Raw genomic sequence first — 1,011,743 nt, forward strand, 5'->3', positions numbered from 1 at the left:
TGATCTTAGAGGAATAAAAAGGTTAATAAAATGTGTCTCCTTTCCTAAATGGGCTTGCAAGACAGTGGAAAGGACTCATTTTTAAAAAATGAATCAGCATGGGAGTGGCCATAGTAGACATAAGCACAAAGAATTATGGGAGCATGAAGAGTACCAAGGAGCCACCCAGATTCTTTGTCTCCAAGCCCTGTGACAGTTCTGTCATTCCCCAGCTGCCTTTATTTGTACCATTAGTGGTGAGGGTATAAAATGGCAATTGAGAACATAAGCTGTAGAGTCCCACGGACCTGGATTCAAATCTTGGCTCCAACTCTTACTAGTTGTGTGACTTTGATCAAGTACTTAGCTTCTTTAGGCCTCAGTTTCAACAATGGTAAGAAGGAGGTAAAAATAATACCCATTTTAAAGGAATGTTTATATTGATGTGTATATGAATTCTGTAATGGTATAAAAATCTTAGCCCAGAGCCTCACACAATGTAAATACTCACTGTTATTATTTTATGGCCTTGAATAACAAAGCACTTTATAATTGATACAGTATTCTACCAACATTTTTCTGTATTCCTTATGACACTGGAAGATACTAGAACAGAGTATCTTACATAAATTAAGAGCTGAAAGCTTTATTGATTGACTAGGAACCAAAGGGAAGTTGAAATTATAGCTTTCATTTCCTTGTCTCTGGCATTATTTTCGTTGATTGGATAAATGAACTTCAATTAGCAAAATAAAATTTTACATTTATGACATTATATAAGATATTCAAACAACAGCAAAAAAAAAAAAAAAAAGCTTGTTTACAACCACTGTATAAAATTTTAAATAGTTTAGGTAAGTAGTGTTTTTGTGGTTCATTTAAGTCACTGACATAAATGCTTCCATTATTTGTGCCCAGACTGTGGTTTTATTTTCAAAATTTGACGATGGAGCACATATGCTTGGATTTATGAGGCAATTGCTTGACTAACCAGGGACAACTTCTAGGTTTTATATTGAGTAAAATAAAACGGTGTTAGTGACAAAGCAAAACCTGTAAAAGTTTGGACTTTTCATATATAAAAAAGGGAACATTTCAGACTCTACATTTTTGAGATAAACTTTTCAAAAAATTTTGGAATAGTTTTAAATTTACAGAAAAGTTACGTGGCTAATACAAACAGTTCCCGTGTACCCTCCCTCAGTTTTCATTTCCCCTAGTGTTACCATCTCACGTTACAATGATACACTTGTCTAAGTTAAGATACCAACATTGGCACATGACCATTAACTTAAATTCTGGACTTTATTTGGATTTCTCCAGCTTTTCCACTAATGTACCTTTTCTGCTCCAAGATTCCAGCCAAGATACCATATTTCATTTAGTTGTCATGTTTCTTTTGTTTTTTTCTGCTCTGTGACTATTTCTCAGTCTTTTCTCTTTTCATGACAGTTTGGAGGAGTATTGGTGTGACCCTAAGACTCCCCAGCATGTTTTCTCCTTTTTCAAAATGGACAACTGAGAGATTGACATGACTGACTCCATAATGAACCTGTAAGCTGGTCTCCTTCCTCTGCCTGCCTCCTCCTTCACATACCTCTGTTAAAGACTTTGTTTTGACAAAATGTTAATGACTTTGTTCTGTATTTTAATCTGATGCAAATAACTTTGCTTTGTTCCATCTGACCACCTGTGACTTACAGCCCCCCTACAGGGAAATCAGAGCCCAGATGTCTGACCTGTATATCTTTAGCCTGATAAAGAGATTTCCGGCATGTATTTCTTTAGTCTGATAGTCTCTTGTCACTATCTTGTAATGAATAACTCCTCTGGCCATGCCATCTGTGGGCTACAAAGACACTTGTAACCCTTGTAAGATTCTATATAAGCTCTAATGTAAAACTGATCTTTGGGACTCCATAGAGACAACCTGTGTTGCTGCCGGTCCCCCGTGATGTATACATCTCCTGAAAGAACAACTTTCGCTCTTTCTGACTTGGTGATGTATACATTTCCTGAATAAACTTTCACTCTTTCTGACGTGGAGTACGTTTCATTGGCTCCACCACTCCAGGGCACGGACCCTAACTGGGTAAGACTGGTCACATATTTTGTAGAATATCCCTCAATTTGACTGTGTTGGATGTCTTCTCATGATTAGGTTGGGGTTATGGGCTTTTGAAAAGAATGTCCCAGATGTGGAATCAACTTCTTATCACATCGTATCAGGGAGTACATGGTATCAACATGACTTGTCACCCATGATGTTAACTTGATCGCTTGGTTAAGGTAGTGTTTGCCAGGTTTCTTTACTGTGAAGTTACTGTTTGCCCCTTTTCATACTCTATTATTTGGAAGCAAGCCACCAAGTCCAGTCCACACTCAGAAGCTGGGGTCCGAGGATTAAGTTCCACTTTCTGTAATGAAGATTTGTCTCTTCTTCCCCATTTATTTTTTATTCAGTCATTTATTTATATCGCTACAGACTCATGTATATTTATTTTACACTTTGGGTATAATACAATACTGTTATTTATTTTGTGGCTCGAATTGGTTCAGCTTTGGCCATTGGGAGCTCTTTCAGGTCGGCTCTTGCGTCCCTTTGACTTGCCCACACCCGTTTGTTTTTTTTTTGAGCACTTCCTTCCTTTCTGGTGCTACAAGATGCTACAGGCTCATCTCGTGTATTTCCTGTCCGAGCCCTAGAGTCAGTCGGTGCTCCAAGGACTTCTTTTTATTGGAGAATGATACTATAGTAAAACTATACATTTTAAAGCAAGTGACAGGGAATCTGTGGTCTCGATAAAGCTTCATGAGTAAAAAAATACTAGGCAAATAAATTTCTTGGTCTTGTTATTACTAGCCGTTGCTCCAAAACCAGCAGCTGTGGTTTCTGTAGCTATTATCTGGAGCCTGATTTGCTAGGGATAGAGGAATGATCCCTTGGAATTATGGACCTTGAACTTCAAAGAGAAGGCAGTGAGTCAGCCCAATTAGATTTCTTTAGAGGCTAATGCTATCTGGAGGCATCCTTTGATTTTCTCTGCCTACAGATTAAGAATAACTCTAACCCCCCACCACAAAAGATCTTCGCTTTTAGGGGCTTTTCAGAGACAGTGTCTTGTTCTAAATAGAGGATCCCCCATCTTCATGGACACAAAATTTTTGCTCAAAAAGTTGGGCCAAAATGAGAAGAGATCAAATTAATGCCCTTTATTTTTTATTGCAGGTTCACGGATCCATACTGAGGTGGCAGAGGGTGTGGAGAGGACACTAGGTTTGAAGGCTAAAGGCTGGCTATGGGTTTGATTCCGCCACTCACAAGCTATGTGAGTCAAGTCATGTTGCCATTTTGAGACTTGGTTTTTAAAATCTACCAAACCTTTATGTTTTACTAAAATTTTATTTTGAAAAACGTTTAAACCTTTGGTAAAATAGCAAGAATAATATGATGAACACCTATATGCCCTTCTCCTGGACTCATCCATTGCTAAGATTTTTGCCACATTGGATTATTTTTATCTGGGCAGTGACTGAGGCATTGCTGTTAACGGGGTAGGTAAGAAGAGTGGGTGTGCAGGCTGCCTAGGCCACGTGTGTTGTTCTGTGGGATGCAGCTGCGGGTGGGAAGAGAAGACAGAAGGTACAGGCTTAGGCTGGGGACCGGGGCTTGCTTTTCTCATGGTGCCATGTTCCAGTGTAGTATTCCAAGGATCCAAGAATTGTATATTCAAACCTGGACATCCAGGCCATCATGGAGGTATATGTTCAAGTAAGAGGATTAAAAAAAATCTTATTAATTCACTGCACTGGTTTATAACTTTTACATTTCAAAACATGTATTATGAAGGCTTCCATTTGTACTCTTGTCCTGGGCCCTGAAAAGTTAGGAAGGAGAAGGTAGACATTGCTTTTCCATTAATTTCATTTGTATGCAGACATCGCTTTTCTTACTACCTCACTTCCATTGGCCAAAACTGAGTTAACAATTTTGAAAAGAAATCAGCAAAATAAAATTAAAAAAAAATATATATATATATATAACTTTTAGTTAGATTTTGTGTTTTCCCAAGCCAGGCAATTTATTGCAAAGCCATATATGAAAGAATTTAAAATTTAGATACTAAAGTAGAAGTACCCAACACTGGTAAACAACATTAAACTATGAGTTATCTGGGTGCTAAATTTCAGCTGTGATTACCCATTTTTATCTGGAACTGCACATCCCGAAAGCCCTGAACAGACTGCTTTAGACAGGCATACTTTTAAACAATGACACTAGAGGGTGATCTTTACTTTATAGGAGTAGGGCGAGTTTGCATTTTACTCATGTATTCCGGTTTAATTGCTTTCAATAGATTGGTACCCTTGGCGTCTGTTTTCATTTAATTCAGCCCATTTCAAGGGGTGCGAATTCAAAGCCTCTGGGAGCCGAGCAGGCAATGTAGAGTGAAGGGAGGAAGGTGTAAGAAAAATCAACTGTCAGAATGCAATAAAAATTTAACGCATTTTACTGAACTCTTGGCTATATGTGCACCATAACACAAGCCTGTGTGATATTGGAGATTATGTTTTGAATCTGATTTTGAAAAATACAAATTGGAATGAAGGTACAATTAATTATTAATTTTTCATCCATTATTCATTATTTCTTAATTGGCAACCGGAAGCCTGATACCTTTTCCTCTGCACCAAGAAATCAGCGTGACAGCTTACATCTCAAGGTATAATATTCAATGCAGATTCTCCTTTGTATCCTTTAAATAGGTGCGGTATTTAGTTTTTACTGTTTTACAAGGGAAAGCAGCTGTTTGCTAATGTAGACTCTGCTGACCAGGGGTGGAAACTTCACACAACGGCTTTTATATTTAGAATAACTATTTCTGAGATATTTGTGGAAGTCTGACATTCTTAGACTGACGTATTTGTTTTTCAGTGTTATATTGCCTTACTGCTCAGTTTTTTCTATTTGTAATTCTTCAGCCTCACTGTCAACATTAATTTTAAAAGGCCAATTCAACCACGGTAGTTTATTTTCAGATTTTTATTTTCTGAATTCAGTTTTCAATTCCGCGATTTGGAACATGTAGTTGTATCTATCCCTTTTAATTTGGAAACTGATTTCAGTGAATAGGATCATGATTTGGGGTGACTACTCCCTGGTAGCATAGTGGTTAAGTGCTAGGGCTGCTAACCAAAAGGTCGTCAGTTCGAATCCACCAGGAAACTCTATGGGGTTGTTCTACTCTGTCCCATAGGGTTGCTATGAGTTGGAATTGACCTGACGACAATGGGTAACAGGTACTCATAAATACTTCTCTGAGAACTAGTCAAAATGATCATACGGGTTGTGTTGTCAACAAAAAAAGGCAAGTTTTTTTTTTTTTTAAATCTAATACAGGTTTCCCCTGCTGTCTGAAAGTAAAGCGTTCCTATGAAAATTTTCGTAAGCAAATACGGCATAAAGCGAAGAAACAATTATCATTAATTTATATGGGAAAATTTTTTGAATATTCCCAGACTCAAAGAAAGATAAAACGCAGACAGATGCTCAGAGACACAGTTAAAAGCTATGGTGGCTTGATGCCGAGATGCTGAGTGTAGTTCCCAGGGAAGGAGCTGGGTGACGCCACTCTTGCTCTGGGTGCACACTCTCTCTTCAATGGCTCAGTGCAAAACAAATGCTGAACACTCTTTCCGCTTTTAGCTTTTTTTTGGTAAAAGCAAAAATCCTCTTCGGATTTCTTTTGAGTAGCAAAAACAGACGCTAATGTAGGACTTTTATAAAAGTGAGGTGGCCTAAAGTGAACTTTCAAAAAGCAGGGGATACCTGTGTTTGGTGGGAAGCTGAGGGTGAGATTGTTCATTGAATGACATGAATGAGTTATCGTCTTTTAGTTCTCTTGGGCATCATGCCACAGGTAAAAAAAAAAAAAAAAAATTTTTTTTTTTTTTTTTAATTCACGTAGAGCTGTCCACCATAGTCTGCATCTTATCAAGTAAAGCAATGACCTCTTGGTACTTCGAACCACAGGTGTTTACCTAGCTCATGGCTGTAATTACTGAGTCTGAGATGTGTTCCATTTCTAATTTTTTAGCAGAATAATTCCTGAGAAGTCATGTAATGATGTATTTAAGTTCCCAATCATTGCAAAACACTGCCATCTTGAATTTAAATTTCATAAACAAGTTCAGTGTTAGCACTAGCCATTGTAGGATCACTGTTTATCATCTGTGGACTGGTTTTGTCCAGGCTGTATTCAACTTTTCAAAATTTGTGTTAGATTACAAAAATGGTCGCAAATCCTCTTCCTTCCTGTGTCCATGTTCTTACAATGTGACTTGGCAGTTTGTTTCATTAAGAAGGGGAATCTATTTCTTTATCTCTTGAGTATGGTCTGGCCTTGTGTCTTGATTTGGCCAACGGAAGTGGCAGAAGTGGTGCCATGAAAGTTCTCAGCATGGGTCTCAGGAAGCCTTACAGGCTTCTGCTCTCACTGCTTGGAAGACTACAGTTGCCACGTGAATAAGCCTGGGCTAGCTTGCTGAGTGGGGCAGTGCTGGTTCAGTGGTAGAATTCTCCCCTTCCATGCTGGAGATCTGGGTTTGACTCCCAGCCAACGAACCTCAAGCACAGACACCACCCATCTGTCACTGGTGGAAGCTTGTGTGTTGCTATGATGCTGACCAGATTTAAGCAGAGCTTTTTCCAGACTAGGTTGGTCTGGGATCAAAGGCCTGGCCGTCTACTTCCAAAAATTTGTCAGCGAACAGCCAGTGGATGCCAACGGTCTGATCCACAACCTATCATGGGAATGGCGCAGGACCAGGCCGCGTTTCATTCTGTTGTGAGTGAGGTTGCCATGAGCCGGGGGCTGGCTCGATAGCAGCTAAAGACAACAACAGCTAACAACAACAATAGCTAACGACAATAACAGCTAACAGCAACAACAGCTAACAACAACATTAGCTTGCTAAAGGTTGTTATTAGCTGCTGTCAAGTCAGCCCCCTTCTCATGGCAAGTTGCCAAGCTGCAGAATCACAAGATAAATAAACGGTTGTTTTAAGCCACTAAGTTTTGCGGTGGTTCGTTACACAGATTTAGTAACTAAAACGACTTTTCTCAATACACTATTGGCACCAGCATTCAAGTTTTTATTCTAATCTTAATTCTTTTTTTTTTTTTAATAATTTTTATTGAGCTTTAAGTGAACGTTTACAAATCAAGTCAGTCTGTCACATATAAGCTTATATACACCTTACTCCATACTCCCACTTATTCTCCCCCTAATGAGTCAGCCCTTCCAGTCTCTCCTTTCGTGACCATTTTGCCAGTTTCTAACCCTCTCTACCCTCCCATCTCCCCTCCAGACAGGAGATGCCAACACAGTCTCAAGTGTCCACCTGATACAAGTAGCTCACTCTTCATCAGCATCTCTCTCCTACCCATTGTCCAGACCCTTCCATGACTGATGAGTTGTCTTCGGGAATGGTTCCTGTCCTGGGCCAACAGAAGGTTTGGGGACCATGACCACTGGGATTCCTCTAGTCTCAGTCAGACCATTAAGTCTGGTCTTTTTATGAGAATTTGGGGTCTGCATCCCACTGATCTCCTGCTCCCTCAGGGGTTCTCTGTTATGCTCCCTGTCAGGGCAGTCATCGGTTGTGGCCGGGCACCATCTAGTTCTTCTGGTCTCAGGATGATGTAAGACTCTGGTTCATGTGGCCCTTTCTGTCTCTTGGGCTCATAGTTGTCGTGTGACCTTGGTGTTCTTGTTCTTCGTTCTCCTTTGATCCAGGTGGGTTGAGACCCATTGATGCATCTAGATGGCCGCTTGTTAGCATTTAAGACCCCAGACGCCACATCTAATCTTAATTCTTAATGATATTGAAATAAATATAGTTAACCCAGGTAGCATTATTTATGTTTACATGCTTATCAATTGCAATAGAAAAATGCACACTTATCCTTTCAGTTTTAAGTCATAGTTTCAGCTTCTGGAACACAAGCCGATACTTGATTCTCCACAGGAAATGTAATTTTGCTGCCCTCAATAGACATTCCTTTTATAGATTTGTCCTCTGTGAAAGTTTTTTTTGTGCTTGGGAGATTTTTTGTTTTTACTTCACACACAACTGCATTTTACACTGGCAATAATTTATGAACATTAAAATGAAACCCTGTTTAAAGTTCAGTTCTTTCTTTTTCAGTTCGTTAAGTTCTCCATCATGTATCTTTCTCTACCCTGCCGTAATTCTTACTGTAATTTGTTTCATAACGGTACCTTTATTTTATTCAGTCACAAGCACACACTTTGTATATACATACGTCTACTTTTTACTTTCGCAAAGAAATGATCTCATCCTCTGCTTTTGAAATCACAAGTTCTTCTTATTCTGTCTTTTGTATTCCTGTTTTTGGTAGAGAATTGAGTAAAAGTCATATGCCCCTCTCTTCTTAAATCTACTGTAAGTAAAACAACTGGACATTTGAGGTGATAAATGGCATCTGTCACTTAGCTTCGGTGTTGGGGAGACAACAGGAAGTGGTAGAGACCCTGGTCAGTTGGAGAACACAAGCTGCATCCAAAGGCAGCAGCTACTATTTAACTCAGAGTGTTCTTCCCAGCTCTGAGGGTCTGCTGTTACCTGACGGTCCAACTTTTTTAAAAGAAATCCAAAATTTAAATTTTTATGTGAAATCTCCTGATTTCTCGATTGCAACTAACTTAAACAATTGTTTTAAATACTATGTGAGCCAACAGTGTTCATCAAATGAAGATGTGTGTAGCAGGACTTTTATATTTCCTCTAGGGCCAATACAGAGTATTCTGCAAAGTTGCATCCTTGTTCTCCAGTCTTTAGGTCCAGTTCTTGGCAATTGGATGGCGTGCTCACCTTGAAGAACTCCAGAATAAAAACAAAACTTCTAGGAGCCCAGCATAAGTGTTGGTTGCCAGAGCTGGGTTAGGGTTATGTTAGTTGATGGGAGCTAAGGATGGCAAAAATTAAGAAAGAAGCAAGAAGAAATTGAAACTGATTTTCCTATATCGTACTAAGTCATTCCAGCAAGTGTACGGTTTCATAAGGATCACAGGACACATCTAATTTTTTTTTTTTCAAATCCCATTTCAGAGTAGAAAGTAGAGAGTTATGAAAATGTATAGGCTGCTGAATCACATAAGTCTGTGATTGGATCTACAGAATCCAGGACTCCTGAGATTCATGCTTTTTTCTATATTCTAGGGTTTTTCCAGGCAGGGAAAGAACTGAGGGTGCATAGGTGTGTGTGGCTGTAGGGATGACGTATGAGAGCTAGGGCATACCATACGTAAATAATTTTAGTTATCTCTGGACCTGGGACTGGCTAGAGCTTGGCACACTCATGAAGATGGCCATGGATAGAGACTGGAATATAAATGGTACCACTGGCTTGGAAAATCTTGATGCCCCGAAACTAGTGTCAGAGTTGTGGTCATTGAGGTTCCCATGAGGCTAGGATGAAGATATGTATAGGAAGCAGAGGTCTCAAAGATCCGATCACCACAGCTGTACTCTGAAATTGAAGAAGGGAAATAGGGGTATAGGCCTGATTAGTCAGACCCTGAGATGCCCGGATCTTGTCTTTAGTGGGTTTGTGTGTGTGTTTTGTTTCATTTTTTTTTTTGATGTCTTGTGTACAACATACCCTACCTACTAGCACTTTAATTTCTTTCTAGGTAAACTGACCTGATACATGGTCTCGGTGGAGAGCAGTGCGGCCTCTCATTTTTAAAGTCCAAGCAGCAAGTTTCTTCCATTCCCCAGTCAGGGGATAGACATGTGACTTAGGCTCAGCCAGACAGGTCTCTCTCCCAGGATTTGGCAACTTGAGCGGGTGGCACGAGGGTGTGGGACGTTGCAATGGATGGGTCAGTGTGTTGACGACTCCATTTCTGACCCATACCATGGCATGTGCTGTGGTTCCTGCTGCTGGGGCCCTAATACATTCCTGCTTTAAGTCTGGTCCTCCAGTTTTCCGAGTCCCTGATATCCTTCCAGTAAAGCACCCTCATTCAAAGAAGAGAGCCAGAATTGGTTTCCATTGCTAGAACCAAGAACCCTGACTAAAGTATTCTCTAAAGACTAGAAGAAGAGACTGAGACTTTCTGCAGGAGTCTACTCCCATGGTAGGAGCTCTGTATATGTGCCTGTGCTTGAAACCCGGCGTGGAAAAAGATGATGGCAGCAACATGAGTAAAAGTTACTAGAGATTCACTGGTAAGTTATTTTTGGAATGTCTATAAAGGACGATACCTCCCATAATGATGGCGATAACAATGATCCTAATACTAAAATGACCATTTATTATATGCCTTCTTGTCAATGGGTATTTATTAGAAACATCTCACTCAGACTTCCAACATCCAATGATAAAAAAAAAAAAAAAATGATATAGGAGCAGTTAATCCCGTTTTGTACATAACTGAGGTTCAGAGAAGATAGTAAGCTCCCAAAGCCAGACAACTGATAAATGGCAGTCAGGATTCTCATCCAGTACAATTTTTTTTTTTTGGCTCTGCCATGTTGCCTCTCTTCCAAAAACAGAGAGAGGAAGAGAATATCCCAAAATATATCTTGTGGACCTCATGTTGTTATTCTTAAGTCTCTGCAGTTATCTTTTCAACCAGATATTTTCAGACCCACATCCTGTTTAAAGGTCTTACTGGTTTGTCCACTTTTGGTCACATGTCAGGACTGTTAGGTCCAAAGCATAGAGACAAACTGCTGGTTTGAGTGTAGACTCTAAACATGTCCGTGTGTGTGTGTGTGTGTGTGTGTGTGTGTGTGTGAAACTAGATTGCTCTTTGTGCTTCTACTTCACCAGAGACACTTTGTTAGGTTTTCCTTTCTCCTCCCTCCCCCCTCCACTCCTTCTTCTCCTTACTTCTCCCCCTCACAGCCTCCTCCTTCCCTTCTTCCTCCTCCTGTTCCATCTCCTGCTTCTTCCCATTTGTCTTCTTCCTGTTATTTTCCCACCTTGCCTTTGTTGACGGTGTTTTCATTATTTCTGCAGCAACCAGGGGCTATTTTAACCTATCATTCCTCTTTTTCAAGATTTGTTTTTTCCCCTTTATTTTCAGAACTACACCCACTGTCTACTCCACCTAAACATGGTTCTGGTAACTTTACAAGAATCTAAAATCTCTCCTGCAATCCAGAGCAAAGGGGCTGATGGTGGTGTATGATGGAATGTAGGCGTGAGGACGAGGAGAATAAAAGGGACCATCTGTGGTATTTGGGAGACCAGGAACTCTGCAAAATTCGACATAAAAAAAAGAAGAGAGGCCAGTCTCTGCCAAAAAAAAAAAAAAAAAAACCCAGTGCCATTGAGTCGATTCTGACTCATAGCGACCCTATAGGACAGAATAGAACTGCCCCATATAGTTTCCAAGGAGCTCCTGGCGGATTTGAACTGCTGACCCTTTGGTTAGCAGCCGTAGCACTTAACCACTATGCAACTAGGGTTTTCCTTTTACAGGCAGTTGCAGTAAATTGTCCTACAAAGGCAGATTCATATTTGTCTCAATTATTTTATATGTCTTATATAAAAGCCCTATTTTACAACTATTTGAAATTTCTAGGAGTAGGGATTGAGTGGTTAGGAAGTTAGAGCTGATAGCTTTGCAAAATATTCTAGAAGGGAGTTCAACTTGCCTTAGAAAGCCAAATTTTCTTTTCTTTTTTTTTTTCCTTTTAAATTGATGTCAAGTTGAAAGTTAATCTAGAAACTTTATCAAGAATTTTTTCTTTTCTTTTTTTTTTTTGAGAGGGAAAGGGAGATCTTTTGCTAGAAACTTAATGATGTCAGGGTAGTTTTTCATGTAATTAACTCCATCAATGTAGTATAATTACATTAATTTGGCATGAGTAAATGGATATAAAAACTTACCATTAATGCAAAGGCTGATCTCAACGTTTTATTTTCGCAACTAGTTTTCTTATTCCAATTAGAAATTACTTATTCTATATTAGTATGTTCAATTTATTTCCATTGGCCTTATGAGGCAGATCATGAAGATACATATGACAATATAGATTAAAATGTATGTAGAGAGATGATTAAATATGAAGGGAATAGGGTGAACAAAACCAAGAGCAGAATTAGAACATGGACATGTATACTGGAAAGTTCTGCTCAATTTTTAAAGTGGATTTTCAGGTCTTGGGCTTTTTTTAATCAAAGCAAAGAGGGACAGGCAAACAGTGACAGGATCTGCTCCTCACAGACGGCATTAAGGAGAGTTTAATGTTGTTCTGGTGTGAGGATTAACAATTATTGACAGGGACCCCAATTTTGTGGTGCGTGTGGTTGGGTCCACATCTCCTCATATTGCTTGCCAAGATAAGAGCCCTTTGGCACAATTTGTGGCCAAGGGATCATGGCCAAGTCTCCCCGGAAGGGGCTCTAAGGAAGTGGTAATTGTGGCCTAGCCCAAGGCCCCTGCTCATGTGTGCACAGTATGCTCCAACTTACATGGGCCCCCTTGCCCTTGGTCCCATCCACAGCCTTGGTGCTCCTGGCTGAGGCCCAGGGCTGTGCTGGTATTACCTCAGAGTGGAATAGTGGCTGTCTTTGGGATGAGGAAAGCACATCAACAAGGAGAACTATAAAGATGGCTCCAAAGGGCAATTCCTGGTCCCTGAAGAAAATGAAAGGCCTGGAAGTGGGGCCAAGATGACGGAATAGTCTAATGCTTCCTGTTGTCTTTCTTATGACAAAGACCTCCCCCCCCCCAAAAAAAGTGACTTGATTATGTATTACAATCTAAGAGCCCTAACCATCAAAGACAAAGCTGAAGAGTCAGACTGAGTGGCGGGGGAAGGAGAGACAATTCAAAAGCAGTGGAGAAGTGCCAGTTGAAAGGTAGCTGGGACCCTCCTGGCTGGGTCAGCTAGTGCCTGGCTGAGGTGAGCAGTAACGTTCAGGATGCATCTCACTACATTGGGTGAGGCTGGTAGTGAGTCTGCATATGCCTCTGGAGCCAGGTGGAAGCAGTGCTGGACCTGTGAAAGTTAAGTGCAAGTGTCTAACCTACTATGTGGGGGCAAAATACCGCCCCCCCCCCCCGAGTTTCACAGCAGAGAAGCGCTTCCTTCCACTCATTCCCCCTCCACCCTGCTCCACTCTGACTCCAGTCTGGCAGTATTCAACAACTGCCATGCGCCCTAAGCCCAAACTCAGGGCTATCCAGCCCCAAACCAGTCTTGTGGCTTTAAAAAATGCCACACACCCTACGCTGTGAACTCAGGGTGGGTCAGGAGGCCCTGTCCCTTTGCCTAGGCACTGGCATAAGGGGTCCACAGACTTGCAGCATCTTTTACCCCTGGCTAGACCTATGTGGACCAATTCAATGCTGCATGCTCTTATTAACATAAAACAGCAGGGCATACACCAGAAGCCCATTTTCAACTGCAGCAGCCAAGGGGGAGCTGCAGATTTGTGATACTTGACACCATTCTGCCCCATAAGCCGAGGCCTCAACCAACCGCGGCAGGGGCCAGAGGGCTGGTGATACCACACACTCCATCTAGCCACTCACTACAGGGGCCTGAGAATAAGTGGTGCTTCCCAGTTCCTCCAGCCAACAGCACCAGATTCCCAAGGACCGGCTGCAATATCCCCCCAATATATGTTTGGGGGACTAGGACATGTCCTTCACCCAGGCAGCTGGGGGCAGCTGCCAGCCCCCTACCTTGCTCCTCACATAGTGCCCTACTGCAGTCAAATGCCTGTGCCAGTTCCAAACACCCCTACGTAGCCCTGCTCATCTAGGACTGTAGGTGGAAGTCTGTACCACACGCTTGATGACTGACAACCTGGCCACACTTGTGTGGCCACGCCCACACAAGAAAAGTGAACAGACTCCTGGACTCATACACCTAGTAGCTGCTCTAGCCACCTGGAGACAGGATGTTACAGCTTCAAAGACTCCAATAACCAATGTAGCTTCATACACCCAGCCTACTTGGGAATATTAAGACAAAACAAAACAAAACAAAAGGTTAGGACACAGTAAACAAACATAAAGTAAATAAATATAATAACTTATTGATGCCTTGGAGACAACAGTCAATATCAAATCACATAAAGAAAAAGGTCAAGATGACTCTGGCAAATGACCAAAATAAAGAACCAGGAAATCTTCTGAAGAAAGATAAGGTAATGGGACTACCTGAGATGAAATTCAAAAAGCTAATATACAGAGCTCTCCAGATCAGGAAGGAGATCAGGCAAAACTCAGACTACGCAAAGGAATACACAGGCAAAGCAATAGAAGAGTTCAGGAAAATAATACAAGAACGAAATGACAAATTTAATAGGCTACTAGAAACCATAGAAAGACAGCAACTAGAAATCCAAAAGATTAACAATAAGATTTCAGAATTAGACAACTCAATAGACAGTCATAGGAGCAGAATTGCAGAACTGGAAGTCAGAATTAGTGAGGCTGAAGATAAATTCCTTGACACATATTTTTTGAGGAAAAAATCAGAAAAAAGAACTTTAAAAAATGAAGAAAGCCTAAGAATTACATGGGATACCATTAAGAGGAAAAACCTACCAGTGATCAGAGTACCAGAATGGGGGGGAAGGGGGTAATAAAAAAATCTTCTATCCAAGAGGATTTCTATCCAGGAAGCTCAACGAACGCCATACAAGGTAGATCCCAAAAGAAAATCATCAAGACATATTATAATCAAACTTGCTGAAACCAAAGACAGAGATAGAATCTTCAGGATGGCTAGGGATAAATGAAAAGTCACCCACAAAGAACCAATAATACTAGGCTCTGACTACTCAGCAGAAGTCATGCAGGCTAGAAGGCAATGGAGTGGCATAGATAAAGGCTTCAAGGAAAAAAAAAAATTGCCAGCCAAGAATTATATACTTAGCAAAACTGTCTCTCAAACAGGATGGCAATATTAGGGCATTTCCAGATAAACAGAAGTTAAGAGAATTTGTAAGAACCAACCCAAAATTACAAGAAATATTATAGGGAGTCCTCCAGTTAGAGAACCAACAACAGCAGACAGCAATCCAAGACTAGAAAACAGGACAGATCAACCACTTATCAAGCCAGATAAAGAAGTCACGAAAACAAGTCAAAGCTAAAAGACTGAAAACAGGGAACCAGAGACATCAATATGTAAAGAGTGACAGTGTCAAAACAGAAAAAGAGGAAATAAACAGTGTAGCCATAGAACTTCGATATGGAGAGGAAGTTAAAGTGATATCAAGAAATAAAAGATTGGTTTAATCTTAGAAAAATAAAGGTAAATTTGAAGGTAACCACAAAGGAAGCTAAGAAATCTACCCATCAAAATAAAACAGGAGAAAAACATAAAGATTCTGCAAACACAAAATCAACATAGTAAAAAAGATAAAAAGAAAATATGTAAAGAAAAATGACTCAGCACAGAAAATCAAGTGGAACAAAGTCAACAACACACACAAAAAAATCAAAATGACACAGTAAACTCATACCTATCAATAATTACACTGAATGCAAATGTACTAAATGTACCAAGAGACAGAGAGTGGCAGAATGGATAAAAAAAAACAAGCTCCAACTATACACTGCCTACAAGAGACACACCTTAGACTCTAAGACACAAACTGAAACCCAAAGGATAGAAAAAAGTATATCAAGAAAACAACAATCAAAAAGAGTGGGAGTGGCAAAATTAATCTCTGACAAAGCAGACTTTAAAGCAAAATCTACCACAAAGGATAAGGAAGGACACTATATAATGATAAAAGGGTCAATATGCTAGGAGGGCATATCCATAATAAATATATGTGCACCCAAGGACAGGGCTCCAAAATACATAAAACAAGCTCTAACAGCATTGAAAAGAGAAACAGACAGCTCCGCAATAATAGTAGGAGACTTCAACACATCACTTTTGGTGAAGGACACAGCACATCTAGAAAAAAACTCAATAAAGACATGGAAGATCTAGATACTGCAATCAATCAATCAATCAACTTGACTTCATTGACATACAGAGAACACGCCACCCAACAGCAGCCAAGGATACGTTCTTTTCCCATTGCACACGGAACATTCTCCATAATAGACCACATTTTGGGCCACAAAGCAATCCTTACTAGAATCCAAAACATCGAATTATTACAGTGTCTTTTTTGACCATAATGCCGTAGAGTAGGAATCAATAACAAAAACAGCAAGGAAAAAGAAATCAAATACATGGAAACTAAACAACACCTTGCTTAAAAACTACTGGATTATAGAAGAAATAAAGGATGGAGTAAAGAAATTCATAGAATCAAATAAGAATGAAAACACACCTTACCAAAATCTTTGCAAAAGCAAAAGCAGTGCTCAGAAGTCAATTTATAGCAATAAATGCACACATTAAAAAAGAAGAAAGGGCCAAAATCACAACATTAACTTTACAACTCAAACAAATAGAAAGCAAGCAGCAAAGGAAGCCCCAAGGCTCCAGGAGAAAGGAAATAATAAAGATCAGAGCAGAAATAAATTACACAGAGAATAGAAAAACAATTGAAAGAGTCAGCCAGACCAAAAATTCGTTCTTTGAAAAGATCAACAAAACTGGCAAACCACTGGCCAAACTGACAAAAGAAAAACAGGAGAGGAAGCGAATAACCTGAATAAGAAATGAGATGGGTGATATCACAACAGACCCAACTGAAATAAAAAGGATTATAACAGAATACTACGAAAAATTGTATTCCAAAAAATTTGAAAACCTAGAAGAAATGAACAAATTTCTAGAAACACACTACCTACCCAAACTAACACAAACCGAGGTAGAACAATTAATAAACCCATAACAAAAGAAGAGATTTAAGAAGTAATTAAAAAAACTCCTAACCCTGGCCCGGAAGACTTCGCTGGAGACTTTTATCAAGCTTTCAGAGGAGGGGTAACACCAGTTTTACTAAAGGTATTTCAGAGCATAGAAAAGGAATGAATTCTCCCGAACTCATTCCATGAAGCCAGCATAACCCTGATACCAAAGCCAGGTAAAGACACCACAAAAAAAATTAAAAAAATAACAGACCAGTATCCCTCATGAATATAGATGCAAAAAATTCTCAACAAAGTTCCAGCCAATAGAATTCAACACCATATCAAAAAATAATTCATCATGACCAAGTGGAACTCATATCAGGTACGCAGGGATGGTTCAAATTTAGAATATTAATCAACATAATCCATCACATAAAAAAAAAAGATATGCTAAGCAAATAATACGAGAAGCAGGACTACATGAAGAAGGATAGGACATCAAGGAAGACTCATTAACAACCTGTGTTATGCAGATGACACACCCTCGCTTGCTGAAAGTGAAGAGGACTTGAAGCACTTACTCATGAAGATCAAAGACCACAGCCTTCAGTATGGATTGCACCTCAACATAAAGAAAACAAAAATCCTCACAACTGGACTAATGAGCAACATCATGATAAATGGAGAAAACATTGAAGTTGTCAAGGATTTCATTTTACTTGGATCCACAATCAACAGCCATGGAAGCAGCAGTCAAGAAATCAAAAGACGCATTGCATCGGGTAAATCTGCTGCAAAGGACCTCTTCAAAGTGTTGAAGAGCAAAGATGTCACCTTGAAGACTAAGTTGCGCCTGACCCAAGCCATGGTGTTTTCAATAGCATCATATGCATGTGAAAGCTGGACAACGAATAAGGAAGACCGAAGAAGAATTGATGCCTTTGAATTGTGGTGTTGGCAAAGAATATTGAATATAGCACGGACTGCCAAAAGAACGAACAAATGTCTTAGAACAAGTACAACCAGGATGCCCCTTAAAAGCAAGGACGGCGAGACTGCACCTTATTTACTTTGGACATGTTGTCAGGAGGGATCAGTCCCTGGAGAAGGACATCATGCTTGGCAGAGTACAGGGTCAGGGGAAAAGAGGAAGACCCTCAACGAGGTGGATTGACACAGTGGCTGCAACAATGAGGTCAAGCATAACAACGATTGTAAGGATGGCTCAGGACTGGGCAGTGTTTCGTTCTGTTGTGCATAGGGTTGCTATGAGTCAGAACCGATTTGATGGCACCTAACAACAACAACAACATAAGAACCACACGATCTTATTAATTGATGTAGAAAAAGCGTTTGACAAAGTCCAACTCCCATAAAAAAAATACCTGATTAAAAACTCTCAGTAAAATAGGGATAGAAGGGAAATTCCTCAACATAATAAAGGGCATTTATACAAAGCCAACAGCCAACACCATTCTAAACGGAGAGAGTCCGAAAGCATTCCCCTTGAGGAAGGGAACCAGATAAGGATGCCCTTTTTCACCACTCTTATTCAACATTGTGTTGGAGGTCCCAGCCAGAGCAATAAGGCAAGAAAAAGAAATAAAATCATCCAAGTTGGTAAGGAAGAAGTAAAAGTATCCCCATTAGAGATGATATGATCTTATACACAGAAAACCCCAAAGAATCCACAAGAAAACTACTAGAACTAATAGGAGATTTCAGGTTACAAGATAAACATACAAAAGTCAGTTGGATTCCTCTACACCAACAAAGAGAAATTCAAAAAAGATAATCACCAAATCAATGCCATTTACAGTAACCCCCAAGAAGATAAAGCACTTAGGAACAAATGTAACCAGAGACGTAAAAGACCTATACAAAGAAAATGATAAAACACTACTGCAAGAAACCAGAAGAGATCTACGTAAGTGGAAAAACTTACCATGCTCATGGTAGGAAGACTCAACATTGTGATAATGTCAATTCTACCCAAAGTGATCTACAGATACGGTGCAATCCCGATTCAAATTCCAACGGCATTTTTTAACGATGTGGAGAAACAAATCACCAACTTCATAGGAAAGGAAAGAGACCCCTGACAAGTAAAGCATTACTGAAGAAAAAGAACAAAGTGGGAAGCCTCGTTCCACTTGATTTTAGAAGCCATTATACTGCCGTGGTAGTCAAAACAGCCTGGTATTGGTACAAGAGCAGACCCATAGACCAGTGGAACAGAATTGAGAACCCAGGCATGAATCCATCCACCTATGGGCAGCTGATACTTGACAAAGGCCCAAAGTCCATTAAATGGGGAAAAGACAGTCTCCAACAAATAATGCTGGCACAATTGGACATCCATCTATAGAAAAACGAAACAGGACCCATACCTCACACCAGACACAAAAACTAACTCAAAATGGATCAAAGACCTAAATATAAAATCTAAAACGAAGAAGATCATGAAAGAAAAAACAGGGACGATGCCGGGAGCCGTAACACATGGCATAAATAGTATACAAACCATAACTAACAATGCACAAACACCAGAAAAGAAACTAGATAACTTGAACTCACAAAAATCAAACACTTACGTTCATCAAAAGACTTCACCAAAAGAGTAAAAAGAGAACTTACAGACTAGGATTAAATTTTGGCTATGACATATCCAATAAGGGTCTAATCTCTAAAATCTATAAGATACTGCAACACCTCAAAAACAAAAAGACAAATAACTCAATTAAAAAATGGGCAAAGGATATGAACAGATACTTCACCAGAGAAGACATTCAGGCAGCTAACAGACATCTGGGAAATGCTCACCATCAGTAGCCATTAGAGAAATGCAAATCAAAACTGCAATGAAATACCATCTCACGCCAACAAGACTGGCTCTAATCCAAAAAACACAATATAGCAAATGCTGGAGAGGTTGTGGAGAGATTGGAGAACTTATGCACTGGTGGTTTGAATGTAAAATGGTACAACCATTTTGGAAAATGATTTGGTGCTTCCTGAAAAAGCTAGAAATAGAAATATCACGAGATCCAGCAATCCCACTCCTAGGAATGTACCTGAGAGAAATAAGAGCTGTCACACGAATAGACATATGCACACCCATGTTCATTGCAACACTATTCACAATAACAAAAAGGCAGAAACAACCTAAACGCCCATCAATAGAGGAATGGATAAACAAATTATGGTACATACACACAATGGAATAATATGCAAGAACAATAAAGAACAAGGATGAATCTGCAAAACATCTCACATGAATGAATCTAGAGGGCATTAGGTTGAGTGAAATAAGTCAGTCGTGGAAGGACAAATATTCTATGAGACCACTATTATAAGAACTCAAGAAAAGGTTTAAACACAAAAAAGAGCATGCTTTGATGGTTACAAGGGTGGGGAGGGAGAGGGAGGGAAAATCACTAACTAGATAGTAGACAAGGATCAACTTTGGTGAAGGGAAGGACAATGCACAATATAGAGGAAGTCAGCACAACTGGACCAAAGCTAAAGCAGTTTCCTGGACATATCCAAACACTGTGAGGGACACAGTAGCTGGGACTGGGGCCTGGGGACCATAGTTTCGGGGAACATCTAGGTCAATTGGCTTAATAAAGTTTATAAAGAATGTTCTACATCCCACTTTGGTGAGTGGCATCTGGGGTCTTAAAAGCTTTCTAGCAGACATCTAAGATACTTCAGTTGGTCCCATCCCACTTAAAGCAAAGGAGAGTGAAGAAAACCAAAGACACAAGGAAAACATTAGCCCAGAGGACTAAGGGAGCACATGAACCAGAGAACTCACCAGCTGAAGACCAAAAGAACTAGATGGTGCCCGGCTACCACCAATGACCTCCCTGACAGGGAACACAACAGTGTCCCAGACAGAGCAGGAGAAAAATGTAGAACAGAACTCAAATTCACGTAAAAAGACCAGCCTTAATAGTCTGACAAAGACTGGAGGAACCCCTGAAACTATGACCCCCGGATGCACTGTTAACCCAGAACTAAAACCGTTCCTGAAGCCCACTCTTAAAACAAAGATTAGACAGGAGTATGAAACAAAAATAACACATGTGCGGAATGTGCTTCTTAGTTTAATCAGATATAAGAGACCAAGTGGGCAGCTCCTGTCCAAAAGCAGGATAAGAAGGCAGGAAAGGGATAGAAACTGGTCAAATGGATACAGGGAACCCGGGGTGGAAAGGAGGAGTGTGCTGTTACATTGTGGGGATTGCAGCTAATGTCACAAAGCAATATATGTATAATTTTTTGCGTAAGAAATTAATTTGAGCTTTAAACTTTCACTGAAAATCAGTTAAAATGGAAGAAGAAAAAAAAAAAAAACAGAGAATGCAAGGTCTGGGTCATAAGCAGGTCATAAGTGATCTGGATATTCTCCTAATCTTCTATAGCATCCTCAGGGGCCACTTAGCCACTGGCCTACCCTGAGGAGTGCCTGGCAGATAATCCTTCTTTCCCTTGAAATAGGTGCTCTTGTAGGAGAAGCACACAGGTAGCCTGATCCAGGTCCTGGAGAACCAAGGGCCCACAACATTTTCTTACTTACTGTAGCTCCTTCTCTGTCCTTTTCATCTCTGCTTAGCTGAGGGCTTCTATGGCCTCCCTCACCACCTCAGCATAGACGACGGAGGAATCCTGGGAAGGAAAAAGCTTGTGAAGAGAAAGGAAGCTAGCATTTCCACGAGGGCCCACTGTGTCCAGTGCACTGATCTAGCTACTTCACTTAAGGAAGAGGGAGGCCCGGGGACAGAAACGCAGGGAAATTGGACTCACCATGCTCTCTGGACGTGTTTGTGGATGTTCTGCTGGGGAAGAAATAGAAATGATGAACAGCGAACAACACTGGGCTGTTACAGCCCAGTCGTTAACTTCCGTCCGCCAGGGTTCAGCCTTTCTCCCAGGACAGGACATAGACACCAGTAGCAGACGCCACTTTCTCTCCAGATATGCAGAATGGTGGTCACTGTCAGGGCTGCGGGGCAGCAGCCACAGCTCTAAGGGGCTCTGCCAGCAGCAGATCTCCCCCCACCCCCAACCCCTTCAACTCTAGCAAAGACTTCATCAGAGCCAGAAGCACTTCCCCAAAGGTCACCTGCATCCTCCGGTCCCTGATCGATGATCCAGACCTGGGAGTAAGCCACATCCAGACACACTGGATTCACTGAAAGGGAGGGCAGGGTTAGACAGGGGGCGGTGGCCAAGGGCACACCCAGGCACTCTTCCAAATACCTGCTCCATGCCTACCTTGTAGCTGTTGTTAGTTGTCAAGTTGGTTCTGACTCATGGTGACCCCATGAGTGTCAGAGTAGAACTGCTTCACAGGGTTTTCAAGGCTGTGACCTTTTGGAAGCAGATCGCCAGGACTAACTTCCAAGTCACCACTGGGTGGGCTCGAACCACCAATCTTCTGGCTAGTAAATTGAGCGCTTAACCATTTGCACCACCCTGGTTCACACCTACCTTAACACCTCCCAAATGAGCCTCTGCAGTACCTGGGATGTCAAGGACACCTCTAAAAACCATATCTTTGGGTCTTTTCTCTACACTTTCTCTCTTTCTCCCTGGCCCAGACCTGGAGCCCATACCTAACAGTAGTGCTCACCTTTGCTGCACATGGGCTGCATTTCCTTTGTAGGGGCAAATGAGTTGGAGTAGGTATGCCCTCGGGAGCCTGCAAGACACAGAAACCTATGTCAGTTTCTGGGATGGTGAATCAAAAGGAGGAGAATAAAGGCTGGTGAGAGGGCTAAGGGGTAGGTAGGCAGAGTTTCAGGGAACCTGGTACCCAGAAAGGCACAGGGGCTTGCAAGGTTGGTAGCCTGATGCCTGACATAGCTATGCATGGTCAGTTTGAGTGAGGCCTATCAGGGGCAATGCCTGAGGCCTGGCATGACCAAGAGAAATCTAAGTTGGGGACATCTGAGTCAAATTCAGAGACAATTACCTGGTTGAACATTTTCATGAATAGCATCTCTCATCATTTCCTTCAGAGGTATTGATTATGAAAGTATCTTTCTATCACCTTGGGCTAATGCCCTAGAAAAGATGCTTAACTTTCAGTAATACATAGTTTAACCAAGGAAAAAAAGGAAACTGGGAATATAAGCAATCAGGAAAGCTTAGTACTCTCTGATATGCCTCAAAATTAAATTGTCAAATTTAAGGGGCTAAAGAAGCCCTCCTGGTGCAGTGGTTAAGAACTCAGCTGCTAACCAAAAGGTTGGCAGTTTGAATCCATCAGCCTGTCCTTGGAAACACTCTGGGGCAGTTCTATGTCTTATAGGGTGGCTATGAGTCACAATTGACTCAATGGCAACTTTTTTTTTTTTTTTTTTTAAAGAGGTCAAGTTCACCAGCATGGGCTCTGGAGTCCACTGCTCATGCATACTGCAGTTGGCCAAAGTGGTTCAGAAAAAGATTCAGACTTTGATTAAGGAGTAGCTTGAGGTGCAAAGGTTGAAAGTGATCTCAAAAAAGAAAATTGAATGTATTTATGTGAGTCTATTTTATTATCAATACAAGGTTTTATATATACTTAATGCAATGCTTCTTTTTTGTACCCCCAAATATGTCATAAAATATTCTCTTAAATGTACATCTTTGTACAGAGTCTCGAGAAAGACTGTCGGGTTCAAAACTAGACTTTTTCATGTACTAGCTGTGTGATCTTGGCTAACTTACTCACCCTCTCTGTGCCTAATTTCCGCATATGTAAACAATATTCTATACAATCAATTAGTAGATGTAAAGCACTTAGAACAGTGCCTGGCACATAGTAGGTGCTATGCTAAGGAATAGCTGCTGCTGTTTGGAAACATTGCATTATGTTATTTCTGAAAGTGGCATTTGGGAGGGCAGTCAGTGAAGATATCTCAGAGATAGTGACATTTGCACTAAAATTTAAACGAGAAGTAGAGGTTAGGAAAGGGGAAGCAGGAGGGAATGTCAGATGCCCAGTCCCAGCGAAGGGGGGCTCACAGAACATAGCACATTCAATATTTTTTTTATTTTTGAGCCAAACTCTCTATTTTGAATGCTAACTTTCTATTTTCCCATATTCTCCATTTTGAATGCTAAATAAATCAGAAGGAGAATACCAGCATTCTTCACATAGTACATGCACAATAAATGAACCAATAAATAAATGAACCACATGTTGGAGGTGGTGGCACCAGCACCTGCAAAACAAAGAATTAGTGTCAGCCAGGGGGACAATTTCTCCTTAGGCTGGAGTTGACATAAAAAGAATCCACGCATTTTGAGTATCAGTGAATGACTTGTCCTGGTCTGGGACACCCCTTGCTGAGAGGTTTCCGGATAGGATAAAAAAAAAACAAAAAACATTGCTGTCAAGTCAATTCCGACTCATAGTGACCCTATAGGACAGAGTAGAATTGCCCTTCAGGGTTTCTAAGGAATGGTTGGTGGATTCGAACTGCTTACCCTTTGGATAGCAGCTGAGAGCTGAGATAAGTAGCCCACATTTTACATGACTGCCTGCATATGGGCCCTCTGGTGGGAACTTCCTGGTCTGTCCTAAGGGGTCTTTGTCTCCTAGCACAGTGTCTGGCCCAGAACTGGTACTCGATGTATGTGGAATGAATTAAAAAAATGTGAAAACATATGACTGTCTTCCCCGGGCAGACAGCAGGTGCTTTACACTTGACTACGTAGGTAAGTTACTCAACTTCTCTGTGCCTCTGTTTCTGTATCTGTGAATTAAAGATAACAGTAATAATAACAATAATAATACCTTTCAAATGAGGATTAACTCAGTTAATGTATGCTAAGTGGTAATACCCCCATGTGTCTGTCAGTTTGTCGTACTGTGGGGGCTTGTGTGTTGCTGTGATGCTGGAAGCTATGCCACCGGTATTCAGGTACCAGCAGGGTCACCCATGGAGGACAGGTTTCAGCTGAGCTTCCAGACTAAGACAGACTAGGAAGAAGGACCCGGAAGTATACTTCTGAAAAGCATTAGCCAGAGAAAACCTTATGAATAGCAGCGGAACATTGTCTGATACGGTGTTGGAAGATGAGCCCCCCAGGTTGGAAGGCACTCAAAAGATGACTGGGGAAGAGCTGCCTCCTCAAAGTAGAGTCGACCTTAATGACATGGATGGAGTAAAGCTTTTGGGACCTTCATTTGCTGGTGTGGCACGACTCAAAATGAGAAGAAACAGTTGCAAACATCCATTAATAATGGGAACCTGGAATGTATGAAGTATTAATCTAGGGAAATTGGAAATCATCAAAAATGAAACGGAATGCATAAATATCGATATCCTAGGCATTAGTGAGCTGAAATGGACTGGTATTGGCCATTTTGAATTGGACAATCATATAGTCTACTCTGCTGGGAATGACAACTCGAAGAGGAATGGTGCTGCATTCATGGTCAAAAAGAACGTTTCAAGATCTATCCTGAAGTACAACGCTGTCAGTGATAGGATAATATCCATACACCTACAAGGAAGACCAGTTAATATGACTGTTATTCAAATTTACGCACCAACCACTAGGGCCAAAGATGAAGAAATAGAAGATTTTTATCAGCTGCTAAAGTCTGAAATTGATCGAACATGCAATCAAGATGCATTGATAATTACTGGCGATTGGAATGCAAAAGTTGGAAACAAAAAGAAGGACCAGTAGTTGGAAAATATGGCCTTGGTGATAGAAACAATGCCGGAGATTGAATGATATAATTTTGCAAGATCAACGACTTCTTCATTGCAAATACCTTCTTTCACCAACATAAACGGCGATTATACACATGGACCTTGCCAGATGGAACACACAGAAATCAAATTGACTACATCTGTGGAAAGAGACAATGGAAAAGCTCAATATCATCAGTCAGAACAAGGCCAGGGGCAGACTGTGGAACAGACCATCAACTGCTCATCTGCAAGTTCAAGCTGAAACTGAAGAAAATCAGAGCAAGTCCACGAGAGCCAAAATATGACCTTGAGTATATTCCACCTGAATTTAGAGACCATCTTAAGAATAAATTTGATGCATTGAACACTAGTGACCGCAGACCAGACGAGTTGTGGAATGACATGAAGAACATCATCCATGAAGAAAGCAAGAGGTCAGTGAAAAGACAAGAAAGAAAGAAAAGACCAAGATGGATGTCAGAGGAGACTCTGAAACTTGCTCTTGAGCGTCAAGCAACTAAATCGAAAGGAAGAATTGATGAAGTAAAAGAACTGAACAGAAGATTTCAAAGGGCCTCTTGAGAAGACAATGTAAAGTATTATAATGACATGTGCAAAGATCTGGAGATGAAAAACCAAAAGGGATGAACACGCTCAGCGTTTCTCAAGCTGAAAGAACTGAAGAAAAAATTCAAGCGTCGAGTTGCAATAATGAAGGATTCCATGGGGAAAATATTAAACAACGCAGGAAGCATCAAAAGAAGGTGGAAGGAATACACAGAGTCATTATACCAAAAAGAATTAGTCAATGTTCAACCATTTCAAGAGGTGGCATATGATCAGGAACCAGTGGTATTGAAGGAAGAAGTCCAAGCTGCTCTGAAGGCATTGGCAAAAAACAAGGCTCCAGGAATTGATGGAATATGAATTCAGATGTTTCAACAAACAGATGCAGCACTGGAGGTGCTCACTCATCTATGCCAAGAAATATGGAAGACAGCTTCCTGGCCAACTGACTGGAAGAGATCCATATTTATGCCTATTCCCAAGAAAGGTGATCCAACCGAATGTGGAAATTATAGAACAATATCATTAATATCACACGCAAGCAAAATTTTGCTGAAGATCATTCAAAAACGGCTGCAGCCGTATATCGACAGGGAACTGCCAGAAATTCAGGCTGGTTTCAGAAGAGGACGTGGAACCAGGGATATCACTGCTGATGTCAGATGGATCCTGGCTGAAAGTAGAGAATACCAGAAGGATGTTTACCTGTGTTTTATTGACTATGCAAAGGCATTCAACTATGTAGATCCTAACAAACTATGGATAACACTGTGAACAATGGGAATTCCAGAACACTTAATTGTGCTCATGATGAACCTTTACAGAGATCAAGAGGCAGTTGTTCGGACAGAACAAGCAGATACTGATTGGTTTAAAGTCAGGAAAGGTGTGCATCAGGGTTGTATTCTTTCACCATACGTATTTAATCTGTATGCTGAACAAATAATCTGAGAAGCTGGACTATATGAAGAAGAACGGGGCATCAGGATTGGAGGAAGACTTATTAACAACCTGTGTTATGCAGATGACACAACCTTCCTTGCTGAAAGTGAAGAGAATTTGAAGCACTTACTAATGAAGATCAAAGACCACAGCCTTCAGTATGGATTGCACCTCAACATAAAGAAAACAAAAATCCTCACAACTGGACTAATGAGCAACATCATGATAAATGGAGAAAAGATGAAGTTGTCAAAGATTTCATTTTACTTGGATCCACAATCAACAGCCATGGAAGCAGCAGTCAAGAAATCAAAAGATGCATTGCATCGGGTAAATCTGCTGCAAAGGACCTCTTCAAAGTGTTCAAGAGCAAATATGTCACCCTGAAGACTAAGGTGCGCCTGACCCAAGCCATGGTGTTTTCAATCACATCATATGCATGTGAAAGCTGGACAATGAATAAAGAAGACCAAAGAAGAGTTGATGCCTTTGAATTGTGGTGTTGGCGAAGAATATTGAATATACCATGGACTGCCAAAAGAACAAACAAATCTGTCTTGGAAGAAGCGTGACCAGAATGCTCCTTACAGGCAAGGATGACGAGACTCCGTCTTACATACTTTGGACATGTTGTCAGGAGGGATCAGTCCCTTGAGAAGGACACCATGCTTGGCAGAGTACAGGGTCAGCGGAAAAGAGGAAGACCCTCAACGAGGTGGATTGACACAGTGGCTGCAACAATGAGGTCAAGCATAACAAGGATTGTAAGGATGGCGCAGGACCGGGCAGTGTTTCGTTCTGTTGTGCATAGGGTCGCTATCGGAACCGACTCGACAGCACCTAACAACAACAAGTGGTAATAACGTTATTTGGCACATACTAAGCACTCACAACTGAACCAATAAGCAACATCACGATAAATGGAGAAAAGATTGAGGTTGTTAAGAATGTCATTTAACTTGGATCCACAGTGAACACCCATGGAAGCAGCAGTCAAGAAATCAAAAGACACTGCACTGGACAAATCGGCTACAAAAGACTTCTTTAAAGTGTTAAAAAGCAAAGATGTCACCTTGAGGAGTAAGGTGCCCTGACCCAAGCCACGGTATTTTTAATTGCATCATATGCATGTGAAAGCTGGAAGACCAAAGAAGAACTGACAACTTTGAACTGTGGTGTTGGCAAAGAATATTGAATATACCGTGGACTGCCAAAAGAACGAACAAATCTGTCCTGGAAGAAGTACAACCAGAATGCTCCTTAGAAGCAAGAATGGCGAAACTACATACTTTGGACATATCAGGAGGGATCAGTCACTAGAGAAGGACATCATGCTTGGTAAAGTAGACGGTAAGCGAAAAAGAGCAAGACCTTCAATGAGATGGATTGGCAGAGTGGCTGCAACAATGGGCACACCATAGCAACAATTGTGAGGATGGCACAGGACCGGGCAGCGTTTTGTTCTGCTTGATAAGATTGCTATGAGTCGGAACGGACTCGACGGCACCTAACAGTAACAACAAGCACTCACTATTTGCTAGCTATTGTTACTATTGTTGTTATTATTATTGCTAGTTTTAGTATATGAGTGTTCCCAAACCTGGTAACGTGTTTGAATTACTCAGGAAACTTAAATAAATACAGACTCTTGGGCCTCATTTCCAAAAATTCAGATTCAGTAAGTCTGGGGTGGACAGTTATTTTTTGTTTATGGTTCTGGTGTGCAGCCAGATTTTTGATGGTTACGTGATCCAGGGCCATATTTCACTACTCCATGGGGTGCCATCCATATAGACTACAGTGTGAACATCACACAATATGGGGTTTTGTTCAGTGTGGTGGCCCTGATGTGATTCCTATGGTTTCTTCCAGTTTAAGAATCTGTGACTCTGTCCTATATCCCAAACAGACACAGCCCATTGCAATTCCTTAGTATAAACTCAGGACATATTTGCTGTATTGAAATTAAGGGACCCACAATTTTGAATTCTTGAAGATTTTAACTATTTGATCATCACGGATTTGCTTTGCATGGGTATAGTTCCATCTGGAAGGTGTGAAAGGTAAATATTTAAATGGAATTGGCAGAATAATAATGAGTACCCTCAGCGGGGATTAGTTCCACCCTGCTGGTGGTAGTCTGTTTCCTTAAAGAAACCCCATGGGGAAGTTCTATTCTGTCCTATAGGGTCTCTATGAGTCAGAATTGACTAGAGGGCAATGCGTTTGGTTTTGGGGTTGGCTGGAGTCTATATTCTTCCTTCCTCTGTCCTCCAGGTCAGTTATTTTGAAACTCTCTAAAAGCCCTCATTTCTTCAGGGTTGTGGAGTCTGGAACCTGCCTCACATGTTTGGTGTGCAGTGGGCTCCTTTTTTGTCTCTCTGGTTAGTGCCTTCATGGGGGATCTTTGCTCTGGAGGCCTTCTACAATCTCTTTTGTGCATAGGGCCTTTTAATAAACCCCCTTTGTGACGAGGAGATAATTAGTGAAAGCTGGGATCCTTCTCCTTTCCCCTACTTGTAGGACTAACCTAATTTCAGCACTTATCTAGATGTGTGGTTACAGGGCATTGGGGAGGACACATAAGGATGTAGGTGGTATCCTTGGCACCAGTATGCCAGGGACTCTCTCTAGTAAGTAAATACAATCTCATGTGATATTACTGGAGGCTTCAGGAAGAAGGTAAGAGAACTAGAACAACTCACCAAAGAGAAGCATCAGAAGTCTCTCTTAAGATTAACAGTTCTATTGAAGAAGGTGAGGAGAGGAGGCTGAATTGGCAGAGGAATAGCTACTATTTTATTATGGAAAAAGTCCTGGCCTGTGTAAATTTTGGGACAAGTGAACTTCTTGGAGTTGAGGTTGTGATGTGGGTTTATGTGCCCAATAAAGTCTTCTTTCTTTTGAGAAGCACCCCTCACCTATTAGATGATGAATGTGCTCAGTTCAGAGTCCTGGGTGGATTAGATGGTTAAGTGCTCGATTGCTAACCAAAAGATTGTGGTTTGAACCTACCCAGAGGCACACAGAAGAAAAGCCTGGCGATCTGTTTCTGAAAGGTCACAGCCTTGAAAAGCCTATGGAGCAGTTCTATTCTGTAACACATAAGGTCATCATGAGTTGCAATCCACTTGTGGGCAACTGGTGTGGCTTTTTGTGTGTGTGTGTGTGCTTGGTTCATGAAGTTTGGGTGGAGTTGATTCCTCCTTCCACACCCACCGAGAAGGCAGAGCACATGCTATGCATGCCCCAGGCTGGATCCCCCAAAGTCCTCCATGAGACTTCTGAGGAGCCATGTGGATTCTGAGCATTGAGGACTAGGCAGCCTTGGGGCCGCCAGCACCATCTAGCCACCAACAGAAGCAAGCATGTCTGAGTATGAGGACAAGCTGAGGCAAGAAAACTTGTGACTTCGTCTGCTTATGTTTTCCATGGGCCTGATTCTCTGTTTGCACTTCATTGTTCTCTAATTGTGTTTTTGCCCAAAGCTTTCTCAAGTTCTTGATGGAATGGGTTTGGAATACAAATTGAAAAGTAAAGTAGCAAATTTTATGTAAAATAATTCTACATCTCATATCCTCATAGTTTCTCTATGATGCAAGAAGAGCATGCATTAATATATTATATAGTATGCATAATATAGTTTGTTTATTACTAAAACACCAAACCTATTGCTGCCATGTCAATTCCGACTTGTAACGATCCTATAGGACAGAGTAGAAGAGCCCTGTAGGGTTTCCAAGGAGCTGCTGGTAGATTTGAACTGCCAACTTTTGGTTAGCAGCTAAGCTGTCTGTATGTTATATACTTATTATATGATTAAAAAAAAACCGAATCGGTTGCCATCAACTCGATTCTGACTCATGGCCGCCCCATGTGTTTCAGAGTAGAACTGTGGTTCATATTATATGATACTTCATATTTTTTGTATTTTACTTATACAGTGTATTTGTATTATATCATATCATATTATATTATATTTCATTATACTATATTGTACTTAATATTGGAGCCCTGGTGGCACAGTAGTTAAGAGCTTGGCTTATATTTGCATTATATCATGCTATATTATATTACATTATATTGTATTGCACTTAATATATACGTTAAGGCCCCTGGGTGACCTTAAGAGTGGTCCCTTGAGGAGCCTTACGGTATATATTAAGTACAATATAATACTGTAATGTAATATAATATAATGAAATGTAATGCGATATACCATAACATATGTTATAATAGAATTCTTAGAATGCTCAGAATATGTCTTCTAAAGTCTAGCACCCCGTTATGTTTCTAGGTCCCTGGGTGGCGCAGATGTTTGTGCTTGGAATACCAATCTAATGGTTGGCAGTTCAAACCTACCCAGACAAAAGGCCTGATCATCTGCTTTCGTAAAGACTGCAGGCAAGAATTCTACTCTGTGACACCTGCGGTCACCGTGAGTCAGAATTGACTTGGTGGCACCAGGTTTGGGCATTGGGTGTATATCTCTTGCATATACATCTTTCATGGAGATTAGGTTTCTAACCAATAACTATTTTGGTTAAGAGTTCTAGTGAAGAAAAACATCTAAATGTGTAATTGTAGGTTAAATGCTCTCAGTTTCACCTGAGCCCACATATGTAAAGTGCTTTCTTAGAGGAGCAAAACAACTGACAGCTCCACCCACTGGGTGACAGCTTCCAGAGAGCTATGTGCTATTTGACTCACAAAACCAACATGTTTGGTCGTAATCAATGACACAATAACGAAGTATAAAAGCAGCAGTTACAAACCTGACTTCCTGTGGAACCATACGTAACAGAGTAAAGCAGCCGCCGCCAGGACACCAAGCAGCCCCCCAGTCACTCTTGGAGCCAGAAGTTGGCTGTTGTCCTCTGGAGGCCCTAGGAGAGAGAAAGGCCTATGTGTGAGCTTCAGAGGGAAGGGACTTAGGCTAGAACCCTGCCTGGGGATGGGGGAGTGAGGTATGTGCGCGTGGAGCATGGCCCTAGAGAGTTTCGCCCCAGTTTGAAATGGTTAAGCGGATGTTCAGTAATTTGCCTAATGACCTGTAGTGTAATCCATTTCTTTTAGCCTAGTGTGAGAAGGAGCGAATCAGCCACCTGCTAGCTTCCACAATCTCCAATCTCCATTTCCAGTACAAGTCACTGAGAAAACCACAATCTTAAGCCAACCATAACCAAATGCCCTCTCTCAGCACCCTCTGAGTCTGTCCTTTGGAAGGAAAAAAAAAGCCTAACCATGGTTCATAGCCCAGGTACTGCCAACCCACCTGTGACATTGAGTGACACTGTGTGACTGCGCTGGGCCCCCAGGCCATTGTGGGCCTCGCAGGAGTAATTCCCAGAATGCTGTGCAGTCAGGTTGAAGGATGCTCCTCCGCCTGAGGGGCTGAACTGTTCCCCAGGACGACATTCTCGTGATAGAACTGGTACAGGATTGGGGGAGAGCCTCTTTGGGCCTCACAGTGAAGCCCCACCATGTCCCCGCCACAGCCTGGGACCCAGGAACACTGAGGGTGAGGTCAGGATGAGACACTGGAACTGACAGAGACAAAGTCATCTCTTCTGCATGACCTCCCCCTGCATGCGCTCAGCGTAACACATCCTCTATACCTCTCAAATCTCATTGTCTCCACAGTCCAGACCTAAACCTCAGAACAGTGCTATCCAGTAGAGCCTTCTGTAATGGTGGAAATGTTCTGTATCTGTGGCACTGTCCAATATGGTAGTTGTTAGCCTCAGTATTTCAAATACTAGGAGGGCTACCCAGGTTTCAGTGGAGCCTCCAGACTAAGATAGGCTGGGAAGAAAGGCCTGTCAATCTACTTCTGAAAAGTAGTCAGTGAAAACCCTATGGATCACAATAGAATATTTTTCAATACAGTGCTGGAAGAACAGCCCCATTGGATGGAAGGTGCTCAAAATACACAGTGGCTGTAATAAAGGATTCAAGCATACCAACCACTGCAAAGATGGCACAGAACCAGGCAATGTTTTATCCTGTTGTACATGGTGCCACCATGAGTCAGAGCCAACTTAACGGCAGCTAACGACAACAGCAGGTACATGTGACTATTGAGCATTCAAAATGGGGCTAGTATGAATGAAGAAGTGAATTCTTAAGTAATTTAAGTAGTAGTGACTGTATTGGATAGCATGAATGTGGAAGTATTTACCCACAGCTGTGACGATGAATTCTAGGAAGCCTTTCTGTGGCTCATTATTTTCTTATTTTTTCTACCATAACCAAACTTACAGCTCCCCTAAAGCAGCTATTTATTTTGTAAGCTCTGCCTTTGTTAGGAAGGAATTAACTTTCCATAGCTCCGGAGTCTGTAACCACCTTAAAATGTTCTCTTGGCTCCACAAGGTCCCTGAGCCCAGTCTGAAAAATTTTGGCTGAGTTGAGGGAGGTTAGGATTCACCTCCCTCAGTAATGTTTCCTCTAGTACTGAAAATGGGGCTGTAACCATTGTTAGCTATACAGTAATATCCCCCACTATGCTTTCTGACAAGAATTTACAGCTCTGCTCTCTGGGACCTCCAATCTGTTCTCCCCACTCTCTCCTTCATGCTCTCTCTGTACCAGGAGAATGTGGTGTCTCCTGGATCTCTAGCCACAGAGCAGACAAGGACCAGCTTCCTCCTTTCAGCTGCCTACCCACGTCCATGAGCACTTCAGATACAGAGATTCCTGTGTGAACACAAGACAGCACGAGGGACTTTACTGGGGGGCATCAGAGATGACGGAGCTGGAGAAATTTAGAACAAGACCAGAAAATAAAAATCTTAGTAGAGTGAGAATTGAGCATGGTGGTGGTCAATTCTCAATCTATTTCTATAGGGACAAGATCCCTATTTCCCAGCCTTTAGTCACAAGAGCTTCCTCATGTTGTCATTGTGCTCACTTCAGGATCCCTGATTCCCCCAGGGGTGCTAGGGTGGGTGACTCCAGGGGAAGATATTCAGGCACATGCCTGTCGACTCAGTGAATAGAAGTCTTGTGTTGATGGATGTGAAGGATACTGGGAAATTGTAGCCCTCCCCTGAAGTGATCACACAAGATGATAAATTACCTTCCCTCTCATCTTTTCAGATCTAGTTCAAGTCCTCCTACTTTAGTACCATCATCTCTGATTGCTCCAATCCACATGGGTCTCTCTGTTCTCTCAATCCCTATTATGTTAGATTTGGTACTAGGTGCTTATCCAGCTATCAGCTTCCTGCCTACAGGGATCATGCCTCACGCCATTTGTACCCTCCATAGCATCTATAGCATAACTATGGGCACCCAGGCAATATCTGCTTATTTTACAGTAATAAGGGCAAGTTTAGAGTGATGTGGCAGACATCTTGAAGTCCTGATATTCTCGGAGTGTCTTGATAACCATTCCAGTCTTACTGCATTAGTAGGAAGGAGAGGAGTTCAGGATAGTATTATTCCCCATTCCCACCTTGACAGAGGAAGCTTACGGGAAAAGGAGAAACTAAGATCCAAATGATGCCCCTGCTCTACCCTCCTCTCTACAGCCTCAATGTTCCTTTTCACCAAAACTCACTCTGCACGTGAGTTTGAACTCTCTGGCTCTGTTTCCAGACACAGGGAATCACTGTCTGTGCCTCACATCTGTGAGGCCCCAAGTGTTTGTCCTACACGGTGGGGATCTGGAGGTTTGAGGACCTGCTTCAGCCTGCTCCCAGGACCCAGCCTCCTCTGAAGATGCAGAATTGAAGCTGGATGTGTTACTTCTGTGGAGGGAGCCGGGTCTCACATTTCAGGGCCACTGGGCTGCCCTCTGGAGTCCTGGTGGCACAGTTGTTAAGTGTTTGGCTGCTAACCAAAAGTCAGCAGTTCGAATCCACCAGCCCCTCCTTGGGAACCCTATGGGGCAGTTCCAGTCTGTCCTATTAGGTCACTATGCGTCAGAATTGACTCGAAGGCAATGGTTTCTTTTAATGGGTAGGTTGCCCTCTATGGGCTTGGAGGATCTGGCTGTCAGCTTGGGAGGTGGAAACAGCTCTAGGGAGAATACAAACACAATCCCCAGGACAGTAAGGCTCAGAGCTCCTGGAGAGAAGCAACCAGATCTTACAGAACCAAGACAATGGAATTACCACCCGTCACCCTGGCACAAATAATTTACCAGTTTCTAACCATGGCTTTCCAAGATATCTATCTTATGAGTACACTCTCTATCTTCCCCACCTCCTGACAGGTTTTGTTTGCTTCCAACCGTGTTACACCTGGAGTGTAGCCATTACCTTGAACTATGATCCTTACATCACTTGAATTTCTTTTCCATGAAGATACTGAATCTTCTCTAGAAGCAGTGCAGCTATACATGCCATTATTGCTAGAGTCTGCTTTTGGTATGATGAAGCTTACATTTCTTGTATAAGTAACAAGTTCTTTCCCAGTCTTGCAGTAAATCATTTTATTCAATTCTTCTCCCTCATTTCCCCAGCATCTTAGAATTACTATCCCTTCTTCAAAGATAGAGTGTGGAGCCTGAACAACTAGCTGTTCTGCAACAGACAGAGGACACTCAACTCGCTCATTTGTCCCTCCACATGCCTGTTAATATTTTGCACCCACTTTTCCCACAACATTCACCTGTTCATAGCTTCCCCAAGTGACATGTTTTTCCCTCCCTTGGTTCACCCTTCCCTCAGCAGTGGGCGATCTCTGAAGCCTGACCGCCCTGTCTCTAATCTGAAGAGACTACCAAGCATACAGAATCGCTGGCCCTTGAGTACGGGACAGGGTCTTGCACTGGTGCTCTCTAGCGCGTTTAACTTGAATAATGTTTGATGCTATTGGACTCATAGCTCCATGACGCTGCCTCTGTTTCAGGGTAGCAGGGTCTTTTACACGTCATTGTCTCAGCCTCACCTTGGAAGATGGCGGTCCGTGAGGGATGGAAGGACACCATGACTTTTGGCTGGGAAGCTGATGGAAGGAAGTGGACACGAATCAAGCCTCTGCTGGGCACTAGGCACTGGGGTACACATGAGGTCGTTTAATCCTCACAACTATCCATTGTGTCATTACCATCGTTCCTAATTTTTTGATCAATCTGCTAAGGCTCAGACCATTTTGTCCATGGTCACAGACGTAGAATGTAGCAAGGATAGGATTTAAACCTTAGCAGAGAATTTTAGAACCATATTCATTCTACTAAATGATGTCCCCTGCTTGACCAAGAAAGGGAAAGAGACCCTGAGACTGGACAGGCTGCCAAAAACATCATCCCGGGCTTGCGGGTGTCTAAGAAACCGGGGAACACTCATTGCTCTGGGCTGGTTATGGCATTTCCCTGATACGATTCCTTGTGAGTGTCAGTGCCTGAAATGAATCGGAACAAACCAGTAAATATCCAAGGACAGACTGTTCCTCGTTTCACATTCAAAACAGTTTCTGGCTCATGTTCAGGCTAGAGGCTAAGGAGTTAAAACAGGGTCAGTATCAAGTACTGAGTTTGTAGTTAAAAAAAAAAGAGAAAATGACAAGCGTTTGTTCTGAGCCTAGACCAAAGATTTGGGAGTAAGATAGTTTCAGAGAATATCTTTTTTTAGCACTGTCTCCCTGTTCCCATATGGACTTCTAGTTGGAAAGCCCCAAGGGACCTTAGTGTACCTGTGATCAGGTGAACAGACTGTCTCAGTTCCTGCCCTTCCCTTGTAAGGTACGCCCTCTTTCTCTTTCCAGAAGAGGTCAAAAATCAAATTCTAGAGCAGGAAGGTGTCAGCAACAGAGGGAGGTAGGCAGCGCTTAGAGCATCTGGGACTAGGGTAATAGAGTACACTTCCCTGCAACTGTTGGGGGAAAGGACTGGTACAGGCTTCCCTAGGCTCCAGTGCTGAGCACTATTACTCCATGACCATGAAGAAGAAACAGAGGGGAATTTACAGGACTGTCCTCTGACAAGAACTGCAAGAGAAAGAGAGGCATCAGAGATTAGCACACCGTAGGTTTTTTTTCCAGCTGTGGGACTCACACTTTCTCTTTCCTTCTGTGCCTTCTCTATGCTGCTCTGCCTCCCTGCCCAAACAGCTGATGACCTCTTCTTCATTATCAAAATTTATTAGGCTACTCAGCAGTTCTCTCTGTTGGTCCCAGATGCTGACGTGAAATAACACAGAGACAGGGAAGGATAGTGGAAAAGGAAATCCAGCCTTTCCCTTTCCTTGGCTCCTGATCCCTTGTAACTGCTCTCTGGTTTATCTTTAGCATCCAGAGGACGGTTGTAGCAGAACCCTGATCTCACCAGGGCTTAACTTGGGGGGCTGTCCCTTTGCAAGAGCACTTGGTAGAAGCAAATTATTCATTCATTCAACAGACATTTGGTGAATACTTACTGTGCTAAGTGTGGGGCTAGATAATGGAAATGTAAAAAAGAATAAAACACTGATCCTGATCTCAAGAAGCTTATGGTCCAGCAGAGAAGATAGTAAGTTAATAAGCAATTACTATGCAGTGTGGTAAGGCTATGACAGTGGGAAGAGTTGTAAGGGCACCAAAGAGGACAGAGAACATCTTATTTTTTCTGAATAAGAAAAGACCATTTATGTAGTTTGTGATATAACAGGGATGAATCAGAGTTAAAATTGTTAACCCTAATGATAATTTAAGTCTGAGACCTTTTTTTCCTTTGATTCATTTATCAAATATTTTAAATATTAGCAATATCTTTAACTGTACAACAGCGTCTTCATGCTGACCAGTTTATGTTAGATTTCTGGAGCTGGGGTTTACTAAATCAAAACATATGTCATTTTTTTATTAATTGGTTTTCAAAATGAGCTTTACCATATCTGCTGCCCACAGCAGTGTACGACAGCCAGAATCATCGAATCTATCCACACTGTTTAGCATTTAGCCTTCTGGAGTTGTTGCAAATTTAATGACTCTAAACTGTACCTTCATGTTTTAATCTGCATTTCTTGAATGGAATTGCTCATTCATGTAAGAAATATTTATTGAGTGCCAGCTATGTGTCAGGCACTCTGCTAGATTTTAGGATAAGCAAAGTTTTTTTTTTTAAACCTTCTGGTTGAGTAAGCAGCTGTTAGAGGAAGTTTTTTTATGTTATATTACCATAATCATTATCCATTTATCTAATATTTTGAAGCCTTTCTTTCCAATTTATATGGATTTTTTAAATCATATCTCAACTTATTTTCTGCAAATGTTTACCCAACACAACATTCATTTTTATTTTGATTGTGTAAGTTTTTATATATAGAAATTTACAATTTTTATATTATAAAATCTTCTCTGATTTTTCTACTACTTCAAAGTTTATGAAGCCATAATCTATATAAAAATCCAATATAGGCTTAGTTTACACTTAACTTTTTTAATTATCTGAGGTTTATTTTTACAATTTGTAGATCTCTATTGTTTGATGAAGGATTCCCTGGGTGGTGTAAATGGTTAAGTATTTGACTACTAGTCGAAAGATTGGTGGTTCAAACCTACCCAGAGGTGCCTCAGAAGACATGCCTGGTGATTTGCTTCTGAAAGGCTACAGTCAATGTTGGGGGAATGGTCTGCCTCTATGCCACCCATCCAGGCTGCCCAAGTAAAGGCCTTGGGCTCAGAACGTTTTCTGAAAAAGAGGCTGGGAATTCCATTGCCTTCTCTCTCCCATTTCCTTCTCCTTATCAGAGAAGCCTTCTTCCTGTTCTTGGTGCACAGCAACTTTCTCTGTGTCTTGCACATGCATGAATACCACACGGCACCTGGCCAATTCCACTTCTATATCTATTCCCAGCAGGGGGGGAACGAAGTCTGTCATGCTACAGCACAAGAGAGAAAATGTGCCAGATTGTAAGAGCTGGCCTCAGGTGGTGGACTGAAGGTGAAACAAGCTTCTCAAGGCCAAACATGAGCACCCTCATGCAGTCTGCCAGTTCACTACATTTTGCATTCTTATGTAAGCCCCTGACATGGAGCCATTATTGTCCACCACCACTATAAAACCTCTGCTCTTCCATACAGGGCATGGAGATCTGCTTTGGTCCTGCGGCTGCCCAGGACTTGCCTCGATATGTAGGTCTCCCTATTAAACACCTTCGCTGCCACACTGGTGTTGCCTGCTCTTTCTTCCATTTCTTGGTGCCGTCCATTTTCAAAGGCAAATTTCAAGTTACTGGTCCATGCCTGGACAATTGGTGGGTTGGCCAACAACCTCTATGTGGGGAGGTCTGACCTGTATGGTTTTCTATGGGGGAAATTCCAGGTTGGCCAGGAATCTCCATGTGGGGAGTGCTGGCCTGTATGCTTGATGCTTGTGGATCACTGTGTGAGTACAGGGACACCCTGAAAAAGCCAAGCGGCATAGCTTAGTTACAGGAAGATGTGTGCCTTCAAAAACGTGGAAAAGGAGCTAGGACAGCAGTAGCAGCCATGCTCTGGGCTGTTCAGCTGGCCACCGAAGCCCAGCTAGCTGCTAAAGCCTGCATAAAAGCTTTGCGAGAAGAGTTACAGTTGGAAAGGGAAGTAAGGCAGTCACATGTGGCCACAACTGACGTACTGAACAGCTGTGTGCTTGAACAGGATGGGCAGTTAGAAATACTTGCCCACAAGTTTGTAATGATGGAGGATTCAGGGCCTAGGGGAACAATCCCCTAGCCATTGCTCAAAGTGTTCCAACAATGGGACTGGAGATAGTTGGAGGGGCTAAGTAGGTCCCTGGTGCTGAGAACACCCTGTAACACCGAGCACAACGTAAGAGTAAAAACAGCAGAGAGGAAAAAAAAAAAAGAGTAAAACGCCCTTCAAGATAGCTTTTTTTGAGTGGCGTTGAAGAGATCTTAGAGGCCCTATCTGGAATTCTCTGATAACTTCCCCCTCTGAGATAATCAAGCAACATCACCGTCACAACTGCAGTAGTAAGGGGAAAACTAAAATAGGAGGAACCGCCCTTCATGTTACCAGGCAACTGGGTTGAACCCCTGCGTGCACTTGGTACGGTGAAGGCGTGGCTCCAAAATGACTGAGGGCTCTGCCAACTTTGCCCAGATCTTCTGACTTTCAGAAATAATTAAGATTTAGAATTAAGCCTAGCTCCCTTTGTCACTAGGGAGGACCAAAGGCCTTATGTGACAACTAAAGTTTGGCGAAGAAGTGAAAAGAATTGTATGTCTTGGGTTTTTAGCTACCATTGCACAGGTGACTGTGATCTCTATAACACCTGACACCAAAATGAGGAAAACCTTTCGGTCTGAGGTCACCATCACTGAGACCCTTACCCAAGCCTGACTGTGAATAAGCCCCTTTGGGGCCCCTACAAACCTCTATTAGATGTATTGATGATGTTGATGTATATCTTTGTAAACCTTTGCCTCTAAGCCCTGACAGGAATTACTGCAATTAGGGTCATTTTAGTGGGGCACATAGACGTGGCTATGGGTAATAGCCTGGCCACTCAATCTGGCCACTGACATATAAAACAAGTCCCTATGGGGATGAGACATCCGGACAAAAAAAAATCAGTTCTCCTCCTGATAAGCTTTTGTTACTTGTGCGAATGGTCACCAGAAAGGGTCCTATGCTGAGAGGGGAAAACAGACTGCCCTTGCCAATTGACTGCAGAGGCTGAAGCAGCGTCTACTCCAGAGCAAAGAGGTGTACAACCAACCACCTCCTGAATTTAAGAGAGGTTGGCCCATGGAGATTCACACACCATCCTAAACCGGGCCTACACACATGGACTGCCGCTGTCATCAGAAAATGCCAAACAGCATAGAAAAGCTGACCTGCCTACGAGACCTGGTCAGGGGTAAAATCTGCTGAGGGACAGGTTTCCAAGCCAGCAGGCCAGGGTATTCTCAGCAGGTAAATCATATCAGGGCCTTGTTTCCTATACAGAGGCTCCCACCGGATGTCGAATGAACCCTTCACACTCCATGTCGCCTCCAAGGCATAGGGGCGATTGAGCACTTCAGTGGACAGGCTTAAATGGCTGATGGCAGGTGACAAGACAACTCCAGCCTGAACTCTACATCTCAGGCAAGGAGTCTGGGGTCTCAAGGCAGCAGTTTCCTGCAAGGGCATTTCTCCTTTTTGCTGTATGCTTCATCAAACTGTCTATTCTAAAAAATGTGTTTTTTTTTGTGTACTGTTCCTGACAAAAGATCGGGGTTCTCACAGAAGTCGCTGTCTCAAGACTAGGACAAACAGCCTGAGTAGCTATACACCAGCAACCTTCACCTCAAATCCCATGGAAGATAGAGGAGGGGAGGAAGAAATTGTTAATATTGTCTCTTTTTCTTCTCAGATTATCTCACAATGATGGACAGGATCCTCATCCATGAGCCCCAATGATACAGGCTTTTGCTAGAGCTACTGGACCAACTGTTGGCTCTGTCAATATCTGAACCGAGATGCTGAGCTCTCTCTCCACATTGTTCCAGCTGATCTGTCAACAAGGAGGACACCTCGTGGACCAACGGAATGTAGAGCCTGGTATACTGAGGAGATCATGTGGTGAGTGAACCCAGCTGACTCCACTACTTATGGAAAACATCTTTTGAAAGCTGCCTGTGAGAAGTACTCCAACTTTAAAAGGAAATTTCACTTCATGTGTTAAAAATGTAAATGTCACAGGACTGGCTATTTGATTCTGAAAACCATACTTTTAAGAATGAGTTCGACTTTACTCTGGACATGAAGAACTTGCAGAATATGACCAGGTGGTCAGATGTACATTTACTGAGTACACTAAATCTGAATTAGCCTGGTCTGGTCATGGTAATAGTTTGCTCAATTGTGCTGAGAAAGGGAGCTTTCATATCACTTGTACTGAAATGTGTACTGACCATATAATGTACCATGTGGGGAGAAACACACTGTTTTTACATAAATGAATCAGGACATGTTATACCTACATAAGATTGAAAAAATGCAGTAATTTTATCTATTCAGTTCACTTGAATTAAGCCATAACTAGGGTGGCTGGTTGGGATCTCTCCTTCAAGCAGGCCTGATCAATCTACTGGGACAGGTCTCTTGGAGCCCTGGTAGTGCAGTGGTTAAGAACTTGGCCACAACCCAAAAGGTCAGTGGTTCGAATCCACCAACCGCTCCTTGGAAACCCTATAAGGCAGTTCGACTCTGGCCTATTGGGTTTCTATGAGTCAGAATTGACTCTATGGCAACAGGTTTGGTTTTTTTTTTTTTTTTTTTTAGTTATGCCCTAAACCACAAACATGCAGGTCAACATTCAAAATGGGTGGTGGGTATACCGGGACTTGGTGCTGCTTTGCTTCTCTCTCTGGGAGCCTCATGGCAGTTGGGGTGTGGACTGTTGGAATGGTCTGCCTCTACACCTCCCATCTAGGCTGTCCAAGTAAAGGCCTTGGGCCCAGAACATTCTCTGATAAGGAGGCTCAGAATTCCATCGCCTTCTTTCTCCCAATTCCTTCTCCTTATCCTTCCTCCGGTTCTGGGCACAGAGGAACTTTCTCTGTCTCTTGTACAGGCCCGAGCACCACGCGGCACCTGGCCAACCCCACTTCTGTTCCTGGTGGTGAGGAATGGAATTGAATCTACAGCACAAGAGAGAAAACATGCCAGATTTTAACAGCCAATCTCGGGGGATGGACTGAAGGGGAAACAAACTTTTAGAGGCTGAACAGGAGCACCCGCGCATGGCCTGCAAGTTCACCACAGTTTGCATTGTAAGCCCCTGGCTGGACCACTATAAAACCTCTGCCCTTCCACGCAGGGCACCGAGATCTGGTTTGCTCCTGCAGCCCCCCAGGACTTGTCTTGGTATGTAAATCTCCCTAATAAACTCCTTCGTCACTACACTGGAGTTTCCCGCCTCTTTCTTTGGTCTCTAAGTGCCCTCCATTTTCAGAGGCAAATTTCAAGTTACTGGTCCATGACGGACAGCCAAGAAAACCCTATGATGCAGTTCTACTCTGCACATATGGGGTCTTCATGAGTCAGAATTGATTTGAGGGCAACTAACAACAAATGTTTGATAATGTCTATCACACATTGAGCTAGTATGTAATTACATCTGTTTCTAGATTTTTATTATTTTCCATTGATCTATATTTATACTTTATACCCATAACACCATGATTTCTTTTATATTGATCTAGAATCTATTTTTAAAATATATGAACTAAATTTCCAACGTTCCTTTTTTTGTCAACCTAGCCTTGCTGTTGAGTCCATGCCGGCTCATAGTAACACTTACAGACAGAGTAGAACTGCCCCATAGGGTTTCTGAGGCTGAAAATATTTACAGAAGCAGACTGCCTCATCTTCCTCCTGGGCTCAAACTGCCAACACTTTGGTTAGCGGCCAAGCACTGCATCACTAGGGCTCCTCAGCCTTTGACACACTCACCAAAATATTTTTCCAGATACATTTTGAACATTTTATTGACTTCCAAAAAAATTTTTGGAAGTAGTTTGATTAAAATAGTATAGAATCTATAAATTAACATGGAAATAACACATCTTTGTAACATTTAATACTCTAGCGCTCCCATCCAGACTGATGACATGTCTTCATTCATTGAGGCTTTTTTTTTTGTCCAGCTTTGTAGACTTATTGTTATTATAAACCCATTGCCATCGAGTCGATTCCAACTCATAGCAACCCTATAGGACAGAGTAAAACTGCCCCATAGGATTTTCAAGGAACAGCTGGTGGATTCGAACTGTTGACCTTTTGATTAGCAGCTGTAGCTCTTACCTACTGTGCCACCAGGGCTCCAATATTATTATGGGATACAAAAATCTCTTAATTACCCCTGTTTTTCCACTTTACTGCTATTTTGAATGGACTGTCCTCATTATAATCTCAAACAGGTAATTGATAATATTCAAGGATTTTGCCAAGTTTTGAATATTTATCTTGAATTTGCCTTATGAATTCATATTGATCATATGACAGATGATATGATCAAGAGTGGGGGCTGGCTGGTACTGGTACAACAACAGATACATGGACCAATGGAACGCAATTGAGAATCCAGACACAAATCCATCCACATATGAGCAGTTGATATTTGACAAAGGCCCAAAACAGTTAAATGGGGAAAAGACAGTCTTTTTAACAAATGGTGCTGGCACAACTGGACATCCATCTGCAAAAAAATGGAACAAGACCCATACCTCACTCCATGAACAAAAATGAGCTCAAAATGAATCAAAGACTTAAATATAAGATATAAAACAATAAAGATCATGGAAGAAAAAATAGGGACAAAGTTAGGAGCCCTAATACATGGCATAAACAGTATACAAAACATTATTAAGAATGCAGAAGAAAAACTAGACAACTGGGAGCTCCTAAAAATCAAACACCTATGCTCATCCAAAGACTTCACCAAAAGAGTAAAAAGATGACCTACAGACTGGGAAAAAGTTTTAGCTATGACGTTTCCGATCAGCGCTTGATCTCTAAAATCTACATGATACTGCAAAAAACTCAACAGCAAAAAGACAAATTACCCAATTAAAAAATGGGCAAATGATATGAATAGACACTTCACTAAAGAAGACATTCAGGTAGCTAACAGATACATGAGGAAATGTTTACCATCATTAGCCATTAGAGAAATGCAGATCAAAACTACAATGAGATTTCGTCTCACTCCAACAAGGCCGGCATTAATCCAAAAAACACAAAATAATAAATGTTGGAGAGGCTGTGGAGAGATTGGAACACTTACAAATTGCCGGTGGGAATGTAAAATGGTACAACCACTTTGGAAATAGATTTGGCGCTTCCTTAAAAAGCTAGAAATAGAATAACCATACGACCCAGCAACCCCACTCCTCGGAATATATCCTAGAGAAATAAGAGCCTTTACACAGATACATGCAAACCCATGTTTATTGCAGCACTGTTTACAATAGCAAAAAGATGGAAGCAACCAAGATGCCCATCAATGGATAAATAAATTATGGCAAATTCACACAATGGAATACTATGCATTGATAAAGAACAGTGAGGAATCTCTGAAACATTTTATAATATGGAGGAACCTGGAAGGCATTATGCTGAGTGAAATTAGTCAGTTGCAAAAGGACAAATATTGTATAAGACCACAATTATAAGAACTTGAGAAATAGTTTAAACTGAGAAGAAAACATTCTTTTGTGGTTACGAGAGGAAGGAGGGAGGGAGAGAGGGTGGGAGAGAGGTATTCACTAATTAGGTAGTGGATAAGAACTATTTTAGGTGAAGGGAAAGACAACACAGAATACAGGGGAGGTCAGCACAACTGGTCTAAACCAAAAGCAAAGAAGTTTTCTGAATAAACTGAATGCTTTGAAGGCCAGTGTAGCAGGGGCAGGTGTTTGGCGACCATGGTTTCAGGGGACATCTAAGTCAGTTGGCATAATAAAATCTATTAAGAAAACATTCTGCATCCCACTTTGAAGAGTGGCATCTGGGGTCTTAAACGATAGAAAGCGGCCATCTAAGATGCATCAATTGGTCTCAACCCACCTGGTCCAAAAGAGAATGAAGAACACCAAGGACACAAGGTAATTACAAGCCCAAGAGACAGAAAGGGCCACATAAACCAGAGACTACATCAGCCTGAGACCAGAAGAGCTAGACGGTGCCCGGCTACAACCGATGACTGCCCTGACGGGGAACACAACAGAGAACTCCCGAGGGAGCAGGAGAGCAGTGGGATGCAGACCCCAAATTCCCGTAAAAAGACAAGACTTTATGGTCTGACTGAGACTGGTAGGACCCCTGTGGTCGTGGCCACCAGACCTTCAGTTGGCCCAGAACAGGAACCATTCCCAAAGCCAACTCTTTAGACATGGGATGGACTGGACAATGGGCTGGAGAGGGATGCTGGTGAGGAGTGAGCTTCTTGGATCAGGTGGACACTTGAGACTATGTTTGGCATCTCCTATCTGGAGGGGAGATGAGAGGGTGGAGGGGGTTAGAAGCTGGTGAAATGGACACGAAAAGAGAGAGTGGAGGGAGAGAGCAGACTGTCTCATTAGGGGGAGAGTAATTGGGAGCATGTAGCAAGGTGTATATGGGTTTTTGTGTGAGAGACTGACTTGATTTGTAAACTTTCACTTAAAGCACAATAAAAATTATATATATAAAAAAAGTGGGGGCTGGATAATTCGTAGCAACAATAACAAGAAAATGCTAAATACATTTGGTGGGAATGAATATACAACGAATAATGTTTTTTTAACCTTCCCTTCAAATACGTACTCTTTATTTTTGTTAATAATGTTAGTGAATTGGCCAGGAATTCAAAAATGCTTACAAAATAATAATGGTAGCAGGCATCTTTATTCTAACTCCAATTGAAAAGACAATCTTAGTCCTGCTCTGTTATGTATAATATTGGTTGTCAATATTCTCTATCCTGTTAAATAAATATTCTTCTCTTCTGATTTTAAACAATATTTGTTTTAGGGCAAGATATTGATTGTTAGTACTTATTCTAATATCTTTTAAGCACCTGTTTTCACCATATGATTTATCTAGAGTTTTGGTGTGGTTAGATATATTATACCAGTAGATTTCCATATGTTCTTCAGTTCTGACACAAACCCTACTTGATCGTAGTTGGTGTAAGGGTTAAAATAATACACCCAAAGTAAAAGGAAGCAGTCAATAAATATTAACATTTTTATTGGAGCCCTCCTGGTGCAGTGGTTAAGAACTGTGGCTGCTAACCAAAAGGTCAGTAGTTTGAATCCAATAGCTGCTCCTTGGAAACTTTATGGGGCAGTTCTACCCTGTCCTACAGGGTCACTATGAGTTGGAATTGACTCGACGGCAATGGGTTTTGGTTTTATTGCACCATTTTTATTTTGATACGCTGTTAAGTTTTTATGTAAGAGCCTGGGGGTCTGTATTGCCAGGAAAGCTTGGCCAGTCCTGTCTAACCCTAGAGTCTGCCTAAGGACAGAGCCTGAGGAAATCTATGGGGTCTGGATCTAGTGCTCTGGGGAAGGCTGAAGCTCTATCCTTCCAGAGCTTGCTCTGCAGTGTCCACTCACCTAAAACCAGCAGGAAAGGCCACAGCAGCATGGGGCCCTGTTCCAGGAGACTCAGCGGAAAGTTTTCTTGGAAACCTACAGTATAACTCAGGTCTGGAGGCAGAAGGTGTCCACAGTGGCACCAGAGGGCATGACCTAGAAAATTTAGAAAAGGGAAAGCCAAGGATTCTGCTGTTTGTTAATTGCTATTTCCTCTGCTGTTGGTTCTCAAAAAAGTAATTGTTCTTTTTTTCGTAGATCTGCTTAAATATGGTGCAACATTATGGCTAGGCTAGAGGAGCCATCCATGATATCCTATAGGAGTCTCGGGGTGGTGCAAATGATTAACGTGCTTGGCTGCTAACAGAAAGGTCGGAGGTTCAAGTCCACCCAGCGGTGCTTTGAAAGAAAGTCCTGGCAATCTACTTCTGAAAAATCAGCCTTTGAAAACGCTATAGAACAAAGTTCTACTCTGTTATATATAGGGCCTGCCTGAACCAGAATCGATTCAATGACAACCGGTTTTATCCTATTATAACAGTTCCAGTCTCCCTAGCTCCCATCTCTTGCGACTTCATTCACTTACTCATTCAACAATTATCCATTGAGTGTCTACTTTGTCCCATGCTCTGTGCTAGGCACTGGCTGTACAGTGGTGAACAAAGCTGAAGCTGATATGATACCTGCCTTCGTGTCATTTCTAGTCTAATGAGGGGAGAAAGGCTTTATAGAAAATGACACGTTCTTTAAAGTCCTGTTGTTGTGTGCTGTTGAGTTGATTCCAACTCATAGCGACCCTGTATGACAGAGGAGAACTTGCCACCTAGGGTTTCCTAGGCTGAAATCTTTACTGGAGCAGATCGCTCTGTCTTTTCTCCCATGGAGCCCCTGGTGGGTTCAAACTGCCAGTGCTTTGCACCACCAGGCTTACTTGATGTCTTTCAACAAAGCACTTCTTATCTACCACTGATCTTCACTCCATATGCTTCCCAACGCTTTCTACTCTGCCCACACGCTGCAAGCACATTCATGTGCTCTAAGGCCTATCAGAGTCTCAACTTCTTCATCGTCAATTGAGTTAATATGTGAAAGCAGGATCTAAGAAATAAACAAAAAAAGGATGTCCGTTTCTTCTCTGTCCTAAACTAGGTGGGCACTCAATTGCTCCAGTCCACTTCTAGAGTATGTGCACTCCAGCTCCTTCCTAACCCAGCTTGTCCTAGCGACCACCTAGCTCTTACAAGGGTCCCAGGGTATGTCCTATTCAGGTGTTTTACAACTCAGTTGTTTCATTATTATCTTTTAACAAGTAACTACTTGCCCTTGAGTTGACTCTGACATGCATGTCAGAGTAAAACTGTGCTCCATAGGATCTTCAAGGCTGTGACCTTTTGGAAACAGGCCTTTCTTCCATGGTGCCTCTGGGCAGGATCCAAATGCCAGCCTTTCGGTTAGTAGGCTGGCCTCTAACCGTTTGTGCCACCCAAGGACTCCTTCAGGATGTGCCCTACTGCAGTACCAAGGTAAGTGGGCAGTCAGTGCTCTGATGCACCTGCATGACAATGACACTACTCATGTGGCAGGGAGGCATCCTTAGGAAGTGGCCCCTCTGAGATGGGCCCTCTGGTTTAGCCACCACTCCTGGGCATTGTCAAGGTGCCCCTCCCAGCAGTATAATCCCTGGGACTTCCTAGGGTACAGAGGGGTCCTAGAAACAGTGTCAGGGAGACACTCAGGAGTGCCATCTGTGCAGGAGAGGGCTTCAACCTCCCTCCTTGACCCAACCTTTTCTTTTCTTTCCCCTTGTTCTCCTCCCAGGTCCATCCACTGCTGCCTTTGCCTTCTGAACCCAAAGCATTCATTCCCTTCTCTGAAGTATAGAGGGATAATTTGATAGAAGGTCTTAGCTCATGCCAAACCAATCCAAACCCATTGTTGTCGAGTTGATTCTGACTCATGGCAACCTTATGGGACAGAGCAGACTGCCACATTTTCTACCCAGGAGTGGTCGGTGGGTTCGAATCACTGAATTTTTGGTTAGCAGCCGAGTGCTTGACCACTGTGCCACCAGGACTCCTCGTAGAAGCGCCAAAGGCCTGCCTACTGTCTGTAGGACTAGGGAGAGTTCAGTCCTTAGGAACTCAAAGAACTGTTTACTCTCTTGGGGGTGGAAATCACTCTCTCTTTTTCTTCTCCCTGCTCCCTTGGCATCCCACCACCACGTGAACGCACATATACAATAAGTGTAGGCTGAGGACACTTCCTATCATACCCAGAATATCACATTCTTGCTAAAACCGTAAAACAAACAGACTAGGGCTTCCCTGGAACATATTGCTACATTAAAATGATTCAGCTGTTTGCACAAGCATAAACCGGCTTGTGAGCTTGATAGCCGCTTTTTATGAAGAGATATGAATACAGTTATCTCTACCTCAGACGTTCCCTCTATTCCTTTTTGACTCTGCTAATTGTGACTTGCCGTAGTTGAGAGGGAGAGGGAGGAAGTTTGTGTTTCAGGAGAGGGACAGAGTTTATTGTGGGCATTCAGGTTGGTGGCCTACAAATAAATCATTAAAAAAAAAAAGACTCCTTGTTTTGTGGATGACCACCACGACAAAAGTTTATTTCACATTTCTTAGTTTACAAAGAGACTTTATATACATTAAGGCAATCCTGTGAGGCACACAGGGGACAGGCAACTATTATCTCTACTTGATGGATGTGAAGACCTGAGCCTCAGGACATTGCGTAATTGAGTGGCTGAAGGTTACAGGGCTGGTGTCAGTCTGTTCTTCGGTCCTGTAGCCAAAGAAACTTAACTTTTTGTTTTTCTTAAAGATGGTCAAAATCTGGGAAATGAACTTAATAGACAGACACAGAGGAGGAAAAAAACAAACCTGTTGCCATTGAGTCGGTTCTGACTCACAGTGACCCTGCATGTAACAGGGTAGAAGTGCTGCATAGGGTTTTCTTGGCTGCAATCTTTACAAGCAGATTGTCAGACCTTCCTTCCTCAGTGCTGCTGGGTGAGTATGAGCCACCAGACTTTTGGATTAGCAGTGAGGGCAAACTATTTGTGTCACCCAGGGACCTCAGACAGCGAGGAGAGTGATTTTAAAACTAAAAAGGCCATTTTAAAAATAATTTTCTTCTAATAACCATATCAAGTGCATTCCCTATTTGCAATACCCATATCTTGAAGTCAAGCTACCTGAAATTGAAAAGAAATAAAAGAAAACTTAATCACCATAATGTTATTCAATGAACATGGAATTGGAGCAAAGGTGGTAGAATAGTTCTGTGGGATATTTCACTCAGTTTGTTAATGAAATAGAGAAAATACATTTTCTGCAGTGTCTTAGTATTAAAATAAGAGAGAATATATTTTCTAGTTTAGCTGCATAAGCTGTGATTAAATCTTAGTCTTTGAAAACGTCGATTACTTGTTCTGGAATCTGTCTCACGATTGTTCCTTTGTCGAAAAACAAATTCCATTGTAGAAAAACAAGATTTTTGTTGTTGTTGATTAAAGCATGTTTCTCTCCCAGGGGGCAAAACAATGAGCGATATCATCAGTACCTGAGATAACTGAGCAAAACTCGGACCCATCTTGTGACCAAAACCAGGATGGCGTCAAGAGGCCTACAAGACATCAACAATAGGTCACTTTGTCATTATGTCCCACCTTAAAGAAGAATCAACATTCCTGGAAATCTCTAAACCTTGAAAAACCTATAAAACCCTCCAGTTAGCCCTTTTGGGGCAGACAGAATTTGGGGGAAATTGAGCCCCCTCTGTCTCTTGAACACGGTGTTCAGTGAAGCCCTCTTGCTGCTTACCTCCTCCTGTCTCAGTATTGGCTTTGCAACAGGTGACTCGAATCCGCGATTTGCGGTGATATTATAGTAAACTATCTCTGCTTCCCTAATGTTCAGCTTTCCATCCAGCTGTCATCCTGCCTTTCACAGTCCCCTCAAAATTGACTTTCTAGACATCGATGAAAAACCCTGGTGGCATAGTGGTTAAGAGCTACGGCTGCTAACCAAAAGATTGTCAGTTCAAATCTAACAGTCACTGTTTGGAAACCATATGGGGCAGTTCTACTCTATCCAATAGGGTCGCTATGAGTCAGAATCAACTGTACGGCAACAGGTTTGTTTTTTTTTTATTTTGGTTTAGACATCAATGAGTTGTCTAAATTCACTGACACCAGTTCTTCATGTTCCATGCACTATGGAAACTTCTTCAATATGACTTCTTTCTCTACCACTTCATTTATATTTTTTCTTTAAGGTCTAGAATGACTTCCATGTTTCTCACTTTAGTGGACATAGTTTGCATTTCATTTTACTTAGAACACCAGTTAGGACTCTTGGGGTTGCAAGTAAAAGAAAACCCAATTCAAAATATTAATGGGGATTTATTGGCTTATTTAAATTAAAAAATGCAGTTATAAATGAGCTCCAGGAATGATTTGATCCAGAACTTTCTGATGTCATTAGGACTCTGAATCTATTTTTCCACGGTCCTTTTGGATATGCCTTTCTCCATATATTGCTTCCCCTGCCAGTCAGCTTCCATACACCACACAGATGTTCAGATGAAGAGAGTGCTTTTGTCCCTGAATTCCCAGAAAAATCTTGAGATTCACTTAACCCAGCCCACCCAATGCACTTAGATTGGAAAAAATTATATCACAGGCCTTCCCCTGATCTAATCTTTGTGGCCAGATCAATGGAAGGTGCTGCTTGGGCCACCTATGCTCCACTTCTACAGGTGGGTTGGAGTCATCTTCTCCTGAATCAGATCCCCAGACAGAAATTAGGGGGGCTTTTAGGAATGTAAAGGGGAATGTGGACAATGAAAAGGCAGACAAGTGTCAACTTTACCATACCATACCCATTGCTGTCGAGTTGATTCTGACTCATAGCATCAACTTTACTTGTCTTTTAATAGTATGTGTCACAGTGGTTTCATTTTGGATATTTTTGTGGGTAGAGCCAAGAGAATTTGTCAATGGATCAGATGTGAAGAGGGAAAAAAGATAATAGGGATCACCCCAAGATTTTTGCCACGAGCAACTGGAGTAGCCATTAACTGAATGGAGTAGCCATTAACTGAAATGGTGGATATTGCTATGAAAGCCAGTGTAGTAGGAAGTAATAGTAGGGGCTCAGTTTTGGGCATGTTAAGTTTCAGAAGCCTCATGGCTACCTAAGTGGAGATTTTTGAGTGGGCAGGGGCCTCAGAGTCTTTCTTGACACAGTGCTTTCAGTGGCAATTGCCAGTCAATTAGAGGTGATCCTATTACCGCAGTTTTCTCGAGTTAGAGCTGCCTGCTGCAAACAGCCAATTCTTGAAACAAGGGTGAGGTGGACAGCAAAAGCTTTGTTATATATACCGATACATGGAGGAAGAGGGGAAGGATCACCTCCTAAAGCTGTCTGTCTCGAGACTGCAGTCCAGCTGGGGTTTTTACAGGGAAAATAGGGCATAGGTTTTAGGAACCTGTGGAACATCCATTCTCTTTCTGTGTGATTTAGGTGATCACGTCTCAAACATGTAGATGTTTCCCTGCCATTATCCCATCAGCCCAGGAAATGACTGGCGCCATCCTGATGAGCATCATCCTATTTGACAGGTTTAGATCGGTATCACTTTTTTTCCCACGGTCCTAGGGGAAACATTGGTTAACATTTAACTTTTAGAGGAGCTAACAGCAAAATCATACTTGGAGTCAGAGGCAGGCTAGGGAATGGAAAGATGGCGCAGGTTCTGGTCAAGATATGGCTGAGCAGCCTGTTCCAATTTTAAAAAAAGGAACCTATTGAACTTAACTAGTAGTTGAGATCATGGTTATGTCTCTATAACTAAGGAAAGTATGTAATATGTAAAATCTAAAGTCCTGTAACAGGTAACATGTAGCATCTGAAGGTGGAACCTTCAGATCCATCAACACTTACGAGAAGATTAGAGGAAAGGGAATCAGTTGAGGAGACAGAAGAAACAGACGGAGCAGTTGGAGGAGAAGCAAGAGAGGAGTGTGTGTGTAAATCACTCAGCACAGTGTCTGCAACATGCGACATTTTTATTTATTATCTATTCTCAGGATCCAGAAGAGGAAAAACATTTGGGAAAGAAAGATGTTAACGGGGTCAAATGCCAGAGAGAATTCAAGTAGGATGAAGATTTAAAAGAGAGTGTGCTGGATTTGGGAATTAGGGGATTGCTGGTAACTGTTGTCAGGTTAGCTTTCATGGTGTTGGAGGATGGATGCCTGTTCGCTGCAAAGTGAAAGGTGAATGGGGCAGTCATATCAAGAAACTGAGCAAAAAGGAACCAGACAGTTAAGGGGAAGTAAGAGACAGGGTTAAAGTGTCATGGGGGGAAGATGAATTTGATTAACTTTCCAGATGGGAGAAATCTGAACATGTTTGAAGCTATCTTAAAGGAAGTATCAAGAGAAAGGTGGGGAAATGGATAGTTGGAAAAACAAGATACCCAAGAAAAGGGGAGGGAATGGGATCAAGAATATGTGGGGATTTATCCACTTAGCAGCAGAGAGGCCTCTTACTTTAAGACTGGAAGGGGGATGAGGATGGTTGCAGATATAAGGCAGTTTCATTATTTCATTCATTAATCAAATCAATATTCATTTACTACCTGCACAATGCTGGACACTGTGTTGGTATTAGGAATACCCACCCAACCAAACCCACTGCCGTTGAGTCAGTCCAGACTCATAGTGACCCTGTAGGACAGAACAGAACTGCCACGTAGAGTCCAAGGAGTTACTGGTGGATTCAAACTGCCACCTTTTGATTTGCAGCCATAGCTCTTAACCACTACTCCACCAGAGTTTCCATTGAGAATACAGTGGTAAACAATCCAGACAAATTCATGGGGCTTGTGTTCTAATACACCTGTTGCAGTAGAGTCGATTCAAACTCATGGAAACCCCATGGCACAGAGTAGAACTGCCCCATAGAGTTTCCAAGGAGCACCTGGTGGATTCGAACTGCCGACCTTTTGGTTAGCAGCTATAGCACTTAACCACTATGCCGCCAGGGTTTCCTGTAGTCTAATAGGGGGCATAAACAAACACACACTTGAATTAACAATGTTAAGAAGTAAATAATGCAATGTGGAAAATAAACCAGGGGAGAGAGAATAGTAGACCCTGGTGGTGTAGTGGTTAAGTGCTACTGCTGCTAACCAAAGGGTCGGCAGTTCGAATCTGCCAGGTGCTTCTCAGAAACTCTATGGGGCAGTTCTACTCTGTCCTACAGGGTCACTATGAGTTGGAATCGACTCAATGGCACTGGGTTTGTTTTTTTTGGTTATGTGATGAGAGGGCAGGGACAGCTCCTCTGAGGGGTGACCTGTAAGCAGAGACCTGAATGAAGGAGACAGGGAAGCTACAAAAAGACCAGGCAGAGGGCACAGCAAGCCTGAATGACCTGAGGTGGGAAGGAATTTGGCTTGTCTGAAGGACACCAAGGCCAGTGAACTAGAAAAGATTTAGCAGAAGGAAGAGTGAAAGGAGATGTGGTCAGAGAGAGACTGAGAAGTCAGACCACAGAGGCCTTATAGGCCATTGGGAGGTTTTTTTTTTTTTTTTCCCCCTGAGTATCATGTGTGGCCCCAACACTTCCCAACATATTTTCTCCTTTTCAAAATTGGCAACTGAGGGCTTGACGTACTAATGCCATGAAGAACCTGTGAGTTTTTCTCCTTCCTCTGCCTGTCTCCTCCTTCCCATGCCTTGGTTAATGGCTTTGTTTTCACCTAATATTAATGACTTTGTTCTTTATTTTAATCTGATGCAAATAACTTTGTTTTGTTCCCTCCAACCACTTGTGACTTAACAACAACCCACAGGTGAATCAGAGCCCAGGTGTCTGATATGTATGTCTTTAGCCTCATAAAGAGATGTTCTGGTATGTATCTTTTTAGTCTGATAATAGAGTCTTTTGTCACTGTCTTGTAATGAATAACTCCTCTGGACAGGCCATATGCGGACTACAAAGACACTTGTAACCCTTGTAGGATTCTATATAAGCTCTAATAAAAAATTGCTCTTTGGGACTCCATAGAGACAGCTTGTACTGCTGTCAGGTCCCCAGTGATGTATACATCTTCTTAAACTTTCTCACTCATTCTGACTTGGAGTACATTTCATTGGCTCAACTGCTCCAAGGCCCACGGACCCTAATTGGGTAACATCATGGAAAGTCACTGAAGAATTTTAAGTATGGGAGTGATATAACTTAATCTCTCTGACACATTGGGGGGCCACTGAGTAAATCCATGTGAGAAATGAGGTAGCTTGGACTAGGATGTTAACATGGGCAGTGATATGAAGTGGTTAGATCCAGAATGTGTTTTGTAAGATGGAACTTACGTGACTTGATGATAGATTAGGTAATGTGTGAGATGTTTAGATCATTTCCGACTTTTTTAATTGTTGCATGCAGGAGGCTGGGTTATCAGCAGAGATTGAAGTTTGGGACTGTAAAGGGGTAATTGAAGAACATAGTAGGAATTTGGAATTTGGGGGAAATTGAAAAGGAAACTGGATAAAAAAAAATAGGAAGAAGCAAAATGTTTGCCAAGCAGTGCTGAAGACCAACTGACATTGGCACTCCATGATATTTCTTGGAAACCTCAGGCACTTTCTTGTTCAGAATGGTTGAAGTGATACCCCATGTGGTCTAGATCAATACAAGAAGTGATGAACTTGGAGGGAGGGATGTGACATACGTGGAAAAAGTCTAAGGTCAAGGAATTGTAAATCTTTTGAATAGTAAAGGTATAGTAGACATAAAGGGTAAAGAGGGACGTGATAGTTGAGATAGATGAGAGGATGAGACTGCATATATTATAGGAAGGTGGTCTAACTGGATTATACTAGCTTCAAAGAAGCAGAGTTTTTCACTTGAGTTTAGAATGGGAAATTAAAAGAATGCCAAGGATACCTCCTTGTGCTATGGAACATGGGATTGCTGAATCTCCATTTGAGAATTGCAAAGGAAATCAAGGTCTCACAGGAGAATAAGATTTGACCTAAGGAAAGGAAGAGAAGCTTGAGGGTGTAGAAAAGTTTATTTGCAAAAGAATTTAGGTTCCAGAGAGCAAAGCGTAAATGTTTGGGAGGGAAGCCAGTGATGAGAGATGGCTGGGTGTTGATAAAGACGTATAAAGAAGAGCGATCAGAACATTTGAATGAATAGTTGATTGGAAGGACTTACATTTTGTGGGTAGCCAGCATTTACAGGAATAAGATTCCTATTGGGGGTAAATGGCTTTCCCTTTGGTGAACCATGACCGAAGACAGGCACTGATGTAAGGAGTTATTACAAGGGTAAGTGCGGGAAAGACTGAAAGCTGGAGCTTTCTTCAGGTGTTTTTTTGTTTGTTTTTTAAAAAGCCCCATTATACTATTTGTAATTTCTGGACTATAGATTTTGCAGGTGGCAATACAAAACTAATAGCCAGGTGGTGCAACAAATGAGTGTAATTCATATTCCGGGGTGGGAGGAGGTCAGAATTTGCACTACCGTTATATCAGAAATGTAAAGTTGAGACTCACCTTTGCCTCTATTTATATGCACTGACTTACATGGGGCTTGGGGTTGTTACAGATAAAATGAAAATCTTGAACTTACTTTGTCTATACCTGAATTCAGACTAGAGGAAGTGGAAGCACAATAGGAAGAGATTAACTGGTCCCTGAGAGAAAATTCACTAAAAGACACAAAGGAACCTGGCAAGAAGATTCCAAATTAGGAGCAAGGTTAGAAGGGACAAGAGCTTCCAAGTACAGTCTGGTGGCTGATACCCACAACCTGTCTGCAAGCAGCTGCTCTGGAGGCATGTATTTGCCATGGGGAGAAAAATGGTGGCGTGTGAGCATTACATAGAGAACGGGGGCATTCTCCTCCTTCCTTTGTGGGGGATCTTAAAACTGCAAGGTGTGAAGGTGAGCTGGCAGAGATCAGCATCTCAGCAAAGGCAGGACACCATGCCAAGATGTCAAAGGCCAGGAGTAGGGACAGAGGCCCGGAGGAGCAGCATGGATCCACTATTGCAGTTGTTGAGGCCAGCATCTATTATTTAGCTGGCAGTGATGGAGGTGACATCAAAATTGAGCTTCCACAGTGGTGGAATCTAAGATCTGTGGAGGCCAGAATGGCCCTGAGAGTACATTTCCAGAAATGGTACGCGAGTGGGTACCAGTCAAGGTTGATTTTTTTGGATGCATGTAAGATACCTCCTAGGAATTCCTAGAATTATAGGCCAGAGAGGGAGGCGATACTTTGCAAATAACTGGAATTCCTACATGACCCAGTTGAGGGCCTAGTGTCAGCAAGATTCCGAGATTAATGTTTAATGTGACCACATGTGTTCCTAGGGCTTGTCAAGTTGAGAGACATTTGGGAACATTAGGATTTCAAAATGGGCCAAACATCTGAAAATTGTTGACGTGTTTTTCACTTTTGTCATACTCAAGTTTCCAAACACTGTGGAAAAGGTTTTTTCAAAAGTGAGAGCTAGGAGAACATTAAGCCAGATATTTACACAAAGAAATAATAAGTAGGAATCAAAATTGAATGGACTATAGCAACATTCAACAATATAGATGAATCTTAGAAATAAAACATTAAGTGAAAAGCAAGTCCTAAAATGTTACATACAGCATACAACCTTTTAATGTATAAAATGGAAACAATTAACATGAAAAATATACATCTAAGGAAAACACTGGCACCCTGGTGGTGCAGTGGTTAAGAACTGGGGCTTCTAACCAACGTGAATTAATATGATATAAATAGGAGAGCAAGGAAATAATGAACTTGGGGCTCAGGATGATGTTTACATCAGGTGGGGTGAGGCAGAAGAATGGGTTGGTGTCTTAGTTCCTTAGTGCATCTATAATAGAAATACTACATGTGGGTGGCCTTGAACAGTTAGTCTCACAATTTAGGAGGCTAGAAGTCTGGATTAAGGCCAGTAGCTCTAGGGGAAGTCTCATTGTTCATTCTAGAGGAAAGTTTTCTCTCTTTCAGCTTTTCTTCCTCAGTTCCATGGTGATTTCCAGGTGGCATCAATCTTTCCCCATTTGTGCTTGCTTTCTTCTGTGTCTAATGTGCTCCTTCTGCTCTTTTTCTATCTCAAAAGTGATTGACTTAAGATACAACCTACACCAATATGGCCCCACTAATAAAGAAAACCCTGTTCCCAAATGAGATGACATCCACATGTATAAGGGCTAGGAATCCAAGACATTGTTTTGTTTTTTTGGAATTGGGGGCACAATTCGATCCATAACAAATGGGAAAGGCCAAATGTTTAGATGTAGTAGGTTATAGTTTGGGGGTCAGTGAGTCCTTCTAACATAATTAAAACTAGTAACTAACTATAAGTTGGTCATTCATAACAATGGTGAGACTGTCATGAAGCAAAGATTACGATTAATATAATTCTGTGCACCTTAGGTCCCTGAAGTAAGGATAGAGGGGTCACATATTAAACCAGATTATTTAATGACACATTGAGGTAATTTTTCATCATAACTGAGATTGATTTAGTTGGGAATGTCATCCTATATGCACAAAAATGCACCTCAGATAGGGTTACCTGAAAACCTTTTTTTATAACTTGCTTTGGTTGTTTCCAATTCGGTAACAGGGACACAGCATATATATCAAAGCATTAACAATGACACCATCAACCACACAAAAAAGGAAACAAAATGTTTAGAGAAAATTGCTTATGCAGAGAGAGCACATCAAGAGAGTCCAATCATAGTTAGATCAAAGGCCATCACTGCACCCTTGTCATCCTTGTTAGACTGATTCTCTCTCTTCTATTCCACAACCCCAGAAGCTGAGGGCCCACCTGCCCTGCCATGTGTCTCTACTGTGGAAAGAAAGAAGCACTTGCTCAAATGCTGCCCACTCTATCCCAGAGAACATGTAGACTCAGGCACAGAGGAGATGGGCAGGCTTTTTGCACAACCTTGCACCTCCTGCATTCCAGCCTCCTGGGGGCAGAGTCTGGAAGGGAAAGAGGTACATGCTTGGAAAGAACAGGAAGAATGGCACGGGCTACTTCCCCAGGATCTCTACAGCACTCTCTAGGTAAGGGGTTAGTGGTCCAAGGCTGATGATGTGCATGGGACATTCTCATAGTTTTCTGTAGCATCTTCATGGATCCTGTCACTACTGTCGGCCTGTCTTGGGGAGTCCTCTGGGTGTGCCTTCTTTAACTCTGAATAGATGACTGCGGGTTCCTGGGTAAAAACACAAACAATCAGTACCAAAATACAGAAGAGGACCAGCAGAGGAGGAAGAAAGCCAAGAAACCATACCCACATTATCCTGCTGATGCAGCCTTGATGAATTTGCTGTTGGATGGGAGGAAGGAAGAAAAGTATTAAACCACGGACAACATATTCCTACTTATAACCTACTCTCAGCACATCCTAAGCCAATCTTTCTTCTGTTTACTCATCTCTTGACTTTTCCTTTGTGGGTTTCTTTCAAGCCCTCACAGATAAGGCCCCCTCCATTACACATATGCACACACTAACAAAGTCTTTCCTCCCCCCACCAAATATGCCCAGAACAATGTTCCTGACAATTTCATTCTTGTTCCTCTGCTCATTACAACTCCAGCAGAGGCTCCCCCTCCCTCTCAGAGCCTCTACAACTCTACTGATCATCTAGAAGAAGGGGGAAAACATGACTCATTTCACTTTGCACAGGGAAATCGCAGGATGCCAAAGAGAGAATTGGTACTCTAAAGCCACGTAGCAAATTCTCAGGAATACAAGATTTTGCAGTGGAGCCATTAAGAAAATTCAATGTGTGTCTCCTATCCTTCCAAGGGATGCTTGAATCTCATTTATTTATTTAGCCAATTAACATTCATGAACAATGACAATCTATTAAAAATTAGATAATTTTGAAGAGGAGAAATGGGCACAGAAACAATGCAACAATTATTATTATTCTATCTGACACCACGATAGAAATACATACTGAACTATGCTGATATCATAAAGGGTCATCAGTTCCTCTCAGGCTGGGCATGGGGAGGGGTGGTGAAGTCACTGTACATTTCACAGTGGTACTTGAGATGAGCCTTGAAATGTGAGCAGGGATCACCGAGTAGACTAGGGGGAAGGATATTCCAGGATCATAAAACAGCCTGGTATGATCAGGAAAATGTCAAGAATTCAGTATGTGTAGAGTAAAGACATAAGGCAGAGCTTGGGAGGTCAGAGTGCAAAGGAAGGCTGGGCTTATGCTTTGACATGGAGAGTCAGTGAGGGTGTTCAGTCTAGGAAATAATGAAATCAGTTGTGCATCTCTGAAGGGTCATGCTGGAAACAGATGGTTGGAAAGTTGAAGGAGAACAAGACTAAAATAAAGAGACCAGTTAAAAGAATTACAATCGTCTATTTATTAGATTATGTGATGCTTAATTTAGTAAATAGTGTGTTAATTTATAAATAGTGAATTTATTCATTCAAAAAATATTTCAGGGGGCCTGTAGTTTTCCAGGAGCTCTGGTGGCACAGTGGTTAAGTGTTTGGTTGCTAACTAAAATTTTGGCAGTTTGAATCCACCTGCTGCTTTTTGGAAACTCTATGGGGCAGTTCTATTCTGTCCTATTGGGTCATTATGAGTTGGAATCAACTCAACAGCAACAGGTTTGGTTTTTTGGTAGTTTTCCAAGCATTGCACTCGATGCTATGGATACATTAGTAAAAAAGTCACAGTGTCTGTCCTCAAGGAGCTTATGAGGTAATGGTGGTGATATGGACCAGTAAGAGGGAATGGATATGATTAAAAAATGTTATTGGAAATACAGGAGAAGCTTCCATTTTCGACTTGTATTTGAGATGAATTTTTAATCAAAGACCCCTTGCTGGATGTACCTCACACTGCCACCTTACTTCTACTTGTCTGGGAGATGTCTCACCTGAATTTCCTATTGCATGCTGGAATCTCAAGATCTCGGAATACAACAGATTGCTATCTTCAGGATTTACTGTGTGAGAAGAATAAAGACGTTATAGTTGAACCATGAAGGCAAGAACGCTATGAGATGACATATATAAAGTTTGAAGGAAAAAAAAATTCCAGCCAATGAATTATATATCCAGCAAAATTGTCACTCAAATATGACGGTGAAATTAGGACATTTCCAGATAAACAGAAATTAAGGGAATTTGTAAAAACCAGACCAAACTTACAAGAAATATTAAAGGGTGTCCTCTGGTTAGAGAATCAACAACATCAGACAATAATCCAAGATTTTGATACAGGACAGATTAACCAGATACCAACCCAAATAGGAAATTCTCAAAAATAAAACAAAGCCAAAAGACAGAAAACAGGAACCAGACACATACATATGTAAATGATGATAACATCAAAACAAAAAAGAGGGAATAATTGGCTTAGTTACCGAACTTCCTTATAGAGAGGAAGTCAAGGCAATATCAAGAAAAAAAAAGACTGGTTTAAACTTAGGAAAATAAAGGTAAATTTCAAGGTAACCACAAAGGAAGCTAACAAACCTACCCATCAAAATTTAAAAAAAAAAAGTAAAATGTAAAGATGCAGGAAACAAAAAAAATCAATAATAGCAAAATAAATGAAAATCCATAAACGAAAAGAACTCAGCACAGAAAATTAAGTGGAACAAAGAAACTGTCAACATCACAAAAAAAAGTACAACAAAGTAACAGCAGTAAACTCATACCTATCAATAATCATGCTGAATGAAAATGGCTTAAATGAGCCAGTAAAGAGACAGAGAGTGATGGAATACATAAAAAAACATGATCCAGCTATATGCTTCTACAAAAGACATACCTTAGACATGAAGATATAAACAAAATCAAAGGATGGAAAAATATATATCAAGCAAACAATAACCAAAAAAAGAGCAAGAGTGGCAATATTAATCTCTGATAAAATAGACTTTAAAGCAAAATGTGCCATACAGGATAAGGAAGGATACTATATAATGATTAAGGGCCAATACACCAGGAGGACATAACCATAATAAATATATACACAGCCAATGACCAAAACAAAACAACAACAACAAAAAAAACCCATTGCCACTGAGTTGATTTCAACTCATAGTAGCCCTAATAGGACAGAGTAGAACTGCCCCATAGGGTTTGCAAGGATCAGCTTGTGGATTTGGACTGCTGACCTTTGGTTAGCAGCTGAGCTCTTAACCACTGCTCCACTAGGGCTCCCACTCAATGACAGGGCTTGAAAATACATAAAACAAATTCTAACAGCATAGAAAAGATAAATAGATGGTTCCACAATAATAGCAGGAGACTTCAACACACCATTTTTGGTGAAGGACAGAACATCTAGAAAGAAACTCAATAAAGATACAGAAGCTCTAAAGGTCACAATCAACCAATTCAATCTCATACACATATACAGAATATTGCACCCAACCGGAGCAAAGCATACATTTTTTCCAGTGCACCTGGAACATTCTCCAGAATAGACCAATTTTAGGCCAAAAAGTAAGCCTTGACAAAATCCAAAACATTGAAAAACACAAAGTATTTTCTCTGATCACAATGCCATAAAAGTAGAAAACAATAACAGGAATATCACGGAAAAAAAAAAAGATCAAATACATGGAAACTGAACAAGCTCTTGCTTAAAAACCACTGAATAACAGAAGAAATCAAGGATGAAATAAAAAAATTCATTTAACCAAATGAAAAGGAAAACACATCTTACCAAAATCTTTGGGACACAGCAAAAGCAGTGCTTAAAGGCCAATTTATAGCAACAAATACACACATCACAGAAGAAGAATGGGCTAAAATCAAAACATTAATCCTACAACTTGAACAAATAGAGAGCAGCAAAAGAAGCCCACAGTCACCAGAAGAAAGGGAATAATAAAGATTAAAGCAGAAATAAATGAAATAGAGAACAGGAAAACAATAGAAAGAATCAACAAGGCCAGAAGTTGGTTCTTTGAAAGGATGGACAAAATCGACAAACCATTGGCCAAATTAACAAAAGAAAAGCAGGAGAAAAAGCAAATAACTCTAGTAAAAAACGAGATGAGTGATATCACAACAGAGTCAACTCAAATAAAAAGGATCATAACAGAATACTATGAACAACTGTGCTCCAATAAATTTAAAAACCTAGAGGAAATGGACAAATTTCTGGAAACATGATATCTACTTAAACTAATACAAACTGGAGTAGAGAAACTAAACAGACCATAACAAAAGAAGAGATTGAAGAGGTAATTAAAAAAAAAAAAACTCCTGGCAAAAAAAAGCCCTTGACCAGACATCTTCACTGGAGAATTCTACCACATATTCAGAGAAGAGTTTGTACCAATACTACTCAAACTGTTCCAGAGCATAGAAAAGGAAAGAATATTCCCAAATTCATTCTATGAAGCCAGCATAACCCTGACAACAAACTCAGGCAAAGATGCCACAAAAAAAAGAACTACAGACCAATATCCCTCATGAATATAGATGCAAAAATTCTCAACAAAATTCTAGCCAATAGAATTCAACAGTGTATCAAAGAAATAATACATCATGACCAAGTGGGATTTCTATGAGGTATGCAAAGACGATTCAACATTAGAAAATCAATCAACGTAATCCACGACATCAATAAAAGAACCACATGATCATCTCAACTGACATAGAAAAGGCATTTGAAAAAGCCCAGTACCCATTCCTGATAAACACTCTCAACAAAATAGAAATAAAAGGGAAATTCAAGGAAGAAGTAAAACTAACCCTATGATTCTATACATAGAAAAATCCAAAGAATCCACAAGAATGCTACAGGAAATAATAGAAGATTTCAGCAAAGTACAGGATAGAAGATTAACATACAAAAATCAGTTTGATTCCCATATGCCAACAAAGAGAACTTCAAAAAGGAAATCAATACCATTTATAATAGCACCTCCCCCCGAAGAATAAATCTAACCAGGGACAAGAGACACATACAAAGAAAACTACAAAACGCTACTGCAGGAAACCAAAAGAGACCTACATAAATGGAAAAATATACCATGCTTATGGATTAGAAGACACAATATTGTGAAAATGTCGGTAACACCCAAAGTCATCTACAGATATAATGTAATCGCAATTCAAATTCCAACAGCATTCTTTAATGAAATGGAGAAACTAATCATCTACTTTATATGGAAAGGGAAGAGGCCCAAATAAGTAAAACACTATTGAAGAACAACAACAACAAAGTAGGAGGCTTCACAGTACCTGATCTGAGAACCTACCATACATCCACAGTGGTCAAAACAGTCTCATACACAAGAATTATTTTAGGTGAAGGGAAGAACAACACACAATACAGGGGAAGTCTGCCCAAGTGGACTAAACCAAAAGCTAAGAAGTTTCCTGAATACAACCAAACAAACAATTTGAGGGACAGGATAGCAGGGGTGGGGATCTGGGGATCATGCTTTCAGGGGACATTTAGATCAATTGGCATAACAAAGTTTATTAAGAAAACATTCTGCTTCCCACTTTAATGAGTGGCATCTGGGGTCTTAAAAGCTAGCAAGCAGCCATCTAAAATGCATCAATTGGTCCCAATCCACCTGGAGCAAAGGAGAATGAAGAACACCAAAGGAAAAAAAAAAAAGACACGGGGAAAATATTAGCCCAAGAGACAGAAAGGGCCACATAAACCAGAGATGCCATCAGTCAGAGAGCTAGGTGGTGCCGGACTACCATGAATGACTGCCCTCACAGGGAACACAACAGAAAGTCCCTGATGGAGCAGGAGAAAAGTGGAGTGCAGAACTCACATCCTAGGAAAAAGACTAAACTTAATGGTCTGAGACTGGAGGAACCCCAGAGGACATGGCTCCTGGATTCTGTTAGCCCAAAACTAAAAGTATTCCAGAAGCCAACTCTTCAGACAAAGATTAGACTGGACTATAAGACATAAAATGATACTGGTGAGGAGTGTGCTTCCGAGCTCAAGTAGACACATGAGACTAAGTGGGCAGCTCCTGTCCGGGGGCAAGATGAGAAGGCAGAGGGGGACAGGAGCTGGTTGAATGAACACAGGAAATATAATGTGGACAGGAGGAATATTATTACTTTATAGGTAGAGCAACTAGGGTCATATAATAATGTATGTATAAATTTTTTTTGAGAAACTGATGTGAATTGTAAACTTTTACTTAAAGCACAAGCACACAAAAAAAACCTCAAAAAAAAAAAAAAAAGTCTGGTACAGGTACAACAACACATACATAGACCAGTGGAACAGAATTGAGAACTCAGACTTAAATCCCATGCTTACAGGCAGCTGATATTTGGCAAATGGCCAAAGTCCATTAAGTGAGGAAGAGACAGTCTCTTTAACAAATGCTGCTGGCATAAGTGGAGGTCTGCCTATAAAAATATGAAACAGGACCCATACCTCACACCACACACAAAAAGTAACTCAAAATGGATCAAAGGCCTAAATATAAAACCTAAAACAATAAAGATCATGGAAGAAAAAATAGGGACAACGCTAGGGGATCCAATACATGGCATAAACAGAATACCTAAATAACATGGGCAAACATCAGAAGATAAACTTGATAACTAGGAGCTCCTAAAATTTAAACACTTATTCTCATCAAAAGACTTCACCAAAAGAGTAAAAAGAGAATCTACAGACTGGGGAAATTGTTTTGGTTATGACATATCTGCCAAAGATGTAATCTCTGAAATCCTCAAAATACTTTAACACCTCAACAGCAAAGGACAAATAATCCAATTAAAAAATGGGCAAAGGATATGAACAGATACTTCACCAAAGAAGACATCCAGGCAGCTAACAGACACATGAAGAAATGCTCTCAATCATTAGCCATCAAAGCAATGCAAATCAAAACTACGATGAGATACCATTTTACCCTGAGTATACTGGCACAAATTAAAAAACAGAAAATAATTAATATTCGAGAGGTTGCGGGGAAATTGGAACTTTTATACACTGCTGGTGGGAATGGAAATGGTACAACCAATATGGAAAATGATATGGTGCCTCCTTAAAAAGCCGAAAGTAGAAATACCATACAATCCAACCATCCAACTCCTCAGAATATATCCTAAGAAACAAGAGCAAACACACATACAGATATACACACACCCATTTTCACTGCAGCATTATTCACAATAGCAAAAAGACAGAAACAACCTATCTGCCCGTCAACAAATAAACTGATAAATAAATTATAGTTTATACACACAATGGAATACTATGCATGAAAAAGAACAATGATGAATCCACAAAACCTCTTGCAACGTGGATGAATCTGGAGGGCATTGTGCTGAGTGAAATAAGTCAATCAAAAAAAGGCAAATATTGTTTGAGACCACTACTATAAAAACTCAAGAAAAGATTTACACACAGAAAAAAAAATCTTTGATGGTTATGAGAGAGGGTAGGGAAGAAGATGGCAAATTGCTAATTAGATAGTAGACAAGTGTCAATTTTGGTAAAATGAAAGACAACACACAGCATACGGGAAATAAGCACAACCTAACCAAGGCAAAGCCACAGGAGCTTCATAAACACAACTGAACATGGTCTCAGGAGACATCTAGGTCGATTGGCATAGCATAGTTCATAAAATGTTCTACATCCTACTTTGGTGAGTAGCATCTGGGGTCTTAAAAGCTTGTGAGTGGCCACCTAAGATACATCTATTGGTCCCTTCCCCTCTGGAGCAAAGGAAAATGAAGAAAACAAAGGACACAAGGAAATTATTAGCCCACAGGAGTAAGTTTTTGTTGTTGTTGTTAGGTGCCGTCGAGTGGGTTCCGACTCATAGCAACCCTATGCACAACAGAACGAAACACTGCCCGGTCCTGCACCATCCTTACAATCCTTGTTATGCTTGAGCTCATTGTTGCAGCCACTGTGTCAATCCACCTCGTTGATGATCTTCCTCTTTTCCGCTGACCCTGTACTCTGCCAAGCATCATGTCCTTCTTCAGGGACTGATCCCTCCTGACAACATAGCCAAAGTATGTAAGACACAATCTCACCATCCTTGCCTCTAAGGAGCATTCTGGCTGCACTTCTTCCAAGACAGATTTGTTCGTTCTTTTGGCAGTCCATGGTATATTCAACATTCTTCGCCAACACCACAATTCAAAGGAGTCAACTCTTCTTCGGTCTTCCTTTTTCATTGTCCAGTTTTCACATGCATATGATGTGATTGAAAATACCATGGCTTGGGTCAGGCACATCTTAGTCTTCAGGGTGACATCTTTGCTCTTCAACACTTTGAAGAGGTCCTTTGCAGCAGATTTATCCAATGCAATGCGTCTTTTGATTTCTTGACTGCTGCTTCCGTGGCTATTGATCGTGGATCCAAGTAAAACGAAATCCTTGACAACTTCAATCTTTTCTCCATTTATCATGATGTTGCTCATTGGTTCAGTTGTGAGGATTTTTGTTTTCTTTAGGCTGAGGTGTAATCCACACTGAAGGCTGAGGCCTTTGATCTTCATTGGTAAGTGCTTCAAGTCCTCTTCACTTTCAGCAAGCAAGGTTGTGTCATCTGCATAACACAGGTTGTTAATGAGTCTTCCTCCGATCCTGATGTCCTGTTCTTCATATAGTCCAGCTTCTCGGATTATTTGTTCAGCATACAGATTGAATAGGTATGGCGAAAGAATACAACCCTGACGCACACCTTTCCTGACTTTAAACCAATCAGTATCCGCTTGTTCTGTCCGAACAACTGCCTCTTGATCTATGTGAAGGTTCCTCATGAGCACAATTAAGTGTTCTGGAATTCCCATTTTTCACAGTGTTATCCATAGTTTGTTATGACCCACACAGTTGAATGCCTTTGCATAGTCAATCAAACACAGGTAAACATCCCTCTGGTATTCTCTGCTTTCAGCCAGGATCTGTCTGACATCAGCAATGATATCCCTGGTTCCACGTTCTCTTCTGAAACCGGCCTGAATTTCTGGCAGTTCCCTGTCTATATATTGCTGCAGCTGTTTTTGAACGATCTTCAGCAAAAATTTGCTTGTATGTGATATTAACGATATTGTTCTATAATTTCCACATTCGGTTGGATCACCTTTCTTGGGAATAGGCATAAGTATGGATCTTTTCCAGCCATTTGGCCAGGAAGCTGTCTTCCATATTTCTTGGCATAGACAAGTGAGCACTTACAGCTCTGTATCTGTTTGTTGAAACATCTCAATTGATACTCCATCAATTCCTGGAGCCTTGTTTTTTGCCAATGCCTTCAGAGCAGCTTGGACTTCTTCCTTCAGTACCATCGGGTCCTGATCATATGCCACCTCTTGAAATGGTTGAATATCGACTAATTCTTCTTGGTATAATGACTCTGTGTATTCCTTCCATCTTCTTTTGATGCTTCCTGCGTTGTTTAATATTTTCCGCCACGGGATCCTTCACTATTGCAACTTGAGGCTTGAATTTTTTCTTCAGTTCTTTCAGCTTGAGAAATGCCAAGCGTGTTCTTCCCTTTTGGTTTTCCATCTCCAGCTCTTTGCACATGTCACTATAATACTTTACTTTGTGTTCTCGAGCTGCCTTTTGAAATCTTCTGTTCAGTTCTTTTATTTCATCAATTCTTCCTTTCGCTTTAGCTGCTCGACATTCGAGAGCAAGTTTCAGAGTCTCCTCTGACGCCCATCTTGGTCTTTTCTTTCTTTCCTGTCTTTTCACTGACCTCTTGCTTTCTTCAGGGATGATGTCCTCCATGTCATTCCACAACTTGTCTGGTCTTCGGTCACTAGTGTTCAAATCTATTCTTGAGATGGTCTCTAAATTCAGGTGGGATATACTCAAGGTCATATTTTGGCTCTCATGGACTTGCTCTGATTTTCTTCAGTTTCAGCTTGAACTTGCGTATGAGCCATTGATGGTCTGTTCCACAGTCGGCCCCTGGCCTTGTTCTAACTGATGATATTGAGCTTTTCCATCGTCTCTTTCCACGGATGTAGTCAATTTGATTTCTGTGTGTTCCATCTGGCAAGGTCCATGTGTATAGTCGCCATTTATGTTGGTGAAAGAGGGTATTTGCAATGAAGAAGTCATCGGTCTTGCAAAATTGTGTCATTCAATCTCCAGCATTGTTTCTATCACCAGGGCCATATTTTCCAACTACTGATCCTTCTTCTTTGTTTCCACCTTTTGCATTCCAATCACCAGCAATTATCAGTGCATCTTGATTGTATGTTCGATCAATTTCAGACTGTAGCAACTGATAAAAATCTTCTATTTCTTCATCTTTGGCCCTAGTGGTTGGTGTGTAAATTTGAATAATAGTCATATTAACTGGTCTTCCTTGTAGGCGTATGGATATTATCCTATCACTGACAGCATTGTACCTCAGGATAGATCTTGAAATGTTCTTTTTGACCCTGAATGCAGCACCATTCTTCTTCGAGTTGTCATTCCCAGCATAGTAGACTATATGATTGTCCAATTCAAAATGGCCAATACCAGTCCATTTCAGCTCACTAATGCCTAGGATATTGCTGTTTATGCATTCCATTTCATTTTTGACGATTTCCAATTTTCCTAGATTCCTACTTCATACATTCCAGGTTCTGATTTTTAATGGATGTTTGCAGCTGTTTCTTCTCATTTTGAGTCATGCCACATCAGCAAATGAAGGTCCCGAAAGCTTTACTCTGTCTACATCATTAAGGTTGACTCTACTTTGAGGAGGCAGCTCTTTCCCAGTCATCTTTTGAGTGCGTTCCAACCTGGGGGGCTCATCTTCCAGCATGATATCAGACAGTGTTCTGCTGCTATTCATAAGGTTTTCAGTGGCTAATGCTTTCCAGAAGTAGACTGCTGGGTCCTTCTTCTTAGCCTGTCTTCTCATTTTGAGTCATGCCACATCACCAGATGAAGGTCCCAACAGCTTTACTCCATCAACGTCATTAAGGTCGACTCTACTTCAACTTCGACTGCACTGGGTTTTTTTTTTTTTTTTTGCTGGGGTTTTCTACTTTGAGGAGGCAGCTCTTCCCCAGTCATCTTTTGAGCACCTTCCCACCTGGGGGGGCTCGTCTTCCAGCACTATATCAGACAATGTTCCGCTGCTATTCATAAGGTTTTCACTGGCTAATGCTTTTCAGAAGTAGACTGCCGGGTCCTTCTTCCTAGTCTGTCTTAGTCTGGAAGCTCAGCTGAAACCTGTCCTCCATGGGTGACCCTGCTGGTACCTGAATACCGGTGGCATAGCTTCCAGCATCACAGCAACACACAAGCCCACACAGTGTGACAAACTGACAGACACGTGGGGGAAAGGAGTAAGGGATCGTATGAATCACAGCCTCTACCAGCCCAAGCCCAGAAGAACTAGATGGTGCCAGGGTACCTCCAACAACTGCTCTGAAAGAGATCACAATAGAGGATTCCAGAACAAAATTCAAATTCACACACACAAAAAAGACCAGACTTACTGGTCTGACAGAGACTGCAGGAACCCCCAAGACTATAACCCCTGGACATCCTGCTAATTCAGAAATGGAGCCAGTCCCATACCCCACTTTTCAGCCAAAGATTAGACAGGCCTATAAAACAAACAATAACACACATGAGGAACATGCTTCTTAGTTCAATCATGTATACAAGACCAAATGGGCCACTTGTGCCGTAAAGCAAAGACAAGAAGGCAGGAAGGGAAAGGAAAACTGGATGAATGGACACGGGGAACCAGGGTGGGAAAAGAGGAGAGTTCTGAGAAATTGCAGGGATTGCAACCAATACCACAAAACAATTTGTATATACATTTTTGAATGAGAAACTAATTTGCTCTGTAAACTTTCACCTAAAGCACAATAAAATTAAAAAAAAAAAAAGATGTTACATTTCGCTGTAGTCAAAAACCTACATCCTAGATTCTTTTTCCCAGCCACCAAGTTTATGACCAGCTTCTATCCTCCAACATAATACCAGGAATGTCATTTTTAAATTGAACGTGACTGGGCCATGGGCCTTTGCTCAATCCCTCCTCCCTCCCTGACTCATGTGTTGGGCACTCTGCCTTTTAAGGCGTCCTCACCGTTTCTGTACACTGGCTCCAGCTCCACTAGGGCTAGTGACTCTGGGTAGGAGGGCTCCTGGCAGCCTGTTCCAGAGGGCCTGGACAAGGAAGGCTCCAGAGACTCATTGGGTCTGCAACTGTGACAGAGGGAAGAGAGGCAAGGGAGAAAAGTATTTGTGGATGACATAGTCTCAGAGAAACCAGTATCCAGGAAGGCACAGAGCCCAACATGGATCATGTAAAAATATTGTGGCTGTTTACACTGAGAGTCTGCATGGCTTTTTCAAGAAAATGTCAGAAGGGATGTAGCACAACACGGAGCTTAGACAACATTACAGGGCAGACAGATTGAGGCACACTTGGCGGCAAAAACCACACAATCTCAAGGTCTTTTTGATAGGGTAAAAACTCTTATTTGACTAATTTTTAAATTATTTTAAAAAATGTAATCGCTTTAACATTGATACACAAAGATTTTTCCTTTCCCATAGAACTTAATCTTTGTCTTTTTTACAAGGTACCCTTCAATTCTCTACAGCATATTACAATAATTCACCATCCATGTAAGGCACCATGAAGGCTCTTCAGGAAAAGTGTTGGTTTTTCTCTTTTCCATTCCCTTCTGAAGCTAATATTGTGACTCAAACATTAGTTCTAAAAATATACATAATTCCATGTTCCTTTATTGTGGATATAAATAAATTATGAAAACATTGGCAGCACAAGAGGCAGAGACCTCACCTTGACGTTGCAGCGGCAGCAATTCCTCCTGCAACACAAAGAAACATTCATGTTAAGTGAACTCTGTCTCTGACTGGTCTCTCCCTCTCTCTCTCCGTTCTTATGTGGATAATGTGCTCCATGTTAGAATGTTCTTCTAGAGAATATTCTTCCCTCAAAGCAAATCCATTCTGTATCTCAGTCTTAGTGAACATCCAACTCCATTTTGAAAGACATTTGCCCAGCATCAGGCTTACTCTGATTGCTATTCAGTCAGTAATAGCAACGTGAAGTCTAAGTAGTTGTGACTGAGTAGCAGAAGTGAGACAACTTAAAAAATAACTCTAGTTGCGCAACATGATGGGCAAAATTGTACATGTAAAAGATGTTGAAATGGCAAATGTTTTGCTATATATGCTTTTAACACACACACACAATCTAACTCCAGGTCAAGTGCTCCCTTCACATCCACTCCTCTGTTCTGCCTGCAGCCCTATGAGGTAGATGCTATCCCAGTGGTACGGACAAGGAGGCTGAGGTTTAGAAAGGCCAAGAGAGGCTTGAAATCAATACAGAATTCTTGCACAAGTATGGAACAATGGGAAAGCCATAATAAGCTCGGACCTATCCTCTCTTTCTCTACTGTGATCCCTGACAATGCATTCTAGAAACATTGAACTGCACATTATGTGGGTACATATTGTACTGTTTCTCTACTTCTTCCTTTCCTTTTTTTTACTGGACTAATTTCCACTTATCATTCCTCCTTGAGAATTTTCCGTGATACCAACAGGCCAGATTAAGTGACCTACCTCCATGCACCAAAGACCTTGTAATATTAAAATTATTGTATTGTATTGTAACTATGTATTTCCATATTCACCTCTAACTCTCTCCTTCATAAGAGAGTGTGCTACTTGAGGATGCAAACCTTGTCTTAAATATTTTTGTATCCCCATGCCTAGCATGTTGAAAATATCCAATAAAGATTTGTTAAAGAACAGAATAAAGTATGTACTTTGAGCACTAAAAAATGACAAGTTGACAATTTTTTAATAGGTGATTGCATGGAAGCCTACTTCATCAACCCTGGAAACACAGCAGTTTTCCATTATTGCCAAAATACAGAAATCTTTCAGGTCCACCCCATTACAAGCCTCTTTCCAGTTTCCCATACCTGACTTCTGATATTTTCCCTGTGGCTTCACATCTGTCTCACTAGGTTTAGAGAAAACAAGTTACTGCCCAAAGTAAACACACTCAGTCATGCCTCCCATGAAAAATGACTAAATGATGACTGCAAATGCTATCCTCAGCGACCAGGCCTTCTAAGGTAAAGCTCTCTCCTCAGAGATATTGATATCCACATCAATCAACAACCAATGTTCTCATTTGTGAGTGGGTTAGATAATTCCCAGGATGCATCTGGTGCTGGTCTGTCTCTTCATGTGTAAAAGACAAAACTGAGACCCAGGGAGTGGCTATGTATACTAATAGCAATATTCAGTGAAGGCTTGTGTGCCAGGCACTGTGCTCAGATTGTCTCATAGTACCTAAAGGTAGATACTATTATTATGACCAATATATATATGTAGAAACTGGGGCATGGAGAGTTTAATTTGCTCACCTAATGTCAAGTGGTTGGCAAGTTATTGATTTTTTTTACCTGTGTACTTAATATGTGTATAATAAATTAAAACATCTATAGAAAGAAAAAGTTACATTACTGAAATTTTAACCCAGGCAATTCAACTACAGAGTCAATAAATTTACTGCTCATTTTGTTAAATTGTAGGATACACTCAAGCTAAGGTGCAAAGCTCTTTATGTGTAGAATAATTTGGAAGAGTTGTGCTCCTTTCAGAGAAGATTCATCAATAATGAGAAGGGAGACTTTGCTGTAAGGGGAGAAAATGGACAAGATTTTGAGAAGAGAAAGGTAGAGATTCTCTTCTTGGTGGGCTGTCAGAATTCCTCAGTTGACCTTACTTTGTTTTTAATAAAATGATTCCCTTAGAAGGACATATTTGGAGGAGTGAACCACCTGGGGTCATATTCACATGAATCATGTAAAATGATCATCAGTGATCTTCCTTCCCTGGTGTTGTTTGGTGTTGCATTGTCTAATCAGTCTGTTTTTAAAACATTATCAACTTCATCACTAAAGTTCTAATATCTCCACTTCTACTATGAGTTATGGATTAGTAAATGACATCCCAGATGAACCACGATACAGAGAAGTAATTTTTAATGTACAAGGTGTAACCAAACCTCTACAAGTCACCAAGGTATACTGGAGAGAGTATGCACTTGAAAGTTAGAGAGACCCCAGTTAAGATCTAACCCTGACTCTTCATAGCTATGTAGACTTGGAGAAGTTACTAAACTTCCCCAAGCCTCTGTTTCCTTATCTCTAATATGGTGATAATAATATTGGTTTGACTGAACTGAACTGAGCTTAAGGAATAATTAAGAGAATTAGGCAAACTATAAAATTGCATACAATAGACTCTAAATGAATGACGGATTTTATAAGTTCTACTGGGGTTGGTGCTCTTATTCTCTTTATGTTCTTTAAAAAATCACACACAGAGACACAATTTTATATGTAATATTATTTAAGAAAACACTAAGTACTATTAAAAAAAAAAAAAAACCCTTTGCAGTGGAGTCAATTCCGACTTATAGCAACCTTATAGGACACAGTAGAACTGTCCCCACAGGGTTTCCAAGAAGCAGCTGGTAGATTTGAACTGCCGACCTGTTGGTTAGCAGCTGAGCTCTTAACCACACTTTTCTTGCCAAGAAAGGGAAGGTTGGTGGCTTGAAAAGAGGGGTAAGAGAACAATGCTTGTTCAGCATAATTAAAGCAAATATGTAAGGTTTTTCATCAAACTGAAGTCCAAATGTTAATTTGTTTATTTGCTTGATTTTCACCATGAGCCCTGAGAAAGGGAAGAAAAAAGCATTTGGTATGCTAGAAAAGGGGATGCCATGTTACACTACAGGAAGGAGCAGACAGAAAGTAAAGGATTAATAATTCCAAAATATAAATTCTTGACATTTCTCGATCACACAAAATACTGAATTAAAAAGTCCATACATTGAAACGTTCCTGACCGTGCAAAAATAGAGAGAAACAAAAGCAGTTACAAAAGAACAAACAGAGATGATGGCAGATTTCTTGTTGGCAACAAGGCACACGAGAAGACATTGGAGCAACATCTTTAAAGTACCCAAGTGGGCAGGGTGGGGGCAGTAGGAAGGGGGGCGGGCTGTCAACACAGAGTACCAGTAAAAGTGTCTTTCACAAATGAATGCAAAATAAAGACTTTAACAAACATACAAAAACTGAAAGGATTCCTTACCAACAGACTTGTGCTACAAGAAATGTTAAAAAAAAGTTCGCTGGGCAGAAAGAAAATGATACTAGCTAAAAATATGGATATACAAAAAGGAATAAAGAACACTGGAAATGGTAACTACATGGGTAAATATATAAGAATTTTTTATATTTAAATCACTTTAAAAGATAATCGATTGTTAACAAAATAATTTCAAGGTAGTTGGAAGGGGAAAAAAGTACACTATGGTAAAATTCATATACTATATGTAGAGTGATGTAATATCACTTGAATGTAGACTGTGATAAGTTAAAGGTGTAAACGATATAAACCTTAAAGCAACCACTAAAATAACAGAACCAAGAGTTATAGCTAATAATCCAACAATGGAAATTAAAGGGAATCATTAAAAAAAAAAAATACTCAACTGATCCAAAAGAAAATAGAAAAAGAGGAGAAAGAGAACAAAGAACAATGGGACAAATATAAAACAGATGGCAAAATAATAGACTTAAACCTAATCATATCAATAACCATATCAATGTAAATGGTCTAAACACTTTATTTAAAAGAAGAAACTGTCATATTGGATAAAAAAGCAAGAATTAGCCATTTGCTATTTATAAGAAATACTTTAAATTTAAGGTACACATTGGTTCAAAGTACAAGGATGGAAAAAATCATGCTAACAGTAATTACGTTAATACATTAATATCAGACAAATAATATTCCAGAGTAGAGAATATTACCAGGATAAAGAAGGTCATTTCATAGTGATAAAGTGGTCAATTTATCAAAAAGACATTGCAATTATAAACATTCATGCACCTAGTAACAGAGATTCAAAATATATGAAGCAAAACCTGACAGATTTGCAAGAAGAAATGCACAAATTCATAATTATAGTTGATGATTTCAATACACCTCTCTCAATAACTGATAGATCAAGTAGGCAAAAAGTCAGTAAGGATAGAGAAGACTTGACCAGCAGACTCATACTACAAAAAATGTCAAAAGAAGTATTTCAGGCAGAAAGGAAACAATACCAGATAGAAATATGGGTATATATAAAGGAATGAAGAACACTGGAAGTGGTAACTACATGGGCATTACCTTGAAACCAAGACAGAAGGAGGCATGACAAGAAAAGGAAGCTACTAACCAATATCCCTCATGAACATAGGTGCAAAAATTCTTAAAATTATTTTAGCAAATTGAGAAGTAGGGCCAAGATGACAGAGTAGTCAGACGCTTCCTGTGGTCCCTCTTACAAAACAGACCCCAAAAAACAAGCAAATCAGTTATACATGACAATCTAGGAGCCCTGAATATCAAAGGCAAAGTTGAGGAATTGCACTGAGCGGCAAGAGGAGGCAGAGACAGTTCAGAAGCAGCAAGGAGTTGCCAGACCTGACCTGGCAGGAACCTGCACTGTGCAGGATGGATGAGCTGGCATTTGCAGCAAGGCAAGCAGAGGCACTCGGGATGTGTTTTCCACACCAGGAGGGACTGAGCAAAGGAGAGTTTACTCAAGCCTCCAGAAACAATGAAAAGTGACCCTCAGTCAGCAAAAGATAAGTACATGTGTCTAACCTACCACACAGACCGAAAAATACTCCTTTGGTAAAAACTTCTCTCCCATTTTTGTGTCTCCTCCTCACTCTGTACTGGGTCTTGAGCCAGCTTCAGAAATTGCCACGTGCCCTGGGCCAGAAGTAGGATCCGTTGATCCATTGTGTGCTCTGAGCCATTCTCCCAGCCTTGGAGATGGAACAAAATAACAAACAGGAAAAAACAATCTGCCAGCTCCCCTAAGCTGGGAACTCAGGGCAGGCACAGCTCCTTTGCTTAGGCACAGGCATAAGGGTTCCATGAATTTTGAATGCCTTTCACTCCTGCATAGACTTGTGAGGGCCTATTTCCACAGCTGTGGCAGGTTTGTGATGTTTGACACTGCTCTGCCTATTAACCACGGAACTCACCTACCCACATCAAGGGCCTGAGGACTGATGGCTCCACCCATACCACCAAGTCACCCACCACACAAGAATAAGTGGTACCTCCTAGACCTTACAGCCAACAGCACTGGGTGCCCACCATCCAGCAAAAAAACCCACCCACCTATACACTCTAGGGGACAGGGACACTGAGGGACAGCTGTCAGCCCCCTGCCTTGCTCAGTATGTGACCACCTAGTACAGTCAGATACCTGTGCCTACACCAATCACCCCTGCCTGTCTAGTACTGTAGGTGAGAACCTACATCACACACTTCATGACTGACTACCTGGACACCTGAGCTGAATCTATACATGAAAAGTAAATGAACTCCTGGGCTCACATACCTAGTAACAGCTCTAATCACCTGGTGACAGGATATTAGAGCCTCAAAGTCACCAATAATCAGACTAGCTCACATGAGCAGCCTATGTGGGCATATCAAAACAAAACAAAGCAAGGATCTAGGACACAGGAAGCAAACATAAAATAAATATAATAACTTATCAATGGTTCAGAGAAAACAGTCAATATCAAATGACACAAAGAGGCAGACAGTGATGGCTTCAGCAAGATCCCAAAACAAAGATTCAAGAAATCTTCTGGAAGAAGATAAATTCCTGAAATTTTCAGAAATGGAATACAAAATATTAATGTAAAGAACTCTTCAAGAGATGAGGAAGGAGATCAGGAAAACCACTGAACAAGCCAAGGAACACACAGACAAAGCAACAGAGGAACTTAAGGTTATACAAGAGCGTAATGACAAATTTAAAAGGCTGCAAGAATCCATAGAGAAAGAGCAAACATAAATCCAAAAGATTAACACTAAAATTTCAGAATTAGACATAGAAAGAAATAGAAAGCAGGGAACTGACAGCTGTCCTTGAGTGTCCCTGTTCCCTAGAGTGTGTAGGAAGACATAAGAACAGAATTGAGACAATGGAAGTCAGAATTAGTGAGACTGAAGATAAAGCACTTGACACAAACTTATTTGAGGAAAAATCAGATAAAAGAATTAAAAAAAAATGAAGAAATCCTAAGAATTATTTGGGACTCTACCAAGAGGAATAACCTATGAGTGAGTGGAGTACCAGAACTGGGGAGGATAAGAAAAAATACAGAAAGAATTGTTGGCAGAAAACTTCCCTGATATCATGAAAGAGAAGATATCTATCCAAGAAGCTCATTGAACCCCACACAAGGTAGACCCCAACAGAAAGTCATCAAGGCATTTTATAATCGAACTTGCCAAAACCAAAGATAAAGAGAGAATTTTAAAAGCCAAAAAGCCAAACCCAAACCAGTTGCCGTTCAGTCGATTCCGACTCATAGCAACCCTATAGCACACAGTAGAACTGCCCCATAGTATTTCCAAAGACTGCCTACTGGATTCAAACCGCTAACCTTTTGATTAGCAGCCATACCACTTAACCACTATGCCACCAGGGTTTCCAATTTTAAGAGCAGCTAGGTATAAACAAAAAGTTACCTAAAAAGGAGAGTCAACAAGACTAAACTGTGACTACTCAGCAGAAACTGTGCAGGCAAGAAGGCAATGGGATGACACATATAAAGTCTTGAAGAAAAAAAAAAAGAGTGAAGAATTATATATCCAGCAAAACTCTCTGTCAAATATGATGGCGAAATTAGGGCATTTCCAGATAAACAAAAGTTCAGGGAATTTGTAAAAACGAAACTAAAATTACAAGAAGTACTAAAGGGAGTACCTCAGTTAGAAAATCAATAACAAGAGGTAACAACCCAAGACTAGAACACACGACAGACCAACCAGATATCAAACCAGATAGGGAAATCACAAAGATAAACCAAAGCTAAAACACAGAAAATGAGGAAACAGAGACATCAATACGTAAAAGGTGACAACTTAAAAAAAAAAGAGGGACTAAAAATGTAGTCATAGACCTTTCATATGGAGAGGAAGTCAAGGCATTACAAAGAAATAAAAAATTAGTTTAAACATAGAAAAATAGGGGTAAATATACAGGTAACCACAAAGGAAATTAACAATACTGCATGTTAAAAGAAAAACATAAACACTCAGCAAATACAAAATCAACAACAATGAAAAAGAAGAAAAAAATACATAAAGAAAAATGACTCAGCACATAAAATTAAGTGGAACAAAGAAACTGTCAACAACACACACACACACACACACAAAATGAGAGAACTAAACTTATACCTATCAATAACTATGCTGGATGTAAATGGACTAAATGCACTAATAAAGAGACAGAGAGTGGCAAAATGGATTTAAAAGAAGTCTGTCTACATGCTGCCTACAAGAGACATATCTTAGACTGAAAGACACAAACAAACTAAAACTCAAAGGATGGAAGAAAAATAAATCAAGCAAAGAACAATTCAAAAAAATGCAGAAGTGGCAATATTAATCTCTGACAAAATAGACTTTAAAGTAAAATCCACCACAAAAGATAAGGAAGGACACTATATTATAGATTAAAGGGTCAATGCACCAGGAGGACATGACTGTAATAAATATCTATGTCATAAAAGTAAAAATTATTAACAGAAAAAGCAAGAAAATAAAAATCAAGCACATGGAAATTGAACAACACCTTGGTCAAAAACTACTGGATTATAGAAGAAATAAAGGACAGAATAAAAAAAAAAATTTACAAAATCAAATGAGAATGAAAACACATCCTACCAGAACCTTTAGAACACAGCAAAAGCAGTGCTCAGAGGTCAATTTATAGCAATAAATGCACACATCCAAAAAGAAGAAAGGGCCAAAATAAAACAATAATCCTACAACTCAAACAAAAAGAAAGAGAGCAGCAAAAGAAGCTCTTGGGCACTAGGAGAAAGCAAATAATAAAAATTAGAGCAGAACTAAATGAAATACAGAAGAGAAAAATAACTGAAAGAGTTAACAAGACCAAAAGCTGGTTCTTTGAAAAGATCAACAAAACCAATAAACGCTTGGCAAATTGACAAAAGAAAACCCAAATAAGAAATAAGACAGGTGATATCACAACAGACCCAACTGAAATTAAAACAATCATAACAGAATACTATGAAAAATTGTACTCCAACAAATTTGAAAACCTAGAGGACATGGACAAATTTCTAGAAACACACTACCTACCTAAACTAACACAAATGGAGGTAGAACAACTAAATAAACTTAAAACAAAAGAAGAGATTGGAAAGATAATTAAAAAACTCCCCCCCACCCCCCAAAAAAAGCCCTGGCCCTTACAGCTTTACTGAAGAATTCTACCAAACTTTCAGATAAGAGTTAACACCACTACTACTAAAGGTATTTCAGAGCATAGAAAATAAAGGAATACTCCCAACCTCATTCTGTAAAGCCAGTATAACCCTGATAAATAAACCAGGAAAAGATACCACAAAAAACAGAAAATTACAGACCTGTAGCCCTCATGGAAACCCTGGTGGTGTAGTGGTTAAGTGCTACGGCTGCTACCCAAGAGGTCGGCAATTTGAATCCACCAGGCGCTCCTTGGAAACTCTATGAGGCAGTTCTACTCTGTCCTGTAGGGTCACTATGAGTCAGAATTGACTCGATGGCAGTGGGTTTGGTTTTTTTGGTTTGGGTATCCCTCAAGAACATAGATGCAAAAATTCTCAACAAAATTCTAGCCAAGAGAATTCAACAACATATCAAAAAAATAATTCACCATGACCAAGTAGCGTTCATACCAGGTATGCAGAAATGGTTCAACATTAGAAAAACAATCAACGTAATCCATCACATAAATAAAACAAAAGACAAGAACCACATGATCTGATCAATTGATGCAGAAAAGGCATTTGACAAAGTCCAACACCCATTCATGATTAAAAAAAGTTCTCAGCAAAACAGGAGTAGAAGGGAAATTCCTCAGCGTAATAAAGGGCATTTCTAGAAAAAAAAAAAATTTTTTTTTTTTTTTCTACAAAGCCAACAGCCACCATCATCCTAAATGGAGAGAGTCTGAATGCATTGCCCTTAAGAATGGGAAACAGACAAGGATGCCCTTTATCACCACTCATATTCAACGTTGTGCTGGAGGTCCTAGCCAACACAATTCAGCTATAAAAAGAAATAAAGGGCATCCAAATTGGTAAGGAAGAAGTAAAAGCTTCTCTGTTTGCAGATGATATGATCATATACACAGAAAACACAAAAGAATCCACAAGAAAACGACTGGAACCAATAGAAGACTTCAGCAAAGTATCAGGATACAAGACAAACATACAAAAATCAGTTGGTTGCCTCTACACCAACAAAGAGAACTTCAAAGAGGAAATCACCAAACCAATACCATTTGCAATAGCCCCCAAGGAGATAAAATACTTAAGAATAAACCTAACGAAGATGTAAAAGACCTATACAAAGAACACTACAAAACACTACTGCAAGAAACCAGGAGACCTACATGAGCGGAAAAACACCTTGCTCATGTATAGGAAAGCTCAACATTGTGAAAATGTCAGTTCTACTCAAAGCAATCCACAGATACAATGCAATCTCTATCCAAATTTCAATGACATTTTTTAAGGAGATGGAGAAACAAATTACCAACTTCATATGGAAAGGGAAGAGTCCCCCGATAAGTAAAGCATTACTAAAGAAGAAGAACAAAGTGGGAGGCCTCACTCTACCTGATTTTAGAACCTATTATACTGCCACGGTAGTCAAAACAGCCTGGTACTGGTACAACAGCAGACATAGACCAGTGAAATGGAACTGAGAATCGAGACATAAATTCATCCGTCTATGAGCAGCCGATATTTGACAAAAGTCCATTAATTGAGGAAAAGACAGTGTATTTAACAAATGGTGCTGGCATAACTGGATATCCATCTGCAAAAAAATGACACAAGACCCATACCTCCTCACACCATGCAAAAAACAAACTTGAAATGGATCAAAGACCTAAATAGAAAATCTAAAATGATAAAGATGATGAAAGAAAAAATAGGGACAATGTTAGGAGCCCTAATACATGGCATAAACAGTATACAAAACATTACTAATGATGCACGAACACCAGAAGAGAAACTAGATAACTGGGAGCTCCTAAAAATCAAACACCTATGCTCATCCAAAGACTTCACCAAAAGAGTAAAAAGGTTACCTACAACTGGGAAAAAGTTTTTAGCTGTGACATTTCCGGTCAGCATCCGATCTCTCAAATCTACATGTTACTGCAAAAACTCAACAACAAAAAGACAAATAACCCAATTAAAAAATGGGCAAAGGATATGAACAGACACTTCACCAAAGAAGACATTCAGGCAGTTGACAGATACATGAGGAAATGCTCACAATCATTAGCCATTAGAGAAATGCAAATCAAACCTACAATGAGATACCATCTCACCCCAACAAGGTTAGCATTAATCCAAAAAACACAAAATAATATATGTTGAAGAGGTTGTGGAGAGACTGGAACACTTACACACTGCTGGTGGCAATGTAAAGTGGTACAACCACTTTGGAAATCGATTTGGTGCTTCCCTGAAAACCTAGAAATGGAAGTAGTGTATGATTCAGCAATCCCATTCCTTGGAGTATATCCTAGAGAAATAAGAGCTGTCACACAAATAGATGTATGCACACCCATGTTCACTGCAGCACAGTTCACAATAGCAAAAAGATGGAAATAATTAAGGTGTCCATCAACAGAAGAATGGATGAATAAATTATGGTATATTCACACAATGGAATACTATGCAATGATAAAGAACAAGGATGAATCCACGAAACATCTCATAACGTGGATGAAGCCGGAAAGCATTATGCTGAGTGAAATTAGTCAAAAAGTTAGCAAAGGGACAAATATTGTATGAGACCACTATTATAAGAACACAAGAAAAGGTTTAAACACAGCAGAAACCATTCTCTGATGGTTGCAAGGGTGGAGAGGGAGGGAGAGGGGTATTCACTAACTAGATAGTAGACAAGAATTATCTTAGGTGAGAGGAAGGACAACACACAACACAGGGGAAGTCAGCACAACTGAACTAAACCAAAAGCTAAGAAGTTTCCTGAATACAACCAAACGCTTCGAGGGACAGAGTAGCAGGGGCGGGAGTCTGAGGACCATGGTTTCAGGGGACTCCTAGGTCAACTGGCATAACAAAGTTTATTAAGAAAATGTTCTGCATCCCACTTCGGTGAGTGGTTTCTGGGGTCTTTAAAGCTAGCAAGGAGCCATCTAAGATGCATCAATTGGTCCCAATCCACCTGGAGCAAAGGAGAATGAAGAACACCAAAGACACAAGGAAAACATGAGCCCAAGAGATAGAAAGGGCCACGTAAACCAGAGAGTCCATCAGCCTGAGACCAGAAGTACTAGATGGTGCTCAGCTATCACCAATAACTGCTCTGACAGGGAGCACAAAAGAGAGTCCCTGACGGAGAGGGAGAAAAATGGGGTGCGAACTCAAATTCTAGTAAAAAGACCAAACTTAATGTTCTGACTGAGACTGGAGGGAGCCAAGAAGACATGGCTCCTGAACTCTCCATTAGCCCAAAATTAAAACCATTCCCAAAGCCAACATTTCAGGCAAAGATTAGACTGGAGTATGAGACATAAAATGATACTTGTGAAGAGTGCGCTTCTTTGCTCAAGTAGATACGTCAGACTAAAAGGGCAGCTCCTGTGTGGAGGTAAGATGAGAACGCAGAAAGGAACAGGAGCTGGCTGAATGGACACAGGAATTCCCGAATGGAAACGAGGAATGCGCTGTCACATTACAGGGAGAGCAACTAGGGTCACATAACTATGTGTGTATAAATTTTTGTATGAGAAACTAATGTGAACTGTAAACTTTCACTTGAAGCACAGTAAAAAAAAAAAAAAAACTTTTTGAATAATAGTGATAAAAAAAAACTTAGCAAATTAAACTCAACAATCATGACCAATGAGGATTTACCTCAGAAATGCATGGCTGGCTCAATATTCAAAATTCACCATGTCAATAGTCAAAAAGACCATATATATGATCATGTCAATCAATGTAGAAGAAAGCATTTGACAAACAGTCCTTCCTAGAAAAAGTCTCATCAAATTAGGAATACACCTTCTCCTCATTTATTGACTATGTCTTTATCCACTATTTTGCACTTCTGACAACAATGAAAAAATTTTCCAACTATTTTGCACGTTAACCGATGCAGGTCTGGCAGTAATGAATGCCAGGGTGTGAGGCAAGAGTAACAATGGCTGTGATGGTTAAGGTTATGTGTCAGCTTGGCAGGGCAATGATTCTCAATGGTTTGGCAATTATGAAATGATGTAATTTGGCAGTTATATAATGATGTAATGTGGCAGTTATGAAATGATGTAGTCATCCTCCATTTGTGAATTGATATTGTCATCCTTCTTTTTTGCATAATGCCAATTTCACATAACGACCTGGTCTTTGGAAACTAACCATGTCAATAAGTGAGGAGAAGGTGTAGTAGGGACTTCCTCAGCCTGATAAAGAGCATCTGTGAAAAACTCGCAGCTAACATCTTTCTTAGGTGGGTGTTCGTGGTTCAGTGGTAGACATCTTGCCTTCCATGCAGGAGACCCAGGTTTGATCCCTGGCCAGTGCACCTCATCCGCAGCTACCACCCGTCTGTCAGTGGAGGCTTGCATGCTGCTATAATGCTGAACAGGTTTCGGTAGAGCTTCCAGACTAAAATGGACTAGAAAGAAAGGCTTGGTGATCTACTTCTGAAAATTAGCCAATAAAAACCCTATGAATCACAGCAATTTCATCTGCAACTGATCATGGGAATGGCACAGGACCAGACAGCATTTTGTTGCGTTGTGCATGGGGTCACCATGAGTCAAGGTGTCTGTTAACAACAACAGCATCATACTCAATGATGAAAGACTGATTACTTTCCCCCAAAGATCAGGAACAAGACAAGGATGTCTGCTCTCGCCATTTCTATTCATCATTGTATAGGAGGTTCTAGCCAATACAACAAGGTAAAAAAAAAAAAAAAGAGAGAGAGAGAAAGAAATAAAAGGACTACAGATTGGAAAAAAGGAGTAAAACTGTCTTGATTCACAGATTACACGATTATCTATGTAGAAAAACTGATGGAATGTACAAAATAACTGCCCAAACTAATAAATGAAGTTTAGCAAGGTTGCAGGATACAAGATCAATATACAAAAGATCAGTTGTATTCTATATACCAGCAACGAACAATCGGACATTGAAATTTAAATTTCATTCTCAGTGTTCTTGATTCTATCCAAATTTCACTACATTTGACTGGCATTCTTCAGAGTTATGGTTTGCATCTAAGGCTATTATCTATTTTTGTTTAAAATGGAGGGCTTTTCTCTATTTTTCATCCTTTTTGTTGTTTTCAGTAGACTGAGATGGAGGTAGAACAATAAACATTTAACTTTCTAACTTTTACATGGAAACAAAACTCTACTGCTTGATTTCTCTCGCATTAAACACATGAGATTATATCTTCATTGAGAAGTTTGTTTTACTTTTTTTGTCACTATTGCCTGCAGAGTGGCAGTGAGTAGAACTGAGAGCCTAGTACTTAAAAAGGGAATAATTGAGCTTTATAGGGTGTATACACAACTCCAAATTATTATAGCAATGGCAAAAGTCACAACATCAGAGAGTAAGATGTAGACACCCACCTGATTTCATTCGGGTCCTGAAGTGGTACAGCAGAGCAGCAGTAGCAGCAAGGCCAAGGAAGCTGAGCAGTCCCCCGATGACTCCTGCAGTGTTAAGGCCCTTTCTGTTCCTGGAAGACCCTGAGAGGGGAGACCTGTACTTGAGTTCCAGAGGCAGTGGTTTTAGATCTAAACAAAACTGTAGAAATGGGGACGTGAGATCTATCAGGGCAAATTTTTGCCAAGTCCTGATTTCTCCATTTGAATGATCCACAGTATAATTTGGAAACCCTGGTGGCGTAGTGGTTAAGTGCTATGGCTGCTAACCAAAAGGTCAGCAGTTCGAATCCACCAGGTGCTCCTTGGAAACCCTGTGGGGCAGTTCTACTTTGTCCTGTAGGGCCGCTATGAGTCAGAATCAACTCCATGGCAATGGGTACAGTATAATTTGTAATTTTGAAAATAATGGTACATCAAGGTCGATTGCCAGAATCTAAAATTAATGTTTACTCCCTTTTCTTTCCCTCATAAAACTAATACCGGTTTCCAGAGAGCTTAAGCTTTGGTGTGCATGTTCAAAAATTCTAGGAATGGTAGAATGTATACAGGCTATTGGAGAAATATTTTACTGACCAGAACTATGACCTCTAGCCAAGGTACCACTAACCCACCTATGATATTGACTGCCACAGCCTCACTGCGCTGAGCCTCCAGGCCATTGCTGGCCTCACAAGAGTAATTCCCAGAATGCTCTGTGGTCACAGAGAACTTGAAGGATGCTCCTCCTCCAGAGAGGGCTGAGCTGTTCCCCAGAGTGACATCCTCGTGATGGAACCGGTATAGGATCGGGGGAGAGCCTCTCTGGACCTCACAGTGAAGCTCTACCACGTCCCCCACCACAGCCCTTGGTTCCCTGAAGGTGAGGACAGGGTGAAACACTGGAACTGAAGGGGAAAAAATAGTTCATCAGCATACTTACTTAAATTTGTACACAAAAGAACTTAATAAAAGAAAATATCCAGCATAATTTGGTAGTAGGAACATGGATCTGGAATTCAGAAAAACCTGAGCTTGAATCTTGTCTCTACCTTCATTAGCTCTGTGATCGTGTTTTAAAAGGGAGCTTTTTTAATCTCTCTGAGTCTCAGTTTAATCCTTTATAAAAGGTAAACAAACCAAACCAAACCCATTGCCATCAAGTTGATTCCAACTCATAGCAACCCTATAGGACAGAGTAGAACTGCCCCATAGAGTTTCCAAGGAGTGCCTGGTGGATTCAAACTGCTGACCTTTTGGTTAGCAGCTGTAGCGCTTAACCACTATGCCAGCAGGGTTTCCTTACAAAATATAATTAATAATAAATTATATCTCAAAGTATTATGATAAATAATAAGAATCATATATGTAAAGTGCTTGATAAATATTAGCTATTATTATTGATGGAAATTATAGCTAAAATCAAAGTTCATTTCTAAACATTCCTGACTCCTGAGTCCTAGCTCTAAGACTCAGACTGCCACATTGACCTAAGCAGGACCTCATCAATCTCTACTCAATTACACTGCTATATTTTTCTACGTAGTGTTTAGCACTACCTAACATCTATCCCTGGGTGGGGCAAATGGTTAACATGCTCAACTGAAAGGTTAGAGGTTTGAGTCAACCAGAGATGCCTCAGAAGAAAGGCCTGAGAATCTACTTCTGAGATAAAAACTGTTAGCCATTGAGAACCCTATGGAGCATAGTTCTACTCTGACCACCTGGGGTTGCCATGAATCAGAGTCAACTCAATGGCAACTAGTTTTTGGTTCTCTCTCTCTCTCTCTCTTTCTCTATCTATCATCTATCTATCTATCTATCTATCTATCTATCTATCTATCTATCTATCTATCTATCTATCTATCTATCTATCTATCATCTATCTATCTATCTATCTATCTATCTATCTATCTATCTATCATCTATCTATCATCTATCTATCTATCTATCTATCTATCTATCTATCTATCTATCTATCTATCTATCTATCTATCTATCTATCTATCATCTATCTATCTATCATCTATCTATCTATCATCATCTGTCTGTCTGTCTACTTACCTATCTACCGACATTGTTTGTATCTGATTCCCCCACTAGAATTTAAGGCCCATGTCATGGATTGAATTGTGTCCTCCAAAAATGTGTGTATCAGTTTGGCCAAGCCATGATTACCAGTACGGTGTGATTGTCCAGAATTTTGCCATCTGATATGATTTTCCTATGTGTTGTAAATCCTGTCTCTATGATGTTAACGAGGTGGGATAGGCAGCAGTTATGTAATTGAGGCAGGACTCACTCTACAAGATTGGATTGTGTTTTGAGTCAATTTCTTTTGAAATATAAAAGAGAGAAGCGAGCAGAGAGACAGGGGAACCTCACACCACCAAGAAAGTAGTGTCAGGAACAGAGCGTGTCCTTTGGTCCAAGGGTTCCTGCACAGAGAAGCTCCTAGTCCAGGGGAAGGTTGATGATAACAACCTCCCTCCAGAGCTGACAGAGAAAGTCTTCCCCTGGAGCTGACACCCTGAATTTGGACTTCTAGGCTACTAGACGGTGAGAAAATAAATTCTCTTTGTTAAAGCCATCCACTTGTGATATTTCTGCTGGAGCAGCACTAGAAGACTAAGACAATCCACAACAACAGAGACTTGTCTGTTTGTTCATTGCTGTATTTCCAGAAGCTGAAAACTTGCCTGGAACATAGTAGATGCTCAGTAATTGATGATTAAATAGATGACTGAATTGATCCAGATTGGTATGAAAAATCCAGATACAGCACTAGTAATAATGACTTCCATTTTAATGCATAATTGTAGAAATAGGACGGCTGAGAAGAAAAGAAGACCATTAATGTGGAATATGAACTGTAGTATTTCTGGTTCTAATTTGTGAGGAAACCTGGATGAGCCAATATGCATATTTATGTGCAGTGCTTTAGATATAAACTGTGTACTTCACTGGCAAGAGAAGGTTGGTAAGTATCTTAAGCTGTGTTTTGCATCAGAGGCTGACTAAGTGGGAGTGAGTGTGAGTGTGGGGATGTTTTACTGAATGAGAATGGTTAAGATTGAAAATTAGCCATCTGCTCGTTAAAGGAAAGATGGCTCCAGCTGCCTCATCAGGCTAGAGATGCCAGGCCCTGGTACTGGAAGTATAGGGTTCCCAATAAATCTAAACAGATGGTTTACATTTGGCCCTGCTGTGCTCCCTCAGAACATGAAGTGACTCGGGCCAGATACTGAGAGCCTCAGGGGTAAGCCTTTATATGGTACTTTGTACATCTTAGAGTGTCTTTCCATCCATTGCATGACTTCCTATTTCTCTGGGCTTCTGTGTGCTGGGAGCAATGATTCTCAGCTTCTTCCCTCCAGGCATCACAGAACCTCTGGTTTCACATGTACATTTCCCTAAAATCAGATAATTCTAGGGCTAAAAGAGACCACTGTTGTCAAGTCTGTGGTTTCTAAGGTGGGGCAGGAGAGAATCCACTGGGGTATGAGAAGAAAATATAAGATTCTTTAAAAAGATTTCATTTCTACCTTGAAAAGTAAAAAAGAAATTCAGCTTTACTAATATTCATGTTGGTGCTCTTGCTCAGGCCATACGTCACACCTTGCACTGGGAACGGAAAGGGAGTTGCTGGGAGGGCAGCAGCATCTCCATTATGTGGAGGGGTTGACAGCAGTGTTTACGCTTATTTGTTCACTCAGAAAATTACAGCACGTTGCCCTTTTTGTTGGTTGTTGTTAGTTGCCATTGAGTTGGCTCGAATTCATGGCAACCTTCTGTATAACAGAATGAAACGTTGTCCAGTCCTGTGCCACCTTCATGATTGTAGGTATGTTTGAGTCCATTCAGAGAATATTTTGTTCTGATCCACAGGGTTTCCACCGGTTAATTTTTGGAAGTAGATTCCTCATAGTTTGTCTTAGTCTGGAAGCTCTGCTGAAATCTGCCCATCATAGGTGATCCTGCTGGTATTTGAAATGCTAATGGCATAGCTTCCAGTATCATAGTAACAAGCAAGCCACCACAGTAAGACAAACCCATATAGTTTGACAAAGGGACAAACAGATGGGTGGTGGTTTAGTTGGTTACTTGAATGTTTTTACAAATGATTTTAACCTAAGTAATATAATTTTTACCATGTTTTCTAACAAGATTTTTTTTTTTTCCTAATGAGATTGGAGGATGATTATAAAATCTTTATGTACTTCACGGTTTTTCAATTATTTTGTGGCAAGCTTCTAAAAGAGCAGTTAAGCCATGTGTTTTCCTATGAATAAAAACTAGTATTTCATTTCTGGTAATTTTTTGTCACAAGTGACTATCAGTAATACATACTTAGCAGACATTTTGAAAAAGTGATCTTTTACCAGAACTTCTACTGTTATTGCTTTTCTCAATAAACTCATGCTCACTAATGACAGAAGACCAGACGAGTTGTGGAATGACATCAAGGACATCATACATGAGGAAAGCAAGAGGTCATTGAAAAGACAGGAAAGAAAGAAAAGACCAAAATGGATGTCAGAAGAGACTCTGAAACTTGCCCTTGAACACTGAGTAGATAAAGCAAAGGAAGAAATGAGGAAGTAAAAGAGCTAAATAGAAAATTTCAAAGTGCAGCTTGAGAAAGCAAAATAATGTGCAGACCTGGAGTTACACAACCAAAAGGGAAGAATACGTTCGGCATTTCTCAAGCGGAAAGAACTGAAGAAAAAATTCAAGTTGCAATAGTGAAGAATTTTGTGGAAAAAACATTAAATGAAGCAGCAAGCACCAAGAAGATAGAAGGAATACACAGAGTCACCATACCAAAAAGGATTGGTAGATTCTCAATCATTGCAGGAGGTAGCATATGAACATGAACCGATGGTACGGAAGGAAGAAGTCCAAGCAGCACTGAAGGAATTGGCAAAAAACAAGGCTCCAGGAATTGACGGAATAACAACTGAGATGTTTCAACAAATAGATGCAGCCCTGGAAGTGCTCACTCATCTATGCCAAGAAATCTGGAAGATAGCTACTTGGCCAACTGACTGGAAGGGATCCATATTTATGCCTATTCCAAAGAAAGGTGATCCAACAGAATGCAGAAATTACCGAACAATATCGTTAATATCACACACAAGTAAAATTTTGCTGAAGATCATTCAAAACTGGCTGCAGCAGTACATTGACAGGGAACTGTCAGAAATTCCACCCAGATGCAGAAGAGAACGTGGAGCCAGGAATATTATTGCTGATATCAAATGGGTCCTGGCTGAAAATAGAGAATATCAGAAAGATGTTTACCTGTGTTTTGTTGACTATGGAAAGGCATTCAACTGTGTGAATCATAACAAATTATGGATAACATTGTGAAGAATGGGAATCCCAGAACACTTAATTGTGCTCACAAGAAACCTGTGCACAGACCAAGAGGCAGTCCTTTGAACAGAACAAGGGGGTACTACGTGGTTTAAAGTTAGGAAAGGTGTGCGTCAGGGTTGTATCTTTTCACCATACATATTCAGGCTGTATGCTGAGCAGATAATTCGAGAAACTGGACTATATGCAGATGAATGAGGCATCAGGATTAGAGGAAGACTCATTAACTACCTGCGTTATACAGATGACACAACTTTGCTTGCTGAAAGTGAAGAGGACTTGAAGCACCTACTGATGAAGGTCAGAGACCACAACCTTCAGTATGAATTATACCTCAACGTAAAGAAAACAAAAATCCTCACATCTGGACCAATAAGCAACATCATGACAAAGGGGGAAAAGACTGGAGGTGTCAAGGATTTCATTGTATTTGGATCCACAATCAACACCCATGGAAGCAGACATCAAGAAATCAAAAGACACATTGCATTGGGCAACTCTGCTGCAAAAGGCCTCTTTAAAGTGTTGAAAAGCGAAGAGGTCACTTGAAGACTAAGGTGTACCTGACTCAAACCATGGTGTTTTCAATCCCCTCATATGCATGTGAAAGCTGGACAATGAATAAGGAAGACCGAAGGATTGATGCCTTTGAATTGTGGTGTTGGCGAAAAATACTGAATATACCATGGACTGCCAAAAGAATGAGCAAATCTGTCTTGGAAGAAATACAGCCAGCTCCTTAGAAGCAAGGATGGCAAAACTGTGTCTCACATACTTTGGACACATTATTAGGAAGGATCAGTCCCTGAAGAAGGGCATCATGCTTGGTAAAGTAGAGGGTCATCAAAAAAGAGGAAGACCCTCGATGAGATGGACTGACACAGTGGCTGCAACAATGGGCCCAAGCCTAACAACAATTGTGAGGATGGCACAGGACTGGCAGGTAGTGTTTCTTTCTGTTGTACATAGGGTGGCTATGAGTCGGAACTGACTTGATAGCACGTAACAACAACAATGGAAATAATATTTTGGAAAATAGTTGTTTAAAAATATTTACATTTCTATGTGGTTTTATTACCAGAAAATGACAATATATCAACTTTAAAAATCTGTATCTGCACACTTAAGAATATACAGAAATAGAAAGTTGTAACCAGTTTATAACTCTTCCAAAACTTGAGCCCATTTGTTATAAATTCAAACATGTTGCACCTGCCAATTATTTTACCAGGACAATTGATTGATATCAATGAGAATGGAAATTTGCTAGGAAATACCAAAGCAAACCTTTGCATGGGATTGAAAAATGAGTTGCATGGGTTTGAAAGAGCAGCCAGTGATGCTGTTTCCACTTGGTCTGGAAATCTTGTGAAGATACCTTTTTAAACAATGACAGCATGATAAAACTAATGGGAATAAGCCAAACTCAGAAGTAGACCTCAAATAACTGCCACAAAGAGTTAACTAAGATTTTCTAAATATATGCAGCATATTCACTTACTATTTTAGTCAGATTCTAAGAATATTTTAAAATATAGTTTATTTCATACTTAATATATTTGCATTTGTTTTATAATGTATATATTAATTTGTTCAGTAATACTTGTATGTAATTCACAAATAAATACGTATCAAGGACGCATGTTCAACACCTCTGACTCAAAGTGGTGTTGGACCAAAATATTTGGACCTCATTGATCTACTTTGTTCAATTAACTTTGTAAGTGAGGAAATCAAGGACAAGATTAGTAAAGATATTTGTTCAAGCTCATACAACTAGACATTTTCATGGTTAAGGCTGGGATCCTGGTTTCAAGATACTGTCTGAAACTTCCAGTTTACAATGCCTTCATAAGTCATGGCCAAAATTTGGCCATAGGAAGGGCTGGCATTAAGCAAGAAGTTATAAGTATCCTCATAGTTTGGAATACTTGGAAAGCAAGAGGTCAAGGCAAAATCCAGATATGTAAGGATTTGAGTCACTGGGAGCCATCTCTGTTTCTCTTTTATGCTTCTACCCCTTTCCCTGTCTGAGCTCTTTGTAATAATCATTGTTTGAACTGAGGGTCTCTCCTACATGGCTGGGAATATTGTTAATTGTCAACATGGGCTGGAAGTAGGAAATACGAGATGCCTTAGTGCCCCTGCTGAAGAAAAATTTTGTTTGGGGATATTGAGAATATCATATTATGAGACCCCAGCACTCCAGAAGTCCTTCTAGAATGCATTTGGAGAAAGTGAGAAGGCCAGGTAGGTCGTTAGAATCTAGAGACCATGAGGGAGCCCTGCTGCTCTGATGGCTGTGAGTGTCTGCAAGGAGGGACATTTTGCTTAGCAATCCAGGAAGTGAAGTAGGAATTTAGATTGGCTGGAGATAGGGGCAGAAAACTTTGTCAAGGACTGGCCTGGTTTTTTGTTCGTGGACAAAGGAATTCAGATATAAGGCTCTCTATTTTTTTTTTTTTATAGGACTCAGTTCCTTTGTCAGTAATTGCTGAACAACTATATATCTGGCATTTTGGAAGGTCTTTGTGCCTTATCTAGAAAGATTGTGTGGAGTATGTGACTATTGATGACAATGGTAAAGGAAATAATGGCAGAGTCTAAATTATTGAACATGTAGCCATAAGGAAGAATCCCAGAACTCCCCGGTGAAGACAGAAAAAGTAGGGAGTCTGCTGGAATGTCACACAAATAGCCCAGTGAAGCTCTGAGCTCTGTTTGTGAGAAGACATAGTCTGTTCTTGGCTGTAACTGCTGTGAGTGTATCCTGCTTACCTATGACATTTAGTGTCACTCTGTGACTGTGCTGGGCCCTCAGGCCATTGTCGGCCTCACAGGAGTAGTTCCCAGAATGCTCTGCCATCAGAGAGAAGTTGAAGGATGCTCCTCCTCCAGAGGGGGCTGAGTTGTTCCCCAACATGACATCCTCATGATAGAACCGGTACAGGATCGGGGGAGAGCCTCTCTGGGCCTCGCAGTGAAGCTCTACCACGTCCCCCACCACAGCCTGGGCCCTGGGAGTCCGGAGGGTGATGACAGGGTGAGACACTGGAACTGACAGAGACAAAGAGACTGTCATAAAGTATCTCTGACGCTGTAACAGATTTATAACCCTAGTCAAGGACCCTAGAAATGACACATTTCTGGTATTTTCTGCTTCCCGCTGACCACACTTTCCTCATCTAATAATCAGAAGCATTTTTCTAAAAGCCTGAGGAGTAATTCTGGGTAATTCTGTTTTCATCACTACTCAGTCTCCTCCACAAGAAGTAACTTATTTTGTCATTTTTGCCATCTTTAGATAGCTTTTAAATCTTCATACCTCTGTTCTACTTCCTTCTGAAGATCCTCATGATTATCAGAGTGCTACACCCTGCTTTGAGAACCACAGACTGAGTGAGAAGCATGGTAATTTACCTCTCACAGTGACTACAATCCACTTGCTGAGGATGGGGCCGTGAACATTGTCAGCTGTACAGTAGTATCTGCCGGCATCACGTTCCTTTACAGCGAAGACCGGCAGCTCTGCCCACGAAGAACGCTCAGTTTTTCTTCCCAGACTTACTCTGCCTTCTCTGTGCCAGGAGAATGTAATGGTGCCTGTACCCTTGGCTACAGAGCAGACAAGGACCAGATCTTCTCCTTCGATCACCTGTCCCCCAGGGGCCCGGATCTCTAGATTCACATCAGACACAGGGATTCCTGGAGGACACAAGGTGACATGTGAGGGTCCCAGGGGCAGGGACTTTGCAGTCAAGGGGGAGGCTAGTACTGCCATGAGTAGACAAATAGCAGCAAGTGCAACGGGAAGGGGTGAAAATAGGAAATAAGGAATTAATCCTGCATATTAGGGAGCAGCACCCCACCCCCTTCCAACACACACACAATTCCCTTCCTGGGAGAATGTGGGCACCAGATCCATGATCTTCCTAAACCTAATGTTGGCTGCAGTAACATTTTGTGGACATTTATCTCTTAGGAATCTGTGGTGCACCAATGGACTGTGGGATAAGGGAGAACACTGAGGATGTTATCCCTAAACTGAAGTGAGTCTACTCAGAATCCACATTCCCCTCCTATCCTTCAAGAGTCTTCTCTAGTCACACCTCCATTTCCCCATGTTCTTCTCCAGTTCCACTTTCAGTTCATGCTCATCTCCCTCTTTTCTGGTTATTTTAGTTTACATTTAGGTCCACAAATTGAAGCACCATCGTTACCTCTAAAGACGACATGTGGTCAGCTATGCTTCTAGTTGTCTGTTAACTCACCAGAGAATATATCCTATATGTCTGTGTCATCCACAGTGTTGGACACCCAGTAAGTGATCAGTAACTGCTATTATCTGACTTAGGTGGAAGAGAATTGTGATAGTTAAGATTGTGTGTCAGTTTGGCTGGGCCATGATTTTTAGTGGTTTGCAGTTTTGTAATGAAGTAGTTTGGCAATTATGTAATGATGCAATTTGGCAGGGATGTATTGATGTAGTTATCCTCCATTTTGTGATATAATGTAATCATCTCCATGATGAGATGTGGTATGATCAGCCAATCAGCTGCAAGGAGAGTTTCCTTGGGCAGGGGGCCAGGGCTGCATCTAATATATATGGATGTTCTGGCGAAGTTCTCTTTTGCTTGACCTAGATCCTGCACCTGGCTTGTCATCATCTGACCTCTAGTTCTTGGAATATGAGCCAGCAGCTGCCATACTAACTGATGATCTTGGAATTCATTGGCCTCCACAGTCTGTAAGCCAGCAGCCTGCTGTCTTACCTGCTGATCTTGGATTTGTCAGCCTTTGCAACTTGTGAGCCAGCAGCCTGATGTCTGACTTGCCAATCTTGGGTTCATCAACCCCTGCAGCTACGTGAGTCAGGAGAAGCCTCCAGCCTGACACCTGACACACAGGCTTGGGGCTTGCTAGCCTCTACAGCCATGTGAGCCATTTCCTTCAGATAAACCACTGGTTTTGCTTCTCTAGAGAATGCAGTCTAAGACAAGAATTTTGTAAGGAAGTAAGTTAGGCCTATGTTGAACGTAAAGAGGGAGAGATACTAGGAGAGCTGGAAGCTCCTCTTTGTTATGCCATCATTCCAGGGGACAGAAGATGCCTCTGCTCTACTCCCCTCTTTCCAGCTCTGACTCTGGATGAGCAGCCCCATGGACACTCACTCTGCACATGAATCTGAGATTGGCTGCTCTGCTTTCTGATGCTGGATGTTTCTGTCTGTGCCTCACACCAGTAAGATCCTGAGTCTTCGCTCCACATGGTGGGGATCTGGAGCTCTGGAGACTTGCTCCAACCTGCTCCCAGGGCCTGGCCTTCTTTGAAGAAGCAGAATTTAAGCTGGATGTGTGACCTCTGTGGAGCGAGCGATGTCTCACATTTCAGGGCCACTGGTCTCCCTTCTATTGGCTCAGAGGGTCTGGCTGTCAGCTTAGGAGGTGGAAACAGCTCTAGAGAGAAGAGAAAACACAACCCCCAGGACAATGAGGCTCAGAGCTCCGGGAGAGAAATACCTGTGTTCTCAGCATTGGCCATCAGGAGATAGAGGACCAGAGGATGGAACCACTTCCCATCTCCTTCCTATGGCTGGGCCATAAAGCTCTTCATGAGATCCCCACTAAGAAGCACTCTCCGTCAATCCTCACACAGTGTTTTCCTGCCAAGCCTTCTTACCCACAGTAGAGTAGCCATTACCTTGAACTTGAATTCTTAGACGATTTGAATGTTCTGGCTTATGTATCTTCCACAGATATTGTCGAGAAGCAGTACAATGATATTCGCCATTGTCCCTAGAGACTGAAGATAGTGTGAAACAATTTTTGTTCTCATATTCATCAAGTTTTTTTTCATCCTTGTAGTAAATCCTGTCAATAATTTTATTATCTTCTTTCCCCCAGCACCTCAGATCTACATTGTCTCCTTCAAAGACAGGGTATGAAGCCTGAAGTATTAACCAGCCTGCAAAGAGATGGAGGAACACTCTGAATTTATCCCCTATTGCTTCTTTCTTCCATTTCTCATTTCTGCCCATGAAGAGAGAGCAACAATCCTTTACATGCCTCAAAAGGTTATCCCTCACATTTGCACGTGGCCCCAGTAGTCAATTCTTCCTTGCCCTAGAAAGTGGACTGATTCCCAGAAGATGCCCTTGAGAGATCCCCATGTCGTTGTCGGTTTCTGTCAGAGTAAAAATGAAAACCATAGGGTTTTCATAGCTCTGACATTTAGGAAGCAATTTGCTAGGTCTTTCTTCCAAGGCAACTCTGGGTGGGTTCGAACCATCACCCTTTTGGTTAATGGCTGAGCGTTCAACCATTTGTGGTACCCAGATTTCCTCATAAATGCCCTTAAACAAAGGTGGAATTTTATCCCATGCTTTGCTTCAGACCCGGGTCTCTTTTTGGCCTAGTGGCCACTGGGTTGCCATCAATTCTCTGGATAGGTAAGATAGGCAATGCTTGTTGCTGTCCTATCTCCTTATTTTCCCCCTGGGTCAGCACATCAAATATCCCCATACCTGTTTACAACTCTGCCTGGGCTCCCTGCATTAACCCAGCTCCCAGACACTGCCCACTCTGACTTCAAAGACTTCTCCTTTCTTTCCTTACCAGGTGAAAAGTCTACATGCACGGGGTCACTGAGAGAAGATCTTTTGGTCTCGCACTGGTACTTTCCAGGTTTTTTTACTCGAATCTCTTCCGATTTTTCTTTCAACAAATTCCCCTCAAGATACCAAGATGTGTCTCCCAAAGCTGGGGAGTGGAATTCCTTGCATGTGAGAGTCACTGTCTCGCCTTTGAAGACTGGGAACAAGGTAGGTTGAAGAAGAACCACAGCTTTAGGAGCTGCTCCTGAAGAGGAAATCGAAAGACGAAAGCAGATAAAAGTGAGTGGGGTGTGTATACAGAACAGAGGAGGGCCCAGCCTTGGAGATAGGAATCTGTCTGGGCTAATTCCAAGTCAGCACCAAGTCGGAAATTGAACAGAATCAATCTGGGGAAATGCCTGGGACAAAATCTGTCCCTCCTCCTCCTATGCCTTGCCTGGAGGTGGGCAGGTAGGTGTCATAGGGAATAGGCTTCAGGTCCCCACTGAGGGTTCAGAAAAGCCCAAGAGATGTGACTTGTAATTGGGCAATCACTGCGAGGGCCTCAAAAATAGACTGATTATGAAATGCTCTCGTCCTGTAGATGCCTGTCCAGATAAGGATGGACCTGAAATGTAAATACTCCAGAAGTATTTCTAGACTCTAGAAAACCACTTTCTACTTGGCTGTTAACATTTAGTGAACAAGTTTTTTTTTTTTTCCATGTTCAATACTTTTAAACCTTGCTTAGTTGAAGATTATATGGGGAAGGCAACTTCTCTCCACTTTCCATCTAAGCTGGATGTGATCGATAATTGAGGGATACAATGAATTTGAATTAAGGTGCCTGGGCTGCTTGAGAAATCAGACTAGTATATGGAATTGCAACTGACTGATAGGCCTGGACATTGAGACATGACAATAACATGAGCTCCTTTTGGATGTGTGTAAGGATTTGGCTGTAGCATTTATCTTTGCAAATGGTGCAATTTCCATGTCCTTTGAGGGTAGCAACTAGCTTGGACTTACAGAGGGAGGTGCCTCAGGGTATAGGGGAGATCAGATCTGAAGCTCTCTCAATATTAGCCATCTGCTGCCACCCTACCAGCTGCAAACATTCCCTTCCTCTCTATGCTGAGACTTCTAGTTAATGGAGAAAGAACTGGAGATTGGAGAAGTCAAGAGAGGATCTGGTAGTCCAGTATGGTAACAGATGTGACCTCAGACTAGAAGATCATTGCTGTTGGTACATCCCTGCAGCTGTCATCTACAGGGGTGGGACAAGTGATGCTGGCTGAGGTGATGAATGCCCAGAGAACATGAGGAACAGACAGGAGGGAAAACTTACCAGATTGTTCACCTCTGGGAGCTGCAAGGAAGCCAAGAGTCCAAGATTAGCACAATGTCATGTTTCTCAAACTTTTACAACTAGAAACTCTCAGAAATTTCCAATTAACACAGCAACAACTGTTTCTTCACTTTTTCCTCCCTATTTCTTCACTCCCATTCCACACCACCCATAGCCCCCAAACAAAATTAATTAATTAAAATCTTTGTTTTACAAATATTCAGTGGCTTGTGTACACAATCCCGGCTCATCCCTTTGCTATTCCGTTCTCAGCAGCTTTATTCTTTATCCACTCCTCTCCTCTCCAGTCTGAAATCAGCAATGCAGAGGCAGAGAAGGGCTTGAAGAAATGGTTTATCCATCCTTCATTTCTTGGGCATTGTTGTTCCTACTTTTTCAGTCTCTGGTTAAATCTTGGCTTTAAATCAAGGGAAGGGAGCCATGTTTCTTAGTAGATCTTCCCCCCTCATGTAAGTTTAGGAATTAACTGTTTATGTGAAAATTTTATTTTAAACCTGGGACAGAGAAAGGGATGTGGAGTTGTGGTCAAGTTTGCTGTCAAAGAAGTGGGGCCAAGATGGCGTAGTAGTCAGACGCTCCCAGTGGTCCCTCTTACAACAAAGGCTCAAAAAAAACAAGTGAATAAATTATATATGACAATCAAGGAGCTCTGAACATCAAAGACAAAGTTGAGAAATCTGACTGAGTGGCATGGGGAGAGAGAGATGGTTCAGAAGCAGCAGGGAGTTGCCAGACTGGGCACCAGCACCCTGCAGGCTGGATAGGCTGGCACACACGGAGACGCAAGCAGTGGTGCTTGGAATGTACTTTCCACATTGGAAGAGACCAAGCAGTGGAGGGTCTGCTCAAGCCCCAAGAACCAGCGAGAAAAGTGTTCAATCAGCAAAAGATATCCTACTGCGCTGATCAAAAAAAACCTCCTTTTGGAAAATACCTCTCTCCCTTTTATCTGCCCCCTCCTCACTCTGCTCTGGGTCTCAGTCTGGCATCAGCAATTGCTGTGCACCCTGGGCCAGAAATAGGACTTGTCTCTCACCGAGCCATTCTGTTGGCTTTGGAGAGGTAACAAACTAACAATCAGGAAAAAACAATCTGCCAACTCCCCTAAGCTGGGAACTCAGGGCAGGCACAGCCCCTTTGCCTAGACACAGGCATAAGGGGTCCACAAACTTTGATGCCTTTCACCCCTCCATAGACTTGTGTGAGCCCATTTCAACAGTGTAGCCTATTTTTATCAGTACCTGCTATAAGTGTGAATGGCAGATTTGTGACATTTGACACCACCTGCCCTTTAAACAGGGTTCTCACCTACCCATTTCAGGGGCCTGAGGACTGGTGGCTCCACCCACCCCACTGAACCACTTGCAACAGGGGTCCAAGAATAAGTGGTGACTTCCAGTCCTTACAACCAATAGCTTTGAGTGCCCATAGTCCAGCTGCAAAATCCAAGTACCTATGCACTGTAGGGAACAAGGACACTTCTTTCACCCACACACTCAGGGGTAGCAGTCAGCACACTGCCTTGATAAGCACATGACCACCTACTGCAGCCAGATACTTGTGCCTACTCCAATCATCCCTGTCCATCTAGGACTCTAAGTGAGAGCCTACACCATACACTCAGTGACTGATGACCTGGACGTCTGAGCTGAATCCACACAAGAAAAGTAAATGGACTCCTGGGCTTATGTACCTAGTAACAGATCTAGCCATCTGAAGACAGGATGTGAGAGCTTCAAAAATGCCAATAATTAGCTCACACTACAGGCCTATTTGGGTATATCAAAACAAAACAAAGCAAGAAGATCGGACACAGTAAGCAAACAAAATTAATAAATATAATAACTTATTGATGACTTGGAGACAATAGTCAATATCAAATCACATAAAAAGGTAGACCATGATGGCTTCAGCAAGCCACCAAAACAAAGAATCAAGGAACCATCCAGAGGAAGAAAATATCTTGGAATTATTAAAGGTAGACTCAAAAGATTAATATACAGAACTCTTCAAGAAATCAGGAAAGAGATCAGGCAAAACACAGAACAAGCCAAGGAACACACGGAAAATGTAATGGAGGAACCTAAAAAGGTTATATAAGAGCATAATCACAAATTTAATAGGCTGCAAGAATCTACAGAGAAACAGCAAACAGAAATTCAAAAGATTAGCAATAAAACTTCAGAATTAGACAACTCAATAGAAAGTCATAGGAGCAGATTTGAAGCAATGGAAGTCAGAATTAGTGAGATTGAAGATAAAGCACTGGACACCAACTTATTTGGGGGAAAATTAGATAAATGAATTTTGAAAAATGAAGAAGCTTTAAGAATTATGTGGGACTGTATCAGAGGAATAACCCTCAAGGGATTGGAAAATGGGAATGGGTGGGCAGGGGGAGGATAAGAGAAAATAAAGAGAATTGTTGAAGATTTGTTGGCAGAAAACTTTCCTGATATCATGAAAGATGACAAGATATCTACCCAAGAAGCTCATCAAACCCCACACAAGGTAGATCCCAAAACAAATTCACCAAGACATATTATAATCAGACTTGCCAAAACCAAAGATAAAGAGAGAATTTTAAGAGAGGCTAGGGATAAACAAAAAGTCACCTTCAAAGGAGAGTCAATAAGACTAAGCTCTGACTACTCAGCAGAAACCATGCAGGCAAGAAGGCAATGGGATGACATATATAAAGCCATGAAGGAAAAAAAATGCCAGCCAAGAATTATATGCCCAGCAAAACTGTCTCTGAAATATGATGGTGAAATTAGGTCATTTCTAGATAAACAGAAGTTTAGAGAATTTGCAAAAACCAAACCAAAATTATAAGAAATACTAAAGTGGGCCCTCTGGTTAGAAAATCCATAACATCAGTAACAACCCAAGACTAGAACACAGGACAGAGAAACCAGATAGCAACATAAATAGGGAAGTCACAAAAATAAATCAAAGCTAAAACACTGAAAATATTGGGAAATAGAGATGTCAATATGTAAAAGATGACAACATTAAGACAGAAAAGAGGAACTAAAAATGAGGCCATAGATCTTCTATATGGAGAGGAAGTCAAGCAGATATAAAGTAATAAACGATTGGTTTAAACTCAGAAAAGTAGAGGTAAATATAAAGTTAACTGCAAAGGAAACTAACAATCCTACACATCAAAATAAAAAACAAGAAAAACATAAAGACTCATCAAATACAAAATCAACAAAAATGAAAAAAAAATACATAAAGAAAAATGACTCAGCACAGGAAATTAAAAGGAACAAAGAAACTGTCAAAAGCACACACAAAAAAATCAAAATGACAGCACTAAGACTCATACCTAGCAATAATTACGCTGAATATAAGTGGACTAAATGTACCAATAAAGAGACAGAGAGTGGCAGAATGGATTAAAAAACACAATCCATTTATATGCCACCTACAAGAAACTCACCTTAGGCTTACAGACACAAACAAACTAAAACTGAAAAGATGGAAAAAAAGTGTATCGAGCGAACAATAATTAAAAAAAGAGCAGAAGTAGCAATATTAGTCCCTGACAAAATAGACTTTAAAGCAAAATCCACCACAAAGAATAAGGAAAGACAGTATATGATAATTAAAGGGTCACTACCAGGAGGATTTTTTTTTATACCAGGAGGATATAACCATAATAAATATTTATGCACCCAACAACAGGGCTCCAAAATACATAAAACAAACTCTAACAGCATTGAAAAGTGAGATAGACAGCTCCACAATAACAGTAGGAGACTTCAACATACCACTTTTGGTGAAGGACGAAACATCCAGAAAGAAGCTCAAAAAAGACACAGAAGATCTAAATGCCACGATCGATCAACTTGATCTCATAGACATATACAGAACACTCCACCCAAGAACAGCAAGTGTACTTTCTTTCCCAACACGCATGGAACATTTTCCAGAATAGACCACATATTAAGCCACAAAGCAAGCCTTAACAGAATACAAAGCATTGAAATATTACAAAGCATCTTTTCTAACCATAAAGCCATAAAAGTAGAAATTAGTAACAGAAAAAGCAAGAAAAAAAAATCAAATACATAGAAACCAAACAATACTTTGCTTAAAAACTACTTGATTATAGAAGATATTAAGGATGGAATAAAGGAATTCATAGAATCAAACACATCCTACTAGAACCTTTGGGACACAGCCAAAACAGCAGTTAGAGGTCAATTTATAGCAATAAAAGCATATATCAAAAAGAAGAAATGGCCAAAATAAAAATATTAACACTACAACTGGAACAAACAGAGAGTGGCGAAAGAAGGCATCAGGCACCAGGAGAAAGCAAATAATAAAAATTAGAGTAGAATAAATGAAACAGAGAATACAAAAAACAACCAAAAGAGTTAATAAGATCAAAATCTGGCTCTTTGAAAAGATCAATAAAATCAATAAACCATTGGCCAAACTGATAAAAGAAAAACAGAAGAGGAAGCAAATAACCAAAGTAAGAAATGAGATGGGTGATATCACAACAGACCAAACGGAAATTAAAAGAATCATAACAGAATACTATGAAAAATTGTACTCTAACAAATTTGAAAACCTGGAGGACATGGACAAATTTGTAGAAACGCACTACCTACCTAAACTAACACAAACAGAGGTAGAACAACTAACTAAACAAACCTGTAACAAAACAAGAGATTGAAAAGGTAATTAAAAAACTCCCAACAAAAAACAGCCTTGACCCTGACGACTTCCCTGAAGAATTCTACCAAACTTTCAGAGAAGAGTTCACACCACTACTATTAAAGTTATTTCAGAGCATAGAAAAAGATGGAATACTCCCAAACTCATTCTATAAAGCCAGCATAACCCTGACATGAAAACCAGGTAAAGATACCACAAAAAAAGAAAATTACAGACTAATATCCCTCTTGAGCATAGATGCAAAGATCCTCAACAAAATTCTAGACAATAGAATTCAACAACGTATCAAAAAAACAATTCACCATGACCAAGTGGGATTCAATATTTATGCAAGGACGGTTCAACTTAGAAAAGCAATCAATGTAATCCATCACATAAATAAAACAAAAGATAAGAACCACATGATCCATCAATTGATACAGAAAAGCCATTTGACAAAGTCCAACAACCATTAATGATAAAAACTCTCAGCAAAATAGGAATGGAAGGAAGATTCCTCAACATAATGAAGGGCATTTATACAAAGCCAACAGCCAACATCAGCTTAAATGGAGAGAGCCTGAGAGCATTCCCACTGAGATCGGGAACCAGACAAGGATGCCCTTTATCACCACTCTTATTGAACATTGTGCTGGAAGTCCTAGGCAGAGCAATTAGGCTAGAAAAATAAATAAAAAATAAATAAATAAATCAAGAACATCCAAATTCATAAGGAAGAAGCAAAAGTATCCCTATTTGCAGGTGATATGATCTTATATACCAGAAAGCCCCAAAGAATCCACAACAAAACTACTGGAACTAACAGAAGAGTTCAGCAAAGTATCAGGATAGAAGATAAACATACAAAAATCAGTTGGATGCCTCTACAACAACAAAGAGAACTTTGAAGAGGAAATCACCAATTCAATACCATTTACGATAGCTGCAAGAAGACAAAATACTTAGGAATAAATCTAACCAGAGATGTAAAAGACCTATACAAAGAAAACTACAAGACACTACTGCAAGGAACCAAAAGAGACCTAAGCAGGTGGAAAAACATGCCTGCTCATGGATAGAAGACACAACATTGTGAAACTGTCGGTTCTACCCAAAGTGATCTACAGATACAATGCAATCCTGATCCAAATTCCAATGACATTTTTTAATGGGACAGAGCACCAACTTCATATGGACTGCGAAAAGGCTTGGATAAGTAAACCCTTACTGAAGAAGAAGAACAAAGTAGGAGGCCTCACGCTACTTGATTTTAGAACATATTATACCACCATGGTAGTCAAAACAGCCTTGTACTGGTACAGCAACAGCTACTTAGACCAGTGGAACAGAATTGAGAATCCAAACGTAAATTCATCCACCTATGAGCAGCTGATATTTGATAAAGGCCCAAAGTCTGTTAAATGGGGAAAAGACAATCTCTTTAACAAATGATGCTGGCATAACTGGATATACATCTGCAAAAAATGAAAAAAGACCCATACCTCACACAATGCATGAAAACGAACTCAAAATGGATCAAAGATCTAAATATAAAATCTAAAATGAAAAATATCACAGAAGAAAAAAATAGGGACAATGCTAAGAGCCCAAATACATGGCATAAATAGAATACAAATCATAACTAACAATGCACAAACACCAGAAGAGAAGCTAGATAACTGGGAGCTCTTAAAAATCGAACACTTATACTCATGAAAAGACTTCACCAAAAAAGGAAAAGGATTACCTACAGACTCAGAAAAAATTTTTAGCTATGACAAATCTGATCAGGGTCTAATCTCTAAAATCAACAAGGTACTGTACAACCTCAACAACAAAAAGACAAATAACCTAATTAAAAAATGGGCAAAGAATATGAACAGGCACTTCACCAAAGAAGACATTCAGGCAGCTAACAGATACATGAGGAAAAGTTTATGATCATTAGCCATTAGAGAAATGCAAAACAAAACTACAATGAGAAACCATCTCACCCCAACAAGGCTGGCATTAATTAAAAAAAAAAAACACAAAATAATAAATGTTGGAGATGTTGTGGAGAGACTGGAACACTTGTACACTGCTTGGGGGAATGTAAAATGGAAATCAATTTGGCACGTCCTTAAAAAGCTAGAAATAGAAGTACCTTAAGACCCAGCAGGAAACCCTGGCAGCGTAGTGGTTAAGTGCTATGGCTGCTAACCAGAAGTTTAGCAGTTCGAATCCAACAGGTGCTTCTTGGAAACCCTATGGGGCAGTTCTACTCTGTCCTATAGTGTCGCTATGAGTCGGAGCGGACTTGACGGCAACGTTTTTTTTTTTAAGATCCAGCAATCCCACTCCTTGGAATATGTCCTAGAGAAATAAGAGCCGTCACACAAATAGATACATGCACACCCATGTTCATTGCAGCACTGTTTACAATTGCAAAAAAATGGAAACAACCTATATGCCCATCAATAGATGAATGGATAAACAAATTATGGTATAGTCACACAATGGAATAGTATGTAACAATAAAGAACAACAATGAACCAGTGAAGCATCTCATAGCATGGAGGAATCTGGAAGGCACTATGCTGAGTGAAATCAGTCAGTTGTAAAAGGACAAATATTGTATGAGACCACTAATATAAGAACTCAAGAAAAGGTTTAAACAGAAGAAAACATTCTTTGATGGTTACTAGGGTGGGGAGGGAGGGAGAGGGGAATTCACTAACTAGATATAGACAAGAATTGTCTTATGTGAAGGGAAGGACAATACATAACACATGGGAAGTCAGTACCACTGGACTAAACCAAAAGCTAAGAAGTTTCCTGAATACAACCAAACATTTTGAGGGACAGTGTAGCAGAGGTGGGCGTCTAGGGACCATGGTTTCTGGGGACATCTAGGTCAATTGGCATAATAAAATTTATTAAGAAAATGTTCTGCATCCCACTTTGGTGAGTGGCCTCTGGGGTCTTAAAAGCTATTAAGCGGCCATCTAAGACGATCAATTTGCCCCAACACACCTGGACCAAAGAGAATAAAGAACACCAAAGACACGAGGAAAATATTAACCCAAGAGACAAAAATGACCACATAAACCAAGGACCCCATCAGCCTGAGACCAGAAGAAATAGATGGTGCCTGGCTACCACAAATGACTGCCCTGACAGGGAACACAACAGAGAGTCCCTGACGGAACAGGAGAAAAAAGAGGTTCAGAACTCAAATTCCAGTAAAAAGACCAGACTTAATGGTTTGACTGAGACTGGAGGAATCCCAAAAGACATGGCCCCTGGACTCTCTGTTAACCCAGAACTAAAACCATTCCCGAAGCCAACTCTTCAGACAAAGAATAGAGTGGACTGTAAGACATAAAATGATAATTCGTGAAGAGCGTGCTTTTGTGAAGCCCTTGTCCAGAGGCAGGGTGAAGAGGCAGAAATGGTTAGGAGCTGGTTGAATGGACTTGGGAAATCTAGGGTGGAAAGGAGAAATGGGCGGTCACATTATAGGAATAGCAACTAGGGTCACATAACAGTGTGTGTATAAATTTTTGTATGAGAAACTAATGAGCTGTAAACTTTCAGCTAAAACACAATTAAGAAAAAAGTTTACTACCAGACTAGAAAAGAAACGGGTGAGCAACAAAGGTTAACACACTTGGTTTGTCCTGATGGTTGTATTTGAAACCTGTTGGTTTTCCTGCCCTGCTCTTTCCTGTTTCTTGCTACCTGTCTCTGAAATTCTGAGTGAAGGCAGAGACAGAAAATCCCCAACATTTCCCTGACAGATCTAAGGAGCTGAGGCAGCTGACCCTTCCCGCCTGTCTACTCACCCAGCACCAGCAACAGCAGCAGCCACAGATGCATGGAGACCTGGAGACCTGGCTACCTGGCTAAGGACTGAGCCTGTCTCATCAAATGCCACGTTTATCTTCCATCCAGGGAGGAGGGCTGGAGGCAGCTGCTCAGACAAGGACAGCAAGAATTAGAAAAGGGGAAGTAGCAGAACCTAGTAACATATCTTGCCTTTTGGTTCTGAAAATGTGGCTGCCTTCTGAAAAGCTGCTCATATTTCAATCCTGGCAGTGGTGAATCTCATACAAATGATTTTATAAAGGAGTCACCTTCCCACAGGACAGGGTTCTCAGGAGAAATAGCTCCAACATTTTCCCTGAGTTCTCTGAAAGTGCCAAACTGTGGATTTTCTAGGACTCAAAAAACTTTTTCTTCATTTTCCAAATGGACTACCCTTTCATGAACCAAATTCACACAGCCTTAAGTTCCTAAGTCTCCTAATATAAACACATTTTAAAATGTGGTGACAAAAAGTCAAGGTGTCAAAGCAGATACAAAAGCCTTCTTGACCTTAAACCTAAGTTGGCATGAAGCTGCTGAACAGGGAAGTAGTAGAAATTTGCGATAAGCAAAAGGGGCTGTCCCAAAGCCGCAACCGGATCTGTACAAGCATACAGATAAGAACCCCTATTTTCAAACCAGAGCCTTTCAGACTGACCTTGCTTGCTCTGGTGTTCAGAGGTCCCCATCTCATTATTTCCTGTTTCCAGCCCCCATGTGCTTTTTTTCATAACAAAATTTGTAATTATTTTCTCTAATTTCTTGCTTGTTTTTGTGTCTTTCTCCCCTACTGTCACAGAAAGGCCCATGCTTGTCTTATTCACTGTTACATTCCCTGTGCCTCTCACAATTCTTTCCTCAAGGTAGACATTCGATAAATATTTTGAGGGAGCATTGGGTGGACTGTGAGAAACTCTGGACCAGTGTTTCTCAATATTTTTTTCATTACCACCCCCTAAGGAGCTTTTTTTTTTTTTTTTTTTTAGGAGCCCTGTTATGGCACAGTGGTTAAGCACCTGGCCGCTAACCAAGAGATCTTCAGTCGGAACCTATTAGCCGCTCTATGGGAGAAAGACGTGGCAATCTGCCTCCGTAAAGACTTACAGCCTTGGAAGCGTTTTCATTCTCACTGGACTCTATGAATTTCTATATTCCATCCTTAATGTCTTTTATAATCTAGTCTTTTTTCAGCAGGATTGTGTTCAATTTCCAAGTGTTTGATTTCTTTTCCCTGCTTTTCCCGTTATTGATTTCCACTTTTATGGCCTTATGGACAGAGAAGATGCTTTGTAATATTTCAGTGTTTTGGATTCTGCTAAGGCTTGCTTTATGACCTAATATGTGGTCTAGTCTAGAGAATGTTCCATGTGCACTAGAAAAGAAAGTGTACTTGGTTGCTGTTGGGTGGAGTGTTCTGTATATGTCTACAAGGTCAAGTTGGTTGATTGTGGCATTTAGATCTTCCATGTCTTTATTGAACTTCTTTCTGGATGTCCTGTCCTTCACTGAAAGTGGTGTGTTGAAGTCTGCTGTTATTGTGGAGCTATCACACTTTTCAATGCTGATAGAGTTTGTTTTATGTCTCTTGCAGCCCTGCCATTGGGTGCATAAATATTTAATATGCTTATATCTACTTGGTATATTGTCCCTTTAATCATTATATGGTGTCCTTCCTTATCCTTTCTGATGGATTTAATTTTAAAGTCTATTTTGTCAGAAATTAATATTGCCACTCCTGCTCTTTTTTGATTGTTGTTGGCTTGATATATTTGTTCCATCCTCTTAGTATTACTTTGTTTGTGTCTCTAAGTCTAAGGTGTGTCTCTTGTAGGCAGCATATAGATGGATTGTGTTTTTTAATCCATTCTGTCACTCTTTGTCTCTTTATTGGTGCGTTTAGTCCATTTACATTCAGGGTAATTATGGATAGGTATGAATTTAGTGCTATTATTTTGATGTCTTTTTTTGTGTGTTGTTAACAGTTTCTTTTTCCCACTTAATTTTATGTGCTGAGCAGATTATCTTTAAATATTGTCCTTTCCTCATATTTGTTGTTGTCTTTGTTTCCACTGAGTCTCTATTTTTTTCTTGTATTTTATTTTGATGAGTAGGATAGTTTGTCTCCTTTGTGATTACCTTATTATTTACCCCTATTTTTCTAAATTTAAACCTAACTTTTATTTCTTTGTATCACTGTTTCCTCCTGTCCATATGGAAGACCTGTGATTACATTTCTTAGTCCCTCTTTATTGTTTTAATGTTGTCTTCTTTTATATAACATCACAGTTACCCTGTTTTGAGCTTTTTTTTTTGTTTGTTTGATAATCTTGCTTTGTTTTTTTGGATTTCTCTGTCTGGGTTGACTTCTGGTTGCTCTGCCCAGTGTTCTAGTCTTGGATTGATACCTGATATTATTGATTTTCTAACCAAAGAACTCTGTTTAGTATCTCTTGTAGTTTTGGTTTGGCTTTTATGAATTCCCTAAACTTTTGTTTATCTGGAAATGTCTTAATTTCACCTTCATATTTAAGAGGCAGTTTTGCTGGATATATGATTCTTGGCTGGCAATTTTTTTCCTTCAATTTTTTAAATATGCTATCCCATTCATTGCCTTCTTGCCTGCATGGTTTCTGTCAAGCAGTCTGAGCTTATTCTTATTGGCCCTTCTTTGTAGGTGACTTTTTGTTTATCTCTCACTGCTCTTATAATTCTCTCTTTATCTTTGGTTTTGGCAAGTTTGATTATAATATGTCTTGGTGACTTTCTTTTAAAATCTACCTTATGTGGAGCTCGATGAGCATCTTGGATAGATAGCTTCTCATCTTTCCCAATATCAGGGAAGTTTTCTGCCAACAAATCTTCAACAATTCTCTCTGTGTTTTCTGTTATCCCTCTCTGTTCTCGTACTCCAATCACTCTAGGTTATTTCTCTTGATAGAGTGCTACATGATTCTTAAGGTTTCTTCATCTTTTTTAATTCTTTTATCTGATTTTTCTTCAAATACATTAGTGCTAAGTGATTTATCTTCAAGTTCAGAAATTCTAGCTTCTACTTGCTCAATTCTGCTACTCTGACTTTCTACTGAGTTGTCTAATTCTGTAATTTTATTGTTAATCTTCTGAACTTCTGATTGCTGCCTGCCTATGGATTTTTCCAGCTTATTCATTATTTCATTATGTTCCTGACTAATCTTTCTAATTTCTTCAATTGCTTTATCTGTGTGTTCCTTGACTTGTTCTGCGTATTGTCTCATTTCCTTCCTGATGTCTTGAAGGGTTCTGTATATTAAACTCTTGTATTCTGGCTCTGGTAATTCCAGGAATGCACTTTCGTGTAGAAGACCCCTTAATTCTTTGCTTTGAGAGCCTATTGAGGTGATCATGATCTGTTTCTTTATGTGACTTGATATTGACTGTTGTCTCCAAGCCATCTATAAGTTATTGTATTAGTTTATGTCCACTTACTATGTCGTAGCTTCTTGCTTTGTTTTGTTTTGGTATACCCCTATGGGTTGCTTGAGTGAGCTAGCTTGATTGTTTTTGCCTTTGAAGCTCTGATGTCCTGTACCCAGACGGCTAGAGCTATTATCAGGTATATCAGTCTAGGAGCCCATTCAGTTTTCTTGTATGAATTCAGCTCAAGTTTCCAGGTAGCTGATCATCAAGTGTGTGGTACAGGCTCTGTCCTACAGTCTTAGAGGCTAAGGGGTGATTGACGTATATACTGATATCTGATTGCAGCAGGGGGTCATGCTCTGAACAAGGCAGGGGGCTGAGAACCAATCTCCGAGTGTCTCTGAGGAAAGCACGTCCCTGTTCCCTAAAGTGTGCAGGTGGGTGGGTTCTGCAGACAGACCAAGTGCACCCAGATTTTTTGGTTGTAAGGACTGGGAGGTGCCAGTTATCTTTGGACCCCTGTGGCAGGTGGCTGGGTGACCTGAGTGGAGCTACCAGTCCTTAGGTCGCTGATGTGGGTAGGTTACTGCCTTGTTTAATAGGCAAAGCAATGTCAAACATCAAACACCCACCTCTCCACTGCACAGCTGAAATGGTTGGAGTTTACCAACAAGGGCCTATTCTCCTGAAATAGACCCACACTGCAGAAGGGAAAGGTGCTCAAAGTCCATGGATGGTTTATGCCTGGACAGGAGCCGCTTCTGTCTGAGCTCCCCTGGTCAGTGGAGTTAGCAAATTATCTTTTCCCCCAGTTGCAAATTTTTTCCTTCCCCTAGGCTGGGTGGATGGTTCTAGGTGCTCAACAGGGCCTATCTCAGGCCCAGGGAATTCAGCCACTGACTCTGGCTTGGGGGTGGAGGAGCACAGTAAAATATGCGCAGGTACTTAGCTTTTGCCAAGAGCACCATTTCTCTCAGGTTCTGGAGGTGTGAGTAGGCTGTGGGGCTGGCTGCTTCTCCCTGAGGAAACTGCAGTGGAATGCTAGTACCAGCCCACTGCTACTGCCACCACTCCAGGAATGATGCCTAAGGGCTCCCCATGACTCAGGTCTGGTAACTCCTCTCTACTTCTAAACGGTATCTTCCTCCCCCTGCCCCTCAGTTCATTTTCTTAGCTTGCCTTTGAAGCTCAGGGCTCCCAGCTTGTCACAAATATACTCATTTCACTTGTTTTTTGGGGTCTTTGTTGCAAAGAGGGCTTGCCAGAAGCGTCTGTCTATTCTGCCATCTTGGCTCCACCTCTCTGGCTCACTATTGATTTCTCCGTGCCCAACATAGCCATCGACAAAATGAAGGCTCAATTGAACAAGGATAGTTTTGATATATGGCATGTGACAGTCAAACTTATTCTACACATGAACAAATGCAACTGGTTTTATGGTCCAACGTAAAGGTGCTGATGATTATTGCTACCATTTGTTTCCTGTGGTGCAAAGAGATGCTCAAAAAGCAGCCTTTTGGACTTTATTGGCTTTTCTAGTTTCCCCTCTGTAGGGCAGGAGCTAGTTCATGTTCATTTTATATTCCCAGAACCTAGCGCCTGACTGATACTTACCTTATGGTTACCAGGGTGCATAGTTAAACTCAAATTTCCGGAAAACAAATAACTTTGGTATAAGTATGTCCCATGCAATATTTGGGATATACTTACACTAAAAATTACTCATTTTATATATGAAATTCAAATTTAATTGGGCATTTGCCAACTCTGCTTCTTAACTCACTCCACCCTAGGAGAGGTGAAGTGAATTGTCTGATTTGTAAGTTTGCGAAGAATAAATTAAACATGCTTAACCCAGCTCCATACTTTTCCCCTTGGATGCCAGCCTACTGCTTGAGGTCAGTGAAGAAGCACAGACCTGCCCCTACACTTGGCAGGGAGGAGGGAGGGAGAGGTGCCTAGAGTTTTGAAAGCAAGCTTGAGAGATACAAACAATTGGTGCACGGGCTTAAAATGAAGAGAAACACAACAAAGGAACCAACATGAAGGGAGCCACTTGTTCACAAGGAGAAACTTTTTGTGGGACCAGGACCTGTGGCTTTTGATCTTGGGCTGTAGTAAGAGATCAGAGCATTTTGGCTATGGACCTTAAAGAGGCTCATAGTGGACTTTTAAACTTCACTACTAATTACTAAGCCCAGGTAAGGCCTGCAGTCTTAGGGCCATGGTTTTGTCACCGTGGTGGGTGACATCAGCTTATGGAGGCTTCGTTCATAGGCTAGTGGTTGTTTCTATAGAGGCAGGACTATACCCATCTGTGGTGATAAGCAAAAGGTACGATAACTCCATTAGGGGCCTCAAGAGAGCTGTGACGTCCTCTGTAAGCAGTGACAGAGGAGGCAAGGGTTTAATTGTCGGCAGCAAGCTCATGGGTGGCCACAAGGGCTGCTTAGCAACAAAGTTTTGGGGGCTGTGAGGGGGACTCATGATCATTAAGGTTGTGTGTTAATTTGGCCAGGCCATGATTCTCAGTGGTTTGGCAGTTATGATGTAGTTTGGCAGTTGTATAATGATATGATCGCCTCCATAATGAGATCTGATATAATGTAATCACCTCCGTGATGGGATCTGCTATGAGTAACCAATCAGTTGAAAGGTAGTTTCCTTGGAGGTATGGCCTGCATCCAATATAGGTGGACTTTCTGGTAAGGCTGGTGGGCTTTTGCTCTCTCTGGATCCTGCAGCTGGCTCCTGTTTATCTGATCTCCAGTTCTTGGGACTTGAGTTAGCAGCTTACCTGCACCCTTGCCTGCTGATCTTGGGATTTGTCCATCATCACAACCTGTGAGCCAGAGCCTTGCTGGCTGATCTGCCAACATTGGGCTCACCAGCCCCTGCAACTACATGAATCAGGAAAATCCTCCAGCCTGACCCATGGACTTGAGATGTTTCAGCCTGTACAACTTCATGAGCCATTTCCTTAATGTAAATCTCTCTACATATACATTTATACTCTTTACTGGTTTTGCTTCTCTAGAGAACCCAGCCTAAGACAAGGCTCAGAAAGTTTTGGGGTGATCTGAGTAGGCTTTCTTAGGTAGCCATGTCCAAGGCAAACAGTCTTTTTTAGGGAAAAATGAAATCTTTACTTCTTTTTTAGGTGCCTGGAATAATATCTTTTAGTTTTTTGACTGTAAGGTTCCTTGTGTGCTGCAGAGCACCGATACGGATGTAGCTTCAAATCTTTAATGCCATACCCAGGTAACAGAGTAGAACTGCTCCGTGGGATTTCCAAGGTTGTGAGTCTTTACAGAAGCCTATGGAGCATCTAGTGGGTTTAAACTGCCAACCTTTTGGTTAAAAACTGAGCGCTTTAACCAGTGTTCCACCAGGGCTCCTGTGCATACCTGGGTAGGCTCCCTCTATTAAAAAAAATTAGTCACCTCAAATTCTACCCTGCATTCAGGCCCAAGAAGGAAACTGGAAGGACCAGTCTTGAATTCATGTGGTCTCCCCTAGGCTCAAGACTGGATAATATTTAAGAAATTACTGGGTAAGTTTCAAGACTCTACAGTTATTATAGCGGGGCATACAGATGCGGCCTGTATCCTATTACAAATAGCCAATAATTTATGAAATTCAAAATAGGAGGAAGTCCGGTTCTTGAGGTGCACATTTGGGAAGGATTGGCTCTCACTGGGCCCTTTGGGACACAGGCTTTGGAAATATCCAAAGCAGTATCATCATTTCAGGAATCTGTTGAGATTTATTTCCCAACTGAAGCAGACGTGAGGACAAGGTGAAAATATTTCAGAAGAGGCAGGCTTCTCAGGCCAATACAATTCCACAAAAACCAACAGCCCATCTGCTTGCTTCAGAGTGCAGACGCTGTGTCCCTTAAGAGATTCCTCACTCAATTCATGACCGAGCTATCGTAAGCACGGAAATCAAAGGGGAAGTGAAATGATGGAGATTTGCATATATGCAATGGAAAAGAAAGGTACAGAGGTGGTTTCCACTCACTCCCAAAATAGTAAATGCTTAGTGTCAAAATTTACCTTGTGCTGGAGGGCTTCTCACAATTGAGTTTAAGTTCAAATGTTCTGGGTGAACTGGCATCAAGTGACTGTCAGCTGAGCTAAACAAAGAATTTATTTCCTCTGCTTTCCTCACTTGTGACTGGGCCTTATCTATGGTCTGTGGAGACTTTGTTTGTGGGCTCTAGGAGTAGAAGTTTGCTTGGGATTAACTAAGACTAGAGTGAGGCTGGGGATTGGCCCTTTTTTTTTTTTTAATTGGTGGGTATGGAGACTGTGCTGTGATAATCTTGTATGTCCTATTAATTCTTTGAACTCTCTAAGAGGGTGGCTCATGACAGTCTTGGCATTAAGCAAATATAACCTCCGAGATCCTGGAAAAAAATTATTTAGTTCCACTATGAGACAGTCCAGACAGCATTGCTGAAACCACTCCAACTCCATCCAGACATTGAAAACCTTCTCTCAGCTGATATTAAGCAGAATAAGAAGTCGGAGGAAGGGAGTCACTCACAAAAGAGAATTTAATTTCAGACTTTAATTTTTTTTTTTTGTATTTTAATGTGTCTGGAATTTTTCTTCCAAGAGGTTTTAATCTTTGGACTTCAATTTCTTCCTTAGAAATATTAAAAAGAGAAAAATATTAAAAATGTTAAAAAGGCTCATATTAAAATTTGGATCATCTCAATATTGTTGTATTTTATTATTGCAAGATCTGATGTTTAATCTCATTGTAGACCTCTGATCTGCTTATTAGATTTCATTTGGGGCAGGAAATGTAATTAGTAGGAAATATTCAGCTTTGGATGCCAAATGACATTGGTGCTATTTAATTAGCATATTTTTCTCATGTATTTCTGAGTCTTCTGGGAAAATTCTACCTGCTCACTGGTGGTCCCATGAGGATACCCACAGGAGCAGGGTTGTCCTGGGAGAGCGGAGTCAGAAACCTGGATGATAACTTCTGGGAACTCTGATGGATACTAATGTCAATACAAGAATAAATGATATAGGATCTCAAAAAGTCTGCAAGGAAGTACACAAATTCTTTAGCAGAAAAAAATAAACATGATAAAAAGTGTGCACAAATTGCAACGTGAAAACAAAATAGGGAATAAGTACCTTATATAAAAATGTATTTACATGACATAAATAAATGTCAAAGGAGAGGTGGAGAGACAGAATAAATCCAGAGATATTTTATGGCCAAATAGGGCAGGGGTCTAAACTCACTACACTTTATTCTAGAATGGGACAGGGTATTTGAACCCCATCTTTCTGATCCCAATGGCATTTGAAAGTTTAAGAAACAACACAAAAGAATTCCTCTTTCTCTCTCTCTCCTTTCTCTATGTCTTCCTTCTTGACTCATACAAAGTTGCTAGCAATGTTCAATTGAAGGAACTAAAATACACTAGGCGAAACATACACAGATGGGACAAGGAAGCTCTATGCATTTAAAGGAATGCTAACGATGGCAGAGGAGCAAAGCAAGCTGAGGTGCAGACAGAAAAAAAAAAAGGAGGAGGAAATCTAGGTGAAATGTCAGAGAACCCTTTGTAAACCTCCAACCCTGTTTCCTTTCCCGAAATGCACCCCTCTCAGCAATCAGATTAAACTCTGGCTTAATCTACTGTTTTACAGAGAAAATAGAAGACATCTGATGGGAACTCAATTTCAAACCATCAAACCTACCAATTCTTGCCTCAGGATCTATTCATCCCTCCTATCTGGCAGGGTGAGTGGCAGAGGTGTCCCCGTGTAAGACAAGTCTTGCCTCCTGTGATGTAGATTCCCACCAAACTTCCTTCTCACCGACTTGACTGTTGATTATCCCTTCCTGTCTTGTATCTTCAACTGCGCCCTTTCTACTTCTTCTTCGTTTTAGTATTCACATATGACAAATTCTTTTGCATTAAAACAAAACAAAACAAAAAACCTCTTCCCCTAACACAAACATTCCTTTAAGCTACTTCTGGAGAGTCCGGGACCAGGTTTAAATCTAGACTCTGCTACTTGTTTACTGTGTGACCTTGGGTAGGTTATTTAACCTATGTCCCTGAATCCCTTCATCTCTAAAATGAGAACAACAGTAGTATTAGTGTCTAGTACAGAGTAACTGTTATATATGTGTTAGCCTTTATTATTATCACTCTATTTTCCCTCTCCTTTACATCCAAACTTTTTGAAGCCCTGCATTCATATCCTCCACATCTTCCCTGCCTACTCAATGTCCCAATCTATGGCATTTGCAAATTTGCCACCATAGTTCCCCTGATTCTACTCTGGCCAAGATCATAGGTGATCTTGACCCTCATCAAATAGGACATTTTTCATTCCTTATCATCCTCCATTTGTGGGCAGTAATTTTCACTGTGGCCTTCTTCGTTTTTGAAGCATTCTTTACTTTTGGTTTCCATGACACAATGCTCTCTTCATTTTCTTCCTACATCTCTTGTCCTTCTCAGAATTGCTTACAGCTCTTCATCGTTACCCATCCCTTATATACTGGTATTTCTCTGGCTTCAGTCCTAGGCACTTTCTGTTCCTATTTCTACATGCCCTCCTTTGAATATCTCTTCCTCACTTGTTGTTGTTGTTAGGTACCGCCAAGTCGGTTCCAACTCATAGCGACCCTATACAAAACAGAACTAAACACTGCCCGGTCCTGCGCCATCCTTACAGCCGTTGTTATGCTTGAGCTCATTATTGCAACCACTGTCTCAATCCACCTCGTTGAGGGTCTTCCTTTTTTCCGCTGACTCTGTACTTTGCCAAGCATGATGTCCTTCTCCAGGGACTGATCCCTCCTGACAACACGTCCAAAGTATGTAAGACGTAGTCTCGCCATCCTCGCTTAGAGCATTCAATTTTCATGTTATTAAATAGACATCTCTCCTTACTCTAGAGTCTAGTCCAAAATATCCAACAAATGCTGGCTGTTAATATCTTTTATATGTTTTATTGGCACCTCCAAGTTAACATAAGCAAAGCAGAAACAGTTATTTTTCCTTCCGCATCTACTTTTCTTCGTATGTCTGGCACATTGGTGGATGTCACCACCCTCCACCCAGGTGTTCAAGCCAGAAACCTGAAAATCATCTTTGATTCTCTTCCCTCACCCCCACATCCAGCTCTCTTATTGCCACCTGATAAAATTGCTCTTGGCTCTTCCTCTTTTCTTTTCAATTACACGGCCCTACTCCAGTCTTTTTACTACCAATCTTTTCTTTTTTAAGCCTGTTTTGAAATGCAATATACATGCAACATAGTCCATAAAACAAAAACGTTTAGCTTAACAAATTGGTGTAAGACAATCACCTAACCAATTATTGTGAGGCAATCAATCACCTGTGTAATCACCGCCCAGATCAAGAAATAGGATACTGCCACGGCCCTAAAGGCCTCTCGTATGCCCCTTTCCCATCACGACTCCCCTACATCTTGTATTTTTATTTTTATGGTAGTCATGTCTTCGCTTTGCTTTATAATTTTACTTCCCTTTGTTGCTATTGGAAGCCCTATTGGTGTAGTGATTAAGAGCTATGGCTGCTAATCAAAAAGGTCAGCAGTTCGAATCCACCAGGCACTCCTTGGAAACTCTATGGGGCAGTTCTACTCTGTCCTGTAGGGTCAGAATCGACTCAACGGCAATGGGTTTGGTTTTTGGTTTGGTTTTGTTGTTGTTGTTAGCTGCCACAGAGTCGGCCCCAAATCAGGGTGACCCAATGGAGAATAGACCACAGCACTGCCTGGTCCTGGGCCATCCCCATGACAGGTTGCAGACTGGACTGTCATGATCTATAGAGTTTTCAGGGGTTGATTTTTGGAAGTATATGGCCAGGCCTTTCTTCCTAGTCCATCTTAGTCTGGAAGCTCCACTGAAATCTGTTCAGCATCATAGCAATATGTAGGCTTCCAGTGACAGACGGGTGGTGGCTGCACACGAGCTGCACTGGTCATGAATCTACCCGAGTCTCCCACGTGGAAGGTGAGAATCCTACCACTGAACCACCAATGCACCCTATTTACTTCCCTTTACCCCTTTCTAAACAATATTATTTAGTTTTGCCTGTGCTGTGGATTTATATTGTGTTAGTCAAACTCGGAGTTTTTTGTGTGTTTTTCTTCTTTCACTCAACATTATGTTTATGAGATTCATTCATGCATTTGTTCCAGGTTGTTCTTTTTTATTGTTAGATAATATTCTGTTGTATGAATATGTTACAATTTTATCCATTCTATTGCTCATGGACATTTTAATAGTTTCAAGTTTTTAGCAATTACATTTATATTATGGGTACATGCAGGGTATATACCCAGCTGGGTATATTGAATCGCTGGGTCACAGGATATACATGTATGCCCAAAGTTTTCCAAAGTGGTTGTACCAATTTGTATTCAGCCTTATTCTTGTTGCTCCCCTTAAATTTAGCTGTTCTGGTTGATGTATAGTGGTATTTCATTATGATTTGAATTTGTATTACTTTTATAATTAATGAGATTGACCACACATTTCAGGTTTATTGCCTTTCTGGTTTCCTCTTTTGGAAAGTGCCTGTTTAAGTCTTTTGCTCAGTGTTCTATTGTGTCCCCTGTCTTTTCTTTACGAATCTGTTGTTTTTTATGACCTGTAGGTCTGGATGCAAATTCTGTTGGATTTAAGTAATGCAAACATCTTCTCCTTCTCTGCGGCTTGCTTTTACTCTCTCTTACCTGTGTCTTTGGATGAGCAGAAGTTCTTAATTTTAATATAGTCAAACGAATCAACCTTTTCTTTTATCATTGGTGTCTTGATTAAGAAAATTTCCCCTACTCTGAATATTTTTTATATTCTCCTAAATTAACTTCTGAAAAGCTGTTGTTTTGCTCTTCACATTTAGTTTTACAGTTCACATGGAATTGATTTTTTTTAGGTAAGTATGGAGGGAAGAAGATATTAAAATTTATTTTTTCTCCATATGGATATCTACTTATCACAGAATCTATTATGGAAAGCACTGCTGTTCCCTGCTACTGTGGTATGTTGTTTATAAACTAAGGGTCCATATATGAATGGATCTGTTTCTAGATTCTCTGGTTTCATTGGTTTGTCTATTCTTGTGCCAATACACACTTTTCTAATTATTACAACTTCAGATACCTTTTAGTCTGGTAGAGAGAATCTTACCACTTTGTTCTGTTTTTGTTGAGATGATCTTGTTATGCTTGGCCCTTTGGATATATGTGAATATCAATTTAAAATCAACTTGTTAAATTCCATGAAAAAAACAAACAAAAAAAATTATTAGGATTAAAATTGAGATTATGTTAAATCATTAGATCAATCTGGGGGAAAATTGAGATCATTGCTATACTGAACCCTCTAACTAATAATACAGTATATTTCTCCATTTTTACGTCTTCTTTAATTTTACTCTTTAGTTTTATAGTTACCACTGTTGAGGTCTTAAATCTCTCTTGTTAGCTTTATTCTTAGGTACCTTTCTTATGCTATTGAAAAATGATATGTATTTTCTTACACTTCATTTTCTTTTTGTGGATGGTATGCAGAATTTTTTTTTTTTTTAATACAGACATCCACTGGCTTTTGCATGATTTTTTTTTAATCCTGTAATCTTCTGTAGCCCTGGTGGCACAGTGGTTGAATTGCTTGGCTGCTAACCAAAAGGTCGGCAGTTTGAACCCCACCAGCTGCTCCAAAGGAGAAAGATGTGACAGTCTGCTTCCATAAAGATTAACAGTCTTGGAAACCCTATGGGGTAGTTCTACTCTGTCCTACAAAAAAAAAAAAAACAACCTATAGGGTTCTTTAAATTGAAATCAACTCGATGGCAGTGGGTTATTTTTTATGGTAATCTTCCTAAATTCTTGTATTAATTCCAATAATTTATCTACATATTCTTTTGAGTTTTCTGTGTATTCAATCACATCATTTGTGAATAATACCAGTTCTTTTCCTCCTGTGTAGCCCGTATGTTTTTTATTCCTTTTTCTTGCTCTTCTGCAATGAAAAGGACCTCCAGTACAATCTTGGTAAGAATGTTGATAGCACCTTTTCAACATTTTGCCATTAGCTATGATGCTTGCTGTAGATTTTTTTTTTTCCCTGTAAATATCCTTTTGTGGAGAAAGGAAGTTTCCTTCTATTCCTAGTTTGCAAATAGGTAGTTTTCTTTATATCATGAAAAGATGTCGACTTTAATATTTTAATACCACTGTTGAGATAACGTAGCACCTCTTGTGCTCTGTTATTGTTGTAAATTGCATTGATTTTCTAATGTTAATATCACCTTGAATGTTTGGGATAAAACCAAGTTGGACATGATGTATTATTTTTATATAAGGCACTATTTGTTCTACCAATATGTTTAGACTTTTTTGCATCTATTTCCATTAGTGAGATTTTCCTTTTTCTTTTCCAGGCTGTTCTAATTGGGCTTTGATATAAAGATTATACTTGACTCATAAAATGACCTGTGATGTGTTGTCTTTTTCAAATATTTCAAAATTTATGTAGAAATGGCATTATTTCTTTCAAAATATTTGGTAGAACTAACCAGCAAGTTTTATCTCAACTAGAGTTTTCTTTATGGAAAGTTTTAAATTATTGTTTCAATTTCTTTAATAGTTTTAGAAATATTTAGGTGTTTTATTGCCTTTTCTTGTGTCAGTTTCAGTCAAATTTTTCTAGGAAGTTGGTCATTTCATCTAATTTTCATTTTTTGAATACAGTTATTTATTATTACCTTATTTGATTTTTAATAAATTGAGTCTATATAATTATGGCCCTTTTCAGTTCAGATATTGGTTCTTTGTGCCTTCTCTCTCTTTTTGTCCTGATCAGCCTCACAAAAGGTTCTTTTGTCAGTTATCATTTCTTCTGATTGTCACTAATAGTGTCTTGTTTCCTTCTGTGCTTGTTTATCTTCGAGTGCTGGATATTACATTTGAAAATTGATTTATAGAAATAATTTGAGACTTAAGGTCATTTTACCTTTTTCACAGTCATACTGCTTTGTCCAGGATCTTGGAGGTGCTGGTATTCTGGGACCAAGCACTATGGTTTTCTAGGCCACCCAAATGACCGGAATTCAGGAATCAATTTGTATGTGCCTATCTCATTTCAAGTTCTCTCTTTCTTCTTGGGTGGAGCCCTTTGAGGTTCCAACCTGAAAAAGGGGGTGGTTTTCCAGGTTTCCAGATCTTTACAGATGCTGGAGTTTGATTTTTGTCTCCCACCTCCAAAGGCTACCTTAAGCTCAGCTCATGACCTTATTAGCTGTTTTCAGATTGACTTTTTTCATATTTTCTCAGGCAAAAGTAACCCCACATGTTGGATTTTTCTCTTTGCTTTCCTGATCTCTGCCCAGTAATTACTTATTGTTTTGTTAGCATGTTTATACTTTTAATATTTTATACTGTTGCTTTTTCAGTGGCCTTCCACAGGATGACTGGCTCAAGTTACCTAGTCTAGCATCATGAGATGCAGAATACTCTATCCTTTACACTATAATCAAAGAGAGGGTTCTTAAACATAATATTCTACTTTTCCTCTAAACTTATTTTGTATTTTAATGTCCAAATTTCAATAACTCAAACCATGTCCTTTTTTACTACATTATGAAATCATTTATTTAATCTTATTTGTTCATAGGAAATGCTTGGTCCACAAATCCATCTTTATTGTCAACCCACCTCAGTCAGGCATCCGGCTCTGAATACTGTCCATTCTTTTCACAGATCCTCGCTTACTCTGCTCTAGATCACTTCCTGCCCCCTTGAGCTGCTGCGATCTTTTCCTTAGCTCAGACATTTAATTCCCACAAGGATGGCCTAGACCAGAACTTGGTTGGGGGGATAACAGTATGGAAATACCTACAGATAATCTAAAATTGGATACTAGATGTGGCTTTTTCCAGCGCTTTTCAAGGGGGTCTTTCCACAGTCAAGAAAGAAATATTTCTTCTGAGGCAACATAATATGCTGTGTTGCGACTCTTCCCACTGAAGACATCAGTTTATATTGTCACAAAGAGCAGTTTAGCTTCTTCTTGTTTATTTCATTGGGCTTTAGGTAAAAGTTTACAGAGGAAATTAGTTTGTCACACAATAATTTATACACAAATTGTTTTGTGACGTTGGTTGTAATCCCCACAATGTGTCAGCACTCTCCTCTTCTCCACCCCAGATTCCCTGTTTCCATTCTTCCAGTTTTCCTGTCCCTGCCTTCTCGTCTTTGCTTTTGGGTAGATGTTGCCCATTTGGCATCATGTACTTGAATGAACTAAGAAGCACATTCCTCAAGTGTGTATTATTGCTTGTTTTACAGCCCTGTCTAATCTTTTGGCTGAAGGGCGAACTTCAGAAGTGACTTCTGTTCTGAGTTAAAAGGCATTCCAGAAGCCATAGTTTTGGGGTTTCCTCCAGCCTCTGTCAGACCACTTCGCCTGGCATTTTTTTTTTTTTTTGTGAATTTGATTTTTGTTCTAGAATTTTCTCTCACTCGGTCCAGGACCCTCTATTGTGATTCCCGTCAGAGCAGTCAGTGGTGGTAGCTGGGCACCATCTAGTTGTTCTGGGCTCAGGCTGGTGGAGGCTGTGGTTCACGTGGTCCGTTAATCCTTTGGATTAGTCCCTTGCATCTTTGGTTTCCTTCATTCTCCTTTGCTCCAGATGGGGTGAGACCAATAGATGTCTCTTAGATCACTGCTCACAACCTTTTAAGACCCCAGATGCTACTCACCAACGTCAAATGAGGAACATTTTCTTTATGAACTATGTTATGACAACTGACCCAAGACCATGGTCTCCAGCCCTCAGTGCCAGTAACTCAGTTCCTCAAGGTGTTTGGATGTGTCTGTAAGGCGTCTATGACTTTGCCTCAGTCAGGTAGTGCTGACTTCCCCAATATTGTGTACTGTCTCCCCATTCACCAAAGTTAAAACTTACCTACTATCTCCTTAGTGATTTCCCCTCCCCATCTCTCCCTTCCCTCTTAACTATCAATGATTGTTTCTTTCTGTGTGTAAATTTTTTCTTGAGTTTTTATAATAGTGGTCTCATATAGTATTTGTCCTTTTGTGATTGACTTATTTCACTCAGCATAATGCCCTCCAGATTCATCCATGTTGTAAGGTGTTTTGCAGATTCACCATTATTCTCCATTGTTGTATAATATTCCATTGCAAGTAAATCTCATAATTTGTTTATCCATCCATCTGTTAATGTGCACTTAGGTTGTTTCCATCTTTTTGCTATTGTGAATAATGCTGTAATGAACATGGGTATGCATATGCCTATTCGTGTGATGGCTCTTATTTCTCTAGGGTATATTCCTAGAAGTGGGATTGTTGGATCGTGTGGTATTTCTGTTTCTAGCTATTGAAAGAAGCATCATATCTTTTTCCATAGTGGCTGTACCATTTTACATTCCACCAGAAGTGCATAAGAGTTCCAATCTCCCTGTAACTTCTCCAACATTTGTTATTTTCTTCCTCTTTTTTTTTTTTTTAATTGATTTGTACCGGTAATATAGAGGTGAGATGGTATCTCCTTGTAGTTTTGATTCGGATTTCTCATGATCATGAACATTTGTTCATGTGTCTGTTAGCTGCCTGAATGTCTTTTTTGGTGAAGTGTCTGTTCATATTCTTTGCCCATTTTTTAACTGAATTATTTGTCTTTTTGTTCTTGAGGTGTTGAAGTATCTTATAGGTTTTAGAGACAGGATCCTTGTGGAACACGTCATAGTCAAAAATTTTTCCCCAGGAGGTGGGGCCAAGACGGCGGAATAGACAGATGCTTCCGGCTAGCCCTCTTATAACAAAGACCCCAAAAAAAAACAAGTGAAATGAGTATATTTATGACAAGCTAGGAGCCCTGAACATCAAAGGCAAGGTTAGAAAATGAACTGAGGGGCAGGGGGAGGAAGAGATGGTTCAGAAGCAGAGCGGAGTTACCAGACCTGAATCGCTGGGAGCCCTCAGGCACCATTCCATGGAGTGGCTGCAGCAGGCTGCTACTAGCATTCAGCTGCAGTTTCCTCAGGGAGAAGCAGCCAGCCACACAGCCTACTCACACCTCCAGAACCAAAGAAGAATTGTGCTATTGGCAAAAGTGAAGTACTTGCATATATTTTACCGTGCCCTCCTGCTCCCAAGTCAGCTTCAGCAGCTGATTTCTCTGGGCCTGAGATAGGCCCTGTTGAGCACATACAGCCACCCTCCCAGCCTTGGAGAAGGATTAAATCTGCAACGGGGGGAGAAGATAATTTGCCAGCTCCACTAATTGGGGGAGCTCAGGATAGAAGCAGCTCCTGTCTAGGCATAAATGGTCTGTAGACTTTGAGTACCTTTCCCCTCTGCATGGACCTGTGTGGGCCTATTTCAGGAGAATAGGCCCTTGTTGGCAGACTTCAACCATTTCAGCTGTGCAGTGGAGAGGTGGGTGTTTGATGTTTGACATTATTTTGCCTATTAAACAGGGTCCTCACCTACCAACATCAGGGACCTAAGGACTGGTGGTTCCACTCAGGTCAACCAGCCACCCATGACAGGGATCCAAGGATAACTGGTACCTCCCAGAGTTTACAACCAAAAACGTTGGGTGCCCATGGTCCATCTGCAGAACCCACCCAGCTGCACACTCTAGAGAACAGGGATGTGCTTTCCTTAGAGACACTCAGGAGTTGGTTCTCAGCACCCTGCCTTGTTTAGAGCGTGATCCCTGTTGCAGTCAGATACTGGTATATACGCCAGTCACCTGTGCCCCTCTAAGACTGTAGGACAGAGCCTGTACCACACACTTGATGATCAGCTACCTGGACACCTGAGCTGAATTCATACAAGAAAAGTGAATGGACTCCTAAAGACTGATACATCAGATAACAGCTCTAGCCATCTGGGGACAGAATGTTAGAGCTCCAAAGGTGAAAATAATCAAGCTAGCTCACTCAATCAACCCATGTGGGCATATCAAAATAAAACAAAGTAAGAAGCTATGACACAGTAAGCAAATATAAAATAAAATAATACAATAACTTATGCATGGCTCAGAGACAATGGTAAATATCAAGTCACATAACAAAACAGAGCATGATTGCCTCAACAAGCTCTCAAAACAAAGAATCAAGGGATCTTCTAGATGAAAGTGCCTTCCGGGAATTACCAGAGGCAGAATACAAAAGATTAATATACAGAACCCTTCAAGACATCAGGAAGGAAATCAGGAAATACGCAGAAAAAGCCAAGGAACATATAGATGAAGCAGATGAACAAATTAAAAAGATTATTCAGAAACATAAAGAGAAATTTAATAAACTGGAAAAATCCATAGGCAGACAGCAATCACAAATTCAGAAGATTAACAATAAAATGACAGAAATAGACTACTCAGCAGAAAGTTAGAGGAGCAGAATTGAACAAGTGGAAGACACAATTTCTGAACTTGAAGATAAAGCACTTGGCACCAATGTATTAGAAGAAAAATCAGATAAAAGAATTTTAAAAAATAAAGAAACATTAAGGATCGTGTGGGACTCTATGAAGAGAAATAACCTGAGTGATTGGAGTACCAGAACAGGGAGGGATAACAGAAAATACAGAGAGAATTGTTGAAGATTTGTTTGCAGAACTTCCCTGATATCGTGAAAGACGAGAAGTTACCTCTCCAAGATGCTCATCGAACTCCACATAAGGTAGATTTTAAAAGAAAGTCACCAAGACATATTAAACACATCAAAATTGCCAAAACCAAAGATAAAGAGAGAATTTTAAGAACAGATAGGGATAAATGAAAAGTCACCTACAAAGGAGAGCCAGTAAGGATAAGCTCAGGCCACTCGGCAGAAACCATGTAGGCAAGATGGCAATGGGATGAGTTACAAAAAATTGAAGGAAAAAAAATTGCCAGCCAAGAATCATGTATCCAGCAAAACCATCTCTCAAACATGAAGGTGAAATGAGGCCATTGCCAGATAAACAGAAGCCTAGGGAACTTGTAAAAACCAAACCAAAACTACAAGAAATACTAAAAGGAGTTCTTTGGTTAGAAAATCAATAATGTCAGGTAACAACCCAAGACTAGAACACCGGGCAGAGCAAGCAGAAGTCAACCCAGACAGGGAAATCACAAAATAAAACAAGATAAAAAAACACTCAAGATAAAATAAAAAAAAAACTATTATGTAAAAGAAGACTACACTAAAACAAGAAAGAGGGATTAAGAAATGTAGTCAGGGGGGCAAGAGAGCTGACTAGGCAGACGCTACCTCGGATCCCTCTTGCAACAAACACTCGGAAAAACAAGTGAATCGATCACATACATGACAATCTACGAACCCTGACCATCAAACACAGATCTAAAGAGTTGACCTGAGTGACAGGTGAGTGAAAAGCTGCACCCTGAACCAGTGACAGCTTCTGGAACCTGCGACCCACCCCACAGCCTTGAGTCCCCACATTTCCCTGGTGCCGAGTGGCAGGGCTGATTGCGGCTTGCTGAGGCGGGGCAGGCACGGGACACAGCCCTAACCCCTAGCCCCCTGGGGTAACCTCCACAGAGACTCAGCCAGCTCAAGTAGGCTGCACACTGACGGGGCTAAGGAGAGGATGAAAAACCACTGGGAAGCAGCGACTGCTTTCGGAGCCTGGAGCCAGCATCCCAGGCAGAAAACCTTGGCGCTGGGCTTTGGACTGGGTGCAGGGGAGCTGAGCATGGCATCCTGAGACAGCGCAAACAGGGGGTGCAGCCCTAGCCCCCTGAAGTGACCCCGGGGGAAGCCCAGCCAGTGCACGCAGGCAGCGCAGCGATGTGGATGACAGGAGGAGAAGTCACTGGGAGGCAGCGACTGATTTTGGAGCCGGGAGTGCAGCATCCGAGCTGGGAAACCTTGGCTATGGGCTTTGGACTGGGAACAGAGGAACTGACCACAGCTTCTGAGACAGCACAAGCACAGGACGTGGGCCTGACCCTCGGGGGCAATCGCTACCCAGCCAGCGCACACAGTCAACACGCCCCTCAGGAATCTCAGATAAAACAGTCATCCCAAGCAAGATAAGTAACTTTGTCTATATTCCTGGGTGTACTCTCTCCTATCTATCTGATCCCTCCCCTCCCCTTCCCAGGCGGCTTCATTAACATTGGATTTTCCTGGGCCAGAAAGTCAAGTGCTCGGTGGGTTTTTTTTTTTTTTTTCTTTCTTTCTTTGTTTTGTCTTTTCCTAACCCATTCTCCTGGCCTGAGAGAAGTAGCTACAAAAAAACCAGGGACCAAGAATCCTTCCCTGACTTCCCAAAATTGGACTAAAAATACAGAACCAGCTCCAGCCAAGCATTTGCGGTCCACAGTCTTGGGCTTTCATCCCTACAGGGAACAAGGTGGCTATTATAATGCAAAGGAAATTCTGATAGTGATCCGACTGTAATTGTTTTAGCGGATTACTGGAAAGACAAGTTTCCCAGGTCTCATATCTCTGCATATTCAACAGAGCCCTCACTGAACCATAATGGGGAACTGAGGGCTGAAGCTCCACCCAAACCACCTAACCTCCTGCCATAGGGGTCTGAGGATAGTGATATCTACCAATCTGTAGAGGTACATGCATTGGGTGCCTAAGGTACAGCTGCAGAGCCCACCCACCAAACTGTGTTAGGAATAGAGACACACCTACCTCACTGGCACTTGGGGGAAGCCTGTCAGCATCCTGCCCCCCCCGGAAGGTGACCCCCTGTGGCTACTAGAATCTGGTGCATACAACTATCACCACTACTCCTCTAAGCGAATAGGTGACAGTCTACCCCACATACTTGGAGACCCAAAATCAGATTCTACTCAAGAATAGTGAATGGACTCTTAGGCTTATATTTCTGGTAATGGCCCAAACCAGCTGGTAAGAGGACATAAGTGATTCAAAGCCTACGACAATCAAGACAGTGCAATCTAGTAGCCCATCTAGTTATATCGAAAGAAAACAAAACAAGATAAGACTCAGTGAGCAAATATAAAATAAATCATTACAATATCTTGTAGATGGCTGGGAGAAAACAGTCGATATCAAACCACATAAAGAAGCAGACCGTGATTGCTTCTACAACTCCCCAAATTAATGAATAAAAATCTTTCCCAAATGAAGATACAATCCTGGAATTACCAGATGCAGAATATAAAAAACTAATTCACAGAATGCTTCAAGACATCAGGGATGACCTCAAAAATGAAATAAGGCAATCTACAGAAAAAGCCAAGGAACACACTGATAAAGAAGTTGAAGAAATCAAAAAGATTATTCAAGAACATAGTGGAAAAATTAATAAGCTACAAGAATCCATAGAGAGAAAGCATTCAGAAATCCAAAAGATTAACAGTAAAATTACAGAATTAGACAACTCAATAGGAAGTCAGAGGAGCAGAATCGAGGAATTCGAATGCACAGTGCGGGAATTAGAGGATAAAGCAATTGACACCAATATAGCTGAAGAAAAATCAAATAAAAGAATTAAAAAAAATGAAGAAACCCTTAGAATCATGTGGGACTCTATCAAGAAGAATAACTTGCATGTGATTGGAGTTCCATAAAAAGGAGGGATGACAGAAAATACAGAGAGAATAGTTGAAGATCTGTTGGCAGAAAACTTCCCTGACATCATGAAAGACGAAAGGATATCTATCCAAGATGCTCATCGAACCCCATATAAGATTGATCCAAAAAGAAAATCACCAAGACATATTATCATCAAACTTGCCAAAACCAAAGATAAAGAGAAAATTTTAAAAGCAGCCAGGGAGAAAAGAAAGGTCTCTACAAAGGAGAATCAACAAGAATAAGTTCAGACTACTCAGCAGAAACCACGCAGGCAAGAAGGCAATGGGATGACATATATAGAGCACTGAAGGAGAAAAACTGCCAGCCAAGGATCATTTATCCAGCAAAACTCTCTCTCAAATATGAAGGCAACATTAAAACATTTACAGATAAACACAAGCTTAGAGAATTTGCAAAAACCAAACCAAAGCTACAAGAAATACTAAAGGAAATTGGTCAGAAAAAAACAAATTAAGATTAATTTTAAACAGGAAAAAATGCTCAAAACAGGGAATCATTGAAGTCATTATGTAAAAGATCACAATTATCAAAAAGAGGGACTAAATACAGGAGGCATAGAACTGCCCTATGGAGAGGAAAACGAGGCAATATAGGACGATACAAGTTAGGTTTTCACTTGGAAAAATAGGGGCAAATATTAAGGTAACCACAAAGAGGTATAACAATTCCATAACTCAAAATAAAAACCAAGAAAAACATAACGACTCAGCAAACATAAATTCGACTACTATGAAAATGAGGAACACACAATTTACAAAGAAAAACGTCTCAGCACAAAAAAGTAAGTGGAAAAATGAAATTGTCAACAACACACACAAAAAGGCATCAAAATGACGGCACTAAACACATTCTTATCTATAATTACACTGAATGTAAATGGACTTGATGCACCAAAAAAGACAAAGAGAGTCTCAGACTTGATAAAGAAACATGATCTGTCTATATGCTGCCTACAAGAGACACACCTTAGACTTAGAGACACAAACAAACTAAAACCCAAAGGATGGAAAAAAATATATCAAGCAAACCACAATCAAAAAAGAGCAGGAGTACCAACATTAATTTCTGACAAAATAGACTTCAAAGTTAAATCCACCACAAAGAATGAAGAAGGACACTACATAATGATTAAAGGGACAATTGACCAGGAAGATATAACCATATTAAATATTTATGCACCCAATGACAGGGCTGCAAGATACATAAAACAAACTTTAACAGAACTGAAAAGTGAGATACACACCTCCACAATTATAGTAGGAGACTTCAACACACCACTTTCGGAGAAGGATAGGACTTCCAGTAAGGAGCTCAATAGAGACACGGAAGACCTAATTTCTACAATCAACCAGCTTGACCTTATAGACCTATACAGAACACGCCACCCAACGGCTGCAAAATATACTTTTTTTCCTAGTGCACATGGAACATCCTCTAGAATAGATCACATATTAGGTCATAAAACAAACCTTTGCAGAATCCAAAACATTGAAATATTACAAAGCATCTTCTCAGACCAAAAGGCCATAAAAGTGGAAATCAATAACAGAAAAATCAGGGAAAAGAAACCAAATTCTTGGAAACTGAACAATACCCTGCTCAAAAAAGACTGGGTTACAGAAGACATTAAGGAGGGAATAAAGAAATGCATAGAATGCAAGGAGAATGAAAATACTTCCTATCAAAACCTCTGGGACACAGCAAAAGCAGTGCTCAGAGGTCAATTTATATCGATAAATGCACACATACAAAAAGAAGAAAGAGCCAAAATCAGAGACCTATCCCTAAACCTTAAAAAAAAAGAAAGTAAGCAACAAAAGAATCCATGAGGCACCAGGAGAAAACAAACAATAAAAATTAGAGCTGAACTAAATGAAATAGAGAACAGAAAAACAATTGAAAGAATTAACAAAGTGAAAAGCTGGTTCTTTGAAAAATTAACAAAATTGATAAACCATTGGCCAGACTGACTAAAGAAATACAGGAAAGGAAACAAATAACCCGAATAAGAGACGAAATGGGCCACGTCACAACAGACCCAACTGAAATTAAAAGAATCATATCAGATCATTACGAAAAATTGTACTCTAACAAATTTGCAAACCTTGAAGAAATGGATGAATTCCTAGAAAAACACTACCTACCTAAACTAACACAATCAGAAGTAGAACAACTAAATAGACCCATAACAAAAAACGGTAATCAAAAAACTCCCAACAAAAAAAACCCCTGGCCCGGATGGCTTCACTGCAGAGTTCTACCAAACTTTCAGAGAAGAGTTAACACCACTACTACTAAAGCTATTTCAAAGCATAGAAAATGATGGAATACTACCTAACTCATTCTATGAAGCTACCATATCCCTGATACCAAAACTAGGAAAGACACCACAAAAAAAGAAAATTACAAACCTATAGCCCTCATGAATATAGATGCAAAAATCCTCAACAAAATTCTAACCAATAGAATTCAACAACATGTCAAAAAGATAATCCACCATGACCAAGTGGGATTTATACCAGATATGCAAGGTTGTTTTAATATTAGAAATACCATTAATGTAATCCACCATATAAATAAAACAACAGACAAAAACCACATGATCTTATCTATTGATGCAGAAAAGGCATTTGACAAAGTCCAACACCCATTCATGATAAAAACTCTCAGCAAAATAGGAATTGAAGGAAAATTCCTCAACATAATAAAGGGCATCTATACAAAGCCAGCAGCCAACATCACTCTAAATGGAGAGAGCCTGAAAGTATTTCCCTTGAAAACAGGAACCAGAGAAGGATGCCCTTTATCACTGCTCTTATTCAACATTGTGCTAGAGGTCCTAGCCAGAGCAATTAGGCTGGACAAAGGGCATCCGGATTGGCAAGGAAGAAGTATAATTATCTCTATTTGCAGATGACATGATCTTATACACAGAAAACCCTAAGGAATCCTCCAGAAAACTACTGAGACTAATAGAAGATTTCGGCAGAGTCTCAGGTTACAGGATAAATAAACAAAAATCACTTGGATTCCTCTACATCAACAAAAGAACATCAAAGAGGAAATCACCAAATCAATACCATTCACAGTAGCCCCCAAGAAGATAAAATACTTCGGAATAAATCTTACCAAAGATGTAAAAGACCTATACAAAGAAAACTACAAAGTATTAGTGCAAGAAACTAAAAGGGACCTACATAAGTGGAAAAACATACCTTGCTCATGGATAGGAAGACTTAACATAGTAAAAATGTCTATTCTACCAAAAGCCATCTATACATACAATGCACTTCCGATCCAAATTCCAATGACATTTTTTAATCTGATGGAGAAACAAATCACCAACTTCATATGGAAGGGAAAGCAGCCCTGGTTAAGTAAAGCACTACTGAAAAAGAAGAAGAAAGTGGGAGGCCTCACTCTACCTGATATTAGAAGACATTATACAGCCACAGTAGTCAAAACAGCCTGGTACTGGTACAACAACAGGCACATAGACCAATGGAACAGAATTGAGAACCCAGATATAAATCCATCCACATATGAACAGCTGATATTTGACAAAGGCCCAGTGTCAGTTAATTGGGGAAAAGATAGTCTTTTTAAGAAACGGTGCTGGCATAACTGGATATCCATCTGCAAAAAAGTGAAACTAGACCCACACCTCACACCATGCACAAAAATGGACTCAAAATGGATCAAAGACCTAAATATAAAATCTAAAATGATAAAGATCATGGAAGAAAAAATAGGGGCAATGTTAGGAGCTCCAATACATGGCATAAACAGTATACAAAACATTTACTAACAATGCAGAAGAAAAAGTAGATAACTGGGAGCTCCCAAAAATCAAACACTTATGCTCAGTCACTATGAGTCGGAATCGACTAGATGGCACTGGGTTTTTTGCTTTTTTATGCTCATCCAAAGACTTCACCAAAAGAGTAAAAAGATTACCTTCACACTGGAAAAAGTTTTTAGCTATGACGTTTCTGATCAGTGCCTGATCTCCAAAATCCACATGACACTGGAAAAACTCAACTACAAAAAGACAACCCAATTAAAAAATGGGCAAATGATATGAACAGACACGTCACCAAAGAAGACATTCAGGTAGCTAACAGATACATGAGGAAATGCTCATGATCATTAGCCATTAGAGAAATGCAGATCAAAACTACAATGAGATTCCATCTCACTCCAACAAGGCTGGCATTAATCCAAAAAACACAAAATAATAAATGCTGGACAGGTTGTGGAGAGAGTGGAACACTTCTACACTGCTGGTGGGAATGTAAAATGGTACAACCACTTTGGAAATCGATTTGGTGCTTCCTTAAAAAGCTAGAAATAGAACTACCATACTGTTTGTTAAATAGACTGTCTTTTCATGGGTTGTTTTTTTTTTTTTTTTCCTTATTTAATGGACTTTGGCCCTTTGTGAAGTATCAGCTGCCTGTAGGTGGATGGATTTACATCTGGGTTCTCAATTCTATTCCATTGATCCATGTGTCTGTGTTGTACCAGTACCAGGCTGTTTTGACTACTGTGGCTGTATAGTAGATTCTAAGATCTTCTTCAATAAAAAATAGTGCTTTACTTATTCGGGGCATCTTCCCTTTTCACATAAAGTAGATGATTAATTTCTCCCTCTCATTAAAGAATGCTGTTGGAATTCAGATCAGGATTGCGTTATATTTGTAGATAATTTTGGATAGAATTGGCATTTTCACAATGTTGAGTCTTCGTATTCATAAGCATGGTATGTTTTCCCATAGGCTTCTTTTGATTTCTTGCAGTAGTGTTTTGTAGTTTTCTTTGTATAAGTCTTTTATGTCCCTAGTCAGATTTATTCCAAAGTATTTTATTTTTTTAAGGGCTATTATAAATAGCCAAAAGAATGAGGGAAACTGTCTTGGAAGAAGTACAACCAGAATGCTCCTTAGAAGCAAGGATGGCGAGACTATGTCTCACATACTTTGGACATGTTAACAGGAGGGATCAGTCCCTGGAGAAGGACATCATGCTTTTCAGAGAGTCAGTGAAAAAGAGGAAGACCCTCAATGAGATGGATTGACACAGTGACTGCAACAGTGGGCTCAAGCATAACGATTGTGAGGATGGCACAGGACTAGGCAGTGTTTCATTTTGTTGTATATAGGGTCACTATGAGTCAGAACTGACTCGATGGCACCTAACAACAACAACAAATTATAAATAGTATTGTTTTCTTGATTTCCTTTTCTGTGTTCTCTTTGCTGGTGTATAGGAATCTAACTGATTTTTGTATGTTGATCTTATACCCTGCTACTCAGCTGAAACTTCCTGTTGCTTCCAGTAGTTATCTTGTTCAGCCCTGGTGGCATAGTGGTTAAGAGCTCCAGGGCTAAGCAAAAGGTTGGCAGTTGAAATCCACCAGCCGCTCCTTGGAAACCCTACGGGGAAGTTCTACTCCGTCCTGTAGGGTCACTATGTGTTGGAACCAACTCAAAGACACCTAACAACAACAAGAGTCATCTCGTGTAATCTCTGGGCTTCTCTGTGTATACTATCGTCTCATCAATGAATAGAGATAGTAGTAAAATGTAAAAAAGTAGTAAAAAGTAAATCTTCCTTTCCAATTTGGATCCTCTTTATTTCTTTTTCTTGCCTTATTGCTCCAGCTAGGACTTCCAGCACAATGTTGAATAGGAGCATCTTTGTCTTGTTCCAGTTCTCAAGGGGGAATACTTTCAGCCTCTCTCCACTGACAGTGATGTTGCCTATTTGTTTTGTAAAGATGCCCTTTATTATGTTGAGGAATTTCTCTTCCATACCTATTTTATTGAAAATTTTTTATCAGGAATGAGTGTTGGACTTTACCAAATGCCTTTTCTGCATCAATTGAGATGATCATGTGAGTCTTTTCTTTTTTTTCTGTATGTGGTACATTACATTGACTGATTTTCTAACATTGAACCATCCTTGCATACCTGGTATGAATACCACATGATTGTGGTGTATTATATTTTGATATGATGCTGAAGTCTATTGGCTAGAATTATGAGAATTTTTGCATTTATATTCATGAAGGATATGTGTCTGTAATTTTCTTTTTTTGTGTTTTTTTTTTTTTTGCCTGGCATTAGTATCAGGGTTATTGTCTTAGTTATCCAGTACTTCTATAATAGAAATACCACAAGTGGATGTCTTTAACAAACAGAAGTTCATTATCTCACCACAGGCTAGTAGGCTAGAAGTCCAAATTTGGGGCGCCAGCTCCAGGGGGAGTTTTGCTCTGTGGCTCCAGGGGAAGATCCCCACCATCAGTCTTCTCCTGGTCTGGGAGCATCTCAGTGCAAGAACCTCAGGTCCAAAGGATGTGCTCTGCTCCCGGTGCTGTTTTCTTTGTGATATGAGGTCCCCAACTCTCTGTTCACTTCCCTTTCCTTTTATCTCTTATATGATAAAAAGTGGTGCAGGCCACAGCCCAGGGAAACTCCCTTTCAATTGGATCAGGGATGTGACATGAACAAGGGTGTTACATCCCACCCTAGTCCTCTTTAACGTAATCTAATCTTGCCTCATTAACCGCAGAGATTAGGATTTACAACAACAGGAAATTATATCAATCACAAAATGGAGGACAACAACTCAATACTGGGAATCATGGCCTAATGAAGTTAACACATATTGGGGGGGCACAGTTCAATACATGAGAGTTATGCTGGCTTTGTAGAATGCATTTGAAAGTATTCTTTCATTTTCTATGCTCTAAAATAGAGTAGTACTGGTGTGAGCTCCTCTCTGAATGTTTGGTAGGATTCTCTAGTGAAACTGAGACTGGCAGTATGCCAGCCATGTTGAATAAACAAGGGGCCACGCAAAGAGGCCACACCTGACATCTTCAGTAACATAGAGAGTTAACCCCCAGTGTTTGAGCTTATTAGGCAACATAGAAACCAATCTCTGCTTTTAGAGTATCTCCTTATTTAGGCATACTTCCAGTTCTGACTCAGTTAAAGAAAACAAGAGACTGGGGTCTTCAGTCCAGCTAAAACCGGTCTTGGACCAGTTCATGCCCGCCTCAACTTCGCAGTACCAATGATATTGCCCCTCGGATGACTTATTGACATCAGAGGCTAAAAACCACACCCCATTTATGCCCCAGATGTGGGCAAAATGCCATCTTTGTGGCCCCCCTTTCAGACTAAACAGGCGCAGAAGATGGGACCACTCTGAGAATGCCCTCTCCGGTCAAACCAATCAGCAAGCTGGCCACATCCTGGGGTGTACCTGGAGACCCCAAATTCAATTTACTTTACCCATATAAAGCCCTTGGGCTATTTTTCTGAGAGACACCTTGGCGACTCAAGTTCAGTGTGCTCCTTTACTTGTCCAACTAAACAAAACTACTTTCGTTTCATCTGCTCTGTGTGTCTTCCTAGCCACGCTGAGCAGACTTGAAAGTGTCAGGTTACAAAGTCATCCAGACCAGGGTGTTTTGGGGGTTTTTTTTCAGGGAGGGGGGCAGGGAGAAGGAAGGAGTTTTTGTATTATCTTTTCAATATCTTCCCTTGTTACGAGTCTGTTCAGATTTTCTACCTCAGTTTGTGTCAGGTTAGGTAAGTAGTGCAGTTCTAGAAATTTGTCCATTTCTTCTAGGTTTTCAAATTCTTGGAATACGATTTTTCATAGTATTCTGTTATGATCTTTTTATTTCAGTTGATTCTGTTATGATATCATCTCATTTCTTATTCAAGTTATTTGCTTCCTTTTCTGCTTTCCTTTTGTCAGTTTGGCCAATGGTTTGTCAATTTTGTTGATCTTTTCAAAGAACCAGCTTTGGTTTTATTGATTCTTTCAATTGTTTTTCTATTCTCTATTTTGCTGCTGTCTTTCTATTTGTTCAAGTTGTAGGGCTAACATTTTGATTTTGGCCATTTCTTCTTTTTTGATGTGTTTGCTGCTATAAATTGACCTCTGAGCACCGCCTTTGCTGTGACCCAAAGTTTTTGGTAAGATGAGTTTTCATTCTCATTCGATACTAGGATTTTTTTTTATTATTATTCCATCTTGATTTCCAGTGTTACCCAGGGGTTTTTAAGCAAGGTGTTATTCATTTTCCATATATTTGTCAGTTTTCATATATTTGATTTTTATCCCTTAATCTTCTTTTATTGATTTCTGCTTTTATGGCATCGTGATCAGAGAAGATGCTTTGTATTATTTTGATGTTTTGGATTTTACTAGGATTGCTAAAATGTGGCCTATTCTGCAGAATGTTCCATGTGCATTGGAAAAGAAAGTACACTTGGCTGCTGTTGGGTGGAGTGTTCTATATATGTCTTTGAAATCATGTTGGTTGATTGTGGCCTTTAGATCTTCTGTATCTTTGCTGAATTTCTTTCTAGATGTTCTGTTCTCTACCAAGAGTGGTGTGCTGAAGTCTCCTGCTATTATTGTGGAACTGTGTATTTCTCTTTTGAGTGCTGTTAGAGAGTTTGTTTTATGTATTTTGGAGCCCTGTCATTGGGTGCATAGATATTTATTAAGGTATGTCTTCTTGGTGGATTGTCCCTTTAATCCTTGTATAATGTCATTCCTTGTCTTGTATGGTGGATTTTGCCTTAAAATCTATTTTATCTGAGATTCATATTGCCATCCCCACTCTTTCTCAGTTGCTGTTTGCTTGATATATTTTTCCATCCTTTCATTTTTAATATTTTTATGTCTTTGTGTCTAAGTAGTATCTCTTGTAGACAACATATTGATGGTCTTTTTTTTTTTTAATCCATTCTGTCACTCTTTGTCTCTTTACAGGTGTATTTAAGCCATTTACATTCAGCGTGATTATCAATAAGTGTGAGCTTCTTGCTGTCATTTTGTTGTGCTGACCTTTTCTTAGTTCCTGTTATTTTCCTGTGCTAAGTTCCTTTTGTTTGTGTGATTTCTTTCATTATTATAGCTTTTGTGTTTAGTGAGTCTTTATGTTTTTCTTTTTTTGTATATTTTGGTGAGTAGGTTTGTTAATTATCTTTGTGGTTAGCTTGAAATTTTGCCTTTATCTTTATAAATTTAAACCAGATTTTTATTACTTGATATTGCCTTGACTTCCTCTCCATTTGAAAGTGCTATAGGGTTGCTATGAGTCAGAATTGACTCAATGGCAACAGGTTTTGGTAGCATAGTAGTTAAGAGCTACAGCTGCTAACCAAAAAGCTGGCTGTTCAAATCCACCACGTGCTCCTTGGAAACTCTATGGGGGCAGTTCTATTCTGTCCTATAGGTTGCTATGAGCTGGAATAGACTCGACGGCAGCAGGTTTGGGTTATTTTAGTTTTTACACTGTTTCTTCACCTCTTGACATTGTCGTCATTTACAGATTGATGCCTCTGGTTCCCTGTTTTAAATCTTTCAGCTTTATTTTATTCTTGAGAGTTCTTTACCTAGGTTGGTATCTGGCTGATGTCCTGTGACCTAGACTCCAGTTGTTGTCTGATTGTTTTTGATTCTCTCACCAAAGGACTCCCTTTACTATTTCTTGTAAGTTTGGCTTGGTTTCTACAAATTCCCTCAATTTCTGTTTATCTGAAAATGTCCTAATTTCACCATTGTATTTGAGACAGAGTTTCGCAGGATATATTATTCTTGGTTGGCAGGGTTTTTGTTTGTTTTTCTTTTGAGTTTTATATATGCCGTCCCATTGCTTTCTTGCCTGCATACTTTCTGTGGAGTAATAAGAGCTTAGTCTTATTGTTTTCCCTTTTTCAGTTTTCTTGAGCTGCTCTCAGGATTCTTTCTTTGTATTTGGGTTTGGCAAGTATAATTATGGTATGTCTTGTTGACTTTCTTTTGGGGTCTATCCTCTATGGGGTTAGTTGAGCTCCTTGGATCATCAGCTTTTTGTCTTTCATGATATTAGGGAAGTTTTCTGCCATCAAATCTTCAACAATCCTCTTTGTGCTTTCCATTTTCTCCCCCTGTTCTAGAACTCTGATCACATGCAAATTTTTGCCCTTGATTTTTTTTTACATAATTCTTAGGTTTTCTTCGTTCTTTTTTCTGGTTTTTCCTCAAACAAAATGGTGTTAATGGGTTTGCCTACAATTTCCCTGAGTCTGTCGTAAATTTGTCCCTAAAACCTTCTATTGAGTTGTTCATTTCCGTTCATTTTTGTTTATCTTTTAGATTTCTAGTTGTTTCTGTATGATTTCTAATTATTTATTTTGATGTTTTGTTCTTGTATTATTTTCCTAAATTCTTCTATTGCTTTGTGTTTTCCTTGATTTTGGCTATGTTTTTGTTGATTTTGTCAATGTCTTCTATGATTTTGTCTATTTTTTCCTTAGTTTTGTCTGTGATTTCCTCAATCTCTTCCCTAATCTCTTGGGTAGCCCTGAATATGAGACTTTTGAATTCCATATCAAGTTGTTCCAAGGCCTTTTCTTCTTCTGGAAAGTTATCTGATCATTTTGGTCACTTTCTGGAGTCATCTTGTCCTGCTTTTTTATGTTTTGATATTGTCTGCTATCTTTGAGACATTCAGATATTATTTTCTTTATTTATTGATTGTATGTTTCATTCAGCTTTTTTGTTTTGTTTTGATATGTCAGGGCAGCAGGCCAGGCATGCTTTGTTGCTTGCTCATCATGATGGCTCTCACCACCTTGTCTTGATATATTGCCTAGACGGACAAAACAGCAGCAAACAGTACAGTGGTTTGCCAAGGTGGCTGAGGGTGGACTGGGTGGGCAATGTCTGCCTCCTGGTGTTCGTCCAGCAGTATGGGAGTCTTCACAGCCCCTTGCCAGATGGGCAGGGGTGTTGAACAGGGAGTGGTACAGGCTCACTTCCCTCCATTCGGTAGCTGGCTTGGGTGACAGGAAGGGAGGGGCAGTGCAGGCCTGGTGCAGCAGTGATCCAGTGGGAAGGTTGGGAAAGCATGTTTCTCTGGTTGCCGGGTGCTCTGTCTCTCGGTGGGAGCTCTATGATGTTGCCTTCCTGTACTCCCTGTCTGGGATTGGTGCTGTCTCTGTTTCAGGATGGCCGTGGAAGGGCAAGGCTGGCAGGAAGCGAGAGGCTCAGCATCCGGTTGCTTAGCTGCGGCACAGTTGGGCAAGGCCAGTAGGAAGGGAAAGGCACAGGTTTGGTTGTGCAGCTGCAGCACAGCTTGACAGGGCCAGCAGGAAGAGAGGGGCATGGGGACAGGTCACTAGGCAGTAGCACAACACTACAGGGCTGGTAAGGAGGGCAAGATGTGAGGCTGGGTCACTCAGCTGCAGCTCAGTGGAGTGGAAGTGGTGTGGGTCATTCAGCTGTGACACAGTTTGACTGACAAGTGGGGTGAGAGGGTGGTGTGGCCAGGTTGCTCAGCTGCAGCACTGTGTGGTGGAGCCAGTGGGGAAGGAAGGGACAGGGCTGGGTTGCTCAGCTGTGGTGCAACTGTGCAGAGCCAGTAAGAAGGGAGGGGACATGGGGCCAGTTCACTCAACTGTGGCACAGCTGGACAAGGCTGGCAGGGAGAGAGGGTCACGGGACTGGGTCACTCCGCTGTGATGCAGTGGAACAGGGCCAGTGGGAATGGAGAGGCATGGGGTGATTCTCTCAGCTGCAGTGCAATGGGCCATGGCTGGCAGGAAGAGAGAGGAGTCGGGTGGGGGTGGGGGACGGCAGGCTTAGATAGGGGAGAAAATGGGGGGGGGGGTGTGTGATCCCTAGCAGTCAGGACTGATGGTATGGGGTTGTTCATGCCACTACTTGCCAGAAGAGTGGGGGTTGGAGGAGAATGCTCCTCTGGTTATTTGGTAATATTGTCTGGGCACTTCCTTGAGCTTCAGCCAGCAAAGGGACCTCACTTTGCTCTGGATGTGTCCACACTGTTCTTCTATCTCCTGTTGAGAGTTCTGTGAAGGTGTCTTTCTGTACAATTCGTGTAAGATTGTTGGCTTTATCTCAAGATGGCCGAGTTGTGCCATACCAGTTGACAGAGAACCTCTGCTCCATATTTCTACTCATTGGCTGTTTTTGGTCAGTTTCTTCTTTTCAGTGGCTTCTGATCTAATATTTTATCACATCATTTAAAGTTCAGGTTTCCAGGACTGACCTCCGTATCTGTTCTACTTGGTTTTTCAGGCGTTTGTTGCAGAGAGACGGCTTGGTACAAGTGACTAGTCTGCTATCTTGGCTCTGCCTTCCCACTGTTCAGCTTCTTGTGGCCACACTACCATGTTGCAAAGGCTACCTTATCTCTGTCCAATGCTGGGACCTTGAAAATATTTTCTTTATTAAGATTTAAGGCTTAAAGGGAAGTAGCTTTTCTTATTCTCAGGATAAGGTCAGTCTCTGAGTTCTTTTATCCTGCCCCAAGTCTGACCTTTTTACAGGATGATTACAATGCTGACATTAATTTCTTCATAGGAAACTGAATACCGACTAACATGGGTGTGATCTTGCCTTTGGTTTTAAAAGTATGTCTGAATCCAGTAGCCCACATTTAGCAAAATTCTGAGACAATTTGGTCTTACATTTATAGTATGTGAGACATTAATAGTCTTATGTAAACTTCCAAGTTATGTTCCTTTTTATCTTTTTCTTCCACGAAAATTGATTAGGCTTGCAATCCATCCAGGACTCCAGGCTCCTGATTCCTAGTATTTTATAGGCAACTGATTAAAAAATGTCACAAACTAATGTCCCAACAACAAGCAGGCATAGTGTAGATCTACAGTTGTTGTTACCACCACTGAGTCAGCTCCAACTCATGGCTACCTTATGTATAACGGAATAAAACATTGCCCGATCCACAATTAAGAAAAGTATTTCTTCAAAAAAGGCAACATAATATTCTGAGTTGCAACTCTTCCCATCAAAGTAAACCTGTTTATACTGCTGTGAAGAGTAATTTAGCTTCTTATGGCCACAACCTCTAAAATCTCTCCATTCCAAATGATGGTTATGTTTTCAAAAGTCCAATGAGATGTTCTTAGAACAAACTGATGGTTTGAGCAAAAAATAAGGTCAACATAACATGGGGGCTATAGGCACAAAGTCTAAATCTATTTCCAGGGCCACTTCATTCCTCATGGTAGGAAATGCTTCAGGTGTCTCAAATCTCAGAGACTGTGACAAACTTCCAGAAAGGGAAAAGAAAATGAGTCCTCGTTTTCTGTCTCAGGACTGTTCTCTTTCCAGATTGATTTATAGTAGGCATATCTATATCTTTCAGTATTTTTATCATATCCTATTTAGCCTTACTAAATCATCCAAAATCAATGCATTTCCTTAAAAAGGCTCAGTTAAACATCACACACAAGCATCAATAGCCCAATCAAAACTGGACTGCACCGAGCTTCATCCAATTCTTCTTGTCTCTTCATGACAAAGGTTGGGGTTTAGTCCAGCCAACAGCTTTATTTATATTTGCTGTGAAAGCTTGAAAGGCATAACTACTCTTCTTCAGTCGGCTTGATTGTCCCCATCTGAAACCTATGGAGATAGTGCTCGGCTTCACTCAGCCTGCTAAGCGTAGCTGAGCACCATGTCCATGCCCTTCATGTCTTGATACTTGCAGCTTCTCTTAGGTTTAACTGCCTATTTGACAGGAATGCCATCCTGCCAATGGTCTCCGAAACCCTCTAAATTTTCCAAGCTCAGAGCTTAGTGGTGGAGATTTTATATATATATATATATATTCAGGTTTTTCCTGGGCAGTATTGACCTTCCTTTACTTGCTAGTGGAGTGTCTCTCTATATGACCCCATTTGCATTGTGTTATGCAGAAATTCCTCCTTGTCTGCAGCTTCTTTATTTTTTTTACTTCCTTAGTTTTACCGTGATGAGGTGGATTTTTCCTATTTCTGTGCTTCTTTGGTCATACTCTCCAGGAAACACATATTAGAACATTCATTGAAACATCATTCATTGTAACAAAGAACTGGAAACAACACGTTGTTGTTGTTGTGTGCCTTCGAGTTGATCCCGACTCATAGTGACCCTATAGGACAGAGTGGGACTGCCCCATAGGGTTTCCAAGGAGTGGCTGGTAGATTTGAATCGCTGGCCTTTTGGTTAGCAGCCTGAGCTCTTAACCACTTTGCCATCAGGGCCCCAGAAACAAAACTACCATCTACAAAAAGTAAAGAGGACAAAAGTGGTGACCTATCCATACATGGAACACTAGATAGAAGTGGAAAAAATGAACCGTGGTTTCATAAAAAGCGTACGAATATCTCAAAAAATAAGTCTGGACAGTAAAAGCAGTTTCAGATGCATATATACTGTATGATTTCATTTATATAAGATAAACAATAGCAAAATAAGGTTTTATTTAAGGATATAGAAGTGATACAGCTATAAAGAATATCAAGGCAAGAATTAAAAACTCAGAATAAGAAACTACCTTTAGCGGGAGAGAGATGGGTGTAATTAGAGAGGAGCATATGAGGGATTTCAGGTTACTCATAATGTTCTATTTTTAAGCTTCTATTCATTTTTATCAGTATTCTTTAAACTGTTTTATACTTTTACATATATTCATAGTAGCATTTTAAAAAGAAGCATTTCTTTCCTGTTTCTTCTGTCCATCAGAATTATTCTCTACGGTTCACGAAAACTTCATTTCTGGATAAACTGTTGCTGTTGTGTGCTGTAGAGTCGATTCCGGCTCGTAGTGACCCTATAGGACAGAGTAGAACTACCCCATGGGGTTCCTGGGCTGTAATCTTTACAGTAGCAGATTGCTAGGTCTTTTCTCCCATGGAGCAGCTGGTGGGTTTGAACTACCAGCCTTTTGGTTAGCAGCTGAGCGCTTAACCATTACACCACTGGGACACCTTCTGTGTAAATTAGTGACAGGGTACAAGGCTATCATCATCTGTGACTGCTGCCCAGTGAGTCATCGTTGGAGGAAAGGAGCTCACACAAACTGCCACCCAGGAGTAATCTGTGGATTGTCAGTGACACTTGTTGATATTGGTTGTTCACAGCTATTTGAAATGTCTGAGGCATAAGTTTTAAAGAGAGAAATTTTAGATTGATAGTTACATATAAATTAACTTCCCACAGTAGTGCAAATTCCTCGATCATTTAATTAAAGTCATGGAAGGTTCTAGAGGCTGCAGTAAAAAATGTTTGAGGTGTTCCAACCAGGGAGATTTTGAGGTTTGAACTTAAAGTTCTTAATTTAATAAAATTGGGGAAGAGCTTTTCTATTAGAACTGAGAACTGTAAGGCTGTGAGCATAAAATGTATTGCAAGGATTGTCTCAGGATATTTTTATAATTTTTTCTCAATGTTACAAGTTGGTACTCTTGACATTAAAATACACAGGAACAAAACCTGGTCGGTAACACAATGTACAGGGTAAGTTGAAAGTAGAGGTTTCTGTGTTGTTTGAGAAGTGAAAGCACATCAGAAGCTTTCACTTTAAAGGTCAGCATTAGATAAAATAATCAAGTCAGCCCTCTCTCCAGAACGTTCCTCATATTTGGTGACATTAGGTTGGTATAGCCTCAAGATCTTCCATTCCTCCATTCCTGGGACCCCGAAGCCACTGATTCCTTTGAGTACCCCTTGGTCAAAAGAAAGGGGAGAAGGTCTGCCTCTGTGCACGGACTCCCAAGGGGACATGCAGAATGAGGCTGAGGCCCAGCCCTCTCATCCAAGTTCAATCTCTGGCTCTCCTGGCGAAGGTCTCCAAGAACTTTGCTTGCTTCACTTCAAAAGAAGATGGAAGGACTTTGTATTGTTTACTGTTCTATGCTTCCCCTCTCCCCCATCACCCAGTGCCCAGCACTGTTCCTGGGACATGATAATCAAGCAACCAACCAAGCAACCTTACCAATGAACCAGTTGCCATTGAGTTGATTACTCATGGCGACCCTGTGTGTGGCAGAGTAGAACTGTGCTCTGTAGGGTTTTCAATGGCTGAGTTTTTGGAAGTAGATCACCTTTCTTCTGAGGTGCCTCTCGATGGACTGGAACCTCCAGCCTTTTGATTAGAAGTCAAGTACATTAACTATTTGCGTCACTCAGCAAAATGGTAAGTCGAAAACACTGAATGAGGAGCCTAAGGAGGGAAAGCATATGGATAAGTATGGCAGAAAATGAGTGACCAGTTGGGTCCCCCAGGGTTCATTCAGGAGCTCTGGGTCTTGCCATTCTATGACGATGGGACATTCTCATAATTTTCTGTTTCTGCATGTTCAGGATGAGTTGGCTTTCTCACTGTGTCATACAGCAGGTTACTTTTCTTCACCTTTGAATAGATGACCAGGGAGTCCTAGAGAGACACATAAGGGCAAAGATCTACGAAATGAATTGCAAAAGCATGGAGTATTGGTATTGTAGGAAGTCATCTCATAAAGTATAACTTACCTTATCTTTCTTCAGTGTTCCTTGAGAGTTTGTTGTGGGAGAAAGGAAATCGTTGAGTTATGGGCAATAATGGGTCAACACCCTAGATATCATTCCTCAGGGCCCAGAACAATTGAGCCATCTGTATAGATTTTCATCTTCCTTTTACATTGTTCTGTATTACCTAGCCTTTCAAAATTCCATTTCAGAAATCTCTCAAGGTCTCCATGAAACCATAAATCTTTCCCACGAGTACTCACCAACAAAAATCCTTTTCCTTCCCGATGTTCTGACTATTACAACTCTCTGAAAAGACCAGCTACTCTGATGCTATGCTACTCTCTGGTGTTCACCTCACATTACACAGGGAAATTGGGAAAATGGAGAGAGAGTAGATAGTCTTACAGAGTCTTACAGAGCAATTTTCCACAGAGAAGCTCCTCAGAAGTGTCCTCCGATTTCTTTCTTCCTCAGATGGGCCTAGTAGGGCAGAACCCAGCCTTTCTTGGGAGGTACCTCTGGGTGGAACAGAACTACCAACCTTTTGATTAGCAGCCAAGTGCTTAACCACTGCACCCCCAGGGCTCCAAAGTACAGGTAGTTCCTGATTTACTAAGTATTTGAGTTACAACATCTGTTTTTTTTTTTTTTTTTTTATATAACTTATCATTAATAGTGTGTGTTACATACAGTGTTGCAATGTGGAATTTGCTGATGTTATCATTCACTCACAGATGTTTAATTTTATGATTTATTATTTCAAGCACTGCCTTATAGGTTTAGTTTTCTAAACTAATTCGGGGGCTTCAGATGCTTGCAAACATGGACCCAAACACTGATTGCTTTGCTAAAGTTGATAGGCAGATTTGTGAAGCAGAGAGGTGGTGCCAGGAAATATATGAAGAAAAAAAGAAAAGAGATCACACAGGCAACTCTCACTGACTTTCTGACTAGAAATGCCATCCCCATTCCCAGGGATAATCCAGACGATCCAGAGCCTTCCACAAGTGGAGTTATTACCACAACTGACAAAATGCCAACATTATCCAACTCTTCATCATTGGAGTAAATTTTTTATGGTTTATGTATTTTTTTATTTATGTATGTAGTAAAATATATCTGTAAGTTTATATGTAATGTTTCCAACCTCAACGACAACTAGAGATTGGATTTATAAAGATATTGATAATAAAAGGCAGTAATAGTGAAAACTTAAAAAAAAATGAAGTATTCAACCTACATCAGAACCGACTTTCAGAGGGGTTGTCAGAATGGAATCCTGTCATAAATCGGAAATTACCTGTAGAAAGAAGGAACAATAAAGACAAAAGTAGAAATAATAATTTTTAAAAAGCTATGGTAAGCAGAATAATGATCCCCCCAAAGATGTCCATGTCCTAATCCTCAGAATTTCTGAATACATTATGCTACATGGCAAACAGGCATTGAAATGCAACTAAGGCTGCTAATCTGTAGACCCTGAATTGGGAAAACTATTCTGGATTGTTTGAATGGGCCCAGTGTAATCACAAAGGTTCTTAAAAGTTGAGAACCTCTCCTGACTGTGGAAGAGGAAGATATGACCACTAAAGTAAGGTCACAAAACTGCAGCACTACACGCTTTGAAAATGGAGGGAGAAGTCCTCTAGAAGCTGGAAAAGGCAAGGAAACAGATTATCTCTGAGAGCTTCCAGGAAGGAATGAAGCTCTGCTGACACCTTGATTTTAGCCCAGTGAGACCCATGTCAGATGCCTGATGTACAGAGTTTAAGTTAATACACTTGTGCTGTTTTAAGTCACTAAATTTGTGTTAACCTGTTACGGCAGCAGTAGATAACTAATGCAAAAGATAGACCAGTAAAAACGAAAGTTGGTTCTTTAAAAAAAAACAAAAAAAACTAATAACATAGACTAGCTTCTGATAAGGCTGACTGAGTTAAAGAAAGAGTTGAAAGCATCAATAAACAATATTAAAAATGAAAACTGAGATATAGCTACGGATGGAGTAGAAATATAAAAATAAAAAGGTAATGCTAATGTTTGTTAATAAACTGGAAAACTTAGGTAAAATATACAGTAGAAGCATATAACTTACCAAATTGACACCAAAATAGTTGTAAATCCTGAACAGACATACAATTGTTAAAAGTTATGTTGAAGAACACAAAATTCTTACACTATATCAGAAACATTTTTTTTTTCCTTGCCTGCTCAGAACTTCTCTGTGGTGAAACTTTGAGGCTATGTTGTTATGTGAGTATATGATTGCATGTTATATGCTCTTGATTTCTTGGTTTTTTAACCAATATTTATTTCAAATATGAGTTTTTTCTTTATCTTCAACTTCTCTGATCAGTTTTAAATGTTAAAATAACAGTTTTGACTAGACATCATGATTCAATTGCTATGAAATTCCAAAATGAGATGACAAATAACCATATGTAACAAAGAAAATTCTAAGAATTTATTCCATGAGTCTTGAACTCTCTCATTCACTTGAGGAATGTAAAAGGGTTAGGAGAGAGTAAAGAAGAATATATTGGTGAATATATTGCTTTGAAAAGAGTTGTTGTGCTGGATTCCTCTCCCTACTTCCGCTGTGGAAGAACTGTGGGGTTTGGGTGGATATCTCCTTTGCCTTGGGCTTGATGAGCGAGGGCTTTTTGAGATGACTCAAATAACTTTTGAATTATGTTCACTGTATTCAGAGGGGCACACTAGACTGATTTGACTCCTGCCTGAGAAATACAGAGGGGAGGGCAGAGAAGTGCTTTGGTGGTGGCCTTGGGAAAGAGCTTTCTCAGTCAGCATTTGCTGGCATCGGATGGGTGAGTTTTTCAGAAGGTAGCCTCACAGGAGAGGGAAAGAGACAGAGAAACCCTGTGTGTAATCATCTTAGATTCCGTCCAGTAGGGCCGCTTAGAGGTGTGGAGACACCCTAGCAGTAAGAAGGTGCAGAAGGGCTGGAGAAGAAGTCACAAGTAACCACTGAGACTAGAGATGCATTTGCGTGCATTTAAGCATTTCAGGAAACCCCTGAAAACCTGAGAATCACCACCACCTCCCCACAAAGGGAACAAAAATAGCTTTAAACACCTGAATGCCTCGACAGTTGGAAGCCTGCCCTTTTCTAATCTTCCCGTCCATGCCCAAAGTTGTTGATGTCACTTGGAGAGACAAAATGGAGAAAATGAGATGAAACTAACTATATTCCATCCTCCATCTCACTGTAAAGTCTCAGCATGAAATACGTGCACACTGAGAGAAGGCAGATGATTTGATCCTAACTCCAGTTTTAAATTTTGATTAGTACCTGGGACTGAAACATTCTAATTAAAAAAATTGAGAACTAAATATGCAATATCTCTATTACTTAAGAGTGAGAAGAAAAACCATGGCACCTACGTGAATTTTCTCCTAGGACAAGGAGAATTTATCACCACAAAATATATATTAATGATAAAATGGGAAACAATAATTGTTTTATTTTGAATTAAGTATTATTTGTGTTTGTTTTTACTTACTGAGCTATAAATACATTTCTGAAGTATTATTCGGTCTTAAAAGAAAAAACCCGATCTGAGAATTCATGCTTTTTGATGTCAAATTACCTCATTTACAATTATTTTAACACTGTCCCGATGGAACCTAATTTCTGATGCTTTGCTTTTTTTGCCTTTTATGCTCGCCCACACATTTTTTTTTCCCTTGCCTATCACTTTTTATTATAGAGGTTCAATTTTCTTATGCTGTTCTGAAAGTTATACATTCTGTTTTTATTTTCTGGTGGCAATTTCTAGTTTTACTAAGATGAGAAATAGCATGCATTTCCATTCCTTTGCAACAACTCTTTCCTCACTCCTTAATGTTATCAGACTCTTGAGCTTATATTAGTAATAGAATTTTACTGGTAACAGAATTTTACAAACTTATTTTATTTTCCATTTTCTATCTTTTGTCCCTTCTTATTTAAACAGCAAAATCTTACTATTTTATTTATTCGGTCTCACTTTCTATATCTCTGGCATATTTCTGCATATATTTTTCTTCTCAGTAGGGCAATTTCTCTCAGAGTTTTTTAGACAGTTCTCTGTGTGTGTGTGTATTAAAGTTTTGAGGACTGTTATAGCAGAGGATATCTTTATTCACCATTCCTGGTATATGAAAGTTTGTATAGATATAAAATTATAGATTTGTTTTTTTTCCTTGAACACTTTGAAAATATTATTTTCCATTAAATTCTTGCATTTAGCATTATTGTTAAGAAGTCTGAGTTTAATCTAATTCCTGTGTCTCATAGACAATACCTTTATTTCAGAATTTTTCCTTGGTGAATATTCTTAATTTTTACTCTAGTGTTTCCATGTATGGGATTTGCCCTATTTTTTTATCCAGCTTAGCAAAATATGACACTTTCAATCTTTCATCTTTCTCAGATTCTGTGAAGTTTTTTCCACAAGTGTTTTCCTCTACTTTTATCTCTAAGACATCCATTATGCAAATGTTGTCATTTCCTCTTCCATCCTCCATCTCCCTTAATTCTTATGTTTTCCATCCTTTATTCTTTCATGAAATTTTTAGGAGAGTTTCTCCTGATCTTTCATGTCACTCTTTTCCATTTTGCTCTTTTGGTTATCAATCCAGATGTGAGCTATTTATTTTTGATGATTATAATTTTCACATGTATTATCTCTAGTTCGCTGTTCTTTAACTTACACAATTGGATGTGTTTAGGGAATGGTGAGGAGTGTGTCTTAGGCAGAGAACCTCTAGTACTCTAACTGGACACGATTCCCTATTTGCCTACCCCGGAGGATTTCTCTCTGCTTCTACCCTGGCTACTGATCTTTTCCAAGAGTTTCTTTCTTTTTTTTTTTTGCCTCTTTCAATGATAATCGCCTAGTCCTTGGGGTATGAACAGCAGTGGAGACACAAGAATTCTCAAGAGCCAAACAGTACATCTGTACCTATTATTTGCTTCCCATGTGGCTGAGTTCCAGTGCTGCCAGGATAATTACTCCACTGCTACTATCCGGTGGAAGTATCGCCCTGCTGGGGTGGGCAAAGGTCAGTTCAGAGCCATATGGGGCAGAGAAAGCCTTCATCCAGAAAGCAGTCCCTCACTTCCAGTCTGCCTCTTCCTCACCATAGCTTTTGCTTCCCTATATTTCTGTCTCCCTTAATTATAGTTTTCACATTAGTTTTGACAGGCACCAATCTTCCTCTCATCTATGTGGCATCTCCAAGGTAAAGCTTAGGAGGAAGAGCCTAAAGCCATTTTTTCCATAAATGTAAGGTTATTAATTAGAAAAAGAAGAAAAGGCAAAACAAAACAGATCTGTTGGATAGACAGGTCACAGACCACCAGTTCTGAGCATCTGATATAAAGAAAAAGAATCAAAAAGATTGAAAGGCTCAGGGAGCATCTGCCCTCCCAGCAAAACATGGATATTTTCAGAGCGGAGGTCAAGTGAAGAGAGTACAGGGCGAGGCTGAGGAAACCACTGAGCCTTTGCATATCTAACAACACTCATGGGTCTGAGACAGCTTTCACAGGCTTCATGAGCTGATCAGAAGGGTGGTGTTATGGACTGAATTGTGTGTATGGATGGAAATGTGCAAGTCCTAATACCCTGCACCTGTAAATAGGACCCTGTTTGGAAACAGGGGGTTTCTTTTGTTAGGTTAACGGGCCATGCTAGAGTAGCATGGGTCTGAGACCTAATCACTTCTGAGTGGTGTCCTATAAAAACAGCAAAATAGACTCAGAGACACACATAGGGAAAGATACCATAGGGAGATGGGGCAGGTAAAAGCCTGAGCACACTGGGACTACTGACAAGGACGCACTCTTCCCTAGAGCTGATGTCCTGATTAGAACTTCTAGCATCCTGAATGGTGTGACAGTGAATTGCTGTTCTTTAAAGGAACCCACATGTGGTTTTTTTGTTTTGTTTTTGTTATGGCAGCACTAGCAACCTAAAACAGACAGAATTACTCAAAATCTCTGAGGTTGGAAAAACAGAAAAACTTACCAAAGTGTTCACTGACTGAAGCTGCAAGAAGAATGAGAAATGAGCAAAAAGAAATAGTCTCATCTTTTTCAATCCATAATTCTGAGGATTTTATGAACATCAGCCTACCCTACTTCTCTTTTTCCCTTATTTCTTCTCCCATATTCTGTATCTTCTCAAAAGCCATACCATCCCAACAACACTTCATTCCATACTTCATTTTACACACACAAAGGAAATGCCCACACGTGCATTGCCGGTTGCCAAAAAGTGTTCCTTTTTTCAAGATGTGTGGTATCTATAGTTTCCATTCTTTTCACTATTTCCCCTTTTTCAGAACCCATCTATAACCTGAGACATAGAGCTAAGGAATGAACATCAAGAAGAAGAGAGTTTCTCCCATTTTTTTGTGTCATGTGCAACTCCCCTTTTCCCAACTTCAGGTCAAGTTTTGGCTTAAGAGCCCACCCATTCATTCTAAAATTATATACAGAGTGCCTATTAAGTACAGAGAAAGGAATATTGTTTCCTAGCAGTTCTTACCTTCCCCTTGTCCAGAACTAAGTGGGTTGGGAAAGGGCCTGACCCAGTGGAGGTTGCCCCTCTCATTGATAACTAACCCCAGAGATGGAGGAGGAGTTTTGTCTCCTGTGAGTCCTCCTTGTTGACTTTCATAAATTTTAATCCGTTATCTACGTTTTGTTTTTTTTTTCCAAGTATGGAAGAAAGGAGTGGATCATTAGGGTTTAGTGTTGAAAAAAAATCTCAATTACATCATTTATAAAATATCCTATGAGGTTAGGGCATAAATTCATGACAAAGAATAAGCTCTTTTTTTTTTTTTTTCTCCCTACTATAATTGGAAACTGAAATTCACCACCTTTTAGGTTTTCTTGGAAATTTAGGCCTGTTTATTTCCTCAATTCCCAGGTATTTCTGGGAAGTGGAATGGAAGGGGAGACTCAGCCTCCTTCTAGGTGCTGGCCAGAGACAGGGACTCTGAGAAAGCCCCAAGGATCTCTAGATAACTGTCTCCATCTTCTAGGTGCCCTAGATCTTGCTTCAACTCACCGAAGGCCCGCGGTAATGACCACAGTAGCATAGGGAACTCCTCGCTCAGCTTTTTGAGAGGAGACTATCTCAGCAACTGGCCTGCATAAGAAGCTGGAACAAGAGTAGACGCTTCAGAATATTTTATATGAACAGAAAGCAAGGAGATAAGAGACTCCTCCAGTGTTTCAACGCTATTTCCTCATACAGAATGTGAGAAAATGAACGTTGCACTTTTCCATAAGGTTGTTTCAATTCTTTATCTTGATACTAGTGTATCGTAAGCTGGTAAGCCCTTCACACGATCTCCCATGATGCCTCAGGGAAAATGCTGCCAAGTATTGCCTGTCTCTGTATAGAATAACAGGCTTTTGTTTCTCTAAAATAGTAATACTTTCAAAATTTTGACTTAGATAAAAGGATGCTCATTATAGCATTGTTTAGAATATTGAGTATTTGTCAATACTATAAAACCAGTTGCCATCAAGTCCATTCCAGCTGATGGTAACCCAATGTGTGCAGACTAGAACTGTGCTCCACGGGGTTTTCAAGGCTGTGACCTTTTGGAAGCAGACCACAAGGCCTTTCTTCTGAGGCACCTGTAGGTATGCTTAAACTGCCAACTTTTTGGTTAGTATTCACTTAAAAATTTGTGTCACCCAAGGACTCCATATGCCCTAAAATAAGTAATTTATAAGACAAGTTACTATATATTTAAACATACCAGGTGACACTACAAATGATATCTTAGAAAAACATTCAATGACATGAGCATATAACTGTGAATATGTGACCCTAATATCTCTCAGCATGTTTTCTCCTTTTCAAAATGGGCGATTGAGAGCTTGACATAACTAATAACATGACGATACTGTAAAGAACCTCTAAGTGTTTTTTGCTTGGTGTTCGGTACACTCACTTTCAATGTCTTCTTTATTACACCAGCCGCACTGGTCTCTTACCAAAGGTGTGTGGGGCCTTCTCAGCTCTTGCAGCCTTGGTCTCCCTCCTTTTTATTGTTTTCTTGGGGGATGGCCTTCAGCCTGCAAGACAGCGGCTAGGAAGGCTGCCGAGTGCTTTTGGTCTGTAACTTTCTTCTTACTTCTTATCTCAGTTAGAGTGCACTTGGTAGACTATTTCCACTAGCCGAGTCCAGATGCATGCTTTTAGTCTGATGAAGAGTTTCTTGTAAGTGTCTTGTGATGTATACGCATCCAACCATCTGCAGGCTCCGTGCCTGAAGACACTATATAATCCTTGCAAAAATTATATATAAGCTCTGACATAAAAATTGCTTTTCAGGACCCCATGAAGGCAGCCACTGTTGCTGTCAGGTGTCCCATTGCTGTTACTTCCTTATAAACTTTCTCTGTCTTTCTGACTTGGAGTATGTTTCATTGGCTTGACTGCTCCGGGGCACGGACCCTAATCAGGAAACAAATAGGAGAGAAATTTCTTGGACACCAACTGAAAGGACAACCCTAACCGTAAGAATCAGCACCAAACTGGTTTCTTTGAAGCGGAGGTGAAATATACACCCATTCTCCAACTTCTCCACCATTTCTGACCTCAGCTGTTCTCCCCACAACATTCTTTTTCTATTGGGTTTGATAATTCATTGGAACAGTCACAGAGAACTCATGGAAACAACATAACTGCAACAACAACCTTAATAACAGAAAAGGATACAAACAGAAATGAAGATATACGGAAGTCAGGGTTTGGGAGGGTCCCACCATGGGTCCTCAGTGTCTAAAAGGAGACCTGCTTACTTCTCAAAATGATTACTGTTGGTGAGAACCACTGTTCATTCTCACCCATCGGGAAACTTTCACCCAGGAAGCTCAATGACATCACTTCTCGGGGTCTGCTATTGGTTGCTCCTCTCAGCTCTTGGGTGGGGTTCAGTCTTTACACTGCTGCCATCATCTGGATTTGTTCATTGTCTCCGCTTCTTCTGGTACTGTTGCAGCTACTTCCTCCGTCCCCATCGCAGGTTTACTTGGTCTGGGAGGGCCATAGCTTAGAACTCCTGTGTCCCGCACTCCTGACTCAGGTCCATCAGGAAGCCCCACCTGTGCTTTCATGTTCTAGGATTTTTATCAGTTACCGGGCAGGCCCCCCTGCCCCACACTCCCAGCTAATCCATGCAAAGGCCAACTACTGCATGGGGCTTTGGAACTGGGACTAAAGGGTCAAATTGCATTTTTTTTTTTTTAGTAAAGTGAATTCTATGCCATGCAATAACAAAAATATTGAAAAAGAAAAAGCAAGGTATAGGTGTCATTTCATTTAGAATCATGAATTTACGTATATATGAGCACATACATAAGAAATAGTTTGACCAGTGGATACTGAGATATTATAACAATTGTCACAGAGTGATGGAAGTATGAGTGATTTTTAATAGTTATCCTTTTTATTGACAAGTATGCAATCCATGCCCTGGGCCTTCCCAGCTGCTGCTTTACCTGAAGTCTTTCTTGGCTTCAGCCTCTTTTTTCCCTGCCCTGTTTTCTGGGCATTTTCTTTCATTATCAAGATTGTCACTGTTTAAATATCTCTAGAGCCAGGTGTTCTGTGGCTGACAGAGAACATCTCTCCACAGGCTGAAAGAATCAACCCTCTGCAACCTACCCACCCATACTGGAGCAAAAGTTTGACTGGATATAGCATTCTAGGTTAAAAGTCTGTTTCTCTCAGATATGGGTAGGTATTGCTTCCTTACCCCAATAGCAAATTAAACCAAAATGGAATCAAATCAATGACCTGGAAGATTAAATAAGGAAATCTTCCTGGGATATAAAGAAAGAAGACAAAGGATGTAAAATTTTAAAGAAAAGAACTAACAATTGAGGAGATACGTTGTCTAAAAGAAGGAGGAAGAAGAGAAAGAGAAAGGGGAAAGGAAAGAGAAATGAATTCCAGAACTTAAAAAAAGAGTAGAGAAGGAAAACAGGGGAAAAGTAATTAAAAAATAATAACAATAACAAGAAAATTCCTCCAGGCTGAAGAAATATTTATATCTTCAGAATTAAAGTGCTTTTTTTTTTTTTTTTACCCCAACTTAGTAGTCATATTCTAGTAAGTCATAATTTTTATTATGATAGGACAAGATTAAAATATGTCTGGAAACAAAAAGATGCAGAAAGCATGCCATCCGAACATTTTTATTGCAAATAAAAAAAGACAAACCTCACAGATATGCTTCAGCAACTCCAGAAAATAAAATTCAAAAAAAAGAAAGACAAAGGACACAGAAATCAATATAACTTTTTAGAAAGTTCAAATAATTAGTGATAATGCAGGTAAGAAGTTTTTTTTTTTTCAATTGTGCTTTAAGTGAAAGCTTACAAATCAAGTCAGTCTCTCATAAAAAAACTTATATACACGTTGCTATGTACTCCTTTTATGTACTCCTGGTTGCTTTCCCCTAATGGGACCGTGCATTCCTCTTCACCCTGCACTCCCCATGTCTATTCAGTCAGCTCCTGTTCCCCTCTGCCTTCTCATCTTGCCTCCAGATAGGAGCTGCCCACATAGTATCATGTGTGTACTTAAGCCAAGAAACTCACTCCTCACCAGTATCATTTTCTGTCTTATACTCCAGTCCAATCCCTGTCTGAAGAGTTGGCTTTGGGAATCGGTCCAATCTTGGGCTAACAGAAGGTCCAGGGACCAGAACCTCTGGGGTCCTTCTAGTCTCAGCTAGACAATTAAGTCTGGTCTTTTTATGAGAATTCGAAGTCTGCATCCCTCTGTTCCCCTGCTCCATCAGGGATTCTCTCTTTTATTCCCTGTCAGGGCAGTCATCGGTTGTAGCTGGGCAGCATCTAGTTCTTCTGGCCTCAGGCTGATGCAGTCTCTGGTTTATGTGGCCCTTTTTGTTTCTTGGGCTCATAATTACCTTGTGTCTTTGGTGTTCTTCAGTCTCCTTTGGTCCAGGTGGGTTGAGACCAATTGATGCATCTTAGGTGGTCACTTGCTAGCACGTAAGACCCCAGTTGCCACTCAACGGGCAAGAAGTTTAACGCAAATGATAAGGAAAATATTTTAGAAATAGAAGACAGATAATGTTTAAGAGAAATTTAAAAAATAGTATGGAACTAAACTTTATACCCCTTGTGAGATACAGAGGTGAGGGGAATAAGCTACAAAGGCATTCCTTTCTGAAGGAAGATTACAGGTATTGATTAATTCTCGATATTGACAGAATTGTATGTATTTTTTAAAAAATAGAAAGAAGACATAGAATTTTCAATTGCTAGGGAAAACCAAAGTAGAATAAAACATTAAATCGATCAGGTAAAATTCAGAAATTTTTAAAACAGAAGAAAGCACGGTGAATAGAAATAACAAAATAGTATGACAGAAATAAGAACAAACACATCATTACTGACAATGCGTCCCAGATAAATGCATCTATAAATTGAAATTCTTGGTTTAAAACACACATCCAAACCCATTGCCATCAAGTCCATTCCTACTCATAGTGACTGTATAGGACAGAGTACAACTGCCGCATAGGGTTTCCAAGGAGCGGCTGGTGGATTCGAACTGCCAACCTTTTGGTAGCAGCTAAGCTCTTAACCACTGCACCACCAGGACTCCAAAACACACACAGACACACGAAATACTTCATCAAAATTTAAAATTTGGGGCATCAAAAGACTTTATCAACAAACGGAGAGATAGCCTACAGAATGGGAGAAAACATTTGGAAACTGCATATCTGAAAAGTGTTTAATAACCAGAATACATAAAAAACTCCTACAACTCAACATAAAAAGACAACCTAATTAAAAAATGGGCCAAAGACTAAAATAGACTAAAGAAAATATACAAATGGCCAATAAGCAGATGAAAAGATGATCAATGTCATTAGGCATTAGGCAACTGCAAATCCAAACCACAATGACATACCACTTCGTCTCCCCACTAACCCACTGCTGTTGAGTCATGGCCCCACTAAGATGGCTATTATCAGAAAAACAGAAAATAGCAAATTGGAACCCTTATCCATTAAAAAAAAAAATTTTTTTTTTTTCCTTATCCATTGCTGGTGGGTTATAAAATGGTGGAGCCGCTGTGGACAAGAGAATGGTGGTTCTTCAAAAAGTTAAAAATAGACTACTATAATACAAAGCCAGTTGCTGTTGAGTTGGTTTAGTCTCATGATGACCCCATGTGTGTCAGAGTACAACTGTGCTTTGTAGGGCTCTCAGTGCTGATTTACAAAAGTAGATCTTCAGACCTTTCTTCCAAGGCACTTCTGGGTGGACTCAAACCACCGAACTCTCGGTTAGCAGCAATCATGTCAACCATTTGTATGACCCACGGACTCCAGAACTACCATACGATTCAGCAATTTCACTCTTAGGTGTATACCCAAAAGAACTGAGAACAGAGACTCAAACAGGTACTTGTACACCAATGTTTACTGCAACGTTATTTACAATCGCCAAAAGGTAAAAACAACCCAGGGGTCCATCAACAGGTGAATGGATAAGCAGAATGCAGTGTGTCCATACAATGGGATATTATTCAGCCATAAATAAAGAGAAATGAAGTTCTGATACATGCTATGCTATAGATGACCCTTGAAAACATGATGCAGAGTGAAATCAGCCAGACGCAAAAGGACAAATATGGTATCATCCCATTTATATGAAATTTCCAGAATGGACAAATGCACAGAGACAGGAACTGGATTAGTGTTTACCATGGGCTGGGGAAAGGGACTGTGAAATAAAATGATAAGTTTTGTTTTATGAAAACAGAATTCTCTTGCCCATGACACTGAAAGCATCTCATTAAGTGTTAGAAACCTATTTGCTGTATAATCATATATATATATGCTATTTAACCATATATATATATATAATTTTTAAATCTTATAGTCATGCCTTAAACTGTAACTATCCTTTAGAAGCAGCTTTTCTAGTTTCACGTAATTCCATTTAGATGATCAGCTCACTGAAACTCCCTTGAAACTTGTCCTTTCAGAAACAATTGAAGATTAATGAGCATGTCCTGCTTCTAAGACTCCAGAGGTCTTACAGTCATGGCTCACTGATTTTGCAATTGTCTTAGCAAGATTGCTGTTTTTCTATTATTTATAATGTTTGAGCACATCTGCTCTTTTATTAAGATTTATATATTCTGATATAATTGTCAGCCAATCAAACATTTTTTGCTCAAAGTTTCTGATGAAATCATGTATGTTGTTGTTGTTAGGTGCTGTTGAGTCAGTTCATACTCCCAGTGACTGTACGCACATCAGAATGCAACACTGCCCGGTCCTGTGCCATCTTCACAATCATTATTGTACTTGAGCCCATTGTGGCACCCACTGTGTCAATCCATCTCATCGAGGGCCTTCCTTTTTTTCCCTGAGAAACATATAAGTACCCTGAAAATCGTAATTACTTGGGGGCACTGATTTACTGGGTAATGACATGCCATTCAACATTAAAGTTGTCTATTAAACCTGCATGTTGTTGTTCTTATGTGCCATCGAGTCGGTTCCAATCCATAGCGACCCTATAGAACGAAGTAGAACTGCCCCAGAGGGTTTCCCGGGAGCAGCTGGTAGGTTTGAAGTGTTGACCTTTTGGTTAGCACCAAGCTTCTAAGCACTACGCCATCAGTGCTGTTAGTAGTGTTCTGAGTTGTTCGTTTTTGATAGGATGAATTGAGAGTTATTGCTTAATGGGTACAGAGTTTCTGTTGGTGGTGATGAAAAAGTCTTGAAAACACGTGTAGAAAGTGAACTAGTGTTTTTTCTGCTGTTTATGTTTTCATCAGCATCAACGAAAGATAGATAAATAATTTTAAAAAATTAAAAAGAAACAGGATTAGGAAAAAGTACTGGGGAAAAAAATCAAATTAAAGTGTTGGAAACTTATTTAAAAAACAAAAGTTTTGCACAGCATTGTGAATGTTCTCAGTGCCACTAGGGTCGCTATGAGTCAGAATCGACTCGACGGCAATGCCTTTTCTTTTTTTGAGATTGTATTCAAAATGGTTAAAATGGCAAGTTTTATGTTATATACATATTTGCCACAATAAAAAACAAGGATTGATAAAGTCTAGTGACTCTTGATGTCTTTTTGAACTTTATATTTTGTATAACATATATATACAAATAATATATGCACAAATCATAATATCCAGCTCAATGAATTCCACAAAGTGGATATATTCATGATCACCCACATAAAGAGCTGGAATTAGTGGCCCCCAGAAGACCCCTCCCATCCCCGTGTCCAGAACTAACCCCCCGAGAGTAACCAGTATCTTCATTTCTAATGCAATAGGCTTGTTTTCCTTGGTTTTGAATTTTATAAAATTGGAATCACAGAGTATGAACTCATTGTGTGGAACATCTTTTGCACAGTATTAATTATATGTTGTTGCTTGTGGTTCTGGTTCCTTCATTCTTATTGCTATATAGTATTTTATTGTATAATTTTCTCCCAATTTATTTATCTGTTCTACTGTCGATTGGCACTTGGGGAATTTCCAGTTTGGGGTTGCTAGGAACTTTGTTGTATTTTTCTTCTGGTGAATTGAGTTATGTGATTGGCTGTTAATAAAAAGGCTGGAGCTTCGAGTCCACCCAGAGATGGCTCAGAAGAAATGCCTGGCAAACTACTTTCTGAAAAATCAGCCATTAAAAACCTTATGGAACACAGTTCTACTCCGACACACGTTGGGTCACCATGAGTTGGAGTTGATAGTGGCTGGTTATACACCTAGGGGTGGAATTGGTGGGCCATATGGTATACATGGAAACCCTGGTGGCATAGTGGTTAAGAGCTATGGCTGCTAACCAAAAGGTTGGCAGTTCGAATCCACAAGGTGTTCCTTGGAAACCCCATAGGGCAGTTCTACTCCGTCTTGCAGTGTTGCTCTGAGTTGGAATCGACTTGATGGCAATGGATTTTTTAATGTGGTATGGTAAACATAAGAAGCCCTGGTGTCACAGTGGTTAAACACTCAGCTGCTAACTGAAAAGTTGGTGGTTCAAACTAGCCAGCTGCTTCTCCAGAGAAAGATGTGGCAGTCTGCTTCCATAAAGATTACAGCCTTGAAAACCTTATGGAGCAATTCTGCTCTGTGCTATGGGATCACTGTGAGTAGGAATTGACTCGTCAGCAATGGGTTTGGTATGGTGTTTTAGTCATCTAAAACATCTAGTGCTGCTGTCATAGAAATACCACAAGTGGATGGCTTTAACAAACAAAAATTTATTCTCTCACAGCCTTGGAGGCTAGAAGTATGAATTCAGGGTGCCAGCTCCAGGGCAAGGCTTTCTCTCTCTGTTGACTCTGGGGGAAGGTCCTTGTCATCATTCTTCCCCTGGTAAAGGAGCTTCTCAGCGCAGGGACCCTGTTCTCCTGGCTCTTGTTTCTTGGTGGTATGAGGTTCTGCAGTCTCCCTGCTTGCTTCTCTCTTTTGTATCTCAAAAGAGACTGACTTAAGACACAACCTGGTCTTGTAGATTGAGTCCTGCCTCATTAACATAACTGCCCCTAATTGTGCCTCATTAACTTTATAGAGGAAGGATTTACAACGCATAGGAAAATCACATCAGATGACAAAATGGTGGACAATCACACAATACTGGGAATCATGGCCTAGCCAATGTGACAGATATTTTGGGGGGACACAATTCAATCCATAACATATGGTATACATATTTGCATTTAAATAAGATCCAGCTAAAATTTTCCAGTTTATACTCCCACCAGCAACATATGAGATTTCTGGTGTTTCCACATCTTAAAAGCGAGACCTCAGGACTAGGAAGAAAATTTCCTTCTTCAACATCCTGAAGCCTTTCTTCCTGTTCTCGGATTGACCTCTTTTTAGCGTGATTGATCACAGAAATGCCTGTATCCTTCAGTGGAAACCCTATCTTCACTCAGAGGTGCTGGTCTTGGCACATGACTCTACCAAATCACATAATTGATTGGTATCTCTGCCTATCTCAAAGTTGGGGTTATATCACCTCAAGTGGTCATCACTACTTCAGCTAAAGCAGGTCCACACAAGTTCAGTGGAATTTCTTTTTGATCTCTGCGTATCATAAGTTCCAAAATACTCAGAGCTAATTCCTCTCAAGAGCTCACTTACATATGTAGCTATAGATGTTTGCATAGGGCATTGCCTCCACACTCCAATCTTCTTGAAGTTCAGGTAGACAGTGGTCTGCTCTATCTGACCATTGGGACTGCCTAGTAATGACAATGGGTAGGCACACTGACCATGCCGTTCATATTCTGACACCTGCTGTGTCTCCCAGGGTTAATTAATTTTGTAGTTGAGATTACCCTCATCTTGTGGTTAACTCCGTGGGGCACCCTAATTGTCAGTCCCTGATGCTCAGAGCTGGAGCCCTGGTGATGCAGTGGTAAACAGCATGGCTACTGATCAAAAAAGATCAGCAGTTTGAATCCACCAGCCACTCCTTGGAAACCCTATGGGGGAGTTCTACTCTGTTCTATAGGGTCACTAGGAGTTAGAATTGACTCAGCTGCAAAGGGTTTGATTTTTTTGGATGCTCAGAGCTTAGAAGTTAGGAGGTCATGACAAGGATGCTGTTCACTTAGTTACACTTGGTCTTAGCCAAAAGGCTGAGAAGCAATGTGTCTGCTTACTTCCTAGGCAGGTCTTTCCAATGCACACTCAAAGGTATTTCCATTTATTTGGTTCCATCCACGTAGTATCTCATAGAACTCCTGTTTTGTGTGTGTATGTGCTGATGCAGATTTTCTCCCCAATTTTTGTGTTTTTTTTTTTTTTTTGGTCATTTTAATGGTGATATGAGCAGAAATGAAATTTAGCATGAGGGTAAAAAAATCACAGTCTTGGTTTGCGATACTTTATCACTGGTGAAAGGTGCACAAATGTCACTGCTGTTTTTCTTCTCAACTGCAATTCTGTTCTACTATTTTGGTCTGGAGTTCCTGGGTGGTACAAACAACCAACGCACTTGATTGCTAACAAAAAGTTTAGAAGTTCCATTCCTCCCAGAGGTGCCTGGGAAGACATGGATGGTGATCTACTTTCAAAAAATCAGCCATTGAAAACCCTATGGAGCATAATTCTACTGTGACACATGTGGGGCCACCATGAGTTGGAGTCAACTTGAAGGCAATTGGTGTGGTGTATATTTTGGTCTATCTAGTCTTGGAAACCCTGGTGGCTTATGGTTATGTGCTATGGCTGCTAAGAGGTTGGCAGTTTAAATCCACCAGGTGCTCCTTGGAAACTCTATGGGGTAGTTCTACTCTGTCCTATAGGGTCGCTATGAGTTGGAATCGACGCGAGGGCAGTGGGTTTATTCTTGGCCACTGGAGTCACTGGGTAGTGCAAATGGCTACCCCACTCAGCTGCTAACCAAAAGCTTAGAAGTTCAAGTCCATTCAGAGATGTCTCAGAAGAAAGGCCTGGCAATCTACTTCTGAGAGATCACAGCCTTGAAAACTCTATGGAGTACAGTTCTACTGTGCCACACATGGGGTTACCATGAATCAGAAGCAACTCAACAGCAACTGGTTACTTGTTTATTGGCCATTTTCATGCAAATTTCATTTTTAGATTTCAAAAAATGTTATTATATTATTACTATTTGATAGTTAAAACAATTGTGAGAAAAAAGAATAAAGTGGGAGGTTTTATTCTTCCTGATGGCAAGGATTGCTATGTAGCTACAGTAATTAAGACAGTGCATGACTGGTGGAGAAATAGACACAAAACGAACGGAGTAGAGATGGGACGCCAGCCCAGGCAGCTGTCTCTAAAGGCTGGGTTCTTGATCTCTCAACTAAACTGTCAATCCACAGGAGAACACTTTCCATTAAAAAAAAAAACAAAAACCATAAAATCCCTTGTTAATTTGTTTAAGTTGATGTAAAGTTGAACATTCTAGTGCCTGGACAATATGACAAGCTAACTCAGGCTGCTGTTGCCTCTTTCAAACCCAACTCAAAAAATCTTTCAAAAGTAAGAGGGGATTCAATTCATTTCAGAAGATAATTTTATAACTTTGAGGTCCCTGGGAAGACAAAAGATGACTGGGTCCTCCTGTGGGAGGGAAATAGCCCAGAAATAGATTCTGTGTCATCTCTTCAAAGTAGGCCAAGATGAGAACTTGTCTCTCTGGTTCATTCTTCTTTCCTTGGCTCTTTGCGCGTTGATAGCTTAAGAGAGGATAGCAGAAATAATTTCTTACACAGTGTCTGGGAAACAGTAGCAGTTCAAATAAATATTTGATGAATAAAAGAAGATATTGGGGAAGGAACTTGGTGAGAAAAGAAATGATGACACAAGGTGGCTTGCCTAGAGTCCCTGAAGCACATCTGGCTATAATGGTTATGAACATCCTGAATGTTTTCATAAAGTTTTATGGCAATCTTTATTGCTACTCTATCCTTGTTGCTGGTGTTCCTGTCTGATTCCTCCAAGTGTTATGTCTTTCTCACATTACCGTAGGTGACTGAAGAGTCCTGGGGGAGACACACAAGTGAGCAAGAAAAGAATATGGGGAAGGGAAGCGAGATGACGAGCTTCCAAGAAGTCTAGCTGACCTTGGTCTCTGGAAATGTCCCTCTGGTGTTTGCTGTGGAGAGAAAAAAAGTACTGTGCTATTAGCTCCTACTTAGACACTACTCCCAGACTTTATTCCATAGGGCACAGAACTATTATGTTTAATATATAGATTTCCATCTTCTCCTGTTGCTCTTCTGTGAAATCCGTCCTTTAATGCTGCTCACCATGAAGTTCCTCTAAGATTCTGTCTACCCTCTTAGCCCTCCATGAACACTTATTAATAAAGCCCTTCCTCTCTCTGATGCTGTTTCCATGGATTATTTTCCTTCTGCCTTCTCTAACCAACACAATATTTTTTAGTGTTGGTCCTCTAACCAATATAGTATTCCTCCAGGGATCACTTTCCTGTCATTCCTTTACGTTCCTTAAACTACCATCCATGGGTGGCTCACCTTACTATATAGAAGGAAACTGGAGGCACAGGCAAGGGTGGACAAACCCTGAGTCACACACAGGATTCTCACAGAATGAGTCTGGCAGTAGGTGCTGCTCAGTGATGTCTGCTTCTTTCTCCCTTCTTTCTAGATGGGCATTTACCCACTGCCATTAAGTCAATTTCTACTCACAGCAATCCTATAGGGCAGAATAGAACTGGCCCTCAGGTTTTTCAGGGCTGTAAATCTTTTCAGAAGTAGACTACCTCATCTTTCTCCCTCCGAGTGGCTGGTGGGCTCTAACCACCGACCTTTCGATTGGAAGATGAGCACTTTAACCACTGCTCCAGCAGGGCTCCCTTAGGTGGGCTTAGTAGGACTAAATCTCCTACACTCTTCCTAACTACAGATCACTACCTAGAGGGCCTGGAAGATGTGCATCTGCTGGCACAGTGGGGCTGATTGTGTCTTTCAATTCTGCTGGGCTAGCTGCAGACAGAGGAGAGCAACAGGGTAACCAACTCATACATAAAGCTGCAGCAGCACAACTCTGAGCAGAGCTGGCAGAGGACCCAACTACAGAGACTGAGAGGAGAGTAGGTGGCTGACTATTGACCAGGAAATTGACTGAATTGCAAGCAGCTAGCTATTGGCTGTATTGGAGGCAGCTGGGAGCACAGATTAAAAGGCTGGTATTCGTGTTGCAGCTTCAAGGTTACTGGGCAGCAACTTCAAGGACATGGCTCTTCACTGCTACAGAACCTTTGTCTCAGTTCTTGCAAAGTTACATGTCAAAGTGAAAATCCTCTGGATGCCTCTAGATGCATTCAGTGACTCCTCCCATCACACTCCAAGAAGTCAGGTTCCTCTTCAACTCAGGGAATTTCTCCTGGCTGAACACTCCTCCCTCAACTGGAGATATTCTCTCTCTTGCCTGATTTTGTTCATTTTGTCTTGTATCCCAGGTTCTCCCTGATTGCCTAGTCCCATCAAAATAAAGACTCAACACCTGCCCAAAAGCAAGACGAGAGGGTGAGAAAGGACAGGAAAACTGGATGAATGGACACAGAGAACCTGGGGTGGAAAGGGAAAGAGGGAGAGTGATGACACGATGCGGGGATTGCAACCAATGTCAAAAACAATTTGTGTATAAGTTTTTTGAATGAAAAACTAACCTGCACTGTAAACTTTCACCTAAAGCACAATAAAATTTTTTTTTTTAAAAATGGAGACTCAATGGACCATCTGCCTTTTTTTCTTTTTCTTTTCTAATTCAGCTTCTCTACAAGAACCTTCCTCTAGAAATCTCCTGTTTCCATTTAGACCCACAGATTTCACATCAAGGGCAAGTGATGTGATGAAGTCTTTATTGCACACACAGCACCACAAAACAGCCCCACTTCTGTGGGAAGAGGCATCTGACAAGAACGACTTTGCAGTTTCTCACCTGCGCCTTCTGTCTGTTGGATGCTCCACATCTGGGAATAAACTCCATCACTATCTGCAGCACCATCTAGAAGGAGAAGACAAGAGTTCACAGATGTCATGGCCAATGGCTCAAACTCTAAACATGTCTATCCAGTCCCCTGTTCCTTAATTAACTTCCCAATCCCAACATGATCCTGAGGAATTAACTAGTACTCCTGAGGGTTGGGTACCTAGGAAAACAGTCTAGGCCATATTAACTTTATGGTCTTTTCCCTCACTCCCTCTTTCCTCCCTGGTTCAGCCCCAGAGCCCCTTCCAAGGAAGAAACTCACCATTTGCATAGTCTGGCTGCCCTTTCTCTGTCACTGTGAGTGTGTTGGAGTAGATGGTCTCACAATTGGCATACAGGGGCTGCAGCTCCCCCACTGCTGGGAGTGGGCTGGAATGGGTGGACTCTTGAGAGCCTGAGCTGGAAGGACCTCTGTGAGAAAATGAACTGACTACATGATAATCCCAAGAACAGTGAGTGAGAAAAGAAATGAGAGAATCTTGGGAGAGAGGGTGTAAGAAGCCAGGCAGGTGTCACCGTCCTTGGGTGATATTATGGGCCTTTGTATAGACTACCTGTGTGTGGTCTCTCAAGGTGTCCCAAGATGAAACCAGATTGTCACTGCAGGTGAGCTTCCAGAGACAGGGCCAGAGATACATTACTTAATCACAATTTTTTTTTTCTAGTATAGCTGTTTTTTAAGTTCATATTCATTGCCTTTGTTTTATTGTTGTTGAAGAAAGTATTTTTGTAATAGGTTAGCTACACTGGTTTGGCAGAAATTTTCTATTTCTTCTCTTTGGCCTTTTCAAATGTTATGAAGAAAACCAAACCTACTGCCGTCAAGTCGATTCTGACTCATAGTGACCCTATAGGACAGAGTAGAACTGCCCGGTAGAGTTTCCAAGGAGTGCCTAGTGGATTTGAACTGCCAGCTTCTGGATTAGCAGCCGTAGTGCTTAACCACTACCCCACCAGGGTTTCCAGAGTTATAAATAAGACAATGATATTACCCCAGAGTTAATTTTTTTCTTCTAATAAACACTCATAGGACTTTACCTGCATATTACTCACTACTTTTTCTTTCTTTCTCATACTCTGTACATGTCTTACATCTCCTTTAATAAAGTATGTCCCTTGAGGAAGGAAATAAACTCCATAGTATGCATATTTCATCCTTTTGACATCTAACAAGAACTCATACATTACAGGTACCCAAGAAATAATCTTGAATATACAAATTAGGAAATTAATTTTAATTTATCTAATTCTATCCAAGAACACACCCAGGATCATGTGGGCCATCCTCAGACAATGCCCTGAAGCATGAATATAATGAAGTAGAGAATTGAGGAATTATTATGGCCTTGAAATCTATGTACAAACAGAGTAATAACAAGTGTTTAAAACTGCAAGTAAGGAGATCACTAGAGTTGCAATTTTGAATAGGAAGCGTTCTCACCTGGGTACATTAGAGGCAGAACTTCCTCCTGAAAAGCAGATAAAGAAACATTTATTTCAGCAGAGGGAGCTTTATCTCTCAAAGCTTTTGCATGACTTAACTGTGTATAATCAGCCTGGAAAATACATGATATAGAATAGGAATTCAATTGTATTTCTTCCAAATGGCTATTTATTCCAATACTATCAGTTGAATAATCCATCCTTTTTCCCCAGTGCTTTGAAATGTCACTTCAAATGGCAAACCTCACAGACATTTGCCTGGGTTTCTGGATATTCTATTTTGTTCTATTTTTTCCTTGTCTAATCACATACCTAAAACAATGTTTTAATTATCGTAAAATATGATATATTTTATGGTTTAATATGCTATCATCTCAGCATGTGTTTCCACAATCAACTGGCACATGGAATTAGGGCATGGAAGGTCAATCTTTGACTCCTAAAAGCTCCCATCGGGAATGACACACACCACTTCTGTCATTTCACTGGTCATACATAACTTCAAGGAGTCAGGGAAATGCAAAATTCCCATTTCCCCAGAAGTAAAGGAAAACTGGATGTTGTTGAATATTAACATCTTTTGCAAGATTAATTACAAGAATATAAATAAAGACATTTGTCCAAGGTCTAACCCTCCAAAAGCACAACAGGCACAGACCATTTAACGGGAATGCTCCATAAAACCTTGAAAGAATAGGCAATTTTTTTGCTATATGAACTGTTTCAAAACATATAAAAGAAAAGAAAACTTTGAACTTCCTTTTGTGAAGGTAAAATAACATTGAGTACTGTTAAAGGGAAAAAAAAAATCTCTGAACCTGCTAAGGTTAAAAGCAAAGAGTTTTATTAAGAGATGTACAATTCACAAATTAGACAGCATTCAGTGACAAAATGCTCTGAAGTCTGAAAGGGGGTTTTTGTATATGAGGGCGGGGGGTTACGTATATATCACAAGTAAACTTTTCACAATGTCAGTCAATCTAATTTCCATCACAGACTTTCTGGGGACAACCTGTGTAAGTGTTCTCCCTATAACATGCTGCATAAACATTTTCTCCTGAGAACAGAGCATTTTTGTCATGCTGTTCCTGGAACACTTTTTTCATAAATTTAAGCAAGCATAACCACATAATTATTCACCCGGAAGGAAGAGGAGTGCATGTATTCTGAAAGCAGGAGCAAGGATCTGGGGAAAAGGGGAATTTGATTTTAGACCTGTGTCAGCAACCTTAGTCAAGCCAAACACCTCAGTTTTAAAATGCTCTTATACACTCCTCCGTTCTGATCATGAATTTCTGTAGACATTCCTTGATCACTACTATAAGAGTGCTTTCTTCTGCATGGATTTTTTAGGTTGTTTTATTAAATTTCAGACCTAGTTTTCATTTTCCAGTATTCAGCTATTAATTTCTTCACCATGCCACAGCTTAGACACTCTGCTTCTGTGATTCTCTGGTTGGGACATGTGTACAGCAAGGCCACATTTGGAGGGACAACTTCGCATTTCTAAAAGACTAACTTAAGGTGTAAACTGGGGTTCTTTAAAAATACATAATTCTATGCATTGTCAGGGCAATAGTGTCCTGATTACAAATGTTAGAGAAACAATTCATATAATATTTGATTAACCCCAAAATAATTATTACAATAACTAAGATAATCAATCTAGTCTGGAATAAAAATGTAGCTAAGAGCCAATACTATTAGGTAACCAGTTAAAAATATCAAGAAAAGGAGTATTAGGTATAGGAGGTATTGAATGAGGCTAAGAAGCTTTTTTGTGTGTGTGTGAGTTTTTATGATATTTTGTCCTATTTCTCTTGTAGTACTTACTCAGGCATAAAGAGAAGCATTAGCAATTAAGCAGAAAAAAAGTTTATTTGGACTTTCATATTAGAGAGAATTTCTAAGAAATAAGACCACAGGAGTATAGTAAGGTTATTAATACAAGAAAAGTTACAATCACTAAGCAAAGTCCACAAATCTTAGTAACTTGCATGATATCTTGTTCCATGATCTTGGGATTAGCTGTCTCCTTCTGCTGTCATTTGCTTCTGGCCATGAAGGGGTGTAAAGAGAATTTTTAGGTCACCGAAGGGCTGACAAGTCTAAGGAGATGCCTTAGACAAATGGATCTAAGGTTTAACTTCTAATTTTGTGACACAGGGATTGTTGAGAAGAACTAGGTATGGTCCTTTTTATAAGTCCAATATAGCCTATTTTTGCTGAAATATTTTGGTCAAATGTTTTCCATGAATTTGCAAATTAAAACTTACCTGCAGATGACAAGCAAAAATGGCTGTGGTTGACTTACAGTAATAATAATTCTTAAAAGTAAAAAACCTGATGGGAATTAATTACATAACTAATGTAAAGCTAAATGAAGTCAATTCAAAATTTTTAAAAGGGTTTCAGATATAACATGTAATAATCTTAAGACATACTACTGAATAGTCAGGATATACAAAGAATATTTAATGTTAGGCAAAGTAGCATTAGAACATACCAGGGACAGAGAGAATAGTGACAAATCTCTAGGAACTTATACAATTTCTGAAATGTATTAATAATATTCAACCTAAATGTAAGTATATCTTCTGACCTGATAACATTTCTTATGCGATTTACAACATATTAAATATCCCAACTTTTTTAAATAAAACTTTCATCTTCCTCGGATCAACTTTGTTCCTATCCTCCCAGTCTAACATTAGTCCTGCTAAGATTTCAGCAACCATTTCAGGCATCCCATTATGTCCATTTATATGTAAATGGAACCCCATCAATGTCTACTTTATTCGTCTTATTTTTTAATATCCTTCTCAAGATTTCTATTCTGCTGGGAGGGGTCCTTTGACTCTTTCCTTTGTCTTCTTTGTATTCTCTTGGCAATAAGTTTAGCCTTCTTCTGTCATTTTACATCTTTTCATTAAGAACAACCCAGTAACAGAAAAATTTAACAGACAGAAAACTAAATTTTAACAATCCTGTAAATAAACCCATCAAATCTTAAACTTCTACTTAACCTTCTTCTTCCTTCTACAACTTTCCATATTCATTCAAATTCTTTTTCTGTGCTCTCCTCTTTCTCATCTTGGTATCAACATCATTTTAGGACAAACATTACTATCTTTTAAACTTTAGAATATATTCCATATACTCAGTCTAGCCCAAAAACCAAAACCAAACCCACTGTTGTTGAGTCGATTCTGACTCATAGCAACCCTATAGGACAGAGTAGAACCCTCTCTTAGAGCTTCCAAGGAGCACCTGGTGGATTCGAACTGCCGGCATTATGGTTAGCAGCTGTAGCACTTAACCACTACGCCACCAGGGTTTCCCAAGTTACTTATAAAGATCTTGGAAACTGTTTTGAAGTTGACATATCACAAAACAAAAAGTTTTCTCAGAACAACTTCATTTTCATTGTTTTCTGGGACTGTTACCCATTGCCGTTGAGTTGATTCTGACTCCTAGAGACCCTGTAGGACAGAGTGGCTACCCCATAGAGTTTCCAAGGAGCTCCTAGTGGATTTGAACTGCCAATGTTTTGGTTAGCAGCCAAAGCACTTAATCACTATGCCACCAGGGTTTTCTCTGGGACTATTAGGACTATTCAATTTATATAAGTGATTATTTATTATTAAACTAGTCAGAGTAGGTCCTTTAAAGAAATATAAGCTAATTTAATAATACCACCTGGAGGTAGGAAATTATTATATTTTCATAATCCTTTCTTTTGAATGCATTATAGGATCTTTTAGAGAACAGGTTTAGAATAATTTGTCTCTTTTAACAGCCTTAACATACTAATCAAAATAAATGTCTTCTTCCAATGTACTTTTCAAACAGACTGAATTTTATCAAAATTTCTCAGAATAGTTATTAAAAGCCTAGGTGAAAGAAGGAATTTTTCTCGGAAGAGAAAAGAACTGAGATTTTAGATAGCCCTGTGAAAAACTCTACCTATGGCCTTCAATATGATACAGGAACTTAGAAATAACATTCTGAAACAGAAAAACAATTTAAATGTATCTGTCTATGAGGTCAGCTCAGAAACTATGCTTATATAACACCATATAATACAAACAACCTAGTTTATTCTGGGGATATAAGATCAACTCAATATTTGATAATCAATGTAATTCACCACGTTAGGAGAAAAAAGGTGAAAAATCATATGACCATCTTAATAGATTCAGAAAAGGATTTGATAAAACTTAGCACCCACTCATGTAAAACTGCTTAGCAAACCAGGGATAGAATAGCAAAAACATCTGATAAAAAGTATCTATCAAAATCTTACGGTTTGTTTTTGTTGCTGTTAGTTGACTTGAAGTCAAATTTCAACTCATCCACACCGAAACCCAAACCTGTTGCCATTGAGCCGATTCGGACTCACAGTGACCCAAGCCCTGCTGGTGCAGTGGTTAAGTGCTCAGCTGCTAACCGAAGGTCAGCTGTTCAAACCCACCAGCCGCTCTGTGGGAAAATGTGTGGCAGTCTGCTTGCATACAGATTACAGCCTTAGAAACCCTGTGGGGGGCAGTTCTACCCTGTCCTATAGTGTTGCTAGGAAGTGCTATGAGTTTTGACTTATAGAGACGCCATATGACAGAGCAGAACTCTCCCATAGGGTTTTCTTGACTATAATCTTTACGATAGCAGATTACGAGGTCTTTCTCCTGCAGAGCGGCTGGTGCGTTGAAACTGCCAACCTTTCAGTTAGCAGGTGAGCACTTAACTGTTTGTGACGCCAGAAAAAAAAAAAAATGCCAGAGTTCCCAAAATTATGAAATATTTAATGTTTTTTGCCTGAAGCTCTCTTGAATAGAGGTAGTGATAAAACACTGAGCTGTGCATTTTTGTTTTGTGCTTTTCTGCATGTGTGAGGTATTTGACAATAAAATGTGTTAAAAAGCACAGAAGTATTTTTAATGGCATGTCAAGTGCAGGCACATAAGAAAAAGAGAGTTGAAATGAAGAGTAAGAAGCATACATTTAACTTATAATAGCAATAGAAATATTTCATATGGGTTGGCTCTAGGAAGATTTTCTTCAATGTAGTCCTCATACTTTAAATTGTGGCTCCATTGTTTTGCTTTTCCCTTCTTTCTTTCTTGAATGATGATAAAAAATGAAGATTAAAATTTTCTTTGAATGGAGGTCAGTTAGGTTTTTCCTAACCAAAAAGATTTATATTCATTAAGCAGCAATAAAGCTCTCATGAAAGGATACAAAAACTATTAAAAGTTTTTTTAAAAAATTCAGAAATAGCAACTTTAAAAGCTTTGTGTGACACATTGAATTTTTGCCCCTCATTCTTCTCCACTCCTTGTATCCTTGGCATTAGCCGTGTGGCTTTGTGGTTTCTCCAGCTATAGATGAATGCAGCGCAGGGAATTACTTAATAGGGCCCTTCTAGCCACGTGTGGTCTACTGCCTCCCGCAAAACGATTGGGTGGGACTACGCAAATAAGGTGCTGTGGCCCACCAAGGGAACTGGACAGCCTTCTAAAATGGCAAATAAGGTGCCTGGAATACTTGAAAGCGTGAAAGTATTCAAATAAGGTACACCAAACCCAGTGCCGTCGAGTTGATTCCGACTCATGGTGACCCTATAGGACAGAGTAGAACTGCCCCATAGAGTTTCAAAGGAGCACCTGGCAGATTTGAACTGCCGACCCTTTGGTTAGCAGCCGTAGCACTTAACCACTACACCACCAGGGTTTCACCTTAACCAGGGGCAAGGAGGATGCTGATGCTACTGTACAGTTCTTCCCTACATCACCTAAAATTGCTTTTTTCCTGCCAGACACTGCAGTCCCAGGGCCAGTAGTGCAGCTGTGGGTGCTGAAAGCAGGAGTGATCCCTAAGCAAGAGACTCGAACTATACCCCTGGACCTCTATGTCAGAATTCCTAAGGGCCTGATGTACCTTTCCCCCATCTGGCAAAATTGGAGGTGACAGTGAATACGGCCATATTGCCTAGTGGTGGAGATAGCCTACCAGTGTTATACCCGTGTAACCCAAAGATGGGAGGGAGTGTACTGAGGGGACAGGGAGTAGTTGATGTTAGAGACGATGGAGTGGTACAATAGTTTGGAGAAGTTGGAGATTTGGAAAACTTTTAACCTCTGTCTCATAAGAACCTGCTTTGTGCTGATCCTTATAAAAGAAATTACGAATTTAGTGGAGTATGCTTCTTCATGTATTCATTTTGGTCTCAGGCAATGGAATTTGGGCAGAGGTGACAATGTGACAACATACCAGTTCTGTGCCTAGGCTTTAAGAGATATCAGACAATTTTTCTCACTCCTGTCTTCCATGGCTATAAGGAAATGATGACCCAGCCAGCCCAGCAGTTCAAGAAGGATGAAAGACCTGAGACCAATCTGCAATAGGAAGTAAGCCCAGCCAGACTGCAATTTGGAGCCAAACTCCCCAGCCGAGTCCGGGCTAGATCAGCCAACCCTCAACCAATTGCATACATGTGAACAAGAAAAAATGGTTTAAGTGACTTTGGCCACTGAGCTTTGGGGTGGCTCATTAAACAGCAATTTTGACTAAAATGTAGACTAAAAGGAAGGAGCTAATAATACTCAGAATCTTTTGGATTAATTAAAATTACATATGTAAGTTATACATTTATAATCCGTGTATACATATGTTGGATCTAGTAATTGAAAGAGGACTCATGAGAAAAGTAACTAATAAGAAATAGGTAAATAAAAGAAAAATGTTTATGGCAAAATTATTTTAATTCTTTTAAATCTAGCTTCTTGTTACTTGTGGGAACCCTGGTGATGCAGTGGTTAAGAATTTGGATGCTAACTGAGAAGGTCAACAGTTCAAATCTACCAGCTACTCCTTGGAAACCCTATGAGGCAGTTTTACTCTGTTATAGGGTCACTCTGAGTCAGAACGGACTTGATGGCAACAGGTTTGGTTTTTTGGTTTGTTACATTTTATTCCATTGCATATAAGCTAGTTATACTTATTGAAAGTTATTAACTCATGTTTAATAGTTAGACTTTTTATTTAAAAGTCAAGCATGGAGGAATATGTTAATGGCTTTTAATCTCAAGCCACTAGACGCAGGAGAAAATACATATTGTAAAATTAGTAGTATTGTAACATCGCTCAGGAGGTGGAAAGTCGTAGAATTGTGAAACATAGGAAGAAATTATCAGATTTTGGAAGGTTTTCTTTGCAAATTCAATCTATACCAGTAATGGATAAGGTCATAGCAACAAAGAGGAAATAAAACAAATAGTAGATACAAACCTGATGTCTTGTGGTACCAGTAATAAAATGGTAGGGCAACAGCAACAAAACCAAGAACACCAAAGAGTCCCCCAAGAGTTCCGGCTATGACAAGGTCTTTTCTGTAGCCCTCAGGTCCTGAGGAAAGAAACCAGTGCTTCAGCCTCAGAGGGTAAAGAGTAAACTTTTAAAGGTAAATGTTGTACCCTGGAATCCTTATAGGGGATGTGGGAATAGTAAATAGAAATCCGTGTAAGAAGCCACTAAGTATAGTCCATATTTTCAGGTTAGTGTGAGGAGAAGATAACCAGACACTGAGGTCGCCTTCTCTACCTCTCCACACGCAGTAGACATCACACAGGACACCACTCATCTTCTGAAACCATAAAAGTTATCAATAAAGAATTTGGATGTGTTGTGTAAGAATGTAGAGGTCAATCACATAAGAGATGCGATGCCTCATAAAATAGCACTGCAGAGCCAGAGGGTAGAGGCTTGTGGAATTTGGAACTATAATTTGTGGGAAAATGATAGTTTGCTAATTATAATATTGATCATAATTCCCCTACATCCAGTACCACCAACCTACCTGTGACATTGAGTGTCACCACCTGACTACGCTGGGCCCTGAGGCCATTGTCAGCCTCACAGGAGTAGTTCTCAGAGTGCTCTGAGGTCAGAGAGAGGTTGAAGGATGCTCCTCCTCCAAAGGATGCCGAGCTGTTCCCCAGGATGACATCCTTTTGATAGAACTGGTACAGGATAGGGTGAGTGCCTCTCTGGACCTCACAGTGAAGCTCCACCATGTCCCCGACCATAGCCTGGGCCCCAGAAACCCTGATGGTAAGGGTAGGGCGAGACACTGGAACTAATAGAGAAAAGGGGGCTGTCAGAGAGGATTTTTGATGCTGCAGTAAACTTACGAACCCCCATGATGGAGTCTTAGTAAAGGGCCTGGCCCTTTGTCATGCTGTATTACTTCCATTCTCACATGCCCCCTAGAATAATCAGAGGTAATTTTCTCAAAGCTGTATTCAGGAACTTAGGGGAATACCAAATCTGAGCTACTGCTTGGGCATGGTCATTTCTTGTTACTTTTTTCTTATGCCAGCCCAGACTTCTTTACGTTACACAAAAAGAAAGACGTCAGCAATTTAACTTGTAAGGGTTCTCCTCCCCTCGCCCCCCAAAAAAACCAAACCCAGCTCCATCGAGTCTATTCCGACTCATAGCGACCCTATAGGACAGAGTAGAAACTGCCCCACAGAGTTTCCAAGGAGCACCTGGCGGATTTGAACTGTGGACCCTTTGGTGTTACCCATCCTCAAATTGCTATTTGTTCTCCACAGCACTGATCCCTGGGGCCTCCTGGAATTTTCTCATGACTCCTATGTACCGTGACTTCAGTTTTGGAATTCCTACCTGAGACGAATGAAAGTGGGACTCACTTCTCACAGTGATGTTCACCTCACTCAGGACGGGCTGGTAACCATTGTCAGCTCTGCAGTAATACTTGCCAGCATCACTGTCCTTCACAGCCAGGATCTCCAGCTCTGCTGACAGGGAACGCTGGGTCTTGTTTCCCAGACTGGTTTCTGTGGTCTCTCTGTGCCAGGAGAATGTGATGTTTCCTGTGCCCTCAGACACCGAGCAGAGGAGGACCAACGTCTCTCCTTCAATCACCTGCCCGCCAGGGGGCTGGGTTTCTAAGCTCACGTTAGCGACGGGTACTCCTGAGTGGGTATAAGATAACATGTGAGAACCCTGACTATAGAAAACCCTGAGACCGGGACAAAGACAGATTCCATCCCCTTGGGAATATAGGGATCTACATGTAATCCATTATAAGCATGCCTTCAGATGTATGGACTCCATTACACTTAGCCTTGAAGAATGTGGATACAATTATTTCCATATCCCAACCCTGATTCTGGCTAATTTCATGGCAGCAATCACTACAGAATTTGTGATGAACCATCTGCTCCATGAGGCAGGGAACGCTTTTTGGTTGAGCCACCGTGCAGGTAGATGTCCTTTACACAGAATGAAGACGGACACTGGCAGCATCAGCCCTACCTTAGAAAAGGCGTTGTCACTAATAACGATCTAAATGACAATTCTTCCTTTGTTTCTAATTTCAAGGCCTGAACCAAATCACAACCCTTCTGTCCCAAAGCATCCTCTGACCACTCAGATTCACTCTAGCTTCTGCTTTTTCTGAGGCTTTCTTTAGTCCCATACAATGTAGCACTACATTGCCTTCTAATAAGTCAAGATGTGTTGCAATCCCAGCAGATCAGCCATTTGGAGGCAGCAACCTTGGCTTTTAAAGTTGCTGGCCCACTGCTAAGTGCCGCACACACAGTCAGTGGTCGATGAATGTCTGATTATTTGACTGATAAAGAAGAGACAGATTATAGAGAGCTTAATCCATTCCTGATTCTTACAAACAGAGATGTCAAGAGCAAATTGGAAAGTTTCTCTAGCCTAGTTCCCACTTTACACAAGGACAGGATTTGCACAAAGAACTAGCAGTCCCCCTGAAGCCAGAGCACACCTTTCTTTTCCTTGCAGGCTCAGCCCTACCAATACTTACTCTGCACATCAATCTGAGATTTGAGGCTCTGCTTTTTGACCCTGGGAGTCACTGTTTGTGCCTCGCACCAGTAAGACCCTGAGTCTTGGCTCCATATAGTAGGGATATGGAGCTCTGGGGACTTGCTCCAGCCTGGCCCCAGGCCCTGGCCTTCTCTGAAGAAGCAGAATTGAAGCTCAGTGCCTGATTTCTGAGGAGGAAGCCAGGTCTCACAGGTCAGGGTCACTGGGGTCCCCTCCGTGGGCTGAGAGGAGCTGGCCGTCAGCACAGGAGGTGGAAACAGCTCTAGAGAGAAGGATCACAACAGTACCCAGAGCAGTGAGATTCAGAGTTCCTGCTGAAAAGCGCCTGGTGAGAAGCAACCCCAGCAAACAGGACACTCAGAGCCAGGCACATCTTCCTTGCACTGTCAAACCACAAGCATTCCAGCTCATGCTTGGCGCACGACAAGCTTTCCCCGCCAGGTATTCATGCTGCTCTGCTGCCACAGCCTCCTGCCCAGCCCCAGCTCACACAAGAGTGAGGATTTTACCTTGGACTTTGAGCTTTACTGCTTTTGAAGTTGTTTCCCAATTCCAAAGAAGTTTTCCAGAAATGGCACAGTGGTACTGGCCACTGTCATTAAAAGCTGCACTTTGGATAGAGAAGGTTGAGACTTTATTCGACAAAAATAACTGTCTTCCATCCTTGTGGTAAGACATAGTTTTTATCCTTCCAGTCCATTTTGCCTGGCATTTCAGAACCACACTGTCTCCTTCCAAGACAGAAGAGGGGGCTAGAAGGGTCGCCCCGTCTGCAAGAGAGAGGTAGAGAAATTGGATTTACCTTTTCTGCAGAGAACTCAAGTGCCTAACCTACTCCCTTGCTGTTGGGCAGTGAGATGGTGTTAGGAATTGTCTCTATAACTTTAGACAGGATAGAGGTTCTAACTCATGCCTTATTTACTCAAGGCTGCACCCCATTTTTCCCAAGGGGAAGGAGGATGCCAAGGGAGCTGCAACTTTTTACATAGATGGAAGAATGTTCTGCTAGATCTCCTTTTCTTAGCTCTCTCCACTAGTGATATTACACAGGAGACCACTACCCCCAGGGGGAACACTACTTTTCCACCACCCATGCATTCATCCCAGAGTTGGAATCACATTAGACAGCAACTAACAACCACCACAATAACATGCATTCATCAATCGAAATAATGGGTTTCAAGTCTGTGAGATGGGGACTTGGGGAACAAGAAGACATGATAGTGAAGTCAAAACCCCTGAGCGGAATGTCCTAGTAAGTGAGCATAAGCTGGTTCACAGCTTCTTCCAGGAAGCTACAAAGAGTCAGGCTATGTGTCATTGTGATAAAGGTCAGACACCTCCAGGGTTGTAATCTGTGTACCAGAAACCAGTTGCTGTCAAGTGTGTCAGAGTAGAACTGTGCTCCATAGAATTTTTCAAAGGCTGATTTTTCAGACATAGATCGCCAGGTCTTTCTTCCAAGATGGCTCTGGGTGGACTCAAACTTCCAACTTTTCAGTTAGTAGTTGAGCATATTAACTGCACCATCCAGAGGCTCCATTCTGTGTTCATTACCTCTTAATCTTGTGAAAAGAGTCAGGGGTCCTAGCAGGGCAAGAGGAAGAAGCTCTAATGCTGGCTCATTTATCCTTAAACCCAAAAAACCAAACCCATCGCCATCGAGTTGACTCAGGCTATCCTCAGGGAGTTCCAAATCCTCTAGCAACCAGCCTTGATCGATAGGAGCCAAACAGGCACAGTCAGGCTGAGGCAGGCACCTACAAAGGTGCCCAAGAGGGGTGCCTCTGATCTAGGAGAATAAAGAAGAGAATTGTATTGAGGCGACAATGGTAAGAAACAGGGAGAATGTTAGTTGTGAATGGAGGACTTTGATTTAGGAAATAATATTGGAGTCATTATTCCCTGTCCTTGAGCATAGAGAATGTGACCCAGATGCAGTTGAACTCACAAGGACTCACAAGGACACATCAACTGGGCTCTGAGGTATAAAGACAATAGCTAAAACAATCTTGGAAAGTATCTTTCAGGGAATCTTTAACATAAGCCAATCAAACAGAACCCAAAAGATTTACCACTCTTATCTTTTTCTGTTAGCATTTAGTGAGTAGAAAATTTGTTGGACCCATGAAGACCCTCCTGACTGTTGTTATCAATGAGATGGTTAACAAAGACAATTCAAATTGTAGGATTACAGTGATTTAGTACTTTCTAGACAATCTATGAAAAAATGAAGCTTTCAATGGTTTTGCTCATTTGTAATGTTAATATATACTGATGACTCTATTACATCCCTTAGACTTGAGCAGACATGGCTCTAGCACCATGCTTGTCTGTTTTCCCATTATTGCCTGTTCTGTAATATTCCTTGAACTTGGACAGATATGGCTGTGGCAGCATGCTGATCTGTTTTCCCATTCTTGCCTATTCTGTAATGTTTCCTTGGGCTCAGGCAGACACGGCCCTGGCAGCATGCTTGTCTGCTTCCCACTTTTGCCTTTTTGAACGTATACCAAGTAAAACTTTCTGCTTTAGTAAACTTTGTGATGTTTTTACCCAATAACAGTTAATGGCACAGTGGTCAAAGATTTCTGAAGCTATAAATCCAGTCAAACTCAAGGAGACCTGGACTGTGGAGAAAAAGCTGGCAAAAGGAGTTCTATCTTCTGGACCCACGTGTTCCCATTCCATGTCGCTTTGACAAGGACAGAATAAGTGCTCTTGGAAAGCGAGCCTTTGCTTATTCTTTTTTGTTCTCTTTATCATGTGTCCTTAAGTTTTGTTTGGCATATTTGTTTGAAGAACTGGTTGTTTGACTAAGGAGAATCTTTCTTAGATTTTTGCTTGACCATTTGGTTAAGGGTGATATCTAGTTAACTCTTTCGATGAGCTGCAATTTAGGTCTGGATTTGGGCATTTGAAATTTTAAAGAGATAATTCTATTTTCGAAGAGCTCTGAGGCACCATAAGCCACAAAAATTTGGGAACGAGTCAACCAGTAAAAGCCATCAGGGCAGTCATCAGCGCTCATCACAAGCTTTAAAGTCTCCTGTGACAAGACAACGTAATCGAGAGACAGGCTAGAGCACTAGCATGCCGGCCACCCCCAAGAAAACTCTCACGCAATGAAGGTACACGTTGGTCTAAGCAAAACACTGTCTAAACTCTGTGGTGTTCCTCGTCAGGTTTCTTTTTGTGGCTCAGAGAAATCCTTGAAAATAGTGCTGTCTTTTACCAAATTTGCAGGGGGAGGTGACAGCTCCTGACCTGTGTTATGAAATTTGAAGGGAGAGGTGATAGTTCCATCCCTGTTTTATGGTCTAGTTTCCCAATGAAGAATCACAATGTTAAAATTAAAATCATCGGTAGCTTTAAAGTACTTTCCAATTGAAGGGACCAGTATATTTAAGGTCTAAAATAAGAGACTAGGTCTATGGCCAACAGAATGAGTTAAATTCAAAAAGAAGGAAACCAAAAGCTTGAACCTTAGAGCTTAACATATTTGATAAATAAGCCTGGATTTCCCTCCTACTGCTGAGACACCGGTTTGTGGTTCACATCTAAAAAACACTGTAAACTGAAAATACTAGAAGTAATTTGGAATTTCAGTGACCACTTTGGGAAGCTTTCATTTCTGTTGTCTTTTCTTTTTGGGGAACGCTTGCTTGATGCTCAGGTTTTGTCAAAAGTTCTAATATTGCTCCATTTGAGGCTCTGGCAAATTAACAAGTTTTATCTAGAACTTGTTTTTTTCCTTTGAATTCAGTCTATTAAATTCCAAAAATTGCTATATACATTTTAAGAAACTGGAATTCCCATACTCTTGTTTTGTGTGGTATTTTTCAGTGAGTTTATGTGGTTTTTCTGTCTCCTTTGGTTCTAAGAGCTTGCTTCTGGTTTAGAGTGTTATGTCTAAGTTTCTGTACTGTGTTAGGCTGGAGGTTATGGTTGAGAATTGCTGTTTTTTTTTATAAGGCTGTCTTAGAACCTCAGTTGTTTCTTCATCCAGAAAAACTGTCTTGTGTCTGTCTTATAATTTAGAATTTTAATAGCTACTTCGAGAGACTTTGATGTAAATTGGTCTATTTCAAAAGTACATCAAGATCTTTATGTTCTATACTATGTCAATCTTAAAAGCAAAACCTTTCTAAGTAACTTAAGCTTGGGAAAAATATGGGAAATTGTAAAAGTTGAATGAAAACTTGGAACACTTTTTAAAAAACACTTTATTTCAACACCTATGTTTTATGGTATAAAGGCTTAAAATAATTTCTAAGACCTTTTAGGTAACCTATTGATGTTAAATTGAGTTAATAGATATGTATCTTAATTTAAGTTTATATAATTTTACTTTTTATGCAACAAGAGAAAGAATACATAAATATACGTATATTTAGGTCTGCTAATGAATGTGTTCATTTTTGCTCCTTTAAAGTTATATACTAGAAGAGATATGCAACAAAGACAACATTTACGAGGTTTATTGAAAAAGAAATTTATTTGATATGGTCCAAAGTTTTATCTGTCTGACTGAAGTTTAATGGTTTAATTCATGAGATTTTTAGGAGCTTTAATGCTAAATAGCATATAAAACAAAGAATTAGGTTTCTCGCTGCTAAAATAACTAAATTTTCTTTGGTTTCTGAGTTAAAAGGTTAATTTATTTGTGTAGTTTAAGATGAAGGTTTGGCCTGTCATTAAAATAAGATTTCTGAGTCAAAAACCAAGCCACATGGCTTCAGGAAAAAAAGCTAAGATTTTTACTTTAAAATCTTTGGTTAAATAACTTAAGTATTGTTTCTCAATGGCATATAATCAACTCCTGGTAACTCTGAAACTTCATGGAAAGCCATAAAAAAGTTTATAAAGGAAAAGTGTTAAAAACATTTATTTAATATGTTATCAATTACATGGAACGTGTTGTCAAAATTGAGAAATGCCTGATTCTTTTTGGGTTAAAATTTGTCTGTTAGTATTTCCTCTTATGTTTTTGCCTAATATTAGACAACAAATACATAATATTATGTCATAATTTTATTTTTCTTAATTGCTAACTTGGTTGCAACTTTATTTCTTTTGAGTCTAGTATCATAAAAGCCAATAGTTTGATTGGGAAATTCACATCATAAAAAAAAAAAAATTTTTTTGTTTTGTTTGGTTACCTATGAATTTATTACTACTTGGGTAGAGACTTGTATATTTGTGGTATATCCTGACTATATGGTATTATGCCTCAAGATTATTATTAATAATAATATCTTATATCTTAAGTTCTTTAAAAATATGATTAATGATTATATTTTAAAATATTTTCTATCTTAAGTTTTTTTTAACTGATTTTATTGACCTTGGTGGTGTAGTGGTTAAGTGTTATGGCTGCCCACCAAAAGGCCGGCAGTTCGAATCTAACGGGAACTTCTTGGAAACTCTGTGGGGCAGTTCTACTCTGTCCTGTAGGGTTACGATGAGTCAGAATTGATTCAACGGCAACAGGTTTTACATTGTGCTTGTAATTAATTTCTATCTGGTCTTTCACTATTAACAGTATTATTTTTATAAATTAATCATGGCCATATTAAGTTTTGTCATCTGCAGATAAGTTTTTACTTTGCTGACTTGCTGATAATATTTGATCTAAATATCTTAACAAAAAGATGGACTATATTGGACTTATGAAAAAGACTAGCTTGACTGAATCAAGATTTCCAGAACTCTTACACAGAAGCTGATGGGATCACAGACTGTGGCTGATCTAGAATCAGGTGGGAGAGAAATTAACTACATAAGACTGAGTAAACTAAAGGAAACTAGGGTTTTTATGTGGGAATATTGCTGAGGTTTTAAGGTCCTACTTTCTGGATATAAGAAATCATTTTCCTTTCTCCTAAATTATCTAGCTAATGGGTTTAGATATTGTAACACTTGAATTAGAAGCTCCTGTTGGTAAACTTAGAAAAGTTGTAAATATCATCACCAGAGAAGCATCTGAAATTTGAGCTATGATTTTACAAAATAGAACAGCATTAGATTTTCTATTAGTTCTTTCGAGGAACAGTTTGTGCCTTAATAGATAAATATTGCTGAGTTTATATTAAACCTCAATCTGAGGTTTTGTAGAATATAGTTGCTGTTGAGCCATGTAAAAAGCAGTTACCGAAGCTGCTTATCTATTAAAAAACACCTCATGAGATTTGTTTCCTTGGTTCAAAGACTTTAGGGTCATAGTTTCATCACTATTTTAGACAATTGGCTTAATATTATTGTTAGTGTTTCTTTTCTACTTCCTAGTTTGCTGTATGATTCCTGGGATCTTAAAAACCAGATGGTGCCCAATTACCATTTATTGAGCATTTTTGATCAAAGATTCCATAGCAAGATCATGATTGAAAGGAGGGAAACATGAAAGAGTTGTAATTCTCCTGGAATCCAGATTTCTGGCTTTCATGAAGGCTAAGGCAACCCACACAGGCCTTTGGATGTCCTTTTGAACCTCGAGTTTTGAGGAAAAAAAAAAACAAAACTGGTTCCTGAAGCCACTCAGAGTCAAAAAATGGTCCAGATAAACTAGTAAGACCATTTTGCTCTGGACTTTTTTTTTTTTATTTAAGGATTCTGTGTATTTTGGGAAACTGACTCCAAAGATTGGACTGAGAGCTATGTTCAGAGTAAATCAGTAATCAGTTTATTTAGTCTTCAAGACAGTGTCATGAAATACTTGTCTAATGTTTGTAATCAAACTCTCACCCTCTTATTATGCAGAAATTTATGTATCTTAAAGGAACCAAGTTCTCAGAGAAGATCAACCTCATGGCTCAGACTCCCCTTTGTCTTTCATTCTACTTCTGCTTCTTAGAAAGTGACCCATGACTTAACGGGTAAGCCAAGGAGGGGCAACTTGCCCTTGGGAAGAATACTTAGTATGTTTTAAACAGATTAACTGGATACTTCCAACAGAAGTCCATCCTATATCATCTTGCTAATCAAGAATTTTCTAGTGGAAACTTATTTGTCACATGTAAATTTTTCTATACCTTCTGTTTCCCCTAGCCAAACTTTCTGTACTCCTTATGGATGTATGTTTTTGTGTGATAGATCCAACTATACTAGTTTAGAGGATCCCTTTCCAACTGATAGTGAATTTATGTGGGCAAACTCTTGTTTAGATTCCTGACAAATGCATGGGCAATGCCCTTTAGGAACTTTAAGATTACCTTTAGATAGTCATAGTAATGCTGCTAGTAAATATTGGAAAGTTAATGTTAAATTATAACACATTGTAAAATGAAAGTCAGAAGAAAACTCATTGGTCTGACTCTCAGAGTATGGTTGGTAGATTAATTCCTACTTATGGCATAGTTGAATTAGGGAAATCTTTAAGAAATTTATCAATCGCTATGGGACAAATAGCAGGCAAAATTGCTGATGGGATGGAAACACAACAGTGACGTCTGATCTCATAAGCCAAGGTGACACAAGATAACAGAATAGACTTAGATTTTTTTATTAGTCCAAGAAAGTAGTCTGTGCTGTAGAATTAGACAGCAAGTTACTTGATTACACATTGTAACACTCTTACAAACACCAGATTTGTTTGGTTGGTTACCATCAAGAATAAGTACATGGGCTAGATCACTACTGCAAGGGATAGTAATATTCTTAGTATACATCCTGATAGTATTAAAAAAAAAAAAATTATCTCTTGTCTTCTGGTCTTACACACTTAAAAGGCAAAAGAAAAACCTTGGGCTGAAATGTTGGCATACATTGTCTCTGCTCACTTAGAGATGAGAACATCAGTCTTACTGAAGACCCTGGTGAAGAACCAGATGGTATCTGGTAGAAAACCAGCACCATGAGTTTAAACAGCCTGCAATGGCCACTGTCTAGAAGCTCAACTAAGTCCAGGCATTGATCACCAATGTGTTATCTCCAATTTCCATTCAACAAGAGGGAATGATTTTAGGAAACAATACTGCAGTCATTATTCCCTGTCCTTAAGCATAGAGAATGTGACCCAGCTGGAGCAGGACTCACAAGGACACATCAAGCAGGCCCTTAAATATAAAGATAATAGCTAAAACAATCTTAGAAAGCGTCTTTTTGGGAACCTTTGGGAATCTTTCATGCAAGCCAATCAAACAGAACAAAAGATTTTCCACTCTTATCTTTTTCTATTAGCATTTAGTGAATAGAAAATTTGTTGGACCAATGAAGAATTGTTGAAGATTTGTTGGCAGAAAACTTGCCCTGACATTGAGAAAGATGAAAGGATAACTATCTAAGATGCTCATCGAACTCCACAGAAGGTAGATACTAAAAGAAAGTCACCAAGACATATTATAATCAAACTTGACAAAACCAAAGATAAAGAGAAAATTTTAAGAGCAGCCAGGGATAAGTGAAAATCACCTACAAAGGGGAATCAATGAGCATAATTTCAGACTACTCGGCAGAAACTACGCAGGCAAGAAGGCAATGGGATGACATATGTAAAGCATTGAAGGAGAAAAATTGCCAGCTAAGAATCATAAAAAATATATCTAGCAAAATTGTCTCTCAAACATGAAGGCAAAATTAGAACATTTCCAGAGAAACAGAAGCTTAGGGGATTTGCAAAAACCAAACCAAAATTACAAGAAATACTAAAGGGAATTGTCTAGTTAGAAAATCAGTGATATCACATACCAATCCAACACTAGAACACAGGACAAAGCAACCAGGTATCAACCAAGGTAGGGAAATCACAAAAATAAATCAAGATTTAAAAATGCTCAAAACAGGGAATCAGCAATGTCATTATATCAAAGATGACAACATTAAGTCAATGAAGAGGGACTAAAAAAGTAGCCATACATCTTCCATATGGAGAGGAAAATAAGACAATACAGGGAGACACAAGTTAGGTTTAAACTTAGAAAAATAGGGGTAAATATTAAGGTAACCACAAAGAAGACTAACATCAAAATAAAAAACAAGAAAAACATAAAGACTCAGCAAAAACAAAATCAACAACAATGAAAAAGAAGAACACACAATTTACAAAAACTACTCAGTGCAAGAAAATAAGTGGAAAAATGAAATTGTCAACAACACACAAAAAAAGACATCAAAATGATAACACTAAACTCCTACCTATCTGTAATTACACTGAATGTAAATGGACTAAATGCACCAATAAAGAGACAGAGAGTTGCCAAATAGATTAAAAAAAACACGATCCGTCTATATGCTGCCTACAAGAGACACACCTTAGACTTAAAGACACAAACAAAGTAAAGCTCAAAGGAGGGAAAAAAAATATATCAAGCAAACAACACTCAAAAAAGAGCAGGGGTGGCTACACTAATTTCTGAGAAAACAAATTTAAACCTACCACAAAGGACAAGGAAGGACACTATACAATGATTAAAAGGAAAATACAGCAGGAGGATATTGCCATATTAAATATTTATGCACCCAATGACAGGGCTTCAAGATACATAAAACAAACTCTAACAGCATTGAAAAGTGAGATAGACAGCTCCAAAATAATAGTAGGAGACTTCAACACATCATTGTTAGTGAAAGACAGAACACCCAGAAAGAAGCTCAATAAAGACACGGAAGAGTTAAACGCCACAATTAACCAACTTGACCTCATAGACATATACAGAACACTCCATTCAACAACATCCAAGTGTACTTTCTTTTCCAACTAATATGGAACATTCTCTAGAATAGACCACATATTAGGCCATAAAGTGAAACTTAACAGAATCCAAAACAATGAAATATTACAAAGCATCTTCTCTGACCATTAAGCCATAAAACTAGAAGGCAATAACAGAAAATCAGGGAAAAGAAATCAAACACATGGAAACTGAACAACACTTTGCTCAAAAATGATTGGATTATAGAAGAAATAAAGGACAGAATAAAGAGATGCATAGAATCCAACAGGAATGAAAACACTTCCTATCAGAACCTTTCGGACACAGCTAAAGTAGTGTTCAGAGGTCAATTTATAGCAATAAATGCACATGCCCAAAAAGAAGAAAGGTCCAAAATCAAAGAATTATCCCTACAACTTGAACAAATAGAAAGAAAGCAACAAAAGAAACCCTCAGGCACCAGAAGACAACAAATAATAAAAACTAGAGCAGAATTAAATGAAACAGAGAACAGAAAAACAACTGAAAGAGTTGATAAATGAAAAGCTGGTTCTTTGAAAAGGTTAACAAAATTGATAAGCCATTGGCCAGACAACAAAAGGAAAACAAGAGACAAAGCAAATAACCCCAATAAGAAATGAGATGGGCGATATCACAAGTGGTCCAACTGAAATTAAAAGAATCGTAACAGAGTACTAAGAAAAATTGTGCTCTAACAAATTCGAAAACCTAGAGGAAATGGACAAATTTCTAGAAACACACTGCCTATCTAAACTAACACAGAGGTAAAACCCACCCAATGCCGTCGACCCAGAGGTAGAACAACTAAATAAACCCCTAACAAAAGAAGAGATTGAAAAAGTAATTCAAAATCTCCCAACAAAGAAAACCCCTGGCCCTGAGAGCTTCACTGGAGAATTCTTCCAAGCTTTCAGAGAAGATTTAGCACCACTACTGCTAAAGGTATTTCAGAGCATAGAAAAGGAGGGAATACTCCCAAACTCATTCTATGAAGCCAGCACAACCCTGATACCAAAACCAGGTAAAGACTCCACAAGAAAAGAAAATTACAGACCAACATCCCTCATGAACTTAGATACAAAAATCCTCAACACAAATCTAGCCAACAGAATTCAACAACATATCAAACAAATAATTCACCACAAACAAGTGGGATTCAGAGATAGTTATGCAGAGATAGTTCAACATTAGAAAAACAATCAAAGTAATCCATCACATAAATAAAAGACAAGAACCACATGATCGTATCAATTGATGCAGAAAAGGCATCTGACAAAGTTCAACAGCCATTCATTATAAAAACTCTTAGCAAAATAGGAATAGAAGGAAAATGTCTGAACATTATAAAGGGCATTTATACAAAGCCAACAGCCAACATCATCCTAAATGGAGAGAGACTAAAAGCATTCCCCTTGAGAACAGGAACCAGACAAGGATGCCCTTTGTCACCACTCTTATTCAACATTGTGCTCGAGGTCCTAGCCAGAGTTATTAGGCTAGATAAAGAAATAAAAGGCATCCAAACTGGCAAAGAAAAAGTAAAAATGTCTCTGTTTGCAGATGACATGATCTTATACACAGAAAACCCTAAGGAATCCTCAAGAAAACTACTGAAACTTATAGAAGAGTTTAGCAGAGTATCAGGCTACAAGGTAAATATATATAAATCAGTTGAATTCCTCCACACCAACAAAGAGAACGTTGAAGAGGAAATCACCAAGTCAATACCATTTACAATAGCCCCTAAGAAGATAAAATACTTAGGAATAAATCTAACTAGAGACGTAAAAGACCTATACAAAGAAAACTATAAGACACTACTGCAAGAAACCAAAGGAGACCTACATAAGTGGAAAAACATACCTTGCTCGTGGACAGGAAGACTCAACATTGTAAAAATGTTTATTCTGCCCAAAGTGATCTACAGATACAATGCAATCCCGATCCAAATACCAGTGACATTTTTTAATGAGATGGAGAAACAAATCACCAACTTCATACAGAAGGGAAAAAGGCCCCAGATAAGTAAAGCATTACTGAAAAAGAAGAACAAAGCCAGAGGTTTCCCACTACCCGATTTTAGAACCTATCAAACCACCACAGTAGTCAAAAGCGCCTGGTACTGGTACAACAACAGACACATAGACCAATGGAACAGAATTGAGAATCCAGACATTAGTCCATCCACATATGAGCAGCTGATATTTGACAAAGGCCCAAAGTCAGTTAAATGTGGAAAAGACAGTCTCAACAAATGGTGCTGGCATAACTGGATATCTAGCTGCAAAAAAATGAAACAAGACCCATACCTCACACCACGCACAAAAACTAACTCAAAATGGATCAAAGACCTAAATATAAAATCCAAAATGATAAAGATCATGGAAGAAAAAATAGGGGCAATGCTACGAGCCCTAATATATGGTATAAACTGTAGAAAAAACATTGTTAAAAATATACAAACACCAGAAGAGAAATTAGATAACTGGGAGCTCCTAAAATTCAAACACCTATGCTCATCCAAAGACTTCACCAAAAGAGCAAAAAGATTACCTACAGATTGGGAAAAAGTTTTTAGCTATGACATTTCCGTCAGCGTCTGATCTCGAAAATCTATATGATACGGCAAAAATTCAACAACAAAAAGACAAATAACCCAGTTAAAAGACGGGCAAAGGATTTGAACAGGCACTTCAGTAAAGAAGACATTCAGGGAGCTAAGAGATAGATACACGAGGAAATGCTCACAATCATCAGCCATTAGAGAAATGCAAATCAAAACTACAATGAGATTCCATCTCACCCCAACAAGGTTAGCATTAATCCAAAAAACACAAAATAATAAATGTTGGAGAGGTTGTGGAGAGACTGGAACACTTACACACTGCTGGTGGGGATGTAAAATGGTACAACACTTTGGAAATCGATTTGGCGCTTCCTTAAAAAGCTAGAAACAGAAGTACCGTAAGATCCAGCAATTCCACTCTTTCAAATATATCCTAGAGAAATGAGAACCCTCACAGGAATAGATATATGCACACCGATGTTCATTGCAGCACTGTTTATAACAACAAAAAGATTAAAACAACCTAGGTGCCCATCAGTAGATGAATGGATAAAAAAATTATGGTATATTCACACAATGTAATACTATGCAACAATTGAGAGCAACGATGAATCAGTAATTCTAGTAAAAAAAAACCAGGCTTAGTGGTCTGACTGAGACCAGAGGGACCCTGATGGTTATGGTCCCCAGACCCTTGATGGCCCAAGATTGGAACAATTCCCAAAACCAACTCTACAGACAGGGATTGGGGATTGGCCAGGACTATAAAATAGACAATGATGCTGGTCAGGAGTGAACTTTGTGACTCAAGTAGCCACATGAGGCTTTGTGGGCGACTCCTGTCTGGTGGCGAGATGAGAAGGAAGAGGGGGACAGGAGATGGTTGAATGGACATGGGGAATACAGGGTGGAGAGGAGGAATGTGCTGTCTCATTAAGGGGAGAGCAGCTGGGAGTGCAGGGTGGGGTGTGTATGGCTTTTTGTATGAGAGACTGACTTGATTTGTAAACTTTCACCTAAAGTGCAATAAATAAATTTTTTTAAAAAAAGTAGGATTACAGAGATTTAGCAATTTCTAGACAATCTGTAAAAAGTTGAAGCTTTCAATAGTTTTACCCATTTGTAATATTAACATATACTGATGACTCTGTCACATTCCTCGAACTTAGGCAGCATGCTTGTCCATTTTCCCACTTTTGTCTGTTCTGTAATATTTCCTCAGACTCAGGCAGACACGGCTCTGGCAGCATGCTTGTCTGCTTCCCACTCTTGCCTTTTTGAATATATGCCGAATAAAATTTCCTTTCTGCTTTACTAAATTTTGTGATTTTTTTACCCTACAACAACCTCTGAGGCGGGGCGTATAAGCAGGACCACAAAGATTAAATTCAGGGCAAGATACACAGGTATGAAATTTTTTTTTCCCGCGAAGAATGTTTTTAACGGAACAGCAACAAGAGTAGAAGGCAAACCATGTTTCTCAGGCGTTTGCGTGCAATGGAAGGTCAGCCAGGGTGAGGGCAACGCGTGGGTGGGGCTAGGAGGAGACACAGGAGAGAAGACTGGCCTGAGGGAAAGGGTGGGGAGAGAAAGATATTACCAGCTGTTACACTGGAGTGGAATCCTCTGCATATGAGCCTTTCCACTGGAGATGAGACTGAGGTTCAGAGAGGCCACCTGACTGCTCAGGCTACACAGCTGGTCTATAGCAAAGGCATGATTTAAATCTCGTCTTTCAGCCTGTATAGCTACTCCTGAGTCCCTGGGTGGTTCTTACTTACCAACCGAAAGTCGGAGGTTGAAGTCCACCCAGAGGTGTCTCAGAAAAATAGGCCTAATGATCTACTTTCAAAAAATCAGCCTCAGAAAACTCTATGGAATCCAGTTCTACTCAGATACACAGAGTCCCCGGGAGTTGGAGCCAACTCAACGGCAACTGTTCTTTTTTTTTTTTTTACTACATCATGCTGAGTAAAAAAGTAAAGCTCCCTTTTATTCTTTTCTGGAAACCCTGGTGGCACAGTGGTTAAGAGCTACAACTGCTAACTAAAAGGTTGGCAGTTTGAGTCTACCACCGCTCCTTGGAAATCCTCTGGGGCAGTTTTACCCTGTCCTACAGGGTGGCTAGAAGTCAGAATTGACTCGAAGGCAAAGGTTTTATTCTTTTTTGAAGGGAAAGATCTCAAAGTCCTGAGGAGCCTTTCAGCTTTCTTAGAAGCTCTTGCGCACGGAAAGAAAAGAGAATAAAGTGCCTGTTGCCTGTTCTCTGATTAGTCACGGGTGAGCCACTGCAGAGACTGTGTGTGCCTGCTATTGATACAGATAAGGTTAACTGTGCTGGCAGAACAAAGGAGCTGCTAAAAGATTACCATCTAGAAGTTGGGTAAACAAGAACCACAACCTGTCAATGTGAGATAGGGCTGAAACAACCCGTGAATTACTATATCCTTCTTAGTGTTTTTTTCTAGTCCCTTCCCCCTTTACAGGCTCCTGCATGCATAGAAGAACAAAGTGTGACTGCTGTTTAACCTTCCTTAGCCCTCTGAAGATGGTGATGGAGTGCCAAAGATCAGTGCGGTTGCGTTCTATCCCATAATACGTGATGCCAAGGGCTGCTGAGAGGACTCCATCTTGAATATCTGTGGGTTCCATCTTGGATTCCAGATGTCGTGCAACCTATTTAACATGCACAGCTGTTCTGAGAAGTACCCACCCCTTGAAAGAAGCCCACTAAATATTCGTTACTCTATTGTCTCCACCGAACCCATATAAGCCCCAGCCTTGCTTCCCTTTTCCAGTCAGTCTTTTGGAGAGGTTTAGATCCCCACTGACTCCTTTTGCTTGACTCAAGCAAAATAAAGCTTGCTGAAGATAAAGTTCGTCTTTCGTGTGTATTCTTACTCAGGAAAAGAGAAGGACCCTTTGTGTCAGATTGGCAATTGGTAACAATATCACACTGAGACTGAGCAATAGCATGGATTCTATTTGTGGTCAGAAACCACCTGAGCTTTGACTGAAACCAAAAAACCAAAACCACTGCCATGGAGTCAATTCCTACTCATCCTACAGGACAGAGTAGAACTGCCCCATAGAGTTTCCAAGGAGTGCCTGGTGGATTTGAACTGCTGTAGCGCTTAACCACTACACCACCAGGGTTTCCAAGCATTGACTGAGGTTTCCTCTAATTTCCACCCTGACAGAAGGTGCACTGATGAGTATCACAGGGTAGACTCAGGGGCCTCACATGAACCAGAATAAACACAAGAGATGAGACTTGCTCTAGAACAAGCTCCAGGCTAGGACCTCCGTAGGTGTCCCTGGACATTCTTGGTCCATTAAGGGTGAGACAGGCATCTTCTTATTTCGGTACAGTTCCTTATAGGCCAAAGAGCTCCTTCCCACTTAGCAGTTAGCACTGGATAGACAACAAAACAAGTCTCCCTTTCTTTAGATTTAGTCTTATGTGGAAATTCTATACATAGAGTGAAATATTTCCCTCTTTATTTTCTTGGTTGAGTACAGCTTTAAGTCAGGAAGAATGAGATAAATTAGTTTTAACCACACAACTTTAGAAAAGTAGCATAGGAATAAAAATTTTGGAACTAAATAATGGGTCTAGAGCTGGGATTGTCAAACTCTGGCCCACCAGTTGGTCAGTTGTCTGTTTTTGTAAGTAAAGTGCCCTTGGAACACAGCCGTTCATTTACATATGCTCTATAGCAGCTTTCCTGTCTCAACAACAAAGTTGAGTAATTGAGTGGTTACAACAGAAACTAGCAAACCCTAACATATTTACTATTTCGTCTTTTATAGAAAATGTTTGCTGACGATCTAGAGAAACGACAATGCCACACGTTTGTTCTGACTGTGCACCAAGTTTTCATAACTGTGAGGACATATGACCAGACAATATTGAAAGGTTATAGTCCTACTGGCCGGGAAAACAATTCTCCCCAAATTAGCTTTCTGTCCAGTCTGCATGTCCTTTTTCAGATGTTACTTCCCTCCCTGCAGTTAAGGCTTTTAACAAGGAGGGGCACAGAGGATCTGCTTACCCAGGCAAGCATGACCAGAGTGGAGATTTCGTGACCTCAGAACGAGTCAGCCCATGGAAACAGTGACATTTGCACATCTCTGTGAGTCCTTCTAGAACCTACTGTACAGGACCCTATGGTGGCCAGGTGACTGATATACCAGAGACCAAGAACAAAGACAAGTGGGACTCACCTGACTGTTCACTGACTGGAGCTGTGAAGAGGTCAAAAGTCACAGGTTAGCACAGAGCTCAAAATTTTGAAATTTTGTATTATTCTGATAAATTTCTCAAAAATTCTTTCCATCTTTCTCTTCTTTTCTATTCCCCTACACAGTGGTTAAGAGCTACGGCAAGCTACAGGAAGCTATGGTTGTTAACCAAAAAGAGGTTAGCAGTTCAAATCCACCAGCTACTCCTTGGAAACTCTATGGGGCAGTTCTACTCTGTCCTATAGGGTCGCTGTGTGTTGGAATTGACTCAACGGCAACAGGTTTTTTGTTGTTGTTGTTGTTACTCCATTATTTGAGCCCTGGTGGTTCAGTGGTTAAGAGCTTGACTGATAACCAAAATGTTCAAATCCACTAGATGCTCCTTGGAAACCCTATGGGGGTATTTCTACTCTGTCCTATAGGGTTGCTATGATCAGAATCAACTCAAGGGCAATGGGATTTTTTACTCCATTATCACCAACAATTCAACCTTCCTCAAACTTACAACTAACCCTCATTTCATTTTATAATTACAAGGCAAGTTACAAGCCCAGTCTTTGACCAAAGAGATTGCCAGGAACAAGTCCCATGATGTTGGATATTTCGTGATTCTCTCCTTCATTTCATTCTCTTCTTCTGTCCTCACACCCATGCTTTTCAAAGGAGTAAACACTTGATAACGTGGTCGCAGAAGGTTCATCAGAAAATGAGCATTGGGATAGTTGGAGAGTTGAACCCACTTTAAATTGATTCCTTTCCTTGCATTATATTTTATGTTAGAGTTCTTTGACTCAGTTAACAAATATTTATTTCTTCCTGCCAAGTATACAGAAAGGAATCTTTTTTTCTCCCAGCAGCAGCTCTCTTCTCCTTCATAAAACCAAAAAACCCACTGCCATCGAGCCAATTCCAACACACAGCAACCGTATAAGACAGAGTAGAACTGCCCATAGAATTTCCAAGGAGCACCTGGTGGATTCAAACTGCCAACCTTTTGGTTAGCAGCCATAGCTCTTAACCACTACACCACCAGGTTTTCCATCTCCTTCATAGCCCGCAAATAAATAGAGGAACATTAGTAAAGCTTTGCAATGAATCTCCTGAACTCAGATCTTGTAGGTTACTGTTGGACTCATTGTTTTTTTCATGGTGGGGAAGGGGAGTATTAAGTGTAAAAACTATGAAAATTTTATAATGAGAACATCATCTTACTCTATCAGATCTTAGAGTTCAAAAAGAAATGTATGACTAAAAAGTAGTAAAGTGGCCCACCTTGAAAATTAAGGATTGGGATGTGTTTCGATTTGATTTTCCTCAGACCCCTGATCTGGCCATCCCCCACTGCTTTGCATCTGCCTCTGAAATTTGGGCTGGAAGCAAAGACCTGAGCATTCCTACTTGTCCCTGGGCTCTGGTTAAACCCCAGACCACTCAGGAGGTGGACACCTCATCCTGTTGGCCACCTCAGTTCCAAATCAAATAATCAAACTCACCAAAGATGACCAGCAATGACCACAGCAACATGAGGACCTGGTGCAGCTACTTGAGAAGAGATATTCTTACAGCCACCAACTGGAGCCTTTGAGCAGGGAATGGAGCCTGCTTTTCAGAATAGGTTTTACGTAATTAGCAAAAAAAGGAAGTAGAAGAGACCAGCAAAGTGTTATCTCTATTGTCTGTTCTATAGGCACCAAGAGAGTTAAAGATGATCCTCTCTTACTGGCAGAGAAATTTCACATCTTGCCACCAAGGGTGCTGGTTATGACTATATAGGGCTCTTAATGAGTCAGACACAGTTCTAAGTGCCTTCTCTTCACAAAGTTATTTAAAGTCCCTGTCAGCTTCTGAATTTGGTACTGTTGTGATCTCCTTTACACAACTGAGGTGAGTAAGCTGACCAAGATCAATGCGGTAGCAGTAGCAGAGCTAGGATTCCAGGAAGCCCAGTCCCACAGCCTGGCTCTTTAGCGCTATGGTATATTAATATGATGTATTGCTTTTCAATGTTCCTTAAGATACCAGAATCATTATCCCAATGGCTCAAATTTCTTACCTGAAATTTTCTTAGTCAATTTCCCTCTAGAACAGGATCTTACTAAAATTCAAAATACTTGCTCTATATCACTGAAAACATGTCCCCTTCCATGTTTCTAATTCACTTTGTTTTTTGTACCCCAGGCTGGTCCTAAAATAGCCACACTCGTCAGTTTTTTTGGTGGGTAGAAATCATGCATCATGCTAGTCCCTGCTGGGACTCTCGTCCTGATTAGATGTGATCCCTATTAATGTTATATGGTGAAACCTGTGAGAACCAGAAATTGATGGACTGCCTTGTTTTTCCAGGTCTCACAAGTTTTCCACCTTTGACGGGGTGCAATTTCACCCCTTGTCTATAGCTTGTTTTAGTGGAAAATATTTGTTTTCGTTCACTAACGGGTTTCCACCTTACACAGCTTGTACCTTTCACACTTTTTACTGTGTCTAAAAATGTACTCAGAATCAGGCTGTCCAGGTCTTATGCAGCATGACACTTTAAACCACAAAAGCATAAGCGCTTATAGCTTGGTGACTGACTGATAGGGAAATAATCATAGAGTCAATGCCATCTGTTCAGGTGAATACTTAACATTATCACTCACTATAAATGTCACTCTACTTTGGGATATTCATCAAAGCATTTCTTATAATAGTGAAAAAACAAAATACTAAAATGCCAAAGGAAGATTAAAACATAAATCCACTGTCAAACCGTGGAATAACAAGCAGCTATTAAAATGCTTCTACAGAAGAATATTTCATGGCGAGAAAAGATGTTTATGATATATTGTCAAGGGGAAAGTGAACACAGAATGCAGTTTGTCTCAAATTAGTAGCCCGCTATCCCCAATAAAAAGTGTTTGGGATGATAAGATGTTGCTGTTAGGTGCCGTCAAGTCGGTCCCAACTCATAGCGACCCTGTAGAACAGAGTAGAACTGCCCCATTGTGTTTCCAAGGAGCAGCTCGTGAATTTGAACTGCCGACCTTTCGGTTAGCAACTGAGCTGTTTAACCACTCCGCCACCAGGGCTCCAATAAAGTGTTAGTGTAATTATATACGAAACATGGAATTAAAGTGGTTTTCATTTCTCTCATTCTGCTTTTCGGTGTTTTCTAATATTCTTATAATAAACATATGTTATTTGTGTATTTTTAAATTAAAGATTCATTAAAAAAAAAAGTTCTGGGCTGTATGGCCTCTTTCACCTCAAAGAGAAGCAAGCAATGCTACTCTCACTTTTGTATGCATTTAGAAGAACGACCTATTCTCTCCCTGGAACGAGAAATAGTCACCGAGCTTCTTGTCGAATCCTTGCCTACTGGGAGGGTTTCTAACCAGTCTCCACGGAGTTGATCCTGACTCATGGTGACACCATGTGTGTCAGAGTAGAACGTATTCCGTAGGGTTTTCAATGGCTGGACTTTCAGAAGCAAATTGCTAGGCCTTTCTTCCAAGATGTATTTGAATGGATGGACTTGTACCTCCAACTTTTTGGCTAGCAGCTGAGTGTGTTAAGCATTTGCACCACCCAGGAACTCAAGAAGGGCTTCTAGATGACCTGTAATTCTTCCTCATCCTAGCCACCCAAGAAGGCATAGGATTCTGGTAGAAGGAAGGGAATTAAGGAAAAAGATAGAGAGGAGGGCATGGAAAAGGTGGTAGAGGAGTTGGTGGTGGGTGCAAGTTTTTCACAGTCATCTAAGAAGATTTTTCAAAATACCCATGACTTTTCATTGATTCTGATCAACGGAAATATAACCACTTCAGTTTAAATTTAGTATTCCCTAAGGCGTTACCAAATGGTGTGGAGCGGAACTCATGGTTGAGGTGAAAGTGGGTGCTGCAGATAGAAAATAATAGAAAGTTGTTGAAGACCAAATCTGTTGTACTGAGGGGCCTGGGCTACAATGATGGCTATAAGTCCTCTAAGATGGTTGATATGATCCACCTAGGTGCTGCTCTGTATCTGACAGATGGTGGACAATTAATTACGTGTAGATAAACATAGCCTTGAAGCCTACCTAAACTTGTATGCAAACTAGGGACCACAGCCAGAGATTAGGAATTTTGATCAAGTTTAGGGTTCCAAGGCCACCAAGTCTAAGAATTCTTTTTTAGTGTATATAAATTGCTTATCATTGTAATTGCTGCATAAATGTCTGTAGAAGTAGTCACAGTCATATTATCCCTGTTGTAGTAGCATAGTTGTTATCTTAACAGTTACCACAATTATCTTGAATGACATATGTCTTTGTTGAATGGGGCTTGACCTCAGAATTTCATGTTCAAGGCTATAAATATATACTTTTGCCATTAATGTACAGGTGATACTGTTTGTTCTAGACCTCGTGAAGCAGAATTAGCCCATAGAAATCTGTATGTTGTCTTCATAGACACTTTCCAGGTGTTGTTTAGGTAGATAAGACCCCTCTGCCCAAAAGATCCTCTACAATGCAACTCATTATTTGCTAGAAATCCACTGGGTCTCTCCATAGTCAAATAGCATGACAGGGAACTCAGAATATGTAAGAATGCCTGAAGGCTCTCATCCATTATCTCTCTGGGAGATCCAAAGATGGAGATGTCCCAGAGATCCAGGATCTAAAAGACATATCTATGTATTTGCTCCAGGGAGTCAGAGAATGGCATAAGTGGGTAGCAGTCTCAGATAAGGTCTGCTCTAGGGGACTGGAGTTTACAGAGCCAAATTTTTCTTCTTCATGAAGAGTACTCATTCCTTCAGTAGCAGTATAAAGTCTGATAAACTCCTGCTATTCCTGTGATACCAAGCGAAGGAAGAACCAGCCTTGAAGTCTGAGGAGAGGCAGAGGCACGGAAATCCATAGTGAGATTCTAGAAAGACATTGGAGAAGCACCTGCAGCAGGTAGAAAGCCTCTCTCTTGTGAAAAGGCCTGGTAGGTGGCCTGGGCTCCCCAATGATGGCAGGTGGGGAGGGCACACCAAAGTCCAAAGACAATTCAATCTGAAATTTAATTGTGAGTGTGTGAGTTTTCCAGCAGGTAGATGAGTTATTACTTCCCAGGCAGGAAGTATGACCAAGGAGAACTGTGGATGGTGGGGTTATTGACTGCTGATCCTTAATATAGTCACTTACAGGAGCTTTCTGTAGATGGCCTCATAGCAAATGATCATCAGTTGTGTTGTGGCAGAAGAAAGCCAGGAACCATAGACAGGGATTATACTTTCGGCTTTCAGTTTTGATTTTCTCTGAGGTTGTTTGCTTATTCTTCTGACATCCTCTGCTAACAACACCTTCCCTATTCGCCTAGGTCTGATTCTAGGCAGGAGAAACATTCATTTAAGGATTCATGCATTCAATACAGTTTTATTCAATGTCCTTCATTTTGGGGGCACAGTACATGGCACTCAATACGCATGCATGAAAAAATATGGCTCCTACCCTTTTGGGAATTACTGTCTAGCATCAGGAGACTAACATGAAAAAACAAACACACTCATGTGGTGTGTGCTGTGGTGGGACTCTGTACAGCATATAAAATTGGTACAGCGCTGAGTGAGGAAGGGGAGGAAAGACTTCCAGAAGAATGGAATCCTGAGAGATGGGTAGGTTTTCATCAAACAAATAAGAGGAGAAGGGAGGAACTCCAGGACTAGTGAGCAGCAAGAGCAAAGTAAGGAACCAGGGGCCAACTACAGCTTCTCAGGGATCCACAGACTTTAGAATGGCAGACACAAGACTTCAAAGAGGAGCATCACAAGATATAATGTCCAAAGATTGGCCAGATAAGATCAGGGATGATGAGTTGTAGAATGACATCAAGGACACCATAAATGAAGAAAGCAAAGCGTCCTTAAAAAGACAGGAAAGAAAGTAAAAACAAAACGAGTGTCAGAAGACACTCTGAAACTTGTTCTTGAACATAGAGTGCCTAAAGCGAAAGGAAACAATGATGAAGTAAAAGGCTGAACAGAAGATTTCAAAGGGCTGCTTGAGAAGACAAAGTAAAGTGTTTTAATAAAATGTGTAAAGACCTGGAGATAGAAAATCAAATGGGAGTAACATGCTCAGCATTTCTCAAGCTGAAAGAACTGAAGAAAAAATTCAAGCCTTGGGTTGCTGTATTGAAGGATTCTACAGGGAAAATACTGAACAATGCAGGAAGCATCAGAAGGAGATAGAAGGAATACACAAAGCCACTGTAACAAAAAGAGTTGATCAGCATTCAACCATTTAGGAGGTAGCATGTGATCAAGAACTGATGGTATTAAAGGATGAAATCCAAGCTGCACTGAAGGGAATAGTGAAAAACAAGGCTCCAAATTGAGAGAATATAAATTGAGATGTTTCACCAAACAGATGCAGTGCTGGAGGTGCTCATTCATCTATGTTAAGAAATTTGGAAGACAACTTCCTGGCCAACCAAATGGAAGAGATTCATATTTGTGTACATTCCACAGAAAGGTCATCTAACAGAATGTGGGAATTGTCAAACAATGTCATTAATATCACACACACAGGTAAAATTTGCTGAAGATCATTCAAAAGTGGTTGCAACAGTACCTTTACAGGGAACTGCTACAATTTCAAGCCAGATTCAGGAGAGGACATGGAAGGAGGGATATCATTGTTGATGTTAGATGGACAGTGGCTGAAAGTAGCGAGTACAAGAAAGATGTTTACCTGTATATTATTGATTATGCTAAGGCATTCAACTGTGTGGATCATAACAAAGTATGAATAATATTATGAAGAATTAGAATTCCAGAACACTTAATTGTGCTCTTGAGGAACTTGTACATAGACTAAGAGGCAGCCTTTCAAACAGAACAATGGGATATTGCGTAGTTTAAAGACAGGAAGTATGTGCATCAGGGTTGTATCTTTTCATCATATTTATTCAATCTGTATACTGAGGAAATAATCAGACAATATGAACTATATGAAGAAGAACATGGCATCAGGATTGGTGGAAGACTCATTAACAACTTCCAATGTGCACCTGACACAACTTTCTTGCTGAAAGTGAAGAGAACTTGAAGCACTTACTGATGAAGATCAAAGACTACAGCCTTCAGTATTGCACCTCAACTTAAACAAAACAACAGCCCTCACAACTGGACCAATAAGCAACATCATGATAAATGGAGGAAAGATTAAATTTGCCAAGGATTTCATTTTACTTGAATCCACAACCAACACCCATGGAAGAAGCAGTCAAGAAATCAAGAGACATTGCATTGAAAAAATCTGCTGCAAAAGACCTCTTTAAAGTGTTCAAAAAGCAAGGACGTCACTTTGAGGACTACGGTGCAACTGACCCAAGCCATGGTATTTTCAACCACTTTGTATGCATGCGAAAGTTGGACAATGAATAAGGAAGACCAAAGAAGAATTGTGTTGGCAAAGAATGTTGAATATACCGTGGGCCATATTTATGCCAGTTCCCGAGAAAGGTGATCCAACTGAATGTGGAAATCATAGAACAATATCATTAATAACACATACAAACAAAATTTTGCTGAAGATCATTCAAAAGAGGCTGCAGCAGTACATCAACAGGGAACTGCCAGAAATTCAGGCGGGATTCAGAAGAAGGCATGGAACCAGGGATATTATTGCTGATGTCAGATGGATCCTGGCTGAAAACAGAAGGGTGTTTATCTGTGTTTTATTGACAATGCAAAGGCATTCAACTGTGGGGAACATAAAAATTATGGATAATATTCTGAAGAATGGGAATTCTGGAACACTTAATTGTGCTCATGAGGAACCTGTTCATAGATCAAGAAGTAGTTGTCCAGACAGAACAAGGGGATACTGAATGTTTTAAAGTCAGGAAAGGTGTGCATCGAGGTTGTATCCTTTTACCATACCTATTCAATCTGTGTGCTGAGCAAATAATACAAGAAGCTGGACTATATGAAGAAGAACAGGGCATCAGGATTGGAGCAAGACTCATTAACAACCTGCATTATGCAGATGACATAACCTTGCTTGCTGAAAGTGAAGAGGACTTGAAGCACTTACTAATGAGGATCAAAGACCACAGCCTTCAGTATGGATTGCACCTCAACATAAAGAAAACAAAGATCCTTACAACTGGACCAATAAACAACATCATGATAAATGGAGAAAAGATAGAAGTTGTCAAGGATTTCATTTTACCTGGATCCACAGTCAACACCCATGGAAGCAGCAGTCAAGAAATCAAAAGACACATTGCTTTGGGCAAATCTGCTGCAAAGGACCTCTTAAAGTGTTGAAAAGCAAAGATGTCACCCTGAAGACTAAGGTGCACCTGACCCAAGCCATGGTGTTTTCAATCATATCCTATGCATGTGAAAGGTGAACATGGAATAAAGAAGACCAAAGAAGAGTTGAAACCTTTGAATTGTGGTGTTGGTGAAGACCCTCAATGAGATGCATTGACACAGTGGCTGCAACAATGGGTTCAAGCATAGCAAAGATTGTGAGGATGGCGCAGGACCAAGCAGTATTTAGTTCTGCTGTACATAGGGTCAATAACAAGAACAACTTATACTAGTTGTAATAGCTACTGCAATTTTACACCTAAGGAAACACAAAGACATTAGTTAATCTGACCAAAATTGCAGAGCTAGTAAATGGTGGTGCCAAGATGTAAATCCAGACAATCCTTTTTGGAGATCACACTTTTAACTATTTTGCTAGTAATTTAACTCTCAAAAGAAAACATGTGGTCACTGAAATAAGGTAGAAATATGTTAAACAACAAAGTAAATATAACAGAAGAGAGAATTCGTAAACTGGAAGACAGAAATTAGGAAATTACTCAGAATATAACAACGGCAATGAAGAAATGAAAAATTTGAAAGATTATTTCAGAATAGATTGAAAAGGTCCAGTAAATTTGCAATATGAATTTTTGAAGGAGGGATTTAAAATAACGATGAGGCGGTATAATAAAAAAAGAAGCAATAACCAAGTATTTTCCAAACTTGAAGAAAGACATGAATTCTCAGTTTTAAAAAGGATTAATTTCTAGCAAAATAAATAAATTTTAGATACACTATCATGAAGCCGTTTAATACCAAAAGTAGAGAATCTTAAAAGCAACCAGAAGGAAAAGGCAGATTAACTATAAAACTACAACAATTAAACTGAAAGAAGCCTTGTCAAAGGCAATAATAAAACAAAAAGACCATGGAATAAAATATTAAAACTGTTGAAGAATATAATGGATCAAAACAAACAAACCCATTGCTGTTGAGTTAATTTTGACTCATAGCGACCCTACGGAACTATCAGTCTTAAATCCTACTTTTGCCCCCTTTGGACAATTTAATACAGACCTCAGCATGAAGAACTAGAAAATTGTAGTTTATGAAGGAAAAAACTGATCAAGAAGTAAGCAGCGAGATGTAAGATGCCACGGAGAGGTTTAATGAAAGTGTTAAGGCAAAGTTTCTTAACAGAAGAGAAATGATCTTACAAAGAAATTCAATTTCTGGATAACATGGTGTTCCAATTTCATCCTTTGAGGCCCTCCCTGAGTTCCTAATATAGCAATGGCAGACGAAATATAAAACATAGTGTTTGTCCTAAAAAAAAAAAAAAAGAAAATTTTTCCATGGTCCAGGAACAGAAACTCAGTTTAAAACATTTAAATTGAAAATGTGGCTGAAGCAAATAAGGGAGCAAGGCTATCAGGAAGAAGAACATTCAAGTATAGGGAACAGCAAGTACAGATGCCCCGGGATGGTACTGTATTTGAAGTATCTGAGGAACGCCGAGGCTAACGCGGTTGAAGTGGACTATGCAAGGGGAAGAGTGGTAGGAAAATCTGCGGTATTAAACAGAGAGTCCAAAAACAGACTCATGTTTAATTCGAGCGAGATAAAGGTAGCATTGAAATAAAAAGGGAAAGAATAGACTATTTAATAAATTTTGTTGTTGTTGTTAGGTGCCATCAGATCAATTTTTCCTTATAGTGACCAAATGTGACAGAGTAGAACTTCCCTATAGGGCTTTCTTGGCTGTAATCTTTATGGAAGCACATTGCCAGGTCTTTTTTCCTTGGAGCCCCTGGGTGAGTTTAAACTGTCAACCTTTCAGTGGATAGCTGAGTTGATTAACCCTATGTGCCACCTGGGCTTCTATAGTTACTAAATAATAGTGGGCAATTTATGTCTGTTTTTAAAAATAAATTTACATCCCTACTTCCCATAACTGAAAAATTCCAAAAAATAAAGACATAAATACAGAAATCAGTAAAAGTCAGATTCCTACCTCTCACCAAAAAAAATACATATATAATACATTGAGTGAATATTAAAAAAAAAAAAAAACTGAGAAAGCATTATCAGAAAACATAGGAGGATATTTTTATAACACGCTCTGATAGAAGATGACAGAAAGACAAGAAACTCAGAAACTCAGAAGAAAAACATTGAGAGATTTAGCTACACAAAGACTAAAGTTCCATATTTTAAGATTCACTGTAAACAAAAAGTGAAGTGAAAGATTAGACAAAACCATGTGTATCACATACAATGGAAAAATGGTTAAAATACCTAAGATCTTAAACTAATTTTAACATCATGGTTAAAATTTACATAACTGAGCAGACATACGAGACTATGTGGGCAGCTCCTGCCTGGAGGAGAGATGAGAAGGCGGAGGGGGACAGAGGCTGGCTGAATGGACACGGGGAATACAGGGTGGAGAGGAGGAGCGTGCTATCTCATTAGGGGGAGAGTAACTAGGAGTACATAGCAAGGTGTACGTAAGTTTTTGTATGAGAGACTGACTTGATTTGTAAACTTTCACTTAAAGCACAATTAAAAAAAAAAAAAGACGTGTTAGGGAAATGCCTAGGAATCTTGTAGACACAGGCCTCTGTTAAGATTCATAGTGGATTTCCAAGAATTACAGGGGTGGAAAAAGGAGTGGAGCAATTCAAAGGGCAAAATATTTGATTCCTATAGGTCAAAATAGACATAATAAAGAAATTTAAATGCTCATTTAAAATATAACCTTGTAATACTAACATTTAAGAATGATCATGAATGTAATTCTTCTCTCTTCTGGTTGTCAGGAGGCGTAGTAATTAAGTCCTATGGCTGCTAACCAAAGGGTTGGCAGTTCAAATCTGCCAGGTGCTCCTTGGAAACTCTATGGGGTAGTTCTACTCTGTCCTATAGGATCCCTATGAGTTGGAATTGGCTTGACGGCACTGGGTTTTTTTGTTTTCTGTTTGTCAGAGTACCTTACAACAGAATTTAACTTTCAAGATAGCATAGTATTCTAGTATTCTAGTGTATGGATATGACTTATATAACCATTTGCATTGGACGTATAGTTGAAATTACTTTTGTTGCAATAAATAATATGACTGTCAAAAAATTTACATAATTGTTTCTAGGAGGGGCAGAAATTGACTGAAAGAGGGTATGAGGGAACTTTCTAGGAAGACGGGACCATTCTATATTAGGACAGGCATTTGATTTATTCAGGGGCATGCATGCATTTGTCAAATGAATGGGACTGTGTACGTAAAGCCTGTGCTTTCAACGGTGTTAAATTACACCTCAATAAACAGTTCATATAAAAGCATAAGAAAAAGAAATGAACACAAAGAAAAATGGGCAAAAGCTAAACACAGAAAACTTCTAGAAGAATTATAAACCAGCCGTCAATTTATGGAGAGATGCTCAACTTCCTTAGTAATTTAAAACTTTTAAATGGAAATAACAGTGATACTTTTCCCTACACCTTCATTCTCTTCTTTACTGTTGATGAATATGTTAATTGATACAATTTACAGGAGGGCAATTTAAGAGTATTTAACAAAATCCTCTAACGTACGTAACCTAAAACGTAGTGATCCCAGATATATGTTAATTTATCTTTCAGATAAACCAACAAGAATGCATAAAAAGATGTTTTTTTATAGGACATTTACTTTAGCAATGTTTTTACAATATGAAAACTTTGGAAGCCACCTTAAAGTCCATCAGTGCTGGGAAGGATTAAAACATATTATGGCTTGCCTATACAATGGAATACTGTACAGCCTTTTAATATAGTACAGTAGATCTATACAGACTTGAAAGTATTTCACGATATTTTGTTAAGTAGGCATATTTTTAAATAACTATACTTACATACATGTGTATGTGTTTGTACAAAACTATCTGGAGAGTCATAAGGTACATTTTTAACAATGGCTACCCTTTGTGGTGTCCTATTACAGGGACAGCTTCAACTTTTTTATTTTTTATGCAAATTGCTTTCATTTGTAAGAGTGTGCGATTGCTTTCAAATTAAAACACAGACTCCAAACCATATTATACATGTTTTCAAGAAATTTATGAATGAAAGAAGTAAAAAATATATTCACAAACCTTCTAGAGGTTGCAGCAGACACAGAATTTTGGATAGAGATTATTTCTCATAAATATTGAGACATTTAGATCAGCCTGGATAACACATTATTAAAATTGAGTGTGGCCACCATAATTCTTTATGTAATTTTGTTTTAGTTCTAATTTGCTAACTTGACCCAAAATATACTGAATAGTGTATTTTAGGCAGAAACATGATGATTAACCTAAGTGGGGTTCTCTACTGCCTGTGCTGAGAAAATACTTAGACAAAACCATGGACACAGCTGCCTTGTTGGAGCAGTTCTACAAAACCACTCTCCCTGGGTCCACGCACTCTTAGCTTCACTATTTCTCCACCAGGAGAGCCCAACCCCTTTTATCCCACCATTTCCTCTTGCGAAAAGAATTAAGAGCACGTTTTGACCCATCCCAGAGGAACCAGCAGGAAACCAGCTCTTCCATAACACAGTTCTTCCCACTCCTGTATCCACGTTAGTTCTCCTGGATGGTCTCTTCAGGGCTTACAGTGACTTCACGGTAGATGAAGGATTAGGCTCATGGAGCAAAGCACCTGGGTGAGGTGTACCAGAAAGCCGGCTCCCCTGTGCTCTCTGAAGAACATGTTGGATCTGAGGCTTGGGCTCATGGATGGTTTTAAAAAGGTGGAATATTCCATAGTTTTACATTGCATCTTCATAGTCCACATCCATATTGCTTGCCTGCTTCACCTTAGAATAGATGGCTAAGGAGACCTGGAAGCAAAGGGTCATAGATAGGACTAAAGCAGAGAAGACAGCAGAACATGCCTCCCAGCAGCCCACTTCCCCTGTAGCCTAGATGCATACTACCATGGTATACCACACAGCATATAAATTAGAGCCTCTTTGAAGACTGTGGTCCAAGGGCAGCATTTTCAAAGGGTCTTCATCCCACTGGTGGGCCACAGAGGTGCTCCTGATGAGCTACAAACTGACCCAAAGATGCAAGGGCTTCTCTCATTCTTATGGGCTGTTATAAGGCAGTTCCATGGGCTGTCATCTATTAAGGGATGTCAGAATTTTGTATTTGTAAACTAAATTTAGTGTGTCACTGGAGCTCACCAAGGACTTGAATTCTGTCTTGTTATGGATTGAATGAAAACCCTGGTGGCGTAGTGGTTGAGTGCTACAGCTGCTGGCCAAAAGGTTGGCAGTTCAAGTCCACCAGGCGCTCCTTGGAAACTCTATGGGGCAGTTCTACTCTGCCCTGTAGGGTCGCTATGAGTCAGAATCGACTCAACAGCAGTGGGTTTGGTTTTGGTTTTTTATGGATTGAATTGTGTCCCACCAAAAATACGTGTTGGTTCCTAACTCCTACAGCAGTGGATACAATCCTAGTTGGAAATAGGGTTTAATTTGTTATGTTAATGAGGTCATATCAGTGTAGGGTGTGTCGTAAGCCTAATTAGTCCTAAATTATAAAAAAGAGCAGATTAGAGACAGGTAAAATAAAAGTCATGTGAAGCTCATCAAGGAACTGAGGAATATTGGGGCTACAGAAGCTAAGTATCTTCCTCCAGAGCCGAAAGAGAGAGAGCCTTCCCCTATAACTGGTAGCCTGAATTCAGACTTCTAGCCTCCTGAGCTAGAATTTCTGTTCTTTAAAGCCACTTACTTTCAGTACTTCTATTATAGCATCACTGGGAAACTAAGTCATGTCCTGAGACATCTGGTTGCCCACACTACGCTAGACAAAATTATAAAGCACCTGTCACCTTTGCACACACAAAAGGGTTGAAATTCTGCAATTACCAGAAACGATTTTTATAACATCGGTGATGTCTTAAGTTGTTCAAGGTTCACAAATCACTATTACAATCACTATTAGTATAGGTTTGTTTAATAATAATTTAGTGGATTGTTTGGCTAACCTTATATCACAGTTATATATGGATGGCTCAACAATATTTGGGACACAGAATTTCAAGTAAATAGGCTTTTTAGACTAGGTAGTACTATGTTTCAACTACAAATCATTCATATGCCTATTGCTAAATGTCCATTTAAAACCAAAACCAAACTTGCTGCCATCAAATCGATTCCGATTCATAGACACCCTATAGGACAGAGTAGAATTGCCCCATAGCATTTCCAAGGAGAGGCTGGTGGATTTGAATTGCTGACCTTTTGGTTACCAGCTAAGCTCTTAACCACTACGCCACCAGGGCTCCAAATGTCCATTTAGGCCTCCAAAATATTCCTTATACAGTGATACTTTATTGTTACAACGCATTTTTGACCCCCACTGTGTGCAGAGATAGGGAAGGAGGTGGACTATGAAATCATTTGCTTTTCCTAAATGACCATAATTTTAAAAGTTTGAGAACCAGTGCCCAGAGGAAAGGCAGCAAGGGCATGGAGGAAAGAACAACAGGGACTTTAACTCACCTCATCCTCAGTAAGTGTCCTTGGCGGCTCTAAAGTGGAGAAAAAGATAAATACGCTAAGTCCCCACTTCTATTGAAAGTCCTTGCCTAAACTGGCATTAATATAGGCTTCTTCCTCTCCCATCTGCCGCCCGTGTATTGAATTCCATTAATATTTTCACTCTTGCTTTTCTACCTATTACAAATAAGATTTCCTTACTCTACAGGGGAATATTGGCAGCCCGGGGGTCGGGAGTAAATACACCCCTCCTGACACAGGAGGGGTCTTTACACCACTCAGATTTGCTGAGCCCAACACGCGTGCGAAGCGCAGCAGCAAAATAATTAGGTGGCTGTGATGGGGCTGCTTTGGGAGGCCGTGGGACCACTCCGAGAGAGCAGACAGAAGCCATCGTCTCTGCTGCTGCTGCGGTAACACTGGGCGGTGAGACGTTAAACAGGCCAAGTTAACGTTAGCATTGTGATCTACTCCAGGCTGCTTCCGGACCAAAGACCAGTTTTCAGAGAGGGACGGTAGTGCTCAGGGCCGGCTCCAGGCAGCTGCTCTGCTGGGCGCCGCCATTGATTCTCCTCTTGGTTCCAGGAAGGAAAAGAGGCAGACACAAAGTCAGTCCTCATCTCTCACCTGCTGCTGGTTTCCGTTCCTGCTGGCTACAGTACACCAGTGAATAGACGTCATCCCCACTTACAACGTTCACTGAAAAAGAGGAAAGGAGGCATCAGGACACAGCCTCCTCTTCTTGCCGTTCGACTCACTCCATACCTGTCCACCCATCACAGCCCTGAAGACCCAGGAGTCATTTATTTGCAGAGGTGGCTGGGGCCCAGCACGGCCAGGTTGTGGTAGCAGACATCACCCCATGACCCCTTCCTCAGCTAACTCTGCACATTTTGGCACAGGTCATTTGGGACACCTCACCATTTTCATACACGGGCTGCGGCGGCGCTGGGGTAGGTGAGTTGACATAGGTAAAGTCTTGGGGTACAGGGCTGGGAGGGCTCCTGCAAACACAGAAACATATGCTTTCATTTGGGGTAGTGAGTGAGACGTCGAAGGAGAGAAACCTGTTAGAAACTGTCTTGAGTGGAACAATAATTCCTGGGCAAATCAGCATCTGGATGGCACGGCTCTATGGGACAAGCCGCCATCCTCCACACGGGCTGAGTGGGGCATTGCAGAGTGGGCTTGGTGGTGTTGGTAGTTGCCGTGAAGTCGGTTCTGACTCATGGTGACCTCATGTAGAGCAGAACTAAACCTTGCCCCGTCCTTCACCACTTCACAATCTTTGGTGTGTTTGAGCCTATTTATTGTTGCAGCTACTGTGTCAATCCACCTCCCTGAGGGTTTCCCTCATTTTCACCGACGCTCCTTTACTAAACACTATGTCCTTTTCTAGTGACTGGTCTTTCCTTATGATGTGTTCACAGTAAGCTAGCCAAAGCCTCACTATCCTCGATTCTAAGGGACATTCTTAGGGCAGAGCATGCAGTAGGGTGTATTTTTCATGAGTGTAAGGTCCTTCCTTATCTGACTGTCTCCCTGTGGGATCGCTCACACCCAGAATCGTGTCAGTCACATAATAGGTATTCAGTAAATATTGAATGAAGAATATGGATTCACCCTAGATGGAAAACAGGTGGCTAGGTAGAACAAGCAGCTTGAGAATGGGCCAGAAGAAAGTGGTCCCACATATGCATGCACCACTGAAAGAGTGTTACTCTGATTTGGGGAAAAAAATCTGTTTATCGTTGGCATAAATAATACACTATAAAAATATGTCGACTAAATATTGGTATCCCCAGATGGAAGTATTTTAAATCTTTTCCTCCTTTAAACTTCCAAAGAACTTCAACAACTTTTCAGGAAGTTTATTACTCTCTGTCTTGCATTACAGAAATGGGTCTATACCTTGTTGTTGTTTTTACTGTTGTTGTTAGGTGCCATCAAGTTGGTTCCAACTCAGAGCAACCCTACGTACAACAGAACAAAATGTTGTCCAGTCCTATGCTATCCTCACAATTGTTGCTGTGTTTGAGACCATTGTCACACCCACTGTGTCAGTACATCTCATTGAGGGTCTTCCTCTTTTTCACTGACCCTCTATTTTACCAAGCACGATGTTCTTCTCCAGGGCCTGGTCCAACCTCCTGGTCTACCTTAAAATACTTTAAGACTCTCAAGATCTTTTCATATTTTCAGGCCCGTCATCACTTAACAGAATGATTTACAGGCCTTCAGATATGGTGGACTAATTGCAAGAATGGATAACTCTAGTCAAAGCCATACAACTTTCTTATTTTTACTAATGAAGTAAAAGAGATGAATTAAGGAGAAAGATGAAAGGATTTAAATGAATTAGTTAATATATGAAATCGAACAGAAGAGGAAGAGAAATTGAAGGTTCAGGCAGCAGTGGAAGGACTCTGGAGTGACAGTGTTTGATATAATGAAGATATGAGAAGCTCATGAGAGAGGACAGCTCAAATTTTTTAAAATTATTTTGCTGCATTATTGGCACACACAGAGAAAGCAGAGGCCTCACCTGAGTGGATCCCTGGCTGACCGGTTTCCTGCAAGTCAAACAAAGAAGCACACATGTGAATGGAGGGAGCCCTCTCTCTCAGTGTTTTCCTACAGCACCTGTGCAAGGAACGTCCCTTGTGCCCGATACCCATCCACGGCCAGACCCCAGGGTGAGCTCAGGGGACAGCCTAGTGATCGTTAGGCAGAGATTTCATCCCCAGATGAAGAGACTTGGGTCCAAAATAGTTCAATAGGGTCAAAGCCACAAAGCTCACTTGTACCAGAACTAGAATTTGAACCTAAGCCTCCAAAACATCAAGTCTATTGTAATTTTTGTTTCTGGTTTTGCAACCACACCATCTAATCTTTTCATGACAAGAGTACTTGCAGGTAGGTATTGCCACAGTCCTATTATAAATGGAGTGAACAAAACCATTGCTGTCCAGTCAGTTCCAACTCATAGCAACCCTAAAGGACAGATCGGAACTGCCCCATAGGGTTTCCAAGGAGGGCCTGGTGGACTCAAACTGCTGACCTTTTGGTTAGCAGCCATAGCTCTGAACCACTACGCCACCAGGGTTTCCATAGATGGAGTGAGGTGCCCAAATATGCCAGAAAGGCTTGAAATTTAAATACAGATCTCACATTGTCCTCTCTTGCCCAGTTTCCAACTTGCTCAATGGAGGACAGGAGAACAAATTTAAACATACAAATGAAGACAGGATTACCAGTTGTGACAGAGCATGGACCTAAAAACTTGGTACTCTGGTGAAGAATAATAAAAGAGAACAGTTGTAGGCTCAGTGGCCAAATGAAATCTCTTTGAGGAAATGGCATTTAAGCTGAAAAGTGAGAAAGATCCAGCACTGAGTAGAAAGTATAGATGTGTAGGTGAGTAAGTCAGGGAGAAGGAAAAGGTAACAATTTATGCATTGACTAGAACAAGGGTATGGTCAGTATAGCTGGAGCTCTTAACTGTACTTCTCTTCTGTTGCTATTAGTTGCCATCGAGTCAATTATAACCCGTGGTGACCCCATGTGTGCAGAGTAAAAGTGCACTCCATAGGGTTTTCAACGGCTATGACCTTTCAGAAGCAGATCTGTCTTTTGAGGCACCACTGGTGGGTCTGTACCACCAACCTTTCAGTTAGTAGTCCAGCACTTAGCAATTTGCCCCACCCAGGGAACCAACTTCTCTGTTGTTGTTTTAGGTGCTGTCAAGTCGGGTTCCAGCTTATAGTGACCGTATGCGTAACAGAACGAAACACTACCCGGCCCTGCTCCATTCTCACAATTGTTGCTATGTTTGTGCCCATTGTTGCAGCCACTGTGTCAACCCATCTCACTGACATTTCTCTTATTTAGTTAATTTCTGTATAAAAAATTAAATCACAGAAGCACAAGTTTTCAGTTAAACCTTAACTGATAACACATGGGAGATAGAGGACTATTTGAAAACTTTAATAGGTGCCATTCCTACTCATTGGCGGTTGTGAGCAGACCTGTAGCCAGGGTGGTTAGCAGGATATATTCATATTTTACAATATACACATCACAGATCCAGTCTATTTCAGTGAAAACAAATGTTGCACTAACAGATTCCCAATCTCTATAAATACTAACCTATTTTTTTCTTGAGCCAGTAACAAAAGAGTAGGATGACAGCGGTGGGACCAAGGGTGCCGAGTAGCCCCTCGATGACTCCTATAGTAAGAAGTTCCCTTCTGTCCTTGGTAGGCACTGAAAGGAGAGACCTGTGCATGAGCTTGGGGTACGGAGAGCAGAGATCTTGGGTGTGGGTTGCAGCCCGGATCTGCTCTTCTTAGGGGGGCTTGCAGCATATCATGTTGATGAAAGAAGAAGCGCCCAGCATTTTGGCCCTCCACACTCCCCAGATGCATCGCTTAGAACAGCACCAACCGCAGAAGCTCCATCTTTGGTAGCACCCCACCAGCAGCACTGTGGCAGCATCAACAAAACTTTCTCAGGAAGCTGGGAAAGAGACATGGACCAACACAGTTCTGTAGCCTGAGCTATACCTGTGATGTTGAGTAGCACGGCCTCACTGTGCTGGGCCCCCAGGCCATTGTCGGCCTCACAGAAGTAGTTCCCAGAATGCTCTGCAGTCAGGTTGAAGGATGCTCCTCCTCCAGAGGGGGCTGAGCTGTTCCCCAAGATGATATCTTCGTGATAGAACCGGTATAGGATTGGGGGAGAGCCTCTTTGGGCCTCACAGTGAAGCTCCACCATGTCCCCCACCACAGCCTGGGCCCCAGTAGCCCTGAGGGTGAGGACTGGATGAGACACTGGAACTGACAGAAATAGTCAGCTGTCAGAGGGGTCTCTTATGCTGGCACAGACTCATAATCACTGGCCACAGAGGCTCCGCCCCATTTGAACTTCCTCAGGGTGTCCCTGGGGAACATGGAGCCCAGCTTGAGACCTGCTGGTTGAGATGAATAGTGAAACTTACTTCTGACAGTGATGCTCACCAGCCCACTGAGGCTGGGGCCATAGCCATTGTCAGCTGCACAGTAATATTGCTCAGCATCACTCTCCCTCGCCGTGAGGATCTCAAAGTCTGCAGTTAAGGAACGCAGGGTCTTTGTGCCCAGTTTGAAACCCATGGCCCCTTTGTACCAGAGGAAGGTGATGTTTCCTGTGCCCTTAGCGACCGAGCAGACCAGGACCAGCTTTTTTCCCTCCATCACCTGGCCCCCTGGGGGCTGTGTCTCCAAGCTCACATCAGAGACGCGGACTCCTGTGTGAATAGAAGATGACATAAGAGGAGTCTGAGTAGGGAGGATTTCAGGGGCAGGGAGCAGATATGACAGCGATGAAAGCAAAAACCCCAGGTAAAGTCAGTGATATATATACTTTAAAGGAAAAAAAGGAGTCTCTGCTGACTTGGAATTGCAGATGATAGTGTAAGAAAGCAAAGAATATTGAATACACCATGGATATACCACGGACTGTAAGAAGAATGAACAAATCTGTCCTGGAAGAAGCACAGCCAGAATGCGCCTTAGAAGCACGGATGGTGAGACTTCATCACAGGTATTTTGGGCATGTTATCAGGAGGGACGAGTCCCTGGAGAAGGACATTATGCTTAGTAGACAGCGAAAAAGAGGAAGGCCCACAAGAAGATGGATTGACACAGTGGCTGCAACAATGGGCTCAAGCATAACAACAATTGTGAGGATGGCACAGGACCAGGCAGTGTTTGGTTCTGTTGTACATGGGGTCCCTGTGAGTCAGAACTGACTCGACAGCACTTAACTAAGTGTAAGAAAGACACCATAATATTACCATGGAGGATGTAGGTCAATGTGACTCTCAGATATAGAGAGAGATTCAGGTACATCTCTAGACCAGCTCCTATTCCCATGGGAACAGAATACAGCAGACAGGGAGGACCAGTTCAGGGAGGACCATCCCTGAGTTTCCAAACCCTCAATTTTCTAGATACAGTAGTATGGTGGGTTACAAGTTCAGGTTGCAAATCGAACTGCCTGTGTTTGAATGTTGGTTCCAACTCTTACTTGCTGTGTGTCCTCTATCAAATTACTTAACTTCTCTGAGACTCACTTTCTTATCTGCAAAATGGAGATGATAACGATAGTTATCTTCCGTAGTTGTGAAGATTCAATTCGACAGTGTGCAGCATTAGGACAGGACTTGCTGTACACTAACTGTGCGTGAAGACAGCTATGATTTTTTTGTTCCGGTCCAGTTTCACCAGTGTTGAGTTTTAAGCATGTTAGGAAAACCCAGCCTTTTGGAAGTAGTAGACATTTGCTTTATGGCACAGTGGATATGCCTTTGCCTGAGAATAGGAAAGGATGTTGGAAGTGTCCATCCTGAAATGGAATAACATGGTTCAAAATCACTAACACCCTCTTTTCTATTTATCTTTCAAAATCAAGCTCCAACTTCCTTCCATAAGCCGTTTTCCAATAGCCTATTCCATATTCTTCTTCTATAAAACCTCTTACCACCTCAGTCAGATTTCTCCTTCTCTGCAGCCTCTACTAGTAGCCAACCCTAGACCATACAGCACCACATAGTTTATCTCAGGTATTCAGGGTGCTGGTTGAACAAACACTTCTTGTAGTCAGAGATCATGTATCATGCAACAATAATTTTCCCCTACACCTTCCAGCACAGTGAAGATACACAGTGTCTCCAAAATATTCTTCTGTTTGCCTGAATGGGAACAGCAAGGATAAGGGAACATCTCTTAAGGATTCTGTTATGGTTTGAATTGTGTCCTCTAAAAACTACGTGTTGGAGTCCTGACCCCTACGCCTGTGGGTGAAATCCCGTTTGTAAATAGGGTTCTTCTTTATGATAATGAAGCCATGTCAGTGTAGGGTGTGTCCTAAACCAAATCATTTCGGAGTGATAGAAGGAACAGCCTAGACACACAGACAAGCAAGTGTGAAGGAGAGAAGGTAGACGCCACATGTAAATCGCCAAGGGACTGAGGAGCCTGGAAGAGACAAGGATCTCCACCCAAGAGTCACATCCTGAATTTGGACTTCTAGCCTCCTGAACTGTGAGGAAAAAAATTTCTGTTTGCTAAAGCCACCCATTTATGGTATTTGTGTTATAGCAGCACTAGGAAACTAGACAGATCTGATAGAGAGGTTCAGGTCCATCTCTAGACTAGCTCCTATTCCCTTGGGAGCAGAACACAGCAGAGAAGGATGACCAGCCTCATGCCACTGCCCCTTTTGGCCCACCCTGGTCGACATGCCCCACTGGCACTCACTCTGCACGTCTATCCAGAACCTCTGGCTCCGTATAACTCGAGTTTTCTCTGGCTTTGCCTCACACCAGTAAGACCCTGAGTTTTCACGCCACATTTTGGGAATCTGAAGCTTTGGGGAGGTGTTGCAGGGCAATCTCTGGTTCCAGACATCACTGAAGAAGCAGAATTGAAGCTGGACACCTGCTGTCTGCGGAGCTGGGTAGATCTTACAGATCAGAGTCATCGAGCTCCCCTCTATAGGCCGGGTGGGACTAGCTATCAGAAGCAGCTCTAGAGAAAAAAGAAACACATATTCCAGGGTGAAGGGGTTCAGAGTTCCTGGTGAGAGGCACTTTTGGTTCTCAGCACTGGTAAACAGGGCTCAAAGAACCAGCCAGCTGGACACACAGTCTATCCCTCATATGACCCTCTCACAGTGGCCTGTGGGCTTCCCTTTGCCATGAGTCCACTCTGCTCACACCTCCCACCACACACACACACACACACACACACACATCCTGCCCCTGTGCAGCAGCGTCCTTTACCTGGAATTGATCTTTTCTCTTTGTGAAGTTTCTGTCACTGGGTGGTGGAAATGGTTAAGTGCTCGGCTACTAACTGAAAAGTTGGCAGTTCAAATCCACCCAGAGGCATCTTGGAAGAAAGGCCTGGCAATCTACTTCTGAAAGATTAAAGCCTTGAAAACTCTATGGACCAATTCTACTCTGACACACAAAAGGTTGCCATGAGTTGGAGTCAACTCCACAGCATTTTTGTTTTGTTTTGCTTTGTTTTTTTTTTTTGTTTTTAACTTCCTCCTCTGAATGGGGCTTGGGTGCTAACCAAAAGGTCAGCAGTTCAAATCCACCAGCAGCTCCTTGGAAACCCTACGGGGCAGCTCTGCTCTGTGCCATATGGTTGCTATGAGTCAAAATTGACTCGATGGCAGCGGGTTTGGGTTTTGGCTCTGAATGGGGTTTAGGGGAAGAGGAGGTGAGAAAGAGGTGGGGCTGGCTGCAAGGTCCTGGGCGTAGTCTCGCAGCTCAGAGCTTGCTTCAGATCGTCACAAGCTACGGAGACTACCTGGCAAATACTTGATGACGGAAACTTGGTTTCTTCATCCTCATTCTCAATGCAGCCTTTGATTCCTGCTTTAAGCGAGGATTAGTTAGGTATGTGGTTTTATGGCATAACAGCAGGGCCAGAAGAACACAAGGCATGAGTTAGACTTGAGCAAATATCATGTGAGGAACTCAGAAGACTGGGTTGCTTCTGAAACTCTCTTTTGACAGGAATTCATAATCCATTAGAGCCTGCATTCCTGAGTTCTTGAGGCTGCAGAACAACCTCTTTTAACACTGTGGTATTTTACGCACAAAAAAAAACCAAAACCCCTTGCTGGTGAGTCGATGCCAACTCACAGTGACTCTATAGGACACAGTAGAACTGCCCCATTGAGTTTCCAAGCAACGCTTGGTAGATTCAAACTGTTAACTTTTGGTTAGCAACCATAGTACTTAACCATTACACCACCAGGGTTTCCATTTTAGGCACAAAAGAGTAATTCTCACATTCATTAGGTGTAAACATGCCCTGGTGAAAGATCCCCTGTGAGGGGATCTTGTCCTCCTCTCCTCATCTGGGTAAGGGAGGACTTTAAATCAGGACCAAAGCTAAATTAGTTTACATAAACCGGGGTCTGAGAGAAACTGTAGCACTTGGTGCTGCAGGGCAGGGCTAGAGATGGAAGGAGGCAGTGCTACTACTCCATTTATTGTGTGGACCGAGGATTGACTGTAAGGTTCGTCTCCAAGGATGTCCAGCATTTCCTCCATCACCTCTGGTGGAGCACCCAGCTGGGAAGTACACAGGGACCTTAGAGCCTCCCAGGCTGGAGGACAGAGATTCTCTAGCTTCAGTCTTCGGCACCCTCTGCCTTTCTTGCCAAAATACTATCTTCCTCCCCACACTGTGCTTCCCAGAAATAAGATGGTGTTCTTGAGGTCAGAGCAAGACCTGTACATGCGTTGAGCAGGCACACGTCAGGTGCAGAGACTGGCGTAAACAGCGCAGCCCAGGCCCAAGGGAGCCACTGATGTGTTTATACACCTCAGCAGTGTCAGCAGGGTGTGTCTTGGACGAGCAGGGGCTGCTCAGACAGCCATTCACCGGCCTCCTCCAGTGACAAGGCACCCACAGACCGCGAAGAAGAAAGGGAAGTTGCAACTCACCGGTTGGTTCACAGAGTGGAGCTGGGAGAGAAGGCAGCAGAGATCAGTAGAGAGCAGCAAAGTTTAACTCTACAATCCACCCTCCTTCCCTCTTACCCTCCCCCATCTCTGCCTTTCTTCCTCCTTAACCTTCTCTTTCCTCCCTCTTTCTCTTCTGCCCTCTCTCCTTTCATATTCTCCTCCCCTTTCCTGCCTCCCTTTCTTCCCTCTTTTCCTTTCCCCTCATTCCACATCACTTATAAAACACCTTCCTACAAAAAACACATGGCTTTTTTTGCACCATCATAAAGTAATTTATGATCACTTTTCTCATCTGTAATTAGGAAATGGTGCCTTTGCTTTTAACTACTTGGCAGCTCCCTTCTTCACGCCCCTCACTTCTAGCCCTTCAATTCAAAAGTGTTCCTGATCCAGCTCAAGACTCTCTGCTCGTAGTAACAACAGAGTCAGACAAGGAGAGTGGAGGGGATCATCCTCAAGGTCGTGGTGCCCCTTTATTTACCAAGTTCGGATCAGAGTAAGCTTAGAGACAAGAGAAGGAATTCGGATTTCTCCAAAGACATTCTCAAGGATTGGACCCAGATATTTTGGCATAATGGTCAAGAAGAGAGCATTCTGAGGAAAATGTGAGCTCTGTAGCCAGATGGGATAGACTTAAATGCTGGCTCTTTGTCTACAAGCTGTGTGACCTTTGGAAAAATGCTTTATCTCTTTGTGCTTTAGCTTCCTTCTCTGTAAAATGGAAATAATAAGAGTACCTACCCCTAGAGTTTTTGCCAGGATTAAAAAAGCTAGTACCTATAAAGTGCTTAGAATAATGCCTGAAAATGTGTTGGCACCCAATTAATATTGTCTAGTATTATTATTATCTCTTTCAGTTCATGTTTAGTTTGAGATGCCTGATGTTTTAAATTAAATATTTATGTGAATAATTAGTTCCTCAGGTAGAGAGGAGGGAACAATGATAGGTAAGATAAAAATCACATTTTGCTTATTCATGCATTCAGCAATTTTTTTTTTAATTTTACTTTAGATGAAGGTTCACAGAACAGACTAGTTTCTCATTAAACGGTTAGCACACATACTGTTGTATGACATTGGTTAACACCCCATGACATGTCAACACCCTCCCTTCTCAACCTTGGGTTCCCTATTACCAGCTTTCCTGTCCCCTGCCTTCTAGTCTTTGCCCCTGGGCTGTTGTATCCCTTTAATCTTGTTTTGTTTTATGGGCCTATCCAGTCTTTGGATGAAGAATGACCCTCAGGAGTGACTTCACTACTGAGCTAAAAGGGTGTCCAGGGGCCATACTCTTGGGGTTTCTCCAGTCTCTGGTAGGCCAGTAGGACTGTCTATTTGTGAGTTAGGATTTTGTTCTACATTTTTCTCCAGCTGTGTCCAGGGACCCTCTATTATGATCTCTGTCAGGGCAGTCAGTGGTGGTAACCGGGCACCATCTAGCTAGCTGTACTGGACTCGGTCTGGTGGAGGCCATGGTAGATGTGGTCCGTTAGTCCTTTGGACTAATCTTTACCTTGTATGTTTAGTTTTCTTTATTCTTCCTTGCTCTCAAAAGTGTGAGACTAGTGGAGTATCTTAGATGGCCACTTACAGGCTTTTAAGACCTCAGACACTACTCATCAAAGTAGAATGTAAAGAATCTTCTTTATAAATGATGCTATGCCGATTGAGCTAGATGTTCTCCCAGACCATGGTCCCCACAGCCCTCAGCCCAGCAATTTGTTCCCTCAGGGAGTTTGGATGTGTCTATGGAGTTTCCATGACCTTGCCTTGTATAAGTCGTGCTGGCTTCCAAAGTTTTGTGTACTGTCTCACCCTTCACCAAAGTTACCACTTACCTATTGTCTATTTAGTGTTTTGCCGTCCCCATGCTTCCCCTCCCTCATAACCATCAAAGATTGTCTCTTTTCGTGTGTAAACCTTTTCAAGAGTTTTTACAGTAGTGGTCTCATACAATATTTGTCTTTTTGTGATTGACTTATTTCACTCAGCATAGTGCCCTCCAGATTCACCCGTGTTGTGAGATGCTTTGAAGATTCATCCTTGTTCTTTATCTTGCATAGTACTCCATTGTGTGAATGTACCATAGTTTGTTTATCCGTTCATCTGTTGATGGGCATTTTTTGCTATTGCGAACAATGCTGCAATAAACATGGGTATGCATATGTCTATTTGTGTGACGACTCTCATTTCTCCAGGATATATTCCTAGGAGTAGGATTGCTGGATCATATGGTATTTCTGTTTCTAGCTTTCGAAGTAAGTGCCATATCATTTTCCAAAATGGTCATATCATTTTGTATTCCCATCAGCAGTGCATAAGAGTTCTAATCTCCCTACAGCCTCTCCAATATTTATTACTTCCTTTTTTTTTTTTTTTTTGTTTCGTGCCAGTGTTGCCGGGGTGAGATGGTATCTCATTGTGGCTTTGATTTGCATTTCTCTAATGGCTAGTAATCTCGAGCATTTCCTCATGTGTCTGTTGGCCACTTGAATGTCTTTGGTGAAGTGTCTGTTCATTTCCTTTTCCTGTTTTTTAATTGGATTATTTGTCTTTTTGTTGTAGAGGTGTTGGATCTTCTTGTAGATTTTAGAGATTAGGTCTTTGTCTGATTTCAACAAGCATATTTGAGTGTTTACTATATGCCAGGCATTGTGTGGGGCACTGGGTTTACAGGAGTGAATATGAATGACAGTCTGCCACCAGGGGATTTACATTATAATGAGGAGAGAGCCAATCAGCAAATAAATATATAATGTGATTTCAGAGAGTGGTCAGTGCTACAAGAAAGCAGAGAAATAAGTTACAGAATACCTGAGAATGGTCATAACTTTTTAGATAGATGTCAGTTGAGTAGAAACCTGAATGAAACCAGGGAGTGAGTATCTCTGGCAGAGTTCGCAGCAAATGCAAAGGCCTTGAGAAGGGAATGGACTTATTCAAGGAGAAATAAGAGGAAGTGTCCCTGGGACTGACTGGGAAGGGGACGGTGGTAGATACTGATGTGTGAGAAGTAGGCTGGGGCCAGTCATGGGAGGCTTTGTGGACTTAGTAACAATCGGATTTTGTTCTAGATGTGATGGGGAACCATGGACAGTTCTGAATTAATTTTTTAAATTTGTGTAGGATCACTCTTATCCTGTGAGAAAAGATTATAGAAGTGCAAGAGAAGCAGGGAGAACATTAGTAGGAGAGTTTAGTCTAAAAGAGGGAGAAGGATGGTTCAGATTAGGCAGCACTGGTGCTGTTGAATGGTCAGATTCAGTATAAATTTGGAAGGTAAAATCACTAAGGATTGCTTATGGGTCAGACCTAAAATAAAAGAAAGAGAAGAGTTACATATCACTGCTAAGTTTTTGGCCAAGCAACTGAAATAGAGAAGTTGTGGGGTGGTGGTGGCGAAGGTGTAGGGTCAAGAGATCTATTTGGATATGTTGAGTTTAAGATGCTTCTTAGAGACTGGAGCACTTATACACTGCTGGTGGGCATGTAAAATGGTACAACCACTTTGAAATCAATTTGGCACCTCCTTAAAAAGCTAGAAATGGAAGTACCATATGATCTAGCAATCCCAAGCCTTGGAATAGATAGTAGAGAAATAAGAGCCATCACACAAATAGACATATGAATACCGATGATCACTGCAGCACTGTTCACGAAAGTAAATAGATGGAAACAACCAAGGTTCCTGTCTTAGTCACCTAATGCTGCTGTAACAGAAATACCACAAGTGGATGGTTGTAACAAGAAAATTTATTTCTTCAAGGTAAAATAGGCTAAAACTCCTAATTCACGGTGTCAGCTCCAGGGGAAGGCTTTCTCTCTGTGTCAGCCTTCTTATCAGTCTTCCCTGGACTAGGAGCTTCTCTGCACAGGGACCCCTGGTCCAAAGGGCATGCTGTCCTCCCTGTGCTTCTTTCTAGGTGATATGAGGTCCCCTCACTCTGCTAGCTTCCGTTTCTTTTTAACTCTTGAGAGATAAAAGGTGGTGCAGGCCTCACCCCGGGAAACTCCCTTTACATTGTATCAGGGGTGTGACCTGGTAAGGGCGTTACAATTCTACCCTAATCCTCTTTAACATAAAATTACAATCACAAAATGGAGACAACCACAGATTACTGGGAATCATGGCCTAATCAAGTTAATACACACATTTTGGGGACGGACATAATTCAATCCATGATAGTGCCAACAACAGATGAATGGATAAACAAATTATGGTATATTCACACAATGGAATACTACACAACGATAAAGAACAACGATGAATCCAGGAAACATCTCATAACGTGCCTGAATCCGGAAGGCATTATGCTGAGTGAAATTAGTCAGTCGCAAAGGGACAAATATTGTATGAGACCACTATTATGAGGACTCAAGAAAAGGTTTAAACACAGAAGAAAACATTTTTCTATGGTTACAAGGGTGGGGAGGGAGAGGGAGGGGTATTCACTAACTAAACTTTAGAAAAGAATTATTTTAGATGAAGGGAAGGACAACACACAATACAGGGGAAGTCAGCACAACTGAACTAAACCAAAAGCTAAGAAGTTTTCTGAATACAACCAAATACTTTGAGGGACAAAGTAGCAGGTGCGGGGTTCTGGGAACCATAGTTTCAGGGAACATCTAGGTCAACGGGCATAACAAAGTATATTAAGAAAATGTTCTGCATCCCACTTTGGTGAGTGGTGTCTGGGGTCTTAAAAGCTAGCAAGCAGCCATCTAGGATGCATCAACTTGTCCCAACCCACCTGGAGCAAGGAGAATGAAGAACACCAAAGACACAAGGAAAATGTTAACCCAAGAGACAGAAAGGGCCACATAAACCAGAGACCCCATCAGCCTGAGACCAGAAGAATTAGATGGTCCCTGGCTACCACCAGTAACCGCCCTGACAAGGAACACAACAGAGTTCCTGATGGAGCAGGAGAAAAGGGGAGTGCAGAACTCAAATTCCAGTAAAAAAAAAAAAAAAAAAACAGACTTAAAAATGGTCTGACTGAGACTGGAGGGACCCCAGAAGACTTGGCCCCCAGACTTTGTTAGCCCCAAACTAAAAACATTCCGGAAGCCAATTCCTCAGACAAAGATTAAACCGGACTGTGGGACATAAAATGATACTTGTGAAGAGCGTGCTTCTTAGCTCAAGTAGATATATGAGACTAAACGGGCAGCTCCTGTCTGGAGGCGAGATGAGAAGGCAGAAAGGGATAGGAGCTGGTTGAACGGATGTGGGAAATGCAGGGTGGGAAGGAGGAATGTGTAGTCACATTAAAGGGAGAGCAATAGGGTCACATAACAATGTGTGTATAAATTTTTGTATGAGAAATTAACTTGAACTGTAAACTCTCACTTAAAGCACAATTTAAAAAAAAAGATACTTCTTAGATACCTGAATGACAGTTGAATATATGAGTGGTGTTCAAAGGAGAGGTCAAAGCTGGAGAAATAAATATAAGTTTAAGCTTAATGTGGCACTTAAAGTGACCAGATGATATTACTTGGGGAAGTGTATATGGATAGAGAAGAGAAGTCTAGGTACCAGTCTTGGAGAGGTCTGACATTTTGAGATGAGTATAAGGAGAATTCAGTAATGATGCCTGAGAACCAGCAAATATTGAGTTAAAAAGAAAACCAGCAGAGTATGGTACTCCGGAAGCCAGATGAAAATGTGTTTCAGGAAGAGGGAGTGCTCAACTATGTCAAATGCCCTGAGAGGCTTAATAAAATGAGAAATGAAAACTGATCACTGCATGGGGTGACATGGAAGTGGTTGATAATGTTAACAAGAGCAGTTTCATTGGTGTGGCGTGGAAGAAATACTGATGGAATGGGTTCAAGGAAGGACGGGGAAAAAAAAAAAACTATAGGGACCTAACACAGCTTAACAGTTGCAAGGGGTTAGGGATGCAGAGAAATCTCAATGAGGGTATGAGGGGATTATTTGAAGTGATGGAAATGTTCTGTATTTTGGTGATCGTGGTGGTTACATGTCTCTGGACATTTGTCAAAATTCACAGGAAGTAGATTAAAAAGAGAATTTTCTGGTAAGGTAAATTTAATATGAACTTTACATAGAAAGGATGGGAAGAGATGAAGTCAACAACTCACTGGAAACTTTGTAAAGAGAAACAGAGAAATGATGCAGTAGATGCAAGAGACCATTAGATCATATTTCTATTTTTTCAGATAAAAGACATTGTAGCATGTTTGTATATTCCTAGGAATAATCTAGAATGGAGAAACATTTTAATGATGGATCATGTTTTTAAGAAATCAAGAGAATCTCGGACTCAGTGCCCAGCAGAGAATCCTGTCTTAGATAGGAGGAACCAAAAACCAAACCCACTGCCGTCGAGTCGATTCCGACTCATAGCGACCCTATAGGACAGAGTAGAACTGCCCCCATAGAGTTTCCAAGGAGCGCCTGGCGGATTTGAACTGCCAACCTCTATGGTTAGCAGCCATAGCACTGAACCACTATGCCACCAGGGTTTCCTAGATAGGAGGAGGGACGATATATTCACGGTAAAAGGAGGGAAGGCAGAGTCTGTGAGTACAGAGATGGCTGGGTTGGTAGATACAGCACTAGGAAGATGAGGAAAATTTCTTCTGATTGCTTCTATTTTCCCAGTGACATATGAAGCAAGGTCATAAATTGAGGGTAAGAGGAGGGTTTGAGGAGAAAGAGAAGGGATGGAAGAGTGGTCATCAAGAGTGGGAGACCATGGGCTATGAAAATATAGCAGGCTTGCAGCACTAATGATGTCCCATTTGAAATTTGGGGTCCTACATTTAAAGTGAGATAAGTCAGCAGGATTATGCCTTTTGTCTAAAATCACATTCAGCTGCTTAGGCACAAGTGGGAAGCGCTCAGAAAAGTGTGTTAATTGGGCAAGTGCTGTAGAGGAAGAGAGATTCGGGTGTATCCAAAGGAGCATTGTGGTGATGGAATCTCGGCTGGGCACTGTGAGATGTGAGAACATGGAGAGGAAGAATTGGCAATGAAAAAGTGACCCAGGGGAGCTGAAGACATGGTAAATATGGAGTGCTAGAGAGAGCGAGTATTGACAATAGGGTGTGGTGAAAGGAGGAGTAAAGGGAAATATCGCTGATAGTAAGAAGGGCAAGGAACTGAGCAGCCAGTTTTTCCCATGAATTGTATTTGTGGCTGTTGAAACAGGCACAAGGACAGAATTAGTGGTGGAAGGGAAGACAGAGACAGTAAACACTTTCTATGTGATAAAAACTGAAATGATAGCTTTCTTCAAAAATGTGGCTTCACCGCACCTTCCTGCCTGACTTTGAGCCCCTAGTTGGAAGTAGAGCCCTGAGCACCCCTGAGCACCCCCAGGCAGAAGGTTAGCCCTGGGAAGTTCCCACAGCTCTTCAGGAAGTGGAGCCCCAGTGTGATGGGATCCCATACTCTGCTTCGAGTTGTCCTACTCACCATAGATGAACAGCAGGAGCCTCAGAAGCATGAGGGTCAGGTCGGGAACTGTAACCGAAGATGTCCTTTCATCAGAGAGAATTCACCTCGGAGTTAAGAGGCAGCAGCTTGTCTGAGGTTTGAGGAAGTCAGGATCGGAAGTTACTCTTCAGCACGAGTTTACAAAAATAGATGAAGGAAGAAGAGAGGTGTGGAAGAGCACGGTGTGTGCAAAGGTATAGTCTTCACTCAGGGTGTAGAAGACTATGCATTTCTCCTGTTTCCTGTGGAGGGTGAGGAAATCAAAAGTGCTCCTTTGTGTAGTTTGGTGCTGTCCAGTTGGTTCCGCCTCATAGCCACCTTATGTACGACAGAAGGAAACACTACTCGGTCCTTCGCCATTCTCACAATTATTGCTATGTTTAAGCCCATTGTTGTAGCCACTATGTCAATCCATTTCATTCAGGGTCTTCCTTTTTTTCATCAACTTTATGCTTTATCAAGCATGATGTTCTTCTCCAGGGACTGGTTCCTCCTGGTAACATGTCCAGTTTATGCAAGATGAATTCTCACCATCCTCCCTTTTAAGGAGTGTTCTGGCTGTGCTTCTTCCAAGGCACATTTGTTCATTCTTCTGGCAGTCTGGTAGATTCAGTATTCTTTGCCAATGCTGTAATTCAAAGGCAAAAATTCTTCCTTATTCACTGTCTAGCTTTCACAGGCATATGAGGCGAACGAAAATACCATGGCCTGGGTCACGCATACCTTAGTCCTCAAAGTGACTTCTCTGCCTTTGAACACTTTAAAGAAGTCTGTTGCAGCAGATTTCGCCAATGCAATACGTCATTTGGTTTCTTGACCACTGCACTTTTATGGGCATCGATAGTGGATCCAAATAAAATGAAATCCTTGACAACTTCAGTCTTTTCTCTGTTTATCATGATATTGCTTCTTGGTCAATTTAGGATTTTTGTTTTCTTTATGTTGAAGTGTAATCCCAACTGAAGTCTGTAGTCTTTGATTTTCATCAATAAATGCTTCAATTTCTCTTGACTCTCAGTAGCACAGTTCTGTCATCTGCGTATTGCAGGCTGTTAATGAGTCTTCCAATCTTGACACCTCCTTCTTCTTCCTGTAGTCCAGCTTCTCTGATTATTCGCTCAGCATACAGATTGAATAAGTATGGTGAAAGGATACAACCCTGATGGGCATCTTTGCTGATTGTATCCCCTTGTTCAGACTGAACCACGGCTTTTTGGTCAATGTACAGGTTCCACATGAGCACAATGAAATGTCTGGGAATTTCCATCCTTCGCAATGTTATCCATAATTTGTTATAATCTACACAGTCGAATGGCTTTGCATAGACAATAAAGCACAGGTCAACATCTTTCTTATATTCTCTACTTTCAGCCAAGATCCATCTGACATTACTAATGATATTCCTCATTCCCTGTCTTCCTCTGAATCTGGCTTTAATTTCTGGAAGTTCCCTGTTGATGGTACTGCTGCAGCTGTTTTTGAATTATCTTCAGCATAATTTTACTTGCATGTGATATTAATGATATTGTTCGATAATTTCTACATTCCATTGGATCCCTTTTCTTTGGAATGGGCATGTACATGTATTTCTTCCAGTTGGTTGGCCAGGTAGCCGTCTTCCAAATTTCTTGGCATAGATTAGTGAGCGCTTCCAGAATTGCACTCATTTATTGAAACATCTCAATTGGTTTCTGTTAATTCCTGGAGCCTTGTTTTTCGCCAATGCCTTCAGTGCAGCTTGGATTTCTTACTTCAGTGTCATTGGTTCTTGATCATGTACTACCTGCTGAAATGGTTAAACATTGACCAATTCTTTTTGGTACAGTGACTCTGTGTATTCCTTCCATCTTCTTTAGGTGTTTCTTGTATTGCTCAATATTTTGTCCATAGAACCTTTCAATATTGCTACTCGAGGCTTGAATTTTTTCTTCAGTTCTTTCAGCCTGAAAAACACTGAGCGTGTTCTTCGCTTTTGGTTTTCTCACTCCAAGTCTTTTCACATTTCCTTAGAAAACTTTGCTTTGTCTTCTCAAGCTGCCCTTTGAAATCTTCAGTTCAGCTCTTTTACTTTATGATGTCTTCCATTCACTTTAACTACTCTATATTCAAGAACAAGTTTCAGAGTCTCTTCTGACATCCATTTTGGTCTTTTCTTTTTTTCCTGTCTTTTTAATGAGCTCTTGCTTTCTTCATGTATAATGCCCTTGATGTCATTCCATGGCTTGTATGGTCTTTGTTCATTACTGTTCAATGCATCAAATCTATTTTTGAGATGGTCTCTAAATTCAGATGTGATATACTTAAGGTTTTACTTTGGGTCTCGTGGACTTTGTTTTAATTTTTTTCAGCTTTTATTTGAACTTGCATATGAGCAATTGATGGTCTGTTCTGCAGTCAGCCCCTGGCCCTGTTCTAACTGATACTACTGAATTCTCCATCATCTCTTTTCACAGATGTAGTTGATTTCATTCCTGTGTATTCTACCCATTGAACTGCATGTGTATAGTTGCCATATATATTGTTGAAAAAATGTTATTTCCAATGAATAAGTCATTAAAAAAAAAATTAGCCTTGCAAAATTCTATCATGCAATGTCCCACATCATTTTTATCACCAAGGCCATATTTTCCAATTACAGATCCTTCTTTGTTTCCAACTTTTGCATCCCAATTGCCAGTAATTACCAATGCATTTTGATTGCATGTTTGATCAGTTTCAGACTGCAGAAGTTGGTAAAAATCTTCAATTTCTTCATCTTTGGCATTAACACCTGGTGCACAAATTTGGATAATAGTTGTACTAACTTGTCTTCCTCGTAGGTGTATGGATATGATCCTATCACTGACAGTATTGTATTTCAGGATAGCTCTTGGAATGTTCTTTTTAACTCTGAATGTGACACTATTGCTTTTCAATTTTTCTTTCCCGGCATAGTAGACCATATGATATTCCAATTCAAAATAGCCAACACTGGTCCATTTCAGCTCACTAACGCCTGGAATATTGATCTTCAATCGTTCTGTCTCATTTTTGACAACTTAATTTTCCTTGATTCATACTTTGAACATTCCACATTCTGATTATTAATGGATGTTTGCAGCTGTTTTTTCATTTTGAGTTGTGCCACATCAGCAAATGAAAGTCCCTATCTTGCTTATCTAGTGCTGCTATAGCAGAAATACCACACATGGGTGGCTTTAACAAACAGAAGTTTATTTTCTTACAGTTTAGGAAGCTAGAAGTTCAAATTCAGGGTGCTGGCTCTAGGGGAAGGTTTTCTCTCTTGGCTCTGGAGGAAGGTCCTTGTTCCTTTGAGCTCTGAAATTCTGCTCTTGGCTGATCTTCATGTGGCTTGGCATCTCTCTTCTCCCATCTCTGCTTCCTGGCTTGCTTGTCTAATCTCTCTTATATCTCAAAAGAGATTGGCTGAAGACACACACTACGATGATCTTGCCTTGTTAACATAACAAAGACAACCACAGGTATAAATGTAAAGATTTACAACACATATTTTTGGGGAATACAGTTCGGTCCATAAAATTCCAATCTTTGGCCCCCAAAATTTATGTCCTTGCCACTTGCAGAATAAATTCAGCCCATCACATCATCCCAGAAGTCTTAAATCAACTCCAAGTTCAAAATCTCATCTTCTGAAGCATGTAAATCAAATATGAGTGACACTTTAGGCCTATTCCATCCTGGGGTAAAATTCTTCATACGTGAACTTGTGAAATCTAGACTCCACGTTGTCTGTTTCCAAAGTACAGTGGTGGAATAGGCACAAGATAGACATTTCCATTACAAATGGGATAAATTAAAGAAAAGGAAGGGATAAAGGGCACCAAGCAAGCCAAAAACCCACCAGAACAATTTAGCTCTCACGGTTTGAAAATACTCCTCTGTTCTCTGAGACCATCCGGGCAACGGCCCCACCCTCCAGCCTCTGGGTGTTGGCCATGCCCTCTGGATTCTGGGTGCAGTCCTCTCGACCCTGGGTTTCAGCTCTGCCTTTTTGGCCCAATGGAACAACAACTCTGCTCCCTCAGCATTGGGCAGCCACCTTCTCCTAGTCCATTTGATGGGTGACTCTACCCCCTTGGCCGAAGCAGACCCCCGTTATTCTGCGCTTTGGGCATCACAGCCGCACTCCCTCAGCTTTTAGTGACTGCTCCATCCCCCGGCACCTTAACAACAGCCCCACATTCCAGAAAAGAGTTGGCAAAGATCCAATTCTTTGAAACTTTGGAGGCCGTGGTCCCACCCTTTGAGAACATGGTCCCAGCCTTTAAAATCAAGAAGACCCTGCTTCTCTGTTCCTTCCAACAATTCTGCTGATCTCTGTGCTGCTTCAGGGATGATCCTTTTCTTTTTTTGGAGGACAACAGATGTAGCTCCTTTAACCTGTTTCCTGCATGTAGAATTCCAAGAGGCAGACAGTGTTCTTCCTTTCATTCCTTTTCTGTCCCCTTCAGTCTAAGCTGATTGAATTTTCTTCTGTGGTAGTTAGTTAGACCCCTCGGTCACAGGCATAATCTTTTTAGGATTTTTAACACACGCTTTTGGGGGATACAATTCAATCCATAACAGTCCTGAAAACTTTACTCCATCCACATCATTAAAGGTGACTCTACTTTGAAGAGACTGCTCTTCCCCAATTGTATTTTAAGTGTTTTCCATCCTGAGGAGATCATCTTTCAGCGCTATATAAATGTTCAGCTGCTCTTCATAAGGTTTTCACCGGCCAAATTTTTTCAGAAATAGGTCACCAGGTCCTTATTTCCAGCCTGTCTTAGCCTAGACGCTCTGCTGCAACCTGTCCACCATGGGTTACCCTGCTGGTAATTTGAAATACCTGTGGCATAGCTTCCAGTATCACTGCAGCACACAAGCCACCGCAGTATGACAAACTGACAGATGAATGGTGGAAACTGGGAGCAGTACACTTTACTATATCAGGGCCTTCTCCAAGGATTCAGGTATTTCAAAAGAAGTTTCCCAAATGCAATTTCTGACTTTGACATGAATCCCATCAGGGTCTGGTCCTGATGAAATTTAAATGCATTCTTTTCTCCTTTGATAAGAGTGTCCTCTCTTGATGTCTCATCAGCACATCCTTTTTTTTCTCAGAAGCCTCTAGTGTAGTCATACTCTGCAAACATATCGTTAAGCCAGGGACAGATGGGGCTGTCACCTGGATTATGGGTTAAACCAAAAACCAAACCCATTGCTGTTGAGTCAATTCTAACTCATAGTGACCCTATGGATTATGGATTAAAAAAAAAACAAACAAACCCAGTGCCATCGAGTTGATTCCGACTCATAGCAACCCTACAGGACAGAGTAGAACTGCCCCATAGAGTTTCCAAGGAGCGCCTGGCGGATATGAACTGCCGACCCTTTGGTTAGCAGCCGTAGCACTTAACCACTACACCACCAGGGTTTCCATGGATTAGAGGGGAATAAACTAACTTAATTTTCAACCTTTTTTTTAATCTTTAAGTATCTAGGATTAAGAAGAGCCAGAGAATATGTGGAATCCAAGCTAAGCTTTGCTTATTGCCTAGGGAAAGCTTCGGGGGAGTGGAAGGGTGAGTTTGTCTAATGTAAAATTGTTAGGTCAACTCAGAGAATTCTCAGTGAAAATTGTGGAGTCTCCTAAACCCTGGATGTAAGGCTATAGTGTAGGGCTATGCCTTTGCATACAGCATGCTGTTCCACACCTCTCTGCTTGAGCTTATGTTATGTTCTGCTTCTTTTTTTTTTTTTTAGTTTTCCACACGAGCAAAGCTTTATTGAAAGCAAGACGAGGAGGGCCTAGAGCAACACATACCCTTGTCTCCCAGAACAAAAGACGGGCCTGGGTTTTTAAAAGTTCTTGGGGTGGGAGGGGGGAGATTCACGTTTATTCACAGGCATAGGCAGGATATGTTAACAACGGTGCACGCACAGCGGCTTCCCAAGATGGCTCCTGTCTCAGAGGCCTCTGGGATTCGTAGCAGGACTTATCATCGGGTGTCGTGCCTGCGCAGTCTCCCAGCTGGAGCTGCAGCCCCTCACTGCCCCTGGTGGAAGGTCACACAGCGGTCACAGGTGGATGTTCTGCACATGCCCCTGGGCCTGGTTTTCTCCGGCTGCTTCTGAAAGACAACTTCAAAGAAGTTTGGGGGCTATTTTCTGATCCCTGCCCCATTGTTCTGGGGAATGGCTTTGTTTCTGCACCCTGGCCTATTTCTTGTTACTTTGCAGATTTGGGAGTGCTCTCTGTTCCCTGTCTTACTCCCCCCTGAGAGACTTCAAACCCATAAATCTTTATGGGAATGTGGATGGAGGTCTCTGCTTCTGTAACTTCTTCATGCTGGACTGAGGCGTTGTTCTTGCCTAACCAAGTAGATGTAGCTACCTGATCTAAGTTAGTGTGCACCACTGGGACCTCTTTTTTGGGGAACTAGTTGGTAGCCTTGCATGACCAAGAGCTTGGCCTAAAATGATTGTAATTTGGCAGATATGAACTTTACCAAAAGTTTAGCAAACACCTTGTCTGCACACATAAGATCTGTCTTTCCCTATGAACGTCTTTTATTCCCTGCCCATCAGCAACCGGTACAGCCAGAGGCCTTTTCCTTTTCATTTCTAGGCTCACCCTCAGGCACTTGTAGACAATAGTCTTAGGAGGGTGTCCCTGCCATAGTGTGTGGCATCATGAAAGGCTTTTACTATTTTCTGTAATAAATACTCAGGCACATATCATACTCCCTCATCATTCTTCATCCATCCTGTCTCATTATAAGAAAATCCCCTTCTTTTCCCTTAGGGCACACACCAGGGCAGTTAGCTCAGCTTTTTGGGCTGATGTTCCTGGTTGTAAAGCTCTTGTCTCAATAACACCAGTCTGGCTGACAATTGCATAAAAGGGTGGCAGGGTTCAAAGTTTGGCACACTTTTAAGTTTAACTCTGGGGTATCTACAAGGAGGGCCCAAAAAGGGTAGAAACTAAGTAATAGAAGGGAGTGCTTTCCACACTGCCCACCAAATATCTTGGCCTCCCCTTCTTTTATTTCTCAATCTCATACTGTTTTTTTCTTTACATTTTCTGGCCCACTTCACAAGAAAGGAGAAAAGTGAAGTTCTTTACCTTAGGCTTTCCGTCAACCCCAATGACTATACAGTCGCGAATGGAGAATGGGCCTGGATTTTGGGTTAAAACAGAGAAGGCAGCTTTCGTGTCTGGAAGAAATTTAGTCTCCTTTCCTCACACGTCAAGAGTAACCCAAGGCTCCGCCGTGGAAATAGTGATGGTCTTCTAGAGGGGAGCTGAGTGGACCTCTGGGCCTCATCAGTAGGGCTGCTCTTCCTCTTCCTCCGAGAAGGACATCAGGTGCTGTGGGCCTGCCTGGACTGGCCCCTGGAGGAAGTCAACAGGGCACCCTGTTTTAGGACACTCCAGCTTCCAATAGCCTCTCTTTTTTTACAATACCCACATTGGTCCGGCTTGATACTCACTGGCCGATGAGGAAATTTTTGTGGAGGTCTTGGTCTTCTGGGTCCTGTAGGGTTACCTCGAGGTGGGCCCTGAAGTGCTATTGCCAATAATCAGGGCTTTTTCTTCATTTTATCCTCTGCTTCAAGGTTCTTGTTGTTAAAGGCCTTAAAGGCTTCCTCAACCAGTCGTGAGAGTGGAGTCTGGGGTCTTGCCTCTATATTTTGCAGCCTTTTTCTAATATTTGCTGTCATAGCTAGCAAAGTCTTTCCTTCTGTGCTCTCAGAGTCAGTGTTAGTACATTTCCTAAAAGCCTCTGTTCCCCTCTGTTGTCTGGGTAATTTCTTTTGCCCTATTACAATTAAAAGACTTGGCTACACACTTCTGAATTCCGCCTATAACACATGTAACTAAATGTCTGGCTCTCCCTTTACCATCCCCATTGTAATCCCAATTTGGCTCTGCAACAGGGACTGCATCTCTTCCAGGTCTGAAAATAACGTGTTGGTTGTAGGCAGTTAGCATCATCTGCCTGTTCTCTAGCCTTAGCCGGGATCTTAGTCTTTTCATCTGTACTACAACAGTGAGTTAAAATGACCACCACATCTCTCGAGGTCAAATTAAAATTGGAGTTTCATGAACTCATCTTTAAATCTCTCAGGGTCTTCTGACACACTTCTTAACTTTTCTTTGTACTGGCTTAAGGCTAAGACTGAGAACGGCACAGGCACCTGCGTTGTGCCCCTAGTTTCATAAAAATAGTGACTGACAAATTCCTGAAAGATTTCTCTAATTTAACTACAGCGTAAACAGGAATTTAAGTTACCAGTCACACCCCGAGTGTTGGACCAATGGGCTTTCTTCCGACTCTTGTTTTACAAAGGATGACAAATTTAACATTACCTTTTTAATATTTTTTTTTACTATGAATATCTAAAGATAATCTTAAAGTTCTCAAAGTGTACTGTGCACGCATTTATCAGTAATCTAAAGAAATCGTCTACGTAAATTTCCTATCAGTTGGAAAGGGTTCATTTAAACCAGTATATGTGCGTATGTTACATAAAAATATACATCCGTGAAGCACACAAAGTTTGTCTAGAGGAAACAGACATAATTTTCTGTATAGCAAGAGGGTAAGAGTTTGATTACAAGCATTAGACAAGTATTTTATACAACACTGTCTTGAAGACTAATTAAACCAATTAATGATTGACCCTAAACATAACTCCATTTACTGATCTTGGGAGTCAGTTTCTCAAAACAGACTTAATTCTTTATTTAAAAAAAAGCACAACACCCAGAGAAAAATGGTTTTCTAGTTTATCTGGACAATTGTTTTCAAAAGGACACCCAAAGGAGATGGCCTGAGTGGGCCAAGCTCTATGAAAACCAGAACTCTGGATTCCAGGAGAATTACATACAACTCTCTCATGGTGTCCTCCTTTGGATCAGGATTTTGTTACAGAATCTTTGATCACTACCTGTTTTTTTAGAATCTCAGGCACCATACAGCAAATTAGGAGGTAGGATAGAAACACTAACATTAGGCCAATTGTCTGAAATCCCCAATGAAACCATGACCCTAAGGTCTTTGAACCAAGGAAACAAATCTCATGCAATGTTTGTTTACGCATAAGCAGCATCAGTAACTGTCTTTCATGTGTCTCAGCAGCACCTACGTTCTGCCAAACCTAAGACTGCAACATTTGTCTATTAAGGCACAAAACTGTTCAGAGAGAACTAATAGGAATCTGATGTTATTCTAATTTGTAAAATCATAGCTCAAATTTCAGGCATTTTTCTGGTTATGATATTTATAACTTTAAGTTTGTCAACAGAAACTTCTAATTCAAGAGTTCCAATATCTAAGCCCACTAGTTAGATAATTTAGAAGAAAAGAGGAATATGGTTTCTTATCTCAGAAAGTAGGATCTTAAAGTGTTTCCAGAAAGAAAAAACCTTAAAACATCAGCAATATTCTCAGATAAAACCCATAGTCTCATTTCATTTCCTCAGCCTTATGTAGTCAGCTTCTGTTCCATGTGATGGATCAACTGCAGTCTGTGAACCCATCAGCATTTGCATAAAAATTCTGGAAATTTTGATTGAGTCTAGTCACAGTCCGTTTCATAAGTCTAATATAGCCCTTCTTTTTTTTGTTGAGATACTCTGGTCAAATGTTTTCAGAAAATTAGCAGAGTCAAAACTTACCTGTAATTGACAAAACTTAATACGGTCATGATTAACTTATAAACAATTCTTAATGGTGACAGACCTGACAGAAGTTAATTACAAGCACAACATAAAGGCCAAATAAAATCAGTTAAAAAAAAAAAAAAAACTTTAGATAAAAATATTTCTAATAATAACCATTAACCATATTTTTAAAGAACTTCAGACGTAACACATAATAATCCCGAGACACAGCACTATACAGTCAGGATGTACCGAGAACATATCAACATTATCAAGTCTCTAAATACCTAAAGAGTAATCACCATGGTAGACATGGCGACTACCATGGAGCCATTCAATGTTTCGCTGTACCGGCCATGAGTACTTAGACATGGATGGCTTAATCTCTGAGACAAGCGTATGAACCCAAAGAGAATCAGGCACTTCTCATGATTTTAACAACACATCCTAAGTAATTTATAACATGTTAAAGAAACCTTTTTAGTGCTTTTTCTTTACAAAAATTTTTGTGGCTTTCAAACATATCAGGAGTTTATCGTATGTTACCAAGAAACAATAGTTACATAGCCCAAAGATCTTAAAACCTTAGCTTTTTTTCTGAAAGCCATGTGGCTTGGTTTCCACCTCAGGAATCTTATTGTAATGACAAACTGAACCTTTGTCTTTGAAGCAGATTCAATGTAACATCAATAAGTTACCTAAAAGATCTTAGAAATTAGTTTAAGCCTATATACCATAAAACATGACTAATTGAAATAGAGTTTCTTTAAATATTCCAAATTTTCGTTTGACTTTTACTATTTCTCATATTTTTCCAATCTAATTTTACCAACTGGCTTTGGGAATCACAAAGTTCCTGTTCAACTGACTAATTAAACGTTTCTCCAGGACCCTTCAGGTGTGTCCCATTGTGATTTCTATTTGACCTTGAGGGCTGAGGCCTGGCGACTAAGGAAGCCGGATCTTGCCCCACCCTGTCTACCTTTTAACTCAAGGTAGAAGACAAGATTAGCCCATTCTGATTCATTCATATACAGAGGAACTTTGAAAGGCTATCTACCCAGTAAATACCAAAGCCCTTTAGCAATTTTGTAAATTAATCCAATTCTTAGCTTGGGAGACTGGAGGCTAGAGGGAGTCATCCCCATTCGTTTACATATGTTTAAGTTTACCTAGGCATTTTGAAAGGCAAAAGGTAACAATTTCTTTCTCTTTTGTTGTTCTGGAGCTGCTACTTTTCCTTTAAGACAAAATTATCTTTTTTCTTTAAACCATCTAGAGCAAAGGATGACCAGTTGTGCAGGAAACAGCCCAATCAATAAATTCTCAGGAGTCTCCACAAGCATGCTCCAATTCAACCTGAATTTCTCTTCACCAATTAGTTTCTATGCAACACGCACACAAAGTACACGAAGACACAGACAGAGGCGACCGAGACAATCCTGCAGTCTCAACCTCCCAGACAATCCTGGTCACACATAAACAAACAGAGAGCGCTTGGACCAGACAAGTCAGAAAGAGCTTAGCAAGGTCTCACACGTTACTAGAAGTATCTCAATCTCCGCTTTGATCTTCCAGATACCTCTTATCCCCAATACCAAACGGAGGGGCTTCAATCTCTCTATCCAAACGGAGACCTCTACATGCATTCCTCAGAAACAGGGTGCACCATCTAGAGACAGACAATATCTAGACACACAAAAATGACGGCTGACACAAGTGGCTGGGCAAAATGCCACCTTGAGAGGAGAGAAAAACGAGCAGGCTGCAGTCCCCACCAAAGAGTGCACTACCAGCAGATCAGAAATTCCCTACTCGCGGGGTCAAAAAGAAGGCTTCCTTTGTCCATAGGGTCAAAAGACCCGTTGCTCTGGGGACCTCCGTAGACCTTTCAGTAGTAATTTCTGATGTGGAGCCCCCTAATCAATGAGTTGAAGGTGTCCCTTGGTCCCTAGGGTCAGTTAAGACCTGTCACACTGGAGACCCTTCAGAAGGCATCCCTTGGTCTCTAGGGTCTGAAAGACCTGTCACTATGGGGACCCTTCACCCTTCACTAGAGACTCCGGCCTCCACAGTACGAGACACCCATCCATGGGGGACTCCCAGGTGGCCTTCCCCAGGCAAGAGACTCTTATCCACCACTTGGATTTTTGAGTCCTCGTCATTGTGCTTCACGTTTCCAAGGAAAAACAGAAAAACAGAAAGTTTGCTCAGGAGGAAAATGAAACTAAGGTCAGCCAGCGAGGAGTAATGGGGGAGCAGAGAAACGCAAGAAGAAATCAGCCTCGGCAGCTGCTTCGTTTGTCCACCAGGGTCAGACAAGTCTCCTCTCCACACTGCCTCAGGTCCAAGGACGGTACGCAAAGGATCCCTTTGTGCCTCCTGGCTGACTCACCAAAATCGTTCCAGGAATAATGTTCTTGCCTCTCACTAGTCAAGAATGCACAGGTAAGGCGAGTAGAGTTTTCCACGCGAGTAGAGTTTTCCACACGAGCTAAGCTTTATTGAAGAGGCTTGTGAGTGGAGACGAGGAGGGCCTAGAGCAACGCATACCCCTGTCTCCTGTCCTGCTTCTTTGCTCTCGCAATTTTGTCAGATTAAAATTGCTTTTATGTTATTTTTTAATTTTTTATAATGCAATATTTGATGTATACAAAAGAATATATGTAACATAAATTATGAAATACTGTAATGAAATGACAAGCCGTGGATCTACCCACCATTCAGCTGAAGAACTAGAACGTAACTAATAGCACTACATATACTTGTGTGCCTTCTTTAGCCCATTTCCTGTATATTCCCCAGAAATCACCACTGTCCTGAATGCTTAGTTTTATATTTCTCTTGTTTCTTTAAAAATTCAGCTGATTGAGGTATAATTAATATACTATGAAGTGAACCCATTATAAGCATAAAATGTATACATCTGTGTAAATACAACCACAGTCAAAATATAGAACCGTTCCATCACCTCAAAAGCTTCCCTTGTATTCTTTCCCAGTCACCCCAAGACCACCACACCTAGGTAACTATTGATCTGCTTTCTGTTGTTGTGGGTGACAGAATGTCAAACAAACTTTGCATTCCTGGAATAAATGCCATTTAGACATGACATATGCTGGATTTGATTTGCTAATACTGTGTTAATGATTTTTGAACATCTTTCAAAAGGAAAGGATTTTAGTCCGTAATTTTTTTTTTCTTGTAATGCCTTTGTCTGGCATCGGTATCAAAATGGAGCTCAAAGGAAATGGCCTAGAGGTCTGGAGTTTGTCTTTGCAAGGCTGGAGCAAGTAAGTAAAAGGCAGTTAAACAAGAAAGTGCCAAGGAGGGACTATATTTTTCCTGATAACCCAATCCTATGCAAAGAACGTAAAACCACCAATCCTATAATGAGCTTGTTAGAGACAAGAGCCAGCCAAGTGTGGTGTGATATGTTACAATGTGACTGTCATGCTGGAGAAGAAGGGGATGGTATGTTCACTGTGGCTTTCAGAGAGGATGGAAGTTTTCTAGAGAAAATGGAATAAATTATACAAAAAGGAAACTAGGAAATTCAGGATTCTGTGGGGTAAATAGGAATAAAATATGGTTCAGGAGGTGCTGAGTGAAAGGATGCACCACAGGGGAGGAGAGAAAGGTGGAAAGAGATTAATCACTGGCACTCCACAGTGAGAAAAAGAGTTTTCAAAAGTGGATGGGTCTGGATCTCGTGCAGGGAGAGCAGCACCTTTTGCGCTGTGGAGCAGTGATGAGGACACAGAAGTGACTAGAATTCGCTGTGAGTGTCTGAAGAGTGATGTACCATGACAGAGAGGCAAGAGAGAAGAGATCAGCAATGCTCACCACCCACATCTAGTGGGCTGAGGGGGTTGCCTTCTGCAGGGAAAGCTAATGGAAGAACTTTCGGGAAGGAGATCTTCATTCGAGTATTTTACGGATAAGGAACATATGGTCCAGGGAGGAAAAGAAACTTATTTCAAGTCACTGTGGTAGATTCAATTACTGCTTCCAACTATTGGATCCCTTCCTGTAAGAAAATTATACATGTCTGCCCATTGTCAGGAGACTTGCCCAAGTATCCTTTGAGAAAAACGTATATTCCTGGTTCGTTGACTTTTGGCTTGGCTATGTGGCATGCTTTGGTCAAAGGGATGTAAGTTCACAAAGCATTTGCTGTATCCAAGCAGTCATATACATGTAGTCGTGTGGTTTGTTTTAGCTGCTCCTTTGACCCAGGGCACAGAGTGAGAAGACAGTTGGAGGAAACTTAAACCCAGCCCACAGCCTGGAGCCAAGCCCAGCTGAGGCCAGCTGAGCCCAGCAAACCTCAGCTGGCCTGTTGTTGTCCTCAGTTACCCTGGGCAAGAAATAAAAGCTTGCGATGCAAACCATGAGATATCGTGGTTTGTTACTAAGACAAAAGCTGACTAGCCTAGTTATGTAACAGCTTAGTAGCTGCATGCTCTAGGTACGTCTTTTTGATTTCATCTTCAAATTAATCTTGTTCATTTATTTATTGGACCTTTGCTGTATTCTGTTAGGAAGTACACGTTGTCTACTATTCACGTTTGCGTAAAAGGGAGAGAATTTCCTCTCCACGCCTCAGGAAGAAAATTATGGAGGGGATGTGTCCTATTTGATTGGGTCATGTCTTGAAGCTGCCAGGCAGGGCTTGATGCTCTCTCGTCTGTCATTGTCTGCACAGAAGGGGCCTGTCCCTGCTGCAGAGGCCCATGGCTATATAAACTTCCTATAACCAGGATGGCAACTCTGCCTAGCTCAGCAGTGAGGTATCAGAGAACCACTGAGGTCACACCCCAGAGATACTTCCTCTGAAGCAATTTTTATTGGCGAGAAAGCTGAGGTTTTGTACAATTCCTGTGACTTTCAATTTGTTGAACTTGAGTGAGTGAGAAAAATGTGTTATTTGTTGTCTGAGAAGGTCTGTGTTCCATGCACTATGGAGCCCCTGGCTGGTACAGATGATCAATGCACTTGGCTGCTAACTGAAAAGTTAGAGGTTCTAGTCCACCCAAAGGCACCTCAGAAGAAAGGCCTGGCTACATCCCAAAACATTAGCCATTTAAAGTCCTGTGGAGCACAGTTCTACTGTGACACACATGGAGTCGCCATGAGTCACGGCTGACGCAATGGCAACTGGTAAATATATTACATGCTGAGTGTACAGAGATGGAAACGTTTGTTCTTTAAGTGCCAAGAATTCATGGTTCCGTAGAGAGCGAAGATTTGTAAGTAAATAAAACACAGTGAAGCGTGATAACTGAACCAATCCCAGGGTTTAGAGAGGTAACATACAGGAGAATCTAGTTGAAATTTTATCAGGAAGTGGGAGGGGTAAGAAAATTAAGCAAGGCTTTCCAGATGAAGTGATGTTTGAGTTGAGTTTCCAAGGATGACTAGGAGTTCAGCCAGCTGACTGGGTAGAAAGAACAATCTAAATAGAGAGAAGAGAGTGTGCAAAGGAATAGAACCATGAAATAGTGAGGCATGTTTGCTGATATTCATAGTTTGATTTTTTTGGAAAAAAATATAAGGAAGTACTGACAGGAAATGAGGTTGAAGAGACAAAGATACAGAGTAAATCATGAATTTATACACTATATTTTTACCAAGGGTTTTGGAATGTATTTTCCAGATGGAGAGTTGGGTCAGGTGAGGCTGTGGGGGCCTGGAGAAAATGTCCCCCATCCAAGGGGGAAGCTGACACTCTGCTTCAGCTGATCATTGCCATAAGGTTAAACAGCAGCATTTCCAGGTCTTCTGATTATTCAAGGCAGCCAGAATTTTAGAATTTCACGTGAAACCTACTAATGGTTCAATGTGGGTGATTAAATTGTTTAAAAACAAAGAACTCTGCAGCATGCCACAGCTTTGCGATCTCTGAAGTCGTGGGGTTGGTGAACATTGCTGTGTTCGTCAGGAAAAAGTCATAGCTGGACTTATAGAAGACGAATTGGCGAGGGGCTAGCTTGGGATCCCCTGAGGGGATCTTCATCTCCTCCAGGCTATCCCCTCACCCATTCATCCAAACAAGGAGTGGGCTCATTTGGGACAATGTTTGAAAGGGCTTGGCGACTGGTTGGAGGTGTAGGGGGAGAAAGGCAAATTTGATTTATTTGGCTCAAAAGATGGATGAGATGATAAAGCCACCAACTGACATAGTAATGGAGAAGGAAGAGCAGGTTCAGGAAATGTATTATGAGTTATAAATATGTTGAGTTTGAAGATTTTAAGGTATATAATTTTTTAATTTACTCATTTTACAGATGAGGACACTGAAACTCCAAGATGTTAAGTAATTTTCAAAGTTCTACCTCTCATAAGAACCAGTCCATATGGCCCAATGACCTTATCTTTCTCCTAGACATGCGCTGTACAATATGATAGCTACTAGCCACTTGTGCTACAGCTGTTAACCAAAAGGTTGGCAGTTCAAGCCCACCAGGCGCTCCTTGGAAACTCTATGGGGCAGTTCCACTCAGTCCTTATAGGATCGCTATGAGTTGGAATTGGCACAATGGCAACGGGTTCGGTTTGGCTTTTTTTTAGCCATATGTAACTATTAATTACTTGAGATGTGGCTAATCCAAGCTGAGATGTGCCATAAGTATAAATTACACACCAGGTTTCAAAAACTCAGCAAGAAAGAAAGTAAAGTAAAATACTTCATGAAAAACTTTACATTGATTACATGTTAAATGTATATATTTTGGATAGATTCGGTTTAATGAAATATGTTGCTAACGTTAATTTCACTTGTTTCTTTTTATTTTTTATATTATGGCTACTAGAAAATTTGAAAGTATAAATGTGGCTCATATTGTATGTCTAGTCAAGAGAGTTGCCCTAGACCACGGCTGTAAGAGATAAGATGCATTCTAACTTTGCAGACAGCTAATCTATTGAGACATCTGAATCTGGGAGATTGGGTAGATGTTCCCCATAACTGTATGTCAAGCCACATAAGATGTGATGCCTACACCTCAGAGTAGAATAAAATAAATGCCAAGAGGGGAAATATGGGTGATGGGGACAGAAAAAATGACATTTTCTAGTTTTTCAAGAATCTCTGAGGAGCATTCTGGCGCTGGGGCCCCGCTTCAAGAACAAGTCATGAGATCAGGATATTCTCACAACTTTCAGAATCATCCTTATAAATTTGGGTTACTGTGTGGACCATTCCCATTGAGTACTCAAGGTCTAGGTCATCTTCCCCTCAGAATAGATTACTCGGTGGTTCTAATGAAGAAATATAGAGGTAAAGACCTAAGGGAGAGAAAAGAGGAGCATGGAGGAAAAGAAGCCAAGGAATCAGACTCAGTTTATCTACCTTCTGAGTCCCTTGGGTATTTTCTCTTGGTGGGTGGGGGGGGCGCAGAAGTGTTAAGCTGTGAGAGTTAATATATTAACCATCATTTAATGCTAAATGAACACAAAAGGTACCATCCAAGCCAGGACACTTTTGAGAGTGAAAGTGCTTAATAAAAATTATTAACAGAGATTCATTGACTCTCAACAGGTATGAACCAGCACTGTCCCAGGCAAATGGAACCAAGTCTCTTTAAGACTTTATCAGTTCATAAAGTTCTCTCCTACACTTATGTTTTCAAGAACTTTCCCCTGTCTCATCAGATACCCAGGGATTACCTTTGAGTTTTTCCTTCTTGTTTTTCTGACCTTGTCAGAACTCACCTCCTGTGTCTCTGGGACAACTTCCTCTCAATAAGGCTTTTCATTAGGAGAGACAGGATACATTAGGTCCCAATTCATGCAGCAGTTTTTCACAAAGACGGCATTCAGCAAAAAAGCCATGGCACTTTTCCTCTCTCCCTTTCTGGAGGTTTAGTAAGACTGAATCTTCTTTCAGGCTACAATGAGAGCGTGGACTATCACCAGCACAGGAAGGATGATGGTACCACTTGGGCCTGCCAGTCCAGTCAAGGATGGGTGCAACTTCAGATATTGCCTGGAGAGAGGCTGAGAGAGCAGCCCAGACAGAAAATATCTGGAGTGACATCAGCTTTAGACTGTTCTAGAAGTAGCTGTAAGCATGGACTAAAGGCTGATCTGGGGTTCAGGGTTAGCACCACCTCTGAAGGACTTTGAAATGCACAGCAAATACAAGTCAGGATAAGAACTATTTTTCTAGTATTCACTTGCTTCTACCAGTGTCTGCCCCAGACTTGAGAATAACCCACATCTTTAAGCTAATGAATTCATGAAGAGAAAGATAATTTTTCACAGGGACTTATATGAAAAGGAGCCCTGATAGCACAGTGGTTAGGAGCTCAGGCTGCTAACCAGGAGATCGACAGTTTGAATCCATCAACTGCTCCTTGGAAATTCTATCGGATGATTCTACTCTGTCTTATAGGGTCGCTATGAGTTGGAATCAACTCGATGGCAACAGATTTTTTTTTTTTTTAATGAAAGATCTTTCTTCCAATCTACCTGTTGGTATTTTACCTTCCCAGACCCACTGTTGAGTCATTTATATACTGGAAGTGTTTTGACTTCAGAATAACCTGGGACAGAATGAAAATCCTTCTAGTCCACAGTCCATGGTCCATTCCTAAGTGCCCCCTGCTCCCCACCTTCCTTTGCTCAGCCTCAGTACCTTTCCAATAAAGACTCCTCACCATTGATTTCATAACATCGGCTGCAGCTCTGCTGGGGTTGTTAGTTGTAGACAGTGGGCTTTTGACAACTTGAACTGTGAAGGTTCCTCTAGGACAGACAACCCTCTGATACTTCCTGGGAAAGTGAATGAGACTGGCTGGGAGACAGGGTATAAAACCCATGGTCTGCAGGTGATGGTCTCATAAGCTTATGCAAGGGTAGTTTCAGAGGAAACCTTAAGGGGGAGGAAAGTGATCAAAATGAGCCCCAACCTGAAGTATTTGAGTAGACAGCATAAGAAAGGGCCAGGGGACAATACTAATTTAGTTGCAAAATCCCATGAGTAGAGAGTAGTTAAAAGGACCATCATTACAGCCAGTTCATCATCACAACTTTATTACCTCTTCCTCATGTTCCAGTTTCTTCTTGAATCATCCCCTTTTGGCTTCTGCCTCAACCACTGTACCGAATAACTCAAATTAACTTGCCCTAGAAGTTTTTCTCTTTTTTTAGAAGTTAGGAGGAAGGGTAAATAAGTGGAAGAGAGAGAGTGATGAGTTCCACAAGACTAAGGAAGTGGGTGGTTCTGGGTTCTATGTGAAGAGCAACCTGTGTCCCATGCCCTTGCAATACCCTAAGGAGACAGCAGGACCTCAGAGGGGACTATTTCTATGACGTACCTAGAGAGGGTGGACCCTAGGAACTATTCCAATTAGGTTCTTTCTTCCATCATGTCTCCAAAATGTCTTTTAGTAAAACCAAAGAGTTCCATGGTGTCAAATCAAGAGATCAATGTTGAGTCTTCTTCTTACCTAAACTGTCAGCACCTTTAATGCATAATGTCCTTCCTGAAACACTGTCTTCACTTGACTTTCACCACATTGTGATCTCATGTTTACTTCTACTTCATTGTCTCCAACAGCTGTTGTGGACAAGTCCCATGCACACCCGTGATTTCCAATCTCGGTTGCTTACATCTCTGAGATTTTCTACCTGAAGTTTTCACTGGTATTCAGGAGCTTTCTCTGTCCATATACAGAGCATAACACCAACAGGAGAAATCCATAATTCAAGGGGGATGGGAGTAAGTGGATAAACATCCCAGATATCCCATTCCTTGGTAAGATACTTTAGAGGTTCATTCTACACAGTTCCTCAGAAGATTCCCAGTGGAATGGTGATCCAGTTCCCGTTGCAGTACCCAATGGATTTTCTCCCTTTATTGGATTTTCTCACTTTCTTGTTTCACATTCCACAGTCTTTCACTAGTGTTTCCTGGGACTGCCACCTGTCTTAGTTATCTAGGGCTGCTCTAATAGAAATATCACAAGTGGATGGCTTTAACAAGAAGAAATTTATTCTCTCAGTTTAGGTGGCTAGAAGTCCAAATTCAGGGCATCAGCTCCAGGGAATGGCTTTCCTTCTTTCTCTCTGTCAGCTTCCTGGGAAGGTCCTTGTCATCGGTCTTCCTCTTGGCCTAGGAGCTTCTCAGTGCAGGGATCCTGAATCCAAAGGTTGCACTCCACTCCTTGCTCTTCTTGCTTGGTGATAATGAGGTCCCTCTCCTCTGTGCTCTCTTCTCTCTTTTGTGTCTCAAAAGAGATCCACTCAAGATACAACCTAATCCTGTAGATTGTGTCCTGCCTCCTTAATATGACTGCTCCTAATCCTGCTTCATTAACACCATAGAGGTTAGGATTTACAATACATAGGACAATCACATCAGATTACAAAATGGAGGACAACCACACATTACTGGGAATCATAGCCTAGCCAAGTTGGCACACATTTCTGGGCACACAATTCAATCCATAACATTCCACTCTTTGATCCCTAAAAATTCATGTCCTTGCCACATGTAAAACACATTCACCCTGTCCTATCATCCCAGGAGTCTTAAACTAACTCCAAGTCCAAAATCTCCTTTTCTGCAAAATTCCTCTTCATCTGTGAAACCTAGAATATAAGTTATCTGTTTCCAAAGTACAATGGTAGAACAGGCACAAGGTCAACATTTCCTTTACAAATGGGAGAAATTAGAGGGAAAGAAAAGTTAACGGCATGAAGCAAGTCCAAAGTGAAGTGGAAAGATTTACGTTTGATCTCAAGCTTTGAAAATAATCCTCTCTTCTCTGAGACCATCTGGGCAATGGCCCTGCCCTCCAGACTCTGGATGTTGGCCATGCTTTCTGGATTCTGGGTGGAGGTCCCTCAGCTCCGCACTTCAACTCTGCTTTCCAGGCCCACTGGCACAGCAACCCTGCTCCCTTGAATCTGGGCAGCCCCATTCTCCTGTCCAAATGAGTAGTGACACCACCCCCTTGGCCCCAGCAAGCCCCATTCTTCTCCCCCTTGGGCATGGCAGCCTAGCCCCTTCAGCTTTGGGTAGTGGCTCTGACCTCACTTCTCTGGCATTCCTGAACAGCAGCCCAACACTCCAGTACTGAGATGGTGAAGATGTGATTCTTTGAAACCCAGGAGCCAGTGGCCCCACCCTTTGAGACCCCAGAGGTAATGACCCTGTCCTTTGAGGCTGAGGCAGCTCTACTTTCTGAGCTCCTTGCCTCCTCAGCTTCTGCTTCCTGGTTCCTTGGCCATTCAGCCCCTTGGCCCCTCAAGCATCCTGGGCCAGCCTGGCCTCTGCTCTGCTCAGACAAGTGTTACAAACTCTTTAGCTCTACCAGTAAGTGCCCAGAAGCATCCCATTCCTCTAGGAAGTCTTCTGCCTAAAAGCACTCAACTCTCTTGCTCCATGGGTTACTTCCTACACCATCTCATGTCAGTCTCCTGGTTCCATTGTTGCCGTTTCTCTGCTGCTGCTTTTTGCCATCTGCACAGTCTCTGGTATTGCAACTCTCCTCACTTTCTTCTGAGCCCTCACCAGAATTGCCTTTGACTTCCATAATTCCACCAACAGTTTCTTGAAGACAATCTAGGTTTTTTCTATTAAGTACCTTGAAACTCTTTCAGCCTCTACCCATTCACAGTTTTAAAACCAATTCCACCTTTTAGGTATTTATTAGAGCAGCACCCCACTCCCAGTACCAAATATCTGTCTTAGTTACCTAATGCTGCCATAACAGAAATACCACAAGTGGATAGCTTTGACATAAAGAAATTTATTCTGTCACAGTTTAAGAGGCTAGAAGTCCAAATTGAGGGCGCCGGCTCCAGGGGAAGGCTTTCTCTCTGTGTCAATTCTGGGGGAAAGTCTTTGTCATCAATCTTGCCCTGGTCTAGGATCTCCTCAGCACTGGGATCCAGGGTCCAAAGGACATGCTCCACTCCTGGCTCTTCTTGCTTGGTGGTAATGAGGTCCCTCTCCTCTATGCTCTCTTCTCTTTTTTGTGCCTCAAAAGAGATTGACTCGAGATATAACCAAGTCCTGTAGATTGTGTCCTGCCTCATTAATATAACTGCCTCTGATCCTGCCTCATTAACATCATAGAGATTAAGATTTACAATACATAGCATAATTACCTCAGATCACAAAACAGGAGACAATCACACAATACTGGGAATCATGGCCTAGCCAAGGTGACACATATTTTGGCTACACAATTCAATCCACCACACCACCCAGGAGGGTACCTGCACCAAGCACCTATTTCAGGTGAATTGAACATTTGTCGTAAATTCAAAGTTTATTGTGGTTTCCCAAGACTCAGTCCTGGGATTTCTTCTTTTTTTCAGTCCTCACTTATTTTCTTGTGACTGATGTCCTCCAGTCTTATGGCTTTAAATACCATGTATATGCTGATGATTCCCCAGATTGGATCTCCAAGCTCAGACCTCTCTCCTAAACTCCTACTCAACAAACATCTCCACATGGAGGTCTGATAGACATCACGTTTAAAACACTTTGTGATAGTTCCTGTCTCCAGAACCTGATCTTCTGGCAGATGTCTCCAAGTTCAAAAAAACTGTGTGTTTAAGAAAGGAATAGAAGACCTTATAGTTGAAACGTGCTGTTAGAGGAAGAAAGTAGCGCGAGATCAGATTGGAGATGTGGGTGGGTGCCAGATCACGCCTTTTAGGAAAAGAATTTCACATTTACCTTGTGTGCAACGGGAAACTATCAAAGGGCTTTAAACAGGGTTGTAGCCTGATTCAAATAAAATTTGAAGAGAGAAACGTGCTTTAAAGAATGATTAGAACTTCACCAGGTGGAAAAGCTGAAGAAGATCATTTCCAAAAAAAAGTATGAATAGCTGTCACTTCTGAGTTCCTGACCCTCTATAATCCACCTTCACTGGATTTTTAACTGATTTGTGTTTTAATTTGAAGGGCATGAGACATAAATGTCACCTGGGTAAAACAGGTTGGTTGGACAGCCATCCAACCAGGGCCACTGAAGTAATATCTTTGGATTGTACTTCTGTTATAGGTGCTATTCCTTATCTTTTCAAACCAATAAACTTAGTTTTATAAATACAGTGAAAGTCAATTTATTATTAATAAATTGGGTTATCTAACCAATCTTGCCATCAAAAAAAAAAAGAATCTTGCCATAGACGGATGAATTATCACAATTTAAAAAGAGTGAATTGGTTAGGATTTTTTTGGTTGGAAGTTCATAGGCCAACTCAAGAGAAAAGAAAAAATAATTTATCATAAGAATATAACAGTCTCTCACACAACCCAAGACCAGGAATGCAGTTGGACCCCAAGAAGAGACAAGAATCAGAAACTGAAAATACTTCCTGGGTTCTCTCTGTCTTTTATCTCTGTTCCTCCCTGCACATCTGTTTCATTCTTATCCATTTATCTCTGTGGAAGGACTTCCACTTGTTCTTCCTTTATTTTATTTTATTTTATTTTTGTAGGGTTAGGAGAGGATGGTATCCCTGACTTGTTCTGTGACCCTGGTCAAGCCTGGGCCTCGGTTTTCCCATCTGAGAAATGGGGGCAGCCCATGTTTTGGAGCTTTCCCACATGGCTTACAAGGCAGGCCTGGGGTCCCCAGCAGGGCTGTCATGGTGGGGGCACCCTGGCTGTATCTTCTGGCTCCTCCACTCCTCAAAACCCACACATGAACTCCAGGCTCAAATTCTGCTTGTTTTTATTTTAAAAGTCCTGATTAAGTAGTGGCCACCTCTATCAGGGTCCCTTAGCTAGGTGAGGCGGAGATGGTAGTACCAGTCTCCCACACCCCTCCCCCCACCCCTGAAGTGCTAGAATGGGAGCTTGACACGTAGAGGCCCTGGTCTCCTGAGCATGCCCTCTTATGAGTGGTCCCGCCCCACATTGTGTTCTTGTGGCAAGCTGCATGTTGGACAAGGTGTGAGGTTTGCTTTTGGCTGCCCTGTGTCCTGGGAGCCAGAGTGGCCAGGTGTAAGTGTTGCTGTGAGGCTCCCTCCACCCATGTCCCTGGTCACATGGCCACATCTGTGGAGGTCCGCACCCTGGTACACAGGAGCATGTCATGTGAGGTGTGTGAACCTCTCTGGGTCCCTGTGGCTGTGGGCCGGCTGGTTGCTTTTCCTGGGCTGGGTATGCTACGGAGGTTAAAAGCTGGGGGTGGGGAGGGTGCTGCTGTAGATATTTAATTTGGGGGGGGGTGGGACTGGAGCTCCAAGGTGCAGGATCAGGCTGACCCTAAAGGTTGTATTCCCTCCTCCAAAGGGCAGGGTGGGGAGCTTGGTCTTTTCAGGATCCATGGGGGGCTGACACCCTCACAGGAGTTCTCTGGCAACCTGGGCCAAGATCTCTTTGATGTGGCCAATGACCTTCTCGTGTCTGGCTGGGTTGTGCTCCACGGCAACATGTGGCCAAGCCATATAGAAGTCCAGGGTACTAGCATGGGCGTCTCAGAATATCTACGAATTCTATACACTACACCCAACGTGTCCATGGACAAAGGAAGAGAACATGAATGTAGGTGAGCCCTTGGCAGTCTCAGTTTCTTCAGGCTAATCTCTTCAGGATCTGATATCCTATTATACCCACTCCATGTGCTGTGTAAAAAAAAAAAAAAAAGGCCAACCACAGATTCTGGGATAACATTAGCTCAGCTACTTGGAGGAACTAACCCTATTTTGGTTACAATTTCCAACTCCTGGGAAGGGCTGATTGATCTAGCTTGAGAAGGATGTCCACTCTTAATGCCAGTCATCTGTGGCCGGGAGGGCAAGATTATTTTGTTTAAAATCCAAGAGACTGTTTAAAATGCATGGACACAGTGGGTCCAGTATATAGAAAAAGAGAGCTTTGAAGACTAAAAAAATAAATATCAAAAATAAAATATAATTAATCTACAATAAAGGTAAAACTATGAGTGAGCCAGGTTTTTTTTTTTTTTTTAATCTTAATGTCTGTATTAGTAATGGTGAGCTAACTGCTGTAAATAAACAACTCTGACATTTCAGTGGCTTCATATAAATAACATTTATTTCTTATTCATGTCACAGTCAGCAGAGTATGGGTGGGAGAGTCTGGCTCCGTCTAATCATTCGGAGACCCAAGCTCCTTCCATTTTCTGGATCTGCCCTTCTATATATTCTTGGTGTCTTTCTCCAGTCAACCAGCAGATGGAGAGAGAAAGAGCATGGAGAAGGCGAGCTACTGTTCACTGTCTTGATGTGAAGATATTATAAACAGCACATTCTTACTCCAGTGAGAACTGGCCACATGGCTTTATCTATATATAAGAGAGCTAGGAAGTGTTTTTTTTTTTAGGAAGTGTAGACTAGTGGTGTGTCCAGGAAGAAGAATACCTGTGAGCCCTGGAAGTCTCTGTCTCTATGCTGATCTCTTCAAGCTATGATACCCTATTATACCCACCTTCATTTTGGACAGGAAGACAAGGCAGCCATATTCTTGGATCAGGGGATCCTTTTCTCTGGACAGTGCTAAGAGGCCAGCTTCATGTCCTTCAGGCTTTCAGTTTTCTGACAGCCTCTCCTTTGGTGGCACACTCTTATTGCATCTGCTAATACTATCATTTGAAGGCCCTGGCTGGTGTAAATAGTTAATGCAGTCAGCTGCTAATGGAAAGGTTGGAGGCTCAAGGCCACCCAGAGGGAAGTCCTGGCGATCCACTTCTGAAAACTGAGGCACTGAAAACCCTAACGAGCACAGTTCTACTCTGACACACATGGAGTCACCATGAGTTGGAGTTGACTCGGCGGCAACTGGATTTGATACTATCAGTTAGGTTACTGTGAGGCCTTGCTTTCAGCGGGCAAGTACCCTGTACTTTTATTTGATTGGTTTCTAGGGGTCATACTGGATTGGAATTTTACAAAAGGAATTTTAATGGGGAAATCAAAATTCCTCTTGTGAAGTTCTGTAGGCAAAACAAGTAAGGCCTGTGAGAAGAGATCAGTAGGCTGGGTCGATCCTAAAATGTCTGTTAAGGCATTTTCTCCCCTTATAAGAAGCTAGATTTCTCTGCCTATTTCCAAGCTAGTTCTTAAATATTCCTTGAACAAATATTTGTTGAACATCTACAGTGAGATAGTCGGTTAGGTGGTAGAAACACATTCCGGTGTCATTAGGAACCATGAGATCCCATAGACGACTTTAGCTCCCACTGCTGCCAGTCTGTCTCATTTCTTACCTGAATAATGCAGACAAAAGATGACAGGCACACCCTGAACCTAATGAATGGCCAAGTCTTTGTCACTAAATAGTATCAGTTTCATGTACTTTCTTGTAGACTCGTTTTTCAGAGGACCCCACTAGTTCTTCATCACAGCTTTACAGTGTCAGAAATTATTTCTCTCTGTTTAATGTTTTTGGATCCCCTGCAAAAACCTAGTGCTGAAAGAATGATTATTCTAAAGGCTATGGACTCTAGGACTAAGGAATGAGGACCTTGGGAAACACTGGCCTCCTAATCCCCAGCAAATGGTAAGTCCTGCCCTCACTGGTACCCTCTTGTTTCACTGCACCTTCATTTCACTAGTGACCTTGCCTTCACAGCTGAACTGTTTTGGCCAAATTAACCAGAGTCAGGGTCCAGAGACATAAAGTTCTTGGTTAGGAGAAAAGCAAAAAAAAAAATCATTAAGGTTAAAAAGGCATGACATCAGAGTTGGATTATTAGACATGTCAGTCTGAAGAACAGGAGATGCAGAATTGAACTTGAAATTCACAGGCTAGAGGAGGAAATAGGGAGAGAGCTCCATGCCCAGAGGAGAGAGCTATATCACACGTGGTTATATCTGCTGGCAAGTTCTCTTCTACCCAATCCTGCCTAAAAGGCCATTGCTGAGAAGCTGCCACACCTGCTTCCCTGTCAGCAGAAAAAGCATATCACAGAGGGGCAACTGTTCAGGCTGTCATATCTGATTTATTAGACAGTGTAAATGTAGGCATATTATAAGTACGGAGCTTAGCCTCAGAGTTTAAGATTTTCCATTTTTACAATCAAGTCTTGATTGTCATTTTAGTATCATGATGTTTCGCCTCAGATTAGCAGGTCCCAAAGCCTCAGTTCATAAAATGAAAATTACATTTTCTGATTGGTGTGAGACACAACTCTGGACATGCCAATCTCCTTCTGCCTTTTTCTTGCCCTTCTCCCGGTAGTAGCTCCATAACCAACATATTTTTCTTAGATAAAACTAATGCGTTTGTAACAGTCTTCTTGTTAAAGGCCAACCGTGTTGGCAGGTAGTATAGGGATGGACAAAAAATATATTTATCAGGGTATTCAGAATATCCAACATCTTTTTCCAAGTGTCATGAGAAAGGTCATGTCTTGGATTAGAGGATTCTGCCCCTGAAAAATGTTCCACTCTCACCAAGGAATAAGAGAGTAGAGAAGTATTATTAATTGTGATCACCCAAGACTTGATAAAAAACTACAAGATGATTCTAAGATTTCCCCCAACTTCTGTGAAATTGTCTACCAACATTTCCTTTCAAATGTTCTTATTGCTCCATTCCTTTCATCTTGTTTGCAGACATAGATCTTGCCTAAGCAATGGATTGCACATCTGGTCAAAATGACAAGCCTAGGAGTCCCAGGCAGTTTGGGAAGAAGCAAAAAAGGCTAAAAAACTAATGTCAAGGGGTCAGTGGTGAGGAGAGGACAACTGGAAGCTCATCTTGCCCTACAAGAAGTTTCTATTTCTTCCCTCATAACTCTCATAACAGGCAAGGATGGGTGTGCTTGGCTCTGAGAGCAAGGCTTGAGCACAGTGTTCAGACTCCTGCTTAGGGAATGAGGGATGGTGGCTAAAGTTGTTGCCAGGTGAAAACCCCAGGTTTTCCTCAGCCTGACTTGTTACAGCCAATAAACGAAAGGCCGAAGTGGGAGATCAGAGAGATGCCTTTATTTTGTTGTACAAGGGAAGGAGCAATCGGGGCTGATGCCTCCAAGACTGCTTGCAGGCAGCTTGGGGAGGTGGGCTTTTACAGAGAGCAGACAAGGAAATGCAAATTAATCATGAATATTCAGGATTGACCTTCACACAGGTGCTCCTAGCTTGGGGATGACTATACATTTTTTTTAGACAAAGGTTTGATCCCCCAGTAAGGAGGAAGAGGTTGATCTTCTTTCATTAGAAGGTTAAGTCTCCACTCAGAGGCCATTTTGGTTATCTTGTCAAGGACAATTTCAGAAGAAAGGGCAGCTTATTCTGCTCAGTGTAGGAGCATAAGCCAAAGCAGGTGTCTCTTAGAAGTTTGGGCTCTGAGGCTGCCTGCCTCAAAGTCTGCAGGCCCAGCATGAAAAAAATGGAATATTCTGGGCCCATGAGACAAGTAGGGTCATTCCAGAGCTAGTGGGAGCCTGATGAAACATCAAGAAGACCAGGCTACGGCTCTGGAAAGACAAGAAGAACATACAGTAAGGGTGGCAACAGGTCATGAAAGGATTGTTTCATTCAAGCTCAAAGAGGCTAAGAAAATAGATGGCACCTTCCTAGGGCCTAAGACACACACCGATGGTGGGGCCAAGTCACAAACTAGTACAGTACCCCAGGGACTTACCCAACCAGCTCCCATGTGAGTCACAAACAATACTCACATATATTAGCACATTTTATCCTCCACGATCATAAAACTCGCTGAGGTAAATGGGGCAAGTGTCTCCCTATTTCACACACGAAAGCACCAGATTCAGAGCAATTAAGCGACTAGCTAAGATCCCATAGCTTCAAAGTAGTTGAGCAGGGCTCAAACTCCAGTCTTGTGTCACCAAACCCCTCCTTTTCAAGGCACTAAGCTGCTCCTCACATTCCTTGGTCAACTATCAGGTCTTACCTAGTTCCAGAGCCAAATAGCTCTGCACAGTCAGCTCCCATTCTGATTATAAAACTGAGCTGCTGACTGGTGGGTCTCTTGAGTCAGCCACTCAAGGGCTGCATTTGTATTTCCTGGCCCAAGTTAGGGCAAGGATTCTTCTCCCACTTCCCCAAAGAGGTCTCCAGTTCAGGGCTAGTATTCCAGGCTCTTTGAAAAGACTTTCTCAAGATTGTGTCCAAAGAGTCCCCACTTCCACTCCTACTCTGCAGCCCACACCAGGCCAGTCTTCATGGATTCCAGCTGCAGGACTTACCTGAGCAGATCACAGCCACATCTTCCTTGTGGGTGCAGTCATGATACCCCCAGAACCTGTGCCGGCACTGCTCTAGAGACAACTCATTCCCTGAGCAACGAACATCATCCAGCCAGATGGGGCCAACCCCCAGGCCAAAGTGTTTCTGGACTCCAAAGGGTAGAAGGAGGGGATGGCCACAGCCCAGTTGTTTGCATACCACCTGGTTTTCCTTTCTTCCCCAGCCATCATCACAGACAGAACCCCATATACCCTTGTGCAGCACCATCAGACGTCCAGAGCAGTGGCTCTCTCCTCCCTCCAGCTTCAGTTCAAAGGGATCTGTGGTGTCAAAGAGGAAGTCAAGGGTTGGAGAGAGGTAGAGAAAGGGAAAAAAAAAGTTCCTTTACATCCTCACTCAAACACATTGCATATGAAACTCTCCACATGTGTTTCTGTGTTTACAGTCCCTCTTCTAGGTCTCCGTCAGGTTCTAACACATGTGGCCTAGATCCCTTTCCTTAACAAATATATTTTCATTCCTCCACCTATGTTGTAAATCTAACATGTATGCATGACTTTCTAGTAGGTCTGAAAAACTAAAGAACTTAACAGCGACATGGGGTGGTTGGACTGCACCACACTGAATGCATTTTCTGGTAACTCTTCGGAAAGCCCAAGCGAGAATCAAAGCAGAGGCAGCACAGACTGACGATCCAGCCTGTCTATTCCTCTGAACCCATCTCTGCCCACGTGAAGATGTGGAATATCCACCACCACGGTTTCGGTTCTGCCAGCCTGAGTCCATGGAGCGAAAACTGACTACATAATGGGAGTCCCATCCCCATCAGCGAGTGGAGCTGAAAAATAGTTGACGGCTAAAATTTTGGTGTCCATAGTCTCTTAACGAGGATCCTGGCATACATGAGCAGTCGCCCAGAACCCAGCACCTACAGTATATACTTAGATCACTTTCCTGGGGTTTTGCTCACATTCTGGATTTATATTCCTGTCCTTGGTGACCCCCTGCCTCTCTCCTCTACAAAGGGGATAGATTCCGTTTCTCAGAACCTAGGATGCTAACCGAGGATTGTAATCAACTAGGGCAGGCATCTCTGAGGCATGACTCTGCCACTGTCCTTATAACAGGTATCAATATTGTTCAGAGACTTCTGATGCCACGGCCATACCCTCTTTTGATCTTGAGGCCAACTTGGTCAGTCACAGTTTACCTCTGTCTTCCTGAACCTGTAAGTTGGGTTGCTACCAGCCCCTTGGAAAAGGAGAGGCAGCACTAAGGCAGGATTAACTTCTCAGCTCCAGGTCCGTCCCTTCTAGCCAGTGACCAGTTGCCATCAAGTCTATTCGGACCCATGACAACCTCCTGCGTGTCAGAGCAGAACTATGTACCATGCGATTTTCAGTGACTGATTTTTCAGAAGTAGATAACCAGGCCTTTCTTCCAAGGTGCCTCTGGTTGGACTTGAACCACCAAACTTCTGGTTAGCAGCAGAGCACATTAACCATCCACACCATCCAGGGACTCCCCATCCTCCCTAATGTTGCCTAATTTCTCTCTCTCCACATGCCTAATGTTAAGATTACAGTATATTTGTCTTTACTCAAGCCAAAATAGTACTCAATACCAAGACTGAATTCTTAGAGGCCCCTCTGGTTCCTACGCCACTGCTTCCTCTCTTTCATCTAACACTTTGGCAGTCAATTCTTCAGATATTTAAGACTTTGTGCAATAATTTTTCATTTGGGGAAAAGACCTAATCAAAATAGAAATTTAAGGTCAGCTCTTACTTAAAGAATTAATTCTGGGTGATTTCATGATTTGGTAGCATTCCAAAGAGATACTTTAAGCCACCAGAAATTTTAAAAAACTTTAAATCAGGTTTTTAAGTATGTTTTTATTGTATATTAGCTAGCCCCTATCTGTTTGGTATCACTGGAGACGGACATCATGCTTGGCTGATGAAAAAGAGGAAGACCCTTAAGGGAATGGATTGACACAGCAGCTCCAACAATGGGCTCAAACATAGCAATGATTGTGACACTAGCACAGGACTGGACAACATTTTGTTCTAGTGTACATACAGTTGCTGTGAGTCGGAACTGACTCTATGGCACCTAACAACAGCCACAATTTGTTTGGTTGAAAAACGCATATCAAAATCCCATTATAAATGAAGTAGGGAACAAAAAAAAATAATAGAAATAATAAGACTGGAAGTTGGTTCTTTGAAAGCATCAACAAAATTGACAAACAACTGGCCAAACTGACAAAAGAAAAGCAGGAGAGGAAGCAAGTAACTTGGATAAGAAATGAGATGGGTGACATTACAACCAAACTAATTGAAATAAAAAGGATCATAACAGAATACTACGAAAAACTGCACTTCAACCGATTTGAAAATCTATAGGAAATGGACACATTTCTAGAAACACACTACCTCCTTAAACAAAAAAAAAACTGAACAGATCCATAACTAAATAAGAGCTTGAAGAGTTTAAACACATGCACACACACACACAACAACAACAACAACAAAAAGCCCTGGCCCTAGTGGCTTCACTGGAGAACTCTACAAACATTCAGAGACGAGCTTATACCAATACTACTCAAACTATTTCAGAGTATAGAAAAGGAAGGAATATTCCTGAAGTCAATCTATGAACCTAGCATAACCCTGATTACCAAAGCCAGGCAAAGACACCCCAAAAAGGAAAATTACAGACCGATGTCCCTCATGAAAACAGATGCAAAAATTATCAACAGAATTCTAGCCTTCAAGCCTAGGAACTTCATCCCACAAGTTGCCTTGACTATGGCCCTTGTGTGCTGTTGTCTATATTAACATATGAGCAGCATGGAAAAGGCAGTCAAGAAATCAAAAAACGTATTGCACTGGGCAAATCTGCTGCAAAAAGCCTCTTTAAAGTGTTGAAAAGCAAAGCTGTGTCACTTTGAGGACTAAGGTGAGTCTGACCCAAGCCACGGTGTTTTCAATCACCTCCTACGCATGCGAAAGCTGAACAATGAATAACGAAGATCAAAGAAGAATTGACGCCTTTGATTTATGGTGTTGGAAAAGAATACTGAATATACCATAGACTGCCGGAAGAACGAACAAATCTGTTTTGGAAGAAGTACAGCCAGAATGCTCCTTAGAAGCAAGGATAGTGAGGCTTCATCTCACATACTTCGGACATGTTATCAGGAGGGACCAGTTCCTGGAGAAGGACATCGTGCTTGGTAAAGCAGAGGGTCATCAAAAAAGAGGGAAGACCCTCTAGGACATGGATTGACATAGTGGCTGCAACAATGGACTTAGGCATAACAATGATTGTGAAGATAGTGCAGGACCGGGCAGTGTTTCCTTCTTTTGTACACAGGGTTGCTGTGAGATGCAACCAACTCAACCAGCTCGACAACACCTAACAACATCAAATGAAAACGAATTTGCTTTGCAAACTTTCACCCAAGGCACAGTAAAAATTTTTTAATCCCTTTATATGAGCTAAACCAAAAAACAAACAAACAAACAAACAAACCCAGTGCTGTTGAGCTAATTCCGACTCATAGCGACCCTATAGGACAGAGCAGAACTGCCCCATAGAGTTTCCAAGGAGCACCTGGCAGATTCGAACTGCTGACCCTTTAGTTAGCAGCTGTAGCACTTAACCACTACACCACCTGGGTTTCCTACAGTGTATGTTTCGATCGTCAGGGTCCATCTCCCAGTGAAGTTTGTGCTCCCCCCTCAGCGAGAGGCAGAGTCTAGACCTAGGTTTTTTTACCCACTGAAGCCATTGTTATAACGGGGTCTTTTATGGAACAAAACAAATATGTTTCGGGTTTTAGATACACCATTTGGGAGCAAACTGCAGAGGAGGCGATTATCAATTCAAAAGCATGCTGAGTGGAAGAAAGAAGCCAGGCCAGCATTAAATAAATGTGCTACCGAAAATTGGGGAATCAGGCTCAGAAAACTTATACAGAATTCAATAAAATAATAGTTCGTATTTTTTTTTTAATAATATAGAGATTAATATTGTTTAATATACTAATAGAGCTGCTATAGTAACTGTCATGGATTGAATTATGTCCCCCCAAAAATGGGTGTATCAACTTGATTAGGCCAGGATTCCAGTACTGTGTGGTTGTCCTCTGTTTTGTGATTGTGATTTTATGTTAAAAAGGATTCGGGTGAGAATGTAATACCACCCTTACTCAGGTCACCTCCCCTATCCAATGTGGAGGGAGTTTCCCTGGGGTGTGGCCTGCACCACCTTTTATCTCTCAAGAGATGAAAGGAAAGGGAAGTAAGCAGAGAGTTGGGGACCTCACACCACCAAGAAAACTGCACCAGGAGCAAAGTGTGTCCTTTGGACAGGGGGTCCCTGTGCCTGAGAAGCTCCTCGACCAGAGGAAGGTTGAGGACAAGGACCTTCCTTCAGAGCTGACAGAGAGAGAAAGCCTTCCTGGAGCCGATGCCCTGAATTTGGACTGGTAACCGACTAGACTGTGAGAGAATCAATTTCTCTTTGTTAAAGCCATCCGCTTGTGGTATTTCTGTTACGGCAGCACTAGGTGACTAGGACACTGATTATGAGTTAGAATCGACTCAGTGATGACAGGTTTAGTTTTTTTGTTTGTTTACATCATTTTTATATACAAAGGCAGGTATTATTAGTCCTGTTTTAAAGACCAGAACATTAAGGATAAGCACAATTAACTTTGCTATGTGTATTTACAATTCTCTGTAAATAATGACTGAATAAAATTTCATTTAATAAATTCATGAAAAATCTTAGCCTCTGAATTTGCAGGTTTTACCTTCGCAGTGGACCCAAGTGTCTTCGTCATGGGTGCAGTTGTTCTTCCCCCAAGGCCTGGAAGGGCAATCCTGAATAGTTAGTTCTTTTCCTGAGCATGACACCTGGTTCAGCCAGATGGGACCTTGGCCCTGTGTAGCTCTTTTACAGTTTCCTCGGGTCAGTGTGGCCTTCCCACATCCCAGCTGCCGGCATACCACCTTGGCAGCCTGGAGGTTCCAGCCTGCTTTGCACACGGTGCCCCACTGGTCCTGATGCTTCACCTCCACTCGCCCTATGCAGCGTCCGGGGCCATCAGCCAGCCGCACAGTCTCTGGGACTGGAAAAAGAAAGAGGAAGTGTCTGTTCCCTGCGAGAACACAGTCTTCTTGAGAAAAGAGAATCAATGTATACATCTCTACTCTCTTGCTGTTTAGTACAATGTAGACTGGAGTGCTTAGGGCCTAATAACTGCTTACGAATGCTTTGCTGAATGAGTAGATGAATGAACCAATGAGTCAGTTCTGAGTTGAACCATTAATCATTTCTACGCATTTTTATTTTTTCAAATTCTTTTCACATTCAACTTCTCATTTGCTCCTCAAAAAAGGCAGATAGAAACACTGTGTAGATTTAAAAAAATAAAATAAAAAACCAAACACAATATAACATACAGAGAAGTGAAGTGATGTGCCCAAGGCCAAAGCCTTTTGCTATTAGTGTCAGCACTAGCACCCAAGAATCCCAGATTAGGGCTCTCAATCTTCAAGACTTCTAAAAAATAGGAAAGAAGCCTCAGCATCAGGTCACAAAGAGTCGGTGACTGTTTCCCTGGTAAAAAATTCATGGGAGGCCGAGAAAGAGAAGACATGGCTTAGCCACTTAGCCAAATCACAGTCTACTGGGGAAAAGTACACACAGAGAGGGGAGAAATTATTAAGACATAGAAAGCAAATGTATGCAGGAAAGGAAAGGAATAGAGAAAAACATGTGAGAGTGTGCTGGTTTCCCGTGAGCACCTCCTACCTACCTGACTAGCTGGTGGACAACTTGAGAGCCGAAACTATAGGTCAAGTATAAATTATACCTCGTGGGCTCATTTCGTCCCCCATAACTCCAACTCTAGATCCAGATACCTGGTACCCTATTCAGCATATGCTTCCTGACTGCAGGGGAGTCTCTGCATGTGCGTCTGTGTGTGTTCAGAAAAGAAACAGGTTCTCATACATCTTGTAACTAAGAGGAAGGCATTAGCTCAAGCAAGTAGCAGTAACAATTCTAGGTGAGGATAACGTTTATCGCTAGGTCAAGTGTGAGATGTGAAGGACAAGGGACCAATTAGCCATTGCAGCCCATGAGAAAGTCCACAGTGGGAAGTAAAGACAAACAAGTGTGGCCTTGTGGGGTATGGGCAGCTGGCAGATGGTCTGTGAGCCCTGCCATACTCACTTTCACATGAAGCTCCTGCGTAGTCTTGGTGGCTACAGCTCCCATAATCAGTATCTTCTTTCTCACATTGAGCCAGTGTATCTTCCAGCCCCTTGCAGTGGAACTCCTCGATGAAGAAGTCTTGGTTCTCTTCCGCCTGTGGCTTATATGGAAAACTACTCTGTGTTCCCTTCGCTGCTCCACAGCCCAACTCCCGGCACACCACAACTACGTTCTTCAAGTCCCAGTTGTAACCACACACAGTGCTCCACTGACCGTTCTGTTCCACATCTACTCGCCCTTCACAGCGGTGGGGGCCTCCCACCAGTCGCGCTCTGTATGAAGACTCTGCAAGGAGACGCACTATTAGCTGGGGACCCAGGAGAAGTCTAAAGGGTCCTCAGGGGGTGTGGTCAGTCAGCTTGGGACTGCTTCACCATTCACAGGCAGCATGGAAAGTCAGAGGAGGGGAAGGAGAAAACAGAAGGGAAGGGGAGAGAGAGGACCTGCAGGGCCCCATTTCTGAGCTCTGATTCTGCTACACCCTTAATTGTACCCTACCAAGAAATTCCACCTACAGACTCCTAGATATGACTGTAGGATTTTGTTTGCAGATTAAAGGAAGGATATTGATTAAAGATAAAGCAGAATTCTCAGAATCTCTGGTGGTCAGAACCAGAAGGGCCTATAGAGATTATAAAGCCCAATCCCACTATTTCACAGATAAGGGAGACAATCCCCAGAGAAGTGAAGATCCTACGGTCATACTGTAAATTAGCAGAAGCCCCAGGCCAGCATCCAAGTCTACCGAAGGTTACTATGTGATCTTTCTTGTTCATGACTCTGTCTCTCCCCACGGACGTCAGACGGAGGAGGGACTGAGAGATCTACGTATAGTTTGGGGACCTAAACTGAACAAAGGAGTCCTGGTGGCACAGTGGTTAAAGGGCTCAGCTGTGAACTGAAAGGTCCAATGGTTCAATCCCACTGACCACTTTGTGGGAGAAAGCTGTGGCATACTGTTGCCATGAAGATCACAGCTTTGGAAAACCTGTGGGGCAGTTCTACACTCTATGAGTCAGAATCAACTCGATGGCAATGGATTTTTTTTTTTTTTTTAAGCTGAACAGCCTCTCTATCCCATTAGCAGTGACACACATCATCCTTGTTACTTCCTGTGACATTTTCCCATGCCCAAGCATCCAGGTCAGAAGAAATACAGAGAACACCAGACAAAGGAATCATTAGAGCCTCAGAGTCTCAGAGCCCCAATTTCTAGTCTAAGAGGTCACTGAGGATGGGTTTGGGGTAGGAGAGAGGCTCTATAGAACCTATACATGAGTTTTGAGGAATCCATGACTTGGTTCTGCTTCTCAAGTAGACTATGGGGGGCAAAAGACTAACAGAAACCTCTCCCTTCTCCTGAAGCATAGAAGTAGAATAGGAAACAAACAGCCCATCAGGCAACATTTGTTGAGTGTATACTATGTTCAAGGTATTATTTTATGAACTTTGAGAACAGCGATGAATAAGACAGGTAATATTGCTGCCCTCAAGGAGCTTATATTTAGTCACTAGGCTGAAGTAATCCCTCCAAGTCTCCTGTAGCTCCAGAGTGAAAAAGGTAAAGAGAGGAATTTGTCACGCTCCACAGAGTGGGGAAGTTAGCCAGTGGGACATTTAGCTGAGAGAGGTCTGGTTCACCTGGAGGGATCACATTTGGGCTGGTGGTCTGCGACCTATAGAGATATGAGTGGCTTAACAGATGTCAACATAGACCACACGGGATGACCCAGCTGCCTGCAGGGATGGAATATGACTTCTGAGGACCATATTTCCTGCTGCCTGCCTTGTCTCAATGCTGTGTAAACTCCCCAGAAAACTTAGAATTAACCCAGAAGAAGTGGTTGAATAAGAAAACACTGATCTGGCTGATATTAAACTGCACTGGAAAGCTTATGTTTAGTTTGTTCATTTGTTTTTTGTTTCTTCTTATTCCTTTTTTTTTTTTTTTTTTTGGTAATATGCAGAATATATAGAATGAATACTTGAAATTAAATTAGTAATAGAAAAACTAAGAAAGTTACCATTTTTGCACCCGGGTTTAAGGCTGATACATTTGGGTACAAATATAATTCTTAAGGAGTCACCCAGAAATAACTTTTGAGTCAGTATAGTTCATCATAACTAAGACTAGAGTTTGCATTGACCTTGTTATTTACTCCAGGAAAGATTAGCTAGTAAGATCACAGTCAGGTTATTATATTTGATTTTGGGTGATAAAATGCTAGTTTTAAAATAAACTCCCTTTTAATGAGTTTTAATTTTCTGTGGAATGAAATACTAGAAGAGCCCATGGGAAAGAAGAAATATGTATTTTAAAAAAAAAGAAATAGTAAATATAAAAGAAATTCAGCTTGCGGGGAGAAAGAATGGCTGAGTAAGATTTTAAAGCTACAAAAGAGTAGAAAGAATCATCAGGGCAGTTGTGTCCTAGGCGGTGCCGTTAGCAGCCTTTAGCATCAGAAGGCTTTAGAGAGGGAGCCAGGGTCAGAAGAAAAACATCCTAGAGTACGGGGAGGTTTGTCAAGAGAGCCATTGTTTCCCAATACCAGCACCAAGGAACAGTCCTGGAGGCCAAAGTAAAAAGATCAAGTCATCTGAGAGTTGGACTGAGGACCCAACAACTGAGCTCATTAAGAAATCAAACTGCATCCAGCAGGATGCAGAAGCTTCCACACCCATAGCAGAGTCTGTGGCTTCCTCTCTCTAGTAAACTCTCTACTCGAGAGAAAGGATAGACTGCAGGGACTATGTAAAAAAAAACTGATATTCTACAAACAACCCCCTTGAGTTTGTACCATCATAACCTCCCTCTTCCATAGACTTATGCTCTTTGTGCAGCCCAACCTCTGCTTGGTTGTGCAGGTTGTGCGTTGCCCAAAGTCTCCTTGCAGAGGTGACCAATGGAGGCTGACATCCAGCCTGAACTCTGCTGGTCCAGCCATGTACTGCGCAGAGGCAGATGGATTCACAGTTCAAATAAAGGTAACATTAAGGCTGGCAGGGGGACCTGGATGTGCTGGTTCCAAGTGGAGCAAAAGGAAGTTCATTTCCCAGAGATAGCCACCAGATGGTAAGGTACCTCTGTGTGTGTGTGTGTGTGTGTGTGTGTGTGTGTGTTGTGTGTTGTGTGTGCCATAGAGTAGATTCTGACTCATAGAGATCCTACAGGACACAGTAGAACTGCTCCTACTTGGCCTGAAATAAAGCCATATGATACTTAGATGTTGGCCAAGCATCTTGGGCCATGGAGGCCAAGTGGAGAGGAGTCCCCTTGCAGGATAAAACAAAAGCAATCAAGTCAATTCCAGCTCATAGTGACCCCAGAGTAGAACTGCTCCCTAGAGTTTTCTTGGCCGTAATCTTCACAGAAGCAGTTCACCAAGCCTTTTTTGCACATAGACGAGTAGACGAGTGCAAATCGTTTGCACCAGCCAGAGACTTCTCATTGCAGGATGAACCACCCTAATTCCTTATAAGTTCTGGAGGTAGAAATCTATCCAGACAAGACTGAGAGGGGGTGGGAATGCGGAAAGGCAGATGGGTTGACACAGTGGCTGCAACAATAGGCTCAAGCATAACAACGATTATGAAGACGGCACAGGGCCGAGTGGGGTTCCATTCTGTCGTACACAGGGTCACTATGAGTCATAACTGACTCGGTGGTACCTAACAACAACAATTTCCCTGTGGTCCGGTTAGTTTCAAAATTTCCACTTTCCTGAGCTTGAAAGGCCTACCTCTCAGGAATCCCCCAAAAATCTTACCTATGAGGCCAGGTCCAGTGCAAATGGCTAGGGAAAAAAGAAGGCAGTGAGTGAGGTCATATAGTCAATTTCCAAGGCTTTGCTGACTACAACTCTCTGGAAGGCCCTTGCCAAAACTTGCGCGATAGTTGGGGCGGTACATATACAACCTCCAAAGTCAGGCTTGTTGGCACCTTCTCCTGGGATGGCCAGCTTCAAAGGACACATGGACATTGGCAAGGAATTACAGAGACCAATTCTACCACAGCTAACTGACCCCATCCTGCTCCCCGGACATGTGATGGGAACTCTGTGCCAGACATGCCTAGATTTGGATTTCTATTCCAGTCAACTATGTTGATTGGTTAATACAGCCTGTAGTTACAGTGTGGTAAAGCCACCTCTGGGTCAACAAAAATGAGTTGCTGGAGGCCACTGGAAAGATGCACTGGTGGGGGGAGGTAAAGACACAGTGGGGGCCGTGCAAGGAGTAGGGAAAAGTGGTGGGATTGGCCTGTGTGCACTGGCACTGCATTTAGTCCAGGGTCAGCAAATTTCTCCTTCAAAAGGCCAGATAGTAAATACTTTAGGCTTTGTGGACCATATGATCTCTGTTGCAACTACTCAACTCTGCCTTTGTAGTTTAAAAACAGCCATGGGCAATAAGTAAACAGATGGACATGGCTGTGTTCCAATAAAATTTTATTTCATGTAACTTTCACGTGTCACAAAATATTATTCTTCTTTTGAATTTTTAAAACCATTTTAAAATGGGCTAGTTTACAGACCCCAGATTTAGGCCAGTAGGTTAGAAAGCAGCCCTCTACTCAGTTCCAAATCTCTAGATTTATGCATCCGCACTCGTTCAATATATTGGAGTTTCTTCCTGGAGGATCTGCTGGGTTGGACCCTTTCATTCCTAAGGCTCTCTCCTAACACTGTACAGTCCTGAGCCCTGTGACCTCCAATAGTCCTTGAGGGCTAGGTATTTTCAAGTGCAGAACTCCTCCCTTATCTTAAAGGATTCTTCTGAAGGAACTCATACCTTTGACCTTCCACTCTAGAGTTTTTCAGGCAAATCCAAGTATCTCAGTGGCTTGTCCTGGGATACTTTCTTTTCTTGGTTTCCAAGGAATTCCTCAATAGCCCCAGGCCCTTACTCTTCAGGACATGCCCACACTCAGACTCCGTGAGTTCTGGTTTGCAACTGCCTAAAACCCAAAGTTATACTTATGTGAACCATTTGTATAACACTCTACATGCCTAACAATGAACACAAAACATTTTTCCATACAAAGGAAATTGAATGTGCCAAGTTTGATACCAAAAACCAAAAAACCAAACCCGTTGCCATTGAGTCAATTTCAACTCATAGCAACGCGAGCTGGAAATTGATATAGCTACTACATGACTTGAAAGCTCTCCTCTGTAGGGAGGGGGATAATGCGGGTGACATAGACCAATAATGCTTCATGAAGGAGCTGGGTCTGAGGTAAGCCTGGGAGATTCAGCAGTACATTTATGATGGACAGAGCTGGCTCTTAGGTGCTGTGGGCTATATAGATGTTTCAGGAAGTGTATACTTGCCCAGTTGTGTGTGTGAGAGAGAGAAAGAGAGAAAGAGGGAAACCAGGACTTCAACAAGGCAATGAAAATGGATGAGATTGATTAGAAAATTTATCTAGCAAGCATTGCATTGTTAGATGTCCTAAATTAGTTATCTCATGCAAACATTCTTAACAAACCTGTGAGAAAGATAACATTATCTTCATTTCATAAATGAGAAATCAAGATATCACAGATGTATGGTAACTGACATATTGAATGACAGATAAGAAATTAAAGAGCCAAGATTGAAACTCAGGTCTCTTTAGTTCCCAAATCCCCATTTACTTTAGATTACCCTGGGTGTTAAGAAGCTGGGAGAAATTAGGGAAGTGTGATAGAGAAAATTTTTGAGAGGAAACCAAGTAATATGATTAAAAAAAAAAAAAAAAAGGGAGTATGTCTTGTGGCTCATCTTCCTTCCCTTGCTCTACCTGTTTTCTCATAAATAGTACTTTTCGGGAAATTTATGTAAAAAGGGAAATGGAAAGAAAAAAAAAATGACCATAAATAGGTCATTGCAAATATAAGGGGAATAGATTTTAAAAATCTGGCCATCAAAGTAGATTATAAATTGGGTGTGGATTAAGTGGCTTCCTTTGGGTTTAGAAGAGTTGCTAGGTATAAAGAAAGGAGAGCAGGGAGAAGCTGACCTTGGAAGAATGGAATCTGTGCAGGCTTGGCAAGTGGAAGATTGTCCTGATCAAAATCCAAGAAAACTCTGGAGTCTAAGCCAACAGGAGCAGAGATACTCACCAAGGATCAAGGAAAGTAGCAGAGCCATGACCTGGGCAGCTGAAGATATTGAACTGAAATTTAAGGCTGGAAGGAAACCCCAGAGTAGCAATATTCAGCTTCAGCTGCAAGTGTGTCTGGAGGGTGAGGGCAGCAGCTCCTGTATGTGACAGAAGTGCTCTCAGATGACCATGAACCAATGGATTTAGAAGGCAGAACTGATAGGCTGGACTTGCTGAAATCGGCATGTTTCCAGAGGAAGGGAGGTGGCCGGAAACGGCAAAAAGATGTTCACAAAAACAAAACAAAAAAACCAGTCTGTCATAACTTAGCTCTGCTATAATCCCAGCCCTATCCATATCTGCATTAGTTCCTTCACTATGTAAACAGGGGAGATAGTTCCTACAAGGAAACTCAGATGCTAGGAACAGGGCCATTTCGTAGAAGGCCAGGCAATGCTTTGTCTCCAAGTATGGTTTGTGGGGGCAGTAGGCCAATTTTGATTCCTTCTCTTCACAGTAAGCGCCCAGAGAATACGGAAGCCAGAGGCCATAGAAAGAATGCAGAGTTGCCCATGGAGGCAGTCATAATGGGCCACGATCCAGAACCAAGATGTCAAGTTCTATGAAGAGGGCTGGATTTGCTTATTGTCTGTGTCTTTCCAGGTGTATTAGGCCCACCTTTGGAAACTGAGTGGAAACAGCTCCCCGTAGTGATGGACATTATGATTTCTGAACTTAAGGTATCCTTAGGTCTAAGGAATGATGAACAGAGATGAGACAGCAAGACCCTCAGTATTCCAGGCCCCTCTGCTTTGCTGTATTATTAAGCATAGCTATGCATTGAGAACTGTTCAACTCTGGAATACTCAAGTAGTGAGCTTGATATGCTAACATAATCTACTGTTCTGAGCAGAGTAATTTTTCCTCTATAATTAGACATCTTAGCTTCTTTGTAATTAGTCCAGTTACTCAGCATGAATTTTGGCTCACTGTAGGCACTCATTTTTTTAGTCCTTATTTCTCCATTTACTTATTACTGCACTTATTAAAAAGTTTTCAGCAGCCATGAGTGGCAGACAATGTGACAGGTGCAAGCAATACAGTGAAGAATAAGAAACAGTTCCGAATTCCAAATGGACGTGGTCTAATAGTTCCAATAGCATGTGAAAACTGCTATAAAGTATAAGAACTTTGGGGACGCAATGGAGGAAAGTGTCACCTCTACTTGGGGCTAATCAGAGAAGACTTCACAGAGATGATGGCATTTGAGCAGATGTTAAAGGACGACTAGAATGGAGAATCAGAGTGAGAAAGACTTTGCAGGCATATCCAGAAAAAGGAAACAGCCATTGCCCAAAACACAACGTTCTTGGGGGTCAGAGGTCAAGGTGTTGTTGTCGTTAGGTGCTGTGGAGTCAGTTCCGACTCATAGCAACCCTATGCACGACAGAACAAAACACTGCCCGGTCCTGAGTCATCCTCACAATCATTGTTATGCTTGAGCCCATTGTTGCAGCCACTGTGTCAGTCCACCTCCTTGAGGGTCTTCCTCTTTTCCACTGACCCTGTACTCTGCCAAGCATGATGTCCTTCTCCAGGGACTGAACCCTCCTGACAACATGTCCAAATATATAAGGTACAGTCTCGCCGTCCTTGCTTCTAAGGAGCATTCTGGTTGTGCTTCTTCCAAGACAGATTTGTTCATTCTTTAGCAGGCCATGGTTCTATTCAATACTCTTCATCAATACCACAATTCAAAGGCATCAATACTTCTTCAGTCTTCCTTATTCATTGTCCAGCTTTCACATGAATATGATGCAATCGAAAATACCATGGTTTGGGTCAGGCACACCTTAGTCTTCAAGGTGACATCTTCAACACTTTAAAGAGGTCCTTTGTAGCAGATTTACCTAATGCAATGTGTCTTTTGATTTCTTGACTGCTGCTTCCATGGCTGTTGATTGTGGATCCAAGTCAAATGAAATCCTCGACAGTTTCAATCTTTTCTCCATTTATCCTGATGTTGCTCATTGGTCCAGTTGTGAGGATTTTTGTTTTCTTCATGTTGAGGTGCAATCCATACTGAAGGCTGTGGTCTTTGATCTTCATGAGTAAGTGATTCAAGTCCTCTTCACTTTCAGCAGGCAAGGTTGTGTCATCTGCATAACGCAGGCTGTTACTGAGTCTTCCTCCAATCCTGAAGCCCTGTTCTTCTTCATATAGTCCAGTTTCTGGGATTATTTGTTCAGCATACAGATTAAATAGGTCTGGTGAAAGAATACAATGCTGACGCACACCTTGCCTGACTTTAAACCAATCAGTATCCCCTTGTTCTGTCTGAACAACTGCCTCTTGATCTATGTAAAGGTTCCTCATGAGCACAATTCAGTGTTCTGGAATTCCCTTTCTTCACAATGTTGTCCATAATTTGTTATGACCCACACAGTCAAATGCCTTTGCATAGTCAATAAAACACAGGTAAACATCCCTCTGGTATTCTCTGCTTTCAGCCAGGATCCATGTGACATCAGCAATGTTATCCCTGGTTCCACGTCCTCTTCTGAAATCTGCCCGAATTTCTGGCAGTTCCCTGTCGATCTACTGCTGCAGCCGTTTTTGAATGATCTTCAGGAAAATTTTGCTTGCGTGTGATATTAATGATATTGTTCTATAATTTCCAAATTTGGTTGGATCACCTTTCCTGGGAATAGGCATAAATATGGATCTCTTCCAGTCAGTTGGCCAGGAAGCTGTCTTCCATATTTCTTGGCATACATGAGTGAGCACCTCCAGCACTGCATTTGTTTGTTGAAATATCTCAATTGATATTCCATCAATTCCTGGAGGCTTGTTTTTTGCCAATGCCTTCGGAGCAGCTTGGACTTCTTCCTTCAGTACCATCGGTTCCTGATCATATGCCACCTCTTGAAATGGTTGAACATCGGCTAATTCTTTTTGGTATAATGGCTCTGTGTATTCCTTCCATCTTCTTTTGATGCTTCCTGCATTGTGTAATATTTTCCCCATGGAATCCTTCACTATTGCAACTCGAGGCTTGAATTTTTTCATCAGTTCTTCCAGCTTGAGAAACGCTGAGCATGTTCTTCCCTTTTGGTTTTCCATCTCCAGCTCTTGGCACATCATTATAATATTTTACTTTGTCTTCTCGAGAGGCCCTTTGAAACCTTCTGTTCAGTTCTTTTACTTCATCAATTCATCCTTTTGCCTTAGCTGCTCGATATTCGAGAGCAAGTTTCAGAGTCTTCTCTGACATCCATCTTGGTCTTTTCTTTCTTTCCTGTCTTTTCAGTGACCTCTTGCTTTCTTTATGGTTGATGTCCTTGATGTCATTCCACAACTTGTCTGGTTTTCGGTCACCGGTGTTCAATGCATCAAATCTATTCTTCAGATGGTCTCTAAATTCAGGTCGGATATACTCAAGATCATATTTTGGCTCTTGTGTACTTGCTCTGATTATCTTCAGTTTCAGCTTGAACTTGCATATGAGAAATTGATGGTCTGTTCCACAGTCGGCCCCTGGCCTTGTCCTCACTGATGATATTGAGCTTCTCCATCGTCTCTTTCCACAGATGTAGTCAATTTGATTTCTGTGTGTTCCATCCGGCAAGGTCCATGTGTATAGTCGCTATTTATGTTGGTGAAAGAAGGTATTCGTAATGAAGAAGTCATCGATCTTGCAAAATTCTGTCATTTAGTCTCCAGCATTCTTTCTATCACCAAGGCCATATTTTCCAACTACTGATCCTTCTTCTTTGTTTCCACCTTTTGTATTCCAGTCACCAGCAATTATCAGTGCATCTTGATTGTATGTTCGATCAACTTCAGACTCCAGCAGCTGATAAAAATCTTCTATTTCTTCATCTTTGGCCCTAGTGGCTGGTGCATAAATTTGAATAATAGTTGTATTAACTGGTCTTCTTTGTAGGCGTATGGATATTATCCTATCACTGACACCGTCGTACTTCAGGATAGTTCTTGAAACGTTCTTTTTCATGATGAATGCGACACCATTCCTCTTCGAGTTGTCATTCCCAGCAGAGTAGACTATATGATTGTCCAATTCAAAATGGTCAATACCAGTCCATTTCAGCTCACTAATGCCTAGGATATCGATGTTTATGCATTCCATTTCATTTTTGACGATTTCCAATTTTCCTGGATTCATACTTTGTACATTCCAGATTCCAATTATTAATGGATGTTTGCAGCTATTTCTTCTCATTTTGAGTCGTGCCACTTCAGCAAATGAAGGTCCCGAAAGCTTTATTGCATCCACGTCATTAAGGTCGACTCAACTTTGAGGAGGCAGCTCTTCCCTAGTCCTCTTTTGAGTGCCTTCCAACCTGGGGGGCTCATTTCCAGCACTGTATCAGACAGTGTTCCACTGCTATTCATAAGGTTTTCAGTGGCTAATGCTTTCCAGAAGTAGACTGCTGGGTCCTTCTTCTTAGCCTGTCTTAGTCTGGAAGCTCAACTGAAACCTGTCCTCCATGGGTGACCCTGCTGGTATCTGAATGTTGGTGGCATAGCTTCCAGGGTCACAGCAACATGCAAGCCCCCACAGTACAACAAACTGACAGACACGTGGGGGGAGGTCAAGGTAGTAGTGTTAAAAGGTCCATATAATCTTATCTCATGAAAAGGTTCCTAAAAAAACCTGTGAGGAACATAATATTATCTTCATTTCATAAATGAGAAAGCAAGGTTTCAGAGAGTTATGGAAAAGATTAGAAACAGGGTCCAGATGATAGAAAATCTGTTATGAACAAATTTGTAAATGCTAATCACATCGTCTGCTCTCCAGATTCTGAAGCAATGCATTAACAGACACGGAAGTCAGAAAGGGCTCTATTATCAGCTTTACTGGTGATGAAGCTGGATGAGATTGCAACTGGGATCCAAGATTCTATGCATTTACCTCTGAACTGAATTTACCCAACCAGTCATAGGCACATCTGAAGGAGCTTCAGAGCTTCATCCTTCAGGAGCCAGATGTGACCTACCTACTGAGTTTACACTTGGAGGAGAAAAGGCTTGACTTCATGTGGCCTGAGGACAGACAAATGCACCAGAAATTTGCCTTCACAATTCAGATATATTTCTTCCCAGCTCATATGGAGAAGTGAGTGAAAGAAGAGAGAAAGAAGACAAGGGCTTCCCCCACACCCACTCCCCCAATACTCTATTTTATTAACAAAGTCAGGCCATGAAGAAATGAAAGGGAGCTTCATCAGACAGAAGAACATTACGAGAAGTCATTGAAAGCCTTTATGCATCTTAGAGTGTTGTGTGTTCTGGAGACAAGTGGAGGACAAATTGGAAAAGAGGGAGGCTGGAGTCAAATTCATTAAGGGACCACTGCACAAGTCCAGGAGAGAGCAGAAGAGGGCTTGAATGGAGAGGGTGGCAAAGGTCCTTGAGGAGAGAGAATGGACCTGAGAGATGAATAATTGTAGAATCTGTAAGACTTTGCTCTTTGGATGTGGTTTAAGATAATGCCAAGACTTCTGGAAGGGAAATTGTGGTAAAGGGTGCAAATAAAAATCAATGCCAGCAGTGATATGTGGAAAGTAGAAGTTTGTACCTGATAGTCACAGAGTTTTCCAGTAAAATGTGGGGCAAGATTGTGTAGTGTGAGTGGGGAGACAGACTTGGGTAAAGAACTTCTGAAAAATGGTAAAGGTCTAAAATAATCACTGAGAGAAAAGAGGCTGTGAATAAAGATAAGTAAAACAATTTGTCAGCATTGAGCTCAACTGACATTAAAAGGCACACATTTGTAAGTCCCATCAGCACGTCCACCTTTGAGAGCCTCTCAGACTGCAGTCAAGTAGCTTGGGGATGAGATTATTAGCCTGCCGGATTCAGAGTTGGGGACTCATAGGAAAGTCTGCTGGAAGGCTCAGAAAGGCAGGGATTTCAAGTTGAGAGAGTAGCTCAAGTTGCTTAACAGGCTTAGAGAAGATCTGGAAATGGGCTGATGAAAAATGAAAATAGAAACACATTGTCAGACAAGGGAGACCTCGGTGAGAAAGGGTTGGGAGAGCAGAAAGTGTTAGAAAATGAAACGGATGGGAAACTTGTTCAGAAATTTGGATGGTGGTACTTGTGGTCTCAGAGGAGAAGTAGTTGTGAGCAATGACAAGGACTGGAGGAGAGTGAAGGTGGGAGTTGGAGAAGCTGAAGAGTTTAGGAAATTGAGAAGAGGTTAACAGTAGGTGGCCTACTGGGATGGGGCAGATGGGGTGGGATGCAGGGGGCTAGGGAGCCCAGGGCTGTATGGTACAGTTGTCTGGAAGACACCTATATATGACATACATAAGAGGATAGAGGCATTTTGCAGGATACTCTAGTGAAGTGTGAACTCCATGCCCTGTTGGTTTGACATCAAGGTGAAGCTCCTCTCCTCCCAGTCTAAATGGACAGTTCCCAAAGTTCCAGTCCACAGGATCTCACCTTGGCCCACACCAGAGCTATAATGATGTTCTTCTTCCAATTAAATGTTTTTTGCTTTTTTGTTTTTCTTTTTTCTGTTTTATTATCCCATGTCCAGATGGGGGACTTACAGAGCACCTTTCTCTTGGCTTGCATTTCTATGGCTTCAGTTTGACAATTATTAGGCAGTAGGCTCCATGAAAGTAGGGCTCCCTGTGCGTTGTTCACCATTATTTTCCAAGTACTTGGCATACAATAAATTGCTTTTGAATCAATGAATGAATTAATGGATGTACTGGCAATCAGAGAATATCGCTGAGCCTTTAAATGCTTAAGATATGCTATCTCATGGCTATACTCCTTGTCCATTATTTCCACATTGTCTTGTATGGGTTAAGGGGAAAATGTACTAGGCCCCAGAGGGAATAGCTGGCAGGAAATGTGCTTTGCTAGGCTGGGGCTTGCATCACAGACTTAAAGAATTAACCAGAGACCAAGTTATTTGGGAGGCCCACCACAGTAATAATGGAAGAGATTTAGGCCAGGAAAGCTCACTCCAGTCACACTTGCTGGATCTTAATGTGCACCTGTCTTACGTAGGGTTCACTTTGGATCAGGGTGGGACTGAGCCCACAGGTAAGAGTCATTGGTGTGTCCTTCCAGGGCTGGAGAAGGGAGGGATTGATATTCCGAAATGGTTGTCAGAATGATTAAGACTCTTTTGGGCTGCCTTTCTAGAAACAAGATATATAACAGGATTCTGTTGGGTTTGGCTTCTCTTCCTTTGGGCAGCTGTATACACCTGCATTGTAGCTTTGACTCCCTTCTGTTGCTCTCATTTGTTTACCTGTCTCCCTCTGCTATAGTGACCCAGATGGAGAGAGAATTCAAAATTAAGTCACATGAGGACTTAGGGTTAAGGAAGCGTGAGCACAGTCTCCAGGCATTTAGAAAAACAAATAGATTTGTTCTGTGGGGTTCTTGAGGGGATAACTAGGACTCATAGATGGAAATAACTGAGGAGGTAATAGTTGCTCCAGGGACCATGCTATCTACAACTGTAAGTATTCAGTCATGTGGCCTGTTCATAGATATTCCACTACTTGAGGCTGGCTGATGATTATTAATGACTTCTTTTTGTCACTAAGGCTCAGGGTTGTTTATTGCAAAAAGACTGATCACTGTCAGAAAAGAGTTCCTAAAGTCTTCTTAAAACCCCAGCAGTGACCCTGTCTGTATGGGGTCTTTGTGGATGCTGTGCAATGGTCACAGCACCTGTGTGTGGACTCTCTCAGAGCACGATGAAGCCATGATGACCTCCTGTTCTCCAGGTACCTGCAGTGAGAGATCCACGAGGAAGGACAGGTGATGGGCCCAGAAGAGTGGATTCCACAGGGAGGAAGACCTGTGAGCCTGGCTGGTCTGTCTGCATCCTGCCTGGCCCTAGTTGTCTTTAATGTCCCTGGTACGCTCTGTGCTGGAACTTCAACCTCTGCTTCTCTGGACTTTTCTGGAACCATCCCTTAAAAGAGCCATTACAGCGCAGAGGCTGAAAACAAGAACTCTGGAGACAGGCACACCTGGGTCAAATACCAGCTGGGGAGCTTGCTAGCTATGCGACCTTAAGTGAGAGAGTTCGGCCCTTTGGGGTAGTTTTGTTGAACAGGAACTTGAAATGCTTTGCTCCAATTGTCAGTTTCGTTTCTGCCTTTTAAAAACAATTTTTAACTAATTTAATCTTGCTTAACTTGCTCTCATGTTCCTCTTTTAAATGGGAAATCAAAAATGACCAAAAAAGACACCTCAGAGAAGCACCGAGCAGGGGAGGTCAGCTTACTCTGAAATCTGGCCTTGCTCAATCTCTTCTGTGCCCCGGGGCAGATTTCCTGGGCATCCCTAATCCTAAACCTAGACTTTATGAATGACAGGATTTCCTATATTAAAAAGCCCCTCTTCTTTTTTCTGGTAACTCTAGAGCAAATGGTTCAGTACAGGCCCACAAGAAGTCAGGAAAGAGGAGCCGATTGAGGAGCTGGCCCAGGACTGGGAGTGTCCCAGGAATTAGTGGGCATTGCTGCCTGACACTGCCTCTCCACAGAAGGCATTATAAACCCGCTGCTGTCGAATTTCACTCATGGCGATCCCATGTGTATCTGAATAGAACTGTGCTCCATGGGGTTATCGATGGCAGATTTGGGGGAAAATAGATGGCCAGGCCTTTCTTCTGAGGTGCTTCTGGGTGGACTCGAATAGAAGACATTATGCTAATGGCTCAATAATTGCTCCCTAACAAGTCACATACGTGGCTTACTCTGTGAACTGCCTACTGAGCTCCTGGGAGTATTTCTCTTCAAATGCGATGGCAGACTCCAGCCCTATCTCACTAATGAAATGGTGACTTTCCTTTATCTTTGTGACCAAGAGAACAGTTTCTGTTCTGCCCACCCAGATACCTCTTTTTCAGAGTCTACGGGTCCTCTTCGGTGTGTCTGCACCATTCTTGCTCCATGTGGTCTGGGTGGGGCTGTCGTTTTTCTTTTTTCAGCATCCCCGATCCTCTTTTACTGTCTGGAATCTGCCGCTTCTCCTGAGAAGAGGTTGGAAATGCAGTAAGGAGATGGTAGTGTCATGAGGGAAGAGCTGAAACCATACAGAAGGAGAAGAAAAAGGAAGGGAAGATAGTCTCTGTCAAACCTCACCCTCAGCTCTCTCAAAACTAAGAATATATTTTTTAACCAAATCTTATTACTTTAACCACAAGTATTTCCTGTGTACCAAGCCCTGTGTTAGGCTCATTGAAGGAGGAGGCAAGTAGTCAAAGATGGGTTAAAGGCAGTATTTTTGTGTTTTTTTTTTTTCCAAGACACAAGTAACCATGTTAAAAGGCAGTATACTATGAATGCCTCAATTAGATGTAACACTTTTAGGGGAAATTTATAATCCCCGTTCTTGTAGCTGGAGCCCTGGTGGTGTAGTGGTTAAGCACTTGACTGCTAACCAAAAGTTCAGCAGTTCAAACCCACCAGCTGCTCCTTGGAAACCCTATGGGGCAGTTCTACTTTGTCCTCTAGGGTCACTATGAGTTGGAACTAGCTTGATGGCAACAGGTTTGGTTTTGGTACAAAGTATCCATGCTTAATATAATGGCCTTTGACACTTGAAAACATCCGTAAGTTGTGAACAGGGACACAAGCTTGGTAATAAAACTTTCACATGAAAATGGAGATGGGGGAGAAGACTCTGTATAGATAGATGACAGAGATACAGAGACACAGACAGAGAGACAGAGACACAGACACCTGGTATAAGAGATGGGGGAATTAAGAGCCAATCTCTGTGAGACTGCGAAGAGACATACTGGAAGGAATAAAATCTTTAATGGAGATTTATTTGGTTTCCTTTTTGTTGTTAAGGAGTAATGCAAATTCTCTCATATCTTCACTAAAATATCTTAGGTAACATCTCTTTTACTTCTAAATATGCCTTTTCATATGGTCTCAGTTTTGGAACCCACCCTACTCTGTATGACCCCATTAACATAATAAAAAGAAATTTCTGTTTCCAAACCGTCCTATTTATAGCACAGGGGTTAGAATTTTAACACTTATTTGTATAAATCTGTGATCTTTATCATTTTTCTATGATTTGTTTGTGTTATTTTTATTTACTTATTAACATGTTATAGCTTAATATTAAAATGGAAATTCCAGCATCAATGAAAACATTTCATCTGGCTATCCGAGAAAAAAATTTCACGGGACAAATTCAGTGCATATCAGCAAAGATGAATTTAACCATATTTTGTACTATAGTCGGTGATAAAAAGAAACAATGATGAATGTGATGCAAATTCTGCCCTCAAGGAGGTTACAATCTGGTGAGTGAGGCTGATTTATATAAATAGTAGATTCTAATAAAATAAATGGTAGAATACAGATTAAAAAGTGTTGGATAAGAACAGAGAAAGATACATTTAAGTCTGATTGGGGGTTATCCTTGAAGGATAGATAAGTAGAGAAGAATAGGGGAACATAAGGGTAGGGTGCCCCACATTAAGGGAAGAGCGTGTCAATATCACAGAAGCGTGGAAGCCTAGGTGTGTTTAGAGAATGAGGAGGTGAAATGTGTGACTAGAGCGTAGGTGTGTAAAAGGATTTCGTGGGAAGGAATGAGAGAGACAAAGAAGCCTTAAGTTACAAGCACCATTAAGCCCTCAGGTAAAGCGTTTGGTCAGTTTTCGTCATCCATTGGGAATGACGAAAAAGTTTAAAGAGGGAAGTGATGTGAATAAAGCCGGAAGACAAGTCTGATGAGCTGTGAGGGGTGGACCAGGGGGCACAGTATTCTTAGGGAATATTATAATGGTCTGGAGAAAGACAACAAGGACTTGAATTGGGAACCAACAAAGAGAAAGATTCCAGAGAATCAACTCAGGTGATGCCAAGAGAGTCAGGAGTGCCCAGATATAACAATATCATTTTTTCCACAAGGGTGAAATTTGAGATTCTTGGAGTTTCATTTGTAGACTCAAAGAATCAAAATATGTCAGAGTTGGAAGGAATCTTTGAAATTATGTAGTTTTGACCAATAGAAAAACTGAGCAACTAAGAGGGACCCACTGACTCCAAGCTAGGAACTGTGTCCACTACTCCAGCTGTTCTTTGAGCTTAAAGGTTTAAACCCTAGAACCTCTTCTTTGAGCTTAAAGGTTTAAACCCTAGAACCTACAGCTGTCCCTGGGAGTGCTAATGCTTTAAGTTATTTTTAGGTTATGAGTACCTAGTATAAATAATTTTCAATTTCCCTTCTTTACTGAGGCTTTGGGGCAGAGAAGAGTTCCTAGAAGAAAGATTTGGAGGAGAAGGGAGGCCGGAGTAAGGGAAAAGCCCCAGAATGAGGAGAGTGGGACCCTAGAGACAAAATAGTCTGACTGCACAGTTCCTCCCCTCTCAGGCTGGAACGAGCTGCGGGGACCCTGCAAACCACTGTGGGTGGAAAAGTGTGAGCCTGATACACTCTTACAAGATTCGCTGTCTTTGCCATGTCCACAGATCTCCGTCCTGAAAGTCAGGGTGGTTTGGGTTCTGTGAGTGAAACGTGGAGCGCCAATTTCTCCATTGGGTCACTGAGAATAGCAACAAGATTTACATGTTCTTGCTATTAAGCAAAGCAACTGACTGCAAGGGAAATCTTAGGGGAAATTTCTGCCCAAAGAAACTTTGAGCAGTTTTATTCCCATAAAGGGCATGACGATTAAATTGATAAGGGGTATGTTTTTGTGGCAATCTTTTGTTGAGTAAAGAGTGCTCTTGTGCATTGCAGCAAGTTCCATGAAAGATACCCAGACCAAACTCGTTGTCATCGAGTCGGTTCTGACTCCTAGCGGCCCTATAGGACAGAGTACAACTGCCCCATAGGGTTTCCAACGAGCAGCTTGTGAATTTAAACTGCTCACTTTTTGGTTCACAGCCAAGCTCTTAATCACTACACCACCAGGGCTCCATGGATGGTATAATCCAATATTAATAAGCATTTTAGGATATACACTTACCCTAGCAATTGTGGGAATTTACAAATCCAAACCCCAAACCAAACCCACTACCATCGAGTAGATTCCAACTCATAGCAATGCTATAGGTAGACTCATATATATCTAAAATAATTAATTCCACAAATATTTATCGATTATCTACCGTGTAACAGCCAGAGCCGTGGACACTGGGAATACATCAATGATCGACATGAACAAAAATCCTTGCTTAATGGCGCTTGAACTCTGGTCTACATATAAACGAATTTGTTCAGTGCATTACAGTTTGAAACAGGTAATATTTAAAAACAATATTAATGTGCATCAATAAAGAAGTTAAATTATTTGCACCAGTACAATGGAATATTATTCACCTATAAAAATAGGTAAGGGAATTTTTTATCTACTGACTGATCGTGATTCCTAACAGCTACTGTTGAGAGAAAACAGCAAAACGCAGTCAAGTGTGTGGTGTTACCATTTATACAAACAAGGAAGAGAAACAAACATCTATTTATCTGTCTGTTTGTACAGAAGAATTCTTAGATATATTATTCAAGCAATTGCTAATACAGGCTGCTTTCAGAGGACAGAAACTAGCTGAGAGTGGGAGCGTACGCCCTTTTATATATTTTGAATTCTGAGCCCTGTGAATATATAACCTACTAAAAATAAATAAAAGAAAATAAAACTTATTTAAAATATTGCACAGTAGGAGAGACGCACACATACATTTCTAAAACAGCTTTAAATCCTCCGTGGCTGACAGGATGGTTTGTTTTTTGGGGAAGAGCTTGATTCTTCCTCCCATAATAAGCCAAGAATCCATGAGAGCAGAGTGCCCTCTGCTGGCAGAGACGAGCCTTGGGTTTTTTGTTTGTGTGTTTCTGTTTTTGTTTTTTTCTTGAAAAAAGGTAACGGACAATCCCGCGGAGACCACGTGGGACAAGAATGGTGCAGACACACGGAAGAGGATCAGTACAGCCTACAGAAGAGGCATCTGGGCCGGCAGAACAGAAACTGTTCTCTGGTCCCACAGATTAAGGAAAACCACAATTTCGTTGGTGAGGAAGAGTTGGAGTCTGACATCATCTTTGACAGGGCAATGTCTCCAGTGGCTAAATCGGAAGCGCACAGGAGTAAACCGTGCCCGGGCCTCCTTAGGGAGCACGCATTGAGCCATTAGTATAGTGTCTTCCATGGAGAGGCGGAGACTGCAGGGATGCTCCGTAACCCCCGGGACACTTTCCAATCCTGGGCCACCCCAAACAGCACCTCTTTCCTGCCTTCTCCTGGGCCCTGTACCTAACCATTTGTTCTGGAGTTATCAGAAGAGGGGCTGTTTAACATGGGAATGTCATTCATAAGCTTAGATCAGGGATGTCCAGGGAAACTGCTCTGGGGCACGGAACGGCCTGGGCAAGCCTAGATTTAGGAGTAAGCTGATCTCCCCTGCTTGGTGCTTATCTGAGGTGTCCTCATATAAACTGCTTGTTTTGCTGTTACTTTTGATCTTGCCTTTAAAAGAAGACCATGAAAGTGAATTACATAAGACTAAATGAATTAAAAATTTATTTACTAAGAGGCAGAAATAATAACTGATAATTCTAGCAAAACAGTTTAAATCCTATTCAGCAAAACTGCCCCAAAGGGCAAAATTATCTTACTCAAGTTCACACAGTAAGTGTCTGAGGTAGGATTTGAACGGGGTCTGCCCATCTCCAAATCCCATGCTCTTAGCCTCTGCACTGTAATGTCTCTTTTAAGGGAACATCTCCAGAAAAGTCCAAAGAAGCAGAGGTTGAAGTTCCAGTGCAGAGCACACCAAGGACATTAAGGACAACAATGGCCAGGCAGGATGCAGACAGGCCAGCCCGGCTCACAGGGCTTCCTCCCTGCGGACTCCACTCTTCTGACTCCATCACCTGTCGTTCCTCACAGGCCTCTCACAGCAGGTACCTGGAGAACAGGAGGTCATTATGGCTTCCTCGTGCTCTGAGAGAGTCCGCGCGCAGGTGCTGTGACCGTTGCACAGGATCCACAAAGACCCCCAGACAGACAGGGTCACTGCTGGGGTTTTAAGAAGCTTTTAGGAACTCTTTTCTGACAGTGACCAGTATTTTTGCGATAAAGAGCCCTGAGACTCAGTGAAAAAACAAATCATTAATAATAATCAGCCAGCCACAAGCAGTTGAAGATAGCATGGTCTCTGGAACAATCTATTACCTCCTCAGTTTTTCCATATTTGAGTCCTAGTTATCCCCTCAGGAACCCCACAGAACAATATATTTGTTCTTCTAAATGCCTAGAGACTGTGTTCACGCTCCCCCAATCCTAAGTCCTTATGTGACATAATTCTGCGTTTCCTCTCCGTTTAAGTCACTATGGTGGAGGGAGGCAGGTAAACAAATAAGAGCAACAGAAGGGAATCAATGCTATAACGCAGGTGCGTACAGTTGCCCAAAGGAAAGAACAGCCAAACCCAACAGAATCCTGTTATACAGACATTTTATTTCTAGAAAGGCAGCCAAGAGAGCCTTATTCATTTTGACCATCACCTCAGAACGCCAGTCCTTGCCTTCTCCAGCCCTGGAAGGACACACCAGTGACTCTCACCTGTTTCAAAGCCAGTCCTTCACAAGACAGGTGCACACTAGGATTCAGCAAGCATGACTAGGCTGAGGCTTCCAGCCATAAGCAGTGAGGTATCTGTTAACAGGCCATGTGACTGAATACCTACAGTTGTGGATAACAGGGTCTCTGGGACAACCTATTCCGTCTTCAGTTTTTTCTCATGATGAGTACAGGAAAAAAGAAAAAAGTTTTCTTGTACTTTCCTTACATGAGTTCTAAGAATCCCCTCAGGAAACTCAAAAACAAATATATTCATTCTTCTAAACACCTGAAGACTTTGTTCATGCTCGTTCAACCCTATTCTATTCTGAGACACAATTCTGAGTTCCCTTTCAACCTAACCAACCCATCTCCCTTTATCTTCAAAGCCAGCAGTTTTATTCAATTGGTTGGTGACACCGCTGGAAGTTGGCATTAGAGATAGAAGTAGTCAGGGGAGTAGTCCTGCAGCCCCCCTCTACCCACCGCCCCAGCCTTTTCTCTCCTTCCTATGTAACATCTGCCTTCCCCTCTGTGAATGGTAGAAGTAGTCTCGAGTTGACTGAGTACATCCCTGAACGCCTTCTAGGCTCTTCCCACACCCCCAGCTAATATCCTATGTCTTTGAAAAGTCTTCATCTAGGATGTGATTGGTGAAAAGCCCCCACCACTCAAAAGGCTGCTGAAAGTGACCTGGATGGGTCTATGGAGGACCATGTGTGATGATAGCTGGGACTTGAAGAATGTTGCCAGTGTGTGCCAAGATCTAGGCTGGGGACCTGCCAAAGGAATACTTGGGGAGAAATATGTAAGCCTCTGGCAGAAGGCATGCAACCAACCTTCACCCAGGATGTCAATGTGGAATGAAAGATATACTGGCTCAGTGGGAGGAAAATTGCAAAGTCTTTGAATCTTGGCCCTGTGAGGATGCAGGTGTAAAGGTGAGTAATGGCAGAGTTCAACATCTGTCTGTCAGCTGCTCCCATTCTGCGTGGCCACCTTGTCTTGTCATTATTCCCTCCCATGGACTTTCATATAGACTGCAGTGGCCAATTGGACTCTCGTAGCATGTAACATCTCACACTTTCTCATTTGTGAGTCCTTGAGATTAATATTATCCTTATCAGGAATTGTTTACCCCAGGCTATAAGAAAAAGCTTCCTCCTTTTTTCTAATTACGTATAAGACTTTGTCTTTTCTCAACATGCGCACGTATGCGTGTATACACACACGTATATACAATTACTATGTCAAACAATTACTAAATGTCAAACTATTACTAAATATCTGTTGAATATTATGTCTTGCATCTGGAGTCATAGTAAGGGATGAGCTTCCAGAGATGAACTCATAAGCCGGTCTGAACGGAGTCCAGCACATCACTAGCTGCATAATCCATGATATTGCCATAATTTAGAATACTAATTAGGAGATTAAAAGAATAAGGTAGTTGTCTATAGGGTCACTATGAGTCAGCATCAACTCAACAGCAATGGTTTTTTGTTTGTTTTGTTTTGTTTTTGGAGTCCTGGTGGCTCAGTGGTTAAGATCTACGGCTCCTAACCAAAAGACCAGCAGTTCAAATCCACCAGCCACTTCTTGGAAACCCTATGGGGCAGTTCTACTGTGTCCTATAGGGTTGCTAAGAGTCGGAAGCGACTCCACGCTACGGGTTTGGTTTTTTTTGTTTTTGTTTTTTCTTAATTAGGTGGCCTGGAAAGATCACCAGGACAGGCTTTTACACAGGGAAGAAAACTGTAAAACTATATGGAAAAATGTCACATCATTTATGTTGGAAAAAATCACACATACATGAAGCAATCTTGCAGATACATACGTATCTAGTCTGGAAGAATCAATCCTAAAATCACAACAACAACTACATCTAGAGAAGGGATTCGTGTTCACAGATATGTTCAAGGGGCACTCCAATTTTACCTGTAGTGTTCACATTTTTGCAAGAGTGAACTTACGTATACTTGTGTGATTCAAAACTAATCTGAAAATCAAAGAAAAACATTGTAACCTGCTAATAATTAAAGAAAAAATAAAACATTTGTCACAAGTCATAACACTACTGAACCCCAATAAACTGGGTCTCTGCTTTCCCTTTAGGATCCGTTTTGGTAAGGTGGCATTTTCAAAAAGTACAGAAATCCAATCCCCACAAGTATTGAAAAGTAACACAGGATTTTAAAGACTATCTCTTGAGGAGGGGCAAGAGTAGAGAGTGGTAAATATGATGGATATCACAACACACAGCACACAGCAAAATTTTCTAAAATTCTTTTTTTAAATATCTCTCTTGCCAAAGTTCACTCATCATAGTACCTGCTCACCCCAGATCGATTTTCTTTTTTTCCCAATCCTCCAATTCCCTGACCTCACCCTACACCTTCTATCCCAATCTCTCCACTTTTCTTCCTTCTCCTCCTATCTTCCAGAGGTTTCCTCCATATCTTGCCCCTGCATGTCTTCAATTCTCCTCTCTTCACTACAATGATCCTAGAAGCTGTCGCTGCAGATTCAGAAGCTGACATGGAAGGTATCCCTAATACAATCATACGTTGTATAAATATCTGTGAGAGTTGTACTCTGGCCAGCTACGACGATGAAGAGACTTTATAATGGAATTAGTTGGATCCAATCAAATGGCAAAGAGGCAAGCCGAAGACTGGTTGGGGCAGGGCAGGGTAATCATAGCCTCTAATCAGATGTAAGACATCATTTGAATCCAGGGACAGTGAGCTGCATGACCATTTCACTTCCAGGGCATAGATCTGAAGTTCCTGTTGGCATGGAGTCCCTAAAACCAAAAAACCAAACCCATCGTGGTGGAGTCAATTCCAACTCATAGCGGCTCAGCCGCGTGTCGCTGTGATGGCTGAGGTTAAGGTGTTGGAAATGAAATTCCATGTGGTCTCCATGTGCATTTTCAAATCCTGCTCACAGCCTCTGTACTTTAAAACCCTGGTGGTGTAGTGGTTAAGAGATACGGCTGCTAACCGAAAGGTTGGCAATTCGGATCCACCGGGCGCTCCCTAGAAACTCTATGAGGCAGTTCTACTCTGTCCTATACAGTCTTTATGAGATGGAGTCCCCAAGTGGTGCAAATTGTTAATGTGTTCAGTTGCTAATGGAAAGTTTCAAGGTTCCAGTCCACCCAGATGTACCCTGGAAGAAACACATGCTTCCAAAAAAGCAACTATTTAAAAACCTATGAAAAAAAAAAAAAAAACCTATGGAGCACAGTTCTACCCTTGACACACATGGGGTCACCATGAGTCAGAGTCCACTTGACAGCACCTGATATTGGCATGGAAACAATAAAAGAGGGTTCTACTTATTTTTCACAATTTTGAGACAAAAAGAAACTTTGAAGCTCAGCCCAAATCTCTGGTCTGTGTACAACTTCAGTCTACCAGCACCAACCCTGTAAAGTCACGGTGCTTGGCAGAGTGGGGCAGAGATTGGAGGTTGTCCACCAAACACTTATTCTCCCTTTCTTATTGGAGGCAGCAATGTAACCAGATGAACACCAATGTTTCCCATGTCTCCCTTTGCAGATAAGGGTGGCCATATGACTGCATTCTAAACAATGGTATGTAGGCAGAAGTTGCTGGTTGAGAGGAGATGAAGTTGACTCAACTTAGAGGCCTTTTTACTCTTCCTCTTTCCTCCTTTCTCCTTTCTGGAATGGAATGTTGTGTCTGTGACCTTGAGGCAACCTTTAGGATAGAAGCCACGTGGTAAGAAATGTAGAATAGAAACCTAGAAGGAGCCCAGAACATTGAAAAGGACAGAGATGCCAAACTAAGTAGGAGGAAGATAACATCTTGGGTGAAGAGTGGACTTTGAACTGGAAGAGACCCTGAGCAGGCCAATTGGATTTTGTGAAACTCTTTCCAAAGACTCAATTTTGGCTCTTGTAGGCATTTTTTTTTAGGCATTAGGTGCAAGAAAAACAAATTTCTAACATCTTTAAGTCATCATCATTTCAGGTTTCTGAAATTAGCACTTAAGCAAATTCCTAACATTTAGTAACTCCAGATTGCTTCAAACTGCTAAAATTATTTCCTTAATGGATAATTGACTTAGCCTGCTGAAGGCATAAATGAGAATTGAGATGATGAAGTAAAAGCAAACACATTTCATTAATATTTTCTCTATGTTAAGAAGGAATCTTTGGATATTTAATGTTTTCAATATCTCAACTATTTAAAATAATTTAGCATATTGGATTATCTGATAAATTAACCATGAGGTTCTAATTTCAAACATGTGCAATAAGTAAATTATTTAGAAGTGTGGTTTTAGGTTGAAAGTTATAAGAGAATATTTTACTAAGTTTGTAAACATCATTGAGAAGAGCTTAATAGTCACCGTGTTTATAAGTGTAATTTATTTGATTTGTGCTTACTTAAGTACGTGAGAATATTTGTTAGTCAAGCAGTTTACGGGGAAAGAAAATCAAATATGGTGCATTGAATTTATAACTGCAGTTAAAAATGTTCAAGAAATTTAATTAACTAAGCTATCAACTTCACCTTTAAAACTACTTGTTAAATTTCATTAACATCAACTTACATGTGTAAGCATTATTTTTTGTTTTTCTGTTTTTGATTTTGTTGTTACTCAACACACTGAAAACATTTAAACCATAAATGTCTTCAAAATCTTTTGGTTCCCACAAGCCACCCTCAGAGACACAACAGAACTCACAGGAACACCCTCCCTAGATTATCCTGATAAACTGAATCGTGCAGTCTGAACAAGGAACTCTCCACAAAAGCCAGGCTAGGGGAACGCTGAATAGTCAATACTTTAGTTTTTTTCCCTGCCACTGAAATTGCCGTAATATTTGCAAAGGTGTTCACAAAATCTAATTGGATCACGCAGGGTCCCTTCAACTTCAAAGCCCATTCTCATTCTTGAGATGATCTCGCTCTTACTGGGGTCACATGGCTCCTCTGTCACCCTTTAGGGTGACTGCCTGGATCGGCCTAGACATAGCTTTTCGATTTTTTTTTTTTTAGTAAACTTTAAATTTTGGATATGTGTAACATTCCTGAGGAAAAACACATCAGTAGGAACATTTGTGCCTCTTGAAACTTTTGTGCCTCTTGATAATGTGACGAAGATGTGAAAATGTGAAGAAAATGGCATGTTCACAGAGCATTTTTCTTCATGGATGCCACCAGATGTCACTCTTCTCTATAACCAAGATCATTGCTAAAGTTTCTGTGGTGGGTGGAATACTCAGTGCTATCCAGTGGGTTCTGACTCACCGCGACCCTATTTGACAGAGTAGAACTGCCCCATAGGGTTTCCAAGGCTGTCATCTTTACAGAAGCAGACTGCCACGTCTTTCTGCTGTGGAGCGGCTGGTGGGTTTGAACCGCCGACCTTTGATCTGACCTTTCTTATAGCAGCCAAGTGCATTAAACACTGTGCCTTAGTGGGTCAAACAGTGTTTCTGAAAGGTAGGGGAAAGAAGGTAAATTTTGGTTAAGCTAGCACTGAGTTTTTGTTTATGGGGATGGAAAATATGACAATGGATATTGGTGATGGTTGCATAATGATTGATGTAATTGATTTCATTGACTTGTGCAAATGACAAATGTTGAATTGGCAAATGTTGTGTTACCTATGAGAATATACATATTATTTTTTTGCAACAATTAAAAAAAAATTCATGTCCACCTGGAATCTCAGAATGTGACCTTCTGTGGAAATAAGGTCTTTGCAGATGTAATTGGGAATATTAGGTCATGCTGGGTTAGGGCGGACCCTAAAGCCAATGACGGTTGTCCTTGTAAGAAGAGGAGAAGACACATCTAGTTCCATACAGGGAAGAAGACCATGCGACAATGGAGGCAGAAACTGGAGTGATGCAGCTACAAACCAAGAAAGCCAAGGTCGCTGGCAACCACCAGAAGCTAGGAGAGAGGTATGGAACAGATTCTCCCTCAGAGATTGCAGAAGGAACCAATTCTGCCTAAACCTTGATTTTGGACTTCTGGCCTCCTGAACTATAAGACAATACATTTTTGTTACTTTAAGCTTTACAGTTTGTGGTCATTTATTACTACGGCCCTAGGAAACCAATATAGTATCCTTACCTTCCCAAATCCTGGGAAGTCCTAGATTTGTAAGTCTGCCACAACCATGGAGAAGGTTGAAGGCATCAGCTGGACACCGCAGCATCTCACTTAACCTCCAATACTTCCTTACCTTCCAGGTTGTCCAACCTGCAAACTTCAGGGGCCTGCTCTTACCATGACGGGCTTTCTCGACAATCTCTACTAGAACTCCCCATGAGTTTTTCTTGTTTATGGTAGCACATGGCCTCTAATTCTGGTTCCAAAATTTGTTTAATGACTTGCCTCACAAGAGCCATTCAGTCCCTAGAGGGCCCTGTCTTTGAGGGTGGAGTAGAGCAAACGTCTAACCAGGATCTTTCTCCTTCTAGGAAAGATTGAAATTTATTAAGAAATTGGATATCCATAGAAGTTGGATTAAAAATACAAGGTTTGATCTGTAAAGGGAGCTACTTAGCCTTCCCCAAAAACCCAAAACCCAGTGCTGTTGAGTGAATTCCAACTCATAGCAACCCTATAGGACAAAGTAGAACCGCCCCATAGAGTTTCCAAGGAGCATCTGGCGGATTCAAACTGCCGACCCTTTGGTTAGCAGTTGTAGCACTTAACCACTACACCACCAGGATTTCCACTTAGCCTTCATATCAATGAATTCATTTAACACTATAAATCTGGTTTTCCTTCTAATATAACCAGATCAAACTGCATCAGTTCATCAATGGGCATTACTAAAATATCACAATATCCTCTACAATATCTCTTTAATTTTGCGGGTGTATTTTGAGAAGCCATTATAACTTGATTGGGATAAATTCCTGCTCATTTATACCATAGGCCAAAGAGTTTGGTAGTCATGGTGAAGGTTACCTCTTTACCAACTGTCTTAGTCATCTAGTGCTGCTATAACCGAAATAACACAAGTGGATGGCTTTAACAAAGAGAAATTTATTCTGTCACAGTCTAGGTTTCAAGTTCAAATCCAGGGTGTCAGCTCCAGGGGAAGCCTTTTACTCTCTGATAGCTCTGGAGGAAGATTCCCTGTCATCAATCTTCCCCTGGTCAAGGAGCTTCTCAGGCACAGGGACCCCAGGTCGAAAGGACACTCTTTGCTCCTGGTGCTTCTTTCTTGGTGGTATGAGGTCCCCAACTCTCTGTTTGCTTCCCTTTCCTTTTATCTCTTGAGATAAAAGGTGGTGCAGGTCACACCCCAGGGAAACTCCCTTTACATTCCATCTGGGATGAGACCTGGTAAGGGTCTTACAATCCCACCCTAATCCTTTTTAACATAAAATTACAATCACAAAATGGAGGACAACCACAGAATACTGGGAATCATGGCCTAACGAAGTTAATACACACATTTTGGGGGGGACATAATTCAATCCACGACACCAACTACATCTGAGAAAAGAAGAAATTTCATCTTACAACCCAAAGCCAAATTTCCTCGATATCTTTTCTCTGTATTTTCTCCGTCAAAATTTCATGCAGCACAGTAGCTATTACTTCCAAAACGTATTTTAAAATCCCTTCCAACACCCTAATTCTCCTGGCTCTTCTCTTTCATCACCTCTTTTCCTTTCTTGAACCTTCTTTTCTCTTTTGTTCAGAATATTTTCTTCTGCAGTTAACTCTGTGCCTTTTCTCATGGAAATCAATTACTCTGCTCTCAGCTCCTCCCAGTTCTTTTCCTCACTTATTATCTTGATCAAGTCCAAACACTGTGCAGACCAAGCAAAGAAATCTACTTACAAAAAAGGAGCAAGAAGAAAGGCAGGTATATTTATATTTCAAAATTTTCCTAGGCACGGTCCGGTGAAATTAACAAAAATAAACATAAAGAATAAAATACAATGATAGTAGATCTTTTAGAAATAAGTATATTGCCAGTGGCATTGAAAAATAGCAATTTTTCCAAAAAGTAATCTCACAATATCTGAAAAAGGCTGTTCAAGTTCTTTCTGATTCAGTAATCCCATTTTAGAAATATACCCCCAAGAGATAAATAAATATCAAAATGTACAAAGATGTTTGAAGCATTGCACTGTGAAGGGAGGTAATGGTGGTGTAAATACTATCCCTGATTTATAGCCAAAAGCATTATAGAAGCTGTATATCTAGGATGTGGCCTCAGAATTTGAATAAATAAATAAAACACTCTCACCCTGTAAAACTGAGGCAAAGAATATTCAACATATAGTAAAAGGAACATGCCCTTGGCCCAATTCTTTCCCACGGGAGTGGCCTCCCCAAAAGAAGCATTTGTAGGTTTCTTTTAATAAGGCTTGGTAGCTCCCAATTCCCAACAATGAGATTAGAGTGCAACAAGGGGCCAAACCCATGAACTACAATCTTTCAAACTCTAATATAAAATGATAAATGAAGGGGGGGGGGGAAACAGGATTGACTATCAATGATTCTTAACTACTTTTGCTCCTTAAGGCTTTTGATGAATATCAGATGCTCCAAGAACACTTGGTTGAGCTATGTACAACACCTCCTTCTCAGTTCTTAGTACCAAAGGACTTGAAAAATAGATTTAGTTCATTCATTAAGTCATTTAAAATTTGGAATATTTTGATTGCCTACTTTGTGCTGAATACTGTGAACTTGTTGTTGTTAAGTGCCATCGAGTGGGTTCTGACTTATAGCGACCCTATGCACAACAGAACGAAACACTGCCCAGTCCTGCACCATCCTTACAATCATTGCTATGCTTGAGCTCATTGTTGCAGCCACTGTGTCAATGCAACTCCTTGAGGGTCTTCCTCTTTTCCACTGACCCTGTACTCTGCCAGGCATGATGTCCTTCTCCAGGGACTGATCCCTCCTGACAACATGTCCAAAGTATGTAAGACGCAGTCTCGCTATCCTTGCCTTTAAGGAGCATTCTGGCCACACTTCTTCGAAGACAGGTTTGTTCGTTCTTTTGGCAGTCCATGGTATATTCAATATTCTTCTCCAACACCACAATTCAAAGGCGTCAACCCTTCTTCAGTCTTCCTTATTCATTGTCCAGCTTTCACATGGATTTGATGTGAGCTGGGTATATCAGGGGTGGGCAAATGTAGGTAGTAGGTGGAAGCTGAAAAAAGGGAGAACAGAAAGCAAATTACTCTTCCCTAGCTTCCAGGAAAACCTATGTAGTCTGAAAAAGCTGCTTTCTTCTCAGATATTAATACACACATTCCCCAGGTCAGTTCATCACCATCATGCTTCAGCCTTGAGGAATTTGCTCCCCTACATTAGTATAAAATGTCAAGCAAGGTGTTATAGATTCAGTTGTGTCCCCAAAGAAGATATGTTGAAGCCTTAACCCCCAGTATTTTCAAAGGACACCTTGTTTGGAAATAGGGGCTTTGAAGATGTTACCAGTTAACAGGAGGTCATATTGGAGTAGGATGGGCCCTAATCCAATATGAATGCTGCTCTTATAAAGGAAAAGAGACACGGAAAGAGACACACAAAGGGAATACAGCCATATGAAGATGGCGACAGAGTTTGGAATGATCTACAAAGATTGCCAGAAGATGGGAGAAAGGCATGAAACAGATTCTACCTCAAAGCCCTCTGAAGGAATCAACATGGCCGATACCCTGAATTCAGGCTTCTAGCCCTAGAAGTGTGAGACAATAAATTTCTGTTGTTAAAAGCCACCCAGTTTATAGTACTTTGTTATGGCAACCCTAGGAAACTAATATGCACTTGTGTGTTCCCATCATCTGTTGTTATTGTTGTTATTGTTAGGTGCTGTTGAGTTGTTTCTGACTCATAGCAACCCTATGTACAACAGAACGAAACACTGCCTGGTTCTGAACCATCCTCACAGTCATCATTATATTTGAGCCCATTGTTGCAGCCACTGTGTCAATCCATCTCATTGAGGGTCTTCTTCTTTTTGGCTGACTCTCTACTTTACCAAGAATGATGTCCTTTTCCAGGGACTGGTCCCTCCCAATAGCATGTCCAAAGTATGTGAGATGAAGCCTCGCCATCCTCACTTCCATAGAGGAGATTTACAGTTCTTAGCTGACACAAGACAAAGTTACATGGAAAGTGTACTTCCAGTAACACTTCGCAAAGTTTTTCCATGTCATAATATTTGTTGGGCAATCTGGCGCTGACTGGAGGCAATCTAAAGATCTGGGTGAGGCTGCTGCAGCAGGAAATGAATGGTCTAGGGATTCTAGCGGCCTCAGGCACAGCCCCCAGGAATTAAGGGCCTTGAGGGTCAATATCTCACCCAGATCAGAGTTCCAGGGTGACGATAGTTCAAGATCTACCACAGCCATATCCCCTGAAGTCTCCTTAAAACCAAACAGTAGTTTATCTTGGTGGTGGTGTTGTTAGGTGCCATCGAGTCAGTTCCGACTCATAGCAACACTATGCAGAAGAGAGTGAAACTCTGCCTGGTCCTGTGCCGTCCTCACAATGGTTGTTATGATTAAGACCATTGTTGCAGCCACCATGTCATTTCATCTTGTTGAGGGTCTTCCTCTTTTTCGCTGGCCTTCTACCTTATCAAGCATGATGTCCTTCTCCAGGGACTGATCCCTCCTGATAACGTCCAAAATATGCAAGTCGTAGTCTCGCCATCCTTGTTTCTAAGGAGATTCTGGTTGTACTTCTTCCAACACAGATTTGTTTCTTCTTTTGGCAGCCCGTGCTATATTCAATATTCTTCACCAACACCACAATTCAAAGGCGTCAATCCTCCTTTGGTCTTCCTTACTCATTGTCCAGCTTGCCTTGAGCATTAAACTATTTTAAGTGCTATCTATATGGAATCGAAGTGACAACAGCAATGGGAAAGCTTAGACAGGAACTTTAGGGGTCAGCGAGTTTATGTTAATAGGGGAGGAACAGCTCAGAAAAGGAGAGCGACAGTGGTTGCACAACCTGAAGAATGTAATCAACGTCACTGAATTGTACATGTAGAAACAGCTGAATTGATGTGTGTTTTGCTGTGTATATTCAACAATTTTTTTAAGTGAAAAAAAATAAAGGTCTACCACAGCCTTAGTGATATATCATTAGCTCTTTGCTCTGATTCCATGTTCATTAAGCAACATTCTAGTGTTTGGATGAAACACTATGCCACAGGATGTGGGAGGAACAGACAGATTCTTCCTTAGTCTTCGCTCTCGTTGACTAATCTGAAGCGCGACGCTTCACTGAAGAGTCTCTAGAGAAGCCTTGCAGCCAAGTGGATGCACACATTTTGTGACCTTGCTTTGGTTCTATGTAGCTTGATATAATTGATAGCCAGTGTGAGAATGCACCACTTCATATTTCTTCATCTTTGCTTGTTTCATTTTCCTTCTTCCTTACCCTTGTATCCTGAGTTTTCTTTTCCCAAATAAAGGGTCAGCAATTTAATCTTTTCCTCAGCCTATGATTTCCAGAAAACTCAGGCTAAAACAACCATTAAATTCTCTCTCACTTTTTCTCTTTTTTCTACCTGAGCTAATTTGAGTTGGGTGTCTGTCACTTGAAATCAAGAATCCTGACTAACACAATCCCAATATAAATGTCTACTCTGTTATAAACCAAACCAAAACCTGTTGCCATCGAGTCGATTCAGACCCATAGCGAACCTATAGGGCAGAGTAGAACTGCCCCATAGAGTTTCCAAGGAGCGCCTGGTGAATTTGAACTGCCAACCCTTTGGTTAGCAGCTGTAGCTCTTAACCACTACACCACCAGGGTTTCGCTACTCTATTACAGCCTCTCATGAATCCAAACCCTAACCCACTGCCATCAAGTCGATTCTGACACATTGTGACCCTATAATTTTTCTTTGCAGCACTTGTCAGAATTTTTAATATCTGTCTTCCTGCATTAGCACATAAGCTCCATGGAAATAGGGGTCATAGTTTTTTTTTGGATGGCACGCAGAGTTAGCATCTACCACAGTATTCAGTATAAAGTAGACTATCAACAAATACTCAAATTTTTGAATGACTTAATGAATAAACTAATTCTACTTTTTTAAGCACTTAGGTGGCACCAACAGTTAAGTGTTCAACTACTAACCAAAACGTTGGTGGCCCAAACCCATCCAGAGGCACCTCAGAAGAAAGGCCAGGCTATCTACTTGTGAAAGATCACAGCCTTGAAAGCCCTATAGAGTGCAGCTCTACTCTGCAACACAAGAGGTTGCTTTGAGTAGGAATCAGCTCAATGGCAACTGGTTGGGATTTTTAGGTACTTTTTTTTTTCTTGAAGAAGGAGGTATAGTACATAGCTCAACTAAGTACTATTTTGAACCCTGAAAGATACATCCAATGTATAAAACTTTAAAAAATTGATCTTTGGGTTTCTTAAATGAGTCTTCTATGAGTCTGGCCAATAAGAATTAATTCAACAGCGTATGTTCAGCCCTCATACTAATATTGTTTAGTCACTAAGTCTAAAACATAGACAAAAAAGCTTTTAGCTTTTACTGGCTCTGAGATTTGGAACGTGTCATTGGAACTCTCTGATTGTACAGGACAATTTTGAGGACCCAACACTTCGAATGGTGTGAGTGCTCTCTGTAGCTGTGACCGGGAGGGTAGATGTTGTGGTTTTCCTGAGATTGACTCAGAGGGGCAGCCACCATGTAAGGAAGTTACAGCTCAGAACAGTAATCTCAGAGTCTCTAACCCAGAAATGAGAAAAGCAATTCCATAATATTTATGAAAATGCTTTGCCCTTGTTGTTTATAACTTCTTTTCTTTTATTATTCAGAGAAATTTTAGCCATTTTTCATCTTCTCATCTACTACCTAAAAGTGATGGGGGAGGAAGAGCGGATGCATTTTCTAACAGAACTATCTTTGCCAACAAAAGAGCAGTTCTCTTCCCGAGGTAAATGTTGTTTCTGAAACCCAGGTCGATTGACACAAATTGATATTGGTCTTCAAATAGTAATTTCTTCATATACTTGTAATGGGATCATACTATAATGGTGCTTTATAACCTCTTTGTTTACTTGACTATATATTATACTGTCTACACCAAAAAATATGTATTTACTTCATACATTACTACACACGATTCCATTTTGTGAATATACAATAATTAATCTAACCAATTCTATAGTGTTGGACAGTTTTATTGATTTCAGTATAACTGATAAGCCAACAACGAATGATCTTCTGCAATCACCTTTGCATGATAAATTTTGGGCATTTGAGTTAAGAATCTGGAAACATAGAGATATTTTAGATAGCATCAAACACTTAATCAGTATTTTTCCATAAAGAGAAAACAGTGACAACTGTCTTTTGAGAAGTATCTCTGTAGGAAATGGTATAACTCATTCCTGGAATTCCTATTCACCCGCTTACTAATGCCTCTCCTAATCCATGGTTTCTGTACCTGGAAGATAGTCTATAAGGAAATTTATCAATCCTGACCCAACAACAAGCCCACCTCTAAGATTGTTCTGACTACTTTCTGCTACACTTAAAGGGAAGCACAGGGATTGCAGAGCCCCTGGGCCTCCCCTTTCACAGGAGCCTTCTCACAAAACCAGAAATGTCCTTCTCCCTTCTGGGATGCTGCAGAAGCTTCATTAGAAGCAAACAAGTCATTTGCTGATCTGCACACAATATTTTCTTCCTTGGGGTGGAGAAAAGGGGACAGTTTCAGCAGCCCATGTTGATCTGTGGATCTAGTCCCGTCTCCTCTGCACACACCACACTGTGCTCTGCCAGGAATTCCTGTACTCTGAATTCTCTTGTCCATTCTAGAAACAGAGCCCTTCCCAGGTGGAAAGAAGCAGCAGAAGGGTCCTGCACAGGACCACCTGGACTAACACAGAGCCTGAGGTGTGATCTCTTTCCAAGTCAGTAAAGTGAGGGTGCAATAAGACCGTACTCCCTTATATTGACATGATTCATTCTTTTCACTAAAACTTACAGCATATTTCCATGTGTCAGGCATTATTAGGCATGTAGAATATAACAATGAACAAAAGAGAAAGCCCTTGCCCTCAGGGAGCTTACATTACAGTGGAGGGAGAAAAATTAAACAAATAAAATATGTGCTATTTCTTATGTTGATAAAGCATATTTTAAAAGCAAGGTAAAGGGGGTGGAGAAGAGGAGTGCTATTCTATATGGGTTGGTCAGTCAAGGCCTTGCTGATAAGGTAACATTTGAGCAGACCTCTGAAGAAATAAAGGGATGAAATGAAGGAGTCATACGGTTATCTGACGGGAAATGATTCCAGACGGAAAGAACAGCCAGTGCAAAATCTCTCATGCAGGTGTGTGCTGGTCATGTTCGTGCATTCAAGAAATATTTATAATAGGAAGATGCAGCTGAGCGTGGGAAGGAGAAAGTAGTAGGAAATTAGATTAGAAAGTATATCTAGGGAGCAAGATAATATAGGCCATTGTGAGAATTTTTGGATTTTTAGTCTAGGTGAGATGGAAAACCGTGAGGGTTTTCAAAAGAAGACTAACACAATCTCTCTCCATCCATGTTCTACTGCCTGGATGTAGTCTTGGAAGGGATAATAGGCATGTAATTGTACAACCTTTCTATTAATTAAGCAATTGACAATATGGATCAAGAGCCTCAAAATGGCCAACACCAACCACTAATAAGAAAGCATTATAGAATAAAAGATCCCATTTACAAATAGGAAAAAAAAAAAAAAAAGGTAACTTAACCTAGGAATCAGCTTGGTGGGATCTATAAATTAATCTTCAAACTCTAATGAGAAAGATAAAATAATACCCAAAGAAGTAATAATATAAAATCTATCCTCAGAAATTCTCAATATTGTAAATACTTTTGTTATTTTTATATTGATTATTTATATAGATCTTTTATATGACCATTTTTATTTATGTATTATTCGTTCATGACCTAGGAAATGGTCTATCTTGTTTAATGCTCCATGTTGTTACTAGGCGTCATCGAGTCAGCTCTGACTCATAGCTACCGTATGTATAACAGAATGAGACACTGATCCTGCACCATCCCCACAATCTTTGCAACGTTTGAGCCCATCATTGATGCCACTGTGTCAAGCCACCTCATTGAGCTTTTTCCTCTTTTTCATTAACGCTTTCTTTTACCAAGCATGATGTCCTTCTCCAGGGACAGGTCCTTCCTGATAACGTGTCCGAAGTACGTGAGACAAAGTCTCACCATTCTAGCTTCAAAGGAGCATTCCTGTTGTACTTCTTTCAAGACAGATTTGTTAGTTCTTCTGGTATTCCACCGTATATTCAGTATTCTTTGCCAAAACCTGTAATTCAAAGGTGTCCATTCTTCTCTGGTCTTCCTTATTCACTGTCCAGTTTTTGCATGCATATTGAAAATACCATGGCTTGGGTCAGGCACACCTTGGTCCTCAAAGTGACATCTTTGATTCTGAACACTTTAAATAGGTCTTTTGCAGCAGATTTGCACAACGCAATACATCATTTTATGTCTTGACTGCTGCTTCCATGGGTGTTGATTGTGGATCCAAGTGAAATGAAATCCGTTTATCATGACGTTGCTTATTGGTCCAGTTATAAGGATTTTTGTTTTCTTTATGTTGAAGTGTAATCCATTCTGAAGGCTGTAGTCTTTTATTTTTCATCATTAAGTGCTTCAAGCCCTCTTAGCTTTCAGCAAACAAGGTCATGTCATCTGCATCTCGCAGGTTAGTGAGTCTGCCTCCAAATCTGATGCCGTGTTCTTTTTCGTATAGCCCTAGTTCTCAGATTATTTGCTGAAAAGATACAACCCTGACACACACCTTTCCTGATTTTAAACCACACAGTATCCCCTCATTCTGGTCAAACGACTGCCTCTTGGTCAATGTACAGGTTCCAAATGAGCACAATTAAGTGAGCAGAAGATTCCAAAGGGTGACTCAGGAAGACAAAGTAAAGTGTTATAATGACATGTGCAAAGACCTGGAACTAGAAAACCAAAGGAGAAGAACATGTTCAGCATTTCTCAAACTGAAAGAATTGAAGAAAAAATTCACGACCTGACTTGCAATGTTAAAGGATTCTATGAGCAAAATATTGAACGACAAAGGAAGCATCAAAAGAAGATGGAAGGAATACACAGACTCACTGTACCAAAAAGAATTGGTCGATGTTCAACAATTTCAGGAGGTAGCATATGATCAAGAACTCATGGTATTGAAGGAAAAAGTCCAAGCTGCACTGAAGGCTTTGGCAAAAAAAAAAACAAAAAAACAAAAAAAAACAAAGCTCCAGGAACTGACAGAATACCAATTGAGATGTTTCATTCCAAAGAAAGGTGATCCAGCAGAATGTGGAAATTATCGAACAATATCACACACAAGTAAAATTTTGCTGAGGATAATTAAAAAATGGTTGCAGCAGTACATCGACAGGGAACTGCCAGAAAGCCAGATTTCAGAAGGGGAAGTGGAACAAGAGATATCAGATGAATCTTAGCCAAAAACAGAGAACATCAGAAAGAAGTTTTCCTGTGTTTTATTGACTATCCAAGGACATTCAACTGTATGGATCATAACAAATCACGGATAAAGGTCTATAGCCTAGGCTAAAATTCCTTCAGAATTTGGTTCTGCAAGTAACTAGTAAAAAAGTGTTTATTTGCCTTGTTTACTCTTTGATCAGTACTCTTCCTTAATATGGCTGAATGAAGATGATCAAAGTATTCTCTTTGCTTGGCCAAAATATCCTCTAAATCTTGCCTCAGCACCCCACACACTGATGACATTGGGTGGGATTGTGCAGATTCCAACAAGGAGGGAAAAAAAGGCTTTTGCTGGGAAGTTGTAACTTTGTTTTCCCCATTGAGGACGCTATTGGTTATTTTCCATTTAAGCCATCCCACTCCACCCTTAGATTCATTCTCTGCCCTTCCCACTGTTCTGTGCCCTGGAGGACTGACCCCTGCATACTGCATCTATCAGACTCTGGCTGGCCGGCTTATAGTTGGGTTCCATCAGTGGGAGGTGCTGATGGGTGATCCGATGGCAGGGACAGAGAGAAATCAGAATATTTCTTCCCTCTCCCACTTGGCCTTGGTGTGTCTTCCCACATCCACAACTTCAGGTGGCATTTCCTCTTGTGGTTCCAGTTTTCACTGGGCTTTGTAACAGTACTTCCTCCCTTGTTTCTTCAGCCCTAGGTATAGTAACAACTTCCCACCATGGCTTGTATCTGGATAGTTTACCATCTTTACTCTGTTACTTTAACCCTATCTACATCTCAGTAGGCAGTCCCTTCATTGAGGTACCTCCTTTTTTAACCATTAGAGTGAATTCTATTTCCAACTTGACACAAAAGCTGTCTTTCAAAATTCATTCTTGAACTTTGGAGTATGTGTGTTCTCCTGTATGTGTTCAAGCCCTTCTGACTACTCTGCTATAGTTTAGAACTAAAGCCTCAAGTATCCATAAGGTGTTTACATTACTTCTTCCTTCCTGCATGTGTCTTCTGGAACACCTCGTAGGCAAGAGTGACTTGGGTTAAGCAGAATTTGTATCTTGCTAGGTCCCTTGGTAATATATAATACCATCTAACATCGTCCTATTCCCATCATCATTTCTTACAAATGTCTGTTTGGCTCTTCATGGGGTCCAGGTGGATTCCCATAGAGCAGCATTGATGCAGTATATACAGGAATTGCATAATAAACCATGCATCTCAAGTGGTAAAGAGAATTTCCTTTGAATGAGGCAAAGCAGGTGATTAAAATCTTGGCAAGCACGTATTTCAACTTTCTCTGCAAAGTCAAAATAAGTTGGGAAACATCCTGAGAGACCTAGCTACTGGGCTGAGGGTTGGAGACCGTGGCCTCAGGGGATATCCAGCTCAAATGGTATAACAGAGTCTGTAAGGAAATTGTTCTACTCGGGTGAGTGCGTCTGTGGTCCTAAAAGCCTGCTAGTGGCCATCTAAGATACATCTACTGGTCCCATCCCGGCTGGGGCAAAGGAGAATGAAGAAGACCAAAGACACAAGGGAAAGATTAGCCCAAACTACTAATGGATCACAACTACCATAACCTCTACCAGACTGAGCCCAGAACAACTAGATGGTGCCCAGTTACCAGCACCGACTGCTTGGACAGGGATCACAATAGACGGTCCTAGACAGAGCAGGAGAAAAATGTAGAACAAAATTCAAATTCACTGAAAAAAAAAAAAAAAAAGCCAGTCTTGCTGATCTGACAAAGACTGGAGAAACCCTGAGAGTATGGCCCCGGACATTCTTTTAACTCAGTACTGAAGTCACTCCTGAGGTTCATCCTTCACTTCAGCCAAAGTTTAGACAGGTCCATAGGGCCAACAATAACACACGTTAGGAAAGAGCTTCCTAGTTCAATTCATGCATAGGAGACTCACGGGCATACCCGCCCAAAGCAAAGACAAGAAGGAAGGAAGGAACAGGAAAACTGGACGAATAGCAACAGGGAACCCAGGATGGAGAAGGGGAGAGCGTTGACACATTGCTGGGTTGGCAACCAATGTCACACACACACAAAAAAATTGTGTATTAACTGTTTAATGAGAAACTAACTTGTTCTGGAAACTTTCACCTAAAGCACAACAACAACAAAAAATTTGGGAAACTTCCCTTGAGTGACTTGTGCTATGAAGTGAACATCTGACATTTTAAGACATTTTTCTAGTCAATACACACCATCTGAGCAACTGTGTGAAGGAGCAAAACATTTACTTTGTCGGCACCCGTGGGGATGGGGGTGGGGGCAATGGTGATTGGCAAACAGAGGGCTTTTCTACTTCCTTTTTTCTGTTTCTGTACCGCCCCTGCTAAACCACGTGCTCAGTCCTGCCTTCATGGTCATCTGGATAGGCCCCTGCTCTAGGACCTGAGCAGCACCTGAGCTGCCCCTGACTGTCCCTGGGACAACTTCTCACCTGTGACCTCATGCTACTGTGACCCCTGCTTCTGGTCCTTGGTGGGTAGGATGCTCAAGCAGGACAATGGTAGAGTCAGGGCAGGACCATCTGTGCTTGGATGTCCTGGAACCTCTTCCTGAGCGCAAGTCTCTGCTGGAATGAGTAGGGTGGGCTTCACTGCCAACTCAGGGCCAATATGCAGTATGCAAATGGTACTGAGCAGAGAAGGCGCCAGTAAAAACAGAGGACTGTGACTCTTCTCCAGCTACTGATAACCTCTCCCTTTATTTCAAATCCATTTCTGCTTTGCTGTCTAGGAAAATTTGGAAACACCTTAAAAGGACATCAAAGGAATTTTTCTAACCATTAGGATGAATTCTACTATAAATCCTACTCTGCCCTAACCTCAATTTCCAGGCCAAGCTACCACTTTTTTAGCTGAACTTACCTCCCTGGACTTAGAGTTTGGAGAGGCTTCAAGCCCTGTTAACCATGATCTAGAAGAGATTATAGCCTTTGCTGATACATTAACCAAAAAACAAAAACCCTTGCTGTCAAGTCAATTCTAACTCATAGCAACACTATAGGACAGAGTAGAACTGCTCTATAGAGTTTCCAAGAAGCACTGGTGGATTTGAACTGCCGACCTTTTGGTTAGCAGCCATAGCACTTAACTACTACGCCACCAGGGTTTCCTGTTGATAAATATGACTCTCTCATACAGATTCAAACACAACACTAGACCTAGTACAGGCAAGGAGGGAGAAATAGTGTCAGTGAGATATGAGGACACCTCCATTTCTTTCATGGATCTTACTGGCTTCTATGCTGATCCCAGGCAGGACACTTTAAAAAGAGAGGATGGGAGAGGAGGGAATAAATAAACTTCTGAGAATTTGCCTGCTGAAAGACAAACATCTAGTAATGGGCAAGAACTTTGTTTATAAACTGTTTGAGGCTTATAAACTAAAGACTGGTTTCTAGGAGAGCGTGAGTGAGGGAAGAAAGGAGGGAGAGAGGAAGGGAAAAAGAAATAGAAGAAAGGCAGGAGAGAGGGTAGAAGGGAAGAAAAGGTAGGGTGGGAGAGGAGGGTGAAAGGCACAGAGGGGAGGAAGGAAGAAGAGAGTTGCTGGGAAATTTCTCAGAGGGTTACCACTTTTAAAAACAAGGATTCCATGGTAACCTCTGATTCTCTTACTTGGCAGCTTCTGCTATGTCCAGTCAGGTGAGTGACCTTCTGTTTTTTCTTTTGGGTCGTGGGAATCATACGCATTCTGCCAGGCCCAGGAGGTACTACTTGCTCCAGCTTCTCAGGCTGAAGGCTGCAGGGGTCAGGGCTTGATTTAGGGTGAAGCGAGTGAGGACCTGTTGCCTCACTCACCTCACCCTAGACCTAGCCCTGGCAGGGATGGGATGCTCCAATGTCACATTCATCTCTGCTATTGCCACCTGCTACTTGATGAGTGAGAAGACTCTGCCTCAATCCTCTAGAAAAAATGAATTATTTTCCCTTTACTATTAATCCCTGGGGCTGGTCGGGAGAAGATAGCTATGAAGCAAAAGGCAGACCATGTATTGTAATGTTAGAAAAAGTACCCATTCACTTGGTTCTGGACAGAGGTGCTCAAAGTTTCCCACCAGAAGCACTAGTCAGTGATGGAAAACATATTTACAAAGAGAGGCAAACAGAGGGTCAGGGAGACACTCTGCATAAAACGAGAACGTCCCTAGATCTTTTACTGGGATGGTAAACTATCCTACGCTTCGCTTGTTTTTCCTTTTTAAATTAGAATTCTAATGTAATGAAATAAAGAGAAAAACTTGATTTTGTATTAGACTGGAAACTTACATTTTCTTGTTTAATCATTTCTTTGGAAAGTATTCACTCTATCACAGGGAAGGGAGTTGATACTTGTATATCTAATGCCCCAGGCTTGTAATTCTGAGCAAATTCTCTGGATCATACTCATGGGACCAAGTGAACTCCACTGAAATTATGTTAAAATGTGTGTTTATATGTAATTGGACCTTCTTCTAGGGAATGGGTCTATAAGCACAATGTCAAAAGTTGGTCACTTACCAAGGTATCTTACAGTGAAATCCTTCTTCCACACTCAGTATGACTTGAGGTCACCATTTCTTCTCTATCTCCAGCCCTGTCATTATCAACTTGGTCACATAAATCTTGTTCTCAAATGTTTCTTTATTCAAACTGATTTTATCCCTATATTCTTTACTGAAAACCTTTCTCAGTCTGAATATGGAAGAAGAAACTTGTGGCCTCCAGGATGGCCTAAGACTTCCCTATGTTTATCAGTACTGTGCTCCCCACCATCCACCTCCACTTCCTATTATAACGGTGCAAATTTCCAAGTGGTTAAAAGGTGTAGATCAATTGTCTCTGAACTCATTTGATCACTTTGCTGTATCGAGAACAAAAATTTTGAGCATGTACTTCCAACATGGAGTCCCTGGGTGATGCAAACAGTTAATGTGCTTGGCTGCTAACCAAAAGGCTGGTGGTTCAAGTCTACTCGGAGATGCCTAACAAGAAAAGCCTGGTAAGCTACTTCCAAAAAATCAACCACTGAAAACCCTATGGAGCACAGTTCTCCTCTGACACACATAGGGTCACCATGAGTTGAGGTTGACTTGATAGCAACTGGGGATGGGCAAATAGATATAGTTATGAATATGGATATACATATTGTGTTAGTTGTCTAGTGCTGCTATAACAGAAATACCACAAGCAGATGGCTTTAACAAAGAGAAATTTATTCTCTCACAGTCTAGTAGGCTAGAAGTCCAAATTCAGGGCATCAGCTCCAGAGGAAGGCTTTCTCTCTCTGTCGGCTTTGGAGGAAGGTCTTTCACATCAGTCTTGCCTGGTCTATGAGCTTCTTCACGTAGGAACCGTGGGTCTGAAGAACGCGCTCTGCCTCTGGCACTGCTTTCTTGGTGATAGGAGGGCCCCATGTCTCTCTGTGCACTTCTCTCTTTTATATCTCAAAAGAGATTGGCTCAAGATACAGTCCAATCTTGCAGATTGAGTCCTGGCTCATTAACATAACTGTCACTAACCACATCTCATCAACATCATAGAGAAAGGATTTACAACACATAGGAAAATTACATCAGATGACAAAATGGTGGACAATCACACAATACTGGGAATCATGGCCTAGCCAAATTGATACACACATTTTGTGGGGACACAATTCAATCTGTGATGTGTATAGATACAGATACATTGTTGTTGCATTGAGTTCATTCATAGCAACCGCGTGTACAACAAAACGAAACTTTGCCCACTCCTGCGCCAACCCCATAATCAGTTGAGGATTACACACTTTCCATTGCAATCCACAGAGTTTTTACTGGCTAACTCAACAGCACCCAAAGACCAAAACAACAAATTTTCAAAAGCAGATTGCCAGACCTTTCTTCCTAGTCTGTCTTAGTTTGAAAGGTCCACTGAAACCTGTCCAGCATGGGTGGTCATGCATCATAGCAACGTGTAAGCCACCATAGTACCACAAACTGACAGGCAGTGGAGATATAGATATATAGACATAGGTATATATCTGTGACCCTAATACTCCAAGATTTGTTTTCTCCTTTTCATAATGGGCAATTGAAACCTTGACATAACTAAGGCCATAATGATACTCTAAGTGACATATAAGTTTTTTTTTGCTTGGTATTTTGTGCACTCTTACTTCCAACGTCCTTTTTTCATTACACCAGCTGCAGTGGTCTCTTTCCAAAGGGGTGTGAGGTCTTCTCAGCTCTTGTGGCCTTGGTCTCCTTCTTTTTCTTTGTTCTCTTGGGGGATGGTCTTCAGCGCACAAGGTGGCAGCTCGGAAGGCTGCCTAGTGTTTTTGGTCTGTAACTTTCTTTTTTTTCTTGCTCCTTATCTCAGTTTGGTTTTTTTTATTTTATCTCAGTTAGAGTCCAGATGTCCAGAATGCATATCTTTATTCTAATGAAGAGTTTCTTGTAATTATCTTGTTATGTATATTCATCTGACCGTCTGTGGGCTATGTGCCTGAAGACTCTATGTAACCCTTGCAAAAATGATATACAAGCTCTGATGTAGAAATTGCCTTTCAGGACTCCATGAAGACAGCCAACATTGCTGTCAGACCTTCCATTGGTGTTGCCTCCTAATAAACTTTCTCTCTCTTTCTGACTTGGAGTGTGTTTCATTGGCTTGACTGCTCCAGGGCATACACCTTAATGGGACAACATATCCTTATACTGAAATATGGTGAACATTGTAAAACATATACGAAAACAAATTTTACAAGATGAGAAAATGTTTAATATACAGTAAAACTTGTGAAAGCTGAAACCTGTGTAAGGTGGAAACCTGTCAGAGAAGGAAAATGCAAATATTCTCCACTAACAGAGAGCAATAGAAAAGGCTGCACTGTGTCAAAGACAGAGAGACCCAGAAAAACAAGGCAATCCTATCACATTCCAGCCCTCACAGGTTTTCCCGTAATATGGAAATTCTAAATGTTTTCTCCCTACCTCCTACGGAACCCATTTTTGAGACTGTGGATCTAGGCCCTGTGAGAGGATAGTCTGTCTTCTAAGACAAGACCCTTGGGAGTTTTCTTCCTCCCCTTTCCCATAAGCTCATGCCTAGAGAGCTAACCTGGCCAGACAGCCTAACACCCACTCTCATGCCCTGCCTCCTCCCTCTATTCTCCTACTGGGTGGCTGACTGGCTGCCTACCCTGCAGGGGAATGGTCCAAGTTTCAGGCCTTGGATTAGCCTCTTTATCAGAACAGCAAGCATTTTCCCTGAGGTCCAAGCCTTATGAGACATAATTCCAAATTGAGATTTGAACCTGAATTCCTAGCTCTGTTGGCAACTGAAAAGTTTTCAAAAAAGGACCAAGGTTGCAGGGCTGGGTCACAGAGCAGCCTCGTTTCTAGCTCTCCCCTCCTTATGCACAACCTTTCAGAGGACAGTCTACAACTCCATCCATTCTATTGTGTTTTCTTTCCCTGGTATTAGGGGAGGGGAGAGAAGTTCCAAAACACCAAGCTGCTCACTGGCTCTCTAGTGACCACTATCTTCCAAGGGGAAGCAATGGTCTGAATAAATAGAGAAGCCCATTTCATTCAGGTCCATTCACAGAAATGATTTCCAGAAGCCTCTGAAAAAAGACATTTGAGTGGGGTATCCTACGGATTGAAGATGTAGGTCCCAGGGCTGATGTCTCAGTGGGCTGGTTTGTTTCACCTAGGGAGAATGACAAAGAGGAAACCTTTGAATTGTACCACTAAGCCTCTAAGAAATGGGAGAACTCAGAGAGCCAAACGTGGCTGCAATGGAGACTTGAGGCCATTTTGAAGGGCTACAAGGAGATGTAAGGGCAATAAATTTAGATCATATTTTGCCCAGAAAACGATTGGCACCTGAAAAAATGGGCTCTGTTAACAAACATAAAACTAACACAGTGTGTGGAGAACAAGAAGTCATGGAGGGAAATAGAGCTCACCTTCTTCGATTGATAGGGAAGCCAGCAGGGCCAGTAGGATGCCCAGCTTCTCCACTCATGTGTAAAGAACTTAACCATCCCCCCACCCCCCTGCAAAAAAAGTCACTGAGTTTGTTTCTACTCATGGCGACCCATGTGTGTCAGAGTAGAACTACACTCCATAAGGTTTTCAATGGCTGATCTTTTGGATCTTCTGTAAGTAAATCGCCAGGCCTTTCTTCCAAGGTGCCTCTGGGTAGCCTCAAACCTTCAACCTTTAAGTTAGCAGCAAGTGGATTAAGAGTTTGCACTGCCCAGGGACTGCCTGCATAGCACTATCCCTCTCTTTTATCAACAGAAGTTAGAGCTGGGGGGCGGAGGGTGGCAGGACAGGGCAGTATTAACACCACAGGTATCTGCATCTTTTGCAGACTGGCTGAGCATCAACATGCCACACTATGCCTACGAAGGGGGCCAGGTGGTTATAAGCTGCTATGGGAAAGAAAATATTAAGATAAAGAGACTGATGTACTACAAGGATGGAAATCAGATAGCCCCTCGCCATAGTGCCTCAAACTATGCCGTCCAAAACACAAGATTCAGTGACAGCGACTCCTATAGCTGTGTTTCGGATGGGAGATTTTCCTCATTTGTAGACAGGACTGAATATTCAAGTACTCACTGCCTGAGGACCTCACTCCTCAGTGGGTCAGTCTGGGCAGGAGTATGGCCTGTGTGGGAGGACCAGGGTACAGGGCAGAGGAGACTGCTCAGAGTGGCCACAGGAGAGAGACCTGGCAGAGAAGCTGTGCATCCCTGAACCTGTATCTGTGGGTGAGGCACACTGGGGCTGAGAAAGAAGACAAGGCACTTCTCAATAGGAATGCTACACCTCGCTGCCTGGTGGTTTCTGTTTAATTTTTTTCCTCCAGAGCTGTTTCCATCTCCTGGGCTGACAGCCAGGGCCTCCGATCCCACAGAGGGGAGCTCAGTGACCCTGTCCTCTGATGTCTGTCTCCTTTCAGATAGGCCTTGGACCCAGCTTAGCTTCTCCTTCTTCAGAGATGGCTGCACCCTGACGTCAGGCTGGAGCTCTTAAGAATTTTGGATCTCAGGAGTATGGAAAGAAGACAGGGTATTTCTGGTTTGAGGCAATGACGGCCTCTCACAGTGTCTGGAAGCGGAGTCACCAATCCTATACACACATGCAGAGTGAGTATCAATAGGCTGGGCTGCCAGGGCTGGGCTGGGCAGGGCAGGACGGTGGCACCGGGCCAGATCTTTGGTCTTTCTCTTCTTTTGTGTTTCCCCGATCCCCATGGGTGTGAGAGCTACAAGGACCAAACTGGGCTCTTCTCTACTCATTTCTACAGAAGCATCATTTCCCAATAACTTTGCTCTTTCTATCAGAAAAATAATCATACTAACTCTCTCTTGGAGCATTTACTTTGTGGCTGGCACTGAGGTATGCTCAGCAAACCAAGAAATCAATAAGTCATGGTTTCTGCCTGCAAAAGCTACCTCCCAATTAGTAGGGACACTTAACCCAGGTGGAACAACAAAGGAAGAAAGTAATAATAACAGAAATAACAATAACGATTTCCAGCACTTATAAAACCTGTTGCCGTCAAGTCGATTCCTACTCATGGCAACCCCATGTGTTACAGACTAGAACTGCTACATAGGGTTTTCTTGGCTGCAAACTTAATGGAAGCAGACTGCCAGGCTTTTCTTCCGTGGCATCACTGAGTGGGTTTGAACTGCCAATCTTTAGGTTAGTAGTCAAGTGAAAGAAAACCATATGCACCACCCAGGGGCCCTAGATAGCACTGATGAAAGGCTTACTAAACGCCAGACCTGAACCCAAGCTGTTGTGGTCAGGTCTAGAAAAAGCCTTTCTGGCACTCAGAGCTATCTGGAGAGGAAAAGACTTACATAATATTCACCACGTGCAAGGCACTATTCTGAGGACTTTTACATTTAATCCTTCCAATTACCTGGTGAAGTAGTAATGTGAAGAGTGCTTGCAAAGTAGGTACCATCACCATGCCCATTTTACAGATGAGGAAACTGAAAGTACAGAACTGTTAAGTAACTTGCCCAAGGAAATCCGGCTAGTAAGTGGCAGAGCTGGAATTTGAACCCAAGTACTCTATCTAGCTCTAGTGTATTTGCTTTTAACCACTTTGCTACACTTCCTACCTCAACCATACTAGGAAAGGGTGGTACCCATAAAGGTACCATTGGCTGAATACCTTCAATGTGATTAAAAAAAAAAAAAAGACAATACTTGCCATTGAACTAATTCCGACTCATAGCTACCCTATGGGACAGGGTAGAACTGCTCCATAGGGCTTCCAGGGAGCATGTGGTGGATTTGAACTGCAGACATTTTGGATAGCTGTCAAACGCTTTACCACTGTGCCACCAGGGTCCCTCCAAAGCGATAGGTGTTTTATAAATGTATCTCGTTTAATCTTCATGAGAACCATGTGAGGTTGGTATGATTTTCCACATTTTATATGTGAGAAAACAGAATTAGAGACAAATTGATTTACCAAGATCAAGAAACGAATAAGTGGCAGAGCGGAGTTGGAACTCAGGTCTGTCTGACTCCCCATCCTGGGCTTTCCCCGTCACCCCTTCTGCCCCAAGTCCAGCAGGGGATGGCGGAGGGTGAGATCGCTGTGGATTGTGGTTGGTAGAGAGAACTAAAGAATGTGGAGGAAGTGTGAGGTAGGACCTTTATCTAACACCAAGTTGCAGGGTGGGCCCTGTGGCCTTGCATAAGACCCCTCAGCATGCTCCTTCCCCACTAAGAAGCCCTCAGGCAAGTGAGGTAGACACTCCTCTGTCAAAACATTTAATTCCACCAACTCCACATGCTATAATGCTTAACAGGGGTTACCAGCTTAACCACCCCAGCCCTGTCCTCCCCCACAGCTGGCCCTCACCTGTCGTCTCCTGTTCACACAGGAATCCCTATGTTTGGAGTGCTCATGGAGACCCGGCCCCCCCCCCCGGGGGTGGGGCAGGTGGCTTGAGCGGAGGAAGCTGGTCCTTCTCTGCTCTGTGGCTAGAGGCACCGGAGGCAACATTTTCTCCTGGCACAGGGAGAGCGTGAAGGACAGAGTGGGGCGGACATCTTGGCATTCCCAGAGAGCGGAGCTGGAGCTCTCTGTTATTAGGGAGAGTGATGCTGGGGAACATTACTGTACAGCTGGCAGTGACTACAGCTCCATCCAGAGCGAGGTCGTGAACATCATGGTGAGAAATAACAGTCAGCTAGCAGCGGTTCCCAGCTGGGGCCAGTTTCCTTTGCAGCTGTGAGGATATTCCAAGGAGATCACAAGGACCAGGGCTATGACGAGGTTAAGAAACCGATTGAAATGGTAGGATTGTTGTTACAACGGTGGTGGCGGTAGTGGCGGCAGCAACAGTAACAGTGGCAGAGAAGCTAAAGGAGGGTGACAAGGTGGAAACTCCAGGCAGATTATGGGGCACGGCAGAGGTGTACACCCTGAATACCTCATCACGGCTCATCAGAGCACTGTGGGAGCCGTCTCTGAGGTAACAACGAGAACGAATTAGAGGTCCTGGAGGTTTACTGTGAGGACCCTTAGGTGAGGATAGAGCGGGTTAAAATTCTGAACCAGCAGGAGAGACTCTCTGATGGACCCTACTCCCTCTCTCAGTTCCAGTGTCACAGTCCCTCCTCAACTTCAGCATTCCTGGGGCCCAGCCCTTCACTGGGGTTATGGTAGAGCTTCACTGGGGATGAGAGAGCATCTCCCCTCACTTTGTATCGGTTCTATCACAAGGATGTTGTCCAGGGTAACAGCTCAGCCCCCTCTGAAGGAGGAGCGTCCTTCAGCCTCTCTCGACCGAAGAGCATTCTGGGAACTACTCCTGTGAGGCCGACAATGGCCTGAGGGCCCAGGACAGTGAGGTGGTGGCACTCAATGTCACAGGTAGGACATGTCTAATGTCTCCTTCCAGAGGACCAATTACAATAATGCCCAGCAATGGCTTGGGCTTCCCTTGCATTGGATTTTTCTGTCCCTCAGGCAATCTGAGTTCTAAAAGAGAGCTTGTCAAATCTCCCAGGCACTTCTTTTCACTGGTCTTAACAATGTCACTGGCCTACCACCTCCCCTTCCTGTTTCCTTTTGACTTTTTAATTAAATATATTGGAATAGGGAAACTCTGGTGGTGTAGTGGTTAAGTGCTACGGCTGCTAACCAAAGGGTCAGCAGTTCAAATCCACCAGGCGCTCCTTGGAAACTCTATGGGGCAGTTCTACTCTGTCCTATAGGGTCGCTATGAGTTGGAATAGACTCGATGGCACTGGGTTTGGTTTTTTTTTGGGGGGGGGGTTTATATTGGAATAGAAGCATTAGTAGAACACTGTGAAGAAGCCAAGCCAGTGTTGGGAGTAGGGTAGGTGAGAGGAGGGAGATGCCCTAAGATAAATAAGGAAAGAGCATTGCCCACTCAGAGCTGGCACTGAGTGGGCAGACACAAACTAACCCTTGCAAACAATTAAGGAAAATGTAGAAGAACCTTGAACAAAGCTAATTATAAGCATAGTAGAGGTAAGAGAAAGCAGGGATATATTTGGACTGAGGAAAAACACGTGCCCACATTTTTCTGAGCACATATTGTGTGACAGATTCTAGTAATATTATCTCATTTAGTCTCTACAGCCCTCATTTTACAAATGAGGAAATGAAGCTTAGATTAAATTATTTGCCCAAAGTCAAACAACTTATAGGTACAAAGCTGGGACTTTAGGTCAAGGCCATTAGTATCAGAGGGATTCTGCTTTTTGCCGTCGTGTTAATATGTCATGACGGTTATATGATATTTTCCCTTAAATCTATTTTTGTGGTGAATTACATCACTAGATTACATCACTGAATTTCTGCAATAAACCCTTCTTAGTCATGATGTTTAATTAGTGTAATAGAAAGCTACATAGAATTTGCTCATTTTTTATTTCAAATTTTTGTATCCTTTTTTAATGAGTTTTCTTTTTTTGAATTATACCCATCTTTTTTTTTTTTTTAGTTTAAAAAAAAGAAAAGAAATCTTCTTTCTTTTTAGTTTTGGTTTCAGGGATCATTTAGCCTCATGAAAATAATAAAGAAGCTTTCTACATTTTCTATGACCTGCAGAAGTTTAAAACAATGTTAGAGTTACCTGTTACCTGAAGAGTCTTTGCAGCTAGCCCAAACAACCCTCTGAGCTTGGTAGACTTTTATCTTCAATGTCAAATCTTCTTTTTTATTAATCTTTTCAGATTTCCAATCTATTTTTAAACAATTTGGATGCTTTTACCTAAATGGTCGGGCATTTTATGTACACTTTCAAATTTATCACATCATGTTGACTATGTATTTTCATATAATTTTTAAATAGCCTTCATGTTTGTGATTACGCTCTCTTCCTGTTGCTAATTATGTCTGTGTGATCTCTTTTTTCTTAATCAGATTTGCTAGAGGTTTGTCAATTTTATTGCTCTTTTCAAAGCATCGGCTTTACAATTCAAAAATACATATTTTTTGGTTTTCTAATTTATTTATTTCTCCCTTACTTTTGGTATATTCTTTTTCTTTTTTGTTTTAGGTTTATTTTATGTTGTTCTTTAATTTCTTAAGTAAAATGCTTATTCATTTTTCGTCTTTACTTGTTTTATAATGAATGTTTTTAAAAATACATGTTTTCCTCTAAGTACCGTTAACATATAAGGTTTTCATTTGTTTAATTTCCAAAATATGTATAATGAGAATTTTTATTTCTTTTATAACCTGAAATCTACAATTTCTTATGAATATATTTATTTTTATCCTTTGTTTCATTAATTTCTTAGAGAAATAAATCTCATAGATTTATTTATTACCCTTGTGGTTAACATCCGTCAAAGAATATGAACTACGTAATTTTTACTTTTGGGAATTTATTAAGAATTTCTTTATGTCCTAACACACATTCAATTTTTCTAAATGTTCAATGTGGAATTTGAAAAGAATGCAAATTTTCTGCTTAGGTATGCAAAGGTCAGCATTTATTTTTCTCTTAAATTACGCTAGTTACTTGATTTATTCAAGTCAGTTCCGACTCATAGCGACCCCACGTACAACAGAAAGAAACGTTGCCTGATCCTGCACCATCCTCACAATCGTTTTTATGCTTGAGCCCATCGTTGCAGCCACTATGTCAATCCATCTCATTGAGGGTCTTCCCCTTTTTCACTGACCCTCCACTTTACCAAGAGTGACATCTTTCTCCAGGGACTGATCCCTCCTGATAGTATATCCAAAGTATGTGAGATAAAGTCTCACCATCTTTGCTTCTAAGGAGCATTCTGGCTGTACTTCTTCCAAGACAGATTTGTTTGTTCTTTTGGCAGTCCCTGGTGTATTCAATATTCTTCACCAACACTATAATAGTCTTTACAGAGCCTTACATATTTTTGGTCTCTTTAATCTACTAGTTGTTGAAGAGCATATCCATATTTTTACCTTTAATTCTGCTAAGTCTACCTTTTTGCAGGGCCTTTGCTGTCAAATTGGAGTCCTTAGGTGGCACCGATGGTTAAACACTTGGCTGTTAACTGAAAGGTTGGCGGTTTGAATCTACCCAGAGGCACCCGGGAGGAAAGGCCTGATGATCTATTTCCAAAAGGTCACAGCCATAGAAAACCCTATTTCAGTTCTACCCTGAAACACATAGTGTTGCCATGATTCAGAATCGACTCTATGACAACTGTTTTTGCTTTTCCTTTTTTTAAAACCATGAACTTAGTAAGTGACTATGTGAGATGAAGCATTTTGGTTGCAAATGACAGAAATCTCATTCAAAGTGGCTTGGGCAAAAAAATAAAAAGGAAGTTGGTAGGAGGGATCAGAATAAACGTAGCTTACTGTGTGGCTGGATCCAAGAAGGGCTCTGTCTTTCTCTCCCCTCTTTGCTCTGCATTCCTCCGTTATGTTCATTCTCAGGCAGGCAAAGATGGCTGCTGACAGTTCTAGGCTGACATTACTCCTTTCTGTTAGAAATCCTAGAGAAAGAGTCTCTTTCCAAATAACTCCAGTTTTCTTTAAAAACAAACAAACAAACAAACAAACAAAAACAGCCATGAGTGAGAGATGAACCAATCTGTGCAATATATCCATTCCCCCTCTCCCCTTCCTACCCTGCAGAGTAAATGGACCTGTGATTGTGAACGCATCAGCAAGGTGTGGAGCAATTTTCAAAAGGAAAATGAATAACTTAGGTTACCTTAGACTTTTCCTATTCTAGACCTCAGTCTTCATCTCCAGGAAAGATCTACTTCTAGCCTTCTCTGCTTCTAAGTTCTTTCCAAGCTCATGAGAAACAAACCACAAGTTTCTACGTCTCCACATCTTTTTATTTTCAGAGTAAAAGCGAGGACTCTTTTCCAGGGTGTCATCGAGTGGAGCCATTAGTGGAGTGGAATGATCTTGTTGGGGGTGGTGTTAGCTGTTGTCCAGTTGGCCACCAACTCAAGGTGACCCCATGCACAACAGGATCTGATCATTGTGATCCATAGGATTTTCACTGGCTGGTTTTTGGAAGTAGATCACCAGGCCTCTCTGACTAGTCTTAGTCTAGAAGCTCTGCTGAAACCTGTTCAGCGTCATAGCAACAGACAAGCCCCTGCTGACAGACAAGTGGTGGCTGTGCTTCAGGTGCATCGGCTGGGAATTAAACCTGGGTCTCCTGCATAGAAGGTGAGAATTCTACCACTGAACCACCACTGTTCCCAGGATGATCTTAAGAGATGGTAATAGGCATAGGGAAAAGTCCAAGCTCTGTGATTCCCTACTTCAGCAAGTCTCCTACCCCCAAACACTACACCACCGCCATCAAATGTCTCATAATGGTGACCACTATGCTAAGGGTACATTCCTGAATGTGCTCTAATCTTTTCTGTTTACAGAGCTCCTGCTCAAAGTTCTTTTGATGAATGACCCCCACCGCTGCGAAGGGAAGGTGGAGGTAGAGCAAGGTCAATGGGGCACCATGTGTGATGATGGCTGGGACATGAAGGACATGGCTGTGTTGTGCTGGAAGCTGGGCTGTGGGGCAGCTAAGCACACACCTGCAGGCATGTTGTATGGGCCACTGGCAGAAGAGGTCCAGCCTGTGTTCATTCAGGTAGCCCTGTGCAACTGGACAGAACAGACACTGGCTGAGTGTGAGCAGGTTGAGACCTTTGACTGTGGGCATGATGACGATGCAGGGGTACTAAGTGAAAGTGAGTAATGGCAGGGTGGGAATCACAGGCTAACTAAGCCCAAGGCCCTTCCCTATGCTGCCACCTCCAGTTCACTTTACTACTCACCATTGCCCCTTTCTCCTTCAGAGCTGCTCACCCATTCTGCAGCAGAAGGTGGTCAGGACAATATTATTAGTAGTCGCATTAGGTTGGTCCAGGGTAATAAAGGCCTGTCTTGTATGCTCATATTATTACCCCTTATCTTCTACCTCAAAAGATAAAACATAGGTATTTTCATGGCTGTGAGTTGGGACATAAAACCAGGAAAATAATTATGAAACCATAAAATTACACAATTTGAGTGATCTCAATCAAGGTTGCATTGCTTGTATTGTTCTATAACCTCTTCAGTTCTGAGCTCTCTCCCCTGTACAACTCCACTCATCAAAACAAATTCCAAAATATGGAAGAGTGTTGGGGTGGGAAGATCTAGTTTCTCTTGCTGTCTCTGGATTTTAATGGGAGAGAACTTGGGGGTAGGAACACTGTTGGAAAGACTCTGGTCTGTCAAGGAAGACAGGCCGCAAAGGACAGACCCTCCTGAATGTGGAGGTGGAATAAAGACAGCCCAGAGTAGGTCCTAAGACCTTCATAGAGTCCATGACTGGGGCAGAAGCCAGGAGACTGCTCCCTCAAGCCCCTGCCCCAGCCTCTGGCGAGCACTCCAGCCGCATGGGCCAGGGAATGCAGTAGTAACATTGAAAGGTCCATGGTGAGGAGATGGGACTTTAGAAGTACTGGCTGGGTCAATGCCCAGTTTTAGGGGCATGCAAAGGCCTGTGATTCATTCAGGGTAATGGACTCAGTATTGGGCACTGGAAAACATCCAGGATTTGGAGTCAATGGTACATCCACTACCAGCGATATAAGACTAAAATTCTCTAAAGCTCATTACCTTTGTCAGGAAAGTGGGATAATACCTGGCCCAACTTCCTCAGAGTTAGGACAGTATCAGAGAAAACACATTCATAACCGCCTTTTGTGAAGAAAAAAGCCTGGAAGAAGTCCCAGGGACCTGCTCCAGGTTCCCACTTAAGGATGGTCTCAATAAGGAGAGTGTGTCCTCAACTCCAGGATAGCCCTCTTCTTCATTCTGGGTCTCACTTCTCCTCAGGAGATCCTGTGAGTTTGTCTAGACAACCCCTTCCTGGATCATTCTGTTCTTAACACTTTTCTGCTTTTCTCTACAGCATTCTTGCCTAGTTCTTTTTGAAGATTTAGGGACTGAAGCCCAGCGGGCCTCGTATTTTCTCCTTTTTGGCCTCACAGGCCTGGATGATTCCCATAGTTCCTAATGGGCCTTAAGATTTTGCCTGTGGTCCCATCATCTTCACGTCTCCCCTTTGCCTGTCGTCTCCTCATTCCCCTGGTCTCCTGAGCCAAAGCCTCAACCCTGCCTGCATTAGGGGCGAACTTATCTCCCAAAGAAGCAAAGCCTTGTGAAATTCTTCCCCCATACTGACATGTTGGCCCAGGCCTGGACTTTCCCAGTCTCTTCCACAACTGCCTGAGGACCCGGATACTGTCTACTTGGGCAGAGGTAGCTGCTCTTGAGGTGGAACAAGCAAAGGATAAACTGAGACGGACCCTACATCTGGTAGAAATGTGGGCATATAAATGGGCCAAAATGAAACTGTGGGTATTTTATTTCATTTCTAAGTGACTAGGGAAGAAACTAGCTTCTAAAAAATGTCTTTCTTTAAATTTTTCTTAAATTACAAATATAAAACACACTAGGAAAAGAGTGGTATTCAAAAATGAACATAAAAATCAGCCAAAATTCTAACATCCAGCAGTAATTGCTGTTAATATTCTAATAGTTCTAAAATGTTTTTATGAATATATAAATATATGTGAGTGAATATATATTTGCATCTATTGTGCTGTAAACTACATGTCCTTTTTATACTGCTTTTTAAATTTAACAATACAATGCTGGCAGAGAGTCCATATATAGAGAAAATACACACACACACATATACACACATGTATATATCTGTATTTGTATATCTATATCCATTCTGTGAGCCCCCAAAACTTGAGTAACATCTAAGTCTCAAAAAATATTTAGTGGATGATTTCTTTGAGAAGTTAGTGACTAAATTTTGAATCTAGCTGGATATGGGAAAAAGTAAACTCAAATTATATATATATATTCCAGACTAGATATCTCTATCAATAGATAATTTATTAAGCACATATTATGGGCCAGCTTTTATGTGTTAGCTCTTTACATGGTTAGTGAAGCTCCAAAAACTATTTTTGGTATTTTAATTGGAATGGAATTAGGGCTGTATTGAAATCATAAGTTAATATGAGAAGAAACTGACGTCACCCATTCTTCTAATTCTGTCTTCGTTTTGATCTCTCAGTAGTTTTGATCTCTCAGTAGTTTTTGATCTCTCATGTAAGAAAAAAAAAATTTTTTTTTTCTTTCTTAAGCTCTACCCATTTATTTTTAATTTTTATTTTTAGACTTTTAATACTCTTGACGTTATTGTATGGGATTTTTATTCCATTTTCTAGAGGATTATTTTAGTACAAAGTATAAATATTAGGTTTCACCCAAGGATTTTGGACCCAACTATTGCACAGAATTCTCATATCATTTCCAACTTTTTCAGTTAATTCTCCTAAGTTTTCTAGGTGTACAATCGTATCGACAGATATGTCTGCTTCCTTCTAGAATAAGTAGATCTCATGCCTCTTTCTCTTTCTAAATGCATCGTCTGGCCTTTCCGGAACAATATTAAATAACTGGGAGGATACTAAGCATCTTGTTTTGTTCCCAAATTTAATAGGAACGCTATTTTGTGTTTCACCATCATTTCACCATAATTCTGGCTTTTAAGATATATGTTTATAACATCAAGAAATTGCCTACTTTCTAAAATTCATATGAATTTTATTTAATGTATAATCAGCAGTAAATGTTGAATCTTTAAAACATTTTTCTGGAGTTATGTTTGCTCCCCTTTAACTTAGTATGATGACTTTATTAACAGATTTCCCAATAATGAATTATTCTTGCAACCCTACTTGGTTATGATGTATATTAATATCCTTCTGAATCCTAATATCTTCAGGCTTTTGCACAGATATTCACAGTAAGGATTTGTCTGTTGTTTTTATGCTTCCTTTGAAAGTTTTTATATCAACACTGTATTGGTTTTTTTATTATTTTGGAAAGTTTATTCTTCTATGCTCAAAATAATCTTAAATACTACTAAAATCATCTTGTCCTAGAAGATGTGAGAAAAGTCACTGTGAAACCATCTGGCCTGATATGTTTGAAGGTGTGGCTCCCTGATAATTTTCTCTTTATTTCCATTCTTTCTTATTGATACTCTTTCCAAGTGTTTAATAAAATTTTCTGGGAACAATTTCACTCATATCTCAAGTTTGGATATATAATGTTTTGATTTAAGTCTGCAGTATCAATTTTATTTTCTTCTTTGGCCTCAAGGTTGATTAAAAAAGGGAAATTTTTAATTACTTGACAATAGGATTTTTTCCCTAATTTTGTGGATTTTTGGAAATACCCTCATTGTATTGCATTGTAATTTCATAAAGGCCTTTTTTGTGACCTAATATATGGTCAGTTTTTGTAGATTTTCCATGAGGACTTGGAAGAAAGTTTATTCTCTGCTACCAGGGTCCAGAGTTCAATATGTATCTGTTAGGAATTCCTTATTAATCATATGAATCAAATCAGATGCTACCTTATTTTTTACTCACTTGCGCTTCTGTGAGTCCACAGGGGTCATTTGTTGTTGTCATTGCACCTGAGTTTATTTCTCCGTCCTTCTCCTTGTTATCTATTTTGACGCCATGATATTCGGTGCCAAAGATTTATGAGCTTCATGAGCCTTCTCATATATTTTAGCCTTCTCCGTTTCTTTCATTCAGTGCTTTCTGCCTTGACATCTCTTTGTCCATTCTTTTACCTTTAACTTTTCTGAACGACTTCCTTTTAGATATGTCCATTGCATATAATGTATAGCTGGGTTTCGGTTCTGTACTGAAACTGAAATTCTTCTTATTTTGTTAAGTGCGTTGGCCTTTTTATCTATGCAATATAGCCTTTATTTTTTGTTTCTTTGGTTTGGTTTTGTTTTTCCCCTTCATTTTTGAACCCCACGTGCAGGGTTCATTATACTCCTCAATTCCTGCCTCGCTACCCTTTGCTGGTCCATACCAGTTTTCTCTCTGGTTGTCTTGATTTCTTTCTTTTTACCTTTGGTTGAAATCCCCATTTCCCAGTGTCATGGGTTGAATTGTGTTCCCCCAAAAACATGAGTCAACTTGTCTAGGCCAAGATTCCCAGTATTGTGTGGTTGTTCACCATTTTGTGATCTGATGTGATTTTCCTATGTGTTGTCAATCCTACCTCTATAATGTTAAGGAGGTGGGATTAGAGGCAGTTTTGTTACTGAGGGGCAGGACTCAGTCTACAAGATTAGATTGTATCTTGAGTCAATCTCTTTTGAAATATAAAAGAGAGAAGTGAGCAGAGAGACAGGGGGACTTCCTACCACCAAGAAACAAGAGCCAGGAGAATAACATGTCCTTTGGACCCCAGGCCTCTGCCTGAGGAGCTCCTCCATTGGGGAAGATTGATGACAAGGGCCTTCCCCTAGAGCCGACAGCGACAGAAAGCCTTTCCCTGGAGTTGGCACCCTGAATTCAGACATCTAGCCTCCTAGACTGAGATAATAAATTTCTCTTTGTTAAAGCCATCCACTCATGGTATTTCTATTACAGCAGTAATGGATAACTAAGACACCCAGCCTCCCAATAATTCTAATGTGTTTGATGTGTTGACTTCATTTATATGTATTATTTTTTGTGAATCTAAATGTTTTATTTACATATGGTTTTGCGCTATTTTTCACTTGGCACTATTTTTTTTTAATCTCTCCGTGTTATTGTGTGTTCATCTAGTCTATTACTCCTAACTTCTGCATATTATTGCACTACGCTTTTCTTATTCAATCCCCCAGTGATGGACACCTAGATTATCCCCGACTTGCTGCTACTGTAAACCCTGACAGACTTCCTCTTTGATGTCTTGTCATAGGCCAGTGTGAGGATTTCTCTGGATACGGCCCCAAGGGTGAGATTGATGGCACAAGTAATGCCAGGGGCTCGCCCAAATTCCTACACTTTTCTACAGGCCCAACAGTACATGAGTGTCCCCTTTCCCCACATCCCAGTCAACCATTAGCATTATTCAGCTTCCTAATTGTTGCCAATCAAATGTTTTTATTTCTGATTTTATAATTATCAATAACTGTAAATATCTTTGCATGTGCTATTTAGCTTTGGGGTTTCCTCTTCTACGAAATAATTGTTTTGCGTCCTTTGCTCATTTTGTTAACAGAGTCCTTGTCTTTTCCTTGTCGATATACAGGAGTTCCCATTCTTTCCAAACAAGTCGTTTTCTTGTTTTAGACGTCATAAACATCATTCCCCACTTTGTTATCTGTCAACTTGGTCCGTATGATCTTTGTTCAGCAGAAATCTTTGATTTTTATATAATGAAACTAATTAATTTCTTTGTCTTTTAATTTGTGCTTTTGGAGTTTTGTTTAAGCACTTCCCGCCTCAAAGCCACAATGATATCCTCCTAAGATTATCTTCCCTTAATTATATAGTTTTATTTTTTACAGATAAATATGTAAACCATTCAGCACCTACATTTACTTTGATATTTAAGTATAGATAAAAATTTCTTTTTTCTATAGAGTAGTTCTGTCTTCCTAATACCATATGCTAAACAGGCCATTCCTTATGAAATATTTTGTGCTGTCAATTTTAACTTTTCATATGTGCACAGGGTCTGCTTATGTTTTATTTCTGTTATATTATTTTTATTGTTCTGGCCTTCTACTATAGGTTAATATCTGGTGGTATAAGGCCCCTCTGTTTTTCTTTATTAAAGGTAATCTGAATTTTTATGAACTTAAAATAGCTCATAAAATTTTTAAAATAAGTCTATTGAGTTCCTTAAAAAAAATCCAGAAGGAATCTTTATTGGGATTTTATTGAATTTATAGATTAGAGAGACTCAGGGGTGCCTATTGCTACCAAATCCCCCATTCAAAGCACTTATTTGGCCAGTGTGAAAGACAGATGTGTCTTGGAGAATGATAGTGGATTTTATAAACTTAACCAGGTGGTAACTCCAGTTGTAACCACTGCTCCAAGGGTGGTTTGGTATCAGAGAGGAGATCAATTTACCCTTGGCACTTGTCATATAGCTTTTCATCAGGCAAGTGCTTTTTTTCCCCTCCATTCCTGTTGATGGAGAACACCAGAAGGATTTTGAAACACACTTTCACTGTCTGCCTTAGAGCTATGTCAATTCTCTAGTCCTCTGTTTTATACTTACAGAGACCTTGGTCACTGTCTCCATTCCACAGGTCATCACACTGGTCCACTATATTAATGACACCATGGTGATTAAATCAGCTAGACAGAAGGTAGCAACTCCAGATGCATGGGTAGGACACATGCGTGCCGGGGGTGATAAGTAAGTCCCACGTTGGTGACATTTTTAGGGGTCTAGTGGTCTGGGGGAAACCCTGGTGGCATAGTGGTTAAGAGCTATGTGCTGCTAACCGAAAGGTCTGCGGTTCAAATCCGCCAGGTGCTCCTTGGAAACTCTATGGGGCAGTTCTAGTCTGTTCTGTAGGGTCGCTATGAGTCAGATTCAACTCGACAGCAATGGGTTTGGTTTTTTTTGGTTTGGTGGTCTGGGAGGAGCTCTGGTAGTGCAATGGTTAAGAGCTCAGCTACTAATGAAAAGGTCAGCAGTTAGAACACACCAGTTGCTCAGGAGGAGAAAGATACGGTAGTCTGCTTCCATAAGATTTACAGCCTTGGAAGCCCTAAAGGGCAGCTCTACTCTGTCCTATTGAGTTGCTATGAGTTGGAATCAACTAGATGGCAATGAGTTTGGTTTTTGGCTTGGAGCACTCTTGGGCATATCAAAATATATATACCTCATTTGGACATGTTACTCCAACCTATTTACTGCTAGTTTTGAGTGAACCCCATAAAAAGGAAAGCTCTCAAGAGGCCCAGACTTCCATTTAAGTGTTTGGGATGTCTGTGGCAGATAAGGAATCTACATGGAGCCTTTGGAAGGCCCTTGCAGGTTAAACACAGCACGGAGTTTTAGAGTTTGGGAGGAAAGCTATATCAGCCTCTGCAGATATCAATTCTCATTTTAAAAAATCAGTTCTGGCTTGCTACTGGGCCCTAGTAGAGACTGAATGATTGATGATGGGTCACCAAGTTGCATATGACTGGAGCTGCCCATAATGAAGTGAGTGTTATCTGACCCAGTAAGCCAAAATTTTGGCATGCGAACAGCATTCCATTATCATCCCATGTGATACAGAGCAGGAGGAGGGTGAGGAATGGAGTAAACAAGCCCAAAGTCAGCACAATATGCAAAGACTTTCTCTCGCCTTCATCAAAGAGAATGTAATAGGCCTGTGAGGGATGATGGAAAAAAGAATCTCTTCCCAAATAAGATTCAAGTTAGATGTACTAAAAAGTACAGATTAATCCCCCTATGTCTCCAGGTGAAAAAAGAGTGTGATGGTTAAGACTGTGTGTCAAATAAAATCTATTAAGAAAACATTCTGCATCTCTCTTTGGAGAGTGGCGTCTGGAGTCTTAAAAGCTAGCAAGCGGCCATCTAAGATGCATCAATTGGTATCAACCCACCTGGATCAAAGGAGAATGAAGAACACCAAGGACACAAGGTAATGATGAGCCCAAAAGACAGAAAGGGCCACATAAACCACAGACTGAATTAGCCTGAGACCAGAAAAATTAGATGGTGCCTGGCTATAACCAAAGACCGCCCTGACAGGAAACATAACAGAGAACCCCTGAGGGAGCAGGATAGCAGCGGGATATAGACCCCAAATTCTCATAAAAAGACCAGACTTAATGGTCTGACTAAGACTGGAAGGACCCCAAAGGTCATGGTCCCCAGGCCTTCTGTTAGCCCAAGACAGGAACTATTCCTAAAACCAACTCTTCAGATAGGGATTGGACTTGACTATAGGATAGAAAATGATACTGGTGAGGAGTGAGCTTCTTCAATCAAGTAGACACATGAGACTATGTGGGCAGCTCCTGTCTGGAGGGGAGATAAGAAAGCAGAGGGGGTTAGAAACTGGCTGAACGGACACGAAAATAAAGGGTGGAGAGAGGGAGAGTGCTGTCTCATTACAGGGAGAGCTACTAGGAGTATATAGCAAGGTGTATGTAAATTTTTGTATGAGAGACTGACTTCATTTGTAAACTTTCACTTAACGCACAATAAAAATTTTAATAAAAAACGATTGCGTGTCAACTTGGCTGGGCCATGATTCTCAGTGATGATGTAGTTTGGCTGTTATATAATCATGTAATTAGATGATGTAATGAGATCTGCTCTGAGCAGCCAGTCAGTTGAAAGGGAGTTTCTTCTGAGTGTGGCCTGCCTTCAGTATATAAATGGATGTTCCAGAAAGTCTGTCACTCTGAATCCTGCATCTAGCTCGTCATCACCTGACCTCTGGTTATTGGGGCTTGAGCTAGCAGCTTACCTGCTGTTCTTGGGATTCCTCAGCCTTTGCAGCCTGTGAGCCTGCAGTCTGCAGTCTGACCTGCTGCTCTTGGGTTCATCAGCCCCTGCAGCTACTCGAGTCAGGAGAAGGCTCCAGCCTGATGCTTGATCCATGGACTTGGGACTTGCCAGCCCCTACAACCACTTGAGCCATTTCTCTGAGATAAATACATACATACATATATATGTTGTTGTTGTCATGTGCCATTGAGTTGATTCCAACTCATAGCAGCCCTACAGAGCAGAGTAGAACTGCCCCATAGGATTTCCAAGGAGCAGCTGGTGGATTCAAACTTCTGACCTTTTCGTTAGCAGCTGTAGCTCTTAACCACTGTGCCACCAGGACTCCTTATAAATATACACTTCACTGCCTTTACTTCTGTGGAGAACTCAGCCTAAGACAAAGAGAAGAGTCAAGTCTAAGAAAACATCCACTTCTGAATGATGAGTAAACTTAGAAAGGGAAAAGTATAATTATCTATAGGAATAGAGAGCTCCCATAAAAAGCCACTGTCCCTACACAGAGAAAGGTCAGCCAGGTGGACACTGCAGCTCTGTGATGCCTAGGTAAGGAAGAAAAGAATGAAGGCCATGTCCTCATTTTGATAAAAACTCAACCTTTGACAAGTCAACTAGAGGCTCCAATGGCAAGGCCCAAATACCACTGATGTGCATCTCAGAACCTCAGCGCCTTCTAAACAATGAGACTCAAAGTTTAGTGCAAGGTTAACTCTCTTGATGGAAACCCTGGTGGCGTAGTGGCTGCTAACTAAAGGGTCGACAGTTCGAAACCACCAGGTGCTCCTTGGAAACTGTATGGGGCAGTTCTACTCTGTCCTATAGGGTCACTATGAGTCGTAATCAACTCCACAGCACTGGGTTTCTGGTTTAACTGTCTTGATTGGGATGGGTTGGGGAGGGGTGGACAGGTTTGTAGAAGAAAGGCAGAAGGGTCCCTGTCCGAAGAGAGCTCTTTGAATAGAGCTTTCTCAAGCTGATCTTCCCTATAGGGAGATGGGAGTGATGTCATTGCCCCATAGCCTGTGTGGTCCGTGTTCTAGTGCTGAGGACACTACAAGCTTGTCACCAGTAAGCTGAGCCTCATTGCCCTGGGAAATATGTTTAGATCTTCTCTAGAGCTTATCTCACCTTCTATTTTGAAAGCCAGGTCTTAATCAGTACCCCATGGAGGAGAGTTCAGGAGCCAGATCCTTCCAAATATGAAAGACCCAGGTTCACTTGAGCTTCTTCAGAAATGGCAGAGCCCTGGGGTGAGGCTAAAGCAAGCCCCAAGAGCTTCGCATTCTGGGAATAAAAAGAAAAGTCTCTGGATGTACTGGTATTAGGGAGAAAATATAAAGACCACAGAGTCTGAAAAGGGAGTAATAAATTCCAGATTCATGTAAACGGTGAGTGTCAGAGGGGCCAGAACTTTGTCCTTTCTTTTCTGTCTTGTTCCTGAAAACTGGGCTCTGCTTGCAGCCATCTGGCAGCCATACTGGTCCCCTCTATTTCTCATTGGTGCACAAAACTGTATCAGTTGTCAAGATTTTCCAATAATTTCAAGATTTACAATGTCTCCACTCTGTATTCTTGCTCCTCCCGGTCAGGAAAACTACCAAGTGTTTACTAGGTAATTATGGGATGCCCATCAGCTGGCCACAGAGGCTGTTGGGAAAGTAGATTGGATGCAAGGAATGATCTTTTCTGACACAGCCAAAAAAACAACTAGAAGCCATAGCTCACAAACCTGGAACAACACAGACAAGAAAGACCAGTAAAGGCTAGAGCAGAGAGAGGTGTTATGCAAGCTACCAGACTTGAGAAATATCTGTCTGGTAACATGAGAAGAAAGAAGGATTTGTAGTCTTCAGTGGTATCCTTCAAATCAGGGTCAACATTCTCCAGTATGATCCCTCATATCTATGCAATAAGTCCCAGGCATGTCCCCAATGATGTTTCTTTTCTGAGTCACCCATCCTAACCTTTCTGGGGGAATCTGAGTTCCCAAAGTGAGCTCCTGCATCTGGAGGATACATATTCCTAAATGAAGAGGTAGGGGTTTTGGCCTCCTTCATAGAAATATGTTCAAAATTGACTCCTATTTTATGTAGTGGATGCTGTGATGTGCTGTTTCATTATGACTGACCTCTCTGCTGCTGATATTCTGATTTTCTTTGGACACCAGAGCAAGAGTGATGGGTAAATCATATCTGGTTTCTTCTTTGGTCACTATAAAGCTTACTTATGGCCACCTAAGGATCCCTGGTGACACTATGGTTAAGCAGTCTGCTGTTAACCAAAAGGCCTGCTGTTGGAACCCACAAGCTGCTCCATGGGAGGAAAGACATACTCTGTCCTATAGAGTATGTTACAGCATAAATATTATAGCATACTCTGTCCTGTTGAGTCACTATGAGTTGGAATCAACTCAATGGCACACAACAACAACAAGAATGTCTAACTATAACAGTGCCATATGGATCCTCATTCTCCTTTCCCCTCTCTGCAGCATCTCACTCTGACCACATGTTTGTTCTTTCTTCATTAACTCCTTTGTCCCTTAGCTTTGATTGTTTCATAGGACCTTACTCTTTCCATTACCCTTTCTATTCAAGAATCCCATTACTATCACAGCTTTAGCTATGACTTCTATGCAAATAACTTAAAAATCTGCATCTCTTAACATCTCTCATGAATTCCAGGTTTAAGGGACTTTTCTACTCCTAGAATTTCAACTTAGGCAGTCCACAGTCACCTCAACTCAACCCGTCTAAAATCAAAACCCTCTTCTTCCACAGATTTATTTCCTTTCCTGAATGTCCTATTTCTGATACGGATTTCAACATTCTCTCACTTGCCCCAGCTGTTGTTTCTGAGTCATTTTTATTCTCCCTTTTTCCTTGTTGCCAATCAGTTAGGACAGCAGTTATCACATTTATCACAGCATTTATCACATCTCCTTAATCTAGACTCTTGCCATTCTTCTCTATCCTATACCACTGTCATTCCTAGGAAAGTGTTCCCACCAGCGTGGAGACCGAGGCTCTCTCAGGAGACCAGAGTTCATCTGTGGTCCCTGATACCTCAGAGCCCAAGAGCTCTGAGCCCCACAGGAATGGAGGCACGTCTGGGCTGTCGAGCCCCACTGAATTGTTGAGCACGGTCCCTAGGATCACGTGACAAGAACCTCCACCCTTGGCTCACCCACCTAAACATGAACACTCCCACTCTGCATGGAAAAGACCACTATGTGTGTTTGGGGTGGGGAATGATTGAAACTCTGCCTTCCAAGTGATAAGATAGCGAACCCATTCCCCTCGATCTCCTTGTGGACCTCCTTCAGGTTAAGAATTTACACTCTCACAGAATAGGTTTCAGTGAGCCAGGCAAGGAAAAGATCAATCTAAAAATCAATCAATACTTCTCTCTTGCTGTCCTTCTCTCTCCCTTCCCTAACCCTGGATGCTAAAACGAAGCAACCAAATACTGAGTAGAGGAAATCTGTCTTGCAGGGACATTTGGTTTATCAGTGTTTATAAAGGTCATATTAGATCAGCTGCCCTTTAGACTCAGGTTGACCATAACTATCAGTGGCTGCTGTTCTTAGATGTTGGAGCTGCCCTCTCAACAGACCTGTCCTCTTCCCACGCAAAAGGAGGGGGAAAAAAAAAGTATTCTTAAACGGATCCTTTTCCTCATTACTTTGCAAGCAAAGTATAGCTGAATCTGAATATATACATATCCAAAGAGAAAGCAATGTTTTCAGTGCCAATGGGATATTCAGAATTGACTCGTCTATTGCAAACCCCTTAGAGAAATTATTGAGTTTCTATTATACAATATGTTTGGCATAAGACATAGTGGGAGAAAGATGATTAAGACGTCGTCTTTCTCTCTGCAGAATTTCAGAAATCTAGTGTGAGACACATATAGGTAAAAATCTCTTTGAAGAAATGAACCCAGCGCTGTAACAGAAGGATAACCAAACAGTTGCTGTTGTGTCGATTCTGACTCATGGTGACACAAGTGCGTCACAGTAGAATTGTGCTCCACAGGGTTTTCAATGGCTGATTTTTCAGAAGTAAATAGATCATCAGGTCCTTCTTCTTACGTGTCTCTGGGTAGATTTGAACCTCCAACCTTTGGGTTAGCAGCTGAGCATGTTAATCCTTTGCACCGCCCAGGGACTCCAATAGGAGAATAATCATGCTAAATTTTCTCGAGGTTCCATAAAATGACTAAGAATAGCCCTCTTAGGTGCTGTGTGCCCAAGACTGAACTGAGCAACTTTACAAGCATTATCCCATTTAATCCTCAGAACAACCCTGTAACAACCCATACAAGGAAGATAATCTTCTCTCTGCTTTATAAAGTAAAATACAAGTAACTTGCTCAAAGGCTCACAATCAGTGATGATGGGGCTTGGGTTCACATTCAGGTCTGTTTCCTTCACTGGTGACCACTGCTCTTTACGGCCTCCCCAAAGTTGCCTTAAAACTGGGAAGAATACATAAAATTTCAGTAAGTGGCAAGTCCAAAAAACCAAACCCATTGCTGTCCAGTCGATTTCGACTCATAGCGACTATTATGGATTAAATTGTGTCCCCCAGAAATGTATGTCAACTTAGCTAGGCCATGATTCCCAGTATTGTGTGGTTGTCCACCATTTTGTGATCTGATGTGATTATTCTATGTGTTGTAAATCCTAACCTCTATGATATTAATGGGGAAACCCTGGTGGCGTAGTGGTTAAGTGTTATGGCTGCTAACCAAAGGGTCGGCAGTTCGAATCCACCACGCGCTCCTTGGAAACTCTATGGGGCAGTTCTACTCTGTCCTTTAGGGTCGCTATGAGTCGGAATCGACTCGACAGCACTGGGTTTTTTGTTTTTTGGTTTATGATATTAATGAGGCAAGTTAGAGGCAGTTATGTTAATGAGGCAGGACTCAATCTACAGGATTAGGTTGATCTTTGGATCAATCTATTGAGATATAAAAGAGAATCCAGCAGAGAGAAGAGGGACCTCATTACTGCCAAGCAAGAAGAGCCAGGAGCAGAGCACTTTATTTGGACCCAGATTCCCTGCATCGAGAAGCTCCTAGACCAGGGAAAGATTGATGACAAAGACCTTCCCCCAGAGCCGACAGAGAGAGAAAGCTTCCCATGGAGTTAACTCCCTGGACCCAGACTTCTAGCCTCCTAAACTGTGAAAGAACAAATTTCTGTTTGCTAAAGCCATCCCTTTGCAGTATCTCTGTTACAGCAGCACTATATAACTAAGACAGTGACCCTATAGGACAAAGTAGAACTACTCCACAGGGTTTCCAAGGAGTGCCTCATGCATTTGAACTGCCTGCCTTTTGGTTAGCAGCTGTCATGGATTGAATTGTATCCCCCCAAAATATGTGGCTAGGCCATACGTGGTTGTCCTCAATTTTGTGATTGTAATTTTATGTTCAGAGGATTAGGGTGGGATTGTAACACCAACCTTACACAGGTCACCTCCCTGATCCAAGGTAAAGGGAGTTTCCCTGGGGTATGGCCTGTACCACCTTTTATCTCTCAAGAGATAAAAGGAAAGGGCACTAAGCAGAAAGTTGAGGACCTCATACCACCAAGAAAGCAGCACCAGGAGCAGAACGCGTCCTTTAGACACAGGGTCCCTGTGCCTGAGAAGCTCCTCAACGAGGGGAAGTTTGAGGACAAGGAATCTTCCTCCAGAGCCAACAGAGAGAGAAAGCCTCCCCTGGAGCTGACACCCTGAATTTAGACTTTAACCTACTAGACTGTGAGAAAATAAATTTCTCTTTGTTAAAGCCATCCACTTGTGGTATTTCTGTTGCGGCAGCACTAGATGACTAAGACAGCAGACTAGCTTTTAACCACTGTGCCACCAGGGCTTTAACAACCTGGTAAGAGACAATTAACAGAAGTTCACGTGCACCCTTCATGAGCAAAAGGGAGATCCTAGGTACCTTTTCTGTAGCTGCCAGGATGCAGCAAGGCCATCTTTCTACTCTACTTTTTTTCCCAACAAATTTTATTGCTGAGCTTCATGCTGCTTCATGAGGACCATTCAGAGAGCACGATTTGCAAGTCAGCCAAGGGTCAGATCAACCAGACATGCTGAAAACAGCAGCCAGGGCTGCCAGTGCCCATTCAAGTCTTTCTGTGCACAACTGCCATTCACCTGTCATTCAGAAACAGACTAACGAACAGAGCTAGTGTCACGCTCAGCCAGGCTCTGACAGCCAGGACCCAGAGGTCTTCTATTATGATATTATCCTTCTCCAGTACCCGTCGCTGTCAAGAGCTCCTGTGGTTACAAGACCTAGCAACACCCATCTGCTCAACTGAAGTTACCTACAAGAGCTAATACCCCATGCAAGTTTCGAGCGGATTTCGATAGAGAAGTAACAGTGGGATTCCAAACCTACTAGCAGGTCCAAAGGGGAGACGCGTTCATGGAATCTGAATATCGAAGCTGGATGCAATCTTAAGAGATCAACTTGATCAAGGGTTCCCACCTTTGTAGGTAAAATGACAATGGTTACCTTCAAAGCATCTCAAGAGGCTAAAGGGTATGTTGCTATGTGCAGGGAGGCGACAAGAAGGATGTATAGTGGGCTCTGAGGTAGTAGAATCTCCCCATAATAGACCCTTTGAACCACCAGATGAATCTGACGGTGCTATTATCATGATGGCTACCAGCTTGCAATACCACCATCAAGGGTCCTCCTGATCAAGTCTGATCCCTTCCCTCCCCAGATAAAGAAACTAAGATCCAGAGAGATGGAGCGACTTGCCTAAGGTCACATAGCTTGGTGGGAACACTAGCTCCTGTACCATCCCCCTACTTCTTCCTAGCAATGAGAATGCTTTCGATTGTCTTTGTTTTACTATCTTAACTGTAACCTGCATGCAGATACTGTCATGACTGTCTTCACATCATCTCCAGCACCTGGTAGAGTTCCTGGAATTTAACAGGGTGCTCAATAAATACTTGTTTATAGACTCACTCGAGTGTAAGCTCCATGAGAACGAGGATAATAGCCAGCATTTAAAGAGCGCTTTTTACTATGTGTCAGGCAGTGTTCGAAGCACTTTTTACTAATTCATTTAACCCTCACAGTAACCCTGTGATGGTGGTCCGGTCACCATGTCCATCTTAGAGATGAAGACAAGGAAGTCCGGAGAAGGGAAATAAATTGCCCAGATCTCACAGAAGTCTAATCCAGGCGGTGTTTCAGACTAAGATCCGTCTGTTAGGACAGCGCGCCCTCTGCTGACAAGTACGGGCCTTGTTGTGCTGGTCCCTAGTCTAAGACAAGGCAGACTTCCGTGTTGTTGTGTTGCCCCATGGGCTGTGACAAAGACTCAGCCAGTCCCAGCCCAACCTTTCTAGGTGTTTCACTTTCCGTGGCCGTACCCAGGTTAATTTTAAGGCCAAGACAGACGGAGAATTAGATTCTGAGTGTCCCGCGTCCTTTCGCCCTGTGTCAGGTTGCCTGTCTATTCCTTCAGCTGAGGTGCCCCCTTCCTATCCCCCCGGCACCGCACTGTCCACCTTGAAAGGTTCCACACAAATATCATCACTCCATAATCCATACAGGGCCTTTGGTTTTCCTCACTGTTGATTTTTCTGATATCCTCTCCTCTATCTCTCTATTTTCACCAGGTCTCTCCCATTCTCACTTTCCGAGGGAATATCATGTTTTTCTGGCTGTCACAGACTCTCAAAGTCCCACCTACTCTAAGCTCTAGGCCCCAGCGGACCTGGTCAGTGTGTGGCAATAATAATGGTTTCCTCTGAGGTAAAGCTCCAGGACAGGGCCCAAGAGGGAGGAGAGACGCTGAAGACTCCACCGGGTGAGGTTTGGAGGGGTATCCTCACTGCTCCAGCCCCTGCTGAGGTTCTCAGCACAAGAACAAAGGCAACAAATTATATTGGTGTTGCTCATCAGAGTTGGTTTCCCTTCTGTAATTTTTTTTTTTATTCTTATTGTGCTTTAAGTGGAAGTTTACAAATCAAGTCAGTCTCTCACACAAAAACTTATACACACCTTGCTATATACTCCCAATTGCTCTCCCCCTAATGAGGCAGCCAGCTCCCTCCCTCCACTCTCTCTTTTCCTGTCCATTTCCCCAGCTTCCAACCCCCTCCACCCTCTCATCTCCCCTCCAGGCAGGAGATGCCAACATAGTCTCAAGTGTCCACCAGATCCAAGAAGCTCACTACTCACCAGCATCCCTCTCCAACCCATTGTCCAGTCCAATCCCTGTCTGAAGAGTTGGTTTCGGAAATGGTTCTTGTCCTGGGGCAACAGAAGGTCTGGGGGCCATGACTACCAGGGCCCTTCTAGTCTCAGTCAGACCATTAAGTCTGGTCTTTTTACGAGAATTTGGGGTCTGCATCCCCCTGCTCTCCGGCTCCCTCAGGGGTTCTCTGTTGCATTCCCTGTCAGATCAGTCATCAGTTGTAGCCAGGCACCATCTAGCTCTTATGGTCTCAGACTGATGTTGACTCTGGTTTATGTGGCCGTTTCTGTCTCTTGGGCTCGTGATTACCTTGTGTCCTTGGTGTTCTTCATTCTCCTTTGATCCAGGTGGGTTGAGACCAATTGATGCACCTTAGATGGCCGCTTGCTAGCGTTTAAGACCCGAGACGCCACTCTTCAAAGTGGGATGCAGAATGTTTTCTGGATAGATTTTATTATGCCAATTGACTTAGATGTCCCCTGAAACCATGGTCCCCAAACCCCCGCCCCTGCTACACTGGCCTTCGAAGCATTCAGTTTATTCTGGAAACTTCTTTGCTTTTTGTTTAGTCCAGTTGTGCTGACCTCGTCTGTATTGTGTGTTGTCTTTCCTGTCACCTAAAGTAGTTCTTGTCTACTATCTAATTAGTGAATATCCCTCTCCCACCCTCCCTCCCTCCCCCATCTCCTAACCACCAAAGAATATTTTCTTCTCTGTTTAAACTATTTCTCGAGTTCTTATAATAGTGGTCTCAGACAATATTTGTCCTTTTGCAACTGAATAATTTCACTCAGCATAAAGCCTTCCAGATTCCTCCATGTTATGAAACGTTTTACAGATTCCTCACTGTTCTTTATCGATGCGTAATAGTCCATTGTATGAATATACCATAATTTATTTCTCCATTTATCTATTGATGGACACCTTGGTTGCTTCCATCTTTTTGCTATTGTAAACAGTGCTGCAGTGAACATCGGTGTGCATATATCTGTTTGTGTAAAGGCTCTTATTTCTCTAGGATATATTCCAAGGAGTGGGATTGCTGGATCCTATGGTAGCTCTATTTCCAGCTTTTTAAGGAAGCGCCAAATCAATTTCCAAAGTGGTTGTACCATTTGACATTCCCACCAGCAGTGTATAAGTGTTCCAATCTCTCCACAGCCTCTCCAACATTTATTATTTTGTGTTTCTTGAATTAATGCCAGCCTTGTTGGAGCGAGATGGAATCTCATTGTAGTTTTGATCTGCATTTCTCTATGGCTAATGATCATAAACATTTTCTCATGTATCTGTTAGCTACCTGAATGTCCTCTTTAGTGAAGTGTCTGTTCTTATCCTTTGCCCATTTTTTAATTGGGTTATTTGTCTTTTTGCAGCTGAGTTTTTGCAGTTGAGTTTTTGCAGTATCATGTAGATTTTAGAGATCAGGTGCTGATCAGAAATGTCATAGCTAAAAACTTTTTCCCAGTCTGTAAGTAATGTTTTTACTCTTTTGGTGAAGTCTTTGGATGAGCATAGGTGTTTGATTTTTATGAGCTCCCAGTTATCTAGTTTTTCTTCTGCATTGTTAGTAATGTTTTGTATACTGTTTATGCCATGTATTAGGGCTCCTAATGTCCCTACTTTTTCTTCCATGATCTTTATCGTTTTAGATTTTATATTTAGGTCTTTGATCCACTTTGAGTCCATTTTTGTGCATGGAGTGAGGTATGGGTCTTGTTTCATTTTTTTGCAGCTGGATATCCAGTTATGCCAGCACCATTTGTTAAAAAGACTGTCTTTTCCCCATTTAACTCTTTTGGGGCCTTTGTCAAATATCAACTGCTCATATGTGGGTGGATTTATGCCTGGATTCTCAATTCTGTTCCATTGGTCTATGTATCTGTTGTTGTACCAGTACCAGGCTGTTTTGACTACTGTGGCAGTACAATAAGTTCTAAAATCAGGTAGAGTAAGGGCTCCCATTTTGCTCTTTTTTTTTTCAGTAATGCTCTACTTCTCCGGGGCCTCTTTCCCTTCCATATGAAGTTGGTGATTTGTTTCTCCATCTCATTAAAGAATGTCATTGGAATTTGGATCGGAATTGCATTAAATGTGTAGATCGCTTTTGATAGACTAGACATTTTTATAATGTTAAGTCTTCCTATCCATGAGTAAGGTATGTTTTCCACTTATGTAGGTCTCTTTTGGTTTCTTGCAGGAGTGTTGTAAATTTTTTTTTTTTTCTGATGCTGTAAAAAAGAAGTCAAGGGGGCAGTGGTAGGAGGAAGGAAAGATTGACAAATATGAACTAGAATCTGCTGACAGCCTGGTCTAGACATGGCAGAGCTGTTTCTAAAAGAAGCCCTGGTTGCACAGTGATTAAGAGCTCAGCTGCTAGCCAAAAGTTCAGTAGTTTGAACCCACCAGCTGCTCCTTGGAAACCCGATGGGGCAGTTCTACTCTGTCCTATAGGGTTGCTCTGAGTCAGAATCAACTTGACGGCAACAGGTTATTTGTTGAAAGTACAGACCAATAGGCAGGTAAGGGAGGGGTAGGTCATTTTAGAAGGTGAAGGTTCCCTGAAAAGGCACTGGAGAAATGGTCTCTGGCTGGCAGCTCTGACCATTCTTGTTAGAGGGTGGAAGAAAGGGAGACTGAATGGCTCCATGTTAGAGAAAGCCAAGAGCTGGGTGGAGGAGATCTGATGTGTTGCAGAAATATCTCTATGGTCTCATTCCTTTCTATAGCATTCCATTCAAGATGGAGTGGAGAGAGGTCCAGTCACCCCGTCACCTCTACTCCCTCTGCCCGTCATGATGCCCTCTTCCCCAACTTCCATACTCATTGACATCAGTAGAATAAACCAGAGTCTGGGTCCTGGATTACTCTCCTCCAGGACTTTCCAAGCCTCCAATGTTCCTGCTTTTCTTATTTCATTTTCAAGTAGGAAATAGATAAAGTTTGTATGGGGGACTATCTCTCCTCTTTACACTCCCCCTTCATACTTGATACCTGATGCTGTTCACAAGTGCTAGTTGTACTTATCATCATTATTAGTTTTAATATTATTTCTCCCCGACTAGACTACAGGCTGGAAACTCTGGTGGTGTAGTGGTTAAGTGCTACAGCTGCTAACCAAAAGGTCAACAGTTCAAATCTACCAGGTGCTCCTTGGATACTCTGTGGAGCAGTTCTACTCTGTCCTATAGGGTCACCATGAATTGGAATCGACTCGGCAGCGATGGAGTTAGACAATAAGCAAACTGAACACAGAAGCTTCATCTTGTTCTCTGTATATCATATGCAATTTGTATAAGACTTGCCTCATTGTAGCTGTTCAATAATTGTCACTGGATGGTGTAGCAAAGGAAGAAAGAGAGTTAGGAATCAGAAAAGGAAATAGAATGCATGTTTGGTTGCCTCCATGAACAACTGACTCCTATGCCATGAGACCAGCAGAATTAGATGGTGCCTGATATCCATTACTAAACATTTTGATCAGGATTCTACAGGAGAATCCTGATCAAAAAATGGGAAATGAAGAACAGAATTTAAAATTCTCAATAAAATCCAGACTTTATGAAACCAGTGAAGCCAGATGAATCCCCAAAACTATTGCCCTGAGATAATCTTTAAACATTAAGCTTCGAACTAAAACTATCCCCTGAAGTCTTCTTTGAACCAAACAACAGTTTAGCTTAATTGGTAAAGCATGTCTGCCTTGAGCATTGTACTCTTTCAGAAATTACCTATGTGAGATCAAATTAACAGCAGCAACTTGAAAGCTTAGATGAGATACTTAGGGGGCAGTAAGCTTATGCCGAGAGTGGTGTAATAATTTGGAAAAGTGTAGCAAGAATGGTTGCATAACTTGAAGAACGTAATCAATGTCACTGAATTGCACATGTAAAAACTGTTGAAATTGTATACCTTTTGCTGTGTATATTTTCACCAAAAATATTAAAAAATATATATATATTATTGGTGGAAAAGCTGGGCTGCTCTGGGAACCCACCTAAGCATAAATATCAGATTACCTTTAAGCTGGATGTCATTGTCCCTAGAGGTTGCCTACTCAACTCCACCAAAGAGCAGCTGCTGGGTCTCCTATGAATGGATCTGATCAGGTTTCACCAAGTCACAGGAAATAAACTTTTTTGTGCATCATATCCAGGCCAGGATAGGCCACATTCCTGAGCCATCTTGGGGAGCATGAGAAGGAGCCCTGTGACAGCCATGTAGGTACCCTGCTCAGACTTCCCTTCAGGAAAGAACCTGCCTTGAGGAGTGCAGTTAGGAGACAGCCGCAAACTACAGCACCTTCAGGATTCACTGTAGCATTTGGACCAAAGCTGCACTCTCCCCAGGCAGCTCTAGCCGCTGGACACTGCAAGGGTTCCAGCTGCCCAACATGCCAATTTCTGGCCAGTATGTGAGTCCTGTACAGGCGATGTTTACACCAGAGCCTCCATTGACCTGGACTAGACTTTCTCCAGGCTGCACCACAGTCCAAGTCTCTTTCTACCTAACTCTCCTTCCTTCCCAATCTTATTTCACAGGTGTCAGGCCAGCATTGTGGTCTGGAGACCTTCCCTAACTCCTCCTGCTCCCTCTCCTCTATCTCAGGCATTTTCTCCAATAAAATTCTTGCACTTCTAATTCCATCCTTTACATCTGCTTCCCAAAGGACCTGAACTGACACAAATACCCTTTCCCTCATGGATTTAATGGTCTTGCACTGACTTGGTCTGTGTGCTGAACCCAATTACCACCATAGAAGCATCTTCTGTCTGAGGATGAAGGCAGAGAGAAGATCATTCTATCAGCTGAGGTCTTGCTCATGTTTCCGCCCAACAGGCCATCTGAGGAAAGAGAAGGCTACACAACAGAAAATGCACCTTTTGTCCAAATGTTACAGTGGGTCCTGAAGGTGCCGCAGTTTGTGGCTGTCTCCTGACTGCACTCCTCAGGGCAGGTTCTTTCCTGAAGGGAAATCTGAGCCGGGCACCTTCATGGCTGCCACAGGGCTCCTTCTCACCTAGCAACAGGCACCTTCTGTGCTTACCTCTACTCCTGCATGGTTCAGAGTCATTCCTCCCTTTATAGCCCTGAATAACCTTCTGTCTCAGGTATCTAGTGCTGCTGTAACAGAAATACCACAAGTGGAAGGTTTTAACGAACAGAAATTTATTCTTTCACAGTCTAGGAGGCTAGAAGTCCAAAATTAGGGTACCAGCTCCAAGGGAAGGCTTTCTCTCTCTGTCAGTTCTGGGGGAAGGTCCTTGTCCTCAATCTTCCCCTAGTCTAGAAGTTGTCAGTGCAGGGACCCTGGATCTAAAGAACTCACTCCACTCCCAGTGCTCTTTTCTTGGTGTTATGAGATCCCTCTCTCTTTCTGTTCTCTCCTTTTATCTCTTGTAAGATAAAAGGTGATGCAGGCCACACCCCAGGAAAACTCCCCTTACATCAGATCAGGGCTGTGACCTGAGTAAGGATGTTGCATCCCACTTAATCCTCCTTAACATAGCCCAAACTTGCCTCATTAACCACAGGCAGAGATTAGGATTTACAGCACACAGGAAAACTACATTAGATCACAAAATGGAGGACACACAACACTGGGAACCTCGACCCAGCTAAGCTGGCACACATTTTTGAGGAACACAATTCAATCCATAACACCTTCCCTGTGAAAACTTCAGGGATAACTTCAAAGTGGATTAAGCCTTGTGAAATTTCATAGCTAGACTTCTAGTTTAAAATAGCACCTGGCTAGCCACTCCTGACCCTTCTTCTCACTAAATACCTATAAAAACCCAGAGTTTCCAAGGAGCCTATAATACCTATAAACACCTATAAGAGCCCAGAAAAAGATGAACCTAATAATAGCACTAAAAATGAGGACCAACAAAAATCAACCTACTGCCAGGAGGCCAGAGGAATTTCCATGAGCTTTAAGATCATGAGAATTGAAACATCAGAACAGAGGGAGCACCTTGGCTATGTTGGGAAAAACAGGGCAAGTGGCCTGCCTAAAAGCAAATAGAAAAAGTCATTTCCTACCCATGCGCTACTCCTACCACACTCCCATGCCCATTTTAGAAACACCAGATCTATACAAAATAGAGACCAGGACATCTGCCCTTCTATTGCATGGGTGCTGTCTTTTAGAAGCGAGTGATGCCCACCCACACCAAAATCATCAGTCTCTTCACCCAAAGAACTCTCCTGAAGGTTGGTTTCAGATTTCTCTGCCCTTAGCAGTGAAGCAAGATCTACAGAGTGTTGTGGGAAAGGAGTTTTCCCCTGGTATGTAATACCCAGCCACATTTCTGTCTTCATATGAGACCAGTTGAAAAAGAAAAGATAATATTTATACATAATGAAAGGCTTCTGAAAAACACATAGCTACCATTTCTGGGCCAATCTTAAAACAAATCACTTGAAGATGTTCTCCAACCAGTAAAGACAAACCAAAATTAAGAAGTAAAGAATGGAGAAGTCTTTGTATAAAAGAGTGATGGACCTTTCTTACCTGAAATTGGACTCTAAACCAAGAGAAACAATTGAACAATAGGCTATCAAGTAGCTTTTCCACCCAGAGATCAAAGTCCAGCCCTACATATTTTCCCATATATTCTTCTGTTTTCTTACAGATTCTATTTTGCTTTTATTTAGGGTTTTTTTTTCCCCCCTGATGCCAGGAAAAGACACATTTTTAGCCTGAAAGTTCAGAGATCATCTCTCGGCAATTTGATTTAAAAAAAAAAAAAAAAAACTAAAACACTAACTGTATCTGTTCTATTCCTACTTTGCTAAGCAAATTCATATGGCAGGGACACTGAACTGGGATAATTATCAAGCTAAAAATCTTATTTTTTTCCCTTTTCTCCATTTCTCAAAAGCAGAAGTGCACAGAAGGACATAATGGCCAAAGAATATCATTAATGATTTTCTCTATCTTTAAAATCTATCAGTATGGGCTGAATCATGTTTTCATTAAATAAACCACCAGGTGGAAAATATGTCACCAAAAACTTTGCATAAAATCTGCCAACTAAATTCTATGGATGACCCTTTGACATCTGTGATTAAAACTCAAGACACATGGTACAAGAGTCTGCAACCGAATAATTTCAAAAGTCTTTATGAAAACACACTAAAATGTAAATTATGGTTATTTCTTCATGTGGGATTCTCAAATGCCAGTCTTTTCTTCTTTGTAATTTGGTCTATATTTATAGGCGTTTTCAGTAATATGCACGTATTAGTTAGCGAGAATGTATGTGTGTGTATGTACATGTGTATGTGTGTCCCTGGATGGCACAGTTAAGTGCTTGCTTACTAACCAAAAGGTTGATGGTTCAAAGCCACCCAGAGGTGCCTTAGAAGAAAGGCCTCGCCATCTTCCAAAAGGTCACAACCATGAAAACCCTGTGGAGTATGGTTCTACTCTGAAACACATGGCATTGCCATGGGTTAAAATGATTTTATATATATGTATGTATGTGTGTGTGTGTATATATATATATATTTATACCAAAAAACCAAACCCATAGCCATCAAGTTGATTCCAACTCACAGTGACCCTATAGAACAGGGTAGAACTGCCCCATGGGGTTTCCAAGGCTGTAAATCTTTACTGAAGCAGACTGCCATATCTTTCTCCTAAAGTGGGTTTGAATGGCCGACCTTTTGGTTAGCAGTCAAGACCTTAACCACTGACCTACCAGGGTCCTCTAGATATACATACTGTATTTTTACACAAATGATGCATACCTTCTATGTTCGTTTGCCAACTGTGCCCTCCCCACAAGAAGTATTTCTGTAAGACCACTATGCAACTGTTTTTTACAGCAACATGTAAAAAAAAAACAATTGATATAGAGGTACTTATGAAAACACTTCACAGGAGAGAGCATGGTAGGCAAATAAAAGTAGAAGGCACGAGTTATTTGTGTAAAAATACAGTGTATATATATGTGTGTGTGTATATATATATACCCCCCCAAAAAAACCCCAACACATTGCCATCAAGTCAGTTCTGGTTCACAGCGACCCTGTAGGACAGAGTCAAACTGCCCTATGGGGTTTCCAAGGAATGGATGGTGGATTCAAACTGCCAACCTTTTAGTTAGCAACCAAGCTCTACCAGGGCTCCATGTATACGTGTGTGTGTGTGTGTGTGTCAAAATGTACAATTTTGTGTTGATCACAATTATGTTAAAAAAAATTGTACAATACCTGTTTGGGGCAAAGGAGAGTGAAGAAAACCAAAGACGCAAGGAAAAGATTAGTCCGAAGGACTAATGGACCGCAGCTACCACAGCCTCCACCAGACTGAGTCCAATACAGCTAGAGGGTGCCTGGCTACAACCACTGACTGCTCTGACAGGGTTCTAGACAGAGCTGAAGACAAATGCAGAACAAAATTCCAACTGACAAAAAAGACCAGACTTACTGTCCCAACAGAAACTGAAGAAACCCTTCCGGGCACCCTTTTAGTTCAGTAATGAAGTCACTCCTGAGGTTCACCCTTCATCCAAATATTAGACAGGCGCATAAAAGAGAAATTACCACGTGTCTGTCACTTTGTTGTACTGTGGGGGCTTGCATGTTGCTGTGATGCTGGAAACTATGTCACTGGTATTCAGATACCAGCAGGTTCACCTTGGAGGACAGGTTTCAGCTGAGCTTCCAGACTAAGACAGACTAGGAAGAAGAACCTGGCATTCTATTTCTGAAAAGAATTAGCCACTGAAAACCTTATGAATAGCAGCGGAACATTGTCTGATATAGTGCTGGAAGATGAGCCTCCCAGGTTGGAAGGCACTCAAAAGATGACTGGGGAAGAGCTGCCTCCTCAAAGTAGAGTAGACCTTAATGACGTGGATGGAGTAAAGCTTTCAGGACCTTCATTTGCTGATGTGGCATGACTCAAAATGAGAAGAAAGAGCTGCAAACATCCATTAATAATTGGAACCTGAAATGTATGAAGTATGAATGTAGGAAAATTGTCAAAAATGAAATGGAATGCATAAACATCAATATCCTAGGCATTAGTGAGCTGAAATGGACTAGTAGTGGCCCATTTTGAATCAGACAATCATATGGTCTGCTGTACTGAGAATGACAACTTGAAGAGGAATGGCATTGCATTCATCATCAAAAAGAACATTTCAAGGTCTATCAGTACAACGCTTTCAGTAATAGGATCATATCCATATGTCTACAAGGAAGACCAGTTAATACAACTATTATTCAAATTTACCCAGCAACCACTAAGGCCAAAGATGAAGAAGTTAAAGGTTTTTACCAGTTTCTGCAGTCTGAAATTGATCAAAGATGCAGTCAGGGTGCATTGATAATTACTGGTGATTGGAATGCCAAAGTTGGAAACAAAGAAGAAGGATTGGTATTTGGAAAGTATGGCCTTGGTGATAGAAATGATACTGGAGATTGCATGATAAAATTTCACAAGACCAACAACTTCTTCATTGCAAATACCTTTTTTCACCAACATAAACAGCCACTATACACATGGACCTCGCCAGATGGAATACACAGGAATCAAATCAACTACATCTGTGGAAAGAGAAGATGGAAAAGCTCAATATCATCACTCAGAAGAAGGCCAGGGGATGACTGTGGAACAGACCATCAATTGCTCACATGCAAGTTCAAGGTGAAACTGAAGAAAATAGGAACAAGTCCACGAGAGCCAAAATATGACCTTGAGTATATCCCACCTGAATTTAGAGACCATCTTAAGAGTAGATTTGACACATTGAACACTAATGACCGTAGACCAGACGAGCTGTGGAATGACATTAAGGACATCATACATGAAGAAAGCAAGAGGTCATTAAAAAGACAGGAGAGAAAGAAAAGACCAAAATGGATGTCAGAAGAGACTCTGAAACTTGCTTTTGAGCATCAAACAGCTAAAGCAAAGGAAGAAATGATGAAATAAAAGAACTGACCAGAAGATTTCAAAGGGCAGCTCAAGAAGACAAAGTATTGTAATGACATGTGCAAAGAGCTGGAGATAGAAAACCAAAAGAGAAGAACACACTGCATTCCTCAAGCTGAAAGAACGGAAGAAAAAATTCAAGCCTCGAATTGCAATAGGGAAGTATTCTATGGGAAAAACATTATACAACGCAGGAAGCATCAAAAGAAGATGGAAGGAATACACAGAGCCATTATACCAAAAAGAACTGGCTCATGTTCAGCCATGTCAAGAGGCGGCATATGATCAGGAGCCCAGGGTTCTAAAGGAAGAAGCCCAAGCTGCACTGCAGGCAGTGGCAAAAAACGAGGCTCCAGGAATCGACGGAATATCAGTTGAGGTGTTCAACAAACGAATGCATCTCTGGAAGTGCTCACTTATCTGTGCCAAGAAACTCGGAAGACAGCTACCTGGCCGACCCAATGGAAGAGATCCATATTTATGTCTATTCCCAAGAAAGGTGATCCAACCAAATGTGGAAATTATCAAACACTATCAGTAACATCACACACAAGCAAAATGTTGCTGAAGGTCACTCAAAAGCAGCTGCAGCAGGATATCAACTGGGAGCTGCCAGAAATTCAGGCTGGTTTCAGGAGAGGACGTGGAACCAGGGACATCACTGCTGATGTCAGACGGATCCTGGCTGACAGCAGAGAATGCCAGAAGGACGTTCACCTGTTTTATTGACTGTGCAAAGGCATTCAACTGTGTGGATCATAACAAATTATGGATAACATTGTGGAGAACAGGCATTCCAGAACACTCAGTTGTTCTCATGAGGAACCTGTACAGAGATGAAGAGGCAGCTGTTCAGACAGAACAAGGGGATACTAATTGGTTTGAAGTCAGGAAAAGCGTGTGTCAGGCTTGTTTCCTTTCACCATACCTAGTCAATCTGTATGCTGAGCAAAAAATCCCAGAAGCTGGACTATATGAAGGAGAACGGGGCATCAGGATTGGAGGAAGACTCATTAACAACCTACGTTACGTAGATGACACAACCTTGCTTGCTGAAAGTGAAGAGGACTTGAAGCGCTTACTGAAGAAGCTCAAAGACTACAGCCTTCAGTATGGATTACACCTCAACATAAAGAAAATAAAAATCCTCACAACCGGACCAATAAGAACATCATGATAAACAGAGAAAAGATCAAAGTTGTCAAGGATTTTGCTTTACTTGGACCCACAATGAACACCCACGGAAGCAGCAGTCAAGAAATCGAAAGACGCATTGCGCTGGGCAAATCTGCTGCAAAGGACCTCTTTAAAGTGTTGAAAAGCAAAGATGTCACTTGAAGACTAAGGTGCTTCTGACCCAAGCCGTGGTATTTTCAATCACATCATATGCATGCGAAAGCATATGGAAGGAAGACCAAAGAATTGATGCCTTTGAATTGTGGTGTTGGCAAAGAATATTGAATGTACAATGGGCTGCCAAAAGAACAAACAAATCTGTCTTGGAAGAAGTACAACCGGAATGCTCCTTAGAAGTAAGGATGGCGAGGCTGTGTCTTACATACTTTGGACATTGTCATGGATTGAATTGCAGCCCCCAAAAAATATGTGTCAACTTGGTTAGGCCATGATTCCCAGTATTGTGTGGTTGTCCTCCATTTTGTGATTGCAATTTTATGTTCAGAGAATTAGGGTGGGATTGTAGCACCACCCTTACTCAGGCCACCTCCCTGATCCAAGGTAAAGGGAGTTTGCCCGGGGTGTGGCCTGCACCAACTTTTATCTCTCAAGAGATAAAAGGAAAGGGAAGCAAGCAGAAAGTTGGGGACCTCATACCACCAAGAAAGCAGCACCAGGAGTAGAGCACGTCCTTTAGACACTGGGTCCCTGCGCCTGAGAAGCTCCTCGACCATGGGAAGATTGAAGACAAGGACCTTCCTCCAGAGCCCACAGAGACAGAAAGCCTTCCCCTGGAGCCGATGCCCTGAATTTGGACTTGTAACCTACTACACTATGAGAAAATAAATTTCTCTTTGTTAAAGCCATCTGCTTGTGGTATTTCTGTTATGGCAGCACTAGATGACTAAGACAGACATGTTGTCAGAAGGGATCAGTCCCTGGAGAAGGACATCATGGTTGGTAAAATACAGAGTCAGCGGACAATAGGAAGACCCTCAACAAGATGGACTGACACAGCAGCTGCAACAATGGGCTCAAGCATAACAATTGTGAGCATGGCGCAGGACCAGGCAGTGTTTCATTCTGTGGCACATAGAATCGCTATGATTCAGAACCGACTTGACAGCACCTAACAACAACAATAAAACAAAACAAGACTAAAGGGTCACACCAGCCCAGGGGCAAGGATTAGAGGGCAGGAGGGGACAGGAAAGCTGGCAATAGGAAACTGAAGATGGAGAAGGGAGAGTGTTGACATGTCATGGGGTTGGTAACCAATGTCACAAAACAATATGTGTGCTAATTGTTTAATGAAAAGCTTGTTTGTTCTATTAACCTTCATCTAAAGTACAATAATAAAAAAAAAGTTTAAATCCAATGAGAACTTCAAATGATGACTTAATGCTTAATAAATCTAAAAAAATGTCCAATGAATAGAGTGATAGAAAATATACTAAAATATTACTTTGCTTGTTTTCATTTTGCGGGGCAGGGGGGTTCTGTTTCTTTCTCTTACTTTTTAGTTTTCCCCCAAATTTCTGTAATTAGCATTAATTATTTTTTTTTAAAAAAAAAGAAAAGACTTTTTTTTTTTAACGTCATCATGAGGAAAGAGCAAAGAGCCCTGGCCTCTTCAGCCTGCAGATCAGGCTCAGTGCCCACGAGACTGGAGATAGGCATCTGTCCCTGAGCCACAGGCAGCCCTGCTAGCCCTAGAATGACGCTTTGCAAAGGTGTGCTGTGGTTCACAGAGGGGCAGGGAGGAAGGTAGGATTGAATCATCGTCACAGACCTACCCTACCGCCTTCTGTGATGAGTGCTCATTATTCTACCTGGATATTCAAGATAGTCTTTCAGGAGAAGATGACACCTGGGATGATTGTTGCAGTATGAGTCAAGTTATCTAGGCAAGATGATGCTGATGGGAAATAGGAATTCAGTGGGCCCACACAAGATTTAAAACCAGAGACCTGAATACTGTTGATCCTGGGAGGGAAATGCAAATGAACATTCCCAAGAATCCAGAAATCATGGCACCAGTGCCAGCCTTCAGGATACTCAAAGCCATTGCCTTGGTTGTGTTTCTGATTTTGTACAACAAGGATTTAGAGGCAATGACCAATGTGAGTGCCTGTCACATAGGCTTAGGGAGATGTGCGATAAGGATGTTACTTTCACTAATTAGGTCCATTGTGTAAAGATAAGGTCCCTGGGTGGTACAAAGAGTTTGTGCTCGACTACTAACATAAAGGTTGGCAGTTTGAACCCACCCAGCAATACCACACAAGAAAGGCCTGGTGATCTGCTTCCATAAAGAAAACCCTATGGAGTTGTTCTACTCCAGCACATGGGTTCGTCATGAGTCAGAATCAACTAGAGAGCAATGAGTTTTCTAGTGTAAAGACATGGGAAATTTTATTCCCTGGAATTTCCAAGGTGCTGATGGTTGTGAGAAAAAAACTGTAATAGTGATGGGACAGAGGGAGAGTGTCTTAGTCATCTAGTGCTGCTATGACAGAAATACCACAAGAGCGTGGCTTTAACAAAGAGAAATTTATTCCCTCACGCCCTAGTAGGCTAGAAGTCCAAATTCAGGGTGTCAGCTCCAGGGGAAGGCTTTCTCTCTCTGTTGGCTCTGGAGAAAGGTCCTTGTCCTCAATCTTTCCCTGGTCGAGGAGATTCTCAAAGAATGTGCTATTCTTCTGGCTCTTGTTTCTTGGTGGTATGAGGTCTCCCTGTTCCTCTGCTTGCTTCTCTCTTTTATATCTCAAAAGAGACCGGCTTAAAACAACTATCTAATCTTGTAGATTGAGTCCTGCCTCATTAACACAAATGCCACTAATCCCATCTCATCAACACCGTAGAGATAGGATTTACAACACATAGGAAAATCACATCAGATGACCAAATGGTAGACAATCACACAACACTGGGAATCATGGCCTAGTCAAATTGATACATATATTTTAGGGGGACATGATTCAATTCATGACAAGGGGCAAGGCATGAATTTTACCACCCAGGGAACCAAGTGCAGCAAAAAATGGTGCTATGATGGTTTTCTTCCCCTCCCAAGGAAAGACAACAGAGAAAAGTCCCAAGAGAATAATTCACAAAGATTGGGGGTATCTACAAGAACAGGACACTGGCTGCTTACTTCCCAGCTGAATACCTACTTTCTGAACTAGAAGCAATTCATAGGCTCTCCCAGGTGCACTGGAATAGTGCACAATGGTGAGAGCTTTGGGCAAATGGCTGCTGCCTACTTGCCATTGGTTAAAGTGGGACATGATGGAGGCACGAAGAGTTGGGCAAGCTGCACCTCCCCCATCTGGTGCACAAGAATGTATGGGTTTCCTGTGAACTGAGTGGACACTGTGAAGGTAGCCATAAAAGCACCATTTTGATGAGAAGGCTACCTGCTGGGGTGAAGGCTGTGAATTGTACCTTATGGTGAGATGAATGTGTTTTGCACTTCGCAGTGTATGAATTTGAGGGTGCTGAAGGGTGGAATGTTATGGATTGAATTGTGTCTTCCCAAAATATGTGTGTTAGAGCTTAACCGCTATACCTGTGGTTGTGATCCCTTTGGGGAATAGGGTTTTCTCTGTAATTTTAATGGGGCCATATCAGTGTAGGGTGTGTCTTAAACATAACCCTTTCTGAGTTATAAAAAAGCAGATTAAATGCAGAAGCAAGCACATACAGGGGGAGACAGACTCTATCTGATGACAACAGAGGCAGATGAATCCACAAGCCCAGGGACTCCAAGGATTGCTGGCAGCAACTAGAACTGGAAAAGAGAAGGAAGGACGTCCCCCTGGAGCCACATCCTGAATTTGGACTTCCCGCCTGCTGAGCTGTGAGAAACTAAGTAACTATTCTTTAAGGCCACCCACTTGAGGTATTGCTGTTACAGCAGCACTAGGAGACTAAGACATGCCTATAGGAACAGTTGAGAGAGGGTCCTAAGAGGTTGGCCAGCAGGAACCTGAGCAGTGGGGAGGCCTCCTCTGACAGACCTGCCAAGAACTTGCTGCCACAAGAGAGCTACAAAGAGCAGGGTCTGCCCCTAGGGAGAGGGGGTAGAAGGAGAAGGAAAGACCCTTCTTCTGCAGGTTTTGGAGCCACAGGTCAGGCCTAAAATTGGGGGAGAAGAGTAGCTTTGAACTGGAAGTGAGATTTAAGTTTTAAATTGAACTGGACTGAACTATTTTTTTTAATGCCTGAAAGTGACCAGAAAGCAATTATGTCTGCCCAAGTCAGTCTTCAAGGGCAGATAAGAGAGGTTCTATGTAATGTGATGGTCAACAGTAACAGAGGTAAGAGAAAAATGAAGCAGTTTCTTGTTTCAAGTTCAGCCCATTCAATAAATATATATGCATATATAAAGGAAACCGTGGTGGTGTAGTGGTTAAGTGCAATGGCTGCTGACCAAAAGGTTGGCAGTTCAAGTCTGCCAGGCCCTCCTTGGAAACTCTATGGGGCACTTCTACTCTGACCTATAGGGTCGCTATGAGTTGGAATCAACTTGATGGCAACAGGTATGGGATATATATATATATATAATAGCTATTTTTCTACAGCCACAAGAGAGTTCTAGGAAGATACAAAAGAAAATAAACTGGATGGCTCTGGAACTGGAAGGGATAAATGGAGAGAGAACTTTACATTTCAGTTCTTACTGTCCTATATTACTTAAACAGTCCCTGGGTGGTAAAAACTGTTAACATGCTTGGCTCCTAACCAAAAGGTTGGTGGTTTGAATCTACCCAGAGGTGCCTTGGAAGAAAGGCCTGAAAAAACAGCCATTGAAAACCCTGTGGAGCACAGTTCTACTCTGACACACATGGCCTCACGCTGACAGCAACTCGTTCACATTATTGAAATATTTCATGCCTAGTTTGTATCACTTATATGATAGAAAGAATGAATTTTCTAAAAGTCTGGGTGTGTTAACCAAAATGTCAGCCCAGACTCTTGGATTCTCCCCCTCCCCGAGTGAGTTTTAGGAGAAGAAGGCATTGTGCAGGGATGCGCTGGTAAACCAGCCTTCGGGGGGAGAAAGCAATGTCCTGATTTGTGGTGTTTGCTGATGTCCGTGGTGTAAATACTCCCAACATGATTGATTTCAAGCTACCGGCACTTTAACAACTGACTCGCAACATTACTGGATATATCACAGCTTAACAACTGGCTCACCAAATCCCTGGATATTTAAGAATGGGCTCAAGCCAGCTCCAGGGCAGCAGAAAGGCCGTGTGGGAGGCAGTGGCTGGTGCCCTTTCCCTGGCAGCTCGTCTCCAGGCTCTGTTAATTACTCAGCTGCTGACTTACGGGACAGCCTCTGCTCAGGAGTAATGAAGGGTCACCAGTTTCAAGAGCAGAATGTCAGGGCATTCTGGCTGGCCTGCCCTCTGGCCCTGACAAGCTGTTCATTTGGGCCACGTGGAAAGTTCTGGGAGGGTTAGAAGGGCAGAAATGGGCAGAAGGGTGTGTCGGAAGAGACAGAGGAGCTGCAAAACCAAACCTCAGACCACAATGACCTTTTGCAGTTGCAAAGCCCCTCCCAGAGCAAGGATTAGAAAAGTATCAGAAAGTCACAAAGCTGAACTTTTAATAAATACCCATTGCTTCATAGCGACCCTATAGGACAGAGTAGAGCTGCCCCATAGAGTTTCCAAGGAGCGCCTGGTGGATTTGAACTGCAGACCTCTTGGTTAGCAGCTGTAGCGCTTTACCACTATGCCACCAGAGTTTCCCTTTTAATAAATACAGGTATAAATACAAGTTATTAAAATGATTACTCTGTGTTTGCCAGGCTAGCCAGTTGCCATCAAATTGATTCTGATTCACAGAGATCCCATTCATGTCTGAATAGAGTTGCACTCCATAGGGTTTTCAGTGGTTGATTTTTCAGAAGTAGATTGCCAGGCCTTTCTTCCAAGGTGCCTCGGGGTGGACTTGAACCTAACTGTTAACACCACCCAGGAACTCCTTCCTGTTTATGTTTGGTGTTGTTAGGTGCTGTCAAGTCTATTTTCGACTCATAGTGACCCAATGTGATAAAATAGAACTGCCCCATAGGGTTGTCTAGACTGTAACCTTTATGAAAGCAGACTTTCAGGTCCTTTCTCCTATGCAGCCGCTGTGTGGGTTTGAACTGCCAACATTTTGATAAGCAGCTGAGCACTTAACCATTGTGCCACCAGGGCTCCTTTGTGCTAAAACACTCCATATAGGAAGCCCCCATTTCATCTTCACAGCAACAGTACAAGATAGGAATTTTTTTTATTTCCACTTTACAGCAGAGGAAACTGAGACTTGATAAACAACTTTCCCAAGATCCTCAAGCTAGTTGCTTGTAAAACTGGATCCAAGCCCATGATTTATTCCACAGGGAAGACAGATTGCTTCACAGCTTCACTCTGTGAGGCAGAGTGAGGCAGAGTCCCTCAACAGTAGGTCAGGGTCTACCAGTAGATGTTCAAGCCTGACCCAAAACTGTTCAGCTCTAGTTGCCATCTAGTTTCCATTCAGGAAAGGAGTGTTAGACCAGGCTATATCTGCTTCACAGGGTAGAGTAAAAGACTAGAGGCATTTTCTAATTTAGCTGCATGAGCTTTGGACACATCACTTCATCTTTCCAAATCTGGGTCTCTCACTTACAAAAGGAAAGAATTAACGCAAATAATCTCTAAGAATGATAGACCTGTACATTGACAGACCCATTTTCTCTATCAGTGCAAATACCTAAAAATCTGGGGGAACTGAGGAGTACCTTGTTTATGGAACAGTCAATCCACAAATACATACTACAATGTGTCAGGCTCTATTCTGAAAGGTGCTGGGGACAGAGCCTTTTCTTACAGGAAGTTGAGGTCTTCGAAAAGCAGGAAAGGGAGAAGAACTGGAGGAGGAAATTAGCATCCCACACACATATCCAGTACCAACAGGGTGCCAGAGATTGTACAAAGTCTGGGAAAACCACTCAGAAGTCAGACTGTTACAACAGCAAAGGTCAAACCACTGGAGTCAGACTGGCCTGGTTTTGAATCTCAGCTTTATCATTGTGTGACCCTGGGCAGGTCATTTCTGAACCTGTGTCCTCCCCTTGAAACAAGGCATAAGGCCAAATTCCCTTCACAGAATAAAAATGAGATAAGCAATGTAAAGAACTTAGTGTAGTATCAGGCAGAAGTAGGCCCTCAATAAAGGATAGCCAGGATTACTACGAATAAGACAAGGTTCCACTTTATTATTGAGATCCCAGGGGCACAGTTGTTCAGGAATGGGGAGAAGCTATATGGCTATTTCAGTGAAGTCAGGAAGTAGTCGAGCTCTTAGAAGGGGGCAGAGCTGTGTCTCTTATCAGGACTGAGCAACATCTCTACAATGCCCAGGTCTGGGCACCTGAGGTTCAGGAGCCTCTTGGGAGAATGAAGAAGAAGACAATAACCCCATCAGGCTTCCCTGAGCTTGCAAGGATGTTGTTAGTATTGTTAGGTGCCCTCAAATCATCGCTGACTCATAGCAACCCTATGTATAACAGAACGAAACGTTGCCTGGTTCCACACCATTCTCACAATCATTGCTATGTTTGAGCCCCTTGTTGCAGCCACTGTGTCAATCCATCTTGTTGAGAGTCTTCCTCCTTTTCACTGACCCTCTACTTAACAAGCATGACGACCTTCTCCAGGGACTGGTCCCTCCTGATAACATGTCCCAAGTAAGTGAGATGAAGTCTCACCATCCTTGTTTCTAAGGAGCATTCTGACTTTACTTCCTCCGGGACAGATTTGTTCATTCTTATGGCAGTTCATGGAATATTCAATATTCTTCACCAACATTGTAATTCACATGTTGTCAATTCTTTCTCAGTCTTCCTTTTTCACTCTCCAGGTTTCTCATGCATATAAGCCAACTGAAAATACCGTGACCAAAAATTAAAAAAAAGAACATACCATGACCTGGGTCAGGTGCACCTTAGTCATCAAAGTGACATCTTTGCTTTTTAAGATTTTAAAGAGATCTTTTGCAGCAGATTTGCCCAATGTGATACATCATTTGATTTATTGACTGCTGCTCCCACAGGTGTTGGAAGGACAGGTACACATTAAGAGCCCCTGATGCTCCCACTAGCCTAACAGCTGGAGAATCTCTCCTAGATTCACCTCTGAGTTTTGAGGCTAGCAAAGGTAAGCAAAAAAGATTGCTGTCTTCAAGACCTTCACATATCTGTCTTCAGGACTCTTGATGTGAGGGTTCCGAGCCTCATGGTATCCAGGATATTCATATTATAACCACCTCTACCCAACCTCCAGGGGTAATGCCTAAGGCTTTTCAGGGACTTTTTCTCCCTCTTTATCAAAAGTCACTCACTAGTGTCTCATCTGAGCTCTCAGAAAAGCAACAATTGGAAATACCAGTTCACCAGTGTGTCAGATACATTAGGTTCTTCCTAGCTGCCTCCCACTTATGGAAGTTAGAAGGATCCTCTTGCAGCTAGTGTCTCAGCCAGTGAGATCCAAAGGGAAATGTACTAGGGAGTTCCTGGAAACTGGTTTGCTTTCCTGATAAAAGTAGCAGAGTAGCTAGTGTGATCCCCTTTGCTTCTCCCTGCCTCAAATAATTTTGTAAAACCTGGAGTTACCTAACCGCAAGGTAACAGTCTTGAAAAGCCAAGATGTTAAAGATAACAAAGGAACCTGAGTGCTTCATGATGCTGTTGAGATTACATATCAGCATAGAGGTTGCCTGTCTCTGGAATGCTTGTTTGTAAACAATAAAGACTCTCATGTTGAAAGCCAATGTTATCTGAGTATCTTATTTCTTGCAATCAAAAGCACTTCCAACAGGTAAAGTTGAATAGGCCAGTGATTGAAACATGGGGTGTTTAGAGCAAGAAACTCAGTTTGCCGGGGATATTCTGGGTGCTAGCCCTGGAAGTTTTGCATCCTGGGAACCCCTTCAGTCTCAGGCAAACAAGGTTGTCACCCTACTTATAGGCACCCTCCGTTCTTCGATGAAAAACCAACGACCTATGGAAGAAAGATAACACAAGTAATGATCAAGCCTGGGCCATAATTCAGATTGCTAACTCTAAATGGAAACCCTGGCGGCCTATTTCGGCTGCTAATCAGGAGGCCGGCAGTTCGAATCTGCCAGGCGCTCCTTGGAAACTCTATGGGGCAGTTCTACTCTGTCCTATAGGGTCGCTACTAGTCGGAATCGACTCGACGGCACTGGGTTTGCTTTGTTTTTTTTTTTAACTCTAAATTCAGGGCTCTTGAGTCATCTTGCAAATCCATGTAAATATGTTACCCTTCCCCAAAAATAAAATTACCAAAATTACCTCCTTTCAGTTGAAGGCCTGTTACTCCCTGTGACTCCTAAGTAGCGCCTGCTTCAGTCTGGTATATGGGATGCAGCTTCTGCGAACGCTGATGCATTTAGAGGCAAAGCCTGTTTCTGCAAAGTTCACTAGAGCAAAGTTGGAGAGAGCAAGGCCACCTCAGGGCTTCCCCAATGGGCTGGGCAGGTGCAAGCTTTTAGTCATGAGGTGTCATGGTGCTTGGTGAGGACAGACTGCCAGAAGAATCAGTGTTAATACAGGTTAATAGCCACAGACGATACAAGGCACATGAGGGGCAATGAATCAGCTCTCCACTTTTCATGGGTTCTGATTCAACAAATGCTTATTGGGCTGGCTGTCGGCTGAACTCTGGGGCCCATGGTTTCACCCACGTTATTTCACTTAATTTGCAAAATAGTCCTGTAAGATAGATACAATCATATTATCCCCATTTTACAGATGGAAACACCTACCTGAAGATGCACAGGTTGGAAATGGTAGGCTCAAAGCCTTCCGGTGTTTGTATTTTACCTCTGTTTTTTTCCCCCCTTCTGTGTCACTTTCCCAGCATCCCACCTCTTCTCTCTCCCTTTTGCATTCACTCTCTCTCTGGCCATTCCTCCTCTCTGGATCTTTCTCTTTATCCCCATTTGCCAACCTAGCTCTCTTGCCTTGAGCCTTGGTGACATAGGATGTCTGTAACCAGCTACTGCCTATGACTATGCCTATAATGCGTTCCTCTTAGATAAACTAGACATGTCTGAGGGACGTTATGTTGTTGGTAGGTGCCGTTGAGTGGATTTTGACTCATAGTGACCCCAGGTGACAGAGTAGAACTGCCTCACAGGGTTTTCTAGGCTGCAATCTTCATGGCAGCAGATCTCCAGATCTTTCTCCTATAAAGCCATTGAGTGGGCTCAAACCACCCACCTTTCAGTTAGCAGCTGAGTACTTACCTGTTGCACATACCAAGGCTCCTTGTGGGTAGCTTTATAGAGAATAAAGCCAGATACTTCCTAAGCACTGACTTGAATGCTATTTCACATCCTTGACATATGGGTTAGAGCTTTTGGGCAACCTTGAACTACATTCCAGGCCCAACAGCCATCCCCCCAAAATAGTTTCAAGTCATTTATCTACACCGACCTGTGGATTAATAAACCAGTGGTTGATAACCCTCTGAGCCTCAGTTTCCTCCTCTATCAAATGAGGATGAGGTTATTTACCACACAGGTCGCTATATAAGGGTGCCTAACAGAAACCAGTCACCAAGATCATCTTTATCCCCTGGCATAAAGGGATGGTACTTTAGTCCTAGGAGTCCCTAGATGATGCAAGTGTTTAACGCTCTTAGCAGCTAAAGGAAAGGTTGGAGGTTTAAGTCCACACAGAGGTAACTTCAAAGAAAGGTCTGGTGATCTACTTCAAAAAAATCAGCCACTGAAAACCCTGTGGAGCACATTTCTGCTCTGACACACATGGAACCACCATGAGTTAGAATTAACTCGACTGAAACGAGGTTTTTTGTTTGTTTGTTTTTGTATTTTATTCCTGATAGCCTCTCCCTGTGGGCTTTCAGAAGCACCTGACCACCTCCTCAGGGAACACAAGAGAGGCCTTCAGCGCTCCAGTTTGGGGTCAGGGCCAAGGGGCATACCCACCTCCTAAGGCCTCTCCCAGCAATCTGGTCTAGACCTTGGAGGCGCTAACTTGACACCGGCAGGGACTTCGCCCTTAGGAATTGATCATCCTAATAGAAGAAAGCTCTCTATATCTGCTTTCATTTTTTCTCTTTTTGGCCAGGAAACTATCATATTAGCTACCTGACTGCAGGAAAGAGTGAAAGGGGTTGGAATTAGGAGGGAGAGGTGGAGTGGATCTCCAAGAAAGAAAAGAAAAACCTTCCTCTGGTGGCTGGAGCGACTAGTGGCTCCGGCCAGCAGATGGCAGCCTGCACCACAAAACCAGACCTGAGGAGTGGACGCTGGAGGCCTCGAGGAAAGGAAAGGAGGCAACAGAAGTGTGGGATGAGGCTTGGGCTGGAGAGCAAAGAGGAAAGGCAGAAGCTGTGCCTCAAACCCACAGCAGGAAGGACAGCAGAGTTCTAGTTTCAGGATGGAGTCAGCATGATCTAGCCCTAATCTTCAAGCTCTGACGCTGGCTCCTACTATGTGCGTGACTTTGGGCAATCCATTTCATGTGTCCGAGCTTTAATTTCCTTACCTGTTCAGGGAAGTTAACAAGAATACCCACTTGACATGGTTGTTATGCAAAAAAACCCAGTGCCTCATAGTGACCCTATAGGACAGAGTAGAACAATACATGAGCATGATGACAAACTATATGGCTCTATCTACTCTGGGCAGTGACCTGTTTCAACTGCCCCAAGGTCCAGAGGGGCCTCAGAGAGGAAACAGAGCAGTGTTCAGGAACAACTGTGCTCCTGTCCTTTCTTGTCTCCTAACTCATCCCAGGCAAGACCAGGCTCTCCCTCCCCAGAAGATGAGCTGCTTGATGCCGTAGACCTGCTTCTTCAACATCGTAACAAGGCTACTTGAGACTAGACTTGAGGAAGGACTTTCTGGTGGGCAAGAGACATTAGGCAGAAGGTGGCAGGCAGTGAATTAATCTCCTGTCTCTTCCCACTGGAAATCTAAGAACAGGGGTCTTTATACCATCTGAGCACCAGCTGGTGTTGATACAAAGGGGGAGACCTTACTTAGGTGGCCTTAGCCTCAGTAGGCCAAGCTAATATCCTTAAGACCAGCACCCTGGGAAACATGTTTAGAATCTATGGGGGTCTCCCTGGAAGGTTATGGATGGGAGGGGTATAGCTTCGGAAGAGTCCTCAGTAACGGTATATAACTGGTAACTTGCACTCAAATTCCCCCTTCCCCTCCACTTGATTCTTCTCCAGTGAACCCACCCACAGCCCCCCTTCTCCATCCCAACTCCTCTATCTACTTACGGTGCAATGTATCTCCTGCCAGCTAGGATCTCAAAGAACCTTAAAGATTTGACCACAGGCTTTCGAGGACTTTGGGGACTGTGGGAGATGTGGAGGGAGTAGGGAAGCAGTGATGGGATGCTGAGGAAACCAACCTCAGCCTCTTCATCAACAGCCTCGTTATTATCACCATCATCAACAATAGCCAATATGTATAGTGAGCTCTGCGCTCACTATACTGGGGCCATGTTCATTAGGCTGAACCCTGGCCCTGTGGGGACACCTAGTCTAGCTAGGGAGACGGGCTAAATAATGACATGTGTAACATGCAGGAGGTGGTCTTTGAGCTGAAAACAGAAGTTGGACAAGAGGAGGCAGGAAGAATGCTGTGATCAAACATATGGAGAGTAGAAGAGACAAACCATGTTTGGGGCCCCAAGTGGCTAGAGCAGAGATAAGAAGAGAAATGAGTCACTGGGTGCTGCAAAATGGTTAACACACTCAGCTACTAAATGAAGGTTGGAGGTTTGAGTCCACCCAGAGTGCCTTGGAAGAAAGGCCTGGTGATCTACTTCTGAAAAATCAGCCACTGAAAACCCTATGGGGCACAGTTCTACTCTGACATGCATGGGGTCGCCATAAGTCAGAATCAACACTTCATAGCAACTGGGGGTTTAATGAGTGATAAGACTGGAAAGGGACTGTGGCCAGTTCTGGGAGGTCTTTGAATGTTGGGTGGAGGCATGTGGGTTTCCCACTAGACCCTGGAGAGCTGCTGAAGCTGGGTTTTGTCTCTATTCTACCTGCCCCTAAACACTTCCTTCCTCCCCTCACTGTCTCCCCAGACATTAGACCAGGGACTAAAATCCTCGTGTTCCAAACCAACAGTCTGACTTAGAGCGGAAGGCCCTCCCCCCTGAGGCCTGGACACCTTCCTCCTACATCCAGCAGACCCAGGTTAGCTCTCCCTCCCTTCCCCGGCCTGCATTCCAATTCCCCAGCTGCGTACTCATGTGACATCATAAGTCACAGTGCCGTAAACCACTCCAGAGTGTGTACTAAGTGAATTATTTACCAATGACCCTGGCTAAATGTTCAGAGGGATAAATGATTAAGCTGCAGATCTGTCAAAAAGTTCCCATAAATACGTAATTCCATGCCGCCTAAATGGGCTTTGTAAATTACTCATTCATGCCACTACCAGATCGCTCTCTGGGGTAAATTCCTCACACCTGCGGATTTACTGCTGAGGCCTGAACAGAGTGGGACAAATTCTGCTCAGCCAGCTGGGCAGACTCCCCAGGTACCAGGCCACCTGGCAGGGCCCCCAGGGATGAGGCTCTGGAAACAAGTTACTGTCCTGTGTTACCAGCTTGTGGGGTCAGAGGTGGATTGGACTTCTTGGCCACCTGGAGGTTTGTCATGCAGAGGAATCCCAGTCCATCCCACTGCAGTGCCCAGGGCCCTTTTCCCACAGGCATTCATTCAGCAAACATGTAGCCAGCACCTCTTGGGTCCCAGGCTCTGTGGTAGAACTTGGGAAGCCAAAGATGAGCTCAACACAGAGTGCCTCCCTGAGCCCAGTCTAACGATGGACATACAATGGGAACATCGCCACACTAGTGAGCCCATCAGACGGAATGTCTATCTCGGCTGGAGAAATTGGGGAAATGGCAGAGTGTGGGGTTTAAGAGCATACACTCTGTGCCAGAGAGGCTTGGGTTCCAAATCAGCTAAGACCAGCTGGGTTGTACTGATATGAAAACAAACAGCCCTAAAATCTCATTAGCTTACGACCACAAAAGCTTATTTATAACTCACACTACATGATGGGTGTCATGGATTGAACTGTGTCCCCCCAAAATATCTGTCAACTTAGCTGGGCCACGAGTCCCAGTACTGTGTGATTGTCTGCCATTTTATGTGATTTCGCTATGTAGTGTAAATCCTATCACTATGATGAAATGAGATGGATTAGTGGCAGTTATATTGCTGAGATCTATGAGATTAGAGAGTGTCTTAACCGAATCTCTTTGAGATATAAAAAAGAGAAGAGAACAGAGAGATGGGGTGGGGGGGACCTCATACCACCTCGAAAGCAGAGCCAGGAACAGAGCGCTTTGGACCTGAAGTTCCTGCACTGAGATACTCCCAGATCAAGGGAAGACTGATGCATCACAAGGACCTTCCTCCAGAGCCGACAGAGAGATAAAGTCTTCCCCTGGAGCTGACTCCCTGATTTTGGACTTGTAGCCTACTCAACCATGAGAGAATAAACTTCTCTTTGTTAAAGCCATCCACTTGTGGTATTTCTGTTATAGCAGCATTAGATGACTGAGCAGTGGGTCAGCTGGGGCTCTACTCCACCCCACCATCATCCCGTGCTGACCACACAGCAACACCTGGACCATTGCCAGTCACTGTGGCTGAGGGAAAAGAGCATGCACACGATGGCTCCTAAAACTTCTGACCGGAAGTGACACGTCCGCTCACGTTTCATTAATCAAAGCAAGTCATGTAGTGGTGCCCAAGAACAGAGATCAATTGAGACAGAAAATTCTACCCTCTACCCAGAAAGACAGAAAGAGACACAAATACTTGTGAACAGCCTTAATGACTACCCCAGTTGCAAATTCAGGTTCTATGAACTTACTAGCTATGTAGCCATGGGCAGGTTCCTAAACTTCATGATCTTTCAATTTCTTCAGCTATGAAATGGGTAATAATAATAACTACTATGTTTTTAGCATTATCATTACTATTAGTAATAGTAGTATCATAGTAGAAATGGAGATGTGAAGCTGGGTATTAAGAACGGGGTACACCCACACACACACACGTAAACTCATAAACACACTCACTTTCACAGATTAACTTGTTCTGAGGTGACAACATCCACTAGCCATCACCACCAACAGCAGCTTCAGCCAGAGGCAGACAGAAGGTACGACAAGTCTGAGCTAGAACTGCTTTCCATCCTCATATTGGTCCCTCGTCCACTCTGGGCCTCCGTTACCTACTTTACCTGCAAAACCGGAGCAGTAACACCATCTAAAGGCCAGAGAGCTGGGCCAGATAACCTCTGACTTCTCCTTCCATGCTAATGATTTTGATTCTCCTCTCCACCTGCCATGACCCCCACTCTCCCACAGCCTTGCAGCCTTCCTGGACCATTCCTCTGAGCTCGTCCTGCAGGACTCAGATCTGGGTTCCCAGTGGTCCAGGAAGAAAGAGAAGAGCATCAGATGTGGTTTGAGTTTCTTCTGCCTTCCCAGGGGCCAGGGAGACATCAGTTCCTGTGGCCGTCACGTCAGCACGAAATGCATGCCAAGGGAACAGGAGGAAGAAGATCATGTAAACTGGCTTGCCTTCTGTGGCTCCTTTAAGCGGACTGGTAAAGGCACAAACCTATTGTGGGGAGGAGGGCCCTGAGCTGACCGTGACCACCGAGGCTCCCTCTCTCCGTCATCAACTTTCACAACGGACTGTGAGGCTTAATGAGCTGATTGCTGTTTAGATGATCAAGGATATCATTCTGAGCCCACAGGTCGTAGCTCCCTGCTCTGCCTGAGCAAGCCCGAGGCAGCTGGGAGGCTTTATGTTCCCCTCTAAAAAAGAAGACATGATTTCCCATCTTTCCTAATCAAACCAACTCACACTTACTCACAGCTTGGCAGGCTTTCAGCACCGCGTGAACATCAGTCAACCCTTCGTTCACTTCATTCAACAGCAAATCCCTACCAGGAGCAAGGGGCTGTGTGCTAGGCAGAGGCAGGTGCTCAGAGGTAGCTCCGGTGCAGCGTGTGCCTTCCAGAAATTTTAGACTATTAGGGGAGATAAGGCATAGGTGTTGTGATATGATGATGTAGAACAGAAGATGTTAAATGTGTCATGGGCTGAGCACACGGGTCAGCGGAAGAATGGCAGCACTCCGATGACAAGGAGCAGATAAAGGAAAGGCTTGGGACATCAGAAGCTTTCCTTACCCACTTTGCAGGCCTACAGACAGCTATTGAGGTAAGAAGAGTAGGGTAGGAGAAAGCGAGAACGACACCGGGTAGGTCTGAGAGGCAAGTCCCTCTGCGGGTTTCCAGAAGCAGGAACAAGCTGGGCTGAGTGGGACAGGTATACATCAAAAAAACAAACCTGTTGCCACTGAGTCAACACCAACTCATGGCGACCCCAGGTGTTACAGAGTAGAACTGCCCCCATAGGGTCTTCTTGGCTGTAATCTTTACAGAAACAGATCGCCAAGCCTTTCTTCCACAGTGCTGCTGCCTGGGTGGATTTAAACAGCCAACCTTTAGGTTAGTAGTCAAGCACAAATCATTTGCACCCCCAAGGACCTGGGACAGGGCATAAAGATGGAAAAACTGAGCAACTTTTTGCTCTTCCCACATAATACTTCTACTATTAAAATCAAACCAAATTATTTGTTGCATATGTACCATGTGCCAGGCACAGGGTTAGGAACTTTCAATTATGTTATTTAATTTAATCCTCACAGTAAGCCTTTGGAAGTGTTTCATTATCCCTATTGTCCAAATGAACAAAGTAAGGCTCAAAAAAGGAACTGATGTACACATCGATGAGTGATGAGACAATACACAACCAGGTCTTCGGAATCCCACCTCCAATCTTTCTCCCAACAGCCCTCCTCCACTAGGCAGCCATAGGGAGCCTCTTAAAGCACTAATCAGACCATGTTCTTCCTCAGCCTAAAACCCTTCAATGGCTCCCAGTATCCACAGAACGAAGGAGCTCTGGTGACGCGAGCACTTCGCTACTAACTGAAAGAACAGCAGTTCCAACCCACCCTGCAGCTCCTTGGGAGAAAAGACCTGATGACCTACTCCTGTAAAGATTACAGCCTAGAAAACCCTATGGGGCAGTTCTACTCTGTCAAATGTGGTCGCTGTGAATCTGAATCAACTTAATGGTGCCTAACCCCACAATGGGGAACTGAGGGCTGAAGCTCCACCCAAACCACCTAACCTCCTGCCATAGGAGTCTGAGGATAGTGATATCTACCAATCTGTAGAGGTACATGCATTGGGTGCCTAAGGTACAGCTGCAGAGCCCACTCACCAAACTGCTTTAGGAATAGAGACACACCTACCTCACTGGCACTTGGGGGAAGCCTGTCAGCATCCTGCACCCCCCAGAAGGTGACCCCCTGTGGCTACTAGAATCTGGTGCATACAACTATCACCACTACTCCTCTACGCGAATAGGTGACAGTCTACCCCACATACTTGGAGACCCAAAATCAGATTCTACTCAAGAATAGTGAATGGACTCTTAAGCTTATATTTCTGGTAATGGCCCAAACCAGCTGGTAAGAGGACATAAGTGATTCAAAGCCTACGACAATCAAGACAGCACAATCTAGTAGCCCATCTAGTTATACTGAAAGAAAACAAAACAAGATTAGACTCAGTGAGCAAATATAAAATAAATCATTACAATATCTTGTAGATGGCTGGGAGAAAACAGTCGATATCAAACCACATAAAGAAGCAGACCGTGATTGCTTCTACAACTCCCCAAATTAATGAATAAAAATCTTTCCCAAATGAAGATACAATCCTGGAATTACCAGATGCAGAATATAAAAAAATAATTCACAGAATGCTTCAAGACATCAGGGATGACCTCAAAAATGAAATAAGGCAATCTACAGAAAAAGCCAAGGAACACACTGATAAAGAAGTTGAAGAAATCAAAAACATTATTCAAGAACATAGTGGAAAAATTAATAAGCTACAAGAATCCATAGAGAGAAAGCATTCAGAAATCCAAAAGATTAACAGTAAAATTACAGAATTAGACAATTCAATAGGAAGTCAGAGGAGCAAAATCGAGGAATTCGAATGCACAGTGTGGGAGTTAGACGATAAAGCAATTGACACCAATATAGCTGAAGAAAAATCAAATAAAAGAATTTTAAAAAAAGAAGAAACCCTTAGAATCATGTGGGACTCTATCAAGAAGAATAACTTGTGTGTGACTGGAGTTCCATAAAAAGGAGGGATAACAGAAAATACAGAGAGAATAGTTGAAGATCTGTTGGCAGAAAACTTCCCTGACATCATGAAAGACGAAAGGATATCTATCCAAGATGCTTATCGACCCCATATAAGATTGATCCAAAAAGAAAATCACCAAGACATATTATCATCAAACTTGCCAAAACCAAAGATAAAGAGAAAATTTTAAAAGCAGCCAGGGAGAAAAGAAAGGTCTCCTACAAAGGAGAATCAATAAGAATAAGTTCAGACTACTCAGCAGAAACCATGCAGGCAAGAAGGCAATGGGATGACATATATAGAGCACTGAAGGAGAAAAACTGCCAGCCAAGGATCATTTATCCAGCAAAACTCTCTCTCAAATATGAAGGCAACATTAAAACATTTACAGATAAACACAAGCTTAGAGAATTTGCAAAAACCAAACCAAAGCTACAAGAAATACTAAAGGAAATTGGTCAGAAAAAACAAATTAAGATTAATTTTAAAAAGGAAAAAATGCTCAAAACAGGGAATCATTGAAGTCATTATGTAAAAGATCACAATTATCAAAAAGAGGGACTAAGTACAGGAGGCATAGAACTGCCCTATGGAGAGGAAAACGAGGCAATATAGGACGATACAAGTTAGGTTTTCACTTGGAAAAATAGGGGCAAATATTAAGGTAACCACAAAGAGGTATAACAATTCCATAACTCAAAATAAAAACCAAGAAAAACATAACGACTCAGCAAACATAAATTCAACTACTATGAAAATGAGAAACACACAATTTACAAAGAAAAACGTCTCAGCACAAAAAAGTAAGTGGAAAAATGAAATTGTCAACAACACACACAAAAAGGCATCAAAATGACGGCACTAAACACATTCTTATCTATAATTACACTGAATGTAAATGGACTCGATGCACCAAAAAAGACAAAGAGAGTCTCAGACTTGATAAAGAAACACGATCTGTCTATATGCTGCCGACAAGAGACACACCTTAGACTTAGAGACACAAACAAACTAAAACTCAAAGGATGGAAAAAAATATATCAAGCAAACAACAATCAAAAAAGACCAGGAGTACCAATATTAATTTCTGACAAAATAGACTTCAAAGTTAAATCCACCACAAAGGATGAAGAAGGACACTACATAATGATTAAAGGGACAATTGACCAGGAAGATATAACCATATTAAATATTTATGCACCCAATGACAGGGCTGCAAGATACATAAAACAAACTTTAACAGAACTGAAAAGTGAGATACACACTTCCACAATTATAGTAGGAGACTTCAACACACCACTTTCGGAGAAGGATAGGACCTCCAGTAAGGAGCTCAATAGAGACACGGAAGACCTAATTTCTACAATCAACCAGCTTGACCTCATAGACCTATACAGAACACTCCACCCAATGGCTGCAAAATATATTTTTTTTTCCTAGTGCACATGGAACATCCTCTAGAATAGATCACATATTAGGTCATAAAACAAACATTTGCAGAATCCAAAACATTGAAATATTACAAAGCATCTTCTCAGACCACAAGGCCATAAAAGTGGAAATCAATAACAGGAAAATCAGGGAAAAGAAACCAAATTCTTGGAAACTGAACAATACCCTGCTCAAAAAAGACTGGGTTATAGAAGACATTAAGGAGGGAATAAAGAAATGCATAGAATGCAAGGAGAATGAAAATACTTCCTATCAAAACCTCTGGGACACAGCAAAAGCAGTGCTCAGAGGTCAATTTTATATCGATAAATGCACACATACAAAAAGAAGAAAGAGCCAAAATCAGAGAACTATCCCTAATCCTTAAAAAAAAAGAAAGCGAGCAACAAAAGAATCCATGAGGCACCAGAAGAAAACAAATAATAAAAATTAGAGCTGAACTAAATGAAATAGAGAACAGAAAAACAATTGAAAGAATTAACAAAGTGAAAAGCTGGTTCTCTGAAAAATTAACAAAATTATAAACCATTGGCCAGACTGACTAAAGAAATTCAAGAAAGGAAACAAATAACCCGAATAAGAGACGAAATGGGCCATATCACAACAGACCCAACTGAAATTAAAAGAATCATATCAGATCATTACGAAAAATTGTACTCTAACAAATTTGCAAACCTTGAAGAAATGGATGAATTCCTAGAAAAACACTACCTACCTAAACTAACACAATCAGAAGTAGAACAACTAAATAGACCCATAACAAAAAAAGAGATTGAAACGGTAATCAAAAAACTCCCAACAAAAAAAAGCCCTGGCCCGGATGGCTTCACTGCAGAGTTCTACCAAACTTTCAGAGAAGAGTTAACACCACTACTACTAGAGCTATTTCAAAGCATAGAAAATGATGGAATACTGCCTAACTCATTCTATGAAGCCACCATATCCCTGATACCAAAACTAGGAAAGACGTCACAAAAAAAGAAAATTACAGACCTATAGCCCTCATGAATAGCCCTCATGAATATAGATGCAAAAATCCTCAACAAAATTCGAACCAATAGAATTCAACAACATGTCAAAAAGATAATCCACCATGACCAAGTGGGATTTACACCAGGTATGCAAGGTTGTTTTAATATTAGAAATACCATTAATGTAATCCACCATATAAATAAAACAAAAGACAAAAACCACATGATCTTATCTATTGATGCAGAAAAGGCATTTGACAAAGTCCAACACCCATTCATGATAAAAGCTCTCAGCAAAATAGGAATTGAAGGAAAATTCCTCAACATAATAAAGGGCATCTATACAAAGCCAACAGCCAACATCACTCTAAATGGAGAGAGCCTGAAAGTATTTCCCTTGAAAACAGGAACCAGACAAGGATGCCCTTTATCACTGCTCTTATTCAACATTGTGCTAGAGGTCCTAGCCCGAGCAATTAGGCTAGACAAAGAAATAAAGGGCATCCGGATTGGCAAGGAAGAAGTATAATTATCTCTATTTGCAGATGACATGATCTTTTACACAGAAAACCCTAAGGAATCCTCCAGAAAACTACTGAAACTAATAGAAGATTTCGGCAGAGTCTCAGGTTACAGGATAAATAAACAAAAATCACTTGGATTCCTCTACATCAACAAAAAGAACATCAAAGAGGAAATCACCAAATCAATACCATTCACAGTAGCCCCCAAGAAGATAAAATACTTCTGAATAAATCTTACCAAAGATGTAAAAGACTTATACAAAGAAAACTACAAAGTACTAGTGCAAGAAACTAAAAGGGACCTACATAAGTGGAAAAACATACCTTGCTCATGGATAGGAAGACTTAAAAAAACATACCTTGCTCATGGATAGGAAGACTTAACATAGTAAAAATGTCTATTCTACCAAAAGCCATCTATACATACAATGCACTTCCGATCCAAATTCCAATGACATTTTTTAATCTGATGGAGAAACAAATCACCAACTTCATATGGAAGGGAAAGAAGCCCTGGTTAAGTAAAGCATTACAGAAAAAGAAGAAGAAAGTGGGAGGCCTCACTCTACCTGATTTTAGAACACATTATACAGCCACAGTAGTCAAAACAGCCTGGTACTGGTACAACAACAGGCACATAGACCAATGGAACAGAATTGAGAACCCAGATATAAATCCATCCATATATGAGCAGCTGATATTTGACAAAGGCCCAGTGTCAGTTAATTGGGGAAAAGATAGTCTTTTTAACAAATGGTGCTGGCATAACTGGATATCCATTTGCAAAAAAATGAAACAGGACCCATACCTCACACCATGCACAAAAACTAAAGCCAAGTGGATCAAAGATGATTCCGTTAAAACTCAACCACAAAAAGACAAACAACCCAATCAAAAAGTGGGCAAAGGATATGAACACACACTTCACTAAAGAAGATATTCAGGCTGCTAACAGACACATGAGAAAATGTCCTCGATCATTAGCCATTAGAAAAATGCAAATTAAAACTACGATGAGATTCCATCTCACTCCAACAAGGCTGGCATTAATCCAAAAAACACAAAATAATAAATGTTGGAGAGGCTGCAGAGAGATTGGAACTCTTATACACTGCTGGTGGGAATGTAAAATGGTACAACCACTTTGGAAATCTATCTGGCATTTTCTTAAAAAGTTAGAAATAGAACTACCATACAACCCAGAAATCCCACTCCTCAGAATATACCCTAGAGAAATAAGAGCCTTTACACGAACAGATATATGCACACCCATGTTTACAGCAGCTCTGTTTACAATAGCAAAAACATGGAATCAACCAAGGTGTCCATCAATAGATGAATGGTTAAATAAATTATGGTACATTCACACAATGGAATACTAGGCATTGATAAAGAACAGTGACGAATCTGTGAAACATTTCATAACATGGAGGAACCTGGAAGGCATTATGCTTAGTGAAATTAGTCAGAGGCAAAAGGACAAATACCGTATAAGACCACTATTATAAGTTCTTGAGAAATAGTATAAACTGAGAAGAACACATTCTTTTGTGGTTACAAGAGGGGGGAGGGAGGGAGGGTGGGAGAGGGTTATTTACTGATTAGTTAGTAGATAAGAACTACTTTAGGTGAAGGAAAGGACAATACTCAATACGGGGAAGGTCAGCTCAACTGGACTGGACCAAATCAAAGAAGTTTCTGGGATAAACTGAATGCTTCAAAGGTCAGCAGAGCAAGGGCAGGGGTTTGGGAACTATGGCTTCAGGGGACTTCTAAGCCAACTGGCATAATAAACTCTATTATGAAAACATCCTGCATCCCACTTTGAAGTGTGGCGTCTGGGGTCTTAAATGCTAACAAGAGGCCATCCAAGATGCATCAATTGGTGTCAACCCATCTGGATCAAAGGAGGATGAAGAACGCCAAGGTCACACGATAACTATGAGCCCGAGACAGAAAGGGCCACATGAACCAGAGACTTACATCATCCTGAGACCAGAAGAACTAGGTGGTGCCCAGCCACAACCGATGACTGGCCTGACAGGAAACACAACAGAGAACTCCTGAGGGAGCAGGAGAACAGTGGGATGCAGACCCCAAATTCTCATAAGAAGACCAGACTTAATGGTCTGACTAAGACTAGAAGAATCCCGGCAGTCATGGTCCCCAAACCTTCTGTTGGCCCAGGACAGGAACCATTCCCGAAGACTACTCATCAGGCATGGAAGGGACTGGACAATGGGCTGGAGAGAGATGCTGATCAAGAGTGAGCTGCTTGTATCAGGTGGACACTTGAGACTGTATTGGCATCTCCTGTCTGGAGGGGAGATGGGGGGGTAGAGAGGGTTAGAAACTGGCAAAACGGTCACAAAAGAAGAGATTGGAAGAAGGGAGCAGGCTGACTCATTAGGGGGAGAGTAAATGGGAGTATGTAGTAAGGTGTATATAAGCTTATATGTGTCAGATTGACTTGATTTGTAAACTTTTACTTAAAGCACAATAAAAATTATTTAAAAAAAAAAAAGAAATGTAGTCATAGATCTTCCATATGGAGAGGAAGACAAGGGGATACAAAGAAATAGAAGATAGGTTTAAATCAGAAAAATAGGGGTAAATAATAAGGTAAACACAAAGCAGACAAACTATCCTACACATTAAAATACAAGAAAAAAATAGAGACTCAGCGGAAACAAAATTAACAACAACGAATATGAGGAAAGGACAATATTTAAAGATAATCTTCTCAGCACATAAAACTAAATGGGTCAAAGAAACTGTCAGCAACGCCCAAAAAAAGACATCAAAATGATAGCACTAAACTCATACCTATCCATAATTATGCTGAAGGTGAATGGACTAAATACACCAATAAAGAGACAGAGAGTGGCAGAATGGATTAAAAAACATGATCTATCTCTATGCTGCCTACAAGAGACACACCTTACACTTAGAGACACAAACAAACTAAAACTCAAAGAATGGAAAAAAGTATATCAAGCCAACAACAATCAAAAAAAGAGCAGGAATGGCAATCTGAATTTCTGAAAAAATAGACTTTAAAGTTAAATCCATCATAAAGGATAAGGAAGGACACTATATAATGATTAAGGAGACAATATACCAAGAAGATATAACCATATTAAATATTTATGCAGCCAGTGACAGGGTTGCAAGACACATAAAACAAACTCTATTGGCGTTGAAAAGTGAGATGGACAGCTCCACAATAACAGTAGGAGACTTCAACATACCACTTTCGGTGAAGGACAGGACATCCAGAAAGAAGTTCAATAAAGACATGGAAGATCTAAATGCCACAATCAAGCAACTTGACCTCATAGACATACACAGAACAGCAACCACGTATACTTTCTTTTCTAGTACACATGTAACATTCCCTAGAATAGACCACATATTAGGTCATAAAGCAAGCCTTAGCATCTTCTCTGACCATAAGGCCATAAAAGTAGAAATCAATAATAGAAAAAGCAGGGAAGAGAAATCAAACGCTTGGACCTGAACAATACCCAGCTCAAAAAAGACTAGATTATAAAAGACATTAAGGATGGAATAAAGAAATTCACAGAATCTAATGAGAATGAAAACACTTCCTATTAAAACCTTTGGGACACAGAGAAAGCAGTGCTCAGAGGTCAATTTATATGAATAAATGCACACATGCAAAAAGAAGAAAGGGCCCAAATCAAAGAATTACCGCTACACCCTGGACGAATAGAAAGACAGCAAAAAAAAGAAACCCTCAGACACCAGAAGAAAACAAAGAATAAAAATAAGTGCAGAACTAAATGAAATAGAAAACAGAAAAACAATTGAAAGAATTAACAAGACCAAAAGCTGGTTCTTTGAAAAAATCAACAAAGTTGATAAACCATTGGCCAACCTGACAAAAGAAAAACAGGAGAGAAAGGAAATAACCTGGCTAATAAACGAGATGGGGGATATTACAACAGACTCAACTGAAATTAAAAGAATTATATCAGATTACTATGAAAAATATCCTCTAACAAATTTGAAAACCTAGAAAATGGATGAATTCCTAGAAACACACTACCCACTTAAACTAACACAAACAGAGGTAGAACAACTAAATAGACCCATAACAAAAGAAGAGACTGAAAAGGTCATCAAAAAACTTCCAACAAAATAAAGCCCTGGCCTGGTCAGCTGCACTGCAGAGTTCTACCAAACTTTCAGAGAAGAGTTAACACCGCTTCTGCTAAAGGTATTTCAGAGCATAGAAATGGATGGAATACTCCCAAACTCATTCTATGAAGCCACCATATACCCAGTGCCAAAACCAGGTAAAGACACCACAAAAAAAGAAAATTACAGACCGATATCCCTCACGAACTTAGATGCAAAAATCCTCAACAAAATTCTAGCCAATAGAATTTAACAACATATTAAACAAATAGTTCACCATGACCAAGTGGGAGTCATACCAGGTATGCAGGGATGGTTCAACATCAGAAAAACAATTAATGTAATCCATCATATAAATAAAACAAAAGACAAGAATCACATGATTTTATCAATTGATGCAGAAAAAGCATTTGACAAAGTTCAACACTCATTCATGATAAAAAAAAACTCTCAGCAAAATAGGAATAGAAGGAAAATTTCTCAACATAATAAAGGACATTTGCACAAAACCAACAGCCAACATCACCATAAATGGAGAGAGACTGAAAGCATTCCCACTGAGATCAGGAACCAGACAAGGATGCCCTTTATCGCCACTCTCATTCAACATTGTGCTGGAGGTCCTAGCCAGAGCAATTAGGCTAGATAAAGAAGTAAAGGGCATCCGGATTGGCAAGGAAGAAGTAAAAGTATCTCTATTTGCAGATGACATGACCTTATACACAGAAAACCCTAAGGAATCCTCAAGAAAACTACTGAAACTCATAGAAGAGCTCAGCAGAGTATCGGGATACAAGATAAATGTACAAAAATCAGTTGGATTCCTCTACACCAAGAAAAAGAACATTGAGGAGGAAATTACCAAATCAATACCATCTACAGTAGCCCCCAAGAAGATAAAATATTTAGGGATAAATCTTACCATAGTTGTAAAAGACTTATATAAAGAAAGCTACAAAACACTTCTGCAAGAAACCAAAAGAGACCTACATAACTGGAAAAACATACCTTGCTTATGGATAGGAAGACTTAACATTATAAAAATGTCTATTCTACCAAAAGCAATCTATAGATTTAATGCAATTCCGATCCAAATTCCAATTAAATTTTTTAATGAGGTAGAGAAACAAATCACCAACTTCATAAGGAAGAGAAAGAGGCCCTGGATAAGTAAAGCATTACTGAAAAAGAAGAACAAAGTGGGAGGCCTTACTCTACCCGATTTTAGAAACTATTATACTGCCACAGTAGTCAAAACAGCCTGGTACTGGTTCAACAACAGATACATAGACCAATGGAACAGAATTGAAAATCCAGACATAAATCCAGCCACATATGAGCAGTTGATATTTGACAAAGGCCCCAAAACAGTTAAATGGAGAAAAGATAGTCTTTTTAAGAAACGGTGCTGGCATAACTGGATATCCACCTGCAAAAAAGTGAAACTAGACCCACACCTCACACCAGGCACAAAAATGGACTCAAAATGGATCAAAGACCTAAATATAAAATCTAAAACGATAAAGATCATGGAAGAAAAAATAGGGGCAATGTTAGGAGCTCCAATACATGGCATAAACAGTATACAAAACATTTACTAACAATGCAGAAGAAAAAGTAGATAACTGGGAGCTCCCAAAAATCAAACACTTACGCTCAGTCACTATGAGTCGGAATCGACTAGATGGCACTGGGTTTTTTGCTTTTTTATGCTCATCCAAAGACTTCACCAAAAGAGTAAAAAGATTACCTTCACACTGGAAAAAGTTTTTAGCTATGACATTTCTGATCAGTGCCTGATCTCCAAAATCTACATAACACTGGAAAAACTCAACTACAAAAAGACAACCCAATTAAAAAATGGGCAAATGATATGAACAGACACATCACCAAAGAAGACATTCAGGTAGCTAACAGATACATGAGGAAATGCTCACGATCATTAGCCATTAGAGAAATGCAGATCAAAACTACAATGAGATTCCATCTCACTCCAACAAGGCTGGCATTAATCCAAAAAACACAAAATAATAAATGTTGGACAGGTTGTGGAGAGAGTGGAACACTTCTACACTGCTGGTGGGAATGTAAAATGGTACAACCACTTTGAAAATCGATTTGGTGCTTCCTTAAAAAGCTAGAAATAGAACTACCATACTGTTTGTTAAATAGACTGTCTTTTCATGGGTTTTTTTTTTTCCCCCTTATTTAATGGACTTTGGCCCTTTGTGAAGTATCAGCTGCCTGTAGGTGGATGGATTTACATCTGGGTTCTCAATTCTATTCCATTGATCCATGTGTCTGTGTTGTACCAGTACCAGGCTGTTTTGACTACTGTGGCTGTATAGTAGATTCTAAGATCTTCTTCAATAGTGCTTTACTTATTCGGGGCATCTTCCCTTTTCACATAAAGTAGATGATTAATTTCTCCCTCTCATTAAAGAATGCTGTTGGAATTCAGATCAGGATTGAGTTATATTTGTAGATAATTTTGGATAGAATTGGCATTTTCACAATGTTGAGTCTTCGTATTCGTAAGCATGGTATGTTTTCCCATAGGCTTCTTTTGATTTCTTGCAGTAGTGTTTTGTAGTTTTCTTTGTATAAGTCTTTTATGTCCCTAGTCAGATTTATTCCAAAGTATTTTATTTTTTTAAGGGCTATTATAAATAGCCAAAAGAATGAGGGAAACTGTCTTGGAAGAAGTACAACCAGAATGCTCCTTAGAAGCAAGGATGGCGAGACTATGTCTCACATACTTTGGACATGTTAACAGGAGGGATCAGTCCCTGGAGAAGGACATCATGCTTTGCAGAGAGTCAGTGAAAAAGAGGAAGACCTTCAATGAGATGGATTGACACAGTGACTGCAACAGTGGGCTCAAGCATAACGATTGTGAGGATGGCACAGGACTAGGCAGTGTTTCATTTTGTTGTATACAGGGTCACTATGAGTCAGAACTGACTCGATGGCACCTAACAACAACAACAAATTATAAATAGTATTGTTTTCTTGATTTCCTTTTCTGTGTTCTCTTTGCTGGTGTATAGGAATCTAACTGATTTTTGTATGTTGATCTTATACCCTGCTACTCAGCTGAAACTTCCTGTTGCTTCCAGTAGTTATCTTGTTCAGCCCTGGTGGCATAGTGGTTAAGAGCTCCAGGGCTAAGCAAAAGGTTGGCAGTTGAAATCCACCAGCTGCTCCTTGGAAACCCTACGGGGCAGTTCTACTCCGTCCTCTAGGGTCACTATGTGTTGGAACCAACTCAAAGACACCTAAAAACAACAACAGTCATCTCGTGTAATCTCTGGGCTTCTCTGTGTATACTGTCGTCTCATCAGTGAATAGAGATAGTAGTAAAATGTAAAAAAGTAGTAAAAAGTAAATCTTCCTTTCCAATTTGGATCCTCTTTATTTCTTTTTCTTGCCTTATTGCTCCAGCTAGGACTTCCAGCACAATGTTGAATAGGAGCATCTTTGTCTTGTTCCAGTTCTCGAGGGGGAATACTTTCAGCCTCTCTCCACTGACAGTGATGTTGCCTATTTGTTTTGTAAAAAAAAAAAAAAAAACATAATAAAGATGCCCTTTATTATGTTGAGGAATTTCTCTTCCATACCTATTTTATTGAAAATTTTTTATCAGGAATGAGTGTTGGACTTTACCAAATGCCTTTTCTGCATCAATTGAGATGATCATGTGAGCCTTTTCTTTTTTTTCTGTATGTGGTACATTACATTGACTGATTTTCTAATGTTGAACCATCCTTGCATACCTGGTATGAATACCACATGATTGTGGTGTATTATATTTTGATATGATGCTGAATTCTATTGGCTAGAATTATGAGAATTTTTGCATTTATATTCATGAAGGATACGTGTCTGTAATTTTCTTTTTTTGTGTTTTGCCTGGCATTAGTATTAGGGTTATTGTCTTAGTTATCCAGTACTTCTATACTAGAAATACCACAAGTGGATGGCTTTAACAAACAGAAGTTCATTATCTCACCACAGGCTGGTAGGCTAGAAGTCCAAATTTGGGGCGCCAGCTCCAGGGAGAGTTTTGCTCTGTGGCTCCAGGGGAAGATCCCCATCATCAGTCTTCTCCTGGTCTGGGAGCATCTCAGTGCAGGAACCTCAGGTCCAAAAGATGTGCTCTGCTCCTGGTGCTGTTTTCTTTGTGGTATGAGGTCCCCAACTCTCTGTTCACTTCCCTTTCCTTTTATCTCTTATATGATAAAAAGTGGTGTAGGCCACAGCCCAGGGAAACTCCCTTTCAATTGAATCAGGGATGTGACATGAGCAAGGGTGTTACATCCCACCCTAGTCCTCTTTAACGTAATCTAATCTTGCCTCATTAACCGCAGAGATTAGGATTTACAACAACAGGAAATTATATCAATCACAAAATGGAGGACAACAACTCAATACTGGGAATCATGGCCTAATGAAGTTAACACATATTGGGGGGGCACAATTCAATACATGAGAGTTATGCTGGCTTTGTAGAATGCATTTGCAAGTATTCTTTCATTTTCTATGCTCTAAAATAGAGTAGTACTGGTGTGAGCTCCTCTCTGAATGTTTGGTAGGATTCTCTAGAGAAACTGAGACTGGCAGTATGCCAGCCATGTTGAATAAACAAGGGGCCACGCAAAGAGGCCACACCTGACATCTTCAGTAACATAGAGAGTTAACCCCCAGTGTTTAAGCTTATTAGGCAACAGAGAAACCAATCTCTGCTTTTAGAGTATCTCCTTATTTAGGCATACTTCCAGTTCTGACTCAGTTAAAGAAAACAAGAGACTGGGGTCTTCAGTCCAGCTAAAACCGGTCTTGGACCAGTTCATGCCCGCCTCGACTTCGCAGTACCAATGATATTGCCCCTCGGATGACTTATTGACATCAGAGGCTAAAAACCACACCCCATTTATGCCCCAGATGTGGGCAAAATGCCATCTTTGTGGCCCCCCTTTCAGACTAAACAGGCGCAGAAGATGGGACCACTCTGAGAATGCCCTCTCAGGTCAAACCAATCAGCAAGCTGGCCATATCCTGGGGTGTACCTGGAGACCCCAAATTCAATTTACTTTACCCATATAAAGCCCTTGGGCTATTTTTCTGAGAGACACCTTGGTGACTCAAGTTCCAGTGTGCTCCTTTACTTGTCCAACTAAACAAAACTACTTTCGTTTCATCTGCTCTCTGTGTCTTCCTAGCCACGCTGAGCAGACCTGAAAGTTACAAAGTCATCCAGACCAGGGTGTTTTTGGGTTTTTTTTTTCAGGGAGGGGGGCAGGGAGGAGGAAGGAGTTTTTGTATTATCTTTTCAATATCTTCTCTTGTTACGAGTCTGTTCAGATTTTCTACCTCAGTTTGTGTCAGGTTAGGTAAGTAGTGCAGTTCTAGAAATTTGTCCATTTCTTCTAGGTTTTCAAATTCTTGGAATACGATTTTTCGTAGTATTCTGTTATGATCTTTTTATTTCAGTTGATTCTGTTATGATATCATCTCATTTCTTATTCAAGTTATTTGCTTCCTTTTCTGCTTTCCTTTTGTCAGTTTGGCCAATGGTTTGTCAATTTTGTTGATCTTTTCAAAGAACCAGCTTTGGTTTTATTGATTCTTTCAATTATTTTTCTATTCTCTATTTTGCTGCTGTCTTTCTATTTGTTCAAGTTGTAGGGCTAACATTTTGATTTTGGCCATTTCTTCTTTTTTGATGTGTTCGCTGCTATAAATTGACCTCTGAGCACCGCCTTTGCTGTGTCCCAGAGTTTTTGGTAAGATGAGTTTTCATTCTCATTCGATACTAGGATTTATTATTATTATTATTCCATCTTGATTTCCAGTGTTACCCAGGGGTTTTTAAGCAAGGTGTTATTCATTTTCCATATATTTGTCAGTTTTCATATATTTGATTTTTATCCCTTAATCTTCTTTTATTGATTTCTGCTTTTATGGCATCGTGATCAGAGAAGATGCTTTGTATTATTTTGATGTTTTGGATTTTACTAGGATTGCTAAAATGTGGCCTATTCTGCAGAATGTTCCATGTGCATTGGAAAAGAAAGTACACTTGGCTGCTGTTGGGTGGAGTGTTCTACATATGTCTTTGAAATCATGTTGGTTGATTGTGGCCTTTAGATCTTCTGTATCTTTGCTGAATTTCTTTCTAGATGTTCTGTTCTCTACCAAGAGTGGTGTGCTGAAGTCTCCTGCTATTATTGTGGAGCTATGTATTTCTCTTTTGAGTGCTGTTAGAGAGTTTGTTTTATGTATTTTGGAGCCCTGTCATTGGGTGCATAGATATTTATTAAGGTATGTCTTCTTGGTGGATTGTCCCTTTAATCCTTGTATAATGTCATTCCTTGTCTTTTATGGTGGATTTTGCCTTAAAATCTATTTTATCTGAGATTCATATTGCCATTCCCACTCTTTCTCAGTTGCTGTTTGCTTGATATATTTTTCCATCCTTTCATTTTTAATATTTTTATGTCTTTGTGTCTAAGTAGTATCTCTTGTAGACAACATATTGATGGTCTTTTTTTTTTTTTTTAATCCATTCTGCCACTCTTTGTCTCTTTACAGGTGTATTTAAGCCATTTACATTCAGCGTGATTATCAGTAAGTGTGAGCTTCTTGCTGTCATTTTGTTGTGCTGACCTTTTCTTAGTTCCTGTTATTTTCCTGTGCTAAGTTCCTTTTGTTTGTGTGATTTCTTTCATTATTATAGCTTTTGTGTTTAGTGAGTCTTTATGTTTTTCTTTTTTTATATATTTTGGTGAGTAGGTTTGTTAATTATCTTTGTGGTTAGCTTGAAATTTTGCCTTTATCTTTATAAATTTAAACCAGATTTTCATTACTTGATATTGCCTTGACTTCCTCTCCATTTGAGAGTGCTATAGGGTTGCTGTGAGTCAGAACTGACTCAATGGCAACAGGTTTTGGTAGCATAGTAGTTAAGAGCTACAGCTGCTAACCAAAAAGCCGGCAGTTCAAATCCACCACGTGCTCCTTGGAAACTCTATGGGGGCAGTTCTATTCTGTCCTATAGGGTTGCTATGAGCTGGAATAGACTCGACGGCAGCAGGTTTGGGTTATTTTAGTTTTTACACTGCTTCTTCACCTCTTGACATTGTCGTCATTTACAGATTGATGCCTCTGGTTCCCTGTTTTAAATCTTTCAGCTTTATTTTATTCTTGAGAGTTCTTTACCTAGGTTGGTATCTGGCTGATGTCCTGTGACCTAGACTCCAGTTGTTGTCTGATTGTTTTTGATTCTCTCACCAAAGGACTCCCTTTACTATTTCTTGTAAGTTTGGCTTGGTTTCTACAAATTCCCTCAATTTCTGTTTATCTGAAAATGTCCTAATTTCACCATTGTATTTTTTTATTTGAGACAGAGTTCTGCAGGATATATTATTCTTGGTTGGCAGGGTTTTTGTTTGTTTTTCTTTTGAGTTTTATATATGCCGTCCCATTGCTTTCTTGCCTGCATACTTTCTGTGGAGTAATAAGAGCTTAGTCTTATTGTTTTCCCTTTTTCAGTTTTCTTGAGCTGCTCTCAGGATTCTTTCTTTGTGTTTGGGTTTGGCAAGTATAATTATGGTATGTCTTGTTGACTTTCTTTTGGGGTCTATCCTCTATGGGGTTAGTTGAGCTCCTTGGATCATCAGCTTTTTGTCTTTCATGATATTAGGGAAGTTTTCTGCCATCAAATCTTCAACAATCCTCTTTGTGCTTTCCATTTTCTCCCCCTGTTCTAGAACTCTGATCACATGCAAATTTTTGCCCTTGATTTTTTTTTACATAATTCTTAGGTTTTCTTCGTTCTTTTTTCTGGTTTTTCCTCAAACAAAATGGTGTTAATGGATTTGCCTACAATTTCACTGAGTCTGTCGTAAATTTGTCCCTAAAACCTTCTATTGAGTTATTCATTTTCGTTCATTTTTGTTTATCTTTTGGATTTCTAGTTGTTTCTGTATGATTTCTAATTATTTATTTTGATGTTTTGTTCTTGTATTATTTTCCTAAATTCTTCTATTGCTTTGTGTTTTCCTTGATTTTGGCTATGTTTTTGTTGATTTTGTCAATGTTTTCTATGATTTTGTCTATTTTTTCCTTAGTTTTGTCTGTGATTTCCTCGATCTCTTCCCTAATCTCTTGGGTAGCCCTGAATATGAGACTTTTGAATTCCATATCAAGTTGTTCCAAGGCCTTTTCTTCTTCTGGAAAGTTATCTGATCATTTTGGTCACTTTCTGGAGTCATCTTGTCCTGCTTTTTTATGTTTTGATATTGTCTGCTATCTTTGAGACATTCAGATATTATTTTCTTTATTTATTGATTGTATGTTTCATTCAGCTTTTTTGTTTTGTTTTGCTATGTCAGGGCAGCAGGCCAGGCATGCTTTGTTGCTTGCTCATGATGATGGCTCTCACCACCGTGTCTTGATATATTGCCTAGATGGACAAAGCAGCAGCAAACAGTACAGTGGTTTGCCAAGGTGGCTGAGGGTGGACTGGGTGGGCAATGTCTGCCTCCTGGTGTTCGTCCAGCGGTATGGGAGTCTTCACAGCCCCTTGCCAGATGGGCAGGGGTGTTGAACAGGGAGTGGTACAGGCTCCCTTCCCTCCATTCGGTAGCTGGCTTGGGTGACAGGAAGGGAGGGGCAGTGCAGGCCTGGTGCAGCAGTGATCCAGTGGGAAGGTTGGGAAAGCATGTTTCTCTGGTTGCCGGGTGCTCTGTCTCTCGGTGGGAGCTCTATGAAGTTGCCTTCCTGTATTCCCTGTCTGGGATTGGTGCTGTCTCTGTTTCAGGATGGCCGTGGAAGGGCAAGGCTGGCAGGAAGCGAGAGGCTCAGCATCCGGTTGCTTAGCTGCAGCACAGATGGGCAAGGCCAGTAGGAAGGGAAAGGCACAGGTTTGGTTGTGCAGCTGCAGCACAGCTTGACAGGGCCAGCAGGAAGAGAGGGGCATGGGGACAGGTCACTAGGCAGTAGCACAACACTACAGGGCTGGTAAGGAGGGCAAGATGTGAGGCTGGGTCACTCAGCTGCAGCTCAGTGGAGTGGAAGTGGTGTGGGTCATTCAGCTGTGACACAGCTTGACTGACAAGTGGGTGAGAGGGTGGTGTGGCCAGGTTGCTCAGCTGCAGCACTGTGTGGTGGAGCCAGTGGGGAAGGAAAGGACAGGGCTGGGTTGCTCAGCTGTGGTGCAGCTAAGAAGAGCCAGTAAGAAGGGAGGGGACATGGGGCCAGTTCACTCAACTGTGGCACAGCTGGACAAGGCTGGCAGGGAGAGAGGGTCATGGGACTGGGTCACTCCGCTGTGATGCAGTGGAACAGGGCCAGTGGGAATGGAGAGGCATGGGGTGATTCTCTCAGCTGCAGTGCAATGGGCCATGGCTGGCAGGAAGAGAGAGGAGTCGGGTGGGGGTGGGGGACGGCAGGGTTAGATAGGGGAGAAAATGGGGGGGGTTGTGTGATCCCTAGCAGTCAGGACTGATGGTATGGGGTTGTTCATGCCACTACTTGCCAGAAGAGTGGGGGTTGGAGGAGAATGCTCCTCTGGTTATTTGGTAATATTGTCTGGGCACTTCCTTGAGCTTCAGCCAGCAAAGGGACCTCACTTTGCTCTGGGTGTGTCCACACTGTTCTTCTATCTCCTGTTGAGAGTTCTGTGAAGGTGTCTTTCTGTACTCTTTGTGTAAGATTTTTGGCTTTATCTCAAGATGGCCGAGTTGTGCCATACCAGTTGACAGAGAACCTCTGCTCCATATTTCTACTCATTGGCTGTTTTTGGTCAGTTTCTTCTTTTCAGTGGCTTCTGATCTAATATTTTATCACATCATTTAAAGTTCAGGTTTCCAGGACTGACCTCCGTATCTGTTCTACTTGGTTTTTCAGGCGTTTGTTGCAGAGAGACGGCTTGGTACAACTGACTAGTCTGCTATCTTGGCTCTGCCTTCCCACTGTTTAGCTTCTTGTGGCCACACTACCATGTTGCAAAGGCTACGTTATCTCTGTCCAATGCTGGGACCTTGAAAATATTTTCTTTATTAAGATTTAAGGCTTAAAGGGAAGTAGCTTTTCTTATTCTCAGGATAAGGTCAGTCTCTGAGTTCTTTTATCCTGCCCCAAGTCTGACCTTTTTACAGGATGATTACAATGCTGACATTAATTTCTTCATAGGAAACTGAATACCGACTAACATGGGTGTGATCTTGCCTTTGGTTTTAAAAGTATGTCTGAATCCAGTAGCCCACCTTTAGCAAAATTCTGAGACAATTTGGTCTTACATTTATAGTATGTGAGACATTAATAGTCTTATGTAAACTTCCAAGTTATGTTCCTTTTTATCTTTTTCTTCCACGAAAATTGATTAGGCTTGCAATCCATCCAGGACTCCAGGCTCCTGATTCCTAGTATTTTATAGGCAACTGATTAAAAAATGACACAAACTAATGTCCCAACAACAAGCAGGCATAGTGTAGATCTACAGTTGTTGTTACCACCATTGAGTCAGCTCCAACTCATGGCTACCTTATGTATAACGGAATAAAACATTGCCCGATCCACAATTAAGAAAAGTATTTCTTCAAAAAAGGCAACATAATATTCTGAGTTGCAACTCTTCCCATCAAAGTAAACCTGTTTATACTGATCTGAAGAGTAATTTAGCTTCTTACGGCCACAACCTCTAAAATCTCTCCATTCCAAATGATGGTTATATTTTCAAAAGTCCAATGAGATGTTCTTAGAACAAACTGATGGTTTGAGCAAAAAATAAGGTCAACATAACATGGGGGCTATAGGCACAAAGTCTAAATCTATTTCCAGGGCCACTTCATTCCTCATGGTAGGAAATGCTTCAGGTGTCTCAAATCTCAGAGCCTGTGACAAACTTCCAGAAAGGGGAAAGAAAATGAGTCCTCGTTTTCTGTCTCAGGACTGTTCTCTTTCCAGATTGATTTATAGTAAGCATATCTATATCTTTCAGTATTTTTATCATATCCTATTTAGCCTTACTAAATCATCCAAAATCAATGTATTTCCTTGAAAAAGCTCAGTTAAACATCACACACAAGCATCAATAGCCCAATCAAAACTGGACTGCACCAAGCTTCATCCAATTCTTCTTGTCTCTTCATGACAAAGGTTGGGGTTTAGTCCAGCCAACAGCTTTATTTATATTTGCTGTGAAAGCTTGAAAGGCATAACTACTCTTCTTCAGTTGGCTTGACTGTCCCCATCTGAAACCTATGGAGATAGTGCTCGGCTTCACTCAGCCTGCTAAGCGTAGCTGAGCACCATGTCCATGCCCTTCATGTCTTGATACTTGAGGCTTCTCTTAGGCTTAACTGTCTATTTGACAGGAATGCCATCCTGCCAGTGGTCTCCGAAACCCTCTAAATCTTCCAAGCTCAGAGCTTAGTGGTGGAGATTTTATATATATATATATTCAGGTTTTTCCTGGGCAGTATTGACCTTCCTTTACTTGCTAGTGGAATGTCTCTCTATATGACCCCATTTGCATTGTGTTATGCAGAAATTCCTCCTTGTCTGCAGCTTCTTTATTTTTTTTACCTCCTTAGTTTTACTGTGATGAGGTGGATTTTTCCTATTTCTGTGCTTCTTTGGTCATACGCTCCAGGAAACACATATTAGAACATTCACTGAAACATCATTCATTGTAACAAAGAACTGGAAACAACACGTTGTTGTTGTTGTGTGCCTTCGAGTTGATCCCGACTCATAGTGACCCTATAGGACAGAGTAGGACTGCCCCATAGGGTTTCCAAGGAGTGGCTGGTAGATTTGAATCGCTGGCCTTTTGGTTAGCAGCCTGAGCTCTTAACCACTTTGCCATCAGGGCCCCAGAAACAAAACTACCATCTACAAAAAGTAAAGAGGACAAAAGTGGTGACCTATCCATACATGGAACACTAGATAGAAGCGGAAAAAATGAACCGTGGTTTCATAAAGAGCATACGGATATCTCAAAAAATAAGTCTGGACAGTAAAAGCAGTTTCAGATGCATATATACTGTATGATTTCATTTATATAAGATAAACAATAGCAAAATAAGGTTTTATTTAAGGATATAGAAGTGATACAGCTATAAAGAATATCAAGGCAAGAATTAAAAACTCAGAATAAGAAACTACCTTTAGCAGGAGAGAGATGGGTGTAATTAGAGAGGAGCATATGAGGGATTTCAGGTTACTCATAATGTTCTATTTTTAAGCTTCTGTTCATTTTTATCAGTATTCTTTAAACTGTTTTATACTTTTACATACATTCATAGCAGCATTTTAAAAAGAAGCATTTCTTTCCTGTTTCTTCTGTCCATCAGAATTATTCTCTACGGTTCACGAAAACTTCATTTCTGGATAAACTGTTGCTGTTGTGTGCTGTAGAGTCTATTCTGGCTCGTAGTGACCCTATAGGACAGAGTAGAGCTACCCCATAGGGTTCCTGGGCTGGAATCTTTACAGTAGCAGATTGCTAGGTCTTTTCTCCCATGGAGCAGCTGGTGGGTTTCAACTACCAGCCTTTTGGTTAGCAGCTGAGCGCTTAACCATTACACCACTGGGACACCTTCCGTGTAAATTAGTGGCAGGATACAAGGCTATCGTCATCTGTGACTGCTGCCCAGTGAGTCATCGTTGGAAGAAAGGAGCTCACGCAAACTGCCACCCAGGAGTAATCTGTGGATTGTCAGTGACCACTTGTTGATATTGGTTCTTCACAGCTATTTGAAATGTCTGAGGCATAAGTTTTAAAGAGAGAAATTTTAGATTGATAGTTACATATAAATTAACTTCCCACAGTAGTGCAAATTCCTTGATCATTTAATTAAAGTCATGGAAGGTTCTAGAGGCTGCAGTAAAAAATGTTTGAGGTGTTCCAACCAGGGAGATTTTGAGGTTTGAACTTAAAGTTCTTAATTTAATAAAATTGGGGAAGAGCTTTTCTATTAGAACTGAGAACTGTAAGGCTGTGAGCATAAAATGTATTGCAAGGATTGTCTCAGGATATTTTTATAATTTTTTCTCAATGTTACAAGTTGGTACTCTTGACATTAAAATACACAGGAACAAAACCTGGTCGGTAACACAATGTACAGGGTAAGTTGAAAGTAGAGGTTTCTGTGTTGTTTGAGAAGTGAAAGCGCATCAGAAGCTTTCACTTTAAAGGTCAGCATTAGATAAAATAATCAAGTCAGCCCTCTCTCCAGAACGTTCCTCATATTTGGTGACATTAGGTTGGTATAGCCTCAAGATCTTCCATTCCTCCATTCCTGGGAGCCCGAAGCCACTGATTCCTTTGAGTACCCCTTGGTCAAAAGAAAGGGGAGAAGGTCTGCCTCTGTGCACGGACTCCCAAGGGGACACGCAGAATGAGGCTCAGGCCCAGCCCTCTCATCCAAGTTCAATCTCTGGCTCTCCTGGCGAAGGTCTCCAAGAACTTTGCTTGCTTCACTTCAAAAGAAGATGGGAGGACTTTGTATTGTTTACTGTTCTATGCTTCCCCTCTCCCCCATCACCCAGTGCCCAGCACTGTTCCTGGGACATGATAATCAATCGACCAACCAAGCAACCTTACCAATGAACCAGTTGCCATTGAGTTGATTACTCATGGCGACCCTGTGTGTGGCAGAGTAGAACTGTGCTCTGTAGGGTTTTCAATGGCTGAGTTTTTGGAAGTAGATCACCTTTCTTCTGAGGTGCCTCTCGATGGACTGGAACCTCCAGCCTTTTGATTAGAAGTCAAGTACATTAACTATTTGCGTCACTCAGGAAAATGGTAAGTCGAAAACACTGAATGAGGAGCCTAAGGAGGGAAAGCATATGGATAAGTATGGCAGAAAATGAGTGACCAGTTGGGTCCCCCAGGGTTCATTCAGGGGCTCTGGGTCTTGCCATTCTATGACGATGGGACATTCTCATAATTTTCTCTTTCTGCATGTTCAGGATGAGTTGGCTTTCTCACTGTGTCATACAGCAGGTTACTTTTCTTCACCTTTGAATAGATGACCAGGGAGTCCTAGAGAGACACATAAGGGCAAAGATCTAAGAAATGAAGTGCAAAAGCATGGAGTATTGGTATTGTAGAAAGTCATCTCATAAAGTATAACTTACCTTATCTTTCTTCAGTGTTCCTTGAGAGTTTGTTGTGGGAGAAAGGAAATCGTTGAGTTATGGGCAATAATGGGTCAACACCCTAGATATCATTCCTCAGGGCCCAGAACAATTGAGCCATCTGTATAGATTTTCATCTTCCTTTTACATTGTTCTGTATTACCTAGCCTTTCAAAATTCCATTTCAGAAATCTCTCAAGGTCTCCATGAAACCATAAATCTTTCCCACGAGTACTCACCAACAAAAATCCTTTTCCTTCCTGATGTTCTGACTATTACAACTCTCTGAAAAGACCAGCTACTCTGATGCTATGCTACTCTCTGGTGTTCACCTCACATTACACAGGGAAATTGGGAAAATGGAGAGAGAGTAGATAGTCTTACAGAGTCTTACAGAGCAATTTTCCACAGAGAAGCTCCTCAGAAGTGTCTTCCGATTTCTTTCTTCCTCAGATGGGCCTAGTAGGGCAGAACCCAGCCTTTCTTGGGAGGTACCTCTGGGTGGAACAGAACTACCAACCTTTTGATTAGCAGCCAAGTGCTTAACCACTGCACCACCAGGGCTCCAAAGTACAGGTAGTTCCTGATTTACTAAGTATTTGAGTTACAACATCTTTTTTTTTTTTTATAACTTATCATTAATAGTGTGTGTTACATACAGTGTTGCAATGTGGAATTTGCTGATGTTATCATTCACTCACAGATGTTTAATTTTATGATTTATTATTTAAAGCACTGCCTTATAGGTTTAGTTTTCGAAACTAATTCAGGGGCTTCAGATGCTTGCAAACATGGACCCAAACACTGATTGCTTTGCTAAAGTTGGTAGGCAGATTTGTGAAGCAGAGAGGTGGTGCCAGGAAATATATGAAGAAAAAAAGAAAAGAGATCACACAGGCAACTCTCACTGACTTTCTGACTAGAAATGCCATCCCCATTCCCAGGGATAATCCAGATGATCCAGAGCCTTCCACAAGTGGAGTTATTACCACAACTGACAAAATGCCAACACTATCCAACTCTTCATCATTGGAGGAAATTTTTTATGGTTTATGTATTTTTTTATTTATGTATGTAGTAAAATATATCTGTAAGTTTATATGTAATGTTTCCAACCTCAACGACAACTAGAGATTGGATTTATAAAGATATTGATAATAAAAGGCAGTAATAGTGAAAACTTAAAAAAAAATGAAGTATTCAACCTACATCAGGACCGACTTTCAGCGGGGTTGTCAGAATGGAATCCTGTCATAAATCGGAAATTACCCGTAGAAAGAAGGAACAAGAAAGACAAAAGTAGAAATAATAATTTTTAAAAAGCTATGGTAAACAGAATAATGATCCCCCCAAAGATGTCCATGTCCTAATCCTCAGAATTTCTGAATACATTATGCTACATGGCAAACAGGCATTGAAATGCAACTAAGGCTGCTAATCTGTAGACCCTGAATTGGGAAAACTATTCTGGATTGTGTGAATGGGCCCAGTGTAATCACAAAGGTTCTTAAAAGTTGAGAACCTCTCCTGACTGTGGAAGAGGAAGATATGACCACTAAAGTAAGGTCACAAAACTGCAACACTACAGGCTTTGAAAATGGAGGGAGAAGTCCTCTAGAAGCTGGAAAAGGCAAGGAAACAGATTATCTCTGAGAGCTTCCAGGAAGGAATGAAGCTCTGCTGACACCTTGATTTTAGCCCAGTGAGACCCATGTCAGATATCTGATGTACAGAGTTTAAGTTAATACACTTGTGCTGTTTTAAGTCACTAAATTTGTGTTAACCTGTTATTGCAGCAGTAGATAACTAATGCAAAAGATAGACCAGTAAAAACGAAAGTTGGTTCTTTAAAAAAAAACAAAAAAAACTAATAACATAGACTAGCTTCTGATAAGGCTGACTGAGTTAAAGAAAGAGTTGAAAGCATCAATAAACAATATTAAAAACGAAAACTGAGATATAGCTACGGATGGAGTAGAAATATAAAAATAAAAAGGTAATGCTAATGTTTGTTAATAAACTGGAAAACTTAGGTAAAATATACAGTAGAAGCATATAACTTACCAAATTGACACCAAAATAATTGTAAATCCTGAACAGACATACAATTGTTAAAAGTTATGTTGAAGAACACAAAATTCTTACACTATATCAGAAACATTTTTTTTTTCCTTGCCTGCTCAGAACTTCTCTGTGGTGAAACTTTGAGGCTATATTGTTATGTGAGTATATGATTGCATGTTATATGCTCTTGATTTCTTGGTTTTTTAACCAATATTTATTTGAAATATGAGTTTTTTCTTTATCTTCAACTTCTCTGATTAGTTTTAAATGTTAAAAGAACAGTTTTGACTAGACATCATGATTCAATTGCTATGAAATTCCAAAATGAGATGACAAATAATCATATGTAACAAAGAAAATTCTAAGAATTTATTCCATGAGTCTTGAACTCTCTCATTCACTTGAGGAATGTAAAAGGGTTAGGAGAGAGTAAAGAAGAATATATTGGTGAATATATTTCTTTGAAAAGAGTTGTTGTGCTGGATTCCTCTCCCTACTTCCGCTGTGGAAGAACTGTGGGGTTTGGGTGGATGTCTCCTTTGCCTTGGGCTTGATGAGCGAGAGCTTTTTGAGATGACTCAAATAACTTTTGTATTATGTTCACTGTATTCAGAGGGGCACACTAGACTGATTTGACTCCTGCCTGAGAAATACAGAGGGGAGGGCAGAGAAGTGCTTTGGTGGTGGCCTGGGGAAAGAGCTTTCTCAGTCAGCATTTGCTGGCATCGGATGGGTGAGTTTTTCAGAAGGTAGCCTCACAGGAGAGGGAAAGAGACAGAGAAACCCTGTGTGTAATCATCTTAGATTCCGTCCAGTAGGGCCGCCTAGAGGTGTGGAGACACCCTAGCAGTAAGAAGGTGCAGAAGGGCTGGAGAAGAAGTCACAAGTAACCGCTGAGACTAGAGATGCATTTGTGTGCATTTAAGCATTTCAGGAAACCCCTGAAAACCTGAGAATCACCACCACCTCCCCACAAAGGGAACAAAAATAGCTTTAAACACCTGAATGCCTCGACGGTTGGAAGCCTGCCCTTTTCTAATCTTGCCGTCCATGCCCAAAGTTGTTGATGTCACTTGGAGAGACAAAATGGAGAAAATGAGATGAAACTAACTATATTCCATCCTCCATCTCACTGTAAAGTCTCAGCGTGAAATACGCCCACACTGAGAGAAGGCAGATGATTTGATCCTAACTCCAGTTTTAAATTTTGATTAGTACCTAGGACTGAAACATTCTAATTAAAAAAATTGAGAACTAAATATGCAATATCTCTATTACTTAAGAGTGAGAAGAAAAACCATGGCACCTACGTGAATTTTCTCCTAGGACAAGGAGAATTTATAACCACAAAATATATATTAATGATAAAATGGGAAACAATAATTGTTTTATTTTGAATTAAGTATTATTTGTGTTTGTTTTTACTTACTGAGCTATAAATACATTTCTGAAGTATTATTCGGTCTTAAAAGAAAAAACCCGATCTGAGAATTCATGCTTTTTGATGTTAAATTACCTCATTCACAATTATTTTAATACTGTCCCGATGGAACCTAATTTCTGATGCTTTGCTTTTTTTGCCTTTTATGCTCACCCACACATTTTTTTTTCCTTGCCTATCACTTTTTATTATAGAGGTTCAATTTTCTTATGCTGTTCTGAAAGTTATACATTCTGTTTTTATTTTCTGGTGGCAATTTCTAGTTTTACTAAGATGAGCAATAGCATTCATTTCCATTCCTTTGCAACAACTCTTTCCCCACTCCTTAATGTTATCAGACTCTTGAGCTTATATTAGTAATAGAATTTTACTGGTAACAGAATTTTACAAACTTATTTTATTTTCCATCTTTTGTCCCTTCTTATTTAAACAGCAAAATCTTACTATTATATTTATTCGGTCTCACTTTCTATATCTTTGGCATATTTCTGCATATATTTTTCTTCTCAGTAGGGCAATTTCTCTCAGAGTTTTTTAGACAGTTCTCTGTGTGTGTGTGTATTAAAGTTTTGAGGACTGTTATAGCAGAGATATCTTTATTCACCATTCCTGGTATATGAAAGTTTGTATAGATATAAAATTATAGATTTGTTTTTTTTCCTTGAACACTTTGAAAATATTACTTTCCATTAAATTCTTGCATTTAGCATTATTGTTAAGAAGTCTGAGTTTAATCTAATTCCTGTGTCTCATAGACAATACCTTTATTTCAGAATTTTTCCTTGGTGAATATTCTTAATTTTTACTTTAGTGTTTCCATGTATGGGATTTGCCCTATTTTTTTATCCAGCTTAGCAAAATATGACACTTTCAATCTTTCATCTTTCTCAGATTCTGTGAAGTTTTTTCCACAAGTGTTTTCCTCTACTTTTATCTCTAAGACATCCATTATGCAAATGTTGTCATTTCCTCTTCCATCCTCCATCTCCCTTAATTCTTATGTTTTCCATCCTTTATTCTTTCACGAAATTTTTAGGAGAGTTTCTCCTGATCTTTCATGTCACTCTTTTCCATTTTGCTCTTTTGGTTAATCAATCCAGATGTGAGCTATTTATTTTCGATGATTATGATTTTCACATGTATTATCTCTAGTTCGCTGTTCTTTAACTTACACAATTGGATGTGTTTAGGGAATGGTGAGGAGTGTGTCTTAGGCAGAGAACCTCTAGTACTCTAACTGGACACGATTCCCTATTTGCCTACCCCGGAGGATTTCTCTGTGCTTCTACCCTGGCTATTGATCTTTTCCAAGAGTTTCTTTTTTTTTTTTTTTTTTTTGCCTCTTTCAATGATAATCGCCTAGTCCTTGAGGTATGGACAGCAGTGGAGACACAAGAATTCTCAAGAGCCAAACAGTACATCTGTACCTATTATTTGCTTCCCATGTGGCTGAGTTCCAGTGCTGCCATGATAATTACTCCACTGCTACTATCTGGTGGAAGTATCGCCCTGCTGGGGTGGGCAAAGATCAGTTCAGAGCCATATGGGGCAGAGAAAGCCTTCATCCAGAAAGCAGTCCCTCACTTCCAGTCTGCCTCTTCCTCACCATAGCTTTTGCTTCCCTATATTTCTGTCTCCCTATGCGTTAATTATAGTTTTCACATTAGTTTTGACAGGCACCAATCTTCCTCTCATCTATGTGGCATCTCCAAGGTAAAGCTTAGGAGGAAGAGCCTAAAGCCATCTTTTCCATAAATGTAAGGTGATTAATTAGAAAAAGAAGAAAAGGCAAAACAAAACAGATCTGTTGGATAGACAGGTCACAGACCACCAGTTCTGAGCATCTGATATAAAGAAAAAGAACCAAAAAGATTGAAAGGCTCAGGGAGCATCTGCCCTCCCAGCAAAACATGGATATTTTCAGAGCGGAGGTCAGGTGAAGAGAGTACAGGGCGAGGCTGAGGAAACCACTGAGCATTTGCATATCTAACAACACTCATGGGTCTGAGACTGCTTTCACAGGCTTCATGAGCTGATCAGAAGGATGGTGTTATGGACTGAATTGTGTGTATGGATGGAAATGTGCAAGTCCTAATACCCTGCACCTGTAAATAGGACCCTGTTTGGAAACAGGGGGTTTCTTTTGTTAGGTTAACGGGCCATGCTAGAGTAGCATGGGTCTGAGACCTAATCACTTCTGAGTGGTGTCCTATAAAAACAGCAAAATAGACTCCGAGACACACATAGGGAAAGATACCATGGGGAGATGGGGCAGGTAAAAGCCTGAGCACACTGGGACTACTGACAAGGAAGCACTCTTCCCTAGAGCTGATGTCCTGATTAGAACTTCTAGCATCCTGAATGGTGTGACAGTGAATTGCTGTTCTTTAAAGGAACCCACATGTGGTTTTTTTGTTTTGTTTTTGTTATGGCAGCACTAGCAACCTAAAACAGACAGAATTACTCAAAATCTCTGAGGTTGGAAAAACAGAAAAACTTACCAAAGTGTTCACTGACTGAAGCTGCAAGAAGAATGAGAAATGAGCAAAAAGAAATAGTCTCATCTTTTTCAATCCATAATTCTGAGGATTTTATGAACATCAACCTACCCTACTTCTCTTTTTCCCTTATTTCTTCTCCCATATTCTGTATCTTCTCAAAAGCCATACCATCCCAACAACACTTCATTCCATACTTCATTTTACACACACAAAGGAAATGCCCACACGTGCATTGCCGGTTGCCAAAAAGTGTTCCTTTTTTCAAGATGTGTGGTATCTATAGTTTCCATTCTTTTCACTATTTCCCCTTTTTCAGAACCCATCTATAACCTGAGACATAGAGCTAAGGAATGAACATCAAGAAGAAGAGAGTTTCTTCCATTTTTTTGTGTCATGTGCAACTCCCCTTTTCCCAACTTCAGGTCAAGTTTTGGCTTAAGAGCCCACCCATTCATTCTAAAATTATATACAGAGTGCCTATTAAGTACAGAGAAAGGAATATTGTTTCCTAGCAGTTCTTACCTTCCCCTTGTCCAGAACTAAGTGGGTTGGGAAAGGGCCTGACCCAGTGGAGGTTGCCCCTCTCATTGATAACTAACCCCAGAGATGGAGGAGGAGTTTTGTCTCCTGTGAGTCCTCCTTGTTGACTTTCATAAATTTTAATCTGTTATCTACGTTTTTTTTTTTTTTTTCAAGTATGGAAGAAAGGAGTGGATCATTAGGGTTTAGTGTTGGAAAAAAATCTCAATTACATCATTTATAAAATATCCTATGAGGTTAGGGCATAAATTCATGACAAAGAATAAGCTCTTTTTTTTCTTTTTTTTTTCTCCCTACTATAATTGGAAACTGAAATTCACCACCTTTTAGGTTTTCTTGGAAATTTAGGCCTGTTTATTTCCTCAATTCCCAGGTATTTCTGGGAAGTGGAATGGAAGGGGAGACTCAGCCTCCTTCTAGGTGCTGGCCAGAGACAGAGACTCTGAGAAAGCCCCAAGGATCTCTAGATAACTATCTCCATCTTCTAGGTGCCCTAGATCTTGCTTCAACTCACCGAAGGCCCGCGGTAATGACCACAGTAGCATAGGGAACTCCTCACTCAGCTTTTTGAGAGGAGACTATCTCAGCAACTGGCCTGCATAAGAAGCTGGAACAAGAGTAGACGCTTCAGAATATTTTATAGGAACAGAAAGCAAGGAGATAAGAGACTCCTCCAGTGTTTCAACCCTATTTCCTCATACAGAATGTGAGAAAATGAACGTTGCACTTTTCCATAAGGTTGTTTCAATTCTTTATCTTGATACTAGTGTATCGTAAGCTGGTAAGCCCTTCACACGATCTCCCAAGATGCCTCAGGGAAAATGCTGCCAAGTATTGCCTGTCTCTGTATAGAATAACAGGCTTTTGTTTCTCTAAAATAGTAATACTTTCAAAATTTTGACTTAGATAAAAGGATGCTCATTATAGCATTGTTTAGAATATTGAGTATTTGTCAATACTATAAAACCAGTTGCCATCAAGTCCATTCCAACTGATGGTAACCCAATGTGCGCAGACTAGAACTGTGCTCCACGGGGTTTTCAAGGCTGTGACCTTTTGAAAGCAGACCACAAGGCCTTTCTTCTGAGGCACCTGTAGGTATGCTTAAACTGCCAACTTTTTGGTTAGTATGCACTTAACAATTTGTGTCACCCAAGGACTCCATATGCCCTAAAATAAGTAATTTATAAGACAAGTTACTATATATTTAAACATACAAGGTGACACTACAAATGATATCTTAGAAAAACATTCAATGACATGAGCATATAACTGTGAATATGTGACCCTAATATCTCTCAGCATGTTTTCTCCTTTTCAAAATGGGCGACTGAGAGCTTGGCATAACTAATAACATGACGATACTGTAAAGAACCTCTAAGTGTTTTTTGCTTGGTGTTCTGTACACTCACTTTCAATGTCTTCTTTATTACACCAGCCACACTGGTCTCTTACCAAAGGTGTGTGGGGCCTTCTTGGCTCTTGCAGCCTTGGTCTCCCTCCTTTTTATTGTTTTCTTGGGGGATGGCCTTCAGCCTGCAAGACAGCGGCTAGGAAGGCTGCCGAGTGCTTTTGGTCTGTAACTTTCTTCTTGCTTCTTATCTCAGTTAGAGTGCACTTGGTAGACTATTTCCACTAGCCGAGTCCAGATGCATGCTTTTAGTCTGATGAAGAGTTTCTTGTAAGTGTCTTGTGATGTATACGCATCCAACCATCTGCGGGCTACGTGCCTGAAGACACTATATAATCCTTGCAAAAATTATATATAAGCTCTGACATAAAAAATTGCTTTTCAGGACCCCATGAAGGCAGCCACTGTTGCTGTCAGGTGTCCCATTGGTGTTACTTCCTTATAAACTTTCTCTGTCTTTCTGACTTGGAGTATGTTTCATTGGCTTAACTGCTCCGGGGCACGGACCCTAATCAGGAAACAAATAGGAGAGAAATTTCTTGGACACCAACTGAAAGGACAACCCTAACCATAAGAATCAGCACCAAACTGGTTTCTTTGAAGCGGAGGTGAAATATACACCCATTCTCCAACTTCTCCACCATTTCTGACCTCAGCTGTTCTCCCCACAACATTCTTTCTCTATTGGGTTTGATAATTCATTGGAACAGTCACAGAGAACTCATGGAAACAACATAACTGCAACAACAACCTTAATAACAGAAAAGGATACAAACAGAAATGAAGATATACGGAAGTCAGGGTTTGGGAGGGTCCCACCATGGGACCTCAGTGTCTAAAAGGAGACCTGCTTACTTCGCAAAATGATTACTGTTGGTGAGAACCACTGTTCATTCTCACCCATCGGGAAACTTTCACCCAGGAAGCTCAATGACATCACTTCTCGGGGTCTGCTATTGGTTGCTCCTCTCAGCTCTTGGGTGGGGTTCAGTCTTTACACTGCTGACACCACCTGGATTTGTTCATTGTCTCCACTTCTTCTGGTACTGTTGCAGCTACTTCCTCCATCACCATCTCAGGTTTACTTGGTCTGGGAGGGCCATAGCTTAGGACTCCTGTGTCCCGCACTCCTGACTCAGGTCCATCAGGAAGCCCCACCTGTGCTTTCATGTTCTAGGATTTTTATCAGTTACCGGGCAGGCCCCCCTGCCCCACACTCCCAGCTAATCCATGCAAAGGCCAACTACTGCATGGGGCTTTGGAACCGGGACTAAAGGGTCAAATTGCATTTTTTTTTAGTAAAGTGATTCTATGCCATGCAATAACAAAAATATTGAAAAAGAAAAAGCAAGGTATAGGTGTCATTTCATTTAGAATCATGAATTTATGTATATATGAGCACATACATAAGAAATAGTTTGACCAGTGGATACTGAGATATTATAACAGTTGTCACAGAGTGATGGAAGCATGAGTGATTTTAATAGTTATCCTTTTTATTGACAAGTATGCAATCCATGCCCTGGGCCTTCCCAGCTGCTGCTTTACCTGAAGTCTTTCTTGGCTTCAGCCTCTTTTTTCCCTGCCCTGTTTTCTGGGCATTTTCTTTCATTATCAAGATTGTCACTGTTTAAATATCTCTAGAGCCAGTGTTCTGTGGCTGACAGAGAACATCTCTCCACAGGGTGAAAGAATCAACCCTCTGCAACCTACCCACCCATACTGGGGCAACAATTTGACTGGATATAGCATTCTAGGTTAAAAGCCTGTTTCTCTCAGATATGGGTAGGTATTGCTTCCTTACCCCAATAGCAAATTAAACCAAAATGGAATCAAATCAATGACCTGGAAGATTAAATAAGGAAATCTTCCTGGGATCTAAAGAATGAAGACAAAGGATATAAAATCTTAAAGAAAAGAACTAACAATTGAGGAGATACACTGTCTAAAAGAAGGAGGAAGAAGAGAAAGAGAAAGGGGAAAGGAAGGAGAAATGAATTCCAGAACTTAAAAAAAGAGTAGAGAAGGAAAACAGGGGAAAAGTAATTTAAAAATATAACAATAACAAGAAAATTCCTCTGAGCTGAAGAAATATTTATATCTTCAGAATTAAAGTGCCTTTTTTTTTTTACCCCAACCTTGTAGTCATATTCTAGTAAGTCATAATTTTTATTATGATAGGACAAGATTAAAATATGTCTGGAAACAAAAAGATGCAGAAAGCATGTCATCCGAACATTTTTATTGCAAATAAAAAAAGACAAACCTCACAGATATGCTTCAGCAACCCCAGAAAATAAAATTCAAAAAAAAGAAAGACAAAGGACACAGAAATCAATATAACTTTTTAGAAAGTTCAAATAATTATTGATAATGCAGGTAAGAAGTTTTTTTTTTTTTTCAATTGTGCTTTAAGTGAAAGCTTACAAATCAAGTCAGTCTCTCATAAAAAAACTTATATACACCTTGCTATGTGCTCCTTTTATGTACTCCTAGTTGCTCTCCCCCTAATGGGACCGTGCATTCCTCTTCACCCTGCACTCCCCATGTCTATTCAGTCAGCTCCTGTTCCCCTCTGCTTTCTCATCTTGCCTCCAGATAGGAGCTGCCCACATAGTATCATGTGTGTACTTATGCCAAGAAACTCACTCCTCACCAGTATCATTTTCTGTCTTATAGTCCAGTCCAATCCCTGTCTGAAGAGTTGGCTTTGGGAATGGGTCCAATCTTGGGCTAATAGAAGGTCCAGGGACCAGAACCTCTGGGGTCCTTCTAGTCTCAGTTAGACAATTAAGTCTGGTCTTTTTATGAGAATTTGAAGTCTGCATCCCTCTGTTCTCCTGCTCCATCAGGGATTCTCTCTTGTATTCCCTGTCAGGGCAGTCATCGGTTGTAGCTGGGCAGCATCTAGTTCTTCTGGCCTCAGGCTGATGCAGTCTCTGGTTTATGTGGCCCTTTTTGTTTCTTGGGCTCATAATTACCTTGTGTCTTTGGTGTTCTTCATTCTCCTTTGGTCCAGGTGGGTTGAGACCAATTGATGCATCTTAGGTGGTCACTTGCTAGCACGTAAGACCCCAGTTGCCACTCAACAGGCAAGAAGTTTAACGCAAATGATAAGGAAAATATTTTAGAAATAGAAGACAGATAATGTTTAAGAGAAATTTAAAAAATAGTATGGAACTAAACTTTATACCCCTTGTGAGATATAGAGGTGAGGGGAATAAAAGCTACAAAGGCATTCCTTTCTGAAGGAAGATTACAGGTATTGATTAATTCTCGATATTGACAGAATTGTATGTATTTTTTAAAAAATAGAAAGAAGACATAGAATTTTCAATTACTAGGCAAAACCAAAATAGAATAAAACATTAAATTGATCAGGTAAAATTCAGAAATTTTTAAAACAGAAGAAAGCACGGTGAATAGAAATAACAAAATAGTACGACAGAAATAAGAACAAACACATCATTACTGACAATTCGTCTCAGGTAAATGCGTCTATAAATTGAAATTCTTGGTTTAAAACACACATCCAAACCGGTTGCCATCAAGTCGATTCCTACTCATAGTGACTGTATAGGACAGAGTACAACTGCCGCATAGGGTTTCCAAGGAGCGGCTGGTGGATTCGAACTGCCAACCTTTTGGTAGCAGCTAAGCTCTTAACCACTGCACCACCAGGACTCCAAAACACACACAGACACACGAAATACTTCATCAAAATTTAAAATTTGGGGCATCAAAAGACTTTATCAACAAATGGAGAGATAGCCTACAGAAAGGGAGAAAATATTTAGAAACTACATATCTGAAAAGTGTTTAATAACCAGAATACAGAAAAAACTCCTACAACTCAACATAAAAAGACAACCTAATTAAAAAATGGGCCAAAGACTAAAATAGACTAAAGAAAATATACAAATGGCCAATAAGCAGATGAAAAGATGATCAATGTCATTAGGCATTAGGCAACTGCAAATCCAAACCACAATGACATACCACTTCATCTCCCCACTAACCCACTGCTGTTGAGTCATGGCCCCACTAAGATGGCTATTATCAGAAAAACAGAAAATAGCAAATTGGAACCCTTATCCATTAAAAAAAAAAAAAAAAAAATTTTTTTTTTTCCCCTTATCCATTGCCGGTGGGTTATAAAATGGTGGAGCCGCTGTGGACAAGAGAATGGTGGTTCTTCAAAAAGTTAAAAATAGACTACTATAATACAAAGCCAGTTGCTGTTGAGTTGGTTTAGCCTCGTGATGACCCCATGTGTGTCAGAATACAACTGTGCCCTGTAGGGCTCTCAGTGCTCATTTACAAAAGTAGATCTTCAGACCTTTCTTCCAAGGCACTTCTGGGTGGACTCAAACCGCCGAACTCTTGGTTAGCAGCAATCATGTCAACCATTTGTATGACCCACGGACTCCAGAACTACCATAAAAAAAATACGATTCAGCAATTTCACTCTTAGGTGTATACCCAAAAGAACTGAGAACAGAGACTCAAACAGGTACTTGTACACCAATGTTTACTGCAACGTTATTTACAATCGCCAAAAGGTAAAAACAACCCAGGTGTCCATCAACAGGTGAATGGATAAGCAGAATGCAGTGTATCCGTACAATGGGATATTATTCAGCCATAAAGAGAAATGAAGTTCTGATACATGCTATGCTATAGATGACCCTTGAAAACATGATGCAGAGTGAAATCAGCCAGACGCAAAAGGACAAATATGGTATCATCCCATTTATATGAAATTTCCAGAATGGACAAACGCACAGAGAAAGGAACTGGATTAGTGTTTACCATGGGCTGGGGAAAGGGACTGTGAAATAAATTATAAGTTTTGTTTTATGAAAACAGAATTCTCTTGCCCATGACACTGAAAGTATCTCATTAAGTGTTAGAAACCTATTTGCTGTATAATCATATATATATATATGCTATTTAACCATATATATATATAATTTTTAAGTCTTATAGTCATGCCTTAAACTGTAACTATCCTTTAGAAGCAGCTTTTCTAGTTTCACGTAATTCCATTTAGATGATCAGCCCACTGAAACTCACTTGAAACTTGTCCTTTCAAAAACAATTGAAGATTAATGAGCATGTCCTGCTTCTAAGACTCCAGAGGTCTTACAGTCATGGCTCACTGATTTTGCAATTGTCTTAGCAAGATTGCTGTTTTTCTATTATTTATAATGTTTGAGCACATCTGCTCTTTTAAGATTTATATATTCTGATATAATTGTCAGCCAATCAAACATTTTTTGCTCAAAGTTTCTGATGAAATCATGTATGTTGTTGTTAGGTGCTGTTGAGTCAGTTCATACTCCCAGCGACTGTACGCATATCAGAATGCAACACTGCCCGGTCCTGTGCCATCTTCACAATCATTATTGTACTTGAGCCCATTGTGGCACCCACTGTGTCAATCCATCTCATCGAGGGCCTTCCTTTTTTTCCCTGAGAAACATATAAGTACCCTGAAAATCGTAATTACTTGGGGGCACTGATTTACTGGGTAATGATATGCCATTCAACATTAAAGTTGTCTATTAAACCTGCATGTTGTTGTTCTTATGTGCCATCGAGTCGGTTCCAATCCATAGCGACCCTATAGAACGAAGTAGAACTGCCCCAGAGGGTTTCCCGGGAGCAGCTGGTAGGTTTGAAGTGTTGACCTTTTGGTTAGCACCAAGCTTCTAAGCACTACGCCATCAGTGCTGTTAGTAGTGTTCTGAGTTGTTCGTTTTTGATAGGATGAATTGAGAGTTATTGCTTAATGGGTACAGAGTTTCTGTTGGTGGTGATGAAAAAGTCTTGAAAACACATGTAGAAAGTGAACTAGTGTTTGTTCTGCTGTTTATGTTTTCATCAGCATCAACGAAAGATAGATAAATAATTTTAAAAAATTAAAAAGAAACAGGATTAGGAAAAAGTACTGGGGAAAAAAATCAAATTAAAGTGTTGGAAACTTATTTAAAAAACAAAAGTTTTGCACAGCATTGTGAATGTTCTCAATGCCACTAGGGTCACTATGAGTCAGAATCGACTCGACGGCAATGCCTTTTCTTTTTTTGAGATTGTATTCAAAATGGTTAAAATGGCAAGTTTTATGTTATATACATATTTGCCACAATAAAAAACAAGGATTGATAAAGTCTAGTGACTCTTGATGTCTTTTTGAACTTTATATTTTGTATAACATATATATACAAATAATATATGCGCAAATCATAATATCCAGCTCAATGAATTCCACAAAGTGTGAATATATGCATGATCACCCACATAAAGAGCTGGAATTAGTGGCCCCCAGAAGACCCCTCCCATCCCCGTGTCCAGAACTAACCCCCCGAGAGTAACCAGTATCTTCATTTCTAATGCAATAGGCTTGTTTTCCTTGGTTTTGAATTTTATAAAATTGGAATCACAGAGTATGAACTCCTTGTGTGGAACATCTTTTGCACAGTATTAATTATATGTTGTCGCTTGTGGTTCTGGTTCCTTCATTCTTATTGCTATATAGTATTTTATTGTATAATTTTCTCCCAATTTATTTATCTGCTCTACTGTCGATTGGCATTTGGGGAATTTCCAGTTTGGGGTTGCTAGGAACTTTGTTGTATTTTTCTTCTGGTGAATTGAGTTATGTGATTGGCTGTTAATAAAAAGGCTGGAGCTTCGAGTCCACCCAGAGATGGCTCAGAAGAAATGCCTGGCAAACTACTTTCTGAAAAATCAGCCATTAAAAACCTTATGGAACACAGTTCTACTCTGACACACGTTGGGTCACCATGAGTTGGAGTTGACAGTGGCTGGTTATACACCTAGGGTTGGAATTGGTGGGCCATACGGTTTACATGGACACCCTGGTGGCATAGTGGTTAAGAGCTATGGCTGCTAACCAAAAGGTTGGCAGTTCGAATCCACAAGGTGTTCCTTGGAAACCCCATAGGGCAGTTCTACTCCGTCTTGCAGTGTTGCTCTGAGTTGGAATCGACTTGATGGCAATGGATTTTTTAATGTGGTATGGTAAACATAAGAAGCCCTGGTGTCACAGTGGTTAAACACTCAGCTGCTAACTGAAAAGTTGGTGGTTCAAACTAGCCAGCTGCTTCTCCAGAGAAAGATGTGGCAGTCTGCTTCCATAAAGATTACAGCCTTGAAAACCTTATGGAGCAATTCTGCTCTGTGCTATGGGATCACTGTGAGTAGGAATTGACTCGTCAGCAATGGGTTTGGTATGGTGTTTTAGTCATCTAAAACATCTAGTGCTGCTGTCATAGAAATATCACAAGTGGATGGCTTTAACAAACAAAAATTTATTCTCTCAGAGTCTTGGAGGCTAGAAGTATGAATTCAGGGTGCCAGCTCCAGGGCAAGGCTTTCTCTCTCTGTTGACTCTGGGGGAAGGTCCTTGTCATCATTCTTCCCCTGGTAAAGGAGCTTCTCAGCGCAGGGACCCTGTTCTCCTGGCTCTTGTTTCTTGGTGGTATGAGGTTCTGCAGTCTCCCTGCTTGCTTCTCTCTTTTGTATCTCAAAAGAGATTGACTTAAGACACAACCTGGTCTTGTAGATTGAGTCCTGCCTCATTAACATAACTGCCCCTAATGGTGCTTCATTAACATTATAGAGGAAGGATTTACAACGCATAGGAAAATCACATCAGACGACAAAATGGTGGACAATCACACAATACTGGGAATTATGGCCTAGCCAATGTGACAGATATTTTGGAGGGACACAATTCAATCCATAACATATGGTATACATATTTGCATTTAAATAAGATCCAGCTAAAATTTTCCAGTTTATACTCCCACCAGCAACATATGAGATTTCTGGTGTTTCCACATCTTAAAAGCGAGACCTCAGGACTAGGAAGAAAATTTCCTTCTTCAACATCCTGAAGCCTTTCTTCCTGTTCTCGGATTGACCTCTTTTTAGCGTGATTGATCACAGGCATGCCTGTATCCTTCAGTGGAAACCCTATCTTCACTCAGAGGTGCTGGTCTTGGCACATGACTCTACCAAATCACATAATTGATTGGTATCTCTGCCTATCTCAAAGTTGGGGTTATATCACCTCAAGTGGTCATCACTACTTCAGCTAAAGCAGGTCCACACAAGTTCAGTGGAATTTCTTTTTGATCTCTGCGTATCATAAGTTCCAAAATACTCAGAGCTAATTCCTCTCAAGGGCTCACTTACATATGTAGTTATAGATGTTTGCTTAGGGCATTGCCTCCACACTCCAATCTTCTTGAAGTTCAGGTAGACAGTGGTCTGCTCTATCTGACCATTGGGACTGCCTAGTACTGACAGTGGGTAGGCACACTGACCATGCCGTTCATATTCTGACACCTGCTGTGTCTCCCAGGGTTAATTAATTTTGTAGTTGAGATTACCCTCATCTTGTGGTTAACTCCGTGGGGCACCCTAATTGTCAGTCCCTGATGCTTGGAGCTGGAGCCCTGGTGATGCAGTGGTAAACAGCATGGTTACTAATCAAAAAAGATCAGCAGTTTGAATCCACCAGCCACTCCTTGGAAACCCTATGGGGGAGTTCTACTCTGTTCTATAGGTCACTATGAGTTAGAATTGACTCAACTGCAAAGGGTTTGATTTTTTGGATGCTCAGAGCTTAGAAGTTAGGAGGTCATGACAAGGATGCTGTTCACTTAGTTACACTTGGTCTTAGCCAAAAGGCTGAGAAGCAATGTGTCTGCTTACTTCCTAGGCAGGTCTTTCCAATGCACATTCAAAGGTATTTCCATTTATTTGGTTCCATCCACATAGTATCTCATAGAACTCCTGTTTCGTGTGTGTATGTGCTGATGCAGATTTTCTCCCCAATTTTTGTGTTTTTTTTTTTTTTTGTCATTTTAATGGTGATATGAGCAGAAATGAAATTTAGCATGAGGGTAAAAAAATCACCGTCTTGATTTGTGATACTTTATCACTGGTTAAAGGTGCACAAATGTCACTGCTGTTTTTCTTCTCAACTGCAATTCTGTTCTACTATTTTGGTCTGGAATTCCTGGGTGGTACAAACAACCAATGCACTTGATTGCTAACAAAAAGTTTAGAAGTTCCATTCCTCCCAGAGGTGCCTGGGAAGACATGGATGGTGATCTACTTTCAAAAAATCAGCCATTGAAAACCCTATGGAGCATAATTCTACTGTGACACATGTGGGGCCACCATGAGTTGGAGTCAACTTGAAGGCAATTGGTGTGGTGTATATTTTGGTCTATCTAGTCTTGGAAACCCTGGTGGCTTATGGTTATGTGCTATGGCTGCTAAGAGGTTGGCAGTTTAAATCCACCAGGTGCTCCTTGGAAACTCTATGGGGTAGTTCTACTCTGTCCTATAGGGTCGCTATGAGTTGGAATCGACGCGAGAGCAGTGGGTTTATTCTTGGCCACTGGAGTCACTGGGTAGTGCAAATGGTTACCCCACTCAGCTGCTAACCAAAAGCTTAGAAGTTCAAGTCCATTCAGAGATGTCTCAGAAGAAAGGCCTGGCAATCTACTTCTGAGAGATCACAGCCTTGAAAACTCTATGGAGTACAGTTCTACTGTGCCATACATGGGGTTACCATGAATCAGAACCAACTCAATAGCAACTGGTTACTTGTTTATTGGCCATTTTCATGCAAATTTCATTTTTAGATTTCAAAAAATGTTACTATATTATTACTATTTGATAGTTAAAGCAATTCTGAGAAAAAAGAATAAAGTGGGAGGTTTTATTCTTCCTGATGGCAAGGATTACTATGTAGCTACAGTAATTAAGACAGTGCATGACTGGTGGAGGAATAGACACACAGCTAACGCAGTAGAGATGGGACGCCAGCCCAGGCAGCTGTCTCTAAAGGCTGGGTTCTTGATCTCTCAACTAAACTGCCGATCCACAGGAGAACACTTTCCATTAAAAAAAAAACAAAAAACCATAAAATCCCTTGTTAATTTGTTTAAGTTGATGTAAAGTTGAACATTCTAGTGCCTGGACAATACGGCAAGCTAACTCAGGCTCCTGTTTCCTCTTTCAAACCCAACTCAAAAAATCTTTCAAAAGTAAGAGGGGATTCAATTCATTTCCGAAGATAATTTTATAACTTTGAGGTCCCTGGGAAGACAAAAGATGACTGGGTCCTCCTGTGGGAGGGAAATAGCCCAGAAATGGATTCTGTTGTCATCTCTTCAAAGTAGGCCAAGATGAGAACTTGTCTCTCTGGTTCGTTCTTCTTTCCTTGGCTCTTTGTGCGTTGATAGCTTAAGAGAGGATAGCAGAAATAATTTCTTACACAGTGTCCGGGAAACAGTAGCAGTTCAAATAAATATTTGATGAATAAAAGAAGATATTGGGGAAGGAACTTGGTGAGAAAAGAAATGATGACACAAGGTGGCTTGCCTAGAGTCCCTGAAGCACATCTGGCTATAATGGTTATGAACATCCTGAATGTTTTCATAAAGTTTTATGGCAATCTTTATTGCTACTCTATCCTTGTTGCTGCTTTTCCCGTCTGATTCCTCCAAGTGTTATGTCTTCCTCACATTAGCGTAGGTGACTGAAGAGTCCTGGGGGAGACACACAAGTGAGCAAGAAAAGAATATGGTGAAGGGAAGCGAGATGACGAGCTTCCAAGAAGTCTAGCTCACCTTGGTCTCCGGAAATGTCCCTCTGGTGTTTGCTGTGGAGAGAAAAAAAGAAAAAAGTACCGTGCTATTAGCTCCTACTTAGACACTACTCCCAGACTTTATTCCCTAGGGCACAGAACTATTATGTTTAATATATAGATTTCCATCTTCTCCTGTTGCTCTTCTGTGAAATCCATCCTTTAATGCTGCTCACCATGAAGTTCCTCTAAGATTCCATCTACCCTCTTAGACCTCCATGAACCCTTATTAATAAAGCCCTTCCTCTCTCTGATGCTGTTTCCATGGATTATTTTCCCTTTTTTTTTTTTCTTTTGCCTTCTCTAACCAACACAATAGTTTTTAGTATTGGTCCTCTAACCAATATAGTATTTCTCCAGGGATCACTTTCCTGTCATTCCTTTACGTTCCTTAGACCACCATCCATGGGTGGCTCACCTTACTATATAGAAGGAAACTGGAGGCACAGGCAAGGGTGGACAAACCCTGAGTCACACACAGGATTCTCACAGAATGAGTCTGGCAGTAGGTGCTGCTCAGTGATGTCTGCTTCTTTCTCCCTTCTTTCTAGATGGGCATTTACCCACTGCCATTAAGTCAATTTCTACTCACAGCAATCCTATAGGGCAGAATAGAACTGGCCCTCAGGTTTTTCAGGGCTGTAAATCTTTTCAGAAGTAGACTACCTCATCTTTCTCCCTCCGAGTGGCTGGTGGGCTCTAACCACCGACCTTTCGATTGGAAGATGAGCACTTTAACCACTGCTCCAGCAGGGCTCCCTTAGGTGGGCTTAGTAGGACTAAATCTCCTACCCTCTTCCTAACTACAGATCACTACCTAGAGGGCCTGGAAGATGTGCATCTGCTGGCACAGTGGGGCTGATTGTGTCTTTCAATTCTGCTGGGCTAGCTGCAGACAGAGGAGAGCAACAGGGTAACCAACTCATACATAAAGCTGCAGCAGCACAACTCTGAGCAGAGCTGGCAGAGGACCCAACTACAGAGACTGAGAGGAGAGTAGGTGGCTGACTATTGACCAGGAAATTGGCTGAATTGCAAGCAGCTATTGGCTGTATTGGAGGCAGCTGGGAGCACAGATTAAAAGGCTGGTATTCGTGTTGCAGCTTCAAGGTTACTGGGCAGCAACTTCAACGACATGGCTCTTCACTGCTACAGAACCTTTGTCTCAGTTCTTGCAAAGTTACATGTCAAAGTGAAAATCCTCTGGATGCCTCTAGATGCATTCAGTGACTCCTCCCATCACACTCCAAGAAGTCAGGTTCCTCTTCAACTCAGGGAATTTCTCCTGGCTGAACACTCCTCCCTCAACTGGAGATATTCTCTCTCTTGCCTGATTTTGTTCATTTTGTCTTGTATCCCAGGTTCTCCCTGATTGCCTAGTCCCATCAAAATAAAGACTCAACACCTGCCCAAAAGCAAGATGAGAGGGTGAGAAAGGACAGGAAAACTGGATGAATGGACACAGAGAACCTGGGGTGGAAAGGGAAAGAGGGAGAGTGATGACACGATGCGGGGATTGCAACCAATGTCAAAAACAATTTGTGTATAAGTTTTTTGAACGAAAAACTAACCTGCACTGTAAACTTTCACCTAAAGCACAATAAAATTTTTTTTTAAAAATGGAGACTCAATGGACCATCTGCCTTTTTTTCTTTTTCTTTTCTAATTCAGCTTCTCTACAAGAACCTTCCTCTAGAAATCTCCTGTTTCCATTTAGACCCACAGATTTCACATCAAGGGCAAGTGATGTGATGAAGTCTTTATTGCACACACAGCACCACAAAACAGCCCCACTTCTGTGGGAAGAGGCATCTGACAAGAACGACTTTGCAGTTTCTCACCTGCGCCTTCTGTCTGTTGGATGCTCCACACCTGGGAATAAACTACATCCTTATCTGCAGCACCATCTAGAAGGAGAAGACAAGAGTTCACAGATGTCATGGCCAGTGGCTCAAACTCTAAACATGTCTATCCAGTCCCCTGTTCCTTAATTAACTTTCCAATCCCAACATGATCCTGAGGAATTAACTAGTACTCCTGAGGGTTGGGTACCTAGGAAAACAGTCTAGGCCATATTAACTTTATGGTCTTTTCCCTCGCTCCCTCTTTCCTCCCTGGTTCAGCCCCAGAGCCCCTTCCAAGGAAGAAACTCACCATTTGCATAGTCTGGCTGCCCTTTCTCTGTCACTGTGAGTGTGTTGGAGTAGATGGTCTCACAATTGGCATACAGGGGCTGCAGCTCCCCCACTGCTGGGAGTGGGCTGGAATGGGTGGACTCTTGAGAGCCTGAGCTGGAAGGACCTCTGTGAGAAAATGAACTGACTACATGATAATCCCAAGAACAGTGAGTGAGAAAAGAAATGAGAGAATCTTGGGAGAGAGGGTGTAAGAAGCCAGGCAGGTGTCACCGTCCTTGGGTGATATTATGGGCCTTTGTATAGACTATCTGTGTGTGGTCTCTCAAGGTGTCCCAAGATGAAACCAGATTGTCACTGCAGGTGAGCTTCCAGAGACAGGGCCAGAGATACATTACTTAATCACAATTTTTTTTTTCTAGTATAGCTGTTTTTTAAGTTCATATTCATTGCCTTTGTTTCATTGTTGTTGAAGAAAGTATTTTTGTAATAGGTTAGCTACACTGGTTTGGCAGAAATTTTCTATTTCTTCTCTTTGTCCTTTTCAAATGTTATGAAGAAAACCAAACCTACTGCCGTCAAGTCGATTCTGACTCATAGTGACCCTATAGGACAGAGTAGAACTGCCCGGTAGAGTTTCCAAGGAGTGCCTAGTGGATTTGAACTGCCAGCTTCTGGATTAGCAGCCGTAGTGCTTACCCACTACCGCACCAGGGTTTCCAGAGTCATAAATAAGACAATGATATTACCCCAGAGTTAATTTTTTTCTTCTAATAAACACTCATAGGACTTTACCTGCATATTACTCACTACTTTTTCTTTCTTTCTCATACTCTGTACATGTCTTACGTCTCCTTTAATAAAGTATGTCCCTTGAGGAAGGAAATAAACTCCATAGTATGCATATTTCATCCTTTTGACATCTAACAAGAACTCATACATTACAGGTACCCAAAAAATAATCTTGAATATACAAATTAGGAAATTAATTTTAAAATATCTAATTCTATCCAAGAACACACCCAGGATCATGTGGGCCATCCTCAGACAATGCCCTGAAGCATAAATATAATGAAGTAGAGAATTGAGGAATTATTATGGCCTTGAAATCTATGTACAAACAGAGTAATAACAAGTGTTTAAAACTGCAAGTAAGGAGATCACTAGAGTTGCAATTTTGAATAGGAAGAGTTCTCACCTGGGTACATTAGAGGCAGAACTTCCTCCTGAAAAGCAGATAAAGAAACATTTATTTCAGCAGAGGGAGCTTTATCTCTCAAAGCTTTTGCATGACTTAACTGTGTATAATCAGCCTGGAAAATACATGATATAGAATAGGAATTCAATTGTATTTCTTCCAAATGGCTATTTATTCCAATACTATCAGTTGAATAATCCATCCTTTTTCCCCAGTGCTTTGAAATGTCACTTCAAATGGCAAACCTCACAGACATTTGCCTGGGTTTCTGGATATTCTATTTTGTTCTATTTTTTCCTTGTCTAATCACATACCTAAAACAATGTTTTAATTATTGTAAAATATGATATATTTTACGGTTTAATATGCTATCATCTCAGCATGTGTTTCCACAATCAACTGGCACATGGAATTAGGGCATGGAAGGTCAATCTTTGACTCCTAAAAGCTCCCATCAGGAATGACACACACCACTTCTGTCATTTCACTGGTCATACATAACTTCAAGGAGTCAGGGAAATGCAAAATTCCCATTTCCCCAGAAGTAAAGGAAAACTGGATGTTGTTGAATATTAACATCTTTTGCAAGATTAATTACAAGAATATAAATAAAGACATTTGTCCAAGGTCTAACCCTCCAAAAGCACAATAGGCACAGACCATTTAACGGGAATGCTCCATAAAACCTTGAAAGAATAGGCAATTTTTTTGCTATATAAACTGTTTCAAAACATATAAAAGAAAAGAAAACTTTGAACTTCCTTTTGTGAAGATAAAATAACATTGAGTACTGTTAAAGGGAAAAAAAAAAATCTCTGAACCTGCTAAGGTTAAAAGCGAAGAGTTTTATTAAGAGATGTACAATTCACAAATTAGACAGCATTCAGTAAGAAAATGCTCTAAAGTCTGAAAGGGGATTTTTGTATATGAGGGTGGGGGGTTACGTATATATCACAAGTAAACTTCTCATAATGTCAGTCAATCTAATTTCCATCACAGACTTTCTGGGGACAACCTGTGTAAGTGTTCTCCCTATAACATTCTGCATAAACATTTTCTCCTGAGAACAGAGCATTTTTGTCATGCTGTTCCTGGAACACTTTTTTCATAAATTTAAGCAAGCATAACCACATAATTATTCACCCGGAAGGAAGAGGAGTGCACGTATTCTGAAAGCAGGAGCAAGGATCTGGGGAAAAGGGGAATTTGATTTTAGACCTGTGTCAGCAACCTTAGTCAAGCCAAACACCTCAGTTTTAAAATGCTCTTATACACTCCTCCCTTCTGATCATGAATTTCTGTAGACATTCCTTGATCACTACTATAAGAGTGCTTTCTTCTGCATGGATTTTTTAGGTTGTTTTATTAAATTTCAGACCTAGTTTTCATTTTCCAGTATTCAGCTATTAATTTCTTCACCATGCCACAGCTTAGACACTCTGCTTCTGTGATTCTCTGGTTGGGACATGTGTACAGCAAGGCCACATTTGGAGTCTAAAAGACTAACTTAAGGTGTAAACTGGGGTTCTTTAAAAATACATAATTCTATGCATTGTCAGGGAAATAGTGTCCTGATTACAAATGTTAGAGAAACAATTCATATAATATTTGATTAACCCCAAAATAATGATTACAATAACTAAGATAATCAATCTAGTCTGGAATAAAAATGTAACTAAGAGCCAATACTATTAGGTAACCAGTTAAAAATATCAAGAAAAGGAGTATTAGGTATAGGAGGTATTGAATGAGGCTAAGAAGCTTTTTTGTGTGTGTGTGAGTTTTTATGATATTTTGTCCTATTTCTCTTGTAGTACTTACTCAGGCATAAAGAGAAGCATTAGCAATTAAGCAGAAAAAAAGTTTATTTGGACTTTCATATTAGAGAGAATTTCTAAGAAATAAGACCACAGGAGTATAGTAAGGTTATTAATACAAGAAAAGTTACAATCACTAAGCAAAGTCCACAAATCTTAGTAACTTGCATGATATCTTGTTCCATGATCTTGGGATTAGCTGTCTGCTTCTGCTGTCATTTGCTTCTGGCCATGAAGGGGTGTAAAGAGAATTTTTAGGTCACCGAAGGGCTGACAAGTCTAAGGAGATGCCTTAGACAAATGGATCTAAGGTTTAACTTCTAATTTTGTGACACAGGGATTGTTGAGAAGAACTAGGTATGGTCCTTTTTATAAGTCCAATATAGCCTATTTTTGCTGAAATATTTTGGTCAAATGTTTTCCATGAATTTGCAAATTAAAACTTACCTACAGATGACAAGCAAAAATGGCTGTGGTTGACTTACGATAATAATAATTCTTAAAAGTAAAAAACCTGATGGGAATTAATTACATAGCTAATGTAAAGCTAAATGAAGTCAATTCAAAATTTTTAAAAGGGTTTCAGATATAACATGTAATAATCTTAAGACATACTACTGAATAGTCAGGATATACAAAGAATATTTAATGTTAGGCAAAGTAGCATTAGAACATACCAGGGACAGAGAGAATAGTGACAAATCTCTAGGAACTTATACAATTTCTGAAATGTATTAATAATATTCAACCTAAATGTAAGTATATCTTCTGACCTGATAACATTTCTTACGCGATTTACAACATATTAAATATCCCAATTTTTTAAAATAAAACTTTCATCTTCCTCCTATCAACTTTGTTCATATCCTCCCAGTCTAACATTAGTCCTGCTAAGATTTCAGCAACCATTTCAGGCATCCCATTATGTCCATTTATATGTAAATGGAACCCCATCAATGTCTACTTTAGTCGTCTTATTTTTTAATATCCTTCTCAAGATTTCTATTCTGCTGGGAGGGGTCCTTTGACTCTTTCCTTTGTCTTCTTTGTATTCTCTTGGCAATAAGTTTAGCCTTCTTCTGTCATTTTACATCTTTTCATTAAGAACAACCCAGTAACAGAAAAATTTAACTGACAGAAAACTAAATTTTAACAATCCTGTAAATAAACCCATCAAATCCTAAACTTCTACTTAACCTTCTTCTTCCTTCTACTACTTTCCATATTCATTCAAATTCTTTTTCTGTGCTCTCCTCTTTCTCATCTTGGTATCAACATCATTTTAGGACAAACATTACTATCTTTTAAACTTTAGAATATATTCCATATACTCAGGCTAGCCCAAAAACCAAAACCAAACCCACTGTTGTTGAGTCGATTCCGACTCATAGCGACCCTATAGGACAGAGTAGAACCCTCTCTTAGAGCTTCCAAGGAGCACCTGGTGGATTCGAACTGCCGACATTATGGTTAGCAGCTGTAGCACTTAACCACTACGCCACCAGGGTTTCCCAAGTTACTTATAAAGATCTTGGAAACTGTTTTGAAGTTGACATATCACAAAACAAAAAGTTTTCTCAGAACAACTTCATTTTCATTGTTTTCTGGGACTGTTACCATTGCCGTTGAGTTGATTCTGACTCCTAGAGACCCTGTAGGACAGAGTGGCTGCCCCATAGAGTTTCCAAGGAGCTCCTAGTGGATTTGAACTGCCAATGTTTTGGTTAGCAGCCAAAGCACTTAATCACTATGCCACCAGGGTTTTCTCTGGGACTATTAGGACTATTCAATTTATATAAGTGATTATTTATTATTAAACTAGTCAGAGTAGGTCCTTTAAAGAAATATAAGCTAATTTAATAATACCACCTGGAGGTAGGAAATTATTATATTTTCATAAGCCTTTCTTTTGAATGCATTATAGGATCTTTTAGAGAACAGGTTTAGAATAATTTGTCTCTTTTAACAGCCTTAACATACTAATCAAAATAAATGTCTTCTTCCAATGTACTTTTCAAACAGACTGAATTTTATCAAAATTTCTCAGAATAGTTATTAAAAGCCTAGGTGAAAGAAGGAGTTTTTCTTGGAAGAGAAAAGAACTGAGATTTTAGATAGCCCTGTGAAAAACTCTACCTATGGCCTTCAATATGATACAGGAACTTAGAAATAACATTCTGAAACAGAAAAACAATTTAAATGTGTCTGTCTATGAGGCCAGCTCAGAAACTATGCTTATATAATACCATATAATACAAACAACCTAGTTTATTCTAGGGATATAAGATCAACTCAATATTTGATAATCAATGTAATTCACCACGTTAGGAGAAAAAAGGTGAAAAATCATATGACCATCTTAATAGATTCAGAAAAGGATTTGATAAAACTTAGCACCCACTCATGTAAAACTGCTTAGCAAACCAGGAATAGAATAGCAAAAACATCTGATAAAGTATCTATCAAAATCTTACGGTTTGTTTTTGTTGCTGTTAGTTGACTTGAAGTCAAATTTCAACTCATCCACACCGAAACCCAAACCTGTTGCCATTGAGTCGATTCGGACTCACAGTGACCCAAGCCCTGCTGGTGCAGTGGTTAAGTGCTCAGCTGCTAACCGAAGGTCAGCTGTTCAAACCCACCAGCCACTCTGTGGGAAAATGTGTGGCAGTCTGCTTCCATACAGATTACAGCCTTAGAAACCCTGTGGGGGGCAGTTCTACCCTGTCCTATAGTGTTGCTAGGAAGTGCTATGAGTTATGACTTATAGAGACGCCATATGACAGAGCAGAACTCTCCCATAGGGTTTTTTTGACTATAATCTTTACGATAGCAGATTACGAGGTCTTTCTCCTGCAGAGCGGCTGGTGCGTTGAAACTGCCAACCTTTCAGTTAGCAGGTGAGCACTTAACTGTTTGTGACGCCAGAAAAAAAAAAAAAATGCCAGAGTTCCCAAAATTATGAAATATTTAATGCTTTTTGCCTGAAGCTCTCTTGAATAGAGGTAGTGATAAAACACTGAGCTGTGCATTTTTGTTTTGTGCTTTTCTGCATGTGTGAGGTATTTGACAATAAAATGTGTTAAAAAGCACAGAAGTATTTTTAATGACGTGTCAAGTGCAGGCACATAAGAAAAAGAGAATTGAAATGATGAGTAAGAAGCATACATTTAACTTATAATAGCAATAGAAATATTTCATATGGGTTGGCTTTAGGAAGATTTTCTTCAATGTAGTCCTCATACTTTAAATTGTGGCTCCATTGTTTTTCTTTTCCCTTCTTTCTTTCTTCTTTTTTTTTTTTTTGAATGATGATAAAAAATGAAGATTAAAATTTTCTTTGAATGGAGGTCAGTTAGGTTTTTCCTAACCAAAAAGATTTATATTCATTAAGCAGCAATAAAGCTCTCATGAAAGGATACAAAAACTATTAAAAGTTTTTAAAAAAAATTCAGAAATAGCAACTTTAAAAGCTTTGTGTGACACATTGAATTTTTGCCCCTCATTCTTCTCCACTCCTTGTATCCTTGGCATTAGCCGTGTGGCTTTGTGGTTTCTCCAGCTGTAGGTGAATGCAGCGCAGGGAATTACTTAATAGGGCCCTTCTTTTTTTTTCTAGCCACGTGTGGTCTACTGCCTCCCACAAGATGACTGGGTGGGACTACGCAAATAAGGTGCTGTGGCCCACCAAGGGAACTGGACAGCCTTCTAAAATGGCAAATAAGGTGCCTGGAATACTTGAAAGCGTGAAAGTATTCAAATAAGGTACACCAAACCCAGTGCCGTCGAGTTGATTCCGACTCATAGTGACCCTATAGGACAGAGTAGAACTGCCCCATAGAGTTTCCAAGGAGCACCTGGCAGATTTGAACTGCCGACCCTTTGGTTAGCAGCCGTAGCACTTAACCACTACACCACCAGGGTTTCACCTTAACCAGGGGCAAGGAGGATGCTGATGCTACTGTACAGTTCTTCCCTACATCACCTAAAATTGCTTTTTTCCTGCCAGACACTGCAGTCCCAGGGCCAGTAGTGCAGCTGTGGGTGCTGAAAGCAGGAGTGATCCCTAAGCAAGAGACTCGAACTATACCCCTGGACCTGTGTGCCAGAATTCCTAAGGGCCTGATGTACCTTTCCCCCATCTGGCAAAATTGGAGGTGACAGTGAATACGGCCATATTGCCTAGTGGTGGAGATAGCCTACCAGTGTTATACCTGTGTAACCCAAAGATGGGAGGGAGTGTACTGAGGGGACAGGGAGTAGTTGATGTTAGAGACGATGGAGTGGTACAATAGTTTGGAGAAGTTGGAGGTTTGGAAAACTTTTAACCTCTGTCTCATAAGAACCTGCTTTGTGCTGATCCTTATAAAAGAAATTACTAATTTAGTGGAGTATGCTTCTTCATGTATTCATTTTGGTCTCAGGCAACGGAATTTGGGCAGAGGTGACAATGTGACAACATACCAGTTCTGTGCCTAGGCTTTAAGAGATATCAGACAATTTTTCTCACTCCTGTCTTCCATGGCTATAAGGAAATGATGACCCAGCCAGCCCAGCAGTTCAAGAAGGATGAAAGACCTGAGACCAATCTGCAATAGGAAGTAAGCCCAGCCAGACTGCAATTTGGAGCCAAACTCCCCAGCCGAGTCCGGGCTAGATCAGCCAGTCCTCAACCAACTGCATACGTGTGAACAAGAAAAAATGGTTTAAGTGACTTTGGCCACTGAGCTTTGGGGTGGCTCATTAAACAGCAATTTTGACTAAAATGTAGACTAAAAGGAAGGAGCTAATAATACTCAGAATCTTTTGGATTAATTAAAATTACATATGTAAGTTATACATTTATAATCCATGTATACATATATTGGATCTAGTAATTGAAAGAGGACTCATGAGAAAAGTAACCAATAAGAAATAGGTAAATAAAAGAAAAACGTTTATGGCAAAATTATTTTAATTCTTTTAAATCTAGCTTCTTGTTACATGTGGGAACCCTGGTGATGCAGTGGTTAAGAATTTGGATGCTAACTGAAAAGGTCAACAGTTCAAATCTACCAGCTACTCGTTGGAAACCCTATGAGGCAGTTTTACTCTGTTATAGGGTCACTCTGAGTCAGAATGGACTTGATGGCAACAGGTTTGGTTTTTTGGTTTGTTACATTTTATTCCATTGCATATAAGCTAGTTATACTTATTGAAAGTTATTAACTCATGTTTAATAGTTAGACTTTTTATTTAAAAGTCAAGCATGGAGGAATATGTTAATGGCTTTTAATCTCAAGCCACTAGACGCAGGAGAAAATACATACTGTAAAATTAGTAGTATTGTAACATCGCTCAGGAGGTGGAAAGTCGTAGAATTGTGAAACATAGGAAGAAATTATCAGATTTTGGAAGGTTTTCTTTGCAAATTCAATCTATACCAGTAATGGATAAGGTCATAGCAACAAAGAGGAAATAAAACAAATAGTAGATACAAACCTGATGTCTCTTGGTACCAGTAATAAAATGGTAGGGCAACAGCAACAAAACCAAGAACACCAAAGAGTCCCCCGAGAGTTCCGGCTATGACAAGGTCTTTTCTGTAGCCCTCAGGTCCTGAGGAAAGAAACCAGTGCCTCAGCCTCAGAGGGTAAAGAGTAAACTTTTAAAGGTAAATGTTGTACCCTGGAATCCTTATAGGGGATGTGGGAATAGTAAATAGAAATTCGTGTAAGAAGCCACTAAGTATAGTCCATATTTTCAGGTTAGTGTGAGGAGAAGATAACCAGACACTGAGGTCGCCTTCTCTACCTCTCCACATGCAGTAGACATCACACAGGACACCACTCATCTTCTGAAACCGTAAAAGTTATCAATAAAGAATTTGGCTGTGTTGTGTAAGAATGTAGAGGTCAATCACATAAGAGATGCGATGCCTCATAAAATAGCACTGCAGAGCCAGAGGGTAGAGGCTTGTGGAATTTGGAACTATAATTTGTGGGAAAATGATAGTTTGCTAATTATAATATTGATCATAATTCCCCTACATCCAGTACCACCAACCTACCTGTGACATTGAGTGTCACCACCTCACTACGCTGGGCCCTGAGGCCATTGTCGGCCTCACAAGAGTAGTTCTCAGAGTGCTCTGAGGTCAGAGAGAGGTTGAAGGATGCTCCTCCTCCAAAGGATGCCGAGCTGTTCCCCAGGATGACATCCTTTTGATAGAACTGGTACAGGATAGGGTGAGTGCCTCTCTGGACCTCACAGTGAAGCTCCACCACGTCCCCGACCATAGCCGGGGCCCCAGAAACCCTGATGGTAAGGGCAGGGCGAGACACTGGAACTAACAGAGAAAAAGGGGCTGTCAGAGAGGATTTTTGATGCTGCAGTAAACTTACGAACCCCCATGATGGAGTCTTAGCAAAGGGCCTGGCCCTTTGTCGTGCTGTATTACTTCCATTCTCACATGCCCCCTAGAATAATCAGAGGTAATTTTCTCAAAGCTGTATTCAGGAACTTAGGGGAATACCAAATCTGAGCTACTGCTTGGGCATGGTCATTTCTTGTTACTTTTTTCTTATGCCAGCCCAGACTTCTTTACGTTACACAAAAAGAAAGACGTCAGCAATTTAACTTGTAAGGGTTCTCCTCCCCTCGCCCCCCAAAAAAACCAAACCCAGCTCCATCGAGTCTATTCCGACTCATAGCGACCCTATAGGACAGAGTAGAAACTGCCCCACAGAGTTTCCAAGGAGCACCTGGCGGATTTGAACTGTGGACCCTTTGGGGTTACCCATCCTCAAATTGCTATTTGTTCTCCACAGCACTGATCCCTGGGGCCTCCTGGAATTTTCTCATGACTCCTATGTACCATGACTTCAGTTTTGGAATTCCCACCTGAGACGAATGAAAGTGGGACTCACTTCTCACAGTGATGTTCACCTCACTCAGGACGGGCCGGTAACCATTGTCAGCTCTGCAGTAATACTTGCCAGCATCACTGTCCTTCACAGCCAGGATCTCCAGCTCTGCTGACAGGGAACGCTGGGTCTTGTTTCCCAGACTGGTTTCTGTGGTCTCTCTGTGCCAGGAGAATGTGATGTTTCCTGTGCCCTCAGACACCGAGCAGAGGAGGACCAACTTCTCTCCTTCAATCACCTGGCCGCCAGGGGGCTGGGTTTCTAAGCTCACGTTAGCGACGGGTACTCCTGAGTGGGTATAAGATAACATGTGAGAACCCTGACTATAGAAAACCCTGAGACCGGGACAAAGACAGATTCCATCCCCTTGGGAATATAGGGATTTACATGTAATCCATTATAAGCATGCCTTCAGATGTATGGACTCCATTACACTTAGCCTTGAAGAATGTGGATACAGATATTTGCATATCCCAACCCTGATTCTGGCTAATTTCATGGCAGCAATCACTACAGAATTTGTAATGAACCATCTGCTCCATGACGCAGGGAACGCTTTTTGGTTGAGCCACCGTGCAGGTAGATGTCCTTTACACAGAATGAAGACGGACACTGGCAGCATCAGCCCTACCTTAGAAAAGGCGTTGTCACTAATAACGATCTAAATGACAATTCTTCCTTTGTTTCCAATTTCAAGGCCTGAACCAAATCGCAACCCTTCTGTCCCAAAGCATCCTCTGACCACTCAGATTCACTCTAGCTTCTGCTTTTTCTGAGGCTTTCTTTAGTCCCATACAATGCAGCACTAAATTGCCTTCTAATAAGTCAAGACGTGTTGCAATCCCAGCAGATCAGCCATTTGGAGGCAGCAACCTTGGCTTTTAAAGTCGCTGGCCCACTGCTAAGTGCCACACACACAGTCAGTGGTCGATGAATGTCTGATTATTTGACTAATAAAGAAGAGACAGATTATAGGGAGCTTAATCCATTCCTGATTCTTACAAACAGAGATGTCAAGAGCAAATTGGAAAGTTTCTCTAGCCTAGTTCCTGCTTTACACAAGGACAGGATTTGCACAAAGAAACAAAAGAACTAGCAGTCCCCCTGAAGCCAGAGCACGCCTTTCTTTTCTTTGCAGGCTCAGCCCTACCAATACTTACTCTGCACATGAATCTGAGATTTGAGGCTCTGCTTTTTGACCCTGGGAGTCACTGTTTGTGCCTCGCACCAGTAAGACCCTGAGTCTTGGCTCCATATAGTAGGGATATGGAGCTCTGGGGACTTGCTCCAGCCTGGCCCCAGGCCCTGGCCTTCTCTGAAGAAGCAGAATTGAAGCTCGGTGCCTGATTTCTCAGGAGGGAGCCAGGTCTCACAGGTCAGGGTCACTGGAGTCCCCTCCGTGGGCTGAGAGGAGCTGGCCGTCAGCACAGGAGGTGGAAACAGCTCTAGAGAGAAGGATCACAACAGTACCCAGAGCAGTGAGATTCAGAGTTCCTGCTGAAAAGCGCCTGGTGAGAAGCAACCCCAGCAAACAGGACACTCAGAGCCAGACACATCTTCCTTGCACGGTCAAACCACAAGCATTCCAGCTCATGCTTGGCACACGACAAGCTTTCCCCTGCCAGGTATTCACGCTGCTCTGCTGCCACAGCCTCCTGCCCAGCCCCAGCTCACACAAGAGTGAGGATTTTACCTTGGACTTTGAGCTTTACTGCTTTTGAAGTTGTTTCCCGATTCCAAAGAAGTTTTCCAGAAATGGCACAGTGGTACTGGCCACTGTCATTAAAAGCTGCACTTTGGATAGAGAAGGTTGAGACTTTATTTGACGAAAGTAACTGTCTTCCATCCTTGTGGTAAGACATAGTTTTTATTCCTCCAGTCCATTTTGCCTGGCATTTCAGAACCACACTGTCTCCTTCCAAGACAGAAGAGGGGGCCAGAAGGGTCACCCAGTCTGCAAGAGAGAGGTAGAGAAATTGGATTTACCTTTTCTGCAGAGAACTCAAGTGCCTGACCTACTCCCTTGCTGTTGGGCAGTGAGATGGTGTTAGGAATTGTCTCTATAACTTTAGACAAGGTAGAGGTTCTAACTCATGCCTTAATTACTCAAGGCTATACCCCATTTTTCCCAAGGGGAAGGAGGATGCCAAGGGAGCTGCAACTTTTTACATAGATGGAAGAATGTTCTGCTAGATCTCCTTTCCTTAGCTCTCTCCACTAGTGATATCACACAGGAGACCACCATCCCCAGGGAGGACATTACTTTTCCACCCCCCATGCATTCATCCAAGAGTTGGAATCACACTAGACAGCAACTAACAACCACCACAATAACATGCATTCATCAACCGAAATAATGGGTTTCAAGTCTGTGAGATGGGTGGACTTGGGGAACGAGAAGGCATGATACTGAAGTCAAAACCCCTGAGCAGAATGTCCTAGTAAGTGAGCATAAGCTGGTTCACAGCTTCTTCCAGGAAGCTACAAAGAGTCAGGCTATGTGTCATTGTGATAAAGGTCAGACACCTCCAGGGTTGTAATCTGTGTACCAGAAACCAGTTGCTGTCAAGTGTGTCAGAGTAGAACTGTGCTCCATAGAATTTTTAAATGGCTGATTTTTCAGACATAGATCGCCAGGTCTTTCTTCCAAGATGGCTCTGGGTGGACTCAAACCTCCAACTTTTCAGTTAGTAGTTGAGCATATTAACTGCACCATCCAGAGGCTCCATTTTGTGTTCATTACCTCTTAATCTTGTGAAAAGAGTCAGGGGTCCTAGCAGGGCAAGGGGAAGAAACCCTAATGCTGGCTCATTTATCCTTAAACCCAAAAAACCAAACCCATTGCCATCGAGTTGACTCAGGCTATCCTCAGGGAGTTCCAAATCCTCTAGCAACCAGCCTTGATCGATAGGAGCCAAACAGGCACAGTCAGGCTGAGGCAGGCACCTACAAAGGTGCCCAATAGGGGTGCCTCTGATCTAGGAGAATAAAGAAGAGAATTGTATTGAGGCGACAACGGTAAGAAACAGGGAGAATGTTAGTTGTGAATGGAGGACTTTGATTTAGGAAATAATATTGGAGTTGTTATTCCCTGTCCTTGAGCATAGAGAATGTGACCCAGATGGAGTTGAACTCACAAGGACTCACAAGGACACATCAACTGGGCTCTGAGGTATAAAGACAATAGCTAAAACAATCTTGGAAAGTATCTTTCAGGGAATCTTTAACATAAGCCAATCAAACAGAACCCAAAAGATTTACCACTCTTATCTTTTTCTGTTAGCATTTAGTGAGTAGAAAATTTGTTGGACCCATGAAGACCCTCCTGACTGTTGTTATCAATGAGATGGTTAAGAAAGACAATTCAAATTGTAGGATTACAGTGATTTAGTACTTTCTAGACAATCTATGAAAAGATGAAGCTTTCAATGGTTTTGCTCATTTGTAATGTTAATATATACTGATGACTCTATTACATCCCTTAGACTTGAGCAGACATGGCTCTAGCACCATGCTTGTCTGTTTTCCCATTATTGCCTGTTCTGTAATATTCCTTGAACTTGGACAGATATGGCTGTGGCAGCATGCTGGTCTGTTTTCCCATTCTTGCCTATTCTGTAATGTTTCCTTGGGCTCAGGCAGACACGGCCCTGGCAGCATGCTTGTCTGCTTCCCACTTTTGCCTTTTTGAACATATACCAAGTATAACTTTCTGCTTTAGTAAACTTTGTGATGTTTTTACCCAATAACAGTTAATGGCACAGTGGTCAAAGATTTCTGAAGCTATAAATCCAGTCAAACTCAAGGAGAACTGGACTGTGGAGAAAAAGCTGGCAAAAGGAGTTCTATCTTCTGGACCCACGTGTTCCCATTCCATGTCGCTTTGACAAGGACAGAATAAGTGCTCTTGGAAAGCGAGCCTTTGCTTATTCTTTTTTGTTCTCTTTATCATGTGTTCTTAAGTTTTGTTTGGCATATTTGTTTGAAGAACTGGTTGTTTGACTAAGGAGAATCTTTCTTAGATTTTTGCTTGACCATTTGGTTAAGGGTGATATCTAGTTAACTCTTTCGATGAGCTGCAATTTAGGTCTGGATTCGGGCATTTGAAATTTTAAAGAGGTAATTCTATTTTCGAAGAGCTCTGAGGCACCATAAGCCACAAAAATTTGGGAACGAGTCAACCAGTAAAAGCCATCAGGGCAGTCATCAGCGCTCATCACAAGCTTTAAAGTCTCCTGTGACAAGACATCGTAATCAAGAGACAGGCTAGAGCACTAGCATGCCGGCCACCCCCAAGAAAACTCTCACGCAATGAAGGTACACGTTGGTCTAAGCAAAACACTGTCTAAACTCTGTGGTGTTCCTCGTCAGGTTTCTTTTTGTGGCTCAGAGAAATCCTTGAAAATAGTGCTGTCTTTTACCAAATTTGCAGGGGGAGGTGACAGCTCCTGACCTGTGTTATGAAATTTGAAGGGAGAGGTGATAGTTCCATACCTGTTTTATGGTCTAGTTTCCCAATGAAGAATCACAATGTTAAAATTAAAATCATCGGTAGCTTTAAAGTACTTTCCAATTGAAGGGACTAGTATATTTAAGGTCTAAAATAAGAGACTAGGTCTATGGCCAACAGAATGAGTTAAATTCAAAAAGAAGGAAACCAAAAGCTTGAACCTTAGAGCTTAACATATTTGATAAATAAGCCTGGATTTCCCTCCTACTGCTGAGACACCGGTTTGTGGTTCACATCTAAAAAACACTGTAAACTGAAAATACTAGAAGTAATTTGGAATTTCAGTGACCACTTTGGGAAGCTCTCATTTCTGTTGTCTTTTCTTTTTGGGGAACGCTTGCTTGATGCTCAGGTTTTGTCAAAAGTTCTAATATTGCTCCATTTGAGACTCTGGCAAATTAACAAGTTTTATCTAGAACTTGTTTTTTTCCTTTGAATTCAGTCTATTAAATTCCAAAAATTGCTATATACATTTTAAGAAACTGGAATTCCCATACTCTTGTTTTGTGTGGTATTTTTCAGTGAGTTTATGTGGTTTTTCTGTCTCCTTTGGTTCTAAGAGCTTGCTTCTGGTTTAGAGTGTTATGTCTAAGTTTCTGTACTGTGTTAGGCTGGAGGTTATGGTTGAGAATTGCTGTTTTTTTTTTTTATAAGGCTGTCTTAGAACCTCAGTTGTTTCTTCATCCAGAAAAACTGTCTTGTGTCTGTCTTATAATTTAGAATTTTAATAGCTACTTCCAGAGACTTTGATGTAAATCGGTCTATTTCAAAAGTACATCAAGATCTTTATGTTCTATACTATGTCAATCTTAAAAGCAAAACCTTTCTAAGTAACTTAAGCTTGGGAAAAATATGGGAAAGTGTAAAAGTTGAATGAAAACTTGGAATACTTTTTAAAAAATACTTTATTTCAACACCTATGTTTTATGGTATAAAGGCTTAAAATAATTTCTAAGACCTTTTAGGTAACCTATTGATGTTAAATTGAGTTAATAGATATGTAACTTAATTTAAGTTTATATAATTTTACTTTTTGTGCAACAAGAGAAAGAATACATAAATATACGTATATTTAGGTCTGCTAATGAATGTGTTCATTTTTGCTCCTTTAAAGTTATATACTAGAAGAGATATGCAACAAAGACAACATTTACGAGGTTTATTGAAAAAGAAATTTATTTGATATGGTCCAAAGTTTTATCTGTCTGACTGAAGTTTAGTGGTTTAATTCATGAGATTTTTAGGAGCTTTAATGTTAAATAGCATATAAAACAAAGAATTAGGTTTCTCGCTGCTAAAATAACTAAATTTTCTTTGGTTTCTGAGTTAAAAGGTTAATTTATTTGTGTAGTTTAAGATGAAGGTTTGCCCTGTCATTAGAATAAGATTTCTGAGTCAAAAACCAAGCCACATGGCTTCAGGAAAAAAAGCTAAGATTTTTACTTTAAAATCTTTGGTTAAATAACTTAAGTATTGTTTCTCAATGACATATAATCAACTCCTGATAACTCTGAAACTTCATGGAAAGCCATAAAAAATTTTATAAAGGAAAAGTGTTAAAAACATTTATTTAATATGTTATCAATTACATGGAACATGTTGTCAAAATTGAGAAATGCCTGATTCTTTTTGGGTTAAAATTTGTCTGTTAGTATTTCCTCTTATGTTTTTGCCTAGTATTAGACAACAAATACATAATATTATGTCATAATTTTATTTTTCTTAATTGCTAACTTGGTTGCAACTTTATTTCTTTTGAGTCTAGTATCATAAAAGCCAATAGTTTGATTGGGAAATTCACATCACAAAAAAAAAAAATTTTTTTTGTTTTGTTTGGTTACCTATGAATTTATTGCTACTTGGGTAGAGACTTGTATATTTGTGGTATATCCTGACTATATGGTATTATGCCTCAAGATTATTATTAATATCTTATATCTTAAGTTCTTTAAAAATATGATTAATGATTATATTTAAAAATATTTTTTATCTTAAGTTTTTTTTAACTGATTTTATTGACCTTGGTGGTGTAGTGGTTAAGTGTTATGGCTGCCAACCAAAAGGCAGGCAGTTCGAATCTAACGGGAACTTCTTGGAAACTCTGTGGGGCAGTTCTACTCTGTCCTGTAGGGTTACGATGAGTCAGAATTGATTCAACGGTAACAGGTTTTACATTGTGCTTGTAATTAATTTCTATCTGGTCTTTCACTATTAAGAGTATTATTTTTATAAATTAATCATGGCCATATTAAGTTTTGTCATCTGCAGATAAGTTTTTACTTTGCTGACTTGCTGATAATATTTGATCAAAATATCTTAACAAAAAGATGGACTATATTGGACTTATGAAAAAGACTACCTAGACTGAATCAAGATTTCCAGAACTCTTGCACAGAAGCTGATGGGATCACAGACTGTGGCAGATCCAGAATCAGGTGGGAAAGAAATTAACTACATAAGACTGAGTAAACTAAAGGAAACTAGGGTTTTTACACGGGAATATTGCTGACGTTTTAAGGTCCTACTTTCTGGATATAAGAAATCATTTTCCTTTCTCCTAAATTATCTAGCTAATGGGTTTAGATATTGTAACACTTGAATTAGAAGCTCCTGTTGGTAAACTTAGAAAAGTTGTAAATATCATCACCAGAGAAGCATCTGAAATTTGAGCTATGATTTTACAAAATAGAACAGCATTAGATTTTCTATTAGTTCTTTCAAGGAACAGTTTGTGCCTTAATAGATGAATGTTGCTGAGTTTATATTAATACTCAGTCTGAGGTTTTGTAGAATATAGTTGCTGTTGAGCCATGTAAAAAGCAGTTACCGAAGCTGCTTATCTATTAAAAAACACCTCATGAGATTTGTTTCCTTGGTTCGAAGACTTTAGGGTCATGGTTTCATCACTATTTTAGACAATTGGCTTAATACTATTGTTAGTGTTTCTTTTCTACTTCCTAGTTTGCTGTATGATTCCTGGGATCTTAAAAACCAGATGGTGCCCAATTACCATTTATTGAGCATTTTTGATCAAAGATTCCATAGCAAGATCATGGTCGAAAGGAGGGAAACATGAAAGAGCTGTAATTCTCCTGGAATCCAGATTTCTGGCTTTCATGAAGGCTCTAAGGCAACCCACACAGGCCTTTGGATGTCCTTTTGAACCTCGAGTTTTGAGGAAAAAAAAAAAAAAAACTGGTTCCTGAAGCCACTCAGAGTCAAAAAATGGTCCAGATAAACTAGTAAGACCATTTTGCTCTGGACTTTTTTTTTTTTTTTTTTTTTAAGGATTCTGTGTATTTTGGGAAACTGACTCCAAAGATTGGACTGAGAGCTATGTTCAGAGTAAATCAGTAATCAGTTTATTTAGTCTTCAAGACAGTGTCATGAAATACTTGTCTAATATTTGTAATCAAACTCTCACCCTCTTATTATGCAGAAATTTATGTATCTTAAAGAAACCAAGTTCTCAGAGAAGATCAACCTCATGGCTCAGACTCCCCTTTGTCTTTCATTCTACTTCTGCTTCTTAGAAAGTGACCCATGACTTAACGGGTAAGCCAAGGAGGGGCAACTTGCCCTTGGGAAGAATACTTAGTATGTTTTAAACAGATTAACTGGATACTTCCAACAGAAGTCCATCCTATATCATCTTGCTAATCAAGAATTTTCTAGTGGAAACTTATTTGTCACATGTAAATTTTTCTATACCTTCTGTTTCCCCTAGCCAAACTTTCTGTACTCCTTATGGATGTATGTTTTTGTGTGATAGATCCAACTATACTAGTTTAGAGGATCCCTTTCCAACTGATAGTGAATTTATGTGGGCAAACTCTTGTTTAGATTCCTGTCAAATGCATGGGCAATGCCCTTTAGGAACTTTAAGATTACCTTTAGATAGTCATAGTAATGCTGCTAGTAAATATTGGAAAGTTAATGTTAAATTATAACACATTGTAAAATGAAAGTCAGAAGAAAACTCATTGGTCCGACTCTCAGAGTATGGTTGGTAGATTAATTCCTACTTATGGCATAGTTGAATTAGGGAAATCTTTAAGAAATTTATCAATCGCTATGGGACAAATAGCAGGCAAAATTGCTGATGGGATGGAAACACAACAGTGACGTCTGATCTCATAAGCCAAGGTGACACAAGATAACAGAATAGACTTAGATTTTTTTATTAGTCCAAGAAAGTAGTCTGTGCTGTAGAATTAGACAGCAAGTTACTTGATTACACATTGTAACACTCTTACAAACACCAGATTTGTTTGGTTGGTTACCATCAAGAATAAGTACATGGGCTAGATCACTACTGCAAGGGATAGTAATATTCTTAGTATACATCCTGATAGTATTAAAAAAAAAATTTATCTCCTGTCTTCTGGTCTTACACACTTAAAAGGCAAAAGAAAAACCTTGGGCTGAAATGTTGGCATACATTGTCTCTGCTCACTTAGAGATGAGAACATCAGTCTTACTGAAGACCCTGGTGAAGAACCAGATGGTATCTGGTAGAAAACCAGCACCATGAGTTTAAAGAGCCTGCAATGGCCACTGTCTAGAAGCTCAACTAAGTCCAGGCATTGATCACCAATGTGTTATCTCCAATTTCCATTCAACAAGAGGGAATGATTTTAGGAAACAATACTGCAGTCATTATTCCCTGTCCTTAAGCATAGAGAATGTGACCCAGCTGGAGCAGGACTCACAAGGACACATCAAGCAGGCCCTTAAATATAAAGATAATAGCTAAAACAATCTTAGAAAGTGTCTTTTTGGGAACCTTTGGGAACCTTTCATGCAAGCCAATCAAACAGAACAAAAGATTTTCCACTCTTATCTTTTTCTATTAGCATTTAGTGAATAGAAAATTTGTTGGACCAATGAAGACTTGTTGAAGATTTGTTGGCAGAAAACTTGCCCTGACATTGAGAAAGATGAAAGGATAACTATCTAAGATGCTCATCGAACTCCACAGAAGGTAGATACTAAAAGAAAGTCACCAAGACATATTATAATCAAACTTGACAAAACCAAAGATAAAGAGAAAATTTTAAGAGCGGCCAGGGATAAGTGAAAATCACCTACAAAGGAGAATCAATGAGCATAATTTCAGACTACTCGGCAGAAACCACGCAGGCAAGAAGGCAATGGGATGACATATGTAAAGCATTGAAGGAGAAAAATTGCCAGCTAAGAATCATAAAAAATATATCTAGCAAAATTGTCTCTCAAACATGAAGGCAAAATTAGAACATTTCCAGAGAAACAGAAGCTTAGGGGATTTGCAAAAACCAAACCAAAATTACAAGAAATACTAAAGGGAATTGTCTAGTTAGAAAATCAGTGATATCACATACCAACCCAACACTAGAACACAGGACAAAGCAACCAGGTATCAACCCAGGTAGGGAAATCACAAAAATAAATCAAGATTTAAAAATGCTCAAAACAGGGAATCAGCAATGTCATTATATCAAAGATGACAACATTAAATCAATGAAGAGGGACTAAGAAAGTAGCCATACATCTTCCATATGGAGAGGAAAATAAGGCAATATAGGGAGACACAAGTTAGGTTTAAACTTAGAAAAATAGGGGTAAATATTAAGGTAATCACAAAGAAGACTAACATCAAAATAAAAAACAAGAAAAACATAAAGACTCAGCAAAAACAAAATCAACAACAATGAAAAAGAAGAACACACAATTTACAAAAACTACTCAGCGCAAGAAAATAAGTGGAAAAATGAAATTGTCAACAACACACAAAAAAAGACATCAAAATGATAACACTAAACTCCTACCTATCTGTAATTACACTGAATGTAAATGGACTAAATGCACCAATAAAGAGACAGAGAGTTGCCAAATAGATTAAAAAAAAACCACGATCCGTCTATATGCTGCCTACAAGAGACACACCTTAGACTTAAAGACACAAACAAAGTAAAGCTCAAAGGAGGGGAAAAAAATATATCAAGCAAACAACACTCAAAAAAGAGCAAGGGTGGCTACACTAATTTCTGAGAAAACAAATTTAAACCTACCACAAAGGACAAGGAAGGACACTATACAATGATTAAAAGGAAAATACAGCAGGAGGATATTACCATATTAAACATTTATGCACCCAATGACAGGGCTTCAAGATACATAAAACAAACTCTAACAGCATTGAAAAGTGAGATAGACAGCTCCAAAATAATAGTAGGAGACTTCAACACATCATTGTTAGTGAAAGACAGAAGATCCAGAAAGAAGCTCAATAAAGACACGGAAGAGTTAAATGCCACAATTAACCAACTTGACCTCATAGACATATACAGAACACTCCATTCAACAACATCCAAGTGTACTTTCTTTTCCAACTAATATGGAACATTCTCTAGAATAGACCACATATTAGGCCATAAAGTGAAACTTAACAGAATCCAAAACAATGAAATATTACAAAGCATCTTCTCTGACCATTAAGCCATAAAACTAGAAGGCAATAACAGAAAATCAGGGAAAAGAAATCAAACACATGGAAACTGAACAACACTTTGCTCAAAAATGATTGGATTATAGAAGAAATAAAGGACAGAATAAAGAGATGCATAGAATCCAACAGGAATGAAAACACTTCCTATCAGAACCTTTCGGACACAGCTAAAGTAGTGCTCAGAGGTGAATTTATAGCAATAAATGCACATGCCCCAAAAGAAGAAAGGTCCAAAATCAAAGAATTATCCCTACAACTTGAACAAATAGAAAGAAAGCAACAAAAGAAACCCTCAGGCACCAGAAGACAACAAATAATAAAAACTAGAGCAGAATTAAATGAAACAGAGAACAGAAAAACAACTGAAAGAGTTGATAAATGAAAAGCTGGTTCTTTGAAAAGGTTAACAAAATTGATAAGCCATTGGCCAGACAACAAAAGGAAAACAAGAGACAAAGCAAATAACCCCAATAAGAAATGAGATGGGCGATATCACAAGTGGTCCAACTGAAATTAAAAGAATCGTAACAGAGTACTATGAAAAATTATGCTCTAACAAATTCGAAAACCTAGAGGAAATGGACAAATTTCTAGAAACACACTGCCTATCTAAACTAACACAGAGGTAAAACCCACCCAATGCCGTCGACCCAGAGGTAGAACAACTAAATAAACCCCTAACAAAGGAAGAGATTGAAAAAGTAATTCAAAATCTCCCAACAAAGAAAACCCCTGGCCCTGACAGCTTCACTGGAGAATTCTTCCAAGCTTTCAGAGAAGATTTAGCACCACTACTGCTAAAGGTATTTCAGAGCATAGAAAAGGATGGAATACTCCCAAACTCATTCTATGAAGCCAGCATAACCCTGATACCAAAACCAGGTAAAGACTCCACAAGAAAAGAAAATTACAGACCAACATCCCTCATGAACTTAGACACAAAAATCCTCAACACAAATCTAGCCAATAGAATTCAACAACATATCAAACAAATAATTCACCACAAACAAGTGGGATTCAGAGATAGTTATGCAGAGATAGTTCAACATTAGAAAAACAATCAAAGTAATCCATCACATAAATAAAAGACAAGAACCACATGATCTTATCAATTGATGCAGAAGAGGCATCTGACAAAGTTCAACAGCCATTCATTATAAAAACTCTTAGCAAAATGGGAATAGAAGGAAAATGTCTGAACACTATAAAGAGCATTTATACAAAGCCAACAGCCAACATCATCCTAAATGGAGAGAGACTAAAAGCATTCCCCTTGAGAACAGGAACCAGACAAGGATGCCCTTTGTCACCACTCTTATTCAACATTGTGCTGGAGGTCCTAGCCAGAGTTATTAGGCTAGATAAAGAAATAAAAGGCATCCAAATCCAGAGACAAAGCAAATAACCCGAATAAGAAATGAGATGGGCGATATCACAAGTGGTCCAACTGAAATTAAAAGAATCGTAACAGAGTACTATGAAAAATTATGCTCTAACAAATTCGAAAACCTAGAGGAAATGGACAAATTTGCAAAGAAAAAGTAAAAGTGTCTCTGTTTGCAGATGACATGATCTTATACACAGAAAACCCTAAGGAATCCTCAAGAAAACTACTGAAACTTATAGAAGAGTTTAGCAGAGTATCAGGCTACAAGGTAAATATACATAAATCAGTTGAATTCCTCCACACCAACAAAGAGAACGTTGAACAGGAAATCACCAAGTCAATACCATTTACAATAGCCCTTAAGAAGATAAAATACTTAGAAATAAATCTAACTAGAGACGTAAAAGACCTATACAAAGAAAACTATAAGACACTACTGCAAGAAACCAAAGGAGACCTACATAAGTGGAAAAACATACCTTGCTCGTGGACAGGAAGACTCAACATTGTAAAAATGTTTATTCTGCCCAAAGTGATCTACAGATACAACGCAATCCCGATCCAAATACCAGTGACATTTTTTAATGAGATGGAGAAACAAATCACCAACTTCATACAGAAGGGAAAAAGGCCCTAGATAAGTAAAGCATTACTGAAAAAGAAGAACAAAGACAGAGGCTTCCCACTACTCGATTTTAGAACCTATCATACCACCACAGTAGTCAAAAGAGCCTGGTACTGGTACAACAACAGACACATAGACCAATGGAACAGAATTGAGAATCCAGACATTAGTCCATCCACATATGAGCAGCTGATATTTGACAAAGGCCCAAAGTCAGTTAAATGTGGAAAAGACAGTCTCAACAAATGGTGCTGGCATAACTGGATATCTAGCTGCAAAAAAATGAAACAAGACCCATACCTCACACCATGCACAAAAACTAACTCAAAATGGATCAAAGACCTAAATATAAAATCCAAAATGATAAAGATCATGGAAGAAAAAATAGGGGCAATGCTACGAGCCCTAATATATGGTATAAACTGTACAAAAAACATTATTAAAAATATACAAACACCAGAAGAGAAATTAGATAACTGGGAGCTCCTAAAATTCAAACACCTATGCTCATCCAAAGACTTCACCAAAAGAGCAAAAAGATTACCTACAGATTGGGAAAAAGTTTTTAGCTATGACATTTCCGGTCAGTGTCTGATCTCGAAAATCTATATGATACGGCAAAAACTCAACAACAAAAAGACAAATAACCCAGTTAAAAGACGGGCAAAGGATTTGAACAGGCACTTCAGTAAAGAAGACATTCAGGGAGCTAAGAGATAGATACATGAGGAAATGCTCACAATCATTAGCCATTAGAGAAATGCAAATCAAAACTACAATGAGATTCCATCTCACCCCAACAAGGTTAGCATTAATCCAAAAAACACAAAATAATAAATGTTGGAGAGGTTGTGGAGAGACTGGAACACTTACACACTGCTGGTGGGGATGTAAAATGGTACAACACTTCGGAAATCGATTTGGCGCTTCCTTAAAAAGCTAGAAACAGAAATACCGTAAGATCCAGCAATTCCACTCTTTCGAATATATCCTAGAGAAATGAGAACCCTCACATGAATAGATATATGCACACCGATGTTCATTGCAGCACTGTTTATAACAACAAAAAGATTAAAACAACCTAGGTGCCCATCAGTAGATGAATGGATAAAAAAATTATGGTATATTCACACAATGTAATACTATGCAACAATTGAGAGCAACGATGAATCAGTAATTCTAGTAAAAAAAACCAGGCTTAGTGGTCTGACTGAGACCAGAGGGACCCTGATGGTTATGGTCCCCAGACCCTTGATGGCCCAAGATTGGAACAATTCCCGAAACCAACTCTACAGACAGGGATTGGGGATTGGCCTGGACTATAAAATAGACAATGATGCTGGTCAGGAGTGAACTTTGTGACTCAAGTAGCCACATGAGGCTTTGTGGGCGACTCCTGTCTGGTGGCGAGATGAGAAGGAAGAGGGGGACAGGAGCTGGTTGAATGGACATGGGGAATACAGGGTGGAGAGGAGGAATGTGCTGTCTCATTAAGGGGAGAGCAGCTGGGAGTGCAGGGTGGGGTGTGTATGGCTTTTTGTATGAGAGACTGACTTGATTTGTAAACTTTCACCTAAAGTGCAATAAATAAATTTTTTTAAAAAAAGTAGGATTACAGAGATTTAGCAATTTCTAGACAATCTGGAAAAAGTTGAAGCTTTCAATAGTTTTACCCATTTGTAATATTAACATATACTGATGACTCTGTCACATTCCTCAAACTTGGGCAGCATGCTAGTCCATTTTCCCACTTTTGTCTGTTCTGTAATATTTCCTCAGACTCAGGCAGACACGGCTCTGGCAGCATGCTTGTCTGCTTCCCACTCTTGCCTTTTTGAATATATGCCCGATAAAATTTCCTTTCTGCTTTACTAAATTTTGTGATTTTTTTACCCTACAACAACCTCTGGGGTGGGGCATATAAGCAGGACCACAAAGATTAAATTCAGGGCAAGATACACAGGTATGAAATTTTTTTTCCCACGAATAATGTTTTTAACGGAACAGCAACAAGAGTAGAAGGCAAACCATGTTTCTCAGGCGTTTGCGTGCAGTGGAAGGTCAGCCAGGGTGAGGGCAATGCGTGGGTGGGGCTAGGAGGAGACACAGGAGAGAAGACTGGCCTGAGGGAAAGGGTGGGGAGAGAAAGATATTACCAGCTGTTACACTGGAGTGGAATCCTCTGCATACGAGACTTTCCACTGGAGATGAGACTGAGGTTCAGAGAGGCCACCTGACTGCTCAGGCTACACAGCTGGTATATGGCAAAGGCATGATTTAAATCTAGTCTTTCAGCCTGTATAGCTACTCCTGAGTCCCTGGGTGGTGCTTACTTACCAACCGAAAGTCGGAGGTTGAAGTCCACCCAGAGGTGTCTCAGAAAAATAGGCCTAATGATCTACTTCCAAAAAATCAGCCTCAGAAAACTCTATGGAATCCAGTTCTACTCAGATACACAGAGTCCCCGGGAGTTGGAGCCAACTCAACGGCAACTGTTCTTTTTTTTTTTTTTTTTTACTACATCATGCTGAGTAAGGCTCCCTTTTATTCTTTTCTGGAAACCCTGGTGGCACAGTGGTTAAGAGCTACAACTGCTAACTAAAAGCTTGGCAGTTTGAGTCTACCGCCGCTCCTTGGAAATCCTCTGGGGCAGTTTTACCCTGTCCTACAGGGTGGCTAGAAGTCAGAATTGACTCGAAGGCAAAGGTTTTATTCTTTTTTGAAGGGAAAGATCTCAAAGTCCTGAGGAGCCTTTCAGCTTTCTGAGAAGCTCTTGCGCAGGGAGAGAAAAGAGAATAAAGTGCCTGTTGCCTGTTCTCTGATTAGTCACCGGTGAGCCACTGCAGAGACTGTGTGCGCCTGCTATTGATACAGATAAGGTTAACTGTGCTGGCAGAACAAAGGAGCTGCTAAAAGATTACCATCTAGAAGCTGGGTAAACAAGAACCACAACCTGTCAATGTGAGATGGGGCTGAAACAACCCGTGAATTCCTATATCCTTCTTAGTGTTTTTTTCTAGTCCCTTCCCCCTTTACAGGCTCCTGCATGCATAGAAGAACAAAGTGTGACTGCTGTTTAACCTTCCTTAGCCCTCTGAAGATGGTGATGGAGTGCCAAAGGTCAGTGCGGTTGCGTTATATCCCATAATACGTGATGCCAAGGGCTGCTGAGAGGACTCCATCTTGAATATCTGTGGGTTCCATCTTGGATTCCAGATGTCGTGCAACCTATTTAACATGCACAGCTGTTCTGAGAAGTACCCACACCTTGAAAGAAGCCCACTAAATATTGGTTACTCTATTGTCTCCACCGAACCCATATAAGACCCAGCCTTGCTTCCCTTTTCCAGTCAGTCTTTTGGAGAGGTTTAGATCCCCACTGACTCCTTTTGCTTGACTCAAGCAAAATAAAGCTTGCTGAAGATAAAGTTCGTCTTTCGTGTGTATTCTTACTCAGGAAAAGAGAAGGACCCTTTGTGTCAGATTGGCAATTGGTAACAATATCACACTGAGACTGAGCAATAGCATGGATTCTATTTGTGGTCAGAAACCACCTGAGCTTTGACTGAAACCAAAAAACCAAAACCACTGCCATGGAGTCAATTCCTACTCATCCTACAGGACAGAGTAGAACTGCCCCATAGAGTTTCCAAGGAGTGCCTGGTGGATTTGAACTGCTGTAGCACTTAACCACTACACCACCAGGGTTTCCAAGCATTGACTAAGGTTTCCTCTAATTTCTGCCCTGACAGAAGGTGCACTGATGAGTATCACAGGGTAGACTCAGAGGTCTCACATGAACCAGAATAAACACAAGAGATGAGACTTGCTCTAGAACAAGCTCCAGGCCAGGACCTCTGTAGGTGTCCCTGGACATTCTTGGTCCATTAAGGGTGAGACAGGCATCTTCTTATTTCTGTACAGTTCCTTATAGGCCAAAGAGCTCCTTCCCACTTAGCAGTTAGCACTGGATAGACAACAAAACAAGTCTCCCTTTCTTTAGATTTAGTCTTATGTGGAAATTCTGTACGTAGAGTGAAATATTTCCCTCTTTATTTTCTTGGTTGAGTACAGCTTTAAGTCAGGAAGAATGAGATAAATCAGTTTTAACCACACAACTTTAGAAAAGTAGCATAGGAATAAAAATTTTGGAACTAAATAATGGGTCTAGAGCTGGGATTGTCAAACTCTGGCCCACCAGTTGGTCAGTTGTCTGTTTTTGTAAGTAAAGTGCCCTTGGAACACAGCCGTTCATTTACATATGCTCTATAGCAGCTTTCCTGTCTCAACAACAAAGTTGAGTAATTGAGTGGTTACAACAGAAACTAGCAAACCCTAACATATTTACTATTTCGTCTTTTATAGAAAATGTTTGCTGACGATCTAGAGAAACGACAATGCCACACGTTTGTTCTGACTGTGCACCAAGTTTTCATAACTGTGAGGACATTTGACCAGACAATATTGAAAGGTTATAGTCCTACTGGCCGGGAAAACAATTCTCCCCAAATTAGCTTTCTGTCCAGTCTGCATGTCCTTTTTCAGATGTTACTTCCCTCCCTGCAGTTAAGGCTTTTAACAAGGAGGGGCACAGAGGATCTGCTTACCCAGGCAAGCATGACCAGAGTGGAGATTTCGTGACCTCAGAACGAGTCAGCCCATGGAAACAGTGACATTTGCACATCTCTGTGAGTCCTTCTAGAACCTACTGTACAGGACCCTATGGTGGCCAGGTGACTGATATACCAGAGACCAAGAACAAAGACAAGTGGGACTCACCTGACTGTTCACTGACTGGAGCTGTGAAGAGGTCAAAAGTCACAGGTTAGCACAGAGCTCATAATTTTGAAATTTGTATTATTCTGATAAATTTCTCAAAAATTCTTTCCATCTTTCTCTTCTTTTCTATTCCCCTACACAGTGGTTAAGAGCTACGGCAAGCTACAGGAAGCTATGGTTGTTAACCAAAAAGAGGTTAGCAGTTCAAATCCACCAGCTACTCCTTGGAAACTCTATGGGGCAGTTCTACTCTATCCTATAGGATCGCCATGTGTTGGAATTGACTCAACGGCAACAGGTTTCTTTTGTTGTTGTTGTTACTCCATTATTTGAGCCCTGGTGGTTCAGTGGTTAAGAGCTTGACTGATAACCAAAATGTTCAAATCCACTCGATGCTCCTTGGAAACCCTATGGGGGTATTTCTACTCTGTCCTATAGGGTTGCTATGATCAGAATCAACTCAAGGGCAATGGGATTTTTTACTCCATTATCACCAACAATTCAACCTTCCTCAAACTTACAACTAACCCTCATTTCATTTTATAATTACAAGGCAAGTTACAAGCCCAGTCTTTGACCAAAGAGATTGCCAGGAACAAGTCCCATGATGTTGGATATTTCGTGATTCTCTCCTTCATTTCATTCTCTTCTTCTGTCCTCACACCCATGCTTTTCAAAGGAGTAAACACTTGATAACGTGGTCACAGAAGGTTCATCAGAAAATGAGCATTGGGATAGTTGGAGAGTTGAACCCACTTTAAATTGATTCCTTTCCTTGCATTATATTTTATGTTAGAGTTCTTTGACTCAGTTAACAAATATTTATTTCTTCCTGCCAAATATACAGAAAGGAATCTTTTTTTCTCCCAGCAGCAGCTCTCTTCTCAGTCATAAAACCAAAAAACCCACTGCCATCGAGCCAATTCCAACACACAGCAACCGTATAAGACAGAGTAGAACTGCCCATAGAATTTCCAAGGAGCACCTGGTGGATTCAAACTGCCAACCTTTTGGTTAGCAGCCATAGCTCTTAACCACTACACCACCAGGTTTTCCATCTCCTTCATAGCCCGCAAATAAATAGAGGAACATTAGTACAGCTTTGCAATGAATCTCCTGAACTCAGATCTTGTAGGTTACTGTTGGACTCATTGTTTTTTTCATGGTGGGGAAGGGAAGTATTAAGTGTAAAAACTATGAAAATTTTATAATGAGAACATCACATTACTCTATAAGATCTTAGAGTTCAAAAAGAAATGTATGACTAAAAAGTAGTAAAGTGGCCCACCTTGAAAATTAAGGATTGGGATGTGTTTCGATTTGATTTTCCTCAGACCCCTGATCCGGCCATCCCCCACTGCTTTGCATCTGCCTCTGAAATTTGGGCTGGAAGCAAAGACCTGAGCATTCCTACTTGTCCCTGGGCTATGGTTAAACCCCAGACCACTCAGGAGGTGGACACCTCATCCCGTTGGCCACCTCAGTTCCAAATCAAATAATCACACTCACCAAAGATGACCAGCAATGACCACAGCAACATGAGGACCTGGTGCAGCTACTTGAGAAGAGATATTCTTACAGCCACCAACTGGAGCCTTTGAGCAGGGAATGGAGCCTGCTTTTCAGAATAGGTTTTACGTAATTAGCAAAAAAAGGAAGTAGAAGAGACCAGCAAAGTGTTATCTCTATTGTCTGTTCTATAGGCACTAAGAGAGTTAAAGATGATCCTCTCTTATTGGCAGAGAAATTTCACATCTTGCCACCAAGGGTGCTGATTATGACTATATAGGGCTCTTAAAGAGTCAGACACAGTTCTAAGTGCCTTCTCTTCACAAAGTTGTTTAAAGTCCCTGTCAGCTTCTGAATTTGGTACTGTTGTGATCTCCTTTATACAACTGAGGTGAGTAAGCTGACCAAGATCAATGCGGTAGCAGTAGCAGAGCTAGGATTCCAGGAAGCCCAGTCCCACAGCCTGGCTCTTTAGCGCTATGGTATATTAATATGATGTATTGCTTCTCAATGTTCCTTAAGATACCAGAATCATTATCCCAATGGCTCAAATTTCTTACCTGAAATTTTCTTAGTCAATTTCTGTCTAGAATAGGATCTTACTAAAATTCAAAATACTTGCTCTATATCACTGAAAACATGTCCCCTTCCATGTTTCTAATTCACTTTGTTTTTTGTACCCCAGGCTGGTCCTAAAATAGCCACACTCGTCAGTTTTTTTGGTGGGTAGAAATCACGCATCATGCTAGTCCCTGCTGGGACCCTCGTCCTGATTAGATGTGATCCCTATTAATGTTGTATGGTGAAACCTGTGAGAACCAGAAATTGATGGACTGCCTTGTTTTTCCAGGTCTCACAAGTTTTCCACCTTTGACGGGGTGCAATTTCACCACATGTCTATAGCTTGTTTTAGTGGAAAATATTTGTTTTCGTTCACTAACGGGTTTCCACCTTACACAGCTTGTACCTTTCACACTTTTTACTGTGTCTAAAAATGTACTCAGAATCAGGCTGTCCAGGTCTTATGCAGCATGACACTTTAAACCACAAAAGCATAAGCGCTTATAGCTTGGTGACTGACTGATAGGGAAATAATCATAGAGTCAATGCCATCTGTTCAGGTGAATACTTAACATTATCACTCACTATAAATGTCACTCTACTTTGGGATATTCATCAAAGCATTTCTTATAATAGTGAAAAAACAAAATACTAAAATGCCAAAGGAAGATTAAAACATAAATCCACTGTCAAACCGTGGAATAACAAGCAGCTATTAAAATGCTTCTACAGAAGAATATTTCATGGCGAGAAAAGATGTTTATGATATATTGTCAAGGGGAAAGTGAACACAGAATGCAGTTTGTCTCAAATTAGGAGCCCGCTATCCCCAATAAAAAGTGTTTGGGATGATAAGATGCTGCTGTTAGGTGCCGTCAAGTCGGTCCCAACTCATAGCGACCCTGTAGAACAGAGTAGAACTGCCCCATTGTGTTTCCAAGGAGCAGCTCGTGAATTTGAACTGCCGACCTTTTGGTTAGCAACTGAGCTGTTTAACCCCTCCGCCACCAGGGCTCCAATAAAGTGTGAGTGTAATTATATACGAAACATGGAGTTAAAGTGGTTTTCATTTCTCTCATTCTGCTTTTCAGTGTTTTCTAACATTCTTATAATAAACATATGTTATTTATGTATTTTTAAATTAAAGATTCATTTAAAAAAAAAAAGTTCTGGGCTGTATGGCCTCTTTCACCTCAAAGAGAAGCAAGCAATGCTACTCTCACTTTTGTATGCATTTAGAAGAACGACCTATTCTCTCCCTGGAACGAGAAATAGTCACCGAGCTTCTTGTCGAATCCTTGCCCACTGGGAGGGTTTCTAACCAGTCTCCACGGAGTTGATCCTGACTCATGGTGACACCATGTGCGTCAGAGTAGAACTGTATTCCGTAGGGTTTTCAATGGCTGGACTTTCAGAAGCAAATTGCTAGGCCTTTCTTCCAAGATGTATTTGAATGGATGGACTTGTACCTCCAACTTTTTGGCTAGCAGCTGAGTGTGTTAAGCATTTGCACCACCCAGGAACTCAAGAAGGGCTTCTAGATGACCTGTAATTCTTCCTCATCCTAGCCACCCAAGAAGGCATAGGATTCTGGTAGAAGGAAGGGAATTAAGGAAAAAGATAGAGAGGAGGGCATGGAAAAGGTGGTAGAGGAGTTGGTGGTGGGTGCAAGTTTTTCACAGTCATCTAAGAAGATTTTTCAAAATACCCATGACTTTTCATTGATTCTGATCAACGGAAATATAACCACTTCAGTTTAAATTTAGTATTCCCTAAGGCGTTACCAAATGGTGTGGAGCGGAACTCATGGTTGAGGTGAAAGTGGGTGCTGCAGATAGAAAATAATAGAAAGTTGTTGAAGACCAAATCTGTTGTACTGAGGGGCCTGGGCTACAATGATGGCTATAAGTCCTCTAAGATGGTTGATATGATCCACCTAGGTGCTGCTCTGTATCTGACAGATGGTGGACAATTAATTACATGTAGATAAACATAGCCTTGAAGCCTACCTAAACTTGTATGCAAACTAGGGACCACAGCCAGAGATTAGGAATTTTGATCAAGTTTAGGGTTCCAAGGCCACCAAGTCTAAGAATTCTTTTTCAGTGGATATAAATTGCGTATCATTGTAATTGCTGCATAAATGTCTGTAGAAGTAGTCACAGTCATATTATCCCTGTTGTAGTAGCATAGTTGTTATCTTAACAGTTACCACAATTACCTTGAATGACATATGTCTTTGTTGAATGGGGCTTGACCTCAGAATTTCATGTTCAAGGCTATAAATATATACTTTTGCCATTAATGTACAGGTGATACTGTTTGTTCTAGACCTCGTGAAGCAGAATTAGCCCATAGAAATCTGTATGTTGTCTTCATAGACACTTTCCAGGTGTTGTTTAGGTAGATAAGACCCCTCTGCCCAAAAGATCCTCTACAATGCAACTCATTATTTGCTAGAAATCCACTGGGTCTCTCCATAGTCAAATAGCATGACAGGGAACTCAGAATATGTAAGAATGCCTGAAGGCTCTCATCCGTTATCTCTCTGGGAGATCCAAAGATGGAGATGTCCCAGAGATCCAGGATCTAAAAGACATATCTATGTATTTGCTCCAGGGAGTCAGAGAATGGCATAAGCGGGTAGCAGTCTCAGATAAGGTCTGCTCTAGGGGACTGGAGTTTACAGAGCCAAATTTTTCTTCTTCATGAAGAGTACTCATTCCTTCAGTAGCAGTATAAAGTCTGATAAACTCCTGCTATTCCTGTGATACCAAGTGAAGGAAGAACCAGCCTTGAAGTCTGAGGAGAGGCAGAGGCACGGAAATCCATAGTGAGATTCTAGAAAGACATTGGAGAAGCACCTGCAGCAGGTAGAAAGCCTCTCTCTTGTGAAAAGGCCTGGTAGGTGGCCTGGGCTCCCCAATGATGGCAGGTGGGGAGGGCACACCAAAGTCCAAAGACAATCTGAAATTTAATTGTGAGTGTGTGAGTTTTCCAGCAGGTAGATGAGTTATTACTTCCCAGGCAGGAAGTATGACCAAGGAGAACTGTGGATGGTGGGGTTATTGACTGCTGATCCTTAATATAGTCACTTACAGCAGCTTTGTGTAGATGGCCTCATAGCAAATGATCATCAGTTGTGTTGTGGCAGAAGAAAGCCAGGAACCATACACAGAGATTATACTTTCGGCTTTCAGTTTTGATTTTCTCTGAGGTTGTTTGCTTATTCTTCTGACATCCTCTGCTAACAACACCCTCCCTATTCACCTAGGTCTGATTCTAGGCAGGAGAAACATTCATTTAAGGATTCATGCATTCAATACAGTTTTATTCAATGCCCTTCATTTTGGGGGTACAGTACATGGAACTCAATACGCATGCATGAAAAAATATGGCTCCTACCCTTTTGGGAATTACTGTCTAGCATCAGGAGACTAACATGAAAAAACAAACACACTCATGTGGTGTGTGCTGTGGTGGGACTCTGTACAGCATATAAAATTGGTACAGCGCTGAGTGAGAAAGGGGAGGAAAGACTTCCAGAAGAATGGAATCCTGAGAGATGGGTAGGTTTTCACCAAACAAATAAGAGGAGAAGGGAGGAACTCCAGGACTACTGAGCAGCAAGAGCAAAGTAAGGAACCAGGGGCCAACTACAGCTTCTCAGGGATCCACAGACTTTAGAATGGCAGACACAAGACTTCAAAGAGGAGCATCACAAGATATAATGTCCAAAGATTGGCCAGATAAGATCAGGGATGATGAGTTGTAGAATGACATCAAGGACACCATAAATGAAGAAAGCAAAGCGTCCTTAAAAAGACAGGAAAGAAAGTAAAAACAAAACGAGTGTCAGAAGACACTCTGAAACTTGTTCTTGAACATAGAGTGCCTAAAGCGAAAGGAAACAATGATGAAGTAAAAGGCTGAACAGAAGATTTCAAAGGGCTGCTTGAGAAGACAAAGTAAAGTGTTTTAATAAAATGTGTAAAGACCTGGAGATAGAAAATCAAATGGGAGTAACATGCTCAGCATTTCTCAAGCTGAAAGAACTGAAGAAAAAATTCAAGCCTTGGGTTGCTGTATTGAAGGATTCTACAGGGAAAATACTGAACAATGCAGGAAGCATCAGAAGGAGATAGAAGGAATACACAAAGCCACTGTAACAAAAAGAGTTGATCAGCATTCAACCATTTAGGAGGTAGCATGTGATCAAGAACTGATGGTATTAAAGGATGAAATCCAAGCTGCGCTGAAGGGAAGAGTGAAAAACAAGGCTCCAAATTGAGAGAATATAAATTGAGATGTTTCACCAAACAGATGCAGTGCTGGAGGTGCTCATTCATCTATGTTAAGAAATTTGGAAGACAACTTCCTGGCCAACCAAATGGAAGAGATTCATATTTGTGTACATTCCACAGAAAGGTCATCTAACAGAATGTGGGAATTGTCAAACAATGTCATTAATATCACACACACAGGTAAAATTTGCTGAAGATCATTCAAAAGTGGTTGCAACAGTACCTTAACAGGGAACTGCTACAATTTCAAGCCCGATTCAGGAGAGGACATGGAAGGAGGGATATCATTGTTGATGTTAGATGGACAGTGGCTGAAAGTAGCGAGTACAAGAAAGATGTTTACCTGTATATTATTGATTATGCTAAGGCATTCAACTGTGTGGATCATAACAAAGTATGAATAATATTATGAAGAATTAGAATTCCAGAACACTTAATTGTGCTCTTGAGGAACTTGTACATAGACTAAGAGGCAGCCTTTCAAACAGAACAATGGGATATTGCGTAGTTTAAAGACGGGAAGTGTGTGCATCAGGGTTGTATCTTTTCATCATATTTATTCAATCTGTATACTGAGGAAATAATCAGACAATATGAACTATATGAAGAAGAACATGGCATCAGGATTGGTGGAAGACTCATTAACAACTTCCAATGTGCACCTGACACAACTTTCTTGCTGAAAGTGAAGAGAACTTGAAGCACTTACTGATGAAGATCAAAGACTACAGCCTTCAGTATTGCACCTCAACTTAAACAAAACAACAGCCCTCACAACTGGACCAATAAGCAACATTATGATAAATGGAGGAAAGATTAAATTTGCCAAGGATTTCATTTTACTTGAATCCACAACCAACACCCATGGAAGAAGCAGTCAAGAAATCAAGAGACATTGCATTGAACAAATCTGCTGCAAAAGACCTCTTTAAAGTGTTCAAAAAGCAAGGACGTCACTTTGAGGACTACGGTGCAACTGACCCAAGCCATGGTATTTTCAACCACTTTGTATGCATGCGAAAGTTGGACAATGAATAAGGAAGACCAAAGAAGAGTTGTGTTGGCAAAGAATGTTGAATATACCGTGGGCCATATTTATGCCAGTTCCCGAGAAAGGTGATCCAACTGAATGTGGAAATCATAGAACAATATCATTAATAACACATACAAACAAAATTTTGCTGAAGATCATTCAAAAGAGGCTGCAGCAGTACATCAACAGGGAACTGCCAGAAATTCAGGCGGGATTCAGAAGAAGGCATGGAACCAGGGATATTATTGCTGATGTCAGATGGATCCTGGCTGAAAACAGAAGGGTGTTTATCTGTGTTTTATTGACAATGCAAAGGCATTCAACTGTGGGGAACATAAAAATTATGGATAATATTCTGAAGAATGGGAATTCTGGAACACTTAATTGTGCTCTTGAGGAACCTGTTCATAGATCAAGAAGTAGTTGTTCAGACAGAACAAGGGGATACTGAATGTTTTAAAGTCAGGAAAGGTGTGCATCGAGGTTGTATCCTTTTACCATACCTATTCAATCTGTGTGCTGAGCAAATAATACAAGAAGCTGGACTATATGAAGAAGAACAGGGCATCAGGATTGGAGCAAGACTCATTAACAACCTGCATTATGCAGATGACATAACCTTGCTTGCTGAAAGTGAAGAGGACTTGAAGCACTTACTAATGAGGATCAAAGACCACAGCCTTCAGTATGGATTGCACCTCAACATAAAGAAAACAAAGATCCTTACAACTGGACCAATAAACAACATCATGATAAATGGAGAAAAGATAGAAGTTGTCAAGGATTTCATTTTACCTGGATCCACAGTCAACACCCATGGAAGCAGCAGTCAAGAAATCAAAAGACACATTGCTTTGGGCAAATCTGCTGCAAAGGACCTCTTAAAGTGTTGAAAAGCAAAGATGTCACCCTGAAGACTAAGGTGCACCTGACCCAAGCCATGGTGTTTTCAATCATATCCTATGCATGTGAAAGGTGAACATGGAATAAAGAAGACCAAAGAAGAGTTGAAACCTTTGAATTGTGGTGTTGGTGAAGACCCTTAATGAGATGCATTGACACAGTGGCTGCAACAATGGGTTCAAGCATAGCAAAGATTGTGAGGATGGCGCAGAACCAAGCAGTATTTAGTTCTGCTGTACATAGGGTCAATAACAAGAACAACTTATACTAGTTGTAATAGCTACTGCAATTTTACACCTAAGGAAACACAAAGACATTAGTTAATCTGACCAAAATTGCAGAGCTAGTAAATGGTGGTGCCAAGATGTAAATCCAGACAATCCTTTTTGGAGATCACACTTTTAACTATTTTGCTAGTAATTTAACTCTCAAAAGAAAACATGTGGTCACTGAAATAAGGTAGAAATATGTTAAACAACAAAGTAAATATAACAGAAGAGAGAATTCGTAAACTGGAAGACAGAAATTAGGAAATTACTCAGAATATAACAACGGCAATGAAGAAATGAAAAATTTGAAAGATTATTTCAGAATAGATTGAAAAGGTCCAGTAAATTTGCAATATGAATTTTTGAAGGAGGGATTTAAAATAACGATGAGGCGGTATAATAAAAAAAGAAGCAATAACCAAGTATTTTCCAAACTTGAAGAAAGACATGAATTCTCAGTTTTAAAAAGGATTAATTTCTAGCAAAATAAATAAATTTTAGATACACTATCATGAAGCCGTTTAATACCAAAAGTAGAGAATCTTAAAAGCAACCAGAAGGAAAAGGCAGATTAACTATAAAACTACAACAATTAAACTGAAAGAAGCCTTGTCAAAGGCAATAATAAAACAAAAAGACCACGGAATAAAATATTAAAACTGTTGAAGAATATAATGGATCAAAACAAACAAACCCATTGCTGTTGAGTTAATTTTGACTCATAGCGACCCTACGGAACTATCAGTCTTAAATCCTACTTTTGCCCGCTTTGGACAATTTAATACAGACCTCAGCACGAAGAACTAGAAAATTGTAGTTTATGAAGGAAAAAACTGATCAAGAAGTAAGCAGCGAGATGTAAGATGCCACGGAGAGGTTTAATGAAAGTGTGAAGGCAAAGTTTCTTAACAGAAGAGAAATGATCTTACAAAGAAATTCAATTTCTGGATAACATGGTGTTCCAATTTCATCCTTTGAGGCCCTCCCTGAGTTCCTAATATAGCAATGGCAGACGAAATATAAAACATAGTGTTTGTCCTAAAAAAAAAAAAAAGAAAATTTTTCCATGGTCCAGGAACAGAAACTCAGTTTAAAACATTTAAATTGAAAATGTGGCTGAAGGAAATAAGGGAGCAAGGCTATCAGGAAGAAGAACATTCAAGTATAGGGAACAGCAAGTACAGATGCCCCGGGATGGTACTGTATTTGAAGTATCTGAGGAACGCCGAGGCTAACGCGGTTGCAGTGGACTATGCAAGGGGAAGAGTGGTAGGAAAATCTGCGGTATTAAACAGAGAGTCCAAAAACAGACTCATGTTTAATTCGAGCGAGATAAAGGTAGCATTGAAATAAAAAGGGAAAGAATAGACTATTTAATAAATTTTGTTGTTGTTGTTAGGTGCCATCAGATCAATTTTTCCTTATAGTGACCAAATGTGACAGAGTAGAACTTCCCTATAGGGCTTGCTTGGCTGTAATCTTTATGGAAGCAGATTGCCAGGTCTTTTTTCCTTGGAGCCCCTGGGTGAGTTTAAACTGTCAACCTTTCAGTAGATAGCTGAGTTGATTAACCCTATGTGCCACCTGGGCTTCTATAGTTAATAAATAATAGTGGGCAATTTATGTCTGTTTTTAAAAATAAATTTACATCCCTACTTCCCATAACTGAAAAATTCCAAAAAATAAAGACATAAATACAGAAATCAGTAAAAGTTAGATTCCTACCTCTCACCAAAAAAAATACATATATAATACATTGAGTGAATATTAAAAAAAAAAAAAAAAAACTGAGAAAGCATTATCAGAAAACATAGGAGGATATTTTTATAACACGCTCTGATAGAAGATGACAGAAAGACAAGAAACTCAGAAACTCAGAAGAAAAACATTGAGAGATTTAGCTACACAAAGACTAAAGTTCCATATTTTAAGATTCACTGTAAACAAAAAGTGAAGTGAAAGATTAGACAAAACCATGTGTATCACATACAATGGAAAAATGGTTAAAATACCTAAGATCTTAAACTAATTTTAACATCATGGTTAAAATTTACATAACTGAGCAGACATACGAGACTATGTGGGCAGCTCCTGCCTGGAGGAGAGATGAGAAGGCGGAGGGGGACAGAGGCTGGCTGAATGGACACGGGGAATACAGGGTGGAGAGGAGAAGCGTGCTGTCTCATTAGGGGGAGAGTAACTAGGAGTACATAGCAAGGTGTACGTAAGTTTTTGTATGAGAGACTGACTTGATTTGTAAACTTTCACTTAAAGCACAATTAAAAAAAAAAAAAAGACGTGTTAGGGAAATGCCTAGGAATCTTGTAGACACAGGCCTCTGTTAAGATTCATAGTGGATTTCCAAGAATTACAGGGGTGGAAAAAGGAGTGGAGCAATTCAAAGGGCAAAATATTTGATTCCTATAGGTCAAAATAGACATAATAAAGAAATTTAAATGCTCATTTAAAATATAACCTTGTAATACTAACATTTAAGAATGATCATGAATGTAATTCTTCTCTCTTCTGGTTGTCAGGAAACCCTGGTGGCGTAGTGATTAAGTCCTATGGCTGCTAACCAAAGGGTTGGCAGTTCAAATCTGCCAGGTGCTCCTTGGAAACTCTATGGGGTAGTTCTACTCTGTCCTATAGGATCCCTATGAGTTGGAATTGGCTTGACGGCACTGGGTTTTTTTGTTTTCTGTTTGTCAGAGTACCTTACAACAGAATTTAACTTTCAAAATAGCATAGTATTCTAGTATTCTAGTGTATGGATATGACTTATATAACCATTTGCATTGGACGTATAGTTGAAATTACTTTTGTTGCAATAAATAATATGACTGTCAAAAAATTTACATAATTGTTTCTAGGAGGGGCAGAAATTGACTGAAAGAGGGTATGAGGGAACTTTCTAGGAAGACGGGACCATTCTATATTAGGACAGGCATTTGATTTATTCAGGGGCATGCATGCATTTGTCAAATGAATGGGACTGTGTACGTAAAGCCTGTGCTTTCAACGGTGTTAAATTACACCTCAATAAACAGTTCATATAAAAGCATAAGAAAAAGAAATGAACACAAAGAAAAATGGGCAAAAGCTAAACACAGAAAACTTCTAGAAGAATTATAAACCAGCCGTCAATTTATGGAGAGATGCTCAACTTCCTTAGTAATTTAAAACTTTTAAATGGAAATAACAGTGATACTTTTCCCTACACCTTCATTCTCTTCTTTACTGTTGATGAATATGTTAATTGATACAATTTACAGGAGGGCAATTTAAGAGTATTTAACAAAATCCTCTAACGTACGTAACCTAAAACGTAGTGATCCCAGATATATGTTAATTTATCTTTCAGATAAACCAACAAGAATGCATAAAAAGATGTTTTTTTTATAGGACATTTACTTTAGCAATGTTTTTACAATATGAAAACTTTGGAAGCCACCTTAAAGTCCATCAGTGCTGGGAAGGATTAAAACATATTATGGCTTGCCTATACAATGGAATACTGTACAGCCTTTTAATATAGTACAGTAGATCTATACAGACTTGAAAGTATTTCACGATATTTTGTTAAGTAGGCATATTTTTAAATAACTATACTTACATACATGTGTATGTGTTTGTACAAAACTATCTGGAGAGTCATAAGGTACATTTTTAACAATGGCTACCCTTTGTGGTGTCCTATTACAGGGACAGGTTCAACTTTTTTATTTTTTATGCAAATTGCTTTCATTTGTAAGAGTGTGCGATTGCTTTCAAATTAAAACACAGACTCCAAACCATATTATACATGTTTTCAAGAAATTTATGAATGAAAGAAGTAAAAAATATATTCACAAACCTTCTAGAGGTTGCAGCAGACACAGAATTTTGGATAGAGATTATTTCTCATAAATATTGAGACATTTAGATCAGCCTGGATAACACATTATTAAAATTGAGTGTGGCCACCATAATTCTTTATGTAATTTTGTTTTAGTTCTAATTTGCTAACTTGACCCAAAATATACTGAATAGTGTATTTTAGGCAGAAACATGATGATTAACCTAAGTGGGGTTCTCTACTGCCTGTGCTGAGAAAATACTTAGACAAAACCATGGACACAGCTGTCTTGTTGGAGCAGTTCTACAAAACCACTCTCCCTGGGTCCACGCACTCTTAGCTTCACTATTTCTCCACCAGGAGAGCCCAACCCCTTTTATCCCACCATTTCCTCTTGCGAAAAGAATTAAGAGCACGTTTTGGCCCATCCCAGAGGAACCAGCAGGAAACCAGCTCTTCCATAACACAGTTCTTCCCACTCCTGTATCCACGTTAGTTCTCCTGGATGGTCTCTTCAGGGCTTACAGTGACTTCACGGTAGATGAAGGATTAGGCTCATGGAGCAAAGCACCTGGGTGAGGTGTACCAGAAAGCCGGCTCCCCTGTGATCTCTGAAGAACATGTTGGATCTGAGGCTTGGGCTCATGGATGGTTTTAAAAAGGTGGAATATTCCATAGTTTTACATTGCATCTTCATAGTCCACATCCATATTGCTTGCCTGCTTCACCTTAGAATAGATGGCTAAGGAGACCTGGAAGCAAAGGGTCATAGATAGGACTAAAGCAGAGAAGACAGCAGAACATGCCTCCCACCAGCCCACTTCCCCTGTAGCCTAGATGCATACTACCATGGTATACCACACAGCATATAAATTAGAGCCTCTTTGAAGACTGTGGTCCAAGGGCAGCATTTTCAAAGGGTCTTCATCCCACCGGTGGGCCACAGAGGTGCTCCTGATGAGCTACAAACTGACCCAAAGATGCAAGGGCTTCTCTCATTCTTATGGGCTGTTATAAGGCAGTTCCATGGGCTGTCATCTACTAAGGGATGTCAGAATTTTGTATTTGTAAACTAAATTTAGTGTGTCACTGGAGCTTACCAAGGACTTGAATTCTGTCTTGTTATGGATTGAATGAAAACCCTGGTGGCGTAGTGGTTGAGTGCTACAGCTGCTGGCCAAAAGGTTGGCAGTTCAAGTCCACCAGGCGCTCCTTGGAAACTCTATGGGGCAGTTCCACTCTGCCCTATAGGGTCGCTATGAGTCAAAATCGACTCAACAGCAGTGGGTTTGGTTTTGGTTTTTTATGGATTGAATTGTGTCCCACCAAAAATACGTGTTGGAATCCTAACTCCTACAGCAGTGGATACAACCCTAGTTGGAAATAGGGTTTAATTTGTTATGTTAATGAGGTCATATCAGTGTAGAGTGTGTCGTAAGCCTAATTACTCCTAAATTATACAAAAGAGCAGATTAGAAACAGGTAAAATAAAAGTCATGTGAAGCTCATCAAGGAACTGAGGAATATTGGGGCTACAGAAGCTAAGTATCTTCCTTCAGAGCCGAAAGAGAGAGAGCCTTCCCCTATAACTGGTAGCCTGAATTCAGACTTCTAGCCTCCTGAGCTAGAATTTCTGTTCTTTAAAGCCACTTACTTTCAGTACTTCTATTATAGCATCACTGGGAAACTAAGTCATGTCCTGAGACATCTGGTTGCCCACACTACGCTAGACAAAATTATAAAGCACCTGTCGCCTTTGCACACACAAAAGGGTTGAAATTCTGCAATTACCAGAAACGATTTTTATAACATCGGTGATGTCTTAAGTTGTTCAAGGTTCACAAATCACTATTACAATCACTATTAGTATAGGTTTGTTTAATAATAATTTAGTGGATTGTTTGGCTAACCTTATATCACAGTTATATATGGATGGCTCAACAATATTTGGGACACAGAATTTCAAGTAAATAGGCTTTTTAGACTAGGTAGTACTATGTTTCAACTACAAATCATTCATATGCCTATTGCTAAATGTCCATTTAAAACCGAAACCAAACTTGCTGCCATCAAATCGATTCCGACTCGTAGACACCCTATAGGACAGAGTAGAATTGCCCCATAGCATTTCCAAGGAGAGGCTGGTGGATTTGAATTGCTGACCTTTTGGTTACCAGCTAAGCTCTTAACCACTACGCAACCAGGGCTCCAAATGTCCATTTAGGCCTCCAAAATATTCCTTATACAGTGATACTTTATTGTTACAACGCATTTTTGACCCCCACTGTGTGGGGAGATGGGGAAGGAGGTGGACTATGAAATCGTTTGCTTTTCCTAAATGACCATAATTTTAAAAGTTTGAGAACCAGTGCCCAGAGGAAAGACAGCAAGGGCATGGAGGAAAGAACAACAGGGGCTTTAACTCACCTCATCCTCAGTAAGTGTCCTTGGCGGCTCTAAAGTGGAGAAAAAGATAAATACGCTAAGCTCCCACTTCTATTGAAAGTCCTTGCCTAAACTGGCATTAATATAGGCTTCTTCCTCTCTCATCTGCCGCCCGTGAATTGAATTCCATTAATATTTTCACTCTTGCTTTTCTACCTATTACAAATAAGATTTCCTTACTCCACAGGGGAATATTGGCAGCCCGGGGGTCGGGAGTAAATACACCCCTCCTGACAGAGGAGGGGTCTTTATACCACTCAGATTTGCTGAGCCCAACACGCGTGCGAAGCGCAGCAGCAAAATAATTAGGTGGCTGTGATGGGGCTGCTTTGGGAGGCCGTGGGACCACTCCGAGAGAGCAGACAGAGGCCATCGTCTCTGCTGCTGCTGCGGTGACACTGGGCGGTGAGACGTTAAACAGGCCAAGTTAACGTTAGCACTGTGATCTACTCCAGGCTGCTTCCGGACCAAGGACCAGTTTTCAGAGAGGGACGGTAGTGCTCAGAGCCGGCTCCAGGCAGCTGCTCTGCTGGGCGCCGCCATTGATTCTCCTCTTGGTTCCAGGAAGGAAAAGAGGCAGACCCAAAGTCAGTCCTCATCTCTCACCTGCTGCTGGTTTCCGTTCCTGCTGGCTACAGTACACCAGTGAGTAGACGTCATCCCCACTTAGAACGTTCACTGAAAAAGAGGAAAGGAGGCATCAGGACACAGTCTCCTCTTCTTGCCGTTCGACTCACTCCATACCTGTCCACCCATCACAGCCCTGAAGACACAGGAGTCATTTATTTGCAGAGGTGGCTGGGGCCCAGCACGGCCAGGTTGTGGTAGCAGACATCACCCCATGACCCCTTCCCCAGCTAACTCTGCACATTTTGGCACAGGTCATTTGGGACACCTCACCATTTTCATACACGGGCTGCAGCGGCGCTGGGGTAGGTGAGTTGACATAGGTAAAGTCTTGGGGTACAGGGCTGGGAGGGCTCCTGCAAACACAGAAACATATGCTTTCATTTGGGGTAGTGAGTGAGACGTCGAAGGAGAGAAACCTGTTAGAAACTGTCTTGAGTGGAACAATAATTCCTGGGCAAATCAGCATCTGGATGGCACGGCTCTATGGGACAAGCCGCCATCCTCCACACGGGCTGCGTGGGGCATTGCACAGTGGGCTTGGTGTTGTTGGTAGTTGCCGTGAAGTCGGTTCTGACTCATGGTGACCTCATGTAGAGCAGAACTAAACCTTGCCCCGTCCTTCACCACTTCGTAATCTTTGGTGTGTTTGAGCCTATTTATTGTTGCAGCTACTGTGTCAATCCACCTCCCTGAGGGTTTCCCTCATTTTCACCCACGCTCCTTTACTAAACACGATGTCCTTTTCTAGTGACTGGTCTTTCCTTATGATGTGTTCACAGTAAGCTAGCCAAAGCCTCACTATCCTCGATTCTAAGGGACATTCTTAGGGCAGAGCACGCAGTAGGGTGTATTTTTCATGAGTGTAAGGTCCTTCCTTATCTGACTGTCTCCCTGTGGGATCGCTCACACCCAGAATAGTGTCAGTCACATAATAGGTATTCAGTAAATATTGAATGAAGAATATGGATTCACCCTAGATGGAAAACAGGTGGCTAGATGGAACAAGCAGCTTGAGAATGGGCCAGAAGAAAGTGGTCCCACGTATACATGCACCACTGAAAGAGTGTTACTCTGATTTGGGGAAAAAAATCTGTTTATCGTTGGCATAAATAATACACTATAAAAATATGTCGACTAAATATTGGTATCCCCAGATGGAAGTATTTTAAATCTTTTCCTCCTTTAAACTTCCAAAGAACTTCAACAACTTTTCAGGAAGTTTATTACTCTCTGTCTTGCATTACAGAAATGGGTCTATACCTTGTTGTTGTTTTTACTGTTGTTGTTAGGTGCCATCAAGTTGGTTCCAACTCAGAGCAACCCTACGTACAACAGAACAAAATGTTGTCCAGTCCTATGCTATCCTCATAATTGTTGCTGTGTTTAAGACCATTGTCACACCCACTGTGTCAGTACATCTCATTGAGGGTCTTCCTCTTTTTCACTGACCCTCTATTTTACCAAGCACGATGTTCTTCTCCAGGGCCTGGTCCAACCTCCTGGTCTATATCTTACCTACCTTAAAATACTTTAAGACTCTCAAGATCTTTTCATATTTTCAGGCCCGTCATCACTTAACAGAATGATTTACAGGCCTTCAGACATGGTGGACTAATTGAAAGAATGGATAACTCTAGTCAAAGCCATACAACTTTCTTATTTTTACTAATGAAGTAAAAGAGATGAATTAAGAAGAAAGATGAAAGGATTTAAGTGAATTAGTTAATATATGAAATCGAACAGAAGAGGAAGAGAAATTGAAGGTTCAGGCAGCAGTGGAAGGACTCTGGAGTGACAGTGTTTGATATAATGAAGATGTGAGAAGCTCATGAGAGAGGACAGCTCAAATTTTTAAAAATTATTTTGCTGCATTATTGGCACACACAGAGAAAGCAGAGGCCTCACCTGAGTGGATCCCTGGCTGACCGTTTTCCTGCAAGTCAAACAAAGAAGTACACATGTGAATGGAGGGAGCCCTCTCTCTCAGTGTTTTCCTACAGCACCTGTGCAAGGAACGTCCCTTGTGCCCGATACCCATCCGTGGCCAGACCCCAGGGTGAGCTCAGGGGACAGCCTAGTGATTGTTAGGCAGAGATTTCATCCCCAGATGAAGAGACTTGGGTCCAAAATAGTTCAATAGGCTCAAAGCCACAAAGCTCACTTGTACCAGAACTAGAATTTGAACCTAAGCCTCCAAAACATCAAGTCTATTGTAATTTTTGTTTCTGGTTTTGCAACCACACCATCTAATCTTTTCATGACAAGAGTACTTGCAGGTAGGTATTGCCACAGTCCTATTATAAATGGAGTGAACAAAACCATTGCTGTCCAGTCAATTCCAACTCATAGCAACCCTAAAGGACAGATCGGAACTGCCCCATAGGGTTTCCAAGGAGCGCCTGGTGGACTCAAACTGCTGACCTTTTGGTTAGCAGCCATAGCTCTGAACCACTACGCCACCAGGGTTTCCATAGATGGAGTGAGGAGCCCAAATATGCCAGAAAGGCTTGAAATTTAAATACAGATCTCACATTGTCCTCTCTTGCCCAGTTTCCAACTTGCTCAATGGAGGACAGGAGAACAAATTTAAACATACAAATGAAGACAGGATTACCAGTTGTGACAGAGCATGGACCTAAAAACTTGGTACTCTGGTGAAGAATAATAAAAGGGAACAGTTGTAGGCTCAGTGGCCAAATGAAATCTCTTTGAGGAAATGGCATTTAAGCTGAAAAGTGAGAAAGATCCAGCACTGAGTAGAAAGTATAGATGTGTAGATGAGTAAGTCAGGGAGAAGGAAAAGGTAACAATTTATGCATTGACTAGAACAAGGGTATGGTCAGTATAGCTGGAGCTCTTAACTGTACTTCTCTTCCGTTGCTGTTAGTTGCCATCGAGTCAATTATAACTCGTGGTGACCCCATGTGTGCAGAGTAAAAGTGCACTCCATAGGGTTTTCAACGGCTATGACCTTTCAGAAGCAGATCTGTCTTTTGAGGCACCACTGGTGGGTCTGTACCACCAACCTTTCAGTTAGTAGTCCAGCACTTAGCAATTTGCCCCACCCAGGGAACCAACTTCTCTGTTGTTGTTTTAGGTGCTGTCAAGTTGGGTTCCAGCTCATAGTGACCGTATGCATAACAGAACGAAACACTGCCCGGCCCTGCTCCATTCTCACAATTGTTGCTGTGTTTGCGTCCATTGTTGCAGCCACTGTGTCAACCCATCTCACTGACATTTCTCTTATTTAGTTAATTTCTATATAAAAAATTAAATCACAGAAGCACAAGTTTTCAGTTGAACCTTAACTGATAACACATGGGAGATAGAGGACTATTTGAAAACTTTAAGTTAATAGGTGCCATTCCTACTCATTGGTGGTTGTGAGCAGACCTGTAGCCAGGGTGGTTAGCAGGATATATTCATATTTTACAATATACACATCACAGATCCAGTCTAGTCCAGTGAAAACAAATGTTGCAGTAACAGATTCCCAATCTCTATAAATACTAACCTATTTTTTTCTTGAGCCAGTAACAAAAGAGTAGGACGACAGAGGTGGGACCAAGGGTGCCGAGTAGCCCCTCGATGACTCCTATAGTAAGAAGTTCCCTTCTGTCCTTGGTAGGCACTGAAAGGAGAGACCTGTGCATGAGCTTGGGGTACGGAGAGCAGAGATCTTGGGTGTGGGTTGCAGCCCGGATCTGCTCTTCTTAGGGGGGCTTGCAGCATATCAAGTTGATGAAAGAAGAAGCACCCAGCATTTTGGCCCTCCACACTCCCCAGATGCATCGTTTAGAACAGCACCAACCGCAGAAGCTTCATCTTTGGTAGCACCCCACCAGCAGCACTGTGGCAGCATCAACAAAACTTTCTCAGGAAGCTGGGAAAGAGACATGGACCAACACAGTTCTGTAGCCTGAGCTATACCTGTGATGTTGAGTAGCACGGCTTCACTGTGCTGGGTCCCCAGGCCATTGTCGGCCTCACAGAAGTAGTTCCCAGAATGCTCTGCAGTCAGGTTGAAGGATGCTCCTCCTCCAGAGGGGGCTGAGCTGTTCCCCAAGATGATATCTTCGTGATAGAACCGGTATAGGATTGGGGGAGAGCCTCTTTGGGCCTCACAGTGAAGCTCCACCACATCCCCCACCACAGCCTGGGCCCCAGTAGCCCTGAGGGTGAGGACTGGATGAGACACTGGAACTGACAGAAATAGTCAGGTGTCAGAGGGGTCTCTTATGCTGGCACAGACTCATAATCACTGGCCACAGAGGCTCAGCCCCATTTGAACTTCCTCAGGGTGTCCCTAGGGAACATGGAGCCCAGCTTGAGACCTGCTGGTTGAGACGAATAGTGAAACTTACTTCTGACAGTGATGCTCACCAGCCCACTGAGGCTGGGGCCATAGCCATTGTCAGCTGCACAGTAATATTGCTCAGCATCACTCTCCCTCGCCGTAAGGATCTCAAAGTCTGCAGTTAAGGAACGCAGGGTCTTTGTGCCCAGTTTGAAACCCATGGCCCCTTTGTACCAGAGGAAGGTGATGTTTCCTGTGCCCTTAGCGACCGAGCAGACAAGGACCAGCTTTTTTCCCTCCATCACCTGGCCCCCTGGGGGCTGTGTCTCCAAGCTCACATCAGAGACGCGGACTCCTGTGTGAATAGAAGATGACATAAGAGGAGTCTGAGTAGGGAGGATTTCAGGGGCAGGGAGCAGATATGACAGCGATGAAAGCAAAAACCCAAGGTAAAGTCAGTGATATATACACTTTAAAGGAAAAAAGGGAGTCTCTGCTGATTTGGAATTGCAGATGATAGTGTAAGAACGCAAAGAATATTGAATACACCATGGATATACCATGGACTGTAAGAAGAATGAACAAATCTGTCCTGGAAGAAGCACAGCCAGAATGCGCCTTAGAAGCAAGGATGGTGAGACTTCATCTCAGGTATTTTGGGCATGTTATCAGGAGGGACGAGTCCCTGGAGAAAGACATTATGCTTAGTAGACAGCGAAAAAGAGGAAGGCCCACAACAAGATGGATTGGCACAGTGGCTGCAACAATGGGCTCAAGCATAACAACAATTGTGAGGATGGCACAGGACCAGGCAGTGTTTGGTTCTGTTGTACATAGGGTCCCTGTGAGTCAGAACTGACGCGACAGCACTTAACTAAGTGTAAGAAAGACACCATAATATTACCATGGAGGATGTAGGTCAATGTGACTCCCAGATATAGAGAGAGATTCAGGTACATCTCTAGACCAGCTCCTATTCCCATGGGAACAGAATACAGCAGACAGGGAGGACCAGTTCAGGGAGGACCAGTTCAGGGAGGACCATCCCTGAGTTTCCAAACCCTCAATTTTCTAGATACAGTAGTATGGTGGGTTACAAGTTCAGGTTGCAAATCGAACTGCCTGTGTTTGAATGTTGGTTCCAACTCTTACTTGCTGTGTGTCCTCTATCAAATTACTTAACTTCTCTGAGACTCAGTTTCTTATCTGCAAAATGGAGATGATAACGATAGTTATCTTCCGTAGTTGTGAAGATTCAATTCGACAACGTGCAGCATTAGGACAGGACTTGCTGTACACTAACTGTGCGTGAAGACAGCTATGATTTTTTTGTTCCGGTCCAGTTTCACCAGTGTTGAGTTTTAAGCATGTTAGGAAAACCCAGCCTTTTGGAAGTAGTAGACATTTGCTTTATGGCACAGTGGATATGCCTTTGTCTGAGAATAGGAAAGGATGTTGGAAGTGTCCATCCTGAAATGGAATAACATGGTTCAAAATCACTAACACCCTCTTTTCTATTTATCTTTCAAAATCAAGCTCCAACTTCCTTCCATAAGCCCTTTTCCAATAGCCTATTCCATATTCTTCTTCTATAAAACCTCTTACCACCTCAGTCAGATTTCTCCTTCTCTGCAGCCTCTACTAATAGCCAACCCTAGACCATACAACACCACATAGTTTATCTCAGGTATTCAGGGTGCTGGTTGAACAAACACTTCTTGTAGTCAGAGATCATGTATCATGCAACAATAATTTTCCCCTACACCTTCCAGCACAGTGAAGATACACAGTGTCTCCAAAATATTCTTCTGTTTGCCTGAATGGGAACAGCAAGGATAAGGGAACACCTCTTAAGGATTCTGTTATGGTTTGAATTGTGTCCTCTAAAAACTACGTGTTGGAGTCCTGACCCCTACGCCTGTGGGTGAAATCCCGTTTGTAAATAGGGTTCTTCTTTATGATAATGAAGCCATGTCAGTGTAGGGTGTGTCCTAAACCAAATCATCTCGGAGTGATAGAAGGAACAGCCTAGACACACAGACACGCAAGTGTGAAGGAGAGAAGATAGACGCCACATGTAAATCGCCAAGGGACTGAGGAGCCTGGAAGAGACAAGGATCTCCACCCAAGAATCACATCCTGAATTTGGACTTCTAGCCTCCTGAACTGTGAGGAAAAAAATTTCTGTTTGCTAAAGCCACCCATTTATGGTATTTGTGTTATAGCAGCACTAGGAAACTAGACAGATCTGATAGAGAGGTTCAGGTCCATCTCTAGACTAGCTCCTATTCCCTCGGGAGCAGAACACAGCAGAGAAGGATGACCAGCCTCATGCCACTGCCCCTTTTGGCCCACCCTGGTCGACATGCCCCACTGGCACTCACTCTGCACGTCTATCCAGAACCTCTGGCTCCGTATAACTCGAGTTTTCTCTGGCTTTGCCTCACACCAGTAAGACCCTGAGTTTTCACGCCACATTTTGGGAATCTGAAGCTTTGGGGAGGTGTTGCAGGGCAATCTCTGGTTCCAGACATCACTGAAGAAGCAGAACTGAAGCTGGACACCTGCTGTCTGTGGAGCTGGGTAGATCTTACAGATCAGAGTCATCGAGCTCCCCTCTATAGGCCGGGTGGGACTAGCTATCAGAAGCAGCTCTAGAGAAAAAAGAAACACATATTCCAGGGTGAAGGGGTTCAGAGTTCCTGGTGAGGGGCACTTTTGGTTCTCAGCACTGGTAAACAGGGCTCAAAGAACCAGCCAGCTGGACACACAGTCTATCCCTCATATGACCCTCTCACAGTGGCCTGTGGGCTTCCCTTTGCCATGAGTCCACTCTGCTCACACCTCCCACCACACACACACACACACACACACACATCCTGCCCCTGTGCAGCAGCGTCCTTTACCTGGAATTGATCTTTTCTCTTTGTGAAGCTTCTGTCACTGGGTGGTGGAAATGGTTAAGTGCTTGGCGACTAACTGAAAAGTTGGCAGTTCAAATCCACCCAGAGGCATCTTGGAAGAAAGGCCTGGCAATCTACTTCTGAAAGATCAAAGCCTTGAAAACTCTGTGGACCAATTCTACTCTGACACACAAAAGGTTGCCATGAGTTGGAGTCAACTCCACAGCATTTTTGTTTTGTTTTGCTTTTTTTTTTTTTTGTTTTTAACTTCCTCCTCTGAATGGGGCTTGGGTGCTAACCAAAAGGTCAGCAGTTCAAATCCACCAGCAGCTCCTTGGAAACCCTACGGGGCAGCTCTGTTCTGTGTTATATGGTTGCTATGAGTCAAAATTGACTCGATGGCAGCGGGTTTGGGTTTTGGCTCTGAATGGGGTTTAGGGGAAGAGGAGGTGAGAAAGAGGTGGGGCTGGCTGCAAGGTCCTGGGCGCGGTCTCGCAGCTCAGAGCTTGCTTCAGATCGTCACAAGCTACGGAGACTACCTGGCAAATACTTGATGACGGAAACTTGGTTTCTTCATCCTCATTCTCAATGCAGCCTTTGATTCCTGCTTTAAGCGAGGATTAGTTAGGTATGTGGTTTTATGGCATAACAGCAGGGCCAGAAGAACACAAGGCATGAGTTAGACTTGAGCAAATATCACGTGAGGAACTCAGAAGACTGGGTTGCTTCTGAAACTCTCTTTTGACAGGAATTCGTAATCCATTAGAGCCTGCATTCCTGAGTTCTTGAGGCTGCAGAACAACCTCTTTTAACACTGTGGTATTTCACGCACAAAAAAAAACCCAAAACCCATTGCTGGTGAGTCGATGCCAACTCACAGTGACTCTATAGGACACAGTAGAACTGCCCCATTGAGTTTCCAAGCAACGCCTGGTACATTCAAACTGTTAACTTTTGGTTAGCAACCATAGCACTTAACCATTACACCACCAGGGTTTCCATTTTAGGCACAAAAGAGTAATTCTCACATTCATTAGGTGTAAACATGCCTTAGTGAAAGATCCCCTGTGAGGGGATCTTGTCCTCCTCTCCTCATCTGGGTAAGGGAGGACTTTAAATCAGTACCAAAGCTAAATTAGTTTACATAAACCGGGGTCTGAGAGAAACTGTAGCACTTGGTGCTGCAGGGCAGGGCTAGAGATGGAAGGAGGCAGTGCTACTACTCCATTTATTGTGTGGACCAAGGATTGACTGTAAGGTTCGTCTCCAAGGATGTCCAGCATTTCCTCCATCACCTCTGGTGGAGCACCCAGCTGGGAAGTACGCAGGGACCTTAGTGCCTCCGAGGCTGGAGGACAGAGATTCTCTAGCTTCAGTCTTCGGCACCCTCTGCCTTCCTTGCCAAAATACTATCTTCCTCCCCACACTGCGCTTCCCAGAAATAAGATGGTGTTCTTGAGGTCAGAGCAAGACCTGTACATGCGTTGAGCAGGCACACGTCAGGTGCAGAGACTGGCGTAAACAGCTCAGCCCAGGCCCAAGGGAGCCACTGATGTGTTTATACACCTCAGCAGTGTCAGCAGGGTGTGTCTTGGACGAGCAGGGGCTGCTCAGACAGCCATTCACCGGCCTCCTCCAGTGACAAGGCACCCACAGACCGCGAAGAAGAAAGGGAAGTTGCAACTCACCGGTTGGTTCACAGAGTGGAGCTGGAAGAGAAGGCAGCAGAGATCAGTAGAGAGCAGCAAAGTTTAACTCTACAATCCACCCTCCTTCCCTCTTACCCTCCCCCATCTCTGCCTTTCTTCCTCCTTAACCTTCTCTTTCCTCCCTCTTTCTCTTCTGCCCTCTCTCCTTTCATATTCTACTCCCCTTTCCTGCCTCCCTTTCTTCCCTCTTTTCCTTTCCCCGCATTCCACATCACTTATAAAACACCTTCCTACAAAAAACACATGGCTTTTTTTGCACCATCATAAAGTAATTTATGATCACTTTTCTCATCTGTAATTAGGAAATGGTGCCTTTGCTTTTAACTACTTGGCAGCTCCCTTCTTCACGCCCCTCACTTCTAGCCCTTCAGTTCAAAAGTGTTCCTGATCCAGCTCAAGACTCTCTGCTCATAGTAACAACAGAGTCAGACAAGGAGAGTGGAGGGGATCATCCTCAAGGTCGTGGTGCCCCTTTATTTACCAAGTTCAGATCAGAGTAAGCTTAGAGACAAGAGAAGGAATTCAGATTTCTCCAAAGACATTCTCCAAGATTGGACCAAGATATTTTGGCATAATGGTCAAGAAGAGAGCATTCTGAGGAAAATGTGAGCTCTGTAGCCAGATGGGATAGACTTAAATGCTGGCTCTTTGTCTACAAGCTGTGTGACCTTGGGAAAAATGCTTTATCTCTTTGTGCTTTAGCTTCCTTCTCTGTAAAATGGAAATAATAAGAGTACCTATCCCTAGAGTTTTTGCAAGGATTAAAAAAGCTAGTACCTATAAAGTGCTTAGAATAATGCCTGAAAATGTGTTGGCACCCAGTTAATATTGTTTTTTAGTATTATTATTATCTCTTTTAGTTCATGTTTAGTTTGAGATGCCTAATGTTTTAAATTAAATATTTATGTGAATAATTAGTTCCTCAGGTAGAGAGGAGGGAACAATGATAGGTATGATAAAAATCACATTTTGCTTATTCATGCATTCAGCAATTTTTTTTTTAATTTTACTTTAGATGAAGGTTTACAGAACAAACTAGTTTCTCATTAAACAGTTAGCACACATACTGTTGTATGACATTGGTTAACACTCCATGACATGTCAACACCCTCCCTTCTCAACCTTGGGTTCCCTATTACCAGCTTTCCTGTCCCCTGCCTTCTAGTCTTTGCCCCTGGGCTGTTGTATCCCTTTAGTCTTGTTTTGTTTTATGGGCCTATCCAGTCTTTGGATGAAGAATGACCCTCAGGAGTGACTTCACTACTGAGCTAAAAGGGTGTCCAGGGGCCATACTCTTGGGGTTTCTCCAGTCTCTGACAGGCCAGTAGGACTGTCTATTTGTGAGTTAGGATTTTGTTCTACATTTTTCTCCAGCTGTGTCCAGGGACCCTCTATTATGATCTCTGTCAGGGCAGTCAGTGGTGGTAACCGGGCACCATCTAGCTAGCTGTACTGGACTCGGTCTGGTGGAGGCCGTGGTAGATGTGGTCCATTAGTCCTTTGGACTAATCTTTACCTTGTATGTTTAGTTTTCTTTATTCTTCCTTGCTCTCAAAAGTGTGAGACTAGTGGAGTATCTTAGATGGCCACTTACAGGCTTTTAAGACCTCAGACACTACTCATCAAAGTAGAATGTAAAGAATCTTCTTTATAAATGATGCTATGCCGATTGAGCTAGATGTTCTCCCAGACCATGGTCCCCACAGCCCTCAGCCCAGCAATTTGTTCCCTCAGGGAGTTTGGATGTGTCTATGGAGTTTCCATGACCTTGCCTTGTATAAGTCGTGCTGGCTTCCAAAGTATTGTGTACTGTCTCACCCTTCACCAAAGTTACCACTTACCTATTGTCTATTTAGTGTTTTCCCGTCCCCATGCTTCCCCTCCCTCATAACCATCAAAGATTGTCTCTTTTTGTGTGTAAACCTTTTCAAGAGTTTTTACAGTAGTGGTCTCATACAATATTTGTCTTTTTGTGATTGACTTATTTCACTCAGCATAGTACCCTCCAGATTCATCCGTGTTGTGAGATGCTTTGAAGATTCATCCTTGTTCTTTATCTTGCATAGTACTCCATTGTGTGTATGTACCATAGTTTGTTTATCCGTTCATCTGTTGATGGGCATCTTTTTGCTATTGTGAACAATGCTGCAATAAACATGGGTATGCATATGTCTATTTGTGTGACAACTCGCATTTCTCCAGGATATATTCCTAGGAGTAGGATTGCTGGATCATATGGTATTTCTGTTTCTAGCTTTCTAAGTAAGTGCCATATCATTTTCCAAAATGGTCATATCATTTTGTATTCCCACCAGCAGTGCATAAGAGTTCTAATCTCCCTACAGCCTCTCCAATATTTATTACTTCTTTTTTTTTTTTTTTTTTGATTCGTGCCAGTGTTGCTGGGGTGAGATGGTATCTCTTTGTGGCTTTGATTTGCATTTCTCTAATGGCTAGTAATCTCGAGCATTTCCTCATGTGTCTGTTGGCCACTTGAATGTCTTTGGTGAAGTGTCTGTTCATTTCCTTTGCCTGTTTTTTAATTGGATTATTTGTCTTTTTGTTGTAGAGGTGTTGGATCTTCTTGTAGATTTTAGAGATTAGGTCTTTATCTGATTTCAACAAACATATTTGAGTGTTTACTATATGCCAGGCATTGTGTGGGGCACTGGGTTTACAGGAGTGAATATGAATGACATTCTGCCACCAGGGGATTTACATTATAATGAGGAGAGAGCCAATCAGCAAATAAATATATAATGTGATTTCAGAGAGTGGTCAGTGCTACAAGAAAGCAGAGAAATAAGTTACAGAATACCTGAGAACGGTCATAACTTTTTAGATAGATGTCAGTTGAGTAGAAACCTGAATGAAACCAGGGAGTGAGTATCTCTGGCAGAGTTAGCAGCAAATCCAAAGGCCTTGAGAAGGGAATGGACTTATTCAAGGAGAAATAAGAGGAAGTGTCCCTGGGACTGACTGGGAAGGGGACGGTGGTAGATACTGATGTGTGAGAAGTAGGCTGGGGCCAGTCATGGGAGGCTTTGTGGACTTAGTAACAATTGGATTTTGTTCTAGATGTGATGGGAAACCATGGACAGTTCTGAATTAATTTTTTAAATTTGTGTAGGATCACTCTTATCCTGTGAGAACAGATTATAGAAGTGCAAGAGAAGCAGGGAGAACATTAGTAGGAGAGTTTAGTCTAAAAGAGGGAGAAGGATGGTTCAGATTAGGCAGCACTGGTGCTGTTGAATGGTCAGATTCAGTATAAATTTGGAAGGTAAAATCATTAAGGATTGCTTATGGGTCAGACCTAAAGTAAAAGAAAGAGAAGAGTTACATATCACTCCTAAGGTTTTGGCCAAGCAACTGAAATAGAGAAGTTGTGGGGTGGTGGTGGCGAAGGTGTAGGGTCAAGAGATCTATTTGGATATGTTGAGTTTAAGATGCTTCTTAGAGACTGGAGCACTTATACACTGCTGGTGGGCATGTACAATGGTACAACCACTTTGAAATCAATTTGGCACCTCCTTAAAAAGCTAGAAATGGAAGTACCATATGATCTAGCAATCCCAAGCCTTGGAATAGATAGTAGAGAAATAAGAGCCATCACACAAATAGACATATGAATACCGGTGATCACTGCAGCACTGTTCACGAAAGTAAATAGATGGAAACAAACAAGGTTCCTGTCTTAGTCACCTAATGCTGCTGTAACAGAAATACCACAAGTGGATGGTTGTAACAAGAAAATTTATTTCTTCAAGGTAAAATAGGCTAAAACTCCTAATTCATGGTGTCAGCTCCAGGGGAAGGCTTTCTCTCTGTGTCAGCCTTCTTATCAGTCTTCCCTGGACTAGGAGCTTCTCTGCACAGGGACCCCTGGTCCAAAGGGCATGCTGTCCTCCCTGTGCTTCTTTCTAGGTGATATGAGGTCCCCTCACTCTGCTAGCTTCCGTTTCTTTTTAACTCTTGAGAGATAAAAGGTGGTGCAGGCCTCACCCCGGGAAACTCCCTTTACATTGTATCAGGGGTGTGACCTGGTAAGGGCGTTACAATTCTACCCTAATCCTCTTTAACATAAAATTACAATCACAAAATGGAGACAACCACAGAATACTGGGAATCATGGCCTAATCAAGTTAATACACACATTTTGGGGAGGGGACATAATTCAATCCATGATAGTGCCCATCAACAGATGAATGGATAAACAAATTATTGTATATTCACACAATGGAATACTACACAATGATAAAGAACAATGATGAATCCAGGAAACATCTCATAACGTGCCTGAATCCGGAAGGCATTATGCTGAGTGAAATTAGTTCAGTCGCAAAGGGACAAATATTGTATGAGACCACTATTATGAGGACTCAAGAAAAGGTTTAAACACAGAAGAAAACATTCTTCTATGGTTACAAGGCTGGGGAGGGAGAGGGAGGGGTATTCACTAACTAAACAGTAAAAAAGAATTATTCTAGATGAAGGGAAGGACAACACACAATACAGGGGAAGTCAGCACAACTGAACTAAACCAAAAGCTAAGAAGTTTTCTGAATACAACCAAATACTTTGAGGGACAAAGTAGCAGGTGCAGGGGTCTGGGAACCATAGTTTCAGGGAACATCTAGGTCAACGGGCATAACAAAGTATATTAAGAAAATGTTCTGCATCCCACTGTGGTGCGTGGTGTCTGGGGTCTTAAAAGCTAGCAAGCAGCCATCTAGGATGCATCAACTTGTCCCAACCCACCTGGAGCAAGGAGAATGAAGAACACCAAAGACACAAGGAAAATGTTAACCCAAGAAACAGAAAGGGCCACATAAACCAGAGACCCCATCAGCCTGAGACCAGAAGAATTAGATGGTCCCTGGCTACCACCAGTAACCGCCCTGACAAGGAACACAACAGAGTTCCTGATGGAGCAGGAGAAAAGGGGAGTGCAGAACTCAAATTCCAGTAAAAAAAAAAAAAAAAAAACAGACTTAAAAATGGTCTGACTGAGACCGGAGGGACCCCAGAAGACATGGCCCCCAGACTTTGTTAGCCCCAAACTAAAAACATTCTGGAAGCCAATTCCTCAGACAAAGATTAAACCGGACTGTGGGACATAAAATGATACTTGTGAAGAGCGTGCTTCTTAGCTCAAGTAGATATATGAGACTAAACGGGCAGCTCCTGTCTGGAGGCGAGATGAGAAGGCAGAAAGGGATACGAGCTGGTTGAACAGACGTGGGAAATGCAGGGTGGGAAGGAGGAATGTGTAGTCACCTTAAAGGGAGAGCAACTAGGGTCACATAACAATGTGTGTATAAATTTTTGTATGAGAAATTAACTTGAACTGTAAACTCTCACTTAAAGCACAATTTAAAAAAAAAGATACTTCTTAGATACCTGAATGACAGTTGAATATATGAGTGGTGTTCAAAGGAGAGGTCAAGGCTGGAGAAATAAATATAAGTTTAAGCTTAATGTGGCACTTAAAGTGACCAGATGATATTACTTGGGGAAGTGTATATGGAGAGAGAAGAGAAGTCTAGGTACCAGTCTTGGAGAGGTCCAACATTTTGAGATGAGTATAAGGAGAATTCAGTAATGATGACTGAGAACCAGCAAATATTGAGTTAAAAAGAAAACCAGCAGAGTATGGTACTCCGGAAGCCAGATGAAAATGTGTTTCAGGAAGAGGGAGTGCTCAACTATGTCAAATGCCCTGAGAGGCTTAATAAAATGAGAAATGAAAACTGATCACTGCATGGGGTGACATGGAAGTGGTTGATAATGTTAACAAGAGCAGTTTCATTGGTGTGGCGTGGAAGAAATACTGATGGACTGGGTTCAAGGAAGGATGGGGAAAAAAAAAAACCTATAGGGACCTAACACAGTTTAACAGTTGCAAGGGGTTAGGGATGCAGAGAAATCTCAATGAGGGTATGAGGGGATTATTTGAAGTGATGGAAATGTTCTGTATTTTGGTGATCGTGGTGGTTACATGTCTCTGGACATTTGTCAAAATTCACAAGAAGTAGATTAAAAAGAGAATTTTCTGGTAAGGTAAATTTAATATGAACTTTACATAGAAAGGATGGGAAGAGATGAAGTCAACAACTCACTGGAAACTTTGTAAAGAGAGACAGAGAAATGATGCAGTAGATGCAAGAGACCATTAGATCATATTTCTATTTTTTCAGATAAAAGACATTGTAGCATGTTTGTATATTCCTAGGAATAATCTAGAATGGAGAAACATTTTAATGATGGATCATGTTTTTAAGAAATCAAGAGAACCTCGGACTCAGTGCACAGCAGAGAATCCTGTCTTAGATAGGAGGAACCAAAAACCAAACCCACTGCCGTCGAGTCGATTCTGACTCATAGCGACCCTATAGGACAGAGTAGAACTGCACCCATAGAGTTTCCAAGGAGCGCCTGGCAGATTTGAACTGCCAACCTCTATGGTTAGCAGCCATAGCACTGAACCACTATGCCACCAGGGTTTCCTAGATAGGAGGAGGGACGATATAGTCACGGTAAAAGGAGGGAAGGCAGAGTCTGTGAGTACAGAGATGGCTGGGTTGGTAGATACAGCACTAGGAAGATGAGGAAAATTTCTTCTGATTGCTTCTATTTTCCCAGTGACATATGAAGCAAGGTCATGAATTGAGGGTAAGAGGAGGGTTTGAGGAGAAAGAGAAGGGATGGAAGAGTGGTCATCAAGAGTGGGAGACCATGGGCTATGAAAATATAGCAGGCTTGCAGCACTAATGATGTCCCATTTGAAATTTGGGGTCCTACATTTAAAGTGCGATAAGTCAGCAGGATTATGCCTTTTGTCTAAAATCACATTCAGCTGCTTAGGCACAAGTGGGAAGTGCTCAGAAAAGTGTGTTAATTGGGCAAGTGCTGTAGAGGAAGAGAGATTCGGGTGTATCCAAAGGAGCATTGTGGTGATGGAATCTCGGCTGAGCACTGTGAGATGTGAGAACATGGAGAGGAAGTATTGGCAATGAAAAAGTGACCCAGGGGAGCTGAAGACATGGTAAATATGGAGTGCTAGAGAGAGCGAGTATTGACAATAGGGTGTGGTGAAAGGAGGAGTAAAGGGAAATATCGCTGATAGTAAGAAGGGCAAGGAACTGAGCAGCCAGTTTTTCCCATGAATTGTATTTGTGGCTGTTGAAACAGGCACAAGGACAGAATTAGTGGTGGAAGGGAAGACAGAGACAGTGAACACTTTCTATGTGATAAAAACTGAAATGATAGCTTTCTTCAAAAATGTGGCTTCACCGCACCTTCCTGCCTGACTTGGAGCCCCTAGTTGGAAGTAGAGCCCTGAGCACCCCTGAGCATCCCCAGGCAGAAGGTTAGCCCTGGGAAGTTCCCACAGCTCTTCAGGAAGTGGAGCCCCAGTGTGATGGGATCCCATACTCTGCTTTGAGGTGTCCTACTCACCATAGATCAACAGCAGGAGCCTCAGAAGCATGAGGGTCAGGTCGGGAACTGTAACCGAAGATGTCCTTTCATCAGAGAGAATTCACCTCGGAGTTAAGAGGCAGCAGCTTGTCTGAGGTTTGAGGAAGTCAGGATCGGAAGTTACTCTTCAGCACGAGTTTACAAAAATAGATGAAGGAAGAAGAGAGGTGTGGAAGAGCACGGTGTATGCAAAGGTATAGTCTTCACTCAGGGTGTAGAAGACTATGCATTTCTCCTGTTTCCTGTGGAGGGTGAGGAAATCAAAAGTGCTCCTTTGTGTCGTTCGGTGCTGTCCAGTTGGTTCCGCCTCATAGCCACCCTATGTACGACAGAAGGAAACACTACTCGGTCCTTCGCCATTCTCACAATTATTGCTATGTTTAAGCCCGTTGTTGTAGCCACTATGTCAATCCATTTCATTCAGGGTCTTCCTTTTCTTCATCAACTTTATACTTTATCAAGCATGATGTTCTTCTCCAGGGACTGGTTCCTCCTGGTAACATGTCCAGTTTATGCAAGATGAATTCTCACCATCCTCCCTTTTAAGGAGTGTTCTGGCTGTGCTTCGTCCAAGGCACATTTGTTCATTCTTCTGGCAGTCTGGTAGATTCAGTATTCTTTGCCAATGCTATAATTCAAAGGCATCAATTCTTCCTTATTCACTGTCTAGCTTTCACAGGCATATGAGGCGAATGAAAATACCATGGCCTGGGTCACGCATACCTTAGTCCTCAAAGTGACTTCTCTGCCTTTGAACACTTTAAAGACGTCTGTTGCAGCAGATTTCCCCAATGCAATACGTCATTTGGTTTCTTGACCACTGTGCTTTTATGGGCATCGATAGTGGATCCAAATAAAATGAAATCCTTGACAACTTCAGTCTTTTCTCTGTTTATCATGATATTGCTTCTTGGTCAATTTAGGATTTTTGTTTTCTTTATGTTGAAGTGTAATCCCAACTGAAGTCTGTAGTCTTTGATTTTCATCAATAAATGCTTCAATTTCTCTTGACTCTCAGTAGCACAGTTCTGTCATCTGCGTATTGCAGGCTGTTAATGAGTCTTCCAATCTTGACACCTCCTTCTTCTTCCTGTAGTCCAGCTTCTCTGATTATTCGCTCAGCATACAGATTGAATAAGTATGGTGAAAGGATACAACCCTGATGGGCATCTTTGCTGATTGTATCCCCTTGTTCAGACTGAATCACGGCTTTTTGGTCAATGTACAGGTTCCACATGAGCACAATGAAGTGTCTGGGAATTTCCGTTCTTTGCAATGTTATCCATAATTTGTTATAATCTACACAGTTGAATGGCTTTGCATAGACAATAAAGCACAGGTCAACATCTTTCTTATATTCTCTACTTTCAGCCAAGATCCGTCTGACATTACTAATGATATTCCTCATTCCCTGTCCTCCTCTGAATCTGGCTTTAATTTCTGGAAGTTCCCTGTTGAAGGCACTGCTGCAGTTGTTTTTGAATTATCTTCAGCATAATTTTACTTGCATGTGATATTAATGATATTGTTCGGTAATTTCTACATTCCATTGGATCCCTTTTCTTTGGAATGGGCATGTACATGTATTTCTTCCGGTTGGTTGGCCAGGTAGCTGTCTTCCAAATTTCTTGGCATAGATTAGTGAGCGCTTCCAGAATTGCACTCATTCATTGAAACATCTCAATTGGTTTCTGTTAATTCCTGGAGCCTTGTTTTTCACCAATGCCTTCAGTGCAGCTTGGATTTCTTACTTCAGCATCATTGGTTCTTGATCATATACTACCTGCTGAAATGGTTAAACATTGACCAATTCTTTTTGGTACAGTGACTCTGTGTATTCCTTCCATCTTCTTTAGGTGTTTCTTGTATTGCTCAATATTTTGTCCATAGAACCTTTCAATATTGCTACTCGAGGCTTGAATTTTTTCTTCAGTTCTTTCAGCCTGAAAAACACTGAGCGTGTTCTTCGCTTTTGGTTTTCTCACTCCAAGTCTTTTCACATTTCCTTAGAAAACTTTGCTTTGTCTTCTCAAGCTGCCCTTTGAAATCTTCAGTTCAGCTCTTTTACTTTATGATGTCTTCCATTCACTTTAACTACTCTATATTCAAGAACAAGTTTCAGAGTCTCTTCTGACATCCATTTTGGTCTTTTCTTTTTTTCCTGTCTTTTAAATGAGCTCTTGCTTTCTTCATGTGTGATGCCCTTGATGTCATTCCATGACTTGTATGGTCTTTGGTCATTACTGTTCAATGCATCAAATCTATTTTTGAGATGGTCTCTAAATTCAGAAGTGATATACTTAAGGTTTTACTTTGGGTCTCGTGGACTTTGTTTTAATTTTTTTCAGCTTTTATTTGAACTTGCATATGAGCAATTGATGGTCTGTTCTGCAGTCAGCCCCTGGCCCTGTTCTAACTGATACTACTGAATTCTCCATCATCTCTTTCCACAGATGTAGTTGATTTCATTCCTGTGTATTCTACCCATTGAACTGCATGTGTATAGTTGCCATATATATTGTTGAAAAAATGTTACTTCCAATGACTAAGCCTTGCAAAATTCTGTCATGCAATGTCCCACATCATTTCTATCACCAAGGCCATATTTTCCAATTACAGATCCTTCTTTGTTTCCAACTTTTGCATCCCAATTGCCAGTAATTACCAATGCGTTTTGATTGCATGTTTGATCAGTTTCAGACTGCAGAAGTTGGTAAAAAATCTTCAATTTCTTCATCTTTGGCATTAACACCTGGTGCACAAATTTGAATAATAGTTGTACTAACTTGTCTTCCTTGTAGGTGTATGGATATGATCCTATCACTGACAGTATGGTGTTTCAGGACAGCTCTTGGAATGTTCTTTTTAACTCTGAATGTGACACTATTGCTTTTCAATTTTTCTCTCCCGGCATAGTAGACCATATGATTTTCCAATTCAAAATAGCCAACAGCGGTCCATTTCAGCTCACTAATGCCTAGAATATTGATCTTCAATCGTTCTGTCTCATTTTCGACAACTTAATTTTCCTTGATTCATACTTTGAACATTCTACATTCAGATTATTAATGGATGTTTGCAGCTGTTTTTTCATTTTGAGTTGTGCCACATCAGCAAATGAAAGTCCCTATCTTGCTTATCTAGTGCTGCTATAGCAGAAATACCACACATGGGTGGCTTTAAAAACAGAAGTTTATTTTCTTACAGTTTAGGAAGCTAGAAGTTCAAATTCAGGGTGCTGGCTCTAGAGGAAGGTTTTCTCTCTTGGCTCTGGAGGAAGTTCCTTGTTCCTTTGAGCTCTGAAACTCTGCTCTTGGCTGATCTTCATGTGGCTTGGCATCTCTCTTCTCCCAGCTCTGCTTCCTGGCTTGCTTGTCTAATCTCTCTTATATCTCAAAAGAGGTTGGCTGAAGACACACACTACGATGATCTTGCCTTGTTAACATAACAAAGACAACCACAGGTATAAATGTAAAGATTTACAAGACATATTTTGGGGGAATACAGTTCGGTCCATAAAATTCCAATCTTTGGCCCCCCAAAATTTATGTCCTTGCCACTTGCAGAATAAATTCAGCCCATCACATCATCCCAGAAGTCTTAAATCAACTCCAAGTTCAAAATCTCATCTTCTGAATCATGTAAATCAAATATGAGTGAGACTTTAGGCTTATTCCATCCTGGGGTAAAATTCTTCGTACGTGAACTTGTGAAATCTAGACTCCGAGTTGTCTGTTTCCAAAGTACAGTGGTGGAATAGGCACAAGATAGACATTTCCATTACAAATGGGGTAAATTAAAGAAAAGGAAGGGATAAAGGGCACCAAGCAAGCCAAAAACCCACCAGAACAATTTAGCTCTCACGGTTTGAAAATACTCTTCTGTTCTCTGAGACCATCCGGGCAACGGCCCCACCCTCCAGCCTCTGTGTGTTGGCCATGCCCTCTGAATTCTGGGTGCAGCCCTCTCGACCCTGGGTTTCAGCTCTGCCTTCTTGGCCCAATGGAACAACAACTCTGCTCCCTCAGCATTGGGCAGCCACCTTCTCCTAGTCCATCTGACTGGTGACTCTACCCCCTTGGCCCAAGCAGACCCCCGTTCTTCTGCCCTTTGGGCATCACGGCCACGCCTGCTCAGCTTTTAGTGACTGCTCCATCCCCCGGCACCTTAACAACAGCCCCACATTCCAGAAAAGATTTGGCAAAGATCCAATTCTTTGAAACTTTGGAGGCCATGATCCCACCCTTTGAGAACATGGTCCCAGCCTTTAAAATCAAGAAGACCCTGCTTCTCTGTTCCTTCCAACAATTCTGCTGATCTCTGTGCTGCTTCAGGGATGATCCTTTTCTTTTTTTGGAGGACATCAGATGTAGCTCCTTTAACCTGTTTCCTGCATGTAGAATTCCAAGAGGCAGACAGTGTTCTTCCTTTCATTCCTTTTCTGTCCCCTTCAGTCTAAGCTGATTGAATTTTCTTCTGTGGTAGTTAGTTAGACCCCTCGGTCACAGGCGTAATCTTTTTAGGATTTATAACACATGCTTTTGGGGGATACAATTCAATCCATAACAGTCCTGAAAGCTTTACTCCATCCACATCATTAAAGGTGACTCTACTTTGAAGAGACTGCTCTTCCCCAATTGTATTTTAACTGTCTTCCAACCTGAGGAGATCAACTTTCAGCGCTATATAAATGTTCAGCTGCTCTTCATAAGGTTTTCACTGGCCAATTTTTTTCAGAAATAGGTCACCAGGTCCTTATTTCCAGCCTGTCTTAGCCTAGACGCTCTGCTGCAACCTGCCCATCTTGGGTTACCCTGCTGGTAATTTGAAATACCTCTGGCATAGCTTCCAGTATCACTGCAGCACACAAGCCACCGCAGTATGACAAACTGACAGATGAATGGTGGAAACTGGGAGCAGTACACTTTACTATATCAGGGCCTTCTCCAAGGATTCAGGTATTTCAAAAGAAGTTTCCCAAATGCAATTTCTGACTTTGACATGAATCCCATCAGGGTCTGGTCCTGATGAAATTTAAATGCATTCTTTTCTCCTTTGATAAGGGTGTCCTCTCTTGATGTCTCATCAGCACATCCTTTTTTTTCTCAGAAGCCTCTAGTGTAGTCATACTCTGCAAACATATCGTTAAGCCAGGGACAGATGGGGCTGTCACCTGGATTGTGGGTTAAACCAAAAACCAAACCCATTGCTGTTGAGTCGATTCTAACTCATAGTGACCCTATGGATTATGGATTAAAAAAAAAAACAAACCCAGTGCCATCGAGTCAATTCCGACTCATAGCAACCCTACAGGACAGAGTGGAACTGCCCCATAGAGTTTCCAAGGAGCGCCTGGTGGATATGAACTGCCGACCCTTTGGTTAGCAGCCGTAGCACTTAACCACTACACCACCAGGGTTTCCATGGATTAGAGGGGAATAAACTAACTTAATTTTCAACCTTTTTTTTAATCTTTAAGTATCTAGGATTAAGAAGAGCCGGAGAATATGTGGAATCCAAGCTAAGCTTTGCTTATTGCCTAGGGAAAGCTTCGGGGGAGTGGAAGGGTGAGTTTCTCTAATGTAAAATTGTTAGACAAACTCAGAGAATTCTCAGTGAAAATTGTGGAGTCTTCTAAACTCTGGATGTAAGGCTATAGTGTAGGGCTATGCCTTTGCATACAGCATGCTGTTCCACACCTCTCTGCCTGAGCTTATGTTATGTTCTGCTTCTTTTTTTTTTTTTTTTAGTTTTCCACACGAGCAAAGCTTTATTGAAAGCAAGACGAGGAGGGCCTAGAGCAACACATACCCCTGTCTCCCAGAACAAAAGACGGGCCTGGGTTTTTAAAAGTTCTTGGGGTGGGAGGGAAGATTCACGTTTATTCACAGGCATAGGCAGGATATGTTAACAACGGTGCACGCACAGCAGCTTCCCAAGATGGCTCCTGTCTCAGAGGCCTCTGGGATTCGTAGCAGGACTTATCATCGGGTGTGGTGCCTGCGCAGTCTCCCAGCTGCTGCTGCAGCCCCTCACTGCCCCTGGTGGAAGGTCACACAGCGGTCACAGGTGGATGTTCTGCACATGCCCCTGGGCCTGGTTTTCTCCGGCTGCTTCTGAAAGACAACTTCAAAGAAGTTTGGGGGCTGTTTTCTGATCCCTGCCCCATTGTTCCGGGGAATGGCTTTGTTTCTGCACCCTGGCCTATTTCTTGTTACTTTGCAGATTTGGGAGTGCTCTCTGTTCCCTGTCTTACTCCCCCCTGAGAGACTTCAAACCCATAAATCTTTATGGGAATGTGGATGGAGGTCTCTGCTTCTGTAACTTCTTCATGCTGGACTGGGGCGTTGTTCTTGCCTAACCAAGTAGATGTAGCTACCTGATCTAAGTTAGTGTGCACCACTGGGACCTCTTTTTTGGGGAACTAGTTGGTAGCCTTGCATGACCAAGAGCTTGGCCTAAAATGATTGTAATTTGGCAGATATGAACTTTACCAAAAGTTTAGCAAACACCTTGTCTGCACACATAAGATCTGTCTTTCCCTATGAACGTCTTTTATTCCCTGCCCATTGGCAACTGGTACAGCCAGAGGCCTTTTCCTTTTCATTTCTAGGCTCACCCTCAGGCACTTGTAGACAATAGTCTTAGGAGGGTGTCCCTGCCATAGTGTGTGGCATCATGAAAGGCTTTTACTATTTTCTGTAATAAATACTCAGGCACATATCATACTCCCTCATCATTCTTCATCCATCCTGTCTCATTATAAGAAAATCCCCTTCTTTTCCCTTAGGGCACACACCAGGGCAGTTAGCTCAGCTTTTTGGGCTGATGTTCCTGGTTGTAAAGCTCTTGTCTCAATAACACCAGTCTGGCTGACAGTTGCATAAAAGGGTGGCAGGGTTCAAAGTTTGGCACAATTTTAAGTTTAACTCTGGGGTATCTACAAGGAGGGCCCAAAAAGGGTAGAAACTAAGTAATAGAAGGGAGTGCTTTCCACACTGCCCACCAAATATCTTGGCCTCCCCTTCTTTTGTTTCTCAATCTCATACTGTTTTTTTCTTTACATTTTCTGGCCCACTTCACAGGAAAGGAGAAAAGTGAAGTTCTTTACCTTAGGCTTTCCGTCAACCCCAATGACTATACAGTCGTGAATGGAGAATGGGCCTGGATTTTGGGTTAAAACAGAGAAGGCAGCTTTCGTGTCTGGCAGAAATTTAGTCTCCTTTCCTCACACGTCAAGAGTAACCCAAGGCTCTGCCGTGGAAATAGTGATGGTCTTCTAGAGGGGAGCTGAGTGGACCTCTGGGCCTCATCAGTAGGGCTGCTCTTCCTCTTGCTCCGAGAAGGACATCAGGTGCTGTGGGCCTGCCTGGACTGGCCCCTGGAGGAAGTCAACAGGGCACCCTGTTTTAGGACACTCCAGCTTCCAATAGCCTCTCTTTTTTTACAATACCCACATTGGTCCGGCTTGATACTCACTGGCCGATGAGGAAATTTTTGTGGAGGTCTTGGTCTTCTGGATCCTGTAGGGTTACCTCGAGGTGGGCACTGAAGTGCTATTGCCAATAATCAGGGCTTTTTCTTCATTTTATCCTCTGCTTCAAGGTTCTTGTTGTTAAAGGCCTTAAAGGCTTCCTCAACCAGTCGTGAGAGTGGAGTCTGGGGTCTTGCCTCTATATTTTGCAGCTTTTTTCTAATATTTGCTGTCATAGCTAGCAAAGTCTTTCCTTCTGTGCTCTCAGAGTCAGTGTTAGTACATTTCCTAAAAGCCTCTGTTCCCCTCTGTTGTCTGGGTAATTTCTTTTGCCCTATTACAATTAAAAGACTTGGCTACACACTTCTGAATTCTGCCTATAACACATGTAACTAAATGTCTGGCTCTCCCTTTACCATCCCCATTGTAATCCCAATTTGGCTCTGCAACAGGGACTGCATCTCTTCCAGGTCTGAAAATAACGTGTTGGTTGTAGGCAGTTAGCATCATCTGCCTGTTCTCTAGCCTTAGCCGGGATCTTAGTCTTTTCATGTGTACTACAACAGTGAGTTAAAATGACCACCACATCTCTCGAGGTCAAATTAAAATTGGAGTTTCATGAACTCATCTTTAATCTCTCAGGGTCTTCTGACACACTTCTTAACTTTTCTTTGTACTGGCTTAAGGCTAAGACTGAGAACGGCACAGGCACCTGCGTTGTGCCCCTAGTTTCATCGTGACTGACAAATTTCTTAAAGATTTCTCTAATTTAACTACAGCGTAAACAGGAATTTAAGTTACCAATCACACCCTGAGTGTTGGACCAATGGGCTTTCTTCCGACTCTTGTTTTACAAAGGATGACAAATTTAACATTACCTTTTTAATATTTTTTTTTACTATGAATATCTAAAGATAATCTTAAAGTTCTCAAAGTGTACTGTCCACGCATTTATCAGTAATCTAAAGAAATCGTCTACGTAAATTTACTATCAGTTGGGAAGGGTTCATTTAAACCAGTATATGTGCGTATGTTACATAAAAATATACATCCGTGAAGCACACAAAGTTTGTCTAGAGGAAACAGACATAATTTTCTGTATAGCAAGAGGGTAAGAGTTTGATTACAAGCATTAGACAAGTATTTTATACAACACTGTCTTGAAGACTAATTAAACCAATTAATGATTGACCCTAAACATAACTCCATTTACTGATCTTGGGAGTCAGTTTCTCAAAACAGACTTAATTGTTTATTTAAAAAAAAGCACAACACCCAGAGAAAAATGGTTTTGCTAGTTTATCTGGACAATTGTTTTCAAAAGGACACCCAAAGGAGATGGCCTGAGTGGGCCAAGCTCTATGAAAACCAGAACTCTGGATTCCAGGAGAATTACATACAACTCTCTCATGGTGTCCTCCTTTGGATCAGGATTTTGTTACAAAATCTTTGATCACTAGCTGTTTTTTTAGGATCTCAGGCACCATACAGCAAATTAGGAGGTAGGATAGAAACACTAACATTAGGCCAATTGTCTGAAATAACCAATGAAACCATGACCCTAAGGTCTTTGAACCAAGGAAACAAATCTCATGCGATGTTTGTTCACGCATAAGCAGCATCAGTAACTATCTTTCATGTGTCTCAGCAGCACGTACGTTCTGCCAAACCTAAGACTGCAACATTTGTCTATTAAGGCACAAAACTGTTCGGAGAGAACTAATAGGAATCTGATGTTATTCTAATTTGTAAAATCATAGCTCAAATTTCAGGCATTTTTCTGGTTATGATATTTATAACTTTAAGTTTGTCAACAGAAACTTCTAATTCAAGAGTTCCAATATCTAAGCCCACTAGTTAGATAATTTAGAAGAAAAGAGGAATATGGTTTCTTATCTCAGAAAGTAGGATCTTAAAGTGTTTCCAGAAAGAAAAAACCTTAAAACATCAGCAATATTCTCAGATAAAACCCATAGTATCATTTCATTTCCTCAGCCTTATGTAGTCAGCTTCTGTTCCATGCGATGGATCAACTGCAGTCTGTGAACCCATCAGCATTTGCATAAAAGTTCTGCAAATTTTGATTGAGTCTAGTCACAGTCCCTTTCATAAGTCTAATATAGTCCTTCTTTTTTTTGTTGAGATAGCCTGGTCAAATGTTTTCAGAAAATTAGCAAAGTAAAAACTTACCTGTACATGACAAAACTTAATACGGTCATGATTAACTTATAAACAATTCTTAATGGTGACGGACCTGACAGAAGTTAATTACAAGCACAACATAAAGGCCAAATAAAATCAGTTAAAAAAAAAAAAAAAAAAAACTTTAGATAAAAATAGTTCTAATAATAACCATTAACCATATTTTTAAAGAACTTCAGACGTAACACATAATAATCCCGAGACACAGCACTATACAGTCAGGATGTACCGAGAACATACCAGGATTATCAAGTCTCTAAATACCTAAAGAGTAATCACCATGGTAGATATGGCGACTACCATGGAGCCATTCGATGTTTCACTGTACCGGCCATGAGTACTTAGACATGGATGGCTTAATCTCTGAGACAAGCGTATGAACCCAAAGAGAATCAGGCACTTCTCATGATTTTAACAACACATCCTAAGTAATTTATAACATGTTAAAGAAACCTTTTTAGTGCTTTTTCTTTACAAAAATTTTTGTGGCTTTCAAACATATCAGGAGTTTATCATATGTTACCAAGAAACACTAGTTACATAGCCCAAAGATCTTAAAACCTTCGCTTTTTTTCTGAAAGCCATGTGGCTTGGTTTCCACCTCAGGAATCTTATTCTAATGACAGACTGAACCTTTGTCTTTGAAGCAGATTCAATTTAACATCAATAAGTTACCTAAAAGATCTTAGAAATTAGTTTAAGCCTATATACCATAAAACATGACTAATTGAAATACAGTTTCTTTAAATATTCCAAATTTTCCTTTGACTTTTACTATTTCTCATATTTTTCCAATCTAATTTTACCAACTGGCTTTGGGAATCACAAAGTTTCTGTTCAACTGACTAATTAAACGTTTCTCCAGGACCCTTCAGGTGTGTCCCATTGTGACTTCTATTTGACCTTGAGGGCTGAGGCCTGGGGACTAAGGAAGCCTGATCTTGCCCCGCCCTGTCTACCTTTTAACTCAAGGTGGAAGACAAGATTAGCCCATTCTGATTCATTCACATACAGAGGAACTTTGAAAGGCTATCTACCCAGTAAATACCAAAGCCCTTTAGCAATTTTGTAAATTAATCCAATTCTTAGTTTGGGAGACTGGAGGCTGGAGGGAGTCATCCCAATTTGTTTACATATGTTTAAGTTTACCTAGGCATTTTGAAAGGCAAAAGGTAACAATTTCTTTCTCTTTTGTTGTTCTGGAGCTGCTACTTTTCCTTTAAGACAAAATTATCGTTTTTCTTTAAACCATCAAGAGCAAAGGATGACCAGTTGTCCAGGAAACAGCCCAATCAATAAATTCTCAGGAGTCTCCACAAGCATGCTCCAATTCAACCTGAATTTCTCTTCACCAATTAGTTTCTATGCAACACGCACACAAAGTACATGAAGACACAGACAGAGGCGACCGAGACAATCCTGCAGTCTCAACCTCCCAGACAATCCTGGTCACACATAAACAAACAGAGAGCGCTTGGACCAGACAAGTCAGAAAGGGCTTAGTGAGGTCTCACACATTACTAGAAGTATCTCAATCTCCGCTTTGATCTTCCAGATACCTCTTATCCCCAGTACCAAACGGAGGGGCTTCAATCTCTCTATCCAAACAGAGACCTCTACATCCATTCCTCAGAAACAGGGTGCACCATCGAGAGACAGACAATATCTAGACACACAAAAATGACGGCTGAAACAAGTGGCTGGGCAAAATGCCACCTTGAGAAGAGAGGAAAAACGGGCAGGCTGCAGTCCCCACCAAAGAGTGCACTACCAGCAGATCAGAAATTCCCTACTCGCGGGGTCAAAAAGAAGGCTTCCTTTGTCCATAGGGTCAAAAGACCCGTTGCTCTGGGGACCTCCGTAGACCTTTCAGTAGTAATTTCTGATGTGGAGCCCCCTAATCAATGAGTTTAAGGTGTCCCTTGGTCCCTAGGGTCAGTTAAGACCTGTCACACTGGAGACCCTTCAGAAGGCATCCCTCGGTCTCTAGGGTCTGAAAGACCTGTCACTATGGGGACCCTTCACCCTTCACTAGAGACTCCGGCCTCCACAGTGCGAGACACCCATCCATGGGGGACTCCCAGGTGGCCTTTCCCAGGCAAGAGACTCTTGGATTTTTGAGTCCTCGTCATTGTGCTTCACGTTTCCAAGGAAAAATAGACAGAAAAACAGAAAGTTTGCTCAGGAGGAAAATGAAACTAAGGTCAGCCAGCGAGGAGTAATGGGGGAGCAGAGAAATGCAAGAAGAAATCAGCCTCGGCAGCTGCTTCGTTTGTCCGCCAGGGTCAGACAAGTCTCCTCTCCACACTGCCTCAGGTCCAAGGACGGTACACAAAGGATCCCTTTGTGCCTCCTGGCTGACTCACCAAAATCGTTCCCGGAATAATGTTCTTGCCTCTCACTAGTCAAGAATGCACAGGTAAGGCGAGTAGAGTTTTCCACACGAGCTAAGCTTTATTGAAGAGGCTTGTGAATGGAGACGAGGAGGGCCTAGAGCAACGCATACCCCTGTCTCCTGTTCTGCTTCTTTGCCCTCGCAATTTTGTCAGATTAAAATTGCTTTTATGTTATTTTTTAATTTTTTATAATGCAATATTTGATGTATACAAAAGAATATATGTAACATAAATTATGAAATACTGTAATGAAATGACAAGCCATGGATCTACCCACCATTCAGCTGAAGAACTAGAACGTAACTAATAGCACTACATATACTTGTGTGCCTTCTTTAGCCCATTTCCTGTATATTCCCCAGAAATCACCACTGTCCTGAATGCTTAGTTTTATATTTCTCTTGTTTCTTTAAAAATTCAGCTGATTGAGGTGTAATTAATATACTATGAAGTGAACCCATTATAAGCATAAAATGTATACATCTGTGTAAATACAACCACAGTCAAAATATAGAACCGTTCCATCACCTCAAAAGCTTTCCTTGTATTCTTTCCCAGTCACCCCAAGACCACCACACCTAGGTAACTATTGATCTGCTTTCTCTTGTTATGGGTGACAGAATGTCAAACAAACTTTGCATTCCTGGAATAAATGCCATTTAGACATGACATATGCTGGATTTGATTTGCTAATACTGTGTTAATGATTTTTGAACATCTTTCAAAAGGAAAGGATTTTAGTCCGTAATTTTTTTTTTCTTGTAATGCCTTTGTCTGGCGTCGGTATCAAAATGGAGCTCAAAGGAAATGGCCTGGAGGTCTGGAGTTTGTCTTAGCAAGGCTGGAGCAAGTAAGTAAAAGTCAATTAAACAAGAAAGTGCCAAGGATGGACTATATTTTTCCTGATAACCCAATCCTATGCAAAGAACGTAAAACCACCAATCCTATAATGAGCTTGTTAGAGACAAGAGCCAGCCAAGTGTGGTGTGATATGTTACAATGTGACTGTCATGCTGGAGAAGAAGGGGATGGTATGTTCACTATGGCTTTCAGAGAGGATGGAAGTTTTCTAGAGAAAATGGAATAAATTATACAAAAAGGAAACTAGGAAATTCAGGATTCTGTGGGGTAAATAGGAATAAAATATGGTTCAGGAGGTGCTGAGTGAAAGGATGCACCACAGGGGAGGAGAGAAAGGTGGAAAGAGATTAATCACTGGCGCTCCACAGTGAGAAAAAGAGTTTTCAAAAGTGGATAGGTCTGGAACTCGTGCAGGGAGAGCAGCACCTTATGTGCTGTGGAGCAGTGATGAGGACACAGAAGTGACTAGAATTCAGCTGTGAGTGTCTGAAGAGTGATGTACCATGACAGAGAGGCAAGAGAGAAGAGATCAGCAATGCTCACCACCCACATCTAGTGGGCTGAGGGGGTTGCCTTCTGCAGGGAAAGCTAATGGAAGAACTTTCGGGAAGGAGATCTTCATTCGACTATTTTATGGATAAGGAACATATGGTCCAGGGAGGAAAAGAAACTTGTTTCAAGTCTCTGTGGTAGATTCAATTACTGCTTCCAACTATTGGATCCCTTCCTATAAGAAAATTATACATGTCTGCCCATTGTCAGGAGACTTGCCCAAGTATCCTTTGAGAAAAACGTATATTCCTGGTTCGTTGACTTTGGCTTGGCTATGTGGCATGCTTTGGTCAAAGGGATGTAAGTTCTCAAAGCATTTGCTGTATCCAAGCAGTCATATACATGTAGTCGTGTGGTTTGTTTTAGCTGCTCCTTTGACCCAGGGCACAGAGTGAGAAGACAGTTGGAGGAAACTTAAACCCAGCCCACAGCCTGGAGCCAAGCCCAGCTGAGGCCAGCTGAGCCCAGCAAACCTCAGCTGGCCTGTTGTTGTCCGCAGTTACCCTGGGCAAGAAATAAAAGCTTGCGATGCAAACCATGAGATATTGTGGTTTGTTACTAAGACAAAAGCTGACTAGCCTAGTTATGTAACAGCTTAGTAGCTGCATGCTCTATGTACGTCTTTTTGATTTCATCTTCAAATTAATCTTGTTCATTTATTTATTGGACCTTTGCTGTATTCTGTTAGGAAGTACACATTGTCTACTCTTCACGTTTGCATAAAAGGGAGAGAATTTCCTCTCCACGCCTCAGGAAGAAAATTATGGAGGGGATGTGTCCTATTTGATTGGGTTATGTCTTGAAGCTGCCAGGCAGGGCTTGATGCTCTCTCGTCTGTCATTGTCTGCACAGAAGGGGCCTGTCCCTGCTGCAGAGGCCCATGGCTATATAAACTTCCTATAACCAGGATGGCAACTCTGTCTAGCTCAGCAGTGAGGTATCAGAGAACCACTGAGGTCACGCCCCAGAGATACTTCCTCTGAAGCAATTTTTATTGGCGAGAAAGCTGAGGTTTTGTACAATTCCTGTGACTTTCAATTTGTTGAACTTGAGTGAGTGAGAAAAATGTGTTATTTGTTGTCTGAGAAGGTCTGTGTACCACGCACTGTGGAGCCCCTGGCTGGTACAGATGATCGATGCACTTGGCTGCTAACTGAAAAGTTAGAGGTTCTAGTCCACCCAAAGGCACCTCAGAAGAAAGGCCTGGCTACATCCCAAAACATTAGCCATTTAAAGTCCTATGGAGCACAGTTCTGCTCTGTCACACATGGAGTCGCCATGAGTCACGGCTGACGCAATGGCAACTGGTAAATATATTACATGCTGAGTGTGCAGAGATGGAAACGTTTGTTCTTTAAGTGCCAAGAATTCATGGTTCTGTAGAGAGCGAAGATTTGTAAGTAAATAAAACACAGTGAAGCGTGATAACTGAACCAATCCCAGGGTTTAGAGAGGTAACGTACAGGAGAATCTAGTTGAAATTTTATCAGGAAGTGGGAGGGGTAAGAAAATTAAGCAAGGCTTTCCAGATGAAGTGATGTTTGAGTTGAGTTTCCAAGGATGAATAGGAGTTCAGCCAGCTGACTGGGTAGAAAGAACAATCTAAATAGAGAGAAGAGAGTGTGCAAAGGCATAGAACCATGAAATAGTGAGGCATGTTTGCTGATATTCATAGTTTGATTTTTTTGGGAAAAAAAAAATAAGGAAGTACTGACAGGAAATGAGGTTGAAGAGACAAAGATACAGAGTAAATCATGAATTTATACACTATATTTTTACCAAGGGTTTTGGAATGTATTTTCCAGATGGGAGAGTTGGGTCAGGTGAGGCTGTGGGGGCCTGGAGAAAATGTCCCCCATCCAAGGGGGAAGCTGACACTCTGCTTCAGCTGATCATTGCCATAAGGTTAAACAGCAGCATTTCCAGGTCTTCTGATTATTCAAGGCAGCCAGAATTTTAGAATTTCACGTGAAACCTACTAATGGTTAAATGTAGGTGATTAAATTGTTTAAAAACAAAGCACTCTGCAACACGCCACAGCTTTGGGATCTCTACCGAAGTCCTGGGGTTGGTGAACATAGCTGTGTTAGGAAAAAGTCATAGCTGGACTTATAGAAGACGAATTGGCGAGGAGCTAGCTTGGGATCCCCTGAGGGGATCTTCATCTCCTCCAGGCTATCCCCTCACCCATTCATCCAAACAAGGAGTGGGCTCATTTGGGACAATGTTTGAAAGGGCTTGGCGACTGGTTGGAGGTGTAGGGGGAGAAAGGCAAATTTGATTTATTTGGCTCAAAAGATGGATGAGATGATAAAGCCGCCAACTGATGTAGTAATGGAGAAGGAAGAGCAGGTTCAGGAAATATATTATGAGTTATAATATGTTGAGTTTGAAGATTTTAAGGTATATAATTTTTTAATTTACTCATTTTACAGATGAGGACACTGAAACTCCAAGATGTTAAGTAATTTTCAAAGTTCCACCTCTCATAAGAACCAGTCCATGTGACCCAATGACCTTATCTTTCCCCTAGACATGCGCTGTACAATATGATAGCTACTAGCCACATGTGCTACAGCTGTTAACCAAAAGGTTGGCAGTTCAAGCCCACCAGGCACTCCTTGGAAACTCTATGGGGCAGTTCCACTCAGTCCTTATAGGATCGCTATGAGTTGGAATTGGCACAATGGCAACGGGTTCGGTTTGGCTTTTTTTTAGCCATATGTAACTATTAATTACTTGAGATGTGGCTAATCCAAGCTGAGATGTGCCATAAGTATAAATTACACACCAGGTTTCAAAAACTCAGCAAGAAAGAAAGTAAAGTAAAATACTTCATGAAAAACTTTACATTGATTACATGTTAAATGTATATATTTTGGATAGATTCGGTTTAATGAAATATGTTGCTAACGTTAATTTCACTTGTTTCTTTTTATTTTTTATATTATGGCTACTAGAAAATTTGAAAGTATAAATGTGGCTCATATTGTATGTCTAGTCAAGAGAGTTGCCCTAGACCACGGCTGTAAGAGATAAGATGCATTCTAACTTTGCAGACAGCTAATCTATTGAGAGCATCTGAATCTGGGAGATTGGGTAGATGTTCCCCATAACTGTATGTCAAGCCACATAAGATGTGATCCCTACACCTCAGAGTAGAATAAAATAAATGCCAAGAGGGGAAATATGGGTGATGGGGACAGAAAAAATGACATTTTCTAGTTTTTCAAGAATCTCTGAGGAGCATTCTGGGGCTGGGGCCCCGCTTCAAGAACAAGTCATGAGATCAGGATATTCTCACAACTTTCAGAATCATCCTTATAAATTTGGGTTACTGTGTGGACCATTCCCATTGAGTACTCAAGGTCTAGGTCATCTTCCCCTCAGAATAGATTACTGGGTGGTTCTAATGAAGAAATATAGAGGTAAAGACCTAAGGGAGAGAAAAGAGGAGCATGGAGGAAAAGAAGCCAAGGAATCAGACTCAGTTTATCTACCTTCTGAGTCCCTTGGGTATTTTCTCTTGGTGGGTGGGGGAGGGGGGGCAGAAGTGTTAAGCTGTGAAAGTTAATATATTAACCATCATTTAATGCTAAATGAACACAAAAGGTACCATCCAAGCCAGGACACTTTTGAGAGTGAAAGTGCTTAATAAAAATTATTAACAGAGATTCATTGACTCTCAACAGGTATGAACCAGCACTGTCCCAGGCAAATGGAACCAAGTCTCTTTAAGACTTTATCAATTCATAAAGTTCTCTCCTATACTTATGTTTTCAAGAACTTTCCCCTGTCTCATCAGATACCCAGGGATTACCTTTGAGTTTTTCCTTCTTGTTTTTCTGACCTTGTCAGAACTCACCTCCTGTGTCTCTGGGACAACTTCCTCTCAATAAGCCTTTTCATTAGGAGAGACAGGATACATTAGGTCCCAATTCATGCAGCAGTTTTTCACAAAGACGGCATTCAGCAAAAAAGCCATGGCACTTTTCCTCTCTCCCTTTCTGGAGGTTTAGTAAGACTGAATCTTCTTTCAGGCTACAATGAGAGCGTGGACTATCACCAGCACAGGAAGGATGATGGTACCACTTGGGCCTGCCAGTCCAGTCAAGGATGGGTGCAACTTCAGATATTGCCTGGAGAGAGGCTGAGAGAGCAGCCCAGACAGAAAATATCTGGAGCGACATCAGCTTTAGACTGTTCTAGAAGTAGCTGTAAGCATGGACTAAAGGCTGATCTGGGGTTCACCGTTAGCACCACCTCTAAAGGACTTTGAAATGCACAGCAAATACAAGTCAGGGTAAGAACTATTTTTCTAGTATTCACTTGCTTCTACCAGTGTCTGCCCCAGACTTGAGAATAACCCACCTCTTTAAGCTAATGAATTCATGAAGAGAAAGATAATTTTTCACAGGGACTTATATGAAAAGGAGCCCTGATAGCACAGTGGTTAGGAGCTCAGGCTGCTAACCAGGAGATCGACAGTTTGAATCCATCAACTGCTCCTTGGAAATTCTATCGGATAATTCTACTCTGTCCTATAGGATCGCTATAAGTTGGAATCAACTCGATGGCAACAGATTTTTTTTTTTTTTAATGAAAGATCTTTCTTCCAATCTACCTGTTGGGTATTTTACCTTCCCAGACCCACTGTTGAGTCATTTATATACTGGAAGTGTTTTGACTTCAGAATAACCTGGGACAGAATGAAAATCCTTCTAGTCCACAGTCCATGGTCCATTCCTAAGTGCCCCCCTGCTCCCCACCTTCCTTTGCTCAGCCTCAGTACCTTTCCAATAAAGACTCCTCACCATTGATTTCATAACATCGGCTGTAGCTCTGCTGGGGTTGTTAGTTGTAGACAGTGGGCTTTTGACAACTTGAACTGTGAAGGTCCCTCTAGGACAGACAACCCTCTGATACTTCCTGGGAAAGTGAATGAGACTGGCTGGGAGACAGGGTATAAAACCCATGGTCTGCAGGTGATGCTCTCATAAGCTTACGCAAGGGTAGTTTCAGAGGAAACCTTAAGGGGGAGGAAAGTGATCAAAATGAGCCCCAACCTGAAGTATTTGAGTAGACAGCATAAGAAAGGGCCAGGGGACAATACTAATTTAGTTGCAAAATGCCATGAGTAGAGAGTAGTTAAAAGGACCATCATTACAGCCAGTTCATCATCACAAGTTTATTACCTCTTCCTCATGTTCCAGTTTCTTCTTGAATCATCCCCTTTTGGCTTCTGCCTCAACCACTGTACCGAATAACTCAAATTAACTTGCCCTAGAAGTTTTTCTCTTTTTTTAGAAGTTAGGAGGAAGGGTAAATAAGTGGAAGAGAGAGAGCGATAAGTTCCACAAGACTAAAGAAGTGGGTGGTTCTGGGTTCTATGTGAAGAGCAACCTGTGTCCCATGCTCTTGCAATACCCTAAGGAGACAGCAGGACCTCAGAGGGGACTATTTCTATGACGTACCTAGAGAGGGTGGACCCTAGAAACTATTCCAATTAGGTTCTTTCTTCCATCATGTCTCCAAAATTTCTTTTAGTAAAACCAAAGAGTTCCATGGTGTCAAATCAAGAGATCAATGTTGAGTCTTCTTCTTACCTAAACTGTCAGCACATTTAATGCATAATGTCCTTCCTGAAACACTGCCTTCACTTGACTTTCACCACATTGTGATCTCATGTTTACTTCTACTTCATTGTCTCCAACAGCTGTTGTGGACAAGTCCCATGCACACCCGTGATTTCCAATCTCGGTTGCTTACATCTCTGAGATTTTCTACCTGAAGTTTTCACTGGTATTCAGGAGCTTTCTCTGTCCATATACAGAGCATAACACCAACAGGAGAAATCCATAATTCAAGGGGAATGGGAGTAAGTGGATAAACATCCCAGATATCCCATTCCTTGGTAAGATACTTCAGAGGTTCATTCTACACAGTTCCTCAGAAGGTTTCCAGTGGAATGGTGACCCAGTTCCCGTTGCAGTAACCAATGGATTTTCTCCCTTTATTGGATTTTCTCACTTTCCTGTTTCACATTCCACAGTCTCTCACTAGTGTTTCCTGGGATTGCCACCTGTCTTAGTTATCTAGGGCTGCTCTAATAGAAATATCACAAGTGGATGGCTTTAACAAGAAGAAATTTATTCTCTCAGTTTAGGTGGCTAGAAATCCAAATTCAGGGCATCAGCTCCAGGGAATGGCTTTCCTTCTTTCTCTCTGTCAGCTTCCTGGGAAGGTCCTAGTCATCGGTCTTCCTCTTGGCCTAGGAGCTTCTCAGTGCACGGATCCTGAATCCAAAGGTTACACTCCACTCCTTGCTCTTCTTGCTTGGTGATAATGAGGTCCCTCTCCTCTGTGCTCTCTTCTCTCTTTTGTGTCTCAAAAGAGATTGACTCAAGATACGACCTAATCCTGTAGATTGTGTCCTGCCTCCTTAATATGACTGCTCCTAATCCTGCTTCATTAACATCATAGAGGTTAGGATTTACAATACATAGGACAATCACATCAGATTACAAAATGGAGGACAACCACACATTACTGGGAATCATAGCCTAGCCAAGTTGGCACACATTTCTGGGGACACAATTCAATCCATAACATTCCACTCTTTGATCCCTAAAAATTCATGTCCTTGCCACATGTAAAACACATTCACCCTGTCGTATCATCCCAGGAGTCTTAAACTAACTCCAAGTCCAAAATCTCCTTTTCTGCAAAATTCCTCTTCATCTGTGAAACCTAGAGTATAAGTTATCTGTTTCCAAAGTACAATGGTAGAACAGGCACAAGGTAAACATTTCCTTTACAAATAGGAGAAATTAGAGGGAAAGAAAAGTTAACGGCATGAAGCAAGTCCAAAGTGAAGTGGAAAGATTTACGTTTGATCTCAAGCTTTGAAAATAATCCTCTCTTCTCTGAGACCATCTGGGCAATGGCCCTGCCCTCCAGACTCTGGATGTTGGCCACGCTTTCTGGATTCTGGGTGGAGGTCCCTCAGCCCCGCACTTCAACTCTGCTTTCCAGGCCCACTGGCACAGCAACCCTGCTCCCTTGAATCTGGGCAGCCCCATTCTCCTGTCCAAATGAGTAGTGACACCACCCCTTGGCCCCAGCAAGCCCCATTCTTCTGCCCCTTGGGCATGGCAGCCTAGCCCCTTCAGCTTTGGGTAGTGGCTCTGACCTCACTCCTCTGGCATTCCTGAACAGCAGCCCAACACTCCAGTACTGAGTTGGTGAAGATGTGATTCTTTGAAACCCAGGAGCCAGTGGCCCCACCCTTTGAGACCCCAGAGGTAATGACCCTGTCCTTTGAGGCTGAGGCAGCTCTACTTTCTGAGCTCCTTGTCTCTTCGGCTTCTGCTTCCTGGTTCCTTGGCCATTCAGCCCCTTGGCCCCTCAAGCATCCTGGGCCAGCCTGGCCTCTGCTCTGCTCAGACAAGTGTTACAAACTCTTTAGCTCTACCAATAAGTGCCCAGAAGCATCCCATTCCTCTAGGACGTCTTCTGCCTAAAAGCACTCAACTCTCTTGCTCCATGGGTTACTTCCTACACCATCTCATGTCAGTCTCCTGGTTCCATTGTTGCCGTTTCTCTGCTGCTGCTTTTTGCCATCTGCACAGTCTCTGGTATTGCAACTCTCCTCACTTTCTTCTGAGCCCTCACCAGAATTGCCTCTGACTTCCATAATTCCACCAACAGTTTCTTGAAGACAATCTAGGTTTTTACTATTAAGTAACTTGAAACTCTTTCAGCCTCTACCCATTCACAGTTTTAAAACCAATTCCACCTTTTGGGTATTTATTAGAGCAGCACCCCACTCCCAGTACCAAATATCTGTCTTAGTTACCTAATGCTGTCATAACAGAAATACCAGAAGTGGATAGCTTTGACATAAAGAAATTTATTCTGTCACAGTTTAAGAGGCTAGAAGTCCAAATTCAGGGCGCCGGCTCCAGGGGAAGGCTTTCTGTCTGTGTCAACTCTGGGGGAAGGTCTTTGTCATCAATCTTGCCCTGCTCTAGGATCTCCTCAGCACAGGGATCCACTCCTGGCTCTTCTTGCTTGGTGGTAATGAGGTCCCTCTCCTCTATGCTCTCTTCTCTCTTTTGTGCCTCAAAAGAGTTTGACTCGAGATATAACCAAGTCCTGTAGATTGTGTCCTGCCTCATTAATATAAATGCCTCTAATCCTGCCTCATTAACATCATAGAGATTAAGATTTACAATACATAGCATAATTACCTCAGATCACAAAACAGGGGACAATCACACAATACTGGGAATCATGGCCTAGCCAAGGTGACACATTTTGGAGGCACAATTCAATCTACAACACCACCCAGTAGGGTACCTGCACCAAGCACCTATTTCAGGTGAATTGAACATTTGTTGTAAATTCAAAGTTTATTGTCTTCCCCAAGACTCAGTCCTTGGATTTCTTCTTTTTTTCAGTCCTCACTTATTTTCTTGTGACTGATGTCCTCCAGTCTTATGGCTTTAAATACCATGTATATGCTGATGATTCCCCAGATTGGATCTCCAAGCTCAGACCTCTCTCCTAAACTCCTACTCAACAAACATCTCCACATGGAGGTCTGATAGGCATCACGTCTAAAACACTTTGTGATAGTTCCTGTCTCCAGAACCTGATCTTCTGGCAGATGTCTCCAAGTTCAAAAAAACTGTGTGTTTAAGAAAGGAATAGAAGACCTTATAGTTGAAACGTGCTGTTAGAGGAAGAGAGTAGCGCGAGATCAGATTGGAGAAGTAGGTGGGTGCCAGATCACGCCTTTTAGGAAAAGAATTTCACATTTACCTTGTGTGCAATGGGAAACGATCAAAGGGCTTTAAACAGGGTTGTAGGCTGATTCAAATAAAATTTGAAGAGAGAAACGTGCTTTAAAGAATGATTAAAACTTCACCAGGTGGAAAAGCTGAAGAAGATCATGTCCCAAAAAAAGTATGAATAGCTGTCACTTCTGAGTTCCTGACCCTCTATAATCCACCTTCACTGGATTTTTAACTGATTTGCATTTTAATTTGAAGGGAATGAGACATAAATGTTACCTGGGTAAAACAAGTTGGTTGGACATCCATCCAACCAGGGCCACTGAAGTAATATCTTTGGATTGTACTTCTGTTATAGGTACTATTCCTTATCTTTTCAAACCAATAAACTCAGTTTTATAAATACAGTGAAAGTCAATTTATTATTAATAAATTGGGTTATCTAACCAATCTTGCCATCAAAAAAAAAAAAAGAATCTTGCCATAGACGGATGAATTATCACAATTTAAAATGAGTGAATTGGTTAGGATTTTTTTGGTTGGAAGTTCATAGGCCAACTCAAGAGAAAAGAAAAATAATTTATCATAAGAATGTAACAATTTCTCACACAACCCAAGACCAGGAATGCAGTTGGACCCCAAGAAGAGACAAGAATCAGAAACTGAAAATACTTCCTGGGTTCTCTCTGTCTTTTATCTCTGTTCCTCCCTGCACATCTGTTTCATTCTTATCCATTTATCTCTGTGGAAGGACTTCCACTTGTTTTTCCTTTAGTTTATTTTATTTTTTTGTAGGGTTAGGAGAGGATGGTACCCCTGACTTGTTCTGTGACCCTGGTCAAGCCTGGGCCTCGGTTTTCCCATCTGAGAAATGGGGGCAGCCCATGTTTTGGAGCTTACCTACATGGCTTACAAGGCAGGCCTGGGGTCCCCAGCAGGGCTGTCATGGTGGGGGCACCCTGGCTGTATCTTCTGGCTCCTCTACTCCTCAAAACCCACACATGAACTCCAGGCTCAAATTCTGCTTGTTTTTATTTTAAAAGTCCAGATTAAGTAGTGGCCACCTCTATGAGGGTCCCTTAGCTAGGTGAGGCGGAGATGGTCAGTACCAGTCTCCCACACCCCTCCCCCCACCCCTGAAGTGCTAGAATGGGAGCTTGACACGTAGAGGCCCTGGTCTCCTGAGCATGCCCTCTTATGAGTGGTCCCGCCCCACATTGTGTTCTCGTGGCAAGCTGCATGTTGGACAAGGTGTGAGGTTTGCTTTTGGCTGCCCTGTGTCCTGGGAGCCAGAGTGGTCAGGTGTAAGTGTTGCTGTGAGGCTCCCTCCACCCATGTCCTTGGTCACATGGCCACATCTGTGGAGGTCCGCACCCTGGTACACCAGAGCATGTCATGTGAGGCGTGTGAACCTCTCTGGGTCCCTGTGGCCGTGGGCCGGCTGGTTGCTTTTCCTGTGCTGGGTATGCTACGGAGGTTAAAAGCTGGGGGTGGGGAGGGTGTTGCTGTAGATATTTAATTTGGGGGGGTGGTGGGACTGGAGCTCCAAGGTGCAGGATCGGGCTGACCCCAAAGGTTGTATCCTCTCCTCCAAAGGACAAGGTGGGGAGCTTGGTTTTCTCAGGGTCCATGGGGGGCTGACACCCTCACAGGAGTTCCCTGGCAACCTGGGCCAAGATCTCTTTGATGTGGCCAATGACCTTCTCCTGTCTGGCTGGGTTGTGCTACACGGCAACATGCGGCCAAGCCATATAGAAGTCCAGGTTACTAGCATGGGTGTCTCAGAATATCTACGAATTCTATACACTACACCCAACGTGTCCATGGACAAAGGAAGAGAACATGAATGTAGGTGAGCCCTTGGCAGTCTCTGTTTCTTCAGGCTAATCTCTTCAGGATCTGATATCCTATTATATCCACTCCATGTGCTGTGTAAAAAAAAAAAAAAGGCCAGCCACAGATTCTGGGATAACATTAGCTCAGCTACTTGGAGAAACTAACCCTATTTTGGTCACAATTTCCAACTCCTAGGAAGGGCTGATTGATCTAGCTTGAGAAGGATGTCCACTCTTAATGCCGGTCATCTGTGGCCGGGAGGGCAAGATTATTTTGTTTAAAATCCAAGAGACTGTTTAAAATGCATGGACACAGTGGGTCCAGTATATAGAAAAAGAGAGCTTTGAAGACTAAAAAAATAAATATCAAAAATAAAATATAATTAATCTACAATAAAGGTAAAACTATGAGTGAGCCAGGTTTTTTTTTTTTTAATCTTAATGTCTATTTTAGTAACGGTGAGCTAACTGCTGTAAATAAACAACTCTGACATTTCAGTGGCTTCATATAAATAACATTTATTTCTTATTCATGTCACAGTCAGCAGAGTATGGGTGGGAGAGTCTGGCTCCGACTAATCATTCGGAGACCCAAGTTCCTTCCATTTTCTGGATCTGCCCTTCTATATATTCTTGGTGTCTTTCTCCAGTCGACCAGCAGATGGAGAGAGAAAGAGCATGGAGAAGGCGAGCTACTGTTAACTGTCTTGATGTGAAGGTATTATAAACAGCACATTCATACTCCAGTGAGAACTGGCCACATGGCTTTATCTATATATAGGAGAGCTAGGAAGTGTTTTTTTTTTTTTTTTAGGAAGTGTAGACTAGTGGTGTGTCCAGGAAGAAGAATATCTGTGAGCCCTGGAAGTCTCTGTCTCTATGCTGATCTCTTCAAGCTATGGTACCCTATTATACCCACCTTCATTTTGGACAGCAAGACAAGGCAGCCATATTCTTGGATCAGGGGATCCTTTTCTCTGGACAGTGCTAAGAGGCCAGCTTCATGTCCTTCAGGCTTTCAGTTTTCTGACAGCCTCTCCTTTGGTGGCACACTCTTATTGCATCTGCTAATACTGTCATTTGAAGGCCCTGGCTGGTGTAAATAGTTAATGCAGTCAGCTGCTAACGGAAAGGTTGGAGGCTCAAGGCCACCCAGAGGGAAGGCCTGGTGATCCACTTCTGAAAACTGAGGCACTGAAAACCCTAACGAGCACAGTTCTACTCTGACACACATGGAGTCACCATGAGTTGGAGTTGACTCGGCGGCAACTGGATTTGATACTATCAGTTAGGTTACTGTGAGGCCTTGCTTTCACCGGGCAAGTACCCTGTACTTTTATTTGATTGGTTTCTAGGGGTCTTACTGGATTGGAATTTTACAAAAGGAATTTTAATGGAGAAATAAGGGGAAATCAAAATTCCTCTTGTGAAGTTCTGTTGGCAAAACAAGGAAAGACTGTGAGAACAGATCAGTAGGCTGGGTCGATCCTAAAATATCTGTTAAGGCATTTTCTCCCCTTATAAGAAGCTAGATTTCTCTGCCTATTTCCAAGCTAGTTCTTAAATATTCATTGAACAAATATTTGTTGAACATCTACAGTGAGATAGTCGGTTAGGTGGTAGAAACACATTCCGGTGTCATTAGGAACCATGAGATCCCATAGACGACTTTAGCTCCCACTGCTGCCAGTCTGTCTCACTTCTTACCTGAATAATGCAGACAAAAGATGACAGGCACACCCTGAACCTAATGAATGGCCAAGTCCTTGTCACTAAATAGTATCAGTTTCATGTACTTTCTTGTAGACTCGTTTTTCAGAGGACCCCACTAGTTCTTCATCACAGCTTTACAGTGTCAGAAATTATTTCTCTCTGTTTAATGTTTTTGGATCCCCTGCAAAAACCTAGTGCTGAAGGAATGATTATTCTAAAGGCTATGGACTCTAGGACTAAGGAATGAGGACCTGGGGAAACACTGGCCTCCTAATCCCCAGCAAGTGGTAAGTCCTGCCCTCACTGGTACCCTCTTGTTTCACTGCACCTTCATTTCACTAGTGACCTTGCCTTCACAGCTGAACTGTTTTGGCCAAATTAACCAGAGTCAGGGTCCAGAGACATAAAGTTCTCGGTTAGGAGAAAAGCAAAAAAAAAAAAAAAATCATTAAGGTTAAAAAGGCATGACATCAGAGTTGGATTATTAGACATGTCAGTCCGAAGAACAGGAGATGCAGAATTGAACTTGAAATTCACAGGCTAGAGCAGGAAATAGGGAGAGAGCTCCATGCCCAGAGGAGAGAGCTATATCACACGTGGTTATATCTGCTGGCAAGTTCCCTTCTACCCAATCCTGCCTAAAAGGCCATTGCTGAGAAGCTGCCACACCTGCTTCCCTGTCAGCAGAAAAAGCATATCACAGAGGGGCAACTGTTCAGGCTGTCATATCTAATTTATTAGACAGTGTAAATGTAGACATATTATAAGTACGGAGCTTAGCCTCAGAGTTTAAGATTGTCCATTTTTACAATCAAGTCTTGATTGTCATTTTAGTATCATGATGTTTCACCTCAGATTAGCAGGTCCCAAAGCCTCAGTTCATAAAATAAAAATTACATTTTCTGATTGGCGTGAGACACAACTCTGGACATCCCAATCTCCTTCTGCCTTTTTCTTGCCCTTCTCCCAGTAGTAGCTCCATATCCAATATATTTTTCTTAGATAAAACTAATGCGTTTGTAACAGTCTTCTTGTTAAAGGCCAACCGTGTTGGCAGGTAGTATAGGGATGGACAAAAAATATATTTATCAGGGTAGTCAGAATGTCCAACATCTTTTTCCAAGTGTCATGAAAAAGGTCATGTCTTGGATTAGAGGATTCTGCCCCTGAAAAATGTTCCACACTCACCAAGCAGTAAGAGAGTAGAGAAGTATTATTAATTGTGATCACCAAAGACTTGATAAAAAGCTATAAGATGATTCTAAGATTTCCCCCAACTTCTGTGAAATTGTCTACCAACATTTCCTTTCGAATGTTCTTATTGCTCCATTCCTTTCATCTTGTTTGCAGACATAGATCTTGCCTAAGCAATGGATTGCACATCTGGTCAAAATGACAAGCCTAGGAGTCCCAGGCAGTTTGGGAAGAAGCAAAAAAGGCTAAAAAACTAATGTCAAGGGGTCAGTGGTGAGGAGAGGACAACTGGAAGCTCATCTTGCCCTACAAGAAGTTTCTATGTCTTCCCTCATAACTCTCATAATAGGCAAGGATGGGTGTGCTTGGCTCTGAGAGCAAGGCTTGAGCGCAGTGTTCAGACTCCTGCTTAGGGAAGGAGGGATGGTGGCTAAAGTTGTTGTCAGGTGAAAACCCCAGGTTTTGCTCAGCGTGACTTGTTACAGCCAATAAACGAGAGGCCGAAGTGGGAGATCAGAGAGATGTCTTTATTTTGTTGTACAAGGGAAGGAGCAATCGGGGCTGCTGCCTCCAAGACTGCTTGCAGGCAGCTTGGGGAGGTGGGCTTTTACAGAGAGCAGACAAGGAAATGCAAATTAATCATGAATATTCAGGATTGACCTTCACACAGGTGCTCCTAGCTTGGGGATGACTATACATTTTTTTCAGACAAAGGTTTGATCCCCCAGTATGGAGGAAGAGGTTGATTTTCTTCCATTAGAAGGTTAAATCTCCGCTCAGAGGCCATTTTGGTTATCTTGTCAAGGACAATTTCAGAAGAAAGGGAAGCTTATTCTGCTCAGTGTAGGAGCATAAGCCGAAGCAGGTGTCTCTTAGAAGTTTGGGCTCTGAGGCTGCCTGCCTCAAAGTCTGCAGGCCCAGCATGAAAAAAATGGAATAATCTGGGCCCATGAGACAAGTAGGGTCATTCCAGAGCTAGTGGGAGCCTGATGAAACATCAAGAAGACCAGGCTACGGCTCTGGAAAGACAAGAAGAACATACAGTAAGGGTGGCAACAGGTCATGAAAGGATTGTTTCATTCAAGCTCAAAGAGGCTAAGAAAATAGATGGCACCTTCCTAGGGCCTAAGACACACACCGATGGTGGGGCCAAGTCACAAACTAGTACAGTACCCCAGGGACTTACCCAACCAGCTCCCATGTGAGTCACAAACAATACTCACATATATTAGCACATTTTATCCTCCACGATCATAAAACTCGCTGAGGTAAATGGGGCAAGTGTCTCCCTATTTCACACACGAAAGCACCAGATTCAGAGCAATTAAGCGACTAGCTAAGATCCCATAGCTTCAAAGTAGTTGAGCAGGGCTCAAACTCCAGTCTTGTGTCACCAAACCCCTCCTTTTCAAGGCACTAAGCTGCTCCTCACATTCCTTGGTCAACTATCAGGTCTTACCTAGTTCCAGAGCCAAATAGCTCTGCACAGTCAGCTCCCATTCTGATTATAAAACTGAGCTGCTGACTGGTGGGTCTCTTGAGTCAGCCACTCAAGGGCTGCATTTGTATTTCCTGGCCCAAGTTAGGGCAAGGATTCTTCTCCCACTTCCCCAAAGAGGTCTCCAGTTCAGGGCTAGTATTCCAGGCTCTTTGAAAAGACTTTCTCAAGATTGTGTCCAAAGAGTCCCCACTTCCACTCCTACTCTGCAGCCCACACCAGGCCAGTCTTCATGGATTCCAGCTGCAGGACTTACCTGAGCAGATCACAGCCACATCTTCCTTGTGGGTGCAGTCATGATACCCCCAGAACCTGTGCCGGCACTGCTCTAGAGACAACTCATTCCCTGAGCAACGAACATCATCCAGCCAACCCCCAGGCCAAAGTGTTTCTGGACTCCAAAGGGTAGAAGGAGGGGATGGCCACAGCCCAGTTGTTTGCATACCACCTGGTTTTCCTTTCTTCCCCAGCCATCATCACAGACAGAACCCCATATACCCTTGTGCAGCACCATCAGACGTCCAGAGCAGTGGCTCTCTCCTCCCTCCAGCTTCAGTTCAAAGGGATCTGTGGTGTCAAAGAGGAAGTCAAGGGTTGGAGAGAGGTAGAGAAAGGGAAAAAAAAAGTTCCTTTACATCCTCACTCAAACACATTGCATATGAAACTCTCCACATGTGTTTCTGTGTTTACAGTCCCTCTTCTAGGTCTCCGTCAGGTTCTAACACATGTGGCCTAGATCCCTTTCCTTAACAAATATATTTTCATTCCTCCACCTATGTTGTAAATCTAACATGTATGCATGACTTTCTAGTAGGTCTGAAAAACTAAAGAACTTAACAGCGACATGGGGTGGTTGGACTGCACCACACTGAATGCATTTTCTGGTAACTCTTCGGAAAGCCCAAGCGAGAATCAAAGCAGAGGCAGCACAGACTGACGATCCAGCCTGTCTATTCCTCTGAACCCATCTCTGCCCACGTGAAGATGTGGAATATCCACCACCACGGTTTCGGTTCTGCCAGCCTGAGTCCATGGAGCGAAAACTGACTACATAATGGGAGTCCCATCCCCATCAGCGAGTGGAGCTGAAAAATAGTTGACGGCTAAAATTTTGGTGTCCATAGTCTCTTAACGAGGATCCTGGCATACATGAGCAGTCGCCCAGAACCCAGCACCTACAGTATATACTTAGATCACTTTCCTGGGGTTTTGCTCACATTCTGGATTTATATTCCTGTCCTTGGTGACCCCCTGCCTCTCTCCTCTACAAAGGGGATAGATTCCGTTTCTCAGAACCTAGGATGCTAACCGAGGATTGTAATCAACTAGGGCAGGCATCTCTGAGGCATGACTCTGCCACTGTCCTTATAACAGGTATCAATATTGTTCAGAGACTTCTGATGCCACGGCCATACCCTCTTTTGATCTTGAGGCCAACTTGGTCAGTCACAGTTTACCTCTGTCTTCCTGAACCTGTAAGTTGGGTTGCTACCAGCCCCTTGGAAAAGGAGAGGCAGCACTAAGGCAGGATTAACTTCTCAGCTCCAGGTCCGTCCCTTCTAGCCAGTGACCAGTTGCCATCAAGTCTATTCGGACCCATGACAACCTCCTGCGTGTCAGAGCAGAACTATGTACCATGCGATTTTCAGTGACTGATTTTTCAGAAGTAGATAACCAGGCCTTTCTTCCAAGGTGCCTCTGGTTGGACTTGAACCACCAAACTTCTGGTTAGCAGCAGAGCACATTAACCATCCACACCATCCAGGGACTCCCCATCCTCCCTAATGTTGCCTAATTTCTCTCTCTCCACATGCCTAATGTTAAGATTACAGTATATTTGTCTTTACTCAAGCCAAAATAGTACTCAATACCAAGACTGAATTCTTAGAGGCCCCTCTGGTTCCTACGCCCCTGCTTCCTCTCTTTCATCTAACACTTTGGCAGTCAATTCTTCAGATATTTAAGACTTTGTGCAATAATTTTTCATTTGGGGAAAAGACCTAATCAAAATAGAAATTTAAGGTCAGCTCTTACTTAAAGAATTAATTCTGGGTGATTTCATGATTTGGTAGCATTCCAAAGAGATACTTTAAGCCACCAGAAATTTTAAAAAACTTTAAATCAGGTTTTTAAGTATGTTTTTATTGTATATTAGCTAGCCCCTATCTGTTTGGTATCACTGGAGACGGACATCATGCTTGGCTGATGAAAAAGAGGAAGACCCTTAAGGGAATGGATTGACACAGCAGCTCCAACAATGGGCTCAAACATAGCAATGATTGTGACACTAGCACAGGACTGGACAACATTTTGTTCTAGTGTACATACAGTTGCTGTGAGTCGGAACTGACTCTATGGCACCTAACAACAGCCACAATTTGTTTGGTTGAAAAACGCATATCAAAATCCCATTATAAATGAAGTAGGGAACAAAAAAAAATAATAGAAATAATAAGACTGGAAGTTGGTTCTTTGAAAGCATCAACAAAATTGACAAACAACTGGCCAAACTGACAAAAGAAAAGCAGGAGAGGAAGCAAGTAACTTGGATAAGAAATGAGATGGGTGACATTACAACCAAACTAATTGAAATAAAAAGGATCATAACAGAATACTACGAAAAACTGCACTTCAACCGATTTGAAAATCTATAGGAAATGGACACATTTCTAGAAACACACTACCTCCTTAAACAAAAAAAAAAACTGAACAGATCCATAACTAAATAAGAGCTTGAAGAGTTTAAACACATGCACACACACACACAACAACAACAACAACAAAAAGCCCTGGCCCTAGTGGCTTCACTGGAGAACTCTACAAACATTCAGAGACGAGCTCATACCAATACTACTCAAACTATTTCAGAGTATAGAAAAGGAAGGAATATTCCTGAAGTCAATCTATGAACCCAGCATAACCCTGATTACCAAAGCCAGGCAAAGACACCCCAAAAAGGAAAATTACAGACCGATGTCCCTCATGAAAACAGATGCAAAAATTATCAACAGAATTCTAGCCTTCAAGCCTAGGAACTTCATCCCACAATGTGTTTGGTTATGTCTAAGAAGTTGCCTTGACTATGGCCCTTGTGTGCTGTTGTCTATATTAACATATGAGCAGCATGGAAAAGGCAGTCAAGAAATCAAAAAACGTATTGCACTGGGCAAATCTGCTGCAAAAAGCCTCTTTAAAGTGTTGAAAAGCAAAGCTGTGTCACTTTGAGGACTAAGGTGAGTCTGACCCAAGCCACGGTGTTTTCAATCACCTCCTACGCATGCGAAAGCTGAACAATGAATAACGAAGATCAAAGAAGAATTGACGCCTTTGATTTATGGTGTTGGAAAAGAATACTGAATATACCATAGACTGCCGGAAGAACGAACAAATCTGTTTTGGAAGAAGTACAGCCAGAATGCTCCTTAGAAGCAAGGATAGTGAGGCTTCATCTCACATACTTCGGACATGTTGTCAGGAGGGACCAGTTCCTGGAGAAGGACATCGTGCTTGGTAAAGCAGAGGGTCATCAAAAAAGAGGGAAGACCCTCTAGGACATGGATTGACATAGTGGCTGCAACAATGGACTTAGGCATAACAATGATTGTGAAGATAGTGCAGGACCGGGCAGTGTTTCCTTCTTTTGTACACAGGGTTGCTGTGAGATGCAACCAACTCAACCAGCTCGACAACACCTAACAACATCAAATGAAAACGAATTTGCTTTGCAAACTTTCACCCAAGGCACAGTAAAAATTTTTTAATCCCTTTATATGAGCTAAACCAAAAAACAAACAAACAAACAAACAAACCCAGTGCTGTTGAGCTAATTCCGACTCATAGCGACCCTATAGGACAGAGCAGAACTGCCCCATAGAGTTTCCAAGGAGCACCTGGCAGATTCGAACTGCTGACCCTTTAGTTAGCAGCTGTAGCACTTAACCACTACACCACCTGGGTTTCCTACAGTGTATGTTTCGATCGTCAGGGTCCATCTCCCAGTGAAGTTTGTGCTCCCCCCTCAGCGAGAGGCAGAGTCTAGACCTAGGTTTTTTTACCCACTGAAGCCATTGTTATAATGGGGTCTTTTATGGAACAAAACAAATATGTTTCGGGTTTTAGATACACCATTTGGGAGCAAACTGCAGAGGAGGCGATTATCAATTCAAAAGCATGCTGAGTGGAAGAAAGAAGCCAGGCCAGCATTAAATAAATGTGCTACCGAAAATTGGGGAATCAGGCTCAGAAAACTTATACAGAATTCAATAAAATAATAGTTCGTATTTTTTTTTTAATAATATAGAGATTAATATTGTTTAATATACTAATAGAGCTGCTATAGTAACTGTCATGGATTGAATTATGTCCCCCCAAAAATGGGTGTATCAACTTGATTAGGCCAGGATTCCAGTACTGTGTGGTTGTCCTCTGTTTTGTGATTGTGATTTTATGTTAAAAAGGATTCGGGTGAGAATGTAATACCACCCTTACTCAGGTCACCTCCCCTATCCAATGTGGAGGGAGTTTCCCTGGGGTGTGGCCTGCACCACCTTTTATCTCTCAAGAGATGAAAGGAAAGGGAAGTAAGCAGAGAGTTGGGGACCTCACACCACCAAGAAAACTGCACCAGGAGCAAAGTGTGTCCTTTGGACAGGGGGTCCCTGTGCCTGAGAAGCTCCTCGACCAGAGGAAGGTTGAGGACAAGGACCTTCCTTCAGAGCTGACAGAGAGAGAAAGCCTTCCTGGAGCCGATGCCCTGAATTTGGACTGGTAACCGACTAGACTGTGAGAGAATCAATTTCTCTTTGTTAAAGCCATCTGCTTGTGGTATTTCTGTTATGGCAGCACTAGGTGACTAGGACACTGATTATGAGTTAGAATCGACTCAGTGATGACAGGTTTAGTTTTTTTGTTTGTTTACATCATTTTTATATACAAAGGCAGGTATTATTAGTCCCGTTTTAAAGACCAGAACATTAAGGATAAGCACAATTAACTTTGCTATGTGTATTTACAATTCTCTGTAAATAATGACTGAATAAAATTTCATTTAATAAATTCATGAAAAATCTTAGCCTCTGAATTTGCAGGTTTTACCTTCGCAGTGGACCCAAGTGTCTTCGTCATGGGTGCAGTTGTTCTTCCCCCAAGGCCTGGAAGGGCAATCCTGAATAGTTAGTTCTTTTCCTGAGCATGACACCTGGTTCAGCCAGATGGGACCTTGGCCCTGTGTAGCTCTTTTACAGTTTCCTCGGGTCAGTGTGGCCTTCCCACATCCCAGCTGCCGGCATACCACCTTGGCAGCCTGGAGGTTCCAGCCTGCTTTGCACACGGTGCCCCACTGGTCCTGATGCTTCACCTCCACTCGCCCTATGCAGCGTCCGGGGCCATCAGCCAGCCGCACAGTCTCTGGGACTGGAAAAAGAAAGAGGAAGTGTCTGTTCCCTGCGAGAACACAGTCTTCTTGAGAAAAGAGAATCAATGTATACATCTCTACTCTCTTGGTGTTTAGTACAATGCAGACTGGAGTGCTTAGGGCCTAATAACTGCTTACGAATGCTTTGCTGAATGAGTAGATGAATGAACCAATGAGTCAGTTCTCAGTTGAACCATTAATCATTTCTACGCATTTTTATTTTTTCAAATTCTTTTCGCATTCAACTTCTCATTTGCTCCTCAAAAAAGGCAGATAGAAACACTGTGTAGATTTTAAAAAATAAAATAAAAAACCAAACACAATATAACATACAGAGAAGTGAAGTGATGTGCCCAAGGCCAAAGCCTTTTGCTATTAGTGTCAGCACTAGCACCCAAGAATCCCAGATTAGGGCTCTCAATCTTCAAGACTTCTCAAAAAAAGGAAAGAAGCCTCAGCATCAGGTCACAAAGAGTCGGTGACTGTTTCCCTGGTAAAGAATTCATGGGAGGCCGAGAAAGAGAAGACATGGCCTAGCCACTTAGCCAAATCACATTCTAATGGGGAAAAGTACACACAGAGAGGGGAGAAATTATTAAGACATAGAAAGCAAATGTATGCAGGAAAGGAAAGGAATAGAGAAAAACACGTGAGAGTGTGCTGGTTTCCCGTGAGCACCTCCTACCTACCTGACTAGCTGGTGGACAACTTGAGAGCCGAAACTATAGGTCAAGTATAAGTTATACCTCGTGGGCTCATTTCGTCCCCCATAACTCCAACTCTAGATCCAGATGCCTGGTCCACTATCCAGCACATGCTTCCTGACTGCAGGGGAGTCTCTGCATGTGCGTCTGTGTGTGTTCAGAAAAGAAACAGGTTCTCATATGTCTTGTAACTAAGAGGAGTGCATTAGCTCAAGCAAGTAGCAGTAACAATTCTAGGTGAGGATAACGTTTATCTCTAGGTCAAGTGTGAGATGTGAAGGACAAGGGACCAATTAGCCATTGCAGCCCATGTGAAAGTCCACAGTGGGAAGTAAAGACAAACAAGTGTGGCCTTGTGGGGTATGGGCAGCTGGCAGATGGTCTGTGAGCCCTGCCATACTCACTTTCACATGAAGCTCCTGCGTAGTCTTGGTGGCTACAGCTCCCATAATCAGTATCTTCTTTCTCACATTGAGCCAGTGTATCTTCCAGCCCCTTGCAATGGAACTCCTCGATGAAGAAGTCTTGGTTCTCTTCCGCCTGTGGCTTATATGTAAAACTACTCTGTGTTCCCTTCGCTGCTCCACAGCCCAACTCCCGGCACACCACAACTACGTTCTTCAAGTCCCAGTTGTAACCACACACAGTGCTCCACTGACCGTTCTGTTCCACATCTACTCACAGCGGTGGGAGCCTCCCACCAGTCGCGCTCTGTATGAAGACTCTGCAAGGAGATGCACTATTAGCTGGGGACCCAGGAGGAGTCTAAAGGGTCCTCAGGGGTGTGGTCAGTCAGCTTGGGACTGCTTCACCATTCACAGACAGCATGGAAAGTCAGAGGAGGGGAAGGAGAAAACAGAAGGGAAGGGGGGAGAGAGGACCTGCAGGGTCCCATCTCTGAGCTCTGATTCTGCTACACCCTTAATTGTACCCTACCAAGAAATTCCACCTACAGACTCCTAGATATGACTGTAGGATTTTGTTTGAAGATTAAAGGAAGGATATTGATTAAAGATAAAGCAGAATTCTCAGAATCTCTGGTGGTCAGAACCAGAAGGGCCTATAGAGATTATAAAGCCCAATCCCACTATTTCACAGATAAGGGAGACAATCCCCAGAGAAGTGAAGATCCTACGGTCATACTGTAAATTAGCAGAAGCCCCAGGCCAGCATCCAAGTCTAGCGAAGGTTACTATGTGATCTTTCTTGTTCATGACTCTGTCTCTCCCCACGGACGTCAGATGGAGGAGGGACTGAGAGATCTACGTATAGTTTGGGCTCCTAAACTGAACAAAGGAGTCCTGGTGGCACAGCGGTTAAAGGGCTCAGCTGTGAACTGAAAGGTCCAATGGTTCAATCCCACTGACCACTTTGTGGGAGAAAGCTGTGGCATACTGTTACCATGAAGATCACAGCTCTGGAAACCCTATGGGGCAGTTCTACACTCTATGAGTCAGAATCAACTCGATGGCAATGGATTTTTTTTTTTTTTTTAAGCTGAACAGCCTCTCTCTCCCATTATCAGTGACACACATCATCCTTGTTACTTCCTGTGACATTTTCCCATGCCCAAGCATCCAAGTCAGAAGAAAAACAGAGAATACCGGACAAAGGAATCATTAGAGCCTCAGAGTCTCAGAGCCCCAATTTCTAGTCTAAGAGGTCGCTGAGGATGGGTTTGGGGTAGGAGAGAGGCTCTATAGAACCTATACATGAGTTTTGAGGAATCCATGACTTGGTTCTGCTTCTCAAGTAGACTATGGGGGGCAAAAGACTAACAGAAACCTCTCCCTTCTCCTGAGGCATAGAAGTAGAATAGGAAACAAACAGCCCATCAGGCAACATTTGTTGAGTGTATACTATGTTCAAGGTATTATTTTAGGAACTTTGAGAACAGCGATGAATAAGACAGGTAATATTGCTGCCCTCAAGGAGCTTATATTTAGTCACTAGGCTGAAGTAATCCCTCCAAGTCTCCTGTAGCTCCAGAGTGAAAAAGGAGAAGAGAGGAATTTGTCACGCTCCACAGAGTGGGGAAGTTAGCCAGTGGGACATGTAGCTGAGAGAGGTCTGGTTCACCTGGAGGGATCACATTTGGGCTGGTGGTCTGCGACCTATAGAGGTATGAGCGGCTTAACAGATGCCAACATAGACCACACGGGTTGACCCAGCTGCCTGCAGGGATGGAATATGACTTCTGAGGACCATATTTCCTGCTGCCTGCCTTGTCTCAATGCTGTGTAAACTCCCCAGAAAACTTAGAATTAACCCAGAAGAAGTGGTTGAATGAGAAAACACTGATCTGGCTGATATTAAACTGCACTGGAAAGCTTATGTTTAGTTTGTTCATTTGTTTTTTGTTTCTTCTTATTCCTTTTTTTTTTTTGGTAATATGCAGAATATATAGAATGAATACTTGAAATTAAATTAGTAATAGAAAAACTAAGAAAGTTACCATTTTTGCACCCGGGTTTAAGGCTGATACATTTGGGTACAAATATAATTCTTAAGGAGTCACCCAGAAATAACTTTTGAGTCAGTATAGTTCATCATAACTAAGACTAGAGTTTGCATTGACATTGTTATTTACTCCAGGAAAGATTAGCTATTAAGATCACGGTCAGGTTATTATATTTGATTTTGGGTGATAATATGCTAGTTTTAAAATAAACTCCCTTTGAATGAGTTTTCATTTTCTGTGGAATGAAATACTAGAAGAGCCCATGGGAAAGAAGAAATATGTATTTAAAAAAAAAAGAAATAGTAAATATAAAAGAAATTCAGCTTGCGGGGAGAAAGAATGGCTGAGTAAGATTTTAAAGCCACAAAAGAGTAGAAAGAATCATCAGGGCAGTTGTGTCCTAGGCAGTGCCGTTAGCAGCCTTTAGCATCAGAAGGCTTTAGAGAGGGAGCCAGGGTCAGAAGAAAAACATCCTAGAGTATGGGGAGGCTTGTCAAGAGAGCCATTGTTTCCCAATACCAGCACCAAGAGACAGTCCTGGAGGCCAAAGTAAAAAGATCAAGTAATCTGAGAGTTGGACTGAGGACCCAACAGCTGAGCTCATTAAGAAATCAAACTGCATCCAGCAGGATGCAGAAGCTTCCACACCCATAGCAGAGTCTGTGGCTTCCTCTCTCTAGTAAACTCTCTACTCGAGAGAAAGGATAGACTGCAGGGACTATGTAAAAAAAAACTGATATTCTACAAACAACCCCCTTGAGTTTGTACCATCATAACCTCCTTCTTCCATAGACTTATTCTCTTTGTGCAGCCCAACCTCTGCTTGGTTGTGCAGTTTGTGCGTTGCCCAAAGGCTCCTTGCAGAGGTGACCAATGGAGGCTGACATCCAGCCTGAACTCTGCTGGTCCAGCCATGTACTGCGCAGAGGCAGATGGATTCACAGTTCAAATAAAGGTAACATTAAGGCTGGCAGGGGGACCTGGATGTGCTGGTTCCAAGTGGAGCAAAAGGAAGTTCATTTCCCAGAGATAGCCACCAGATGGTAAGGTACCTCTGTGTGTGTGTGTGTGTGTGTGTTGTGTGTTGTGTGTGCCATAGAGTAGATTCTGACTCATAGAGACCCTACAGGACACAGTAGAACTGCTCCTACTTGGCCTGAAATAAAGCCATATGATACTTGGATGTTGGCCAAGCATCTTGGGCCATGGAGGCCAAGTGGAGAGGAGTCCCCTTGCAGGATAAAACAAAAGCAATCAAGTCAATTCCAGCTCATAGTGACCCCAGAGTAGAACTGCTCCCTAGAGTTTTCTTGGCCGTAATCTTCACAGAAGCAGTTCACCAAGCCTTTTTTGCACATAGACGAGTAGACGAGTGCAAATCGTTTGCACCAGCCAGAGACTTCTCATTGCAGGATGAACCCACCCTAATTCCTTATAAGTTCTGGAGGTAGAAATCTATCCAGACAAGACTGAGAGGGGGTGGGAATGCGGAAAGGCAGATGGGTTGACACAGTGGCTGCAACAATAGGCTCAAGCATAACAACGATTATGAAGACGGCACAGGGCCGAGTGGGGTTCCATTCTGTCGTACACAGGGTCACTATGAGTCATAACTGACTCGGTGGTACCTAACAACAACAATTTCCCCGTGGTCCGGTTAGTTTCAAAATTTCCACTTTCCTGAGCTTGAAGGCCTACCTCTCAGGAATCCCCCAGAAATCTTACCTATGAGGCCAGGTCCAGTGCAAATGGCTAGGGAAAAAAGAAGGCAGTGAGTGAGGTCATATAGTCAATTTCCAAGGCTTTGCTGACTACAACTCTCTGGAAGGCCCTTGCCAAAACTTGCGCGATAGTTGGGGCGGTACATATACAACCTCCAAAGTCAGGCTTGTTGGCACCTTCTCCTGGGATGGCCAGCTTCAAAGGACACATGCACATTGGCAAGGAATTACAGAGACCAATTCTACCACAGCTAACTGACCCCATCCTGCTCCCCGGACATGTGATGGGAACTCTGTGCCAGACATGCCTAGATTTGGATTTCTATTCCAGTCAACTATGTTGATTGGTTAATACAGCCTGTAGTTACAGTGTGGTAAAGCCACCTCTGGGTCAACAAAAATGAGTTGCTGGAGGCCACTGGAAAGATGCACTGGTGGGGGGAGGTAAAGACACAGTGGGGGCCGTGCAAGGAGTAGGGAAAAGTGGTGGGATTGGCCTGTGTGCACTGGCACTGCATTTAGTCCAGGGTCAGCAAATTTCTCCTTCAAAAGGCCAGATAGTAAATACTTTAGGCTTTGTGGACCATATGATCTCTGTTGCAACTACTCAACTCTGCCTTTGTAGTTTAAAAACAGCCATGGGCAATAAGTAAACAGATGGACATGGCTGTGTTCCAATAAAATTTTATTTCATGTAACTTTCACGTGTCACAAAATATTATTCTTCTTTTGAATTTTTAAAACCATTTTAAAATGGGCTAGTTTACAGACCCCAGATTTAGGCCAGTAGGTTAGAAAGCAGCCCTCTACTCAGTTCCAAATCTCTAGATTTATGCATCCGCACTCGTTCAATATATTGGAGTTTCTTCCTGGAGGATCTGCTGGGTTGGACCCTTTCATTCCTAAGGCTCTCTCCTAACACTGTACAGTCCTGAGCCCTGTGACCTCCAATAGTCCTTGAGGGCTAGGTATTTTCAAGTGCAGAACTCCTCCCTTATCTTAAAGGATTCTTCTGAAGGAACTCATACCTTTGACCTTCCACTCTAGAGTTTTTCAGGCAAATCCAAGTATCTCAGTGGCTTGTCCTGGGATACTTTCTTTTCTTGGTTTCCAAGGAATTCCTCAATAGCCCCAGGCCCTTACTCTTCAGGACATGCCCACACTCAGACTCCGTGAGTTCTGGTTTGCAACTGCCTAAAACCCAAAGTTATACTTATGTGAACCATTTGTATAACACTCTACATGCCTAACAATGAACACAAAACATTTTTCCATACAAAGGAAATTGAATGTGCCAAGTTTGATACCAAAAACCAAAAAACCAAACCCGTTGCCATTGAGTCAATTTCAACTCATAGCAACGTGAGCTGGAAATTGATATAGCTACTACATGACTTGAAAGCTCTCCTCTGTAGGGAGGGGGATAATGCGGGTGACACAGACCAATAATGCTTCATGAAGGAGCTGGGTCTGAGGTAAGCCTGGGAGATTCAGCAGTACATTTATGATGGGCAGAGCTGGCTCTTAGGTGCTGTGGGCTATATAGATGTTTCAGGAAATGTATACTTGCCCAGTTGTGTGTGTGAGAGAGAGAAAGAGAGAAAGAGGGAAACCAGGACTTCAACAAGGCAATGAAAATGGATGAGATTGATTAGAAAATTTATCTAGCAAGCATTGCATTGTTAGATGTCCTAAATTAGTTATCTCATGCAAACATTCTTAACAAACCTGTGAGAAAGATAACATTATCTTCATTTCATAAATGAGAAATCAAGATATCACAGATGTATGGTAACTGACATATTGAATGACAGATAAGAAATTAAAGAGCCAAGATTGAAACTCAGGTCTCTTTAGTTCCCAAATCCCCATTTACTTTAGATTACCCTGGGTGTTAAGAAGCTGGGAGAAATTAGGGAAGTGTGATAGAGAAAATTTTTGAGAGGAAACCAAGTAATATGATTAAAAAAAAAAAAAAAAAGGAGTATGTCTTGTGGCTCATCTTCCTTCCCTTGCTCTACCTGTTTTCTCATAAATAGTACTTTTCGGGAAATTTATGTAAAAAGGGAAATGGAAAGAAAAAAAAAATGACCATAAATAGGTCATTGCAAATATAAGGGGAATAGATTTTAAAAATCTGGCCATCAAAGTAGATTATAAATTGGGTGTGGATTAAGTGGCTTCCTTTGGGTTTAGAAGAGTTGCTAGATATAAAGAAAGGAGAGCAGGGAGAAGCTGACCTTGGAAGAATGGAATCTGTGCAGGCTTGGCAAGTGGAAGATTGTCCTGATCAAAATCCGAGAAAACTCTGGAGTCTAAGCCAACAGGAGCAGAGATACTCACCAAGGATCAAGGAGAGTAGCAGAGCCATGACCTGGGCAGCTGAAGATATTGAACTGAAATTTAAGGCTGGAAGGAAACCCCAGAGTAGCAATATTCAGCTTCAGCTGCAAGTGTGTCTGGAGGGTGAGGGCAGCAGCTCCTGTATGTGACAGAAGTGCTCTCAGATGACCATGAACCAATGGATTTAGAAGGCAGAACTGATAGGCTGGACTTGCTGAAATCGGCATGTTTCCAGAGGAAGGGAGGTGGCCGGAAATGGCAAAAAGATGTTCACAAAAACAAAACAAAAAAACCAGTCTGTCATAACTTAGCTCTGCTATAATCCCAGCCCTATCCATATCTGCATTAGTTCCTTCACTATGTAAACAGGGGAGATAGTTCCTACAAGGAAACTCAGATGCTAGGAACAGGGCCATCTCGTAGAAGGCCAGGCAATGCTTTGTCTTCAAGTATGGTTTGTGGGGGCAGTAGGCCAATTTTGATTCCTTCTCTTCACAGTAAGCGCCCAGAGAATACGGAAGCCAGAGGCCATAGAAAGAATGCAGAGTTGCCCATGGAGGCAGTCATAATGGGCCACAATCCAGAACCAAGATGTCAAGTTCTATGAAGAGGGCTGGATTTGCTTATTGTCTGTGTCTTTCCAGGTGTATTAGGCCCACCTTTGGAAACTGAGTGGAAACAGCTCCCCGTAGTGATGGACATTATGATTTCTGAACTTAAGGTATCCTTAGGTCTAAGGAATGATGAACAGAGATGAGACAGCAAGACCCTCAGTATTCTAGGCCCCTCTGCTTTGCTGTATTATTAAGCATAGCTATGCATTGAGAACTGTTCAACTCTGGAATACTCAAGTAGTGAGCTTGATATGCTAACATAATCTACTGTTCTGAGCAGAGTAATTTTTCCTCTATAATTAGACATCTTAGCTTCTTTGTAATTAGTCCAGTTACTCAGCATGAATTTTGGCTCACTGTAGGCACTCATTTTTTTAGTCCTTATTTCTCCATTTACTTATTACTGCACTTATTAAAAAGTTTTCAGCAGCCATGAGTGGCAGACAATGTGATAGGTGCAAGCAATACAGTGAAGAATAAGAAACAGTTCCGAATTCCAAATGGACGTGGTTTAATAGTTCCAATAACATGTGAAAACTGCTCTAAAGTATAAGAACTTTGGGGACGCAATGGAGGAAAGTGTCACCTCTACTTGGGGCTAATAAGAGAAGACTTCACAGAGATGATGGGATTTGAGCAGATGTTAAAGGACGACTAGAATGGAGAATCAGAGTGAGAAAGACTTTGCAGGCATATCCAGAAAAAGGAAACAGCCATTGCCCAAAACACAACGTTCTTGGGGGTCAGAGGTCAAGGTGTTGTTGTCGTTAGGTGCTGTGGAGTCAGTTCCGACTCATAGCAACCCTACGCACGACAGAACAAAACACTGCCCGGTCCTGGGTCATCCTCACAGTCGTTGTTATGCTTGAGCCCATTGTTGCAGCCACTGTGTCAGTCCACCTCCTTGAGGGTCTTCCTCTTTTCCACTGACCCTGTACTCTGCCAAGCATGATGTCCTTCTCCAGGGACTGAACCCTCCTGACAACATGTCCAAATATATAAGGTACAGTCTCGCCGTCCTTGCTTCTAAGGAGCATTCTGGTTGTGCTTCTTCCAAGACAGATTTGTTCATTCTTTAGCAGGCCATGGTTCTATTCAATACTCTTCATCAATACCACAATTCAAAGGCATCAATACTTCTTCAGTCTTCCTTATTCATTGTCCAGCTTTCACATGAATATGATGCAATCGAAAATACCATGGTTTGGGTCAGGCACACCTTAGTCTTCAAGGTGACATCTTCAACACTTTAAAGAGGTCCTTTGTAGCAGATTTACCTAATGCAATGTGTCTTTTGATTTCTTGACTGCTGCTTCCATGGCTGTTGATTGTGGATCCAAGTCAAATGAAATCCTCGACAATTTCTATCTTTTCTCCATTTATCATGATGTTGCTCATTGGTCCAGTTGTGAGGATTTTTGTTTTCTTCATGTTGAGGTGCAATCCATACTGAAGGCTGTGGTCTTTGATCTTCATGAGTAAGTGATTCAAGTCCTCTTCACTTTCAGCAAGCAAGGTTGTGTCATCTGCATAACGCAGGCTGTTATTGAGTCTTCCTCCAATCCTGATGCCCTGTTCTTCTTCATATAGTCCAGTTTCTGGGATTATTTGTTCAGCATACAGATTAAATAGGTATGGTGAAAGAATACAATGCTGACGCACACCTTGCCTGACTTTAAACCAATCAGTATCCCCTTGTTCTGTCTGAACAACTGCCTCTTGATCTATGTAAAGGTTCCTCATGAGCACAATTCAGTGTTCTGGAATTCCCTTTCTTCGCAATGTTGTCCATAATTTGTTATGACCCACACAGTCAAATGCCTTTGCATAGTCAATAAAACACAGGTAAACATCCCTCTGGTATTCTCTGCTTTCAGCCAGGATCCATCTGACATCAGCAATGTTATCCCTGGTTCCACGTCCTCTTCTGAAATCTGCCCGAATTTCTGGCAGTTCCCTGTCGATCTACTGCTGCAGCCGTTTTTGAATGATCTTCAGGAAAATTTTGCTTGCGTGTGATATTAATGATATTGTTCTATAATTTCCAAATTTGGTTGGATCACCTTTCCTGGGAATAGGCATAAATATGGATCTCTTCCAGTCAGTTGGCCAGGAAGCTGTCTTCCATATTTCTTGGCATACATGAGTGAGCACCTCCAGCACTGCATTTGTTTGTTGAAATATCTCAATTGATATTCCATCAATTCCTGGAGCCTTGTTTTTTGCCAATGCCTTCGGAGCAGCTTGGACTTCTTCCTTCAGTACCATCGGTTCCTGATCATATGCCACCTCTTGAAATGGTTGAACATCGGCTAATTCTTTTTGGTATAATGGCTCTGTGTATTCCTTCCATCTTCTTTTGATGCTTCCTGCATTGTGTAATATTTTCCCCATGGAATCCTTCACTATTGCAACTCGAGGCTTGAATTTTTTCTTCAGTTCTTCCAGCTTGAGAAACGCTGAGCATGTTCTTCCCTTTTGGTTTTCCATCTCCAGCTCTTGGCACATCATTATAATATTTTACTTTGTCTTCTCGAGAGGCCCTTTGAAACCTTCTGTTCAGTTCTTTTACTTCATCAATTCATCCTTTTGCCTTAGCTGCTCGATATTCGAGAGCAAGTTTCAGAGTCTTCTCTGACATCCATCTTGGTCTTTTCTTTCTTTCCTGTCTTTTCAGTGACCTCTTGCTTTCTTTATGGTTGATGTCCTTGATGTCATTCCACAACTTGTCTGGTTTTCGGTCACTGGTGTTCAATGCATCAAATCTATTCTTCAGATGGTCTCTAAATTCAGGTCGGATATACTCAAGATCATATTTTGGCTCTTGTGTACTTGCTCTGATTATCTTCAGTTTCAGCTTGAACTTGCATATGAGAAATTGATGGTCTGTTCCACAGTCGGCCCCTGGCCTTGTCCTCACTGATGATATTGAGCTTCTCCATCGTCTCTTTCCACAGATGTAGTCAATTTGATTTCTGTGTGTTCCATCCAGCAAGGTCCATGTGTATAGTCGCTATTTATGTTGGTGAAAGAAGGTATTCGTAATGAAGAAGTCATCGATCTTGCAAAATTCTGTCATTCAGTCTCCAGCATTCTTTCTATCACCAAGGCCATATTTTCCAACTACTGATCCTTCTTCTTTGTTTCCACCTTTTGTATTCCAGTCACCAGCAATTATCAGTGCATCTTGATTGTATGTTCGATCAACTTCAGACTCCAGCAGCTGATAAAAATCTTCTATTTCTTCATCTTTGGCCCTAGTGGCTGGTGCATAAATTTGAATAATAGTTGTATTAACTGGTCTTCTTTGTAGGCGTATGGATATTATCCTATCACTGACACCGTCGTACTTCAGGATAGTTCTTGAAACGTTCTTTTTCATGATGAATGCGACACCATTCCTCTTCGAGTTGTCATTCCCAGCAGAGTAGACTATATGATTGTCCAATTCAAAATGGTCAATACCAGTCCATTTCAGCTCACTAATGCCTAGGATATCGATGTTTATGCATTCCATTTCATTTTTGACGATTTCCAATTTTCCTGGATTCATACTTTGTACATTCCAGGTTCCAATTATTAATGGATGTTTGCAGCTATTTCTTCTCATTTTGAGTCATGCCACTTCAGCAAATGAAGGTCCCGAAAGCTTTATTGCATCCACGTCATTAAGGTCGACTCAACTTTGAGGAGGCAGCTCTTCCCTAGTCCTCTTTTGAGTGCCTTCCAACCTGGGGGGCTCATTTCCAGCACTGTATCAGACAGTGTTCCACTGCTATTCATAAGGTTTTCAGTGGCTAATGCTTTCCAGAAGTAGACTGCTGGGTCCTTCTTCTTAGCCTGTCTTAGTCTGGAAGCTCAACTGAAACCTGTCCTCCATGGGTGACCCTGCTGGTATCTGAATGTTGGTGGCATAGCTTCCAGGGTCACAGCAACATGCAAGCCCCCACAGTACAACAAACTGACAGACACGTGGGGGGAGGTCAAGGTAGTAGTGTTGAAAGGTCCATATAATCTTATCTCATGAAAAGGTTCCTAAAAAAACCTGTGAGGAACATAATATTATCTTCATTTCATAAATGAGAAAGCAAGGTTTCAGAGAGTTATGGAAAAGATTAGAAACAGGGTCCAGATGATAGAAAATCTGTTATGAACAAATTTGTAAGTGCTAATCACATCGTCTGCTCTCCAGATTCTGAAGCAATGCATTAACAGACACGGAAGTCAGAAAGGGCTCTATTATCAGCTTTACTGGTGATGAAGCTGGATGAGATTGCAACTGGGATCCAAGATTCTATGCATTTACCTCTGAATTGAATTTACCCAACCAGTCATAGGCACATCTGCAGAAGCTTTAGAGCTTCATCCTTCAGGAGCCAGATGTGACCTACCTACTGAGTTTACACTTGGAGGAGAAAAGGCTTGACTTCATGTGGCCTGAGGACAGACAAATGCACCAGAAATTTGCCTTCACAATTCAGATATATTTCTTCCCAGCTCATATGGAGAAGTGAGTGAAAGAAGAGAGAAAGAAGACAAGGGCTTCCCCCACACCCACTCCCCCAATACTCTATTTTATTAACAAAGTCAGGGCATGAAGAAATGAAAGGGAGCTTCATCAGACAGAAGAACATTACGAGAAGTCATTGAAAGCCTTTATGCATCTTAGAGTGTTGTGTGTTCTGGAGACAAGTGGAGGACAAATTGGAATAGAGGGAGGCTGGAGTCAGATTCATTAAGGGACCACTGCACAAGTCCAGGAGAGAGCAGAAGAGGGCTTGAATGGAGAGGGTGGCAGAGGCCCTTGAGGAGAGAGAATGGACCTGAGAGATGAATAATTGTAGAATCTGTAAGACTTTGCTCTTTGGATGTGGTTTAAGATAATGCCAAGACTTCTGGAAGGGAAATTGTGGTAAAGGGTGCAAATAAAAATCAATGCCAGCAGTGATACGTGGAAAGTAGAAGTTTGTACCTGATAGTCACAGAGTTTTCCAGTAAAATGTGGGGCAAGATTGTGTAGTGTGAGTGGGGAGACAGACTTGGGTAAAGAACTTCTGAAAAATGGTAAAGGTCTAAAATAATCACTGAGAGAAAAGAGGCTGTGAATAAAGATAAGTAAAACAATTTGTCAGCATTGAGCTCAACTGACATTAAAAGGCACACATTTGTAAGTCCCATCAGGACGTCCATCTTTGAGAGCCTCTCAGACTGCAGTCAAGTAGCTTGGGGATGAGATTATTAGCCTGCCGGATTCAGAGTTGGGGACTCATAGGAAAGTCTGCTGGAAGGCTCAGAAAGGCAGGGAGTTCAAGTTGAGAGAGTAGCTCAAGTTGCTTAACAGGCTTAGAGAAGATCTGGAAATGGGCTGATGAAAAATGAAAATAGAAACACATTGTCAGACAAGGGAGACCTCGGTGACAAAGGGTTGGGAGAGCAGAAAGTGTTAGAAAATGAAACAGATGGGAAACTTGTTCAGAAATTTGGATGGTGGTATTTATGGTCTCAGAGGAGAAGTAGTTGTGAGCAATGACAAGGACTGGAGGAGAGTGAAGGTGGGAGTTGGAGAAGCTGAAGAGTTTAGGAAATTGAGAAGAGGTTAACAGTAGGTGGCCTACTGGGATGGGGCAGATGGGGTGGGATGCAGGGGGCTAGGGAGCCCAGGGCTGTATGGTACAGTTGTCTGGAGGACACCTATATATGACATACATAAGAGGATAGAGGCATTTTGCAGGATACTCTAGTGAAGTGTGAACTCCATGCCCTGTTGGTTTGACATCAAGGTGAAGCTCCTCTCCTCCCAGTCTAAATGGACAGTTCCCAAAGTTCCAGTCCACAGGATCTCACCTTGGCCCACACCAGAGCTATAATGATGTTCTTCTTCCAATTAAATGTTTTTTGCTTTTTTGTTTTTCTTTTTTCTGTTTTATTGTCCCATGTCCAGATGGGGGACTTACAGAGCACCTTTCTCTTGGCTTGCATTTCTATGGCTTCAGTTTGACAATTATTAGGCAGTAGGCTCCATGAAAGTAGGGCTCCCTGTGCGTTGTTCACCATTATTTTCCAAGTACTTGGCATACAATAAATTGCTTTTGAATCAATGAATGAATTAATGGATGTACTGGCAATCAGAGAATATCGCTGAGCCCTTAAATGCTTAAGATATGCTATCTCATGGCTATACTCCTTGTCCATTATTTCCACATTGTCTTGTATGGGTTAAGGGGAAAATGTACTAGGCCCCAGAGGGAATAGCTGGCAGGAAATGTGCTTTGCTAGGCTGGGGCTTGCCTCACAGACTTAAAGAATTAACAAGAGACCAAGTTATTTGGGAGGCCCACCACAGTAATAATGGAAGAGATTTAGGCCAGGAAAGCTCACTCCAGTCACGCTTGCTGGATCTTAATGTGCACCTGTCTTGCGTAGGATTCACTTTGGATCAGGGTGGGACTGAGCCCACAGGTAAGGGTCATTGGTGTGTCCTTCCAGGGCTGGAGAAGGGAGGGATTGATATTCCGAAATGGTTGTCAGAATGACTAAGACTCTTTTGGGCTGCCTTTCTAGAAACAAGATATATAACAGGATTCTGTTGGGTTTGACTTCTCTTCCTTTGGGCAGCTGTATACACCTGCATTATAGCTTTGACTCCCTTCTGTTGCTCTCATTTGTTTACCTGTCTCCCTCTGCTATAGTGACCCAGATGGAGAGAGAATTCAGAATTAAGTCACATGAGGACTTAGGGTTAAGGAAGCGTGAGCACAGTCTCCAGGCATTTAGAAAAACAAATAGATCTGTTCTGTGGGGTTCTTGAGGGGATAACTAGGACTCATATATGGAAATAACTGAGGAGGTAATAGTTGCTCCAGGGACCATGCTATCTACAACGGTAAGTATTCAGTCATGTGGCCTGTTCATAGATATTCCACTACTTGCGGCTGGCTGATGATTATTAATGATTTCTTTTTGTCACTAAGGCTCAGGGTTGTTTATTGCAAAAGTACTGATCCCTGTCAGAAAAGAGTTCCTAAAGCCTTCTTAAAACCCCAGCAGTGACCCTGTCTGTATGCGGTCTTTGTGGACGCTGTGCAATGGTCACAGCACCTGTGTGTGGACTCTCTCAGAGCACGATGAAGCCATGATGACCTCCTGTTCTCCAGGTACCTGCAGTGAGAGATCCACGAGGAAGGACAGGTGATGGGCCCAGAAGAGTGGATTCCACAGGGAGGAAGACCTGTGAGCCTGGCTGGTCTGTCTGCATCCTGCCTGGCCCTAGTTGTCTTTAATGTCCCTGGTACGCTCTGTGCTGGAACTTCAACCTCTGCTTCTCTGCACTTTTCTGGAACCATCCCTTAAAAAGAGCCATTACAGCGCAGAGGCTGAAAACAAGAACTCTGGAGACAGGCACACCTGGGTCAAATACCAGCTGGGGAGCTTGCTAGCTATGCGACCTTAAGTGAGAGAGTTCGGCCCTTTGGGGTAGTTTTGTTGAACAGGAACTTGAAATGCTTTGCTCCAATTGTCAGTTTCGTTTCTGCCTTTTAAAATAAATTTTTAACTAATTTAATCTTGCTTAACTTGCTCTCATGTTCCTCTTTTAAATGGGAAATCAAAAATGACCAAAAAAGACACCTCAGAGAAGCACCGAGCAGGGGAGGTCAGCTTACTCTGAAATCTGGCCTTGCTCAATCTCTTCTGTGCCCCGGGGCAGATTTCCTGGGCATCCCTAATCCTAAACCTAGACTTTATGAATGACAGGATTTCCTGTATTAAAAAGCCCCTCTTCTTTTTTCTGGTAACTCTAGAACAAATGGTTCAGTACAGGCCCGCAAGAAGTCAGGAAAGAGGAGCCGATTGAGGAGCTGGCCCAGGACTGGGAGTGTCCCAGGAATTAGTGGGCATTGCTGCCTGACACTGCCTCTCCACAGAAGGCATTATAAACCCGCTGCTGTCGAATTTCACTCATGGCGATCCCATGTGTATCTGAATAGAACTGTGCTCCATGGGGTTATCAATGGCAGATTTGGGGGAAAATAGATGGCCAGGCCTTTCTTCTGAGGTGCTTCTGGGTGGACTCGAATAGAAGACATTATGCTAATGGCTCAATAATTGCTCCCTAACAAGTCACATACGTGGCTTACTCTGTGAACTGCCTACTGAGCTCCTGGGAGTATTTCTCTTCAAATGCGATGGCAGACTCCAGCCCTATCTCACTAATGAAATGGTGACTTTCCTTTATCTTTGTGACCAAGAGAACAGTTTCTGTTCTGCCCACCCAGATACCTCTTTTTCAGAGTCTACGGGTCCTCTTCGGTGTGTCTGCACCATTCTTGCTCCATGTGGTCTGGGTGGGGCTGTCGTTTTTCTTTTTTCAGCATCCCCGATCCTCTTTTACTGTCTGGAATCTGCCGCTTCTCCTGAGAAGAGGTTGGAAATGCAGTAAGGAGATGGTAGTGTCATGAGGGAAGAGCTGAAACCATACAGAAGGAGAAGAAAAAGGAAGGGAAGATAGTCTCTGTCAAACCTCACCCTCAGCTCTCTCAAAACTAAGAATATATTTTTTAACCAAATCTTATTACTTTAACCACAAGTATTTCCTGTGTACCAAGCCCTGTGTTAGGCTCATTGAAGGAGGAGGCAAGTAGTCAAAGATGGGTTAAAGGCAGTATTTTTGTGTTTTTTTTTTTTCCAAGACACAAGTAACCATGTTAAAAGGCAGTATACTATGAATGCCTCAATTAGATGTAACACTTTTAGGGGAAATTTATAATCCCCGTTCTTGTAGCTGGAGCCCTGGTGGTGTAGTGGTTAAGCACTTGACTGCTAACCAAAAGTTCAGCAGTTCAAACCCACCAGCTGCTCCTTGGAAACCCTATGGGGCAGTTCTACTTTGTCCTCTAGGGTCACTATGAGTTGGAACTAGCTTGATGGCAACAGGTTTGGTTTTGGTACAAAGTATCCATGCTTAATATAATGGCCTTTGACACTTGAAAACATCCGTAAGTTGTGAACAGGGACACAAGCTTGGTAATAAAACTTTCACATGAAAATGGAGATGGGGGAGAAGACTCTGTATAGATAGATGACAGAGATACAGAGACACAGACAGAGAGACAGAGACACAGACACCTGGTATAAGAGATGGGGGAATTAAGAGCCAATCTCTGTGAGACTGCGAAGAGACATACTGGAAGGAATAAAATCTTTAATGGAGATTTATTTGGTTTCCTTTTTGTTGTTAAGGAGTAATGCAAATTCTCTCATATCTTCACTAAAATATCTTAGGTAACATCTCTTTTACTTCTAAATATGCCTTTTCATATGGTCTCAGTTTTGGAACCCACCCTACTCTGTATGACCCCATTAACATAATAAAAAGAAATTTCTGTTTCCAAACCGTCCTATTTATAGCACAGGGGTTAGAATTTTAACACTTATTTGTATAAATCTGTGATCTTTATCATTTTTCTATGATTTGTTTGTGTTATTTTTATTTACTTATTAACATGTTATAGCTTAATATTAAAATGGAAATTCCAGCATCAATGAAAACATTTCATCTGGCTATCCGAGAAAAAAATTTCACGGGACAAATTCAGTGCATATCAGCAAAGATGAATTTAACCATATTTTGTACTATAGTCGGTGATAAAAAGAAACAATGATGAATGTGATGCAAATTCTGCCCTCAAGGAGGTTACAATCTGGTGAGTGAGGCTGATTTATATAAATAGTAGATTCTAATAAAATAAATGGTAGAATACAGATTAAAAAGTGTTGGATAAGAACAGAGAAAGATACATTTAAGTCTGATTGGGGGTTATCCTTGAAGGATAGATAAGTAGAGAAGAATAGGGGAACATAAGGGTAGGGTGCCCCACATTAAGGGAAGAGCGTGTCAATATCACAGAAGCGTGGAAGCCTAGGTGTGTTTAGAGAATGAGGAGGTGAAATGTGTGACTAGAGCGTAGGTGTGTAAAAGGATTTCGTGGGAAGGAATGAGAGAGACAAAGAAGCCTTAAGTTACAAGCACCATTAAGCCCTCAGGTAAAGCGTTTGGTCAGTTTTCGTCATCCATTGGGAATGACGAAAAAGTTTAAAGAGGGAAGTGATGTGAATAAAGCCGGAAGACAAGTCTGATGAGCTGTGAGGGGTGGACCAGGGGGCACAGTATTCTTAGGGAATATTATAATGGTCTGGAGAAAGACAACAAGGACTTGAATTGGGAACCAACAAAGAGAAAGATTCCAGAGAATCAACTCAGGTGATGCCAAGAGAGTCAGGAGTGCCCAGATATAACAATATCATTTTTTCCACAAGGGTGAAATTTGAGATTCTTGGAGTTTCATTTGTAGACTCAAAGAATCAAAATATGTCAGAGTTGGAAGGAATCTTTGAAATTATGTAGTTTTGACCAATAGAAAAACTGAGCAACTAAGAGGGACCCACTGACTCCAAGCTAGGAACTGTGTCCACTACTCCAGCTGTTCTTTGAGCTTAAAGGTTTAAACCCTAGAACCTCTTCTTTGAGCTTAAAGGTTTAAACCCTAGAACCTACAGCTGTCCCTGGGAGTGCTAATGCTTTAAGTTATTTTTAGGTTATGAGTACCTAGTATAAATAATTTTCAATTTCCCTTCTTTACTGAGGCTTTGGGGCAGAGAAGAGTTCCTAGAAGAAAGATTTGGAGGAGAAGGGAGGCCGGAGTAAGGGAAAAGCCCCAGAATGAGGAGAGTGGGACCCTAGAGACAAAATAGTCTGACTGCACAGTTCCTCCCCTCTCAGGCTGGAACGAGCTGCGGGGACCCTGCAAACCACTGTGGGTGGAAAAGTGTGAGCCTGATACACTCTTACAAGATTCGCTGTCTTTGCCATGTCCACAGATCTCCGTCCTGAAAGTCAGGGTGGTTTGGGTTCTGTGAGTGAAACGTGGAGCGCCATTTTCTCCATTGGGTCACTGAGAATAGCAACAAGATTTACATGTTCTTGCTATTAAGCAAAGCAACTGACTGCAAGGGAAATCTTAGGGGAAATTTCTGCCCAAAGAAACTTTGAGCAGTTTTATTCCCATAAAGGGCATGACGATTAAATTGATAAGGGGTATGTTTTTGTGGCAATCTTTTGTTGAGTAAAGAGTGCTCTTGTGCATTGCAGCAAGTTCCATGAAAGATACCCAGACCAAACTCGTTGTCATCGAGTCGGTTCTGACTCCTAGCGGCCCTATAGGACAGAGTACAACTGCCCCATAGGGTTTCCAACGAGCAGCTTGTGAATTTAAACTGCTCACTTTTTGGTTCACAGCCAAGCTCTTAATCACTACACCACCAGGGCTCCATGGATGGTATAATCCAATATTAATAAGCATTTTAGGATATACACTTACCCTAGCAATTGTGGGAATTTACAAATCCAAACCCCAAACCAAACCCACTACCATCGAGTAGATTCCAACTCATAGCAATGCTATAGGTAGACTCATATATATCTAAAATAATTAATTCCACAAATATTTATCGATTATCTACCGTGTAACAGCCAGAGCCGTGGACACTGGGAATACATCAATGATCGACATGAACAAAAATCCTTGCTTAATGGCGCTTGAACTCTGGTCTACATATAAACGAATTTGTTCAGTGCATTACAGTTTGAAACAGGTAATATTTAAAAACAATATTAATGTGCATCAATAAAGAAGTTAAATTATTTGCACCAGTACAATGGAATATTATTCACCTATAAAAATAGGTAAGGGAATTTTTTATCTACTGACTGATCGTGATTCCTAACAGCTACTGTTGAGAGAAAACAGCAAAACGCAGTCAAGTGTGTGGTGTTACCATTTATACAAACAAGGAAGAGAAACAAACATCTATTTATCTGTCTGTTTGTACAGAAGAATTCTTAGATATATTATTCAAGCAATTGCTAATACAGGCTGCTTTCAGAGGACAGAAACTAGCTGAGAGTGGGAGCGTACGCCCTTTTATATATTTTGAATTCTGAGCCCTGTGAATATATAACCTACTAAAAATAAATAAAAGAAAATAAAACTTATTTAAAATATTGCACAGTAGGAGAGACGCACACATACATTTCTAAAACAGCTTTAAATCCTCCGTGGCTGACAGGATGGTTTGTTTTTTGGGGAAGAGCTTGATTCTTCCTCCCATAATAAGCCAAGAATCCATGAGAGCAGAGTGCCCTCTGCTGGCAGAGACGAGCCTTGGGTTTTTTGTTTGTGTGTTTCTGTTTTTGTTTTTTTCTTGAAAAAAGGTAAGGGACAATCCCGCGGAGACCACGTGGGACAAGAATGGTGCAGACACACGGAAGAGGATCAGTACGGCCTACAGAAGAGGCATCTGGGCCGGCAGAACAGAAACTGTTCTCTGGTCCCACAGATTAAGGAAAACCACAATTTCGTTGGTGAGGAAGAGTTGGAGTCTGACATCATCTTTGACAGGGCAATGTCTCCAGTGGCTAAATCGGAAGCGCACAGGAGGAAACCGTGCCCGGGCCTCCTTAGGGAGCACGCATTGAGCCATTAGTATAGTGTCTTCCATGGAGAGGCGGAGACTGCAGGGATGCTCCGTAACCCCCGGGACACTTTCCAATCCTGGGCCACCCCAAACAGCACCTCTTTCCTGCCTTCTCCTGGGCCCTGTACCTAACCATTTGTTCTGGAGTTATCAGAAGAGGGGCTGTTTAACATGGGAATGTCATTCATAAGCTTAGATCAGGGATGTCCAGGGAAACTGCTCTGGGGCACGGAACGGCCTGGGCAAGCCTAGATTTAGGAGTAAGCTGATCTCCCCTGCTTGGTGCTTGTCTGAGGTGTCCTCATATAAACTGCTTGTTTTGCTGTTACTTTTGATCTTGCCTTTAAAAGAAGACCATGAAAGTGAATTACATAAGACTAAATGAATTAAAAATTTATTTACTAAGAGGCAGAAATAATAACTGATAATTCTAGCAAAACAGTTTAAATCCTATTCAGCAAAACTGCCCCAAAGGGCAAAATTATCTTACTCAAGTTCACACAGTAAGTGTCTGAGGTAGGATTTGAACGGGGTCTGCCCATCTCCAAATCCCATGCTCTTAGCCTCTGCACTGTAATGTCTCTTTTAAGGGAACATCTCCAGAAAAGTCCAAAGAAGCAGAGGTTGAAGTTCCAGTGCAGAGCACACCAAGGACATTAAGGACAACAATGGCCAGGCAGGATGCAGACAGGCCAGCCCGGCTCACAGGGCTTCCTCCCTGCGGACTCCACTCTTCTGACTCCACCACCTGTCGTTCCTCACAGGCCTCTCACAGCAGGTACCTGGAGAACAGGAGGTCATTATGGCTTCCTCGTGCTCTGAGAGAGTCCGCGCGCAGGTGCTGTGACCGTTGCACAGGATCCACAAAGACCCCCAGACAGACAGGGTCACTGCTGGGGTTTTAAGAAGCTTTTAGGAACTCTTTTCTGACAGTGACCAGTATTTTTGCGATAAAGAGCCCTGAGACTCAGTGAAAAAACAAATCATTAATAATAATCAGCCAGCCACAAGCAGTTGAAGATAGCATGGTCTCTGGAACAATCTATTACCTCCTCAGTTTTTCCATATTTGAGTCCTAGTTATCCCCTCAGGAACCCCACAGAACAATATATTTGTTCTTCTAAATGCCTAGAGACTGTGTTCACGCTCCCCCAATCCTAAGTCCTTATGTGACATAATTCTGCGTTTCCTCTCCGTTTAAGTCACTATGGTGGAGGGAGGCAGGTAAACAAATAAGAGCAACAGAAGGGAATCAATGCTATAACGCAGGTGCGTACAGTTGCCCAAAGGAAAGAACAGCCAAACCCAACAGAATCCTGTTATACAGACATTTTATTTCTAGAAAGGCAGCCAAGAGAGCCTTATTCATTTTGACCATCACCTCAGAACGCCAGTCCTTGCCTTCTCCAGCCCTGGAAGGACACACCAGTGACTCTCACCTGTTTCAAAGCCAGTCCTTCACAAGACAGGTGCACACTAGGATTCAGCAAGCATGACTAGGCTGAGGCTTCCAGCCATAAGCAGTGAGGTATCTGTTAACAGGCCATGTGACTGAATACCTACAGTTGTGGATAACAGGGTCTCTGGGACAACCTATTCCGTCTTCAGTTTTTTCTCATGATGAGTACAGGAAAAAAGAAAAAAGTTTTCTTGTACTTTCCTTACATGAGTTCTAAGAATCCCCTCAGGAAACTCAAAAACAAATATATTCATTCTTCTAAACACCTGAAGACTTTGTTCATGCTCGTTCAACCCTATTCTATTCTGAGACACAATTCTGAGTTCCCTTTCCACCTAACCAACCCATCTCCCTTTATCTTCAAAGCCAGCAGTTTTATTCAATTGGTTGGTGACACCGCTGGAAGTTGGCATTAGAGATAGAAGTAGTCAGGGGAGTAGTCCTGCAGCCCCCCTCTACCCACCGCCCCAGCCTTTTCTCTCCTTCCTATGTAACATCTGCCTTCCCCTCTGTGAATGGTAGAAGTAGTCTCGAGTTGACTGAGTACATCCCTGAACGCCTTCTAGGCTCTTCCCACACCCCCAGCTAATATCCTATGTCTTTGAAAAGTCTTCATCTAGGATGTGATTGGTGAAAAGCCCCCACCACTCAAAAGGCTGGTGAAAGTGACCTGGATGGGTCTATGGAGGACCATGTGTGATGATAGCTGGGACTTGAAGAATGTTGCCAGTGTGTGCCAAGATCTAGGCTGGGGACCTGCCAAAGGAATACTTGGGGAGAAATATGTAAGCCTCTGGCAGAAGGCATGCAACCAACCTTCACCCAGGATGTCAATGTGGAATGAAAGATATACTGGCTCAGTGGGAGGAAAATTGCAAAGTCTTTGAATCTTGGCCCTGTGAGGATGCAGGTGTAAAGGTGAGTAATGGCAGAGTTCAACATCTGTCTGTCAGCTGCTCCCATTCTGCGTGGCCACCTTGTCTTGTCATTATTCCCTCCCATGGACTTTCATATAGACTGCAGTGGCCAATTGGACTCTCGTAGCATGTAACATCTCACACTTTCTCATTTGTGAGTCCTTGAGATTAATATTATCCTTATCAGGAATTGTTTACCCCAGGCTATAAGAAAAAGCTTCCTCCTTTTTTCTAATTACCTATAAGACTTTGTCTTTTCTCAACATGCGCACGTATGCGTGTATACACACACGTATATACAATTACTATGTCAAACAATTACTAAATGTCAAACTATTACTAAATATCTGTTGAATATTATGTCTTGCATCTGGAGTCATAGTAAGGGATGAGCTTCCAGAGATGAGCTCATAAGCCGGTCTGAACGGAGTCCAGCACATCACTAGCTGCATAATCCATGATATTGCCATAATTTAGAATACTAATTAGGAGATTAAAAGAATAAGGTAGTTGTCTATAGGGTCACTATGAGTCAGCATCAACTCAACAGCAATGGTTTTTTGTTTGTTTTGTTTTGTTTTTGGAGTCCTGGTGGCTCAGTGGTTAAGATCTACGGCTCCTAACCAAAAGACCAGCAGTTCAAATCCACCAGCCACTTCTTGGAAACCCTATGGGGCAGTTCTACTGTGTCCTATAGGGTTGCTAAGAGTCGGAAGCGACTCCACGCTACGGGTTTGGTTTTTTTTGTTTTTGTTTTTTCTTAATTAGGTGGCCTGGAAAGATCACCAGGACAGGCTTTTACACAGGGAAGAAAACTGTAAAACTACATGGAAAAATGTCACATCATTTATGTTGGAAAAAATCACACATACATGAAGCAATCTTGCAGATACATACGTATCTAGTCTGGAAGAATCAATCCTAAAATCACAACAACAACTACATCTAGAGAAGGGATTCGTGTTCACAGATATGTTCAAGGGGCACTCCAATTTTACCTGTAGTGTTCACATTTTTGCAAGAGTGAACTTACGTATACTTGTGTGATTCAAAACTAATCTGAAAATCAAAGAAAAACATTGTAACCTGCTAATAATTAAAGAAAAAATAAAACATTTGTCACAAGTCATAACACTACTGAACCCCAATAAACTGGGTCTCTGCTTTCCCTTTAGGATCCGTTTTGGTAAGGTGGCATTTTCAAAAAGTACAGAAATCCAATCCCCACAAGTATTGAAAAGTAACACAGGATTTTAAAGACTATCTCTTGAGGAGGGGCAAGAGTAGAGAGTGGTAAATATGATGGATATCACAACACACAGCACACAGCAAAATTTTCTAAAATTCTTTTTTTAAGTATCTCTCTTGCCAAAGTTCACTCATCATAGTACCTGCTCACCCCAGATCGATTTTCTTTTTTTCCCAATCCTCCAATTCCCTGACCTCACCCTACACCTTCTATCCCAATCTCTCCACTTTTCTTCCTTCTCCTCCTATCTTCCAGAGGTTTCCTCCATATCTTGCCCCTGCATGTCTTCAATTCTCCTCTCTTCACTACAATGATCCTAGAAGCTGTCGCTGCAGATTCAGAAGCTGACATGGAAGGTATCCCTAATACAATCATACGTTGTATAAATATCTGTGAGAGTTGTACTCTGGCCAGCTACGACGATGAAGAGACTTTATAATGGAATTAGTTGGATCCAATCAAATGGCAAAGAGGCCAGCCGAAGACTGGTTGGGGCAGGGCAGGGTAATCATAGCCTCTAATCAGATGTAAGACATCATTTGAATCCAGGGACAGTGAGCTGCATGACCATTTCACTTCCAGGGCATAGATCTGAAGTTCCTGTTGGCATGGAGTCCCTAAAACCAAAAAACCAAACCCATCGTGGTGGAGTCAATTCCAACTCATAGCGGCTCAGCCGCGTGTCGCTGTGATGGCTGAGGTTAAGGTGTTGGAAATGAAATTCCATGTGGTCTCCATGTGCATTTTCAAATCCTGCTCACAGCCTCTGTACTTTAAAACCCTGGTGGTGTAGTGGTTAAGAGATACGGCTGCTAACCGAAAGGTTGGCAATTCGGATCCACCGGGCGCTCCCTAGAAACTCTATGAGGCAGTTCTACTCTGTCCTATACAGTCTTTATGAGATGGAGTCCCCAAGTGGTGCAAATTGTTAATGTGTTCAGTTGCTAATGGAAAGTTTCAAGGTTCCAGTCCACCCAGATGTACCCTGGAAGAAACACATGCTTCCAAAAAAGCAACTATTTAAAAACCTATGAAAAAAAAAAAAAAAACCTATGGAGCACAGTTCTACCCTTGACACACATGGGGTCACCATGAGTCAGAGTCCACTTGACAGCACCTGATATTGGCATGGAAACAATAAAAGAGGGTTCTACTTATTTTTCACAATTTTGAGACAAAAAGAAACTTTGAAGCTCAGCCCAAATCTCTGGTCTGTGTACAACTTCAGTCTACCAGCACCAACCCTGTAAAGTCACGGTGCTTGGCAGAGTGGGGCAGAGATTGGAGGTTGTCCACCAAACACTTATTCTCCCTTTCTTATTGGAGGCAGCAATGTAACCAGATGAACACCAATGTTTCCCATGTCTCCCTTTGCAGATAAGGGTGGCCATATGACTGCATTCTAAACAATGGTATGTAGGCAGAAGTTGCTGGTTGAGAGGAGATGAAGTTGACTCAACTTAGAGGCCTTTTTACTCTTCCTCTTTCCTCCTTTCTCCTTTCTGGAATGGAATGTTGTATCTGTGACCTTGAGGCAACCTTTAGGATAGAAGCCACGTGGTAAGAAATGTAGAATAGAAACCTAGAAGGAGCCCAGAACATTGCAAAGGACAGAGATGCCAAACTAAGTAGGAGGAAGATAATATCTTGGGTGAAGAGTGGACTTTGAACTGGAAGAGACCCTGAGCAGGCCAATTGGATTTTGTGAAACTCTTTCCAAAGACTCAATTTTGGCTCTTGTAGGCATTTTTTTTTAGGCATTAGGTGCAAGAAAAACAAATTTCTAACATCTTTAAGTCATCATCATTTCAGGTTTCTGAAATTAGCACTTAAGCAAATTCCTAACATTTAGTAACTCCAGATTGCTTCAAACTGCTAAAATTATTTCCTTAATGGATAATTGACTTAGCCTGCTGAAGGCATAAATGAGAATTGAGATGATGAAGTAAAAGCAAACACATTTCATTAATATTTTCTCTATGTTAAGAAGGAATCTTTGGATATTTAATGTTTTCAATATCTCAACTATTTAAAATAATTTAGCATATTGGATTATCTGATAAATTAACCATGAGGTTCTAATTTCAAACATGTGCAATAAGTAAATTATTTAGAAGTGTGGTTTTAGGTTGAAAGTTATAAGAGAATATTTTACTAAGTTTGTAAACATCATTGAGAAGAGCTTAATAGTCACCGTGTTTATAAGTGTAATTTATTTGATTTGTGCTTACTTAAGTACGTGAGAATATTTGTTAGTCAAGCAGTTTACGGGGAAAGAAAATCAAATATGGTGCATTGAATTTATAACTGCAGTTAAAAATGTTCAAGAAATTTAATTAACTAAGCTATCAACTTCACCTTTAAAACTACTTGTTAAATTTCATTAACATCAACTTACATGTGTAAGCATTATTTTTTGTTTTTCTGTTTTTGATTTTGTTGTTACTCAACACACTGAAAACATTTAAACCATAAATGTCTTCAAAATCTTTTGGTTCCCACAAGCCACCCTCAGAGACACAACAGAACTCACAGGAACACCCTCCCTAGATTATCCTGATAAACTGAATCGTGCAGTCTGAACAAGGAACTCTCCACAAAAGCCAGGCTAGGGGAACGCTGAATAGTCAATACTTTAGTTTTTTTCCCTGCCACTGAAATTGCCGTAATATTTGCAAAGGTGTTCACAAAATCTAATTGGATCACGCAGGGTCCCTTCAACTTCAAAGCCCATTCTCATTCTTGAGATGATCTCGCTCTTACTGGGGTCACATGGCTCCTCTGTCACCCTTTAGGGTGACTGCCTGGATCGGCCTAGACATAGCTTTTCGATTTTTTTTTTTTTAGTAAACTTTAAATTTTGGATATGTGTAACATTCCTGAGGAAAAACACATCAGTAGGAACATTTGTGCCTCTTGAAACTTTTGTGCCTCTTGATAATGTGACGAAGATGTGAAAATGTGAAGAAAATGGCATGTTCACAGAGCATTTTTCTTCATGGATGCCACCAGATGTCACTCTTCTCTATAACCAAGATCATTGCTAAAGTTTCTGTGGTGGGTGGAATACTCAGTGCTATCCAGTGGGTTCTGACTCACCGCGACCCTATTTGACAGAGTAGAACTGCCCCATAGGGTTTCCAAGGCTGTCATCTTTACAGAAGCAGACTGCCACGTCTTTCTGCTGTGGAGCGGCTGGTGGGTTTGAACCGCCGACCTTTGATCTGACCTTTCTTATAGCAGCCAAGTGCATTAAACACTGTGCCTTAGTGGGTCAAACAGTGTTTCTGAAAGGTAGGGGAAAGAAGGTAAATTTTGGTTAAGCTAGCACTGAGTTTTTGTTTATGGGGATGGAAAATATGACAATGGATATTGGTGATGGTTGCATAATGATTGATGTAATTGATTTCATTGACTTGTGCAAATGACAAATGTTGAATTGGCAAATGTTGTGTTACCTATGAGAATATACATATTATTTTTTTGCAACAATTAAAAAAAAATTCATGTCCACCTGGAATCTCAGAATGTGACCTTCTGTGGAAATAAGGTCTTTGCAGATGTAATTGGGAATATTAGGTCATGCTGGGTTAGGGCGGACCCTAAAGCCAATGACGGTTGTCCTTGTAAGAAGAGGAGAAGACACATCTAGTTCCATACAGGGAAGAAGACCATGCGACAATGGAGGCAGAAACTGGAGTGATGCAGCTACAAACCAAGAAAGCCAAGGTCGCTGGCAACCACCAGAAGCTAGGAGAGAGGTATGGAACAGATTCTCCCTCAGAGATTGCAGAAGGAACCAATTCTGCCTAAACCTTGATTTTGGACTTCTGGCCTCCTGAACTATAAGACAATACATTTTTGTTACTTTAAGCTTTACAGTTTGTGGTCATTTATTACTATGGCCCTAGGAAACCAATATAGTATCCTTACCTTCCCAAATCCTGGGAAGTCCTAGATTTGTAAGTCTGCCACAACCATGGAGAAGGTTGAAGGCATCAGCTGGACACCGCAGCATCTCACTTAACCTCCAATACTTCCTTACCTTCCAGGTTGTCCAACCTGCAAACTTCAGGGGCCTGCTCTTACCATGACGGGCTTTCTCGACAATCTCTACTAGAACTCCCCATGAGTTTTTCTTGTTTATGGTAGCACATGGCCTCTAATTCTGGTTCCAAAATTTGTTAATGACTTGCCTCACAAGAGCCATTCAGTCCCTAGAGGGCCCTGTCTTTGAGGGTGGAGTAGAGCAAACGTCTAACCAGGATCTTTCTCCTTCTAGGAAAGATTGAAATTTATTAAGAAATTGGATATCCATAGAAGTTGGATTAAAAATACAAGGTTTGATCTGTAAAGGGAGCTACTTAGCCTTCCCCAAAAACCCAAAACCCAGTGCTGTTGAGTGAATTCCAACTCATAGCAACCCTATAGGACAAAGTAGAACCGCCCCATAGAGTTTCCAAGGAGCATCTGGCGGATTCAAACTGCCGACCCTTTGGTTAGCAGTTGTAGCACTTAACCACTACACCACCAGGATTTCCACTTAGCCTTCATATCAATGAATTCATTTAACACTATAAATCTGGTTTTCCTTCTAATATAACCAGATCAAACTGCATCAGTTCATCAATGGGCATTACTAAAATATCACAATATCCTCTACAATATCTCTTTAATTTTGCGGGTGTATTTTGAGAAGCCATTATAACTTGATTGGGATAAATTCCTGCTCATTTATACCATAGGCCAAAGAGTTTGGTAGTCATGGTGAAGGTTACCTCTTTACCAACTGTCTTAGTCATCTAGTGCTGCTATAACCGAAATAACACAAGTGGATGGCTTTAACAAAGAGAAATTTATTCTGTCACAGTCTAGGTTTCAAGTTCAAATCCAGGGTGTCAGCTCCAGGGGAAGGCTTTTACTCTCTGATAGCTCTGGAGGAAGATTCCCTGTCATCAATCTTCCCCTGGTCAAGGAGCTTCTCAGGCACAGGGACCCCAGGTCGAAAGGACACTCTTTGCTCCTGGTGCTTCTTTCTTGGTGGTATGAGGTCCCCAACTCTCTGTTTGCTTCCCTTTCCTTTTATCTCTTGAGATAAAAGGTGGTGCAGGTCACACCCCAGGGAAACTCCCTTTACATTCCATCTGGGATGAGACCTGGTAAGGGTCTTACAATCCCACCCTAATCCTTTTTAACATAAAATTACAATCACAAAATGGAGGACAACCACAGAATACTGGGAATCATGGCCTAACGAAGTTAATATACACATTTTGGGGGGGACATAATTCAATCCACGACACCAACTACATCTGAGAAAAGAAGAAATTTCATCTTACAACCCAAAGCCAAATTTCCTCGATATCTTTTCTCTGTATTTTCTCCGTCAAAATTTCATGCAGCACAGTAGCTATTACTTCCAAAACGTATTTTAAAATCCCTTCCAACACCCTAATTCTCCTGGCTCTTCTCTTTCATCACCTCTTTTCCTTTCTTGAACCTTCTTTTCTCTTTTGTTCAGAATATTTTCTTCTGCAGTTAACTCTGTGCCTTTTCTCATGGAAATCAATTACTCTGCTCTCAGCTCCTCCCAGTTCTTTTCCTCACTTATTATCTTGATCAAGTCCAAACACTGTGCAGACCAAGCAAAGAAATCTACTTACAAAAAAGGAGCAAGAAGAAAGGCAGGTATATTTATATTTCAAAATTTTCCTAGGCACGGTCCGGTGAAATTAACAAAAATAAACATAAAGAATAAAATACAATGATAGTAGATCTTTTAGAAATAAGTATATTGCCAGTGGCATTGAAAAATAGCAATTTTTCCAAAAAGTAATCTCACAATATCTGAAAAAGGCTGTTCAAGTTCTTTCTGATTCAGTAATCCCATTTTAGAAATATACCCCCAAGAGATAAATAAATATCAAAATGTACAAAGATGTTTGAAGCATTGCACTGTGAAGGGAGGTAATGGTGGTGTAAATACTATCCCTGATTTATAGCCAAAAGCATTATAGAAGCTGTATATCTAGGATGTGGCCTCAGAATTTGAATAAATAAATAAAACACTCTCACCCTGTAAAACTGAGGCAAAGAATATTCAACATATAGTAAAAGGAACATGCCCTTGGCCCAATTCTTTCCCACGGGAGTGGCCTCCCCAAAAGAAGCATTTGTAGGTTTCTTTTAATAAGGCTTGGTAGCTCCCAATTCCCAACAATGAGATTAGAGTGCAACAAGGGGCCAAACCCATGAACTACAATCTTTCAAACTCTAATATAAAATGATAAATGAAAGGGGGGGGGGGGGAAACAGGATTGACTATCAATGATTCTTAACTACTTTTGCTCCTTAAGGCTTTTGATGAATATCAGATGCTCCAAGAACACTTGGTTGAGCTATGTACAACACCTCCTTCTCAGTTCTTAGTACCAAAGGACTTGAAAAATAGATTTAGTTCATTCATTAAGTCATTTAAAATTTGGAATATTTTGATTGCCTACTTTGTGCTGAATACTGTGAACTTGTTGTTGTTAAGTGCCATCGAGTGGGTTCTGACTTATAGCGACCCTATGCACAACAGAACGAAACACTGCCCAGTCCTGCACCATCCTTACAATCATTGCTATGCTTGAGCTCATTGTTGCAGCCACTGTGTCAATGCAACTCCTTGAGGGTCTTCCTCTTTTCCACTGACCCTGTACTCTGCCAGGCATGATGTCCTTCTCCAGGGACTGATCCCTCCTGACAACATGTCCAAAGTATGTAAGACGCAGTCTCGCTATCCTTGCCTTTAAGGAGCATTCTGGCCACACTTCTTCGAAGACAGGTTTGTTCGTTCTTTTGGCAGTCCATGGTATATTCAATATTCTTCTCCAACACCACAATTCAAAGGCGTCAACCCTTCTTCAGTCTTCCTTATTCATTGTCCAGCTTTCACATGGATTTGATGTGAGCTGGGTATATCAGGGGTGGGCAAATGTAGGTAGTAGGTGGAAGCTGAAAAAAGGGAGAACAGAAAGCAAATTACTCTTCCCTAGCTTCCAGGAAAACCTATGTAGTCTGAAAAAGCTGCTTTCTTCTCAGATATTAATACACACATTCCCCAGGTCAGTTCATCACCATCATGCTTCAGCCTTGAGGAATTTGCTCCCCTACATTAGTATAAAATGTCAAGCAAGGTGTTATAGATTCAGTTGTGTCCCCAAAGAAGATATGTTGAAGCCTTAACCCCCAGTATTTTCAAAGGACACCTTGTTTGGAAATAGGGGCTTTGAAGATGTTACCAGTTAACAGGAGGTCATATTGGAGTAGGATGGGCCCTAATCCAATATGAATGCTGCTCTTATAAAGGAAAAGAGACACGGAAAGAGACACACAAAGGGAATACAGCCATATGAAGATGGCGACAGAGTTTGGAATGATCTACAAAGATTGCCAGAAGATGGGAGAAAGGCATGAAACAGATTCTACCTCAAAGCCCTCTGAAGGAATCAACATGGCCGATACCCTGAATTCAGGCTTCTAGCCCTAGAAGTGTGAGACAATAAATTTCTGTTGTTAAAAGCCACCCAGTTTATAGTACTTTGTTATGGCAACCCTAGGAAACTAATATGCACTTGTGTGTTCCCATCATCTGTTGTTATTGTTGTTATTGTTAGGTGCTGTTGAGTTGTTTCTGACTCATAGCAACCCTATGTACAACAGAACGAAACACTGCCTGGTTCTGAACCATCCTCACAGTCATCATTATATTTGAGCCCATTGTTGCAGCCACTGTGTCAATCCATCTCATTGAGGGTCTTCTTCTTTTTGGCTGACTCTCTACTTTACCAAGAATGATGTCCTTTTCCAGGGACTGGTCCCTCCCAATAGCATGTCCAAAGTATGTGAGATGAAGCCTCGCCATCCTCACTTCCATAGAGGAGATTTACAGTTCTTAGCTGACACAAGACAAAGTTACATGGAAAGTGTACTTCCAGTAACACTTCGCAAAGTTTTTCCATGTCATAATATTTGTTGGGCAATCTGGCGCTGACTGGAGGCAATCTAAAGATCTGGGTGAGGCTGCTGCAGCAGGAAATGAATGGTCTAGGGATTCTAGCGGCCTCAGGCACAGCCCCCAGGAATTAAGGGCCTTGAGGGTCAATATCTCACCCAGATCAGAGTTCCAGGGTGACGATAGTTCAAGATCTACCACAGCCATATCCCCTGAAGTCTCCTTAAAACCAAACAGTAGTTTATCTTGGTGGTGGTGTTGTTAGGTGCCATCGAGTCAGTTCCGACTCATAGCAACACTATGCAGAAGAGAGTGAAACTCTGCCTGGTCCTGTGCCGTCCTCACAATGGTTGTTATGATTAAGACCATTGTTGCAGCCACCATGTCATTTCATCTTGTTGAGGGTCTTCCTCTTTTTCGCTGGCCTTCTACCTTATCAAGCATGATGTCCTTCTCCAGGGACTGATCCCTCCTGATAACGTCCAAAATATGCAAGTCGTAGTCTCGCCATCCTTGTTTCTAAGGAGATTCTGGTTGTACTTCTTCCAACACAGATTTGTTTCTTCTTTTGGCAGCCCGTGCTATATTCAATATTCTTCACCAACACCACAATTCAAAGGCGTCAATCCTCCTTTGGTCTTCCTTACTCATTGTCCAGCTTGCCTTGAGCATTAAACTATTTTAAGTGCTATCTATATGGAATCGAAGTGACAACAGCAATGGGAAAGCTTAGACAGGAACTTTAGGGGTCAGCGAGTTTATGTTAATAGGGGAGGAACAGCTCAGAAAAGGAGAGCGACAGTGGTTGCACAACCTGAAGAATGTAATCAACGTCACTGAATTGTACATGTAGAAACAGCTGAATTGATGTGTGTTTTGCTGTGTATATTCAACAATTTTTTTAAGTGAAAAAAAATAAAGGTCTACCACAGCCTTAGTGATATATCATTAGCTCTTTGCTCTGATTCCATGTTCATTAAGCAACATTCTAGTGTTTGGATGAAACACTATGCCACAGGATGTGGGAGGAACAGACAGATTCTTCCTTAGTCTTCGCTCTCGTTGACTAATCTGAAGCGCGACGCTTCACTGAAGAGTCTCTAGAGAAGCCTTGCAGCCAAGTGGATGCACACATTTTGTGACCTTGCTTTGGTTCTATGTAGCTTGATATAATTGATAGCCAGTGTGAGAATGCACCACTTCATATTTCTTCATCTTTGCTTGTTTCATTTTCCTTCTTCCTTACCCTTGTATCCTGAGTTTTCTTTTCCCAAATAAAGGGTCAGCAATTTAATCTTTTCCTCAGCCTATGATTTCCAGAAAACTCAGGCTAAAACAACCATTAAATTCTCTCTCACTTTTTCTCTTTTTTCTACCTGAGCTAATTTGAGTTGGGTGTCTGTCACTTGAAATCAAGAATCCTGACTAACACAATCCCAATATAAATGTCTACTCTGTTATAAACCAAACCAAAACCTGTTGCCATCGAGTCGATTCAGACCCATAGCGAACCTATAGGGCAGAGTAGAACTGCCCCATAGAGTTTCCAAGGAGCGCCTGGTGAATTTGAACTGCCAACCCTTTGGTTAGCAGCTGTAGCTCTTAACCACTACACCACCAGGGTTTCGCTACTCTATTACAGCCTCTCATGAATCCAAACCCTAACCCACTGCCATCAAGTCGATTCTGACACATTGTGACCCTATAATTTTTCTTTGCAGCACTTGTCAGAATTTTTAATATCTGTCTTCCTGCATTAGCACATAAGCTCCATGGAAATAGGGGTCATAGTTTTTTTTTGGATGGCACGCAGAGTTAGCATCTACCACAGTATTCAGTATAAAGTAGACTATCAACAAATACTCAAATTTTTGAATGACTTAATGAATAAACTAATTCTACTTTTTTAAGCACTTAGGTGGCACCAACAGTTAAGTGTTCAACTACTAACCAAAACGTTGGTGGCCCAAACCCATCCAGAGGCACCTCAGAAGAAAGGCCAGGCTATCTACTTGTGAAAGATCACAGCCTTGAAAGCCCTATAGAGTGCAGCTCTACTCTGCAACACAAGAGGTTGCTTTGAGTAGGAATCAGCTCAATGGCAACTGGTTGGGATTTTTAGGTACTTTTTTTTTTCTTGAAGAAGGAGGTATAGTACATAGCTCAACTAAGTACTATTTTGAACCCTGAAAGATACATCCAATGTATAAAACTTTAAAAAATTGATCTTTGGGTTTCTTAAATGAGTCTTCTATGAGTCTGGCCAATAAGAATTAATTCAACAGCGTATGTTCAGCCCTCATACTAATATTGTTTAGTCACTAAGTCTAAAACATAGACAAAAAAGCTTTTAGCTTTTACTGGCTCTGAGATTTGGAACGTGTCATTGGAACTCTCTGATTGTACAGGACAATTTTGAGGACCCAACACTTCGAATGGTGTGAGTGCTCTCTGTAGCTGTGACCGGGAGGGTAGATGTTGTGGTTTTCCTGAGATTGACTCAGAGGGGCAGCCACCATGTAAGGAAGTTACAGCTCAGAACAGTAATCTCAGAGTCTCTAACCCAGAAATGAGAAAAGCAATTCCATAATATTTATGAAAATGCTTTGCCCTTGTTGTTTATAACTTCTTTTCTTTTATTATTCAGAGAAATTTTAGCCATTTTTCATCTTCTCATCTACTACCTAAAAGTGATGGGGGAGGAAGAGCGGATGCATTTTCTAACAGAACTATCTTTGCCAACAAAAGAGCAGTTCTCTTCCCGAGGTAAATGTTGTTTCTGAAACCCAGGTCGATTGACACAAATTGATATTGGTCTTCAAATAGTAATTTCTTCATATACTTGTAATGGGATCATACTATAATGGTGCTTTATAACCTCTTTGTTTACTTGACTATATATTATACTGTCTACACCAAAAAATATGTATTTACTTCATACATTACTACACACGATTCCATTTTGTGAATATACAATAATTAATCTAACCAATTCTATAGTGTTGGACAGTTTTATTGATTTCAGTATAACTGATAAGCCAACAACGAATGATCTTCTGCAATCACCTTTGCATGATAAATTTTGGGCATTTGAGTTAAGAATCTGGAAACATAGAGATATTTTAGATAGCATCAAACACTTAATCAGTATTTTTCCATAAAGAGAAAACAGTGACAACTGTCTTTTGAGAAGTATCTCTGTAGGAAATGGTATAACTCATTCCTGGAATTCCTATTCACCCACTTACTAATGCCTCTCCTAATCCATGGTTTCTGTACCTGGAAGATAGTCTATAAGGAAATTTATCAATCCTGACCCAACAACAAGCCCACCTCTAAGATTGTTCTGACTACTTTCTGCTACACTTAAAGGGAAGCACAGGGATTGCAGAGCCCCTGGGCCTCCCCTTTCACAGGAGCCTTCTCACAAAACCAGAAACGTCCTTCTCCCTTCTGGGATGCTGCAGAAGCTTCATTAGAAGCAAACAAGTCATTTGCTGATCTGCACACAATATTTTCTTCCTTGGGGTGGAGAAAAGGGGACAGTTTCAGCAGCCCATGTTGATCTGTGGATCTAGTCCCGTCTCCTCTGCACACACCACACTGTGCTCTGCCAGGAATTCCTGTACTCTGAATTCTCTTGTCCATTCTAGAAACAGAGCCCTTCCCAGGTGGAAAGAAGCAGCAGAAGGGTCCTGCACAGGACCACCTGGACTAACACAGAGCCTGAGGTGTGATCTCTTTCCAAGTCAGTAAAGTGAGGGTGCAATAAGACCGTACTCCCTTATATTGACATGATTCATTCTTTTCACTAAAACTTACAGCATATTTCCATGTGTCAGGCATTATTAGGCATGTAGAATATAACAATGAACAAAAGAGAAAGCCCTTGCCCTCAGGGAGCTTACATTACAGTGGAGGGAGAAAAATTAAACAAATAAAATATGTGCTATTTCTTATGTTGATAAAGCATATTTTAAAAGCAAGGTAAAGGGGGTGGAGAAGAGGAGTGCTATTCTATATGGGTTGGTCAGTCAAGGCCTTGCTGATAAGGTAACATTTGAGCAGACCTCTGAAGAAATAAAGGGATGAAATGAAGGAGTCATACGGTTATCTGACGGGAAATGATTCCAGACGGAAAGAACAGCCAGTGCAAAATCTCTCATGCAGGTGTGTGCTGGTCATGTTCGTGCATTCAAGAAATATTTATAATAGGAAGATGCAGCTGAGCGTGGGAAGGAGAAAGTAGTAGGAAATTAGATTAGAAAGTATATCTAGGGAGCAAGATAATATAGGCCATTGTGAGAATTTTTGGATTTTTAGTCTAGGTGAGATGGAAAACCGTGAGGGTTTTCAAAAGAAGACTAACACAATCTCTCTCCATCCATGTTCTACTGCCTGGATGTAGTCTTGGAAGGGATAATAGGCATGTAATTGTACAACCTTTCTATTAATTAAGCAATTGACAATATGGATCAAGAGCCTCAAAATGGCCAACACCAACCACTAATAAGAAAGCATTATAGAATAAAAGATCCCATTTACAAATAGGAAAAAAAAAAAAAAAGGTAACTTAACCTAGGAATCAGCTTGGTGGGATCTATAAATTAATCTTCAAACTCTAATGAGAAAGATAAAATAATACCCAAAGAAGTAATAATATAAAATCTATCCTCAGAAATTCTCAATATTGTAAATACTTTTGTTATTTTTATATTGATTATTTATATAGATCTTTTATATGACCATTTTTATTTATGTATTATTCGTTCATGACCTAGGAAATGGTCTATCTTGTTTAATGCTCCATGTTGTTACTAGGCGTCATCGAGTCAGCTCTGACTCATAGCTACCGTATGTATAACAGAATGAGACACTGATCCTGCACCATCCCCACAATCTTTGCAACGTTTGAGCCCATCATTGATGCCACTGTGTCAAGCCACCTCATTGAGCTTTTTCCTCTTTTTCATTAACGCTTTCTTTTACCAAGCATGATGTCCTTCTCCAGGGACAGGTCCTTCCTGATAACGTGTCCGAAGTACGTGAGACAAAGTCTCACCATTCTAGCTTCAAAGGAGCATTCCTGTTGTACTTCTTTCAAGACAGATTTGTTAGTTCTTCTGGTATTCCACCGTATATTCAGTATTCTTTGCCAAAACCTGTAATTCAAAGGTGTCCATTCTTCTCTGGTCTTCCTTATTCACTGTCCAGTTTTTGCATGCATATTGAAAATACCATGGCTTGGGTCAGGCACACCTTGGTCCTCAAAGTGACATCTTTGATTTTGAACACTTTAAATAGGTCTTTTGCAGCAGATTTGCACAACGCAATACATCATTTTATGTCTTGACTGCTGCTTCCATGGGTGTTGATTGTGGATCCAAGTGAAATGAAATCCGTTTATCATGACGTTGCTTATTGGTCCAGTTATAAGGATTTTTGTTTTCTTTATGTTGAAGTGTAATCCATTCTGAAGGCTGTAGTCTTTTATTTTTCATCATTAAGTGCTTCAAGCCCTCTTAGCTTTCAGCAAACAAGGTCATGTCATCTGCATCTCGCAGGTTAGTGAGTCTGCCTCCAAATCTGATGCCGTGTTCTTTTTCGTATAGCCCTAGTTCTCAGATTATTTGCTGAAAAGATACAACCCTGACACACACCTTTCCTGATTTTAAACCACACAGTATCCCCTCATTCTGGTCAAACGACTGCCTCTTGGTCAATGTACAGGTTCCAAATGAGCACAATTAAGTGAGCAGAAGATTCCAAAGGGTGACTCAGGAAGACAAAGTAAAGTGTTATAATGACATGTGCAAAGACCTGGAACTAGAAAACCAAAGGAGAAGAACATGTTCAGCATTTCTCAAACTGAAAGAATTGAAGAAAAAATTCACGACCTGACTTGCAATGTTAAAGGATTCTATGAGCAAAATATTGAACGACAAAGGAAGCATCAAAAGAAGATGGAAGGAATACACAGACTCACTGTACCAAAAAGAATTGGTCGATGTTCAACAATTTCAGGAGGTAGCATATGATCAAGAACTCATGGTATTGAAGGAAAAAGTCCAAGCTGCACTGAAGGCTTTGGCAAAAAAAAAAAAACAAAAAAACAAAAAAAAAACAAAGCTCCAGGAACTGACAGAATACCAATTGAGATGTTTCATTCCAAAGAAAGGTGATCCAGCAGAATGTGGAAATTATCGAACAATATCACACACAAGTAAAATTTTGCTGAGGATAATTAAAAAATGGTTGCAGCAGTACATCGACAGGGAACTGCCAGAAAGCCAGATTTCAGAAGGGGAAGTGGAACAAGAGATATCAGATGAATCTTAGCCAAAAACAGAGAACATCAGAAAGAAGTTTTCCTGTGTTTTATTGACTATCCAAGGACATTCAACTGTATGGATCATAACAAATCACGGATAAAGGTCTATAGCCTAGGCTAAAATTCCTTCAGAATTTGGTTCTGCAAGTAACTAGTAAAAAAGTGTTTATTTGCCTTGTTTACTCTTTGATCAGTACTCTTCCTTAATATGGCTGAATGAAGATGATCAAGGTATTCTCTTTGCTTGGCCAAAATATCCTCTAAATCTTGCCTCAGCACCCCACACACTGATGACATTGGGTGGGATTGTGCAGATTCCAACAAGGAGGGAAAAAAAGGCTTTTGCTGGGAAGTTGTAACTTTGTTTTCCCCATTGAGGACGCTATTGGTTATTTTCCATTTAAGCCATCCCACTCCACCCTTAGATTCATTCTCTGCCCTTCCCACTGTTCTGTGCCCTGGAGGACTGACCCCTGCATACTGCATCTATCAGACTCTGGCTGGCCGGCTTATAGTTGGGTTCCATCAGTGGGAGGTGCTGATGGGTGATCCGATGGCAGGGACAGAGAGAAATCAGAATATTTCTTCCCTCTCCCACTTGGCCTTGGTGTGTCTTCCCACATCCACAACTTCAGGTGGCATTTCCTCTTGTGGTTCCAGTTTTCACTGGGCTTTGTAACAGTACTTCCTCCCTTGTTTCTTCAGCCCTAGGTATAGTAACAACTTCCCACCATGGCTTGTATCTGGATAGTTTACCATCTTTACTCTGTTACTTTAACCCTATCTACATCTCAGTAGGCAGTCCCTTCATTGAGGTACCTCCTTTTTTAACCATTAGAGTGAATTCTATTTCCAACTTGACACAAAAGCTGTCTTTCAAAATTCATTCTTGAACTTTGGAGTATGTGTGTTCTCCTGTATGTGTTCAAGCCCTTCTGACTACTCTGCTATAGTTTAGAACTAAAGCCTCAAGTATCCATAAGGTGTTTACATTACTTCTTCCTTCCTGCATGTGTCTTCTGGAACACCTCGTAGGCAAGAGTGACTTGGGTTAAGCAGAATTTGTATCTTGCTAGGTCCCTTGGTAATATATAATACCATCTAACATCATCCTATTCCCATCATCATTTCTTACAAATGTCTGTTTGGCTCTTCATGGGGTCCAGGTGGATTCCCATAGAGCAGCATTGATGCAGTATATACAGGAATTGCATAATAAACCATGCATCTCAAGTGGTAAAGAGAATTTCCTTTGAATGAGGCAAAGCAGGTGATTAAAATCTTGGCAAGCACGTATTTCAACTTTCTCTGCAAAGTCAAAATAAGTTGGGAAACATCCTGAGAGACCTAGCTACTGGGCTGAGGGTTGGAGACCGTGGCCTCAGGGGATATCCAGCTCAAATGGTATAACAGAGTCTGTAAGGAAATTGTTCTACTCGGGTGAGTGCGTCTGTGGTCCTAAAAGCCTGCTAGTGGCCATCTAAGATACATCTACTGGTCCCATCCCGGCTGGGGCAAAGGAGAATGAAGAAGACCAAAGACACAAGGGAAAGATTAGCCCAAACTACTAATGGATCACAACTACCATAACCTCCACCAGACTGAGCCCAGAACAACTAGATGGTGCCCAGTTACCAGCACCGACTGCTTGGACAGGGATCACAATAGACGGTCCTAGACAGAGCAGGAGAAAAATGTAGAACAAAATTCAAATTCACTGAAAAAAAAAAAAAAAAAGCCAGTCTTGCTGATCTGACAAAGACTGGAGAAAGCCTGAGAGTATGGCCCCGGACATTCTTTTAACTCAGTACTGAAGTCACTCCTGAGGTTCATCCTTCACTTCAGCCAAAGTTTAGACAGGTCCATAGGGCCAACAATAACACACGTTAGGAAAGAGCTTCCTAGTTCAATTCATGCATAGGAGACTCACGGGCATACCCGCCCAAAGCAAAGACAAGAAGGAAGGAAGGAACAGGAAAACTGGACGAATAGCAACAGGGAACCCAGGATGGAGAAGGGGAGAGCGTTGACACATTGCTGGGTTGGCAACCAATGTCACACACACACAAAAAAATTGTGTATTAACTGTTTAATGAGAAACTAACTTGTTCTGGAAACTTTCACCTAAAGCACAACAACAACAAAAAATTTGGGAAACTTCCCTTGAGTGACTTGTGCTATGAAGTGAACATCTGACATTTTAAGACATTTTTCTAGTCAATACACACCATCTGAGCAACTGTGTGAAGGAGCAAAACATTTACTTTGTCGGCACCCGTGGGGATGGGGGTGGGGGCAATGGTGATTGGCAAACAGAGGGCTTTTCTACTTCCTTTTTTCTGTTTCTGTACCGCCCCTGCTAAACCACGTGCTCAGTCCTGCCTTCATGGTCATCTGGATAGGCCCCTGCTCTAGGACCTGAGCAGCACCTGAGCTGCCCCTGACTGTCCCTGGGACAACTTCTCACCTGTGACCTCATGCTACTGTGACCCCTGCTTCTGGTCCTTGGTGGGTAGGATGCTCAAGCAGGACAATGGTAGAGTCAGGGCAGGACCATCTGTGCTTGGATGTCCTGGAACCTCTTCCTGAGCGCAAGTCTCTGCTGGAATGAGTAGGGTGGGCTTCACTGCCAACTCAGGGCCAATATGCAGTATGCAAATGGTACTGAGCAGAGAAGGCGCCAGTAAAAACAGAGGACTGTGACTCTTCTCCAGCTACTGATAACCTCTCCCTTTATTTCAAATCCATTTCTGCTTTGCTGTCTAGGAAAATTTGGAAACACCTTAAAAGGACATCAAAGGAATTTTTCTAACCATTAGGATGAATTCTACTATAAATCCTACTCTGCCCTAACCTCAATTTCCAGGCCAAGCTACCACTTTTTTAGCTGAACTTACCTCCCTGGACTTAGAGTTTGGAGAGGCTTCAAGCCCTGTTAACCATGATCTAGAAGAGATTATAGCCTTTGCTGATACATTAACCAAAAAACAAAAACCCTTGCTGTCAAGTCAATTCTAACTCATAGCAACACTATAGGACAGAGTAGAACTGCTCTATAGAGTTTCCAAGAAGCACTGGTGGATTTGAACTGCCGACCTTTTGGTTAGCAGCCATAGCACTTAACTACTACGCCACCAGGGTTTCCTGTTGATAAATATGACTCTCTCATACAGATTCAAACACAACACTAGACCTAGTACAGGCAAGGAGGGAGAAATAGTGTCAGTGAGATATGAGGACACCTCCATTTCTTTCATGGACCTTACTGGCTTCTATGCTGATCCCAGGCAGGACACTTTAAAAAGAGAGGATGGGAGAGGAGGGAATAAATAAACTTCTGAGAATTTGCCTGCTGAAAGACAAACATCTAGTAATGGGCAAGAACTTTGTTTATAAACTGTTTGAGGCTTATAAACTAAAGACTGGTTTCTAGGAGAGCGTGAGTGAGGGAAGAAAGGAGGGAGAGAGGAAGGGAAAAAGAAATAGAAGAAAGGCAGGAGAGAGGGTAGAAGGGAAGAAAAGGTAGGGTGGGAGAGGAGGGTGAAAGGCACAGAGGGGAGGAAGGAAGAAGAGAGTTGCTGGGAAATTTCTCAGAGGGTTACCACTTTTAAAAACAAGGATTCCATGGTAACCTCTGATTCTCTTACTTGGAAGCTTCTGCTATGTCCAGTCAGGTGAGTGACCTTCTGTTTTTTCTTTTGGGTCGTGGGAATCATACGCATTCTGCCAGGCCCAGGAGGTACTACTTGCTCCAGCTTCTCAGGCTGAAGGCTGCAGGGGTCAGGGCTTGATTTAGGGTGAAGCGAGTGAGGACCTGTTGCCTCACTCACCTCACCCTAGACCTAGCCCTGGCAGGGATGGGATGCTCCAATGTCACATTCATCTCTGCTATTGCCACCTGCTACTTGATGAGTGAGAAGACTCTGCCTCAATCCTCTAGAAAAAATGAATTATTTTCCCTTTACTATTAATCCCTGGGGCTGGTCGGGAGAAGATAACTATGAAGCAAAAGGCAGACCATGTATTGTAATGTTAGAAAAAGTACCCATTCACTTGGTTCTGGACAGAGGTGCTCAAAGTTTCCCACCAGAAGCACTAGTCAGTGATGGAAAACATATTTACAAAGAGAGGCAAACAGAGGGTCAGGGAGACACTCTGCATAAAACGAGAACGTCCCTAGATCTTTTACTGGGATGGTAAACTATCCTACGCTTTGCTTGTTTTTCCTTTTTAAATTAGAATTCTAATGTAATGAAATAAAGAGAAAAACTTGATTTTGTATTAGACTGGAAACTTACATTTTCTTGTTTAATCATTTCTTTGGAAAGTATTCACTCTATCACAGGGAAGGGAGTTGATACTTGTATATCTAATGCCCCAGGCTTGTAATTCTGAGCAAATTCTCTGGATCATACTCATGGGACCAAGTGAACTCCACTGAAATTATGTTAAAATGTGTGTTTATATGTAATTGGACCTTCTTCTAGGGAATGGGTCTATAAGCACAATGTCAAAAGTTGGTCACTTACCAAGGTATCTTACAGTGAAATCCTTCTTCCACACTCAGTATGACTTGAGGTCACCATTTCTTCTCTATCTCCAGCCCTGTCATTATCAACTTGGTCACATAAATCTTGTTCTCAAATGTTTCTTTATTCAAACTGATTTTATCCCTATATTCTTTACTGAAAACCTTTCTCAGTCTGAATATGGAAGAAGAAACTTGTGGCCTCCAGGATGGCCTAAGACTTCCCTATGTTTATCAGTACTGTGCTCCCCACCATCCACCTCCACTTCCTATTATAACGGTGCAAATTTCCAAGTGGTTAAAAGGTGTAGATCAATTGTCTCTGAACTCATTTGATCACTTTGCTGTATCGAGAACAAAAATTTTGAGCATGTACTTCCAACATGGAGTCCCTGGGTGATGCAAACAGTTAATGTGCTTGGCTGCTAACCAAAAGGCTGGTGGTTCAAGTCTACTCGGAGATGCCTAACAAGAAAAGCCTGGTAAGCTACTTCCAAAAAATCAACCACTGAAAACCCTATGGAGCACAGTTCTCCTCTGACACACATAGGGTCACCATGAGTTGAGGTTGACTTGATAGCAACTGGGGATGGGCAAATAGATATAGTTATGAATATGGATATACATATTGTGTTAGTTGTCTAGTGCTGCTATAACAGAAATACCACAAGCAGATGGCTTTAACAAAGAGAAATTTATTCTCTCACAGTCTAGTAGGCTAGAAGTCCAAATTCAGGGCATCAGCTCCAGAGGAAGGCTTTCTCTCTCTGTCGGCTTTGGAGGAAGGTCTTTCACATCAGTCTTGCCTGGTCTATGAGCTTCTTCACGTAGGAACCGTGGGTCTAAAGAACGCGCTCTGCCTCTGGCACTGCTTTCTTGGTGATAGGAGGGCCCCATGTCTCTCTGTGCACTTCTCTCTTTTATATCTCAAAAGAGATTGGCTCAAGATACAGTCCAATCTTGCAGATTGAGTCCTGGCTCATTAACATAACTGTCACTAACCACATCTCATCAACATCATAGAGAAAGGATTTACAACACATAGGAAAATTACATCAGATGACAAAATGGTGGACAATCACACAATACTGGGAATCATGGCCTAGCCAAATTGATACACACATTTTGTGGGGACACAATTCAATCTGTGATGTGTATAGATACAGATACATTGTTGTTGCATTGAGTTCATTCATAGCAACCGCGTGTACAACAAAACGAAACTTTGCCCACTCCTGCGCCAACCCCATAATCAGTTGAGGATTACACACTTTCCATTGCAATCCACAGAGTTTTTACTGGCTAACTCAACAGCACCCAAAGACCAAAACAACAAATTTTCAAAAGCAGATTGCCAGACCTTTCTTCCTAGTCTGTCTTAGTTTGAAAGGTCCACTGAAACCTGTCCAGCATGGGTGGTCATGCATCATAGCAACGTGTAAGCCACCATAGTACCACAAACTGACAGGCAGTGGAGATATAGATATATAGACATAGGTATATATCTGTGACCCTAATACTCCAAGATTTGTTTTCTCCTTTTCATAATGGGCAATTGAAACCTTGACATAACTAAGGCCATAATGATACTCTAAGTGACATATAAGTTTTTTTTTGCTTGGTATTTTGTGCACTCTTACTTCCAACGTCCTTTTTTCATTACACCAGCTGCAGTGGTCTCTTTCCAAAGGGGTGTGAGGTCTTCTCAGCTCTTGTGGCCTTGGTCTCCTTCTTTTTCTTTGTTCTCTTGGGGGATGGTCTTCAGCCCACAAGGTGGCAGCTCGGAAGGCTGCCTAGTGTTTTTGGTCTGTAACTTTCTTTTTTTTCTTGCTCCTTATCTCAGTTTGGTTTTTTTTATTTTATCTCAGTTAGAGTCCAGATATCCAGAATGCATATCTTTATTCTAATGAAGAGTTTCTTGTAATTATCTTGTTATGTATATTCATCTGACCGTCTGTGGGCTATGTGCCTGAAGACTCTATGTAACCCTTGCAAAAATGATATACAAGCTCTGATGTAGAAATTGCCTTTCGGGACTCCATGAAGACAGCCAACATTGCTGTCAGACCTCCCATTGGTGTTGCCTCCTAATAAACTTTCTCTCTCTTTCTGACTTGGAGTGTGTTTCATTGGCTTGACTGCTCCAGGGCATACACCTTAATGGGACAACATATCCTTATACTGAAATATGGTGAACATTGTAAAACATATACGAAAACAAATTTTACAAGATGAGAAAATGTTTAATATACAGTAAAACTTGTGAAAGCTGAAACCTGTGTAAGGTGGAAACCTGTCAGAGAAGGAAAATGCAAATATTCTCCACTAACAGAGAGCAATAGAAAAGGCTGCACTGTGTCAAAGACAGAGAGACCCAGAAAAACAAGGCAATCCTATCACATTCCAGCCCTCACAGGTTTTCCCGTAATATGGAAATTCTAAATGTTTTCTCCCTACCTCCTACGGAACCCATTTTTGAGACTGTGGATCTAGGCCCTGTGAGAGGATAGTCTGTCTTCTAAGACAAGACCCTTGGGAGTTTTCTTCCTCCCCTTTCCCATAAGCTCATGCCTAGAGAGCTAACCTGGCCAGACAGCCTAACACCCACTCTCATGCCCTGCCTCCTCCCTCTATTCTCCTACTGGGTGGCTGACTGGCTGTCTACCCTGCAGGGGAATGGTCCAAGTTTCAGGCCTTGGATTAGCCTCTTTGTCAGAACAGCAAGCATTTTCCCTGAGGTCCAAGCCTTATGAGACAGAATTCCAAATTGAGATTTGAACCTGAATTCCTAGCTCTGTTGGCAACTGAAAAATTTTCAAAAAAGGACCAAGGTTGCAGGGCTGGGTCACAGAGCAGCCTCGTTTCTAGCTCTCCCCTCCTTATGCACAACCTTTCAGAGAACAGTCTACAACTCCATCCATTCTATTGTGTTTTCTTTCCCTGGTAATAGGGGAGGGGAGAGAAGTTCCAAAACACCAAGCTGCTCACTGGCTCTCTAGTGACCACTATCTTCCAAGGGGAAGCAATGGTCTGAATAAATAGAGAAGCCCATTTCATTCAGGTCCATTCACAGAAATGATTTCCAGAAGCCTCTGAAAAAAGGCATTTGAGTGGGGTATCCTACAGATTGAAGATGTAGGTCCCAGGGCTGATGTCTCAGTGGGCTGGTTTGTTTCACCTAGGGAGAATGACAAAGAGGAAACCTTTGAATTGTACCACTAAGTCTCTAAGAAATGGGAGAATGCAGAGAGCCAAACGTGGCTGCAATGGAGACTTGAGGCCATTTCGAAGGGCTACAAGGAGATGTAAGGGCAATAAATTTAGATCATATTTTGCCCAGAAAACTATTGGCACCTGAAAAAATGGGCTCTGTTAACAAACATAAAACTAACACAGTGTGTGGAGAACAAGAAGTCATGGAGGGAAATAGAGCTCACCTTCTTCGATTGATAGAGAAGCCAGCAGGGCCAGTAGGATGCCCAGCTTCTCCACTCATGTGTAAAGAACTTAACCATCTCCCCACACCCCCCTGCAAAAAAAGTCACTCAGTTTATTTCTACTCATGGCGACCCATGTGTGTCAGAGTAGAACTACACTCCATAAGGTTTTCAATGGCTGATCTTTTGTAAGTAAATCGCCAGGCCTTTCTTCCAAGGTGCCTCTGGGTAGCCTCAAACCTTCAACCTTTAAGTTAGCAGCAAGTGGATTAAGAGTTTGCACTGCCCAGGGACTGCCTGTATAGCACTATCCCTCTCTTTTATCAACAGAAGTTAGAGCTGGGGGGCGGAGGGTGGCAGGACAGGGCAGTATTAACACCACAGGTATCTGCATCTTTTGCAGACTGGCTGAGCATCAACTTGCCACACTATGCCTACGAAGGGGGCCAGGTGATTATAAGCTGCTATGGGAAAGAAAATATTAAGATAAAGAGACTGATGTACTACAAGGATGGAAATCAGATAGCCCCTCGCCATAGTGCCTCAAACTATGCCGTCCAAAACACAAGATTCAGTGACAGCGACTCCTATAGCTGTGTTTCGGATGGGAGATTTTTCTTATTTGTAGACAGGACTGAATATTCAAGTACTCACTGCCTGAGGACCTCACTCCTCAGTGGGTCAGTCTGGGCAGGAGTATGGCCTGTGTGGGAGGACCAGGGTACAGGGCAGAGGAGACTGCTCAGAGTGGCCACAGGAGAGAGACATGGCAGAGAGGCTGTGCATCCCTGAACCTGTATCTGTGGGTGAGGCACACTGGGGCTGAGAAGACAAGGCACTTCTCAATAGGAATGCTACACCTCACTGCCTGGTGGTTTCTGTTTAATTTTTTTCCTCCAGAGCTGTTTCCATCGCCTGGGCTGACAGCCAGGGCCTCCGATCCCACAGAGGGGAGCTCAGTGACCCTGTCCTCTGATGTCTGTCTCCCTTCAGATAGGCCTTGGACCCAGCTTAGCTTCTCCTTCTTCAGAGATGGCTGCACCCTGACGTCAGGCTGGAGCTCTTAAGAATTCTGGATCTCAGGAGTATGGAAAGAAGACAGGGTATTTCTGGTTTGAGGCAATGACAGCCTCTCACAGTGTCTGGAAGCGGAGTCACCAATCCTATACACACATGCAGAGTGAGTATCAATAGGCTGGGCTGCCAGGGCTGGGCTGGGCAGGGCAGGACGGTGGCACCGGGCCAGATCTTTGGTCTTTCTCTTCTTTTGTGTTTCCCCGATCCCCATGGGTGTGAGAGCTACAAGGACCAAACTGGGCTCTTCTCTACTCATTTCTACAGAAGCATCATTTCCCAATAACTTTGCTCTTTCTATCAGAAAAATAATCATACTAACTCTCTCTTGGAGCATTTACTTTGTGGCTGGCACTGAGGTATGCTCAGCAAACCAAGAAATCAATAAGTCATGGTTTCTGCCTGCAAAAGCTACCTCCCAATTAGTAGGGACACTTAACCCAGGTGGAACAACAAAGGAAGAAAGTAATAATAACAGAAATAACGATAACGATTTCCAGCACTTATAAAACCTGTTGCCGTCAAGTCGATTCCTACTCATGGCAACCCCATGTGTTACAGACTAGAACTGCTACATAGGGTTTTCTTGGCTGTAAACTTAATGGAAGCAGACTGCCAGGCTTTTCTTCCTTGGCATCACTGAGTGGGTTTGAACTGCCAATCTTTAGGTTAGTAGTCAAGTGAAAGAAAACCATATGCACCACCCAGGGGCCCTAGATAGCACTGATAAAAGGCTTACTAAACGCCAGACCTGAACCCAAGCTGTTGTGGTCAGGTCTAGAAAAAGCCTTTCTGGCACTCAGAGCTACCTGGAGAGGAAAAGACTTACATAATATTCACCACATGCAAGGCACTATTCTGAGGACTTTTACATTTAATCCTTCCAATTACCTGGTGAAGTAGTAATGTGAAGAGTGCTTGCAAAGTAGGTACCATCGCCATGCCCATTTTACAGATGAGGAAACTGAAAGTACAGAACTGTTAAGTAACTTGCCCAAGGAAATCCGGCTAGTAAGTGGCAGAGCTGGAATTTGAACCCAAGTACTCTATCTAGCTCTAGTGTATTTGCTTTTAACCACTTTGCTACACTTCCTACCTCAACCATACTAGGAAAGGGTGGTACCCATAAAGGTACCATTGGCTGAATACCTTCAATGTGATTAAAAAAAAAAAAAAAAGACAATACTTGCCATTGAACTAATTCCAACTCATAGCTACCCTATGGGACAGGGTAGAACTGCTCCATAGGGCTTCCAGGGAGCATCTGGTGGATTTGAACCGCAGACATTTTGGATAGCTGTCAAACGCTTTACCACTGTGCCACCAGGGTCCCGTCCCTCCAAAGCGATAGGTGTTTTATAAATGTATCTCGTTTAATTTTCATGAGAACCATGTGAGGTTGGTATGATTTTCCACATTTTATATGTGAGAAAACAGAATTAGAGACAAATTGATTTACCAAGATCAAGAAACGAATGAGTGGCAGAGCGGAGTTGGAACTCAGGTCTGTCTGACTCCCCATCCTGGGCTTTCCCCATCACCCCTTCTGCCCCAAGTCCAGCAGGGGATGGCGGAGGGTGAGATCACTGTGGATTGTGGTTGGTAGAGAGAACTAAAGAATGTGGAGGAAGTGTGAGGTAGGATCTTCATCTAACACCAAGTTGCAGGGTGGGCCCTGTGGCCTTGCATAAGACCCCTCAGCATGCTCCCTCCCCACTAAGAAGCCCTCAGGCAAGTGAGGTAGACACTCCTCTGCCAAAACATTTAATTCCACCAACTCCACATGCTGTAATGCTTAACAGGGGTAACCAGCTTAACCACCCCAGCCCTGTCCTCCCCCACAGCTGGCCCTCACCTGTCGTCTCCTGTTCACACAGGAATCCCTATGTTTGGAGTGCTCATGGAGACCCGGCCCCCCCTGGGGGTGGGGCAGGTGGCTTGAGCGGAGGAAGCTGGTCCTTCTCTGCTCTGTGGCTAGAGGCACCGGAGGCAACATTTTCTCCTGGCACAGGGAGAGCATGAAGGACAGAGTGGGGCGGACATCTTGGCATTCCCAGAGAGCGGAGCTGGAGCTCTCTGTTATTAGGGAGAGTGATGCTGGGGAACATTACTGTACAGCTGACAGTGACTATAGCTCCATCCAGAGCGAGGTCGTGAACATCATGGTGAGAAATAACAGTCAGCTAGCAGCGGTTCCCAGCTGGGGCCAGTTCCCTTGGTAGCTGTGAGGATATTCCAAGGAGATCACAAGGACCAGGGCTATGAAGAGGTTAAGAAGCCGTTTGAAATGGTAGGATTGTTGTTACAACGATGGTGGCGGTAGTGGCGGCAGCAACAGTAACAGTGGCAGAGAAGCTAAAGGAGGGTGACAAGGTGGAAACTCCAGGCAGATTATGGGGCATGGCAGAGGTGTACTACCCTGAATACCTCATCACGGCTCATCAGAGCACTGTGGGAGCCGTCTCTGAGGTAACAACGAGAACAAATTAGAGGTCCTGGAGGTTTACTGTGAGGACCCTTAGGTGAGGATAGAGCGGGTTAAAATTCTGAACCAGCAGGAGAGACTCTCTGAGGGACCCTACTCCCTCTCTCAGTTCCAGTGTCACAGCCCCTCCTCAACTTCAGCATTCCTGGGGCCCAGCCCTTCACTGGGGTTATGGTAGAGCTTCACTGGGGATGAGAGAGCATCTCCCCTCACTTTGTATCGGTTCTATCACAAGGATGTTGTCCAGGGTAACAGCTCAGCCCCCTCTGAAGGAGGAGCGTCCTTCAGCCTCTCTCGACCGAAGAGCATTCTGGGAACTACTCCTGTGAGGCCGACAATGGCCTGAGGGCCCAGGACAGTGAGGTGGTGGCACTCAATGTCACAGGTAGGACATGTCTAATGTCTCCTTCCAGAGGACCAATTACAATAATGCCCAGCAATGGCTTGGGCTTCCCTTGCATTGGATTTTTCTGTCCCTCAGGCAATCTGAGTTCTAAAAGAGAGCTTGTCAAATCTCCCAGGCACTTCTTTTCACTGGTCTTAACAATGTCACTGGCCTACCACCTCCCCTTCCTGTTTCCTTTTGACTTTTTAATTAAATATATTGGAATAGGGAAACTCTGGTGGTGTAGTGGTTAAGTGCTACGGCTGCTAACCAAAGGGTCAGCAGTTCAAATCCACCAGGCGCTCCTTGGAAACTCTATGGGGCAGTTCTACTCTGTCCTATAGGGTCGCTATGAGTTGGAATAGACTCGATGGCACTGGGTTTGGTTTTGGGGGGGGGGTTTATATTGGAATAGAAGCATTAGTAGAACACTGTGAAGAAGCCAAGCCAGTGTTGGGAGTAGGGTAGGTGAGAGGAGGGAGATGCCCTAAGATAAATAAGGAAAGAGCATTGCCCACTCAGAGCTGGCACTGAGTGAGCAGACACAAACTAACCCTTGCAAACAATTAAGGAAAATGTAGAAGAACCTTGAACAAAGCTAATTATAAGCATAGCAGAGGTAAGAGAAAGCAGGGATATATTTGGACTGAGGAAAAACACGTGCCCACATTTTTCTGAGCACATATTGTGTGACAGATTCTAGTAATATTATCTCATTTAATCTCTACAGCCCTCATTTTACAAATGAGGAAATGAAGCTTAGATTAAATTATTTGCCCAAAGTCAAACAACTTATAGGTACAAAGCTGGGACTTTAGGTCAAGGCCATTAGTATCAGAGGGATTCTGCTTTTTGCCGTCGTGTTAATATGTCATGACGGTTATATGATATTTTCCCTTAAATCTATTTTTGTGGTGAATTACATCACTAGATTACATCACTGAATTTCTGCAATAAACCCTTCTTAGTCATGATGTTTAATTAGTGTAATAGAAAGCTACATAGAATTTGCTCATTTTTTATTTCAAATTTTTGCATCCTTTTTTAATGAGTTTTCTTTTTTTGAATTATACCCATCTTTTTTTTTTTTAGTTTAAAAAAAAGAAAAGAAATCTTCTTTCTTTTTAGTTTTGGTTTCAGGGATCATTTAGCCTCATGAAAATAATAAAGAAGCTTTCTACATTTTCTATGACCTGCAGAAGTTTAAAACAATGTTAGAGTTACCTGTTACCTGAAGAGTCTTTGCAGCTAGCCCAAACAACCCTCTGAGCTTGGTAGACTTTTATCTTCAATGTCAAATCTTCTTTTTTATTAATCTTTTCAGATTTCCAATCTATTTTTAAACAATTTGGATGCTTTTACCTAAATGGTCGGGCATTTTATGTACACTTTCAAATTTATCACATCATGTTGACTATGTATTTTCATATAATTTTTAAATAGCCTTCATGTTTGTGATTACGCTCTCTTCCTGTTGCTAATTATGTCTGTGTGATCTCTTTTTTCTTAATCAGATTTGCTAGAGGTTTGTCAATTTTATTGCTCTTTTCAAAGCATCGGCTTTACAATTCAAAAATACATATTTTTTGGTTTTCTAATTTATTTATTTCTCCCTTACTTTTGGTATATTCTTTTTCTTTTTTGTTTTAGGTTTATTTTATGTTGTTCTTTAATTTCTTAAGTAAAATGCATATTCATTTTTCGTCTTTACTTGTTTTATAATGAATGTTTTTAAAAATACATGTTTTCCTCTAAGTACCGTTAACATATAAGGTTTTCATTTGTTTAATTTCCAAAATATGTATAATGAGAATTTTTATTTCTTTTATAACCTGAAATCTACAATTTCTTATGAATATATTTATTTTTATCCTTTATTTCATTAATTTCTTAGAGAAATAAATCTCATAGATTTATTTATTACCCTTGTGGTTAACATCCGTCAAAGAATATGAACTACGTAATTTTTACTTTTGGGAATTTATTAAGAATTTCTTTATGTCCTAACACACATTCAATTTTTCTAAATGTTCAATGTGGAATTTGAAAAGAATGCAAATTTTCTGCTTCGGTATGCAAAGGTCAGCATTTATTTTTCTCTTAAATTAAGCTAGTTACTTGATTCATTCAAGTCAGTTCCGACTCATAGCGACCCCACGTACAACAGAAAGAAACGTTGCCTGATCCTGCACCATCCTCACAATCGTTGTTATGCTTGAGCCCATCGTTGCAGCCACTATGTCAATCCATCTCATTGAGGGTCTTCCCCTTTTTCACTGACCCTCCACTTTACCAAGAGTGACATCTTTCTCCAGGGACTGATCCCTCCTGATAGTATATCCAAAGTATGTGAGATAAAGTCTCACCATCTTTGCTTCTAAGGAGCATTCTGGCTGTACTTCTTCCAAGACAGATTTGTTTGTTCTTTTGGCAGTCCCTGGTGTATTCAATATTCTTCACCAACACTATAATAGTCTTTACAGAGCCTTACATATTTTTGGTCTCTTTAATCTACTAGTTGTTGAAGAGCATATCCATATTTTTACCTTTAATTCTGCTAAGTCTACCTTTTTGCAGGGCCTTTGCTGTCAAATTGGAGTCCTTAGGTGGCACCGATGGTTAAACACTTGGCTGTTAACTGAAAGGTTGGCGGTTTGAATCTACCCAGAGGCACCCGGGAGGAAAGGCCTGATGATCTATTTCCAAAAGGTCACAGCCATAGAAAACCCTATTTCAGTTCTACCCTGAAACACATAGTGTTGCCATGATTCAGAATCGACTCTATGACAACTGTTTTTGCTTTTCCTTTTTTTAAAACCATGAACTTAGTAACTGACTATGTGAGATCAAGCATTTTGGTTGCAAATGACAGAAATCTCATTCAAAGTGGCTTGGGCAAAAAAATAAAAAGGAAGTTGGTGGGAGGGATCAGAATAAACGTAGCTTACTGTGTGGCTGGATCCAAGAAGGGCTCTGTCTTTCTCTCCCCTCTTTGCTCTGCATTCCTCCGTTATGTTCATTCTCAGGCAAGCAAAGATGGCTGCTGACAGTTCTAGGCTTACATTACTCCTTTCTGTTAGAAATCCTAGAGAAAGAGTCTCTTTCCAAATAACTCCAGTTTTCTTTAAAAACAAACAAACAAACAAACAAACAAAAACAGCCATGAGTGAGAGATGAACCAATCTGTGCAATATATCCATTCCCCCTCTCCCCTTCCTACCCTGCAGAGTAAATGGACCTGTGATTGTGAACGCATCAGCAAGGTGTGGAGCAATTTTCAAAAGGAAAATGAATAACTTAGGTTACCTTAGACTTTTCCTATTCTAGACCTCAGTCTTCATCTCCAGGAAAGATCTACTTCTAGCCTTCTCTGCTTCTAAGTTCTTTCCAAGCTCATGAGAAACAAACCACAAGTTTCTACGTCTCCACATCTTTTTATTTTCAGAGTAAAAGCGAGGACTCTTTTCCAGGGTGTCATCGAGTGGAGCCATTAGTGGAGTGGAATGATCTTGTTGGGGGTGGTGTTAGCTGTTGTCCAGTTGGCCACCAACTCAAGGTGACCCCATGCACAACAGGATCTGATCATTGTGATCCATAGGATTTTCACTGGCTGGTTTTTGGAAGTAGATCACCAGGCCTCTCTGACTAGTCTTAGTCTAGAAGCTCTGCTGAAACCTGTTCAGCGTCATAGCAGCAGACAAGCCCCTGCTGACAGACAAGTGGTGGCTGTGCTTCAGGTGCATCGGCTGGGAATTAAACCTGGGTCTCCTGCATAGAAGGTGAGAATTCTACCACTGAACCACCACTGTTCCCAGGATGATCTTAAGAGATGGTAATAGGCATAGGGAAAAGTCCAAGCTCTGTGATTCCCTACTTCAGCAAGTCTCCTACCCCCAAACACTACACCACCGCCATCAAATGTCTCATAATGGTGACCACTATGCTAAGGGTACATTCCTGAATGTGCTCTAATCTTTTCTGTTTACAGAGCTCCTACTCAAAGTTCTTTTGATGAATGACCCCCACCGCTGCGAAGGGAAGGTGGAGGTAGAGCAAGGTCAATGGGGCACCATGTGTGATGATGGCTGGGACATGAAGGACATGGCTGTGTTGTGCTGGAAGCTGGGCTGTGGGGCAGCTAAGCACACACCTGCAGGCATGTTGTATGGGCCACTGGCAGAAGAGGTCCAGCCTGTGTTCATTCAGGTAGCCCTGTGCAACTGGACAGAACAGACACTGGCTGGGTGTGAGCAGGTTGAGACCTTTGACTGTGGGCATGATGACGATGCAGGGGTACTAAGTGAAAGTGAATAATGGCAGAGTGGGAATCACAGGCTAACTAAGCCCAAGGCCCTTCCCTATGCTGCCACCTCCAGTTCACTTTACTACTCACCATTGCCCCTTTCTCCTTCAGAGCTGCTCACCCATTCTGCAGCAGAAGGTGGTCAGGACAATATTATTAGTAGTTGCATTAGGTTGGTCCAGGGTAATAAAGGCCTGTCTTGTATGCTCATATTATTACCCCTTATCTTCTACCTCAAAAGATAAAACATAGGTATTTTCATGGCTGTGAGTTGGGACATAACGCCAGGAAAATAATTATGAAACCATAAAATTACACAATTTGAGTGATCTTAATCAAGCTTGCATTGCTTGTATTGTTCTATAACCTCTTCAGTTCTGAGCTCTCTCCCCTGTACAACTCCACTCATCAAAACAAATTCCAAAATATGGAAGAGTGTTGGGGTGGGAAGATTTAGTTTCTCTTGCCGTCTCTGGATTTTAATGGGAGAGAACTTGGGGGTAGGAACACTGTTGGAAAGACTCTGGTCTGTCAAGGAAGACAGGCCGCAAAGGACAGACCCTCCTGAATGTGGAGGTGGAATAAAGACAGCCCAGAGTAGGTCCTAAGACCTTCATAGAGTCCATGACTGGGGCAGAAGCCAGGAGACTGCTCCCTCTAGCCCCTGCCCCAGCCTCTGGCGAGCACTCCAGCCGCATGGGCCAGGGAATGCAGTAGTAACATTGAAAGGTCCATGGTGAGGAGATGGGACTTTAGAAGTACTGGCTGGGTCAATGCCCAGTTTTAGGGGCATGCAAAGGCCTGTGATTCATTCAGGGTAATGGACTCAGTATTGAGCACTGGAAAACATCCAGGATTTGGAGTCAATGGTACATCCACTACCAGCGATATAAGACTAAAATTCTCTAAAGCTCATTACCTTTGTCAGGAAAGTGGGATAATACCTGGCCCAACTTCCTCAGAGTTAGGACAGTATCAGAGAAAACACATTCATAACCGCCTTTTGTGAAGAACAAAGCCTGGAAGAAGTCCCAGGGACCTGCTCCAGGTTCCCACTTAAGGATGGTCTCAATAAGGAGAGTGTGTCCTCAACTCCAGGATAGCCCTCTTCTTCATTCTGGGTCTCACTTCTCCTCAGGAGATCGTGTGAGTTTGTCTAGACAACCCCTTCCTGGATCATTCTGTTCTTAACACTTTTCTGCTTTTCTCTACAGCATTCTTGCCTAGTTCTTTTTGAAGATTTAGGGACTGAAGCCCAGCGGGCCTCGTATTTTCTCCTTTTTGGCCTCACAGGCCTGGATGATTCCCATAGTTCTTAATGGGCCTTAAGATTTTGCCTGTGGTCCCATCATCTTCACGTCTCCTCTTTGCCTGTCGTCTCCTCATTCCCCTGGTCTCCTGAGCCAAAGCCTCAACCCTGCCTGCATTAGGGGCGAACTTATCTCCCAAAGAAGCAAAGCCTGGTGAAATTCTTCCCCCATACTGACATGTTGGCCCAGGCCTGGACTTTCCCAGTCTCTTCCAGAACTGCCTGAGGACCCGGATACTGTCTACTTGGGCAGAGGTATCTGCTCTTGAGGTGGAACAAGCAAAGGATAAACTGAGATGGACCCTACATCTGGTAGAAATGTGGGCATATAAATGGGCCAAAATGAAACTGTGGGTATTTCATTTCATTTCTAAGTGACTAGGGAAGAAACTAGCTTCTAAAAAATGTCTTTCTTTAAATTTTTCTTAAATTACAAATATAAAACACACTAGGAAAAGAGTGGTATTCAAAAATGAACATAAAAATCAGCCAAAATTCTGACATCCAGCAGTAATTGCTGTTAATATTCTAATAGTTCTAAAATGTTTTTATGAATATATAAATATATGTGAGTGAATATATATTTGCATCTATTGTGCTGTAAACTACATGTCCTTTTTATACTGCTTTTTAAATTTAACAATACAATGCTGGCAGAGAGTCCATATATAGAGAAAATACACACACACACATATACACACATGTATATATCTGTATTTGTATATCTATATCCATTCTGTGAGCCCCCAAAACTTGAGTAACATCTAAGTCTCAAAAAATATTTAGTGGATGATTTCTTTGAGAAGTTAGTGACTAAATTTTGAATCTAGCTGGATATGGGAAAAAGTAAACTCAAATTATATATATATATTCCAGACTAGATATCTCTATCAATAGATAATTTATTAAGCACATATTATGGGCCAGCTTTTATGTGTTAGCTCTTTACATGGTTAGTGAAGCTCCAAAAACTATTTTTGGTATTTTAATTGCAATGGAATTAGGGCTGTATTGAAATCATAAGTTAATATGAGAAGAAACTGACGTCACCCATTCTTCTAATTCTGTCTTCGTTTTGATCTCTCAGTAGTTTTGATCTCTCAGTAGTTTTTGATCTCTCATGTAAGAAAAAAAAAAATTTTTTTTTTCTTTCTTAAGCTCTACCCATTTATTTTTAATTTTTATTTTTAGACTTTTAATACTCTTGACGTTATTGTATGGGATTTTTATTCCATTTTCTAGAGGATTATTTTAGTACAAAGTATAAATATTAGGTTTCACCCAAGGATTTTGGACCCAACTATTGCACAGAATTCTCATATCATTTCCAACTTTTTCAGTTAATTCTCCTAAGTTTTCTAGGTGTACAATCGTATCGACAGATATGTCTGCTTCCTTCTAGAATAAGTAGATCTCATGCCTCTTTCTCTTTCTAAACGCATAGTCTGGCCTTTCTGGAACAATATTAAATAACTGGGAAGATAATAAGCATCTTGTTTTGTTCCCAAATTTAATAGGAACGCTATTTTGTGTTTCACCATCATTTCACCATAATTCTGGCTTTTAAGATATATGTTTATAACATCAAGAAATTGCCTACTTTCTAAAATTCATATGAATTTTATTTAATGTATAATCAGCAGTAAATGTTGAATCTTTAAAACATTTTTCTGGAGTTATGTTTGCTCCCCTTTAACTTAGTGTGATGACTTTATTAACAGATTTCTCAATAATGAATTATTCTTGCAACCCTACTTGGTTATGATGTATATTAATATCCTTCTGAATCCTAATGTCTTCAGGCTTTTGCATAGATATTCACAGTAAGGATTTGTCTGTTGTTTTTATGCTTCCTTTGAAAGTTTTTATATCAACACTGTATTGGTTTTTTATTGTTTTGGAAAGTTTATTCTTCTATGCTCAAAATAATCTTAAATACTACTAAAATCATCTTGTCCTAGAAGATGTGAGAAAAGTCACTGTGAACCATCTGGCCTGATATGTTTGAAGGTGTGGCTCCCTAATAATTTTCTCTTTATTTCCACTCTTTCTTATTGATACTCTTTCCAAGTGTTTAATAAAATTTTCTGGGAACAATTTCACTCATATCTCAAGTTTGGATATATAATGTTTTGATTTAAGTCTGCAGTATCAATTTTATTTTCTTCTTTGGCCTCAAGGTTGATTAAAAGAGGGAAATTTTTAATTACTTGACAATAGGATTTTTTCCCTAATTTTGTGGATTTTTGGAAATACCCTCATTGTGTTGCATTGTAATTTCATAAAGGTCTTTTTTGTGACCTAATATATGGTCAGTTTTTGTAGATTTTCCATGAGGACTTGGAAGAAAGTTTATTCTCTGCTACCAGGGTCCAGAGTTCAATATGTATCTGTTAGGAATTCCTTATTAATCATATGAATCAAATCAGATGCTACCTTATTTTTTACTCACTTGAGCTTCTGTGAGTCCACAGGGGTCATTTGTTGTTGTCATTGCACCTGAGTTTATTTCTCCGTCCTTCTCCTTGTTATCTATTTTGACGCCATGATATTCGGTGCCAAAGATTTATGAGCTTCATGAGCCTTCTCATATATTTTAGCCTTCTCCGTTTCTTTCATTCAGTGCTTTCTGCCTTGACATGTCTTTGTCCATTCTTCTACTTTTAACTTTTCTGAATGACTTCCTTTTAGATATGTCCATTGCACATAATGTATAGCTGGGTTTTGGTTCTGTACTGAAACTGAAATTCTTCTTATTTTGTTAAGTGCGTTGGCCTTTTTATCTATGCAATATAGCCTTTATTTTTTGTTTCTTTGGTTTGGTTTTGTTTTTCCCCTTCATTTTTGAACCCCACGTGCAGGGTTCATTATACTCCTCAATTCCTGCCTCGCTACCCTTTGCTGGTCCATACCAGTTTTCTCTCTGGTTGTCTTGATTTCTTTCTTTTTACCTTTGGTTGAAATCCCCATTTCCCAGTGTCATGGGTTGAATTGTGTTCCCCCAAAAACATGAGTCAACTTGTCTAGGCCAAGATTCCCAGTATTGTGTGGTTGTTCACCATTTTGTGATCTGATGTGGTTTTCCTATGTGTTGTCAATCCTACCTCTATAATGTTAATGAGGTGGGATTAGAGGCAGTTTTGTTACTGAGGGGCAGGACTCAGTCTACAAGATTAGATTGTATCTTGAGTCAATCTCTTTTGAAATATAAAAGAGAGAAGTGAGCAGAGAGACAGGGGGACTTCCCACCACCAAGAAACAAGAGCCAGGAGAATAACATGTCCTTTGGACCCCAGGCCTCTGCCTGAGGAGCTCCTCCATTGGGGAAGATTGATGACAAGGGCCTTCCCCTAGAGCCGACAGAGACAGAAAGCCTTTCCCTGGAGTTGGCACCCTGAATTCAGACATCTAGCCTCCTAGACTGAGATAAGAAATTTCTCTTTGTTAAAGCCATCCACTCATGGTATTTCTATTACAGCAGTAATGGATAACTAAGACACCCAGCCTCCCAATAATTCTAATGTGTTTGATGTGTTGCCTTCATTTATATGTATTATTTTTTGTGAATCTAAATGTTTTATTTACATATGGTTTTGGGCTATTTTTCACTTGGCACTATTTTTTTTTAATCTCTCCGTGTTATTGTGTGTTCATCTAGTCTATTACTCCTAACTTCTGCATATTATTCCACTACGCGTTTCTTATTCAATCCCCCAGTGATGGACACCTAGATTATCCCCGACTTGCTGCTACTGTAAACCCTGACAGACTTCCTCTTTGATGTCTTGTCATAGGCCAGTGTGAGGATTTCTCTGGATACAGCCCCAAGGGTGAGATTGATGGCACAAGTAATGCCAGGGGCTCGCCCAAATTCCTACACTTTTCTACAGGCCCAACAGTACATGAGTGTCCCCTTTCCCCACATCCCAGTCAACCATTAGCATTATTCAGCTTCCTAATTGTTGCCAATCAAATGTTTTTATTTCTGATTTTATAATTATCAATAACTGTAAATATCTTTGCATGTGCTATTTAGCTTTGGGGTTTCCTCTTCTACGAAATAATTGTTTTGTGTCCTTTGCTCATTTTGTTAACAGAGTCCTTGTCTTTTCCTTGTCGATATACAGGAGCTCCCATTCTTTCTAAACAAGTCGTTTGCTTGTTTTAGATGTCATAAACATCATTCCCCACTTTGTTATCTGTCAACTTGGTCCGTATGATCTTTGTTCAGCAGAAATCTTTGATTTTTATATAATCAAACTAATTAATTTCTTTGTCTTTTAATTTGTGCTTTTGGAGTTTTGTTTAAGCACTTCCCGCCTCAAAGCCACAATGATATCCTCCTAAGATTATCTTCCCTTAATTATATAGTTTTATTTTTTGCAGATTAAGTATGTAAACCATTCAGCACCTACATTTACTTTGATATTTAAGTATAGATAAAAATTTCTTTTTTCTATAGGGTAGTTCTGTCTTCCTAATACCATATGCTAAACAGGCCATTCCTTATGAAATATTTTGTGCTGTCAATTTTAACTTTTCATATGTGCACAGGGTCTGCTTATGTTTTATTTCTGTTATATTATTTTTATTGTTCTGGCCTTCTACTATAGGTTAATATCTGGTGGTATAAGGCCCCTCTTTGTTTTTCTTTATTAAAGGTAATCTGGATTTTTATGAACTTAAAATAGCTCATAAAATTTTTAAAATAAATCTATTGAGTTCCTTAAAAAAAATCCAGAAGGAATTCTTATTGGGATTTTATTGAATTTATAGATTAGAGAGATTCAGGGGTGCCTATTGCTACCAAATCCCCCATTCAAAGCACTTATTTGGCCTGTGTGAAAGACAGATGTGTCTTGGAGAATGATAGTGGATTTTATAAACTTAACCAGGTGGTAACTCCAGTTGTAACCACTGCTCCAAGGGTGGTTTGGTATCAGAGAGCAGATCAATTTACCCTTGGCACTTGTCATATAGCTATTCATCAGGCAAGTGCTTTTTTTCCCCTCCATTCCTGTTGATGGAGAACACCAGAAGGATTTTGAAACACACTTTCACTGTCTGCCTTAGAGCTATGTCAATTCTCTAGTCCTCTGTTTTATACTTACAGAGACCTTGGTCACTGTCTCCATTCCACAGGTCATCACACTGGTCCACTATATTAATGACACCGTGGTGATTAAATCAGCTAAACAGAAGGTAGCAACTCCAGATGCATGGGTAGGACACATGCGTGCCGGGGGTGATAAGTAAGTCCCACGTTGGTTACATTTTTAGGGGTCTAGTGGTCTGGGGGAAACCCTGGTGGCGTAGTGGTTAAGAGCTATGTACTGCTAACCGAAAGGTCTGCGGTTCAAATCTGCCAGGTGCTCCTTGGAAACTCTATGGGGCAGTTCTACTCTGTTCTATAGGGTCGCTATGAGTCAGAATCAACTCGACAGCAATGGGTTTGGTTTTTTTTGGTTTGGTGGTCTGGGAGGAGCTCTGGTAGTGCAATGGTTAAGAGCTCAGCTACTAATGAAAAGGTCAGCAGTTAGAACACACCAGTTGCTCAGGAGGAGAAAGATACGGTAGTCTGCTTCCATAAGATTTACAACCTTGGAAACCGTAAAGGGCAGCTCTACTCTGTCCTATTGAGTTGCTATGAGTTGGAATCAACTAGACGGCAATGAGTTTGGTTTTGGGCTTGGAGCACTCTTGGGCATATCAAAATATATATACCTCATTTGGACATGTTACTCCAACCTATCTACTGCTAGTTTTGAGGGAACCCCATAAAAAAGAAAGCTCTCAAGAGGCCCAGACTTCCATTTAAGTGTTTGGGATGTCTGTGGCAGATAAAGAAGCTACATGGAGCCTTTGGAAGGCCCTTGCAGGTTAAACACAGCACAGAGTTTTAGAGTTTGGGAGGAAAGCTATATCAGCCTCTGCAGATATCAATTCTCATTTTAAAAAATCAGTTCTGGCTTGCTACTGGGCCCTAGTAGAGACTGAATGATTGATGATGGGTTGCCAAGTTGCGTATGACTGGAGCTGCCCATAATGAAGTGAGTGTTATCTGACCCAGTAAGCCAAAATTTTGGCATGCAAACAGCATTCCATTAGCACCCCATGTGATATAGAGCAGGGGGAGGGTGAGGAATGGAGTAAACAAGCCCAAAGTCAGCACAATATGCAAAGACTTTCTCTCCCCTTCATCAAAGAGAATGTAATAGGCCTGTGAGGGATGATGGAAAAAAGAATCTCTTCCCAAATAAGATTCAAGTTAGATGTACTAAAAAGTACAGATTAATCCCCCTATGTCTCCAGGTGAAAAAAGAGTGTGATGGTTAAGACTGTGTGTCAAATAAAATCTATTAAGAAAACAGTCTGCATCTCTCTTTGGAGAGTGGCGTCTGGAGTCTTAAAAGCTAGCAAGCGGCCATCTAAGATGCATCAATTGGTATCAACCCACCTGGATCAAAGGAGAATGAAGAACACCAAGGACACAAGGTAATGATGAGCCCAAAAGACAGAAAGGGCCACATAAACCACAGACTGAATTAGCCTGAGACCAGAAAAATTAGATGGTGCCTGACTATAACCAAAGACCGCCCTGACAGGAAACATAACAGAGAACCCCTGAGGGAGCAGGAAAGCAGCGGGATACAGACCCCAAATTCTTATAAAAAGACCAGACTTAATGGTCTGACTAAGACTGGAAGGACCCCAAAGGTCATGGTCCCCAGGCCTTCTGTTAGCCCAAGACAGGAACCATTCCTAAAACCAACTCTTCAGATAGGGATTGGACTTGACTATAGGATAGAAAATGATACTGGTGAGGAGTGAGCTTCTTCAATCAACTAGACACATGAGACTATGTGGGCAGCTCCTGTCTGGAGGGGAGATAAGAAAGCAGAGGGGGTTAGAAACTGGCTGAACGGACACGAAAATAAAGGGTGGAGAGAGGGAGAGTGTTGCCTCATTACAGGGAGAGCTACTAGGAGAATATAGCAAGGTGTATGTAAATTTTTGTATGAGAGACTGACTTGATTTGTAAACTTTCACTTAACGCACAATAAAAATTTTAATAAAAAAAGATTGCGTGTCAACTTGGCTGGGCCATGATTCTCAGTGATGATGTAGTTTGGCTGTTATATAATGATGTAATTAGATGATGTAATGAGATCTGCTCTGAGCAGCCAGTCGGTTGAAAGGGAGTTTCTTCTGAGTGTGGCCTGCCTTCAGTATATAAATGGATGTTCCAGAAAGTCAGTCACTCTGAATCCTGCATCTAGCTCGTCATCATCTGACCTCTGGTTATTGGGGCTTGAGCTAGCAGCTTACCTGCTGTTCTTGGGATTCCTCAGCCTTTGCAGCCTGTGAGCCTGCAGCCTGCAGTCTGACCTGCTGCCCTTGGGTTCATCAGCCCCTGCAGCTACTCGAGTCAGGAGAAGGCTCCAGCCTGATGCTTGATCCATGGACTTGGGACTTGCCAGCCCCTACAACCACTTGAGCCATTTCTCTGAGATAAATACATACATACATATATATGTTGTTGTTGTTGTCATGTGCCATTGAGTTGATTCCAACTCATAGCAACCCTACAGAGCAGAGTAGAACTGCCCCATAGGATTTCCAAGGAGCAGCTGGTGGATTCAAACTTCTGACCTTTTGGTTAGCAGCTGTAGCTCTTAACCACTGTGCCACCAGGACTCCTTATAAATATACACTTCACTGACTTTACTTCTGTGGAGAACTCAGCCTAAGACAAAGAGAAGAGTCAAGTCTAAGAAAACATCCACTTCTGAATGATGAGTAAACTTAGAAAGGGAAAAGTATAATTATCTATAGGAATTGAGAGGTCCCATAAAAAGCCACTGTCCCTAGACAGAGAAAGGTCAGCCAGGTGGACACTGCAGCTCTGTGATGCCTAGGTAAGGAAGAAAAGAATGAAAGCCATGTCCTCATTTTGATAAAAACTCAACCTTTGACAAGTCAACTAGAGGCTCCAATGGCAAGGCCCAAATACCACTGATGTGCATCTCAGAACCTCAGCGCCTTCTAAACAATGAGACTCAAAGTTTAGTGCAAGGTTAACTCTCTTGATGGAAACCCTGGTGGCGTAGTGGCTGCTAACTAAAGGGTCGACAGTTCGAAACCACCAGGTGCTCCTTGGAAACTCTATGGGGCAGTTCTACTCTGCCCTAGAGGGTCACTATGAGTCGTAATCAACTCCACAGCACTGGGTTTCTGGTTTAACTATCTTGATTGGGATGGGTTGGGGAGGGGTGGACAGGTTTGTAGAAGAAAGGCAGAAGGGTCCCTGTCCGAAGAGAGCTCTCTCAAGCTGATCTTCCCTATAGGGAGATGGGAGTGATGTCATTGCCCCATAGCCTGTGTGTTCCGTGTTCTAGTGCTGAGGACACTACAAGCTTGTCACCAGTAAGCTGAGCCTCATTGCCCTGGGAAATATGTTTAGATCTTCTCTAGAGCTTATCTCACCTTCTATTTTGAAAGCCAGGTCTTAATCAGTACCCCATGGAGGAGAGTTCAGGAACCAGATCCTTCCAAATATGAAAGACCCAGGTTCACTTGAGCTTCTTCAGAAATGGCAGAGCCCTGGGGTGAGGCCAAAGCAAGCCCCAAGAGCTTCGCATTCTGGGAATAAAAAGAAAAGTCTCTGGATGTACTGGTATTTGGGAGAAAATGTAAAGACCACAGAGTCTGAAAAGGGAGTAATAAATTCCAGATTCATGTAAATGGTGAGTGTCAGAGTGGCCAGAACTTTGTCCTTTCTTTTCTGTTTTGTTCCTGAAAACTGGGCTCTGCTTGCAGCCATCTGGCAGCCATCCTGGTCCCCTCTATTTCTCATTGGTGCACAAAACTGTATCAGTTGTCAAGATTTTCCAATAATTTCAAGATTTACAATGTCTCCACTCTGTATTCTTGCTCCTCCCGGTCAGGAAAACTACCAAGTGTTTACTAGGTAATTATGGGATGCCCATCAGCTGGCCACAGAGGCTGTTGGGAAAGTAGATTGGATACAAGGAATGATCTTTTCTGACACAGCCAAAAAACAACTAGAAGCCATAGCTCACAAACCTGGAACAACACAGACAAGAAAGACCAGTAAAGGCTAGAGCAGAGAGAGGTGTTATGCAAGCTACCAGACTTGAGAAATATCTGTCTGGTAACATGAGAAGAAAGAAGGATTTGTAGTCTTCAGTGGTATCCTTCAAATCAGGGTCAACATTCTCCAGTATGATCCCTCATATCTCTGCAATGAGTCCCAGGCATGTCCCCAATGATGTTTCTTTTCTGAGTCACCCATCCTAACCTTCCTGGGGGAATCTGAGTTCCCAAAGTGAGCTCCTGCATCTGGAGGACACATATTCCTAAATGAAGAGGTAGGGGTTTTGGCCTCCTTCATAGAAATATGTTCAAAATTGACTCCTATTTTATGTAGTGGGTGGTGTGATGTGCTGTTTCATTATGACTGACCTCTCTGCTGCTGATATTCTGATTTTCTTTGGACACCAGAGAAAGAGTGATGGGTAAATCATATCTGGTTTCTTCTTTGGTCACTATAAAGCTTACTTATGGCCACCTAAGGATCCCTGGTGACACTATGGTTAAGCAGTCTGCTGTTAACCAAAAGGCCTGCTGTTGGAACCCACAAGCTGCTCCATGGGAGGAAAGACATACTCTGTCCTATAGAGTATGTTACAGCATAAATATTATAGCATACTCTGTCCTGTTGAGTCACTATGAGTTGGAATCAACTCAATGGCACACAACAACAACAAGAATGTCTAACTATAACAGTGCGATATGGATCCTCATTCTCCTTTCCCCTCTCTGCAGCGTCTCACTCTGACCACATGTTTGTTCTTTCTTCATTAACTCCTTTGTCCCTTAGCTTTGATTGTTTCATAGGACCTTACTCTTTCCATTACCCTTTCTATTCAAGAATCCCATTACTCTCAGAGCTTTAGCTATGACTTCTATGCAAATAACTTAAAAATCTGCATCTCTTAACATCTCTCATGAATTCCAGGTTTAAGGGACTTTTCTACTCCTAGAATTTCAACTTAGGCAGTCCACAGTCACCTCAACTCAACCCATCTAAAATCAAAACCCTCTTCTTCCACAGATTTATTTCCTTTCCTGAATGTCCTATTTCTGATACGGATTTCAACATTCTCTCACTTGCCCCAGCTGTTGTTTCTGAGTCATTTTTATTCTCCCTTTTTCCTTGTTGCCAATCAGTTAGGACAGCAGTTATCACATGTATCACAGCATTTATCACATCTCCTTAATCTAGACTCTTGCCATTCTTCTCTATCCTATACCATTGTCATTCCTAGGAAAGTGTTCCCACCAGCGTGGAGACCAAGGCTCTCTCAGGAGACCAGAGTTCATCTGTGGTCCCTCATACCTCAGAGCCCAAGAGCTCTGAGCCCCACAGGAATGGAGGCACGTCTGGGCTGTCGAGCCCCACTGAGTTGTTGAGCACGGTGCCTAGGATCACGTGACAAGAACCTCCACCCTTGGCTCACTCACATAAACATGAACACTCCCACTCTGCATGGAAAAGAGCACTATGTGTGTTTGGGGTGGGAAATGATTGAAACTCTGCCTTCCAAGTGATAAGATAGCTAACCCATTCCCCTCGATCTCCTTGTGGACCTCCTTCAGGTTAAGAATTTACACTCTCACAGAATAGGTTTCAGTGAGCCAGGCAAGGAAAAGATCAATCTAAAAATCAATCAATATTTCTCTCTTGCTGTCCTTCTCTCTCCCTTCCCTAACCCTGGATGCTAAAATGAAGCGACCAAATACTGAGTAGAGGAAATCTGTCTTGCAGGGACATTTGGTTTCTCAGTGTTTATAAAGGTCTTTTTTATTAGATCAGCTGCCCTTTGGATTCAGGTTGACCATAACTATCAGTGGCTGCTGTTCTTAGATGTTGGAGCTGCCCTCTCAACAGACCTGTCCTCTTCCCACGCAAAAGGGAGCGGGGGGAAGTATTCTTAAACTGATTCTTTTCCTCATTACTTTGCAAGCAAAGTATAGCTGAATCTGAATATATGCATATCCAAAGAGAAAGCAATGTTTTCGGTGCCAATGGGATATTCAGAATTGACTCGTCTATTGCAAACCCCTTGGAGAAATTATTGAGTTTCTATTATACAATATGTTTGGCATAAGACATAGTGGGAGAAAGATGATTAAGGCGTAGTCTTTCTCTCTGGAGAATTTCAGAAATCTAGTGTGACACACATATAGGTAAAAATCTCTTTGAAGAAATGAACCCAGCGCTGTAACAGAAGGATAACCAAACAGTTGCTGTTGTGTCGATTCTGACTCATGGTGACACAAGTGCGTCACAGTAGAATTGTGCTCCACAGGGTTTTCAATGGCTGATTTTTCAGAAGTAGATAGATCATCAGGTCCTTCTTCTTACGTGTCTCTGGGTAGATTTGAACCTCCAACCTTTGGGTTAGCAGCTGAGTATGTTAATCGTTTGCACTGCCCAGGGACTCCAATAGGAGAATAATCATGCTAAATTTTCTCGAGGTTCCATAAAATGACTAAGAATAGCCCTCTTAGGTGCTGTGTGCCCAAGACTGAACTGAGCAACTTTACAAGCATTATCCCATTTAATCCTCGGAACAACCCTAAAACAACCCATATAAGGAAGATAATCTTCTCTCTGTTTTATAAAGTAAAATACAAGTAACTTGCTCAAAGGCTCACAACCAGTGATGATGGGGCTGGGGTTCACATTCAGGTCTGTTTCCTTCACTGGTGACCACTGCTCTTCACAGCCTCCCCAAAGTTGCATTAAAACTGGGAAGAATACATAAAATTTCAGTAAGTGGCAAGTCCAAAAAACCAAACCCATTGCTGTCCAGTCGATTTCGACTCATAGCGACTATTATGGATTAAATTGTGTCCCCCAGAAATGTATGTCAACTTAGCTAGGCCATGATTCCCAGTATTGTGTGGTTGTCCACCATTTTGTGATCTGATGTGATTATTCTATATGTTGTAAATCCTAACCTCTATGATATTAATGGGGAAACCCTGGTGGCGTAGTGGTTAAGTGTTACGGCTGCTAACCAAAGGGTCGGCAGTTCGAATCCACCACGCGCTCCTTGGAAACTCTATGGGGCATTTCTACTCTGTCCTTTAGGGTCGCTATGAGTCGGAATCGACTCGACAACACTGGGTTTTTTGTTTTTTGGTTTATGATATTAATGAGGCAAGTTAGATGCAGTTATGTTAATGAGGCAGGACTCAATCTACAGGATTAGGTTGATCTTTGGATCAATCTATTGAGATATAAAAGAGAATCCAGCAGAGAGAAGAGGGACCTCATTACTGCCAAGCAAGAAGAGCCAGGAGCAGAGCACTTTATTTGGACCCAGATTCCCTGCATCGAGAAGCTCCTAGACCAGGGGAAGATTGATGACAAAGACCTTCCCCCAGAGCCGACAGAGAGAGAAAACTTCCCATGGAGTTAACTCCCTGGACTCAGACTTCTAGCCTCCTAAACTGTGAAAGAACAAATTTCTGTTTGCTAAAGCCATCCCTTTGCAGTGTCTCTGTTACAGCAGCACTATATAACTAAGACAGTGACCCTATAGGACAAAGTAGAACTACTCCACAGGGTTTCCAAGGAGTGCCCCATGCATTTGAACTGCCTGCCTTTTGGTTAGCAGCTGTCATGGATTGAATTGTATCCCCCCAAAATATGTGGCTAGGCCATACGTGGTTGTCCTCAATTTTGTGATTGTAATTTTATGTTCAGAGGATTAGGGTGGGATTGTAACACCAACCTTACACAGGTCACCTCCCTGATCCAAGGTAAAGGGAGTTTCCCTGGGGTATGGCCTGTACCACCTTTTATCTCTCAAGAGATAAAAGGAAAGGGCACTAAGCAGAAAGTTGAGGACCTCATACCACCAAGAAAGCAGCACCAGGAGCAGAGCACGTCCTTTAGACACAGGGTCTCTGTGCCTGAAAAGCTCCTCAACGAGGGGAAGTTTGAGGACAAGGAATCTTCCTCCAGAGCCAACAGAGAGAGAAAGCCTCCCCTGGAGCTGACACCCTGAATTTAGACTTTAACCTACTAGACTGTGAGAAAATAAATTTCTCTTTGTTAAAGCCATCCACTTGTGGTATTTCTGTTGCGGCAGCACTAGATGACTAAGACAGCAGACTAGCTTTTAACCACTGTGCCACCAGGGCTTCAACAACCTGGTAAGAGACAATTAACAGAAGTTCACGTGCACCCTTCATGAGCAAAAGGGAGATCCTGGGTACCTTTTCTGTAGCTGCCAGGATGCAGCAAGGCCATCTTTCTACTCTACTTTTTTTCACAACAAATTTTATTGCTGAGCTTCATGCTGCTTCATGAGGACCATTCAGAGAGCACGATTTGCAAGTCAGCCAAGGGTCAGATCAACCAGACATGCTGAAAACAGCAGCCAGGGCTGCCAGTGCCCATTCAAGTCTTTCTGTGCACAACTGCCATTCACCTGTCATTCAGAAACAGACTAACGCACAGAGCCAGGGTCACGCTCAGCCAGGCTCTGACAGCCAGGACCCAGAGGTCTTCTATTATGATATTATCCTTCTCCAGTACCCGTCGCTGTCAAGAGCTCCTGTGGTTACAAGACCTAGCAACACCCATCTGCTCAACTGAAGTTACCTACAAGAGCTAATACCCCATGCAAGTATCGAGTGGATTTCGACAGAGAAGTAACAGTGGGATTCCAAACCTACTAGCAGGTCCAAAGGGGAGAAGCGTTCATGGAATCTGAATATCGAAGCTGGATGCAATCTTAAGAGATCAACTTGATCAAGGGTTCCCACCTTTGTAGGTAAAATGACAATGGTTACCTTTAAAGCATCTTAAGAGACTAAAGGGTATGTTGCTATGTGCAGGGAGGCGACAAGAAGGATGTATAGTGGGCTCTGAGATAGTAGAATCTCCCCATAATGGACCCTTTGAACCACCAGATGAATCTGACGGTGCTATTATCATGATGGCTACCAGCTTGCAATACCACCATCAAGGGTCCTCCTGATCAAGTCTGATCCCTTCCCTCCCCAGATAAAGAAACTAAGATCCAGAGAGATGGAGCGACTTGCCTAAGGTCACATAGCTTGGTGGGAACACTAGCTCCTGTACCATCCCCCTACTTCTTCCTAGCAATGAGAATGCTTTCGATTATCTTTGTTTTACTATCTTAACTGTAACCTGCATGCAGATAGGGTCACGACTGTCTTCACATCATCTCCAGCACCTGGTAGAGTTCCTGGAATATAACAGGGTGCTCAGTAAATACTTGTTTATAGACTCACTCGAGTGTAAGCTCCATGAGAACGAGGATAATAGCCAGCATTTAAAGAGCGCTTGTCAGGCAGTGTTCGAAGCACTTTTTACTAATTCATTTAACCCTCACAGTAACCCTGTGATGGTGGTCCGGTCACCATGTCCATCTTAGAGATGAAGACAAGGAAGTCCGGAGAAGGGAAATAAACTGCCCAGATCGCACAGAAGTCTAATCCAGGCAGTGTTTCAGACTAAGATCCGTCTGTTAGGACAGCGCGCCCTCTGCTGACAAGTACAGGCCTTGTTGTGCTGGTCCTTAGTCTAAGACAAGGCAGACTTCTGTGTTGTTGTGTTGCAGCATGGGCTGTGAGAAAGACTCAGCCAGTCCCAGCCCAACCTTTCTAGGTGTTTCACTTTCCGTGGCCGTACCCAGGTTAATTTTAAGGCCAAGACAGACGGAGAATTAGACTCTGAGTGTCCCGCATCCTTTAGCCCTGTGTCAGGTTGCCTGTCTATTCCTTCAGCTGAGGTGCCCCCTTCCTATCCCCCCGGCACCGCACTGTCCACCTTGAAAGGTTCCACACAAATATCATCACTCCATAATCCATACAGGGCCTTTGGTTTTCCTCACCGTTGATTTTTCTCATATCCTCTCTTCTATCCCTCTGTTTTCACCAGCTCTCTCCCATTCTCACTTTCCAAGGGAATATCATGTTTTTCTGGCTGTCACAGACTCTCAAAGTCCCACCTACTCTAAGCTCTAGGCCCCAGCTGACCTGGTCAGTGTGTGGCAATAATAATGGTTTCCTTTGAGGTAAAGCTCCAGGACAGGGCCCAAGAGGGAGGAGAGACGCGGAAGACTCCACCGGGTGAGGTTTGGAGGGGTATCCTCACTGCTCCAGCCCCTGCTGAGGTTCTCAGCACAAGAACAAAGACAACAAATTATATTGGTGTTGCTCATCAGAGTTGGTTTCCCTTCTGTAAAATTTTTTTTTAATTCTTATTGTGCTTTAAGTGAAAGTTTACAAATCAAGTCAGTCTCTCACACAAAAACTTATACACACCTTGCTATATACTCCCAATTGCTCTCCCCCTAATGAGGCAGCCAGCTCCCTCCCTCCACTCTCTCTTTTCACATCCGTTTTGCCAGATTCTAACCCCCTCTACCCTCTCATCTCCCTCCAGGCAGGAGATGCCAACATAGTCTCAAGTGTCCACCTGATCCAAGAAGCTCACTCCTCACCAGCATCCCTCTCCAACCCATTGTCCAGTCCAATCCATGTCTGAAGAGTTGGCTTTGGGAATGGTTCCTGTCCTGGGCCAACAGAAGGTCTGGGGGCCATGACCACCGGGGTCCTTCTAGTCTCAGTCAGACCCTTAAGTCTGGTCTTTTTATGAGAATTTGGGGTCTGCATCCCCCTGCTCTCCTGCTCCCTCAGGGGTTCTCTGTTGCATTCCCTGTCAGGTCAGACACTGGTTGTAGCCAGGCACCATCTAGCTCTTCTGGTCTCAGACTGATGTAGTCTCTGGTTTATGTGGCCCTTTCTGTCTCTTGGGCTCGTAATTACCTTGTGTCCTTGGTGTTCTTCATTCTCCTTTGATCCAGGTGGGTTGAGACCAATTGATGCATCTTAGATGGCCGCTTGCTAGCATTTAAGTGGTTTGCAGAATGTTTTCTTGATAGATTTTATTATGCCAATTGACTTAGATGTCCTCTGAAACCATGGTCCCCAAACCCCCGCCCCTGCTACACTGGCCTTCGAAGCATTCAGTTTATTCTGGAAACTTCTTTGCTTTTTGTTTAGTCCAGTTGTGCTGACCTCGTCTGTATTGTGTGTTGTCTTTCCTGTCACCTAAAGTAGTTCTTATCTACTATCTGATTAGTGAATATCCCTCTCCCACCCCCCTCCCTCCCCCATCTCCTAACCACCAAAGAATATTTTCTTCTCTGTTTAAACTATTTCTCGAGTTCTTATAATAGTGGTCTTATGCAGTATTTGTCCTTTTGCAACTGACTAATTTCACTCAGCATAAAGCCTTCCAGATTCCTCCATGTTATGAAATGTTTTACAGATTCACCACTGTTCTTTATCGATGTGTAATATTCCATTGTGTGAATATACCATAATTTATTTATCCATTTATCTATTGATGGGCACCTTGGTTGCTTCCATCTTTTTGCTATTGTAAACAGTGCTGCAGTGAACATGGGTGTGCATATATCTGTTTGTGTAAAGGCTCTTATTTCTCTAGGATATATTCCCAGGAGTGGGATTGCTGGATCTTATGGTAGCTCTATTTCTAGCTTTTTAAGGAAGCGCCAAATCATTTTCCAAGGTGGTTGTACCATTTGACATTCCCACCAGCAGTGTAGAAGTGTTCCAATCTCTCCACAGCCTCTCCAACATTTATTATTTTGTGTTTCTTGAATTAATGCCAGCCTTGTTGGAGCGAGATGGAATCTCATTGTAGTTTTGATCTGCATTTCTCTATGGCTAATGATCATAAACATTTTCACATGTATCTGTTAGCTACCTGAATGTCTTCTTTAGTGAAGTGTCTGTTCATATCCTTTGCCCATTTTTAAATTGAGTTATTTGTCTTTTTGCAGTTCAGTTTTTGCAGTATCATGTAGATTTTAGGGATCAGGTGCTGATCGGAAATGTCACAGCTAAAAACTTTTTCCCAGTCTGTAGGTAATCTTTTTACTCTTTTGGTGAAGTCTTTGGATGAGCATAGATGTTTGATTTTTAGGAGCTCCCAGTTATCTAGTTTTTCTTCTGCATTGTTAGTAATGTTTTGTATACTGTTTATGCCATGTATTAGGGCTCCTAATGTCCCTATTTTTTCTTCTGTGATCTTTATCGCTTTAGATTTTATATTTTGGTCTTTGATCCATTTTGAGCTTGTTTTTGTGCATGGAGTGAGGTAAGGGTCTTGTTTCATTTTTTTCAGATGGATATACACTTATGCCAGCACTGCTTATTAAAAAGATTGTCTTTTCCCCATTTAACTGTTTTGGGGCCTTTGTCAAATATCAGCTGCTCGTATGTGGATGGATTTATGTCTGGATTCTCAATTCTGTTCCATTGGTCTATGTATCTGTTGTTGTACCAGTACCAGGCTGTTTTGACTACTGTGGCAGTATAATAGGTTCTAAAATCAGGTAGAGTAAGGGCTCCCACTTTGCTCTTCTTTTTCAGTAATGCTCTACTTCTCCGGGGCCTCTTTCCCTTCCATATGAAGTTGGTGATTTGTTTCTCCATCTCATTAAAGAATGTCATTGGAATTTGGATCGGAATTGCATTAAATGTATAGATCGCTTTTGATAGAATAGACATTTTTATAATGTTAAGTCTTCCTATCCATGAGTAAGGTATGTTTTTCCACTTATGTAGGTCTCTTTTGGTTTCTTGCAGGAGTGTTGTAAATTTTTTTTTTTTTTCTGATGCTGTAAAAGAGAAGTCAAGGGGGCAGTGGTAAGAGGAAGGAAAGATTGATAAATATGAACTAGAACCTGCTAACAGCCTGGTCTAGATATGGCAGAGCTGTTTCTGAAAGAAGCCCTGGTGGCACAGTGATTAAGAGCTCAGCTGCTAGCCAAAAGTTCAGCAGTTTGAACCCACCAGCTGCTCCTTGGAAACCCGATGGGGCAGTTCTACTCTGTCCTATAGGGTTGCTCTGAGTCAGAATCAACTTGATGGCAACAGGTTATTTGTTGAAAGTACAGACCAACAGGCAGGTAAGGGAGGGGTAGGTCATTGTAGAAGGTGAAGGTTCCCTGAAAAGGCACTGGAGAAATGGTCTCTGGCTGGCAGCTCTGACCATTCTTGTTAGAGGGTGGAAGAAAGGGAGACTGAATGGCTCCATGTTAGAGAAAGCCAAGAGCTGGGTGGAGGAGATCTGATGTGTTGCATAAATATCTCTATTGATCTCATTCCTTTCTATAGCATTCCATTCAGGATGGAGTGGAGAGAGGTCCAGTCACCCCATCACCTCTACTCCCTCTGCCCATCATGATGCCCTCTTCCCCAACTTCCATATTCATTGACATCAGTAGAATAAACCAGAATCTGGGTCCTGGATTACTCTCCTCCAGGACTTTCCAAGACTCCAGTGTTCCTGCTTTTCTTATTTCATTTTCAAGGAGGAAATAGATAAAGTTTGTATGGGGGACTATCTCTCCTCTTTACACTCCCCCTTCATACTTGATACCTGATGCTGTTCACAAGTGCTAGTTGTACTTATCATCATTATTAGTTTTAATATTATTTCTCCCTGACTAGACTACAGGCTGGAAACTCTGGTGGTGTAGTGGTTAAGTGCTACAGCTGCTAACCAAAAGGTCAACAGTTCAAATCTACCAGGTGCTCCTTGGATACTCTGTGGAGCAGTTCTACTCTGTCCTATAGGGTCACCATGAGTTGGAATCGACTCGGCAGCGATGGAGTTAGACTATAAGCAAACTGAGCACAGAAGCTTCATCTTGTTCTCTGCATATCATATGCAATTTGTATAAGGCTTGCCTCATCGTAGCTGTTCAATAATTGTCACTGGATGGTGTAGCAAAGGAAGAAAGAGAGTTAGGAATCAGAAAAGGAAATAGAATGCATGTTTGGTTGCCTCCATGAACAACTGACTCCTATGCCATGAGACCAGCAGAATTAGATGGTGCCTGATATCCGTTACTAAACATTTTGATCAGGATTCTACAGGAGAATCCTGATCAAAAAGTGGGAAATGCAGAATAGAATTTAAAATTCTCAATAAAATCCAGACTTTATGAAACCAGTGAAGCCGGATGAATCCCCAAAACTATTGCCCTGAGATAATCTTTAAACATTAAGCTTCGAACTAAAACTATCCCCTGAAGTCTTCTTGGAACCAAACAACAGTTTAGCTTAATTGGTAAAGCATGTCTGCCTTGAGCATTGTACTCTTTCAGAAATTACCTATGTGAGATCAAATTAACAGCAGCAACTTGAAAGGTTAGATGAGATACTTAGGGGGCAGTAAGCTTATGCCGAGAGTGGTGTAATAATTTGGAAAAGTGTAGCAAGAATGGTTGCATGACTTGAAGAACGTAATCAATGTCACTGAATTGCACATGTAAAAACTGTTGAAATGGTATACCTTTTGCTGTGTATATTTTCACCAAAAATATTAAAAATATATATATATATTATTGGTGGAAGAGCTGGGCTGCTCTGGGAACCCACCTAAGCATAAATATCAGATTACCTTTAAGCTGGATGTCATTGTCCCTAGAGGTTGCCTACTCACCTCCACCAAAGAGCAGCTGCTGGGTCTCCTATGAATGGATCTGATCAGGTTTCACCAAGTCATAGGAAATCAACTTTTTTGTGCATCATATCCAGGCCAGGATAGGCCACATTCCTGAGCCATCTTGGGGAGCATGAGAAGGAGCCCTGTGACAGCCATGTAGGCACCCTGCTCAGACTTCCCTTCAGGAAAGAACCTGCCTTGAGGAGTGCAGTTAGGAGACAGCCACAAACTACAGCACCTTCAGGATTCACTGTAGCATTTGGACCAAAGCTGCACTCTCCCCAGGCAGCTCTAGCCGCTGGACACTGCAAGGGTTCCAGCTGCCCAACATGCCAATTTCTGGCCAGTATGTGAGTCCTGTACAGGCGATGTTTACACCAGAGCCTCCATTGACCTGGACTAGACTTTCTCCAGGCTGCACCACAGTCCAAGTCTCTTTCGACCTAACTCTCCTTCCTTCCCCATCTTATTTCACAGGTGTCAGGCCAGCATTGTGGTCTGGAGACCTTCCCTAACTCCTCCTGCTCCCTCTCCTCTATCTCAGGCATTTTCTCCAATAAAATTCTTGCACTTCTAATTCCATCCTTTACATCTGCTTCCCAAAGGACCTGAACTGACACAAATACCCTTTCCCTCATGGATTTAATGGTCTTGCACTGACTTGGTCTGTGTGCTGAACCCAATCACCACCATAGAAGCATCTTCTGTCTGAGGATGAAGGCAGAGAGAAGATCATTCTATCAGCTGAGGTCTTGCTCATGTTTCTGCCCAACAGGCCATCTGAGAAAAGAGAAGGCTACACAACAGAAAATGCGCCTTTTGTCCAAATGTTACAGTGGGTCCTGAAGGTGCCGCAGTTTGTGGCTGTCTCCTGACTGCACTCCTCAGGGCAGGTTCTTTCCTGAAGGGAAATCTGAGCCGGGCACCTTCATGGCTGCCACAGGGCTCCTTCTCATCTAGCAACAGGCACCTTCTGTGCTTACCTCTACTCCTGCATGGTTCAAAGTCATTCCTCCCTTCATAGCCCTGAATAACCTTCTGTCTTAGGTATCTAGTGCTGCTGTAACAGAAATACCACAAGTGGAAGGTTTTAACGAACAGAAATTTATTCTTTCACAGTCTAGGAGGCTAGAAGTCCAAAATTAGGGTACCAGCTCCAAGGGAAGGCTTTCTCTCTCTGTCAGTTCTGGGGGAAGGTCCTTGTCCTCAATCTTCCCCTAGTCTAGAAGTCGTCAGTGCAGGGACCCTGGATCTAAAGAACTCACTCCACTCCCAGCGCTCTTTTCTTGGTGCTATGAGATCCCTCTCTCTTTCTGTTCTCTCCTTTTATCTCTTGTAAGATAAAAGGTGATGCAGGCCACACCCCAGGAAAACTCCCCTTACATCAGATCAGGGCTGTGACCTGAGGAAGGATGTTGCATCCCACTTAATCCTCCTTAACATAGCCCAAACTTGCCTCATTAACCACAGACAGAGATTAGGATTTACAGCACACAGGAAAATTACATTAGATCACAAAATGGAGGACACACAACACTGGGAACCTCGACCCAGCTAAGCTGGCACACATTTTTGAGGAACACAATTCAATCCATAACACCTTCCCTGTGAAAACTTCAGCGATAACTTGAAAGTGGATTAAGCCTTGTGAAATTTCATAGCTAGACTTCTAGTTTAAAATAGCACCTGGCTAGCCACTCTTGACCCTTCTTCTCACTAAATACCTATAAAAACCCAGAGTTTCCAAGGAGCCTATAATACCTATAAATACCTATAAGAGCCCAGAAAAAGATGAACCTAATAATAGCACTAAAAATGAGGACCAACAAAAATCAACCTACTGCCAGGAGGCCAGAGGAATTTCCATGAGCTTTAAGATCATGAGAATTGAAGCATCAGAACAGAGGGAGCACCTTGGCTATGTTGGGAAAAACAGGGCAAGTGGCCTGCCTAAAAGCAAATAGAAAAAGTCATTTCCTACCCATGCGCTACTCCTACCACACTCCCATGCCCATTTTAGAAACACCAGATCTATACAAAATAGAGACCAGGACATCTGCCCTTCTACTGCATGTCTTTTAGAAGCGAGTGATGCCCACCCACACCCAAATCATCAGTCTCTTCACCCAAAGAACTCTCCTGAAGGTTGGTTTCAGATTTCTCTGCCCTTAGCAGTGAAGCAAGATCTACAGAGTGTTGTGGGAAAGGAGTTTTCCCCTGGAATGTAATACCCAGCCACATTTCTGTCTTCATGTGAGACCAGTTGAAAAAGAAAAGATAATATTTATACATAATGAAAGGCTTCTGAAAAATACATAGCTACCATTTCTGGGCCAATCTTAAAACAAATCACTTGAAGATGTTCTCCAACCAATAAAGACAAACCAAAATTAAGAAGTAAAGAATGGAGAAGTCTTTGTATAAAAGAGTGATGGACCTTTCTTACCTGAAACTGGACTCTAAACCAAGAGAAACAATTGAACAATAGGCTATCAAGTAGCTTTTCCAGCCAGAGATCAAAGTCCAGCCCTACATATTTTCCAATATATTCTTCTGTTTTCTTACAGATTCTATTTTGCTTTTATTTAGGGTTTTTTTTCCCCCCTGATGCCAGGAAAAGACACATTTTTAGCCTGAAAGTTCAGAGATCATCTCTCGGCAATTTGATTTAAAAAAAAAAGAAACACTAACTGTATCTGTTCTATTCCTACTTTGCTAAGCAAATTCATATGGCAGGGACACTGAACTGGGATAATTATCAAGCTAAAAATCTTTATTTTTTTTCCCTTTTCTCCATTTCTCAAAAGCAGAAGTGCACAGAAGGACATAATGGCCAAAGAATATCATTAATGATTTTCTCTATCTTTAAAATCTATCAGTATGGGCTGAATCATGTTTTAATTAAATAAACCACCAGGTGGAAAATATGTCACCGAAAACTTTGCATAAAATCTGCCAACTAAATTCTATGGATGACCCTTTGACATCTGTGATTAAAACTCAAGACACATGGTACAAGAGTCTGCAACCGAATAATTTCTTAAGTCTTTATGAAAACACACTAAAATGTAAATTATGGTTATTTCTTCATGTGGGATTCTCAAATGCCAGTCTTTTCTTCTTTGTAATTTGGTCTATATTTATAGGCGTTTTCAGTAATATGCACGTATTAGTTAGCGAGAATGTATGTGTGTGTATGTACATGTGTATGTGTGTCCCTGGATGGCACAGTTAAGTGCTTGCTTACTAACCAAAAGGTTGACGGTTCAAAGCCACCCAGAGGTGCCTTAGAAGAAAGGCCTCGCCATCTTCCAAAAGGTCACAACCATGAAAACCCTGTGGAGTATGGTTCTACTCTGAAACGGCATTGCCATGGGTTAAAATGATTTTACATATATGTATGTATGTGGTGTGTGTATATATATATATTTATACCAAAAAACCAAACCCATAGCCATCAAGTTGATTCCAACTCACAGTGACCCTATAGGACAGGGTAGAACTGCCCCATGGGGTTTCCAAGGCTGTAAATCTTTACTGAAGCAGACTGCCATATCTTTTTCCTAAAGTGGGTTTGAATGGCCGACCTTTTGGTTAGCAGTCAAGACCTTAACCACTGGGCTACCAGGGTCCTCTAGATATACATACTGTATTTTTACACAAATGATGCATACTTTCTACGTTTGTTTGCCAACTGTGCCCTCCCCACAAGAAGTATTTCTGTAAGACCACTATGCAACTGTTTTTTACAGCAACATGTAAAAAAAAAACAATTGGTATAGAAGTGCTTATGAAAACACTTCATAGGAGAGAGCATGGTAGGCAAATAAAAGTAGAAGGCACGAGTTATTTGTGTAAAAATACAGTGTATATATATGTGTGTGTATATATATATACCCCCCCCCCCAAAAAAAAACCCCAACACATTGCCATCAAGTCAATTCTGGTTCACAGCGACCCTGTAGGACAGAGTCAAACTGCCCTATAGGGTTTCCAAGGAATGGATGGTGGATTCAAACTGCCAACCTTTTAGTTAGCAACCAAGCTCTACCAGGGCTCCATGTATACGTGTGTGTGTGTGTGTGTGTCAAAATGTACAATTTTGTGTTGATCACAATTATGTTAAAAAAAATTGTACAATACCTGTTTGGAGCAAAGGAGAGTGAAGAAAACCAAAGACGCAAGGAAAAGATTAGTCCGAAGGACTAATGGACCGCAGCTACCACAGCCTCCACCAGACTGAGTCCAATACAGCTAGAGGGTGCCTGACTACAACCACTGACTGCTCTGACAGGGTTCTAGACAGAGCTGAAGACAAATGCAGAACAAAATTCCAACTGACAAAAAAGACCAGACTTACTGTCCCAACAGAAACTGAAGAAACCCTTCCGGGCACCCTTTTAGTTCAGTAATGAAGTCACTCCTGAGGTTCACCCTTCATCCAAATATTAGACAGGCGCATAAAAGAGAAATTACCACGTGTCTGTCACTTTGTTGTACTGTGGGGGCTTGCATGTTGCTGTGATGCTGGAAACTATGTCACTGGTATTCAGATACCAGCAGGTTCACCCTTGGAGGACAGGTTTCAGCTGAGCTTCCAGACTAAGACAGACTAGGAAGAAGGACCTGGCATTCTATTTCTGAAAAGAATTAGCCACTGAAAACCTCATGAATAGCAGCGGAACATTGTCTGATATAGTGCTGGAAGATGAGCCTCCCAGGTTGGAAGGCACTCAAAAGATGACTGGGGAAGAGCTGCCTCCTCAAAGTAGAGTAGATCTTAATGACGTGGATGGAGTAAAGCTTTCAGGACCTTCATTTGCTGATGTGGCATGACTCAAAATGAGAAGAAAGAGCTGCAAACATCCATTAATAATTGGAACCTGAAATGTATGAAGTATGAATGTAGGAAAATTGTCAGAAATGAAATGGAACGCATAAACATCAATATCCTAGGCATTAGTGAGCTGAAATGGACTAGTAGTGGCCCATTTTGAATCAGACCATCGTATGGTCTGCTGTACTGAGAATGACAACTTGAAGAGGAATGGCATTGCATTCATCATCAAAAAGAACATTTCAAGGTCTATCAGTACAACGCTTTCAGTAATAGGATCATATCCATATGTCTACAAGGAAGACCAGTTAATACAACTATTATTCAAATTTACCTAGCAACCACTAAGGCCAAAGATGAAGAAGTTAAAGGTTTTTACCAGTTTCTGCAGTCTGAAATTGATCAAACATGCAGTCAGGGTGCATTGATAATTACTGGTGATTGGAATGCCAAAGTTGGAAACAAAGAAGAAGGATTGGTATTTGGAAAGCATGGCCTTGGTGATAGAAATGATACTGGAGATTGCATGATAAAATTTCACAAGACCAACAACTTCTTCATTGCAAATACCTTTTTTCACCAACATAAACAGCGACTATACACATGGACCTCGCCAGATGGAATACACAGGAATCAAATCAACTACATCTGTGGAAAGAGACGATGGAAAAGCTCAATATCATCACTCAGAAGAAGGCCAGGGGATGACTGTGGAACAGACCATCAATTGCTCACATGCAAGTTCAAGGTGAAACTGAAGAAAATAAGAACAAGTCCACGAGAGCCAAAATATGACCTTGAGTATATCCCACCTGAATTTAGAGACCATCTTAAGAGTAGATTTGACATGTTGAACACTAATGACCGTAGACCAGACGAGCTGTGGAATGACATTAAGGACATCATACATGAAGAAAGCAAGAGGTCATTAAAAAGACAGGAGAGAAAGAAGAGACCAAAATGGATGTCAGAAGAGACTCTGAAACTTGCTTTTGAGCATCAAACAGCTAAAGCAAAGGAAGAAATGATGAAATAAAAGAACTGACCAGAAGATTTCAAAGGGCAGCTCAAGAAGACAAAGTATTGTAATGACATGTGCAAAGAGCTGGGGATAGAAAACCAAAAGAGAAGAACACACTGCATTCCTCAAGCTGAAAGAACGGAAGAAAAAATTCAAGCCTCGAATTGCAATAGGCAAGTATTCTATGGGAAAAACATTATACAACGCAGGAAGCATCAAAAGAAGATGGAAGGAATACACAGAGCGATTATACCAAAAAGAATTGGCTCATGTTCAGCCATGTCAAGAGGAGGCATATGATCAGGAACCCAGGGTTCTAAAGGAAGAAGTCCAAGCCGCACTGCAGGCAGTGGCAAAAAACGAGGCTCCAGGAATCGACGGAATATCAGTTGAGGTGTTCAACAAACGAACGCATCTCTGGAAGTGCTCACTTATCTGTGCCAAGAAACTCGGAAGACAGCTACCTGGCCGACCAAATGGAAGAGACCCATATTTATGTCTATTCCCAAGAAAGGTGATCCAACTAAATGTGGAAATTATCAAACACTATCAGTAACATCACACGCAAGCAAAATGTTGCTGAAGGTCACTCAAAAGCAGCTGCAGCAGGATATCGACTGGGAGCTGCCAGAAATTCAGGCTGGTTTCAGGAGAGGACGTGGGACCAGGGACATCACTGCTGATGTCAGATGGATCCTGGCTGACAGCAGAGAATGCCAGAAGGACATTTACCTGTTTTATTGACTATGCAAAGGCATTCAACTGTGTGGATCATAACAAATTATGGATAACATTGTGAAGAACAGGCATTCCAGAACACTCAATTGTTCTCATGAGGAACCTGTACATAGATGAAGAGGCAGTTGTTCAGACAGAACAAGGGGATACTAATTGGTTTGAAGTCAGGAAAAGCGTGTGTCAGGCTTGTTTCCTTTCACCATACCTAGTCAATCTGTATGCTGAGCAAAAAATCCCAGAAGCTGGACTATATGAAGGAGAACGGGGCATCAGGATTGGAGGAAGACTCATTAACAACCTACATTACGTAGATGACACAGCCTTGCTTGCTGAAAGTGAAGAGGACTTGAAGCGCTTATTGATGAAGCTCAAAGACTACAGCCTTCAGTATGGATTACACCTCAACATAAAGAAAATAAAAATCCTCACAACTGGACCAATAAGAACATCATGATAAACAGAGAAAAGATCAAAGTTGTCAAAGATTTTGCTTTACTTGGACCCACAATCAACACCCATGGAAGCAGCAGTCAAGAAATCGAAAGACGCATTGCGCTGGGCAAATCTGCTGCAAAAGACCTCTTTAAAGTGTTGAAAAGCAAAGATGTCACTTGAAGACTGAGGTGCTTCTGACCCAAGCCATGGTATTTTCAATCACATCATATGCATGCAAAAGCATATGGAAGGAAGACCAAAGAACTGATGCCTTTGAACTGTGGTGTTGGCGAAGAATATTGAATGTACAATGGACTGCCCAAAGAACAAACAAATCTGTCTTGGAAGAAGTACAACCGGAATGCTCCTTAGAAGTAAGGATGGAGAGGCTGTGTCTTACATACTTTGGACATTGTCATGGATTGAATTGCGGCCCCCAAAAAATATGTGTCAACTTGGTTAGGCCATGATTCCCAGTATTGTGTGGTTGTCCTCCATTTTGTGATTGCAATTTTATGTTCAGAGGATTAGGGTGGGATTGTAGCACCACCCTTACTCAGGCCACCTCCCTAATCCAAGGTAAAGGGAGTTTGCCCGGGGTGTGGCCTGCACCACCTTTTATCTCTCAAGAGATAAAAGGAAAGGGAAGCAAGCAGAAAGTTGGGGACCTCATACCACCAAGAAAGCAGCACCAGGAGCAGAGCACGTCCTTTAGACACTGGGTCCCTGCGCCTGAGAAGCTCCTCGACCATGGGAAGATTGAAGACAAGGACCTTCCTCCAGAGCCCACAGAGACAGAAAGCCTTCCCCTGGAGCCAACGCCCTGAATTTGGACTTGTAACCTACTAGACTGTGAGAAAATAAATTTCTCTTTGTTAAAGCCATCCGCTTGTGGTATTTCTGTTATGGCAGCACTAGATGACTAAGACAGACATGTTGTCAGAAGGGATCAGTCCCTGGAGAAGGACATCATGGTTGGCAAAATACACGGTCAGCGGAAAATAGGAAGACCCTCAACAAGATGGATTGACACAGCGGCTGCAACAATGGGCTCAAGCATAACAATTGTCAGCATGGCGCAGGACCAGGCAGTGTTTCATTCTGTGGCACATAGAATCGCTATGATTCTGAACCAACTTGACAGCACCTAACAACAACAATAAAACAAAACAAGACTAAAGGGGCACACCAGCCCAGGGGCAAGGATTAGAGGGCAGGAGGGGACAGGAAAGCTGGTAATAGAAAACTGAAGATGGAGAAGGGAGAGTGTGGACATGTCGTGGGGTTGGTAACCAATGTCAAAAATCAATATGTGTGCTAATTGTTTAATGAAAAGCTTGTTTATTCTATTAACTTTCATCTAAAGTACAATAATAATAAAAAAAAAAGCTTAAATCCAATGAGAACTTCAAATGATAAATTAATGCTTAATAAATCTAAAAAAATGTACAATGAATAGAGTGATAGAAAATATACTAAAATATTATGGTGCTTGTTTTCATTTTGCAGGGCAAGGGTGTTCTGTTTCTTTCTCTTACTTTTTAGCATGCCCCGAATTTCTGTAATTAGCTTTAATTATTATTTTTTTTTAAAAGACTTTATTTTTTTTAACGTCATCATGAGGAAAGAGCAAAGAGCCCTGGCCTCTTCAGCCTGCAGATCAGGCTCAGTGCCCACGAGACTGGAGATAGGCATCTGTCCCTGAGCCACAGACAGCCCTGCTAGCCCTAGAATGATGCCTTCCAAAGGTGTGCTGTGGATCACAGAGGGGCAGGGAGGAAGGTAGGATTGGATCATCATCACAGACCTACTCTACCACCTTCTGTGATGAGTGCTCATTATTCTACCTGGATATTCAAGATAGTCTTTCAGGAGGAGATGACACCTGGGATGATTGTTGCAGTATCAGTCAAGTTATCTAGGCAAGATGATGCTGATGGGAAATAGGAATTCAGTGGGCCCACGCAAGATTTAAAACCAGAGACCTGAATACTGTTGATCCTGGGAGGGAAATGCAAATGAACATTCCCAAGAATCCAGAAATCATGGCACCAGTGCCAGCCTTCAGGATACTCAAAGCCATTGCATTGGTTGTGTTTCTGATTTTGTACAACAAGGATTTAGAGGCAATGACCAATGTGAGTGCCTGTCACATAGGCTTAGGGAGATGTGCGATAAGGATGTTACTTTCACTAATTAGGTCCATTGTGTAAAGATAAGGTCCCTGGGTGGTACAAAGAGTTTGTGCTCGACTACTAACATAAATGTTGGCAGTTTGAACCCACCCAGCAATACCACACAAGAAAGGCCTGGTGATCTGCTTCCATAAAGAAAACCCTATGGAGTTGCTCTACTCCAGCACATGGGTTTGTCATGAGTCAGAATCAACTAGACAGCAATGAGTTTTCTAGTGTAAAGACATGGGAAATTTTATTCCCTGGAATTTCCAAGGTGCTGATGGTTGTGAGAAAAAAAACTGTAATAGTGAGGGGACGGAGGGAGAGTGTCTTAGTCATCTAGTGCTGCTATAACAGAAATACCACAAGAGCATGGCTTTAACAAAGAGAAATTTATTCCCTCACAGTCTAGTAGGCTAGAAGTCGAAATTCAGGGCGTCAGCTCCAGGGGAAGGCTTTCTCTCTCTGTTGGCTCTGGAGAAAGGTCCTTGTCCTCAATCTTCCCCTGGTCGAGGAGATTCTCAAAGAATGTGCTATTCTTCTGGCTCTTGTTTCTTGGTGGTATGAGGTCCCCCTGTTCCTCTGCTTGCTTCTCTCTTTTATATCTCAAAAGAGACGGGCTTAAAACAACTATTTAATCTTGTAGATTGAGTCCTGCCTCATTAACACAAATGCCACTAATCCCATCTCATCAACACCGTAGAGATAGGATTTACAACACATAGGAAAATCACATCAGATGACCAAATGGTAGACAATCACACAACACTGGGAATCATGGCCTAGTCAAATTGATACATATATTTTAGGGGGACATGATTCAATTCATGACAAGGGGCAAGGCATGAGTTTTACCACCCAGGGAACCAAGTGCAGCAAAAAATGGTGCTGTGATGCTTTTCTTCCCCTCCCAAGGAAAGACAACAGAGAAAAGTCCCAAGAGAATAATTCACAAAGATTGGGGGTATCTACAGGAACAGGACACTGGCTGCTTACTTCCCAGCTGAATACCTACTTTCTGAACTAGAAGCAATTCATAGGCTCTCCCAGGTGCACTGGAATAGTGCACAATGGTGAGAGCTTTCGGCAAATGGCTGCTGCCTACTTGCCATTGGTTAAAGCAGGACATGATGGAGGCAAGAAGAGTTGGGCAAGCTGCACCTCCCCCATCTGGTGCACAAGAATGTATGGGTTTCCTGTGAACTGAGTGGACACTGGGAAGGTGGCCATAATAGCACCATTTTGATGAGAAGGCTACCTGCTGGGGTGAAGGCTGTGAATTGTACCTTATGGTGAGATGAATGTGTTTTGCACATCAAAGTGTATGAATTTGAGGGTGCTGAAGGGTGGAATGTTGTGGATTGAATTGTGTCTCCCCAAAATATGTGTTAGAGCCTAACCACTATACCTGTGGTTGTGATCCCTTTGGGGAATAGGGTTTTCTTTGTAATTTTAATGGGGCCATATCAGTGTAGGGTGTGTCTTAAACCTAACCCTTTCTGAGTTATAAAAAAGCAGATTAAATGCAGAAGCAAGCACATACAGGGGGAGACAGACTCTATCTGATGACAACAGAGGCAGATGAATCCACAAGCCCAGGGACTCCAAGGATTGCTGGCAGCAACTAGAACTGGAAAAGACAAGGAAGGACCTCCCCCTGGAGCCACATCCTGATTTTGGACTTCCCGCCTGCTGAGCTGTGAGAAACTAAATGACTATTCTTTAAGGCCGCCCACTTGAGGTACTTCTGTTACAGCAGCACTAGGAGACTAAGACATGCCTCTAGGAACAGTTGAGAGAGGGTCCTAAGAGGTTAGCCAGCAGGAAACTGAGCAGTGGGGAGGCCTCCTCTGACAGACCTGCCAAGAACTTGCTGCCACAAGAGAGCTACAAAGAGCAGGGTCTGCCCCTAGGGAGAGGGGGTAGAAGGAGAAGGAAAGACCCTTCTTCTGCAGGTTTTGGAGCCACAGGTCAGGCCTAAAATTGGGGGAAAAGAGTAGCTTTGAACTGGAAGTGAGATTTAAGTTTTAAATTGAACTGGACTGAACTATTTTTTTTAATGCCTGAAAGTGACCAGAAAGCAATTATGTCTGCCCAAGTCAGTCTTCAAGGCAGATAAGAGAGGTTCTACGTAACGTGATGGTCAACAGTAACAGAGGTAAGAGAAAAATGAAGCCGTTTCTTGTTTCAAGTTCAGCCCATTCAATAAATATATATGCATATATAAAGGAAACCGTGGTGGTGTGGTGGTTAAGTGCACGGCTGCTGACCAAAAGGCTGGCAGTTCAAGTCTGCCAGGTGCTCCTTGGAAACTCTATGGGGCACTTCTACTCTGACCTATAGGGTCGCTATGAGTTGGAATCAACTTGACGGCAACAGGTATGGGATATATATATGTAATATATATATATATATATATAATAGCCATTTTTCTACAGCAACAAAAGAGTTCTAGGAAGATACAAAAGAAAATAAACTCGATGGCTCTGGAACTGGAAGGGATAAATGGAGAGAGAACTTTACATTTCAGTTCTTACTGTCCTATATTACTTAAACAGTCCCTGGGTGGTAAAAACCGTTAACATGCTTGGCTGCTAACCAAAAGGTTGGTGGTTTGAATCTACCCAGAGGTGCCTTGGAAGAAAGGCCTGAAAAAACAGCCATTGAAAACCCTATGGAGCACAGTTCTACTCTGACACACATGGCCTCACGCTGACAGCAACTTGTTCACATTATTTAAATATTTCATGCCTAGCTTGTATCACTTATATGATAGAAAGAATGAATTTTCTAAAAGTCTGGGTGTGTTAACCAAAATGTCAGCCCAGTCTCTTGGATTCTCCCCCTCCCCGAGTGAGTTTTAGGAGAAGAAGGCATTGTGCAGGGATGCGCTGGTAAACCAGCCTTCGGGGAGAGAAAGCAATGTCCTGATTTGTGGTGTTTGCTGATGTCCGTGGTGTAAATACTCCCAACATGGTTGATTTCAAGCTACCGGCACTTTAACAACTGACTCGCAACATTACTGGATATATCACAGCTTAATAACTGGCTCACCAAATCCCTGGATGTTTAAGGATGGGCTCGAGCCAGCTCCAGGGCAGCAGAAAAGGCCGTGTGGGAGGCAGTGGCTGGTGTCCTTTCTCTGGCAGCTCGTCTCCAGGCTCTGTTAATTACTCAGCTGCTGACTTACAGGCCAGCCTCTGCTCAGGAGTAACGAAGGGTCACCAGTTTCAAGAGCAGAATGTCAGGGCATTCTGGCTGGCCTGCCCTCTGGCCCTGACAAGCTGTTCATTTGGGCCACGTGGAAAGTTCTGGGAGGGTTAGAAGGGCAGAAATGGGCAGAAGGGTGTGTCGGAAGAGACAGAGGAGCTGCAAAACCAAACCTCAGACCACAATGACCTTTTGCAGTTGCAAAGCCCCTCCCAGAGCAAGGATTAGAAAAGTATCAGAAAGTCACAAAGCTGAACTTTTAATAAATACCCATTGCTTCATAGCGACCCTATAGGACAGAGTAGAACTGCCCCATAGAGTTTCCAAAGAGCGCCTGGTGGATTTGAACTGCAGTCCTCTTGGTTAGCAGCTGTAGCGCTTTACCACTATGCCACCAGGGTTTCCCTTTTAATAAATACAGGTATAAATACAAGTTATTAAAATGATTACTCTGTGTTTGCCAGGCTAGCCAGTTGCCATCAAGTTGATTCTGATTCACAGAGATCCCATTCATGTCTGAATAGAATTGCACTCCATAGGGTTTTCAGTGGTTGATTTTTCAGAAGTAGATTGCCAGGTCTTTCTTCCAAGGTGCCTCGGGGTGGACTTGAACCTAACTGTTAACACCACCCAGGAACTCCTTCCTGTTTATGTTTGATGTTGTTAGGTGCTGTCAAGTCTATTTTCGACTCATAGTGACCCAATGTGATAAAATAGAACTGCCCCATAGGGTTGTCTAGACTGTAACCTTTACGAAAGCAGACCTTCAGGTCTTTTCTCCTATGCAGCCGCTGTGTGGGTTTGAGCTGCCAACATTTTGATAAGCAGCTGAGCGTTTAACCATTGTGCCACCAGGGCTCCTTTGTGCTAAAACACTCCATATAGGAAGCCCCCATTTAATCTTCACAGCAACGGTACAAGATAGGAATTTTTTTTATTTCCACTTTACAGCAGAGGAAACTGAGACTTAGATAAACAACTTGCCCAAGATCATCAAGCTAGTTGCTTGTAAAACTGGATCCAAGCCCATGATTTATTCCACAGGGAAGACAGATTGCTTCACAGCTTCACTCTGTGAGGCAGAGTGAGGCAGAGTCCCTCAACAGTAGGTCAGGGTCTACCAGTAGATGCTTAAGCCTGACCCAAAACTGTTCAGCTCTAGTTGCCATCTAGTTTCCATTCAGGAAAGGAGTGTTAGACCAGGCTATATCTGCTTCACAGGGTAGAGTAAAAGACTAGAGGCATTTTCTAATGTAGCTGCGTGAGCTTTGGACACATCACTTCATCTTTCCAAATCTGGGTCTCTCACTTACAAAAGGAAAGAATTAACGGAAATAATCTCTAAGAATGATAGACCTGTAAGTTGACAGACCCATTTTCTCTATCAGTGCAAATACCTAAAAATCTGGGGGAACTGAGGAGTACCTTGTTTATGGAACAGTCAATCCACAAATACATACTACAATGTGTCAGGCTCTATTCTGAAAGGTGCTGGGGACAGAGCCTTTTCTTACAGGAAGTTGAGGTCTTCGCAAAGCAGGAAAGGGAGAAGAACTGGAGGAGGAAATTAGCAATCCCACACACATATCCAGTACCAACAGGGTGCCAGAGATTGTACAAAGTCTGGGAAAACCACTCAGAAGTCAGACAGTTACAACAGGAAAGGTCAAACCACTGGAGTCAGACTGGCCTGGTTTTGAATCTCAGCTTTATCATTGTGTGACTCTGGGCAGGTCATTTCTGAACCTGTGTCCTCCCCTTGAAAAAAGGCATAAGGCCAAATTCCCTTCACAGAATAAAAATGAGATAAGCAATGTAAAGAACTTAGTGTAGTATCAGGCAGAAGTAGGCCCTCAATAGAGGATAGCCAGGATTACTATGAATAAGACAAGGTTCCACTTTATTATTGAGATCCCAGGGGCACAGTTGTTCAGGAATGGGGAGAAGCTATATGGCTATTTCCGTGAAGTCAGGAAGTAGTTGAGCTCTTAGAAGGGGGCAGAGCTGTGTCTCTTATCAGGACTGAGCAACATCTCTACAATGCCCAGGTCTGGGCACCTGAGGTTCAGGAGCCTCTTGGGAGAATGAAGAAGAAGACAATAACCCCATCGGGCTTCCCTGAGCTTGCAAGGATGTTGTTAGTATTGTTAGGTGCCCTCAAATCATCTCTGACTCATAGCAACCCTATGTATAACAGAACGAAACGTTGCCTGGTTCCACACCATTCTCACAATCATTGCTATGTTTGAGCCCCTTGTTGCAGCCACTGTGTCAATCCATCTTGTTGAGAGTCTTCCTCCTTTTCACTGACCCTCTACTTAACAAGCATGACGACCTTCTCCAGGGACTGGTCCCTCCTGATAACATGTCCCAAGTAAGTGAGATGAAGTCTCACCATCCTTGTTTCTAAGGAACATTCTGACTTTACTTCCTCCGGGACAGATTTGTTCATTCTTATGGCAGTTCATGGAATATTCAATATTCTTCACCAACATTGTAATTCACATGTTGTCAATTCTTTCTCAGTCTTCCTTTTTCACTCTCCAGGTTTCTCATGCATATAAGCCAACTGAAAATACCATGACCAAAAATTAAAAAAAAGAACATACCATGACCTGGGTCAGGTGCACCTTAGTCATCAAAGTGACATCTTTGCTTTTTAAGATTTTAAAGAGATCTTTTGCAGCAGATTTGCCCAATGTGATACATCATTTGATTTATTGACTGCTGCTCCCACAGGTGTTGGAAGGACAGGTACACATTAAGAGCCCCTGATGCTCCCACTAGCCTGACAGCTGGAGAATCTCCCCTAGATTCACCTCTGAGTTTTGAGGCTAGCAAAGGTAAGCAAAAAAGATTGCTGTCTTCAAGGCCTTCACATACCTCTCTTCGGGACTCTTGATCTGAGGGTTCCGAGCCTCATGGTATCCAGGATATTCATATTATAACCACCTCTACCCAACCTGCAGGGGTAATGCCTAAGGCTTTTCAGGGACTTTTTCTCCCTCTTTATCAAAAGTCACTCACTAGTGTCTCATCTGAGCTCTCAGAAAAGCAACAATTGGAAATACCAGTTCAGCAGTGTGTCAGATACATTAGGTTCTTCCTAGCTGCCTCCCACTTATGGAAGTTAGAAGGATCCTCTTGCAGCTAGTGTCTCAGCCAGTGAGATCCAAAGGGAAATGTACTAGGGAGTTCCTGGAAACTGGTTTGCTTTCCTGATGAAAGTAGCAGAGTAGCTAGTGTGATCCCCTTTGCTTCTCCCCGCCTCAAATAATTTTGTAAAACCTGGAGTTACCTAACCGCAAGGTAACAGTCTTGAAAAGCCAAGATGTTAAAGATAACAAAGGAACCTGAGTGCTTCATGATGCTGTTGAGATTACATGTCAGCATAGAGATTGCCTGTCTCTGGAATGCTTGTTTGTAAACAATAAAGACTCTCACGTTGAAAGCCAATGTTATCTGAGTATCTTATTTCTTGCAATCAAAAGCACTTCCAACAGGTAAAGTTGAATAGGCCAGTGATTGAAACATGGGGTGTTTAGAGCAAGAAACTCAGTTTGCTGGGGATATTCTGGGTGCTAGCCCTGGAAGTTTTGCATCCTGGGAACCCCTTCAGTCTCAGGCAAACAAGGTTGTCATCCTACTTATAGACACCCTACGTTCTTCGATGAAAAGCCAACGGCCTATGGAAGAAAGATAACACAAGTAATGATCAAGCCTGGGCCATAATTCAGATTGCTAACTCTAAATGGAAACCCTGGCAGCCTACTACGGCTGCTAACCAAGAGGTCGGCAGTTCGAATCCGCCAGGCGCTCCTTGGAAACTCTATGGGGCAGTTCTACTCTGTCCTATAGGGTCGCTACTAGTCAGAATCGACTCGACGGCACTGGGTTTGCTTTGTTTTTTTTTTTAACTCTAAATTCAGGGCTCTTGAGTCATCTTGCAAATCCATGTAAATATGTTACCTTTCCCCAAAAATAAAATTACCAAAATTACCTCCTTTCAGTTGAAGGCCTGTTACTCCCTGTGACTCCTAAGTAGCGCCTGCTTCAGTCTGGTATACGGGATGCAGCTTCTGTGAACGCTGATGCATTTAGAGGCAAAGCCTGTTTCTGCAAAGTTCACTAGAGCAAAGTTGGAGAGAGCAAGGCCACCTCAGGGCTTCCCCAATGGGCTGGGCAGGTGCAAGCTTTTAGTCATGAGGTGTCATGGTGCTTGGTGAGGACAGACTGCCAGAAGAATCAGTGTTAATATACGTTAAAAGCCACAGACGATACAAGGCACATGAGGGGCAACGAATCAGCTCTCCACTTTTCATGGGTTCTGATTCAACAAACGCTTATTGGGCTGGCTGTTGGCTGAACTCTGGGGCCCATGGTTTCACCCACGTTATTTCACTTAATTTGCAAAATAGTCCTGTAAGATAGATACAATCATAGTATCCCCATTTTACAGATGAAAACACCTACCTGAAGATGCACAGGTTGGAAATGGCAGGCTCAAAGCCTTCCAGTGTTTGTATTTTACCTCTGTTTTTGCCCCCTTCTGTGTCACTTTCCCAGCATCCCACCTCTTCTCTCTCCTTTTTGCACTCACTCTCTCTCTGGCCATTCCTCCTCTCTGGATCTTTCTCTTTACCCCCATTTGCCAACCTAGCTCTCTTGCCTTGAGCCTTGGTGACATAGGATGTCTATAACCAGCTACTGCCTATGACTATGCCTATAATGCGCTCCTCTTAGATAAACTAGACATGTCTGAGGGATGTTATGTTGTTGGTAGGTGCCGTTGAGTGGATTTTGACTCATAGTGACCCCAGGTGACAGAGTAGAACTGCCCCACAGGGTTTTCTAGGCTGCAATCTTCATGGTAGCAGATCTCCAGATCTTTCTCCTATAAAGCCATTGAGTGGGCTCAAACCACCCACCTTTCAGTTAGCAGCTGAGTACTTACCTGTTGCACATACCAAGGCTCCTTGTGGGTAGCTTTATAGAGAATAAAGCCAGATACTTCCTAAGCACTGACTTGAATGATATTTCACATCCTTGACATATGGGTTAGAGCTTTTGGGCAACCTTGAACTACATTCCAGGCCCAACAGCCATCCCCCCAAAATAGTTTCAAGTCATTTATCTACACTGACCTGTGGATTAATAAACCAGTGGTTGATAACTCTCTCTGAGCCTCAGTTTCCTCCTCTGTCAAATGAGGATGAGGTTATTTACCACACAGGCCGCTATATAAGGTTGCCTAACAGAAACCAGTCAACAAGATCATCTTTATCCCCTGGCATAAAGGGATGGTACTTTAGTCCTAGGAGTCCCTAGATGATGCAAGTGTTTAACGCTCTTAGCAGCTAACGGAAAGGTTGGAGGTTTAAGTCCACACAGAGGTAACTTCAAAGAAAGGTCTGGTGATCTACTTCAAAAAAATCAGCCACTGAAAACCCTGTGGAGCACATTTCTGCTCTGACACACGTGGAACCACCATGAGTTAGAATTAACTCGACTGAAACGGGGTTTTTTGTTTGTTTGTTTTTGTATTTTATTCCTGATAGCCTCTCCCCATGGGCTTTCAGAAGCACCTGACCACCTCCTCAGGGAACACAAGAGAGGCCTTCAGTGCTCCAGTCTGGGGTCAGGGCCAAGGGGCATACCCACCTCCTAAGGCCTCTCCCAGCAATCTGGTCTAGACCTTGGAGGCGCTAACTTGACACTGGCAGGGACTTCGCCCTTAGGAATTGATCATCCTAATAGAAGAAAGCTCTCTATATCTGCTTTCATTTTTTCTCTTTTTGGCCAGGAAACTATCATATTAGCTACCTGACTGCAGGAAAGAGTGAGAGGGGTTGGAATTAGGAGGGAGAGGTGGAGTGGATCTCCAAGAAAGAAAAGAAAAACCTTCCTCTGGTGGCTGGAGCGACTGGTGGCTCCGGCCAGCAGATGGCAGCCTGCACCACAAAACCAGACCTGAGGAGTGGACGCTGGAGGCCTCGAGGAAAGGAAAGGAGGCAACAGAAGTGTGGGATGAGGCTTGGGCTGGAGAGCAAAGAGGAAAGGCAGAAGCTGTGCCTCAAACCCACAGCAGGAAGGACAGCAGAGTTGTAGTTTCAGGATGGAGTCAGCATGATCTAGCCCTGATCTTCAAGCTCTGACGCTGGCTCCTATTATGTGCGTGACTTTGGGCAATCCATTTCATGTCTCCGAGCTTTAATTTCCTTACCTGTTCAGGGAAGTTAACAAGAATACCCACTTGACATGGATGCTATGCAAAAAAACCCAGTGCCTCATAGTGACCCTATAGGACAGAGTAGAACAATACATGAGCATGGTGACAAACTATATGGCTCTATCCACTCTGGGCAGTGACCTGTTTCAACTGCCCCAAGGTCCAGAGGGGCCTCAGAGAGGAAACAGAGCAGTGTTCAGGAACAACTGTGCTCCTGTCCTTTCTTGTCTCCTAACTCATCCCAGGCAAGACCAGGCTCTCCCTGCCCAGAAGATGAGCTGCTTGATGCCGTAGACCTGCTTCTTCAACATCGTAACAAGGCTACTTGAGACTAGACTTGAGGAAGGACTTTCTGGTGGGCAAGAGACATTAGGCAGAAGGTGGCAGGCAGTGAATTAATCTCCTGTCTCTTCCCACTGGAAATCTAAGAACAGCGGTCTTTATACCATCTGAGCACCAGCTGGTGTTGATACAAAGGGGGAGACCTTACTTAGGTGGCCTTAACCTCAGTAGGCCAAGCTAATATCCCTAAGACCAGCACCCTGGGAAACATGTTTAGAATCTATGGGGGTCTCCCTGGAAGGTTATGGATGGGAGGGGTATAGCTTCGGAAGAGTCCTCAGTAACGGTATATAACTGGTAACTTGCACTCAAATTCCCCCTTCCCCTCCACTTGATTCTTCTCCAGTGAACCCACCCACAGCCCCCCTTCTCCATCCCAACTCCTCTATCTACTTACGGTGCAATGTATCTCTTGCCAGCTAGGATCTCAAAGAACCTTAAAAAGATTTGACCACAGGCCTTCGAGGACTTTGGGGACTGCGGGAGATGTGGAGGGAGTAGGGAAGCAGTGATGGGATGCTGAGGAAACCAACATCAGCCTCTTCATCAACAGCCTCGTTATTATCACCATCATCAACAATAGCCAATATGTATTGAACTCACTGTGGGGCAGGCTCTGCGCTCACTATACTGGGGCCATGTTCATTAGGCTGAACCCTGGCCCTGTGGGGACACCTAGTCTAGCTAGGGAGACGGGCTAAATAATGACATGTGTAACATGCAGGAGGTGGTCTTTGAGCTGAAAACAGAAGTTGGACAAGAGGAGGCAGGAAGAATGCTGTGATCAAACATATGGAGAGTGGAAGAGACAAACCATGTTTGGGGCCCCAAGTGGCTAGAGCAGAGATAAGAAGAGAAATGAGTCGCTGGGTGCTGCAAAATGGTTAACACACTCAGCTGCTAAATGAAGGTTGGAGGTTCGAGTCCACCCAGAGTGCCTTGGAAGAAAGGCCTGGTGATCTACTTCTGAAAAATCAGCCACTGAAAACCCTATGGGGCACAGTTCTACTCTGACATGCATGGGGTCGCCATAAGTCAGAATCAACACTTCATAGCAACCGGGGGTTTAATGAGTGATAAGACTGGAAAGGGACTGTGGCCAGTTCTGGGAGGTCTTTGAATGTTGGCTGGAGGCATGTGGGTTTCCCACTAGACCCTGGAGAGCTGCTGAAGCTGGGTTTTGTCTCTATTCTACCTGCCCCTAAACACTTCCTTCCTCCCCTCACTGTCTCCCCAGACATTAGACCAGGGACTAAAATCCTCGTGTTCCAAACCAACAGTCTGACTTAGAGCAGAAGGCCCTCCCCCCTGAGGCCTGGACACCTTCCTCCGACATCCAGCAGACCCAGGTTAGCTCTCCCTCCCTTCCCCGGCCTGCATTCCAATTCCCCAGCTGCGTACTCATGTGACATCATAAGTCACAGTGCCATAAACCACTCCAGAGTGTGTACTAAGTGAATTATTTACCAATGACCCTGGCTAAATGTTCAGAGGGACAAATGATTAAGCTGCAGATCTGTCAAAAAGTTCCCATAAATACGTAATTCCATGCCGCCTAAATGGGCTTTGTAAATTACTCATTCATGCCACTACCAGATCGCTCTCTGGGGTAAATTCCTCACACCTGCGGATTTACTGCTGAGGCCTGAACAGAGTGGGACAAATTCTGCTCAGCCAGCTGGGCAGACTCCCCAGGTACCAGGCCACCTGGCAGGGCCCCCAGGGATGAGGCTCTGGAAACAAGTTACTGTCCTGTGTTACCAGCTTGTGGGGTCAGAGGTGGATTGGACTTCTTGGCCACCTGGAGGTTTGTCGTGCAGAGTAATCCCAGTCCATCCCACTGCAGTGCCCAGGGCCCTTTTCCCACAGGCATTCATTCAGCAAACATTCATTCAGCAAACCCAGCACCTCTTGGGTCCCAGGCTCTGTGGTAGAACTTGGGAAGCCAAAGATGAGCTCAACACAGAGTGCCTCCCTGAGCCCAGTCTAACGGTGGACATACAATGGGAACATCGCCACACTAGTGAGCCCATCAGACGGAATGTCTATCTCGGCTGGAGAAATTGGGGAAATGGCAGAGTGTGGGTTTAAGAGCATACACTCTGTGCCAGAGAGGCTTGGGTTCCAAATCAGCTAAGACCAGCTGGGTTGTACTGATATGAAAACAAACAGCCCTAAAATCTCATTAGCTTACGACCACAAAAGCTTATTTATAACTCACACTACATGATGGGTGTCATGGATTGAACTGTGTCCCCCCAAAATGTCTGTCAACTTAGCTGGGCCACGAGTCCCAGTACTGTGTGATTGTCTGCCATTTTATGTGATTTCGCTGTGTGTTGTAAATCCTATCACTATGATGAAATGAGATGGATTAGTGGCAGTTATATTGATGAGATCTACAAGATTAGAGAGTGTCTTAACCGAATCTCTTTGAGATATAAAAAAGAGAAGAGAACAGAGAGATGGGGTGGGGGGGACCTCATATCACCTCGAAAGCAGAGCCAGGAACAGAGCGCTTTGGACCTGAAGTTCCTGCACTGAGATACTCCCAGATCAAGGGAAGACTGATGCATCACAAGGACCTTCCTCCAGAGCCGACAGAGAGATAAAGTCTTCCCCTGGAGCTGACTCCCTGATTTTGGACTTGTAGCCTCCTCAACCGTGAGAGAATAAACTTCTCTTTGTTAAAGCCATCCACTTGTGGTATTTCTGTTATAGCAGCATTAGATGACTGAGCAGTGGGTCAGCTGGGGTTCTACTCCACCCCACCATCATCCCGTGCTGACCACACAGCAACACCTGGACCATTGCCAGTCACTGTGGCTGAGGGAAAAGAGCATGCACACGATGGCTCCTAAAACTTCTGACCGGAAGTGACACATCCACTCACGTTTCATTAATCAAAGCAAGTCATGTAGTGGTGCCCAAGAACAGAGATCAATTGAGACAGAAAATTCTACCCTCTACCCAGAAAGACAGAAAGAGACACAAATACATGTGAACAGCCTTAATGACTACCCCAGTTGCAAGTTCAGGTTCTATGAACTTACTAGCTATGTAGCCATGGGCAGGTTCCTAAACTTCATGATCTTTCAATTTCTTCAGCTATGAAATGGATAATAATAATAACTACTATGTGTTTAGCATTATCATTACTATTAGTAATAGTAGTATCATAGTAGAAATGGACATGTGAAGCTGGGTATTAAGAACGGGGTACACCCACACACACACACGTAAACTCATAAACACACTCACTTTCACAGATTAACTTGTTCTGAGGTGACAACATCCACTAGCCATCACCACCAACAGCAGCTTCAGCCAGAGGCAGACAGCTGTGACAGAAGGTACAACAAGTCTGAGCTAGAACTGCTTTCCATTCTCATATTGGTCCCTGTCCACTCTGGGCCTCAGTTACCTACTTTACCTGCAAAACTGGAGCAGTAACACCATCTAAAGGCCAGAGAGCTGGGCCAGATAACCTCTGACTTCTCCTTCCATGTTAATGATTTTGATTCTCCTCTCCACCTGCCATGACCCCCACTCTCCCACAGCCTTGCAGCCTTCCTGGACCATTCCTCTGAGCTCGTCCTGCAAGACTCAGATCTGGGTTCCCAGCGGACCAGGAAGAAAGAGAAGAGCAACAGATGTGGTTTGAGTTTCTTCTGCCTTCCCAGGGGCCAGGGAGACATCAGTTCCTGTGGCCGTCACGTCAGCACGAAATGCATGCCACGGGAACAGGAGGAAGAAGATCATGTAAACTGGCTTGCCTTCTGTGGCTCCTTTAAGCTGACTGGTAAAGGCACAAATCTATTGTGGGGAGGAGGGCCCTCAGCTGACCGTGACCACAGAGGCTCCCTCTCTCCGTCATCAACTTTCACAAGGGACTGTGAGGCTTAATGAGCTGATTGATTGCTGTTTAGATGATCAAGGATATCATTCTGAGCCCATAGGTCATAGCTCCCTGCTCTGCCTGAGCAAGCCCGAGGCAGCTGGGAGGCTTTATGTTCCCCTCTAAAAAAGAAGACATGATTTCCCATCTTTCCTAATCAAACCAACTCACACTTACTCACAGCTTGGCAGGCTTTCAGCACCGCATGAACATCAGTCAACCCTTCGTTCAATTCATTCAACAGCAAATCCCTACCAGGAGCAAGGGGCTGTGTCCTAGGCAGAGGCAGGTGCTCAGAGGTAACTCCGGTGCAGTGTGTGCCTTCTGGAAATTTTAGACTATTAGGGGAGAAAAGACATGGGTGTTGTGATATGATGATGTAGAACAGAAGATGTTAAATGTGTCATGGGCTGAGCACACGGGTCAGCGGAAGAATGGCAGCACTCCGATGACAAGGAGCAGATAAAGGAAAGGCTTGGGACATCAGAAGCTTTCCTTACCCACTTTGCAGGCCTATAGACAGCTATGGAGGTAAGAAGAGTAGGGTAGGAGAAAGCGAGAACGACACCGGGTAGGTCTGAGAGGCAAGTCCCTCTGCGGGTTTCCAGAAGCAGGAACAAGCTGGGCTGAGTGGGACAGGTATACATCAAAAAAACAAACCTGTTGCCACTGAGTCAGCTCCAACTCATGGCGACCCCAGGTGTTACAGAGTGGAACTGCCCCCATAGGGTCTTCTTGGCTGTAATCTTTACAGAAACAGATCGCCAAGCCTTTCTTCTACAGTGCTGCTGCCTGGGTGGATTTAAACAGCCAACCTTTAGGTTAGTAGTCAAGCACACATCATTTGCACCACCCAAGGACCTGGGACAGGGCATAAAGATGGGAAAACTGAGCAACTTTTTGCTCTTCCCACATAATACTTCTACTATTAAAATCAAAACAAATTATTTGTTGCATATGTACCATGTGCCAGGCACAGGGTTAGGAACTTTCAATTACGTTATTTAATTTAATCCTCACAGTAAGCCTTTGGAAGTGTTTCATTATCCCTATTGTCCGAATGAACAAAGTAAGGCTCAAAAAAGGAACTGATGTACACATCGATGAGTGTTGAGACAATACACAACCAGGTCTTCGGAATCCCACCTCCAATCTTTCTCCCAACAGCCCTCCTCCACTAGGCAGCCATAGGGAGCCTCTTAAAGCACTAATCTGACCATGTTCTTCCTCAGCCTAAAACCCTTCAATGGCTCCCAGTATCCACAGAACGAAGGAGCTCTGGTGATGCAAGCACTTCGCTACTAACCGAAAGAAGAGCAGTTCCAACCCACCCTGCAGCTCCTTGGGAGAAAAGACCTGATGGCCTACTCCTGTAAAGATTACAGCCTAGAAAACCCTATGGGGCAGTTCTACTCTGTCAAATGTGGTCGCTGTGAATCTGAATCAACTTAATGGTGCCTAACCCCACAATGGGGAACTGAGGGCTGAAGCTCCACCCAAACCACCTAACCTCCTGCCATAGGGGTCTGAGGATAGTGATATCTACCAATCTGTAGAGGTACATGCATTGGGTGCCTAAGGTACAGCTGCAGAGCCCACCCACCAAACTGCTTTAGGAATAGAGACACACCTACCTCACTGGCACTTGGGGGAAGCCTGTCAGCATCCTGCACCCCCCCGGAAGGTGACCCCCTGTGGCTACTAGAATCTGGTGCATACAACTATCACCACTACTCCTCTAAGTGAATAGGTGACAGTCTACCCCACATACTTGGAGACCCAAAATCAGATTCTACTCAAGAATAGTGAATGGACTCTTAGGCTTATATTTCTGGTAATGGCCCAAACCAGCTGGTAAGAGGACATAAGTGATTCAAAGCCTACGACAATCAAGACAGCACAATCTAGTAGCCCATCTAGTTATATTGAAAGAAAACAAAACAAGATAAGACTCAGTGAGCAAATATAAAATAAATCATTACAATATCTTGTAGATGGCTGGGAGAAAACAGTCGATATCAAACCACATAAAGAAGCAGACCGTGATTGCTTCTACAACTCCCCAAATTAATGAATAAAAATCTTTCCCAAATGAAGATACAATCCTGGAATTACCAGATGCAGAATATAAAAAACTAATTCACAGAATGCTTCAAGACATCAGGGATGACCTCAAAAATGAAATAAGGCCATCTACAGAAAAAGCCAAGGAACACACTGATAAAGCAGTTGAAGAAATCAAAAAGATTATTTAAGAACATAGTGGAAAAATTAATAAGCTACAAGAATCCATAGAGAGAAAGCATTCAGAAATCCAAAAGATTAACAGTAAAATTACAGAATTAGACAATTCGATAGGAAGTCAGAGGAGCAGAATCAAGGAATTCGAATGCACAGTGCGGGAGTTAGAGGATAAAGCAATTGACACCAATACAGCTGAAGAAAAATCAAATAAAAGAATTAAAAAAAATGAAGAAACCCTTAGAATCATGTGGGACTCTATCAAGAAGAATAACTTGCGTGTGATTGGAGTTCCATAAAAAGGAGGGATGACAGAAAATACAGAGAGAATAGTTGAAGATCTGTTGACGGAAAACTTCCCTGACATCATGAAAGACGAAAGGATATCTATCCAAGATGCTCATCGAACCCCATATAAGATTGATCCAAAAAGAAAATCACCAAGACATGTTATCATCAAACTTGCCAAAACCAAAGATAAAGAGAAAATTTGAAAAGCAGCCAGGGATAAAAGAAAGGTCTCCTACAAAGGAGAATCAATAAGAATAAGTTCAGACTACTCAGCAGAAACCATGCAGGCAAGAAGGCAATGGGATGACATATATAGAGCACTGAAGGAGAAAAACTGCCAGCCAAGGATCATTTATCCAGCAAAACTCTCTCTCAAATATGAAGGCAACATTAAAACATTTACAGATAAACACAAGCTTAGAGAATTTGCAAAAACCAAACCAAAGCTACAAGAAATACTAAAGGAAATTGGTCAGAAAAAACAAATTAAGATTAATTTTAAAAAGGAAAAAATGCTCAAAACAGGGAATCATTGAAGTCATTATGTAAAAGATCACAATTATCAAAAAGAGGGACTAAATACAGGAGGCATAGAACTGCCATATGGAGAGGAAAATGAGGCAATATAGGACGATACAAGTTAGGTTTTTACTTAGAAAAATAGGGGCAAATATTAAGGTAACCACAAAGAGGTATAACAATTCCATAACTCAAAATAAAAACCAAGAAAAACATAACGACTCAGCAAACATAAATTCGACTACTATGAAAATGAGGAACACACAATTTACAAAGAAAAACGTCTCAGCACAAAAAAGTAAGTGGAAAAATGAAATTTTCAATAACACACACAAAAAAGGCATCAAAATGACGGCACTAAACACATTCTTATCTATAATTACACTGAATGTAAATGGACTCGATGCACCAAAAAAGACAAAGAGAGTCTCAGACTTGATAAAGAAACACGATCTGTCTATATGCTGCCGACAAGAGACACACCTTAGACGTAGAGGCACAAACAAACTAAAACTCAAAGGATGGAAAAAAATATATCAAGCAAACCACAATCAAAAAAGAGCAGGAGTATCAACATTAATGTCTGACAAAATAGACTTCAAAGTTAAATCCACCACAAAGGATGAAGAAGGACACTACATAATGATTAAAGGGACAATTGACCAGGAAGATATAACCATATTAAATATTTATGCACCCAATGACAGGGCTGCAAGATACATAAAACAAACTTTAACAGAACTGAAAAGTGAGATACACACCTCCACAATTATAGTAGGAGACTTCAACACACCACTTTCGGAGAAGGATAGGACCTCCAGTAAGGAGCTCAATAGAGACACGGAAGACCTAATTTCTACAATCAACCAGCTTGACCTCATAGACCTATACAGAACACTCCACCCAACGGCTGCAAAATATACTTTTTTTCCTAGTGCACATGGAACATCCTCTAGAATAGATCACATATTAGGTCATAAAGCAAATCTTTGCAGAATCCAAAACATTGAAATATTACAAAGCATCTTCTCAGACCACAAGGCCATAAAAGTGGAAATCAATAACAGAAAAATCAGGGAAAAGAAACCAAATTCTTGGAAACTGAACAATACCCTGCTCAAAAAAGACTGGGTTATAGAAGACATTAAGGAGGGAATAAAGAAATGCATAGAATGCAAGGAGAATGAAAATACTTCCTATCAAAACCTCTGGGACACAGCAAAAGTAGTGCTCAGAGGTCAATTTTATATCGATAAATGCACACATACAAAAAGAAGAAACAGCCAAAATCAGAGAACTATCCCTAACCCTTAAAAAAAAAGAAAGCGAGCAACAAAAGAATCCATGAGGCACCAGGAGAAAACAAACAATAAAAATTAGAGCTGAACTAAATGAAATAGAGAACAGAAAAACAATTGAAAGAATTAACAAAGTGAAAAGCTGGTTCTTTGAAAAATTAACAAAATTGATAAACCATTGCCCAGACTGACTAAAGAAATACAGGAAAGGAAACAAATAACCCGAATAAGAGACGAAATGGGCCATATCACAACAGACCCAACTGAAATTAAAAGAATTATATCAGATTATTATGAAAAATTGTACTCTAACAAATTTGCAAACCTTGAAGAAATGGATGAATTCCTAGAAAAACACTACCTACCTAAACTAACACAATCAGAAGTAGAACAACTAAATAGACCCATAACAAAAAAAGAGATTGAAATGGTAATCAAAAAAACTCCCAACAAAAAAAAGCCCTGGCCCGGATGGCTTCACTGCAGAGTTCTACCAAACTTTCAGAGAAGAGTTAACACCACTACTACTAAAGCTATTTCAAAGCATAGAAAATGATGGAATACTACCTAACTCATTCTGTGAAGCCACCATATCCCTGATACCAAAACTAGGAAAGACACCACAAAAAAAGAAAATTACAGACCTATAGCCCTCATGAATATAGATGCAAAAATCCTCAACAAAATTCGAACCAATAGAATTCAACAACATGTCAAAAAGATAATCCACCATGACCAAGTGGGATTTATACCAGGTATGCAAGGTTGTTTTAATATTAGAAATACCAATAATGTAATCCACCATATAAATAAAACAAAAGACAAAAACCACATGATCTTATCTATTGATGCAGAAAAGGCATTTGACAAAGTCCAACACCCATTCATGATAAAAACTCTCAGCAAAATAGGAATTGAAAGAAAATTCCTCAACATAATAAAGGGCATCTATAAAAAGCCAGCAGCCAACATCACTCTAAATGGAGAGAGCCTGAAAGTATTTCTCTTGAAAACAGGAACCAGACAAGGATGCCCTTTAATCCCCGCTCTTATTCAACATTGCGCTAGAGGTCCTAGCCAGAGCAATTAGGCTAGACAAAGAAATAAAGGGCATCTGGATTGGCAAGGAAGAAGTATAATTATCTCTATTTGCAGATGACATGATCTTTTACATGGAAAACCCTAAGGAATCCTCCAGAAAACTACTGAAACTAATAGAAGATTTCGGCAGAGTCTCAGGTTACAGGATAAATAAACAAAAATCACTTGGATTCCTCTACATCAACAAAAAGAACATCAAAGAGGAAATCACCAAATCAATACCATTCACAGTAGCCCCCAAGAAGATAAAATACTTAGGAATAAATCATACCAAAGATGTAAAAGACCTATACAAAGAAAACTACAAAGTAATAGTGCAAGAAACTAAAAGGGACCTACATAAGTGGAAAAACATACCTTGCTCATGGATAGGAAGACTTAACATAGTAAAAATGTCTATTCTACCAAAAGCCATCTATACATACAATGCACTTCCGATCCAAATTCCAATGACATTTTTTAATCTGATGGAGAAACAAATCACCAACTTCATATGGAAGGGAAAGAAGCCCTGGTTAAGTAAAGCATTACCGAAAAAGAAGAAGAAAGTGGGAGGCCTCACTCTACCTGATTTTAGAACACATTATACAGCCACAGTAGTCAAAACAGCCTGGTACTGGTACAACAACAGGCACATAGACCAATGGAACAGAATTGAGAACCCAGATATAAATCCATCCACATATGAGCAGCTGAGATTTGACAAAGGCCCAGTGTCAGTTAATTGGGGAAAAGATAGTCTTTTTAACAAATGGTGCTGGCATAACTGGATATCCATTTGCAAAAAAATGAAACAGGACCCATACCTCACACCATGCACAAAAACTAAAGCCAAGTGGATCAAAGATGATTCTGTTAAAACTCAACCACAAAAAGACAAACAACCCAATCAAAAAGTGGGCAAAGGATATGAACACACACTTCATTAAAGAAGATATTCAGGCGGCTAACAGACAGGTGAGAAAATGTACTCGATCATCAGCCATTAGAAAAATGCAAATTAAAACTACGATGAGATTCCATCTCACTCCAACAAGGCTGGCATTGATCCAAAAAACTCAAAATAATAAATCTTGGCGAGGCTGCAGAGAGATTGGAACTCTTATACACTGCTGGTGGGGATGTAAAATGGTACAACCACTTTGGAAATCTATCTGGCGTTTTCTTAAAAAGTTAGAAATAGAACTACCATACAACCCAGAAATCCCACTTCTCAGAATATACCCTAGAGAAATAAGAGCCTTTACGTGAACAGATATATGCACACCCATGTTTACAGCAGCTCTGTTTACAATAGCAAAAACATGGAATCAACCAAGGTGTCCATCAATAGATGAATGGTTAAATAAATTATGGTACATTCACACAATGGAATACTATGCATCGACAAAGAACAGTGATGAATCTGTGAAACATTTCATAACATGGAGGAACCTGGAAGGCATTATGCTGAGTGAAATTAGTCAGATGCAAAAGGACAAATACCGTATAAGACCACTATTATAAGTTCTTGAGAAATAGTATAAACTGAGAAGAACACATTCTTTTGTGGTTACAAGAGGGGGGAGGGAGGGAGGGTGGGAGAGGGTTATTTACTGATTAGTTAGTAGATAAGAACTACTTTAGGTGAAGGAAAGGACAATACTCAATACGGGGAAGGTCAGCTCAACTGGACTGGACCAAATCAAAGAAGTTTCTGGGATAAACTGAATGCTTCAAAGGTCAGCAGAGCAAGGGCAGGGGTTTGGGAACTATGGCTTTAGGGGACTTCTAAGCCAATTGGCATAATAAACTCTGTTATGAAAACATCCTGCATCCCACTTTGAAGTGTGGCGTCTGGGGTCTTAAATGCTAACAAGAGGCCATCTAAGATGCATCAATTGGTCTCAACCCATCTGGATCAAAGGAGAATGAAGAACACCAAGGTCACACGATAACTATGAGCCCGAGACAGAAAGGGCCACATGAACCAGAGACTTACATCATCCTGAGACCAGAAGAACTAGATGGTGCCCAGCCACAACCGATGACTGGCCTGACAGGAAACACAACAGAGAACTCCTGAGGGAGCAGGAGATCAGTGGGATGCAGACGCCAAATTCTCATAAGAAGACCAGACTTAATGGTCTGACTAAGACTAGAAGAATCCCGGCAGTCATGGTCCCCAAACCTTCTGTTGGCCCAGGACAGGAACCATTCCCGAAGACTACTCATCAGGCATGGAAGGGACTGGACAATGGGCTGGAGAGAGATGCTGATGAAGAGTGAGCTGCTTGTATCAGGTGGACACTTGAGACTGTATTGGCATCTCCTGTCTGGAGGGGAGATGGGAGGGTAGAGAGGGTTAGAAACTGGCAAAACGGTCACGAAAGGAGAGATTGGAAGAAGGGAGCAGGCTGACTCATTAGGGGGAGAGTAAATGGGAGTATGTAGTAAGGTGTATATAAGCTTATATGTGACAGACTGACTTGATTTGTAAACTTTTACTTAAAGCACAATAAAAATTATTAAAAAAAAAAAGAAATGTAGTCATAGATCTTCCATATGGAGAGGAAGACAAGGGGATACAAAGAAATAGAAGTTAGGTTTAAATTAGAAAAATAGGGGTAAATAATAAGGTAACCACAAAGCAGACAAACTATCCTACACATTAAAATAAAATACAAGAAAAAAATAGAGACTCAGCGGAAACAAAATCAACAACAACGAATATGAGGAAAGGACAATATTTAAAGATAATCTGCTCAGCACATAAAACTAAATGGGCCAAAGAAACTGTCAGCAACGCACAAAAAAAGACATCAAAATGATAGCACTAAACTCATACCTATCCATAATTACGCTGAAGGTGAATGGACTAAATACACCAATAAAGAGACAGAGAGCGGCAGAATGGATTAAAAAACGTGATCCATCTATTTGCTGCCTACAAGAGACACACCTTACACTTAGAGACACAAACAAACTAAAACTCAAAGAATGGAAAAAAGTATATCAAGCCAACAACAATCAAAAAAAAGAGCAGGAATGGCAATCTGAATTTCTGAAAAAATAGACTTTAAAGTTAAATCCATCATAAAGGATAAGGAAGGATACTATATAATGATTAAGGAGACAATATACCAAGAAGATATAACCATATTAAATATTTATGCAGCCAGTGACAGGGTTGCAAGACACATAAAACAAACTCTATTGGCATTGGAAAGTGAGATAGACAGCTGCACAATAACAGTAGGAGACTTCAACATACCACTTTCGGTGAAGGACAGGACATCCAGAAAGAAGTTCAATAAAGACATGGAAGATCTAAATGCCACAATCAACCAACTTGACCTCATAGACATACACAGAACAGCAACCACGTATACTTTCTTTTCTAGTACACATGTAACATTCCCTAGAATAGACCACATATTAGGTCATAAAGCAAGCCTTAGCATCTTCTCTGACCATAAGGCCATAAAAGTAGAAATCAATAATAGAAAAAGCAGGGAAGAGAAATCAAACGCTTGGACCTGAACAATACCCAGCTCAAAAAAGACTAGATTATAAAAGACATTAAGGATGGAATAAAGAAATTCACAGAATCTAATGAGAATGAAATCACTTCCTATTAAAACCTTTGGGACACAGAGAAAGCAGCGCTCAGAGGTCAATTTATGTGAATAAATGCACACATGCAAAAAGAAGAAAGGGCCCAAATCAAAGAATTACCGCTACACCCTGAACGAATAGAAAATCAGCAAAAAAAAAGAAACCCTCAGACACCAGAAGAAAACAAATAATAAAAATAAGTGCAGAACTAAATGAAATAGAAAACAGAAAAACAATTGAAAGAATTAACAAGACCAAAAGCTGGTTCTTTGAAAAAATCAACAAAATTGATAAACCACTGGCCAACCTGACAAAAGAAAAACAGGAGAGGAAGGAAATAACCTGGCTAAGAAACGAGATGGGGGATATTACAACAGACTCAACTGAAATTAAAAGAATCATATCAGATTACTATGAAAAATATCCTCTAGCAAATTTGAAAACCTAGAAAATGGATGAATTCCTAGAAACACACTACCTACTTAAACTAACACAAACAGAGGTAGAACAACTAAATAGACCCATAACAAAAGAAGAGACTGAAAAGGTCATCAAAAAACTTCCAACAAAATAAAGCCCTGGCCTGGTCGGCTGCGCTGCAGAGTTCTACCAAACTTTCAGAGAACAGTTAACACCGCTCCTGCTAAAGGTATTTCAGAGCATAGAAATGGACGGAATACTCCCAAACTCATTCTATGAAGCCACCATATACCCAATGCCAAAACCAGGTAAAGACACCACAAAAAAAGAAAATTACAGACCTATATCCCTCACGAACTTAGATGCAAAAATCCTCAACAAAATTCTAGCCAATAGAATTCAACAACATATTAAACAAATAATTCACCATGACCAAGTGGGAGTCATACCAGGTATGCAGGGATGGTTCAACATCAGAAAAACAATTAATGTAATCCATCATATAAATAAAACAAAAGACAAGAATCACATGATTTTATCAATTGATGCAGAAAAAGCATTCGACAAAGTTCAACACTCATTCATGATAAAAAAAAAACTCTCAGCAAAATAGGAATAGAAGGAAAATTTCTCAACATAATAAAGGACATTTACACAAAACCAACAGCCAACATCACCCTAAATGGAGAGAGACTGAAAGCATTCCCACTGAGATCAGGAACCAGACAAGGATGCCCTTTATCGCCACTCTCATTCAACATTGTGCTGGAGGTCCTAGCCAGAGCAATTAGGCTAGATAAAGAACTAAAGGGCATCCATATTGGCAAGGAAGAAGTAAAAGTATCTCTATTTGCAGATGACATGATCTTATACACAGAAAACCCTAAGGACTCCTCAAGAAAACTACTGAAACTCATAGAAGAGCTCAGCAGAGTATCGGGATACAAGATAAATGTACAAAAATCAGTTGGATTCCTCTACACCAAGAAAAAGAACATTGAGGAGGAAATTACCAAATCAATACCATCTACAGTAGCCCCCAAGAAGATAAAATATTTAGGGATAAATCTTACCATAGTTGTAAAAGACTTATATAAAGAAAGCTACAAAACACTTCTGCAAGAAACCAAAAGAGACCTACATAACTGGAAAAACATACCTTGCTTATGGATAGGAAGACTTAACATTATAAAAATGTCTATTCTACCAAAAGCGATCTATAGATTTAATGCAATTCCGATCCAAATTCCAATTAAATTTTTTAATGAGGTAGAGAAACAAATCACCGATTTCATAAGGAAGAGAAAGAGGCCCTGGATAAGTAAAGCATTACTGAAAAAGAAGAACAAAGTGGGAGGCCTTACTCTACCCGATTTTAGAAACTATTATACTGCCCCAGTAGTCAAAACAGCCTGGTACTGGTTCAACAACAGATACATAGACCAATGGAACAGAATTGAAAATCCAGACATAAATCCAGCCACATATGAGCAGTTGATATTTGACAAAGGCCCCAAAAGAGTTAAATGGGGAAAAGATAGTCTTTTTAAGAAACGGTGCTGGCATAACTGGATATCCACCTGCAAAAAAGTGAAACTAGACCCACACCTCACACCAGGCACAAAAATGGACTCAAAATGGATCAAAGACCTAAATATAAAATCTAAAATGATAAAGATCATGGAAGAAAAAATAGGGGCAATGTTAGGAGCTCCAATACATGGCATAAACAGTATACAAAACATTTACTAACAATGCAGAAGAAAAAGTAGATAACTGGGAGCTCCCAAAAATCAAACACTTACGCTCAGTCACTATGAGTCGGAATCGACTAGATGGCACTGGGTTTTTTGCTTTTTTATGCTCATCCAAAGACTTCACCAAAAGAGTAAAAAGATTACCTTCACACTGGAAAAAGTTTTTAGCTATGACATTTCTGATCAGTGCCTGATCTCCAAAATCTACATAACACTGGAAAAACTCAACTACAAAAAGACAACCCAATTAAAAAATGGGCAAATGATATGAACAGACACGTCACCAAAGAAGACATTCAGGTAGCTAACAGATACATGAGGAAATGCTCACGATCATTAGCCATTAGAGAAATGCAGATCAAAACTACAATGAGATTCCATCTCACTCCAACAAGGCTGGCATTAATCCAAAAAACACAAAATAATAAATGCTGGACAGGTTGTGGAGAGAGTGGAACACTTCTACACTGCTGGTGGGAATGTAAAATGGTACAACCACTTTGGAAATCGATTTGGTGCTTCCTTAAAAAGCTAGAAATAGAACTACCATACTGTTTGTTAAATAGACTGTCTTTTCATGGGTTGTTTTTTTTTTTTTTTTTCCTTATTTAATGGACTTTGGCCCTTTGTGAAGTATCAGCTGCCTGTAGGTGGATGGATTTACATCTGGGTTCTCAATTCTATTCCATTGATCCATGTGTCTGTGTTGTACCCGTACTAGGCTGTTTTGACTACTGTGGCTGTATAGTAGATTCTAAGATCTTCTTCAATAAAAAATAGTGCTTTACTTATTCGGGGCATCTTCCCTTTTCACATAAAGTAGATGATTAATTTCTCCCTCTCATTAAAGAATGCTGTTGGAATTCAGATCAGGATTGCGTTATATTTGTAGATAATTTTGGATAGAATTGGCATTTTCACAATGTTGAGTCTTCGTATTCATAAGCATGGTATGTTTTCCCATAGGCTTCTTTTGATTTCTTGCAGTAGTGTTTTGTAGTTTTCTTTGTATAAGTCTTTTATGTCCCTAGTCAGATTTATTCCAAAGTATTTTATTTTTTTAAGGGCTATTATAAATAGCCAAAAGAATGAGGGAAACTGTCTTGGAAGAAGTACAACCAGAATGCTCCTTAGAAGCAAGGATGGCGAGACTATGTCTCACATACTTTGGACATGTTAACAGGAGGGATCAGTCCCTGGAGAAGGACATCATGCTTTGCAGAGAGTCAGTGAAAAAGAGGAAGACCTTCAATGAGATGGATTGACACAGTGACTGCAACAGTGGGCTCAAGCATAACGATTGTGAGGATGGCACAGGACTAGGCAGTGTTTCATTTTGTTGTATATAGGGTCACTATGAGTCAGAACTGACTCGATGGCACCTAACAACAACAACAAATTATAAATAGTATTGTTTTCTTGATTTCCTTTTCTGTGTTCTCTTTGCTGGTGTATAGGAATCTAACTGATTTTTGTATGTTGATCTTATACCCTGCTACTCAGCTGAAACTTCCTGTTGCTTCCAGTAGTTATCTTGTTCAGCCCTGGTGGCATAGTGGTTAAGAGCTCCAGGGCTAAGCAAAAGGTTGGTAGTTGAAATGCACCAGCCGCTCCTTGGAAACCTACGGGGCAGTTCTACTCCGTCCTCTAGGGTCACTATGTGTTAGAACCAACTCAAAGACACCTAAAAACAACAACAGTCATCTCGTGTAATCTCTGGGCTTCTCTGTGTATACTATCGTCTCATCAGTGAATAGAGATAGTAGTAAAATGTAAAAAAGTAGTAAAAAGTAAATCTTCCTTTCCAATTTGGATCCTCTTTATTTCTTTTTCTTGCCTTATTGCTCCAGCTAGGACTTCCAGCACAATGTTGAATAGGAGCATCTTTGTCTTGTTCCAGTTCTCAAGGGGGAATACTTTCAGCCTCTCTCCACTGACAGTGATGTTGCCTATTTGTTTTGTAAAAAAAAAAAAAAAAAACATAATAAAGATGCCCTTTATTATGTTGAGGAATTTCTCTTCCATACCTATTTTATTGAAAATTTTTTATCAGGAATGAGTGTTGGACTTTACCAAATGCCTTTTCTGCATCAATTGAGATGATCATGTGAGCCTTTTCTTTTTTTTCTGTATGTGGTACATTACATTGACTGATTTTCTAATGTTGAACCATCCTTGCATACCTGGTATGAATACCACATGATTGTGGTGTATTATATTTTGATATGATGCTGAATTCTATTGGCTAGAATTATGAGAATTTTTGCATTTATATTCATGAAGGATACGTGTCTGTAATTTTCTTTTTTTGTGTTTTGCCTGGCATTAGTATTAGGGTTATTGTCTTAGTTATCCAGTACTTCTATACTAGAAATACCACAAGTGGATGGCTTTAACAAACAGAAGTTCATTATCTCACCACAGGGTAGTAGGCTAGAAGTCCAAATTTGGGGCGCCAGCTCCAGGGAGAGTTTTGCTCTGTGGCTCCAGGGGAAGATCCCCATCATCAGTCTTCTCCTGGTCTGGGAGCATCTCAGTGCAGGAACCTCAGGTCCAAAGGATGTGCTCTGCTCCCGGTGCTGTTTTCTTTGTGGTATGAGGTCCCCAACTCTCTGTTCACTTCCCTTTCCTTTTATCTCTTATATGATAAAAAGTGGTGCAGGCCACAGCCCAGGGAAACTCCCTTTCAATTGGATCAGGGATGTGACATGAGCAAGGGTGTTACATCCCACCCTAGTCCTCTTTAACGTAATCTAATCTTGCCTCATTAACCGCAGAGATTAGGATTTACAACAACAGGAAATTATATCAATCACAAAATGGAGGACAACAACTCAATACTGGGAATCATGGCCTAATGAAGTTAACACATACTTTGGGGGGGCACAATTCAATACATGAGAGTTATGCTGGCTTTGTAGAATGCATTTGAAAGTATTCTTTCATTTTCTATGCTCTAAAATAGAGTAGTACTGGTGTGAGCTCCTCTCTGAATGTTTGGTAGGATTCTCTAGTGAAACTGAGACTGGCAGTATGCCAGCCATGTTGAATAAACAAGGGGCCACGCAAAGAGGCCACACCTGACATCTTCAGTAACATAGAGAGTTAACCCCCAGTGTTTGAGCTTATTAGGCAACATGGAAACCAATCTCTGCTTTTAGAGTATCTCCTTATTTAGGCATACTTCCAGTTCTGACTCAGTTAAAGAAAACAAGAGACTGGGGTCTTCAGTCCAGCTAAAACCGGTCTTGGACCAGTTCATGCCCGCCTCAACTTCGCAGTACCAATGATATTGCCCCTCGGATGACTTATTGACATCAGAGGCTAAAAACCACACCCCATTTATGCCCCAGATGTGGGCAAAATGCCATCTTTGTGGCCCCCCTTTCAGACTAAACAGGCACAGAAGATGGGACCACTCTGAGAATGCCCTCTCAGGTCAAACCAATGAGCAAGCTGGCCACATCCTGGGGTGTACCTGGAGACCCCAAATTCAATTTACTTTACCCATATAAAGCTCTTGGGCTATTTTTCTGAGAGACACCTTGGCGACTCAAGTTCCAGTGTGCTCCTTTACTTGCCCAAGTAAACAAAACTACTCTCGTTTCATCTGCTCTGTGTGTCTTCCTAGCCACGCTGAGCAGACTTGAAAGTGTCAGGTTACAAAGTCATCCAGACCAGGGTGTTTTGGGGGTTTTTTTTTCAGGGAGGGGGGCAGGGAGGAGCAAGGAGTTTTTGTATTATCTTTTCAATATCTTCTCTTGTTACGAGTCTGTTCAGATTTTCTACCTCAGTTTGTGTCAGGTTAGGTAAGTAGTGCAGTTCTAGAAATTTGTCCATTTCTTCTAGGTTTTCAAATTCTTGGAATACGATTTTTCATAGTATTCTGTTATGATCTTTTTATTTCAGTTGATTCTGTTATGATATCGTCTCATTTCATATTCAAGTTATTTGCTTCCTTTTCTGCTTTCCTTTTGTCAGTTTGGCCAATGGTTTGTCAATTTTGTTGATCTTTTCAAAGAACCAGCTTTTGGTTTTACTGATTCTTTCAATTGTTTTTCTATTCTCTATTTTGCTGCTGTCTTTCTATTTGTTCAAGTTGTAGGGCTAACATTTTGATTTTGGCCATTTCTTCTTTTTTGATGTGTTTGCTGCTATAAATTGACCTCTGAGCACTGCCTTTGCTGTGTCCCAAAGTTTTTGGTAAGATGAGTTTTCATTCTCATTCAATACTAGGATTTTTTATTATTATTATTCCATCTTGATTTCCAGTGTTACCCAGGGGTTTTTAAGCAAGGTGTTATTCATTTTCCATATATTTGTCAGTTTTCATATATTTGATTTTTATCCCTTAATCTTCCTTTATTGATTCCTGCTTTTATGGCATCGTGATCAGAGAAGATGCTTTGTATTATTTTGATGTTTTGGATTTTACTAGGATTGCTAAAATGTGGTCTATTCTGCAGAATGTTCCATGTGCATTGGAAAAGAAAGTACACTTGGCTGCTGTTGGGTGGAGTGTTCTATATATGTCTTTGAAATCATGTTGGTTGATTGTGGCCTTTAGATCTTCTGTATCTTTGCTGAATTTCTTTCTAGATGTTCTGTTCTCTACCAAGAGTGGTGTGCTGAAGTCTCCTGCTATTATTGTGGAACTGTGTATTTCTCTTTTGAGTGCTGTTACAGAGTTTGTTTTATGTATTTTGGAGCCCTGTCATTGGGTGCATAGATATTTATTAAGGTATGTCTTCTTGGTGGATTATCCCTTTAATCCTTGTATAATGTCATTCCTTGTCTTTTATGGTGGATTTTGCCTTAAAATCTATTTTATCTGAGATTCATATTGCCATTCCCACTCTTTCTCAGTTGCTGTTTGCTTGATATATTTTTCCATCCTTTCATTTTTAATATTTTTATGTCTTTGTGTCTAAGTAGTATCTCTTGTAGACAACATATTGATGGTCTTTTCTTTTTTTTTTTAATCCATTCTGCCACTCTTTGTCTCTTTACAGGTGTATTTAAGCCATTTACATTCAGCGTGATTATCAGTAAGTGTGAGCTTCTTGCTGTCATTTTGTTGTGCTGACCTTTTCTTAGTTCCTGTTATTTTCCTGTGCTAAGTTCCTTTTGTTTGTGTGATTTCTTTCATTATTATAGCTTTTGTGTTTAGTGAGTCTTTATGTTTTTCTTTTTTTATATATTTTGGTGAGTAGGTTTGTTAATTATCTTTGCGGTTAGCTTGAAATTTTGCCTTTATCTTTATAAATTTAAACCAGATTTTCATTACTTGATATTGCCTTGACTTCCTCTCCATTTGAGAGTGCTATAGGGTTGCTGTGAGTCAGAACTGACTCAATGGCAACAGGTTTTGGTAGCATAGTAGTTAAGAGCTACAGCTGCTAACCAAAAAGCCGGCAGTTCAAATCCACCACGTGCTCCTTGGAAACTCTATGGGGGCAGTTCTATTCTGTCCTATAGGGTTGCTATGAGCTGGAATAGACTCGACGGCAGCAGGTTTGGGTTATTTTAGTTTTTACACTGCTTCTTCACCTCTTGACATTGTCGTCATTTACAGATTGATGCCTCTGGTTCCCTGTTTTAAATCTTTCAGCTTTATTTTATTCTTGAGAGTTCTTTACCTAGGTTGGTATCTGGCTGATGTCCTGTGACCTAGACTCCAGTTGTTGTCTGATTGTTTTTGATTCTCTCACCAAAGGACTCCCTTTACTATTTCTTGTAAGTTTGGCTTGGTTTCTACAAATTCCCTCAATTTCTGTTTATCTGAAAATGTCCTAATTTCACCATTGTATTTTTTTATTTGAGACAGAGTTCTGCAGGATATATTATTCTTGGTTGGCAGGGTTTTTGTTTGTTTTTCTTTTGAGTTTTATATATGCCGTCCCATTGCTTTCTTGCCTGCATACTTTCTGTGGAGTAATAAGAGTTTAGTCTTATTGTTTTCCCTTTTTCAGTTTTCTTGAGCTGCTCTCAGGATTCTTTCTTTGTGTTTGGGTTTGGCAAGTATAATTATGGTATGTCTTGTTGACTTTCTTTTGGGGTCTATCCTCTATGGGTTTAGTTGAGCTCCTTGGATCATCAGCTTTTTGTCTTTCATGATATTAGGGAAGTTTTCTGCCATCAAATCTTCAACAATCCTCTTTGTGCTTTCCATTTTCTCCCCCTGTTCTAGAACTCTGATCACATGCAAATTTTTGCCCTTGATTTTTTTTTACATAATTCTTAGGTTTTCTTCGTTCTTTTTTCTGGTTTTTCCTCAAACAAAATGGTGTTAATGGATTTGCCTACAATTTCACTGAGTCTGTCGTAAATTTGTCCCTAAAACCTTCTATTGAGTTATTCATTTTCGTTCATTTTTGTTTATCTTTTGGATTTCTAGTTGTTTCTGTATGATTTCTAATTATTTATTTTGATGTTTTGTTCTTGTATTATTTTCCTAAATTCTTCTATTGCTTTGTGTTTTCCTTGATTTTGGCTATGTTTTTGTTGATTTTGTCAATGTTTTCTATGATTTTGTCTATTTTTTCCTTAGTTTTGTCTGTGATTTCCTCGATCTCTTCCCTAATCTCTTGGGTAGCCCTGAATATGAGACTTTTGAATTCCATATCAAGTTGTTCCAAGGCCTTTTCTTCTTCTGGAAAGTTATCTGATCATTTTGGTCACTTTCTGGAGTCATCTTGTCCTGCTTTTTTATGTTTTGATATTGTCTGCTATCTTTGAGACATTCAGATATTATTTTCTTTATTTATTGATTGTATATTTCATTCAGCTTTTTTGTTTTGTTTTGCTATGTCAGGGCAGCAGGCCAGGCATGCTTTGTTGCTTGCTCATGATGATGGCTCTCACCACCGTGTCTTGATATATTGCCTAGATGGACAAAGCAGCAGCAAACAGTACAGTGGTTTGCCAAGGTGGCTGAGGGTGGACTGGGTGGGCAATGTCTGCCTCCTGGTGTTCGTCCAGCGGTATGGGAGTCTTCACAGCCCCTTGCCAGATGGGCAGGGGTGTTGAACAGGGAGTGGTACAGGCTCCCTTCCCTCCATTCGGTAGCTGGCTTGGGTGACAGGAAGGGAGGGGCAGTGCAGGCCTGGTGCAGCAGTGATCCAGTGGGAAGGTTGGGAAAGCATGTTTCTCTGGTTGCCGGGTGCTCTGTCTCTCGGTGGGAGCTCTATGAAGTTGCCTTCCTGTATTCCCTGTCTGGGATTGGTGCTGTCTCTGTTTCAGGATGACCATGGAAGGGCAAGGCTGGCAGGAAGCGAGAGGCTCAGCATCCAGTTGCTTAGCTGCGGCACAGTTGGGCAAGGCCAGTAGGAAGGGAAAGGCACAGGTTTGGTTGTGCAGCTGCAGCACAGCTTGACAGGGCCAGCAGGAAGAGAGGGGCATGGGGGCAGGTCACTAGGCAGTAGCACAACACTACAGGGCTGGTAAGGAGGGCAAGATGTGAGGCTGGGTCACTCAGCTGCAGCTCAGTGGAGTGGAAGTGGTGTGGGTCATTCAGCTGTGACACAGCTTGACTGACAAGTGGGTGAGAGGGTGGTGTGGCCAGGTTGCTCAGCTGCAGCACTGTGTGGTGGAGCCAGTGGGGAAGGAAAGGACAGGGCTGGGTTGCTCAGCTGTGGTGCAGCTAAGAAGAGCCAGTAAGAAGGGAGGGGACATGGGGCCAGTTCACTCAACTGTGGCACAGCTGGACAAGGCTGGCAGGGAGAGAGGGTCATGGGACTGGGTCACTCCGCTGTGATGCAGTGGAACAGGGCCAGTGGGAATGGAGAGGCATGGGGTGATTCTCTCAGCTGCAGTGCAATGCAGCTGGCAGGAAGAGAGAGGAGTCGGGTGGGGGTGGGGGACGGCAGGGTTAGATAGGGGAGAAAATGGGGGGGGGTTGTGTGATCCCTAGCAGTCAGGACTGATGGTATGGGGTTGTTCATGCCACTACTTGCCAGAAGAGTGGGGGTTGGAGGAGAATGCTCCTCTGGTTATTTGGTAATATTGTCTGGGCACTTCCTTGAGCTTCAGCCAGCAAAGGGACCTCACTTTGCTCTGGGTGTGTCCACACTGTTCTTCTATCTCCTGTTGAGAGTTCTGTGAAGGTGTCTTTCTGTACTCTTTGTGTAAGATTTTTGGCTTTATCTCAAGATGGCCGAGTTGTGCCATACCAGTTGACAGAGAACCTCTGCTCCATATTTCTACTCATTGGCTGTTTTTGGTCAGTTTCTTCTTTTCAGTGGCTTCTGATCTAATATTTTATCACATCATTTAAAGTTCAGGTTTCCAGGACTGACCTCCGTATCTGTTCTACTTGGTTTTTCAGGCGTTTGTTGCAGAGAGACGGCTTGGTACAACTGACTAGTCTGCTATCTTGGCTCTGCCTTCCCACTGTTTAGCTTCTTGTGGCCACACTACCATGTTGCAAAGGCTACGTTATCTCTGTCCAATGCTGGGACCTTGAAAATATTTTCTTTATTAAGATTTAAGGCTTAAAGGGAAGTAGCTTTTCTTATTCTCAGGATAAGGTCAGTCTCTGAGTTCTTTTATCCTGCCCCAAGTCTGACCTTTTTACAGGATGATTACAATGCTGACATTAATTTCTTCATAGGAAACTGAATACCGACTAACATGGGTGTGATCTTGCCTTTGGTTTTAAAAGTATGTCTGAATCCAGTAGCCCACCTTTAGCAAAATTCTGAGACAATTTGGTCTTACATTTATAGTATGTGAGACATTAATAGTCTTATGTAAACTTCCAAGTTATGTTCCTTTTTATCTTTTTCTTCCACGAAAATTGATTAGGCTTGCAATCCATCCAGGACTCCAGGCTCCTGATTCCTAGTATTTTATAGGCAACTGATTAAAAAATGACACAAACTAATGTCCCAACAACAAGCAGGCATAGTGTAGATCTACAGTTGTTGTTACCACCATTGAGTCAGCTCCAACTCATGGCTACCTTATGTATAACAGAATAAAACATTGCCCCATCCACAATTAAGAAAAGTATTTCTTCAAAAAAGGCAACACAATATTCTGAGTTGCAACTCTTCCCATCAAAGTAAAGCTGTTTATACTGATCTGAAGAGTAATTTAGCTTCTTACGGCCACAACCTCTAAAATCTCTCCATTCCAAATGATGGTTATATTTTCAAAAGTCCAATGAGATGTTCTTAGAACAAACTGATGGTTTGAGCAAAAAATAAGGTCAACATAACATGGGGGCTATAGGCACAAAGTCTAAATCTATTTCCAGGGCCACTTCATTCCTCATGGTAGGAAATGCTTCAGGTGTCTCAAATCTCAGAGCCTGTGACAAACTTCCAGAAAGGGGAAAGAAAATGAGTCCTCGTTTTCTGTCTCAGGACTGTTCTCTTTCCAGATTGATTTATAGTAGGCATATCTATATCTTTCAGTATTTTTATCATATCCTATTTAGCCTTACTAAATCATCCAAAATCAATGTATTTCCTTGAAAAGGCTCAGTTAAACATCACACACAAGCATCAATAGCCCAATCAAAACTGGACTGCACCAAGCTTCATCCAATTCTTCTTGTCTCTTCATGACAAAGGTTGGGGTTTAGTCCAGCCAACAGCTTTATTTATATTTGCTGTGAAAGCTTGAAAGGCATAACTACTCTTCTTCAGTTGGCTTGACTGTCCCCATCTGAAACCTATGGAGATAGTGCTCGGCTTCACTCAGCCTGCTAAGCGTAGCTGAGCACCATGTCCATGCCCTTCATGTCTTGATACTTGAGGCTTCTCTTAGGCTTAACTGTCTATTTGACAGGAATGCCATCCTGCCAGTGGTCTCCGAAACCCTCTAAATCTTCCAAGCTCAGAGCTTAGTGGTGGAGATTTTATATATATATATATATATTCAGGTTTTTCCTGGGCAGTGTTGACCTTCCTTTACTTGCTAGTGGAATGTCTCTCTATATGACCCCATTTGCATTGTGTTATGCAGAAATTCCTCCTTGTCTGCAGCTTCTTTATTTTTTTTACCTCCTTAGTTTTACTGTGATGAGGTGGATTTTTCCTATTTCTGTGCTTCTTTGGTCATACTCTCCAGGAAACACATATTAGAACATTCATTGAAACATCATTCATTGTAACAAAGAACTGGAAACAACACGTTGTTGTTGTTGTGTGCCTTCGAGTTGATCCCGACTCATAGTGACCCTATAGGACAGAGTAGGACTGCCCCATAGGGTTTCCAAGGAGTGGCTGGTAGATTTGAATCGCTGGCCTTTTGGTTAGCAGCCTGAGCTCTTAACCACTTTGCCATCAGGGCCCCAGAAACAAAACTACCATCTACAAAAAGTAAAGAGGACAAAAGTGGTGACCTATCCATACATGGAACACTAGATAGAAGTGGAAAAAATGAACCGTGGTTTCATAAAGAGCATACGGATATCTCAAAAAATAAGTCTGGACAGTAAAAGCAGTTTCAGATGCATATATACTGTATGATTTCATTTATATAAGATAAACAATAGCAAAATAAGGTTTTATTTAAGGATATAGAAGTGATACAGCTATAAAGAATATCAAGGCAAGAATTAAAAACTCAGAATAAGAAACTACCTTTAGCAGGAGAGAGATGGGTGTAATTAGAGAGGAGCATATGAGGGATTTCAGGTTACTCATAATGTTCTATTTTTAAGCTTCTGTTCATTTTTATCAGTATTCTTTAAACTGTTTTATACTTTTACATACATTCATAGCAGCATTTTAAAAAGAAGCATTTCTTTCCTGTTTCTTCTGTCCATCAGAATTATTCTCTACGGTTCACGAAAACTTCATTTCTGTATAAACTGTTGCTGTTGTGTGCTGTAGAGTCTATTCTGGCTCGTAGTGACCCTATAGGACAGAGTAGAGCTACCCCATAGGGTTCCTGGGCTGGAATCTTTACAGTAGCAGATTGCTAGGTCTTTTCTCCCATGGAGCAGCTGGTGGGTTTCAACTACCAGCCTTTTGGTTAGCAGCTGAGCGCTTAACCATTACACCACTGGGACACCTTCCGTGTAAATTAGTGGCAGGATACAAGGCTATCGTCATCTGTGACTGCTGCCCAGTGAGTCATCATTGGAAGAAAGGAGCTCACGCAAACTGCCACCCAGGAGTAATCTGTGGATTGTCAGTGACCACTTGTTGATATTGGTTCTTCACAGCTATTTGAAATGTCTGAGGCATAAGTTTTAAAGAGAGAAATTTTAGATTGATAGTTACATATAAATTAACTTCCCACAGTAGTGCAAATTCCTTGATCATTTAATTAAAGTCATGGAAGGTTCTAGAGGCTGCAGTAAAAAATGTTTGAGGTGTTCCAACCAGGGAGATTTTGAGGTTTGAACTTAAAGTTCTTAATTTAATAAAATTGGGGAAGAGCTTTTCTATTAGAACTGAGAACTGTAAGGCTGTGAGCATAAAATGTATTGCAAGGATTGTCTCAGGATATTTTTATAATTTTTTCTCAATGTTACAAGTTGGTACTCTTGACATTAAAATACACAGGAACAAAACCTGGTCGGTAACACAATGTACAGGGTAAGTTGAAAGTAGAGGTTTCTGGGTTGTTTGAGAAGTGAAAGCGCATCAGAAGCTTTCACTTTAAAGGTCAGCATTAGATAAAATAATCAAGTCAGCCCTCTCTCCAGAACGTTCCTCATATTTGGTGACATTAGGTTGGTATAGCCTCAAGATCTTCCATTCCTCCATTCCTGGGAGCCCGAAGCCACTGATTCCTTTGAGTACCCCTTGGTCAAAAGAAAGGGGAGAAGGTCTGCCTCTGTGCACGGACTCCCAAGGGGACACGCAGAATGAGGCTCAGGCCCAGCCCTCTCATCCAAGTTCAATCTCTGGCTCTCCTGGCGAAGGTCTCCAAGAACTTTGCTTGCTTCACTTCAAAAGAAGATGGGAGGACTTTGTATTGTTTACTGTTCTATGCTTCCCCTCTCCCCCATCACCCAGTGCCCAGCACTGTTCCTGGGACATGATAATCAATCGACCAACCAAGCAACCTTACCAATGAACCAGTTGCCATTGAGTTGATTACTCATGGCGACCCTGTGTGTGGCAGAGTAGAACTGTGCTCTGTAGGGTTTTCAATGGCTGAGTTTTTGGAAGTAGATCACCTTTCTTCTGAGGTGCCTCTCGATGGACTGGAACCTCCAGCCTTTTAATTAGAAGTCAAGTACATTAACTATTTGCGTCACTCAGGAAAATGGTAAGTCGAAAACACTGAATGAGGAGCCTAAGGAGGGAAAGCATATGGATAAGTATGGCAGAAAATGAGTGACCAGTTGGGTCCCCCAGGGTTCATTCAGGGGCTCTGGGTCTTGCCATTCTATGACGATGGGACATTCTCATAATTTTCTCTTTCTGCATGTTCAGGATGAGTTGGCTTTCTCACTGTGTCATACAGCAGGTTACTTTTCTTCACCTTTGAATAGATGACCAGGGAGTCCTAGAGAGACACATAAGGGCAAAGATCTACGAAATGAAGTGCAAAAGCATGGAGTATTGGTATTGTAGGAAGTCATCTCATAAAGTATAACTTACCTTATCTTTCTTCAGTGTTCCTTGAGAGTTTGTTGTGGGAGAAAGGAAATCGTTGAGTTATGGGCAATAATGGGTCAACACCCTAGATATCATTCCTCAGGGCCCAGAACAATTGAGCCATCTGTATAGATTTTCATCTTCCTTTTACATTGTTCTGTATTACCTAGCCTTTCAAAATTCCATTTCAGAAATCTCTCAAGGTCTCCATGAAACCATAAATCTTTCCCACGAGTACTCACCAACAAAAATCCTTTTCCTTCCCGATGTTCTGACTATTACAACTCTCTGAAAAGACCAGCTACTCTGATGCTATGCTACTCTCTGGTGTTCACCTCACATTACACAGGGAAATTGGGAAAATGGAGAGAGAGTAGATAGTCTTACAGAGTCTTACAGAGCAATTTTCCACAGAGAAGCTCCTCAGAAGTGTCTTCCGATTTCTTTCTTCCTCAGATGGGCCTAGTAGGGCAGAACCCAGCCTTTCTTGGGAGGTACCTCTGGGTGGAACAGAACTACCAACCTTTTGATTAGCAGCCAAGTGCTTAACCACTGTACCACCAGGGCTCCAAAGTACAGGTAGTTCCTGATTTACTAAGTATTTGAGTTACAACATCTTTTTTTTTTTTTTTTTTATAACTTATCATTAATAGTGTGTGTTACATACAGTGTTGCAATGTGGAATTTGCTGATGTTATCATTCACTCACAGATGTTTAATTTTATGATTTATTATTTAAAGCACTGCCTTATAGGTTTAGTTTTCGAAACTAATTCAGGGGCTTCAGATGCTTGCAAACATGGACCCAAACACTGATTGCTTTGCTAAAGTTGGTAGGCAGATTTGTGAAGCAGAGAGGTGGTGCCAGGAAATATATGAAGAAAAAAAGAAAAGAGATCACACAGGCAACTCTCACTGACTTTCTGACTAGAAATGCCATCCCCATTCCCAGGGATAATCCAGATGATCCAGAGCCTTCCACAAGTGGAGTTATTACCACAACTGACAAAATGCCAACATTATCCAACTCTTCATCATTGGAGGAAATTTTTTATGGTTTATGTATTTTTTTATTTATGTATGTAGTAAAATATATCTGTAAGTTTATATGTAATGTTTCCAACCTCAACGACAACTAGAGATTGGATTTATAAAGATATTGATAATAAAAGGCAGTAATAGTGAAAACTTAAAAAAAAATGAAGTATTCAACCTACATCAGGACCGACTTTCAGCGGGGTTGTCAGAATGGAATCCTGTCATAAATCGGAAATTACCCGTAGAAAGAAGGAACAAGAAAGACAAAAGTAGAAATAATAATTTTTAAAAAGCTATGGTAAGCAGAATAATGATCCCCCCAAAGATGTCCATGTCCTAATCCTCAGAATTTCTGAATACATTATGCTACATGGCAAACAGGCATTGAAATGCAACTAAGGCTGCTAATCTGTAGACCCTCAACTGGGAAAACTATTCTGGATTGTTTGAATGGGCCCAGTGTAATCACAAAGGTTCTTAAAAGTTGAGAACCTCTCCTGACTGTGGAAGAGGAAGATATGACCACTAAAGTAAGGTCACAAAACTGCAGCACTACACGCTTTGAAAATGGAGGGAGAAGTCCTCTAGAAGCTGGAAAAGGCAAGGAAACAGATTATCTCTGAGAGCTTCCAGGAAGGAATGAAGCTCTGCTGACACCTTGATTTTAGCCCAGTGAGACCCATGTCAGATGCCTGATGTACAGAGTTTAAGTTAATACAGTTGTGCTGTTTTAAGCCACTAAATTTGTGTTAACCTGTTACGGCAGCAGTAGATAACTAATGCAAAAGGTAGACCAGTAAAAACGAAAGTTGGTTCTTTAAAAAAAAACAAAAAAAACTAATAACATAGACTAGCTTCTGATAAGGCTGACTGAGTTAAAGAAAGAGTTGAAAGCATCAATAAACAATATTAAAAACGAAAACTGAGATATAGCTACGGATGGAGTAGAAATATAAAAATAAAAAGGTAATGCTAATGTTTGTTAATAAACTGGAAAACTTAGGTAAAATATACAGTAGAAGCATATAACTTACCAAATTGACACCAAAATAATTGTAAATCCTGAACAGACATACAATTGTTAAAAGTTATGTTGAAGAACACGAAATTCTTACACTATATCTGAAACATTTTTTTTTTTCCTTGCCTGCTCAGAACTTCTCTGTGGTGAAACTTTGAGGCTATGTTGTTACGTGAGTATATGATTGCATGTTCTATGCTCTTGATTTCTTGGTTTTTTAACCAATATTTATTTGAAATATGAGTTTTTTCTTTATCTTTGACTTCTCTGATTAGTTTTAAGTGTTAAAATAACAGTTTTGACTAGACATCATGATTCAATTGCTATGAAATTCCAAAATGAGATGACAAATAACCATATGTAACAAAGAAAATTCTAAGAATTTATTCCATGAGTCTTGAACTCCATCATTCACTTGAGGAATGTAAAAGGGTTAGGAGAGAGTAAAGAAGAATATATTGGTGAATATATTGCTTTGAAAAGAGTTGTGCTGGATTCCTCTCCCTACTTCCGCTGTGGAAGAACTGTGGGGTTTGGGTGGATATCTCCTTTGCCTTGGGCTTGATGAGCGAGGGCTTTCTGAGGTGACTCAAATAACTTTTGAATTATGTTCACTGTATTCAGAGGGGCACACTAGACTGATTTGACTCCTGCCTGAGAAATACAGAGGGGAGGGCAGAGAAGTGCTTTGGTGGTGGCCTGGGGAAAGAGCTTTCTCAGTCAGCATTTGCTGGCATCGGATGGGTGAGTTTTTCAGAAGGTAGCCTCACAGGAGAGGGAAAGAGACAGAGAAACCCTGTGTGTAATCATCTTAGATTCCGTCCAGTAGGGCCGCCTAGAGGTGTGGAGACACCCTAGCAGTAAGAAGGTGCAGAAGGGCTGGAGAAGAAGTCACAAGTAACCACTGAGACTAGAGATGCATTTGTGTGCATTTAAGCATTTCAGGAAACCCCTGAAAACCTGAGAATCACCACCACCTCCCCACAAAGGGAACAAAAATAGCTTTAAACACCTGAATGCCTCGACGGTTGGAAGCCTGCCCTTTTCTAATCTTGCCGTCCATGCCCAAAGTTGTTGATGTCACTTGGAGAGACAAAATGGAGAAAATGAGATGAAACTAACTATATTCCATCCTCCATCTCACTGTAAAGTCTCAGCATGAAATACGCCCACACTGAGAGAAGGCAGATGATTTGATCCTAACTCCAGTTTTAAATTTTGATTAGTACCTGGGACTGAAACATTCTAATTAAAAAAATTGAGAACTAAATATGCAATATCTCTATTACTTAAGAGTGAGAAGAAAAACCATGGCACCTACGTGAATTTTCTCCTAGGACAAGGAGAATTTATCACCACAAAATATATATTAATGATAAAATGGGAAACAATAATTGTTTTATTTTGAATTAAGTATTATTTGCGTTTGTTTTTACTTACTGAGCTATAAATACATTTCTGAAGAATTATTCGGTCTTAAAAGAAAAAACCCGATCTGAGAATTCATGCTTTTTGATGTCAAATTACCACATTTACAATTATTTTAATACTGTCCCGATGGAACCTAATTTCTGATGCTTTGCTTTTTTTGCCTTTTATGCTCGCCCACACATTTTTTTTCCCTTGCCTATCACTTTTTATTATAGAGGTTCAATTTTCTTATGCTGTTCTGAAAGTTATACATTCTGTTTTTATTTTCTGGTGGCAATTTCTAGTTTTACTAAGATGAGAAATAGCATGCATTTCCATTCCTTTGCAACAACTCTTTCCCCACTCCTTAATGTTATCAGACTCTTGAGCTTATATTAGTAATAGAATTTTACTGGTAACAGAATTTTACAAACTTATTTTATTTTCCATTTTCTATCTTTTGTCCCTTCTTATTTAAACAGCAAAATCTTACTATTTTATTTATTCGGTCTCACTTTCTATATCTCTGGCATATTTCTGCATATATTTTTCTTCTCAGTAGGGCAATTTCTCTCAGAGTTTTTTAGACAGTTCTCTGTGTGTGTGTGTATTAAAGTTTTGAGGACTGTTATAGCAGAGGATATCTTTATTCACCATTCCTGGTATATGAAAGTTTGTATAGATATAAAATTATAGATTTGTTTTTTTTCCTTGAACACTTTGAAAATATTATTTTCCATTAAATTCTTGCATTTAGCATTATTGTTAAGAAGTCTGAGTTTAATCTAATTCCTGTGTCTCATAGACAATACCTTTATTTCAGAATTTTTCCTTGGTGAATATTCTTAATTTTTACTCTAGTGTTTCCATGTATGGGATTTGCCCTATTTTTTTATCCAGCTTAGCAAAATATGACACTTTCAATCTTTCATCTTTCTCAGATTCTGTGAAGTTTTTTCCACAAGTGTTTTCCTCTACTTTTATCTCTAAGACATCCATTATGCAAATGTTGTCATTTCCTCTTCCATCCTCCATCTCCCTTAATTCTTATGTTTTCCATCCTTTATTCTTTCACGAAATTTTTAGGAGAGTTTCTCCTGATCTTTCATGTCACTCTTTTCCATTTTGCTCTTTTGGTTAATCAATCCAGATGTGAGCTATTTATTTTCGATGATTATGATTTTCACATGTATTATCTCTAGTTCGCTGTTCTTTAACTTACACAATTGGATGTGTTTAGGGAATGGTGAGGAGTGTGTCTTAGGCAGAGAACCTCTAGTACTCTAACTGGACACGATTCCCTATTTGCCTACCCCGGAGGATTTCTCTCTGCTTCTACCCTGGCTACTGATCTTTTCCAAGAGTTTCTTTCTTTTTTTTTTTTGCCTCTTTCAATGATAATCGCCTAGTCCTTGGGGTATGGACAGCAGTGGAGACACAAGAATTCTCAAGAGCCAAACAGTACATCTGTACCTATTATTTGCTTCCCATGTGGCTGAGTTCCAGTGCTGCCAGGATAATTACTCCACTGCTACTATCCGGTGGAAGTATCGCCCTGCTGGGGTGGGCAAAGGTCAGTTCAGAGCCATATGGGGCAGAGAAAGCCTTCATCCAGAAAGCAGTCCCTCACTTCCAGTCTGCCTCTTCCTCACCATAGCTTTTGCTTCCCTATATTTCTGTCTCCCTTAATTATAGTTTTCACATTAGTTTTGACAGGCACCAATCTTCCTCTCATCTATGTGGCATCTCCAAGGTAAAGCTTAGGAGGAAGAGCCTAAAGCCATTTTTTCCATAAATGTAAGGTTATTAATTAGAAAAAGAAGAAAAGGCAAAACAAAACAGATCTGTTGGATAGACAGGTCACAGACCACCAGTTCTGAGCATCTGATATAAAGAAAAAGAATCAAAAAGATTGAAAGGCTCAGGGAGCATCTGCCCTCCCAGCAAAACATGGATATTTTCAGAGCGGAGGTCAAGTGAAGAGAGTACAGGGCGAGGCTGAGGAAACCACTGAGCATTTGCATATCTAACAACACTCATGGGTCTGAGACAGCTTTCACAGGCTTCATGAGCTGATCAGAAGGGTGGTGTTATGGACTGAATTGTGTGTATGGATGGAAATGTGCAAGTCCTAATACCCTGCACCTGTAAATAGGACCCTGTTTGGAAACAGGGGGTTTCTTTTGTTAGGTTAACGGGCCATGCTAGAGTAGCATGGGTCTGAGACCTAATCACTTCTGAGTGGTGTCCTATAAAAACAGCAAAATAGACTCAGAGACACACATAGGGAAAGATACCATAGGGAGATGGGGCAGGTAAAAGCCTGAGCACACTGGGACTACTGACAAGGACGCACTCTTCCCTAGAGCTGATGTCCTGATTAGAACTTCTAGCATCCTGAATGGTGTGACAGTGAATTGCTGTTCTTTAAAGGAACCCACATGTGGTTTTTTTGTTTTGTTTTTGTTATGGCAGCACTAGCAACCTAAAACAGACAGAATTACTCAAAATCTCTGAGGTTGGAAAAACAGAAAAACTTACCAAAGTGTTCACTGACTGAAGCTGCAAGAAGAATGAGAAATGAGCAAAAAGAAATAGTCTCATCTTTTTCAATCCATAATTCTGAGGATTTTATGAACATCAGCCTACCCTACTTCTCTTTTTCCCTTATTTCTTCTCCCATATTCTGTATCTTCTCAAAAGCCATACCATCCCAACAACACTTCATTCCATACTTCATTTTACACACACAAAGGAAATGCCCACACGTGCATTGCCGGTTGCCAAAAAGTGTTCCTTTTTTCAAGATGTGTGGTATCTATAGTTTCCATTCTTTTCACTATTTCCCCTTTTTCAGAACCCATCTATAACCTGAGACATAGAGCTAAGGAATGAACATCAAGAAGAAGAGAGTTTCTCCCATTTTTTTGTGTCATGTGCAACTCCCCTTTTCCCAACTTCAGGTCAAGTTTTGGCTTAAGAGCCCACCCATTCATTCTAAAATTATATACAGAGTGCCTATTAAGTACAGAGAAAGGAATATTGTTTCCTAGCAGTTCTTACCTTCCCCTTGTCCAGAACTAAGTGGGTTGGGAAAGGGCCTGACCCAGTGGAGGTTGCCCCTCTCATTGATAACTAACCCCAGAGATGGAGGAGGAGTTTTGTCTCCTGTGAGTCCTCCTTGTTGACTTTCATAAATTTTAATCCGTTATCTACGTTTTTTTTTTTTTTTCCAAGTATGGAAGAAAGGAGTGGATCATTAGGGTTTAGTGTTGAAAAAAAATCTCAATTACATCATTTATAAAATATCCTATGAGGTTAGGGCATAAATTCATGACAAAGAATAAGCTCTTTTTTTTTTTTTTCTCCCTACTATAATTGGAAACTGAAATTCACCACCTTTTAGGTTTTCTTGGAAATTTAGGCCTGTTTATTTCCTCAATTCCCAGGTATTTCTGGGAAGTGGAATGGAAGGGGAGACTCAGCCTCCTTCTAGGTGCTGGCCAGAGACAGGGACTCTGAGAAAGCCCCAAGGATCTCTAGATAACTGTCTCCATCTTCTAGGTGCCCTAGATCTTGCTTCAACTCACCGAAGGCCCGCGGTAATGACCACAGTAGCATAGGGAACTCCTCGCTCAGCTTTTTGAGAGGAGACTATCTCAGCAACTGGCCTGCATAAGAAGCTGGAACAAGAGTAGACGCTTCAGAATATTTTATATGAACAGAAAGCAAGGAGATAAGAGACTCCTCCAGTGTTTCAACGCTATTTCCTCATACAGAATGTGAGAAAATGAACGTTGCACTTTTCCATAAGGTTGTTTCAATTCTTTATCTTGATACTAGTGTATCGTAAGCTGGTAAGCCCTTCACACGATCTCCCATGATGCCTCAGGGAAAATGCTGCCAAGTATTGCCTGTCTCTGTATAGAATAACAGGCTTTTGTTTCTCTAAAATAGTAATACTTTCAAAATTTTGACTTAGATAAAAGGATGCTCATTATAGCATTGTTTAGAATATTGAGTATTTGTCAATACTATAAAACCAGTTGCCATCAAGTCCATTCCAGCTGATGGTAACCCAATGTGTGCAGACTAGAACTGTGCTCCACGGGGTTTTCAAGGCTGTGACCTTTTGGAAGCAGACCACAAGGCCTTTCTTCTGAGGCACCTGTAGGTATGCTTAAACTGCCAACTTTTTGGTTAGTATTCACTTAAAAATTTGTGTCACCCAAGGACTCCATATGCCCTAAAATAAGTAATTTATAAGACAAGTTACTATATATTTAAACATACCAGGTGACACTACAAATGATATCTTAGAAAAACATTCAATGACATGAGCATATAACTGTGAATATGTGACCCTAATATCTCTCAGCATGTTTTCTCCTTTTCAAAATGGGCGATTGAGAGCTTGACATAACTAATAACATGACGATACTGTAAAGAACCTCTAAGTGTTTTTTGCTTGGTGTTCGGTACACTCACTTTCAATGTCTTCTTTATTACACCAGCCGCACTGGTCTCTTACCAAAGGTGTGTGGGGCCTTCTCAGCTCTTGCAGCCTTGGTCTCCCTCCTTTTTATTGTTTTCTTGGGGGATGGCCTTCAGCCTGCAAGACAGCGGCTAGGAAGGCTGCCGAGTGCTTTTGGTCTGTAACTTTCTTCTTACTTCTTATCTCAGTTAGAGTGCACTTGGTAGACTATTTCCACTAGCCGAGTCCAGATGCATGCTTTTAGTCTGATGAAGAGTTTCTTGTAAGTGTCTTGTGATGTATACGCATCCAACCATCTGCAGGCTCCGTGCCTGAAGACACTATATAATCCTTGCAAAAATTATATATAAGCTCTGACATAAAAATTGCTTTTCAGGACCCCATGAAGGCAGCCACTGTTGCTGTCAGGTGTCCCATTGGTGTTACTTCCTTATAAACTTTCTCTGTCTTTCTGACTTGGAGTATGTTTCATTGGCTTGACTGCTCCGGGGCACGGACCCTAATCAGGAAACAAATAGGAGAGAAATTTCTTGGACACCAACTGAAAGGACAACCCTAACCGTAAGAATCAGCACCAAACTGGTTTCTTTGAAGCGGAGGTGAAATATACACCCATTCTCCAACTTCTCCACCATTTCTGACCTCAGCTGTTCTCCCCACAACATTCTTTCTCTATTGGGTTTGATAATTCATTGGAACAGTCACAGAGAACTCATGGAAACAACATAACTGCAACAACAACCTTAATAACAGAAAAGGATACAAACAGAAATGAAGATATACGGAAGTCAGGGTTTGGGAGGGTCCCACCATGGGACCTCAGTGTCTAAAAGGAGACCTGCTTACTTCTCAAAATGATTACTGTTGGTGAGAACCACTGTTCATTCTCACCCATCGGGAAACTTTCACCCAGGAAGCTCAATGACATCACTTCTCGGGGTCTGCTATTGGTTGCTCCTCTCAGCTCTTGGGTGGGGTTCAGTCTTTACACTGCTGCCATCATCTGGATTTGTTCATTGTCTCCGCTTCTTCTGGTACTGTTGCAGCTACTTCCTCCGTCCCCATCTCAGGTTTACTTGGTCTGGGAGGGCCATAGCTTAGAACTCCTGTGTCCCGCACTCCTGACTCAGGTCCATCAGGAAGCCCCACCTGTGCTTTCATGTTCTAGGATTTTTATCAGTTACCGGGCAGGCCCCCCTGCCCCACACTCCCAGCTAATCCATGCAAAGGCCAACTACTGCATGGGGCTTTGGAACTGGGACTAAAGGGTCAAATTGCATTTTTTTTTTTAGTAAAGTGAATTCTATGCCATGCAATAACAAAAATATTGAAAAAGAAAAAGCAAGGTATAGGTGTCATTTCATTTAGAATCATGAATTTACGTATATATGAGCACATACATAAGAAATAGTTTGACCAGTGGATACTGAGATATTATAACAATTGTCACAGAGTGATGGAAGTATGAGTGATTTTTAATAGTTATCCTTTTTATTGACAAGTATGCAATCCATGCCCTGGGCCTTCCCAGCTGCTGCTTTACCTGAAGTCTTTCTTGGCTTCAGCCTCTTTTTTCCCTGCCCTGTTTTCTGGGCATTTTCTTTCATTATCAAGATTGTCACTGTTTAAATATCTCTAGAGCCAGGTGTTCTGTGGCTGACAGAGAACATCTCTCCACAGGCTGAAAGAATCAACCCTCTGCAACCTACCCACCCATACTGGAGCAAAAGTTTGACTGGATATAGCATTCTAGGTTAAAAGTCTGTTTCTCTCAGATATGGGTAGGTATTGCTTCCTTACCCCAATAGCAAATTAAACCAAAATGGAATCAAATCAATGACCTGGAAGATTAAATAAGGAAATCTTCCTGGGATATAAAGAAAGAAGACAAAGGATGTAAAATTTTAAAGAAAAGAACTAACAATTGAGGAGATACGTTGTCTAAAAGAAGGAGGAAGAAGAGAAAGAGAAAGGGGAAAGGAAAGAGAAATGAATTCCAGAACTTAAAAAAAGAGTAGAGAAGGAAAACAGGGGAAAAGTAATTAAAAAATAATAACAATAACAAGAAAATTCCTCCAGGCTGAAGAAATATTTATATCTTCAGAATTAAAGTGCTTTTTTTTTTTTTTTTTACCCCAACTTAGTAGTCATATTCTAGTAAGTCATAATTTTTATTATGATAGGACAAGATTAAAATATGTCTGGAAACAAAAAGATGCAGAAAGCATGCCATCCGAACATTTTTATTGCAAATAAAAAAAGACAAACCTCACAGATATGCTTCAGCAACTCCAGAAAATAAAATTCAAAAAAAAGAAAGACAAAGGACACAGAAATCAATATAACTTTTTAGAAAGTTCAAATAATTAGTGATAATGCAGGTAAGAAGTTTTTTTTTTTTCAATTGTGCTTTAAGTGAAAGCTTACAAATCAAGTCAGTCTCTCATAAAAAAACTTATATACACGTTGCTATGTACTCCTTTTATGTACTCCTGGTTGCTTTCCCCTAATGGGACCGTGCATTCCTCTTCACCCTGCACTCCCCATGTCTATTCAGTCAGCTCCTGTTCCCCTCTGCCTTCTCATCTTGCCTCCAGATAGGAGCTGCCCACATAGTATCATGTGTGTACTTAAGCCAAGAAACTCACTCCTCACCAGTATCATTTTCTGTCTTATACTCCAGTCCAATCCCTGTCTGAAGAGTTGGCTTTGGGAATCGGTCCAATCTTGGGCTAACAGAAGGTCCAGGGACCAGAACCTCTGGGGTCCTTCTAGTCTCAGCTAGACAATTAAGTCTGGTCTTTTTATGAGAATTCGAAGTCTGCATCCCTCTGTTCCCCTGCTCCATCAGGGATTCTCTCTTTTATTCCCTGTCAGGGCAGTCATCGGTTGTAGCTGGGCAGCATCTAGTTCTTCTGGCCTCAGGCTGATGCAGTCTCTGGTTTATGTGGCCCTTTTTGTTTCTTGGGCTCATAATTACCTTGTGTCTTTGGTGTTCTTCAGTCTCCTTTGGTCCAGGTGGGTTGAGACCAATTGATGCATCTTAGGTGGTCACTTGCTAGCACGTAAGACCCCAGTTGCCACTCAACGGGCAAGAAGTTTAACGCAAATGATAAGGAAAATATTTTAGAAATAGAAGACAGATAATGTTTAAGAGAAATTTAAAAAATAGTATGGAACTAAACTTTATACCCCTTGTGAGATACAGAGGTGAGGGGAATAAGCTACAAAGGCATTCCTTTCTGAAGGAAGATTACAGGTATTGATTAATTCTCGATATTGACAGAATTGTATGTATTTTTTAAAAAATAGAAAGAAGACATAGAATTTTCAATTGCTAGGGAAAACCAAAGTAGAATAAAACATTAAATCGATCAGGTAAAATTCAGAAATTTTTAAAACAGAAGAAAGCACGGTGAATAGAAATAACAAAATAGTATGACAGAAATAAGAACAAACACATCATTACTGACAATGCGTCCCAGATAAATGCATCTATAAATTGAAATTCTTGGTTTAAAACACACATCCAAACCCATTGCCATCAAGTCCATTCCTACTCATAGTGACTGTATAGGACAGAGTACAACTGCCGCATAGGGTTTCCAAGGAGCGGCTGGTGGATTCGAACTGCCAACCTTTTGGTAGCAGCTAAGCTCTTAACCACTGCACCACCAGGACTCCAAAACACACACAGACACACGAAATACTTCATCAAAATTTAAAATTTGGGGCATCAAAAGACTTTATCAACAAACGGAGAGATAGCCTACAGAATGGGAGAAAACATTTGGAAACTGCATATCTGAAAAGTGTTTAATAACCAGAATACATAAAAAACTCCTACAACTCAACATAAAAAGACAACCTAATTAAAAAATGGGCCAAAGACTAAAATAGACTAAAGAAAATATACAAATGGCCAATAAGCAGATGAAAAGATGATCAATGTCATTAGGCATTAGGCAACTGCAAATCCAAACCACAATGACATACCACTTCGTCTCCCCACTAACCCACTGCTGTTGAGTCATGGCCCCACTAAGATGGCTATTATCAGAAAAACAGAAAATAGCAAATTGGAACCCTTATCCATTAAAAAAAAAAATTTTTTTTTTTTCCTTATCCATTGCTGGTGGGTTATAAAATGGTGGAGCCGCTGTGGACAAGAGAATGGTGGTTCTTCAAAAAGTTAAAAATAGACTACTATAATACAAAGCCAGTTGCTGTTGAGTTGGTTTAGTCTCATGATGACCCCATGTGTGTCAGAGTACAACTGTGCTTTGTAGGGCTCTCAGTGCTGATTTACAAAAGTAGATCTTCAGACCTTTCTTCCAAGGCACTTCTGGGTGGACTCAAACCACCGAACTCTCGGTTAGCAGCAATCATGTCAACCATTTGTATGACCCACGGACTCCAGAACTACCATACGATTCAGCAATTTCACTCTTAGGTGTATACCCAAAAGAACTGAGAGCAAAGACTCAAACAGGTACTTGTACACCAATGTTTACTGCAACGTTATTTACAATCGCCAAAAGGTAAAAACAACCCAGGGGTCCATCAACAGGTGAATGGATAAGCAGAATGCAGTGTGTCCATACAATGGGATATTATTCAGCCATAAATAAAGAGAAATGAAGTTCTGATACATGCTATGCTATAGATGACCCTTGAAAACATGATGCAGAGTGAAATCAGCCAGACGCAAAAGGACAAATATGGTATCATCCCATTTATATGAAATTTCCAGAATGGACAAATGCACAGAGACAGGAACTGGATTAGTGTTTACCATGGGCTGGGGAAAGGGACTGTGAAATAAAATGATAAGTTTTGTGTTATGAAAACAGAATTCTCTTGCCCATGACACTGAAAGCATCTCATTAAGTGTTAGAAACCTATTTCCTGTATAATCATATATATATATGCTATTTAACCATATATATATATATAATTTTTAAATCTTATAGTCATGCCTTAAACTGTAACTATCCTTTAGAAGCAGCTTTTCTAGTTTCACGTAATTCCATTTAGATGATCAGCTCACTGAAACTCCCTTGAAACTTGTCCTTTCAGAAACAATTGAAGATTAATGAGCATGTCCTGCTTCTAAGACTCCAGAGGTCTTACAGTCATGGCTCACTGATTTTGCAATTGTCTTAGCAAGATTGCTGTTTTTCTATTATTTATAATGTTTGAGCACATCTGCTCTTTTATTAAGATTTATATATTCTGATATAATTGTCAGCCAATCAAACATTTTTTGCTCAAAGTTTCTGATGAAATCATGTATGTTGTTGTTGTTAGGTGCTGTTGAGTCAGTTCATACTCCCAGTGACTGTACGCACATCAGAATGCAACACTGCCCGGTCCTGTGCCATCTTCACAATCATTATTGTACTTGAGCCCATTGTGGCACCCACTGTGTCAATCCATCTCATCGAGGGCCTTCCTTTTTTTCCCTGAGAAACATATAAGTACCCTGAAAATCGTAATTACTTGGGGGCACTGATTTACTGGGTAATGACATGCCATTCAACATTAAAGTTGTCTATTAAACCTGCATGTTGTTGTTCTTATGTGCCATCGAGTCGGTTCCAATCCATAGCGACCCTATAGAACGAAGTAGAACTGCCCCAGAGGGTTTCCCGGGAGCAGCTGGTAGGTTTGAAGTGTTGACCTTTTGGTTAGCACCAAGCTTCTAAGCACTACGCCATCAGTGCTGTTAGTAGTGTTCTGAGTTGTTCGTTTTTGATAGGATGAATTGAGAGTTATTGCTTAATGGGTACAGAGTTTCTGTTGGTGGTGATGAAAAAGTCTTGAAAACACGTGTAGAAAGTGAACTAGTGTTTTTTCTGCTGTTTATGTTTTCATCAGCATCAACGAAAGATAGATAAATAATTTTAAAAAATTAAAAAGAAACAGGATTAGGAAAAAGTACTGGGGAAAAAAATCAAATTAAAGTGTTGGAAACTTATTTAAAAAACAAAAGTTTTGCACAGCATTGTGAATGTTCTCAGTGCCACTAGGGTCGCTATGAGTCAGAATCGACTCGACGGCAATGCCTTTTCTTTTTTTGAGATTGTATTCAAAATGGTTAAAATGGCAAGTTTTATGTTATATACATATTTGCCACAATAAAAAACAAGGATTGATAAAGTCTAGTGACTCTTGATGTCTTTTTGAACTTTATATTTTGTATAACATATATATACAAATAATATATGCACAAATCATAATATCCAGCTCAATGAATTCCACAAAGTGGATATATTCATGATCACCCACATAAAGAGCTGGAATTAGTGGCCCCCAGAAGACCCCTCCCATCCCCGTGTCCAGAACTAACCCCCCGAGAGTAACCAGTATCTTCATTTCTAATGCAATAGGCTTGTTTTCCTTGGTTTTGAATTTTATAAAATTGGAATCACAGAGTATGAACTCATTGTGTGGAACATCTTTTGCACAGTATTAATTATATGTTGTTGCTTGTGGTTCTGGTTCCTTCATTCTTATTGCTATATAGTATTTTATTGTATAATTTTCTCCCAATTTATTTATCTGTTCTACTGTCGATTGGCACTTGGGGAATTTCCAGTTTGGGGTTGCTAGGAACTTTGTTGTATTTTTCTTCTGGTGAATTGAGTTATGTGATTGGCTGTTAATAAAAAGGCTGGAGCTTCGAGTCCACCCAGAGATGGCTCAGAAGAAATGCCTGGCAAACTACTTTCTGAAAAATCAGCCATTAAAAACCTTATGGAACACAGTTCTACTCCGACACACGTTGGGTCACCATGAGTTGGAGTTGATAGTGGCTGGTTATACACCTAGGGGTGGAATTGGTGGGCCATATGGTATACATGGAAACCCTGGTGGCATAGTGGTTAAGAGCTATGGCTGCTAACCAAAAGGTTGGCAGTTCGAATCCACAAGGTGTTCCTTGGAAACCCCATAGGGCAGTTCTACTCCGTCTTGCAGTGTTGCTCTGAGTTGGAATCGACTTGATGGCAATGGATTTTTTAATGTGGTATGGTAAACATAAGAAGCCCTGGTGTCACAGTGGTTAAACACTCAGCTGCTAACTGAAAAGTTGGTGGTTCAAACTAGCCAGCTGCTTCTCCAGAGAAAGATGTGGCAGTCTGCTTCCATAAAGATTACAGCCTTGAAAACCTTATGGAGCAATTCTGCTCTGTGCTATGGGATCACTGTGAGTAGGAATTGACTCGTCAGCAATGGGTTTGGTATGGTGTTTTAGTCATCTAAAACATCTAGTGCTGCTGTCATAGAAATACCACAAGTGGATGGCTTTAACAAACAAAAATTTATTCTCTCACAGCCTTGGAGGCTAGAAGTATGAATTCAGGGTGCCAGCTCCAGGGCAAGGCTTTCTCTCTCTGTTGACTCTGGGGGAAGGTCCTTGTCATCATTCTTCCCCTGGTAAAGGAGCTTCTCAGCGCAGGGACCCTGTTCTCCTGGCTCTTGTTTCTTGGTGGTATGAGGTTCTGCAGTCTCCCTGCTTGCTTCTCTCTTTTGTATCTCAAAAGAGACTGACTTAAGACACAACCTGGTCTTGTAGATTGAGTCCTGCCTCATTAACATAACTGCCCCTAATTGTGCCTCATTAACTTTATAGAGGAAGGATTTACAACGCATAGGAAAATCACATCAGATGACAAAATGGTGGACAATCACACAATACTGGGAATCATGGCCTAGCCAATGTGACAGATATTTTGGGGGGACACAATTCAATCCATAACATATGGTATACATATTTGCATTTAAATAAGATCCAGCTAAAATTTTCCAGTTTATACTCCCACCAGCAACATATGAGATTTCTGGTGTTTCCACATCTTAAAAGTGAGACCTCAGGACTAGGAAGAAAATTTCCTTCTTCAACATCCTGAAGCCTTTCTTCCTGTTCTCGGATTGACCTCTTTTTAGCGTGATTGATCACAGAAATGCCTGTATCCTTCAGTGGAAACCCTATCTTCACTCAGAGGTGCTGGTCTTGGCACATGACTCTACCAAATCACATAATTGATTGGTATCTCTGCCTATCTCAAAGTTGGGGTTATATCACCTCAAGTGGTCATCACTACTTCAGCTAAAGCAGGTCCACACAAGTTCAGTGGAATTTCTTTTTGATCTCTGCGTATCATAAGTTCCAAAATACTCAGAGCTAATTCCTCTCAAGAGCTCACTTACATATGTAGCTATAGATGTTTGCATAGGGCATTGCCTCCACACTCCAATCTTCTTGAAGTTCAGGTAGACAGTGGTCTGCTCTATCTGACCATTGGGACTGCCTAGTAATGACAATGGGTAGGCACACTGACCATGCCGTTCATATTCTGACACCTGCTGTGTCTCCCAGGGTTAATTAATTTTGTAGTTGAGATTACCCTCATCTTGTGGTTAACTCCGTGGGGCACCCTAATTGTCAGTCCCTGATGCTCAGAGCTGGAGCCCTGGTGATGCAGTGGTAAACAGCATGGCTACTGATCAAAAAAGATCAGCAGTTTGAATCCACCAGCCACTCCTTGGAAACCCTATGGGGGAGTTCTACTCTGTTCTATAGGGTCACTAGGAGTTAGAATTGACTCAGCTGCAAAGGGTTTGATTTTTTTGGATGCTCAGAGCTTAGAAGTTAGGAGGTCATGACAAGGATGCTGTTCACTTAGTTACACTTGGTCTTAGCCAAAAGGCTGAGAAGCAATGTGTCTGCTTACTTCCTAGGCAGGTCTTTCCAATGCACACTCAAAGGTATTTCCATTTATTTGGTTCCATCCACGTAGTATCTCATAGAACTCCTGTTTTGTGTGTGTATGTGCTGATGCAGATTTTCTCCCCAATTTTTGTGTTTTTTTTTTTTTTTTGGTCATTTTAATGGTGATATGAGCAGAAATGAAATTTAGCATGAGGGTAAAAAAATCACAGTCTTGGTTTGCGATACTTTATCACTGGTGAAAGGTGCACAAATGTCACTGCTGTTTTTCTTCTCAACTGCAATTCTGTTCTACTATTTTGGTCTGGAGTTCCTGGGTGGTACAAACAACCAACGCACTTGATTGCTAACAAAAAGTTTAGAAGTTCCATTCCTCCCAGAGGTGCCTGGGAAGACATGGATGGTGATCTACTTTCAAAAAATCAGCCATTGAAAACCCTATGGAGCATAATTCTACTGTGACACATGTGGGGCCACCATGAGTTGGAGTCAACTTGAAGGCAATTGGTGTGGTGTATATTTTGGTCTATCTAGTCTTGGAAACCCTGGTGGCTTATGGTTATGTGCTATGGCTGCTAAGAGGTTGGCAGTTTAAATCCACCAGGTGCTCCTTGGAAACTCTATGGGGTAGTTCTACTCTGTCCTATAGGGTCGCTATGAGTTGGAATCGACGCGAGGGCAGTGGGTTTATTCTTGGCCACTGGAGTCACTGGGTAGTGCAAATGGCTACCCCACTCAGCTGCTAACCAAAAGCTTAGAAGTTCAAGTCCATTCAGAGATGTCTCAGAAGAAAGGCCTGGCAATCTACTTCTGAGAGATCACAGCCTTGAAAACTCTATGGAGTACAGTTCTACTGTGCCACACATGGGGTTACCATGAATCAGAAGCAACTCAACAGCAACTGGTTACTTGTTTATTGGCCATTTTCATGCAAATTTCATTTTTAGATTTCAAAAAATGTTATTATATTATTACTATTTGATAGTTAAAACAATTGTGAGAAAAAAGAATAAAGTGGGAGGTTTTATTCTTCCTGATGGCAAGGATTGCTATGTAGCTACAGTAATTAAGACAGTGCATGACTGGTGGAGAAATAGACACAAAACGAACGGAGTAGAGATGGGACGCCAGCCCAGGCAGCTGTCTCTAAAGGCTGGGTTCTTGATCTCTCAACTAAACTGTCAATCCACAGGAGAACACTTTCCATTAAAAAAAAAAACAAAAACCATAAAATCCCTTGTTAATTTGTTTAAGTTGATGTAAAGTTGAACATTCTAGTGCCTGGACAATATGACAAGCTAACTCAGGCTGCTGTTGCCTCTTTCAAACCCAACTCAAAAAATCTTTCAAAAGTAAGAGGGGATTCAATTCATTTCAGAAGATAATTTTATAACTTTGAGGTCCCTGGGAAGACAAAAGATGACTGGGTCCTCCTGTGGGAGGGAAATAGCCCAGAAATAGATTCTGTGTCATCTCTTCAAAGTAGGCCAAGATGAGAACTTGTCTCTCTGGTTCATTCTTCTTTCCTTGGCTCTTTGCGCGTTGATAGCTTAAGAGAGGATAGCAGAAATAATTTCTTACACAGTGTCTGGGAAACAGTAGCAGTTCAAATAAATATTTGATGAATAAAAGAAGATATTGGGGAAGGAACTTGGTGAGAAAAGAAATGATGACACAAGGTGGCTTGCCTAGAGTCCCTGAAGCACATCTGGCTATAATGGTTATGAACATCCTGAATGTTTTCATAAAGTTTTATGGCAATCTTTATTGCTACTCTATCCTTGTTGCTGGTGTTCCTGTCTGATTCCTCCAAGTGTTATGTCTTTCTCACATTACCGTAGGTGACTGAAGAGTCCTGGGGGAGACACACAAGTGAGCAAGAAAAGAATATGGGGAAGGGAAGCGAGATGACGAGCTTCCAAGAAGTCTAGCTGACCTTGGTCTCTGGAAATGTCCCTCTGGTGTTTGCTGTGGAGAGAAAAAAAGTACTGTGCTATTAGCTCCTACTTAGACACTACTCCCAGACTTTATTCCATAGGGCACAGAACTATTATGTTTAATATATAGATTTCCATCTTCTCCTGTTGCTCTTCTGTGAAATCCGTCCTTTAATGCTGCTCACCATGAAGTTCCTCTAAGATTCTGTCTACCCTCTTAGCCCTCCATGAACACTTATTAATAAAGCCCTTCCTCTCTCTGATGCTGTTTCCATGGATTATTTTCCTTCTGCCTTCTCTAACCAACACAATATTTTTTAGTGTTGGTCCTCTAACCAATATAGTATTCCTCCAGGGATCACTTTCCTGTCATTCCTTTACGTTCCTTAAACTACCATCCATGGGTGGCTCACCTTACTATATAGAAGGAAACTGGAGGCACAGGCAAGGGTGGACAAACCCTGAGTCACACACAGGATTCTCACAGAATGAGTCTGGCAGTAGGTGCTGCTCAGTGATGTCTGCTTCTTTCTCCCTTCTTTCTAGATGGGCATTTACCCACTGCCATTAAGTCAATTTCTACTCACAGCAATCCTATAGGGCAGAATAGAACTGGCCCTCAGGTTTTTCAGGGCTGTAAATCTTTTCAGAAGTAGACTACCTCATCTTTCTCCCTCCGAGTGGCTGGTGGGCTCTAACCACCGACCTTTCGATTGGAAGATGAGCACTTTAACCACTGCTCCAGCAGGGCTCCCTTAGGTGGGCTTAGTAGGACTAAATCTCCTACACTCTTCCTAACTACAGATCACTACCTAGAGGGCCTGGAAGATGTGCATCTGCTGGCACAGTGGGGCTGATTGTGTCTTTCAATTCTGCTGGGCTAGCTGCAGACAGAGGAGAGCAACAGGGTAACCAACTCATACATAAAGCTGCAGCAGCACAACTCTGAGCAGAGCTGGCAGAGGACCCAACTACAGAGACTGAGAGGAGAGTAGGTGGCTGACTATTGACCAGGAAATTGACTGAATTGCAAGCAGCTAGCTATTGGCTGTATTGGAGGCAGCTGGGAGCACAGATTAAAAGGCTGGTATTCGTGTTGCAGCTTCAAGGTTACTGGGCAGCAACTTCAACGACATGGCTCTTCACTGCTACAGAACCTTTGTCTCAGTTCTTGCAAAGTTACATGTCAAAGTGAAAATCCTCTGGATGCCTCTAGATGCATTCAGTGACTCCTCCCATCACACTCCAAGAAGTCAGGTTCCTCTTCAACTCAGGGAATTTCTCCTGGCTGAACACTCCTCCCTCAACTGGAGATATTCTCTCTCTTGCCTGATTTTGTTCATTTTGTCTTGTATCCCAGGTTCTCCCTGATTGCCTAGTCCCATCAAAATAAAGACTCAACACCTGCCCAAAAGCAAGACGAGAGGGTGAGAAAGGACAGGAAAACTGGATGAATGGACACAGAGAACCTGGGGTGGAAAGGGAAAGAGGGAGAGTGATGACACGATGCGGGGATTGCAACCAATGTCAAAAACAATTTGTGTATAAGTTTTTTGAATGAAAAACTAACCTGCACTGTAAACTTTCACCTAAAGCACAATAAAATTTTTTTTTCAAAAATGGAGACTCAATGGACCATCTGCCTTTTTTTCTTTTTCTTTTCTAATTCAGCTTCTCTACAAGAACCTTCCTCTAGAAATCTCCTGTTTCCATTTAGACCCACAGATTTCACATCAAGGGCAAGTGATGTGATGAAGTCTTTATTGCACACACAGCACCACAAAACAGCCCCACTTCTGTGGGAAGAGGCATCTGACAAGAACGACTTTGCAGTTTCTCACCTGCGCCTTCTGTCTGTTGGATGCTCCACATCTGGGAATAAACTCCATCACTATCTGCAGCACCATCTAGAAGGAGAAGACAAGAGTTCACAGATGTCATGGCCAATGGCTCAAACTCTAAACATGTCTATCCAGTCCCCTGTTCCTTAATTAACTTCCCAATCCCAACATGATCCTGAGGAATTAACTAGTACTCCTGAGGGTTGGGTACCTAGGAAAACAGTCTAGGCCATATTAACTTTATGGTCTTTTCCCTCACTCCCTCTTTCCTCCCTGGTTCAGCCCCAGAGCCCCTTCCAAGGAAGAAACTCACCATTTGCATAGTCTGGCTGCCCTTTCTCTGTCACTGTGAGTGTGTTGGAGTAGATGGTCTCACAATTGGCATACAGGGGCTGCAGCTCCCCCACTGCTGGGAGTGGGCTGGAATGGGTGGACTCTTGAGAGCCTGAGCTGGAAGGACCTCTGTGAGAAAATGAACTGACTACATGATAATCCCAAGAACAGTGAGTGAGAAAAGAAATGAGAGAATCTTGGGAGAGAGGGTGTAAGAAGCCAGGCAGGTGTCACCGTCCTTGGGTGATATTATGGGCCTTTGTATAGACTACCTGTGTGTGGTCTCTCAAGGTGTCCCAAGATGAAACCAGATTGTCACTGCAGGTGAGCTTCCAGAGACAGGGCCAGAGATACATTACTTAATCACAATTTTTTTTTTCTAGTATAGCTGTTTTTTAAGTTCATATTCATTGCCTTTGTTTTATTGTTGTTGAAGAAAGTATTTTTGTAATAGGTTAGCTACACTGGTTTGGCAGAAATTTTCTATTTCTTCTCTTTGGCCTTTTCAAATGTTATGAAGAAAACCAAACCTACTGCCGTCAAGTCGATTCTGACTCATAGTGACCCTATAGGACAGAGTAGAACTGCCCGGTAGAGTTTCCAAGGAGTGCCTAGTGGATTTGAACTGCCAGCTTCTGGATTAGCAGCCGTAGTGCTTAACCACTACCCCACCAGGGTTTCCAGAGTTATAAATAAGACAATGATATTACCCCAGAGTTAATTTTTTTCTTCTAATAAACACTCATAGGACTTTACCTGCATATTACTCACTACTTTTTCTTTCTTTCTCATACTCTGTACATGTCTTACATCTCCTTTAATAAAGTATGTCCCTTGAGGAAGGAAATAAACTCCATAGTATGCATATTTCATCCTTTTGACATCTAACAAGAACTCATACATTACAGGTACCCAAGAAATAATCTTGAATATACAAATTAGGAAATTAATTTTAATTTATCTATTTCTATCCAAGAACACACCCAGGATCATGTGGGCCATCCTCAGACAATGCCCTGAAGCATGAATATAATGAAGTAGAGAATTGAGGAATTATTATGGCCTTGAAATCTATGTACAAACAGAGTAATAACAAGTGTTTAAAACTGCAAGTAAGGAGATCACTAGAGTTGCAATTTTGAATAGGAAGCGTTCTCACCTGGGTACATTAGAGGCAGAACTTCCTCCTGAAAAGCAGATAAAGAAACATTTATTTCAGCAGAGGGAGCTTTATCTCTCAAAGCTTTTGCATGACTTAACTGTGTATAATCAGCCTGGAAAATACATGATATAGAATAGGAATTCAATTGTATTTCTTCCAAATGGCTATTTATTCCAATACTATCAGTTGAATAATCCATCCTTTTTCCCCAGTGCTTTGAAATGTCACTTCAAATGGCAAACCTCACAGACATTTGCCTGGGTTTCTGGATATTCTATTTTGTTCTATTTTTTCCTTGTCTAATCACATACCTAAAACAATGTTTTAATTATCGTAAAATATGATATATTTTATGGTTTAATATGCTATCATCTCAGCATGTGTTTCCACAATCAACTGGCACATGGAATTAGGGCATGGAAGGTCAATCTTTGACTCCTAAAAGCTCCCATCGGGAATGACACACACCACTTCTGTCATTTCACTGGTCATACATAACTTCAAGGAGTCAGGGAAATGCAAAATTCCCATTTCCCCAGAAGTAAAGGAAAACTGGATGTTGTTGAATATTAACATCTTTTGCAAGATTAATTACAAGAATATAAATAAAGACATTTGTCCAAGGTCTAACCCTCCAAAAGCACAACAGGCACAGACCATTTAACGGGAATGCTCCATAAAACCTTGAAAGAATAGGCAATTTTTTTGCTATATGAACTGTTTCAAAACATATAAAAGAAAAGAAAACTTTGAACTTCCTTTTGTGAAGGTAAAATAACATTGAGTACTGTTAAAGGGAAAAAAAAAATCTCTGAACCTGCTAAGGTTAAAAGCAAAGAGTTTTATTAAGAGATGTACAATTCACAAATTAGACAGCATTCAGTGACAAAATGCTCTGAAGTCTGAAAGGGGGTTTTTGTATATGAGGGCGGGGGGTTACGTATATATCACAAGTAAACTTTTCACAATGTCAGTCAATCTAATTTCCATCACAGACTTTCTGGGGACAACCTGTGTAAGTGTTCTCCCTATAACATGCTGCATAAACATTTTCTCCTGAGAACAGAGCATTTTTGTCATGCTGTTCCTGGAACACTTTTGTCATAAATTTAAGCAAGCATAACCACATAATTATTCACCCGGAAGGAAGAGGAGTGCATGTATTCTGAAAGCAGGAGCAAGGATCTGGGGAAAAGGGGAATTTGATTTTAGACCTGTGTCAGCAACCTTAGTCAAGCCAAACACCTCAGTTTTAAAATGCTCTTATACACTCCTCCCTTCTGATCATGAATTTCTGTAGACATTCCTTGATCACTACTATAAGAGTGCTTTCTTCTGCATGGATTTTTTAGGTTGTTTTATTAAATTTCAGACCTAGTTTTCATTTTCCAGTATTCAGCTATTAATTTCTTCACCATGCCACAGCTTAGACACTCTGCTTCTGTGATTCTCTGGTTGGGACATGTGTACAGCAAGGCCACATTTGGAGGGACAACTTCGCATTTCTAAAAGACTAACTTAAGGTGTAAACTGGGGTTCTTTAAAAATACATAATTCTATGCATTGTCAGGGCAATAGTGTCCTGATTACAAATGTTAGAGAAACAATTCATATAATATTTGATTAACCCCAAAATAATTATTACAATAACTAAGATAATCAATCTAGTCTGGAATAAAAATGTAGCTAAGAGCCAATACTATTAGGTAACCAGTTAAAAATATCAAGAAAAGGAGTATTAGGTATAGGAGGTATTGAATGAGGCTAAGAAGCTTTTTTTTGTGTGTGTGAGTTTTTATGATATTTTGTCCTATTTCTCTTGTAGTACTTACTCAGGCATAAAGAGAAGCATTAGCAATTAAGCAGAAAAAAAGTTTATTTGGACTTTCATATTAGAGAGAATTTCTAAGAAATAAGACCACAGGAGTATAGTGAGGTTATTAATACAAGAAAAGTTACAATCACTAAGCAAAGTCCACAAATCTTAGTAACTTGCATGATATCTTGTTCCATGATCTTGGGATTAGCTGTCTGCTTCTGCTGTCATTTGCTTCTGGCCATGAAGGGGTGTAAAGAGAATTTTTAGGTCACCGAAGGGCTGACAAGTCTAAGGAGATGCCTTAGACAAATGGATCTAAGGTTTAACTTCTAATTTTGTGACACAGGGATTGTTGAGAAGAACTAGGTATGGTCCTTTTTATAAGTCCAATATAGCCTATTTTTGCTGAAATATTTTGGTCAAATGTTTTCCATGAATTTGCAAATTAAAACTTACCTGCAGATGACAAGCAAAAATGGCTGTGGTTGACTTACAATAATAATAATTCTTAAAAGTAAAAAACCTGATGGGAATTAATTACATAACTAATGTAAAGCTAAATGAAGTCAATTCAAAATTTTTAAAAGGGTTTCAGATATAACATGTAATAATCTTAAGACATACTACTGAATAGTCAGGATATACAAAGAATATTTAATGTTAGGCAAAGTAGCATTAGAACATACCAGGGACAGAGAGAATAGTGACAAATCTCTAGGAACTTATACAATTTCTGAAATGTATTAATAATATTCAACCTAAATGTAAGTATATCTTCTGACCTGATAACATTTCTTATGCGATTTACAACATATTAAATATCCCAATTTTTTTAAATAAAACTTTCATCTTCCTCGGATCAACTTTGTTCCTATCCTCCCAGTCTAACATTAGTCCTGCTAAGATTTCAGCAACCATTTCAGGCATCCCATTATGTCCATTTATATGTAAATGGAACCCCATCAATGTCTACTTTATTCGTCTTATTTTTTAATATCCTTCTCAAGATTTCTATTCTGCTGGGAGGGGTCCTTTGACTCTTTCCTTTGTCTTCTTTGTATTCTCTTGGCAATAAGTTTAGCCTTCTTCTGTCATTTTACATCTTTTCATTAAGAACAACCCAGTAACAGAAAAATTTAACAGACAGAAAACTAAATTTTAACAATCCTGTAAATAAACCCATCAAATCTTAAACTTCTACTTAACCTTCTTCTTCCTTCTACAACTTTCCATATTCATTCAAATTCTTTTTCTGTGCTCTCCTCTTTCTCATCTTGGTATCAACATCATTTTAGGACAAACATTACTATCTTTTAAACTTTAGAATATATTCCATATACTCAGTCTAGCCCAAAAACCAAAACCAAACCCACTGTTGTTGAGTCGATTCTGACTCATAGCAACCCTATAGGACAGAGTAGAACCCTCTCTTAGAGCTTCCAAGGAGCACCTGGTGGATTCGAACTGCCGGCATTATGGTTAGCAGCTGTAGCACTTAACCACTACGCCACCAGGGTTTCCCAAGTTACTTATAAAGATCTTGGAAACTGTTTTGAAGTTGACATATCACAAAACAAAAAGTTTTCTCAGAACAACTTCATTTTCATTGTTTTCTGGGACTGTTACCCATTGCCGTTGAGTTGATTCTGACTCCTAGAGACCCTGTAGGACAGAGTGGCTACCCCATAGAGTTTCCAAGGAGCTCCTAGTGGATTTGAACTGCCAATGTTTTGGTTAGCAGCCAAAGCACTTAATCACTATGCCACCAGGGTTTTCTCTGGGACTATTAGGACTATTCAATTTATATAAGTGATTATTTATTATTAAACTAGTCAGAGTAGGTCCTTTAAAGAAATATAAGCTAATTTAATAATACCACCTGGAGGTAGGAAATTATTATATTTTCATAATCCTTTCTTTTGAATGCATTATAGGATCTTTTAGAGAACAGGTTTAGAATAATTTGTCTCTTTTAACAGCCTTAACATACTAATCAAAATAAATGTCTTCTTCCAATGTACTTTTCAAACAGACTGAATTTTATCAAAATTTCTCAGAATAGTTATTAAAAGCCTAGGTGAAAGAAGGAATTTTTCTCGGAAGAGAAAAGAACTGAGATTTTAGATAGCCCTGTGAAAAACTCTACCTATGGCCTTCAATATGATACAGGAACTTAGAAATAACATTCTGAAACAGAAAAACAATTTAAATGTATCTGTCTATGAGGTCAGCTCAGAAACTATGCTTATATAACACCATATAATACAAACAACCTAGTTTATTCTGGGGATATAAGATCAACTCAATATTTGATAATCAATGTAATTCACCACGTTAGGAGAAAAAAGGTGAAAAATCATATGACCATCTTAATAGATTCAGAAAAGGATTTGATAAAACTTAGCACCCACTCATGTAAAACTGCTTAGCAAACCAGGGATAGAATAGCAAAAACATCTGATAAAAAGTATCTATCAAAATCTTACGGTTTGTTTTTGTTGCTGTTAGTTGACTTGAAGTCAAATTTCAACTCATCCACACCGAAACCCAAACCTGTTGCCATTGAGCCGATTCGGACTCACAGTGACCCAAGCCCTGCTGGTGCAGTGGTTAAGTGCTCAGCTGCTAACCGAAGGTCAGCTGTTCAAACCCACCAGCCGCTCTGTGGGAAAATGTGTGGCAGTCTGCTTGCATACAGATTACAGCCTTAGAGACCCTGTGGGGGGCAGTTCTACCCTGTCCTATAGTGTTGCTAGGAAGTGCTATGAGTTTTGACTTATAGAGACGCCATATGACAGAGCAGAACTCTCCCATAGGGTTTTCTTGACTATAATCTTTACGATAGCAGATTACGAGGTCTTTCTCCTGCAGAGCGGCTGGTGCGTTGAAACTGCCAACCTTTCAGTTAGCAGGTGAGCACTTAACTGTTTGTGACGCCAGAAAAAAAAAAAAATGCCAGAGTTCCCAAAATTATGAAATATTTAATGTTTTTTGCCTGAAGCTCTCTTGAATAGAGGTAGTGATAAAACACTGAGCTGTGCATTTTTGTTTTGTGCTTTTCTGCATGTGTGAGGTATTTGACAATAAAATGTGTTAAAAAGCACAGAAGTATTTTTAATGGCATGTCAAGTGCAGGCACATAAGAAAAAGAGAGTTGAAATGAAGAGTAAGAAGCATACATTTAACTTATAATAGCAATAGAAATATTTCATATGGGTTGGCTCTAGGAAGATTTTCTTCAATGTAGTCCTCATACTTTAAATTGTGGCTCCATTGTTTTGCTTTTCCCTTCTTTCTTTCTTGAATGATGATAAAAAATGAAGATTAAAATTTTCTTTGAATGGAGGTCAGTTAGGTTTTTCCTAACCAAAAAGATTTATATTCATTAAGCAGGAATAAAGCTCTCATGAAAGGATACAAAAACTATTAAAAGTTTTTTTAAAAAATTCAGAAATAGCAACTTTAAAAGCTTTGTGTGACACATTGAATTTTTGCCCCTCATTCTTCTCCACTCCTTGTATCCTTGGCATTAGCCGTGTGGCTTTGTGGTTTCTCCAGCTATAGATGAATGCAGCGCAGGGAATTACTTAATAGGGCCCTTCTAGCCACGTGTGGTCTACTGCCTCCCGCAAAACGATTGGGTGGGACTACGCAAATAAGGTGCTGTGGCCCACCAAGGGAACTGGACAGCCTTCTAAAATGGCAAATAAGGTGCCTGGAATACTTGAAAGCGTGAAAGTATTCAAATAAGGTACACCAAACCCAGTGCCGTCGAGTTGATTCCGACTCATGGTGACCCTATAGGACAGAGTAGAACTGCCCCATAGAGTTTCCAAGGAGCACCTGGCAGATTTGAACTGCCGACCCTTTGGTTAGCAGCCGTAGCACTTAACCACTACACCACCAGGGTTTCACCTTAACCAGGGGCAAGGAGGATGCTGATGCTACTGTACAGTTCTTCCCTACATCACCTAAAATTGCTTTTTTCCTGCCAGACACTGCAGTCCCAGGGCCAGTAGTGCAGCTGTGGGTGCTGAAAGCAGGAGTGATCCCTAAGCAAGAGACTCGAACTATACCCCTGGACCTCTATGTCAGAATTCCTAAGGGCCTGATGTACCTTTCCCCCATCTGGCAAAATTGGAGGTGACAGTGAATACGGCCATATTGCCTAGTGGTGGAGATAGCCTACCAGTGTTATACCCGTGTAACCCAAAGATGGGAGGGAGTGTACTGAGGGGACAGGGAGTAGTTGATGTTAGAGACGATGGAGTGGTACAATAGTTTGGAGAAGTTGGAGATTTGGAAAACTTTTAACCTCTGTCTCATAAGAACCTGCTTTGTCCTGATCCTTATAAAAGAAATTACGAATTTAGTGGAGTATGCTTCTTCATGTATTCATTTTGGTCTCAGGCAATGGAATTTGGGCAGAGGTGACAATGTGACAACATACCAGTTCTGTGCCTAGGCTTTAAGAGATATCAGACAATTTTTCTCACTCCTGTCTTCCATGGCTATAAGGAAATGATGACCCAGCCAGCCCAGCAGTTCAAGAAGGATGAAAGACCTGAGACCAATCTGCAATAGGAAGTAAGCCCAGCCAGACTGCAATTTGGAGCCAAACTCCCCAGCCGAGTCCGGGCTAGATCAGCCAACCCTCAACCAATTGCATACATGTGAACAAGAAAAAATGGTTTAAGTGACTTTGGCCACTGAGCTTTGGGGTGGCTCATTAAACAGCAATTTTGACTAAAATGTAGACTAAAAGGAAGGAGCTAATAATACTCAGAATCTTTTGGATTAATTAAAATTACATATGTAAGTTATACATTTATAATCCGTGTATACATATGTTGGATCTAGTAATTGAAAGAGGACTCATGAGAAAAGTAACTAATAAGAAATAGGTAAATAAAAGAAAAATGTTTATGGCAAAATTATTTTAATTCTTTTAAATCTAGCTTCTTGTTACTTGTGGGAACCCTGGTGATGCAGTGGTTAAGAATTTGGATGCTAACTGAGAAGGTCAACAGTTCAAATCTACCAGCTACTCCTTGGAAACCCTATGAGGCAGTTTTACTCTGTTATAGGGTCACTCTGAGTCAGAACGGACTTGATGGCAACAGGTTTGGTTTTTTGGTTTGTTACATTTTATTCCATTGCATATAAGCTAGTTATACTTATTGAAAGTTATTAACTCATGTTTAATAGTTAGACTTTTTATTTAAAAGTCAAGCATGGAGGAATATGTTAATGGCTTTTAATCTCAAGCCACTAGACGCAGGAGAAAATACATATTGTAAAATTAGTAGTATTGTAACATCGCTCAGGAGGTGGAAAGTCGTAGAATTGTGAAACATAGGAAGAAATTATCAGATTTTGGAAGGTTTTCTTTGCAAATTCAATCTATACCAGTAATGGATAAGGTCATAGCAACAAAGAGGAAATAAAACAAATAGTAGATACAAACCTGATGTCTTGTGGTACCAGTAATAAAATGGTAGGGCAACAGCAACAAAACCAAGAACACCAAAGAGTCCCCCAAGAGTTCCGGCTATGACAAGGTCTTTTCTGTAGCCCTCAGGTCCTGAGGAAAGAAACCAGTGCTTCAGCCTCAGAGGGTAAAGAGTAAACTTTTAAAGGTAAATGTTGTACCCTGGAATCCTTATAGGGGATGTGGGAATAGTAAATAGAAATCCGTGTAAGAAGCCACTAAGTATAGTCCATATTTTCAGGTTAGTGTGAGGAGAAGATAACCAGACACTGAGGTCGCCTTCTCTACCTCTCCACACGCAGTAGACATCACACAGGACACCACTCATCTTCTGAAACCATAAAAGTTATCAATAAAGAATTTGGATGTGTTGTGTAAGAATGTAGAGGTCAATCACATAAGAGATGCGATGCCTCATAAAATAGCACTGCAGAGCCAGAGGGTAGAGGCTTGTGGAATTTGGAACTATAATTTGTGGGAAAATGATAGTTTGCTAATTATAATATTGATCATAATTCCCCTACCTCCAGTACCACCAACCTACCTGTGACATTGAGTGTCACCACCTGACTACGCTGGGCCCTGAGGCCATTGTCAGCCTCACAGGAGTAGTTCTCAGAGTGCTCTGAGGTCAGAGAGAGGTTGAAGGATGCTCCTCCTCCAAAGGATGCCGAGCTGTTCCCCAGGATGACATCCTTTTGATAGAACTGGTACAGGATAGGGTGAGTGCCTCTCTGGACCTCACAGTGAAGCTCCACCATGTCCCCGACCATAGCCTGGGCCCCAGAAACCCTGATGGTAAGGGCAGGGCGAGACACTGGAACTAATAGAGAAAAGGGGGCTGTCAGAGAGGATTTTTGATGCTGCAGTAAACTTACGAACCCCCATGATGGAGTCTTAGTAAAGGGCCTGGCCCTTTGTCATGCTGTATTACTTCCATTCTCACATGCCCCCTAGAATAATCAGAGGTAATTTTCTCAAAGCTGTATTCAGGAACTTAGGGGAATACCAAATCTGAGCTACTGCTTGGGCATGGTCATTTCTTGTTACTTTTTTCTTATGCCAGCCCAGACTTCTTTACGTTACACAAAAAGAAAGACGTCAGCAATTTAACTTGTAAGGGTTCTCCTCCCCGCCCCCCCCAAAAAAACCAAACCCAGCTCCATCGAGTCTATTCCGACTCATAGCGACCCTATAGGACAGAGTAGAAACTGCCCCACAGAGTTTCCAAGGAGCACCTGGCGGATTTGAACTGTGGACCCTTTGGGGTTACCCATCCTCAAATTGCTATTTGTTCTCCACAGCACTGATCCCTGGGGCCTCCTGGAATTTTCTCATGACTCCTATGTACCGTGACTTCAGTTTTGGAATTCCTACCTGAGACGAATGAAAGTGGGACTCACTTCTCACAGTGATGTTCACCTCACTCAGGACGGGCTGGTAACCATTGTCAGCTCTGCAGTAATACTTGCCAGCATCACTGTCCTTCACAGCCAGGATCTCCAGCTCTGCTGACAGGGAACGCTGGGTCTTGTTTCCCAGACTGGTTTCTGTGGTCTCTCTGTGCCAGGAGAATGTGATGTTTCCTGTGCCCTCAGACACCGAGCAGAGGAGGACCAACGTCTCTCCTTCAATCACCTGCCCGCCAGGGGGCTGGGTTTCTAAGCTCACGTTAGCAACGGGTACTCCTGAGTGGGTATAAGATAACATGTGAGAACCCTGACTATAGAAAACCCTGAGACCGGGACAAAGACAGATTCCATCCCCTTGGGAATATAGGGATCTACATGTAATCCATTATAAGCATGCCTTCAGATGTATGGACTCCATTACACTTAGCCTTGAAGAATGTGGATACAATTATTTCCATATCCCAACCCTGATTCTGGCTAATTTCATGGCAGCAATCACTACAGAATTTGTGATGAACCATCTGCTCCATGAGGCAGGGAACGCTTTTTGGTTGAGCCACCGTGCAGGTAGATGTCCTTTACACAGAATGAAGACGGACACTGGCAGCATCAGCCCTACCTTAGAAAAGGCGTTGTCACTAATAACGATCTAAATGACAATTCTTCCTTTGTTTCTAATTTCAAGGCCTGAACCAAATCACAACCCTTCTGTCCCAAAGCATCCTCTGACCACTCAGATTCACTCTAGCTTCTGCTTTTTCTGAGGCTTTCTTTAGTCCCATACAATGTAGCACTACATTGCCTTCTAATAAGTCAAGATGTGTTGCAATCCCAGCAGATCAGCCATTTGGAGGCAGCAACCTTGGCTTTTAAAGTTGCTGGCCCACTGCTAAGTGCCGCACACACAGTCAGTGGTCGATGAATGTCTGATTATTTGACTGATAAAGAAGAGACAGATTATAGAGAGCTTAATCCATTCCTGATTCTTACAAACAGAGATGTCAAGAGCAAATTGGAAAGTTTCTCTAGCCTAGTTCCCACTTTACACAAGGACAGGATTTGCACAAAGAAACAAAAGAACTAGCAGTCCCCCTGAAGCCAGAGCACACCTTTCTTTTCCTTGCAGGCTCAGCCCTACCAATACTTACTCTGCACATGAATCTGAGATTTGAGGCTCTGCTTTTTGACCCTGGGAGTCACTGTTTGTGCCTCGCACCAGTAAGACCCTGAGTCTTGGCTCCATATAGTAGGGATATGGAGCTCTGGGGACTTGCTCCAGCCTGGCCCCAGGCCCTGGCCTTCTCTGAAGAAGCAGAATTGAAGCTCAGTGCCTGATTTCTGAGGAGGAAGCCAGGTCTCACAGGTCAGGGTCACTGGGGTCCCCTCCGTGGGCTGAGAGGAGCTGGCCGTCAGCACAGGAGGTGGAAACAGCTCTAGAGAGAAGGATCACAACAGTACCCAGAGCAGTGAGATTCAGAGTTCCTGCTGAAAAGCGCCTGGTGAGAAGCAACCCCAGCAAACAGGACACTCAGAGCCAGACACATCTTCCTTGCACGGTCAAACCACAAGCATTCCAGCTCATGCTTGGCACACGACAAGCTTTCCCCTGCCAGGTATTCATGCTGCTCTGCTGCCACAGCCTCCTGCCCAGCCCCAGCTCACACAAGAGTGAGGATTTTACCTTGGACTTTGAGCTTTACTGCTTTTGAAGTTGTTTCCCAATTCCAAAGAAGTTTTCCAGAAATGGCACAGTGGTACTGGCCACTGTCATTAAAAGCTGCACTTTGGATAGAGAAGGTTGAGACTTTATTCGACAAAAATAACTGTCTTCCATCCTTGTGGTAAGACATAGTTTTTATCCTTCCAGTCCATTTTGCCTGGCATTTCAGAACCACACTGTCTCCTTCCAAGACAGAAGAGGGGGCTAGAAGGGTCGCCCCGTCTGCAAGAGAGAGGTAGAGAAATTGGATTTACCTTTTCTGCAGAGAACTCAAGTGCCTAACCTACTCCCTTGCTGTTGGGCAGTGAGATGGTGTTAGGAATTGTCTCTATAACTTTAGACAGGATAGAGGTTCTAATTCATGCCTTATTTACTCAAGGCTGCACCCCATTTTTCCCAAGGGGAAGGAGGATGCCAAGGGAGCTGTAACTTTTTACATAGATTGAAGAATGTTCTGCTAGATCTCCTTTTCTTAGCTCTCTCCACTAGTGATATTACACAGGAGACCACTACCCCCAGGGGGAACACTACTTTTCCACCACCCATGCATTCATCCCAGAGTTGGAATCACATTAGACAGCAACTAACAACCACCACAATAACATGCATTCATCAATCGAAATAATGGGTTTCAAGTCTGTGAGATGGGTGGACTTGGGGAACAAGAAGACATGATAGTGAAGTCAAAACCCCTGAGCGGAATGTCCTAGTAAGTGAGCCTAAGCTGGTTCACAGCTTCTTCCAGGAAGCTACAAAGAGTCAGGCTATGTGTCATTGTGATAAAGGTCAGACACCTCCAGGGTTGTAATCTGTGTACCAGAAACCAGTTGCTGTCAAGTGTGTCAGAGTAGAACTGTGCTCCATAGAATTTTTCAAAGGCTGATTTTTCAGACATAGATCGCCAGGTCTTTCTTCCAAGATGGCTCTGGGTGGACTCAAACTTCCAACTTTTCAGTTAGTAGTTGAGCATATTAACTGCACCATCCAGAGGCTCCATTCTGTGTTCATTCCCTCTTAATCTTGTGAAAAGAGTCAGGGGTCCTAGCAGGGCAAGAGGAAGAAGCTCTAATGCTGGCTCATTTATCCTTAAACCCAAAAAACCAAACCCATCGCCATCGAGTTGACTCAGGCTATCCTCAGGGAGTTCCAAATCCTCTAGCAACCAGCCTTGATCGATAGGAGCCAAACAGGCACAGTCAGGCTGAGGCAGGCACCTACAAAGGTGCCCAAGAGGGGTGCCTCTGATCTAGGAGAATAAAGAAGAGAATTGTATTGAGGCGACAATGGTAAGAAACAGGGAGAATGTTAGTTGTGAATGGAGGACTTTGATTTAGGAAATAATATTGGAGTCATTATTCCCTGTCCTTGAGCATAGAGAATGTGACCCAGATGCAGTTGAACTCACAAGGACTCACAAGGACACATCAACTGGGCTCTGAGGTATAAAGACAATAGCTAAAACAATCTTGGAAAGTATCTTTCAGGGAATCTTTAACATAAGCCAATCAAACAGAACCCAAAAGATTTACCACTCTTATCTTTTTCTGTTAGCATTTAGTGAGTAGAAAATTTGTTGGACCCATGAAGACCCTCCTGACTGTTGTTATCAATGAGATGGTTAACAAAGACAATTCAAATTGTAGGATTACAGTGATTTAGTACTTTCTAGACAATCTATGAAAAAATGAAGCTTTCAATGGTTTTGCTCATTTGTAATGTTAATATATACTGATGACTCTATTACATCCCTTAGACTTGAGCAGACATGGCTCTAGCACCATGCTTGTCTGTTTTCCCATTATTGCCTGTTCTGTAATATTCCTTGAACTTGGACAGATATGGCTGTGGCAGCATGCTGATCTGTTTTCCCATTCTTGCCTATTCTGTAATGTTTCCTTGGGCTCAGGCAGACACGGCCCTGGCAGCATGCTTGTCTGCTTCCCACTTTTGCCTTTTTGAACGTATACCAAGTAAAACTTTCTGCTTTAGTAAACTTTGTGATGTTTTTACCCAATAACAGTTAATGGCACAGTGGTCAAAGATTTCTGAAGCTATAAATCCAGTCAAACTCAAGGAGACCTGGACTGTGCAGAAAAAGCTGGCAACAGGAGTTCTATCTTCTGGACCCATGTGTTCCCATTCCATGTCGCTTTGACAAGGACAGAATAAGTGCTCTTGGAAAGCGAGCCTTTGCTTATTCTTTTTTGTTCTCTTTATCATGTGTCCTTAAGTTTTGTTTGGCATATTTGTTTGAAGAACTGGTTGTTTGACTAAGGAGAATCTTTCTTAGATTTTTGCTTGACCATTTGGTTAAGGGTGATATCTAGTTAACTCTTTCGATGAGCTGCAATTTAGGTCTGGATTTGGGCATTTGAAATTTTAAAGAGGTAATTCTATTTTCGAAGAGCTCTGAGGCACCATAAGCCACAAAAATTTGGGAACGAGTCAACCAGTAAAAGCCATCAGGGCAGTCATCAGCGCTCATCACAAGCTTTAAAGTCTCCTGTGACAAGACAACGTAATCGAGAGACAGGCTAGAGCACTAGCATGCCAGCCACCCCCAAGAAAACTCTCACGCAATGAAGGTACACGTTGGTCTAAGCAAAACACTGTCTAAACTCTGTGGTGTTCCTCGTCAGGTTTCTTTTTGTGGCTCAGAGAAATCCTTGAAAATAGTGCTGTCTTTTACCAAATTTGCAGGGGGAGGTGACAGCTCCTGACCTGTGTTATGAAATTTGAAGGGAGAGGTGATAGTTCCATACCTGTTTTATGGTCTAGTTTCCCAATGAAGAATCACAATGTTAAAATTAAAATCATCGGTAGCTTTAAAGTACTTTCCAATTGAAGGGACTAGTATATTTAAGGTCTAAAATAAGAGACTAGGTCTATGGCCAACAGAATGAGTTAAATTCAAAAAGAAGGAAACCAAAAGCTTGAACCTTAGAGCTTAACATATTTGATAAATAAGCCTGGATTTCCCTCCTACTGCTGAGACACCGGTTTGTGGTTCACATCTAAAAAACACTGTAAACTGAAAATACTAGAAGTAATTTGGAATTTCAGTGACCACTTTGGGAAGCTTTCATTTTTGTTGTCTTTTCTTTTTGGGGAACGCTTGCTTGATGCTCAGGTTTTGTCAAAAGTTCTAATATTGCTCCATTTGAGGCTCTGGCAAATTAACAAGTTTTATCTAGAACTTGTTTTTTTCCTTTGAATTCAGTCTATTAAATTCCCAAAATTGCTATATACATTTTAAGAAACTGGAATTCCCATACTCTTGTTTTGTGTGGTATTTTTCAGTGAGTTTATGTGGTTTTTCTGTCTCCTTTGGTTCTAAGAGCTTGCTTCTGGTTTAGAGTGTTATGTCTAAGTTTCTGTACTGTGTTAGGCTGGAGGTTATGGTTGAGAATTGCTGTTTTTTTTTATAAGGCTGTCTTAGAACCTCAGTTGTTTCTTCATCCAGAAAAACTGTCTTGTGTCTGTCTTATAATTTAGAATTTTAATAGCTACTTCGAGAGACTTTGATGTAAATTGGTCTATTTCAAAAGTACATCAAGATCTTTATGTTCTATACTATGTCAATCTTAAAAGCAAAACCTTTCTAAGTAACTTAAGCTTGGGAAAAATATGGGAAATTGTAAAAGTTGGATGAAAACTTGGAATACTTTTTAAAAAACACTTTATTTCAACACCTATGTTTTATGGTATAAAGGCTTAAAATAATTTCTAAGACCTTTTAGGTAACCTATTGATGTTAAATTGAGTTAATAGATGTGTAACTTAATTTAAGTTTATATAATTTTACTTTTTATGCAACAAGAGAAAGTATACATAAATATACGTATATTTAGGTCTGCTAATGAATGTGTTCATTTTTGCTCCTTTAAAGTTATATACTAGAAGAGATATGCAACAAAGACAACATTTACGAGGTTTATTGAAAAAGAAATTTATTTGATATGGTCCAAAGTTTTATCTGTCTGACTGAAGTTTAATGGTTTAATTCATGAGATTTTTAGGAGCTTTAATGCTAAATAGCATATAAAACAAAGAATTAGGTTTCTCGCTGCTAAAATAACTAAATTTTCTTTGGTTTCTGAGTTAAAAGGTTAATTTATTTGTGTAGTTTAAGATGAAGGTTTGGCCTGTCATTAAAATAAGATTTCTGAGTCAAAAACCAAGCCACATGGCTTCAGGAAAAAAAGCTAAGATTTTTACTTTAAAATCTTTGGTTAAATAACTTAAGTATTGTTTCTCAATGGCATATAATCAACTCCTGGTAACTCTGAAACTTCATGGAAAGCCATAAAAAAGTTTATAAAGGAAAAGTGTTAAAAACATTTATTTAATATGTTATCAATTACATGGAACGTGTTGTCAAAATTGAGAAATGCCTGATTCTTTTTGGGTTAAAATTTGTCTGTTAGTATTTCCTCTTATGTTTTTGCCTAATATTAGACAACAAATACATAATATTATGTCATAATTTTATTTTTCTTAATTGCTAACTTGGTTGCAACTTTATTTCTTTTGAGTCTAGTATCATAAAAGCCAATAGTTTGATTGGGAAATTCACATCATAAAAAAAAAAATTTTTTTTGTTTTGTTTGGTTACCTATGAATTTATTACTACTTGGGTAGAGACTTGTATATTTGTGGTATATCCTGACTATATGGTATTATGCCTCAATATTATTATTAATAATAATATCTTATATCTTAAGTTCTTTAAAAATATGATTAATGATTATATTTTAAAATATTTTCTATCTTAAGTTTTTTTTAACTGATTTTATTGACCTTGGTGGTGTAGTGGTTAAGTGTTATGGCTGCCAACCAAAAGGCCGGCAGTTCGAATCTAACGGGAACTTCTTGGAAACTCTGGGGGGCAGTTCTACTCTGTCCTGTAGGGTTACGATGAGTCAGAATTGATTCAACGGCAACAGGTTTTACATTGTGCTTGTAATTAATTTCTATCTGGTCTTTCACTATTAAGAGTATTATTTTTATAAATTAATCATGGCCATATTAAGTTTTGTCATCTGCAGATAAGTTTTTACTTTGCTGACTTGCTGATAATATTTGATCTAAATATCTTAACAAAAAGATGGACTATATTGGACTTATGAAAAAGACTAGCTTGACTGAATCAAGATTTCCAGAACTCTTACACAGAAGCTGATGGGATCACAGACTGTGGCTGATCTAGAATCAGGTGGGATAGAAATTAACTACATAAGACTGAGTAAACTAAAGGAAACTAGGGTTTTTATATGGGAATATTGCTGAGGTTTTAAGGTCCTACTTTCTGGATATAAGAAATCATTTTCCTTTCTCCTAAATTATCTAGCTAATGGGTTTAGATATTGTAACACTTGAATTAGAAGCTCCTGTTGGTAAACTTAGAAAAGTTGTAAATATCATCACCAGAGAAGCATCTGAAATTTGAGCTATGATTTTACAAAATAGAACAGCATTAGATTTTCTATTAGTTCTTTCGAGGAACAGTTTGTGCCTTAATAGATAAATGTTGCTGAGTTTATATTAATACTCAATCTGAGGTTTTGTAGAATATAGTTGCTGTTGAGCCATGTAAAAAGCAGTTATCGAAGCTGCTTATCTATTAAAAAACACCTCATGAGATTTGTTTCCTTGGTTCAAAGACTTTAGGGTCATAGTTTCATCACTATTTTAGACAATTGGCTTAATACTATTGTTAGTGTTTCTTTTCTGCTTCCTAGTTTGCTGTATGATTCCTGGGATCTTAAAAACCAGATGGTGCCCAATTACCATTTATTGAGCATTTTTGATCAAAGATTCCATAGCAAGATCATGATTGAAAGGAGGGAAACATGAAAGAGTTGTAATTCTCCTGGAATCCAGATTTCTGGCTTTCATGAAGGCTAAGGCAACCCACACAGGCCTTTGGATGTCCTTTTGAACCTCGAGTTTTGAGGAAAAAAAAAAAACAAAACTGGTTCCTGAAGCCACTCAGAGTCAAAAAATGGTCCAGATAAACTAGTAAGACCATTTTGCTCTGGACTTTTTTTTTTTTTATTTAAGGATTCTGTGTATTTTGGGAAACTGACTCCAAAGATTGGACTGAGAGCTATGTTCAGAGTAAATCAGTAATCAGTTTATTTAGTCTTCAAGACAGTGTCATGAAATACTTGTCTAATATTTGTAATCAAACTCTCACCCTCTTATTATGCAGAAATTTATGTATCTTAAAGAAACCAAGTTCTCAGAGAAGATCAACCTCATGGCTCAGACTCCCCTTTGTCTTTCATTCTACTTCTGCTTCTTAGAAAGTGACCCATGACTTAACGGGTAAGCCAAGGAGGGGCAACTTGCCCTTGGGAAGAATACTTAGTATGTTTTAAACAGATTAACTGGATACTTCCAACAGAAGTCCATCCTATATCATCTTGCTAATCAAGAATTTTCTAGTGGAAACTTATTTGTCACATGTAAATTTTTCTATACCTTCTGTTTCCCCTAGCCAAACTTTCTGTACTCCTTATGGATGTATGTTTTTGTGTGATAGATCCAACTATACTAGTTTAGAGGATCCCTTTCCAACTGATAGTGAATTTATGTGGGCAAACTCTTGTTTAGATTCCTGACAAATGCATGGGCAATGCCCTTTAGGAACTTTAAGATTACCTTTAGATAGTCATAGTAATGCTGCTAGTAAATATTGGAAAGTTAATGTTAAATTATAACACATTGTAAAATGAAAGTCAGAAGAAAACTCATTGGTCCGACTCTCAGAGTATGGTTGGTAGATTAATTCCTACTTATGGCATAGTTGAATTAGGGAAATCTTTAAGAAATTTATCAATCGCTATGGGACAAATAGCAGGCAAAATTGCTGATGGGATGGAAACACAACAGTGACGTCTGATCTCATAAGCCAAGGTGACACAAGATAACAGAATAGACTTAGATTTTTTTATTAGTCCAAGAAAGTAGTCTGTGCTGTAGAATTAGACAGCAAGTTACTTGATTACACATTGTAACACTCTTACAAACACCAGATTTGTTCGGTTGGTTACCATCAAGAATAAGTACATGGGCTAGATCACTACTGCAAGGGATAGTAATATTCTTAGTATACATCCTGATAGTATTAAAAAAAAAAAATTATCTCCTGTCTTCTGGTCTTACACACTTAAAAGGCAAAAGAAAAACCTTGGGCTGAAATGTTGGCATACATTGTCTCTGCTCACTTAGAGATGAGAACATCAGTCTTACTTAAGACCCTGGTGAAGAACCAGATGGTATCTGGTAGAAAACCAGCACCATGAGTTTAAAGAGCCTGCAATGGCCACTGTCTAGAAGCTCAACTAAGTCCAGGCATTGATCACCAATGTGTTATCTCCAATTTCCATTCAACAAGAGGGAATGATTTTAGGAAACAATACTGCAGTCATTATTCCCTGTCCTTAAGCATAGAGAATGTGAGCCAGCTGGAGCAGGACTCACAAGGACACATCAAGCAGGCCCTTAAATATAAAGATAATAGCTAAAACAATCTTAGAAAGCGTCTTTTTGGGAACCTTTGGGAATCTTTCATGCAAGCCAATCAAACAGAACAAAAGATTTTCCACTCTTAGCTTTTTCTATTAGCATTTAGTAAATAGAAAATTTGTTGGACCAATGAAGAATTGTTGAAGATTTGTTGGCAGAAAACTTGCCCTGACATTGAGAAAGATGAAAGGATAACTATCTAAGATGCTCATCGAACTCCACAGAAGGTAGATCCTAAAAGAAAGTCACCAAGACATATTATAATCAAACTTGACAAAACCAAAGATAAAGAGAAAATTTTAAGAGCGGCCAGGGATAAGTGAAAATCACCTACAAAGGCGAATCAATGAGCATAATTTCAGACTACTCGGCAGAAACTACGCAGGCAAGAAGGCAATGGGATGACATATGTAAAGCATTGAAGGAGAAAAATTGCCAGCTAAGAATCATAAAAAATATATCTAGCAAAATTGTCTCTCAAACATGAAGGCAAAATTAGAACATTTCCAGAGAAACAGAAGCTTAGGGGATTTGCAAAAACCAAACCAAAATTACAAGAAATACTAAAGGGAATTGTCTAGTTAGAAAATCAGTGATATCACATACCAATCCAACACTAGAACACAGGACAAAGCAACCAGGTATCAACCGAGGTAGGGAAATCACAAAAATAAATCAAGATTTAAAAATGCTCAAAACAGGGAATCAGCAATGTCATTATATCAAAGATGACAACATTAAGTCAATGAAGAGGGACTAAAAAAGTAGCCATACATCTTCCATATGGAGAGGAAAATAAGACAATATAGGGAGACACAAGTTAGGTTTAAACTTAGAAAAATAGGGGTAAATATTAAGGTAACCACAAAGAAGACTAACATCAAAATAAAAAACAAGAAAAACATAAAGACTCAGCAAAAACAAAATCAACAACAATGAAAAAGAAGAACACACAATTTACAAAAACTACTCAGCGCAAGAAAATAAGTGGAAAAATGAAATTGTCAACAACACACAAAAAAAGACATCAAAATGATAACACTAAACTCCTACCTATCTGTAATTACACTGAATGTAAATGGACTAAATGCACCAATAAAGAGACAGAGAGTTGCCAAATAGATTAAAAAAAAACACGATCCGTCTATATGCTGCCTACAAGAGACACACCTTAGACTTAAAGACACAAACAAAGTAAAGCTCAAAGGAGGGAAAAAAAATATATCAAGCAAACAACACTCAAAAAAGAGCAGGGGCGGCTACACTAATTTCTGAGAAAACAAATTTAAACCTACCACAAAGGACAAGGAAGGACACTATACAATGATTAAAAGGAAAATACAGCAGGAGGATATTACCATATTAAACATTTATGCACCCAATGACAGGGCTTCAAGATACATAAAACAAACTCTAACAGCATCGAAAAGTGAGATAGACAGCTCCAAAATAATAGTAGGAGACTTCAACACATCATTGTTAGTGAAAGACAGAAGATCCAGAAAGAAGCTCAATAAAGACACGGAAGAGTTAAATGCCACAATTAACCAACTTGACCTCATAGACATATACAGAACACTCCATTCAACAACATCCAAGTGTACTTTCTTTTCCAACTAATATGGAACATTCTCTAGAATAGACCACATATTAGGCCATAAAGTGAAACTTAACAGAATCCAAAACAATGAAATATTACAAAGCATCTTCTCTGACCATTAAGCCATAAAACTAGAAGGCAATAACAGAAAATCAGGGAAAAGAAATCAAACACATGGAAACTGAACAACACTTTGCTCAAAAATGATTGGATTATAGAAGAAATAAAGGACAGAATAAAGAGATGCATAGAATCCAACAGGAATGAAAACACTTCCTATCAGAACCTTTCGGACACAGCTAAAGTAGTGTTCAGAGGTGAATTTATAGCAATAAATGCACATGCCCCAAAAGAAGAAAGGTCCAAAATCAAAGAATTATCCCTACAACTTGAACAAATAGAAAGAAAGCAACAAAAGAAACCCTCAGGCACCAGAAGACAACAAATAATAAAAACTAGAGCAGAATTAAATGAAACAGAGAACAGAAAAACAACTGAAAGAGTTGATAAATGAAAAGCTGGTTCTTTGAAAAGGTTAACAAAATTGATAAGCCATTGGCCAGACAACAAAAGGAAAACAAGAGACAAAGCAAATAACCCCAATAAGAAATGAGATGGGCGATATCACAAGTGGTCCAACTGAAATTAAAAGAATCGTAACAGAGTACTATGAAAAATTGTGCTCTAACAAATTCGAAAACCTAGAGGAAATGGACAAATTTCTAGAAACACACTGCCTATCTAAACTAACACAGAGGTAAAACCCACCCAATGCCGTCGACCCAGAGGTAGAACAACTAAATAAACCCCTAACAAAAGAAGAGATTGAAAAAGTAATTCAAAATCTCCCAACAAAGAAAACCCCTGGCCCTGACAGCTTCACTGGAGAATTCTTCCAAGCTTTCAGAGAAGATTTAGCACCACTACTGCTAAAGGTATTTCAGAGCATAGAAAAGGAGGGAATACTCCCAAACTCATTCTATGAAGCCAGCATAACCCTGATACCAAAACCAGGTAAAGACTCCACAAGAAAAGAAAATTACAGACCAACATCCCTCATGAACTTAGATACAAAAATCCTCAACACAAATCTAGCCAACAGAATTCAACAACATATCAAACAAATAATTCACCACAAACAAGTGGGATTCAGAGATAGTTATGCAGAGATAGTTCAACATTAGAAAAACAATCAAAGTAATCCATCACATAAATAAAAGACAAGAACCACATGATCTTATCAATTGATGCAGAAAAGGCATCTGACAAAGTTCAACAGCCATTCATTATAAAAACTCTTAGCAAAATAGGAATAGAAGGAAAATGTCTGAACATTATAAAGGGCATTTATACAAAGCCAACAGCCAACATCATCCTAAATGGAGAGAGACTAAAAGCATTCCCCTTGAGAACAGGAACCAGACAAGGATGCCCTTTGTCACCACTCTTATTCAACATTGTGCTCGAGGTCCTAGCCAGAGTTATTAGGCTAGATAAAGAAATAAAAGGCATCCAAACTGGCAAAGAAAAAGTAAAAATGTCTCTGTTTGCAGATGACATGATCTTATACACAGAAAACCCTAAGGAATCCTCAAGAAAACTACTGAAACTTATAGAAGAGTTTAGCAGAGTATCAGGCTACAAGGTAAATATACATAAATCAGTTGAATTCCTCCACACCAACAAAGAGAACGTTGAAGAGGAAATCACCAAGTCAATACCATTTACAATAGCCCCTAAGAAGATAAAATACTTAGGAATAAATCTAACTAGAGACGTAAAAGACCTATACAAAGAAAACTATAAGACACTACTGCAAGAAACCAAAGGAGACCTACATAAGTGGAAAAACATACCTTGCTCGTGGATAGGAAGACTCAACATTGTAAAAATGTTTATTCTGCCCAAAGTGATCTACAGATACAATGCAATCCCGATCCAAATACCAGTGACATTTTTTAATGAGATGGAGAAACAAATCACCAACTTCATACAGAAGGGAAAAAGGCCCCAGATAAGTAAAGCATTACTGAAAAAGAAGAACAAAGCCAGAGGCTTCCCACTACCCGATTTTAGAACCTATCATACCACCACAGTAGTCAAAAGAGCCTGGTACTGGTACAACAACAGACACATAGACCAATGGAACAGAATTGAGAATCCAGACATTAGTCCATCCACATATGAGCGGCTGATATTTGACAAAGGCCCAAAGTCAGTTAAATGTGGAAAAGACAGTCTCAACAAATGGTGCTGCCATAACTGGATATCTAGCTGCAAAAAAATGAAACAAGACCCATACCTCACACCACGCACAAAAACTAACTCAAAATGGATCAAAGACCTAAATATAAAATCCAAAATGATAAAGATCATGGAAGAAAAAATAGGGGCAATGCTACGAGCCCTAATATATGGTATAAACTGTACAAAAAACATTGTTAAAAATATACAAACACCAGAAGAGAAATTAGATAACTGGGAGCTCCTAAAATTCAAACACCTATGCTCATCCAAAGACTTCACCAAAAGAGCAAAAAGATTACCTACAGATTGGGAAAAAGTTTTTAGCTATGACATTTCCGGTCAGCGTCTGATCTCGAAAATCTATATGATACGGCAAAAACTCAACAACAAAAAGACAAATAACCCAGTTAAAAGAGTGGCAAAGGATTTGAACAGGCACTTCAGTAAAGAAGACATTCAGGGAGCTAAGAGATAGATACATGAGGAAATGCTCACAATCATCAGCCATTAGAGAAATGCAAATCAAAACTACAATGAGATTCCATCTCACCCGAACAAGGTTAGCATTAATCCAAAAAACACAAAATAATAAATGTTGGAGAGGTTGTGGAAAGACTGGAACACTTACACACTGCTGGTGGGGATGTGAAATGGTACAACACTTTGGAAATCGATTTGGCGCTTCCTTAAAAAGCTAGAAACAGAAGTACCGTAAGATCCAGCAATTCCACTCTTTCAAATATATCCTAGAGAAATGAGAACCCTCACAGGAATAGATATATGCACACCGATGTTCATTGCAGCACTGTTTATAACAACAAAAAGATTAAAACAACCTAGGTACCCGTCAGTAGACGAATGGATAAAAAAATTATGGTATATTCACACAATGTAATACTATGCAACAATTGAGAGCAACGATGAATCAGTAATTCTAGTAAAAAAAAAACCAGGCTTAGTGGTCTGACTGAGACCAGAGGGACCCTGATGGTTATGGTCCCCAGACCCTTGATGGCCCAAGATTGGAACAATTCCCAAAACCAACTCTACAGACAGGGATTGGGGATTGGCCTGGACTATAAAATAGACAATGATGCTGGTCAGGAGTGAACTTTGTGACTCAAGTAGCCACATGAGGCTTTGTGGGCGACTCCTGTCTGGTGACGAGATGAGAAGGAAGAGGGGGACAGGAGCTGGTTGAATGGACATGGGGAATACAGGGTGGAGAGGAGGAATGTGCTGTCTCATTAAGGGGAGAGCAGCTGGGAGTGCAGGGTGGGGTGTGTATGGCTTTTTGTATGAGAGACTGACTTGATTTGTAAACTTTCACCTAAAGTGCAATAAATAAATTTTTTCAAAAAAAGTAGGATTACAGAGATTTAGCAATTTCTAGACAATCTGTAAAAAGTTGAAGCTTTCGATAGTTTTACCCATTTGTAATATTAACATATACTGATGACTCTGTTACATTCCTCGAACTTGGGCAGCATGCTAGTCCATTTTCCCACTTTTGTCTGTTCTGTAATATTTCCTCAGACTCAGGCAGACACGGCTCTGGCAGCATGCTTGTCTGCTTCCCACTCTTGCCTTTTTGAATATATGCCGAATAAAATTTCCTTTCTGCTTTACTAAATTTTGTGATTTTTTTACCCTACAACAACCTCTGGGGTGGGGCATATAAGCAGGACCACAAAGATTAAATTCAGGGCAAGATACACAGGTATGAAATTTTTTTTTCCCGCGAATAATGTTTTTAACGGAACAGCAACAAGAGCAGAAGGCAAACCATGTTTCTCAGGCGTTTGCGTGCAATGGAAGGTTAGCCAGGGTGAGGGCAATGCGTGGGTGGGACTAGGAGGAGACACAGGAGAGAAGACTGGCCTGAGGGAAAGGGTGGGGAGAGAAAGATATTACCAGCTGTTACACTGGAGTGGAACCCTCTGCATATGAGACTTTCCACTGGAGATGAGACTGAGGTTCAGAGAGGCCACCTGACTGCTCAGGCTACACAGCTGGTATATAGCAAAGGCATGATTTAAATCTAGTCTTTCAGCCTGTATAGCTACTCCTGAGTCCCTGGGTGGTGCTTACTTACCAACCGAAAGTCGGAGGTTGAAGTCCACCCAGAGGTGTCTCAGAAAAATAGGCCTAATGATCTACTTCCAAAAAATCAGCCTCAGAAAACTCTATGGAATCCAGTTCTACTCAGATACACAGAGTCCCCGGGAGTTGGAGCCAACTCAGCGGCAACTGTTCTTTTTTTTTTTTTTACTACATCATGCTGAGTAAAGCTCCCTTTTATTCTTTTCTGGAAACCCTGGTGGCACAGTGGTTAAGAGCTACAACTGCTAACTAAAAGGTTGGCAGTTTGAGTCTACCGCCGCTCCTTGGAAATCCTCTGGGGCAGTTTTACCCTGTCCTACAGGGTGGCTAGAAGTCAGAATGGACTCGAAGGCAAAGGTTTTATTCTTTTTTGAAGGGAAAGATCTCAAAGTCCTGAGGAGCCTTTCAGCTTTCTTAGAAGCTCTTGCGCAGGGAAAGAAAAGAGAATAAAGTGCCTGTTGCCTGTTCTCTGATTAGTCACCGGTGAGCCACTGCAGAGACTGTGTGCGCCTGCTATTGATACAGATAAGGTTAACTGTGCTGGCAGAACAAAGGAGCTGCTAAAAGATTACCATCTAGAAGTTGGGTAAACAAGAACCACAACCTGTCAATGTGAGATAGGGCTGAAACAACCCGTGAATTACTATATCCTTCTTAGTGTTTTTTTCTAGTCCCTTCCCCCTTTACAGGCTCCTGCATGCATAGAAGAACAAAGTGTGACTGCTGTTTAACCTTCCTTAGCCCTCTGAAGATGGTGATGGAGTGCCAAAGATCAGTGCGGTTGCGTTCTATCCCATAATACGTGATGCCAAGGGCTGCTGAGAGGACTCCATCTTGAATATCTGTGGGTTCCATCTTGGATTCCAGATGTCGTGCAACCTATTTAACATGCACAGCTGTTCTGAGAAGTACCCACCCCTTGAAAGAAGCCCACTAAATATTCGTTACTCTATTGTCTCCACCGAACCCATATAAGCCCCAGCCTTGCTTCCCTTTTCCAGTCAGTCTTTTGGAGAGGTTTAGATCCCCACTGACTCCTTTTGCTTGACTCAAGCAAAATAAAGCTTGCTGAAGATAAAGTTCGTCTTTCGTGTGTATTCTTACTCAGGAAAAGAGAAGGACCCTTTGTGTCAGATTGGCAATTGGTAACAATATCACACTGAGACTGAGCAATAGCATGGATTCTATTTGTGATCAGAAACCACCTGAGCTTTGACTGAAACCAAAAAACCAAAACCACTGCCATGGAGTCAATTCCTACTCATCCTACAGGACAGAGTAGAACTGCCCCATAGAGTTTCCAAGGAGTGCCTGGTGGATTTGAACTGCTGTAGCGCTTAACCACTACACCACCAGGGTTTCCAAGCATTGACTGAGGTTTCCTCTAATTTCCACCCTGACAGAAGGTGCACTGATGAGTATCACAGGGTAGACTCAGGGGCCTCACATGAACCAGAATAAACACAAGCGATGAGACTTGCTCTAGAACAAGCTCCAGGCTAGGACCTCCGTAGGTGTCCCTGGACATTCTTGGTCCATTAAGGGTGAGACAGGCATCTTCTTATTTCGGTACAGTTCCTTATAGGCCAAAGAGCTCCTTCCCACTTAGCAGTTAGCACTGGATAGACAACAAAACAAGTCTCCCTTTCTTTAGATTTAGTCTTATGTGGAAATTCTGTACGTAGAGTGAAATATTTCCCTCTTTATTTTCTTGGTTGAGTACAGCTTTAAGTCAGGAAGAATGAGATAAATTAGTTTTAACCACACAACTTTAGAAAAGTAGCATAGGAATAAAAATTTTGGAACTAAATAATGGGTCTAGAGCTGGGATTGTCAAACTCTGGCCCACCAGTTGGTCAGTTGTCTGTTTTTGTAAGTAAAGTGCCCTTGGAACACAGCCGTTCATTTACATATGCTCTATAGCAGCTTTCCTGTCTCAACAACAAAGTTGAGTAATTGAGTGGTTACAACAGAAACTAGCAAACCCTAACATATTTACTATTTCGTCTTTTATAGAAAATGTTTGCTGACGATCTAGAGAAACGACAATGCCACACGTTTGTTCTGACTGTGCACCAAGTTTTCATAACTGTGAGGACATTTGACCAGACAATATTGAAAGGTTATAGTCCTACTGGCCGGGAAAACAATTCTCCCCAAATTAGCTTCCTGTCCAGTCTGCATGTCCTTTTTCAGATGTTACTTCCCTCCCTGCAGTTAAGGCTTTTAACAAGGAGGGGCACAGAGGATCTGCTTACCCAGGCAAGCATGACCAGAGTGGAGATTTCGTGACCTCAGAACGAGTCAGCCCATGGAAACAGTGACATTTGCACATCTCTGTGAGTCCTTCTAGAACCTACTGTACAGGACCCTGTGGTGGCCAGGTGACTGATATACCAGAGACCAAGAACAAAGACAAGTGGGACTCACCTGACTGTTCACTGACTGGAGCTGTGAAGAGGTCAAAAGTCACAGGTTAGCACAGAGCTCAAAATTTTGAAATTTTGTATTATTCTGATAAATTTCTCAAAAATTCTTTCCATCTTTCTCTTCTTTTCTATTCCCCTACACAGTGGTTAAGAGCTACGGCAAGCTACAGGAAGCTATGGTTGTTAACCAAAAAGAGGTTAGCAGTTCAAATCCACCAGCTACTCCTTGGAAACTCTATGGGGCAGTTCTACTCTGTCCTATAGGGTCGCTGTGTGTTGGAATTGACTCAACGGCAACAGGTTTTTTGTTGTTGTTGTTGTTACTCCATTATTTGAGCCCTGGTGGTTCAGTGGTTAAGAGCTTGACTGATAACCAAAATGTTCAAATCCACTAGATGCTCCTTGGAAACCCTATGGGGGTATTTCTACTCTGTCCGATAGGGTTGCTATGATCAGAATCAACTCAAGGGCAATGGGATTTTTTACTCCATTATCACCAACAATTCAACCTTCCTCAAACTTACAACTAACCCTCATTTCATTTTATAATTACAAGGCAAGTTACAAGCCCAGTCTTTGACCAAAGAGATTGCCAGGAACAAGTCCCATGATGTTGGATATTTCGTGATTCTCTCCTTCATTTCATTCTCTTCTTCTGTCCTCACACCCATGCTTTTCAAAGGAGTAAACACTTGATAACGTGGTCGCAGAAGGTTCATCAGAAAATGAGCATTGGGATAGTTGGAGAGTTGAACCCACTTTAAATTGATTCCTTTCCTTGCATTATATTTTATGTTAGAGTTCTTTGACTCAGTTAACAAATATTTATTTCTTCCTGCCAAGTATACAGAAAGGAATCTTTTTTTCTCCCAGCAGCAGCTCTCTTCTCCTTCATAAAACCAAAAAACCCACTGCCATCGAGCCAATTCCAACACACAGCAACCGTATAAGACAGAGTAGAACTGCCCATAGAATTTCCAAGGAGCACCTGGTGGATTCAAACTGCCAACCTTTTGGTTAGCAGCCATAGCTCTTAACCACTACACCACCAGGTTTTCCATCTCCTTCATAGCCCGCAAATAAATAGAGGAACATTAGTAAAGCTTTGCAATGAATCTCCTGAACTCAGATCTTGTAGGTTACTGTTGGACTCATTGTTTTTTTCATGGTGGGGAAGGGGAGTATTAAGTGTAAAAACTATGAAAATTTTATAATGAGAACATCATCTTACTCTATCAGATCTTAGAGTTCAAAAAGAAATGTATGACTAAAAAGTAGTAAAGTGGCCCACCTTGAAAATTAAGGATTGGGATGTGTTTCGATTTGATTTTCCTCAGACCCCTGATCTGGCCATCCCCCACTGCTTTGCATCTGCCTCTGAAATTTGGGCTGGAAGCAAAGACCTGAGCATTCCTACTTGTCCCTGGGCTCTGGTTAAACCCCAGACCACTCAGGAGGTGGACACCTCATCCTGTTGGCCACCTCAGTTCCAAATCAAATAATCAAACTCACCAAAGATGACCAGCAATGACCACAGCAACATGAGGACCTGGTGCAGCTACTTGAGAAGAGATATTCTTACAGCCACCAACTGGAGCCTTTGAGCAGGGAATGGAGCCTGCTTTTCAGAATAGGTTTTACGTAATTAGCAAAAAAAGGAAGTAGAAGAGACCAGCAAAGTGTTATCTCTATTGTCTGTTCTATAGGCACCAAGAGAGTTAAAGATGATCCTCTCTTACTGGCAGAGAAATTTCACATCTTGCCACCAAGGGTGCTGGTTATGACTATATAGGGCTCTTAATGAGTCAGACACAGTTCTAAGTGCCTTCTCTTCACAAAGTTATTTAAAGTCCCTGTCAGCTTCTGAATTTGGTACTGTTGTGATCTCCTTTACACAACTGAGGTGAGTAAGCTGACCAAGATCAATGCGGTAGCAGTAGCAGAGCTAGGATTCCAGGAAGCCCAGTCCCACAGCCTGGCTCTTTAGCGCTATGGTATATTAATATGATGTATTGCTTTTCAATGTTCCTTAAGATACCAGAATCATTATCCCAATGGCTCAAATTTCTTACCTGAAATTTTCTTAGTCAATTTCCGTCTAGAACAGGATCTTACTAAAATTCAAAATACTTGCTCTATATCACTGAAAACATGTCCCCTTCCATGTTTCTAATTCACTTTGTTTTTTGTACCCCAGGCTGGTCCTAAAATAGCCACACTCGTCAGTTTTTTTGGTGGGTAGAAATCATGCATCATGCTAGTCCCTGCTGGGACTCTCGTCCTGATTAGATGTGATCCCTATTAATGTTGTATGGTGAAACCTGTGAGAACCAGAAATTGATGGACTGCCTTGTTTTTCCAGGTCTCACAAGTTTTCCACCTTTGACGGGGTGCAATTTCACCACATGTCTATAGCTTGTTTTAGTGGAAAATATTTGTTTTCGTTCACTAACGGGTTTCCACCTTACACAGCTTGTACCTTTCACACTTTTTACTGTGTCTAAAAATGTACTCAGAATCAGGCTGTCCAGGTCTTATGCAGCATGACACTTTAAACCACAAAAGCATAAGCGCTTATAGCTTGGTGACTGACTGATAGGGAAATAATCACAGAGTCAATGCCATCTGTTCAGGTGAATACTTAACATTATCACTCACTATAAATGTCACTCTACTTTGGGATATTCATCAAAGCATTTCTTATAATAGTGAAAAAACAAAATACTAAAATGCCAAAGGAAGATTAAAACATAAATCCACTGTCAAACCGTGGAATAACAAGCAGCTATTAAAATGCTTCTACAGAAGAATATTTCATGGCGAGAAAAGATGTTTATGATATATTGTCAAGGGGAAAGTGAACACAGAATGCAGTTTGTCTCAAATTAGTAGCCCGCTATCCCCAATAAAAAGTGTTTGGGATGATAAGATGTTGCTGTTAGGTGCCGTCAAGTCGGTCCCAACTCATAGCGACCCTGTAGAACAGAGTAGAACTGCCCCATTGTGTTTCCAAGGAGCAGCTCGTGAATTTGAACTGCCGACCTTTTGGTTAGCAACTGAGCTGTTTAACCACTCCGCCACCAGGGCTCCAATAAAGTGTTAGTGTAATTATATATGAAACATGGAATTAAAGTGGTTTTCATTTCTCTCATTCTGCTTTTCGGTGTTTTCTAATATTCTTATAATAAACATATGTTATTTGTGTATTTTTAAATTAAAGATTCATTAAAAAAAAAAGTTCTGGGCTGTATGGCCTCTTTCACCTCAAAGAGAAGCAAGCAATGCTACTCTCACTTTTGTATGCATTTAGAAGAACGACCTATTCTCTCCCTGGAACGAGAAATAGTCACCGAGCTTCTTGTCGAATCCTTGCCTACTGGGAGGGTTTCTAACCAGTCTCCACGGAGTTGATCCTGACTCATGGTGACACCATGTGTGTCAGAGTAGAACGTATTCCGTAGGGTTTTCAATGGCTGGACTTTCAGAAGCAAATTGCTAGGCCTTTCTTCCAAGATGTATTTGAATGGATGGACTTGTACCTCCAACTTTTTGGCTAGCAGCTGAGTGTGTTAAGCATTTGCACCACCCAGGAACTCAAGAAGGGCTTCTAGATGACCTGTAATTCTTCCTCATCCTAGCCACCCAAGAAGGCATAGGATTCTGGTAGAAGGAAGGGAATTAAGGAAAAAGATAGAGAGGAGGGCATGGAAAAGGTGGTAGAGGAGTTGGTGGTGGGTGCAAGTTTTTCACAGTCATCTAAGAAGATTTTTCAAAATACCCATGACTTTTCATTGATTCTGATCAACGGAAATATAACCACTTCAGTTTAAATTTAGTATTCCCTAAGGCGTTACCAAATGGTGTGGAGCGGAACTCATGGTTGAGGTGAAAGTGGGTGCTGCAGATAGAAAATAATAGAAAGTTGTTGAAGACCAAATCTGTTGTACTGAGGGGCCTGGGCTACAATGATGGCTATAAGTCCTCTAAGATGGTTGATATGATCCACCTAGGCGCTGCTCTGTATCTGACAGATGGTGGACAATTAATTACGTGTAGATAAACATAGCCTTGAAGCCTACCTAAACTTGTATGCAAACTAGGGACCACAGCCAGAGATTAGGAATTTTGATCAAGTTTAGGGTTCCAAGGCCACCAAGTCTAAGAATTCTTTTTTAGTGTATATAAATTGCTTATCATTGTAATTGCTGCATAAATGTCTGTAGAAGTAGTCACAGTCATATTATCCCTGTTGTAGTAGCATAGTTGTTATCTTAACAGTTACCACAATTATCTTGAATGACATATGTCTTTGTTGAATGGGGCTTGACCTCAGAATTTCATGTTCAAGGCTATAAATATATACTTTTGCCATTAATGTACAGGTGATACTGTTTGTTCTAGACCTCGTGAAGCAGAATTAGCCCATAGAAATCTGTATGTTGTCTTCATAGACACTTTCCAGGTGTTGTTTAGGTAGATAAGACCCCTCTGCCCAAAAGATCCTCTACAATGCAACTCATTATTTGCTAGAAATCCACTGGGTCTCTCCATAGTCAAATAGCATGACAGGGAACTCAGAATATGTAAGAATGCCTGAAGGCTCTCATCCATTATCTCTCTGGGAGATCCAAAGATGGAGATGTCCCAGAGATCCAGGATCTAAAAGACATATCTATGTATTTGCTCCAGGGAGTCAGAGAATGGCATAAGTGGGTAGCAGTCTCAGATAAGGTCTGCTCTAGGGGACTGGAGTTTACAGAGCCAAATTTTTCTTCTTCATGAAGAGTACTCATTCCTTCAGTAGCAGTATAAAGTCTGATAAACTCCTGCTATTCCTGTGATACCAAGCGAAGGAAGAACCAGCCTTGAAGTCTGAGGAGAGGCAGAGGCACGGAAATCCATAGTGAGATTCTAGAAAGACATTGGAGAAGCACCTGCAGCAGGTAGAAAGCCTCTCTCTTGTGAAAAGGCCTGGTAGGTGGCCTGGGCTCCCCAATGATGGCAGGTGGGGAGGGCACACCAAAGTCCAAAGACAATTCAATCTGAAATTTAATTGTGAGTGTGTGAGTTTTCCAGCAGGTAGATGAGTTATTACTTCCCAGGCAGGAAGTATGACCAAGGAGAACTGTGGATGGTGGGGTTATTGACTGCTGATCCTTAATATAGTCACTTACAGGAGCTTTCTGTAGATGGCCTCATAGCAAATGATCATCAGTTGTGTTGTGGCAGAAGAAAGCCAGGAACCATAGACAGGGATTATACTTTCAGCTTTCAGTTTTGATTTTCTCTGAGGTTGTTTGCTTATTCTTCTGACATCCTCTGCTAACAACACCTTCCCTATTCGCCTAGGTCTGATTCTAGGCAGGAGAAACATTCATTTAAGGATTCATGCATTCAATACAGTTTTATTCAATGTCCTTCATTTTGGGGGCACAGTACATGGCACTCAATACGCATGCATGAAAAAATATGGCTCCTACCCTTTTGGGAATTACTGTCTAGCATCAGGAGACTAACATGAAAAAACAAACACACTCATGTGGTGTGTGCTGTGGTGGGACTCTGTACAGCATATAAAATTGGTACAGCGCTGAGTGAGGAAGGGGAGGAAAGACTTCCAGAAGAATGGAATCCTGAGAGATGGGTAGGTTTTCATCAAACAAATAAGAGGAGAAGGGAGGAACTCCAGGACTAGTGAGCAGCAAGAGCAAAGTAAGGAACCAGGGGCCAACTACAGCTTCTCAGGGATCCACAGACTTTAGAATGGCAGACACAAGACTTCAAAGAGGAGCATCACAAGATATAATGTCCAAAGATTGGCCAGATAAGATCAGGGATGATGAGTTGTAGAATGACATCAAGGACACCATAAATGAAGAAAGCAAAGCGTCCTTAAAAAGACAGGAAAGAAAGTAAAAACAAAACGAGTGTCAGAAGACACTCTGAAACTTGTTCTTGAACATAGAGTGCCTAAAGCGAAAGGAAACAATGATGAAGTAAAAGGCTGAACAGAAGATTTCAAAGGGCTGCTTGAGAAGACAAAGTAAAGTGTTTTAATAAAATGTGTAAAGACCTGGAGATAGAAAATCAAATGGGAGTAACATGCTCAGCATTTCTCAAGCTGAAAGAACTGAAGAAAAAATTCAAGCCTTGGGTTGCTGTATTGAAGGATTCTACAGGGAAAATACTGAACAATGCAGGAAGCATCAGAAGGAGATAGAAGGAATACACAAAGCCACTGTAACAAAAAGAGTTGATCAGCATTCAACCATTTAGGAGGTAGCATGTGATCAAGAACTGATGGTATTAAAGGATGAAATCCAAGCTGCACTGAAGGGAATAGTGAAAAACAAGGCTCCAAATTGAGAGAATATAAATTGAGATGTTTCACCAAACAGATGCAGTGCTGGAGGTGCTCATTCATCTATGTTAAGAAATTTGGAAGACAACTTCCTGGCCAACCAAATGGAAGAGATTCATATTTGTGTACATTCCACAGAAAGGTCATCTAACAGAATGTGGGAATTGTCAAACAATGTCATTAATATCACACACACAGGTAAAATTTGCTGAAGATCATTCAAAAGTGGTTGCAACAGTACCTTTACAGGGAACTGCTACAATTTCAAGCCAGATTCAGGAGAGGACATGGAAGGGGGGATATCATTGTTGATGTTAGATGGACAGTGGCTGAAAGTAGCGAGTACAAGAAAGATGTTTACCTGTATATTATTGATTATGCTAAGGCATTCAACTGTGTGGATCATAACAAAGTATGAATAATATTATGAAGAATTAGAATTCCAGAACACTTAATTGTGCTCTTGAGGAACTTGTACATAGACTAAGAGGCAGCCTTTCAAACAGAACAATGGGATATTGCGTAGTTTAAAGACAGGAAGTATGTGCATCAGGGTTGTATCTTTTCATCATATTTATTCAATCTGTATACTGAGGAAATAATCAGACAATATGAACTATATGAAGAAGAACATGGCATCAGGATTGGTGGAAGACTCATTAACAACTTCCAATGTGCACCTGACACAACTTTCTTGCTGAAAGTGAAGAGAACTTGAAGCACTTACTGATGAAGATCAAAGACTACAGCCTTCAGTATTGCACCTCAACTTAAACAAAACAACAGCCCTCACAACTGGACCAATAAGCAACATTATGATAAATGGAGGAAAGATTAAATTTGCCAAGGATTTCATTTTACTTGAATCCACAACCAACACCCATGGAAGAAGCAGTCAAGAAATCAAGAGACATTGCATTGAAAAAATCTGCTGCAAAAGACCTCTTTAAAGTGTTCAAAAAGCAAGGACGTCACTTTGAGGACTACGGTGCAACTGACCCAAGCCATGGTATTTTCAACCACTTTGTATGCATGCGAAAGTTGGACAATGAATAAGGAAGACCAAAGAAGAATTGTGTTGGCAAAGAATGTTGAATATACCGTGGGCCATATTTATGCCAGTTCCCGAGAAAGGTGATCCAACTGAATGTGGAAATCATAGAACAATATCATTAATAACACATACAAACAAAATTTTGCTGAAGATCATTCAAAAGAGGCTGCAGCAGTACATCAACAGGGAACTGCCAGAAATTCAGGCGGGATTCAGAAGAAGGCATGGAACCAGGGATATTATTGCTGATGTCAGATGGATCCTGGCTGAAAACAGAAGGGTGTTTATCTGTGTTTTATTGACAATGCAAAGGCATTCAACTGTGGGGAACATAAAAATTATGGATAATATTCTGAAGAATGGGAATTCTGGAACACTTAATTGTGCTCATGAGGAACCTGTTCATAGATCAAGAAGTAGTTGTCCAGACAGAACAAGGGGATACTGAATGTTTTAAAGTCAGGAAAGGTGTGCATCGAGGTTGTATCCTTTTACCATACCTATTCAATCTGTGTGCTGAGCAAATAATACAAGAAGCTGGACTATATGAAGAAGAACAGGGCATCAGGATTGGAGCAAGACTCATTAACAACCTGCATTATGCAGATGACATAACCTTGCTTGCTGAAAGTGAAGAGGACTTGAAGCACTTACTAATGAGGATCAAAGACCACAGCCTTCAGTATGGATTGCACCTCAACATAAAGAAAACAAAGATCCTTACAACTGGACCAATAAACAACATCATGATAAATGGAGAAAAGATAGAAGTTGTCAAGGATTTCATTTTACCTGGATCCACAGTCAACACCCATGGAAGCAGCAGTCAAGAAATCAAAAGACACATTGCTTTGGGCAAATCTGCTGCAAAGGACCTCTTAAAGTGTTGAAAAGCAAAGATGTCACCCTGAAGACTAAGGTGCACCTGACCCAAGCCATGGTGTTTTCAATCATATCCTATGCATGTGAAAGGTGAACATGGAATAAAGAAGACCAAAGAAGAGTTGAAACCTTTGAATTGTGGTGTTGGTGAAGACCCTCAATGAGATGCATTGACACAGTGGCTGCAACAATGGGTTCAAGCATAGCAAAGATTGTGAGGATGGCGCAGGACCAAGCAGTATTTAGTTCTGCTGTACATAGGGTCAATAACAAGAACAACTTATACTAGTTGTAATAGCTACTGCAATTTTACACCTAAGGAAACACAAAGACATTAGTTAATCTGACCAAAATTGCAGAGCTAGTAAATGGTGGTGCCAAGATGTAAATCCAGACAATCCTTTTTGGAGATCACACTTTTAACTATTTTGCTAGTAATTTAACTCTCAAAAGAAAACATGTGGTCACTGAAATAAGGTAGAAATATGTTAAACAACAAAGTAAATATAACAGAAGAGAGAATTCGTAAACTGGAAGACAGAAATTAGGAAATTACTCAGAATATAACAACGGCAATGAAGAAATGAAAAATTTGAAAGATTATTTCAGAATAGATTGAAAAGGTCCAGTAAATTTGCAATATGAATTTTTGAAGGAGGGATTTAAAATAACGATGAGGCGGTATAATAAAAAAAGAAGCAATAACCAAGTATTTTCCAAACTTGAAGAAAGACATGAATTCTCAGTTTTAAAAAGGATTAATTTCTAGCAAAATAAATAAATTTTAGATACACTATCATGAAGCCGTTTAATACCAAAAGTAGAGAATCTTAAAAGCAACCAGAAGGAAAAGGCAGATTAACTATAAAACTACAACAATTAAACTGAAAGAAGCCTTGTCAAAGGCAATAATAAAACAAAAAGACCATGGAATAAAATATTAAAACTGTTGAAGAATATAATGGATCAAAACAAACAAACCCATTGCTGTTGAGTTAATTTTGACTCATAGCGACCCTACGGAACTATCAGTCTTAAATCCTACTTTTGCCCCCTTTGGACAATTTAATACAGACCTCAGCATGAAGAACTAGAAAATTGTAGTTTATGAAGGAAAAAACTGATCAAGAAGTAAGCAGCGAGATGTAAGATGCCACGGAGAGGTTTAATGAAAGTGTTAAGGCAAAGTTTCTTAACAGAAGAGAAATGATCTTACAAAGAAATTCAATTTCTGGATAACATGGTGTTCCAATTTCATCCTTTGAGGCCCTCCCTGAGTTCCTAATATAGCAATGGCAGACGAAATATAAAACATAGTGTTTGTCCTAAAAAAAAAAAAAAAGAAAATTTTTCCATGGTCCAGGAACAGAAACTCAGTTTAAAACATTTAAATTGAAAATGTGGCTGAAGCAAATAAGGGAGCAAGGCTATCAGGAAGAAGAACATTCAAGTATAGGGAACAGCAAGTACAGATGCCCCGGGATGGTACTGTATTTGAAGTATCTGAGGAACGCCGAGGCTAACGCGGTTGAAGTGGACTATGCAAGGGGAAGAGTGGTAGGAAAATCTGCGGTATTAAACAGAGAGTCCAAAAACAGACTCATGTTTAATTCGAGCGAGATAAAGGTAGCATTGAAATAAAAAGGGAAAGAATAGACTATTTAATAAATTTTGTTGTTGTTGTTAGGTGCCATCAGATCAATTTTTCCTTATAGTGACCAAATGTGACAGAGTAGAACTTCCCTATAGGGCTTGCTTGGCTGTAATCTTTATGGAAGCACATTGCCAGGTCTTTTTTCCTTGGAGCCCCTGGGTGAGTTTAAACTGTCAACCTTTCAGTGGATAGCTGAGTTGATTAACCCTATGTGCCACCTGGGCTTCTATAGTTACTAAATAATAGTGGGCAATTTATGTCTGTTTTTAAAAATAAATTTACATCCCTACTTCCCATAACTGAAAAATTCCAAAAAATAAAGACATAAATACAGAAATCAGTAAAAGTCAGATTCCTACCTCTCACCAAAAAAAATACATATATAATACATTGAGTGAATATTAAAAAAAAAAAAAAACTGAGAAAGCATTATCAGAAAACATAGGAGGATATTTTTATAACACGCTCTGATAGAAGATGACAGAAAGACAAGAAACTCAGAAACTCAGAAGAAAAACATTGAGAGATTTAGCTACACAAAGACTAAAGTTCCATATTTTAAGATTCACTGTAAACAAAAAGTGAAGTGAAAGATTAGACAAAACCATGTGTATCACATACAATGGAAAAATGGTTAAAATACCTAAGATCTTAAACTAATTTTAACATCATGGTTAAAATTTACATAACTGAGCAGACATACGAGACTATGTGGGCAGCTCCTGCCTGGAGGAGAGATGAGAAGGCGGAGGGGGACAGAGGCTGGCTGAATGGACACGGGGAATACAGGGTGGAGAGGAGAAGCGTGCTGTCTCATTAGGGGGAGAGTAACTAGGAGTACATAGCAAGGTGTACGTAAGTTTTTGTATGAGAGACTGACTTGATTTGTAAACTTTCACTTAAAGCACAATTAAAAAAAAAAAAAAGACGTGTTAGGGAAATGCCTAGGAATCTTGTAGACACAGGCCTCTGTTAAGATTCATAGTGGATTTCCAAGAATTACAGGGGTGGAAAAAGGAGTGGAGCAATTCAAAGGGCAAAATATTTGATTCCTATAGGTCAAAATAGACATAATAAAGAAATTTAAATGCTCATTTAAAATATAACCTTGTAATACTAACATTTAAGAATGATCATGAATGTAATTCTTCTCTCTTCTGGTTGTCAGGAAACCCTGGTGGCGTAGTGATTAAGTCCTATGGCTGCTAACCAAAGGGTTGGCAGTTCAAATCTGCCAGGTGCTCCTTGGAAACTCTATGGGGTAGTTCTACTCTGTCCTATAGGATCCCTATGAGTTGGAATTGGCTTGACGGCACTGGGTTTTTTTGTTTTCTGTTTGTCAGAGTACCTTACAACAGAATTTAACTTTCAAGATAGCATAGTATTCTAGTATTCTAGTGTTATGGATATGACTTATATAACCATTTGCATTGGACGTATAGTTGAAATTACTTTTGTTGCAATAAATAATATGACTGTCAAAAAATTTACATAATTGTTTCTAGGAGGGGCAGAAATTGACTGAAAGAGGGTATGAGGGAACTTTCTAGGAAGACGGGACCATTCTATATTAGGACAGGCATTTGATTTATTCAGGGGCATGCATGCATTTGTCAAATGAATGGGACTGTGTACGTAAAGCCTGTGCTTTCAACGGTGTTAAATTACACCTCAATAAACAGTTCATATAAAAGCATAAGAAAAAGAAATGAACACAAAGAAAAATGGGCAAAAGCTAAACACAGAAAACTTCTAGAAGAATTATAAACCAGCCGTCAATTTATGGAGAGATGCTCAACTTCCTTAGTAATTTAAAACTTTTAAATGGAAATAACAGTGATACTTTTCCCTACACCTTCATTCTCTTCTTTACTGTTGATGAATATGTTAATTGATACAATTTACAGGAGGGCAATTTAAGAGTATTTAACAAAATCCTCTAACGTACGTAACCTAAAACGTAGTGATCCCAGATATATGTTAATTTATCTTTCAGATAAACCAACAAGAATGCATAAAAAGATGTTTTTTTATAGGACATTTACTTTAGCAATGTTTTTACAATATGAAAACTTTGGAAGCCACCTTAAAGTCCATCAGTGCTGGGAAGGATTAAAACATATTATGGCTTGCCTATACAATGGAATACTGTACAGCCTTTTAATATAGTACAGTAGATCTATACAGACTTGAAAGTATTTCACGATATTTTGTTAAGTAGGCATATTTTTAAATAACTATACTTACATACATGTGTATGTGTTTGTACAAAACTATCTGGAGAGTCATAAGGTACATTTTTAACAATGGCTACCCTTTGTGGTGTCCTATTACAGGGACAGCTTCAACTTTTTTATTTTTTATGCAAATTGCTTTCATTTGTAAGAGTGTGCGATTGCTTTCAAATTAAAACACAGACTCCAAACCATATTATACATGTTTTCAAGAAATTTATGAATGAAAGAAGTAAAAAATATATTCACAAACCTTCTAGAGGTTGCAGCAGACACAGAATTTTGGATAGAGATTATTTCTCATAAATATTGAGACATTTAGATCAGCCTGGATAACACATTATTAAAATTGAGTGTGGCCACCATAATTCTTTATGTAATTTTGTTTTAGTTCTAATTTGCTAACTTGACCCAAAATATACTGAATAGTGTATTTTAGGCAGAAACATGATGATTAACCTAAGTGGGGTTCTCTACTGCCTGTGCTGAGAAAATACTTAGACAAAACCATGGACACAGCTGCCTTGTTGGAGCAGTTCTACAAAACCACTCTCCCTGGGTCCACGCACTCTTAGCTTCACTATTCCTCCACCAGGAGAGCCCAACCCCTTTTATCCCACCATTTCCTCTTGCGAAAAGAATTAAGAGCACGTTTTGACCCATCCCAGAGGAACCAGCAGGAAACCAGCTCTTCCATAACACAGTTCTTCCCACTCCTGTATCCACGTTAGTTCTCCTGGATGGTCTCTTCAGGGCTTACAGTGACTTCACGGTAGATGAAGGATTAGGCTCATGGAGCAAAGCACCTGGGTGAGGTGTACCAGAAAGCCGGCTCCCCTGTGCTCTCTGAAGAACATGTTGGATCTGAGGCTTGGGCTCATGGATGGTTTTAAAAAGGTGGAATATTCCATAGTTTTACATTGCATCTTCATAGTCCACATCCATATTGCTTGCCTGCTTCACCTTAGAATAGATGGCTAAGGAGACCTGGAAGCAAAGGGTCATAGATAGGACTAAAGCAGAGAAGACAGCAGAACATGCCTCCCACCAGCCCACTTCCCCTGTAGCCTAGATGCATACTACCATGGTATACCACACAGCATATAAATTAGAGCCTCTTTGAAGACTGTGGTCCAAGGGCAGCATTTTCAAAGGGTCTTCATCCCACTGGTGGGCCACAGAGGTGCTCCTGATGAGCTACAAACTGACCCAAAGATGCAAGGGCTTCTCTCATTCTTATGGGCTGTTATAAGGCAGTTCCATGGGCTGTCATCTATTAAGGGATGTCAGAATTTTGTATTTGTAAACTAAATTTAGTGTGTCACTGGAGCTCACCAAGGACTTGAATTCTGTCTTGTTATGGATTGAATGAAAACCCTGGTGGCGTAGTGGTTGAGTGCTACAGCTGCTGGCCAAAAGGTTGGCAGTTCAAGTCCACCAGGCGCTCCTTGGAAACTCTATGGGGCAGTTCTACTCTGCCCTGTAGGGTCGCTATGAGTCAGAATCGACTCAACAGCAGTGGGTTTGGTTTTGGTTTTTTATGGATTGAATTGTGTCCCACCAAAAATACGTGTTGGTTCCTAACTCCTACAGCAGTGGATACAATCCTAGTTGGAAATAGGGTTTAATTTGTTATGTTAATGAGGTCATATCAGTGTAGGGTGTGTCGTAAGCCTAATTACTCCTAAATTATAAAAAAGAGCAGATTAGAGACAGGTAAAATAAAAGTCATGTGAAGCTCATCAAGGAACTGAGGAATATTGGGGCTACAGAAGCTAAGTATCTTCCTCCAGAGCCGAAAGAGAGAGAGCCTTCCCCTATAACTGGTAGCCTGAATTCAGACTTCTAGCCTCCTGAGCTAGAATTTCTGTTCTTTAAAGCCACTTACTTTCAGTACTTCTATTATAGCATCACTGGGAAACTAAGTCATGTCCTGAGACATCTGGTTGCCCACACTACGCTAGACAAAATTATAAAGCACCTGTCACCTTTGCACACACAAAAGGGTTGAAATTCTGCAATTACCAGAAACGATTTTTATAACATCGGTGATGTCTTAAGCTGTTCAAGGTTCACAAATCACTATTACAATCACTATTAGTATAGGTTTGTTTAATAATAATTTAGTGGATTGTTTGGCTAACCTTATATCACAGTTATATATGGATGGCTCAACAATATTTGGGACACAGAATTTCAAGTAAATAGGCTTTTTAGACTAGGTAGTACTATGTTTCAACTACAAATCATTCATATGCCTATTGCTAAATGTCCATTTAAAACCAAAACCAAACTTGCTGCCATCAAATCGATTCCGATTCATAGACACCCTATAGGACAGAGTAGAATTGCCCCATAGCATTTCCAAGGAGAGGCTGGTGGATTTGAATTGCTGACCTTTTGGTTACCAGCTAAGCTCTTAACCACTACGCCACCAGGGCTCCAAATGTCCATTTAGGCCTCCAAAATATTCCTTATACAGTGATACTTTATTGTTACAACGCATTTTTGACCCCCACTGTGTGCAGAGATAGGGAGGGAGGTGGACTATGAAATCATTTGCTTTTCCTAAATGACCATAATTTTAAAAGTTTGAGAACCAGTGCCCAGAGGAAAGGCAGCAAGGGCATGGAGGAAAGAACAACAGGGACTTTAACTCACCTCATCCTCAGTAAGTGTCCTTGGCGGCTCTAAAGTGGAGAAAAAGATAAATACGCTAAGTCCCCACTTCTATTGAAAGTCCTTGCCTAAACTGGCATTAATATAGGCTTCTTCCTCTCCCATCTGCCGCCCGTGTATTGAATTCCATTAATATTTTCACTCTTGCTTTTCTACCTATTACAAATAAGATTTCCTTACTCTACAGGGGAATATTGGCAGCCCGGGGGTCGGGAGTAAATACACCCCTCCTGACACAGGAGGGGTCTTTACACCACTCAGATTTGCTGAGCCCAACACGCGTGCGAAGCGCAGCAGCAAAATAATTAGGTGGCTGTGATGGGGCTGCTTTGGGAGGCCGTGGGACCACTCCGAGAGAGCAGACAGAAGCCATCGTCTCTGCTGCTGCTGCGGTAACACGTTAAACAGGCCAAGTTAACGTTAGCACTGTGATCTACTCCAGGCTGCTTCCGGACCAAGGACCAGTTTTCAGAGAGGGACGGTAGTGCTCAGGGCCGGCTCCAGGCAGCTGCTCTGCTGGGCGCCGCCATTGATTCTCCTCTTGGTTCCAGGAAGGAAAAGAGGCAGACACAAAGTCAGTCCTCATCTCTCACCTGCTGCTGGTTTCCGTTCCTGCTGGCTACAGTACACCAGTGAATAGACGTCATCCCCACTTACAACGTTCACTGAAAAAGAGGAAAGGAGGCATCAGGACACAGCCTCCTCTTCTTGCCGTTCGACTCACTCCATACCTGTCCACCCATCACAGCCCTGAAGACCCAGGAGTCATTTATTTGCAGAGGTGGCTGGGGCCCAGCACGGCCAGGTTGTGGTAGCAGACATCACCCCATGACCCCTTCCTCAGCTAACTCTGCACATTTTGGCACAGGTCATTTGGGACACCTCACCATTTTCATACACGGGCTGCGGCGGCGCTGGGGTAGGTGAGTTGACAGAGGTAAAGTCTTGGGGTACAGGGCTGGGAGGGCTCCTGCAAACACAGAAACATATGCTTTCATTTGGGGTAGTGAGTGAGACGTCGAAGGAGAGAAACCTGTTAGAAACTGTCTTGAGTGGAACAATAATTCCTGGGCAAATCAGCATCTGGATGGCACGGCTCTATGGGACAAGCCGCCATCCTCCACACGGGCTGAGTGGGGCATTGCAGAGTGGGCTTGGTGGTGTTGGTAGTTGCCGTGAAGTCGGTTCTGACTCATGGTGACCTCATGTAGAGCAGAACTAAACCTTGCCCCGTCCTTCACCACTTCACAATCTTTGGTGTGTTTGAGCCTATTTATTGTTGCAGCTACTGTGTCAATCCACCTCCCTGAGGGTTTCCCTCATTTTCACCGACGCTCCTTTACTAAACACTATGTCCTTTTCTAGTGACTGGTCTTTCCTTATGATGTGTTCACAGTAAGCTAGCCAAAGCCTCACTATCCTCGATTCTAAGGGACATTCTTAGGGCAGAGCATGCAGTAGGGTGTATTTTTCATGAGTGTAAGGTCCTTCCTTATCTGACTGTCTCCCTGTGGGATCGCTCACACCCAGAATCGTGTCAGTCACATAATAGGTATTCAGTAAATATTGAATGAAGAATATGGATTCACCCTAGATGGAAAACAGGTGGCTAGGTAGAACAAGCAGCTTGAGAATGGGCCAGAAGAAAGTGGTCCCACATATGCATGCACCACTGAAAGAGTGTTACTCTGATTTGGGGAAAAAAATCTGTTTATCATTGGCATAAATAATACACTATAAAAATATGTCGACTAAATATTGGTATCCCCAGATGGAAGTATTTTAAATCTTTTCCTCCTTTAAACTTCCAAAGAACTTCAACAACTTTTCAGGAAGTTTATTACTCTCTGTCTTGCATTACAGAAATGGGTCTATACCTTGTTGTTGTTTTTACTGTTGTTGTTAGGTGCCATCAAGTTGGTTCCAACTCAGAGCAACCCTACGTACAACAGAACAAAATGTTGTCCAGTCCTATGCTATCCTCACAATTGTTGCTGTGTTTGAGACCATTGTCACACCCACTGTGTCAGTACATCTCATTGAGGGTCTTCCTCTTTTTCACTGACCCTCTATTTTACCAAGCACGATGTTCTTCTCCAGGGCCTGGTCCAACCTCCTGGTCTACCTTAAAATACTTTAAGACTCTCAAGATCTTTTCATATTTTCAGGCCCGTCATCACTTAACAGAATGATTTACAGGCCTTCAGATATGGTGGACTAATTGCAAGAATGGATAACTCTAGTCAAAGCCATACAACTTTCTTATTTTTACTAATGAAGTAAAAGAGATGAATTAAGAAGAAAGATGAAAGGATTTAAATGAATTAGTTAATATATGAAATCGAACAGAAGAGGAAGAGAAATTGAAGGTTCAGGCAGCAGTGGAAGGACTCTGGAGTGACAGTGTTTGATATAATGAAGATATGAGAAGCTCATGAGAGAGGACAGCTCAAATTTTTTAAAATTATTTTGCTGCATTATTGGCACACACAGAGAAAGCAGAGGCCTCACCTGAGTGGATCCCTGGCTGACCGGTTTCCTGCAAGTCAAACAAAGAAGCACACATGTGAATGGAGGGAGCCCTCTCTCTCAGTGTTTTCCTACAGCACCTGTGCAAGGAACGTCCCTTGTGCCCGATACCCATCCACGGCCAGACCCCAGGGTGAGCTCAGGGGACAGCCTAGTGATCGTTAGGCAGAGATTTCATCCCCAGATGAAGAGACTTGGGTCCAAAATAGTTCAATAGGGTCAAAGCCACAAAGCTCACTTGTACCAGAACTAGAATTTGAACCTAAGCCTCCAAAACATCAAGTCTATTGTAATTTTTGTTTCTGGTTTTGCAACCACACCATCTAATCTTTTCATGACAAGAGTACTTGCAGGTAGGTATTGCCACAGTCCTATTATAAATGGAGTGAACAAAACCATTGCTGTCCAGTCAGTTCCAACTCATAGCAACCCTAAAGGACAGATCGGAACTGCCCCATAGGGTTTCCAAGGAGGGCCTGGTGGACTCAAACTGCTGACCTTTTGGTTAGCAGCCATAGCTCTGAACCACTACGCCACCAGGGTTTCCATAGATGGAGTGAGGTGCCCAAATATGCCAGAAAGGCTTGAAATTTAAATACAGATCTCACATTGTCCTCTCTTGCCCAGTTTCCAACTTGCTCAATGGAGGACAGGAGAACAAATTTAAACATACAAATGAAGACAGGATTACCAGTTGTGACAGAGCATGGACCTAAAAACTTGGTACTCTGGTGAAGAATAATAAAAGAGAACAGTTGTAGGCTCAGTGGCCAAATGAAATCTCTTTGAGGAAATGGCATTTAAGCTGAAAAGTGAGAAAGATCCAGCACTGAGTAGAAAGTATAGATGTGTAGGTGAGTAAGTCAGGGAGAAGGAAAAGGTAACAATTTATGCATTGACTAGAACAAGGGTATGGTCAGTATAGCTGGAGCTCTTAACTGTACTTCTCTTCTGTTGCTATTAGTTGCCATCGAGTCAATTATAACCCGTGGTGACCCCATGTGTGCAGAGTAAAAGTGCACTCCATAGGGTTTTCAACGGCTATGACCTTTCAGAAGCAGATCTGTCTTTTGAGGCACCACTGGTGGGTCTGTACCACCAACCTTTCAGTTAGTAGTCCAGCACTTAGCAATTTGCCCCACCCAGGGAACCAACTTCTCTGTTGTTGTTTTAGGTGCTGTCAAGTCGGGTTCCAGCTTATAGTGACCGTATGCGTAACAGAACGAAACACTACCCGGCCCTGCTCCATTCTCACAATTGTTGCTATGTTTGTGCCCATTGTTGCAGCCACTGTGTCAACCCATCTCACTGACATTTCTCTTATTTAGTTAATTTCTGTATAAAAAATTAAATCACAGAAGCACAAGTTTTCAGTTAAACCTTAACTGATAACACATGGGAGATAGAGGACTATTTGAAAACTTTAAGTTAATAGGTGCCATTCCTACTCATTGGCGGTTGTGAGCAGACCTGTAGCCAGGGTGGTTAGCAGGATATATTCATATTTTACAATATACACATCACAGATCCAGTCTATTTCAGTGAAAACAAATGTTGCACTAACAGATTCCCAATCTCTATAAATACTAACCTATTTTTTTCTTGAGCCAGTAACAAAAGAGTAGGATGACAGCGGTGGGACCAAGGGTGCCGAGTAGCCCCTCGATGACTCCTATAGTAAGAAGTTCCCTTCTGTCCTTGGTAGGCACTGAAAGGAGAGACCTGTGCATGAGCTTGGGGTACGGAGAGCAGAGATCTTGGGTGTGGGTTGCAGCCCGGATCTGCTCTTCTTAGGGGGGCTTGCAGCATATCATGTTGATGAAAGAAGAAGCGCCCAGCATTTTGGCCCTCCACACTCCCCAGATGCATCGCTTAGAACAGCACCAACCGCAGAAGCTCCATCTTTGGTAGCACCCCACCAGCAGCACTGTGGCAGCATCAACAAAACTTTCTCAGGAAGCTGGGAAAGAGACATGGACCAACACAGTTCTGTAGCCTGAGCTATACCTGTGATGTTGAGTAGCACGGCCTCACTGTGCTGGGCCCCCAGGCCATTGTCGGCCTCACAGAAGTAGTTCCCAGAATGCTCTGCAGTCAGGTTGAAGGATGCTCCTCCTCCAGAGGGGGCTGAGCTGTTCCCCAAGATGATATCTTCGTGATAGAACCGGTATAGGATTGGGGGAGAGCCTCTTTGGGCCTCACAGTGAAGCTCCACCATGTCCCCCACCACAGCCTGGGCCCCAGTAGCCCTGAGGGTGAGGACTGGATGAGACACTGGAACTGACAGAAATAGTCAGCTGTCAGAGGGGTCTCTTATGCTGGCACAGACTCATAATCACTGGCCACAGAGGCTCCGCCCCATTTGAACTTCCTCAGGGTGTCCCTGGGGAACATGGAGCCCAGCTTGAGACCTGCTGGTTGAGATGAATAGTGAAACTTACTTCTGACAGTGATGCTCACCAGCCCACTGAGGCTGGGGCCATAGCCATTGTCAGCTGCACAGTAATATTGCTCAGCATCACTCTCCCTCGCCGTGAGGATCTCAAAGTCTGCAGTTAAGGAACGCAGGGTCTTTGTGCCCAGTTTGAAACCCATGGCCCCTTTGTACCAGAGGAAGGTGATGTTTCCTGTGCCCTTAGCGACCGAGCAGACCAGGACCAGCTTTTTTCCCTCCATCACCTGGCCCCCTGGGGGCTGTGTCTCCAAGCTCACATCAGAGACGCGGACTCCTGTGTGAATAGAAGATGACATAAGAGGAGTCTGAGTAGGGAGGATTTCAGGGGCAGGGAGCAGATATGACAGCGATGAAAGCAAAAACCCCAGGTAAAGTCAGTGATATATATACTTTAAAGGAAAAAAAGGAGTCTCTGCTGACTTGGAATTGCAGATGATAGTGTAAGAAAGCAAAGAATATTGAATACACCATGGATATACCACGGACTGTAAGAAGAATGAACAAATCTGTCCTGGAAGAAGCACAGCCAGAATGCGCCTTAGAAGCACGGATGGTGAGACTTCATCACAGGTATTTTGGGCATGTTATCAGGAGGGACGAGTCCCTGGAGAAGGACATTATGCTTAGTAGACAGCGAAAAAGAGGAAGGCCCACAAGAAGATGGATTGACACAGTGGCTGCAACAATGGGCTCAAGCATAACAACAATTGTGAGGATGGCACAGGACCAGGCAGTGTTTGGTTCTGTTGTACATGGGGTCCCTGTGAGTCAGAACTGACTCGACAGCACTTAACTAAGTGTAAGAAAGACACCATAATATTACCATGGAGGATGTAGGTCAATGTGACTCTCAGATATAGAGAGAGATTCAGGTACATCTCTAGACCAGCTCCTATTCCCATGGGAACAGAATACAGCAGACAGGGAGGACCAGTTCAGGGAGGACCATCCCTGAGTTTCCAAACCCTCAATTTTCTAGATACAGTAGTATGGTGGGTTACAAGTTCAGGTTGCAAATCGAACTGCCTGTGTTTGAATGTTGGTTCCAACTCTTACTTGCTGTGTGTCCTCTATCAAATTACTTAACTTCTCTGAGACTCACTTTCTTATCTGCAAAATGGAGATGATAACGATAGTTATCTTCCGTAGTTGTGAAGATTCAATTCGACAGTGTGCAGCATTAGGACAGGACTTGCTGTACACTAACTGTGCGTGAAGACAGCTATGATTTTTTTGTTCCGGTCCAGTTTCACCAGTGTTGAGTTTTAAGCATGTTAGGAAAACCCAGCCTTTTGGAAGTAGTAGACATTTGCTTTATGGCACAGTGGATATGCCTTTGCCTGAGAATAGGAAAGGATGTTGGAAGTGTCCATCCTGAAATGGAATAACATGGTTCAAAATCACTAACACCCTCTTTTCTATTTATCTTTCAAAATCAAGCTCCAACTTCCTTCCATAAGCCGTTTTCCAATAGCCTATTCCATATTCTTCTTCTATAAAACCTCTTACCACCTCAGTCAGATTTCTCCTTCTCTGCAGCCTCTACTAGTAGCCAACCCTAGACCATACAGCACCACATAGTTTATCTCAGGTATTCAGGGTGCTGGTTGAACAAACACTTCTTGTAGTCAGAGATCATGTATCATGCAACAATAATTTTCCCCTACACCTTCCAGCACAGTGAAGATACACAGTGTCTCCAAAATATTCTTCTGTTTGCCTGAATGGGAACAGCAAGGATAAGGGAACATCTCTTAAGGATTCTGTTATGGTTTGAATTGTGTCCTCTAAAAACTACGTGTTGGAGTCCTGACCCCTACGCCTGTGGGTGAAATCCCGTTTGTAAATAGGGTTCTTCTTTATGATAATGAAGCCATGTCAGTGTAGGGTGTGTCCTAAACCAAATCATTTCGGAGTGATAGAAGGAACAGCCTAGACACACAGACAAGCAAGTGTGAAGGAGAGAAGGTAGACGCCACATGTAAATCGCCAAGGGACTGAGGAGCCTGGAAGAGACAAGGATCTCCACCCAAGAGTCACATCCTGAATTTGGACTTCTAGCCTCCTGAACTGTGAGGAAAAAAATTTCTGTTTGCTAAAGCCACCCATTTATGGTATTTGTGTTATAGCAGCACTAGGAAACTAGACAGATCTGATAGAGAGGTTCAGGTCCATCTCTAGACTAGCTCCTATTCCCTTGGGAGCAGAACACAGCAGAGAAGGATGACCAGCCTCATGCCACTGCCCCTTTTGGCCCACCCTGGTCGACATGCCCCACTGGCACTCACTCTGCACGTCTATCCAGAACCTCTGGCTCCGTATAACTCGAGTTTTCTCTGGCTTTGCCTCACACCAGTAAGACCCTGAGTTTTCACGCCACATTTTGGGAATCTGAAGCTTTGGGGAGGTGTTGCAGGGCAATCTCTGGTTCCAGACATCACTGAAGAAGCAGAATTGAAGCTGGACACCTGCTGTCTGCGGAGCTGGGTAGATCTTACAGATCAGAGTCATCGAGTTCCCCTCTATAGGCCGGGTGGGACTAGCTATCAGAAGCAGCTCTAGAGAAAAAAGAAACACATATTCCAGGGTGAAGGGGTTCAGAGTTCCTGGTGAGAGGCACTTTTGGTTCTCAGCACTGGTAAACAGGGCTCAAAGAACCAGCCAGCTGGACACACAGTCTATCCCTCATATGACCCTCTCACAGTGGCCTGTGGGCTTCCCTTTGCCATGAGTCCACTCTGCTCACACCTCCCACCACACACACACACACACACACACACACACATCCTGCCCCTGTGCAGCAGCGTCCTTTACCTGGAATTGATCTTTTCTCTTTGTGAAGTTTCTGTCACTGGGTGGTGGAAATGGTTAAGTGCTCGGCTACTAACTGAAAAGTTGGCAGTTCAAATCCACCCAGAGGCATCTTGGAAGAAAGGCCTGGCAATCTACTTCTGAAAGATTAAAGCCTTGAAAACTCTATGGACCAATTCTACTCTGACACACAAAAGGTTGCCATGAGTTGGAGTCAACTCCACAGCATTTTTGTTTTGTTTTGCTTTGTTTTTTTTTTTTGTTTTTAACTTCCTCCTCTGAATGGGGCTTGGGTGCTAACCAAAAGGTCAGCAGTTCAAATCCACCAGCAGCTCCTTGGAAACCCTACGGGGCAGCTCTGCTCTGTGCCATATGGTTGCTATGAGTCAAAATTGACTCGATGGCAGCGGGTTTGGGTTTTGGCTCTGAATGGGGTTTAGGGGAAGAGGAGGTGAGAAAGAGGTGGGGCTGGCTGCAAGGTCCTGGGCGTAGTCTCGCAGCTCAGAGCTTGCTTCAGATCGTCACAAGCTACGGAGACTACCTGGCAAATACTTGATGACGGAAACTTGGTTTCTTCATCCTCATTCTCAATGCAGCCTTTGATTCCTGCTTTAAGCGAGGATTAGTTAGGTATGTGGTTTTATGGCATAACAGCAGGGCCAGAAGAACACAAGGCATGAGTTAGACTTGAGCAAATATCATGTGAGGAACTCAGAAGACTGGGTTGCTTCTGAAACTCTCTTTTGACAGGAATTCATAATCCATTAGAGCCTGCATTCCTGAGTTCTTGAGGCTGCAGAACAACCTCTTTTAACACTGTGGTATTTTACGCACAAAAAAAAACCAAAACCCCTTGCTGGTGAGTCGATGCCAACTCACAGTGACTCTATAGGACACAGTAGAACTGCCCCATTGAGTTTCCAAGCAACGCTTGGTAGATTCAAACTGTTAACTTTTGGTTAGCAACCATAGTACTTAACCATTACACCACCAGGGTTTCCATTTTAGGCACAAAAGAGTAATTCTCACATTCATTAGGTGTAAACATGCCCTGGTGAAAGATCCCCTGTGAGGGGATCTTGTCCTCCTCTCCTCATCTGGGTAAGGGAGGACTTTAAATCAGGACCAAAGCTAAATTAGTTTACATAAACCGGGGTCTGAGAGAAACTGTAGCACTTGGTGCTGCAGGGCAGGGCTAGAGATGGAAGGAGGCAGTGCTACTACTCCATTTATTGTGTGGACCGAGGATTGACTGTAAGGTTCGTCTCCAAGGATGTCCAGCATTTCCTCCATCACCTCTGGTGGAGCACCCAGCTGGGAAGTACACAGGGACCTTAGAGCCTCCCAGGCTGGAGGACAGAGATTCTCTAGCTTCAGTCTTCGGCACCCTCTGCCTTCCTTGCCAAAATACTATCTTCCTCCCCACACTGTGCTTCCCAGAAATAAGATGGTGTTCTTGAGGTCAGAGCAAGACCTGTACATGCGTTGAGCAGGCACACGTCAGGTGCAGAGACTGGCGTAAACAGCGCAGCCCAGGCCCAAGGGAGCCACTGATGTGTTTATACACCTCAGCAGTGTCAGCAGGGTGTGTCTTGGACGAGCAGGGGCTGCTCAGACAGCCATTCACCGGCCTCTTCCAGTGACAAGGCACCCACAGACCGCGAAGAAGAAAGGGAAGTTGCAACTCACCGGTTGGTTCACAGAGTGGAGCTGGGAGAGAAGGCAGCAGAGATCAGTAGAGAGCAGCAAAGTTTAACTCTACAATCCACCCTCCTTCCCTCTTACCCTCCCCCATCTCTGCCTTTCTTCCTCCTTAACCTTCTCTTTCCTCCCTCTTTCTCTTCTGCCCTCTCTCCTTTCATATTCTCCTCCCCTTTCCTGCCTCCCTTTCTTCCCTCTTTTCCTTTCCCCTCATTCCACATCACTTATAAAACACCTTCCTACAAAAAACACATGGCTTTTTTTGCACCATCATAAAGTAATTTATGATCACTTTTCTCATCTGTAATTAGGAAATGGTGCCTTTGCTTTTAACTACTTGGCAGCTCCCTTCTTCACGCCCCTCACTTCTAGCCCTTCAATTCAAAAGTGTTCCTGATCCAGCTCAAGACTCTCTGCTCATAGTAACAACAGAGTCAGACAAGGAGAGTGGAGGGGATCATCCTCAAGGTCGTGGTGCCCCTTTATTTACCAAGTTCGGATCAGAGTAAGCTTAGAGACAAGAGAAGGAATTCGGATTTCTCCAAAGACATTCTCAAGGATTGGACCCAGATATTTTGGCATAATGGTCAAGAAGAGAGCATTCTGAGGAAAATGTGAGCTCTGTAGCCAGATGGGATAGACTTAAATGCTGGCTCTTTGTCTACAAGCTGTGTGACCTTTGGAAAAATGCTTTATCTCTTTGTGCTTTAGCTTCCTTCTCTGTAAAATGGAAATAATAAGAGTACCTACCCCTAGAGTTTTTGCCAGGATTAAAAAAGCTAGTACCTATAAAGTGCTTAGAATAATGCCTGAAAATGTGTTGGCACCCAATTAATATTGTCTAGTATTATTATTATCTCTTTCAGTTCATGTTTAGTTTGAGATGCCTGATGTTTTAAATTAAATATTTATGTGAATAATTAGTTCCTCAGGTAGAGAGGAGGGAACAATGATAGGTAAGATAAAAATCACATTTTGCTTATTCATGCATTCAGCAATTTTTTTTTTAATTTTACTTTAGATGAAGGTTCACAGAACAGACTAGTTTCTCATTAAACGGTTAGCACACATACTGTTGTATGACATTGGTTAACACCCCATGACATGTCAACACCCTCCCTTCTCAACCTTGGGTTCCCTATTACCAGCTTTCCTGTCCCCTGCCTTCTAGTCTTTGCCCCTGGGCTGTTGTATCCCTTTAATCTTGTTTTGTTTTATGGGCCTATCCAGTCTTTGGCTGAAGAATGACCCTCAGGAGTGACTTCACTACTGAGCTAAAAGGGTGTCCAGGGGCCATACTCTTGGGGTTTCTCCAGTCTCTGGCAGGCCAGTAGGACTGTCTATTTGTGAGTTAGGATTTTGTTCTACATTTTTCTCCAGCTGTGTCCAGGGACCCTCTATTATGATCTCTGTCAGGGCAGTCAGTGGTGGTAGCCGGGCACCATCTAGCTAGCTGTACTGGACTCGGTCTGGTGGAGGCCATGGTAGATGTGGTCCGTTAGTCCTTTGGACTAATCTTTACCTTGTATGTTTAGTTTTCTTTATTCTTCCTTGCTCTCAAAAGTGTGAGACTAGTGGAGTATCTTAGATGGCCACTTACAGGCTTTTAAGACCTCAGACACTACTCATCAAAGTAGAATGTAAAGAATCTTCTTTATAAATGATGCTATGCCGATTGAGCTAGATGTTCTCCCAGACCATGGTCCCCACAGCCCTCAGCCCAGCAATTTGTTCCCTCAGGGAGTTTGGATGTGTCTATGGAGTTTCCATGACCTTGCCTTGTATAAGTCGTGCTGGCTTCCAAAGTATTGTGTACTGTCTCACCCTTCACCAAAGTTACCACTTACCTATTGTCTATTTAGTGTTTTGCCGTCCCCATGCTTCCCCTCCCTCATAACCATCAAAGATTGTCTCTTTTCGTGTGTAAACCTTTTCAAGAGTTTTTACAGTAGTGGTCTCATACAATATTTGTCTTTTTGTGATTGACTTATTTCACTCAGCATAGTGCCCTCCAGATTCACCCGTGTTGTGAGATGCTTTGAAGATTCATCCTTGTTCTTTATCTTGCATAGTACTCCATTGTGTGAATGTACCATAGTTTGTTTATCCGTTCATCTGTTGATGGGCATTTTTTGCTATTGCGAACAATGCTGCAATAAACATGGGTATGCATATGTCTATTTGTGTGACGACTCTCATTTCTCCAGGATATATTCCTAGGAGTAGGATTGCTGGATCATATGGTATTTCTGTTTCTAGCTTTCGAAGTAAGTGCCATATCATTTTCCAAAATGGTCATATCATTTTGTATTCCCATCAGCAGTGCATAAGAGTTCTAATCTCCCTACAGCCTCTCCAATATTTATTACTTCCTTTTTTTTTTTTTTTTTGTTTCGTGCCAGTGTTGCCGGGGTGAGATGGTATCTCATTGTGGCTTTGATTTGCATTTCTCTAATGGCTAGTAATCTCGAGCATTTCCTCATGTGTCTGTTGGCCACTTGAATGTGTTTGGTGAAGTGTCTGTTCATTTCCTTTTCCTGTTTTTTAATTGGATTATTTGTCTTTTTGTTGTAGAGGTGTTGGATCTTCTTGTAGATTTTAGAGATTAGGTCTTTGTCTGATTTCAACAAGCATATTTGAGTGTTTACTATATGCCAGGCATTGTGTGGGGCACTGGGTTTACAGGAGTGAATATGAATGACAGTCTGCCACCAGGGGATTTACATTATAATGAGGAGAGAGCCAATCAGCAAATAAATATATAATGTGATTTCAGAGAGTGGTCAGTGCTACAAGAAAGCAGAGAAATAAGTTACAGAATACCTGAGAATGGTCATAACTTTTTAGATAGATGTCAGTTGAGTAGAAACCTGAATGAAACCAGGGAGTGAGTATCTCTGGCAGAGTTCGCAGCAAATGCAAAGGCCTTGAGAAGGGAATGGACTTATTCAAGGAGAAATAAGAGGAAGTGTCCCTGGGACTGACTGGGAAGGGGACGGTGGTAGATACTGATGTGTGAGAAGTAGGCTGGGGCCAGTCATGGGAGGCTTTGTGGACTTAGTAACAATCGGATTTTGTTCTAGATGTGATGGGGAACCATGGACAGTTCTGAATTAATTTTTTAAATTTGTGTAGGATCACTCTTATCCTGTGAGAAAAGATTATAGAAGTGCAAGAGAAGCAGGGAGAACATTAGTAGGAGAGTTTAGTCTAAAAGAGGGAGAAGGATGGTTCAGATTAGGCAGCACTGGTGCTGTTGAATGGTCAGATTCAGTATAAATTTGGAAGGTAAAATCACTAAGGATTGCTTATGGGTCAGACCTAAAATAAAAGAAAGAGAAGAGTTACATATCACTGCTAAGTTTTTGGCCAAGCAACTGAAATAGAGAAGTTGTGGGGTGGTGGTGGCGAAGGTGTAGGGTCAAGAGATCTATTTGGATATGTTGAGTTTAAGATGCTTCTTAGAGACTGGAGCACTTATACACTGCTGGTGGGCATGTAAAATGGTACAACCACTTTGAAATCAATTTGGCACCTCCTTAAAAAGCTAGAAATGGAAGTACCATATGATCTAGCAATCCCACACCTTGGAATAGATAGTAGAGAAATAAGAGCCATCACACAAATAGACATATGAATACCGATGATCACTGCAGCACTGTTCACGAAAGTAAATAGATGGAAACAACCAAGGTTCCTGTCTTAGTCACCTAATGCTGCTGTAACAGAAATACCACAAGTGGATGGTTGTAACAAGAAAATTTATTTCTTCAAGGTAAAATAGGCTAAAACTCCTAATTCACGGTGTCAGCTCCAGGGGAAGGCTTTCTCTCTGTGTCAGCCTTCTTATCAGTCTTCCCTGGACTAGGAGCTTCTCTGCACAGGGACCCCTGGTCCAAAGGGCATGCTGTCCTCCCTGTGCTTCTTTCTAGGTGATATGAGGTCCCCTCACTCTGCTAGCTTCCGTTTCTTTTTAACTCTTGAGAGATAAAAGGTGGTGCAGGCCTCACCCCGGGAAACTCCCTTTACATTGTATCAGGGGTGTGACCTGGTAAGGGCGTTACAATTCTACCCTAATCCTCTTTAACATAAAATTACAATCACAAAATGGAGACAACCACAGATTACTGGGAATCATGGCCTAATCAAGTTAATACACACATTTTGGGGACGGACATAATTCAATCCATGATAGTGCCAACAACAGATGAATGGATAAACAAATTATGGTATATTCACACAATGGAATACTACACAACGATAAAGAACAACGATGAATCCAGGAAACATCTCATAACGTGCCTGAATCCGGAAGGCATTATGCTGAGTGAAATTAGTCAGTCGCAAAGGGACAAATATTGTATGAGACCACTATTATGAGGACTCAAGAAAAGGTTTAAACACAGAAGAAAACATTTTTCTATGGTTACAAGGGTGGGGAGGGAGAGGGAGGGGTATTCACTAACTAAACTTTAGAAAAGAATTATTTTAGATGAAGGGAAGGACAACACACAATACAGGGGAAGTCAGCACAACTGAACTAAACCAAAAGCTAAGAAGTTTTCTGAATACAACCAAATACTTTGAGGGACAAAGTAGCAGGTGCGGGGTTCTGGGAACCATAGTTTCAGGGAACATCTAGGTCAACGGGCATAACAAAGTATATTAAGAAAATGTTCTGCATCCCACTTTGGTGAGTGGTGTCTGGGGTCTTAAAAGCTAGCAAGCAGCCATCTAGGATGCATCAACTTGTCCCAACCCACCTGGAGCAAGGAGAATGAAGAACACCAAAGACACAAGGAAAATGTTAACCCAAGAGACAGAAAGGGCCACATAAACCAGAGACCCCATCAGCCTGAGACCAGAAGAATTAGATGGTCCCTGGCTACCACCAGTAACCGCCCTGACAAGGAACACAACAGAGTTCCTGATGGAGCAGGAGAAAAGGGGAGTGCAGAACTCAAATTCCAGTAAAAAAAAAAAAAAAAAAAAACAGACTTAAAAATGGTCTGACTGAGACTGGAGGGACCCCAGAAGACTTGGCCCCCAGACTTTGTTAGCCCCAAACTAAAAACATTCCGGAAGCCAATTCCTCAGACAAAGATTAAACCGGACTGTGGGACATAAAATGATACTTGTGAAGAGCGTGCTTCTTAGCTCAAGTAGATATATGAGACTAAACGGGCAGCTCCTGTCTGGAGGCGAGATGAGAAGGCAGAAAGGGATAGGAGCTGGTTGAACGGATGTGGGAAATGCAGGGTGGGAAGGAGGAATGTGTAGTCACATTAAAGGGAGAGCAATAGGGTCACATAACAATGTGTGTATAAATTTTTGTATGAGAAATTAACTTGAACTGTAAACTCTCACTTAAAGCACAATTTAAAAAAAAAGATACTTCTTAGATACCTGAATGACAGTTGAATATATGAGTGGTGTTCAAAGGAGAGGTCAAAGCTGGAGAAATAAATATAAGTTTAAGCTTAATGTGGCACTTAAAGTGACCAGATGATATTACTTGGGGAAGTGTATATGGATAGAGAAGAGAAGTCTAGGTACCAGTCTTGGAGAGGTCTGACATTTTGAGATGAGTATAAGGAGAATTCAGTAATGATGCCTGAGAACCAGCAAATATTGAGTTAAAAAGAAAACCAGCAGAGTATGGTACTCCGGAAGCCAGATGAAAATGTGTTTCAGGAAGAGGGAGTGCTCAACTATGTCAAATGCCCTGAGAGGCTTAATAAAATGAGAAATGAAAACTGATCACTGCATGGGGTGACATGGAAGTGGTTGATAATGTTAACAAGAGCAGTTTCATTGGTGTGGCGTGGAAGAAATACTGATGGAATGGGTTCAAGGAAGGACGGGGAAAAAAAAAAAACTATAGGGACCTAACACAGCTTAACAGTTGCAAGGGGTTAGGGATGCAGAGAAATCTCAATGAGGGTATGAGGGGATTATTTGAAGTGATGGAAATGTTCTGTATTTTGGTGATCGTGGTGGTTACATGTCTCTGGACATTTGTCAAAATTCACAGGAAGTAGATTAAAAAGAGAATTTTCTGGTAAGGTAAATTTAATATGAACTTTACATAGAAAGGATGGGAAGAGATGAAGTCAACAACTCACTGGAAACTTTGTAAAGAGAAACAGAGAAATGATGCAGTAGATGCAAGAGACCATTAGATCATATTTCTATTTTTTCAGATAAAAGACATTGTAGCATGTTTGTATATTCCTAGGAATAATCTAGAATGGAGAAACATTTTAATGATGGATCATGTTTTTAAGAAATCAAGAGAATCTCGGACTCAGTGCCCAGCAGAGAATCCTGTCTTAGATAGGAGGAACCAAAAACCAAACCCACTGCCGTCGAGTCGATTCCGACTCATAGCGACCCTATAGGACAGAGTAGAGCTGCCCCCATAGAGTTTCCAAGGAGCGCCTGGCGGATTTGAACTGCCAACCTCTATGGTTAGCAGCCATAGCACTGAACCACTATGCCACCAGGGTTTCCTAGATAGGAGGAGGGACGATATATTCACGGTAAAAGGAGGGAAGGCAGAGTCTGTGAGTACAGAGATGGCTGGGTTGGTAGATACAGCACTAGGAAGATGAGGAAAATTTCTTCTGATTGCTTCTATTTTCCCAGTGACATATGAAGCAAGGTCATAAATTGAGGGTAAGAGGAGGGTTTGAGGAGAAAGAGAAGGGATGGAAGAGTGGTCATCAAGAGTGGGAGACCATGGGCTATGAAAATATAGCAGGCTTGCAGCACTAATGATGTCCCATTTGAAATTTGGGGTCCTACATTTAAAGTGAGATAAGTCAGCAGGATTATGCCTTTTGTCTAAAATCACATTCAGCTGCTTAGGCACAAGTGGGAAGCGCTCAGAAAAGTGTGTTAATTGGGCAAGTGCTGTAGAGGAAGAGAGATTCGGGTGTATCCAAAGGAGCATTGTGGTGATGGAATCTCGGCTGGGCACTGTGAGATGTGAGAACATGGAGAGGAAGAATTGGCAATGAAAAAGTGACCCAGGGGAGCTGAAGACATGGTAAATATGGAGTGCTAGAGAGAGCGAGTATTGACAATAGGGTGTGGTGAAAGGAGGAGTAAAGGGAAATATCGCTGATAGTAAGAAGGGCAAGGAACTGAGCAGCCAGTTTTTCCCATGAATTGTATTTGTGGCTGTTGAAACAGGCACAAGGACAGAATTAGTGGTGGAAGGGAAGACAGAGACAGTAAACACTTTCTATGTGATAAAAACTGAAATGATAGCTTTCTTCAAAAATGTGGCTTCACCGCACCTTCCTGCCTGACTTGGAGCCCCTAGTTGGAAGTAGAGCCCTGAGCACCCCTGAGCACCCCCAGGCAGAAGGTTAGCCCTGGGAAGTTCCCACAGCTCTTCAGGAAGTGGAGCCCCAGTGTGATGGGATCCCATACTCTGCTTCGAGTTGTCCTACTCACCATAGATGAACAGCAGGAGCCTCAGAAGCATGAGGGTCAGGTCGGGAACTGTAACCGAAGATGTCCTTTCATCAGAGAGAATTCACCTCGGAGTTAAGAGGCAGCAGCTTGTCTGAGGTTTGAGGAAGTCAGGATCGGAAGTTACTCTTCAGCACGAGTTTACAAAAATAGATGAAGGAAGAAGAGAGGTGTGGAAGAGCACGGTGTGTGCAAAGGTATAGTCTTCACTCAGGGTGTAGAAGACTATGCATTTCTCCTGTTTCCTGTGGAGGGTGAGGAAATCAAAAGTGCTCCTTTGTGTAGTTTGGTGCTGTCCAGTTGGTTCCGCCTCATAGCCACCTTATGTACGACAGAAGGAAACACTACTCGGTCCTTCGCCATTCTCACAATTATTGCTATGTTTAAGCCCATTGTTGTAGCCACTATGTCAATCCATTTCATTCAGGGTCTTCCTTTTTTTCATCAACTTTATGCTTTATCAAGCATGATGTTCTTCTCCAGGGACTGGTTCCTCCTGGTAACATGTCCAGTTTATGCAAGATGAATTCTCACCATCCTCCCTTTTAAGGAGTGTTCTGGCTGTGCTTCTTCCAAGGCACATTTGTTCATTCTTCTGGCAGTCTGGTAGATTCAGTATTCTTTGCCAATGCTGTAATTCAAAGGCAAAAATTCTTCCTTATTCACTGTCTAGCTTTCACAGGCATATGAGGCGAACGAAAATACCATGGCCTGGGTCACGCATACCTTAGTCCTCAAAGTGACTTCTCTGCCTTTGAACACTTTAAAGAAGTCTGTTGCAGCAGATTTCGCCAATGCAATACGTCATTTGGTTTCTTGACCACTGCACTTTTATGGGCATCGATAGTGGATCCAAATAAAATGAAATCCTTGACAACTTCAGTCTTTTCTCTGTTTATCATGATATTGCTTCTTGGTCAATTTAGGATTTTTGTTTTCTTTATGTTGAAGTGTAATCCCAACTGAAGTCTGTAGTCTTTGATTTTCATCAATAAATGCTTCAATTTCTCTTGACTCTCAGTAGCACAGTTCTGTCATCTGCGTATTGCAGGCTGTTAATGAGTCTTCCAATCTTGACACCTCCTTCTTCTTCCTGTAGTCCAGCTTCTCTGATTATTCGCTCAGCATACAGATTGAATAAGTATGGTGAAAGGATACAACCCTGATGGGCATCTTTGCTGATTGTATCCCCTTGTTCAGACTGAACCACGGCTTTTTGGTCAATGTACAGGTTCCACATGAGCACAATGAAATGTCTGGGAATTTCCATCCTTCGCAATGTTATCCATAATTTGTTATAATCTACACAGTCGAATGGCTTTGCATAGACAATAAAGCACAGGTCAACATCTTTCTTATATTCTCTACTTTCAGCCAAGATCCATCTGACATTACTAATGATATTCCTCATTCCCTGTCTTCCTCTGAATCTGGCTTTAATTTCTGGAAGTTCCCTGTTGATGGTACTGCTGCAGCTGTTTTTGAATTATCTTCAGCATAATTTTACTTGCATGTGATATTAATGATATTGTTCGATAATTTCTACATTCCATTGGATCCCTTTTCTTTGGAATGGGCATGTACATGTATTTCTTCCAGTTGGTTGGCCAGGTAGCCGTCTTCCAAATTTCTTGGCATAGATTAGTGAGCGCTTCCAGAATTGCACTCATTTATTGAAACATCTCAATTGGTTTCTGTTAATTCCTGGAGCCTTGTTTTTCGCCAATGCCTTCAGTGCAGCTTGGATTTCTTACTTCAGTGTCATTGGTTCTTGATCATGTACTACCTGCTGAAATGGTTAAACATTGACCAATTCTTTTTGGTACAGTGACTCTGTGTATTCCTTCCATCTTCTTTAGGTGTTTCTTGTATTGCTCAATATTTTGTCCATAGAACCTTTCAATATTGCTACTCGAGGCTTGAATTTTTTCTTCAGTTCTTTCAGCCTGAAAAACACTGAGCGTGTTCTTCGCTTTTGGTTTTCTCACTCCAAGTCTTTTCACATTTCCTTAGAAAACTTTGCTTTGTCTTCTCAAGCTGCCCTTTGAAATCTTCAGTTCAGCTCTTTTACTTTATGATGTCTTCCATTCACTTTAACTACTCTATATTCAAGAACAAGTTTCAGAGTCTCTTCTGACATCCATTTTGGTCTTTTCTTTTTTTCCTGTCTTTTTAATGAGCTCTTGCTTTCTTCATGTATAATGCCCTTGATGTCATTCCATGGCTTGTATGGTCTTTGTTCATTACTGTTCAATGCATCAAATCTATTTTTGAGATGGTCTCTAAATTCAGATGTGATATACTTAAGGTTTTACTTTGGGTCTCGTGGACTTTGTTTTAATTTTTTTCAGCTTTTATTTGAACTTGCATATGAGCAATTGATGGTCTGTTCTGCAGTCAGCCCCTGGCCCTGTTCTAACTGATACTACTGAATTCTCCATCATCTCTTTTCACAGATGTAGTTGATTTCATTCCTGTGTATTCTACCCATTGAACTGCATGTGTATAGTTGCCATATATATTGTTGAAAAAATGTTATTTCCAATGAATAAGTCATTAAAAAAAAAATTAGCCTTGCAAAATTCTATCATGCAATGTCCCACATCATTTTTATCACCAAGGCCATATTTTCCAATTACAGATCCTTCTTTGTTTCCAACTTTTGCATCCCAATTGCCAGTAATTACCAATGCATTTTGATTGCATGTTTGATCAGTTTCAGACTGCAGAAGTTGGTAAAAATCTTCAATTTCTTCATCTTTGGCATTAACACCTGGTGCACAAATTTGGATAATAGTTGTACTAACTTGTCTTCCTCGTAGGTGTATGGATATGATCCTATCACTGACAGTATTGTATTTCAGGATAGCTCTTGGAATGTTCTTTTTAACTCTGAATGTGACACTATTGCTTTTCAATTTTTCTTTCCCGGCATAGTAGACCATATGATTTTCCAATTCAAAATAGCCAACACTGGTCCATTTCAGCTCACTAACGCCTGGAATATTGATCTTCAATCGTTCTGTCTCATTTTTGACAACTTAATTTTCCTTGATTCATACTTTGAACATTCCACATTCTGATTATTAATGGATGTTTGCAGCTGTTTTTTCATTTTGAGTTGTGCCACATCAGCAAATGAAAGTCCCTATCTTGCTTATCTAGTGCTGCTATAGCAGAAATACCACACATGGGTGGCTTTAACAAACAGAAGTTTATTTTCTTACAGTTTAGGAAGCTAGAAGTTCAAATTCAGGGTGCTGGCTCTAGGGGAAGGTTTTCTCTCTTGGCTCTGGAGGAAGGTCCTTGTTCCTTTGAGCTCTGAAATTCTGCTCTTGGCTGATCTTCATGTGGCTTGGCATCTCTCTTCTCCCATCTCTGCTTCCTGGCTTGCTTGTCTAATCTCTCTTATATCTCAAAAGAGATTGGCTGAAGACACACACTACGATGATCTTGCCTTGTTAACATAACAAAGACAACCACAGGTATAAATGTAAAGATTTACAACACATATTTTTGGGGAATACAGTTCGGTCCATAAAATTCCAATCTTTGGCCCCCAAAATTTATGTCCTTGCCACTTGCAGAATAAATTCAGCCCATCACATCATCCCAGAAGTCTTAAATCAACTCCAAGTTCAAAATCTCATCTTCTGAAGCATGTAAATCAAATATGAGTGACACTTTAGGCCTATTCCATCCTGGGGTAAAATTCTTCATATGTGAACTTGTGAAATCAAGACTCCACGTTGTCTGTTTCCAAAGTACAGTGGTGGAATAGGCACAAGATAGACATTTCCATTACAAATGGGATAAATTAAAGAAAAGGAAGGGATAAAGGGCACCAAGCAAGCCAAAAACCCACCAGAACAATTTAGCTCTCACGGTTTGAAAATACTCCTCTGTTCTCTGAGACCATCCGGGCAACGGCCCCACCCTCCAGCCTCTGGGTGTTGGCCATGCCCTCTGGATTCTGGGTGCAGTCCTCTCGACCCTGGGTTTCAGCTCTGCCTTTTTGGCCCAATGGAACAACAACTCTGCTCCCTCAGCATTGGGCAGCCACCTTCTCCTAGTCCATTTGATGGGTGACTCTACCCCCTTGGCCGAAGCAGACCCCCGTTATTCTGCACTTTGGGCATCACAGCCGCACTCCCTCAGGTTTTAGTGACTGCTCCATCCCCCGGCACCTTAACAACAGCCCCACATTCCAGAAAAGAGTTGGCAAAGATCCAATTCTTTGAAACTTTGGAGGCCGTGGTCCCACCCTTTGAGAACATGGTCCCAGCCTTTAAAATCAAGAAGACCCTGCTTCTCTGTTCCTTCCAACAATTCTGCTGATCTCTGTGCTGCTTCAGGGATGATCCTTTTCTTTTTTTGGAGGACAACAGATGTAGCTCCTTTAACCTGTTTCCTGCATGTAGAATTCCAAGAGGCAGACAGTGTTCTTCCTTTCATTCCTTTTCTGTCCCCTTCAGTCTAAGCTGATTGAATTTTCTTCTGTGGTAGTTAGTTAGACCCCTCGGTCACAGGCATAATCTTTTTAGGATTTTTAACACACGCTTTTGGGGGATACAATTCAATCCATAACAGTCCTGAAAACTTTACTCCATCCACATCATTAAAGGTGACTCTACTTTGAAGAGACTGCTCTTCCCCAATTGTATTTTAAGTGTTTTCCATCCTGAGGAGATCATCTTTCAGCGCTATATAAATGTTCAGCTGCTCTTCATAAGGTTTTCACCGGCCAAATTTTTTCAGAAATAGGTCACCAGGTCCTTATTTCCAGCCTGTCTTAGCCTAGACGCTCTGCTGCAACCTGTCCACCATGGGTTACCCTGCTGGTAATTTGAAATACCTGTGGCATAGCTTCCAGTATCACTGCAGCACACAAGCCACCGCAGTATGACAAACTGACAGATGAATGGTGGAAACTGGGAGCAGTACACTTTACTATATCAGGGCCTTCTCCAAGGATTCAGGTATTTCAAAAGAAGTTTCCCAAATGCAATTTCTGACTTTGACATGAATCCCATCAGGGTCTGGTCCTGATGAAATTTAAATGCATTCTTTTCTCCTTTGATAAGAGTGTCCTCTCTTGATGTCTCATCAGCACATCCTTTTTTTTCTCAGAAGCCTCTAGTGTAGTCATACTCTGCAAACATATCGTTAAGCCAGGGACAGATGGGGCTGTCACCTGGATTATGGGTTAAACCAAAAACCAAACCCATTGCTGTTGAGTCAATTCTAACTCATAGTGACCCTATGGATTATGGATTAAAAAAAAAACAAACAAACCCAGTGCCATCGAGTTGATTCCGACTCATAGCAACCCTACAGGACAGAGTAGAACTGCCCCATACAGTTTCCAAGGAGCGCCTGGCGGATATGAACTGCCGACCCTTTGGTTAGCAGCCGTAGCACTTAACCACTACACCACCAGGGTTTCCATGGATTAGAGGGGAATAAACTAACTTAATTTTCAACCTTTTTTTTAATCTTTAAGTATCTAGGATTAAGAAGAGCCAGAGAATATGTGGAATCCAAGCTAAGCTTTGCTTATTGCCTAGGGAAAGCTTCGGGGGAGTGGAAGGGTGAGTTTGTCTAATGTAAAATTGTTAGGTCAACTCAGAGAATTCTCAGTGAAAATTGTGGAGTCTCCTAAACCCTGGATGTAAGGCTATAGTGTAGGGCTATGCCTTTGCATACAGCATGCTGTTCCACACCTCTCTGCTTGAGCTTATGTTATGTTCTGCTTCTTTTTTTTTTTTTTAGTTTTCCACACGAGCAAAGCTTTATTGAAAGCAAGACGAGGAGGGCCTAGAGCAACACATACCCCTGTCTCCCAGAACAAAAGACGGGCCTGGGTTTTTAAAAGTTCTTGGGGTGGGAGGGGGGAGATTCACGTTTATTCACAGGCATAGGCAGGATATGTTAACAACGGTGCACGCACAGCGGCTTCCCAAGATGGCTCCTGTCTCAGAGGCCTCTGGGATTCGTAGCAGGACTTATCATCGGGTGTCGTGCCTGCGCAGTCTCCCAGCTGGAGCTGCAGCCCCTCACTGCCCCTGGTGGAAGGTCACACAGCGGTCACAGGTGGATGTTCTGCACATGCCCCTGGGCCTGGTTTTCTCCGGCTGCTTCTGAAAGACAACTTCAAAGAAGTTTGGGGGCTGTTTTCTGATCCCTGCCCCATTGTTCTGGGGAATGGCTTTGTTTCTGCACCCTGGCCTATTTCTTGTTACTTTGCAGATTTGGGAGTGCTCTCTGTTCCCTGTCTTACTCCCCCCTGAGAGACTTCAAACCCATAAATCTTTATGGGAATGTGGATGGAGGTCTCTGCTTCTGTAACTTCTTCATGCTGGACTGAGGCGTTGTTCTTGCCTAACCAAGTAGATGTAGCTACCTGATCTAAGTTAGTGTGCACCACTGGGACCTCTTTTTTGGGGAACTAGTTGGTAGCCTTGCATGACCAAGAGCTTGGCCTAAAATGATTGTAATTTGGCAGATATGAACTTTACCAAAAGTTTAGCAAACACCTTGTCTGCACACATAAGATCTGTCTTTCCCTATGAACGTCTTTTATTCCCTGCCCATCAGCAACCGGTACAGCCAGAGGCCTTTTCCTTTTCATTTCTAGGCTCACCCTCAGGCACTTGTAGACAATAGTCTTAGGAGGGTGTCCCTGCCATAGTGTGTGGCATCATGAAAGGCTTTTACTATTTTCTGTAATAAATACTCAGGCACATATCATACTCCCTCATCATTCTTCATCCATCCTGTCTCATTATAAGAAAATCCCCTTCTTTTCCCTTAGGGCACACACCAGGGCAGTTAGCTCAGCTTTTTGGGCTGATGTTCCTGGTTGTAAAGCTCTTGTCTCAATAACACCAGTCTGGCTGACAATTGCATAAAAGGGTGGCAGGGTTCAAAGTTTGGCACACTTTTAAGTTTAACTCTGGGGTATCTACAAGGAGGGCCCAAAAAGGGTAGAAACTAAGTAATAGAAGGGAGTGCTTTCCACACTGCCCACCAAATATCTTGGCCTCCCCTTCTTTTATTTCTCAATCTCATACTGTTTTTTTCTTTACATTTTCTGGCCCACTTCACAAGAAAGGAGAAAAGTGAAGTTCTTTACCTTAGGCTTTCCGTCAACCCCAATGACTATACAGTCGCGAATGGAGAATGGGCCTGGATTTTGGGTTAAAACAGAGAAGGCAGCTTTCGTGTCTGGAAGAAATTTAGTCTCCTTTCCTCACACGTCAAGAGTAACCCAAGGCTCCGCCGTGGAAATAGTGATGGTCTTCTAGAGGGGAGCTGAGTGGACCTCTGGGCCTCATCAGTAGGGCTGCTCTTCCTCTTGCTCCGAGAAGGACATCAGGTGCTGTGGGCCTGCCTGGACTGGCCCCTGGAGGAAGTCAACAGGGCACCCTGTTTTAGGACACTCCAGCTTCCAATAGCCTCTCTTTTTTTACAATACCCACATTGGTCCGGCTTGATACTCACTGGCCGATGAGGAAATTTTTGTGGAGGTCTTGGTCTTCTGGGTCCTGTAGGGTTACCTCGAGGTGGGCCCTGAAGTGCTATTGCCAATAATCAGGGCTTTTTCTTCATTTTATCCTCTGCTTCAAGGTTCTTGTTGTTAAAGGCCTTAAAGGCTTCCTCAACCAGTCGTGAGAGTGGAGTCTGGGGTCTTGCCTCTATATTTTGCAGCCTTTTTCTAATATTTGCTGTCATAGCTAGCAAAGTCTTTCCTTCTGTGCTGTCAGAGTCAGTGTTAGTACATTTCCTAAAAGCCTCTGTTCCCCTCTGTTGTCTGGGTAATTTCTTTTGCCCTATTACAATTAAAAGACTTGGCTACACACTTCTGAATTCCGCCTATAACACATGTAACTAAATGTCTGGCTCTCCCTTTACCATCCCCATTGTAATCCCAATTTGGCTCTGCAACAGGGACTGCATCTCTTCCAGGTCTGAAAATAACGTGTTGGTTGTAGGCAGTTAGCATCATCTGCCTGTTCTCTAGCCTTAGCCGGGATCTTAGTCTTTTCATCTGTACTACAACAGTGAGTTAAAATGACCACCACATCTCTCGAGGTCAAATTAAAATTGGAGTTTCATGAACTCATCTTTAAATCTCTCAGGGTCTTCTGACACACTTCTTAACTTTTCTTTGTACTGGCTTAAGGCTAAGACTGAGAACGGCACAGGCACCTGCGTTGTGCCCCTAGTTTCATAAAAATAGTGACTGACAAATTCCTGAAAGATTTCTCTAATTTAACTACAGCGTAAACAGGAATTTAAGTTACCAGTCACACCCCGAGTGTTGGACCAATGGGCTTTCTTCCGACTCTTGTTTTACAAAGGATGACAAATTTAACATTACCTTTTTAATATTTTTTTTTACTATGAATATCTAAAGATAATCTTAAAGTTCTCAAAGTGTACTGTGCACGCATTTATCAGTAATCTAAAGAAATCGTCTACGTAAATTTCCTATCAGTTGGAAAGGGTTCATTTAAACCAGTATATGTGCGTATGTTACATAAAAATATACATCCGTGAAGCACACAAAGTTTGTCTAGAGGAAACAGACATAATTTTCTGTATAGCAAGAGGGTAAGAGTTTGATTACAAGCATTAGACAAGTATTTTATACAACACTGTCTTGAAGACTAATTAAACCAATTAATGATTGACCCTAAACATAACTCCATTTACTGATCTTGGGAGTCAGTTTCTCAAAACAGACTTAATTCTTTATTTAAAAAAAAGCACAACACCCAGAGAAAAATGGTTTTCTAGTTTATCTGGACAATTGTTTTCAAAAGGACACCCAAAGGAGATGGCCTGAGTGGGCCAAGCTCTATGAAAACCAGAACTCTGGATTCCAGGAGAATTACATACAACTCTCTCATGGTGTCCTCCTTTGGATCAGGATTTTGTTACAGAATCTTTGATCACTACCTGTTTTTTTAGAATCTCAGGCACCATACAGCAAATTAGGAGGTAGGATAGAAACACTAACATTAGGCCAATTGTCTGAAATCCCCAATGAAACCATGACCCTAAGGTCTTTGAACCAAGGAAACAAATCTCATGCGATGTTTGTTTACGCATAAGCAGCATCAGTAACTGTCTTTCATGTGTCTCAGCAGCACCTACGTTCTGCCAAACCTAAGACTGCAACATTTGTCTATTAAGGCACAAAACTGTTCAGAGAGAACTAATAGGAATCTGATGTTATTCTAATTTGTAAAATCATAGCTCAAATTTCAGGCATTTTTCTGGTTATGATATTTATAACTTTAAGTTTGTCAACAGAAACTTCTAATTCAAGAGTTCCAATATCTAAGCCCACTAGTTAGATAATTTAGAAGAAAAGAGGAATATGGTTTCTTATCTCAGAAAGTAGGATCTTAAAGTGTTTCCAGAAAGAAAAAACCTTAAAACATCAGCAATATTCTCAGATAAAACCCATAGTCTCATTTCATTTCCTCAGCCTTATGTAGTCAGCTTCTGTTCCATGTGATGGATCAACTGCAGTCTGTGAACCCATCAGCATTTGCATAAAAATTCTGGAAATTTTGATTGAGTCTAGTCACAGTCCGTTTCATAAGTCTAATATAGCCCTTCTTTTTTTTGTTGAGATACTCTGGTCAAATGTTTTCAGAAAATTAGCAAAGTCAAAACTTACCTGTAATTGACAAAACTTAATACGGTCATGATTAACTTATAAACAATTCTTAATGGTGACAGACCTGACAGAAGTTAATTACAAGCACAACATAAAGGCCAAATAAAATCAGTTAAAAAAAAAAAAAAAACTTTAGATAAAAATATTTCTAATAATAACCATTAACCATATTTTTAAAGAACTTCGGACGTAACACATAATAATCCCGAGACACAGCACTATACAGTCAGGATGTACCGAGAACATATCAACATTATCAAGTCTCTAAATACCTAAAGAGTAATCACCATGGTAGACATGGCGACTACCATGGAGCCATTCAATGTTTCGCTGTACCGGCCATGAGTACTTAGACATGGATGGCTTAATCTCTGAGACAAGCGTATGAACCCAAAGAGAATCAGGCACTTCTCATGATTTTAACAACACATCCTAAGTAATTTATAACATGTTAAAGAAACCTTTTTAGTGCTTTTTCTTTACAAAAATTTTTGTGGCTTTCAAACATATCAGGAGTTTATCGTATGTTACCAAGAAACAATAGTTACATAGCCCAAAGATCTTAAAACCTTAGCTTTTTTTCTGAAAGCCATGTGGCTTGGTTTCCACCTCAGGAATCTTATTGTAATGACAAACTGAACCTTTGTCTTTGAAGCAGATTCAATGTAACATCAATAAGTTACCTAAAAGATCTTAGAAATTAGTTTAAGCCTATATACCATAAAACATGACTAATTGAAATAGAGTTTCTTTAAATATTCCAAATTTTCGTTTGACTTTTACTATTTCTCATATTTTTCCAATCTAATTTTACCAACTGGCTTTGGGAATCACAAAGTTCCTGTTCAACTGACTAATTAAACGTTTCTCCAGGACCCTTCAGGTGTGTCCCATTGTGATTTCTATTTGACCTTGAGGGCTGAGGCCTGGCGACTAAGGAAGCCGGATCTTGCCCCACCCTGTCTACCTTTTAACTCAAGGTAGAAGACAAGATTAGCCCATTCTGATTCATTCACATACAGAGGAACTTTGAAAGGCTATCTACCCAGTAAATACCAAAGCCCTTTAGCAATTTTGTAAATTAATCCAATTCTTAGCTTGGGAGACTGGAGGCTAGAGGGAGTCATCCCCATTCGTTTACATATGTTTAAGTTTACCTAGGCATTTTGAAAGGCAAAAGGTAACAATTTCTTTCTCTTTTGTTGTTCTGGAGCTGCTACTTTTCCTTTAAGACAAAATTATCTTTTTTCTTTAAACCATCTAGAGCAAAGGATGACCAGTTGTGCAGGAAACAGCCCAATCAATAAATTCTCAGGAGTCTCCACAAGCATGCTCCAATTCAACCTGAATTTCTCTTCACCAATTAGTTTCTAGGCAACACGCACACAAAGTACACGAAGACACAGACAGAGGCGACCGAGACAATCCTGCAGTCTCAACCTCCCAGACAATCCTGGTCACACATAAACAAACAGAGAGCGCTTGGACCAGACAAGTCAGAAAGAGCTTAGCAAGGTCTCACACATTACTAGAAGTATCTCAATCTCCGCTTTGATCTTCCAGATACCTCTTATCCCCAATACCAAACGGAGGGGCTTCAATCTCTCTATCCAAACGGAGACCTCTACATGCATTCCTCAGAAACAGGGTGCACCATCTAGAGACAGACAATATCTAGACACACAAAAATGACGGCTGACACAAGTGGCTGGGCAAAATGCCACCTTGAGAGGAGAGAAAAACGAGCAGGCTGCAGTCCCCACCAAAGAGTGCACTACCAGCAGATCAGAAATTCCCTACTCGCGGGGTCAAAAAGAAGGCTTCCTTTGTCCATAGGGTCAAAAGACCCGTTGCTCTGGGGACCTCCGTAGACCTTTCAGTAGTAATTTCTGATGTGGAGCCCCCTAATCAATGAGTTGAAGGTGTCCCTTGGTCCCTAGGGTCAGTTAAGACCTGTCACACTGGAGACCCTTCAGAAGGCATCCCTTGGTCTCTAGGGTCTGAAAGACCTGTCACTATGGGGACCCTTCACCCTTCACTAGAGACTCCGGCCTCCACAGTACGAGACACCCATCCATGGGGGACTCCCAGGTGGCCTTCCCCAGGCAAGAGACTCTTATCCACCACTTGGATTTTTGAGTCCTCGTCATTGTGCTTCACGTTTCCAAGGAAAAACAGAAAAACAGAAAGTTTGCTCAGGAGGAAAATGAAACTAAGGTCAGCCAGCGAGGAGTAATGGGGGAGCAGAGAAACGCAAGAAGAAATCAGCCTCGGCAGCTGCTTCGTTTGTCCACCAGGGTCAGACAAGTCTCCTCTCCACACTGCCTCAGGTCCAAGGACGGTACGCAAAGGATCCCTTTGTGCCTCCTGGCTGACTCACCAAAATCGTTCCAGGAATAATGTTCTTGCCTCTCACTAGTCAAGAATGCACAGGTAAGGCGAGTAGAGTTTTCCACGCGAGTAGAGTTTTCCACACGAGCTAAGCTTTATTGAAGAGGCTTGTGAGTGGAGACGAGGAGGGCCTAGAGCAACGCATACCCCTGTCTCCTGTCCTGCTTCTTTGCTCTCGCAATTTTGTCAGATTAAAATTGCTTTTATGTTATTTTTTAATTTTTTATAATGCAATATTTGATGTATACAAAAGAATATATGTAACATAAATTATGAAATACTGTAATGAAATGACAAGCCGTGGATCTACCCACCATTCAGCTGAAGAACTAGAACGTAACTAATAGCACTACATATACTTGTGTGCCTTCTTTAGCCCATTTCCTGTATATTCCCCAGAAATCACCACTGTCCTGAATGCTTAGTTTTATATTTCTCTTGTTTCTTTAAAAATTCAGCTGATTGAGGTATAATTAATATACTATGAAGAGAACCCATTATAAGCATAAAATGTATACATCTGTGTAAATACAACCACAGTCAAAATATAGAACCATTCCATCACCTCAAAAGCTTCCCTTGTATTCTTTCCCAGTCACCCCAAGACCACCACACCTAGGTAACTATTGATCTGCTTTCTGTTGTTGTGGGTGACAGAATGTCAAACAAACTTTGCATTCCTGGAATAAATGCCATTTAGACATGACATATGCTGGATTTGATTTGCTAATACTGTGTTAATGATTTTTGAACATCTTTCAAAAGGAAAGGATTTTAGTCCGTAATTTTTTTTTTCTTGTAATGCCTTTGTCTGGCGTCGGTATCAAAATGGAGCTCAAAGGAAATGGCCTAGAGGTCTGGAGTTTGTCTTTGCAAGGCTGGAGCAAGTAAGTAAAAGGCAGTTAAACAAGAAAGTGCCAAGGAGGGACTATATTTTTCCTGATAACCCAATCCTATGCAAAGAACGTAAAACCACCAATCCTATAATGAGCTTGTTAGAGACAAGAGCCAGCCAAGTGTGGTGTGATATGTTACAATGTGACTGTCATGCTGGAGAAGAAGGGGATGGTATGTTCACTGTGGCTTTCAGAGAGGATGGAAGTTTTCTAGAGAAAATGGAATAAATTATACAAAAAGGAAACTAGGAAATTCAGGATTCTGTGGGGTAAATAGGAATAAAATATGGTTCAGGAGGTGCTGAGTGAAAGGATGCACCACAGGGGAGGAGAGAAAGGTGGAAAGAGATTAATCACTGGCACTCCACAGTGAGAAAAAGAGTTTTCAAAAGTGGATGGGTCTGGATCTCGTGCAGGGAGAGCAGCACTTTTTGCGCTGTGGAGCAGTGATGAGGACACTAGAATTCAGCTGTGAGTGTCTGAAGAGTGATGTACCATGACAGAGAGGCAAGAGTGAAGAGATCAGCAACGCTCACCACCCACATCTAGTGGGCTGAGGGGGTTGCCTTCTGCAGGGAAAGCTAATGGAAGAACTTTCGGGAAGGAGATCTTCATTCGAGTATTTTACGGATAAGGAACATATGGTCCAGGGAGGAAAAGAAACTTATTTCAAGTCACTGTGGTAGATTCAATTACTGCTTCCAACTATTGGATCCCTTCCTGTAAGAAAATTATACATGTCTGCCCATTGTCAGGAGACTTGCCCAAGTATCCTTTGAGAAAAACGTATATTCCTGGTTCGTTGACTTTTGGCTTGGCTATGTGGCATGCTTTGGTCAAAGGGATGTAAGTTCACAAAGCATTTGCTGTATCCAAGCAGTCATATACATGTAGTCGTGTGGTTTGTTTTAGCTGCTCCTTTGACCCAGGGCACAGAGTGAGAAGACAGTTGGAGGAAACTTAAACCCAGCCCACAGCCTGGAGCCAAGCCCAGCTGAGGCCAGCTGAGCCCAGCAAACCTCAGCTGGCCTGTTGTTGTCCTCAGTTACCCTGGGCAAGAAATAAAAGCTTGCGATGCAAACCATGAGATATCGTGGTTTGTTACTAAGACAAAAGCTGACTAGCCTAGTTATGTAACAGCTTAGTAGCTGCATGCTCTACGTACGTCTTTTTGATTTCATCTTCAAATTAATCTTGTTCATTTATTTATTGGACCTTTGCTGTATTCTGTTAGGAAGTACACGTTGTCTACTATTCACGTTTGCGTAAAAGGGAGAGAATTTCCTCTCCACGCCTCAGGAAGAAAATTATGGAGGGGATGTGTCCTATTTGATTGGGTCATGTCTTGAAGCTGCCAGGCAGGGCTTGATGCTCTCTCGTCTGTCATTGTCTGCACAGAAGGGGCCTGTCCCTGCTGCAGAGGCCCATGGCTATATAAACTTCCTATAACCAGGATGGCAACTCTGCCTAGCTCAGCAGTGAGGTATCAGAGAACCACTGAGGTCACACCCCAGAGATACTTCCTCTGAAGCAATTTTTATTGGCGAGAAAGCTGAGGTTTTGTACAATTCCTGTGACTTTCAATTTGTTGAACTTGAGTGAGTGAGAAAAATGTGTTATTTGTTGTCTGAGAAGGTCTGTGTTCCATGCACTATGGAGCCCCTGGCTGGTACAGATGATCAATGCACTTGGCTGCTAACTGAAAAGTTAGAGGTTCTAGTCCACCCAAAGGCACCTCAGAAGAAAGGCCTGGCTACATCCCAAAACATTAGCCATTTAAAGTCCTGTGGAGCACAGTTCTACTGTGACACACATGGAGTCGCCATGAGTCACGGCTGACGCAATGGCAACTGGTAAATATATTACATGCTGAGTGTACAGAGATGGAAACGTTTGTTCTTTAAGTGCCAAGAATTCATGGTTCCGTAGAGAGCGAAGATTTGTAAGTAAATAAAACACAGTGAAGCGTGATAACTGAACCAATCCCAGGGTTTAGAGAGGTAACATACAGGAGAATCTAGTTGAAATTTTATCAGGAAGTGGGAGGGGTAAGAAAATTAAGCAAGGCTTTCCAGATGAAGTGATGTTTGAGTTGAGTTTCCAAGGATGACTAGGAGTTCAGCCAGCTGACTGGGTAGAAAGAACAATCTAAATAGAGAGAAGAGAGTGTGCAAAGGAATAGAACCATGAAATAGTGAGGCATGTTTGCTGATATTCATAGTTTGATTTTTTTGGAAAAAAATATAAGGAAGTACTGACAGGAAATGAGGTTGAAGAGACAAAGATACAGAGTAAATCATGAATTTATACACTATATTTTTACCAAGGGTTTTGGAATGTATTTTCCAGATGGGAGAGTTGGGTCAGGTGAGGCTGTGGGGGCCTGGAGAAAATGTCCCCCATCCAAGGGGGAAGCTGACACTCTGCTTCAGCTGATCATTGCCATAAGGTTAAACAGCAGCATTTCCAGGTCTTCTGATTATTCAAGGCAGCCAGAATTTTAGAATTTCACGTGAAACCTACTAATGGTTCAATGTGGGTGATTAAATTGTTTAAAAACAAAGAACTCTGCAGCATGCCACAGCTTTGCGATCTCTGAAGTCGTGGGGTTGGTGAACATTGCTGTGTTCGTCAGGAAAAAGTCATAGCTGGACTTATAGAAGACGAATTGGCGAGGGGCTAGCTTGGGATCCCCTGAGGGGATCTTCATCTCCTCCAGGCTATCCCCTCACCCATTCATCCAAACAAGGAGTGGGCTCATTTGGGACAATGTTTGAAAGGGCTTGGCGACTGGTTGGAGGTGTAGGGGGAGAAAGGCAAATTTGATTTATTTGGCTCAAAAGATGGATGAGATGATAAAGCCACCAACTGACATAGTAATGGAGAAGGAAGAGCAGGTTCAGGAAATGTATTATGAGTTATAAATATGTTGAGTTTGAAGATTTTAAGGTATATAATTTTTTAATTTACTCATTTTACAGATGAGGACACTGAAACTCCAAGATGTTAAGTAATTTTCAAAGTTCTACCTCTCATAAGAACCAGTCCATATGGCCCAATGACCTTATCTTTCTCCTAGACATGCGCTGTACAATATGATAGCTACTAGCCACTTGTGCTACAGCTGTTAACCAAAAGGTTGGCAGTTCAAGCCCACCAGGCGCTCCTTGGAAACTCTATGGGGCAGTTCCACTCAGTCCTTATAGGATCGCTATGAGTTGGAATTGGCACAATGGCAACGGGTTCGGTTTGGCTTTTTTTTAGCCATATGTAACTATTAATTACTTGAGATGTGGCTAATCCAAGCTGAGATGTGCCATAAGTATAAATTACACACCAGGTTTCAAAAACTCAGCAAGAAAGAAAGTAAAGTAAAATACTTCATGAAAAGCTTTACATTGATTACATGTTAAATGTATATATTTTGGATAGATTCGGTTTAATGAAATATGTTGCTAACGTTAATTTCACTTGTTTCTTTTTATTTTTTATATTATGGCTACTAGAAAATTTGAAAGTATAAATGTGGCTCATATTGTATGTCTAGTCAAGAGAGTTGCCCTAGACCACGGCTGTAAGAGATAAGATGCATTCTAACTTTGCAGACAGCTAATCTATTGAGAGCATCTGAATCTGGGAGATTGGGTAGATGTTCCCCATAACTGTATGTCAAGCCACATAAGATGTGATCCCTACACCTCAGAGTAGAATAAAATAAATGCCAAGAGGGGAAATATGGGTGATGGGGACAGAAAAAATGACATTTTCTAGTTTTTCGAGAATCTCTGAGGAGCATTCTGGGGCTGGGGCCCCGCTTCAAGAACAAGTCATGAGATCAGGATATTCTCACAACTTTCAGAATCATCCTTATAAATTTGGGTTACTGTGTGGACCATTCCCATTGAGTACTCAAGGTCTAGGTCATCTTCCCCTCAGAATAGATTACTGGGTGGTTCTAATGAAGAAATATAGAGGTAAAGACCTAAGGGAGAGAAAAGAGGAGCATGGAGGAAAAGAAGCCAAGGAATCAGACTCAGTTTATCTACCTTCTGAGTCCCTTGGGTATTTTCTCTTGGTGGGTGGGGGGGGGGCAGAAGTGTTAAGCTGTGAGAGTTAATATATTAATCATCATTTAATGCTAAATGAACACAAAAGGTACCATCCAAGCCAGGACACTTTTGAGAGTGAAAGTGCTTAATAAAAATTATTAACAGAGATTCATTGACTCTCAACAGGTATGAACCAGCACTGTCCCAGGCAAATGGAACCAAGTCTCTTTAAGACTTTATCAGTTCATAAAGTTCTCTCCTACACTTATGTTTTCAAGAACTTTCCCCTGTCTCATCAGATACCCAGGGATTACCTTTGAGTTTTTCCTTCTTGTTTTTCTGACCTTGTCAGAACTCACCTCCTGTGTCTCTGGGACAACTTCCTCTCAATAAGGCTTTTCATTAGGAGAGACAGGATACATTAGGTCCCAATTCATGCAGCAGTTTTTCACAAAGACGGCATTCAGCAAAAAAGCCATGGCACTTTTCCTCTCTCCCTTTCTGGAGGTTTAGTAAGACTGAATCTTCTTTCAGGCTACAATGAGAGCGTGGACTATCACCAGCACAGGAAGGATGATGGTACCACTTGGGCCTGCCAGTCCAGTCAAGGATGGGTGCAACTTCAGATATTGCCTGGAGAGAGGCTGAGAGAGCAGCCCAGACAGAAAATATCTGGAGCGACATCAGCTTTAGACTATTCTAGAAGTAGCTGTAAGCATGGACTAAAGGCTGATCTGGGGTTCACGGTTAGCACCACCTCTGAAGGACTTTGAAATGCACAGCAAATACAAGTCAGAGTAAGAACTATTTTTCTAGTATTCACTTGCTTCTACCAGTGTCTGCCCCAGACTTGAGAATAACCCACATCTTTAAGCTAATGAATTCATGAAGAGAAAGATAATTTTTCATAGGGACTTATATGAAAAGGAGCCCTGATAGCACAGTGGTTAGGAGCTCAGGCTGCTAACCAGGAGATCGACAGTTTGAATCCATCAACTGCTCCTTGGAAATTCTATCGGATAATTCTACTCTGTCCTATAGGGTCGCTATAAGTTGGAATCAACTCGACGGCAACAGATTTTTTTTTTTTTTTTAATGAAAGATCTTTCTTCCAATCTACCTGTTGGGTATTTTACCTTCCCAGACCCACTGTTGAGTCATTTATATACTGGAAGTGTTTTGACTTCAGAATAACCTGGGACAGAATGAAAATCCTTCTAGTCCACAGTCCATGGTCCATTCCTAAGTGCCCCCCGCTCCCCACCTTCCTTTGCTCAGCCTCAGTACCTTTCCAATAAAGACTCCTCACCATCGATTTCGTAACATCGGCTGCAGCTCTGCTGGGGTTGTTAGTTGTAGACAGTGGGCTTTTGACAACTTGAACTGTGAAGGTCCCTCTAGGACAGACAACCCTCTGATACTTCCTGGGAAAGTGAATGAGACTGGCTGGGAGACAGGGTATAAAACCCATGGTCTGCAGGTGATGCTCTCATAAGCTTATGCAAGGGTAGTTTCAGAGGAAACCTTAAGGGGGAGGAAAGTGATCAAAATGAGCCCCAACCTGAAGTATTTGAGTAGACAGCATAAGAAAGGGCCAGGGGACAATACTAATTTAGTTGCAAAATCCCATGAGTAGAGAGTAGTTAAAAGGACCATCATTTCAGCGAGTTCATCATCACAACTTTATTACCTCTTCCTCATGTTCCAGTTTCTTCTTGAATCATCCCCTTTTGGCTTCTGCCTCAACCACTGTACCGAATAACTCAAATTAACTTGCCCTAGAAGTTTTTCTCTTTTTTTAGAAGTTAGGAGGAAGGGTAAATAAGTGGAAGAGAGAGAGTGATAAGTTCCACAAGACTAAAGAAGTGGGTGGTTCTGGGTTCTATGTGAAGAGCAACCTGTGTCCCATGCTCTTGCAATACCCTAAGGAGACAGCAGGACCTCAGAGGGGACTATTTCTATGACGTACCTAGAGAGGGTGGACCCTAGAAACTATTCCAATTAGGTTCTTTCTTCCATCATGTCTCCAAAATTTCTTTTACTAAAACCAAAGAGTTCCATGGTGTCAAATCAAGAGATCAATGTTGAGTCTTCTTCTTACCTAAACTGTCAGCACATTTAATGCATAATGTCCTTCCTGAAACACTGCCTTCACTTGACATTCACCACATTGTGATCTCATGTTTACTTCTACTTCATTGTCTCCAACAGCTGTTGTGGACAAGTCCCATGCACACCCGTGATTTCCAATCTCGGTTGCTTACATCTCTGAGATTTTCTATCTGAAGTTTTCACTGGTATTCAGGAGCTTTCTCTGTCCATATACAGAGCATAACACCAACAGGAGAAATCCATAATTCAAGGGGAATGGGAGTAAGTGGATAAACATCCCAGATATCCCATTCCTTGGTAAGATACTTTAGAGGTTCATTCTACGCAGTTCCTCAGAAGGTTTCCAGTGGAATGGTGACCCAGTTCCCGTTGCAGCAACCAATGGATTTTCTCCCTTTATTGGATTTTCTCACTTTCCTGTTTCACATTCCACAGTCTCTCACTAGTGTTTCCTGGGATTGCCACCTGTCTTAGTTATCTAGGGCTGCTCTAATAGAAATATCACAAGTGGATGGCTTTAACAAGAAGAAATTTATTCTCTCAGTTTAGGTGGCTAGAAATCCAAATTCAGGGCATCAGCTCCAGGGAATGGCTTTCCTTCTTTCTCTCTGTCAGCTTCCTGGGAACGTCCTAGTCATCGGTCTTCCTCTTGGCCTAGGAGCTTCTCAGTGCACGGATCCTGAATCCAAAGGTTACACTCCACTCCTTGCTCTTCTTGCTTGGTGATAATGAGGTCCCTCTCCTCTGTGCTCTCTTCTCTCTTTTGTGTCTCAAAAGAGATTGACTCAAGATACGACCTAATCCTGTAGATTGTGTCCTGCCTCCTTAATATGACTGCTCCTAATCCTGCTTCATTAACATCATAGAGGTTAGGATTTACAATACATAGGACAATCACATCAGATTACAAAATGGAGGACAACCACACATTACTGGGAATCATAGCCTAGCCAAGTTGGCACACATTTCTGGGGACACAATTCAATCCATAACATTCCACTCTTTCATCCCTAAAAATTCATGTCCTTGCCACATGTAAAACACATTCACCCTGTCATATCATCCCAGGAGTCTTAAACTAACTCCAAGTCCAAAATCTCCTTTTCTGCAAAATTCCTCTTCATCTGTGAAACCTAGAGTATAAGTTATCTATTTCCAAAGTACAATGGTAGAACAGGCACAAGGTAAACGTTTCCTTTACAAATAGGAGAAATTAGAGGGAAAGAAAAGTTAACGGCATGAAGCAAGTCCAAAGTGAAGTGGAAAGATTTACGTTTGATCTCAAGCTTTGAAAATAATCCTCTCTTCTCTGAGACCATCTGGGCAATGGCCCTGCCCTCCAGACTCTGGATGTTGGCCACGCTTTCTGGATTCTGGGTGGAGGTCCCTCAGCCCCGCACTTCAACTCTGCTTTCCAGGCCCACTGGCACAGCAACCCTGCTCCCTTGAATCTGGGCAGCCCCATTCTCCTGTCCAAATGAGTAGTGACACCACCCCCTTGGCCCCAGCAAGCCCCATTCTTCTGCCCCTTGGGCATGGCAGCCTAGCCCCTTCAGCTTTGGGTAGTGGCTCTGACCTCACTCCTCTGGCATTCCTGAACAGCAGCCCAACACTCCAGTACTGAGTTGGTGAAGATGTGATTCTTTGAAACCCAGGAGCCAGTGGCCCCACCCTTTGAGACCCCAGAGGTAATGACCCTGTCCTTTGAGGCTGAGGCAGCTCTACTTTCTGAGCTCCTTGTCTCTTCAGCTTCTGCTTCCTGGTTCCTTGGCCATTCAGCCCCTTGGCCCCTCAAGCATCCTGGGCCAGCCTGGCCTCTGCTCTGCTCAGACAAGTGTTACAAACTCTTTAGCTCTACCAATAAGTGCCCAGAAGCATCCCATTCCTCTAGGAAGTCTTCTGCCTAAAAGCACTCAACTCTCTTGCTCCATGGGTTACTTCCTACACCATCTCATGTCAGTCTCCTGGTTCCATTGTTGCCGTTTCTCTGCTGCTGCTTTTTGCCATCTGCACAGTCTCTGGTATTGCAACTCTCCTCACTTTCTTCTGAGCCCTCACCAGAATTGCCTTTGACTTCCATAATTCCACCAACAGTTTCTTGAAGACAATCTAGGTTTTTACTATTAAGTAACTTGAAACTCTTTCAGCCTCTACCCATTCACGGTTTTAAAACCAATTCCACCTTTTGGGTATTTATTAGAGCAGCACCCCACTCCCAGTACCAAATATCTGTCTTAGTTACCTAATGCTGTCATAACAGAAATACCAGAAGTGGATAGCTTTGACATAAAGAAATTTATTCTGTCACAGTTTAAGAGGCTAGAAGTCCAAATTCAGGGCGCCGGCTCCAGGGGAAGGCTTTCTGTCTGTGTCAACTCTGGGGGAAGGTCTTTGTCATCAATCTTGCCCTGCTCTAGGATCTCCTCAGCACAGGGATCCACTCCTGGCTCTTCTTGCTTGGTGGTAATGAGGTCCCTCTCCTCTATGCTCTCTTCTCTCTTTTGTGCCTCAAAAGAGTTTGACTCGAGATATAACCAAGTCCTGTAGATTGTGTCCTGCCTCATTAATATAAATGCCTCTAATCCTGCCTCATTAACATCATAGAGATTAAGATTTACAATACATAGCATAATTACCTCAGATCACAAAACAGGGGACAATCACACAATACTGGGAATCATGGCCTAGCCAAGGTGACACATTTTGGAGGCACAATTCAATCTACAACACCACCCAGTAGGGTACCTGCACCAAGCACCTATTTCAGGTGAATTGAACATTTGTTGTAAATTCAAAGTTTATTGTCTTCCCCAAGACTCAGTCCTTGGATTTCTTCTTTTTTTCAGTCCTCACTTATTTTCTTGTGACTGATGTCCTCCAGTCTTATGGCTTTAAATACCATGTATATGCTGATGATTCCCCAGATTGGATCTCCAAGCTCAGACCTCTCTCCTAAACTCCTACTCAACAAACATCTCCACATGGAGGTCTGATAGGCATCACGTCTAAAACACTTTGTGATAGTTCCTGTCTCCAGAACCTGATCTTCTGGCAGATGTCTCCAAGTTCAAAAAAACTGTGTGTTTAAGAAAGGAATAGAAGACCTTATAGTTGAAACGTGCTGTTAGAGGAAGAGAGTAGCGCGAGATCAGATTGGAGAAGTAGGTGGGTGCCAGATCACGCCTTTTAGGAAAAGAATTTCACATTTACCTTGTGTGCAATGGGAAACGATCAAAGGGCTTTAAACAGGGTTGTAGGCTGATTCAAATAAAATTTGAAGAGAGAAACGTGCTTTAAAGAATGATTAAAACTTCACCAGGTGGAAAAGCTGAAGAAGATCATGTCCCAAAAAAAGTATGAATAGCTGTCACTTCTGAGTTCCTGACCCTCTATAATCCACCTTCACTGGATTTTTAACTGATTTGCGTTTTAATTTGAAGGGAATGAGACATAAATGTTACCTGGGTAAAACAAGTTGGTTGGACATCCATCCAACCAGGGCCACTGAAGTAATATCTTTGGATTGTACTTCTGTTATAGGTACTATTCCTTATCTTTTCAAACCAATAAACTCAGTTTTATAAATACAGTGAAAGTCAATTTATTATTAATAAATTGGGTTATCTAACCAATCTTGCCATCAAAAAAAAAAAAAAGAATCTTGCCATAGACGGATGAATTATCACAATTTAAAATGAGTGAATTGGTTAGGATTTTTTTGGTTGGAAGTTCATAGGCCAACTCAAGAGAAAAGAAAAATAATTTATCATAAGAATGTAACAATTTCTCACACAACCCAAGACCAGGAATGCAGTTGGACCCCAAGAAGAGACAAGAATCAGAAACTGAAAATACTTCCTGGGTTCTCTCTGTCTTTTATCTCTGTTCCTCCCTGCACATCTGTTTCATTCTTATCCATTTATCTCTGTGGAAGGACTTCCACTTGTTTTTCCTTTAGTTTATTTTATTTTTTTGTAGGGTTAGGAGAGGATGGTACCCCTGACTTGTTCTGTGACCCTGGTCAAGCCTGGGCCTCGGTTTTCCCATCTGAGAAATGGGGGCAGCCCATGTTTTGGAGCTTACCTACATGGCTTACAAGGCAGGCCTGGGGTCCCCAGCAGGGCTGTCATGGTGGGGGCACCCTGGCTGTATCTTCTGGCTCCTCCACTCCTCAAAACCCACACATGAACTCCAGGCTCAAATTCTGCTTGTTTTTATTTTAAAAGTCCAGATTAAGTAGTGGCCACCTCTATGAGGGTCCCTTAGCTAGGTGAGGCGGAGATGGTCAGTACCATTCTCCCACACCCCTCCCCCCACCCCTGAAGTGCTAGAATGGGAGCTTGACACGTAGAGGCCCTGGTCTCCTGAGCATGCCCTCTTATGAGTGGTCCCGCCCCACATTGTTTTCTCCTGGCAAGCTGCATGTTGGACAAGGTGTGAGGTTTGCTTTTGGCTGCCCTGTGTCCTGGGAGCCAGAGTGGTCAGGTGTAAGTGTTGCTGTGAGGCTCCCTCCACCCATGTCCTTGGTCACATGGCCACATCTGTGGAGGTCCGCACCCTGGTACACCAGAGCATGTCATGTGAGGCGTGTGAACCTCTCTGGGTCCCTGTGGCCGTGGGCCGGCTGGTTGCTTTTCCTGGGCTGGGTATGCTACGGAGGTTAAAAGCTGGGGGTGGGGAGGGTGTTGCTGTAGATATTTAATTTGGGGGTTGGTGGGACTGGAGCTCCAAGGTGCAGGATCAGGCTGACCCCAAAGGTTGTATCCTCTCCTCCAAAGGACAGGGTGGGGAGCTTGGTTTTCTCAGGGTCCATGGGGAGCTGACACCCTCACAGGAGTTCCCTGGCAACCTGGGCCAAGATCTCTTTGATGTGGCCAATGACCTTCTCATGTCTGGCTGGGTTGTGCTACACGGCAACATACGGCCAAGCCATATAGAAGTCCAGGGTACTAGCATGGGTGTCTCAGAATATCTACGAATTCTATACACTACACCCAACGTGTCCATGGACAAAGGAAGAGAACATGAATGTAGCTGAGCCCTTGGCAGTCTCTGTTTCTTCAGGCTAATCTCTTCAGGATCTGATATCCTATTATATCCACTCCATGTGCTGTGTAAAAAAAAAAAAAAGGCCAGCCACAGATTCTGGGATAACATTAGCTCAGCTACTTGGAGAAACTAACCCTATTTTGGTCACAATTTCCAACTCCTAGGAAGGGCTGATTGATCTAGCTTGAGAAGGATGTCCGCTCTTAATGCCAGTCATCTGTGGCCGGGAGGGCAAGATGATTTTGTTTAAAATCCAAGAGACTGTTTAAAATGCATGGACACAGTGGGTCCAGTATATAGAAAAAGAGAGCTTTGAAGACTAAAAAAATAAATATCAAAAATAAAATATAATTAATCTACAATAAAGGTAAAACTATGAGTGAGCCAGGTTTTTTTTTTTTTTAATCTTAATGTCTATTTTAGTAACGGTGAGCTAACTGCTGTAAATAAACAACTCTGACATTTCAGTGGCTTCATATAAATAACATTTATTTCTTATTCATGTCACAGTCAGCAGAGTATGGGTGGGAGAGTCTGGCTCCGTCTAATCATTCGGAGACCCAAGCTCCTTCCATTTTCTGGATCTGCCCTTCTATATATTCTTGGTGTCTTTCTCCAGTCGACCAGCAGATGGAGAGAGAAAGAGCATGGAGAAGGCGAGCTACTGTTAACTGTCTTGATGTGAAGGTATTATAAACAGCACATTCATACTCCAGTGAGAACTGGCCACATGGCTTTATCTATATATAGGAGAGCTAGGAAGTGTTTTTGTTTTTTTTTTTTTTTAGGAAGTGTAGACTAGTGGTGTGTCCAGGAAGAAGAATATCTGTGAGCCCTGGAAGTCTCTGTCTCTATGCTGATCTCTTCAAGCTATGATACCCTATTATACCCACCTTCATTTTGGACAGCAAGACAAGGCAGCCATATTCTTGGATCAGGGGATCCTTTTCTCTGGACAGTGCTAAGAGGCCAGCTTCATGTCCTTCAGGCTTTCAGTTTTCTGACAGCCTCTCCTTTGGTGGCACACTCTTATTGCATCTGCTAATACTGTCATTTGAAGGCCCTGGCTGGTGTAAATAGTTAATGCAGTCAGCTGCTAACGGAAAGGTTGGAGGCTCAGGGCCACCCAGAGGGAAGGCCTGGCGATCCACTTCTGAAAACTGAGGCACTGAAAACCCTAACGAGCACAGTTCTACTCTGACACACATGGAGTCACCATGAGTTGGAATTGATCGGCGGCAACTGGATTTGATACTATCAGTTAGGTTACTGTGAGGCCTTGCTTTCAGCGGGCAAGTACCCTGTACTTTTATTTGATTGGTTTCTAGGGGTCATACTGGATTGGAATTTTACAAAAGGAATTTTAATGGAGAAATAAGGGGAAATCAAAATTCCTCTTGTGAAGTTCTGTAGGCAAAACAAGGAAAGCCTGTGAGAAGAGATCAGTAGGCTGGGTCGATCCTAAAATGTCTGTTAAGGCATTTTCTCCTCTTATAAGAAGCTAGATTTCTCTGCCTATTTCCAAGCTAGTTCTTAAATATTCATTGAACAAATATTTGTTGAACATCTACAGTGAGATAGTCGGTTAGGTGGTAGAAACACATTCCGGTGTCATTAGGAACCATGAGATCCCATAGACGACTTTAGCTCCCACTGCTGCCAGTCTGTCTCATTTCTTACCTGAATAATGCAGACAAAAGATGACAGGCACACCCTGAACCTAATGAATGGCCAAGTCCTTGTCACTAAATAGTATCAGTTTCATGTACTTTCTTGTAGACTCGTTTTTCAGAGGACCGCACTAGTTCTTCATTACAGCTTTACAGTGTCAGAAATTATTTCTCTCTGTTTAATGTTTTTGGATCCCCTGCAAAAACCTAGTGCTGAAAGAATGATTATTCTAAAGGCTATGGACTCTAGGACTAAGGAATGAGGACCTGGGGAAACACTGGCCTCCTAATCCCCAGCAAGTGGTAAGTCCTGCCCTCACTGCTACCCTCTTGTTTCACTGCACCTTCATTTCACTAGTGACCTTGCCTTCACAGCTGAACTGTTTTGGCCAAATTAACCAGAGTCAGGGTCCAGAGACATAAAGTTCTCGGTTAGGAGAAAAGCAAAAAAAAAAAAAAAATCATTAAGGTTAAAAAGGCATGACATCAGAGTTGGATTATTAGACATGTCAGTCTGAAGAACAGGAGATGCAGAATTGAACTTGAAATTCACAGGCTAGAGCAGGAAATAGGGAGAGAGCTCCATGCCCAGAGGAGAGAGCTATATCACACGTGGTTATATCTGCTGGCAAGTTCTCTTCTACCCAATCCTGCCTAAAGGGCCATTGCTGAGAAGCCGCCACACCTGCTTCCCTTTCAGCAGAAAAAGCATATCACAGAGGGGCAACTGTTCAGGCTGTCATATCTAATTTATTAGACAGTGTAAATGTAGACATATTATAAGTACGGAGCTTAGCCTCAGAGTTTAAGATTGTCCATTTTTACAATCAAGTCTTGATTGTCATTTTAGTATCATGATGTTTCGCCTCAGATTAGCAGGTCCCAAAGCCTCGGTTCATAAAATGAAAATTACATTTTCTGATTGGCGTGAGACACAACTCTGGACATGCCAATCTCCTTCTGCCTTTTTCTTGCCCTTCTCCCAGTAAGTAGCTCCATATCCAACATATTTTTCTTAGATAAAACTAATGCGTTTGTAACAGTCTTCTTGTTAAAGGCCAACCGTGTTGGCAGGTAGTATAGGGATGGACAAAAAATATATTTATCAGGGTATTCAGAATATCCAACATCTTTTTCCAAGTGTCATGAAAAAGGTCATGTCTTGGATTAGAGGATTCTGCCCCTGAAAAATGTTCCACTCTCACCAAGGAATAAGAGAGTAGAGAAGTATTATTAATTGTGATCACCAAAGACTTGATAAAAAACTATAAGATGATTCTAAGATTTCCCCCAACTTCTGTGAAATTGTCTACCAACATTTCCTTTCAAATGTTCTTATTGCTCCATTCCTTTCATCTTGTTTGCAGACATAGATCTTGCCTAAGCAATGGATTGCATGTCTGGTCAAAATGACAAGCCTAGGAGTCCCAGGCAGTTTGGGAAGAAGCAAAAAAGGCTAAAAAACTAATGTCAAGGGGTCAGTGGTGAGGAGAGGACAACTGGAAGCTCATCTTGCCCTACAAGAAGTTTCTATTTCTTCCCTCATAACTCTCATAACAGGCAAGGATGGGTGTGCTTGGCTCTGAGAGCAAGGCTTGAGCGCAGTGTTCAGACTCCTGCTTAGGGGATGAGGGATGGTGGCTAAAGTTGTTGCCAGGTGAAAACCCCAGGTTTTGCTCAGCGTGACTTGTTACAGTCAATAAACGAGAGGCCGAAGTGGGAGATCAGAGAGATGCCTTTATTTTGTTGTACAAGGGAAAGAGCAATCGGGGCTGCTGCCTCCAAGACTGCTTGCAGGCAGCTTGGGGAGGTGGGCTTTTACAGAGAGCAGACAAGGAAATGCAAATTAATCATGAATATTCAGGATTGACCTTCACACAGGTGCGCCTAGCTTGGGGATGACTATACATTTTTTTCAGACAAAGGTTTGATCCCCCAATATGGAGGAAGAGGTTGATTTTCTTTCATTAGAAGGTTAAGTCTCCACTCAGAGGCCATTTTGGTTATCTTGTCAAGGACAATTTCAGAAGAAAGGGCAGCTTATTCTGCTCAGTGTAGGAGCATAAGCCAAAGCAGGTGTCTCTTAGAAGTTTGGGCTCTGAGGCTGCCTGCCTCAAAGTCTGCAGGCCCAGCATGAAAAAAATGGAATAATCTGGGCCCATGAGACAAGTAGGGTCATTCCAGAGCTAGTGGGAGCCTGATGAAACATCAAGAAGACCAGGCTACGGCTCTGGAAAGACAAGAAGAACATACAGTAAGGGTGGCAACAGGTCATGAAAGGATTGTTTCATTCAAGCTCAAAGAGGCTAAGAAAATAGATGGCACCTTCCTAGGGCCTAAGACACACACCGATGGTGGGGCCAAGTCACAAACTAGTACAGTACCCCAGGGACTTACCCAACCAGCTCCTGTGTGAGTCACAAACAATACTCACATATATTAACACATTTTATCCTCCACGATCATAAAACTCGCTGAGGTAAATGGGGCAAGTGTCTCCCTATTTCACACACGAAAGCACCAGATTCAGAGCAATTAAGCGACTATCTAAGATCACATAGCTTCAAAGTAGTTGAGCAGGGCTCAAACTCCAGTCTTGTGTCACCAAACCCCTCCTTTTCTAGGCACTAAGCTGCTCCTCACATTCCTTGGTCAACTATCAGGTCTTACCTAGTTCCAGAGCCAAATAGCTCTGCACAGTCAGCTCCCATTCTGATTATAAAACTGAGCTGCTGACTGGTGGGTCTCTTGAGTCAGCCACTCAAGGGCTGCATTTGTATTTCCTGGCCCAAGTTAGGGCAAGGATTCTTCTCCCACTTCCCCAAAGAGGTCTCCAGTTCAGGGCTAGTATTCCAGGCTCTTTGAAAAGACTTTCTCAAGATTGTGTCCAAAGAGTCCCCACTTCCACTCCTACTCTGCAGCCCACACCAGGCCAGTCTTCATGGATTCCAGCTGCAGGACTTACCTGAGCAGATCACAGCCACATCTTCCTTGTGGGTGCAGTCATGATACCCCCAGAACCTGTGCCGGCACTGCTCTAGAGACAACTCATTCCCTGAGCAACGAACATCATCCAGCCAGATGGGGCCAACCCCCAGGCCAAAGTGTTTCTGGACTCCAAAGGGTAGAAGGAGGGGATGGCCACAGCCCAGTTGTTTGCATACCACCTGGTTTTCCTTTCTTCCCCAGCCATCATCACAGACAGAACCCCATATACCCTTGTGCAGCACCATCAGACGTCCAGAGCAGTGGCTCTCTCCTCCCTCCAGCTTCAGTTCAAAGGGATCTGTGGTGTCAAAGAGGAAGTCAAGGGTTGGAGAGAGGTAGAGAAAGGAAAAAAAAAAGTTCCTTTACATCCTCACTCAAACACATTGCATATGAAACTCTCCACATGTGTTTCTGTGTTTACAGTCCCTCTTCTAGGTCTCCGTCAGGTTCTAACACATGTGGCCTAGATCCCTTTCCTTAACAAATATATTTTCATTCCTCCACCTATGTCGTAAATCTAACATGTATACATGACTTTCTAGTAGGTCTGAAAAACTAAAGAACTTAACAGCGACATGGGGTGGTTTGACTGCACCACACTGAATGCATTTTCTGGTCACTCTTCTGAAAGCCCAAGCGAGAATCAAAGCAGAGGCAGCACAGACTGACGATCCAGCCTGTCTATTCCTCTGAACCCATCTCTGCCCACGTGAAGATGTGGAATATCCACCACCACGGTTTCGGTTCTGCCAGCCTGAGTCCATGGAGCGAAAACTGACTACATAATGGGAGTCCCGTCCCCATCAGCGAGTGGAGCTGAAAAATAGTTGACGGCTAAAATTTTGGTGTCCATAGTCTCTTAACGAGGATCCTGGCATACATGAGCAGTCGCCCAGAACCCAGCACCTACAGTATATACTTAGATCACTTTCCTGGGGTTTTGCTCACATTCTGGATTTATATTCCTGTCCTTGGTGACCCCCTGCCTCTCTCCTCTACAAAGGGGATAGATTCCGTTTCTCAGAACCTACGATGCTAACCGAGGATTGTAATCAACTAGGGCAGGCATCTCTGAGGCATGACTCTGCCGCTGTCCTTATAACAGGTATCAATATTGTTCAGAGACTTCTGATGCCACGGCCATACCCTCTTTTGATCTTGAGGCCAACTTGGTCAGTCACAGTTTACCTCTGTCTTCCTGAACCTGTAAGTTGGGTTGCTACCAGCCCCTTGGAAAAGGAGAGGCAGCACTAAGGCAGGATTAACTTCTCAACTCCAGGTCCGTCCCTTCTAGCCAGTGACCAGTTGCCATCAAGTCTATTCGGACTCATGACAACCTCCTGCGTGTCAGAGCAGAACTATGTACCATGCGATTTTCAGTGACTGATTTTTCAGAAGTAGATAACCAGGCCTTTCTTCCAAGGTGCCTCTGGTTGGACTTGAACCACCAAACTTCTGGTTAGCAGCAGAGCACATTAACCATCCACACCATCCAGGGACTCCCCATCCTCCCTAATGTTGCCTAATTTCTCTCTCTCCACATGCCTAATGTTAAGATTGCAGTATATTTGTCTTTACTCAAGCCAAAATAGTACTCAATACCAAGGCTGAATTCTTAGAGGCCCCTCTGGTTCCTACGCCACTGCTTCCTCTCTTTCATCTAACACTTTGGCAGTCAATTCTTTAGATATTCAAGACTTTGTGCAATAATTTTTCATTTGGGAAAAAGACCTAATCAAAATAGAAATTTAAGGTCAGCTCTTACTTAAAGAATTAATTCTGGGTGATTTCATGATTTGGTAGAATTCCAAACAGATACTTTAAGCCATCAGAAATTTTAAAAGAACTTTAAATCAGGTTTTTAAATATGTTTTTATTGTATATTAGCTAGCCCCTATCTGTTTGGTATCACTGGAGACGGACATCATGCTTGGCTGATGAAAAAGAGGAAGACCCTTAAGGGAATGGATTGACACAGCAGCTCCAACAATGGGCTCAAACATAGCAATGACTGTGACACTAGCACAGGACTGGACAACATTTTGTTCTAGTGTACATACAGTTGCTGTGAGTTGGAACTGACTCTATGGCACCCAACAACAGCCACAATTTGTTTGGTTGAAAAACGCATATCAAAATCCCATTATAAATGAAGTAGGGAACAAAAAAAATAATAGAAATAATAAGACTGGAAGTTGGTTCTTTGAAAGCATCAACAAAATTGACAAACAACTGGCCAAACTGACAAAAGAAAAGCAGGAGAGGAAGCAAGTAACTTGGATAAGAAATGAGATGGGTGACATTACAACCAAACCAATTGAAATAAAAAGGATCATAACAGAATACTACGAAAAACTGCACTTCAACCGATTTGAAAATCTATAGGAAATGGACACATTTCTAGAAACACACTACCTCCTTAAACAAAAAAAAAAAACTGAACAGATCCATAACTAAATAAGAGCTTGAAGAGTTTAAACACATGCACACACACACACAACAACAACAACAATAAAAAGCCCTGGCCCTAGTGGCTTCACTGGAGAACTCTACAAACATTCAGAGACGAGCTTATACCAATACTACTCAAACTATTTCAGAGTATAGAAAAGGAAGGAATATTCCTGAAGTCAATCTATGAACCCAGCATAACCCTGATTACCAAAGCCAGGCAAAGACACCCCAAAAAGGAAAATTACAGACCGATGTCCCTCATGAAAATAGATGCAAAAATTACCAACAGAATTCTAGCCTTCAAGCCTAGGAACTTCATCCCACAATGTGTTTGGTTATGTCTAAGAAGTTGCCTTGACTATGGCCCTTGTGTGCTGTTGTCTATATTAACATATGAGCAGCGTGGAAGAGGCAGTCAAGAAATCAAAAAACGTATTGCACTGGGCAAATCTGCTGCAAAAAGCCTCTTTAAAGTGTTGAAAAGCAAAGCTGTGTCACTCTGAGGACTAAGGTGAGTCTGACCCAAGCCACGGTGTTTTCAATCACCTCATATGCATGCGAAAGCTGAACAATGAATAACGAAGATCAAAGAAGAATTGACGCCTTTGATTTATGATGTTGGAAAAGAATACTGAATATACCATAGACTGCCGGAAGAACGAACAAATCTGTTTGGGAAGAAGTACAGCCAGAATGCTCCTTAGAAGCAAGGATAGTGAGGCTTCATCTCACATATTTCGGACATGTTATCAGGAGGGACCAGTTCCTGGAGAAGGACATCGTGCTTGGTAAAGCAGAGGGTCATCAAAAAAGAGGGAAGACCCTCTAGGACATGGATTGACATAGTGGCTGCAACAATGGACTTAGGCATAACAATGATTGTGAAGCTAGTGCAGGACCGGGCAGTGTTTCCTTCTTTTGTACACAGGGTTGCTGTGAGACGCAACCAACTCAACCAGCTCGACAACACCCAACAACATCAAATGAAAACGAATTTGCTTTGTAAACTTTCACCCAACGCACAGTAAAAATTTTTTAATCCCTTTATATGAGCTAAACCAAAAAACAAACAACAAACCCAGTGCTGTTGAGCTAATTCCGACTCATAGCGACCCTATAGGACAGCGTAGAACTGCCCCATAGAGTTTCCAAGGAGCACCTGGCAGGTTCGAACTGCTGACCCTTTAGTTAGCAGCTGTAGCACTTAACCACTACACCACCTGGGTTTCCTACAGTGTATGTTTCGATAGTCACGGTCCACCTCCCAGTGAAGTTTGTGCTCCCCCCTCAGCAAGAGGCAGAGTCTAGACCTAGGTTTTTTTACCCACTGAAGCCATTGTTATAATGGGGTCTTTTATGGAACAAAACAAATATGTTTCGGGTTTTAGATACACCATTTGGGAGCAAACAGCAGAGGAGGCGATTATCAATTCAAAAGCATGCTGAGTGGAAGAAAGAAGCCAGGCCAGGATTAAATAAATGTGCTACCAAAAATTGAGAAATCAGGCTCAAAAAACTTATACAGAATTCAATCAAATAATAGTTTGTATTTTTTTTTAATAATATAGGGATTAATATTGTTTAATATATTAATAGAGCTGCTATAGTAACTGTCATGGATTGAATTATGTCCCCCCAAAAACGTGTGTATCAACTTGATTAGGCCAGGATTCCAGTATTGTGTGGCTGTCCTCTGTTTTGTGATTGTAATTTTATGATAAAAGGATTAGGGTGAGAATGTAATACCATCCTTACTCAGGTCACCTCCCCTATCCAATGTGGAGGGAGTTTCCCTGGGGTGCGGCCTGCACCACCTTTTATCTCTCAAGAGATGAAAGGAAAGGGAAGTAAGCAGAGAGTTGGGGACCTCACACCACCAAGAAAACTGCACCAGGAGCAAAGTGTGTCCTTTGGACAGGGGGTCCCTGTGCCTGAGAAGCTCCTCGACCAGAGGAAGGTTGAGGACAAGGACCTTCCTTCAGAGCTGGCAGAGAGAGAAAGCCTTCCTGGAGCCGATGCCCTGAATTTGGACTGGTAACCGACTAGACTGTGAGAGAATCAATTTCTCTTTGTTAAAGCCATCCGCTTGTGGTATTTCTGTTACGGCAGCACTAGGTGACTAGGACACTGATTATGAGTTAGAATCGACTCAGTGATGACAGGTTTAGTTTTTTTGTTTGTTTACATCATTTTTATATACAAAGGCAGGTATTATTAGTCCCGTTTTAAAGACCAGAACATTAAGGATAAGCACAATTAACTTTGCTATGTGTATTTACAATTCTCTGTAAATAATGACTGAATAAAATTTCATTTAATAAATTCATGAAAAATCTTAGCCTCTGAATTTGCAGGTTTTACCTTCGCAGTGGACCCAAGTGTCTTCGTCATGGGTGCAGTTGTTCTTCCCCCAAGGCCTGGAAGGGCAATCCTGAATAGTTAGTTCTTTTCCTGAGCATGACACCTGGTTCAGCCAGATGGGCCCTTGGCCCTGTGTAGCTCTTTTACAGTTTCCTCGGGTCAGTGTGGCCTTCCCACATCCCAGCTGCCGGCATACCACCTTGGCAGCCTGGAGGTTCCAGCCTGCTTTGCACACGGTGCCCCACTGGTCCTGATGCTTCACCTCCACTCGCCCTATGCAGCGTCCGGGGCCATCAGCCAGCCGCAGTCTCTGGGACTGGAAAAAGAAAGAGGAAGTGTCTGTTCCCTGCGAGAACACAGTCTTCTTGAGAAAAGAGAATCAATGTATACATCTCTACTCTCTTGCTGTTTAGTACAATGTAGACTGGAGTGCTTAGGGCCTAATAACTGCTTACGAATGCTTTGCTGAATGAGTAGATGAATGAACCAATGAGTCAGTTCTGAGTTGAACCATTAATCATTTCTACGCATTTTTATTTTTTCAAATTCTTTTCACATTCAACTTCTCATTTGCTCCTCAAAAAAGGCAGATAGAAACACTGTGTAGATTTAAAAAAATAAAATAAAAAACCAAACACAATATAACATACAGAGAAGTGAAGTGATGTGCCCAAGGCCAAAGCCTTTTGCTATTAGTGTCAGCACTAGCACCCAAGAATCCCAGATTAGGGCTCTCAATCTTCAAGACTTCTAAAAAATAGGAGAGAAGCCTCAGCATCAGGTCACAAAGAGTCGGTGACTGTTTCCCTGGTAACGAATTCATGGGAGGCCGAGAAAGAGAAGACATGGCCTAGCCTCTTAGCCAAATCACAGTCTACTGGGGAAAAGTACACACAGAGAGGGGAGAAATTATTAAGACATAGAAAGCAAATATATGCAGGAAAGGAAAGGAATAGAGAAAAACACGTGAGAGTGTGCTAGTTTCCTGTGAGCACCTCCTACCTACCTGACTAGCTGGTGGACAACTTGAGAGCCGAAACTATAGGTCAAGTATAAATTATACCTCGTGGGCTCATTTCTTCCCCCATAACTCCAACTCTAGATCCAGATGCCTGGTCCACTATCCAGCATATGCTTCCTGACTGCAGGGGAGTCTCTGCATGTGCGTCTGTGTGTGTTCAGAAAAGAAACAGGTTCTCATATATCTTGTAACTAAGAGGAAGGCATTAGCTCAAGCAAGTAGCAGTAACAATTCTAGGTGAGGAGAACGTTTATCTCTAGGTCAAGTGTGAGATGTGAAGGACAAGGGACCAATTAGCCATTGCAGCCCATGTGAAAGTCCACAGTGGGAAGTAAAGACAAACAAGTGTGGCCTTGTGGGGTATGGGCAGCTGGCAGATGGTCTTTGAGCCCTGCCATACTCACTTTCACATGAAGCTCCTGCGTAGTCTTGGTGGCTACAGCTCCCATAATCAGTATCTTCTTTTTCACATTGAGCCAGTGTATCTTCCAGCCCCTTGCAGTGGAACTCCTCGATGAAGAAGTCTTGGTTCTCTTCCGCCCGTGGCTTATATGTAAAACTACTCTGTGTTCCCTTCGCTGCTCCACAGCCCAACTCCCGGCACACCACAACTACGTTCTTCAAGTCCCAGTTGTAACCACACACAGTGCTCCACTGACCGTTCTGTTCCACATCTACTCGCCCTTCACAGCGGTGGGGGCCTCCCACCAGTCGCGCTCTGTATGAAGACTCTGCGAGGAGATGCACTATTAGCTGGGGACCCAGGAGGAGTCTAAAGGGTCCTCAGGGGTGTGGTCAGTCAGCTTGGGACTGCTTCACCATTCACAGGCAGCATGGAAAGTCAGAGGAGGGGAAGGAGAAAACAGAAGGGAAGGGGAGAGAGGACCTGCAGGGCCCCATCTCTGAGCTCTGATTCTGCTACACCCTTAATTGTACCCTACCAAGAAATTCCACCTACAGACTCCTAGATATGACTGTAGGATTTTGTTTGCAGATTAAACGAAGGATATTGATTAAAGATAAAGCAGAATTCTCAGAATCTCTGGTGGTCAGAACCAGAAGGGCCTATAGAGATTATAAAGCCCAATCCCACTATTTCACAGATAAGGGAGACAATCCCCAGAGAAGTGAAGATCCTACGGTCATACTGTAAATTAGCAGAAGCCCCAGGCCAGCATCCAAGTCTACCGAAGGTTACTATGTGATCTTTCTTGTTCATGACTCTGTCTCTCCCCACGGACGTCAGATGGAGGAGGGACTGAGAGATCTACGTATAGTTTGGGCTCCTAAACTGAACAAAGGAGTCCTGGTGGCACAGTGGTTAAAGGGCTCAGCTGTGAACTGAAAGGTCCAATGGTTCAATCCTACCGACCACTTTGTGGGAGAAAGCTGTGGCATACTGTTGCCATGAAGATCACAGCTTTGGAAACCCTATGGGGCAGTTCTACACTCTATGAGTCAGAATCAACTCGATGGCAATGGATTTTTTTTTTTTTTAAGCTGAACAGCCTCTCTCTCCCATTATCAGTGACCCACATCATCCTTGTTACTTCCTGTGACATTTTCCCATGCCCAAGCATCCAGGTCAGAAGAAATACAGAGAACACCAGACAAAGGAATGATTAGAGCCTCAGAGTCTCAGAGCCCCAATTTCTAGTCTAAGAGGTCACTGAGGATGGGTTTGGGGTAGGAGAGAGGCTCTATAGAACCTATACATGAGTTTTGAGGAATCCATGACTTGGTTCTGCTTCTCAAGTAGACTATGGGGGGCAAAAGACTAACAGAAACCTCTCCCTTCTCCTGAGGCATAGAAGTAGAATAGGAAACAAACAGCCCATCAGGCAACATTTGTTGAGTGTATACTATGTTCAAGGTATTATTTTATGAACTTTGAGAACAGCGATGAATAAGACAGGTAATATTGCTGCCCTCAAGGAGCTTATATTTAGTCACTAGGCTGAAGTAATCCCTCCAAGTCTCCTGTAGCTCCAGAGTGAAAAAGGAGAAGAGAGGAATTTGTCACGCTCCACAGAGTGGGGAAGTTAGCCAGTGGGACATGTAGCTGAGAGGGGTCTGGTTCACCTGGAGGGATCACATTTGGGCTGGTGGTCTGCGACCTATAGAGATACGAGCCGCTTAACAGATGCCAACATAGACCACACGGGATGACCCAGCTGCCTGCAGGGATGGAATATGACTTCTGAGGACCATATTTCCTGCTGCCTGCCTTGTCTCAATGCTGTGTAAACTCCCCAGAAAACTTAGAATTAACCCAGAAGAAGTGGTTGAATGAGAAAACACTGATCTGGCTGATACTAAACTGCACTGGAAAGCTTATGTTTAGTTTGTTCATTTGTTTTTTGTTTCTTCTTATTCCCTTTTTTTTTTCTTTTTTTGGTAATATGCAGAATATATAGAATGAATACTTGAAATTTAATTAGTAATAGAAAAACTAAGAAAGTTACCATTTTTGCATCCGGGTTTAAGGCTGATACATTTGGGTACAAATATAATTCTTAAGGAGTCACCCAGAAATAACTTTTGAGTCAGTATAGTTCATCATAACTAAGACTAGAGTTTGCATTGACATTGTTATTTACTCCAGGAAAGATTAGCTAGTAAGATCACGGTCAGGTTATTATATTTGATTTTGGGTGACAAAATGCTAGTTTTAAAATAAACTCCCTTTTAATGAGTTTTCATTTTCTGTGGAATGAAATACTAGAAGAGCCCATGGGAAAGAAGAAATACGTATTTAAAAAAAAAAGAAATAGTAAATATAAAAGAAATTCAGCTTGCGGGGAGAAAGAATGGCTGAGTAAGATTTTAAAGCTACAAAAGAGTAGAAAGAATCATCAGGGCAGTTGTGTCCTAGGCGGTGCCGTTAGCAGCCTTTAGCGTCAGAAGGCTTCAGAGAGGGAGCCAGGGTCAGAAGAAAAACCTCCTAGAGTACGGGGAGGCTTGTCAAGAGAGCCATTGTTTCCCAATACCAGCACCAAGAAACAGTCCTGGAGGCCAAAGTAAAAAGATCAAGTAATCTGAGAGTTGGCCTGAGGACCCAACAACTGAGCTCATTAAGAAATCAAACTGCATCCAGCAGGATGCAGAAGCTTCCACACCCATAGCAGAGTCTGTGGCTTCCTCTCTCTAGTAAACTCTCTACTCGAGAGAAAGGATAGACTGCAGGGACTATGTAAAAAAAACTGATATTCTACAAACAACCCCCTTGAGTTTGTACCATCATAACCTTCCTCTTCCATAGACTTATTCTCTTTGTGCAGCCCAACGTCTGCTTGGTTGTGCAGGTTGTGCACTGCCCAAAGGCTCCTTGCAGAGGTGACCAACGGAGGCTGACATCCAGCCTGAACTCTGCTGGTCCAGCCATGTACTGCGCAGAGGCAGATGGATTCACAGTTCAAATAAAGGTAACATTAAGGCTGGCAGGGGGAGCTGGATGTGCTGGTTCCAAGTGGAGCAAAAGGAAGTTCATTTCCCAGAGACAGCCACCAGATGGTAAGGTACCTCTGTGTGTGTGTGTGTGTGTGTGTGTTGTGTGTTGTGTGTGCCATAGAGTAGATTCTGACTCATAGAGACCCTACAGGACACAGTAGAACTGCTCCTACTTGGCCTGAAATAAAGCCATATGATACTTGGATGTTGGCCAAGCATCTTGGGCCATGGAGGTCAAGTGGAGAGGAGTCCCCTTGCAGGATAAAACAAAAGCAATCAAGCCAATTCCAGCTCATAGTGACCCCAGAGTAGAACTGCTCCCTAGAGTTTTCTTGGCCGTAATCTTCACGGAAGCAGTTCACCAAGCCTTTTTTGCACATAGATGAGTAGACAAGTGCAAGTCGTTTGCACCACCCGGAGACTTGTCATTGCAGGATGAACCACCCTAATTCCTTATAAGTTCTGGAGGTAGAAATCTATCCAGACAAGACTGAGAGGGGGTGGGAATGTGGAAAGGCAGATGGGTTGACACAGTGGCTGCAACAATAGGCTCAAGCATAACAACGATTATGAAGACGGCACAGGGCCGAGTGGGGTTCCATTCTGTCGTACACAGGGTCACTATGAGTCGTAACTGACTCGGTGGTACCTAACAACAACAATTTCCCTGTGGTCCGGTTAGCTTCAAAATTTCCACTTTCCTGAGCTTGAAGGCCTACCTCTCAGGAATCCCCCAAAAATCTTACCTATGAGGCCAGGTCCAGTGCAAATGGCTAGGGAAAAAAGAAGGCAGTGAGTGAGGTCATATAGTCAATTTCCAAGGCTTTGCTGACTACAACTCTCTGGAAGGCCCTTGCCAAAACTTGCGCGATAGTTGGGGCGGTACATATACAACCTCCAAAGTCAGGCTTGTTGGCACCTTCTCCTGGGATGGCCAGCTTCAAAGGACACATGGACATTGGCTAGGAATTACAGAGACCAATTCTACCACAGCTAACTGACCCCATCCTGCTCCCTGGACATGTGATGGGAACTCTGTGCCAGACATGCCTAGATTTGGATTTCTATTCCAGTCAACTATGTTGATTGGTTAATACAGCCTGTAGTTACAGTGTGGTAAAGCCACCTCTGGGTCCACAAAAATGAGTTGCTGGAGGCCACTGGAAAGATGCACTGGTGGGGGGAGGTAAAGACGCAGTGGGGGCAGTGCAAGGAGTAGGGAAAAGTGGTGGGATTGGCCTGTGTGCACTGGCACTGCATTTAGTCCAGGGTCAGCAAATTTTTCCTTCAAAAGGCCAGATAGTAAATACTTTAGGCTTTGTGGACCATATGATCTCTGTTGCAACTACTCAACTCCGCCTTTGTAGTTTAAAAACAGCCATGGGCAATAAGTAAACAAATGGACATGGCTGTGTTCCAATAAAACTTTATTTCATGTAACTTTCACGTGTCACAAAATATTATTCTTCTTTTCAATTTTTAAAACCATTTTAAAATGGGCTAGTTTACAGACCCCAGATTTAGACCAGTAGGTTAGAAAGCAGCCCTATACTCAGTTCCAAATCTCTAAATTTATGCATCCACACTCGTTCAATATATTGGAGTTTCTTCCTGGAGGATCTGCTGGGTTGGACCCTTTCATTCCTAAGGCTCTCTCCTAACACTGTACAGTCCTGAGCCCTGTGACCTCCAATAGTCCTTGAGGGCTAGGTATTTTCAAGTGCAGAACTCCTCCCTTATCTTAAAGGATTCTTCTGAAGGAACTCATACCTTTGACCTTCCACTCTAGAGTTTTTCAGGCAAATCCAAGTATCTCAGTGCCTTGTCCTGGGATACTTTCTTTTCTTGGTTTCCAAGGAATTCCTCAATAGCCCCAGGCCCTTACTCTTCAAGACATGCCCACACTCAGACTCCGTGAGTTCTGGTTTGCAACTGCCTTTTAAAGTTATACTTATGTGAACCATTTGTATAACACTCTACATGCCTAACAATGAACACAAAACATTTTTCCATACTAAGGAAATTGAATGTGCCAAGTTTCGTACCAAAAACCAAAAAACCAAACCCGTTGCCTTCGAGTCAATTTCAACTCATAGCAACGCGAGCTGGAAATTGATATAGCTACTACATGACTTGAAAGCTCTCCTCTGTAGGGAGGGGGATAATGCGGGTGACACAGACCAATAATGCTTCATGAAGGAGCTGGGTCTGAGGTAAGCCTGGGAGATTCAGCAGGACATTTATGATGGGCAGAGCTGGCTCTTAGGTGCTGTGGGCTATATAGATGTTTCAGGGAGCGTATACTTGCCCAGTTGTGTGTGTGAGAGAGAGAAAGAGGGAAACCAGGACTTCATCAAGACAATGAAAATGGATGAGATTGATTAGAAAATTTATCTAGCAAGCATTGCATTGTTAGATGTCCTAAATTAGTTATCTCATGAAAACATTCTTAACAAACCTGTGAGAAAGATAACATTATCTTCATTTCATAAATGAGAAATCAAGATATCAGAGATGTATGGTAACTGACATATCGAATGACAGATAAGAAATTAAAGAGCCAAGATTGAAACTCAGGTCTCTTTAGTTCCCAAATCCCCATTTACTTTAGATTACCCTGGGTGTTAAGAAGCTGGGAGAAATTAGGGAATTGTGATAGAGAAAATTTTTGAGAGGAAACCAAGTAATATGATCAAAAAAAAAGGAGTATGTCTTGTGGCTCATCTTCCTTTCCTTGCTCTACCTGTTTGTCTTCTCATAAATAGTACATTTAGGGAAATTCATGTAAAAAGGGAAATGGAAAGAAAAAAAATGACCATAAATAGGCCATTGCAAATATAAGGGGAATAGATTTAAAAAATCTGGCCATCAAAGTGGATTACAAATTGGGTGTGGATTAAGTGGCTTCCTTTGGGTTTAGAAGAGTTGCTAGATATAAAGAAAGGAGAGCAGGGAGAAGCTGACCTTGGAAGAATGGGGTCTGTGCAGGCTTGGCAAGTGGAAGATTGTCCTGATCAAAATCCGAGAAAACTCTGGAGTCTAAGCCAACAGGAGCAGAGATACTCACCAAGGATCAAGGAGAGTAGCAGAGCCATGACCTGGGCAGCTGAAGATATTGAACTGAAATTTAAGGCTGGAAGGAAACCCCAGAGTAGCAATATTCAGCTTCAGCTGCAAGTGTGTCTGGAGGGTGAGGGCAGCAGCTCCTGTATGTGACAGAAGTGCTCTCAGATGACCATGAACCAACGGATTTAGAAGGCAGAACTGATAGGCTGGACTTGCTGAAATCGGCACGTTTCCAGAGGAAGGGAGGTGGCCGGAAATGGCAAAAAGATGTTCACAAAAACAAAACAAAAAAACCAGTCTGTCATAACTTGGCTCTGCTATAATCCCAGCCCCATCCATATCTGCATTAGTTCCTTCACTATGTAAACAGGGGAGATAGTTCCTACAAGGAAATTCAGATGCTAGGAACAGGGCCATCTCGTAGAAGGCCAGGCAATGCTTTGTCTCCAAGTATGGTTTGTGGGGGCAGTAGGCCAATTTTGATTCCTTCTCTTCACAGTAAGCGCCCAGAGAGTACGGAAGCCAGAGGCCATAGAAAGAGTGCAGAGTTGCCCATGGAGGCAGTCATAATGGGCCACAATCCAGAACCAAGATGTCAAGTTCTATGAAGAGGGCTGGATTTGCTTATCGTCTGTGTCTTTCCAGGTGTATTAGGCCCACCTTTGGAAACTGAGTGGAAACAGCTCCCTGTAGTGATGGACATCATGATTTCCGAACTTAAGGCATCCTTAGGTCTAAGGAATAATGAACAGAGATGAGACAGCAAGACCCTCAGTATTCCAGGCCCCTCTGCTTTGCTGTATTATTAAGCATAGCTATGCATTGAGAACTGTTCAACTCTGGAATACTCAAGTAGTGAGCTTGATATGCTAACATAATCTACTGTTCTGAGCAGAGTAATTTTTCCTCTATAATTAGACATCTTAGCTTCTTTGTAATTAGTCCAGTTACTCAGCATGAATTTTGGCTCATTGTAGGCATTCATTTTTTTAGTCCTTATTTCTCTGTTTACGTATTACTGCATTTATTAAAAAGTTTTCAGCAGCCATGAGTGGCAGACAACGTGACAGGTGCAAGCAATACAGTGAAGAATAAGAAACAGTTCCGAATTCCAAATGGACGTGGTCTAATAGTTCCAATAGCATGTGAAAACTGCTCTAAAGTATAAGAACTTTGGGGACGCAATGGAGGAAAGTGTCACCTCTACTTGGGGCTAATCAGAGAAGACTTCACAGAGATGATGGCATTTGAGCAGATGTTAAAGGACGACTGGAATGGAGAATAGGAGTGAGAAAGACTTTGCAGGCATATCCAGAAAAAGGAAACAGCCATTGCCCAAAACACAACGTTCTTGGGGGTCAGAGGTCAAGGTGTTGTTGTTGTTAGGTGCTGTGGAGTCAGTTCCGACTCATAGCAACCCTATGCACGACAGAACAAAACACTGCCCAGTCCTGGGTCACCCTCACAATCGTTGTTATGCTTAAGCCCATTGTTGCAGCCACTGTCAATCCACCTCCTTGAGGGTCTTCCTCTTTTCCACTGACCCTGTACTCTGCCAAGCATGATGTCCTTCTCCAGGGACTGAACCCTCCTGACAACATGTCCAAAGTATATAAGGTGCAGTCTCGCCGTCCTTGCTTCTAAGGAGCATTCTGGTTGTGCTTCCTCCAAGACAGATTTGTTCATTCTTCTGGCAGTCCATGGTATATTCAATACTCTTCATCAATACCACAATTCAAAGGCATCAATACTTCTTCAGTCTTCCTTATTCATTGTCCAGCTTTCACATGCATATGATGCAATTGAAAATACCATGGTTTGGGTCAGGCACACCTTAGTCTTCAAGGTGACATCTTCAACACTTTAAAGAGGTCTTTTGTAGCAGATTTACCTAATGCAATGTGTCTTTTGATTTCTTGACTGCTGCTTCCATGGCTGTTGATTGTGGATCCAAGTCAAATGAAATCCTCGACAACTTCTATCTTTTCTCCATTTATCATGATGTTGCTCATTGGTCCAGTTGTGAGGATTTTTGTTTTCTTCATGTTGAGGTGCAATCCATACTGAAGGCTGTGGTCTTTGATCTTCATGAGTAAGTGCTTCAAGTCCTCTTCACTTTCAGCAAGCAAGGTTGTGTCATCTGCATAACGCAGGCTGTCACTGAGTCTTCCTCCAATCCTGATGCCCTGTTCTTCTTCATATAGTCCAGTTTCTGGGATTATTTGTTCAGCATACAGATTAAATAGGTATGGTGAAAGAATACAACGCTGACGCACACCTTTCCTGACTTTAAACCAGTCAGTATCCCCTTGTTCTGTCCGAACAACTGCCTCTTGATCTATGGAAAGGTTCCTCACGAGCACAATTCAGTGTTCTGGAATTCCCTTTCTTCGCAATGTTGTCCATAATTTGTTATGATCCACACAGTCAAATGCCTTTGCATAGTCAATAAAACACAGGTAAACATCCCTCTGGTATTCTCTGCTTTCAGCCAGGATCCATCTGACATCAGCAATGGTATCCCTGGTTCCACGTCCTCTTCTGAAATCGGCCCGAATTTCTGGCAGTTCCCTGTCGATCTACTGCTGCAGCCGTTTTTGAATGATCTTCAGGAAAATTTTGCTTGCGTGTGATATTAATGATATTGTTCTATAATTTCCAAATTTGGTTGGATCACCTTTCCTGGGAATAGGCATAAATATGGATCTCTTCCAGTCAGTTCGCAAGGAAGCTGTCTTCCATATTTCTTGGCATAGATGAGTGAGCACCTCCAGCGCTGCATCTGTTTGTTGAAATATCTCAATTGATATTCCATCAATTCCTGGAGCCTTGTTTTTCACCAATGCCTTTGGAGCAGCTTGGACTTCTTCCTTCAGTACCATCGGTTCCTGATCATATGCCACCTCTTGAAATGGTTGAACATGGGCTAATTCTTTTTGGTATAATGACTCTGTGTATTCCTTCCATCTTCTTTTGATGCTTCCTGCGTTGTGTAATATTTTCCCCATGGAATCCTTCACTATTGCAACTCGAGGCTTGAATTTTTTCTTCGGTTCTTTCAGCTTGAGAAACGCTGAGCATGTTCTTCCCTTTTGGTTTTCCATCTCCAGCTCTTGGCACGTCATTATAATATTTTACTTTGTCTTCTTGAGAGGCCCTTTGAAACCTTCTGTTCAGTTCTTTTACTTCATCAATTCATTCTTTTGCCTTAGCTGCTCGATGTTCGAGAGCAAGTTTCAGAGTCTTCTCTGACATCCATCTTGGTCTTTTCTTTCTTTCCTGTCTTTTCAGTGACCTCTTGCTTTCTTTATGGATGATGTCCTTGATGTCATTCCACAACTTGTCTGGTCTTCGGTCACCGGTGTTCAATGCATCAAATCTATTCTTCAGATGGTCTCTAAATTCAGGTCGGATATACTCAAGATCATATTTTGACTCTTGCGTACTTGCTCTGATTATCTTCAGTTTCAGCTTGAACTTGCATATGAGAAATTGATGGTCTGTTCCACAGTCGGCCCCTGGCCTTGTCCTCACTGATGATATTGAGCTTCTCCATCGTCTCTTTCCACAGATGTAGTCAATTTGATTTCTGTGTGTCCCATCTGGCAAGGTCCATGTGTATAGTCGCTATTTATGTTGGTGAAAGAAGGTATTCGTAATGAAGAAGTCATCGGTCTTACAAAATTCTGTCATTCAATCTCCAGCATTCTTTCTATCACCAAGGCCATATTTTCCAACCACTAATCCTTCTTCTTTGTTTCCACCTTTTGCATTCCAATCACCAGCAATTATCAGTGCATCTTGAGTGTATGTTCGATCAATTTCAGACTCCAGCAGCTGATAAAAATCTTCTATTTCTTCATCTTTGGCCCTAGTGGCTGGTGCATAAATTTGAATAATAGTTGTATTAACTGGTCTTCTTTGTAGGCGTATGGATATTATCCTATCACTGACACCGTTGTACTTCAGGATAGTTCTTGAAACGTTCTTTTTCATGATGAATGCGACACCATTCCTCTTCGAGCTGTCATTCCCAGCAGAGTAGACTATATGATTGTCCAATTCAAAATGGCCAATACCAGTCCATTTCAGCTCACTAATGCCTAGGATATCGATGTTTATGAGTTCCATTTCATTTTTGACGATTTCCAATTTGCCTGGATTCATACTTTGTACATTCCAGGTTCCAATTATTAATGGATGTTTGCAGCTATTTCTTCTCATTTTGAGTCGTGCCACTTCAGCAAATGAAGGTCCCGAAAGCTTTATTCCATCCACGTCATTAAGGTTGACTCTACTTTGAGGAGGCAGCTCTTCCCCAGTCATCTTTTGAGTGTCTTCCAACCTGGAGGGCTCATCTTCCAGCACTATATCAGACAATGTCCCGCTGCTATTCATAAGGTTTTCAGTGGCTAATGCTTTCCAGAAGTAGACTGCTGGGTCCTTCTTCTTAGCCTGTCTTAGTCTGGAAGCTCAGCTGAAACCTGTCCTCCATGGGTGACCCTGCTGGTATCTGAATATTGGTGGCATAGCTTCCAGCGTCACAGCAACACGCAAGCCCCCACAGTACAACAAACTGACAGACACGTGGGGGGAGGTTAAGGTAGTAGTGTTGAAAGGTCCATATAATCTTATCTCATGAAAAGGTTCCTAAAAAAACCTGTGAGGAACATAATATTATCTTCATTTCATAAATGAGAAAGCAAGGTTTCAGAGAGTTATGGAAAAGATTAGAAACAGGGTCCAGATGATAGAAAATCTGTTATGAACAAATTTGTAAATGCTAATCACATCGTCTGCTCTCCAGATTCTGAAGCAATGCATTAACAGACACGGAAGTCAGAAAGGGCTCTATTATCAGCTTTACTGGTGATGAAGCTGGATGAGATTGCAACTGGGATCCAAGATTCTATGCATTTACCTCTGAATTGAATTTACCCAACCAGTCATAGGCACATCTGCAGAAGCTTCAGAGCTTCATCCTTCAGGAGCCAGATGTGACCTACTTACTGAGTTTACACTTGGAGGAGAAAAGGCTTGACTTCATGTGGCCTGAGGACAGACAAATGCACCAGAAATTTGCCTTCACAATTCAGATATATTTCTTCCCAGCTCATATGGAGAAGTGAGTGAAAGAAGAGAGAAAGAAGATGAGGGCTTCCCCCACACCCACTCCCCCAATACTCTATTTTATTAACAAAGTCAGGCCATGAAGAAATGAAAGGGAGCTTCATCAGACAGAAGAACATTACGAGAAGTCATTGAAAGCCTTTATGCATCTTAAAGTGTTGTGTGCTCTGGAGACAAGTGGAGGACAAATTGGAATAGAGGGAGGCTGGAGTCAGATTCATTAAGGGACCACTGCACAAGTCCAGGAGAGAGTAGAAGAGGGCTTGAATGGAGAGGGTGGCAGAGGTCCTTGAGGAGAGAGAATGGACCTGAGAGATGAATAATTGTAGAATCTGTAAGACTTTGCTCTTTGGAGGTGGTTTAAGATAATGCCAAGACTTCTGGAAGGGAAATTGTGGTAAACGGTGCAAATAAAAATCAATGCCAGCAGTGATATGTGGAAAGTAGTTTGTACCTGATAGTCACAGAGTTTTCCAGTAAAATGTGGGGCAAGATTGTGTAGTGTGAGTGGGGAGACAGACTTGGGTAAAGAACTTCTGAAAAATGGTAAAAGTCTAAAATAATCACTGAGAGAAAAGAGGCTGTGAATAACGATAAGTAAAACAATTTGTCAGCATTGAGCTCAACTGACATTAAAAGGCACACATTTGTAAGTCCCATCAGCACGTCCATCTTTGAGAGCCTCTCAGACTGCAGTCAAGTAGCTTGGGGATGAGATTATTAGCCTGCCGGATTCAGAGTTGGGGACTCATAGGAAAGTCTGCTGGAAGACTCAGAAAGGCAGGGAGTTCAAGTTGAGAGAGTAGCTCAAGTTGCTTAACAGGCTTAGAGAAGATCTGGAAATGGGCTGATGAAAAATGAAAATAGAAACACATTGTCAGACAAGGGAGACCTCGGTGAGAAAGGGTTGGGAGAGCAGAAAGTGTTAGAAAATGAAACGGATGGGAAACTTGTTCAGAAATTTGGATGGTGGTATTTATGGTCTCAGAGGAGAAGTAGTTGTGAGCAATGACAAGGACTGGAGGAGAGTGAAGGTGGGAGTTGGAGAAGCTGAAGAGTTTAGGAAATTGAGAAGAGGTTAGCAGTAGGTGGCCTACTGGGATGGGGCAGATGGGGTGGGATGCAGGGGGCTAGGGAGCCCAGGGCTGTATGGTACAGTTGTCTGGAAGACACCTATATATGACATACATAAGAGGATAGAGGCATTTTGCAGGATACTCTAGTGAAGTGTGAACTCCATGCCCTGTTGGTTTGACATCAAGGTGAAGCTCCTCTCCTCCCAGTCAAAATGGACAGTTCCCAAAGTTCCAGTCCACAGGATCTCACCTTGGCCCACACCAGAGCTATAATGATGTTCTTCTTCCAATTAAATGTTTTTTGCTTTTTTGTTTTTCTTTTTTCTGTTTTATTGTCCCATGTCCAGATGCGGGACTTACAGAGCACCTTTCTCTTGGCTTGCATTTCTATGGCTTCAGTTTGACAATTATTAGGCAGTAGGCTCCATGAAAGTAGGGCTCCCTGTGCGTTGTTCACCATTATTTTCCAAGTACTTGGCATACAATAAATTGCTTTTGAATCAATGAATGAATTAATGGATGTACTGGCAATCAGAGAATATCGCTGAGCCTTTAAATGCTTAAGATATGCTATCTCATGGCTATACTCCTTGTCCATTATTTCCACATTGTCTTGTATGGGTTAAGGGGAAAATGTACTAGGCCCCAGAGGGAATAGCTGGCAGGAAATGTGCTTTGCTAGGCTGGGGCTTGCATCACAGACTTAAAGAATTAACAAGAGACCAAGTTATTTGGGAGGCCCACCACAGTAATAATGGAAGAGATTTAGGCCAGGAAAGCTCACTCCAGTCACGCTTGCTGGATCTTAATGTGCACCTGTCTTGCGTAGGATTCACTTTGGATCAGGGTGGGACTGAGCCCACAGGTAAGAGTCATTGGTGTGTCCTTCCAGGGCTGGAGAAGAGAGGGATTGATATTCCGAAATGGTTGTCAGAATGACTAAGACTCTTTTGGGCTGCCTTTCTGGAAACAAGATATATAACAGGATTCTGTTGGGTTTGACTTCTCTTCCTTTGGGCAGCTGTACACACCTGCATTATAGCTTTGACTCCCTTCTGTTGCTCTCATTTGTTTACCTGTCTCCCTCTGCTATAGTGACCCAGATGGAGAGAGAATTCAGAATTAAGTCACATGAGGACTTAGGGTTAAGGAAGCGTGAGCACAGTCTCCAGGCATTTAGAAAAACAAATAGATTTGTTCTGTGGGGTTCTTGAGGGGATAACTAGGACTCATATATGGAAATAACTGAGGAGGTAATAGTTGCTCCAGGGACCATGCTATCTACATCTGTAAGTATTCAGTCATGTGGCCTGTTCATAGATATTCCACTACTTGCGGCTGGCTGATGATTATTAATGACTTCTTTTTGTCACTAAGGCTCAGGGTTGTTTATTGCAAAAATACTGATCACTGTCAGAAAAGAGTTCCTAAAGTCTTCTTAAAACCCCAGCAGTGACCCTGTCTGTATGCGGTCTTTGTGGATGCTGTGCAATGGTCCCAGCACCTGTGTGTGGACTCTCTCAGAGCACGATGAAGCCATGATGACCTCCTGTTCTCCAGGTACCTGCAGTGAGAGATCCACGAGGAAGGACAGGTGATGGGCCCAGAAGAGTGGATTCCACAGGGAGGAAGACCTGTGAGCCTGGCTGGTCTGTCTGCATCCTGCCTGGCCCTAGTTGTCTTTAATGTCCCTGGTACGCTCTGTGCTGGAACTTCAACCTCTGCTTCTCTGCACTTTTCTGGAACCATCCCTTAAAAAGAGCCATTACAGCGCAGAGGCTGAAAACAAGAACTCTGGAGACAGGCACACCTGGGTCAAATACCAGCTGGGGAGCTTGCTAGCTATGCGACCTTAAGTGAGAGAGTTCGGCCCTTTGGGGTAGTTTTGTTGAACAGGAACTTGAAATGCTTTGCTCCAATTGTCAGTTTCGTTTCTGCCTTGTTAAAACAATTTTTAACTAATTTAATCTTGCTTAACTTGCTCTCATGTTCCTCTTTTAAATGGGAAATCAAAAATGACCAAAAAAGACACCTCAGAGAAGCACCGAGCAGGGGAGGTCAGCTTACTCTGAAATCTGGCCTTGCTCAATCTCTTCTGTGCCCCGGGGCAGATTTCCTGGGCATCCCTAATCCTAAACCTAGACTTTATGAATGACAGGATTTCCTGTATTAAAAAGGCCCTCTTCTTTTTTCTGGTAACTCTAGAGCAAATGGTTCAGTACAGGCCCACAAGAAGTCAGGAAAGAGGAGCCGATTGAGGAGCTGGCCCAGGACTGGGAGTGTCCCAGGAATTAGTGGGCATTGCTGCCTGACACTGCCTCTCCACAGAAGGCATTATAAACCCGCTGCTGTCGAATTTCACTCATGGCGATCCCATGTGTATCTGAATAGAACTGTGCTCCATGGGGTTATCGATGGCAGATTTGGGGGAAAATAGATGGCCAGGCCTTTCTTCTGAGGTGCTTCTGGGTGGACTCGAATAGAAGACATTATGCTAATGGCTCAATAATTGCTCCCTAACAAGTCACATACGTGGCTTACTCTTGTGAACTGCCTACTGAGCTCCTGGGAGTATTTCTCTGTCAAATGTGATGGCAGACTCCAGCCCTACCTCACTAATGAAATGGTGACTTTCCTTTATCTGTGTGACCAAGAGAACAGTTTCTGTTCTGCCCACCCAGATACCTCTTTTTCAGAGTCTACGGGTCCTCTTCGGTGTGTCTGCACCATTCTTGCGCCATGTGGTCTGGGTGGGGCTGTCGTTTTTCTTTTTTCAGTATCCCCGCTCCTCTTTTACCGTCTGGAATCTGCCGCTTCTCCTGAGAAGAGGTTGGAAATGCAGTAAGGAGATGGTAGTGTCATGAGGGAAGAGCTGAAACCATACAGAAGGAGAAGAAAAAGGAAGGGAAGATAGTCTCTGTTAAACCTCACCCTCAGCTCTCTCAAAACTAAGAATATATTTTTTAACCAAATCTTATTACTTTAACCACAAGTATTTCCTGTGTACCAAGCCCTGTGTTAGGCTCATTGAAGGAGGAGGCAAGTAGTCAAAGATGGGTTAAAGGCAGTATTTTTGTGTTGTTTTTTTTTTTCCAAGACACAAGTAACCATGTTAAAAGGCAGTATACTATGAATGCTTCAATTAGATGTAACACTTTTAGGGGAAATTTATAATCCCTGTTCTTGTAGCTGGAGCCCTGGTGGTGTAGTGGTTAAGCGCTTGACTGCTAACCAAAAGTTCAGCAGTTCAAACCCACCAGCTGCTCCTTGGAAACCCTATGGGGCAGTTCTACTTTGTCGTCTAGGGTCACTATGAGTTGGAACTACCTTGATGGCAACAGGTTTGGTTTTGGTACAAAGTATCCATGCTTAATATAATGGCCTTTGACACTTGAAAACATCCGTAAGTTGTGAACAGGGACACAAGCTTGGTAATAAAGCTTTCACATGAAAATGGAGATGGGGGAGAAGACTCTGTATAGATAGATGACAGAGATACAGAGACACAGACAGAGAGACAGAGACACAGACACCTGGTATAAGAGATGGGGGAATTAAGAGCCAATCTCTGTGAGACTGCGAAGAGACATACTGGAAGGAATAAAATCTTTAATGGAGATTTATTTGGTTTCCTTTTTGTTGTTAAGGAGTAATGCAAATTCTCTCATATCTTCACTAAAATATCTTAGGTAACATCTCTTTTACTTCTAAATATGCCTTTTCATATGGTCTCAGTTTTGGAACCCACCCTACTCTGTATGACCCCATTAACATAATAAAAAGAAATTTCTGTTTCCAAACCGTCCTATTTATAGCACAGGGGTTAGAATTTTAACACTTATTTGTATAAATCTGTGATCTTTATCATTTTTCTATGATTTGTTTGTGTTATTTTTATTTACTTATTAACATGTTATAGCTTAATATTAAAATGGAAATTCCAGCATCAATGAAAACATTTCATCTGGCTATCCGAGAAAAAAATTTCACGGGACAAATTCAGTGCATATCAGCAAAGATGAATTTAACCATATTTTGTACTATAGTCGGTGATAAAAAGAAACAATGATGAATGTGATGCAAATTCTGCCCTCAAGGAGGTTACAATCTGGTGAGTGAGGCTGATTTATATAAATAGTAGATTCTAATAAAATAAATGGTAGAATACAGATTAAAAAGTGTTGGATAAGAACAGAGAAAGATACATTTAAGTCTGATTGGGGGTTATCCTTGAAGGATAGATAAGTAGAGAAGAATAGGGGAACATAAGGGTAGGGTGCCCCACATTAAGGGAAGAGCGTGTCAATATCACAGAAGCGTGGAAGCCTAGGTGTGTTTAGAGAATGAGGAGGTGAAATGTGTGACTAGAGCGTAGGTGTGTAAAAGGATTTCGTGGGAAGGAATGAGAGAGACAAAGAAGCCTTAAGTTACAAGCACCATTAAGCCCTCAGGTAAAGCGTTTGGTCAGTTTTCGTCATCCATTGGGAATGACGAAAAAGTTTAAAGAGGGAAGTGATGTGAATAAAGCCGGAAGACAAGTCTGATGAGCTGTGAGGGGTGGACCAGGGGGCACAGTATTCTTAGGGAATATTATAATGGTCTGGAGAAAGACAACAAGGACTTGAATTGGGAACCAACAAAGAGAAAGATTCCAGAGAATCAACTCAGGTGATGCCAAGAGAGTCAGGAGTGCCCAGATATAACAATATCATTTTTTCCACAAGGGTGAAATTTGAGATTCTTGGAGTTTCATTTGTAGACTCAAAGAATCAAAATATGTCAGAGTTGGAAGGAATCTTTGAAATTATGTAGTTTTGACCAATAGAAAAACTGAGCAACTAAGAGGGACCCACTGACTCCAAGCTAGGAACTGTGTCCACTACTCCAGCTGTTCTTTGAGCTTAAAGGTTTAAACCCTAGAACCTACAGCTGTCCCTGGGAGTGCTAATGCTTTAAGTTATTTTTAGGTTATGAGTACCTAGTATAAATAATTTTCAATTTCCCTTCTTTACTGAGGCTTTGGGGCAGAGAAGAGTTCCTAGAAGAAAGATTTGGAGGAGAAGGGAGGCCGGAGTAAGGGAAAAGCCCCAGAATGAGGAGAGTGGGACCCTAGAGACAAAATAGTCTGACTGCACAGTTCCTCCCCTCTCAGGCTGGAACGAGCTGCGGGGACCCTGCAAACCACTGTGGGTGGAAAAGTGTGAGCCTGATACACTCTTACAAGATTCGCTGTCTTTGCCATGTCCACAGATCTCCGTCCTGAAAGTCAGGGTGGTTTGGGTTCTGTGAGTGAAACGTGGAGCGCCATTTTCTCCATTGGGTCACTGAGAATAGCAACAAGATTTACATGTTCTTGCTATTAAGCAAAGCAACTGACTGCAAGGGAAATCTTAGGGGAAATTTCTGCCCAAAGAAACTTTGAGCAGTTTTATTCCCATAAAGGGCATGACGATTAAATTGATAAGGGGTATGTTTTTGTGGCAATCTTTTGTTGAGTAAAGAGTGCTCTTGTGCATTGCAGCAAGTTCCATGAAAGATACCCAGACCAAACTCGTTGTCATCGAGTCGGTTCTGACTCCTAGCGGCCCTATAGGACAGAGTACAACTGCCCCATAGGGTTTCCAACGAGCAGCTTGTGAATTTAAACTGCTCACTTTTTGGTTCACAGCCAAGCTCTTAATCACTACACCACCAGGGCTCCATGGATGGTATAATCCAATATTAATAAGCATTTTAGGATATACACTTACCCTAGCAATTGTGGGAATTTACAAATCCAAACCCCAAACCAAACCCACTACCATCGAGTAGATTCCAACTCATAGCAATGCTATAGGTAGACTCATATATATCTAAAATAATTAATTCCACAAATATTTATCGATTATCTACCGTGTAACAGCCAGAGCCGTGGACACTGGGAATACATCAATGATCGACATGAACAAAAATCCTTGCTTAATGGCGCTTGAACTCTGGTCTACATATAAACGAATTTGTTCAGTGCATTACAGTTTGAAACAGGTAATATTTAAAAACAATATTAATGTGCATCAATAAAGAAGTTAAATTATTTGCACCAGTACAATGGAATATTATTCACCTATAAAAATAGGTAAGGGAATTTTTTATCTACTGACTGATCGTGATTCCTAACAGCTACTGTTGAGAGAAAACAGCAAAACGCAGTCAAGTGTGTGGTGTTACCATTTATACAAACAAGGAAGAGAAACAAACATCTATTTATCTGTCTGTTTGTACAGAAGAATTCTTAGATATATTATTCAAGCAATTGCTAATACAGGCTGCTTTCAGAGGACAGAAACTAGCTGAGAGTGGGAGCGTACGCCCTTTTATATATTTTGAATTCTGAGCCCTGTGAATATATAACCTACTAAAAATAAATAAAAGAAAATAAAACTTATTTAAAATATTGCACAGTAGGAGAGACGCACACATACATTTCTAAAACAGCTTTAAATCCTCCGTGGCTGACAGGATGGTTTGTTTTTTGGGGAAGAGCTTGATTCTTCCTCCCATAATAAGCCAAGAATCCATGAGAGCAGAGTGCCCTCTGCTGGCAGAGACGAGCCTTGGGTTTTTTGTTTGTGTGTTTCTGTTTTTGTTTTTTTCTTGAAAAAAGGTAACGGACAATCCCGCGGAGACCACGTGGGACAAGAATGGTGCAGACACACGGAAGAGGATCAGTACAGCCTACAGAAGAGGCATCTGGGCCGGCAGAACAGAAACTGTTCTCTGGTCCCACAGATTAAGGAAAACCACAATTTCGTTGGTGAGGAAGAGTTGGAGTCTGACATCATCTTTGACAGGGCAATGTCTCCAGTGGCTAAATCGGAAGCGCACAGGAGTAAACCGTGCCCGGGCCTCCTTAGGGAGCACGCATTGAGCCATTAGTATAGTGTCTTCCATGGAGAGGCGGAGACTGCAGGGATGCTCCGTAACCCCCGGGACACTTTCCAATCCTGGGCCACCCCAAACAGCACCTCTTTCCTGCCTTCTCCTGGGCCCTGTACCTAACCATTTGTTCTGGAGTTATCAGAAGAGGGGCTGTTTAACATGGGAATGTCATTCATAAGCTTAGATCAGGGATGTCCAGGGAAACTGCTCTGGGGCACGGAACGGCCTGGGCAAGCCTAGATTTAGGAGTAAGCTGATCTCCCCTGCTTGGTGCTTATCTGAGGTGTCCTCATATAAACTGCTTGTTTTGCTGTTACTTTTGATCTTGCCTTTAAAAGAAGACCATGAAAGTGAATTACATAAGACTAAATGAATTAAAAATTTATTTACTAAGAGGCAGAAATAATAACTGATAATTCTAGCAAAACAGTTTAAATCCTATTCAGCAAAACTGCCCCAAAGGGCAAAATTATCTTACTCAAGTTCACACAGTAAGTGTCTGAGGTAGGATTTGAACGGGGTCTGCCCATCTCCAAATCCCATGCTCTTAGCCTCTGCACTGTAATGTCTCTTTTAAGGGAACATCTCCAGAAAAGTCCAAAGAAGCAGAGGTTGAAGTTCCAGTGCAGAGCACACCAAGGACATTAAGGACAACAATGGCCAGGCAGGATGCAGACAGGCCAGCCCGGCTCACAGGGCTTCCTCCCTGCGGACTCCACTCTTCTGACTCCATCACCTGTCGTTCCTCACAGGCCTCTCACAGCAGGTACCTGGAGAACAGGAGGTCATTATGGCTTCCTCGTGCTCTGAGAGAGTCCGCGCGCAGGAGCTGTGACCGTTGCACAGGATCCACAAAGACCCCCAGACAGACAGGGTCACTGCTGGGGTTTTAAGAAGCTTTTAGGAACTCTTTTCTGACAGTGACCAGTATTTTTGCGATAAAGAGCCCTGAGACTCAGTGAAAAAACAAATCATTAATAATAATCAGCCAGCCACAAGCAGTTGAAGATAGCATGGTCTCTGGAACAATCTATTACCTCCTCAGTTTTTCCATATTTGAGTCCTAGTTATCCCCTCAGGAACCCCACAGAACAATATATTTGTTCTTCTAAATGCCTAGAGACTGTGTTCACGCTCCCCCAATCCTAAGTCCTTATGTGACATAATTCTGCGTTTCCTCTCCGTTTAAGTCACTATGGTGGAGGGAGGCAGGTAAACAAATAAGAGCAACAGAAGGGAATCAATGCTATAACGCAGGTGCGTACAGTTGCCCAAAGGAAAGAACAGCCAAACCCAACAGAATCCTGTTATACAGACATTTTATTTCTAGAAAGGCAGCCAAGAGAGCCTTATTCATTTTGACCATCACCTCAGAACGCCAGTCCTTGCCTTCTCCAGCCCTGGAAGGACACACCAGTGACTCTCACCTGTTTCAAAGCCAGTCCTTCACAAGACAGGTGCACACTAGGATTCAGCAAGCATGACTAGGCTGAGGCTTCCAGCCATAAGCAGTGAGGTATCTGTTAACAGGCCATGTGACTGAATACCTACAGTTGTGGATAACAGGGTCTCTGGGACAACCTATTCCGTCTTCAGTTTTTTCTCATGATGAGTACAGGAAAAAAGAAAAAAGTTTTCTTGTACTTTCCTTACATGAGTTCTAAGAATCCCCTCAGGAAACTCAAAAACAAATATATTCATTCTTCTAAACACCTGAAGACTTTGTTCATGCTCGTTCAACCCTATTCTATTCTGAGACACAATTCTGAGTTCCCTTTCCACCTAACCAACCCATCTCCCTTTATCTTCAAAGCCAGCAGTTTTATTCAATTGGTTGGTGACACCGCTGGAAGTTGGCATTAGAGATAGAAGTAGTCAGGGGAGTAGTCCTGCAGCCCCCCTCTACCCACCGCCCCAGCCTTTTCTCTCCTTCCTATGTAACATCTGCCTTCCCCTCTGTGAATGGTAGAAGTAGTCTCGAGTTGACTGAGTACATCCCTGAACGCCTTCTAGGCTCTTCCCACACCCCCAGCTAATATCCTATGTCTTTGAAAAGTCTTCATCTAGGATGTGATTGGTGAAAAGCCCCCACCACTCAAAAGGCTGCTGAAAGTGACCTGGATGGGTCTATGGAGGACCATGTGTGATGATAGCTGGGACTTGAAGAATGTTGCCAGTGTGTGCCAAGATCTAGGCTGGGGACCTGCCAAAGGAATACTTGGGGAGAAATATGTAAGCCTCTGGCAGAAGGCATGCAACCAACCTTCACCCAGGATGTCAATGTGGAATGAAAGATATACTGGCTCAGTGGGAGGAAAATTGCAAAGTCTTTGAATCTTGGCCCTGTGAGGATGCAGGTGTAAAGGTGAGTAATGGCAGAGTTCAACATCTGTCTGTCAGCTGCTCCCATTCTGCGTGGCCACCTTGTCTTGTCATTATTCCCTCCCATGGACTTTCATATAGACTGCAGTGGCCAATTGGACTCTCGTAGCATGTAACATCTCACACTTTCTCATTTGTGAGTCCTTGAGATTAATATTATCCTTATCAGGAATTGTTTACCCCAGGCTATAAGAAAAAGCTTCCTCCTTTTTTCTAATTACGTATAAGACTTTGTCTTTTCTCAACATGCGCACGTATGCGTGTATACACACACGTATATACAATTACTATGTCAAACAATTACTAAATGTCAAACTATTACTAAATATCTGTTGAATATTATGTCTTGCATCTGGAGTCATAGTAAGGGATGAGCTTCCAGAGATGAGCTCATAAGCCGGTCTGAACGGAGTCCAGCACATCACTAGCTGCATAATCCATGATATTGCCATAATTTAGAATACTAATTAGGAGATTAAAAGAATAAGGTAGTTGTCTATAGGGTCACTATGAGTCAGCATCAACTCAACAGCAATGGTTTTTTGTTTGTTTTGTTTTGTTTTTGGAGTCCTGGTGGCTCAGTGGTTAAGATCTACGGCTCCTAACCAAAAGACCAGCAGTTCAAATCCACCAGCCACTTCTTGGAAACCCTATGGGGCAGTTCTACTGTGTCCTATAGGGTTGCTAAGAGTCGGAAGCGACTCCACGCTACGGGTTTGGTTTTTTTTGTTTTTGTTTTTTCTTAATTAGGTGGCCTGGAAAGATCACCAGGACAGGCTTTTACACAGGGAAGAAAACTGTAAAACTATATGGAAAAATGTCACATCATTTATGTTGGAAAAAATCACACATACATGAAGCAATCTTGCAGATACATACGTATCTAGTCTGGAAGAATCAATCCTAAAATCACAACAACAACTACATCTAGAGAAGGGATTCGTGTTCACAGATATGTTCAAGGGGCACTCCAATTTTACCTGTAGTGTTCACATTTTTGCAAGAGTGAACTTACGTATACTTGTGTGATTCAAAACTAATCTGAAAATCAAAGAAAAACATTGTAACCTGCTAATAATTAAAGAAAAAATAAAACATTTGTCACAAGTCATAACACTACTGAACCCCAATAAACTGGGTCTCTGCTTTCCCTTTAGGATCCGTTTTGGTAAGGTGGCATTTTCAAAAAGTACAGAAATCCAATCCCCACAAGTATTGAAAAGTAACACAGGATTTTAAAGACTATCTCTTGAGGAGGGGCAAGAGTAGAGAGTGGTAAATATGATGGATATCACAACACACAGCACACAGCAAAATTTTCTAAAATTCTTTTTTTAAATATCTCTCTTGCCAAAGTTCACTCATCATAGTACCTGCTCACCCCAGATCGATTTTCTTTTTTTCCCAATCCTCCAATTCCCTGACCTCACCCTACACCTTCTATCCCAATCTCTCCACTTTTCTTCCTTCTCCTCCTATCTTCCAGAGGTTTCCTCCATATCTTGCCCCTGCATGTCTTCAATTCTCCTCTCTTCACTACAATGATCCTAGAAGCTGTCGCTGCAGATTCAGAAGCTGACATGGAAGGTATCCCTAATACAATCATACGTTGTATAAATATCTGTGAGAGTTGTACTCTGGCCAGCTACGACGATGAAGAGACTTTATAATGGAATTAGTTGGATCCAATCAAATGGCAAAGAGGCCAGCCGAAGACTGGTTGGGGCAGGGCAGGGTAATCATAGCCTCTAATCAGATGTAAGACATCATTTGAATCCAGGGACAGTGAGCTGCATGACCATTTCACTTCCAGGGCATAGATCTGAAGTTCCTGTTGGCATGGAGTCCCTAAAACCAAAAAACCAAACCCATCGTGGTGGAGTCAATTCCAACTCATAGCGGCTCAGCCGCGTGTCGCTGTGATGGCTGAGGTTAAGGTGTTGGAAATGAAATTCCATGTGGTCTCCATGTGCATTTTCAAATCCTGCTCACAGCCTCTGTACTTTAAAACCCTGGTGGTGTAGTGGTTAAGAGATACGGCTGCTAACCGAAAGGTTGGCAATTCGGATCCACCGGGCGCTCCCTAGAAACTCTATGAGGCAGTTCTACTCTGTCCTATACAGTCTTTATGAGATGGAGTCCCCAAGTGGTGCAAATTGTTAATGTGTTCAGTTGCTAATGGAAAGTTTCAAGGTTCCAGTCCACCCAGATGTACCCTGGAAGAAACACATGCTTCCAAAAAAGCAACTATTTAAAAACCTATGAAAAAAAAAAAAAAAACCTATGGAGCACAGTTCTACCCTTGACACACATGGGGTCACCATGAGTCAGAGTCCACTTGACAGCACCTGATATTGGCATGGAAACAATAAAAGAGGGTTCTACTTATTTTTCACAATTTTGAGACAAAAAGAAACTTTGAAGCTCAGCCCAAATCTCTGGTCTGTGTACAACTTCAGTCTACCAGCACCAACCCTGTAAAGTCACGGTGCTTGGCAGAGTGGGGCAGAGATTGGAGGTTGTCCACCAAACACTTATTCTCCCTTTCTTATTGGAGGCAGCAATGTAACCAGATGAACACCAATGTTTCCCATGTCTCCCTTTGCAGATAAGGGTGGCCATATGACTGCATTCTAAACAATGGTATGTAGGCAGAAGTTGCTGGTTGAGAGGAGATGAAGTTGACTCAACTTAGAGGCCTTTTTACTCTTCCTCTTTCCTCCTTTCTCCTTTCTGGAATGGAATGTTGTATCTGTGACCTTGAGGCAACCTTTAGGATAGAAGCCACGTGGTAAGAAATGTAGAATAGAAACCTAGAAGGAGCCCAGAACATTGCAAAGGACAGAGATGCCAAACTAAGTAGGAGGAAGATAATATCTTGGGTGAAGAGTGGACTTTGAACTGGAAGAGACCCTGAGCAGGCCAATTGGATTTTGTGAAACTCTTTCCAAAGACTCAATTTTGGCTCTTGTAGGCATTTTTTTTTAGGCATTAGGTGCAAGAAAAACAAATTTCTAACATCTTTAAGTCATCATCATTTCAGGTTTCTGAAATTAGCACTTAAGCAAATTCCTAACATTTAGTAACTCCAGATTGCTTCAAACTGCTAAAATTATTTCCTTAATGGATAATTGACTTAGCCTGCTGAAGGCATAAATGAGAATTGAGATGATGAAGTAAAAGCAAACACATTTCATTAATATTTTCTCTATGTTAAGAAGGAATCTTTGGATATTTAATGTTTTCAATATCTCAACTATTTAAAATAATTTAGCATATTGGATTATCTGATAAATTAACCATGAGGTTCTAATTTCAAACATGTGCAATAAGTAAATTATTTAGAAGTGTGGTTTTAGGTTGAAAGTTATAAGAGAATATTTTACTAAGTTTGTAAACATCATTGAGAAGAGCTTAATAGTCACCGTGTTTATAAGTGTAATTTATTTGATTTGTGCTTACTTAAGTACGTGAGAATATTTGTTAGTCAAGCAGTTTACGGGGAAAGAAAATCAAATATGGTGCATTGAATTTATAACTGCAGTTAAAAATGTTCAAGAAATTTAATTAACTAAGCTATCAACTTCACCTTTAAAACTACTTGTTAAATTTCATTAACATCAACTTACATGTGTAAGCATTATTTTTTGTTTTTCTGTTTTTGATTTTGTTGTTACTCAACACACTGAAAACATTTAAACCATAAATGTCTTCAAAATCTTTTGGTTCCCACAAGCCACCCTCAGAGACACAACAGAACTCACAGGAACACCCTCCCTAGATTATCCTGATAAACTGAATCGTGCAGTCTGAACAAGGAACTCTCCACAAAAGCCAGGCTAGGGGAACGCTGAATAGTCAATACTTTAGTTTTTTTCCCTGCCACTGAAATTGCCGTAATATTTGCAAAGGTGTTCACAAAATCTAATTGGATCACGCAGGGTCCCTTCAACTTCAAAGCCCATTCTCATTCTTGAGATGATCTCGCTCTTACTGGGGTCACATGGCTCCTCTGTCACCCTTTAGGGTGACTGCCTGGATCGGCCTAGACATAGCTTTTCGATTTTTTTTTTTTTAGTAAACTTTAAATTTTGGATATGTGTAACATTCCTGAGGAAAAACACATCAGTAGGAACATTTGTGCCTCTTGAAACTTTTGTGCCTCTTGATAATGTGACGAAGATGTGAAAATGTGAAGAAAATGGCATGTTCACAGAGCATTTTTCTTCATGGATGCCACCAGATGTCACTCTTCTCTATAACCAAGATCATTGCTAAAGTTTCTGTGGTGGGTGGAATACTCAGTGCTATCCAGTGGGTTCTGACTCACCGCGACCCTATTTGACAGAGTAGAACTGCCCCATAGGGTTTCCAAGGCTGTCATCTTTACAGAAGCAGACTGCCACGTCTTTCTGCTGTGGAGCGGCTGGTGGGTTTGAACCGCCGACCTTTGATCTGACCTTTCTTATAGCAGCCAAGTGCATTAAACACTGTGCCTTAGTGGGTCAAACAGTGTTTCTGAAAGGTAGGGGAAAGAAGGTAAATTTTGGTTAAGCTAGCACTGAGTTTTTGTTTATGGGGATGGAAAATATGACAATGGATATTGGTGATGGTTGCATAATGATTGATGTAATTGATTTCATTGACTTGTGCAAATGACAAATGTTGAATTGGCAAATGTTGTGTTACCTATGAGAATATACATATTATTTTTTTGCAACAATTAAAAAAAAATTCATGTCCACCTGGAATCTCAGAATGTGACCTTCTGTGGAAATAAGGTCTTTGCAGATGTAATTGGGAATATTAGGTCATGCTGGGTTAGGGCGGACCCTAAAGCCAATGACGGTTGTCCTTGTAAGAAGAGGAGAAGACACATCTAGTTCCATACAGGGAAGAAGACCATGCGACAATGGAGGCAGAAACTGGAGTGATGCAGCTACAAACCAAGAAAGCCAAGGTCGCTGGCAACCACCAGAAGCTAGGAGAGAGGTATGGAACAGATTCTCCCTCAGAGATTGCAGAAGGAACCAATTCTGCCTAAACCTTGATTTTGGACTTCTGGCCTCCTGAACTATAAGACAATACATTTTTGTTACTTTAAGCTTTACAGTTTGTGGTCATTTATTACTACGGCCCTAGGAAACCAATATAGTATCCTTACCTTCCCAAATCCTGGGAAGTCCTAGATTTGTAAGTCTGCCACAACCATGGAGAAGGTTGAAGGCATCAGCTGGACACCGCAGCATCTCACTTAACCTCCAATACTTCCTTACCTTCCAGGTTGTCCAACCTGCAAACTTCAGGGGCCTGCTCTTACCATGACGGGCTTTCTCGACAATCTCTACTAGAACTCCCCATGAGTTTTTCTTGTTTATGGTAGCACATGGCCTCTAATTCTGGTTCCAAAATTTGTTTAATGACTTGCCTCACAAGAGCCATTCAGTCCCTAGAGGGCCCTGTCTTTGAGGGTGGAGTAGAGCAAACGTCTAACCAGGATCTTTCTCCTTCTAGGAAAGATTGAAATTTATTAAGAAATTGGATATCCATAGAAGTTGGATTAAAAATACAAGGTTTGATCTGTAAAGGGAGCTACTTAGCCTTCCCCAAAAACCCAAAACCCAGTGCTGTTGAGTGAATTCCAACTCATAGCAACCCTATAGGACAAAGTAGAACCGCCCCATAGAGTTTCCAAGGAGCATCTGGCGGATTCAAACTGCCGACCCTTTGGTTAGCAGTTGTAGCACTTAACCACTACACCACCAGGATTTCCACTTAGCCTTCATATCAATGAATTCATTTAACACTATAAATCTGGTTTTCCTTCTAATATAACCAGATCAAACTGCATCAGTTCATCAATGGGCATTACTAAAATATCACAATATCCTCTACAATATCTCTTTAATTTTGCGGGTGTATTTTGAGAAGCCATTATAACTTGATTGGGATAAATTCCTGCTCATTTATACCATAGGCCAAAGAGTTTGGTAGTCATGGTGAAGGTTACCTCTTTACCAACTGTCTTAGTCATCTAGTGCTGCTATAACCGAAATAACACAAGTGGATGGCTTTAACAAAGAGAAATTTATTCTGTCACAGTCTAGGTTTCAAGTTCAAATCCAGGGTGTCAGCTCCAGGGGAAGCCTTTTACTCTCTGATAGCTCTGGAGGAAGATTCCCTGTCATCAATCTTCCCCTGGTCAAGGAGCTTCTCAGGCACAGGGACCCCAGGTCGAAAGGACACTCTTTGCTCCTGGTGCTTCTTTCTTGGTGGTATGAGGTCCCCAACTCTCTGTTTGCTTCCCTTTCCTTTTATCTCTTGAGATAAAAGGTGGTGCAGGTCACACCCCAGGGAAACTCCCTTTACATTCCATCTGGGATGAGACCTGGTAAGGGTCTTACAATCCCACCCTAATCCTTTTTAACATAAAATTACAATCACAAAATGGAGGACAACCACAGAATACTGGGAATCATGGCCTAACGAAGTTAATACACACATTTTGGGGGGGACATAATTCAATCCACGACACCAACTACATCTGAGAAAAGAAGAAATTTCATCTTACAACCCAAAGCCAAATTTCCTCGATATCTTTTCTCTGTATTTTCTCCGTCAAAATTTCATGCAGCACAGTAGCTATTACTTCCAAAACGTATTTTAAAATCCCTTCCAACACCCTAATTCTCCTGGCTCTTCTCTTTCATCACCTCTTTTCCTTTCTTGAACCTTCTTTTCTCTTTTGTTCAGAATATTTTCTTCTGCAGTTAACTCTGTGCCTTTTCTCATGGAAATCAATTACTCTGCTCTCAGCTCCTCCCAGTTCTTTTCCTCACTTATTATCTTGATCAAGTCCAAACACTGTGCAGACCAAGCAAAGAAATCTACTTACAAAAAAGGAGCAAGAAGAAAGGCAGGTATATTTATATTTCAAAATTTTCCTAGGCACGGTCCGGTGAAATTAACAAAAATAAACATAAAGAATAAAATACAATGATAGTAGATCTTTTAGAAATAAGTATATTGCCAGTGGCATTGAAAAATAGCAATTTTTCCAAAAAGTAATCTCACAATATCTGAAAAAGGCTGTTCAAGTTCTTTCTGATTCAGTAATCCCATTTTAGAAATATACCCCCAAGAGATAAATAAATATCAAAATGTACAAAGATGTTTGAAGCATTGCACTGTGAAGGGAGGTAATGGTGGTGTAAATACTATCCCTGATTTATAGCCAAAAGCATTATAGAAGCTGTATATCTAGGATGTGGCCTCAGAATTTGAATAAATAAATAAAACACTCTCACCCTGTAAAACTGAGGCAAAGAATATTCAACATATAGTAAAAGGAACATGCCCTTGGCCCAATTCTTTCCCACGGGAGTGGCCTCCCCAAAAGAAGCATTTGTAGGTTTCTTTTAATAAGGCTTGGTAGCTCCCAATTCCCAACAATGAGATTAGAGTGCAACAAGGGGCCAAACCCATGAACTACAATCTTTCAAACTCTAATATAAAATGATAAATGAAAGGGGGGGGGGGGGAAACAGGATTGACTATCAATGATTCTTAACTACTTTTGCTCCTTAAGGCTTTTGATGAATATCAGATGCTCCAAGAACACTTGGTTGAGCTATGTACAACACCTCCTTCTCAGTTCTTAGTACCAAAGGACTTGAAAAATAGATTTAGTTCATTCATTAAGTCATTTAAAATTTGGAATATTTTGATTGCCTACTTTGTGCTGAATACTGTGAACTTGTTGTTGTTAAGTGCCATCGAGTGGGTTCTGACTTATAGCGACCCTATGCACAACAGAACGAAACACTGCCCAGTCCTGCACCATCCTTACAATCATTGCTATGCTTGAGCTCATTGTTGCAGCCACTGTGTCAATGCAACTCCTTGAGGGTCTTCCTCTTTTCCACTGACCCTGTACTCTGCCAGGCATGATGTCCTTCTCCAGGGACTGATCCCTCCTGACAACATGTCCAAAGTATGTAAGACGCAGTCTCGCTATCCTTGCCTTTAAGGAGCATTCTGGCCACACTTCTTCGAAGACAGGTTTGTTCGTTCTTTTGGCAGTCCATGGTATATTCAATATTCTTCTCCAACACCACAATTCAAAGGCGTCAACCCTTCTTCAGTCTTCCTTATTCATTGTCCAGCTTTCACATGGATTTGATGTGAGCTGGGTATATCAGGGGTGGGCAAATGTAGGTAGTAGGTGGAAGCTGAAAAAAGGGAGAACAGAAAGCAAATTACTCTTCCCTAGCTTCCAGGAAAACCTATGTAGTCTGAAAAAGCTGCTTTCTTCTCAGATATTAATACACACATTCCCCAGGTCAGTTCATCACCATCATGCTTCAGCCTTGAGGAATTTGCTCCCCTACATTAGTATAAAATGTCAAGCAAGGTGTTATAGATTCAGTTGTGTCCCCAAAGAAGATATGTTGAAGCCTTAACCCCCAGTATTTTCAAAGGACACCTTGTTTGGAAATAGGGGCTTTGAAGATGTTACCAGTTAACAGGAGGTCATATTGGAGTAGGATGGGCCCTAATCCAATATGAATGCTGCTCTTATAAAGGAAAAGAGACACGGAAAGAGACACACAAAGGGAATACAGCCATATGAAGATGGCGACAGAGTTTGGAATGATCTACAAAGATTGCCAGAAGATGGGAGAAAGGCATGAAACAGATTCTACCTCAAAGCCCTCTGAAGGAATCAACATGGCCGATACCCTGAATTCAGGCTTCTAGCCCTAGAAGTGTGAGACAATAAATTTCTGTTGTTAAAAGCCACCCAGTTTATAGTACTTTGTTATGGCAACCCTAGGAAACTAATATGCACTTGTGTGTTCCCATCATCTGTTGTTATTGTTGTTATTGTTAGGTGCTGTTGAGTTGTTTCTGACTCATAGCAACCCTATGTACAACAGAACGAAACACTGCCTGGTTCTGAACCATCCTCACAGTCATCATTATATTTGAGCCCATTGTTGCAGCCACTGTGTCAATCCATCTCATTGAGGGTCTTCTTCTTTTTGGCTGACTCTCTACTTTACCAAGAATGATGTCCTTTTCCAGGGACTGGTCCCTCCCAATAGCATGTCCAAAGTATGTGAGATGAAGCCTCGCCATCCTCACTTCCATAGAGGAGATTTACAGTTCTTAGCTGACACAAGACAAAGTTACATGGAAAGTGTACTTCCAGTAACACTTCGCAAAGTTTTTCCATGTCATAATATTTGTTGGGCAATCTGACGCTGACTGGAGGCAATCTAAAGATCTGGGTGAGGCTGCTGCAGCAGGAAATGAATGGTCTAGGGATTCTAGCGGCCTCAGGCACAGCCCCCAGGAATTAAGGGCCTTGAGGGTCAATATCTCACCCAGATCAGAGTTCCAGGGTGACGATAGTTCAAGATCTACCACAGCCATATCCCCTGAAGTCTCCTTAAAACCAAACAGTAGTTTATCTTGGTGGTGGTGTTGTTAGGTGCCATCGAGTCAGTTCCGACTCATAGCAACACTATGCAGAAGAGAGTGAAACTCTGCCTGGTCCTGTGCCGTCCTCACAATGGTTGTTATGATTAAGACCATTGTTGCAGCCACCATGTCATTTCATCTTGTTGAGGGTCTTCCTCTTTTTCGCTGGCCTTCTACCTTATCAAGCATGATGTCCTTCTCCAGGGACTGATCCCTCCTGATAACGTCCAAAATATGCAAGTCGTAGTCTCGCCATCCTTGTTTCTAAGGAGATTCTGGTTGTACTTCTTCCAACACAGATTTGTTTCTTCTTTTGGCAGCCCGTGCTATATTCAATATTCTTCACCAACACCACAATTCAAAGGCGTCAATCCTCCTTTGGTCTTCCTTACTCATTGTCCAGCTTGCCTTGAGCATTAAACTATTTTAAGTGCTATCTATATGGAATCGAAGTGACAACAGCAATGGGAAAGCTTAGACAGGAACTTTAGGGGTCAGCGAGTTTATGTTAATAGGGGAGGAACAGCTCAGAAAAGGAGAGCGACAGTGGTTGCACAACCTGAAGAATGTAATCAACGTCACTGAATTGTACATGTAGAAACAGCTGAATTGATGTGTGTTTTGCTGTGTATATTCAACAATTTTTTTAAGTGAAAAAAAATAAAGGTCTACCACAGCCTTAGTGATATATCATTAGCTCTTTGCTCTGATTCCATGTTCATTAAGCAACATTCTAGTGTTTGGATGAAACACTATGCCACAGGATGTGGGAGGAACAGACAGATTCTTCCTTAGTCTTCGCTCTCGTTGACTAATCTGAAGCGCGACGCTTCACTGAAGAGTCTCTAGAGAAGCCTTGCAGCCAAGTGGATGCACACATTTTGTGACCTTGCTTTGGTTCTATGTAGCTTGATATAATTGATAGCCAGTGTGAGAATGCACCACTTCATATTTCTTCATCTTTGCTTGTTTCATTTTCCTTCTTCCTTACCCTTGTATCCTGAGTTTTCTTTTCCCAAATAAAGGGTCAGCAATTTAATCTTTTCCTCAGCCTATGATTTCCAGAAAACTCAGGCTAAAACAACCATTAAATTCTCTCTCACTTTTTCTCTTTTTTCTACCTGAGCTAATTTGAGTTGGGTGTCTGTCACTTGAAATCAAGAATCCTGACTAACACAATCCCAATATAAATGTCTACTCTGTTATAAACCAAACCAAAACCTGTTGCCATCGAGTCGATTCAGACCCATAGCGAACCTATAGGGCAGAGTAGAACTGCCCCATAGAGTTTCCAAGGAGCGCCTGGTGAATTTGAACTGCCAACCCTTTGGTTAGCAGCTGTAGCTCTTAACCACTACACCACCAGGGTTTCGCTACTCTATTACAGCCTCTCATGAATCCAAACCCTAACCCACTGCCATCAAGTCGATTCTGACACATTGTGACCCTATAATTTTTCTTTGCAGCACTTGTCAGAATTTTTAATATCTGTCTTCCTGCATTAGCACATAAGCTCCATGGAAATAGGGGTCATAGTTTTTTTTTGGATGGCACGCAGAGTTAGCATCTACCACAGTATTCAGTATAAAGTAGACTATCAACAAATACTCAAATTTTTGAATGACTTAATGAATAAACTAATTCTACTTTTTTAAGCACTTAGGTGGCACCAACAGTTAAGTGTTCAACTACTAACCAAAACGTTGGTGGCCCAAACCCATCCAGAGGCACCTCAGAAGAAAGGCCAGGCTATCTACTTGTGAAAGATCACAGCCTTGAAAGCCCTATAGAGTGCAGCTCTACTCTGCAACACAAGAGGTTGCTTTGAGTAGGAATCAGCTCAATGGCAACTGGTTGGGATTTTTAGGTACTTTTTTTTTTCTTGAAGAAGGAGGTATAGTACATAGCTCAACTAAGTACTATTTTGAACCCTGAAAGATACATCCAATGTATAAAACTTTAAAAAATTGATCTTTGGGTTTCTTAAATGAGTCTTCTATGAGTCTGGCCAATAAGAATTAATTCAACAGCGTATGTTCAGCCCTCATACTAATATTGTTTAGTCACTAAGTCTAAAACATAGACAAAAAAGCTTTTAGCTTTTACTGGCTCTGAGATTTGGAACGTGTCATTGGAACTCTCTGATTGTACAGGACAATTTTGAGGACCCAACACTTCGAATGGTGTGAGTGCTCTCTGTAGCTGTGACCGGGAGGGTAGATGTTGTGGTTTTCCTGAGATTGACTCAGAGGGGCAGCCACCATGTAAGGAAGTTACAGCTCAGAACAGTAATCTCAGAGTCTCTAACCCAGAAATGAGAAAAGCAATTCCATAATATTTATGAAAATGCTTTGCCCTTGTTGTTTATAACTTCTTTTCTTTTATTATTCAGAGAAATTTTAGCCATTTTTCATCTTCTCATCTACTACCTAAAAGTGATGGGGGAGGAAGAGCGGATGCATTTTCTAACAGAACTATCTTTGCCAACAAAAGAGCAGTTCTCTTCCCGAGGTAAATGTTGTTTCTGAAACCCAGGTCGATTGACACAAATTGATATTGGTCTTCAAATAGTAATTTCTTCATATACTTGTAATGGGATCATACTATAATGGTGCTTTATAACCTCTTTGTTTACTTGACTATATATTATACTGTCTACACCAAAAAATATGTATTTACTTCATACATTACTACACACGATTCCATTTTGTGAATATACAATAATTAATCTAACCAATTCTATAGTGTTGGACAGTTTTATTGATTTCAGTATAACTGATAAGCCAACAACGAATGATCTTCTGCAATCACCTTTGCATGATAAATTTTGGGCATTTGAGTTAAGAATCTGGAAACATAGAGATATTTTAGATAGCATCAAACACTTAATCAGTATTTTTCCATAAAGAGAAAACAGTGACAACTGTCTTTTGAGAAGTATCTCTGTAGGAAATGGTATAACTCATTCCTGGAATTCCTATTCACCCGCTTACTAATGCCTCTCCTAATCCATGGTTTCTGTACCTGGAAGATAGTCTATAAGGAAATTTATCAATCCTGACCCAACAACAAGCCCACCTCTAAGATTGTTCTGACTACTTTCTGCTACACTTAAAGGGAAGCACAGGGATTGCAGAGCCCCTGGGCCTCCCCTTTCACAGGAGCCTTCTCACAAAACCAGAAATGTCCTTCTCCCTTCTGGGATGCTGCAGAAGCTTCATTAGAAGCAAACAAGTCATTTGCTGATCTGCACACAATATTTTCTTCCTTGGGGTGGAGAAAAGGGGACAGTTTCAGCAGCCCATGTTGATCTGTGGATCTAGTCCCGTCTCCTCTGCACACACCACACTGTGCTCTGCCAGGAATTCCTGTACTCTGAATTCTCTTGTCCATTCTAGAAACAGAGCCCTTCCCAGGTGGAAAGAAGCAGCAGAAGGGTCCTGCACAGGACCACCTGGACTAACACAGAGCCTGAGGTGTGATCTCTTTCCAAGTCAGTAAAGTGAGGGTGCAATAAGACCGTACTCCCTTATATTGACATGATTCATTCTTTTCACTAAAACTTACAGCATATTTCCATGTGTCAGGCATTATTAGGCATGTAGAATATAACAATGAACAAAAGAGAAAGCCCTTGCCCTCAGGGAGCTTACATTACAGTGGAGGGAGAAAAATTAAACAAATAAAATATGTGCTATTTCTTATGTTGATAAAGCATATTTTAAAAGCAAGGTAAAGGGGGTGGAGAAGAGGAGTGCTATTCTATATGGGTTGGTCAGTCAAGGCCTTGCTGATAAGGTAACATTTGAGCAGACCTCTGAAGAAATAAAGGGATGAAATGAAGGAGTCATACGGTTATCTGACGGGAAATGATTCCAGACGGAAAGAACAGCCAGTGCAAAATCTCTCATGCAGGTGTGTGCTGGTCATGTTCGTGCATTCAAGAAATATTTATAATAGGAAGATGCAGCTGAGCGTGGGAAGGAGAAAGTAGTAGGAAATTAGATTAGAAAGTATATCTAGGGAGCAAGATAATATAGGCCATTGTGAGAATTTTTGGATTTTTAGTCTAGGTGAGATGGAAAACCGTGAGGGTTTTCAAAAGAAGACTAACACAATCTCTCTCCATCCATGTTCTACTGCCTGGATGTAGTCTTGGAAGGGATAATAGGCATGTAATTGTACAACCTTTCTATTAATTAAGCAATTGACAATATGGATCAAGAGCCTCAAAATGGCCAACACCAACCACTAATAAGAAAGCATTATAGAATAAAAGATCCCATTTACAAATAGGAAAAAAAAAAAAAAAGGTAACTTAACCTAGGAATCAGCTTGGTGGGATCTATAAATTAATCTTCAAACTCTAATGAGAAAGATAAAATAATACCCAAAGAAGTAATAATATAAAATCTATCCTCAGAAATTCTCAATATTGTAAATACTTTTGTTATTTTTATATTGATTATTTATATAGATCTTTTATATGACCATTTTTATTTATGTATTATTCGTTCATGACCTAGGAAATGGTCTATCTTGTTTAATGCTCCATGTTGTTACTAGGCGTCATCGAGTCAGCTCTGACTCATAGCTACCGTATGTATAACAGAATGAGACACTGATCCTGCACCATCCCCACAATCTTTGCAACGTTTGAGCCCATCATTGATGCCACTGTGTCAAGCCACCTCATTGAGCTTTTTCCTCTTTTTCATTAACGCTTTCTTTTACCAAGCATGATGTCCTTCTCCAGGGACAGGTCCTTCCTGATAACGTGTCCGAAGTACGTGAGACAAAGTCTCACCATTCTAGCTTCAAAGGAGCATTCCTGTTGTACTTCTTTCAAGACAGATTTGTTAGTTCTTCTGGTATTCCACCGTATATTCAGTATTCTTTGCCAAAACCTGTAATTCAAAGGTGTCCATTCTTCTCTGGTCTTCCTTATTCACTGTCCAGTTTTTGCATGCATATTGAAAATACCATGGCTTGGGTCAGGCACACCTTGGTCCTCAAAGTGACATCTTTGATTCTGAACACTTTAAATAGGTCTTTTGCAGCAGATTTGCACAACGCAATACATCATTTTATGTCTTGACTGCTGCTTCCATGGGTGTTGATTGTGGATCCAAGTGAAATGAAATCCGTTTATCATGACGTTGCTTATTGGTCCAGTTATAAGGATTTTTGTTTTCTTTATGTTGAAGTGTAATCCATTCTGAAGGCTGTAGTCTTTTATTTTTCATCATTAAGTGCTTCAAGCCCTCTTAGCTTTCAGCAAACAAGGTCATGTCATCTGCATCTCGCAGGTTAGTGAGTCTGCCTCCAAATCTGATGCCGTGTTCTTTTTCGTATAGCCCTAGTTCTCAGATTATTTGCTGAAAAGATACAACCCTGACACACACCTTTCCTGATTTTAAACCACACAGTATCCCCTCATTCTGGTCAAACGACTGCCTCTTGGTCAATGTACAGGTTCCAAATGAGCACAATTAAGTGAGCAGAAGATTCCAAAGGGTGACTCAGGAAGACAAAGTAAAGTGTTATAATGACATGTGCAAAGACCTGGAACTAGAAAACCAAAGGAGAAGAACATGTTCAGCATTTCTCAAACTGAAAGAATTGAAGAAAAAATTCACGACCTGACTTGCAATGTTAAAGGATTCTATGAGCAAAATATTGAACGACAAAGGAAGCATCAAAAGAAGATGGAAGGAATACACAGACTCACTGTACCAAAAAGAATTGGTCGATGTTCAACAATTTCAGGAGGTAGCATATGATCAAGAACTCATGGTATTGAAGGAAAAAGTCCAAGCTGCACTGAAGGCTTTGGCAAAAAAAAAAACAAAAAAAAACAAAAAAAAACAAAGCTCCAGGAACTGACAGAATACCAATTGAGATGTTTCATTCCAAAGAAAGGTGATCCAGCAGAATGTGGAAATTATCGAACAATATCACACACAAGTAAAATTTTGCTGAGGATAATTAAAAAATGGTTGCAGCAGTACATCGACAGGGAACTGCCAGAAAGCCAGATTTCAGAAGGGGAAGTGGAACAAGAGATATCAGATGAATCTTAGCCAAAAACAGAGAACATCAGAAAGAAGTTTTCCTGTGTTTTATTGACTATCCAAGGACATTCAACTGTATGGATCATAACAAATCACGGATAAAGGTCTATAGCCTAGGCTAAAATTCCTTCAGAATTTGGTTCTGCAAGTAACTAGTAAAAAAGTGTTTATTTGCCTTGTTTACTCTTTGATCAGTACTCTTCCTTAATATGGCTGAATGAAGATGATCAAGGTATTCTCTTTGCTTGGCCAAAATATCCTCTAAATCTTGCCTCAGCACCCCACACACTGATGACATTGGGTGGGATTGTGCAGATTCCAACAAGGAGGGAAAAAAAGGCTTTTGCTGGGAAGTTGTAACTTTGTTTTCCCCATTGAGGACGCTATTGGTTATTTTCCATTTAAGCCATCCCACTCCACCCTTAGATTCATTCTCTGCCCTTCCCACTGTTCTGTGCCCTGGAGGACTGACCCCTGCATACTGCATCTATCAGACTCTGGCTGGCCGGCTTATAGTTGGGTTCCATCAGTGGGAGGTGCTGATGGGTGATCCGATGGCAGGGACAGAGAGAAATCAGAATATTTCTTCCCTCTCCCACTTGGCCTTGGTGTGTCTTCCCACATCCACAACTTCAGGTGGCATTTCCTCTTGTGGTTCCAGTTTTCACTGGGCTTTGTAACAGTACTTCCTCCCTTGTTTCTTCAGCCCTAGGTATAGTAACAACTTCCCACCATGGCTTGTATCTGGATAGTTTACCATCTTTACTCTGTTACTTTAACCCTATCTACATCTCAGTAGGCAGTCCCTTCATTGAGGTACCTCCTTTTTTAACCATTAGAGTGAATTCTATTTCCAACTTGACACAAAAGCTGTCTTTCAAAATTCATTCTTGAACTTTGGAGTATGTGTGTTCTCCTGTATGTGTTCAAGCCCTTCTGACTACTCTGCTATAGTTTAGAACTAAAGCCTCAAGTATCCATAAGGTGTTTACATTACTTCTTCCTTCCTGCATGTGTCTTCTGGAACACCTCGTAGGCAAGAGTGACTTGGGTTAAGCAGAATTTGTATCTTGCTAGGTCCCTTGGTAATATATAATACCATCTAACATCGTCCTATTCCCATCATCATTTCTTACAAATGTCTGTTTGGCTCTTCATGGGGTCCAGGTGGATTCCCATAGAGCAGCATTGATGCAGTATATACAGGAATTGCATAATAAACCATGCATCTCAAGTGGTAAAGAGAATTTCCTTTGAATGAGGCAAAGCAGGTGATTAAAATCTTGGCAAGCACGTATTTCAACTTTCTCTGCAAAGTCAAAATAAGTTGGGAAACATCCTGAGAGACCTAGCTACTGGGCTGAGGGTTGGAGACCGTGGCCTCAGGGGATATCCAGCTCAAATGGTATAACAGAGTCTGTAAGGAAATTGTTCTACTCGGGTGAGTGCGTCTGTGGTCCTAAAAGCCTGCTAGTGGCCATCTAAGATACATCTACTGGTCCCATCCCGGCTGGGGCAAAGGAGAATGAAGAAGACCAAAGACACAAGGGAAAGATTAGCCCAAACTACTAATGGATCACAACTACCATAACCTCCACCAGACTGAGCCCAGAACAACTAGATGGTGCCCAGTTACCAGCACCGACTGCTTGGACAGGGATCACAATAGACGGTCCTAGACAGAGCAGGAGAAAAATGTAGAACAAAATTCAAATTCACTGAAAAAAAAAAAAAAAAAGCCAGTCTTGCTGATCTGACAAAGACTGGAGAAACCCTGAGAGTATGGCCCCGGACATTCTTTTAACTCAGTACTGAAGTCACTCCTGAGGTTCATCCTTCACTTCAGCCAAAGTTTAGACAGGTCCATAGGGCCAACAATAACACACGTTAGGAAAGAGCTTCCTAGTTCAATTCATGCATAGGAGACTCACGGGCATACCCGCCCAAAGCAAAGACAAGAAGGAAGGAAGGAACAGGAAAACTGGACGAATAGCAACAGGGAACCCAGGATGGAGAAGGGGAGAGCGTTGACACATTGCTGGGTTGGCAACCAATGTCACACACACACAAAAAAATTGTGTATTAACTGTTTAATGAGAAACTAACTTGTTCTGGAAACTTTCACCTAAAGCACAACAACAACAAAAAATTTGGGAAACTTCCCTTGAGTGACTTGTGCTATGAAGTGAACATCTGACATTTTAAGACATTTTTCTAGTCAATACACACCATCTGAGCAACTGTGTGAAGGAGCAAAACATTTACTTTGTCGGCACCCGTGGGGATGGGGGTGGGGGCAATGGTGATTGGCAAACAGAGGGCTTTTCTACTTCCTTTTTTCTGTTTCTGTACCGCCCCTGCTAAACCACGTGCTCAGTCCTGCCTTCATGGTCATCTGGATAGGCCCCTGCTCTAGGACCTGAGCAGCACCTGAGCTGCCCCTGACTGTCCCTGGGACAACTTCTCACCTGTGACCTCATGCTACTGTGACCCCTGCTTCTGGTCCTTGGTGGGTAGGATGCTCAAGCAGGACAATGGTAGAGTCAGGGCAGGACCATCTGTGCTTGGATGTCCTGGAACCTCTTCCTGAGCGCAAGTCTCTGCTGGAATGAGTAGGGTGGGCTTCACTGCCAACTCAGGGCCAATATGCAGTATGCAAATGGTACTGAGCAGAGAAGGCGCCAGTAAAAACAGAGGACTGTGACTCTTCTCCAGCTACTGATAACCTCTCCCTTTATTTCAAATCCATTTCTGCTTTGCTGTCTAGGAAAATTTGGAAACACCTTAAAAGGACATCAAAGGAATTTTTCTAACCATTAGGATGAATTCTACTATAAATCCTACTCTGCCCTAACCTCAATTTCCAGGCCAAGCTACCACTTTTTTAGCTGAACTTACCTCCCTGGACTTAGAGTTTGGAGAGGCTTCAAGCCCTGTTAACCATGATCTAGAAGAGATTATAGCCTTTGCTGATACATTAACCAAAAAACAAAAACCCTTGCTGTCAAGTCAATTCTAACTCATAGCAACACTATAGGACAGAGTAGAACTGCTCTATAGAGTTTCCAAGAAGCACTGGTGGATTTGAACTGCCGACCTTTTGGTTAGCAGCCATAGCACTTAACTACTACGCCACCAGGGTTTCCTGTTGATAAATATGACTCTCTCATACAGATTCAAACACAACACTAGACCTAGTACAGGCAAGGAGGGAGAAATAGTGTCAGTGAGATATGAGGACACCTCCATTTCTTTCATGGATCTTACTGGCTTCTATGCTGATCCCAGGCAGGACACTTTAAAAAGAGAGGATGGGAGAGGAGGGAATAAATAAACTTCTGAGAATTTGCCTGCTGAAAGACAAACATCTAGTAATGGGCAAGAACTTTGTTTATAAACTGTTTGAGGCTTATAAACTAAAGACTGGTTTCTAGGAGAGCGTGAGTGAGGGAAGAAAGGAGGGAGAGAGGAAGGGAAAAAGAAATAGAAGAAAGGCAGGAGAGAGGGTAGAAGGGAAGAAAAGGTAGGGTGGGAGAGGAGGGTGAAAGGCACAGAGGGGAGGAAGGAAGAAGAGAGTTGCTGGGAAATTTCTCAGAGGGTTACCACTTTTAAAAACAAGGATTCCATGGTAACCTCTGATTCTCTTACTTGGCAGCTTCTGCTATGTCCAGTCAGGTGAGTGACCTTCTGTTTTTTCTTTTGGGTCGTGGGAATCATACGCATTCTGCCAGGCCCAGGAGGTACTACTTGCTCCAGCTTCTCAGGCTGAAGGCTGCAGGGGTCAGGGCTTGATTTAGGGTGAAGCGAGTGAGGACCTGTTGCCTCACTCACCTCACCCTAGACCTAGCCCTGGCAGGGATGGGATGCTCCAATGTCACATTCATCTCTGCTATTGCCACCTGCTACTTGATGAGTGAGAAGACTCTGCCTCAATCCTCTAGAAAAAATGAATTATTTTCCCTTTACTATTAATCCCTGGGGCTGGTCGGGAGAAGATAGCTATGAAGCAAAAGGCAGACCATGTATTGTAATGTTAGAAAAAGTACCCATTCACTTGGTTCTGGACAGAGGTGCTCAAAGTTTCCCACCAGAAGCACTAGTCAGTGATGGAAAACATATTTACAAAGAGAGGCAAACAGAGGGTCAGGGAGACACTCTGCATAAAACGAGAACGTCCCTAGATCTTTTACTGGGATGGTAAACTATCCTACGCTTCGCTTGTTTTTCCTTTTTAAATTAGAATTCTAATGTAATGAAATAAAGAGAAAAACTTGATTTTGTATTAGACTGGAAACTTACATTTTCTTGTTTAATCATTTCTTTGGAAAGTATTCACTCTATCACAGGGAAGGGAGTTGATACTTGTATATCTAATGCCCCAGGCTTGTAATTCTGAGCAAATTCTCTGGATCATACTCATGGGACCAAGTGAACTCCACTGAAATTATGTTAAAATGTGTGTTTATATGTAATTGGACCTTCTTCTAGGGAATGGGTCTATAAGCACAATGTCAAAAGTTGGTCACTTACCAAGGTATCTTACAGTGAAATCCTTCTTCCACACTCAGTATGACTTGAGGTCACCATTTCTTCTCTATCTCCAGCCCTGTCATTATCAACTTGGTCACATAAATCTTGTTCTCAAATGTTTCTTTATTCAAACTGATTTTATCCCTATATTCTTTACTGAAAACCTTTCTCAGTCTGAATATGGAAGAAGAAACTTGTGGCCTCCAGGATGGCCTAAGACTTCCCTATGTTTATCAGTACTGTGCTCCCCACCATCCACCTCCACTTCCTATTATAACGGTGCAAATTTCCAAGTGGTTAAAAGGTGTAGATCAATTGTCTCTGAACTCATTTGATCACTTTGCTGTATCGAGAACAAAAATTTTGAGCATGTACTTCCAACATGGAGTCCCTGGGTGATGCAAACAGTTAATGTGCTTGGCTGCTAACCAAAAGGCTGGTGGTTCAAGTCTACTCGGAGATGCCTAACAAGAAAAGCCTGGTAAGCTACTTCCAAAAAATCAACCACTGAAAACCCTATGGAGCACAGTTCTCCTCTGACACACATAGGGTCACCATGAGTTGAGGTTGACTTGATAGCAACTGGGGATGGGCAAATAGATATAGTTATGAATATGGATATACATATTGTGTTAGTTGTCTAGTGCTGCTATAACAGAAATACCACAAGCAGATGGCTTTAACAAAGAGAAATTTATTCTCTCACAGTCTAGTAGGCTAGAAGTCCAAATTCAGGGCATCAGCTCCAGAGGAAGGCTTTCTCTCTCTGTCGGCTTTGGAGGAAGGTCTTTCACATCAGTCTTGCCTGGTCTATGAGCTTCTTCACGTAGGAACCGTGGGTCTGAAGAACGCGCTCTGCCTCTGGCACTGCTTTCTTGGTGATAGGAGGGCCCCATGTCTCTCTGCGCACTTCTCTCTTTTATATCTCAAAAGAGATTGGCTCAAGATACAGTCCAATCTTGCAGATTGAGTCCTGGCTCATTAACATAACTGTCACTAACCACATCTCATCAACATCATAGAGAAAGGATTTACAACACATAGGAAAATTACATCAGATGACAAAATGGTGGACAATCACACAATACTGGGAATCATGGCCTAGCCAAATTGATACACACATTTTGTGGGGACACAATTCAATCTGTGATGTGTATAGATACAGATACATTGTTGTTGCATTGAGTTCATTCATAGCAACCGCGTGTACAACAAAACGAAACTTTGCCCACTCCTGCGCCAACCCCATAATCAGTTGAGGATTACACACTTTCCATTGCAATCCACAGAGTTTTTACTGGCTAACTCAACAGCACCCAAAGACCAAAACAACAAATTTTCAAAAGCAGATTGCCAGACCTTTCTTCCTAGTCTGTCTTAGTTTGAAAGGTCCACTGAAACCTGTCCAGCATGGGTGGTCATGCATCATAGCAACGTGTAAGCCACCATAGTACCACAAACTGACAGGCAGTGGAGATATAGATATATAGACATAGGTATATATCTGTGACCCTAATACTCCAAGATTTGTTTTCTCCTTTTCATAATGGGCAATTGAAACCTTGACATAACTAAGGCCATAATGATACTCTAAGTGACATATAAGTTTTTTTTTGCTTGGTATTTTGTGCACTCTTACTTCCAACGTCCTTTTTTCATTACACCAGCTGCAGTGGTCTCTTTCCAAAGGGGTGTGAGGTCTTCTCAGCTCTTGTGGCCTTGGTCTCCTTCTTTTTCTTTGTTCTCTTGGGGGATGGTCTTCAGCCCACAAGGTGGCAGCTCGGAAGGCTGCCTAGTGTTTTTGGTCTGTAACTTTCTTTTTTTTCTTGCTCCTTATCTCAGTTTGGTTTTTTTTATTTTATCTCAGTTAGAGTCCAGATGTCCAGAATGCATATCTTTATTCTAATGAAGAGTTTCTTGTAATTATCTTGTTATGTATATTCATCTGACCGTCTGTGGGCTATGTGCCTGAAGACTCTATGTAACCCTTGCAAAAATGATATACAAGCTCTGATGTAGAAATTGCCTTTCGGGACTCCATGAAGACAGCCAACATTGCTGTCAGACCTCCCATTGGTGTTGCCTCCTAATAAACTTTCTCTCTCTTTCTGACTTGGAGTGTGTTTCATTGGCTTGACTGCTCCAGGGCATACACCTTAATGGGACAACATATCCTTATACTGAAATATGGTGAACATTGTAAAACATATACGAAAACAAATTTTACAAGATGAGAAAATGTTTAATATACAGTAAAACTTGTGAAAGCTGAAACCTGTGTAAGGTGGAAACCTGTCAGAGAAGGAAAATGCAAATATTCTCCACTAACAGAGAGCAATAGAAAAGGCTGCACTGTGTCAAAGACAGAGAGACCCAGAAAAACAAGGCAATCCTATCACATTCCAGCCCTCACAGGTTTTCCCGTAATATGGAAATTCTAAATGTTTTCTCCCTACCTCCTACGGAACCCATTTTTGAGACTGTGGATCTAGGCCCTGTGAGAGGATAGTCTGTCTTCTAAGACAAGACCCTTGGGAGTTTTCTTCCTCCCCTTTCCCATAAGCTCATGCCTAGAGAGCTAACCTGGCCAGACAGCCTAACACCCACTCTCATGCCCTGCCTCCTCCCTCTATTCTCCTACTGGGTGGCTGACTGGCTGCCTACCCTGCAGGGGAATGGTCCAAGTTTCAGGCCTTGGATTAGCCTCTTTATCAGAACAGCAAGCATTTTCCCTGAGGTCCAAGCCTTATGAGACATAATTCCAAATTGAGATTTGAACCTGAATTCCTAGCTCTGTTGGCAACTGAAAAGTTTTCAAAAAAGGACCAAGGTTGCAGGGCTGGGTCACAGAGCAGCCTCGTTTCTAGCTCTCCCCTCCTTATGCACAACCTTTCAGAGGACAGTCTACAACTCCATCCATTCTATTGTGTTTTCTTTCCCTGGTATTAGGGGAGGGGAGAGAAGTTCCAAAACACCAAGCTGCTCACTGGCTCTCTAGTGACCACTATCTTCCAAGGGGAAGCAATGGTCTGAATAAATAGAGAAGCCCATTTCATTCAGGTCCATTCACAGAAATGATTTCCAGAAGCCTCTGAAAAAAGACATTTGAGTGGGGTATCCTACGGATTGAAGATGTAGGTCCCAGGGCTGATGTCTCAGTGGGCTGGTTTGTTTCACCTAGGGAGAATGACAAAGAGGAAACCTTTGAATTGTACCACTAAGCCTCTAAGAAATGGGAGAACTCAGAGAGCCAAACGTGGCTGCAATGGAGACTTGAGGCCATTTTGAAGGGCTACAAGGAGATGTAAGGGCAATAAATTTAGATCATATTTTGCCCAGAAAACGATTGGCACCTGAAAAAATGGGCTCTGTTAACAAACATAAAACTAACACAGTGTGTGGAGAACAAGAAGTCATGGAGGGAAATAGAGCTCACCTTCTTCGATTGATAGGGAAGCCAGCAGGGCCAGTAGGATGCCCAGCTTCTCCACTCATGTGTAAAGAACTTAACCATCCCCCCACCCCCCTGCAAAAAAAGTCACTGAGTTTGTTTCTACTCATGGCGACCCATGTGTGTCAGAGTAGAACTACACTCCATAAGGTTTTCAATGGCTGATCTTTTGGATCTTCTGTAAGTAAATCGCCAGGCCTTTCTTCCAAGGTGCCTCTGGGTAGCCTCAAACCTTCAACCTTTAAGTTAGCAGCAAGTGGATTAAGAGTTTGCACTGCCCAGGGACTGCCTGCATAGCACTATCCCTCTCTTTTATCAACAGAAGTTAGAGCTGGGGGGCGGAGGGTGGCAGGACAGGGCAGTATTAACACCACAGGTATCTGCATCTTTTGCAGACTGGCTGAGCATCAACATGCCACACTATGCCTACGAAGGGGGCCAGGTGGTTATAAGCTGCTATGGGAAAGAAAATATTAAGATAAAGAGACTGATGTACTACAAGGATGGAAATCAGATAGCCCCTCGCCATAGTGCCTCAAACTATGCCGTCCAAAACACAAGATTCAGTGACAGCGACTCCTATAGCTGTGTTTCGGATGGGAGATTTTCCTCATTTGTAGACAGGACTGAATATTCAAGGACTCACTGCCTGAGGACCTCACTCCTCAGTGGGTCAGTCTGGGCAGGAGTATGGCCTGTGTGGGAGGACCAGGGTACAGGGCAGAGGAGACTGCTCAGAGTGGCCACAGGAGAGAGACCTGGCAGAGAAGCTGTGCATCCCTGAACCTGTATCTGTGGGTGAGGCACACTGGGGCTGAGAAAGAAGACAAGGCACTTCTCAATAGGAATGCTACACCTCGCTGCCTGGTGGTTTCTGTTTAATTTTTTTCCTCCAGAGCTGTTTCCATCTCCTGGGCTGACAGCCAGGGCCTCCGATCCCACAGAGGGGAGCTCAGTGACCCTGTCCTCTGATGTCTGTCTCCTTTCAGATAGGCCTTGGACCCAGCTTAGCTTCTCCTTCTTCAGAGATGGCTGCACCCTGACGTCAGGCTGGAGCTCTTAAGAATTTTGGATCTCAGGAGTATGGAAAGAAGACAGGGTATTTCTGGTTTGAGGCAATGACGGCCTCTCACAGTGTCTGGAAGCGGAGTCACCAATCCTATACACACATGCAGAGTGAGTATCAATAGGCTGGGCTGCCAGGGCTGGGCTGGGCAGGGCAGGACGGTGGCACCGGGCCAGATCTTTGGTCTTTCTCTTCTTTTGTGTTTCCCCGATCCCCATGGGTGTGAGAGCTACAAGGACCAAACTGGGCTCTTCTCTACTCATTTCTACAGAAGCATCATTTCCCAATAACTTTGCTCTTTCTATCAGAAAAATAATCATACTAACTCTCTCTTGGAGCATTTACTTTGTGGCTGGCACTGAGGTATGCTCAGCAAACCAAGAAATCAATAAGTCATGGTTTCTGCCTGCAAAAGCTACCTCCCAATTAGTAGGGACACTTAACCCAGGTGGAACAACAAAGGAAGAAAGTAATAATAACAGAAATAACAATAACGATTTCCAGCACTTATAAAACCTGTTGCCGTCAAGTCGATTCCTACTCATGGCAACCCCATGTGTTACAGACTAGAACTGCTACATAGGGTTTTCTTGGCTGCAAACTTAATGGAAGCAGACTGCCAGGCTTTTCTTCCGTGGCATCACTGAGTGGGTTTGAACTGCCAATCTTTAGGTTAGTAGTCAAGTGAAAGAAAACCATATGCACCACCCAGGGGCCCTAGATAGCACTGATGAAAGGCTTACTAAACGCCAGACCTGAACCCAAGCTGTTGTGGTCAGGTCTAGAAAAAGCCTTTCTGGCACTCAGAGCTATCTGGAGAGGAAAAGACTTACATAATATTCACCACGTGCAAGGCACTATTCTGAGGACTTTTACATTTAATCCTTCCAATTACCTGGTGAAGTAGTAATGTGAAGAGTGCTTGCAAAGTAGGTACCATCACCATGCCCATTTTACAGATGAGGAAACTGAAAGTACAGAACTGTTAAGTAACTTGCCCAAGGAAATCCGGCTAGTAAGTGGCAGAGCTGGAATTTGAACCCAAGTACTCTATCTAGCTCTAGTGTATTTGCTTTTAACCACTTTGCTACACTTCCTACCTCAACCATACTAGGAAAGGGTGGTACCCATAAAGGTACCATTGGCTGAATACCTTCAATGTGATTAAAAAAAAAAAAAAGACAATACTTGCCATTGAACTAATTCCGACTCATAGCTACCCTATGGGACAGGGTAGAACTGCTCCATAGGGCTTCCAGGGAGCATGTGGTGGATTTGAACTGCAGACATTTTGGATAGCTGTCAAACGCTTTACCACTGTGCCACCAGGGTCCCTCCAAAGCGATAGGTGTTTTATAAATGTATCTCGTTTAATCTTCATGAGAACCATGTGAGGTTGGTATGATTTTCCACATTTTATATGTGAGAAAACAGAATTAGAGACAAATTGATTTACCAAGATCAAGAAACGAATAAGTGGCAGAGCGGAGTTGGAACTCAGGTCTGTCTGACTCCCCATCCTGGGCTTTCCCCGTCACCCCTTCTGCCCCAAGTCCAGCAGGGGATGGCGGAGGGTGAGATCGCTGTGGATTGTGGTTGGTAGAGAGAACTAAAGAATGTGGAGGAAGTGTGAGGTAGGACCTTTATCTAACACCAAGTTGCAGGGTGGGCCCTGTGGCCTTGCATAAGACCCCTCAGCATGCTCCTTCCCCACTAAGAAGCCCTCAGGCAAGTGAGGTAGACACTCCTCTGTCAAAACATTTAATTCCACCAACTCCACATGCTATAATGCTTAACAGGGGTTACCAGCTTAACCACCCCAGCCCTGTCCTCCCCCACAGCTGGCCCTCACCTGTCGTCTCCTGTTCACACAGGAATCCCTATGTTTGGAGTGCTCATGGAGACCCGGCCCCCCCCCCCGGGGGTGGGGCAGGTGGCTTGAGCGGAGGAAGCTGGTCCTTCTCTGCTCTGTGGCTAGAGGCACCGGAGGCAACATTTTCTCCTGGCACAGGGAGAGCGTGAAGGACAGAGTGGGGCGGACATCTTGGCATTCCCAGAGAGCGGAGCTGGAGCTCTCTGTTATTAGGGAGAGTGATGCTGGGGAACATTACTGTACAGCTGACAGTGACTACAGCTCCATCCAGAGCGAGGTCGTGAACATCATGGTGAGAAATAACAGTCAGCTAGCAGCGGTTCCCAGCTGGGGCCAGTTTCCTTTGCAGCTGTGAGGATATTCCAAGGAGATCACAAGGACCAGGGCTATGACGAGGTTAAGAAACCGATTGAAATGGTAGGATTGTTGTTACAACGGTGGTGGCGGTAGTGGCGGCAGCAACAGTAACAGTGGCAGAGAAGCTAAAGGAGGGTGACAAGGTGGAAACTCCAGGCAGATTATGGGGCACGGCAGAGGTGTACACCCTGAATACCTCATCACGGCTCATCAGAGCACTGTGGGAGCCGTCTCTGAGGTAACAACGAGAACGAATTAGAGGTCCTGGAGGTTTACTGTGAGGACCCTTAGGTGAGGATAGAGCGGGTTAAAATTCTGAACCAGCAGGAGAGACTCTCTGATGGACCCTACTCCCTCTCTCAGTTCCAGTGTCACAGTCCCTCCTCAACTTCAGCATTCCTGGGGCCCAGCCCTTCACTGGGGTTATGGTAGAGCTTCACTGGGGATGAGAGAGCATCTCCCCTCACTTTGTATCGGTTCTATCACAAGGATGTTGTCCAGGGTAACAGCTCAGCCCCCTCTGAAGGAGGAGCGTCCTTCAGCCTCTCTCGACCGAAGAGCATTCTGGGAACTACTCCTGTGAGGCCGACAATGGCCTGAGGGCCCAGGACAGTGAGGTGGTGGCACTCAATGTCACAGGTAGGACATGTCTAATGTCTCCTTCCAGAGGACCAATTACAATAATGCCCAGCAATGGCTTGGGCTTCCCTTGCATTGGATTTTTCTGTCCCTCAGGCAATCTGAGTTCTAAAAGAGAGCTTGTCAAATCTCCCAGGCACTTCTTTTCACTGGTCTTAACAATGTCACTGGCCTACCACCTCCCCTTCCTGTTTCCTTTTGACTTTTTAATTAAATATATTGGAATAGGGAAACTCTGGTGGTGTAGTGGTTAAGTGCTACGGCTGCTAACCAAAGGGTCAGCAGTTCAAATCCACCAGGCGCTCCTTGGAAACTCTATGGGGCAGTTCTACTCTGTCCTATAGGGTCGCTATGAGTTGGAATAGACTCGATGGCACTGGGTTTGGTTTTTTTTTGGGGGGGGGGTTTATATTGGAATAGAAGCATTAGTAGAACACTGTGAAGAAGCCAAGCCAGTGTTGGGAGTAGGGTAGGTGAGAGGAGGGAGATGCCCTAAGATAAATAAGGAAAGAGCATTGCCCACTCAGAGCTGGCACTGAGTGGGCAGACACAAACTAACCCTTGCAAACAATTAAGGAAAATGTAGAAGAACCTTGAACAAAGCTAATTATAAGCATAGTAGAGGTAAGAGAAAGCAGGGATATATTTGGACTGAGGAAAAACACGTGCCCACATTTTTCTGAGCACATATTGTGTGACAGATTCTAGTAATATTATCTCATTTAGTCTCTACAGCCCTCATTTTACAAATGAGGAAATGAAGCTTAGATTAAATTATTTGCCCAAAGTCAAACAACTTATAGGTACAAAGCTGGGACTTTAGGTCAAGGCCATTAGTATCAGAGGGATTCTGCTTTTTGCCGTCGTGTTAATATGTCATGACGGTTATATGATATTTTCCCTTAAATCTATTTTTGTGGTGAATTACATCACTAGATTACATCACTGAATTTCTGCAATAAACCCTTCTTAGTCATGATGTTTAATTAGTGTAATAGAAAGCTACATAGAATTTGCTCATTTTTTATTTCAAATTTTTGTATCCTTTTTTAATGAGTTTTCTTTTTTTGAATTATACCCATCTTTTTTTTTTTTTTAGTTTAAAAAAAAGAAAAGAAATCTTCTTTCTTTTTAGTTTTGGTTTCAGGGATCATTTAGCCTCATGAAAATAATAAAGAAGCTTTCTACATTTTCTATGACCTGCAGAAGTTTAAAACAATGTTAGAGTTACCTGTTACCTGAAGAGTCTTTGCAGCTAGCCCAAACAACCCTCTGAGCTTGGTAGACTTTTATCTTCAATGTCAAATCTTCTTTTTTATTAATCTTTTCAGATTTCCAATCTATTTTTAAACAATTTGGATGCTTTTACCTAAATGGTCGGGCATTTTATGTACACTTTCAAATTTATCACATCATGTTGACTATGTATTTTCATATAATTTTTAAATAGCCTTCATGTTTGTGATTACGCTCTCTTCCTGTTGCTAATTATGTCTGTGTGATCTCTTTTTTCTTAATCAGATTTGCTAGAGGTTTGTCAATTTTATTGCTCTTTTCAAAGCATCGGCTTTACAATTCAAAAATACATATTTTTTGGTTTTCTAATTTATTTATTTCTCCCTTACTTTTGGTATATTCTTTTTCTTTTTTGTTTTAGGTTTATTTTATGTTGTTCTTTAATTTCTTAAGTAAAATGCTTATTCATTTTTCGTCTTTACTTGTTTTATAATGAATGTTTTTAAAAATACATGTTTTCCTCTAAGTACCGTTAACATATAAGGTTTTCATTTGTTTAATTTCCAAAATATGTATAATGAGAATTTTTATTTCTTTTATAACCTGAAATCTACAATTTCTTATGAATATATTTATTTTTATCCTTTGTTTCATTAATTTCTTAGAGAAATAAATCTCATAGATTTATTTATTACCCTTGTGGTTAACATCCGTCAAAGAATATGAACTACGTAATTTTTACTTTTGGGAATTTATTAAGAATTTCTTTATGTCCTAACACACATTCAATTTTTCTAAATGTTCAATGTGGAATTTGAAAAGAATGCAAATTTTCTGCTTAGGTATGCAAAGGTCAGCATTTATTTTTCTCTTAAATTACGCTAGTTACTTGATTTATTCAAGTCAGTTCCGACTCATAGCGACCCCACGTACAACAGAAAGAAACGTTGCCTGATCCTGCACCATCCTCACAATCGTTTTTATGCTTGAGCCCATCGTTGCAGCCACTATGTCAATCCATCTCATTGAGGGTCTTCCCCTTTTTCACTGACCCTCCACTTTACCAAGAGTGACATCTTTCTCCAGGGACTGATCCCTCCTGATAGTATATCCAAAGTATGTGAGATAAAGTCTCACCATCTTTGCTTCTAAGGAGCATTCTGGCTGTACTTCTTCCAAGACAGATTTGTTTGTTCTTTTGGCAGTCCCTGGTGTATTCAATATTCTTCACCAACACTATAATAGTCTTTACAGAGCCTTACATATTTTTGGTCTCTTTAATCTACTAGTTGTTGAAGAGCATATCCATATTTTTACCTTTAATTCTGCTAAGTCTACCTTTTTGCAGGGCCTTTGCTGTCAAATTGGAGTCCTTAGGTGGCACCGATGGTTAAACACTTGGCTGTTAACTGAAAGGTTGGCGGTTTGAATCTACCCAGAGGCACCCGGGAGGAAAGGCCTGATGATCTATTTCCAAAAGGTCACAGCCATAGAAAACCCTATTTCAGTTCTACCCTGAAACACATAGTGTTGCCATGATTCAGAATCGACTCTATGACAACTGTTTTTGCTTTTCCTTTTTTTAAAACCATGAACTTAGTAACTGACTATGTGAGATCAAGCATTTTGGTTGCAAATGACAGAAATCTCATTCAAAGTGGCTTGGGCAAAAAAATAAAAAGGAAGTTGGTAGGAGGGATCAGAATAAACGTAGCTTACTGTGTGGCTGGATCCAAGAAGGGCTCTGTCTTTCTCTCCCCTCTTTGCTCTGCATTCCTCCGTTATGTTCATTCTCAGGCAGGCAAAGATGGCTGCTGACAGTTCTAGGCTGACATTACTCCTTTCTGTTAGAAATCCTAGAGAAAGAGTCTCTTTCCAAATAACTCCAGTTTTCTTTAAAAACAAACAAACAAACAAACAAACAAAAACAGCCATGAGTGAGAGATGAACCAATCTGTGCAATATATCCATTCCCCCTCTCCCCTTCCTACCCTGCAGAGTAAATGGACCTGTGATTGTGAACGCATCAGCAAGGTGTGGAGCAATTTTCAAAAGGAAAATGAATAACTTAGGTTACCTTAGACTTTTCCTATTCTAGACCTCAGTCTTCATCTCCAGGAAAGATCTACTTCTAGCCTTCTCTGCTTCTAAGTTCTTTCCAAGCTCATGAGAAACAAACCACAAGTTTCTACGTCTCCACATCTTTTTATTTTCAGAGTAAAAGCGAGGACTCTTTTCCAGGGTGTCATCGAGTGGAGCCATTAGTGGAGTGGAATGATCTTGTTGGGGGTGGTGTTAGCTGTTGTCCAGTTGGCCACCAACTCAAGGTGACCCCATGCACAACAGGATCTGATCATTGTGATCCATAGGATTTTCACTGGCTGGTTTTTGGAAGTAGATCACCAGGCCTCTCTGACTAGTCTTAGTCTAGAAGCTCTGCTGAAACCTGTTCAGCGTCATAGCAACAGACAAGCCCCTGCTGACAGACAAGTGGTGGCTGTGCTTCAGGTGCATCGGCTGGGAATTAAACCTGGGTCTCCTGCATAGAAGGTGAGAATTCTACCACTGAACCACCACTGTTCCCAGGATGATCTTAAGAGATGGTAATAGGCATAGGGAAAAGTCCAAGCTCTGTGATTCCCTACTTCAGCAAGTCTCCTACCCCCAAACACTACACCACCGCCATCAAATGTCTCATAATGGTGACCACTATGCTAAGGGTACATTCCTGAATGTGCTCTAATCTTTTCTGTTTACAGAGCTCCTGCTCAAAGTTCTTTTGATGAATGACCCCCACCGCTGCGAAGGGAAGGTGGAGGTAGAGCAAGGTCAATGGGGCACCATGTGTGATGATGGCTGGGACATGAAGGACATGGCTGTGTTGTGCTGGAAGCTGGGCTGTGGGGCAGCTAAGCACACACCTGCAGGCATGTTGTATGGGCCACTGGCAGAAGAGGTCCAGCCTGTGTTCATTCAGGTAGCCCTGTGCAACTGGACAGAACAGACACTGGCTGAGTGTGAGCAGGTTGAGACCTTTGACTGTGGGCATGATGACGATGCAGGGGTACTAAGTGAAAGTGAGTAATGGCAGGGTGGGAATCACAGGCTAACTAAGCCCAAGGCCCTTCCCTATGCTGCCACCTCCAGTTCACTTTACTACTCACCATTGCCCCTTTCTCCTTCAGAGCTGCTCACCCATTCTGCAGCAGAAGGTGGTCAGGACAATATTATTAGTAGTCGCATTAGGTTGGTCCAGGGTAATAAAGGCCTGTCTTGTATGCTCATATTATTACCCCTTATCTTCTACCTCAAAAGATAAAACATAGGTATTTTCATGGCTGTGAGTTGGGACATAAAACCAGGAAAATAATTATGAAACCATAAAATTACACAATTTGAGTGATCTTAATCAAGGTTGCATTGCTTGTATTGTTCTATAACCTCTTCAGTTCTGAGCTCTCTCCCCTGTACAACTCCACTCATCAAAACAAATTCCAAAATATGGAAGAGTGTTGGGGTGGGAAGATCTAGTTTCTCTTGCTGTCTCTGGATTTTAATGGGAGAGAACTTGGGGGTAGGAACACTGTTGGAAAGACTCTGGTCTGTCAAGGAAGACAGGCCGCAAAGGACAGACCCTCCTGAATGTGGAGGTGGAATAAAGACAGCCCAGAGTAGGTCCTAAGACCTTCATAGAGTCCATGACTGGGGCAGAAGCCAGGAGACTGCTCCCTCAAGCCCCTGCCCCAGCCTCTGGCGAGCACTCCAGCCGCATGGGCCAGGGAATGCAGTAGTAACATTGAAAGGTCCATGGTGAGGAGATGGGACTTTAGAAGTACTGGCTGGGTCAATGCCCAGTTTTAGGGGCATGCAAAGGCCTGTGATTCATTCAGGGTAATGGACTCAGTATTGGGCACTGGAAAACATCCAGGATTTGGAGTCAATGGTACATCCACTACCAGCGATATAAGACTAAAATTCTCTAAAGCTCATTACCTTTGTCAGGAAAGTGGGATAATACCTGGCCCAACTTCCTCAGAGTTAGGACAGTATCAGAGAAAACACATTCATAACCGCCTTTTGTGAAGAAAAAAGCCTGGAAGAAGTCCCAGGGACCTGCTCCAGGTTCCCACTTAAGGATGGTCTCAATAAGGAGAGTGTGTCCTCAACTCCAGGATAGCCCTCTTCTTCATTCTGGGTCTCACTTCTCCTCAGGAGATCCTGTGAGTTTGTCTAGACAACCCCTTCCTGGATCATTCTGTTCTTAACACTTTTCTGCTTTTCTCTACAGCATTCTTGCCTAGTTCTTTTTGAAGATTTAGGGACTGAAGCCCAGCGGGCCTCGTATTTTCTCCTTTTTGGCCTCACAGGCCTGGATGATTCCCATAGTTCCTAATGGGCCTTAAGATTTTGCCTGTGGTCCCATCATCTTCACGTCTCCCCTTTGCCTGTCGTCTCCTCATTCCCCTGGTCTCCTGAGCCAAAGCCTCAACCCTGCCTGCATTAGGGGCGAACTTATCTCCCAAAGAAGCAAAGCCTTGTGAAATTCTTCCCCCATACTGACATGTTGGCCCAGGCCTGGACTTTCCCAGTCTCTTCCACAACTGCCTGAGGACCCGGATACTGTCTACTTGGGCAGAGGTAGCTGCTCTTGAGGTGGAACAAGCAAAGGATAAACTGAGACGGACCCTACATCTGGTAGAAATGTGGGCATATAAATGGGCCAAAATGAAACTGTGGGTATTTTATTTCATTTCTAAGTGACTAGGGAAGAAACTAGCTTCTAAAAAATGTCTTTCTTTAAATTTTTCTTAAATTACAAATATAAAACACACTAGGAAAAGAGTGGTATTCAAAAATGAACATAAAAATCAGCCAAAATTCTAACATCCAGCAGTAATTGCTGTTAATATTCTAATAGTTCTAAAATGTTTTTATGAATATATAAATATATGTGAGTGAATATATATTTGCATCTATTGTGCTGTAAACTACATGTCCTTTTTATACTGCTTTTTAAATTTAACAATACAATGCTGGCAGAGAGTCCATATATAGAGAAAATACACACACACACATATACACACATGTATATATCTGTATTTGTATATCTATATCCATTCTGTGAGCCCCCAAAACTTGAGTAACATCTAAGTCTCAAAAAATATTTAGTGGATGATTTCTTTGAGAAGTTAGTGACTAAATTTTGAATCTAGCTGGATATGGGAAAAAGTAAACTCAAATTATATATATATATTCCAGACTAGATATCTCTATCAATAGATAATTTATTAAGCACATATTATGGGCCAGCTTTTATGTGTTAGCTCTTTACATGGTTAGTGAAGCTCCAAAAACTATTTTTGGTATTTTAATTGGAATGGAATTAGGGCTGTATTGAAATCATAAGTTAATATGAGAAGAAACTGACGTCACCCATTCTTCTAATTCTGTCTTCGTTTTGATCTCTCAGTAGTTTTGATCTCTCAGTAGTTTTTGATCTCTCATGTAAGAAAAAAAAAATTTTTTTTTTCTTTCTTAAGCTCTACCCATTTATTTTTAATTTTTATTTTTAGACTTTTAATACTCTTGACGTTATTGTATGGGATTTTTATTCCATTTTCTAGAGGATTATTTTAGTACAAAGTATAAATATTAGGTTTCACCCAAGGATTTTGGACCCAACTATTGCACAGAATTCTCATATCATTTCCAACTTTTTCAGTTAATTCTCCTAAGTTTTCTAGGTGTACAATCGTATCGACAGATATGTCTGCTTCCTTCTAGAATAAGTAGATCTCATGCCTCTTTCTCTTTCTAAATGCATCGTCTGGCCTTTCCGGAACAATATTAAATAACTGGGAGGATACTAAGCATCTTGTTTTGTTCCCAAATTTAATAGGAACGCTATTTTGTGTTTCACCATCATTTCACCATAATTCTGGCTTTTAAGATATATGTTTATAACATCAAGAAATTGCCTACTTTCTAAAATTCATATGAATTTTATTTAATGTATAATCAGCAGTAAATGTTGAATCTTTAAAACATTTTTCTGGAGTTATGTTTGCTCCCCTTTAACTTAGTATGATGACTTTATTAACAGATTTCCCAATAATGAATTATTCTTGCAACCCTACTTGGTTATGATGTATATTAATATCCTTCTGAATCCTAATATCTTCAGGCTTTTGCACAGATATTCACAGTAAGGATTTGTCTGTTGTTTTTATGCTTCCTTTGAAAGTTTTTATATCAACACTGTATTGGTTTTTTTATTATTTTGGAAAGTTTATTCTTCTATGCTCAAAATAATCTTAAATACTACTAAAATCATCTTGTCCTAGAAGATGTGAGAAAAGTCACTGTGAAACCATCTGGCCTGATATGTTTGAAGGTGTGGCTCCCTGATAATTTTCTCTTTATTTCCATTCTTTCTTATTGATACTCTTTCCAAGTGTTTAATAAAATTTTCTGGGAACAATTTCACTCATATCTCAAGTTTGGATATATAATGTTTTGATTTAAGTCTGCAGTATCAATTTTATTTTCTTCTTTGGCCTCAAGGTTGATTAAAAAAGGGAAATTTTTAATTACTTGACAATAGGATTTTTTCCCTAATTTTGTGGATTTTTGGAAATACCCTCATTGTATTGCATTGTAATTTCATAAAGGCCTTTTTTGTGACCTAATATATGGTCAGTTTTTGTAGATTTTCCATGAGGACTTGGAAGAAAGTTTATTCTCTGCTACCAGGGTCCAGAGTTCAATATGTATCTGTTAGGAATTCCTTATTAATCATATGAATCAAATCAGATGCTACCTTATTTTTTACTCACTTGAGCTTCTGTGAGTCCACAGGGGTCATTTGTTGTTGTCATTGCACCTGAGTTTATTTCTCCGTCCTTCTCCTTGTTATCTATTTTGACGCCATGATATTCGGTGCCAAAGATTTATGAGCTTCATGAGCCTTCTCATATATTTTAGCCTTCTCCGTTTCTTTCATTCAGTGCTTTCTGCCTTGACATGTCTTTGTCCATTCTTCTACTTTTAACTTTTCTGAATGACTTCCTTTTAGATATGTCCATTGCACATAATGTATAGCTGGGTTTTGGTTCTGTACTGAAACTGAAATTCTTCTTATTTTGTTAAGTGCGTTGGCCTTTTTATCTATGCAATATAGCCTTTATTTTTTGTTTCTTTGGTTTGGTTTTGTTTTTCCCGTTCATTTTTGAACCCCACGTGCAGGGTTCATTATACTCCTCAATTCCTGCCTCGCTACCCTTTGCTGGTCCATACCAGTTTTCTCTCTGGTTGTCTTGATTTCTTTCTTTTTACCTTTGGTTGAAATCCCCATTTCCCAGTGTCATGGGTTGAATTGTGTTCCCCCAAAAACATGAGTCAACTTGTCTAGGCCAAGATTCCCAGTATTGTGTGGTTGTTCACCATTTTGTGATCTGATGTGGTTTTCCTATGTGTTGTCAATCCTACCTCTATAATGTTAATGAGGTGGGATTAGAGGCAGTTTTGTTACTGAGGGGCAGGACTCAGTCTACAAGATTAGATTGTATCTTGAGTCAATCTCTTTTGAAATATAAAAGAGAGAAGTGAGCAGAGAGACAGGGGGACTTCCCACCACCAAGAAACAAGAGCCAGGAGAATAACATGTCCTTTGGACCCCAGGCCTCTGCCTGAGGAGCTCCTCCATTGGGGAAGATTGATGACAAGGGCCTTCCCCTAGAGCCGACAGAGACAGAAAGCCTTTCCCTGGAGTTGGCACCCTGAATTCAGACATCTAGCCTCCTAGACTGAGATAAGAAATTTCTCTTTGTTAAAGCCATCCACTCATGGTATTTCTATTACAGCAGTAATGGATAACTAAGACACCCAGCCTCCCAATAATTCTAATGTGTTTGATGTGTTGCCTTCATTTATATGTATTATTTTTTGTGAATCTAAATGTTTTATTTACATATGGTTTTGGGCTATTTTTCACTTGGCACTATTTTTTTTTAATCTCTCCGTGTTATTGTGTGTTCATCTAGTCTATTACTCCTAACTTCTGCATATTATTCCACTACGCGTTTCTTATTCAATCCCCCAGTGATGGACACCTAGATTATCCCCGACTTGCTGCTACTGTAAACCCTGACAGACTTCCTCTTTGATGTCTTGTCATAGGCCAGTGTGAGGATTTCTCTGGATACAGCCCCAAGGGTGAGATTGATGGCACAAGTAATGCCAGGGGCTCGCCCAAATTCCTACACTTTTCTACAGGCCCAACAGTACATGAGTGTCCCCTTTCCCCACATCCCAGTCAACCATTAGCATTATTCAGCTTCCTAATTGTTGCCAATCAAATGTTTTTATTTCTGATTTTATAATTATCAATAACTGTAAATATCTTTGCATGTGCTATTTAGCTTTGGGGTTTCCTCTTCTACGAAATAATTGTTTTGTGTCCTTTGCTCATTTTGTTAACAGAGTCCTTGTCTTTTCCTTGTCGATATACAGGAGCTCCCATTCTTTCTAAACAAGTCGTTTGCTTGTTTTAGATGTCATAAACATCATTCCCCACTTTGTTATCTGTCAACTTGGTCCGTATGATCTTTGTTCAGCAGAAATCTTTGATTTTTATATAATCAAACTAATTAATTTCTTTGTCTTTTAATTTGTGCTTTTGGAGTTTTGTTTAAGCACTTCCCGCCTCAAAGCCACAATGATATCCTCCTAAGATTATCTTCCCTTAATTATATAGTTTTATTTTTTGCAGATTAAGTATGTAAACCATTCAGCACCTACATTTACTTTGATATTTAAGTATAGATAAAAATTTCTTTTTTCTATAGGGTAGTTCTGTCTTCCTAATACCATATGCTAAACAGGCCATTCCTTATGAAATATTTTGTGCTGTCAATTTTAACTTTTCATATGTGCACAGGGTCTGCTTATGTTTTATTTCTGTTATATTATTTTTATTGTTCTGGCCTTCTACTATAGGTTAATATCTGGTGGTATAAGGCCCCTCTTTGTTTTTCTTTATTAAAGGTAATCTGGATTTTTATGAACTTAAAATAGCTCATAAAATTTTTAAAATAAATCTATTGAGTTCCTTAAAAAAAATCCAGAAGGAATTCTTATTGGGATTTTATTGAATTTATAGATTAGAGAGATTCAGGGGTGCCTATTGCTACCAAATCCCCCATTCAAAGCACTTATTTGGCCTGTGTGAAAGACAGATGTGTCTTGGAGAATGATAGTGGATTTTATAAACTTAACCAGGTGGTAACTCCAGTTGTAACCACTGCTCCAAGGGTGGTTTGGTATCAGAGAGCAGATCAATTTACCCTTGGCACTTGTCATATAGCTATTCATCAGGCAAGTGCTTTTTTTCCCCTCCATTCCTGTTGATGGAGAACACCAGAAGGATTTTGAAACACACTTTCACTGTCTGCCTTAGAGCTATGTCAATTCTCTAGTCCTCTGTTTTATACTTACAGAGACCTTGGTCACTGTCTCCATTCCACAGGTCATCACACTGGTCCACTATATTAATGACACCGTGGTGATTAAATCAGCTAAACAGAAGGTAGCAACTCCAGATGCATGGGTAGGACACATGCGTGCCGGGGGTGATAAGTAAGTCCCACGTTGGTTACATTTTTAGGGGTCTAGTGGTCTGGGGGAAACCCTGGTGGCGTAGTGGTTAAGAGCTATGTACTGCTAACCGAAAGGTCTGCGGTTCAAATCTGCCAGGTGCTCCTTGGAAACTCTATGGGGCAGTTCTACTCTGTTCTATAGGGTCGCTATGAGTCAGAATCAACTCGACAGCAATGGGTTTGGTTTTTTTTGGTTTGCTGGTCTGGGAGGAGCTCTGGTAGTGCAATGGTTAAGAGCTCAGCTACTAATGAAAAGGTCAGCAGTTAGAACACACCAGTTGCTCAGGAGGAGAAAGATACGGTAGTCTGCTTCCATAAGATTTACAACCTTGGAAACCGTAAAGGGCAGCTCTACTCTGTCCTATTGAGTTGCTATGAGTTGGAATCAACTAGACGGCAATGAGTTTGGTTTTGGGCTTGGAGCACTCTTGGGCATATCAAAATATATATACCTCATTTGGACATGTTACTCCAACCTATCTACTGCTAGTTTTGAGGGAACCCCATAAAAAAGAAAGCTCTCAAGAGGCCCAGACTTCCATTTAAGTGTTTGGGATGTCTGTGGCAGATAAAGAAGCTACATGGAGCCTTTGGAAGGCCCTTGCAGGTTAAACACAGCACAGAGTTTTAGAGTTTGGGAGGAAAGCTATATCAGCCTCTGCAGATATCAATTCTCATTTTAAAAAATCAGTTCTGGCTTGCTACTGGGCCCTAGTAGAGACTGAATGATTGATGATGGGTCGCCAAGTTGCGTATGACTGGAGCTGCCCATAATGAAGTGAGTGTTATCTGACCCAGTAAGCCAAAATTTTGGCATGCAAACAGCATTCCATTAGCACCCCATGTGATATAGAGCAGGGGGAGGGTGAGGAATGGAGTAAACAAGCCCAAAGTCAGCACAATATGCAAAGACTTTCTCTCCCCTTCATCAAAGAGAATGTAATAGGCCTGTGAGGGATGATGGAAAAAAGAATCTCTTCCCAAATAAGATTCAAGTTAGATGTACTAAAAAGTACAGATTAATCCCCCTATGTCTCCAGGTGAAAAAAGAGTGTGATGGTTAAGACTGTGTGTCAAATAAAATCTATTAAGAAAACATTCTGCATCTCTCTTTGGAGAGTGGCGTCTGGAGTCTTAAAAGCTAGCAAGCGGCCATCTAAGATGCATCAATTGGTATCAACCCACCTGGATCAAAGGAGAATGAAGAACACCAAGGACACAAGGTAATGATGAGCCCAAAAGACAGAAAGGGCCACATAAACCACAGACTGAATTAGCCTGAGACCAGAAAAATTAGATGGTGCCTGACTATAACCAAAGACCGCCCTGACAGGAAACATAACAGAGAACCCCTGAGGGAGCAGGAAAGCAGCGGGATACAGACCCCAAATTCTTATAAAAAGACCAGACTTAATGGTCTGACTAAGACTGGAAGGACCCCAAAGGTCATGGTCCCCAGGCCTTCTGTTAGCCCAAGACAGGAACCATTCCTAAAACCAACTCTTCAGATAGGGATTGGACTTGACTATAGGATAGAAAATGATACTGGTGAGGAGTGAGCTTCTTCAATCAACTAGACACATGAGACTATGTGGGCAGCTCCTGTCTGGAGGGGAGATAAGAAAGCAGAGGGGGTTAGAAACTGGCTGAACGGACACGAAAATAAAGGGTGGAGAGAGGGAGAGTGTTGCCTCATTACAGGGAGAGCTACTAGGAGAATATAGCAAGGTGTATGTAAATTTTTGTATGAGAGACTGACTTGATTTGTAAACTTTCACTTAACGCACAATAAAAATTTTAATAAAAAAAGATTGCGTGTCAACTTGGCTGGGCCATGATTCTCAGTGATGATGTAGTTTGGCTGTTATATAATGATGTAATTAGATGATGTAATGAGATCTGCTCTGAGCAGCCAGTCGGTTGAAAGGGAGTTTCTTCTGAGTGTGGCCTGCCTTCAGTATATAAATGGATGTTCCAGAAAGTCAGTCACTCTGAATCCTGCATCTAGCTCGTCATCATCTGACCTCTGGTTATTGGGGCTTGAGCTAGCAGCTTACCTGCTGTTCTTGGGATTCCTCAGCCTTTGCAGCCTGTGAGCCTGCAGCCTGCAGTCTGACCTGCTGCCCTTGGGTTCATCAGCCCCTGCAGCTACTCGAGTCAGGAGAAGGCTCCAGCCTGATGCTTGATCCATGGACTTGGGACTTGCCAGCCCCTACAACCACTTGAGCCATTTCTCTGAGATAAATACATACATACATATATATGTTGTTGTTGTTGTCATGTGCCATTGAGTTGATTCCAACTCATAGCAACCCTACAGAGCAGAGTAGAACTGCCCCATAGGATTTCCAAGGAGCAGCTGGTGGATTCAAACTTCTGACCTTTTGGTTAGCAGCTGTAGCTCTTAACCACTGTGCCACCAGGACTCCTTATAAATATACACTTCACTGACTTTACTTCTGTGGAGAACTCAGCCTAAGACAAAGAGAAGAGTCAAGTCTAAGAAAACATCCACTTCTGAATGATGAGTAAACTTAGAAAGGGAAAAGTATAATTATCTATAGGAATTGAGAGGTCCCATAAAAAGCCACTGTCCCTAGACAGAGAAAGGTCAGCCAGGTGGACACTGCAGCTCTGTGATGCCTAGGTAAGGAAGAAAAGAATGAAAGCCATGTCCTCATTTTGATAAAAACTCAACCTTTGACAAGTCAACTAGAGGCTCCAATGGCAAGGCCCAAATACCACTGATGTGCATCTCAGAACCTCAGCGCCTTCTAAACAATGAGACTCAAAGTTTAGTGCAAGGTTAACTCTCTTGATGGAAACCCTGGTGGCGTAGTGGCTGCTAACTAAAGGGTCGACAGTTCGAAACCACCAGGTGCTCCTTGGAAACTCTATGGGGCAGTTCTACTCTGCCCTAGAGGGTCACTATGAGTCGTAATCAACTCCACAGCACTGGGTTTCTGGTTTAACTGTCTTGATTGGGATGGGTTGGGGAGGGGTGGACAGGTTTGTAGAAGAAAGGCAGAAGGGTCCCTGTCCGAAGAGAGCTCTCTCAAGCTGATCTTCCCTATAGGGAGATGGGAGTGATGTCATTGCCCCATAGCCTGTGTGTTCCGTGTTCTAGTGCTGAGGACACTACAAGCTTGTCACCAGTAAGCTGAGCCTCATTGCCCTGGGAAATATGTTTAGATCTTCTCTAGAGCTTATCTCACCTTCTATTTTGAAAGCCAGGTCTTAATCAGTACCCCATGGAGGAGAGTTCAGGAACCAGATCCTTCCAAATATGAAAGACCCAGGTTCACTTGAGCTTCTTCAGAAATGGCAGAGCCCTGGGGTGAGGCCAAAGCAAGCCCCAAGAGCTTCGCATTCTGGGAATAAAAAGAAAAGTCTCTGGATGTACTGGTATTTGGGAGAAAATGTAAAGACCACAGAGTCTGAAAAGGGAGTAATAAATTCCAGATTCATGTAAATGGTGAGTGTCAGAGTGGCCAGAACTTTGTCCTTTCTTTTCTGTTTTGTTCCTGAAAACTGGGCTCTGCTTGCAGCCATCTGGCAGCCATCCTGGTCCCCTCTATTTCTCATTGGTGCACAAAACTGTATCAGTTGTCAAGATTTTCCAATAATTTCAAGATTTACAATGTCTCCACTCTGTATTCTTGCTCCTCCCGGTCAGGAAAACTACCAAGTGTTTACTAGGTAATTATGGGATGCCCATCAGCTGGCCACAGAGGCTGTTGGGAAAGTAGATTGGATACAAGGAATGATCTTTTCTGACACAGCCAAAAAACAACTAGAAGCCATAGCTCACAAACCTGGAACAACACAGACAAGAAAGACCAGTAAAGGCTAGAGCAGAGAGAGGTGTTATGCAAGCTACCAGACTTGAGAAATATCTGTCTGGTAACATGAGAAGAAAGAAGGATTTGTAGTCTTCAGTGGTATCCTTCAAATCAGGGTCAACATTCTCCAGTATGATCCCTCATATCTCTGCAATGAGTCCCAGGCATGTCCCCAATGATGTTTCTTTTCTGAGTCACCCATCCTAACCTTCCTGGGGGAATCTGAGTTCCCAAAGTGAGCTCCTGCATCTGGAGGACACATATTCCTAAATGAAGAGGTAGGGGTTTTGGCCTCCTTCATAGAAATATGTTCAAAATTGACTCCTATTTTATGTAGTGGGTGGTGTGATGTGCTGTTTCATTATGACTGACCTCTCTGCTGCTGATATTCTGATTTTCTTTGGACACCAGAGAAAGAGTGATGGGTAAATCATATCTGGTTTCTTCTTTGGTCACTATAAAGCTTACTTATGGCCACCTAAGGATCCCTGGTGACACTATGGTTAAGCAGTCTGCTGTTAACCAAAAGGCCTGCTGTTGGAACCCACAAGCTGCTCCATGGGAGGAAAGACATACTCTGTCCTATAGAGTATGTTACAGCATAAATATTATAGCATACTCTGTCCTGTTGAGTCACTATGAGTTGGAATCAACTCAATGGCACACAACAACAACAAGAATGTCTAACTATAACAGTGCGATATGGATCCTCATTCTCCTTTCCCCTCTCTGCAGCGTCTCACTCTGACCACATGTTTGTTCTTTCTTCATTAACTCCTTTGTCCCTTAGCTTTGATTGTTTCATAGGACCTTACTCTTTCCATTACCCTTTCTATTCAAGAATCCCATTACTCTCAGAGCTTTAGCTATGACTTCTATGCAAATAACTTAAAAATCTGCATCTCTTAACATCTCTCATGAATTCCAGGTTTAAGGGACTTTTCTACTCCTAGAATTTCAACTTAGGCAGTCCACAGTCACCTCAACTCAACCCATCTAAAATCAAAACCCTCTTCTTCCACAGATTTATTTCCTTTCCTGAATGTCCTATTTCTGATACGGATTTCAACATTCTCTCACTTGCCCCAGCTGTTGTTTCTGAGTCATTTTTATTCTCCCTTTTTCCTTGTTGCCAATCAGTTAGGACAGCAGTTATCACATGTATCACAGCATTTATCACATCTCCTTAATCTAGACTCTTGCCATTCTTCTCTATCCTATACCATTGTCATTCCTAGGAAAGTGTTCCCACCAGCGTGGAGACCAAGGCTCTCTCAGGAGACCAGAGTTCATCTGTGGTCCCTCATACCTCAGAGCCCAAGAGCTCTGAGCCCCACAGGAATGGAGGCACGTCTGGGCTGTCGAGCCCCACTGAGTTGTTGAGCACGGTGCCTAGGATCACGAGACAAGAACCTCCACCCTTGGCTCACTCACATAAACATGAACACTCCCACTCTGCATGGAAAAGAGCACTATGTGTGTTTGGGGTGGGAAATGATTGAAACTCTGCCTTCCAAGTGATAAGATAGCTAACCCATTCCCCTCGATCTCCTTGTGGACCTCCTTCAGGTTAAGAATTTACACTCTCACAGAATAGGTTTCAGTGAGCCAGGCAAGGAAAAGATCAATCTAAAAATCAATCAATATTTCTCTCTTGCTGTCCTTCTCTCTCCCTTCCCTAACCCTGGATGCTAAAATGAAGCGACCAAATACTGAGTAGAGGAAATCTGTCTTGCAGGGACATTTGGTTTCTCAGTGTTTATAAAGGTCTTTTTTATTAGATCAGCTGCCCTTTGGATTCAGGTTGACCATAACTATCAGTGGCTGCTGTTCTTAGATGTTGGAGCTGCCCTCTCAACAGACCTGTCCTCTTCCCACGCAAAAGGGAGCGGGGGGAAGTATTCTTAAACTGATTCTTTTCCTCATTACTTTGCAAGCAAAGTATAGCTGAATCTGAATATATGCATATCCAAAGAGAAAGCAATGTTTTCAGTGCCAATGGGATATTCAGAATTGACTCGTCTATTGCAAACCCCTTGGAGAAATTATTGAGTTTCTATTATACAATATGTTTGGCATAAGACATAGTGGGAGAAAGATGATTAAGGCGTAGTCTTTCTCTCTGGAGAATTTCAGAAATCTAGTGTGACACACATATAGGTAAAAATCTCTTTGAAGAAATGAACCCAGCGCTGTAACAGAAGGATAACCAAACAGTTGCTGTTGTGTCGATTCTGACTCATGGTGACACAAGTGCGTCACAGTAGAATTGTGCTCCACAGGGTTTTCAATGGCTGATTTTTCAGAAGTAGATAGATCATCAGGTCCTTCTTCTTACGTGTCTCTGGGTAGATTTGAACCTCCAACCTTTGGGTTAGCAGCTGAGTATGTTAATCGTTTGCACTGCCCAGGGACTCCAATAGGAGAATAATCATGCTAAATTTTCTCGAGGTTCCATAAAATGACTAAGAATAGCCCTCTTAGGTGCTGTGTGCCCAAGACTGAACTGAGCAACTTTACAAGCATTATCCCATTTAATCCTCGGAACAACCCTAAAACAACCCATATAAGGAAGATAATCTTCTCTCTGTTTTATAAAGTAAAATACAAGTAACTTGCTCAAAGGCTCACAACCAGTGATGATGGGGCTGGGGTTCACATTCAGGTCTGTTTCCTTCACTGGTGACCACTGCTCTTCACAGCCTCCCCAAAGTTGCATTAAAACTGGGAAGAATACATAAAATTTCAGTAAGTGGCAAGTCCAAAAAACCAAACCCATTGCTGTCCAGTCGATTTCGACTCATAGCGACTATTATGGATTAAATTGTGTCCCCCAGAAATGTATGTCAACTTAGCTAGGCCATGATTCCCAGTATTGTGTGGTTGTCCACCATTTTGTGATCTGATGTGATTATTCTATATGTTGTAAATCCTAACCTCTATGATATTAATGGGGAAACCCTGGTGGCGTAGTGGTTAAGTGTTACGGCTGCTAACCAAAGGGTCGGCAGTTCGAATCCACCACGCGCTCCTTGGAAACTCTATGGGGCATTTCTACTCTGTCCTTTAGGGTCGCTATGAGTCGGAATCGACTCGACAACACTGGGTTTTTTGTTTTTTGGTTTATGATATTAATGAGGCAAGTTAGATGCAGTTATGTTAATGAGGCAGGACTCAATCTACAGGATTAGGTTGATCTTTGGATCAATCTATTGAGATATAAAAGAGAATCCAGCAGAGAGAAGAGGGACCTCATTACTGCCAAGCAAGAAGAGCCAGGAGCAGAGCACTTTATTTGGACCCAGATTCCCTGCATCGAGAAGCTCCTAGACCAGGGGAAGATTGATGACAAAGACCTTCCCCCAGAGCCGACAGAGAGAGAAAACTTCCCATGGAGTTAACTCCCTGGACTCAGACTTCTAGCCTCCTAAACTGTGAAAGAACAAATTTCTGTTTGCTAAAGCCATCCCTTTGCAGTGTCTCTGTTACAGCAGCACTATATAACTAAGACAGTGACCCTATAGGACAAAGTAGAACTACTCCACAGGGTTTCCAAGGAGTGCCCCATGCATTTGAACTGCCTGCCTTTTGGTTAGCAGCTGTCATGGATTGAATTGTATCCCCCCAAAATATGTGGCTAGGCCATACGTGGTTGTCCTCAATTTTGTGATTGTAATTTTATGTTCAGAGGATTAGGGTGGGATTGTAACACCAACCTTACACAGGTCACCTCCCTGATCCAAGGTAAAGGGAGTTTCCCTGGGGTATGGCCTGTACCACCTTTTATCTCTCAAGAGATAAAAGGAAAGGGCACTAAGCAGAAAGTTGAGGACCTCATACCACCAAGAAAGCAGCACCAGGAGCAGAGCGCGTCCTTTAGACACAGGGTCTCTGTGCCTGAAAAGCTCCTCAACGAGGGGAAGTTTGAGGACAAGGAATCTTCCTCCAGAGCCAACAGAGAGAGAAAGCCTCCCCTGGAGCTGACACCCTGAATTTAGACTTTAACCTACTAGACTGTGAGAAAATAAATTTCTCTTTGTTAAAGCCATCCACTTGTGGTATTTCTGTTGCGGCAGCACTAGATGACTAAGACAGCAGACTAGCTTTTAACCACTGTGCCACCAGGGCTTCAACAACCTGGTAAGAGACAATTAACAGAAGTTCACGTGCACCCTTCATGAGCAAAAGGGAGATCCTGGGTACCTTTTCTGTAGCTGCCAGGATACAGCAAGGCCATCTTTCTACTCTACTTTTTTTCACAACAAATTTTATTGCTGAGCTTCATGCTGCTTCATGAGGACCATTCAGAGAGCACGATTTGCAAGTCAGCCAAGGGTCAGATCAACCAGACATGCTGAAAACAGCAGCCAGGGCTGCCAGTGCCCATTCAAGTCTTTCTGTGCACAACTGCCATTCACCTGTCATTCAGAAACAGACTAACGCACAGAGCCAGGGTCACGCTCAGCCAGGCTCTGACAGCCAGGACCCAGAGGTCTTCTATTATGATATTATCCTTCTCCAGTACCCGTCGCTGTCAAGATCTCCTGTGGTTACAAGACCTAGCAACACCCATCTGCTCAACTGAAGTTACCTACAAGAGCTAATACCCCATGCAAGTATCGAGTGGATTTCGACAGAGAAGTAACAGTGGGATTCCAAACCTACTAGCAGGTCCAAAGGGGAGAAGCGTTCATGGAATCTGAATATCGAAGCTGGATGCAATCTTAAGAGATCAACTTGATCAAGGGTTCCCACCTTTGTAGGTAAAATGACAATGGTTACCTTTAAAGCATCTTAAGAGACTAAAGGGTATGTTGCTATGTGCAGGGAGGCGACAAGAAGGATGTATAGTGGGCTCTGAGATAGTAGAATCTCCCCATAATGGACCCTTTGAACCACCAGATGAATCTGACGGTGCTATTATCATGATGGCTACCAGCTTGCAATACCACCATCAAGGGTCCTCCTGATCAAGTCTGATCCCTTCCCTCCCCAGATAAAGAAACTAAGATCCAGAGAGATGGAGCGACTTGCCTAAGGTCACATAGCTTGGTGGGAACACTAGCTCCTGTACCATCCCCCTACTTCTTCCTAGCAATGAGAATGCTTTCGATTATCTTTGTTTTACTATCTTAACTGTAACCTGCATGCAGATAGGGTCACGACTGTCTTCACATCATCTCCAGCACCTGGTAGAGTTCCTGGAATATAACAGGGTGCTCAGTAAATACTTGTTTATAGACTCACTCGAGTGTAAGCTCCATGAGAACGAGGATAATAGCCAGCATTTAAAGAGCGCTTGTCAGGCAGTGTTCGAAGCACTTTTTACTAATTCATTTAACCCTCACAGTAACCCTGTGATGGTGGTCCGGTCACCATGTCCATCTTAGAGATGAAGACAAGGAAGTCCGGAGAAGGGAAATAAACTGCCCAGATCGCACAGAAGTCTAATCCAGGCAGTGTTTCAGACTAAGATCCGTCTGTTAGGACAGCGCGCCCTCTGCTGACAAGTACAGGCCTTGTTGTGCTGGTCCTTAGTCTAAGACAAGGCAGACTTCTGTGTTGTTGTGTTGCAGCATGGGCTGTGAGAAAGACTCAGCCAGTCCCAGCCCAACCTTTCTAGGTGTTTCACTTTCCGTGGCCGTACCCAGGTTAATTTTAAGGCCAAGACAGACGGAGAATTAGACTCTGAGTGTCCCGCATCCTTTAGCCCTGTGTCAGGTTGCCTGTCTATTCCTTCAGCTGAGGTGCCCCCTTCCTATCCCCCCGGCACCGCACTGTCCACCTTGAAAGGTTCCACACAAATATCATCACTCCATAATCCATACAGGGCCTTTGGTTTTCCTCACCGTTGATTTTTCTCATATCCTCTCTTCTATCCCTCTGTTTTCACCAGCTCTCTCCCATTCTCACTTTCCAAGGGAATATCATGTTTTTCTGGCTGTCACAGACTCTCAAAGTCCCACCTACTCTAAGCTCTAGGCCCCAGCTGACCTGGTCAGTGTGTGGCAATAATAATGGTTTCCTTTGAGGTAAAGCTCCAGGACAGGGCCCAAGAGGGAGGAGAGACGCGGAAGACTCCACCGGGTGAGGTTTGGAGGGGTATCCTCACTGCTCCAGCCCCTGCTGAGGTTCTCAGCACAAGAACAAAGACAACAAATTATATTGGTGTTGCTCATCAGAGTTGGTTTCCCTTCTGTAAAATTTTTTTTTAATTCTTATTGTGCTTTAAGTGAAAGTTTACAAATCAAGTCAGTCTCTCACACAAAAACTTATACACACCTTGCTATATACTCCCAATTGCTCTCCCCCTAATGAGGCAGCCAGCTCCCTCCCTCCACTCTCTCTTTTCACATCCGTTTTGCCAGATTCTAACCCCCTCTACCCTCTCATCTCCCTCCAGGCAGGAGATGCCAACATAGTCTCAAGTGTCCACCTGATCCAAGAAGCTCACTCCTCACCAGCATCCCTCTCCAACCCATTGTCCAGTCCAATCCATGTCTGAAGAGTTGGCTTTGGGAATGGTTCCTGTCCTGGGCCAACAGAAGGTCTGGGGGCCATGACCACCGGGGTCCTTCTAGTCTCAGTCAGACCCTTAAGTCTGGTCTTTTTATGAGAATTTGGGGTCTGCATCCCCCTGCTCTCCTGCTCCCTCAGGGGTTCTCTGTTGCATTCCCTGTCAGGTCAGACACTGGTTGTAGCCAGGCACCATCTAGCTCTTCTGGTCTCAGACTGATGTAGTCTCTGGTTTATGTGGCCCTTTCTGTCTCTTGGGCTCGTAATTACCTTGTGTCCTTGGTGTTCTTCATTCTCCTTTGATCCAGGTGGGTTGAGACCAATTGATGCATCTTAGATGGCCGCTTGCTAGCATTTAAGTGGTTTGCAGAATGTTTTCTTGATAGATTTTATTATGCCAATTGACTTAGATGTCCTCTGAAACCATGGTCCCCAAACCCCCGCCCCTGCTACACTGGCCTTCGAAGCATTCAGTTTATTCTGGAAACTTCTTTGCTTTTTGTTTAGTCCAGTTGTGCTGACCTCGTCTGTATTGTGTGTTGTCTTTCCTGTCACCTAAAGTAGTTCTTATCTACTATCTGATTAGTGAATATCCCTCTCCCACCCCCCTCCCTCCCCCATCTCCTAACCACCAAAGAATATTTTCTTCTCTGTTTAAACTATTTCTCGAGTTCTTATAATAGTGGTCTTATGCAGTATTTGTCCTTTTGCAACTGACTAATTTCACTCAGCATAAAGCCTTCCAGATTCCTCCATGTTATGAAATGTTTTACAGATTCACCACTGTTCTTTATCGATGTGTAATATTCCATTGTGTGAATATACCATAATTTATTTATCCATTTATCTATTGATGGGCACCTTGGTTGCTTCCATCTTTTTGCTATTGTAAACAGTGCTGCAGTGAACATGGGTGTGCATATATCTGTTTGTGTAAAGGCTCTTATTTCTCTAGGATATATTCCCAGGAGTGGGATTGCTGGATCTTATGGTAGCTCTATTTCTAGCTTTTTAAGGAAGCGCCAAATCATTTTCCAAGGTGGTTGTACCATTTGACATTCCCACCAGCAGTGTAGAAGTGTTCCAATCTCTCCACAGCCTCTCCAACATTTATTATTTTGTGTTTCTTGAATTAATGCCAGCCTTGTTGGAGCGAGATGGAATCTCATTGTAGTTTTGATCTGCATTTCTCTATGGCTAATGATCATAAACATTTTCACATGTATCTGTTAGCTACCTGAATGTCTTCTTTAGTGAAGTGTCTGTTCATATCCTTTGCCCATTTTTAAATTGAGTTATTTGTCTTTTTGCAGTTCAGTTTTTGCAGTATCATGTAGATTTTAGGGATCAGGTGCTGATCGGAAATGTCACAGCTAAAAACTTTTTCCCAGTCTGTAGGTAATCTTTTTACTCTTTTGGTGAAGTCTTTGGATGAGCATAGATGTTTGATTTTTAGGAGCTCCCAGTTATCTAGTTTTTCTTCTGCATTGTTAGTAATGTTTTGTATACTGTTTATGCCATGTATTAGGGCTCCTAATGTCCCTATTTTTTCTTCTGTGATCTTTATCGCTTTAGATTTTATATTTTGGTCTTTGATCCATTTTGAGCTTGTTTTTGTGCATGGAGTGAGGTAAGGGTCTTGTTTCATTTTTTTCAGATGGATATACACTTATGCCAGCACTGCTTATTAAAAAGATTGTCTTTTCCCCATTTAACTGTTTTGGGGCCTTTGTCAAATATCAGCTGCTCGTATGTGGATGGATTTATGTCTGGATTCTCAATTCTGTTCCATTGGTCTATGTATCTGTTGTTGTACCAGTACCAGGCTGTTTTGACTACTGTGGCAGTATAATAGGTTCTAAAATCAGGTAGAGTAAGGGCTCCCACTTTGCTCTTCTTTTTCAGTAATGCTCTACTTCTCCGGGGCCTCTTTCCCTTCCATATGAAGTTGGTGATTTGTTTCTCCATCTCATTAAAGAATGTCATTGGAATTTGGATCGGAATTGCATTAAATGTATAGATCGCTTTTGATAGAATAGACATTTTTATAATGTTAAGTCTTCCTATCCATGAGTAAGGTATGTTTTTCCACTTATGTAGGTCTCTTTTGGTTTCTTGCAGGAGTGTTGTAAATTTTTTTTTTTTTTTCTGATGCTGTAAAAGAGAAGTCAAGGGGGCAGTGGTAAGAGGAAGGAAAGATTGATAAATATGAACTAGAACCTGCTAACAGCCTGGTCTAGATATGGCAGAGCTGTTTCTGAAAGAAGCCCTGGTGGCACAGTGATTAAGAGCTCAGCTGCTAGCCAAAAGTTCAGCAGTTTGAACCCACCAGCTGCTCCTTGGAAACCCGATGGGGCAGTTCTACTCTGTCCTATAGGGTTGCTCTGAGTCAGAATCAACTTGATGGCAACAGGTTATTTGTTGAAAGTACAGACCAACAGGCAGGTAAGGGAGGGGTAGGTCATTGTAGAAGGTGAAGGTTCCCTGAAAAGGCACTGGAGAAATGGTCTCTGGCTGGCAGCTCTGACCATTCTTGTTAGAGGGTGGAAGAAAGGGAGACTGAATGGCTCCATGTTAGAGAAAGCCAAGAGCTGGGTGGAGGAGATCTGATGTGTTGCATAAATATCTCTATTGATCTCATTCCTTTCTATAGCATTCCATTCAGGATGGAGTGGAGAGAGGTCCAGTCACCCCATCACCTCTACTCCCTCTGCCCATCATGATGCCCTCTTCCCCAACTTCCATATTCATTGACATCAGTAGAATAAACCAGAATCTGGGTCCTGGATTACTCTCCTCCAGGACTTTCCAAGACTCCAGTGTTCCTGCTTTTCTTATTTCATTTTCAAGGAGGAAATAGATAAAGTTTGTATGGGGGACTATCTCTCCTCTTTACACTCCCCCTTCATACTTGATACCTGATGCTGTTCACAAGTGCTAGTTGTACTTATCATCATTATTAGTTTTAATATTATTTCTCCCTGACTAGACTACAGGCTGGAAACTCTGGTGGTGTAGTGGTTAAGTGCTACAGCTGCTAACCAAAAGGTCAACAGTTCAAATCTACCAGGTGCTCCTTGGATACTCTGTGGAGCAGTTCTACTCTGTCCTATAGGGTCACCATGAGTTGGAATCGACTCGGCAGCGATGGAGTTAGACTATAAGCAAACTGAGCACAGAAGCTTCATCTTGTTCTCTGCATATCATATGCAATTTGTATAAGGCTTGCCTCATCGTAGCTGTTCAATAATTGTCACTGGATGGTGTAGCAAAGGAAGAAAGAGAGTTAGGAATCAGAAAAGGAAATAGAATGCATGTTTGGTTGCCTCCATGAACAACTGACTCCTATGCCATGAGACCAGCAGAATTAGATGGTGCCTGATATCCGTTACTAAACATTTTGATCAGGATTCTACAGGAGAATCCTGATCAAAAAGTGGGAAATGCAGAATAGAATTTAAAATTCTCAATAAAATCCAGACTTTATGAAACCAGTGAAGCCGGATGAATCCCCAAAACTATTGCCCTGAGATAATCTTTAAACATTAAGCTTCGAACTAAAACTATCCCCTGAAGTCTTCTTGGAACCAAACAACAGTTTAGCTTAATTGGTAAAGCATGTCTGCCTTGAGCATTGTACTCTTTCAGAAATTACCTATGTGAGATCAAATTAACAGCAGCAACTTGAAAGGTTAGATGAGATACTTAGGGGGCAGTAAGCTTATGCCGAGAGTGGTGTAATAATTTGGAAAAGTGTAGCAAGAATGGTTGCATGACTTGAAGAACGTAATCAATGTCACTGAATTGCACATGTAAAAACTGTTGAAATGGTATACCTTTTGCTGTGTATATTTTCACCAAAAATATTAAAAATATATATATATATTATTGGTGGAAGAGCTGGGCTGCTCTGGGAACCCACCTAAGCATAAATATCAGATTACCTTTAAGCTGGATGTCATTGTCCCTAGAGGTTGCCTACTCACCTCCACCAAAGAGCAGCTGCTGGGTCTCCTATGAATGGATCTGATCAGGTTTCACCAAGTCATAGGAAATCAACTTTTTTGTGCATCATATCCAGGCCAGGATAGGCCACATTCCTGAGCCATCTTGGGGAGCATGAGAAGGAGCCCTGTGACAGCCATGTAGGCACCCTGCTCAGACTTCCCTTCAGGAAAGAACCTGCCTTGAGGAGTGCAGTTAGGAGACAGCCACAAACTACAGCACCTTCAGGATTCACTGTAGCATTTGGACCAAAGCTGCACTCTCCCCAGGCAGCTCTAGCCGCTGGACACTGCAAGGGTTCCAGCTGCCCAACATGCCAATTTCTGGCCAGTATGTGAGTCCTGTACAGGCGATGTTTACACCAGAGCCTCCATTGACCTGGACTAGACTTTCTCCAGGCTGCACCACAGTCCAAGTCTCTTTCGACCTAACTCTCCTTCCTTCCCCATCTTATTTCACAGGTGTCAGGCCAGCATTGTGGTCTGGAGACCTTCCCTAACTCCTCCTGCTCCCTCTCCTCTATCTCAGGCATTTTCTCCAATAAAATTCTTGCACTTCTAATTCCATCCTTTACATCTGCTTCCCAAAGGACCTGAACTGACACAAATACCCTTTCCCTCATGGATTTAATGGTCTTGCACTGACTTGGTCTGTGTGCTGAACCCAATCACCACCATAGAAGCATCTTCTGTCTGAGGATGAAGGCAGAGAGAAGATCATTCTATCAGCTGAGGTCTTGCTCATGTTTCTGCCCAACAGGCCATCTGAGAAAAGAGAAGGCTACACAACAGAAAATGCGCCTTTTGTCCAAATGTTACAGTGGGTCCTGAAGGTGCCGCAGTTTGTGGCTGTCTCCTGACTGCACTCCTCAGGGCAGGTTCTTTCCTGAAGGGAAATCTGAGCCGGGCACCTTCATGGCTGCCACAGGGCTCCTTCTCATCTAGCAACAGGCACCTTCTGTGCTTACCTCTACTCCTGCATGGTTCAAAGTCATTCCTCCCTTCATAGCCCTGAATAACCTTCTGTCTTAGGTATCTAGTGCTGCTGTAACAGAAATACCACAAGTGGAAGGTTTTAACGAACAGAAATTTATTCTTTCACAGTCTAGGAGGCTAGAAGTCCAAAATTAGGGTACCAGCTCCAAGGGAAGGCTTTCTCTCTCTGTCAGTTCTGGGGGAAGGTCCTTGTCCTCAATCTTCCCCTAGTCTAGAAGTCGTCAGTGCAGGGACCCTGGATCTAAAGAACTCACTCCACTCCCAGCGCTCTTTTCTTGGTGCTATGAGATCCCTCTCTCTTTCTGTTCTCTCCTTTTATCTCTTGTAAGATAAAAGGTGATGCAGGCCACACCCCAGGAAAACTCCCCTTACATCAGATCAGGGCTGTGACCTGAGGAAGGATGTTGCATCCCACTTAATCCTCCTTAACATAGCCCAAACTTGCCTCATTAACCACAGACAGAGATTAGGATTTACAGCACACAGGAAAATTACATTAGATCACAAAATGGAGGACACACAACACTGGGAACCTCGACCCAGCTAAGCTGGCACACATTTTTGAGGAACACAATTCAATCCATAACACCTTCCCTGTGAAAACTTCAGCGATAACTTGAAAGTGGATTAAGCCTTGTGAAATTTCATAGCTAGACTTCTAGTTTAAAATAGCACCTGGCTAGCCACTCTTGACCCTTCTTCTCACTAAATACCTATAAAAACCCAGAGTTTCCAAGGAGCCTATAATACCTATAAATACCTATAAGAGCCCAGAAAAAGATGAACCTAATAATAGCACTAAAAATGAGGACCAACAAAAATCAACCTACTGCCAGGAGGCCAGAGGAATTTCCATGAGCTTTAAGATCATGAGAATTGAAGCATCAGAACAGAGGGAGCACCTTGGCTATGTTGGGAAAAACAGGGCAAGTGGCCTGCCTAAAAGCAAATAGAAAAAGTCATTTCCTACCCATGCGCTACTCCTACCACACTCCCATGCCCATTTTAGAAACACCAGATCTATACAAAATAGAGACCAGGACATCTGCCCTTCTACTGCATGTCTTTTAGAAGCGAGTGATGCCCACCCACACCCAAATCATCAGTCTCTTCACCCAAAGAACTCTCCTGAAGGTTGGTTTCAGATTTCTCTGCCCTTAGCAGTGAAGCAAGATCTACAGAGTGTTGTGGGAAAGGAGTTTTCCCCTGGAATGTAATACCCAGCCACATTTCTGTCTTCATGTGAGACCAGTTGAAAAAGAAAAGATAATATTTATACATAATGAAAGGCTTCTGAAAAATACATAGCTACCATTTCTGGGCCAATCTTAAAACAAATCACTTGAAGATGTTCTCCAACCAATAAAGACAAACCAAAATTAAGAAGTAAAGAATGGAGAAGTCTTTGTATAAAAGAGTGATGGACCTTTCTTACCTGAAACTGGACTCTAAACCAAGAGAAACAATTGAACAATAGGCTATCAAGTAGCTTTTCCAGCCAGAGATCAAAGTCCAGCCCTACATATTTTCCAATATATTCTTCTGTTTTCTTACAGATTCTATTTTGCTTTTATTTAGGGTTTTTTTTCCCCCCTGATGCCAGGAAAAGACACATTTTTAGCCTGAAAGTTCAGAGATCATCTCTCGGCAATTTGATTTAAAAAAAAAAGAAACACTAACTGTATCTGTTCTATTCCTACTTTGCTAAGCAAATTCATATGGCAGGGACACTGAACTGGGATAATTATCAAGCTAAAAATCTTTATTTTTTTTCCCTTTTCTCCATTTCTCAAAAGCAGAAGTGCACAGAAGGACATAATGGCCAAAGAATATCATTAATGATTTTCTCTATCTTTAAAATCTATCAGTATGGGCTGAATCATGTTTTAATTAAATAAACCACCAGGTGGAAAATATGTCACCGAAAACTTTGCATAAAATCTGCCAACTAAATTCTATGGATGACCCTTTGACATCTGTGATTAAAACTCAAGACACATGGTACAAGAGTCTGCAACCGAATAATTTCTTAAGTCTTTATGAAAACACACTAAAATGTAAATTATGGTTATTTCTTCATGTGGGATTCTCAAATGCCAGTCTTTTCTTCTTTGTAATTTGGTCTATATTTATAGGCGTTTTCAGTAATATGCACGTATTAGTTAGCGAGAATGTATGTGTGTGTATGTACATGTGTATGTGTGTCCCTGGATGGCACAGTTAAGTGCTTGCTTACTAACCAAAAGGTTGACGGTTCAAAGCCACCCAGAGGTGCCTTAGAAGAAAGGCCTCGCCATCTTCCAAAAGGTCACAACCATGAAAACCCTGTGGAGTATGGTTCTACTCTGAAACGGCATTGCCATGGGTTAAAATGATTTTACATATATGTATGTATGTGTGTGTGTGTATATATATATATTTATACCAAAAAACCAAACCCATAGCCATCAAGTTGATTCCAACTCACAGTGACCCTATAGGACAGGGTAGAACTGCCCCATGGGGTTTCCAAGGCTGTAAATCTTTACTGAAGCAGACTGCCATATCTTTTTCCTAAAGTGGGTTTGAATGGCCGACCTTTTGGTTAGCAGTCAAGACCTTAACCACTGGGCTACCAGGGTCCTCTAGATATACATACTGTATTTTTACACAAATGATGCATACTTTCTACGTTTGTTTGCCAACTGTGCCCTCCCCACAAGAAGTATTTCTGTAAGACCACTATGCAACTGTTTTTTACAGCAACATGTAAAAAAAAAACAATTGGTATAGAAGTGCTTATGAAAACACTTCATAGGAGAGAGCATGGTAGGCAAATAAAAGTAGAAGGCACGAGTTATTTGTGTAAAAATACAGTGTATATATATGTGTGTGTATATATATATACCCCCCCCCCAAAAAAAAACCCCAACACATTGCCATCAAGTCAATTCTGGTTCACAGCGACCCTGTAGGACAGAGTCAAACTGCCCTATAGGGTTTCCAAGGAATGGATGGTGGATTCAAACTGCCAACCTTTTAGTTAGCAACCAAGCTCTACCAGGGCTCCATGTATACGTGTGTGTGTGTGTGTGTGTCAAAATGTACAATTTTGTGTTGATCACAATTATGTTAAAAAAAATTGTACAATACCTGTTTGGAGCAAAGGAGAGTGAAGAAAACCAAAGACGCAAGGAAAAGATTAGTCCGAAGGACTAATGGACCGCAGCTACCACAGCCTCCACCAGACTGAGTCCAATACAGCTAGAGGGTGCCTGGCTACAACCACTGACTGCTCTGACAGGGTTCTAGACAGAGCTGAAGACAAATGCAGAACAAAATTCCAACTGACAAAAAAGACCAGACTTACTGTCCCAACAGAAACTGAAGAAACCCTTCCGGGCACCCTTTTAGTTCAGTAATGAAGTCACTCCTGAGGTTCACCCTTCATCCAAATATTAGACAGGCGCATAAAAGAGAAATTACCACGTGTCTGTCACTTTGTTGTACTGTGGGGGCTTGCATGTTGCTGTGATGCTGGAAACTATGTCACTGGTATTCAGATACCAGCAGGTTCACCCTTGGAGGACAGGTTTCAGCTGAGCTTCCAGACTAAGACAGACTAGGAAGAAGGACCTGGCATTCTATTTCTGAAAAGAATTAGCCACTGAAAACCTCATGAATAGCAGCGGAACATTGTCTGATATAGTGCTGGAAGATGAGCCTCCCAGGTTGGAAGGCACTCAAAAGATGACTGGGGAAGAGCTGCCTCCTCAAAGTAGAGTAGATCTTAATGACGTGGATGGAGTAAAGCTTTCAGGACCTTCATTTGCTGATGTGGCATGACTCAAAATGAGAAGAAAGAGCTGCAAACATCCATTAATAATTGGAACCTGAAATGTATGAAGTATGAATGTAGGAAAATTGTCAGAAATGAAATGGAACGCATAAACATCAATATCCTAGGCATTAGTGAGCTGAAATGGACTAGTAGTGGCCCATTTTGAATCAGACCATCGTATGGTCTGCTGTACTGAGAATGACAACTTGAAGAGGAATGGCATTGCATTCATCATCAAAAAGAACATTTCAAGGTCTATCAGTACAACGCTTTCAGTAATAGGATCATATCCATATGTCTACAAGGAAGACCAGTTAATACAACTATTATTCAAATTTACCCAGCAACCACTAAGGCCAAAGATGAAGAAGTTAAAGGTTTTTACCAGTTTCTGCAGTCTGAAATTGATCAAACATGCAGTCAGGGTGCATTGATAATTACTGGTGATTGGAATGCCAAAGTTGGAAACAAAGAAGAAGGATTGGTATTTGGAAAGCATGGCCTTGGTGATAGAAATGATACTGGAGATTGCATGATAAAATTTCACAAGACCAACAACTTCTTCATTGCAAATACCTTTTTTCACCAACATAAACAGCGACTATACACATGGACCTCGCCAGATGGAATACACAGGAATCAAATCAACTACATCTGTGGAAAGAGACGATGGAAAAGCTCAATATCATCACTCAGAAGAAGGCCAGGGGATGACTGTGGAACAGACCATCAATTGCTCACATGCAAGTTCAAGGTGAAACTGAAGAAAATAAGAACAAGTCCACGAGAGCCAAAATATGACCTTGAGTATATCCCACCTGAATTTAGAGACCATCTTAAGAGTAGATTTGACATGTTGAACACTAATGACCGTAGACCAGACGAGCTGTGGAATGACATTAAGGACATCATACATGAAGAAAGCAAGAGGTCATTAAAAAGACAGGAGAGAAAGAAGAGACCAAAATGGATGTCAGAAGAGACTCTGAAACTTGCTTTTGAGCATCAAACAGCTAAAGCAAAGGAAGAAATGATGAAATAAAAGAACTGACCAGAAGATTTCAAAGGGCAGCTCAAGAAGACAAAGTATTGTAATGACATGTGCAAAGAGCTGGAGATAGAAAACCAAAAGAGAAGAACACACTGCATTCCTCAAGCTGAAAGAACGGAAGAAAAAATTCAAGCCTCGAATTGCAATAGGCAAGTATTCTATGGGAAAAACATTATACAACGCAGGAAGCATCAAAAGAAGATGGAAGGAATACACAGAGCGATTATACCAAAAAGAATTGGCTCATGTTCAGCCATGTCAAGAGGAGGCATATGATCAGGAACCCAGGGTTCTAAAGGAAGAAGTCCAAGCCGCACTGCAGGCAGTGGCAAAAAACGAGGCTCCAGGAATCGACGGAATATCAGTTGAGGTGTTCAACAAACGAACGCATCTCTGGAAGTGCTCACTTATCTGTGCCAAGAAACTCGGAAGACAGCTACCTGGCCGACCAAATGGAAGAGACCCATATTTATGTCTATTCCCAAGAAAGGTGATCCAACTAAATGTGGAAATTATCAAACACTATCAGTAACATCACACGCAAGCAAAATGTTGCTGAAGGTCACTCAAAAGCAGCTGCAGCAGGATATCGACTGGGAGCTGCCAGAAATTCAGGCTGGTTTCAGGAGAGGACGTGGGACCAGGGACATCACTGCTGATGTCAGATGGATCCTGGCTGACAGCAGAGAATGCCAGAAGGACATTTACCTGTTTTATTGACTATGCAAAGGCATTCAACTGTGTGGATCATAACAAATTATGGATAACATTGTGAAGAACAGGCATTCCAGAACACTCAATTGTTCTCATGAGGAACCTGTACATAGATGAAGAGGCAGTTGTTCAGACAGAACAAGGGGATACTAATTGGTTTGAAGTCAGGAAAAGCGTGTGTCAGGCTTGTTTCCTTTCACCATACCTAGTCAATCTGTATGCTGAGCAAAAAATCCCAGAAGCTGGACTATATGAAGGAGAACGGGGCATCAGGATTGGAGGAAGACTCATTAACAACCTACATTACGTAGATGACACAGCCTTGCTTGCTGAAAGTGAAGAGGACTTGAAGCGCTTATTGATGAAGCTCAAAGACTACAGCCTTCAGTATGGATTACACCTCAACATAAAGAAAATAAAAATCCTCACAACTGGACCAATAAGAACATCATGATAAACAGAGAAAAGATCAAAGTTGTCAAGGATTTTGCTTTACTTGGACCCACAATCAACACCCATGGAAGCAGCAGTCAAGAAATCGAAAGACGCATTGCGCTGGGCAAATCTGCTGCAAAAGACCTCTTTAAAGTGTTGAAAAGCAAAGATGTCACTTGAAGACTGAGGTGCTTCTGACCCAAGCCATGGTATTTTCAATCACATCATATGCATGCAAAAGCATATGGAAGGAAGACCAAAGAACTGATGCCTTTGAACTGTGGTGTTGGCGAAGAATATTGAATGTACAATGGACTGCCCAAAGAACAAACAAATCTGTCTTGGAAGAAGTACAACCGGAATGCTCCTTAGAAGTAAGGATGGAGAGGCTGTGTCTTACATACTTTGGACATTGTCATGGATTGAATTGCGGCCCCCAAAAAATATGTGTCAACTTGGTTAGGCCATGATTCCCAGTATTGTGTGGTTGTCCTCCATTTTGTGATTGCAATTTTATGTTCAGAGGATTAGGGTGGGATTGTAGCACCACCCTTACTCAGGCCACCTCCCTAATCCAAGGTAAAGGGAGTTTGCCCGGGGTGTGGCCTGCACCACCTTTTATCTCTCAAGAGATAAAAGGAAAGGGAAGCAAGCAGAAAGTTGGGGACCTCATACCACCAAGAAAGCAGCACCAGGAGCAGAGCACGTCCTTTAGACACTGGGTCCCTGCGCCTGAGAAGCTCCTCGACCATGGGAAGATTGAAGACAAGGACCTTCCTCCAGAGCCCACAGAGACAGAAAGCCTTCCCCTGGAGCCAACGCCCTGAATTTGGACTTGTAACCTACTAGACTGTGAGAAAATAAATTTCTCTTTGTTAAAGCCATCCGCTTGTGGTATTTCTGTTATGGCAGCACTAGATGACTAAGACAGACATGTTGTCAGAAGGGATCAGTCCCTGGAGAAGGACATCATGGTTGGCAAAATACACGGTCAGCGGAAAATAGGAAGACCCTCAACAAGATGGATTGACACAGCGGCTGCAACAATGGGCTCAAGCATAACAATTGTCAGCATGGCGCAGGACCAGGCAGTGTTTCATTCTGTGGCACATAGAATCGCTATGATTCTGAACCAACTTGACAGCACCTAACAACAACAATAAAACAAAACAAGACTAAAGGGGCACACCAGCCCAGGGGCAAGGATTAGAGGGCAGGAGGGGACAGGAAAGCTGGTAATAGAAAACTGAAGATGGAGAAGGGAGAGTGTGGACATGTCGTGGGGTTGGTAACCAATGTCAAAAATCAATATGTGTGCTAATTGTTTAATGAAAAGCTTGTTTATTCTATTAACTTTCATCTAAAGTACAATAATAATAAAAAAAAAAGCTTAAATCCAATGAGAACTTCAAATGATAAATTAATGCTTAATAAATCTAAAAAAATGTACAATGAATAGAGTGATAGAAAATATACTAAAATATTATGGTGCTTGTTTTCATTTTGCAGGGCAAGGGTGTTCTGTTTCTTTCTCTTACTTTTTAGCATGCCCCGAATTTCTGTAATTAGCTTTAATTATTATTTTTTTTTAAAAGACTTTATTTTTTTTAACGTCATCATGAGGAAAGAGCAAAGAGCCCTGGCCTCTTCAGCCTGCAGATCAGGCTCGGTGCCCACGAGACTGGAGATAGGCATCTGTCCCTGAGCCACAGACAGCCCTGCTAGCCCTAGAATGATGCCTTCCAAAGGTGTGCTGTGGATCACAGAGGGGCAGGGAGGAAGGTAGGATTGGATCATCATCACAGACCTACTCTACCACCTTCTGTGATGAGTGCTCATTATTCTACCTGGATATTCAAGATAGTCTTTCAGGAGGAGATGACACCTGGGATGATTGTTGCAGTATCAGTCAAGTTATCTAGGCAAGATGATGCTGATGGGAAATAGGAATTCAGTGGGCCCACGCAAGATTTAAAACCAGAGACCTGAATACTGTTGATCCTGGGAGGGAAATGCAAATGAACATTCCCAAGAATCCAGAAATCATGGCACCAGTGCCAGCCTTCAGGATACTCAAAGCCATTGCATTGGTTGTGTTTCTGATTTTGTACAACAAGGATTTAGAGGCAATGACCAATGTGAGTGCCTGTCACATAGGCTTAGGGAGATGTGCGATAAGGATGTTACTTTCACTAATTAGGTCCATTGTGTAAAGATAAGGTCCCTGGGTGGTACAAAGAGTTTGTGCTCGACTACTAACATAAATGTTGGCAGTTTGAACCCACCCAGCAATACCACACAAGAAAGGCCTGGTGATCTGCTTCCATAAAGAAAACCCTATGGAGTTGCTCTACTCCAGCACATGGGTTTGTCATGAGTCAGAATCAACTAGACAGCAATGAGTTTTCTAGTGTAAAGACATGGGAAATTTTATTCCCTGGAATTTCCAAGGTGCTGATGGTTGTGAGAAAAAAAACTGTAATAGTGAGGGGACGGAGGGAGAGTGTCTTAGTCATCTAGTGCTGCTATAACAGAAATACCACAAGAGCATGGCTTTAACAAAGAGAAATTTATTCCCTCACAGTCTAGTAGGCTAGAAGTCGAAATTCAGGGCGTCAGCTCCAGGGGAAGGCTTTCTCTCTCTGTTGGCTCTGGAGAAAGGTCCTTGTCCTCAATCTTCCCCTGGTCGAGGAGATTCTCAAAGAATGTGCTATTCTTCTGGCTCTTGTTTCTTGGTGGTATGAGGTCCCCCTGTTCCTCTGCTTGCTTCTCTCTTTTATATCTCAAAAGAGACGGGCTTAAAACAACTATTTAATCTTGTAGATTGAGTCCTGCCTCATTAACACAAATGCCACTAATCCCATCTCATCAACACCGTAGAGATAGGATTTACAACACATAGGAAAATCACATCAGATGACCAAATGGTAGACAATCACACAACACTGGGAATCATGGCCTAGTCAAATTGATACATATATTTTAGGGGGACATGATTCAATTCATGACAAGGGGCAAGGCATGAGTTTTACCACCCAGGGAACCAAGTGCAGCAAAAAATGGTGCTGTGATGCTTTTCTTCCCCTCCCAAGGAAAGACAACAGAGAAAAGTCCCAAGAGAATAATTCACAAAGATTGGGGGTATCTACAGGAACAGGACACTGGCTGCTTACTTCCCAGCTGAATACCTACTTTCTGAACTAGAAGCAATTCATAGGCTCTCCCAGGTGCACTGGAATAGTGCACAATGGTGAGAGCTTTCGGCAAATGGCTGCTGCCTACTTGCCATTGGTTAAAGCAGGACATGATGGAGGCAAGAAGAGTTGGGCAAGCTGCACCTCCCCCATCTGGTGCACAAGAATGTATGGGTTTCCTGTGAACTGAGTGGACACTGGGAAGGTGGCCATAATAGCACCATTTTGATGAGAAGGCTACCTGCTGGGGTGAAGGCTGTGAATTGTACCTTATGGTGAGATGAATGTGTTTTGCACATCAAAGTGTATGAATTTGAGGGTGCTGAAGGGTGGAATGTTGTGGATTGAATTGTGTCTCCCCAAAATATGTGTTAGAGCCTAACCACTATACCTGTGGTTGTGATCCCTTTGGGGAATAGGGTTTTCTTTGTAATTTTAATGGGGCCATATCAGTGTAGGGTGTGTCTTAAACCTAACCCTTTCTGAGTTATAAAAAAGCAGATTAAATGCAGAAGCAAGCACATACAGGGGGAGACAGACTCTATCTGATGACAACAGAGGCAGATGAATCCACAAGCCCAGGGACTCCAAGGATTGCTGGCAGCAACTAGAACTGGAAAAGACAAGGAAGGACCTCCCCCTGGAGCCACATCCTGATTTTGGACTTCCCGCCTGCTGAGCTGTGAGAAACTAAATGACTATTCTTTAAGGCCGCCCACTTGAGGTACTTCTGTTACAGCAGCACTAGGAGACTAAGACATGCCTCTAGGAACAGTTGAGAGAGGGTCCTAAGAGGTTAGCCAGCAGGAAACTGAGCAGTGGGGAGGCCTCCTCTGACAGACCTGCCAAGAACTTGCTGCCACAAGAGAGCTACAAAGAGCAGGGTCTGCCCCTAGGGAGAGGGGGTAGAAGGAGAAGGAAAGACCCTTCTTCTGCAGGTTTTGGAGCCACAGGTCAGGCCTAAAATTGGGGGAAAAGAGTAGCTTTGAACTGGAAGTGAGATTTAAGTTTTAAATTGAACTGGACTGAACTATTTTTTTTAATGCCTGAAAGTGACCAGAAAGCAATTATGTCTGCCCAAGTCAGTCTTCAAGGCAGATAAGAGAGGTTCTACGTAACGTGATGGTCAACAGTAACAGAGGTAAGAGAAAAATGAAGCCGTTTCTTGTTTCAAGTTCAGCCCATTCAATAAATATATATGCATATATAAAGGAAACCGTGGTGGTGTGGTGGTTAAGTGCACGGCTGCTGACCAAAAGGCTGGCAGTTCAAGTCTGCCAGGTGCTCCTTGGAAACTCTATGGGGCACTTCTACTCTGACCTATAGGGTCGCTATGAGTTGGAATCAACTTGACGGCAACAGGTATGGGATATATATATGTAATATATATATATATATATATAATAGCCATTTTTCTACAGCCACAAAAGAGTTCTAGGAAGATACAAAAGAAAATAAACTCGATGGCTCTGGAACTGGAAGGGATAAATGGAGAGAGAACTTTACATTTCAGTTCTTACTGTCCTATATTACTTAAACAGTCCCTGGGTGGTAAAAACCGTTAACATGCTTGGCTGCTAACCAAAAGGTTGGTGGTTTGAATCTACCCAGAGGTGCCTTGGAAGAAAGGCCTGAAAAAACAGCCATTGAAAACCCTATGGAGCACAGTTCTACTCTGACACACATGGCCTCACGCTGACAGCAACTTGTTCACATTATTTAAATATTTCATGCCTAGCTTGTATCACTTATATGATAGAAAGAATGAATTTTCTAAAAGTCTGGGTGTGTTAACCAAAATGTCAGCCCAGTCTCTTGGATTCTCCCCCTCCCCGAGTGAGTTTTAGGAGAAGAAGGCATTGTGCAGGGATGCGCTGGTAAACCAGCCTTCGGGGAGAGAAAGCAATGTCCTGATTTGTGGTGTTTGCTGATGTCCGTGGTGTAAATACTCCCAACATGGTTGATTTCAAGCTACCGGCACTTTAACAACTGACTCGCAACATTACTGGATATATCACAGCTTAATAACTGGCTCACCAAATCCCTGGATGTTTAAGGATGGGCTCGAGCCAGCTCCAGGGCAGCAGAAAAGGCCGTGTGGGAGGCAGTGGCTGGTGTCCTTTCCCTGGCAGCTCGTCTCCAGGCTCTGTTAATTACTCAGCTGCTGACTTACAGGCCAGCCTCTGCTCAGGAGTAACGAAGGGTCACCAGTTTCAAGAGCAGAATGTCAGGGCATTCTGGCTGGCCTGCCCTCTGGCCCTGACAAGCTGTTCATTTGGGCCACGTGGAAAGTTCTGGGAGGGTTAGAAGGGCAGAAATGGGCAGAAGGGTGTGTCGGAAGAGACAGAGGAGCTGCAAAACCAAACCTCAGACCACAATGACCTTTTGCAGTTGCAAAGCCCCTCCCAGAGCAAGGATTAGAAAAGTATCAGAAAGTCACAAAGCTGAACTTTTAATAAATACCCATTGCTTCATAGCGACCCTATAGGACAGAGTAGAACTGCCCCATAGAGTTTCCAAAGAGCGCCTGGTGGATTTGAACTGCAGTCCTCTTGGTTAGCAGCTGTAGCGCTTTACCACTATGCCACCAGGGTTTCCCTTTTAATAAATACAGGTATAAATACAAGTTATTAAAATGATTACTCTGTGTTTGCCAGGCTAGCCAGTTGCCATCAAGTTGATTCTGATTCACAGAGATCCCATTCATGTCTGAACAGAATTGCACTCCATAGGGTTTTCAGTGGTTGATTTTTCAGAAGTAGATTGCCAGGTCTTTCTTCCAAGGTGCCTCGGGGTGGACTTGAACCTAACTGTTAACACCACCCAGGAACTCCTTCCTGTTTATGTTTGATGTTGTTAGGTGCTGTCAAGTCTATTTTCGACTCATAGTGACCCAATGTGATAAAATAGAACTGCCCCATAGGGTTGTCTAGACTGTAACCTTTACGAAAGCAGACTTTCAGGTCTTTTCTCCTATGCAGCCGCTGTGTGGGTTTGAGCTGCCAACATTTTGATAAGCAGCTGAGCGTTTAACCATTGTGCCACCAGGGCTCCTTTGTGCTAAAACACTCCATATAGGAAGCCCCCATTTAATCTTCACAGCAACGGTACAAGATAGGAATTTTTTTTATTTCCACTTTACAGCAGAGGAAACTGAGACTTAGATAAACAACTTGCCCAAGATCATCAAGCTAGTTGCTTGTAAAACTGGATCCAAGCCCATGATTTATTCCACAGGGAAGACAGATTGCTTCACAGCTTCACTCTGTGAGGCAGAGTGAGGCAGAGTCCCTCAACAGTAGGTCAGGGTCTACCAGTAGATGCTTAAGCCTGACCCAAAACTGTTCAGCTCTAGTTGCCATCTAGTTTCCATTCAGGAAAGGAGTGTTAGACCAGGCTATATCTGCTTCACAGGGTAGAGTAAAAGACTAGAGGCATTTTCTAATGTAGCTGCGTGAGCTTTGGACACATCACTTCATCTTTCCAAATCTGGGTCTCTCACTTACAAAAGGAAAGAATTAACGGAAATAATCTCTAAGAATGATAGACCTGTAAGTTGACAGACCCATTTTCTCTATCAGTGCAAATACCTAAAAATCTGGGGGAACTGAGGAGTACCTTGTTTATGGAACAGTCAATCCACAAATACATACTACAATGTGTCAGGCTCTATTCTGAAAGGTGCTGGGGACAGAGCCTTTTCTTACAGGAAGTTGAGGTCTTCGCAAAGCAGGAAAGGGAGAAGAACTGGAGGAGGAAATTAGCAATCCCACACACATATCCAGTACCAACAGGGTGCCAGAGATTGTACAAAGTCTGGGAAAACCACTCAGAAGTCAGACAGTTACAACAGGAAAGGTCAAACCACTGGAGTCAGACTGGCCTGGTTTTGAATCTCAGCTTTATCATTGTGTGACTCTGGGCAGGTCATTTCTGAACCTGTGTCCTCCCCTTGAAAAAAGGCATAAGGCCAAATTCCCTTCACAGAATAAAAATGAGATAAGCAATGTAAAGAACTTAGTGTAGTATCAGGCAGAAGTAGGCCCTCAATAGAGGATAGCCAGGATTACTATGAATAAGACAAGGTTCCACTTTATTATTGAGATCCCAGGGGCACAGTTGTTCAGGAATGGGGAGAAGCTATATGGCTATTTCCGTGAAGTCAGGAAGTAGTTGAGCTCTTAGAAGGGGGCAGAGCTGTGTCTCTTATCAGGACTGAGCAACATCTCTACAATGCCCAGGTCTGGGCACCTGAGGTTCAGGAGCCTCTTGGGAGAATGAAGAAGAAGACAATAACCCCATCGGGCTTCCCTGAGCTTGCAAGGATGTTGTTAGTATTGTTAGGTGCCCTCAAATCATCTCTGACTCATAGCAACCCTATGTATAACAGAACGAAACGTTGCCTGGTTCCACACCATTCTCACAATCATTGCTATGTTTGAGCCCCTTGTTGCAGCCACTGTGTCAATCCATCTTGTTGAGAGTCTTCCTCCTTTTCACTGACCCTCTACTTAACAAGCATGACGACCTTCTCCAGGGACTGGTCCCTCCTGATAACATGTCCCAAGTAAGTGAGATGAAGTCTCACCATCCTTGTTTCTAAGGAACATTCTGACTTTACTTCCTCCGGGACAGATTTGTTCATTCTTATGGCAGTTCATGGAATATTCAATATTCTTCACCAACATTGTAATTCACATGTTGTCAATTCTTTCTCAGTCTTCCTTTTTCACTCTCCAGGTTTCTCATGCATATAAGCCAACTGAAAATACCATGACCAAAAATTAAAAAAAAGAACATACCATGACCTGGGTCAGGTGCACCTTAGTCATCAAAGTGACATCTTTGCTTTTTAAGATTTTAAAGAGATCTTTTGCAGCAGATTTGCCCAATGTGATACATCATTTGATTTATTGACTGCTGCTCCCACAGGTGTTGGAAGGACAGGTACACATTAAGAGCCCCTGATGCTCCCACTAGCCTGACAGCTGGAGAATCTCCCCTAGATTCACCTCTGAGTTTTGAGGCTAGCAAAGGTAAGCAAAAAAGATTGCTGTCTTCAAGGCCTTCACATACCTCTCTTCGGGACTCTTGATCTGAGGGTTCCGAGCCTCATGGTATCCAGGATATTCATATTATAACCACCTCTACCCAACCTCCAGGGGTAATGCCTAAGGCTTTTCAGGGACTTTTTCTCCCTCTTTATCAAAAGTCACTCACTAGTGTCTCATCTGAGCTCTCAGAAAAGCAACAATTGGAAATACCAGTTCAGCAGTGTGTCAGATACATTAGGTTCTTCCTAGCTGCCTCCCACTTATGGAAGTTAGAAGGATTCTCTTGCAGCTAGTGTCTCAGCCAGTGAGATCCAAAGGGAAATGTACTAGGGAGTTCCTGGAAACTGGTTTGCTTTCCTGATGAAAGTAGCAGAGTAGCTAGTGTGATCCCCTTTGCTTCTCCCCGCCTCAAATAATTTTGTAAAACCTGGAGTTACCTAACCGCAAGGTAACAGTCTTGAAAAGCCAAGATGTTAAAGATAACAAAGGAACCTGAGTGCTTCATGATGCTGTTGAGATTACATGTCAGCATAGAGATTGCCTGTCTCTGGAATGCTTGTTTGTAAACAATAAAGACTCTTATGTTGAAAGCCAATGTTATCTGAGTATCTTATTTCTTGCAATCAAAAGCACTTCCAACAGGTAAAGTTGAATAGGCCAGTGATTGAAACATGGGGTGTTTAGAGCAAGAAACTCAGTTTGCTGGGGATATTCTGGGTGCTAGCCCTGGAAGTTTTGCATCCTGGGAACCCCTTCAGTCTCAGGCAAACAAGGTTGTCATCCTACTTATAGACACCCTACGTTCTTCGATGAAAAGCCAACGGCCTATGGAAGAAAGATAACACAAGTAATGATCAAGCCTGGGCCATAATTCAGATTGCTAACTCTAAATGGAAACCCTGGCAGCCTACTACGGCTGCTAACCAAGAGGTCGGCAGTTCGAATCCGCCAGGCGCTCCTTGGAAACTCTATGGGGCAGTTCTACTCTGTCCTATAGGGTCGCTACTAGTCAGAATCGACTCGACGGCACTGGGTTTGCTTTGTTTTTTTTTTTAACTCTAAATTCAGGGCTCTTGAGTCATCTTGCAAATCCATGTAAATATGTTACCTTTCCCCAAAAATAAAATTACCAAAATTACCTCCTTTCAGTTGAAGGCCTGTTACTCCCTGTGACTCCTAAGTAGCGCCTGCTTCAGTCTGGTATACGGGATGCAGCTTCTGTGAACGCTGATGCATTTAGAGGCAAAGCCTGTTTCTGCAAAGTTCACTAGAGCAAAGTTGGAGAGAGCAAGGCCACCTCAGGGCTTCCCCAATGGGCTGGGCAGGTGCAAGCTTTTAGTCATGAGGTGTCATGGTGCTTGGTGAGGACAGACTGCCAGAAGAATCAGTGTTAATATACGTTAAAAGCCACAGACGATACAAGGCACATGAGGGGCAACGAATCAGCTCTCCACTTTTCATGGGTTCTGATTCAACAAACGCTTATTGGGCTGGCTGTTGGCTGAACTCTGGGGCCCATGGTTTCACCCACGTTATTTCACTTAATTTGCAAAATAGTCCTGTAAGATAGATACAATCATAGTATCCCCATTTTACAGATGAAAACACCTACCTGAAGATGCACAGGTTGGAAATGGCAGGCTCAAAGCCTTCCAGTGTTTGTATTTTACCTCTGTTTTTGCCCCCTTCTGTGTCACTTTCCCAGCATCCCACCTCTTCTCTCTCCTTTTTGCACTCACTCTCTCTCTGGCCATTCCTCCTCTCTGGATCTTTCTCTTTACCCCCATTTGCCAACCTAGCTCTCTTGCCTTGAGCCTTGGTGACATAGGATGTCTATAACCAGCTACTGCCTATGACTATGCCTATAATGCGCTCCTCTTAGATAAACTAGACATGTCTGAGGGATGTTATGTTGTTGGTAGGTGCCGTTGAGTGGATTTTGACTCATAGTGACCCCAGGTGACAGAGTAGAACTGCCCCACAGGGTTTTCTAGGCTGCAATCTTCATGGTAGCAGATCTCCAGATCTTTCTCCTATAAAGCCATTGAGTGGGCTCAAACCACCCACCTTTCAGTTAGCAGCTGAGTACTTACCTGTTGCACATACCAAGGCTCCTTGTGGGTAGCTTTATAGAGAATAAAGCCAGATACTTCCTAAGCACTGACTTGAATGATATTTCACATCCTTGACATATGGGTTAGAGCTTTTGGGCAACCTTGAACTACATTCCAGGCCCAACAGCCATCCCCCCAAAATAGTTTCAAGTCATTTATCTACACTGACCTGTGGATTAATAAACCAGTGGTTGATAACTCTCTCTGAGCCTCAGTTTCCTCCTCTGTCAAATGAGGATGAGGTTATTTACCACACAGGCCGCTATATAAGGTTGCCTAACAGAAACCAGTCAACAAGATCATCTTTATCCCCTGGCATAAAGGGATGGTACTTTAGTCCTAGGAGTCCCTAGATGATGCAAGTGTTTAACGCTCTTAGCAGCTAACGGAAAGGTTGGAGGTTTAAGTCCACACAGAGGTAACTTCAAAGAAAGGTCTGGTGATCTACTTCAAAAAAATCAGCCACTGAAAACCCTGTGGAGCACATTTCTGCTCTGACACACGTGGAACCACCATGAGTTAGAATTAACTCGACTGAAACGGGGTTTTTTGTTTGTTTGTTTTTGTATTTTATTCCTGATAGCCTCTCCCCATGAGCTTTCAGAAGCACCTGACCACCTCCTCAGGGAACACAAGAGAGGCCTTCAGTGCTCCAGTCTGGGGTCAGGGCCAAGGGGCATACCCACCTCCTAAGGCCTCTCCCAGCAATCTGGTCTAGACCTTGGAGGCGCTAACTTGACACTGGCAGGGACTTCGCCCTTAGGAATTGATCATCCTAATAGAAGAAAGCTCTCTATATCTGCTTTCATTTTTTCTCTTTTTGGCCAGGAAACTATCATATTAGCTACCTGACTGCAGGAAAGAGTGAGAGGGGTTGGAATTAGGAGGGAGAGGTGGAGTGGATCTCCAAGAAAGAAAAGAAAAACCTTCCTCTGGTGGCTGGAGCGACTGGTGGCTCCGGCCAGCAGATGGCAGCCTGCACCACAAAACCAGACCTGAGGAGTGGACGCTGGAGGCCTCGAGGAAAGGAAAGGAGGCAACAGAAGTGTGGGATGAGGCTTGGGCTGGAGAGCAAAGAGGAAAGGCAGAAGCTGTGCCTCAAACCCACAGCAGGAAGGACAGCAGAGTTGTAGTTTCAGGATGGAGTCAGCATGATCTAGCCCTGATCTTCAAGCTCTGACGCTGGCTCCTATTATGTGCGTGACTTTGGGCAATCCATTTCATGTCTCCGAGCTTTAATTTCCTTACCTGTTCAGGGAAGTTAACAAGAATACCCACTTGACATGGATGCTATGCAAAAAAACCCAGTGCCTCATAGTGACCCTATAGGACAGAGTAGAACAATACATGAGCATGGTGACAAACTATATGGCTCTATCCACTCTGGGCAGTGACCTGTTTCAACTGCCCCAAGGTCCAGAGGGGCCTCAGAGAGGAAACAGAGCAGTGTTCAGGAACAACTGTGCTCCTGTCCTTTCTTGTCTCCTAACTCATCCCAGGCAAGACCAGGCTCTCCCTGCCCAGAAGATGAGCTGCTTGATGCCGTAGACCTGCTTCTTCAACATCGTAACAAGGCTACTTGAGACTAGACTTGAGGAAGGACTTTCTGGTGGGCAAGAGACATTAGGCAGAAGGTGGCAGGCAGTGAATTAATCTCCTGTCTCTTCCCACTGGAAATCTAAGAACAGCGGTCTTTATACCATCTGAGCACCAGCTGGTGTTGATACAAAGGGGGAGACCTTACTTAGGTGGCCTTAACCTCAGTAGGCCAAGCTAATATCCCTAAGACCAGCACCCTGGGAAACATGTTTAGAATCTATGGGGGTCTCCCTGGAAGGTTATGGATGGGAGGGGTATAGCTTCGGAAGAGTCCTCAGTAACGGTATATAACTGGTAACTTGCACTCAAATTCCCCCTTCCCCTCCACTTGATTCTTCTCCAGTGAACCCACCCACAGCCCCCCTTCTCCATCCCAACTCCTCTATCTACTTACGGTGCAATGTATCTCTTGCCAGCTAGGATCTCAAAGAACCTTAAAAAGATTTGACCACAGGCCTTCGAGGACTTTGGGGACTGCGGGAGATGTGGAGGGAGTAGGGAAGCAGTGATGGGATGCTGAGGAAACCAACATCAGCCTCTTCATCAACAGCCTCGTTATTATCACCATCATCAACAATAGCCAATATGTATTGAACTCACTGTGGGGCAGGCTCTGCGCTCACTATACTGGGGCCATGTTCATTAGGCTGAACCCTGGCCCTGTGGGGACACCTAGTCTAGCTAGGGAGACGGGCTAAATAATGACATGTGTAACATGCAGGAGGTGGTCTTTGAGCTGAAAACAGAAGTTGGACAAGAGGAGGCAGGAAGAATGCTGTGATCAAACATATGGAGAGTGGAAGAGACAAACCATGTTTGGGGCCCCAAGTGGCTAGAGCAGAGATAAGAAGAGAAATGAGTCGCTGGGTGCTGCAAAATGGTTAACACACTCAGCTGCTAAATGAAGGTTGGAGGTTCGAGTCCACCCAGAGTGCCTTGGAAGAAAGGCCTGGTGATCTACTTCTGAAAAATCAGCCACTGAAAACCCTATGGGGCACAGTTCTACTCTGACATGCATGGGGTCGCCATAAGTCAGAATCAACACTTCATAGCAACCGGGGGTTTAATGAGTGATAAGACTGGAAAGGGACTGTGGCCAGTTCTGGGAGGTCTTTGAATGTTGGCTGGAGGCATGTGGGTTTCCCACTAGACCCTGGAGAGCTGCTGAAGCTGGGTTTTGTCTCTATTCTACCTGCCCCTAAACACTTCCTTCCTCCCCTCACTGTCTCCCCAGACATTAGACCAGGGACTAAAATCCTCGTGTTCCAAACCAACAGTCTGACTTAGAGCAGAAGGCCCTCCCCCCTGAGGCCTGGACACCTTCCTCCGACATCCAGCAGACCCAGGTTAGCTCTCCCTCCCTTCCCCGGCCTGCATTCCAATTCCCCAGCTGCGTACTCATGTGACATCATAAGTCACAGTGCCATAAACCACTCCAGAGTGTGTACTAAGTGAATTATTTACCAATGACCCTGGCTAAATGTTCAGAGGGACAAATGATTAAGCTGCAGATCTGTCAAAAAGTTCCCATAAATACGTAATTCCATGCCGCCTAAATGGGCTTTGTAAATTACTCATTCATGCCACTACCAGATCGCTCTCTGGGGTAAATTCCTCACACCTGCGGATTTACTGCTGAGGCCTGAACAGAGTGGGACAAATTCTGCTCAGCCAGCTGGGCAGACTCCCCAGGTACCAGGCCACCTGGCAGGGCCCCCAGGGATGAGGCTCTGGAAACAAGTTACTGTCCTGTGTTACCAGCTTGTGGGGTCAGAGGTGGATTGGACTTCTTGGCCACCTGGAGGTTTGTCGTGCAGAGTAATCCCAGTCCATCCCACTGCAGTGCCCAGGGCCCTTTTCCCACAGGCATTCATTCAGCAAACATTCATTCAGCAAACCCAGCACCTCTTGGGTCCCAGGCTCTGTGGTAGAACTTGGGAAGCCAAAGATGAGCTCAACACAGAGTGCCTCCCTGAGCCCAGTCTAACGGTGGACATACAATGGGAACATCGCCACACTAGTGAGCCCATCAGACGGAATGTCTATCTCGGCTGGAGAAATTGGGGAAATGGCAGAGTGTGGGTTTAAGAGCATACACTCTGTGCCAGAGAGGCTTGGGTTCCAAATCAGCTAAGACCAGCTGGGTTGTACTGATATGAAAACAAACAGCCCTAAAATCTCATTAGCTTACGACCACAAAAGCTTATTTATAACTCACACTACATGATGGGTGTCATGGATTGAACTGTGTCCCCCCAAAATGTCTGTCAACTTAGCTGGGCCACGAGTCCCAGTACTGTGTGATTGTCTGCCATTTTATGTGATTTCGCTGTGTGTTGTAAATCCTATCACTATGATGAAATGAGATGGATTAGTGGCAGTTATATTGATGAGATCTACAAGATTAGAGAGTGTCTTAACCGAATCTTTTTGAGATATAAAAAAGAGAAGAGAACAGAGAGATGGGGTGGGGGGGGACCTCATATCACCTCGAAAGCAGAGCCAGGAACAGAGCGCTTTGGACCTGAAGTTCCTGCACTGAGATACTCCCAGATCAAGGGAAGACTGATGCATCACAAGGACCTTCCTCCAGAGCCGACAGAGAGATAAAGTCTTCCCCTGGAGCTGACTCCCTGATTTTGGACTTGTAGCCTCCTCAACCGTGAGAGAATAAACTTCTCTTTGTTAAAGCCATCCACTTGTGGTATTTCTGTTATAGCAGCATTAGATGACTGAGCAGTGGGTCAGCTGGGGTTCTACTCCACCCCACCATCATCCCGTGCTGACCACACAGCAACACCTGGACCATTGCCAGTCACTGTGGCTGAGGGAAAAGAGCATGCACACGATGGCTCCTAAAACTTCTGACCGGAAGTGACACATCCACTCACGTTTCATTAATCAAAGCAAGTCATGTAGTGGTGCCCAAGAACAGAGATCAATTGAGACAGAAAATTCTACCCTCTACCCAGAAAGACAGAAAGAGACACAAATACATGTGAACAGCCTTAATGACTACCCCAGTTGCAAGTTCAGGTTCTATGAACTTACTAGCTATGTAGCCATGGGCAGGTTCCTAAACTTCATGATCTTTCAATTTCTTCAGCTATGAAATGGATAATAATAATAACTACTATGTGTTTAGCATTATCATTACTATTAGTAATAGTAGTATCATAGTAGAAATGGACATGTGAAGCTGGGTATTAAGAACGGGGTACACCCACACACACACACGTAAACTCATAAACACACTCACTTTCACAGATTAACTTGTTCTGAGGTGACAACATCCACTAGCCATCACCACCAACAGCAGCTTCAGCCAGAGGCAGACAGCTGTGACAGAAGGTACAACAAGTCTGAGCTAGAACTGCTTTCCATTCTCATATTGGTCCCTGTCCACTCTGGGCCTCAGTTACCTACTTTACCTGCAAAACTGGAGCAGTAACACCATCTAAAGGCCAGAGAGCTGGGCCAGATAACCTCTGACTTCTCCTTCCATGTTAATGATTTTGATTCTCCTCTCCACCTGCCATGACCCCCACTCTCCCACAGCCTTGCAGCCTTCCTGGACCATTCCTCTGAGCTCGTCCTGCAAGACTCAGATCTGGGTTCCCAGCGGACCAGGAAGAAAGAGAAGAGCAACAGATGTGGTTTGAGTTTCTTCTGCCTTCCCAGGGGCCAGGGAGACATCAGTTCCTGTGGCCGTCACGTCAGCACGAAATGCATGCCACGGGAACAGGAGGAAGAAGATCATGTAAACTGGCTTGCCTTCTGTGGCTCCTTTAAGCTGACTGGTAAAGGCACAAATCTATTGTGGGGAGGAGGGCCCTCAGCTGACCGTGACCACAGAGGCTCCCTCTCTCCGTCATCAACTTTCACAAGGGACTGTGAGGCTTAATGAGCTGATTGATTGCTGTTTAGATGATCAAGGATATCATTCTGAGCCCATAGGTCATAGCTCCCTGCTCTGCCTGAGCAAGCCCGAGGCAGCTGGGAGGCTTTATGTTCCCCTCTAAAAAAGAAGACATGATTTCCCATCTTTCCTAATCAAACCAACTCACACTTACTCACAGCTTGGCAGGCTTTCAGCACCGCATGAACATCAGTCAACCCTTCGTTCAATTCATTCAACAGCAAATCCCTACCAGGAGCAAGGGGCTGTGTCCTAGGCAGAGGCAGGTGCTCAGAGGTAACTCCGGTGCAGTGTGTGCCTTCTGGAAATTTTAGACTATTAGGGGAGAAAAGACATGGGTGTTGTGATATGATGATGTAGAACAGAAGATGTTAAATGTGTCATGGGCTGAGCACACGGGTCAGCGGAAGAATGGCAGCACTCCGATGACAAGGAGCAGATAAAGGAAAGGCTTGGGACATCAGAAGCTTTCCTTACCCACTTTGCAGGCCTATAGACAGCTATGGAGGTAAGAAGAGTAGGGTAGGAGAAAGCGAGAACGACACCGGGTAGGTCTGAGAGGCAAGTCCCTCTGCGGGTTTCCAGAAGCAGGAACAAGCTGGGCTGAGTGGGACAGGTATACATCAAAAAAACAAACCTGTTGCCACTGAGTCAGCTCCAACTCATGGCGACCCCAGGTGTTACAGAGTGGAACTGCCCCCATAGGGTCTTCTTGGCTGTAATCTTTACAGAAACAGATCGCCAAGCCTTTCTTCTACAGTGCTGCTGCCTGGGTGGATTTAAACAGCCAACCTTTAGGTTAGTAGTCAAGCACACATCATTTGCACCACCCAAGGACCTGGGACAGGGCATAAAGATGGGAAAACTGAGCAACTTTTTGCTCTTCCCACATAATACTTCTACTATTAAAATCAAAACAAATTATTTGTTGCATATGTACCATGTGCCAGGCACAGGGTTAGGAACTTTCAATTACGTTATTTAATTTAATCCTCACAGTAAGCCTTTGGAAGTGTTTCATTATCCCTATTGTCCGAATGAACAAAGTAAGGCTCAAAAAAGGAACTGATGTACACATCGATGAGTGTTGAGACAATACACAACCAGGTCTTCGGAATCCCACCTCCAATCTTTCTCCCAACAGCCCTCCTCCACTAGGCAGCCATAGGGAGCCTCTTAAAGCACTAATCTGACCATGTTCTTCCTCAGCCTAAAACCCTTCAATGGCTCCCAGTATCCACAGAACGAAGGAGCTCTGGTGATGCAAGCACTTCGCTACTAACCGAAAGAAGAGCAGTTCCAACCCACCCTGCAGCTCCTTGGGAGAAAAGACCTGATGGCCTACTCCTGTAAAGATTACAGCCTAGAAAACCCTATGGGGCAGTTCTACTCTGTCAAATGTGGTCGCTGTGAATCTGAATCAACTTAATGGTGCCTAACCCCACAATGGGGAACTGAGGGCTGAAGCTCCACCCAAACCACCTAACCTCCTGCCATAGGGGTCTGAGGATAGTGATATCTACCAATCTGTAGAGGTACATGCATTGGGTGCCTAAGGTACAGCTGCAGAGCCCACCCACCAAACTGCTTTAGGAATAGAGACACACCTACCTCACTGGCACTTGGGGGAAGCCTGTCAGCATCCTGCACCCCCCCGGAAGGTGACCCCCTGTGGCTACTAGAATCTGGTGCATACAACTATCACCACTACTCCTCTAAGTGAATAGGTGACAGTCTACCCCACATACTTGGAGACCCAAAATCAGATTCTACTCAAGAATAGTGAATGGACTCTTAGGCTTATATTTCTGGTAATGGCCCAAACCAGCTGGTAAGAGGACATAAGTGATTCAAAGCCTACGACAATCAAGACAGCACAATCTAGTAGCCCATCTAGTTATATTGAAAGAAAACAAAACAAGATAAGACTCAGTGAGCAAATATAAAATAAATCATTACAATATCTTGTAGATGGCTGGGAGAAAACAGTCGATATCAAACCACATAAAGAAGCAGACCGTGATTGCTTCTACAACTCCCCAAATTAATGAATAAAAATCTTTCCCAAATGAAGATACAATCCTGGAATTACCAGATGCAGAATATAAAAAACTAATTCACAGAATGCTTCAAGACATCAGGGATGACCTCAAAAATGAAATAAGGCCATCTACAGAAAAAGCCAAGGAACACACTGATAAAGCAGTTGAAGAAATCAAAAAGATTATTTAAGAACATAGTGGAAAAATTAATAAGCTACAAGAATCCATAGAGAGAAAGCATTCAGAAATCCAAAAGATTAACAGTAAAATTACAGAATTAGACAATTCGATAGGAAGTCAGAGGAGCAGAATCAAGGAATTCGAATGCACAGTGCGGGAGTTAGAGGATAAAGCAATTGACACCAATACAGCTGAAGAAAAATCAAATAAAAGAATTAAAAAAAATGAAGAAACCCTTAGAATCATGTGGGACTCTATCAAGAAGAATAACTTGCGTGTGATTGGAGTTCCATAAAAAGGAGGGATGACAGAAAATACAGAGAGAATAGTTGAAGATCTGTTGACGGAAAACTTCCCTGACATCATGAAAGACGAAAGGATATCTATCCAAGATGCTCATCGAACCCCATATAAGATTGATCCAAAAAGAAAATCACCAAGACATGTTATCATCAAACTTGCCAAAACCAAAGATAAAGAGAAAATTTGAAAAGCAGCCAGGGATAAAAGAAAGGTCTCCTACAAAGGAGAATCAATAAGAATAAGTTCAGACTACTCAGCAGAAACCATGCAGGCAAGAAGGCAATGGGATGACATATATAGAGCACTGAAGGAGAAAAACTGCCAGCCAAGGATCATTTATCCAGCAAAACTCTCTCTCAAATATGAAGGCAACATTAAAACATTTACAGATAAACACAAGCTTAGAGAATTTGCAAAAACCAAACCAAAGCTACAAGAAATACTAAAGGAAATTGGTCAGAAAAAACAAATTAAGATTAATTTTAAAAAGGAAAAAATGCTCAAAACAGGGAATCATTGAAGTCATTATGTAAAAGATCGCAATTATCAAAAAGAGGGACTAAATACAGGAGGCATAGAACTGCCATATGGAGAGGAAAATGAGGCAATATAGGACGATACAAGTTAGGTTTTTACTTAGAAAAATAGGGGCAAATATTAAGGTAACCACAAAGAGGTATAACAATTCCATAACTCAAAATAAAAACCAAGAAAAACATAACGACTCAGCAAACATAAATTCGACTACTATGAAAATGAGGAACACACAATTTACAAAGAAAAACGTCTCAGCACAAAAAAGTAAGTGGAAAAATGAAATTTTCAATAACACACACAAAAAAGGCATCAAAATGACGGCACTAAACACATTCTTATCTATAATTACACTGAATGTAAATGGACTCGATGCACCAAAAAAGACAAAGAGAGTCTCAGACTTGATAAAGAAACACGATCTGTCTATATGCTGCCGACAAGAGACACACCTTAGACGTAGAGGCACAAACAAACTAAAACTCAAAGGATGGAAAAAAATATATCAAGCAAACCACAATCAAAAAAGAGCAGGAGTATCAACATTAATGTCTGACAAAATAGACTTCAAAGTTAAATCCACCACAAAGGATGAAGAAGGACACTACATAATGATTAAAGGGACAATTGACCAGGAAGATATAACCATATTAAATATTTATGCACCCAATGACAGGGCTGCAAGATACATAAAACAAACTTTAACAGAACTGAAAAGTGAGATACACACCTCCACAATTATAGTAGGAGACTTCAACACACCACTTTCGGAGAAGGATAGGACCTCCAGTAAGGAGCTCAATAGAGACACGGAAGACCTAATTTCTACAATCAACCAGCTTGACCTCATAGACCTATACAGAACACTCCACCCAACGGCTGCAAAATATACTTTTTTTCCTAGTGCACATGGAACATCCTCTAGAATAGATCACATATTAGGTCATAAAGCAAATCTTTGCAGAATCCAAAACATTGAAATATTACAAAGCATCTTCTCAGACCACAAGGCCATAAAAGTGGAAATCAATAACAGAAAAATCAGGGAAAAGAAACCAAATTCTTGGAAACTGAACAATACCCTGCTCAAAAAAGACTGGGTTATAGAAGACATTAAGGAGGGAATAAAGAAATGCATAGAATGCAAGGAGAATGAAAATACTTCCTATCAAAACCTCTGGGACACAGCAAAAGTAGTGCTCAGAGGTCAATTTTATATCGATAAATGCACACATACAAAAAGAAGAAACAGCCAAAATCAGAGAACTATCCCTAACCCTTAAAAAAAAAGAAAGCGAGCAACAAAAGAATCCATGAGGCACCAGGAGAAAACAAACAATAAAAATTAGAGCTGAACTAAATGAAATAGAGAACAGAAAAACAATTGAAAGAATTAACAAAGTGAAAAGCTGGTTCTTTGAAAAATTAACAAAATTGATAAACCATTGCCCAGACTGACTAAAGAAATACAGGAAAGGAAACAAATAACCCGAATAAGAGACGAAATGGGCCATATCACAACAGACCCAACTGAAATTAAAAGAATTATATCAGATTATTATGAAAAATTGTACTCTAACAAATTTGCAAACCTTGAAGAAATGGATGAATTCCTAGAAAAACACTACCTACCTAAACTAACACAATCAGAAGTAGAACAACTAAATAGACCCATAACAAAAAAAGAGATTGAAATGGTAATCAAAAAAACTCCCAACAAAAAAAAGCCCTGGCCCGGATGGCTTCACTGCAGAGTTCTACCAAACTTTCAGAGAAGAGTTAACACCACTACTACTAAAGCTATTTCAAAGCATAGAAAATGATGGAATACTACCTAACTCATTCTGTGAAGCCACCATATCCCTGATACCAAAACTAGGAAAGACACCACAAAAAAAGAAAATTACAGACCTATAGCCCTCATGAATATAGATGCAAAAATCCTCAACAAAATTCGAACCAATAGAATTCAACAACATGTCAAAAAGATAATCCACCATGACCAAGTGGGATTTATACCAGGTATGCAAGGTTGTTTTAATATTAGAAATACCAATAATGTAATCCACCATATAAATAAAACAAAAGACAAAAACCACATGATCTTATCTATTGATGCAGAAAAGGCATTTGACAAAGTCCAACACCCATTCATGATAAAAACTCTCAGCAAAATAGGAATTGAAAGAAAATTCCTCAACATAATAAAGGGCATCTATAAAAAGCCAGCAGCCAACATCACTCTAAATGGAGAGAGCCTGAAAGTATTTCTCTTGAAAACAGGAACCAGACAAGGATGCCCTTTAATCCCCGCTCTTATTCAACATTGCGCTAGAGGTCCTAGCCAGAGCAATTAGGCTAGACAAAGAAATAAAGGGCATCTGGATTGGCAAGGAAGAAGTATAATTATCTCTATTTGCAGATGACATGATCTTTTACATGGAAAACCCTAAGGAATCCTCCAGAAAACTACTGAAACTAATAGAAGATTTCGGCAGAGTCTCAGGTTACAGGATAAATAAACAAAAATCACTTGGATTCCTCTACATCAACAAAAAGAACATCAAAGAGGAAATCACCAAATCAATACCATTCACAGTAGCCCCCAAGAAGATAAAATACTTAGGAATAAATCATACCAAAGATGTAAAAGACCTATACAAAGAAAACTACAAAGTAATAGTGCAAGAAACTAAAAGGGACCTACATAAGTGGAAAAACATACCTTGCTCATGGATAGGAAGACTTAACATAGTAAAAATGTCTATTCTACCAAAAGCCATCTATACATACAATGCACTTCCGATCCAAATTCCAATGACATTTTTTAATCTGATGGAGAAACAAATCACCAACTTCATATGGAAGGGAAAGAAGCCCTGGTTAAGTAAAGCATTACCGAAAAAGAAGAAGAAAGTGGGAGGCCTCACTCTACCTGATTTTAGAACACATTATACAGCCACAGTAGTCAAAACAGCCTGGTACTGGTACAACAACAGGCACATAGACCAATGGAACAGAATTGAGAACCCAGATATAAATCCATCCACATATGAGCAGCTGAGATTTGACAAAGGCCCAGTGTCAGTTAATTGGGGAAAAGATAGTCTTTTTAACAAATGGTGCTGGCATAACTGGATATCCATTTGCAAAAAAATGAAACAGGACCCATACCTCACACCATGCACAAAAACTAAAGCCAAGTGGATCAAAGATGATTCTGTTAAAACTCAACCACAAAAAGACAAACAACCCAATCAAAAAGTGGGCAAAGGATATGAACACACACTTCATTAAAGAAGATATTCAGGCGGCTAACAGACAGGTGAGAAAATGTACTCGATCATCAGCCATTAGAAAAATGCAAATTAAAACTACGATGAGATTCCATCTCACTCCAACAAGGCTGGCATTGATCCAAAAAACTCAAAATAATAAATCTTGGCGAGGCTGCAGAGAGATTGGAACTCTTATACACTGCTGGTGGGGATGTAAAATGGTACAACCACTTTGGAAATCTATCTGGCGTTTTCTTAAAAAGTTAGAAATAGAACTACCATACAACCCAGAAATCCCACTTCTCAGAATATACCCTAGAGAAATAAGAGCCTTTACGTGAACAGATATATGCACACCCATGTTTACAGCAGCTCTGTTTACAATAGCAAAAACATGGAATCAACCAAGGTGTCCATCAATAGATGAATGGTTAAATAAATTATGGTACATTCACACAATGGAATACTATGCATCGACAAAGAACAGTGATGAATCTGTGAAACATTTCATAACATGGAGGAACCTGGAAGGCATTATGCTGAGTGAAATTAGTCAGATGCAAAAGGACAAATACCGTATAAGACCACTATTATAAGTTCTTGAGAAATAGTATAAACTGAGAAGAACACATTCTTTTGTGGTTACAAGAGGGGGGAGGGAGGGAGGGTGGGAGAGGGTTATTTACTGATTAGTTAGTAGATAAGAACTACTTTAGGTGAAGGAAAGGACAATACTCAATACGGGGAAGGTCAGCTCAACTGGACTGGACCAAATCAAAGAAGTTTCTGGGATAAACTGAATGCTTCAAAGGTCAGCAGAGCAAGGGCAGGGGTTTGGGAACTATGGCTTTAGGGGACTTCTAAGCCAATTGGCATAATAAACTCTGTTATGAAAACATCCTGCATCCCACTTTGAAGTGTGGCGTCTGGGGTCTTAAATGCTAACAAGAGGCCATCTAAGATGCATCAATTGGTCTCAACCCATCTGGATCAAAGGAGAATGAAGAACACCAAGGTCACACGATAACTATGAGCCCGAGACAGAAAGGGCCACATGAACCAGAGACTTACATCATCCTGAGACCAGAAGAACTAGATGGTGCCCAGCCACAACCGATGACTGGCCTGACAGGAAACACAACAGAGAACTCCTGAGGGAGCAGGAGATCAGTGGGATGCAGACGCCAAATTCTCATAAGAAGACCAGACTTAATGGTCTGACTAAGACTAGAAGAATCCCGGCAGTCATGGTCCCCAAACCTTCTGTTGGCCCAGGACAGGAACCATTCCCGAAGACTACTCATCAGGCATGGAAGGGACTGGACAATGGGCTGGAGAGAGATGCTGATGAAGAGTGAGCTGCTTGTATCAGGTGGACACTTGAGACTGTATTGGCATCTCCTGTCTGGAGGGGAGATAGGAGGGTAGAGAGGGTTAGAAACTGGCAAAACGGTCACGAAAGGAGAGATTGGAAGAAGGGAGCAGGCTGACTCATTAGGGGGAGAGTAAATGGGAGTATGTAGTAAGGTGTATATAAGCTTATATGTGACAGACTGACTTGATTTGTAAACTTTTACTTAAAGCACAATAAAAATTATTAAAAAAAAAAAGAAATGTAGTCATAGATCTTCCATATGGAGAGGAAGACAAGGGGATACAAAGAAATAGAAGTTAGGTTTAAATTAGAAAAATAGGGGTAAATAATAAGGTAACCACAAAGCAGACAAACTATCCTACACATTAAAATAAAATACAAGAAAAAAATAGAGACTCAGCGGAAACAAAATCAACAACAACGAATATGAGGAAAGGACAATATTTAAAGATAATCTGCTCAGCACGTAAAACTAAATGGGCCAAAGAAACTGTCAGCAACGCACAAAAAAAGACATCAAAATGATAGCACTAAACTCATACCTATCCATAATTACGCTGAAGGTGAATGGACTAAATACACCAATAAAGAGACAGAGAGCGGCAGAATGGATTAAAAAACGTGATCCATCTATTTGCTGCCTACAAGAGACACACCTTACACTTAGAGACACAAACAAACTAAAACTCAAAGAATGGAAAAAAGTATATCAAGCCAACAACAATCAAAAAAAAGAGCAGGAATGGCAATCTGAATTTCTGAAAAAATAGACTTTAAAGTTAAATCCATTATAAAGGATAAGGAAGGATACTATATAATGATTAAGGAGACAATATACCAAGAAGATATAACCATATTAAATATTTATGCAGCCAGTGACAGGGTTGCAAGACACATAAAACAAACTCTATTGGCATTGGAAAGTGAGATAGACAGCTGCACAATAACAGTAGGAGACTTCAACATACCACTTTCGGTGAAGGACAGGACATCCAGAAAGAAGTTCAATAAAGACATGGAAGATCTAAATGCCACAATCAACCAACTTGACCTCATAGACATACACAGAACAGCAACCACGTATACTTTCTTTTCTAGTACACATGTAACATTCCCTAGAATAGACCACATATTAGGTCATAAAGCAAGCCTTAGCATCTTCTCTGACCATAAGGCCATAAAAGTAGAAATCAATAATAGAAAAAGCAGGGAAGAGAAATCAAACGCTTGGACCTGAACAATACCCAGCTCAAAAAAGACTAGATTATAAAAGACATTAAGGATGGAATAAAGAAATTCACAGAATCTAATGAGAATGAAATCACTTCCTATTAAAACCTTTGGGACACAGAGAAAGCAGCGCTCAGAGGTCAATTTATGTGAATAAATGCACACATGCAAAAAGAAGAAAGGGCCCAAATCAAAGAATTACCGCTACACCCTGAACGAATAGAAAATCAGCAAAAAAAAAGAAACCCTCAGACACCAGAAGAAAACAAATAATAAAAATAAGTGCAGAACTAAATGAAATAGAAAACAGAAAAACAATTGAAAGAATTAACAAGACCAAAAGCTGGTTCTTTGAAAAAATCAACAAAATTGATAAACCACTGGCCAACCTGACAAAAGAAAAACAGGAGAGGAAGGAAATAACCTGGCTAAGAAACGAGATGGGGGATATTACAACAGACTCAACTGAAATTAAAAGAATCATATCAGATTACTATGAAAAATATCCTCTAGCAAATTTGAAAACCTAGAAAATGGATGAATTCCTAGAAACACACTACCTACTTAAACTAACACAAACAGAGGTAGAACAACTAAATAGACCCATAACAAAAGAAGAGACTGAAAAGGTCATCAAAAAACTTCCAACAAAATAAAGCCCTGGCCTGGTCGGCTGCGCTGCAGAGTTCTACCAAACTTTCAGAGAACAGTTAACACCGCTCCTGCTAAAGGTATTTCAGAGCATAGAAATGGACGGAATACTCCCAAACTCATTCTATGAAGCCACCATATACCCAATGCCAAAACCAGGTAAAGACACCACAAAAAAAGAAAATTACAGACCTATATCCCTCACGAACTTAGATGCAAAAATCCTCAACAAAATTCTAGCCAATAGAATTCAACAACATATTAAACAAATAATTCACCATGACCAAGTGGGAGTCATACCAGGTATGCAGGGATGGTTCAACATCAGAAAAACAATTAATGTAATCCATCATATAAATAAAACAAAAGACAAGAATCACATGATTTTATCAATTGATGCAGAAAAAGCATTCGACAAAGTTCAACACTCATTCATGATAAAAAAAAAACTCTCAGCAAAATAGGAATAGAAGGAAAATTTCTCAACATAATAAAGGACATTTACACAAAACCAACAGCCAACATCACCCTAAATGGAGAGAGACTGAAAGCATTCCCACTGAGATCAGGAACCAGACAAGGATGCCCTTTATCGCCACTCTCATTCAACATTGTGCTGGAGGTCCTAGCCAGAGCAATTAGGCTAGATAAAGAACTAAAGGGCATCCATATTGGCAAGGAAGAAGTAAAAGTATCTCTATTTGCAGATGACATGATCTTATACACAGAAAACCCTAAGGACTCCTCAAGAAAACTACTGAAACTCATAGAAGAGCTCAGCAGAGTATCGGGATACAAGATAAATGTACAAAAATCAGTTGGATTCCTCTACACCAAGAAAAAGAACATTGAGGAGGAAATTACCAAATCAATACCATCTACAGTAGCCCCCAAGAAGATAAAATATTTAGGGATAAATCTTACCATAGTTGTAAAAGACTTATATAAAGAAAGCTACAAAACACTTCTGCAAGAAACCAAAAGAGACCTACATAACTGGAAAAACATACCTTGCTTATGGATAGGAAGACTTAACATTATAAAAATGTCTATTCTACCAAAAGCGATCTATAGATTTAATGCAATTCCGATCCAAATTCCAATTAAATTTTTTAATGAGGTAGAGAAACAAATCACCGATTTCATAAGGAAGAGAAAGAGGCCCTGGATAAGTAAAGCATTACTGAAAAAGAAGAACAAAGTGGGAGGCCTTACTCTACCCGATTTTAGAAACTATTATACTGCCCCAGTAGTCAAAACAGCCTGGTACTGGTTCAACAACAGATACATAGACCAATGGAACAGAATTGAAAATCCAGACATAAATCCAGCCACATATGAGCAGTTGATATTTGACAAAGGCCCCAAAAGAGTTAAATGGGGAAAAGATAGTCTTTTTAAGAAACGGTGCTGGCATAACTGGATATCCACCTGCAAAAAAGTGAAACTAGACCCACACCTCACACCAGGCACAAAAATGGACTCAAAATGGATCAAAGACCTAAATATAAAATCTAAAACGATAAAGATCATGGAAGAAAAAATAGGGGCAATGTTAGGAGCTCCAATACATGGCATAAACAGTATACAAAACATTTACTAACAATGCAGAAGAAAAAGTAGATAACTGGGAGCTCCCAAAAATCAAACACTTACGCTCAGTCACTATGAGTCGGAATCGACTAGATGGCACTGGGTTTTTTGCTTTTTTATGCTCATCCAAAGACTTCACCAAAAGAGTAAAAAGATTACCTTCACACTGGAAAAAGTTTTTAGCTATGACATTTCTGATCAGTGCCTGATCTCCAAAATCTACATAACACTGGAAAAACTCAACTACAAAAAGACAACCCAATTAAAAAATGGGCAAATGATATGAACAGACACGTCACCAAAGAAGACATTCAGGTAGCTAACAGATACATGAGGAAATGCTCACGATCATTAGCCATTAGAGAAATGCAGATCAAAACTACAATGAGATTCCATCTCACTCCAACAAGGCTGGCATTAATCCAAAAAACACAAAATAATAAATGCTGGACAGGTTGTGGAGAGAGTGGAACACTTCTACACTGCTGGTGGGAATGTAAAATGGTACAACCACTTTGGAAATCGATTTGGTGCTTCCTTAAAAAGCTAGAAATAGAACTACCATACTGTTTGTTAAATAGACTGTCTTTTCATGGGTTGTTTTTTTTTTTTTTTTTCCTTATTTAATGGACTTTGGCCCTTTGTGAAGTATCAGCTGCCTGTAGGTGGATGGATTTACATCTGGGTTCTCAATTCTATTCCATTGATCCATGTGTCTGTGTTGTACCCGTACTAGGCTGTTTTGACTACTGTGGCTGTATAGTAGATTCTAAGATCTTCTTCAATAAAAAATAGTGCTTTACTTATTCGGGGCATCTTCCCTTTTCACATAAAGTAGATGATTAATTTCTCCCTCTCATTAAAGAATGCTGTTGGAATTCAGATCAGGATTGCGTTATATTTGTAGATAATTTTGGATAGAATTGGCATTTTCACAATGTTGAGTCTTCGTATTCATAAGCATGGTATGTTTTCCCATAGGCTTCTTTTGATTTCTTGCAGTAGTGTTTTGTAGTTTTCTTTGTATAAGTCTTTTATGTCCCTAGTCAGATTTATTCCAAAGTATTTTATTTTTTTAAGGGCTATTATAAATAGCCAAAAGAATGAGGGAAACTGTCTTGGAAGAAGTACAACCAGAATGCTCCTTAGAAGCAAGGATGGCGAGACTATGTCTCACATACTTTGGACATGTTAACAGGAGGGATCAGTCCCTGGAGAAGGACATCATGCTTTGCAGAGAGTCAGTGAAAAAGAGGAAGACCTTCAATGAGATGGATTGACACAGTGACTGCAACAGTGGGCTCAAGCATAACGATTGTGAGGATGGCACAGGACTAGGCAGTGTTTCATTTTGTTGTATATAGGGTCACTATGAGTCAGAACTGACTCGATGGCACCTAACAACAACAACAAATTATAAATAGTATTGTTTTCTTGATTTCCTTTTCTGTGTTCTCTTTGCTGGTGTATAGGAATCTAACTGATTTTTGTATGTTGATCTTATACCCTGCTACTCAGCTGAAACTTCCTGTTGCTTCCAGTAGTTATCTTGTTCAGCCCTGGTGGCATAGTGGTTAAGAGCTCCAGGGCTAAGCAAAAGGTTGGTAGTTGAAATGCACCAGCCGCTCCTTGGAAACCTACGGGGCAGTTCTACTCCGTCCTCTAGGGTCACTATGTGTTAGAACCAACTCAAAGACACCTAAAAACAACAACAGTCATCTCGTGTAATCTCTGGGCTTCTCTGTGTATACTATCGTCTCATCAGTGAATAGAGATAGTAGTAAAATGTAAAAAAGTAGTAAAAAGTAAATCTTCCTTTCCAATTTGGATCCTCTTTATTTCTTTTTCTTGCCTTATTGCTCCAGCTAGGACTTCCAGCACAATGTTGAATAGGAGCATCTTTGTCTTGTTCCAGTTCTCAAGGGGGAATACTTTCAGCCTCTCTCCACTGACAGTGATGTTGCCTATTTGTTTTGTAAAAAAAAAAAAAAAAAACATAATAAAGATGCCCTTTATTATGTTGAGGAATTTCTCTTCCATACCTATTTTATTGAAAATTTTTTATCAGGAATGAGTGTTGGACTTTACCAAATGCCTTTTCTGCATCAATTGAGATGATCATGTGAGCCTTTTCTTTTTTTTCTGTATGTGGTACATTACATTGACTGATTTTCTAATGTTGAACCATCCTTGCATACCTGGTATGAATACCACATGATTGTGGTGTATTATATTTTGATATGATGCTGAATTCTATTGGCTAGAATTATGAGAATTTTTGCATTTATATTCATGAAGGATACGTGTCTGTAATTTTCTTTTTTTGTGTTTTGCCTGGCATTAGTATTAGGGTTATTGTCTTAGTTATCCAGTACTTCTATACTAGAAATACCACAAGTGGATGGCTTTAACAAACAGAAGTTCATTATCTCACCACAGGGTAGTAGGCTAGAAGTCCAAATTTGGGGCGCCAGCTCCAGGGAGAGTTTTGCTCTGTGGCTCCAGGGGAAGATCCCCATCATCAGTCTTCTCCTGGTCTGGGAGCATCTCAGTGCAGGAACCTCAGGTCCAAAGGATGTGCTCTGCTCCCGGTGCTGTTTTCTTTGTGGTATGAGGTCCCCAACTCTCTGTTCACTTCCCTTTCCTTTTATCTCTTATATGATAAAAAGTGGTGCAGGCCACAGCCCAGGGAAACTCTCTTTCAATTGGATCAGGGATGTGACATGAGCAAGGGTGTTACATCCCACCCTAGTCCTCTTTAACGTAATCTAATCTTGCCTCATTAACCGCAGAGATTAGGATTTACAACAACAGGAAATTATATCAATCACAAAATGGAGGACAACAACTCAATACTGGGAATCATGGCCTAATGAAGTTAACACATACTTTGGGGGGGCACAATTCAATACATGAGAGTTATGCTGGCTTTGTAGAATGCATTTGAAAGTATTCTTTCATTTTCTATGCTCTAAAATAGAGTAGTACTGGTGTGAGCTCCTCTCTGAATGTTTGGTAGGATTCTCTAGTGAAACTGAGACTGGCAGTATGCCAGCCATGTTGAATAAACAAGGGGCCACGCAAAGAGGCCACACCTGACATCTTCAGTAACATAGAGAGTTAACCCCCAGTGTTTGAGCTTATTAGGCAACATGGAAACCAATCTCTGCTTTTAGAGTATCTCCTTATTTAGGCATACTTCCAGTTCTGACTCAGTTAAAGAAAACAAGAGACTGGGGTCTTCAGTCCAGCTAAAACCGGTCTTGGACCAGTTCATGCCCGCCTCAACTTCGCAGTACCAATGATATTGCCCCTCGGATGACTTATTGACATCAGAGGCTAAAAACCACACCCCATTTATGCCCCAGATGTGGGCAAAATGCCATCTTTGTGGCCCCCCTTTCAGACTAAACAGGCACAGAAGATGGGACCACTCTGAGAATGCCCTCTCAGGTCAAACCAATGAGCAAGCTGGCCACATCCTGGGGTGTACCTGGAGACCCCAAATTCAATTTACTTTACCCATATAAAGCTCTTGGGCTATTTTTCTGAGAGACACCTTGGCGACTCAAGTTCCAGTGTGCTCCTTTACTTGCCCAAGTAAACAAAACTACTCTCGTTTCATCTGCTCTGTGTGTCTTCCTAGCCACGCTGAGCAGACTTGAAAGTGTCAGGTTACAAAGTCATCCAGACCAGGGTGTTTTGGGGGTTTTTTTTTCAGGGAGGGGGGCAGGGAGGAGCAAGGAGTTTTTGTATTATCTTTTCAATATCTTCTCTTGTTACGAGTCTGTTCAGATTTTCTACCTCAGTTTGTGTCAGGTTAGGTAAGTAGTGCAGTTCTAGAAATTTGTCCATTTCTTCTAGGTTTTCAAATTCTTGGAATACGATTTTTCATAGTATTCTGTTATGATCTTTTTATTTCAGTTGATTCTGTTATGATATCGTCTCATTTCATATTCAAGTTATTTGCTTCCTTTTCTGCTTTCCTTTTGTCAGTTTGGCCAATGGTTTGTCAATTTTGTTGATCTTTTCAAAGAACCAGCTTTTGGTTTTACTGATTCTTTCAATTGTTTTTCTATTCTCTATTTTGCTGCTGTCTTTCTATTTGTTCAAGTTGTAGGGCTAACATTTTGATTTTGGCCATTTCTTCTTTTTTGATGTGTTTGCTGCTATAAATTGACCTCTGAGCACTGCCTTTGCTGTGTCCCAAAGTTTTTGGTAAGATGAGTTTTCATTCTCATTCAATACTAGGATTTTTTATTATTATTATTCCATCTTGATTTCCAGTGTTACCCAGGGGTTTTTAAGCAAGGTGTTATTCATTTTCCATATATTTGTCAGTTTTCATATATTTGATTTTTATCCCTTAATCTTCCTTTATTGATTCCTGCTTTTATGGCATCGTGATCAGAGAAGATGCTTTGTATTATTTTGATGTTTTGGATTTTACTAGGATTGCTAAAATGTGGTCTATTCTGCAGAATGTTCCATGTGCATTGGAAAAGAAAGTACACTTGGCTGCTGTTGGGTGGAGTGTTCTATATATGTCTTTGAAATCATGTTGGTTGATTGTGGCCTTTAGATCTTCTGTATCTTTGCTGAATTTCTTTCTAGATGTTCTGTTCTCTACCAAGAGTGGTGTGCTGAAGTCTCCTGCTATTATTGTGGAACTGTGTATTTCTCTTTTGAGTGCTGTTACAGAGTTTGTTTTATGTATTTTGGAGCCCTGTCATTGGGTGCATAGATATTTATTAAGGTATGTCTTCTTGGTGGATTATCCCTTTAATCCTTGTATAATGTCATTCCTTGTCTTTTATGGTGGATTTTGCCTTAAAATCTATTTTATCTGAGATTCATATTGCCATTCCCACTCTTTCTCAGTTGCTGTTTGCTTGATATATTTTTCCATCCTTTCATTTTTAATATTTTTATGTCTTTGTGTCTAAGTAGTATCTCTTGTAGACAACATATTGATGGTCTTTTCTTTTTTTTTTTAATCCATTCTGCCACTCTTTGTCTCTTTACAGGTGTATTTAAGCCATTTACATTCAGCGTGATTATCAGTAAGTGTGAGCTTCTTGCTGTCATTTTGTTGTGCTGACCTTTTCTTAGTTCCTGTTATTTTCCTGTGCTAAGTTCCTTTTGTTTGTGTGATTTCTTTCATTATTATAGCTTTTGTGTTTAGTGAGTCTTTATGTTTTTCTTTTTTTATATATTTTGGTGAGTAGGTTTGTTAATTATCTTTGCGGTTAGCTTGAAATTTTGCCTTTATCTTTATAAATTTAAACCAGATTTTCATTACTTGATATTGCCTTGACTTCCTCTCCATTTGAGAGTGCTATAGGGTTGCTGTGAGTCAGAACTGACTCAATGGCAACAGGTTTTGGTAGCATAGTAGTTAAGAGCTACAGCTGCTAACCAAAAAGCCGGCAGTTCAAATCCACCACGTGCTCCTTGGAAACTCTATGGGGGCAGTTCTATTCTGTCCTATAGGGTTGCTATGAGCTGGAATAGACTCGACGGCAGCAGGTTTGGGTTATTTTAGTTTTTACACTGCTTCTTCACCTCTTGACATTGTCGTCATTTACAGATTGATGCCTCTGGTTCCCTGTTTTAAATCTTTCAGCTTTATTTTATTCTTGAGAGTTCTTTACCTAGGTTGGTATCTGGCTGATGTCCTGTGACCTAGACTCCAGTTGTTGTCTGATTGTTTTTGATTCTCTCACCAAAGGACTCCCTTTACTATTTCTTGTAAGTTTGGCTTGGTTTCTACAAATTCCCTCAATTTCTGTTTATCTGAAAATGTCCTAATTTCACCATTGTATTTTTTTATTTGAGACAGAGTTCTGCAGGATATATTATTCTTGGTTGGCAGGGTTTTTGTTTGTTTTTCTTTTGAGTTTTATATATGCCGTCCCATTGCTTTCTTGCCTGCATACTTTCTGTGGAGTAATAAGAGTTTAGTCTTATTGTTTTCCCTTTTTCAGTTTTCTTGAGCTGCTCTCAGGATTCTTTCTTTGTGTTTGGGTTTGGCAAGTATAATTATGGTATGTCTTGTTGACTTTCTTTTGGGGTCTATCCTCTATGGGTTTAGTTGAGCTCCTTGGATCATCAGCTTTTTGTCTTTCATGATATTAGGGAAGTTTTCTGCCATCAAATCTTCAACAATCCTCTTTGTGCTTTCCATTTTCTCCCCCTGTTCTAGAACTCTGATCACATGCAAATTTTTGCCCTTGATTTTTTTTTACATAATTCTTAGGTTTTCTTCGTTCTTTTTTCTGGTTTTTCCTCAAACAAAATGGTGTTAATGGATTTGCCTACAATTTCACTGAGTCTGTCGTAAATTTGTCCCTAAAACCTTCTATTGAGTTATTCATTTTCGTTCATTTTTGTTTATCTTTTGGATTTCTAGTTGTTTCTGTATGATTTCTAATTATTTATTTTGATGTTTTGTTCTTGTATTATTTTCCTAAATTCTTCTATTGCTTTGTGTTTTCCTTGATTTTGGCTATGTTTTTGTTGATTTTGTCAATGTTTTCTATGATTTTGTCTATTTTTTCCTTAGTTTTGTCTGTGATTTCCTCGATCTCTTCCCTAATCTCTTGGGTAGCCCTGAATATGAGACTTTTGAATTCCATATCAAGTTGTCCCAAGGCCTTTTCTTCTTCTGGAAAGTTATCTGATCATTTTGGTCACTTTCTGGAGTCATCTTGTCCTGCTTTTTTATGTTTTGATATTGTCTGCTATCTTTGAGACATTCAGATATTATTTTCTTTATTTATTGATTGTATATTTCATTCAGCTTTTTTGTTTTGTTTTGCTATGTCAGGGCAGCAGGCCAGGCATGCTTTGTTGCTTGCTCATGATGATGGCTCTCACCACCGTGTCTTGATATATTGCCTAGATGGACAAAGCAGCAGCAAACAGTACAGTGGTTTGCCAAGGTGGCTGAGGGTGGACTGGGTGGGCAATGTCTGCCTCCTGGTGTTCGTCCAGCGGTATGGGAGTCTTCACAGCCCCTTGCCAGATGGGCAGGGGTGTTGAACAGGGAGTGGTACAGGCTCCCTTCCCTCCATTCGGTAGCTGGCTTGGGTGACAGGAAGGGAGGGGCAGTGCAGGCCTGGTGCAGCAGTGATCCAGTGGGAAGGTTGGGAAAGCATGTTTCTCTGGTTGCCGGGTGCTCTGTCTCTCGGTGGGAGCTCTATGAAGTTGCCTTCCTGTATTCCCTGTCTGGGATTGGTGCTGTCTCTGTTTCAGGATGACCATGGAAGGGCAAGGCTGGCAGGAAGCGAGAGGCTCAGCATCCAGTTGCTTAGCTGCGGCACAGTTGGGCAAGGCCAGTAGGAAGGGAAAGGCACAGGTTTGGTTGTGCAGCTGCAGCACAGCTTGACAGGGCCAGCAGGAAGAGAGGGGCATGGGGGCAGGTCACTAGGCAGTAGCACAACACTACAGGGCTGGTAAGGAGGGCAAGATGTGAGGCTGGGTCACTCAGCTGCAGCTCAGTGGAGTGGAAGTGGTGTGGGTCATTCAGCTGTGACACAGCTTGACTGACAAGTGGGTGAGAGGGTGGTGTGGCCAGGTTGCTCAGCTGCAGCACTGTGTGGTGGAGCCAGTGGGGAAGGAAAGGACAGGGCTGGGTTGCTCAGCTGTGGTGCAGCTAAGAAGAGCCAGTAAGAAGGGAGGGGACATGGGGCCAGTTCACTCAACTGTGGCACAGCTGGACAAGGCTGGCAGGGAGAGAGGGTCATGGGACTGGGTCACTCCGCTGTGATGCAGTGGAACAGGGCCAGTGGGAATGGAGAGGCATGGGGTGATTCTCTCAGCTGCAGTGCAATGCAGCTGGCAGGAAGAGAGAGGAGTCGGGTGGGGGTGGGGGACGGCAGGGTTAGATAGGGGAGAAAATGGGGGGGGGTTGTGTGATCCCTAGCAGTCAGGACTGATGGTATGGGGTTGTTCATGCCACTACTTGCCAGAAGAGTGGGGGTTGGAGGAGAATGCTCCTCTGGTTATTTGGTAATATTGTCTGGGCACTTCCTTGAGCTTCAGCCAGCAAAGGGACCTCACTTTGCTCTGGGTGTGTCCACACTGTTCTTCTATCTCCTGTTGAGAGTTCTGTGAAGGTGTCTTTCTGTACTCTTTGTGTAAGATTTTTGGCTTTATCTCAAGATGGCCGAGTTGTGCCATACCAGTTGACAGAGAACCTCTGCTCCATATTTCTACTCATTGGCTGTTTTTGGTCAGTTTCTTCTTTTCAGTGGCTTCTGATCTAATATTTTATCACATCATTTAAAGTTCAGGTTTCCAGGACTGACCTCCGTATCTGTTCTACTTGGTTTTTCAGGCGTTTGTTGCAGAGAGACGGCTTGGTACAACTGACTAGTCTGCTATCTTGGCTCTGCCTTCCCACTGTTTAGCTTCTTGTGGCCACACTACCATGTTGCAAAGGCTACGTTATCTCTGTCCAATGCTGGGACCTTGAAAATATTTTCTTTATTAAGATTTAAGGCTTAAAGGGAAGTAGCTTTTCTTATTCTCAGGATAAGGTCAGTCTCTGAGTTCTTTTATCCTGCCCCAAGTCTGACCTTTTTACAGGATGATTACAATGCTGACATTAATTTCTTCATAGGAAACTGAATACCGACTAACATGGGTGTGATCTTGCCTTTGGTTTTAAAAGTATGTCTGAATCCAGTAGCCCACCTTTAGCAAAATTCTGAGACAATTTGGTCTTACATTTATAGTATGTGAGACATTAATAGTCTTATGTAAACTTCCAAGTTATGTTCCTTTTTATCTTTTTCTTCCACGAAAATTGATTAGGCTTGCAATCCATCCAGGACTCCAGGCTCCTGATTCCTAGTATTTTATAGGCAACTGATTAAAAAATGACACAAACTAATGTCCCAACAACAAGCAGGCATAGTGTAGATCTACAGTTGTTGTTACCACCATTGAGTCAGCTCCAACTCATGGCTACCTTATGTATAACAGAATAAAACATTGCCCCATCCACAATTAAGAAAAGTATTTCTTCAAAAAAGGCAACACAATATTCTGAGTTGCAACTCTTCCCATCAAAGTAAAGCTGTTTATACTGATCTGAAGAGTAATTTAGCTTCTTACGGCCACAACCTCTAAAATCTCTCCATTCCAAATGATGGTTATATTTTCAAAAGTCCAATGAGATGTTCTTAGAACAAACTGATGGTTTGAGCAAAAAATAAGGTCAACATAACATGGGGGCTATAGGCACAAAGTCTAAATCTATTTCCAGGGCCACTTCATTCCTCATGGTAGGAAATGCTTCAGGTGTCTCAAATCTCAGAGCCTGTGACAAACTTCCAGAAAGGGGAAAGAAAATGAGTCCTCGTTTTCTGTCTCAGGACTGTTCTCTTTCCAGATTGATTTATAGTAGGCATATCTATATCTTTCAGTATTTTTATCATATCCTATTTAGCCTTACTAAATCATCCAAAATCAATGTATTTCCTTGAAAAGGCTCAGTTAAACATCACACACAAGCATCAATAGCCCAATCAAAACTGGACTGCACCAAGCTTCATCCAATTCTTCTTGTCTCTTCATGACAAAGGTTGGGGTTTAGTCCAGCCAACAGCTTTATTTATATTTGCTGTGAAAGCTTGAAAGGCATAACTACTCTTCTTCAGTTGGCTTGACTGTCCCCATCTGAAACCTATGGAGATAGTGCTCGGCTTCACTCAGCCTGCTAAGCGTAGCTGAGCACCATGTCCATGCCCTTCATGTCTTGATACTTGAGGCTTCTCTTAGGCTTAACTGTCTATTTGACAGGAATGCCATCCTGCCAGTGGTCTCCGAAACCCTCTAAATCTTCCAAGCTCAGAGCTTAGTGGTGGAGATTTTATATATATATATATATATTCAGGTTTTTCCTGGGCAGTGTTGACCTTCCTTTACTTGCTAGTGGAATGTCTCTCTATATGACCCCATTTGCATTGTGTTATGCAGAAATTCCTCCTTGTCTGCAGCTTCTTTATTTTTTTTACCTCCTTAGTTTTACTGTGATGAGGTGGATTTTTCCTATTTCTGTGCTTCTTTGGTCATACTCTCCAGGAAACACATATTAGAACATTCATTGAAACATCATTCATTGTAACAAAGAACTGGAAACAACACGTTGTTGTTGTTGTGTGCCTTCGAGTTGATCCCGACTCATAGTGACCCTATAGGACAGAGTAGGACTGCCCCATAGGGTTTCCAAGGAGTGGCTGGTAGATTTGAATCGCTGGCCTTTTGGTTAGCAGCCTGAGCTCTTAACCACTTTGCCATCAGGGCCCCAGAAACAAAACTACCATCTACAAAAAGTAAAGAGGACAAAAGTGGTGACCTATCCATACATGGAACACTAGATAGAAGTGGAAAAAATGAACCGTGGTTTCATAAAGAGCATACGGATATCTCAAAAAATAAGTCTGGACAGTAAAAGCAGTTTCAGATGCATATATACTGTATGATTTCATTTATATAAGATAAACAATAGCAAAATAAGGTTTTATTTAAGGATATAGAAGTGATACAGCTATAAAGAATATCAAGGCAAGAATTAAAAACTCAGAATAAGAAACTACCTTTAGCAGGAGAGAGATGGGTGTAATTAGAGAGGAGCATATGAGGGATTTCAGGTTACTCATAATGTTCTATTTTTAAGCTTCTGTTCATTTTTATCAGTATTCTTTAAACTGTTTTATACTTTTACATACATTCATAGCAGCATTTTAAAAAGAAGCATTTCTTTCCTGTTTCTTCTGTCCATCAGAATTATTCTCTACGGTTCACGAAAACTTCATTTCTGTATAAACTGTTGCTGTTGTGTGCTGTAGAGTCTATTCTGGCTCGTAGTGACCCTATAGGACAGAGTAGAGCTACCCCATAGGGTTCCTGGGCTGGAATCTTTACAGTAGCAGATTGCTAGGTCTTTTCTCCCATGGAGCAGCTGGTGGGTTTCAACTACCAGCCTTTTGGTTAGCAGCTGAGCGCTTAACCATTACACCACTGGGACACCTTCCGTGTAAATTAGTGGCAGGATACAAGGCTATCGTCATCTGTGACTGCTGCCCAGTGAGTCATCATTGGAAGAAAGGAGCTCACGCAAACTGCCACCCAGGAGTAATCTGTGGATTGTCAGTGACCACTTGTTGATATTGGTTGTTCACAGCTATTTGAAATGTCTGAGGCATAAGTTTTAAAGAGAGAAATTTTAGATTGATAGTTACATATAAATTAACTTCCCACAGTAGTGCAAATTCCTTGATCATTTAATTAAAGTCATGGAAGGTTCTAGAGGCTGCAGTAAAAAATGTTTGAGGTGTTCCAACCAGGGAGATTTTGAGGTTTGAACTTAAAGTTCTTAATTTAATAAAATTGGGGAAGAGCTTTTCTATTAGAACTGAGAACTGTAAGGCTGTGAGCATAAAATGTATTGCAAGGATTGTCTCAGGATATTTTTATAATTTTTTCTCAATGTTACAAGTTGGTACTCTTGACATTAAAATACACAGGAACAAAACCTGGTCGGTAACACAATGTACAGGGTAAGTTGAAAGTAGAGGTTTCTGTGTTGTTTGAGAAGTGAAAGCGCATCAGAAGCTTTCACTTTAAAGGTCAGCATTAGATAAAATAATCAAGTCAGCCCTCTCTCCAGAACGTTCCTCATATTTGGTGACATTAGGTTGGTATAGCCTCAAGATCTTCCATTCCTCCATTCCTGGGAGCCCGAAGCCACTGATTCCTTTGAGTACCCCTTGGTCAAAAGAAAGGGGAGAAGGTCTGCCTCTGTGCACGGACTCCCAAGGGGACACGCAGAATGAGGCTCAGGCCCAGCCCTCTCATCCAAGTTCAATCTCTGGCTCTCCTGGCGAAGGTCTCCAAGAACTTTGCTTGCTTCACTTCAAAAGAAGATGGGAGGACTTTGTATTGTTTACTGTTCTATGCTTCCCCTCTCCCCCATCACCCAGTGCCCAGCACTGTTCCTGGGACATGATAATCAATCGACCAACCAAGCAACCTTACCAATGAACCAGTTGCCATTGAGTTGATTACTCATGGCGACCCTGTGTGTGGCAGAGTAGAACTGTGCTCTGTAGGGTTTTCAATGGCTGAGTTTTTGGAAGTAGATCACCTTTCTTCTGAGGTGCCTCTCGATGGACTGGAACCTCCAGCCTTTTAATTAGAAGTCAAGTACATTAACTATTTGCGTCACTCAGGAAAATGGTAAGTCGAAAACACTGAATGAGGAGCCTAAGGAGGGAAAGCATATGGATAAGTATGGCAGAAAATGAGTGACCAGTTGGGTCCCCCAGGGTTCATTCAGGGGCTCTGGGTCTTGCCATTCTATGACGATGGGACATTCTCATAATTTTCTCTTTCTGCATGTTCAGGATGAGTTGGCTTTCTCACTGTGTCATACAGCAGGTTACTTTTCTTCACCTTTGAATAGATGACCAGGGAGTCCTAGAGAGACACATAAGGGCAAAGATCTACGAAATGAAGTGCAAAAGCATGGAGTATTGGTATTGTAGGAAGTCATCTCATAAAGTATAACTTACCTTATCTTTCTTCAGTGTTCCTTGAGAGTTTGTTGTGGGAGAAAGGAAATCGTTGAGTTATGGGCAATAATGGGTCAACACCCTAGATATCATTCCTCAGGGCCCAGAACAATTGAGCCATCTGTATAGATTTTCATCTTCCTTTTACATTGTTCTGTATTACCTAGCCTTTCAAAATTCCATTTCAGAAATCTCTCAAGGTCTCCATGAAACCATAAATCTTTCCCACGAGTACTCACCAACAAAAATCCTTTTCCTTCCCGATGTTCTGACTATTACAACTCTCTGAAAAGACCAGCTACTCTGATGCTATGCTACTCTCTGGTGTTCACCTCACATTACACAGGGAAATTGGGAAAATGGAGAGAGAGTAGATAGTCTTACAGAGTCTTACAGAGCAATTTTCCACAGAGAAGCTCCTCAGAAGTGTCTTCCGATTTCTTTCTTCCTCAGATGGGCCTAGTAGGGCAGAACCCAGCCTTTCTTGGGAGGTACCTCTGGGTGGAACAGAACTACCAACCTTTTGATTAGCAGCCAAGTGCTTAACCACTGTACCACCAGGGCTCCAAAGTACAGGTAGTTCCTGATTTACTAAGTATTTGAGTTACAACATCTTTTTTTTTTTTTTTTTTATAACTTATCATTAATAGTGTGTGTTACATACAGTGTTGCAATGTGGAATTTGCTGATGTTATCATTCACTCACAGATGTTTAATTTTATGATTTATTATTTAAAGCACTGCCTTATAGGTTTAGTTTTCTAAACTAATTCAGGGGCTTCAGATGCTTGCAAACATGGACCCAAACACTGATTGCTTTGCTAAAGTTGGTAGGCAGATTTGTGAAGCAGAGAGGTGGTGCCAGGAAATATATGAAGAAAAAAAGAAAAGAGATCACACAGGCAACTCTCACTGACTTTCTGACTAGAAATGCCATCCCCATTCCCAGGGATAATCCAGATGATCCAGAGCCTTCCACAAGTGGAGTTATTACCACAACTGACAAAATGCCAACATTATCCAACTCTTCATCATTGGAGGAAATTTTTTATGGTTTATGTATTTTTTTATTTATGTATGTAGTAAAATATATCTGTAAGTTTATATGTAATGTTTCCAACCTCAACGACAACTAGAGATTGGATTTATAAAGATATTGATAATAAAAGGCAGTAATAGTGAAAACTTAAAAAAAAATGAAGTATTCAACCTACATCAGGACCGACTTTCAGCGGGGTTGTCAGAATGGAATCCTGTCATAAATCGGAAATTACCCGTAGAAAGAAGGAACAAGAAAGACAAAAGTAGAAATAATAATTTTTAAAAAGCTATGGTAAGCAGAATAATGATCCCCCCAAAGATGTCCATGTCCTAATCCTCAGAATTTCTGAATACATTATGCTACATGGCAAACAGGCATTGAAATGCAACTAAGGCTGCTAATCTGTAGACCCTCAACTGGGAAAACTATTCTGGATTGTTTGAATGGGCCCAGTGTAATCACAAAGGTTCTTAAAAGTTGAGAACCTCTCCTGACTGTGGAAGAGGAAGATATGACCACTAAAGTAAGGTCACAAAACTGCAGCACTACACGCTTTGAAAGTGGAGGGAGAAGTCCTCTAGAAGCTGGAAAAGGCAAGGAAACAGATTATCTCTGAGAGCTTCCAGGAAGGAATGAAGCTCTGCTGACACCTTGATTTTAGCCCAGTGAGACCCATGTCAGATGCCTGATGTACAGAGTTTAAGTTAATACAGTTGTGCTGTTTTAAGCCACTAAATTTGTGTTAACCTGTTACGGCAGCAGTAGATAACTAATGCAAAAGGTAGACCAGTAAAAACGAAAGTTGGTTCTTTAAAAAAAAACAAAAAAAACTAATAACATAGACTAGCTTCTGATAAGGCTGACTGAGTTAAAGAAAGAGTTGAAAGCATCAATAAACAATATTAAAAACGAAAACTGAGATATAGCTACGGATGGAGTAGAAATATAAAAATAAAAAGGTAATGCTAATGTTTGTTAATAAACTGGAAAACTTAGGTAAAATATACAGTAGAAGCATATAACTTACCAAATTGACACCAAAATAATTGTAAATCCTGAACAGACATACAATTGTTAAAAGTTATGTTGAAGAACACAAAATTCTTACACTATATCAGAAACATTTTTTTTTTCCTTGCCTGCTCAGAACTTCTCTGTGGTGAAACTTTGAGGCTATATTGTTATGTGAGTATATGATTGCATGTTATATGCTCTTGATTTCTTGGTTTTTTAACCAATATTTATTTGAAATATGAGTTTTTTCTTTATCTTCAACTTCTCTGATTAGTTTTAAATGTTAAAAGAACAGTTTTGACTAGACATCATGATTCAATTGCTATGAAATTCCAAAATGAGATGACAAATAATCATATGTAACAAAGAAAATTCTAAGAATTTATTCCATGAGTCTTGAACTCTCTCATTCACTTGAGGAATGTAAAAGGGTTAGGAGAGAGTAAAGAAGAATATATTGGTGAATATATTTCTTTGAAAAGAGTTGTTGTGCTGGATTCCTCTCCCTACTTCCGCTGTGGAAGAACTGTGGGGTTTGGGTGGATGTCTCCTTTGCCTTGGGCTTGATGAGCGAGAGCTTTTTGAGATGACTCAAATAACTTTTGTATTATGTTCACTGTATTCAGAGGGGCACACTAGACTGATTTGACTCCTGCCTGAGAAATACAGAGGGGAGGGCAGAGAAGTGCTTTGGTGGTGGCCTGGGGAAAGAGCTTTCTCAGTCAGCATTTGCTGGCATCGGATGGGTGAGTTTTTCAGAAGGTAGCCTCACAGGAGAGGGAAAGAGACAGAGAAACCCTGTGTGTAATCATCTTAGATTCCGTCCAGTAGGGCCGCCTAGAGGTGTGGAGACACCCTAGCAGTAAGAAGGTGCAGAAGGGCTGGAGAAGAAGTCACAAGTAACCGCTGAGACTAGAGATGCATTTGTGTGCATTTAAGCATTTCAGGAAACCCCTGAAAACCTGAGAATCACCACCACCTCCCCACAAAGGGAACAAAAATAGCTTTAAACACCTGAATGCCTCGACGGTTGGAAGCCTGCCCTTTTCTAATCTTGCCGTCCATGCCCAAAGTTGTTGATGTCACTTGGAGAGACAAAATGGAGAAAATGAGATGAAACTAACTATATTCCATCCTCCATCTCACTGTAAAGTCTCAGCGTGAAATACGCCCACACTGAGAGAAGGCAGATGATTTGATCCTAACTCCAGTTTTAAATTTTGATTAGTACCTAGGACTGAAACATTCTAATTAAAAAAATTGAGAACTAAATATGCAATATCTCTATTACTTAAGAGTGAGAAGAAAAACCATGGCACCTACGTGAATTTTCTCCTAGGACAAGGAGAATTTATAACCACAAAATATATATTAATGATAAAATGGGAAACAATAATTGTTTTATTTTGAATTAAGTATTATTTGTGTTTGTTTTTACTTACTGAGCTATAAATACATTTCTGAAGTATTATTCGGTCTTAAAAGAAAAAACCCGATCTGAGAATTCATGCTTTTTGATGTTAAATTACCTCATTCACAATTATTTTAATACTGTCCCGATGGAACCTAATTTCTGATGCTTTGCTTTTTTTGCCTTTTATGCTCACCCACACATTTTTTTTTCCTTGCCTATCACTTTTTATTATAGAGGTTCAATTTTCTTATGCTGTTCTGAAAGTTATACATTCTGTTTTTATTTTCTGGTGGCAATTTCTAGTTTTACTAAGATGAGCAATAGCATTCATTTCCATTCCTTTGCAACAACTCTTTCCCCACTCCTTAATGTTATCAGACTCTTGAGCTTATATTAGTAATAGAATTTTACTGGTAACAGAATTTTACAAACTTATTTTATTTTCCATCTTTTGTCCCTTCTTATTTAAACAGCAAAATCTTACTATTATATTTATTCGGTCTCACTTTCTATATCTTTGGCATATTTCTGCATATATTTTTCTTCTCAGTAGGGCAATTTCTCTCAGAGTTTTTTAGACAGTTCTCTGTGTGTGTGTGTATTAAAGTTTTGAGGACTGTTATAGCAGAGATATCTTTATTCACCATTCCTGGTATATGAAAGTTTGTATAGATATAAAATTATAGATTTGTTTTTTTTCCTTGAACACTTTGAAAATATTACTTTCCATTAAATTCTTGCATTTAGCATTATTGTTAAGAAGTCTGAGTTTAATCTAATTCCTGTGTCTCATAGACAATACCTTTATTTCAGAATTTTTCCTTGGTGAATATTCTTAATTTTTACTTTAGTGTTTCCATGTATGGGATTTGCCCTATTTTTTTATCCAGCTTAGCAAAATATGACACTTTCAATCTTTCATCTTTCTCAGATTCTGTGAAGTTTTTTCCACAAGTGTTTTCCTCTACTTTTATCTCTAAGACATCCATTATGCAAATGTTGTCATTTCCTCTTCCATCCTCCATCTCCCTTAATTCTTATGTTTTCCATCCTTTATTCTTTCACGAAATTTTTAGGAGAGTTTCTCCTGATCTTTCATGTCACTCTTTTCCATTTTGCTCTTTTGGTTAATCAATCCAGATGTGAGCTATTTATTTTCGATGATTATGATTTTCACATGTATTATCTCTAGTTCGCTGTTCTTTAACTTACACAATTGGATGTGTTTAGGGAATGGTGAGGAGTGTGTCTTAGGCAGAGAACCTCTAGTACTCTAACTGGACACGATTCCCTATTTGCCTACCCCGGAGGATTTCTCTGTGCTTCTACCCTGGCTATTGATCTTTTCCAAGAGTTTCTTTTTTTTTTTTTTTTTTTTGCCTCTTTCAATGATAATCGCCTAGTCCTTGAGGTATGGACAGCAGTGGAGACACAAGAATTCTCAAGAGCCAAACAGTACATCTGTACCTATTATTTGCTTCCCATGTGGCTGAGTTCCAGTGCTGCCATGATAATTACTCCACTGCTACTATCTGGTGGAAGTATCGCCCTGCTGGGGTGGGCAAAGATCAGTTCAGAGCCATATGGGGCAGAGAAAGCCTTCATCCAGAAAGCAGTCCCTCACTTCCAGTCTGCCTCTTCCTCACCATAGCTTTTGCTTCCCTATATTTCTGTCTCCCTATGCGTTAATTATAGTTTTCACATTAGTTTTGACAGGCACCAATCTTCCTCTCATCTATGTGGCATCTCCAAGGTAAAGCTTAGGAGGAAGAGCCTAAAGCCATCTTTTCCATAAATGTAAGGTGATTAATTAGAAAAAGAAGAAAAGGCAAAACAAAACAGATCTGTTGGATAGACAGGTCACAGACCACCAGTTCTGAGCATCTGATATAAAGAAAAAGAACCAAAAAGATTGAAAGGCTCAGGGAGCATCTGCCCTCCCAGCAAAACATGGATATTTTCAGAGCGGAGGTCAGGTGAAGAGAGTACAGGGCGAGGCTGAGGAAACCACTGAGCATTTGCATATCTAACAACACTCATGGGTCTGAGACTGCTTTCACAGGCTTCATGAGCTGATCAGAAGGATGGTGTTATGGACTGAATTGTGTGTATGGATGGAAATGTGCAAGTCCTAATACCCTGCACCTGTAAATAGGACCCTGTTTGGAAACAGGGGGTTTCTTTTGTTAGGTTAACGGGCCATGCTAGAGTAGCATGGGTCTGAGACCTAATCACTTCTGAGTGGTGTCCTATAAAAACAGCAAAATAGACTCCGAGACACACATAGGGAAAGATACCATGGGGAGATGGGGCAGGTAAAAGCCTGAGCACACTGGGACTACTGACAAGGAAGCACTCTTCCCTAGAGCTGATGTCCTGATTAGAACTTCTAGCATCCTGAATGGTGTGACAGTGAATTGCTGTTCTTTAAAGGAACCCACATGTGGTTTTTTTGTTTTGTTTTTGTTATGGCAGCACTAGCAACCTAAAACAGACAGAATTACTCAAAATCTCTGAGGTTGGAAAAACAGAAAAACTTACCAAAGTGTTCACTGACTGAAGCTGCAAGAAGAATGAGAAATGAGCAAAAAGAAATAGTCTCATCTTTTTCAATCCATAATTCTGAGGATTTTATGAACATCAACCTACCCTACTTCTCTTTTTCCCTTATTTCTTCTCCCATATTCTGTATCTTCTCAAAAGCCATACCATCCCAACAACACTTCATTCCATACTTCATTTTACACACACAAAGGAAATGCCCACACGTGCATTGCCGGTTGCCAAAAAGTGTTCCTTTTTTCAAGATGTGTGGTATCTATAGTTTCCATTCTTTTCACTATTTCCCCTTTTTCAGAACCCATCTATAACCTGAGACATAGAGCTAAGGAATGAACATCAAGAAGAAGAGAGTTTCTTCCATTTTTTTGTGTCATGTGCAACTCCCCTTTTCCCAACTTCAGGTCAAGTTTTGGCTTAAGAGCCCACCCATTCATTCTAAAATTATATACAGAGTGCCTATTAAGTACAGAGAAAGGAATATTGTTTCCTAGCAGTTCTTACCTTCCCCTTGTCCAGAACTAAGTGGGTTGGGAAAGGGCCTGACCCAGTGGAGGTTGCCCCTCTCATTGATAACTAACCCCAGAGATGGAGGAGGAGTTTTGTCTCCTGTGAGTCCTCCTTGTTGACTTTCATAAATTTTAATCTGTTATCTACGTTTTTTTTTTTTTTTTCAAGTATGGAAGAAAGGAGTGGATCATTAGGGTTTAGTGTTGGAAAAAAATCTCAATTACATCATTTATAAAATATCCTATGAGGTTAGGGCATAAATTCATGACAAAGAATAAGCTCTTTTTTTTCTTTTTTTTTTCTCCCTACTATAATTGGAAACTGAAATTCACCACCTTTTAGGTTTTCTTGGAAATTTAGGCCTGTTTATTTCCTCAATTCCCAGGTATTTCTGGGAAGTGGAATGGAAGGGGAGACTCAGCCTCCTTCTAGGTGCTGGCCAGAGACAGAGACTCTGAGAAAGCCCCAAGGATCTCTAGATAACTATCTCCATCTTCTAGGTGCCCTAGATCTTGCTTCAACTCACCGAAGGCCCGCGGTAATGACCACAGTAGCATAGGGAACTCCTCACTCAGCTTTTTGAGAGGAGACTATCTCAGCAACTGGCCTGCATAAGAAGCTGGAACAAGAGTAGACGCTTCAGAATATTTTATAGGAACAGAAAGCAAGGAGATAAGAGACTCCTCCAGTGTTTCAACCCTATTTCCTCATACAGAATGTGAGAAAATGAACGTTGCACTTTTCCATAAGGTTGTTTCAATTCTTTATCTTGATACTAGTGTATCGTAAGCTGGTAAGCCCTTCACACGATCTCCCAAGATGCCTCAGGGAAAATGCTGCCAAGTATTGCCTGTCTCTGTATAGAATAACAGGCTTTTGTTTCTCTAAAATAGTAATACTTTCAAAATTTTGACTTAGATAAAAGGATGCTCATTATAGCATTGTTTAGAATATTGAGTATTTGTCAATACTATAAAACCAGTTGCCATCAAGTCCATTCCAACTGATGGTAACCCAATGTGCGCAGACTAGAACTGTGCTCCACGGGGTTTTCAAGGCTGTGACCTTTTGAAAGCAGACCACAAGGCCTTTCTTCTGAGGCACCTGTAGGTATGCTTAAACTGCCAACTTTTTGGTTAGTATGCACTTAACAATTTGTGTCACCCAAGGACTCCATATGCCCTAAAATAAGTAATTTATAAGACAAGTTACTATATATTTAAACATACAAGGTGACACTACAAATGATATCTTAGAAAAACATTCAATGACATGAGCATATAACTGTGAATATGTGACCCTAATATCTCTCAGCATGTTTTCTCCTTTTCAAAATGGGCGACTGAGAGCTTGGCATAACTAATAACATGACGATACTGTAAAGAACCTCTAAGTGTTTTTTGCTTGGTGTTCTGTACACTCACTTTCAATGTCTTCTTTATTACACCAGCCACACTGGTCTCTTACCAAAGGTGTGTGGGGCCTTCTTGGCTCTTGCAGCCTTGGTCTCCCTCCTTTTTATTGTTTTCTTGGGGGATGGCCTTCAGCCTGCAAGACAGCGGCTAGGAAGGCTGCCGAGTGCTTTTGGTCTGTAACTTTCTTCTTGCTTCTTATCTCAGTTAGAGTGCACTTGGTAGACTATTTCCACTAGCCGAGTCCAGATGCATGCTTTTAGTCTGATGAAGAGTTTCTTGTAAGTGTCTTGTGATGTATACGCATCCAACCATCTGCGGGCTACGTGCCTGAAGACACTATATAATCCTTGCAAAAATTATATATAAGCTCTGACATAAAAAATTGCTTTTCAGGACCCCATGAAGGCAGCCACTGTTGCTGTCAGGTGTCCCATTGGTGTTACTTCCTTATAAACTTTCTCTGTCTTTCTGACTTGGAGTATGTTTCATTGGCTTGACTGCTCCGGGGCACGGACCCTAATCAGGAAACAAATAGGAGAGAAATTTCTTGGACACCAACTGAAAGGACAACCCTAACCATAAGAATCAGCACCAAACTGGTTTCTTTGAAGCGGAGGTGAAATATACACCCATTCTCCAACTTCTCCACCATTTCTGACCTCAGCTGTTCTCCCCACAACATTCTTTCTCTATTGGGTTTGATAATTCATTGGAACAGTCACAGAGAACTCATGGAAACAACATAACTGCAACAACAACCTTAATAACAGAAAAGGATACAAACAGAAATGAAGATATACGGAAGTCAGGGTTTGGGAGGGTCCCACCATGGGACCTCAGTGTCTAAAAGGAGACCTGCTTACTTCGCAAAATGATTACTGTTGGTGAGAACCACTGTTCATTCTCACCCATCGGGAAACTTTCACCCAGGAAGCTCAATGACATCACTTCTCGGGGTCTGCTATTGGTTGCTCCTCTCAGCTCTTGGGTGGGGTTCAGTCTTTACACTGCTGACACCACCTGGATTTGTTCATTGTCTCCACTTCTTCTGGTACTGTTGCAGCTACTTCCTCCATCACCATCTCAGGTTTACTTGGTCTGGGAGGGCCATAGCTTAGGACTCCTGTGTCCCGCACTCCTGACTCAGGTCCATCAGGAAGCCCCACCTGTGCTTTCATGTTCTAGGATTTTTATCAGTTACCGGGCAGGCCCCCCTGCCCCACACTCCCAGCTAATCCATGCAAAGGCCAACTACTGCATGGGGCTTTGGAATCGGGACTAAAGGGTCAAATTGCATTTTTTTTTAGTAAAGTGATTCTATGCCATGCAATAACAAAAATATTGAAAAAGAAAAAGCAAGGTATAGGTGTCATTTCATTTAGAATCATGAATTTATGTATATATGAGCACATACATAAGAAATAGTTTGACCAGTGGATACTGAGATATTATAACAGTTGTCACAGAGTGATGGAAGCATGAGTGATTTTAATAGTTATCCTTTTTATTGACAAGTATGCAATCCATGCCCTGGGCCTTCCCAGCTGCTGCTTTCTTGGCTTCAGCCTCTTTTTTCCCTGCCCTGTTTTCTGGGCATTTTCTTTCATTATCAAGATTGTCACTGTTTAAATATCTCTAGAGCCAGTGTTCTGTGGCTGACAGAGAACATCTCTCCACAGGGTGAAAGAATCAACCCTCTGCAACCTACCCACCCATACTGGGGCAACAATTTGACTGGATATAGCATTCTAGGTTAAAAGCCTGTTTCTCTCAGATATGGGTAGGTATTGCTTCCTTACCCCAATAGCAAATTAAACCAAAATGGAATCAAATCAATGACCTGGAAGATTAAATAAGGAAATCTTCCTGGGATCTAAAGAATGAAGACAAAGGATATAAAATCTTAAAGAAAAGAACTAACAATTGAGGAGATACACTGTCTAAAAGAAGGAGGAAGAAGAGAAAGAGAAAGGGGAAAGGAAGGAGAAATGAATTCCAGAACTTAAAAAAAGAGTAGAGAAGGAAAACAGGGGAAAAGTAATTTAAAAATATAACAATAACAAGAAAATTCCTCTGAGCTGAAGAAATATTTATATCTTCAGAATTAAAGTGCCTTTTTTTTTTTACCCCAACCTTGTAGTCATATTCTAGTAAGTCATAATTTTTATTATGATAGGACAAGATTAAAATATGTCTGGAAACAAAAAGATGCAGAAAGCATGTCATCCGAACATTTTTATTGCAAATAAAAAAAGACAAACCTCACAGATATGCTTCAGCAACCCCAGAAAATAAAATTCAAAAAAAAGAAAGACAAAGGACACAGAAATCAATATAACTTTTTAGAAAGTTCAAATAATTATTGATAATGCAGGTAAGAAGTTTTTTTTTTTTTTCAATTGTGCTTTAAGTGAAAGCTTACAAATCAAGTCAGTCTCTCATAAAAAAACTTATATACACCTTGCTATGTGCTCCTTTTATGTACTCCTAGTTGCTCTCCCCCTAATGGGACCGTGCATTCCTCTTCACCCTGCACTCCCCATGTCTATTCAGTCAGCTCCTGTTCCCCTCTGCTTTCTCATCTTGCCTCCAGATAGGAGCTGCCCACATAGTATCATGTGTGTACTTACGCCAAGAAACTCACTCCTCACCAGTATCATTTTCTGTCTTATAGTCCAGTCCAATCCCTGTCTGAAGAGTTGGCTTTGGGAATGGGTCCAATCTTGGGCTAATAGAAGGTCCAGGGACCAGAACCTCTGGGGTCCTTCTAGTCTCAGTTAGACAATTAAGTCTGGTCTTTTTATGAGAATTTGAAGTCTGCATCCCTCTGTTCTCCTGCTCCATCAGGGATTCTCTCTTGTATTCCCTGTCAGGGCAGTCATCGGTTGTAGCTGGGCAGCATCTAGTTCTTCTGGCCTCAGGCTGATGCAGTCTCTGGTTTATGTGGCCCTTTTTGTTTCTTGGGCTCATAATTACCTTGTGTCTTTGGTGTTCTTCAGTCTCCTTTGGTCCAGGTGGGTTGAGACCAATTGATGCATCTTAGGTGGTCACTTGCTAGCACGTAAGACCCCAGTTGCCACTCAACAGGCAAGAAGTTTAACGCAAATGATAAGGAAAATATTTTAGAAATAGAAGACAGATAATGTTTAAGAGAAATTTAAAAAATAGTATGGAACTAAACTTTATACCCCTTGTGAGATATAGAGGTGAGGGGAATAAAAGCTACAAAGGCATTCCTTTCTGAAGGAAGATTACAGGTATTGATTAATTCTCGATATTGACAGAATTGTATGTATTTTTTAAAAAATAGAAAGAAGACATAGAATTTTCAATTACTAGGCAAAACCAAAATAGAATAAAACATTAAATTGATCAGGTAAAATTCAGAAATTTTTAAAACAGAAGAAAGCACGGTGAATAGAAATAACAAAATAGTACGACAGAAATAAGAACAAACACATCATTACTGACAATTCGTCTCAGGTAAATGCGTCTATAAATTGAAATTCTTGGTTTAAAACACACATCCAAACCGGTTGCCATCAAGTCGATTCCTACTCATAGTGACTGTATAGGACAGAGTACAACTGCCGCATAGGGTTTCCAAGGAGCGGCTGGTGGATTCGAACTGCCAACCTTTTGGTAGCAGCTAAGCTCTTAACCACTGCACCACCAGGACTCCAAAACACACACAGACACACGAAATACTTCATCAAAATTTAAAATTTGGGGCATCAAAAGACTTTATCAACAAATGGAGAGATAGCCTACAGAAAGGGAGAAAATATTTAGAAACTACATATCTGAAAAGTGTTTAATAACCAGAATACAGAAAAAACTCCTACAACTCAACATAAAAAGACAACCTAATTAAAAAATGGGCCAAAGACTAAAATAGACTAAAGAAAATATACAAATGGCCAATAAGCAGATGAAAAGATGATCAATGTCATTAGGCATTAGGCAACTGCAAATCCAAACCACAATGACATACCACTTCATCTCCCCACTAACCCACTGCTGTTGAGTCATGGCCCCACTAAGATGGCTATTATCAGAAAAACAGAAAATAGCAAATTGGAACCCTTATCCATTAAAAAAAAAAAAAAAAAAATTTTTTTTTTTCCCCTTATCCATTGCCGGTGGGTTATAAAATGGTGGAGCCGCTGTGGACAAGAGAATGGTGGTTCTTCAAAAAGTTAAAAATAGACTACTATAATACAAAGCCAGTTGCTGTTGAGTTGGTTTAGCCTCGTGATGACCCCATGTGTGTCAGAATACAACTGTGCCCTGTAGGGCTCTCAGTGCTCATTTACAAAAGTAGATCTTCAGACCTTTCTTCCAAGGCACTTCTGGGTGGACTCAAACCGCCGAACTCTTGGTTAGCAGCAATCATGTCAACCATTTGTATGACCCACGGACTCCAGAACTACCATAAAAAAAATACGATTCAGCAATTTCACTCTTAGGTGTATACCCAAAAGAACTGAGAACAGAGACTCAAACAGGTACTTGTACACCAATGTTTACTGCAACGTTATTTACAATCGCCAAAAGGTAAAAACAACCCAGGTGTCCATCAACAGGTGAATGGATAAGCAGAATGCAGTGTATCCGTACAATGGGATATTATTCAGCCATAAAGAGAAATGAAGTTCTGATACATGCTATGCTATAGATGACCCTTGAAAACATGATGCAGAGTGAAATCAGCCAGACGCAAAAGGACAAATATGGTATCATCCCATTTATATGAAATTTCCAGAATGGACAAACGCACAGAGAAAGGAACTGGATTAGTGTTTACCATGGGCTGGGGAAAGGGACTGTGAAATAAATTATAAGTTTTGTTTTATGAAAACAGAATTCTCTTGCCCATGACACTGAAAGTATCTCATTAAGTGTTAGAAACCTATTTGCTGTATAATCATATATATATATATGCTATTTAACCATATATATATATATATAATTTTTAAGTCTTATAGTCATGCCTTAAACTGTAACTATCCTTTAGAAGCAGCTTTTCTAGTTTCACGTAATTCCATTTAGATGATCAGCCCACTGAAACTCACTTGAAACTTGTCCTTTCAAAAACAATTGAAGATTAATGAGCATGTCCTGCTTCTAAGACTCCAGAGGTCTTACAGTCATGGCTCACTGATTTTGCAATTGTCTTAGCAAGATTGCTGTTTTTCTATTATTTATAATGTTTGAGCACATCTGCTCTTTTAAGATTTATATATTCTGATATAATTGTCAGCCAATCAAACATTTTTTGCTCAAAGTTTCTGATGAAATCATGTATGTTGTTGTTAGGTGCTGTTGAGTCAGTTCATACTCCCAGCGACTGTACGCATATCAGAATGCAACACTGCCCGGTCCTGTGCCATCTTCACAATCATTATTGTACTTGAGCCCATTGTGGCACCCACTGTGTCAATCCATCTCATCGAGGGCCTTCCTTTTTTTCCCTGAGAAACATATAAGTACCCTGAAAATCGTAATTACTTGGGGGCACTGATTTACTGGGTAATGATATGCCATTCAACATTAAAGTTGTCTATTAAACCTGCATGTTGTTGTTCTTATGTGCCATCGAGTCGGTTCCAATCCATAGCGACCCTATAGAACGAAGTAGAACTGCCCCAGAGGGTTTCCCGGGAGCAGCTGGTAGGTTTGAAGTGTTGACCTTTTGGTTAGCACCAAGCTTCTAAGCACTACGCCATCAGTGCTGTTAGTAGTGTTCTGAGTTGTTCGTTTTTGATAGGATGAATTGAGAGTTATTGCTTAATGGGTACAGAGTTTCTGTTGGTGGTGATGAAAAAGTCTTGAAAACACATGTAGAAAGTGAACTAGTGTTTGTTCTGCTGTTTATGTTTTCATCAGCATCAACGAAAGATAGATAAATAATTTTAAAAAATTAAAAAGAAACAGGATTAGGAAAAAGTACTGGGGAAAAAAATCAAATTAAAGTGTTGGAAACTTATTTAAAAAACAAAAGTTTTGCACAGCATTGTGAATGTTCTCAATGCCACTAGGGTCACTATGAGTCAGAATCGACTCGACGGCAATGCCTTTTCTTTTTTTGAGATTGTATTCAAAATGGTTAAAATGGCAAGTTTTATGTTATATACATATTTGCCACAATAAAAAACAAGGATTGATAAAGTCTAGTGACTCTTGATGTCTTTTTGAACTTTATATTTTGTATAACATATATATACAAATAATATATGCGCAAATCATAATATCCAGCTCAATGAATTCCACAAAGTGTGAATATATGCATGATCACCCACATAAAGAGCTGGAATTAGTGGCCCCCAGAAGACCCCTCCCATCCCCGTGTCCAGAACTAACCCCCCGAGAGTAACCAGTATCTTCATTTCTAATGCAATAGGCTTGTTTTCCTTGGTTTTGAATTTTATAAAATTGGAATCACAGAGTATGAACTCCTTGTGTGGAACATCTTTTGCACAGTATTAATTATATGTTGTCGCTTGTGGTTCTGGTTCCTTCATTCTTATTGCTATATAGTATTTTATTGTATAATTTTCTCCCAATTTATTTATCTGCTCTACTGTCGATTGGCATTTGGGGAATTTCCAGTTTGGGGTTGCTAGGAACTTTGTTGTATTTTTCTTCTGGTGAATTGAGTTATGTGATTGGCTGTTAATAAAAAGGCTGGAGCTTCGAGTCCACCCAGAGATGGCTCAGAAGAAATGCCTGGCAAACTACTTTCTGAAAAATCAGCCATTAAAAACCTTATGGAACACAGTTCTACTCTGACACACGTTGGGTCACCATGAGTTGGAGTTGACAGTGGCTGGTTATACACCTAGGGTTGGAATTGGTGGGCCATACGGTTTACATGGACACCCTGGTGGCATAGTGGTTAAGAGCTATGGCTGCTAACCAAAAGGTTGGCAGTTCGAATCCACAAGGTGTTCCTTGGAAACCCCATAGGGCAGTTCTACTCCGTCTTGCAGTGTTGCTCTGAGTTGGAATCGACTTGATGGCAATGGATTTTTTAATGTGGTATGGTAAACATAAGAAGCCCTGGTGTCACAGTGGTTAAACACTCAGCTGCTAACTGAAAAGTTGGTGGTTCAAACTAGCCAGCTGCTTCTCCAGAGAAAGATGTGGCAGTCTGCTTCCATAAAGATTACAGCCTTGAAAACCTTATGGAGCAATTCTGCTCTGTGCTATGGGATCACTGTGAGTAGGAATTGACTCGTCAGCAATGGGTTTGGTATGGTGTTTTAGTCATCTAAAACATCTAGTGCTGCTGTCATAGAAATATCACAAGTGGATGGCTTTAACAAACAAAAATTTATTCTCTCAGAGTCTTGGAGGCTAGAAGTATGAATTCAGGGTGCCAGCTCCAGGGCAAGGCTTTCTCTCTCTGTTGACTCTGGGGGAAGGTCCTTGTCATCATTCTTCCCCTGGTAAAGGAGCTTCTCAGCGCAGGGACCCTGTTCTCCTGGCTCTTGTTTCTTGGTGGTATGAGGTTCTGCAGTCTCCCTGCTTGCTTCTCTCTTTTGTATCTCAAAAGAGATTGACTTAAGACACAACCTGGTCTTGTAGATTGAGTCCTGCCTCATTAACATAACTGCCCCTAATGGTGCTTCATTAACATTATAGAGGAAGGATTTACAACGCATAGGAAAATCACATCAGACGACAAAATGGTGGACAATCACACAATACTGGGAATTATGGCCTAGCCAATGTGACAGATATTTTGGAGGGACACAATTCAATCCATAACATATGGTATACATATTTGCATTTAAATAAGATCCAGCTAAAATTTTCCAGTTTATACTCCCACCAGCAACATATGAGATTTCTGGTGTTTCCACATCTTAAAAGCGAGACCTCAGGACTAGGAAGAAAATTTCCTTCTTCAACATCCTGAAGCCTTTCTTCCTGTTCTCGGATTGACCTCTTTTTAGCGTGATTGATCACAGGCATGCCTGTATCCTTCAGTGGAAACCCTATCTTCACTCAGAGGTGCTGGTCTTGGCACATGACTCTACCAAATCACATAATTGATTGGTATCTCTGCCTATCTCAAAGTTGGGGTTATATCACCTCAAGTGGTCATCACTACTTCAGCTAAAGCAGGTCCACACAAGTTCAGTGGAATTTCTTTTTGATCTCTGCGTATCATAAGTTCCAAAATACTCAGAGCTAATTCCTCTCAAGGGCTCACTTACATATGTAGTTATAGATGTTTGCTTAGGGCATTGCCTCCACACTCCAATCTTCTTGAAGTTCAGGTAGACAGTGGTCTGCTCTATCTGACCATTGGGACTGCCTAGTACTGACAGTGGGTAGGCACACTGACCATGCCGTTCATATTCTGACACCTGCTGTGTCTCCCAGGGTTAATTAATTTTGTAGTTGAGATTACCCTCATCTTGTGGTTAACTCCGTGGGGCACCCTAATTGTCAGTCCCTGATGCTTGGAGCTGGAGCCCTGGTGATGCAGTGGTAAACAGCATGGTTACTAATCAAAAAAGATCAGCAGTTTGAATCCACCAGCCACTCCTTGGAAACCCTATGGGGGAGTTCTACTCTGTTCTATAGGTCACTATGAGTTAGAATTGACTCAACTGCAAAGGGTTTGATTTTTTGGATGCTCAGAGCTTAGAAGTTAGGAGGTCATGACAAGGATGCTGTTCACTTAGTTACACTTGGTCTTAGCCAAAAGGCTGAGAAGCAATGTGTCTGCTTACTTCCTAGGCAGGTCTTTCCAATGCACATTCAAAGGTATTTCCATTTATTTGGTTCCATCCACATAGTATCTCATAGAACTCCTGTTTCGTGTGTGTATGTGCTGATGCAGATTTTCTCCCCAATTTTTGTGTTTTTTTTTTTTTTTTGTCATTTTAATGGTGATATGAGCAGAAATGAAATTTAGCATGAGGGTAAAAAAATCACCGTCTTGATTTGTGATACTTTATCACTGGTTAAAGGTGCACAAATGTCACTGCTGTTTTTCTTCTCAACTGCAATTCTGTTCTACTATTTTGGTCTGGAATTCCTGGGTGGTACAAACAACCAATGCACTTGATTGCTAACAAAAAGTTTAGAAGTTCCATTCCTCCCAGAGGTGCCTGGGAAGACATGGATGGTGATCTACTTTCAAAAAATCAGCCATTGAAAACCCTATGGAGCATAATTCTACTGTGACACATGTGGGGCCACCATGAGTTGGAGTCAACTTGAAGGCAATTGGTGTGGTGTATATTTTGGTCTATCTAGTCTTGGAAACCCTGGTGGCTTATGGTTATGTGCTATGGCTGCTAAGAGGTTGGCAGTTTAAATCCACCAGGTGCTCCTTGGAAACTCTATGGGGTAGTTCTACTCTGTCCTATAGGGTCGCTATGAGTTGGAATCGACGCGAGAGCAGTGGGTTTATTCTTGGCCACTGGAGTCACTGGGTAGTGCAAATGGTTACCCCACTCAGCTGCTAACCAAAAGCTTAGAAGTTCAAGTCCATTCAGAGATGTCTCAGAAGAAAGGCCTGGCAATCTACTTCTGAGAGATCACAGCCTTGAAAACTCTATGGAGTACAGTTCTACTGTGCCATACATGGGGTTACCATGAATCAGAACCAACTCAATAGCAACTGGTTACTTGTTTATTGGCCATTTTCATGCAAATTTCATTTTTAGATTTCAAAAAATGTTACTATATTATTACTATTTGATAGTTAAAGCAATTCTGAGAAAAAAGAATAAAGTGGGAGGTTTTATTCTTCCTGATGGCAAGGATTACTATGTAGCTACAGTAATTAAGACAGTGCATGACTGGTGGAGGAATAGACACACAGCTAACGCAGTAGAGATGGGACGCCAGCCCAGGCAGCTGTCTCTAAAGGCTGGGTTCTTGATCTCTCAACTAAACTGCCGATCCACAGGAGAACACTTTCCATTAAAAAAAAAACAAAAAACCATAAAATCCCTTGTTAATTTGTTTAAGTTGATGTAAAGTTGAACATTCTAGTGCCTGGACAATACGGCAAGCTAACTCAGGCTCCTGTTTCCTCTTTCAAACCCAACTCAAAAAATCTTTCAAAAGTAAGAGGGGATTCAATTCATTTCCGAAGATAATTTTATAACTTTGAGGTCCCTGGGAAGACAAAAGATGACTGGGTCCTCCTGTGGGAGGGAAATAGCCCAGAAATGGATTCTGTTGTCATCTCTTCAAAGTAGGCCAAGATGAGAACTTGTCTCTCTGGTTCGTTCTTCTTTCCTTGGCTCTTTGTGCGTTGATAGCTTAAGAGAGGATAGCAGAAATAATTTCTTACACAGTGTCCGGGAAACAGTAGCAGTTCAAATAAATATTTGATGAATAAAAGAAGATATTGGGGAAGGAACTTGGTGAGAAAAGAAATGATGACACAAGGTGGCTTGCCTAGAGTCCCTGAAGCACATCTGGCTATAATGGTTATGAACATCCTGAATGTTTTCATAAAGTTTTATGGCAATCTTTATTGCTACTCTATCCTTGTTGCTGCTTTTCCCGTCTGATTCCTCCAAGTGTTATGTCTTCCTCACATTAGCGTAGGTGACTGAAGAGTCCTGGGGGAGACACACAAGTGAGCAAGAAAAGAATATGGTGAAGGGAAGCGAGATGACGAGCTTCCAAGAAGTCTAGCTCACCTTGGTCTCCGGAAATGTCCCTCTGGTGTTTGCTGTGGAGAGAAAAAAAGAAAAAAGTACCGTGCTATTAGCTCCTACTTAGACACTACTCCCAGACTTTATTCCCTAGGGCACAGAACTATTATGTTTAATATATAGATTTCCATCTTCTCCTGTTGCTCTTCTGTGAAATCCATCCTTTAATGCTGCTCACCATGAAGTTCCTCTAAGATTCCATCTACCCTCTTAGACCTCCATGAACCCTTATTAATAAAGCCCTTCCTCTCTCTGATGCTGTTTCCATGGATTATTTTCCCTTTTTTTTTTTTCTTTTGCCTTCTCTAACCAACACAATAGTTTTTAGTATTGGTCCTCTAACCAATATAGTATTTCTCCAGGGATCACTTTCCTGTCATTCCTTTACGTTCCTTAGACCACCATCCATGGGTGGCTCACCTTACTATATAGAAGGAAACTGGAGGCACAGGCAAGGGTGGACAAACCCTGAGTCACACACAGGATTCTCACAGAATGAGTCTGGCAGTAGGTGCTGCTCAGTGATGTCTGCTTCTTTCTCCCTTCTTTCTAGATGGGCATTTACCCACTGCCATTAAGTCAATTTCTACTCACAGCAATCCTATAGGGCAGAATAGAACTGGCCCTCAGGTTTTTCAGGGCTGTAAATCTTTTCAGAAGTAGACTACCTCATCTTTCTCCCTCCGAGTGGCTGGTGGGCTCTAACCACCGACCTTTCGATTGGAAGATGAGCACTTTAACCACTGCTCCAGCAGGGCTCCCTTAGGTGGGCTTAGTAGGACTAAATCTCCTACCCTCTTCCTAACTACAGATCACTACCTAGAGGGCCTGGAAGATGTGCATCTGCTGGCACAGTGGGGCTGATTGTGTCTTTCAATTCTGCTGGGCTAGCTGCAGACAGAGGAGAGCAACAGGGTAACCAACTCATACATAAAGCTGCAGCAGCACAACTCTGAGCAGAGCTGGCAGAGGACCCAACTACAGAGACTGAGAGGAGAGTAGGTGGCTGACTATTGACCAGGAAATTGGCTGAATTGCAAGCAGCTATTGGCTGTATTGGAGGCAGCTGGGAGCACAGATTAAAAGGCTGGTATTCGTGTTGCAGCTTCAAGGTTACTGGGCAGCAACTTCAACGACATGGCTCTTCACTGCTACAGAACCTTTGTCTCAGTTCTTGCAAAGTTACATGTCAAAGTGAAAATCCTCTGGATGCCTCTAGATGCATTCAGTGACTCCTCCCATCACACTCCAAGAAGTCAGGTTCCTCTTCAACTCAGGGAATTTCTCCTGGCTGAACACTCCTCCCTCAACTGGAGATATTCTCTCTCTTGCCTGATTTTGTTCATTTTGTCTTGTATCCCAGGTTCTCCCTGATTGCCTAGTCCCATCAAAATAAAGACTCAACACCTGCCCAAAAGCAAGATGAGAGGGTGAGAAAGGACAGGAAAACTGGATGAACGGACACAGAGAACCTGGGGTGGAAAGGGAAAGAGGGAGAGTGATGACACGATGCGGGGATTGCAACCAATGTCAAAAACAATTTGTGTATAAGTTTTTTGAACGAAAAACTAACCTGCACTGTAAACTTTCACCTAAAGCACAATAAAATTTTTTTTTAAAAATGGAGACTCAATGGACCATCTGCCTTTTTTTCTTTTTCTTTTCTAATTCAGCTTCTCTACAAGAACCTTCCTCTAGAAATCTCCTGTTTCCATTTAGACCCACAGATTTCACATCAAGGGCAAGTGATGTGATGAAGTCTTTATTGCACACACAGCACCACAAAACAGCCCCACTTCTGTGGGAAGAGGCATCTGACAAGAACGACTTTGCAGTTTCTCACCTGCGCCTTCTGTCTGTTGGATGCTCCACACCTGGGAATAAACTACATCCTTATCTGCAGCACCATCTAGAAGGAGAAGACAAGAGTTCACAGATGTCATGGCCAGTGGCTCAAACTCTAAACATGTCTATCCAGTCCCCTGTTCCTTAATTAACTTTCCAATCCCAACATGATCCTGAGGAATTAACTAGTACTCCTGAGGGTTGGGTACCTAGGAAAACAGTCTAGGCCATATTAACTTTATGGTCTTTTCCCTCGCTCCCTCTTTCCTCCCTGGTTCAGCCCCAGAGCCCCTTCCAAGGAAGAAACTCACCATTTGCATAGTCTGGCTGCCCTTTCTCTGTCACTGTGAGTGTGTTGGAGTAGATGGTCTCACAATTGGCATACAGGGGCTGCAGCTCCCCCACTGCTGGGAGTGGGCTGGAATGGGTGGACTCTTGAGAGCCTGAGCTGGAAGGACCTCTGTGAGAAAATGAACTGACTACATGATAATCCCAAGAACAGTGAGTGAGAAAAGAAATGAGAGAATCTTGGGAGAGAGGGTGTAAGAAGCCAGGCAGGTGTCACCGTCCTTGGGTGATATTATGGGCCTTTGTATAGACTATCTGTGTGTGGTCTCTCAAGGTGTCCCAAGATGAAACCAGATTGTCACTGCAGGTGAGCTTCCAGAGACAGGGCCAGAGATACATTACTTAATCACAATTTTTTTTTTCTAGTATAGCTGTTTTTTAAGTTCATATTCATTGCCTTTGTTTCATTGTTGTTGAAGAAAGTATTTTTGTAATAGGTTAGCTACACTGGTTTGGCAGAAATTTTCTATTTCTTCTCTTTGTCCTTTTCAAATGTTATGAAGAAAACCAAACCTACTGCCGTCAAGTCGATTCTGACTCATAGTGACCCTATAGGACAGAGTAGAACTGCCCGGTAGAGTTTCCAAGGAGTGCCTAGTGGATTTGAACTGCCAGCTTCTGGATTAGCAGCCGTAGTGCTTACCCACTACCGCACCAGGGTTTCCAGAGTCATAAATAAGACAATGATATTACCCCAGAGTTAATTTTTTTCTTCTAATAAACACTCATAGGACTTTACCTGCATATTACTCACTACTTTTTCTTTCTTTCTCATACTCTGTACATGTCTTACGTCTCCTTTAATAAAGTATGTCCCTTGAGGAAGGAAATAAACTCCATAGTATGCATATTTCATCCTTTTGACATCTAACAAGAACTCATACATTACAGGTACCCAAAAAATAATCTTGAATATACAAATTAGGAAATTAATTTTAAAATATCTAATTCTATCCAAGAACACACCCAGGATCATGTGGGCCATCCTCAGACAATGCCCTGAAGCATAAATATAATGAAGTAGAGAATTGAGGAATTATTATGGCCTTGAAATCTATGTACAAACAGAGTAATAACAAGTGTTTAAAACTGCAAGTAAGGAGATCACTAGAGTTGCAATTTTGAATAGGAAGAGTTCTCACCTGGGTACATTAGAGGCAGAACTTCCTCCTGAAAAGCAGATAAAGAAACATTTATTTCAGCAGAGGGAGCTTTATCTCTCAAAGCTTTTGCATGACTTAACTGTGTATAATCAGCCTGGAAAATACATGATATAGAATAGGAATTCAATTGTATTTCTTCCAAATGGCTATTTATTCCAATACTATCAGTTGAATAATCCATCCTTTTTCCCCAGTGCTTTGAAATGTCACTTCAAATGGCAAACCTCACAGACATTTGCCTGGGTTTCTGGATATTCTATTTTGTTCTGTTTTTTCCTTGTCTAATCACATACCTAAAACAATGTTTTAATTATTGTAAAATATGATATATTTTACGGTTTAATATGCTATCATCTCAGCATGTGTTTCCACAATCAACTGGCACATGGAATTAGGGCATGGAAGGTCAATCTTTGACTCCTAAAAGCTCCCATCAGGAATGACACACACCACTTCTCTCATTTCACTGGTCATACATAACTTCAAGGAGTCAGGGAAATGCAAAATTCCCATTTCCCCAGAAGTAAAGGAAAACTGGATGTTGTTGAATATTAACATCTTTTGCAAGATTAATTACAAGAATATAAATAAAGACATTTGTCCAAGGTCTAACCCTCCAAAAGCACAATAGGCACAGACCATTTAACGGGAATGCTCCATAAAACCTTGAAAGAATAGGCAATTTTTTTGCTATATAAACTGTTTCAAAACATATAAAAGAAAAGAAAACTTTGAACTTCCTTTTGTGAAGATAAAATAACATTGAGTACTGTTAAAGGGAAAAAAAAAAATCTCTGAACCTGCTAAGGTTAAAAGCGAAGAGTTTTATTAAGAGATGTACAATTCACAAATTAGACAGCATTCAGTAAGAAAATGCTCTAAAGTCTGAAAGGGGATTTTTGTATATGAGGGTGGGGGGTTACGTATATATCACAAGTAAACTTCTCATAATGTCAGTCAATCTAATTTCCATCACAGACTTTCTGGGGACAACCTGTGTAAGTGTTCTCCCTATAACATTCTGCATAAACATTTTCTCCTGAGAACAGAGCATTTTTGTCATGCTGTTCCTGGAACACTTTTTTCATAAATTTAAGCAAGCATAACCACATAATTATTCACCCGGAAGGAAGAGGAGTGCACGTATTCTGAAAGCAGGAGCAAGGATCTGGGGAAAAGGGGAATTTGATTTTAGACCTGTGTCAGCAACCTTAGTCAAGCCAAACACCTCAGTTTTAAAATGCTCTTATACACTCCTCCCTTCTGATCATGAATTTCTGTAGACATTCCTTGATCACTACTATAAGAGTGCTTTCTTCTGCATGGATTTTTTAGGTTGTTTTATTAAATTTCAGACCTAGTTTTCATTTTCCAGTATTCAGCTATTAATTTCTTCACCATGCCACAGCTTAGACACTCTGCTTCTGTGATTCTCTGGTTGGGACATGTGTACAGCAAGGCCACATTTGGAGTCTAAAAGACTAACTTAAGGTGTAAACTGGGGTTCTTTAAAAATACATAATTCTATGCATTGTCAGGGAAATAGTGTCCTGATTACAAATGTTAGAGAAACAATTCATATAATATTTGATTAACCCCAAAATAATGATTACAATAACTAAGATAATCAATCTAGTCTGGAATAAAAATGTAACTAAGAGCCAATACTATTAGGTAACCAGTTAAAAATATCAAGAAAAGGAGTATTAGGTATAGGAGGTATTGAATGAGGCTAAGAAGCTTTTTTGTGTGTGTGTGAGTTTTTATGATATTTTGTCCTATTTCTCTTGTAGTACTTACTCAGGCATAAAGAGAAGCATTAGCAATTAAGCAGAAAAAAAGTTTATTTGGACTTTCATATTAGAGAGAATTTCTAAGAAATAAGACCACAGGAGTATAGTAAGGTTATTAATACAAGAAAAGTTACAATCACTAAGCAAAGTCCACAAATCTTAGTAACTTGCATGATATCTTGTTCCATGATCTTGGGATTAGCTGTCTGCTTCTGCTGTCATTTGCTTCTGGCCATGAAGGGGTGTAAAGAGAATTTTTAGGTCACCGAAGGGCTGACAAGTCTAAGGAGATGCCTTAGACAAATGGATCTAAGGTTTAACTTCTAATTTTGTGACACAGGGATTGTTGAGAAGAACTAGGTATGGTCCTTTTTATAAGTCCAATATAGCCTATTTTTGCTGAAATATTTTGGTCAAATGTTTTCCATGAATTTGCAAATTAAAACTTACCTACAGATGACAAGCAAAAATGGCTGTGGTTGACTTACGATAATAATAATTCTTAAAAGTAAAAAACCTGATGGGAATTAATTACATAGCTAATGTAAAGCTAAATGAAGTCAATTCAAAATTTTTAAAAGGGTTTCAGATATAACATGTAATAATCTTAAGACATACTACTGAATAGTCAGGATATACAAAGAATATTTAATGTTAGGCAAAGTAGCATTAGAACATACCAGGGACAGAGAGAATAGTGACAAATCTCTAGGAACTTATACAATTTCTGAAATGTATTAATAATATTCAACCTAAATGTAAGTATATCTTCTGACCTGATAACATTTCTTACGCGATTTACAACATATTAAATATCCCAATTTTTTAAAATAAAACTTTCATCTTCCTCCTATCAACTTTGTTCATATCCTCCCAGTCTAACATTAGTCCTGCTAAGATTTCAGCAACCATTTCAGGCATCCCATTATGTCCATTTATATGTAAATGGAACCCCATCAATGTCTACTTTAGTCGTCTTATTTTTTAATATCCTTCTCAAGATTTCTATTCTGCTGGGAGGGGTCCTTTGACTCTTTCCTTTGTCTTCTTTGTATTCTCTTGGCAATAAGTTTAGCCTTCTTCTGTCATTTTACATCTTTTCATTAAGAACAACCCAGTAACAGAAAAATTTAACTGACAGAAAACTAAATTTTAACAATCCTGTAAATAAACCCATCAAATCCTAAACTTCTACTTAACCTTCTTCTTCCTTCTACTACTTTCCATATTCATTCAAATTCTTTTTCTGTGCTCTCCTCTTTCTCATCTTGGTATCAACATCATTTTAGGACAAACATTACTATCTTTTAAACTTTAGAATATATTCCATATACTCAGGCTAGCCCAAAAACCAAAACCAAACCCACTGTTGTTGAGTCGATTCCGACTCATAGCGACCCTATAGGACAGAGTAGAACCCTCTCTTAGAGCTTCCAAGGAGCACCTGGTGGATTCGAACTGCCGACATTATGGTTAGCAGCTGTAGCACTTAACCACTACGCCACCAGGGTTTCCCAAGTTACTTATAAAGATCTTGGAAACTGTTTTGAAGTTGACATATCACAAAACAAAAAGTTTTCTCAGAACAACTTCATTTTCATTGTTTTCTGGGACTGTTACCATTGCCGTTGAGTTGATTCTGACTCCTAGAGACCCTGTAGGACAGAGTGGCTGCCCCATAGAGTTTCCAAGGAGCTCCTAGTGGATTTGAACTGCCAATGTTTTGGTTAGCAGCCAAAGCACTTAATCACTATGCCACCAGGGTTTTCTCTGGGACTATTAGGACTATTCAATTTATATAAGTGATTATTTATTATTAAACTAGTCAGAGTAGGTCCTTTAAAGAAATATAAGCTAATTTAATAATACCACCTGGAGGTAGGAAATTATTATATTTTCATAAGCCTTTCTTTTGAATGCATTATAGGATCTTTTAGAGAACAGGTTTAGAATAATTTGTCTCTTTTAACAGCCTTAACATACTAATCAAAATAAATGTCTTCTTCCAATGTACTTTTCAAACAGACTGAATTTTATCAAAATTTCTCAGAATAGTTATTAAAAGCCTAGGTGAAAGAAGGAGTTTTTCTTGGAAGAGAAAAGAACTGAGATTTTAGATAGCCCTGTGAAAAACTCTACCTATGGCCTTCAATATGATACAGGAACTTAGAAATAACATTCTGAAACAGAAAAACAATTTAAATGTGTCTGTCTATGAGGCCAGCTCAGAAACTATGCTTATATAATACCATATAATACAAACAACCTAGTTTATTCTAGGGATATAAGATCAACTCAATATTTGATAATCAATGTAATTCACCACGTTAGGAGAAAAAAGGTGAAAAATCATATGACCATCTTAATAGATTCAGAAAAGGATTTGATAAAACTTAGCACCCACTCATGTAAAACTGCTTAGCAAACCAGGAATAGAATAGCAAAAACATCTGATAAAGTATCTATCAAAATCTTACGGTTTGTTTTTGTTGCTGTTAGTTGACTTGAAGTCAAATTTCAACTCATCCACACCGAAACCCAAACCTGTTGCCATTGAGTCGATTCGGACTCACAGTGACCCAAGCCCTGCTGGTGCAGTGGTTAAGTGCTCAGCTGCTAACCGAAGGTCAGCTGTTCAAACCCACCAGCCACTCTGTGGGAAAATGTGTGGCAGTCTGCTTCCATACAGATTACAGCCTTAGAAACCCTGTGGGGGGCAGTTCTACCCTGTCCTATAGTGTTGCTAGGAAGTGCTATGAGTTATGACTTATAGAGACGCCATATGACAGAGCAGAACTCTCCCATAGGGTTTTTTTGACTATAATCTTTACGATAGCAGATTACGAGGTCTTTCTCCTGCAGAGCGGCTGGTGCGTTGAAACTGCCAACCTTTCAGTTAGCAGGTGAGCACTTAACTGTTTGTGACGCCAGAAAAAAAAAAAAAATGCCAGAGTTCCCAAAATTATGAAATATTTAATGCTTTTTGCCTGAAGCTCTCTTGAATAGAGGTAGTGATAAAACACTGAGCTGTGCATTTTTGTTTTGTGCTTTTCTGCATGTGTGAGGTATTTGACAATAAAATGTGTTAAAAAGCACAGAAGTATTTTTAATGACGTGTCAAGTGCAGGCACATAAGAAAAAGAGAATTGAAATGATGAGTAAGAAGCATACATTTAACTTATAATAGCAATAGAAATATTTCATATGGGTTGGCTTTAGGAAGATTTTCTTCAATGTAGTCCTCATACTTTAAATTGTGGCTCCATTGTTTTTCTTTTCCCTTCTTTCTTTCTTCTTTTTTTTTTTTTTGAATGATGATAAAAAATGAAGATTAAAATTTTCTTTGAATGGAGGTCAGTTAGGTTTTTCCTAACCAAAAAGATTTATATTCATTAAGCAGCAATAAAGCTCTCATGAAAGGATACAAAAACTATTAAAAGTTTTTAAAAAAAATTCAGAAATAGCAACTTTAAAAGCTTTGTGTGACACATTGAATTTTTGCCCCTCATTCTTCTCCACTCCTTGTATCCTTGGCATTAGCCGTGTGGCTTTGTGGTTTCTCCAGCTGTAGGTGAATGCAGCGCAGGGAATTACTTAATAGGGCCCTTCTTTTTTTTTCTAGCCACGTGTGGTCTACTGCCTCCCACAAGATGACTGGGTGGGACTACGCAAATAAGGTGCTGTGGCCCACCAAGGGAACTGGACAGCCTTCTAAAATGGCAAATAAGGTGCCTGGAATACTTGAAAGCGTGAAAGTATTCAAATAAGGTACACCAAACCCAGTGCCGTCGAGTTGATTCCGACTCATAGTGACCCTATAGGACAGAGTAGAACTGCCCCATAGAGTTTCCAAGGAGCACCTGGCAGATTTGAACTGCCGACCCTTTGGTTAGCAGCCGTAGCACTTAACCACTACACCACCAGGGTTTCACCTTAACCAGGGGCAAGGAGGATGCTGATGCTACTGTACAGTTCTTCCCTACATCACCTAAAATTGCTTTTTTCCTGCCAGACACTGCAGTCCCAGGGCCAGTAGTGCAGCTGTGGGTGCTGAAAGCAGGAGTGATCCCTAAGCAAGAGACTCGAACTATACCCCTGGACCTGTGTGCCAGAATTCCTAAGGGCCTGATGTACCTTTCCCCCATCTGGCAAAATTGGAGGTGACAGTGAATACGGCCATATTGCCTAGTGGTGGAGATAGCCTACCAGTGTTATACCTGTGTAACCCAAAGATGGGAGGGAGTGTACTGAGGGGACAGGGAGTAGTTGATGTTAGAGACGATGGAGTGGTACAATAGTTTGGAGAAGTTGGAGGTTTGGAAAACTTTTAACCTCTGTCTCATAAGAACCTGCTTTGTGCTGATCCTTATAAAAGAAATTACTAATTTAGTGGAGTATGCTTCTTCATGTATTCATTTTGGTCTCAGGCAACGGAATTTGGGCAGAGGTGACAATGTGACAACATACCAGTTCTGTGCCTAGGCTTTAAGAGATATCAGACAATTTTTCTCACTCCTGTCTTCCATGGCTATAAGGAAATGATGACCCAGCCAGCCCAGCAGTTCAAGAAGGATGAAAGACCTGAGACCAATCTGCAATAGGAAGTAAGCCCAGCCAGACTGCAATTTGGAGCCAAACTCCCCAGCCGAGTCCGGGCTAGATCAGCCAGTCCTCAACCAACTGCATACGTGTGAACAAGAAAAAATGGTTTAAGTGACTTTGGCCACTGAGCTTTGGGGTGGCTCATTAAACAGCAATTTTGACTAAAATGTAGACTAAAAGGAAGGAGCTAATAATACTCAGAATCTTTTGGATTAATTAAAATTACATATGTAAGTTATACATTTATAATCCATGTATACATATATTGGATCTAGTAATTGAAAGAGGACTCATGAGAAAAGTAACCAATAAGAAATAGGTAAATAAAAGAAAAACGTTTATGGCAAAATTATTTTAATTCTTTTAAATCTAGCTTCTTGTTACATGTGGGAACCCTGGTGATGCAGTGGTTAAGAATTTGGATGCTAACTGAAAAGGTCAACAGTTCAAATCTACCAGCTACTCGTTGGAAACCCTATGAGGCAGTTTTACTCTGTTATAGGGTCACTCTGAGTCAGAATGGACTTGATGGCAACAGGTTTGGTTTTTTGGTTTGTTACATTTTATTCCATTGCATATAAGCTAGTTATACTTATTGAAAGTTATTAACTCATGTTTAATAGTTAGACTTTTTATTTAAAAGTCAAGCATGGAGGAATATGTTAATGGCTTTTAATCTCAAGCCACTAGACGCAGGAGAAAATACATACTGTAAAATTAGTAGTATTGTAACATCGCTCAGGAGGTGGAAAGTCGTAGAATTGTGAAACATAGGAAGAAATTATCAGATTTTGGAAGGTTTTCTTTGCAAATTCAATCTATACCAGTAATGGATAAGGTCATAGCAACAAAGAGGAAATAAAACAAATAGTAGATACAAACCTGATGTCTCTTGGTACCAGTAATAAAATGGTAGGGCAACAGCAACAAAACCAAGAACACCAAAGAGTCCCCCGAGAGTTCCGGCTATGACAAGGTCTTTTCTGTAGCCCTCAGGTCCTGAGGAAAGAAACCAGTGCCTCAGCCTCAGAGGGTAAAGAGTAAACTTTTAAAGGTAAATGTTGTACCCTGGAATCCTTATAGGGGATGTGGGAATAGTAAATAGAAATTCGTGTAAGAAGCCACTAAGTATAGTCCATATTTTCAGGTTAGTGTGAGGAGAAGATAACCAGACACTGAGGTCGCCTTCTCTACCTCTCCACATGCAGTAGACATCACACAGGACACCACTCATCTTCTGAAACCGTAAAAGTTATCAATAAAGAATTTGGCTGTGTTGTGTAAGAATGTAGAGGTCAATCACATAAGAGATGCGATGCCTCATAAAATAGCACTGCAGAGCCAGAGGGTAGAGGCTTGTGGAATTTGGAACTATAATTTGTGGGAAAATGATAGTTTGCTAATTATAATATTGATCATAATTCCCCTACATCCAGTACCACCAACCTACCTGTGACATTGAGTGTCACCACCTCACTACGCTGGGCCCTGAGGCCATTGTCGGCCTCACAAGAGTAGTTCTCAGAGTGCTCTGAGGTCAGAGAGAGGTTGAAGGATGCTCCTCCTCCAAAGGATGCCGAGCTGTTCCCCAGGATGACATCCTTTTGATAGAACTGGTACAGGATAGGGTGAGTGCCTCTCTGGACCTCACAGTGAAGCTCCACCACGTCCCCGACCATAGCCGGGGCCCCAGAAACCCTGATGGTAAGGGCAGGGCGAGACACTGGAACTAACAGAGAAAAAGGGGCTGTCAGAGAGGATTTTTGATGCTGCAGTAAACTTACGAACCCCCATGATGGAGTCTTAGCAAAGGGCCTGGCCCTTTGTCGTGCTGTATTACTTCCATTCTCACATGCCCCCTAGAATAATCAGAGGTAATTTTCTCAAAGCTGTATTCAGGAACTTAGGGGAATACCAAATCTGAGCTACTGCTTGGGCATGGTCATTTCTTGTTACTTTTTTCTTATGCCAGCCCAGACTTCTTTATGTTACACAAAAAGAAAGACATCAGCAATTTAACTTGTAAGGGTTCTCCTCCCCTCGCCCCCCAAAAAAACCAAACCCAGCTCCATCGAGTCTATTCCGACTCATAGCGACCCTATAGGACAGAGTAGAAACTGCCCCACAGAGTTTCCAAGGAGCACCTGGCAGATTTGAACTGTGGACCCTTTGGGGTTACCCATCCTCAAATTGCTATTTGTTCTCCACAGCACTGATCCCTGGGGCCTCCTGGAATTTTCTCATGACTCCTATGTACCATGACTTCAGTTTTGGAATTCCCACCTGAGACGAATGAAAGTGGGACTCACTTCTCACAGTGATGTTCACCTCACTCAGGACGGGCCGGTAACCATTGTCAGCTCTGCAGTAATACTTGCCAGCATCACTGTCCTTCACAGCCAGGATCTCCAGCTCTGCTGACAGGGAACGCTGGGTCTTGTTTCCCAGACTGGTTTCTGTGGTCTCTCTGTGCCAGGAGAATGTGATGTTTCCTGTGCCCTCAGACACCGAGCAGAGGAGGACCAACTTCTCTCCTTCAATCACCTGGCCGCCAGGGGGCTGGGTTTCTAAGCTCACGTTAGCGACGGGTACTCCTGAGTGGGTATAAGATAACATGTGAGAACCCTGACTATAGAAAACCCTGAGACCGGGACAAAGACAGATTCCATCCCCTTGGGAATATAGGGATTTACATGTAATCCATTATAAGCATGCCTTCAGATGTATGGACTCCATTACACTTAGCCTTGAAGAATGTGGATACAGATATTTGCATATCCCAACCCTGATTCTGGCTAATTTCATGGCAGCAATCACTACAGAATTTGTAATGAACCATCTGCTCCATGACGCAGGGAACGCTTTTTGGTTGAGCCACCGTGCAGGTAGATGTCCTTTACACAGAATGAAGACGGACACTGGCAGCATCAGCCCTACCTTAGAAAAGGCGTTGTCACTAATAACGATCTAAATGACAATTCTTCCTTTGTTTCCAATTTCAAGGCCTGAACCAAATCGCAACCCTTCTGTCCCAAAGCATCCTCTGACCACTCAGATTCACTCTAGCTTCTGCTTTTTCTGAGGCTTTCTTTAGTCCCATACAATGCAGCACTAAATTGCCTTCTAATAAGTCAAGACGTGTTGCAATCCCAGCAGATCAGCCATTTGGAGGCAGCAACCTTGGCTTTTAAAGTCGCTGGCCCACTGCTAAGTGCCACACACACAGTCAGTGGTCGATGAATGTCTGATTATTTGACTAATAAAGAAGAGACAGATTATAGGGAGCTTAATCCATTCCTGATTCTTACAAACAGAGATGTCAAGAGCAAATTGGAAAGTTTCTCTAGCCTAGTTCCTGCTTTACACAAGGACAGGATTTGCACAAAGAAACAAAAGAACTAGCAGTCCCCCTGAAGCCAGAGCACGCCTTTCTTTTCTTTGCAGGCTCAGCCCTACCAATACTTACTCTGCACATGAATCTGAGATTTGAGGCTCTGCTTTTTGACCCTGGGAGTCACTGTTTGTGCCTCGCACCAGTAAGACCCTGAGTCTTGGCTCCATATAGTAGGGATATGGAGCTCTGGGGACTTGCTCCAGCCTGGCCCCAGGCCCTGGCCTTCTCTGAAGAAGCAGAATTGAAGCTCGGTGCCTGATTTCTCAGGAGGGAGCCAGGTCTCACAGGTCAGGGTCACTGGAGTCCCCTCCGTGGGCTGAGAGGAGCTGGCCGTCAGCACAGGAGGTGGAAACAGCTCTAGAGAGAAGGATCACAACAGTACCCAGAGCAGTGAGATTCAGAGTTCCTGCTGAAAAGCGCCTGGTGAGAAGCAACCCCAGCAAACAGGACACTCAGAGCCAGACACATCTTCCTTGCACGGTCAAACCACAAGCATTCCAGCTCATGCTTGGCACACGACAAGCTTTCCCCTGCCAGGTATTCACGCTGCTCTGCTGCCACAGCCTCCTGCCCAGCCCCAGCTCACACAAGAGTGAGGATTTTACCTTGGACTTTGAGCTTTACTGCTTTTGAAGTTGTTTCCCGATTCCAAAGAAGTTTTCCAGAAATGGCACAGTGGTACTGGCCACTGTCATTAAAAGCTGCACTTTGGATAGAGAAGGTTGAGACTTTATTTGACGAAAGTAACTGTCTTCCATCCTTGTGGTAAGACATAGTTTTTATTCCTCCAGTCCATTTTGCCTGGCATTTCAGAACCACACTGTCTCCTTCCAAGACAGAAGAGGGGGCCAGAAGGGTCACCCAGTCTGCAAGAGAGAGGTAGAGAAATTGGATTTACCTTTTCTGCAGAGAACTCAAGTGCCTGACCTACTCCCTTGCTGTTGGGCAGTGAGATGGTGTTAGGAATTGTCTCTATAACTTTAGACAAGGTAGAGGTTCTAACTCATGCCTTAGTTACTCAAGGCTATACCCCATTTTTCCCAAGGGGAAGGAGGATGCCAAGGGAGCTGCAACTTTTTACATAGATGGAAGAATGTTCTGCTAGATCTCCTTTCCTTAGCTCTCTCCACTAGTGATATCACACAGGAGACCACCATCCCCAGGGAGGACATTACTTTTCCACCCCCCATGCATTCATCCAAGAGTTGGAATCACACTAGACAGCAACTAACAACCACCACAATAACATGCATTCATCAACCGAAATAATGGGTTTCAAGTCTGTGAGATGGGTGGACTTGGGGAACGAGAAGGCATGATACTGAAGTCAAAACCCCTGAGCAGAATGTCCTAGTAAGTGAGCATAAGCTGGTTCACAGCTTCTTCCAGGAAGCTACAAAGAGTCAGGCTATGTGTCATTGTGATAAAGGTCAGACACCTCCAGGGTTGTAATCTGTGTACCAGAAACCAGTTGCTGTCAAGTGTGTCAGAGTAGAACTGTGCTCCATAGAATTTTTAAATGGCTGATTTTTCAGACATAGATCGCCAGGTCTTTCTTCCAAGATGGCTCTGGGTGGACTCAAACCTCCAACTTTTCAGTTAGTAGTTGAGCATATTAACTGCACCATCCAGAGGCTCCATTTTGTGTTCATTACCTCTTAATCTTGTGAAAAGAGTCAGGGGTCCTAGCAGGGCAAGGGGAAGAAACCCTAATGCTGGCTCATTTATCCTTAAACCCAAAAAACCAAACCCATTGCCATCGAGTTGACTCAGGCTATCCTCAGGGAGTTCCAAATCCTCTAGCAACCAGCCTTGATCGATAGGAGCCAAACAGGCACAGTCAGGCTGAGGCAGGCACCTACAAAGGTGCCCAATAGGGGTGCCTCTGATCTAGGAGAATAAAGAAGAGAATTGTATTGAGGCGACAACGGTAAGAAACAGGGAGAATGTTAGTTGTGAATGGAGGACTTTGATTTAGGAAATAATATTGGAGTTGTTATTCCCTGTCCTTGAGCATAGAGAATGTGACCCAGATGGAGTTGAACTCACAAGGACTCACAAGGACACATCAACTGGGCTCTGAGGTATAAAGACAATAGCTAAAACAATCTTGGAAAGTATCTTTCAGGGAATCTTTAACATAAGCCAATCAAACAGAACCCAAAAGATTTACCACTCTTATCTTTTTCTGTTAGCATTTAGTGAGTAGAAAATTTGTTGGACCCATGAAGACCCTCCTGACTGTTGTTATCAATGAGATGGTTAAGAAAGACAATTCAAATTGTAGGATTACAGTGATTTAGTACTTTCTAGACAATCTATGAAAAGATGAAGCTTTCAATGGTTTTGCTCATTTGTAATGTTAATATATACTGATGACTCTATTACATCCCTTAGACTTGAGCAGACATGGCTCTAGCACCATGCTTGTCTGTTTTCCCATTATTGCCTGTTCTGTAATATTCCTTGAACTTGGACAGATATGGCTGTGGCAGCATGCTGGTCTGTTTTCCCATTCTTGCCTATTCTGTAATGTTTCCTTGGGCTCAGGCAGACACGGCCCTGGCAGCATGCTTGTCTGCTTCCCACTTTTGCCTTTTTGAACATATACCAAGTATAACTTTCTGCTTTAGTAAACTTTGTGATGTTTTTACCCAATAACAGTTAATGGCACAGTGGTCAAAGATTTCTGAAGCTATAAATCCAGTCAAACTCAAGGAGAACTGGACTGTGGAGAAAAAGCTGGCAAAAGGAGTTCTATCTTCTGGACCCACGTGTTCCCATTCCATGTCGCTTTGACAAGGACAGAATAAGTGCTCTTGGAAAGCGAGCCTTTGCTTATTCTTTTTTGTTCTCTTTATCATGTGTTCTTAAGTTTTGTTTGGCATATTTGTTTGAAGAACTGGTTGTTTGACTAAGGAGAATCTTTCTTAGATTTTTGCTTGACCATTTGGTTAAGGGTGATATCTAGTTAACTCTTTCGATGAGCTGCAATTTAGGTCTGGATTCGGGCATTTGAAATTTTAAAGAGGTAATTCTATTTTCGAAGAGCTCTGAGGCACCATAAGCCACAAAAATTTGGGAACGAGTCAACCAGTAAAAGCCATCAGGGCAGTCATCAGCGCTCATCACAAGCTTTAAAGTCTCCTGTGACAAGACATCGTAATCAAGAGACAGGCTAGAGCACTAGCATGCCGGCCACCCCCAAGAAAACTCTCACGCAATGAAGGTACACGTTGGTCTAAGCAAAACACTGTCTAAACTCTGTGGTGTTCCTCGTCAGGTTTCTTTTTGTGGCTCAGAGAAATCCTTGAAAATAGTGCTGTCTTTTACCAAATTTGCAGGGGGAGGTGACAGCTCCTGACCTGTGTTATGAAATTTGAAGGGAGAGGTGATAGTTCCATACCTGTTTTATGGTCTAGTTTCCCAATGAAGAATCACAATGTTAAAATTAAAATCATCGGTAGCTTTAAAGTACTTTCCAATTGAAGGGACTAGTATATTTAAGGTCTAAAATAAGAGACTAGGTCTATGGCCAACAGAATGAGTTAAATTCAAAAAGAAGGAAACCAAAAGCTTGAACCTTAGAGCTTAACATATTTGATAAATAAGCCTGGATTTCCCTCCTACTGCTGAGACACCGGTTTGTGGTTCACATCTAAAAAACACTGTAAACTGAAAATACTAGAAGTAATTTGGAATTTCAGTGACCACTTTGGGAAGCTCTCATTTCTGTTGTCTTTTCTTTTTGGGGAACGCTTGCTTGATGCTCAGGTTTTGTCAAAAGTTCTAATATTGCTCCATTTGAGACTCTGGCAAATTAACAAGTTTTATCTAGAACTTGTTTTTTTCCTTTGAATTCAGTCTATTAAATTCCAAAAATTGCTATATACATTTTAAGAAACTGGAATTCCCATACTCTTGTTTTGTGTGGTATTTTTCAGTGAGTTTATGTGGTTTTTCTGTCTCCTTTGGTTCTAAGAGCTTGCTTCTGGTTTAGAGTGTTATGTCTAAGTTTCTGTACTGTGTTAGGCTGGAGGTTATGGTTGAGAATTGCTGTTTTTTTTTTTTATAAGGCTGTCTTAGAACCTCAGTTGTTTCTTCATCCAGAAAAACTGTCTTGTGTCTGTCTTATAATTTAGAATTTTAATAGCTACTTCCAGAGACTTTGATGTAAATCGGTCTATTTCAAAAGTACATCAAGATCTTTATGTTCTATACTATGTCAATCTTAAAAGCAAAACCTTTCTAAGTAACTTAAGCTTGGGAAAAATATGGGAAAGTGTAAAAGTTGAATGAAAACTTGGAATACTTTTTAAAAAATACTTTATTTCAACACCTATGTTTTATGGTATAAAGGCTTAAAATAATTTCTAAGACCTTTTAGGTAACCTATTGATGTTAAATTGAGTTAATAGATATGTAACTTAATTTAAGTTTATATAATTTTACTTTTTGTGCAACAAGAGAAAGAATACATAAATATACGTATATTTAGGTCTGCTAATGAATGTGTTCATTTTTGTTCCTTTAAAGTTATATACTAGAAGAGATATGCAACAAAGACAACATTTACGAGGTTTATTGAAAAAGAAATTTATTTGATATGGTCCAAAGTTTTATCTGTCTGACTGAAGTTTAGTGGTTTAATTCATGAGATTTTTAGGAGCTTTAATGTTAAATAGCATATAAAACAAAGAATTAGGTTTCTCGCTGCTAAAATAACTAAATTTTCTTTGGTTTCTGAGTTAAAAGGTTAATTTATTTGTGTAGTTTAAGATGAAGGTTTGCCCTGTCATTAGAATAAGATTTCTGAGTCAAAAACCAAGCCACATGGCTTCAGGAAAAAAAGCTAAGATTTTTACTTTAAAATCTTTGGTTAAATAACTTAAGTATTGTTTCTCAATGACATATAATCAACTCCTGATAACTCTGAAACTTCATGGAAAGCCATAAAAAATTTTATAAAGGAAAAGTGTTAAAAACATTTATTTAATATGTTATCAATTACATGGAACATGTTGTCAAAATTGAGAAATGCCTGATTCTTTTTGGGTTAAAATTTGTCTGTTAGTATTTCCTCTTATGTTTTTGCCTAGTATTAGACAACAAATACATAATATTATGTCATAATTTTATTTTTCTTAATTGCTAACTTGGTTGCAACTTTATTTCTTTTGAGTCTAGTATCATAAAAGCCAATAGTTTGATTGGGAAATTCACATCACAAAAAAAAAAAATTTTTTTTGTTTTGTTTGGTTACCTATGAATTTATTGCTACTTGGGTAGAGACTTGTATATTTGTGGTATATCCTGACTATATGGTATTATGCCTCAAGATTATTATTAATATCTTATATCTTAAGTTCTTTAAAAATATGATTAATGATTATATTTAAAAATATTTTTTATCTTAAGTTTTTTTTAACTGATTTTATTGACCTTGGTGGTGTAGTGGTTAAGTGTTATGGCTGCCAACCAAAAGGCAGGCAGTTCGAATCTAACGGGAACTTCTTGGAAACTCTGTGGGGCAGTTCTACTCTGTCCTGTAGGGTTACGATGAGTCAGAATTGATTCAACGGTAACAGGTTTTACATTGTGCTTGTAATTAATTTCTATCTGGTCTTTCACTATTAAGAGTATTATTTTTATAAATTAATCATGGCCATATTAAGTTTTGTCATCTGCAGATAAGTTTTTACTTTGCTGACTTGCTGATAATATTTGATCAAAATATCTTAACAAAAAGATGGACTATATTGGACTTATGAAAAAGACTACCTAGACTGAATCAAGATTTCCAGAACTCTTGCACAGAAGCTGATGGGATCACAGACTGTGGCAGATCCAGAATCAGGTGGGAAAGAAATTAACTACATAAGACTGAGTAAACTAAAGGAAACTAGGGTTTTTACACGGGAATATTGCTGACGTTTTAAGGTCCTACTTTCTGGATATAAGAAATCATTTTCCTTTCTCCTAAATTATCTAGCTAATGGGTTTAGATATTGTAACACTTGAATTAGAAGCTCCTGTTGGTAAACTTAGAAAAGTTGTAAATATCATCACCAGAGAAGCATCTGAAATTTGAGCTATGATTTTACAAAATAGAACAGCATTAGATTTTCTATTAGTTCTTTCAAGGAACAGTTTGTGCCTTAATAGATGAATGTTGCTGAGTTTATATTAATACTCAGTCTGAGGTTTTGTAGAATATAGTTGCTGTTGAGCCATGTAAAAAGCAGTTACCGAAGCTGCTTATCTATTAAAAAACACCTCATGAGATTTGTTTCCTTGGTTCGAAGACTTTAGGGTCATGGTTTCATCACTATTTTAGACAATTGGCTTAATACTATTGTTAGTGTTTCTTTTCTACTTCCTAGTTTGCTGTATGATTCCTGGGATCTTAAAAACCAGATGGTGCCCAATTACCATTTATTGAGCATTTTTGATCAAAGATTCCATAGCAAGATCATGGTCGAAAGGAGGGAAACATGAAAGAGCTGTAATTCTCCTGGAATCCAGATTTCTGGCTTTCATGAAGGCTCTAAGGCAACCCACACAGGCCTTTGGATGTCCTTTTGAACCTCGAGTTTTGAGGAAAAAAAAAAAAAAAACTGGTTCCTGAAGCCACTCAGAGTCAAAAAATGGTCCAGATAAACTAGTAAGACCATTTTGCTCTGGACTTTTTTTTTTTTTTTTTTTTTAAGGATTCTGTGTATTTTGGGAAACTGACTCCAAAGATTGGACTGAGAGCTATGTTCAGAGTAAATCAGTAATCAGTTTATTTAGTCTTCAAGACAGTGTCATGAAATACTTGTCTAATATTTGTAATCAAACTCTCACCCTCTTATTATGCAGAAATTTATGTATCTTAAAGAAACCAAGTTCTCAGAGAAGATCAACCTCATGGCTCAGACTCCCCTTTGTCTTTCATTCTACTTCTGCTTCTTAGAAAGTGACCCATGACTTAACGGGTAAGCCAAGGAGGGGCAACTTGCCCTTGGGAAGAATACTTAGTATGTTTTAAACAGATTAACTGGATACTTCCAACAGAAGTCCATCCTATATCATCTTGCTAATCAAGAATTTTCTAGTGGAAACTTATTTGTCACATGTAAATTTTTCTATACCTTCTGTTTCCCCTAGCCAAACTTTCTGTACTCCTTATGGATGTATGTTTTTGTGTGATAGATCCAACTATACTAGTTTAGAGGATCCCTTTCCAACTGATAGTGAATTTATGTGGGCAAACTCTTGTTTAGATTCCTGTCAAATGCATGGGCAATGCCCTTTAGGAACTTTAAGATTACCTTTAGATAGTCATAGTAATGCTGCTAGTAAATATTGGAAAGTTAATGTTAAATTATAACACATTGTAAAATGAAAGTCAGAAGAAAACTCATTGGTCCGACTCTCAGAGTATGGTTGGTAGATTAATTCCTACTTATGGCATAGTTGAATTAGGGAAATCTTTAAGAAATTTATCAATCGCTATGGGACAAATAGCAGGCAAAATTGCTGATGGGATGGAAACACAACAGTGACGTCTGATCTCATAAGCCAAGGTGACACAAGATAACAGAATAGACTTAGATTTTTTTATTAGTCCAAGAAAGTAGTCTGTGCTGTAGAATTAGACAGCAAGTTACTTGATTACACATTGTAACACTCTTACAAACACCAGATTTGTTTGGTTGGTTACCATCAAGAATAAGTACATGGGCTAGATCACTACTGCAAGGGATAGTAATATTCTTAGTATACATCCTGATAGTATTAAAAAAAAAATTTATCTCCTGTCTTCTGGTCTTACACACTTAAAAGGCAAAAGAAAAACCTTGGGCTGAAATGTTGGCATACATTGTCTCTGCTCACTTAGAGATGAGAACATCAGTCTTACTGAAGACCCTGGTGAAGAACCAGATGGTATCTGGTAGAAAACCAGCACCATGAGTTTAAAGAGCCTGCAATGGCCACTGTCTAGAAGCTCAACTAAGTCCAGGCATTGATCACCAATGTGTTATCTCCAATTTCCATTCAACAAGAGGGAATGATTTTAGGAAACAATACTGCAGTCATTATTCCCTGTCCTTAAGCATAGAGAATGTGACCCAGCTGGAGCAGGACTCACAAGGACACATCAAGCAGGCCCTTAAATATAAAGATAATAGCTAAAACAATCTTAGAAAGTGTCTTTTTGGGAACCTTTGGGAACCTTTCATGCAAGCCAATCAAACAGAACAAAAGATTTTCCACTCTTATCTTTTTCTATTAGCATTTAGTGAATAGAAAATTTGTTGGACCAATGAAGACTTGTTGAAGATTTGTTGGCAGAAAACTTGCCCTGACATTGAGAAAGATGAAAGGATAACTATCTAAGATGCTCATCGAACTCCACAGAAGGTAGATACTAAAAGAAAGTCACCAAGACATATTATAATCAAACTTGACAAAACCAAAGATAAAGAGAAAATTTTAAGAGCGGCCAGGGATAAGTGAAAATCACCTACAAAGGCGAATCAATGAGCATAATTTCAGACTACTCGGCAGAAACCACGCAGGCAAGAAGGCAATGGGATGACATATGTAAAGCATTGAAGGAGAAAAATTGCCAGCTAAGAATCATAAAAAATATATCTAGCAAAATTGTCTCTCAAACATGAAGGCAAAATTAGAACATTTCCAGAGAAACAGAAGCTTAGGGGATTTGCAAAAACCAAACCAAAATTACAAGAAATACTAAAGGGAATTGTCTAGTTAGAAAATCAGTGATATCACATACCAACCCAACACTAGAACACAGGACAAAGCAACCAGGTATCAACCCAGGTAGGGAAATCACAAAAATAAATCAAGATTTAAAAATGCTCAAAACAGGGAATCAGCAATGTCATTATATCAAAGATGACAACATTAAATCAATGAAGAGGGACTAAGAAAGTAGCCATACATCTTCCATATGGAGAGGAAAATAAGGCAATATAGGGAGACACAAGTTAGGTTTAAACTTAGAAAAATAGGGGTAAATATTAAGGTAATCACAAAGAAGACTAACATCAAAATAAAAAACAAGAAAAACATAAAGACTCAGCAAAAACAAAATCAACAACAATGAAAAAGAAGAACACACAATTTACAAAAACTACTCAGCGCAAGAAAATAAGTGGAAAAATGAAATTGTCAACAACACACAAAAAAAGACATCAAAATGATAACACTAAACTCCTACCTATCTGTAATTACACTGAATGTAAATGGACTAAATGCACCAATAAAGAGACAGAGAGTTGCCAAATAGATTAAAAAAAAACCACGATCCGTCTATATGCTGCCTACAAGAGACACACCTTAGACTTAAAGACACAAACAAAGTAAAGCTCAAAGGAGGGGAAAAAAATATATCAAGCAAACAACACTCAAAAAAGAGCAAGGGTGGCTACACTAATTTCTGAGAAAACAAATTTAAACCTACCACAAAGGACAAGGAAGGACACTATACAATGATTAAAAGGAAAATACAGCAGGAGGATATTACCATATTAAACATTTATGCACCCAATGACAGGGCTTCAAGATACATAAAACAAACTCTAACAGCATTGAAAAGTGAGATAGACAGCTCCAAAATAATAGTAGGAGACTTCAACACATCATTGTTAGTGAAAGACAGAAGATCCAGAAAGAAGCTCAATAAAGACACGGAAGAGTTAAATGCCACAATTAACCAACTTGACCTCATAGACATATACAGAACACTCCATTCAACAACATCCAAGTGTACTTTCTTTTCCAACTAATATGGAACATTCTCTAGAATAGACCACATATTAGGCCATAAAGTGAAACTTAACAGAATCCAAAACAATGAAATATTACAAAGCATCTTCTCTGACCATTAAGCCATAAAACTAGAAGGCAATAACAGAAAATCAGGGAAAAGAAATCAAACACATGGAAACTGAACAACACTTTGCTCAAAAATGATTGGATTATAGAAGAAATAAAGGACAGAATAAAGAGATGCATAGAATCCAACAGGAATGAAAACACTTCCTATCAGAACCTTTCGGACACAGCTAAAGTAGTGCTCAGAGGTGAATTTATAGCAATAAATGCACATGCCCCAAAAGAAGAAAGGTCCAAAATCAAAGAATTATCCCTACAACTTGAACAAATAGAAAGAAAGCAACAAAAGAAACCCTCAGGCACCAGAAGACAACAAATAATAAAAACTAGAGCAGAATTAAATGAAACAGAGAACAGAAAAACAACTGAAAGAGTTGATAAATGAAAAGCTGGTTCTTTGAAAAGGTTAACAAAATTGATAAGCCATTGGCCAGACAACAAAAGGAAAACAAGAGACAAAGCAAATAACCCCAATAAGAAATGAGATGGGCGATATCACAAGTGGTCCAACTGAAATTAAAAGAATCGTAACAGAGTACTAAGAAAAATTGTGCTCTAACAAATTCGAAAACCTAGAGGAAATGGACAAATTTCTAGAAACACACTGCCTATCTAAACTAACACAGAGGTAAAACCCACCCAATGCCGTCGACCCAGAGGTAGAACAACTAAATAAACCCCTAACAAAGGAAGAGATTGAAAAAGTAATTCAAAATCTCCCAACAAAGAAAACCCCTGGCCCTGACAGCTTCACTGGAGAATTCTTCCAAGCTTTCAGAGAAGATTTAGCACCACTACTGCTAAAGGTATTTCAGAGCATAGAAAAGGATGGAATACTCCCAAACTCATTCTATGAAGCCAGCATAACCCTGATACCAAAACCAGGTAAAGACTCCACAAGAAAAGAAAATTACAGACCAACATCCCTCATGAACTTAGACACAAAAATCCTCAACACAAATCTAGCCAATAGAATTCAACAACATATCAAACAAATAATTCACCACAAACAAGTGGGATTCAGAGATAGTTATGCAGAGATAGTTCAACATTAGAAAAACAATCAAAGTAATCCATCACATAAATAAAAGACAAGAACCACATGATCTTATCAATTGATGCAGAAGAGGCATCTGACAAAGTTCAACAGCCATTCATTATAAAAACTCTTAGCAAAATGGGAATAGAAGGAAAATGTCTGAACACTATAAAGAGCATTTATACAAAGCCAACAGCCAACATCATCCTAAATGGAGAGAGACTAAAAGCATTCCCCTTGAGAACAGGAACCAGACAAGGATGCCCTTTGTCACCACTCTTATTCAACATTGTGCTGGAGGTCCTAGCCAGAGTTATTAGGCTAGATAAAGAAATAAAAGGCATCCAAATCCAGAGACAAAGCAAATAACCCGAATAAGAAATGAGATGGGCGATATCACAAGTGGTCCAACTGAAATTAAAAGAATCATAACAGAGTACTATGAAAAATTATGCTCTAACAAATTCGAAAACCTAGAGGAAATGGACAAATTTGCAAAGAAAAAGTAAAAGTGTCTCTGTTTGCAGATGACATGATCTTATACACAGAAAACCCTAAGGAATCCTCAAGAAAACTACTGAAACTTATAGAAGAGTTTAGCAGAGTATCAGGCTACAAGGTAAATATACATAAATCAGTTGAATTCCTCCACACCAACAAAGAGAACGTTGAACAGGAAATCACCAAGTCAATACCATTTACAATAGCCCTTAAGAAGATAAAATACTTAGAAATAAATCTAACTAGAGACGTAAAAGACCTATACAAAGAAAACTATAAGACACTACTGCAAGAAACCAAAGGAGACCTACATAAGTGGAAAAACATACCTTGCTCGTGGACAGGAAGACTCAACATTGTAAAAATGTTTATTCTGCCCAAAGTGATCTACAGATACAACGCAATCCCGATCCAAATACCAGTGACATTTTTTAATGAGATGGAGAAACAAATCACCAACTTCATACAGAAGGGAAAAAGGCCCTAGATAAGTAAAGCATTACTGAAAAAGAAGAACAAAGACAGAGGCTTCCCACTACTCGATTTTAGAACCTATCATACCACCACAGTAGTCAAAAGAGCCTGGTACTGGTACAACAACAGACACATAGACCAATGGAACAGAATTGAGAATCCAGACATTAGTCCATCCACATATGAGCAGCTGATATTTGACAAAGGCCCAAAGTCAGTTAAATGTGGAAAAGACAGTCTCAACAAATGGTGCTGGCATAACTGGATATCTAGCTGCAAAAAAATGAAACAAGACCCATACCTCACACCATGCACAAAAACTAACTCAAAATGGATCAAAGACCTAAATATAAAATCCAAAATGATAAAGATCATGGAAGAAAAAATAGGGGCAATGCTACGAGCCCTAATATATGGTATAAACTGTACAAAAAACATTATTAAAAATATACAAACACCAGAAGAGAAATTAGATAACTGGGAGCTCCTAAAATTCAAACACCTATGCTCATCCAAAGACTTCACCAAAAGAGCAAAAAGATTACCTACAGATTGGGAAAAAGTTTTTAGCTATGACATTTCCGGTCAGTGTCTGATCTCGAAAATCTATATGATACGGCAAAAACTCAACAACAAAAAGACAAATAACCCAGTTAAAAGACGGGCAAAGGATTTGAACAGGCACTTCAGTAAAGAAGACATTCAGGGAGCTAAGAGATAGATACATGAGGAAATGCTCACAATCATTAGCCATTAGAGAAATGCAAATCAAAACTACAATGAGATTCCATCTCACCCCAACAAGGTTAGCATTAATCCAAAAAACACAAAATAATAAATGTTGGAGAGGTTGTGGAGAGACTGGAACACTTACACACTGCTGGTGGGGATGTAAAATGGTACAACACTTCGGAAATCGATTTGGCGCTTCCTTAAAAAGCTAGAAACAGAAATACCGTAAGATCCAGCAATTCCACTCTTTCGAATATATCCTAGAGAAATGAGAACCCTCACATGAATAGATATATGCACACCGATGTTCATTGCAGCACTGTTTATAACAACAAAAAGATTAAAACAACCTAGGTGCCCATCAGTAGATGAATGGATAAAAAAATTATGGTATATTCACACAATGTAATACTATGCAACAATTGAGAGCAACGATGAATCAGTAATTCTAGTAAAAAAAACCAGGCTTAGTGGTCTGACTGAGACCAGAGGGACCCTGATGGTTATGGTCCCCAGACCCTTGATGGCCCAAGATTGGAACAATTCCCGAAACCAACTCTACAGACAGGGATTGGGGATTGGCCTGGACTATAAAATAGACAATGATGCTGGTCAGGAGTGAACTTTGTGACTCAAGTAGCCACATGAGGCTTTGTGGGCGACTCCTGTCTGGTGGCGAGATGAGAAGGAAGAGGGGGACAGGAGCTGGTTGAATGGACATGGGGAATACAGGGTGGAGAGGAGGAATGTGCTGTCTCATTAAGGGGAGAGCAGCTGGGAGTGCAGGGTGGGGTGTGTATGGCTTTTTGTATGAGAGACTGACTTGATTTGTAAACTTTCACCTAAAGTGCAATAAATAAATTTTTTTAAAAAAAGTAGGATTACAGAGATTTAGCAATTTCTAGACAATCTGGAAAAAGTTGAAGCTTTCAATAGTTTTACCCATTTGTAATATTAACATATACTGATGACTCTGTCACATTCCTCAAACTTGGGCAGCATGCTAGTCCATTTTCCCACTTTTGTCTGTTCTGTAATATTTCCTCAGACTCAGGCAGACACGGCTCTGGCAGCATGCTTGTCTGCTTCCCACTCTTGCCTTTTTGAATATATGCCCGATAAAATTTCCTTTCTGCTTTACTAAATTTTGTGATTTTTTTACCCTACAACAACCTCTGGGGTGGGGCATATAAGCAGGACCACAAAGATTAAATTCAGGGCAAGATACACAGGTATGAAATTTTTTTTCCCACGAATAATGTTTTTAACGGAACAGCAACAAGAGTAGAAGGCAAACCATGTTTCTCAGGCGTTTGCGTGCAGTGGAAGGTCAGCCAGGGTGAGGGCAATGCGTGGGTGGGGCTAGGAGGAGACACAGGAGAGAAGACTGGCCTGAGGGAAAGGGTGGGGAGAGAAAGATATTACCAGCTGTTACACTGGAGTGGAATCCTCTGCATACGAGACTTTCCACTGGAGATGAGACTGAGGTTCAGAGAGGCCACCTGACTGCTCAGGCTACACAGCTGGTATATGGCAAAGGCATGATTTAAATCTAGTCTTTCAGCCTGTATAGCTACTCCTGAGTCCCTGGGTGGTGCTTACTTACCAACCGAAAGTCGGAGGTTGAAGTCCACCCAGAGGTGTCTCAGAAAAATAGGCCTAATGATCTACTTCCAAAAAATCAGCCTCAGAAAACTCTATGGAATCCAGTTCTACTCAGATACACAGAGTCCCCGGGAGTTGGAGCCAACTCAACGGCAACTGTTCTTTTTTTTTTTTTTTTTTACTACATCATGCTGAGTAAGGCTCCCTTTTATTCTTTTCTGGAAACCCTGGTGGCACAGTGGTTAAGAGCTACAACTGCTAACTAAAAGCTTGGCAGTTTGAGTCTACCGCCGCTCCTTGGAAATCCTCTGGGGCAGTTTTACCCTGTCCTACAGGGTGGCTAGAAGTCAGAATTGACTCGAAGGCAAAGGTTTTATTCTTTTTTGAAGGGAAAGATCTCAAAGTCCTGAGGAGCCTTTCAGCTTTCTGAGAAGCTCTTGCGCAGGGAGAGAAAAGAGAATAAAGTGCCTGTTGCCTGTTCTCTGATTAGTCACCGGTGAGCCACTGCAGAGACTGTGTGCGCCTGCTATTGATACAGATAAGGTTAACTGTGCTGGCAGAACAAAGGAGCTGCTAAAAGATTACCATCTAGAAGCTGGGTAAACAAGAACCACAACCTGTCAATGTGAGATGGGGCTGAAACAACCCGTGAATTCCTATATCCTTCTTAGTGTTTTTTTCTAGTCCCTTCCCCCTTTACAGGCTCCTGCATGCATAGAAGAACAAAGTGTGACTGCTGTTTAACCTTCCTTAGCCCTCTGAAGATGGTGATGGAGTGCCAAAGGTCAGTGCGGTTGCGTTATATCCCATAATACGTGATGCCAAGGGCTGCTGAGAGGACTCCATCTTGAATATCTGTGGGTTCCATCTTGGATTCCAGATGTCGTGCAACCTATTTAACATGCACAGCTGTTCTGAGAAGTACCCACACCTTGAAAGAAGCCCACTAAATATTGGTTACTCTATTGTCTCCACCGAACCCATATAAGACCCAGCCTTGCTTCCCTTTTCCAGTCAGTCTTTTGGAGAGGTTTAGATCCCCACTGACTCCTTTTGCTTGACTCAAGCAAAATAAAGCTTGCTGAAGATAAAGTTCGTCTTTCGTGTGTATTCTTACTCAGGAAAAGAGAAGGACCCTTTGTGTCAGATTGGCAATTGGTAACAATATCACACTGAGACTGAGCAATAGCATGGATTCTATTTGTGGTCAGAAACCACCTGAGCTTTGACTGAAACCAAAAAACCAAAACCACTGCCATGGAGTCAATTCCTACTCATCCTACAGGACAGAGTAGAACTGCCCCATAGAGTTTCCAAGGAGTGCCTGGTGGATTTGAACTGCTGTAGCACTTAACCACTACACCACCAGGGTTTCCAAGCATTGACTAAGGTTTCCTCTAATTTCTGCCCTGACAGAAGGTGCACTGATGAGTATCACAGGGTAGACTCAGAGGTCTCACATGAACCAGAATAAACACAAGAGATGAGACTTGCTCTAGAACAAGCTCCAGGCCAGGACCTCTGTAGGTGTCCCTGGACATTCTTGGTCCATTAAGGGTGAGACAGGCATCTTCTTATTTCTGTACAGTTCCTTATAGGCCAAAGAGCTCCTTCCCACTTAGCAGTTAGCACTGGATAGACAACAAAACAAGTCTCCCTTTCTTTAGATTTAGTCTTATGTGGAAATTCTGTACGTAGAGTGAAATATTTCCCTCTTTATTTTCTTGGTTGAGTACAGCTTTAAGTCAGGAAGAATGAGATAAATCAGTTTTAACCACACAACTTTAGAAAAGTAGCATAGGAATAAAAATTTTGGAACTAAATAATGGGTCTAGAGCTGGGATTGTCAAACTCTGGCCCACCAGTTGGTCAGTTGTCTGTTTTTGTAAGTAAAGTGCCCTTGGAACACAGCCGTTCATTTACATATGCTCTATAGCAGCTTTCCTGTCTCAACAACAAAGTTGAGTAATTGAGTGGTTACAACAGAAACTAGCAAACCCTAACATATTTACTATTTCGTCTTTTATAGAAAATGTTTGCTGACGATCTAGAGAAACGACAATGCCACACGTTTGTTCTGACTGTGCACCAAGTTTTCATAACTGTGAGGACATTTGACCAGACAATATTGAAAGGTTATAGTCCTACTGGCCGGGAAAACAATTCTCCCCAAATTAGCTTTCTGTCCAGTCTGCATGTCCTTTTTCAGATGTTACTTCCCTCCCTGCAGTTAAGGCTTTTAACAAGGAGGGGCACAGAGGATCTGCTTACCCAGGCAAGCATGACCAGAGTGGAGATTTCGTGACCTCAGAACGAGTCAGCCCATGGAAACAGTGACATTTGCACATCTCTGTGAGTCCTTCTAGAACCTACTGTACAGGACCCTATGGTGGCCAGGTGACTGATATACCAGAGACCAAGAACAAAGACAAGTGGGACTCACCTGACTGTTCACTGACTGGAGCTGTGAAGAGGTCAAAAGTCACAGGTTAGCACAGAGCTCATAATTTTGAAATTTGTATTATTCTGATAAATTTCTCAAAAATTCTTTCCATCTTTCTCTTCTTTTCTATTCCCCTACACAGTGGTTAAGAGCTACGGCAAGCTACAGGAAGCTATGGTTGTTAACCAAAAAGAGGTTAGCAGTTCAAATCCACCAGCTACTCCTTGGAAACTCTATGGGGCAGTTCTACTCTATCCTATAGGATCGCCATGTGTTGGAATTGACTCAACGGCAACAGGTTTCTTTTGTTGTTGTTGTTACTCCATTATTTGAGCCCTGGTGGTTCAGTGGTTAAGAGCTTGACTGATAACCAAAATGTTCAAATCCACTCGATGCTCCTTGGAAACCCTATGGGGGTATTTCTACTCTGTCCTATAGGGTTGCTATGATCAGAATCAACTCAAGGGCAATGGGATTTTTTACTCCATTATCACCAACAATTCAACCTTCCTCAAACTTACAACTAACCCTCATTTCATTTTATAATTACAAGGCAAGTTACAAGCCCAGTCTTTGACCAAAGAGATTGCCAGGAACAAGTCCCATGATGTTGGATATTTCGTGATTCTCTCCTTCATTTCATTCTCTTCTTCTGTCCTCACACCCATGCTTTTCAAAGGAGTAAACACTTGATAACGTGGTCACAGAAGGTTCATCAGAAAATGAGCATTGGGATAGTTGGAGAGTTGAACCCACTTTAAATTGATTCCTTTCCTTGCATTATATTTTATGTTAGAGTTCTTTGACTCAGTTAACAAATATTTATTTCTTCCTGCCAAATATACAGAAAGGAATCTTTTTTTCTCCCAGCAGCAGCTCTCTTCTCAGTCATAAAACCAAAAAACCCACTGCCATCGAGCCAATTCCAACACACAGCAACCGTATAAGACAGAGTAGAACTGCCCATAGAATTTCCAAGGAGCACCTGGTGGATTCAAACTGCCAACCTTTTGGTTAGCAGCCATAGCTCTTAACCACTACACCACCAGGTTTTCCATCTCCTTCATAGCCCGCAAATAAATAGAGGAACATTAGTACAGCTTTGCAATGAATCTCCTGAACTCAGATCTTGTAGGTTACTGTTGGACTCATTGTTTTTTTCATGGTGGGGAAGGGAAGTATTAAGTGTAAAAACTATGAAAATTTTATAATGAGAACATCACATTACTCTATAAGATCTTAGAGTTCAAAAAGAAATGTATGACTAAAAAGTAGTAAAGTGGCCCACCTTGAAAATTAAGGATTGGGATGTGTTTCGATTTGATTTTCCTCAGACCCCTGATCCGGCCATCCCCCACTGCTTTGCATCTGCCTCTGAAATTTGGGCTGGAAGCAAAGACCTGAGCATTCCTACTTGTCCCTGGGCTCTGGTTAAACCCCAGACCACTCAGGAGGTGGACACCTCATCCCGTTGGCCACCTCAGTTCCAAATCAAATAATCACACTCACCAAAGATGACCAGCAATGACCACAGCAACATGAGGACCTGGTGCAGCTACTTGAGAAGAGATATTCTTACAGCCACCAACTGGAGCCTTTGAGCAGGGAATGGAGCCTGCTTTTCAGAATAGGTTTTACGTAATTAGCAAAAAAAGGAAGTAGAAGAGACCAGCAAAGTGTTATCTCTATTGTCTGTTCTATAGGCACTAAGAGAGTTAAAGATGATCCTCTCTTATTGGCAGAGAAATTTCACATCTTGCCACCAAGGGTGCTGATTATGACTATATAGGGCTCTTAAAGAGTCAGACACAGTTCTAAGTGCCTTCTCTTCACAAAGTTGTTTAAAGTCCCTGTCAGCTTCTGAATTTGGTACTGTTGTGATCTCCTTTATACAACTGAGGTGAGTAAGCTGACCAAGATCAATGCGGTAGCAGTAGCAGAGCTAGGATTCCAGGAAGCCCAGTCCCACAGCCTGGCTCTTTAGCGCTATGGTATATTAATATGATGTATTGCTTCTCAATGTTCCTTAAGATACCAGAATCATTATCCCAATGGCTCAAATTTCTTACCTGAAATTTTCTTAGTCAATTTCTGTCTAGAATAGGATCTTACTAAAATTCAAAATACTTGCTCTATATCACTGAAAACATGTCCCCTTCCATGTTTCTAATTCACTTTGTTTTTTGTACCCCAGGCTGGTCCTAAAATAGCCACACTCGTCAGTTTTTTTGGTGGGTAGAAATCACGCATCATGCTAGTCCCTGCTGGGACCCTCGTCCTGATTAGATGTGATCCCTATTAATGTTGTATGGTGAAACCTGTGAGAACCAGAAATTGATGGACTGCCTTGTTTTTCCAGGTCTCACAAGTTTTCCACCTTTGACGGGGTGCAATTTCACCACATGTCTATAGCTTGTTTTAGTGGAAAATATTTGTTTTCGTTCACTAACGGGTTTCCACCTTACACAGCTTGTACCTTTCACACTTTTTACTGTGTCTAAAAATGTACTCAGAATCAGGCTGTCCAGGTCTTATGCAGCATGACACTTTAAACCACAAAAGCATAAGCGCTTATAGCTTGGTGACTGACTGATAGGGAAATAATCATAGAGTCAATGCCATCTGTTCAGGTGAATACTTAACATTATCACTCACTATAAATGTCACTCTACTTTGGGATATTCATCAAAGCATTTCTTATAATAGTGAAAAAACAAAATACTAAAATGCCAAAGGAAGATTAAAACATAAATCCACTGTCAAACCGTGGAATAACAAGCAGCTATTAAAATGCTTCTACAGAAGAATATTTCATGGCGAGAAAAGATGTTTATGATATATTGTCAAGGGGAAAGTGAACACAGAATGCAGTTTGTCTCAAATTAGGAGCCCGCTATCCCCAATAAAAAGTGTTTGGGATGATAAGATGCTGCTGTTAGGTGCCGTCAAGTCGGTCCCAACTCATAGCGACCCTGTAGAACAGAGTAGAACTGCCCCATTGTGTTTCCAAGGAGCAGCTCGTGAATTTGAACTGCCGACCTTTTGGTTAGCAACTGAGCTGTTTAACCCCTCCGCCACCAGGGCTCCAATAAAGTGTGAGTGTAATTATATACGAAACATGGAGTTAAAGTGGTTTTCATTTCTCTCATTCTGCTTTTCAGTGTTTTCTAATATTCTTATAATAAACATATGTTATTTATGTATTTTTAAATTAAAGATTCATTTAAAAAAAAAAAGTTCTGGGCTGTATGGCCTCTTTCACCTCAAAGAGAAGCAAGCAATGCTACTCTCACTTTTGTATGCATTTAGAAGAACGACCTATTCTCTCCCTGGAACGAGAAATAGTCACCGAGCTTCTTGTCGAATCCTTGCCCACTGGGAGGGTTTCTAACCAGTCTCCACGGAGTTGATCCTGACTCATGGTGACACCATGTGCGTCAGAGTAGAACTGTATTCCGTAGGGTTTTCAATGGCTGGACTTTCAGAAGCAAATTGCTAGGCCTTTCTTCCAAGATGTATTTGAATGGATGGACTTGTACCTCCAACTTTTTGGCTAGCAGCTGAGTGTGTTAAGCATTTGCACCACCCAGGAACTCAAGAAGGGCTTCTAGATGACCTGTAATTCTTCCTCATCCTAGCCACCCAAGAAGGCATAGGATTCTGGTAGAAGGAAGGGAATTAAGGAAAAAGATAGAGAGGAGGGCATGGAAAAGGTGGTAGAGGAGTTGGTGGTGGGTGCAAGTTTTTCACAGTCATCTAAGAAGATTTTTCAAAATACCCATGACTTTTCATTGATTCTGATCAACGGAAATATAACCACTTCAGTTTAAATTTAGTATTCCCTAAGGCGTTACCAAATGGTGTGGAGCGGAACTCATGGTTGAGGTGAAAGTGGGTGCTGCAGATAGAAAATAATAGAAAGTTGTTGAAGACCAAATCTGTTGTACTGAGGGGCCTGGGCTACAATGATGGCTATAAGTCCTCTAAGATGGTTGATATGATCCACCTAGGCGCTGCTCTGTATCTGACAGATGGTGGACAATTAATTACATGTAGATAAACATAGCCTTGAAGCCTACCTAAACTTGTATGCAAACTAGGGACCACAGCCAGAGATTAGGAATTTTGATCAAGTTTAGGGTTCCAAGGCCACCAAGTCTAAGAATTCTTTTTCAGTGGATATAAATTGCGTATCATTGTAATTGCTGCATAAATGTCTGTAGAAGTAGTCACAGTCATATTATCCCTGTTGTAGTAGCATAGTTGTTATCTTAACAGTTACCACAATTACCTTGAATGACATATGTCTTTGTTGAATGGGGCTTGACCTCAGAATTTCATGTTCAAGGCTATAAATATATACTTTTGCCATTAATGTACAGGTGATACTGTTTGTTCTAGACCTCGTGAAGCAGAATTAGCCCATAGAAATCTGTATGTTGTCTTCATAGACACTTTCCAGGTGTTGTTTAGGTAGATAAGACCCCTCTGCCCAAAAGATTCTCTACAATGCAACTCATTATTTGCTAGAAATCCACTGGGTCTCTCCATAGTCAAATAGCATGACAGGGAACTCAGAATATGTAAGAATGCCTGAAGGCTCTCATCCGTTATCTCTCTGGGAGATCCAAAGATGGAGATGTCCCAGAGATCCAGGATCTAAAAGACATATCTATGTATTTGCTCCAGGGAGTCAGAGAATGGCATAAGCGGGTAGCAGTCTCAGATAAGGTCTGCTCTAGGGGACTGGAGTTTACAGAGCCAAATTTTTCTTCTTCATGAAGAGTACTCATTCCTTCAGTAGCAGTATAAAGTCTGATAAACTCCTGCTATTCCTGTGATACCAAGTGAAGGAAGAACCAGCCTTGAAGTCTGAGGAGAGGCAGAGGCACGGAAATCCATAGTGAGATTCTAGAAAGACATTGGAGAAGCACCTGCAGCAGGTAGAAAGCCTCTCTCTTGTGAAAAGGCCTGGTAGGTGGCCTGGGCTCCCCAATGATGGCAGGTGGGGAGGGCACACCAAAGTCCAAAGACAATCTGAAATTTAATTGTGAGTGTGTGAGTTTTCCAGCAGGTAGATGAGTTATTACTTCCCAGGCAGGAAGTATGACCAAGGAGAACTGTGGATGGTGGGGTTATTGACTGCTGATCCTTAATATAGTCACTTACAGCAGCTTTGTGTAGATGGCCTCATAGCAAATGATCATCAGTTGTGTTGTGGCAGAAGAAAGCCAGGAACCATACACAGAGATTATACTTTCGGCTTTCAGTTTTGATTTTCTCTGAGGTTGTTTGCTTATTCTTCTGACATCCTCTGCTAACAACACCCTCCCTATTCACCTAGGTCTGATTCTAGGCAGGAGAAACATTCATTTAAGGATTCATGCATTCAATACAGTTTTATTCAATGCCCTTCATTTTGGGGGTACAATACATGGAACTCAATACGCATGCATGAAAAAATATGGCTCCTACCCTTTTGGGAATTACTGTCTAGCATCAGGAGACTAACATGAAAAAACAAACACACTCATGTGGTGTGTGCTGTGGTGGGACTCTGTACAGCATATAAAATTGGTACAGCGCTGAGTGAGAAAGGGGAGGAAAGACTTCCAGAAGAATGGAATCCTGAGAGATGGGTAGGTTTTCATCAAACAAATAAGAGGAGAAGGGAGGAACTCCAGGACTACTGACCAGCAAGAGCAAAGTAAGGAACCAGGGGCCAACTACAGCTTCTCAGGGATCCACAGACTTTAGAATGGCAGACACAAGACTTCAAAGAGGAGCATCACAAGATATAATGTCCAAAGATTGGCCAGATAAGATCAGGGATGATGAGTTGTAGAATGACATCAAGGACACCATAAATGAAGAAAGCAAAGCGTCCTTAAAAAGACAGGAAAGAAAGTAAAAACAAAACGAGTGTCAGAAGACACTCTGAAACTTGTTCTTGAACATAGAGTGCCTAAAGCGAAAGGAAACAATGATGAAGTAAAAGGCTGAACAGAAGATTTCAAAGGGCTGCTTGAGAAGACAAAGTAAAGTGTTTTAATAAAATGTGTAAAGACCTGGAGATAGAAAATCAAATGGGAGTAACATGCTCAGCATTTCTCAAGCTGAAAGAACTGAAGAAAAAATTCAAGCCTTGGGTTGCTGTATTGAAGGATTCTACAGGGAAAATACTGAACAATGCAGGAAGCATCAGAAGGAGATAGAAGGAATACACAAAGCCACTGTAACAAAAAGAGTTGATCAGCATTCAACCATTTAGGAGGTAGCATGTGATCAAGAACTGATGGTATTAAAGGATGAAATCCAAGCTGCGCTGAAGGGAATAGTGAAAAACAAGGCTCCAAATTGAGAGAATATAAATTGAGATGTTTCACCAAACAGATGCAGTGCTGGAGGTGCTCATTCATCTATGTTAAGAAATTTGGAAGACAACTTCCTGGCCAACCAAATGGAAGAGATTCATATTTGTGTACATTCCACAGAAAGGTCATCTAACAGAATGTGGGAATTGTCAAACAATGTCATTAATATCACACACACAGGTAAAATTTGCTGAAGATCATTCAAAAGTGGTTGCAACAGTACCTTAACAGGGAACTGCTACAATTTCAAGCCCGATTCAGGAGAGGACATGGAAGGAGGGATATCATTGTTGATGTTAGATGGACAGTGGCTGAAAGTAGCGAGTACAAGAAAGATGTTTACCTGTATATTATTGATTATGCTAAGGCATTCAACTGTGTGGATCATAACAAAGTATGAATAATATTATGAAGAATTAGAATTCCAGAACACTTAATTGTGCTCTTGAGGAACTTGTACATAGACTAAGAGGCAGCCTTTCAAACAGAACAATGGGATATTGCGTAGTTTAAAGACGGGAAGTGTGTGCATCAGGGTTGTATCTTTTCATCATATTTATTCAATCTGTATACTGAGGAAATAATCAGACAATATGAACTATATGAAGAAGAACATGGCATCAGGATTGGTGGAAGACTCATTAACAACTTCCAATGTGCACCTGACACAACTTTCTTGCTGAAAGTGAAGAGAACTTGAAGCACTTACTGATGAAGATCAAAGACTACAGCCTTCAGTATTGCACCTCAACTTAAACAAAACAACAGCCCTCACAACTGGACCAATAAGCAACATTATGATAAATGGAGGAAAGATTAAAGTTGCCAAGGATTTCATTTTACTTGAATCCACAACCAACACCCATGGAAGAAGCAGTCAAGAAATCAAGAGACATTGCATTGAACAAATCTGCTGCAAAAGACCTCTTTAAAGTGTTCAAAAAGCAAGGACGTCACTTTGAGGACTACGGTGCAACTGACCCAAGCCATGGTATTTTCAACCACTTTGTATGCATGCGAAAGTTGGACAATGAATAAGGAAGACCAAAGAAGAGTTGTGTTGGCAAAGAATGTTGAATATACCGTGGGCCATATTTATGCCAGTTCCCGAGAAAGGTGATCCAACTGAATGTGGAAATCATAGAACAATATCATTAATAACACATACAAACAAAATTTTGCTGAAGATCATTCAAAAGAGGCTGCAGCAGTACATCAACAGGGAACTGCCAGAAATTCAGGTGGGATTCAGAAGAAGGCATGGAACCAGGGATATTATTGCTGATGTCAGATGGATCCTGGCTGAAAACAGAAGGGTGTTTATCTGTGTTTTATTGACAATGCAAAGGCATTCAACTGTGGGGAACATAAAAATTATGGATAATATTCTGAAGAATGGGAATTCTGGAACACTTAATTGTGCTCTTGAGGAACCTGTTCATAGATCAAGAAGTAGTTGTTCAGACAGAACAAGGGGATACTGAATGTTTTAAAGTCAGGAAAGGTGTGCATCGAGGTTGTATCCTTTTACCATACCTATTCAATCTGTGTGCTGAGCAAATAATACAAGAAGCTGGACTATATGAAGAAGAACAGGGCATCAGGATTGGAGCAAGACTCATTAACAACCTGCATTATGCAGATGACATAACCTTGCTTGCTGAAAGTGAAGAGGACTTGAAGCACTTACTAATGAGGATCAAAGACCACAGCCTTCAGTATGGATTGCACCTCAACATAAAGAAAACAAAGATCCTTACAACTGGACCAATAAACAACATCATGATAAATGGAGAAAAGATAGAAGTTGTCAAGGATTTCATTTTACCTGGATCCACAGTCAACACCCATGGAAGCAGCAGTCAAGAAATCAAAAGACACATTGCTTTGGGCAAATCTGCTGCAAAGGACCTCTTAAAGTGTTGAAAAGCAAAGATGTCACCCTGAAGACTAAGGTGCACCTGACCCAAGCCATGGTGTTTTCAATCATATCCTATGCATGTGAAAGGTGAACATGGAATAAAGAAGACCAAAGAAGAGTTGAAACCTTTGAATTGTGGTGTTGGTGAAGACCCTCAATGAGATGCATTGACACAGTGGCTGCAACAATGGGTTCAAGCATAGCAAAGATTGTGAGGATGGCGCAGAACCAAGCAGTATTTAGTTCTGCTGTACATAGGGTCAATAACAAGAACAACTTATACTAGTTGTAATAGCTACTGCAATTTTACACCTAAGGAAACACAAAGACATTAGTTAATCTGACCAAAATTGCAGAGCTAGTAAATGGTGGTGCCAAGATGTAAATCCAGACAATCCTTTTTGGAGATCACACTTTTAACTATTTTGCTAGTAATTTAACTCTCAAAAGAAAACATGTGGTCACTGAAATAAGGTAGAAATATGTTAAACAACAAAGTAAATATAACAGAAGAGAGAATTCGTAAACTGGAAGACAGAAATTAGGAAATTACTCAGAATATAACAACGGCAATGAAGAAATGAAAAATTTGAAAGATTATTTCAGAATAGATTGAAAAGGTCCAGTAAATTTGCTATATGAATTTTTGAAGGAGGGATTTAAAATAACGATGAGGCGGTATAATAAAAAAAGAAGCAATAACCAAGTATTTTCCAAACTTGAAGAAAGACATGAATTCTCAGTTTTAAAAAGGATTAATTTCTAGCAAAATAAATAAATTTTAGATACACTATCATAAAGCCGTTTAATACCAAAAGTAGAGAATCTTAAAAGCAACCAGAAGGAAAAGGCAGATTAACTCTAAAACTACAACAATTAAACTGAAAGAAGCCTTGTCAAAGGCAATAATAAAACAAAAAGACCATGGAATAAAATATTAAAACTGTTGAAGAATATAATGGATCAAAACAAACAAACCCATTGCTGTTGAGTTAATTTTGACTCATAGCGACCCTACGGAACTATCAGTCTTAAATCCTACTTTTGCCCGCTTTGGACAATTTAATACAGACCTCAGCACGAAGAACTAGAAAATTGTAGTTTATGAAGGAAAAAACTGATCAAGAAGTAAGCAGCGAGATGTAAGATGCCACGGAGAGGTTTAATGAAAGTGTGAAGGCAAAGTTTCTTAACAGAAGAGAAATGATCTTACAAAGAAATTCAATTTCTGGATAACATGGTGTTCCAATTTCATCCTTTGAGGCCCTCCCTGAGTTCCTAATATAGCAATGGCAGACGAAATATAAAACATAGTGTTTGTCCTAAAAAAAAAAAAAAAGAAAATTTTTCCATGGTCCAGGAACAGAAACTCAGTTTAAAACATTTAAATTGAAAATGTGGCTGAAGGAAATAAGGGAGCAAGGCTATCAGGAAGAAGAACATTCAAGTATAGGGAACAGCAAGTACAGATGCCCCGGGATGGTACTGTATTTGAAGTATCTGAGGAACGCCGAGGCTAACGCGGTTGCAGTGGACTATGCAAGGGGAAGAGTGGTAGGAAAATCTGCGGTATTAAACAGAGAGTCCAAAAACAGACTCATGTTTAATTCGAGCGAGATAAAGGTAGCATTGAAATAAAAAGGGAAAGAATAGACTATTTAATAAATTTTGTTGTTGTTGTTAGGTGCCATCAGATCAATTTTTCCTTATAGTGACCAAATGTGACAGAGTAGAACTTCCCTATAGGGCTTGCTTGGCTGTAATCTTTATGGAAGCAGATTGCCAGGTCTTTTTTCCTTGGAGCCCCTGGGTGAGTTTAAACTGTCAACCTTTCAGTAGATAGCTGAGTTGATTAACCCTATGTGCCACCTGGGCTTCTATAGTTACTAAATAATAGTGGGCAATTTATGTCTGTTTTTAAAAATAAATTTACATCCCTACTTCCCATAACTGAAAAATTCCAAAAAATAAAGACATAAATACAGAAATCAGTAAAAGTTAGATTCCTACCTCTCACCAAAAAAAATACATATATAATACATTGAGTGAATATTAAAAAAAAAAAAACTGAGAAAGCATTATCAGAAAACATAGGAGGATATTTTTATAACACGCTCTGATAGAAGATGACAGAAAGACAAGAAACTCAGAAACTCAGAAGAAAAACATTGAGAGATTTAGCTACACAAAGACTAAAGTTCCATATTTTAAGATTCACTGTAAACAAAAAGTGAAGTGAAAGATTAGACAAAACCATGTGTATCACATACAATGGAAAAATGGTTAAAATACCTAAGATCTTAAACTAATTTTAACATCATGGTTAAAATTTACATAACTGAGCAGACATACGAGACTATGTGGGCAGCTCCTGCCTGGAGGAGAGATGAGAAGGCGGAGGGGGACAGAGGCTGGCTGAATGGACACGGGGAATACAGGGTGGAGAGGAGGAGCGTGCTGTCTCATTAGGGGGAGAGTAACTAGGAGTACATAGCAAGGTGTACGTAAGTTTTTGTATGAGAGACTGACTTGATTTGTAAACTTTCACTTAAAGCACAATTAAAAAAAAAAAAAAGACGTGTTAGGGAAATGCCTAGGAATCTTGTAGACACAGGCCTCTGTTAAGATTCATAGTGGATTTCCAAGAATTACAGGGGTGGAAAAAGGAGTGGAGCAATTCAAAGGGCAAAATATTTGATTCCTATAGGTCAAAATAGACATAATAAAGAAATTTAAATGCTCATTTAAAATATAACCTTGTAATACTAACATTTAAGAATGATCATGAATGTAATTCTTCTCTCTTCTGGTTGTCAGGAAACCCTGGTGGCGTAGTGATTAAGTCCTATGGCTGCTAACCAAAGGGTTGGCAGTTCAAATCTGCCAGGTGCTCCTTGGAAACTCTATGGGGTAGTTCTACTCTGTCCTATAGGATCCCTATGAGTTGGAATTGGCTTGACGGCACTGGGTTTTTTTGTTTTCTGTTTGTCAGAGTACCTTACAACAGAATTTAACTTTCAAAATAGCATAGTATTCTAGTATTCTAGTGTATGGATATGACTTATATAACCATTTGCATTGGACGTATAGTTGAAATTACTTTTGTTGCAATAAATAATATGACTGTCAAAAAATTTACATAATTGTTTCTAGGAGGGGCAGAAATTGACTGAAAGAGGGTATGAGGGAACTTTCTAGGAAGACGGGACCATTCTATATTAGGACAGGCATTTGATTTATTCAGGGGCATGCATGCATTTGTCAAATGAATGGGACTGTGTACGTAAAGCCTGTGCTTTCAACGGTGTTAAATTACACCTCAATAAACAGTTCATATAAAAGCATAAGAAAAAGAAATGAACACAAAGAAAAATGGGCAAAAGCTAAACACAGAAAACTTCTAGAAGAATTATAAACCAGCAGTCAATTTATGGAGAGATGCTCAACTTCCTTAGTAATTTAAAACTTTTAAATGGAAATAACAGTGATACTTTTCCCTACACCTTCATTCTCTTCTTTACTGTTGATGAATATGTTAATTGATACAATTTACAGGAGGGCAATTTAAGAGTATTTAACAAAATCCTCTAACGTACGTAACCTAAAACGTAGTGATCCCAGATATATGTTAATTTATCTTTCAGATAAACCAACAAGAATGCATAAAAAGATGTTTTTTTTATAGGACATTTACTTTAGCAATGTTTTTACAATATGAAAACTTTGGAAGCCACCTTAAAGTCCATCAGTGCTGGGAAGGATTAAAACATATTATGGCTTGCCTATACAATGGAATACTGTACAGCCTTTTAATATAGTACAGTAGATCTATACAGACTTGAAAGTATTTCACGATATTTTGTTAAGTAGGCATATTTTTAAATAACTATACTTACATACATGTGTATGTGTTTGTACAAAACTATCTGGAGAGTCATAAGGTACATTTTTAACAATGGCTACCCTTTGTGGTGTCCTATTACAGGGACAGCTTCAACTTTTTTATTTTTTATGCAAATTGCTTTCATTTGTAAGAGTGTGCGATTGCTTTCAAATTAAAACACAGACTCCAAACCATATTATACATGTTTTCAAGAAATTTATGAATGAAAGAAGTAAAAAATATATTCACAAACCTTCTAGAGGTTGCAGCAGACACAGAATTTTGGATAGAGATTATTTCTCATAAATATTGAGACATTTAGATCAGCCTGGATAACACATTATTAAAATTGAGTGTGGCCACCATAATTCTTTATGTAATTTTGTTTTAGTTCTAATTTGCTAACTTGACCCAAAATATACTGAATAGTGTATTTTAGGCAGAAACATGATGATTAACCTAAGTGGGGTTCTCTACTGCCTGTGCTGAGAAAATACTTAGACAAAACCATGGACACAGCTGTCTTGTTGGAGCAGTTCTACAAAACCACTCTCCCTGGGTCCACGCACTCTTAGCTTCACTATTTCTCCACCAGGAGAGCCCAACCCCTTTTATCCCACCATTTCCTCTTGCGAAAAGAATTAAGAGCACGTTTTGGCCCATCCCAGAGGAACCAGCAGGAAACCAGCTCTTCCATAACACAGTTCTTCCCACTCCTGTATCCACGTTAGTTCTCCTGGATGGTCTCTTCAGGGCTTACAGTGACTTCACGGTAGATGAAGGATTAGGCTCATGGAGCAAAGCACCTGGGTGAGGTGTACCAGAAAGCCGGCTCCCCTGTGATCTCTGAAGAACATGTTGGATCTGAGGCTTGGGCTCATGGATGGTTTTAAAAAGGTGGAATATTCCATAGTTTTACATTGCATCTTCATAGTCCACATCCATATTGCTTGCCTGCTTCACCTTAGAATAGATGGCTAAGGAGACCTGGAAGCAAAGGGTCATAGATAGGACTAAAGCAGAGAAGACAGCAGAACATGCCTCCCACCAGCCCACTTCCCCTGTAGCCTAGATGCATACTACCATGGTATACCACACAGCATATAAATTAGAGCCTCTTTGAAGACTGTGGTCCAAGGGCAGCATTTTCAAAGGGTCTTCATCCCACCGGTGGGCCACAGAGGTGCTCCTGATGAGCTACAAACTGACCCAAAGATGCAAGGGCTTCTCTCATTCTTATGGGCTGTTATAAGGCAGTTCCATGGGCTGTCATCTACTAAGGGATGTCAGAATTTTGTATTTGTAAACTAAATTTAGTGTGTCACTGGAGCTTACCAAGGACTTGAATTCTGTCTTGTTATGGATTGAATGAAAACCCTGGTGGCGTAGTGGTTGAGTGCTACAGCTGCTGGCCAAAAGGTTGGCAGTTCAAGTCCACCAGGCGCTCCTTGGAAACTCTATGGGGCAGTTCTACTCTGCCCTATAGGGTCGCTATGAGTCAAAATCGACTCAACAGCAGTGGGTTTGGTTTTGGTTTTTTATGGATTGAATTGTGTCCCACCAAAAATACGTGTTGGAATCCTAACTCCTACAGCAGTGGATACAACCCTAGTTGGAAATAGGGTTTAATTTGTTATGTTAATGAGGTCATATCAGTGTAGAGTGTGTCGTAAGCCTAATTACTCCTAAATTATACAAAAGAGCAGATTAGAAACAGGTAAAATAAAAGTCATGTGAAGCTCATCAAGGAACTGAGGAATATTGGGGCTACAGAAGCTAAGTATCTTCCTCCAGAGCCGAAAGAGAGAGAGCCTTCCCCTATAACTGGTAGCCTGAATTCAGACTTCTAGCCTCCTGAGCTAGAATTTCTGTTCTTTAAAGCCACTTACTTTCAGTACTTCTATTATAGCATCACTGGGAAACTAAGTCATGTCCTGAGACATCTGGTTGCCCACACTACGCTAGACAAAATTATAAAGCACCTGTCGCCTTTGCACACACAAAAGGGTTGAAATTCTGCAATTACCAGAAACGATTTTTATAACATCGGTGATGTCTTAAGTTGTTCAAGGTTCACAAATCACTATTACAATCACTATTAGTATAGGTTTGTTTAATAATAATTTAGTGGATTGTTTGGCTAACCTTATATCACAGTTATATATGGATGGCTCAACAATATTTGGGACACAGAATTTCAAGTAAATAGGCTTTTTAGACTAGGTAGTACTATGTTTCAACTACAAATCATTCATATGCCTATTGCTAAATGTCCATTTAAAACCGAAACCAAACTTGCTGCCATCAAATCGATTCCGACTCGTAGACACCCTATAGGACAGAGTAGAATTGCCCCATAGCATTTCCAAGGAGAGGCTGGTGGATTTGAATTGCTGACCTTTTGGTTACCAGCTAAGCTCTTAACCACTACGCAACCAGGGCTCCAAATGTCCATTTAGGCCTCCAAAATATTCCTTATACAGTGATACTTTATTGTTACAACGCATTTTTGACCCCCACTGTGTGGGGAGATGGGGAAGGAGGTGGACTATGAAATCGTTTGCTTTTCCTAAATGACCATAATTTTAAAAGTTTGAGAACCAGTGCCCAGAGGAAAGACAGCAAGGGCATGGAGGAAAGAACAACAGGGGCTTTAACTCACCTCATCCTCAGTAAGTGTCCTTGGCGGCTCTAAAGTGGAGAAAAAGATAAATACGCTAAGCTCCCACTTCTATTGAAAGTCCTTGCCTAAACTGGCATTAATATAGGCTTCTTCCTCTCTCATCTGCCGCCCGTGAATTGAATTCCATTAATATTTTCACTCTTGCTTTTCTACCTATTACAAATAAGATTTCCTTACTCCACAGGGGAATATTGGCAGCCCGGGGGTCGGGAGTAAATACACCCCTCCTGACAGAGGAGGGGTCTTTATACCACTCAGATTTGCTGAGCCCAACACGCGTGCGAAGCGCAGCAGCAAAATAATTAGGTGGCTGTGATGGAGCTGCTTTGGGAGGCCGTGGGACCACTCCGAGAGAGCAGACAGAGGCCATCGTCTCTGCTGCTGCTGCGGTGACACTGGGCGGTGAGACGTTAAACAGGCCAAGTTAACGTTAGCACTGTGATCTACTCCAGGCTGCTTCCGGACCAAGGACCAGTTTTCAGAGAGGGACGGTAGTGCTCAGAGCCGGCTCCAGGCAGCTGCTCTGCTGGGCGCCGCCATTGATTCTCCTCTTGGTTCCAGGAAGGAAAAGAGGCAGACCCAAAGTCAGTCCTCATCTCTCACCTGCTGCTGGTTTCCGTTCCTGCTGGCTACAGTACACCAGTGAATAGACGTCATCCCCACTTACAACGTTCACTGAAAAAGAGGAAAGGAGGCATCAGGACACAGTCTCCTCTTCTTGCCGTTCGACTCACTCCATACCTGTCCACCCATCACAGCCCTGAAGACACAGGAGTCATTTATTTGCAGAGGTGGCTGGGGCCCAGCACGGCCAGGTTGTGGTAGCAGACATCACCCCATGACCCCTTCCCCAGCTAACTCTGCACATTTTGGCACAGGTCATTTGGGACACCTCACCATTTTCATACACGGGCTGCAGCGGCGCTGGGGTAGGTGAGTTGACATAGGTAAAGTCTTGGGGTACAGGGCTGGGAGGGCTCCTGCAAACACAGAAACATATGCTTTCATTTGGGGTAGTGAGTGAGACGTCGAAGGAGAGAAACCTGTTAGAAACTGTCTTGAGTGGAACAATAATTCCTGGGCAAATCAGCATCTGGATGGCACGGCTCTATGGGACAAGCCGCCATCCTCCACACGGGCTGAGTGGGGCATTGCACAGTGGGCTTGGTGTTGTTGGTAGTTGCCGTGAAGTCGGTTCTGACTCATGGTGACCTCATGTAGAGCAGAACTAAACCTTGCCCCGTCCTTCACCACTTCGTAATCTTTGGTGTGTTTGAGCCTATTTATTGTTGCAGCTACTGTGTCAATCCACCTCCCTGAGGGTTTCCCTCATTTTCACCCACGCTCCTTTACTAAACACGATGTCCTTTTCTAGTGACTGGTCTTTCCTTATGATGTGTTCACAGTAAGCTAGCCAAAGCCTCACTATCCTCGATTCTAAGGGACATTCTTAGGGCAGAGCACGCAGTAGGGTGTATTTTTCATGAGTGTAAGGTCCTTCCTTATCTGACTGTCTCCCTGTGGGATCGCTCACACCCAGAATAGTGTCAGTCGCATAATAGGTATTCAGTAAATATTGAATGAAGAATATGGATTCACCCTAGATGGAAAACAGGTGGCTAGATGGAACAAGCAGCTTGAGAATGGGCCAGAAGAAAGTGGTCCCACGTATACATGCACCACTGAAAGAGTGTTACTCTGATTTGGGGAAAAAAATCTGTTTATCGTTGGCATAAATAATACACTATAAAAATATGTCGACTAAATATTGGTATCCCCAGATGGAAGTATTTTAAATCTTTTCCTCCTTTAAACTTCCAAAGAACTTCAACAACTTTTCAGGAAGTTTATTACTCTCTGTCTTGCATTACAGAAATGGGTCTATACCTTGTTGTTGTTTTTACTGTTGTTGTTAGGTGCCATCAAGTTGGTTCCAACTCAGAGCAACCCTACGTACAACAGAACAAAATGTTGTCCAGTCCTATGCTATCCTCATAATTGTTGCTGTGTTTAAGACCATTGTCACACCCACTGTGTCAGTACATCTCATTGAGGGTCTTCCTCTTTTTCACTGACCCTCTATTTTACCAAGCACGATGTTCTTCTCCAGGGCCTGGTCCAACCTCCTGGTCTATATCTTACCTACCTTAAAATACTTTAAGACTCTCAAGATCTTTTCATATTTTCAGGCCCGTCATCACTTAACAGAATGATTTACAGGCCTTCAGACATGGTGGACTAATTGAAAGAATGGATAACTCTAGTCAAAGCCATACAACTTTCTTATTTTTACTAATGAAGTAAAAGAGATGAATTAAGAAGAAAGATGAAAGGATTTAAGTGAATTAGTTAATATATGAAATCGAACAGAAGAGGAAGAGAAATTGAAGGTTCAGGCAGCAGTGGAAGGACTCTGGAGTGACAGTGTTTGATATAATGAAGATGTGAGAAGCTCATGAGAGAGGACAGCTCAAATTTTTAAAAATTATTTTGCTGCATTATTGGCACACACAGAGAAAGCAGAGGCCTCACCTGAGTGGATCCCTGGCTGACCGTTTTCCTGCAAGTCAAACAAAGAAGTACACATGTGAATGGAGGGAGCCCTCTCTCTCAGTGTTTTCCTACAGCACCTGTGCAAGGAACGTCCCTTGTGCCCGATACCCATCCGTGGCCAGACCCCAGGGTGAGCTCAGGGGACAGCCTAGTGATCGTTAGGCAGAGATTTCATCCCCAGATGAAGAGACTTGGGTCCAAAATAGTTCAATAGGCTCAAAGCCACAAAGCTCACTTGTACCAGAACTAGAATTTGAACCTAAGCCTCCAAAACATCAAGTCTATTGTAATTTTTGTTTCTGGTTTTGCAACCACACCATCTAATCTTTTCATGACAAGAGTACTTGCAGGTAGGTATTGCCACAGTCCTATTATAAATGGAGTGAACAAAACCATTGCTGTCCAGTCAATTCCAACTCATAGCAACCCTAAAGGACAGATCGGAACTGCCCCATAGGGTTTCCAAGGAGCGCCTGGTGGACTCAAACTGCTGACCTTTTGGTTAGCAGCCATAGCTCTGAACCACTACGCCACCAGGGTTTCCATAGATGGAGTGAGGAGCCCAAATATGCCAGAAAGGCTTGAAATTTAAATACAGATCTCACATTGTCCTCTCTTGCCCAGTTTCCAACTTGCTCAATGGAGGACAGGAGAACAAATTTAAACATACAAATGAAGACAGGATTACCAGTTGTGACAGAGCATGGACCTAAAAACTTGGTACTCTGGTGAAGAATAATAAAAGGGAACAGTTGTAGGCTCAGTGGCCAAATGAAATCTCTTTGAGGAAATGGCATTTAAGCTGAAAAGTGAGAAAGATCCAGCACTGAGTAGAAAGTATAGATGTGTAGATGAGTAAGTCAGGGAGAAGGAAAAGGTAACAATTTATGCATTGACTAGAACAAGGGTATGGTCAGTATAGCTGGAGCTCTTAACTGTACTTCTCTTCCGTTGCTGTTAGTTGCCATCGAGTCAATTATAACTCGTGGTGACCCCATGTGTGCAGAGTAAAAGTGCACTCCATAGGGTTTTCAACGGCTATGACCTTTCAGAAGCAGATCTGTCTTTTGAGGCACCACTGGTGGGTCTGTACCACCAACCTTTCAGTTAGTAGTCCAGCACTTAGCAATTTGCCCCACCCAGGGAACCAACTTCTCTGTTGTTGTTTTAGGTGCTGTCAAGTTGGGTTCCAGCTCATAGTGACCGTATGCATAACAGAACGAAACACTGCCCGGCCGTGCTCCATTCTCACAATTGTTGCTGTGTTTGCGTCCATTGTTGCAGCCACTGTGTCAACCCATCTCACTGACATTTCTCTTATTTAGTTAATTTCTATATAAAAAATTAAATCACAGAAGCACAAGTTTTCAGTTGAACCTTAACTGATAACACATGGGAGATAGAGGACTATTTGAAAACTTTAAGTTAATAGGTGCCATTTCTACTCATTGGTGGTTGTGAGCAGACCTGTAGCCAGGGTGGTTAGCAGGATATATTCATATTTTACAATATACACATCACAGATCCAGTCTAGTCCAGTGAAAACAAATGTTGCAGTAACAGATTCCCAATCTCTATAAATACTAACCTATTTTTTTCTTGAGCCAGTAACAAAAGAGTAGGACGACAGAGGTGGGACCAAGGGTGCCGAGTAGCCCCTCGATGACTCCTATAGTAAGAAGTTCCCTTCTGTCCTTGGTAGGCACTGAAAGGGGAGACCTGTGCATGAGCTTGGGGTACGGAGAGCAGAGATCTTGGGTGTGGGTTGCAGCCCGGATCTGCTCTTCTTAGGGGGGCTTGCAGCATATCAAGTTGATGAAAGAAGAAGCGCCCAGCATTTTGGCCCTCCACACTCCCCAGATGCATCGCTTAGAACAGCACCAACCGCAGAAGCTTCATCTTTGGTAGCACCCCACCAGCAGCACTGTGGCAGCATCAACAAAACTTTCTCAGGAAGCTGGGAAAGAGACATGGACCAACACAGTTCTGTAGCCTGAGCTATACCTGTGATGTTGAGTAGCACGGCTTCACTGTGCTGGGTCCCCAGGCCATTGTCGGCCTCACAGAAGTAGTTCCCAGAATGCTCTGCAGTCAGGTTGAAGGATGCTCCTCCTCCAGAGGGGGCTGAGCTGTTCCCCAAGATGATATCTTCGTGATAGAACCGGTATAGGATTGGGGGAGAGCCTCTTTGGGCCTCACAGTGAAGCTCCACCACATCCCCCACCACAGCCTGGGCCCCAGTAGCCCTGAGGGTGAGGACTGGATGAGACACTGGAACTGACAGAAATAGTCAGGTGTCAGAGGGGTCTCTTATGCTGGCACAGACTCATAATCACTGGCCACAGAGGCTCAGCCCCATTTGAACTTCCTCAGGGTGTCCCTAGGGAACATGGAGCCCAGCTTGAGACCTGCTGGTTGAGACGAATAGTGAAACTTACTTCTGACAGTGATGCTCACCAGCCCACTGAGGCTGGGGCCATAGCCATTGTCAGCTGCACAGTAATATTGCTCAGCATCACTCTCCCTCGCCGTAAGGATCTCAAAGTCTGCAGTTAAGGAACGCAGGGTCTTTGTGCCCAGTTTGAAACCCATGGCCCCTTTGTACCAGAGGAAGGTGATGTTTCCTGTGCCCTTAGCGACCGAGCAGACAAGGACCAGCTTTTTTCCCTCCATCACCTGGCCCCCTGGGGGCTGTGTCTCCAAGCTCACATCAGAGACGCGGACTCCTGTGTGAATAGAAGATGACATAAGAGGAGTCTGAGTAGGGAGGATTTCAGGGGCAGGGAGCAGATATGACAGCGATGAAAGCAAAAACCCCAGGTAAAGTCAGTGATATATACACTTTAAAGGAAAAAAGGGAGTCTCTGCTGATTTGGAATTGCAGATGATAGTGTAAGAACGCAAAGAATATTGAATACACCATGGATATACCATGGACTGTAAGAAGAATGAACAAATCTGTCCTGGAAGAAGCACAGCCAGAATGCGCCTTAGAAGCAAGGATGGTGAGACTTCATCTCAGGTATTTTGGGCATGTTATCAGGAGGGACGAGTCCCTGGAGAAAGACATTATGCTTAGTAGACAGCGAAAAAGAGGAAGGCCCACAACAAGATGGATTGGCACAGTGGCTGCAACAATGGGCTCAAGCATAACAACAATTGTGAGGATGGCACAGGACCAGGCAGTGTTTGGTTCTGTTGTACATAGGGTCCCTGTGAGTCAGAACTGACGCGACAGCACTTAACTAAGTGTAAGAAAGACACCATAATATTACCATGGAGGATGTAGGTCAATGTGACTCCCAGATATAGAGAGAGATTCAGGTACATCTCTAGACCAGCTCCTATTCCCATGGGAACAGAATACAGCAGACAGGGAGGACCAGTTCAGGGAGGACCAGTTCAGGGAGGACCATCCCTGAGTTTCCAAACCCTCAATTTTCTAGATACAGTAGTATGGTGGGTTACAAGTTCAGGTTGCAAATCGAACTGCCTGTGTTTGAATGTTGGTTCCAACTCTTACTTGCTGTGTGTCCTCTATCAAATTACTTAACTTCTCTGAGACTCAGTTTCTTATCTGCAAAATGGAGATGATAACGATAGTTATCTTCCGTAGTTGTGAAGATTCAATTCGACAACGTGCAGCATTAGGACAGGACTTGCTGTACACTAACTGTGCATGAAGACAGCTATGATTTTTTTGTTCCGGTCCAGTTTCACCAGTGTTGAGTTTTAAGCATGTTAGGAAAACCCAGCCTTTTGGAAGTAGTAGACATTTGCTTTATGGCACAGTGGATATGCCTTTGTCTGAGAATAGGAAAGGATGTTGGAAGTGTCCATCCTGAAATGGAATAACATGGTTCAAAATCACTAACACCCTCTTTTCTATTTATCTTTCAAAATCAAGCTCCAACTTCCTTCCATAAGCCCTTTTCCAATAGCCTATTCCATATTCTTCTTCTATAAAACCTCTTACCACCTCAGTCAGATTTCTCCTTCTCTGCAGCCTCTACTAATAGCCAACCCTAGACCATACAACACCACATAGTTTATCTCAGGTATTCAGGGTGCTGGTTGAACAAACACTTCTTGTAGTCAGAGATCATGTATCATGCAACAATAATTTTCCCCTACACCTTCCAGCACAGTGAAGATACACAGTGTCTCCAAAATATTCTTCTGTTTGCCTGAATGGGAACAGCAAGGATAAGGGAACACCTCTTAAGGATTCTGTTATGGTTTGAATTGTGTCCTCTAAAAACTACGTGTTGGAGTCCTGACCCCTACGCCTGTGGGTGAAATCCCGTTTGTAAATAGGGTTCTTCTTTATGATAATGAAGCCATGTCAGTGTAGGGTGTGTCCTAAACCAAATCATCTCGGAGTGATAGAAGGAACAGCCTAGACACACAGACACGCAAGTGTGAAGGAGAGAAGATAGACGCCACATGTAAATCGCCAAGGGACTGAGGAGCCTGGAAGAGACAAGGATCTCCACCCAAGAATCACATCCTGAATTTGGACTTCTAGCCTCCTGAACTGTGAGGAAAAAAATTTCTGTTTGCTAAAGCCACCCATTTATGGTATTTGTGTTATAGCAGCACTAGGAAACTAGACAGATCTGATAGAGAGGTTCAGGTCCATCTCTAGACTAGCTCCTATTCCCTCGGGAGCAGAACACAGCAGAGAAGGATGACCAGCCTCATGCCACTGCCCCTTTTGGCCCACCCTGGTCGACATGCCCCACTGGCACTCACTCTGCACGTCTATCCAGAACCTCTGGCTCCGTATAACTCGAGTTTTCTCTGGCTTTGCCTCACACCAGTAAGACCCTGAGTTTTCACGCCACATTTTGGGAATCTGAAGCTTTGGGGAGGTGTTGCAGGGCAATCTCTGGTTCCAGACATCACTGAAGAAGCAGAACTGAAGCTGGACACCTGCTGTCTGTGGAGCTGGGTAGATCTTACAGATCAGAGTCATCGAGCTCCCCTCTATAGGCCGGGTGGGACTAGCTATCAGAAGCAGCTCTAGAGAAAAAAGAAACACATATTCCAGGGTGAAGGGGTTCAGAGTTCCTGGTGAGGGGCACTTTTGGTTCTCAGCACTGGTAAACAGGGCTCAAAGAACCAGCCAGCTGGACACACAGTCTATCCCTCATATGACCCTCTCACAGTGGCCTGTGGGCTTCCCTTTGCCATGAGTCCACTCTGCTCACACCTCCCACCACACACACACACACACACACACACATCCTGCCCCTGTGCAGCAGCGTCCTTTACCTGGAATTGATCTTTTCTCTTTGTGAAGCTTCTGTCACTGGGTGGTGGAAATGGTTAAGTGCTTGGCTACTAACTGAAAAGTTGGCAGTTCAAATCCACCCAGAGGCATCTTGGAAGAAAGGCCTGGCAATCTACTTCTGAAAGATCAAAGCCTTGAAAACTCTGTGGACCAATTCTACTCTGACACACAAAAGGTTGCCATGAGTTGGAGTCAACTCCACAGCATTTTTGTTTTGTTTTGCTTTTTTTTTTTTTTGTTTTTAACTTCCTCCTCTGAATGGGGCTTGGGTGCTAACCAAAAGGTCAGCAGTTCAAATCCACCAGCAGCTCCTTGGAAACCCTACGGGGCAGCTCTGTTCTGTGTCATATGGTTGCTATGAGTCAAAATTGACTCGATGGCAGCGGGTTTGGGTTTTGGCTCTGAATGGGGTTTAGGGGAAGAGGAGGTGAGAAAGAGGTGGGGCTGGCTGCAAGGTCCTGGGCGCGGTCTCGCAGCTCAGAGCTTGCTTCAGATCGTCACAAGCTACGGAGACTACCTGGCAAATACTTGATGACGGAAACTTGGTTTCTTCATCCTCATTCTCAATGCAGCCTTTGATTCCTGCTTTAAGCGAGGATTAGTTAGGTATGTGGTTTTATGGCATAACAGCAGGGCCAGAAGAACACAAGGCATGAGTTAGACTTGAGCAAATATCACGTGAGGAACTCAGAAGACTGGGTTGCTTCTGAAACTCTCTTTTGACAGGAATTCGTAATCCATTAGAGCCTGCATTCCTGAGTTCTTGAGGCTGCAGAACAACCTCTTTTAACACTGTGGTATTTCACGCACAAAAAAAAACCCAAAACCCATTGCTGGTGAGTCGATGCCAACTCACAGTGACTCTATAGGACACAGTAGAACTGCCCCATTGAGTTTCCAAGCAACGCCTGGTACATTCAAACTGTTAACTTTTGGTTAGCAACCATAGCACTTAACCATTACACCACCAGGGTTTCCATTTTAGGCACAAAAGAGTAATTCTCACATTCATTAGGTGTAAACATGCCTTAGTGAAAGATCCCCTGTGAGGGGATCTTGTCCTCCTCTCCTCATCTGGGTAAGGGAGGACTTTAAATCAGTACCAAAGCTAAATTAGTTTACATAAACCGGGGTCTGAGAGAAACTGTAGCACTTGGTGCTGCAGGGCAGGGCTAGAGATGGAAGGAGGCAGTGCTACTACTCCATTTATTGTGTGGACCAAGGATTGACTGTAAGGTTCGTCTCCAAGGATGTCCAGCATTTCCTCCATCACCTCTGGTGGAGCACCCAGCTGGGAAGTACGCAGGGACCTTAGAGCCTCCCAGGCTGGAGGACAGAGATTCTCTAGCTTCAGTCTTCGGCACCCTCTGCCTTCCTTGCCAAAATACTATCTTCCTCCCCACACTGCGCTTCCCAGAAATAAGATGGTGTTCTTGAGGTCAGAGCAAGACCTGTACATGCGTTGAGCAGGCACACGTCAGGTGCAGAGACTGGCGTAAACAGCGCAGCCCAGGCCCAAGGGAGCCACTGATGTGTTTATACACCTCAGCAGTGTCAGCAGGGTGTGTCTTGGACGAGCAGGGGCTGCTCAGACAGCCATTCACCGGCCTCCTCCAGTGACAAGGCACCCACAGACCGCGAAGAAGAAAGGGAAGTTGCAACTCACCGGTTGGTTCACAGAGTGGAGCTGGGAGAGAAGGCAGCAGAGATCAGTAGAGAGCAGCAAAGTTTAACTCTACAATCCACCCTCCTTCCCTCTTACCCTCCCCCATCTCTGCCTTTCTTCCTCCTTAACCTTCTCTTTCCTCCCTCTTTCTCTTCTGCCCTCTCTCCTTTCATATTCTCCTCCCCTTTCCTGCCTCCCTTTCTTCCCTCTTTTCCTTTCCCCGCATTCCACATCACTTATAAAACACCTTCCTACAAAAAACACATGGCTTTTTTTGCACCATCATAAAGTAATTTATGATCACTTTTCTCATCTGTAATTAGGAAATGGTGCCTTTGCTTTTAACTACTTGGCAGCTCCCTTCTTCACGCCCCTCACTTCTAGCCCTTCAGTTCAAAAGTGTTCCTGATCCAGCTCAAGACTCTCTGCTCATAGTAACAACAGAGTCAGACAAGGAGAGTGGAGGGGATCATCCTCAAGGTCGTGGTGCCCCTTTATTTACCAAGTTCAGATCAGAGTAAGCTTAGAGACAAGAGAAGGAATTCAGATTTCTCCAAAGACATTCTCCAAGATTGGACCAAGATATTTTGGCATAATGGTCAAGAAGAGAGCATTCTGAGGAAAATGTGAGCTCTGTAGCCAGATGGGATAGACTTAAATGCTGGCTCTTTGTCTACAAGCTGTGTGACCTTGGGAAAAATGCTTTATCTCTTTGTGCTTTAGCTTCCTTCTCTGTAAAATGGAAATAATAAGAGTACCTATCCCTAGAGTTTTTGCAAGGATTAAAAAAGCTAGTACCTATAAAGTGCTTAGAATAATGCCTGAAAATGTGTTGGCACCCAGTTAATATTGTTTTTTAGTATTATTATTATCTCTTTTAGTTCATGTTTAGTTTGAGATGCCTAATGTTTTAAATTAAATATTTATGTGAATAATTAGTTCCTCAGGTAGAGAGGAGGGAACAATGATAGGTATGATAAAAATCACATTTTGCTTATTCATGCATTCAGCAATTTTTTTTTTAATTTTACTTTAGATGAAGGTTTACAGAACAAACTAGTTTCTCATTAAACAGTTAGCACACATACTGTTGTATGACATTGGTTAACACCCCATGACATGTCAACACCCTCCCTTCTCAACCTTGGGTTCCCTATTACCAGCTTTCCTGTCCCCTGCCTTCTAGTCTTTGCCCCTGGGCTGTTGTATCCCTTTAGTCTTGTTTTGTTTTATGGGCCTATCCAGTCTTTGGATGAAGAATGACCCTCAGGAGTGACTTCACTACTGAGCTAAAAGGGTGTCCAGGGGCCATACTCTTGGGGTTTCTCCAGTCTCTGACAGGCCAGTAGGACTGTCTATTTGTGAGTTAGGATTTTGTTCTACATTTTTCTCCAGCTGTGTCCAGGGACCCTCTATTATGATCTCTGTCAGGGCAGTCAGTGGTGGTAACCGGGCACCATCTAGCTAGCTGTACTGGACTCGGTCTGGTGGAGGCCGTGGTAGATGTGGTCCATTAGTCCTTTGGACTAATCTTTACCTTGTATGTTTAGTTTTCTTTATTCTTCCTTGCTCTCAAAAGTGTGAGACTAGTGGAGTATCTTAGATGGCCACTTACAGGCTTTTAAGACCTCAGACACTACTCATCAAAGTAGAATGTAAAGAATCTTCTTTATAAATGATGCTATGCCAATTGAGCTAGATGTTCTCCCAGACCATGGTCCCCACAGCCCTCAGCCCAGCAATTTGTTCCCTCAGGGAGTTTGGATGTGTCTATGGAGTTTCCATGACCTTGCCTTGTATAAGTCGTGCTGGCTTCCAAAGTATTGTGTACTGTCTCACCCTTCACCAAAGTTACCACTTACCTATTGTCTATTTAGTGTTTTCCCGTCCCCATGCTTCCCCTCCCTCATAACCATCAAAGATTGTCTCTTTTTGTGTGTAAACCTTTTCAAGAGTTTTTACAGTAGTGGTCTCATACAATATTTGTCTTTTTGTGATTGACTTATTTCACTCAGCATAGTACCCTCCAGATTCATCCGTGTTGTGAGATGCTTTGAAGATTCATCCTTGTTCTTTATCTTGCATAGTACTCCATTGTGTGTATGTACCATAGTTTGTTTATCCGTTCATCTGTTGATGGGCATCTTTTTGCTATTGTGAACAATGCTGCAATAAACATGGGTATGCATATGTCTATTTGTGTGACAACTCGCATTTCTCCAGGATATATTCCTAGGAGTAGGATTGCTGGATCATATGGTATTTCTGTTTCTAGCTTTCTAAGTAAGTGCCATATCATTTTCCAAAATGGTCATATCATTTTGTATTCCCACCAGCAGTGCATAAGAGTTCTAATCTCCCTACAGCCTCTCCAATATTTATTACGTCTTTTTTTTTTTTTTTTTGATTCGTGCCAGTGTTGCTGGGGTGAGATGGTATCTCTTTGTGGCTTTGATTTGCATTTCTCTAATGGCTAGTAATCTCGAGCATTTCCTCATGTGTCTGTTGGCCACTTGAATGTCTTTGGTGAAGTGTCTGTTCATTTCCTTTGCCTGTTTTTTAATTGGATTATTTGTCTTTTTGTTGTAGAGGTGTTGGATCTTCTTGTAGATTTTAGAGATTAGGTCTTTGTCTGATTTCAACAAACATATTTGAGTGTTTACTATATGCCAGGCATTGTGTGGGGCACTGGGTTTACAGGAGTGAATATGAATGACATTCTGCCACCAGGGGATTTACATTATAATGAGGAGAGAGCCAATCAGCAAATAAATATATAATGTGATTTCAGAGAGTGGTCAGTGCTACAAGAAAGCAGAGAAATAAGTTACAGAATACCTGAGAACGGTCATAACTTTTTAGATAGATGTCAGTTGAGTAGAAACCTGAATGAAACCAGGGAGTGAGTATCTCTGGCAGAGTTAGCAGCAAATCCAAAGGCCTTGAGAAGGGAATGGGCTTATTCAAGGAGAAATAAGAGGAAGTGTCCCTGGGACTGACTGGGAAGGGGACGGTGGTAGATACTGATGTGTGAGAAGTAGGCTGGGGCCAGTCATGGGAGGCTTTGTGGACTTAGTAACAATTGGATTTTGTTCTAGATGTGATGGGAAACCATGGACAGTTCTGAATTAATTTTTTAAATTTGTGTAGGATCACTCTTATCCTGTGAGAACAGATTATAGAAGTGCAAGAGAAGCAGGGAGAACATTAGTAGGAGAGTTTAGTCTAAAAGAGGGAGAAGGATGGTTCAGATTAGGCAGCACTGGTGCTGTTGAATGGTCAGATTCAGTATAAATTTGGAAGGTAAAATCATTAAGGATTGCTTATGGGTCAGACCTAAAGTAAAAGAAAGAGAAGAGTTACATATCACTCCTAAGGTTTTGGCCAAGCAACTGAAATAGAGAAGTTGTGGGGTGGTGGTGGCAAAGGTGTAGGGTCAAGAGATCTATTTGGATATGTTGAGTTTAAGATGCTTCTTAGAGACTGGAGCACTTATACACTGCTGGTGGGCATGTACAATGGTACAACCACTTTGAAATCAATTTGGCACCTCCTTAAAAAGCTAGAAATGGAAGTACCATATGATCTAGCAATCCCAAGCCTTGGAATAGATAGTAGAGAAATAAGAGCCATCACACAAATAGACATATGAATACCGGTGATCACTGCAGCACTGTTCACGAAAGTAAATAGATGGAAACAAACAAGGTTCCTGTCTTAGTCACCTAATGCTGCTGTAACAGAAATACCACAAGTGGATGGTTGTAACAAGAAAATTTATTTCTTCAAGGTAAAATAGGCTAAAACTCCTAATTCATGGTGTCAGCTCCAGGGGAAGGCTTTCTCTCTGTGTCAGCCTTCTTATCAGTCTTCCCTGGACTAGGAGCTTCTCTGCACAGGGACCCCTGGTCCAAAGGGCATGCTGTCCTCCCTGTGCTTCTTTCTAGGTGATATGAGGTCCCCTCACTCTGCTAGCTTCCGTTTCTTTTTAACTCTTGAGAGATAAAAGGTGGTGCAGGCCTCACCCCGGGAAACTCCCTTTACATTGTATCAGGGGTGTGACCTGGTAAGGGCGTTACAATTCTACCCTAATCCTCTTTAACATAAAATTACAATCACAAAATGGAGACAACCACAGAATACTGGGAATCATGGCCTAATCAAGTTAATACACACATTTTGGGGAGGGGACATAATTCAATCCATGATAGTGCCCATCAACAGATGAATGGATAAACAAATTATTGTATATTCACACAATGGAATACTACACAATGATAAAGAACAATGATGAATCCAGGAAACATCTCATAACGTGCCTGAATCCGGAAGGCATTATGCTGAGTGAAATTAGTTCAGTCGCAAAGGGACAAATATTGTATGAGACCACTATTATGAGGACTCAAGAAAAGGTTTAAACACAGAAGAAAACATTCTTCTATGGTTACAAGGCTGGGGAGGGAGAGGGAGGGGTATTCACTAACTAAACAGTAAAAAAGAATTATTCTAGATGAAGGGAAGGACAACACACAATACAGGGGAAGTCAGCACAACTGAACTAAACCAAAAGCTAAGAAGTTTTCTGAATACAACCAAATACTTTGAGGGACAAAGTAGCAGGTGCAGGGGTCTGGGAACCATAGTTTCAGGGAACATCTAGGTCAACGGGCATAACAAAGTATATTAAGAAAATGTTCTGCATCCCACTGTGGTGCGTGGTGTCTGGGGTCTTAAAAGCTAGCAAGCAGCCATCTAGGATGCATCAACTTGTCCCAACCCACCTGGAGCAAGGAGAATGAAGAACACCAAAGACACAAGGAAAATGTTAACCCAAGAAACAGAAAGGGCCACATAAACCAGAGACCCCATCAGCCTGAGACCAGAAGAATTAGATGGTCCCTGGCTACCACCAGTAACCGCCCTGACAAGGAACACAACAGAGTTCCTGATGGAGCAGGAGAAAAGGGGAGTGCAGAACTCAAATTCCAGTAAAAAAAAAAAAAAAAAAAACAGACTTAAAAATGGTCTGACTGAGACCGGAGGGACCCCAGAAGACATGGCCCCCAGACTTTGTTAGCCCCAAACTAAAAACATTCTGGAAGCCAATTCCTCAGACAAAGATTAAACCGGACTGTGGGACATAAAATGATACTTGTGAAGAGCGTGCTTCTTAGCTCAAGTAGATATATGAGACTAAACGGGCAGCTCCTGTCTGGAGGCGAGATGAGAAGGCAGAAAGGGATACGAGCTGGTTGAACAGACGTGGGAAATGCAGGGTGGGAAGGAGGAATGTGTAGTCACCTTAAAGGGAGAGCAACTAGGGTCACATAACAATGTGTGTATAAATTTTTGTATGAGAAATTAACTTGAACTGTAAACTCTCACTTAAAGCACAATTTAAAAAAAAAGATACTTCTTAGATACCTGAATGACAGTTGAATATATGAGTGGTGTTCAAAGGAGAGGTCAAGGCTGGAGAAATAAATATAAGTTTAAGCTTAATGTGGCACTTAAAGTGACCAGATGATATTACTTGGGGAAGTGTATATGGAGAGAGAAGAGAAGTCTAGGTACCAGTCTTGGAGAGGTCCAACATTTTGAGATGAGTATAAGGAGAATTCAGTAATGATGACTGAGAACCAGCAAATATTGAGTTAAAAAGAAAACCAGCAGAGTATGGTACTCCGGAAGCCAGATGAAAATGTGTTTCAGGAAGAGGGAGTGCTCAACTATGTCAAATGCCCTGAGAGGCTTAATAAAATGAGAAATGAAAACTGATCACTGCATGGGGTGACATGGAAGTGGTTGATAATGTTAACAAGAGCAGTTTCATTGGTGTGGCGTGGAAGAAATACTGATGGACTGGGTTCAAGGAAGGATGGGGAAAAAAAAAAAACCTATAGGGACCTAACACAGTTTAACAGTTGCAAGGGGTTAGGGATGCAGAGAAATCTCAATGAGGATATGGGGGGATTATTTGAAGTGATGGAAATGTTCTGTATTTTGGTGATCGTGGTGGTTACATGTCTCTGGACATTTGTCAAAATTCACAAGAAGTAGATTAAAAAGAGAATTTTCTGGTAAGGTAAATTTAATATGAACTTTACATAGAAAGGATGGGAAGAGATGAAGTCAACAACTCACTGGAAACTTTGTAAAGAGAGACAGAGAAATGATGCAGTAGATGCAAGAGACCATTAGATCATATTTCTATTTTTTCAGATAAAAGACATTGTAGCATGTTTGTATATTCCTAGGAATAATCTAGAATGGAGAAACATTTTAATGATGGATCATGTTTTTAAGAAATCAAGAGAACCTCGGACTCAGTGCACAGCAGAGAATCCTGTCTTAGATAGGAGGAACCAAAAACCAAACCCACTGCCGTCGAGTCGATTCTGACTCATAGCGACCCTATAGGACAGAGTAGAACTGCACCCATAGAGTTTCCAAGGAGCGCCTGGCAGATTTGAACTGCCAACCTCTATGGTTAGCAGCCATAGCACTGAACCACTATGCCACCAGGGTTTCCTAGATAGGAGGAGGGACGATATAGTCACGGTAAAAGGAGGGAAGGCAGAGTCTGTGAGTACAGAGATGGCTGGGTTGGTAGATACAGCACTAGGAAGATGAGGAAAATTTCTTCTGATTGCTTCTATTTTCCCAGTGACATATGAAGCAAGGTCATAAATTGAGGGTAAGAGGAGGGTTTGAGGAGAAAGAGAAGGGATGGAAGAGTGGTCATCAAGAGTGGGAGACCATGGGCTATGAAAATATAGCAGGCTTGCAGCACTAATGATGTCCCATTTGAAATTTGGGGTCCTACATTTAAAGTGCGATAAGTCAGCAGGATTATGCCTTTTGTCTAAAATCACATTCAGCTGCTTAGGCACAAGTGGGAAGTGCTCAGAAAAGTGTGTTAATTGGGCAAGTGCTGTAGAGGAAGAGAGATTCGGGTGTATCCAAAGGAGCATTGTGGTGATGGAATCTCGGCTGAGCACTGTGAGATGTGAGAACATGGAGAGGAAGTATTGGCAATGAAAAAGTGACCCAGGGGAGCTGAAGACATGGTAAATATGGAGTGCTAGAGAGAGCGAGTATTGACAATAGGGTGTGGTGAAAGGAGGAGTAAAGGGAAATATCGCTGATAGTAAGAAGGGCAAGGAACTGAGCAGCCAGTTTTTCCCATGAATTGTATTTGTGGCTGTTGAAACAGGCACAAGGACAGAATTAGTGGTGGAAGGGAAGACAGAGACAGTGAACACTTTCTATGTGATAAAAACTGAAATGATAGCTTTCTTCAAAAATGTGGCTTCACCGCACCTTCCTGCCTGACTTGGAGCCCCTAGTTGGAAGTAGAGCCCTGAGCACCCCTGAGCATCCCCAGGCAGAAGGTTAGCCCTGGGAAGTTCCCACAGCTCTTCAGGAAGTGGAGCCCCAGTGTGATGGGATCCCATACTCTGCTTTGAGGTGTCCTACTCACCATAGATCAACAGCAGGAGCCTCAGAAGCATGAGGGTCAGGTCGGGAACTGTAACCGAAGATGTCCTTTCATCAGAGAGAATTCACCTCGGAGTTAAGAGGCAGCAGCTTGTCTGAGGTTTGAGGAAGTCAGGATCGGAAGTTACTCTTCAGCACGAGTTTACAAAAATAGATGAAGGAAGAAGAGAGGTGTGGAAGAGCACGGTGTATGCAAAGGTATAGTCTTCACTCAGGGTGTAGAAGACTATGCATTTCTCCTGTTTCCTGTGGAGGGTGAGGAAATCAAAAGTGCTCCTTTGTGTCGTTCGGTGCTGTCCAGTTGGTTCCGCCTCATAGCCACCCTATGTACGACAGAAGGAAACACTACTCGGTCCTTCGCCATTCTCACAATTATTGCTATGTTTAAGCCCGTTGTTGTAGCCACTATGTCAATCCATTTCATTCAGGGTCTTCCTTTTCTTCATCAACTTTATACTTTATCAAGCATGATGTTCTTCTCCAGGGACTGGTTCCTCCTGGTAACATGTCCAGTTTATGCAAGATGAATTCTCACCATCCTCCCTTTTAAGGAGTGTTCTGGCTGTGCTTCGTCCAAGGCACATTTGTTCATTCTTCTGGCAGTCTGGTAGATTCAGTATTCTTTGCCAATGCTATAATTCAAAGGCATCAATTCTTCCTTATTCACTGTCTAGCTTTCACAGGCATATGAGGCGAATGAAAATACCATGGCCTGGGTCACGCATACCTTAGTCCTCAAAGTGACTTCTCTGCCTTTGAACACTTTAAAGACGTCTGTTGCAGCAGATTTCCCCAATGCAATACGTCATTTGGTTTCTTGACCACTGCGCTTTTATGGGCATCGATAGTGGATCCAAATAAAATGAAATCCTTGACAACTTCAGTCTTTTCTCTGTTTATCATGATATTGCTTCTTGGTCAATTTAGGATTTTTGTTTTCTTTATGTTGAAGTGTAATCCCAACTGAAGTCTGTAGTCTTTGATTTTCATCAATAAATGCTTCAATTTCTCTTGACTCTCAGTAGCACAGTTCTGTCATCTGCGTATTGCAGGCTGTTAATGAGTCTTCCAATCTTGACACCTCCTTCTTCTTCCTGTAGTCCAGCTTCTCTGATTATTCGCTCAGCATACAGATTGAATAAGTATGGTGAAAGGATACAACCCTGATGGGCATCTTTGCTGATTGTATCCCCTTGTTCAGACTGAATCACGGCTTTTTGGTCAATGTACAGGTTCCACATGAGCACAATGAAGTGTCTGGGAATTTCCGTTCTTTGCAATGTTATCCATAATTTGTTATAATCTACACAGTTGAATGGCTTTGCATAGACAATAAAGCACAGGTCAACATCTTTCTTATATTCTCTACTTTCAGCCAAGATCCGTCTGACATTACTAATGATATTCCTCATTCCCTGTCCTCCTCTGAATCTGGCTTTAATTTCTGGAAGTTCCCTGTTGAAGGCACTGCTGCAGTTGTTTTTGAATTATCTTCAGCATAATTTTACTTGCATGTGATATTAATGATATTGTTCGATAATTTCTACATTCCATTGGATCCCTTTTCTTTGGAATGGGCATGTACATGTATTTCTTCCGGTTGGTTGGCCAGGTAGCTGTCTTCCAAATTTCTTGGCATAGATTAGTGAGCGCTTCCAGAATTGCACTCATTCATTGAAACATCTCAATTGGTTTCTGTTAATTCCTGGAGCCTTGTTTTTCACCAATGCCTTCAGTGCAGCTTGGATTTCTTACTTCAGCATCATTGGTTCTTGATCATATACTACCTGCTGAAATGGTTAAACATTGACCAATTCTTTTTGGTACAGTGACTCTGTGTATTCCTTCCATCTTCTTTAGGTGTTTCTTGTATTGCTCAATATTTTGTCCATAGAACCTTTCAATATTGCTACTCGAGGCTTGAATTTTTTCTTCAGTTCTTTCAGCCTGAAAAACACTGAGCGTGTTCTTCGCTTTTGGTTTTCTCACTCCAAGTCTTTTCACATTTCCTTAGAAAACTTTGCTTTGTCTTCTCAAGCTGCCCTTTGAAATCTTCAGTTCAGCTCTTTTACTTTATGATGTCTTCCATTCACTTTAACTACTCTATATTCAAGAACAAGTTTCAGAGTCTCTTCTGACATCCATTTTGGTCTTTTCTTTTTTTCCTGTCTTTTAAATGAGCTCTTGCTTTCTTCATGTGTGATGCCCTTGATGTCATTCCATGACTTGTATGGTCTTTGGTCATTACTGTTCAATGCATCAAATCTATTTTTGAGATGGTCTCTAAATTCAGAAGTGATATACTTAAGGTTTTACTTTGGGTCTCGTGGACTTTGTTTTAATTTTTTTCAGCTTTTATTTGAACTTGCATATGAGCAATTGATGGTCTGTTCTGCAGTCAGCCCCTGGCCCTGTTCTAACTGATACTACTGAATTCTCCATCATCTCTTTCCACAGATGTAGTTGATTTCATTCCTGTGTATTCTACCCATTGAACTGCATGTGTATAGTTGCCATATATATTGTTGAAAAAATGTTACTTCCAATGACTAAGCCTTGCAAAATTCTGTCATGCAATGTCCCACATCATTTCTATCACCAAGGCCATATTTTCCAATTACAGATCCTTCTTTGTTTCCAACTTTTGCATCCCAATTGCCAGTAATTACCAATGCGTTTTGATTGCATGTTTGATCAGTTTCAGACTGCAGAAGTTGGTAAAAAATCTTCAATTTCTTCATCTTTGGCATTAACACCTGGTGCACAAATTTGAATAATAGTTGTACTAACTTGTCTTCCTTGTAGGTGTATGGATATGATCCTATCACTGACAGTATGGTATTTCAGGACAGCTCTTGGAATGTTCTTTTTAACTCTGAATGTGACACTATTGCTTTTCAATTTTTCTCTCCCGGCATAGTAGACCATATGATTTTCCAATTCAAAATAGCCAACAGCGGTCCATTTCAGCTCACTAATGCCTAGAATATTGATCTTCAATCGTTCTGTCTCATTTTCGACAACTTAATTTTCCTTGATTCATACTTTGAACATTCTACATTCAGATTATTAATGGATGTTTGCAGCTGTTTTTTCATTTTGAGTTGTGCCACATCAGCAAATGAAAGTCCCTATCTTGCTTATCTAGTGCTGCTATAGCAGAAATACCACACATGGGTGGCTTTAACAAACAGAAGTTTATTTTCTTACAGTTTAGGAAGCTAGAAGTTCAAATTCAGGGTGCTGGCTCTAGAGGAAGGTTTTCTCTCTTGGCTCTGGAGGAAGTTCCTTGTTCCTTTGAGCTCTGAAACTCTGCTCTTGGCTGATCTTCATGTGGCTTGGCATCTCTCTTCTCCCAGCTCTGCTTCCTGGCTTGCTTGTCTAATCTCTCTTATATCTCAAAAGAGGTTGGCTGAAGACACACACTACGATGATCTTGCCTTGTTAACATAACAAAGACAACCACAGGTATAAATGTAAAGATTTACAAGACATATTTTGGGGGAATACAGTTCGGTCCATAAAATTCCAATCTTTGGCCCCCCAAAATTTATGTCCTTGCCACTTGCAGAATAAATTCAGCCCATCACATCATCCCAGAAGTCTTAAATCAACTCCAAGTTCAAAATCTCATCTTCTGAATCATGTAAATCAAATATGAGTGAGACTTTAGGCTTATTCCATCCTGGGGTAAAATTCTTCGTACGTGAACTTGTGAAATCTAGACTCCGAGTTGTCTGTTTCCAAAGTACAGTGGTGGAATAGGCACAAGATAGACATTTCCATTACAAATGGGGTAAATTAAAGAAAAGGAAGGGATAAAGGGCACCAAGCAAGCCAAAAACCCACCAGAACAATTTAGCTCTCACGGTTTGAAAATACTCCTCTGTTCTCTGAGACCATCCGGGCAACGGCCCCACCCTCCAGCCTCTGTGTGTTGGCCATGCCCTCTGAATTCTGGGTGCAGCCCTCTCGACCCTGGGTTTCAGCTCTGCCTTCTTGGCCCAATGGAACAACAACTCTGCTCCCTCAGCATTGGGCAGCCACCTTCTCCTAGTCCATCTGACTGGTGACTCTACCCCCTTGGCCCAAGCAGACCCCCGTTCTTCTGCCCTTTGGGCATCACGGCCACGCCCGCTCAGCTTTTAGTGACTGCTCCATCCCCCGGCACCTTAACAACAGCCCCACATTCCAGAAAAGATTTGGCAAAGATCCAATTCTTTGAAACTTTGGAGGCCATGATCCCACCCTTTGAGAACATGGTCCCAGCCTTTAAAATCAAGAAGACCCTGCTTCTCTGTTCCTTCCAACAATTCTGCTGATCTCTGTGCTGCTTCAGGGATGATCCTTTTCTTTTTTTGGAGGACATCAGATGTAGCTCCTTTAACCTGTTTCCTGCATGTAGAATTCCAAGAGGCAGACAGTGTTCTTCCTTTCATTCCTTTTCTGTCCCCTTCAGTCTAAGCTGATTGAATTTTCTTCTGTGGTAGTTAGTTAGACCCCTCGGTCACAGGCGTAATCTTTTTAGGATTTATAACACATGCTTTTGGGGGATACAATTCAATCCATAACAGTCCTGAAAGCTTTACTCCATCCACATCATTAAAGGTGACTCTACTTTGAAGAGACTGCTCTTCCCCAATTGTATTTTAACTGTCTTCCAACCTGAGGAGATCAACTTTCAGCGCTATATAAATGTTCAGCTGCTCTTCATAAGGTTTTCACTGGCCAATTTTTTTCAGAAATAGGTCACCAGGTCCTTATTTCCAGCCTGTCTTAGCCTAGACGCTCTGCTGCAACCTGCCCATCTTGGGTTACCCTGCTGGTAATTTGAAATACCTCTGGCATAGCTTCCAGTATCACTGCAGCACACAAGCCACCGCAGTATGACAAACTGACAGATGAATGGTGGAAACTGGGAGCAGTACACTTTACTATATCAGGGCCTTCTCCAAGGATTCAGGTATTTCAAAAGAAGTTTCCCAAATGCAATTTCTGACTTTGACATGAATCCCATCAGGGTCTGGTCCTGATGAAATTTAAATGCATTCTTTTCTCCTTTGATAAGGGTGTCCTCTCTTGATGTCTCATCAGCACATCCTTTTTTTTCTCAGAAGCCTCTAGTGTAGTCATACTCTGCAAACATATCGTTAAGCCAGGGACAGATGGGGCTGTCACCTGGATTGTGGGTTAAACCAAAAACCAAACCCATTGCTGTTGAGTCGATTCTAACTCATAGTGACCCTATGGATTATGGATTAAAAAAAAAAACAAACCCAGTGCCATCGAGTCAATTCCGACTCATAGCAACCCTACAGGACAGAGTGGAACTGCCCCATAGAGTTTCCAAGGAGCGCCTGGTGGATATGAACTGCCGACCCTTTGGTTAGCAGCCGTAGCACTTAACCACTACACCACCAGGGTTTCCATGGATTAGAGGGGAATAAACTAACTTAATTTTCAACCTTTTTTTTAATCTTTAAGTATCTAGGATTAAGAAGAGCCGGAGAATATGTGGAATCCAAGCTAAGCTTTGCTTATTGCCTAGGGAAAGCTTCGGGGGAGTGGAAGGGTGAGTTTCTCTAATGTAAAATTGTTAGACAAACTCAGAGAATTCTCAGTGAAAATTGTGGAGTCTTCTAAACTCTGGATGTAAGGCTATAGTGTAGGGCTATGCCTTTGCATACAGCATGCTGTTCCACACCTCTCTGCCTGAGCTTATGTTATGTTCTGCTTCTTTTTTTTTTTTTTTAGTTTTCCACACGAGCAAAGCTTTATTGAAAGCAAGACGAGGAGGGCCTAGAGCAACACATACTCCTGTCTCCCAGAACAAAAGACGGGCCTGGGTTTTTAAAAGTTCTTGGGGTGGGAGGGAAGATTCACGTTTATTCACAGGCATAGGCAGGATATGTTAACAACGGTGCACGCACAGCAGCTTCCCAAGATGGCTCCTGTCTCAGAGGCCTCTGGGATTCGTAGCAGGACTTATCATCGGGTGTGGTGCCTGCGCAGTCTCCCAGCTGCTGCTGCAGCCCCTCACTGCCCCCGGTGGAAGGTCACACAGCGGTCACAGGTGGATGTTCTGCACATGCCCCTGGGCCTGGTTTTCTCCGGCTGCTTCTGAAAGACAACTTCAAAGAAGTTTGGGGGCTGTTTTCTGATCCCTGCCCCATTGTTCCGGGGAATGGCTTTGTTTCTGCACCCTGGCCTATTTCTTGTTACTTTGCAGATTTGGGAGTGCTCTCTGTTCCCTGTCTTACTCCCCCCTGAGAGACTTCAAACCCATAAATCTTTATGGGAATGTGGATGGAGGTCTCTGCTTCTGTAACTTCTTCATGCTGGACTGGGGCGTTGTTCTTGCCTAACCAAGTAGATGTAGCTACCTGATCTAAGTTAGTGTGCACCACTGGGACCTCTTTTTTGGGGAACTAGTTGGTAGCCTTGCATGACCAAGAGCTTGGCCTAAAATGATTGTAATTTGGCAGATATGAACTTTACCAAAAGTTTAGCAAACACCTTGTCTGCACACATAAGATCTGTCTTTCCCTATGAACGTCTTTTATTCCCTGCCCATTGGCAACTGGTACAGCCAGAGGCCTTTTCCTTTTCATTTCTAGGCTCACCCTCAGGCACTTGTAGACAATAGTCTTAGGAGGGTGTCCCTGCCATAGTGTGTGGCATCATGAAAGGCTTTTACTATTTTCTGTAATAAATACTCAGGCACATATCATACTCCCTCATCATTCTTCATCCATCCTGTCTCATTATAAGAAAATCCCCTTCTTTTCCCTTAGGGCACACACCAGGGCAGTTAGCTCAGCTTTTTGGGCTGATGTTCCTGGTTGTAAAGCTCTTGTCTCAATAACACCAGTCTGGCTGACAGTTGCATAAAAGGGTGGCAGGGTTCAAAGTTTGGCACAATTTTAAGTTTAACTCTGGGGTATCTACAAGGAGGGCCCAAAAAGGGTAGAAACTAAGTAATAGAAGGGAGTGCTTTCCACACTGCCCACCAAATATCTTGGCCTCCCCTTCTTTTGTTTCTCAATCTCATACTGTTTTTTTTCTTTACATTTTCTGGCCCACTTCACAGGAAAGGAGAAAAGTGAAGTTCTTTACCTTAGGCTTTCCGTCAACCCCAATGACTATACAGTCGTGAATGGAGAATGGGCCTGGATTTTGGGTTAAAACAGAGAAGGCAGCTTTCGTGTCTGGCAGAAATTTAGTCTCCTTTCCTCACACGTCAAGAGTAACCCAAGGCTCTGCCGTGGAAATAGTGATGGTCTTCTAGAGGGGAGCTGAGTGGACCTCTGGGCCTCATCAGTAGGGCTGCTCTTCCTCTTGCTCCGAGAAGGACATCAGGTGCTGTGGGCCTGCCTGGACTGGCCCCTGGAGGAAGTCAACAGGGCACCCTGTTTTAGGACACTCCAGCTTCCAATAGCCTCTCTTTTTTTACAATACCCACATTGGTCCGGCTTGATACTCACTGGCCGATGAGGAAATTTTTGTGGAGGTCTTGGTCTTCTGGATCCTGTAGGGTTACCTCGAGGTGGGCACTGAAGTGCTATTGCCAATAATCAGGGCTTTTTCTTCATTTTATCCTCTGCTTCAAGGTTCTTGTTGTTAAAGGCCTTAAAGGCTTCCTCAACCAGTCGTGAGAGTGGAGTCTGGGGTCTTGCCTCTATATTTTGCAGCTTTTTTCTAATATTTGCTGTCATAGCTAGCAAAGTCTTTCCTTCTGTGCTCTCAGAGTCAGTGTTAGTACATTTCCTAAAAGCCTCTGTTCCCCTCTGTTGTCTGGGTAATTTCTTTTGCCCTATTACAATTAAAAGACTTGGCTACACACTTCTGAATTCTGCCTATAACACATGTAACTAAATGTCTGGCTCTCCCTTTACCATCCCCATTGTAATCCCAATTTGGCTCTGCAACAGGGACTGCATCTCTTCCAGGTCTGAAAATAACGTGTTGGTTGTAGGCAGTTAGCATCATCTGCCTGTTCTCTAGCCTTAGCCGGGATCTTAGTCTTTTCATGTGTACTACAACAGTGAGTTAAAATGACCACCACATCTCTCGAGGTCAAATTAAAATTGGAGTTTCATGAACTCATCTTTAATCTCTCAGGGTCTTCTGACACACTTCTTAACTTTTCTTTGTACTGGCTTAAGGCTAAGACTGAGAACGGCACAGGCACCTGCGTTGTGCCCCTAGTTTCATCGTGACTGACAAATTTCTTAAAGATTTCTCTAATTTAACTACAGCGTAAACAGGAATTTAAGTTACCAATCACACCCTGAGTGTTGGACCAATGGGCTTTCTTCCGACTCTTGTTTTACAAAGGATGACAAATTTAACATTACCTTTTTAATATTTTTTTTTACTATGAATATCTAAAGATAATCTTAAAGTTCTCAAAGTGTACTGTCCACGCATTTATCAGTAATCTAAAGAAATCGTCTACGTAAATTTACTATCAGTTGGGAAGGGTTCATTTAAACCAGTATATGTGCGTATGTTACATAAAAATATACATCCGTGAAGCACACAAAGTTTGTCTAGAGGAAACAGACATAATTTTCTGTATAGCAAGAGGGTAAGAGTTTGATTACAAGCATTAGACAAGTATTTTATACAACACTGTCTTGAAGACTAATTAAACCAATTAATGATTGACCCTAAACATAACTCCATTTACTGATCTTGGGAGTCAGTTTCTCAAAACAGACTTAATTGTTTATTTAAAAAAAAGCACAACACCCAGAGAAAAATGGTTTTGCTAGTTTATCTGGACAATTGTTTTCAAAAGGACACCCAAAGGAGATGGCCTGAGTGGGCCAAGCTCTATGAAAACCAGAACTCTGGATTCCAGGAGAATTACATACAACTCTCTCATGGTGTCCTCCTTTGGATCAGGATTTTGTTACAAAATCTTTGATCACTAGCTGTTTTTTTAGGATCTCAGGCACCATACAGCAAATTAGGAGGTAGGATAGAAACACTAACATTAGGCCAATTGTCTGAAATAACCAATGAAACCATGACCCTAAGGTCTTTGAACCAAGGAAACAAATCTCATGCGATGTTTGTTCACGCATAAGCAGCATCAGTAACTATCTTTCATGTGTCTCAGCAGCACGTACGTTCTGCCAAACCTAAGACTGCAACATTTGTCTATTAAGGCACAAAACTGTTCGGAGAGAACTAATAGGAATCTGATGTTATTCTAATTTGTAAAATCATAGCTCAAATTTCAGGCATTTTTCTGGTTATGATATTTATAACTTTAAGTTTGTCAACAGAAACTTCTAATTCAAGAGTTCCAATATCTAAGCCCACTAGTTAGATAATTTAGAAGAAAAGAGGAATATGGTTTCTTATCTCAGAAAGTAGGATCTTAAAGTGTTTCCAGAAAGAAAAAACCTTAAAACATCAGCAATATTCTCAGATAAAACCCATAGTATCATTTCATTTCCTCAGCCTTATGTAGTCAGCTTCTGTTCCATGCGATGGATCAACTGCAGTCTGTGAACCCATCAGCATTTGCATAAAAGTTCTGCAAATTTTGATTGAGTCTAGTCACAGTCCCTTTCATAAGTCTAATATAGTCCTTCTTTTTTTTGTTGAGATAGCCTGGTCAAATGTTTTCAGAAAATTAGCAAAGTAAAAACTTACCTGTACATGACAAAACTTAATACGGTCATGATTAACTTATAAACAATTCTTAATGGTGACGGACCTGACAGAAGTTAATTACAAGCACAACATAAAGGCCAAATAAAATCAGTTAAAAAAAAAAAAAAAAAAAAACTTTAGATAAAAATAGTTCTAATAATAACCATTAACCATATTTTTAAAGAACTTCAGACGTAACACATAATAATCCCGAGACACAGCACTATACAGTCAGGATGTACCGAGAACATACCAGGATTATCAAGTCTCTAAATACCTAAAGAGTAATCACCATGGTAGATATGGCGACTACCATGGAGCCATTCGATGTTTCACTGTACCGGCCATGAGTACTTAGACATGGATGGCTTAATCTCTGAGACAAGCGTATGAACCCAAAGAGAATCAGGCACTTCTCATGATTTTAACAACACATCCTAAGTAATTTATAACATGTTAAAGAAACCTTTTTAGTGCTTTTTCTTTACAAAAATTTTTGTGGCTTTCAAACATATCAGGAGTTTATCATATGTTACCAAGAAACACTAGTTACATAGCCCAAAGATCTTAAAACCTTCGCTTTTTTTCTGAAAGCCATGTGGCTTGGTTTCCACCTCAGGAATCTTATTCTAATGACAGACTGAACCTTTGTCTTTGAAGCAGATTCAATTTAACATCAATAAGTTACCTAAAAGATCTTAGAAATTAGTTTAAGCCTATATACCATAAAACATGACTAATTGAAATACAGTTTCTTTAAATATTCCAAATTTTCCTTTGACTTTTACTATTTCTCATATTTTTCCAATCTAATTTTACCAACTGGCTTTGGGAATCACAAAGTTTCTGTTCAACTGACTAATTAAACGTTTCTCCAGGACCCTTCAGGTGTGTCCCATTGTGACTTCTATTTGACCTTGAGGGCTGAGGCCTGGGGACTAAGGAAGCCTGATCTTGCCCCGCCCTGTCTACCTTTTAACTCAAGGTGGAAGACAAGATTAGCCCATTCTGATTCATTCACATACAGAGGAACTTTGAAAGGCTATCTACCCAGTAAATACCAAAGCCCTTTAGCAATTTTGTAAATTAATCCAATTCTTAGTTTGGGAGACTGGAGGCTGGAGGGAGTCATCCCAATTTGTTTACATATGTTTAAGTTTACCTAGGCATTTTGAAAGGCAAAAGGTAACAATTTCTTTCTCTTTTGTTGTTCTGGAGCTGCTACTTTTCCTTTAAGACAAAATTATCGTTTTTCTTTAAACCATCAAGAGCAAAGGATGACCAGTTGTCCAGGAAACAGCCCAATCAATAAATTCTCAGGAGTCTCCACAAGCATGCTCCAATTCAACCTGAATTTCTCTTCACCAATTAGTTTCTATGCAACACGCACACAAAGTACATGAAGACACAGACAGAGGCGACCGAGACAATCCTGCAGTCTCAACCTCCCAGACAATCCTGGTCACACATAAACAAACAGAGAGCGCTTGGACCAGACAAGTCAGAAAGGGCTTAGTGAGGTCTCACACATTACTAGAAGTATCTCAATCTCCGCTTTGATCTTCCAGATACCTCTTATCCCCAGTACCAAACGGAGGGGCTTCAATCTCTCTATCCAAACAGAGACCTCTACATCCATTCCTCAGAAACAGGGTGCACCATCGAGAGACAGACAATATCTAGACACACAAAAATGACGGCTGAAACAAGTGGCTGGGCAAAATGCCACCTTGAGAAGAGAGGAAAAACGGGCAGGCTGCAGTCCCCACCAAAGAGTGCACTACCAGCAGATCAGAAATTCCCTACTCGCGGGGTCAAAAAGAAGGCTTCCTTTGTCCATAGGGTCAAAAGACCCGTTGCTCTGGGGACCTCCGTAGACCTTTCAGTAGTAATTTCTGATGTGGAGCCCCCTAATCAATGAGTTTAAGGTGTCCCTTGGTCCCTAGGGTCAGTTAAGACCTGTCACACTGGAGACCCTTCAGAAGGCATCCCTCGGTCTCTAGGGTCTGAAAGACCTGTCACTATGGGGACCCTTCACCCTTCACTAGAGACTCCGGCCTCCACAGTGCGAGACACCCATCCATGGGGGACTCCCAGGTGGCCTTTCCCAGGCAAGAGACTCTTGGATTTTTGAGTCCTCGTCATTGTGCTTCACGTTTCCAAGGAAAAATAGACAGAAAAACAGAAAGTTTGCTCAGGAGGAAAATGAAACTAAGGTCAGCCAGCGAGGAGTAATGGGGGAGCAGAGAAATGCAAGAAGAAATCAGCCTCGGCAGCTGCTTCGTTTGTCCGCCAGGGTCAGACAAGTCTCCTCTCCACACTGCCTCAGGTCCAAGGACGGTACACAAAGGATCCCTTTGTGCCTCCTGGCTGACTCACCAAAATCGTTCCCGGAATAATGTTCTTGCCTCTCACTAGTCAAGAATGCACAGGTAAGGCGAGTAGAGTTTTCCACACGAGCTAAGCTTTATTGAAGAGGCTTGTGAATGGAGACGAGGAGGGCCTAGAGCAACGCATACCCCTGTCTCCTGTTCTGCTTCTTTGCCCTCGCAATTTTGTCAGATTAAAATTGCTTTTATGTTATTTTTTAATTTTTTATAATGCAATATTTGATGTATACAAAAGAATATATGTAACATAAATTATGAAATACTGTAATGAAATGACAAGCCATGGATCTACCCACCATTCAGCTGAAGAACTAGAACGTAACTAATAGCACTACATATACTTGTGTGCCTTCTTTAGCCCATTTCCTGTATATTCCCCAGAAATCACCACTGTCCTGAATGCTTAGTTTTATATTTCTCTTGTTTCTTTAAAAATTCAGCTGATTGAGGTGTAATTAATATACTATGAAGTGAACCCATTATAAGCATAAAATGTATACATCTGTGTAAATACAACCACAGTCAAAATATAGAACCGTTCCATCACCTCAAAAGCTTTCCTTGTATTCTTTCCCAGTCACCCCAAGACCACCACACCTAGGTAACTATTGATCTGCTTTCTCTTGTTATGGGTGACAGAATGTCAAACAAACTTTGCATTCCTGGAATAAATGCCATTTAGACATGACATATGCTGGATTTGATTTGCTAATACTGTGTTAATGATTTTTGAACATCTTTCAAAAGGAAAGGATTTTAGTCCGTAATTTTTTTTTTCTTGTAATGCCTTTGTCTGGCGTCGGTATCAAAATGGAGCTCAAAGGAAATGGCCTGGAGGTCTGGAGTTTGTCTTAGCAAGGCTGGAGCAAGTAAGTAAAAGTCAATTAAACAAGAAAGTGCCAAGGATGGACTATATTTTTCCTGATAACCCAATCCTATGCAAAGAACGTAAAACCACCAATCCTATAATGAGCTTGTTAGAGACAAGAGCCAGCCAAGTGTGGTGTGATATGTTACAATGTGACTGTCATGCTGGAGAAGAAGGGGATGGTATGTTCACTATGGCTTTCAGAGAGGATGGAAGTTTTCTAGAGAAAATGGAATAAATTATACAAAAAGGAAACTAGGAAATTCAGGATTCTGTGGGGTAAATAGGAATAAAATATGGTTCAGGAGGTGCTGAGTGAAAGGATGCACCACAGGGGAGGAGAGAAAGGTGGAAAGAGATTAATCACTGGCGCTCCACAGTGAGAAAAAGAGTTTTCAAAAGTGGATAGGTCTGGAACTCGTGCAGGGAGAGCAGCACCTTATGTGCTGTGGAGCAGTGATGAGGACACAGAAGTGACTAGAATTCAGCTGTGAGTGTCTGAAGAGTGATGTACCATGACAGAGAGGCAAGAGAGAAGAGATCAGCAATGCTCACCACCCACATCTAGTGGGCTGAGGGGGTTGCCTTCTGCAGGGAAAGCTAATGGAAAAACTTTCGGGAAGGAGATCTTCATTCGACTATTTTATGGATAAGGAACATATGGTCCAGGGAGGAAAAGAAACTTGTTTCAAGTCTCTGTGGTAGATTCAATTACTGCTTCCAACTATTGGATCCCTTCCTATAAGAAAATTATACATGTCTGCCCATTGTCAGGAGACTTGCCCAAGTATCCTTTGAGAAAAACGTATATTCCTGGTTCGTTGACTTTGGCTTGGCTATGTGGCATGCTTTGGTCAAAGGGATGTAAGTTCTCAAAGCATTTGCTGTATCCAAGCAGTCATATACATGTAGTCGTGTGGTTTGTTTTAGCTGCTCCTTTGACCCAGGGCACAGAGTGAGAAGACAGTTGGAGGAAACTTAAACCCAGCCCACAGCCTGGAGCCAAGCCCAGCTGAGGCCAGCTGAGCCCAGCAAACCTCAGCTGGCCTGTTGTTGTCCTCAGTTACCCTGGGCAAGAAATAAAAGCTTGCGATGCAAACCATGAGATATTGTGGTTTGTTACTAAGACAAAAGCTGACTAGCCTAGTTATGTAACAGCTTAGTAGCTGCATGCTCTATGTACGTCTTTTTGATTTCATCTTCAAATTAATCTTGTTCATTTACTTATTGGACCTTTGCTGTATTCTGTTAGGAAGTACACGTTGTCTACTCTTCACGTTTGCATAAAAGGGAGAGAATTTCCTCTCCACGCCTCAGGAAGAAAATTATGGAGGGGATGTGTCCTATTTGATTGGGTTATGTCTTGAAGCTGCCAGGCAGGGCTTGATGCTCTCTCGTCTGTCATTGTCTGCACAGAAGGGGCCTGTCCCTGCTGCAGAGGCCCATGGCTATATAAACTTCCTATAACCAGGATGGCAACTCTGTCTAGCTCAGCAGTGAGGTATCAGAGAACCACTGAGGTCACGCCCCAGAGATACTTCCTCTGAAGCAATTTTTATTGGCGAGAAAGCTGAGGTTTTGTACAATTCCTGTGACTTTCAATTTGTTGAACTTGAGTGAGTGAGAAAAATGTGTTATTTGTTGTCTGAGAAGGTCTGTGTACCACGCACTGTGGAGCCCCTGGCTGGTACAGATGATCGATGCACTTGGCTGCTAACTGAAAAGTTAGAGGTTCTAGTCCACCCAAAGGCACCTCAGAAGAAAGGCCTGGCTACATCCCAAAACATTAGCCATTTAAAGTCCTATGGAGCACAGTTCTGCTCTGTCACACATGGAGTCGCCATGAGTCACGGCTGACGCAATGGCAACTGGTAAATATATTACATGCTGAGTGTGCAGAGATGGAAACGTTTGTTCTTTAAGTGCCAAGAATTCATGGTTCTGTAGAGAGCGAAGATTTGTAAGTAAATAAAACACAGTGAAGCGTGATAACTGAACCAATCCCAGGGTTTAGAGAGGTAACGTACAGGAGAATCTAGTTGAAATTTTATCAGGAAGTGGGAGGGGTAAGAAAATTAAGCAAGGCTTTCCAGATGAAGTGATGTTTGAGTTGAGTTTCCAAGGATGAATAGGAGTTCAGCCAGCTGACTGGGTAGAAAGAACAATCTAAATAGAGAGAAGAGAGTGTGCAAAGGCATAGAACCATGAAATAGTGAGGCATGTTTGCTGATATTCATAGTTTGATTTTTTTGGGAAAAAAAAAATAAGGAAGTACTGACAGGAAATGAGGTTGAAGAGACAAAGATACAGAGTAAATCATGAATTTATACACTATATTTTTACCAAGGGTTTTGGAATGTATTTTCCAGATGGGAGAGTTGGGTCAGGTGAGGCTGTGGGGGCCTGGAGAAAATGTCCCCCATCCAAGGGGGAAGCTGACACTCTGCTTCAGCTGATCATTGCCATAAGGTTAAACAGCAGCATTTCCAGGTCTTCTGATTATTCAAGGCAGCCAGAATTTTAGAATTTCACGTGAAACCTACTAATGGTTAAATGTAGGTGATTAAATTGTTTAAAAACAAAGCACTCTGCAACACGCCACAGCTTTGGGATCTCTACCGAAGTCCTGGGGTTGGTGAACATAGCTGTGTTAGGAAAAAGTCATAGCTGGACTTATAGAAGACGAATTGGCGAGGAGCTAGCTTGGGATCCCCTGAGGGGATCTTCATCTCCTCCAGGCTATCCCCTCACCCATTCATCCAAACAAGGAGTGGGCTCATTTGGGACAATGTTTGAAAGGGCTTGGCGACTGGTTGGAGGTGTAGGGGGAGAAAGGCAAATTTGATTTATTTGGCTCAAAAGATGGATGAGATGATAAAGCCGCCAACTGATGTAGTAATGGAGAAGGAAGAGCAGGTTCAGGAAATATATTATGAGTTATAATATGTTGAGTTTGAAGATTTTAAGGTATATAATTTTTTAATTTACTCATTTTACAGATGAGGACACTGAAACTCCAAGATGTTAAGTAATTTTCAAAGTTCCACCTCTCATAAGAACCAGTCCATGTGACCCAATGACCTTATCTTTCCCCTAGACATGCGCTGTACAATATGATAGCTACTAGCCACATGTGCTACAGCTGTTAACCAAAAGGTTGGCAGTTCAAGCCCACCAGGCACTCCTTGGAAACTCTATGGGGCAGTTCCACTCAGTCCTTATAGGGTCGCTATGAGTTGGAATCGGCACAATGGCAACGGGTTCGGTTTGGCTTTTTTTTAGCCACAGGTGACTATTAATTACTTGAGATGTGGCTAATCCAAGCTGAGATGTGCCATAAGTATAAATTACACACCAGGTTTCAAAAACTCAGCAAGAAAGAAAGTAAAGTAAAATACTTCATGAAAAACTTTACATTGATTACATGTTAAATGTATATATTTTGGATAGATTCGGTTTAATGAAATATGTTGCTAACGTTAATTTCACTTGTTTCTTTTCATTTTTTATATTATGGCTACTAGAAAATTTGAAAGTATAAATGTGGCTCATATTGTATGTCTAGTCAAGAGAGTTGCCCTAGACCACGGCTGTAAGAGATAAGATGCATTCTAACTTTGCAGACAGCTAATCTATTGAGAGCATCTGAATCTGGGAGATTGGGTAGATGTTCCCCATAACTGTATGTCAAGCCACATAAGATGTGATCCCTACACCTCAGAGTAGAATAAAATAAATGCCAAGAGGGGAAATATGGGTGATGGGGACAGAAAAAATGACATTTTCTAGTTTTTCAAGAATCTCTGAGGAGCATTCTGGGGCTGGGGCCCCGCTTCAAGAACAAGTCATGAGATCAGGATATTCTCACAACTTTCAGAATCATCCTTATAAATTTGGGTTACTGTGTGGACCATTCCCATTGAGTACTCAAGGTCTAGGTCATCTTCCCCTCAGAATAGATTACTGGGTGGTTCTAATGAAGAAATATAGAGGTAAAGACCTAAGGGAGAGAAAAGAGGAGCATGGAGGAAAAGAAGCCAAGGAATCAGACTCAGTTTATCTACCTTCTGAGTCCCTTGGGTATTTTCTCTTGGTGGGTGGGGGAGGGGGGGCAGAAGTGTTAAGCTGTGAAAGTTAATATATTAACCATCATTTAATGCTAAATGAACACAAAAGGTACCATCCAAGCCAGGACACTTTTGAGAGTGAAAGTGCTTAATAAAAATTATTAACAGAGATTCATTGACTCTCAACAGGTATGAACCAGCACTGTCCCAGGCAAATGGAACCAAGTCTCTTTAAGACTTTATCAATTCATAAAGTTCTCTCCTATACTTATGTTTTCAAGAACTTTCCCCTGTCTCATCAGATACCCAGGGATTACCTTTGAGTTTTTCCTTCTTGTTTTTCTGACCTTGTCAGAACTCACCTCCTGTGTCTCTGGGACAACTTCCTCTCAATAAGCCTTTTCATTAGGAGAGACAGGATACATTAGGTCCCAATTCATGCAGCAGTTTTTCACAAAGACGGCATTCAGCAAAAAAGCCATGGCACTTTTCCTCTCTCCCTTTCTGGAGGTTTAGTAAGACTGAATCTTCTTTCAGGCTACAATGAGAGCGTGGACTATCACCAGCACAGGAAGGATGATGGTACCACTTGGGCCTGCCAGTCCAGTCAAGGATGGGTGCAACTTCAGATATTGCCTGGAGAGAGGCTGAGAGAGCAGCCCAGACAGAAAATATCTGGAGCGACATCAGCTTTAGACTGTTCTAGAAGTAGCTGTAAGCATGGACTAAAGGCTGATCTGGGGTTCACCGTTAGCACCACCTCTAAAGGACTTTGAAATGCACAGCAAATACAAGTCAGGGTAAGAACTATTTTTCTAGTATTCACTTGCCTCTACCAGTGTCTGCCCCAGACTTGAGAATAACCCACCTCTTTAAGCTAATGAATTCATGAAGAGAAAGATAATTTTTCACAGGGACTTATATGAAAAGGAGCCCTGATAGCACAGTGGTTAGGAGCTCAGGCTGCTAACCAGGAGATCGACAGTTTGAATCCATCAACTGCTCCTTGGAAATTCTATCGGATAATTCTACTCTGTCCTATAGGGTCGCTATAAGTTGGAATCAACTCGATGGCAACAGATTTTTTTTTTTTTTAATGAAAGATCTTTCTTCCAATCTACCTGTTGGGTATTTTACCTTCCCAGACCCACTGTTGAGTCATTTATATACTGGAAGTGTTTTGACTTCAGAATAACCTGGGACAGAATGAAAATCCTTCTAGTCCACAGTCCATGGTCCATTCCTAAGTGCCCCCCTGCTCCCCACCTTCCTTTGCTCAGCCTCAGTACCTTTCCAATAAAGACTCCTCACCATTGATTTCATAACATCGGCTGTAGCTCTGCTGGGGTTGTTAGTTGTAGACAGTGGGCTTTTGACAACTTGAACTGTGAAGGTCCCTCTAGGACAGACAACCCTCTGATACTTCCTGGGAAAGTGAATGAGACTGGCTGGGAGACAGGGTATAAAACCCATGGTCTGCAGGTGATGCTCTCATAAGCTTACGCAAGGGTAGTTTCAGAGGAAACCTTAAGGGGGAGGAAAGTGATCAAAATGAGCCCCAACCTGAAGTATTTGAGTAGACAGCATAAGAAAGGGCCAGGGGACAATACTAATTTAGTTGCAAAATGCCATGAGTAGAGAGTAGTTAAAAGGACCATCATTACAGCCAGTTCATCATCACAAGTTTATTACCTCTTCCTCATGTTCCAGTTTCTTCTTGAATCATCCCCTTTTGGCTTCTGCCTCAACCACTGTACCGAATAACTCAAATTAACTTGCCCTAGAAGTTTTTCTCTTTTTTTAGAAGTTAGGAGGAAGGGTAAATAAGTGGAAGAGAGAGAGCGATAAGTTCCACAAGACTAAAGAAGTGGGTGGTTCTGGGTTCTATGTGAAGAGCAACCTGTGTCCCATGCTCTTGCAATACCCTAAGGAGACAGCAGGACCTCAGAGGGGACTATTTCTATGACGTACCTAGAGAGGGTGGAGCCTAGAAACTATTCCAATTAGGTTCTTTCTTCCATCATGTCTCCAAAATTTCTTTTAGTAAAACCAAAGAGTTCCATGGTGTCAAATCAAGAGATCAATGTTGAGTCTTCTTCTTACCTAAACTGTCAGCACATTTAATGCATAATGTCCTTCCTGAAACACTGCCTTCACTTGACTTTCACCACATTGTGATCTCATGTTTACTTCTACTTCATTGTCTCCAACAGCTGTTGTGGACAAGTCCCATGCACACCCGTGATTTCCAATCTCGGTTGCTTACATCTCTGAGATTTTCTACCTGAAGTTTTCACTGGTATTCAGGAGCTTTCTCTGTCCATATACAGAGCATAACACCAACAGGAGAAATCCATAATTCAAGGGGAATGGGAGTAAGTGGATAAACATCCCAGATATCCCATTCCTTGGTAAGATACTTTAGAGGTTCATTCTACACAGTTCCTCAGAAGGTTTCCAGTGGAATGGTGACCCAGTTCCCGTTGCAGTAACCAATGGATTTTCTCCCTTTATTGGATTTTCTCACTTTCCTGTTTCACATTCCACAGTCTCTCACTAGTGTTTCCTGGGATTGCCACCTGTCTTAGTTATCTAGGGCTGCTCTAATAGAAATATCACAAGTGGATGGCTTTAACAAGAAGAAATTTATTCTCTCAGTTTAGGTGGCTAGAAATCCAAATTCAGGGCATCAGCTCCAGGGAATGGCTTTCCTTCTTTCTCTCTGTCAGCTTCCTGGGAAGGTCCTAGTCATCGGTCTTCCTCTTGGCCTAGGAGCTTCTCAGTGCACGGATCCTGAATCCAAAGGTTACACTCCACTCCTTGCTCTTCTTGCTTGGTGATAATGAGGTCCCTCTCCTCTGTGCTCTCTTCTCTCTTTTGTGTCTCAAAAGAGATTGACTCAAGATACGACCTAATCCTGTAGATTGTGTCCTGCCTCCTTAATATGACTGCTCCTAATCCTGCTTCATTAACATCATAGAGGTTAGGATTTACAATACATAGGACAATCACATCAGATTACAAAATGGAGGACAACCACACATTACTGGGAATCATAGCCTAGCCAAGTTGGCACACATTTCTGGAGACACAATTCAATCCATAACATTCCACTCTTTGATCCCTAAAAATTCATGTCCTTGCCACATGTAAAACACATTCACCCTGTCGTATCATCCCAGGAGTCTTAAACTAACTCCAAGTCCAAAATCTCCTTTTCTGCAAAATTCCTCTTCATCTGTGAAACCTAGAGTATAAGTTATCTGTTTCCAAAGTACAATGGTAGAACAGGCACAAGGTAAACATTTCCTTTACAAATAGGAGAAATTAGAGGGAAAGAAAAGTTAACGGCATGAAGCAAGTCCAAAGTGAAGTGGAAAGATTTACGTTTGATCTCAAGCTTTGAAAATAATCCTCTCTTCTCTGAGACCATCTGGGCAATGGCCCTGCCCTCCAGACTCTGGATGTTGGCCACGCTTTCTGGATTCTGGGTGGAGGTCCCTCAGCCCCGCACTTCAACTCTGCTTTCCAGGCCCACTGGCACAGCAACCCTGCTCCCTTGAATCTGGGCAGCCCCATTCTCCTGTCCAAATGAGTAGTGACACCACCCCTTGGCCCCAGCAAGCCCCATTCTTCTGCCCCTTGGGCATGGCAGCCTAGCCCCTTCAGCTTTGGGTAGTGGCTCTGACCTCACTCCTCTGGCATTCCTGAACAGCAGCCCAACACTCCAGTACTGAGTTGGTGAAGATGTGATTCTTTGAAACCCAGGAGCCAGTGGCCCCACCCTTTGAGACCCCAGAGGTAATGACCCTGTCCTTTGAGGCTGAGGCAGCTCTACTTTCTGAGCTCCTTGTCTCTTCGGCTTCTGCTTCCTGGTTCCTTGGCCATTCAGCCCCTTGGCCCCTCAAGCATCCTGGGCCAGCCTGGCCTCTGCTCTGCTCAGACAAGTGTTACAAACTCTTTAGCTCTACCAATAAGTGCCCAGAAGCATCCCATTCCTCTAGGAAGTCTTCTGCCTAAAAGCACTCAACTCTCTTGCTCCATGGGTTACTTCCTACACCATCTCATGTCAGTCTCCTGGTTCCATTGTTGCCGTTTCTCTGCTGCTGCTTTTTGCCATCTGCACAGTCTCTGGTATTGCAACTCTCCTCACTTTCTTCTGAGCCCTCACCAGAATTGCCTTTGACTTCCATAATTCCACCAACAGTTTCTTGAAGACAATCTAGGTTTTTACTATTAAGTAACTTGAAACTCTTTCAGCCTCTACCCATTCACGGTTTTAAAACCAATTCCACCTTTTGGGTATTTATTAGAGCAGCACCCCACTCCCAGTACCAAATATCTGTCTTAGTTACCTAATGCTGTCATAACAGAAATACCAGAAGTGGATAGCTTTGACATAAAGAAATTTATTCTGTCACAGTTTAAGAGGCTAGAAGTCCAAATTCAGGGCGCCGGCTCCAGGGGAAGGCTTTCTGTCTGTGTCAACTCTGGGGGAAGGTCTTTGTCATCAATCTTGCCCTGCTCTAGGATCTCCTCAGCACAGGGATCCACTCCTGGCTCTTCTTGCTTGGTGGTAATGAGGTCCCTCTCCTCTATGCTCTCTTCTCTCTTTTGTGCCTCAAAAGAGTTTGACTCGAGATATAACCAAGTCCTGTAGATTGTGTCCTGCCTCATTAATATAAATGCCTCTAATCCTGCCTCATTAACATCATAGAGATTAAGATTTACAATACATAGCATAATTACCTCAGATCACAAAACAGGGGACAATCACACAATACTGGGAATCATGGCCTAGCCAAGGTGACACATTTTGGAGGCACAATTCAATCTACAACACCACCCAGTAGGGTACCTGCACCAAGCACCTATTTCAGGTGAATTGAACATTTGTTGTAAATTCAAAGTTTATTGTCTTCCCCAAGACTCAGTCCTTGGATTTCTTCTTTTTTTCAGTCCTCACTTATTTTCTTGTGACTGATGTCCTCCAGTCTTATGGCTTTAAATACCATGTATATGCTGATGATTCCCCAGATTGGATCTCCAAGCTCAGACCTCTCTCCTAAACTCCTACTCAACAAACATCTCCACATGGAGGTCTGATAGGCATCAGGTCTAAAACACTTTGTGATAGTTCCTGTCTCCAGAACCTGATCTTCTGGCAGATGTCTCCAAGTTCAAAAAAACTGTGTGTTTAAGAAAGGAATAGAAGACCTTATAGTTGAAACGTGCTGTTAGAGGAAGAGAGTAGTGCGAGATCAGATTGGAGAAGTAGGTGGGTGCCAGATCACGCCTTTTAGGAAAAGAATTTCACATTTACCTTGTGTGCAATGGGAAACGATCAAAGGGCTTTAAACAGGGTTGTAGGCTGATTCAAATAAAATTTGAAGAGAGAAACGTGCTTTAAAGAATGATTAAAACTTCACCAGGTGGAAAAGCTGAAGAAGATCATGTCCCAAAAAAAGTATGAATAGCTGTCACTTCTGAGTTCCTGACCCTCTATAATCCACCTTCACTGGATTTTTAACTGATTTGCGTTTTAATTTGAAGGGAATGAGACATAAATGTTACCTGGGTAAAACAAGTTGGTTGGACATCCATCCAACCAGGGCCACTGAAGTAATATCTTTGGATTGTACTTCTGTTATAGGTACTATTCCTTATCTTTTCAAACCAATAAACTCAGTTTTATAAATACAGTGAAAGTCAATTTATTATTAATAAATTGGGTTATCTAACCAATCTTGCCATCAAAAAAAAAAAAAGAATCTTGCCATAGACGGATGAATTATCACAATTTAAAATGAGTGAATTGGTTAGGATTTTTTTGGTTGGAAGTTCATAGGCCAACTCAAGAGAAAAGAAAAATAATTTATCATAAGAATGTAACAATTTCTCACACAACCCAAGACCAGGAATGCAGTTGGACCCCAAGAAGAGACAAGAATCAGAAACTGAAAATACTTCCTGGGTTCTCTCTGTCTTTTATCTCTGTTCCTCCCTGCACATCTGTTTCATTCTTATCCATTTATCTCTGTGGAAGGACTTCCACTTGTTTTTCCTTTAGTTTATTTTATTTTTTTGTAGGGTTAGGAGAGGATGGTACCCCTGACTTGTTCTGTGACCCTGGTCAAGCCTGGGCCTCGGTTTTCCCATCTGAGAAATGGGGGCAGCCCATGTTTTGGAGCTTACCTACATGGCTTACAAGGCAGGCCTGGGGTCCCCAGCAGGGCTGTCATGGTGGGGGCACCCTGGCTGTATCTTCTGGCTCCTCTACTCCTCAAAACCCACACATGAACTCCAGGCTCAAATTCTGCTTGTTTTTATTTTAAAAGTCCAGATTAAGTAGTGGCCACCTCTATGAGGGTCCCTTAGCTAGGTGAGGCGGAGATGGTCAGTACCAGTCTCCCACACCCCTCCCCCCACCCCTGAAGTGCTAGAATGGGAGCTTGACACGTAGAGGCCCTGGTCTCCTGAGCATGCCCTCTTATGAGTGGTCCCGCCCCACATTGTGTTCTCGTGGCAAGCTGCATGTTGGACAAGGTGTGAGGTTTGCTTTTGGCTGCCCTGTGTCCTGGGAGCCAGAGTGGTCAGGTGTAAGTGTTGCTGTGAGGCTCCCTCCACCCATGTCCTTGGTCACATGGCCACATCTGTGGAGGTCCGCACCCTGGTACACCAGAGCATGTCATGTGAGGCGTGTGAACCTCTCTGGGTCCCTGTGGCCGTGGGCCGGCTGGTTGCTTTTCCTGTGCTGGGTATGCTACGGAGGTTAAAAGCTGGGGGTGGGGAGGGTGTTGCTGTAGATATTTAATTTGGGGGGGTGGTGGGACTGGAGCTCCAAGGTGCAGGATCAGGCTGACCCCAAAGGTTGTATCCTCTCCTCCAAAGGACAGGGTGGGGAGCTTGGTTTTCTCAGGGTCCATGGGGGGCTGACACCCTCACAGGAGTTCCCTGGCAACCTGGGCCAAGATCTCTTTGATGTGGCCAATGACCTTCTCATGTCTGGCTGGGTTGTGCTACACGGCAACATGCGGCCAAGCCATATAGAAGTCCAGGTTACTAGCATGGGTGTCTCAGAATATCTACGAATTCTATACACTACACCCAACGTGTCCATGGACAAAGGAAGAGAACATGAATGTAGGTGAGCCCTTGGCAGTCTCTGTTTCTTCAGGCTAATCTCTTCAGGATCTGATATCCTATTATATCCACTCCATGTGCTGTGTAAAAAAAAAAAAAAGGCCAGCCACAGATTCTGGGATAACATTAGCTCAGCTACTTGGAGAAACTAACCCTATTTTGGTCACAATTTCCAACTCCTAGGAAGGGCTGATTGATCTAGCTTGAGAAGGATGTCCACTCTTAATGCCGGTCATCTGTGGCCGGGAGGGCAAGATTATTTTGTTTAAAATCCAAGAGACTGTTTAAAATGCATGGACACAGTGGGTCCAGTATATAGAAAAAGAGAGCTTTGAAGACTAAAAAAATAAATATCAAAAATAAAATATAATTAATCTACAATAAAGGTAAAACTATGAGTGAGCCAGGTTTTTTTTTTTTTAATCTTAATGTCTATTTTAGTAACGGTGAGCTAACTGCTGTAAATAAACAACTCTGACATTTCAGTGGCTTCATATAAATAACATTTATTTCTTATTCATGTCACAGTCAGCAGAGTATGGGTGGGAGAGTCTGGCTCCATCTAATCATTCGGAGACCCAAGTTCCTTCCATTTTCTGGATCTGCCCTTCTATATATTCTTGGTGTCTTTCTCTAGTCGACCAGCAGATGGAGAGAGAAAGAGCATGGAGAAGGCGAGCTACTGTTAACTGTCTTGATGTGAAGGTATTATAAACAGCACATTCATACTCCAGTGAGAACTGGCCACATGGCTTTATCTATATATAGGAGAGCTAGGAAGTGTTTTTTTTTTTTTTTTAGGAAGTGTAGACTAGTGGTGTGTCCAGGAAGAAGAATATCTGTGAGCCCTGGAAGTCTCTGTCTCTATGCTGATCTCTTCAAGCTATGATACCCTATTATACCCACCTTCATTTTGGACAGCAAGACAAGGCAGCCATATTCTTGGATCAGGGGATCCTTTTCTCTGGACAGTGCTAAGAGGCCAGCTTCATGTCCTTCAGGCTTTCAGTTTTCTGACAGCCTCTCCTTTGGTGGCACACTCTTATTGCATCTGCTAATACTGTCATTTGAAGGCCCTGGCTGGTGTAAATAGTTAATGCAGTCAGCTGCTAACGGAAAGGTTGGAGGCTCAAGGCCACCCAGAGGGAAGGCCTGGTGATCCACTTCTGAAAACTGAGGCACTGAAAACCCTAACGAGCACAGTTCTACTCTGACACACATGGAGTCACCATGAGTTGGAGTTGACTCGGCGGCAACTGGATTTGATACTATCAGTTAGGTTACTGTGAGGCCTTGCTTTCACCGGGCAAGTACCCTGTACTTTTATTTGATTGGTTTCTAGGGGTCTTACTGGATTGGAATTTTACAAAAGGAATTTTAATGGAGAAATAAGGGGAAATCAAAATTCCTCTTGTGAAGTTCTGTTGGCAAAACAAGGAAAGACTGTGAGAACAGATCAGTAGGCTGGGTCGATCCTAAAATATCTGTTAAGGCATTTTCTCCCCTTATAAGAAGCTAGATTTCTCTGCCTATTTCCAAGCTAGTTCTTAAATATTCATTGAACAAATATTTGTTGAACATCTACAGTGAGATAGTCGGTTAGGTGGTAGAAACACATTCCGGTGTCATTAGGAACCATGAGATCCCATAGACGACTTTAGCTCCCACTGCTGCCAGTCTGTCTCACTTCTTACCTGAATAATGCAGACAAAAGATGACAGGCACACCCTGAACCTAATGAATGGCCAAGTCCTTGTCACTAAATAGTATCAGTTTCATGTACTTTCTTGTAGACTCGTTTTTCAGAGGACCCCACTAGTTCTTCATTACAGCTTTACAGTGTCAGAAATTATTTCTCTCTGTTTAATGTTTTTGGATCCCCTGCAAAAACCTAGTGCTGAAGGAATGATTATTCTAAAGGCTATGGACTCTAGGACTAAGGAATGAGGACCTGGGGAAACACTGGCCTCCTAATCCCCAGCAAGTGGTAAGTCCTGCCCTCACTGGTACCCTCTTGTTTCACTGCACCTTCATTTCACTAGTGACCTTGCCTTCACAGCTGAACTGTTTTGGCCAAATTAACCAGAGTCAGGGTCCAGAGACATAAAGTTCTCGGTTAGGAGAAAAGCAAAAAAAAAAAAAAAATCATTAAGGTTAAAAAGGCATGACATCAGAGTTGGATTATTAGACATGTCAGTCCGAAGAACAGGAGATGCAGAATTGAACTTGAAATTCACAGGCTAGAGCAGGAAATAGGGAGAGAGCTCCATGCCCAGAGGAGAGAGCTATATCACACGTGGTTATATCTGCTGGCAAGTTCCCTTCTACCCAATCCTGCCTAAAAGGCCATTGCTGAGAAGCTGCCACACCTGCTTCCCTGTCAGCAGAAAAAGCATATCACAGAGGGGCAACTGTTCAGGCTGTCATATCTAATTTATTAGACAGTGTAAATGTAGACATATTATAAGTACGGAGCTTAGCCTCAGAGTTTAAGATTGTCCATTTTTACAAACAAGTCTTGATTGTCATTTTAGTATCATGATGTTTCACCTCAGATTAGCAGGTCCCAAAGCCTCAGTTCATAAAATAAAAATTACATTTTCTGATTGGCGTGAGACACAACTCTGGACATCCCAATCTCCTTCTGCCTTTTTCTTGCCCTTCTCCCAGTAGTAGCTCCATATCCAATATATTTTTCTTAGATAAAACTAATGCGTTTGTAACAGTCTTCTTGTTAAAGGCCAACCGTGTTGGCAGGTAGTATAGGGATGGACAAAAAATATATTTATCAGGGTAGTCAGAATGTCCAACATCTTTTTCCAAGTGTCATGAAAAAGGTCATGTCTTGGATTAGAGGATTCTGCCCCTGAAAAATGTTCCACACTCACCAAGGAGTAAGAGAGTAGAGAAGTATTATTAATTGTGATCACCAAAGACTTGATAAAAAGCTATAAGATGATTCTAAGATTTCCCCCAACTTCTGTGAAATTGTCTACCAACATTTCCTTTCGAATGTTCTTATTGCTCCATTCCTTTCATCTTGTTTGCAGACATAGATCTTGCCTAAGCAATGGATTGCACATCTGGTCAAAATGACAAGCCTAGGAGTCCCAGGCAGTTTGGGAAGAAGCAAAAAAGGCTAAAAAACTAATGTCAAGGGGTCAGTGGTGAGGAGAGGACAACTGGAAGCTCATCTTGCCCTACAAGAAGTTTCTATGTCTTCCCTCATAACTCTCATAATAGGCAAGGATGGGTGTGCTTGGCTCTGAGAGCAAGGCTTGAGCGCAGTGTTCAGACTCCTGCTTAGGGAAGGAGGGATGGTGGCTAAAGTTGTTGCCAGGTGAAAACCCCAGGTTTTGCTCAGCGTGACTTGTTACAGCCAATAAACGAGAGGCCGAAGTGGGAGATCAGAGAGATGTCTTTATTTTGTTGTACAAGGGAAGGAGCAATCGGGGCTGCTGCCTCCAAGACTGCTTGCAGGCAGCTTGGGGAGGTGGGCTTTTACAGAGAGCAGACAAGGAAATGCAAATTAATCATGAATATTCAGGATTGACCTTCACACAGGTGCTCCTAGCTTGGGGATGACTATACATTTTTTTCAGACAAAGGTTTGATCCCCCAGTATGGAGGAAGAGGTTGATTTTCTTCCATTAGAAGGTTAAATCTCCGCTCAGAGGCCATTTTGGTTATCTTGTCAAGGACAATTTCAGAAGAAAGGGAAGCTTATTCTGCTCAGTGTAGGAGCATAAGCCGAAGCAGGTGTCTCTTAGAAGTTTGGGCTCTGAGGCTGCCTGCCTCAAAGTCTGCAGGCCCAGCATGAAAAAAATGGAATAATCTGGGCCCATGAGACAAGTAGGGTCATTCCAGAGCTAGTGGGAGCCTGATGAAACATCAAGAAGACCAGGCTACGGCTCTGGAAAGACAAGAAGAACATACAGTAAGGGTGGCAACAGGTCATGAAAGGATTGTTTCATTCAAGCTCAAAGAGGCTAAGAAAATAGATGGCACCTTCCTAGGGCCTAAGACACACACCGATGGTGGGGCCAAGTCACAAACTAGTACAGTACCCCAGGGACTTACCCAACCAGCTCCCATGTGAGTCACAAACAATACTCACATATATTAGCACATTTTATCCTCCACGATCATAAAACTCGCTGAGGTAAATGGGGCAAGTGTCTCCCTATTTCACACACGAAAGCACCAGATTCAGAGCAATTAAGCGACTAGCTAAGATCCCATAGCTTCAAAGTAGTTGAGCAGGGCTCAAACTCCAGTCTTGTGTCACCAAACCCCTCCTTTTCAAGGCACTAAGCTGCTCCTCACATTCCTTGGTCAACTATCAGGTCTTACCTAGTTCCAGAGCCAAATAGCTCTGCACAGTCAGCTCCCATTCTGATTATAAAACTGAGCTGCTGACTGGTGGGTCTCTTGAGTCAGCCACTCAAGGGCTGCATTTGTATTTCCTGGCCCAAGTTAGGGCAAGGATTCTTCTCCCACTTCCCCAAAGAGGTCTCCAGTTCAGGGCTAGTATTCCAGGCTCTTTGAAAAGACTTTCTCAAGATTGTGTCCAAAGAGTCCCCACTTCCACTCCTACTCTGCAGCCCACACCAGGCCAGTCTTCATGGATTCCAGCTGCAGGACTTACCTGAGCAGATCACAGCCACATCTTCCTTGTGGGTGCAGTCATGATACCCCCAGAACCTGTGCCGGCACTGCTCTAGAGACAACTCATTCCCTGAGCAACGAACATCATTCAGCCAGATGGGGCCAACCCCCAGGCCAAAGTGTTTCTGGACTCCAAAGGGTAGAAGGAGGGGATGGCCACAGCCCAGTTGTTTGCATACCACCTGGTTTTCCTTTCTTCCCCAGCCATCATCACAGACAGAACCCCATATACCCTTGTGCAGCACCATCAGACGTCCAGAGCAGTGGCTCTCTCCTCCCTCCAGCTTCAGTTCAAAGGGATCTGTGGTGTCAAAGAGGAAGTCAAGGGTTGGAGAGAGGTAGAGAAAGGGAAAAAAAAAGTTCCTTTACATCCTCACTCAAACACATTGCATATGAAACTCTCCACATGTGTTTCTGTGTTTACAGTCCCTCTTCTAGGTCTCCGTCAGGTTCTAACACATGTGGCCTAGATCCCTTTCCTTAACAAATATATTTTCATTCCTCCACCTATGTTGTAAATCTAACATGTATGCATGACTTTCTAGTAGGTCTGAAAAACTAAAGAACTTAACAGCGACATGGGGTGGTTGGACTGCACCACACTGAATGCATTTTCTGGTAACTCTTCGGAAAGCCCAAGCGAGAATCAAAGCAGAGGCAGCACAGACTGACGATCCAGCCTGTCTATTCCTCTGAACCCATCTCTGCCCACGTGAAGATGTGGAATATCCACCACCACGGTTTCGGTTCTGCCAGCCTGAGTCCATGGAGCGAAAACTGACTACATAATGGGAGTCCCATCCCCATCAGCGAGTGGAGCTGAAAAATAGTTGACGGCTAAAATTTTGGTGTCCATAGTCTCTTAACGAGGATCCTGGCATACATGAGCAGTCGCCCAGAACCCAGCACCTACAGTATATACTTAGATCACTTTCCTGGGGTTTTGCTCACATTCTGGATTTATATTCCTGTCCTTGGTGACCCCCTGCCTCTCTCCTCTACAAAGGGGATAGATTCCGTTTCTCAGAACCTAGGATGCTAACCGAGGATTGTAATCAACTAGGGCAGGCATCTCTGAGGCATGACTCTGCCACTGTCCTTATAACAGGTATCAATATTGTTCAGAGACTTCTGATGCCACGGCCATACCCTCTTTTGATCTTGAGGCCAACTTGGTCAGTCACAGTTTACCTCTGTCTTCCTGAACCTGTAAGTTGGGTTGCTACCAGCCCCTTGGAAAAGGAGAGGCAGCACTAAGGCAGGATTAACTTCTCAGCTCCAGGTCCGTCCCTTCTAGCCAGTGACCAGTTGCCATCAAGTCTATTCGGACCCATGACAACCTCCTGCGTGTCAGAGCAGAACTATGTACCATGCGATTTTCAGTGACTGATTTTTCAGAAGTAGATAACCAGGCCTTTCTTCCAAGGTGCCTCTGGTTGGACTTGAACCACCAAACTTCTGGTTAGCAGCAGAGCACATTAACCATCCACACCATCCAGGGACTCCCCATCCTCCCTAATGTTGCCTAATTTCTCTCTCTCCACATGCCTAATGTTAAGATTACAGTATATTTGTCTTTACTCAAGCCAAAATAGTACTCAATACCAAGACTGAATTCTTAGAGGCCCCTCTGGTTCCTACGCCACTGCTTCCTCTCTTTCATCTAACACTTTGGCAGTCAATTCTTCAGATATTTAAGACTTTGTGCAATAATTTTTCATTTGGGGAAAAGACCTAATCAAAATAGAAATTTAAGGTCAGCTCTTACTTAAAGAATTAATTCTGGGTGATTTCATGATTTGGTAGCATTCCAAAGAGATACTTTAAGCCACCAGAAATTTTAAAAAACTTTAAATCAGGTTTTTAAGTATGTTTTTATTGTATATTAGCTAGCCCCTATCTGTTTGGTATCACTGGAGACGGACATCATGCTTGGCTGATGAAAAAGAGGAAGACCCTTAAGGGAATGGATTGACACAGCAGCTCCAACAATGGGCTCAAACATAGCAATGATTGTGACACTAGCACAGGACTGGACAACATTTTGTTCTAGTGTACATACAGTTGCTGTGAGTCGGAACTGACTCTATGGCACCTAACAACAGCCACAATTTGTTTGGTTGAAAAACGCATATCAAAATCCCATTATAAATGAAGTAGGGAACAAAAAAAAATAATAGAAATAATAAGACTGGAAGTTGGTTCTTTGAAAGCATCAACAAAATTGACAAACAACTGGCCAAACTGACAAAAGAAAAGCAGGAGAGGAAGCAAGTAACTTGGATAAGAAATGAGATGGGTGACATTACAACCAAACTAATTGAAATAAAAAGGATCATAACAGAATACTACGAAAAACTGCACTTCAACCGATTTGAAAATCTATAGGAAATGGACACATTTCTAGAAACACACTACCTCCTTAAACAAAAAAAAAACTGAACAGATCCATAACTAAATAAGAGCTTGAAGAGTTTAAACACATGCACACACACACACAACAACAACAACAACAAAAAGCCCTGGCCCTAGTGGCTTCACTGGAGAACTCTACAAACATTCAGAGACGAGCTTATACCAATACTACTCAAACTATTTCAGAGTATAGAAAAGGAAGGAATATTCCTGAAGTCAATCTATGAACCCAGCATAACCCTGATTACCAAAGCCAGGCAAAGACACCCCAAAAAGGAAAATTACAGACCGATGTCCCTCATGAAAATAGATGCAAAAATTACCAACAGAATTCTAGCCTTCAAGCCTAGGAACTTCATCCCACAATGTGTTTGGTTATGTCTAAGAAGTTGCCTTGACTATGGCCCTTGTGTGCTGTTGTCTATATTAACATATGAGCAGCATGGAAAAGGCAGTCAAGAAATCAAAAAACGTATTGCACTGGGCAAATCTGCTGCAAAAAGCCTCTTTAAAGTGTTGAAAAGCAAAGCTGTGTCACTTTGAGGACTAAGGTGAGTCTGACCCAAGCCACGGTGTTTTCAATCACCTCCTACGCATGCGAAAGCTGAACAATGAATAACGAAGATCAAAGAAGAATTGACGCCTTTGATTTATGGTGTTGGAAAAGAATACTGAATATACCATAGACTGCCGGAAGAACGAACAAATCTGTTTTGGAAGAAGTACAGCCAGAATGCTCCTTAGAAGCAAGGATAGTGAGGCTTCATCTCACATACTTCGGACATGTTATCAGGAGGGACCAGTTCCTGGAGAAGGACATCGTGCTTGGTAAAGCAGAGGGTCATCAAAAAAGAGGGAAGACCCTCTAGGACATGGATTGACATAGTGGCTGCAACAATGGACTTAGGCATAACAATGATTGTGAAGATAGTGCAGGACCGGGCAGTGTTTCCTTCTTTTGTACACAGGGTTGCTGTGAGATGCAACCAACTCAACCAGCTCGACAACACCTAACAACATCAAATGAAAACGAATTTGCTTTGCAAACTTTCACCCAAGGCACAGTAAAAATTTTTTAATCCCTTTATATGAGCTAAACCAAAAAACAAACAAACAAACAAACAAACCCAGTGCTGTTGAGCTAATTCCGACTCATAGCGACCCTATAGGACAGAGCAGAACTGCCCCATAGAGTTTCCAAGGAGCACCTGGCAGATTCGAACTGCTGACCCTTTAGTTAGCAGCTGTAGCACTTAACCACTACACCACCTGGGTTTCCTACAGTGTATGTTTCGATCGTCAGGGTCCATCTCCCAGTGAAGTTTGTGCTCCCCCCTCAGCGAGAGGCAGAGTCTAGACCTAGGTTTTTTTACCCACTGAAGCCATTGTTATAACGGGGTCTTTTATGGAACAAAACAAATATGTTTCGGGTTTTAGATACACCATTTGGGAGCAAACTGCAGAGGAGGCGATTATCAATTCAAAAGCATGCTGAGTGGAAGAAAGAAGCCAGGCCAGCATTAAATAAATGTGCTACCGAAAATTGGGGAATCAGGCTCAGAAAACTTATACAGAATTCAATAAAATAATAGTTCGTATTTTTTTTTTAATAATATAGAGATTAATATTGTTTAATATACTAATAGAGCTGCTATAGTAACTGTCATGGATTGAATTATGTCCCCCCAAAAATGGGTGTATCAACTTGATTAGGCCAGGATTCCAGTACTGTGTGGTTGTCCTCTGTTTTGTGATTGTGATTTTATGTTAAAAAGGATTCGGGTGAGAATGTAATACCACCCTTACTCAGGTCACCTCCCCTATCCAATGTGGAGGGAGTTTCCCTGGGGTGTGGCCTGCACCACCTTTTATCTCTCAAGAGATGAAAGGAAAGGGAAGTAAGCAGAGAGTTGGGGACCTCACACCACCAAGAAAACTGCACCAGGAGCAAAGTGTGTCCTTTGGACAGGGAGTCCCTGTGCCTGAGAAGCTCCTCGACCAGAGGAAGGTTGAGGACAAGGACCTTCCTTCAGAGCTGACAGAGAGAGAAAGCCTTCCTGGAGCCGATGCCCTGAATTTGGACTGGTAACCGACTAGACTTGTGAGAGAATCAATTTCTCTTTGTTAAAGCCATCCGCTTGTGGTATTTCTGTTACGGCAGCACTAGGTGACTAGGACACTGATTATGAGTTAGAATCGACTCAGTGATGACAGGTTTAGTTTTTTTGTTTGTTTACATCATTTTTATATACAAAGGCAGGTATTATTAGTCCCGTTTTAAAGACCAGAACATTAAGGATAAGCACAATTAACTTTGCTATGTGTATTTACAATTCTCTGTAAATAATGACTGAATAAAATTTCATTTAATAAATTCATGAAAAATCTTAGCCTCTGAATTTGCAGGTTTTACCTTCGCAGTGGACCCAAGTGTCTTCGTCATGGGTGCAGTTGTTCTTCCCCCAAGGCCTGGAAGGGCAATCCTGAATAGTTAGTTCTTTTCCTGAGCATGACACCTGGTTCAGCCAGATGGGACCTTGGCCCTGTGTAGCTCTTTTACAGTTTCCTCGGGTCAGTGTGGCCTTCCCACATCCCAGCTGCCGGCATACCACCTTGGCAGCCTGGAGGTTCCAGCCTGCTTTGCACACGGTGCCCCACTGGTCCTGATGCTTCACCTCCACTCGCCCTATGCAGCGTCCGGGGCCATCAGCCAGCCGCACAGTCTCTGGGACTGGAAAAAGAAAGAGGAAGTGTCTGTTCCCTGCGAGAACACAGTCTTCTTGAGAAAAGAGAATCAATGTATACATCTCTACTCTCTTGGTGTTTAGTACAATGTAGACTGGAGTGCTTAGGGCCTAATAACTGCTTACGAATGCTTTGCTGAATGAGTAGATGAATGAACCAATGAGTCAGTTCTGAGTTGAACCATTAATCATTTCTACGCATTTTTATTTTTTCAAATTCTTTTCACATTCAACTTCTCATTTGCTCCTCAAAAAAGGCAGATAGAAACACTGTGTAGATTTAAAAAAATAAAATAAAAAACCAAACACAATATAACATACAGAGAAGTGAAGTGATGTGCCCAAGGCCAAAGCCTTTTGCTATTAGTGTCAGCACTAGCACCCAAGAATCCCAGATTAGGGCTCTCAATCTTCAAGACTTCTAAAAAATAGGAAAGAAGCCTCAGCATCAGGTCACAAAGAGTCGGTGACTGTTTCCCTGGTAAAAAATTCATGGGAGGCCGAGAAAGAGAAGACATGGCTTAGCCACTTAGCCAAATCACAGTCTACTGGGGAAAAGTACACACAGAGAGGGGAGAAATTATTAAGACATAGAAAGCAAATGTATGCAGGAAAGGAAAGGAATAGAGAAAAACATGTGAGAGTGTGCTGGTTTCCCGTGAGCACCTCCTACCTACCTGACTAGCTGGTGGACAACTTGAGAGCCGAAACTATAGGTCAAGTATAAATTATACCTCGTGGGCTCATTTCGTCCCCCATAACTCCAACTCTAGATCCAGATACCTGGTACCCTATTCAGCATATGCTTCCTGACTGCAGGGGAGTCTCTGCATGTGCGTCTGTGTGTGTTCAGAAAAGAAACAGGTTCTCATACATCTTGTAACTAAGAGGAAGGCATTAGCTCAAGCAAGTAGCAGTAACAATTCTAGGTGAGGATAACGTTTATCGCTAGGTCAAGTGTGAGATGTGAAGGACAAGGGACCAATTAGCCATTGCAGCCCATGAGAAAGTCCACAGTGGGAAGTAAAGACAAACAAGTGTGGCCTTGTGGGGTATGGGCAGCTGGCAGATGGTCTGTGAGCCCTGCCATACTCACTTTCACATGAAGCTCCTGCGTAGTCTTGGTGGCTACAGCTCCCATAATCAGTATCTTCTTTCTCACATTGAGCCAGTGTATCTTCCAGCCCCTTGCAGTGGAACTCCTCGATGAAGAAGTCTTGGTTCTCTTCCGCCTGTGGCTTATATGGAAAACTACTCTGTGTTCCCTTCGCTGCTCCACAGCCCAACTCCCGGCACACCACAACTACGTTCTTCAAGTCCCAGTTGTAACCACACACAGTGCTCCACTGACCGTTCTGTTCCACATCTACTCGCCCTTCACAGCGGTGGGGGCCTCCCACCAGTCGCGCTCTGTATGAAGACTCTGCAAGGAGACGCACTATTAGCTGGGGACCCAGGAGAAGTCTAAAGGGTCCTCAGGGGGTGTGGTCAGTCAGCTTGGGACTGCTTCACCATTCACAGGCAGCATGGAAAGTCAGAGGAGGGGAAGGAGAAAACAGAAGGGAAGGGGAGAGAGAGGACCTGCAGGGCCCCATCTCTGAGCTCTGATTCTGCTACACCCTTAATTGTACCCTACCAAGAAATTCCACCTACAGACTCCTAGATATGACTGTAGGATTTTGTTTGCAGATTAAAGGAAGGATATTGATTAAAGATAAAGCAGAATTCTCAGAATCTCTGGTGGTCAGAACCAGAAGGGCCTATAGAGATTATAAAGCCCAATCCCACTATTTCACAGATAAGGGAGACAATCCCCAGAGAAGTGAAGATCCTACGGTCATACTGTAAATTAGCAGAAGCCCCAGGCCAGCATCCAAGTCTAGCGAAGGTTCCTATGTGATCTTTCTTGTTCATGACTCTGTCTCTCCCCACGGACGTCAGACGGAGGAGGGACTGAGAGATCGACGTATAGTTTGGGGACCTAAACTGAACAAAGGAGTCCTGGTGGCACAGTGGTTAAAGGGCTCAGCTGTGAACTGAAAGGTCCAATGGTTCAATCCCACTGACCACTTTGTGGGAGAAAGCTGTGGCATACTGTTGCCATGAAGATCACAGCTTTGGAAAACCTGTGGGGCAGTTCTACACTCTATGAGTCAGAATCAACTCGATGGCAATGGATTTTTTTTTTTTTTTTTTAAGCTGAACAGCCTCTCTATCCCATTAGCAGTGACACACATCATCCTTGTTACTTCCTGTGACATTTTCCCATGCCCAAGCATCCAGGTCAGAAGAAATACAGAGAACACCAGACAAAGGAATCATTAGAGCCTCAGAGTCTCAGAGCCCCAATTTCTAGTCTAAGAGGTCACTGAGGATGGGTTTGGGGTAGGAGAGAGGCTCTATAGAACCTATACATGAGTTTTGAGGAATCCATGACTTGGTTCTGCTTCTCAAGTAGACTATGGGGGGCAAAAGACTAACAGAAACCTCTCCCTTCTCCTGAAGCATAGAAGTAGAATAGGAAACAAACAGCCCATCAGGCAACACTTGTTGAGTGTATACTATGTTCAAGGTATTATTTTATGAACTTTGAGAACAGCGATGAATAAGACAGGTAATATTGCTGCCCTCAAGGAGCTTATATTTAGTCACTAGGCTGAAGTAATCCCTCCAAGTCTCCTGTAGCTCCAGAGTGAAAAAGGTAAAGAGAGGAATTTGTCACGCTCCACAGAGTGGGGAAGTTAGCCAGTGGGACATTTAGCTGAGAGAGGTCTGGTTCACCTGGAGGGATCACATTTGGGCTGGTGGTCTGCGACCTATAGAGATATGAGTGGCTTAACAGATGTCAACATAGACCACACGGGATGACCCAGCTGCCTGCAGGGATGGAATATGACTTCTGAGGACCATATTTCCTGCTGCCTGCCTTGTCTCAATGCTGTGTAAACTCCCCAGAAAACTTAGAATTAACCCAGAAGAAGTGGTTGAATAAGAAAACACTGATCTGGCTGATATTAAACTGCACTGGAAAGCTTATGTTTAGTTTGTTCATTTGTTTTTTGTTTCTTCTTATTCCTTTTTTTTTTTTTTTTGGTAATATGCAGAATATATAGAATGAATACTTGAAATTAAATTAGTAATAGAAAAACTAAGAAAGTTACCATTTTTGCACCCGGGTTTAAGGCTGATACATTTGGGTACAAATATAATTCTTAAGGAGTCACCCAGAAATAACTTTTGAGTCAGTATAGTTCATCATAACTAAGACTAGAGTTTGCATTGACCTTGTTATTTACTCCAGGAAAGATTAGCTAGTAAGATCACAGTCAGGTTATTATATTTGATTTTGGGTGATAAAATGCTAGTTTTAAAATAAACTCCCTTTTAATGAGTTTTAATTTTCTGTGGAATGAAATACTAGAAGAGCCCATGGGAAAGAAGAAATATGTATTTTAAAAAAAAAGAAATAGTAAATATAAAAGAAATTCAGCTTGCGGGGAGAAAGAATGGCTGAGTAAGATTTTAAAGCTACAAAAGAGTAGAAAGAATCATCAGGGCAGTTGTGTCCTAGGCGGTGCCGTTAGCAGCCTTTAGCATCAGAAGGCTTTAGAGAGGGAGCCAGGGTCAGAAGAAAAACATCCTAGAGTACGGGGAGGTTTGTCAAGAGAGCCATTGTTTCCCAATACCAGCACCAAGGAACAGTCCTGGAGGCCAAAGTAAAAAGATCAAGTCATCTGAGAGTTGGACTGAGGACCCAACAACTGAGCTCATTAAGAAATCAAACTGCATCCAGCAGGATGCAGAAGCTTCCACACCCATAGCAGAGTCTGTGGCTTCCTCTCTCTAGTAAACTCTCTACTCGAGAGAAAGGATAGACTGCAGGGACTATGTAAAAAAAAACTGATATTCTACAAACAACCCCCTTGAGTTTGTACCATCATAACCTCCCTCTTCCATAGACTTATGCTCTTTGTGCAGCCCAACCTCTGCTTGGTTGTGCAGGTTGTGCGTTGCCCAAAGGCTCCTTGCAGAGGTGACCAATGGAGGCTGACATCCAGCCTGAACTCTGCTGGTCCAGCCATGTACTGCGCAGAGGCAGATGGATTCACAGTTCAAATAAAGGTAACATTAAGGCTGGCAGGGGGACCTGGATGTGCTGGTTCCAAGTGGAGCAAAAGGAAGTTCATTTCCCAGAGATAGCCACCAGATGGTAAGGTACCTCTGTGTGTGTGTGTGTGTGTGTTGTGTGTTGTGTGTGCCATAGAGTAGATTCTGACTCATAGAGACCCTACAGGACACAGTAGAACTGCTCCTACTTGGCCTGAAATAAAGCCATATGATACTTGGATGTTGGCCAAGCATCTTGGGCCATGGAGGCCAAGTGGAGAGGAGTCCCCTTGCAGGATAAAACAAAAGCAATCAAGTCAATTCCAGCTCATAGTGACCCCAGAGTAGAACTGCTCCCTAGAGTTTTCTTGGCCGTAATCTTCACAGAAGCAGTTCACCAAGCCTTTTTTGCACATAGACGAGTAGACGAGTGCAAATCGTTTGCACCAGCCAGAGACTTCTCATTGCAGGATGAACCCACCCTAATTCCTTATAAGTTCTGGAGGTAGAAATCTATCCAGACAAGACTGAGAGGGGGTGGGAATGCGGAAAGGCAGATGGGTTGACACAGTGGCTGCAACAATAGGCTCAAGCATAACAACGATTATGAAGACGGCACAGGGCCGAGTGGGGTTCCATTCTGTCGTACACAGGGTCACTATGAGTCATAACTGACTCGGTGGTACCTAACAACAACAATTTCCCCGTGGTCCGGTTAGTTTCAAAATTTCCACTTTCCTGAGCTTGAAGGCCTACCTCTCAGGAATCCCCCAGAAATCTTACCTATGAGGCCAGGTCCAGTGCAAATGGCTAGGGAAAAAAGAAGGCAGTGAGTGAGGTCATATAGTCAATTTCCAAGGCTTTGCTGACTACAACTCTCTGGAAGGCCCTTGCCAAAACTTGCGCGATAGTTGGGGCGGTACATATACAACCTCCAAAGTCAGGCTTGTTGGCACCTTCTCCTGGGATGGCCAGCTTCAAAGGACACATGCACATTGGCAAGGAATTACAGAGACCAATTCTACCACAGCTAACTGACCCCATCCTGCTCCCCGGACATGTGATGGGAACTCTGTGCCAGACATGCCTAGATTTGGATTTCTATTCCAGTCAACTATGTTGATTGGTTAATACAGCCTGTAGTTACAGTGTGGTAAAGCCACCTCTGGGTCAACAAAAATGAGTTGCTGGAGGCCACTGGAAAGATGCACTGGTGGGGGGAGGTAAAGACACAGTGGGGGCCGTGCAAGGAGTAGGGAAAAGTGGTGGGATTGGCCTGTGTGCACTGGCACTGCATTTAGTCCAGGGTCAGCAAATTTCTCCTTCAAAAGGCCAGATAGTAAATACTTTAGGCTTTGTGGACCATATGATCTCTGTTGCAACTACTCAACTCTGCCTTTGTAGTTTAAAAACAGCCATGGGCAATAAGTAAACAGATGGACATGGCTGTGTTCCAATAAAATTTTATTTCATGTAACTTTCACGTGTCACAAAATATTATTCTTCTTTTGAATTTTTAAAACCATTTTAAAATGGGCTAGTTTACAGACCCCAGATTTAGGCCAGTAGGTTAGAAAGCAGCCCTCTACTCAGTTCCAAATCTCTAGATTTATGCATCCGCACTCGTTCAATATATTGGAGTTTCTTCCTGGAGGATCTGCTGGGTTGGACCCTTTCATTCCTAAGGCTCTCTCCTAACACTGTACAGTCCTGAGCCCTGTGACCTCCAATAGTCCTTGAGGGCTAGGTATTTTCAAGTGCAGAACTCCTCCCTTATCTTAAAGGATTCTTCTGAAGGAACTCATACCTTTGACCTTCCACTCTAGAGTTTTTCAGGCAAATCCAAGTATCTCAGTGGCTTGTCCTGGGATACTTTCTTTTCTTGGTTTCCAAGGAATTCCTCAATAGCCCCAGGCCCTTACTCTTCAGGACATGCCCACACTCAGACTCCGTGAGTTCTGGTTTGCAACTGCCTAAAACCCAAAGTTATACTTATGTGAACCATTTGTATAACACTCTACATGCCTAACAATGAACACAAAACATTTTTCCATACAAAGGAAATTGAATGTGCCAAGTTTGATACCAAAAACCAAAAAACCAAACCCGTTGCCATTGAGTCAATTTCAACTCATAGCAACGTGAGCTGGAAATTGATATAGCTACTACATGACTTGAAAGCTCTCCTCTGTAGGGAGGGGGATAATGCGGGTGACACAGACCAATAATGCTTCATGAAGGAGCTGGGTCTGAGGTAAGCCTGGGAGATTCAGCAGTACATTTATGATGGGCAGAGCTGGCTCTTAGGTGCTGTGGGCTATATAGATGTTTCAGGAAGTGTATACTTGCCCAGTTGTGTGTGTGAGAGAGAGAAAGAGAGAAAGAGGGAAACCAGGACTTCAACAAGGCAATGAAAATGGATGAGATTGATTAGAAAATTTATCTAGCAAGCATTGCATTGTTAGATGTCCTAAATTAGTTATCTCATGCAAACATTCTTAACAAACCTGTGAGAAAGATAACATTATCTTCATTTCATAAATGAGAAATCAAGATATCACAGATGTATGGTAACTGACATATTGAATGACAGATAAGAAATTAAAGAGCCAAGATTGAAACTCAGGTCTCTTTAGTTCCCAAATCCCCATTTACTTTAGATTACCCTGGGTGTTAAGAAGCTGGGAGAAATTAGGGAAGTGTGATAGAGAAAATTTTTGAGAGGAAACCAAGTAATATGATTAAAAAAAAAAAAAAAAAGGAGTATGTCTTGTGGCTCATCTTCCTTCCCTTGCTCTACCTGTTTTCTCATAAATAGTACTTTTCGGGAAATTTATGTAAAAAGGGAAATGGAAAGAAAAAAAAAATGACCATAAATAGGTCATTGCAAATATAAGGGGAATAGATTTTAAAAATCTGGCCATCAAAGTAGATTATAAATTGGGTGTGGATTAAGTGGCTTCCTTTGGGTTTAGAAGAGTTGCTAGGTATAAAGAAAGGAGGCAGGGAGAAGCTGACCTTGGAAGAATGGAATCTGTGCAGGCTTGGCAAGTGGAAGATTGTCCTGATCAAAATCCGAGAAAACTCTGGAGTCTAAGCCAACAGGAGCAGAGATACTCACCAAGGATCAAGGAAAGTAGCAGAGCCATGACCTGGGCAGCTGAAGATATTGAACTGAAATTTAAGGCTGGAAGGAAACCCCAGAGTAGCAATATTCAGCTTCAGCTGCAAGTGTGTCTGGAGGGTGAGGGCAGCAGCTCCTGTATGTGACAGAAGTGCTCTCAGATGACCATGAACCAATGGATTTAGAAGGCAGAACTGATAGGCTGGACTTGCTGAAATCGGCATGTTTCCAGAGGAAGGGAGGTGGCCGGAAACGGCAAAAAGATGTTCACAAAAACAAAACAAAAAAACCAGTCTGTCATAACTTAGCTCTGCTATAATCCCAGTCCTATCCATATCTGCATTAGTTCCTTCACTATGTAAACAGGGGAGATAGTTCCTACAAGGAAACTCAGATGCTAGGAACAGGGCCATTTCGTAGAAGGCCAGGCAACGCTTTGTCTCCAAGTATGGTTTGTGGGGGCAGTAGGCCAATTTTGATTCCTTCTCTTCACAGTAAGCGCCCAGAGAATACGGAAGCCAGAGGCCATAGAAAGAATGCAGAGTTGCCCATGGAGGCAGTCATAATGGGCCACGATCCAGAACCAAGATGTCAAGTTCTATGAAGAGGGCTGGATTTGCTTATTGTCTGTGTCTTTCCAGGTGTATTAGGCCCACCTTTGGAAACTGAGTGGAAACAGCTCCCCGTAGTGATGGACATTATGATTTCTGAACTTAAGGTATCCTTAGGTCTAAGGAATGATGAACAGAGATGAGACAGCAAGACCCTCAGTATTCCAGGCCCCTCTGCTTCGCTGTATTATTAAGCATAGCTATGCATTGAGAACTGTTCAACTCTGGAATACTCAAGTAGTGAGCTTGATATGCTAACATAATCTACTGTTCTGAGCAGAGTAATTTTTCCTCTATAATTAGACATCTTAGCTTCTTTGTAATTAGTCCAGTTACTCAGCATGAATTTTGGCTCACTGTAGGCACTCATTTTTTTAGTCCTTATTTCTCCATTTACTTATTACTGCACTTATTAAAAAGTTTTCAGCAGCCATGAGTGGCAGACAATGTGACAGGTGCAAGCAATACAGTGAAGAATAAGAAACAGTTCCGAATTCCAAATGGACGTGGTCTAATAGTTCCAATAGCATGTGAAAACTGCTATAAAGTATAAGAACTTTGGGGACGCAATGGAGGAAAGTGTCACCTCTACTTGGGGCTAATCAGAGAAGACTTCACAGAGATGATGGCATTTGAGCAGATGTTAAAGGACGACTAGAATGGAGAATCAGAGTGAGAAAGACTTTGCAGGCATATCCAGAAAAAGGAAACAGCCATTGCCCAAAACACAACGTTCTTGGGGGTCAGAGGTCAAGGTGTTGTTGTCGTTAGGTGCTGTGGAGTCAGTTCCGACTCATAGCAACCCTATGCACGACAGAACAAAACACTGCCCGGTCCTGAGTCATCCTCACAATCATTGTTATGCTTGAGCCCATTGTTGCAGCCACTGTGTCAGTCCACCTCCTTGAGGGTCTTCCTCTTTTCCACTGACCCTGTACTCTGCCAAGCATGATGTCCTTCTCCAGGGACTGAACCCTCCTGACAACATGTCCAAATATATAAGGTACAGTCTCGCCGTCCTTGCTTCTAAGGAGCATTCTGGTTGTGCTTCTTCCAAGACAGATTTGTTCATTCTTTAGCAGGCCATGGTTCTATTCAATACTCTTCATCAATACCACAATTCAAAGGCATCAATACTTCTTCAGTCTTCCTTATTCATTGTCCAGCTTTCACATGAATATGATGCAATCGAAAATACCATGGTTTGGGTCAGGCACACCTTAGTCTTCAAGGTGACATCTTCAACACTTTAAAGAGGTCCTTTGTAGCAGATTTACCTAATGCAATGTGTCTTTTGATTTCTTGACTGCTGCTTCCATGGCTGTTGATTGTGGATCCAAGTCAAATGAAATCCTCGACAGTTTCAATCTTTTCTCCATTTATCCTGATGTTGCTCATTGGTCCAGTTGTGAGGATTTTTGTTTTCTTCATGTTGAGGTGCAATCCATACTGAAGGCTGTGGTCTTTGATCTTCATGAGTAAGTGATTCAAGTCCTCTTCACTTTCAGCAGGCAAGGTTGTGTCATCTGCATAACGCAGGCTGTTACTGAGTCTTCCTCCAATCCTGATGCCCTGTTCTTCTTCCTATAGTCCAGTTTCTGGGATTATTTGTTCAGCATACAGATTAAATAGGTCTGGTGAAAGAATACAATGCTGACGCACACCTTGCCTGACTTTAAACCAATCAGTATCCCCTTGTTCTGTCTGAACAACTGCCTCTTGATCTATGTAAAGGTTCCTCATGAGCACAATTCAGTGTTCTGGAATTCCCTTTCTTCGCAATGTTGTCCATAATTTGTTATGACCCACACAGTCAAATGCCTTTGCATAGTCAATAAAACACAGGTAAACATCCCTCTGGTATTCTCTGCTTTCAGCCAGGATCCATGTGACATCAGCAATGTTATCCCTGGTTCCACGTCCTCTTCTGAAATCTGCCCGAATTTCTGGCAGTTCCCTGTCGATCTACTGCTGCAGCCGTTTTTGAATGATCTTCAGGAAAATTTTGCTTGCGTGTGATATTAATGATATTGTTCTATAATTTCCAAATTTGGTTGGATCACCTTTCCTGGGAATAGGCATAAATATGGATCTCTTCCAGTCAGTTGGCCAGGAAGCTGTCTTCCATATTTCTTGGCATACATGAGTGAGCACCTCCAGCACTGCATTTGTTTGTTGAAATATCTCAATTGATATTCCATCAATTCCTGGAGCCTTGTTTTTTGCCAATGCCTTCGGAGCAGCTTGGACTTCTTCCTTCAGTACCATCGGTTCCTGATCATATGCCACCTCTTGAAATGGTTGAACATCGGCTAATTCTTTTTGGTATAATGGCTCTGTGTATTCCTTCCATCTTCTTTTGATGCTTCCTGCATTGTGTAATATTTTCCCCATGGAATCCTTCACTATTGCAACTCGAGGCTTGAATTTTTTCATCAGTTCTTCCAGCTTGAGAAACGCTGAGCATGTTCTTCCCTTTTGGTTTTCCATCTCCAGCTCTTGGCACATCATTATAATATTTTACTTTGTCTTCTCGAGAGGCCCTTTGAAACCTTCTGTTCAGTTCTTTTACTTCATCAATTCATCCTTTTGCCTTAGCTGCTCGATATTCGAGAGCAAGTTTCAGAGTCTTCTCTGACATCCATCTTGGTCTTTTCTTTCTTTCCTGTCTTTTCAGTGACCTCTTGCTTTCTTTATGGTTGATGTCCTTGATGTCATTCCACAACTTGTCTGGTTTTCGGTCACCGGTGTTCAATGCATCAAATCTATTCTTCAGATGGTCTCTAAATTCAGGTCGGATATACTCAAGATCATATTTTGGCTCTTGTGTACTTGCTCTGATTATCTTCAGTTTCAGCTTGAACTTGCATATGAGAAATTGATGGTCTGTTCCACAGTCGGCCCCTGGCCTTGTCCTCACTGATGATATTGAGCTTCTCCATCGTCTCTTTCCACAGATGTAGTCAATTTGATTTCTGTGTGTTCCATCCGGCAAGGTCCATGTGTATAGTCGCTATTTATGTTGGTGAAAGAAGGTATTCGTAATGAAGAAGTCATCGATCTTGCAAAATTCTGTCATTTAGTCTCCAGCATTCTTTCTATCACCAAGGCCATATTTTCCAACTACTGATCCTTCTTCTTTGTTTCCACCTTTTGTATTCCAGTCACCAGCAATTATCAGTGCATCTTGATTGTATGTTCGATCAACTTCAGACTCCAGCAGCTGATAAAAATCTTCTATTTCTTCATCTTTGGCCCTAGTGGCTGGTGCATAAATTTGAATAATAGTTGTATTAACTGGTCTTCTTTGTAGGCGTATGGATATTATCCTATCACTGACACCGTCGTACTTCAGGATAGTTCTTGAAACGTTCTTTTTCATGATGAATGCGACACCATTCCTCTTCGAGTTGTCATTCCCAGCAGAGTAGACTATATGATTGTCCAATTCAAAATGGTCAATACCAGTCCATTTCAGCTCACTAATGCCTAGGATATCGATGTTTCTGCATTCCATTTCATTTTTGACGATTTCCAATTTTCCTGGATTCATACTTTGTACATTCCAGATTCCAATTATTAATGGATGTTTGCAGCTATTTCTTCTCATTTTGAGTCGTGCCACTTCAGCAAATGAAGGTCCCGAAAGCTTTATTGCGTCCACATCATTAAGGTCGACTCAACTTTGAGGAGGCAGCTCTTCCCTAGTCCTCTTTTGAGTGCCTTCCAACCTGGGGGGCTCATTTCCAGCACTGTATCAGACAGTGTTCCACTGCTATTCATAAGGTTTTCAGTGGCTAATGCTTTCCAGAAGTAGACTGCTGGGTCCTTCTTCTTAGCCTGTCTTAGTCTGGAAGCTCAACTGAAACCTGTCCTCCACGGGTGACCCTGCTGGTATCTGAATGTTGGTGGCATAGCTTCCAGGGTCACAGCAACATGCAAGCCCCCACAGTACAACAAACTGACAGACACGTGGGGGGAGGTCAAGGTAGTAGTGTTAAAAGGTCCATATAATCTTATCTCATGAAAAGGTTCCTAAAAAAACCTGTGAGGAACATAATATTATCTTCATTTCATAAATGAGAAAGCAAGGTTTCAGAGAGTTATGGAAAAGATTAGAAACAGGGTCCAGATGATAGAAAATCTGTTATGAACAAATTTGTAAATGCTAATCACATCGTCTGCTCTCCAGATTCTGAAGCAATGCATTAACAGACACGGAAGTCAGAAAGGGCTCTATTATCAGCTTTACTGGTGATGAAGCTGGATGAGATTGCAACTGGGATCCAAGATTCTATGCATTTACCTCTGAACTGAATTTACCCAACCAGTCATAGGCACATCTGAAGGAGCTTCAGAGCTTCATCCTTCAGGAGCCAGATGTGACCTACCTACTGAGTTTACACTTGGAGGAGAAAAGGCTTGACTTCATGTGGCCTGAGGACAGACAAATGCACCAGAAATTTGCCTTCACAATTCAGATATATTTCTTCCCAGCTCATATGGAGAAGTGAGTGAAAGAAGAGAGAAAGAAGACAAGGGCTTCCCCCACACCCACTCCCCCAATACTCTATTTTATTAACAAAGTCAGGGCATGAAGAAACGAAAGGGAGCTTCATCAGACAGAAGAACATTACGAGAAGTCATTGAAAGCCTTTATGCATCTTAGAGTGTTGTGTGTTCTGGAGACAAGTGGAGGACAAATTGGAAAAGAGGGAGGCTGGAGTCAGATTCATTAAGGGACCACTGCACAAGTCCAGGAGAGAGCAGAAGAGGGCTTGAATGGAGAGGGTGGCAAAGGTCCTTGAGGAGAGAGAATGGACCTGAGAGATGAATAATTGTAGAATCTGTAAGACTTTGCTCTTTGGATGTGGTTTAAGATAATGCCAAGACTTCTGGAAGGGAAATTGTGGTAAAGGGTGCAAATAAAAATCAATGCCAGCAGTGATATGTGGAAAGTAGAAGTTTGTACCTGATAGTCACAGAGTTTTCCAGTAAAATGTGGGGCAAGATTGTGTAGTGTGAGTGGGGAGACAGACTTGGGTAAAGAACTTCTGAAAAATGGTAAAGGTCTAAAATAATCACTGAGAGAAAAGAGGCTGTGAATAAAGATAAGTAAAACAATTTGTCAGCATTGAGCTCAACTGACATTAAAAGGCACACATTTGTAAGTCCCATCAGCACATCCACCTTTGAGAGCCTCTCAGACTGCAGTCAAGTAGCTTGGGGATGAGATTATTAGCCTGCCGGATTCAGAGTTGGGGACTCATAGGAAAGTCTGCTGGAAGGCTCAGAAAGGCAGGGATTTCAAGTTGAGAGAGTAGCTCAAGTTGCTTAACAGGCTTAGAGAAGATCTGGAAATGGGCTGATGAAAAATGAAAATAGAAACACATTGTCAGACAAGGGAGACCTCGGTGAGAAAGGGTTGGGAGAGCAGAAAGTGTTAGAAAATGAAACGGATGGGAAACTTGTTCAGAAATTTGGATGGTGGTACTTGTGGTCTCAGAGGAGAAGTAGTTGTGAGCAATGACAAGGACTGGAGGAGAGTGAAGGTGGGAGTTGGAGAAGCTGAAGAGTTTAGGAAATTGAGAAGAGGTTAACAGTAGGTGGCCTACTGGGATGGGGCAGATGGGGTGGGATGCAGGGGGCTAGGGAGCCCAGGGCTGTATGGTACAGTTGTCTGGAAGACACCTATATATGACATACATAAGAGGATAGAGGCATTTTGCAGGATACTCTAGTGAAGTGTGAACTCCATGCCCTGTTGGTTTGACATCAAGGTGAAGCTCCTCTCCTCCCAGTCTAAATGGACAGTTCCCAAAGTTCCAGTCCACAGGATCTCACCTTGGCCCACACCAGAGCTATAATGATGTTCTTCTTCCAATTAAATGTTTTTTGCTTTTTTGTTTTTCTTTTTTCTGTTTTATTATCCCATGTCCAGATGGGGGACTTACAGAGCACCTTTCTCTTGGCTTGCATTTCTATGGCTTCAGTTTGACAATTATTAGGCAGTAGGCTCCATGAAAGTAGGGCTCCCTGTGCGTTGTTCACCATTATTTTCCAAGTACTTGGCATACAATAAATTGCTTTTGAATCAATGAATGAATTAATGGATGTACTGGCAATCAGAGAATATCGCTGAGCCTTTAAATGCTTAAGATATGCTATCTCATGGCTATACTCCTTGTCCATTATTTCCACATTGTCTTGTATGGGTTAAGGGGAAAATGTACTAGGCCCCAGAGGGAATAGCTGGCAGGAAATGTGCTTTGCTAGGCTGGGGCTTGCCTCACAGACTTAAAGAATTAACAAGAGACCAAGTTATTTGGGAGGCCCACCACAGTAATAATGGAAGAGATTTAGGCCAGGAAAGCTCACTCCAGTCACGCTTGCTGGATCTTAATGTGCACCTGTCTTGCGTAGGATTCACTTTGGATCAGGGTGGGACTGAGCCCACAGGTAAGGGTCATTGGTGTGTCCTTCCAGGGCTGGAGAAGGGAGGGATTGATATTCCGAAATGGTTGTCAGAATGACTAAGACTCTTTTGGGCTGCCTTTCTAGAAACAAGATATATAACAGGATTCTGTTGGGTTTGACTTCTCTTCCTTTGGGCAGCTGTATACACCTGCATTGTAGCTTTGACTCCCTTCTGTTGCTCTCATTTGTTTACCTGTCTCCCTCTGCTATAGTGACCCAGATGGAGAGAGAATTCAGAATTAAGTCACATGAGGACTTAGGGTTAAGGAAGCGTGAGCACAGTCTCCAGGCATTTAGAAAAACAAATAGGTTTGTTCTGTGGGTTCTTGAGGGGATAACTAGGACTCATATATGGAAATAACTGAGGAGGTAATAGTTGCTCCAGGGACCATGCTATCTACAACGGTAAGTATTCAGTCATATGGCCTGTTCATAGATATTCCACTACTTGCAGCTGGCTGATGATTATTAATGATTTCTTTCTGTCACTAAGGCTCAGGGTTGTTTATTGCAAAAGTACTGATCCCTGTCAGAAAAGAGTTCCTAAAGCCTTCTTAAAACCCCAGCAGTGACCCTGTCTGTATGCGGTCTTTGTGGACGCTGTGCAATGGTCACAGCACCTGTGTGTGGACTCTCTCAGAGCACGATGAAGCCATGATGACCTCCTGTTCTCCAGGTACCTGCAGTGAGAGATCCACGAGGAAGGACAGGTGATGGGCCCAGAAGAGTGGATTCCACAGGGAGGAAGACCTGTGAGCCTGGCTGGTCTGTCTGCATCCTGCCTGGCCCTAGTTGTCTTTAATGTCCCTGGTACGCTCTGTGCTGGAACTTCAACCTCTGCTTCTCTGCACTTTTCTGGAACCATCCCTTAAAAAGAGCCATTACAGCGCAGAGGCTGAAAACAAGAACTCTGGAGACAGGCACACCTGGGTCAAATACCAGCTGGGGAGCTTGCTAGCTATGCGACCTTAAGTGAGAGAGTTCGGCCCTTTGGGGTAGTTTTGTTGAACAGGAACTTGAAATGCTTTGCTCCAATTGTCAGTTTCGTTTCTGCCTTTTAAAAACAATTTTTAACTAATTTAATCTTGCTTAACTTGCTCTCATGTTCCTCTTTTAAATGGGAAATCAAAAATGACCAAAAAAGACACCTCAGAGAAGCACCGAGCAGGGGAGGTCAGCTTACTCTGAAATCTGGCCTTGCTCAATCTCTTCTGTGCCCCGGGGCAGATTTCCTGGGCATCCCTAATCCTAAACCTAGACTTTATGAATGACAGGATTTCCTATATTAAAAAGCCCCTCTTCTTTTTTCTGGTAACTCTAGAGCAAATGGTTCAGTACAGGCCCACAAGAAGTCAGGAAAGAGGAGCCGATTGAGGAGCTGGCCCAGGACTGGGAGTGTCCCAGGAATTAGTGGGCATTGCTGCCTGACACTGCCTCTCCACAGAAGGCATTATAAACCCGCTGCTGTCGAATTTCACTCATGGCGATCCCATGTGTATCTGAATAGAACTGTGCTCCATGGGGTTATCGATGGCAGATTTGGGGGAAAATAGATGGCCAGGCCTTTCTTCTGAGGTGCTTCTGGGTGGACTCGAATAGAAGACATTATGCTAATGGCTCAATAATTGCTCCCTAACAAGTCACATACGTGGCTTACTCTTGTGAACTGCCTACTGAGCTCCTGGGAGTATTTCTCTGTCAAATGTGATGGCAGACTCCAGCCCTACCTCACTAATGAAATGGTGACTTTCCTTTATCTGTGTGACCAAGAGAACAGTTTCTGTTCTGCCCACCCAGATACCTCTTTTTCAGAGTCTACGGGTCCTCTTCGGTGTGTCTGCACCATTCTTGCGCCATGTGGTCTGGGTGGGGCTGTCGTTTTTCTTTTTTCAGTATCCCCGCTCCTCTTTTACCGTCTGGAATCTGCCGCTTCTCCTGAGAAGAGGTTGGAAATGCAGTAAGGAGATGGTAGTGTCATGAGGGAAGAGCTGAAACCATACAGAAGGAGAAGAAAAAGGAAGGGAAGATAGTCTCTGTTAAACCTCACCCTCAGCTCTCTCAAAACTAAGAATATATTTTTTAACCAAATCTTATTACTTTAACCACAAGTATTTCCTGTGTACCAAGCCCTGTGTTAGGCTCATTGAAGGAGGAGGCAAGTAGTCAAAGATGGGTTAAAGGCAGTATTTTTGTGTTGTTTTTTTTTTTCCAAGACACAAGTAACCATGTTAAAAGGCAGTATACTATGAATGCTTCAATTAGATGTAACACTTTTAGGGGAAATTTATAATCCCTGTTCTTGTAGCTGGAGCCCTGGTGGTGTAGTGGTTAAGCGCTTGACTGCTAACCAAAAGTTCAGCAGTTCAAACCCACCAGCTGCTCCTTGGAAACCCTATGGGGCAGTTCTACTTTGTCGTCTAGGGTCACTATGAGTTGGAACTACCTTGATGGCAACAGGTTTGGTTTTGGTACAAAGTATCCATGCTTAATATAATGGCCTTTGACACTTGAAAACATCCGTAAGTTGTGAACAGGGACACAAGCTTGGTAATAAAACTTTCACATGAAAATGGAGATGGGGGAGAAGACTCTGTATAGATAGATGACAGAGATACAGAGACACAGACAGAGAGAGACAGAGACACAGACACCTGGTATAAGAGATGGGGGAATTAAGAGCCAATTTCTGTGAGACTGCGAAGAGACATACTGGAAGGAATAAAATCTTTAATGGAGATTTATTTGGTTTCCTTTTTGTTGTTAAGGAGTAATGCAAATTCTCTCATATCTTCACTAAAATATCTTAGGTAACATCTCTTTTACTTCTAAATATGCCTTTTCATATGGTCTCAGTTTTGGAACCCACCCTACTCTGTATGACCCCATTAACATAATAAAAAGAAATTTCTGTTTCCAAACCGTCCTATTTATAGCACAGGGGTTAGAATTTTAACACTTATTTGTATAAATCTGTGATCTTTATCATTTTTCTATGATTTGTTTGTGTTATTTTTATTTACTTATTAACATGTTATAGCTTAATATTAAAATGGAAATTCCAGCATCAATGAAAACATTTCATCTGGCTATCCGAGAAAAAAATTTCACGGGACAAATTCAGTGCATATCAGCAAAGATGAATTTAACCATATTTTGTACTATAGTCGGTGATAAAAAGAAACAATGATGAATGTGATGCAAATTCTGCCCTCAAGGAGGTTACAATCTGGTGAGTGAGGCTGATTTATATAAATAGTAGATTCTAATAAAATAAATGGTAGAATACAGATTAAAAAGTGTTGGATAAGAACAGAGAAAGATACATTTAAGTCTGATTGGGGGTTATCCTTGAAGGATAGATAAGTAGAGAAGAATAGGGGAACATAAGGGTAGGGTGCCCCACATTAAGGGAAGAGCGTGTCAATATCACAGAAGCGTGGAAGCCTAGGTGTGTTTAGAGAATGAGGAGGTGAAATGTGTGACTAGAGCGTAGGTGTGTAAAAGGATTTCGTGGGAAGGAATGAGAGAGACAAAGAAGCCTTAAGTTACAAGCACCATTAAGCCCTCAGGTAAAGCGTTTGGTCAGTTTTCGTCATCCATTGGGAATGACGAAAAAGTTTAAAGAGGGAAGTGATGTGAATAAAGCCGGAAGACAAGTCTGATGAGCTGTGAGGGGTGGACCAGGGGGCACAGTATTCTTAGGGAATATTATAATGGTCTGGAGAAAGACAACAAGGACTTGAATTGGGAACCAACAAAGAGAAAGATTCCAGAGAATCAACTCAGGTGATGCCAAGAGAGTCAGGAGTGCCCAGATATAACAATATCATTTTTTCCACAAGGGTGAAATTTGAGATTCTTGGAGTTTCATTTGTAGACTCAAAGAATCAAAATATGTCAGAGTTGGAAGGAATCTTTGAAATTATGTAGTTTTGACCAATAGAAAAACTGAGCAACTAAGAGGGACCCACTGACTCCAAGCTAGGAACTGTGTCCACTACTCCAGCTGTTCTTTGAGCTTAAAGGTTTAAACCCTAGAACCTACAGCTGTCCCTGGGAGTGCTAATGCTTTAAGTTATTTTTAGGTTATGAGTACCTAGTATAAATAATTTTCAATTTCCCTTCTTTACTGAGGCTTTGGGGCAGAGAAGAGTTCCTAGAAGAAAGATTTGGAGGAGAAGGGAGGCCGGAGTAAGGGAAAAGCCCCAGAATGAGGAGAGTGGGACCCTAGAGACAAAATAGTCTGACTGCACAGTTCCTCCCCTCTCAGGCTGGAACGAGCTGCGGGGACCCTGCAAACCACTGTGGGTGGAAAAGTGTGAGCCTGATACACTCTTACAAGATTCGCTGTCTTTGCCATGTCCACAGATCTCCGTCCTGAAAGTCAGGGTGGTTTGGGTTCTGTGAGTGAAACGTGGAGCGCCATTTTCTCCATTGGGTCACTGAGAATAGCAACAAGATTTACATGTTCTTGCTATTAAGCAAAGCAACTGACTGCAAGGGAAATCTTAGGGGAAATTTCTGCCCAAAGAAACTTTGAGCAGTTTTATTCCCATAAAGGGCATGACGATTAAATTGATAAGGGGTATGTTTTTGTGGCAATCTTTTGTTGAGTAAAGAGTGCTCTTGTGCATTGCAGCAAGTTCCATGAAAGATACCCAGACCAAACTCGTTGTCATCGAGTCGGTTCTGACTCCTAGCGGCCCTATAGGACAGAGTACAACTGCCCCATAGGGTTTCCAACGAGCAGCTTGTGAATTTAAACTGCTCACTTTTTGGTTCACAGCCAAGCTCTTAATCACTACACCACCAGGGCTCCATGGATGGTATAATCCAATATTAATAAGCATTTTAGGATATACACTTACCCTAGCAATTGTGGGAATTTACAAATCCAAACCCCAAACCAAACCCACTACCATCGAGTAGATTCCAACTCATAGCAATGCTATAGGTAGACTCATATATATCTAAAATAATTAATTCCACAAATATTTATCGATTATCTACCGTGTAACAGCCAGAGCCGTGGACACTGGGAATACATCAATGATCGACATGAACAAAAATCCTTGCTTAATGGCGCTTGAACTCTGGTCTACATATAAACGAATTTGTTCAGTGCATTACAGTTTGAAACAGGTAATATTTAAAAACAATATTAATGTGCATCAATAAAGAAGTTAAATTATTTGCACCAGTACAATGGAATATTATTCACCTATAAAAATAGGTAAGGGAATTTTTTATCTACTGACTGATCGTGATTCCTAACAGCTACTGTTGAGAGAAAACAGCAAAACGCAGTCAAGTGTGTGGTGTTACCATTTATACAAACAAGGAAGAGAAACAAACATCTATTTATCTGTCTGTTTGTACAGAAGAATTCTTAGATATATTATTCAAGCAATTGCTAATACAGGCTGCTTTCAGAGGACAGAAACTAGCTGAGAGTGGGAGCGTACGCCCTTTTATATATTTTGAATTCTGAGCCCTGTGAATATATAACCTACTAAAAATAAATAAAAGAAAATAAAACTTATTTAAAATATTGCACAGTAGGAGAGACGCACACATACATTTCTAAAACAGCTTTAAATCCTCCGTGGCTGACAGGATGGTTTGTTTTTTGGGGAAGAGCTTGATTCTTCCTCCCATAATAAGCCAAGAATCCATGAGAGCAGAGTGCCCTCTGCTGGCAGAGACGAGCCTTGGGTTTTTTGTTTGTGTGTTTCTGTTTTTGTTTTTTTCTTGAAAAAAGGTAACGGACAATCCCGCGGAGACCACGTGGGACAAGAATGGTGCAGACACACGGAAGAGGATCAGTACAGCCTACAGAAGAGGCATCTGGGCCGGCAGAACAGAAACTGTTCTCTGGTCCCACAGATTAAGGAAAACCACAATTTCGTTGGTGAGGAAGAGTTGGAGTCTGACATCATCTTTGACAGGGCAATGTCTCCAGTGGCTAAATCGGAAGCGCACAGGAGTAAACCGTGCCCGGGCCTCCTTAGGGAGCACGCATTGAGCCATTAGTATAGTGTCTTCCATGGAGAGGCGGAGACTGCAGGGATGCTCCGTAACCCCCGGGACACTTTCCAATCCTGGGCCACCCCAAACAGCACCTCTTTCCTGCCTTCTCCTGGGCCCTGTACCTAACCATTTGTTCTGGAGTTATCAGAAGAGGGGCTGTTTAACATGGGAATGTCATTCATAAGCTTAGATCAGGGATGTCCAGGGAAACTGCTCTGGGGCACGGAACGGCCTGGGCAAGCCTAGATTTAGGAGTAAGCTGATCTCCCCTGCTTGGTGCTTATCTGAGGTGTCCTCATATAAACTGCTTGTTTTGCTGTTACTTTTGATCTTGCCTTTAAAAGAAGACCATGAAAGTGAATTACATAAGACTAAATGAATTAAAAATTTATTTACTAAGAGGCAGAAATAATAACTGATAATTCTAGCAAAACAGTTTAAATCCTATTCAGCAAAACTGCCCCAAAGGGCAAAATTATCTTACTCAAGTTCACACAGTAAGTGTCTGAGGTAGGATTTGAACGGGGTCTGCCCATCTCCAAATCCCATGCTCTTAGCCTCTGCACTGTAATGTCTCTTTTAAGGGAACATCTCCAGAAAAGTCCAAAGAAGCAGAGGTTGAAGTTCCAGTGCAGAGCACACCAAGGACATTAAGGACAACAATGGCCAGGCAGGATGCAGACAGGCCAGCCCGGCTCACAGGGCTTCCTCCCTGCGGACTCCACTCTTCTGACTCCATCACCTGTCGTTCCTCACAGGCCTCTCACAGCAGGTACCTGGAGAACAGGAGGTCATTATGGCTTCCTCGTGCTCTGAGAGAGTCCGCGCGCAGGTGCTGTGACCGTTGCACAGGATCCACAAAGACCCCCAGACAGACAGGGTCACTGCTGGGGTTTTAAGAAGCTTTTAGGAACTCTTTTCTGACAGTGACCAGTATTTTTGCGATAAAGAGCCCTGAGACTCAGTGAAAAAACAAATCATTAATAATAATCAGCCAGCCACAAGCAGTTGAAGATAGCATGGTCTCTGGAACAATCTATTACCTCCTCAGTTTTTCCATATTTGAGTCCTAGTTATCCCCTCAGGAACCCCACAGAACAATATATTTGTTCTTCTAAATGCCTAGAGACTGTGTTCACGCTCCCCCAATCCTAAGTCCTTATGTGACATAATTCTGCGTTTCCTCTCCGTTTAAGTCACTATGGTGGAGGGAGGCAGGTAAACAAATAAGAGCAACAGAAGGGAATCAATGCTATAACGCAGGTGCGTACAGTTGCCCAAAGGAAAGAACAGCCAAACCCAACAGAATCCTGTTATACAGACATTTTATTTCTAGAAAGGCAGCCAAGAGAGCCTTATTCATTTTGACCATCACCTCAGAACGCCAGTCCTTGCCTTCTCCAGCCCTGGAAGGACACACCAGTGACTCTCACCTGTTTCAAAGCCAGTCCTTCACAAGACAGGTGCACACTAGGATTCAGCAAGCATGACTAGGCTGAGGCTTCCAGCCATAAGCAGTGAGGTATCTGTTAACAGGCCATGTGACTGAATACCTACAGTTGTGGATAACAGGGTCTCTGGGACAACCTATTCCGTCTTCAGTTTTTTCTCATGATGAGTACAGGAAAAAAGAAAAAAGTTTTCTTGTACTTTCCTTACATGAGTTCTAAGAATCCCCTCAGGAAACTCAAAAACAAATATATTCATTCTTCTAAACACCTGAAGACTTTGTTCATGCTCGTTCAACCCTATTCTATTCTGAGACACAATTCTGAGTTCCCTTTCCACCTAACCAACCCATCTCCCTTTATCTTCAAAGCCAGCAGTTTTATTCAATTGGTTGGTGACACCGCTGGAAGTTGGCATTAGAGATAGAAGTAGTCAGGGGAGTAGTCCTGCAGCCCCCCTCTACCCACCGCCCCAGCCTTTTCTCTCCTTCCTATGTAACATCTGCCTTCCCCTCTGTGAATGGTAGAAGTAGTCTCGAGTTGACTGAGTACATCCCTGAACGCCTTCTAGGCTCTTCCCACACCCCCAGCTAATATCCTATGTCTTTGAAAAGTCTTCATCTAGGATGTGATTGGTGAAAAGCCCCCACCACTCAAAAGGCTGCTGAAAGTGACCTGGATGGGTCTATGGAGGACCATGTGTGATGATAGCTGGGACTTGAAGAATGTTGCCAGTGTGTGCCAAGATCTAGGCTGGGGACCTGCCAAAGGAATACTTGGGGAGAAATATGTAAGCCTCTGGCAGAAGGCATGCAACCAACCTTCACCCAGGATGTCAATGTGGAATGAAAGATATACTGGCTCAGTGGGAGGAAAATTGCAAAGTCTTTGAATCTTGGCCCTGTGAGGATGCAGGTGTAAAGGTGAGTAATGGCAGAGTTCAACATCTGTCTGTCAGCTGCTCCCATTCTGCGTGGCCACCTTGTCTTGTCATTATTCCCTCCCATGGACTTTCATATAGACTGCAGTGGCCAATTGGACTCTCGTAGCATGTAACATCTCACACTTTCTCATTTGTGAGTCCTTGAGATTAATATTATCCTTATCAGGAATTGTTTACCCCAGGCTATAAGAAAAAGCTTCCTCCTTTTTTCTAATTACGTATAAGACTTTGTCTTTTCTCAACATGCGCACGTATGCGTGTATACACACACGTATATACAATTACTATGTCAAACAATTACTAAATGTCAAACTATTACTAAATATCTGTTGAATATTATGTCTTGCATCTGGAGTCATAGTAAGGGATGAGCTTCCAGAGATGAGCTCATAAGCCGGTCTGAACGGAGTCCAGCACATCACTAGCTGCATAATCCATGATATTGCCATAATTTAGAATACTAATTAGGAGATTAAAAGAATAAGGTAGTTGTCTATAGGGTCACTATGAGTCAGCATCAACTCAACAGCAATGGTTTTTTGTTTGTTTTGTTTTGTTTTTGGAGTCCTGGTGGCTCAGTGGTTAAGATCTACGGCTCCTAACCAAAAGACCAGCAGTTCAAATCCACCAGCCACTTCTTGGAAACCCTATGGGGCAGTTCTACTGTGTCCTATAGGGTTGCTAAGAGTCGGAAGCGACTCCACGCTACGGGTTTGGTTTTTTTTGTTTTTGTTTTTTCTTAATTAGGTGGCCTGGAAAGATCACCAGGACAGGCTTTTACACAGGGAAGAAAACTGTAAAACTATATGGAAAAATGTCACATCATTTATGTTGGAAAAAATCACACATACATGAAGCAATCTTGCAGATACATACGTATCTAGTCTGGAAGAATCAATCCTAAAATCACAACAACAACTACATCTAGAGAAGGGATTCGTGTTCACAGATATGTTCAAGGGGCACTCCAATTTTACCTGTAGTGTTCACATTTTTGCAAGAGTGAACTTACGTATACTTGTGTGATTCAAAACTAATCTGAAAATCAAAGAAAAACATTGTAACCTGCTAATAATTAAAGAAAAAATAAAACATTTGTCACAAGTCATAACACTACTGAACCCCAATAAACTGGGTCTCTGCTTTCCCTTTAGGATCCGTTTTGGTAAGGTGGCATTTTCAAAAAGTACAGAAATCCAATCCCCACAAGTATTGAAAAGTAACACAGGATTTTAAAGACTATCTCTTGAGGAGGGGCAAGAGTAGAGAGTGGTAAATATGATGGATATCACAACACACAGCACACAGCAAAATTTTCTAAAATTCTTTTTTTAAGTATCTCTCTTGCCAAAGTTCACTCATCATAGTACCTGCTCACCCCAGATCGATTTTCTTTTTTTCCCAATCCTCCAATTCCCTGACCTCACCCTACACCTTCTATCCCAATCTCTCCACTTTTCTTCCTTCTCCTCCTATCTTCCAGAGGTTTCCTCCATATCTTGCCCCTGCATGTCTTCAATTCTCCTCTCTTCACTACAATGATCCTAGAAGCTGTCGCTGCAGATTCAGAAGCTGACATGGAAGGTATCCCTAATACAATCATACGTTGTATAAATATCTGTGAGAGTTGTACTCTGGCCAGCTACGACGATGAAGAGACTTTATAATGGAATTAGTTGGATCCAATCAAATGGCAAAGAGGCCAGCCGAAGACTGGTTGGGGCAGGGCAGGGTAATCATAGCCTCTAATCAGATGTAAGACATCATTTGAATCCAGGGACAGTGAGCTGCATGACCATTTCACTTCCAGGGCATAGATCTGAAGTTCCTGTTGGCACGGAGTCCCTAAAACCAAAAAACCAAACCCATCGTGGTGGAGTCAATTCCAACTCATAGCGGCTCAGCCGCGTGTCGCTGTGATGGCTGAGGTTAAGGTGTTGGAAATGAAATTCCATGTGGTCTCCATGTGCATTTTCAAATCCTGCTCACAGCCTCTGTACTTTAAAACCCTGGTGGTGTAGTGGTTAAGAGATACGGCTGCTAACCGAAAGGTTGGCAATTCGGATCCACCGGGCGCTCCCTAGAAACTCTATGGGGCAGTTCTACTCTGTCCTATACAGTCTTTATGAGATGGAGTCCCCAAGTGGTGCAAATTGTTAATGTGTTCAGTTGCTAATGGAAAGTTTCAAGGTTCCAGTCCACCCAGATGTACCCTGGAAGAAACACATGCTTCCAAAAAAGCAACTATTTAAAAACCTATGAAAAAAAAAAAAAAAACCTATGGAGCACAGTTCTACCCTTGACACACATGGGGTCACCATGAGTCAGAGTCCACTTGACAGCACCTGATATTGGCATGGAAACAATAAAAGAGGGTTCTACTTATTTTTCACAATTTTGAGACAAAAAGAAACTTTGAAGCTCAGCCCAAATCTCTGGTCTGTGTACAACTTCAGTCTACCAGCACCAACCCTGTAAAGTCACGGTGCTTGGCAGAGTGGGGCAGAGATTGGAGGTTGTCCACCAAACACTTATTCTCCCTTTCTTATTGGAGGCAGCAATGTAACCAGATGAACACCAATGTTTCCCATGTCTCCCTTTGCAGATAAGGGTGGCCATATGACTGCATTCTAAACAATGGTATGTAGGCAGAAGTTGCTGGTTGAGAGGAGATGAAGTTGACTCAACTTAGAGGCCTTTTTACTCTTCCTCTTTCCTCCTTTCTCCTTTCTGGAATGGAATGTTGTGTCTGTGACCTTGAGGCAACCTTTAGGATAGAAGCCACGTGGTAAGAAATGTAGAATAGAAACCTAGAAGGAGCCCAGAACATTGAAAAGGACAGAGATGCCAAACTAAGTAGGAGGAAGATAATATCTTGGGTGAAGAGTGGACTTTGAACTGGAAGAGACCCTGAGCAGGCCAATTGGATTTTGTGAAACTCTTTCCAAAGACTCAATTTTGGCTCTTGTAGGCATTTTTTTTTAGGCATTAGGTGCAAGAAAAACAAATTTCTAACATCTTTAAGTCATCATCATTTCAGGTTTCTGAAATTAGCACTTAAGCAAATTCCTAACATTTAGTAACTCCAGATTGCTTCAAACTGCTAAAATTATTTCCTTAATGGATAATTGACTTAGCCTGCTGAAGGCATAAATGAGAATTGAGATGATGAAGTAAAAGCAAACACATTTCATTAATATTTTCTCTATGTTAAGAAGGAATCTTTGGATATTTAATGTTTTCAATATCTCAACTATTTAAAATAATTTAGCATATTGGATTATCTGATAAATTAACCATGAGGTTCTAATTTCAAACATGTGCAATAAGTAAATTATTTAGAAGTGTGGTTTTAGGTTGAAAGTTATAAGAGAATATTTTACTAAGTTTGTAAACATCATTGAGAAGAGCTTAATAGTCACCGTGTTTATAAGTGTAATTTATTTGATTTGTGCTTACTTAAGTACGTGAGAATATTTGTTAGTCAAGCAGTTTACGGGGAAAGAAAATCAAATATGGTGCATTGAATTTATAACTGCAGTTAAAAATGTTCAAGAAATTTAATTAACTAAGCTATCAACTTCACCTTTAAAACTACTTGTTAAATTTCATTAACATCAACTTACATGTGTAAGCATTATTCTTTGTTTTTCTGTTTTTGATTTTGTTGTTACTCAACACACTGAAAACATTTAAACCATAAATGTCTTCAAAATCTTTTGGTTCCCACAAGCCACCCTCAGAGACACAACAGAACTCACAGGAACACCCTCCCTAGATTATCCTGATAAACTGAATCGTGCAGTCTGAACAAGGAACTCTCCACAAAAGCCAGGCTAGGGGAACGCTGAATAGTCAATACTTTAGTTTTTTTCCCTGCCACTGAAATTGCCGTAATATTTGCAAAGGTGTTCACAAAATCTAATTGGATCACGCAGGGTCCCTTCAACTTCAAAGCCCATTCTCATTCTTGAGATGATCTCGCTCTTACTGGGGTCACATGGCTCCTCTGTCACCCTTTAGGGTGACTGCCTGGATCGGCCTAGACATAGCTTTTCGATTTTTTTTTTTTTAGTAAACTTTAAATTTTGGATATGTGTAACATTCCTGAGGAAAAACACATCAGTAGGAACATTTGTGCCTCTTGAAACTTTTGTGCCTCTTGATAATGTGACGAAGATGTGAAAATGTGAAGAAAATGGCATGTTCACAGAGCATTTTTCTTCATGGATGCCACCAGATGTCACTCTTCTCTATAACCAAGATCATTGCTAAAGTTTCTGTGGTGGGTGGAATACTCAGTGCTATCCAGTGGGTTCTGACTCACCGCGACCCTATTTGACAGAGTAGAACTGCCCCATAGGGTTTCCAAGGCTGTCATCTTTACAGAAGCAGACTGCCACGTCTTTCTGCTGTGGAGCGGCTGGTGGGTTTGAACCGCCGACCTTTGATCTGACCTTTCTTATAGCAGCCAAGTGCATTAAACACTGTGCCTTAGTGGGTCAAACAGTGTTTCTGAAAGGTAGGGGAAAGAAGGTAAATTTTGGTTAAGCTAGCACTGAGTTTTTGTTTATGGGGATGGAAAATATGACAATGGATATTGGTGATGGTTGCATAATGATTGATGTAATTGATTTCATTGACTTGTGCAAATGACAAATGTTGAATTGGCAAATGTTGTGTTACCTATGAGAATATACATATTATTTTTTTGCAACAATTAAAAAAAAATTCATGTCCACCTGGAATCTCAGAATGTGACCTTCTGTGGAAATAAGGTCTTTGCAGATGTAATTGGGAATATTAGGTCATGCTGGGTTAGGGCGGACCCTAAAGCCAATGACGGTTGTCCTTGTAAGAAGAGGAGAAGACACATCTAGTTCCATACAGGGAAGAAGACCATGCGACAATGGAGGCAGAAACTGGAGTGATGCAGCTACAAACCAAGAAAGCCAAGGTCGCTGGCAACCACCAGAAGCTAGGAGAGAGGTATGGAACAGATTCTCCCTCAGAGATTGCAGAAGGAACCAATTCTGCCTAAACCTTGATTTTGGACTTCTGGCCTCCTGAACTACAAGACAATACATTTTTGTTACTTTAAGCTTTACAGTTTGTGGTCATTTATTACTATGGCCCTAGGAAACCAATATAGTATCCTTACCTTCCCAAATCCTGGGAAGTCCTAGATTTGTAAGTCTGCCACAACCATGGAGAAGGTTGAAGGCATCAGCTGGACACCGCAGCATCTCACTTAACCTCCAATACTTCCTTACCTTCCAGGTTGTCCAACCTGCAAACTTCAGGGGCCTGCTCTTACCATGACGGGCTTTCTCGACAATCTCTACTAGAACTCCCCATGAGTTTTTCTTGTTTATGGTAGCACATGGCCTCTAATTCTGGTTCCAAAATTTGTTTAATGACTTGCCTCACAAGAGCCATTCAGTCCCTAGAGGGCCCTGTCTTTGAGGGTGGAGTAGAGCAAACGTCTAACCAGGATCTTTCTCCTTCTAGGAAAGATTGAAATTTATTAAGAAATTGGATATCCATAGAAGTTGGATTAAAAATACAAGGTTTGATCTGTAAAGGGAGCTACTTAGCCTTCCCCAAAAACCCAAAACCCAGTGCTGTTGAGTGAATTCCAACTCATAGCAACCCTATAGGACAAAGTAGAACCGCCCCATAGAGTTTCCAAGGAGCATCTGGCGGATTCAAACTGCCGACCCTTTGGTTAGCAGTTGTAGCACTTAACCACTACACCACCAGGATTTCCACTTAGCCTTCATATCAATGAATTCATTTAACACTATAAATCTGGTTTTCCTTCTAATATAACCAGATCAAACTGCATCAGTTCATCAATGGGCATTACTAAAATATCACAATATCCTCTACAATATCTCTTTAATTTTGCGGGTGTATTTTGAGAAGCCATTATAACTTGATTGGGATAAATTCCTGCTCATTTATACCATAGGCCAAAGAGTTTGGTAGTCATGGTGAAGGTTACCTCTTTACCAACTGTCTTAGTCATCTAGTGCTGCTATAACCGAAATAACACAAGTGGATGGCTTTAACAAAGAGAAATTTATTCTGTCACAGTCTAGGTTTCAAGTTCAAATCCAGGGTGTCAGCTCCAGGGGAAGGCTTTTACTCTCTGATAGCTCTGGAGGAAGATTCCCTGTCATCAATCTTCCCCTGGTCAAGGAGCTTCTCAGGCACAGGGACCCCAGGTCGAAAGGACACTCTTTGCTCCTGGTGCTTCTTTCTTGGTGGTATGAGGTCCCCAACTCTCTGTTTGCTTCCCTTTCCTTTTATCTCTTGAGATAAAAGGTGGTGCAGGTCACACCCCAGGGAAACTCCCTTTACATTCCATCTGGGATGAGACCTGGTAAGGGTCTTACAATCCCACCCTAATCCTTTTTAACATAAAATTACAATCACAAAATGGAGGACAACCACAGAATACTGGGAATCATGGCCTAACGAAGTTAATACACACATTTTGGGGGGGACATAATTCAATCCACGACACCAACTACATCTGAGAAAAGAAGAAATTTCATCTTACAACCCAAAGCCAAATTTCCTCGATATCTTTTCTCTGTATTTTCTCCGTCAAAATTTCATGCAGCACAGTAGCTATTACTTCCAAAACGTATTTTAAAATCCCTTCCAACACCCTAATTCTCCTGGCTCTTCTCTTTCATCACCTCTTTTCCTTTCTTGAACCTTCTTTTCTCTTTTGTTCAGAATATTTTCTTCTGCAGTTAACTCTGTGCCTTTTCTCATGGAAATCAATTACTCTGCTCTCAGCTCCTCCCAGTTCTTTTCCTCACTTATTATCTTGATCAAGTCCAAACACTGTGCAGACCAAGCAAAGAAATCTACTTACAAAAAAGGAGCAAGAAGAAAGGCAGGTATATTTATATTTCAAAATTTTCCTAGGCACGGTCCGGTGAAATTAACAAAAATAAACATAAAGAATAAAATACAATGATAGTAGATCTTTTAGAAATAAGTATATTGCCAGTGGCATTGAAAAATAGCAATTTTTCCAAAAAGTAATCTCACAATATCTGAAAAAGGCTGTTCAAGTTCTTTCTGATTCAGTAATCCCATTTTAGAAATATACCCCCAAGAGATAAATAAATATCAAAATGTACAAAGATGTTTGAAGCATTGCACTGTGAAGGGAGGTAATGGTGGTGTAAATACTATCCCTGATTTATAGCCAAAAGCATTATAGAAGCTGTATATCTAGGATGTGGCCTCAGAATTTGAATAAATAAATAAAACACTCTCACCCTGTAAAACTGAGGCAAAGAATATTCAACATATAGTAAAAGGAACATGCCCTTGGCCCAATTCTTTCCCACGGGAGTGGCCTCCCCAAAAGAAGCATTTGTAGGTTTCTTTTAATAAGGCTTGGTAGCTCCCAATTCCCAACAATGAGATTAGAGTGCAACAAGGGGCCAAACCCATGAACTACAATCTTTCAAACTCTAATATAAAATGATAAATGAAAGGGGGGGGGGGAAACAGGATTGACTATCAATGATTCTTAACTACTTTTGCTCCTTAAGGCTTTTGATGAATATCAGATGCTCCAAGAACACTTGGTTGAGCTATGTACAACACCTCCTTCTCAGTTCTTAGTACCAAAGGACTTGAAAAATAGATTTAGTTCATTCATTAAGTCATTTAAAATTTGGAATATTTTGATTGCCTACTTTGTGCTGAACACTGTGAACTTGTTGTTGTTAAGTGCCATCGAGTGGGTTCTGACTTATAGCGACCCTATGCACAACAGAACGAAACACTGCCCAGTCCTGCACCATCCTTACAATCATTGCTATGCTTGAGCTCATTGTTGCAGCCACTGTGTCAATGCAACTCCTTGAGGGTCTTCCTCTTTTCCACTGACCCTGTACTCTGCCAGGCATGATGTCCTTCTCCAGGGACTGATCCCTCCTGACAACATGTCCAAAGTATGTAAGACGCAGTCTCGCTATCCTTGCCTTTAAGGAGCATTCTGGCCACACTTCTTCGAAGACAGGTTTGTTCGTTCTTTTGGCAGTCCATGGTATATTCAATATTCTTCTCCAACACCACAATTCAAAGGCGTCAACCCTTCTTCAGTCTTCCTTATTCATTGTCCAGCTTTCACATGGATTTGATGTGAGCTGGGTATATCAGGGGTGGGCAAATGTAGGTAGTAGGTGGAAGCTGAAAAAAGGGAGAACAGAAAGCAAATTACTCTTCCCTAGCTTCCAGGAAAACCTATGTAGTCTGAAAAAGCTGCTTTCTTCTCAGATATTAATACACACATTCCCCAGGTCAGTTCATCACCATCATGCTTCAGCCTTGAGGAATTTGCTCCCCTACATTAGTATAAAATGTCAAGCAAGGTGTTATAGATTCAGTTGTGTCCCCAAAGAAGATATGTTGAAGCCTTAACCCCCAGTATTTTCAAAGGACACCTTGTTTGGAAATAGGGGCTTTGAAGATGTTACCAGTTAACAGGAGGTCATATTGGAGTAGGATGGGCCCTAATCCAATATGAATGCTGCTCTTATAAAGGAAAAGAGACACGGAAAGAGACACACAAAGGGAATACAGCCATATGAAGATGGCGACAGAGTTTGGAATGATCTACAAAGATTGCCAGAAGATGGGAGAAAGGCATGAAACAGATTCTACCTCAAAGCCCTCTGAAGGAATCAACATGGCCGATACCCTGAATTCAGGCTTCTAGCCCTAGAAGTGTGAGACAATAAATTTCTGTTGTTAAAAGCCACCCAGTTTATAGTACTTTGTTATGGCAACCCTAGGAAACTAATATGCACTTGTGTGTTCCCATCATCTGTTGTTATTGTTGTTATTGTTAGGTGCTGTTGAGTTGTTTCTGACTCATAGCAACCCTATGTACAACAGAACGAAACACTGCCTGGTTCTGAACCATCCTCACAGTCATCATTATATTTGAGCCCATTGTTGCAGCCACTGTGTCAATCCATCTCATTGAGGGTCTTCTTCTTTTTGGCTGACTCTCTACTTTACCAAGAATGATGTCCTTTTCCAGGGACTGGTCCCTCCCAATAGCATGTCCAAAGTATGTGAGATGAAGCCTCGCCATCCTCACTTCCATAGAGGAGATTTACAGTTCTTAGCTGACACAAGACAAAGTTACATGGAAAGTGTACTTCCAGTAACACTTCGCAAAGTTTTTCCATGTCATAATATTTGTTGGGCAATCTGGCGCTGACTGGAGGCAATCTAAAGATCTGGGTGAGGCTGCTGCAGCAGGAAATGAATGGTCTAGGGATTCTAGCGGCCTCAGGCACAGCCCCCAGGAATTAAGGGCCTTGAGGGTCAATATCTCACCCAGATCAGAGTTCCAGGGTGACGATAGTTCAAGATCTACCACAGCCATATCCCCTGAAGTCTCCTTAAAACCAAACAGTAGTTTATCTTGGTGGTGGTGTTGTTAGGTGCCATCGAGTCAGTTCCGACTCATAGCAACACTATGCAGAAGAGAGTGAAACTCTGCCTGGTCCTGTGCCGTCCTCACAATGGTTGTTATGATTAAGACCATTGTTGCAGCCACCATGTCATTTCATCTTGTTGAGGGTCTTCCTCTTTTTCGCTGGCCTTCTACCTTATCAAGCATGATGTCCTTCTCCAGGGACTGATCCCTCCTGATAACGTCCAAAATATGCAAGTCGTAGTCTCGCCATCCTTGTTTCTAAGGAGATTCTGGTTGTACTTCTTCCAACACAGATTTGTTTCTTCTTTTGGCAGCCCGTGCTATATTCAATATTCTTCACCAACACCACAATTCAAAGGCGTCAATCCTCCTTTGGTCTTCCTTACTCATTGTCCAGCTTGCCTTGAGCATTAAACTATTTTAAGTGCTATCTATATGGAATCGAAGTGACAACAGCAATGGGAAAGCTTAGACAGGAACTTTAGGGGTCAGCGAGTTTATGTTAATAGGGGAGGAACAGCTCAGAAAAGGAGAGCGACAGTGGTTGCACAACCTGAAGAATGTAATCAACGTCACTGAATTGTACATGTAGAAACAGCTGAATTGATGTGTGTTTTGCTGTGTATATTCAACAATTTTTTTAAGTGAAAAAAAATAAAGGTCTACCACAGCCTTAGTGATATATCATTAGCTCTTTGCTCTGATTCCATGTTCATTAAGCAACATTCTAGTGTTTGGATGAAACACTATGCCACAGGATGTGGGAGGAACAGACAGATTCTTCCTTAGTCTTCGCTCTCGTTGACTAATCTGAAGCGCGACGCTTCACTGAAGAGTCTCTAGAGAAGCCTTGCAGCCAAGTGGATGCACACATTTTGTGACCTTGCTTTGGTTCTATGTAGCTTCATATAATTGATAGCCAGTGTGAGAATGCACCACTTCATATTTCTTCATCTTTGCTTGTTTCATTTTCCTTCTTCCTTACCCTTGTATCCTGAGTTTTCTTTTCCCAAATAAAGGGTCAGCAATTTAATCTTTTCCTCAGCCTATGATTTCCAGAAAACTCAGGCTAAAACAACCATTAAATTCTCTCTCACTTTTTCTCTTTTTTCTACCTGAGCTAATTTGAGTTGGGTGTCTGTCACTTGAAATCAAGAATCCTGACTAACACAATCCCAATATAAATGTCTACTCTGTTATAAACCAAACCAAAACCTGTTGCCATCGAGTCGATTCAGACCCATAGCGAACCTATAGGGCAGAGTAGAACTGCCCCATAGAGTTTCCAAGGAGCGCCTGGTGAATTTGAACTGCCAACCCTTTGGTTAGCAGCTGTAGCTCTTAACCACTACACCACCAGGGTTTCGCTACTCTATTACAGCCTCTCATGAATCCAAACCCTAACCCACTGCCATCAAGTCGATTCTGACACATTGTGACCCTATAATTTTTCTTTGCAGCACTTGTCAGAATTTTTAATATCTGTCTTCCTGCATTAGCACATAAGCTCCATGGAAATAGGGGTCATAGTTTTTTTTTGGATGGCACGCAGAGTTAGCATCTACCACAGTATTCAGTATAAAGTAGACTATCAACAAATACTCAAATTTTTGAATGACTTAATGAATAAACTAATTCTACTTTTTTAAGCACTTAGGTGGCACCAACAGTTAAGTGTTCAACTACTAACCAAAACATTGGTGGCCCAAACCCATCCAGAGGCACCTCAGAAGAAAGGCCAGGCTATCTACTTGTGAAAGATCACAGCCTTGAAAGCCCTATAGAGTGCAGCTCTACTCTGCAACACAAGAGGTTGCTTTGAGTAGGAATCAGCTCAATGGCAACTGGTTGGGATTTTTAGGTACTTTTTTTTTTCTTGAAGAAGGAGGTATAGTACATAGCTCAACTAAGTACTATTTTGAACCCTGAAAGATACATCCAATGTATAAAACTTTAAAAAATTGATCTTTGGGTTTCTTAAATGAGTCTTCTATGAGTCTGGCCAATAAGAATTAATTCAACAGCGTATGTTCAGCCCTCATACTAATATTGTTTAGTCACTAAGTCTAAAACATAGACAAAAAAGCTTTTAGTTTTTACTGGCTCTGAGATTTGGAACGTGTCATTGGAACTCTCTGATTGTACAGGACAATTTTGAGGACCCAACACTTCGAATGGTGTGAGTGCTCTCTGTAGCTGTGACCGGGAGGGTAGATGTTGTGGTTTTCCTGAGATTGACTCAGAGGGGCAGCCACCATGTAAGGAAGTTACAGCTCAGAACAGTAATCTCAGAGTCTCTAACCCAGAAATGAGAAAAGCAATTCCATAATATTTATGAAAATGCTTTGCCCTTGTTGTTTATAACTTCTTTTCTTTTATTATTCAGAGAAATTTTAGCCATTTTTCATCTTCTCATCTACTACCTAAAAGTGATGGGGGAGGAAGAGCGGATGCATTTTCTAACAGAACTATCTTTGCCAACAAAAGAGCAGTTCTCTTCCCGAGGTAAATGTTGTTTCTGAAACCCAGGTCGATTGACACAAATTGATATTGGTCTTCAAATAGTAATTTCTTCATATACTTGTAATGGGATCATACTATAATGGTGCTTTATAACCTCTTTGTTTACTTGACTATATATTATACTGTCTACACCAAAAAATATGTATTTACTTCATACATTACTACACACGATTCCATTTTGTGAATATACAATAATTAATCTAACCAATTCTATAGTGTTGGACAGTTTTATTGATTTCAGTATAACTGATAAGCCAACAACGAATGATCTTCTGCAATCACCTTTGCATGATAAATTTTGGGCATTTGAGTTAAGAATCTGGAAACATAGAGATATTTTAGATAGCATCAAACACTTAATCAGTATTTTTCCATAAAGAGAAAACAGTGACAACTGTCTTTTGAGAAGTATCTCTGTAGGAAATGGTATAACTCATTCCTGGAATTCCTATTCACCCGCTTACTAATGCCTCTCCTAATCCATGGTTTCTGTACCTGGAAGATAGTCTATAAGGAAATTTATCAATCCTGACCCAACAACAAGCCCACCTCTAAGATTGTTCTGACTACTTTCTGCTACACTTAAAGGGAAGCACAGGGATTGCAGAGCCCCTGGGCCTCCCCTTTCACAGGAGCCTTCTCACAAAACCAGAAATGTCCTTCTCCCTTCTGGGATGCTGCAGAAGCTTCATTAGAAGCAAACAAGTCATTTGCTGATCTGCACACAATATTTTCTTCCTTGGGGTGGAGAAAAGGGGACAGTTTCAGCAGCCCATGTTGATCTGTGGATCTAGTCCCGTCTCCTCTGCACACACCACACTGTGCTCTGCCAGGAATTCCTGTACTCTGAATTCTCTTGTCCATTCTAGAAACAGAGCCCTTCCCAGGTGGAAAGAAGCAGCAGAAGGGTCCTGCACAGGACCACCTGGACTAACACAGAGCCTGAGGTGTGATCTCTTTCCAAGTCAGTAAAGTGAGGGTGCAATAAGACCGTACTCCCTTATATTGACATGATTCATTCTTTTCACTAAAACTTACAGCATATTTCCATGTGTCAGGCATTATTAGGCATGTAGAATATAACAATGAACAAAAGAGAAAGCCCTTGCCCTCAGGGAGCTTACATTACAGTGGAGGGAGAAAAATTAAACAAATAAAATGTGTGCTATTTCTTATGTTGATAAAGCATATTTTAAAAGCAAGGTAAAGGGGGTGGAGAAGAGGAGTGCTATTCTATATGGGTTGGTCAGTCAAGGCCTTGCTGATAAGGTAACATTTGAGCAGACCTCTGAAGAAATAAAGGGATGAAATGAAGGAGTCATACGGTTATCTGACGGGAAATGATTCCAGACGGAAAGAACAGCCAGTGCAAAATCTCTCATGCAGGTGTGTGCTGGTCATGTTCGTGCATTCAAGAAATATTTATAATAGGAAGATGCAGCTGAGCGTGGGAAGGAGAAAGTAGTAGGAAATTAGATTAGAAAGTATATCTAGGGAGCAAGATAATATAGGCCATTGTGAGAATTTTTGGATTTTTAGTCTAGGTGAGATGGAAAACCGTGAGGGTTTTCAAAAGAAGACTAACACAATCTCTCTCCATCCATGTTCTACTGCCTGGATGTAGTCTTGGAAGGGATAATAGGCATGTAATTGTACAACCTTTCTATTAATTAAGCAATTGACAATATGGATCAAGAGCCTCAAAATGGCCAACACCAACCACTAATAAGAAAGCATTATAGAATAAAAGATCCCATTTACAAATAGGAAAAAAAAAAAAAAAGGTAACTTAACCTAGGAATCAGCTTGGTGGGATCTATAAATTAATCTTCAAACTCTAATGAGAAAGATAAAATAATACCCAAAGAAGTAATAATATAAAATCTATCCTCAGAAATTCTCAATATTGTAAATACTTTTGTTATTTTTATATTGATTATTTATATAGATCTTTTATATGACCATTTTTATTTATGTATTATTCGTTCATGACCTAGGAAATGGTCTATCTTGTTTAATGCTCCATGTTGTTACTAGGCGTCATCGAGTCAGCTCTGACTCATAGCTACCGTATGTATAACAGAATGAGACACTGATCCTGCACCATCCCCACAATCTTTGCAACGTTTGAGCCCATCATTGATGCCACTGTGTCAAGCCACCTCATTGAGCTTTTTCCTCTTTTTCATTAACGCTTTCTTTTACCAAGCATGATGTCCTTCTCCAGGGACAGGTCCTTCCTGATAACGTGTCCGAAGTACGTGAGACAAAGTCTCACCATTCTAGCTTCAAAGGAGCATTCCTGTTGTACTTCTTTCAAGACAGATTTGTTAGTTCTTCTGGTATTCCACCGTATATTCAGTATTCTTTGCCAAAACCTGTAATTCAAAGGTGTCCATTCTTCTCTGGTCTTCCTTATTCACTGTCCAGTTTTTGCATGCATATTGAAAATACCATGGCTTGGGTCAGGCACACCTTGGTCCTCAAAGTGACATCTTTGATTATGAACACTTTAAATAGGTCTTTTGCAGCAGATTTGCACAACGCAATACATCATTTTGTGTCTTGACTGCTGCTTCCATGGGTGTTGATTGTGGATCCAAGTGAAATGAAATCCGTTTATCATGACGTTGCTTATTGGTCCAGTTATAAGGATTTTTGTTTTCTTTATGTTGAAGTGTAATCCATTCTGAAGGCTGTAGTCTTTTATTTTTCATCATTAAGTGCTTCAAGCCCTCTTAGCTTTCAGCAAACAAGGTCATGTCATCTGCATCTCGCAGGTTAGTGAGTCTGCCTCCAAATCTGATGCCGTGTTCTTTTTCGTATAGCCCTAGTTCTCAGATTATTTGCTGAAAAGATACAACCCTGACACACACCTTTCCTGATTTTAAACCACACAGTATCCCCTCATTCTGGTCAAACGACTGCCTCTTGGTCAATGTACAGGTTCCAAATGAGCACAATTAAGTGAGCAGAAGATTCCAAAGGGTGACTCAGGAAGACAAAGTAAAGTGTTATAATGACATGTGCAAAGACCTGGAACTAGAAAACCAAAGGAGAAGAACATGTTCAGCATTTCTCAAACTGAAAGAATTGAAGAAAAAATTCACGACCTGACTTGCAATGTTAAAGGATTCTATGAGCAAAATATTGAACGACAAAGGAAGCATCAAAAGAAGATGGAAGGAATACACAGACTCACTGTACCAAAAAGAATTGGTCGATGTTCAACAATTTCAGGAGGTAGCATATGATCAAGAACTCATGGTATTGAAGGAAAAAGTCCAAGCTGCACTGAAGGCTTTGGCAAAAAAAAAAACAAAAAAACAAAAAAAAACAAAGCTCCAGGAACTGACAGAATACCAATTGAGATGTTTCATTCCAAAGAAAGGTGATCCAGCAGAATGTGGAAATTATCGAACAATATCACACACAAGTAAAATTTTGCTGAGGATAATTAAAAAATGGTTGCAGCAGTACATCGACAGGGAACTGCCAGAAAGCCAGATTTCAGAAGGGGAAGTGGAACAAGAGATATCAGATGAATCTTAGCCAAAAACAGAGAACATCAGAAAGAAGTTTTCCTGTGTTTTATTGACTATCCAAGGACATTCAACTGTATGGATCATAACAAATCACGGATAAAGGTCTATAGCCTAGGCTAAAATTCCTTCAGAATTTGGTTCTGCAAGTAACTAGTAAAAAAGTGTTTATTTGCCTTGTTTACTCTTTGATCAGTACTCTTCCTTAATATGGCTGAATGAAGATGATCAAGGTATTCTCTTTGCTTGGCCAAAATATCCTCTAAATCTTGCCTCAGCACCCCACACACTGATGACATTGGGTGGGATTGTGCAGATTCCAACAAGGAGGGAAAAAAAGGCTTTTGCTGGGAAGTTGTAACTTTGTTTTCCCCATTGAGGACACTATTGGTTATTTTCCATTTAAGCCATCCCACTCCACCCTTAGATTCATTCTCTGCCCTTCCCACTGTTCTGTGCCCTGGAGGACTGACCCCTGCATACTGCATCTATCAGACTCTGGCTGGCCGGCTTATAGTTGGGTTCCATCAGTGGGAGGTGCTGATGGGTGATCCGATGGCAGGGACAGAGAGAAATCAGAATATTTCTTCCCTCTCCCACTTGGCCTTGGTGTGTCTTCCCACATCCACAACTTCAGGTGGCATTTCCTCTTGTGGTTCCAGTTTTCACTGGGCTTTGTAACAGTACTTCCTCCCTTGTTTCTTCAGCCCTAGGTATAGTAACAACTTCCCACCATGGCTTGTATCTGGATAGTTTACCATCTTTACTCTGTTCCTTTAACCCTATCTACATCTCAGTAGGCAGTCCCTTCATTGAGGTACCTCCTTTTTTAACCATTAGAGTGAATTCTATTTCCAACTTGACACAAAAGCTGTCTTTCAAAATTCATTCTTGAACTTTGGAGTATGTGTGTTCTCCTGTACGTGTTCAAGCCCTTCTGACTACTCTGCTACAGTTTAGAACTAAAGCCTCAAGTATCCATAAGGTGTTTGCATTACTTCTTCCTTCCTGCATGTGTCTTCTGGAACACCTCGTAGGCAAGAGTGACTTGGGTTAAGCAGAATTTGTATCTTGCTAGGTCCCTTGGTAATATATAATACCATCTAACATCATCCTATTCCCATCATCATTTCTTACAAATGTCTGTTTGGCTCTTCATGGGGTCCAGGTGGATTCCCATAGAGCAGCATTGATGCAGTATATACAGGAATTGCATAATAAACCATGCATCTCAAGTGGTAAAGAGAATTTCCTTTGAATGAGGCAAAGCAGGTGATTAAAATCTTGGCAAGCACGTATTTCAACTTTCTCTGCAAAGTCAAAATAAGTTGGGAAACATCCTGAGAGACCTAGCTACTGGGCTGAGGGTTGGAGACCGTGGCCTCAGGGGATATCCAGCTCAAATGGTATAACAGAGTCTGTAAGGAAATTGTTCTACTCGGGTGAGTGCGTCTGTGGTCCTAAAAGCCTGCTAGTGGCCATCTAAGATACATCTACTGGTCCCATCCCGGCTGGGGCAAAGGAGAATGAAGAAGACCAAAGACACAAGGGAAAGATTAGCCCAAACTACTAATGGATCACAACTACCATAACCTCCACCAGACTGAGCCCAGAACAACTAGATGGTGCCCAGTTACCAGCACCGACTGCTTGGACAGGGATCACAATAGACGGTCCTAGACAGAGCAGGAGAAAAATGTAGAACAAAATTCAAATTCACTGAAAAAAAAAAAAAAAAAGCCAGTCTTGCTGATCTGACAAAGACTGGAGAAACCCTGAGAGTATGGCCCCGGACATTCTTTTAACTCAGTACTGAAGTCACTCCTGAGGTTCATCCTTCACTTCAGCCAAAGTTTAGACAGGTCCATAGGGCCAACAATAACACACGTTAGGAAAGAGCTTCCTAGTTCAATTCATGCATAGGAGACTCACGGGCATACCCGCCCAAAGCAAAGACAAGAAGGAAGGAAGGAACAGGAAAACTGGACGAATAGCAACAGGGAACCCAGGATGGAGAAGGGGAGAGCGTTGACACATTGCTGGGTTGGCAACCAATGTCACACACACACAAAAAAATTGTGTATTAACTGTTTAATGAGAAACTAACTTGTTCTGGAAACTTTCACCTAAAGCACAACAACAACAAAAAATTTGGGAAACTTCCCTTGAGTGACTTGTGCTATGAAGTGAACATCTGACATTTTAAGACATTTTTCTAGTCAATACACACCATCTGAGCAACTGTGTGAAGGAGCAAAACATTTACTTTGTCGGCACCCGTGGGGATGGGGGTGGGGGCAATGGTGATTGGCAAACAGAGGGCTTTTCTACTTCCTTTTTTCTGTTTCTGTACCGCCCCTGCTAAACCACGTGCTCAGTCCTGCCTTCATGGTCATCTGGATAGGCCCCTGCTCTAGGACCTGAGCAGCACCTGAGCTGCCCCTGACTGTCCCTGGGACAACTTCTCACCTGTGACCTCATGCTACTGTGACCCCTGCTTCTGGTCCTTGGTGGGTAGGATGCTCAAGCAGGACAATGGTAGAGTCAGGGCAGGACCATCTGTGCTTGGATGTCCTGGAACCTCTTCCTGAGCGCAAGTCTCTGCTGGAATGAGTAGGGTGGGCTTCACTGCCAACTCAGGGCCAATATGCAGTATGCAAATGGTACTGAGCAGAGAAGGCGCCAGTAAAAACAGAGGACTGTGACTCTTCTCCAGCTACTGATAACCTCTCCCTTTATTTCAAATCCATTTCTGCTTTGCTGTCTAGGAAAATTTGGAAACACCTTAAAAGGACATCAAAGGAATTTTTCTAACCATTAGGATGAATTCTACTATAAATCCTACTCTGCCCTAACCTCAATTTCCAGGCCAAGCTACCACTTTTTTAGCTGAACTTACCTCCCTGGACTTAGAGTTTGGAGAGGCTTCAAGCCCTGTTAACCATGATCTAGAAGAGATTATAGCCTTTGCTGATACATTAACCAAAAAACAAAAACCCTTGCTGTCAAGTCAATTCTAACTCATAGCAACACTATAGGACAGAGTAGAACTGCTCTATAGAGTTTCCAAGAAGCACTGGTGGATTTGAACTGCCGACCTTTTGGTTAGCAGCCATAGCACTTAACCACTACGCCACCAGGGTTTCCTGTTGATAAATATGACTCTCTCATACAGATTCAAACACAACACTAGACCTAGTACAGGCAAGGAGGGAGAAATAGTGTCAGTGAGATATGAGGACACCTCCATTTCTTTCATGGACCTTACTGGCTTCTATGCTGATCCCAGGCAGGACACTTTAAAAAGAGAGGATGGGAGAGGAGGGAATAAATAAACTTCTGAGAATTTGCCTGCTGAAAGACAAACATCTAGTAATGGGCAAGAACTTTGTTTATAAACTGTTTGAGGCTTATAAACTAAAGACTGGTTTCTAGGAGAGCGTGAGTGAGGGAAGAAAGGAGGGAGAGAGGAAGGGAAAAAGAAATAGAAGAAAGGCAGGAGAGAGGGTAGAAGGGAAGAAAAGGTAGGGTGGGAGAGGAGGGTGAAAGGCACAGAGGGGAGGAAGGAAGAAGAGAGTTGCTGGGAAATTTCTCAGAGGGTTACCACTTTTAAAAACAAGGATTCCATGGTAACCTCTGATTCTCTTACTTGGAAGCTTCTGCTATGTCCAGTCAGGTGAGTGACCTTCTGTTTTTTCTTTTGGGTCGTGGGAATCATACGCATTCTGCCAGGCCCAGGAGGTACTACTTGCTCCAGCTTCTCAGGCTGAAGGCTGCAGGGGTCAGGGCTTGATTTAGGGTGAAGCGAGTGAGGACCTGTTGCCTCACTCACCTCACCCTAGACCTAGCCCTGGCAGGGATGGGATGCTCCAATGT

General features: G+C 41.4%; 10 protein-coding genes and 2 long non-coding RNA genes across 57 annotated transcripts; all 12 read right to left on the minus strand.

Moving 5' to 3' along the window:
• Positions 1-20,937: 20,937 nt before the first annotated feature.
• On the minus strand, positions 20,938-22,338 carry LOC135230902 (uncharacterized). The gene is made up of 3 exons (XR_010321630.1): positions 21,938-22,338; positions 21,619-21,647; positions 20,938-21,480 (listed from the first exon to the last, which is right to left on the minus strand). It is a non-coding gene; the product is annotated as an uncharacterized LOC135230902 (long non-coding RNA).
• Positions 22,339-56,404: 34,066 nt separating this feature from the next.
• FCRL3 (Fc receptor like 3) lies at positions 56,405-108,713 on the minus strand. Of its 7 annotated transcripts, XM_064283018.1 has the most exons (15): positions 108,027-108,711; positions 107,736-107,863; positions 99,211-99,231; positions 97,885-98,127; positions 96,971-97,234; positions 96,442-96,726; positions 94,691-94,975; positions 94,049-94,327; positions 86,527-86,799; positions 85,877-85,996; positions 71,888-71,915; positions 71,165-71,283; positions 61,016-61,084; positions 59,401-59,432; positions 56,406-59,318 (listed from the first exon to the last, which is right to left on the minus strand). In XM_064283018.1, exons 2-15 carry the CDS (start codon positions 107,767-107,769, stop codon positions 59,175-59,177), a joined length of 2,196 nt encoding a protein of 731 aa, XP_064139088.1. In that variant the 5' UTR covers positions 107,770-107,863; positions 108,027-108,711; the 3' UTR covers positions 56,406-59,174. The 7 variants fall into 7 exon arrangements, with proteins under 7 accessions (XP_064139091.1, XP_064139089.1, XP_064139092.1 ...); XM_064283021.1 differs by having other exon boundaries at positions 56,405-59,318; positions 96,971-97,072; positions 107,736-108,713; XM_064283019.1 differs by having other exon boundaries at positions 56,405-59,318; positions 59,397-59,432; positions 107,736-108,711.
• Positions 108,714-162,969: 54,256 nt separating this feature from the next.
• Positions 162,970-178,743, minus strand: LOC135230836 (Fc receptor-like protein 2). Of its 2 annotated transcripts, XM_064283026.1 has the most exons (10): positions 178,522-178,743; positions 177,990-178,274; positions 176,842-177,126; positions 175,983-176,261; positions 175,415-175,531; positions 168,126-168,153; positions 166,947-167,095; positions 166,634-166,699; positions 164,791-164,822; positions 162,970-164,709 (listed from the first exon to the last, which is right to left on the minus strand). In XM_064283026.1, the coding sequence occupies exons 1-10, from the start codon at positions 178,688-178,690 to the stop codon at positions 164,671-164,673; spliced, it is 1,449 nt and encodes a 482-aa protein (XP_064139096.1). In that variant the 5' UTR covers positions 178,691-178,743; the 3' UTR covers positions 162,970-164,670. The 2 variants fall into 2 exon arrangements, with proteins under 2 accessions (XP_064139096.1, XP_064139097.1); XM_064283027.1 differs by lacking the exon at positions 177,990-178,274.
• A 27,683-nt stretch (positions 178,744-206,426) lies between these two features.
• LOC135230839 (Fc receptor-like protein 1) lies at positions 206,427-226,570 on the minus strand. 6 transcript variants are annotated; one of them, XR_010321615.1, is made up of 11 exons: positions 226,293-226,570; positions 218,819-218,839; positions 216,609-216,878; positions 214,307-214,594; positions 213,873-214,145; positions 213,457-213,573; positions 211,853-211,880; positions 210,229-210,311; positions 209,583-210,006; positions 209,311-209,339; positions 206,427-207,636 (listed from the first exon to the last, which is right to left on the minus strand). XR_010321615.1 is itself a non-coding variant. In XM_064283044.1 (11 exons), exons 1-11 carry the CDS (start codon positions 226,321-226,323, stop codon positions 207,565-207,567), a joined length of 1,155 nt encoding a protein of 384 aa, XP_064139114.1. In that variant the 5' UTR covers positions 226,324-226,570; the 3' UTR covers positions 206,427-207,564. The 6 variants fall into 6 exon arrangements, 3 of the variants coding, with proteins under 3 accessions (XP_064139114.1, XP_064139112.1, XP_064139113.1); XM_064283044.1 differs by having other exon boundaries at positions 209,935-210,006; positions 213,873-214,016; XM_064283042.1 differs by having other exon boundaries at positions 209,935-210,006; positions 226,293-226,568.
• A 27,572-nt stretch (positions 226,571-254,142) lies between these two features.
• Positions 254,143-267,770, minus strand: LOC135230844 (CD5 antigen-like). Of its 3 annotated transcripts, XM_064283062.1 has the most exons (6): positions 267,544-267,769; positions 265,204-265,230; positions 261,395-261,721; positions 259,968-260,285; positions 255,143-255,463; positions 254,143-254,407 (listed from the first exon to the last, which is right to left on the minus strand). In XM_064283062.1, exons 1-6 carry the CDS (start codon positions 267,569-267,571, stop codon positions 254,400-254,402), a joined length of 1,029 nt encoding a protein of 342 aa, XP_064139132.1. In that variant the 5' UTR covers positions 267,572-267,769; the 3' UTR covers positions 254,143-254,399. The 3 variants fall into 3 exon arrangements, with proteins under 3 accessions (XP_064139132.1, XP_064139131.1, XP_064139133.1); XM_064283061.1 differs by lacking the exon at positions 254,143-254,407 and having other exon boundaries at positions 254,415-255,463; positions 267,544-267,770; XM_064283063.1 differs by lacking the exons at positions 254,143-254,407; positions 265,204-265,230 and having other exon boundaries at positions 254,415-255,463.
• Positions 267,771-399,716: 131,946 nt separating this feature from the next.
• LOC135227225 (Fc receptor-like protein 2) lies at positions 399,717-905,538 on the minus strand. 12 transcript variants are annotated; one of them, XM_064283005.1, is made up of 16 exons: positions 905,245-905,538; positions 903,736-903,756; positions 887,638-887,898; positions 887,105-887,389; positions 885,948-886,232; positions 885,089-885,367; positions 884,521-884,637; positions 648,795-649,073; positions 648,227-648,343; positions 412,359-412,637; positions 411,791-411,907; positions 404,493-404,520; positions 403,314-403,450; positions 403,001-403,066; positions 401,143-401,174; positions 399,717-401,061 (listed from the first exon to the last, which is right to left on the minus strand). In XM_064283005.1, the coding sequence occupies exons 1-16, from the start codon at positions 905,273-905,275 to the stop codon at positions 401,023-401,025; spliced, it is 2,373 nt and encodes a 790-aa protein (XP_064139075.1). In that variant the 5' UTR covers positions 905,276-905,538; the 3' UTR covers positions 399,717-401,022. The 12 variants fall into 12 exon arrangements, with proteins under 12 accessions (XP_064139075.1, XP_064139077.1, XP_064139076.1 ...); XM_064283007.1 differs by having other exon boundaries at positions 403,314-403,462; positions 886,017-886,232; positions 905,245-905,536; XM_064283004.1 differs by having other exon boundaries at positions 399,718-401,061; positions 403,314-403,462; positions 905,245-905,532.
• LOC135230837 (Fc receptor-like protein 1) lies at positions 443,307-463,610 on the minus strand. 5 transcript variants are annotated; one of them, XM_064283030.1, is made up of 11 exons: positions 462,868-463,263; positions 455,386-455,406; positions 453,179-453,448; positions 450,862-451,149; positions 450,428-450,571; positions 450,012-450,128; positions 448,403-448,430; positions 446,768-446,850; positions 446,474-446,545; positions 445,850-445,878; positions 443,308-444,174 (listed from the first exon to the last, which is right to left on the minus strand). In XM_064283030.1, the coding sequence occupies exons 1-11, from the start codon at positions 462,896-462,898 to the stop codon at positions 444,103-444,105; spliced, it is 1,155 nt and encodes a 384-aa protein (XP_064139100.1). In that variant the 5' UTR covers positions 462,899-463,263; the 3' UTR covers positions 443,308-444,102. The 5 variants fall into 5 exon arrangements, 4 of the variants coding, with proteins under 4 accessions (XP_064139101.1, XP_064139100.1, XP_064139098.1 ...); XM_064283028.1 differs by having other exon boundaries at positions 450,428-450,700; positions 462,868-463,262; XM_064283029.1 differs by lacking the exon at positions 455,386-455,406 and having other exon boundaries at positions 450,428-450,700; positions 462,868-463,271.
• On the minus strand, positions 498,207-504,806 carry LOC135230848 (uncharacterized). The gene is made up of 4 exons (XR_010321620.1): positions 503,951-504,806; positions 502,739-502,904; positions 501,715-501,741; positions 498,207-498,252 (listed from the first exon to the last, which is right to left on the minus strand). It is a non-coding gene; the product is annotated as an uncharacterized LOC135230848 (long non-coding RNA).
• LOC135230841 (Fc receptor-like protein 1) lies at positions 679,257-699,414 on the minus strand. 2 transcript variants are annotated; one of them, XM_064283048.1, is made up of 11 exons: positions 699,119-699,414; positions 691,643-691,663; positions 689,431-689,700; positions 687,129-687,416; positions 686,695-686,838; positions 686,279-686,395; positions 684,670-684,697; positions 683,046-683,128; positions 682,752-682,823; positions 682,141-682,169; positions 679,257-680,466 (listed from the first exon to the last, which is right to left on the minus strand). In XM_064283048.1, exons 1-11 carry the CDS (start codon positions 699,147-699,149, stop codon positions 680,395-680,397), a joined length of 1,155 nt encoding a protein of 384 aa, XP_064139118.1. In that variant the 5' UTR covers positions 699,150-699,414; the 3' UTR covers positions 679,257-680,394. The 2 variants fall into 2 exon arrangements, with proteins under 2 accessions (XP_064139118.1, XP_064139117.1); XM_064283047.1 differs by having other exon boundaries at positions 686,695-686,967; positions 699,119-699,408.
• Positions 722,928-740,804, minus strand: LOC135230847 (CD5 antigen-like). Of its 8 annotated transcripts, XR_010321619.1 has the most exons (8): positions 740,339-740,804; positions 738,018-738,044; positions 734,226-734,552; positions 733,864-733,968; positions 733,000-733,116; positions 732,801-732,856; positions 728,215-728,283; positions 722,928-727,227 (listed from the first exon to the last, which is right to left on the minus strand). XR_010321619.1 is itself a non-coding variant. In XM_064283078.1 (6 exons), exons 3-6 carry the CDS (start codon positions 734,268-734,270, stop codon positions 727,220-727,222), a joined length of 438 nt encoding a protein of 145 aa, XP_064139148.1. In that variant the 5' UTR covers positions 734,271-734,552; positions 738,018-738,044; positions 740,339-740,537; the 3' UTR covers positions 722,928-727,219. The 8 variants fall into 8 exon arrangements, 7 of the variants coding, with proteins under 7 accessions (XP_064139148.1, XP_064139147.1, XP_064139144.1 ...); XM_064283078.1 differs by lacking the exon at positions 733,864-733,968 and having other exon boundaries at positions 732,801-733,116; positions 740,339-740,537; XM_064283077.1 differs by lacking the exon at positions 733,864-733,968 and having other exon boundaries at positions 727,963-728,283; positions 732,801-733,116; positions 740,339-740,522.
• Positions 905,539-914,161: 8,623 nt separating the features above from the next.
• Positions 914,162-936,351, minus strand: LOC135227226 (Fc receptor-like protein 1). Of its 6 annotated transcripts, none has more exons than XM_064283034.1 (11): positions 935,595-935,992; positions 928,112-928,132; positions 925,905-926,174; positions 923,588-923,875; positions 923,154-923,297; positions 922,738-922,854; positions 921,129-921,156; positions 919,494-919,576; positions 919,200-919,271; positions 918,576-918,604; positions 915,055-916,900 (listed from the first exon to the last, which is right to left on the minus strand). In XM_064283034.1, exons 1-11 carry the CDS (start codon positions 935,623-935,625, stop codon positions 916,829-916,831), a joined length of 1,155 nt encoding a protein of 384 aa, XP_064139104.1. In that variant the 5' UTR covers positions 935,626-935,992; the 3' UTR covers positions 915,055-916,828. The 6 variants fall into 6 exon arrangements, 5 of the variants coding, with proteins under 5 accessions (XP_064139106.1, XP_064139103.1, XP_064139104.1 ...); XM_064283032.1 differs by having other exon boundaries at positions 915,056-916,900; positions 923,154-923,426; positions 935,595-935,991; XM_064283033.1 differs by lacking the exon at positions 928,112-928,132 and having other exon boundaries at positions 914,194-916,900; positions 923,154-923,426; positions 935,595-936,010.
• A 26,739-nt stretch (positions 936,352-963,090) lies between these two features.
• Positions 963,091-977,062, minus strand: LOC135227228 (CD5 antigen-like). 4 transcript variants are annotated; one of them, XM_064283060.1, is made up of 6 exons: positions 976,804-977,062; positions 974,466-974,492; positions 970,672-970,998; positions 969,245-969,562; positions 964,649-964,717; positions 963,091-963,661 (listed from the first exon to the last, which is right to left on the minus strand). In XM_064283060.1, exons 1-6 carry the CDS (start codon positions 976,829-976,831, stop codon positions 963,654-963,656), a joined length of 777 nt encoding a protein of 258 aa, XP_064139130.1. In that variant the 5' UTR covers positions 976,832-977,062; the 3' UTR covers positions 963,091-963,653. The 4 variants fall into 4 exon arrangements, with proteins under 4 accessions (XP_064139130.1, XP_064139128.1, XP_064139127.1 ...); XM_064283058.1 differs by having other exon boundaries at positions 963,093-963,661; positions 964,397-964,717; positions 976,804-977,060; XM_064283057.1 differs by lacking the exon at positions 963,091-963,661 and having other exon boundaries at positions 963,668-964,717; positions 976,804-977,061.
• Positions 977,063-1,011,743: the final 34,681 nt, after the last annotated feature.

Source organism: Loxodonta africana, chromosome 3 (assembly GCF_030014295.1).
Source record: "Loxodonta africana isolate mLoxAfr1 chromosome 3, mLoxAfr1.hap2, whole genome shotgun sequence".
In the NCBI taxonomy this organism is placed as follows: Eukaryota; Metazoa; Chordata; class Mammalia; order Proboscidea; family Elephantidae; genus Loxodonta; species Loxodonta africana.

Excerpts from the sequence above, each read along its gene's own strand:
- FCRL3 (XM_064283018.1), bottom strand. The coding sequence starts at position 107,769 with ATGCATCTGTGGCTGCTGCTGTTGCTGGTGCTGG. Across the intron at positions 97,235-97,884 it reads GCATGTAGACTTTTCACCTG|GCTGGTTAATACTTCAGGCT; the intron begins GTAAGGAAAGAA and ends ATCTCTTTGCAG. Across the intron at positions 71,284-71,887 it reads GCTGCCGCTGCAACGTCAAG|TTGCAGACCCAATGAGTCTC; the intron begins GTGAGGTCTCTG and ends CCTCTGTCACAG.
- LOC135230836 (XM_064283026.1), bottom strand. The coding sequence starts at position 178,690 with ATGTCTTACCACAAGGATGGAAGACAGTTATTTTTGTCGAATAAAGTC. Across the intron at positions 176,262-176,841 it reads GGTGAACATCACTGTGAGAA|TTCCAGTGTCTCGCCCTACC; the intron begins GTGAGTCCCACT and ends TTTCTCTATTAG. Across the intron at positions 166,700-166,946 it reads GCAGCCAGACTATGCAAATG|ATGGTGCTGCAGATAGTGAT; the intron begins GTGAGTTTCTTC and ends TTCTCCTTCTAG.
- LOC135230839 (XM_064283042.1), bottom strand. The coding sequence starts at position 226,323 with ATGCTTCTGAGGCTCCTGCTGTTCATCTATG. Across the intron at positions 216,879-218,818 it reads TCCACTCTGTGAACCAACCG|AGCTGCTTCTGATAGCTAGT; the intron begins GTGAGTTGCAAC and ends TTTTTTCTCTAG. Across the intron at positions 214,146-214,306 it reads GGTGAGCATCACTGTCAGAA|TTCCAGTGTCTCATCCAGTC; the intron begins GTAAGTTTCACT and ends TATTTCTGTCAG.
- LOC135230844 (XM_064283061.1), bottom strand. The coding sequence starts at position 267,571 with ATGGCTCTGCTACTTTCCTTGATCCTTG. Across the intron at positions 261,722-265,203 it reads CACTGGACCTGGCCTCATAG|AGTCTTCATACAGAGCGCGA; the intron begins GTAAGATTTTTG and ends GTCTCCTTGCAG. Across the intron at positions 260,286-261,394 it reads CGCAGGAGCTTCATGTGAAA|TCCCAGAGACTGTGCGGCTG; the intron begins GTGAGTATGGCA and ends TTCTTTTTCCAG.
- LOC135230837 (XM_064283028.1), bottom strand. The coding sequence starts at position 462,898 with ATGCTTCTGAGGCTCCTGCTGTTGATCTATG. Across the intron at positions 455,407-462,867 it reads GCTCCTGCTGTTGATCTATG|CTCCACTCTGTGAACCAACC; the intron begins GTGAGTAGGACA and ends CTTCTCTTCCAG. Across the intron at positions 451,150-453,178 it reads GTTCTGGATAGACGTGCAGA|GAGTCCGCGTCTCTGATGTG; the intron begins GTGAGTGCCAGT and ends CTATTCACACAG.
- LOC135230841 (XM_064283047.1), bottom strand. The coding sequence starts at position 699,149 with ATGCTTCTGAGGCTCCTGCTGTTCATCTATG. Across the intron at positions 689,701-691,642 it reads TCCACTCTGTGAACCAACCG|AGCTGCTTCTGATAGCTAGT; the intron begins GTGAGTTGCAAC and ends TTTTTTCTCTAG. Across the intron at positions 684,698-686,278 it reads CTGGCTCAAGAAAAAAATAG|GAAACCGGTCAGCCAGGGAT; the intron begins GTTAGTATTTAT and ends TTTGACTTGCAG.
- LOC135230847 (XM_064283075.1), bottom strand. The coding sequence starts at position 734,270 with ATGGGAGCTGTAGCCACCAAGACTACGCAGGAGCTTCATGTGAAA. Across the intron at positions 733,117-734,225 it reads CGCAGGAGCTTCATGTGAAA|TCCCAGAGACTGCGGCTGGC; the intron begins GTGAGTATGGCA and ends TTCTTTTTCCAG. Across the intron at positions 728,284-732,800 it reads CACTTGGGTCCACTGCGAAG|ATCCCTTTGAACTGAAGCTG; the intron begins GTAAAACCTGCA and ends TTGACACCACAG.
- LOC135227225 (XM_064283004.1), bottom strand. The coding sequence starts at position 905,275 with ATGTTGCTGTGGTCATTGCTGGTCATCTTTG. Across the intron at positions 411,908-412,358 it reads GGTGACACTCAATGTCACAG|GACCTGAGGGCTACAGAAAA; the intron begins GTAGGTTGGTGG and ends TTCTTTCCTCAG. Across the intron at positions 401,062-401,142 it reads GGACATTTCCGGAGACCAAG|GACTCTTCAGTCACCTACGC; the intron begins GTGAGCTAGACT and ends TGTCTCCCCCAG.
- LOC135227226 (XM_064283032.1), bottom strand. The coding sequence starts at position 935,625 with ATGCTTCTGAGGCTCCTGCTGTTGATCTATG. Across the intron at positions 926,175-928,111 it reads TCCACTCTGTGAACCAACCG|AGCTGCTTCTGATAGCTAGT; the intron begins GTGAGTTGCAAC and ends TTTTTTCTCTAG. Across the intron at positions 919,577-921,128 it reads TCAGCCAGGGATCCACTCAG|GAGCCCTCCCAGCCCTGTAC; the intron begins GTGAGGCCTCTG and ends CTGTGTTTGCAG.
- LOC135227228 (XM_064283057.1), bottom strand. The coding sequence starts at position 976,831 with ATGGCTCTGCTACTTTCCTTGATCCTTG. Across the intron at positions 974,493-976,803 it reads GCTACTTTCCTTGATCCTTG|CCATTTGCACTGGACCTGGC; the intron begins GTGAGTATCTCT and ends TTTTTTCCCTAG. Across the intron at positions 970,999-974,465 it reads CACTGGACCTGGCCTCATAG|AGTCTTCATACAGAGCGCGA; the intron begins GTAAGATTTCTG and ends GTCTCCTTGCAG.